The sequence below is a fragment of the Amblyraja radiata genome, chromosome 3 (assembly GCF_010909765.2).
Source record: "Amblyraja radiata isolate CabotCenter1 chromosome 3, sAmbRad1.1.pri, whole genome shotgun sequence".
NCBI lineage: Eukaryota > Metazoa > Chordata > Chondrichthyes > Rajiformes > Rajidae > Amblyraja > Amblyraja radiata.
In genome coordinates this window covers 18385890-19539322 of record NC_045958.1, presented here as the reverse complement: position 1 = coordinate 19539322, position 1153433 = coordinate 18385890, and the positions used below count along the sequence as shown (strand labels likewise).

General features: G+C 42.3%; 3 protein-coding genes and 5 long non-coding RNA genes across 12 annotated transcripts; 4 read left to right on the top strand and 4 right to left on the bottom strand.

Moving 5' to 3' along the window:
• Nucleotides 1-11067: 11067 nt before the first annotated feature.
• Nucleotides 11068-157425, bottom strand: fer (FER tyrosine kinase). 2 transcript variants are annotated; one of them, XM_033017393.1, is made up of 19 exons: nt 157209-157425; nt 119084-119366; nt 118783-118956; nt 117219-117318; nt 109421-109604; nt 91577-91714; nt 90991-91110; nt 87391-87513; nt 81764-81953; nt 49322-49414; nt 42419-42622; nt 38125-38247; nt 32887-32943; nt 27974-28089; nt 26541-26635; nt 25485-25608; nt 20905-21059; nt 17203-17325; nt 11068-12199 (listed from the first exon to the last, which is right to left on the bottom strand). In XM_033017393.1, exons 2-19 carry the CDS (start codon nt 119291-119293, stop codon nt 12060-12062), a joined length of 2469 nt encoding a protein of 822 aa, XP_032873284.1. In that variant the 5' UTR covers nt 119294-119366; nt 157209-157425; the 3' UTR covers nt 11068-12059. The 2 variants fall into 2 exon arrangements, with proteins under 2 accessions (XP_032873284.1, XP_032873285.1); XM_033017394.1 differs by lacking the exons at nt 11068-12199; nt 17203-17325; nt 20905-21059; ... (5 more) ...; nt 42419-42622; nt 49322-49414 and adding an exon at nt 68540-68680 and having other exon boundaries at nt 157209-157424.
• Nucleotides 68446-85528, top strand: LOC116970829. The gene is made up of 3 exons (XR_004411329.1): nt 68446-68456; nt 69536-69539; nt 85310-85528. It is a non-coding gene; the product is annotated as an uncharacterized LOC116970829 (long non-coding RNA).
• Nucleotides 157426-239082: 81657 nt separating the features above from the next.
• fbxl17 (F-box and leucine rich repeat protein 17) lies at nt 239083-797669 on the top strand. 3 transcript variants are annotated; one of them, XM_033017391.1, is made up of 11 exons: nt 239083-239275; nt 248364-249055; nt 253867-253965; nt 265939-266196; nt 278151-278282; nt 387422-387529; nt 420843-420973; nt 598402-598478; nt 762438-762580; nt 794836-797214; nt 797415-797669. In XM_033017391.1, exons 2-10 carry the CDS (start codon nt 248399-248401, stop codon nt 794971-794973), a joined length of 1743 nt encoding a protein of 580 aa, XP_032873282.1. In that variant the 5' UTR covers nt 239083-239275; nt 248364-248398; the 3' UTR covers nt 794974-797214; nt 797415-797669. The 3 variants fall into 3 exon arrangements, with proteins under 3 accessions (XP_032873282.1, XP_032873281.1, XP_032873283.1); XM_033017390.1 differs by having other exon boundaries at nt 253843-253965; XM_033017392.1 differs by lacking the exon at nt 253867-253965.
• LOC116970827 lies at nt 298481-298985 on the bottom strand. The gene is made up of 2 exons (XR_004411328.1): nt 298946-298985; nt 298481-298781 (listed from the first exon to the last, which is right to left on the bottom strand). It is a non-coding gene; the product is annotated as an uncharacterized LOC116970827 (long non-coding RNA).
• LOC116970825 lies at nt 367778-382412 on the bottom strand. Its single transcript, XR_004411326.1, has 3 exons — nt 381935-382412; nt 374548-374552; nt 367778-367788 (listed from the first exon to the last, which is right to left on the bottom strand). It is a non-coding gene; the product is annotated as an uncharacterized LOC116970825 (long non-coding RNA).
• LOC116970826 lies at nt 742675-751409 on the top strand. Its single transcript, XR_004411327.1, has 3 exons — nt 742675-742684; nt 751256-751261; nt 751377-751409. It is a non-coding gene; the product is annotated as an uncharacterized LOC116970826 (long non-coding RNA).
• A 2537-nt stretch (nt 797670-800206) lies between the features above and the next one.
• On the bottom strand, nt 800207-800707 carry LOC116970823. The gene is made up of 3 exons (XR_004411325.1): nt 800517-800707; nt 800423-800429; nt 800207-800282 (listed from the first exon to the last, which is right to left on the bottom strand). It is a non-coding gene; the product is annotated as an uncharacterized LOC116970823 (long non-coding RNA).
• Nucleotides 800708-893609: 92902 nt separating this feature from the next.
• On the top strand, nt 893610-1097988 carry efna5 (ephrin A5). Of its 2 annotated transcripts, XM_033017388.1 has the most exons (5): nt 893618-894685; nt 1069953-1070245; nt 1088711-1088776; nt 1089130-1089210; nt 1095371-1097988. In XM_033017388.1, the coding sequence occupies exons 1-5, from the start codon at nt 894567-894569 to the stop codon at nt 1095487-1095489; spliced, it is 678 nt and encodes a 225-aa protein (XP_032873279.1). In that variant the 5' UTR covers nt 893618-894566; the 3' UTR covers nt 1095490-1097988. The 2 variants fall into 2 exon arrangements, with proteins under 2 accessions (XP_032873280.1, XP_032873279.1); XM_033017389.1 differs by lacking the exon at nt 1089130-1089210 and having other exon boundaries at nt 893610-894685.
• The last annotated feature ends 55445 nt before the right edge of the window (nt 1097989-1153433 follow it).

Sequence of the window (1153433 nt, the reverse complement as noted above, 5' to 3'; positions counted from 1 at the left end):
GATTTATTCTTTTGCCAAACTGGGATGAACAATTGTTGTTGTTCATCCATGCAGTTTTTAAATGTCTTCCATTGCATATCCACCGTCAACCCTTTAAGAATCACTTGCCAGTCAATCTTGGCCAATTCACGTCTCATACCCTCAAAGTTACCTTTCTTTAAGTTCAGAACCCTTGTTTCTGAATTAACAATGTCACTCTCCATCCTAATGAAGAACCCAACCATATTATGGTCACTCTTGCCCAAGGGGCCACGTACAACAAAACTGCTAACTAACCCTTCCTCATTACTCAATACCCAGTCTAGAATAGCCTGCTCTCTCGTTGGTTCCTCTACATGTTGGTTTAGAAAACTATCCCGCATACATTCCAAGAAATCCTCTTCCTCAGCACCCCTGCCAATTTGATTCATCCAATCTATATGTAAATTGAAGTCACCCATTATAACTGTTTTACCTTTGTTGCACACATTTCTAATTTCCTGTTTGATGCCATCCCCAACTCCACTACTACTGTTAGGTGGCCTGTACACAACACCCACTAGCGTTTTCTGCTCCTTAGTGTTTCGCAGCTCTACCCATATCGATTCCACATCCTCCAAGCTAATGTCCTTCCTTTCCATTGTGTTAATCTCCTCTCTAACCAGCAACACTACCCCACCTCCTTTTCCCTTCTGTCTATCCCTCCTGAACATTGAATATCCCTGGATGTTCAGCTCCCAGCCTTGGTCACCCTGGAGCCATGTCTCCGTGATCCCAACTATATCATAATCATTAATAGCTATCTGCACATTCAACTCATCCACCTTATTACGAATGCTCCTTGCATTGAGACACAAAGCCTTCAGGCTTGTTTTTACAACGCTTATACAATTATGTTGAAAAGTTTTATTTTTTTATTTTTGCCCTGGATTTGTCTGCCTGCCACTTTTACTTTTCACCTTGCTACCTATTGCTTCTACCCCCATTTTACACCCCTCTGTCTCTCTGCTCACACATTTAAGAACCCCACCACCTCTTATTCTCTGTTTATTATTTTTTTCTTCTTTCCCCATACATGTTGGGTCTGAGTGCTTCCCTCCTCTGCCTCCTGCCTCACACACTGTCTACTAGCTTTCTCTATTTGAGTCCCTCCCCCCAACCGTTCTAGTTTAAAGTCTCCGCAGTAGCCTTTGCAAATTTCCCCGCCAGGATATTGGTCCCCCTCGGGTTCAAGTGCAACCCGTCCTTTTTGTACAGGTCGCACCTTCCACAAAAGAGGTCCCAATGATCCAGAAACTTGAATCCCTGCCCTCTGCACCAGTCCTTCAGCCACGCATTTATCCTCCACCTCGCTCCATTCCTACTCTCACTGTCCGTGGCACAGGCAGTAATCCCGAGATTGTTACCTTTGCGGTCCTTCACCTCCTAACTCCCTAAATTCTCCTTTCAGGACCTCTTCTCTTTTTCTACCTATGTCATTGGTACCTATATGTACCACGACCTCGGGCTCCTCTCCCTCCCATTTCAGGATATCTTGGACACGTTCAGACACATCCCTGACCCTGGCACCAGGGAGGCAAACTACCATACGGGTCTCCCGACTGCATCCACAGAATCGTCTGTCTGACCCCCTAACTATAGAGTCCCCTATCACTACTGCCCTCCTCTTCTTTTCCTTACCCTTCTGAGCAACAGGACCAGTCTCTGTACCGGTGGCCCGGCCGCTGTCGCTACCCCCATGTAGGCAGGAATACTTATTGTCAAGTTGTACAGCCACTGGGGTACTCTCTTGTCCCTGCCTGTGCCCCTTGCCCCTCCCAACCGTGACCCACTTGCCTGCCTCTTGTGGTCTTGGAGTGACCACCTCTCTGTAGCTCTCAATGACTTCCTCGCTCTCCCTGACCAGACGGGGGTCATCGAGCTGCTGCTCCAGGTTCCTAATACGGTCCCTTAGGAGCCCATCTCGACGCACCTGGCGCAGATGTGGACGTCTGGAGGGCTATCAGATTCCATGATCTCCCACATCTGACATCCAGAACAGTAATCTGCCCTGGCCCTCATTCTCCCCCCTTACCTAGGATACAATACAAAGTACAATACAATACAATCAGCAGGGATCTGACTCCCAATCAGCTGCTCCCTCTTGTCTGCTTCCACCAATCAGCGGCTTCCTTAAGCCCACTTGTTTTGAAATGTTGGAACGTTACAGCGTTGGGTTCCTCCCTCTGCGACCGCTCCAACGGCTCTTGGGCCTCTGTAAAAAACAAGCCCCGCGCTCGGGTTATACTCCTACCGCTCGGGCGTTGCTCCTCCCTCTGCGACCGCTCCAACGGCTCTTGGGCCTCATTACCCCGGTTTCCTCCCACTCTTTGTACAGCTTTGCAAGCTAGTTAGCTTGGTAAAGCTGTAAATCGTCACTAATGCGTAGGGTATATTTACTGTGCGGGATCGCTGGTTGACGTGGGCTGAAGGGCCTGTTGCCACACCGTATCTCTAAACTAAACACACCTTCCTCTCCTGGAGTACTCCTCTCCGCAGTATCGAGTTCTTCGTATCTGACTAAAACATTATCACCTCATATGGACCTAGAATTTAGAATTACTCTTCTATTTTGTAGGTTGATCTTTATCTGTCTTGAACCCACAATCATTTCCCTTTAAAATAGTTGTTTTGAGTTGATCTTTGCTCTCACTACTCACAAATATCAACGTTGTCTTTGAATGAAACTTTGTTTCAAAGAGAACAAGATGCCTGCATCACCGACACTCAAATACACCTGGACCATTTCTGACATTTCCTTACCATTTCTTGACCTCATTATCTCCATCGCTTGTGATAGACTCCTGACTGACATCCACTAAAAACCCACTGACTCCCATGGCTATCTGGACTACACTTCTTCCCACCCTGCTTCCTGTAAGGACTCCATCCCCTACTCCCAATTCCTCCGTCTACGCCGCATCTGCACCCAGGATGAGGTGTTCCACACCAGGGCATCGGAGATGTCCTCATTCTTCCCCTCTTCTACCATAGGTGAGGCTCTCACCAGGGTCTCTTCTATACCCCGTGACTCTACTCTCACTCCCCATCCCCCCCACTCGCAACAGGAGCAGAGTCCCCCTGGTCCTCACCTTCCAATCTACCAGCCGTCACGTACAACAAATAATCCTCCGCCATTTTCGCCACCTCCAACGTGACCCCACCACTTGCCACATCTTCCCATCTCCTCCCCTGTCGGCTTTCCGCAGAGACATCTCTCTCCGTAACTCCCTGGTCAATTCGTCCCTTCCCACCTGAACCACCTCCTCTCCGGACACTTTCCCTTGCAACCGCAAGAAATGCTTTTCCTCCCCCCGACTCCATTCAAGTACCCAAGCAGTCATTCCAGGTGCGGCAGAGGTTCACCTGCACCTCCTCCAACCTCATCTATTGCATCCGCTGCTCTAGATGTCAGCTGCTCTACATCGGTGAGACCAAGCATAGGCTTGGCGATCACTTCGCCGAACACCTCCGCTCGGTTCGCCTTAACCAACCTGATCTCCCGGTGGCTCAGCACTTCAACTCCCCCTCCCATTCCGAATCCAACCTTTTTGTCCTGGGCCTCCTCCATGGCCAGAGTGAGGCCCACCGTAATTTGGAGGAGCAGCACCTCATATTTTGCTTGGGCAGTTTACACCCCAGCGGTATGAACATCGACTTCTCTAATTTCAGGTAGCCCTTGCTTTCTCCTCCCCATCTCAGCTCACTCAGCCCACTGGCTCCACCTCTTCCTTTCTTCTTCCCACCGCCCACCAGTTTGTAGAAGGGTTTCGGTCCGAAACGTTGCCTATTTCCTTCGCTCCATAGATGCTGCCTCACCCGCTGAGTTTCTCCAGCATTTTTGTCTACCTGCATCATTGTTCTCTTTGAAGTGACGTGTGCGTGGAACCTGCTGCCAGGAATGGTGGTGGCAGCAGTTTGATAGTGGCATTTAAATAGGTACATGGGTATTCAGGAAATGGAAGGCTATGGATCATGCGCAAGCAGATGCGATTAGTTTAACTTGGCATCATGTTCGACGTTGACATTGTGAGTCAAGAGATCCTATCCTGTGCTGTAGTGTTTGATGTTCTATAAACTCCAACCTCCCAGCAGTGAATTAAAAAATAATAATTTTGGTTCTGTTCAATCCAAAAGATTTAATTTTCCTTTAAGAATGTGATCTGTGCTCAACTTGTAATCAATATTGCAAGCCTGACCAGCTCTGAAAAATAGCCTTATTGGGCTGGCCCTTTTCCTCATTTACGTCTAGTTTTCCATTGATGGCATTTAATATGCAAATTGTCATATTTTCTGTTGGCTGAGGCCAGTGTTGTGTTCAGAAAATTTTAAAGTAGAAGAGAATATTACAATTAAATTGTAAATAAACATGGACTCCTCCCTTACCCATGTCAATCTGAATTCTAAATTGCATACCAAGAAATATCTCTCCCATTCCATTCCATCAGTAATGACTGGCAAAACGGATTAGTTGAAACATAGAAAATAGGTGTAGGAGTAGGCCATTCAGCCTTCGAGCCTGCACCGCCATTCAATATGATCATGGCTGATCATCCAACTCAGTATCCTGTACCTGCCTTCTCTCCATACCCCCTGATCCCTTTAGCCACAAGGGCCACATCTAACTCCCTCTTAAATATAGCCAATGAACTGGCCTCAACTACCTTCTGTGGCAGAGAATTCGAGACTCACCACTCTCTGTGTAAAAAATGTTTTTCTCATCTCGGTCCTAAAAGATTTCCCCCTTATCCTTAAACTGTGACCCCTTGTTCTGGACTTCCCCAACATCGGGAACAATTTTCCTGCATCTAGCCTGTTCAACCCCTTAAGAATTTTGTAAGTTTTTATAAGATCCCCCCTCAATCTTCTAAATTCTAGTTAGTACAAGCCGAGTCTATCCAGAAGAACTAGTGTGAAATAAATAGTAATGTACAAGAGTCGGGACCAATAATGTCCTTTGCAGTTTTCCAATATTGTTTTTTTTTTTAAACATCCCACGATCAATACAGAGTCTCCATTCTGTTTATTAAGGGATTACATAAATATCAACATACTTATTAGTGGTATTTGGTCTAAAATGACAAAGAAACAGTTCAGGAACAAGTTTGCAATTCACAATAGCATAGAATTCAGAGAATATAACATGTCATTTCAAAATCCCTGTAAATTCACTGTAAAAACAAAAATACAAAATAAATAAATGTTACATCATAGGACTGTGATTAAAAAAGGTATAAAAGACATGTTTCTGTTTGGTATTTCGAATGTGACTCCCCAATGGACAAATCAAAAGATTCATTTAATTGTTCTGGGGTAGAAATATTATACATCCTCAAAAATAAGACTCATTTCAAAGCAACATTGACAGAAAGTTTAAAATATTTTGATGAATTACATAGTTCCAGTGTTGAAAGTCTGCTTTACTTTCTTTGCAAAGATAGAACCTTAATGTTAGAAAAAGAAAAGGTGCATTTTTAAAAAATATATATAATTCTGGTCTTTATTATGGCACCAAATGAAATTGCATTGGAGCTTTTGAAAAGTACAAGATGATTTGCTGTTTGTCATTATTCTTGGCAACAATTATATTAAATGGCAGAAAATATAATTTGGTTAGTATAAAGGAAATATATATGGCACACAGAAAAGTGAAGGGTTATAGCCACTGGGCTATAACCAGTGTGAATGCTCACAACAATGGGACATGAGGCAAGTTAGATCTTTACCTTAAAACACCGACTTTAAAAGTAACCAAACATTCTACATTTGTATATAGTCACAATAACATTATAGCATTGGGGCGTGTGCATCATAGTTTTCTTAGAAGGAGTGCAATAAAGAAGGTACAAATTGATGGGGCATTTCAAACTTTTAAAAAAGGGTAGCTGGAAATTTGAAGGAAAAACAGAAATGCAGGAACTACTCAGCAGGTTTTATAGATAGTTTTATAGCAGTTTTGTAGATAGTAACAGAGTTAATGTTTGGGTAAACATTTTCCTCAATGGATGCTGAACATCCCAGTTGTTTTTATTATTATGGGCTTGTGAAAACTAGAATGAAGGTTCAAACTATCAAAATCCATAGGTATAGCAATAAAAGAATAGTTAACTCCCATTCATCCAAATTTGAATTCAATCTTTGACCCAATGCTGCAAAGCCAGTTTATTAATTCTTATACCAATTGGACAAGTGACTAAAATATTCAGAGGTCTGGGCATCAAAATATTATGATAAGCGGACTGCACGATGCATACCACCTCCCAAATGTTTTTCTTTTGTTTGCATTTACCAATTGAATGTTAAAATCTTACAACTTCACAAACTGAACCAAACTTCAGTTTGTATCTCTATTAGGAATTCCTTTCAAAGGACAGTTGCTACTGCAAGTCTCCTAAAGAGGCCCAATTTCAAAGGATTTTAATCTCGTAGAGGGTGAAAAATAGCTTTTTGTGGCAGTGAAAAAGCCACGTTAATTTCAAAACACACCAATGATTTCATTATGCACTTATTTTCCTCTAAATGGAAATGTAACTGCAATTGATTTAGGTATGTACTGTTTTAATAATTTTCATTCATGTCTAGAAAATGCTATTGATGTTTAATGTGATTATATGACATTTTCTCTTGAAGTTAATGCATATTTTAGGACTTTGTGGGCACAGTACAAACAACATTGTCCATAAAATCGAAGCCCCACGGTATGGGATTACTGACTTTACTGTGATTTCAAAATTGATAACAGTAGTGTGATTTTTGAGGAAAACAAAACTGCACTGAGCACCAAGATCAACTGTTTAAAAATACTGACAATTCTGTAAACACTTTTTTTCCTGCACTGACTCCTTTACTGGGGAACTTGCCAAGCAAGTCTAGTATGGCTATATGGGTGAAGCTGAGGAACAAGAAAGGGATGATCGTTTTGTTGGGGGTGTACTACAGACCCCCGAATCAATGGGAATTAGAAGAACAAATGTGCCGGGAGATTGCAGACAGCTGCAGGTCAAAAAGGTTGTTGTAGTAGGGGATTTTAACTTTCCCAATATAGACTGGGAAAATCATAGCGTGAAGGGTTTAGATGGGGTGCAATTCCTCAAGTGTTCAGGAGAGTTTTCTTGAGCAGTATGTGGAGGCCCCCACATGTGAGAGGGCAACGCTGGATCGAGTATTGGGAAATTGGGAAGGGCAAGTTAATGAAGTGTGTGTGGAGGAGCCTTTTGGGGTCAGTGACCACAGTTTGATTCGTTTTAAGATAGTTATAGATAGGGACGGACAGGGTCCACATTTAAAATGCTCATCTGGGGGAAAGGTCAACTTTGAGGGTGTGAGAGAAGGTCTTGCTCAAGTTGACAGGTGCAGGTTATTTGAGGGGAAAGGAACATCGGCCAAGTGTGATGTTTTTAAAAGTGTGCTGACAAAAGCTCAGGATGTGTACGTCCCCATTAGAGTGAAGGGCAAAGCAGGCAAACATAAGGAGGCTTGGCTGAAGAAGGAAATTAAGACGTTCGTCAAAAACAAGAAGGATGCATGGGACAGGTATACGCAGCTGGGATCAAGTGCATCCCTGGAGGAGTTACGGGAACTAAGGAATAAACTAAAAAAGGAAATCAGACGGGGAAAAATGAGCCAGGAGATAGCTCTTGCGGGTAGAAACATAGAATATAGGTGCAGGAGGAGGCCATTTGGTCCTTCGAGCTAGCACCGCCATTCATTGTAATCATGGCTGATCGTCCCCTATCAATAACCCGTGCCTGCCTTCTCCCCATATCGCTTGACTCCACTACCCCGAGAGCTCTATCTAACTCTCTCTTAAATCCATCCAGTGACTTGGCCTCCACTGCCCTCTGTGGCAGGGAATTCCATGAATTCACAACTCTCTGGGTGAAAAAGTTTATAGAAACACAGGGTAGCATTAAGGACAATCCCAAAAGATTTTATAAATATATAAGGCGGAAAAGGGCAACTAGAGAGAGAGTGGGACCCCTCAGGAAATAAAGCGGTCACCTCTGTGTGGAGTCACAGGAGATGGGCAAGGTCCTAAATGAGTATTTTTGCTCTGTATTTACCGAGGGGAAAGACAGTAGGACGGAGGAAATTGGAGCAGTCACTCGAAGTGTCTTGAGGCCAGTCAGGGTTACCGCTGAAGAAGTACTGAAGGTACTGTCATGTTTGATGGTAGACAAATCCCCAGGGCCTGATCAGATATATCCGAGGAAATTGCGGGAAACTAGAGAGGAAATTGCGGGGGCCCTGGATGAAATTTTCAAGTCGTCCTTAAATGCAGGAGAGGTGCCGGAAGACTGGAGGATGGCAAATGTTGTGCCTCTTTTCAAGAAGGGCGGCAGGGAAAATGCTGGGAACTATAGGCCGGTGAGCTTAACATCTGTAGTTGGAAAGTTACTAGAGAGTATTCTGAGGGATAAGTTATACAGGTATTTGGATGGGCAAGGGCTGATTAGGGATAGTCAGCAAGATTTTGTACATGGGAGGTCGTGTCTCACAAATCTGATTAATTTTTTTGAAGACATGAGCAAAAAGGTCGATGAGGGCAGAGCTGTAGATGTTGTTTACATGGATTTCTGTAAGCTGTTCGACAAGGTTCCACATGGTAGGCTGCCCTGGAAGGTTAGATTGCATGGGATCCAAGGAGAGGTAGCTGAATGGATAGCAAATTGGCTCCATGGAAGGAAGCAGTGGGTGATTGTGGAAGGTTGCTTCTTGGACTGGAAACCTGTGACTAGTGGTGTGCCTCAGGGTTCGGTGCTGGGCCCGTTACTGTTTGTCATCTACATCAATGATTTGGATGAGAATATACAGGGCAAGATTAACAAGTTTGCTGATACAAAAGTGAGCGGTTTTGCAGACAGTGAAGATGGTTGTGAAAGATTGCAGCAGGATCTGGATCGATTAGCCAGGTGGGCAGAATTTAATACAGAGAAGTGTGAGTTATTGCTTTTTGGGATGTCGAACAAGGGCAGGACCTGCACAGTAAATGGTAGGCCTCTGGGTAGTGTTGTAGAGCAGAGGGATCTAGGTGTACACGTACATGGTTCCTTGAAGGTTGAGTCGCAGGTAGATAAGGTGGTCAAAAAGGCTTTTGGCACTTTGGCCTTCATCAGTCAGAGTATTGAGTATAGAAGTTGGGAAGTCATGTTGCAGTTGTATAAGACGTTGGTGAGACCACATTTAGAATATTGTGTTCAGTTCTGGGCACCATGTTATGGGGAAGATATTGTCAAGCCTGAAAGGGTTCAGAAAAGATTTACGAGAATGTAGCCTGGACTAGAGGGTGTGAGCTATAGAGAGAGGTTGAGTAGGTTGGGTCTCTATTCCATGGAGCGCAGGAGGATGAGGGGTGATCTTATAGAGGTATACAAAATCATGAGAGGAATAGATCGGGTTGACGCACAGTCTCTTGCCCAGAGTAGGAGAATCGAGGACCAGAGGACATAGATTCAAGGTGAAGGGGGAAAGATTTAATAGGAATCCGAAGGGTAACTTTTTCCACACAAAGGGTGGTGGGTGTATGGAACATGCTGCCAGAGGAGGTAGTTGAGGCTGGGACTATCCCATCGTTTAAGAAACAGTTAGACAGGTACATGGATAGGACAGGTTTGGAGGTATATGGATCAAGTGCAGGCAAGTGGGACTAGTGTAGCTGAGACATTGTTGGTCGGTGTGGGTGAGTTGGGCCAAAGGGCCTGTTTCAACACTGTACACTCTATGACATTAATTTTTCATGTGCAAAGCTAAGTTTGCCTTGGAAACAGTGCAATGAAGGCAAGTAAATATTTACCAAGTGGAAGTCTTGGGGTATAAATGTAAACTTCACTCTTTTTAAAACAAAAGCCCTTATATTGGATTAGTTAATAAACTTCAAATAATATCAGTAGCTGTTAAATAACAATGTTACAAAAATTCAATAAATGCTGCACAAAGTACTCAAAATATACTTAGTACAGCTTATTTAGATTCTATTCAGTAATTCCACAGAATCTGAAACCATAAAATTCCTATATATCGTACTGATGTTTACAAGACAGGTTTAGTTTTAAAACAATTGTAAATCACATTATTTTTCACAAATTCCAAAATTCTCAAAGACCAATATTGCCGAAAGACATAATTCAAACTGAAAGATACATCAATTCATACTTGTAAACATGTTTGGAAAATAGAACAACAGAAATTTTAAACTGGCAAATTTGGAAGAATCACAAATGGTCCCATGATTTACTGTCCAGCTTTTCAAAGCGTTCTGTATGTGGTTGAACAGTAGAGCATTCAGTTTTATAGTTCAGTGAGTGAGATTTTCAGAAGCGATATAGGGAACTATCCTGTTCTCATGTCCAAGCACCATAAAGGACAAAATTTTCTTTGCAAAATAATCATGCAAAACAACACACTATTAGTGAAGCATACAGGGCCCATCAGAGGAGCTAAGTTATCATTGTTACACAAATTAATCTTTATTTCAGTAATATTTTCTGAAATATTTCCTTTAGAACTGTGTGGAAGGAGTTCTGAAATTTTCCACCAGTTTTCAATATGGTCAGAGCAAAGAAGAGATAAATTTTGAAAACTGCATTTGAAATTACCCTTAAAGAACTGTATCAGGTAATGAATGTGTGGTAAATGGATTACGGTTTGAAACATAACAGCTTCCTTATCACCTAACCATGGTGAGAGGTGATGCCTATACGACAGCTGCAAAGATTCATATTGAAATAAAGCTTTGGTGGGACAGGATGTGATCTTTTCTATGGAAAAATCTCCAGCTGACTTGCTCGTCTCAAGCCATACGCAAGTTAGTGCTGCCTTAACAACAAATAATGGTTTTGGAAATCTGTGTAAAGCAGCCGAAACATGCGTCATGTTTCAATCATGCAACAATGTGGTAAGTACAATTTAAATAATTAAATGTTATATCTTATCGCTAAAACATTGTTGCCAAGTGGTGTTTTGTTTTAATCCGCAACAAAGAGCAACAGACATTCAACTCTTTACCCACTGCATCATTTTCAACCTCGAATGATTATCAAAGTCAACAACTGCAGTTTTAATTTGGATTATTTTAGAACAGTTCCAAATTAGGAAACATTGCAATGCTCAAAGCAAGCTTTCTATACCGGTAATTCTTTTGAATAATTAATTATTAGCAATCGTTAATTCATATTCTGAGAAAACAGGAAAAGCAGTTAATACTCAAAGGGTTAACATTCAGCAGTGATACATAAATAGCAAAACAATATTGTCACTATTAAAGATTGGCAAAATGCCTAGTTTTGTTTAGAAATTTTCAAATCTTTTAAGTTTAGTGTAAGGTACCCTTGTAAGCGGTAAGATCAAAGATATCAAGACTGAAATAAATGAAAAAACAATTTTAACATTTGTTTAGAAGCCATAGGGACCTTGCACAGTTCAGAATTTCAGGATGCTGAAGTACATCATGGAAGGGTTTTCTTAATATTTGTATCATCTGGAACACCACAAATTATATGCAATGATAATCGATCACAACATGAGATTACTGCAAAGCCCTTTTACTGGGGTCTCTGATTTAGATATGCAATCGAGTTATTTTTGTGCTTTTTATAGCAACATGGGTCTAAATATCCTGATCCAGGAATATTTTTCCTGTTAGAATGTTGTAAATTCTACAATACCAATTAAAAATAGACCAGCTTGTACTTAGTTCCACAGAAAATCTCAATGTTTCATTTCAACAACAACCCACATGAATGCACCAAAATCTCCCATGCTTTACTTACATTTTATAAGGAGATATTGTGAAAATATTTTGCAATTATCTCTTTTTTAATGGATTGGAAATGTATTTCTCCATAATGTACTTTACCATTATTTACAGGCCAGAATAACATGAAATAAATGATTATAAACTGTAAATAAATGATATGCTGGTGCAATATAAATGTTTACATAATTTTAATTACAATATGTGGGAGGAAAATTGTTATTTCCTGATCTTTTTGCTTCACTTCTTGAATACTGAATTTTCTACAGTCAGCATTTACTCCATGCCACTACATTGCCTTCTTGATACCCAGGAGTTCTTTGTGTATATCACTGAAATTTGGTCTGTTTTCTGGTTTGTATTCCCAACATTTCAGCATTAAGCTGTAGACGTCCTCTGGACACTTCTGCGGTGCTGACATCCTGTAACCTGAGCAAATTGTAAGGTATATTTTAAATTTTGCAATGCTCTCGGCACTTCCAAATTGTGCTTCAAAGACAAGGCAAATATTGCAATTTAGGAGTGGGGGGGGGGGGGGGGGGGTAAGTTCTCCTCTGTTTCATAATCAATGCTAGGATGGACACCCTTCCCCTTTCCAAAGAGATTGTTCTCCATGGAGTGAAATGGAGGGCAGTGTTGGGGTAATTAGCAAGTGGGAAATAAATTAGACAACTTGTGCATATGTTTAATGTAGATACATCAATCCATAAAGTTTTTTTGAGTGATATGAATCTGATTGAGGGAATGAATAAAAAAATGTATTACTGATGTTCAATTACTATAAATCAAGCCATAATTTTTCTAAATTTAAGGAACAACATCTTAAAATAATGTATCATCACTGGTCCGAAGCACTAAATATTGAATATAGCACTTGGATAAATAAACAGGAGACATAAGGAAAGGCAGATGATGATTTACAAAAAAAGTCACAAAGTGCTTGAGTAACTTAGTGGGTCAGGCAGCATCTCTGGAGAACATGGATAGCGACGTTTTGAGTCTGGACCCTTCTTCAGACTGATTGTAGTAAGGGGGAGAAAGCTGGAAGAGAGGTTGGGGTGGGAAAAGGCTTGGCGAGTGATGGGCGAATACAGCTGAGGGGGGTTTTGTTTGGTAGAAGTTTGAACAAAGGCCAGTGATGAAAAGAAAAAAAGGTAGTGAGATAAGAGGCATGAAATGGGAAGCCAGAGGAAGGAATATGGGTGGAAAGAGAAACAGAGAAATGGGTGCACAACAAGGTGGGTCACAGGGAAGTGGAGGAGCGAGGGGCAGGGAGAGGGAGGTGTTTAAGGTTAGTTACCCAAAATGGAAGAATTCAATGCTCATACTATTGAGTTGTAAGCTACCCAAACAGAATACAAGGTGCTGTTCCTCCAGTTTGCATGTGGCCTCACTCTGGCAATGGAGGAGGCCCTAGACAGAAAGGCAAGTATGAGAATGGGAAGTGTGAGATCGTTCCTTGGCTCACTCATCAATTCCCACCCAAACCACCCCCTCCCCTATAACTGCAGGAGATTTAACATCTGTCCCTATACCTCCTCCTCCACATCCATCCACGGATCCCAGCAGCTCATCTACTGCATTTGGTTCTCCCAATGTGCCCTCCATCAGTGAGGCTAAAGGTAGAATAGGTGATTGTTTTTTTTAATATATATAAAGGGAAACAAGTAGAGTAGCTATGGAAACTATGAGATTCAAAGAAGAGGAAGTACTGACACTTTTGAGAAATATAAAAGTGGATAAGTCTCCAGGTCCGGACAGGATATTCCCATGAACATTGAGGGAAGTTAGTGTAGAAATAGCAGGGGATATGACAGAATATTTGACAGAAAGATTTCAAATGTCATTAGAAACGGGAATAGTGCCAGAGGATTGGCGTACTGCGCATGTTGTTCCATTGTTTAAAAAGGGGTCTAAGAATAAACCTAGCAATTATAGACCTGTTAGTTTGACGTCAGTGGTGGGCAAATTAATGGAAAGGATACTTAGAGATAATATATATAAGCATCTGGATAAACAGGGTCTGATTAGGAACAGTCAACATGGATTTGTGCCTGGAAGGTCATGTTTGACTAATCTTCTTGAATTTTTTGAAGAGATTACTCGGGAAATTGATGAGGGTAAAGCAGTGGATATTGTATATATGGACTTCAGTAAGGCCTTTGACAAGGTTCCTCACGGAAGGTTGGTTAAGAAGGTTCAATTGGTGGGTATTAATGGTGGAGTAGCAAGATGGATTCAACAGTGGCTGAATGGGAGATGCCAGAGAGAAATGGTGGATGGTTGTTTGTCAGGTTGGAGGCCAGTGACTAGTGGGGTGCCACAGGGATCTGTGTTGGGTCCACTGTTGTTTGTCATGCACATCAATGATCTGGATGATTGTGTGGTAAATTGGATTAGTAAGTATGCAGATGATACTAAGATAGGTGCGGTTGTGGATAATGAAGTAGATTTTCAAAGTCTACAGAGAGATTTATGCCAGTTGGAAGAGTGGGCTGAAAGATGGCAGATGGAGTTTAATGCTGATAAGTGTGAGGTGCTACATCTTGGCAGGACAAATCAAAATAGGACGTACATGGTAAATGGTAGGGAATTGAAGAATGCAGGTGAACAGAGGGATCTGGGAATAACTGTGCACAGTTCCCTGAAAGTGGAATCTCATGTAGATAGGGTGGTTAAAGAAAGCTTAAGGTGTGCTGGCCTTTAGAAATCAGAGCATTGAGTATAGAAGTTGGGATGTAATGTTAAAATTGTACAAGGCATTGGTGAGGCCAATTCTGGAGTATGGTGTACAATTTTGGTTGCCTAATTATAGGAAGGATGTTACCAAAATAGAGAGAGTACAGAGGAGATTTACTAGAATGTTGCCTGGGTTTCAGCAACTAAGTTACAGAGAAAGGTTGAACAAGTTAGGGCTTTATTCTTTGGAGCGCAGAAGGTTAAGGGGGGACTTGATAGAGATCTTTAAAATGATGAGAGGGATAGACAGAGTTGACGTGGATAAGCTTTTCCCACTGAGAGTAGGGAAGATTCAAACAAGGGGACATGACTTGAGAATTAAGGGACAGAAGTTCAGGGGTAACATGAGGGAGAACTTCTTTACTCAGAGTGGTGGCTGTGTGGAATGAGCTTCCAGTGAAGTTGGTGGAGGCAGGTTCGTTTTTATCATTTAAAAATAAATTGGATAGTTATATGGACGGGAAAGGAATGGAGGGTTATGGTCTGAGCGCAGGTATATGGGACTAGGGGAGAATACGTATTCGGCACGGACTAGAAGGGTCGAGATGGCCTGTTTCCGTGCTGTAATTGTTATATGGTTATACACACGAGTCATTTGTAAGCACTCAATCATAATGTCTAAGTATTTATAATATTCAAAGTATATTTAACAACTGCAGGAATGACTGAATGAAACAAATTAATTAAGCCCGATACAGTTTTAAGCTATACATTACGCAAAATGTTTAGACCACAGATTTCATCGATAATGATAGGACATACACCTTTCATCACTTCCATATTTAGGAGCAACAGACAACATACCGTATTTCCCGGCAATGAAGACGCTATTTCTTACCCAAAAATAAGGCATGAAAAGTTACCTGCGTCTTGGAGGTCGAAGGTTAGGTTGTTAGCCAAGAAAGATAGACTTGGCTTTCCCTCAGTACAGCAACATCAAGAACGGTGTTGCTGTACTGAGGGATAGCCACAATGCGGCGCTCCGGGCACGGAGCCAGCGCATTGTGGACGGGGAGGGAAGTAGCTCGGGTGGCTGCGAGCTCATGTCAGCCGCTTCCTGCAAATTCTTAAAATTCCGACTGCCGCCGGGAGCAGGACATGGCCTCACTTGCTGTGCTGGGTGACACGGCATGGCATTCACTGCCCGGTCCCTGTCTTTCAAGAGCAAAGATCATAGAGCGGAGCGGGTCAGCGGGCGCTGGATAACAGGACAGCGGGCGGTAATGATAAAACCGAATTAAGTTAAAAATATAAGAAGATATTAAATTGGTTTCTGGGCTAGTTTACAGCTTATATTTAGTCTCAAATTAGGCCTGCCTCAGGTTGCGGTGTATTGAGATAATCCCAAGTGACAAGAGAGGAAACAGAGAAGGGGCTAGATTGATCTCTTTGATGTAAAATGCCTGGCACCAAATGTCCGATGTTTATGAGGGAGGAGGTGACGGGAGAGGAGAAGCTGGATTGATCTAAGGGATTGTGACAAAATGCCTTTGATGTGATGCATTCTGTAGAAACCTTTATTTTCCTGTACCTCTGACCATGACTAATGTCTGTGGAATGTGCTAGGGTGACAAAAAAACACTATATAATACGATGTAATTCTGTTGTTCAGGGAAGTGGATGAGGACGGTGAAGTGTCTGTAATTGCTCACTTGACAGAGTTCTCCCTCCCTTCCATCGGCTGATAATAAGTAAAGATTTGAACTGGTCTACCAAACAGTTTGTGTGTTGTCTGTTTATTAAGAAGCGAACCTGTTTAGTTGTTATAATAAGTAACTTTTTTTCAGTAGAGCTCACTCCTGTGTCAGCGCTAGTAACCTCAATTGGTCCCTTGATCGTGCTGACACAGGAGTAAGCTCCACCGCCCGCTGTCCTGTCATCCGTCGCCCGCTGACCCACTCCGCCCTATGATCTTTGCTCTTGAGCTGGTCCCCTCACTGTCCGGTCGCGGCGGTCGCTCGCAGCCACCCGAGGTACTTCCCTCCCCGGCCACAATGTGGTGGCTCCGCGCCCGGAGCGCCGCTGCAGCGGTGAGTGAGTTGCTGGCATGATCCCCGACCCCCTCTTTCTCAACGCTCCTGCCCGTGCTGACCCGGGCCAGACTCCCCACACGCTGTGAAAGGAACTCTCCGCCCAAAACGTTCAAAATTTAGCAACTCAAAATGGGGTACGTCTTCGACGCAGGTGTGTCTTCATTGCCGGGAAATACAGTACTTGCCTTATAGCTCCAGAGACCCAGGTTCGGTCTTCACTTTGGTTCTAAGTGGCAGAATTTGGACATTCTCTTCCTGACCATGGGTTTCCTTCAACACGCCAAAGATATGCCAGCCATATAAGTTTCCAATTAATTGTGGGGAAGAGGGGGTTAATGGGAAAATGCAACAATGGGTATGTGAGAGAGAGATAAGAGATACTATACAAAGAAGTAATAAGAAGGGGGATGATCCCTTGGGAGATGGCATGACCCCAATTGGTCAAAGATGTTGGTTTAAGTATAAATAAGACTTCAGAGCTTGGAAAGTATTTTACTGCAGCCTATAGGGGAAGAAAAGTTTTTTTTTTTTAAACTTACATTGCACACAATTTACAGGAAAATAAAAAGAAGAAACACAGCCGGTTTATTGCTTGTCATGGATTTTATGCAAAGTTGATCCCCATTATTAAAGTTTTGAAGTTGATGTTCTTAATTTTACCTTTTTCAACCTGCTCTCGTGCCTGTTGATTGGTCATTCCAGGATATGGACATACGCCCATGCTAAATGTCTCCCATAAGAGTATCCCAAAGCTCCAGACATCACTCTCTGAACTGTATCGTCCTGCAACAGAACATCATTTCAAATGTCTCGTCATTTATTTTGCACATTGAAAGTGTGTTTGCATTATATTAATGAATAATTTAAAGTAAATACACCTGATTTTATTACAAAGGTCTAGAGATATCTGCATATGACTTTTATTTTGCAGAGAAGGGATGGGAATGTGGCATCCCATTTCTCTCATAATTGCCAGCTCTTACTGGATACAATTCTTCCCTTTAATAATATCCAATTTTAGACATCATTATGGGGAGGGTCTACAGCAATTTAGAGTAGCACTAGACAAAGTGGGACCCGTTGGGTCCCCGTCACATGGGAGGCCTGGTCCTCCAACGCAAGCCGTTCCCCCAATGCAATATTCCACCACTCACCCGTTCCCCTAACCCAACCCGTTCCTCCAACGCAATATTCTACCACTCACCCATAGCTCCCAACTGTGCAGGAGCGGCTCATTTCCCCTTATCCCCCAGCATTCCCTTCTCCTCCTCTTCACCCTCCGTCTTTTAAACTTTTAAAAATGGACTTTTCACTTTTGTGCAAAATCCAATTGCACTTGCTGCCAGGACTCAGTGTCCTGTGATTTACAACATTGTAACGGGCAGGGCCAGCAAGTGCAATTGGATTTTGTTTTACAGTAAAAAGTTAAGTCGGCAGTTTTTGTAAATGAGATCCCATTGTGACGTCATAGCTGCTAACTGCCACTGCAAATTCAAATGATTTTTCTCAAACTGGATTTTGTAAAGTTAACAATGTGAATAACTTGTAAAATATGCCATCAATCTGCGAGTAAGGTGGTCCAAAAATTGTAGCCCTATACGTTTTGGCATAATTCAGGGCATGACTCACAGACAGACACGCAAACTCAGAAACAAACAAGATGAGAGTTTTAGTAATATATAGATACTCCATAAAAAAAAGATACAAAGTGCCCAAGTAACACAGTTTCAGGTGATGTTTCAGTTTGGGACCAATCAATCTCAAGCAGGGTCCCAACCTGAAACGTCACCATCCATGTACTCCAGAGATGCTGCCTGACCCACTGGGTTACTCCAGCACTGCGTCTTTTTTGTAAAACCAGTATCTGCAGTTCCTTGTTTCAACATAATCTAGACGTGTTCATGAGTTTAACTAAACTTAGGCTGGATTCAGAGAACAGTGATCCTGGGTGAGATTTTCTGCCCTTGAACTGGGGTGCTGATGTCAACTGAGTTACTCCTATTGAGATTATCTAAATCAGCCCAGATGTTAAGATCAATAATTCAATCACTATCTGTGCTGTTAGCATATCTCAGTGGAGAGCTGAACCATGTAAACTACTAACAGCAGAGACCAAAACCAGTCTTTAGAATTGAATTCCACTCTGAGACTACAACTAATGTACCGAATCATTGTTGATTTCTTAGAAATCTGCTTTTTAAAAATGAACTAATTGATAGAAATAAGCAAGCTGTTGCAAATATTTGCATCTGTCTGAAGTATCCTGAGCCAAACAAAGACTGCTGCACAATTTAGCCTACTAATTTAAATCACAATCAAAAGAGCACAGTGGCACCACTGGTAGAACTGCTACCCCATATTGCCAGTGAGTTGGGGTCAATCCCAAACTCAGGTTCTGCCTTTGTGGAGTTTGCATGTTCTCCCTGTGACTGCATGGGTTTCCTCCGGATGCTCTGGTTTCCTTCCATATCCCAAAGATGTGTGGGTTTGTCGGTTAATTGGCCTCTGTAAATAACCCCTAGTGTTTAGGAAGTGGATGAGATAGTGTGATAACATAGAACTGGAAATGGATGGTCAATGGTCGGCATGGACTCGGTAGGTCGAAAGGCCTAAATCCATGTTATATATATATATATGATTCTTTAAACCGAACAATTTCTTGTACATGTAAGTAGTGTTTTGCTCACTTTACAAGATTTATTTTCAGTAATCTGCTTTCTATAGATTGATAGCTGGAAGGTTTTGAGATAAATAGAGATTTGATTGGCCAAAACAAAAACACACGCACTATTTGTTATTTTTATATAAACAGGAATAGAAGCCAATTCCTCTTGTAACCTTGTCACCTCATAATATTATTAACGTTTATAACTACATTTTTTTAGTTTTGAATGATGCATGTTCAGTCAATTACAATCGAGTTTAGGTAGCAGATGCCTAAGAATAAAATAAACCAATTCAGCTCTATGTACCTGATCTTTTCTTCTGCCAAGCCAATTTAAATGTAATCCTCCTGTCCTACTGTTCTGTATTGTTTATATATTCATACCACAACTTTAATGTAAGAAAATTCTACAAGGCTTCACAAAATAAACTATCTTGCAGAATAGGCAGGAGACGATTAATTACATAATATAATAGAATAAGGAGAGGCAATATCGAATAAATGATATATGAATAAAAGATGTATGCAGCAATAGAATGATCTAGTTATTTGTATAAATTATTATTTGCAAGTAGGACTGATTGAAATAATTGACAAATGAGATGGGATCATGGACGTTATAAATAAAGAGTACAAAAGCAGGGAAGCTGGCCTCAATCACAATTGTTTAAAAAAAGTTTGGTCATTACTACATCCCATTCTGGTCTGGATGGACTAGAATGGTTCCAGCAATGAGGATAGTAATTAACAAGGATAGACGGGAGAAACTAGTATGATGCAAGAAGATCATGGAAGATGGTAGACATTCTTGCTAATGAGGGTGTGCAGCATAGGTTTACAAGGTTAATTCCCGGGATGGCGGGACTGTCATATGCTGAGAGAATGGAGCAGCTGGGCTTGTACACTCTGGAGTTTAGAAGGATGAGAGGGTATTTCATTGAAACATATAAGATTGTTAAGGGTTTGGACACACTAGAGGCAGGAAACATGTTCCCGGTGTTGGGGGAGTCCAGAACCAGGGGCCACAGTTTAAGAATAGGGAGTAAGCCATTTAGAATGGAGACGAGGAAAAACTTTTTCTCACAGAGATTGGTGAGTCTGTGGAATTCCCTGCCTCAGAGGGCGGTGGAGGCAGATTCTCTGGATGCTTTCAAAAGAGAGCTAGATAGGGCTCTTAAAAATAGCGGAGTCAGGGGATATGGGGAGAAAGCAGGAATGGGGTACTGATTGGGGATGATCAGCCATGATCACATTGAATGGCTGGCTCGAAGGGCCGAATGGCCTACTCCTGCACCTATTGTCTATTCTGAATGGGCATATAGAGGGAAGCTATTCCCATCTGCAGATGGTGCAAGGACTAGGGATAGAGTTTCAAAGTGAAGGGCAGAAGGGGAAAGGTGAAGACATTTTTTATGAAGGAAGTAATTGCAAGTTAAAACAAAGGGCACTAAGGAAACAATCAATCACAATTTTCAAATGGGATTTGGTGATGCACCTGAGGGAAAAATCATTTACAGGATTAAAGGGAGAGAGCTTGGGAAAGGAATGACTGAATTATACAATAAGGAGCCAGCACAGACTCCATGGGCTGAAAGAACTCTTCCTTTGCCATAATAATACGAAACTGATTACAACTTAGTGGGAATTGTACACAGTCGCATTTTTACATTTTCAAACACACTACATAAAACCTTTACCATAATTTAACGCTTCGGGGGCTGTCCATTTGATTGGAATCTGCTTCAAGCCAGATGATGAATAAATTCCATCATCTTCCTGTCTCGACATGCCAAAGTCACTGATTTTCAGTACATTACCATCACTCACAAGACAGTTTCTAGCAGCTAGGTCTCTGTTGGAAATAAAAAAAGATAAGACAATTGACTTGATCGATTTTATAAACTGAGCTAAGATGATGGATAAAATGTTTGCAATTTCAAGTGAATTATTTATTCCTAACTTCCTTCACTTAATAGCAATTATCTCGGTCTCATAGCATAAACGGCAATTTTCTTTCAAAGACTGTCTATTAATTCACACCTGGGCAACTTTTAAAATCATTTTTCTAGATTATATCTAAACCTCTTTCAAAGATGCCACTGAAACAGCTTACAGTCCCTCATGCCCTGCCCCCTTTCTCAAGCATGGAATTAAAAGATCAAACCTACATGGAATGAACAAAATATTGTTCTCATCTCCCCATAAATATGTTGACAATTGTCTTCAATGGATTACCAACTCTTATTTAGTTTCTCCTCTATCAAAACACAACAATTTTGAACACTTCTCAGCTTTCTGTTAAATCTACAAGAAGGTACATTTAACCCTTCATTGAACCTAACCAGACATTCTACCTGGAATCTTTTAAAAAAATAATCTCCCAAATTGTAAAATGAGAAAACTGCAAGAACATCTTTCTTGGTCACAAACTAGGTTGACCCAAGGACGCAACTAACATGTTATGTTTTCACCACAAAGAGTCTGCAGTAAGACTACAGAATTTCCATAGAATAAAAAAATAACTTCCTCGTTTGATATTGAGTCCAGCATAACAATTTTGTGTTGAAATTGGTTGACACAGGATTAATTGGGTTAATTGGAAAGAACAATTTCGGGGTGAGGAGATGATGTTGACCAACTGAGCAATTAGCTGCAAACCTGGGCAACTTGCAAAGAGAATGTGGACAGGTCCGATCAGCTGAGGGAAACTGAGGGGAACTAATTATCTGGACACGAGAAACTACAGGTGCTGGTTTACAAAAAAAGATACAAAGTGTTAGGGTAACAATGCTTAAGGCTGCATCTCTGGAGAACATGGATAGGTGACATTTTGGTCGGGTCCCTTCAGAATGAATATAATGGAGTGGGGAGAAATAAATTGAGTAATGAGGAAGGGTTAGTTAGCAGTCTTGTTGTACCCCTTGGGCAAGAGTGACCATAATATGGTTGAGTTCTTCATTAGGATGGAGAGTGACATTGTTAATTCAGAAACAATGGTTCTGAACTTAAAGAAAGGTAACTTTGAGGGTATGAGGTGAATTGGCCAAGATTGACTGGCAATTAATTCTAAAAGGGTTGACGGTGGATATGCAATGGAAGACATTTAAAGACTGCATGGATGAACTACAAAAATTGTTCATCCCAGTTTGGCAAAAGAATAAATCGGGGAAGGTAGTACATCCGTGGATAACAAGGGAAATCAGGGATAGTATCAAAGCGAAGGATGATGCGTACAAATTAGCCAGAAAAAGCAGCAATTCAGAGACCAGCAGAGGAGGACAAAGGGCTTAATTAGGAAAGGAAAAATAGATTATGAAAGAAAACTGGCAGGGAACATAAAAACTGACTGCAAAAGTTTTTATAGATATGTGAAAAGAAAGAGATTAGTTAAAACAAATGTAGGTCCCTTGCAGTCAGAAACAGGTGAGTTGATCATGGGGAACAAGGATATGGCGGACCAATTGAATAACTACTTTGGTTCCGTCTTCACTAAGGAAGACATAAATAATCTGCCGGAAATAGCAGGGGACCGCGGGTCAAAGGAGTTGGAGGAATTGAGTGAAATCCAGGTTAGCCGGGAAGTGGTGTTGGGTAAATTGAATGGATTAAAGGCCGATAAATCCCCAGGGCCAGATAAGCTTCATCCCAGAGTACTTAAGGAAGTAGCTCCAGAAATAGTGGATGCATTAGTAATAATCTTTCAAAACTCTTTAGATTCTGGAGTAGTTCCTGAGGATTGGCGGGTAGCAAACGTAACCCCACTTTTTAAGAAGGGAGGGAGAGAGAAAACGGGGAATTACAGACCAGTTAGTCTAAGATCGGTAGTGGGGAAACTGCTAGCGTCAGTTATTAAAGATGGGATAGCAGCACATTTGGAAAGTGGTGAAATCATTGGACAACGTCAGCATGGATTTACAAAAGGTAAATCATGTCTGACGAATCTTATAGAATTTTTCGAGGATGTAACTAGTAGCGTGGATAGGGGAGAACCAGTGGATGTGGTGTATCTGGACTTCCAGAAGGCTTTCGACAAGGTCCCACATAAGAGATTAGTATACAAACTTAAAGCACACGGCATTGGGGGTTCAGTATTGATGTGGATAGAGAACTGACTGGCAAACAGGAAGCAAAGAGTAGGAGTAAACGGGTCCTTTTCACAATGGCAGGCAGTGACTAGTGGGGTACCGCAAGGCTCAGTGCTGGGACCCCAGCTATTTATAATATATATTAATGATCTGGATGAGGGAATTGAAGGCAATATCTCCAAGTTTGCGGATGACACTAAGCTGGGGAGCAGTGTTAGCTGTGAGGAGGATGCTAGGAGACTGCAAGGTGACTTGGATAGGCTGGGTGAGTGGGCAAATGTTTGGCAGATGCAGTATAATGTGGATAAATGTGAGGTTAATCCATTTTGGTGGCAAAAACAGGAAAGCAGACTATTATCTAAATGGTGGCCGACTAGGAAAAGGGGAGATTCAGCTGAGACCTGGGTGTCATGGTACACCAGTCATTGAAAGTAGGCATGCAGGTGCAGCAGGCAGTGAAGAAAGCGAATGGTATGTTAGCTTTCATAGCAAAAGGATTTGAGTATAGGAGCAGGGAGGTTCTACTGCAGTTGTACAGGGTCTTGGTGAGACCACACCTGGAGTATTGCGTACAGTTTTGGTCTCCAAATCTGAGGAAGGACATTATTGCCATAGAGGGAGTGCAGAGAAGGTTCACCAGACTGATTCCTGGGATGTCAGGACTGTCTTATGAAGAAAGACTGGATAGACTTGGTTTATACTCTCTAGAATTTAGGAGATTGAGAGGGGATCTTATAGAAACTTATAAAATTCTTAAGGGGTTGGACAGGCTAGATGCAGGAATCTCTGGAACTCTCTGCCACAGAGGGTAGTCGAGGCCAGTTCATTGGCTATATTTAAGAGGGAGTTAGATGTGGCCCTTGTGGCTAAGGGGATCAGAGGGTATGGAGAGAAGGCAGGTACGGGATACTGAGTTGGATGATCAGCCATGATCATATTGAATGGCGGTGCAGGCTCGAAGGGCCGAATGGCCTACTCCTGCACCTAATTTCTATGTTTCTATGTTTCTATGAAAGCTCAAAGATAGGAGGGGCAGGACAAAACCTGGAGAGTGATAGATGGATACTGGTGAGGGAGGTTTTTGATAGGTAGATGTTTGGACAATGGCCAAGATGAAAAGAGAAAAGGTGTGAGATAAGGATAGAAGAGGTGCGAATTGTCAAGCCAGAGGAAGGAATTTGTGGAGGGGGAAAAATGGGTGCAAGTCCAGGTGGGACAAGGGGAAGATGGGTTGAAAAGAAAAGAAAAAAAGGGGGGCTATTTGTCAGTTAGTTACCTAAAATTGGAGAAATAAATGCTCATACCATTAGATTGTAAGATAACTAAGCAGAATATGAGGTGCTGTCCTTGCTGTTTGCACGTGAAGGAGGCCCAGGACAGAAAGTTCAGTATTGGAATGGAAAGAGGTGTTAAAAAGTTTAGCAACTGGGAGATCAAGCAGCCTTAGTGAGCCGAGCGCATGTGTTTAGCGAAACCTCTTTATAACGTTTATAGCATTTAAAAATCATATCACTAATAATTTGTAGCATAATATCTTATGCTATTCTTTGTATTCTTCATATTATTTTATATTATGTGAATTGTTACTTTGTTTCAATAAAAACCCTTTGGAAACAAGTTGTGCTGCTCTAAGTTGTGACTTGTTTATACCACTTGAATGGATTCAAGCCATATAAAGGCAATTGGAATCAGTAAAGGCTAGCTAAAACTATTAAAACCTAGAATCGATATACATAATACATCAGATTCATGGTAAACCACAATAAATTATTAGGCTGGTGGCTAATGCAAACTTCATCGTAGCTTATTGATATTCAGCCTGTGGTTGTTGAATGAACCAGAATCATTCACCGTAATAGAAAAATCTAAATTCTTCTAAAAGTGTAGTTTATGTTTAAACTCTCATATTAATAAAAATCTTCTAAAAATTTTAAATATTCACCCTGATCATATATGCATTGATATTCTCCACATTGCGTAAAGAAGTATCAGAGAACAAAATTTAGCACAGAAGGAATAACTAACCCTGTTACAAAAACTTTGCTTCTTTGTATTTTGTTAGCAATGCATATGCAGCATTTATTAATATAATTTAGTTTGTAGCTCATGAATAATGAAGAAGGTTGATTGCAAAAAGCAGTAACTCGATAGTACCTCTGGGCATAAAGTTATCATAATTCAGAATGTCTCACCTGTGAATGCAGTTTTTCCCTTCAAGATAAGCCATGCCAGCAGCAGCATCCAAAGACATCTTGACGAGCTGTTTCATTTTCATTTCATCTTTCTTTTTCCTTAAAAAAGTAAGGAAATCACCACCTATACAGAAAATAAAATGCAATCATGTATGACATCCTATCAACTTAAAGAGTTCTTAGCAATAGAAATGCAAGCTTTGAACTGAAATCGCTACCAATAATGCTGTAATTATAAAGAGCACTCTAAACATATTAAATCAATAACACTGGTTATCATCGTTTTACATCAATATTGTCCACTGTCCAGTTTTTCACACCAAAACATCATGTTCACAGCACAGGTTTTCCAGAATATATAACAACAAAAGCAGCAAATTTCTGCCTGGATAGTCATTGTGATCACTAAATCACAAAGTCACTAAACATACATTGTTGCAACAGATGGTTGTATTTAGCTTCTGAGATTGTTTCATTGAAGTCAGTGGGACTGAATTTGGGAGGCAGAGTACAACTCCTCTCAACACAGTGCAGCCAGTTTAGAGCTAAATGGTAGGCATCAAATTCTAGATAACAAGATTTTTCAAGAGTGGCTCTTTCTTTATAAAAAGTGCAGCAGATGCTTTCCAATGCTGTTGATAGCCTGATCCAGTATTGATTAATGGAAAATGTTTAGGTGGTCAGCTGACACAGTCATTATGTTAAAAAAAAATTTGTTGCTACAACTAAAGCCCCGTATTTACAGGAAGGTAAGAAAAATGTGCAAATGATTTTAAAAGGAGAACCCAGAAAGGTGAAGATTTTGCAAAACTCAAAAGGCAAAAGCTCGTTAACATTTTGTTTGATACCTTATCCTGCAGTGGTCCAAATGGATAGATTTTTAACAATTGCAGTGTGCTTTTAAGATATATTTTAAAGTGCATTAAGGGGACTCATAGAAGGCAAAGATTTTAATGAACACATACATTGCAAACACTGCATTTTTTAAGGAAAATATTTTAAATAAATTGCTGTGAACACTTTAAAAATACAGACAATATCTGTATAAGATCTTACCTTGTATAAGCTCCATAACAATGTAAATGGGCTGCCGCTGGGTACAGACACCAATTAGTTTGACAATGTTTGGATGATCATACTGTTTTAGTATCCTGTTTAAAATTGAGATATTTATGCACAGAAAACTTGTCAAAGGGTTACACATTTCTTAGTATTTCAATGTAAATTTAACAATCTGACGAGAATTTCTATCCAATAGGAATAAATAACAAAAACTGATATCTCAAAGAAAGTTTAAGCCAAAAATAGCAATCAATAATTGTTACAAACTGACATTTTCACAATATAAGGTATCAGTTTCACGTAATTGCAGTTGAGGTGGTGATTCTCAAAGCCGACTCTATAACGTATCTATTGAATGTGACCTCCTTTTAGAAACATCAATGGCTCATTATGTAAAGATGCTTTCTTTCCCAGAAGCAATGAATGAAATGTTGTGTAATTTCAGTATTTTCAACTTTTTAGGAACTAGTGTTAGATTCATATCATAGGATATCTTGCAAGTTAATGTGAGGCCACTGAAGATAGCCAGAACTGGAAGAAGGTGATGTATAATAAGAGAAGAAAGTCTGCATGTTACCCATCTTCTAATAGAATCAAATAGATCATTCTAAGTTAATACACCATAAATTTAAAACAATGATCAACAGATGAGGAGTTGAGTGTGTTAACATATGATGAGCGTTTGCGGGCTCTGGGCCTGTCCTCGCTGGAGTTAAGAAGGATGTGGGGATCTCATTGAAACTTACCGAATAGTGAAAGGCCTGGGTAGAATGGATGTGGAGAGGATGTTTCCACTAGTAGGAGAGTCTAGGACGAGAAGCAATAGCCTCAGAATTAAAGGATGTTCCTTTTGGAAGGAGATGAGAAGGAATTCCTTTAGTCAGAGGGTGTTAAATCTGTGGAATTCATTGCCACAGAAGGTTATGGAGGCCGTCAATGGATATTTTTACGGCAAAGATAGATTCTTGATTAGTACGGATGTCAGGGGTTATGGGGAGATGGCAGGTAAATGGGGTTAGGAGGGAGGGAGAGATCAGCCACGATTGAATGGCAGAGCAAACTTGATGAGACGAATCGCTGAATTCTGCTCCTATCACTTATGAACATAAGATATTATCCAGTTTTAAATAAAATCAAAAACTAACAAAGCAATGTATTAATGTCATGGTCACAGAGGCAATCACTGACTAGAAAACACATGGACATACATATATGATTTACCAAAAGATTTTCACTGCAGATTATGATTTGCATGTAAAACTTGATGATGGTAAAGGAAAGCAAGAGTCATTCATTTTTGTTCTCACAGAAATTTCCATTACCTTATTTCAATTGATATTATTTCAGCATAAAGAGAATGGAAAGAATCACTTGTAACAAGTAAGTGCAATATATGTTTCTGTGTTCTCCAAGTACACAAAACCTACCTTGCTTCGGATAAAAACTTTATTTTTAGCTCCTGCGGCAAGTCTTCTTTGCATGTTTTTACAGCTACAGCAGTTTTATCTTTTAATGTTCCTTTGAAGACTTCTCCAAAATTTCCCTGAAATATATAACATCCAACTTAATCAAACATTCAAATTAAATACATGCATCATGATAAGGCAATGACATTTTCTTTGATTGTTGCTTGGCCAAAATACAGCTGTTATAAAATGAAGGATCATTGCATCTGCAGAACCTGTTTGGTCAATTTCTGTGTAAAGCTGAACGCTGCAAATCGGTGCCAGGAAGTCTAGGTCCTAGATTGAAATAACAGATAAGGTGAGGTCCAGATGTCCTCTCTATTGTTAAAATGTATGAGTACTTTGCAGAGAAACCCAGAGGTGTTGCAGATGCATTAGCAGGATTGGTTGGCTACAGAAGGATTGTAAATACTGTTAATAATGTTGCAAGGTGTTTGTGTTACTGTTTGATGATTGGCTGAAGTGTGAAGCCTTGTTTGAATTGTTTATACTCCCCAGGCGAATGTTGCATTACTTGGGTCAAGACTTCTTTCCAGAAACTTCTGTAGAAACATTGTAATGGGCTGCTTTGTAATTGGGTTGGGGGATTGTCAATAACACCTTAATGTAATCGATATCTGTGATTGGTTTGTTGGGGTTACCATCACCATGTAGATTTGCCCCACAGGGTTCGATGACCTATAAAAGGTAACCCCCACGAGGTTCGTTGTCGATCTTCTGGAGGAGCACTTGGGACTGCCTAACCTTTTGGAGGTGTCTGCTTGCACGAGGCTGAAGGGCTTGGACAAGCAGACACAAGGATCGATCACACGGTGGTTAGGTATTGTATAAAGGCGTCGTTATTATTTCATAAAATAAAGTTTAGTGGTCCAGTGCTTGACTCTGTGTTTTACTGAACTAGACTAAGGGGGGGTTAGCTCCAGGAGCATAATTACACTTTCCCTGTCTAATAGACTCTTACATGCTTCTTATTAATATTTAAAATTCTCAGATGAAATTTCTACAGGTATATTAAGTATCCATTATCAAAGTTTTCAAGAGCTTTAGATAGGAACAAATTGTCTATCAAAGATTTGGTGCTAACACTAAATCTTACTTCATCCTCACCCAACTGTGTCATTCAACCTAAGGGCCTCTCGCTGCACTGGTGAGCTGCATGGCATCCTCAGGCAAGGGTTTAAGTGGAGGGGTCTGTTTTCTCATTTGACACAATATGCGAGAGTAAAACAGCGGGACAGGCAGCATCTCTGGAGAGAAAGAATGGCTGACAGTTCCTGTCGAGACCCTTCTTCAGACAGAGAATCGGGGGTGAGTGAAACATAGAGATATGGAAGGGTAAGGTGTGAAAACACAGATCAAAGGGAACTAGTTCAACTAGTTTCACTAACTTCCTGATTACATTTTACTGATTGTATGCCTAGTTGTCACCTTCCCCTCAGCTAACAATGCACCATTCTACATTTCCTTGATCAGCATCCCCTTTGATCTGTTTTCACATCTTCCATATCTCTCTGTCTCCCTTTCCCCCGACTGTCTGAAGAAGGGTCTCAACCCGAAACATCACCCATTCCTTCTCTCCAGAGATGCTGCCTGTCATGCTGAGTTACTCCAGCGTTTTAAGTCTATCTTGAGTATAAACCAACATCTGCAGTTCCTTCCTACACATTCCTGCTTTCTAATTAACTCTGCATGGTGCTCAGATGTGGCGGCCCTGATTTGCTTCATGGAATATCTTATGGTGAAGTGTCGTCCGTACCTGCTGCAGGAATTTACCAGGTATCCTGACAGCAGTCTCCATCCCACATCACGCTGATGCTAAGTTTGCATATGAGAAACTACACATCACTGATAGCCTTGAAACAAAGTACCTCAAGGTGCTTTGTTCATAATAGCAAGCACTTCAATCAAGCCAACCTGAAAGGTATGCTGCCAAAATAATATGAACACATTTCCAGCCCAACCAGAGACCCAAACACCCTCAACTGCTACACAACCATCAAAAAAGCATATCACTCCATTCCCAGACGTCACTTTGGTAAATCTGATCATCTGGCTATGCTTCTACTCCCTGCTACAAGCAGAAACTGAAGTGGGAGGATCTAGTACAGAAAGTTGAGCAGTGCTGGTCTGAGGAAACAGATGAAATGCTTTGTGACTGCTTTGAGTCTGAATATGGCACTGCTGCACAGACTTCATTGGCAAGTGTATAAAGTACTATGTACCAAAGAAGAGAATATGTGTGTTCCCTAACAGGAAATCATGGATGAAACCACATGGTCCACTCTCGGGTGAAGTCCAAGTCTGTAGAGTGCAAGTCAAACAATCCTGAATGGTACAAGAAATGCATTGACGACCTTTGAAGAGTCATTAAGGGTGCCAAGTGGGAATTCTGGATCAAGCTGGAGACCCCAGGCAATGACACAGAAACTCGTATATTGTGATGAAGCTTCCACATTATGATGGGCTATAAACCCAGGAATTATTAGGTTAACATATGATGAGCGTTTAACGGCACTGGGTCTATATTCACTGGAGTTTAGAAGTATGATGGGGACCTCATTGAAATGTACAGAATGGTGAAAGGCTTGGATAGTGGACGTGGAGAGGATGTTTCCACTAGTGGGAGAGTCTAGGACTAGAGGTCATAGACTAAGAATTAAAGGATTTTCTTACAGGAAGGAGATGAGGAGAAATTTCTTTACTCAGATGGTGACTACAAAAAGCTGTGGAGGCCAAGTCAGTTGATACTTTTAAGGCAGAGATAGATTATTGACGTGCAGGTGTCAGAGGTTATGGGGAGAAGGCAGGAGAAGGCAGGAGAATGGGGTTAGGAGGGAGAGATAGATCAGCCATGATTGAATGGCAGAGTAGACTTGATGGGCCGAATGGCCTAATTCTACTCCTATCACTTATGATCTTGTGTTAAAGAGAAGGCGGGTAGTATCAAAGGCAACAATGGGTTCCTCCCCGATGAGTTCAATGCGTTCTGTCCACTTTGAAGAGAAGATGAGTGGAGGAACATCAGTAGAGGTACGTCACCCACTCCACTGGGCTCGTGTGCGCTGGTACCAATGATTAGATAGGATGGATATGGAGAGGACCTTTCTACTGGTGGGAGAGTCTAGGACCAGAGGTTATAGCCTCAGAACTAAAGCACATTCCTTTAGGAAGGAGATGAGAAGGAATTTCTTTAGTCAGAGGGTGGTGAATATGTGGAATTCTTTGCCACAGAAAGCTACAGAGGCCATCAATGGATATTTTTAAACAGTTAGATAGATTCTTGATTAGTACGAGTGCCAGGGGTTATGGAGAGAAGGCAGGAGAATGGAGTTAGGAGGGAGAGATAGATCAGCCATGATTGAATGGCAAAGTATAATAGCCAAATTCTGCTCCTATCACTTAAGACATGATTTCTGTGGCAGACATTAGATCGGCCTTCCTGATAGTGTGGCAGACATTAGATCGGCCTTCCTGATAGTGAATCCAGGGAAAACAAATGGCTCAGATGGAGTCCCTGGCCACATCCTCAGGACCGGTATGAATCAGCTGACAAAGGTATTCAAGTCTTTGACCTCTTGATATTCCATTCTGTGGTCCCCACTTGCTTCAAGAAGATCACCATCATCCTGGTGCCAATGCGAGACAGCGTATTGAATGACTATCGTCCATTGGCTCTAATATCCACCACCATGAAGTGCTTTCAGAAACTATTGATGCTGCACTAACTTCAGCCTCCCAGACAGCCTTGATCCACAACATATTGCTTCTTGTCGCAACAGGTTCACAGCAGACGCTATGTCCCTTGCGGTAAACCCATTTCTGGAACATAGATAATAAGGAATCCTATGTTAGGCTCCTATTTATCAACTAAAGCTCTGCCTTCATCACCATAATGCCATCTAAACTCATCTCCTAACCCATGGACCTAAGAATCAGCACCTCCCTCAGGCACTGGATCCTCATATCTCTGATACATGGACTATGATTAGTGAGGATAAGTAACAACACCTTCTCCAGAATAATTCTTAACACCTATGCCTGGCAAGGATGTGTTCTCAGTCCCCGACTATACTCCCTATACATTCATGATTCTGCAGCCATATTCGGCTCTAACTCTTCAAGTTTGCAGATGACACCACTGTGGTGGGCTGGATCGTGAATAATGATAAGACAGAGTACAGGAAGTGACGAAGGAAGAGAACTAAGTGGAGAACTTAGTAATATGGTGACGGGACCACAACCGCTGGCTCAAAGTCAGCAACATGAGGATGTAGTTTATTGTCTTCATGAAGTATGGTACAGAATATGCACAAATCAGCATCAATGGTGCCAAAGTGTAAATGATGAGAGCTTCAAGTTCCTTGGCGTTAATATTACCACCGATCTGTTGTGAACCAACAATAATGAAGTGGCAGCCAAGAAGGCACAACAAGAGACAGCCAAGAAGGCTGCGGAGGCACTAACCATGTATTGTCTTTCTGCTGACTGGTTAGCACGCAACAAATGTTGTTCACTGTACCTCGGTACACGTGACAATAAACTAAACTGTAACAACGTCTCTACTTCCTGAGGATGGAAATTTGACACATCTCGAATTGGTTTTTCAACTCCTACAAAAGCACCACGGAAAATATACTGTCTCTGCACCACAGCTGGGTTTGGGAATGGAGATCAATTAAAATAATGAATTAACAATTTAAAAACTAACTTTTGTTCATGTGGATAGACTGACGTGCTGATAGACTGAACACAGCATTTAAGGTTCAGATGATGGAATATACAGCAGCATCTTCTGAAAACACATTATGAAAATATAGCATTGCCTCCTCCGCCAAGTTAACTGATCAATCCATGAAAGCACTTTTTCCACTTACTTTGCCTAGCAACTCTCCAAGAGTGACATCATCATGATTGAGTACCCACTTCTTGTCCTGTGCCAAGGCAAAAATGCTTTAACAAGCTACATATTTTTCATAAAGCATATTTAATAGCAAATGTTACAAAAAACAGATCAAAGGTGTCTTTGTTAATAGTTCAAGTTTTATGAGAATTTTAAATTAACAAAACTGTGGTGTTGGTGGAACAATGAAAGAAAATCAATCATAAAATTGCTTAGAATAATCAACAAAAAGCAATGCCAGTTACCTACCATGATCAGCCACAACATTGAAAGCAAAGGACAACTCTTAAAATGATACAGTGCTTGTTTAAACTCATGGTTTACACATTTACACAGTCCTTTTCTAATGTACAGAAAATAACTGTATAAGAAATGGCAAATAAATTGATTTACACCCAACTGTCAGCACAAATGTTTTTGAATTTTTTTTCAAGCAATTGCATTAACCTTCTTATTGTAAAAATCATGATCACATCGCGGAAGAAAAACTTTCACATTTACCGTACTCACTGAAATACATTTCAATGTTCAACTATTAACCTTTGATTCTTACTAGTTTCAAAAGGCTTTTGAACCTCAGGTTTGTTTGAAAGCATTAAAAATTAGTCAATTTTGAGGAATTAAAGGTGGGGATTTGGCTCCAGAGATTGGCAAAGATATTCTCAATAGTTTCATGGGTAAAGCATGTTTTAGCTTGCCTTTGTGACCAGATTATTTCAGGCAAAGGCCTTGTAATATAATAGACACCTCTGCGGGAGTCCAGGGGTCTGTTGTCCAACAAATGCAAGTCGACTTATCATGTGGAAAGCAAATATCTGCAGTGGGCCCAACTCAGCAAAACCTATGCATTATATTGTTGCAGGCACCACCAATAAACACCAATGCCTCTGGGAGTTGGAGTGATGCTGAGACTAACCTAAAAGCTGACATAAAATTGGGATTGATCCGGTGGCAGAATTTGAGTTGGAATTGCTAGCCTCGAGAGCCTTTCTATATGAAATAAGAGTGATAATGTAACAGAAATTAAGTCATTGCACAAAGATCTTAATTGGAAATTTTCCATTTCACAGGGATCCTATTATCTGATAGCTACAGTATTAGCACAAGATAAATCATATCATTTGGATTTGTAATTTCAAATGTGAAGGTGAATTAGGTGCGGGATACTACTGAATATTTATTATTTATGGTAAACAGACTAAATTATTTGGGTCTCGACCCGAAACGTCACCCATTCCTTCTCTCCAGAGATGCTGCCTGTCCTGCTGAGTTACTCCAGCTTTTTGTATCTATCTTCAGACTAAATTATTTGACCAAAGCAACTGTTTCAACAGCAGATGGGATTACGACATTTGGCAGTGAAAGCTGCATAATACTGATTGAATTATTCATTGTTTACAAAACAATGTTAACAGAAAAGATTTTAAAGATATTTAAGAAACATTTAGACAGGTACATGGATAGGACAGGTTTAGAGAGATACTAGACCAAGTGCGGACCTGTTGGGCCCTGTCCCTCATCAAAATATTCCACCACTAACCCACAGCCCCCAACTGCGCAGACGCGGCTGAGTGGTTCCCGTTGTGACGCCAGAGATCCCTGTTGTGACGCGAGTCACGGCAACCCTCCCCCAACTGCTCCTCGCCATCGCTCTTCCTACCCCTCTCCTCCTCCATTCTCCCTCATCCCCCAGCACTCCCTCCCCCTCCTCTTCACTCTCACTCTTCTTTCCCCTACCTTCCTCCCCTCCCAAATCCCTCCCTCACCTCTCCCTCCCTCTCCTTTCTCCTACCCTCAGTCACTCCCTCCATAACCCCCCTCCCCTCCCTACCCCTCTCTCTCTCTATCTCCCTGCTCCCCCATTCCTCACCTCCCACCTATCCCACTCCCCCACTGTCCTCCTCTCCCTCCCACTCTCTACCTCCCCCACTACCTCCCCCCCTCCCCCCTCCTCTCCCTCTATCCCCCCTCCTCCCTCACTTCACCTTCCCCTCCCGCTCCCCCTCTATCCCCCTGCTCCCCCACTCCTCACCTCCCCCCCAGTCCCACCCCCCCACAATGAAAATCGCGATTTCCCTTTAAAATAACCTAAACACAATGTTAGCTCTTAATGAAAATGCAAGAACTTGATTAAAACTGAGTTTTGTTTTAAAATCCCAAATTTTTATGTAAATGAGATTCGGGATCCCACTGTGACGTCGAACACTGCTGACGGGCAGAACAAGTGGAAAAGTGGTTTAAACAGGCAGGTGGGACTAATGTAGACAGGGCATGTTGGTCAGTGTGGGCAAGTTGGCCAAAGGGCCTGTTTCCACGCTGTAAGACTGTAACTATAAAAGACTGCACATGCTGGAATCTGGAGCAAAAAAAACATCAAACTGCTGGAGGAACACAGCAGGTCAGGCAGCATCTGTACAGTGAAAAGAACAGTTAACATTTTGGGTCAAGACCCTTCCTCGAGACACGGAGGGGTGATAGCCAGTTTAAAGAAGTAGAGGCAGCGACAAGAGCTGCCACGTGGTAGTGGATCCAGGGAGGAGGATGGCTTGGTGGATGGAGTGGGGAGGATATAGGTGAAAATAACAATAGAGGCTGGTTCATAATTGGAGGAGGCAGATGATGGAATATGATGGGGAAAGGAAGGTGGGGCATGAGACGAATAAGGGAGACGGGGTGGGCAGATATAAGGTCATGTGATAGGAGCAGAATTAGGCCATTCGGTCCATCTACTCCGCCATTCAATCATGGCTGATCTATCGTTCCCTCCTAACCCCATTCTTCTGCCTTCTCCCCATTCCTCCTCACACCCATACAAATCAAGAATCTATATCTGCCTTAAAAATAATCAATGACGGCCTCCACAGCCTTTTGTGGCAAAGAATTCCACAGATTCACCACCTTCTGACTGAAGAAATCCTTTCTCATCTCCTTCCTAAAGGAACGGATGGGGGAAAGTAGGGTGGGAGGGTGTGTTAGGGCAAAGTAGGGTATGACTGAGAAGATCTGGGTGGATAGAGGGGAAGTAGATTACCTGAAGGTAGACAATTCAATGTTCATGTCATTGGGTTATATGCTACGGCGACACAATGCGAGGTGCTGTTTCTCTGGTTTGCATTCGATCTCATCCTGGTAGTGGAGGAGGCTGAAGATAGGCAGCTTGGTGTGGGAATGGGGAGGGGAACTGAAATGGCTATCAACAAGGAACTCTAGATAGCCATGGTGGTCAGAGCGCAACTGCACGGCAAAGCGGTCACTGAATTACGCCTGGTCTCACTGATGTAGAGGAGGCCACATCGAGAGCACCTAAAGCTGCAGATGAGTTGGGAGGAGGTGCAGGTGAATCTCGGTCTAACCTGCAAAGCCTACTGGGGCCTCTGGATGGAGGTGAGGGTGGAGGTTTAGGGACAGTTGCCAGACCTCCTATGGTTGCAGGAGGAATAATGGGTTGGGAGTGATGAGAGGACCAGGCATTCAGGTCCTTGCGCAAAGCAGAAAGGGGTGTGGAGGAGAAGATGTGACAGGTATTGGGATCATATTGCAATCTTCTGATCGTAGCCATCTGTTACAATTTCCCCATCCAACCTCTTTCTACCTCACAATCTCCCCTCCAACCCCTTTCTGCTTTTCACAGGGCCCAGTCTCCGTGACTCTCTCAGGTTCTATCATCCCTCCCCTTGCAACCGTAGGGGATTTGAAATGGCTAGCAACCAGCACTATACTTGTCCTTGCCCCTACACCACCTCCCTCACTTACATCCAGCTGTTCACTTCTTAAAGACAAGACAATTCACAATGGGTTAGGTAAACCAGCTCAAGCTTTACTGATCATCAGCCGGCGAGAGTGTCAGGGATACAGAGTCAAGTATTCAACAGACACTTAACTCTCCTGAACCATAATGAATGAAGACATACGGCATATTTTATAGTGTTTTGCAAACGTAGTCACGTTTATACAGAGTTGCAGCAATGACGTTTACCGCAAATCAATCACAGGCTGTACCCATTCAAAGTATACTTGTCACTAATACTATAATTGTCATACTGTGGTTATATCGATCACAAACGCTTGATCACAAAACGTTTTCATAACAGGAAACAGGTCCAGCATCTGTAGTACCTTCTTAAACAATGCAAGGATCTTTATCAGTTACCCACAGAAGTTTCTGTTTATCCAATTTCCAAGTCCACCGAAAACAACATTCTCTCCCACTATTATTAATTGTCTTTTCCTTAAGCATAACAGGAAGCACTATCAGAAAAGCTTGGTATGCAAGCCTCTAGCTTCCTGATCCCCATAGTTCCTCTAATATGGTACAGAATTATAAAACTTCAGTTTATTCAGAACCCAAAAAAGTCAAGCTAATCTTTTACTTAATAAAATATTTTACACTACAATTATTACATAACCAGGATATTCTCACTGCGACCCAACCAGCCCTTTGTAGGTGAGACAGATATTCATCTGCGTCTCCTTCAATCTTGTCTACTGCATCGTAGCTACTCTCAATGTAGCCTCCTCTACATCACTGAGGCCTAATGCAGACGAAGCAACCACTTTACCGAGCTACTGCATTCTGTCCTCCCTGGTCGCCTGAAGCTGCCGGTTGCTAGTCATTTCAAATCCCCTGCCCATAAGTGAGGCAAATGCCACCGAGTGGGCATGAACCTCTGGGCATGAACACTAAATTTTCCAACTTCTGATGATATGCTCCCCTTCCATCTGCCAAAATCCTCTCACATACCTTGCTTTGCCGAACCTTCTAACCCAGCTTCTTCCTAACCCAGTACATCTGTCCATCACCTACACACTCCTCCCACCGGGTCACAGTTCCCAATGTTCCAATTTGCCGACCACATCTCCCTTATTTGGTCTCATACTCCATTTTTCTTTCCCAGATTCCATCTTCTGCAACCACTGGTTATCTTCACAAAATTACGCCCCAACTTCCGTTTACCCCACCCTCTCAATTCCACCCTCCTCACATTGATCCACCTATCGCTTGCCAGCTTTTGTCTCTCCATTCACCTCATTATACTGTTTATCTCTTCCCCACACTCTCAGTCCAGAGGAAGGGTCTTCTCTCCATTTCCTTCACAGATGCTGCCTGACCAACAGAGTTCCTCCAGCAGTTTGTTCGTTGATAGAAAACAACGTTGCAGATCAATTTATTTCAGCACGGATAAAGTAAAGTGATGTCATATGGTTGCTGTACCTTAACAACAGGATTCAAAAGGACTACTCCTGATTTTTTTGTGATTACTTGCTTTGTGCTGTAATGATGTTCTAAAAGCTGAGGTATCGTGGGAAATCCAGTTCCTTCAAATCGATATTGATTCTGTGTAAAAGAATGAATAAAATACATAAATGTATTAACCAGCTTAAAAAAATGTTTTGCAAGTCAAATAACAACAGTCCAGCAATCTATAGTGTCTGAAAATTAAAAAAACGGAAACAGTAGAAATAAAGAACTGCAGAGGGTACACAAAATTGCTAGGGAAACTCAGCGGGTGCAGCAGCATCTATGGAGCGAAGGAAATAGGCGACGTTTCGGGCCGAAACCCTTCTTCAGACCTGCAGATGCTGGTTAACACACAAATTGCTGGAGTTAAGGGCCTGTCCCACTTGGGCATCATTTGTGTACATCCCAAACTCCTGGGGTGCCGCGTGCAACCGCGCGTCACTGCCTACGTCACCACGCACCATGCGCGCATCACGTGCGCGGCACGATGCACGAGTCGTGCGTCGTGACGCGTAAATGATGTTGCGTAAATTATCGCAAATGACGCCCAAGTAGGACAGGCCCTTAACTCTGCAGGTCAGGCAGCATCTCTGGAAAACATGGACTGGTGACGTTTCGGTTCAAGACCAAAGGAGAATTGAAGTACAAGCGGAATTGCTGGAAACACTCAACAAGATAGCCATCACCTGTGGAAATAGAAACAGAGTTAATGAAAGACCTGATGAAGGTCCTCAACTTGAAATGCTAACTCTGTTTCTTTAACCGTAGATGTTGCCTGATCTAAGTGTTTCTAGCACTTTATATTTTTAATTTATCTATAGTATCTATACTATTTTCACTTATGCTGATTATCATCATGTGGGTGTCAAGTAAAATTAAATGAAACAAAATAAACATTTTTTACCTCTTACTTTTAGAGATACAACATGAAAACCGGCCCTTTGGCCCATGGAGGCCATGCTGACCATCAATCACCCGTTCACACTAGTTCTATATCACTTATCCCCTTTTTGCATTCACTTTTTACACACTGGGGGGGATTTTATAGAGATCAATTAACCTACAAACTAGCATGTCTTTTGGATGCGGGAGGAACCGGAGCACTGGGAGGAAACCCATGAGTTCACATGGAGAACTTCCAAACTCCACACAGACAGAGCCCAGGATCAGGATCAAACCCGGGTCTCTGGCTCTGTGAGGCAACAGGGCTGCCTGCTGCACCAATGTGCTGGTAGACGGTGTCTTGTTTAGTACTGAGCGCTCTACAGCAAGCCCCAGGTAAGGAAAAGTTGTTGAGGGTTGGAAAAGATGAGGGTGGGTTATAACAATAAGAAGCAAGATTGAAAGGCCAGAAATAAGCAGGCCTGTATCTCAAACTCGATAAGCAGCATTGCAAAAACATACAGTTCCTTCCTGAAGTTTTCGGCAGCTTCCTTGAGCGGTCAGAGTTCACAAAGCTTGGCTTACTTGAACAAAGGCATTGATCTGGTAATGTGATTCATCAGTATAAATTGAAGGAACAAGCACCTTTCAGAGGAGAGTTAAAATAAGTAGAGCAGAGAGAGCCAAATACATATTCCAGCTTATGAATAGAAAGTATAGAAGGAAATAATGGCTTCTCTAGAGAGAATGCACAGGTGAATTGGGCTGAGTTGCATGCACATGTACTGTAAAATACTACATTTGTATGATAACTGTGTGCAGTTCTGGTCAGACCATTAGAGGAAGGATGTGGAGGTTTTGGAAAGGGTGCAAAGGAAATTTGCCTGTATTAGGGGATATTAGACTTGGATTGTTTTCTCTGGAGGTTGCAGGGAGATCTGACAGATGGATACAAAATTATGAGAGGCATAGATATGGACAGAATCTTTTTCTCAGAATGGAAAAATTAAATACTAGAGGGCATAGTTTTAAGGTGAGAGGAGCAACGTTTAAAGGAGATGTGCACGTCAAGATGTTTTACACAGAGGGTGGTGAGTGCCTGGAATGCATCGCCAGGAGTAATATTTGAGGCAGATATGATTCACCATCCTCTGACTAAGGACATTCCTCCTCATCTCCTTCCTCAAGGAACATCCTTTAATTCTGAGGCTATGGCCCCTGGTTCTAGACTCTCCCACTAGTGGAAACATCCTCTCCACATCCAGGTCTTTCACTATTCGGTAAGTTTCAAAGTGTTCCCCCCCTTATCCTTCTAAACTCCAGCGAGAATTACTTATACAATAAAAAAGCATCAAAGTTTTGTACTTTAAGGAAGTTGCAAACTATACAGAAAAGAAAAATAAACCTTCTGAGACTTGGATAGGCTACTTTATATAAAAAATAGACAAACGGGATAAAAAGAGTAGAAATGAGAAAAGCAAAGCTTCATTAATGCTCATCAATGCACCAAGCAGATATTCTAATTACAAAATTAATCATAAACATGACTTTTCAATGAACAATGCAAAATTAGGGAATGCACACTTTTCTGCATGATTACCATCTGCTATGAAATTCTACATTTGCTACAAGATATGCAAAGTAAGATCTTAACCAACAGGTCTACTCAGACTCAATCTTGGTACACACTGTTCAACCTACATCACCCCTGCTACAGAACCAGATTACTTCTATCTCTGACAGACATTAGCTGCAGGTAGCAGACAGCATTTGCGTTCATACACCCTTGTTGCATAAACCTTTGTCAAGTCATTCGCTAAAGCACCTGAATGAATAGAAACATAGAAATGGGTGCAGGAGGAGGCCATTCGGCCCTTCGAGCCAGCACCGCCATTAATTGTGATCATTCAGAATGATCCTTATACTCTAAAATAAAGGGCCTCTACCAACCTGCGACTGCCTATCAACATTTTACCAGAGGATAGGTCCATGACGAGACCACGAGAAACCTAGACCACTTTCCATAGGCAAGACCATCCCTCAATGAGGACACACATCAGCAAATGCCATCAACCATTCCTCCGCCCACCTGGCCAATCAATCCAGATCCTGCTGCAATCTTTCACATCCATCTTCACTGTCTGCAAAACCGCTCACTTTTGTATCATCAGCAAACTTGCTAATCTTGCCCTGTAAGTTCTCATCCAAATCATTGATGTAGGTGACAAACAGTAACGGGCCCAGCACCGAACCCTGAGGCACATCACTTGTCACAGGCCTCCAGTCCGAGAAGCAACCTTCCACCATCACCCTCTGCTTCCTTCCATGGAGCCAATTTGTTATCCATTCAGCTATCTCTCCTTGGATCCCAAGCGATCTTACCTTCCAGAGATGCCTACCACGTGGAACCTTGTCAAACGCCTTACTGAAATCTATGTAAACAACATCTACAGCTCTGCCCTCATCGACCTTTTTGGTCACGTCTTCAAAAAAATCAATCAGATTTGTGAGACACGACCTCCCACGTACAAAACCATGCTGACTATCCCTAATCAGCCCTTGCCCATCCAAATGCCTGTATAACTTATCCCTCAGAATACTCTCCAGTAACTTTCCAACTACAGATGTTAAGATCACCGGCCTATAGTTCCCAGCATTTTCCCTGCAGCCCTTCTTGAAAAGAGGCACAACATTTGCCACCCTCCAGTCTTCCGGCACCAATCCTGTATTTCAGGACGACTTGTCACGTAAATTTCAATCAGGGCTCCCGCAATTTCCTCGGATATATCTGATCAGGCCCTGGAGATTTGTCTACCTTCATACACGACAGCACCTTCAGTTATGGCAAGAGATTATCAGGAGCAGGGGGAATGACTCAAGAGCAAAAAAACAAAGTGCTGGAGAAACACAGCAGTTCAGGCAGCATCTGTGGAAGGAAATGGACAGGCGATGTTTTGTGTTGGCATCAATCTGCAAATTGATAGAGTAGAAGGGAGAAAGCTAGTAAAGTGAGGTGAGGAGAAGGAGCAATTCATGGGTGATTTCAAAAATCCCTTGAAAAACTGTCACTCCTTATGGAAAAGGAGGGCATTGAGGATCCCGGGTCCCTTCATTAGAAGTACTGAAAGTCTGGGGCACTCAGCCTCGCAAATGACCCACCCACCCACAATGTCAATTGTAGCACCAGAGCCAGAATCTGCAGATTCCACATTGGCTCCCTTAACTCTTTTAAAATGCACAGAACTAGGATGGGAACAAATAATACTTGATTATGAGGTACTGTCAAAGATAGATGAAAAGTTAACATTTTCATCTTTAACCTGCACAATAGGTTATCAGTGGATGAATACATTTAAAAATATTTTTTCCCTCCATAAGTACTTACGTCAGTATACTGGATGATAAAGTGTCTGCGTTGCCCTTCCGAGTAAACAGAAAGGACATATTCACCGGGTTTGCCGTGACTTTCTCGGACCAGAAAATCTCCTTGCTGTTTCAGCAGCTCCTGGGCTTCTATCCGAGGAACAGCTCCATGATACCAGTCTTGCTCAGGTAATGGTCTCTCACTGGACGGCACCACATCAAAGAACTAAAACAAGAAAAAAATGTGCAAACTATTCATAACAATGCTTGGCGACTAAAGAAACTACAAGGAAAATACTTAATAATAGGACCGAAAATAGAAGGCAGATAAATAAATAAGTTGCATTAACAAAGTAAATACATCAATTTGGCCTTCATCAGTCAGGGAATGGAGCATACAAGTTGGGACGTTATGTTAAAGTTGTACAAGACACAGTGAGGCCACTAAGTATTGTGTTTAGTTTTGGTCATCCTGCTACAGGAAAGATGCTGTGAAGGTGGATAGAATGTAGCAAAGATTTACGAGGATATTGCCAGGACTGGAGGGCCTGAACTATAGGGAGAGGTTGAGCAGGCTAAGACCTAATTCCTTAGAGAGCATAAAGCTGAGGGGTGATCTGATAGAGGTGTGTAAAATCATGAGGTGAATGTACACCATCTTTTACCTTGAGTAGTGGGATCAGGAACTGGAGGGCATAGGTTTACGTTGAGAGGGCAAAGATTTAATAGGAACCTGAGGGCCAACTGTTATCGAAGATAGAACAAAATACTGGAGTAACTCAGCGGGACAGGCAGCATCTCTGGAGAAAGGGAATGGGTGATGTTTCATGTTGAGATCCTTCTTCAGACTGCATCTGTAATTCCTTCCTACAAATTTGGCCAACTGTTATCTATGAGTATTGTGTTTACAGACCTGTTATGCTGCTGCATGTAAGAATTTCATCCTTCTGTTTTCGGTACATATGATAATTAGGCACACATGACTTTTGACTCCCTCTCTTGACTAATATCCCCCTCCCTTTCTCTTGTTTTCCATCCCAACCAAGCCAGTCATTTACTCCTTTCCCCTCCTCCGTATGCTCATCTCCTATCCCGAGACCTACATTTCCCTTTTCTCCTCCCTGTCCCCTTCCACCATTTACCTGCCTCTGGTTTTACATTTCATTCTTCCTCTACTTTCATTAGCAGACTTATTTTTGTTTCCTGATGACGTCACAATGGCTCTGCTCACGGCCAGCTATGCAGTTTTCAATGCGCAGCCTGCTGGGCACTGTTTTTGCACGAGCTGCGAGTTACGTTAACCCCCACCCACCCCACACGCAGTAATTTTGTCGCCTCCCGCTCGCCATGAATCGCACTCGACCGGCCGGCCTGCCCCACCCTGCCTGCAGCCCTTGGTCTAGTATTATACTAAAACTCTTCCCTTTGTTCTCAATATTCTAAATTTCAGTGCGTATGCATGGTTGTGTTGGCTTTCTTTTAATCTTCTTAACTTGTATCTTCTTCCAAAACGCTTGGCCACAACCTTCCCATTTTCACACATGCTACTCACATTTTTCCCCTCAACGGGATAAACATCTTCCCGTGGCATCTATATTACTAAAAGTCTGATCTTGACCGCTTTTGGCCCACTGTGCTGCGATTTCCGAGAGAACGCCGCCACCTACGGCCGTCATTTTTGGCCAACTCACTCAGAGCCCCCCTCCGCCTTCCGGGCCCGGAGGATTTTTCCCATCGGTGAAAAATCAGAGAGATATTCATGTTTTTTTAAAAAGTTGCCATTCTCTCTGCTGCCCCCGCTGGCGGCAGGGGGGAAGGACTATAAAACCTGGAAGTGTAGTCCCTCACTCAGTCTCTGCCAGACCCAGGAAGCGAGAGGGTCACGGCTCTCTGAGCTGCGAATAAAACTGAACACACTTCTACTCCACGGTGAGTCCCCTCGATGCGACTGTAAAGTGGCTGCTGCCCACTTGTTTGCCTCGCCTTTTTTAAAAGTTTGTATTCACAAAAGGAATTTTGGTTGTCAGGTGGCTGCAGCTCAATTGTTTGCTCGCCTTTTTAACAAGTTTGTGTTCGTAAAATGAATTTTGGTTGTCAGGTTGTTGCAGGCCAATTGTTTGCCTAGCCTTTTTTACCAAGTTTGTGTTCACAAAATGCATTTTGGTTGTCAGGTGGCTGCAGCCCAATTGTTTGCCTTGGCTTTTAAAATCGTTGCAACAGTTGGATGCCAGCCCAAGAATCCATTCGGCCCACAATGTCTATACTAGCCCTCTTGAAACCAGTACATTTGGCCCACAGCACCCATACTAGCGCAACAGCACGCCCCACCCACTGGCGAGCAATATTGGAATTGGTGGAGAAGTGGAATATTGCATTGGTGACCAGCCCCCCCGTGTGATGCTGGGACCCAACGGGTCCCACTCAGTCCAGTTCCAACCTATATTTCCAAAGTTTTTAAAGTTTTAATCGTTCCCCCCTCCCTCTCTATCCCACTCCCTCTCTAACCACACCTGCGCAGTTGGGAGTAATGCGTGAGTGGATAGGGTGGGGGAAAAGGAGCAAATTAATAATATTAATATAATATCAAGGGGGGGGGGGGTTAGTGTGTGTGTGTAGGGGGTGGTTAGTGTGTGAATGTGATGCTGCAGACCCCCCCCCCCCCCACCACCACAACCACGCGTTGAGGGGACGGGACCCAACAGGTCCCCCTTGGTCTAGTATTATACTAAAACTCTTCCCTTTGTTCTCAACATTCTAAATTTCCGTGTGTATGCACGGTTGTGTTGGCTTTCTTTTAATCTCTTTAATTTGTATCTTCTTCCTAAACGCTTGACCACAGCCTTCCCATTTTCACACATGCTACTCACATTTTTTCTCTCGATGGAATAAACATCTTCCCGTCGCATTCCAACCTATATTTCCAAAGTTTATGAAGTTTTAATCGTTTATTTCAAAATATTAACTGCTTTTCAGTTATGGATCTCATTTTCGCCACATCACAATTGGACAGGGGTGAGATATTGCAACCTTTATGTGTTTCGACGAATGCAATCTGGCGTGCACAATCAAATAAGATCAAATAGAACGTGATCCTCCCCCTCCCTCTCTAACCCCTCCCTCTCTGGCCCCCCTCTCCCCCCCTCTCCCTCTCTGGCCCCCCTCTCCCCCCCTCTCCCTCCCTGCCCCCCCCGCCACCCCCTCCCTCTCTGACCCCCTCTCCCTCTCCAGGGAGTGGTGAGTATTGGGCCTATGGGTGAGTGCTGGAGTATTGCGTTTGTGGACCAGCCCTCCCCTGTGTCTCTACCCCCCCACCCCTCCACCTCTACCACTCCCCCTCTCCCTCTCTACCCCGTCCCCCTCCCTCTCTACCCTCCTCCCTCTCCCTCTCTAACCGCGTCTGCGCAGTTGGGGTTATGCGTGAGTGGATAAGGCGGGGGTTGGGGGAAAAAGGAGCAAATGAATAATATTAATATCATATCAAGGGGGGAGGTTAGTATGTGTGTGGGGGGTGATTAGTGTGTGTGTGTGTGTGTGTGTGTGTGTGTGTGTGTATGTGTGTGTGTGTGTGTGTGTGTGTGACGCCGCAGGCCTCCGCCCCACAACCCAACGGGTCCCACTTGGTCTAGTTACATTTTAAAAGCGTTAAATGAGAGAATCCACGTACAAACTTTAGGCAGTTTTATAGAGAAATTGAGTAATTATGCCTCAGAAAGTAATTCTTAAGGGGTTGGACAGGCTAGATGCAGGAAGATTGTTCCCGATGTTGGGGAAGTCCAGAACAAGGGGTCACAGTTTAAGGATAAGGGGGAAATCTTTTAGGACCAAGATGAGGAAAACCTTTTTCACACAGAGAGTGGTGAATCTCTGGAATTCTCTCCCGCAGAAGGTAGTTGAGGCCAGTTCATTGGCTATATTTAAGAGGGAGTTAGATGTGGCCCTTGTGGCTAAAGGGATCAGGGGGTATGGAGAGAAGGCAGGTACAGGATACTGAGTTGGATGATCAGCCATGATCATATTGAATGGCGGTGCAGGCTCGAAGGGCCGAATGGCCTACTCCTGCACCTATTTTCTATGTTTCTATGTTTCTAAATGTTACACAATGTTGTAACATTTCCAGTACGTTTTATAGTGAACATAATTTATTAATATGTGGAATCATGTCAATAATTTCCCCCAATTATGGTTGAAAAGATTCCTGCTCAATGGCTGCGAACCAACATTGAACCCCCAGAACCTTCAAAGTTGCAGCACATGTAGATTAATGCACAAGTTATGATACTCTTCAATGTTGGCAAATACAAACAGAAATGTTATCATAACGACAGCAGATATTAGACTCTCCAATTCTTTAGCAAAGATATGAAGACCACACACTAGCAGCGACAGGATGTTTTTTCTGCTTCTGTGTAAACTAAATTTTAATTTTAGTTTTAGAGATACAGAGCAGAAACAGGCCCTTCGGCCAACCGGGTCCGCGCAGACCAGCGATCCTTGCACAGCAACACTATCCTACACCCACTAGGGACGAAACTGAAGATCTCGGAGTAAACCCACACAGATCACGGGGAGAACGCACAAATTCCGTACAGACAGCACCTGTAGTCGGGATCGAATCTGGGTCTCCGGCGCTGCATTCGTTGTAAGGCCGCAACTCTACCGCTGCCCCACCGTGACCGTCATGTCCATAAGCCCAACGTCCATAAACTGAATTCTGTAATCTGTCTTTTAATACTTAGAGCATAGAAGATACAGGACAATGCAGAAACAGACCCTTTGGCTCACGATGTCTGTCTTTAACATGATGGCTACTTAAATTAATCATTTTTGCCTGTATGTGCTCTATATCCCTTCATTCCATGCATATTCAAGTGTTTATCTAAAAGCCTTTTAAACACCACTATCTTTTCTGCTCCCAGTACCACCCCTGACAGCACGTTCCAGGCACCTATGACTGTCTGTATATGAAAAAAAAAACTTGCCCAGCACATTTCCTTTAAGTTTTCCCCCTCTAACCTTATAACTGTCCTCTAGTATCTGACAATTCCAGAGAAAATAATTCACGTTGGTTCAATCTCCCCTTAAAGCTAATACCCTCTAAGAGTGAAGAATTTTTAAATGTCATGTATACTGGCAATGAAATGATGAAATTCTTACTTGCTGTAGCTTAAAAGGTCTGTAAACACAATAACATGCAGATTAATATATAATAATCAGTAATACAATAAATGAATAACTATAATATTAAATGACCGAATAAGGGCAAAACCGAGCCTAGAATGTAACCAAAGACACGGTCCATATCAGAAATTAATGTTGTGTTGTGTTCAAGCGCCTAATGGTTGCTCGGGAGAAGCTACTCTTGAATCTTGTGGTCACAATTTTCAGGTTCCTTTACTTTGGATGGCTGTATCAAAATGAGCACGAGGCCATGGTGGTGTTGTTCTTTGATGATACTCACTGCCTTTTTGATATGCTTCCTATAGATCCCTTTGATAGCAAGGAGGTCAATACCCATGATGGGTCGGACAATTTCTACCAATTCTCTGTTATCTCCTTCATTCCTGGGCATTTGAGTTGCCAAACCGAACCTTGATACAGACCAATCAGCTCCTTAGTCTTAATGTTAAGTGCAAGATTATTTCTTTGGCACCATTCAATCATATTTATAATCTCCTGCCTGTACTCTGAGTCATCATTATCCATTACATGTCGAACAACGATGGTATTGTTGGTAAATTTAATGATGGCATTGGAACTGTGTCTGGCTAAACAGTGATATGTATGGAAAGAATAGAGCAGGAGACAAAACAGTATTCTGGTAAATCTCTTCTGTACCCTCTCCAAAGCTTCCAAATCCTTCCTGTAATGGGACAATCAGAACTGCACACAATGCTCCAAAGTTCTATAAAGGTGTAACATGACTTCCTGACCACAGGAAGCATACCACATGCCATATCTACTTCTACTGATACTTTCAGAGAGGAATGGAATTGGAACTCAAGATCCCTCGGTACATAAATCCTACGGAGAGTCCTGCTATTAACTGTATATATTCCTCTTACATTCGACCTCCCAAAGTGCAAAACCTCATACTTGCTCAGATTAAAATCAGCCTTTTCTCCACCCATATTTGCAACTGATCCATATCCTGTCATATCTATCCTTTGACAGCCCTATTCATAGTTCGCATCTCCACCAATGTTTATGTCATTTGGAAACTTACTAACCAACCCATCTACATTTTTGTCCAAATAATGTATTTATATAATAAACACAGGTCCCAGCAGTGATCTCTGCAAAACCTCATTAGTCACAGTACTCCAGCCAAAATAACATGGGTTTTAAACCAGTTCCGAATCCAGAATACAAAGGCTTGTGTTCCCATAAATCTTAATCTCTGCATCAGCCTACCGTGAGGGACCTTGTGAAGTGCCTTACTAAAGGCCATGTGGACAACATCTGCCCTACCCACATCAATCATCTTTGTCGCCTCTTCAAAGAAATCAAACAAGTTTGTAAGAAACATAATGAACATTGTAATGAAAACAAAAACATAAGTTTTGTTGTTTCATTGCTTAGCTTGCTACCATCTTGTATATTAAGCATAAATGCAAATAAGAGAGTGAGAGATCAGTGAAAATCTTAAACTGATACTGAACAATTTCAAATGAAAAAGTGATTGGGTCCCAATGTTTTTTTATATTAATTCATTTCTGTAATTATTACTCAAATGTACCAGATTATTATAAATGAGATACAAATAGCAGCAATGCAAAAATGGTTAATCTCCACATGTTCAGGGTAACTAGATAAGGAGAATGATTTCCAGTCTTTCCAGCAACATCCATGATTGTTTTGAAAATTATTGATTAAAAAAGCAGAAATTATATGGCAAATAATATCTAAGACAATATTGTTAACTTACGGATGAAGTTAAATAAGTCTTCGGTGATCGAATCATCCCTGCAATGGAGTGTCGAATGGAATCAAATTTTGAAACCTTATCTTTTCCTTTATCCTGAAAAAGAACACGGATCACTCAAGAAACAGAATGCACACATTCTTTAAAAACCTGTAAAATCAAACCTGATCAAAATGTAATTGTTATCTTTGTCAATCCATACAAGCCGAAGTGCAAATGGATTTTTTGCCAAGTTCAGTGTTGGGGAGGCAGAGGAGTGCTGGTATCTTACATTCGGGAACGGGTTGCGCTGGGGGATCAGGCCTCCCATGTGACAGGGACCCAACGGGGAGAGAGTTGGAATATTGCGTTGGGGGAGCAGATCCAACGGGTCTGCACTTGGTCTAGTACTCTACAAAACCACTTCAGCTGAGGATAGCAAGAACACGCCAAAGTAAATGCATTCCAAACAACTGTTTCCAATTTAGTTCATGCAGATCATCTAGATTCAGATGATTGAAAAATAACAAACTTACAAACAATAAACCCTATTATTCCGTGCAACTGCTTTATAAAACTGCTCATTGTAACTAGTCTCATTTGCACAGGAAGCATGGAAATAAGTGAGTTTGAATTATTTTACTTTATTTTATTGCTTTTAATTTGCCTTTTATAATTCTCTGCCTCCAGCAATGTTATATCTTCAATCATTATTGATATAATTCATCCCTTCTTTATCATTGGAAAGAGGAACTTAAATTTTACGACATTATTTGGCAGTCAAGATAACCTTATGGCTTTTGCCACTTGTTTACTTTAGTTTAGAGAAACAACGTGGAAACAGGCCCTTCGGCACACTGAGTACGTGCCGGTCAGTGATCACGCGTCACAGGTTCCATCCCACACCCTAGGGGCAATATTCACAAGAATATTAACCTGCAAACCTGCACGTCTTTGGGATGCGAGAGGAAACCTGAGCACCTGGAGAAAACCCACACGGTCACATGGTGAACTCCATACAGACAACACCTGTAGTCAGGATTGAACCTAGGTCTCTGGCTCTTTAAGGCAGCAAATCAACCACTGCGCCATTGTGCCGTCCTGTGAGTGAGGCTCATATGGAATTAAATGCTGATGTCCAAAGTTGCTGCTCAACCAAACACGACATTCGGTATTATGAAATTGTTATACTTCCGTGGTGGATATAAATCAAACTTGCTCCAGAAATGTATATTCCGTATTATATTTCCACACAACATAGGACGCTGTGAAAACAAAGAACTGCAGATGCTGGTTTACACAAAATGACACAAAGTGCTGGAGTAACTCAGTGGGTTAGGCAGCGCCTCTGGAGAACATGGATAGGTGACGTTTCAGGTCGTACCCTTCTTCAGACTGAGTGTGAGGTGGTGGTGGGGGAGGGGGCGAAGAAAGCTTGAAGAGAGGAGGGGCAGGACAAAGCCTGGCAAGTGCTAGGTGGACACAGGTGAGAGGGATTTTTGCTAGGCAGATGGTTAAACAAAAGACCAGGTGAAGATGTGAAACAAAAGTACTAAAGAGTTACGAGTTGTGAAGTTAGAGAAATTAATGTAGGTGGAAGTAGAGGGGGAGGGGAGAAATAGGTGCGAGTCCAGATGAGGTCCATGGGGAGTGGGACAAGGGTAGAGAAGGGAGGGACCATCTAAAATTAGAGAATTCAATGTGTATACCATTGGGCTGTAAGTTGCCCAAGCAGAATATGAGGTGTTGTTCCTCCAGTTTGTATGTGGCCTCATTCTGGCAATGGAGGAGGCCCATGAGAGAAAGGTTGGCATAGAAATGGAAAGAGAAGTTAAAATTGTTCACAACCAGGAGATCCAATAGGTTTTGGCGGGCCGACCACAAGTGTTCGGCAAACGGTCGCTGAGTCTACTCTGTTCATCCCATTGATTCTCTGCCGGCTCTCCAAGTCATCCCATCTCCAAGTAATCCCAGTATATCCATCTGTTACCCAATTCTCTGATTTACAGTGGCCAATTAACAACAACCAGCAAATCTTTGGGATTGGGGGGAAGAGATTAATTGTATTAGTGCATTTGGACTTTTGACAAAGTCACACATGAAAGATATGTTTAAAATAAAACCAGCATGGGATTGGGATAATATACCATAATGGATGCAAAGCACACTAAGCAGTCAGGCAGCATCAATGGAAAAATTAACAGATTTAATATTTCAGATCAAAAACTCTTTGTCAGAACTGGAAAAGAGGGAGAAAAAAAACTGTTAAGTTTTAGAAAGGTTGTTGGGAGGGATAGATAAAACAATCTTGTATTATTTTTGTGGTAAGGATGCAGGATAATCAAACAATGGGTCAGGCAGCAATCGCAGGGTAACATGGATAGGTGACATTTCAGGTTGGGACCCTTCTTCAGACTCAGCCCTTCTTCAGAATGGAGATATAAACCCCGGACACTGCAGTTAAAATTCAATCTATAGCAACTAGTTTTTGTAAATTACACAATTAAACACAACCAATTTTTAATATTGATTGATGATCCCAACCTCAGCAAGGCATTCAACAAGGTTCTGCATAGTAGGGTGCTCTGGAAGGTTAGATCCCACGGGATCCAAGGAGAGATAACTGAATGGATAGAAAATTGGCTTCATGGAAGGAAGCAGACGGTGATGGTTGAAGGTTGATTTTCGGATTGAAGGCATGTGACAAGTGGTGTGCCTCAGGATTCGGTGCTGGGCCCATTGCTGTTCGTCATCTATATCAATGTTTTGGATGAGAACCTACATGGCATTATTGGTAAGTTTGCAAATGACACAAAAGTGGGTGGTATTGTAGATAGTTGTCAAAAATTGCAGCAAGATCAAAAAATAAGAAGGGTTTCGGCCCGAAACATCACCTATTTCCTTCGCTCCATAGATGCTGCTGCACCTGCTGAGTTTCTCCAGCATTTTTGTGTACCTTCAAAAAATACATTGGTGAGCAGGCATTTAGAGTACATTGTTCAGTTCTGGGCACCATGTTTACAATGTTGTGTCAAGAAGTTGTCAAGCTGGAAAGCGTGCACAGAGGATTTACGAGGATTTTGCCAGGACGTGAAGGCCTGAGGAATCCTTTGAAATCTTTGAAAAACAGCTTGGGCAGATGTGCAAAATAAAACCAAAAGTAGAGCAAATTCATTTGCTGCCATCTGCTGGTTCAACCTCACCAATACAACATGAATATTGTCAGCAACACTGCCAACTTCTATTTCAAAGCTGTTCTGATCCATCTTTATCCGTTACCACATTAAGCACAAGATATATTGCATTCCTTTCAGATGTAAAAAAATCTTTCTTCCCCTTCATTTTGCTCCAGACCTATCTCACTCAGTCCCATGCCTTGCCATGTTTCTGTGATCCTGATCTTCTCATGATCCTGGATGATCATTTCTCAGCAGATATCTCGATTTCATTGCCCTTATATCCAGAATGCAGCAAAATCAAAGCCCAACATGACATTGAGCTCTTTTTCTGTTGTTATCAAAATCTACCACCATAACATCGACATCATTGTTTCCATTTTCCTCATTTATTGTTACAAAACTCTCTTTGGTTTTCAAAACTCAGATATAGTGTTCAAAATTTCTTACTGCTGGTACTGCTGTGATTTGTCTAAATTAGCTCAATATTCCAGAGGCCGTACATCAGCTCTTGGACACATCCGTGACCCCATCACAGAAAATCAGGCTATTGCCTCCCAGACAAACATTATCTTTCTTTGGGACATCCTTCCTCCAGAGAATCCAATCTTTGAGTCCCCCAACCCCACAACCCTACATAGTGTGCTTCTACTTCTTTTCCAAGGATGTGCATGCAGGAATGCCCAGGCAGATCCACTGTTTCAGCCTACTCATGCCTCAATGAACTATCTGAATATTTGACTTCATCTTTCCTACCTGATCTAGTTTTTCTCACTTGACACTTTGATGAGGTACACCTCTTTGACAGCTTCCATTTCCTCACCCCAATCTCCTCATCGTCACTATGCACAATCCGTCTATACCTGCATCCCAAACCAAGATACTCTGAGGGCCCTCCACATCTGCCTTGAACGGTCAGTTTCTCTCCATCAACACATTTATTCAACAGCTGAACTCAATCTTACATTGAACAGCAACTACTAAACTCCACTCATTTCCTCCAGATCAAAAGGTATAGTTAGGGCCTTTGTTTCAGCCTCCCTCACTCAATTCATTTTCTGGTGCAAAGGTGATTCATTTAATACTGCTTTCAGTAATGCTTTGGTATTGCAACATTCATGGCAAGCCATTGATTCCTACAGCTATTTTCCCAGTTTCTATGTCCCACTGAAGAGTCTTTACACTGGTAGACAAAAGTACTGGAGAAACTCAGCGGGTGCAGCAGCATCTATGGAGCAAAGGAAATAGGCAACGTTTCGGCCCAAAACGTTGCCTATTTCCTTCGCTCCATAGATGCTGCTGCACCCGCTGAGTTTCTCCAGCACTTTTGTCTACCTTCGATTTTCCAGCATCTGCAGTTCCTTCTTAAAGTCTTTACACTGGAATGTTTCCGAGACGCCTTTGTTTTTTGAGTGTTGTGTTCTTCTTCTAGTTGAAATAGCACCTTGGGTCTCATCTACTCTCCCCAATGCCACAAGGATAGGGTTTGTCAGGTCATCACCTTCCACTTCAGTAACTTTCACATTCAATGGATCATCCCTCACAGTTTTTACTTCTTACAAGCAATTCCATTCCTTCCTTTCCTGCATTATTCCAATTCCAATTGGAATTGGAATTCCAATTCCAAGACACATCCATTCCTTCCCTTCCAGCATTATAAAGGGACCCCATGGTGGCTTGCTGGTTCACTCTTCCATTTTTCTGACCATTACACTTCACATCACACTTTCTGATAAAATCACTGGAGATGAGACACCTGTTCTTTTATCTTAACACTTTCCACTGTAAAGGGGTAAGAAAAATATGTTCAGGTGTAGCTGCAATTCTTTTCTTCCAATCTTGTGTTTTGCTTTGGTTGCTTACAATGTGGTCTCTTGTATACTGGGTAGTCAAATACAGTTTGACTTGGCAGAACGCCTGGATTCAAGAGCACTCCATCTGCAAGAGCAACCTTGAGCTTTCATACCTGTCATTGTAATTCTCCATCATTTTCACTCTGACCTTTCTTTCTGTTGCCTCCTACACTGTTCTAACAAACCCCAATGTAAATGAGTGGAACAGCACCTCGTCTTCTACCAAGTCACTATGAAGCCTTTGGGACTAAATATAGATTTCAATGAATTTAGATAACTTACCCTTTCCTATTTGTTTCAGAACTGCTATATCACATATTGGCACATCGCGACGCCCTGTGTCTCCCAAGAATTGGAGAAATAGCGACAATTCCCCTACCTGTCTCAAGGCTGCTCACACGGAGCAGTCTTGTATCCCTTTCGTACAGCCGACAGGAACTTCTGGACTTCAGTTCCTGCGGCTGCAACAACTTTCTGGGCGATCTCCGTCTCGTTCCTGAGCTCGTCAGAGCAGCAGAGCACCGGAGCGTCACCAGGGCTGGAGAACGCCACCGAAGCCGCGGGGCTGGAGACCGCCAGCAGAGCCGCGGGGCTGGAGAACGCCAGCGAAGCCGCGGGGCTGGAGAACGCCAGCGGTGCCGCGGGGCTGGAGAACGCCAGCGGAGCCGCGGGGCTGGAGAACGCCAGCGGAGCCGCGGGGCTGGAGAACGCCAGCGGAGCCGCGGGGCTGGAGAACGCCAGCGGAGCCGCGGGGCTGGAGAACGCCAGCGGAGCCGCGGGGCTGGAGAATGCCAGCGGAGCCGCGGGGCTGGAGAACTCCACCGGAGCCGCGGGGCTGGAGAACGCCAGCGGAGCCGCGGGGCTGGAGAACGCCAGCGAAGCCGCGGGGCTGGAGAACGCCAGCGGTGCCGCGGGGCTGGAGAACGCCACCGGAGCCGCGGGGCAGGAGAACGCCAGCGGAGCCGCGGGGCTGGAGAACTCCACCGGAGCCGCGGGGCTGGAGAACGCCAGTGGAGCCGCGGGGCTGGAGACCGCCAGCGGAGCCGCGGGGCTGGAGAACGCCACCGGAGCCGCGGGGCTGGAGAACGCCAGCGAAGCCGCGGGGCTGGAGACCGCCAGCGGTGCCGCGGGGCTGGAGAACGCCACCGGAGCCACAGAGGCGCGGAGCAACAGAACACCAGCACGCACCAAGCCAGCTCGGCCAACCGGAAGTACCAACAGACGGCGACGCTTACGAAAGCACCGCCGGGGACGCAGAGGTGGGTTAAAGGCCAGGTTAGAGCTAGCCCCACACAGGCTGGCGATTCCTAGCCTTTTCCTCGCCAACGTGCGCTCACTGGCAAACAAAATGGACGAACTCCGGCTAAGGATCACCTCCCACAACTGGATCAAAGACTGCAACATCCTGACCTTCACGGAAACTTGGCTCAACATCGACGTTCCTGATAGCGCCATCCAGCTAACGGGGCATAATTTACTCCGAGCGTATAGGACAACAGACCAGAGGTGGGGGTCTGTGCATTTATGTAAATAAAGCATGGTGCACGGACTCCACCATGATCGAGAGTCACTGCTCAGCTAACCTAGAGTTCCTCTTGGTTAGATGCAGACCGTTCTATCTGCCCAAAGAGTTTACCTCCACTGTTGTGACTGAAGCCTATATTCCTCCTGATGCTAATGCCAAGCTTGCAATGAAAGAGCTGCATACAGCCATTAGCAAACAACAGACTCACAACCCCGAGGCAGCCTTCATTATTGCGGGTGACTTCAATCACTCCAACCTGAAGACTGTACTCCCCAAATTCCACCAACATGTCTCCTTCGCCACTAGAGAAGACAAGACACTGGACAAAGTCTACACTAACATGGCTAAAGCATACAAAGCCGTCCCCCTCCCCCACCTTGGACAGTCTGATCACCTCTCATTGTTCCTGCTCCCAAAGTACTCCCCACTCATCAGACGGCTTAAACCCACTGTGAGGACAGTTAAAGTCTGGTCAGAGGAAGCGGACTCCACACTTCAGCAGTGTTTTGGAAACACTGACTGGAAGGCGTTTGCAGCCCAGGCCACCCTTGACTCCCACACGGACATTGATTCCTATACATCCTCTGTTCTGGACTTTATAAACTCCGCCATCAACAGTGTCACCTTCCTCAAATGGGTGACCATATTCCCGAATCAGAAGCCATGGATGAACAGCGAGGTCAGGCTACTGCTGAAAGCACGGGACACTGCTTTCAGGTCAGGCGATGCCCGAGCCTACAGTTCATCCAGGGCTAACCTGAAGAGGGGCATCAAGAAACATAGAAACATAGAAATTAGGTGCAGGAGTAGGCCATTCGGCCCTTCGAGCCTGCACCGCCATTCAATATGATCATGGCTGATCATCCAACTCAGTATCCCGTACCTGCCTTCTCTCCATACCCTCTGATCCCCTTAGCCACAAGGGCCACATCTAACTCCCTCTTAAATATAGCCAATGAACTGCCATAAGCTCAGGATTGAGGAGCACTTCAACAACAACTCCGACCCCCGACGCATGTGGCAAGGCATCCAGGCCATCACGGACTATAGACCCACCAACACCACCCCCACATCCAGCAACACCTCCTTCCTTGAGGAGCTTAACCACTTCTATGGCCGCTTCGACAGGGACAATCTAGAGACAGCAACACTTCCTTCCTTGAGGAGCTTAACCACTTCTATGGCCGCTTCGACAGAGACAATCTAGAGACAGCCATCAAGGCTGTGCTCCGTGCTGATCACCAACCCCTCACACTCACCCCCTACCACGTGTACGTGGCACTGAGTAGGACTAATGCACGTAAGGCTGCTGGCCCTGATGGCATCCCCGGGCGCGTCCTCAGGGCCTGTGCTGCGCAGCTGACAGACGGCTGGACTGACATCTTCAACCTGTCACTTGCCCAAGCAGTTGTCCCCACGTGCCTTAAAACCACCTCCATCGTGCCGGTGCCAAAACACTCCACTGCGGCAAGCCTCAACAACTTCCGCCCAGTTGCACTTACTCCCATCATAACCAAGTGCTTCGAGAGGCTGGTCCGGCACACCTCAAAGGCTGCCTACCCTCCACATTGGATCCCTATCAGTTTGCCTACCGCAAGAACAGGAGTACGGAGGATGCCATCTCAACGGCACTTCACTCCGCCCTCTCCCACCTCGACAACAGAGACATAGAAACATAGAAAGTAGGTGCGAGAGTAGACCACCAGGCCCGTCGAGCCCGCACCGCCATTCGCTCATGGCTGAACACTAAACAGACACACTTACCCACAAACAGTAGACACAAGACACAGAACACAAGACACTACCCTCCCCTTTATACCGCTATCACCCCTCTCCACCCCAAGAACCTCGTGATCTCCTGGGGGAGGCAAAAAAACGGATAAAAACCCAGGTCCAATTCGGGAAAAAAATCCGGGAAATTCCTCTCCGACCCCAATCCAGGCGATCGACACTTGTCCAGGAGATCACTCAGGTCTTACTATACTAACCATACCTAGGTCCATATCCCTGCCCTCTCCCCGTAGCCCCTTATCCCCTTGGCAGCTAAAAAACCATCTATTTTAGACTTAAATATATTTAACGTTTCTGCTTCCACTGCTCCCTGGGGCAGTGAATTCCATAAATTAACCACCCTCTGGGTGAAGAAGTTCTTCCTCATCTCAGTTTTAAAAGAGCCCCCCCTTATTCTGCAACTATGTCCCCTAGTTCTAGTTTCCCCGATCATTGGGAACATCCTCGGTGCATCCACCCGATCAAGGCCCCTCACGATCTTATATGTTTCAATGAGATCGCCTCTCATTCTTCTAAACTCCAAAGAGTAGAGTTCCAGCCTACTTAACCTTTCCTTATATGTCAATCCCCTCATTGCAGGAATTAATCTTGTAAACCTTCGCTGCACTGCCTCCAGGGCTAGTACATCCTTTCTTAAGTATGGACCCCAGAACTGTACACAGTATTCCAAATGTGGTCTCACTAATACTCACATTTACGTAAGAATGCTGTTCATCGATTACAGCTCAGCATGCAACACCATTATACCCTCTAAACTGATCACCAAACTCGGTGACCTGAGCATCGACCCCTCCCTCTGCAACTGGATACTGGACTTTCTAACCAACAGACCCCAGTCTGTTAGGTTAGACAAGCACACCTCTTCAACCCTCACCCTGAACACCGGCGTTCCACAGGGCTGTGTGCTGAGCCCCCTCCTCTACTCCCTCTTCACCTATGACTGCACACCTGTACATGGTACTAACACCATCATCAAGTATGCAGATGATACAACGGTGATTGGCCTCATCAGCAACAACGATGAGTCGGCCTATGGGGGGAGGTCCAGCTCCTAGCAGCATGGTGCGCTGACAACAACCTGGCCCTTAACTCCAAGAAGACCAAGGAGCTCATTGTTGACTTCAGGTAGTCTAGGGGCGGCACGCACACCCCCATCCACATCAACGGGACGGAGGTGGAACGTGTTTCCAGCTTCAGGTTCCTGGGTGTCAACATCTCCGATGACCTCTCTTGGACCCACAATACCTCAACTCTGGTCAAGAAGGCTCACCAGCGTCTCTTCCTCCTGAGGAGACTGAAGAAGGTCCATCTGTCTCCTCAGATTCTGGTGAACTTCTACCGCTGCACCATCGAGAGCATCCTTACCAACTGTATCACAGTATGGTATGGCAACTGTTCTGCCTCCGACCGGAAGGCACTGCAGAGGGTGGTGAAAATTGCCCAATGCATCACCGGTTCCTCGCTCCCCTCCATTGAGTCTGTCCAAAGCAAGCGTTGTCTGCGAAGGGCGCTCAGCATCGCCAAGGACTGCTCTCACCCCAACCATGGAATGTTTACCCTCCTACCATCCGGGAGGCGCTACAGGTCTCTCCGTTGCCGGACCAGCAGGTCCAGGAACAGCTTCTTCCCTGCGGCTGTCACACTACTCAACAATGTACCTCGGTGATTGCCAATCACCCCCCCCCCGGACACTCCTCCCACAGGAAAAACACTATGACTGTATGCATGTAAATAGATTTATTTATTGAAATCATATTCTATGTCGCTCTTCCAGGGAGATGCTTACTGCATTTCGTTGTCTCTGTACTGTACAAATGGTATGTGAATGGTATGTTAGCTTTCATAGCAAAAGGATTTGAGTATAGGAGCAGGGAGGTTCTACTGCAGTTGTACAGGGTCTTGGTGAGACCACACCTGGAGTATTGCGTACAGTTTTGGTCTCCAAATCTGAGGAAGGACATTATTGCCATAGAGGGAGTGCAGAGAAGGTTCACCAGACTGATTCCTGGGATGTCAGGACTGTCTTATGAAGAAAGACTGGATAGACTTGGTTTATACTCTCTAGAATTTAGGAGATTGAGAGGGGATCTTATAGAAACTTACAAAATTCTTAAGGGGTTGGACAGGCTAGATGCAGGAAGCTTGCTCCCGATGTTGGGGAAGTCCAGGACAAGGGGTCACAGCTTAAGGATAAGGGGGAAATCCTTTAAAACCGAGATGAGAAGAACTTTTTTCACACAGAGAGTGGTGAATCTCTGGAACTCCCTGCCACAGAGGGTAGTCGAGGCCAGTTCATTGGCTATATTTAAGAGGGAGTTAGATGTGGCCCTTGTGGCTAAGGGGATCAGAGGGTATGGAGAGAAGGCAGGTACGGGATACTGAGTTGGATGATCAGCCATGATCATATTGAATGGCGGTGCAGGCTCGAAGGGCCGAATGGCCTACTCCTGCACCTAATTTCTATGTTTCTATGTTTCTATGTACACTGACAATGACAATTAAAGTTGAATCTGAATCTGAATCTGAATATTTGCAATATAAAGTCAGCTTTTTCTTTCTCCCCGGACACTGTCTGATCTTGTGGACATTTCTCATATTCCCCTTTTGGTTTCAGGTTTTTGCAAAACCCCTGATTCATCTCTCACCTCCTCCAAGTGGCTGAAGAGTTGTTTCCCAAATCAGAGTGAATTCATCCATCAAGAGGCTCATGTGCTCCTTGTCACATGACAACTCCAAGCAACTCCAGCACCCATAACTGAAGCCTTTTACGCTATCAATTGGGAGGAACAGTGGAATATCCTCCTCAAATCAGGATGTCTTCAGAAATTATTTTCATCTTATTTTCATGAAAACCAGCTATGATCCAATCAATGGATCCACAGATGTCTGTGTACTTTTTTCAATATTCCACGCCACATTGCTGCACCCTTTCTGTAACAAGCTCAATTGAGAGGTGAATCTAACCTGATGAACAGGCGGGGGAACTCTTCAAACTACATTGCCTCCACTCCAGAAGGAAGGTCACCACCAATCTCAGTAGTCAAGCTGCTGTAAGGTTTGGTGACTGAGTTCTGTGTCACCGTTATTCAATGATGTATATGAGAGCCATGATCATATTGAATGGCGGTGCAGGCTCGAAGGGCCGAATGGCCTACTCCTGCACCTATTTTCTATGTTTCTATGAGAGGATAGACCTTACGCTCAAAAAAAGCCCCTCTACCAAAAGGCTCCCACTGTGCAACATTGCACTCTGATAATTAAGTATCACAACAGGATCCTGAATATTGAACCATTTTCTCTTTTCTAAATGAACTAAAGCACAGCTTTTGAACCAGGGTGTTTGAAGAACAAGACTCCAAACCAAGCTCAGAGTCCATGCTTAACAAAGCTGCAGTAATCCCCGGCATCCAAAATGCTTCGGAGATGTGAAAAACTTGCACCAGGCACCTCAAAGCACTGGCTTGATACCACCATTGCCATGTCTGCATAATCTTCCAAATCCATTGGCAGCACAAGCAAACCAACCCTTCCCAGTGCACTCTCCCAGAACAACATCTCCTAAACCAAGGTCCTAATTATGTTCAGTTGGCTCCATCGGAGAGGCCACATCATTTGCATGCTTCACACCAGACTCCCAAGCCAAATATTTTATTCCAAACTCTGCAAAGGGAAGATATTACGCAGGTTTACAGAGGACAAAATTTGCTCGTGTTTTTAAACACTTCCTTGAGTAAGTTTTCCCACCTACCACCCCCTGGGAATCTGCAGCTTATGACTACTTCAAGTGGAGAAGGAGAATTCAGGATGTTACTGATAACTCTGCGTGCACTTGTCAGAAGTCCTGTGTGAACAGTCAAATGAATCCCACCCCTCACAACTTATCCACACAAATTGCAGCAAAGCTACCTCCTACCAAACCAAATCTGTAGGTGTGCCACATTGCCCTCAATCACTTCAGAATCACAATTCTTGATTTACGAAAAGCCTTTGATACTGTGAACCATCAGATCTTGATGACCAAACTGTCCTATTTTAACCTCTCTTTGAGCACGATGAAATGGATTGAGTCATATATGGTACAGAGAGAACAATGTGTTAGAGTGCATAACAGTAAATCTGCAACTTCTAAAAACCCTCTTGGTGTACCTCAAGGTTCAATCTTGGGACCGTTATTATTCAGTCTGTACATTAATGATTTACCAAGTAGCTGTCCATCAAATGTGACTTGCCAGATGTATGCTGACGATGCAGTTATGCATGTACATGCCAAAAGCAGACATCAAGCTGCACAAGACCTATCAGCTGCTATGATTAATGTGTCAAACTGGTTGCAGTTTTCTGATTTGCATCTAAATTTGTCAAAGACTGTCTGTATGTTTTTCTCCAAAAAGGCAAGTACAGATGCAGATCCGGATGTGTTTGTTCATGGAACAAAACTTAAAATTGTAAAGGAGTTTAAATATTTAGGAATCGTGATTGACTCACAGCTCGGTTTTAAACAACAGGTAAAAAGAACAGTGAATTTAATTAAATTTAATTTGTCCAATTTTAGATATATTAGGAATAATTTAACTACTGATTCGGCTAAATTATATTTTAATGCTATGATTATGCCATACATGACCTACGGTATAACGACTTGGTCATTGGCATGTAAGTCCACGATAAAGCCTGTTGAAATTGCTTACAAACAAGCCTTAAAAACTCTTGATAAAAAGCCCAGAATGTACCATCACTGCAGCATCCTTAAAAAATTTGATCTGCTGAGCTGGGAAAATGTAATAAATTATTTGGACTCAATTTTAGTTTATAAAATCATCCATGGACTAGCCCCACCTCCGTTAAAAGAATTTATAAAGAAGAACATAAATAGGTCGACAAGAGCAGCATCCAGGGGTGATTGTGTTGTCCCGTTTAAGAAAAGTGTATTTGGCCAGACAGTATTTTCCTATAGAGCGTCGCATACCTGGAACGCGATCCCCTGCTTCATACGGGATCTGCCAACCATCACCACATTTACAAAACAACTCAAAAAATGCTTACTGGAAAATCAAACCTGTATTCATAATCAACCGTAATATAATCATCTGGCAGTCTTTTATTGTTACTTTTTAACTTTATTGTCTGTTTTGTTATGTTTTTTGTTTGTATTTTGTTTTGATTCCTTTCTTATGGATTGAATGTGTTGTGATGTGTTAACCTGGTTTACCAGAGGGACTACAGATGGAAATTAGCCTATAGCTATAATCTTGCGTATTGCATGCAAATGTTTATAAATATGCACTGTCCTTAAAAAAAACAAAAAAAAAAAACAAACAATCTACAGAACTAAAATAGAAGCAACTCCTCATTGATCTTGAGAGATGGCGTAAGAAAAGAGTAGGAGTCAGTTTCCTTATGATCTCGGCAGAACTCCAGTACTCTCAGAATATAATGCCCATAATTCTAAATTCAAACTCTGCCACTCAAATCAGTGGTTCTTCTTGATGTTGTATAGGTCACCCTGCATGCAATCAGGGACTGTACTAACCGCTAAGATGTTGCAAATGGAATCAAAAATGTCCAATACACTACTGCTAGTAAACCGATGCTGCTAATTATACCCTATTCATTTAATAATGTGTTCGTACATAATGTTCCTCTTTAGATAGTTGTGTCTTTCCAGATCTGTCAGAGTTGCATCTGAACTATCTAAGAACTTAAAATTGAGAACATCACGCCAGTGATTTCATTGTGACTCAATGGAATGTAAAACCAATTAGACGAGACAAAAGTAAAAATGGACTCAGTAGTGAGAAACAGTCTGGGATTTTAATTTTCTAGCATGGAGCAAAAATAGTAGTTTATGTGAAGGATTTGAATCAAAACAAATCAACTCAACCACACTATCTCCTTTTCCCATTTTCCTTGTTGCACTCAATGACCGATTCCATTAAATTCTATGTATTTCTAAAAAAAAAGGCAGCTACATTGCCCTCCACAATGTTTGGGACAAAGACCTGTCATTTATTTATTTGCCTCTGTACTCCACAATTTGAGATTTTTAATAGAAAAAAATCACATGTGGTTAAAGTGCACATTGTCAGATTTTAATTAAGGCCATTTTTATACATTTTGTTTTGATCATGTGGAAATTACAGCAGTATTTATGCATAGTCCCCCCATTTCAGGCACCATAATGTTTGGGACACAGCAATAACATGTAAATGAAAGTAGTCATATTTAGTATTTTATTGCATGTCCTTTGCATGCGATGACTGCTTGAAGTCTGTGATTCATAATTAATTCATTAATTCCTTTGTTTCCTTACAAGAACCTTCAACTACAACTTTATCGTTAAAAATAAGTTATGTCAGTTACGCAATTTATTTTCTAAGTAGTAGCCTTAAAATTCCCCTGCAACTTTTTGATACTTTCCATCTACTCTCCTCTTCTGTTTTAACTATTTACACTTCCACTGGAACCATTTTTCACTTCTTTGTGTTTTTTTTTGTTATCCTCTCATTCAGCAGCACGTCTGCGTTTCACTGTACGAGAGCAGGTGCCGAAAATTGCTGGTTCATTCCCACAGTAAGATTGGACAGGACTGACAGTTCAGCTTTGAATGAAAATGCAAACTTCATACCATTGACTTTTGGAAAGTTGATTCAATGCAAAGTATTTCTAAACATTTAAATAACTGAAACTCTATAGTTAGGGGGTCAGACAGGCGATTCCGTGGACGCAGTCGGGAGAACCGGATGGTAGTTTGCCTCCCTGGTGCCAGGGTCTGGGATGTGTCTGAACGTGTCCAAGATACCCTGAAATGGGAGGGAGAGGAGCCCGAGGTCGTGGTGCATATAGGTACCAATGACATAGGTAGAAAAAGAGAAGGGGTCCTGAAAGGAGAATTTAGGGAGTTAGGAGGGGAGGTAAAGAGAAGGACCGCAAAGGTAACAATCTCGGGATTACTGCCTGTGCCACGGACAGTGAGAGTAGGAATGGAGCGAGGTGGAGGATAAATGTGTGGCTGAAGGACTGGTGCAGAGGGCAGGGATTCAAGTTTCTGGATCATTGGGACCTCTTGTGGAAGGTGTGACCTGTACAGAAAGGACGGGTTGCACTTGAACTCGAGGGGGACCAATATCCTGGCGGGGAGATTTGCAAAGGCTACTGGGGAGTCTTTAAACTAGAATGGTTGGGGGGAGGGACTCAAATAGGGAAAGCTAGCAGTCAGGGTGTGAGGCAGGAGGCAGAGAAGGGTAGCACTCGGACCCAAAATGTAGGGGGGAAAGAAGAAAACAATAATAAACAGAGAATAAGAGGTGGTGGGGTTCTTAAATGGGTGAGCAGAGAGACAGGGGGGTGTAAAATGGGGGTGGAAGCAATAGGTAGCAAGGTGAAAAGTAAAAGTGGCAGGCAGACAAATCCAGGGCAAAAATCAAAAAGTGCCACTTTTCAACTTAATTGTAAAAGGGGTAAGAGCGTTGTAAAAACAAGCCTGAAGGCTTTGTGTCTCAATGCAAGGAGCATTCGTAATAAGGTGGATGAGTTGAATGTGCAGATAGCTATTAATGATTATGATATAGTTGGGATCACGGAGACATGGCTCCAGGGTGACCAAGGCTGGGAGCTGAACATCCAGGGATATTCAATATTCAGGAGGGATAGACAGAAAGGAAAAGGAGGTGGGGTAGCGTTGCTGGTTAGAGAGGAGATTAATGCAATGGAAAGGAAGGACATTAGCTAGGAGGATGTGGAATCGGTATGGGTAGAGCTGCGAAACATTAAGGGGCAGAAAACGCTAGTGGGTGTTGTGTACAGGCCACCTAACTAATAGTGAAGTTGGGGATGGCATCAAACAGGAAATTAGAAATGCGTGCAACAAAGGTAAAACAGTTATAATGGGTGACTTCAATCTACATATAGATTGGGTGAATCAAATTGGCAGGGGTGCTGAGGAAGAGGATTTCTTGGAATGTATGCGGGATAGTTTTCTAAACCAACATGTAGAGGAACCAACGAGAGAGCAGGCTATTCTAGACTGGGTATTGAGTAATGAGGAAGGGTTAGTTAGGAGTCTTGCTGTGCGTGGCCCCTTGGGCAAGAGTGACCATAATATGGTTGAGTTCTTCATTAGGATGGAGAGTGACATTGTTAATTCAGAAACAATGGTTCTGAACTTAAAGAAAGGTAACTTTGAGGGTATGAGACGTGAAAAGGCCAAGATTGACTGGCAATTAATTCTAAAAGGGTTGACGGTGGATATGCAATGGAAGGCGTTTAAAGACGGCATGGATGAACTCCAAAAATTGTTCATCCCAGTTTGGCAAAAGAATAAATCAGGGAAGTTAGTGCATCCGTGGATAACAAGGGAAATCAGAGATAGTATCAAAGCAAAAGATGAAGCGTACAAATTAACCAGAAAAAGCAGCATACCAGAGGACTGGGAGAAATTCAGAGACCAGCAGAGGAGGACAAAGGGCTTAATTAGGAAAGGGAAAATAGATTATGAAAGAAAACTGGCAGGGAACATAAAAACTGACTGCAAAAGTTTTTATAGATATGTGAAAGAGATTAGTTAAAACAAATGTAGGTCCCTTGCAGTCAGAAACAGGTGAATTGATCATGGGGAACAAGGATATAGCGGACCAATTGAATAACTACTTTGGTTCCGTCTTCACTAAGGAAGACATAAATAATCTGCCGGAAATAGCAGGGGACCGCGGGTCAAAGGAGATGGAGGAACTGAGTGAAATCCAGGTTAGTCGGGAAGTGGTGTTGGGTAAATTGAATGGATTAAAGGCCGATAAATCCACAGGGCCAGATAGGCTGCATCCCAGAGTACTTAAGGAAGTAGCTCCAGAAACAGTGGATGCATTAGTGATAATTTTTCAAAACTCTTTAGATTCTGGAGTAGTTCCTGAGGATTGGAGGGTAGCTAATGTAACCCCACTTTTTAAAAAGGGAGGGAGAGAGAAACCAGGGAATTACAGACCAGTTAGTCTAACATCGGTAGTGGGGAAACTGCTAGGGTCAGTTATTAAAGATGGGATAGCAGCACATTTGGAAAGTGGTGAAATCATTGGACAAAGTCAGCATGGATTTACAAAAGGTAAATCATGTCTGACGAATCTTATAGAATTTTTCGAGGATGTAACTAGCAGAGTGGATAGGGGAGAACCAGTGGATGTGTTGTATCTGGACTTTCAGAAGGCTTTCGACAAGGTCCCACATAAGAGATTAGTATACAAACTTAAAGCACACGGTATTGGGGGTTCAGTATTGATGTGGATAGAGAACTGGCTGGCAAACAGGAAGCAAAGAGTAGGAGTAAACGGGTCCTTTTCACAATGGCAGGCAGTGACTAGTGGGGTACCGCAAGGCTCAGTGCTGGGACCCCAGCTATTTACAATATATATTAATGATTTGGACGAGGGAATTGAAGGCAACATCTCCAAGTTTGCGGATGACACTAAGCTGGGGGGGCAGTGTTAGCTGTGAGGAGGATGCTAGGAGGCTGCAAGGCGACTTGGATAGGCTGGGTGAGTGGGCAAATGTATGGCAGATGCACTATAACGTGGATAAATGTGATGTTATCCACTTTGGTGGCAAAAACAGGAAAGCAGACTATTATCTAAATGGTGGCCGATTAGGAAAAGGGGAGATGCAACGAGACCTGGGTGTCATGGTACACCAGTCATTGAAAGTAGGCATGCAGGTGCAGCAGGCAGTGAAGAAAGCGAATGGTATGTTAGCATTCATAGCAAAAGGATTTGAGTATAGGAGCAGGGAGGTTCTACTGCAGTTGTACAGGGTCTTGGTGAGACCACACCTGGAGTATTGCGTACAGTTTTGGTCTCCAAATCTGAGGAAGGATATTATTGCCATAGAGGGTGTGCAGAGAAGGTTCACCAGACTGATTCCTGGGATGTCAGGATTTTCATATGAAGAAAGACTGGATAGACTCGGCTTGTACTCGCTAGAATTTAGGAGATTGAGGGGGGATCTTATAGAAACCTACAAAATTCTTAAGGGGTTGGACAGGCTAGATGCAGAAAGATTGTTCCCGATGTTGGGGAAGTCCAGGACAAGGGGTCACAGCTTAAGGATAAGGGGGAAATCCTTTAAGACCGAGATGAGAAAAACATTTTTCACAGAGAGTGGTGAATCTCTGGAACTCTCTGCCACAGAGGGTAGTTGAGGCCAGTTCATTGGCTGTATTTAAGAGGGAGTTAGATGTGGCCCTTGTGGCTAAAGGGATCAGGGGGTATGGAGAGAAGGCAGGTACGGGATACTGTGTTGGATGATCAGCCATGATCATATTGAATGGCGGTGCTGGCTCAAAGGGCCGAATGGCCTACTCCTGCACCTATTTTCTATGTATCTATGAAACAGTTATTTTCCTTCAATATAGCAGAAAGAATATTAAGAAGTATACAGATAATATTTGCTCTCTGAATAAAGCACTCCAGTTATTTTACATGTTACTAACTTGTCCTTTACATGTTACTAACTTGTCCCCACACTATGTCAATGACATATGACATATGTCTGTAGAAGCTGATGTATATAAAATGGAATGCAAAAAAAAACATGAATTGCAGGGGCAAATTCAACTTTGAGTGCACAAAATTTCTGCAAGTTGATCAGGAATTGGAACTAAATAAACAAAGTTATCCGGTCCTCAGGAATGTAGGGGATTAGGGAGCAAATGTGAAAGGATACAATGAAAGGATAGGAATTATGAATTGGTGACTATGTATTGGAACAATTATAATAAAAATGAATTTACGACTCATGGCAAATTTGGAAAGAGAATGGTCTGGATAAAGGTACCCACCCCCCAACCAAAAAAAAAAAATCAGCAAATAGTTCAAAGAAAGATAAACTAAAAATTTAAATTAAAAAATTACAATTGTTATGCCACAGAGATTTATTATAATTTTAATTTAATACGTAACTGCAGTTTGATGCAAAACTCAGATTATACCGGCTGAGGATTTAACAACATCAAAAAATTGAGGAGTTGCTGCTTTTTATTTTAGCATTTCTGCGGCTGAAACAATGGCACAAATAATTTCATAGAAAGTTACACCGAGACAAAACAGAAACTGGAACAGAAAATTGCAAACTAAAAACCAGAATTTATAAACTGCTTTTAATGCAGCAACAGACAATTCTCTGAATAATATTACACTTTTCTTAATATAGTTTCTAGAACCGCAACTTAAGTCTTGGAAATAATGTAACTATTTTGCAAGGTATCTATTGTGGACGGTCTAGAATAAACCAAGAAAAACAATATAAAACTTGAGTGATCAGAAAGACACTATAAGTCATGAGAATACTCTCAAATAATGTGTCTCTGATTTTAAGTGTAAAGATGCCTATACAGTGTATGTGTGTATCTGTGCTTCATCCTTCTTCGTTTTCTGTTTCTGTTCATGTTTTAAAGTTAGCTTATAAAAGATCTATCAATTCAGATGAAAGATAGAAATCTGAAATTTCAGGCAATATGTTCCATACCTACTGTATGGCCAATGTCAACGCTTCCTACATTATTTTTTGTTATTTTGTTTTCCCCCCCTTGATTTTAAACTAATTTGGGCTGCAGGAAGTCATATATAAACAATATTGAAATGTTCGAATAGGGATGAGGTAACACCACAATAATACTTAACCATTTAATTTATGAAAAAGCCCTTCTGTATCTAAGTTGAGACTCCAAAAATCTTAGCCAGCAAACAACATTTTAGAAAATGAGTAATGGAACATCATTACCAGGATATGACTTCATTGCCATAATTTATGGCAAACTGGTGTCAAGCAGAGAAAGGAGAAGGATGGGGAAGTAACATGAAATAATAGTGAAAACAAGAGTTATTTTATGATATCAGGTTGAGCTTTTTAGTTTAGTTAACAGATACAACATGGATCACCCGTTCACACTAGTTCTATGTTTTTCCATCTGTCACTCCCAACACACTGGGGCAATTTACAGAGGTTGATTAATCTACATACCCACATGACTTTGCGTTTGGGAGGAAATCAGAGCACTTGTAGGAAAGTCACATGGTCACAGGGAGAATGTGCAAACTCCATACAGACAGCACCCAAGATCAGGATCGAACCCGGAACTCTGGTGCTGTGAGGCAGCAGCTCTACCAGCTGTGCCAATGTGCTGTCGTTGGCTAAGCTCGGATGTCTCTGGGTATATAAAAGTTTGAAGTGTTTTACTACTATATGTCCTTGTAACTGCATATGAGGACTAGTTCTTCCAAAAAAGCAAAATTATTTTTCCAAGCACCTAATTGATTTCCTAACTGAGCCTGCTTGTTGGACATAGGAAGATAGCTAGCTTTAAAACATAATTGACTTGTAGATTAAGGACGGTATAAATGCATGCTGCATGCGAGCCCATTGAACCTTGTTGGGCCGGTAGCATGGCAGTATGTAACTGGTGTAACTGACATACAGTTGATGGGTTTAAGAGGCATTATTTTCACGCTTTTTATTGTTATTTTAATAAACGTTTCATTTTTTATCTTATACGGTGAAGGTGTTCTTTCTTCATCAATGATTTGAATTCTTTAAACTTGTTTGTACCATTACATTTTGCCTTCGTTGGGAGGATTCGAACTGTGCAGGGAGCATGAAACGGGGTGTGCAAAGCAAATGTAAAGCATGGAGAATCTGATAGGCAGGTGGCCACCTGTTTTACATTTCCCCACATGGCCTCAGCTCACCCTTAATAATAATAATATATTTTATTATCATTGCACGTCAGTGCAACGAGATTTAGTATGCAGCTCCAACCGATGAGAAAGAAAAGTAAAATAAATAAATAAGCTGTGTGACGTGACCATCCGAGGGAGACAGTCCAGGGGGGATGGGGGGCACTCAGCAGGGCCAGTTCAGAGCCGCTATAGCTCTGGGGATAAAGCTGTTTCTGAATCTGGAGGTTCGGGCGTAGAAGGCCTTGTAACGTCTGCCGGAGGGAAGTAGTTCAAACAGTCCTTTACAGGGGTGTGATGAGTCTTTATGGATGCTGACGGCCTTCCTGAGGCACCGTGTGTGGTAGATGCCCTCCAAGGCTGGTAGCTCTGTCCCAATGATCCTCTGCGCTCTGTGGATGACGCGCTGAAGAGCTCTCCTCTCCGCCTCCGTGCAGCTGAGATACCACACAGAGATGCCATACGTTAATATGCTCTCTGTGGTGCAGTGGTAGAACGTTGTCAGCAGCTGTTGGGGCAGACCAGTCTTTTTTAATGTCCTCAGGAAGAACAGTCGTTGCTGTGCCTTCTTGACCAACGCAGCGGTGTTGGTGGACCATGTGAGGTCCTCTGAAATGTGAGTGCCCAGAAACTTAAAGCTGGACACTCTCTCCACACTTTCCCCGTAAATGGAGATTGGGGCGTATTCTCCATTATGGGACCTCCTGAAGTCAATAATCAGCTCCTTGGTCTTGGAGGTGTTTAGTGACAAGTTGTTGCGTGTGCACCAGTCCGCCAGGTTCTGCACCTCCGCCCTGTATTTTGTTTCATCACCGTTGGTGATCAGCCCAATCACTGTAGTGTCGTCTGCAAACTTCACGATGGTGTTGGTGTCGAATGCAGGAACACAGTCGTGAGTGAAGAGGGAGTAGAGCATGGGGCTTAGCACACAGCCCTGTGGTGTGCCGGTGCTCAGGGTGATAGTGGAGGACAGGTGCGGGCCCAGTCTCACTGCCTGCGGTCGCTCCGTCAGAAAGTTCAGGATCCAATCGCATATCGGCGAGCTGAGGACTAGCTGGTGGAGTTTGGTGGTGAGCATGGTGGGGATGACCGTATTGAATGCAGAGCTATAGTCAACGAAGAGCATCCTCACGTACGTGCCCTGTCTGTCCAGGTGAGTCAGGACAGTGTGAAGAGCCAGAGAGATGGCATCCTCTGTTGATCTATTTGCCCTGTATGCAAATTGATGAGAGTCCAGTGAGGCAGGGATGCTGGATTTGATATGGGAGAGGACCAGCCTTTCGAAGCACTTCATTGGGATTGGAGTTAGGGCAACCGGGCGGTAGTCGTTCAGGTTGGTGACTTTGGACTTTTTCGGCACCGGCACTATGGTGGCTGTTTTCAGGCACTTGGGGACCGTTGCCAGAGATAGAGATAGATTGAAGATTCTCGTGAATACCTCCGCCAGCTGTACAGCACAGTCCTTTAGTACCCTTCCCTGGACTCCATCCGGGCCTGCAGCCTTGCGTGGATTGATCCTACGCAGAGCGCACTGTACCTCCTGAGTGCTCAGTGTTAAGGCCTGTCCCTCCGCCATGGCCGGGGTTATTCCACTCCTGGTGGTGTTGCCAGTTTCGAACCGGGCAAATAAGGTGTTCAGTTCGTTGGCCAGTGTGATATCACCGTGGGGGCAGGCGGGGCTGCTCTTGTAGTCAGTGATGTCCCTGACACCCTGCCACATGCTTCTGGTGTCCGCGGCATTGAAGTGTTCTTCTACCCTTTGCCTGTGGATGTCTTTGGCCTTTTTTATGCCTTTGTTCAGGTTCGACCTGGCCGCACTGTAGGCAGAAGTGTCCCTGGATTTAAAGGCATTCTTGCGTGCCCTTAGCAGATCCTGAACCTCCTTGTTCATCCAGGGTTTCCGGTTTGGGAACATCTTTGAATGAATGAATGAATGAATGAATGAATGAATGAATGAATGAATGAATGAATGAAAACTTTATTGTCATTCAGATATACACCTAGACACAGTGCACCTTGAACGAAATTTCGTTGCATTTGACTCTCCAATCAGGTAAATAGTAAAAGTAAAAGTGCTAGGTGCGTCCATAAAAATGCCTCATGTGCATGGTTCTGTAAAATAAATATATATAAAAAGTTTTTTTTAAAAAGTGTCGATATTTAAAAAGTTCTAGCCTCGGTTTTGTTGATTGTTCAGTAATCTTATGGCCTGGGGGATGAAGCTGTTGCAGAACCTGGTTGTCCCGCTCTTCATGCTGCGGTACCTCCTCCCAGAGTTAAGCAGTATAAACAGTCCGAATTGTGGGTGTGTGGGGGCTCTGGTAATGCCCTTAGCTCTAATCAGACAGCGCTTGTACCCCATGTCCATGATTGAAGGAAGAGAAGTCCCAATGATTTTTTCCGCTGTCCTCACCACTCTCTGAAGGCACTTCCAGTCCGCAGCTGTACAGCTGCCGCACCACGTAGAGATGCAGCTGGTCATGACCGACTCAATTGTGCTTCTGTAGAAAGTGGCGAGGATGGGAGGGTGGAGGTGTAAACTTCTCAACCTGCGGAGGAAGTACAACCGCTGCTGTGCCCGTTTTGCCAGAGATGTAATGTTTGTGGACCAGTTTAAGGTGTCCGTTATATGCACCCCCAGGAACTTGATCTTTTTCACCTGCTCCACTGCTGAGTTGTTGATGCAAAGTGGAGTGTGACTGGGCTGAATTTTCCTTCTGAAATCGACGACAATCTCCTTGGTTTTGTTCACATTTAGGAGAAGGTTGTTCCTGCTGCACCAGCTCACGAGCTGTTCCACCTCCTCTCTATATGCCTGGTCGTCGTTATTGCGGATGAGGCCCACTACTGTTGTGTCATCCGCGTATTTGATGATATGGTTAGTAGTGGACCTGGCGACACAGTCATGTGTCATCAATGTGAAGAGCAGCGGACTCAGGACACAGCCCTGAGGGGATCCGGTGCTCAGTGTGATGACCGAGGAGGTGTTCTTCCCCACCCGCACAGACTGGGGTCTTTCAGAAAGGAAATCCAGGATCCAGTTGCACAGTATGGTATTGAAACCTAGGGGTGCCAGTTTGCTCACCAGATGCTGGGGGATTATCGTGTTAAATGCTGAGCTGAAATCAACAAACAGCATCCGCACGTGGGTGTTCCTCTCCTCCAGGTGTTGTAGGCTCAGGTGGACTACAGAGGAAATAGCATCCTCTGTGGAGCGGTTCGGGCGATAAGCAAACTGGAACGGGTCAAAACTGGAGGGGAGTTTAGAGACCATGTGCTGCTTAATAAGCCTCTCAAAGCACTTCATTATTATTGGTGTGAGTGCTACGGGGCGGTAATTATTCAGGCAGGTTATTGTAGACTTTTTGGGAACTGGTATGATGGTGGCTGTCTTGAAACATGATGGAACAATGGCCTGGTTCAGGGAGATGTTAAAAATGTCTGTCAGAACCAGAGCCAGCTGGTCGGCACATCCCCTAAGCAGACGCCCCGGTATGTTATCCGGTCCGGCTGCCTTTCGCTGGTCAATACCCTCCAGGATTTTGCGGACTTCAGCAGTTTCAAAAGACAGTGTCTGTTCTCCTGGTTGAGGCTCTAATTTCCTCATTGTAGTGGTGTTCAGTGCCTCAAACCTGCCGAAATGATTATTTAGTTCATTTAGAAAGTCTGTGTCATCCTTACAAGACATCTGAGGTGCCTTGTAGTTTGTTATGGCCCGGATGCCTTCCCACATGTTCCTGGTGTTGGTATCATCCTGGAAGAAACCCTGGATTTTCTGTCCGTGGGCGCGCTTTGCTTTCTTAATTTCGCGGTTGAGGTTGGCTCTCGCTGTTCTCAGAGCTCCCAAATCACCAGATTTAAAAGCCGCATTTCGTGCTTTCAGCATGGCACGCACCTCTGCAGTAATCCAAGGTTTGTGGTTGGCCCGGGTTGTGATGTTCCTGATGACAGTGACGTCCTCCATGCACTTCTGTATGTAGCCCGACACTGACATGGCATACTCATCCATATTGATGTTTTCGTTATGAGTGGCTGCTGTCCTGAACATGTCCCAGTCCGTGCACTCAAAGCAGTCCTGGAGTGCTTCTGTAGCTCCCTCAGACCAGACTCTAACCTGCTTCACAGTAGGTTTCTCTCTGATCAGAAGGGGCTTATAGGCTGGGATGAGCATTACAGAGAGGTGGTCAGAGGAGCCGAGGTGAGGCCGGGGTACTGCTCTGAAAGCCTGCTTGATGTTGCTGTAGACCCGGTCCAGCGTATTCTCTCCACGTGTAGCAAAGTCCACATATTGATGGAAATGAGGGAGGACAGTCTTCATGTTGGCCTGGTTAAAGTCCCCAGCAACAATGACAACGCCCTCTGGATGATTCCTTTGCAGCTCACTGATGGAACGGTAGAGAATACGCAGAGCCTCCTTAGTGTTGGCTGCGGGGGGGATGTATACAGCAGTAATGCTAACCACAGTAAACTCCCGTGGCAGATAGAATGGCCTGCATTTCACAGTCAAAAACTCTATGTCCACTGTGACAGTCTCCACACAGTAGTTGCTGTAGGAGAGCACAGTAGATGTGTACTCCTCCAAGTCTACCTCTGTACCACTGGTAGCCTGTTGTGCAAACAGGTCCCAGTCGGTGCGATCAAAGCAGTGCGATTCAGCAACCGTTTCTCTCTTTTCAATGACCCCTGCTAACCTGGAGACGTGTCTCAATGTGAAAGTGATACTGCAAAATGGGTTAATCTAAAAAAGAATTGGCTAACTACACCAGAATTTAATGGTTGAAGAGTTCTTTCTTCAAGCTTGATCAGAATCCTCAAAACCTGTTTGCGTCATTATACACTTGCTATCCGATCTGCTGGATATCATGACATTCTCTTTCATTTCATACTTATGGCAACTGCAATGTTTTATTTCACATCTTCATTTTCTCCTCATACAATTCCTTATATCCACATCACCTCCAGATGGATCAACTGCAATTACCAATTCACTAAACACGCTCAGCTGGCGCCGCCATTTTTTGTGCTACTGAGTCTCTCTTCATTTTCAATCTCACCCATCCCCATTCTCTGAAACCTAAAACAAGTTCCCAATTCTGAAGGAAATGTAATGATCTGCAACGTTAACTCAGCCTGACCTGTTAAGTGTACAGCGTTTTCATATTTTAATTCAAATTTCCAGTATTCATAGGTTTTGCTGTTTGCGTGAAATAACTTTTTGAATTACATTTTTGATGAAGTGCCAGGCGTCTGGTTCAAATAAATAATGAATTTTTTTTAACAAATAGGTGATAATCAGATGCTATATCACTTAGTTGAGATTCAATTATAATATTACATGCTGTATAAAATTATCAAATAGGGATACTGTGGATAGGGTGAGCTGCTTTAAATACCTGGGAGTCCACATCTCTGAGGATATGACATAGACGGACATCACACGCCGCAGCACTCGTGAATAAGGCAAGGCAGCGCCTTTACCACCTCAGGCAATTGAGGAAATTCAGAGTGTCTCCGAGGATCCTCCAGTGCTTCTATTCAGCGGCTGTGGAAAGCATCTTGTCTGGAAATATTACAATCTGGTTTGGGAAATGCTCTGCCCAGGACACGAAGGCTCTGCAGAGAGTAGTGCGTTCGGTCGAACGCACTATGGGAATTTCCCTCGCCCCCCTGCAGGAACTATACATCAGGAGGTGCAACTCCACAGCCAATAAAATCATGGGATTTTCACCCCTGCAACGGACTGTTCCAGCTGCTACGGTCAGGCAAACGCCTCAGTTGCCATGCTGTGAGAATGGAGAGGTTGAGAAGGAGTTTCTTCCCAGAGGCCATTCGGACTGTAAACTCCTATCTCACCAGGGAGTAACCATACTGTATCACTCTACAGATTTTAAAAAAAAATTGCTGTTTTTTTTCCCTTTTTCCGTCTGCCCACAATATTTAGAAACATAGAAACATAGAAATTAGGTGCAGGAGTAGGCCATTCGGCCCTTCAAGCCTGCACCGCCATTCAATATGATCATGGCTGATCATCCAACTCAGTATCCCGTACCCGCCTTCTCTCCATACCCTCTGATCCCCTTAGCCACAAGGGCCACATCTAACTCCCTCTTAAATATAGCCAATGAACTGGCCTCGACTACCCTCTGTGGCAGAGAGTTCCAGAGATTCACCACTCTCTGTGTGAAAAAAGTTCTTCTCATCTCGGTTTTAAAGGATTTCCCCCTTATCCTTAAGCTGTGACCCCTTGTCCTGGACTTCCCCAACATCGGGAGCAATCTTCCTGCATCTAGCCTGTCCAACCCCTTAAGAATTTTATAAGTTTCTATAAGATCCCCCCTCAATCTCCTAAATTCTAGCGAGTACAAGCCGAGTCTATCCAGTCTTTCTTCATATGAAAATCCTGACATCCCAGGAATCAGTCTGGTGAACCTTCTCTGCACACCCTCTATGGCAATAATGTCCTTCCTCAGATTTGGAGACCAAAACTGTACGCAATACTCCAGGTGTGGTCTCACCAAGACCCTGTACAACTGCAGTAGAACCTCCCTGCTCCTATACTCAAATCCTTTTGCTATGAAAGCTAACATACCATTCGCTTTCTTCACTGCCTGCTGCACCTGCATGCCTACTTTCAATGACTGGTGTACCATGACACCCAGGTCTCGCTGCATCTCCCCTTTTCCTAGTCGGCCACCATTTAGATAATAGTCTGCTTTCCTGTTTTTGCCACCAAAATGGATAACCTCACATTTATCCACATTATACTGCATCTGCCAAACATTTGCCCACTCACCCAGCCTATCTAAGTCACCTTGCAGTCTCCTAGCATCCTTCTCACAGCTAACACTGCCCCCCAGCTTAGTGTCATCCGCAAACTTGGAGATATTGCCTTCAATTCCCTCATCCAGATCATTAATATATATTGTAAATAGCTGGGGTCCCAGCACTGAGCCTTGCGGTACCCCACTAGTCACTGCCTGCCATTGTGAAAAGGACCCGTTTACTCCTACTCTTTGCTTCCTGTTTGCCAGCCAGTTCTCTATCCACATCAATACTGAACCCCCAATGCCGTGTGCTTTAAGTTTGTATACTAATCTCTTATGTGGGACCTTGTTGAAAGCCTTCTGAAAGTCCAGATACACCACATCCACTGGTTCTCCCCTATCCACGCTACTAGTTACATCCTCGAAAAATTCTATAAGATTCGTCAGACATGATTTACCTTTTGTAAATCCATGCTGACTTTGTCCAATGATTTCACCACTTTCCAAATGTGCTGCTATCCCATCTTTAATAACTGACTCTAGCAGTTTCCCCACTACCGATGTTAGACTAACTGGTCTGTAATTCCCCGTTTTCTCTCTCCCTCCCTTCTTAAAAAGCGGGGTTACGTTTGCTACCCGCCAATCCTCAGGAACTACTCCAGAATCTAAAAAGTTTTGAAAGATTATTACTAATGCATCCACTATTTCTGGAGCTACTTCCTTAAGTACTCTGGGATGCAGCCTATCTGGCCCTGGGGATTTATCGGCCTTTAATCCATTCAATTTACCCAACACCACTTCCCGGCTAACCTGGATTTCACTCAATTCCTCCAACTCCTTTGACCCGTGGTCCCCTGCTATTTCCGGCAGATTATTTATGTCTTCCTTAGTGAAGACGGAACCAAAGTAGTTATTCAATTGGTCCGCCATATCCTTGTTCCCCATGATCAACTCACCTGTTTCTGACTGCAAGGGACCTACATTTGTTTTAACTAATCTCTTTCTTTTCACATATCTATAAAAACTTTTGCAGTCAGTTTTTATGTTCCCTGCCAGTTTTCTTTCATAATCTATTTTTCCTTTCCTAATTAAGCCCTTTGTCCTCCTCTGCTGGTCTCTGAATTTCTCCCAGTCCTCCGGTATGCTGCTTTTTCTGGCTAATTTGTACGCATCATCCTTCGCTTTGATACTATCCCTGATTTCCCTTGTTATCCACGGATGCACTACCTTCCCTGATTTATTCTTTTGCCAAACTGGGATGAACAATTTTTGTAGTTCATCCATGCAGTCTTTAAATGTCTTCCATTGCATATCCACCGTCAACCCTTTTAGAATTAATTGCTAGTCAATCTTGGCCAATTCACGTCTCATAGCCTCAAAGTTACCTTTCTTTAAGTTCAGAACCATTGTTTCTGAATTAACAATGTCACTCTCCATCCTAATGAAGAACTCAACCATATTATGGTCACTCTTGCCCAAGAGGGCACGTACAACAAGACTGCTAACTAACCCTTCCTCATTACTCAATACCCAGTCTAAAATAGCCTGCTTTCTCGTTGGTTCCTCTACATGTTGATTTAGATAACTATCCCGCATACATTCCAAGAAATCCTCTTCCTCAGCACCCCTGCCAATTTGATTCACCCAATCTATATGTAGATTGAAGTCACCCATTATAACGGTTTTGCCTTTGTCGCACGCATTTCTAATTTCCTGTTTGATACCATCTCCAACTTCACTACTACTGTTAGGTGGCCTGTACACAACACCCACCAGCGTTTTCTGCCCCTTAGTGTTTCGCAGCTCTACCCATACCGATTCCACATCCTCCAAACTAATGTCCATCCTTTCCATTGCGTTAATCTCCTCTCTAACCAGCAACGCTACCCCACCTCCTTTTCCTTTCTCTCTATCCCTCCTGAATATTGAATATCCCTGGATGTTCAGCTCCCAGCCTTGGTCACCCTGGAGCCATGTCTCCATGATCCCAACTATATCATAGTCATTAATAGCTATCTGCACATTCAACTCATCCACCTTATTACGAATGCTCCTTGCATTGAGACACAAAGCCTTCAGGCTTGTTTTTACAACACTCTTACCCCTTATACAATTATGTTGAAAAGTGGCCCTTTTTGATTTTTGCCCTGGTTTTGTCTGCCTGCCACTTTTACTTTTCACCTTGCTACCTATTGTTTCTACCCTCATTTTACACCCCTCTGTCTCTACGCTCACACATTTAAGAAACCCTTTCCCTTTAACTCCATCCTCCACTATCCCATTCGACACCCCACCCCCCTTATTCAGTTTAAAACCACCCGTGTAGCAGTGGCAAACCTGCCTGCCAGAATGCTGGTCCCACACCTGTTAAGATGCAATTCTTCCCTTTTGTACAGTTCCCCCTTACCCCAAAACAGATCCCAGTGATCTAAGAATCTAAATCCCTGCCCCGTGCACCAGTTCCTCAGCCACACGTTCAGGTCCCGTATCTCCCTGTTCCTGCTCTCGCCAGCACGAGGAACTGGAAGCACACCGGAGATAACAACCCTGGAGGTCCTGCTTTTTCCGAGCTCTCTAAAGTCACGCTGTAGAATATTCATCCCCTTCTTTCCGACATCGTTTGTGCCGACATGCACTACCACTTCCGGATGTTCACCTTCGCCCTTGAGGATTTTCTACACTCTGTCCGTGACATCCTGGATCCTGGCACCAGGAAAGCAGCACACCATCCTCGCATCCCGTCTGTTGCCGCAGAAACCCCTGTCCGTACCTCTCACAATGGAGTCTCCCACTACAATGGCGTTGCCTGCCTTAGGCCTTTTTGGTTTTGGCTCAACAGCCCTATTCGCATCACAAGCCAGTCCGCCGCCCAGTGTAAACACCTCTTCTGTCCCGACAGCTTCTAAGTGGGTGAATCTGTTCACAAGAGGTACAACACCCGGGGACGTTGGCATTCCATGCTTCCCTCCCGTTCTCACTGTCTCCCACCTTCTCTCTTCCAGTACCTTAGGTGTAACAATCGTACTGTAGGACTTGTCGAGGAACTACTCCGTTTCTCGGACGAACCGGAGGTCATCCACTTGCTTCTCAAGTTCCCCAACACGGCCCTTCAGGAGCTCTACCTGGATGCACTTCTCGCATTTGTAGCAGCCAGAGGCACCAGCGGTGTCCTTGACCTCCCACATACTGCAAGCATCGCACTGAATCAGCTTGCCTGACATCTTCTTTCGTCTCTACCTCTCAAGCGTATTGCGTGGTCTCCTCTCCTCAGCCTCCTCGCCAAAGACTCACACTTTTCTCACAATTCCTCAGTTTTCAACTGTTTTCCCGGCACTGACTCACTTCTCTCCTCCCACTTGGGCTACAGCCAATCAGTCGTATCTCTTGCTTAACTCCTGCTGCTGTTGCTCCCAAATCTACAGCAGTTCTGAGTAAAGTCTGCCTGTCCTTGGCCTCTACTTTAACTGTTTTCACTTCTCTCCTCCCACTTGGGCTAGAGCCAATCAGTCGTATCTCTTGCAAAACTCCTGCTGCAGTTGCTCCCAAATCTACAGCAGTTCTGAGTAAAGTCTGCCTGTCCTTGGCCACTACTTTAACTGTTTTCACTTCTCTCCTCCCACTTGGGCTAAAGCCAATCAGTCGTATCTCTTGCTAAACTCCTGCTGCTGTTGCTCCCAAAACTACAGCAGTAGCTGTAATATGAAAAAGAATATGTGATTCTGTTACATTCTGTTTGTAGTTTGTTTGGTTGTTTGTTTGTTTGTCTTTTTGCACAAAGTCTGCGAGCATTGCCACTTTTCATTTCACTGCACATCTCGTATGTGTATGTGACAAATAAACTTGACTTGACTCAATTATATGCTGTATAAAATCTTCAGAATGCGAGTCATAATTTAATTTGTAGCTTTAAATATTACTTCTACTTCTATCTTAAATATTCTCATATGCTGAGAGAATGGAGCAGCTGGGCTTGTACACTCTGGAATTTAGAAGGATGAGAGGGTATCTCATTGAAACATATAAGATTGTTAAGGGTTTTGACATGCTATAGGCAGGAAACATGTTCCCGATGTAGGGGGAGTCCAGAACCAGGGGCCACAGTTTAGGAAAAGGAGTAAGCCATTTAGAACGGAGACGAGGAAACACCTTTTCTCACAGAGTGTGGTGAGTCTGTGGAATTCTCTGCCTCAGAGGGCGGTGGAGGCAGGTTCTCTGGATGCTTTCAAGAGAGAGCTAGATAGGGCTCTTAAAAATAGCGGAGTCAGGGGATATGGGGAGAAGGCAGGAACGGGGTACTGATTGGGGATGATCAGCCATGATCACATTGAATGGTGGTGCTGGCTTGAAGGGCCGAATGGCCTACTCCTGCACCTATTGTCTATTATAATTAAGATGGCTTTTTATTTCTCCATAAATTTATTTTGCAAGTAATAATCTGTAACATTTTACATTTATAACTCTTTTATAAAATAGGTATTTATTATCCTGCCTAATCAAATGTATTGATATATACTACCCCCAAATGCATTTGATAGATCAGGTAAAAAGACTAATGATATTTTCTAATTTGGCTTATTTTTTGCATCAGTTATTAAACATGAATAAATATCAGTGCAGGATGTAATATATATTTAAGCCTACCATTGAAGTGATAGATCTTGCATCATCTTCATAGGCCAGCACTGGAGGTGGTTCCTTCCCATCATTCTCTTTGACCGTATGATCCAATAAATCTTTCTGGGCAAAGAGTTTAACTTCAGTACACTTCATCTGCTGAACATTTTGTCTCAGCTCATCCAGTGCCTGCTTCTGACTCAGCAATAGCACAATGCTGGTGGAAAGAAATTTTGAATTAATTTTACGTTCATCATTTCACATTCTGAAAGAGCCAAACAGCATGCAATGAAAATAACCTTTCCTTAAAAGAACTCATCCAGAATTAACACCCATCACAAAATAAACAAAAGTTAATAGTTTTTTAAAATATATTACTACATTCAAGACAAAACTAGGAAAGTTAGGAAAAACAATTGGGGGATTTCAGTTAGATAAGGAAACCAGTGAAAGTACACCTTTTAACCCTTTGAACCGAAAAAGCTAAGAGTAGATTGAACAGTCTTTCCAAATAAAAGGTTTGGTGCAAGTGAATAAAGAGGAACAGTGGAATTTTAAGTTGCAAATGGTTAATTAATCATAATAACAATAACACCAATTAACAAGGTAACTGGCCAAAAACAAAAAGATTTTTATTTTTTAAACACAGGAAATTATGATTTGAGATTCATTGCCCAAAAGACTGATGAAAGAAAATGTAATGATATCTTTCAGCAGAAAATGGAAGAAGAGGAATTTCTAGCACCCTGTGGAAGATGTTAATAATTGGCTGGCCCATACATAATAGAACAAATTACCTCCTCCTTGAAAACTGATTCTATGATTATGTTGTACGATTCCATGAATCTACGTTCGTGCAGTGTGGAGATTTCAGGGAACTCCAAAGTACAGACAACATATAAACATGAAAGAAGCTAATTAGAGACCAGGGAAGGAGATGATATTGTAGGTTTAACTGCAGAGGCGTTTTGATTCCCCACCTGTAAGATTTTTGAGCAGAGCTATTCTTTAGATGGCCACAATCTATGAAATGAGATAGGTTGGTGTAATTTTGATAGGCATATGGTGGGAAAGATAGGCTGAAACCATTATTGGACCAAAACACAGGTAGTGGTTGAAGGATAGTACATTTCCTTTTTGCTGCCAAAATGGATGATTTCAAATTTTTCCACATTATATTCCATCCCTCACCCATTCACTTAATGTGTCTATGCACCCCTGAAATATCTCTGCATCCTCCTCATAGAACTTCAACAAATCCTCTTTCTGAAGATTTTAACAGTGCTGCTCTTGAACTTGACAGTAGTAAGTATACTGGACAATTATTATTATTTTTTTAATTTTCCTTCCTTCTGTCAGTTATTTACCAGGAAGGAAACCAGAGTGCAACAGGACATGCATCTAATCAGCATTGCAACACGCTGCAGTAATGTGCTATATATAATTACATCAATATGCTGACATCAGACAACTCGATCAGACTCTTCTTTATCTCAAGTGCATGAAACAACAAATTTAGGAAGTTAAGCAGGTGTGGAAACCCCAGAAAGTCTGTTGGTAAATGGGAAGCAAAAACATTGCACTGATTTAAAAGGCTCTATTTTTTCAAACCACCACCCCCACCCCCACTGCCTCCTCCCCCAAATCTTAAAGAAACGTATAAAATTATAAAAGGAATGGACAAGCAGGAAAATGTTCCCAATGTTGGGGCAGTCCAGAACCAGGGGCAACAGTCTAAGAATAAAGGGGAGGCCATTTAAAACTGAGATGAGAAAAAACATTTTCACGCAGAGTTGTGAATTTGTGGAATTCTCCGCCACAGAAGGCAGTAGAGGCCAATTCACTGGATGAATTTAAAAGAGAGTTTGATAGAGCTCTAGAGGCTAGCAGAATTAAGGGATATGGGGAGAAGGCTGGCACAGGTTACTGATTATGGATGATCAACCATGATCACAATGAATGGCAGTGCAGACTCGAAGGGCCAAATGGCCTCCTCCTGCAGCTATTTTCTATGTTTCTATGTTTCTAATGCTCCAGAACACATTTTCTGTATATTTAAAAAGATAGCAGCAAAACACTTAGTAGGATTTGCAGAAAACGTCCAGTTGGCTGATGGGATTTGTTTTTAAAATACTGGACGAGTTGTGCAAAACCTAAGCAAAACACCACTGACAAAATGTAACTAAAAATGCAGAATCGTTGAGCAAGTTAAACAGTATCAAGAGGAAACTAAATTTGATGTTTCTGAAAAAGCATCATGTACCCAAAGCAATACTATTTATTCCCATCACAGATGTAATTTGATTTTCTCTATTGTAACAGCATTTTTGGGGGGCTTGCTGTGCAAGACCTAATGAAAAAAGTCAATCAACTTTGGAAAATATTGGTAAAATTTAAAGATTGTCACATAATTTAAAAGCAGATATTCCTATCAGACTAGTATAGCATTTCCAAGTCTTTTCGAATGTTATAGCTGGGCTATTTAGTTTAGATTACAGAAGGATCCTTGCTGCTTTGAAATTAAAAGCATATCCAGTAAATGTATATTAAGTAAAATTCTGATACTGAATCAAGAATAGACAGAAAACTCTTCTGAAAGTTCTTTCACACACTGGATCATCACTGTGGCACAAGACGTTTCCTTCAGATTTGAAATTCAAGAGAACATTGAAACATAGAAAATAGGTGCAGTAGGCCATTCGGCCCTTCGAGCCTGCACCGCCATTCAATATGATCATGGCTGATCATCCAACTCAGTATCCCATCCCTGCCTTCTCTCCATACCCCCTGATCCATTTAGCCACAAGGGCCACATCTAACTCCCTCTTAAATATAGCCAATGAATTGGCCTCAACTACCTTCTGTGGCAGAGAATTTCACAGATTCACCACTCTCTGTGTAAAAAATGATTTTCTCATCTCGGTCCTAAAAGACTTCCCTCTTATCCTTAAACTGTGACCCCTAGTTCTGGACTTCCCCAACATCGGGAATAATCTTCCTGCATCTAGCCTGTCCAACCCCTTAAGAATTTTGTAAGTTTCTATAAGATCCCCCCTCAATCTTCTAAATTCTAGCGTGTACAAGCCGAGTCTATCCAGTCTTTCTTCGTGACAGTATAAGTCATTTATTAAATTAATTTATTGATCACGAGATGAATGAATAAATAAACATTACTTTAATAAATTTTTTTGGAAAAGGGCACTATAATTTTCTTTTTTGTTTAACTACAGGACTTTTCCTCCACTCAGAAAATCTGATATCATTAAGAGTTGTTGAACCTATTCAGTTGGAGTGGATGTTAGTGGAGTGGCTATTACTATGGAGAAGATGCTTGGAAAGCTGAAAGGGCTGAAGGTGGATGTCACTTGGACCAGATGGACTGCACCCTTGGGTTCTGAAAGAGATGGCTTTAGAGATTGTGGAGGCATGATAGTGATATTTCAAGAATCACTAGAGTCAGTAGTGGTTCCAGACAATTGAAAAATTGCCAATATTACCCCGCTGCACTAGAAGGGAGCAAAGCAGAATAGTGGGAACTATAGACCAGTTAGTCTGACTTTGGTGGTTGGTAAGATTTTAGAGTCCATTATAAAGGATGAGGTTGCAGAGTAGTTAGAAGTTCCCGATAAAATATGCCAAAGTCAGCATGGCTTTGTGAAGGGGAGGTCTTGCCTGCAAAATTTGCTGGAATTCTTTGAAGAAGTAAATGGCAGAACACCCAAATGAGTGAGTCAGTAGAATCTGTATACCTAGATTTTCAGAAAGCCGTTGATAAGGTGCCACATGGGAGGCTACTAAAGAAGATGAGAGCCCATGATATCAAAGGGCAGACACCAGCATGGATATCAGGTTGGCTGGATGGCAGAAGGCAAAGAGTGGCAATAAAGCGGAACTTTTCTGGTTGGCTGCCAGTGACTAGCGGAGTTCCGCAGGGCTCAGTGCTGGGGCCGTTGCTCTTCACGTCATAAGTTAATGATTTAGATGAGGAGATTGAAGGCTTTGTGGCCAAGTTTGCAGATGATACACAAATAGGTGGAGGGGCAGGTAGTGTAGAGAAAGCAGGGACTCTGCAGAAGGACTTGGACAGGTTGGGAGAGTGGGCGGAGAAGTGGCAGATGGAATATAGCGTAGCAAAGTGTGGCGTAATGCATTTTGGTAGTAGGAATAAAGACATAGATTATTTTCTAAATGGGAAGAAAATCCAGAAATCGGTGCAAAGGGACTTGGGAGTGCGGATGCAGGATTCCCAAAAAGTTAATCTGCATGTCGAATCGGTAGTAAAGAAATCAAACGCAATGCTAGCATTTATTTCGAGAGGGCTTTTATACAAAAACAGGGATGTAACGCTGAGGCTCTATAAGGCGCTGGTCAGGCTGCATTTGGAATATAGCGAGCAATTTTGGGCATCATATCTGAGGAAGGATGTGCTGGCTCTAGAGAGGGTTGCAGAGGAGGTTTTTCAAAAATGATCCCAGCAATGAATAGGTTAACATATGATGAGCGTTTGATGGCACGGGGCTGTATTCACGGGAGTTTAGAAGTATGGGGGGGGGGGGGGGAGACCCTCATTGAAACGTACAGAATAGTAAAAGACTTGGATAGAGTGGATGTGGAGAGGATGTTTCCACTAGTGGGAGAGTCTAGGATCAGAGATCATAGCCTCAGAATTAAAGGATGTTCTTTTAGGAAGGAGATGAGGAGACATTTCTTCAGTCAGAGGGTGGTGAATCTGTGGAATTATTTGCCACAGAAGGCTGTGGAGGCAAAGTCAGTGGATATATTTAAGGCAGAGATAAATAGATTATTGATTAGTACGGGTGTCAGAGGTTATGGGAGAAGGCAGGAGAATGGGGTTAGGAGGGAGAGATAAATCAGCCATGATTGAGTGGCGGAGTAGTCTAGGGCCAAATGGCCTAATTCTACTCCTATCACATGATTTTATGATCTTAATGCACATGAATTTCTGAAAAAAGAAAACATGGGGGATACTCAGCAGATCAGGCAGCATCTGTGGAGAAACAGAGTGACATTTTAGACTGCAGAAACAAGGAACCGCAGACGCTGGTTTACGAACAATGACACAAAGTGCTGGTGTAACTCAGCGGGTCAGGCAGTATCCTGGAGAACATAGATAGGTAAAATTTTGGGTCGGGACCTTACTTCAGATGGATTCCATTTCTATTTCTGAAGACATATAAAATTATTAAGGGATTGGACACGCTAGATGCAGGAAACATGTTCCCAATGTTGGGGGAGTCCAGAACCAGTGGCCACAGTTTAAGAATGTAGGGTAAGCCATTTAGAACTGAGATGAGGAAAAACATTTTCACCCAGAGATGTCAATTTGTGGAATTCGCTGCCAAATAAGGCAGAGCAGGCAGACTCACTAGATGCTTTAAAAAGAGTGTTAGATAGAGCTCTTAAAGATAGCGGAGTCAAAGGATATGGGGAGAAGGCAGGAACGGGGGTGCTGATAGTGGATGATCAGCCATGTTCACATTGAATGGCAGTGCTGGCTCGACGGTCCGAATGGCCTACTTCTGCACCTATTGTCTATTGTCTATATTATAATTCCAAGTTTATAAAATTATGATAGATTTGGCAAGCTATCTACTCATTCATAGTAACTTGGTGCTCGAGTATTTGCTACTTACTCAGATTTCTTTTCGCATGCCATTTTGGTTTCATCAATTTTTTTCTCAAGTTCGGTCATGATTTCTTCCTTGTTCGTAATGGTTTGTTGAGTCTGGATTAAGTCTTCAGTTGTTGTTTTTAGCCTGTTAATTGAAAGAGAAAAATAGAATGTGAGAATTTCCACTGGCAATGGAACCAAAATTGAAATAGAAAAGCTGGACCTTGCAGGAATACCAAAATGGACACTTGTGGTGCAAATGTACACATGTGAACACTTGCCATAGATCAACAGAGACTTGCCAAACAAAATAGAAAATTCAAGTTTCAGATTCCAATCTTTGGCAAATCTGATCATACAATGTGTTTAGCGTGCAAATGGCTCTAGAATCTTAAATTATTAAGTAAACGTCTGTTCTCAAAGAATGCTGAAAGACATCCTGGAAGTTTACACAAGTGTGCATGTACAATACAGATGGGCTCAAATGTGATTCTACCACATTTGAGATACAAATTAATATTCATCCAAGACAGTTGAACAATGAGCAAGGTGGAAAATAAGCCCCTTAAAACCCCACTGGAAATTGATTTCCTCCCTGAATTATAAAATTGATTTGGCCATCATTGGTTAGTAATTATTGTGATAGATACCTCTTATTGAGGTATAAAAATCATGAGGGGAATAGATAGGGTGAATGCACAGCGTCTTTTACCCAGAGTAGGGGAATCAAGAACCAGAGAACATAGGTTTAAAGTAAGAAGGGAATGATTTAATGGGAACTTGAGGAACAACCTTTTCACACAAAGGGTGGTGGGTAAATGGGACGAGTTACCAGATGAAGTCATTGAGGCAGGCACTACAACAACATTTAAAAGACTTGCACAGGTATAAGCATAGGTTAGTTTAAGAATAGAATACAGTTTAGAGATACAGTGGCTTGCAAAAGTTTTCATACCCCTTGAACTTTTCCACATTTTGTCACGTAACAACCACAAACGTAAATGTATTTTATTGGGATTTTATGTGATAGACCAACACAAAGTGGTGCATAATTGTGAAGTGGAAGGAAAATGATACATGGTTTTCATTTTTTTTTACAAATAAAAAACTGAAAAGTGTGGCGTGCAAAAGTATTCAGCCCCCCTGAGTCAATACTTTGTAGAACCACCTTTCGCTGCAATTACAGCTGCAAGTCTTTTGGGGTATGTCTCTACCAGCTTTGCACATCTAGAAACTGAAATTATTGCCCATTCTTCTTTGCAAAATAGCTCAAGCTCAGTCAGATTGGATGGAGAACGTCTGTGAACAGCAATTTTCAAGTCTTGCCAGAGATTCTCAATTGGATTTAGGTCTGGACTTTGACTGGGCCATTCTAACACATGAATATGCTTTAGAAACATAGAAACATAGAAATTAGGTGCAGGAGTAGGCCATTCGGCCCTTCGAGCCTGCACCGCCATTCAATATGATCATGGCTGATCATCCAACTCAGTATCCCGTACCTGCCTTCTCTCCATACCCTCTGATCCCCTTAGCCACAAGGGCCACATCTAACTCCCTCTTAAATATAGCCAATGAACTGGCCTCGACTACCCTCTGTGGCAGAGAGTTCCAGAGATTCACCACTCTCTGTGTGAAAAAAGTTCTTCTCATCTCGGTTTTAAAGGATTTCCCCCTTATCCTTAAGCTGTGACCCCCTTGTCCTGGACTTCCCCAACATCGGGAGCAATCTTCCTGCATCTAGCCTGTCCAACCCCTTAAGAATTTTATAAGTTTCTATAAGATCCCCTCTCAATCTCCTAAATTCTAGAGAGTATAAACCAAGTCTATCCAGTCTTTCTTCATAAGAAAGTACTGACATCCCAGGAATCAGTCTGGTGAACCTTCTCTGCACTCCCTCTATGGCAATAATGTCCTTCCTCAGATTTGGAGACCAAAACTGTACGCAATACTCCAGGTGTGGTCTCACCAAGACCCTGTACAACTGCAGTAGAACCTCCCTGCTCCTATACTCAAATCCTTTTGCTATGAAAGCTAACATACCATTCGCTTTCTTCACTGCCTGCTGCACCTGCATGCCTACTTTCAATGACTGGTGTACCATGACACCCAGGTCTCGCTGCATCTCCCCTTTTCCTAGTCGGCCACCATTTAGATAATAGTCTGCTTTCCTGTTTTTGCCACCAAAATGGATAACCTCACATTTATCCACATTATACTGCATTGCCAAACATTTGCCCACTCACCCAGCCTATCCAAGTCACCTTGCTGTCTCCTAGCATCCTCCTCACAGCTAACACTGCCCCCCAGCTTAGTGTCATCCGCAAACTTGGAGATATTGCCTTCAATTCCCTCATCCAGATCATTAATATATATTGTAAATAGCTGGGGTCCCAGCACTGAGCCTTGTGGTACCCCACTAGTCACTGCCTGCCATTGTGAAAAGGACCCGTTTATGGCTTTTTTTCAACAATGGCTTTCTTCTTGCCACTCTTCCATAAAGGCCCGATTTGTGGAGTGCACGACTAATAGTTGTCCTGTGGACAGATTCTCCCACCTGAGCTGTGGATCTCTGCAGCTCCTCCAGAGTTACCATGGGCCTCTTGGCTGCTTCTCTGATCAATGCTCTCCTTGCCCGGCCTGTCAGTTTAGGTGGACGGCCATGTCTTGGTAGGTTTGCAGTTGTGCCATACTCTTTCCATTTTCGGATGATGGATTGAACAGTGCTCCGTGAGATGTTCAAAGCTTGGGATATTTTTTTATAACCTAACCCTGCTTTAAACTTCTCCACAACTTTATCCCTGACCTGTCTGATGTGTTCCTTGGGCTTCATGATGCTGTTTGTTCACTAATGTTCTCTAACAAACCTCTGAGGCCTTCACAGAACAGCTGTATTTATACTGAGATTAGATTATACACAAGTGGACTCTATTTACTAATTAGGTGACTTCTGAAGGCAATTGGTTGCACTGGATTTTATTTAGGGGTATCAGAGTAAAGGGGGCTGAATACTTTTGCACGCCACACTTTTCAGTTTTTTATTTGTAAAAATATTTGAAAACCATGTATCATTTTCCTTCCACTTCACAATTATGCGCCACTTTGTGTTGGTCTATCACATAAAATCCCAATAAAATACATTTACGTTTGAGGTTGTAACGTGACAAAATGTGGAAAAGTTCAAGGGGTATGAAAACTTTTGCAAGCCACTGTATATAGGCCAAACACGAGCAAATGAGACTACCTTAGATGGGCACCTTGGTTGGCATGGACGAGTTGGTCCAAAGGGCCTGTTTCCATGCTGTATGAGTCTATGACTCTTACGATTAATTAATCTCAGACAAAGAAAACATTCGTGTTTTGTACCCAATGCTCAGTATGCTTCCTTTCAGTCTCTTAACACCAATTTTTAGTTTCAAACTTGAAGTATAAATACTTTGTATAAACAAAATGAGCTTAGATTTGAATAGTAGATTACTTTTTATAACTGTTCTCAGAAACAAAAATAAGTACTAACTAAGCTAGTGGTGAAAAAATATCAAAGGTCCAAATTATTTATTTCAAAAATGTTGAGAGACTGCAAAGCGTTGGTAAGATCTGAAGAACACAATCTGAAACTTACGTTGTCTGTAAACTTTCTGCTGTTAAATTGTTCCACAAGATATCATTGGATTGAACATTTTCCATTTCTTCTAATAATAAAATGTCAAACTCAATACATGCCTCCCTAATTGGCTGTGACCTGCAAGAGAAGTCATACATTGAAAATAAATGGAGGCATTTGTTAGGTACCTTTCACTGCTTTTTGCAAACGTATTTGCTAAGTATTTGAATGTGAATGTAAAATATAAAATATACCATTCATTTTTGTTTTAATTTCCAGAGTTTTCAATTTTAATTTAACTTCAGAATTGCAAGATTTTGGAATCAATTCTTCAAGCCAGCACCTAGGCACAATCTATCCTAACACGTCAGGGAAGTCCAACCTTTCAGATTTGTTCATACCGACATAAAAAGATCATCCCAACATTATGCAGAGCGGTGACATATAGAGAACAATGTCTAATCCTCAGTTCTGATCATAAAGAGTGATCAGTTGTCATTTATCTCAATATGATGTGGGGTTTTGTTTCACACAGACAAATTTCTACATTTTCTGCTATCTATATCAAGATGTTTTTAGTACTGGATCGCAGAATATACATTACCTGTGATTTTCAATGAAGTGGCTGTACTCTGAAGTGGGGTTGATTTCTTCAACAGAATTTAGGACATCCTTGTGGATATTTACTATCTGTTCTGTCACAAGACTAGTTATGTTTACGTATTCTTCTAGAATTCCCTTTCTATGGAGGGAAGTGAAAACAAAACAAAGTTACCAAAGAGGGCAACAATATTTCACAAATGATCAATTTTAGTATAAAAATACTTTGCTGCCCCTTTGTTGATGACTATAAAGGTTCAAAGGTCTGTTTATTGTCACGTGTGCCAATTAAGGTACAATGAAACTCGAATTACCAATATTCTATGAAGAAACTTGTACTACCATTTTGGTCAGTGTGAATTCCTCCACATCAAAATATCCCAGATCTTACTGCTGAAGCTCAAAGACAGTATTAAAGTAAGTATAGGTAGTTCTGCTATAACGCGATAGTTGTGTTCTGAAGAAACCTTATGTATTAGAAATGTGTGTTATAAAGGCAATTGTGTAAATGAGGGAAGGAGAGTTAGTGGCAAGAGGGTTTCAAACTTGAAAGTTATTTTAAAATAACATTTATTTTTGTTACTGGAAGCTAAAAATACTAAACGTTGTATGTTACATTGTTTAATGGAATATTATTACACAATTGCCAATACAAGCGATCGCTTGGCAATTTCAATTACCAGATGCAGTTAACTTAGCAGCTGTGTTCTTAAGAGACAATGGTGTCTGATTACTGTAGGGAAGTGGGAGATTGTAACCTTCACGTGGTCCACCATGTTTCGACTAATGCAATCAAGTCGACGTGCACAAACAAATACAAGTAGAACAAGTTGACCTACAACTTTGAGCTGTGCACACCATATGCAAGAAGAAGACTGTGTGGAAGTTAAGGACCTGTCCCACTTTCCCGAGTTATTCACGAATTCTCCCGAGTTATTCACAAATTCTCCCGAGTTATTCACAAATTCTCCCGAGTTTTCAAACTCGCAGAATGTTCGTAACAAGTCCGTAGGAGGCCATAGGAGCCTGTGGATATATCGTAGCGGCTCGTTATGCCAGCCATAAGTACTCGGGGCATCAGGTAAGTCGGGACGTTTTTTCAGCATGATGAAAAATGCCCACGAGTAAAAAAAATAGCCCCGAGTACCCCCCTATATCCCCCCCTCTCTCTCTTGGGAGTGGTGAGTATTGGGACCTATTGGTGAGTGTTGGAGCCCTTCCCTGTGACACCGCGCGCCCCCCCCCCCACCCCTCAATCTCTATCCCCCTCCCTCTCTACCCCCTCCCCCTCCCCCTCCACCTCCCCCTCATCCTCTCCCTCTCTTACCCACTCCCCAGCCGCGCCTGCGCAGTTGGGGGCTATGTGTGAGTGGATAAGGCGGGGGATGGGGTAAAAGGAGCGAATGAATAATAATATAATATCAAGGGTTAGTGTGTGTGGGGGGGGGGGTGGTTAGTGTATGACACTGAAGGCCCCCCCCCCCCCTCGCAACCGCGAGTTGAGGGGACGGGACCCAACGTGTCCCACTTAGTCTAGTACTGTTTAAAATCAAGACAGTTTTTTTTCTGCTCACCAATTTCCGATGTAACTTTAATGTGATTCTCTAGTTCCCGATTGAAATTGCATTATAACCGAATTGGCGGTTCCCGACATCATCACTCCCACTATATTCAATTCATGCCGTAGAAACACGTGTTATAGCAGAACTACCTATATGTTAACACCCAAAATTTCAAACACATAACAAGAGAATTATGCAGTTGCATGGCTAGGGAGCTTGAACTCAGGTGAATATAAAATTTCCCGTCATCCTCGTCTTTTCCCAAACCACTACATTGCAAAAGTAGTTTTCCTGGAGATGTTTATAAATGCAGTCTCATCAGTGGTCTACAAGAGGGTGTAATTTACATTTAATATCCATTCTAATATTTGATATAAACAGCATGTTGTTGGGTCATTGGTCCACAAGTCATCAACAAACTGCAATCAATTTAAAGGTGAGATGTGGTGAGAGAAATTGCCTTTAATACAATACTTGTGGACAGCAAGGTGCCAAGATAAACTTGAAATAAATGCAAGTCATAGGAAAATACTTCCCTTGCCAAAGCAACATCTCATATGAAAGGAAGGCATTAAGTAATAGGAGCAGAATTAGGCCATTCGGCCCATCTAGTCCCGCCTTCTCCCCATAGCCCTTGACACCCGTACTGATCAAGAATCTAACTATCTCTGCTTTAAAAATATCAATTGGCTTACACAGCCTTCTGTGGCAAAGAATTCCACAAATGAACCACCCTCTGATTGAAGAAATTAGTGCAGAAGATGGCTGGATCGTCTCAGCCCTTTGTTATCATTGCAATGTTCACTTCCCAAACATGATCAGCAGCTTCATAAAAGACAGTTTTGGCCAACATGGCCCAAAGTGCAGATTACTGCAAGATGTTCCACTCCTTCCAACTCCCTCGACAGCTCTTGACAAAATGCTAACCAAAACCTTAGGAATATTCAAACTTAGACTGATAATAAGTGGGAAAAATTACACATAGATTTACATACTTATCATGACACTGGAGGGAATCGGGGCCATCCATGATGGCTTCCCAGCAGAACAATCCTATCACTTTCATTCCCCTGCTTCTGGCGTTAGCATTATCAAATTATCCACAATCAATAAATACTACAAGAACCAGCCACCCACTTTATTGAATTCCCAAACATTTATTCAGATATTTGTGCAGAATTACCATATCTCATGCTACCGTTACATCAAGCTAATGCTGAACACCTGTACCCCAGATCCACCTCTGTGTTTAACCAAGTACATTTACTATATAGGCACCTACTTAACAAGTTGGAAAATTGACAATTTATTAGCACTCCATCAGGTTACTGATAGGAACACATGTATGAGTTTTACTCATATATTTTTGAGTTATTAATGGAAAATGATTTGACTACTGAAATCCTTTGAGCATTTGCCAAGTGGAAGCGATAAATGGCAATCAATCATTGTTGGTATATTGATTTTAATAACACCTTTGACAAGATACTACACAAGAGGACCAAATGTCAGGGATAATACACAGATCTGGATTGAGAAATTGATATTGGAACAAAAGCAAAGAGTGGAATAAAACAAATCTCTCTCAAGTTGGCAAACTGTGACTAGTGGAGCACTGCAGGAATCAGTGTTTTGGGCCAACCAATCCCACCTATGATTTGGCCAAGGAAACCAAACTTCATGTTTCCAGTTGGCTCATAAACTGCAGAGGGTAAAAAGATAGATGGGAATATATGTAGGATGGAGACTTCAAGGAAACACAAGCTGGGTAAGTTCTGGGGAGGAACATGGCAGATACAATATAATGAGTAAAAACATTTAGAAGATATGACAGAGTACTTTTGTAAACGCTGGCAGGGATGCGTGAGCAGGTGCTGCAAGCAATAACTAAGGGAAATAGTAAGCTGATCTTAGTTTCAGGAGGATTTGATTGCAGGAGTAAAGATAACAAACGCAATTGAACAAGTCCTTGGTTCTGCAATCTCTTGAATACAGTGTACAGTTTTGATCTTCTTGCCTTAAAAAGGACATTCTTGACAAGCAGCAGGTGCATCAAAGATTCGCTGCATTGGTTTCAGGGATAGTGAGTTTACAAAGAGGAGAGATTGAGTAAACAATACTCCTAAGTCTTTAAAGTTTTGAAGTGTGAGAAATGACCTAATTGAAATTATTGTGTGACTCAACAGGATTTTATGTGGAATTATCAAATCTCAAGGCACCATTTTAACTTGCAGAGGAGTCTAGGACGAATGATCACACTCAGAACATGGAGTAGGCAATTTAGAACTAAGTTGAGAAGAAATTTCTTCATGAAGAGCGATGAACCCATGTTCCCAGAGGCTGTAAAGGTTCGGATATTTGTCATTCAAAACAGAAATCGAAAGGGAATCAAGCAATGTTGCAGTAGTGCAGGAAACGGTTCAGGTACAAGGTCAGTTGTGATCTCTGTACAAACATTGAAATAGCTCAAAAGATGCAATAGCCTATTGGCTGCTCCCTTTTTTTACCCATACTATTATGTTCTTTGACATGTCTCTTATCAGCAAAATTAATTGGATGAGTAATATAAAGCGCATCACATTCCAAAATGACTTAAATCTCCATCTCCATTCATCTTATTATTATTTTTTTTTTTTTTTATATATTTTTTTATTAAAGGTAATCAATTACAATGCTTCAAACAACTTTATATCAAATTAATTCAATTTGCATTAAGTAAAACACTAGTAATACTTATCTACTATTTTTTTAGAAATAATGATAGAGAAAGAATAGAACAGTTATAAATCATTAAGAGAGTGATTAAATAATAATTTGATTATATATAAGAAAGAAAAGAGAAACGAAAAAAAAAAAAAAATTTTTAGTAACCGTAATATGTATTATTAATAACACTACTACAAGTGATAGTATCAATAAAGGCATATATGTTAATTCCAATATAAAAATGAATTATTCTCACCAAATCCCGCAGGGTGCACGCCGAGCTGTGTTGCCAAGAACAGCTACTTCTCTAAATACTGTATATATGGAGACCATATCTGTTCAAAAGAATTATACTTGTCCAATAGGACAAATCTAATTCTTTCCAGATGTAACGTCTCCATCATCTCTGTTGCCCATCTTATTATTATTTTTATGTTGTTCAAAAAGCAGATATATGATGATTTGACCGGCCTTGTGTTGAAAACCCATTTGAAAACAACCTGATATAATGTCCTTGCACCATAACATTATATAAACAGGACACAGACAGACCAGCTGGCAGGAAAAATTGAGAAACAAGGAAATGCAGATGCTGGTTTACAAAAAAAGACACAAAGTGCTGGACAAGCTCAGCGGGTCAGGCAGCATCTCTGGAGAACATGGACAGGTGACATTTTGGGTCGGAGCCCTTCTTAAGTAGTATCTGGACAAGCACTTGAACTAGTCCTCTCCCACTCTAGCTGTCCTGCTTGTTCGTAACCATATATCCCTTCGTTATCACCTCTTCCAAAGCCAACAATGGACCATTGTGGGCTCCACCTTTCCTTGGTTATCAGTGCCAGCTCTGATTTGTTCTGAACCTTTTTATACCTCGTTTCCCTTTCCCGACTCTCAGTCTAAAGAAGGGTTTTGACCCGAAACATCACCTATTCCTTTTCTCCTGAGATGCTGTCTAACCTGCTGAGTTACTCCAGTATTTTGCGTCTATCTTCGGTGTAAACCAGCATCTGCTGTTCCTTCCTACGCACTTGAATTGCCTGGAGGTGTTGGTGAAGAGGATCAGTACTTGATGATTGACATGGAGACTGAGGCCTGTTTTAATGCTGGACAATGATTTTACAGCTCTATGACAAAGTGGATTAACATAACAAAATGTGTGGTATCAAAATTATAGCACAAAACACTCGAAATATCCCGATGTTTAAGCACAAATTGTCATAAAACCAGAGAATAATCAACACATTTAAAGGACTTGGAAGATGTATTATGAAGTCCACTGGATATTTCAACAGTCAAATTCAAGCAGCTATAGATAAATAGTAATTGAAGCACTTCCCTCTGGAAGCCGCCACAGCCAGACATAAAAACAGCTTTTTTCCATGAGGAATAGCAATAGCTCTCCTCATAACTATGTTTTATTCTTAATGTTTTATGTTTTATTCTTAATTGTTTACTGTATGTCGTATTGTTACTTGCGAGAGGGAGCACCAAGGCAAATTCCTTGTATGTGGCTAATAAACGTATTCATTCATTCATGTATGAACAACAAAATTACTAATGTGCTAACCTCTGCTGCAGCTTACGAGTTGGTGGGGTATTCTGAATAGAGCTATCTTTCAGTATCACATAACTCGACCTACCCTTAATCAGATATGTTGCCTGTCTGTTAATGCATATTTAAAATGTTTCATTGGAATTCAGCATTTATGTTAATATTATTAGTTAATAAACCCTGAGCATTTTTCAAAAAAATATCGCAGAGCAATGATTTCAGTTTATAACTTCAATATTAAGGCATATAAAGTACTGCCTGAATGTAAGTTATCTCCAGCCAAGTGAGAAAACCAGATTTACATGTATGATGGTTCTTTCACTTGGAGATTCGTCAAGTTATTAAATTTAACCTTTGGTGTTTTGTATTCTTTGTTCCACTGTAGGAGAAATATGAATGTACTGTTTCCAATATAAGTGATGCTATTTTTCTACTGAGTGCATACACCTCCAAAGCTACTTATGCATTAAATACATTTACATTTGAGTGAAGCTATGAACTTGCTTTGCCCGAGGCACCAGAACCATTGGACTACTTTATGCCTTCGTATCTTAAACCATTAAGAGTACAGGAGCTAATTTAATTAAGCAGATCCATCTGCGAGAGACGATTATTAAAATCTACCACATGCAAGGATTTTTAAAACTAGTGGAACTGCATTGCTATTATGCAATTTGGCCGTTGAGCTCCCACTGTATTCATGCCATTTGGCATTTCATTGTTACATTGGGTACAGTTGTAATTTTCAACAAAAGAATAACATCTGTTCTGACATGGAATATGAATTTGCAGAAGAAAATTTCCAGTAACTGAATATTTGAAAAAGTTAACATAAACTATTCTGAAACAGTTTAACCCCACAACATTTAAATGGGAAATTAATTTGGCATCTACTTCAAATGAACACAATGAAAAGGCCTCATTCAAAGTCTTCACTTTTGGACTAACATTTCAGCCTGCTTGGAAGTAGTCCATTGACCTCATACAAAAAGCTCTGGCAACAGATGCATTTTGTTCTATTTATCTTCCCTCCCTTTTCTACAATAACCACTGCCAAATGAGCATGTTCAACATTCATAGCAAACCAAATTCAAATTAGAAATGCAAAGAACCAATATAATATGACCCAGAATGAAAAATTGAAGAACTAGGTGACAAACCGTCTAGTCTTAACTATGTTTAAAATAGACAAATTAAATCTTACAAATGGTAAGCAAAATGATTTTATATTCGGGAAATTAAATCTTTGAGCAGATGAAGTTATCTGTCAGGAGCTGGAGAGTTGGTTGAGAGCAGTGGACCGGTCGGGGCTTCCTGGCAAGTTCAAGGCATGGATTTACCAGCATGGTATCTATCCTGCCAAGGATACTCTGGCTACTGCTTGTCTACGAAGTCCCAATATCTGTGGTAGAGGGATTGGAGAGGAAAGTCAGCAGCTTTCTCAGGAGGTGGCTGGGACTGCCCAGGAGCATTAGCAGCATCGCCCTTTACGGAAATAACACCAAGCTCCAGCTGCCCCTGAAGTCCCTGGAGGAGTTTGAGGTGACTCGGGCCAGAGAGGTGATGCTGTTCAGGGACTCCAGCGACCCCAAGGCGGCTCAGGCAGGGGTGGAGGTAAAAACTGGGAGGAAGTGGAGAGCCGACGAAACCGTGCTGCAAACGGAGTCTCGGATATGCCACAGAGTCCTGGTGGGAGCAGTGATTCGGGGAAGAGCTGGTCTGGGAATCTTCCCAATTCCCCAGTTGGACAAGGCCAAGGGGAAGGAGAGGCACAGGCTGGTCCAGGAGGAAGTGAGGGCAGCGGTGGAGGAGGAGAGGTCTACCAGAGTGGTTGGCTTGAGGCAGCAGGGGGCCTGGAGAAGGTGGGAGCAGGCCATGGACCGAAAAGTCACATGGACTGAGCTCTGGCAGGCTGAACCACAGCGCATCAAGTTCCTTGTCCAGGCAGTGTATGATGTCCTGCCCAGCCCATCAAACCTCTTCATCTGGGGCAAAGCGGAATCTCTGGATTGCCCGCAATGCTCAGGCAAGGGGACGTTGGAACACATCCTGAGCTGCTGCCCAAAGGCTCTTGGGCAGGGCCGGTACACCTGGCGTCACGATCAGGTTCTTAAATCCATTGCAGAAGCCATCAGCATGTGTATCAGCAGCTGCAGAAGAGCACGCTCCACCACCCAGATTATCACCTTCATGCACAGAGAGTGGTGAATCTCTGGAATTCTCTGCCACAGAAGGTAGTTGAGGCCAGTTCATTGGCTATATTTAAGAGGGAGTTAGATGTGGCCCTTGTGGCTAAAGGGATCAGGGGGTATGGAGAGAAGGCAGGTACAGGATACTGAGTTGGATGATCAGCCATGATCATATTGAATGGCGGTGCAGGCTCGAAGGGCCGAATGGCCTACTCCTGCACCTATTTTCTATGTTTCTATGTTTCTATGAAGGCCGGAGTGCAGCTGCCAAGAACCACAGCAGCCAGGAATCAGTCAGGAATCCTGGCGACTGCACAGGACTGGCAGCTTTCTGTAGACCTGGTGAAACAGTTGAAGTTCCCACAGCACATTGCCACAACCACCCTGAGGCCAGACATCCTCCTGGTCTCAGAGGCGACCAAAAACATTGTCTTGTTGGAACTGACAGTGCCGTGGGAGGACTGTCTGGAGGAGGCCCACGAGAGGAAGAAGACCAAGTATGAAGAGCTGGCCATAGGCTGCCGTAAGCAGGGCTGGAAGTCAAGGTGTATGCCCATCGAGGTTGGCTGCAGAGGTTTTGCAGGGCAATTGCTCTACAAAGCCTTGAGTGCACTGGGCATCAACGGAATGGAGAGGAGAAGAGCCATCAAGAACACCACAGAGGCAGCAGAGAAAGCCTTGAGATGGCTCTGGATCAGGAGAGAAGGTCCATGGGGAGGAGCGGATGCCACCTGAACACAAGTCGTGGTCTGATCAACCACGGCTGGGTCGCCTGGGTGAGGGTGTTTGATGTTGAAAGACCCGAAACACCCAATGACCCCAGGTTACATCACTGATGATGTGTTCAGGAGCATCAATAGATGTATTTTATCAATCTGTTGTAAATTGTTGAAAAGGGATTAATTTATAATAATCTTTTAGGGCTTCTTTAGGTTAAGGTAAATAATTTGTCATTCACATTTCAGAGCTTAAGACAATTCATAGTGGGTAGTCAGATCCATTTTGTACATGGTGCAATAATGAATTTAGAATGAAAATGAATCTTCAACATGCTTGGGTTTACTTTTATGCAAGTTCCAACGACAGATGACTAAGAATGGCCTGCTCAAAATACAGTCCTGCCATCATTTGAAGCTGTTTGCTGTCAAGGTAATGAATTCTATCTTTACTATCACAACCATTTTGTGGCAGGGCTGTTATATTGAGAGATCTATGATTTTGACCCCATCCTTAATCATGCAAAATGTTCAATTCAGGATCGGATGAGATTTGGAGGTACTGATAAACCTTTCCATCTACTGGTTTTCCAAATTGCTCCAAAGTTCTACAACATGTGTCACACATCTATAACATGTGTCACAGGCTTAGTATGCCAACAATGGAAATGGGATACAGCTTCTCCCGAGGTCCATTCCTAAGAACTGTTCATAACCCAAGCAGTTCACATCAGAAATGCAGCTGCGAACTGGGTTCCTACACAGAAGATGCCAGCAGAGGTGGCATAGGGATAGATAGCCTGGAAAAACATGTTGAATCTCAGTTTGCCAATGCTAAGAATAAAATTGATATTAACAAAGTGAGCCTGTGCATATCTTGGGCTAATAATGATACTCTTTTAAAAGATTTTACCGCAGGCAAGGTTTTCAATATTATTGATGGCTTTGAAATGTACAACTGCTGGGTCCAGCTACGTTTCGCAAAATGGACATCAACATAGTAACTAGAATATATTCTTCTTGGATGGCTTGAAGGGCCGAATGGCCTACTCCTGCACCTATTGTCTCTTGTCTTTTGTCTATTGACATGGCAAAATTCCAGCTCGTATCAGCAATAGTCATCTGCAGCCTCATAGCAGCCCACCAATCTGTCCCGCCTGTCTCTCAAAAACTTGCTCATAAGTACTGGCTGGATATGTCAGAACTTCTTAGGTTGGAAACTGTGGACAACCTGCGCTGAAGTTAATGGTTTAAGTATTAATCAATCAGACCAATTTCTCCATGGTGCTACTTACATTTGAGTGGAATTGCTATACAAACATCTAGGCAAGTGGGTATTATGGAGCTTTGAGAGGGAAGCTACATAATACCCAGTCACAGTTCTATTCTACCAATAGCACCAGTTGCATAGCTGCTGTACTTAAACTAATGGCAACTTCGCCTGTATATTCATGGAAGTGCTATTGAATGCAAAGTTGATCACTGGACTCCATATCTGGAACGTCATTTGAAACCCAGACAACATCCAAGTCTCGCTGCATACAAGCGTTACCAGAATTGTGGTAAATGGAGCCAGCAACTTCATTTCTGATTTTACAATTGATGGGAAGTCATTCATGAATAAGCTTCATAGAGTTGGCATCCATGGATGGCACCCTGATGATACATAATGAGCCATCATCAGCAACAAGCATGTATCCCAGCCACAAGAATTTTCCCTCCACTTGCTCCTGACAGTTTTTAATGGCGCAACTGTATTAAATAAATATTGCTTTGGTGTCGATTGTGATCACTCTCTCCATAATCACTGAAATTTAGCTTAACTTTCACTTTGTACCTGGGTTCTAACATGTTCCAAGTCTAATTGATCTAGTCAGAAACTAAAGCAAGCATTGGGTTATTGATGAACAAGTATAACCTCTTTGATCAGGACTTTCATATGAAGAAAGACTGGATTGACTCGGCTTGTACTCGCTAGAATTTAGAAGATTGAGGGGGATCTTATAGAAACTTACAAAATTCTTAAGGGGTTGGACAGGCTAGATGCAGGAAGATTGTTCCCGATGTTGGGGAAGTCTAGGACAAGGGGTCACAGTTTAAGGATAAAGGGGAAATCATTTAGGACCGAGATGAGAAAAACATTTTTCACACAGAGAGTGGTGAATCTCTGGAATTCTCTGCCACAGAATGTAGTTGAGGCCAGTTCATTGGCTATATTTAAGAGGGAGTTAGATGTGGCCCTTGTGGCTAAAGGGATCAGGGGGTATGGAGAGAAGGCAGGCACAGGATACTGAGTTGGATGATCAACCATGATCATATTGAATGGCGGTGCAGGCTCGAAGGGCCGAATGGCCTACTCCTGCACCTATTTTCTATGATCACATTTTTTGGTGCGGAGATTTTTGATGAGGTAATTAATGTTTTGTGCGTGATTTGGCTTGCCTAATGAACTGGCTGCATTTAGCAACTTTCCATGATGTTGAGTCAATGTTGTATCCTCAAAGTAACATTTTCACCCACACATTTGAGAAAGGAAATAGCATAAAATGCAAAGTACAGAGTCATCTCTGAGCCACTTAAATGATCTATTCTCTTATTAATCTCACTGACCTGTGTTTCTCATGTGACACAATGAAACAAAATGGTTGGCCATAATACAAATCATAGTGTTAAGAACATCTAAGCACTGATTATGTCCTTCCAATATCACAAAATGTTAACAGACTGGCCCTACTTCTCCATACTGGTTCAAATGTAGATAAATTCTATCCTTAAGAATCCTCTCCAATAGCTTCTCTATAATTGATGCGAAGCTCACCAGCCTACTTGATTTTGAATGCCTGGGCGTATTAGTATAGCTCACACTAGTCTCACAATCCATCAAGCCCTTTTCCTTGCTGAGTTCCGATGCAAAGTATCTTTTTAGTACCTCGCCTACAACCTCTGAATCCAAGAGAAGGGTTTCGGCCCGAAACGTTGCCTATTTCCTTCGCTCCATAGATGCTGCTGCACCCGCTGAGTTTCTCCAGCATTTTTGTCTACCTTTGATTTTCCAGCATCTGCAGTTCCTTCTTAAAAACATTCTTGATCACTGTTCCCAAGATGCTCTCCTACTGAACCACCAGTCGGCTGGTCAGTCTCATTTCCCAATACCAGATCTAGTATGGTCCTTCTTCCATTTTGACTATGCCTATATCGGCGCAGCGGTAAAGTTGCTGCCTTACAGCGCTAAAGACTTGGGTTCAATCCCGACTTCAGGTGCTGTCAGTACAAAATTTGTACGATCTTCCCATGACCTGCGTGGGTTTTCTCTGGGTGCTCCGGTTTCCTCCCACACTCCAAAGACGTACAGGTTTGTAAGTTAATTGACTTGGTATAAATCAAGTCAAGTCAAGTTTATTTGTCACATACACATACGAGATGTGCAGTGAAATGAAAGTGGCAATGCTCGCGGACTTTTGTGCAAAAGACAAACAACCAAACAAACTATAAACACAATCATAACACACATATTCTTTTACATAATAAATAATGGAAGGAAAAACGTTCAGTAGAGTTAGTCCCTGGTGAGATAGGCGTTTACAGTCCGAATGGCCTCTGGGAAGAAACTCCTTCTCAACCTCTCCGTTCTCACAGTATGGCAACGGAGGCGTTTGCCTGACCGTAGCAGCTGGAACAGTCCGTTGCAGGGGTGGAAGGGGTCTCTCATGATATTGTTGGCTCTGGAGTTGCACCTCCTGATGTATAGTTCCTGCAGGGGGGCAAGTGAAGTTCCCATAGTGCGTTCGGCCGAACGCACTACTCTCTGCAGAGCCTTCTTGTCCTTGGCAGAGCAATTCCCAAACCAGATGGTAATGTTCCCGGACAAGATGCTTTCCACCGCCGCTGCTTAGAAGCACTGGAGGATCCTCGGAGACACTCTGAATTTATTCAATTGCCTGAGGTGGTAAAGGCGCTGCCTTGCCTTACTCACGAGTGCTGAGGCGTGTGATGCCCATGTCATATCCTCGGAGATGTGGACTCCCAGATATTTAAAACAGTTCACCCTATCCACAGGATCCCCATTTATCCTCAATGGAGTGTACGTCCTCGGATGATGTGCCCTCCTAAAGTCCCTGATCAGCTTCGTTTTTTTGATGTTCAAGAGGAGGCTGTTATCCTGGCACCAGAGTGCTAGACCAGCCACCTACTCCCGGTAGGCCTTCTCGTCGTTGTCTGAGATCAGGCCCACCACCACAGTGTCATCAGCAAAATTGCCCCTAGTGTGTATAGGATAACGTTAGTGCGTGGGGATCGCTGGTCGGCGCGGTGGGCTGAAGGGCCAGTTTCCGCGCTGTATCTCTAAACTAAACTAAACTTTTCAACAAACTCTCTTGGAGACAACTAACAAATTCTATCCCATCTAAGCGTCTTTAATGAAGGAAGACGCTGTTGATTTTGGGGAATTTAATGTCACACATTACGACAACAATGTTACTTTTACATCTTTCCTTGATCTGTCTATATATCTGTTCCACTAGCCTATGCTATAATCCCATCAGAGTGATTGCACCTTACTTATGTCTACCCATATTGCCTCAGGGATGATTCCTCCCGAGTGCAGCTATGACATGTTCCTTGATTTGTAATGCAACTCTTCCATCTCTTTTACTTCCCATCACCTTCTATCATGTCCAAAGCAGCAAAACCCCATAACAATAGAACATAGAACAGAAAAGGGTACAGCACAGAGACAAGCATCTCAGCCCATAGATCTCAAACAATGTGAGGTTTGCAATCCTAAACTATCTGTGCCTCTAGACAAATGTTCTCACGAGGCTTAAATACTGGTACATACACAGTAAATTGTGATAAACAGTCTCATAAAACTAGACAAGCTGCAATAGTGTACATTGTATTATCAATAACATGATAGAAAAGTTAATTGACAGCATTATCAAGTAGGGCATTCTCCAATCACCTGATCAACAAGGTTGAACCCTTGGGTCCCACTTGGATTAATTTTGCTCATTACAATGACTTTGACAAAATTGGCTAAAATATGGACAAAAGAGCTAGATTCCAGAAGTTACGACTGACAGCCCATGTTGAACTTAGGTCAAATGCTTCATACTGAAGCAGGAAAGGAAAAAAATTGAGTCAGAATCGAACCAGAGTCTCTGACATTGTAAGGCAGCAACCATATCGCCGCACAACTGTGCCGCCCATAGACTATTTGAAGTTGCATCTATCAAATGGGAAGATTACAGTGATTGTAGATGGCTATCTTATTTACATGTTGTCCCTGCAGCAGTTCACTTTGGCTACAGCACTGTCAGGGACTTCACCAATGAACTTCATCTGGGAATAATGCAGGGACGTTCACTAATAATTGCAGCAATGTGTACTTTTTATGGTCTCCCAGATCACAAAGCATCAAGACTTGGATAACAGTCAGCTCTGCACTGAAAAGCAGCAAGTAACTTATACGCACCACCTTGAATAGATAGTCTAATCACTTCATCATAACATTCAAAATGCATTACGTTTGTTGAATTTGCCAACACCCTTATTCCTGGGCTTAACGTTGACCAGAAACTTAACTGGTCCAAACACACAAATGCTGGATAGTGGTGTTGTATTCTCCAGCAAAGTGACTTAGAAACATAGAAAATAGGTGCAGGAGGAGGCCATTCGGCCCTTCGGGCCATTCATTGTGATCATGGCTGATCGTCCCCAATCAATAACCCGTGACTGCCTTCTCCCCATATCCCTTGATCCCACTAGCCCCTAGAGCTCTATCTCACTCTCTCTTAAATCCATCCAGTGACTTGGCCACCACTGCCATCTGTGGCAGGGAATTCCACAAATGTGACTTAACTCACAACTTCTCAGTCTTCCCATTCGACGCAAATCACTCTCCAGTTAACCAATGTACCTACAAAGTGTATGAAATTTAACACCATTTCATCAAGGATAAAGCAGCCTGGTTGATCACAATTCTACTCCATCATTTTTTAAAGATTTGGTGAAGAAAAGTTAACCAAAACCACATCGCAATTCTATATCCCCAATTGGTATTCCAAGAAATGAAAAACATAAAGGTGGAAAAAGTTCCTCATAAAACAATTTAAAGAATATTAAGGTACAAGAGATCCGAATCTTTGTTGACAAACTGGATCCAAAATTGTCTGGGAGACAGGAGGCATAGTGGTGAACAAGTGGTTTTCTGTTTGGAAGTCTGTAACAGGGATCGGTGCTGGGACCTTTGTTGTATGTAATTATATTAAATACAAATAACTAGGATGAGAGCACAGAGATATGTTTTGTAAATTTGCAGGTAACACAAAAAGATGGTCAAGTAGTAGATAATGAAGGATAGAGGGGAACAATGTTCAACTGGAATGTTAAGAGAAGTGGGGGTAAATGGATTTAATTCAGACAAATGTGAGGTAATGCAGCTTTGGAAGTCAAATTCTGGTCAGACATGTAACTAAACACTAAGCACCTGGGATTGTTGATGTACAAAGAGATCTTGAAGTGTTAAAGGCATTTGGTTGCTTGCCTTCATAGGCTGAGAGCTGGGAAGGAACATGGCAGATGTACAAACCATTGGTTAGATTGCCCCCGCAGTATTATATAGATTTTGGTTGCCATACCACAGAAGGCATGTGATAATAGAGAGAGCACAGAAGAGTTTCACCAGAATGTTGCCTGGAATGGATGGTTACAGTTAAGAAGAGGGAATATGTAGACTGGGTTTACTCTCACTGGAACATAGGATGCTGAGGGGTGACCTACTCACTTTCAAGCTCTGATAAATGTTTTACATTGTTGCCCCTGGTAATATTTACAAGCATTGAATAAGTATAGTTATTTAGGATAAACAATATTCTATATTTCCTGGGTCAATACTGCCTTCATTTGTCATTATTTTGGTCAATTTTCCTAAAAAGACTTTAGTGCTATTAACCACAGTTCTGTGTTGTAATTTATGAGACTTCTTACTACTTTGACAGATATTAAATATTAGGTTATTCGGATTTGAGGATTTCTCCATCGGACTAAGTAGGCCGAATAGCAACATTTTAAACATGTAATGAAACTAAAACTGTCAAATTCAAAAAACAAGAAAAGGAAAAAATAACCCCCCACCCCCCTACCTGTGTTGGCAAGTGGTACTTAAGTCAAATATGCATGTGTCTATTAGCCTAGTCAAAATAACAGGATCTGGTAGCCAGTAGCATTACACTCAAGGTCTTCTCCCTCACAAAACAAATCCCATATCAGCACCACATTCTTCAGGAGTTGCAAGCAAAACCAATCCTGACCAAAAAAACTACAACTGAATCTTTCACCCTAATTTAAACAGATTTTTTGTTTACCTAGCTCCTATGCGTACCTAAATTTTCAGTAGTAAAACTAGTTTTATAAATTCAGCAGTATGTTGATGGCAGGAATGTGACCACATCTGAACTATCATTCAAATTTATCCAATTCCAAGCATGTTATTTTTAGCCAAGAGAGCTACATTTATAACTTCATCAACATGCTAATGTAACAATTTTTTAAACCGTTGCAGAGAAACAAGTGAAACAGGAATACGACAAGAGTTTGAAATTAGTTTAAGAAGGAACTGCACATGCTGGAAAATCGAAGGTAGACAAAAATGCTGGAGAAACTCAGTGGGTGAGGAAGCATCTATGGAGCGAAGGAAATAGGCAACGTTTCGTGTCAAGACCCTTCTTCAGACTGATGTGAGGGTGGAGACAGTGGGCTGAGAGAGCTGAGAAGGGGAGGAGAAAGTAGGAACTACCTGAAATCAGAGAAGTCAATGTTCATACCGCTGGGGTGCAAACTGCCCAAGCGGAATATGAGGTGCTGCTCCTCCAATTTACGGTGGTCCTCACTCTGGCCATGGAGAAGGCCCAGGACAGAAAGGTCGGATTCGGAATGGGAGGTAGAGTTGAAGTGCTGAGCCACCGGGAGATCAGGTTGGTTAGTGCGAACCAAGCGTAGGTGTTGGGCGAAGCGATCACCAAGCCTACGCTTGGTCTCACCGATGTAGAGCAGCTGACATCTAGAGCAGCGGATGCAATAAATGAGGTTGGAGGAGGTGCAGGTGAACCTCTGCCGCACATGGAAAGACTGCTTGGGTCCTTGAATGGAGTTTCTCCATAGTTTGAAATTAGCATCATTTACAATTACAATATTTTCCTGGAAATTCTGCATTCCAATAATGGGAAATGTACATGCACCATTACTACAATTCAATTCTTCAGGAAATTTCAGATTATTTTTTCAATTCAAATCTATATCTTGTCAAGAGTGGCATGAATAAATACTCAAATGAAAACCGTCAATCAAAGCTGAAATTAAAATATCATCAGTTCAACTCTAATTCTCACATCTTCCTTCCTCTTATATCCAGAAACCTGAACAAACTTCAGTGCAAAATCAAATCAATGTCAATTTCTTTCATCGTACAATAATGACAAATATTAGGGAAGTCGGGACTAGGTTTTGGCTGGAAAGAAATACATTTTTACCATTAACAAGTGTAGTAACAACTTTTGTCAGAACTGCAAAGGACGCAAAGGAGCTTGTTAAACTGCAGGGAGGGACGTCTTTGATTAGGCCAAACATGAGGATAGGCTATGAACAGGGGTATCCACTGAATAAGTGAATGGAAGCCGTTTGTGTGAGAACATTGACAATATGTAGGAATTGCCAAAAAACAGAGGGAGACATGCTCACTCCTCACCTTCTCCACGTTTTATCAAGCTACTTTGGTGTCTTTCCCAGTTCTGATAAAGGGCCTTTGATTCAAAACATTAGTTCTGTTTTTCTTCCCACAGATGCAGCCTGACCTGCTAAGTTTATCTAGCATTTCAATTATATTTCCAGTATCTGCAGTTTTTTGTTTTTTTTAAATTTGTATTACTTTCAATAACAATTCTTATTGCATGCCAATATTGCACATAAAAAAGAACAACTTTTTTTTATTAAAAGATCAGTTCCTCCAAATTAGAATCTATGCATTGTTTGGCCATTTACATTTCCAAAATATTACAGTACTCAAAAATATATCACTTAGCAGTCTTTTATAAAACTGTTAGATGAATTATCTGGAATATTTCTTACAATGCAAGAATCATTTCCTCTTGCATCTTCTGAAGAGAATCGAGGAGAAGAGGAAGAACTTTATCATAATATTGTTCCTGATGTAACTGGGCGCCTTTCACTGCCAGGACATATTGGTTGTGTAGATTATGGAGTTTCATTGTGGCCTTGTCAAATCTGTCTTTGGCCTTTTCAGTCTCTTTACCTGATAGTGGGCAGAAAACACAAAAAGTATAACCTTCAGAAACTCCATTGTTTTCGAAAATATACTCCAAAAATCTGCAAACATTAACCTCAAGTCATGCTCAATTCCTCAAATCTAGATCATACCACAAGCTAGAAGTGCTGCTGGTAGGTCAAAGTGCAGGCGTCGCTTAACACTGGGCTTTGGTGAAGAGGGCATACAGACTCAAGGTAAGAATAAGGTAATGTGTAGGAAAGAACTGCAGATGCTGGCTTAAACCGAAGATAGACACAAAATACTGGACTAACTCAGCGGAACAGGCAGCATCTCCGGAGAGAAGGAATGGGTGATGTTTCGGGTCGAGACCCTTCAGCCTGAAGAAGGGCATTGGCTACACCAAAGGTTCAGCCAGATAGGTAGGCAACCGGTAGGAGAATTAGGCAGGTAGTACAGAAGTCTCCTGAAGCTATCGCCCTCTGAAAAAGCTATACCAGTTTGGCTATAGTTGGGGAGAATGTTCTCTCAGGATCAAATAGCAGCAAGAGACAGAACATCTTGCTCTGCAGAACAGCAGGGAAGGGTTATATCTACTCATACTTACTTTATTAGCCAAGTATGTTTTGCAGCATACGAGGAATTTGATTTGCAAGCAATGATAACAGGGAATTCAATAGTCAAGGATAAAGACGAGCATTTCTGTAGCTGCAAGCATGACTACAGAGTGCGGTGTTGCCTCCCTGGTGCCAGGGTCAAGGGTGGCTCTAAGTGGGCACAGGACATTCTCAGAGAGAAGGGTAAGCAGTTAGAGATTGTGGTCCATATTATTACCAATGGCATAGGTAGGAAGGAAGATGCGGTCTTACCAAGAGAATTTAGTGTTAAGTAGCTGGTTAAAAAACAGGACCTCCAGGGTTGTAATTTCAGGATTATCATCTGCCCTTCGAGCTAGTGAGGCAAGAAAGAGAATGACAGTGCAATTCAATACATGGCAAAGGAGCTGATGTAGGAGGGAGGTTTTCAGATATATGGATCATTGGGCTCTCTTTTAAGGCAGGTGGTATCAGTACAAGAGGGACAGATTGCACCCGAACCGCAGGGGAATCATTATCCTCACAGGAAGGTTTGCGAGTGTTTTTTTGAGAATGTAACTAGGAAAATGCACAAGGGAGAGCCAGTGGATGTAGTGTACCTGGACTTTTAGAAAGCATTTGAAAAGGTCCCACATAGGAGATTAGTGAGCAAAATTAGGGCACATGGTATTGGGGGTAGAGTGCTGACATGGATAGAAAATTGGTTCGCAGACAGGAAACAATGAGTAGGGATTAACGGGTCCCTTTCAGAATGGCAGGCAGTGACTAGTGGGGTACCGCAAGGCTCGGTGCTGGGACCGCAGCTATTTACAATATACATCAATGATTTGGATGAAGGGATTCAAAGTAACATTAGCAAATTTGCAGATGACACAAAGCTGGGTGGCAGTGTGAATTGTGAGGAGGATGCTATGAGAATGCAGGGTGATTTGGACAGGTTGGGTGAGTGGGCAGATGCATGGTAGATGCAATTTAGTGTGGATAAATGTGAGGTTATCCACTTTGGTAGCAAAAACAGGAAGGCAGATTACTATCTAAATGGTGTAAAGTTGAGAAAAGGGGAAGTACAACGTGGTCTGGGAATCCTTGTTCATCAGTCAATGAAAGTAAGCATGCAGGTACAGCAGGCAGTGAAGAAAGCAAATGGCATGTTGACCATTATAACAAGAGGAGTTGAGTATAGGAGCAAAGAAGTCCTTCTGCATAGGGCCCTCGTGAGACCACACCTGGAATATTGTGTGCAGTTTTGGTCCCCTAATTTGAGGAAGGACATTCTTGCTATTGAGGGAGTGCAGCGTAGGTTTACAAGGTTAATTCCCTGAATAGCGGGACTGTCATATGCTGAGAGAATAGAGCGGCTGGACTTGTATGCTCTGGAGTTTAGAAGGATGAGAGGCAATCTTATTGAAACATATAACATTATTAAGGGTTTGGATATGCTAGAGGCAGGAAACATGTTCCCGATGTTGGGGGAATCCAGAACCGGGGCCACAGTTTAACAATAAGGGGTAAGCCATTTAGAATGGAGACTAGAAAACACTTTTTCTCACAGAGAGTTGTGAGTCTGTGGAATTCTCTGCCTCAGAGGGCGGTGGAGGCAGGTTCTCTGGATACTATCAAGAGAAAGCTAGATAAAGGTCTTAAAGATAGCGGAGTCAGGGGATATGGGGAGAAGGCAAGAACGGGGTACTGATTGGGGATCAGCCATGATCACATTGAATGGCGGTGCTGGCTCGAAGGGCCGAATGGCCTACTCCTGCACCTATTGTCTATTGAGTGCTACTTGGGAGGGTTTAAACAAGTGAGGCAGGGGTGGGAACCAGATCAGCAGGTCAGCAAGTGGAGGGATTGATGGTAAGGTCGAGGATATGGAGAGGATATGTATGGGGCAGAATAATATATATGGTGAGACTGGCAGTTCAATGTTCCTGTGTTTCAACGTTTAAAACATTACAGTGGGAGGTAAAAGAGGTGGAGGAGTTACAGAGAGAATGTCACAGCTGCATATAAATATCCTGGATGATAGTAGAGATGGGATCGTTTGTGATATTGCACAAAAATTGGTAGAGTTGCAGACCATGCAGCAGGCTGTCAAAGAATACAGCCTGACATAGGTAGACACAAAATACTGGAGTAAATCAGCATGACAGGCAGCATCTCTGGGGAGAAGGGATGGGTGACGTTTCGGGTCGAGACCCTTCTTCAGACTGACATAGATCAGTTGCAGATCTGGGAGGAGAAATGGCAGATGAAGCATGTGTGAGGTAAAAATATAGATAATGGCAGGATCCTTATCAGCAGTGATATACAGAGGATATGGGGCAGAATAATATATATGGTGAGACTGGCAGTTCAATGTTCCTGTGTTTCAACGTTTAAAACATTACAGTGGGAGGTAAAAGAGGTGGAGGAGTTACAGAGAGAATGTCACAGCTGCATATAAATATCCTGGATGATAGTAGAGATGGGATCATTTGTGATATTGCACAAAAATTGGTAGAGTTGCAGATCATGCAGCAGGCTGTCAAAGAATATAGCCTGACATAGGTAGACACAAAATACTGGAGTAAATCAGCGTGACAGGCAGCATCTCTGGGGAGAAGGGATGGGTGACGTTTCGGGTCGAGACCATTCTTCAGACTGCCATAGATCAGTTGCAGATCTGGGAGGAGAAATGGCAGATGAAGCATGTGTGAGGTAAAAATATAGATAATGGCAGGATCCTTATCAGCAGTGATATACAGAGGGATATATATTTTTTCACATAGAGTGGCAGGTGCCTGGCATGCGCTGCCATGGTGGCGGTAGAACAAGATGAGATTGTGACTTGTAAAAGGCTTTTAAATAGGCACATGAATGGAGGGATATGGATTATGTGAAGGCAGAAGGGATTAAATCAATATGAAATCATATTCGACAGACATTGTGAGCTGAAGGTCTGTTCCTTTGCTGATATGCGGCCAGAAGTTGTAGATTTTAGGAACAAAGTGGGTGTTTTATTTGTTCAAAAATAATTTACTTTATTTTTAAGTGAAGGTTTACAACAGTACTCTCGTAAAATATGTTTTTTGTGATTTGTAATAAAGGTAAATTGCACTGACAATTGCTTTAGGTACTTTAGATAATGAGATTGATTGATTCCTGTTTAAAGGAATCCTACTGAGGATTCTCCTCCTAAAGGAGTCTGAAGAAGGGTTTTGGCCCGAAACGTTGCCTATTTCCTTCGCTCCATAGATGCTGCCGCACCTGCCGAGTTTCTCCAGCACTTTTGTCTACCTAAAGGAATCCTACATTCACAGAATTAGGGCACTGTGCGGAAATTGATAGAAAAAGAAGTCGGTGGATGTGAATTAGTCTTGTTAGCATAGGTTCCAATTATGTACAAGAAAACATTTTCAATGTTGATAATTAATTGAAAATATCTCACATCTCGTGTGGTATAGAATGCTGCAAATTAAAATCTCTGCTCTGCAGGATCTTTAAAGCAATATTCCAATTACAGATTGTTTTCATTTCCAACACCACCTAATGTATTTGCACAGTAACTACCTGTTCACTGCCAATTTACACTATGGAGATCTGAGCAGGAAATTATCAGGAAGGGAACATTTTGGACTATTGGGATAGTTATGAGTTATGGGAAACAGAGTGGGGTGCGCATTTGAGGCTAAAGTCAAATCAGCCAGAAATCTTCTCCAGTGAAGCAGGCTTGAAATGCAGGGTAGCTTATTGCTGCTTCCATTTCTTGCACATAAACAGCTTGTGTCTAGTATTTGGCCCTATAAAGATTATTTTGCAATCTGAAAAGCAAAAGTAAACCAAACCATGTACTCTAAATTAATACATGGTTCGCCTGTCAACCTGAAAAATGAATAATTTCTAGTTGACTGATAACAATAACAAGTGTGCATGGAATAGAGTTGTAGAACAAATTTATTTAAGTAACAGCATCAAATTTCACTTCACATGCCTCACAGGTTGTGTAACACAAATAATTTCTATAGGTCTTTGCAATCTTTACAGTTGTTTCTATCAGTTTATTTTATTTTTTGACTTGGTTCCTTTGCTAAAGAATTCTCAACAAGCACAAAGTCTTGCAAACTGAAGGTAAAATCTTGAAAACATAAAGGAGTATATTTATATTGATGTAATTAGACTGGCAGCCATCACTGAAGCAATTCAAAGCATAAGAAAATGTTTCTGCAAGTCTGGGAATGCGATGAATTGAAACAAATTATGTATGTACAGGCCACAACTTGGAATGTATTTAAAGAACTAATTCATACATGTCACATTTGAAAATTCCAATTACATGAAAGAAGAATTTATACAAATGTTTTACTTCAGGGGTTAGGCCAAGTGACATCAAGGTAATCAGTTTACTGTCTATGGATAGTATATAAAATATACAGTAATTATATTCAGTCAATTTCAATACACATTCCCTTCAGGCCTCCAAATATTGTGTCCTGCAAGTCATGATTAACAAGTAATTTCGTAGGGAAAGCCACTAAATATTAAGCAGAAAAAGTATTATTTACAAATGCTAATAATAAAATGTGGGTGAATTGATTCGCTGTTGACCCACCATTCAATGAGCTCAGCCATAGAGTTATCACCTTCCAATTCTTTGGTCTGACATCCATTTTTCCAATATTGCTCAGCAAGCAAATTCTATGTTACATTTTGCAAGCAGCTGCCTTAGTTTTGCACCATTTTATCCCAAACTTTTATCTTTGACAGAAACATTCTTGTTGATATTTTCTGTGTAACTGCAAGGAGCAGGAAGTTTCTACTGCAGTTGTATGGAGTAGGGAGGTTCTACTGCAGTTGTACGGAGCAGGGAGGTTCTACTGCAGTTGTACAGGGTCTTCGTGAGACCACACCTCGAGTATTGCGTACAGTTTTGGTCTCCAAATCTGAGGAAGGACATTATTGCCATAGAGGGAGTGCAGAGAAGGTTCACCAGACTGATTCCTGGGATGTCAGGACTGTCTTATGAAGAAAGACTGGATAGACTTGGTTTATACTCTCTAGAATTTAGGAGATTGAGGGGGGATCTTATAGAAACTTACAAAATTCTTAAGGGGTTGGACAGGCTAGATGCAGGAAGATTGTTCCCAATGTTGGGGAAGTCCAGGACAAGGGGTCACAGCTTAAGGATAGAGGGGAAATCTTTTAGGACCGAGATGAGAAAAACATTTTTCACACAGAGAGTGGTGAATCTCTGGAACTCTCTGCCACAGAAGGTAGTTGAGGCCAGTTCATTGGCTATATTTAAGAGGGAGTTAGATGTGGCCCTTGTGGCTAAAGGGATCAGGGGGTATGGAGAGAAGGCAGGTACGGGATACTGAGTTGGATGATCAGCCATGATCATATTGAATGGCGGTGCAGGCTCGACCTATTTTTTCTATGTTTCTAACTCTCAACACTGCCAAGTACTGCAGGTGTTAAATGCATGTTTACATTTTCCAAAAAAAATGCTCTCCTTCAGTTACTTTTTCAAGATTCCAAAAGCAAGACTTTTTACAGATTGGAAAAGAAATTAATTTTAGCAGCACAATTCTGCCAAAGAATAATTCATGGCAGAGCAAGCAGAAGACCTAAAATATTGGGTAACTGGGGGGTTGGGGGGGGGTTAGAAAAATAAAATACTTCATAATTTAATCACAGGAAAGTTTCAGTTGCAACATGTCCAATAATGGATACTCTATGGTAGACACAAAATGCTGGAGTAACTCAGCAGGACAGGCAGCATCTCTGGAGAGAAGGAATGGGAGACGTTTCATGTCAAGACCCACCTCTATAATCTTTGCTTCATACTGAATAATTTTTTGTCTACCTTCGATTTAAACTAGCATCTGCAGTTCTTTCCTGTACACAATGGATACTCTATGGTAGTCTTCTGCTTTGTTTTACTCTCTGGGCCAAATGATACATTTTTACCTTGTACTTTTGAAATGTAACCGTAAAAATTAAAATATCTTGTATCGAGGAGTGCCAATACTTTGTATCTTGTTCAGTAATGGTGATTGATAAGGGAAGGTGTTGCGCACTTTCCTTAACTTTGAATCAAGTTGCTAGTTTTTCAAGTAAATGCAAGGAAAAATACCTCAATCTTTCTTTGCCCATCAAATTCAAGCATAGAACGATTCAATTATTTCTTCCTGGCATTGTAACTATAAGTCAAACTTACATTTGCAACTGCAGCTTATGGATGCCTGTAATTTATAAATGAGGAATATAAACAGGTGCATTATCAAGAATAATTTACCATTTGCACTAATACCACCACATTCTTATTATTGATTAATGCAATAAGTCAATTTAATGCAGCCAGTTAATGTGATATTTATTTTGAGAGTTGCAATCTTCTTTGCACTTTTCACATATCAAGCTCTATTGACTTTCAAAATTAAATAACATTTATTAAATTAAATATAAACTATAGATGAGGCTCTCACCAGGGTCTCTTCTATATCCCGTAGCTCCGCTCTCACTCCCCATCCACCCCCATTCGTAACAAGGATAGAGTCTCCCTTGTCCTCACCTTCCACCCTACCAGCCGTCACATACAACACATAATCCTCCGACATTTTCGCCACCTCCAACGGGATCCCACCACTGGCCACATCTTCCCACAGCCCACTGTCTCCGCCTCTTCCTTTCTTCTTCCCCCCCCCCCCCCCGCCCCCACATCAGTATGAAGAAGGGTCTCGACCCGAAACGTCACCTATTCTTTCGCTCCATAGATGCTGCCTCACCCGCTGAGTTTCCCAGCATTTTAGTCTACCTTCTTTTATTAAATCACACTCATTTGGTATCCTCTGGAAATAATCTATATTTGACATATGGGTAACCGCTTTCAAACCAATGACAATTACTTGCACTACCCTGCGCCTTAATATGACATATACATTTATAATACCTAAAAACTAATTGTACTTCACTGTGCAATTCAATGTTTTTTCACTTTCAAAACATCATAAAAGGGTCAAAACAAAAATGAATTTCCAGCACTTTTCCAAGTTTTAATTTAAATTACCTTTCGAAAGGGCTTCTCTATATTTTTCCTTTGCAGCCGTGGCTTCTTTTGCCAAGTGTCTGTAGGTAGACTTCAGCTTTTCAATTTCAGTCTTCGTTACCTTAATATAAAATGTTAAAATGAACAGTTGCATGATTTATATGCAATATTCTTAATGTTGAGGTGACGATAAATGCTTCCATGAAGTCAAACTATTAATAAGATACCAGATTTCAATATTCACAAAAACAGTTTTTTTTAAAAGCGGTGTCTATCTTTTCTGTGAATGAGACGAGAACTTACCCTCCGGCTTGTCAGCATATTTGAGAGCAATGATCAACTTCACATTGAATGCCAAATTCACAGTACAGAAATGCTCCAAAAAGGGAAGGACATTCCTGATTAAATATATACTTTTATTAAAATTTATGCCATCATCTGGATCTCCAATTAACTGTTTTGCCCCCAAATTTCTTACATAGCTTGATGTTTGGCTCTGTTATAGACATTGCCAAACAAGGATTTGCTGCATACTCCCCAATGAGTGACATTGATCACACAGAAACATTTAATTTTACAACAACTGAAATGTTGTTTTGTACATTGTCTGTAAAGTGCCATTGTTCATCCGCAAGCAAACTCAATATTCAACAATTGAATTAATTGGGCAGGACGTGAAACCACATCCTTCCTAAGTAACTCATGTATAACTACGTTTCAAATGTGTAGGTCTCAGATCACTGAGTTTATAGTTAAGTGACCATGAGTTAGGAACTGTAGTGTGAATCAAAGACAAAGTTGAGAGGCCATAGGCATGTTTGTGAGTAGGGGAATGAAAAGAAAGATACCGCTGTTTGATCTGCTGATACGTTTCAAGTGAAAACTGTGAATGGCTATCGGGATCAACTTGGATCAGGAAGATAGAACTGCTGCCAAAATAGTAACGTTAAATTAGGATCCAGGAACCAAGATTCAGGAACCAAATTGGGGCACTACATGGCCTGGACCCCAGTTATTCAAAAAAAGCAATTTGGCTGTGTGCAGCATATGTCATATTTCCACGTTTGATGACAACACACAACAAGTTGGGATTGCAAGTACAAGAAGGACAAAAAGAGGTTCGAAGCTGATATCGATACTTTAAATGTTTGGGAGTGGGCAAATACATTGAAGGTGATACAAAATGTGCAAAATTATGAAGTCATCCACTTCAGCATATTTTTTAAATCATAATATATGACTGAAATTTTGACAATTAAAATAGACACGGTAATTTTGTACATATTATCAAAGATCAACATGCTAGAGCAGCAAACAATTCGGAATGGAAATGGCACGTTTGCTTTTTTTGTAAGAGCATTTAAAGTGCAAGAATAATGGTGCCTTACCGCAAAGCTATAGGGCCTACAGGGCCTTGTCTTCTAATGCTGCCTAAAATCACTCGACAGCACAGCACAATAGAAGGCCAACTCTCAATTAGGAGTAAGTGGCACCTACTGGGAACTTACAATTGGTACGTAATAAAATTAATGCAAAGACTAAATATATACTCAAGAACAAACTCATGCCTGCACTTTAAAATTACCTTGTACATTTCAGCTTCCAGGTGTTGTTGCATACTCTGATAATTTTTTTTCACTTGCTGCTTATCTTTGATCATCATGGTTAGCCTGTACAAAGGTCCCACATTTAGGTCTTCTGCATGTGCCTTCATTATTCTGCTCAATTGTTCTGTTTGATGTACCACGCAGGCCCAAGACTGTAAATAAAAAAAAATGTGACAGTCTCACAAGAAATGGCAGATGAGTGACAACTCGCGGAGGTATTAATTAAAAATCACTGATGGATTTGCGGAGGACAGGGTTGTGGGTTAACAATCAATTTACCTTTGTGATATTACTAACAAAATCCACTGGTGAGGATGCTTCATGCTTTTCCACTTGCTGACAAATGTTCTGTAATAAGGATGCATACTCTTTGTCACTTTTAACTCTTAGAGACATTAACTTTTTTAGTGTCTCCATTAATTTAAGCTCGGATTCCTGCAGTTTTAGCAAAGCTTCAGGAGAATTTTGAAGGTCACTTCCAAACCCCATGTTGAATAAGGCACGATGATATCCAGTGTTTAAAGCGACATCAGCATCCACTGATCAAAGCATGTTCCCTGTCCTGAATAGCAAGAGAAAGAGTAAAGTTATTATTGTTGCTCTGTAAAAAGCACAGGTATTTGCTAACAGTTGAACATATGAATTTAAGCTACAAGACTTTACCAAAGTATGTTTGAATTTTGTACAATTAACAGTTATTATGAGACAGAAGGCCATTTTATCTAATAGGTCCAGGCTAGCTTCCATCAAAGTAACTATATCCAGGGCTCTCGCTTAACTTTTTTTCCCTGTTGCCAGCCAGGCAACCTTGGCAGCTTTTTAGGTTGCCAAATGACATTTTAGGTGGTCATTTAAGATGGCTTGCATGACGCGTGCTCGGACGAAGTGCGTAGTTACCAGTCGGAATTATGCTCAATGAAGCATTCACATATTATTTCTGCTTCAAATAAAGTCACAAACTAACATATTCACCAATCAAGACATGATATATACCACAATGACATGCATTAAAATTATAATACGGTATACACATTGCAATTAATGCAATTTTTATTATTTCTTTCCACTTCCAAACAAAAATGTGGTTGGATTATTCAGCGTATGATCAACCTGTGTCAATAAATCCTGGACCTTGATAACATATATGTTTAACCATGCACACTACAGATTGATGCAAGCATGTTTTCTGTGAAGGACCGAAAATTATCATGACATAGCCATAGCATGGGTCGTTATTGCTATGTGTACAGAAACACTTTCGCTTCCCACATAATTTATCCACAACAAAATATACAGGTTGCAAGAAATTTTCTAAAGGCATTTTATGATAATAGCTGTTAAAACTGACTATACCCATCTGACAGGTTAAACATTACACTAACTAACAAGAGATGATCAAAGGACATAAATGCAGCAAATGTTTGGTAATATATTTAAAGGTGTCAAGACGCCACATTACCGGCCATTCAGATTAGATGTATGTGGCAATGAAGATAACCAGTTTGTAAGCATCATTTAAAAAAAAATTTGTTGTTAAACGCTTGTTCCATCATTCCCACTTCAGAATTAACATTAAAATTTCAACTGAAATATCTCCTGACCAAATTTGTGATGTATATGACTGACTGTAGAAGTAAAACCTGGATAAATCCAATGTATAGTTATGAATGTTGCTCATTAAATAACTACATTCGTGATACTCCATATATAGAGCAATGATTTTCCATTAAAATGAATTCTGTAATAACGTGTCAGTGACAATCGAACACTGCAGTTTTAATGTTTCACGAGTTCACAATTTAATTAATCCACTTTATGGATTAAAACAAATAATAACATTGGGAATTAAAACATATTTGATTGCATTCCGTTATCAAACATAGTCAATGTTAGCTCTGAATACATTTCCAGCACAATAGGGTCAGGGGGGGTGTATGAATCAGTGCAGGATGGATAGATGGTGGTGGGGGGGGGGGGGGGAGGGGAGCTTGAGAAGGCAATCTGTGCGGATTGGATGGATTGAGGCAGGGGAATTAGTGCATGTTGGTTGGAGTAGGTCAAATTGTGAGGGGAGAGGGCGGGGGTGACAGTGGGGTTGAATGGGGGGGGGGGGGGATCTGTGCAGGATGGATGAGGGAGCAGTGCAGGATTAAGTGGGGAGCAGTGCAGGATGAAGGGGTGAGCAGTGCAGGATGAAGGGGTGAGCAGTGCAGGATGAAGGGGTGAGCAGTGCAGGATGAAGGGGTGAGCAGTGCAGGATGGATGGGAAGAGGAGTCAGTACAGGATCAATTGGGGGGACCAGTGTAGGATCAATGGGGAGTGGCAGGAGAATCAATGCGAGGTGGCTAGGAAGATCAGTGCAGGATGAATAGATGGGGGGGGGGGGGGGAATGGAGAAGAGGGGTCTCAGGATAAGGGGAGTGGAGGGGGGTGTACAAGAGAGAGAGAGAGAGAGAGGAAGGGGCAGAGGAGGTGGGAAGGAAGGCCAGCGCTCCTCGGACAACACCTGTCAGGCACGGAAATCGCAACCAAAATATGGAAGGGACCGCGGGCAGAATATCTTGGCGGCCGCACGTGCATGCGCACACTCACACACACTCGCGAGGCTTCTGAGGCTTCTGTGAACGGTAATTTCAGCTCAATCCAGCGCTAAATGCAGCTTATCTGTGCCTGTCTCGCCTACAGCCCTGTGTCAATCCAGACATGGCTGCTGGTTAACCTGGGGGGACAGGCAGAGTGAGCTGGGTTTTGCACTGGCTGTGGGCCTAGGGGCACCGTGCCCGTCTGACTCCCGACGCCTCTGGCCACCCCCGGGCGTGTGGAGGCTCTCGGGCGGGGACGGGGATGGTCCAGTGGCGGTGCGGCAGCAATTGCAGCGCCGGAGACCGAGATCGGTCCTGGCTGTGGTACAGGTCTGCCGAGAGCGTTTTGGCTCGTCTCCCTCCTCCAATCAACCCCCCCCCCCCCCCCACTCTGCTTCCGCCTCTGACCGACACCTCCCTCTTCCAAGAGTCTGTTTTGGAAGCGCCGTTGGCGGAGTGGCAGCAGCTGCTGCTAACAGGCCGGGCGGGGCGGGGTGCGGGAGGAGGAGGAGATGGAGCCGCCGCCGCTGCTGCCATGCGGGGCCCGACATTCACTCCGACCCTCCGTCACGTCACACTTAGCATCTTTCTCACAATCGTCGCCGACACAAAACGTCACGTTCCTTTTCTCCAGAGATGCTGCCGGACCCGCGGAGTTACTCCAGTTTTTTGTGTCTATTTTCGGTATAAACCAAGTTGCCAAGCCGGGCAAAATGACTCGCCGTTTAGGTTGCCCGGCGGCACTTTGAGTGGTCATTGGCACCCGGGCAACCGTTAATTTCGAGCCCTGATATCCATCCAATTCTAACTCTACTTATTTCCCCATAACTCCTGCACCTCACATTATTCTGACATGCCCATTAACACCTCTTTGATTATTTTTGATACTTACCTATTAACAGCCATGAATGCCATAACAGCACAAGGAGCATATCTTTGGAATTATGGAGGAAAGTGCTCACCCACTGGAAACCCACACATTTATATTGATAATGTCCAAATGCCACAAAGGCAGCAATTTAGGTCAGAACTGAACTCTGCTCACTGAAGCTATAAGGCAGCAGCACCAACATTGCACGACCATACCTCACCTTTTTGTTTTGAAAAACATTCTTCATTACTTTAAACTTCTTTTCACTTTTTCTCTAGTACTTTAAGGAGTCTCAATATGTATCTGAATTTCATAAGCTCATAAATGATAGGAGCGGAATAAGGCTTCGGCCCATCAAGTCTACTTTGCCATTCAATCAAAGCTGATTTAACTTTCCCTTTCAACACCATTCTCCTGCCTTCTCCCCATAACCCCTGACATCCGTATTAATTAATAATCTATCTATCTCTGCCTCAAAAAATATCCATTGCCTTGGCCTTCACAGCACTCTGTGGCAATGAATTCCAGATTCACCACCCTCTGACTAAATAAATTGCTTCTCATCGCCTTCCTAAAGGAATGTCCTTTAAATCCGAGGCTATGACCTCTGGTCCTCAATGAGGTCCCCCCCCCACTCATCTTCGAAAATTGATCGAGTACAGGCCCAGTGTCGTCAAATGCTCATCATATGTTAACCCACTCATTCCTGGAATTAATTTCGCAAACCTCCTCTGGACCCTCTCCGGTGCCACCACATCCTTCCTGAGATAAGTGACACAGAATTGTTCACAATACTCCAAACGTGGTCTGACTAGTGCCTTATAGAGCTCGGCATTACATTCATGATTTTGTGTTCTAGTCCTCCCGAAATAAATGCTAACATTGCGTTTGCCTTCCTTATCACCGATTCGACTTGGAAATTAGCTTTTTGGGAATCCTGCAACAGCACAACAAAGTCCCATTGCTCCTCCGATTTCTGAATTCTCTCCCCATTTAGAAAATAGTCTATTCCTTTATTCCTACTGCCAAAATGCATGACTCCACACTTTGCAATGCTGTATTCCATCTGTCACTTCTTTGCCCACTCTCCCAACCAGTCCAAATCTTCTGCAGAGTCCCTGCTTTCTCTGCTCCACCTGCCCCTATCTTCGTATCATCTTCAAACTTGGCCACAAAACATTCAATGCCCTCATCCAAATCATTGATATACAACATGAAGAGTCACGCCCCCAGCACCGACTCCAGCAGAACTCCACTATCACTGGAAATCAACCAGAAAATACCTCCTTTATTGCCGCTCTTTGCCTTCCTTCTGCCATCCAGTCAACCTGCTTCGTAGTAAATGTCGATTTATAACAAAAAATATGACTGTTCTATCAAAGTAGTTTAACTCTTATTCACAATAAACCGGCATACACATTAACTTGGCAAAGGCTCATGACCCATATTTCAACCAGAACAGCAGAACTTTTCTAGTTGTCTGCCAGTGACTAGTGGAGTTGCGCTGGGGTCAGTGCTGGGGGCGTGACTCTTCACGTTGTATATCAATGATTTGGATGAGGGGATTGAAGGTTTTGTGGTCAAGTTTGAAGATGATACAAAGATAGGTAGAGGGGCAGGTAGTGTAGAGAAAGCAGGGGCTTTGCAGAAGAACTTGGACAGGTTGGGAGAGTGTTGCGAGTGTGTGGAATTCTCTGCCTCAGAGGGCAGTGGAGGCTGGTTCTCTGGATGCTTTCAAGAGAGTTAGATAGAGCTCTTAGGGATAGCGGAGTTAAGGGATGTGGAGAGAAGGCAGACACAGGGTACTGATTGTTGGATGATCAGCCATGATCTCATTGAATGGCGGTGCTAGCTCGAAGAGCCGAATGGCCTACTCCTGCACTTATTGTAAAAAAAACTAAGAATAAAAGGAAGAAGCAAGGAATTGCATTTGGTGGTTTACCAAGGAAAGACAGAAAATGATGGAGTAACACAGTGGTTCAGGCAGCATCCCTGGAGAACATAGAAAGGCGACATTTCAAGTTGAGATCCTTCTTCAATGGGAGAGATACTCCAGCATTTTCTGTCTTTCCCAGAAATAAGAATAACTTTGTTACCATGTTGACTAAAGTTGACTGAGGATGAGCAAATAAAATGCATTTTACAAAACAGGTTGCCTGCATAAAATCATGAGGTTGAAGTAAGTTGATAATTGAAACGTTGGTCGCAAAGTGCTCATTCAATGTTTACGTCCAAAATAATATAGTAGATGAAGTGTCAGAACGTAACTTTTAATACTCCATTGTTCTGAAAGGAATGTCAGGGACATGCCCATTTGTTTTGTTACACCAAAAAGACATGCTTACAATCATCCCGGGGGAAAACATTATTTCACCATTTGCAGAAAAAATAAATGGATAAACTACATTCATTCTGTATTGTTTTTGATACATCAAGGTATAGTCACACAGCACGAAAACCGGCCCTTCAGCCCACAAAACTAAAATGCCTGATCGACGCTAGTCCCACTTGCCTGCTCTTGGCCCATGTTCCTCGAAACCCTTTATATCTTTGTATTTGTTGACCCACGGACTCTCAAGGTCAGTTATCTATTACTAGGAGCACACTCCTCCAGAACCTTCTCCTGTGATGTCTGATGAATCCCATTTTCCAAGAGATGGACTGCACGTTTGCAAGAAGAGAAACATCAATAATCTGGGGTTGGAGTTGGAGTCAAGACCACTATTGGTCAATTATTACATTGATTTTTGTCTTCAGAAACAAAGTGTAACCTGCATAACAAAATGCTTTACAATTAATTGTGGTTTGGCTATTGTTTTTTTTCCCGAATTAAATTCTATCTATATCTCAGTTTGGAGCAGCCATTGTTCATTATTACTTAATGCCCACCACTTCTTTCTTCTCTGAAGGCCATTCCATGCTAAACTGCTTGTAAAAACAGAATGCCCATTATTGGAAGGATGTGGAGGGTTTGGATAGGGTGCAGAAGAGATTTACCAGAATTATACCTGCTTCAGGGGGTATTAGCTACAGGGAGACGTTGGACAGACATGGATTGTTTTCCCTAGAACGTCATAGGTTGCAGACAGATGTGATAGGAGTGTATAAGATTATGAAATGTAGTTAGAGTAGACAGTTGAAACATTTCCCCCAGGTTGTAATAATCTAGATGACATGGCTTTAAGGTGAGAGGAGCAAAGATTAAAGGAGATGTGCAGGGTCTGCTTATTCTTTTTAAAAGGATGGCAAATACCTGGAACGTGCTGCGAAGGGTGGTGGTGGAGGTAGTTATGAAAAGACTTAGAGAGGCATATGAATATGCAGCGAATGGAGAGATATAGATTATGAACAGGCAGATCTGAGTCGGCATCATGTTCGGCACAAACATTGTGCCCCGAAGGATATGTTGATATGCATGTTTAAAATAGTAGCTAAGGCAGCAGAATTCTGGTTCAGAGTTAAAAGATAATCTAGTTGGAAAATGAGAATGGCGACCAGGAAATAGGTTTGCGGAATATGGAAAGAAATTGGCTTAAATTTACAACTGGAGAGGTAGGAGTTGTGGGATGTTGGGAAACAAAAAATACTGGAAAAATGAAATATTTGCAAAAATCGAAGGAAACGAGTCAGGCCCTGGATGTTCCGATTGGCAAAACATCAAAATTGTCACCAGGAAATTGTTTTACCCAGCTTTCTCAGGGAACTGTGGAACAAAATCCTAAACACAATCCTTATCCCATTGGTGACACATCAATGGTATTTTTCTAAAGATGGATCCCAACCCAAAAGGCTGTCTGTCCGTTTCCTTCCATAGATGCGACCTGACCTGCATAGATTCTCTGGCAGTTATTCATGATTCGAACATCTGCAGTCCAGTGTCTCTATTTTTCCGCCTAATCTTACGTTAATGTGGTGTGGAGTACATAAATTATAGGAGCAGAATTAGGCTATTGTCTTCTCTGCCATTCAATAATGGCTAATCTATCTTTCGCTCCCACCCCATTCTCTGTCCCCCCTCCCCATAATCCCTGACACTCTTGTTAATCAAGAATCTGTCAATCCCGCCTTAAAAATATCCATTGACTTGGCCTCAATATCGTTCTGTGGCAATGAATTCCACCAGGTGGCGCCGTCAGCGATGGCAGCCTCGCCAACGGTCTGTCTGCCCTTTTGTCTTTTTTGTTATTTTTAATGTGTTTTAAAAGTATGTGTTAATGTTCTCTGGTTTGTTTAATGTGGGGGGTGGGGGAAATTTTTTTTCCATCTCTTACCTTGCCGGAGATGCGATTGTTTTCCGGATCGTATCTCCGGTTGCTCTGCGACCTAACATCATGGAGCTGGAGGCCTTGCTCAAGACTGACTTTGAGCCCCACCGTGGGGCCGTGGACTTACCAGCAGAGCCTGCGATCCCTTGCCTGGGATCAACGCTCCAACCGTTTTCGAAGAGCTCGCAGTTTCGGCTTCAAAGTCACAGAAGGTTCGACTAGCCCCAACCGGGGGTCCGATCGCTCAGCGCGGGGGAGCTGAGATCCCCTCAATGTGGGAGCTTGATCGCCCCCACGTGGAGGGCCCAACCGCCGGCTATGAGAGCCAAGATCGGCCCGTTAACGGAAGGCTTGAGGCCCCCGACCGCAAGAGGACAAAGAAGGGAAGAAATTGAACTTTTTTTTCGCCTTCCATCACAGTGAGGAATGTGGAGGAATCACTATGGTTAATGTTTATGTTAAAATGTATTTGGTGTGTCTTGTTGCTTTTTATTGGTATGACTGTATGACTAATCAAATTCCTCATATGTTGCAAAACATATTTGGCTAATAGAGTATGATTATGAATTCCACGGATTCACCACCCTCTGACTAAAGAAATTCCTCCTCATCTCCTTTCTAAAGGTATGTCCTTTTATTCCGAGGCCATGGCCTCTGGTCTTAGACTCTCCCATTAGTCGAAACATCCTCTCTACATCCACTCTATCCAGGCCTTTCATTATTCGGTATGTTTCAATGAGAACCCACTCATCCTTCTAAACTCTAGCGAGTAGAGGCCCAATGCCATCAAATGCTGCTCATCTGTTAACCCGATTCCTGGGATTCTCGTAAACATAGAAAAATAGGTGCAGGAGTAGGCCATTCGGCCCTTTGAGCCAGCACTGCCATTCAATATGATCATGGCTGATCATCCAAAATTAGTACCCCGTTCTGGCTTTTTACCCATATCCCTTGATTCCATTAACTCTAAGAGTAAAATCTAATTCTCTCTTGAAAACATCGAGTGAATTGGCCTCCACTGCCTTCTGCGGCAGAGAATTCCACAGATTCATATCTCTCTGGAGGAAAAAGGTTTTTCCTCATCGCAGTCCTAAATGGCCTACCCTTTATTCTTAAACTGTGACCCATGATTTTGAACTCCCCCAACATTTTTCCTGCATCTACCCTGCCCAATCCTCTAAGAATTTGATATGTTTTTATAAGATCACCTCTCATCCTTCTAAATTCCGGCGAATACAAGCCCAGTCGACCCATTCTTTCATCATATGTCAGTCCCCATCATCCCAGGATTTAACCTGATGAACCTACGCGGCACTCCCTCAATAGCAATAATGTCCTTTAAAGATAAGGGGGAAATCTTTCAGGACCGATATGAGAAAAACTTTTTTCACACGGAGAGTGGTGAATCTCTGGAATTCTCTGCCACAGAAGGTAGTTGAGGCCAGTTCATTGGCGTATGGAGAGAATGCAGATACAGGATACCAAGTGGATGATCAGCCATGATCATATTGAATGCCGGTGCAGGCTCGAAGGGCCGAATGGCCTACTCCTGCACCTTTTTTCTATGTTTCTATGTCCTCCCTCAAATTAGATAAAAATTGCGAACAATACTCCAGGTGCGGTCTCACCAGGGCTCTGTACAACTGCAGTAGGACCTCCTTGCTCCTAAACTCAAATCCTCTCACAATGAAGGCCAACATGCCATTTGCTTTCTTCCCTGCCTGATGTAGCTGCATGCTTACTTTCAGTGACTGATGTACAAACACACCTAGGTCTCGTTGCACCTCCCCTTCTCCTAATCCGACACCTTCACATAATAATCTGCCTTCCTGTTCTTGCCACGAAAAGTGGATAACCTCACATTTATCCACATTATTCTGCATCTGCCATGCTTCTGCCCACTCACCCAACCTATCCAAGTCACCCTGCAGCCTCATAGCATTTTGCTCGCAGTTCACACTGCCACCCAGCTTTGTGTCATGCGCAAACTTAGAGATGTTACATTTAATTCCCTCGTCGTTAATTTATATTGTAAACAACTGGGGTCCCAGCACCGAGCCCTGCTGCACCCCACTAGTCACTGCCTGCCATTCTGAAAAGGACCCGTTAATTCCTAATCTTTGCTTCCTGTCTGCCAACCAGTTCTCTATCCATGTCAATACCCTACCCCCAATATCATGTGCTCTAATTTTGCACACTAATCTCTTGTGTAGGACTTTGTCAAAGGATTTTTGAGTCCAGATACACCACATCCACTGGCTCTCCCTACTCCATTCTACTTGTTACATCCTCAAAAAACTCCAAAAGATTAGTCAAGCATGATTTCCCCTTCATAAATCCATGCTATCCAAATGCACTGCTATAACATCTTTAATAATCGACTCCAGCATCTTCCCCACAACTAATGTAAGGCTAACTGGTCTATAATTCCCCGTTTTCTCTCTACCTCCTTACTTAAATTGGCTAACCTCCAGTCCACAGGAACTCGTCCAGAGTCGAGAGAACATTGGAAAATGATTACCAATGCATCCACAATTTCTAGGGCCACCTCCTTGGGTACTCTGGGATACAGACCATCAAGCCCTGGGGATTTATCTGCCTTCAGTCCCAACAGTTTAACTAACACCAATTTCTGACTAATGTGGATTCCCTTCAGTTCCTCCCTACCACTAGCTCCTCGGTCCCCTAGTATTTCCAGGAGATTGTTTGTGTCTTCCTTAATGAAGACAGAACCAAAGTACTCATTTAACTGTTCTGCCATTTCCTTGTTTCACATTATAAATTCACATGTCTCTGACTGTAAGGGACCTACATTCGACTTCACTAATCTTTTCCTTTTTACATACCTAAAGAAACGTTAACAGTCAGTTTTTATATTCTCCGCAAGCTTTCTTTCATGCTCTTCCCCCCCACCCCTCTTAATTAACCCCTTTGTCCTCCTCTGTTGAGTTCTAAATTTCTCCCAGTCCTCTGGTTTACCACTTCTTCTGACCAATTTATATTCCTCTTCCTTGGATTTACCATTAATCAGCCACGGTCGAGCCGCCTTCCCAGTTTTATTTTTTCACCAGACAGGGATGAACAGTTTCTGGAGTTCATCCATGCGGTCTTTAAATCTTTGCCATTGAATCTTCACTGTCAACCCGTTCAGTATAATTTGCCAGTCTATCCTAACCAATCCCCGCCATGTCTTCAAAATCTCCTTTATTCAAGTTCAGGACCCTAGTTTCTGAATTAACCGTGTCACTCTCCATCCTAATGCAGAATTCCAACATATTATGGTCACTGTTGCCCAAGGGTCTTTGCACAACAAGATCGCTAACTAATCTTTCCTCATTACACGATACCCAGTCTAGGATGGCCTGCCCTTTAGTCGGTTACATAGATACATAGAAAATAGGTGCAGGAGTGGGCCATTCGGCCCTTTGAGCCTGCACCGCCATTCAATATGATCATGGCTGATCATCCAACTCAGTATCCCGTACCTGCCTTCTCTCCATACCCCCTGATCCCTTTAGCCACAGAGGCAAACATCTAACTCCCTCTTAAATATAGCCAATGAACTGGCCTCAACTACCATATAACCATATAATAATTACAGTACGGAAACAGGCCATCTCGGTCCTTCTAGTCCGTGCCGAACACTTATTCTCCCCTAGTCCCATCTACCTGCACTCATACCATAACCCTCCATTCCTTTCCCGTCCATATAACTATCCAATTTATTTTTAAATGATAAAATCGAACCTGCCTCCACCACCTCCACTGGAATCTCATTCCACACTGCTACCACTCTCTGAGTAAAGAAGTTCCCCCTCATGTTACCCCAAAACTTCTGTCCCTTAATTCTCAAGTCATGTCCTCTTGTTTGAATCTTCCCTACTCTCAGTGGGAAAAGCTTATCCACATCAACTCTGTCTATCCCTCTCATCATTTTAAAGACCTCTATCAAGTCCCCCCTTAACCTTCTGCGCTCCAAAGAATAAAGACCTAACTTGTTCAACCTTTCTCTGTAACTTAGTTGCTGAAACCTAGGCAACATTCTGGTAAATCGCCTCTGTACTCTCTCTATTTTATTGACATCCTTCCTATAATTAGGCGACCAAAATTGTACACCATACTCCAGAATTGGCCTCACCAATGCCTTGTACAATTTTAACATTACATCCCAACTTCTATACTCAATGCTCTGATTTATAAAGGCCAGCACACCAAAAGCTTTCATTACCACCCTATCTACATGAGATTCCACCTTCAGGGAACTGTGCACAGTTATTCCTAGATCCCTCTGTTCACCTGCATTCCTCAATTCACTTCCATTTACCATGTACGTCCTATTTTGATTTGTCCTGCCAAGATGTAGCACCTCACACTTATCAGCATTAAACTCCATCTGCCATCTTTCAGCCCACTCTTGGGGCCAAGGAAAGAGCGTTCACGTCGCGGCCCTGTTTCAACCAATCTTTCCACCACCACGCACAAGAAGCACAAGAGGCGCAAGACAGACACCATTGTGCAGATGCCGAGAAGTGTGTTCAGCTCTGGCTGAACAACTTCTAATCTTGTGTGTGGACTCGATAAGAAGAAGCCCACTCTTCCAAATGGCCTAAATCTCTCTGTAGACTTTGAAAATCTACTTCATTATCCACAACACCACCTATCTTAGTATCATCTGCATACTTACTAATCCAATTTACCACACCATCATCCAGATCATTGAAGTACATGACAAACAACAGTGGACCCAACACAGATCCCTGTGGCACCCCACTAGTCACCGGCCTCCAACCTGACAAACAGCCATCCACCATTACTCTCTGGCATCTCCCATTCAGCCACTGTTGAATCCATCTTGCTACTCCACCATTAATACCCAACAATTGAACCTTCTTAACCAACCTTCCATGAGGAACCTTGTCAAAGGCCTTACTGAAGTCCATATATACAACATCCACAGCTTTACCCTCATCAATTTCCTGAGTAACCTCTTCAAAAAATTCAAGAAGATTAGTCAAACATGACCTTCCAGGCACAAATCCATGTTGACTGTTCCTAATCAGACCCCGTTTATCCAGATGCTTATATATATTATCTCTAAGTATCCTTTCCGTTAATTTGCCCACCACTGACTTCAAACTAACAGGTCTATAATTGCTAGGTTTACTCTTAGAACCCTTTTTAAACAATGGAACAATATGCGCAGTACGCCAATCCTCCGGCGCTTTTCCCGTTTCTAATGACAATTGAAATATTTCTGTCATAGCCCCTGTTATTTCTACACTAACTTCCCTCAATGTCCTAGGGAATATCCTGTCAGGACCTGGAGACTTATCCACTTTTATATTTTTCAAAAGTGTCAGTACTTCCTCTTCTTTGAATCTCATAGTTTCCATAGCTACTCTACTTGTTTCCCTTACCTCACATAATTCAATATCCTAATCCTTGGTGAATATCGAAGAAAATACATTGTTCAATATCTCCCCCATCTCTTTTGGCTCTGCAGATAGCTGTCCACTCTGACTCTCTAATGGACCAATTTTATCCCTCGTTATCCTTTTGCTATTAATTTTGCTGTAGAAACCCTTTGGATTTACTTTCACCTTACTTGCCAAAGCAACCTCATATCTTCTTTTCGCTTTTCTAATTTATTTCTTAAGATTCTTTTTACATTCTTTATACTCCTCAAGCACCTCAATTACTCCATGCTGCCTATAATTATTGTAGATCTCTCTCTTTTTCCGAACCAAGTGTCCAATTTCCCTTGAAAACCATGGATCTTTCCAATTTTTACTATTTCCTTTCAACCGAACAGGGACATAAAGATTCTGTACTCTTAAAATTTCATCTTTAAATGTCCTCCATTTCTCCTCCACATCCTTCCCATCAAACAAAATATTCCAATTCACTCCTTTTAAATCCTTTCGCATCTCCTCAAAGTTAGCCTTTCTCCAATCAAAAATCTCAACCCTAGGTCCAGTTCTGACCCTCTCCATAATTATATTGAAACTAATGGTATTGTGATCACTGGACCCGAAGTGTTCCCCAACACATACCTCCGCAACCTGACCTGTCTCATTTCCTAACAGGAGGTCCAGCACTGCCCCTTCACTAGTAGGTACCTCTATGTATTGCTGCAAAAAACTATCCTGCACACATTTTACAAACTATAAAAAACCATCCAGCCCATTTACAGAATGTGTTTCCCAGTCTATGTGTGGAAAATTGAAATCTCCCACAACCACTACTTTGTGCTTACTACTAATATCTGCAATCTTCTTACATATTTGCTCTTCCAATTCTCGCTCCCCATTATAATACACCCCTATAAGTGTTGCTACACCTTTCCCATTTCTCAGTTCCACCCAAATAGCCTCCCTAAACGAGCCCTCTAATCTATCCTGCCAAAGCACTGCTGTAATTTCTTCCCTGACAAGCAATGCAACACCTCCACCACTTGCCCCTCCAATTCTATCACACCTGAAGCAACGAAATCCTGGTATATTTAGTTTCCAATCACAGCCCTCCTGCAACCATGTTTCACTGATCGCCACAACATCATACTTCCAGGTGTCAATCCAGGCTCTAAGCTCATCCACCTTTCTTACAATGCTCCTAGCATTAAAATATACACATTTAAGAAACCCACCCCCTCGTATTCTCTGTTTATTATCTTTTTCTTCTTTCTCCCCTACATTTTGTGTCCGAGTGCTACCCTTCTCTGCCTCCTGCCTCACACACTGACTACTAGCTTTCCCTATTTGAGTCCCTTCCCCCCAACCATTCTAGTTTAAAGTGTCCTCAGTAGCCTTTGCAAATCTCCCCGCCAGGATATTGGTCCCCCTCGGGTTCAAGTGCAACCCATCCTTTTTGTACAGGTCGCACCTTCCACAAAAGAGGTCCCAATGATCCAGAAACTTGAATCCCTGCCCTCTGCACCAGTCCTTCAGGAGGGGCAGCATTTATCCTCCACCTCGCTCTGTTCCTACTCTCACTGTCGCGTGGCACAGGCAGTAATCCTGAGATTGTTACCTTTGCATTCCTTCTCCTTAACTCTCTTCCTAACTCCCTAAATTCTCCTTTCAGGACCTCTTCTCTTTTTCTACCTATGTCGTTGGTACCTATATGTACCATGACCTCAGGCTCCTCTCCCTCCCATTTCAAGATTTCTTGGACACGTTCAGACACATCCCTGACCCTGGCACCAGGGAGGCAAACTACCATCCGGGTCTCCTGACTGCGTCCACAGAATCGCCTACCCGCCCCCCTGACTATAGATTCCCCTTATACTATTGTCCTCCTCTTCTTTTCCTTACCCTTCTGAGCAACAGGACCGGTCTTTGTGCCGGAGGCCCGGCCGCTGGCGCTACCCCCAGGTAGGCTGTCTCCCCCAACCGTACTCAAACATGAGTACTTATTTTCAAGGTGTACAGCCACCGGGGTACTCACTAGTCCCTGCCTCTCCCCCTTGCCCCTCCTAACTGTGACCCAGTTATCTGCCTCCCGTGGTCTTGGAGTGACCACCTCCCTGTAACTCCTCTCTATGACCTCCTCGCTCTCCCTGACCAGACAAGAGGTCATCGAGCTGCTGCTCCAGGTTCCTAACACGGTCCCTTAGGAGCCCCATCTCGACGCACCTGGCGCAGAGGTGGACGTCTGGAGGGCTATCAGACTCCATGACCTCCCACATCTGACCTCCCACATCCCACATCTGACATCCAGAACAGTAAACTGCCCTGGCAGAGAGTTCCAGAGATTCACCATTCTCTGTGTGAAAAACGTTTTTCTCATCTCGGTCTTAAAGGATTTCCCCTCTCTCCTTAAGCTGTGACCCCTTGTCCTGGACATCCCCAACATCGGGAACAATCTTCCTGCATTTAGCCTGTCCAACCCCTTAAGAATGTTGTAAGTTTCTATAAGATCCCCCCTCAATCTCCTAAATTCTAGCGAGTACAAGCCGAGTCTATCCAGTCTTCCTTCATATGAAAGTCCTGACATCCCAGGAATCAGTCTGGTGAACCTTCTCTGCACTCCCTCTATGGCAATAATGTCCTTCCTCAGATTTGGAGACCAAAACTGTACGCAATACTCCAGGTGTAGTCTCACCAAGACCCTGTACAACTGCAGTAGAACATCCCTGCTCCTATACTCAAATCCTTTTGTTATGAATGCTAACATACCATTCGCTTTCTTCACTGCATGCTGCACCTGCATGCCTACTTTCAATGACTGGTGTACCATGACACCCAGGTCTCGTTGCATCTCCCCTTTTCCTAATCGGCCACCATTTAGATAATAGTCTGCTTTCCTATTTTTGCCACCAAAGTGGATAACCTCACATTTATCCACATTATACTGCATCTGCCATACATTTGCCCACTCACCCAGCCCATCCAAGTCACCTTGAAGCCTCTTAGCATCCTCCTCACAGCTAACACTGCTCCCCAGCTTAGTGTCATCCACAAACTTGGAGATGTTGCATTCAATTCCCTCGTCCAAATCATTAATCTATATATTACTAAAAGTCTGTTCTTGACCGATTTTGGTTTTCTGTGCTGCGATTTTCGAGAGTACACCGCCACCTACGGCCGTCATTTTTGGCCACCTCGCTCAGAGCCCCCCTCCGCCGCATGTGTGCCGAGGATTTTTCCCGTCGATGAAAATTGACAGAGATATTAATGTTTTTACAAAATTCCCCATTCTCTCTGCTGCCCCTGCTGGAGGGAGGGGGGAGGGACTATAAAACCAGGAAGTGGTGTGCCTCAATCAGTCTCTGCAAGTGGTGTGCCTCAATCAGTCTCTGCAAGTGGTGTGCCTCAATCAGAGCTCTGAATGACACTGACAAATGTCTACAGCACTGTGAGTACCCTTAATTTGGTTTGAAAATGAAAATATGGTTAGAGGTAAAAAAGCACTGCCTGCAAATGGTTGTTTGGGTTGAAGTAAAAAGGCACTCTCTCCTCCCCCCCCCTCCCTCTCCCCCCTCCCTCCCCTCCCTCTCCTCCCCCCTCCCCTCTCCCCCCCCCCCTCAGCCCCTCTCCTCCTCTCCCTCCCTCTCCTCCTCTCCCCCCCTCTCTTCCTCTCCCCCCCTCTCCTCCTTCTCTCCCCCTCTCCTCTCTTCCCCCCCTCTCCTCTCCCCCCCCCCTCTCCTCCTCCTCTCCCCCCTCTCCTCCCCCCCTCTCCTCCTCCTCTCCCCCCCTCTCCTCCTCCTCCTCTCCCCCTCTCCTCTCTTCCCCCCCTCTCCTCCCCCCCCCTCTCCCTCTCCCCCCCCTCCCTCTCCCCCTCCTCCTCCTCCTCTCCCCCTCCCTCTCCCCCCCCTCCCCCTCCTCTATAAGATTCGTCAGACATGATTTACCTTTCGTAAATCCATGCTGACTTTGTCCAATGATTTCACCACTTTCCAAATGTGCTGCTATCCCATCTTTAATAACTGACTCTAGCAGTTTCCCCACTACCGATGTTAGACTAACTGGTCTGTAATTCCCCATTTTCTCTCATTAGCTATCCTCCAATCCTCAGGAACTACTCCAGAATCTAAAGAGTTTTGAAAAATTATCACTAATGCAGCCACTATTTCTGGAGCACTCCTTAAGTACTCTGGGATGCAACCTATCTGGCCCTGGGGATTTATCGGCCTTTAATCCATTCAATTTACCCAACACCACTTCCCGACTAACCTGGATTTCACTCAGTTCCTCCATCTCCTTTGACCCACAGTCCCCTGCTATTTCCGGCAGATTATTTATGTCATCCTTAGTGAAGGCGGAACCAAACTAGTTATTCAATTGGTCCACCTGTTTCTGACTGCAAGGGACCTACATTTGTTTTAACTAATCTCTTTCTCTTCACATATCTATAAACACTTTTGCAGTCAGTTTTTATGTTCCCTGCCAGTTTTCTTTCATAATCTATTTTCTCTTTCCTAATTAAGCCCTTTGTCCTCCTCTGCTGGTCTCTGAATTTCTCCCAGTCCTCTGGTAGGCTGCTTTTTCTGGCTAATTTGTACGCTTCAGCTTTTGCTTTGATATTAACCCTTATTTCCCTCGTTATCCACGGATGCACTACTTTTCTGAGTTATTCTTTTGCCAAACTGGGATGAACAATTTTTGTAGTTCATCCATGCAGTCTTTAAATGCCTTCCATTGCATATCCACCGTCAACCCTTTTAGAATTAATTGCCAGTCAATCTTGACCAATTCACGTCTCATACCCTCAAAGTTACCTTTCTTTAAGTTCAGAACCATTGTTTCTGAATTAACAATGTCACTCTCCATCCTAATGAAGAACTCAACCATATTATGGTCACTCTTGCCCAAGGGGGCATGCACAACAAGACTGCTAACTAACCCTTCCTCATTACTCAATACCCAGTCTAGAATAGCCTGCTCTCTCGTTGGTTCCTCTACATGTTGGTTTAGAAAACTATTCCGCATACATTCCAAAAAATCCTCTTCCTCAGCACCCCTGCCAATTTGATTCACCCAATCTATATGTAGATTGAAGTCACCCATTATAACTGTTTTACCTTAGTTGCACGCATTTCTAATTTCCTGTTTGATGCCATCCCCAACTTCACTACTACTGTTAGGTGGCCTGTACACAACACCCACTAGCGTTTTCTGCCCCTTAGTGTTTCGCAGCTCTACCCATATCGATTCCACATCCTCCAAGCTAATGTCCTTCCTTTCCATTGCGTTAATCTCCTCTCTAACCAGCAACGCTACCCCGTCTCCTTTTCCCTTCTGTCTATCCCTCCTGAATATTGAATATCCCTGGATGTTCAGCTCCCAGCCTTGGTCACCCTGGAGCCATGTCTCCGTGATCCCAACTATATCATAATCATTAATAGCTATCTGCACATTCAACTCATCCACCTTATTACGAATGTTCCTTGCATTGAGACACAAAGTCTTCAGGCTTGTTTTTACAACGCTCTTCCAGCATTTACAACAGTTCTTCCACATATTGGTTTAAAAACCCATCCTGTATATATTCCAGGAAATCCTCCTCCTCAGCACTGTTACCAATTTGGTTGGCCCAATCTATATGTAGATTAAAGTCACCCATGATAACTGCTGTACCTTTGCTTCACGCATCCCTAATTTCCTGCTTGATGCTATCCCCAACTTCCCTACTGCTACTTGGTGGTCTGTATACAACTCCAACAAGCGTTTTCTGCCCTTGGCTATTTTGCAATTCTACCCATACCGATTCTACAGCATCCAAGCTAATGTCTCTCCTTGCTATTGCATTAATCTCCTCTTTAACCAGCACCCCACCTCCTATTCCTTTCTGTTTATTCTTCCTGAATATTGAATACCCCTACATGTTTAGCTCCCAGCCGTGGTCACCCTGGAGCCATGTCTCCGTAATTTCAACTATATCATATCCCTTAACTATTAACTGCGCATTCAATTCATCCACTTTATTTTGAATGTTCCTCGCATTAAGGCACAAAGCTTTCAGGTTATTTTTTCTTATCTCCCTTCTACCTTTTGCTTCTGTCCTCCTTTTATGGCTGTTTATCTCCTTGCATTGGGTCCCATCCCCCGGACCTGTTAGTTTAAGGGAGACCTTTCTTCCACTCTCTATCCCATTAACTGCACGCATAAGTTTTCACATTGTTGACTCCACCCCGCACTGTTGAGTTTAAACCCACCCGTGTAGCACTAGCAAACCTATGTGCCAGAATGTCGATCCCCTTTCCACATTCTTCCTCGGATATGGGGCCCACAATACTCCAAATGCAGTCTAACCAGTGCCTTATAAAGCCTCAGCATTATATCCCCGAGATACAAAAGAGACATTAAATGTGTCTATTGATTATCTATTAGTAAATGTTTATATATTAAAATAAAGAAGCTTATTAAATTTCAAGAAATAGTAGTAAACCTGAGGATTGGGAACATTTTAGTACCCAGCAGAGGAAAACCAATACATTTACTGAGAAAAGCAAGACAGCTAGACAGGCATCAAACAAAAAGATGCTGACTAGTGAGAGCAATTGCGGGCTCCTTGGAGACAAAAACAGGAGAATTTACCACGTGGAATAAGGAAATTACAGAGTAATTAGACAATTACTTGCAGTCTCTTGTGTCTCTAGACAATTACTCTGCATCTTTCTTGATAAAGTCTACAGGACATATAGAGCCTCTATCATGAATATTAAGTCAATTCCAGGATTAACCACATCCCCAAGAAGTCAATAAAAGTCACTTGTCTCTATCCCATTTTCCTTTTGGGGCACCTCATTCACAACCATCAAGATTTTTGGCTTTGTTTTGTCTATTTGCACAATGTTGGGGTTTTTATTCATTAAACACTTTTTTATGTTTGCTTATTATACAATTTATTTAGTACGGCGTTTACAACCTGTTGTGCTTTCAAGTATGAATTTCATTGTTCTGTTTCGGTACATATGACAATAAGATACTCTTGCATTTCCAAATCTGCCAGTCTACTTGAATGAAAAATTATTTCTATGAATGGCACAAACAAATTTTAGATAAGAAGAAACTAATCAACTCAAAGATACAAATATCACTGTGTATTTCAAAAATAAGGATCTCCATTACCCAAAAAATAATAGAATGTACTGGTGCTCTGTTTCCTGCTACCTTTAATGAATAGTGCTGTTTAATAACATAGAAAGTAGATTTGACATTTTTTAATGGTTTGTTGTTTAAATGGGAAGGCTCTGATAGTCATGCTTGCATTTCAGGTTTTGTTTTCACAGAGGAAACCATCAGTTGCACCAATCATAAGCATCGTCATTTGAATATAGACTACACTTAAAAGTTGAATTTAATGAAGAGTTTATACTTACCCCAATCACACGTTGACATTTGCCAAATTGTTCCCTCTACTGTTTTTTTGTAACATGTCCATTCTGCATAAGTGCATTCTGCCCCAGAAGTGGTCTGGATGCACCAGCAATAGAACAGACATGTTAACACCTATCTTTTAATCCACATGTTATCATTACCATCATGTGCAAAACACACTTGCCAGTTTTCTCAATTATCTGTCTCAAAAAAAGCACATTTTAGTAAATTCAACTCTTCAGCGTGATCTACAATCAAATGATAATGCTTAAGATTGGTGCAACTGATGATTTCCTCTGTGAAAACAGTCTTAAACACAAGCAACATCAAGCAGATTATGCCTCATCTACTTTAGAAACATAGAAAATAGGTGCAGGAGTAGGCCATTCGGCCCTTCGAGCCAGCACAGCCATTCAATGTGACCATGGCTGATCATCCACAATCAATACCCCGTTCTGGCTGTTTCCCCATATCCCTTGATTCCCTTAATCCTAAGAACTAAATCTAAGCCCCTTTGAAAGCATCCAGTGAATTGACCTCCACTGCCTTCTGTGGCAGAGAATTCCACAGATTCACAACTCTCTGGGTGGAAATGTTTTTCCTCATCTCAGTCCTAAATGGCCTTATTCTTAAACTGTGACCCTTGGTTCTGGACTCCCCAAACATTGGGAACATTTTTCCTGCATCTACCCTGTCCAATCCTCTAAGAATTTTAGATGTTTCTATAAGATTCCCTCTCATCCTTCTAAATTCCAGCGAATACAAGACGTCGACCCATTCTTTCATCATATGTCAGGCCCGCCATCCTGGGAATTAAGCTGGTTATTATTAAACTGGCTATTATTAAACATTACCGTTCCTTTCTTTCTGATCTAAAAAAATAAACAGTATAACATTCAGGCTGACACGTCTCACACTTACCATAGAAATATTTAAAGTGGATTATTTCTGTGAGTTTAAATGCAACAGAAGGCAGCACACATCACCCGATAAATAACAAGATAACCAGATTACAAAATGTAAAGTAAACAGCTAAGACATGTAAAACAAACATTGCAGATGAACGGAGGTACACAAAATTGCTGGGGAAACTCAGCGGGTGCAGCAGCATCTATGGAGCGAAGGAAATAGGCGACGTTTCGGGCCGAAACCCTTCTTCAGACTGATCTGCATGACCAGAGCATGCAGATTGGAGTTAATTCAAGAATTAAGATAATTTAAAATATAATAATAGCATTCTAGCAAAGTTGCTTTACCATGCATTAAGATTATGGCTAAATATGTTCACCATCACCACTTTTCCATGATATCCACCTTAGTGTTTAAAAACTGTTAAACTCTCTTTTCAACTTACTAATCAAATAAACATTCACTAGCTATGATGGTAGAAATTTGAAATATTTCCAACCCTGACTGAAGATATTTCCTATGTCAATGATAAGTGGATGCACCCTCCCCTTAAGACTATGCTCCCTAGTCCTTGAATGCACTGACAAGAAAAGAAGACTCTAACCATCTGACATCAAGCTTGCCAAGAAATTAAATTTTCAATGCAGTTTTCCCTCATTCTTCTAAATGGCACAGCATTTAGATCCCTTCTTCTAATTCCTCAACCCAATCATCTTCAGCTGTTGTGTCAACTGCAATGATAATGAGTGACAAGGAAGTGAAGTGATAGAAACAGGAAGTTGAATATTTTGCATTGGAAGGGTTTGTAGCCAAAGAGCCAGTGACCAAGAGGACCTGAAATGATGAGATCAAGCAACATTGAGTGGGTCAGGATTGAGCTAGCAGAGTTTTGAATGGATTGAAAAATGTAGAAAATTGAGCACTCCGAGCCAACAGTCAAAGATAGAGATAACAAAAGTGTTCAAGCAGGAGATATACAAGGAGATGTAAGTAGAAACAAAAAGCTGGAGTAACTCAGCGGGACAGGCAGCATCTCTGGAGAGAAGGAATGGGTGACGTTTTGGGTCAAGACCCTTCTTCAGACTGAAAGTCACGGGAAAGGGAAACGAGAGATATAGATATAGACAGGCCATTGTTAGCTGTTTGTTGGCTGAAAACAAGAAGCTGGTGCGACTTGGGTGGGGGAGGGATAGCAAGAGAGGTAATTCTGGGGTTATTTGAGGTTAGAGAAATCAATATTCATGTAAGCTGCCCAAGCAAAATATGAGACGCTGTTCCTACAATTTGCGTTTAGCCTCACTCTGACAATGGAGGAGACCTAGGACAGAAAGGTCAGTGTGGGAATGGGAAGGAGAATTAAAGTATGACACGAAGCTGGGGGGCAGTGTTAGCTGTGAGAAGGATGCTAGGAGGCTGCAAGATGACTTGGATAGGCTGGGTCAGTGGACAAATGCATGGCAGATGCAGTATAATGTGGATAAATGTGAGATTATCCACTTTGGTGGCAAAAACAGGAAAGTAGACTATTACCTGAATGGTGGCCGATTAGGAAAAGGGGAGATGCAACGAGACCTGGGTGTCATGGTAAACCAGTCATTGAAAGTAGGCATGCAGGTGCAGCAGGCAGTGAAGAAAGCGAATGGTATGTTAGCATTCATAGCAAAAGGATTTGAGTATAGGAGCAGGGAGGTTCTACTGCAGTTGTACAGGGTCTTGGTGAGACCACACCTGGAGTATTGCGTACAGTTTTGGTCTCCTAATCCGAGGAAGGACATTCTTGCCATAGAGGGAGTACAGAGAAGGTTCACCAGAATGATTCCTGGGATGACAGGACTTTCATATGAAGAAAGACTGGATAGACTCGGCTTGTACTCATTAGAATTTAGAAGATTGAGGGGGGATCTTATAGAAACTTACAAAATTCTTAAGGGGTTGGACAGGGTAGATGCAGGAAGATTGTCCCCGATGTTGGGGAAGTCCAAAACAAGGGGTCACAGTTTAAGGATAAAGGAGAAATCTTTTAGGACTGAGATGAGAAAAACATTTTTTACACAGAGAGTGGTGAATCTCTGAAATACTCTGCCACAGAATGTAGATGAGGCCAGTTCATTGGCTATATTTAAGAGGGAGTTAGATGTGGCCCTTGTGGCTAAAGGGATCAGGGGGTATGGAGAGAAGGCAGGTACAGGATACTGAGTTGGATGATCAGCCATGATCATATTGAATGGCGGTGCAGGTTCGAAGGGCCGAATGGCCTACTCCTGCACCTATTTTCTATGTTTCTAAGTGTTTAGCAATCGGGACACAAGTAGGTTCAGGCGTAATGAACGAAGGTGTTCAGCGAAACAATTGCTCATTCTACATTTGTTCTCGCTGATGTATAATGTATAAGAGTCCACATCTTGAACAACGGATACAGTCGGTGAGGTTGGAGGAAGTGGAAGTGAACCTTTGCCTAACCTGAAAGGACTGTTGGGGTCCCTGGATGGAGTCGAGGGAGAAGGTATAGAGACAGATGTTGCATCTTCAGTGGTTGCAAGCAAAGGTACCAGGGTGGGGGTGGTTTGGGAGGGAAGGTATGAGTTAATTAGGGAGTTGCTGAGGGAACGGTCTCTGCGGAAGACGGAAAGGAGTGGAGATGAGAAAATGTGATTAGTGTTGGGATCCCGTTGGATGTGGCAAAAATGTTTGAGGATTATGTGTTGTATGCGACGGCTAATGGGGTGAAAGGTAAGCACTGGGGGGGACTCTGTCTCTGTTGCGACCAGGGGGAGGGGGAACAAGGGCAAAGCTGTGGGGTACCGAGGAGACACAAGTGAGGATCTCATCTGTGATGGGAGAGGGGATCCTCCATTCCCTAAAGAATGAGGACATCTCGGATGTTCTGGTATGGAACACCTCATCTTAGACTATAGACAATAGGTGCAGCAGTAGGCCATTCGGCCCTTCGAGCCAGCACCGCCATTTAATGTGATCATGGCTGATCTTCCCCAATCAGTACCCCGTTCCTGCCTTCTCCCAATATCCCCTGACTCCGCTATCTTTAAGAGCCCTATCTAGCTCTCTCTTGAAAGTATACAGACAACTGGCCTCCACCACCCTCTGAGGCAGAGAATTCCACAGACTCACAACTCTCTGTGAGAAAAAGTGTTTCCTCGTCTCCGTTCTAAATGGCTTACCCCTTATTCTTAAACTGTGGCCCCTGGTTCTGAACTCCCCCAACATCGGGAACATGTATCCTGCCTTTAGCGTGTCCAAACCCTAAATAATCTTATGTTTCAATAAGATACCCTCTCATCCTTCTAAACTCCAGAGTATACAAGCCCAGCCGCTCCATTCTCTCAGCATATGACAGTCCCACAATCCCGTGAATTAACCTTGTAAACCTACGCTGCACTCCCTCAATAGCAAGAATGTCCTTCCTCAAATTAAGGGACCAAAACTGCACTCAATACTCCAGGTATGGTCTCACTAGGGCCCTATACAAATGCAGAAGGACCTCTTTGCTCCTATACTCAACTCCTCTTGTTATAAAGACCAACATGCCATTCGCTTTCTTCACTGCCTGCTGTACCTGCATGCTTACTTTCATTGACTGATGAACAAGGACCCCCAGATCCCGTTGTACACTCGCCTTTTCCCAACGACACTATTTAGATAGTAATCTGCCTTCCTGGTTTTGCTACCAAAGTGGGTAACCTCACATTTATCCACATTAAACTGCATCTTCCCACTCACCCAACCTGTCCGTCACCCTGCATTCTCATAGCATCCTCCTCACAGTTCACACTGCCAGCCAAGCTTTGTGTCATCTGCAAATTTGCTAATGTTACTTTGAATCGCTTCATCTAAATCATTGATGTATATTGCGCAAAGTACCAGGACAGTGGCTGGAAGACAGACCGTGAGCCCATAGAGGTGGGCTGTAGAGACTTTGCAGGATGCTCACTCTGCAAAGTCCTCAACCAGTTGGGCATTACAGGGCTGGCAAAGAAGAGAACCATTCTATCCGCAAGCGAAGCCACAGAGAAAGTCACTAGGTGGCTTTGGATTAAGAGGGCTGATCCGCGGGCGGTTGCTGCTGGGAAGCAAGTCGCCTGGGCGAGGGTGTCTGATGTTGTGAGACCTGAAACACCCGATGACCCCAGGTCACATCACTGAGGATGCGTCCCAGCGCATCTAGAGGATGTATCTTTCACACTAAATAGCTGCGGTCCCAGCATCGAGCCTTGCGGCACCCCACTAGTCACTGCCTGCCATTCTGAAAGGGACCCGTTAATCCCTACTCTGTTTCCTGTCTGCCAACCAATTTTCTATCCATGTCAGCACTCTACCCCCAATACCATGTGCCCTAATTTTACCCACTAATCTCCTATGTGGGACCTTATCAAATGCTTTCTGAAAGTCCAGGTAGACTACATCCACTGGCTCTCCCTTGTCCATTTTCCTAGTTACATCCTCAAAAAAATCCAGAAGATTAGTCAAGCATGATTTCCCCTTGATAAATCCATGCTGACTCGGACCGATCCTGTTACTGCTATCCAAATGTGCCGCTATTTCATCTTTTATAATTGACTCCAGCATCTTCCCCACCACCGATGTCAGGCATCTTGGGCGCAGATGTGGCGTAGACGGAGGAATTAGGAGTAGGGGATAAAGTCTTTGCAGGAAACAGGGTGGGAAGAGGTGTAGTCGAGATAGTTGTGGGAGTCACTTGTAAGAGATACAAGTAAATATTGTCTGTCTTTACAATGGTGTGAATATAGGATAGGAAATTCAGGGTCCAACAGTGGATGACAGAATAAGAAATGTTATGTTCTACACAAGAGGTGAAGGATGCTTGTTGAAGAACACACTAAGAGACCCACAAAATCAAGATCCTACAGGTTATTGAAAACATAAGACTCCTCCAATCTTCTTTTCCTTTCCGGTTTTACACCCACCTGTTCATCATCCTTCCCCATCACAACTGTTGTAACCAGCCTTGCATATCACCCTTGAAGTATCATTCTCACCTATAGTCAAATCTACAGCAGGGATCCTCTCCATACCTGCTGTCCCTTTACCACTGGAAACCTGCAAGGATCTAGCTTTGGGAGTATCTACATCCTGATCCAAATTTCCTTTGATACCATCATCCAAAGACTGAGCAAGCTTTTGACAACCACCGACTGTAATGTTTCCACCATCTACATGGACTCCATCTCTGATGTTAAATGGCTCTGGAAATATCCAGAGACACATGGAACTGCAAATGCTGGTTTATACAAAAAAAAGTGCTGGAATAACTCAGCAGGTGAGGCAGCATCTCCAGAGGACATTGACAGGTGACGTTTTTAGTTGGGATCCTTCAATTCTTGGATGAATTACCATTTGATTCTGTTAAACACTAAGATGATCAAAGCCATCAGCTTTGTGATTAAATGAAATTCCAGTGTCACTAATTATATCCTTAATTTTGAATCATTCTTGAAGACATGATTTATGTCTCACATAGTTGGGAAATGTCAGTGTCCAATTTGATCAGTATATATGCTCTAGTCACCAGACTTGGCTGTCTGGACTGTAAGTTTCATACCACCTGCAATATTTCCTTACTCCTTTCCTTGCCAACCTACATTGGCTCTTTAACTAGATGTCTCCAATTCAAATTTCTGCCTCACTCATCACTACATCCTTCAGATCCAATGAAGAGAGTTCTCCTGCTGCCAAGAAGTGTGTCCTGTGTCTCTCACTGACTGCTACCTTTGCACTTGATTCCACTCATGCCAGCATTTCAGTCAGCATTCTAAAGTACTCTTTTGGAAATTAAGTGCTGGAGTAACTCAGCAGGTTAGGCATCACGTCCAGATACGCTGCCCAAACTGCTGAGTTACTCCAGCACTTTGTGTCCTCTTGTGCATTAACTGGCATCTGTAGGACAGACAGCATGTCTGGAGAGAAGGAACGGGTGTCATTTTGGGTCGAGACCCTCCTCCATTCAGTCTGAAGATGGGTCTCAACCCGAAAGCCCACCCATTCCTTCTCTCCAGAGAAGCTGCCTGTCCCATTGAATTACTCCAGCTTTTTGTGTTTATCTTCGGTTTATTCCAGCATCTGCAGTTCCTTCCTACACAACTAGCATCTGCAGTCCTTGTTTCTAAGGTACTTGTACGGTTCTAAGACTGTCAAAGCAGTTTTCATTACATGCCCTAAATTATTTTCAATGGAGTTGTTTGCAAGGTAATGTGTCAACACATCTTAAGTAAAGATAGCAGTTTTCCTTCCCTAAAGGTTATTAACAGGATGTTTTTTTATGACAATCCCAGGATTTAATCATTTTCTTCACTGATATTAGCCTTTTATTTAATACCAGACCAAGTGGGACCCGTTGGGTCCCTGTCACACTGGAGGGCTGGTCCCCGAACGCAATATTCCACCGCTCACCCACAGCCCCCAACCCTCCCCAAGTGCGCCTCACCATCCCTCTTCCTACCCCTATCCTCCTCCATTTCCCCCTCATCCCCAGCACTTCTTCCCCCTCTTCCACCCCCCCTCTTCTTTCCCCTCCCCCACTTCCTCCCTCATATCTCCCTCCCTCACATCTCCCCTACCCTCAGTCAATCCCTCCCTCCTTCCCTAACCCCTCCCTACCCCCTTGACGTAATTGTGAGGTGGAAGCTGCTTGTTCTTTTAATGTCAATAAGATGCCATTGTGATGTCATGGTGGAACGCTGCTGTGTTTTTTTTAAAGGGAGTTTAAAAAAAAATGTAAATGAGATCCCATTGTGGACCGTTTTCCAGCCCCCCATTCCTTCATCTTCACCCTGGATGTCCAGTCTACACCTCCACCAGGAGAATCTTAAGCCCTCCGTTTCTTCCTTGACCGAAGAACCAACCAATCCCCGTCTACTAATACTCTCCTACGCCTAGCGGAACTGATCCTTACCTTCAACAACTTTTCATTTGGCTCCTCCCATTTCCCCCAAATCCAAGGCACATCGGCCCCAGCTATGCCTGCCTCTTTGTACGGTATGTCAAACAATCCTTGTTCAAGGCGTACCGTAGCCCTCTCCCCGAACTCTACCTCCGCTACAATGACGACTGTATTGGTGTCATCTTCTGCACCCATGTAGAACTCACTGACTTCATCCATTTCACCACTAACTTCCATCCGGCACTCAAATTCACCTGGACCATTTCCGACATATCCCTACCGTTTTTAAACCTCACTATCTCCATCGCAGGTAACAGACTACTGACCGACATCTTCTACAAACCCACTGACTCCCATGGCTATCTGGACTACACTTCTTCCCACCCTGCTTCCTGTAAGAACTCTATCCCTTACTCCCAATTCCTCCGTCTATTCCGCATCTGCACCCAGGATGAGGTGTTCCAAACCAGGGCATCAGAGATGTCCTAATTCTTCAGGAAACGGGGGTTCCACCCTTCGACCATAGATGAGGCTCTCACCAGGGTCACCTCTATATCCCGCAGCTCCGCTCTCACTCCCCATACCCCCACTTGTAACAAGGACAGAGTCCTCCTCACCTTTTACCCTACCAGCCATCACATACAACAGATAATCCTCCGACATTTTCGCCACTTCCAACGGGATCCCACCACTGGTCATATCTTCCCATCTCCTCCCCTTTCGGTTTTCCACAGAGAGCACTCCCTCCATAACTCCCTGGTCAATTCGTCACCCAAACCACCACCTCCCCTGGTACTTTCCCTTGCAACCGCAGGAAATGCTACACTTGTCGCTTTACCTCCCCCCTCGACTCCATCCAAGGACCCAAGCAGTCTTTCCAGGTAGAATAGAATAGAATAGAATAGAATAGCCGAGGCAGAGATTCACCTGCACCCCCTCCAACCTCATCTATTGCATCCGCTACTCTAGGTGTCAACTGCTCTACATCGGTGAGACCAAGTGCAGGCTTGGCGATCGCTTCTCCCAACACTTCCACACAGTTCGCATTAACCAACCTGATCTCCCGGTGGCTCAGCACTTCAACTCCCCCTCCCATTCTGACTCCGACCTTTCTGTCCTGGGCCTCCTCCATGGCCAGAGTGAGTCCCATCGCAAATTGGAGGAGCAGCACCTCATATTTTGCTTGGGTAGTTTGCACCCCAGCGGTATAAATTTCTCCAATTTCAGGTAATCCTTGCTTTCTCTCACCTTCTCCTCCTCTTCCCAGCTCTCCTACAGCCTACTGTCTCCGCCTCGTCCTTTCTTCTTCCCGCCCCCCCCCCCCCACATCAGTCTGAAGAAGGTTCTCGACCCGAAACGTCACCTATTCCTTCGCTGCATAGATGCTGCCCCACCCGCTGAGTTTCTCCAACATTATTGTCGATCTCCCATTGTGATGTAATTGTGGGGTGGAACATTTATGACAGGCAGTTTATGTAAATGAGATCCCATTGTGACATCATACGTTGCTAACTCCCAGTGCAGATGGAAGAGATTTTTGTCAGTGGTTTAAAATGTGAATAACTTGTAAAATATACCACAAATCTAAACAAGACTTGATACACCACGCCACTTGACAATGGTGAGTAAGGTGGGCCAAAAATTGTAGCACTATCGTGTACTGTTTTAGCATAATTTCTGGATCACTCATCACAGACACACACACACAGGCATAATAACAAACAAGATGAGAGGTTTAGTAATATATAGATAGATTAATATAATCAAGGAGATCAAGATGTGGTGAGATTTGAACAAGTGTCTGTGGAGAATTTGTCACTGATTCTGGATTACGATAATATTATTCTAATTATCAGCTAAGATATTCCACTTCAGCAAAGAAAGTTTGGTTCACATTTTTTAATCTGGGAATATTAAAAAAAAGTAATTGCAAAAGTGCATTTCAGAGTACATCTTAAATCATTTAATGAGAATACAAATGATTTCTAAAACCAAAGACTGCCTGTTAGAGATCTGAAATAAAAAAAATTACAAATATACATTTCAGGTGATAAAAGGTCATCAAACTAAAAAGCTGACTGAGAGTTTGAAAATTCTTTCGGAAACCATTTCACAGTACCAAACTGAATGTTTCCATAAAAATATACAATTACTATTTTGTAATCAATAATCATAGAAACATAGAAACATAGAAATTAGGTGCAGGAGTAGGCCATTCGGCCCTTCGAGCCTGCACCGCCATTCAATATGATCATGGCTGATCATCCAACTCAGTATCCCGTACCTGCCTTCTCTCCATACCCTCTGATCCCCTTAGCCACAAGGGCCACATCTAACTCCCTCTTAAATATAGCCAATGAACTGGCCTCGACTACCCTCTGTGGCAGAGAGTTCCAGAGATTCACCACTCTCTGTGTGAAAAAAGTTCTTCTCATCTCGGTTTTAAAGGATTTCCCCCTTATCCTTAAGCTGTGACCCCTTGTCCTGGACTTCCCCAACATCGGGAGCAATCTTCCTGCATCTAGCCTGTCCAACCCCTTAAGAATTTTGTAAGTTTCTATAAGATCCCCTCTCAATCTCCTAAATTCTAGAGAGTATAAACCAAGTCTATCCAGTCTTTCTTCATAAGACAGTCCTGACATCCCAGGAATCAGTCTGGTGAACCTTCTCTGCACTCCCTCTATGGCAATAATGTCCTTCCTCAGATTTGGAGACCAAAACTGTACGCAATACTCCAGGTGTGGTCTCACCAAGACCCTGTACAACTGCAGTAGAACCTCCCTGCTCCTATACTCAAATCCTTTTGCTATGAAAGCTAACATACCATTCGCTTTCTTCACTGCCTGCTGCACCTGCATGCCCACTTTCAATGACTGGTGTACCATGACACCCAGGTCTCGCTGCATCTCCCCTTTTCCTAGTCGGCCACCATTTAGATAATAGTCTGCTTTCCTGTTTTTGCCACCAAAATGGATAACCTCACATTTATCCACATTATACTGCATCTGCCAAACATTTGCCCACTCACCCAGCCTATCCAAGTCACCTTGCAGTCTCCTAGCATCCTCCTCACAGCTAACACTGCCCCCCAGCTTAGTGTCATCCGCAAACTTGGAGATATTGCCTTCAATTCCCTCATCCAGATCATTAATATATATTGTAAATAGCTGGGGTCCCAGCACTGAGCCTTGCGGTACCCCACTAGTCACTGCCTGCCATTGTGAAAAGGACCCGTTTACTCCTACTCTTTGCTTCCTGTTTGCCAGCCAGTTCTCTATCCACATCAATACTGAACCCCCAATGCTGTGTGCTTTAAGTTTGTATACTAATCTCTTATGTGGGACCTTGTCGAAAGCCTTCTGAAAGTCCAGATACACCACATCCACTGGTTCTCCCCTATCCACGCTACTAGTTACATCCTCGAAAAATTCTATAAGATTCGTCAGACATGATTTACCTTTTGTAAATCCATGCTGACTTTGTCCAATGATTTCACCACTTTCCAAATTTGCTGCTATCCCATCTTTAATAACTGACTCTAGCAGTTTCCCCACTACCGATGTTAGACTAACTGGTCTGTAATTCCCCGTTTTCTCTCTCCCTCCCTTCTTAAAAAGTGGGGTTACGTTTGCTACCCGCCAATCCTCAGGAACTACTCCAGAATCTAAAGAGTTTTGAAAGATTATTACTAATGCATCCACTATTTCTGGAGCTACTTCCTTAAGTACTCTGGGATGCAGCCTATCTGGCCCTGGGGATTTATCGGCCTTTAATCCATTCAATTTACCCAACACCACTTCCCGGCTAACCTGGATTTCACTCAATTCCTCCAACTCCTTTGACCCGTGGTCCCCTGCTATTTCCGGCAGATTATTTATGTCTTCCTTAGTGAAGACGGAACCAAAGTAGTTATTCAATTGGTCCGCCATATCCTTGTTCCCCATGATCAACTCACCTGTTTCTGACTGCAAGGGACCTACATTTGTTTTAACTAATCTCTTTCTTTTCACATATCTATAAAAACTTTTGCAGTCAGTTTTTATGTTCCCTGCCAGTTTTCTTTCATAATCTATTTTTCCTTTCCTAATTAAGCCCTTTGTCCTCCTCTGCTGGTCTCTGCTGGCCAGTATGCTGCTTTTTCTGGCTAATTTGTACGCATCATCCTTCGCTTTGATACTATCCCTGATTTCCCTTGTTATCCACGGATGCACTACCTTCCCTGATTTATTCTTTTGCCAAACTGGGATGAACAATTTTTGTAGTTCATCCATGAAGTCTTTAAATGTCTTCCATTGCATATCCACCGTCAACCCTTTTAGAATTAATTGCCAGTCAATCTTGGCCAATTCACGTCTCATACCCTCAAAGTTACCTTTCTTTAAGTTCAGAACCATTGTTTCTGAATTAACAATGTCACTCTCCATCCTAATGAAGAACTCAACCATATTATGGTCACTCTTGCCCAAGGGGGCACGTACAACAAGACTGCTAACTAACCCTTCCTCATTACTCAATACCCAGTCTAAAATAGCCTGCTCTCTCGTTGGTTCCTCTACATGTTGATTTAGATAACTATCCCGCATACATTCCAAGAAATCCTCTTCCTCAGCACCCCTGCCAATTTGATTCACCCAATCTACATGTAGATTGAAGTCACCCATTATAACGGTTTTGCCTTTGTCGCACGCATTTCTAATTTCCTGTTTGATACCATCTCCAACTTCACTACTACTGTTAGGTGGCCTGTACACAACACCCACCAGCGTTTTCTGCCCCTTAGTGTTTCGCAGCTCTACCCATACCGATTCCACATCCTCCAAACTAATGTCCTTCCTTTCCATTGCGTTAATCTCCTCTCTAATCAGCAACGCTACCCCACCTCCTTTTCCTTTCTCTCTATCCCTCCTGAATATTGAATATCCCTGGATGTTCAGCTCCCAGCCTTGGTCACCCTGGAGCCATGTCTCCGTGATCCCAACTATATCATAGTCGTTAATAGCTATCTGCACATTCAACTCATCCACCTTATTACGAATGCTCCTTGCATTGAGACACAAAGCCTTCAGGCTTGTTTTTACAACGCTCTTACCCCTTATACAATTATGTTGAAAAGTGGCCCTTTCTGATTTTTGCCCTGGTTTTGTCTGCCTGCCACTTTTACTTTTCACCTTGCTACCTATTGCTTCTACCCTCATTTTACACCCCTCTGTCTCTACGCTCACACATTTAAGAAACCCTTTCCCTTTAACTCCATCCTCCACTATCCCATTCGACACCCCACCCCCCTTATTCAGTTTAAAACCATCAGAAGTGCTTGGTAAAGTAGGAAACACAAAAATATATATTTCATGAAATAAAGTGGTCATGACGATAAGACTTTCAACAATGGCAGATTCATACACTTATGCAGTATGGAAACAGCCCCTTTGGCCTACCCAGTATACAGATACAGACTGGAAGCCCAGGTAAAACTCTGGTGAATCTCTTGTGCGCCCATTGCAACTTAATCACATTCTTCCTATAGCTGGGTAACCAGAACAGCCCAGACAGTACCTCAAGTGTAGTTTCACTAACAACTTGTATAGCTGCATCATGATGGGATTTTATACTCAATACCCTTCCCAATGAAGGCAAGTGAGCCAGTCTGAAGAAGGGTCTCAAACCAAAACATCATCCATTCCTCTCCAGAGTTGCTGCCTGTCCTGCTGAGTTAATCCAGCTTTTTGTGTCAATCTTCAGTTTGAACCAGCGTCCGCAGTTCCTTCGTACACACTGCTTTGTTTGCCCCGCTGTTCAAGTGACCAGCCACACTCAGGAAATCACACACTTGTACTATCAGATCTCTTTGTTCTGCAACACTACAGGGTAAATTCAACAAATGGAAATTACGAAGAATATTCAATGGTAGCTACAATAAGATTTGTGGAAGGGAAAGCTAAGTTAAGTATTGTCATCCAACACCAATGATTGTTGATCTTTAATGACAGAGACAAGTAAATACCTGCAAATTAAAACATTCTCATTCTTCATTGTCTTTCATCATCACTTTGAAATCTGTTAGTCCTACAGTGCACACCTACAGAATTATTGATTTCTCCACTTCAAGTTATTTGTCTGAAACTTATTTCCTCTCCCCCAGTCAGGAGGGATAAACTTTGATCGATAAGTATATTGTGATTTGCAATTTTCTCCAAGGACCTTTCATCATAAAATCCAACTCTCAGCATCCAGTGAATCTATTCTTTCGATGCATTTCATTTATTCCACACATCCTTGGAATACTTTGCTACTTTAAAAATATAGTTACTCCAATTTCTTGTCATTGTCGATCAACTTTAAATAATCCAAAAGGATGGAAAGATGGGAAGAGCAATTTATGACATTTGGAGATGGAATTTAATCCCCAAAATGATGCATTTTGGGATGATTACTAGAGATAAGATATTTATCACTAAATGGTAGGGCACCAATAAATGTTGAAGAACAGAGAGACCCAAGTTCATAGTTCCCAAGTCAGGGCTCGAAATTAGCGGTTGCCTGGGTGCCAATGGCCACCTAAAGTGCTGCCGGGCAACCTAAATGCCAAGTCATTTTGCCCGGCTTGGCACTGCAGATACTGGTTTATACCGAAGATAGACACAAAAAACTGGAGTAACTCAGCGGGTCAGGCAGCATCTCTGGAGAAAAAAAGTGACGTTTCGTGTCGGTGGCGGCGGCTGTGGTGCGGGGCAAAGATACTAGGTGCGGGGTGACGGAGGGTGGGAGCGAATGACGGGCCCCGCACAGCAGCAGCGGCTCCACCACCTCCTCCCACACCCCGCCCGCATAGTGGCCGCTGCTTGCCACTCCGCCAACGGCGATAACCGCTTTCAAAACAAACCCTCCCGCATGCTGAGGCCGGGAGGAGGGAGGGAGGAAGGAAAGGGGGCCCCCTTCCACCGTCTGAAGCACCTGCACCACTCGGCTCCGCACATTCCTGTTAGCTGGCGGAGGAGGGGAGGCGATGGCGAGGAGATCCCAACTGCCTCCCCCTTTGGCGGTGGACAGGGACGGCCAAGGCAGCGGGGCGATAATGCCAGTGATGTCCGAGGAGTGCTGACCTTCCTTCCTCCCCACCCCCCCCCCACCCCTCTCTCTCTCTCTCTTGTACACTCCCCTCCACCCCTCTTTATCCTGGGACACCTCCTCTCCATCTCGCACTGATCCCCATTCCCGCCTCTATTCAATCCTCACTGATATCCCTTGTGCTCCCCTTCCCAACCCCCCCCCCCCCCATCTATTCATCCTGCACTGATCTCCCTATCCATCTCTCATTGATTCTCCTGCCACCCCCCATCCATCGTACACTGGTCCCCCAATTCATCCTTTACTGAACCCTCTTCCCATCCATCCTGCACTGCCCCCCCATTCATCCTGCACTGATCCCCCCCCCATCCATCCTGTAATGATCCCCCCATTCATCCCGTACTGACCCTCCCTCCATTTATCCTGCACCGATCCTCCCATCCATCCTGTAGTGATCTTCCCATTCATCCTGTACTGATCCCCTCATCCATCCTGTACGGATTCCCTCATTCATCCTGTACTGATCCCCTCATCCATCCTGTATTGATCTCCCCCATCCATACTGTAGCGATCCCCTCATTCATCATGCACAGACCCTCCAATCCACACTGTACTGACCTCCCCCCATTCATCCTGTACTGATTCTCTCATTCATCCTGCTCTAATCCCCTGCCATCCACCCTGTACTGATCCCCCCATTCAAGAAGAATGGGTGGGATCAGTCTGAAGAAGGGTCTCGACCCGAAACGTTGTCTATAGTGTGGATCGGAGGGTCCTGTAAAGTGAGTGCCAACACACGTCAACAGCGTTCCTAGCAAGACATATATTTATCTTGCCTTCATAGGCTTTGACGTTATATTGCAACTTGAGAAAACATTACTTGGGGGATTGTATCACTGTTTTGGTATTACAGTATTGTGCTGGAGTGACCGCAATGGAGATTCACTAGGATCTTGTCTGGATTAATTATGGAGAGAGATTGGATAGATTCATTTTCCTTGGAGCAGAAGCGGCAAAGAAGTGACCTGACAGAGGAATACAAGACTACCACAGGCGTAGACACATTAGTCAAAATCTTTTTCTCATGGTCGGATATCAAAAACAAGAGGGTATAGGTTTAAGGTGAGAGGAAAGAATTTTAAAGGGGATTGGAGGGGAATGTTTTTCAACACAGACACACACAGTGGCTGATATCTGGAAAGCACTGCCAAAAGAGGTAATGAAATTAGATAGTTATAACATTTAAAAGGCATAATGATAGACATTTAAATAGGCAAGTCTTGGAAGGATACAGACTTGATGCAAGCAAATGGGTGTAGTGTAGATGGGCAGAAAGGTCAGCATGGATTTAGCAGGCTGAAGGGTCCACAATGCAACTCAATGTAAGGCTACATTTTAAAGTGGCAGAAATAGCAATCAATTCTTTAGATCCTACACAACTATTAGTCGAACTACAAGCTTAGTTTGTGAATTGGAATTGGGTACAAGCATTAAAAAAAATTAAATATCAAAAAGTACTAGGTAACCAGCACAACCTGGTGTGCACAATCAAAACAATCACGAGCATTGGAATATAGAATGAGAATGTTGACATTAGGCAGCAAATATAAGGCATGTAATCTTAAAAATATGCACATTTGAAATTTTCAAGTTACTTTTCAAATTTTGCATATTACTTCTACAGTGATATGAAAAGTGGGAATTAAAAGCATTTAAAGTCAGTTACAAACAGCATTCATTTGTAGTTATTTGAAAATAAAAATATGAAAATGTGAAATGTGAAAATAAAGTATTCCCAATCCATTGTTAAAATACTCCCCTCTGTTGCCAGCTGAGGCAACTCAATTTGACTTTGCAACGTTTCCTTGGGCAAAAACAAGTTTTTTTTTCAAAGCAGCAAAAATAGTTACCATATCATGTCTACAACATCGGAAAAAACATGCAGTTTTGATCAAAATCTTCGCAAGACACGGTCTACCAGTGACATTATATCGGATCAAGGCGAGGATTTGATCATCATCATTTATTTCTAGCTTAACTAGTTTGGTTAAAAAAAAACAATGCAAATAATGTAAACAACTGTTAAGAACGTTGAATGCGCAGGATGTTCTATAACAGTATTAATTAATTTTCACCCCGCTCGCTAATCTGCTCAAATGGAGGATCGACTGGACGGATAACAACGGTGAAGGGAAATGAACTGCAAATGAAGTATGTTTCCCTGCACAGATGCTGCCTGGCCCGCTGAGTATCTCGGGCACTTTGTTTTTTGCTCAAGATCTGCAGAATCCTCCATCTCTGGGCACAGCCAAGAATTATTTATTCCTCCTGGAAACTATTCCTCTAAAACAGGCATGAAGCTGGAGATTATCGTGGAAGCGTTCCCGTGGAAAGCATCAGAAGCACTCCAGAACGAGAGAAGATATTCTCACGAAAATGCATAGTCCTGAAACGTCAACTCTGCTTCTTTCCACATAACTGCTGCCCACACTGGGACATTTCCATCACATCCTGTTTTCATTTGGGAGCATACAATGAGTGGATCGAGGAAAGGGGCAGGAGATGTCAGCCAAACATCCCGCTGACACACACAGGGCTGGAGGAGCGCCGGGTTGGTGGGGCTGGGGCTGCGGGGGCTCGGCTTCATCAGCCCCGGGGTGGTGGGGCTGGGGCTGGGTCGGTAGACTGGAGCTGGAGCTGCGGGGGCTCGGCTTCATCAGCCCAGGGGTGGTGGGCTGGGGCTGGGGCTGCGGGGGCTCGGCTTCATCAGCCCCGGGGGTCGGTGGGCTGGGGCTGGGTCGGTAGACTGGAGCTGGGGGGGGCTCGGCTTCATCAGCCCCGGGGGTCGGTAGACTGGAGCTGGGGGGGCTCGGCTTCATCAGCCCCGGGGGTCGGTAGACTGGAGCTGGGGGGGGCTCAGCTTCATCAGCCGGGCTCGCCCGCCGCTCTGCACACAAAACCAAGGCTCGCCTACCTCGTCAGCAACAAGAGAAAGCGCCGGCCGGCCGGAGGAGTGAACAGCCGCGGATCGGAGGCCGCGCCGGAAACATTGATCAATGTTCAAACCGATCGACTTCTTTTTTAACTTTTAACCATCGCTCGTCGAGGTCAACGGTCCGCGGGCGGCGCGCAGGCGCAGTCCCCCACAGGGGCTGCCGGGAGCGAGACGACGGCAGAGTTGGTTCCAAGCGCGCTCGCCTCCCCAACTGCGCATGCGCGGGGTCGGCGCCCAACCGAGCTCGGATCAACGATCTTTGCGCCCAACCGCCACCGCGCATGCTCGGCAGGCGTCGGATGTCGTGTTTCCTCGAAGTATTCCGTCATGCAAGCTCCCATTTCTCCCTTTATTATTAGCAAAGATAGTATCTTTGATTGTTAGTGTTATCTTAACGTGCGCATTTTGTAAGGTGTGTTACTATTTAAGATATGTCATGCCAAAAACAACAGAGCACAGCTTGTCACTCTCATTGACATTCGTCGAGGGCTTGGCTCGGCTCACAGGGAACTATGAGCTGAACAGGCGCGTTAGGAAAAAAGGAAAGAAGCCCTATTGGAATTAAACACGAGAAATGGACCATGTAACGTTCAGATTCTAGAAGAAAGATTTAACTAGAAGAAATATTTAAGCCCTCCCTTCACCACCTCCAGTTTAAATTCCATTTGGAATATTTTGGAGGACCAAGAACTATTGGAATGAACACTTAAGGGAATATTGAAGTCGTTAACTGCAGCAAACATGTCTGTAAAAGTAGTTCAAGAGTCAAGGTCTATGATTGAGTTGAAGAGATTATGTCTGTTTATTGTATTTAGGTGTGCTGAGGATGCTATTTTCAGGTGATGCAAAATATGTTGAATGTCTTTTATACATTTCCCGATAATATATTGATTTCCCCAACCCTCGATTCTCAAACCCTTTCTGAGATTTGTAAGGCGGTGGTAGAATAGGATTGGCAAGAGATTTATGAAGAAGCCTTAATGAGACTGCATAGCTTGAAAGTGAAACCAGAAAAGAGGTCAGGATAAAACTTGAAATAGATAAAGGAAAAGTAGTTGGATGTATGTGAGAAAGCTGTGGTATCTCAGCTGCACGGAGGCGGAGAGGAGAGCTCTTCAGCACGTCGTCCACAGAGCGCAGAGGATTATTGGGACACCGCTACCAGCCTTGGAGGGCATCTACCACACACGGTGCCTCAGGAAGGCCATCAGCATCCATAAAGACTCCTCACACCCTTGTAATGGACTGTTCGAACTACTTCCCTCCGGCAGACGTTACAAGGCCTTCTACGCCAGAACCTCCAGACTCAGGAACAGCTTCATTCCCAGAGCTATAGCGGCTCTGAACCGGCCCTGCTGAGTGCCCCCCACCCCCCCATGGACTGTCTCCCTCGGATGGTCACGTCGCACAGACACATCTGCACTTTAGTCTGTTTGAACTGTTTTACTGTTCAAGGTCAAAGGTCAAAAACTTTATTTGCCATTTGTGCTTACACACATAGGAACTCTTATGCGGTTGTTCAGAGAGTCAAGTCAAATTAAATTACATTATTGTTGTAATGTTCTTTTTACAAACCATGTTTCTCGGGGTATCTAAATCTAAATTTTATTAGTTATTTAAGTTATGACATCGGATGGAAGCTGCAAACCCAAATCTCGTTGCACTTATGTGCTATGACAATAAAATATATTATTATTATTATTATTATTATAGTATGAATAAGCGAGAGGATCATAAAAATGTAATAAGACAAACAATAGTATACACAAATCAGGGCTGCTAACATTGGGAGAGAGTTGGGAGTGAGAAATTGCGAGAGACCAAGCCCGAGGGAACATTGTGACGGAGGAGGAGGGGGGGGGTATGGTATGGAGCTTTTGCATTTTTCAGCTTGAAATTTGCAATCTGGTGCATACTGTAGCGAGTCTTTTAACCTACACTTGAATGCAATATTTATGCCTTAAATTGGATTAGCTATGAATAAGGTTAGGCTAAATTACATTCCTAATTACATTCCACAGTAGAGCCAGGTTCTAATCAACAGGTGCAGCACATGAATGATCAGTGTATTCATGTATGGAAATCAGATTATAATCAAGCACTTGGCCCATGTTGACCAACCTGGGTCTCACTACATACCTGGCACTACTCCTGACCCTGACTCCAGTTGCATACCTTCTCTCATTCCTGACCCTGAGTCCAGCCTTACACCTGGCCCCCATTTTACCCTGATCATAGCTGCTTACCTGCTTAGGTTCCCAGTGCTGAACACTCCCATTGTCCCAGCTGTGACTGCACATCTAGTACTATTTCAGACCTTGACTCTGAATGCACACTTGGCCTTGCTCCTAGCCCCTCTGCACTGACATTATATCTGGCCCACACATAAAGCCCCATATCTGACCCGCTGGACTTAGCCTATTACGTTCAAGTCCACAGGTGCTTATCTAATGCGGTAATCTTTTATGGGGCACTTCACGGACCAAATTTTGTATAACACAATTTGCTACATCCATTGGCTTCATTGCTTTCTAACATACTAGTCACATTGTCAAAGAAGTCATCAATTAGTTGAACACAATTTCTCATCTATAAAATCATACTCAGCTGTATAAGTATTCTCTTCCAATTTCCTTCATTTTCCTAACAAACAGTCCTGAAGTAATTTTCACCCCCAATACTTTCAGTATTTTGCTGCATTGGGCAACACAGTCACTTCCCGGTCCGTGTCTTTCAATGTAACCATATAACCGTATAACAATTACAGCACGGAAACAGGCTATCTCGGCCCTTCTAGTCCATGCCGAACACTTACATCACCTAGTCTCATCTTCCTGCACTCAGACCATAACCCTCCATTCCTTTCCCGTCCATATACCTATCCAATTTATTTTTAAATGATAAAATCGAACCTGCCTCCACCACTTCCACTGGAAGCTCATTCCACACAGCTATCACTCTCTGAGTAAAGAAGTTCCCCCTCATGTTACCCCTAAACTTCTGTCCCTTAATTCTCAAATCATGTCCTCTTGTTTGAATCTTCCCTACTCTCAATGGAAAAAGTTTATCCACGTCAACTGTCTATCCCTCTCATCATTTTAAAGACCTCTATTTGCATGGGGACATGCTTTGGAGGTGTGTGACGGTTCAGTCAAGTGAGAATAACAGCGAATAAGAATGCTGCTGTCTTGTCACAGACACGCATACAAGCAGTTGATATTAGTTTTGAAATTCTCGTTGATCACAGAATTTCTCACGACAGAGCATGAGAAATTCTGTGATCAGCGTGAGAGCGTGAGAATTGGGCGAAATGCGTGAGTCTCATGCTCAATGCATGATAGTTGGCAGCTCTGACAAATGGACAAATTGATTAACATATAACATATAACAATTACAGCACGGAAACAGGCCATCTCGGCCCTACAAGTCCGTGCCGAACAACTTTTTTCCCTTAGTCCCACCTGCCTGCACTCATACCATAACCCTCCATTCCCTTCTCATCCATATGCCTATCCAATTTATTTTTAAATTATACCAACGAACCTGCCGCCACCACTTCCACTGGAAGCTCATTCCACACCGCTACCACTCTCTGAGTAACTCTCTAGATGTTTGGTGTTGATGAAAGGTTGCTATCTTGCTAAAAGTTGCAGAAAACTGATGAGAGTGATATTGAAACAGTTAAAGGAGATTGGAATGTGGGCACATCGTCTCCTGTGTCTCAGTCAATCTTCCAACAGTCTTTTTTCAACTAGTTATATTTATATTAATGGGCAAGGAGAGACTGACATTCTTCACAACCTAAAAAAAAATAGGCAGATACACTTTATAATTAACAGCAGCTTTCACCACAGCGAAGACACTTCAAACAATGCTGTCAGTCTGAAGAAGGGTCTCGACCTTAAACGTAGCCCATTCCTTCTCTCCAGAGATGCTGCCTGTCCCGCTGAGTTACTCCAACTTTTTGTGTCTATCTAAGTTAGACAAAGATTTGTTGGACGGCGGACTACTACTAGGGTAGCATTGCTCGCCCCGAGTTCGCATGTTTGTATGAATATAAAATAGGAACCATCTTTAATGAGGACACAAGAAACTTAAGGGCCTGTCCCACGAGCATGCAACTTCTTGCGGCAAGCGCGACCTAACGTGGTCGCTTGAGCCGTACGGCCTCGCGGGGCCGGTCCCACTTCGATTGCCGGAGCCGTATGGAGTTGTGTGTAGCTGGTCCCGACATCGCGCGGGGCTCCGAAAAACTGACCGTGTTCAAAAATTCCGCGCTGCAACGGCCTGCCGTCCGCAGCCGCCTCGATGCCGTACACACTGCCTCGACGGGCGTGCGCAGCGTCTTGACGCCGTACGTCACGCGCGAACTTCCCGCGGACTTCGCTCGAACTTCACGTCACTCACTCGACCTCCGCGTAGCCCCCGCTTCCGATTTGGTCGCGCTTGCCGCATGCAGGTCGCATGCTCGTGGGACAGGCCCTTTAGAAAGTTGAGCAAAACACAAGCTCCTGTCTAATATCAGGAGTCCTGGCTGAGATATGCATCATCGTTAGAAACAGGTGTTGTGCTGGAAGAATGAAGGGTGGCTGATATTGTGCCTCTATAAAAAAATTGAACTATGGACTGGTGAGCCTAACATCTGCGGTAGGCAAATTGCTGGTGAGGAATCAGGGATATTATATATGTGAATTGGAAAGAGAGGTGTTGATTAGGAATAAGTTGCCGTGGTTTTGTGCATGGGAGCTCGTGTGTCACGGATTTGATTGTGACATTTGAAGAGGGAACTATGCTTAATGAGGACAGGGCCAACATATAATCTATATCACGAAGGCCTTTGATAAGGTAGATTGGTAGGTTGCTATGGAAGATTATATTGTCTGGGATGCAGGAAGAGCAAGCTAACTGGATACAGAATTTGATTAATGTTAGGAAGTAGAGGGTGATGCTGGAAGATTGGTTGACGTACTGGAGGCCAGTGACTAATCGGGTGCCTTGGGGATTGGTGTTGGGCCCATTGCCGTTCGTCATCTATAAAGATTTGGATGAAAATGCACAAGGCATGATTAGTAAATTTGCACATGACACTGAAATAGATGGTATAGACAGCGAAGATGGTTATCATGAATTATGGCAGGATTTTATTCTGCTGGGCAAGTGGGCTGAGGAATGGCTTCTGGAGTTCTGATAAGTGTGAGGTGTTGATTTTGAAAAGTCAAACCAGGGCAGGACATCAACAGTGAGTTGTACTATACATAGATACAATCAGTTCAAACTCAAGTATAATTGGTAGAGCAAATGGAAAGGTGCAGAGTGCAGAATACAGTTCTCTGCATTGCAGCGCATTGTAGCACACCAGTTCCTTAGATAGAAACAAACGTGCAGGAGTAGGCCCTTCGATCCAGCACCGCCATTCAATATGATCATGGCTGATCATCTAAAATCCGTACCCCGTTCCTGCTTTTTAAGATAACGTCCAATGTCCTCAATGGGGTAGAGGTGAACAAACCGTAGCTTATGGAAGGTCCAATCAGAAGCCTGATAACGGAGGGGAAAAAGCTGTTCTCCAAGTTTGGTGGTGTGTGCTTTCAAGCTTCTGTACCTTCTGCCAGACAGGAGCAGGGAGAAGGAGTGGCCAGACTGGGAGATGTCTTTGATTATGTTGGCGTAGAACCTGAGCAGCTGAAGGCTCCCAGGAGGCTGCGGCCCTTGCACGGCTGAACTTAAAACGCGGACCGGCGAATCACGGCTTCAGGGAGAGCCCACTGAGGTGGTCCCCCGCACCAAACGTAAGACCTGGCGAATCGCAGCTTCAGAAGGAGCCCACCGAGCCGGTCCCCTGCTTGTTGGATCCGACGCAACGCCAGCCTGGAAGGTGGAGCCCACTAAGCCGGCCCCTGCTCGTCCCACGAAGACCAGAAGGGTGACGATAGCAACGAGCGAGGAGCATGGATGGTAGGAGAGGAGAGGGAACCACGCCCTTGCGGAAGAGTGCAGGAGGCACCCATAGGAAACAAATGTGGACATGCAAGAGAAGGGATGCGGCATCCAAGGAAGAAGATGGTTGGAAGTTTGCAACAGCCTGGGACTTGCCTGGGACAGGCACTACTCATAAGAACTGGAGCCCAGACTTTGAAAATGGTGGTAAAACATGGCGCCTCGTTCATGCAGGCTCAGTAGACAATTTCTGTGCACTTGCTAATCGAGGATCGGGGTTATGGCTATACTCCACTGGACCGTGTGTAAGCACTTCGCACATGTGACAATAAAACCTCCATTGAAAGTTTTCACACTGAGGGTGATGGGGACATGGAATGAGTTGCCAGAGGAAGTAGTTGAACTATATGCAATAGCAACATTTGAAAGACATATGGACAGGTTCATAGATCGGAAACGGTAGATGGTTTTCGGCCAAATGCAGAGAAATTGGATTTGCTTAGGTGAGGCATCTTGGTCGGCATAGACGTTGGTCTGAATAATATGACCATGATGAAGTAGGATAAGTCTTTTCCTTTCTAACCACTCTCATTTGCAATTGCAATATTTTGCAGTTCTGTGCTAGAAATAGAAAGAAATTTAGACGTTCCTTTCAATGTCGTATTGATTTCGTCAGGATAGAAATAAATTATACCACCACCCAAAGGCAAGTTGAAGATATTGCATTTTCACTGCTATTTGGTTGGATTTCTTTTCTGTAAAGGCTTAAAAGAAAAGAATGTTCGCTCTAATTATTTTCTTTCGTCACACAAACATTCAATAGGCTAATTTCTAAATGTTACTGGATGGCACCTCATTGTTAAAATTCTTTTAAATAATTCACTTAGATGACATCATAAAATTTGACAAAGTAGCAATGTGAAGAGGAAGTTCAGTAGAAAACATGTGAAATAAATGAAAGGAAAGAACGAAAATGCCACTCAACAAACAGGAATGTGAGACAAAAATGAAGGATTGAAATGAATAGTATATTTTTCATCTGTCATTCAATTTCAAACTAATAATCATCCTTCATATTTGGACTTTGTTTTAACATTAGTGAAAAATAATTACATTGGCAAAGGTTCTTCAACAAATTCAAAGGTTTCAAAGGTCATTTATTGGCTCATCCCCCCAGGGTTGCGTCCTCAGCCCCCTACTGTACTCCCTGTACACACATGACTGTGTGGCTAGGTTCAGCTCCAACTCTATAATCAAGTTTGCTGATGACACTGTGGTGGTGGACCTGATCACCGAAAATAATGAGAAGGCCTATCGGGAAGAGGTGGCTGATCTGGCACTCTGGTGTCAGGACAACAGCCTCCTCTTGAATGTCAAAAAAACTAAGGAGCTGATCGTGGACTTTAGGAAGGCACAACATCAGTGGACGTACACGCCACTGAAGATAAATGGGAATACTGTGGATAGGGTGAGCTGCTTTAAATACCTGGGAGTCCACATCACTGAGGATCTGACATGGACATCACACACTGCCGCACTGGTGAGTAAGGCAAGGCAGCGCCTTTACCACCTCAGGCAGCTGAGGAAATTCAGAGTCTCTCTGAGGATCCTCTAGTGCTTCTACTCAGCGGCTGTAGAAAGCATCTTGTCCTGAAACATCACAATCTGGTTTGGGAACTGCTCTGCCCGGGACAAGAAGGTTCTGCAGAAAGTAGTGCGTTCGGCCGAACGCACGATGGGAACTACACTCGCCCCTCTGCAGGAACTATACATCAGAAGGTGCGGATCCAGAGCCAACAACATTATGGGGGACCCCTTCCACCCCAGCAGTCTGCTACAGTCAGGCAAACGCTTCCGCTGTCATGCTGTGAAAACAGAGAGGATGAGACGGAGTTTCTTCCCAGAGTCCATTAGGACTGTAAACTCTTATCTCACCAGGGACTAACTTACTGTACCAAACTACTGTTGTGTTGTGTCTTTTTAAAATTGCTGGGTTTTTTTTTAATCACCAATATGTAATTACTGATTCTGTTCTATTCTGTTTTGTAGTTTTTTGCACATTCCGCAGGCATTGCTACTTTTCATTTCACTACACATCTCGTATGCGTATGTGACAAATAAACTTGACTTGATGTACCAATTAAGGTACAGTGATATGCGAATTACCGTACAGCCATACGGGAAAAAAAAGCACCGTGACACATAACTACATAAAAGTTAACATAAACATCCACCACTGCGGATTCCCACATTCCTCACTATGATGGAAGGCAAAACAGTGCAATCTTCTTCCTCTTTATTCTCTTGTGGTCGGGGCAATCGAAACTCCCGCGTCAGGGCAGTCGAAACTCCCAAGACTTGGAGTTCCTGAAGTCGGTGACTGACCAGAGACTGCGGACTCCGAGATGTTAAGTTCGCAATCACATGGCAAAGGGATGGTAAGTCCACAGGTGACCGCGGTGGAGATCTCAGAAGTCGGTCTCCAGCAAAGGCCGCCAACTCCTCGATGTTAGACCGCATTGCGGACGGAGATATGATACAGAAAATAATCCCATCTCCATCGAGGTAAGAGATTGGAAAAAGTTTCCCCCAACCCCCAACCTCCACCCCATCCCCAACATAAAACAAGCTAAAGAACACTAAATACATACATTTAACACATACAATTAAAACACAAAGAAGGAAAGGACAGACAGACTGTTGGCAAAGCAGCCATTGCTGGCAATACCCAGCGACAGTAGAAGTAAATTTTAGACAAGTGAACTTGACCTTTACATTGGCTGGGATAACAACAGGATGCTGTGAGAATTCCTGTATAACCATATAACCATATAACAATTACAGCACGGAAACAGGCCATCTCGACCCTTCTAGTCCGTGCCGAACACATAGTCTCCCCTAGTCCCATATACCTGCGCTCAGACCATAACCCTCCATTCCTTTCCCATACATATAACTATCCAATTTATTTTTAAATGATAAAAACGAACCTGCCTCCACCACCTTCACTGGAAGCTCATTCCACACAGCTACCACTCTCTGAGTAAAGAAGTTCCCCCTCATGTTACCCCTAAACTTCAGTCCCTTAATTCTCAAGTCATGTCCCCTTGTTTGAATCTTCCCTACTCTCAGTGGGAAAAGCTTTTCCACGTCAACTCTGTCTATCCCTCTCATCATTTTAAAAACCTCTATCAAGTCCCCCCTTAACCTTCTGCGCTCCAAAGAATAAAGCCCTAACTTGTTCAACCTTTCTCTGTAACTTAGTTGCTGAAACCCAGGCAACATTCTAGTAAATCTCCTCTGTACTCTCTCTATTTTGTTGACATCCTTCCTATAATTAGGCGACCAAAATTGTACACCATACTCCAGAATTGGCCTCACCAATGCCTTGTACAATTTTAACATTACATCCCAACTTCTATACTCAATGCTCTGATTTATAAAGGCCAGCACACCAAAAGCTTTCTCTACCACCCTATCTACATGAGATTCCACTTTCAGGGAACTGTGCACAGTTATTCCCAGATCCCTCTGTTCACCTACATTCTTCAATTCCCTACCATTTACCATGTGCGTCCTATTTTGATTTGTCCTGCCAAGATGTAGCACCTCACACTTATCAGCATTAAACTCCATCTGCCATCTTTCAGCCCACTCTTCCAACTGGCATAAATCTCTCTGTAGACTTTGAAACTCTACTTCATTACCCGCAACCCCACCTATCTTAGTATCATCTGCATACTTACTAATCCAATTTACCACACCATCGTCCAGATCATTGATGTATCAAGAAGAGCTGCTTCAACAGATTGAACCTAAACAGTCAAAAATTTGAATTTGCTTTTATTGAAACCCCTTCGACAACTGCTTATGTTAATTCCTCCAGTAGATGTGCTTTGACGTTACTGCTTTGTGTGCATGATTTAAAGGGAAATAACACACATATGTAAATGTAAATTCAGAGAATTGACAGGGAAGTTAACAATTTTCTGAAGGCAGAAGCAAAATGTAACTATCTTGCAAGTGATAGCATTTCCTCTGCAGTTACATGTTACATTGAAGAGGGAAGTGCAGAGGAAGGATTGGACTGTAAGATGCTTCCCTTCTGTAGTTGTGAAGGTTCAACACCAGCTTCCAAATTGATAGCATTCCTTTGTACAATGAAAAGAGTGGCTTACAGAAAATGCAGAGAGAGAATTTTGCTCGGCTTGGCTGTTGGTAAATTAAATTCCAAATTGTTAATGAATATACTTAAATTGACAACTACCTTTCCCATAGGAGTTTCCCAATTGCAGCTTGACTTGTTGCTGTTGAATGTGGAAATCGATGAGCTTGTGTTAGATTTCTGACATGCCATTAATTTTGATAAATTAACCCCCCTCCTCTCCTGTCCCCACGTCACCTGCTCCCAAATACACAGGTGTTACATTTTCCTCTACATGCATTCAGTCACCTGAAGGAGGATGCATGAGCTGTAATCAAGAGGAAGCAGTTTAATTATTTGGCAGTCTCTGGCAGTCCTTTTAAGGAGACAGAGCAAAACTGAGCAGTACAATTGCCGGAAATTAGACAAACCAAACCCTTCCTTCACCCACCCTGAAATTGTGAACTTTCTCCTTGAAATTTTGCTTCTGCAGTCTTAAGTTGTAAGAAATGTTAAGCATTAGATGCAAAGTGTTGAAAATAGAGAGAAGTTAGAAAAGCCGTTGAAATTCAGCTATTTTTCTAAGGGAAATTTGATAATGCCCCACAAAGATGCCTTGAAAATTGCATCAACAAGAAGAAAACATACTAATCCCCCTGTCCCACTTAGGAAACCTGAACGGAAACCTCTGGAGACTTTGCGCCCCACCCAAAGTTTCCGTGCGGTTCCCAGAGGTTTTTGTCAGTCTCCCTACCTGCTTCCACTACCTGCAACCTCCGGCAACCACCTGCAACCTCCAGGAACCGCACGGAAACCTTGGGTGGGGCGCAAAGTCTCCAGAGGTTTCCGTTCAGGTTTCCTAAGTGGGACAGGGGCATTACAGATAATTTTACATAAATTTATTATTACCATAACATAAATCTTATTAGATTTTCATCTAAATTATAGATATATGGACAAACAGCTGAGGTCCCAGCACAGATCCTATGGAACACCATTGGGCACAGACCTCCAGCCAGAATAACATCCTTCCACCACAACCCAAATCTCCCAAACCTCACCCAACATCTGCCCTACCACTGATGTGAGGCTCATCGGCCTAGAACTTCCCAGATTTTCTAGATTTTCCTTCTTAAACAATAGTACATAGAACAGGGACAGACCCTACGGCCTAACATGATGCCAAATTAAAATAAACCTTACTAAGAGAATCTTCCAGGATTCTCCCTTGCCTTTTCTGCCAAGGATATTCCATGTCCCCTGTTTATCCTCCTAATCCTACTTGAAACCCTACTTTTCTTGTACTCCTTTGTACATTTGTTTGATCCCAGCTGCCTATACCTGATATATACCTCTTTCTTATTCCTGACTAAATATCTCCTATATACCATCTTCCTCACCTCATAATGCCTCCAAGTTTTAGATGACCTGAAATTTTGGAAATCGTGCATTGTAAACTGTCTAAATCATTGATATATGTTAAGAATATTGGTGATAGTATGACCAACTCCCGGGGACCGCCTTTGCCTAGTCCTCTCAACTATGATAAATAACTTTTTTACATTACATTTACCATTAATAGATAATTGATATTCATGCTAATTACTGCCCATGAGCTTCAACTTTGATGACAAGCCTATTATGTGTCACTTTATCAAAAGCCTTTTGAACCAATTTATATAGCATCCAACTCAGGGACACATTTTACCTTTAACAGATGGCCTTCTCTAATCAATTCACATGATCAAAATAACTATTAATCAAATTCCTGATGCATTTCAACTGGACAAGTAGATTTATCCACTTTATGTATAGCTCGTAGTCCTATTTTTTCCTCTATATAAACTACTAGACCATCCAGAATCTCAACTATATCCTTCTTTGCTCAGATTCCAGGAGCATTCTTTCCTTCAAAAATATTGTTATAAATTATTCATTTGAAACCTCAGCTGTGGCCACAGTTCTCCTCATTCTTCTCACCAAAATGTAACACTTTGCCTTTTTCAGCATTGGATTTAATCTACTTCTCCTCTGTCAGTTTCACCAGCCTTCCTTTTGGTTAAATATATCTCCTAGCTTTGCACCCCCTTCCACTGATAAGTTCCATTTTAAATTGATATTTATTATAGAAAAATAAACATTTTGATATGAAAATGCAATTATTCAATTATTTTCATGCTGACTGTTGCACCTCTTGGACCACATGCAGAACCACATTGCCAGAACCACATTGCCTGAACCACATTGACTGAACCAAATGCAGCAACATTGAGCAACATCCTGCTTCCCTGAATTAACAACGAACTGATAAAATATGTTCTCATCAAGATATTTCAGATGTTAAGTGCAATCGATGTCAAGGACAAGATATTTTACATTTGTTGCATTTTCTGTAATTTTCCTGCACATTTGATCTTCCCCGTTAGTCTTAAGTGGCCCAGTAATAAGAGTTTCCTTCTTGCTTCATACCACTAACTAAATGGATTTAGTCTATAACCTTGCAAGAATGCTCCTTCTCTCTAGCACTATAATAATGAATGGATTGCCACCCTAATTTATTTTTCTTGATAATATTTCCTGAATAACTGGTATGCAAGAATATTAATTGTGCAATCACATGTTTTGTACTGTTTCATAAAGTCAAAAGGTTACTCGAGTCTGTAGTTCACTAACTTTGTGCATTGTGCCTTTAAACATAGTCTTTGTCTTCCTGCTAGTCAGATTCTAGCTTTTACTGTATTTCTCATTAATCAAGTGCTACCTAATACTCCGATGTTTCAGTATTCTTTGTTCCTCTTTTCTACCTTTACAAGCAGGTGTCCATTCCCCTGTGAAATTAGTTTGAATGCTCCTCAATCAAACTAGTGAAATATGCTCCACGCAAGAACACTGTCTGCAGTTTTTTTTTTTGGATGTGTCTTCTTCTTTTTGAACAGTTCCCACCTACCACAGAACTGATCTCAATGTTCCCAGAATCTAAAACACTACCTTTTCTACCATGCCCTTAGCCATGCATTTTATCAATTCATTGTTAACTCAGTTAAGAATGATGTTGCTCAATGTCGCTGCGGTTGGTTCTGACAAATAGTGTTCGAGCAATGCATTGATCTTTTTTATCTTATTTTTCCATTTTGTCGATGCATGATGCTGAGATTAGACCATAGGTAATCCTGTATTTTAGAGATCCTATAAAGATCCTATCAAGATCCTTTATTTTAATGTGTCCTAGCTCCTGAAACTCTGACTATCGGACCTCAACCCTCTTCTTTCTGATGCTGTTTATTTCCAATGTGTGACACAGCTTGCTTTTTTTCTCTCCTCTGCAGAGTGTTCTGTACCCATGCTGTGATATTCTTTATTCTTCTACCAGGACTCAACAGACTACCAGATTCAAGAGCAGCTTCTTCTCTGCTGTTATCAGGTTCTTGAACAAACCTCGCATATGCTGAGAATGCATCCCCAATCTATCACACATGCATTTTTATTTCTAGATGCACTTTTTCTGCAGCAGTAACATTAAAATTCTGCACTCTGTTTCCTTTCTCTTTTTCCCTTACCTATTATGCTCACATATGTTATTATTGCATTCAAGGATGGTTTGATCTGCCTGGATAGCATGCAAAACATATTCACTTTATCTTGGTAGAATAATAATTTAATAGCCTTTCACGTAATTATTATCAACTGATTTTATTTATTTACATTTCAAAGTGCAATTTATTTCAAAGAAATGGCAAATTACCAAAAGTTCAAAGGGCAAAATACTTGCCACATCCTTGTACATTTTTCTTTTTATCTCCCCAGTTTATGCTAAAGTTTAAGTTAGAGACCACTGCTTTCTCTTCTGCAATGAATTCCCATATTGTCCTAATTCAATAAACAATCTGTTAAAGCTGTATCCTCTGATGTCACAAAGTTCTTTATACTTAAGTACATCTTTCAGCCTCATCCCCCGTATCTGAGTATTGCTTCAGCTCTTGATGATAATACTTGCTATCTACAATACACAATTGGTTTTCTAGTATGTCAGATTTGACAGCTGCCGGTTTGTGATAAATGTTAGTTAATTAGGAGTCAGCCTGCCTGCCCCCAAGGATCTGTCCCTCCTTCAGCCTGCCTGCCCGCTCCATGTTGTCTCTTCTTCAGCTTGCTTGCTCTTTCTGCGCTGTCTCTCCTTCAGCCTGCCTGTTCCCTTGGTGATGTCTCTTTTTCAGCTGTCCTGTTCCCTTGATGCTGTCCTTCCTTCAGCCTGCCTGTTTCCTTGTTCATGTCCTTTCTCCCTTATCATTGTTGTTCCTTCAGTCCAGCAGCTTCCTTAGCATTGACTTGATGTTGGTCTGGGTGCTCCTACAGTGCTGCCCCAGACCTATCCCAATGTTGACGCAGGTATTTTCACGGCACTATCACAACCTAACCTGACACAAATCAGGATAGCTACTCCCTTGAGGTGATGGTTGCAGAAATACACTTGTTTGTAAAGTACTGGACAAGAATTCTTTTACTGAATTCAGTTTTGAGTTCTCGTTTTGTGGTAATTTACTACCATTTGCAGGCATCTTGTTCACAATTGAGAACATCTAAGAGATATTTCGTGAATTTGAAGTTAAATTATAAATGCAAAATTAAATTGAATTGAAGAAAAATACAGAAATAAATTGATTAGTCACTCACCAATTCACACACCGAAGTTGCTGGGATTCACACCCTATTCAATTTGTACTCCGTAAGTTTTACTCCATACTTTCCCACATACATGTGTTAGAGGATTAAAGACATCATACGTTTCAACGGAGTAGCCGGATACTCTGTTATTTAATGGAAATTGATACGTCTGTTTGCACACTTAAACCTCACTGCCAACCCTTTCCTCGTGATCTTATCTTTTCAACCAGACCACAGGTTCCCTCCCCAATCATCAGTATGAGGTTAAAACAAATTGTTTGCAACCTTGCATGTTACATGACCTGTTCTTCCAACCACATATCCACAACACCTACAAAAAGAATTGCTCAACTCAGTCACAGCTGAAGACCTCATCCATGTCTTTGTTGTCACTGATGAATTCACCAGTGGTCACCATTCCCCATTACACCCTCTGTAAATTTGAGATTATCCAAAATTTTAGTGCCCTTATCCTAACACGCATTGTTTGATTCACCCATCACCTCTACGCATGTTAGTCGACATTGGCTGTCAGTTAAACGATTCTTCAATTTTAAAATTCTCACTAATTTTCAAATTTCTCCATGGTCTCATGTTTCCCATCTATATAAACCTTCAGTCGTCCTCTAATTCTGAGGTTATCAGCACCCCTGATTTCAATCACCCAATCACTGGTGGTTGTGAATTTACCTGCCAAACTTCTTTACCTTTAACTTCCTCTAAACACTCTTTAAAACCAACCTGTTAGACTATGTTTTGTCCTGATTTGCTTTGGTGTCCAAGATGTTTGATAATGCTCCTGTGAAGAGTTTTAGCAAGCTTTAATGTGTTAAAGATAGTTGAAATATATTGATGTAGCATTTTTAAGTGTAAAAGTATTGAAAAATGAATGCTTCATATTGTTAAGTATTGCCATGTAATTTATTTATTAGTTTAGTTTATGGTCACGTGTACCGAGGTACAGTGAAATGCTTTTGGTTGCATCCTATCCAGTCAATGGAAAGACTAAACATGATTGCAATCAAGCCGTCCGCAGAGCACAGATACAGAATAAAGGGAATAACATTTAGTGCAAGATAAGGTCCAGTAAAGTCCGATTAAAAATAGTCCAAGGGTCTCCATTAAAGTAGATGATAGCTCAGGACTGCTCTCTAGTTAATGATAGGATGGATCAGTTGCTTGATAACAGCTGGGAAGAAACTGTCTCTGAAACTGGAGGTATGCATTTTAACACTTCTAGAACTCTTGCCTGATAGCAGAGGGTAGAAGAAGGAGTGTCGGGGGTGTGACTCATCTTTGATTATGCTGGTGGCCTTGTCGAGGCAGCGAGAAGTGTATATGGAGTCAATTGAAGGGAGGTCTGAGCTGCGTCCACAATTCACTGCAATTTCTTGCAGTGTTGGATAGAGCTGTTATCATATGTGATTCATCCCTATAAAATGCTTTCCACAATAGCATGTACACATGCTATTGTAGAAAAATACATTGAAAAAATGTATACATTCAAAAAAATGAAGACATTAAAAAAATCAAGATATTTTCAAAACTAACTTTATTATCGTGTGTTTTGATATAAATGAGACATTTTAAATTCCCAAATAGTTCAGAGTTGTCACTGACAATTAGTTGTAAGAGATACATACTGTATGTATGTCTTACTGACTTTTTGATAATCTGCCATTCCTCTGGATTGTGAATAACATGAAATTTGAGTCCTGAGCTTATTTACTATTTATAAGAAACACAACTGAATTATGTGTTTTGAAAACCTTGTCCTAAAAAATATAAGCACAAATTATTTGGTCTTCTACTAATATGTTCCTTTTAATAAAGGCGAGAATACTTTGTGCCTTTTAAATGTCCTGCCACCTTCAAAGATTTATTAACGCACACTTTAAGGTCACTTTGTTCCTATTCTCTCCTTAAAATTGTACTGTTTAGCAATTATATTTCCTTTTCTTATCCTAACCAAATCGCACTTTCTTATTTCATGGTCGAGGTGAAATTTGAGGAAAACTGTGATAAACTTCAAACAGATGCTGCTGAAGAAGGTAGTAAGGTTTAATACTGAGAAACATGAAAAAGTAGGATAAACAATATAAGCTTGAGGGCAGAATCCTAAAAGGTGCACAAGAACAAAGTTGTAGTTGTGTATGTGCATTACACATTGAAAGTGGCAAGGCAGCTCGGAAGGTGATTATAAACCATGCAGGATCCTGCTAATGAAAAATTACAGCGGGATCTTGATCACTTGGGCAGGTGGGCCGAGGAATGGTTCATGGAGTTTAATGCAGGCAAATGTGAGATGTTGCATTTTGGGAAGTCAAACAAGGGCAGGATCTATACAGTGAATGGCAGAGCCAAGGGGAGGGGTGTAGAGCAGAGGGATCCAGGAGTGGAGGTACATAGTTCCTTGAAAATGACATCACAGGTAGATAGGGTGGTCAAGAAGGCTTTTGGTACATTGCCTTCATCGGTCGGCTAATGAGTATTGAAGTTACATTACAGTTGTAGAAATTGTTAGTGAGGCTGCATTTGGAGTATTGTTTTCAGTTTTGGTCACCCTGCTATAGGAAGGATGTTGTTAAGATGGAAGGAGTGCAGAAAAGATTTACGAGAATGTTGCCAGGACTTGAGGGGCTGAACTATAGGGAAAGGTTGGGCAGGCTAAAACAATTCCTTGGAGCACTGGGCGATGAGGGGTGATTTTAGAAGATCATGACAGGAATAGACATGGTGAACGCAGTCTTTTACCCAAAGAAGGAGGAATCAAAAAACAGAGGACATAGATTTAATGTGAAAGGGAAATAGGAACCTGAGAGGCAAATGTCTGGAGTTTGTACGTTCTCCCCGTGACCTGTGTGGGTTTTCTCCGAATATTTGGTTTCCTCCCACACTCCAAAGACGTACAGGTTTGCAGGTTAATTGGCTTGGTGTATGTGTAAATTGTCCCTAGTGTGTGAAGGATAGTGTTAATGTGTGGGGATCGCTGGTCCGCACGGACTCGGTGGGCCAAAGGGCCTATTTCCGCGCTTTATCTCTAAACTAAAAAAAACGAAACATTGATATATCTTTACAAACAGTGATCCAGTTACGAGTGGAGAATTCTGCATCACTCTGGAAAATATGTAAAAGCTTTAGAAAGAGTGGAGAAGAGATTTACCAGGTGGTATTTTTCTCCTTTGAAGCGAGGGGTTTGTAAGGGGATGGAGAGGTCGGCAGGGTGTTCTTTGTATTGGCCCAGAGTATACTAGAGTGATACAGTGTGGAAACAGGCCCTTCGGCCCAACTCGCCCACACCAGCCAACAATGTCCCAGCTACACTAGTCCCACTTGCCTGTCCTATCCATGTACCTGTCGAACTGGTTCTTAAAGGATGGGATAGTCCCAGCCTCAACTGCCTCCTCTGGCAGTTTGTTCCATACACCTGCCACCCTTTGTGTGAAAAGGTTACCCTTCGGATTCCTATTAAATCTTTTCCCCTTCACCTTGAACCTATATCCTCTGATCCTCTTGGCCTACTCTGGGCAAAATACTCTGTGCATCGACCCGATCTATTCCTCTCATGATTATGTATACCACTATAAGATCTCCCCTCATCTTCCTGTACTCCAAGGAACAGAGACCCAGCCTACTCAACCTCTCCCTATAGCTCACACCCTCTAGCCCTGGCAACATCCTCGTAAATGTTTTCTGACACCTTTCAAGCTTGACAATATCTTTCCTCTAACATGGTTCCCAGAACTGAACACAATATTCAAAATGCAGTCTCACTAATGTCTTATACAACTGCAACATGACCTCCCAACATCTAAACTCAATATCTGATTGATGAAGGCCAAAGTGCCATAAACCTTTTTGACCACCTTATCTTATCTGCCTGCAACTCGACCTTCAAGGAAACATGCACATGTACTCCTTGATCCCTCTGCTCCACAACACTACCCAGAGGCCTACCATTTACTTTGTAGGTCCTGCCTTTGTTCGACGTATCAAAATGCAACACCTCACACTTCCCTGCATTAAATTCCATCAACCATTCCTCCGCCCACCTGGTCAATCGATCCAGATCCTGCTGCAATCGTTCACAACCATCTTCACTATCTGCAAAACCACTCACTTTTGTATCATCAGCAAACTTGCTAATCTTGCCCTGTATGTTCCCATCCAAATCATTGATGTAGATGACAAACAGTAACGGGCCCAGTACCAAACCCTATGGTTCACCACTAATCAAAGACGTCCAGTCTGAGAAGCAACCTTCCATCATCACCCTCTACTTCCTTCCATGGAGCCAATTTATTATCTATCCAGCTATCTTTCCTTGGATCCCATGCGATCTAACCTTCCAGAGCAGCCTACCATGCGGAATCTTGTTGAACGCCTTACTGAAGTCCATGTACACAACATCTACAGCTCTGCCCTCATCAACCTTTTTGGTCACGTCTTCAAAAAAAATCAATCAGATTTGTGAGACACGACCTCCCACGTACAAAACCATGCTGACTATCCCTAATCAGCCCTTGCCCATCCAAATGCCTGTATATCCTATCCTTCAGAATTCTGTCCAATAAGTTACCAACTACAGATGTTAAGCTCACCGGCCTGTAGTTCTTAGCATTTTCCCTGCAGCCCTTCTTGAAAAGAAGTACAACATTTGCCACCCTACATTCTTCCGGCACCTCTCCTGTATTTAAGGACGGCTCGTAAATTTCAACCAGGGCCCCCGCAATTTCTTCTTTGTTTCCCACAATGTCCTCGGATATATCTGATCAGGCCCTGGAGCTTTATCTACCTTCAAACACGGCAGTACCTTCAGTACTTCTTCCACAGTATACTGGAAAATAATTGAATGCACATGCTGATATTTCAATGTAAATAACCCAGCAGGTACCAAAAAATGCCTCCCCAGCCTGTCTGAATGACTACCGTCATTGTTCAAGCGCTTTTGATTGCAACATGCGCCTTAATTTAGTTCAACAAAGAAAATGACAAGTTACTAAAGAACTTTCCTGCACTTACTAAAGTTACTAAAGAACTTACCTTACCTCGGTAGTCATGAAATGCTTTGAGAGGCTGGTGAAGAAACACATCTGCGCTTTCCTCCCTCGGAACATGGACCCGTTGCAGTTCGCATACCGTCCGAACAGATCCACGGACGATGCGGTCTCCCAGGTCTTGCACACCGCTCTCTCCCACCTGGACAGCCAGAAGGGGGGCTACGTGAGGATGCTGTTCATAGACTACAGTTCAGCCTTCAACACGATAGTCCCCAACAGACTGGCTGGGAAGCTAATGGAATTGGGGCTCAACACCTCCCTGTGTGCCTGGGTCCTGGACTTTCTCACCGCCAGGCCCCAGGTAGTCAAGATGGGAGGGAATACATCGAAGTCCCTCACCCTGAGCACAGGATCGCCCCAGGGTTGCGTCCTCAGCCCCCTATTGTACTCCCTGTACACACATGACTGTATGGCTAGGTTCAGCTCCAACTCAATAATTAAGTTTGCTGATGACAATGTGGTGGTGGGCCTGATCTCAGACAACGACAAGAAGGCCTACCGGGCGGAGGTGGCTGGTCTAGCACTCTGGTGCCAGGATAACAGCCTCCTCTTGAACATCAAAAAAACGAAGGAGCTGATCAGGGACTTTAGGAGGGCACATCATCCAAGGACGTACACTCCATTGAGGATAAATGGGGATCCTGTGGATAGGGTGAACTGTTTTAAATATCTGGGAGTCCACATCTCCGAGGATATGACATAAGCATCACACGCCTCAGCACTCGTGAGTAAGGCAAGGCAGCGCCTTTACCACCTCAGGCAATTGAGGAAATTCAGAGTGTCTCCGAGGATCCTCCAGTGCTTCTACTCAGCGGCGGTGGAAAGCATCTTGTCCGGGAACATTACCATCTGGTTTGGGAATTGCTCTGCCAAGGACAAGAAGGCTCTGCAGAGAGTAGTGCGTCCGGCCGAAAGATTTACGAGGATGTTGCCAGGACTTGAGGGGCTGAACTATAGGGAAAGGTTGGGCAGGCTAAAACAATTCCTTGGAGCACTGGGCGATGAGGGGTGATTTTAGAAGACCATGACAGGAATAGACATGGTGAACGCAGTCTTTTACCCAAAGAAGGGGAATCAAAAAACAGAGGACATAGATTTAATGTGAAAGGGAAATAGGAACCTGAGAGGCAAATGTCTGGAGTTTGTACGTTCTCCCCGTGACCTGTGTGGGTTTTCTCCGAATATTCGGTTTCCTCCCACACTCCAAAGACGTACAGGTTTGCAGGTTAATTGGCTTGGTGTATGTGTAAATTGTCCCTAGTGTGTGAAGGATAGTGTTAATGTGTGGGGATCGCTGGTCCGCACGGACTCGGTGGGCCAAAGGGCCTATTTCCGCGCTTTATCTCTAAACTAAAAAAAACGAAACTATAACCATTGATATATCTTTACAAACAGTGATCCAGTTACGAGTGGAGAATTCTGCATCACTCTGGAAAATATGTAAAAGCTTTAGAAAGAGTGGAGAAGAGATTTACCAGGTGGTATTTTTCTCCTTTGAAGCGAGGGGTTTGTAAGGGGATGGAGAGAACAAAGTCTTCCACTGGTGGAGGGGTCAAGAACAAGGGGACATGAAATGAAGGTTATTGGCAAAAATGTCACTTTAGTTTGATGAAAAAAAGACAAAATAACTGGTTATGGTTTGAAACACACTGTGAGGGTAGTTGTGGACACTGATTCAATTGGAAGATAGCTTTCAAGTGGGAAGCCTCCGTTGCCATACGGTGAGAATGGAGAGGTTGAGAAGGAGTTTCTTCCCAGAGGCCATTCGGACTGTAAACGCCTATCTCACCAGGGACTAACTCTACTGAACGTTTTTCCTTCCATTATTTATTATGTAAAAGAATATGTGTGTTATGATTGTGTTTATAGTTTGTTTGGTTGTTTGTCTTTTGCACAAAGGTCCGCGAGCATTACCACTTTCATTTCACTGCACATCTCGTATGTGTATGTGACAAATAAACTTGACTTGACTTGACTTGTGATGAGAGTGAGTTGTGCTGCCAAATGATCTGCACCACTTTCTTGCTGGCATCAGTACAATGGAAAACTCAACCCACTCATGGGTTTGAAGTAATTGCTGTATTTGCGTTGTAAACCAATACAATACTGCAGGAGATTAGGACCGTCATTTAATCTATTTAGGACCTTCTTAAGGCTTGATTTTTTCCCTGATATCCAATTTGTACCAGGATTTTAGCAACGGAACAAATCTACGCTGTGGCATATCTGAAAGATGTTAAATTGGGAATTAGGTTTTTAAAATGTGAGTTATTAAGATTTAAATTGTTATCTTCTTGAACTTTCTGTTTCTTGGTACAGTCAATATTTTCTTTTATCTTTCTCTCCATACCCAATATGACTCTATTTGTTTAGTTCAGTTTAGTTTAGAGATACAGCGTGGAAACAGGCCCTTCGGCCCACCAAGTTTGCGCCGACCAGCGATCCCCGCACACTAGCACTATCCTATACACTGGTAACAATTTACATCTTTACTGAAGACAATTAACCGACTAACCTGTACTTCTCAGGTAAAATGTTTAAGAAGGAACTGCAGATGCTGGAAAATCGAACGTAGACAAAAATGCTGGAGAAACTCAGCGGGTGCGGCAGCATCTGTGGAGCGAAGGAAATAGGCAACGTTTCGGGCCAAAAAAGGGTTTTGGCCCGAAACGTTGCCTATTTCCTTCACTCCATAGATGCTGCCACACCCGCTGAGTTTCTCCAGCATTTTTGTCTACCTTCTGTACTTCTTAGGAATGTGTGAGGAAACCGGAGAACCCAGGGAAAACCCACATGGTCATGGGGAGAACGTACAAAGTTTGCACAGACAGCACCCAGAGTCAGGATCGAACCTGGGTCTCTGGTGCTGTAAGGCAGCAACGCTATTGCTGCACCACCTTGCTCACTCTTTTTTTTTCAATTTTCCTTAAAATCTCATTGATTAAAGGGGCAAAACTGCTTGAACATCTTTTAATAATTTGTCCATTGACTAAACAGTTATTTTAAATTTGTACTCCTAGCAAAAGATTTTTGGGCTGGATTAAGAAGTAGAAAATATAATTAGAAATGGGACAAACTGGGGGATGCTCTACTGCAGGAAATTCTGAATCATTTTGTATTCACATGCCAGTTAATTACAAAGAGTATAATTACAAATCCTATGTTCTATTGGGCCTTTTGTTGGTCAAATTAGACACGGCTCTGCAATTTTGTAGGCCAGATAAAATACTGTACATTTGGTGTTTGTTCCCGATTCTAAAAATACTCAGTTTGCAAGATGAAATAAAACATTTTCAAGTTTGTCAGCTAGTTTTTATGCAGTTCTCATGCATTTTCATTCCAAAATGCAAATTTTGAGCTGAGGTTTTCCTGTACAAGGGCAGCCAGGCAGTTGTTCCTATTTTTACAGTTTTCTGTAATTTCCATATGCTGGTGGTAAAAATGAATAGAATTCCATTGCACCTGGATGACAAAACTATTACCCATTGCTGCCAAGAAGTATTGTTCTAATACATTTCAAGTAACTCTTCAAAGAAACAAAGTTAAAAATACAAAGTCAATTTGAACTCTTTAATTTACTGCTGCCGAGAAATTATTTGAGTTTCACTTCTGAATGTTATGACAATTTTGGCAAACACATACTGAAAAAAGAGGTAGATGGATACCGTACCCACTTCAAGGGCTATGTGTGATGGAGTTGAAAATCCAGCTGTGCGTAACAAATGTAAAGAGTGGGCACTTTTCATCACGAGCCATGTTTTTTCTGGGAGTTCTAGTAGAGATTCATTCTGTTAAATGAGTCAGATAGGCTGCTAAGAGAAGCATCCAAAAGATTCCATTGTCTCCTTCTTCCTCGCTGGTCTGAGAACAGTCCTGGCAGTCCAGTTCCTGATTACTTGTGGTCAAAGATGTATTTTTGCAGAAACCTTTCTCTGAGGGACAAGTGGTGCAGCACAATCCAACCGAATGGAATATTCCACAGAAAAAAAGTTGGCTCTGGACCATACTTGTGTCATGTACAGCGAAACTGAGATTACCTAGCATGTTCAAACCAGGTTCTTTCCTGCAACTGAGGGAAGAAAAACTCCCCCATTTCCAACTTGTTTCAACTTGGCTATCTACTCCAACCAGTTCTAGCTGCATGCTCAGACTCCTCTGCACTTCATTCCCAGCACTTTATTGAAAGTTGAACTTGGCAGTGAAACATACAAAATATTGGTCGGATCCATTCTCAAAGAGAATGTCGCTGCAATTGATTCTGGTCTCAGAGTCCGGTTCAAATTGTATGCACATGCTCGTCGGACTGCAGATCAACAGTAGGTCCAAGGAGAAGATGATGACATGATCCATAAACAAGAATGGTTTGACCTTAGTGCCTCTGCTGCTGGGTGCCTAGCCTTCCTGATAGATTCAGCAAAGGCTCAATGCAACACACGAACAAGAGACGCGAGATAATATCCTTACCTGACTTCAGTTTTGATTATGAAACTTCCCGTTTCTAATCATTAAAATGAACTATGCTTATGATGTCTGTGTGGAGCTGCGGTATCCAATTTTAGATTTTCTTTCAAACTTCTGTCAAAGGCTAATGCCTGGTCCAAACAGTCCACCTCGCTGTCACATGTCTGAAGAAGAGTCTTGACCCGAAACATTCCCCATTCTTTCTCTCCAGAGATGCTGCCTGTCCCGCTGAGTTACTCCAGCATTTTGTGTCTATCTTTCACTGTCACATTAGATAGGCATATGAATATGCACGGAATAGAAGGATATTGATCATGTGCCGGCAGAAGAGATTAGAGTCTGAAGAAGGATTCCAACCCGAAACGTCACCCATTCTTTTTCTCCAGAGATTCTGCCTGGCTCACTGAGTAATTCCAGCATGTCCATCTGTCTCTGTCTGTCTTCAGTTTAATTTGGCTTCATGTTCGGCATTGATATAATGGGCTGAAGGGCTGTTCCTATGCAGTTTCCTACTCCTAACCAAGGAATGAGGAGATAAGTTCAGTTGGGCAAGAGCAAGCAGAAATATTGAGCCTACCAGGATTGTGTAGGAAGAAAATACAAATGCTGGTTTAAACTGAAGATTTAACTGTAGGCCGATGAGTCGGCCTACAGGGAGGAGGTCCAGCTCCTAGCAGCATGGTGCACTGACAACAATCTGGCCCTTAACTCCAAGAAGACCAAGGAGCTCATTGTAGACTTCAGAAGGTCTAGGGGCCGCACGCACACCCCCATCCATATTAACGGGACGGAGGTGGAACGTGTTTCCAGCTTCAGGTTTCTGGGGGTCAACATCTCCGATGACCTCTCTTGGACCCACAATACCTCAATTCTGGTCAAGAAGGCTCACCAGCGTCTCTTCTTCCTGAGGAGACTGAAGAAGGTCCATCTGTCTCCTCAGATTCTGGTGAACTTCTACCGCAGCACCATCGAGAGCATCCTTACCAACTGTATCACAGTATGGTATGGCAACTGCTTTGTCTCCGACCGGAGATCACTGCAGAGGGTGGTGAAAATTGCCCAACGCATCACCGGTTCCTCGCTCCCCTCCATTGAGTCTGTCCAAAGCAAGCGTTGTCTGCGAAAGGCGCACAGCATCGTCAAGGACTGCTCTCACCCCAGCCACAGACTGTTTACCCTCCTACCATCCGGGAGGCGCTACAGGTCTCTCCGTTGCCGGACCAGCAGGTTCAGGAACAGCTTCTTCCCTGCGGCTGTTATATTACTTAACTCCGTACCTCAGTGATTGCCCGTCACACCCCCCCTCCCCTCGGACACTCCTTCCACCAGAAAAAAACAATTTGCACTACTACGACTGTATGTACGTAAATATATTTATTGCTCATATTCTATGTCGCTCTTCTGGGGAGATGCTAACTGCATTTCGTTGTCTCTGTACTGTACACTGCACAATGACAATAAAGTTTGAATCTGAATCTGAATCTGAAGATAGACACAAAAAGCTGGAGTAACTCAGCGGGACAGGCAGTATCGCCGGAGAGAAGGAATGGGTGCAATCCTTCTTCAGACTCTAATCAACCCGAAACGTCACCCATTCAATAGACAATAGACAACAGACAATAGGTGCAGGAGTATGCCATTCGGCTGATCATCCCCAATCAGTACCCTGTTCCTGCCTTCTCCCCATATCCCCTGACTCTGCCATCTTTAAGAGCCCTATCTAGCTCTCTCTTGAAAGTATCCAGAAAACTGGCCTCCACCGCCCTCTGAGGCATTCCTTCTCTCCAGAGATGCTGTCTGTCGCGCTGAGTTATTCCAGCCTTTTCAGCCTACCAGGATGGTTGTTTTTGTGGATTTGGGGTTGGAAATAGAAGCGGCCGGTACAAGGCTGGGTCACTATCAAGTTGAAGGCTGTGCAGGAATGATTTCCTGATGTGCAGAGGTCTGTGACAATGTGGGATACAGTGGCCTTGTATTCGTTGGTTGGATTCTGGTCCAGGGGAAAGATCCAGAGGTGGTTCCCAAGCTGCTGCCTGGCCTCTGCAAGGTAGAGGTCAATCTATCAGACTACAATGGCACCTCTCTTGTCTATGGGTTTGTGATGATGAGATTAGGACCATTGCGAAATGAATGGAGTGCTCTATGTTTGAGTTGGGTCACATTGGAGTGGACAAGAGTGAGAAGTCAAGGCAGTTGACGTTACAATGGCAATTGGAAGTGGTAATATATCAAATGCTGGGGAAGAGCGAGAAGGTCCAGACACGACTTCAGGAACAACCGAGTTGTGAGAGAGTGAAAGGAAACTACTGCTGAGAATCAGGAGTCTGCATTCTGGAGAGTTTCCGATCCTTCCTGGAGGTCAGGAACATGATAAATCAGTGGTTGGAAAAGTAGATCAGATCAGGCAAAGGATGAAGAATTGAGGGCCCTGGCACATTGGGGGAAAGTAGGGGAAATGGACCAGAATGTACTAAGGCATGGCAGAGATGGTAGAGTTTACACAGCTGATTGGTACTCCACGAACGTAGAAATATTTAATTGAATTCGATACTGGTTGGCTCGGAATCAGATTTACCTCCAGTGTTCAATAGGTATAGTGAACTCACTGTGGCGGAAGTTAAATTTGTGTTTATTGTGTGTTTTTGTTATTTTTTTATATGTATGACTGCAAGGCACGAAATTTCGTTCAGTCCGAAAGGTCTGAATGACAATAAAGGATAATTCTTTCATTTAAAAAGTAAGATTAAAACTGAGTAATGGATTTGATAAGGTATAAGAAGGCTGCACATTTTAACTGGGCACAAGCGATTGAACACTTGGGTGATAGAAAAATACTTTTGTCGTTGTCTATGTCATATCATCGCAAGGCACAGCTTGGATTTGGCAGCTTCTAACTGTTAGGAAGAGGGACACCAACCAAGTAAAACAATCGCCTGAAAAGTCTTCATATTCACTATGGACTATTTCAACATCAGCATTCTCATGAACCTCTCACTCAAATTATTTTCTTCTTTAGACTTCAGTTTTAATCATGCAAATCCTTGAAGAGGGGGAGAGGCAAACAGGTATTTGTAATGGAAATAGAGGGGTCCAAAATTTGTAGGTTGAGACGTCAGTTACAATGTGAGCATGTGCCAGGCTTGTATTTAGTACAGCTGCATTCAGATGCCTGCCAACAGGGCGGTTCTGTGGTTAATTTCAAAATAAGGAATCCATTACTTATCCCACATATTTCCATTTGGTTACCAATTGACTCCTGCAAAGTTCTACTGCGGTATTCATGTGGAAAAATTAGTTGAAAAAGTGGGCTTACATTTTGAATTCCAAGGGTCTTCAATATGGTTGGAGTAGAAATTTGGGTGATTTCTATGTTGTTCCTCACTTTGATTTTAAATTGTCTATTTATTTAATGGCAGTCTTTGGAGTTACAGTGTATCCCTTAGCCTGCATCTATCTCATTGCTGGCAAAATAGGATGGTATTCCACATATCTATGCCCCAAGGCTTCTAAAGTGTACAGTCACTCTGGGAAATACAAAAACTCAGGACTGCTCTGTGCAGGCAAGTAATGCCTCTGTCCCACTTAGGAAACCTGAACGGAAACCTCTGGAGACTTTGCGCCCCACCGAAGGTTTCTGTGCGGTTCCCGGAGGTTTTTGTCAGTCTCCCTACCTGCTTCCACTACCTGCAACCTCCGGCAACCACCTGCAACCTCCGGGAACCGCACGGAAACCTTGGGTGGGGCGCAAAGTCTCCAGAGGTTTCCGTTCAGGTTTCCTAAGTGGGACAGGGGCATAAGGCATATCACTGTTAAACGCCATCTCCACCTAATAAAACCTTGCATATAGTCATTATTTTAAATATGGTAAGAAATTATAAATGAATTCAAACATAAAAAATAATGAGCACAATTATACGTCAATCGAATAAAAGTACTAGTATACAATGATAAAATTGTTTGCATCACGGCAATTGAAACACCCAGGAATGAAGAATGCAAAAAGTGGTGAACACTGCCCAGTCCATCACGGGTACTGACCTCCCATCATCGGAGGGATCTACAACAGTCGCTGCCTCAAAAAGGCAGCCAGCATCATTACAGACCCACACCACACAGGTCACTCTCTCATTTCACTCCTGCCATCGGGAAGAAGGTATAGGTGCCTTAAAACTGTGATGTCCAGGATCAGGAGCAGCTTCTTTCCTGCAACCATCAGGCTATTAAATCTATAACCTTCAAATAGGTTCTGAACTAGTTTATAGACTGAGGGACATTATTTTTGACTTTATTATTGTCTGTTTGTTTTTCTGTCAGCATTTGGATAGACAAGGCATGATCGAGGGATAGTCAGCAGCTCGATGTGCATGGGAAATTATATCTCACCAATTTCGTGCCTCACAGGTTTGTTGGAAGGGTCACCAAAAGGATTAAGGAGGTGGATGTTGTCCATTTGGTCTTTGTCATGGTCCCACGTGTTAGGCTCGTCCAGAAGATCCAGTCTGAGGTTCAAAATAGGCTTTGTGGAAGGAAACACAGGAAGGTAGTGAGGGTTGTTTTTTCCAATGGAGACCTGTGACCGGTGGTATGCTGCAGGAATCTGTGCTGAGTCCACTATTGTTTGCCATCCATATTAACAATTGGATAATAATAATCATGGTCAGTAAATTTGCAACTGTCACCAAAATTGGTGGTATACGTAGATAGTGAGGAAAGCTAGCTGTATTTACAAAAGGATCTGGATCGACTATGGAAATGGGCCAAGGAATGGCAGATGAAATTTAACTCTAAGAAGTGTGCGGAGATGCATTTCAGTAGGACAAACCAGACAGGTACAGTAAATGGTAGGGCCCTGGAGGGTGGTGCATAGCAGGGAAGGCTAGGGGTAGTGGTGTACAGTTTTCTGAAAGTGACAATATAGATGGATATAGTGGCGAAAAAAGAGTTTGACACACTTACCTTCATCAGTAAAGGTTTTGAGTACAGGTGTTGAGCCATCATGCTGCAGCTGTACAACACATTGGTGAGACTAGATATCAATCAATCAATCAGTTTTATTCGTTTTATTCGTCACTTGCACATAAAGTGCAAGTGAAATGAATTTGCCAGCAGCGGTACAATGAAAAAGAACACACAAAAACACAATAAAATTTTAACACAAACATCCACCACAGCATTCATCACTGTGGTGGAAGGCACAAAATTTGGGCAGTCCTCCTCCATTTTTCCCCGTGGTCGGGTCCTCAACCCTCCGCAGCCGCCGCTGCGGGCGTCCAGATGAGTGAAAGTCAAGGTAAGTCCTGAAACGGTGCCTCCCCCACTGGAGACCGCGGCTTCAGGTTGGTGTAGGCCGCAGGCCGGCGGTCGAAGATTTAAAGTTCCTGCCGTGCTGCGCCGCAGCCAGAAGCACCGCAGACTGCAGGGCCGGCGGTCGAAGCTCCCCTACAGGGTCTGTCGAGGGACCTCGCTCCTGATGGTAGGTCCCTGCTGCGCCCGCGGTAGAAATAGGCCGCGGGCCGGCGGTGAGAGCCTCTTCTTCTCCCGGGTCCCCAACGAGGGATCCCAGGCTGCGGACGCCGCACCAGCTGGAGCCGGGGCTTCAGGCTGCCGCCGGCCAGCGAACTGACGCTCCCCTCCGGCGAGCCCTGGCGAGGGCTCGCCGGCTCCACGCCGAGAGTCCAAGCTGCTGAAGCCCCGGGCGCGTCTCCGGGAAAGGCCTCACCGATCCTCGATGTTAGGCCACGGGGGAGGCGACATAGAAAAGGCGACCAAAGCGGTTTCCCCCTTACCCTCCCCCACACCACCCCCCACACAAGACACACAAAGAAACATTAAAAACATACATTTAAACAGTCTTAAAAAATAAAATAATTGGAAAAAACTGGCACGCTGCTGGCAGGGCTGCCGGCTTGCAGCGCCCCCACCGACCGACAGATATGGAATATTGTCTGCAGTTTTTATACTGATGGATCGTATTAAGCTGGAAAGGTGCAAAAAGAATTCACCAGGATGTTATCAGGGCTTGAAGACTTGAGTTATAAGGACTAGATAGACTGGGCTTTCCTTCTCTGGATCGCGTGTGGTCAAGGGATGACCTTAAACTAAATCAAGAATGCCATAGAATGGTCATGGCCTTTTCCCCAGGGTGGAGCTGTCCAGAACTAGAGGGCATAAGTTAAATTGAGAGGGGAAAGATGTATCAGAGACCTGAGGGGAAATTTCTTCATGCATGTGTAAATGGAACATACTGCCATAGGAAATTGTTGGGGCAGGTACAATGGTAACGTTTAAAAGTAATTTATACAAGTACAGGGATAGTAAAGGATTAGAGGGATACTGGCCAAACCTAGGCAAATGGTACTAGTCCCAAATGGTATATCCTGGTCAACATGGACAGGTTGGGCCGAAGGGCCTGTTTCTGTGCTGTTTGACTACGATTTATTATATGCAATCAGAAAAGCGATATGAAATATTCTCAAAACTGTTAACATTTGAAAAGAGAACAGTAATTAATATTTTGTTATCAGATCCTTTTTCCAATCTGAAAACAGAATGTAAGTGAGATTCTTTTAGAATTACAAAAAGAGGCAAGAATAAATTTTGGATATTAACCTATAAAGCTGGAGCTAATATGATTGTGATGGAAACAGAAGAGGTCAAAAAACAACTAGTAGATTTCATGCTGTTGCAAAGTAAAGAAGGCAACTAAAGAAGAATAGATTTTGGAACATGTAGTGGATTTGGTCATGATGGAGGAAATTGCTTATTTGAAAGCATGAAAGAATATAAAAGACACGTTTGGTGGTAGCATCCCATTACAGACTCGGCTTGTACTCGCTAGAATTTAGAAGATTGAGGGGGATCTTATAGAAACTCACAAAATTCTTAAGGGGTTGGACAGGCTAGATGCAGGAAGATTGTTCCCGATGTTGGGGAAGTCCAGAACAAGGGGTCACAGTTTAAGGATAAGGGGGAAGTCTTTTAGGACCGAGATGAGAAAAACATTTTTCACACAGAGAGTGGTGAATCTGTGGAATTCTCTGCCACAGAAGGTAGTTGAGGCCAGTTCATTGGCTATATTTAAGAGGGAGTTAGATTTGCCCTTATGGTTAAAGGGATCAGGGGGTATGGAGAGAAGGCAGGTACAGGATACCGAGTTGGATGATCAGCCATGATCATATTGAATGGCCTACTCCTGCACCTATTTTCTATGTTTCTATGTTTCTACAGATGGTGTAAATGTGAGATAAACCTCTACAGAATTTTTCAATTATGCAAGAGAGCCCTGTCATGACTGTGAGTGAGCAAAGGAGCAGACAGGATCGTTGATTTCATCAACATTAATTCATATTCAAGGCAAAAAGAGTAGATATGGGAAGCACAGGTTGGTGTGACATAAGAATACTTTTAAGAGCAGTGTGCACAATGTAGTATGGCTCAAAGATCAGCTCTATGATCTTTGGTATGGCTTTGGTACATTATTGAACCAGCCATTTATTTTTTGTTGATATGCTGCCTTTAATAAATTATACTTGTTGATATTTCTATATTTCAATATTATTTGCCTCCAAGTACCAACAGTGACGTAAAAAGCTCCAGGCAGAGAAGTGATAATTGCAAATAGTGGATGTGGCAGAAATGTAGGCCAGTTCACGAGAAATGAATGGTCTCAGCTGTTTTTCCAGTAAATGGAATATGTAGACACAAAGTGCTGGAGTAACTCAGTGGACCAGGCAGCATCTCTAGATAGGCTGACTAGTCGCAAGAAAGGTTCTGATCCGAAACATCACCCATCCTTTTTCTACAGAGATGCTGCCTGACCTGCTGAGTTACTCCAGCACTTTGTGTCTACCTTCGATATAAACCAGCATTGGCAGTTCCTTTCTGCACAATGGAATATGTGGAAATATTCTCTAGGCAAAGAATATCATTGAGGTCCCAAGAAGTACATTGAATATGACAAAATCATATATTAGAATAGGCACGTGAATTTTGTACTTGTGGTTGGGGAGTGGGGAATACTGGAGGCATGTGAGACTCAAGAGTCCACTATGGGTACAAATCACATGCCTGTAAACTCCATAGCAATGTTTTAGTGCAGCACTGGAGATTTGAGAGAACTTTGCTTTGGTATATGTAACTTGGGACCTGGGATTTGTAAAGATGGCTTGTGAATTTGTGTTTTGCGTGAAACCTTTTTTCACACTATGATTGATGAGGGGATTCAGATGAAAATAATTAATACAGAGCACTTAACATATGAAGGATCATGTGGAATGAAAATAGACATTTAAGAACCTGAGGCAGTTTCAGTCAGGCAGAATTCCATTTTTTTGTTCACAGTGTAGTATCATATAATCATAGAAAGCAACTTTAGTGGAAGCCCTAGGGTCACAAGAATCATAAGGTTTACAGAACAGGAGGCTAAAAGAAGTAGCTTAAATAGATAATATGTTTTAAATGTGTATGCTTAAGTAGATATGTTTATGATATATCTCAGTGATTTAATTGTTTCTCAGATAACCAGTTTCAAAAGTACAATACATATTGTATTGTACTTTTGTACAATACAACGCAATACAGATACAACGCAATGTTAATGCAAAGGCAAAAGGTCAAGAAACAAAGAATCATGATCAATTAATTCAAAACAGGTAAAAACTTCTAAAAATATACTTGTCTGGTTACCAGCTATGGAAGGAGTTGGAATGGTATAAACTTTGAAACCCATACTGTAGAAAACCAGGGACAAACAAACCAATGAAATCTATAAGAAATGTGTCAATAAAGTATACAACTTGAAACCAGTAAAGTAGCAGCAGATCAGATTAAGAATGATGGGAGGTTTAAATATCTCAAGGACCTTCCCACTGGAGCAATGACATTTTGTGACAAAGAATAATAATGACTAGACTAAGTGGGACCCCGTTGTGGGGGTGGGGTTGTTGTGGGGTGGTTGTTGTGGGGGGGGGGGGGATTTGTGGGGGCGGGGGTGGTTTGTGGGGACGGAGGGAACTGTGGGGGCGGGGGAGGATTGTGGTGGGGGCTGTGGGGGTAGGGGAGGTTTGTGGGGGCGGGGGGAACTGTGGGGGTGGGGAGGGTTGTGGTGGGGGCTGTGGGGGGAGGGGAGGTTTGTGGGGGCGGGGGGAACTGTGGGGGCGGGGAGGGGTGTGGTGGGGGCTGTGGGGGCGGGGGAGGTTTGTGGGGGTGGGGGGAACTGTGGGGGCGGGGAGGGTTGTGGTGGGGGCTGTGGGGGTGGGGGGGGTGTGAGGGCAGTGGGGTTATGGGGGCGGGGAGGGTGTAGACAATAGACAATAGGTGCAGGAGTCGGCCATTCGGCCCTTCGAGCCAGCACAACCATTCAATGAGATCATGGCTGATGATCCCCAATCAGTTCCCCATTCCTGCCTTCTCCCCATAACCCCTGACTCCGCCACTTTTAGGAGCCCTATCTAGCTCTCTCTTGGAAGCATTGAAAGAGTAGTGGGGGCGGGGGGGGGGTTGTCGGGGCGGGGGTGATGGAAAGACTGGAGGAAAGACTAGGTGCTGATAGCTCTCTTATACCTGCATTAAGGAGGCAATTAAACACACCTGAGCAATTACAAACACCTGTGAAGCCATGTGTCCCAAACATTATGATGTCCTGAAATGGGGAGACTATGTATAAACACAGCTGTCATTTCTACATGGTGAAACCAAAATGTATAAAAATGGCAATAGACAATAGACAATAGGTGCAATAGGCCATTTGGCCCTTCGAGCCAGCACCGCCATTCAATATGATCATGGCTGTTTATCCACGATCAGTATCTCGTTCCTGCCCATTCGCCATATCTCCTGACTCCGCTATCTTTAAGAGCTCTATCTAACTCTTTCTTGAAAGCATCCAGAGAATTGGCCTCCACCTTTGAGGCAGAGAATTCCACAGATTCACAACTCTGGGTGAAAAAGTTTTTCCTCGTCTCCGTTCTAAATGGCCTGTCCCTAATTTGTAAACTGTGGCCCCAGGTTCTGGAATCCCCCAACATCGGGAACATGTTTCCTGCCTCTAGCATGTCCAATCCCTTAATAATCTTATATGTTTCAATAAGAGCCCCTCTCATCCTTCTAAATTCCAGAGTGTACAAGCCCAGCCGCTCCATTCTATCAACATATGACAGTCCCGCCATCCTGGGAATTAACCTTGTAAACCTACACTGCACTCCCTCAATAGCTTTTAATAAAATCTGACAATGTGCACATTAACCACATGTGATTTTTTCTATTACAAATCGCAAATTGTGGAGTACAGAGGCAAATAAATAAATGATGGGTCTTTGTCCCAAACATTATGGAGGGCACTGTATATGTTTCTGTAAGATTCCCTCTCATCCTTCAAATTCCAGTGAATACAAACCCAGTCGACCCATTCTTTCATCATATGTCAGTTCCCATTCCGGGAATTAATGTGGTGAACCTATGCTGCACTCCCTGAAGAGCAATAATGTTCTTCCTCAAATTAGGAGACCAAAATTGCACACAATACTCCAGGTGAAGTCTCACCAGAGCCCTGTATAACTGCAGTAGGACCTCCTTGCTGCTAAACTCGTATCCTCTCGCAATGAAGGCCAACATGCCATTATCTTTCTTCACTGATTGCTGTACTTGCATGCTTACTTTCAGTGACTGATGTACAAGCACATCCAGGTCTTGTTGCACCTCCCCTTCTCCTAATCTGACACCATTCACATAATAATCTGCCTCCTGTTCTTCCCACCAAAGTGGATAACCTCACATTTATCCACATTTTACTGCATCTACCATGCTTCAGCCGAACCTATCCAAGTCGGCCTGCAGCCTCATAGCATCCTCCTCGCAGCTCACACTGCCATGTAGTGCAATAAGAAAAATAACAGGAATGCAGAGTAAACCTCAAAGAAAGTGCATATCTAAATGAACTAAATAATCATTTCGGCAAGTTTGAGGCACTGAACACCACTACAGTGAGGAAATTAGAGCCACAACCAGGAGAACAGACACTGTCTTTTGAAACTGCTGAAGTCCGCAAAATCCTGGAGGGTATTGACCAGCGAAAGGCAGCCGGACCGGATAACATACTGGGGCGTCTGCTTAGGGGATGTACCGACCAGCTGGCTCTGGTTCTGACAGACATTTTTAACATCTCCCTGAACCAGGCCATTGTTCCATCATGTTTCAAGACAGCCACCATCATACCAGTTCCCAAAAAGTCTACAATAACCTGCCTGAATGATTACCGCCCCGTAGCACTCACACCAATAATAATGAAGTGCTTTGAGAGGCTTATTAAGCAGCACATGGTCTCTAAACTCCCCTCCAGTTTTGACCCGTTCCAGTTTGCTTATCGCCCGAACCGCTCCACAGAGGATGCTATTTCCTCTGTAGTCCACCTGAGCCTACAACACCTGGAGGAGAGGAACACCCACGTGCGGATGCTGTTTGTTGATTTCAGCTCAGCATTTAACACGATAATCCCCCAGCATCTGGTGAGCAAACTGGCACCCCTAGGTTTCAATACCATACTATGCTGGGATACTGAGTTGGATGAGGGATACTGAGTTAGATGAGGGATACTGAGTTGGATGAGGGATACTGAGTTGGATGATCAGCCATGATCATATTGAATGGCGGTGCAGGCTCGAAGGGCCGAATGGCCTACTCCTGCACCTAATTTCTATGTTTCTATGTTTCTATGCAACTGGATCCTGGATTTCCTTTCTGAAAGACCCCAGTCTGTGCGGTTGGGAAGAACACCTCCTCGGTCATCACACTGAGCACCGGCTCCCCTCAGGGCTGTGTCCTGAGTCCGCTGCTCTTTACATTGATGACACATGACTGTGTCGCCAGGTCCACTACTGACCATATCATCAAATACGCGGATGACACAACAGTAGTGGGCCTCATCCGCAATAACGACGACCAGGCATAGAGAGAGGAGGTGGAACAGCTGGTGAGCTGGTGCAGCAGGAACAACCTCCTAAATGTGAACAAAACCAAGGAGATTGTCGTCGATTTCAGAAGGAAAATTCAGCCCAGTCACACTCCACTTTGCATCAACAACTCAGCAGTGGAGCAGGTGAAGAGGATCAAGTTCCTGGGGGTGCATATAACGGACACCTTAAACTGGTCCACAAACATTACATCTCTGGCAAAACGGGCACAGCAGCGGTTGTACTTCCTCCGCAGGTTGAGAAGTTTACACCTCCACCCTCCCATCCTCGCCACTTTCTACAGAAGCACAATTGAGTCGGTCATGACCAGCTGCATCTCTACGTGGTGCGGCAGCTGTACAGCTGCGGACTGGAAGTGCCTTCAGAGAGTGGTGAGGACAGCGGAAAAAATCATTGGGACTTCTCTTCCTTCCATCATGGACATGGGGTACAAGCGCTGTCTGATTAGAGCTAAGGGCATTACCAGAGCCCCCACACACCCACAATTTGGACTGTTTATACTGCTTAACTCTGGGAGGAGATACCGCAGCATGAAGAGCGGGACAACCAGGTTCTGCAACAGCTTCATCCCCCAGGCCATAAGATTACTGAACAATCAACAAAACCGAGGCTAGAACTTTTTAAATATCGACACTTTTTAAAAAACTTTTTATATATATTTATTTTACAGAACCATGCACATGAGGCATTTTTATGGACGCACCTAGCACTTTTACTTTTACTATTTACCTGATTTAGAGAGTCAAATGCAACGAAATTTCATTCAAGGTGCACTGTGTCTAGGTGTATTTGAATGACAATAAAGTTTTCATTAAATTAAATTAAATATAAAAAAGTGCAAGGGTTTCAACAAGGTAGGTTGGGAGATTGGGTCTACACCCTTAGATCAAGGAGTTGCAGATGCTGCTCCCTGCATTATGGCTAGAAATGGTGTGCAAGAAAGATCATATCCATTGTTTTTCTAGATGGACGGAATCCACACAGTGGGTTGGGAATCAGTCATGCCCTCTGGGAAAAGGCAGTTGTGCCAGACAGCAGACAGACCCCTCTGCAACTTCCATGGTTGGATTTGACACTTTTCTCGAAGATAGTCACAATTACAGGCCTTCACTCACTTCAATAATGCAGCTGCGTTTAAGGAGATCCTTACATTCCGTATGGCGTGACTGCCACTCTGTCCCTCTTGAATTCACCCCTAGTGTGACTTTCATTGTGGGAGGATTTTGTGTGTTGTCTTTGATAAAATCAGTTGGGAAATTTCATTTTTAATATAGAATGCTTGCTGATAGCTCAACCTGTTATTTGTATTTGTAAACAGCAACATTAAGGAGCCAACAGATGTTACAGTGTGGATTTGTTATTCCCGGTGCAATGGGGGTGAAAAAAGCAGAACAGAAGGGTTGTGGTAAATTGGTCGGAAGGAAGTTTATTGAAGATAAGTGTGATCATTAACTGGAGTTATAGCAAGTATTGTTTTGTAGCATGAAACTGATAATGGATAACAAGGAGTCGAGGATGGGAAGAATCATGGTAGAACAATGTGAATGTAAGGGAGGAGTGGAAATTTTAAACAAAGCTGTTGACTTTTTTCAGTTCAGATTGATAACAGGAAATAATCATTAGTTCATTGGCAAAAATAATTTGAAAAGACTGAAAGGGTCTCGAACCCAAAACGTCACCCATTCCTCTCCAGAGATGCTGCCTGTCCCGCTGAATTAATCCAGCATTTTGTGTCTATCTTCTGAAACTAAGAATGTTTGATTTCTCATTTCTCTTGTTTCTCGTCTACATGCTGCTCCTGTTGACTCAATCCCAAGCACAGCTTCTGTTTTCACAAATACACAAATGACACCTGGATCCTCCAGACCACAACCCCAATGATACCTGCACTCACTTTCAATTGATGCCTGTTTGTATAACACAAGTGTATCCTCCAACTTAAATATTTAGTTATTAGATACCGATCACTTTCAGCGCCAGAGCAATTGTATGAGGTTACACTGTTCATGACTATGGTATCGTATTTGAACCAAGATGAGCTTCCAATCAATATTTTCATTTTATCGCAGTCTGTATATTTTCACATCTGTAACATCCTTCTCATAATAGGAAGTACAAGTCTGCCTGTACAAAGAATGTTTTGCAGCAAAAACCCAGCTGAATTACAATTTGTAAATTACAAACATTTGTGAAGAAACTCAAAAAATCCAGAATGAGCTTTGTGGAAATTGTTACTGTGATAAAACAAAAGGCGTGAGAATGTAGCATTTAAGAAGGAACTGCAGATGCTGGAAAATCGAAGATACACAAAAATGCTGGAAAAACTCAGCGGGTGCAGCAGCATCTATGGAGCGAAGGAAATAGGCAACGTTTCAGACCAATCTAAAGAAGGGTTTCGGCCCGAAACGTTGCCTATTTCCTTCGCTCCATAGATGCTGCTGCACCCGACGAGTTTCTCCAGCATTTTTGAGAATGTAGCAGATGTTTTCAGATGACTCTGCAATTGTGGACTGCATTAGTGAGGAGAGGGATGCTAATACAGAGGTGCAGTCAACGACTTTGTTGAGTGGTGTGATCCCGAATCACCTACGCCTCAACACCGAGAAGACTAAGGAGTTGGTGGTGGACTTTGGGAGAGGAACACCCCTGTCCCCTGTCTCCATCAATGGTGTGGATGTGCAGTGTACCTGGGAGTACAAATACCTTGGAGTGTACCTGGACAGTAAACTGGACTGGTCCAGGAACGCTGAGGTCCTGTTCAAGAAGGGACAGAGCCGGCTGTACTTTTTGAGAAGGCTCCGCTCCTTCAACTTCTGTAGTAAGATGCTGCAGATGTTCTACCAATCGGTGGTAGCCAGTGCCATCTTCTTAGCCGGCGTGTGCTGGGCAACATGACGAAGGTTGCGGACGCCAATAGGATCAACAAACTCATAAGGAAGGCTGGCTCTGTCCTGGGGGCAGAGTTGGATTCATGGAGGTGGTCTTGGAGGGGAGGATGCTCCTCAAACCGCGAAGTATCCTGGACAATACAGCTCACCACCTCCATGACACACTGGTCAACCTGAGGAGCACCTTCAGCAACAGACTGGACCCACCAAGATGCAGGACAGAACGCCACAGGAGATCCTTTTTCCCTTTACAACTTTATCAAACTTTACAACTCCTCCCTCCTGTTGTGGGGTAGACTGAGACTGACTCACATCCCCCCGCCTCCTCAATCTTTGCACACCCCCCAAGCCTTTCCACTCATCACTTTAATTTCATGTTTCGTGTATTTCGTGTTTTTTAGGACTGTTTGCAGATCAATTTCTCTCCTGGGATAAATAAAGTTCTATCGTATCTTATGCACAGAGCCTCTTGCCCAGAGTAGGTGAATCGAGGACCAGAGGTCATAGGTTAAGGTGAAGGGGAAAATATTTAATAGGAACCTGAGGGTTAACTTTTTCACACAAAGGGTGGTGGGTGTATGGAATAAACTGCCAGAGGAGGTAGGGACTATCCCAACATTTAAAAAACCGTTAGACACGTACATGGATAGGACAGGTTTGGAGGGATATGGACTAAATGCAGGCAGGTGGGACTCGTGTAGTTGGAACATGTTGACCAGTGTGGGCAAGTTGGGCTGAAGGGCCTGTTTCCATCACTCTATGAATATCTATTCAGAGTTTCAGAGTACAGATTAAACCATGTACTTTGCCCCTCAGCTTTGCACCTATGTTCGTTGAGATATGGGTGGTGATCGAAGTAATTTGAAAGAGGTTGCTGTACCTGTGGAAAAAGGTAAATCCACGCAAGAGTGCAAATTAAGAATTCTTTATTGTCAGAGTGAGGCCACAAGCAAACTGGAGGACAGCACCCTATATACTCTTCTGCAACCTAATGGTATGAATATTGAATTATCCAATTTTAGGTAACTAACCACAAACACCCCTCCCCCTTGTTTTTCCCCATCTTCCCCATGTCCCACCTTGATTTGCACCCATTTCTCCTCTCCCCTTACATTCTTTCCTCTGGCTTCACAATTCACAACTCTTCAATATTTATTTCACTCCTTTTGTCTTTTCATCCCTGGCATTTGTCCAACCACCTGCCTATAAAAAATACCTTCACCTGTATCCATCCATGACAGGGCGGCACAGTGGTGCAGTGGTAGAGTTGCTGCATTACAGCGCCAGTGATCCGGGTTTGACTCTGACTACGGGTGCTGTATGTATGAATTTTGTTTGTTCTCCCCGTGACCTGCGTGGGTTTTCTCCGAGATCTTCGGTTTCTTCCCATACTCCAAAGGCATACAGGTTTGTAAGTTAATTAGCTTGCTATAACTGTATATTGTCCCTATTGTGTGTAGGATAGTGATCGTGTATGGGGGATCACTGGTCGGCGCGGACTCGGTGGGCCAAAGTTACTGTTTCCACACTGTATCTCTAAACTAAACTAAACTTGCCCGGCTTTGTCCTTCCCTTCTTCTCTTCCAGCTTTTTTCCACCTGGCCACCACAATCAGCCTGAAGAAGGATTTTGACTCGAAACGTTGACCTGTTGAGTTACTCCAGCACTTTTGAGTCTCATTGTGTGTAAATTATTTGATTTGATTTTTGTGTTTAATTGCTTTTATGATCATCTGAAACAATTAGATGTTATTAATCACCTAATCTATGTGAATAGTTTTTACATGTTTGACTATCAGCACATAAGCCTTTGACAGTGACAAACATTTGTCAACTGTCAAGGCAGTCTGAGGTAGTACACTTATTTAGATCAATTTGCATCCCTGAGCCCTTCTGGAATAGCTTTTAGACATAGAGGGTGAGAGTATTCTGTCCTCTGCATCTGGGGAAAGGGTGTATGGGGAGAGGAAGGTGGGGAGTTTCAACAAGTCCAATAGGGGTCAGAATCCAGCATGATCCAGACCAATGTTTTACAAATGAAAACTGTAGCAAACAAGGTAGCTACAAAATGGTACGTTTAGTAACAACACGTAAAACTCAAAACTGTGAAGGGGTAGATCGGTTCAGCACGGGAACCTAACTGAAGCTTGAACTCAGGATTAGATGAAAAGTTATACTTTATAATCTACAAACCTCCAATGATGTATTATTAGTAAACCATTCCATTCTTTTTTTTATCTTGACATTTGTGTTTTCTTTTCCTCTTTCTCTCTTACTTCCTATCTTTAAAAAAAAACTAGAAGCAGAATCAAACCACAATTGATAATATTAATAATGTACGACTGATATACATGAAATGTTTATAATATGTGTTTGCTTCTAATAAAAATATTTAAAAAAAATAATAATAATAATCCAATAATTAACACAAACATCCACCACAGCATTCATCACTGTGGTGGAAGGCACAAAATTTGGGCAGTCCTCCTCCATTTTTCCCCGTGGTCGGGTCCTCAACCCTCCGCAGCCGCCGCTGCGGGCGTCCAGATGAGTGAAAGTCAAGGTAAGTCCTGAAACGGTGCCTCCCCCACTGGAGACCGCGGCTTCAGGTTGGTGTAGGCCGCAGGCCGGCGGTCGAAGATTTAAAGTTCCTGCCGTGCTGCGCCGCAGCCAGAAGCACCGCAGACTGCAGGGCCGGCGGTCGAAGCTCCCCTACAGGGTCTGTCGAGGGACCTCGCTCCTGATGGTAGGTCCCTGCTGCGCCCGCGGTAGAAATAGGCCGCGGGCCGGCGGTGAGAGCCTCTTCTTCTCCCGGGTCCCCAACGAGGGATCCCAGGCTGCGGACGCCGCACCAGCTGGAGCCGGGGCTTCAGGCTGCCGCCGGCCAGCGAACTGACGCTCCCCTCCGGCGAGCCCTGGCGAGGGCTCGCCGGCTCCACGCCGAGAGTCCAAGCTGCTGAAGCCCCGGGCGCGTCTCCGGGAAAGGCCTCACCGATCCTCGATGTTAGGCCACGGGGGAGGCGACATAGAAAAGGCGACCAAAGCGGTTTCCCCCTTACCCTCCCCCACACCACCCCCCACACAAGACACACAAAGAAACATTAAAAACATACATTTAAACAGTCTTAAAAAATAAAATAATTGGAAAAAACTGGCACGCTGCTGGCAGGGCTGCCGGCTTGCAGCGCCCCCACCGACCGACAGATATGGAATATTGTCTGCAGTTTTTATACTGATGGATCGTATTAAGCTGGAAAGGTGCAAAAAGAATTCACCAGGATGTTATCAGGGCTTGAAGACTTGAGTTATAAGGACTAGATAGACTGGGCTTTCCTTCTCTGGATCGCGTGTGGTCAAGGGATGACCTTAAACTAAATCAAGAATGCCATAGAATGGTCATGGCCTTTTCCCCAGGGTGGAGCTGTCCAGAACTAGAGGGCATAAGTTAAATTGAGAGGGGAAAGATGTATCAGAGACCTGAGGGGAAATTTCTTCATGCATGTGTAAATGGAACATACTGCCATAGGAAATTGTTGGGGCAGGTACAATGGTAACGTTTAAAAGTAATTTATACAAGTACAGGGATAGTAAAGGATTAGAGGGATACTGGCCAAACCTAGGCAAATGGTACTAGTCCCAAATGGTATATCCTGGTCAACATGGACAGGTTGGGCCGAAGGGCCTGTTTCTGTGCTGTTTGACTACGATTTATTATATGCAATCAGAAAAGCGATATGAAATATTCTCAAAACTGTTAACATTTGAAAAGAGAACAGTAATTAATATTTTGTTATCAGATCCTTTTTCCAATCTGAAAACAGAATGTAAGTGAGATTCTTTTAGAATTACAAAAAGAGGCAAGAATAAATTTTGGATATTAACCTATAAAGCTGGAGCTAATATGATTGTGATGGAAACAGAAGAGGTCAAAAAACAACTAGTAGATTTCATGCTGTTGCAAAGTAAAGAAGGCAACTAAAGAAGAATAGATTTTGGAACATGTAGTGGATTTGGTCATGATGGAGGAAATTGCTTATTTGAAAGCATGAAAGAATATAAAAGACACGTTTGGTGGTAGCATCCCATTACAGACTCGGCTTGTACTCGCTAGAATTTAGAAGATTGAGGGGGATCTTATAGAAACTCACAAAATTCTTAAGGGGTTGGACAGGCTAGATGCAGGAAGATTGTTCCCGATGTTGGGGAAGTCCAGAACAAGGGGTCACAGTTTAAGGATAAGGGGGAAGTCTTTTAGGACCGAGATGAGAAAAACATTTTTCACACAGAGAGTGGTGAATCTGTGGAATTCTCTGCCACAGAAGGTAGTTGAGGCCAGTTCATTGGCTATATTTAAGAGGGAGTTAGATTTGCCCTTATGGTTAAAGGGATCAGGGGGTATGGAGAGAAGGCAGGTACAGGATACCGAGTTGGATGATCAGCCATGATCATATTGAATGGCCTACTCCTGCACCTATTTTCTATGTTTCTATGTTTCTACAGATGGTGTAAATGTGAGATAAACCTCTACAGAATTTTTCAATTATGCAAGAGAGCCCTGTCATGACTGTGAGTGAGCAAAGGAGCAGACAGGATCGTTGATTTCATCAACATTAATTCATATTCAAGGCAAAAAGAGTAGATATGGGAAGCACAGGTTGGTGTGACATAAGAATACTTTTAAGAGCAGTGTGCACAATGTAGTATGGCTCAAAGATCAGCTCTATGATCTTTGGTATGGCTTTGGTACATTATTGAACCAGCCATTTATTTTTTGTTGATATGCTGCCTTTAATAAATTATACTTGTTGATATTTCTATATTTCAATATTATTTGCCTCCAAGTACCAACAGTGACGTAAAAAGCTCCAGGCAGAGAAGTGATAATTGCAAATAGTGGATGTGGCAGAAATGTAGGCCAGTTCACGAGAAATGAATGGTCTCAGCTGTTTTTCCAGTAAATGGAATATGTAGACACAAAGTGCTGGAGTAACTCAGTGGACCAGGCAGCATCTCTAGATAGGCTGACTAGTCGCAAGAAAGGTTCTGATCCGAAACATCACCCATCCTTTTTCTACAGAGATGCTGCCTGACCTGCTGAGTTACTCCAGCACTTTGTGTCTACCTTCGATATAAACCAGCATTGGCAGTTCCTTTCTGCACAATGGAATATGTGGAAATATTCTCTAGGCAAAGAATATCATTGAGGTCCCAAGAAGTACATTGAATATGACAAAATCATATATTAGAATAGGCACGTGAATTTTGTACTTGTGGTTGGGGAGTGGGGAATACTGGAGGCATGTGAGACTCAAGAGTCCACTATGGGTACAAATCACATGCCTGTAAACTCCATAGCAATGTTTTAGTGCAGCACTGGAGATTTGAGAGAACTTTGCTTTGGTATATGTAACTTGGGACCTGGGATTTGTAAAGATGGCTTGTGAATTTGTGTTTTGCGTGAAACCTTTTTTCACACTATGATTGATGAGGGGATTCAGATGAAAATAATTAATACAGAGCACTTAACATATGAAGGATCATGTGGAATGAAAATAGACATTTAAGAACCTGAGGCAGTTTCAGTCAGGCAGAATTCCATTTTTTTGTTCACAGTGTAGTATCATATAATCATAGAAAGCAACTTTAGTGGAAGCCCTAGGGTCACAAGAATCATAAGGTTTACAGAACAGGAGGCTAAAAGAAGTAGCTTAAATAGATAATATGTTTTAAATGTGTATGCTTAAGTAGATATGTTTATGATATATCTCAGTGATTTAATTGTTTCTCAGATAACCAGTTTCAAAAGTACAATACATATTGTATTGTACTTTTGTACAATACAACGCAATACAGATACAACGCAATGTTAATGCAAAGGCAAAAGGTCAAGAAACAAAGAATCATGATCAATTAATTCAAAACAGGTAAAAACTTCTAAAAATATACTTGTCTGGTTACCAGCTATGGAAGGAGTTGGAATGGTATAAACTTTGAAACCCATACTGTAGAAAACCAGGGACAAACAAACCAATGAAATCTATAAGAAATGTGTCAATAAAGTATACAACTTGAAACCAGTAAAGTAGCAGCAGATCAGATTAAGAATGATGGGAGGTTTAAATATCTCAAGGACCTTCCCACTGGAGCAATGACATTTTGTGACAAAGAATAATAATGACTAGACTAAGTGGGACCCCGTTGTGGGGGTGGGGTTGTTGTGGGGTGGTTGTTGTGGGGGGGGGGGGGATTTGTGGGGGCGGGGGTGGTTTGTGGGGACGGAGGGAACTGTGGGGGCGGGGGAGGATTGTGGTGGGGGCTGTGGGGGTAGGGGAGGTTTGTGGGGGCGGGGGGAACTGTGGGGGTGGGGAGGGTTGTGGTGGGGGCTGTGGGGGTAGGGGAGGTTTGTGGGGGCGGGGGGAACTGTGGGGGCGGGGAGGGTTGTGGTGGGGGCTGTGGGGGCGGGGGAGGTTTGTGGGGGTGGGGGGAACTGTGGGGGCGGGGAGGGTTGTGGTGGGGGCTGTGGGGGTGGGGGGGTTGTGAGGGCAGTGGGGTTATGGGGGCGGGGAGGGTGTAGACAATAGACAATAGGTGCAGGAGTCGGCCATTCGGCCCTTCGAGCCAGCACAACCATTCAATGAGATCATGGCTGATGATCCCCAATCAGTTCCCCATTCCTGCCTTCTCCCCATAACCCCTGACTCCGCCACTTTTAGGAGCCCTATCTAGCTCTCTCTTGGAAGCATTGAAAGAGTAGTGGGGGCGGGGGGGGGTTGTCGGGGCGGGGGTGATGGAAAGACTGGAGGAAAGACTAGGTGCTGATAGCTCTCTTATACCTGCATTAAGGAGGCAATTAAACACACCTGAGCAATTACAAACACCTGTGAAGCCATGTGTCCCAAACATTATGATGTCCTGAAATGGGGAGACTATGTATAAACACAGCTGTCATTTCTACATGGTGAAACCAAAATGTATAAAAATGGCAATAGACAATAGACAATAGGTGCAATAGGCCATTTGGCCCTTCGAGCCAGCACCGCCATTCAATATGATCATGGCTGTTTATCCACGATCAGTATCTCGTTCCTGCCCATTCGCCATATCTCCTGACTCCGCTATCTTTAAGAGCTCTATCTAACTCTTTCTTGAAAGCATCCAGAGAATTGGCCTCCACCTTTGAGGCAGAGAATTCCACAGATTCACAACTCTGGGTGAAAAAGTTTTTCCTCGTCTCCGTTCTAAATGGCCTGTCCCTAATTTGTAAACTGTGGCCCCAGGTTCTGGAATCCCCCAACATCGGGAACATGTTTCCTGCCTCTAGCATGTCCAATCCCTTAATAATCTTATATGTTTCAATAAGAGCCCCTCTCATCCTTCTAAATTCCAGAGTGTACAAGCCCAGCCGCTCCATTCTATCAACATATGACAGTCCCGCCATCCTGGGAATTAACCTTGTAAACCTACACTGCACTCCCTCAATAGCTTTTAATAAAATCTGACAATGTGCACATTAACCACATGTGATTTTTTCTATTACAAATCGCAAATTGTGGAGTACAGAGGCAAATAAATAAATGATGGGTCTTTGTCCCAAACATTATGGAGGGCACTGTATATGTTTCTGTAAGATTCCCTCTCATCCTTCAAATTCCAGTGAATACAAACCCAGTCGACCCATTCTTTCATCATATGTCAGTTCCCATTCCGGGAATTAATGTGGTGAACCTATGCTGCACTCCCTGAAGAGCAATAATGTTCTTCCTCAAATTAGGAGACCAAAATTGCACACAATACTCCAGGTGAAGTCTCACCAGAGCCCTGTATAACTGCAGTAGGACCTCCTTGCTGCTAAACTCGTATCCTCTCGCAATGAAGGCCAACATGCCATTATCTTTCTTCACTGATTGCTGTACTTGCATGCTTACTTTCAGTGACTGATGTACAAGCACATCCAGGTCTTGTTGCACCTCCCCTTCTCCTAATCTGACACCATTCACATAATAATCTGCCTCCTGTTCTTCCCACCAAAGTGGATAACCTCACATTTATCCACATTTTACTGCATCTACCATGCTTCAGCCGAACCTATCCAAGTCGGCCTGCAGCCTCATAGCATCCTCCTCGCAGCTCACACTGCCATGTAGTGCAATAAGAAAAATAACAGGAATGCAGAGTAAACCTCAAAGAAAGTGCATATCTAAATGAACTAAATAATCATTTCGGCAAGTTTGAGGCACTGAACACCACTACAGTGAGGAAATTAGAGCCACAACCAGGAGAACAGACACTGTCTTTTGAAACTGCTGAAGTCCGCAAAATCCTGGAGGGTATTGACCAGCGAAAGGCAGCCGGACCGGATAACATACTGGGGCGTCTGCTTAGGGGATGTACCGACCAGCTGGCTCTGGTTCTGACAGACATTTTTAACATCTCCCTGAACCAGGCCATTGTTCCATCATGTTTCAAGACAGCCACCATCATACCAGTTCCCAAAAAGTCTACAATAACCTGCCTGAATGATTACCGCCCCGTAGCACTCACACCAATAATAATGAAGTGCTTTGAGAGGCTTATTAAGCAGCACATGGTCTCTAAACTCCCCTCCAGTTTTGACCCGTTCCAGTTTGCTTATCGCCCGAACCGCTCCACAGAGGATGCTATTTCCTCTGTAGTCCACCTGAGCCTACAACACCTGGAGGAGAGGAACACCCACGTGCGGATGCTGTTTGTTGATTTCAGCTCAGCATTTAACACGATAATCCCCCAGCATCTGGTGAGCAAACTGGCACCCCTAGGTTTCAATACCATACTATGCTGGGATACTGAGTTGGATGAGGGATACTGAGTTAGATGAGGGATACTGAGTTGGATGAGGGATACTGAGTTGGATGATCAGCCATGATCATATTGAATGGCGGTGCAGGCTCGAAGGGCCGAATGGCCTACTCCTGCACCTAATTTCTATGTTTCTATGTTTCTATGCAACTGGATCCTGGATTTCCTTTCTGAAAGACCCCAGTCTGTGCGGTTGGGAAGAACACCTCCTCGGTCATCACACTGAGCACCGGCTCCCCTCAGGGCTGTGTCCTGAGTCCGCTTCTCTTTACATTGATGACACATGACTGTGTCGCCAGGTCCACTACTGACCATATCATCAAATACGCGGATGACACAACAGTAGTGGGCCTCATCCGCAATAACGACGACCAGGCATAGAGAGAGGAGGTGGAACAGCTGGTGAGCTGGTGCAGCAGGAACAACCTCCTAAATGTGAACAAAACCAAGGAGATTGTCGTCGATTTCAGAAGGAAAATTCAGCCCAGTCACACTCCACTTTGCATCAACAACTCAGCAGTGGAGCAGGTGAAGAGGATCAAGTTCCTGGGGGTGCATATAACGGACACCTTAAACTGGTCCACAAACATTACATCTCTGGCAAAACGGGCACAGCAGCGGTTGTACTTCCTCCGCAGGTTGAGAAGTTTACACCTCCACCCTCCCATCCTCGCCACTTTCTACAGAAGCACAATTGAGTCGGTCATGACCAGCTGCATCTCTACGTGGTGCGGCAGCTGTACAGCTGCGGACTGGAAGTGCCTTCAGAGAGTGGTGAGGACAGCGGAAAAAATCATTGGGACTTCTCTTCCTTCCATCATGGACATGGGGTACAAGCGCTGTCTGATTAGAGCTAAGGGCATTACCAGAGCCCCCACACACCCACAATTTGGACTGTTTATACTGCTTAACTCTGGGAGGAGGTACCGCAGCATGAAGAGCGGGACAACCAGGTTCTGCAACAGCTTCATCCCCCAGGCCATAAGATTACTGAACAATCAACAAAACCGAGGCTAGAACTTTTTAAATATCGACACTTTTTAAAAAACTTTTTATATATATTTATTTTACAGAACCATGCACATGAGGCATTTTTATGGACGCACCTAGCACTTTTACTTTTACTATTTACCTGATTTAGAGAGTCAAATGCAACGAAATTTCATTCAAGGTGCACTGTGTCTAGGTGTATTTGAATGACAATAAAGTTTTCATTAAATTAAATTAAATATAAAAAAGTGCAAGGGTTTCAACAAGGTAGGTTGGGAGATTGGGTCTACACCCTTAGATCAAGGAGTTGCAGATGCTGCTCCCTGCATTATGGCTAGAAATGGTGTGCAAGAAAGATCATATCCATTGTTTTTCTAGATGGACGGAATCCACACAGTGGGTTGGGAATCAGTCATGCCCTCTGGGAAAAGGCAGTTGTGCCAGACAGCAGACAGACCCCTCTGCAACTTCCATGGTTGGATTTGACACTTTTCTCGAAGATAGTCACAATTACAGGCCTTCACTCACTTCAATAATGCAGCTGCGTTTAAGGAGATCCTTACATTCCGTATGGCGTGACTGCCACTCTGTCCCTCTTGAATTCACCCCTAGTGTGACTTTCATTGTGGGAGGATTTTGTGTGTTGTCTTTGATAAAATCAGTTGGGAAATTTCATTTTTAATATAGAATGCTTGCTGATAGCTCAACCTGTTATTTGTATTTGTAAACAGCAACATTAAGGAGCCAACAGATGTTACAGTGTGGATTTGTTATTCCCGGTGCAATGGGGGTGAAAAAAGCAGAACAGAAGGGTTGTGGTAAATTGGTCGGAAGGAAGTTTATTGAAGATAAGTGTGATCATTAACTGGAGTTATAGCAAGTATTGTTTTGTAGCATGAAACTGATAATGGATAACAAGGAGTCGAGGATGGGAAGAATCATGGTAGAACAATGTGAATGTAAGGGAGGAGTGGAAATTTTAAACAAAGCTGTTGACTTTTTTCAGTTCAGATTGATAACAGGAAATAATCATTAGTTCATTGGCAAAAATAATTTGAAAAGACTGAAAGGGTCTCGAACCCAAAACGTCACCCATTCCTCTCCAGAGATGCTGCCTGTCCCGCTGAATTAATCCAGCATTTTGTGCCTATCTTCTGAAACTAAGAATGTTTGATTTCTCATGTCTCTTGTTTCTCGTCTACATGCTGCCCCTGTTGACTCAATCCCAAGCACAGCTTCTGTTTTCACATATACACAAATGACACCTGGATCCTCCAGACCACAACCCCAATGATACCTGCACTCACTTTCAATTGATGCCTGTTTGTATAACACAAGTGTATCCTCCAACTTAAATATTTAGTTATTAGATACCGATCACTTTCAGCGCCAGAGCAATTGTATGAGGTTACACTGTTCATGACTATGGTATCGTATTTGAACCAAGATGAGCTTCCAATCAATATTTTCATTTTATCGCAGTCTGTATATTTTCACATCTGTAACATCCTTCTCATAATAGGAAGTACAAGTCTGCCTGTACAAAGAATGTTTTGCAGCAAAAACCCAGCTGAATTACAATTTGTAAATTACAAACATTTGTGAAGAAACTCAAAAAATCCAGAATGAGCTTTGTGGAAATTGTTACTGTGATAAAACAAAAGGCGTGAGAATGTAGCATTTAAGAAGGAACTGCAGATGCTGGAAAATCGAAGATACACAAAAATGCTGGAAAAACTCAGCGGGTGCAGCAGCATCTATGGAGCGAAGGAAATAGGCAATGTTTCAGACCAATCTAAAGAAGGGTTTCGGCCCGAAACGTTGCCTATTTCCTTCGCTCCATAGATGCTGCTGCACCCGCCGAGTTTCTCCAGCATTTTTGAGAATGTAGCAGATGTTTTCAGATGACTCTGCAATTGTGGACTGCATTAGTGAGGGGAGGGATGCTAATACAGAGGTGCAGTCAACGACTTTGTTGAGTGGTGTGGGCCGAATCACCTACGCCTCAACACCGAGAAGACTAAGGAGTTGGTGGTGGACTTTGGGAGAGGAACACCCCTGTCCCCTGTCTCCATCAATGGTGTGGATGTGCAGTGTACCTGGGAGTACAAATACCTTGGAGTGTACCTGGACAGTAAACTGGACTGGTCCAGGAATGCTGAGGTCCTGTTCAAGAAGGGACGGAGCCGGCTGTACTTTTTGAGAAGGCTCCGCTCCTTCAACTTCTGTAGTAAGATGCTGCAGATGTTCTACCAATCGGTGGTAGCCAGTGCCATCTTCTTTGCCGGCGTGTGCTGGGCAACATGACGAAGGTTGCGGACGCCAATAGGATCAACAAACTCATAAGGAAGGCTGGCTCTGTCCTGGGGGCAGAGTTGGATTCATGGAGGTGGTCTTGGAGGGGAGGATGCTCCTCAAACCGCGAAGTATCCTAGACAATACAGCTCACCACCTCCATGACACACTGGGCAACCTGAGGAGCACCTTCAGCAACAGACTGGACCCACCAAGATGCAGGACAGAACGCCACAGGAGATCCTTTTTCCCTTTACAACTTTATAAAACTTTACAACTCCTCCCCTCCTGTTGTGGGGTAGACTGAGACTGACTCACCTCCCCCCGCCTCCTCAATCTTTGCACACCCCCCAAGCCTTTCCACTCATCACTTTAATTTCATGTTTCGTGTATTTCGTGTTTTTTAGGACTGTTTGCAGATCAATTTCTCTCCTGGGATAAATAAAGTTCTATCGTATCTTATGCACAGAGCCTCTTGCCCAGAGTAGGTGAATCGAGGACCAGAGGTCATAGGTTAAAGTGAAGGGGAAAATATTTAATAGGAACCTGAGGGGTAACTTTTTCACACAAAGGGTGGTGGGTGTATGGAATAAACTGCCAGAGGAGGTAGGGACTATCCCAACATTTAAAAAACAGTTAGACACGTACATGGATAGGACAGGTTTGGAGGGATATGGACTAAACGCAGGCAGGTGGGACTCGTGTAGCTGGAACATGTTGACCAGTGTGGGCAAGTTGGGCTGAAGGGCCTGTTTCCATCACTCTATGAATATCTATTCAGGGTTTCAGAGTACAGATTAAACCATGTACTTTGCCCCTCAGCTTTGCACCTATGTTCGTTGAGATATGGGTGGTGATCGAAGTAATTTGAAAGAGGTTGCTGTACCTGTGGAAAAAGGTAAATCCACGCAAGAGTGCAAATTAAGAATTTTTTATTGTCAGAGTGAGGCCACAAGCAAACTGGAGGACAGCACCCTATATACTCTTCTGCAACCTAATGGTATGAATATTGAATTATCCAATTTTAGGTAACTAACCACAAACACCCCTCCCCCTTGTTTTTCCCCATCTTCCCCATGTCCCACCTTGATTTGCACCCATTTCTCCTCTCCCCTTACATTCTTTCCTCTGGCTTCACAATTCACAACTCTTCAATATTTATTTCACTCCTTTTGTCTTTTCATCCCTGGCATTTGTCCAACCACCTGCCTATAAAAAATACCTTCACCTGTATCCATCCATGACAGGGCGGCACAGTGGTGCAGTGGTAGAGTTGCTGCATTACAGCGCCAGTGATCCGGGTTTGACTCTGACTACGGGTGCTGTATGTATGAATTTTGTTTGTTCTCCCCGTGACCTGCGTGGGTTTTCTCCGAGACCTTCGGTTTCTTCCCATACTCCAAAGACATACAGGTTTGTAAGTTAATTAGCTTGCTATAACTGTATATTGTCCCTATTGTGTGTAGGATAGCGATCGTGTATGGGGGATCACTGGTCGGCGCGGACTCGGTGGGCCAAAGTTACTGTTTCCACACTGTATCTCTAAACTAAACTAAACTTGCCCGGCTTTGTCCTTCCCTTCTTCTCTTCCAGCTTTTTTCCACCTGGCCACCACAATCAGCCTGAAGAAGGATTTTGACTCGAAACGTTGACCTGTTGAGTTACTCCAGCACTTTTGAGTCTCATTGTGTGTAAATTATTTGATTTGATTTTTGTGTTTAATTGCTTTTATGATCATCTGAAACAATTAGATGTTATTAATCATCTAATCTATGTGAATAGTTTTTACATGTTTGACTATCAGCACATAAGCCTTTGACAGTGACAAACATTTGTCAACTGTCAAGGCAGTCTGAGGTAGTACACTTATTTAGATCAATTTGCATCCCTGAGCCCTTCTGGAATAGCTTTTAGACATAGAGGGTGAGAGTATTCTGTCCTCTGCATCTGGGGAAAGGGTGTATGGGGAGAGGAAGGTGGGGAGTTTCAACAAGTCCAATAGGGGTCAGAATCCAGCATGATCCAGACCAATGTTTTACAAATGAAAACTGTAGCAAACAAGGTAGCTACAAAATGGTACGTTTAGTAACAACATGTAAAACTCAAAACTGTGAAGGGGTAGATCGGTTCAGCACGGGAACCTAACTGAAGCTTGAACTCAGGATTAGATGAAAAGTTATACTTTATAATCCACAAACCTCCAATGATGTATTATTAGTAAACCATTCCATTCTTTTTTTTATCTTGACATTTGTGTTTTCTTTTCCTCTTTCTCTCTTACTTCCTATCTTTAAAAAAAAACTAGAAGCAGAATCAAACCACAATTGATAATATTAATAATGTACGACTGATATACATGAAATGTTTATAATATGTGTTTGCTTCTAATAAAAATATTAAAAAAAAATAATAATAATAATCCTATAACCTATGGATTTATGAATAATTTTTAAAAGGATGTCATTTTAGTCACTGCTAACAACAGAGAACACATCTTGTCCACACCAGCTTGTTCTCAGAGCAGCTCTCTAGTTCCACCCACTGGCCCTCTTTTTGTAACCGTACAATGTTTCACCATTTATTTATCCAATGTACTCTTGAAGACCACAATATTCCTCCCCCACATCTGCAGGCAGCGCTTTCCAGATTTCAACCGCAGGCTGTATAAAAAAATCATGTCAATCTTATTTTTCTACTTTGAACCTGTAACCTCTAGCCCTCAACTCTTCCACCAAAGCGAACAGCCTTGCACTATATATTCTGCCCAGACACCTCATTAATTTGAATATTCAAATCTCCCCTCAGACTTCTCTTCTCCGAATAAAACTGGAGTCTATGCCACCATTCATTAAGCCTCAATGGTATTTACCTGCAACATCCCCATATCCTGTAATTCCATTAAGGGCCTGTCCCACTTAGGCAATTTTTTAGGCGACTGGGCAGTTGCCACATGGTCGCCGGGGTGTCGCCTGTATGGTCATGAGTAGTCTCCTCAGTCGCCCAGAGTCGTAGCATTTTTCTGGTCGCCGCTGGATTTTGAAATGTTCAAAACTTTTTGGCGACAGTCGGCGACCGTGGGCTTGTCGTAGCTTGTCTTCTCCTGACGTAGGTGCTGACGTAGGTTGTCACCAGGTTGTCATCAAGAGAAGTCAAGAGAAATCAAGTAGGGACTTTGGAAAAACACATGATCAGGTAAAAATAAAGTGCGTGGACTTCCTGAATTTTTTGTTGGAGACCTTGAGCGTTGTAAAATGGCTCCAAGGAGAAGGAAGGGACAGCCCAGTGGCAAGGCCAAAACCCCATCCCCACCCACCCGGCAGGGGGAGACTGAGGAGACCCTGGAGGAGACGACACTGGAGGAGGAGACCCTGGAGGAGGAGTCACGGGAGGAGGAGGCCCAGGAGGAGACCAGGGAGGTGGCCCGTGTCCCCATCACCACCCCACTCCAGACTGACTGCCCTGTCATGACCACAGGTACTGCTGCTGCTGACCCAGACTCTACTTCAGATTATGGTCAGGACATTGATGCCTCAAGTGAGGTGAAGAAGGGCAGGAAGCTTATGAGTTCAGCAGGGAACAAGAACCTGAGCTCGTTGAGTGGCATCAAGCAAACCCTGAGTTGTAAGATAAGAACTGCCAACTTTATCGTAACAAGGACAAGAAGTACTCACTAATTGAGACCAAGGCGAAGGAGTTCCCTGACTGCACCTGTAAGTACCTACTTACTGGGTTGTTTGTCTGTTAATATAATTAAAATTAAAAATTTGTTTCACACTGGTCTTCATTTTTTTTACAGATGCACAACTCTGGCAGTGGTTCAAGAGCCAGAGAACCAGATATGGCAAGCTGTCTCAGAGTGGGAACAAGTCAGGGTCTGGTGGCATGAACTTTACCCAGAGGCAGCGGAGGATCTTGGACAAATGGGGCTTCATCAATTCACATATAGTACGAGTGGAGAGGAGCAGAGCACCAAGAAGGTAAATATTATAAAATACTTATTGTGACATTCATTATTTGATTGTTATCTTGCCTGCCATGTCCTGATGGTCTTGAAAGTTTGTAAAGCATATTTATTTTCTTCCAGTTTGACAAGACATGTGCCGTGAAGAGGAGTTTGATCCACTTGAGGGAACCTCTGGATCCACCCCCTCCACCAGTCAGCAGCACAGCAAGAGGAGCAGGAGCACTGCCAGCACCACTGCAGGCTCCACCCCAACAGCGACTGAGGTTCAGGAGAGAGAGGCTTGTCAGCTGGGGCTGATCAAGGAGGGAAGTAATTTTCGGGAAATATTCCTTCCATCCATCCATCCATCCATCCATCCATCCATCCATCCATCCATCCATCCATCCATCCATCCACCCATCCACCCATCCACCCACCCACCCACCCACCCACCCACCCACCCACCCACCCACCCACCCAACCAACCACCCACCCATCCACCCATCCACCCATCCACGTATCCACCCATCCACCCATCCACCCATCCACCCATCCACCCATCCATCTTCTGCTTTTTCCCCCCAAATACCCCCAGATACCGGAAAAACATGTACCCGATGTTGGGGGAGTCCAGAACCAGGGGCCACAGTTGAAGAATAAGGGGTAAGCCATTTCGAACGGAGACGAGGAAACACTTTTTCTCACAGAGAGTTGTGAGTCTGTGAAATTCTCTGCCTCAGGTGGAGGCCGGTTCTCTGGATACTTTCAAGAGAGAGCTAGATAGAGCTCGTAAAGATAGCGGAGTCAGTGGATATGGGGAGAAGGCAGGAACGGGGTACTGATTGTGGATGATCAGCCATGATCACATTGAATGGCGGTGCTGGCTCGAACGGCTGTATGGCCTACTCTTGCACCCATTGTCTATAGTCTATAACGATGGTCAATTTTTGTGGAACAAAATTATAACAATTTTTGTGGAATTTAGGTAACATTTGACTTTAATATTTGACCTTAAAATTCATGTATTTGTATGAAATATTCACAATGAATTCATGTGTGTTGCAGGTTCTGCAGCTGATGGGACACATGGGACAGCAACAGATGGGACGGCCTGTTGTAGATCGCCACTCCCGTCTGACGAACCAATTAAAGATTGCCATGATTTTACCTTTAACAGTTTTTGTTGCTATCTGCTTTTAAGAAACGAACTTTGACATTGGGACCACCACAGATGCCACCACCAGTGATGTCATGCTCACCGATGGCCACCTCACACATGGTCAGGTCACCCAGTTCCACAGAACATCAGGTAGTCACAATTCCCACATACACTGCCTGGCAGCCATCAAATACTAGTGGCTTCTCTGGACACTCAGCTGCATTCACAAAGTACCCCAGGCTTGACACACCCAGACCTGACCCAGTGGCCCCAGCAGGTACCCCCAGAACAGAGACTCAGGACGCATGTGGGCACTTGAGTCTGAGTTTTACTGGATTAATGGACACAGATCACCCCTGAGTGTAATGATGTTAAGTCCTGTATGTTTTTATACTTGTGTTATGTTTAAAGTCTGAAGTTTGAAGTTTATTTAAACTCGACGACCCTCCTTGGGGTATGGGAGTACAATTTAATGTGATTATAATATATTTATTTTTGTATGCACAGTTGTATGTTCTTATGAACATTTCTTTGTTGTTAAAACTTTTGGTTGATTAAATATCAATAAAGGAAATTCTTAATATCAATAAAGATATTTTATTTCAGAATAATGTCTCATGGGATTACTTTCAAATATTTAAATTTCATATTTTTGATTAATAAAACAAACACAAACACAAGCATTCAACTGCATTGAAAAGCAACCTCTTTTCATATATTTTGATCAATTAAACAAACACAACACAAGCATTGTACTGCATTGAGAAAATTAAAATCTTTTGGGACGATGTGCGTTTTATAGGAAAATTGGGTGATTCCATTGTTTGTGGCCAAAATGACATCACACGTCTTCAGTTGTCGCCGACAGGGTCGTAGCGTGTCACGGGTGGACGTAGTCTATCGTCGGTGTCGTCATAGGTATGGTCGTAGGTGGACGTCCTAAGTCGTGACGATTGAGTCGCCAGTTGTCAGTAGCTTGACGTAGCTTGACGTCGATTAGGTGGTAGGTTGTAGTTTGTCGTAGACATTGTCATAAGGGGGTCCTGTCGCCAGCCTGTCGGCAACCTGCTACGACTATGACAGTCGCCAGCAGTCGCCAGAAAAATCACCTGTGGGACAGGCCCTTTAATGTCCAGAAATCTATCGATCACTTTCTTGAGTGAACTCAGTGACTAAAACATCATAGGTTAGAGAATTCAAAAGTTTTACACCTTCTATTTGATTATTCTTATCTTTCTCTCTGTCTTAAATGGTGCACCCATAGTCTGAAACTATAACCCATGGTTTTAGACGACCAGCATCCAGCCTGCTAAACCATCTAAGAAACTTCTAAGTGTTGATGAGATTTCTCATTTTTCTAAGCACTAGAGAATACAGGCCTGGTCTACTAAAACGCTCCTCGTACACCAAATCTACTATTCCTGCAACCTGTCCAATTAATTTTCTTTACATTCCCTCTATGGCAAATATATTGTTTTGTATGTAATGGGCCCCACACTGGGCTCAATACTCCAGGTGAAGTCTCACCGAAGACAGATCCAATGGAACAAGACTTCCTTATTCCTGAAATTAAACCCTCTTGTTATAGGCAAGGTATCATTTGCCTGCCTCATTGCCTGGAGCATCTATGCATTGGCTTTCAGTGACTCATGCCCAAGGATACGTGTCTCTTTGAACATCACCATTTCCCAATTGCTCACTATTTAACAAAGAGTTTACTCTTCTGTTTTGCAAGTCAAATGTGTAGAACTTCACATCTTTCCACATTATAATGTATCTGGCATGTTCTTGTCCTCTCATTCAATTTGTCTGTATCCCATTGAAATGTCTACATATCCTCCTCTTTGCTTTGAATCCTAGAGTTTTATATCACCAGCAACACAGGAAATATGACATTTGGATCCTTAACTAAATCATTGATAAAGATCTTACATCTCTGTGAAATGCCAATATCCATAGTCTGCCAACTCAAAAAAGATCTGTTCTTTCCTAGTCTTGGCTTTGTGATGGATAACCAATTCTCAATCCATGTCAGTAAATTATTAAAAAATCTGTGTGCAGTTTTGGTCACTCCAACACAGGAAGGATGTGGAGGCTTTGGAGAAGATGCAGAAGAGACTAACCAGAATGCTTTCAGGATTAGAGGGCATGACGTATGAAAGGTTGGACAGACTGTCGGAGAATATGAAGGAGATTGAGAACCTCGTGTCCTGGTGTCAAGACCACAACCTTTCACTCGATGCCAGCAGAACAAAGGAGATAGTGATCGACTTCAGGAAGCTAAATGGTACACATACCCAGTATGCATTGATGGTGCCAAAGTAAAGATGGTTGAATACTTCAAATTCCAAGGAGTAAATATCACCAATGACTTCTCCTAGACCGTCAATATTGAAGTAACAACCATGAAAGCGCACAAATGCCTCTACTTCCTAAGAAGGTTTAGGAAGTTCGGCATGTCCCCAACATGCCGAATTCCCTGCCACAGAGGGCAGTGGAGGCCAAATCACTGGATGGATTTAAGAGAGAGTTAGATAGAGCTCTAGGGGCTAGTGGAGTCAAGGGATATGGGGAGAAGGCAGGCATGGGTTATTGATAGGGGACGATCAGCCATGATCACAATGAATGGCGGTGCTGGCTCGAAGGGCCGAATGACCTCCTCCTGCACCTATTTTCTATGTTTCTGTCTCTCACAAACTTCTACAGAAGCATTTTATCAGGATGCATCACAGCTTGGTTTGGGTACAGCTCCATCAAAGACTGTAAGAAATTGCAGAGAATTGTGAACTCAGCCCTGATCATCACACAAACCAACCTCCCTTCCATTGATTCCCTTTATACGTCACGTTGCCTCGGCAAGGCCAGCATCATAATCAAGGACGAGTCGCACACTGGCAACTTCCTCTTCTCCCAATGGGCAAAAGGTATAGAAGTGTGAAAACGCACACCTCCCGATTCAGGAAAGGTTTCTTCCCAGCTGTTATCAAGCAACTGAATCCTACCACAACTATAGAGCAGTCCTGAACCACTATCTACCTCATTGGTGTCCTTCGGACTATCTTTGATCAGACTTTACTGGCTTTACGTTGCAGTAAACGTTACCCCCTTATTATGTATCTGTGCACTGTAAATGACTCAATTGTAATCATGTATTGTCTTTTCACTGACTGGTTAGCATGCAACAAAAGCTTTGCACTGTACCTCAGAACACGTGACAATAAACTAAACTGAATTGACTATGCAATGTTACATTCCCCTCTAACCAGTCTGAAAGCTAACAGCAGCTTTCTGAAATTGTCAAATTTTGAGACCACTTCTCTGGATTTTGGCAAGATTGCCGTTCTGCAGATGAGCAGCAGTCTGGCTGGTGTTAATAAAGGATGGCTAAGTGACCAATGGAATTGATATTATTCGGATCTCTCTCTTTCTCTCTCTCTTCAATTTCAATTTTCAATTCAATTTAAAAAACTTTATTAGCATGATAAAATACATTGTTATATTGCCAAAGTATAAAACATAACATACATATTTAAAATGAATAAATATAAATACAAGTATACAGTGCATGGATAGATATGCTCCTGTACATACATATACACATATATATATATACTCGCAATACACCTATAGCTCTTTATTGATTGCTACTGTGAGCAGTACAACAGAATAGCAAGTTTAGCAATTCACTATTAATTTCTTACTATCAGTTAATGTCAATTAGTGTGTGCATGCATGTGTGCATGTTGGTCATTCACCGTCTCGCAGGTTATGGCATGCTGTTACGTATTGTGCACCAAGATGTGCCGTATTTACTTCACCAAGGATTATTCTTAGTTTTGATATATCATCTAGTTCTTTAAAATCTGGGGTTGCCAGACTGAGTTTGTCAAAGTATGTTTTCTTTGTTTTGCCAAATTTTTTGCATTTTAGGAGGAAGTGCACCTCTGTTTCAACCTCATCTGTCAAACAGTGGCTGCATATTCTATTTTCTCTTCGTTGCCAAAATCTCTTGTCTTCCTTTTTCAACTGCCAAATAGTGGTCACTTAACCTGTATCTGGTGGGGGGCTGTCTCTGCTTTATGTCTCTAATAGTTGAGAGATAGTCTGCCAATTTATAATCTCTTTTTAGGGCACAGTAACACGCTAATCTGCTTTGGCTTTTGGTTTCTTTATCCCAATGTTCCAAATAAGTTTCTTTACATTGTTTGATCATTTGGTTCACACTAATTGGTGATTGGGGATCAGTATTGATCTGAGGCTGGTCAGGGTGTAACTGACACAGGGAACTCTTTTCTGGGTTCCCCTCTTGGGTTTGAAGGGCTTTAAACTGGAGGGTATCTGGGGGGCTAGATTTAAGGTGATTCCAAAAATGTAGTGCTCGTTTCTGGATATTATCAGTGGGTATCTGCCTAATTCCACCCTACATGCGTTTGTTGGTGTTTTTCTTTGGATACGGAGAATGTTCGTCAAAATTCCGCATGCAGGGCCTCTGTTGTATTTTTTTACCATTTAAAATAGCCATGGTGACCCCATACTTCATTACCATAAAGCGCAATAGGATGGATTACACTGTCAAATATTTTACGCCAGATTTTAATTGGAATTTGGATGTTGTAGAAGCTTCTTTTGATTACATACAGAGCCTTTCGAGCTTTCTTTTAGTGCATTCACTGCCATATCGAAGCTCCCTGATGCTGCAACAGTTAGACCAAGGTAAGTATAGCTCATAGTGTGTTCGATAATGATACCATTGAGAGTAAATTGGTATTTATCTTCCTGACATCTGGGTCTTTTCTGAAAAATCATGATGTTGGTTTTCTTTAGATTTACTGCCAGGGCCCAATTTTGGCAGTGCTCATCAAGTAGATCCAATTACGGCTGCAGTCCCTGTTCTGTGGGGGACAGCAGAACCAAGTAATCCGCATAAAACAGGGATTGTACCTCTCCGTCCTGAAGACAGCGCTGTACTCTGGTCCAACATTACTGCCAAATCGTTTATATATACATTAAACAGTGTCGGGCTCAGATTGCAGCCTTGCCGGACGCCTCTTCTCTGGGCGAAGAGATCAATGCATTTGTCCCCAATTTTAATGCCACATTTATTATTCAGATACATTGATTTGATAAGGTCATATACCTTTCCCCCATTACCACAACAGTGAAGTTTGTAATAGAGCCCTTCGTGCCAAATAGAATCAAAATGCTTTTTCAAAGTCAATAAAACTGGCAAATATCTTTCCATTTTTTGCTCTGTATATGTTTTTCAATGAGAGTGTGGATGGTATAAATATGGTCAGTGGTACGGTGTTTTGGGAGGAAGCCAATTTGGTTTTTACTGAGAATGTTGTATTTGTTAAGGAAATCCTGTATTCTGTTATATATGATACTGCAGAATAACTTCCCATAGGCAGCTACTGACACAGATGCCACGATAATTATTTGGGTCTAATTTGTTTCCACTCTTATAAATGGGCGAAATAAGCCCTTAACACCAAATATCAGGGAAATAACCTGAGCGTAGTATGCTGTTGAACAGTCTAAGCACTGTCCTGTATCTCCGGAGTGCTGTACTTAAGCATTTCATTTTTAAAGCTGTCTGGACCACAGGCTTTCTTTGAGTGAAGAGATTTTATTTTTATGGTCAATTCTTCCAAAGTAATTGGAAAATCAAGAGGGTTTTGATAATCTTTAATTATTGTTTCTAATGTTTGGAGTTTTTCTTTGATATAAGAATAATTTAAGTTTATTTTATTTATTGGGATGTCTTTATATAGATTTTTGAAATGTGCTTTCCAGATATCACCGTCTTGAATTGGTAATGTTTGTAGTTTTGTTGTGCTCAGGTATTCCACATATCCAGGGCTCGAAATTAGAGGTTGCCCGGGTACCACTGACCACTCAAAGTGCCGACGGGCAACCTAAACGGCGGATCATTTTGCCTGTCTTGGCAACTTGGTTTATACCGAAGATAGACACAAAAAACTGGAGTAACTCCACGGGTCAGGCAGCATCTCTGGAGAAAAGGAACGCGACGTTTCGTGACGGTGACGGCTGTCGTGTGGGGCAAAGATACTAGGTGTGTGGTGACGAAGGGTCGGAACGAATGACGGGCCCCGACAGCAGCAGTGACAGCGGCTCCATCTCCTCCTCCTCCCGCCCATCCTGATAAGGGCCGCTGCTTACAAACCCGCTAATGGCGCTTTCAAAACAAACCCTCCCGCACGCCGAGCCAGGGAGGAGTGAGGGAGGGGGAGGTCTTGGCGTGCGGGAGGGTTTGTTTTGAAAGCGCCATTAGCGGATTTCCAAGCAGCGGCCGCTATCAGGGAGGAGGAGGAGATGGAGCCTCTGTCGCGGCCGCTGCTGCCGTTGTGCGGGACCCGTCATTCGCTCCGACCCTTCTGAAGCAGCTGCACCAAAGATCCTATAGCTATAGGATCTTTGAGCTGCACCGCTCGGCCCCGCACCTTGCTGTTGGCTGGCGGAGGAGGGAGGCAGTGGTGAGGAAATCCCAACGGCCAAGGCAGCGGGGCGATGTTGTCCGAGGAGCGCTGACCTTCCTTCCTCCCCACCTCGCCCCCCCCCCCCCCCCTCTCTCTCTCTCTCTCTCTTTCTCTTGTACGCCCCCTCCACCCCCCCCCCCCTTATCCTGGGACCCCTCCTCTCCATCCTGCACTGATCCCCATTCCCGCCTCTATTCAGCCCTCACTGACATCCCCTCTGCTCCCCTCCCCATCTACCCCCCCCCCCCCCACCATCTATTCATCCTGCACTGATCACCCTATCCACCTCGCATTGATTCTCCTGCCAACCCCCCCATCCATCCTACTCTGGTCCCCCAATTCATCCTGTACTTACCCCCCTTCCCATCCATCCTGCACTTCTCCTCCATCCATCCTGTACTAATCCCCCATCCATCCTGTACTAATCCACGCATTCATCCCGTACTGACCCACCCTCCATTTACCCTGCACCTTCCCCTCATTCATCCTGTAGTGATCCCTCATTCATCCTGCACAGACCCTCCGATCCACACTGTACTGACCCATCTCCCCCCATTCATCCTGTGCTGATCCCACCCCCCATCCATCCTGTACTGATCCTCCCATTCAAGAAGAATGGGGGGAACAGTCTGAAGAAGGGTCTCGACCCGAAACGTTGCCTATTTCCTTCGCTCCATAGATGCTGCCTCATCCGCTGAGTTTCTCCAGCACTTATGTCTACCCCCATCCATCCCGTACTGAAACCCCCCATTCAACACCACTGACATCCCCCGTGCTCTCCCCTCACAATTTTACCTACTCCAACCAACATGTACTAATTCACCTGCCTCAATCCATCCATTCTGCACCGACTGCCTTCTACCCCCCACCCCCCCCACTCCCGCCATCTATCCACCCCGCACCGATTCACACACACACCACTCCCCGACCCTATTGTGCTGGAAATGTTTGTTTTAGTCCATAAAGATGGATTAATTATATTGTGAACACGTGAAACATTAAAACCGCAGTGTTCGATTGTCACTGCTGCCGTTGACACATTATTACAGAATTCATTTTAAAAGCAAATCAATGCTCTTAATATGGAGTATCAGTATTGTAGTTATTTAATGAGCAACATTCACAACTATACGTTGGATTTATCCAGGTTTTATTTCTACAGTCGATCATATACATCACAAATTTGGTCAGGAGATATTTCAGTTGAAATTTTAACGTTAATTCTGAAGTGGGAATGATGGAAACAGCGTTTATCAATAATTTTATTTAAATCTGGTGCTTACAAACTGGGTATCTTCATTGCTGTTCACAACACATTCATCTAATCTGAATGTCCGGTAATGTGGCGTTTTGAATATATTACCAAAAGAACATTTGCTGCAGTTATGACCTTTGGCCATCTCTTGTCAGTTAGTGTAATGTTTAACCTGTCAGATGGGTATAGTCGGTTTTAACTCCTATTATCATAAAATGCCTATAGAAATTTCCTTGCAACCTGTATATTTTGTTGTGGATAAATTATGTGGGAAGCGAGAGTGTTTCTGTACAAATAGCAATAACGACCCATGCTATGGGCATGTTATTGTAATTTTCGGTCCTTCACAGAAAACATGCTTGCATCAATCTGTAGTGTGCATGGTTAAGCATATATGTTACCATGGTCCAGGATTTATTGACACAGGTTGATCATACGCTGAATAATCCAACCACATTTTAGTTTGGAAGTGGAAAGAACTAATAGAAATTACATTCATTGCAATGTGTAAAAAGAGTTGAGATACTGTATTATAATTTTGCTGCATGTCATCGTGGGATATATCATGTCTTGATTGGTGAATATGTTTAGTTTGTGACTTTATTTGCAGCAGAAATAATATGTGAATGCTTTATTGAGTATAATTCCGACTGGTAACTATGCACTTCGTCCGAGCACATTATCGCACGCGTCATGCAAACCGTCTTAAATGCCAACCTAAGCTGTCATTTGGCAACCTAAAAAGCTGCCTAGGTTGCCCGGCTGGCAACAGGGAAAAAAAGTTAATCGAGAGCCCTGATATCCCAAAATTGGTTTTGATTTATGGAATTTTCAATTTCATCAAGTCTTTTATGAGTGTGATTTTGTGTTTTGTTCCTAATAGTGTGTTTATATCTTTTAAGAGTTTCATTATATCTAATATGTAAGTCTGGATTGTTTGGTTGACGGTGTTTTTGGTTCGATATTTTCTTCAGTTCTTTTCTAACACGTTTACACTCATGGTCAAACCATTTTTCATGATAGTGTTTTTTGATAATTTTTTTCTTCTGTTTCACAAGATCTGCTTTGATAGCTGCCTTGTGAAAGATCACATTAATGTCATTTATGGACATGTTTACACCATCTCTAGTCGTTTCATATGGGTTTGTCTTGAATTTCAATATTTTATTTGTGAGATCAGGTGAATTCAGGGCCATGATGAATTTATCTCCAGAACCTGAAGCTCATCTATATGTCTGATTTAGTTTATAGAGCTTACTGGGCTCCTTTTTTACGTCTTTAGTTTGAACAGGAAATTTTAGGTACACGTTGATTTGACTATGGTCTGAAAGAGGGGACTGCTGCCAAACAGTGAATGCACTGATAGAACAGGAGGTCCATGTCAGTAATTGCGTAGTCCACTACGCTCTCTCTCTCTCTCTCTTCCCCCCCCCCCCACGATAGCGCAAACATTTTTGCACCACCTTACTCACAATTGTCAGGTTTCGTTCAGATTGATGTTATATTTCACAAGCGACAGCGAATCATCAGTCCCTGACGAGCTCAATGAGCTCTACGCACGCTTTGGCAGCTCGGCGTTCAATACCATCATCCCCTCCAAGTTGGTTACGAAACTCACGGAACTGGGTCTCTGAGCATTCCTCTGCAATTGGATCCTCGACTTCCTCATCCACAGACCACAATCTATTCGAATTGGCAGAAACACTTCATCCTCAGTGATAATCAGTATGGGAGCACTCAAGGCTGTGTGCTCAGCCCCTTGCTCTACTCACTCTATACTCATGACTGTGTAGCCGACATAATGCAAACTCCATTTTCAAGTTCGCTGACGACACCACTGTTGTGGGACGAATTACAGATGGTGATGAGTCAGAGAATAGAAGTGAGATCGACCGACTGACCTTATGGTGCCAGCACAACAACCTGGCTCTCAATATCAGCAAAACCAAAGAGCTGATTGTGGACTTTGCAAGAGGAAGGTTGAGGACCCACAATCCTGTTTACATCAATGGGACGATGGTGGAGAGAATCAAAAACTTCAAATTCTTGGGCGTGCATATTTCCGACGATCTTTCCTGGACTCAGCACTCCCATGCAATCGTAAAGAAAGCACATCAGTGCCTCTACTTCCAGAGAAGGTTACGGAGATTCGGTATGTCAATGAGGATTCTCTTCAACGTCTACAGCGGCACAGTAGACAGCATACTGACTGGTTGCATCGTGGCCTGGTTCGGCCACTTGAACGTCCCGGAGCGGAAAAGACTGCAAAATGTTGTAAACATTGCCCAGGCCATCACTGGCTCTGACCTCCCCACCATCGAAGGGATCTACAGTAGTCACTGCCTCAAAAAGGCAGCCAACATCATCAAAGACCCACACCATCCTGGCCATACACTCATCTCACCACTGCCATCGGGAAGAAGCCTGAGAACTGGAACGTCCAGGTTCAGGAACAGCTTCTTCGCTACAGCCATCATGCTATTAAACACTACAACCTCATAAGCTATGAACTATAAACGACTATTATTATTATTATTATTATTGCACTGTTAATGTTTGTTCTTTTTTTTCCTGAGTTTTTGTTATATTATTTATCATGATTACATATTCTGTTGCGCTGCAGCAAGTAAGAATTTCATTGTTCTCTCTGGGACATATGACAATAATGATTTGACAACTTTACAAAACCCCACTATGAGAACAATATGCTGTGGCAGTTGCTGGCAGATTCTGTCAGTTTGCAGCTTTGACGTCACAATGGGATCTCATTTACATAAGCTGCCATGAAGAGTGCTCCACCCGACAATGACATCACAATGGGATCTCATTTGCATATTGCGTTGGGGGAACGGGCACAACGGGTCAGGGGGGTAGGGAGGGGGGAGGGGTTCTGTAGGGTGGGAGGGAGTGACTGAGGGTAGGGAGTGACTGAGGGTAGGGGAATGGAGATGGAGGAAGAGGTGAGGGAGCAAGTGGAGGAGAGGGGAGAGAAGAGGGAGGGTGAAGAGGAGGGGGAGGGAGTGTTGGGGGATGAGGGGAAATGAGCCACACCTGCGCAGTTGGGGGCTATGGGTGAGTGGTGGAATATTGCGTTGGGGGAACGGGTTACATTTAGAGAACGGGTGAGTTGTGGAAATGGGTTGCGTTGGGGGAACGGGTGAGTGGTGGAATATTGCGTTGGGGGTACGGGGTCCAACGGGTCCCACTTGGTCTAGTATATATATATATATATATATCTATATCTATACTATTACTAAAACTCTCATATTAACCGGTCTGCGTTGTAATTGAATTTGCGCAAAAACGTTCCCCCATAGCGTTCCAATTTTTCGCCACCTTACTCACTATTCTCCTCTGCTGCAAGTCAAATAAGTTTTGTTCCGATCGGTGAAATAGTAGAAAAGTTATTGGTCTTTTATTCGCCAGGACGGCGACGCCGCTTCCAGCACCCGCTATCAATCATCGGCCGCGAGAATAACACTGAAGGAGCGTAGAGCAAAGTGTGAACGGGGCCTGTGTTCGGCGAGCGGGGTCTGTGTTCGGCGAGCGGGGTCTGTGTTCTGCGAACGTGGGATGTGCTCTGTGTTCTGCGAGCGGGGTCTGTGCTCTGTGTTCTGCGAGTGGGGTCTGTGTTCTGCGAGTGGGGTCTGTGTTCTGCGAGCGGGGGCCCCACCCTACCCATACCCCCACCCCGTCCCTCCCCTACACCTCCTCCTCCCCTCCACCCACCATCCCCCCCACCCCCCTACCTGCACCCCACTCCCCTCTCCCCCCACCCACCACCCTCTCCCCCTACACACCTCCCCCTCCCCCCACACATCCTCCCCCTCCCCCCACACACCCTCCCCCCCAACAGGCCCTGCCTGAAATCGTCCTCCTCCCTTGGCTGCAGGATGCTCCCTACCTGAAGCCGTCCCCGTCCACAGGCTACAGAACGCTCCCGACGTTGCATTGGGGGAACAGGTGAGTGGTGAAATATTGCGTTAGGGGACCAGGCCTCCCGTGTGACTGGGACCCAATGGGTCCCACTTAGTCTAGTACAGGGGTGGGGAACCTTTTCATGTTGGAATGCTGCATTAAGTTAGCTGTAATCTAATAAGGCGGCATCCAAGAAACTTCAATTAGATATACTTCAAAATGTACATTATTTTGTAAAAATCTACCTACTATGTACTAACTTCAAGAAAATGAAAAAAGTTTGTTAATTCTAAAGTTAACTAACCTTTTAATGAATTTGTTGTGACTGCTTTCTAGAGTCTAGATTCGCATTAGAACTAAATCATGAGCATAACAGGTTAAAATAGCCCTCATGACTTACTAATGTTTTAATTGTGGCCGTCAGTCGGGGAGGATTATTTCATTGAACCTTCTTTTACTCTTTGGTATTTTAAATACGTTCATTTTAAGATTAAAATAAAAATAATAAAAGAACAATGTTACGACTCCCGAATGCAAGTACTTCAGAGCCACGTAACACAAGTCAAAAACCAGGTTCAGGTTCAAAAAACAGTTTTAATTATTCATTGGAACACAAAACTCAAACCTGATTTAAACAACCCAGTCAGGGATATGGATAAACCGACAAACAATTTAACAATGCTCCAGCCAGCCACGCCATGGGCCGTCGAACCGGAGATTCCAAAACCTGCCCAAAGAGATACAACCCTGAAACCAAAATACACGAAAACTCTAAGGTCAGCCCTTATCCGTCCCAATTCAATATATGTTAACAAGGAATGGTGAAAATACACAAAGTTCTATGCCATGTGGTCCGGCTTCCTCGGCCCCACACCAGCAGTCTGCTCATCAGTCAGAGTCTACGACGAAGAGATGAATCCTGGGAAGCTCTGGTATTTATACTTCAGATGAGTCACCCGTCACCTGACGCAGCTGGGCCAATCGGGTACAGGAGCCTTTAACCCCTCGATTCCAGACTCACAGCCACGAGGCCTGTACTTGGGATAGAAACAGAGAAAGGTAAGTACATAGCATTCACCAGGAGGGGGAAGCGCTTAACACCCCCACCCAAAGATACTGAATAAGTTTCTGAAAATGAACAAAAAAAAACACCACCAAATTTCAGCAACTATTCAGTAACACAGACATCACTGGCGCGACAATGCATAAGCCAATACATCATCCTTGCCACGGATATGCCAGTCAAATGAGACAACCGCAAGGGAAGCGTCTCCAAAGCCTCAGAGTTACTCAGCTTTCCCTGCGTTACTGCCACAGACAACCGTGCCTCCCCCACATCACCACCCGTGTCAGGGGGCAGCACCACTACAGCCAAAACAGGCTTAGAAGGACATAGCTCCGACCCATCAACCTCCACAGGCTCCTTCCTGTCGAACCAGTCCTTCATCCTAGACTGAGCAGAGGCAAGATTACCCATTGCCAGTTCGCATGCCCTCCTCAGTCTAGAGCGAAAAGTACAGACGTGGTCTAAAATACTACGTTTTGTATCCTCCTGCAACCATTTCTCCTTCAGGACCCTCAACGGACCACGTACAGTATGCGCGAACACCAGGTCAGCAGGACTGAACCCTAAAGACTCCTGCACGACCTCACGCACCGCAAACATAACTAGATGAACCCCCTCATCCCAGTCTTTTTCAAACTCCAGGCAGTAAGTCCTCAACATAGATTTCAAAGTCTGGTGAAACCTCTCGAGAGCTCCCTGGCTCTCAGGATGATACGCACTGGAGTAACAATGCTTAATATCTAACAACTTCATTACCTGACCAAAAACCTTCGACATGAAGTTGGTACCTTGGTCACTCTGCACAACCTTGGGCAAACCGAACAACGAAAAAAACTTAGTGAGAGACTTAACAATTGCAGGGGCAGTAATTCTACGCAAAGGGACCACCTCCGGAAAGCGGGTAGTCGCACACATAATTGTTAATAAAAACTTGTTGCCCACCCTTGTCCGAGGTAGAGGGCCCACACAATCAACTAGAATCCGCTCAAACGGCTCACCGACCACAGGGATTGGATATAAAGGTGCAGGAACAATCGATTGGTTCGGCTTTCCTGCCACCTGGCAAATGTGACAACACCTGCAGTGCTGTTTCACGTCCTTTTTCAACCCTGGCCAAAAAAAATTCCGTAAGATGCGGTCATACGTCTTATTGACCCCCAAATGTCCACCCAGAGGACCATCATGAGCCAAACAGAGTATCTCGTCCCTATACCGACGAGGCATCACAATCTGATCAACCACGCTCCAATCATCATGCCCAGATATATCCAAGGGAGACCACTTTCGCATCAGTAAGCCATCCCTTAGAAAATACCCCTTTGCTGTGGAATCCATATCCCCCTCAGGCACTGCGCAGTCGCACAGATCAGATAAACCTGGATCACTCTTTTGCTCCTCAACCAGCCGGTCACGTGACAGTGACACCGGCACATTTCCAGACACTATCCCATCTTGAGATGGAGAAACACCCTTCACAACACAGGATCTATCATCCTGATCCCCAAAAATGCTCTCACTCAGGTCCACCACATCCTCAAACTTCGCCTGGCTCTTAGCCATAGCCCTCGTGACAGCACAAGCTGCGAAGACCTTTGGATGCTGCATAGCCAATCTATCAGGACTCTGCACCATCGGAACAGCCGTCACCTCAGGAGTGACTAAAACTCTACCTCCTGCCAAGTCATTCCCCAAAATCACAGAAACTCCCCCAACGGGAAAACACGGCCGTAACCCAACAGTTACCCGGCCTGAAACCAACTCGGACTCGAGACGCATGGTATGCAAAGGCACTACCATGTCATCCATCCCGAATCCTACCACTGGGACACTTGACCCAACCGATGATTCCCCAGAAAACGGCAGTACACCATCCAATATAAAGGACTGAGTAGCACCAGTATCACGCAAGATGGATACTGGAACTCTATCACCCCCATCCTCTAGAGAAACAAAACCATTCATGATGAACGCAGAATAATTCCTACACTCATCAGACTCAGGCACCTCAGGTACGACAGGTACCTTCTGTGCACCCACCAAAGCCACAGGCTTTGCATTTTTCTGCTTCAGAACGGGACACGACTTTAACATGTGCCCTCTCCTTCTACAATAGTAGCACACAGGACCTTCATTTGTCCTCACATTTCCGTCAACCCTATCAGCTCGGACCTCCCCCTGTATCAACGTGCTGCCATTTGCAGGCACAGAAACAGCTTTGACACTGCCACCGGCGACACCACCACGATCAACTGGCCGTGCACCAAAACTATAGGATCGCCCAACAAAATCAGATTTATGAGTCAATACATACTCATCTGCCAACACCGCAGCCTTAGACATCTCATTCACCTTCTGCTCATTAAGGTAAGTAGTAACCCTCTCAGGGAGACAGTTCTTAAAGTCTTCCATAATCATCAAGGCCCGCAGTAGCTCAAAATCCTTCACTCCTTGAGAAGCGCACCACCTGTCAAAAAGTGCCTCCTTCTCCCTAGCAAACTCCACATAAGTCTGACTATCAAACTTCCTAAAGCGCCGGAACTTCTGCCGGTACGCCTCTGGAACTAATTCATAAGCCCTTAATACTGTAGACTTCACACACTCATAGTCCAGACTGCTTTCAACAGATAAAGACGAGTACACCTCCCGTGCTTTACCCACAAGGACACACTGCAATAGCAAGGTCCACACGTCCCTAGGCCACTTCAAGGACAAAGCCACCCGTTCAAACACTGTGAAATACTTGTCCACATCCTCCTCACGAAACGGGGGAACCAGGCGGATGTTCTTGCTCATATCAAACTCCCGCTCCCTAGAAGAAACCCGGGAATTATCTATTTCTTTTTCCCGCAGCTGAAATTCAGCCCTTTTGGTTTCCTCCTCAAGCTCAAGCCGTTTCATTTCAAGAACATGCATGAGCTCTTTCTCTTTTAACAAAGAGGCAATTCTCTGTGACTCAAGCTCCATCTCCTTCAGTTTTATGACGGCCTCCATGTTCTGACCAGGCTGAACAGAAGGTGGGGGACTGTCTGTACCACCAGGCAAAACCCCAGCCTCCACCAGCGCAGCCCACAACTCCGATTTAATGGAGTGTTTCTTTGAATGCTTGTCAATAGTCACGGCATAGTTCTCAGCCAGCAAAATCAAATGCTCCTTCGTACATCTATCAAACAACTCCCGACTAGGAGCCTCAACAAATTCTTTCACCTTAAATTCCATTTCTAATGTAGCCCCAAACCACCAGCTAAAACTTGGGCCTTAATGCTACCACAAACAGGGAAGAAAAAATTCCCTCTCAACACACAGACTTCCTCAGTCCAGAAGCCTACCAAAAATACCCCCTAAAAACGTCTAGGGTCCTCAAAACTTAGGACGAGCCCCCATTTTGTTACGACTCCCGAATGCAAGTACTTCAGAGCCACGTTGGGGCCAAGGAAAGAGCGTTCACGTCGCGGCCTTGTTTCAACCAACCTTTCCACCACCACGCACAAGAAGCACAAGAAGCGCAAGACAGACACCATTGTGCAGATGCCGAGAAGTGTGTTCAGCTCTGGCTGAACAACTTCTAATCTTGTGTGTGGACTCGATAAGAAGAAGAAGAAGAGCCACGTAACACAAGTCAAAAACCAGGTTCAGGTTCAAAAAACAGTTTTAATTATTCATTGGAACACAAAACTCAAACCTGATTTAAACAACCCAGTCAGGGATATGGATAAACCGACAAACAATTTAACAATGCTCCAGCCAGCCACGCCATGGGCCGTCGAACCGGAGATTCCAAAACCTGCCCAAAGAGATACAACCCTGAAACCAAAATACACGAAAACTCTAAGGTCAGCCCTTATCCGTCCCAATTCAATATATGTTAACAAGGAATGGTGAAAATACACAAAGTTCTATGCCATGTGGTCCGGCTTCCTCGGCCCCACACCAGCAGTCTGCTCATCAGTCAGAGTCTACGACGAAGAGATGAATCCTGGGAAGCTCTGGTATTTATACTTCAGATGAGTCACCCGTCACCTGACGCAGCTGGGCCAATCGGGTACAGGAGCCTTTAACCCCTCGATTCCAGACTCACAGCCACGAGGCCTGTACTTGGGATAGAAACAGAGAAAGGTAAGTACATAGCATTCACCAGGAGGGGGAAGCGCCTAACAAACAAAAACATATTAATAAAAATAAAAGAATTTGTTCTGCGAAATTTGGATTCGTTCAAAAGGCCGCACTTAATGGCCGAGAAGGCCGCAGGTTCCCCACCCCTGGTCTAATATATTACTAAAACTCTCATCTTGTTTGTTTCTATGCATGTAAATGTGATCCCTGAACTATGCCAAAATGGTACATGATAGTGCTAAAAAATTTGCACCACCTTACTCACAATTGTCCTGTGGTGGTGAGGAAATATTATGCAATAAAATTGCTCAGATGATAAGTTCTTAAGGAACTTATGTTAAGTTGCAAGAGAAGGACTTGGATACATAGCCCACAAAGAAATAAAGAACAAAGAACACACACAGGAGAACAGATGGCTTATCATAACATGGAAATGTTGATCTGAATAGGCATATCTTTATTTATTGCTTTGAAGCAATAATCATGCTGTCAGAGGTTGTATTTGGTTTAGGCACCATTCTTCTTCTTTTGTAACACACCTTCGAGCTCGGCTGTGTCATGAAGGGGATTTATGGCAGTCTATATTGGGTTGGAGGCACCAAGGGTAGATACTAGTCTGTGAGATGGTTTGTGCTGTTTAAATGTATTTATGTTGAGATAAGAGATAAGGCATGGGTGACCTTTGCAAAAGTGTTTCTTATGGTTTTTGAACTGAGAAAGTAACTCTGTTTTGATCTAAGCCAAACGATTGGGGTCTGCATATAGTCATCTTCAAATTGCTGTGTGGAATGCTATTAGTAAGAAGTTGTAAAGAGGCCTTACATTCCTTTCCTCCAGAGATAGAAGGGGGAGGTTGAAATACAGAATGGAATTAGACCCGAGCTTGGGAAGAAGCAATCAAGTGTGACAATTAATGGCCTTTATGTGCTTGGAGTTGGGAATTGTGTGATTAGAAATAACTTAAGTCTTTACCACTTTGTAAGAATGGGACAAAACATATTTAATCTTTGTAATCCATAAGTAACTGTATTTTAACTATGTAGTTGTAAGGAAATTAATTGTGAAGTGTATTGTGTTTAATTACGATTGTATTAGACTTTGTTTAAATCTGAAGTTTTAGAAGTAACTTTCTTTTCCAAAAGTGAAAATATGTTTTGTGTGTATGTGTTGTGTGATTGCTGTATGTTGTGTATATTCTGAGAAGTGTTCTCTGAGAATTAGTTTTATATCTGTCGTTTTACTTTATTGAAATGAAATGATTTTGAACAAAGAGGTTGAAGAAACCACAGAAGGGAAGAAGGTTGTAAAGGGGCTGGAAAAGGGAAACTCATGTGACTATACATATTGTCAATCAATGGAAAGGATTTAGTTGATTGGCTAATGCAAATAGGTTAAATGTATGGTAAACCATAATGATTGGTTAATAGTTTGCTACTCCTTTTGTACCATCCTTGTCTATTATGTATATAATGTGTTACATTTATACCAAAGTTAGTAGTTCTTTCGACCTGCTCCAGAGTTTCTAACTCTGTGTTGGAAGGTTTAAAGAATTATCCAGCGCTGTCAGAATAAAGAATTGATTTTAGCAGCAATGGTTTGAATCAAGTTTTCTTGAATAGGACTGACAAAACGAACTCAGTTTAACAGTGGTTTGTGGCAAGTTTCGTTCAGATGGATGTTATATTTTACAAGTTATTAACTTTTTTATGAGAGGCCCAGGAGCCGTTGGTGATGGAGGAGCGACCTCCGTGCGGTGTTCAAAAACCCAGCGCGGGGCTTGTTTCAACAGAGAGCCGTTGGTGAGGGAGGAGTACCAAAATCTGCAACGTTCCATTCGCAGATCACACTTCAAATTAAGTGGGCTTGAGGAAGCCGTTGATTGGTCGAACGGACTAGAGGAAGCAGCTGATTGGCTTGTATCCCGGGTAAGGCTTTGTATTGTATTCGGATAAGGGGGAGAATGAGGGCCAGGGCAGTTTACTGTTCTGGATGTCAGATGTGGGAGGTCATGGAGTCTGAGTGCCCTCCAGACGTCCACATCTGCGCCAGGTGCATCGAGTTGGGGCTCCTAAGGGACCGTGTTAGGAACCTGGAGCAGCAACTCGATGACCTCTGTCTGGTCAGGGAGAGCGAGGAGGTCATAGAAAAGAGTTACAGTGAGGTGGTCACTCCAAGACCACGGGAGGCAGAAAACTGGGTCACAGTTAGGAAGGGCAATGGGCAGTGGCAGGGACTGGTGAGTACCCCGGAGACTGTACACCTTGAAAATAAGTACTCATGTTTGAGTACGGTTGGGGGAGACAGCCTACATGGGGGTAGCGACAGCGGCCGGGCCTCCGGCACAAAGACCGGTCCTGTTGCTCAGAAGGGTAAGGAAAAGAAGAGGAGGACAATAGTAATAGGGGACTCTATAGTCAGGGGGTCGGATAGGCGATTCTGTGGACGCAGACAGGAGACCCGGATGGTAGTTTGCCTCCCTGGTGCCAGGGTCAAGGATGTGTCTGATCGTGTCCAAGATATCCTGAAATGGGAGGGAGAGGAGCCTGAGGTTGTGGTACATATAGGTACCAACGACATAGGTAGAAAAAGAGAAGAGGTCCTGAAAGAAGAATTTAGGGAGTTAGGTAGAGAGTTAAGGGGAAGGACTGCAAAGGTAACAATCTCAGGATTACTGCCTGTGCCACGCGACAGTGAGAGTAGGAATGGAGCGAGGTGGAGGATAAAAGCGTGGATGAGGAACTGGTGCAGTGGGTATGGATTCAAGTTTCTGGATCATTGGGACCTCTTTTGGGGAAGGTGCGACCTGTACAGAAATGACGGGTTGTACTTGAACTCGAGGGGGACCAATATCCTGGCGGGGAGATTTGCAAAGGTTACTGGGGAGACTTTAAATTAGAACGGTTGGGGGGGAGGGACTCAAATTGGGAAAGCTAGCAGTCAGTGTGTGAGGCAGGAGGCAGAGAAGGGTAGCACTGACCCAAAATGTAGGGGAGAAAGAAGAAAAAGACAATAAACAGAGAATAAGAGAGGGTGGGTTTCTTAAATGTGTATATTTTAATGCTAGGAGCATTGTAAGAAAGGTGGATGAACTTAGAGCCTGGATTGACACCTGGAAGTATGATGTGGCGATCAGTGAAACATGGTTGCAGGAGGGCTGTGATTGGGAACTAAATATTCCAGGATTTCGTTGCTTCAGGTGTGATAGAATTGGAGGGGCAAGAGGTGGAGGTGTTGCATTGCTTATCAGGGAAGATATTACAGTAGTGCTTTGGCAGGATAGATTAGAGGGCTCGTCTAGGGAGGCTATTTGGGTGGAACTGAGAAATGGGAAAGGGGTAGCAACACTTATAGGGGTGTATTATAGACCGCCAAATGGCGAGCGAGAATTGGAAGAGCAAATATGTAAGGAGATCGCAGATATTAGTAGTAAGCACAAGGTAGTGATTGTGGGAGATTTCAATTTTCCACACATAGACTGGGAAACACATTCTGTAAATGGGCTGGATGGTTTGGAGTTTGTAAAATGTGTGCAGGATAGTTTTTTGCAGCAATACATAGAGGTACCTACTAGAGAAGGGGCAGTGCTGGACCTCCTGTCAGGAAATGAGACGGGTCAGGTGGCAGAGGTATGCGTTGGGGAACAGTTCGGGTCCAGTGATCACAATACCATTAATTTCAATATAATTATGGAGAGGGTCAGTACTGGACCTAGGGTTGAGATTTTTGTTTGGAGAAAGGCTAACTTTGAGGAGACGCGAAAGGATTTAAAAGGAATAAATTGGGACATTTTGTTTTATGGGAAAGATGTGGAAGAGAAATGGAGGACATTTAAAGGTGAAATTTTAAGAGTACAGAATCTTTATGTCTCTGTTCGGTTGAAAGGAAATAGTAAAAATTGGAAAGAGCCATGGTTTTCAAGGGAAATTGGACACTTGGTTCGGAAAAAGAGAGAGATCTACAATAATTAAAGGCAGCATGGAGTAAATGAGGTGCTTGAGGAGTATAAAGAATGTAAAAAGAATCTTAAGAAAGAAATTAGAAAAGCTAAAAGAAGATATGAGGTTGCTTTGGCAAGTAAGGTGAAAGTAAATCCAAAGGGTTTCTACAGCTATATTAATAGCAAAAGGATAACTGGGGATAAAATTGGTCCATTAGAGAGTCAGAGTGGACAGCTATCTGCAGAACCAAAAGAGATGGGGGAGATATTGAACAATTTATTTTCTTCGGTATTCACCAAGGAGAAGGATATTGAATTATGTGAGGTAAGGGAAACAAGTAGAGTAGCTATGGAAACTATGAGATTCAAAGAAGAGGAAGTACTGACACTTTTGAGAAATATAAAAGTGGATAAGTCTCCAGGTCCGGACAGGATATTCCCTAGGACATTGAGGGAAGTTAGTGTAGAAATAGCAGGGGCTATGACAGAAATATTTCAAATGTCATTAGAAACGGGAATAGTGCCGGAGGATTGGCGTATTGCGCATGTTGTTCCATTGTTTAAAAAAGGGTCTAAGAGTAAACCTAGCAATTATAGACCTGTTAGTTTGACGTCAGTGGTGGGCAAATTAATGGAAAGGATACTTAGAGATAATATATATAAGCATCTGGATAAACAGGGTCTGATTAGGAACAGTCAATATGGATTTGTGCCTGGAAGGTCATGTTTGACTAATCTTCTTGAATTTTTTGAAGAGGTTACTCGGGAAATTGATGAGGGTAAAGCAGTGGATGTTGTATATATGGATTTCAGTAAGGCCTTTGACAAGGTTCCTCATGGAAGGTTGGTTAAGAAGGTTCAATTGTTGGGTATTAATGGTGGAGTAGCAAGATGGATTCAACAGTGGCTGAATGGGAGATGCCAGAGAGGAATGTTGGATGGCTGTTTGTCAGGTTGGAGGCCAGTGACTAGTGGGGTGCCACAGGGATCTGTGTTGGGTCCACTATTGTTTGTCATGTACATCAATGATCTGGATGATGGTGTGGTAAATTGGATTAGTAAGTATGCAGATGATACTAAGATAGGTGATGTTGTGGATAATGAAGTAGATTTTCAAAGTCTACAGAGAGATTTATGCCAGTTGGAAGAGTGGGCTGAAAGATGGCAGATGGAGTTTAATGCTGCTAAGTGTGAGGTGCTACATCTTGGCAGGACAAATCAAAATAGGACGTACATGGTAAATGGTGGGGAATTGAAGAATGCAGTTGAACAGAGGGATCTGGAAATAACTGTGCACAGTTCCCTAAAGGTGGAATCTCATGTAGATAGGGTGGTAAAGAAAGCTTTTGGTGTGCTGGCCTTTATAAATCAGAGCATTGAGTATAGAAGTTGGGATGTAATGTTAAAATTGTACAAGGCATTGGTGAGGCCAATTCTGGAGTATGGTGTACAATTTTGGTCGCCTAATTGTAGGAAGGATGTCAACAAAATAGAGAGTACAGAGGAGATTTACTAGAATGTTGCCTGGGTTTCAGCAACTAAGTTATAGAGAAAGGTTGAACAAGTTAGGTCTTTATTCTTTGGAACGCAGAAGGTTAAGGGGGGACTTGATAGAGGTCTTTAAAATGATGAGAGGGATAGACAGAGTTGACGTGGATACGCTTTTCCCACTGAGAGTAGGGAAGATTCAAACAAGAGGACATGACTTGAGAATTAAGGGACAGAAGTTTAGGGGTAACATGAGGGGGAACTTCTTTACTCAGAGAATGGTAGCTGTATGGAATGAGCTTCCAGTGAAGGTGGTGGAGGCAGGTTCGATTTTATCATTTAATAATAAATTGGATAGTAATATGGACGGGAAAAGAATGGAGGGTTATGGTGAGTGCTGGTAGATGGGACATGGGGAGAATACGTGTTCGGCACGGACGAGAAGGGCCGAGATGGCCTGTTTCCGTGCTGTAATTGTTATATGGTTATATTCAAATTTACAAAACCCCAATTTGAGAAAATTTCTTCCCTGTGCTTACAGCCATGACGCCACAATGGGATTGTTGCCCTGCTCGTAACGAGTTCTGCTAGCTAGCAAGTGCAATTGCATTTTTTTAACAGTTTAAAATGAGGGAGGGTGAATAAGGCGAAATGAGCCGCAGTTGGGGGCTATGGGTGATTGGTGCAATATTGCGTTGGGGGAACGGGTTGCGTTGGAGAAACAGGTGAGTGGTGGAATATTGCGTTGAGGGAATGGGATGCGGTTGGGGGACCAGGCTTCCCGTGTGACAGGGATCCAACGGGTCACACTTGGTCTAGTATATAATTGTCATCTTGTTTGTGATTATGTGTGTATGTGTGCGCGTGTCTGCCTGTGTGTCTTGTGATCCCGGAACTACGCCAAAACGGTACACGATACGCTACAATTTTTGCACCACCTTACTCAGTTGTCCAGTGGTGTGGTGTATCAAGTTTTGTTCAGATTGATGTTATATTTCACAAGTATTTCACCTTTTCAACTTTACAAAATCCCAATTTGAGAAAAATGTCTTCCCTCTGCAGCACCGACTTCACAATGGGATTGTAGCTATCCCAGGTTACAATGTTGCAATCCCAGTGCACTGAGTCCTGCCAGCCCTAGCAAGTGCAATTGCAAGCTACAATGTTGTTGCAATCCCTTTTTTTAATATTCCTGGCAGCAAGTATTTTTTTTAAGTTCATTGAGGGAGGGTGCATTTTTTTAAAATATTCCTGGCAGCAAGGATTTTTTTTAGGGAGGGTGAATAAGGGGAGATGTGCCGCCCTGCACAGTTGGGAGCTATGGGTGAGTGCTGGAATATTGCATTGGGGGAACGGGTGAGTGGTAGAATATTACGTTGGAGAACAGCTTGCGTTGGGGGACCAGGCCTCCCGTGGGAGCTATGGGTGAGTGGTGGAATATTGCGTTGGGGGACCAGACCTTGGTCTAGTAACAATTAAAAACATAAAATGCTAGAAATACTCAGTTCGTCAGGCAGCATCTGTCCAGAGAGAAAGATAGAAACAGAGCCCAATGTCCTGAAAGATTAAAGTGCCTGTTCCACGAGCATTCGAACTGCATGCGGCAAGCGCGACCAAACCGGAAGCGGGGGCTGCGGGGAGGTCGAGTGACTTGAAGTTTGAGCGAAGTCCGCGGGAAGTTCGCGCGTGACGTACGGCGTCGAGGCGGCTGCGGGCCGGCAGGCCTTTGCCGCGCGGAATTTTTGAGCACGGTCAGTTTTTTGGGATCAGCTCCGCACAACTCCATACGGCTCCGGCGATCGAAGTGGGACGAGGCCGTACGGCTCAAGCGACGTTAGGTCGCTCTTGCCGCATGGAGTCGCATGCTCGTGGGACAGGCCCTTAACTCTTGTTTCTCTCTCCATGGATGATGCCTGATCTACAGAATATTTTCAACATTTTCAGATTTAATTTTATATATTCAGCATTTGTAGTATATTTTGTTATCCAAAGGTTTGATGTTCATTTTGGATGTCCTAATCGATTTTTGGTGGCATGTTTAAGTTTGTTGTAAACTACCTAAAGTAGAGAAAGGTACATGCTGATAATTTCCTGTGAGCAACTCCCGATGCTTAATTGCTTGTGCAAAACACAATGTGTTGGAGTAACTCATCGGGTCAGGCTACATCTCTGGAGGGAATGGAGAGCGACGTTTCGGGTCGGGACTGTTCTTTCGACTCGGTCTCCGGCTTCATTACTTATGACAGTTAATAGGACGGTTGTATACAGTGAGTCTGAACACAAAGCATTTGTGGGTGCATCATCTCACTAAGCATTCTTGATTATACATCTTTCTGAAAATAACGGAATGTACGGCAGTCGACATTACCAATTGTGGGTGTGTAGGGAGGAACTACAGATGCTGATTTAAGTTGAAGACAGACACAAAAAGCTGGAGTAACTCAGCGGATCAGACAGTATCTCTGGAGAAAAGAAAAATAGGTGATGTTTCGAATCGAGACCCTTCTTCATCTGTGGAAAATGGTTCATTTCTAAAATCATCTATGCCAGCCTTTGATTATCTCGCCGCCCTCACCTGAAGATGCAAAAATCCAGTCCTATCAAAACTTTAATCACATGGAAAGTTTGCTTCAGAGAAAATAAATTCGACTTAAACGACATCGTCTTCAACAAATGTCTTTACTCGGCAGTGCATTTTTTTAAAAGCCCAAAATAAATGTAATCAATTATTTACAATATGTACATTTACAAAACTATACAAACAAATCCACCACCGTAATTCAAGTAAAACAAATATTCTTAATACTGAACATTAAATTACTATTTGACCATTCTTACTCAGCAGTGCAGTGGGGTGAGATGTTTTCAAAGTGTGCACAGGGAAGCCCTCTGGGGGAAGTGGCGGAGTGGGTCTAAAAGTATTGGTTGCCAGGAGACAATGGGGGCCCACTTGCCATCGGGCAAGCTGACACCCTGGCCGGTCCGCCACTGCCTCGGGGTAGTAGGTGCACGGGGGAGTACGGGGAGTGGGTTCACAGGGAAGGCCTCGGGGTAGTAGGTGCACGGGGGAGTACGGGGAGTGGGTTCACAGGGAAGGCCTCGGGGGAGTGGGTACAAGGGGAAAGGGTCAGGGGAGAGGGAGCACCAGGGGAGTAGGTACCCGGGCGGCGGCGGCGGCGACGTTGGCGCCCAGACCTACCTCAGGGGGCGGCTCCAGCCGCCGAGTGACGTGCGCTCACTGACACCAATCGGCCGCCGCCGCCGCGTTGAGTGGAAGGAGTAGGCCCCACAGTGTAGGAAGCTCACAGGCAGTTCATCCTCGCCGACTCTGCCGCAAATTAGCAATAGTTTTTTTTGTTGTAACTATTAGAAATTATGACACCTCTCCGTACAAGGTTGCAAATGCGTGAAAGCTAGTGAGGAATAGTCACCGGTAGGTAGCACGTATTTTACGGCAATTTACGGTTTCAAAGACATGCAGTGAATGGGCAGCTGCGGCCTTGTTTAAAATGAGTGTTTGCAGCAGTGTTACAGCTGAAATTTCATACCTGCTAACGCTCACTGTGTGAGGGGAAGACGAGGGCGATATAAGAATGGGACTCTGGACTGGTGGATCCGATTGCTGAAATTCTAGAGGGTTTTAATATTGATTGATAACAAAGCTTGTTATTTTTAAAATATCACAATCAGTTCACAGCCAAAAATAACAGGTTGATTGTGAAGCCTTATAATAATGCATAATCGAAGTGATTCAAAAATGTTTTCTGACACGAAGGAACATCTTGTTCGAAGTGTGAAAGGTGCAAACTATTAAAAAAAATATTGGCCTCAAATGTATGATTATAAATACTTTCGAAGGTTCTGAATTTAGTTGCCGAGGATGTAATTTCTAATACTTGCAGTTCACACGGATTAGTCACTTGAAATGCTGTTGGTTTAAAAAAATGGACAATATTTACATTAGAAATGACAAGTTATATTAAACAGTTACTTAGTAACACCTTAAACTCCAACATTGTAGTTAAAACCTATTTTGTTTTGAGATATTTATGGAATCCATGTTTTTTTAATTGATGATCATGCCTAGATTCCTACTTCTCTATAACATATGTGTAGCATTAGGCATAGGCATAGTTCCAACACTAGTACTCGGTGAGCGGCATCATATGATATAAAACACCATCAAACGTGCGTATAAAATCTGATTTTTCAGTCTAAAATTAATTTTCACATTAAACTGAAAAATCATTCTAAATGATATTTCAGATTTATTTTGCATTTTAATAAATGTGTGCCAAAGCATTTAGAATGTCAACTTAATCAGTGTTTATATTTGGAAGATGCAAACACATTTAAAGTTGCCATCTTTACTATTTGTTTACCTAGGTCACAAAACATTACAATATAACTATTTAAAAAAATCTTTGATTCATTTTATTTGTGATCTGGTGGTGAATCTGTGGAATTCTTAGCCACAGAAGGATGTGGAAGGAAAGTCAGTGGATATATTTAAGGCAGAGATAGGTAGATTCTTGATTAGTACGGGTGTCATAGGTTATGGGGAGAAGGCAGGAGAATAGGGTTAGGAGGGAGAGGTAGATCAGGCATGATTGAATGGTGTAGACTTGATGGGCCAAATGGCCTAATTTCGCCGCTGTAGCAGAACTAGGCCATTTGTGATCTTATGATCATATGATCACTCATGATCTTCTGATCTGAGTTTCACTTTTCCACCCATTCCTATTTTCCCTAACGAAGGTGATAATCAGCAGCAGTTGACCTGGTAAAGATACATGTGATGGATGAGTTTCCAGGATTTAGACCCGACTAGGCCAATGTGTTTACAAGGTACACGGCTCCATGACAGTATGGTGTCCAATTGGATGGAAGCCAGCAGATGTAGTACTATTCCTAGTCACGTCAAGAGAGTTTATTGTCATGTGTCCCAGATAGGACAATTAAATTCTTGCTTGCTGCAGCACAACAGAATATTGTAAGCAAAAATACAGAATAGTTCAGTTCAATATGCACATAATAAGCAGATAAAGTGCAATAGGCTGTTACAGTTCAGAGTCATTTTGTTGGTGAGTTTAATAGCCTGAAGGCTGTTCCTGAACCTGGATGTAACAGATTTCAGGCTCCTTGGTGGCAGAGATAAAAATTTCACAAGGAGCTGTTTGAGTTGCATAAGTGAGTAACTGCAGTGCATTTTGCTGATGGTGTACACTGTAGCCACAGTATGTTTGTGATGGAGAATTGGATTGTGGATGTGATATCAATCAACAGAGATGTTTTGTACTGTGTTGAGGTTCTTGAGAGTTATTGGAGCTGGACTCATCCAGGCAAATGAAAGAAAAATGAAAACCAAAATACGCCTGTGTGCCTGTGATGTTGCTACAAGCAACATTTTCATAGTATCTGTACCTCACTGTACTTGTGCATATGACAATAAACTTGACTTGAGTATTCCATGACATTCCCTAACTCGTGCCTTATAAATGCGAGGAGATGCCATAATGTTAATGCCATTGAATGTCAAGAGTATGTTGGTGGACCTTCTCTTTTTGGAGATGATAATTGCCTGGTACTTATGTGACATGGATGTTACTTGCTCCTTATCGTTGTCTTTAATGTTGTCTAGATATTGCTGCATATAGGCAAAGATTAGTTCATGCGTCGAGGAATTGTAAAAGGAAATAAACATTGTGCAGTCATCAGCTTTGGACATTGTGATGGAAGGAGCATTGTTGTTCTTTCACCAGTTGCTAGATTGATTCCATAGGTCCAGATGAGAAAGTCCTTCAGTGATGTTGTGGGTTTGAGATAATTATCTTCTACAATCATAACTGGTTTCCTTGGTGTGAGTTGTGACTCCAAGCATCAGAGTTTTTATTTCACCTTGAGGTTCATTGACTTCAGTTTTCTCCAGGGTTCTTGAAATTACGTTTGGTTGAATGCTGCCTTAACTGCCAAGGGCAGACACTCTTGCTTGACCTATGAATATATTATTTTGGTTCCTATTTGGACCAAGATTCTGAGGTCCAGAGCGGGAACATAAACAGACAGGGCTGCACTGATCAGTTGATTGGTGAGGAAACACCACTGACAGTACTGTAGTTGAGATGCTCCATTTCTACTTTATCAGGTAGATGCTGGCATTGTAACCAGAAAAAACAGCATGGCAAAAGATGCAGCTTGTTCTGAAGTGGGATGATTTTTACTCCCCCCAAAAAATTGCTGTACCCAGTGTTCTCAGCTGTTTCTTGCTGGCATGGATATAAATGCATTTAAACAGGTTAATGGATAGAAAATGATTAAAGGGATATGGGCCAAACCCATAGGCACCTTGGTCGGCATGGACAGGTATGGCCAAAGGGCCTGTTTATAATTATAAACTTATATAAGTTATATAATTCTATGACTATTATTTAATTTAGATAGTAGACTTTTGGATGTGTAATTTATGCAGAGAAGTTGTGCTTCATTTCTCTATGATGAATATCTTGCAAGATAAAGGAACTGAGAGGCATGGCTTAGTGTCAGCAGCCTTTTACACGGAAGTTCATCTTGTGCTGGTAATTTTGTCAACATGGACAAGTTCTAAGTGAGGGCCAATAGCAAATCCATAGGTTATAAAGTAAAACCAGAGTACTGAAAACTTTCAGCAGGTCAAGTGACACCTGCCATAGGTGGGGGTTAATTTCTTCTCTTTCTCCTATACAAGGAATTTCATGTATTTCATGGGGGTGGGGGATTGAAATGGAGATGTGGGAGGGATAGGCACAGATGACAATATCTTAGTATGTAAGTACTTTCAAGCACCTCTAGCAGGGCATTTCGAGATTAGGCAGAAGTTACCAGAATCAGAGTTTAATTATGTGAGCTTTAAATAGTGTTAAGTGATTGTGGTTTCGAAAGGAAAGGTGACAGACTGTCAACCACCTTGGGAAGGATGGAAAATAAAATTTGATTAAGGAGTCTCTGGGCATTGAGTGGATATTGTAGATGAGATGAGGTCAAAACGTTTAGTGTGAATATGTGGTAAAGAAGTTCATGATTAGAGATTGTGATAAACTATATGATCATTAATCTTCGCATTACGATTAAGCAGCTGAATGACTATTTCTGTCTGTGGCACATGGGTCTTTGAACATTTAATTCTTGTTAAAGGTTTAGGTTAGTGGGCAAGTGGAGGGTGGGGAAAGAGACCTGAATGCAAACAAATACTGTGCCATTTTTCCTGTGCTCCTGTGAGGCCTGATAGTCCTTTATGTGGTTTGGCAAGATATGTCAGTGGATGGCAGAGCTTGTTTGCATGCTATGCATGCATGCTTGCTGAAGTAAATAAATAAGGATATTTTAGTGAGGGAAAAGATGAATTATTCAATGTCATTGTACTAATTCATATTTGACATGATAATTATGGATCCAGTGGGTAAGGCTGGGAATATTGCTGTCAGTTCAATATAAAATATGATAAAGCCAAGAAATACTCCTACAATTTTAGATATGTTCAAAAAGCTGGAAAAAGAGGTTGTGACATTTTAATATCAATAAAGCTAGCTCTTGTCATTATGTTTTTATAAAAATGAAATATAATTTAGAACATAACAATTGTCCTTCACTGTTGGCATGATACTCTCTTGTTACAGAAAGGAGATGGTTGTAAGTTGGGCTCCTTCCCTGCTCTGAGTTATGTTGAATAGATATTATCAAGCAGCTGGTTGCTGTATTTTCCAACATTGACATAGGAAAATCATCTGGTTGCAACAGAAAAAAAAGTGTGTCTCTTGACCTTCAGTTGTGGCAGATGGATGAATTTGAGATGGTGCCGAGGAAGCAGTGCACTTCTCATATGAATACTCAAACATACCAACTAGGCACAGGAATAGGCCGCATGACTCATCAAGTCTGCTCTATTGTTCCATAGGATTTTGTCTATTTGGTCAATATCTCAAATCCATATTCTTGTCCATCTTTGTAACCTTTGATTCCTTTGATTATCAAAAATCAATTTACCTCTCCCTTAAAACCATCCAAGGACGTTGCTTCCACCAGCCTTTAAGGATGAGAGTTTCAAAGATTACATCTCATAGAAAATAGGTGTAGGAGGAGGCCATTTGGCCCTTCGAGCCAGCACCGCCATTCATTGTTTAAGAAAGAACTACATATGCTGGAAAAATCGAAGGTAGACATAAAATGCTAGAGAAACTCAGCGGGTGAGGCAGCATCTATGGGGAGAAGGAATAGGCGACGCTTCAGGTCGAGACCCTTCTTCAGACCCGAAACATCTCGACCCGAAACGTCGCCTATTCCTTCTCTCCATAGATGCTGCCTCACCTGCTGAGTTTCTCCAGCATTTTGTGTCCACCCGCCATTCGTTGTGATCATGGTTGATCATCCACAATCAGTAACCCGTGCCTGCCCTCCCCATATCCCTTGATTCCGCTAGCCCCTAGAGCTCTATCTAATTATCTTTTAAATTCATCCAGTGAATTGGCCTCTGCTGCCTTCTGTGGCAGAGAATTCCACAAATTCACATCCCTGAGATAAATAATATTTGCCTCATCTGTGTTAGATGGAATGACCTTTTTTATTTTAACAGTGATCCCAAATTCTAGATTCTTTCACGAAGGGAAATATTTTCTCCGTATCACAAACCTCAAAGACCTGGCAGGAGCTTATGTTTTAATTAAGTCCCTTCTTGTTCCTCCGAAGTCCAATGGATAGAGGTCTAGGTCTTTCACACATGACAACCTGTCCATTGCAGGAATTAATCTGGTAATTTTTTTAATTTCAATAACAAATCATCCACACTATTAAGATATGCCATTTGCACCAGCTACAGAGTTAGACAACATTCTCAGAAGCATTGATTAAGATACAGGATGTGTGTATTTTCAGTTAGCGACCTCAAAGTAGATTTATATGAAAAAGGTGAATAAAACATGGCTTAATTCTTGTAAAATTCTTGGTTAAGACAACAAGAGTTCTCAAACTGTAGGATATAGAAAATATTTTTGTATATTTTCTCGCTTTCCTATGACGGTTTGAATTTATGGGGGGTCTTGGAGAATTCTATCAAACCCATTTCTCTGTTTGTTTTTTCTGTAGCTTATTTTCTCTTCTGTGCTAATTGTTTACAGGGTGGCACAGTGCCACAGTTAGTAGAGTCGTTGCCTCAAAGTGCCACAGTTAGTAGAGCCGTTGCCTCAATCTTGACCTCGGGTGCTGTTAGTGTGGAGATTGTACGCTCTCCCTGTGACCACAAGGGTTTGCTCTGGGTGCTCCAGTTTCTTCTTGCATCCTAATGGGCCTGTCTTAGGCACCTTTTTAGGCGACTGCAGGAGACTCTACGGTCGCCACATGGTCGCCATGTTCGCGGGTAGTTGCCGGGGGGTCCCCTTCATGGTCGTGAGGAGTTCCCACATTCTGGGAACTAGTCGTGGCCTCATTATGGTCGCCGCAAACTTTTCAACATGTTGAAAAATTAGTGGCGACCGGAATGAAGCCGCCATGGAGAGTAGCGAGAATCGTTGTGCCGTAGGTGGGTCACCAGGAGGTCCTAGTGGGTTGCCAGGAGGTCGAAGGATCTCGTAGGTTGTAACAGATGCTGACCAGTGAATTTCATTGGCTCATTGGGGGAAAAAACGTAAGCAGTAGTTTTCAGAACCAAGGATAACTGACCGAGCTTCACAGCCGTGTATCTCTGGCTTCTTAAAAGTTCACTCCTTCCCCCTCCTCCTTCCCCCTCCTCCTTCCCCCTCCTCCTTCCCCCTCCTCCTTCCCCCTCCTCCTTCCCCCTCCTCCTTCCCCCTCCTCCTTCCCCCTCCTCCTTCTCCCACCTCTCCCCCTGCTCTCCCATCTTTTAAAGGGCTTACTGTACACTGTGCTTTAGCCGTCTTAATTACAGCGCCAACCTTCCTGTTCATCTTGGTGTGTGTCTGTATCACCTTGGCTTTGCACCGTGTGAATTTCACTCAGACAGCGCTTGCCCTGTCCCCCACCAACACAGTAGAGGCAATTTACAGATGGCAATTATCCAATCAACTCAAAAACCTTTATGGGCCGGTCCCACTTAGGCGATTTTTCAGGCGACTGCTGGCGACTGTCAAGTTGCTGGCAGTTGCCAGAGAAACCGACAACTGGAACGGCGACTGTCAGAGTGGAACACACACACACATCGCTTCCTACACTAGCCCGTGGGTTAGTGTAGGAAGCTAGTGTAGGGCTCGTGTAGGAAGCGATGTGTTTGTGTTCCACTCTGCAGTCGCCCATCCAGTTGTCGGTTTTTCAGGCGACTGCCAGCAACTTGACAGTCGCCTGACAAATCGCCTATGTGGGACCGGCCCATAAAGGTTTTTGAGTTGATTGGATAATTGCAATCTGTAAATTGCCTCTACTGTGTTGGTGAGTGATGGAATCTGCGGAAAGTTGAAGAGAATATGGGGAGAATTTTGGGGGTGGAGAAAATAAATAATTGTTGGATATGTATAAAATGGGTGATTGATGATTGGTTGGGATGTGGTGGGCCAACATATTTATTTCTGTGCTATTATTTTCTCTCTATGACAGTGTTTAGATGAGAAAGTATATTTATGACACATCTATGTGTTCCGTTTTGTCTTATGTTCCATATCAGCTTCTTGTGTTACTGATTTTTCAACAGTTGGAGGGTGTGTTTAAATCTTAGTTTAAACTTTTTAGAATGGATTTTGTCTTAAAATAATGTATGGTGGTGCATATAGTATTACAAAAAAAACTGCAGATGCTGGTTTGTATTAAAGATAGACACAAAATGCTGGAGTAACTCAGTGTCTCTGGAGAAAATGAATAGGTGGCGCGGTTAGAGTCAGGACCCGTCTTCAGACGGATTGTAGCAGGTGGGGAGTAAGCTGGAACCTCGTAACCAGGTGCTGACCCAAAACGTCACCTATCCATGTTCTCCAGAGATGCTGCCTGACCCGCTGACTTACTCCAGCATTTTGCGTCTATTTGAGGTGTATGTAGTATTTGAATTGTGCAGCACTTTAACTCCCCCTCCCATTCCCAATCTAACCTCTCTGTCCTGGGCCTCCTCCATTGCCAGAGTGAGGCCCAGTGCAAATTGGAAGAACAGCACCTCATATTTTGCTTGGGTAGCTTACACCCCAGCGGTGTGAACATTGACTTCTCTAAGTTCAAATAGCCCTTGCTTTCCCTCTTGCTCCATCCCCTCCCCCTTCCCAGTTCTCCCACCAGTCTTACTGTCTCCGACTACATCGCCAATGCGTCCACTATTTCTAGAGCCACCTCCCTGAGGACCCTGGGATGCAGACCATCAGGTCCAGGGGATTTATCATCCTTCAGTCCCATTAGCCTACCCAATACTATTTCTCGCCTAATGAACATTTCTTTCAGTTCCTCTACCCCCTTAGATCCTCTGTCCTCCAGTACATCTGGGAGATTGTGTCTTCCTTAGTGAAGATGGATCCGAAGTACCTATTCAACTCTTCTGCCATTTCCTTGTTTGTCATAATAATTTCACCCGTGTCTGCCTTCAAGGGACCCATATTTGACTTTGCTACTCTTTTTCCCTTAGCATATCTAAAGAAGCTTTTACTGTCCTTCTTTATATTCCTGGCCAGCTTCCCTTCGTACTTCATCTTTTCAGCCCGTATTGCCCGTTTTATTTCCTTCTGTTGTCCTGTGAAAGTTTTCCCAATCCTCTGGTTTCCGGCTACTCTTTGCTGTATTATACATCTTTTCTTTTAGTTTTATTCTATCCCTAACTTCTCTTGTCAGCCACGGTTGCCTCCTACTCCCCTTAGAATCTTTCTTCCTTTTTGAAATGAAATGATCCTGCGTCTTCCGGATTATGCCCAGAAATTCCTGCCATTGCTGTTCCACCGTCATTCCTGCTAGGATCCCTTTCCAGTCTACCTTGGCCAGCTCCCCTCTCATGCCTTCATAGTCCCCTTTGTTCAACTGCATCACTGACACTTCCGATTTACCATTCTCCTTCTCAATTGTAGATTAAAACTAATCATATTATGATCACGACCTCCAAGCGGTTCCTTTACCTCGAGTTAATGAAACTTAATTCTAAAACTCAATTTTCTATGAATTAGAATCAAAATTAGCTATGAACTTTTGGATAGTGCTGTGGTTGTCAGCTTCTGTGCAAAACATTTTTATTTTTGTAAATGTACTTCAAAAGCTTTTGTCATGGCTGTTAAGTGCATCTTTATATAATAGAATTGCAATTTTGATCCTGTGGTTAACTGCGTTGAACATTGTTAAATTAATGGTAATTGTCCTTGCAAGAGTTTGAAAGTGTATGATAGTATTGCAATTATAAATACAAGGGCTGAGGCAGAAACATTTGAGTGATTTTTATGAAATTATCTCCATAGTAGAGGAGTGTACACTATTCTTCCCCCTATGGTTATACTTCCAAAGTTGTAATTTGAAATAAATTGTACATCTTTACAGATTTGTGCAGGTGAAAATTTGGTTGACACTTTTTTTTCTTTTTATAGAAGGATCATATTGGAGAACGTTTTGAATCTTCTATATGGGCCATTTTCTTTCAAAAAATGGTAAACGCGTGAAGAAAAGAAGACGGAAAGTTAGAAAGAACTGCTTTCTTCGTGGACCTTGTATGCTATGCTTCATTGTTCACAATACTTCTGCCCTTGATGAGGATCAGTTTGAAAGTGCATCCAAAGCAGCAGAAAGATACACTGCATTGACTACTACGGAGGAGTGTGCTAAGTTTCTTCTTTCCCCAAAGGAACTTAGTATCTGGGAAGAACAGGGTAAAAGTTTGCTTTCCAGTGTTCCAGCAAAGCTCATTGGACCCCCTCTGTTTAGAACAGTTTGTTCAGACTATTCCGAGATGCCAGTTTGCAAGCGTAAATGTGCTGGCGTACAAGCTTGTACACCTTGCAAACTGCCTCGTTCTGCAGTCGGAAGAGTTCCTGAGACTGGATTAAATAATGACATAGCACAGTGTCCAGTGTCTGTATGTACTTTGCCTACATCCACAGCAGAATGTACAAATTTGGGACTTGAGGGGAACATGGGTGACTGCTCTTCTTTGCTCCAGCAACCATTGTCCCCTTCGGGGTCTGAAGATAGTGAAGTTATTACCCCAGAAAATCTTACAGATTTAAGAATGGAATCTGAGCCACCGAATATTAATCAGCTTCCTTCGTCTATACTTCTAAAGGTGAGGATTTTAACCATGTTGATTACTACTTGTATCTTGAATGGTGCCACTTAATGAAAGTACACAAAACAAATCTGAATTATTAGAAGCTTAAGCAAACGAGATTTCTGTGAAAGAAAAGGTTAAAGGCATTGACAACCCTCATGTTTGTTTCTGGTCATCTGTTTAATTTATGTTGTAAAGACATGACTTCATTCTAAGTTATTGGGGAAAACCTCTACTTGATGTAAATATTGTCCCAATAATAAGATGCTTGCAGAATGATATTCCATGCAGTTTTATTAAAAACAATCTGAGGTGTGCATTGTGAACTCTGCAATGTTGTAATCTGCCTTGCTCTGCAGACATACCAAGATTAAAATTGAAATATAGTTTTAACACACATCGGCTGTATTTTGCTTTTTTTCTAGTAGAGCAACTCGTCCATCTCTTTTCCCTCCCTCTATATCATGCCAAAAATATTGAAACCCCGGAATATTGAGCTGCTATTCATGTCCTGCTGTCAACCATGTTTTTACATTGGCCTCAACGTCATAACTCGAGCAATGATTCAGGTTCTAAGTTCAGCTGCTTTCCTCATAATACTCCCTGCTTTGAAAGAAACATACTTCAGCTCATCAGCTTCACCATATTTGTACATCTCTCCATGCTATCCTTCCTTGAAGACTTTACCTTTCCATCATTCCTAACCAATGTCTGACCTGCTATTATGCTCCTCCAGCTCCTTGTTCATCTATTTATATAACTTCAACTTTAAAGTCTTAAAGCTTTGGAATTCTCTTCCGAAATCTGTCCTAATTTCATCTTGCGACAGTGATAAATATATGATAATGCCATTGTGAAGCATGTCGGGGTTATTTTCTATGTTAAATGTTCTACATAAAATCAGATGTTCATGTTCATTGCATTTGATGAAAAAAATATTTTTTCAAGGATTTTTTTCAGATTTGTTTTCTCTTTGCTGGGAATTTACTTCAGTGATCAGTAATCTCATGGCAGTGTTCAAAAAAATGGAACAGAGTTCTCTAGATACCCCAGCCAATATAAATCAAAATTATGGATTTGATGGAAAAGACATCCTCATTTAAATTATTGCCCATCTGAGTTATATAACCATATAACCATATAACAATTACAGCACGGAAACAGGCCATCTCGGCCCTTCTAGTCCGTGCCGAACACTTATTCTCACCTAGTCCCATCTACCTGCACTCAGACCATAACCCTCCATTCCTTTACCGTCCATATACCTATCCAATTTATTTTTAAATGATAAAATCGAACCTGCCTCCACCACTTCCACTGGAAGCTCATTCCACACAGTTACCACTCTCTGAGTGCATATGAGTGCATAAAGGACTAAAAACTATTAGGGATTTTAAATAACTTTTTAGAAGCAATAAATAGCTGTTTACATTTTAATTTTAATTCATAGTTAGTCATTTAAAAAAAAATTTAAGCCAGGTAAAATTCACACCCTTTGTGTGAAAAAATGACCCCTCGGATTCCTATTAAATCTTTTCTCCTTCACCTTGAACCTATGTCCTCTGGTCCTCGATTCCCCTACTCTGGGCAAAGGACTCTGTGCATCTACCTGATCTATTCCTCTCATGATTTTGTACGCCTCTATAAGATTTCCCCTCATCCTCCTGTGCTCCATTGAATAGAGACCCAGCCAACTCAACGTCTCCCTACAGCTCACACCCTCTAGTCCTGGCAACATCCTTGTAATTTTTTCTGAACCCTTTCAAGCTTTCCTATAACATGGTGACCAGAACTGAGCACAATATTTTAATTGCTGTTTAAAAGCAAAGTGATATAATTTCCTCTCGGGAGATCTGAGGAAATAAATGGAATTTGTTACTGAGAAGCAGCGCAATACATTATGTGATTACAGCCAGATTGGGAAAGTAAACAAAATTACAAGAGCTTACCATGGTTTTGTGAATGCTATTTTTCACAACTCCCATCATGAGATCTCTATGATAGGTTTCCCATTGCAGTTGAGGGTGATTTTATTCATCCAAAGCCATGATTAATTATTGCATCCAGTCTGATATCCTTTTTCTTTAGTCTTTTCAGCAGAGAAAAAAATGACTGAAACATATTTGGATAATCATTGACATTATATCAGATACATTAAAGGCATTGCCAGTTGTGATTTATCTAAGATCGAGAGGCTGAAAACTTCAGGGAAGATATTCCATAGCTTTATTAGGACAGAAATAAAGTCCAGATAAGTTGGACTTTATTTCAGGTATTTTCTGATGTGAAATCATTGTAAGAAGAATACAGAGCTGTAGACGGGGCTGACCATGGTATGTTGAGAAGAATCATGTCTGGTCTTTTATTAATCTCTCTATGTGGGAAACTCCATGCCTTTTGTCAGGTTCAGTATCAACTACTGTTCGTCATCTTATAGTCGCTGACATAATCTGGTATCAATTCTGCTTGCAAATTTAAATTAAATTTCAAAATAGTCTCTTTTAACTTTTTTTCTAGTTCTTTACTCCTTTCGATCTTTTACTCTTCCATTTCTGGCGTTATGTGCATCATGAATTTTATTTGGTCCATCATTAGCAGATATGCCCTTGGCTCCTTTGGTTGCAGCATCTGATTAATGCTTCTTGATGTAATCTTTGTTGCTTTCTTTCAAGTTTGTCACGTTAACAAAACATTTGGTGATTGCCTAATCTCCTGACGTGACTGCGTTGAATGTTGTCTAATAATGCTTCCGTGAAGAAACTTCGGATGTTTTATTATGTTGAAAGGAATGAAAGTCAGCAAAGTCACTAGGCAAGGGAATAGTTAGGGAATGAGAATAGTGGAGGTGAACACCAGGTTAATTTGACTGACCGGCAGAATTCCTCCAGTTCTTTGTGTTTTTATTATTATTCATGTGTATATTTAAAATATCTAACTTTATAACTTTATATCTTAACTCCAAGTCCGTATTTAAAATTGCTGTCTTTTTATTGTGCTGACCAATATTTTTCCTGTCCAGGAGTTTCAGATTTTACTGCAGGAAAATAGAAATTGCAAAAAATTGGCTCCCAACCTTTCTGTAAATTTTGCCCTTTAACTGAAGTATCAAATGTAATTGTCTGATTGTATTAAATAAAAACACATACGTCAGGCGGTTGTTCATCGATTACAGATTGGCGTTCAATGCCATCATCCCCTCTAAACCTGTTACCAAGCTCAGAGAACTGGGTCTCTGTGCATCCCTCTGCAACGGAATCCTCGACTTCCTCATCAACTGACCACAATCGGTACGATATGGCAACAGCATTTCCTCCTCAATAACCAGCAGCACAGGAGCACCTCGGGGCTGTGTGCTCAGACCCTACTCTTCTGACACTATACCTATGACCATGTAACCGGACAAAGTTCCAACTCCATCGTAAATTCGCCAACGAAATCAGCATTGTTGGACGAATTATCGGTAATAATGAGTCGGAGTATAGGAAGAAGATTGATCGTCTGATTGAATGGTGCCAGAACAACAAACTTACTCTCAATGTCAGTAAAACCAAGGAGCTGATTGTTGACTTCGGAAGAGGAAGGCTGAGGATCCACAAACCTGACTTCGTCGGTGGGCCGATGGTGGACGGAGTCAACAACTACAATTCCTGGGCGTACATATCTCTGAAGTTCCGTCCTGGACCCAACACATTGGTACAATCATAAAGAAAGCCCATCAACGCCTCTACTTCTTTAGATTTTGTTTTATTTTGCATTATATTGGGTTTTTGTCTTTATTTTATCTGTTGAATGCTGTATTTGCAAACTAGTGCTGCTGCCAGTAAGAATTTCATTGTTACATTTTAGTACACGTGACAAATAAACGCTCTTGACTTGATTTGAAAGTGGAGAACTGAATATTTTACTGTCATTTCACCAACTGCCCACTGGGTGTAGCTGAAAATCCATTCAATTTGTTTATTTCTTTTAAAGAAAACATCTGTTCAAAATTTAACTTTCTATTTTCACGCTCTACAATTTGATCTATCATGTAAAAACAAAACTCATTCCATACACAGCTATTCCAGTGTAATTTTTGAAAATTGTATTAGTTTGCTGTTATTGCGCATGCGAGGTTTTCTTTTGAGCTTCCCAGGAGATGGCTGTTGGTGACCTGTACTTTAAATTCATTTAGATATTTGAAAATGCTGATTAAATAGTTCCTTCCAACAAAACCTACATTAGACTTGAGATACTGTGCAGAATCAGGCTCTTCGGCCCACCGAGTCTGCAGCGATCACCCAATAGACTAACACTATCTTACACACAAGGACAATTTACAATTTTTACCAAAGCCAATTGACTTACAAACATGCACATATTGAGTGTGGGGAGCATCAGGAAAAACCCCACAGTGTCACTGTCACAGGGAGAACGTACAAACTCCATACAGACAGTACCCATAGTCAGGATTGAACCCGGGTCTCTGGTCCTGCAGGTCTACCTCTTTACCACTATGTCGCCCTAATTCTCTTTTCCTTTTATTTTTCTCGCAGTTTTAAATGTGTCTCTGTTTGCATCTCAATGTTTGAATCGTATGCAATTTGCAGTGTGTGCTGACAGATTTAGGTGGTTTCCCTTCGTCTATTTCAGTAATCTTTTATCAAAATAGATGTGAAATTAAAAAATATCTAGCAAATATTTGTTTTGATCTTTGCTGGATGAATGTATTAATTATCTTGCAGAGCACATGTTTGAAGCCACACCTGGTCTTGTAAATATTGGCTCTATTGTATCTGATCAGAAACTTCTCTTAATTTCAGGTCTTTGCTCATTTATCTTTGAAGGAAAGATGTCTTTCGGCATCTTTGGTTTGCAAGTACTGGCGCGATCTTGGTCTAGATTTCCAATTTTGGAAGCAGCTGGACCTCAGTGGGCGACAGCAGGTAAAGACTTGACTCTTATTTATATAGATTTGCTAAAATATTCCTCCAGGCCATTTCGCTTTAATATATGAAAAATAATTTACCAAATTTACAGGTTACATAAAGAGTTAAATTAAGCTTCGACAGCAAGAAGGGTCATGGAAATGACTGCACAAATATATGCTCTTCATGTGCTGATTAAGTTTGCTATAAATTATAGGAAGTTCTATTTGCATGCATTAATTAATTAAAAAAAAAGGATGGATCAACGATTTTGAGCATTCCTACCTAATATTTGATCACCCCCTTAAATTTCAGTCATTTTGGAAGAGTGAATTATCTGATGTAAGGAGGTATACATTTAACCTTAAAACCACTCAATGCTCCCATTAGTATTTGCTGGGTTAGCATTGTAGCCAATTCTTGAGAATAAATCAAATCATTTGTGTTTATGAAAAAGTAAATTTTGTTATTCCCATTGCTCGGATGAAAATGCTGTTGAGCCTTTATCTTAAATCATTGTTAAACCCGTCTCACGGCGCGAGTTGACCCACGAGGTACCCCGAGTTTAAAACAAATTTAACTCGTAACTACGTACAGTTAACGTAGCAGGAACGTCGGTACTCGTGGACGCAACTTAGCGACTCGTGGCGCTAACGGCAGGTACCCGTGAAACTTGTTAACTCTTGGAAAAATTCAAACATGTTTAAAGTTTTCCAAGAGTAAAATGTACTGCTGAAGTTAAAAATTGAAACATTTAAACTCGTTTTAAGAACGTAGTGGCCCGTGCGTTTACCTTAGTGTCTAGTGAGTCTACCGTGGGAACTCTTTAACTCAGCGGGCAGGCAGCATCTCTGGAGAGAAGGAATGGGTGACGGGATGACATTTCCAAATTTCTGCTGCGTCATTGTGTAACTACAGCACTGTGTGTACACTTTTTGTCAACCAGCATCTGCCCTTTCTTAGCTGGCGAAATTATCAAAATACTGTTAAAGAGGCCAAAAGATATTACCTGTCTAATATAATAGTGGCTAAGCGTCACGACCCACGCGTATTATTCAAAACTATTGATTCTGTTTTAAATGCCCCACAGCCTGTTTGCTTGGAAGCATCGTCCGAATTGTGCAATGACTTCCTGCACTTCTTTATCAAAAAGGTAGTTTCTATAAGGGCTCTCATCTCAGCTCCTGCCTCTGACCCCTCTGTTCCGGCCCCATGCCTGGTGGCATTTGAAAAGTTTGTGCCTCTGACATTGTCGGGTCTAGAGGATGTGGTTAGGCATATTAAGCCGTCGGGTTCCCCCTGTGATGCTGTCCCTCCTCTTCTTTTTAAAGAGGTTTTCCCGAGTATAGGGCAGTCGGTTCTCGCCATTATAAACAGTAGCTTGTGTTCTGGGGTTGTCCCCATAAATTTTAAACATGCTGTAGTGCAACCACTACTTAAAAAACCAGGCCTGGATCAAACTGATCTGTCCAATTTTAGGCCGATCTCCAAGTTGCCTTTTATCTCCAAGATCATGGAGAAGGTAGTTTATGCGCAGCTGAAACTCTTCCTGGATGAGCACAATATTCGGGAGGTTTTCCAGTCTGGATTCAAGGCTATGCATAGCACAGAGTCGGCTCTGCTAAGGGTCTTCAACGACATCCTCCTGGCAAACGACTCAGGTAATTATGTGGTTCTTGTCTTGCTGGACCTATCTGCCGCCTTCGATACAGTGGACCATGGAATTTTAATTTCCAGACTACAGCACCAAGTGGGCATTTGTGGCAGTGCCCTGGGATGGTTCAGGTCCTATCTGGCAGACAGAACCATGCGGGTAAGCCTTGCTGGCTTTGAATCCTCCTCCACTCCCTTGGTATATGGGGTTCCACAGGGCTCAATTTTAGGGCCCCTGCTCTTCTCCTTATACCTACTTCCTCTGGGCTCAATTTTAAGAAGGCATGGCATCTCCTTTCACTTTTATGCAGATGATAGCCAGTTATATATGCCACTCAGGAAAGAGGAAGACTATTCTTTAAAATCACTTCTGTCTTGTCTTGAGGACATTAAGTCCTGGATGGCCTTAAACTTTCTGGGACTTAATGAAGAGAAGACAGAGGTGATTTTGTTTGGCCCCAATGGCTGCCGTGAACCTCCCTTTGTTGACTTGGGTCCATTGGCATTGTCTGTAAAGCCAACCGTCTTGAACCTGGGTTTTAGGATGGACGGTGATTTTAAACTAGACAAACAAATAGGCGCGGTGGTTAAGTCCAGCTTCTTTCACCTAAGGAAGCTGGCAAAGGTGAAGCCCATTCTCGAGCGGGAGCATTTTGAAACAGTAATCCATGCCTTTATTACATCTAGGCTGGATTACTGTAACGCACTCTACTCTGGAGTCGCACGAGCTTCATTGGCTCGTCTCCAGCTTGTTCAAAATGCTGCCGCTCGCCTTTTGACTGGAACTCGAAAGAGGGAGCACATTACGCCAATTTTGGCCTCCCTACACTGGCTCCCAGTGCACTTTCGAGTTCATTTCAAAATTATTTTATTTGTTTTTAAGTCGTTGAATGGGCTCGCCCCGCCTTACCTCTCTGAGCTGCTCCACCTATATGCTCCTGCCCGGTGCCTCAGGTCAGCTGATCAGCTGCTCCTTGAGGTACCAAGGTCTAAGCAGAAGCTCAGAGGGGATAGAGCCTTTTCTGTTGCTGCTCCGGCACTCTGGAACACCTTGCCGTTGCACATCAGACAGGCCCCCTCACTGTCCATCTTCAAATCCTCCCTAAAAACATATTTTTATTCTTTGGCTTTCGACACTGGCTGAGGCATTGCTCCTGTTTTTAGTGCTTTTAATGTCTTTTAATTTTTAGTGTGTTTTTTATAGTCCTTCGTTTTACGGTTTTTAATGGTTTTTAATTGTTTGTAATAGCTTTTTGTTCATGATTTCTCATGTACAGCACTTTGTGGCAACTGTAGTTGTTTAAAGTGCTTTATAAATAAAGTTATTATTATTATTATTATATTATTATTATTTGTATCCATGGCAGTTGATTGTCGCTCCCTTCAGTTTCCCAGGGGGTCGGGACGGGGCTGGAGTTGGGAGGGAAAGGTGGGGGGGGGGGGGGGGGGGGGGGGGGAGGGAGAGGGAGGGGGGTGGAGGAGAGAGGGTGGAGAGTGGAGGGAGAGGAGGGGGAGAAAGATGGGGGTGTCGTCATTCACTGGCGGCGGGTGCCTGTCACTGAAACAGGCAGGTGAGATTTCACATCCACCTTGTGTGTGTGTCTCTCTCCCTCCCTCTCACACAGGCTGAGAGACTGCCTCTGTGAGTGTACGTCTCTTTCTCCCCCTCTCCCACGCACAGTAAGACCGAGGTACTGTGCTCAGTCCATCTGTGTCTCCCACATACACAGTAAAACTCTGCTTTGTGTGTGCATGTACGTCTCCCCCCATTTCTCTCTTTCTCCCCCCCACCTCTCTCTTTCTCCCCCCCACCTCTCTCTTTCTCCCCCACACACAATAAGACTGATGTATTCTGCTTAGTCTCTCTTCCCTCCCACACACACAGATAGACCGAGGTCCTGTGCGATCTTTCTCTCCCACACAGTCACGCCGAAGTACACCGCACTGCCTCTGTGCCTCTCTCTCTCTCTGTCTCTCTCTCTGTCTCTCTCCCCCTCTCTCCTTCCGACACAGTCAGAGGTCCACACTGTCCCTGTGTCTCTCTCTCCCCCACACACACACACACACACACACACACACACACACACACACACACACACACACACACACACACACACACACACACACACACACACACACAGACAGAATTACACACTGCCCGTTGTGTGTGTGCCTCTGTCTCTCTCTCCCACACACACAGTTAAAGGTACTCCACGCTGCCTGTGTGTGTGTGTGTCTCTCTCTCTGTCCCACCCCGCACACCCACACACAGACAGTCAGTCAGTCAGAGGAACTCCACACTGTGTGTGTGTATGTGCGCGCCTCTGTCTCTCTCTATCACAGTCAGAGTGAGGTACTCCTCCCGCAGTCTCTCTGCGACCACTCCACGGGCAGGGTGCATCTGCCTCCCTCAGGCTGCCCAGGCAGTCACACACGACTCCGGTGGCGGGCTCCATGCACAGCTCCTCCCGGACGGCTGGGAGCGGCGACGGAGGGCAGGGGGAAGTTGGCAACCAGCAGGGCAGTCTCGGCTCTCCACATCCAACAAGTTGTCGGAGCAAGGCGGCGGCGGGGTAGCCATGCAGTCCGAGTCTCGCTGGATCCTCGTAATCCTCTGCCTCTGTCAAATGGGTGAGTTTAACCTGACCCCCCCCCCCCCAACCTCCCACCACCTCAACTCACGCCTGGGCACCAAAGCAGCTCAGGAGGCGAACCCTGAGCTCCGTCTCCCAACAATCTGATGTGCATATCCATCGATATTCAAAGATTTTATCTCCTGTCCCACCGCAGTGTGTAGACATGGCAGTAAATTCAATTAAAATATATCAAACCTGTGTGTTTCAAACATATCATAAGTATAACTGCTCTGGCACTGGACGGTGCGCATTTTCCCTTTGTAGATCACATCAATAGATGCGGCCGCGCTGAATTCTATCTTTAAATCAAAGCCGCAGAATGGAGATGTGTTTTTTAACACTGTTGCTTATTAAAACAGACCTTCATTCAGGGTTGGCTCAAGAATAACTCGGGAGACGAACTTGGAACATCGCAGAAATGACAAGTAAACGGCAAACTTGTCATACCCGTGGGAACTCGGTTAAATTCTGATCATACACTTGGAATCTCGTACACAACCACGAGTCTTTCACTCGGGGTACCTCGTGGGTCAGCTCGCACCGTGAGACAGGGCTTTAAGAGAATGTAGATCTACAGTACTGCCAGATGGAGTTAAATAAGATTTTAACCATAAGCTAATGAAAAATTATAAATGTTAAAATCAGAATGACCTTCTTGCGTACTTGCCATTCTTGTTTATCTGGATGGTGGAGATTCCCAGGAATTGTGAGGTGATACGCTGTGGGAATTGTGAGGCGCTCTGAGGCCTCGCAAGGATGCGTTCTCAGCTCCTTACTATACTCTCTATGCACTCATGACCATGTGGATAGATTCTGCTTTAACTCCATTTACAAGTTAACAGATAACACCACCACAGTGAGCTGTATCGGAAACAATGAAAGAGATAGAGGGCCTAGTAATATAGTGTCAAGACAACAACTTCTCCCTCAGTCAGGAAGACAAAGGAGACAGTTATTGACTTCAGTGTTCAAGCTGGTGTACACATCCCAGTCAGCATCAATGGTTCCAAAGTTTAGTTTAGTTTACTATTTCCACGTGGGACTGGGAGCAAGATAAGTCCAGGACAAGTCACGGTCGCAACAGATTACCTCAGGCAGGGTGGTTTCCTGATAGGCCAATTGTTGGCTGGGGATAGTGTGATCCTAAGAGAGATACATTGTTGCAAACTGTGGAACTGGTAACTGACTTTTAGTGGAGAAAGGAGAGCAAGGGTGGGGGGAGGAGTGGAAGGGAGGGTGGAGCAAACATTCCCCCCATTTCCTCTCCCCTATCCCCTTGGTCCTCTTGCCCTTGGTAAAAGTGTGCACAGCTCACCTCTGTTACATTGGAAATAAAATATGCCAATGAAATACAAACTCAATTAATACAATTTACACTGATTCTGTATTATTCTGAATTTATTCTGACCATTTACACTCTGAGTAAGTGTACAAAGCAATTTTGATTAAGGTTCTGTCAAGAAAATTAATCATTAAAATGACTGTATGAATGAAATGTTTTCAAACAGACTAAAAGGTAAATCAAGTTTCTCAAATATTTTTGCAAAACGCTGAGAGGCTGTGCAGTTGATTTATACGCCATTCAAAATTGTGGTGGTGTAAGCTTTGTGAATTCTATTTTGATTAGAGATTTCAGATTTATATTGCCAAAAGCTTTCCATAAAAAAGAGTATGGTATATTTTCTTTTAAACACTCGAACAAAATTAATACATTCATTTGTGGCTCTCCTGTTTTCTCAATTAAGTTGAAAAGTAGTGAGTGGCCTTTTTATGTATGTTCATGTTGTGAATTTCAATAAACAAACTCAACCCTTCCAGATATTAGCGATATTCATTTTCATCAGAATTGGATTGTGATAGAAAATGTTTGTCCTGTATTGTGTTCTGCTGCACAATATTTTATGCAAAGTGCAAATAATACGGCATTGGTAATGTTTTTGAATGTGACTTGAGTTTATTTCATTTGAATGTTTTGTTAGAAAATGAGAAGAAATCAACCTGCTGTTGGCTTGGGTAGTGGGCAGTGGGGAACTGATTTGCTGGTGCTTTTGGTGGAGGAAGGGATGCTAAGCTTGCTCGTTGGACGGATACCTCAGTGAGTGTTCAGAAAAGAGAAACAAAACAGAAAGGCAAAGTCAGTGAAGTAATATGCAAAAAAATGCCATAAACAAGTAAAGCGGTCAAGTACAGAAAAAAATATTAATGACAACATTAGAGAAATGGTAAAATGGAGACACAAGAGTTTGCTGATGCTGGAATCTTGTGCTGCATTGTGTGTCTTGCTTCCTGTAATATGTTGCCAGAGTGTTGCAGGGGTTGTGACATATTAACTGATTTAATTGAATGGTAGAATGAGTTTGAAGACGGAATGACCGCCTCTTTTTTTTTGGGGGGGGGGTGGGAAAGAGAAAGATTAACAGACACCTGAGGGGTAACTTTCCCGTACGGACGCTGGTGTAAATATATGGAAACAGCTGCCAGAGGAAGCTGAGGAATTCCTCTATCAGAGAAATTGAGACAGGTACAATAACATAATTTAAAAGATATTTGGACAAGTAAATGGATAGGAAAAGTTCAGAGGGGATAGGTTAAATGCATGCAAAGGGGACGGCAATAATGGGCATCTTATTTGGCAGAGATGAGTTGGGTCCAAGGGCTTGATTCCCTCCTGTATGACTCTTATCAATCGCAAGCTGAGAGTGTTTCAGTTTCTTTTGCTTGTTTTAAGCAAATCCTATCCCGGAAAGCCGCCCGTGTGGCGGCGAGAATGTCCCGGGGAGCCGAGCGCGTGGAAGCGGGAGTGTCCCGGGGTGCCGCGCGTGCCCGATCCACTCGCCGAACAACGGTGGCGCCGACGACCGGAACGCGCCCCGGTAAGCCTGACGCCCTACAGGCCTCCCAGGGGACTGCGGAGAAGCTGGGCGGCGAGGTCTGCCTGGGTCAAAGGAGCCTCAGCGGCGGCAGCAGCTTGAGCCTTGACGGCAACGGGAGCCTGTGCGGTGATGGGGCCTCGGCGGCAGCGGGAACCTCGGTGACGGTGGAACGTTTGGGGGGGGCGGGAAGACAATGGGAACCCAGCGTGGGGAGACTGTTGTGATGAATGGTGGAGAACCCGGCGTGGGGGGACTGCCGTGATGAACAATGGAGGACACGGGAGGGGGGTGGGGGGGGAAGCAACTTTAGTTTTAGAATCCTCTTCCCAGGCGATAAGCCTGCGTTCGTTTGTTTGTTCCGGTTCGTTTCGGTTGAAGGCGCTATGTACACGGCAGCCAGCCAGCTAACAGTCGATTGTCCTTTTACTTTGCACTTGTAAGTTCAAGTTTTTGTGTACCTTGCGTGTTGTGACTGTTGGCAGACCAATTTCCCTCCGGGGATGAATAAAGTGTTTATAGTATTGTTACGTTAAACATGATATAAAACATTTTAGACTTGGCAAGAAATGATACCAGGGTTTGATATTTGAACACATGAACATAATAGTTAGTCTCAAACTGAAGGTGTCTTTTTTTTCAGTGCCAAAGGCATTCTTTACTTTAATGTTTGTAGACTATTTCAAGGAAACTGCTAAAGCTGAGAGAAATTGTCAGTTGGAGCATTTTTCCAGCATAAACAATTTTATGATTTTAAGAATTAGATAATTACTACTCTTTCAAAAACGATTTCCTCTTGCACAATTTTGTGCTTTATCTGGTTAAATATTATTTGGATTGTTGGTTTGTAGATGCATAGAACTGCAGATGCTGGGTCACAAAAAAGGACACGGTGCTGAGTAACTCAAAGAGTCAGGCAGCATCTCTGGAGAACATGGGTAGGTGATGATTCAGGTGGGAAGTCGTCACAATCAATGTTCTCCAGAAATGCTGCTTGACCTGATGAGTTACTCCAATACTTTCTGTCCGTTTTTGGATTGTTACTTTACTGTTCGAATTCTAAAATCTTCTTGATGGATTTCTAAAATATGTGCTATGTTGTGTTCCTTTCTGGTTTGAGTCTGAAATTGAGTTGAAATTGAGTTGAAAGTTAAAAAACAGCCCGATTTCTTCAAACTCGCCCATTTCGAGAAAAGAAATTCTGAATGACGTCACAATGCACTCACAAGGAAGGACGGCTCACTCCGGGAGGGTGGGGCACTCCAGCGCTCCAACGGCAGTTCGCAAAGCACGACAGGCCACTCGGGGCGGGAGGGGCACTCCAGCGCTTCAACGGCAGTTTCCACATTTTAAAGCGCTTGCATTTAAAAACAACGTTGCCATTGTTCACTCTTCCAACCGCTCTTCCACAACGTTCTTCAAATCCTCTCAAGACAGTCAGGTGAAGGTGCAGTTCAGAGCTGACTGCTTCATTCTGACTTCGCTGACTCTATATTAAAAATACACGGCGATTGGATTGATTAACATTTATTAAATAAAGACTTGCCGATTGTATTGATTAATTGAGATTTCACACTTTAATTAGTCTGCTGCTTTAAAAAAACCCGCCATTTCAGTGCATTTAAAAAAAATATAGATTAACATTTATTTTAAAACACTTGGATTTAAAACAAAAACGATTACTGCTCCGGATCACATGTGAGGGGAGCACAGCTCCACAACCGCACTTCCAGAACATTCTGACTTCGCTGACTGCACTGTATTTAACTATAAGCATTTACTAGACTAAGTGGGACCCGTTGGGTCCCATGTTCACACGGGAGGGCTGGGCCTCCAATGCAATATTCCACCTCTCCACCAATTCCAATATTGGTGGCCAGTGGGGTGGGGGCTTTCTGGAGGGCCAGTATGGACGTTGTGGGCCGAAGGAACTGGTTTCCTGAGGGCTAGTATGGACATTGTGGGCCGAATGGATTATTTGGCTGGCAGCTCAGTCACTCGGGCCTGGTGGGCTGGCAGCTCAGTCACTCGGTCCTGGTGGGCTGGCAGCTCAGTCACTCGGGCCTGGTGGGTTGGCAGCTCAGTCACTCGGGCCTGGTGGGCTGGCAGCTCAGTCACTCGGGCCTGGTGGGCTGGCAGCTCAGTCACTCGGGCCTGGTGGGCTGGCAGCCGACTCACTCACGGCTGGCAGCCGACTCACGGCTGGTGGACCGGCAGTCGACTCACAGCTGGTGGGCTCACACAACACACACACCCTCCATCACACACACACCCTCCATCACAGACACACACTCCTTCTCACAGAGACAAACACTCCATCTCTCACACACACACACACCCTCCATCTCACACACACCCTCCATCTCACACACACCCTCCATCTCGCACACACCCTCCAACTCTCACACACACCCTCCAACTCTCACACACACCCTCCAACTCTCACACACACCCACCATCTCACACACACCCACCATCTCACACACACCCACCATCTCACACCCACCCACCATCTCACACACACCCACACCATCCATCACACACTCTCACAGACTCACACACTACATAAATGTGACAGTAAAACTCTCTTGAATCTACTCACGCGTTTGAGCGCGGCCTCTCCCCTGACCGGGGCTTCCGTAGTAGGCGGGACTTCCGGAATGAGCGCGACATTCAGTTCAAGTAGCCCAACCCTTCAATTCAGTTCAAGCAGCCCAGTGCAGACCAATCCTTCAATTCAGTTCAAGCAGCCCAGTGCAGACCAACCCTTCAATTCAGTTCAAGCATCACAGTGCAGACTCACAGTTCAGTTCACTCACGGCGTAGACTCACAGCTCTGGACTGAACTCTCACTCACGGTCTTCCGGGGTGACTGACTCACGTCCAGCCTCCGGGGCTTTATTCTCCTAGCCCCCCCAGAAGGGGCGTTACCTTCATCATGGTGACTGGCAGGCGAGAAGACCAATCTGCTGATCTCACGATTTAAAAAAAAACATTCATAACTTTTAATATTTCACCGATCGGAAAAAACCTTGGGGCGGTTGGAGGAGAGGAGGATGGTGAGTAAGATGGCGAAAAAAATCATAGCGATATAGGGTAGCATTTTTTCTAAAATTTATTTACAACCTAGACAGGAAGTAGTTAAGATGAGAATTTTAGTAATAGTGTAGATATATTTTTAACATTGCGCGATTCTTTCAATAATACTTGCATTTAAAAAAAATCGCTATTGCATTGATTGACTTTTATTTTAAACTAGTTTCATTTAAAAAAAAACATTTTGTTTTAATCGAGTTGCATTTTAATTTAAAAAAAGAGGGACCGGACCCAATGGGTCCCACTTGGTCTAGTTAAGAATAAAGAGAGCACTGGTGAGCTTACTAATCATAAAGGGACTGGCAGGTTAAGGAAGACCTCCACAGCTGATGACAGAATTCTCTCTATAATAAAGAAAAATCCCCAAGCACCTGTCCGACCGATCAGAAACACGCTTTAGGATTCAGGTGTGAGTTTGTCAATGACCACTGTCCGCAGAAGACTTAATGAACAGAAATATAGAAGCTACACTGCAAGATGCAAACCACTGGTTAGCCACAAAAATAGGATGGCCAGGTTACTGTTTGCCAAGAAGTACTTAAAAGAGGAACCACAGTTCTGGAAAATGGTCTTGTGGACAGATGAGACGAAGATGAACTTATATCAGAGTGATGCCAAGAGCATAGTATGGAGGAGAGAAGGAGCTGCCCAAGATCCAAAGCATACCACATCATCCGTGAAACACGGTGGTGGGGGTGTTATGGCCTGGGCATGTATGGCTGCTGAAGGTACTGGCTTGCTTATCTTCATTGATGATACAACTGCTGATGGAAGTAGCATAATGAATTCTGAAGTGTATAGACACATCCTATCTGCTCAAGTTCAAACAAATGCCTCAAAATTCATTGGCTGGCGGTTCATTCTACAGCAAGACAATGATCCCAAAAATACTGCTAAAGCAACAAAGGAGTTTTTCAAAGCTAAAAAATGGTAAATTCAATCACCCGATCTGAACCCAATTGAGCATGCCTTTTATATGCAGAAGAGTAAACTGAAGGGAACTAGCCCCCAAAACAAGCATAAGCTAAAGATGGCTGCAATACAGGCCTGGCAGAGCATCACCAGATAAGGCACCCAGCAACTGGTGATGTCTATGAATCGAATACTTCAAGCAGTCATTGCTTGCAAAGAATATGCAACAAAATACAAAACATGACTGCTTTCATTTAAGTGACATTGCTGTGTCCCAAACATTATGGTGCCCTGAAATGGGGGGGACTATGTATAAACACTGCTGTAATTTCTACATGGTGAAACCAAAATGTACAAAATATAGCCTTTATTAAAATCTGACAATGTGCACTTTAACCACATGTGATGTTTTCTATTACAAATCTCAAATTGTGGAGTACAGAGGCAAATAAATAAATTGTAGGTCTTTGTCCCAAAAAATATGGAGGGCATTGTAATTAAAGATGTTTCACTGTAATATACTTTCACATGAAAATGGTTGTTCTTTTTCTGTTATGTTTTGTTTTTCTTTGGTTCATGAAGGTGGTTCTTTTAAGCTCTGGGAAAGAAAATCCCAAGATGAAAATTAAACCGATAGTATTTGTTCCTGAAATTGTACTGAACCAGTAATAATCAGATATACAAGAGTATCCTGAGCAAAACACTAAGTGCTTGAGGAAGTTAGTGGGCCAGTCAGCGCCTGAGAGGGAATGGAATGACACCCTAACTTTGATTACGTATATTTAAATTGATTAATCTGATTTTCATTTCTTGTTTATTGACAGATCACCGATGATGTACTCAAGCGAATTGCATCAAAGAACCGAAACAGAATCCAAATTAATATATCTGATTGTCGAAATATCTCTGACACTGGAGTGAGTTCCATAGCAATGCAGAGTCCAGGACTGCAGAAATATATAGCATATCGATGCAAGCAACTTAGTGACATTTCGCTCATTGCAATTGCTTGCCATTGCCCTTTACTGCAGAAAGTGCATGTTGGAAACCAAGATAAGCTAACGGACGAATCTTTACAACAGGTATTTGTTTTATTATTAAGTATTTTATTTGCTATCTCTTTTGAGCTTCTTTGATCTATTAGATGTTCTAAATCTATTTAAGACTGTCCAGGGAATTTTAGAGTATTAGATGAACATGCTCGCAGTATCACAGTCGATTGATTAATAATCAAACAGTATTTCATTCATTTGGGGTTGGATTCACTTGATTAAATTATTTGCAAGCATTTTTATTTTTTAACAATTACTGAGAATAAATGTTTCCAGTCTGCTTCTTCATGAAATGAAAAATACACATTATGGTTGGAAAGATTAAGTTGCATTTGCAGATCAAAGGGGCTGATGTTATTCCTCGAGTCATAACTTCATAGTGATAGGAGCAGAATTAGGCCATTTGGCTCATCATGTCTTCTCCGTCATTCAATCATAGCTGATCTATCTTGCCCTCCTTACCCCATTCTCCTGCCTTCTCCCCATAACCCCTGACACCTGTATTAATCAAGTATCTATCTCTGCCATCAAAAAAATCCATTGACGGCCTCCACAGCCTTTTATGGCAATGAATTCCACAGATTCACCACTCTCTGACTAAAGAAATTCATCGTCATCTTCCTAAAGGAATGTCCTTTAATTCTGAGGCTATGATCTGCGGTCCTAGACACTCCCACCAGTGGAAACATTCTCTTCACATCCACTCTATCCAGGCATTTCACTATTTGGTAAGTTTCGTTGAGGTCTCCCCTCATTTTTCTAAACTCCAGCGAGTAGCAGCTCAGTGCCGTCAAACGCTCATCATATCTTAACCCACTCATTCCTGTGATCATTCTCGTAATCCTCCTCTGCACTCTCTCCAGAGCCAGCACATCCTTCCGCAGATATGGGGCCCAAAATTGCTCACAATACTCCAAATGCGGCCTGACCAGTGCCTTATAGAGCCTCAGCATGACATCCCTATTTTTGTATTCTCGTCCTCTTGAAATAAATGTGTGCATTAAGTTTGCTTTCCGTACTACCAATTTGTCTTGCAAATTAACATTTTGGGAATCCTGCACCTAGTTCCTTTTCACTCCCAATTCCCTTTATAGAATAAAGTGGGTGATGACAACTGATACATGACATGTTAGGTGAATATAGTTGTAGTTTTAGATGTGCTGCCACTTGTGGAGGATTTGGATCGAAGGAAAAAGGATGGAAGTAATAAGCGAGTTCGGTATAGCGACTGCGCATGCCCAGGTCAAAGGTCACTATGCATAAACATTGCTGGAAAGCAGTGGAGCTGTGTACATATACACCTTCATTTCTTCTGTTTTCCAGCTTTGATTCTTCTAGGTAAGAAAATACTGATTTCAAACTATGAATTATTTGTATTTATTGTTCCTTTGTTAAAAGGTAAAATTATTTTGTCGTTTTGCCAGCGCAGAGAAGCAGCGCTAAATCCAGCTCAACTCTGCCTGTTAACCTACAAGCCCTACCTGGACTTACGTGAATGACGGCCCAGGTTTACAGCCCGCGTGGAGAAGCAACACTAGCTCCACGGCTTCGGACTGGTGTCCCGTCAGTCCAGGCAGGGCTCTAGGTTAAACCGGCGAGACAGGCAGAGTTGAGCTGGATTTAGCGCTGCTTCTCCGCGCTGGCTGTAAGCCTGGGCCATCATTCACGTAAGTCCAGGTAGGGCTTGTAGGTTAACAGGCAGAGTTGAGCTGGATTTTGCGTTGTTTCTCTGCGCTGTCTGTGGGCCTGGGGACACCGCTCCCGTCTAACGTTAGGATTGTTTAAAACTCCAAACATTAAGGTAGACACAAAGTGCTGCAGTAACTCAGATGGTCAGGCAGCTTCTCTGGAGTTAAAGGATGGGTGATGTTTTGGGTCGGGACCCTTGTTTGCGTGTGTGTATATGAGAGTGCGTGCGCATGCGCCCGCGGCCGCCAAGAAATTGTGTCCCCATGTTTTGATAGCGATTTCCGTGCCTGTCCTCGGGCACTGTCTGTGTTGAATTTGCACATTCTCCCTGCAAGCGTGTGGATTTCCTCCCACATCTCAAAACGCATTGGCTTTGTAGGTTAATTTGTCTCTGTAAAATTGCCCCTAATGTTTAAGGAGTGGGTGAGGAAAGTGGGATAACTGAACTTGTGTGAATGGGTAGACAAAAATGCTGGAGAAACTCAGCGGGTGAGGCAGCATCTATGGAGCGAAGGAAATAGGCGACGTTTCGGGTCGAGACCCTTCATCAGACTGATGTGAGGGTGGGGGGGGAGGGGGGGCAGGAAGAAGAAAGGAAGAGGCGGAGACAGTGGGGTGAGGGAGAGCTGGGAAGGGGAGGAGAAAGCAGGGACTACCTGAAATTGGAGAAGTCAATGTTCATACCACTGGGGTGTAAACTGCCCAAGCGAAATATGAGGTGCTGCTCCTCCAATTTACGGTGGGCCTCACTCTGGTCATGGAGGAGACCCAGGACAGAAAGGTCGGATTCGGAATGGGAGGGGGAATTGAAGTGCTGAACCACCGGGAGAACCGTCTGAAGAAGGGTTTCGGCCCGAAACGTCGCCTATTTCCTTCGCTCCATAGATGCTGCTGCACCCGCTGAGTTTCCCCAGCAATTTTGTGTACCACCGGGAGATCAGGTTGGTTTTGCGAACCGAGCGGAGGTGTTGAGCGAAGGGATCGCCAAGCCTCCGCTTGGTCTCACCGATGTAGAGCAGCTGACACCTAGAGCAGCGAGTGCAATAGATGAGGTTGGAGGAGGTGCAGGTGAACCTCTGCCGCACCTGGAAAGACTGCTTGGGTCCTTGAATGGAGTCAACGGGGGAGGTAAAGCGACAAGTGTAGCATTTCCTGCGGTTGCAAGGGAAAGTGCCAGTAGAGGGGGTGGTTTGGGTGGGAAGAGACGAATTGACCAGGGAGTTGCGGAGGGAGCGGTCTCCGTGGAAAGCCGACGGGAGGAGATGGGAAGATGTGGCCAGTGGTGGGATCCCGTTGGTAGACAAAAAAGCTGGAGGAAATCAGCGGGTGAGGCATCATCTATGGAGCGAAGGAATAGGCGACGTTCCCGGTCGAGACCCTTCTTCAGACTGGGGGGAGAGGGGTGGGCGGGGAAAAAGAAAGGAGGAGGCGGAGACAGTAGGCTGTGGGAGTGCTGGGAATGGGAGGGGAAGGAGGGAGAAAGCAAGGACTACCTGAAATTGGAGAAGCCAATGTTCATACTGTTGGGGTGTAAACTACCCAAGCGAAATATGAGGTGCTGTTCCTCCAATTCCTCCATGAGGTGCTGTTCCTCTGGCCATGGAAGAGGCCCAGGATGGAAAGGTCAAATTCGGAATGGGGGGGAGGGGGGGGTTGAAGTGCTGAGCCTCCGGGAGATCAGGTTGGTTATTGCGAACCGAGCGGAGGTGTTGTGCGAAGCGATCGCCAAGCCTGCGCTTGGTCTCACCGAGGTTGATCATACGCTGAATAATCCAACCACATTTTTGGAAGTGGAAAGAAATAATAGAAATTGCATTCATTGCAACGTGTAAAAAGAGTTGAGATACTGTATTATAATTTTGCTGCATGTCATTGTGGTATATATCATGTCTTGATTGATGAATATGTTTAGTTTGTGACTTTATTTGAAGCAGAAATAATATGTGAATGCTTCATTGAGCATAATTCCGACTGGCAACTACGCACTTCGTCCGAGCACATTATCGCACACGTCATGCAAGCCGTCTTAAATGACCACCTAAACTGTCATTTAGCAACCTAAAAAGCTGCCTAGGTTGCCCGGCTGGAAACAGAAAAAAAGTTAAGTGAGAGCCCTGCATGTATACTGAAGTAGTTTTGTTTTGCATGCTATCCATTCAGATCAGATAATACTATACGTAAATACAATCAAGCCAAACTCAAGTTCAACAGGTAGAACGAATAGAAAGATACAGAGCAAGAGCACAGAATATAGTTCACACCATTGCCACGCCACACATCTCGTATTGTATGTGACGAATAAACTTGACTTGACTCCATACCAGGATATCCACGATGTCCTCATTCTTCAGGGAACGGGGGTTCCTCTCTTCCATCGTAGATGAGGCCCTCAAATGTGTCTCCTTGGTACCCTGCAGCTTCGCCCTTTCTCCCCTTAGTCGCAACAGGGACTGAGTCCCCCTAGTCCTTACATTTCACCCCATCAGTCCTCTAAACTGTAAACATAAGTACACAACAGGCTTGTGATTCGGTGTTGATTTGCTTGAGAAAGGTAAGGAAATCGTGGAACAAAGGTAGAAAATATAGCTAATGTATAAACCAGTCATGACCTAATTGAAAGACAGAAAAGGGACAAGTTCATGAAGGTGTATTGTCTTTTGATGTAGTGCCCTTGAAATGAGCAATTGGATGGGCAACAATTTCATTGCACTGTTTGAAGATAATATGGAAATTCTTTGGCCTTGACATTTATTTTTGCAAGCAACAATGCAAGAAAATTATCTTAGTTTATGAATAAGAATATCATTGTTGTTTTTGGGACGACAGATGGCACAATGGGCTAAGTGTTCGGCTGGCGACCGGAAGGTGGCCGGTTCGAATCCCGCTTGGAGTGCATACTGTCGTTGTGTCCTTGGGCAAGACACTTCACCCACCTTTGCCTGTGTGTGAATGTGTGTGAATGTGTGTGAGTGATTGGTGGTGGTCGGAGGGGCCGTAGGCACAGAATGGCAGCCACGCTTCCGTCAGTCTGCCCCAGGGCAGCTGTGGCTACAGAAGTAGCTTACCACCACCGAGTGTGACTGAGGAGTGAATGAATAATGCGATGTAAAGCGCCTTGAGTATTAGAAAGGCGCTATATAAATCCCATCCATTATTATTATTATTATTGGGTCCTTGCTCCCCTCACTCGCCAGATGATGCCTCCCAAATTATTAATAGACTGTAGTTCAAGAGTGTTTATCTTACTGGGAAATTATTTTGGCACATCTTGAATTTGTGAAAAGGGTTAAATAAATGCAAATCTTCCTCTCTCCTTTTATGGAAACCCATGGAGCAGGAGTGTTGTGTACTCTGGACACTACTCCATTGATCTCTGTTAATGTGGAAATGAATTAGAATGACACAGGAACATTTATAGCCCTATCAAATCTGGTTTTACAAATAATCAATAATAATTTGATGCTCTTGAGAATTATTTAGAGTACCATAATTCAACGTGTTCAGTGACTTTACTGAGAACTAAGTGCTGTAATCTTGTATAGAAAATTAATTATGGCAAGTGCAGAAATCACTGAGTGAAAGGAATATTTGTCCACTTACTTTATAAAACACATTATGGCTAGAGTAAGAAAAAAGAATCCTTGTTTAAATAAACTAAGAGATTATTTTAATGAACTTTTTAAATCCTTTTTGTAAATCATGGTGATGATTCCAGAATTCACTTGTGTTTTACCGTATTTCTCGGCAATGAGAACGCTATTTTTTACCCAAAATTACATGCGTCTTGGAGGCCGAAGGTTAGGTTGTTAGCCAAGAAAGATTGACGGCTATCCCTCAGCCAAGTCTATCCCTCATTGCTGGCAGCTGATAGGAAGCGGCTGTAAAGTGGGAAGTGGGTGAGCACGGCCTGGGCTGGACAAATTGGCTGGGCCACCAGGTCGGTCTGTCTGTCTCTCTGTCTCTCTCTCTCTCTCTCTCTCTCTCTCTCTGTCTCTCTGTCTCTCTGTCTCTCTGTCTCTCTGTCTCTCTGTCTCTCTGTCTCTCTGTCTCTCTGTCTCTCTGTCTCTCTGTCTCTCTGTCTCTCTGTCTCTCTGTCTCCCTCTCTGTCTCTCTCTCTGTCTCTCTCCCTCTCTCTCCCTCTCTCTCCCTCTCTCTCCCTCTCTCTCCCTCTCTCTCCCTCTCTCTCTCTCTCCCTCTGTCTCCCTCTGTCTCCCTCTGTCTCCCTCTGTCTCCCTCTGTCTCTCTCTCTGTCTGTCTCTCTGTCTGTCTGTCTGTCTGTCTCTCTGTCTGTCTGTCTCTCTGTCTGTCTGTCTCTCTGTCTGTCTGTCTCTCTGTCTGTCTGTCTGTCTCTGTCTGTCTGTCTCTCTGTCTGTCTCTCTGTCTGTCTGTCTCTCTCCCCCCCCCCCCCACCCCCCTTCCTTCCTCTCTCGCGGCTGGGCGCCCAGAGCTGTGGCTATACCGCATCCTGCGCAAAGCCGCCCGCATGGCCGCGCACCTGTGAACACGTTTAAGAAAGAACTGCAGATGCTGGAAAAATCAAAGGTAGACAAAAATGCTGGAGAAACTCAGCAGGTCAGACATGCAAGGATTGCATGAAGCTGCCTCACCCGCTGAGTTTCTCCAGCATTTATATCTACCTTCTGTGAAAACGTGATTTGATGAAACAGTTTTCATCATGCTAACAAGTTGGTCATTTCAAATTCTAATAAATAATTTTGTTACAAAATGTTGCCTCTTGTTACCTCTGGTCTCTTTATTGATGTCTTTAAACCTGAGTCGTGTACTCAGCCTACCTGCCACTCCAAGCTGCCTACCTGCCACTCCAAGCTGGTTAAAATTATCATGAGGGTAAAGGCACATTGGAATATTTGTGCATATGTGCTGCAAAAGCTCTTGCACAGTTGCAGAAATTTAAAAGCTGTCTTTTAAATTAGATGTCTTGCTATTAGCCAATGGGCAATGACATCTTGCCACTTACTTCATTGTTGACATGGATGGAGCGGTTTGAAGTTGTTTTATTTGTGTGGGAGATATAATGTGAACATGATTCAAAGTTGTGTCAAGTTCGTACACACTTAACAAGTTCACATTCAATTTTTCATTTATTGTTACATGCACTAATTGGTACAGTGAAATTTGAGTTACCATACAGCCGTACGAATGAAAAGAACACAACACATAATAGAATTTAACATGAACATCCCCACACAGTGGAATCAACGTTTCCCCCTGTGAGGGAAGGCAATAAAGTTCCTCTTTGTTCACCCGTGGTCGGGGCTTTTGAGACCTCCGTAGCGCCACTACGGCAGCCCGATGTGCAGGCCCTCTCGCCGGGATGATCGGAACTCCGACATTGGAACGGATAAACATTCTCAGTGGCTTAGAGTTTCCGAATTGGCCACTTCTTACTGGAGACCGTGGCTCCTGAAGTCTACAGGCCGAGCTGGGCGGAGATTCAACGCTGGTGACCCTCGGCAAAGGGATCCCATGACTCCGCGATGTTAAAGTCAGCGCCGCCCGCGGCTAGAAGCTCCGCAACCACAGCTCCACGATGTTAAAGCAGCAGGCCCAACACTCCGGAGCTTCAACACAGCGATCCCCGGCGAGGCATCGCCCACTCTGCGATGGTAAATCAGTGCTGCGCCACTGCTGAAGCTCTGGTCGGTCTACAGCAGGAAAGGCTGTGCCAGTTCAGATGGTAGGCCCCGAGTGTGGGGGGCGTGGTGGGGAAACGAAGACGCGACTCGGAGAATAGTTGCATCCTCGACCAGGAAGTGACTGAGAAACGGTTCCCCCTTACCCTCCTCAACATGAAAAGTAGCAATTATTGTCATGATGATCCTTTGGTTTTGAAAGTTAACTAGCGTGGAGCCATATTCTAGCAGTGCTTGTTATACAGCAGCGTTAATTCATTAAACTGGATACGCAGGTGAACACCTTGAAAAATTCTCAAAGATATCAATGAGTAATAAAATCAGCTTTTTGCTGATATTTTGCAATCCATGATATAATTGTAAGTAATAAAACAGTTGGAATGCCATAAAATAGCTGGTTCTGGAAGTACAAAATTATTTCCCATAATATCAATTTTCGTCCCAAAAAAACCCTTGCATTCAATTTTTTCTCCTTACTTATGTGCCTGTCCCACTTAGGCGATTTTTCAGCAGAGTGTGTGTGTGTGACTAACGGCGACTGTCAGAGTGGAACACACACACAATGAGCCAATGAAATTCACCGGCCGACGAGAACGTCTTGAGAACCTTCGACCTCCTGGCAACCCATTAGGACCTGCTGGCGACCCACCTACAGCTTGCAAATTCTCGCTACTCTCCATGGCGGCTTCATTCTAGTCGCTCGTGATTTTTCAACATGTTGAAAAATTCACGGCGACCATAATGAGGCCGCGACTAGTTCCCAGAAACTAGTTCCCACCTTATGACCATGAAGGTGACTCCCCGGCAACCACCCGTGAACATGTGGCGACCATGTGGCGACTGCATAGCATCCTGCAGTCGCCTAAAAAGTCACCTAAGTGGGACAGGCCCATAAACCAGTAGTTCCACTATTGCTCACAGATTCCTTTCTGAGAATAACTATTTTCATCAACATGATGAGTAATGCTTTGAATAACTTTGTGATACCCGATGTTTTCCATATTTTGCTGACAATACTTTCACTTCATTGTCCTTCCAAATCTTTACTGATAGTCCATCCTATTCTTTCATTGTCCAGATTCTTGTGCAGCTTTGTTGGGATCTGCTCGTGCAATGGAACGTGTACCCCAGGATCCCTTTCTCCTCCTGCTCTTATGTTCTTTGACCTGTCCTCCCAATATCATGATCTTTATTACTAAGATTGGCCGGTGCAGCAGGGATGTCACTGATTGTTGCAACAATGTCATACATTTGCCTCCCTGTTGCATATGCTAACAAACCCATCAGCTAGCATAGTAGCACAGAGCCAGGACTGATGGATAACCCCCTCTAGACTCTAGGTGCTGTGAAAACTCATGATGTCTGATCAAAAACAGGCAGGGCAACCTGCTGACAACTACCTCTATCAGATGAATAATCCTCAGTGCTGAATTTCCTTTCTTTTGAGATTGCTGCCATTATAGAAGACATTTGGACTTGTTTATTGTACTATGCTTGTATTTAGCAGTAATTGTGAAACCTGATGGCAGCACTGAAGATTTCTGCAAGATGTAGCCTAGCCTTTGGCTAACCATAATAGTTTAGCTCTCACTTTGTCATTCAGCTGACAATGTGGGAAATTACCCAAGTAGAACAACTTCAATTCAGCTAATTACTTTTCTCTATGTGTTATCTGAATGCACATAGTATTTATTTCAAGATAGATGAACTGGTAGCAGATCTCATAGGTATTTTCAAGATTTGGTTTGTTGGAAGGAACTGCAGATGCTGGTTTAAACCGAAGATAGACACAAAAAGCTGGAGTAACTCAGCGGGACAGCCAGCATCTCTGGAGAGAAGGAATGGGTGACGTTTCGGGTCGAGAACCTACTTCAAGATGTGGTTTCAGTGTGACAAGGACTTGGAATTCAATATTTCAAAATAAGAGAGAAAAAGAATAACATGGTGGGATAGCTTTGTTAAAATGAGGTAAGGAACTGCCACAGTGTTGAGTGCCAATATAAATGCAGTGGATGGTAATGCAGAATTGGTTTGGGTGGAAATAGTTGATTAGTAGGGTAAATAAGACATGGATATGAGCCGTGCTGTGGGCTGTCAAAGTGTTGCTTCGTCTCAGGAAGAAGCATAATCAGGAAATATGAAATGCAGCCAAGAAAGGAGCATGAATCCAAGGGCTGGATGTTCCCTCAGCAGGATGTTCCCCCAGGATGTTCCCTGGATGTTCATTGCTTCAGAATACAGTGTTATTTGTATTTCATTTTCACAATCCATTTGTGGTTCCTGACCTGAAACGCCACCTCTCCATGTTCTCCAGAGATGCTGCCTGACCCGCTTAGTTACTCCAACACTTTGTTTTAAAAAAAAACTGATATATTTATTTGAAATGTTTATGACTTTTTCAGGTCCGATGCTGTTAAAAATGTTGGTTTTAAAAATTGTGTTAGCTTTTATGGTTCATGGACTTATGTTTTTCAACAAATAAAAGTCTTTGAACAGATATATTTAAAATACATCAATTGTAAGTTCTATCATTTATACTTTTGATGCAGCAAAAGTTCATCTTGAGAGAATTGCATTCTAAATATGGTACTTACACAAAACCATTTAAATCAATTTCCATCAATAATTTATCTGTGCAGTGTTTAAACAACCTCTTAAGTGTGAGGTCTGATTGTTATCTTTCTTGCTAATGTTGTGCGAGTTTGATAGCGTAATGCTTACCAATGTATACCATCTTAAAAATTGCTTAAAGTTGATTTAGTGAGCTATGTTCCATAATATTATTTTACGATTAATAATACGAGTTTCCGAGATTGATACCACATCCAATAGTGAGGAGTGGAATTTACATGCCCATATATCCAATATGCAAGATTCCATGTAAAGTCTTAAAGGATAAAGCTAGAAGTCACGAGAATTTACTTCAGGAAATGTTCATGTAATGCTTTATGTAGATCTGATGCATTGAAGGACACTATGTATGTAGGCAAACTAAGATACACAAATAGTGTCCAAAGCTGGGATATTTTTCTGTGCATCGTGGTTCACAAATTCTCGCTGCACTGTGAAATGGTGATGTGATAAACAAAGTTAAAGAGGAAGTATTATGGAATGTAGCATCTTTGAGATTCACCAGGCCTAGCTGAAAAACATTCCAGACGGTTAAAATATACACTGGATAAAATTCTGATCATCAACATTCAATCTTGACTTGCTACAGGATTGGGACTAAAGGCTTGGAAGACTGTGAAAATTGCATTGTGATTTAATAAGAGAGAAAGGGATCAGATTACAGTTTGCTTTATTATATACACCAGAGGACAACAAAATCCCATGTTCACGTGAAGCTTACAGAGTAAACAGTATACATAAAGTAGTAATAAATACATGAATAAATACAATGCCGAGTGCCGCACAGTAGAAAGGTGCAAGGTTATAGTTCATAGCTAAGTGGTACAAAAGGATTTAGTTTAATTTGGAGATATAGCATAGAAACAGGCCCTTCGGCCCACCGAGACTGCGCCGACCAGTGATCCCTGCTCATTAACACTATCCTACACAAACTAGGGACAATTTACACTTATACCAAGCCAATTAACCTACAAACCTCGTCAAGTCAAGAGAGTTTATTGTCATGTGTCCCAGATAGGACCATGAAATTCTTGCTTGCTGCAGCACAACAGAATATTGTAAGCAAAAATACAGAACAGTTCAGTTCAATATACACATAAATAAGCAGATAAAGTGCAATAGGCTGTTACAGTTCAGAGTCTGTTTGTTGGTGAGTTTAATAGCCTGATGGTTGTGGGGAAGAGGCTGTTGCTGAACCTGGATGTATCCGATTTCAGCTTCCTGTACCTTCTGCCCGATGGTAGCGGAGAGATGAGTGCGTGACCAGAATGGTGTGGGTCCTTGATGATGTTGGCTGCCTTTTTGAGGCAGCGACTGCGATAGATCCCCTCGATGGTGGGGAGGTCAGAACCGATGATGGATTGGACAGTGGTCACAACTTTCTGCATCCTTTTCCTCTCCAGGGCGCTCAAGTTGACGAACCATGCCACGATGCAACCAGTCAGCATGCTCTCTACTGTGCACCTGTAGATGTTCGAGAGAGTCCTCTTTGACAAACCGACTCTCCGTAGTCTTCTCAGGAAGTAGAGGTGCTGATGTGCTTTCTTTATAATTGCATCAGTGTGCTGGGACCAGGAAAGATCTTCGGAAATGTGCACGCCCAGGAATTTGAAGTTCTTGACCCTTTCCACCATATATATACGTTGATATAAACGGAATTGTGGGTCCTATCCTACCCCTTCCAAAGCCCACAATCAGTTCCTTGGTTTTGCTGGTGTTGAGAGCCAGGTTATTGTGCTGGCACAACCTGTATGTATTTGGAGTGTGGGAGGAAACTGAAGATCTCTGAGAAAACCCATGCGATCATGGGGAGAATGTAAAAACTCCGTACAGACAGTGTGCCATCAAAAGCACAAGATCTATTGTATTTATTATTTACGTACATTTAGGTAACATGATAGGCTAACAAGAAATTGTGAAATGCTAATAAGAGTGTACAGTATTCATACATATTTATGCCATTTGTTCTAACTTTATCAATTAAAGCAAAACATCTCTTTTCTGTTGTAGCTGGGAGAGAAATGTCCAGATGTCTTGGATATCCATTTTGGTCAATGTTACAAGATCACAGATGAAGGCATGATGGCATTAGCACGGGGTTGCCCAAGGCTGCAGAAAATCTACATGCAGGAAAACAAACTGGTATGTTGAAATTCAAGGAAGAGCTGCGGGTGTTATGAATTAATAAATATGCGTGTCACATGACCAGAAAACCCCCCAACTTTCTCTTGTGTAAAAATGATTATAATTGAAGGGTTTCATTTTTATATATGTAGACCCTACAGAAAAATGATGTTCTGATTCTAGTTTTAGAAAATAGAAAATAGAAAATAATTTTGTTTTGTAGGAAATACTGTAAAATGGTTGTAGGCCATGGACCAGATAAATTTTCATGCTGTTAGAGGCAACATGGATTTCTTCTACTAATTACCATAAACCATTCTCTTAACTGAAGAATCAATACTCCTCTCTGTTAAACCATACTTGGAAGGTTTTGGGTTAAGGTAGAATATAATCTGAGTGGCTGACCTCTATTGCTGACGTTCAATCATCTACAAACCCAGCACTGTCACCAAAAGTTAAGGAAAGACCCGTGGCTGTAGTAGCAAGTCTGGGTAGGAGCAGCAGGTATCACAGAGGAGGAGCAGTGAGAGTGGGTCTTGCAGAACTCCTGTTGGAGAGTGGAGCAAACCTTTGCGTGGATATGCATTGGAGCAGTAACATGAAGGCACAATAGGCTGCAGATGTTGGAGATCTTGACACGAGTTTGCAGATGCTGGTCTGAAGAAGGATGCTGACTCTTCTTCTTGCGTTTGAGGCAGCAGAAGTCTGCAGCAGGGTGATGCCATCCGGCTCAACATCCGTAGGTGCCCGCTCCAAAAAGGGTGCATGCCCCGGGTTGGGGCCAAACGACGCTGACTCAAAACATCGTCTGTCCACGTCCCTCCACAGATGCTGCCTGAACTGCTGATCTCCTCCAGTGCCTTTTTTTAATTCAAGATTTCACCCTTTGTGTCATCATTTTATTGTTCCACAGCTAAAACTCCTCAAAGTGTGCCTAATTTGAAGTAGTTGTCCTCCTTTCTGATGGGGGTTCTGTGGGACAATAGCTGCTCTTCCTCCTATGATTCCTGCTGCACTTCTGCTCTTCGACCACATTCTCACCGAGACTCACTACTGCAGCCATGTGCCTATCCTCAGTAGTTACCTTCATTCTGAAGAAGGGTTCCGACCCGAAACATTGTCTGTCCATTTCCCTCTACAGATGCTGCTTGACCCGCTGACTTCCTCCAACACTTTGTTTTTTGCAGTCACCAAAAGTGACCCTTGAGGACATAGTTGGACTGATACTGAAGCAGGTAGTGAGAATACCACACAGGGCATAAACTACTTAATTTTGTTCTTACAGTTGTGGATTAGGAGAGTGGCCACCATGCAATGATTGTAAAGATCCACATTATATGTGGGTCATTGGGTGAAACGGGTGAAACGGGTATTAAGTTGAAACAGATATAGTAGTGCAAAACCAGTGTCCATAACCATGAGGGCTATTTGAGTGGTAGGATTGTTTTTCACGACAGTTCGTAAACTCCTGGTATAATGTTAGGGGATCAACACTGATTCAACAAGTATACTGGAACCAGAAGACTTGTGCTCTGGTTATATCCAGTGTATCTGCAACACAGGATTATGTGCATGCTGAACAGAAGAAACAGAATGTTTAAGAAGGAACTGCAGATGCTGGAAAATCGAAGGTTGACAAAAATGCTGGAGAAACTCAGCGGGTGCAGCAGCATCTATGGAGCGAAGGAGATAGGCAACGTTTCGGGCCGAAACCCTTCTTCAGACTGGACAGAATGATGCAAATTTAACTTCTCAATAGATCAGATCAAAGTTTATTTAAAATTATAATATTCATTCTCAAGCACTGGTGGACAGTTAAACAGGTATAAGTCCTCATAATTATTCGCATTTTTAAAGCCAACATGCTGCAAGAAAAGATATAGCTGAAGCATTCACAACTATCTTCAGACAGAATAAACCTTTGGTTAACCCTTCAGTTTCTTCCTTTCATCACTGAAGCCAGTTTTCAAACAATATGATTTTCTTAACATGATTTTAAAGAACAGGGGTGGCACACTGATGTAGCTAATAGAGCTGCTGCTTCACAGCTTCACAACCCAGATTCAATTTTGACCTCTGGTGTTGTCTGTGTAGAGTTTGCTTGCTCTCTCTGTGACCACATAAGTTTTTCAGAATGCTCTGGTTTCCTCCCACATCCTAAAGATCTGTGGATTGGGAGGTTGATTGGCGCTGTAAATTGCCCGAGTGTGGGTGAATGGTAGAATTAATGGTAATGAGTGGGAATAGGTGACAGGGAAAATTAATGGGAGAATGGGATTGCCTTATGTGTCAGCATAATGCACTGAATGACCTCCTTCTATGTCGTAACAAAAAATATGGAAGTAGACTGGATTGAGCAAAGGTTGTGGGCTCAAACAATATCTCTAATGCAGTGCTATAGAAATGGAGCTGCAAGACTAATTTCAGCTTTCATCACACTTATTCAGTATAAATGCAAGTTCCTGAACAAAAAGGAAAATATTCTTGATATGCATAAGCTACAAAAAAAACAGCATGCATCCCTCAAACCAATTATAGTGCTGTTGGCAAATAATCTGCCTTTTGATTCCTCTTGAAGTGCATGACCTCACACGTCCTCATATTAAACATCATATGCCAGACTTCTGTCCAATCACCCATCTTATTTATATCACGTTATAGAATCATATAACCCTCATCACAACATGACCTTCCACCTATTTTTGAATCACAGCAAACTTAGACGTTGTTCCTTCCTCCAGGTAATTAATGTAAATAGTAAACAAATGACCAAATGAAGGCCGAGAACTGATCCCTGGAAATTCTTTTAGCTCCAACCATCCAGCCTGAAAAGGAACTATTGATTCTAACGTTTTTTACACGCGATAGCTAGTTTTCAATCCATGCACAATACCTTTGTCCTTCGTCTCGTCTCTTTCAGTTTTCTCTCCCCCCCCCCCACCCCATTCCCCCCCGGTCTGAAGAAGGCTCCGACCCATAACATCACCTATCCATGTTCTCCAGAGATGTTGCCCGACCCGCCTTTCCTCCTATACCTTGGGCTCCTAACATTTACACTGACAATAAATACTGTGAAATATCATAAATATTAGATTCATATTATTTGTCTATTTTGGATTATGTAAATACAGATTTTGGTGGCATTATATAATATTTTTGAAGACTCGTGGCTGCTTCAATTTGTAAAGTAGCGGGGAAATCTTGGGATTGGGAATGAATAATAGTAATAGTGATAAGTTGGAGAAAGTGGATAAAGTCTTGTTGATTTGTGTCGTGAACCTGATTTTTTGCTGATGGCTGTCATGAGCCTGGATTTTATGGATTTTAACAGTGGTTTTTACCTCAGAAGTAAGTTATGCAGGTTCTTCTTTCCTTCATGGATAATGAACAGTTATATTCACTCTTTGTTTTCATTTGTGTGGCACTGGCAAAGTGCTATAGAAGAAATTATTGTTAAGTACTGTTACTTCAACTACCCTGAGCTATTAGTTGTTTGAATATTGTTTTTTTAACAAACTACTTTGTCGCAAATATCTGAACATAATTAAACCATTTTCTACATTTTGAGGATTTGTCATTCCAGTACAAAATTAGAGTTAACCCATAAATATATTTAATTATTTGGTCAGGCATGTTCCCACTGAGTTGAAAATGGTTGAGGAATGATTGGAATTTAATTCCCGTTCTTCGCTATCTGATGAAGTTGTTATTAGATCTTCTCTACCCACTAGTTGCCATTTAATACAGCTTATCAGATTTTACTGGATTTTGATGTATCAATTTCAATTAAGCTTTAAACAAATTCAAGGATGTACTTCTGTGTAATTATGTAAATAATAGTTCATTTAAATAATTAATCAGATTAAAGGATACAAGATAGACAAATAAAAGCAATATGTTGAATAAAGTGGATTTTAATCTTGAATTCTAGCAAATAATGTTTCTCCTCTGTTTTTAAGAGACTAATGACAATTCTGAGAATTGTATATTTATATATTGTTGCACCTAATCTGCACATGTGTTATGACATAAGCAATTGCTTTCTTCATAGAAGACTTAATTGCCCCAAATAAAAACATCCATGCAGCATAACATCTCAAGTTTCCGGCATCACACAGATAACTGCATAAAGATTCAAGCAGCTACTGTCGGCGTTGAATGCTGATTTATTCTAACAATACAGTGCAGTTTGCAATAATACTTGCAAACATTTAATTCAATATTTGATCCATGTCTTAAAAATGATATTTTGTCAACTTCAGGCTGATATTTTCTTATTCCAAGGTTTAGTCTATATTTTGATCTGTAAAGTATTTCTTGAATATGAATAGATTCAAGAATTATGAATGTCTTCTACTGTTTGGTGATTTTAACACATTTTCTATTCATATGAAGGAGGATAAACTTTCCAATCGGCTTAAAAATAAGGGAGAGAAATGCATTTGTATTAATTTAAAGCAAACAATTCATCAGACTTCAGTTCTGGCTTCAAAATAATCATGCTCTCTGCTGGTTTAAATGTAAAGTTTTTTTGTTTTTTTCAGAAATTTATTTTCGAGCAATTGTTCTGCTGTCACCTTGTGTTGTTGCATGAGATTTGTAATTTGATTAAAAAATCAGCAATCGCTTTAGAATGTAAGGTTCTGGAAGGAAATGTAACAGCATAAAAATTCTTGTTATACATTTTGCACAGACACACACAGACACAGACACAGACACACAGACACAGGCACACACACTCATTGACATAAATCATAAATAATGATCCATCTCTTCCAGTCTGAAAAATAACCATTTATTCCGACTCTATCTTCTCTGTGATAACTAATCTTCGGTTTTTGCCAACAAATGTCCCCTTGTACCATGAGGATTTATCAATGCCCTAGTCATTCATGTGGTACCTTGTCAAATGCCTTTTGAAAATTCAAGCATACTACATCTTGAGGATTCCCACTACCTTGCTATCTTTTAGCAAAATGGAGACATGTTTCAATTTTTTTTCTGCAATCATATGTACTTCCTATTGTAACACATTAGTTTTAGTAACACATTTTCTGAAGGTGTTCATAAATAGGTAGCCAGTGTGTGAGCTTTCAGCTGCAAACCGAGTCTATTTTATCAACATTCAATAAGGAGCATTCATTCTGCATTTCTTTTCTTCTCCTTTTACTGTGCAGCACTTGCTTTGGTTTATGATGTCCCTTCTTCCATCCCCTAATCTTCAGGATGTCAACAGGCACTCACTACCAATCTATGCCAGCGTTAACTGACCAGAAAATAAAACTTTAGAACAATGAACACATAATAAATTGCTGTGTCTGAACAATTAGATCTATACATGAAGACAATAATCCTAAATTTTTTGAATGTGTATTGTTGCTTTTAGCTCTGAGGCACAGTGTGTTTAATTTATTTTGTTTTGATAAGCAAAGGACTGGGTCTTTAGTAGACATAATTTGCAAAATAAGATTTCCTTGGGTGATATATTTGATCATGAGGGGAAAATACCATGTGAATATTGCACATTCCTCACTATTTTAAACTGCCTTTGATTAAATTGAGCATATTTCCTGAACCTATTTCATGACCATTATTAAGTTGTCCAATTTAAAAGTAATTTAAAGTGCTGTTTCAGGCAGAGGATAAAGAAAATCAGTGGTCAAGCCTCAGTAAGATGTGCTTTAAAGAAATCATGTTGCTTCCAAACTAGTCAGATTTTTCCTTTCCTATAACAAACAATGTTTACATTTTGTTTGTCATTTATTTCTGCCAAGCTTCATTTCAGTTTTCAGTGCTCCACCTCTGTGTTGTTGTGCAGGTTATCATTGAAAGAAGCACGCAGGTAGAAAATTGGAATCTCTGCTAATTACCAATGAAACCACAGTTTCGCTGGAAGGATTTTATTTATTTGTTTAGTTATTTTGTGTCTTGGAATACTGTGATCATATGAATTGCCTAATGCAGAATTTCCCAAGTCTTCATTGCTCTGCCCCTCTCCCATATTTATATTCTTCACTTTGATTATTAACAGTTAATAAAAAACAATTTGAGACTCCAATTTCCCACTCCTATCTTCATTGGACATTATGTCTGCTATGTCAGAGATGGAGAGTTCAATGATTTTCTGAGAGGAAGACATTGCATGGTGGTGAGACACCCGACCTAAGGGCGGTCCTGGGAACCAGTGGTACCAGGAGACTGGCAGAGCCAATATATAAGAAGAGCCTTGGAGGAGGCTACTTAAATAGACACCATTCAGTGGAATGATGTTGGAAAAATGTCAGGATTTTGCATGAAAGTGCTGAAGGAACTCAGCGGATCAGGCTACATCTTTGGAGGGAATGGGCAGATGACTTTTAGGGTCAGGCTCACACTCCAGACTGATGGAATTGGGCGGATAGAGTTAGAAATGAGAAGTGGGGGTCCGGCAAAGCCTGGCAAGTGATAGGTGGATGCAGTTAAGGGGGGGGGGGGGGGGTTTTTGACAAATGGGTGGAATAAGTGGCAAAGGCTAGTGGTGAAAAGGGGACCTCGCTTCCTTTCACCTCTAGCCTTTGCCATTATATCCATCCATTTGTCAATCAACTCCCCTCTCTTGTATCCACCTATTACTTGGCAGGCTACAGGCTTTTGTAGTGAACTAAATCTTCGCGCGCCAATGACCTGTCACGGAACTGACGGCCAAAGTGGGACAGGCCCAAGACCCCGGCGCGACGCAACGTCTCACCTTCAACAGCAGCAGAAGCAGGCAAACGATCGCCGAACTCGGCCTGGGGCTCACATCCGTTGCGGTCCGGACCTGCCCCCACTTCTACTCCCATCGCGGGGCCAAGAAAATTAAAGGTAGACACAAAATGCAGGAGTAACTCAGCAGGACCAGCAGCATCTCTGGAGAGAAACAATGGGTGATGTTTCGGGTCAAGACCCTTCTTTTCAGACTGAAGAAGAGTCTCGACACGAAATGTCACCCATTGCTTCTCTCCAGAGATGCTGCCAGTCTCGCTGAGTTACTCCAGCTTTGTGTCCATCTTCAAATGACGTCACGCGCTCCAGATGGCTGTGCGTACGCATTGAATCACGCCTGACCTTCGCTCGACCGTCTCGGCTCAACGCGACCACGAGGTCGCGTAATTTGGGACACGTAAGTGGGACAGGCCCTTTAGGATGTCCGACTGCAATTAGGAATATTGTGTGCAAGTCTGATCGCTCTACCACAGTAAGGGTACATTTGCTAAAGAGGGGAGCAATAATTATTCACCAGTTTGATTCCTGATAAGAGAACAACAGTTAGGCGAGGACAGATTAAGCAGACCGGGTAATTGAATAAAAGGCGATTTCATTGACAGAACTCTTACAGGGATTAATCGGATGGATGTGGGAATGAAATTTCCTAAAGCTGTGGTAAGTGGAACTAGAAAGCAGTTTCAATATAAGAGGTCAGATACTTGGGACTGATATGTGATTTATTCTGCCAAAGGGTAGTGAATCCTTGGAATTCCCTATCCAAGAGGGTTGTGGGGTTCACTTGTTATAAATATTCAAGAGAGATTGATAGATTTGTTGATATCAAGGGAATATGGGATAGTGCTGGAAAACTGTGCAGACTAAATAAATTAGCCATAAGCATTTTTCAATAGTGGAGCGTACAGGAGAGATCAAATGGCATGCTTCTGGTTGTAATTTTTATGTATAATTTGTGAGTAAGAGCATATATTTGGCAGTAAGAGATGGGATGGAGCAATTCTAGATTCAACCAAGCACGGATATACATAATCCATTTATAATTTTGGTCCATGAGCAGTGATGAGGTGCCATTAGCAAAGTAATTTGATTTGCCACATTTATGCTGTACAGTTAATCACCTGTGAGCACTGTTTCCTGTATAATGAATGACACTGCAAAATTTGTTTGAAGGATATTTGCATCTCTCTTGAAATTATTTTGTGTTATGTTGAGCTTTGTGTGTAAATGCTCTCAGCATACTAGTTGTTATATGTTATGTCACAACTATCACATTTTCTGCATTTTTAAATCTGGACTGCAGAATTGGTTCTAATGTAGAATATATCAAGATCAAACATTAAAACACCCCAAGATATTTCAGATGTTGCTGACTTTGTCACATGTGGATAACAGATACATTAGAAAATTAGCTACAAAGTTAAGTGTGAAAATATGATTTGAATTTGTTAAGAAAATATGTAAACTTCGTATCAGATCAAACCTTTTGTAAAGGAAGTTGCTCGCAATTTCATTTAAATTGAAGGCCAAAGGCTATTGCTGCATTGAGGAAACAATTGAGATGAGACAGCAGGTGGCTGTTTCGATACACATAAGAAGCATCGATGCAGTAGCTCTTTAGATTAGACATGGTCCTTGCTTGGCTTTAGACATGTTCTCTTTGAAGAGGAAATTGTTGTCTTTCTATTCATGATGAATTCTCAAAGGATATGTGTCAAGTTTATTTCCGTTGGTCTTTTGGTTAGAGATTATGGTTCTTTAGTTTTGGAGTAGTTGGCAAGTGATAAATGGTGCTCTGTAGTTTTGATGCCAGTCTTAAAGCCCTCGTTGCAGGCTAAAAATAAAAACTTTCTTTAGTTTGTAGCAGATTTACTAGTAGTCACTATAAATGTTAGTATTTTTTCTAATGAGGTAGTTCAAATATAAATATTAATGCAATTTGTATGAATTAAACATTATGTCTGTTCACTCACATGCATACTTTGAAATGCTATTGTTTGATTTGTTAATCTGCTAAAGATGGTTAGTTAAGAATGCTGGTCAAAAATTTATTCTGAATATTTCGTACAACACAAGTATTGTGTTTTAATTTCTGAGTGCCACAGTCTGATATATTGCCCTATTTGTTTTACTGTATTGTGTTAAATGTTTGAATTTATGTATTATACTTTGTGTCCCATACTTTTTTTAATATCTGCAATAAACATGCATTTTCTCCAGAAGTGTAATTGCACAAATAAATTGCTAATATCAAACACAGGATGAAATTAAAGGAAATGGCTTTAGGATTATATTGACCAAATGTGAAGATTTTTTTTGCTTAAACCAACCAAAATGTACCATTGGAATGAATTCATTACCAACATTCTGTGAAGTAGAGCATATTTGAAGTGCATTGGTACAGATGGATCAATGATGTTAGGTTTTGCTTCATGTCTAATACTGAACTGGCCAGCTTTGTGCTGCACTTCATGAGGAGCCTGCAACAACAGAACTGTAAGGGCAGCATGGTGGCGCAGCTGAGTTACTCCAGCATTTTGTGTCTATTCACAAGTAATCTTTCTATCTCTGTGGAATATAAACCCCTTGGGGGCATTGTATGGAATTATGTAACTGGTTTGGACTGATGGTGGGATGGAAGAGGTGGGATGGAAGAGGTGGAATGTCTATTTGTGAATAGACACAAAATGCTGGAGTAACTCAGCGGGAGTTACACATAAACTAGGTCGATGAAGTTGATTGTGCATTATTTTTAGGGAAATCACATCTATTCATGCGTCCATATTCTTTTAACTGAAATTCATCATTTATTAGATGCATTTCTTTTTACAAGCCTGGTACGAGCACTGTCTAAAACAATTGTCCTGCATTGTTTAAGTGATAAATGACAGGCAGTTTCAATTTGTTATATAATAGTACAAGCTTGAGAGAAATCAATGTCTCTTATGAGTGAGCGGATAATGTTAGACAGAACTGCTTTTAGTTTTGTGATTATAGCCTTGATTCTACAGCTACTTAGTTAATGCTTTGGACTGCTTTTAAAAAATATATAACTCATCAATCACTTTGTGAAAGTTACAGTTCCCTCCATAATGTTTGGGACAAAGACCCGTCATTTATTTATTTGTCTCTGTACTCCATAATTTGAGATTTGTAATAGAAAAAAATCACATATGGTTAAAGTACACATTATCAGATTTTAATAAAGGCCATTTTTATCCATTTTGATTTCACCATGTAGAAATTACAGTTTTGTTTATACATAGTCCCCCCCATTTCAGGGCACCATAATGTTTAGGACACAGCAATGCCATGTAAATGAAAGTAGTCATGATTAGTATTTTGTTGCATATCCTTTGCATGCAATGATTACTTGAAGTCTGCGATTCATGGACATCACCAGTTGCTGGGTGTCTTCTCTGGTGATTTTCTGCCAGGCCTGTATTGCAGCCATCTTTAGCTCATGCTTGTTTTAGGGGCTGGTCCCCTTCAGTTTTCTCTTCAGCATATAAAAGACATGCTCAATTGGGTTCAGATCGGGTGATTGACTTTGCCACTCAATAATCGACAATTTTTTAGCTTTGAAAAACTCCTCTGTTGCTGTGGCAGGATGTTTGGGATCATTGTCTTGCTGGAGAGTGACAGAGAGAGAGATAGAGAGAGGGGCCAAGCTGGGAAAATGACACGGCTTTTAGATTGCCCGGCGGGACTTTAGGTGGCCATTGGTAACCGGGCAACTGTTAATTTCGAGCCCTGCCTACCGTCTCTAGACCTCACTATCTCCATCGCAGGTAACAGACTACTGACCGACATACACTACAAACCCACTGACGCCTATGGCTTTCTGGACTACACTTCTTCCCACCCTGCTTCCTGTAAGGACTCTATTCCCTACTCCCAATTCCTCCGTCTACACCGCACCTGCAGCCAGGGTGAGGTGATCCAAACCAGGGCATTGGAGATGTCCTAATTCTTTAGAGAACGGGGGTTCCCCTCTTCGATTATAGATGAGGCCCTCACCAGGATATCCTCTATATCCCGTAGCTCCGCTCCCACTCCCCATCCCCTACTCGTAACAAGGACAGAGTCCCCCTTGTCCTCACCTTCCACCCCACCAGCCGTCATATACCACAGATAATCCTCTGACATTTTCGCCACCTCCAACGTGACCCCACCACTGGCCACATCTTCCCATCTCCTCCCCTTTCGGCTTTCCGCAAAGACCTCTCCCTCCGTAACTCCCAGGTCAATTCGTCCCTTCCCACCCAAACCACCCACTCCCCTGGTACTTTCCCTTGCAACCGCAGGAAATGCTACACTTGTCGCTTTACCTCCCCCCTCGACTCCATCCAAGGACCCAAGCAGTCTTTCCAGGTGAGGCAGAGATTCACCTGCACCTCCTCCAACCTCATCTATTGCATCCACTGTTCTAGGTGTCAACTGCTTTACATCGGTGGGACCAAGTGCAGGCTTGGCGGTCGCTTCGCCCGACACCTCCGCTCAGTTCGCAATAACCAACCTGATCTCCCGGCGGCTCAGCACTTCAACTCTCCCTCCCATTCCAAATCCGACCTTTCTGTCGTGGGCCTCCTCCATGGCCAGAGTGAGTCCTATTGCAAATTGGAGGAGCAGCACCTCATATTCCGCTTGGGCAGTTTACACCCCAGCGGTATGAACATTGACTTCTCTAATTTCAGGTAGCCCTTGCTTTCTCCCTCCTTCCCCTCCCCTTACCAGCTCTTCCACAGCCTACTGTCTCTGCCTCTTCCTTTCTTCTTCCCACCCCACGTTAGTCTGAAGAAGTCTCGGCATGAAACATCACCTAGTCCTTTGCTCCATAGATGCTGCCTCACCTACTGAGTTTCTCCAGCATTTTTGTCCACCTCTGATATAAGTTATCTTTGTCTCATCTGTCCATAAGAACATTTTTCCAGAACTGTGGTTGCTCTTTTAAATACTTCTTGGCAAACTGGAACCTGGCCATCCTATTTTTGTGCTAACCAGTGGTTTGCATCTTGCAGTGTAGCCCCTGTATTTCTGATAATGAAGTCTTCTGCAGACAGTGGTCATTGACAAATCCACACCCGACTCCTGAAGAGTGTTTCTGATTTGTCGGACAGGTAACTCTTCTGTCATCAGCTGTGGAGGTCTTCCTTGGCCTGCCAGTCGCTTTGCGGTTAGTAAGGTCACCCAGTGCTCTCTTCTTAATGATGTTCCAAACAGTTGATTATGCTAAGCCTGTTTCGCTGATTTCTCTAACAGTTTTATTCTTGTTTCTCAGTCTCATAATGGCTTCTTTGACTTTTATTGGCACAACTTTGGGCCTCATGTTGATAAACAACAATAAAAGTTTCCAAAGGTGTTGGAAAGACTAAGTACTGAGAGCTCTCTTGTACCTGCATTAAGGAGGCAATTAAACACACCTGAGCAATTATAAATGCCTGTGAAGCCATGTGTCCCAAACATGATGGTGCCTTGAAATGGGGGTGCTATGTATAAACACAGCTGTAATTTTTACATGGTGGAACCAAAATGTATAAAAATGGTCATTAATCAAATCTGACAATGTGCACTTTAACCACGTGTGATTTTTTTTTCTGTTACAAATCTCAAATTGTGGAGTACAGAGGCAAATAAATAAAGTATGGGTCTTTGTCCCAAACATTCAGGAGGACACTGTATATTCGAATTATCATATATAGTTCCTGTTTGCAAGGAATGGATCAAAATAGATTTTGATCACAAATGTAGATCGTTTAGTTTGTCCATGTAATGGCCTTTTCAAGAGATGCCTCTCGCCAGATAGTAGGTCAGCAAAGCTATGGTGTTTGCTGTAACCAAAATGAATTTGTCCAGTCAGTGCACTGAGACTGTCCAATTTTCAATCAGATCATGGCGTATTTGTGCCTCAATGCCACTTGCTCTTGCACTAATAGAAAACTTAGTTTTGAAGTTTAGATTGGTCCTATTTTCACACACTTTTTGTTTGAAAGCGAATTTCAGATTTCTCCCTCTTCTGGAAAGAAAACTATGCTTCTCATCTAATTTTCAGATTATGCTGCCATATTTGGATTTCCACATAAGAGGAAATGTTTTATTTCTGCATCAATCTTATTGAATCGTTGACTTATTGCAGTACACTAATCTATTTCCATAACCTTCTTCCCTCTTTGTGTACATGCTGAATCTATAGAAGCTGCTCTCAAAGTTCACTCCTTTCACCTGTTAAGTCTGAAAAATATTAAAAACAATCGTACGGAATTCATATGAAACTTGATATGGTAGATGTGAATTATATTTCTCCTGGCTGTGTTGTCTAGAACTGGGTATTACAGTCTGAAAATAAGAGCCATTCAGAACTGAGACAGGAAGAAATTTCTTAAAACAGTGAAAGAGATTTTGTGGAATTTGTTACCTGGCAGTGTTTTGGGAGCTTAATTGCTGAGTATATTATAAACAAGAGTTTTAGCTATTACTGAAATTAAAGGATATAAGATTAATGCAGGAAATGGTCAGTGAGTAAAAGATCAACCATAATTGTAATTGAATGGCAATGTAAGCATGAAGTGCCGAATGACCTAATCAATTTCTTACATTTTTATAGAGCCGAGTAGCTCTAAATCCACATTACTAGAAACAAATGTGCTGGTCATTATCACACTCTGGTTTGCAATAACTTGCTGGACACTTATTAATAAGCGAGTTGAGTATTTCGAAGAACACAAGGAATCATGGGATTTGTCAATGGTCACTTGCTATAAAGAAAAAGCGATCGAAGCGCTGGCTGCATAAACTGTGTATAAATTCTTATCTTTATTCATGATTTATGTGTAAAAATATATTTAATGTGAAGAACAGGGGTGCCAAGTAGCAGGAGAGTGGGGTGGAACAGCGAGAGAGAGGGGGCAGATGCGAGTGGGAGACGGGGAGAGACGGACCGGCAGAGAGACATTCTCGGCAGTTGCGCGCACACAGACTTGTACCTCATCCGCAGCCAGGATCGAACCCTTGTCTTCGGCACCACAAGCGCTGGCGGCCACTGGACCATCCGTCCCACCCCTTTTCCCCCCCCCCCCCCCCGTCCGGGGCGACTCCTGACCGACAGGATGACAGTTCAGTGGCCCGGAGCAGCGGCCCACAACCAGCACGGAGAAGAAGCACCAGCTACAGCCCAACCCTGCTCCAACTCCAAAGGAACCCGCTCCCTGACGGGCTGGGGACCGCCAGTCGCACCCCCTGCCCCACCCGGCGGCTGTCGGCCACTCCCCTCCCCACCTCCCCCTCCCCGGTGCCGCCGAAAGCCAAGCACCAGCCATCAACGGGGATCCACACAAAATGCTGCAGCAACTCAGCAGGACAGGCAGCTTCCACGGAGAAAAGGAATGGATGACGTTTTGGGTCAAGATCCTTCTCCAGAGACCTACCGAGCCCCCGCAGCACCCCATGTGCATCCCCGCCGATGGCCGGCACTTGGCTTTATTTATTTAACTGACAGCCATTCGACAATTCGAGAGGCGCAGCCGACGGTCCCTGGCCCGCCAAGGAATTACCCTCCCCGGGAGCCGGAGCAGAGCCGAGCCGGAGCCAGCACCTTGCCAGTCCAGGGCTGTCGACCAACCCGGCGGGACAGGCACAGCCGAGCAGGAACCAGCGCCTCCCCCCGCGCCGGCTGCAAGTCCGGGGCGGCTACCGCCCCTCCTGCCCAGGGCCACCACGGCCACCTCCAGCAGCCCCCGGACAGGGACGGGAGACCCAGGTGGGGACGACCCAGCACAACTCAACAGCGCCCGCAGCGCCGGAGACCCGGGCCCGACCACGGACGAAACGCAAGCCTGCACACAACGCAGCAGCACAGCTACCGAGAATGTTTATAGCGAGTGACCCATGACCTGGGCATGTGTAATCAGAATACCGAACTCGCTTATTGTTGTGCCTTCAATGTAACAACCATGACAACAATTTAAAAGTACCTATTAATTTGGTTGCCTTAAGCATGTGAACGATATTGGAAGAAAGTGTATCCTCATCCACTAATGAAATGTTAAACTGACTATGCTTATAAGTCTTTTGTTTCCAGAACGAAAATAGCGTCAGAAATTATGATCACTATATCAGTTTGTGATGATTTGCTTACCATTGTGCTTTGTTACGAGGTGAAATCTCCTATGCATTAGAACAGTCTTTGCAAACATTCACTGAAGGAAAAGCATAGTTTAAAATTTTTATTTGACATTTCTAATAGCGTAGTGCTAATAAATTTCAAATGGTACAGCTTTTTAATTCATGCATATTGCCAAATTGATTTAATTTTTTTAAATTATTGTATTCCTTTATTGAGTTTTGTTGTTCATTTTTGATATTGTGTATTCATTTATTTCGTAATATTTGATGTATAGTAAACATTTGGCACATCTTGCACTCATTGAACTACAGTTTTAATCTCCTTGAATTGACCACCAGATAATGTAATTTCAATATCTAGTTTAATGTTATTAATTTGTTGTATTATTGATTACTATGTAATTATCAGTGTGTCATTGGTATGTATTATGGACCTGTTAAAAAGCAACAAATAACAATGTCATTCTTCTGTTGCTGGTACATGTGACAAGCACAACTCTTGAGAAGGAAAGCTAAATATGGCGACTTACACTTTTGTGAATAAAATTATAATAGTTAAAGTTAAGCTGAAAGATCTCTTGGGATCTTCACACATTCAGTGTTTAATATGTTTAGTTGATGCTGATTAATAATCAAAGAAACCGTTGGATGTTGAAATCCACCGGCAGATTGCTCTTGTCGAGCTGCTGTGCTCAGTTCTGCTTGACAGGAAAAAGGCGATATTAAAATATTTGTGGTAACACAATGAGGGAACGAGACAGGATCTTGGAAATGATTGAGGCTCAGTTTTTTACACTACTTATGAAGGAAACTTTATTTCTTATGAGCATCAAATTGCATTATTTAATTTTTATATTAAGCCACAATTTATGATTTGATGTACATATGAATGTTAATTAACTGTTGTAGGATGACAATGAAACAAAATGTTGCATTGTTTAATCACCCAATAATTAGTCCTCTCTTAAAGCTCTGAGTAGAACTGGCACAAAGAATTGGTGCACGATTTGGGATGCAATTTCATATGTTCTGCCATTGAAACAAGAACAAATAAAGAATTAGAGTAGCTATTGGTGGTACCCTTTTCCACATTTTCAATAGGAAAGAAAATGCAAATAAAGTCCATTTAATCACTAGAAAGTTTGTGTGTACTGTACTGATACAGGGTACTGATGGTTTTCCTGGATAAAATGTTTGACATAGTTCAGAGGAGTAAATTAATTCGGCCTGGTTAAGTATTCAAGAGGTAATTTTTCATCAGTATCTTTTGCCAGAGGACTTGAACGTTAAAATGGCATAGTGAAAAATTAGGCTTGGATTGTGAGTGATATCAATTAATTCAGCAATAGTTGTAAATTCGCATAATGGCGATCAGTTTCTTGTGAATTCTTGGTGAATGGGTCTCCCAGTCTCATCATTGTTAACAATTTGAACCTGAAGTATGTGGAAAATAACACTTGCGACAATGTCATTTATGAATTAAATATGTATATGTGTTCTATTAAGCTGTAATATTATTGGCTGGAATGTTGAAATCAAAATTAAAGTACATATTTCAATTAATTTTAAACTGAAGTGTTGTGCAGCACTATTGTGTTGAAATATGTTTTGAGCTGATGCAAGTACCTAAGTGCTTCTGCATTTTGATACCTAGTGATCCATTGTTAACATTTTGTTACTCTGCGATTCATTAGTTTGATTTTAGACTTTGACCCCTCTGCTGTGTGGCCTGCAAAGAACACCAAATTCATCAATGGTAGTTATTTAACTGGTTGATTACAGTTTTGTTGAGAACTGTTGAATTGTGCTCTTTATATTGGTTTTTCCGTTATTTCCATCACCTATTTATAAAAAGTCTGGAAAATCCTGAGAGGAAAATTGCATATTTGTTTTGTAATTTGAATATCTGTTTTGGTAGAATGCTAGTAATTCAACTTTTTTTTAAAAGAGAATACGACTGGAAGATGTCCAATACAACACAAGTTGTTCTTCAGTAAAAATGTATATTACAGGAATTTAACATCAATTAATTTCACATATATTATGAGGTCATTTGCACAGGGTAGATCATTTCTAATTACAGCCATTATAACAATTCTAGATAAGTGATTCCCTCTCTCTAAATAAAAGGATTTATGTACTTTAAAGTTTAAAATAAAAGTATGCTCTTAATCACTGGAGGCCGATATATTGAATTTCAGCTGTAATCATGAGTGGCGAGCCAGTCAAAATTTAGAGACCCTTACAAAAATAATTCACTGTGCAATTGCAAGTCAAAGCAGTCAATGGTGCTCTTTATTTACATTTTGAGTTCAAAGCATGAAAACTCTTCGGGGATTTAAAAAAAAATAGTGCCATGGGAACAGTTTAGCAGCAGTCATTTACCTATGTGTAGAAATCACTAAAAGCTGAAACAGGTATAAGTAGTAATCAAAAAGGGTGATTTGGTTTCTTGAGTGGAATCCAATATTGAGTAAATGATGGTTATAAAAATAACTTTTTATAGTTGTAAAGCCTTGGCTGAAGAGAATTGCATTTATTATTGAATTTGTGTCCATCCTGGAGTTTTGTTAGTCTTGTAAGGGTAATTCTGCAGGTGATTAGGCTAAAAAGGGATAATATTGAGGAAAAAAAATAGCTTGAATCTGGGAATATTTGCTTGGAATTAGAAGACTGAGAGCATGGCCACCTTGAAGTGTTCAGAATGATTTGAAGACTTGATGAGTATTGGCACCAATGAGTATTGGCCTAGGCTGCTTAATTATTCCTCCAAAGGCAATCCTTCATCCCAATAATCAATTTAGTGTATGTCCTTTGATTGTAATCGTATATGGTGTATTTTATCTGGCTTTGTTTTACTTTTGCATTGATCTTAACTGTTTAATCTTTACGGTAATATTTTATTACAATTTTAGTGTTCATACGCACACAGTTATTTTATTAGCGTACATTCAATCCTCATTCACCACTTCATACTCCTATATTCTCTCTAGCTAAAAACACAGAGTTCACAGTACTTATTGGTGTCAGTTAAAGGAAAGCAGCTGAGAACATATGATTTATTTAATGTCCAACAACAAGGTACAAAAGGCTGAAGATTTTAGTGCTACTTTGTCTCATGTAATTTCATTGGTTTCTTATTCTTCAGTGGACTAATAGTCCTTTGAGAGAATGATAAACTTTGAACAGTAGAATGAAGTAAATTAAAAAAAAACTTCAGTGGTGCCAAACAATAATGCTGAAATACGTCAGAAAATGTATGTTTTAAATAAATACACATTTTATATGTCCCCTTCTTATAATTGCTAAGGCATTTGTATTGTATCTGAGTTGTATTGTATTGTATGAAGAATATTTGCACATCTATATTTTAATTAGTCATTGATTTCTGCTGCATGGAATCAGACCCTTTGGCACAACTCCCCTCTGCAGACCAAGTTTTACCAGAGCTAGTTCCATTTGCCTGCATTTGTCTGATATTTATGCACTTGTCTAAATGTCTTTGAAACATTGTGATTTTATCAGCCTTCCTCTAGCAGCTCATTGCATATACCTATCAACCTCTGAAGAAGTTGTCCCCCACGTCCCTTTAAATCTTTCCTTATTCACCTTGTACCTATTCTGCAGAATGAACTGATGAATTGCTTCCTCAAATGGAAATTACAATTTGACGTAATTCAATGGTTATATTTGTTCCATTTAAGTACAAAATTTCAATCAATCAATCAATCAACCTTTATTGTCATCTTGCAAAGCAACAATTGTACAGTGCAAAATGAGAAGACTTTTCCCACGGAATACCGGAGCATCGCACATAAAACTTAAACATTTCACACATAATAACAGTAAAAACAATCCATTCCCTGATGAAACAGTATGAAACTATTTGAATCCTATTTTGTACAACCCATCACAGATCATTGACTCTCTTGTTGGAATGGATTCATTGAGATTTTTTATTTGGTCACAGAAAATTTCTGGTGTCATTTGACAATTTAAAACAAATATGTGGTGATCATACGTACTCCTGCTATATGAACTGACTTTTTTGTGTGTATGTGGATTTAATAAAGCAAGTCAAATTTAGCTCAAGACTAAAATCTATGTGAAGAGTTGGATGCTTAGTGATTTGTCTCACACAACAGACAAATCTTAAATGTTATAAAAAATAATTTTTATAAGATTTAGAAATTGGGAGAAAAAGGTAAATTAAGTGCCTGGCCTTTTATTGAAAAAGATCAATGGATTAGTTATATTCTTATTAATCTATCGTACTTAAAAGCTTGCTTCTTCTGGGTGCCTGACAAAAATCCTCCACGAAAATCTTTTGTACTAAACTTATAACAGTTCAGAAAGCATTGCTGTTGTATGAGACGTCAAATGGTCTTTGTCTGACTAACTGAATTTTTTTTGAAAATTATCTAATGCAGATAGAAAATAATCGCGATTACAATTAAGTTAAAAGGATTTTTAAGAACTAATGTTGAAAAGAGCTAAATATAATGAGGACGGCCCACTGCACACAATAATCCTTTCTCCTACTGTATGTGCATAGGCCTGACATTGCATAACAAAATAAATTGAATTGGAAATGATGAGAGCTACGGCTATTCTTCTAAAATCACGTCATGGCCTATTGGCTGTATTGGAGCTCTGTTTGATGGTCTTTATTCTGTTTGGCACATTGGCACACTAAAATTTGACCATCATGAGATCAAAAGTGCCAAAGGATCAAAGCAAAGAGTTTGTATTAGGAGCTTTTCTTTCTGTCCTCAACACCTGGCTGATCACGGTGAAAAGTGCACCAGACGATAGACTGTGTTGATGTACTTTGTATAGTCCATTTCAAGTGGATAAGAGTGCAAACTGCATGGTTTCTAAACTGCGGTAACTCAACAGAAAATGCATTGAAAACTTTGTGGTTCGAAATACTTTGTATACTTTGTAAGAATGCACTAACTCTTGTAGCTAAAATATCAAGCATTGTTCAAGTATTATTATCATTTTTTTTTTAAAAGCCTCTGATTTTTCATTGGAATGAACATGGTCATTGATAACTTAAAACTTAAGTTTTTGTCTCAAGTTTTAAGAACTGGATAAATGTTGCTGCTCTTGAAGTGGTTTGGTCAAACCTTTTCTTCACTGGAGTAAATCACAAATGTGTTTAAAAAAAATCTTTGGATTTTGCTGCACAGGCATTAATGTGGAGGATAGTATATGGATGGTTAAAAACTTTAGAAACATGCGTCTTCAGTAATTAAGTGTTAACTAAGAACAATACTGATCTTACAATTAATAAGAAAAGTAATTGTGAAATATATATAATATTTTAGTTCACAGGGTGATATGTATAGGAGTGATGTTTTAACAGTTGTAGGTAAAGTAAAACTGTTGTCATTTATTATTAATAATTTTGAAAAATTCTCATCAAATTGGAGTGGATGCAGAAATCAAAAGGATCAGGCTGAATACCTATGCAGGTTTTTACCCACAGATAAACTAATTTGATTGAATTAATCATACTATTGTGTTCTCATAAGGATGCTCAATGTTCTAAAATATAATTGCATAAAATGATGCATTACCTTTTATTTTTTCTTCTGTATGCCTCTATGCATCATCTACGTGCCTCTGCCTCCCAACTGCACCACTCCTCTTTCTCGACTTGGCACCATATTCCATCATCCGTCTCCCTTCCCTGGCCCACCAATCAAGTCTCACCACTCTCTCACCACTCACCTTCTCCTCTTCATACCAGCAATCTTCCTTCTCCACTCTCTTTTCTGATGCAGGGTTTCGACCCGAAACAACAACCATACCTTTCCATTTTTGGATGCTGCTTGAACTGCTCAATTCCACCAGCAGATTTTTTGTTGCATTGATACTTAATATACTGGTGAATTAAGGAGTCCAAAGCTTATGAATGGGAATAGTTAAATATTGTAATGAAATGCAATATTAATAATTACATATTCTGACAGCAAACAACTCCTTAAGGAGTATTAGAAAGATATTTAATAACACACCAAAGTATGTTCCTGTTTCTTGGATTATTTTTCACAGTCTTTTATAACTTGAGCATCATTTATTTATAATTTATGTTTTGTCTGTGTCTATGTGCCTGTGATGCTGATGCAAGCAAGATTTTAATTGTACCTGTACCTCAACAAATTTATGCATATGACAATAAACTTGACTGGAATTAATGTAATGTTTTTCTAAATTGTCTTTACTGGATTACAAACCCCACCTTGCTTGCTCCGAGTAAGGTTATGTTTTACATTTATGATTTATCATTTTTTGATTTCTAGTTATTGGTTAAAGTTGGAAGGTTATCTATCTAGTTTCCAGCGAAGTATACAATTAGGTTTTGATTTAGTCCAATGTGAATTACAGTGAAACGCTTAGTCTGGTACTCTTGGGACTTTGGGTTCAGACTAACAGATTTTCGGGACTATTACAGCAGATGTAGATGATGAAATTCCATGTTGCCTTAAATTTGCCAGCTCAATTTAGAACCATCAAAGGAAAGGTATTCAAAGATCAAGACCTCACCCCAGAAAGAGTTGGGTGAGCTCAGGCAGGAGTAATCTGCCCCCTTCTGTTCGTCTCTGGGTCATGAACTACATGTGCACGGCATCTCAAAGTAGTGGACAGATACCACCACTGCCGCCTTTGCAAAAATCTCCAATGTCTGCACCTTTTTCTGAGACAATATCTCTGCTGTTGTAGTACTCATTAGCTCCAAAGTCAAGCCACATTGTTTGCTTGCCCAGCACCAGACTGCCAAAACGGTCTGTTTCAAGTTTTGTCCCAGCAAGAGAACTGAGCAAAGGGTTTAAAGATGTCCTTGATGCCTCAAAAAAAAAAGTACCATCTCCATTGACCCCTGGAATCCCTCAGCCATAATCCATCAAAATGACGATTTGGGGTGGAGCTGAGAACCTCCATTAATCATTCATTGGTTGCCTAGCATTAATTGCAGAAGGAAATTATCATGATCCAGGCAACCCACCCCATCAAATACTTCCTGCATCAGTGTCGGCAGAGTCCGCAGTCCCACATTTGTATCCCCAGCTATGTCAGAACAAAGAGATATAGAGTGAAAGTATATTATTCTCAATCCCAAGGGATTGTTGAGGAGAAAGTTAAAGTATTTCAGAATTTTGTATATGGTTATTTAAACATAACTCTTAATCTCTATAAAATATCAAAACATATTGGTTTGAATACAGAAAGAGAAAAAAAGGTTAAAATTGAGCCACGTTGGGGGAGGAAAGGGTGAAGGTGAAGCTGCTGTGGGAACAGGAAGATATCTGTGCTGGAGCCGGTAAGAAAAGTGATGATGGGAACCATTTGCGGAGAGGTGAAGTGTAAAACCAGATTGGGGAGGGGATCTGATGGGTTTATTATGTGGGCGGTAGGTGAATGGAGCCAGGAGAAGGTATAGCTTTCTTATTGTTACATGTACTGAGATGCAGTGAAACGTTTTGTTTATGTGCTATCCAGTCAAATCATGCTATCGTTGTTCTCTTTTGTAGAATTTCAGACAGTGTTGGGTTTTTTGTTTGTATGCCCAAGTTATTTATTTAACTGAATTATCCAGAAGGAAGGAAGATGATTATTGTACAATAGAGCTTTGCATTTTACCATTACTGATATCGGATTTTTATTTTTAAATCATGCCCTTTAAATTGACATTCATTTGAAGAAATTAATCCATAATAATCAATTAAACTGACCTTTTTTGCAGAATGTCTATAGAAATGTGTTCTTATGTTCCAATATATTCAAAACACAAACTGCTGGAGTATGTTTATTAAATTTATTTTATTTTTTAATTGCAAACAATCTTAATTTCAGAGCAGAATAACTACCACTTTCCTTCGCAAATTACCACTGCTTTGTTATCACTTTGTTTCTGTGGAACATAACATTACTCCAGAGATTGCATTGTCATGTATATTATAAATAGATAATGTTTTTTTCTAAAACCTTTTCTTACCTGGGGATTATGTGAATGATTGTACTGTTTTCATTAAGCCATGTAATATTCATGACCAATCTTTCTTTGCCCAGCTGTTTACTGCTTTTTGCTGTCGTTTTTGTACCATTAGATAATTAACCTTGCGTATCTTTGCTGAATGGAATCTTGGTTATTCATAATTACTTCTTGCACAGTTGAAGATTACTATTTGGAATATTCCCATAACGTTAGATGTTGCAACATTTGTATTTTGTGAAGAGCATTTCTGTTAATGAACTCACGAATAGATATAGTTTGAGCAGGGGTTCGGAAAGTACTTTGAGAGGAATTTGAGAGGCAGCACAGCAGAATTTTTGAGCTCCAGTGCTTGGCTATCTTTTGCCAAATGCTTCATTTAATTTTATTTTGGGACTCAGATAACTTTAGGGTATTCTGAAAGGGGATCTTATAATCATAAAGTGGAAAGAATTCTGTTGAAGGCTTTGTTAAAAAAAAAATATACAAAGTCTTTGTGAAAATTGTGTTCTTAACCAGGGTCAGAACTATCAAAATTCTCTTTTCAGTTGAATATACACCTGTTACTAACGGAAGTCTACAACGTATAAAATTTGTTGATTGTAGTTTCTTGGTATTTATATATTGTTGTCACGTGCATTGAGATATACTGAAATGTTTTGTTTTGCGGGCTATCCAGTTACAATCATATAGGAAAAACAATCAAACCTTATGGGATAATGTGCTATAGGGATGTAGTGTTACAACCACATAGAAAGTGCAAATAAAAGAAAGAGTGCAAAGGCTGCAACTTTGGGGGATTGTGAATCGTGGAGAGGGGGAAAGATTCTCTGCGTATTTTGATATGTTTGTTCGTGCGCATATGAACTCGTGGAGCAAGTTGTTGTATTTAGTTAATGTTGTAAATAATTTTTATATAGGTTGATTAGAATTTTAATTGCACTAATTTGACAATATCTAAAGGTGCATTTTACAAAGTCACTTTGAAGAGCTGAAACTAAATTATACACTCAACAAGATTTGTGAATGAATCTTTTGATTATGTTCTGGTCCACTGGACATGTTTTCTTGTTTATGGTATTTTGTTTAAGGCCATTGGACAATGATTGATTTGTTTCTCTTAAATGCAATCAGAATAATATTGGCAGAAAGGTAGTGAAAAAAGTAGGCATGTAATTGAAAAAGATATTAAACAGAGCCAGTGTAAAGAATCTCGACCCAAAACGTCACCTATTCCTTTTCTCCAGAGATGCTGTCTGACCAGCTGAGTTACTCCAACTTTTTGTGTCTATCTCCAGTCTAGGTCTATTTGGATAAATACTGCTTAATGAAGAATGTGGAGTTCTCCAAGGTACCAATAACCCTCCCTCGACATTGTCTCCAAAACCGCAATAAGATGATAATTAATTCACTACAGTTAAATCTTGATCAGGATACTCATAATTTTCAGCTCTTTAAAGAAATTGTGAAATGTACTTTTGGAAATGAGATTTTCTGAGAAGCTGTGTAGTTGTTATCTTAAGGGCCTGTCCCACTTGGACGTCATTTGCTCGTCATTTACGCGACAGGCCGGCAATGACTGACGCGTGACAGTCGCGCGAAAATCGCCTAGCAGTACGACTGTCGTGCGCCAAGTGCTCTTGAAAGCCCTGCTTCTTTTGGCAGCAATTTGCGATGTCGTTCGTACTTAGTCCGATCTCCGTGGCAAGGATTTTCCCCGTGAAAATCAAAGATACTATCGTGAAAAATTTTCAAAACTACAAGCGCTTTATAGCCGGGTAGTCACGTGGTGTGGTGCTCAAATCACGCGCAAATGGTGCGCCGACGGCGTACGGGCGGCGCATAGTTACGGACGTTGACGCTCGGTGACGCATAATAAATTAGCATAGACAATGTTCGTGCGTAACCGTGCGTCACCACGTGCTACACGTATACAGTCAGTACGTCAGCATACGCCATCAGTATGTCAGCGTGCGCAAGGGATATGTCACGCAGTTAGCGCACGAGGATTTTGAGCACTGCAAAATCCTGGGGCGCCGCGCGTCACTGCATACGCCACCACGCCTCACCACGCGCCATGCGCGCCAACCAATTTTTAGGATGTCGCGCAAATGACGCCCAAGTGGGACAGGCCTTTTACTGTTGCTTGCAAACTTGTGGTGCATTGCTATGATGTCACCAAATAGGAATTGACCATACATGCATGGTTAAGACGTGTAGGGTAAGAAAGTATTCTGTGCACAAAGGAACAAACTAAACAAATTATTGGCTAAATTCAACTTTGATGGAAGTCATTATATAGAGTCTGCTATTTAAGGTGTAAGGCCCTGTTGTCATTTACAAGCTAGTTTTGGGGCAAGTTATCTCTGCAGATAAATGTGAACTGGGGAACATATGAGCAATCAAATTTACTCCTCACTGACACCAAATGTTTATTGTGGAATGCTGTTCTATACCTATCTTCTGACATCCAATGCACAATCTAGTTAAGTGTCTGTATTGTAATATGTAATATTAAGTTACTTTTTTGAAACCATTCGTAGAATGTGAGAGGGAAGATAATTCATACAGTTGAAAAATTGTAAAGTATTTTGTATATTTTTCTAGCCTAAAGATAGAAGATACCAGATGTTACCGCTTGGAACCAAAAAATATATATCTTTGATCCTATCTTCTCCTACTTTACATTTGAGATGACGACTTTAACTCTGGGGAGGATATAATTCCCAAATAATTAATTCCCTTTGGTTTCTGAATGATTGAAAAAGCTAAAAGGAAATCTTGAGTACAAAATGTATGCAATGTTAACACTTTTGATTATAACCAATTAACCTTTATATTCAGAAAGGGCACAAATAAATTGGAGCTTGAAGGATCCCTCCAGCCATTATCTCTGGGATCTAAAAGATCAAAAGAATACAATGTACATATTAATGTCTATGATGTTCTGCATAAGTCACTGTCAATCTCCAGATCTGCCAAATATTACCTTCAATTGCCAAAATCGGAGAGAAGGCAATTTTATCTTGTTATTTTGCATATGTTTAATAAATAATGCAGTGTGTTAATTCTGCTCACATAACTGTCCTTTTTTCATCCCCGCTTGTTACTTTGAAAATACCTTCTATTTATCTGCATTTATTCATGCATTGTCCAGCTCCATGTCTTCCCATTTGCATACATTTTCCTAAAATAATTTTCATGATTAACCAATGCTGCATTTAAATTGGTTTATATTTTTTTCTTGTATATTGTAGTCTAGATATTTTATGTTGAGTAGACCATTTGTCTTAATGTTGACCCATAGAAATGTTATGACTTCACCTTTGTATCAAAGAAAATATTGTTTAATAAATGCTGCTTATTGTGCTTGTCATTTCCACTCCTTGTTTGCATATTATCTGCTCTAAACTCCAGTGTAGAAATCTATGTGTCCTTGGCTCACTTACTTTGCTTGTGGATTTGGAAGTTTTTGAGGAGACAACTTTATTAGATTTTTCCAGTACTTTGAAATACTTCAAGGTTTCAAGGTCAAGGTTAGCTTATTGTCACATGTACCAATTAAGGTACAGTGAAATTTGAGTTACCAAAGAGCCATACTAAGTGAAAAGCAACAAGACACACAACCACATAAAAGTCAACATAAACATCCATCGCAGTGGATTCCACATTCCTCACTGTGATGGAAGGCGATAAAGTTCAATCTTCTTACTCTTTGTTCTCCCGCGGTCGGGGCAGTGAAACCATCCGCAATCGGGGTGATCAAAGCCCCCGCAGCTGACGGTCGAAGCCCCCGTCGGGGTGATCGAAACTCCCGCGTCGGGGCGGTTGAAACTCTCCGCAGCATGGAGCCCCCGAGTCGGACTCTTCTTACCAGAGACCGTGGGCTTCACAATGTTAAAGTCCACAGGCCCTGCGGTTGGAGCTTCGATCCCCACAGGCCAGCAATTAATGCTGTCCAGTGGACTATCTGCTTTGTGTCAGACTTGAGATCTTGATCTCTCAATATTCTTTTCCTCACTGCCAAAAGGTGCACTAAAGTGATGGTGATTATCATCATTCAAAATTGCATTAACTGAGAGATGCCCTGAAATAATGTTTCTACTGCAAATGTTATTTGTCAGGTTACACTATGGGGACGTGTTGGCTGATGGAATATGCTTATCGGATTTTTAGTATTGGGACCCTTTCTTTTCTAGCCTTTAATAAGTGAGTTGATGACTCGAATCTTGTCATCCGAACATAAATGTGCAAGTATCATATGCCTGCTTCATCTCGATGACGGAGTTTATTGTGAGTTTGGTTCTGGAATGAATCTGATAGAATCGAACAGTATATTCGTTCCACTCCATGGAGAGGCTTCGTGGAGATGAGGAATAGAATTGTTGGGCAAAGATCAACAAAATAAAGGGGAAATCAAGCCATGTTTTATACTGGTCTGGTCAGAGATTGGGTCTGATGTTGGTTAAGATTACAGCTTGCCTGCCATTATGGATGTGAGGAGTAAACTATTCTTTGAACTCTGCTAAATGTGAAAAGGGTACTTTGTAGTTCCTCTTGTTTGATGACCGAAAGGATTTGTGAGGTCAATGGTTGATGCAACTTCCTATATTTTTCTTAGAACTGTGACATAATAAAAGACATGGTGATAGACATTTATCAAGATCTTGGGTGATTTTCTGTCTCACCTTCATGTTCCTGCACTATCCCTATATCTAATTCTTCCCATAAAATGTAGAAATCTGTTGATTTGAGTTTTGAATGCACAGAACAACAATCTTTCTACAGCATTTGGGAATTCTAAAAATGCACCGTTCTCCGCGTGAAGAAACTTTTCCTCATCTCAGACCTATTCATTTGGTCACTGTATTCCGTGGTTTACTTGCTTCCTCAGCTGAAGGTAGACATCCTCCATGTATTCATGGAGAAGACATCCTCCATGTATTCATCCTCCATGTATTCATGTAAGAAATTTGTAGGTTTCAATGAGATCTTCTTTAAACCCTTGAGAGTACAGGGTATGGCATGCTAAACACTATTCACCATAGCTCATTTTTTTACAAAATAAAAGGGGGCCATTTTGGTCAATTAACTCAATGCTGGCTCTCAAAATAGTCCCATTCCTCACAAATTTCCGCACTGTAACCTGTTCTCACCACATTTCCAACATTTCTTCCCAGATTCCGCCACTCATCGGCACACAGCAGAAATTTACAGCAGCCAATTAATCTACCAATAGACGTTTTGTATATGGGAGGAAACTGGAGCACCTAGAGGCAACCCACAGGGAGAATATGCAACTCCATTGGAACTATAAGGCAGCAGTACTTTTTGTTGGGTCATGGTTCTTTCCACCAATCATAACATTGCACTGTTATGTTCAGGTTGTGTTTATTTGTGGAAGGAGATTAAGCAAGCAAAGTTAAAACCGTCTTCTTGTTGATCTGCTAATACCTTTCAGTCTCCATTTCTTGGCTGGTCAATTTCTTTGCTTTTCTCTTTCCTTTTGGCATTGGTGAAGGAGGAAGTCACAAAAGAAACATCAGTTTTCTCAGTCTGCCCATCTTCCCATGCACTGTAAAGCTGTGCATTGTTGGGTGCTGCATTGCTATTCCAGTTTTTCGTATGAGAGTCCAATTGTGTGTCTTGACTTTAGATTCCTTCATATTTAAATACCTGTATTTGATCATCAGATGCTGTATATTTCCCTGGATTGTTAGTCTTCATCATTCTGTGGTATTAACAAGCTGAACAGACTAGTAGTGTTGGAAGGAACAGCAGATGCCGGTTTACACTGAAGATAGACCCTTCTGCAGATTGGTAACTGGTTCCCATGTTAAAAAAAATGAATGCTATTTCAAGATGCAATTTTTGTTATTTTTTTGGCAACACGTTAGTTTTTCTGTGTCTCAACCATCTCTTCTCTGTCCATTTACTTCTTAACTCTTACTTTCTCCTACCACCATATTAGCGGATTAGCGGAACATATTCTGATTAGCGGAACATAAATGTTTTATTAAAAATTGCCCAAGAAACTGCCCAAATAAAATTTTAAAAACAAGAACTGGTCTTGTTGAATTCTGAAATCAGCTCATCGTGTAAAAATAAATGATTTGCTTAGTTCAGAGACAGCACTTTATTAGGGTGTAGTCTCAAACCAGCTACTATTGGACTTTGTTGGATCTGATGCGCTACAATGCTGGAAACTATATGCTTCATTCTGTATTTTACCCTTTTGCTCTATCTATTGTACTTGAGTTTGACTTGATTATATTTATGTATAGTATAATCTGATCTGATTGGATAGCAAAACAGAGCTTTTCACTGTACCTAGGTACACATGACAATAATAAACTTAAGCTTAAACATGATTTAATTGTGATTAAAACAGAACCAATGGAGTGAGAAGGAAATAAAAGTGGTGAGAACATTTCTTTGAGTAGGGCCAAGTAGCACACAACTTAATTGATGGCTTCCCTGCAAGCAATGTGCAGTCACACTTTGGGGCTTCCCTCGATTATTACTTAAGGCCTGTGCACTCTCTGTACTTGTTGCTGACTTTGCCAGCTATGCTTTACTCTCTGGCCCGACAGTGTTATGTTCTTTTTCTCTACTTTCATTCAAACAACTAGCAAGAGTGCAGCCAATAGAAACTTTCATTTTTAAGTTTTTAAAATGAATTGAAAATGATTGTCTATACAGTTATGACTTCATTGTATCAGTATGCATTTCATGCTGTCGGGAGCATCTGATTGCATCTTTCACGACAGCCTCTGAACGAGCTCATCTGGAGAAAACATTTTTTTTCTGGGACGGTAGTTGTTATGAGTGTAGGTGGATCTGTAGACAGCCTTAAATGATCAGCAAGATTTGATTATATTGCACTAGCACTGGGAATTCATATATATTTACAACATTTTACAGTTTTCCAGGCTATTTCTTCTGTATCCTCAACAAATACACTGGAATTTTCAGGTCATATTTTCGACTGATGTCCAAGTGCAAAAGTGTGAATTCTTCACATGAGGTAAAAGGCCCCTTCAATCTTTTGATGTAACGTTAGCATAAATATGATGACAGAAGTAAATTCTCAGGGTTTACTTACCAATATTTACTTTTCATTTATCCAGGTAGATAGATTTTCAATCAGCAAGGGAATCAAGTGCCATGGGGATTGGGCAGGAATGCAGACTTGACAAATGTTGCAATAACCACAATTCAATTCAAAGGGCTGAGTGACCTTTTCCTATTTCTGCTTATGGTCTTAATTGGATGAAGTGTTGCTAGCAAATTAGTAATTTGGTTCATTGAGAATCATATTAACTGGTGTTATTTTATCAGTAATTAACAAGAAATACATGCAGGTATTCTGATCAGATTTTGACTGTAATCCTTGCTTTGCTGCACAGATTTATTTCACAAACCTGCATCTCACAACGACGTGGGGGTTTGTAGATTAATTGGCCTCTATATATTTCTCCTATTGTGTAGGGAGTGGATGGGAAAGTGAGATAACATAGAACTAGTGTGAAAAGGTGATCGATGGTTGGCATGGGTTCAGTGGTCCGAAGGGCCTGTTTCCATCCTGTATCCTTCAATCAATCAAGGTGTTAAACCTATGACAAAAATGTTCAATAATGCATTCCTTACCAAAGGTCTGCCAGCTACCTTAGCAATAATGTCTAAAGGTATCTGAGGTTTGCTCTAGTGGTAAATCATCTATTTATTATATTACTAAAAGTCTGATCTTGACCACTTCCTGTTGTTCTGTATATTGATTTTTTTTTAAAACGCTGCCACTTACGGCTACGATTTTTGGCCATCTTACTCCGAGTCCCCCTCCGCTGCGCAGGACAAGAACATTTTCCCCATTGATTACAAATAAAAGAGATATTAGTGTTTAAAAAATGTTGAAATTCTCTCTCCTGAATGCCACGCCCTTTCCGGAGGGACTATAAAACCCGGAAGTGTTGAGTGCCTCAGTCAGTCTCTGCAAGATGGGGAAGCGAGAGGGTCACGTCTCTCAGTCTGAGCTGTGAATAACACTGAAAACATGTCTACTAAACTGAGTGGTTTTATTAACCTGTCAGTGCCCTTAATGTGGTTTGAAAATATAGTTTGGAAATGCTAAAGCTGTATGCCTTTGGTTTGGAAATGCTAAAGCTGTGTTGCCTTTGGTTTGGAAATGCTAAAGCTGTGTTGCCTAATTAAAGTTGCCTTGCCTAATTAAAGTTGCCTTGCCTAATTAAAGTTGCCTTGCATAATTAAAGTTGCCTTGCCTAATTAAAGTTGCCATGCCTAATTAAAGTTGCCTTGCCTAATTAAAGTTGCCTTGCCTTCTATATAATTAAAAGTCTAATCTTGACCACTTCCTGTTTGTGCTTTATATTGATTTTAGAAAAAAACGCTACCACGTACGGCTGTGATTTTTGGCCATCAGGTGCCGAGGATTTTTCCCATTGATGAAAAATGAAAGAGTTATTAGTGTTTTAAAAATGTTGAGATTCTCTCTCCTGTCAATCACATTATGGAGGCCACGCCCCTTCTGGTGGGGGGGGGGGGGGGCAGGGACTATAAAACCCAGAAGTGTGGGCGTGGCTCACTCTCTGCAAGATGGAGGAGGGAGAGGTCGTGACTCGCTGTCTTTAGTGGCCTTGCACCCTGCTTGAAATGGTATGAAACTGCACTTGAATTTGGTGGTCTTGCATGTTGGTTTCAATGGGGGTTGTGGGACCTGCTTGTCCCTTTTTCACCTCCCCATTCACACTCCCATCCTCACTTGGTGGAGAGCTTTTATATGTGAACCTGCATTGATGGTAGCAGCTAACTAATTTAAATGCAACCCAGTGTCTTGGTTTCACTCCTGTAGATTGCAGTTGAGCACTTTTCCAGCAGTAGAGACTGAAAAAGACAATTTGAGACCGAAATAAACAATTTATAACATGATTAAAATTGACCAGAAATGCAACAGAAGTGTGACACCGGGAATTTGTTATATTTTAAAAATATTTTATCATTACAGTTCATCACAAAAATTGGCTTGTAATTAATTTTCCTTAGTTGGGGCTGGCTGTATTTCCAGTTGCTTTGGTTTTCTCGCTGACTTTCAATATTTTTGCTCATGTATCTGATGTATCGAATCATTGATTCACTTTTACGAAGTTATTTGTGATCATTTGCATACAATAGTCTTCTTACTTCTAAAATGTGAGCAATATCATTTATTATAGGATCAGGAATTTGCATGTGAAGCATGAAGAACCTGGGTGTTTGGCAGTAGTGGGTGTAACCTGGGTGTAATGGAATATCAGTAAATTGTATTACCAATTTGATTCTGTTGTTGATACATCTGTACATTGATTAACAGCTTTACCTACATTAAGAAAAAGCTACTTTATATATATTTACTTTGATCTAATTCATACTTTGCAGTTAATCACTGTATTTGGCAGTCAGCTGGAAGGTCTGAATACTACTTATCAATGATAGATTTAGTTTTTATAAGCATGAGGCACTTCTCGGGTATTCTGAATGGAACACTATGAATCCTTTGCAGCAGTGAAAAATAGATAGATACTGCATTGTAAATAAATGACCCACTTTTTTACTGTCATACAGCTCATACTGTCAGGCTAATGAGATCTGGAGAACAGCAACTTAAATGACTTATTTTTCTTCCACCAGTCCAGAGGATTTTTTTTCTATTTTGTGTGTTTCATGCATTGCACTTTGGCAAAATATGATCTCTACAGGCACTGCATTATGCAATCTTCTACAGAACTTGCATCAATAGGACATGAAGTAAACAACTTTATGGAAAATTATATTATGTGTGGTGTTCTTGCGTATCAGAGCCAGTTTTAACGTAGTCTTAAATGAAAACAAACCTCTTGTTTTGTGCGGAGGATAACAGTTGTCTGAAATACTTATTTTGAAACACATTTACAGTAATTTTGGAGGGATATGATGAAATATAAAGCAATCGTTGAATTAGCACCAGATGTATTTTAAACATTGGTAGGATAGATTCCCCAGCGCTTCCAAATATATATTGTAATAAGTGTTGTACAGTGTGATATGCTCCTTGGTGTGCCTAACAAAGATTCCTTTCAAGGTAAACTTTACTTTTTCAATTTTTAATTCGATATATCTCTTTGTGCATTTTTAATTGCATTACAAACCCACGTTCCCATATTTAGTGCTTTACTGAACTCTTGGACCTCTAACTATTCTCTCATGTTTAGACTCTTGTGATTCTAATTTGCCTCCTTTTTCTGCCCATCTCACAATTATCTAAATTCAAATTTATTTTCAAATTACACATACCATTCAGTAATTTCCAATATATTTCCTTTGAATAAATTATAATGCTCAATTGGTATGGTTATCAGGTAGAAATTATATTTCTCGTCCAAGTTATTAATACAAATAATGAACAATAGTGGTCTCGGATGGGGAATATTGTTTTCTTTCTTTAACCTTTTAACCTCAACTTTCTATTTTACAGTCAGTTGGTTACTTGTCTCCTGCTACGTTTTCTATGAACTTTTTTATCCATTAACAACTTTGGTTTCTGCAGCCATACAACAAAAAGAAACAATTTTACAAGACACACAACCAACTCGATTCACACAGACATCCATCACAGTGAATCTCCTCCTCACTGTGATGGACGGCAATGTCTTGTCTCTCCTCTGCTCTCCATCCTCTCCCGATGTTAAAACCCCCGGCGGGCGATGGCAAGTCCCGCGGCAGTGAAAGCCGCTCCGGGCGATGTCAGGCCCCGCTCCGGGTCATTTTCAGCCCCACAACTCGGGCGGGAGTAGCTGCCGCCGCGGGAGTTCTGAAAAGCGGTCTCCCACCAGGGACCCGCGAGCTCCCGACGTCACCGTCCACTTCTAAATCAAACCGCCTCATTTGACAGGAATGTGATCAACGACATTCCATGGCAGCCTGTTGACGACTCCCTAAGCAGAATACCCTCACTTGAAGAAGTCAAGGAAGCCATCAAAACCTTGAAAAACACCAAGACAGCTGGACTCGATGGAATACCAGCCGAGGTCTACAAAATTGGAGGTAACCTGCTCCATTATCAACTGCATCAACTTCTCATCAAGATCTGGATAAATGAAGACATACCAGGAGACTTTAGAGACTCAGCAATCGTTACCATCTACAAAAGGAAAGGCGATCGATCTGACTGCGGAAACTATCATGGAATTTTCCAACCTTAATCACAAGTACATTCTGTAATCTCTTATTGACATCAACATATATTGCATACAGGCAAAAATAGGAATTAAGAGCTCGGGCAGACCTCTTGGTTTCTCAAGCCTGTTCCACTTTTCAGTAACATTATGGCTAAACGATTTTAACCTCAATTCTTCATTCCCAAGCTTAATCTTTTGTCTCCTTATCAAAATATATCTTATTAAATGTTATTCAAAGACTATTCCAACAATATCATCTGAGGAATCAAGGTCTTAAGTCCTGCAACCCTTGAATGAAGCAAAATATTTTTTCTTGGTGTCTTAAATTTTTTCAATCCCTTTTCTACTGTGACCTTTAGTTGTAGACACCACCACAAGAGGGAACTTCCTTTCATGTTCACCCTGAAAAAATCCTTCAGCATTTGTGCTTTAATCAGTCCTCCTTATGACTCTTCTAAACTTCATCAGATACAAACCAAGCATGCTCAGCTTTGCTTCATAACAAACCCATTTGTTCCAGGTATTAATCGTCTAGGTCAACCATCCTGAAGAGCAATGCTGACATCAATTCTAGATGGAGGGAGCACTTTGAAGATCTTCTAAATCAAACCGCCTCATTTGACAGGAATGTGATCAACAACATTCCAAAGCAGCCTGTTGACGACTCCCTAAGCAGAATACCATCACTTGAAGAAGTCAAGGAAGCCATCAAAACCTTGAAAAACACCAAGACAGCTGGACTCGATGGAATACCAGCCGAGGTCTACAAAATTGGAGGTAACCTGCTCCATTATCAACTGCATCAACTTCTCATCGAGATCTGGATAAATGAAGACGTACCAGGAGACTTTAGAGACTCAGCAATCGTTACCATCTACAAAAGGAAAGGCGATCGATCTGACTGCGGAAACTATCTTGGAATTTCCCTATTAGCAACAGCTGGCAAGGTCCTCGCCCACATCATGAACTACAGACTCAAGCCTTTAGCCGAGAAGATCCTTCCAGAGATACAAGCCAGATTTGGACCATCACGTGGAACAGCCGACATGATCTTCACAATGCGTCAACTACAAGAAAAATGTCATGAACAACTTCAACCTTTGTACATGGCATTCATCGACCTCACTAAGGCCTTCGACTCGGTATCAAGGGAACTCTTATCGGACGTCCTAACCACCTTTGGATGTCCTGAAAAGTACATTCGAATGCTTTCAAGAGAGAGCTAGATAGGGCTCTTAAAAATAGCGGAGTCAGGGGATATGGGGAGAAGGCAGGAACGGGGTTGTGGATGATCAGCCATGATCACATTGAATGGCGGTGCTGGCTCGAAGGGCCAAATGGCCTACTCCTGCACCTATTGTCTATTGTCTATAATCCTGAGACTCCTCCACGATGACATGTTTGCCACAGTCCTGGTCAGCAACAGCAACTGTGAGCCATTTCAAGTCAGATCAGGAGTGAAACAGGGATGTGTGATTGCCCCAACACTGTTCACCATCTTCATTGCGACAACGATCCACATCATCCAGGATGACCTACTCCCAGGAATTGAAATCGTCTACAGAATAGATGGCAGACTTTTCAATCTTGCCCGTCTCAAGTCCAAAACTAAGGCATCTATGAGCTCCCTCATCGAGTTCCAATACGCAGATGACAAATGTGTTGCAGCTCTTTCAGAAAATCATCTGCACCAGATCCTGACTGCCTTCAACAGTGCATACACAAAACTTGGACTTACCATCAACTCCAAGAACTCGGGTTATCTACCAATCATCACCAACTGAGACAAATCGGAAAGAACCGTCAATTCAACTTGGTGAAACAACACTGGAAAATGTGGATCACTTTCCGTACCTTGGAAGTCGCCTCTCCTCCAATGTCGACCTCGATGACGAGATCCAACATCGTCTTAAGTGTGCTGGAACAGCTTTAGGACGTCTTCGAACGAGAATCTTTCAAAATCGTGACATCCGAACAGACACCAAAGTAGAAACATAGAAACATAGAAAATAGGTGCAGGAGTAGGCCATTTGGCCCTTCGAGCCTGCACCACCATTCAATATGATCATGGCTGATCATCCAACTCAGTATCCTGTACCAGCCTTCTCTCCATACCCCCTGATCTCTTTAGCCACAAGGGCCACATCTAACTCCCTCCTAAATATAGCCAATGGACTGGCCTCAACTACCTTCTGTGGCAGAGAATTCCAGAGATTCACCACTCTCTGTGTGAAAAATGTTTTTCTCATCTCGGTCCTAAAAGATTTCCCACTTATCCTTAAACTGTGACCTCTTGTTCTGGACTTCCCCAACATTGGGAGCAATCTTCCTACATCTAGCCTGTCCAACCGCTTAAGAATTTTGTAAGTTTCTAGAAGATCCCCCCCGCAATCTTCTAAATTCTAGCGAGTACAAGCAGAGTACAAAATGTTAGTGTACAAGGCAGTGGTGATTCCAACGCTGTTGTACGCATCAGAAACCTGGACAACATACCAACGCCACCTGAAAACACTTGAAAAGTTCCATCAACGATGTCTTCGAAGCAGCTTAAATATCAGCTGGGAAGACAGAAGAACCAACGTCAGCGTGCTGAATGAATCAAAAACATCTAGCATCGAAGCCTTCGTCATCAAGAACCAACAAAGATGGGTCGGTCAGGTTGTTCGGATGGAAGACGAGTGTCTACCAAAGCAAACCTTCTACTCCCAGCTTAAAGAAGGCAAACGTAAAAGAGGCAGACAAAAGAAGAGATTCAAAGACGCCTTAAAAGCCAGCATGAAGAAATGTGAAATGGACATCGACAATTGGGAAACCAATGCCAAGGACAGGAAACTCTGGCGAACCATCATCCAAGAAGGGACAGCGACCTTCGTAGCCAAGAGATGCGCAGAATTAGAAGATAAGAGAAGAAAACGGAAAGAGAGGCAGCAACAACCAAAGCCCGATGTGCCATCTGGAATTACCTGTCCTGAATGCCGAAGAACTTTCAAAGCCAGGATTGGACTCGTAAGCCACCTGAGAGACCATAAAAACAACAGAACGTAGACCATCATCCTCGACCTCGAGGTACAGCCACGACGAATTCAAATGTTCACAACTTATTAGCTTCATTCTTAAACAAGGAGACTAATATTACAAACAATAGTCCAAATATGGATTCACCAATGCTCTATATAAACTTTTTTGTATTTAGTTTTGCTAGCAACAAATAATATTCTGTTTTATATTGAAATTTATTCAAAGATTACATGTGCATTTTGCAAATTATTAATGTATTCATGTACTGTATCTTGTTTCATTCCGCCTTCGTGTTAATTTAATTGCCAATTTGGCTTGTCGGTGCATTTAAAAATTGTATTTCCTGTTTCCATTCCAAAATGTTAATGCAAATTGTGAGCAAACGTGGTCCAGGATTTCCACCGTGTGCTGTTCTGAGTGTTGTTCTGAGTGTTGTGTTTATTTTAGTTTAGTTTACGTTAGGTTAGGTTAGTTTAAAGATACAGCATGAAAACGCGTCTTTTGGCCCACCGAATCCACGCTGACCATCGATCACCTGTTCACACTAATTCTATGTTATCCCACTTCCACATCCACTCCCTGCACACTAGGGGCAACTAACCTACAAAACCGAACGTCTTTGGGATGTTGCAAGGAACTGAAGCACCCAGAGGAAACCTATGCGGTCACAGGGAGAATGTGCAAAGTAGGTCAAGTTCGTACCCGCTCCTCAGGCACTATGAGGCAGAAGCTCTACCAGCTGCGCCACTGCACCACCAAAGAGGGAACATCATTAATTTACCCTCTCACCATGATGGTAGATGACGGCTAGTGTAGCATTGCTGCATAACAAAGGCGAAAGTGATCGAAAGCCTAACATCATTGGCGATTAAATAATTGAAATATGATTCCAAAGACCAGTATAAATGAGCATTTAAAGAAATAAAGGAGAATCGGCATGGATTATTTTCGGAGAGTTGTTTCAGACTAAGAACAATTTTAAAGGATGTTGATGAGGGTGGTGCATTTCATGTATTGCATGGATTGTAGCTGGGCATGTGAAAACGTTCCACGTGGTAGATTGATCAGGAAATAAATGTTCATGTTTCACAGGAAACGTGTTTTATTAAAAATTGGTGCAGTGAGATAAAGCAAAATGATCATAGGGACTTGCAGTGGCTGGAGGGCAATGTACACTGGGGGTTTGTATTCCTCAGTACTAGGTTCTTTGCTTTTCATAATATGCATCAAGGACTTTGACTTAAATGTATGGTCTGATTGAGAAGTTTGCCAATTTTACCAGATTTAGCTATCTAACTGTTGTGAAGAAAGTTCTAATTTGTGATACGATATCAATGGACTAGTTAGGTGGACTGTGTCAAAGGAATTTAATTTGAGAAGTGTGAAGTTTCCACAGGAAACAGGTTAAATAAAGTGGTTAAAAAGATAGCACAATATATTTGCCTTTATTTGTTCAAGGATTGCACTAATCTTGCTTGAACAGAATACAGCAAAAAAAAAAAAACCCAGTTAGACAACAGCCAAATTACAGATTCTATTGATCACACTACAGGAAGGTTGTGACAGCACTAAGGATGATGCAGATGAATTTATCGAAGATGTTGTCAAAGCTGGAGAGGTATAGTTATGACGAACAACAAACCAAGCTGACTTGTTTTTGTTGGAATAAAATAAGTTGAGGGGGGAGTAATCGGCATCTGCAACCATCCCCTTTGCAAGTGCTGGAGGCAGAAGTTTTCATCGCATTTGGAAAGCACTTGGAAGATTATTTGAAGAGCTGTAACCACAAGGCTTTGTACTAAGATCTTGGAAATGCAATAATCTAAATCATTCCATAAATGTCGCAGGGCAATTGGTGGTTCCCTGTCCTATAAATTTCTATGATTCCTTGATATAAAATAAATTAGGTTCCAAATTCTAAACCAGGATGTGCCCTCAAGTGACCTAAAGCTTTCCTTGAAGCAGAAACATAACCCCAGTCATCATTTTGCGTTTTAATTTTAGCTATAGTTTCTTGTCTAAGTGTCTTTGATTATTCCAGGAGTTAAGCTTAATCAACAGTTGACTTCACGTTTTCTTATCTGGATCTTTTTGAGTGCGCAATGATTAAATAGACAATGCTTTGTTATTTCAGCTGATGATTTTATCTGCTTTTTCTTGAACATGGAATATGACAAAATATAGAGCCTGTCCAACTTAGGTGACTTATCAGGCGAGTGCAGGAGACTGCCCTCGCCACATGGTCGCTTGTGGTCTCTGTTGTGTCTCCTTCATGGTCGAGAGGAGTTCCTGCATTCTGGGAACTAGTCATGGCCTCAGTATGGTCGCAGCAACTTTTTCAAAAATTGGTCCCCATGGAGAAAATCGATACGTTTGTAGTCGTAGGTGAAGTGGTAGCGGGGTCGCCATGTCGTTGTAGGTAGTCGAGGTAGCCGTAGGTAGTTTTACTTAATCTCCTTTGCTGACCGGGCATTTTCATTGGCTCATTGGGGGAAAAAAACCGTAAGCACGAGTTTTCAGAACCAAGGAAAACCGATTGGTATTGTTAAATGCCCGCTAAACTTCACAGCTGTGTATCTCTGGCTTATTAAAAGTTGTCTGGCTTCCTAAAAGTGTCTCCACTCCTTGTCCCCCCTTTCTCCCCCCCTTCTCACCCCCCCCCCCCCCCCCCCGCTTTTTTAAAGGACTTGCCGTACACTGTGCTAGCCGTATTTAACCTTCCTGTTCATCGCGGTGTGTGTCTGTATCACCTTGGCTTTGCACCATGTGAATTTCAGACAGCGCTCTCCCGCTTTCCCTGGCGCCCGCCTTTGCGATGTGTGTTCCGCTCTGACGGTCGGCGTTCCAGTTTGGGGTTTTTCAAGCAAGTGCTTCGAGCTTGAAAGTCAGACAGTCCACTGAAAAGTCGCCTAAGTGGGGCAGGCCCTTAAAATCCAATAAACAAGACTAGGCATCAAAGAGCCTTTTAAACAGTGGAGCAGGGATAGTTATGGGCAGTGCACACTTATACCTACCTTCAAATGCTGGAACTTAAAATGGTGTGCTTGCTTTCCAGAATGAATATTTGACTGATCATAATGTAGCAATGTTACAAAATTTTGAGATTTTAAAAATCAAGTCTGTAATTTATCCCATCAGATAAAGCATAAAAATAAGTTTAATTTGACACCTAATTCACTTTCATATCTCAAGTATTTAAAAAGTTATGGCCATTTTCATACTGGGAAATTAGCATCTTGTTCCCTATTGATTTTCTATGGACATAAGAAAAAAGCTGTGATCGTGAACAGTCAAAAGCCCATAACTTTCTTAAAAATTAAGAGAACTGAATGAAATTTTCAGTTATCATAGATTGAAGCATTCTGAAACAAATATTAAATAATCTTACTTGGATGACCTGAAATTAAAGCATATAATTAGTTAGTTACCTAATTGTAGCTAATTTCAGACTTCAATTACTAGATCTAAACATCTATCCATTTCTTAATAAATGATTAACATTTTTAAATAGCCTAAATGTCCAAATAATATTCACAAATAATTCACAATAAAACATGATTTTTAAATCTCATTTACATTAATTTATAGGCCAAATGGAAGGAATTTAGTGTTTAATTGCTGTAAATAAATGCCCATTTAAATCAGCTTTCCAGTGGGTCCCTGTGGAACGCGCTGGTTTAGAACGTTCACATTGCGCTAGATTTGTGCCCCAAATGCCGAGAAAAATACTGCGGGATATAATGGGCCCAAATTGAGCTACTCGCAATATTAAACTTTGTATAAAGGGATCTTTAGAAGCCCTTTTTAATGTAAAAATATACAACCTAACTTCTGCTATTTGCTTTATGAGACCCTGCGGTTGCTGGCGGTCGCGGGTTTAGAGATTGATTTTTAAACTACTATAACTATTATTCAAGGCCTTTAAACCTAATAATAGCTTTTGCGACGGGGTCTTCCAGCGATTTTTCGTTAATAATTAACTAGGCTGAACATTTTCGATTGGAACAGCTTAGAGAAAATCGCGTTTTAAACCCGCCCCCTCTAAACGGCGCCAAAATCGCGCACACCCGCAACGGCAGATTTTCGAGGACGCTTCAGGTAGGCTTTGCAACATACCTACATAATGTGCGCACGAATTTTATTTATGCAGCATTGATTTTCAGGTGAAAATGGACTCTGAAGTTTCTAATATGGCATACAACATGCATGGTCAGCTCAAGTTCGTAGTATGCTGCATTGGTTAGGATATTCTGCTCCAGTGTTCAGTATGGTATCTAAAATAAACATCAGGCTCAATGCTGAGAAAAATGGGGGCCTTAAAACTTTTTCATGCTCTGTCATTTTCAATTCCATTTTCTTCTGAATACAATATCTACGCAATGACATGTGTAGCAGGCGAATTACCAAATTTAACAGTTGTCAGGTGCTGCCACAAGAAAAATAATTAAAGTAAGGTTGTACTTATTATAGTCCTGCCTGCACAATAAAACTGTACCCTAATCACAAAAACTGACAGAGGGAAAAACTTCCATGTTGCACTCATACCTTGCACACAGCTTTAGTTAATGGTGGGCAATCATCGCTGCATGAGCACCTCAAGGCAGTGTCCTGGATCATCTAATCATGGTCCCTGTTAGTTGATATTGCTGATAGCAAAATAAGAAAAGCTTGTGCTGAATTCAATGGAACCTATGTCTTCTGGAGTTAACTGTATATTCTCCCTGCTTTTCCTTTTCCATCATTTATAATGTTTAGTAGCTCTATCCCATTTATTATCTAATCTTCGCTATGTTTTAATTTAGATCACCCAATCCCTTTACGTCCATATCGTATTCATAATCCCCATGTGCTCTCCATATCTTCCTTGAATGGAGGTCTAACCGGGACCCATCGATTGTGTCTCCGTTCTTTGCTTGAATCTTTTTATTTAAATTGAGCAACTTCTTCTAAACGCAGCAACACAACATAGACATATAAAGTTTTGAGGTCGCAAGATTTCAAGATCAGTTTATTGTCACATGTACCATTAAGATACAGTGAAATTCGAATTATCATACAGCCATACTAAAAAAAAAGCAACAAGACGCACAACTACATAAAAGTTACCATAAACATCCACCACAGCGGATTGCCCACGTTCCTCACTGTGATGGAAGGCAATAAAGTCCAATCTTCTTTCTTTTTTATTCTCCCGCGGTCGGGGCAGTCGAACCATCCGCAGTCGGGGCGATCAAAGGTCCCGCAGTCGACGATCTAAGCCCCTGTGTCGGGGCAATCAAAGCTCCCTCGTCGGGGCGGTCGAAGATCCTGCAGCTTCGAGTTCCCGAAGTCGGTCTTTAACCAGAGACCACGAGCTCTGCGATGTTAAAGTCCGCAGGCACCCGCGTTTGGAGCGCCAAAGTTGATCCTCGACAGGGATCACAAGCTCCGTGATGGTATGTCCGCAGGCTCCCGCGGTGGAGCTCTCGAAGTCGGTCTCCAGCAAAGACTGCCAGCCCCTCGATGTTAGTCTGCAGTGCGAATAGAGATACGATACGGGAAAAAATCGCATCTCCATCGATGTAAGAGATTAGAAAAAGTTTCCCCCAACTCCCCCCCCCCCCCCCCCCCCCCCCGCCCCCCTCCAACCCTCCACATTTCCATTTCAGTTGTTATATGAATATTGCATGTTCAATTTCCAATGATATGTTGTTTCTCAGAGAGCTCAAATGATGCCAGTCAGAAATGGATACAATTTACATCAATTTATTTTCAATTAAGTGCTGGGTACAGCTATGTCCCAGCATGAGGTAGTCTTCAGGCAAGGGAAAATATCAATGTCAGAAAGGCTAGCAAATGGGAGACTTTAAATGAACGTGCATTGTGCTTTATTTAAAGTTTCACAGAACGTACCTGTTGCTCATCTGCAGATTGAATTCCGTTTGCAACTTCTCTGACGCACCTTCCTCCCACCCCACTACACTATTACTGCCTTATTTATCGTAACAGACAGGCCAACAAGTGATGTGCAGGATTAGAGGGGGGAGGGAGAGAATTTCCTTCATCCAGGAGTTCAAAAGTATCTATTTGTGCGCCAGGCAGTACTGTGAAGTGGGAATAGGCAGGATAGTATTATTTTTGGACGGCAAGGATGTGAAGATCTAAATAGACTCCTGTCCCATAAATTTATTCTGTTTTCTGTTCAAGACACAGTATTATGTTTGCAGTCATTTAGATTGTGAATCATGCTGGTGTACTTTTCCCCTCTGAACTCTGGCAGTTAATCATGTGATAAAATGATCCAATTGTTGCCTCATGCATATGATTTTTATAATTTATAAAAATATAAACATAATTTGCTTTGGTAATTACTTTTAAGATTGTTAGGCTTATATTTTAGCAGATTTATATCTTGCTGATGACTTTTATTTGATGGTGGAGCACATTTTTTCACAGTTCGCACCAGCAATAACAATTTTCAAAGATTTTCTAGTCGAAAGTCATCAAATATCATATATCATATATCATTAACAATTCATTTTTAAATGCTTGCACCCTATAGTAATGTTTAGCACATTGCGCTTTCTGGTTTTAAGTTTCTTTAGTGTGTTTTAACGATTAATTAAGCGAATGCTCCCACCTTTTTTCAGCCTAGAGTAATTGTTCTCGGAGATTGAAATTTGTTGAAAGCACAGCATATATTCATTCAAAAATTCTGGAATTGCCTCTGCTGATATCTTGATACATTGTATGTTTGTGGTCATTTAATTATATAGAGAAATTTTAAAAATCTATTTCAGAATCATGTTTCTTCCAAATGCTGTTGTAATCTGTCTATTTCTAGAACATTGTCTTTTGCACTATTGATACAATATGATAGATGTTTTTATTTTGAGAAGCTTCTGTTAAAGGAGCATCATCAAATGTTTGAATCTATTTTGGAGAAGGTAGAATGAGAAATATTAATCATGATTAACATTTACGGCATATATTGAACTAAAACTATACTCACTTTTTGCTTGTCTATTTGAGGTGTAGAGAAAGATTTTTAAAGATTTATTTGTCTAGCCTTAAATTAGGCACATGACCATGTTACTATCAGTACAATGTTACTCAGTATTATGCTGACTAGATGACCCACCATTGCATTGTTTATTCAGAAATGTTACCCGTATAGTGTGTGTGAAAGAAATACAGTAGGAATACTGATGTGGTAGGTGTGCCGTTTTGAATACAAGATAAACAGATAACAGTTAAAGAGTTTATCACTGCTGACTTTTGTCCTGGTGACTGGATTTGGTTAAAGTTGGAACACCACATCCTTTTTCGAGTATAGTAGTTAGATAACTATATATATATCATTAAAGACAGGGCTCGAAATTAACGGTTGTCCGGTTGCCAATGGCCACCTAAAGTCCCGCCGGGCAACCTAAAAGCGTGTCATTTTGCCCGGATTGGCAAGCGAAGGAAAGCTTGGCTGATGTGGACAGCGGACGGCCTGACATAAACCGTGCCTGCGTTTCTCAGAGAGCTCCTCCTGCCTTATCCTTGTTCCCTGCCTTGCCCTGTGAAGTTGCTGCTTGTTTGTGAACCAGCGGCTCAGGCAGCGGATTGGCGCTCGACACCGCTGCAAATTGTTCTGTTGCTGTTGTTCCCTTAAAGGGCCTGTCCCACTTAGTGATTTTTTCTACGACTTACGCCCTTTAAAACCAAGTTGCACGACATACACGCTGACATATGCTCTCCTGCGGGTGATGCCCGGTTAGGGGTTTGTTAGGGTTAGGACTAGGGCTAGGGTTAGGGACCACAGATGGGCTGTAAAATGTTCTTCCTTCAATGCATGGATTTTAAACATTAATATATTACAATCAATACAATAAAATCAATTGTGTAAATGGAAAAATGTCTGAGTCATTCAGTTTTACAAATGTATTGGTCCGCTTCCAGATCCAATCACCATCTCTAACTTTTCACAGGGATGGATTCAGTGAGTGCAGACTGAACTCCCCTCTCCCCTCCACCCCTCCCGCCCACATCCCTCCTTCTCCACCTTCTCCACCCCCACACCCTTCTCCCCTTCCCCCCTCTTCCTCCCTTCGCCCTGTTCCACTCTTCTTCCCCTTCTCCACTCACCCCCCCCCTCTCCTACCATCCCTTTCTCCCCCTCTCCCTCACTTCTCCAAACCCCCCCCACCCCCCCCCAATTTCCCCGACGCCTCCCATTTGTGGACCCAGCCTGCGACCAGCGATCCCCCCCCGCACACTGTCCCACCCACGCTAGGGACATTTTATACAAACCTGTGCGCCTTTGGAGTGCGGGAGGTAACCCTAACTCTAACTCTAGGTTGATAGGCTTGGTATTTAAGTAAAAGTTGTCCCTAGCGTGTTATGGGATAGTGTGCGGGGGATTGCTGGTCGGTGCGGACTCGGTGGGCCGAAGGGCACTGTATCTCTGAACTAAATGTGGCACAGGGGCCCCAGGGGTTGGACTCGAACCCCCAATATTCTGCATGGGAACTAAAATGTTGGCCACGAGTTGTCCCAGAGGCAGTTCTCTCTTCCAATGGTCTCTCCAAACCCCCAGAGGCAGTGGGCTTTTCAACTGGGTACAGGCAATGTTGTCAATGTACCAGTGCCACCCACCTGAATGCCACTGAGTCTAAATACCCACCACCCATTTAGAAGCAAGGCGGAGGGGGGGGGGGGGGGGGGGGTGGGGTGTTGTTCCCAAAGTCTGCATTTATCCCATAGTCGATGTTACTAAAACAGATGACGTGGAGTAGACTATGTGCAATACTAATAGTGGGATCTAGCTGTCACAGGCTGGGTCCACAAATGGGGGGCGTCGGGGAAAGTAGGAGGGGGGTTGGAAAATGGGAGAAGGGAGAGATAGGGGGAGAAGGGGATGTGAGGGGAGGGGGGGTGGAGAAGGGGGAGAAGAATGGAGCCGAGAGGAGAAGAGGGGGAAGGAAAGAAGGGGGGGAGAGGGGAAGGGAGAAGGGTACGGGGGAGTGGACAAGGAGGGATAGGGTGGGAGGGGGGTGGAGGGGAGAGGGGAGTTCAGTTAACACTCACTGAATCCATCCCTGTGAAAAGTTAGAGAGGGTGATTGGATCTGGAAACGGTCCAATACAAAATAACACTGAACGATTCAGACATCTTTTCATTTGCACAATTGATTTTATTGTATTAATTTTAATATATAAATGTTTAAAATCCATGCATTGGAGGAAGAATATTTTACAACCCATCTGTGGTCCCTAACCCCAACCCTAACCTTACCCAGGCGTCACCCGCAGGACAGCATACGTCAGCGTGTGATAGGGCGCACGACATGATGAGACACCCAAATGTCGCCCCTGGATTTTGAACATTCCAAAAGCCTGGGGCGACAGAGACACCGCGTGTCACTACATGCGTCACCATGCGTCACGACCCGACCATGACGCGACAACCTCTTTTCAGGCTGTCGCCAAAAATGTCGCCCAAGTGGGACAGGCCCTTAACTAACTAACTGTCTGGTTTAAATCGAAGGTAGACACAAAATGCTGGAGTAGTGGTTAACAATGGTATGAACATTGACTTCTCCAACTTCAAGTCGCCCTTGCTTTCCCTCTCTCTCCATCCCCTTCCCCTTCCCAGTTCTCCCACCAGTCTTACTGTATCTGACTACATTCTATCTCTGTCCCAAACACTCTCCTGACATCAGTCTGAAGAAGGGTCTCGACCCGAAACGTCACCCTTCCCTTCTCTCCAGAGATGCTGCTTGTCCCACTGAGTTACTCCAGCAGTTTGTGTCTACCTAACTAACTGTCTATCTCTGTCTCATAGAGTCATAGAATCATAGAGTGATACAGTGTGGAAACAGGCCCTTCGGCCCAACTTGCCCACACCGACCAACATATCCCAACTACACTAGCCCCACCTGCCCGTGTTTGATCCATATCCCTCCAAACCTGTCCTATCCATGTACCTGTCTCTGTCCCTGTCTTTCTATCTGTCTCTGTCTCTGCCTCTGTCTATCTCTGGCTCTGCCTCTGCACTTTCTGTCTCTCTCTGTCTCTGTGTCTCTGTCTCTCGCTTACCAGTCCTCCCCCACTATTTCATCAGAAACCCACCCCAAAATTTGGGCATTGAAGCTCCTCCTATTGCTCCAGTGTAGTTCCAAGTAACAGCCATGTTGCTGAAAGGGTTGTTGTGATATAGCATGGTGTTCCTGAAGTCCCACACCAGATGATGTACCCAACATCTGCACTCTCCTTGACCTCGTCCTTACCATACCGGCAAGTTCAGCTGAGGCTGAGCGAGGCTTCAGCCGGCTGAAGCAGCTGAAGACCACCATCAGAAGTTCCCTCCAGGACGGACCAGTTCCTCATCATGCTGCATGCCAGTAACATTTAGATGTATTTGAACAGCTCTATCTTTACTTTGCTTTTCAGAAGATGGTTTAAATATCAAGCAGAAGCGTTACACGTTCTCGCAAATATAATTTTCTGTTCATTTAAAGTTGATATTCCCCCCCCCCCCCAAAAAAAAAAAACCCCATAACCACTTCAGCCATTTTTATTGCCCTTCTGGGCAATCTCACTTGCCAAGTTCCGTGATTGATTCAATATAGTCACCTACTTCCATGACTAATCTTGAATAGGCACAGAGTTAAAGAGGTACTATGTACATACAAAAGTATGGTGTAGGTCTGGTCAGGTAATAATAATAATACAGTAACAAGTATGTTACAAGAAAAAGAAAATCAAAGTACACTTCCATTCTCTTTATTTCTTTTAAATTACAAAATCCTAGAGCAGAAGGGATATATTATGTATCTATTTTTCCCCTCTTGATGTTGTTACTGTTACCTTCAAAGGTGTCAAACAGATCGATTCAATTCTTTATTAACTTACCTTGCTGTGACTGGGCATAGCAGAGATTGATGATTGAAGATTCAAGAGGAAAAGACCCATGCTATGGTCATGTCATGATAATTGTCAGTCCTTCACAGAAAACATGCTTGCATCAATCTGTAGTGTGCATGGTTAAGCATATATGTTATCATGGTCCAGGATTTATTGAAACGGGTTGATCATACGCTGAATAATCCAACCACATTTTTGTTTGGAAGTGGAAGAAATAATAGAAATTGCAATCATTGCAACGTATAAAAAGAATTGAGATACTGTATTATAATTTTGCTGCATGTAATTGTGGTATATATCATGTCTTGATTGGTGAATATGTTCAGTCTGTGACTTTACTTGAAGCAGAAATAATATGTGAATGCTTCATTGAGCATAATTCTGACTGGTAACTACGCACTTCGTCCGAGTACATTATCGCACGCGTCATGCAAGCCGTCTTAAATGACCACCTAAACTGTCATTTGGCAACCTAAAAAGCTGCCTAGGTTGCCTGGCTGGTACAGAGAAAAAAAGTTAAGTGAGAGCCCTGAAAGATAGACACAAAATGCTGGAGTAACTCAGTGGGTCAGGCAGCATCTTTGGAAAAAGGAAGAGGTGACGTTTGGGGGTTGAGACCCTTCTTCAGACTGACTTTCAGGTCTCGACCTGAAATGTCACCTATTCCTTTTCTCAGAGTTGCTACCTGACTTGCTGAGTTACTCCAGTATTTTGTGTCTATCTTCGGTGTAAACCAGCATCTGCAATTCATGCACACTTGATTTTTCTTTGATATTCATTTTGTTCTCTTTCAGATAATTTGGACAAAATTAGGTTTAGTAAAATATTCCTATACAAAATGTACTTTAGTATTGTCAATCAAAGGTACTGGTAGTGGCTCAGTACTTCTGTTTAAACAAGAAATTATTGGAAACCCAAAATCATAACTTACATAAGGAAATTATTGGCCTAAACATAGAAACATAGAAAGTAGGTGCGAGAGTAGACCACCAGGTCCGTCGAGCCCGCACCGCCATTCGCTCATGGCTGAACACTAAACAGACACACTTACCCACAAACAGTAGACACAAGACTCAGAACACAAGACACTACCCTCCCCTTTATACCGCTATCACCCCTCTCCACCCCAAGAACCGCGTGATCTCCTGGGGGAGGCAACATCTTTGGAAATCCAGGCCAATAATTGGTCTAAATGATTTTCCCAGCATGAAAAGGTTTTTATGAACGCTGAACACAATGCCTGCCAGCTTAATTTACAAAGTCTATTTGTATTTAAACAAAATGTATTGAGACTGCTCATGTCATCCTGTGTTATGATTAGCACCTTACAATAATCTTAGGACCTATGACAGCATCAGCCCATTTCCTGGTGGCCATTTTCACGTTATTATTTTTACGATAAATAACAGAGAAATTTAAATAAATCTAGAATCAATTAGAAAAAATATTTTATTGGCTGTTTATCGAGAAAGTAGATCAGAAAAATTAGACTATTACAAGCGGCTATTGATAGTGAATTTTATAATGGAAGCCGTAGTGTGAGATAACTTTTGAAAATTGAATATTTTTGATAAAATCAATAGAAAAGATATCTTCATTGAATTAAATGGCCCGCTCAATGGTGTGTATTCTTTTCAGCACAACCAATGATTACTTGCTTTAATGTTATTTTGAATTTTCTCCCATTCTTCTGCAATCTCTATTCTTTATTATCACACATATTCATTCTAAATAACTCTCAGTTGGTGCATGGTCTTGTGTGTAAAATAAGTCATGTTGCTATTTGATTCAACCTGGCTTTTATTATTTAGCCTCTTACATGGTATACATGGGATTGTGAATATCCCACATCCAAATATGACTTAGGCAAAATATATTTTTATGCTGTAAAACAAGATCAACAATCAGTTTTACACAGTAATTGTCGGCTGAACACCAAACCCCATATTCCAATTCCCAGAGATTGTAATTGCACAATTAGAATTCTAGAATATTTGTGATGCAGAAGAGGCCAAGGAGAATAAATCCTTATTTTTCTCACTTCTTCATAGTTATATACTTCTCACATAAGAGACCTCAACAACCCAATTCACTTTGTTTGAAAGTCTATCTTACCCAAGCTGTAATATCCAGTCCACCAATATCGCCATGTGATCTCATCCTACTTGTAAGATGGTGACCAGAACTCTGAAAACTATACAATTATGGCCGCTGGGAGATGAAGGCTGACCAGCGGCCCACTGCAGTATCACCCTTGGTGGCTGGTATGAAGATGGTATCAGGGTTGGTTCTTCGTGGAAAAATATGCTGCAGGTTCAGAAGGTGATATGTTAGAATGAGTGAGGCAAGGAACGACTCTGTTGTAGAGAAATGCTTTTCTTAAGCAGCAAGAAAAGTATTGTCCCCAATGCAAACTACCAAATGTCGTCATCAATAATCAGCTTGGAGAGGCAAGGTAATGCATAATATTCTCAATTCCTTGAAAGTCTATTTGCATTGACGATAGCAAAAGATGGTAAAGATATTTTAAAAAACTTGCTTCAACATTTCTCGACGGTGATGAATGAACTTTCCATGGAGGAGCTTCACAATACAGGTGTAAAGAATGGTGGAGAACTTAAGTGCGTTCAGCAATGGAGTCTGCTCAGAATTGTATAAAATGCAGTTCAGAGCATCGAATATCGCAGAATATTGTTTAGATGAATATGCATTCAATTGGAGGATAATACATTAAGCAGCTAACATTTTGTGAAAGGAAATATCTTATAGAACTTCAAGTATAATTTGATTTTAAACCATTGTACCGTTTAACTATTTCCAGGTAAACAATGGAGTACTTATTGTTTCAGAAAATCAATTGCTTATGATTGCTAGTGGGAGTGGCAGCGCCTAACGGCAGCGGCTCGACTACAGTCGTCTGTCTTTTTTTATTTTTTGTCTTGTTAAATGTATGTCTTTGAGTCAGTTTTTATTTTTATTTTTAGCTGTGTATATGTGGGGGGTGGTGGGGGGGGGGGCTGTGGGGGAAACCGTTAATCTCTTCCCTGTGTGGGGATCCGACTATTCCCTGTCGGGTCTCGGATGTCGTTGGGTCTAACATCGTGGAGCCGGCGGCGACCTCCGGCCGGGACTAACCTGAGGGCTCCAGTTGCACAGCCTGCGGAACTGACATCGCGGAGCTGGCCAACTTCGGAGCCAGAAGAGCTGTGGTGGCGCGCGGCTGCGACCCGACTTATGGAGTTCGGAGGCACCGGCCGCAGACCCGGTGGACGGGAACATCGGGAGCTCCAAGTCCCTGGTGGGAGACCGCTTTTCCGAGCTCCGCAACGGCGACTTCTCCACGGGTTTAAGGACATGGAGCCGGGGCCTAACATCGCCCGGCGTGGCTTAAACGGCCTCCGGACTTACCATCGCCCGCCGGGGGCTTTAACATCGGAGCCCCAGTTCGCCTCGACACTGCAGTTGGACTGCTGGACCACGGGAGAAGGAACAAAGGGAAGAGATAAAGACTTTGCCTTCCATCACAGTGAGGAGATGTTGGAGACTTACTGTGATGGATGTTTATGTAAACTATGTTAAGTGTGGGTCTTGGATTGTGTTTGTAATGTAAAAAACTGTAGAAATGGAATTTCGTTCAAACCCAGGTTTGAATGACAATAAATAGCATTCTATTCTATTCTACTCAGTTTCATGCCACATTTTCTTTATTTAGCCTGAAATATGCTATAAGAACTGTAATTTTCATATGTAATTCAGCTTATCCAATAAAACCGAAGATGTCAGATTTTGAAAAGCAAACTATTCAAATTCAAATTATTTTTAAAAATCTTGATAAGCACTAATTGCATAGTGGTTAAAATTGGACAGGCATGTCTTTCAAACGTAGCTAATGTTGTAAATGGCCTGGCATGATTAGGAATTTAAATTGTAGTAAAGGTTAAATGTTTTGCTGAAGACGTTCCGATGCTTGCTGAAGTTATTTTACGATTTAAGGAACTTGAAATGATTCTTATCTGTGATTGTTTCATACAAAATACTGATTATTTGCCTTGTATTTGATTGTAAAATAATGAGGTGTGAAATGAACAATAAAGTAGTTATCAGATTTCCCTTCTCTACTTCAATTCAGCTTTGAATCTCAACCAGAATTGTGACAGATGCCCCAGTATCTAATGGCTCAGGTATAATGTAGTTAAAATGGCACAGTAAAGCTACATGCCAATGTTATATATGAAAGGGAAGAAATTGGGATTGGGATGAAGCACGGAATTAAAGGAAGCAGTGCGTGCAATGAATGAGCATAGAATACTTCCTTCTGATATTCCTTTTTTTTAAATGAAATATGTGGCAATATTTTGCAAGCAATACAACAGGACAGGATCAAATATTTGATATTTGAACTTGGATAAAAGAAATAGTACAAATCAGTACTGTAACTTATAAACTGCTAGTCCATTTAAATGGATTTTTCACTTTTGAGATCTCACGGCACCAGAGTTAACAGTTGTAAGGACATCCCTGATGTTGGGGAAATCCCCAGCCTCACATTTACATGGCATACAGTGCCAGGAAACACACCAGAGGCCACCATTGTTCCCAGAAATATGGTCAATGGCGCGGCCTGCAGGTAAGGCAGATGCTCAAGGGACTGAACACACCCTCCCTTCCATTAGCCAATGTAGATGCCCTAGAAAATAAGATTGAGGACTTAAGGGCAAGGCTGCCTTAACAAAGAGAGATGAGGAGATGAAGCATGCTCTGTTTTACAGAGACATGTTCACCCCCCAGTTCTCCCAGACTCAGCCCTCCAACCTCTAGGTTTCTCAATTCATTGTATGGATTGAATGGAGGCAATGGGGAAAGGGAAAGGGAGAGGTGGAGATGTCTGCATCATGGTAAACTCTTTGTGGTGCTATGACATAGTATAGTATATCTTTATTGTCATTTTCCTGAGTACTCACATACCCAGAGGAAACAAAAAAACGTTGCTCAACCAGTGTCCATTCAGTGTGCAGTAAAAAATAAATAGAAATAAAAATACATATATCATGAACAAATTAAACATTCTACTCTCTACTAAACATCAACAGGCGTTCCGATCGGCAGCGGCACGACAGTGGCTCTGCTGCAGTGTGTCCAGGTTGGTGGTTGGTGCGCGATACTTTGGTAGGGGGCAAAGTCCGTTTATCAGTCTTATAGCCTGCGGGAAGAAGCTGAGGAGCATCCTGCTGGTTTTGCAGCTAATGCTCCTGTACCTCTTCCCAGATGGCAGGATGGAGAATATGTGATGCGATGGGTGGTAGGGGTCTTTGATGATGGAGATGGCTCTGCTGATACATCTCTTCCTGTATATGTCCAGCAGGAAAGGGAGTGGAGCACCAATAATCATGCTGGCGGTCTTCACAATCCTGTCTAGTTGGTGCCGTTCGTACGCCTTGCAGCTCCCGAACCAGGAAGTGATGCCGTAGGTTAATGTGCTCTCGATTGTCCCCCTATAAAAAGTTCGTAGGTGTGTAGTGGGGAGACCTGCTTTCCGTAGTCTTCGGAGAGGGTGTAGTCGCTGCTGGGCTCTCTTGACCAGTGCTGTGGTGTTGGTCGTGGACGTCAGGTCATCTGACAGGTGGAGTCCTAGGAACTTCACGCTGCTGACCCTTTCCACATCAGCTCCATCGATGTGCAGAGGTGTATGGTGTTGTTTTCCCGCCCTCCTGAAGTCAACCACCATCTCCTTAGTTTTTCCCACGTTGAGAATGAGGTTGTGGGATTTGCACCACAACCTCATAGCAGTCCTGTCCAACTCCTGCTCTCCGTACCAGGAAGAGATGGACGTCCGGCAGCTGTTGCATGGCTTGCATGCCATCACTTCCTACAGGCGAAACCGAGTGGCAGCTTGGGTCACAGAGAGGCATCACTCACAGATGAGCTCATTGTGTTCTATGCACAATTCGATAGGGAGAACACTGATGTGCCTTCTCTGGAGGCCCCCATAGCTCCCGATGGTATTGTAATCTCAGTCACCAAGGCCGATGTAAGAAGATACTTATTCAAATGGCCATAAGAGGCCCTCACTCGTGTCTCCTTGGTACCCCGCATCTTGGGGTTTCCTCTCCCTCCCCCTAGTCACAACAAATACGGAGTCCCCCTTGTCCTTACCTTCCATCCCATCAGCCATCGTATACACCACATAATCCACCAAAATTTCCGCCACCTCCAACGGGATCCCACCACTAGCCACATTTTCCCATCTCCATTCCTTTCCGCCTTCCGCAGAGACCGTTCCCTCCGCAACTCACTGGTTAACATCCCTTCCCACCCAAACCATCCCCTCCCCAGGTACCTTCCCCTGCAACCACAGAAGATGCAACACCTGTCGCTATACCTCCTCCCTCGACTCAGTCCAGGGACCTCGACAGTCCTTTCAGGTTGGGCAGAGGTTCACTTGCACCGCCTCCAACCTCATCTACTGTATCCGTTGTTCAAGATGAGGACTCTTATACATCGGCAAGACCAAACGCAGACTAGGCGATCATTTCACGGAAACCTTCCCTCAGGCCACGTTAAACAACCTGATCTCCCGGTTGCCGGACACTTTAATTCTCCTTCCCATTCCTACACAAACCTTTCTGTCCTCGGCCTCCTCCATTGTAGGAGTGAAGCTAAACGCAAATATTTCGCTTGGGCAGCTTACAGCCCAATGGTATGAATTTTGATTTCTCTCACTTCAGGTAGCCCTGGCATTCCCTCTCTCTCTATCCCCTCCCCCACCCAAGTTGCACCAGCTTCTCATTGTCACCCTACAAACAGTTTACAATGGCCTGTTTCCTTTATCATCGTTACTTTTTGGCATATATTTCATTCTTTGTTCTTTATCTCTCCACATCCCCATCTATATCTCTCGTTTCCCTTAACCCTAACCAGTCTGAAGAAGGGTCTCGACCCGATACATCATCCATTCCTTCTCTCCAGAGATGCTGTCTGTCCTGCTGAGTTACTCCAGCTTTTTGTGTCTTTTGTGAGTTTAAACCAGCATCTGCTCTTCCTTCTTACACAGATAAATGTAATAGATGGAATGTACAGCAAGACCTGGATTAAACCCCAATTCAGACACTTGTGTTTTTATTATGCTACGGTTGAGCAACTGCTCTCATTATTCATTCTGGTTATTAACTGAATAAAAATAAGCTGTGTTTTAAAAATTGAGCCATGGAGCCCCATGTGCTCCCACACCACAGCAACGGGAAGATCTGGAGCTGAAAAGAATAAGGGTACCAAGCACATGAAAACATCATCACATTCAAGATCTTTGTGGACATCTTGACGGGCACATAATCACCATCCCTTAACTGCTGCTGAAGACCAAAAGAACTGCAGATGCTGGAAGAAATCGGCACGGGAGAAAGCTTGCCCACCTGTTCCCGAAGGCACAACAGCACAGAGGAGGGCGACTCCTGCTGATCCCGCGCAGTCGGAATGAAATCACCTGGAACCGTAAGCAGAGTACTGTACACTAATTCGGCAGAGGACGTAGCCAGATCTCCGTTAGGGGCAGTGCGAATTCCCAACAATACCCACGGTAACTCATCAACCCAATCCGGACCTGTGAGCCATGCTTTCAAAGCATCCTTGAGATGGCGGTGGAAACGCTCAACTAACCTGTTGGATTGCGAATGGTACGCCGTGGTGTGGTGCAGCTGCCGGGCCATGGCAGACCAGAAGTCAGAGGTGAACTGTGCCCCCCTGTCAGATGAGATGTCCACTGGCACACCAATGAGTGGCGAGGGCACGAGCACACGTAGCAGCAGTGATATCGGCGATCGGAACAGCCTCCGGCCATAGAATGAAACGATCAACGATAGTAAACAGATGAATAACCCCTCTGGACGGGAGCAATGGATCCACAATATCCACATGGATATGGTCAAAGCATCTCTGGGGCACAGCAAAACCCTGCACAGGCGCCCTGGCATGATGCTGCATTTTATACGTCTGATAGGAGGTACACGATCTCGCCCAGTGACCGACCTGCTTGCGCAAACCATGCCACACATACTTGGCCGCCACCAACGTAATCGTCGTTCGGATGGATGGATGGGCCAAGCCATGAACCAGATTTAAAACCCGGCGACACCATGCTGCAGGAAGGATGGGTCTCGACTGACCAGTCGACACATCACAGAGGACCTTGGCACCAGCAGGAATAAAGCGCACATCTTCCAAAACCAAAGCCGAAATAGCGGTGCGGTAGGTGACCACCTCATCATCGTCACGCTGTGCAGCCGCCAGTGCAGTATAATCAATACTCGGAGCCACCTCATGGACGGCATGGATAGCGGTGCGGGACAACGCATCCGCAAACAGGTTGCTCTTACCCGCAATGTGCCGGACGCAAGTTGTGTATTCCGACACGTAAGCCAAATGGTGCTGCTGCCGTGCTGACCAGGGATCCGAGATCTTTGCAAAAGTGAAAGTAAGAGGCTTGTGATTCATGAAAGCGGTAAACTCCCTGCCCTCGAGAAAATATCGAAAATGGCGAACGGCCAAGTAAAGTTCAAGGAGCTCTGCTCAGCCGGGTTCAGGTGCCGACTGAAAAAGGCGAGAGGCTGCCAGCGCCCATCCATCAACTGCTCGAGTACGCCCCCAACAGCTGTGTCAAGAAGCGTCAACCGTCAGGGCAGTAGGAGCGGATGGACTAACATCGTCGCATTCGCCAGCGCTTCCTTTGCGCCCTCAAACGCAGCCGTGGCCTCATTGTCCCACGCCGCTTGCTGGACATGAACCTAAACAGTGGCCACATAATCCGAGCAGCTGTGGGCATGAAACGATGGTAAAAATTGACCATCCCAACAAACTCCTGCAGGCCACGCACTGTGGATGGTCGAGGAAAATGCCAAATAGCGTCAACGTTACTCAGGAGCGGCACCACCCCCTGTGGTGTCTGAAAGATGATAGAACTCAGACCAAATTGACACTTTGCGAGGTTGACGGACAGTCCATATTCACTGAGACGTTGACACAGCAAACGGATGTGGGTGCAGTGCTCTTGATGAGAGCGACTGGCGACGAGGATATCGTCCAAGTAAATAAATAAAAAGTCCAAACCACGACCCACCATGTCCATGAGGCGCTGGAAAGCCTGTGCGGCTGGGACATCCAAAACACGGGTAATTTAACCGCAACGGCATTCTGCTGAGCCAAAGGGCCGACTGCATCAGACAGTTTCTGTTTGCATTTTGCTTCTCTGCTTGCTTTTCCAAAACGACAGTTTGGAAAACGTCGAGGTCACCAATGAAGCACAATAAAGCGAGTTGTAAACTCCAGAGAAAGCTTTATTAAATACGAAGGAACTTCAAAATAATAGCGGTGTGGCTGAGCTCAGAAAAAGTGCGTGGCGATCTGCTAGGCACACGAAAACTCCCTTTTTAACTCCTTATCTCCAACCTTCACCCCTCAGTCACACGCTTCTTCCGAGGGTTCGACTAAACAATGGCCCAACTATCAGATGGCGCCACAATATTATATATATATTTTAGTAAGTGCATAACTTTGATTAGTGATGAGAATTCAACTGATTGATATGTTTTGTAGTTCAATGGAAAGGCAAGGTGGATTTTACGTCATGTATCATTCGTATTGTGTTTTAATGAAAGACATTAAATGCTGGTGTAACTCAATGGTGCATCTCTGGAGAACATGGACAGGTGACATTTCGGGTCGGGACCCATCAGACTCAATTGTGTATTTTTTTGGCTGAACTCGCAATTCGTTTGGATTGTAGAATTAACTAATTAAAGAAACATTGCAGAAAAAAATAATGGAAGTACATGTACAATTATAATTGATTGCTGACATTCTAAAACTTTCTTCGCAGTTTTCATCCACTCTGAATCTGGCGTTTAAAGGAAACGACAAATAAAATAGCTTGCAGAATAAGAAATCATATGACGACAAATAACTGCTATTAAATAGTTTATTTCTTCGTGAATTTGCCTTTCTTAAATTGCAAAATTCTAAGCTGCACTAAAATACATAAAATATAACTGGGTGCAGTTGGAAGAATGCAAAGGAAATTTGACCCATTAAAGTGAATTATGTTGATTGTTTTGCATGCCTAGCCTTGTGGTCAGCAATTAGAGGAAATTAACACAGATTGAAGTCTCTGTGGCTGGTTTATTTTATTCTAGCTGGATGAGCACTGTTGGAATAAACAGCCTCATTTTTTAATAACCATTTATCATCAGCGTGCAATGAACACTGGAACACATCATTACGAGCTTTTAAGCTTTTAACTTCCCCCAAAGACATTATGTCCTAAGTAAAATATTACGCAGACCTTGGGTCCAATTGAAAATGCTTATAAGGCTGTTAAATATATAGTGCACAAAGTATATTCAAGCCTCAGTTTATAGATCATTATGAAATTTGAGATGTTGGGTTAGATGTTAGCTTTTAGCCAGTAAAACTAATTCCGAGACCTACATGCATATGCCCTCAATCTGGATTTATTCAGTCTGGCCAGTGACCTTTCATGAGAATCAACTTGAAAGGTCAACACTGTATTTCTTTCTGTAGATGCTGTTTAACCTACTGAGTGTTTCCAGCATTCTCTGTTGTCTTTCATAAGAATTTATTGGCCTTGTCACAGGACTGCAGGTGTGTTATCATCAAGGCGCACTACAGTCGTGCAGAAGCATTCTTTTTATATTCTAGTTTTAAGCAGAAAAAGCAAACACCATTTTCCTGCTGGAAAGAAAATAGTGCACACGCACCCCAAGTTTTGAGCAAGAGGTTGTGTCATTGATATGTAAATAAGAAAGGAAGATAAAAGAAGCTTGCCCGATCCAGTCCAAATATCAAAAATTTCTTGTAATTGTTTGGATATTTTTATACATTTATATTTCACCATTTAAGGAAGAGCATGATAGACAATAGGTGTTCTGAAAAAAGTCTCAACAATATATAGGTAATATTGAGATGCTTTATGGAGCAACTCGTGCCATGCGCATCTGTCAGAATGTTTTGAATTTACACACATCGTCAATTTAAAATCCTAAGAAGTTTCAGTTGTTCGGTTAGAGTGAGCATGTCAGCATGTACAACAATAAGTTTAAAATGAACTTATTCCTATAACTAGTTATATCGGAAGAACTACAAAAAGGAATCCAAAAATTGTAATCTGACGAAGCTTTTATTCAGTAGTGTTGTAGAGTTGCTGGAACTTCATCGTTTTTAAGTTTGGATTTGCAGACAAATTGACAACATACAGGAAGGATACAAGTATTTCATAAACAACCATCTTTTTCAGGTTAGTTGAGGGTTTTTTTTAATGGTTCTGTGATGATATGTCATGATTGTTTTGTAGTACTTATTAAGATAAATGGTGACATGGCTCTTTAAACTCTGTTGAACATCTAATCTGATGCTCAAAATATGTGAACCATTTCTGTCAGCCTATTTCCAGTTCATAGTAATTTGAGAGTGATTTTGGTTTTGTTCATTGTGAACAGCTTAAGAAGTTAAATAATAAAATACAATTACAGTGTTGGTGAAAATATTTAAAATGTTGCTATTACCAAGAAATGTTCTTGTGCATCACACACATTCGCATTTATGAATTATTTTTGCATTGAAAAAACTTGATTAAAGTTTCAAGCAAAAGGCAATTTCTTGCCTCTTCTTAGTCTCACTGCACAACAATACATCTGAGGACATTGTGGGAAACCAGAGAGGAAATTGCGGGAGCCCTGGTTGAAATTTACGAGTCGTCCGTAAATACAGGAGAGGTGGCGGAAGACTGGAGGGTGGCAAATGTTGTACCTCTTTTCAGGAAGGACTGCAGGTAAAATGCTGGGAACTATAGGCCGGTGAGCTTAACATCTGTTGTTGGTAAGTTACTAGAGAGTTTTCTGAGGGATAGGATATACAGGCATTTGGATGGGCAAGGGCTGATTAGGGATAGTCAGCATGGTTTTGTTTGTGGGAGGTCGTGTCTCACAAATCTGATTGATATTTTTTGAAGACGTTGATGAGGGCAGAGCTGTAGATGTTGTGTACATGGTCTTCAGTAAGGCATTCAACAAGGTTCTGTGTGGTAGGCTGCTCTGGAAGGTTAGATCGCATGGGATCCAAGGAGAGATAGCTGAGTGGATAGCAAATTGGCTCCATGGAAGGAAGCAGAGGATAATGGTGGAAGGTTGCTTCTCATACTGGGGACCTGTGACTAGTGGTGTGCCTCAGTGTTCATGCGGGGCCCGTTACTCTTTGTCATCTACATCCATGATTTGGATGGGAACATACAGGGCAAGATTAGCAAGTTTGCTGATGATACAAAAGTTAGTGGTTTTGCAGATAGTGAAGATGGTTGTGAAAGATTGCAGCAGGATCTGGATCAATTGACCAGATGGGCAGAGGAATGTTTGATGGAATTTAATACAGAGAAGTGTGAGGTGTTGCAATTTGGGACGTCGAACAAGGGCAGGACCTACACAGCCTCTGGGTAGTGTAGAGCAGAGGGATCTAGGAGTACAGGTGCATGGTTCCTTGAAGGTCGAGTCGCAGGTAGATAAGGTGGTCAAAAAGGCTTTTGGCACTTTGGCCTTCATCCAATCCAATCCAACTTTATTTGTTAAGCACTTTAAGACAACCAATGTTGACCAAAGTGCTGTACAGAAGAACAAACAAGACATCATAAACAGACAACATAACAGAACATAACATAACAGCTCACATAAGGCGCATAAATCACATATGAAGTACAACAATAAATCAAAAGACATAAAACATGAGCAAAAAACAATAACCACGCAACAAAGCAATCAAAATAAGAAACCAAACCAAGCAAATAAAGTCGACATCTTACTGGGTATCAAAGGCCACGGAGAAGAGATGGGTCTTAAGAAGAGATTTAAAAACAGACAAAGAAGAGGCCTGTTTAATTTCATCAATCAGAGTATTGAGTATAGAAGTTGGGAGGTCATGTTGCAGTTGTATAAGACTTTGATGAGACCGCATTTAGAATATTGTGTTCAGTTCTGGGCACCATGTTATAGGAAAGATATTGTCAAGCTTGAAAGGGTTCAGAAAAGATTTACGAGGATGTTGCCAGGACTAGAGGGTGTGCAAGCGCAGGCAAGTGGGACTAGCTGGGATATTGTTGGCCGGTGTGGGTGAGTTGGGCCTGTTTCCACACTGTATCACTCTATGACCCTATGGACTGTATGTCTCTATAAATACAAATATTTTCTCAAAATACTGTTGTATAATTGAAGTGCTTTTAAACAGGATAAATAGCAACACATTTATATAGGGATTGTACTTTATTTGAATTAGCAGGAGATGTGATATGATGAGGAATCTAAACTATCCTGCAAGGACTCCTCAACCAGAAACAAAAATTAGCAATGTTGAAAATTCAGCTGTAAATGTAGCTGTTGTATATGTAAGCATTTTTGGTTAAAGTAGAACATCATTTGAATATTTATAAGCTGATTTCAGTGGTGAAGCAATGCTATTTGTTGGATGTCCAGTTTTCTTAGTTATATTCTTGTAACTGGCTCTTTCACCAAAAAATGAGCAAGAATCAGAGCAAAAAAAAAGTTTTTCTTGTTTTCATGCCTTTTCCTCCTCACGATGGTTTCCGAGTAGATGTAGAGTAGAATACTCGACTAAGTGGGACCTGTTGGGTCCCAGCATCACACGGGAGGGCCGGTCCCTCGATTCAATATTCCACCTCTCCACCAATTCCAATATTGGTGGCCAGTGGGGGGGCTTTCAGGAGTGCTAGTATGGGTGTTGTGGGCTGAAGGTACTGGTTTCCAGAGGGCTAGTATGGACATTGTGAGCCGAATGGATTCTTGGGCTGGTGGCTCAGTCACTCAAGCCTGTTGTGCTGGCAGCTCACTCACTCACGGCTGGTGGGCTGGCAGTTGACTCACGGCTATGCCTTGAAATTCCATTTCAAGCAGGGTGCAAGGCCACCAAATTCAAATGCAGTTTCATACCATTTCAAGCAGGGTGCAAGGCCACTAAAGACAGCGAGTCATGACCTCTCCCTCCTCCATCTTGCAGAGACTGAGCCACGCCCACACTTCTGGGTTTTATAGTCCCTCCCACCAGAAGGGGTGTGGCCTTCATGGCATGATTGACATGAGAGAGAATCTCAACATCTTTTAAACACTAATAACTCTTTTATTTTTCATCGATGGGAAAATTCCACGGCACCTGATGAGCGGAGGGGGACCCTGAGTAAGATGGCCAAAAATCACAGCCGTACGTGGTAGCGTTTTATCTAAAATCAATTTAAAGCGCAAAAGGAAGATTAGACTTTTAATTATATTGAAGGCAAGGCAACTTTAATTAGGCAAGGCAACTTTAAATTGGCAACACAGCTTTAGCATTTCCAAACCAAAGGCAACATAGCTTTAGCATTTCCAAACCAAAGGCAACACAGCTTTAGCATTTCCAAACCAAAGGCAACACAGCTTTATCATTTCCAAAGCAAAGGCAACACAGCTTTAGCATTTCCAAACCAAAGGCAACACAGCTTTAGTATTTCCAAACTATATTTTCAAACCACATTAAGGGCACCGACAGGTCAGTAAAACCACTCACAGTTTAGTAGACATGTGTTCAGTGTTATTCACAGCTCAGACTGAGAGACGTGACCCTCTCGCTCCCCCATCTTGCAGAGACTAACTGAGGCACTCAACACTTCCTGGTTTTATAGTCCCTCCGGAAGGAGCGTGGCCTTCAGGAGAGAGAATCTCAACATTTTTTAAACACTAATAACTCTTATTTTTCATCGATGGGGAAAATCCTCTTGTCCTGAGCAGCGGAGGGGGACTCTGAGTAAGATGGACAAAAATCACAGCCGTAAGTGCCAGCGTTTTTTCTAAAATCAATATACAGAACAACAGGAAGTGGTCAAGATCAGACTTTTAGTAATATAGATATCTCGGACCCGAAACATCACCCATTCCTTCTCTCCAGAGATAATAATAATAATAATAAATTTTATTTATGGGCGCCTTTCAAGAGTCTCAAGGACACCTTACAAAAATTAAGCCGGTAGAAGAAAAACATGTAAGGGGAATGGAATAAATAGTAGAGACATTACTAGTACACAAAGTAAAGACAGAATTCAATTCAAAACACAATATGAGGCAATTAATGCACAGATGAAAAGGGAGGGGGACGTGGGGCTAAGGATAGGCAGAGGTGAAGAGATGGATCTTTAGGCGGGACTGGAAGATGGTGAGGGACACGGAATTGTGGATCAGTTGGGGGAGGGAGTTCCAGAGCCTGGGAGCTGCCCTGGAGAAGGCTCTGTCCCCAAAACTGCAGAAGTTGGACTTGTGGATGGAGAGGAGACCGGCTGATGTGGATCTGAGGGACCGTGAGGGTTGGTAGGGGGAGAGGAGGTCAGTGAGATATGGGGGGGCCAGATGGTGGAGGGCATTGTAGGTGAGGATAAGGATTTTGTAGGTGATCCGGTGGGAGATGGGAAGCCAGTGAAGTTGTTTGAGGACTGGAGTGATGTGATGCCAGGATTTGGTGTGGGTGATGTCGGGCGGCTGCGTTCTGGACCAGTTGGAGTCGGTTGATGTAGGTGGAGCTGATGCCAAGGAGAAGTGAGTTGCAATAGTCCAGTCGGGAGGAGATGAAGGCATGGATGAGTCTTTCAGCAGCGGGAGGTGTGAGAGAGGGTCTGAGTTTGGCGATGTTGCGGAGATGAAAGAAGGAGGTTTTAATGACATGGCGGATGTGAGGCTCAAGGGAGAGGGTGGAATCAAAGATCATGCCAAGGTTGCGGGCCTGGGGAGATGGGGAGACAGTGGTGCCGTCGATGGTGAGAGTGGGGTTATTGATTTTGTTGAGTGTGGCTTTGGAGCCTATGAGGAGGAATTCTGTCTTATCGCTGTTGAGTTTGAGGAAGTTATGTTGCATCCAGGCTTTTATAGCTGACAAACAGGAGTTGATATGGGAGAGGGGGGGGTTGTGGGGGGATTTGGTGCCGAGGTAGATCTGGGTGTCATCGGCGTAACAGTGGAAGTCCAGGTTGAAGTGGCGGAGTATCTGACCAAGGGGGAGGATGTAGATGATGAAGAGGAGGGGGCCGAGTACGGAGCCTTGGGGAACGCCTTGAGTGACTGTGGCTGTAGCAGAGGTGTGGTTGTGGAGAGAGATGAAGTGGGATCTGTTGGAAAGGTAGGAACGGAGCCAGCTGAGTGCAGAACCTTCAATGCCGAGGTCTTTGAGTCTGGTGAGCAGGATTTTATGGTTCACTGTATCGAAGGCTGCGCTCAGGTCGAGGAGGATGAGGATGTTGAGGGAACCAGTGTCAGCAGAGGTGAGGAGGTCGTTGAGGACTTTGAGGAGAGCAGTTTCTGTGCTATGGAGGGGGCGAAAGCCAGATTGGAGGGGTTCAAGTAGGTTATACGCAAGGAGGTGGGAATGAAGTTGCGACGCAACGATACGCTCCAGGGTTTTTGAAAGAAAGGGGAGGTTTGAGATTGGGCGGTAGTTAATGAGAGAGGAGGGATCAAGACCAGGTTTCTTTAAGATTGGTGTGACAGACGCAGTTTTGAAAGCGGAGGGGACAATTCCTTGGGACAATGAGGAGTTGAAGAGATTAGTGAGGTAGGGGCAGAGAACGGGGAGGCAGGACTTCAGCAGGGGAGTGGGGAGAGGGTCGAGGGAGCAGGTAGTGGGTTTGGAAGAGCTGATGAGTTTGGAGATTTCAGTAGGGGTGACCAGGTCAAACTGGGAGAGGAAGCAGTGTGGAGGAGAGGTAAGGAGGTCAGTGGAGATGTTGAAAGGAGGGGCCTTGGTAGGTGGTGGAGTAGATGCTGGGGAGTCGGGTACAGGGGATAAAGATTGATAGATGGTGCTGATTTTATCAGCGAAAAAGTGGAGGAATGAGTTGCAGAGACCCGGAGTAGAGGTAGGGAGAGTGTTGGCTCGAGGCTTGAGGAGGTTGCCCACTGTGGAGAAGAGGGTTCTGTGGTTTAGGCAGGGATCGGTGAATATGGAGGAGAGGTAGGCAGATTTTGCAGCATCTTTGTAGTCAGTGAGGTGGAGTTTGTAAGCTTCAAGGTGGACTGTGAGAGATGATTTCTTTGTGAGTCGTTCAAGTCGGCGACCAGTCTGTTTCAGTTTACGAAGTGCAGGTGTGTACCAGGGCGAAGATGTGTTGAAAGTTACGGTTCTTGTTTTGAGGGGGGGGCCATAGTGTTAAGGGAGGTAGACAAGGTGGAGTTGAGATGGTTTGTGAGATCATCAGGTGAGATATGGGTTGAGTCCAGGAGGAGAGTGGTGGAGAGCAGGTCAGAGAGATGGTGGGGATCAATGGATTTTAGATTACGGAAGGTGATTTCTCGGAGGAAGCGGGGGCGAGGTGTCGGAGAAGGGATGGTGAACCGTATAAGCTTATGATCAGAGAGGGGGAAGAGGCATGGATGGAGGTCGAGTACCGGTTGATTTGTGGAGCAGACCAGGTCAAGGATGTGACCTTTGTCATGGGTGGGAAAGGTGACGTGCTGTGTGAGAGAGAAGTTGTCAAGTAAAAAGGCGAATTCAGATGCGAGCTTGCAGGTGGGGGAGTCTATGTGAATATTTAAGTCACCAAATAGCAGCAGACGTGGGGAGAGGGATGAGGCAAGTGTGAGGAGTTCAGTGAAGTCAGATAGGAAGGAGGGTTTTGGTTTAGGTGGCCGGTAAATGAGGATGACTGTCATGGAGGAAAGGGCTTTGAAGGCGAGGAACACTTGCATTTTGTTATTATCTTTGCTGCATGGATTAATCACCTGTTTAGCCTGAAAGTAAAGTCTAAATGAAAAGCAAAAGAACCAATGCTTTTGGTTCAAAAGCAAAAGAACCAATGTTCTCGTCTCCAGTTGGTTCAAAATGCTGCTGCTCGCCTCTTAACTGGAACTCGAAAGAGGGAGCACATAACGCCAATTCTGGCCTCCCTCCACTGGCTCCCGGTGTACTTTCAAGTTCATTTTAAGACTCTTTTATTTGTTTTTAAATCTTTAAATGGCCTCGCCCCGCCTTACCTCTCTGAGCTGCTTCATCCCTACGCTCCTGCCCGGTGCCTCAGGTCAGCTAATCAGCTGCTCCTGGAGGTACCGAGGTCTAAGCGGAAGCTCAGAGGGGATAGAGCCTTCTCTGTTGCTGCTCCGGCGTTATGGAACACTCTGCCGTTGCACATCAGACAGGCCCCCTCACTGTCCATCTTCAAAACCAATCTTAAAACCCATTTCTATTCCTTGGCTTTTGACCCTGCATGAGACTTTGCTCCTGTTTTAGTGTTTTAATGTTTTTTAAATTGTTTTTACTCTCTCTTTTAATGTTTTTATTATCGTGTAATAATTTTTTGTCCATGATTAGTCATGTACAGCACTTTGTTGCAACAGTGGTTGTTTTTAAAGTGCTCTATAAATAAAGTTGTTATTATTATTATTATTATTATTATTATTATTATTATTATGATTATTATTAATGATAGTTAAGCTGAGAGAAGTACTACAATCCTTAAATAAAAACAAGGGGGTAATGTGGGGAGCAGCAAAGAGAGTGTGGAATAACTTGCAGCCAATGTGAAGCATAATTTGGACCATCAAAAAATTGAGTAATGCTGAATGAAGTCCATCACAGTACAATTGTTAATGAGCCAACAAGGTTATGCAATGGCAAGAATTCATTTCATAAAAGTGCCTAATGCAATTTCATAAAAATAGTGGAAACTGAACAAACCTGCAATTTGTTAATTTCAGTTATTTTATAAATGTTTTTTCACCATGAAAGGACGAGAAAAAAGGAATTTTTTGATAGCTTGTGAGTGTGAAATTTGGAGTGCGATTAGTAGAATTGATCTTATTAAATAGAATTTAAGAAAATAGCTCCACTACAAGGGGGAAAAAATAACGTTATGTCCACAAATTTGGTAATCCACTCAGAATACCTAATGAAGTTGGTGAGAATTTTTGTGCATTTTTTGTTCTAAAGTTCAATTGTGTCAAAATATTAAACATCAATACAAAAAAATAGACAAAACATATTTTGAGCAGTTAGCTTTCGAATAGTTGAATAAATAGTCTATTTGGCGCTTTTCAAATAATAAGTTGGAGATGTAAGTCACTTTTATTTTCATTTTAGATATTCTGGACTTGCATCATCACTTGGTTCTGTGATGTGATCAGAAATGCTCAACATGTCAGACTCCATATGTGGAAAGAGAACTAGCATTAATCTTTCAGACCCTTTTTCAAAAAAAATGTTTCAAACATTTTTTTGCTTTTATTTCAAATTTCCGACATCTGCAGTTTCTTTGATTTTCAATTGGTTTCATAATATTGCAGTCTGATGTGCTATTTTTGGCCCAATATGCAGTTAAAATTGGTTGCGAATGGCTCCTGCCCTGAGGTAAAAATCTATTCTTTTGATGTGTCTAAGAGGAAATTCCAACACTAAAGTGATTGATTTCACCTAAAAGATTGATAATATGATGAGGTGAGCCACTGTTGTGTAACTCTTCTTCTGCTCATCTTGTCTCTCCCTCCATCTTCCACACACCCAACATCCCCATGGGAGTGGCTGGTAATGTTGTGATGGGGCAAAATGTTGTCTGTGTGTCTTGAAACCTGAAACAGTTTTCTTTCAGAGGAATGCAGCGGAGAACCATTTTCCATTGCTTAAGAGCACATAATATAAAGTTTTATTTTTTGCAAATGAGGAGTATAAATTGGCAGACTTACATTTATTTAGTGTTTAAAATAAATTAGCTGATGTTTTGTCGTTATGTTTCTTAACAATACATAGTTTCTTTCAACACATAATTACTGGTTCTCGATCTCCTTCCTGTACTCCGTCTCATCATTATTTGATATCCTGCCCCACAATGGTGGTATTGTCTGTAAATTTATAAATTGAATTAGATTTATACATGACTGCACAGTCGTGGGTGTACAAAGAGAACAACATATATACTATGTCCTTCAACACCATAATACCGAATAAGCTCATCTCTAAATTCCTGGATAGACACAAAATGCTGGAATAACTCTGCGGGAAAGGCAGCTTCTCTGGAGAGAAGGAATGGGTGACGTTTCGGGTCTGAGATGCTGCCTATCCCCGTTCTTACTCCAGCATTTTGTGTTTATCTTCAATTTTCATACCACTGGGTTGTAAGCTGCCCAAGTGAAATATGACCTTGGACCTTGGCATTGGGGCCAACATCTGCTCCTGGCTTCTGGATTTCCTGACTGGCAGACCTCTGTTGGTTAGATTTGGTCATAATATTCCCTCCATACTTACCATCAAGACTAGTGATCTTCAAGGTTGTGTGCTTCATCCCCTGCTCTTCTCCCTGTCCATCCATCCAAGTGTGGTCAAGTATTGTGCCAACGTGATCCTTAAGTTACAGGCTGGAAGTCTGCCCTTCTGGCCATTCCTATTTTTTCCTTCTGCCTTCTGGGAGAAGAAACGAGCTTGAGAATCTGGAGATCCAGACTTATAACAGGTTCATAATAAGTTCATAAGTCAAAGGAGCAGTCAAAGATCTATCTTTTCCTCTCAGTCCCATTCCACTGCTTTCTCCCCGAAATCTTTGACACCCTTACCAATCTTGGCTTTAAAAACACCCAACGACGTGGGTTCTACAGCCATCTGTGGTAATAAATTCCACAGATTCACCATCCTCTGACTAAAGAAATTCCTCCTCATCTCCTTTCTAAACTTTTGTCTTCAGATATACAGCGCGAAAACTGGCCCTTCGGCCCACCAAGTCTGCGCTGACTAGCCATCATCCCGTACACTAGCACTATCCTGCACACTAGGGATAGTTTACAATTGTTACCGAAGCCTTTGTAGAGTGGGAAGAAACCGAAGCATACGGAGAAAACTCATGCGTTCGCAGGGAGAACGTGCAAGCAGACAGTCTCGACCCCAGGTCTCTGTCGCAATAAGGCAGCAATTCCACCGCTGCCTCACTGTGTTGCCAAAGGTACGTCCTTTTATTTCGAGGCTGTATCCTCTGTTCCGAGACTCTACTACAAGTGGAAACATCTCATCCACTCTATCCAAGCCTTTCACTATTTGGTAAATTTCAATGAGATTTTCCTTCATCCTGCTAAACTCTAGTGAGTACAGGCCTAGAACCGTCAACACCTGCATCACATGTTAACCTTATTTCCTACTGTTATCAGATTCCTGAACCATTCACCCCTTTGCACCCCATTATCGGAGGTACTGCCACGTACTCTTAACTCCACCTCTTCGGTTATTTTGTTATTGTGCTTTAGTATTTTTTTCTTAGCTTCAGATTGCACATCAATCTTTGGACCATTATGCTGTGTTGCAGTCTCCATTGTATTTCTGGTTGCATCCATCATTATAACATTTACTGTGTACTCTGAGCTTCATGCAAATAATGAATTTCATTGCACCCTGGTGTATATGACAATAAACTAATCTGAGGCTGATGGGTGATTATAATTCCATTAAGAACACCTGGAATAACAAATCAAAAAATTTGGTATTGTCTGTTGATTTGCATTTATACAAATATAGCACATAACATTACAAAAAAACTGTTGGCTAAAGCATTTTAAGCTTTATGTATTACACCTGGAGTAGCGCTGATAATGCATTGTACTAATTGCCTATTCCAAAGACTGAAATGAGAAAAAGGAAGACTCCAGTATAATACCAAGAGCACAATTCCATATTTCAGGTAATATTTTTAGGTGTTATATTAAACCAAGGCTCCATTGACCCTGCTGATGGCACTGTATTGAAGAAGTATTCAAGAGCTTTTTTATGTTGTCAAGGTCAATATTTATCCCATATCCAGCACACCAAAAACAAATGATTTTATTTCTGTTTTTGTGAGATCTCATTGTATGTAGAAATTGGATGCTATGTTTCCGACATTAGAACAGAGCGATTTCGGAAAGATCCATTTGTTGTAAAATTCTGAGGGGTGTCCTGAATTTATGATAGTAGGTATATAAACTGAACCATTTTTAGAACTTCAGATAACTGTCGAAATATTCTTGCAGTTGCATATTGTGACCACTGGATGTCATTGCAGTCATGAATACTTAAAGGCAAATTTACAAAAATCGTCATATGATTTAATTCCGAACAAGGATGGTTTGTCTAAAATAAAATACAGCAACATGTTGCTTTGCAATGAGTGAGAATTTTTTCTAAAAATAAATCACGTTTAAATTTTGGCAACTTGCAGGTTAATTTGCAAAGTCCAGTCTTTTTGTCTTCCAAGTCCTTCTGCCAAAAGGACCTCGAGGTTAATGAGCCACATCGGAGGCATTGACCATATCATGGTCAGGTTTAATCTACAATTGGAGAGGGAGAAGAGTAGATCGGAGGTGTCAGTGTTGCAGTTGAATAAAGGGGACTATGGGGCCATGAGGGAGGAGCTGGCCAAAGTTGACTGGAAAGATACACTAGCATGGATGACAGTGGGACAAAAATGGCAGGTATTTCTAGGAATAATATAGAAGGTGCAGGATCAGTTAATTCCTAGGAGGAAGAAAGATTCCAAGGGGAGGAAGGGACGACCATGGCTGACAAGGGACGTCAGGGACAGTATAAAAATTAAAGCGAAGAAGTACAACGTAGCAAAGATGAGCGGGAAGCAAGAGGATTGGGTAATGTTTAAAGAGCAACAGAAGGTAACTAAAAAGACAATACGGGGAGAAAAGATGAGGTACGAAGGTAAGCTAGCCAAGAATATAAAGCAGGATAGTAAAAGCTAAAAGTAAAAGTAATAGCTTCTTTAGGTATGTGAAGAGGAAAAAAATAGTTAAGACCAAAGTTGGACCCTTGGAGGTGAATTTATTATGGGGAACAAGGAAATGGCAGATGAGTTGAACAGGTACTTTGGATCTGTCTTCACTAAGGTGGATACTAACAATCTTCAATCAAACAATCAATCAATCAACCTTTATTGTCATCTTGCAAGCAACAGTTGTACAGTGCAAAATGAAAAGACGTTTCCCAGGGAATACCGGAGCATCGCACATGAAATTAAAAAAATTTCACACATAATAACACTAAAAACAATCCAGTCCCTGATGGAACAGTATAAATAGTTAAAAGCAGGTAAAACAACAACGTTAAAATACAGTAAAACCAATCATAAAAATGTCCGGGGCAGCTGATTTGAGTGGCCAGTGCCAGTTATTAAAGTCGCCAGTGCCAGTTATTAAAGTGTCCGTGCCAAGCCTCAGAATCAGGTGACTGAGTACAGAGTGACTGTTTAGCAGCCTCACAGCCTGTGGCAGTAGTAGTGGCCAGAGGATCTGGGGTGACAGAGGAACTGAAGGAAATCCACATTAGGCAGGAAATGGTATTGGATAGATTGATGGGACTGAAGGCTGATAAATCCCCAGTGCCTGATGGTCTGAATCCCAGGGTACTTAAGGAAGTGGCTCAAGAAATCGTGGATGCATTGGTGATAATTTTCCAATGTTCTATAGACTCAGGATCAGTTCCTGTGGGTAGCTAATGTTATCTTTTTAAGAAACGCGGGAGAGGGAAAACGGGGAATTATAGACCAGTTAGCCTGACATCCGTGTTGGGGAAGATGCTGGAGTCAATTATAAAAGATGAGATAGCCGCACATTTGGATAGCAGTAACAGGATCGGTCCGAGTCAGCATGGATTTACGAAGGGGAAATCATGCTTGACTAATCTTCTGGAATTTTTTGAAGATGTAACTAGGAAAATGGACAAGGGAGAGCCAGTGGATGTAGTGTGCCTGGACTTTCAGAAAGCATTTGATAAAGTCCCACATAGGAGATTAGTGGGCAAAATTAGGGCACATGGTATTGGGGGTAGAGTGCTGACGTGGATAGAGAAGTGGTTGGCAGACAGGAAACAAAGAGTAGGGATTAACGGGTCCCTTTCAGAATGGCAGGCAGTGACTAGTGGGGTATGCAAGGCTCAGTGCTGGGACCGCAGCTATTTACAAGTTTGCCGACGACACCACCGTTGTGGGACGAATTACAGAGGGTGATGACTCAGTGTAGAAGTGAGATCGACTGACTGACCAAATGGTGCCAGCACAACAACCTCTGTTTATCTATCTTCTATCTATCTATATATAGCTAAAAGTCTGTTCTTGACCGGTTTTGGCCATCTGTGCTGCGATTTCCGAGAGAACGCCGCCACCTACGGCCGTCATTTTTGGCCACCTTGCTCAGAACCCCCCTCCGCCGCATGTGTGCCGAGGATTTTTCCCGTCGATTAAAAATGACAGAGATATTAATGTTTTTACAAAATTCCCCATTCTCTCTGCTGCCCCCGCTGGCGGCAGGGGGGAGGGACTATAAAACCAGGAAGTGGTGTGCCACACAGTCTCTTCAAGATGGAGGAAGGCAGAGGGTCACGTTTCTCTGAGCTGTGAATAACACTGAACACATGTCTACTCAAATGTAAGTGCCCTTAGTGGTTCTAAAATGCTTGCAGAATGTGTCTATTGGTTCTAAACCTTGCAAAAAAGTGTCTATTGGTTCTAAAGCTTGCAAAAAGTGTCTATTGGTTCTAAAGCTTGCAAAAAGTGTCTATTGGTTTTAAAGCTTGCAAAAAGTGGCTCTATTGCTTCTAAAGCTTGCAAAAGGTGTCTATTGCTTCTAAAGTTTGCAAAAAGTGTCTATTGCTTCTAAAGCTTGCAAAAAATGTCTATTGGTTCTAAAGCTTGTAATACAATGTCTATTGGTTCTAAAGCTTGCAAAAAATGTCTATTGGTTCTAAAGCTTGCAAAAAAATGTCTATTGGTTCTAAAGCTTGCAAAAAAAATGTCTATTGGTTCTAAAGCTTGCAAAAAAATGTCTATTGGTTCTAAACCTTGCAAAAAAATGTCTATTGGTTCTAAAGATTGCAAAAAAATGACTATTGGTTCTAAAGCTTGCACAAAAATGACTATTGGTTCTAAAGCTTGCAAAAAAAAATGTCTATTGGTTCTAAAGCTTGCAAAAAATGTCTATTGGTTCTCAAGCTTGCAAAAAAATGTCTCTATTGGTTCTAAAGCTTGCAAAAAAATGTCTATTGGTTCTAAAATGGTTCATACTAGCGCTCCAGAAAGCGCTGCCCCACCTACCACCCCCCCACCCCCCCGGTTGGCTTGGCTTGGGTGTGTCTGGAAATTGAAAGGCACTACTTACTGCAAATGGTGGCATGAAGTTGAAAGGCACCACTTACTGCAAATGGTGGCTTGGGTGCTTTGGCTTGAAGTTGAAAGGCACTATTACTGCAAATGGTGGCTTGGGAGCTTTGACTTGAAGTTGAAAGGCACTACTTACTGCAAATGGTGACTTGGGTGTGGCTTGGGTGTGGCATCAAGTTGAAAGACACCACTTACTGCAAATGGTGACATGAAGTTGAAAGACACGACTTACTGCAAATGGTGGATTGGTTGCTTTGGCTTGAAGTTGAAAGGCACTACTTACTGCAAATGGTGGCTTGGGTGCTTTGGCTTGAAGTTGAAAGGCACTATTACCGCAAATGGTGGCTTGGGAGCTTTGACTTGAAGTTGAAAGGCACTACTTACTGCAAATGGTGGCTTGGGTGTGGCTTGAAGTTGAAAGGCACTACTTACTGCAAATCGGGGGCGTGGGTGCATTGGCTTGAAGTTGAAAGGCACTACTTACTGCAAATTGTGGCTTGAAGTTGAAAGGCACTACTTACTGCAAATGGTGGCATGAAGTTGAAAGGCACTACTTACTGCAAATGGTGGTTTGGGTGCTTTGGCTTGCAGTTGAAAGGCAGTACTTACTGCAAATGGTGGCTTGGGTGCAATGGCTTGAAGTTGAAAGGCACTACTTCCTGCAAATGATGGCATGAAGTTGAAAGGCACTACTTACTGCAAATTATGGCTTGGGCGTGGCTTGAAGTTGAAAGGCACTACTTACTGCAAATTATGGCTTGGGTGTGGCTTGAAGTTGAAAGGCACTACTTACTGCAGATGGTGGCTTGGTTGCTTTGGCTTGAAGTTGAAAGGCACTACTTACTGCAAATGGTGGCTTGGTTGCTTTGGCTTGAAGTTGAAAGCACTACTTACTACAAATTGTAGCTTGGGTGCTTTGGCATTAAGTTGAAAGGCACTGCAAATGGTGGCATGAAGTTGAAAAGCACTACTTACTGCAAGTGGTGGCTTGGGTGCTTTGGTTTGAAGTTGAAAGGCACTACTTACTGCAAATGGTGGCATGAGGTTGACAGGCACTACTTACTGCAAATGGTGGCTTGGGTGCTTTGGCTTGAAGTTGAAAGGCACTACTTACTGCAAATGGTGGCATGAGGTTGACAGGCACTACTTACTGCAAATGGTGGCGGGTGCATTGGCTTGAAGTTGAAAGGCACTATTTACTGCTAATGGTAGCATGAAGTTGAAAGGCACTATTACTGCAAATGGTGGCTTGGTTGCTTTGGCTTGAAGTTGAAAGGCACAACTTACTGCAAATAGTGGCTTGGGAGCTTTGACTTGAAGTTGAAAGGCACCTCTTACTGCTAATGGTTGCTTGGGTGTGGTTTGAAGTTGAAAGCCACTACTTACTGCAAATGGTGGCTTGGATGCAATGGCTTGAAGTTAAAAGGCATTACTTACTGCAAATGGTGGCTTGGGTGCATTGGCTTGAAGTTGAAAGGCACCACTTACTACAAATGGTGGCATGAAGTTGAAATGCACTACTTACTGCAAATGATGGCTTGGGTGCTTTGGCTTGAAGTTAAAAGGCACTACTGTAAATGCACTTACTTCCTGTTTGCACTGTATATTGATTTTAGATAAAACACTACCACTTACGGCTGTGATTTTTGGCCATCTTACTCAGTCCCCCTCCGCTGAGCAGGTGCAGAGAATTCTTCCCATCAATGAAAAATAAAAGTGTTATTAGTTTTTTTTTAAATGTTGAGAATCTCTCTCCTGCCAATCACTCCATGAAAGCCACACCTTTTCTGGTTGGGGGGGGGAGGGGTTATAAAACCCGGAAATGTGGGTGTGGCTCAGTCTCTGCAAGATGGAGGAGGGAGAGGTCACGACTCGCTGTCTTTAGTGGCTTTGCACCCTACTTCAAATGGTATGAAACTGCACTTGAATTTGGTGGCCTTGCACCCTGCTAGAAGTGGTAAGAAACTGCACTTGAATTTGGTGGCCTTATACCCTGCTTGAAATAGAATTTCAAGGATTAGCCGTGAGTCAACTACCAGCCGTGAGTGAGTGAGTTGCCAGCACAACAGGCTTGATTGACTGAGACGCCAGGCCAAGAATCCATTTGGCGCACAATTTGTATACTAGCCCTCTGGAAACCAGTCCCTTCAGCCCACAACACCCATACTAGCGCTCCAGAAAGCTCCCCCCCCCCCCCCAACTGGCCACCAATATTAGAATTCGTGGAGAGGTGGAATATTGCGTTGGATGACCAGCCCTCCTGTGTGATGCTGGGACCCAACGGGTCCCACTTGGTCTAGTATATATATAAACCTATGTGAGTATGTAAACATATGTGAGTATATATATACACATATGTGAGTATGTGTATATGATACACAATATTGTGTATATATATACACAATGAACTTTTTTTCCTCTTTTTTATAACCCCTCTCCCCCCTCTCTCGTTATCATATTATTTACAGTGTACTATGTTTACATTTTCTGTTGTGCTGTAGCAAGCAAGAATTTCATTGTTCTATCTGGGACATATGACAATAAGCACTCTTGACTCTTGGGATTTGTTTTATCCAATTGCCTTTGCTATATCCAGTGTATTCAGATACTGATGCTGGGTGAAGTGAATTGAATTGGGTTATAACTTGATTTCTGTCATCCCTCTGTGATATTAGCTCAGCTTGTTCATTTCCCTCACACCTTTCTCTTTTCTATCCCTCTGGAAGTGGAAGTGGACTCCCCCCCACCCCCTTTCTGTTGCTTAATAAGTTTCCTTTGTCTCCTGGAGGCACAAGGAACTGGAGATACTGGAATCGTGAGTAAACCACAAAGTGCTGGAGAAACCCAGCGGGCCCGGCAGCATCTGTGGAGGGAATAGATGGGTGAGGTTTTGGGTTGGGATCCTTTTTCAGACGTCTCCTGCCCAGTTCTGATGAAGATTCTTCAACCTGAAGCATAACTCTGCTTCTCTTCACAAAGATAGAACTTGACCTACTGAGTGGGGTGGAAGATTGCAACCTTCACGTGGTCCGCCCTGTTTCGACTAATGCAATCAACTCGACGTGCACAAACGGAAGATCAAATAGATAAGTTATCCTTTAGGCTGTGCATGCCACACGAAAGAAGAAGAAGACCTACTGATTATTTCCAACAGTTTTTTTTTCTTGTTTTAGACTTCCAGCATCTGCAATTGATTTCACTTCCCCTTGAATTTTATTTAAGTGTCATCCACCATTTGGAACTGGATGTGGTAGGGCTTCAGAGTTTTAAGCGGATTAGTTGATTTTGACACTGCTTACATATATCTATTGCATGCTTTTGTGGTGTTAATCATGCACATAATTCTGTGTTTCAGCTTCATTAGCTCTTACCTCATCATATTAAGTATGTCTTGTGCGACATGCCCTTCTGCTCCGGGTGTTTTCCAAGGTTGGTCCCTAGGATTGACAGTGACAATGCTGCAGCAACATGCTGTCCTAGTCCCATGGCCAAGCATGTTCTCTGCTTAGATTGTTCACTGCTTATTGTAGGATTATGATTGGGATTATGTACTACGCACTAGTTAGATTTGGGGTTACTATGTGCCCTCCATAATGTTTGGGACAAAGACCCATAATTTCTTTATTTGCCGCGGTACTCCACAATTTGAGATTTGTAATAGAAAAAAATCACATGTTTAAAGTGCACATTGTCAGATTTTAATAAAGGACATTTTTATACATTTTTGTTTTATCTTGTAGAAGTTACATACATAGTCCCCCCAGGGCACTATAATGTTTGGGACACAGCAATGTCATGTCAATGAAAGTAGTTGTGTTTAGTATTTTGTTACATATCTTTTGCATGCAATGACTGCTTGAAGTCTGCCATTCATGGACATCACCAGTTGGTGGGTGTCTTCTCTGGTGATGCTCTGCCAGGCCTGTATTGCAACCATCTTTAGCTTATGCTTGTTTTGGGGGCTAGCCCCTTCAGTTTTCTCTTCAGCATATAAAAGGGTTCAGATCGGTTGATTGACTTGGCCATTCAAGAATTGGCCATTTTTTAGCTTTGGAAAACTCCTCTGTTGCTTTAGCAGTATGTTTGGGATCATTGTCTTGCTGTGGAATGAACCGCTGGCCAATGAGTTTTGAGGCATTTGTTTGAACTTGAGCAGATAGGATGTGTCCATGCACTTCAGAATTCATTATGCTACTACGATCAGCAGTTGTATCATCAATGAAGATAAGTGAGCCAGTACCTACAGCAGCCATACATGCCCAGGCCACCACACCCCCACCACCATGTTTCTCATTTTCTCCTTCATACTTTGCTCTTGCCATCACTCTGAATTAAGTTAATCTTCGTCTCATCTGTCCACAAGACCATTTTCCAGACTCTGGTTCCTCTTTTAAGTACTTCTTGGCAAACTGTAACCTGGCCATCCTATTTTTGCAGCTAACCAGTGGTTTGCATCTTGCAGTGTAGCCTCTACATTTCTGTTCTTGGAAATCTTCTGCGGACAGTGGTCATTGACAAATCCACACGTGACTCCTGAAGAGTGTTTCTGATCTGTCCGACAGGTGTTTGGGGATTTTTATTTATTATAGAGAGAATTCTATCATCAGCTGTGGAGGTCTTCCTTGGACTGCCAGTCCCTTTGCGATTATTAAGCTCACCAGTGCTCTCTTTCTTCTTAATGATGTTCCAAACAGTTGATTTTGATAAGCCTAATGTTTGGCTGATGTCTCTAATAGTTTTATTCTTGGTTCTCAGTCTCATAATGGCTTCTTTGACTTTCAATGGCACAACTTTGGTCCTCATGTTGATAAACAGCAATAAAAGTTTCTAAAGGTGATGGAAAGACTGGAGGAAAGACTAGGTGCTGAGAGCTCTCTTATACCTGCATGAAGGAGGCAATTAAACACACCTGAACAATTACAAACCCCTATGAAGCCATGTGTCCCAAACATTATGGTGCCCTGAAATGGGAGGACTATTTGTAAACACTGCTGTAATTTCTACATGGTGAAACCAAGATGTATAAAAATGGCCATTATTAAAATCTGACAATGTGCACTTTAACCACATGTGATTCCTATTACAAATCCCAAATTGTGGGGTACATAGGCAAATAAATAAATGATATGTCTTTGTCACAAACATTATGGAGGGCACACTGTATGTCAACATTGCTTTGCGAACTTCAGCTATGTGAAGTGTTCTTTCCTTACAAGGATTTTTAAAATATTACCACTGTATATTTTCATCTTGGTATCATTTTACTCCCTGCAGTTTCTGCCTTCATCAGGCAGCATTTTTTTAAAATACATTTTGCTTATTTTTTCCCCCTCTGTGCCTGAAGTGCAATCTGAATTCTGCCAGGTTGTCAAAATCTTTTGTGGAGTGGCCTAGATACTTAATCTGGTTAATTATCTTCAAACCAAAACACTTGGGATCCAAATTCCTCATCAAAGAAACATATTTAAATCACAGTCTCATTTACACAAGTTTTGTAACAGAAGAAGGAGGTAAAAAAAGTTTGGCAATTACTTTTCACTTTCGTAAAAAACAGTGGGCAATATCATTGGACATGAAGGAAAGAACTAATGGCCTTTGTGACGCTCCTTTCTCCTCAACAACACACCTTGGTTTTAAGGCATACAATGATACTTCCACCTTCTCCCATTTAAAGGATATTTTTTTTAATGACTTCACTTCTTGCTGAGGATGGTCGGTGGGGGCGCTGCGAGACGGCTGCCCTGCCAGCAGTGTGTTCGTCATTTCTACTTTTTTCTTTTTTTTTAATGTGTCCAAATGTGTGTTTAAATGTCTCTTGGTGTGTCTTGCGCGGGGGGGGGGGGGCTCGTCCACACCGGACAACTCGTCCACACCGACCAACATGTCCCAGCTACACTAGTCCCACCTGCCTGTGTTTGATCCATATCCCTCCAAACCTGTCCTTTCCAGGTTTCAAGTAACTTCTTGCTTGAGTGGGCTCATTTCTCCTTGTTGTAAAGGATATATGAAACAGAAAATAAACAGAGGAAGGTAACATTTGACAGCTAGTTCGTGGTTTCCGTCTTTTTTTTATAACAAAATCGTTATGCTAAAATAAATTAGTATTTCTAAGTTAATTTTAGCAAAATATGTGCTAAATTACTTGAGATGCGGTTGACCTCGTTGGCCTAACTAATTAAGTAAGTAATGTGATCTCTAGGGTCCAAGTGTTTTGAAGGCTAAAATTCTGCTCCTTCTGTGATTTCCTGTGATCAAGGACTGCTCTCACCCCAGCCACAGTCTGTTTACCCTCTCCCATTCGGGAGGCGCTACAGGTCTCTCCGTTGCCGGACTAGCAGGTCCAGGAACAGCTTCTTCCCTGCGGCTGTTACATTACTTAACTCTGCACCTTGGTGATTGCCAGTCACCCCCCCCCCCCCCCCAGAAAAATTGCACTACTACTACTGTATGTACATATATATATTTATTGCTCATTATTCTATGTTCGCACTTCTGGGTGAGATGCTAACTGCATTTCGTTGTCTCTGTACTGTACACTGCACAATGACAATAAAGATTGAATCTGAATCTGAATCTTCCTGGTGGTGCTTGATGGGCAGTTTACATCTTTACTGAAAAACTGTACAGTCAGGAATAAAGAACCAAAACTGAGGGCAAAACTAATTTACCTTGAGGTAGTTTCAAAGAGAGACATACTTATTTCAATTGTAGATGTTTTTCTAGTGCATGCAGTATTTTTTGCACCTTAGTATTTCCATGGTTTAATTAACCCTACTGAATTTATGTATGTGTAAATGTAGTAACTAAAGAACATGTTCCTTCACTAAAGACAGAAACAGAAGTTGGAACAAACTGGAAGTTGGTACAATTTTTTTATATTATCACTTCTGCATTTCGTTCAAGCAATAAATTATTTCTTCCTTGGCCCCCTCCACTGCCAGCATGAGGCCACACACAAACTAGAACAGCACCTCATATTCTGCTTGGGTGGCCTACAAAATGCTGGGAATTATGGACTGGTGAGCTTTACATCTGTAGTTGGAAAGTTACTAAAGAGTATTCTGAGGGATAGGTTATACAGGCGTTTGGACGGGCAAGGGCTGATTTGGGATAGTCAGCATGGTTTTGTATGTGGGAGGTCGTATCACAAATCTGATTGATTTTTTTGAAGATGTGACCAAAAAGGTCGATGAGGGCAGAGCTGTAGATGTTGTATACATGGATTTTAGTAGGGCATTTGACAAGGTTCCGCATGGTAGGCTGCTCTGGATGGTTAGATCGCATGGGATCCAAGGAGAGATAGCTGGATGGATAGCAAATTGTCTCCATGGAAGGAAGCAGAGGGTGATGGTGGAAAGTTGCTCTCGGACTAGATGCCTGTGACTAGTGGTGTGCCTCAGGGTTCAGTGCTGGGCCCGTTACTGTTTATCATCTACATCAATGATTTGGATGAAAACATCCAGGACAAGATTAGCAAGTTTGCTGATGATACAAAAGCGGGTGATTTTGCAGATAGTGGAAGATTGCAGCAGGATCTTGATCGATTGGCCAGGTGGGCTGAGGAATGGTTGATGGAATTTAATACAGAGAAGTGTGAGGTATTGCATCTAGCAAGGGCAGGGCCTATACAGTGAATGGTAGACCTCTGGGAAGTGTTGTAGAGCAGAGGGATCTAGGAGTGCATGTGCATGGTTCCTTGAAGGTCGAGTCGCAGGTAGATTAGGTGGTCAAAAAGTAGATTGGCCTTCATCAGTCAGAGTATAGAGTATAAATTGGAAGGTCATGTTGCAGCTGTATTAGATGTTGATGAGACCACATTTAGAATATTGTGTTCAATTCTGGGCACCATGTCATAGGAAAGATATTGTCAAGCTTGAAAGGGTTCAGGGAAGATTTACGAGGATGCTGCCAGGACTAGAGGGTGTGAGCTCTAGGGAGAGGTTGAGTAGGCTGGGTCTCTATTCCTTGGAGTGCAGGGGGTTGAGGAGTGATCTTATAGAGCTGCACAAAATCATGAGAGGAATAGATAGGGTATATGCACAGTCTCTTGCCCAGAGTAGGGGAATCGAGGACCAGAGGGCATAGGTTCAAGGTGAAGGGGAAAAGATTTAATAGGAATCTGAGGAGTAACTTTTTAACACATAGGGTGGTGGGTGTATGGAACAAGCTGCCAGATGAGGCATTGGTGAGGCCAATTCTGGAGTATGGTGTACAATTTTGGTCGCCTAATTATAGGAAGGATGTCAACAAAATAGAGAGAGTACAGAGGAGATTTACTAGAATGTTGCCTGGGTTTCAGCAACTAAGTTACAGAGAAAGGTTGAACAAGTTAGGGCTTTATTCTTTGGAGCGCAGAAGGTTAAGGGGGGACTTGATAGAGGTTTTTAAAATGATGAGAGGGATAGACAGAGTTGACGTGGAAAAGCTTTTCCCACTGAGAGTAGGGAAGATTCAAACAAGGGGACATGACTTGAGAATTAAGGGACTGCAGTTTAGGGGTAACATGAGGGGGAACTTCTTTACTCAGAGAGTGGTAGTTGTGTGGAATGAGCTTCCAGTGAAGGTGGTGGAGGCAGGTTCGTTTTTATCATTTAAAAATAAATTGGATAGTTATATGGATGGGAAAGGAATGGAGGGTTATGGTCTGAGCGCAGGTATATGGGACTAGGGGAGATTATGTGTTCGGCACGGACTAGAGGGGTCGAGATGGCCTGTTTCCGTGCTGTAATTGTTATATGTTATATGTTATATGAGGTAGTTAAGGCTGGGACTATCCCATCGTTTAAGAAACAGCTAGACAGGTACATGGATAGGACAGATTTGGCGGGATGTGGACCAAGCGCAGGCAGGTGGGACAAGTGTAGCTGGAACATGTTGGCCGGTGTGGGCACATTGGGTCGAAAGGCATGTTTCCACACTGTATGCACGCTATGACTCTTAACCAATTAACCAATCTGTTGGCCTCGTAAATGCACCAATCATTTTCATCACTTTCGGACTCTATGCAGACATTTCCACCAGAGGGCACTGCATGGTGATTAGGAGTGAGAACCCAAAATTCTGAGGTGAATTGTAGTTTTAATTTAGCATAGATGAATCTGAAATTTTGTGGTTCGGTCCGAACCTTGGCAGTTTCACATACATTATAATTTCAGAATTAATTCGATTTGCACATTAATTTATTATTCTCACTGTTGATTTTTTTCCGTGAAACAATTCAATTAGTTCCAGCAATTTGCTGGTTCTCGTGATTTATTAAACCTTGTTTCCAACAAGTAATCACTGTGGTTTGCCTTAAAAGAAATGTTTTGAACGCAAAAAAACCCTATATATTTAAACTGTAATGAGTGCAACAGTGGCTTAAAGTTGTGCCTTTTGCAACACAGATTGTGTTATCTCCATAAATTGGTGTCAGCATCAAACATTTTGGCCAGTTGGAGGTTTAAACTAACGATATTTCATATTTATCAGTTGGGTACCAAAAATACATATGATGTGAAAACAATTTTTTTTTTTTTGTGTGTTATATGTTTTAGTATAGTTTGCAATTTAGTTGGCATGCTGATCTGGAAAATTAAAAGAAAGAATGGTTATGGTTCTATATTATTTATGAAAACATTGTAGAAACAAGACTAACATGTAGGACTCTTGACCTTAAATAGTGAAAGAGGGAAGCATATACTAAATTAAAAATAATTTATTTTTAAAAAGCTAGATAATATAAGGTTGTAATTTGTCAATGCGACCTGGTGCACTGAATAGGGGAAATATATTATCTAAGGCCCATCATATATCTTTTTTAATGGGTGGAAAAATATCAGTGCCATTAGTTCCAGGCCAGTCTCTTTTCATATTCTGTAGGTTTTAGTGCATAACTTATAAATCTCCTTTCATCAGCTGTACAACTTGCTTCAAGCAAACCCAATGTGAAGCAATGGCCAAAGAGTGAATGTCATTGAAGGTGGAATAGGTAATCAAATTATTATGAATTCCTGGGTGGAAGCTAATGGATAATGTGATAGTTGTGATTTTCTGTGGCCTTGTCATGGGATACAATTAATATGCCCGCAGGAACTAATGATAATTTTATTTTACTATTGGATTAGCAACTGACCTTATCATTATTATTTAATTATGTGTTTTTCTAGGTCATTCTGCCTGACTCTGGAATTCAACTGGGCACACCTCGGGGTGACTCACACTTGTGTGGGTGATGTGTTTTGGGGATCTGAAGTACATGCAATACATTCTGTTCATCTACAACACTGCTTGTTCAGTGTTGCTGGGTAAAATTCAGTCACATTTCTCCAAAGCTTCCTTGCCATTCGTTATCTTCAGACCAACCACTTCCTCATTGCTGTTTGCTTGGCAGCTGCATGATTTACACTTTCACTCCTCGTTCTTGAACTCTCTTGTGCAATATTTAAAGAGTGACTGATCACCACGGAGGCTTCTACTGCCTTCCATAGCTATTCAGAATCTGGAAAATCTTTACAGTACGTGCATGCATTATGTTGCTGCTGGAGCTGTTGGAAGACCTGAAACTGGACCACTGGCCTTGTGCAGACCAATACAGCCAGGGTCTCCATTCTGCGGAGATTTATATTCCTATTTCTAAATCTATCGAGGACAGCATGTATGCTGGCTCGGATCTATCAAGAGAGTCATCACAAATATCTGACTCTTTCAGGGTACACAAAATTGCTGGGGAAACTCAGCGGGTGCAGCAGCATCTATGGAGCGAAGGAAATAGGCGACGTTTCGGGCCGAAACCCTTCTTCAGACCCCTTTCAGTGCAGGTTTACATCTTAGCCACTTTGCCAGAAGATTTCAAGATCACTTGAAACTATACAACTTCCCAGCCTTAATATCTTTCCTGGTGGCTGTGGTTGTTCTATGCTATATCATAAGGTAATGGCGCAAGAAACAAGCTCTTTGACCCATCAAATCAATGAACCAGCAAGCATCTAGTTACATAATAAGTTTAGAGAGTTTAGAGAGATACAGTGTCGAAACAGACCCTTCGGCCCGCCATCATTCATCCATACACTAGTTCAATGTTATCCCAATTTTGCATCCATTAGCAATTTAAAGAAGCTAATTAATCTACAATGGAATGTAGGAGGATACTGGAGCACCCGGAGAAAATCTACGTGGGTCACAGGGAGAACGTATAAACTCTACACAGATAGCACCCACGGTCAGGATCAAACCCGGGTCTCTGGTGCTGTGAGGCAGCAGCTCTACCGCTGCGTCACTGTGCCGCTCCTTAGTTGTGTATTATTCTCCCAGGTTAGACGGGAAGTGGTGTTAGGTAAATTGAATGGATTAAAGGCCGATAAATCCCCAGGGCCAGATAGGCTGCATCCCAGAGTACTTAAGGAAGTAGCCCCAGAAATAGTGGATGCATTAGTGATATTTTTTCAAAACTCTTTAGATTCTGGAGTAGTTCCTGAGGATTGGAGCTAATGTAACCCCACTTTTTAAAAATGGAGGGAGAGAGAAAACGGGGAATTACAGACCAGTTAGTGGGGAAACTGCTAGAATCAGTTATTAAAGATGGGATAGCAGCACATTGGAAAGTGGTGAAATCATTGGACAAAGTCAGCATGGATTTATGAAAGGTAAATCATGTCTGACGAATCTTATAGAATTTTTCGAGGATGTAACGTTACTGAGATCACTGATGCTCCATACTCCAGGACAAATGCTGTGTATTCAAACTTGTCTTTGGCGCAGAAAATGAAGCAAAGAGATACATGGATTTGCCAGAATTGTTGACTACTTCAAATTTCAGGCCATTGTAGTGGTTATGCTCAGTTCTATTGTAGTTTAAATGCAAAATTGATGCTAAATGAGCTTAATGTTTGAAGGATACCTAACCTCAGTAGTTGCATGAGATGATTTACAGTGTGATGTGCTACACTTTCACCATTCTCCTGTGCTCAAGTGCAACAGGTTTTGTTCAGATCGATGGTATAGTTTAAAATTTATTAAGGTTTAAAAATGCGCAGATTGGTCTCCTCTGCTGCCAGTCACCTGGGATAGCGACGCCCAGGCCAGGACGGCGCTGCCCCTTCCGGCGCAACATCACCACATTGATTGGCTGGGTCCTCTGTCACTCACAGGCGGGGAGAATTGAAGGAGCGGAGCGAGCAGAGTTAGTGCATCACTGCCGGCTGGAGCCTGGCCGACTTCCAGGCCGACTTCTGCAACCTAGAGATCCTGGGGAGGTGAAGAGGAAGACTCTGAGACTCAGCAACCTGATAGAAGTAGCTAAAATTATGAAACTTGTAGATAAGGTAAATAGTCTTTTCCCCAGGTTTTAAGGAAACTTTAAAGGAGACTTATGAGGGAAGTTTTAATCACAGCGAATGCCAGGGGAGATGGAGGAAGCAGATATGATAGCAATGTTGAAGAATGCATATAGGCACTCAAAGAGGCAGGAAATTGAGATACGTAGGGCATATATAGGTAGATGGGGGACGCGTTTAATTTGACAATGTGGGCCCAAGAGCTTGTTCCAGTGCTGTATTGTTCTATGTTCTGGAGGCAAGGAGCAGAAATATTGAACTGTTGGCCTTTTAAAAAAATTTCCATTTGAATGTTTACACTAGAGAGGGAAGCACAGAAACATTATGATCAAAGTAGGCAATCACTTGAGTTTAACAGAGTTTAAACATGCTGATCAATGTTTTTATTTTTGGCTATTTTCAGGATATGGGTGAAATTAATTGCTTGTCCATAATTGTCCTGAATTAATGACAGAGAGTCACCTTCTTGACCAATGTAATCCTTCTGTTAAAGGTGCTTGCATAATGTTATTAGTCAGAATTGTACCACATGGAAATAGGCCATTTAGCCCACCATGTTCATGTTGGTCATGCGGCCTAGCTATATCAATCCCACTTACCTGCATTAATTCTGTATCCTTCCATGCCTTGCTCAGTCATGTACCTGTCCAGATGCATCTTAAATATTGTTACGATTTGTACCTCCTCTGGTAGCTCTTGGCAGCTCATTGCAGCTACCAATACATTTTGTGTAAGAGACTTACCAAATCGCCATTAAATCTTTTGCTTCTCAGATTATGCCCTCTAGTTTTATGGAGACGTAGACTTTGGATGTTGGGATCTTGAGCAAAAACAATTCTAGTGCACTCAGCATTGCCTGAATGAGTACCTGCAGAATATTTTATGGATAGTACCTACCATAAGTAAGAATCAATGTTTTAGATGGTCTTTGGGTTGCCGGTCAAGCAGGCTACTTTGTCCTGAATGGTCTTGAACCTCTTGAGTGTTGTGGATGTGCATTTGTTTAGGCAACTGGAGCCAATTCCTGTGGCTGCTAGGTATTGGAAAAGGATTTTGGATTGTCAGAAGGTGAATTACTTGCTGCAGGATGCCAACTCTGTTCTTCTATTATGGCCACAGTATTTACATGGCTAGTCCAGTTAAGTTTCTGGTTGCCGATGAGTTATAGCATGTTGATCTTTAATGGCAGAGCCATTGAATGTCAAGGCTGGCTGAGTAGACTTTGTTTTGTTGGAGATGTTGATTTTTAATGAAAATTACCTGCACATTCCTCAATTTTCTGGCAAGTTCAATTAAAACTGAATATTGTCCTGTCTTCAGCAAACATCTTTTCTTCTAATCATTGACAGAAGATGACTGGGCCTAAGGTTATTTCCTGTCCTGAGGAAATCCTGTAGAGATGATTGACTTCCAACAACCACGGCAGATCATCATTATACTCCCAAGTCTATTTGCAGATGGGCAATAAATGCTGGCAATACCAGCAATGATGTTATGCCAAAACAGGAATAAATTATGTAGGAAGTTAATCAGGACAGTCATCTTATTTTTTGCTCTGATTAATTAGTAGCCATCAAGTGAACAACCAGTTGCACAGTACCTACAGATACTTTTTCCTCAGGATTGTTCTTTTAGCTCTATAAAATGTTTTAGTTCATCTTGCTGTTATTTTAATAATTAGAGCAGGAGTAGGAGCAGTCTTGAATCTAGACTTGCTCTCCAATATGGTCATGGGTGATATACCCTAAGCCTCCTCATTACCAAATTGCCAGAACTCTCAATCCTTAGATCTTTTTCATAAGTGTATCTACCCCCAATTTAAATACTTCCAATTAGCTAGTATCCACAGCTGTCTGGGGCAGAGAATTCCAGAGATTCACAGCTATCTGCAAGAGTAAATTTCTAAGTACTTCAGTGTTAAATGCTCAGCTTCTTATCTTGAAACAATGTCCCCTCGTTTAAAATTCTCTCACTCGTGAAAAATCTTGTCAAGTCCCATTAAAATCTCAAAAGCACCTGTTTCCCTCTCATCGTAGCTCTTAAGCCTAGTGGATATCATTTGGATTGCATTCACTGCTGCAGAATCCTTTCTTAGATAGGGGGAAATCATAACTGTGCCCAGTAGTACTGGCGAGATCACACCAACCATCATAACAACTCTTCTGGTTAGAGCTCTGAAAAAATTGACTTCCTTTGGTGGGACACACACCTTGTTTTATTTTTTTTGTAACGTGAAGTATTTGGTATTTTGTTAATTTCATTGTTGACTGCATTGATCACTAATAGTTTACATTGATCTGATAACCTGTTGCTCTCATACCTTTCTATAAAGTTTGATATGATTCATAAATGCTGGAAATGTACAAAACTCCAAATATGAGATTGATTTAACATTCCATGAGGTGAAAGATGTTTTTTTAAAGCAGTTTGCAACATTCTTCCCGAAAGGAAATTTCACAATGTGTGTTGTATGTGTGCTAATGCCTCCACCATGCTAACCTAATGCTTTATTTAAAAGGGAAAGGATTTGTTGTACAAATTCTGACAGCTGTGTTTTTGATCTCAATGTTTAACACACTGAGAAAGTATGATGGAGCTGCCAGACCTACCATTGCTGAAGGAAAGCTTTGATATTTGCATTACATTGGATTTTAATCATGATGTATAAGTTTTATATAGAACCATAAATGTAAATGTTTCTTTTTGACATACATTGTTTCAAAGTATGCCCACAGTATGGTATGTCCACTTGCAGTGAAATTGAATGTATCTACCATTAGTTCAAGCCATGGTGTTATAATTTCAAAAACCTTTCCATTACAATTTTACATTTATGGTTTTCTAAATTGAAACCATGAACATTTTGAGTGGCTGTGAGAGGGTAAATAGTTAACAGCCTTTCCCACCACATATTACTCATTGACTAGATTGCATTACACAATGACTAGACACAATGGCTTGGATTTAAAATCATCAAAGAAATGATGAGAATATTTTTAAATGCACAATTTAGGATTTGGAATGTTTCAGCTGAAATAGATGGGTTTTAATCAGGAAAGAGATAAATATTTTGAATGTTCAATGTTCTAAGCTGAACAAAGCAACATAAATAATGTGCAAAAGATGAATTGCAAAACTAGTACACTCACTCAGATATACAATTTGGTTTTGCATTTAGCATTGAACTTTAATTTAAGCTTGCAATGTTAATGCACAGTAAAATGGGTTTTGCCAATTAAATGTTCAAACAGTTAATTATGTGATAACCTGTAATGGGTGATAATTATTGTGAGCTGAGGTTGAGTCAGTACTTAGGGACCTCGGGTTAAGTAAATAGATTTTGCTGGCACGTTCAGTGCATTATCGGGAATTTGATGCAGAGGGGAAAAGAGGTGAAACTTTGTGTCTCCATTACTTTCATTAGTTTCTCGTGCTGAGAATAAGTCTGGGTGTTTTGGCCTTTTCTACAAGGTGAATGGAATGGAGGGACAGTTATATATTTGCTGGTGTTTGGAAGAATGTGAAGTGTCTTACTGAAACATATCAAATTTTGAGATGGCTTAACAGGTTGGTGGCTCTCTAGGATATCCTAGAACTAGGACATATAATTGAGAGTCGCCTATTTAAGATTGAGGTGAAGAGGAAATTCCTCTCTTAGAAGGGTGCAGAACTTAGGAGTGCTTGACAAGAGGTTGTGATGGTTGAATGCTTCCAAGAATGATAGATTTTTGGACTGTCCTTGAATCTGGAGGTATGCATTTTAAAATCTTGCATGATGGGAGAGGGGAGAAGAAGGAGCAACTAGGGTGAGACTGGTTGGTTCTTGATAATGCTGGTGGCCTTGTTGAGGTATTGTGAAGTGTAGATGGAGTCAATGGAAGGTCGGTTGGTTTACGTAATGGTCTTGGCTACATTCACAACTCTGCAATTTATTGCGGTCTTAGATGGAGCTGTTCCCAAACCATGCTATGATGCATCCTGATGAAATGCTTTCTATGGTGCATCTGTAGATGTTGGTGAGGATTGTTGGGGACATGCTGAACTTCCTAAGCTTTCTAAGGAAGTAGAGGCGTTGGTGTGCTTTCTTGACCATTGCTTCAATCCGGCTGGTCCAGGTCAAATGGCTGGTGATAGTTTTTCATTAGAACTTGAACCAGTCGTCCATTTCAACTTGGGCATCATCAATGGGCATGTACTGGGTGTGTACTGTTTTGTTTCCTGAAGTTGATCACAATCTCCTTTGTCTTGTTGACATAGAGTCATAGAGTGATACAGTGTGGAAATAGGCCCTATGGCACAACTTGCCCACACTGGCCAACATGTCCCAGCTACAGTTGTCCCACCTGAAGGCGTTTACTCTATATTCCTCCAAACCTGTCCATATACTTGTCTAACTGTCTAAAAGTTCCAGCCTCAACTACCTTCTCTGGCAGCTTGTTCCATACAACCACACTTTGTGTGAAAAAGTTACCCTTCAGATTTCTACTAAATCTTTTCTCCTTCACATTAAACCTATGTCCTCAGGTCATCGAATCACCTACTCTGGGCAAGAGACTCTGTGCTTCTACCCAATCTATTCCTTTCGACTTTGGCAGAGAGGTTGTCGTCATGGCACCAAGTTACGAGGTTCTCAATCTCCTTCCTGTACTCCGTCTTGTCATTATTTGATATCTGTCCCACTTTGGTGATGTCACCTGCTCAAGTATTATCTATTTTATATAATGGTACTTGAGCCCTATGGGATAATTTAAAAATAAGACTATACCATACAGCTTTTAAGTCATTTTCTGAAATTATCCCAGCTCTGGCAATAACAATAAGCCCCATTATCCAGAATTTTGTTTACAAAAAACCCCACAAAGTGCTGGAATAGACTGAATAGGATCCCGACCCAAAACGTCACCTATCCGTATCTACCAGAGATGGTGCCTGACATGCCGAGTTACAGCATTTCGACTGACATGCCGACTCCAGCATTTTTGTTTTTCCCTCAAGATTTATGCATTAGTCCCACAGTCCAATGTTAATGAGGAGGTTTTAACATTGATTTCTAGGACTCGATACTGCATCCACTTAACTGGGGGTGTCAGAATTAACAGCCACTTGTCATTGATATTTGCTGGAATTGATTGAATTAGGAAAGCTTTTGAGAAAGGTTCACTATTGTAATTGCCGGAAAAGTTGAAATGAGCAAGAATAAAATATGTAACAAGAATAGCATTTACTGTCATTATGGGATTTAAGTAATATCATGACTGCCAAAAAGTGTTTTAGCTGATTGAAACGTACAGCTTTACTAGCCTAATTATTTGAGCATGAAATCTAGTTGTTTACCTAGCATCTTTCAATATCTACCTGGAGTTATCTTTTCATGAGAATTGACCAATTTGAATAAAAGTTTAAACTTAAGCTCTGGGGTGGTAAGCCAACATTGGAGCATTCTTAAGTTTCGCTGCATAATATATAATGTATTCCATTTGGAGCAAAGAGAAACTTCATGATTTAGCCTCAGATTTTTTAATTGAAGATTTTTGCCTCCACCACAGTGAGGAGGTGCTTGGAGGATACACTGTGGTGGTGTTAATTTGTGTTTATTGTTGTTTATTATTGTATGATTGTATGTATGACTGCAGGCACGAAATTTCGTTCAGACCGTAAGGTCTGAATGACAATAAAGGTATTCTATTCTATCTATTCTATGTAAGGAACAGGAACAAGTAAATATCAATGAGTGAAAGAATTAGAGAGAAGAAGATTGGAAAACCAATTAAAGGTAGCTGAAAAGGAATTAAGAACATCAAGAGAAAATTGGTAGAGTAAATTGGAAAAGAAAATTGCTAATGACCAAAGTGTGATGTTTGGTGGACTGTGTGGGGTGGGTGGACCCGTTGCTCCTCCCGAACAGCAACGTTGTAAACGCTGATGACCGCCGAGAAAAACTATAGCCAAGTGGAGAAAGGTGCACAGGCGATCATGTTTGGTGTCCGGAAGTTCCACCAATATTTGAGTGGGCGACATTTCCTGCTCATCACCGACCACAAGCCGCTGCTGACTATTTTCAGTCCGGAGAAAGGTTTGCCTGTCATGACGTTGCGGCGTCTACAACGTTGGGCCCTGGTCGTGATGGGATATGATGACCACATCATTTACCGACAGTCTGCCGAGCCTGCCAATGCCGATGCACTGTCTCGTCTACCGATTGGACCCGACCTGACATTCGATAAAGAGGAGGCAATTATGGAAATTGAGACGGACGTGAACGTGCTCAACACGCGGGTCATCGCCGATTTACCCGTCTCCGCAAGGACGGTCACCAACTATACGAGCACAGACCCCATTTTGTCGAAGGTACGACATTTTGTCACTCAGGGGTGGCTAAACAGTCCTAAATTGGACAAGGAATTCCACTCATTCCAGAATGCGCAAACTGAAATCTCCTCAAAGGATGGTATTCTGCTCCGCGATGGTCGAGTGATCATTCCGACGGAACTGTGATCGCTAATTCTGAAAATGTTGCACAAGCCACAAATTGGAATTGTGCAAATGAAGGCGTTCGCCCGCATGCATGTGTGGTGGCCGAATATCGAGACCGATATAGCCGACCACTGCAAGGATTGCACACCATGTGCCGAAACAGCGGCAAATCTGCCGGAAAAGAACTCCGCAAGGCCCGTCTCCGACCAACCATGGCAGCGAATCCACATAGATTTTGCCGGACCGTTCATGGAGGACATGTGGCTGGTCGTCATGGACGCCCATTCGAATTGGCCACATGTTATCCAAATGTATATGTATCCGACCACCGAAACAACCACTTCTGCGCTCGACAATTTGTTCGCCATTTGGGGATTGCCCTTAACAATCGTAAGCGACAATAGACCCCAATTTGCCTCGCAAATGTTCGGTGACTGGTGCAAACAACACTCAATCGTGCATCTGACATCAGCACCTTTTCATCCATCCTCAAATGGTGAGGCAGAGCGGCTTGTCGGCATTTTCAAGCAGGCCATGAAACGTGCTGTAGGAATCGAAAAGAAATCGAAAGAATTGGCATTGCGCGATTTCTTACAGCAATATCGAACCGTTCCAAACTGAACTATCGGTTGAACTCCAGCAGAGATGATGCTCGGACGTCAAGTGCGCTCTCCTCTATCAGTTTTGAACCCGACCCATAACTCTTATACGGTGCGCACTCAGCCAACAAAGTCGAAGAAGTCCAACTTCGATATGTGCGACTACGTATATTACCGCAATTATACGGCCAAGGAAAGCTGGCAGGATCATGGCTCACATTCGAACCAAAATGTACAAGAAGAACAATGCCGACGGCATGTTGATCAATTAAGAAACCGCGTTCCTCCAGCGAAGACTGTGCAAAACCTGACCAGAACCAAGCAGTCGGACACCCTGGTGATGAATCGTGCGGATACTGGAGTGCCTGACTTGCCCCTCCCCTGGCTTGACGAAGTTCCGCCAGATGAACTCCCCATCGATCTGCTTGTGGTCCTTCATCGATCGACACGTTGCAATCGTGGCATTCCCCCAAGGTGACTCATTCAGGAATAGAGACGTTCAAACTGGAAAGGGGGAGTGTGATGTTTGGTGGATTGTGTGGGGTGGGAGGACCCGTTGCTCCTCCCGTACAGCAGGTGTCACTGCACAGGACAAAGGGAGATGTTTTGTTTATAGTTTTCTCGTGTGTGTGTGTGTCTGTCTGTCTGTCTGTCTGTGTCTGTCTGTCTGTCTGTCTGTCTGTCTGTCTGTCTGTCTGTCTGTCTGTCTGTCTGTCTGTCTGTCTGTCTGTCTGATCTTGCTGGCAGCATTGAGCACATATAACCTTTTCTGCAGACCAAGACAACGAAAATAAAACAGAGACAAGGCGACGTTGTTGTGATGACAGCACTGTTTGGAGTATGGGCATTTGTCGCCTGCTTTCAACGATTGAAACACAAGATAGCTTGTGCAAAAAAAAGACATTCATTTAACTAAAGGTCTAAAAGACTTTCAGTCAATTATACATTTTCAGATGTTCAACAGACATTAAGGACAGCCTTCAATTGCAAGTTCAGAAATCCATGTGCATTGCCTTCAATTAAATCTTCAGAGGTCCACAATGGATTTCAGGAATAAAGGTTGAAGCCCATTAAACTGATTGGAAAAAACATTGTGACATATTGCTTGAAAATAAAGAATATACTACTTTCTGTTATTACCAAAAACACAATGGACGGTGAATCTATAAAAAGGCATCTATAGTGCCCTCTATAATGTTGATAAAGACCAATCATTTCTTTATTTGCCTCTGCACTCCAGAATTTGAGATTTGTAATAGAAAAAAATCACATGTGGTTAAAGTGCACATTGTCAGATTTTAATAAAGGCCATTTTTATACATTGTGGTTTCACCATGTAGAAATTACAGCAGTGTTTGTACATAGTCCCCCCATTTCAGGGCACCATAATGCCTGGGACACAGCAATGTCATGTAAATGAAAGTAGTCATGTTTAGTATTTTGTTGCATATCCTTTGCATGCAATGACTGCCTGAATGTTGCTGTTTTTTACCTGCACTTTTTAACTATCCGTATTGTTTTTGTCAGGGACTGGATTGTTTTTATTGTTTTTATTTATGTGTGAAATGTTTAAGTTTTATGTGCGATGCTCCGGTATTCCCTGGGAAACATCTTCTCATTTTGCACTGTACAATTGTTGCTTTGCAAGATGACAATAAAGATTGATTGATTGATTGATTGAAGTCTGCGATTCATGGACATCACCAGTTGCTGGGTGTCTTCTCTGGTGATGCTCTGCCAGGCCTGTATGGCAGCCATCTTTAGCTTAAGCCTGTTTTGGGGGCTAGTCCCCTTCAGTTTTCTCTTCAGCATATAAAAGGCATGCTCGATTGGGTTCAGAGCGGGTGATTGACTTGGCCACTCAAGAATTGACTGTTTTTTAGCTTTGAAAATCTCCTTTGTTGCTTTAGCAGTATGTTGGAGATCTTGCTGTCGAATGAACCGCCGGCCAATGAGACATTTGTTTGAACTTGAGCTGATTGGATGTGCCTATACACTTCAGAATTCATTAAGCTACTACCATCATCAGTTGTCACATCAATGAAATTATTATGGGGAACAAGGAAATGGCAGAAGAGTTGAACAGGTACTTCGGATCTGTGTTCACTAAGGATGACACAAACAATCTCCCAGAAGTACTGGAGGACAGAGGATCTAAGGGGGTCGAGGACCTGAAATAAATTTTCATTAGGCGAGAAATAGTATTAGGTAGGCTAATGGGACTGAAGGATGATAAACCCCCGGGGCCTGATGGACTGCATCCCAGGGTCCTCAGGGAGGTGGCACTAGAAATAGTGGACGCATTGGTGATCATTTTCCAATGTTCTATAGATTCAGGATCAGTTCCTGTGGATAGCTAATGTTATCCCACTTTTCAAGAAAGGAGCGAGAGAAAAAACGGGGAATTACAGACCAGTTAGCCTGACTTCGGTGGTGGGAAAGATGCTGGAGTCAATTATTAAAGAGGTAATAATGGGGCATTTGGATAGCAGTAAACGGATTAGTCCAAGTCAGCATGGATTTATGAAAGGGAAATCATGCTTGACATCTTCTGGAATTTTTTGAGGATGTGACAAGTAAAATGGATGAAGGGGAGCCAGTGGATGTAGTGTATCTAGACTTTCAGAAAGCCTTTGATAAGGTCCCGCACGGGAGACTGGTGATTAAAATTAGAGCACATGGTATTGGGGGTAGGGTGTTGACGTGGATAGAAAATTGGTTGGCAGACAGGAAGCAAAGAGTAGGAGTGAACGGGTCTTTTTCAGAATGGCAGGCAGTGGCCAGTGGAGTGCCGCAAGGCTCGGTGTTGGGGCCGCAACTGTTTACCATAAATATTAATGATTTGGAAGAGGGAATTAGGAGCAACGCTAGCAAGTTTGCGGATGACATAAAGCTGGGTGGCAGTGTGAACTGTGAAGAGGATGTTAGGAGGTTGCAGGGTGACCTGGACAGGTTGAGTGAGTGGGCAGATGCATGGCAGATGCAGTATAATATAGATAAATGTGAGGTTATCCACTTTGCAAAAACAAGGGGGCAGATTATTATCTCAATGGGGTTAGGTTAGGTAAGGGGGAGGTACAGCGAGACCTGGGTGTCCTTGTACACCGGTCACTGAAGATGCAGCAGGCAGTGAAGAGAGCTAAACATATAAAACCGGAAGTGGCGGCGCTGTGATACAGCTGCGGCTCGCCTGCAGTCTGTCTGTTTTTACTTTTTGTGTTGTTTTTTTTGTCTAGTTTAGTAATTTTTTTGGTTATTAGGTGGTGTTATGTGTGTGGGGGGAGGGTGAAACAGAGCTTTCTGTCTCTCCCTTCGAGGGAATGCGACTTTTTGTCGTATCCCCCTTCTCTTCCCCCGTCTGCGCTGAGGCCTAATGGTGGAGCTGGCGGCCTCCAACCTGCGACCGACCTCGAGGGTCCGGAGGTAGAGCCAGCCAGGACTCACCAACGCGAGGCTGGCCGTCTTCGAGCTGCGGCGGCGTTCGGGCAGCCGCACGATTCGGCGCTCCGGTGAGGGCGGACGGCGCGGGGCTGAGACACTCCCGTGCGGCCGGCACGGCTACTGGCTGGAAGGCGCTCCCGTGTGAGCAGCCCGGTGCGGGGCTGAGACGCTGCCGTGTGGGCGGACCGGCTCCCGGCTGGAAGGTGCTCTCGTGGGGGCAGCCGGTGCGGGGCTGAGACGCTGCCTTGTGGGCGGCCCGGTGCGGGGCGGAGACGGTGCTACGGCGGCTGAGGCGGCGTTCTGGCGGCGGCGACCTGGATCCGGGGCTCGGCCGCGGGCCAGTGGAGGACAATGTCGGGAGCTCGCAGGTCACAGGCTGGTGCCTGTTTTCCGGAGCACCCGTTGCAACAGCTGCGGGCAGCTTCGACCACCCCCGGGCCGCGGAGCTTGAACCGCGGGACTGATGCCATCGCCCGGTGGGGTATCGCCTCGGCGCAGAGGGAGAAGAGGAGGGAAGAGACAGTAACTCTAAGACTTTTGCCTCCATCACAGTGAGGAGGTGTTTGGTGAACTCACTGTGGTGGATGTTAATTTGTGTTTATTGTGTTTTGTTATTATTACATGTATGGCTGCAGGCAACAGCATTTCGTTCAGACCGAAAGGTCTGAATGACAAATAAAGGATTCAATTCAATAATGGAATGTTGGCCTTCATAACAAGAGAATTTCAGTATAGGAGTAGAGAGGTTCTTCTGCAGTTGTATAGGGCTCTGGTTAGACCACATCTGGAGCATTGCGTACAGTTTTGGTATCCTAATTTGAGGAAGGACATCCTTGTGATTGAGGCAGTGCAGCGTAGGGTCACGAGATTGATCTCTGGGATGGCGGAACAGTCATATGAGGAAAGATTGAAAAGACTAGGCATGTATTCTCTGGAGTTTAGAAGGATGAGGGGGATCTTATAGAAACATATAAAATTATAAAAGGACTGGACAAAAGAGATGCAGGAAAAATGTTCCCAATGTTGGGTGAGTCCAGAACCAGGGGCCACAGTCTTAGAAAAAAGGGGAGGCCATTTAAGACTGAAGTGAGAAAAGACGTTTTCACCCAGAGAGTTGTGAATTTGTGGAATTCCCTGCCACAGAGAGCAGTGGAGGCCAAATCACTGGATGGATTTAAGAAAGAGTTAGATAGAGCTCTAGGGGCTAGTGGAATCAAGGGATATGGAGAGAAGGCAGGCACGGGTTATTGATTGGGGACGATCAGCCATGATTGCAATGAATGGCGGTGCTGGCTCGAAGGGCCGGATGGCCTCTTCCTGCACCTATTTTCTATGTTTCTATGTTACTTCTTGGCAAACTGTAACCTGGCCATCCTATTTTTGCTGGCTAACCAGTGGTTTGCATCTTGCAGTGTAGCCTCTGTATTTCTGTTCATGAAGTCTTTTGCGGACAGTGGTAATTGACAAATCCACACCTGACGCCTGAAGAATGTTTCTGATCTGTCGGACAGGTGTTTGGGGGGTTTTCTTTATTATAGAGAGAATTCTTCTGTCATCAGCTGTGGAGGTCTTCCTTGGCCTGCCAGTCCCTTTGCGATTAGTAAGCTCACCAGTGCTCTCTTTCTTCTTAATGATGTTCCAAATAGTTGATTTTGGTAAGCCTAAGGATTGGCTGATGTTTCTAACAATTTTATTCTTGTTTCTCAGTCTCATAATGGCTTCTTTGACTTTCATTGGCACAACTTTGGTCCTCATGTTGAACTTTGGTCCTCAACAGCAATAAAAGTTTCTAAAGGTGATGGAAAGACCAGAAGAAAGTCCAGGTGCTGAGAGCTCTCTTATACCTGCATTAAGGAGGCAATTAAACACACCTGAGCAATTACAAACGAATTGTGAAGCCATGTGTCCCAAACATTATGGTGCCCTGAAATGAGGGGGACTATGTGTAATTTCTACATGGTTAAACCGAAATGTATAAAAAATCCTTTAATAAAATCTGACAATGTGCACTTTAACCACATGTGATTTTTTTCTATTACAAATCTCAAATTGTGGAGTACATGGGCAAATAAATAAATTATGGGTCTTTGTCCCAAACATTATGGAGGGCACTGTATATCTTTCTGATTATTTGCAGTCCTTTGTTAACAGGTTCTAATTTAATTAAATGAAGTAAATGTAATTATATAACCTAACTGTTGAATGTTGTCGGAGTAAATGTGCACTAGTGTTGTTCTCAGTCATCCTTGGCAAGAAAATGGAAAGGCAGCCATATTTATCATTCATGCAATGTCCATTGCATATCGTAACTGTGAATAAACCAGATTCTTATGTTCCCTAAATAGCCTGGTCATATCCATTGTTTGAACACATGGAATTTGTTTGCATTGCAAGTTGCTCTGAATGTTGATTTTCTTCTGAACCATCAATTGATCTGTGTTCAAGTGATTGATTAAAGTCTTTCTTTAATAGATATTAGGCAACATCATTTTTTTTAAAGGGTTAACCATTTAGGTCTAAATGTAGATATTTCCATGCTGAGGGTGGTGGATATACCTTCTTCCCATGTCATGAATTGCATTCAATACCACAAGTGATGGATTTCTGAATAGCTGAGTAATCAAGGAATAAGGGGATGGAACAGAAAAAATACTGTTGAGATCAGCCAATTTCTTGTTGACTGGTGGAAGGTGGCTTAATGGTCTGTTACTGTTCCTATTTCTTATACACTTATTTCGATAAATTGAATATTAATTAATAGCCCACAAATTGCTTGGACACCAAACTACTGACTTCCCCACTCGCTTTCTAGACCAGATATTTTCATGTCCATAACAATTTTTTCCATACTCCACAAGAAGCGGCAGATGAATTATATGATGCACTCTGCAAGGCAACTAAGATCTTTTGCACAGTGTATCTCCTTTCACAGATTGTTTCATGAAGAGTGGGAAGATGTGGATGGTTTTGTTAGTTTGATTGGACATGATTGGGTGGCACAGTGGCGCAGCGGTAGAGTTGCTGCCTTATGCCCCTGTCCCACTTAGGAAACCTGAACAGAAACCTCTGGAGACTTTGTGCCCCACCCAAGGTTTCCGTGCGGTTCCCAGAGGTTTTTGTCAGTCTCCCTACCTGCTTCCACTGCCTGCAACCTCTGGCAACCACCTGCAACCTCCGGGAACTGCACGGAAACCTTGGGTGGGGCGCAAAGTCTCCAGAGGTTTCCGTTCAGGTTTCCTAAGTGGGACAGGGGCATTACAGCGCTTGCAGTGCCAGAGACCTGAGTTTGATCCCGACTACGGGTGCTGCCTGTATGGAGTTTGTATGTTTGCCCGACCATGTGGGTTTTCTCCGAGATCTTCGGTCTTCTCCCACACTCCAAAGACGTACAAGTGTAAATTGTCCCGTGTGTATGTAGGCTTGTGTTAATGTGCGGGGATTGCACGTTCGTGCGGACTCGGTGGGCCGAAGGGCCTGTTTTCACGCTCTATCTAAACTAAAATTAAAGTTAATGTGAAAAAAAACACGGTTACGACTTGATTAAGAGAAAAATATACAAAAAGCCAAAGGGCAAAGAAAATGAATTTTACTTAATATAATCTCCAACCGTAGAAAAGTAAAAGGATATCCAAGTTTGTCTTTATTAATTTTCAGCGTTAAAGATAGACCGACAATAATTATTACTACGATTTTAAAATGTGTATTGTGAAGTTAAACCTTCTACATGGATTTTGCAGGACAGTATCCCAATTAAACAGAAATCATATGATTTTTATTGAGTCTTAACCATGTCTGAATCATTTATTCAATAATTCATAAGATATTTGATTCCAAAATAATCCAGTCAGTATAATGTTAATCCTACCTGTATGCCTATAAAGTAGCAATGTTACAACATTTTGAGATTTAAAAAATCAAGTCTGCAATTTATCCCATCAGATAAAGCATAAAAAGAAGTTTAATTTGACACCTAATTCACTTTCATATCTCAAGTATTAAAAAAGTTATGGCCATTTTCATACTCGGAAATTAGCATCTTGTTCCCTATTGATTTTCTATGGACATAACAAAAAAGCTGTGATCGTGGACAGCCAAAAGCCCATAACTTTCTTAAAAATTAAGAGAACTGAATGAAATTTTCAGTTATCATAGTTTGAAGCATTCTGAAACAAATATAAAATAATCTTACTTGGATGACCTGAAATTAGAGCATATAGTTAGTTAGTTACCCAATTGTAACTAAGGGACAGAAGTTTAGGGGTAACATGAGGGGGAACTTCTTTACTCAGAGAGTGGTGGCTGTGTGGAATGAGCTTCCAGTGAAGGTGGTGGAGGCAGGTTCGTTTTTATCATTTAAAAATAAATTGGATAGTTATATGGACGGGAAAGGAATGGAGGGTTATGGTCTGAGCGCAGGTATATGGGACTAGGGGAGAATACGTGTTCGGCACGGACTAGAAGGGTCGAGATGGCCTGTTTCCGTGCTGTAATTGTTATATGGTTATATGGTAATTGTAGCTAATTCCAAACTTCAATTACTAGATCTAAACATCTATCCATTTCTTAAGAAAAGATTAACATTTTTAAATAGCCTAAGTGTCCAAATAATATTCACAAAGAATTCACAATAAAACATGATTTTTAAATCTAATTTACATTAATTTATAGGCCAAATGGAAGGAATGTAGTGTTCAATTGCTGTAAATTAATGGCATTTAAATCAGCTTTCCCTGTGAACGCGCTGGTTTAGAACGTTCACATCAGATTTGTGCCCCAAATGCCCAGAAAAATACTGCGGGATATAATGGGCCCCAAATTAGCTACTCGCAACATAAAATGTTGTATAAAGGGATCTTAAGAAGCCCTTTTTAACGTATAAATAAACAACCTACCTTCCGTTGTCCCCTGTTTGAGATCTGGCCCGTTGTCGGCGGTCGCGGGTTTAGAGGTTAATTTTTAACCTACTATAACAAGTAAATAAACCCTTAAAACTAAAAATAGCTCAAGCGATGGAATCTTCCAGTGATTTTTCGTTAATAATTAACTAGGCTGAACATCCTCGATTTGAACAGCCTAGGGAAAATCGCGGTTTAAACCTGCCCCCCTCTAAACGGCGCCAAAATCGCGCACACGGGCTAGGACAGATTTTCAGCGACGCTTCAGGTACGTTTTACAACATACCTATATAAAGCGGTAAAGTATCACGTTTATTGGATTTTCGTTAGTCTTGATAAGTAATCTCTAATACAAACTAGTAAATATTACTGCAATCACCCGTGCATTTCCAATGAAATTCTATCTTTGTGCGACAATTTGTTACCTCAATAATTTAAAAAAAAAAGTATTATTAGATTTCACCAAACTAGGTGAAAGCATTTTCTCAGACGCATGTTTTATTTCATTGATGGTAATTATAGAACCCTCCTCATGATATCCTCATGTAAATCTCTGACGAGGCTTTTATTTTCCATTTTGAAATTTTAGAACAAAAGCTTTGGCAGTTTTGCCAATGTATTAGAGCAAGGTTTCAGTTTATTCTGATATGGTTTGAATAGTGCAACATGCTTTGAGGAATTAAATCATGGCCTTTCAATCCTGTCCTATAAGTCATGTCTTTCTCTTTCTTTACTGGAGTGTCAGAGGTCACAATTAGGAACCCTCTCTCCTTAAATGTATTCCTGTATGTCCTGCTAATCTATTGCTTCCCCCCCCAAAAAATCTTTGCTTTAAATGTTCAACTTTTTTTTAACACAATTGAAATAATGGAAGGATATACCTGGCTTAATTTTGCTTCTGTTTCTACTGCCCATTGTCTTTATCAATGTCCCATTCTGATTGCCTCAGTTTCCCTTCCTCTCTTTCTCTTTCACCAGCTTACTGTGTCAAAATAAGAGTTTTGTTGCATCTATTTGAACTATCAGCTTTGACATGTCAACAAAACCGAGGTGAGGATTCAGACAACCTCCGCGTTACGACAGTCGGGGTAATGGAAATTTGCTTTTGAAGAATTCACAAATCATGACCCAAACATTTAAATTTATGTGGGGAAAAAAAAGGAATAAATACGTTTTGAATAAATGTTTGAGGATGCAGGCGCAGATGATGCTGGTTTGTGTTACACAAAATCTTGATACGGACCATTTTCCAGGAATGTAACCGACATCCACCGCCCTCCTTCACCGTCCTCTTCACAGGGGTTGCTTGTATTTAGTTATGAAATTATTTGTTGATTTTTTGTTTGTAACTATACCTTACTGTTCTTTTGCACATGACAATGGCATGAACATGAAACGTGTGGTTACTTGAAACAATGCCCTCTGTCACAATCTCACATCAAAGTCAAATTTGTTTAAGTTATATAAGAAACAACTAATTTTTTGTTTCTGTAATACTTCAGAATATGTACCATTTTCACCTGCTGCGTCCTTCAATTAAAGCACAGTTGTTTCTTTAGTAACTGTGCTTCACAAAGTATTTGATTTGAATGAAGATTAATTTCACTGATTGGATCAGAGCCCATGCACATGGCTGAATTTTAAAATAGCATGCTGGGTATTGTAGGTCAGATAGCATTTGTGGAGAGACTCCGGAAATATAATTTAGTTTTTAACACAATGGGTGATACACTATTGTTTTAAGCTGCTTTTCTATCAGCATTTTAGTTCCAAATTTGAAATATCTTGTATGTGGTTATCATGTATACAATAAATAAATGATTTATTGTCATTTAAACCTCAGTGAGGCTCAAACAAAACTCTGTTTCTACAGCCATACAAACAAAAAACGATTCATACTAGACACACAACCAATTCACACAAACATCCATCACAGTGAACCTCCTCCTCATTGTGATGGAAGGCAAAGTCTCTTCTCTTCCCCTGCTCTCAATTTTTCTCCCGATGTTGAAGCCCCAGGCGGGCAATGGTAAGTCCCACGACCATTTTAGGCCGCGCCGGGCGATGTACGGCCCCGCTCCAGGCCCAAAAGTCACAATGTTGGAGCCCCCGGCGGGCGCTGGAATGTCCCGCGGCCATCAAAGCCGCGCCGGGCGATGTACGGCCCCGCTCCGGGTCGTTCCAACCCCGCGACACGGGCTTGTTGAAGTCGCATTGCGGGAGCTCCGGAAAGCGGTCTCTCACCCGGACCCACGAGCTCCCAATATCCCAGTCCACCACTCCCCACGCTCCGAGGCCGGACAGCCCCATGATGGTAAGTCCGCAGCTCCGCAGGCTCCGCGACTGGAGCCCCCAGGTCGTTCCAGCTGGAGGCCGCTCCACGGTGCTAGGCCCCAACGACAACGGAGACCCGACAGGATAAAGGTCGGGTCTCCTGTGCAGGGAAGAGATTTTTTAAAGTCCCCCCCCCCCCACCCCCCCACATAAACACAGTTAAAAACAATATTTAAAAAACACAACTACATTTAACTAGACAAAAAATTAAAAAAAAGACAGACGGGCTGTAGGGGCCACTGCAACAGTCGCGCCTCCAACCGGGATGTATATCTGGGATGTATTGGGCAAAGATCATCATGCCAAGGGCTTATCATACTGCCAATGGCTTAGATGAGTGGAGTTGGTCCGGTGTGTTCAGGAACGTTTCCTCAGGCAATTTATTGAGGGCCCTACAAGAGAGAGAGGGGTCATCTTAACGTACTCTTATGGAATTGGACGGCAAGTGACTGAAATGTCAGTGGGTGAGGCTTTTGGGACCAGCAACCACAGTTCTATTAGTTTTAAAGTAGGACAGGGCTGGTCCACAAGTTAAAGTTCTAAATGGGTAAGTGCATCTTTGAGGGCAATAGATGATTAAAATTGGCTGAAAAGTGGGATCCTTTCAAAAGTGTGATAATGAGAGTTCAAGGTACGCATACTCCTGTTAGAGTGAAGGATGAGGCAGGCAGGAGTAAAGGACCGTGGATGAAGAGAGAAATTGAGGCTCTGGTCAGGAAAAAGGAGGAGGCAAGGGATTGATATAAACAGCTGAGTTCAGGTGTATCCCTCGAGGAGTATAGGGGATTGAGGAGTATACTTAAAAAGGAAATCAGAAGGGCAAAAAAGGGGCATGAGACAGCTCTGGCAGATAGGATCAAGGAGAATCCAAAGGGAAAAAGGGCTAGCACGGAAAGAATAGAACCCTCAGAAACCGTAGTGGTCATCTATATGTGGGATCCACAGAAAATGTACAAGGTCTCTTACTGCAAAAAGACATGACGAATTAGGAAAGGAGATGTCTTGAACACGGTCTATATACAGTTTAGGAGGTGCAGGGCGCCCAGGACAGACGAAGGTAGATAAATCTCCCAGGCTTGATCTTATCTATCCAAGGACACTGGGGGAGGTTAAGGAAGAAATTGCAGGTGTCCTGGCTGAGATATATGAATCAGCGTTAGACACGGATGAGGTACCGACGGATTGGGCGGCGAATATTGTGCTTCTATTTAAGAAGGGCTGCAAAGAAAAACCTTGAAACTGTAGATCAGTAAGCTCAAAGGGGTGGCACAGTGGTAGAGTTGCTGCCTTACAGCGCCAGAGTCCCGGGTTCGATCCTGACTACGGGTGCTGTCTGTACGCAGTTTGTACATTCTCGCTGTGAGCGCATGGGTTTTCTCTGGATGCCCCGATTTCCTCCCACACTGTAAAGGCGTACAAGTTTGTAGCTTATAGCTTCTGGCATCTGTAAATTGGCTTCTGTAAATTGTCCCAAGTGTGTAGGTTAATGTTAGTGTACAGGGTGAACACTGGTCGGCAGGAACTTGATGTGCCAAAGGGCATGTTTCCACACCATCTCTAAACCCTAGAGTAAATACATTCTAAAGTCAATCTGTACTAGGAAAGGTACTAAAGTGGATTCAAAGAAATAAAATGCATTTGGAAAGAGATGGATGATTCGTGATCGTCAACATGGTTTTGTGCATGGGAGATCATGTCTCACAAATTTGATTATTTTGTCAAAGTAACTATGAAGATTGACGATGACAGGGCAGTAAATATAGTCTACTTGGACTTCGGCAAGGCCTTTGTTAAGGTTTCACATGGTAGGCTGCTCTGGAAGGTTAGATTGCATGGGATCAAGGGAGATCCATCCCTTGATCCCATGTGTATTCTTCCTGGGTACAGAATTATCTTCATGGTAGGAAGTAGAGGACGGGAGTGGAAGGTTGTTTCTCAGATTGGAGGACTGTGACTAGTGGCAGTAACCAGGTGCTGGGCCCACTGCTTGCTGTTTGTAATCCATATTAACAATTTGGCTGAGAATGCACAAGGCATGTTTAGTAAGTTTGCAGATGACACTAAAATAGGTGGTATCATAGGCAGTGAAAATAATGATTAAGAATTATAGTAGGATCTCGAGCAGCTGGTCAATTGGGCTGGGGAATAGCTAATGCTCAGACGGGTGCTATCTGTGCAGAGTTTGCGCGTTCTGGCTGGAGATGCTGGAGAAACTCAGCGGGTGCAACAGCATCTATGGAGCGAAGGAGATAGGCAACGTTCCAGGCCGAAACCCTTCTTCAGACTGAGTATCTAAGTCTTCAGATCTAAGTAAACAACATCTACTGACTCTTTTGTCCTGCTGTTTACTTCATCAAAGAACTCCAGCAAATTTGTCAAGCAAGACCTCCCCTTCACAAAGCCATGCTGACTTCGGCCTATTTTATCGTGAACCTTTAAGTACTCCGTAACCTCATTCTTTATAATGGACTAAAAGTTAGGTTGAAGGCCTGTTTCAATGCTGCAAGACTATGAGCTAATGGATTGACCAGAGCTCAGACCTACTACAGATTTATTATCAAACGTCTTTCAGTTATGGTAGACATTTTATTTTCAAAGTGATGAAAGGCAATCACATAGCTTGGTACACATGCCAATAAACTAACTGGGGGTAACGTTAAGCAGGTTAGGTAGTTCTTCAATTGGGCTTGGAGCTGCATCATTCATAAGCATATCAAAATCACTAATATTTGTATTCAAATATGTACCATGATTCAAAAAGCAAAAGACTGCAGATGCTGGCAATTCAAAATGTAAACAATACATGCTTTGAGTTCTCAGCAGGACAGGCAGCATCTGTGAAGTAGCAATTATAGTTCTGGTTGATGGTCTTTCATTAAATCACCCCCCTTGTGCTTGCCTAATCCAGGAATGACTCTATTGTAAAATTTTCATTCTTATTTACGAAGGTTTCTATGGCCTTGCTACACCACCTTTGCAAATTTCCATATGCCTTGCACTCCGACCTATTGCGTATTCTCAGTATTAATTGCTCCAATGTTAGCAGCTATGCCTTCAGCATTAGAGTCTTCCACTATCATTTCCTTATGTCTCCACATTTCTGCCTCCCATTCCTCTGTAATGACGATGCTTGAAACTTGTTTCTTTGCTTGTCGTAGTAGCATCTTGTGTAACTTTTTGCAACATTTTATTTGATAATTTGTCTGTAATTTGGCTGGGATCATTTTACAACATTAAGCAGACTATAAAGATTGATGCTTTGAATCTCCTGTACATGCAAGAGTTTAAGCATCCATTAATGCTCCCATCCTACAATTTACACAATCTGTGATTATCAGCACTATTGATTAACATTATATTTTGCTTTAATTCTTATAATATCCCTTTCCAATCCTGGCCAATGATTGTGGCTCTCCAGCGAGGTATATGAATAATATTTGACTGTGACTTGCCTACGAGTTGTGATGTTATAATCAAGCTGAGTTTCGTTTCTTGCACCTTATCATTGACTGTTATAGGAATAGAGATATGTTTATTCAAGAAGATTTCCATTATTTATCACTATTTTATTACGTCTGCTCATCCATGTCATTCAGAAACTATCATTGCGCTAATAAGAAAAAGATTGCAAAGTGAAATTCTTCCTCTGAGACTGACTATCGGGTTATGTATACTCATCGGGTTTATAAATATTAGATCAAATACAAGTTTGTGTTCAGGTTTGCAATTAACATAGTTGCCTGTGCAAAATATGCCCATAGTTTAAGTCTGCCTGATTTGATATGCGTCCGTTCCCTCCAAGTTCAAATGAGCACCCAAGGGGTTTGGTGGAGGAAGATTGTAATATTTTCAGAAAAATTAAGGAGGTCATTCTAGTTCATTGCATAGTTTTCTATCAGGCCCAATGGGAATCATTTGCAACTCAAGGGATACTCAAGCACTTCTAGCTTCAAGCACTGTTTAGTAAATTGGACCAGGTCATGATCAACAAATCCTCCTATTTGTCCCTCGCACAATTCCCACTGCTGCATTAAATATCTGCTACCAAGATGGTTGCCCCTGAGCGGGAAGCCTAGCTGCTGAAGCTGAGACTGTAAAGAATATAAATTGGATATTAAGCAATCACACATTTATTTGAAAACACAGTGAACTGACATTAATTAAAAGAAAAACACTTACCTTTCTTGCCTAGGATGGAGGAATTTTATACAACCCTTCAGTACATTGCTACTGAGGATCTCCCCAGGTTCAGTAATGAATCCAACTAAGAGCAATAATCAGATGCAAAAGCATCTAACTACCAGAACATTTCTTATAACATGGGGGAAAGCTGTTAACTGGTTGTTCCCATTGCAGCGAGCTGTAGCAGAGGGTCACAGTATGGACAAATGATATCTAAGTGATCTGTAGCTCTGAATAGCATTGATAAAGCTCTCCATCTTCTTTGGTTATTTTTGTCCGCTTAAACCACTATAGGCACGTTGATTTACAGATTGCATGGGAACCGATTTTGGTCAGCCTCTACCAAATGTGAACCTCCTGCGGCCAAATCCAACCTTCTATTTGTTGTTTTTTGCACTTTTCGCTTTTCATAAACCAGATGGAAATGATGACATTTCTGAAATTCCTCATTTATATTTCTGAAAAACACATGGAATATTACTGCACAGCAGCCTGCAGATTTCTCTGATTTCTCCTGAAGGTGATCAATAGGGCCATATATCCTGTCCATCCGTTGTTGGCCTGGTGGGTCAAGATATTGACCAGATATTTATTCTGATCCTTTCAGCGATGTCAAAATCATCTGTTGGCCAGAGGTTCTGTGGCTGAATACAATTTTTAATGATTTTTTAAGCACCTTTCGTGATTTTTTTTTAACCTAGTGACCATTGCCACTGACTATCATAAACCGTAACTTGAACTGAAAATCTTTTGGTTTATGTTATGATACAAAAAAATCTATTTTTTCTGAATGCTATCATATAGTACTGAGAAATCATATTTAATATTGAGATTTTGACTGTGGAATTGCACAAATAAAATGTTACTTCATGCTGCTTCATGTACATATGCAAAGCTTCATGCTCCTGTTGTGTTTGATTCTGGAAGAGAGCCAGAAACCTTATCCTGTTAGGTACACTGTTGAATTCAGCATTTCTGTTTTCCAGGATCATGCTTATTTTTTGTGTGTGAATCAACCAGTCTGTCTTTGCTACATGTGGGCTAAGTCTTGGTTTTTTTCACATCTGAGCTGAATTATGCTCTATAATTATGAGCTGCGGTTATGACACCAAGTAGTTGCCGTTAGGCGTCATGTTTTGCAGAGACATTGTGGGTCGAAGGGCTTGTTCCTGCGCTGTTCTATTTTCTATGAAAGTTATCTCCTGAAGAAAACCCAATCAAATTATTGAGGCAAGATGGAATGAAATTTACCAAACTAAAGAGGAAAGAAAACAATGAGAGAATGGGTGGGGGTGAAAAAGACATTTAAATAAAAAGAATGGGAACTGCTAATGTTCTTTGAAGGTTAGGCAATGATAATGAAGTCTGAAGATAAAATAATTGAGAGATTTTTGAAAATTTTATTTTGTTTGATTGGCTAAAATATTGGGTGTTTTTTCTTTGTTGTTTGTTATTTAGAATTTTTGATTTGTTCTCTCTCATGAATCCTATATTTAATTAACATTTATTTTAAAAAAAATTTGCTCGGGTGTCTGAAAAAAACAAACGCTTTTCAAAGCAGATGAAATTGAGCCATTGTGAGTATTGTTTTATTGATGATTTCAGTATAATGGCCTTTACGCAAAATGTTCCTTCAAATTAATTTGTTCGATAGAGTTTGTTAAAACATTTTCTTTTGATGAATGTATTGCTTAGCTGCTGGATAAATGTCAGGCTAATTTGTTTTTCTTGCATTCTTTCTGCAGGTGACCGATAAGTCGGTGAAAACATTTGCAGAACATTGTCCTCTGCTGCAATATGTGGGTTTTATGGGATGCTCTGTCACATCCCAAGGAGTGATTCACCTCACAAGGGTAAGTAGTAAACTAGTACTCATTCATCATAAATCTCCATAATTACTGCCAGATCGGTTGCGGTATTTCCATAGAAATATATTCTGAAGTTCGGCAAATCGAAATATCAAATCTTCTACCACTCCTTCACTATTTTAAATCTGATTAGGATTAATGAAAATCTTTCTGATTTCTTGAAGTATCTTCCATGGATACATTTATGCGTTGTGCAGGAAATAAACAGCCTAATTGATAGCTGAAGCATTTTTAAATTATTGTTTAGAGTGCTCCCAAATTCATTCAATTTCAATGCTGATTTAAATATAGCTTTTGATCTACCAGAAAGAACAATGAAAAAGGAGTTTATGGAGAAAATATGGCATGAAGTAAATTTCACATGACAAAAATTTAAACCGTTTTACTAACTGAATAACATTGTGCTGGGATGATAAACAATGATTAAGGAATAAGATGTAGCATAGGCGAAGGGATAAAGGCATAGACGCCTATCTAAATGAATGAATGAATGAATACGTTTATTGACCATGTATTCACATACAAGGAATTTTCCTTGGTGCTCCGCCCGCAAGTGACAACAACATATCGTGACAGTTAGGAATGACACATAAAACATTAAACATTAATAATAAAACATTATTGATTAAACATGTGAATTAAATAAAATACCAGAGCAAAAGGAGGCTACAGGTTTTTGGTTATTGAGTAGAGCTACTACTCGTGGAAAAAAGCTGTTTTTATGTCTGGCTGTGGCAGCTTTGACAGTCTTGAGTCGCCTTCCAGAGAGAAATGGGGCGAGGATTCAGAAATTGGATGTTCAAAGGGACTTTGGAGTACTAGTGAAGGATTCCCAAAAGGTTAATTTGCAGGTTGAGTTGGATAAGGAAGGTAAATGCAATGCTAGCATTCATTTCAAGGGGACTCGAATATAAAAGCAAGGATGTAATGCACAGGCTTTGTCATGCACAGGTGTGGCCGCATTTGGAATATTGTGAACAATTTTGGGCCCATTGCTGAGGAAGGACGTGCTGGCTATAGAGAGGGTCCAAAGGAGGTTTACAAGAATGATCCTGGGGATGATTGGGTTAACGTATGAAGAGCATTTGAAGTCTCAGAGTTTAGAAGGATGAGAGGGCATCTCATTGAAACCTACCTGATAATGAAAGTTCAAGATAGAGTGGATGTGGAAAGTATGTTTTCAGTCATGGGAGAGTCCAGAATCAGAGGGCATAGCCTCAGAATAAAAGTACGTACCTTCAGAATGGAGATGTGAAGCAATTTCTTAAATCAGAGGGTGATGAATCTGTGGAATTCATTGCTGTGGAGGATGTCATTGGGTATTTTCAAATTGGAGATTGATAGATTCTTGATTGGTAAGTGTAGATCTGTGTCACTCATGTTATGTCATACTTTGTAGCCATGCCCACTAGTTTAACAGAAAGCTTCTCTGCCCTTTCTCCCTCAGTCTTGAGTTATGTGTTAAGATGAAGTTACCCATGCTGTAACACTAATAAAGTCTTTGGATATTGTGCCAGAGCTACTACACTCCAAACTTTCCGAGTTGACTGTGCCTGAACCCCTCTGTCAGTGGATCACCAACTTCCTGACAGACAGGAAGCAGCATGTGAGGCTGGGAAAGCACATCTCGGACCCGCAAACGCTCAGCATAGGAGCACCGCAAGGCTGAGTGCTCTCTCCTCTACTCTCTCTACATCAACGACTGCACCTTCACAGACACCTCTGTCAAGCTTCTCAAGTTTGTGGACAACACAACCCTGATTGGACTGATCCAGCATGGGGAGGAATCTGCCTACAGACAGGAAGTGTCACAGTTGACGTCCTGGTGCTGTAGCAACAACCTAGAGCTCAATGCTCTTAAGACAGTGGAATTGATTGTAGACTTTAGGAGAGCTCCCCCTCCCCTCACCCCACTCACCATCAACAACACCACAGTCACATCTGCGGAGTCTTTTAAGTTCCTGGGAACCATCATCTCCAAGGACCTTAAGTGGGGGGCTACCATCGACTCCACAGTCAAAAAGGCACAACAGGGGATGTACTTCCTGCAGCAGCTGAGGAAGCACAATCTGCCACAGGCAATGATGGTCCAATTCTACACGGCCATCGTAGAGTCTGTTCTCACCTTCTCCATCAAGGTATGGTTTGGCTCAGCCACCAAGCACGACACCTGGAGGCTGCAGCGAATCGTCCGATCAGCAGAGAAGATTATTGGCTGCAACCTTCCCTCCATTGATGAACTGTACACTGCAAGGGCCAGGAAGTGAGCGGGCAAGATCATCTCTGACCCCTCTCACCCTGGTCACAAACTCTTTGAATCACTTCCCTCTGGAAGGCGACTCCGGGTTGTCAAAGCTGCCACTGGCGGACATAAAAACAGTTTTAATCCACGTGTAGTTGCTCTACTCAACAGCCAAAAATCTGTAGCCTCCCTTTGATCTGGTATTTTGTTGGTTCACATGCTTGATCAATGGTGTTTTATCATTAATGTCTTATTATTATTATTATTATTATTATTATTATTATTATTAATGTTTAGTGTTTTCTGAGTCATTCGTAACCGTCACTGTATGTCATGTTGTTACTTGTGGGCGGATGTGAATACTTGTATGTGAATACTTGGCCAATAAACTTACTTACTTAATCACTGTGCGTGACTTAAGTTATTCCAACAGCAGAAGCTCGACAGTAAGGGATTCAATGTTATGGGGAGAACGCAGGGGAATGGGGTTGAGAGGGAAAAATAGATCAGCTAAGATTGAATGGTGGAATAGACTTGATGGGCTGAATGGCCTAATTCTGCTTAATAGAAACATAGAAAATAGGTGCAGGAGTAGGCCATTCGGCCCTTCGAGCCTGCACCGCCATTCAATATGATCATGGCTGATCATCCAACTCAGTATCCTGTACCTGCCTTCTCTCCATACCCCCTGATTCCTTTAGCCACAAGGGCCACATCTAACTCCCTCTTAAATATAGCCAATGAACTGGCCTCAACTACCTTCTGTGGCAGAGAATTCCAGAGATTCACCACTCTCTGTGTGAAAAATGTTTTCCTCATCTCGGTCCTAAAAGATTTCCCCCTTATCCTTAAACTGTGACCCCTTGTTCTGGACTTCCCCAACATCGGGAACAATCTTCCTGCATCTAGCCTGTCCAACCACTTAAGAATTTTGTACGTTTCTATAAGATTCCCCCCTCAATCTTCTAAATTCTAGCGAGTACAAGCCGAGTCTATCCAGTCTTTCTTCATATGAAAGTCCTGACATCCCAGGAATCAGTCTGGTGAACCTTCTCTGTACTCCCTCTATGGCAAGAATGTCTTTCCTCAGATTAGGAGACCAAAACTGTACGCAATACTCCAGGTGTGGTCTCACCAAGACCCTGTACAACTGCAGTAGAATCTCCCTGCTCCTATACTCAAATTCTTTTGCTATGAATGCTAACATACCATTCACTTTCTTCACTGCCTGCTGCACCTGCATGCCTACTTTCAATGACTGATGTACCATGACACCCAGGTCTCGCTGCATCTCCCCTTTTCCTAATCGGCCACCATTCAGATAATAACAAGATCAAAACTTGCAATCATCCTGGTGAACGGGAAAAGTAATATGGTGAAAATGATAATGAAAGGGAGTACGAGAAAACACTGCAAAGGTTATCAACTTCAAAATGCAGAATTTTCATGACTTCATTAGAAAAGACAGTTGCATCTATAGAGCAAAGGAAATAGAAACGTAGAAACATAGATGGATTAAATAGGCAACGTTTCGGGTCGAGACCCTTCTTCAGACTGTTCCCCCCCATTCTTCTTGAATGGGAGGATCAGTACAGGATGGATGGGGGGGGGGGGGGGGATCCGCGCAGGATGAATGGAAGGACCAGTACAGGTTGAATGGGGGGAGGGAGGTGGGTCAGTACAGTGTGGATCGGAGGGTCTGTGCTGGATGAATGGGGGATCACTACAGGATGAATGAGGGGATCAGTACAGGATGAATGGGAAGATCAATACAGGATGAATGGGGGTAGACAAAAGTGCTGGAGAAACTCAGCGGGCGAGGCAGCATCTGTGTAGCGAAAAAATAGGCAACGTTTCGGGTTTAGACCCTTCTTCAGACTGTTCCCCCCATTCAGTACAGGATGGATGGGGGGGGGGGGTCAGTACAGTGTGGATCGGAGAGTCTGTGCAGGATGAATGGGGGATCACTACAGGATGAATGAGGGGATCAGTACAGGATGAATGAGGGGATCAGTATGGGATGAATGAGGGGATCAGTGCAAGGTGAATGAGGGGATCAGTGCAGGGTGAATGGAGGAGAAGTGCAGGGTGGATGGGAAGGGGGTAAGTACAGAATAAATTGGGGGACCAGTGTAGGATGGATGGGGGGTGGCAGGAGAATCAATGCGAGGTGGATGGGGAGATCAGCGCAGGATGAATAGATGGTGGGGGGGGGGGGGGTTGATAGGGAGGGGAGCACAGGGGATGTCAGTGAGGACTGAATAGAGGCGGGAATGGGGATCAGTGTGGGATGGAGAGGAGGGGTCCCAGAATAAGAGGGGTGGAGGACGGCGTACAGAGAGAGCGAATGAGAGGGGACGAGGTGGGGAGGAAGGAAGGTCAGTGCTCCTCGGAACACATCGCCCCGCTGCCTTGGCCGTCCCTGTCCACCGCCAAGTGCCGCTGCCAAAAGGGGAGGTGGTTGGGATGTCCACCACCTCCCCTTTTGGCCACCACCTCCCCTCCTCCGCCAGCTAACAGCAAGGTGCAGGGCCGAGCGGTGCAGCTGCTTCAGACGGTGGAAGGAGGCCTCCCCCTCCCTCCCGCCCTTCTCCCGGCCTCGGCGTGCGGGAGGGTTTGTTTTGAAAGCGCCGTTGGCAGAGTGGCACGCAGCGGCTGCTATCAGGGCGGGCGGGGTGCGGGAGGAGGAGAAGTTGGAGCCGTTGTCGATGCCGCTGTTCGGGGTCCGTGATTCGCTCCGACCCTTCGTCACCACGCACCTAATATCTTTGCCCCGCACTACAGCCGTCACCGACACAAAACATCACGTTCCTTTTCTCCAGAGATGCTGCTTGACCCGCTGAGTTACTCCAGTTTTTTGTGTCTATCTTCGGTATAAACCAGTATCTGCAATGCCAAGCCGGACAAAATGACTCGGCTTTTAGGTTGCCCGGCAGCACTTTGGGTGGTCATTGGTACCCGGGCAACCGCTAATTTCGAGCCCTGAGAGGCCAAATAATACCAAAGCACATGTATTCTGATTGTGTGCTGCTGACGTACTGTTCGAAAAGTCTCTGGATAAAGTAGAAAATAAATTTGTTCTGATTAAATTCCTTTGTGTTTAACCAGGTTAAAATGTAATCTTCAGCAGCCATATGCCAAATTTACTCAATCTCTCAGAGAATAAATGCTTTTGCTGTCAACTGTGTAATTAGAATGTCCTGAAATTAAATATGTTTTAAATCTTGAGGAAGCAATAATGTGTGTCATTATCTTTTATAACACATGGAATGATATATAAACATGTAAGAAATATTTTCCTGTGTGCGCAAGGCACAGTAGAGCGTAACATCTGCAATTCAAAGAATTGCTAAAAGTGATGAGGTAGAACTTTTTGCTGAGAATTATTCATTGTAGTAAGTGGGCCATTCCATGCTGGTATTCCAAAGATGGTAGAATGAGACTACATATGCAAGAAAAACAACATGAACCTTACATTGCCTTTTTGAAACACTTCAATGTTCTCATTTTTAATTATATTGCAGTCTTTTGATTACTGATTCTATAGCTAACAGCTAAATTACCAACCTAGAAAGCAGTTTTAATGGGATGTCAATGGTTTGAGATAAGTTTGCCACAGGAATCCACTCGAACTATTGGAAGGTGCAGGTTGGGTCTTAAAATGATGATTTAACAATTGCAGCTCCCAACAGGGAGTATTTCTATTGATGTTTTGTATGCATTATGGAGAAACATTGGTACATTGCTTGAATTAATAAGTGAGTTTAATTTTGAGATGTGTAGGAAAGAACTACAGATGCTGGTTTAAATTGTCACCCATTCCTTCTCTCCGAATTCTCTGGAATTCTCTGCCACAGAGGTCAGTTCATTGGCTATATTTAAGAGGGAGTTAGATGTGGCCCTTGTGGCTAAAGGGGTCAGGGGGTATGGAGAGAAGGCAGGTAGAGGATACTGAGTTGGATGATCAGCCATGATCATATTGAATGGCGGTGCAGGCTCGAAGGGCTGAATGACCTACTCCTGCACCTATTTTCTATGTTTCTATGTTTCCAGAGATGCTACCTGTCCTGCTGAGTTACTCCAGCATTTTGTGTCTACCTTTGATTTTGAGATCATCTGAGTCAACATAGCTTCATAATATAATAGGGGAATTAACAAACCCACTAGCAAAATTTTGCTAGATAATCATGATTTTGATCTTTATGCACTGCGGATTCAAACATGTTAGATCCATCAATACAGGGCTGGAAAAATCAAAGATGGAATAACTATGTGACTATTTCAATTAACAATGACATTTTGACTGTAGGATAGAAACATAGAGTTTGCAAATGGCTACTTGTGTGCTTGAAATTAATTTGGAAAGGTCAAAACTGTGAGATATCTCAAAGGAAGATAATGATATGTGACTGAGTACCGCCAACATTATCGACAGTGAATGTACCTCATATTCTGCAGTAGTTCCATTGTAAATAGTACATTGTTCACAGACCATCCATTGCTTTTGCACTGCTCATCTTCTTGAAATATCTTAACTTCTTCTGGATTTCCTGACATTGCATAGGTCTCTGAAAATTATGTTACAACTTGTGACTGTTTCCTGTGGAGCTGATAGTGCACTACATCAGTGGCGAGTGAGTAATTTAGCAAGGAAGAGGATCCAATCTGAGTTTCTCCATGGTAATAGAGACTAGTTTGAAACATTGGAACCAGAGACTTCTTTCATTCTGTTCTATAAAATGTTGGAAAATGTTCAACAATTGTGTAGATTTTTCCTTATTTTGCATAATTTGTTACACTTTTACTTTCTACTGAAATGCACAATTGATGTAAATTTGATAACAAGAAAATTTGAAATCAGCGCGAGGGAAAAAAAGATATTGCCACGTACGTGTCATTTATTTTTCTGCTTTCCATTAGTTTCAGTTTAGTTTATTGTCACTTGTACTGAGGCACAGTGAAATGCAGTCAGTAGTGAAATGCAGTAGAAAGACAATACATGATTACAATCGAGCCATTTACAATATATAGATACTTGATAAAGGAATAACGTTTAGAGCAAGGGAAAGCCAGCAAAGTCCAATCAAGGATAGTTCGAAGGTCACCAAAGCGATAGTTCAGTATGGCTGTCTGGTTGTGGTAGGATGATTCAGTTACTTGGTAACAACTGGGAAGAAACTGTCCCTGAATCTGGTGGTGTACGTTTTCCCACTTCTGTACTTTTTGCCTGATGGGAGAGGGGAGATGAGGGAGTAGCCAGGGTGCAACTAATCCTTGATTACGCTGCTGGCCTTGCTGAGATATAAATAGAGTCAATAGAAGGGAGAACCGCAGAACCAACGAATCCCCGTCTACTGATACTCTCCTCCGCCTAGGTCCTTAACCTTAATAACTTTTTGTTTGACACCTCCCATTTCCTCCAAATACAAGGCGTACCTGTGGGCATGCACATGGGCCCTAGCTATGCCTGCCTCTTTGTAGGGTACGTCGAACAATCCTTGTTCAAGGCGTACCTTGGCCCTATCCCCGAACTCTACCTCCACTACATCGACGACTGCATTGGTGCTACCTCCTGCACTCACACACAACTCACTGACTTCATCCATTTCACCACTAACCTCCGTCAAATACACCTGGACCATTTCCGACATTTCCCTTCCATTTCTTGACCTCACTATCTCCATCGCAGGTGATAGACTACTGACCGACATCCACTATAAACTCACTGACTCCCATGGCTATCTAGATTACACTTCTTCCCACCCTGCTTCCTGTAAGGACTCCATCCCCTACTCCCAATTCCTCCGTCTACGCCGCATCTGCAACCAGGATGAGGTGTGCCACACCAGGGCATCGGAGATGTCCTCATTCTTCAGGGAACGGGGGTTCCCCTCTTCGACTATAGATGAGGCTCTCACCAGGGTCTCTTCTATACCCCGTGACGCTGCTCTCACTCCCCATCCCCCCATTCGTAACAAGGGCAGAGTCCCCCTTGTCCTCACCTTCCACCCTACCAGCCATCACATACAACAGATAATCCTCCGACATTTTCGCCACCTCCAACGGGATCCCACCACTGGCCACATTTTCCCATCTCCTCCCCTTTCAGTTTTCCACAGAGACCGCTCCCTCCGTAACTCCCTAGTCAATTTGTCCCTTCCCACCCGAATCACCCCCTCTCCGGGCACCTTCCCTTGCAACTGCAGGAATTGCTACACTTGTGGCTTTCCCTCCCTCCTTGACTCCATTCAAGGACCCAAGCAGTCTTTCCAGGTGCGACAGAGGTTCACCTGCACCTCCTCCAACCTCATCTATTGCATCCGCTGCTCTAGATGTCAGCTGCTCTACATCGGTGAGACCAAGCCTAGGCTTGGCGATCGCTTCGCCAAACACCTCTGCTCGGTTCGCAATAACCAACCTGATCTCCCGGTGGCCCAGTACTTCAACTCCCCCTCCCATTCCGAATCCGACCTTTCTGTCCTGGGCCTCCTCCTTGGCCAGAGTGAGGCCCACCGTAAATTGGAGGAGCAACACCTCATATTTCGCTTGGGCAGTTTACACCCCAGCGGTATGAACATTGACCTCTAATTTCAGGTAGTCCCTACTTTCTCCTCCCCTTCTCAGTTGCCTATTTCTTTCGCTCCATAGATGCTGCCTCTCCCGCTGAGTTTCTCCAGCATTTTCGTCTACCTTCATAGAAGGGAGGTTGGTGTGTGTGATGGTCTGGGCTGCATCCACAATTTGCTGCAATTTCTTGCAGTCTTGGATGGAACTGTTTCCAAACCAAGCTGTGATGCATCCTGATAAAATGCTATCGATGGTGCATCTGTAGATATCCCTTTTCTAAATAAATAATAGATTAGATATACATTAAAGGCAACACAAATGCCATTGTATAAAAACATAAGTACCAAGATATTTGATATTATATCTTCCAGACTATGAGACAACAACTAAATTAAGAATTATAGCATTTTATTAATCTGATGATGAAATGTTTTGATATACATTATGCATTTGCTTGAAATTTGGCGAAATTGTTCGATATTCATGTCAATCTTTCAAGAAAGATTTGTGCAGATGGTACTGGCTATGTTTATATTTATCTACAACATTTGTGTTAACTGGATATTCACAGCCTTTTTATTTTAGGACATTATGTGAACAATTGCTTTTTACTTGTACAATTAGCATGTTTAAAGAGAATCTGAGTTGTTACAGCACAGAAGGAAGTAATTCATCTTAAATCTGTGCCAGTTCATTGTAGAACAATCCATACATTTCCATTACCCCGCTCTTTTCTTTCGCCTCCGCCTATTTTTTTTTTCTCACCTTGAAGTATTTATACTATTTCAGTTTGAAAGCCGTAATTGCATTTACAACTAGCACTCTTTAAGGCAGTGCTTTCCAAATCATTGTTACTTGCTGAGCAAAGATTTTCCTCATGTCCCCCCTGGATCTTTAGCTTTTATTTTAAATCCGTGTCCCCATTCCTTGATCCTTGCATGAATGGGAACTATGGCGCTTCTGGACCTTATTTAAATTTGTCAGAAATCTATATATTCTATCAAATCTCTCAACTTTCATAGCCTGAGATTCCACAGTATGCAGTTTTTTGTCATTGAAATCCCTTTTCTTCCATAGCAGTCCCTGGAAATCTGAAATACATCATCTCTGGAGACTTCACATCCTTCCCTAAAGTGTGATTACTGGAACTGTGCACAATATTTTACTTATATCCCAACAGTTTTATAAAGATTCAAAATGACCCCCTTGCTTATGTACACTGAATTACTATTTATATATTTAGAGGTATATAAAATCATGAAGGGAGTTGATGGGGTGAATGCACAGTCTTTTACCCATTGTGAGTGGAATCAAGAACCAGAGGACATAGGTATAAGGTGAGAGGGGAAAGATTTAATAAGAACCAGAGGGGCATTTTTTTAATTGGGAGTGATAAATGTATAGAATGATCTGCCAGAGGAGGTAGCTGAGGCCAGTACAATAACTGCACTTGTGGGCTTGGGTTAGAGGGAGAGGTTGGATAGGCTGTGACTATTTCCTTTGGAGTGTAGGAGACTGAGGGGTGACCTATTGAGTAGTACAAGATCACAAAAGCATGGATAAGGTGAGCGCTCAGTTTTTCTCTCAGGGTAGAGATTTCAAAACGAGAGGACATAGGCTTAAGATGAGAGGGGAGAGTTTAAGAAGGATCTCTGGGGCAATTTTTTCACTCAGAAAATGCTGGAGTCAAATATAAAATATGAAATAGCGACACATTTGGATAGCAGTAACAGGATCAGTCCAAGTCAGCATTGATTTACGAAGGAGAAGTCATGCTTGACTAATCTTCTGGAGAAGGCAGGAACGGGGTACTGATTGGGGATGATCAGCCATGATCACATTGAATGGCGGTGCTGGCTCGAAGGGCCAAATGGCCTATTCCTGCACCTATTGTCTATTGTCTATTGTCATATGTTGATGGAATGGAGCGGCTGGTCTGGTATACTCTGGAATTTAGAATGATGAGAGGGGATCTTATTGAAACATATAAGATTATTAAGGGTTTTATACACAGTAGAGGCAGGAAACATGTTCCCGTTGTTGGGGGAGTCCAGAACCAAGGGCCACAGTTTAAGAATAAGGGGTAAGCCATTTAGAACGGAGATGAGGAAACATTTTTTCACGCAGATGGCTGTGGAATTCTCTGCCTCAGAAGGCAGTGGAGGGCAATTCTCTGGATGCTTTCAAGAGAGAATTAGATGGCGCTCTTAAATATAGCGGAGTCAGGGTATATGGAGAGGAGGCAGGAATGGGTACTGATTGTAGATGATCAGCCACAATGAATCTTGAAGGGTCGAATGGCCTACTCCTGCACATATTGTCTAGTGTCAACAATTTCTGGAATGAGCTGTCAGAGGATGCTATAGAAATGGATACAATTGTGATTTTTAAAACATATTTGGACAGATGTATGGATATAAAGGGTTCAGAAGAATATTGGGCAAATGGGACTAGCTCAGTATGGACAAGATGGGCAGAAGAGCCCGTTTCTGCTGTATAGAATTCTATTTTGTTCTATGGATTTATTTTGCACTTTTCAGGGGTGATTTTGCATGATGATTTGGACTGACATTTAATCTCACAATTTTACATAAACTTGAATGAGGTAAAATTCTCTTGCCAGGAACAAAATGAAAACAATAAATTTGCTTCAATCAATTTATGTACTTCATACTTTTCCACATGTCTTTAGAAATATTGGAGTATAATTGTAGCAAATTGAATTTCCTGTTTGAATTGTTTGCTTCATTTTTGCAGGATTGGCCTTGAAGCAGTACAAACATCGAGTGTTTTCAAATATATTTATTTGCCTGTGAAATTCATCATCTGTCAGTAATGCTAAATGTTTTAATTGGAATATGTTGCAGAGCTACAGTAGAATACATTGCCACTATGAGCTCAATCAACCTGCTGGGTTTTTTGGAAGTTATCTGGTGGATTTTGACTCATACACTTCAAAAACCAGACCACAAAGTAGGCAGCTGTGATTAATCAAAGGTTTATTGAAAATACCTTTAAAAATATTTGGAAAGTTAAAAACTTTTGTCAATTTAATTTGAGATTAGCCATCAATTCCTGAATTAGTTCACAGCATGCTTAATTACCATCCTTTTAAATTTAGGCTTAAATTTAAGCCTCATTTAAATTCTGAGTCACGGCACAATTATTGAAAACTACCAACGCTGATTAATTCATCCTGGAAATGTGGTCAGTTTTGTGTGAGGAGCAAGTTTCTGGCATGATTTTTTAAATAATGCAAACAATTGTATAACGAGTTGTTTAAAATGGGATTTGAACTCAAAGTTCCATGATGTTTTGCTGTGCCCATTACTGATGCAGTATTGGAAAATTACTCCAATAAAATCTTTGTAGATGAGAACAAATTCCTTTCTAAAATTTGAGAAAATCTCAGCCATAAATGTTTTTCACAGCACATTTTGAGCTGGGCATGATTGTTTGGGTATGTTTCATATTTTAGTTTGGTTCAGAGAGACAGAGTGGAAACAGGCTTTTCGGCCGAGGATCTGCACCAACTGACAATCACCTAATATATTGAGGATCATTAATTGAAATTTCATGTCTGGCATTAACATCATACTTCATTGTATTGCAATTGATGGAAAGTTGATCTGAAAATGTCATTATCATATCCAGGGCCTTGAATGTTATGCTAAGTGGTGTATATCCTGAATTAATGAATACGGAGAGAAACAGGGATAAAGAAGCTTTGTGTATTGGAGCCAACATAAATATAGGCAGATACACGAATGAAGAATGACTCCAAGGAAGAGTAGATTAAGGAGAGAGGGAAAAGTTCACAGGAGGGAAAGGCGAATCAAAAATTAACAACAATAAGCAAATCAAAAGAACCATCCTTTCTTAATGTAGACAAAAATGCTGGGGAAACTCAGTGTCTCAGGCAGTCATGAGACTGAAGAAGGGTTTCGACCCTGAAACTTTGCCTATTTCCTTGGCACCATAGATGCTGCCTCACCCGCTGAGTTTCTCCAACATTTTTGTCTACCTTCGATTTTCCAGCATCTTCAGTTCCTTCTTAAACATCCTTTCTTAATGTAATTAGAGGTCTCCCGGTTAAATAACATCAAAAAATAGTACATTTCCAAACTCTTTTTTCAATCATGTTATAATTTATGGAGTTTCCATTAAAGGAGATTTTGGGTCCAAAAGTCTCATATCAAAGAACATGTGCACTTGCATATTCTTTTTGATCTCATAAACCTGCAATGCAATTGATAATTGTTCCAACTTACGTACAGTGTTCAATCTTTTTCAGATGCTCACCAAACAGAATGCAGCTTGTCTTTCATAGTGACCTTGAAGTTAAGAGTGGATAGTTTAACAGTATAGTTTTAAACTGAAAATGAAACGTTGAATGCAAACTGTGAAATGTCTGTGACTAATTAAGTATACGACAACAGATTTTTTCTCTCTCTCTCTCATGGTCTTTAGAAATACTGCCTTTTATCTGCTGCCAGGTTTTGAACACTGAGTTTATTGTTTAAACATTTTGCAGAGTGTTGCGGTGTTTTTCTTTGATAGTTTCTCGTGTTCAGGTGTGTTTTCTTGCTGGATTTAATTGATTATAGATGGAAAATGAAACAAATAAACTACAATTTGACAGTTTATCTTTTTCTATCTCAAGTAGAAATGTTGAGAACATTTTGGACTGACAATGCAGAAAATGCTGGAAACACTAAGCAGGTCTGGCAGCATCTGTGGAAAGTAGAACACTTAACATTTTAGTCCAGGCCTGAAACATTAAATGCTTTTCCAGCACTTTCTGTTTTCATTTAAGATTTGCAATATTATTTTTATTTTCAGTGGACTGACTTTATATGGTCACACTGCAAAGGTTTTAAACCCTCCAAGCAGTGTAAGTATAAGCATTAGCTTGTGGAGGTCAGCCTTGGTTATAAACAAGTCTTGGTCATCTGGCTTAATGTTAAGGAGATACAAAGATGAAATTGTCGGTTGTGTTAAACTACTTCTCTCGATGGCCACTATATCTCACAGAAGTCCAGTTTTGGCAGCCTTCATCCATTCCTAATCCTTTGAAAGGACAGTAGTGTACGAGGGAGTATGTTCTTATTGTAAATGTGCTGTTTTGTCTCGAAGTAAATGCAAATAGCTGACCTGCCAATGCTGTCAAAGACAGACCCATCATCAATGAGGAGATGAGGCAGGAAATCTGTTGGGTAGACTGATGGAACTGAAGGCTGATAAATCCCCAGGACCTGATGGTCTGCATCCCAGGGTACTTAAGGAAGTGGCTCTAGAAATCGTGGACGCATTAGTGATCACTTTCCAATGTTCTATAGATTTAGGATCAGTTCCTGTGGATGGGAGGGTAGCTAATGTAATCCCACTTTCTAAGAAAGGCGGGAGAGAGAAAACGGAATTATAGACCAGTTAGCCTGACGTCAGTGGTGGGGAAGATGCTGGAGTCAATCATAAAAGAAGAAATAGCGGGACATTTGGATAGCAGTAACAAGATCCGTCCGAGTCAGTATGGATTTCGTTGACGTCAGTTGAACAAATGCGTCTATGAAGGCATGAAGGCATGAGAGAGGAGCTGGCCAAGATAGACTAGAAAGGGATCCTAGCAGGAATGACAGTGGAACAGCAATGGCAGGAATTTCTGGGCATAATCCGGAAGACGCAGGATCATTTCATTCCAAAAAGGAAGAAAGATTCTAAGGAGAGTAGGAGGCAACCGTGGCTGACAAGAGAAGTTAGGGATAGAATAAAACTAAAAGAAAAGATGTATAACACAGCAAAAAGTATCCGGAAGCCAGAGGATTGGGAAACTTTCATAGGACAACAGAAGGAAACAAAATGGGCAATACGGGCTAAAAAGATGAAGTACGAAGGGAAGCTGGCCAGGAATATAAAGAAGGACTGTAAAAGCTTCTTTAGATATGTTAAGGGAAAAAGAGTAGCAAAGTCAAATGTGGGTTCCTTGAAGGCAGGCACGGGTGAAATTATTATGGGTAACAAGGAAATGGCAGAAGAGTTGAACAGGTACATCGGGTCTGTCTTCATTAAGGAAGATACAAACAATCTCCCAGATGTACTGGAGGACAGAGAATCTAAGGGGGTAGAGGAACTGAAATAAATTTTTATTAGGTGAGAAATAGTATTAGGTAGGCTAATGGGACTGAAGGATGATAAATCCCCTGGGCCTGATGGACTGCATCCCAGGGTCCTCAGGGAGGTGGTTCTAGAAATAGTGGACGCATTGGTGATTATTTTCCAATGTTCGATCGATTCAGGATTAGTTCCTGTGGATTGGAGGATAACTAATGTTATCCCACTTTTCAAGAAAGGAGCGAGAGAGTAAACGGGGAATTACAGACCAGTTAGCCTGACTTCGGTGGTGGGAAAGATGCTGGAGTCAATTATTAAAGAGGTAATAATGGGGCATTTGGATAGCAGTAAAAGGATTAGTCCAAGTCAACATGGATTTATGAAAGGGAAATCATGCTTGACTAATCTTCTGGAATTTTTTGAGGATGGACAAGGGAGAGCCAGTGGATGTAGTGTACCTGGACTTTCAGAAAGCATTTGAGATTAATGGGCAAAATTAGGGTACATGGTATTGGGGGTAGAGTGCTGACATGGATAGAAAATTGGTTGGCAGACAGAAAACAGAGTAGGGATTAACGCGTCGCTTTCAGAATGGCAGGCAGTGACTAGTGGGGTACTGCAAGGCTCAGTGCTGGGACCACAGCGATTTACAATATACATCAATGATTTGGATGAAGGGATTCAAAGTAACATTAGCAAATTTGCAGATGACACAAAGATGGGTGGCAGTGTGAGCTGTGAGGAGGATGCTATGAGAATGCAGGGTGACTTGGAAAGCTTGGGTGAGTGGGCAGATGCATAACAGATGCAGTTTAATGTGGATGAATGTGAAGATCCACTTTGGTAACTAAAACAGGAATGTAGATTATTATCTAAATGGTGTCAAGTTGGGAAAAGAGGAAGTACAACAGGATCTGGGGGTCTTTATTCATCAGTCAATGAAAGTAAGCATGCAGGAACAGTAGGCAATGATGAAAGCGAATGGCATGTCGGCCTTCATAACAAGAGGAGTTGAATATAGGAGCAAAGAGGTCCTTCTGCAGTTCTATAGGGCCCTAGTGAGACCACACCTGGAGTATTATGTGCAGTTTTGGTCCCCTGATTTGAAGAAGGACATTATTGCCATTGAGGGAGTGCAGCGTAGGTTTACAAGGTTAATTTCCGGGATGGTGGGACTGTCATATACTGAGAGAATGGAGCGGCTGGGCTTGTATACTCTGGAATTTAGAAGGATGAGAGGGTTTCTTATTGAAACATATAAGATTATTAAGGGTTTGACATGCTAGAAGCAGGAAACATGTTCCCGATGTTGGGGGAGTCCAGAACCAGGGTCCACTGTTTAAAAATAAGGGGTAAGCCATTTAGAACGGAGATGTGGAAACACTTTTTGACACAGTTGTGAGTCTGTGGAATTCTCTGCCTCAGTTTGGGCGGTGGAGGCTGGTTCTCTGGACACTTTCAAGGGAGAGATAGATAGGGCTCTTAAAGATAGCGGAGTCAGGGGAGAATATGGGGAGAAGGCAGGAATGGGGTACTGATTGGGGATGATCAGCCATGACCACATTGAATGGCGGTGCTGGCTCGAGGGGCCGAATGGCATATTGTCTATTGTCCATTGAGATTATGGAACTATTTTTGTGATTGTAGAATACAGATGAAACAATTCAGCTTTTGTATCTGTTTATAGGGAGATTAATCAATACTGATGCAATTGTTCAGAATGTACCACAAACTTTGTTGTACACTGAATGAGGAATGATTTTTAATAATTGCTTTGGTAAGAGTGAAAAGAATCAATGTTTGGATAGTGAAGGGAAATTGAAGAACAAGAACATGAGAATCTCAATGCTCTGTAGCCTTTTGAGTTTCGTTGCACGTTCATATCCTGCCTGTCCCGCTGTGTTACTATGTGTGTATGTGCATATGTACATATATATATATATATATATATGTATATATATATATATATATATATATATATATATATATATAATATATATATATTTATGTATGTATGTGTGTGTATATGTGTGTGTATATACAGTGCATTCAGAAAGTATTCAGACCCCTTCACATTATCCACATTTTGTTACATTACAGCCTTATTTTTTAATGGATTGAATTCATTTTTTTAAATCATCAAGCTAAACACAATACCCCAGAATGAAGAAGTGAAAACAGGTGTTTAGAAATTTTTCCAAAGTAATTAAAAATAAATAACTGAAATATCACATTTACATTAATATTCAGTCCCTTTGCTATGACACTCAAAATTCAGCTACCTGTTTCCATTGATTACCCTTGAGATGTTTCTACAACTTGATTGGAGTCCACCAGTGGTAAATTAAATTGATTGTACATGATTTGGAATGGCGCACACACCTGTCTACATAAGGTCCCACAGCTGACAGTGCATGTCAGAGATAAAACCAAGACAAGAAGATGAAGGAATTGTCCGTAGACCTCCGAGACAGGATTGTGTCGAGACACAGATCTGGGGAAGGGTATAAAACAATTTCTGCAGCATTGCAGGTCCCGAAGAGCACAGTGGTCTTCGTCATTCTTAAATGGAAGAACTTTGGAACCACCAGGACTCTTCATAGAGCTGGCCGCCCGACCAAACTGAGCAATCGGGGGAGAAGGGCCTTGGTCAGGGAGGTGACCAAGAACCCGATGGTCACAATGACAGAGCTCCAGAGTTCCTTTCTGGAGATGGGAGAACCTTCCAGAAGGTCAACTATATCTGCAGCACTCCACCAATCAGGTCTTTATGGTAGAGTGGCCAGATGGAAGCCACTCCTCAGTAAAAGGCACATGACAGCTCGCTTGCAGTATGCCAAAAGGCACCCAAAGGACTCTCAGACCATGAGATACAAGATTCTCTGGTCTGATGAAACCAAGATTGAACTCTTTGGCCTGAATGCCAAGCGCCACGTCTGGAGGAAACCAGGCACCACTCATCACTTGGCCAATACCATACCTACGGTGAAGCATGGTGGTGGCAGCATCATGCTGTGGGGATGTTTTTCAGCGGCAGGAACTGGGAGACTAGTCAGGATCGAGGGAAAGATGAATGGAGCAAAGTACAGAGAGATACTTGATTAAAACCTGCTCCTGAGCATTCTGGACCTCAGATTGGGGCAAAGGTTCACCTTCCAACAGGACAACGGCCCTAAGCACACAGCCGGGACAACGCAGAAGTGGTTTCGTGACAAGTCTGTGTATGTCCTTGAGTGGCCCAGCCGGAGCCTGGACTTGAACCCGATCGGACATCTCTGGAGGGACCTGAAAATAGCTGTGCATCGACGCTCCCCATCCAACCCGACAGAGCTTGAGAAGATCTGCAGAGAAGAATGGGAGAAATTACTCAAATACAGGTGTGCCAAGCCTGTAGCGCCATTACCAAGAAGACTTGATGCTGTAATTGCTGCCAAAAGTGCCTCAACAAAGTACTGAGTAAATGGTCTGAATTCTTATGCAAATGTGATATTTCAGTTATTTCTTTTTAATAACTTTGCAAAAATTTCGAAACACTTGTTTTCGCTATTTTTATTATGGGGTATTATGTGTAGATTGATAATTTAAAAAAATGAATTTAATCCATTTTCGAATAATCCACATGAATAAAAGTAATTTGACACAACAGTAAATCGCTCTTTACATAAGTTGCCATGCAATTCGAAAAGGCACAAAGCATGGACAAAATTCCAAAGCCTTTAATATATTAATGGTGAAAAGGCGAATGAAGCCTAAGAAAAATACGTTTTCTAACTTTCTTTGGTATCTTGCAATTAAGCACTCTTTGGGTGGTAGTACAAATTATTAAGCAAAATGTTGTAGGGACAGGAATTAAAGTTATAATGGAAAATGATTTGGGTATAGAATGGCAAAGGAACGCTGTCGTCGTGAGGGAAATAAGAGACCCAGTCCGTAAGTTATCAGTGCTTCCCTGATGGAATGCATATTACTCCTTGGAACCTCTTGAGATCATTAAAGCTATTGTTGTGAACCATCTGATCGAGCAGCAAAGCGCTGGCCAATCTTTGTGAATAAAATTTGGTTTTAAATTCTGTTTTCACATGCCACCTGTGTAAATATTGAAGTCAGACAGTAGGCATTGTGCTCCATCTGTTGTTGATGTGTTTTTGTACTTTGCTTTCATTGCCTACTAGTTTCTATCAGGTGCACACTTATCAAATTAGAATCTTTTATGTTCTAATATTTCAATGACGCCTTTAAAATTACAGTTATTTCCTTAAGAATCTTTTCTTGATATAGTTTTCCGAACGATTATATTTTAAAATCTATTTTTACTGAACCAAATATTCTTCCCTTTCATACATTTTTCATGCATTTTCCAGTCTATATTCCCTCACTTCATTAAGCATTTGTTCAGCACATGTAAAAATCTGCTTCAATGAAATTAATATTGAGAATGTGAATTGCCTGTAATTTATTTGTTTTGAGTTGCATGTAGTCAAAAGTATTTCATGCTGATTTTACATAGTTACGGCATTTTTTGATACCCGTGTTCAATATAAAATCAGGAAAATAGGCTGTTTTTTGATAGAAACCTCGTGTGAGAACCAGGCTATTAATAGAAACTTCACAGGCAAGATGACAATGTAAGGTGTAAGTTTCAACAGAGACCAAAAATGAGATCAACTTTAGAGGAGGCATGAATGGCTGGGATATTAATTGAATATGTTGGTCTCTTTCAAAGAAGAATATGCTGCTGGAGTCTCATGGACCTGTTGTGGCAGTAGGCAAACCACAGTGGATCATGTGCAGGAAAGAACTGCAGATGCTGGTTTAAATTGAAGATAGACACAAAATGCTGGAGTAACTCAGCGGGACAGGCAGCATCTCTGGAGAGAAGGAATGGGTGGCGTTTCGGGTCAAGACCCTTCTTCAAACTGAAGGTGGAAGGGGGTCGTGCTCATTCACAGACCAATTTGCCAGAGACCACCCTCGAGTAAAACGTACATGGTCGAAGCCTGTCTTCAACATAGTCGAAGGAGGTCAAAGGAGGTCTTCTTCATAGTCAAGGGAGGTCTTCAACATAGTCATAGGAGGTTGTACGCATAGTCGTGGAAGGTCGTAGGAGGTCGTAGGTCACCGTGACCTTGATTTAAAAAAAAAAGTCGCTTAAGGTCACCAGAGGTCGCAGTGGAGGTCGCCGAAGTGGGACAGGGTCTTTACTCCAGCTTTTACTATTTCAGATTTTATTCCTTTTAGCAACAGTGTTACATTGGAGTAGATTAATGCTGGGGCAACTTCCAGTCCTTACTTTCCATTGTTAATGGTGACATTGGTCTATGATGGGAACAGTGTGGTGCCAGTGTGTTTCTCTGGTGATCTTCACGTGGACTCCAATTGAATAGAGTGATCCCCGGTAGGCCTCCCAGCTCAATGGTTGCAAAATTTGATTGTTGAATCGAGCTATGAAAATAATTATATAACCATATAACAATTACAGCACGGAAACAGGCCAACTCGGCCCTTCTAGTCCGTGCCGAACACTTATTCTCCCCTAGTCCCATCTACCTGCACTCAGACCATAACCCTCCATTCCTTTCCTATCCAATTTATTTTTAAATGATAAAATCGAACCTGACTCCACCACTTCCACTGGAAGCTCATTCCACACAGCTACCACTCTCTGAGTAAAGAAGTTCCCCCTCATGTTACCCCTAAACTTCTGTCCCTTAATTCTCAAGTCATGTCCGCTTGTTTGAATCTTCCCTACTCTCAATGGGAAAAGCTTATCCACGTCAACTCTGTCTATCCCACTCATCATTTTAAAGACCTCTATCAAGTCCCCCCTTAACCTTCTGCGCTCCAAAGAATAAATACCTAACTTGTTCAACCTTTCTCTGCAACTTAGTTGCTGAAACCCAGGCAACATTCTAGTAAATCTCCTCTGTACTCTCTCTATTTTGTTGACATCCTTCCTATAATTAGGCGACCAAAATTGTACACCATACTCCAGAATTGGCCTCACCAATGCCTTGTGCAATTTTAACATTACATCCCAACTTCTATACTCAATGCTCTGATTTATAAAGGCCAGCACACCAAAAGCTTTCTTTACCACCCTATCTACATGAGATTCCACCTTCAGAGAACAGTGCACAGTTAAACCTAGATCCCTCTGTTCAACTGCATTCCTCAACTCACTACCATTTACCATGAACGTCCTATTTTGATTTGTCCTGCCAAGATGTAGCACCTCACACTTATCAGCATTAAACTCCATCTGTCATCTTTCAGCCCACTCTTCCAAATGGCCTAAATCTCTCTGTAGACTTTGACAATCTACTACATTATCCACAACACCACCTATCTTAGTATCATCTGCACACTTACCAATCCAATTTACCACACCATCATCCAGATCATTGATGTACATGACAAACAACAGTGGACCCAACACAGATCCCTGTGGCACCCCACTAGTCACCGGCCTCCAACCTGACAAACAGCCATCCACCATTACTCTCTGGCATCTCCCATTCCGCCACAGTTGAATCCATCTTGCTACTCCACCATTAATACCCACCAATTGAACCTTCTTAACCAACCTTCCATGAGGAACCTTGTCAAAGGCCTTACTGAAGTCCATATAGACAACATCCACTGCTTTACCCTCATCAATTTCCCGAGTAACCTCTTCAAAAAATTCAAGAAGATTAGTCAAACATGACCTTCCAGGCACAAATCCACGTTGACTGTTCTTAATCAGACCCTGTTTATCCAGATGCTTATATATATATTATCTCTAAGTATCCTTTCCATTAATTTGCCCACCACTGACGTCAAACTAACAGGTCTATAATTGCTAGGTTTACTCTTAGAACCCTTTTTACACAATGGAACAACATGCGCAGTACGCCAATCCCATTTATAATGCACTATTCCCATTTATAATGACAATTGAAATATTTCTGTCATAGCCCCTGCTATTTCTACACTAACTTCCCTCAATGTCCTAGGGAATATCCTGTCAGGACCTGGAGACTTATCCACTTTTATATTTTTCAAAAGTGTCAGTACTTCCTCTTCTTTGAATCTCATAGTTTCCATAGCTACTCTACTTGTTTCCCTTACCTCACATAATTCAATATCCTTCTCCTTGGTGAATACCGTAGAAAAGAAATTGTTCAATATCTCCCCCATCTCTTTTGGCTCTGCAGATAGCTGTCCACTCTGACTCTCTAATGGACCAATTTTATCCCTCGTTATCCTTTTGCTATTAATATAGCTGTAGAAACCCTCATATCTTCTTTTAGCTTTTCTAATTTCTTTCTTAAGATTCTTTTTACATTCTTTATACGCCTCAAGCACCTCATTTACTCCATGCTGCCTATAAATATTGTAGATCTCTCTCTTTTTCCGAACCGTGTCCAATTTCCCTTGAAAACCATGGCTCTTTCTAATTTTTACTATTTCCTTTCAACCGAACAGGGACATAAAGATTCTGTACTCTTAAAATGTCATCTTTAAATGTCCTCCATTTCTCCTCCACATCCTTCCCATCAAACAAAATGTCCCAATTCACTCCTTTTAAATCCTTTCGCATCTCCTCAAAGTTAGCCTTTCTCCAATCAAAAATCTCAACCCTAGGTCCAGTTCTGACCCTCTCCATAATTATATTGAAACTAATGGTATTGTGATCACTGGACCCAAAATGTTCCCCAACACATACCTCCGCCACCTGACCTGTCTCATTTCCTAACAGCAGGTCCAGCACTGCCCCTTCTCTAGTAGGTACCTCTATGTATTGCTGCAAAAAACTATCCTGCACACATTTTACAAACTCCAAACCATCCAGCCCATTTACAGAATGTGTTTCCCAGTCTATGTGTGGAAAACTGAAATCTCCCACAACCACTACCTTGTGCTTACTACTAATATCTGCGATCTCCTTACATATTTGCTCTTCCAATTCTCGCTCCCCATTATAATACACCTCTATAAGTGTTGCTACACCTTTCCCATTTCTCAGTTCCACCCAAATAGCCTCCCTAAACGAGCCCTCTAATCTATCCTGCCAAAGCACTGCTGTAATATCTTCCCTGATAAGCAATGCAACACCTCCACCTCTTGCCCCTCCAATTCTATCACACCTGAAGCAACGAAATCCTGGAATATTTAGTTTCCAATCACAGCCCTCCTGCAACCATGTTTCACTGATCGCCACAACATCATACTTCCAGGTGTCAATCCAGGCTCTAAGCTCATCCACCTTTCTTACAATGCTCCAAGCATTAAAATATATACATTTAAGAAACCCACCCTCTCGTATTCTCTGTTTATTATCTTTTTCTTCTTTCTCCCCTACATTTAGTGTCCGAGTGCTACCCTTCTCTGCCTCCTGCCTCACACACTGACTACTAGCTTTCCCTATTTGAGTCCCTCCCCCCCAACCATTCTAGTTTAAAGTCTCCTCAGTAGCCTTTGCAAATCTCCCCGCCGGGATATTGGTCCCCCTCGGGTTCAAGTGCAACCCATCCTTTTTGTACAAAAGAGGTCCCAATGATCCAGAAACTTGAATCCCTGCCCTCTGCACCAGTCCTTCAGCCACGCATTTATCCTCCACCTCGCTCCGTTCCTATTCTCACTGTCGCGTGGCACAGGCAGTATTCCCGAGATTGTTACCTTTGCGGTCCTTCTCTTTAACTCTCCTCCTAACTCCCTAAATTCTCCTTTCAGGACCTCTTCTCTTTTTCTACCTATGTCATTGGTACCTATATGTACCACGACCTCGGGCTCCTCTCCCTCCCATTTCAGGATATCTTGGACACGTTCAGACACATCCCAGACTCTGGCACCAGGGAGGCAAACTACCATACGGGTCTCCCGACTGCGTCCACAGAATCGTCTGTCTGACCCCCTAACTATAGAGTCCCCTATTACTAATGCCCTCCTCTTCTTTTCCTTACCCTTCTGAGCAACAGGACCGGTCTCTGTACCGGAGGCCCGGCCGCTGTCGCTACCCCCATGTAGGCTGTCCCCCCTAACCGTACTCAAACAGGAGTACTTATTGTCAAGTTGTACAGCCACCGGGGTACTCTCTAGTCCCTGCCTGTGCCCCTTGTCACTCCTAACCATGACCCACTTGCCTGCCTCTTGTGGTCTTGGAGTGACCACCTCTCTGTAACTCCTCTCAATGACTTCCTCGCTCTCCCTGACCAGACGGAGGTCATCGAGCTGCTGCTCCAGGTTCCTTAGGAGCCCCATCTCGACGCACCTGGCGCAGATGTGGACGTCTGGAAGGCTATCAGATTCCTTGACCTCCCACATCTGACATCCAGAACAGTAATCTGCCCTGGCCCTCATACTCCCCTCTTACCTAGGATACAATACAAAGTACAATAAATCAGCAGGTATCTGACTCCCAATCAGCTGCTCCCTCTTGTCTGCTTCCACCAATCAGTGGCTTCCTCAAGCCCACTTGTTTTGAAATGCGAATGGAACGTTGCAGCTTTTGGCTCCTCCCTCTGCGACCGCTCCTATGGCTCTCGGGCCTCTGTAAGCAACAAGCAACAATTCTGAGTGTCAGGTATGTACACAGAAAGCCTCGCTCTTCTACCCCCGGTATCCCCACTCCCATGCTGGAAGAGGACTATGCTGGGAGCTATACTTGTACTGGCAGGGTTATTTGTAGCTTTGGCTCACCAGAGGATCTGTGCCATTGGTTTGTTAAATCTGGTTAATAACATTCTCTCAGTCCGTTGTGCAAAACTTTGGAAGCTGTGTGTCCAGTTCTGAAATTTAGTTGCATTGGTATCATTGGAAATGTATTTACAAATAGAATGCCCCACTCAACCACTGTTATCCTGCAGGTTTAATGGAATACCAGCTCAAATATTAGTTTGTTCTAAGAAATCCTTTAATCAAAGTTACTGTTGCAATTACAACTTAAGAGGAGAGTCTCCAATTGTAGTTGCAGTTATAGTTGGTGCTACCTATGTAACTCAAAGCCTATTACTGAACAATTTTATTTGGATGCACATTGCTCATCAAGCTCTGCAGTTGCAGTTGCAGACCTTCAAGTCATTCAGCAAACTATTTTGTGGGTAATTTTCTTCACGTATAACAGGATAAATTATATGTTGTCAAGTGCAAAGTACCAGTTTAACAGATTTTGCAATGTGAAGCACTAGAGCTTTTCTTGTCTTTGACAAAAGACATACAATATTACAATACAATATACAATACTGTCCAACTGCGTATTTAAATATAGTTTGGCAGACAACAATTCTCGTCAGTTGGAGTCCTCTTGTGACATGCTGTGCAGTGCAATTCCCTTAAATGCTAAGTAAATTGCTGCGTTCTGCACCAAGGGATCGATATGAAATGTTCATGAAAGTCATTTTTATGGAGACTTAGGAGAATCAAGATATTTATTCTTTGACGAGAAAATGATGAATCTGTTTCAGATGGGGTTTAGTGGCATTGATTGGGTTTAATACATTTGAAAAACTTAAGCTCAACTTGCCTTGATTCAGCAATTTGTTTATCTATAAACTTGAAATATCACTGAGGCAGAAGATTAACCAGAACAGTATGTACATGCAATATATATATATATGATTACAAAAAGGGTGAAGCTTGCACAATGAAGGGGTTGCTTTGCTTGGAATTATTTAATATTTACAATAAAAAAACAACTATGTGAGAATGCCCAGCAAGCCTGTCAACATTTCAATGGGATGCTAGGGATTTACAGCTGGTCTAGAAGAAAGGATCACGCCTATCTCACAGAACGTTGCCTTCAGGAAACGGCTGAGAGAAGCCAGTTCCATCCATTGCAGTGAGGTATGCTCAGTGACAGGGCCATAAACCTTCTGGAAATAATGGAGAACTGCTCGTCCAGAGTGAAATAGGAACTCACAAATATTAGCATTGATAAAATAAAATATGATTAGGGGGTTTAATGGGACTGGAAGGCAATAAACCTCCTAGGCTGTATAAACTATATTTTAGGGATAGGATGAAGGAAGTTGTCATTTTAAGCATTCCATAGGCTCACAAATTAGAAGAAAATGTGTTCCCACAAAGAAGAGAAGAGAGGGAGAGAGAAAATTGGGGACCAAGGGCCAGTTAGCTTGACTTCATTAGTAGGGAGATTGCAAGAATCCATTATTTGAAAAAGTAATAATAGAGCACTTAAAAAATAATAATAGTATCAGATAGAGCCAACATGAATTTGCAAAAGGGAAATTATATTTGACAAATCTATTTGTTTTTTTAAGGTTACAGCAGGTTAAACACAAATCAACCGATTAATATATTGACTTTAAGAAAGCCTTTGCTAAAGTGTCACACAATATATTATGAAGCAAAATGAGAATGTATGGCATTGGAGGCAATATGTGATCTATGAATTGGTTAATAGACAAAAAAGTGGAGAAATATTAAATCATTTTCAGGAAAAAAGCAGTGATTATTAAAGTGTCGCAGGGCTCAATGCTAGGGGGCCAGTTGTTTCCAGTTTATTCCATTAATTTAGATGAGGGGACTACATGTACTACATCCTTGTGCTGCCAATGCCAAGATGGCTGTCAACGTAGGCCATGAGAAGAGACAGTTAGCCTTCAGGATATATGAATAAGATAAGTGACTGGGCAAAAGCATCTGGAAATTAACCTTCAGAACTGGGTGAGGGGTGTGGAAAGATATGAAGTAGGTATATTCCTTTTCTTTTCTGTTCTGTTTTTTTTTTCTCATCCCCCTTTTTTTTCTATTTCTTTTTTTTGCTCTTCCTTTCTGGTCTTCGCTTTTTTTTTACATCTCTATGGGCTCTTTCTCTCCATCTATCCACAAACTATTAATTGTTAACTTCTGGGGCCTACACATCACTACTTTCCTTAATCTCTTCTTTTTTCTTCTTTTCTTGCGTCTATTAATTTTCTATTGTTAAATTTAAAACAAGAAGTTGTACACAAAATGTATTATGTTATATGCCATGGTTTATACGACTGTACATTGCTTCTATTAAAATATTAAAAAAAAAAAAAGCATAATATGGAAAAAGGTGGAGTCACCCATTTTGGTAGAAATTATAGACAAGCAGAGTAATTTCAAGAGATTGAAAAGAATCAGAGGGACCTCTGTATAAATAGTGTCCTTCTGTATAAATCATTGTAAGTTGACATGGAGATTCCACAAGCAATGAGGAAAGCAAATGGTGTATTGAGGCTTACAGCAAGAGTAAAAATGCATTCCTCCACTTCCATACGGCCTGGTGAGACAATGCCTGGAATGTTGTGTACATGTTTGCTCACCTTCCCCGAAGTGGGATCAACTCTCAATGGATGGATTGCAATGCAGGTTCACCAGATTGATTCACGCAATGATGTGTTTGTCTTGTGAAGAAACATTAAGCTGGTTGGAGTTTAGAATGTAATGTAGAAAGTTATTTTAAGCTTGACAGGATTGATGCAAGGTTCACAAGGGCCGCGGAACCTGAGGGTTTGGGGGGGCTGCAGCCCCTCCACTTTTTTGGCAAGACATGTTTGAAACCCGAAATTATCCGGCCCGCAGGCGTATTTTTCTCTTCTTCTGAGGACCTCCGACATCCAGAATCTCAGCACAAGCGCACAGTGAGCGCGGCAAAACCAAAGATCATAGAGCTCCGCTCCGCTCTATGTTCTTTGGGCAAAACCACGACCAGCCGTGGCGGAAACCGACTGCCCCCGCAAAACCCTCCCTCCCCCCCGCTCAACGGCCAATCACAGCGTGGTTCACAGTCGAGATATGGGGCAGTGAACGAAGCGCTGTGATTAGCCGTCGAGCGGAAGGGAGCAAAGATATTAAAGGGAGGGCCCAGAGAGAGTAGAGAGGACCCCGAGAGGGAGGGAGGGAGAGTTGCCCAGAGAGAGAGAAAGAGAGTCGGCTCGAGAGAGAGAGAGAGAGACAGTTGGCCCCGAGAGAGAGAGAGAGTCGTTCGAGAGAGAGAGAGAGAGAGAGAGAGAGTCGGCCCCGGGAGGGAGGGAGAGAGGGGGAGAGAGAGAGAGAGTATATCACTTTTTGAGTTGGGGATGGCCTGTATTACCCCCAGTTTTTGGAGGTCGAACAACAACAAAAAATAACACCCTCGAGGCCGGTGATCAGTGATCGCTCAGCTTCCCCACTTTCAAAACGTCATGCCTCCTCGGGCGAGGGTGGCTAAAACCAGGCCAGAGTAGGAGGGTTGTCCATTCTGGAAATAGTTTTTCACCCAGAGGGTAGTGAAGCCTCCAATTTCTATCTTCTTATTGATAGATTTTTTGATATTAAGGAAATCGAGAAATGTGAGCTTCGTGCAGGAAAATAGCGCTGAGGTAAAATATGAACTGTCATCTTATTGTATGGTAGAGAAGGCATGAGAGACGGAGTGGCCTTTTCCTGCATTCGTTTCTTATGTACCCACTATTTTCTCATGATCTTTGATAACATTAGAACTTTTGTTATATCAACAGCAACTCCCCAGTTGTATTTCAATCCAGCACAAATATGACCTCTACTGTTCCAGCAAAGAGAACATAATGTTCCAGAATTTCTTCACAAGTAACTCATGTATCCTGATACCATGATTGTCCTTCTGGCTAGTTGTTTGGCTTGCATGCTGAATAAGTCCACATTTCGTAATATTTTATTGTTCCTTATCAGAAAAATATCTTCGGAAAAGCTATAGATAAAGTGGAATTATTGTTCAATATAGCACATACTACAATTATAATTTTCTTAAAGATGATTCCACGTGCAATATCTACAGGACAAATTACTTTCCATTAAGCAAATAGAAACAAAATGGAAAAAGTTGTAAAGTGGACCAAGCAAATTTGACGTGGTTTTATGTTCAAGGCTTGTATTTTTCAACAACTTCATTCTTTTTAAATTGTAACCAAAGTTCATTGCATTGGAAACTAATCTGCATGTGCAAAGACGTTAAAACAGTAAATCCTAAAAGAAACCTTATGTAAAAATATAAATTGTTTGATTAATGTCCCTTGAAGCAACACGATTACATTTTCATGGGAGCTTTCCAAATTTACACCGCCGCTTCACGTAATTCTTGAAGAAACAGTATCAAGACAATAGGTGCAGGAGTGGGCCGTTCTGCCCTTCGAGCCAGCACCGCCATTCGGTGTGATCATGGCTGATCATCCCAGATCGGTGACCCGTTCCTGCCTTCTAAATAAGATAAATGGATTAACGGTGCAATTAAGTATATATAGTTATGATATCGTGGCCATTACGGAGACATGGCTGCAAGGGGATCAGGACTGGGAGTTAAATATAGAGGGGTACTCGACAATTAGAAAAGATAGACAGGAAAGAAAGGGAGGAGGGGTGGCCCTTTTAATAAGGGAGGGAATAACGGCAATAGAGAGGAAGGATATTGCGTTGAAGGATCAGGATAGTGAGACAGCTTGGGTACAGATAGAGAATAACAAGGGGAAAAAAACACTAGTGGGTGTAATTTATAGACCTCCAGATAGCTGTGACGCTGTTAGTCAGAACATAAATCTGCAAATAGTTGACGCATGTAAAAAGGGAACTGCTGTAATCATGGGGGACTTCAATTTTCATATTAATTGGGCAAACCAAACTGGGCAGGGTAGACTAGAGGAAGAGTTTATAGAATGTATTAGAGACGGGTTCCTAGAACAGTATGTCACAGAACCGACAAGGGGGGAGGCAATCTTGGATCTGGTCCTGTGTAATGAAGCAGGATTAATTAAAAATGTCATAGTTAGGGACTCGTTGGGAACAAGTGACCACAATATGGTCGAATTCCATATTCAAATAGAAGGGGAGCAGGTTGAAACTCAGGCTAGGGTGCTTAGTCTAAATAAGGGGGATTATGAAGGTATGAGGACAGAGCTGATCAAAGTTGACTGGGATAGCAGACTCAAGAATAAGACGGTACATGAGCAGTGGTGTACGTTTAAGGATCTACTGTATAACCTTCAAGAAAAATTTATTCCTAGGAAGAAAAAAAGGGGTAAGGGTAAGAACAGTCAGCCATGGCTCAGTAAAACTATAAAGGATAGTATTCGGCTGAAGGCAAGGGCATATAAGGTAGCCAGAGATAGTGGGAGGGTAGAGGATTGGGAAGCATTTAAAGGTCAGCAAACAATAACTAAGAGATTAATTAAGACGGGGAAAATAGACTATGAAAGGAATTTAGCGAACAACATAAAAACTAATAGTAAGAGTTTTTATAGCTATATAAAAAGAAAAAGGGTGGCTAAGGTGAACGTTGGTCCATTGGAGGGTGAGACTGGAGAGTTGTTGGTGGGGAACATGGAAATGGCAAAGGCATTAAACGAGTATTTTGTATCAGTCTTCACCATAGAAGACACAAAAAATATTCCAACGCTGGATAAACAGGGGGCGGTAGGAATGGAGGAGCTAAATACTATTAAGATCACCAAGGAGGTGGTATTAGGGAAATTAATGAGACTGAAGGAGGATAAATCCCCTGGGCCTGATGGATTACATCCAAGGGTCTTGAGGGAGATAGCGGTGGGGATTGTGGATGCATTGGTGATAATTTTCCAAAACTCCCTGGAGGCGGGAACGGTCCCAGTGGATTGGAAAATGGCCAATGTAACACCTATATTTAAAAAAGGAAGTAAACAGAAGGCGGGTAACTATAGACCGGTTAGTCTAACATCGGTGGTGGGTAAAATGTTAGAGACAATTATTAAAGAAACACTAACGGGGCACTTGGATAAACATGACTTCATCGGACAGAACCAGCATGGTTTTGTGAAGGGGAAATCCTGTTTAACGAATCTGCTCGAATTCTTTGAGGAAGTAACAACCCGGGTGGATAAAGGGGAACCGGTGGATGTGGTATACTTGGACTTCCAAAAGGCTTTTGACAAGGTGCCACATAAGAGACTATTGCTAAAAATAAAAAATTATGGGATTGGGGGTAATATATTAGCATGGGTAGAGGATTGGCTAACAAATAGGAAGCAGAGAGTGGGGATAAATGGTTCATACTCGGGATGGCAACCGGTAACTAGCGGGGTTCCGCAAGGGTCGGTGCTGGGACCCCAGTTGTTCACAATTTATATAAATGATTTGGAGGAGGGAACCAAGTGTAATATATCAAAATTTGCGGACGATACAAAAATGGGAGGAAAAGTAGGGGATGAGGAGGATAGGAAGAGTCTGCAAAAGGATATAGATAAGCTAGGTGAGTGGGCAACAACTTGGCAGATGAAATTTAATACTAATAAATGTGAAGTCATTCACTTTGGGAAAAAAAATGATAGGGCAAGTTATTTTCTAAATGAGGAGGAGCTGCGTTGTAATGCAACGCAAAGGGATCTAGGGATTAGTACATGAATCACTAAAAGTCAGTATGCAGGTGCAGCAAGCAATCAGGAAGGCCAATGGAGTTTTGGCCTTTATTGCTAGGGGGATTGAGTATAAAAACACGGAGGTCTTGCTGCAGCTGTACACAGTATTAGTGAGACCACATTTGGAATACTGTGTACAGTTCTGGGGTCCATACTTAAGAAAGGATGTACTAGCCCTGGAGGCAGTGCAGCGAAGGTTTACAAGATTAATTCCTGCAATGAGGGGATTGACATATGAGGAAAGGTTAAGTAAGCTGGAACTCTACTCTTTGGAGTTTAGAAGAATGAGAGGCGATCTCATTGAAACATATAAGATCGTGAGGGGCCTTGATCGGGTGGATGCACCGAGGATGTTCCCAATGATCGGGGAAACTAGAACTAGGGGACATAGTTGCAGAATAAGGTGGGGCTCTTTTAAAACTGAGATGAGGAAGAACTTCTTCACCCAGAGGGTGGTTAATTTATGGAATTCACTGCCCCAGGGGGCAGTGGAAGCAGAAACGTTAAATATATTTAAGTCTAAAATAGATGTTTTTTTAGCTGCCACGGGGATAAGGGGCTACGGGGAGAGGGCAGGGATATGGACCTAGGTATGGTTAGTATAGTAAGACCTGAGTGATCTCCTGGACAAGTGTCGATCGCCTGGATTGGGGTCGGAGGAATTTCCCGGATTTTTTTCCCGAATTGGACCTGGGTTTTTATCCGGTTTTTTGCCTCCCCCAGGAGATCACGCGGTTCTTGGGGTGGAGAGGGGTGATAGCGGTATAAAGGGGAGGGTAGTGTCTTGTGTTCTGTGTCTTGTGTCTACTGTTTGTGGGTGAGTGTGTCTGTTTAGTGTTCAGCCATGAGCGAATGGCGGTGCGGGCTCGACGGACCTGGTGGTCTACTCTCGCACCTACTTTCTATGTTTCTATGTTTCTAAGACCATTTATACCATTTCTCCATGCTTGCATGAATCTTCCTTGAAATATGGCCATTGTCAGAACGCCTACAACTATTGAACAAGCCTCCTGTAAAGACATTTTGGTTCCGTATATTACTCTTTTTTGCCTCGAACATAAATAGGTTTCTATGTCCTCAATAAAACAAATGTGAACAGACTAAATCTTAACTCGATGTGTCCAAAGTAATAGTCCAAACAGGTCTGCCTCAAAATGCTTGAAATGAGTGTTTAATTAGAAGAATTCAAAGCTGTTATACCCACAGCATGTATGCAACATGTATCAACTGTTGATTGTTTATTAAGCATCCACATATAATGTTAGTAAATAGAAGATTAGAAATACTTTTAGAATATATTTGCAAAATCACAGCCTGTCTGATACATGCTGGTTCTTATTCTCCATGTGAATCCCCTCTCTCCCATACTAGCAAATATGGTATAAGCTTCCTTTTGCCTTCATACACTAACCTAGCTTCTGCTTGCATGCATTGTGCAATTTGCCTTATGGGCCTGTCCCACTTACGCAACTTTTTTGGCGACTGCCGGCAACCGTCATAGGTCGTTGCAGGTCGCCGAAACATTTCAACATGTTGAAAATCCAGCGGCGACCAGAACAAGGTACGACTGTTTGGGCGACTACCCGCGACCATATAGGCTTCACCCCACGACATGTCGCGGGGTGAATGTTGCCGGGGTGTCGCCTGTATGGTCGTGAGTAGTCTCCTTAGTCGCCCAAAGAGTTGTTGCATCTTTCTGGTCGCCGCTGGATTTTCAACATGCTGGAAATTTTCGGCGACCTGCAACGACCTATGATGGGTACCGGCAGTCGCCGAAAAAGTCGGGTAAGTGGGACAGGCCCATTCGTTAGTCCATGCAGTTAAAACAAAAGACTCTCATGTAAATAATTAAATCATGATTTCACTGAAAGAAGGAACTGATTTGAGGGATTAAATGACATATAGTGGTTCCTTTTCTAGATTCTTTGTTCCAGTTATTTTATTGTGATTTACAGCAAGAATCATAGTGTAAGTGATATGTTTCAAATTTTATTTTTACTTTTGTCCTAAGCTGAAGGAGCTCATCAGTCTCGATCTACGTCACATAACAGAATTGAATAATGAAACAGTAATGGAAGTGGTGAAGAGATGCAAGAATTTAAGCGCTCTGAATCTATGTCTGAACTGGAGCATTAATGACAGGTACAGTAGTGATTTATGTATATATGTATTAACTTGAAAATATGAATGGTGAAAACTCCCAAACAACACTTTTTTTCTCGAGAGCTACATCTTTTGCTATCAGAGCCAAGATGATTACTTTGCAAATGATGTCTTTGCACAATGTAAGTTATAATAATTTCCTTTTCATAGCTGTAGTAATTGGGATTACCTGTAATAAAAATAAGACTATGGTTTGAAGAGCCAGTCATTCCATTAACTTATTTATTGGTAATTTTGATTAAAAAAATATGAAGAAAGCTTAAGAAGCATGAGGAAGCATGGAAATTATATGAACTTTCTAAGATAATCCATTATTTTCTACTCAATGATGAGGTAGCCTACATTTCAAAGTAATTTAATTGTAGGTTAAGTAACATAAATGTAAGCCATTTCTCTTAATTGTTTTTGTTATTTGAAGGCAGAAATTGGAACACAATCGTTTTTGTTTAACACAAGCAATGTTTCAATAGCATGATATTCCTATAATTGTGAAGAAGTTGTATTTTGCGTATTGAACAAAAATGTTCATGATATTGCCACCTGGGTGGATATAGACTTCTATGCCCTCCTCATCCGATGCTTTAATCTGTACATCCAGCAATGTGTGATCTAGGCATGTTCTCACTGTCATATTATTCTAGAAAATAGTGCCGAATAATGTATACTCATGAACCTATACCTTAACTAGTTTTGTTCAAAAATGATTAAATCAGCAAAGGTTCTTTGAGTACCGACCACATCATTCAATGTGGTTGCTGGTCATTAATAAATTTAAAGAATGCAACAAACAATGGTGGAATTGTAATGGCGCTTTTTCACGGGGCGACTTGACGCAAGATGTAACCAGAGTGAAGTGGTCGTGGTCAAGCACGATATCACACGATATAACGTGGTGTAGATAAAGAGTTCCCACGGTACTCGGCATTTCCGTTATTTGTGCGAGTGACTTGTCCGTCTCACGAGCTTTCCCGTTAAATCTTGAATGAACATTGTGTATCCCCATTCATAAAAGAGAAGGTAATTGCGCGGGAGGGTTAATAATTGACAATCTGCTGCTGCCTGCCCGCTGAGTTAAAAAGTTCCCACGGTCACGATATACAGTGTATCGTGAGTCTTGCGTGGGAACTTTCAGCGGGCAGGCAGCAGCAGATTGTCGCTCCTTTCAGTTTCACCCCAGCTACACCCCTCTGCTTCCTGGCCATGTGTGTGAACCCTACCCTCCCCTCTTCAGCTCCCCGCCCATTGCACCGGCGCGGGGACTTTGCACTTTCTTCACGTAGGCGATGCCAGCAGGTCAGTGCCAGTCACCGGAGACGTCAGGACCAACGGGACACCGACCCCCAGGCCCACTGCAAGCACTGAGATCCCAGAGACCCACAGCCAGCAGCAGCATAGCCCCGTTCCAACTCCAGAGTAACACGCTCCCCGTAGGGACAGAAGCTGATGGTGTGCAAGGTACGTCTTGTTCTTGGGGTTGCGGATGAGGGGGCGCAGCTCGGGCTATAACGTCTCCGGCCACCCCCCTGTACAGGAGCTGAGACTGGGAACTGTGGGGTTGTTTGCAGTTGCAGAGGGAGGGGGCAAGGGCGGTACAGTTCACAGTCTCAGCTCCAGTCCAGGGGGGTGGCCGGAGACGTTAGGACCAACGAGACACTGACTGCAAGCACGGAGATCCCAGAGACTCACAGCCAGTAGCAACTCTAGCCCAACCCCGCTCCAACTCCAGAGGAACCCGGGTTGCGGATGAGGGGGCGCGGATTCCTCTGGAGTTGGAGGGACAGGGAGACACAGCGGCTTTTGAGAATGGTGGGCAATCACTTCCAAAGTTCTGCCCACACTGTCAGTACACCTCTCCTAGACTTGTCTCCCGCACTAAGATCATCTCGCAGAGAATGATCCCAGCCTAACAGCATGTTCATTCCAGATTACTCACCTTCTGTCCCCTCTGTCCAGCTTCCGGGTTCACCGTTCGCAGGAGTTCCCACGGTACACGCAAGGTACACGCAAGAGTTAATACGGATATCGCACTGGCCACTACGTTCATATAATGTTGCAATCTTCAACCACAAGTGTACAAGTCACTCTTGGAGAAATTCAAACTTGCTTGAATTTTCTCCCGAGTCACCAAGTTACACGATTACCTGCCGTTAGCGCCACGGTGGTCCACGGTGGTCCACAAATGCCGTACTGTTATCGCACGAGGTTCCCACGATGTTAAACTCTGGTTAACTCTTGCGTCAAGTCGCCCCGTGAAAAAGCTGCTTAACGGTAGCTGGTTTCGGCCATTAACCTGCATGGAAGTGATTATTCCTTTAAGTAACCCTGGTTGGGTAAAAATACTCATGGGTATGGTCGGAGGTAGTGTGGTGATCGGGGAAGTGTCCCTTGTGAATCCAAATGAGCACTAATGAATCAAAAGGTGCATGAGAACTAATATAGCCTCTATAGTTCCATTGACTGATCTAATTTGCAGCCGATATTTCGTGCAATTAAGTAGGAATACTGGGAATATTGTTCGCAGTTTAAAAATTTTGGAAGGAATTTTAGGTGAATCACAGTTTCGTGGAGTATGGCTGTTTTTGTTGCTAATTAGAACTTGAAACACAAACCGATTATTTTCGGAAAGTTGTGTTGGAATTGGGCTGGAATTTTTAAATTGCACACAAAGAATACGAGCAATGTTGTTAATTTTTAATTCATGGGAGAAAGACCTTCCCCATGTTTTATAATTCGCCTTCGTTCTAGTAAAATATTGCAGAACTTTAGTAATGCACATTTTTGGCAGTGAATCAATTATATTATTTGCTATTAAAATGTATTGCAAGAAAGTTTTAGAGCCACAGAAAGGGGATTTTTATTGGGGTTAGTTATAAAGTGATTTGTATGCAATGGTGCTAGCTCACAAAAATTCATTTATTGTACCATATGCCTGCATCCAGATTCAGTAGAAGGGAAAACAACCAGCTGAATAGTTGTGTTGAGTCTGGCAAGAAGAATAGCCAGATCAAGTCAAGAGTCAAGTCAAGAGTGTTTTATTGTCATTTGTCCTGGATGGGACAGTGAAATTCTTACTTGGTGCAGCACAACACAATATGTGAATCTGTAAACATAGTACATAACGGGGGAAGAGAGAAAAAAAGAAAAAGTTCAATAAATAACAAATATAGTGCAATAATAATATAGTATTTTGCAGTTCAGAGCTCAGAGCTTATTCATTGTTGTGTTTAATAGCTTGATGGCTGTAGGGAAGAGGCTGTTCCTGAACCTGGACGTTACAGTTTTCAGGCTCCTGTACCGTCTTCCTGATGGCAATGGTGAAATGAGTGTGTGGCCAGGATGATGTGGGTCTTTGATGATTTTGGCTGCCTTTTTGAGGCAGCGACTACGATAGATGCCTTCGACGGTTGGGAGGTCAAAGCCGGTGATTGACTGGGCAGTGGTCACAACTTTTTGGAGTCTTTTTCGCTCCTGGACGTTCAAGTTGCCAAACCAGGCCACGATGGAACTGTCAGAATGCTCTCTACCGTGCACCTGTAGAGGTTTAAGAGAATCCTCTTCGACATGTCAAATCTCCGTAATCTTCTCAGGAAGTAGAGTCGCTGATGTGCCTTCTTTATAATTGCATCAGTGTGCTGGGTCCAGGAACGATCTTCGGAGATATACACGCCCAGGAATTTGAAGTTATTGACCCATTCCACCATCGTCCCATTGATGTGAACAGGATTGTGGGTCCTCATCCTTCCCCAACCAAAGTCTACAATCAGTTCCTTGGTCTTACTGATGTTGAGAGCCAGGTTGTTGTGCTGGCAGCATTTGGTCAGTCGGTCGATCTCACTTCTATACTCTGACTCATCCCATCTGTGATTTGTCCGACAACAGTGGTGTCGTTGGTGAACTTGATGATGGAGTTCGCACTATGTCATGTTACACAGTCATGAGTATAGAGTGAGTAGAGCAGGGAGAGTATAGAGTGAGTAGAGCAGCTTTGAGGTGCTCCCGTACAGATTATCACTGAGGATGAAGTGTTTCTGCCAATTCGAACAGACTGTGGTCTGTGGGTGAGGAAGTCGGGGATCCAATTGCAGAAGGATGCACAGAGACCGTTCCATGAGTTTCATAACCAGCTTGGAAGAGATGATGGTATTAAACGCCGAGCTGTAATCTATAAACAACAGCATGACGTAAGTGTTTTTATTGCCCAAGTGGTCCAATGCGGAGTGGAAAGCCAGTGAAATTGCATCCTCCATTGACCTGTTGTGGCGATATGCGAAATGTAGTGGGTCGAGGTTCTTGGCGAGGTAGGAGTTGATGTGCACCATAACCAACCTCTCAAAGCATTTCATCACCACAGACGTTAGTGCCACTGGTCGATAGTCATTGAGGCACGTGACCTTCCTCTTCTTGGGCACCGATATTATTGATGCCCTCTTAACGCAGGTGGGAACCTCAGACCTCAGAAGTGAGAGGGCTGAAAATGTCCGCAAAAACTCCCGCCAGTTGGTCTGCACAGGTCTTGAGAACTAATCCGGGTATACCATCGGTCCAGGCACTTTGCAAGGGTTCACCCCCCTGAAGGATCTTCTGACGTCGGCCTCTGTGACTGTGACTATAATACCGTCAGGGCGAATGGGGGCTCGGGAAGGCACATGAGCGTTCTCTCTATCGAACCGTGTGTAGAACGCATCAAGCTCGTCAGGAAGTGATGCTTCGCTGTCGTTTGAGCTTCCTGATTTTGCCTTGTAGGAGGTGATGGTATTCAAGCCCTGCCACAGTTGCCAAACATCTGTCACATCCTCCAGCTTAGAGCAGGTCCCTTTTGGCCTTTTTGATGGCCTTACCAAGGTTGCATCTGGACTTCGTATAGACCTCTGCGTCGCCAGACCTGAATGCCCGGGATCTGGTCTTCAGAAGAATGCGGATCTCATGGTTCATCCAAGGCTTCTGGATAGGAAACACTCGGAAGGTTTTTTCTGGAACGCAGTCCTCCACACATTTCCTTATGAAGTCTGTAACCACTGTCGCGGATTCATTCAGGTCCGTTGCCGAGTCCTTGAACATTGCCCAATCTACAGACTCCAAGCAGTCCTGGAGTTGTTCCTCTGCCTTCCCCGACCAGCTCTATACAGTCCTCACCTCTGGGGGTGCTATATTCAGTTGTTGCCTGTATGCAGGAAGAAGCATCATCGCTGAATGGTTGGATTTTCCAAAGTGAGGGCGAGGGATAGAGCGATAGGCATCTTTGATGGTCATGTAGCAGTGATCAAGGGTGTTTGATCTTCTGGTGCTGCAGGAGACATGTTGGTGGAAGTTAGGGAGCAATTTCTTCAGGTTAGCTTTGTTGAAGACCCCGGCTACGGTGGTAAACACCTCAGGGTAAGCTCTCTGGTGCTTGTTGACCATGGCGTGCAGCTCCTCCAATGCCAGACGGACGTCTGCCTGGGGTGGGATGTAGACCGCAGTCAGGATAATGGAGGTGAATTCCCTCGGTAGGTAGGAGGGGTGGCACTTCACCACCAGATGTTCCAAGTGTGGAGAGCAGGAGTTGGATAGAACTGCCATGTCTGAGCACCACAAAGAGTTGACCATGAGGCAGACGCCCGCTCCTCTCCCTTTCCCAGATGCCTGCGTATGGTCCAGATGGTGGATGGAGAAACCTTCAGGCTGGACAGCTGAGTCTGGGGAGCTGGGGGTGAGCCATGTCTCTGTGAAACAGAACACATAGCATTCCCTCAGCTCCCTTTGGTAAAGCAGCCTTGACATATCAGGACATATAGGTGAAACGATACATTAATCGATAAAAAAGAAAACAACCATCTGTAAAATATAGAACCAGATGTAAAAGAATTTACAAAAACCTCTCAAAAGAAAACAGTATTTTGTGACCTATAACAGTAATATCCATAAAGTTAATGATGGCTTCAATTTATTGATGTCCTTTGGTGGCTTAGATCTCCTGACTTTGAATTAATCAATTAAACTCTCACAGACACTGTACAGCTGGAAAAATAATTCAGGAACATGAAAGGATTGTAGAAAGCTGAATAACCATGTATTGAGCAACTTTAAAAAAAAATTGTGAACATCTTCTGGCAGTAGTTGAATGGTTTATGACACTCAAACATTTTTAATAGATTTACAACTTTTGTAGCCTCACAGGATGAATGCAAACATATTCTGTGCATGATATTTATTTGTCTACTAGAGTGCTGTCATTTTTAAATACTTTCTGAGCAATGTACATTCAAGGACCAGAGAATGGTTGTGTCAAAACAGAATCGGCTTTATGTCTTGAATGTCACATCATACAGGAGTTTTAGAGGTGTGACAGGAGAATACTGGTATAGTTAATTATACTTTTAAAGTAAATTCAGAAGATTATTTGCAACAACAAAGGTGCAAAGTACAATTTCCCCCTTGTTCATCCAATAATTGAAATATGAGGTTTAAAAGTTATAATTCTTTTAAGAACCATTACATTATTTTCAGTGGAAACTCAGCGGGTGCAGCAGCATCTATGGAGCGAAGGAAATAGGCAACGTTTCGGCCCGAAACGTTGCCTATTTCCTTCGCTCCATAGATGCTGCTGCACCCGCTGAGTTTCTCCAGCATTTTTGTGTACCTTCGATTTTCCAGCATCTGCAGTTCCTTCTTAAACACATTATTTTCTGTTATCTCTATTACTGCAGTTACCTTTGTGGACAATACACTAATCATCCAAAGATTCACAGTTAACAACACATTTCTCATGATATATGGCAACATTTATTTTGAGTTCCAATCAGCATGATAACTGCGTTTAACCTGTAATCAACAAATTATCATGTTGTTTTCAACTCCCTTAGATTTTTGTTGAGATATTCCTTTATCTGACTGGCTACTTGATATATGATTACTGGTGTGTTCTTACGTGGGTTCTGTATGTATTTACCTGTTCACCAATAAGAAGTTTGTGGAAAGTCTGCAATATGTTTTGAGCTTTAACATTTTTTTATCGAGATGTTAGCACATGCCTGGTGAGTGGTACAGAGACACAGGCGAGATTACTTTTATCTTAAAGCAGCAATGTACTGTAGCACAAATACTGTATACGTGTCCATTACTGAGGATGGATTGATTCCATCAAAATAGAAATTAATCTTAACACGCAAGTATTTTAAAATGGAGCTTGAAACTAGAAGTGATGGAAGAATAAAGCATAATCATCTGTGCCAATTGCAGCAGAATGATGAGAGAGCAATAATATAGCCACAGTCAGCTTCACAGAAGGATGTGAGGCATTACTCTCAATGTTCATGTTCATAAGTGTTATGAGTAGAATTAGGCCATTCGGCCCAAGTCTACACCACCATTCAATCATGGCTGATCTATCTCACACTCTCAACCCCATTCTCCTGCCATAACCCCTGACATCCGTACTAATCAAGAATTTATCTATTTCTGCCATATTATGGTATAATGTTGGATTAAGAGTGATAAGTGATACAGTTGTTATGGGTCTATTGAAGAATTTCCACATGTCATTTTGGGCTGCATGTTGCTTGCATGGTTTTGAGGCCAAAGATGCCACTGTGCAGGTGAAAATCATTTCAGTGATTGTGGTCAGTCCGGATGCCAATAGCATAGCATAAATAAAGTGAGGTCCTTCAGGAAAATATGTGAGCTACAAAGTAAATGAATAAGAAAGACTTTGAAGGATGGTAATCTTTGGATCGCATGTTGGATCATTAAGTTAAATCTAGAAATAGGATAATGGTGCAGATAAATGACTGAAATATGCTGAAAGCTTTGAATGGTTGATTGTAGATGAATGGTTGAATGGTAGATGAACTCGTATTTTCAACATTATATTTTACTGCCATGTCATTTTCCATTCATGTAGCCATTTTTTTAATCCACCTGATGCCTCTCCCATTCTCCTCACAGCCCACATTGGCACCTACTTTTAAATTATTGGCATATTAACATTTCTTCAAACCTGGCAAACAGCGTGAATTTCAGACTATTCAGATGGCAAAGTTCCTGGTTTACTGTCATGCTTGTTGTCAGTGACATCACTGAAATTATTTTTTGAGAATGGAGACTCAGTCTCAGAATTATTTAGGATTTAGGGTTTGGATTGCTGGGAAGGCCTGCATTTATTACCCACCTCTAATTACCCTTGAATGAAACAGCTGGAGGACATTTAAACGATTACCACATTGGTGAATCTGGAGTTGTGTGCAGGGTGTATTGAGAAAGGATGGCAGTTTCTTCTGTTGTCAGAGTAACAGATGTTTTTTTGTATAACAATATAGTTGTTTTGTGGTTATTGGTGCTAAAGGGATTTTCATTCTAAATTATTAATTGAATGTAAAACCCATTGCATCTGTGTGGGTTTTGAATTTTTATATCTGGACTACTAGTGTGGCCCTTTGGATAACGCATCAAAATATCTGGACTAATTTAGTTGTTTTGCCATGTGCACTGTGAGGTCGATGGTAATTACAATTCTTTAAGATAAAAATCCATCAGAATTCTTTGCTCGTGTCTGTATGCTTTTAAAGGAAAAGTGCTTTTGATTAATACAATCTACTCCCAAGACTTTCCTTTCCTGTTTGAACCTTTACATCCCTTCGCCCCACCCCTCCCTATCACCATGCACACAGTGCTTTGTCCTTAGATTTTAAATAGATTCAAATTGAATTACACTTAATAAAGAATTTCCGATTCTTTGAATGTCTGCTACTTGAGGTCCCTGGGTGATGTTCATTCACATAGGTAGGTCATCATTATTCAATACGGGTCAGTTGTGTGTGATGAAAATAGAGGTTTATCTGGCAAATGTCCAGCAGCTAAATCTACATGCTCAGTAAGTTGAAAAGCAGTTATGGAATAGCAGGCGTGTTGCTGTCCTTTGAATACTTCCATAGACAAATGCTTAATCCCATTGCCCAATTCCCACTGTGCACAGATTGACAACAATAGTGGCAAAAGCATGGCTATTATCAATAGGTTTTGGATGCAATATCTCTATCAAATATTAAAAAATAAAAACAAATAATCTTTGGATACTATTGAATCTTCATTTCAATTATGCTTTCCTTGGGGATTTCAAATTAATCAGAGAACTGTTTGTGATATTCTGGAAATGACAATTGAATGGGATTGCTATTATTTGTACCTGGTTGAGACGGAGGCTGGAATCGTCAATAATGAATGTTATAGAGTTCGGTGGTGGTTTAATATCTATTCATGAACAAATAATAGTTTCTTAACGCAAAATCTATGAATACATAGATATCAAAAATGGCGTTTGAAATAGATTGCTCACAAATAGAAAAGGCTAAGTTAGGTTTATGTGTGCTGAAATACTGGCTGTCCTGTAAATCTATGGGATCTTGCAGTAAAATCTATGGGATCTTGCAGGAATCTATGGCCCCTGCAGCCTGTCTGTCTTTTTAAAAAAAAATTTGTCCAGTTGAACGTAGTTTGTTGTATTCTTTTTATATGGTTTTTAACTGTGTATATGTGGGGGGCGGGGGGGAGGGACTTTTAAATCTCTTCCCTGCACGGGAGACACAACCTTTATCCTGTCGGGTCTCCATTGTCGTTGGGGCCTAGCACCGTGGAGCGGCCTCCAGCCGGAACGACCTGGGGGCTCCAGTCGCGGAGCTTGTGGACTACTCACCATCATGGGGCTGGCCGGCCTCGGATCGTGGGGAGCGGTGGTGGCTCGCTGCTGCGGCCCGACTCCGGAGCTCGGAGGCTCCAGCCGCAGGTCTGGTGGACGGTGACATCGTGAGCTCGCGGCTCCGGGTGGAGACCGCTTTTCGGAGCTCCCGCAATGCAACTTCTCCTGCCCGTGTCGCGGGGTTGGAATGACCCGGAGCGGGGTCGTACATCGCCCGGCGCGGCTTTAACGGCCGCGGGGCATTCCTACACCCACCGGGGACTCCCACATTGAGACATTAAGACCTGGAGCGGGGCCGTACATCGCCCGGCGCGGCCTCAACGGCCGTGGGACTTACCATCGCCCGCCTGGGGCTTTAACATCGGGAGAAAAGTGGAGAGCAGGGGAGAGAAAAGACTTTGCCTTCCATCACAGTGAGGAGGAGATTCACAGTGATGGATGTTTGTGTGAATTAAATTGTTTGTGTGTCTTGTAGAAATTGTTTCTTTTTGTATGGCTGTAGAAACAGAGTTTCGTTTGAGCCTCATTGAGGTTCAAATGACTATGAATAAATATTGTATTGTATTGTATATCATCTTCAAAAGCTGATAGAAATAATGCTGTGTGAATGTTTATTTAACCTTACGATGAGTACTGGACTGGAAAAACACAATATTTTGTGCACTTTAATTACTCCCACTAATCAACCCTACATCACTCAAAGCAATGTCGGCTTGTTTTCATTTATCACAAAAGCAAAATAATGTGAGTACTGGGTATTTAGAAATGCTTTCCACAGTTGAGTAATTCAGTGAAAGTCTGATCCAAGATATAGCAATTTGTTTTGAAATCACATTTTCGCCTGTCTGGCAAAATAATAATTGATGAAACAACTGCTCAGTTAGAATTATGTGGGCGTGTTCCGTGCTGGAACCATAAAAACATGTTTGTTTGATATTCCCTGCTGTAAATCAATGGACCTAATACTCCAAAAGTAAGATATTAAAAATATTTAAAACAGCTGCAAGCAAGACAGAATTCACAACACAGCAGTGTAAAATAAGAAAAGAAGACTGAATACACAATCTAAATACACATGCCCAGAGGTGGTAGAAACATAAATGGACCATTTAGACCCTCAAGCTAGCTTTATCATTTCAAATGATCATTGCATCTTCTACCTGCTATGTTTCTGTGGATTTCTTTATTGTTTTGTTTTTTTATTCCTCCATTGGCACTTAACAGGAAATGCAGCAGGATGAAGTATTGAAATTCATGAGTTTTAAGGATTACTGGAAGAGCGGTGGAAAAGAGCAAAATCCAGAATAGAGTAAAAGAGTGGAAGGTGGCAATAAGGTGGCCAAGGATACTAGGATGGTGGGCAGTAGGTAAAAGTTGGAGTCTCACTCCTGGGGGAAAGAAATGTCATTTGGCAGAATGGTTGGAGTTGCTTTTTCCATGTGCTGACGTTCCATTGAAGAGCTGAAAACCAATAGACCAGGAATTGAAGAGGAGGAAGGCAGAACACCTGAAGCTGATGCTCAGCCAGAAAGAGTGGCATGAGCTAACTAATGGTCACTCAGACAGAGGAGTGAGAGAGAGCATGTTGGTGCATGGATGGTTGATAATCCTTTGGCTACAAACTGCATAAACGAATGAATGAATGAATGAATAAGTTTATTGGCCAAGTATTCACATACAAGGAATTTGCCTTCGTGCTCCGCCCACAAGTGACAACATGACAAACAGTGACAGTTAGGAACTTGGTATCTCGTCCGTTTTGTGTGGACAAATAAGATTTTCAAACCTAAGTCAGTGCTTATTCATATTTGCGATGTCTTACTTGTTTCCCATGTTATTTTTATAGGCACTGTGTAGGTGTATTTGAATCCTGAAGAGCATGCATGTGTGTGTGCGCACCTGCACAGGCACACACGCAGATACACATGCACATGCACATACAAGCAGAGAAACAGACACATGTTCAAATTCATACAACGACAAAAAGAAACAATATTTCAATGGTTAAAAGTGGCCAAAGGCATTGGTTGAATTGTGTTAAAAACGTATTATTTATGTGTTTTGCTGCTCAATTAAGTGTAGAACACTGCACAAACCATACCATGTAATGGAAGGCCATGTACGCTTATAAAGCCAAAGTATGCTTGCCAAAGGAAACATAAAAATAATAAAATATGACCTCGAAGTATTTTATAGTTTTAAGACGTTCTAGGAGTACATGAATTTTTTATGAGGATAAAATGCATTTATTTCTGGCATTCAGATCAGGTCGACAACTTGCAACAATATTGTTCCTTTATTGTGGTAATCCATCCCAAAAAAAGACAGTTTCAGCTTTTCCCTTTTCAGTGCATCAAGAATGATTTAAGTACAACCTTGTAACACCAGACGCACTGAGTAACTCTGCTTAAGGCTGACAAATTCTTATTACATTGGGAATAAACTGTTTGTAACTTATGTTTTGAAAATGCTTTTTTTTTCTGTTAAATGGGCAGTATACTTGCATTGAACATTTTGCTTCTGTTCACAAGTGTCATGAAATGTTCATAGGGGACAAACATTATTGATTTGGTTCATTTTTCTTAAATCACATTTGAGAATCCTCACAGAGAATATTGCACGCATACTGATGACAATGTTCCTATTAACTAATGAAAGGAAGTTATCCTGTTTGATAACTAAATTTAACAAACACCCTCACGCCCAAATGCCTCCTGTAATAGTCATGTCTTCCTGATTGTGATGTTAATTTTGTGACCAATGGTTCTACCATGCTGTACCAGCATCATTTTATTTAATTTCAGAACACATTGTTTTTGCCTTTTTCATCAAGATCTTGAGGGCTACTTTTTTTCATGATATCCCCCGTATTTGAAACAATAAATCATATTGATTTGCGGCTTTCTTTGTTGGGCTTGGTGCTTGATGTGCCTGAAGTTTTACTAATGGTGAGGCATGCTCATAGACAAAGAACTGACATAAGCAAGAGAAGCATTGGGATAGAGGGGGTAAAAAACACATAGAAGTAAGCAAGGTGACAGAAATAAATTAAGAATAATGCAACAAAGAGGGTTGAAAATCAACAGATTTCAAGAATTAGATTAATTTAATTCGAATAAAATAAAATAATTAGGGAGCATTTAAAAAGATGAGTATGGTATTTTGTGAAAATAAATGTTATAGCATCTTGTTATTGTCTGCATGAGGAGAATGTTGAGTATATATTGAACCTGTCAAATTTCTCAAAGTCAGACCACTGAACAACTCTAAAACCAATGGATAGGAAATCCCATATCAGGCTTTACTTCATGGTGCTTTGCTTTAGATTCCAGTCTGTTATGTCAGTGAACAATGATGCCCATTCATCTTCCTTTGAGAATAATTTCCCCCCCTCTGCTAGCCAAGATGATTATCGAGATGTGCTCCAGATTTTGAACTGCTTGTGCATAATAAGAAAAAAAAGGTAGCATTGATATTTTTTAATCATTTATCGTTTGTTTTCCTAACCATTAAAAAAGGAAAGAATGAGGTTGGACACGGAATGTTTTTTTATAATTCATGACATCCGAAAGGTGTGAGCCATGGAAATAATTCTGAGATATTCACAGAGATATATAACATCACAGAGAGATATAAAATTGATAACTTTGGCCCACATAATCAACATGAATCCCATTTTTACATATTCTCATCAACACCACGCAGATTCTTCTTCTCACCTGCACACTGGAGCAATTTATAGTGAACTAACCTTATCATTCCACATATGGGAGTACCATGAATAAACCAACAGGGTTACAGTGAGAAGCTACAAACTCCATGCAGTCAGCACGCAGCATCAGGATTGAACCAGAGTCTCTGGCACAATGGGGCAGTGGTTCTATCAGCTGTGCTCCTGCACCATTTGTGAGAATACTGTTGCTGTGAGGAAAATGTAACATGTTATTTTTATGCAATAACATTGTCAAACATTGGTGGAATAAATGGCATAATGGAATAAATATTATTTATTTTAAATGTGAGAACAGAAAATGCTGGAAATGCTCAGCAGTACAAGAAACTGGGTTAACATTTCATATGGATGACTAGATACTGCCTTAGTTGCAGGATTTTTCCAGTGTTTTTTTGTTTTTATTTCCGATTTCCAGTAAGTCCAGTTTATAAATTTGGTTGCCAAATGTTGACTTGGTCATAAAGAGGAGTTCCCTTTGAATAGTGGCAATAATTGTAATGCCTGCTGACGGCAAATGGGCCTTGGTTCAATAATTTTTCACATGAGCATCATTAAAGCAACAGTCTGAAAATATATGTTCTGGTCTATGAGGTGGGCTTTGAACCCACAACTGGCGGCATTCAGCACTGCACTGAATCATGGGTGCTACATGTCTGCATCAGAGAGGTGCAGTTTCCATTCTCCACAAACTGGGCCATTTTATCTTTGAATAAATAAAGCCTATATTTTTAGCATTCAAAGACAAATATTAAAGGAGCAAAAAAAATTTGAATTGATGTTACTTGTTATATTCTTTGCCAAAGTGGATACATTTACAGCCGCAATTTTCTACCTTGCTCACCCTGTGTGATTGTTTGTAATTTACTGTTCTGTGCTCCAATTTCTTTGGTTCAGACAAAACTTGTTCGATTGATAAACATTTAAAAATAGTTACTGCTGAATGATTTTGCGCACTGAACACTTACATTTGTCTAATGCTGTCTGCAGATCTATTACAATGATAGATATAATCGGGAACCTATTATACCTAGACTAGGAAATAGGATCAAGCAGCACGTCTGTAGATCTTACAGATTCTCTGACCTACATTATAAATGTCTACAGCAGGGTTCAAAGTCAGTTTCAGTTGCAGAATCATATCAACTTGTTCCACTGCTGTATGAACAACAACATTTGAAGCCAGGATTCTAAACATGCAAGATCAAAGCTATTGAACAGAAATTCTTGAACGGGGAGGCAAGCATGGTTTTGAATGCCGGCTTTGAAGCTCTGTACACATGTGCACTAAAGCTATCATCACGTTCGACATATTCGGAAAAATAAAAGTGGGAATATAATCATGCTTCAGTTTTACCATTAAGCTTTTACTAATAAGTAGTGTCGTATTTTAACATTAGTTAATTATTTGACTATCTTGGTGGTGACACTGGCAAATTAATGTAAAAATCAGTGCCTAGATCTTTGCTTGGTAACTTAGATTAGAGGAAATAAAATAAAAGATGAGGGCCAAGAGATTCTATGAAAGCATATTCATGCTGTGACTGTTAACTATGCAAGGCCCAATCAAAGGTATGACGCCATGTGCAAAAACATTTTGTTGTGGTGCTTCTTTAATTAAAGATATTTAATGGCTCACCATCAATTGAATGAAACTTGAAGAATTGTTAGGTTAATGATTTGCAGTAATACAACATTAATTTTATAAGGGATTGGAAGGACAAGATGTGTGTTTTGTTGTTCCATATTTGGTTACAAATTGCATTAGAGTTGAATCGAATGCATTCCTTTCTCATTATCACTTGCTGTTAAAATGGGTTAAATGTAACTTGGGAATGTGCCATCCACTTGAGTAACTGACCTTCTCAAATACGTTTGCAAGTTTTTAACAGATTTGAAATCATTTTATAAGAAATCAAACAAACTGAAGTCTGAAGTCCCTTAGACTTTTAAACAGATTTGCTCTATGCAGATTTATGAATTGATTTGAATATGTGGAAACCTTAAATTCATAACTTTTTTTAAAGTACATTTAAACAAAAAGTCTCAAGGTAATGCAAACATGTCCATTTAGGGACAAGGTAATGAACCATGTGAATAAATTAGTCACCACATTTAGCCCAGCGTATATTAACATTATTGATCTCAGTCATAGTAAGTTGATTTGTTGCAATTAACTTCTATGGCACAGGGCATCACGGTGGCACAACGGTAGAGTTGCTGCCTTAGAGCGGCAGGTACCTGGGTTCGATACTGACTACAGGTGCTTGTCTGTACAGAGTTTGTGCGTTCTCCCCTTGACCTGCATTTTGGTCTTCAAGTTCAAGTGAGTTTATTGTCATGTGTCCCTGATAGGACAATGAAATTCTTGCTTTGCTTCAGCACACAGAACGTAGTAGGCATTTACTACAAAAACAGATCAATGTATCCATATACCGTAATATAAATATATACACACATGAAAAAAATAAAATGATAAAGTGCAAATAACAGATAATTGGTTACTAATAATCAAAGTTTTGTCCGAGCCAGGTTTAATATCGGGAAGTAGCTATTCCTGAACCTGGTTGTTGCAGTCTTCAGGCTCCTGTACCTTCTACCTGAAGGTAGCAGGGAGATGAGTGTGTGGCCAGGATGATGTGGGTCTTTGATGATACTGCCAGCCTTTTTGAGGCAGCGACTGTGATAAATCCCCTCGATGGAAGGAAGGTCAGAGCCGATGATGGACTGGGCAGTGCTTACTACTTTTTGTAGTCTTTTCCTCTCCAGGGCGCTCAAGTTGCCGAACCAAGCCACAATGCAACCGGTCAGCATGCTCTCTACGTCTTCCCCGGGATCTCCAGTTTCCACCCATATTCCAAAGACGTACAGGTTTGTAGGTTAATTGGCTTGGTAAAATTGTAAATTGTTCCTAGTGTTAATGTGCGAGGATCGCTGGTCGGCACAGAGTCGGTGGGCCGAAAGGCCTATTTTCACCCTGTATCTCTAAACTAAACTTCTAGGCTCGGGAGGGCCATATCAGCAATTGTCACTACTTCTGCTAACTCATAATTTCTCAACCACAAAATAGCCAATCTTTACATGATTTTGACTCAGAACAACACAGAGCATTCAGGTTTACACATGAAAAATAGTGGCCAGAGCTGTTGGTATGTATTAAACTGCACTCTTGTACTAGTCATTACCCTCAGATGAGAAATTAAAAAAGAGAAAACTGTAGGTCAGAAAGTGCAAAATGCTCACAAATGTTCACTCCTACTTTTGCAATAGATTCAACCCCTTCCCCTAAACTCTCTTGGCCATTGTCTTGCTGAATCACACCATTCATAATCTGTGACTGAGAGGAGCTGCGAGTATCACCTTACTTCCAGCACCAAGATCATTTATTTTGCATGCCTACTGTTACATGTATCTGACCCTGTCTCAGTCCTATCACAGCTGAAATCCTTGTGTCAGCTTTGTTATTTTAGATTTGATTATGCTAATACTGTTCTTATTGACGTAATACCCTCCATTAATTACAAATGATCCAAATTTTGCAAATAATTTGTCTAGAAATGAGTCTAACATTGATCAGAATTTAACTTTCTAACATATTTGTCAGCTATGGCTGTGGTTACCAGTTTCGCTCCAATTACTTCAGTACTTTAGAAATGCTGCATAGGGCAGGAGGAGTCATCTTTCAGATGAGAACTTGCCTCAAAGGTTGTCTTCTCTCTTGAGTCATCACTTTGATGGAGTTTTCCTATTGGCCTCACCGTACATAACGAAAATTAGAACAGATATGTCGGCAAATGTCAGTCGGATGTAATAACATCAGGGAATTAGTAAGAGGATTTTACCTTTCCGATTTTGACAGGGATTGTCTCACTTAAGGGCTTAGATGGAATTTGTAAAATGCATCCAAGAGAGCATTTTAAAGCAGCTTGTGCAGAGTCCATGTGGCTGTATTCGACTATGTATTGGGTGTGGTGGAAGTGTCTTTGACCCTTTAACCCTTTGGGAACAGTGAGCATAATTCAGTAAATGCCAGGTTAGTCATGGCTAAAGATAAAGTTGGCCTTAGTGACAGGGTCCTCAATTGGGCGAGAGCCAATTTCAATAGTATAAGATAGGGTCTGACGAAAGGAGATGGGTAACAGCTGCTCGAGGGATACACACATCCCAAAAGTGGGAGGCATTTCAATGTGAAATAGTAAGAGTTCAGGATCAGCATGTCCCTGTAAAGATTAAAGGCAAAGATGATAAGATATGGGAACAAAGGTAATTGAAGGTTTGATAAGGGAAAAACAGGTAGCATATGTCGGGGAAAAGCAATTGATATCAAGTGAGTCCTTTGAAGTTTATAACGGATATCGGAGAGAATGTCTGAAACAAGTTAGGAGGACAAAAAGGACATAAAATGGCATCGGCACGCATGATTAAAGAAAATCTCAAAATCTTTGAAGGATATATTAGAAGCGTAAGTGTAGTTGGGGAAAGAGTAAATCTCCTCAGGGACCCACAGGGTAATCTATGTGTGCAGTCAGAGGATACGATTGTGGTCCTAAATTAATACATCTCATCATTATTTATCAGAGAAAAGGATGTAGAGAATGGAGTTAGGGGAGGCATACAAAATATGTAGGATGGAACCGCAGATGCTAGTTTAAACATGATAGATACAAAAAGCTGGAGTAACTCAGTGGGACAGGCAGCATCTCTGGATAGAATGAATGGGTGATGTTTCGAGTCGAGACCATTCAGACTGAAAGTCACGGAAAAGGGAAACTACAGAAATAAACAATGATGTAGAGAGATATAGAACAATGAGTTAAAAAGATATGCAAAAAAGTATTGATGATAAAGCCCAGTGGTGTGAATATTGATTTATTTAACTTCAACTAACCCCGACATTCCCTCTCTCCCCATCTCTCCCCCGCTCAAGTCGCACCAGCTTCTCATTTTCACCCAACAAACAACTAACAATGGCCAGTTTCCATTATCATTGTTAGTTTTGTGCACATCATTTATTCATTGTTCTATATCTCTCTACATCATCGTCTATATCTCTCCTTTCCCTTTCCCGTGATTTTCAGTCTGGACCCGAAACGTCACCCATTCCTTCTCTCCAGAGATGATGCCTGTCCTGCTGAGTTACTCCAGCTTTTTGTGTCTATCTAGGGGAGGCATATGCTGATATTCTGGTGTGTAGGAAGGACTAATTTAATTTACTAGTTTGTAGTGGGGAGTATTTTGAACATGGTGAGACAGAGTATGGGAAGGGGATAAAGAGCATGGTGCCAAGACTACAACCTCTCCTTCAATGTCAGCACAATGAAGGAGCTGGTTATTGTCCTCAGGAAGTGTAGTGAAGTCCGCAACCCAATCAGCTTCACTGATATTGAAGTGGAGATTGCCAAGAGCTTCAAGATTCGAGGTGTGAATATCATCAACAATTTGTCCTTGACCAAATATATTGAAGCTATGGCCAAGAAAGCACACCCGACACCTCCTTTCTCAGAAGATGCAGGAAGTTTAGCAAGTCTCCAATGATTTTTACCAACGTCTACAAATGCAAAGGAGAGAGCATCCTATCAGGATGCATCACAACTTGGATTGGCAACAGCTCTGCCCAATACTGCAAACAATTGCAGAGTTGTATATTAATCCAGTCCATTACACAGACCAATCTCCCCAACATCGACTCCTTTCACACCACACTATCACGGGAAAGCAGCCAACATAGTCAAGTACATTTTTCACTTTGGTCATTCCCTCTTCTCTCCTCTCTCCTCGGGCAGGAGATACAAAAGCTTGAAAACACATACCCCATATCCAGGAACAGCTTCTTCCCCTCCATAATCAACGGTCCTCAATGAGATGAAATAAGATAGGGTGTAGTCCCAGCCCACCATCCCATGCCATTGTGGACCTTGGACTTTTCCTCTGTAACTGTAATGCAATAATGCTGTAATACTATATTCTGCACTGCGGCATTTTTCCCTTTGCACTACCTGTTGTACTCATGTAATAGCTTGATTGTACTCGTGTATAATATAATTTGATTGGATAGGATACAAACAAAATGTTTCTCTATATCTTGGATTACATGACAAAAATAAACCGATACCAATCTGCTGTTATTTGTTTCTATTCTTCAACATTTGTTGAAAAAGAAGTAATGAACACCTATTACTTTGAAAAATGTAAAACAATTACTTCACTGAATTACATCCTAAATGTAACATGGACTTACACTGCAGTATGATATGTGAATACTACCCAAAAGATTATCTTGTTTTTAAAAGCAAGCAACAGTTATCTCAGCTAATTATTCCGCATGATCTACCTATTGATGTGACTTGTTCATCATGACTAATGCCGTGCCACTTTTTGAAGTGGTGTCAGTGAAATCTGATGCTTGGTGAGAAAGCAGTTCAATTTTGCTGTATTCTTACATTCACTCGGTTTATAATTTACTACAAGAGAAAAATAATGACGTTTGCATTTCTCATTTTGATAAAGAAATATTGAATATTGGATTAATTAAAAATACTGATTAGCAAAACTGAAACTTCCTAATTGGTAGAAAATGCTCTCATGAAAACCTTCTCACTGTCATAGATCTTTGTACTAAAACATGGTCAGATACATTCAAATTTGATGAAGCATTCATTCAAAACATTATTTTTTTACCTTATTCAAAGCTCTCCCTTACATTAGCAAAATGTACAAACTGATTAATAACCATTACTGCAGAAATCACTGACAAAAAGCTTGGTTATTCATTTGAATTAAACGTGGGAAGTGATGGATTTATCTAATTACTGTGCCCAAGTTACAATTACACCAGTAGGGTCAATCTGATTGTCACCAATTAGAGAAGGAAAGGCTACATTTATAGGTCTGAAAAACAATTATACTGAGAATGGAGCAGCTGGGCTTGTATAAACTGGAATTTAGAAGGATGAGAGGATATCTTATTGAAACATATAAGATTATTAAGGGTTTGGACACGCTAGAGGCAGGAAACATGTTCCCGAAGTTGGGGGAGTCCAGAACCAGGGGCCACAGTTTAAGAATAAGGGGTAAGCCATTTAGAACGGAGATGATGAAACACTTTTTCACACAGAGAGTTTGGAGTGTGGAATTCTCTGCCTCAGAGGGCGGTTGAGGCCGGTTCTTTGGATACTTTCAAGAGAGAGCTAGATAGGGTTCTTGAAGATAGTGGAGTCAGCGGATTGTCAGAGGCCCGGGGAGCCGTTGGTGCAAGGAGGAGTTACCTGGAGCTGTGAGTTACCCAAATCTGCAACGTTCCATCTCACTTCCAGAGAAGGATTCTGGTGGAAGCCTCTGATTGGTGGAAGAGGACCAGAGGAAGCAGCTGATTGGCTTGTATCCCGGGTAAGGCTTTATTGTATTCGGATAAGGGGGAGAAAGAGGTCCAGGGCAGTTTACTGTTCTGGATGTCAGATGTGGGAGGTCATGGAGTCTCAGTGCCCTCCAGACGTCCACATCTGCACCAGGTGCGTCGAGATGGGGCTCCTAAGGGACCGTGTTAGGAACCTGGAGCAGCAACTCGATGACCTCTGTCTGCTCAGGGAGAGCGAGGAGGTCATAGAAAGGAATTACAGGGAGGTGGTCATTCCAAGACCACGGGAGACAGAAAACTGGGTCACAGTTAGGAGGGGCAAGGGGGAGAGGCAGGGACTGGTGAGTACCCCGGTGGCTGTACACCTTGAAAATAAGTACTCATGTTTGAGTAAGGGTGGGGGAGACAGCCTGCCTGGGGGCAGCGACAGCGGCCGGGCCTCTGGCACAAAGACCGGTCCTGTTGCTCAGAAGGGTAAGGAAAAGAAGAGGAGGGCAATTGTAATAGGGGACTCTATAGTCAGGGGGTCGGATAGGCGATTCTGTGGACGTAGACAGGAGACCCGGATGGTAGTTTGCCTCCCTGGTGCCAGGGTCAGGGATGTGTCTGAACGTGTCCAAGAAATCCTGAAATGGGAGGGAGAGGAGCCTGAGGTTGTGGTACATATAGGTACCAACGACATAGGTAAAAAAAGAGAAGAGGTCCTGAAAGAAGAATTTAGGGAGTTAGGTAGAGAGTTAAGGAGAAGGACTGCAAAGGTAACAATCTCAGGATTACTGCCTGTGCCACGCGACAGTGAGAGTAGGAATGGAGCGAGGTGGAGAATAAATGCGTGGATGAGGGACTGGTGCAGTAGGTATGGATTCAAGTTTCTGGATCATTGGGACCTCTTTTGGGGAAGGTGCGACCTGTACAGAAAGGACGGGTTGCACTTGAACTCGAGGGGGGCCAATATCCTGGCGGGGAGATTTGCAAAGGCTACTGGGGAGACTTTAAACTAGTATGGTTGGGGGGAGGGACTCAAATTGGGAAAGCTAGCAGTCAGTGTGTGAGGCAGGAGGCAGAGAATGGTAGCACTCTGACCCAAAATGTAGGGGAGAGAGAAGAAAAAGACAATAAACAGAGAATAAGAGAGGGTGGGTTTCTTAAATGTGTATATTTTAATGCTAGGAGCATTGTAAGAAAGGTGGATGAACTTAGAGCCTGGATTGACACCTGGAAGTATGATGTTGTGGCGATCAGTTAAACATGGTTGCAGGAGGGCTGTGATTGGAAACTAAATATTCCAGGATTTCGTTGCTTCAGGTGTGATAGAATTGGAGGGGCAAGAGGTGGAGGTGTTGCATTGCTTATCAGGGAAGATATTACAGCAGTGCTTTGGCAGGATAGATTAGAGGGCTCGTCTAGGGAGGCTATTTGGGTGGAACTGAGAAATGGGAAAGGGGTAGCAACACTTATAGGGGTGTATTATAGACCGTCAAATGGGGAGTGAGAATTGGAAGAGCAAATATGTAAGGAGATTGCAGATATTAGTAGTAAGCACAAGGTAGTGATTGTGGGAGATTTCAATTTTCCACACATAGACTGGGAAACACATTCTGTAAATGGGCTGGATGGGTTGGAGTTTGTAAAATGTGTGCAGGATAGTTTTTTGCAGCAATACATAGAAGTACCTACTAGAGAAGGGGCGGTGCTGGACCTCCTGTTAGGAAATGAGATGGGTCAGGTGGCAGAGGTATGCGTTGGGGAACAATACGGGACCAGTGATCACAATACCATTAGTTTCAATATAATTATGGAGAGGGTCAGAACTGGACCTAGGGTTGAGATTTTTGATTGGAGAAAAGCTAACTTTGAGGAGATGTGAAAGGATTTAAAAGGAGTAAATTGGGACCGTTTGTTTTATGGGAAAGATGTGGAAGAGAAATGGAGGACATTTAAAGGTGAAATTTTAAGAGTACAGAATCTTTATGTCCCTGCTCGGTTGAAAAGAAATAGTAAAAATTGGAAAGAGCCATGGTTTTCAAGGGAAATTAGACACTTGGTTCGGAAAAAGAGAGATCTACAATAATTATAGGCAGCATGGAGTAAATGAGGTGCTTGAGGAGTATAAAGAATGTAAAAAGAATCTTAAGAAAGGAATTAGAAAAGCTAAAAGAAGATATGAGGTTGCTTTGGCAAGTAAGGTGAAAGTAAATCCAAAGGGTTTCTACAGCTATATTAATAGCAAAAGGATAACGAGGGATAAAGTTGGTCCATTAGAGAGTCAGAGTGGACAGCTATCTGCAGAGCCAAAAGAGATGGGGGAGATATTGAACAATTTATTTTCTTCGGTATTCACCAAGGAGAAGGATATTGAATTATGTGAGGTAAGGGAAACAAGTAGAGTAGCTATGGAAACTATGAGGATCAAAGAAGAGGAAGTACTGACACTTTTGAGAAATATAAAAGTGGATAAGTCTCCAGGTTCGGACAGGATATTCCCTAGGACTGAGGGAAGTTAGTGTAGAAATAGCAGGGGCTATGACAGAAATATTTCAAATGTCATTAGAAACGGGAATAGTGCCGGAGGATTGGCGTACTGCGCATGTTGTTCCATTGTTTAAAAAGGGGTCTAAGAGTAAACCTAGCAATTATAGACCTGTTAGTTTGACGTCAGTGGTGGGCAAATTAATGGAAAGGATGCTTAGAGATAATATATATAAGCATCTGGATAGACAGGGTCTGATTAGGAACAGTCAACATGGATTTGTGCCTGGAAGGTCATGTTTGAATTATCTTCTTGAATTTTTTGAAGAGGTTACTCGGGAAATTGATGAGGGTAAAGCAGTGGATGTTGTATATATAGACTTCAGTAAGGCCTTTGACAAGGTTCCTCACGGAAGGTTGGTTAAGAAGGTTCAATGGTTGGGTATTAATGGTGGAGTAGCAAGATGGATTCAACAGTGGCTGAATGGGAGATGCCAGAGAGTAATGGTGGATGGTTGTTTGTCAGGTTGGAGGCCAGTGACTGGTGGGGTGCCACAGGGATCTGTGTTGGATCCACTGTTGTTTGTCATGTACATCAATGATCTGGATGATGGTGTGGTAAATTGGATTAGTAAGTATGCAGATGATACTAAGATAGGTGGGGTTGTGGATAATGAAGTAGATTTTCAAAGTCTACAGAGAGATTTATGCCAGTTGGAAGAGTGGGCTGAAAGATGGCAGATGGAGTTTAATGCTGATAAGTGTGAGGTGCTACATCTTGGCAGGACAAATCAAAATAGGACGTACATGGTAAATGGTAGGGAATTGAAGAATGCAGGTGAACAGAGGGATCTGGGAATAACTGTGCACAGTTCCCTGAAAGTGGAATCTCATGTAGATAGGGTGGTAAAGAAAGCTTTTGGTGTGCTGGCCTTTATAAATCAGAGCATTGAATATAGAAGTTGGGATGTAATGTTAAAATTGTACAAGGCATTGGTGAGGCCAATTTTGGAGTATGGTGTACAATTTTGGTCGCCTAATTATAGGAAGGATGTCAACAAAATAGAGGGAGTACAGAGGAGATTTACTAGAATGTTGCCTGGGTTTCAGCAACTAAGTTACAGAGAAAGGTTGAACAAGTTAGGGCTTTATTCTTTGGAGCGCAGAAGGTTAAGGGGGGACTTGATAGAGGTCTTTAAAATGATGAGAGGGATAGACAGAGTTGACGTGGATAAGCTTTTCCCACTGAGAGTAGGGGACATGACTTGAGAATTAAGGGACAGAAGTTTAGGGGTAACATGAGGGGGAACTTCTTTACTCAGAGAGTGGTGGCTGTGTGGAATGAGCTTCCAGTGAAGGTGGTGGAGGCAGGTTCGTTTTTATCATTTAAAAATAAATTGGATAGTTATATGGACGGGAAAGGAATGGAGGGTTATGGTCTGAACGCAGGTGTATGGGACTAGGGGAGAATACGTGTTCGGCACGGACTAGAAGGGTCGAGATGGCCTGTTTCCGTGCTGTAATTGTTATATGGTTATATGGGGAGAAGGCAGGAACGGGGTACTGATTGTGGATGATCACATTGAATGGTCACATGATCACATTGAATGGCGGTGCTGGCTTGAAGGGCTGTATGGCCTACTCCTGCACCTATTGCCTATTGTCTAATTAAGTCAATTTTTATGCTACTGTCAGTCTTAAACAAATTTTCCAAGAGATATTCCCATTTGCCTTCCTAATACACCTTGCTCAGTAGTTGCTGTAAAATAGAGGTAACCATAAGCATTTTTTGTTAATTGCTAGAACTACCACCATGTTTAATCATATTGTTAAAAAAATCATGTTAGCAACAATAAAATGTCAGTTGCATCTTTGCCCATTGCAGTAATAGATGAATTTGATCATCTTTCAAACTTCACGTGAATGTAACTGTCAAAATTAAATTGCTCAGTCATTGAGTTGTTACCCATAGGGAAAGTGGTGAAGGACCCTATTCAGCTTCTTCAGGCTGATTGAGATTACAACATTAAGAGTTTACATTCTCTTGGATTTAGTAACACTTATCGCTTCAAGTTGTAATACTTTAATTCCTTACAATTAAGAAGGAACCTTAATTGCTTGATATCTTTAACAATTAGCAGTGTAACAAATGAGTTATAATATAGGTATTTTGTGGTTTGTAGAATATATTTATATTGCATGTACTGCCACATACATTTTATCATTGTTTATTGTGAGAGCATGTCAATAAATCTGTCCTGGGACAATTGTCTTACTCTGTTAGAGGCTGTATATGTTTACAGTTCTGCCTGGAGCTTTTCTACAGAAACCTCAAGAGTGATTCCAACCATAATAGAGGTAATACATGTTCTAAAATGGGAATTATCACTTAATACATTAATCTGACTTTGTATCAATGCTTCTTGTTAGTTGTTTTAGTACATTAAGATGAATATCAGTGGAAATGGTAACATGCCTAATGTCTCAGTTCGATGACCTTTCATCAGTAACCTTTCTATCTCCATTGATGCTGCCTAACTGGAGTGTTTTTATTTCAGATATACAGCATGAACCATTTTTGCTTTTACATTAGCTGTAGGTGTCCAATTTGAAAAGATTTCTTCATCAATTAGTTCTGTCCTCCATGTAATTCAATCGCTCATGAATAAGCTGGGCTGCATGAAAGAGGTGGTATATAAACTTGCTTTCATAGGTCGGGGCATGAATGTAAGAGTCAGGAAGTAATGATGAAACTTCATAGGACTATGGTTGGGCTGCATCTGGAGTGTTCTGTGCAGTTCTGGACACTCTATTACAGGAAGGATGTGGAGGCTTTGGAAAGGGTGTGAAGGAGGTCTACCTGATTAATGCCTTGATTATTAGCTGCAGGGAGAGGTTGGACAGACTTGCGTTGATTTATCTGGAGTGAGGAAACATCTCCTAATCCGATTTTACACAGCCATCATCCAAAGCATGCTCACTTCATCAATAACAGTTTGGTACAGCAGTTTAGACACTCACTCCCGTAATAAACTACAGCGCATTGTCAACAAAGCATCCAAAATCATCAGCACCCCCCTCCCATCAATAGAATCACTCAATCTCAAACGGTCCGTGTCAAGGGTGAAGAAAATCATCTCTGATCCCTCACACCCAGCTCACCACATCTTCCACCTGCTGCCGTCAGGAAGGCGCTACAGCTCACTGCCTGCCAAAACATCACGATTTAAAAACAGTTTCTATCCAAATGCAATTCGAACTCTGAACACTCTATGACAATATCACATAGCCACCTCGTGCATGTACTGTATACTGTATGTGTTGTGTTTTATGTTATGTTTGACGGGAATCAGCCTATTGTGTAACATCCTGTACTGAATATGAATTCCACCAACTTGACTGTGTGGTCATTAAATAATCTAATCTAATCTAATCTAATCTAATCTAACACCAGAGGTTGTGAGGCGACCTGATAGAAGTATATAAAATTATGAGAGAGATAGGTAGAATAGACAGTCAGAACCTCTTTCCCAGGATGGTAAGTTCAAATACTATAGTGTATAGCTTTTAGGTGAGAGGGGCAATGTTTAAAGAATTTGTGCAACTTTTTTACACAGTGGGTGGTGTGTGCCTGGGACGCGCTGCTGACAGTGGGGTTGAGGCAGATACAATAGTAGCATTTAAGAGGCTTTAGGATAGGCATATGGATATGCAAGGGTAGGAGGTACATAGATTATATGCAGGTAGATAAGAGATGATCTTGGCATCATGTTCGGCACAGACATTGTGGGATGAAGGGCCTGTTCTTGTGCTGCATTGTTCCATGTTCTATTGCCTGGTCTCTGATGGTACTGACCTCACCACCATCAAAGAGATCTACTGGAAGCACTACATCAAGAAGGCAACTAATATAATTGAAGACCTACACCATGCTGGCCATCTCTTATCTTGCTGCCACCATTGGGAGAAAGATACAGGAGCCAGATAATTGTTATATCCAGGTTTAAGAACAGCTTCATCCCATCAACCATTAGATTCTTGAATCTGCCTGTGCAACTCTAACTGCACCTTCAATCAGCAACAGACTACGTCAGTGCTTTTATGATTGCTCCACATACTTACGGTAGCTCTACCTACTTGGTTTGCTGCAAGTAAGTGCATTGTTATAGTTCATATGACAACAATATGAATATGACAACAATATGAATATGACAATAAATGCTCTTGATCTCTCGAAAGTTCCAATGCAAAAATTCTATTGTTGAAAATGATTCTATTGTTGATGCAGTTATTTACCTGTTCCTTTCAAAATGTCACCTCTTAACCCCTGCCTAACTGGACTATAATGTTAAGCAAAGTATTTATTCTTTTAGCAAAATGTCACGTGTGCTATTGAAATCAAGTAGTCATGTGTCTAATGGAGATATTAATTATTTTATGTGAAATCTCTTTTAAAGTTCCGATGGAACAGGCACTATGGTATTATTTTATGTCTTTGTACCAAATTCCTTGCCACTTAAACAATCTCTTCTTTTGAAGCTGACTCATGTTTCCTAATCATCTGCAGCTTGTGTGATTAACATTCCTCATATGTAAAATTAAACCATAAATATTATTAAGTCAGTTTTCCATGCTTGTAATTCCAACAGAAATCAGTAACAAGTAATTAGGCATAGGAAATTTAAAAAAAAATGCAGATGTATAATATCTGAAACAAAAACAGAAAATGATCAGCAGGTCAGGCTAAGTCTGTGAGAAGAAAACCAGAGTTAACAATTCAGAATGGTTTTGGAGCCAAAGGAAGCTTATTAAACCTCAGGGATGGTAGGGGAGGGAGAATATGTCTGATCAGGTTATACTAGGTTTACTGTGGGGATAAACTGTAAACACATTTATCTGGTCATGAATGAGTGGGAGCAGTTAATGAGAATAGGGATAAAAGAGCATACATTCTTGTTCAAATTCATTGAATCACGGACTGATTTTGCTATTTTCAAAAGTTCAAAGGTTATTTTATTGGTCATACACCTAGGTGTAGTGAAATGCTTCTTGCCATGCAGCACATAAAGAAAGAATACAGACATAACAGTAATATAGAAATTTAAACTTAAAAACATCCCCCCACAATGGTTCCCATTATGAGGGAAGGCACAATGTCCAGTCCCCATTTTTTCATATGATGATTTTCTATGTCCACCATTTGTTCTTAAAGTTTTCTGAAACACTATGAATCGCTCTGAAAAAGTTATTGTGGTCATTTTCTATTTGCCAGGTATTAATTTCCAGTGATTTCTGTGCAGAATGGTCAAATTCAATGTTAAGTGCCCAGATAAGTTGAGGTGCTGTCTTCAAGCTTGTGGTTTTGCATCATTGTAACAATAACACAGGACACAGCCCAAGAGGTCATTTAGGGAACGGATAGATGATTAAAGTGTCAGGCAACGGGAGCTCGGGGTCATCCCTGTGAATGGACACAGGTGTTCGGCAAAGCCAATCTGCATTTGTTTTCTCCAATGTACAGGAGACCACATTGTGAACACTGAACTCAGTTGGCTAGATTGGAGGAACACGTGAATTACTGCTTCACCTGGAAAAACGTTTGGTTCCCTCGATGTTGTGAAATTATGACATGAAAGGAAAGGTGTTGCATTGTCAGTGGTTGCAAGAGAAAGTAATGTAAGAAGAGAAGTGGTTGGTAGGAATGGAAAAGCCTACTATGTTCTGTGTGCTGAAGCAAAGCAAGAATTTAATTGTCTTATCAGGGACAGATGACAATAAACTCACTTACTCTCACTTGAACTTGAAGTAGATAAGAGAGTCGTGAATGGATGCAAAATGCTGAAGGAGGAAGAGGGGAAAATATGTAGTGGTGCAATCTCTTTGTAGGTGGTGAGAATTGTGGAGAATGGTTAATTGAACACAGGCTAGTGGGGTGGAAAGTGAGGACCTGGGGAATTCTATCCTTGAGGTGTGGCGGGCAGGAGACTACCATTTCTCCCCAATCGACTCTTCTGTCCCCCTGTCCTGTAGCTTAACAAGCTACTTTTGTCTCCTTCCTGGTTCTGATGAAGTCTTTGACCGAAACATTATTTCTGCCTCCCTTCGCACCTGCTCTGCTGGATATTTCCAGCATCTTTAATTTTTATATCATGCAGGGAAATTGAGCAAATTTTATGTTGCAACTATTTGCACTGATTTTGGTGAATTTCTTTGCTCACAAAATCTGAAGTTGCCACCTGATCTCCCGGTTGCTGGACACTTTAATGCTCATTCCCATTCCTATACAGACATTTCTGTCCTCGGTCTCCTCCATTGTCAGAGTGAGGCTAAACGCAAATTGGAGGAACAGCATCTTATATTTTGCTTAGGCAGCTTACAGCCCAGTGGTATGAATATTGATTTCTTTCACTTCAGGTAGCCCCGGCATTCCTTCTCTCTCTATCCCCCTCCCCACCCCCCACCCAATTCGCACTAGCTTCTCATTTTCACCCTACAAACAGTTTACAATGGCCTGTTACCTTTATCATCGTTACTTTTTTGTATCTTTCATTTATTGTTCTTTATCTCTCCACATCACCGTCTATATCTCCCGTTTCCCTTATCCCTAACCAGTCTGAAGAAGGGTCTCGCCCTGAAACGTCACCTATTCCTTCTCTCTGCCTGGCCCAATGAGTTACTCCAGCTTTTTGTGCCTACCTAATGTAATAGTTGCCTTTCCCAGCCCATAGCTTTGTGGACCTTTGTCATCAATTCCTGTCCTGGTTTGCTTCCTGGTTATACATTACCGCATGTGAGTGCATCGCCCTTTCTAAAGTTCGTTGCACAGCAGGCTACTCAAAACTCCATGCCAATTTCCTTATCGTGGTCTTCACCCTTAATTTCAACAATGATGGACAAATTTCCCCTGTGGCTGAAACATTGTTCTCTTTTCCCAGATTGATTTGAAATATGGTCATTTATTTTCCCACTTTTTTAATTGTTTAAAAATTTTTTTTATCTCTATCTATTTATTTATTTATTTATTAGAAGCCATGTACAAAAGTATAAACTGCGGCATATGACATAATACATTTATTGTACAGCTTCCATTTTAATTTTAGCAAAGATGAAGTAGAAAAAGAGAGGAAGAGCAAGAAAGAAAATTAAAGAGAAAGTGAATGTGTAAGAATAGAACCCCAAAACCACCAAATGAGTGTGGTCAAAGAGTGAGTAAATAAAGACTTAAAGAAATAAAAAGACAAAAACGGACAAAATAGTTAAAAAAAACAAAAAGTGTTGATATACCTGCTTCATTTCTCTCCCCAGCCATCACCCATTTTCCCACTTCAAACATCCTTTATAGCTCTCTTGCTAATGGCCATAGCTTCATTTTGAAGGTGATTATTGACCTTTCACTGTAATTATCAGTCAGTGTGAAGCTGTTGTCAGCAAGGCCATGCAATGGAATTATTCTGAAAGGTGTTCGTCCAGCAGACATATATTCTACGAAAATGCAGTGGTTTTATCAGTGTCAGTCAGATATTGTATTACCGGTTTCGTCTTGTGCAACTCTCTGGATACAAAAGCAACTGCTGTTATCTTTGATTAATCCAATTTAAAGTCTATGAAATCATGTTTAAAAGAAACAGAATGGTATTTTCTGCTGCTGCTTTACCATACTTCCAATTCCAAGCATTGCTTCTCAATGTACAATCAATCTGTAAATTTACAACCTAAGCTAGCGTGGCTTTGTTTTAAAGATCTTCACTCTATTAATAGCCAGTACTTGATTTCATATTCTCATCCCAATATTTTTTCACTGACTGTCCCACAAAATTGACTTCACTGTCTAACATGTAATCCTCTTCAGTTGGTGTGCATTGGGTGTACTGGACAGTTTTTGGAGATAATTAATATGAGTGATGACTGTAGGAAATGTAATGTTTCATTCTCCTTCCGTGTGGATTTCATTATCTTTGCTTATACTGAGTCAGCTGTAATCCTGTGAACATTTCAGAGCACTTTTTGCAATTTATTAGAGCAATTGAAGAACATCAGATTTCTTGCGGTAGCTCACTTGCAAGAAGAGAATGTAAGACTCTCCAGCCCGTGAACTCTGTTGATGGATCGTCAAACTTCGGAGACTATAACAGAATTGTTTTAATTCTGCTTTGAGACAACTTTTAAGAGCTTGGATCCAATGAAGCCTCTGCTAGGGAACTTGATGACATGGCAGCCTTCTCCCAACAGCAGTGCACTGCTATAATATGATTCTTTGTTATCCAAGGGACAACTTGCTGACGTTCTTTCAATGTATTGGTGATACTGACTCAAAGTACATAGTTTGATCCTCCCCCCCTGACTCCATTCAAGGACCCAAGCAGTCTTTCCAGGTGCGGCAGAGGTTCACCTGCATCTCCTCCAACTTCATCTACTGCATCCGCTGCTCTAGGTGTCAGCTGCTCTACCTTGGTGAGACCAAGCGTAGGCTTGGCGATCGCTTCACCCAAGACCTCCACTCGGTTCGCAATAACCAACCTGATGTCCCGGTGGCTCAGCACTTCAACTCCCCCTCACATTCCGAATCCGACCTTTCTGTCCTTGGCCTCCTCCATGGCCAGAGTGAGGCCCACCGCAAATTGGAGGAGCAGCACCTCATATTTCGCTTGTGCAGTTTACACCCCAGCGGTATGAACATTGACTTCTCTAATTTCAGGTAGTCACTGCTTTCTCCTCCCCTTCCTAGCTCTCCCTCAGCCCAGTGTCTCCGCCTCTTCCTTTCTTCTGCCCGCACCCCCTCACCCTCACATCAGTCTGAAGAAGGGTCTCGACCCAAAACGTTGATCCTTTGTTCGGGAAGAACAAACACAGTTATGTTTTTGCTCAGTCCCCCGGTTACTAAACCCCCTCACGTTCACATACTGACCTTTCTGTCCTGGGATTCTTCCATTGTCAGAATGAGGCCCAATGCAAATTGGAGGAACAGCACCTCATATTTCGCTTGGGCAGCTTACAACCGAGCAGTCTGAATTTTGGTTTCTCTAATTTCAAGTAACCCTTGCTTTCCCTCTCTCTCTGTCCATCCCCTACCCTAGTTCTCCAACTAGTTTTACTGACCTTCTGATTAATTTTACTGATTGTATGCCCCCTGGTCACCTTCCCCGTAACTAACAATGAACCATTCTACATTTCCTTTAACATTGTCTGCTTTGATCTGTCATTTTCACATCTTACCCTTCCATATCTCTGAACTCCCTCTCCCCTGAGTTAGGTGAAAATCATAAATGGATGTGGAGGACACATCCTCCACATCCTTTGTGTCCGTTTTTCAAATTGAGCACCAATCCATGTGCTTAGTTTTGATTTTTAGTTCAACACAAATCTTCCAATTCATAACTCAAATAAGCTAAGGATTATGAGTGGGAGGTGTTGCATTTTCATCCAGTATCTCTCATTTGTCCTTTCCGAGGAAACACCCTCCCTTTGTTTTTCCCTGGTTGCAGTTGTGCTGCAAAATCTGCTCAAATTTGAGATTCAATAACACCAATATGCACATTATTCATTTTAATGCTTTTTGCTTTCCTTTGATAATCATACATTTTCATTGAGGAACAGGTATGTCTGCATGTTCTTGCTTAATTTTTAATTAGATCTATTTACATCAAACAATATTACACATTTATGTGGCAATATTAATTTGTAATGTGCTGTGAAGTTGACCTTGCAAAAACACCCCTGTATACAGAAATTCTGATTATTACGATGGAATTTAATAAACTCCAGTGGTAAAATACTCAAAGGTAAGAGATTCTATTTGGCTCATCTTAATTTGTCTCTCCAGAAAGACCTACTTCACTTATTAAGTTGAATGTTTCACCTACGTCTGCCACTACAGAGCTGATGCATGTGGAGATTGTTTGAGAATCGTGATTCACAATGAAAGTCAGATGTATAAAGTCTCTGAATTCACATTGTTCACATTCACTGCCAACGGAAATAACTAAGAACTTAAATTAGATGATCTGGACAGCAGCAACTTTGTTGAGTTCCTGGCGGTGGGAGAGTCTGCTGCAGCATGCTAGGTTGATATGGGCAGTGATTGTATGGCACAAATGATGTGGGTAAGAGCACAAATGATGTGGGTAAGAAGAGGAAGGAAGTTCTGCAACATGAGTATAGAGAACTAGGTAGGAGGCTGAAAAGCAGGACCTAGGTGGTTATCTCTGGGTTGCTTCCAGTACCTCATGCTAGTGAGGGTAGGAACAGGGCAATAGGGAATCTGAATGTGTGGCTGAGGAGTTGGTGCAGGAGGCAGGGATTTTGATTTATAGATCACTGGGATCTCTTCTGGGTCAGGGGTGATCTGTGCAAAAGGGTTTGCTAGTGCCACACAGGTGGGTTTAAACTATGGGGGGGTGGCGTCAACAACGTGGAAGCGTATGCGTGCAGTTAACAGTAAGGTCATGTTTCAACTAACAGGTTAGGGAGATGGAAACCAATGCAAGGAGACAGAGGGGCATAAAAGGAGGACAGAAGTAGAAGGGAGATAAGAAAAACAAGCCCGAAAGCTTTGTGCCTTAATGTGAGGAGCATTTGTAATCGGATGGATGAATTGAATGCGCAGTTAGTAGTGCGCATAGAAGACATGGCTTCAGGGTGACCAAGGCTGGGAGCTAAACATGCAGGGGTATTCGATATTCAGCAAGGATAGACAGAAAGGAAGAGGAGGTGGGGTGGCATTGCTGGTTAAAGAGGAGATTAATGCAATAGCAAGGAGAGAGATTAGCTTGGATGCTGTAATATCGGTATGGGTAGAACTGCGAAATAGCCAAAGGCAGAAAACGCTAGTTGGAGTTGTATACAGACCACCAAGTAGCAGTAGGGAGGTTGGGGATAGCATCAAGCAGAAAATTAGGGATGCGTGTGGCAAAGGTACAGCAGTTATCATGGGTGACTTTAATCTACATATAGATTGGGCCAACCAAATTGGTAACAGTGCTGAGCAGGAGGATTTCCTGGAATGTTTACGGGATCGTTTTTTAAACCAATCTGAAGAAGAACTGACTAGAGGACAGGCCATCCTAGACTAGGTATTGTGCAATGAGGAAGGATTAGTTAGCGATCTTGTTGTGCAAAGCCCTGAACTTAAAGAAAGAAAACTTTGAAGGTATGAGACTGGAATTGGCCGGTATAGACTGGCAAATTATACTTAAAGGGTTGACGGTTGAGATGCAATGGCAAAGATTTAAAGACCGCATGGATGAACTCCAAAAATTGTTCATCCCTGTCTGGCGAGAAAATAAAACCGTGGCTAACGAGGGAAATCAAGGATAGTGTTAAATCCAAGGAAAAGGCATATAAATTAGTCAGAGGAAGCAGCAAACTGGAGGACTGGGAGACATTTAGAACTCAACAGAGGAGGACAAAGGGGTTAATTAAGAGGGGGGGGGGGGGAAAGAGCATGAAAGAAAGCATGCGGGGAATAAAAAAACTGACTATAAAAGCTTCTTTAGGTATGTAAAAAGGATAAGATTAGTGAAGACAAATGTAGGCCACTTACAATCAGAAACAGGTGAATTTAAATTGGGAAACAAGGCAGAACAAAATGGCAGAACAGTTAAATGAGTACTTTGGTTATGTCTTCACTAAGGAAGACACAAACAATCTGCCAGAAATACTAGGGGACCGAGGATCTAGTGGGATGGAGGAACTGAAGGGAATCCCCATTAGTCAGGAAATGGTATTAGGTAAGCTTTTGGGACTGAAGGCAGATAAATCCCCAGGGCCTGTACTCTCAAGGAGGTAGCCCTAGAAATCGTTGATGCATTGGTGATCATTTTCCAATGTTCTCACGACTTTGGATCAGTTCCTGTGGACTAGAGGGTAGCCAATGTAACTCCACTTTTTAAGAAAGGAGGGAGAGAGAAAACGGGGAATTATACTGTAGACGAGTTAGCCTTATATCAGTAGTGGGGAAGATGTTGAGTAGATAATTAAAGATGTTATAGCAGTGCATTTAGAAAGCATTCTCCAGAGAATGGAGCGGCTCGGCTTGTATACTCTGGAATTTAGAAGGACGAGAGGGGATCTTATTTAAACCTATAAGATTATTAAGGGTTTGGACATGCTAGAGGCAGGAAACATGTTTCCGATGTTGGGGGAGTCCGGAACCAGGGGCCACAGTTTAAGAATAAGGGGTAAGCCATATAGAACGGCAATGTGGAAACACTTTTTAACACAGAGAATTGTAAGTCTGTGGAATGCTCTGCCTCAGATGGCGGTGGAGGCCGATTCTCTGGATACTTTCAAGAGAGATCTAGATAGAGCTCTTAAAGATAGTGGAGTCAAGGGATATGGGGAGAAGGCAGGAACGGGGTACTGATTGTGGATGATCAGCCATGATCACATTGAATGGCGGTGCTGGCTTGAAGAGCAGAATGGCCTACTCCTGGACCTATTGTCTAATGTCAGTGACAGGAACGGTCAAAGTCAGCATGGATTTATGAAGGGGAAATCATGCTTGACTAATCTTTTGGAATTTTTTGAGGATGTAACAAGTAGAATGGATAAGGGATAGCCAGTGGATGTGGTGTATCTGGACTTTCAAAAAGCCTCCGACAAGGTCCCACACAAGAGATTAGTGTGCAAAATTAGAGCACATGGTATTGGGGTTAGGGTATTGATATGGATAGAGAACTGGTTGGCAGACAGGAAGCAAAGAGTAGGAATTAACGGGTCTTTTTCAGAATGGCAGGCAGTGACTAGTGGGGCGCCACAAGGCTCGGTGCTGGGACCCCAGTTATTTACAATATACATTAACGATTTTGACGAGGGAATTAAATGTAACATCTTCAAGTTTGCAGATGATGCAAAGCTGGGTGGAAATTTGAGCTGCGATGAGGATGCTATGAGGCTGCAGGGTGACTTGGATAGGTTGGGTGAGTGGACAGATGCATGGCAGAGTATAATGTGGATAAATGTGAGATTATCCACTTTGGTGGCAAGAACAGGAAGGCAGATTATTATCTGAATGTTGTCAGATTAGGAAATGGGGAGGTGCAACGAGACCTGTGTGTGCTTGTACATCTGCCACTGAAAGTAAGCATGCAGGTACAGCAGGCAGTGCAGAAAGCTAATGGCATGTTGCCCTTCATTGTGAGAGGATTTGAATTTAGGAGCAAGGAGGTCCTACTGCAATTGCACAGGGCTCTGGTGAGACCGCACCTGGAGTATTGTGTGCAGTTTTGGTCTCTTAATTTGAGGAAGGACATTATTGCTATTGATGGAGTGCAGCGTAGGTTCACCAGGTTAATTACCGGGATGGCGGGACTGACATATGATGAAAGAATGTGTCGACTAGGATGGTATTCACTGGCATTGAGAAGGATGAGAGGTAATTTTATAGAAACATATAAAATTCTTAAAGGATTGGACAGGCTAGATGCAGGAAAAATGTTCCCGATATTGGGGGGGGGGTTCAGAACCAGGGGTCACAGTTTAAGAATAAGGGGTAGGCCATTTAAGACTGAGATGAGGAAAAACTTTTTCACCCAGAGTTGTGAATCTATGGAATACTCTGCCACAGAAGGCAGCGGAGGCCAATTCACTGGATGTTTTCAAGAGAGTTAGATTTATCAATTAGGGCTAAAGGAATCAAGGGATATGGGGAAAAAGCAGGAACAGGGTACTGATTTTAGATGATCAGCCATGATCATAATGAATGGCGTTGCTGGCTCGAAGGGCCGAATGGCCTACTCCTGCACCTATTTTTCTATGTTTCTATTTGTAACATTGCACCCAACTCTGGTTTCAGCAACACTTTAAAAAGAGTGTGAAGACTTTGGTAAAGATGTCAAAACATATTTTCTGAAATGGTTACAAGATTGGTACTCTTCTGTTGTGGCAGCAGTGACTTTCAAAAGGGGAAATGGATTATTATGGCAGGCAAAAAAAGGGCAGTCGTTTGTGCCTAACTAAGTTGCAGTAGTAGAGGAGCAGCAAACGACCGAATGGACATCGCCTGTAATATGTCCATCTTTGATTCTGTAATTGGGCATTACGCTAAAGAAGGTGATATTGTGAGGAATGTTCAAAAGCTTGATCAAGGAGATGAGTTTAAATATTGTCTAAAAAGGAAATTAAGGGATTCAAGCTAGGAATGTTAAAATATGGAGCCAACAACTAAAGATATTGGTGAAGAAAGAGATTTTTCACAAGAGGTCTGATTTAGAGGGCACAGGGTTTAAAGGCTGTTTTATAGGTGGACATCACTATGGAGATAGTCATACAGCACAAAAACAAGTCCTTTAGCCCAACTCATCCATGCCGACCAATAAGCTAGAGCAAACTAGTCCCTTTGCCTGCATTTGGCACATATCCTATCCATGTACCTGTCCAACTGTCTTTAAAATCTATTCCCCACATGATTTTATACATCTCTTTTAGGTCACCACTCAGCCTCCAAGTCTGCCCAACATCTCCCAATAGTTTAGGCCTTTGAGTCCTCGTAAATCTTCGTTGCACCATTTCCATCTCGAGATGAGGTATGAAGCAATTTAAATATGAAGATAAAAACTTTGTACATTTAAATATTGGCACATTTCACATCAAGCAAGCACATAAATCAGCAAGCACAGAGATTATGGACAAGTGAAACTGCAATAGAATATCGGGAATGTGATTGTAGATGAGTTTAAATTTGTAACGGTTAGAAGATGGGAGGTTATCAACACTAAATCTGAAGCGCTACAGTGAAGTCTGTTTACAGAGGATTTTGTTTTAGAGCTTCTCAAATACGATACGATACGAAATTGTCACAACACACAAGGTACACAAAAACTTGAAATTAAATGTGAAACCAAAAAGAAAAGACAAGCGACTGTTGGCTGGCTGCCGTGTGCACAGCTCCTTCAAATTGGTACAGTTCCATCCCTAACATAACACTTCGTGCATTGAAGAGAATTCCAGCTTTAAGGCTCAGATCTTTCCCATCATACAATTATTTTGTTACCTTTATGGGACCTGAGATGCTGAAATCTGAACTGAGTAGACGGAAAGATCTTTAATATCTCTATCAGTGTCCCTAGCTCTTATTTCTTTTGTACTTGAAAAAGTCACTGATAGTGATATTCATGTGCATTGAAAGCACTTTATCAAGGAAGTGACACCTTAAAAATCTCCTGTATTTTAGATCAACCTTCTTTTCTTTGCCCAGCTGCTGCTCAGTGTCTATTGCACATAAAATATCTCACTCTATTTTGTTGATAAAATTATAGGCATTTTGCTGTTAAAGTCATTATTTGAGTGTCATTAAAATGTTGTTTTCGCATATAGACATAGACAATAGGTGCAGGAGGAGGCCATTTGGCCCTTCGAGCCAGCATCGCCATTCAATATGTTCATGGCTGATCATCCATAATCAGTACCCCGTTCTTGCCTTTCCCCATATTCCTTGATTCCTCTAGCCTAACAGCTCTATCTAACTCTCTTTGAATGCATCCAGTGAATTGGCCTCCACAGCCTTCTGAGGCAGAAAAATCCACAAATTCACAACTCAGACATCGGGTGGCGCCACGTGCGGCAGCCTCACTAGCAGTCTGTCCGTCCCTTCATCCTTTTTTTAATTTTTAGTCTGTCAAAAAGTATGTTCCTGGAGTCTTTTTATGTAGGTGGTGGGGAGGGGGAAGAGGGGAAACCGTTTCCCAGTCACTACCTGGTCGAGGATGCGTCTTTTCTCCGAGTCGCATCTTTGCCCCCCCCTTGCGGCCTACCATCTGGTTGGCACGGTCTTTCCTGCCAAAGACCGGCCAGAGCTTCAGCAGCGGCGCAGCACTGGATTCCATCGCGGAGCGGGCAATGCCTTACCGGGGATTGCCGTGTGAAGCTCCGGAGTGTTGGACCAGCTGTGGTCTGCGGAGCTTCCAGCCGCGGGCGGCGCTGACTTTAACATCGCGGAGGCCTGGGATCCTTTGCTGAGGGTCGCCAGTTTTGGAGCTCAACCCAGCTCGGCCTCTGGACTTCGGGAGCTGCGGTCTCCGGTAGGAAGCGCCCGATTCCGAAACTCCAAGCTGCTGAGTGTGTTCTTCCGTTCTGACGCCGGAACTCCGATCATCCCGGCGAAAGGGACTGAACATTGGCCGCCGTAGCAGCGACTGCGGAGGGCTCAAAGGCCTCGACCACGGGTGAACAAAGAAGAAGATGACTGAACTTTATTGCCTTCCCTCACAGTGGGAAACGTTGATTCCGCTGTGTGGGGATGTTCATGTTAAATTCTATCTAAATTCTATGTGCTCTTTTTTTATTTGTTTGGCTGTATGGTAACTCAAATCTCACTGTACCAATTGCTGCATGTAACCAACTTGAACTCTCTGTGAAAAAGCTTTTCCTCATCTCAGTTTTCTAAATGGCCTCTAATATCTCTAATTAAAACATCTTATGCTTTCTGTATAACTTTAATGTTCTTCTTTGAAAATATGGACTCTTTTCCATGGGATCTGCGGAATCCATCTAACCATGCTTCATGTGTAAACCTTGATATTAAAGGTGGACTATTTGAATGTAAAATCTGTTATATTTATGGAGATCTTTACCAATGATTTCTGGTTAACACAAGAAGCAGAGGTTTAATTTTCTTTTTTTATCCTAAACAAGAAGTGCTAAAGTTAATTATAAATCTATAGTCATTCTCATTGAGATGTAATTAGTACAGTTGCATCTGTGACAAGTAGAGTCTGAAGAAGGATTTCGGCCCGAAACGTTGCCTATTTCCTTCGCTCCATAGATGCTTCTGCACCCACTGAGTTTCTCCAGCATCTTTGTGTACCTTCGATTTTCCAGCATCAGCTGTTCCTTCTTAAACAGAGTGATCTTACAGGTTTATCCAGAATGTCGGTTCTCACTCATCTACTCTAAGGCCTGTCAGGGAGGTTAATCTTTCTGAACTCTACCAGCTTTGTTTTGTGTTAGGGCGATCAAGACACTTTGGACTATAGATGATAAAAACTCCCATCTAGCATAAATTGTTCCTGTGTACATATTTTATTTGAGGGGGGATATTCAAGAGTAATCAAATGGTAAGTTACCTTATGCGATACCATGAAGCTTTATGGGGCATGGAATCGAGTTTGAGAGCCGCCAATCCATTCCTCTCCCAAATGTACCAGCTCTCTGATGATGCCTCTCTTCTGATAACCAGAGATAAGGATGAAAGAATTTGGATCACTCACTGAAAGCTGTGATTCTGTGACTGCCATCCTGTTACTTGATGTCTGCGTGATTGATTTTCCAATTGAGGCACAACTCCAAATCTTTATGGCTTGTAATTTGCAGGGTAAACTGCTCTTATTATGTTTTTGTCATGTTCAGATCAGTGCCCATATCAATGCCATCGCGGAGGCCTGGCATATCAGCATTTTAATTTGGTATAGCTGAGTGGCTTGTTTTGGCAATTCAGAGGACACTTGAAGCATCAGTCGTCTTGAGTCATATACAGCTATATCAAGCAAGAACACATCTTTCCAATGTGAACTGGTGATTATTTTATGACAAATCCATTGCCATAGTTCTCTTCGTTCTCTATGAGATTTATTAACTGGCAGAATTTAAATTCCCCAACTGCCATGGTAGGATTTAAACTCAAGCCTCTGGATCTTTTACAGTTCAGGTAACCCAATTCTTGATGCTTTCTGTTTGCAAATGAAGATAAAACCTGAAAGACTGGCCACTGAATCTGGCCACTGAACTTGAATTCTCCATGATCCTCACCACGTCGGGGAACAGTTTCTAAACTTAAAAGAGCTGATCACAGACAAATCAAACTTGACCTTGAGTCATCCTCATGGAATCATAACTTACTGACAATGTGCCTGACTCCTCAACCACAATGTCTGGACTGCTCTGCCCTACTGGTAAGATAAACTCAGTAGACTGAGTAAACAAATGAAACAAACAGTTTTGGGAGTCCTTCACACTGACTTCTGGCCCATAAAGTCTTATGTATTGTCAAGGAAAGCTCCTCCTGATTATCATTTTATGCACTCCTTTAGTTAATGAATCAGCGCTTCTACACGTTGAACAGCACTAGTAAGAGACACAATCCATGTACTTATGTTCAACAAAATAGGGACATGGAACATCGAACAGTACAGCACAAGACCACAAAGTCTGTTCTGAATATGATGCCAGGACTAACTCTAAGGGCCTGTCCCACTTGCTTGCGATTGCATGCGTTTGGCGTGACCAAATGGAAGCGGAGTTCACACAAAGTTCATTTGCGTCATACTCACCAATCAGCTGGGCAGGAGGCGAGCCGACTGAATTTGGGCATCGCACGGCGTCGGGCGGTGACATCATCACGCAATGCCATGCCGGGTGGTGACGTTATCACACAACACCATGCGCTAGGCGTACGTCATCAAGACGCTGTGTATGACCGCAATGCGCCTGCGTACCGACAGGCCGTTGGCGCGCGAAGATTTCGGCCACTGCCAGTTTTTCGGAGCCCCGCGCGATCTCAGGACCAGCCCCGCACAACTCCGCGCTTCTAAGTGGGACCGGCCCCGCGTGGCCATACGGTGCCCGTACGCCTCAAGCGACCACGAGGTTGCGTAATTTGCGAGCCAAGGTTGCGTAAGTGGGACAGGCCCTTTATCTGCCTGCACATAATCAATTTACCTTAATTCCCTGCATATTCATGTGCCAATCCAACAGATTCAATAGATTCTTAAATGCCCCTATTGTATCTGCCTCAACAACCACCCCTGGCAGTGAGTTCAAGGCACCCACCATGCTTTGTGTGAACAAAAACTTGCCCTGCACATCTCCTTTAAACTTTGCCCCTCCTACCTTAAGGCTGTGCCCTCTGGTATTTGATATTTTTCATCCCATGAAAAGGGCTCTGATTGTCTATCCTATCTATGCCTGTCATAATTTTATATACTTTAATCAGATTTCACTCCAACCTCTGGAACATTTTGGAAAATGAGAGTGATGTAATTTGATTGTTGATCATGATTAGCATGCAGTTTGTTTAGCTGCGGGCAAAAGTTATTTTGCTGGCAACTTTCATTGGTGATTTTCAATTGCTCGTGGAAAGTGGTAATTAGTCTTGTCTGTCATGAACTGCTGTGATTCGTGTCTGCTTGTATGAAAGCTGATATCATGCTTACAGATAATTTTGGAATTAAATAAGATTGATGAAGACAGGATTGGTCAAGGATGGAACCAAAGAACATACTGGAGAGTAACCTTGAGGGTATTGATCTTTCTTTTGAAATAGAATGTGCAAACTTGGCTTGGCTTGATCCTCTCAACGGGAATATTTTTGAGAATAGGTATAAACCAAAATGTTATGTTTAGTTCTTATTTTATGTTTTATTATCTATGACAATGTTTCATTAGATATTATTAATAAGCCAAATTACAGTATAATTAAATTACACCAACATTCAGTCAAAATAAACTGAAACTGTAATTCTGAGCATGTAGGAAGTGTCTGAAACATGGAATAATAGGATCAGAGGCCAGACAGAAAAGAGAAAATGGGCACACAAGCAAAGTGAATTGAAAATTATTTCAATGCTGATATCAAATATAAAACAATATATCTTACTGCATTCCACTAACAAAGTATAACATAATGTAATTTGAAATGAAACATGCAAGATAATAATTTAAATTCACTCATGATGTAAGGAAAAAGGCCAAATAATTCAAAACTATATCTTCAATGTCAAACATGGGAAGTTTGCTGGATGATAAAAATATCATAGCAATAAACTTCAAAATTGCATAGCAAATCTACAAGTGAAAACATTACATCAGTGAAGATGGTTTGACAATAGCTTCTGAAAATCATGTCCTAAAAAGCAAGCTTTATTTTCCAGCTATATTCTTTACTGAAACCTAGCAGTGAGCTGTGTTTTAGCCACAACTCAGTATTTTGTGTATCAGTTTATATAAAGATAATACTTTTGGTTAATAAAAATTTGCTCGGGATAGTATTTTCTAGCCTCAAGTCTTCTGTTCTTCAAAGTGCATACATTTGAACAAAGTTTATTATTTTGTTTTGTAAGGAACTGCAGATGTTGGTTTAAACCGAAGATAGACACAAAATGCTGGAGTAACTCAGCCGGACAGGCAGCATCTCTGGAAGGAATGGATGACGTTTCGAGTCGTGACCCTTCTTCAGACTGAAAGTCCCGGGAAAGGGAAATGAGAGATATAGACGATGATGTCGAGAGATATAGAACAAATGAATGAAAGGACAAATTTTGACCCGAAACGTCACCCATTCCTCTTCTCCAGAGATGTTGTGCTGCTAGGCTGGCTGTAAGCTTGGGCCATATTTCCCGTAAGTCCAGGCAGGGCTGTAGGTTAACATGGCGGGAGAGGCAGAGTTGAGCTGGATTTAGTGCTGCTTCTCTGCGCTGGCTGTGGGCCTGGGGACACCGCTCTCTTCTGACTCCCGACGTCTTTGGCCACCCCGGGCATGGGGGGGGGGGCACTCGGGTGGGGACGGGGATGGTCTTGTGGCGGTTTGGCAGCAATTGCAGCGCCGGAGAACCGGGATCGATCCTGGCTGCGGATAAGGCGCAGGTCTGTGTCCAGGGCTGCCGAGAGTGTTTTTGCTTGTGACCTATGACCAGGGCACGTCTCCCTCCTCCAATCACTGCGCTCTATCCTCAGTCCCACCCCCCCTACTTCCGTCTCTGACCGACTCCTCCCTCCTCCAATCATCATGTCCCGCCCCCATTGCTTGCTGACCGACGTCTCACTCGTCCAATCGGCACCCTCGATCAGCAATCCCACCCCCACCGTCTCGCCGAAATCAGAGATTTCACCGAGTTTCAAAATCCAGATTAAAAAAAATGTAATCCTCTCAAAATAGGGGGGGGGGGGGGGGGGGGGGGGGCGTGTTCCCCCTGGCTCCCCCGGGATTTCCGCCCCTGCAAAGTTGCATCATTATAGAAACATAGAAAATAGGTGCAGGAGGAGGCCATTCGGCCCTTCGATAACCCGTGCCTGCCTTCTCCCCGTATCCCTTGATTCCATTAGCCCCTAGAGCTATCTAACTCTCTCTTAAATCCATCCAGTGACTTGGCCTCCACTGCCCTCTGTGGCAGGGAATTCCACAAATTCACAACTTTCTGGGTGAAAACTTTTTTTCTTGCCTCAGTCTTAAATGGCTTCCCTTTTATTCTAAGACTGTGGCCCCTAATTCTGGACTCGCCCAACATTGGGAACATTTTTCCTGCATCTAGCTTGTCCAGTCCTTTTATAACTTTATATGTTTCTATAAGATCCCCTCATCCTTCTAAACTCCAGTGAATACAAGCCTAGTCTTTTCAATCTTTCCTCATATGACAGTCCCACCATCCCAGGGATCAATCTCGTGAACCTACTCTGCACTGCTTCAATCACAAGGATGTTCTTCCTCAAATTAGGAGACCAAAACTGTACACAATACTCCAGATATGGTCTCACCAGAGCCCTATACAACTGCAGAAGAACCTCTCTACTCCTACTCTCTACATTATTTGCAAAGTGGTGGAAATAATAAGATATTTGGATTATAGGTGATAAATCTTTCATGAGGCAACAATCTGTATTGTTAGTTTATCAACTTATGTTCTTGTGTTGTTTTGTGAAAGGAGAAGTTATCTTATTACATTATGTTGTAATAATGATTTGTTCATCTGAACTCTTGTCCTACAGTGGTTACGGTGTACATACACAATCTCTTTGATGAGTCTTGAAGGTCTGCAGGGAAATAAAATAGGATAACTGATTAGATACAGTGTAGGTACGATATTCCCTATGCAAAGATTGACCCTCTATGTTACTCATCCATTATCTTTACTATGCACCACTTTGGTTGGTGTGAATGTCGGAGAGAATGAATGTGAAACACTGATAAATGTCAAGCTTAAAGAATTATCAGTATCTTCATGTTTCTAACTGAATTCCGTGAATAGAAACATAGAAACATAGGAATTAGGTGCAGGAGGAGGCCATTCAGCCCTTCGAGCCTGCACCGCCATTCAATATGATCATGGTTGATCATCCAACTCAGTATCCCGTACCTGCCTTCTCTCCATACCCCCTGATCCCTTTAGCCACAAGGGCCACATCTAACTCCCTCTTAAATATAGCTAATGAACTGGCCTCAACTACCTTCTGTGGCAGAGAATTCCAGAGATTCACCACTCTCTGTGTGCCAACCATTTGTACAACAGTAAGTGCCAAAGGAAAATGCATCTTTTGTACCACAAATATTTTGCTGAACTTTGTGTTATTGGAAGGGTTTGTACTGAGAAATGGAATGCTTTCTTCGGCATAATGAACTCCAGGTTAAGGTATGATACAGTTAAGTGTCTTTAAACGAACAATGTGTCTTAGGCAACTTGATCAAGATGAATGTTTCCATTTTGCCCGTTACCAACGAAATATGAGTTTCAAAGCTGTAAACACGAGAATTACATTGGCAATGCCACATTTAACGTGCATTGTCACATGCTTTCTTAAATAATAGTTATATATACAACCAAGTGGCTATGAGACAATCCCAGAGGATGTTAAGAATTATTTATGTGCTGAGGTTTTATCATTTGTTGTGAGTTTGATGAGGATCTCTGCTCACAAATCTCCAGATATATTGAATTTATTTTCACGGTTTTCCATTTGAGACATGAATTCACATGACTGACGTGTTGGATTGTATCTTTACAAAATCAAAATCAATAAACATGAGAGTAAAAATGTATGGAAGTTGATTCTAGCTAGTGCTTTCATCAGTGAATGCCTGTTATGGGGCTTTCAATTGTTCATTCAAATGGGCTGAGGATCACAGACTACAGCCCCTTGATTTTCTCACATCAGTCCTCTGCAAGTACACAGATGATTGAATCGACCCTGTATAATTTCAAATACAAGGGACTATCCTGCCTGATCTAGTGACCATATTAGTGATCAAGTCAAGTGATCAAGTGCTGGAGTGAACTTCAGACTTTCTTTCTGCTGAAATGTCTTGCACCTGTCACATACACCAAGAAACTGAATATGATGTCTGCTGTACCTCTGGATGGGCGGAAGCCACACTGTGATTCTGGGAGTACCTCCCCAGACAGTGGTAGAAGTCAGTTTGCGAGGACACAAGCAAGGACTTTGCCTGTTATTGACAGGAGCGAGATGCCCCTGTAGTTTCCACATTCAGCCTTGTCGCCCTTCTTAAAAATGGTCACTATTAGAGCATCCCTGAGTTCTGAGGGAAGTTCTTCTTTTTCCCAGACCTTCCCAGAGTAGGGTGTGGATGTGGTACAGGAGCTCCGGTCAACCTTCCTTTAAGATCTCAGCTGGGATCCCATCTGGACGGATGGCCTTTTTGTTCGTAAGGCTCTTGATGGCATCTTGAACCGCTGTCATAATGGGAGGTTCTTCCATGTCTCCTCTGATGGGACTCTGGAGGATGCGGTGGGTAATGTCTGGTTCAGTTGTGCTATCACGGTTGAGGAGTTCCTGGAAGTGCTCTTTCCATCATGTAGCGGATGAGGCGATGAGCTGGTTCCTGATGGCAAACCCAACACCATGGATCCTGGGCTCATCAGCAACTTTTCCTTTCCAGAAGAAAGTGCAGCCACCCTTCTCCTCCTTCTTCTCCTCCTTTGCCAAGGCATACAGAGCCATGGGCCTAGCCTTAAATATCAAGAAGACCCAGATCCTACATCAACCTCTACCCAGCCCACTATAAAAATGGACGACACCAATCTTGAAAACGTTGACCACTTCCCCTACCTTGGCAGCATTCTTTCCTCAAAGGCTGACATCGACTCTGAGGTCAACCATCGCCTGAGTTGTCCCAGTGGAGCCTACGCCAGACTCAGGAAAAGAGTCTTTGAAGACCGAGACCTAAAGGCTCAAACAAAACTGCTGGTCTACAGAGCCGTTGTCCTCCCCACCCTGTTGTCTGAAGCCGAGTCATGGACCACCTACAGCAGGCACCTGAGAGCCCTGGAACAATACCATCAAAGATCCTTACGAAAGATTCTGAGGATCAGCTGGGAGGACAAACGCACCAACATCAGCGTTTTGGAGGAAGCCAACATGACCAGCATCACCACCACAATAATGCAGCACCAACTTCGATGGACTGGCCATGTCATCCGCATGTCCAACACACGTCTCCCTATACAAATCCTGTACTCTCAATTGAAGGAAGGTCGGCGAGCCCCCGGTGGGCCAAAGAAACGCTTCAAGGACAACATCAAGAACAGTCTGAAGACATTTCACATCACATCGAGCAACTGGGAGCACATTGCACTGGACAGGTGCTCCTGGAGGAAATCCGTGCAGGAAGGAGCTGCACATCACGAAATGGAACTACGCCGTGTCGCAGAGACAAAGCGACAGCACCGTAAGGAGAGATAGAAGGGGGCTCGACGACTACCAACCACCGCCAGTCTCCACTGACCACGTTGCACCAAGGTGTGTGGATCACGGATCGGCCTTTACAGACATCTGCAGACCCACAAGCAGACGACCCTATGGAGAGGAGAGGACAGTCATACTCGTTTCTAGTGATCGCCGATCATGATGACAACACAAAACTAATCAACGATAGACACAAAATGCTGAAGTGACTCAGCAGGTCAGGCAGCATCTCTGATGAAAATTAATAGGTGATGTTTCAAGTCGGAACACTTCAGACTGATTGTAGTTGGGAGAATGGGAAAAAACCTGGAAACAAAGAAAACGGGACAAATCACAGGTTGTCATAGATGGATCCCTTACCCACATATATTCTGTTCTTACTTCATCTCCCCCTAGACACAACAAGGATAAATCTCCTCCTGGTCCTCACCTTTCTCCCAACAACCTCCGCAATCAACAAATTAATATCCAACATTTCCGTCATGTCCAAAATGATCCCACCACCAATCACCTTCCCATCTCCACCTTTTCCTGACTTCCATGGAGACCACTCCCTCCGCAACTCCTTGGTTCACTCAGCCCTTCCCACCAAAACCACCCCCTCCCCAGATACTTTCCCCTGCAACTGCATGAGGTGTAACATCATGTAACATCTGCCCTATACCTCCTTCCTCGATTTCATCCAGGGACACTAGCATCCTTCTAGGTGAGACAAAGGTTCACATGCAGCTCTTCAAACTTCATCTACAGTTTCTGATGTTGCCCCTGTACATTGGCAAGACAAAATGCAGGCTCGGCGACATTTTCCATTCCAATACTGACTTTTCTGTCCTGGGCCTCTTTTGCCACAATGACGCCATACACAAATTGGAGGAGCAGCACCTCGTATTTTGTTTGGATAGCTTTTAATCTAACAGTATGAACATTGGATTCTCCAATTTTACAGGGTTGCCAACATTGGGTGCGAGTTGGGAGTGAGAAATTGCGATAGACCAAGCCCGAGGGAGCGTAGCGACTGGGGGGGTGGGGGGTAGGGAGGGTGTGGGAGGGGGCATTTTTCAGCTTGAAATTGTGCAATCTGGTGCATGCTGTCGCAAGTCTTTTAACTTACACTTGAATGCAATATTTATGCTTTAAATTGGATTAGCTATGAATGTTAGGCTAAATTACATTCCTAAATATATTCCACAGTAGAGCCAGGCTCTGATCAACAGGTGCAGCACATGAATGATCTTAATATATTCATGTATGGAAATCAGATTATAATCAAACACTTGGCCCACGTTGACCAACCTGGGTCTCACTGCACACCTGGTACTACTCCTGACCCTGACTCCAGTTGCATACCTTCTCTCATTCCTGACCCTGAGTCCAGCCTTATACCTGGCCCCCTATTCTACCCCCTATCATAGCTGCTTACCTGCTTAGGTTCCCAGTGCTGAACACTCCCGTTGTTCCAGCTTTGACTGCACATCTAGTACTATTCCAGACCTTGACTCTGGATGCACACTTGGCCTTGCTCCTAGCCCCTCTTCTTCTTGTTGCGTATGGCGTGCACAGCCTAAAGTTGTAGGACAACTTGTTCTATTTCATCTTACTTGACTGTGCACGCCAGATTGATTGCATTCGTCGAAGCAGGACGGACCACGTGAAGGTTGCAATCTCCCACCCCCTAGCCCCTCTGCACTGACAATATATCTGGTCCACATATAAAGCCCCATATCTGACCCCCTGGACCTATTACGTTCAAGTCCACAGGTGCTTATCTAATGCGGTAATCTTTTATGGGCCACTTCATAGACCAAATTTTGTATAACAAAATTTGCTACATCCATTGGCTTCCTTGTTATCTAACATGCTAGTTACTTTGTCAAAGAAGTCATCAATTGGTTGAACACAATATTTCATCCATAAAATTATACTCACTCAGCTGTATAAGTATTCTGTTACCATTTCCTTCATTTTCCTAACAAACTGTCCTGAAGTCATTTTCGCCCCCAATATTTTCAGTATTTTGCTGTCTTCCTCTCAGCTGGGACTTTTCCGAAATGCAAAGTCCAATAACTATATATTTAGGCAATATTATTCTATTAAATGTGATCTTGAGTGTACATAATATTTTCTGTGGTATTCATAACACAACAATGATAAAAATATCTTTGTTTTGGTTGCACCTACCAACATACATACATTATTATATTACAGTTAATATGTACCGAGGGAATTTTTTTGTTCCAATGCTCCCCATTCCCAATTCCTTTTACATTGAAGTGATTGAAATCCAAGTGACGTTTAAATGGCATCAGAAAAATAAAACCTCCGGAATGGATGATATTCATTACGTGATTGGTTGGGGTCAGTATCAGAACAATTACTATATTAAACTTTGAATCTTCAGATGTCCTGGTTCAAGCTAAAACTAAAGACAAATAATAACCTCCTCACACAAATAATAACTTCCTGCAAGTATCTCTGTCACTCCTTTAAAATATGCCCCTTCTTTGAACAGGCTCTTAAACATCGCATCTGAATCAGTTTCCATCTGATTACACTCCTTGAGGATGTTCATCTACGTGTTCAATTAATAAAACAACGAGATTGGGGACATTTCTATTCAACCTGTTAAATGAATTTGGGGGGGGGGTAGAAATAGTCAGTGAGGTAAACAAACATAATAGTTGAGTGACAAATTATAATAGTGCTACCTTCCCAATATTTAACTGAAGGAAATAATGGGTTATCGGGGCTGTATGTTGTGACAGACAGCCTGACACCTTGCATGTCATTTTAATATTACACTTATCCCATACCCCTGGATAATCCGGATTAATAAATTAAGGTTTTGTCAACTAATTACAAATCAGGCTAATTACAAATCAATAACATTCGCCAACTTTGAAACACGAAGCGCTGAGCATTCAGATCCAGACATCACGGACATCTGGCCTCAGTTCCCCACTGGCAGTGCTCTCTGTCTGAACCAGGGGCCACGGTGTGTTTTTGAAAGTGGGGAGGGTGAGCAATCACTGGTCTTGGGGGTACCCGGCGAGGGAGTGGAGCAACCGAGTGGGGGGAGGGTGTGGGTGGGGGGTGCCCCCCCCCATGGTAGGGACTTTGTGAAATTTTATGTATTAAAATAATGTTTTAGTACATTGTAGAAGTATGATTTCAATGTTTTTTATTTGAAGTATTTTTAAGAGGTAACTTTTTAAGGGGAAACTTTTTCCACACAAAGGGTGGTGGGTGCATGGAACAAGCTGCCAGAGGAGGTAGTTGAGGCAGGGACTATCCCAACATTTAAGAAATAGTTGGACTGATACATGAATAGGACAGGTTTGGAGGGATATGGACCAAAAGCAGGTAGTGTAGCTGGGACATGATGGCATGTTGAAGGGCCTGTTTTCACACTGTATCACTCTATGACTATATTATACTTCCACCATGCATGAATGCTTCAAAATCAAGTGGTCGAGTTTTATTGCCGTATACTCAAGCATAAAAACATAGAAAATGGGTGCAGGAGTAGGCCATTCGGCCCTTCGAACCAGCACTGCCATTCATTATGATCGTGGCTGTTCATCTAAAATCAGTACCTCTTTCCTGTTTTTTCCCCATATCCCTTGATTTCGCTAGCCCCAAGAGCTAAATGTAACTCTCTCTTGAAAACATCTTGAAATTCTCTGCCTTCTGTGGCAGAGAATTCCACAGATTCCCAACATTCTGTGTGAAGAAAATTTGTCCTCATCTCAGTCCTAACTGGCCTACCCTTTATTCTTAAACTGTGACATCTGGTTCTGAACTCCCCCAACATCGGGAACATTTTTCCTGCTGTTACAGTAAGTGAAAATCTAGCAGGCAATCAGGATGCTTTCTCCAACCACCCCCATTTGAAGGTTACTATCTTCCACTGTTTCTACCCAGTGCTTGGTACGTACTTCCAGTAACCACTGGTTGTCCTCCAGGATGCACCGAGCCGCAGCCTGATCCATGCCGGTCACCTGGGCGATTTCGGCACAGAGACTCTCATGGCAGCGGCGCAACGCTTCCGACACCTCAGACGGCCCGGGACTCTTGCACTGAGGCTGCTCCATGGCTGGAGCTACAGCGAGCGACTCGCCAGCCCGGCAAACACTTGCCAGCCCCGGCTCCCCGCCCACATCTGTCCCTGCCGCTGCTTCTGCTTCCATCCCTCCCTCAGCCCCGGCTCTCCAACATCAGAGGCCCATGCAGTTTATATGAGTTTTGACATTTTCATTGATCAGAGTGTGAGAATTTGGCGAAATGCGTGATTCTCACGCTCAATGCGTGAGAGTTGGCAGCCCTGAATTTTAGGTATTTTCTACAAACACCTTCCTCCCCCCCCCCTCCCTCCATTAAAAGTCCACTAACCAGCTCCACAGTTCACAACCATGTATCCCTCCTTGGCTCACACCTGTCTACCCAACAATTGACCTATCAGTGAATATCCTTGCCTGAGATCATCTGTTGCCGACCCTGATTCGTCCAGGGATTTTTTCGCTTCCAGTTCCCCCCCACCCCTACTCTCCCTACTACAATCAATCTGAAGAAGGGTCCCAATCCGAAACGTCACCTATTCATTTTCTCCAGAGATGCAGCCTAACCCAATGAGTTACTCCAGCACATTGTGTACATCTTCAGTATAACCAGCATCTGCGGTTCTTTTTTTATCATATTAAAAAAACAAATCAAGTTGCTTTGTTTTGTTCTTATGTTCTCAGGTGGAATCAGACTCCATTAGTTTTTGCTAATTATCATTTATGATATTTGGTAGCTTGTTATCACCATATGAGAGGTGCAGGCAAGTACTGTGGGACAAAACATCATCAAAGCAACATTATTGATGCAGCTGGAATTTTATATCATTCATGAAATATAGAGGTTACTATTTAACTCGTTAGAAATTTGTTTAAAAATAGTATTTCTGCTTTAGCTGAGTTATTCCAGCACTTTCTGTTCATTTTGAAGACAGAAAATAAATTGTGGCAAAAGACGATACTGAAACCCAGTATATTTTTTACGGAAAAAATGATTGATTGTGCTGCAAATGCTTTCGACTGTTTTCTCTCCTGCATTAAGCCATAACCCATGAAATTGTTGACACATTTAATGCCTAAGCTCTTGTTTGTCTTTGAGTAACCAAGCTTCTTACTCTGAAGAACAGTTCCCATAGTTGCAGTTGAATGAAATTGCTGGTCGGTGCAGACTCGGTGGGCCGAAGTGCCTGTTTCTGCACTGTATCTCTAAAACGAAAATAAAAGAATGACAAAGCATGATTTGGTTACATTTACCTATGCACTGAAAGTTTAACTTCTCTCTGGAGCCCTTTCTCAGAGAAGATTGGATTTAGCAACACAAAAGTGGCCGGGCGAGGAGAAGGATGTCGGTTGGTGGTCCGAGCCGGTCGAGGGCGACGGAGGAGGCCCTGCAACAACCTGGGGCTTACCTGGGTCAGGAGCTGCTCCGGTGCATCCAGCACCTGGACCGGACCTATCAGGGTCAAGGGTGTCAAGGTTGTGGGGAGAAGGCAGGGATCAGCCATGATTGAATGGTGATGTGGATTTGATGGGCCAAATGGCCTAATTTTACTCCTATAACTTGTGAACTTGTGGAACTTTCTCGAGAAAGATAAAATGGCACAAACTCCCTGATGATGAAATGCACAAAGAAAACTTGGCAAATATATCTCCAGATTACCTCCGTGCCTCTGTTGGGCATTCTCTGTAAACCAATTGAACTACATCATTTTTTGTTCTGTAGCCCCCTAGTTTTGCCTCATTGTTGAACAGTATGCTTCTAAAGGCATATCTTATCAAGTTCCTTCCTCTCCAGTTTATTCCATCTGGTATTTATGTAGTAATTAACTATCACAGCCCCTCTCTGTGCCCACATTTGGAATATACAGAAGATCTTTTCATGAGGTATTTTCCATTGTATAGTCTATTATGGAGTGAGGCTAATCCTCAACCTCAGCTCCTTTTTCTGTACCGTTCCCATATCTTTTGTTTCTTATCGAATCCAGAATCTCTTGACCAATTTTGAATGAGCTCTTACTAAAGGGCCTGTCCCACTTTCACGACCTAATTCATGACTTTTTTTACTCGTGGACATTTTTCATCATGCTAGGAAAACACCCCAACCTACTTGATGTCACGAGTACCTACGACTAGCATCACGGCCTGCTACGACCTACCTACGACCATTGCTGCGAGTATGAGTCAAGCGCAAACTCGGCAGAGGTCGTGAATTAGGTTGTGAAAGTGGGACAGCCCCTTAAGTTTGCACAGGAGTAGAGAACTCTCAAAACTCAACCCACTGAATTAAGAAATGTCTTCTCATCTCAGTCCCTTGATTACGGGGTTGTGACCCCCCTGTTTCCAGATTTCCACGGGAAACATCAGCTTTTAGTGACTAATCTGGTCACTGAACTCGTCCTGTTAAATATCAGCAATTCCCAGACTCTCACCATTTAAAGACTGCTCATTTTTTTTCCTACCCAACTGGATAACCTCACTTTTTTTTTAAAACATTTACTCCATCTGTTGGCTGCTCACTCATCTGCTCTATATCCTCTTGAATTCTTGTGGAATTCTCCTCCCTTCTCACATTTCCATGAAATTTCATGTCATCATCAAACCTGGTAATATTATATTGAGTCTTCTCAGCAATGGTTGATATACATTGTGAATAGTTGAAGCTGAAGCACAGGTCCCTGTGGTAGTCTGCTGGTCATTGTTGTTGCCATTCAGAAAAGGACCCTTTACTCCCACTGTTTACTTTTATCTGTTAACCAGCTCTTAATCCATGCTTAGTATGTTACCCCGAAATCCCAAGTGTTCTACCTTGCTAACCAAACTCCTGGATGCTACCTTTTCAAAAACCCTCTGAAAATCCAGTTGCATCACAACTAAATAAAAAGACACAGTGCTGGAGTAACTCAGCAGGTCAGGCAGCATCCCTGGAGTTTACAAAGACACAAAGTGCTGAATAACTAGCTTCAGCTGATTAGTCCAGAACCGAAACATCACCTACCCTTGTTCTCGAGGGATGCTGCCTGTCCTGCTGAGTTACTTCAGCACCGTATTGTTTTGAAAATCATCATCTGCAGTTCCTTGTTTCTACATTACATCTAATGTTTCTCTTGTTCCCGACATGATACATTCGCAAATAACTAAAATAGATTGGTCAAACATGATTTTCTTTTCATAAAACCCCGTGTTGACACTGCCCTGTTATGTTATTTAGTGTCTTAATATCAAACTCCTTCTTTGAGATTTTGGCATTTTCTCTGCTACTGATGTCAGGTTAACAAATTGGCAGTTCCCTATTTTCTCTCTCCCTCCTTTCTTAATTAGTGGGGTCATGTATGCTGCCCTTCAATCTATAGGAATAATTAAAAAAGTTATAGAACTTAGGAAGATGAAAACCAGAGCCTCCATTTTTCACTCTTTCAAACAGAGTAGGCCTGAATAGGACTGAATCAGTGATTGTTCCATACATCTAATGAACAGACAAGCATAGGTTGGATCCATATGAGTTTAAGTTAGCGATTTTAATTGTCATATGCATCGGGAATAGAACAATTGGATTCTTACATGCTGCAACTTTACAGGCATGTTAACACAATGACAACACAATAATCAATAAGACAATAAAATTAGAAGTTAGAGAGAATCTTCATGGGCGTGTCAAATCTTCTCAGATGCCTAGGAAAATAAATATGCTGATGCACTTTCTTTATCATTGCATCAGTGTGAAGGGATCAGGTTTCAATTGCTGGTGATATGGAAGCCCAGGAAATTGAAGCAGCTAACCATTCCTACAACAGTCCTGTTGATGAGAACAGTGTTGTGTTCACTCTCTCCCTTCATTAAGTCAACAACCAACTCCTTTGCCTTATTGATGTTAGGGCTAGATTGTTGTTCTGATCTCATGACACAAGGTTCATAAGATCATAAGTGATAGGAGCAGAATTAGGCCATTCGGCCCATCAAGTTACTCCGCCATTCAATCATGGCTGATCTATCTCTCCCTCGTAACCCCATTCTCCTGCCTTCTCCCCATAACCTCTGACACCCGTACTAATCAAGAATCTATCTATCTCTGCTTTAAAAATATCCACTGACGGCCTCCAAAGCCTTCTGTGGCAAAGAATTCCACAGATTCACCACCCTGAACTCTCTCCAATACTTTGTGTCTCGACTTAACAGTGGTCTGATTGGCAAACTTAAAGAGTGAGTTGCCCCTGAATGCTGCGGCAGAGGTAGACAGGGTGATGATAAAAAAAAGGTGTTTGTAAGAATATTGAGTAAAGGTGTTTTGACGTCATGTTACCATTATGCAAATCATTGGTGAGACCACATTTGGACAATTGTGCCCACTTCCAGTTGCCCTGCTGTATGATAGATGTCATTAAGGTGGAAAGAATGCAGAAAGATTCACCAGGATATTACCATGACTTGAGGGCTTGAATTAGAAGGACTTCGGGGCTTCTTTTCCTGGAGCATAGTTGTTGAGGGGTGACCTTATGGAAGTATACAAAATAATGAGAAGCATAGATAAGGTGAATGTTCATAGTCTTTTTTAAAGGATAGATTTTAGGTGAGATTCAAGATTAAAAAAAACACCTGAGGGGCAATTTTGTCATTGAAAGGGTGATGAATATATGGACTGAGCTGCCAGAGGAAGCTGTGGGTATAGGTACAATGGTGATATTTAAAAATCATTTAGACTTGTATATGAAGTGGAAATGTTTATACAGATATGGGCTAAAAGGTGGCAGATGGGGATAGCTCATGCATGCATTTTAACTGGCCGTTCTGCTCCTGCGTACCCTTTCGAACTGTCTCATTCAGTCTTTATTTTTCCTCATTCTTTTCTCTATAATGTATCATTTAGCACTTCTCTGTATTAAATTCCACCTGACATTTGTCTCTCAACCTGTTTACTTCCTTTTGCTGCCTTATTACTGATCATACTGTTGACCATTCCTCCATATTGGTGCTAATTGATATTTTAAAATCTTACTGTGTTCACTCTTGCCTAAGTCGACAATATGGATTGAAATAAAGCAGTGATTCTTGGGGAACTATATGTCTATATGCTCCATATTATATAAACTAATGCTTAGCAAAACACTGTTTTCTGTCCTGCAGCCTTTTGAGTCACACCCTCAGAAAATTCATATATTCATCTGTTACATCAAATTTTCCTGTTATCTTATTGAAGATTTAATTCAGGTTACTGAACCAGAATTTGCCTTTTCAGAAATCCATGCTGGCTCTCCTTTTTAACTCCTTGTTAACTTATACAAGTGCCTGATGTTTTGCCTTCGATAATTATGTCTAAACGTCCCACCACTTAGTTTAAATTGACTTGCCTATGCTTGAGTCACTTATACCATTTTCTAGTCCTCTTGTATGTCTCGGGAGAATTGGAAAACACGTAATGCTCCATTTCACCTTCATCAGCAAACTCCTTTGCATTCTCACTGTGCAAACTACTGACAGTGTCAACCTTCCTGCCTGAATCTGGGGTGAGCGAATGGAACTCTATCTGTGAGAGTGTTGAGATGGAGGATACTGCTTCACAAATGGGATCAACTGTTCAGTTTGATTTGAATATTATATAACATTTTCTTTGAATCAGTAAGTTGGAAGAGGTACAAAGCGGGAATGGTTTGTACCCAGGAACATCCAGTGCCAGTCCTGCATACCCCTTCAGTTGGTCCCCACCTCAGGCTTGTGCAGATGAACTCTTGGACTGAGTAGTTTAGAACTACTGGCTCTTCTCCGCAAGACCTGGTGTAATATTTAAACTGCAGAATTTGCCTTACTGACAGCCAGACAACAGAGAATGTTTAATTCACCTGCACTTTCACTGGTGCCATTGAGTTAAGTAGGCATGAGAAATTGGCAAGGCTTGAATTACAAGTGAAGTGTGGGACTTAACAGACATTGACTGCAGCTTGTGGGATGTTTAGCTCTCCAATGTCATTACGCAGAGGAGATGGGAATTGAAATACTGATTATTTTTTGTTTAACACGTGGAAAGAACACAGTTTTTGTATTTTATGACTCCTATTGGGACTGCAATATTGGACTTGTTTTAAGACAAAAATTATGGTGCAAAATTACAGGATCAATCTTTACTACTTTCCCTTTAGGAAACAAATGGTTTAATCTGCCTTATTGACAAGGTGTGCATGTGCAGATCTGGCTTGTGGCTGATCTTGGAGTAGCACCAGACATTTGAATTTCTAATGCTTTCAAAAAACAACTTCAGGAAGCACACATACTAAATTGAAATACTGGCTGTCCACACAAAACACAGATGGTCGCTGTGTGTGTATGGTGACAGCTTTCTATTTCTAGTATAAATTGGGCATTCACTTCAAGTCATGGAAAGTGGAAAGATTCTTACACAGGGTTGTTATATTATTACCAAGGAAACTACCCAAAGGATAGAGCATTCGGAATGAAACTTCACTTGTGAGTGATATTCCTTCATTATGCTAATTAATTACACAGAAAAAAAATGTATGTTATACATATCAGATCCGCTAAGTTTAGGCAAATTGCCATTGATTTGTAAGATTGTGCCATTGAAAATAAACAGAACTTCATATCTATGAGCATCTTTGTCACACGGATTGAAATCTCACTGCTATCTGATGCAGTGCCTCTGAATCATTACGGAATTACCCATTTGCAAAATGGACAAAACAGAAATATGCGACAAAAACAAAGTCATGCTGAAGAGTACAGCCAATGTTATTTAATTTTTACTTTGTGGCATCTGGAATGAACAAGATTTTTCCTGAGCTAGAAACCTCTCTAAATCTACCCTGGTTTGTCTCTTGTTTGACTGCATACATTACTGTTCCACTGCAGCATCTCAAGAGTTAGAAATTAAAGAGAAGGGGAAAGAAACAAATGGAGCGAGGAGAAATTAACCAATAGAAATGCTTTCAAACCATATACAGAATGATACTGTTCAGTTTCAGAACTTTATAGAGGGAGAGAAATACACAGTGCAAGAAAAACATTAATTGAATTAATACTGCTAGAGAGAGTAGCAAGGCAAAGAGTGGTACAGTGGTATAGCTAGTGACGCACCTGGTAAAGCTGCTGCCTCACGACACCAAAGCCCGGGTTCAATCCGGACCTTGGGTTCTGTCTGCATGGAGTTTGCACCTTCTTCCCTGTGTTACAGATTCCTCCCACATCCCAAAGATGTGCAGATTTGCAGGTTAATTGGCTTCTGCAAATTCCCCCAAGTGAGTAGAGAGTGGATGTGAAAGTGGGATAACTTAGAACTATTGTGAATGAGAGTGATGAATGGTTGGCTCAGACTCGATGGGCCGAAGGATCTTTCAATCAATCAAATCTGTTCTAAATTAAAAGCACTAATTTCAGTGTCTGTGCATTTTCAAACGTTTTTAAGAAGGAACTGCAGATGCTGTAAAATCGAAGGTACACAAAAAGACTGGAGAAACTCAGTGGGTGCAGCAGCTTCTATGGAGCGAAGGAAGTCTGAAGAAGGGTTTCGGCCCGAAACGTTGCCTATTTCCTTCGCTCCATATATGCTACTGCACCCGCTGAGTTTCTCCAGCCTTTTTGTGTAGCTTCAAACGTTTTTAACCCTTTTCCAAGGTAATAGAGATTTTAGTCTTTATTTCTGGTTATAGAATGATATGAATGTAGCAAGAAAATTAAAGAAGCATTTTAAAGTAAAACATTTTTGAACTATAAAATCCACAGAAAATACTTTCATCGAAGACCTATGGAGGCATTGGAAAGTCATCAGAAGAGTTATCAAAAAGACAAGAAGTCTTATTCTTGTGTTTTTTCACTCGTTCTTCCTGTTCTTAGTCTTTTGATTCTGAGTCCAGCAGAAATCCTAGGATCTAGAAAACAGATGGTGCATCAGTGCGTTCAGCTAGCTGCTGATAGCCATGACGTGCGCAAGGTCTTCAATGCTGTAAAGGCCAAACATCCAAGGTCCTACTCCTTTGAGAGCTAGAAATAAAACTTAATTCATCGGGGACAGAGGAGCAATCAAAACTCACTGAAATGAAAGATTCACTTTGATAACCTCCATGACAAGAGTGCACTTGAGTCTATCCCAGAGTAGCTTATGTGGGCCAGCCTTGCTGCTACCCATGATTGAAATAAAAATTAATAATGCCTTGGAAAGCAAATGATTACCCCCCCCCTCCCCTCGAAATCCTAAAATGTGGCAGTGTGAAGCTGTGGCCACAAGTTCACAGCCTTATAACTATATTTAGGAAGAGGCAGATATTTCAAGAACACAAGAGATCCTATTAATGTGATTCAAGGGAGGAGACAAATCTGACTAGTACCAGCAAAGGATCTCACTGCCCAGGAAAGATTGTTTCCAAGGTCCTCCTCAACTGCCACCTCCCAGGGGGCAAAGGGTTGCTCCCTGAGTGGGTGTCGATTCTATCAAGAAGCACTGTGTGTGATAATGTCAAGACAATATAGGGAATAGTACAACCAGTATACTTGTTCTTCTTCAACCTTACGAAAGCCTTTGACTCCATCATTGGGAGGGATTGTGGAACACCCATCTCAAATTTGGCAGTCCACAGAAATTTGGTATCCAAGCCAGATGTTAAACAATGGGTCTACAATGGTACCATCTGCAGTGTCAAACGAGGCTTTGTCAATGGTACACAAAAATGCTGGAAAAACTCAGCGGGTGCAGCAGCATCTATGGAGCGAGGGAAAGAGGCTTTGTCAATGTTCTGACACCATTCTCAAAGAGTTTTACCACAGTGCTGCATTCCATTCTCCAAATGTTCAAGTGGGTATGGAGTTAACCTTAAGAATTAACAGGAAACCGTTACACCCATGGTGATCACGCTCCAAACATCTGCAGTTGGGCTGCAATATGGTGCTCGTGTTTGCCTCCACTCAAAATCTGAACACCAAGCTGCTGTTGATGCTTTAACCAAACTTGAGCCTTATGTTCATTATCCACAAGACTATGTTCTGCTATCAACCTACTGCCACCACACCACACTACCATCTGACAGTGAATGTTCACAGTGAGATCCTGACAATTTGGAGACCACTTGCCATATTTTGGGAACCAACTCTTGCGGAAGCCTAACCAGCACAGCCTTTGATCACGTGGGAAAAGGGATTTTGGATGATTAGATAATTGGCACAATGTTCACGGTCTACTGGACGGGAGTGATCTCTTTTATACTTTGAATTTGGATTACCTACATCAGGCATCTCAGTCTGGAAAAATACCACCAATGCTGTCTTGGCAAAATTCTCCAAATACATCTGAAGAACGAACAACCCAACATCATCAATTCCTCCTTTACCAATAACTCCAGATTTAAGGCCAGAGTGAAAGTCAGTGGACATTGAGAAGACCACTGTTTGCATGCTCAACACCCATCGACAAACTCTTGAAACAAACATACTGTTCTGAGTGCTGTCCTATAATCAGGCCAATGGAGGAAAAGATTTCAGCATGTGCTCAAAGCATCTTTGATGAAGAACAAAATATTTGTTGACTCCTGTGAATCTCTAGCTCAAGGCTGCTTAAAGTGGAGAAGAAACATTTGGGATAGTATTAAGAACCTGGAGGCTCTGTAGCTTCAGCTCAATAGATGACTTTCTGTTACTAGAACGTTTGATAACATATCCACATTATACAAGAATTTGTCTAGTCTGGAATGCGACTGTGCCCATTTATTGAAAGTTTCATCATAAGGTGATTCATTCCTCTTAATAAAATGGCATTACCTTCAGAGTGATTTTTGTTGATTGTACTTGGAGATAAGTCAAGATGCAAAAATGTTGCTCAATGAAACTAGAATAATAATTGAAGTATTTCTTTGGATTCACTTTCTTTTTGCAAAAGTGATAAAAAATTAATGGCCTGTAGAGAAATTGAGGCATAAATGGTCAAATGTTATGAGAAACTGATGATAGATAGTCTGCCAATACAATGTTATTATCTGGCTAGAGGAGACATTTAGTTTATCGTGGCTCCTGAATCTATAATGACTCAAGGTATTCCATATAACCATATAACCATATAACAATTACAGCACGGAAACAGGCCATCTCGGCCCTACAAGTCCATGCCGAACAATTATTTTCCCTTAGCCCCACCTGCCTGCACTCATACCATAACCCTCCATTCCCTTCTCATCCATATGCCTATCCAATTTATTTTTAAATGATACCAATGAACCTGCCTCCACCACTTCCACTGGAAGCTCATTCCACACCGCTACCACTCTCTGAGTAAAGAAGTTCCCCCTCATGTTACCCCTAAACTTCTGTCCCTTAATTCTGAAGTCATGTCCTCTTGTTTGAATCTTCCCTATTCTCAAAGGGAAAAGCTTGTCCACATCAACTCTGTCTATCCCTCTCATCATTTTAAAGACCTCTATCAAGTCCCCCCTTAACCTTCTGCGCTCCAGAGAATAAAGACCTAACTTATTCAACCTTTCTCTGTAACTTAGTTGTTGAAACCCAGGCAACATTCTAGTAAATCTCCTCTGTACTCTCTCTATTTTGTTGACATCCTTCCTATAATTGGGCGACCAAAATTGTACACCATACTCCAGATTTGGTCTCACCAATGCCTTGTACAATTTTCACATTACATCCCAGCTTCTATACTCAATGCTCTGATTTATAAAGGCTAGCATACCAAAAGCTTTCTTTACCACCCTGTCTTTTTGAGATTCCACCTTCAAGGAACTATGCACGGTTATTCCCAGATCCCTCTGTTCAACTGCATTCTTCAATTCCCTACCATTTACCATGTACGTCCTATTTTGATGTGTCCTGCCAAGGTGTAACACCTCACATTTATCAGCATTAAACTCCATCTGCCATCTTTCAGCCCATTCTTCCAAATGGCCTAAATCACTCTGTAGACTTTGGAAATCCTCTTCATTATCCACAACACTCCCTATCTTGGTATCATCTGCATACTTACTAATCCAATTTACCACACCTTCATCCAGATCATTGATGTACATGACAAACAACAAAGGACCCAACACAGATCCCTGAGGCACCCCACTAGTCACCTGCTTCCAACCCGACAAACAGCCATCCACCATTATCCTCTGGCGTCTCCCATTCAGCCACTGTTGAATCCATCTTGCTACTCCTGCATTTATACCCAACAGTTGAACCTTCTTAACCAACCTTCCATGAGGAACCTTGTCAAAGGCCTTACTACAATCCATATAGACAACATCCACTGCTTTACCCTCGTCAATTTCCCTAGTAACCTCTTCAAAAAATTCAAGAAGATTAGTCAAACATGACCTTCCAGGCACAAATCCATGTTGACTGTTCCTAATCAGACCCTGTTTATCCAGATGCTTATATATATTATCTCTAAGTATCTTTTCCATTAATTTGCCCACCACTGAAGTCAAACTAACAGGTCTATAATTGCTAGGTTTACTCTTAGAACCCTTTTTAAACAATGGAACAGCCATTCCATTGCAATCCATTCCATCATAACATTCAATTGTTTCCAAAGCTTTCTCTTCCACTATTCTGAGAAATCCATTCCCAGTGTTAGACAGCAATCCTAAACTTGCACCGTACTGTTATGCAATTCCTTGCTTGTGTTATTCACAAAGTTTAGTTGATTATGATTTTCTGGATTTACTTCTTCCATTAAATTCTAGTGTCGATCACTGCTTGTCTTTCAGTTTTTATCTAATCTAATCATTTTATTTTTTTCAATATACAGGAAGCAGTATAAGCAAAGATAAGCAAAGAGGTTGTTTTGAATTGCCTTTGGGGTTTGACCATGTTTTAATATCTGCGGTTTTTGGATTTATTGATTATAACTAGGATTAAATTTTATATCAATACACTCTATTCAAATTTCTTAATATCAACAATGTTTTTTTTAGTAATCTTTCTATTGATAATTACATTGTTTAAATGATTGAATGATGAGCCAGCTTGTAGTTTACTGGATCATGTCTCACAATTGTTCTTCTATACTATATGATTCCTTGTAATTGCACAAACTTGCTGCATAGATCTAATGCAGCTCAGAGCTTCACTGCTGCAGCTGTTTCACAAAGTGGACCCATTTACGAATGGCAACTAATCCTTAGTTAGAGGACTCACTCTGCATTAGGATCATGCGTTCAAAATTCTTTTGGGTTTTTTAAGATATTTAATCAGTAGCATTTAAACACTTGTGTAATTGATTTAAAAGAATTGAAAGTAAATAAAATGTAACAAATTGGAAATGGGCTGCACTATGTAAGATAGCTATTGCTGGATATGAAGAAATGGAAAGAACATTCTGAACATTGAGATGAACCCAGATAAACTGTTCTGTCTTCATTCAGTCCTAGATGTATAAATATAATAAAATAGTTTTAATTAAACAGTTATCCTTCTGCACTGAGGTAAAAATCATGTTTATTTACCTTTTTAATGTACTATTAACAAGATAATTATGTATAATGTTGGTTAATAAAATAGTTTCCTTTCCTCAAAAGAGAATAATTTAGGATGGTAATCTGGCCTGTCTGATTTTGATCTGTGTAACACAAATATGACAATTATTCATAGCTCATCCAGGATGTGCGCAGCGGTCCAAAGATCATGTTATTTCAAGGTCAAGGTTTCAAGGTCAGTTTATTCTCACATGTACCAATTAATGTACAGTGAAATTCGAATTACCATACAGCATACTAAAAAAAAGCAATAAGACACACAACTACATAAAAGTTAACATAAACATCCACCACAGCAGATTTCCCACGCTCCTCACTGTGATGGAAGGCAATAAAGTCTAATCTTCTTCCTCTTGAATGAGTAGTCGCAAGACAGAATCCCCCAGTAAATGTCCATAATCTTTTATCTCCCCTTGTGCCTGTGTTTTTCTGAATTCGATATTGAAGAACATGCATTTTATGCATTTGCTGTTATGAAGAACTCTGAAAGGAGTAATTATTCATTTACAGATTATGCTTGTACATGCCTTTCTCCTACAGCATTTGCTTACTAATTCCAAGTATTGAATTTCATATTGATTGATGATTGGGCAAAAGTCACAGAGGCAAATCGGAGAAAGGTTATCTATCTATCCACTGGTGCTAATGAATTTTTCACCTCCATGTTTAATGTTAGAATGGTCACTGAGAGCTGAATAAATGCCGAGGCACAGCCAAGCACGTTAATCATCTCCAGCTCTTCTATCCTAGTGTATTTGTTATTATTAGTGGTCAAAGAAAGTTTAATTTGGAACATCCATCTCCTGAGTCTATGCCATTGGTGCTCCTTTTAGGAACAGGCTTTGTGTATTTGCTGGTACATTTCTTTTTGGTGAATGGCCCTACATTTGAGATTCCACTGGAGGAATTTATACCATATGTGGTTGCAATTTCAACACATTGTAACATTTATCTGTACAATTACTTTTCATTGAAAGGGTAGTTCTCGTTCACCAGTATCTTGGATAAACCCACGCTGCATATTCCCTTCTCTTAGATCTTCAGAATTCAGAGGAGACAATTTAAAGTTTGTGTACTTTCCTCAGCAGTGAATTGCACAGACCAGACTACCAACCTTTGACTCCATCTAGGCAGCTTTGGAAAGCCAGCCAACATAATCAGAGACTTGTCCCACCCCGGCCATTTCTTCTTCTCCCTGCTCCTGACTGGCAGAAAGCCCAGAAGCTTGAAAGTGCACACCACCAGACTCGGGAACAGCTTCTCCCGCTCTGTTAACAGACTTCTAATTGGTCCTTCCATATGCTAGGGTACTGTCCGATTCACCACTACCCCATTGCAGACATTGAACTTAGTCTATGGAACTGATGCACTACAATACTGAGAACCATATTCTGCACTTTGTATATTCCCTTTTCCTCTATCTGTTGTACTTGAATTTGACATGATTGCATTTATATATAGTGTTATCTAATCTGATAGCATAGCATGCAAAACTAAGCTTTTCACTGTACCTTGGTACACGTGACAATGGTAAACTTAAACCTGAACCGATACCTAAAGATTGTGGTTTAGAATAGTAGATTAATGTAGCACAGAAACCGATCGTTTTGCCCATTGGCATTTTGAAAGAACTGTCTAATTAGACTACTCTTGGATAATTGTACTGTACCTACCATCATCTTGCTCACTCACTTAACCTCTCTGCATTCCTCATACTCAGATTATGTCCTCATATTTTATGTTCCTGCCTGCCATAATTGGACCGTTCATCAAAGTTATTAATATGGCTGAATCCCCAGCACTGATCCATGAATGTTTGTACTATTTTCAACTTTTAAATGATTCATTTAACCCTACTTTCTATTTTCTTTCTGTTAACCAATCCATAGTAATATTTCTTCCTGAACCCAGCGATTAAGCAGTCACCTCTTATGTGGTGCTTTATTGAGCTCCAAAACTACAATCTCTGGCTGCCCATTACCTATCTTGCTAAGTACTTCCTTGTAGTTTCAATACTTTTGTTAAACGTAGATGTTGTAGATGGGTTGGTCGGTAAGTTTGCAGATGTCCAAGCCACTTATGTCCAATCAATGTGTGTATATATATATATATATGTGTGTGTGTATACATACAACGCACACACATACACACACATATATATACATATAGATATATATAGATATATGTATATAACATACAAGGTATATATGGGATAAGATAGCCAAAATTCTTTTGATGCAAGAGCATGAAAAGCTAGAGGGCATGGGATTTAGGTGAGAGAAGTTTTAAAAGATGCTTGAGTGGTTGATATATGAAAAATCCTGTCAGGGGAGATGATGGATTCAGATAGAATTACCACGTTTAAAAGCCATTTGGCAGACACATAGGCAAGGCATAGAATATGGGCAATGTGGGCAAATGAGATGTGTAAATGGGAAAACGGTTGGCATTTATGTGGTAGGCTGAAGGGCCTGTTTCTGTGTCGTTCACAATAGTCCTGGTCCATTCAGTCCAAAGCTTATATAATTGCAGTAAGACTGTATTACCAATTCTTCTCATAATAAAGGGCAGCTTATTATTTGCCTTATGTTGTCAGGGGTTATAGGGAGAAGGCAGGAGAATGGGATTAGGAGGGAGAGATAGATCAGCCATGATTGAATGTCGGAGTAGTCTTGATGGGCTTAATGGCTCCTATTACTCATAACCTTATGACCTTCTTAATTGTTTGCTGCATGTGCAGATTGGCTTTCAGCGAATAAGCAAGAATATTGTTTGAGAATTGAATAGCAAATATGTTTTTCTTTTCATTATATGCATCTTTCAACTGCAATTTTAATGGAGTGAAGCATACTAAGAGTTTTTCTGGTGATTTCACATCATGCTGGAAAATCGATGAGGCATCTCCTCCAATTTCTGCACTGGGGCAGCACACGTGTTGTCTTCATTGTCTATGCCACAGTCATGCTGCAGAATTAAATGAGGACTTTGATTAAACTGCCAAGAGGTGTCCTTCCCTGGGCCCTCCAAAAAAATGTACAGTCCTGCCATGAGTTTCTTAAAGGAAATTAATTTCAGAATATTTTGAATTTGTGATGGAGTAAAAAGGAGATGTATGCCCCTGTCCCACTTAGGAAACCTGAATCTTACCTTCCACTTCCTGCAACCTCCGGCAACCACCTTCAACTAGCATCGCAACCGGCTTCGACTAAAAAATTACTGATTTTAAAAATGGCAACCTATTTTTAGTCGCGGCCGGTTTTGAATTTTTTTTAAATAATCGCCGGAACATAGAAGAAGCGGAAATCACTTTCGACCATTAGGGAGACTGACAAAAACCTCCGGGAACCGCATGGAAACCTTGGGTGGGGCGCAAAGTCTATAGAGGTTTCCGTTCAGGTTTCCTAAGTGGGACAGGGGCATTAATGACGATGCAACAGGAAACCATTAGTAAACAAATAATACCAGAAGCTTGTTAACATTGGGCAGAGTGAATATAGTTATAATGATTGCAGAAATTAATGGGAGCTAGTTGGATAAATGCTTAGGACCTGATGATCTGTATCCTGCGGTTTTGTCGGAGATGGTTATGGACTGGGTGGATATATTAGTTGTCCATTTTCCAAAATCACGTAGATTCTAAAAACATTCCCACAGATTGAAAGCTAACAAATGCTACCCCACTGTTTAAGAAGGAGGAAGGGGGTAAAGGGAGAATAAATAATCAGTTACCCTGATATCACTAATAGGAATATTACAGTTAACTGTCCTTATGGAAGATATTAGGAATCGGTTAGGACAGGGATGGATTTATGAAAGGGGAATCTTATTTAACAGATGTGTATGAATTTCTTTTGAGGTTGCAACTCGCAGAATAGGAAATGACAAACCAGTAATCAGTAGGATTACATTATAAGATATAAGGAGAGAGCCGCAGCGCCACGGTGGCGCAGCGGTAGAGGTGTTACCTTACAGCGCCAGAGACCCAGTTCGATCCTGACAATGGGTGCTATCTGTATGGAGTTTGTACGTTCTCCCCATGACCAGCATGGGTTTTCCCCCAGATCCTTCGGTTTCCTCCCACGCTCCAGAGACTTACAGGTTTGTATGTTAATTGGTTCGGTAAAATTGTAAAAATTATCCCTAGTCTGTAGGATAGTGCTTGCGGCCAAAGGTCCCATTTCCGCACTGTATCTCTAAACTAAACGGAACTAAATGAATCTTTTTCAGGTTGGAAGGCTCTGATTATTGTGGTTAAGAAGGAACAGCAGATGCTGGAAAATCGAAGGTACACAAAAATGCTGGAGAAACTCAGCGGGTGCAGCAGCATCTATGGAAGAAGGGTTTCGGCCCGAAAGGTTGCCTATTTCCTTCGCTCCATAGATGCTGCTGCACCCGCTGAGTTTCTCCCAGCATTTTTGTGTACCTCTGATTAGTGTGGTCATGGCTTTTTACAAACTATAATATTGATTTGAATGGGGGAATCATGTAATATATTCATGTTTGCTGACATAAATAAGTTGTGTGGCAGTGTGGACACAGTGCAACAAGACCAGGGAGGTACAGATAGATTACATTAATGTATAAGTATGTGGTAGGATATTGTGGAAAAATGTGAGATCATTCACTTTTAGAAAGTTTTTTAAAGAATGAAGATTGTAAGGTATTGACATTCAGGGAGACTCGTGTAAGAATGGACGTGATCCACTGGTACGTAACATGCATGTGTAGCAACCAATTAGGAAGGCAATCAATATTTAGTATCAAATGCTTCATTGTCTGTTCTGATTCTTCTTCTGGAATTATATATTATCGTCTAATGGAGAATCTAAAGATTTGATCACTTACAATAATGCACATGTTAGGGTCAGACATTTATACAATGCACTTTGCATTAATTACTTTCTTCTTTTGTGAGTGCAGCTTAGAGGTTTTATGGCTGATTACACATGAATGTTGCTGATGAAGATTTTTATAATATTGTAGTCTTTTGAAATCAGGTGCAATCATTATTTTTCAATTAGTTTTACTTGACAATCTCAATGGGCATTACATATATCATCATTCAGGCTTGTAAGGCTTGCATTGTCAAGAATGAAAAATATTTTAATCACACTCATAAATGGGATCCATATTTTGCTACTGGATACAATTAATATTTTTGATCAGAAAATAAAGAAGTAATTATTTATCTAAGTTTATTGTTCAAAGTCAGGAGTCTCAGGCACCAAATAGGTCTTAAGATTGCTGAAATATACTGTGAATAACATTACATTCACTGTGCATAGCATTGTGTTCATTTTTGATACCAAATTTTGTCATTATATAGATGAAAAATATTTTTTGCAAAAATGTAAATCTTGTCGGGATTGTAAAATGTGTTATTTGGTGAAGAAATAATACTGATAATTTATTGAACTTTTTGCATCCCAGCTGTTTTTAGATTAGAATTTGCATTTTCTGTGGCGAGGGTTGTTTTTTGAGATTCGCTGAAGAACATATCATATTTTGCATTGCCTCATGGTAACAGAAGTGTTGTAGAATTCTCCTTAAGACCCAAGACCTACATTTGTTAATCTGACAGTCACATTAAATTAACAGATTTGCTGCAGTGACTTGCGTTATTGGAGGAATGAAAACCAGTAATATTCAACAATGTTGATTTCTTCTTATTTCACGATGTCTCAATTGACTGATGTTCACACAGAGGTTTAAATTAAATTGTTCATCTCCCTGCTGATCATGGCCAAGAATTGTTGGATGGTGTCAGGAATAGGGGGGATGGGGTGGGTGGAGGCATTGATTTGGAATCTTAAATCATGTGTATTGGCATGAAAGATAAGGCAATAATCTATAACACAAGGAAAGGTAGAAAATTAATGAATAACAATTATATAAACAAAAACATGTACAATAGAAAGCACAGGAAATGATTTGGTTCAATGATTCCTTATCTCCTTGGAGGCCGTGGGAAAACCAGCTAAGAAAGTCAATAAACATATTATGAAAAAATTAGTTTCAATTTCTGGTAATGCATTTCGTTAATATAGAAAAATAATTGTAAAATGACTTTTGCAGGCACAATAGATTCTGAAGCTAAAGATGGCTGCTTTGGGAAGTGTGACTTGAGGTGTAAGATTTAAAGGAGTATTTCCAGAAATATGTAATTAATATAATGGAAAATCTAGCTGCCAATGGTAATATACTTGATTTTGTTTCATTTAAAATGAGTGCGAGCCATGATAGCATTTCCTCTTCTGACCTCTCCTTGTAATTTTCTGGTATATCTTTTACTTTTTAATCAAATGGAATAGAATTAATATATAGATTTCATCTGTTTCAATTTGAGACTTTGCAAGGATTAGTTTTTTTTTTACCTGTGCTAAAAATGTCAAGATGTCGTTTTTGTTTTATATTGATTGTTTTATATTGATTGTTTTATATTGATTGTTTTATATTGATTGTTTTATATTGATTGTCCGAACCTAATAATGGTGTAAAATTTGGCTCTGTTGTTGAATTGAAAGGGACAATGTTACAAATTTGTAAGCATTGTTACACTTATAACTTTTTAGATAATACATTTATAGACAATAGGTGCAAGAGTAGGCCATTCGGCCCTATGAGCCAGCACCGCCAGTCAATATGATCATGGCTGATCATCCACAATCAGTACCCCGTTCCTGCCTTCTCCCCATATCCCCTGACTCCGCTATCTTTTAGAGCCTCTAGCTCTCCCTTGAAAGTATCCAGAGAATCGGCCTCCACCACCCTCTGAGTATACAAGCCCAGCCGCTCCATTCTCTCAGCATATGACAGTCCCGCCATCCCGGGAATTAACCTTGTGAACCTACGCTGCACTCCCTCAATATCAAGAATGTCCTTCCTCAAATTAGGGGACCAAAACTGCACATAATACTCCAGGTGTGGTCTCACTAGGGTCCTGTACAACTGCAGAAGGACCTCTTTGCTCCTATACTCAACTCCTCTTGTTATGGCCAACATGCCATTTGCTTTCTTCTCTGCCTACTGTACCTGCATGCTTACTTTAATTGACTGATGAACAAGGACCCCCAGATCCTGTTGTACTTCCCCTTTTCCCAACTTGACATCATTTATATAATCATCTGTCTTCCTGTTTTTGCTACCAAAGTGGATAACCTCACATTTATCCACATTAAACTGCATCTGCCATGCATCTGCCCACTCACCCAAACTGTCCAAGTCACCCTGCATTCTCATAGCATCCTCCTCACAGTTCACACTGCCACCCAGCTTTGCGTCATCTGCAAATTTGCTAATGTTACTTTGAATCCCTTCATCTATTCATAGGAAAAGGATTTGAGTATAGGAGCAGGGAGGTTATACTGCAGTTGTACAGGGTCTTGGTGAGACCACACCTGGAGTATTGTGTACAGTTTTGGTCTCCTAATCTGAGGAAATACATTCTTGCCATATGGGAGTACAGAGAAGGTTCACCAGACTGATTCCTGGGATGTCAGGACTTTCATATGAAGAAAGACTGGATAGACTCGGTTTGTACTCGCTAGAATTTAGAAGATTGAGGGGGGTTATTATAGAAACTTACAAAATTCTTAAGGGGTTGGACAGGCTAGATGCAGGAAGATTGTTCCCGATGTTGGGGAAGTCCAGAACAAGGGGTCACAGTTTAAGGATAAGGGGGAAATCTTTAAGGACCGAGATGAGGAAAACATTTTTCACACAGAGAGTGGTGAATCTCTGGAATTCTCTACCATAGAAGGTAGTTGAGGCCAGTTCATTGGCTATATTTAAGAGGGAGTTAGATGTGGCCCTTGTGGCTTAAGAGATCAGGGGATATGGAGAGAAGGCAGGTACAGGATACTGAGTTGGATGATCAGCCATGATCATATTGAATGGCGGTGCAGGCTCGAAAGGCCGAATGGCCTACTCCTGCACCTATTTTCTATGTTTCTATGTTTCTATATCATTGATTTATATTGTAAATAGCTGCAGTCCCAGCACCGAACCTTGCGGTACCCCACTAGTCACTGCCTGCCATTCTGAAAGGGACTCGTTAATCCCTACTCTTTGTTTCCTGCCTGTCAACCAATTTTCTATCCATGTCAGCGCTCTACCCCCAATGCCATGTGCCCTAATTTTGCCCACTAATCTCCTATGTGGGACCTTATCAAATGCTTTCTGAAAGTCCAGGTACACTACATCCACTGGCTCCCCCTTGTCCATTTTCCTAGTTACATCCTCAAAAAATTCCAGAAGATTAGTCAAGCATGATTTCCCTTTCGTAAATCCATGCTGACTTGGACCGATCCTGTTACTGCTATCCAAATGTGCCGCAATTTCATCTTTTATGATTGACTCCAGTATCTTCCCCACCACTAATGTCAGGCTAACTGGTCTATAATTCCCTGTTTTCTCTCTCCCGCCTATCTTAAAAAGTGGGATAACATTAGCTACCCTCCCATCCACAGGAACTGATCCTGAGTCTATAGAACATTGGAAAATGAACACCAATGCATCCACGATCTCTAGAGCCACTTCCTTAAGTACCCTGGGATGCAGACCATCAGGCCCTGGGGATTTATCAGCCTTCAGTCCCATCAGTCTACCCAACACCATTTCCTGCCTAATGTGGATTTCCTTCAGTTCCTCCGCCACCCCAGATCCTCTGGCCGTTACTACATCAGGAAGATTGTTTGCGTCCTCCTTAGTGAAGACAGATCCAAGGTACCTGTTCAACTCATCTGCCATTTCCTTGTTCCCCATAATAAATTCACCCTTTTCAGTCTTCAAGGGTCCAACTTTGATCTTAACCAATTTTTTCCTCTTCACATATCTAAAGAAGCTTTTACTATCCTGCTTTATATTCATGGCTAGCTTACCTTTGCACCTCATCTTTTCTCCCCGTATTGCCTTTTTATTTGTCATCTGTTGCTCTTTAAACATTACCCAATCCTCTTGTTTCCCGCTCATCTTTGCTATGTTGTTGCACTCCCCCTCTTTATCTATTTAAATAAAATTCTTATTATTGGTAAAGTTTCAAAATTGAGGACCAATTGCACTGTGGTCCATTACGCAGCTTAGTTTTACTGTGCTCAAAACTTAAAGATAATTTGGTGTTGGAAAAGCAATTTTATTTCAGTTCACAATTAAATAAATTAACAAATCTATTGTATTGAAAGCCATGAATGCAGTAATCCCAGTAGTAAATAAACAATGAAGCTGTGTAATTCTTATAATTAGTCTTCTCAGAAGTAGATTAAAGAAAACTCCTTCAGTGACCTAATGTTGTCTGTAATTTCAGCAAGCTGCATAAGGGAAAATGTAATTCAGGAGCACATCTTTGTTCTGAATACGTTTTATTTTTGGTACTCGCCTCATGTTTGTAGTCAGATAATTAACAATAACAGAAAATAATGAGTGAGAAAATCCTAATGTGCTCTGTATTTTTGCATAAGAAGTAAAGGTATATGAATCTATAATGTCCCGAAGGGTGGCTTAAAATCAAGGCCCTCATTGTAATGATCAGTGTCACTGTTATTCGAATGTTTTGTAGACTTCTATATATAATTCTATCTGAGAAACGGGCCGTTTTGTCATCTTTTTTCCTTGTTTGTCAAATGAAGGCACTTCATGATACTGGGTCTGGATGAGCTGACCATTCTTCATCTCTTAATCTCTCTGATTCACAGTGTTAATCATTATAATTATATAATTCTTTCTGATCTTGTTGTTATCTAACAGTCAAATCTTTCCAATAAATGTCAATGGTTGGTTTCAGGAGTGGAGAGTCCATCCCTTTGCATGGAAGTGCTGACACCTTGGTGCTAAACTAAAGTTCCTTGTTGAGGTTGGGGGTAACATTAAATAGATCATTTATATTTTTTTAGGAGTTCTGGATATAACTGGCAAGGCAGCAGGCCTAATTATTTTTGACAAGATAGTTGACCAGCAATTTCATTTGCTGCAATCTTTGTGGTGATACTTTTGTTGGGTATGGAGTTCAAGGATTTAGACCCGATGATGACGAAGGAACAGTGTTTTGTTTTCTGATGGTGTCTAATTCTCTGGAAGAACCTGTATGTTTCCATGCTCATGTTATTCTTGCTCTTGTCTTTCATAGTGGCAGCTGGTTTGTAAGATGCTGTCGGTGGCTAGGTGTGTAACTGATAAAATATATAAGAGAAAACCAGTTGCTCGAGTATATTTTTGTTTTAGAATGTTAGTGTGCCAAATGAGAGCACATGGAATAAAATCAAAAAGGACTGGAAATACTCAGCAGGTCAGACCTGGAATCTTATCTCTAGTTCTCTTAGAAACATAGAAACATAGAAAATAGGTGCAGGAGTAGGCCATTCGGCCCTTCGAGCCTGCACCGCCATTCAATATGATCATGGCTGATCATCCAACTCAGTATCCTGTACCTGCCTTCTCTCCATACCCCCTGATCCCACAAGGGCCACATCTAATTCCCTCTTAAATATAGCCAATGAACTGGCCTCAACTACCTTCTGTGGCAGAGAATTCCACAGATGTAGCCTGACCTGTTGAGTTCATCAAACATTTTGTGCTTTTACTTCAGATTTCCAGCAACACCGGGTTTTATTCAAATTTTCACATAAAGTACATGGAACTGGGGGCAAGGAATGATAGAAGCTTGACAGTTAGGAAAAGGGGATTCAAAGTAAATATTTTTTTCTGGTGATCAGTGCCTGGCCTTTGGTATTTGGTCTTTGGTCTGGACTCATATCATTAACGGTCTGGCTGGATGAACTGAATGTAATAAATGCTTCATGACTATGACACAACACTGGACGGGGTAATAAGAGGGATCCAAATAGATTTAAAGGTAATTTTAGCCAAGTTGAGTGGGTAGGTAATATAATATGGATAGATGTGGTTATCTTCATAGAAAGCAAAACGGAAAGGTAGAATATTATTTAAATGGTGATAGATTGGGAAATGTTGATGTATAAAGGGATGCGTGGGGTCCTTGTACACTGTTCACTGAAAACTAGCATCCAAATGTAGTAAGTAGTTCAGAAGGAAAATGATATACTTGCCTTCATTGCAAGGCTTTTTAAGTGGATGACAGAATAATGTGCCAAAGCATAAGTAAAGAGTGAGTTTATTTTAACAAACCTTGAGTTAAAAAGAATCTATCAGTGTGGATTAAACACATAAAGTCGTACAGCACGGAATCAGGCTCTTCTGCCCAACGTCCATGCCGACCAAGATGCCCCATCTAAGATAATACCATTTACCTGTATTTGGCCCATTTTCCTCTCATCCTGTCCTATACATGTACTTGCCCAAATGGCTTTTAAATGTTGTTATTGTACCTGCCTTAACTACTTTGTTGGAAGCTTGTTCCATATACCAACCACCCTCCTAGTGAAAAAATTGCCTCTCAGGCTCCGAATTAAAATTTTCCCCTCTCACCTTAAACCCATGCCTCTAGTTCTTGATTCCCATAGTCTGTGAAAAAAGATTGTGCATTCCCCCTATCTATTCTGTATTGTATACACCTCTGAAAGATCATCACTGAGCCTCCTGCGCTCAAAGGAATAAAGTCAGCCTGCCCAACCCTTCCCTGTAACTCATGCACCTCGAGTCCTGGCTTTCTTTACCACCCTATCAACTTGTTACGCCACTTTTGGGGAACAACGTATTTGTACCTCAGATCTTAGCTCTGCAACACTCCCCAGAGCCGTACAGTTCACTGTGAAGGTCCTGCCAGAGTTCAACTCCCCAGAATGCAACACGTCGTACTTATATGAATTAAACTCCATTCGCCATTACTCAGCCCACTTGCCCATCCTATCAAGATCTACTGTAATTCTTGATAATCATCTTCACTGCCTACGATACCACCTAATTTATTGTCATGTCATCTCACTAATAATGGTTTGTAAATTAATTGATTATAGGTGACAGAGCAATGGGTCCATCACTGAATGAATGAATGAATTAATTAATTAATACTTTATCTCTGATCTCTGAGGAACACCTGTAGTGACATGTTAGCAGTCTGAAAAACAACCTTCCATTACCAAGCTCAGCTGCCCACCGTGAATCCAATGCTGTGTCCAGTTAGGTAGCTCTCCCTGGATCCCTTGCGATCTAACCTTGCAGAGCAGTCTACCATTTGTAGCCAAAACAAAACCCTTGCTGATGTTCATGGAGATGATATTTACGGCCCTGCCCTCATCAACCTTCTTGGTTACTTCTTCAAAAATAGCTAATGAAATTCATGAGATAAGATCACCCATACACAACCATGCTAAATAATCCCAATAAACCCTTTTCTTTTCAAATGCATGTTTATCTTATCCCTCAGAATCTTCTGCAGTAACTTTCCTACCTTAAATGTTAGGCTGACTGGTCTATAATTCCCAGCTTCTCTTTGCAGCCCCTCTTAAATAAAGGCACATTAGTAATCCTCCAGTCTTCCAGCACCTCACCATAAAAGGACAATATTTTGGATGTTTTACTTCAGTGACTGCTACTTGTTACCCTGTAAAATTTCCTTTTCAACTATTTTCTTTTGAAAGATTAATTGCTTCTCTCTCACATACTTGTCTTCCGAAATAACAATCCTCCTTATCTGGTCTCAGTTTTCTCTACCAAAAAATGTCTATGTACGTTTGCAAAATACTTGTCGGTCTCATATGACATTGATCATGCTGAGTCAACTGCTTCCTTGATGTGCAAGATTTATTGTTTTGTTGCACTATGCAACTAATTGTCTCTTTCTCTGACCCAGTTTCTTCTGCAACAATGACCAAAATAAAACAACTCCTGAGTCGTCAAAAAATGTGTTCAATATATGGTTCCCAGTTTATCACATAACATCATGAATTATTTTTTAGTTCACCCTTCCCCTCAACTGAATCTTGGACACTCCTATTCTTAATAAGTATAAGGTTTGGTATCTGTCATTCTAGCCGTTCCCACATACAGTAAATGCACAATGTTTTAGCTGCCCTTTATCAGTACAGACTCCAGCATATTTGAGGAAACAAAGGGCGGCACAGTGGCGTAGTGGTAGGGCTACTGCCTCACAGCGCCAGAGACCCGGGTTCAAACCTGACTATGGGTGCTTGTCTGTATTGTGTTTGTACCTTCTCCCCAGTTTTTACGCTGTATCTCTAAACTAAACTAAAATACCGTAGATGCTGGTTTACACAAAAGGACAATTAGTGCTAGAGTGACTCAGCAGGCCAGGCAACATCTCTGGAGAACATGAAGAAGAGTCCTGGCCCGAAACGTTACCTAGCCATGTTCTCCAGAGATGCGGCCTGATCCACTGAGCTACTCAAGCACTTTGTGTCCTCCATATTGATCATTGCTTTGTTGTGCAAAAGCTATACTCTCCTTGAGGGTTATGTTTGAAGACTCCATCAGCAACCTTCATGTTCTTAGTTATTTTCTTCCCTCAAATGTATTCATGGCATAGAATTGGCCATGCTTTGGAATGAACACTAATGAACATAACAAGTCCAAGTGCAGAACATCTTCTTAGATAGAAGGCTTCAGTAATTTCTAGGGTCTGGGCTCAAAATGTCTCTATATTTATGCGGGTTTTCATATCCACTTCATCCATCATGTGGTTTATGTGAATTACAATGCCAGTTTATTGCCAATTAGTGTTGAATTATGGTTGGCTTGGTGATCTAAAACCATTATTTTGAATTGTGTAGGTTGCCAAATACATTCCAATTGGGATCCTTCAAAGTCCAGAGAGCAGAAAGAATTTAGTTTTATCAGTTCAGACTACCTTTGAGCCAGGTACCAGATGTTAAAGCAAAATGCTGAGCTCAGTGTTCCATTTGGTAAAACTTTTAAAAACATTGGCTCTAAAAGAGAACTTATGTAAATGAAAGGAATTGCTTATTTTCCTTTAAGATACTTAATTCACAATCTTTTGTTTGTGCTGATGATGCACTTTTAAGAAGATATGATAACAATTATAAAGAGGCAACAAAAAAGCCTAAACTGCAAGGTGGTTTTAAAAGGTATTTTTCTTTTCATTGATGTATCAATCATTATTGCAGAATGTCTCAGTAAAATGGTTATATTCACCACGTCATATAAATTGGCTGATTCATCGCCTCAACAATGCATTCATTGTCTATCATATGTGATCAACTGTGGAGAGACTTCTGTGATTCAGAAATAAATTGATTGAAACTTTTGTGATAAGCCTTTCAGCTGGACCCCAACATACCTGGCAGGCATTGTGGGGGTGATTCTGGTATGTGGGTCTACTATTGAGGTAAAATCAATTTATAGAGATAAAAATCAATAAACAGTTGTGGATTCAGGAGATGTAATACCCAAGGATGTCAAGTCACTGTAGAGAACATTAGTTCCACATCTTTTATTTTGTTCTTTTTGATGTTAATGTTGAGTCTCTTTGAATATCAGCTGGCCACTCTAAGATAGGGTGAGAACCCATTTTATAGGATCTTGCTAGGATTGCAGAGGAATGCCATTGTGCTCCAAGCTAAGCAACAAACTGGTTTTCACATATTCTAAGGAACAAATAACTATATTTTTATTTGATTCATGTATTTTGTATAAATACACGACTGTAGCAAATACTGCTCAATATTTGTGGTTCAAGTTCCCTATCATGTTCATGAGTGAGGTGAGGAACAGGTACGATGAAAAATCTCTCAAAGGGAGGTTCAGATGCCTGTGTCCTGGACCTTAGGGATGAGTTTGGGGTGGGTGATAGTGTTGATTGCCAACCTGTAGGTGACTAATAGCAGCTGGAAGCATGTGTTCCTGTTATCCAGATGGTCCAGAGCAGATTGAAGTGCCAGTGAGAGAGCATCTGCTGTTGATCTGTTTTGGCGATAGGCAAACTGAAGTGGATCCAGGTCATTTCTTAGAGAGGAGTTGATTTATGCCATACCCAACCCCTTGAAGCACTTGAATCATTATGGTGGATGAAAGTGCTACCAGACAGTATTTATTGAGGCAGGTCACTGCTTTTCCTTTTCCCTGGTCATGAATCTTATTTTAATAATTCCAAAATAAAATCACATCAGGTAGTTTAAATATGCTGCCTCTATTAGTCAGGTAAGAGTGATTTGCTGTAGAGCTGCAGTTATTCATACTGTGGAAGAGCAACTTTTACTAAGGACTTGGCAACTTAATTTGGATATGTGTGTGAGTAAAACAATTGTACTCAGCTAAAATAATAACTTGCTGACAGTGAGGGAGGGAGTGGTCATTGAATAAAAAGCTGCACGTGAAACTGAAGCTTCACAATTTTAAACACTGATCAAGCTGCTGAATTCAACCGCCTCTTTATTGGACAACACGGTTCTTGGTTTAAATTCAGACCAGACCAACATGAGTAACCAATTCCTTTCAAGATAGTAGAAAAATAATTTTGATTTGCCGAACTGAAATGCTCTGAACCTACGTAATCAATCCCAAGATATTGGGCTTTAATCCTGTTTGGGAATAGCAAGCCGAGCAGACAGTAACTGTCCTTGGATTGATTTATTGCTGACAGTAGAGGTGTTCCATTCATCAATAGGACATCCCTAAACTCAATGAAGATGTAATCTAATGCCCCTGTCCCACTTAGGAAACCTGAACGGAAACCTCTGGAGACTTTGCGCCCCACCCAAGGTTTCCCTGCGGTTCCCGGAGGTTGCAGGTGGTTGTCGGAGGTTGCAGGTAGTGGAAGCAGGTAGGGAGACTGACAAAAATCTCCGGGAACCGCACGGAAACCTTGGGTGGGGCACAAAGTCTCCAGAGGTTTCCGTTCAGGTTTCCTAAGTGGGACAGGGGCTTAACACACTGATTTTCCTTTGGATACCCTAATCTTAATCAAAATAAAATCAAAAGCTGTCGAGTGGATATGAAAATATCCTGAGATATTATTGTGCAAGAAGAATAATGAATTTCTCTACAAATTGTATGGTCCAAAGTTTTGAAAAGGGGCTTGTCTAATTGTCTTGTTTTAGTTTTGAGAACGTATCAGTATCTATTTACCAATAAAGCTTGGCAAAATTATTTTCTGGTTCTGGATTTTGTGCTTTCAACATTTGCAATACAGTGCAATACTCACGCACTGAGATACTCATTGAATTAATGGATCATTTACTTTCCCTGGCAGCAAGCCTGCAGCATTTAATATTTCAGGAAATCTTCTATTCATCGAACCTTAGTCGGCTTACCTAGACTTTCAAGTTGATCATTTTGCTACCTAATCATATAAAAAACATAGTGTAATACAAAGCAAAACACAATATTTAAATATGCTGCATCACTTGAATGGAACTCTAATATTGTCATAACATGACCGTTATAGTACTATGCTTGAAGTTATGGATGCAAGGATGCATTATTTGCCCTTTATTATATTCCCTATGCAGTTATGATTGTGCAGCCAAAATCTGCTCTAACTTATTTTACAAATTTGCTGATGACGCTACACTGGATCTCAAATAAGACTAGGTTGAGTAAAGGAAGGAGATAGGGAGCTGAGCAACCTGGTGTCAAGACAACCACTCCCTCAATTTCATCATTATGAAGGAGTTAGTTTTGACTTCAGGAAGCATGATGGATGACATGCCCCAATCACCATCAATGGTGCTGAGGTGGAGAAGGTTGAGAGCTTCAGGTTCCTTGGCGTAAATATCACCAGCAATTTGTCCTGGATCAATCACCATGAAACTGTGGCCAAGAAAGCACACAATGCCCAAACATCCTCTGTAGATTGAGGAAGTTTGACATGTCTCCAACAACAGTTACCAACTTCTGCAGATGCATCTTAGAAAGCATCCTGTCAGGATCAATGGCAGTTTGGTTTGTCATCTCTGCCCAAGACAGCAAGAAATTGCAGAGAGTTGGGGATGTGGTTTAGTCCATCACACCATCCAGCCTCAATACCATCGACTCTATTTGCATTCCACACTGCCTGGGGAAAGCGGCCAACAGAATTAAGGACCTTCCTCACCCCTTTCATGAGGTTGGAGGAGGTGCAAATGGACCTCTGCCTAACCTGAAAGGACTGTCAGGGAGGAGGTATACGGGCAGGTGTTGCAACTCCTGGTGGTTGCAGGGAAAGGTACCTGGGGAGGGTGGGAAGGGATGAGTTAACCAGGGAATTGCAAAGCGAACGGTCTCGACAGAAAGCGGAAAGAGGTGGAGATGAGAAGATGTGACTGGTGGTGGGATCCCGTTGGAGGTGGCAAAAACGTCTGAGGATTATATGTTGTATGCGACGACTGATGGGGTGAAAGGGAGGACTAGGGACTAGGTTTTTCAGAGTTGTGCTATCTGTTGCAGCTTGAGTGCTGCCAAGTTTCAGAACATATGTAAATGTGTAAGTTTCCTGCCATTTCCTGGCTGCCTTCCACCCCTGGACTCTACCTGGAGTTCAGCAGAAGAGCAGAGCTTGCTGTGACTTCTCAGCATTTAGCGATAATGCTTTGAACTTGCTCTCAGATCCTGCAGCAGGTTCGACATAGCAGAGAATTCACGAGCCCATTAACTTTAATGTGGATTGTGGGGGAGAAAGGGAAGAATCGGTTCAGTTGCAATGTTTTAATTACTTGTATTTGGTTTTGTACTTTGAATAGGAAATTATAATGATGATTTTTAATGTTTTTAATATGTTTTTATCACCATTGAATACTTATGCACGTAAGAAATATTCAAATACATTGAAAACCACGCAACAAAAACATTTCACTACCTCAGCACACATGACAATAAACTAAACTCAGAAACTAAACTAAAAAATGTTAACAGTTTGAGGAATTCTGGATGCAGGAGCTCTGTCGTCTGTCAAGGGTTTCCAGATGAGTTTTGTGGGTGGGTCTGGGTACATTTGCTGAGGTAGTGGCTCTTAGCAGGTTATGGCTGAGAATGTAAGTTTGGGGAATTGGGAACATGCGCAGCAGATGCAACTCAGGAAGCTCCATGCACCTACATTTTGTCATTTTCTGGGAGTAGGATCTACATATTTCCTCCTGGTTCTGATTACTAAAATGTACTGTTAATGCTCCTTTAACTTGCTATATCGAAGATGTAATTCACCCCTGTCAGATGTTTCCATTATGACCACCACCATCACTCTTATTTTATTTATATCAGTGTGCCTGGATATTATATTTTAATGGTACAATCTTGACAGACCAAATTTAAATAGCAACCTCCTTGGCTTTAACATATTCCAAAGCACGATAAAATATCAATTGTGCAGTTTTGCAGCATGGAGGAAATGGAGGGATATGGATTATGTGCAGATAGATAAGAGATGAATAATATAAACTGTGTAGTAGGGCGGAGATTCTAATACTAAAGCACTACAATTAGGCAATGTGGAGTAACCAATCTACAGTCTTGGCATTATGTTCGCAATAGACATTGTAGGCCGATGGGCCTGTTCTTGTGCTGTACTGTTCTATGTTCTATGTAATGTAGTTAAACACAGAGACTAATTCCCAAACAGTGTTTTGCAAAATGTACATATTCAACGTAGTTGCAGCTGCTCTGCTTTCTGCATTTGAGGACTCTTTTCTTTGAGGCCTAGTTTTAATTTTAGAGATACAGAGCGGAAACAGACCCTTCGGCCCACCGAGTCCGTGCCGACCAGCAATCCTCACACATTAACACCATCCTGCACACACTGGGGACAATTTACACTTTAACCAAACCGATTAATCTACAAACTTGTACGTCTTTGGAGTGTGGGAGAAAACAGAAGATCTTGGAGAAAACCCATGCGGTCACGGGGAGAACGTACAAACACCGTACAGACAGTCCCCGTGGTGAGGATCGAACCCGGTTCTCTGGCGCTGTAAGGCAGCAACTCTACCACTGTGCCACCGTGCACCCGACAAGGCAATGAAAACTATTTTATAATCAGTGTAGATTGTGAAACTGTTACCCTGTAATGCATTTGTTTTGAGGCAATAAATAGAACTACAATAATGACAGAAAATGTTGAAGTATTCAGCAGGTTAGGCAGCATCTGTAAAGAGAAGCAGACCAAACATTTTGGATTGATGACTTGTCATTATTACTGAGAAAAGTTGCAGCAAAGGGCAGGGGTGGTGAGCACAAAGGGAATGCCAGTGATAGGATGAAAATAAGATGGAGCTTGATGACTGCAAATCATGTAAATAGAATAAAACAAATAAAAATGAGGGGGGGGGGGGGGGGGGGGGGGAGGGGAATAAAACAAAATACAAACTTCAGATTTTGCATATAGCTTTCACCAAGGAAAGTTAAGTTCTGATGAAGGCTCCTTGACCTGAAACATTGGATCGCTCTCTCCATTGATGCAGCCGTAATTCAAGGTTTCAAGGTTAGTTTATTGTCACATGTACCAATTAAGGTACAGTGACAATAATTTTTTGAGTGCTTCCAGCATTACCTGTCTAGACGTTAAAACATTAGCCTGAAGGTCAGCATCCCTTAATAGGACACCAAGTCACCTCCCATCATCCCTCTTGGCAATCACACTCACATTTGGCTCAGAGCCAACCATTTGACTGCTTCTGCAGATGATTCTGGGCTGCCGTCTGTATCTTGGGCAAGACCTTCTCAAGTACCATCATGGACATCTGCGTGGACTCAAAAGGAGCCAGTCTGCTGTCACAGAAAGGACACTGCGATTCAGCACTAACATTTTTAGACCAGTGCATGTAATAATAAAACCAAAAAGAGTCCGGGGGTGTTAACATTTAGGCCAAAATATTGTTTATTTTAAAATTATTCACCCTTTCCTCGTTATAAATTACTCTGAACACGGTAGTGCAATTCAGCTATGACCTTAAGTGTAATAAGTGACACAGCTGTAGTGGCTGCTAGGGTTGCCATAGACCCTGACAGGTTCGATCCAGAAAAGTTGCTAATTTTAGGGATGAAGGATGACTTGAGTTCTAAGTTGGTTACTAAGGTCATATAGCAACCATAGACTCTTCCACAGACGGAACAAGAGGTGGCTGATGGGGCAGGTAGGGACGTAGTGTGTGGAGTGGTGTATTCCTTTCAGCGCTCATACAGGGATTTCGATTCATGTGCTTGAGGTAGTTAATACCAACTATTTCTCCATTTTGAGTGGGTTTGGGCAAGAGGTTTACAGGAATCAGTGGGAATCTCACACATTTTCAGGGAAGCCTTAAGTACATCCTTGAATCTTTATCTTTGATCCTTGAATGTCTGATAGAGTTCAGTCAATGTTGTCTTCCCTGATACAATTGTTGAATAAGAATGTCAGCAGCTAAAATCTGAAGAAAGCAGGGTCTAATAATTTTAGCACCATCTGTGCACTTTGGAGGAAGTCTGAGCAACCTGAAATGAGTTCTAAAGTAATACAGTCAGGTCTGGTAATGTCAGTAGAGTGCAATGAAAGTAACAATATAACATGATGTGATCCCGGTAGGACGTAAATACTTCCACATGGCAAGTAGTTTGCACCTTTGAATTTCATTAAGAAAGGAAATGGTGGTTGGACAAATAGTGACTTTGTTTGGTGTGTACTTGATGCTGAAAAGGAAATCATAGCTAATGGATTCTGCAACTGCTTAAATTAATTTTTGTGCAATCCATACAAATTGCACAAAATGTAATCTAATCCAATTGCTGGTCTTATGTAACTTTTAAAATGGGCATTTACTTTTCCTCTTATCACCATTAACATATATTTCACTTCAGTGTCTGACTGCATATTTTATGGGGGTGAGTGCAATTTAATAAAATATTTTTTTTTCCTAAAGGCCGTATTATTTTTAAACAAAACAACTGTTCATTATAAAACAGTCTGATAGAGATCCACCACGGCATGCATTTGCACCAGGAAGCTATTGTAATGACTTAATGATTTATGTAAATCTTGGAGTGGCTTTGTCAATATGCCAGGGCATTTGAAGTTAGCCAAATTGCAGACATAGTCTATTGCCTTTTGATCTCAGAAAAATCCGCCATAAACTGGGGAAACGATTCCGTTATCTGAGGGACATGCCAACATGAAACCACACATTAATCGAAGGGCTACTGCATAGAATCACAGTCTTGTCCACAGACCTGCATTCACCAAGACTAACTGGATGTTGAAGGTGTACCATGCTGACCTCTGCACCCTTGCCGTCAAACGTTTGGTTTGGAGGGTGACTGGGCCTCAGCTGACAAAGTGCAGAAGCTTGCCATCAAACCATTCCTGACAGCAACAAAGGTGGCTTGCCTGCTTTGAAAATCAAATGTTTAATTAGCTTTTTAAACAGAAGTTAATAAAATACACAGAATCCCATAAATTATTGAAACATTAAACTAAAGGAAAATAATTTTCTAAAAGTAACTCAGTTATTCTTTGCTGCAGAAGTCCTTGCCAACAGTGAGAATTCTTATTAAGATTCGTTTGTCATTGGATAACAATAGCAGAATGAACTGACAGATCTTTTGAATAAACTCCAGACTTTCATGTTTCACAGCACCTGCACTTAAGTCTGAGATGGACAGCCTTTGAAGGGCTGTGTACTTGTGGTTCCAATTAGAACTGCCGCTTTAACTCAGCATGTTCAGGTCCATAATGTTTCTAAGTAAATAATTCTGATTGGACTGGGAAGTGAAATTATTCCTATTTAACTTTTCTTCAACTGATAGATAATCAGGATTTGGTTCATATGCAGGTTTTTAATAAAGATAAGAGTAATTTGAATGAACTCTGAACTGAGTGAGGATGAGAGAGATTTGACTTGCTCATCAGTTCTTTATCGGTCTTTACCTTCAATGAGGGAAGTCTGCATGAATCATCGCTGAAAATGTTAAAAGCTGAGTGCAATGCATTTCAATCTGTTGGAAATTGAAATGCATTTTGATTAAGGTCAATTTAGGTCTCCATAAACCTCATAAAGCTAGACGCTAATCCCTATAGTGTGTCTGTGTCTGAGACTATTCAAGCTGCAAGCAGCATTTTCAACGCACACCTCATCTGGTTTCTCTTCCTTCATTTACTTCACTATTGTTACCTTTTTTTCTCCCGCATAATCTCCAGCACCACATTAACTCCACTCAGTTTCCCCACCAACCCAACAAAGCACGTGTGCACAAAGTGTTCAAAAGCTCCTGCAGGCTTTTGCATCTCTCAGTTACATTCATCAGGCTCATAATAATTTTCAGACATTCCCAGGATAAAAATAAGTTGACATTGACCATTCATCAATGATCCATGACAAAACTTATTTCCCATATGTAGAAGCACAGTGAACATTTGGAGCAAAAGGTACAAAGCATTTAAGGAAAGTCTAGGTATGCATGTGGGGTTGGGAGATGAGAGGAATGTAGGACACAGATGGAGAAAGGATGGAAGGAAGCTCAGGTGAATCATAAATGCCTGCTTCGGGTGGCTGGACCTTATTTTTTTCTTCTACATTATCTCATTTAACTGCATGTTTAGGTGATTTACTGATTCTGCTTTTGGAGCAAGACAAATGGTAAAACCGAACATCATCAAGGTAAAATATAACATCATCCTACAGCTAAATCTCTGTGAAGGGCATGAGATCAATGTGAACATTCCCAATAGGAATTCTTCCATTGTGCCATGAAAGGACAATGATCACTGGCCACATTGTGAAGTCCGAAGAGTCACGATCTGAGACTAGGAGAGTGAAACGTTAATAATTCAGCATGCGATCATTGGAACTCCTGATGGTCTGGCATCTGACTCGCGCATTAGTCCAGAATGGGAGATGAGGGTCCAGAGCGCAAGTTGGGTATGTGGCCCGAGCCGGAGGTCTGGAAACATAGAAACATAGAAAATAGGTGCAGGAGTAGGCCATTCGGCCCTTCGAGCCTGCACCGCCATTCAATATAATCATGGATGATCATCCAACTCAGTATCCTGTACCTGCCTTCTCTCCATACCCCCTGATCCCTTTAGCCCCAAGGGCCACATCTAACTCCCTCTTAAATATAGCCAATGAACTGGCCTCAACTACCTTCTGTGGCAGAGAATTCCACAGATTCACCACTCTCTGTGTGAAAAATGTTTTTCTCATCTCGGTCCTAAAAGATTTCTCCCTTATCCTTAAACTGTGACCCCTGAAAGCAGCTGCAATCTGGACCATGGGACAACGCTGGGATTGATAATCTGCAGCACCAGGGGGTCAGGTATTTGGGTGGCTTTGCAACAGGAGCTGAGGATCAGAGTGCTTGTGTACTTCCTGCATCCTTTAGACTCTGAGTTTACTGGAAAATCTATTATACCACTGTGTAACATGTTTAAAAAATGACATCGAAGAATAGTCGGGAAAATCTGCTTGTCCAGCACTACCAAAATCTCAAGGGTATAAGATTATCAGAGTTTTATTGTATACGAAACATTGAGGAGCTTGGCCTCCGGCAGGCATGCAGTTTGGGATAGCAGCCTAATTATCAGTCTTTGACATCCCCACAGCCTTCATCAACTTCAGTTCATCAAAGTTGAAAAGGCCAAGTAGGATTCTGAGCTCTTCCTGGTATAACACATCCAGTAACTGTTCTAACACTTACTGCCTAGCCTTTATCAAAACATTGAGCTCTGACATTCCCATTGAGGAAACTGCTGGAGGGAATAACATTCCAATATTGAAACTTGAATTAGCACTAGTAGTGGAAATTAATAAGCCACAGTACTCCATTGATTTTGTTACAATTGTGTGTAATTATTCAAATCATTAAAACAACGGTATATTTTTTCAACAGCTTTGTGTGACAGTAACATTATGAGTAAACCCCCTGCAGAAGCATGCTGCAGAATATGCTATCATCTTTGGAAATGGAGTGGGAGCTGCAGTAGAATTGTTGCTTCACAAATTAACTTATTCCATTTTTATCTTTTCAGCTAAATATGCTCAATATCCTGAAAGGATCTAATACATTGCATCAATGCGTGTGAGAGAAAGGCCTTCTATAAAAAATAATTCATCTGACTATGGTGATAAGATAAAAGGCTGTGAATGATCTTTTGGTGTGAGGCTCAACTAAATGGTGATGATTTTAGGCAAAATTCCGAATTATCAGTCCTTCACATCCCCACAATGCTGCTGACTGTCTTTGAATAAAAACAAGAACGGCGAAAACTAACATTTCTCCCCAATATTAAATCCTGTCTGTTCAAGCTATGGAAAGAATGTATTCAGTTTAAGAAAAGCATTTGTGTGTTTGAGAACTGTTCTATGTAGATAACTGAAAGTACAATAATTCCACGTGACTGGAATTTTAAACTATTTCTGCCTTCATTGTAAGGAACAAATGCTTCTCAGATTTGTCCATACTCCTGTCATTTGATCTCTTTATGTGCATGTATGTGAGAGTGTGTGTATGTGTGTTGGATGCAGAGGCTGGTGGATTGAAAGGTAAGAACCAGGAGTTCAGATTGGCTATAGTAGCTTCTGGAGCAGACCCGATTTCAAACTAATCAACTAGATAATTAAACAAAACCAGTATTAAGGAGAGAGCAGAACTGCTTTAGAAATAACTAAATTAAACATGACTATTGTTGTTAATGCAAGAAATAGCAATTTGGGATGGTGGATATCCCATTAGTTACAAATGGACACTGATTGCTGGCCAATTTGTGAACTCGATGATAGGCCTTAAGAAAATGAGAGGCTGCTGTTAATCTCATCATTGACATTCACGACATTTCTGGATTTGTGCCACAAATACAAATTAATCTTGGCACCACCACATATGACAGTAATTCATGTTGTATCAACATGCCACATGACCCTTGGGGGCCTTGAAAATAAATAATAAATTCTCACTCTGCGAAAAAAATTTCGAGAGGTTTTCAAAAAGAAGTTTATAAAATGCCTTTACTTCCCTTTCCTTAATCAACTCTTTCTGACTCAATCTTACTTTACTCTGATTATCACTCATCTCCCATTTTCTCCTCCAATTTGTTTGGTATCTTTCTCCATCCTTAAATTTAATTGACAATTTCTATCAGATTCTAAATACCTGCATTGACATCGGTATCAGGCTATTAATTCATGGTTCTAGCCTTGTGATGCGAGAATAATAGAATCTGATTGATGAGGTAAATGTCCAGCTCATGACACTTATTGCAAGTTATGTCAGGGCAATAGTTAAACTTCACTCAAGTTTTACCATTCGTTCAGTTGGTAAATGTGCAAGGTCACATGTGCGAGCCGCTCTTTGACTGTTGCATTCCACTTTCTGCTGCTTTCGCTGATCTTATCTTTGTTGGTGGCTGATGTCCTTCAGTAAACCTCAGCAACCATGGGTTAGGGAATGGAGAGTTTTTCACCGGGTTCTGTTCTTGATTGTCCATAAATCACACACGAGCCAAAGGATTGTCAATTTGTAGCATTTTCACAAATGATGCCTGATCTACTGCGTATTTCCGGCTTTTGTTTCAGATTTCCAGCATCAGTAGTTTTTAAACATTCACCAATCATATACTAAACTCATGGCTAGGGTCGTGTCCAGACATTAATTAATTTGTTATATCTTTTCTGGCGAATTGAAATTTTTGGATTGCGAAGGATCATATATTTTTTAAGTGTTCCTGGGAAGGAAACATGTTGGCAGAGACATTGCTTGTCAAAAAGAGCCTCATGTGGTCTTGATGGAGCAGTTGCCAGTGATGATGTTTCGTGGCCATTTTGTGGTACTGATTAAGCCAATGAATAGCAGATAGTCAATCAGTATTATGTGATGGGAGATGTTACGCAACTTGTTGATTGACCCAGAGAGACTTAATGGGAAGTTCACCACTGATTCTTATCAGAATCTCATGATGCTCAGTAACACGATCTAGATAAAATCTTTTTGTTGGTGTGTTGTATCCATGTTTGAGACTTTTTCACATTGTCCTTCTAATATAGTCCCAGCAAAGTAAGAAATCCTAATGCAAGTGATTTCAGGGCTGCTTTTATTTCAGGCACCCAATGTTGACAACAAGCATCCAGTGTCAGTGTTATCAAGTGCAAGTTCGCATTTATTGTCACTTAACCGATTTTTGTTTCAGAGGTGTATATACATTTGGCAGTTTGTAAATACGTTGGTAATGTTTGGATGAGACAATTCTGGGAATAAAAGAAAAATCCAATCAAAGTCTTCCGTGTATCTCACCATTACTTTATTTTTGTTTTTCTCCAGTATGCAAACTGAGATGGATAGGTCATTTCAAAATAAGCCTGTTCAATAACATCTTGAAATTATAATGAGTGTATAATTATATCTCTAACATGGACACAAAATACTTAAGAATTCCCTCAGACTCTAATTAAGCTAATCTGATCTGCTATAAAGTTGAGGTGAGTGCTTTTGATTTCACAGCAAGATGTATTTTCAGCCCACGTCAAGATATTGGTTCCTGATTTATTTTGCCATTTCTCTTGATAACCACATTTCATAGCTGCTAACTACTGTGCCTGAGAATAATACCGCATACTTGTGGCTTTCCCCAGTGGTGAAAGCTGCCACTATCCAATTAGTCTTTTAAAAATAGCAAGAAATAAAATTTAAATTGCTCTGTGCAACCGGAGCTCTTTTGTGCTATACTTTAAAGTGCTGCATAACATTTAAATGCCTAGCAGAATAGCTGACAGCTATCTGGGATTTATATCCTGCAGCATTACTACCCTTAGGGCAATTTATAATAAGGTGGCAAGCTTCAACCACAGAATGTTAACCCATTCACTTGCAATTCATTACTTTAGGCTGTGTCACTTGTAATACATACAGAATTCTGTCTTTGAATTGTCACACAACTAGCATGGTTAGAACTCGGCCTCCCAGAGTGATGGTGCTGTTTCAGAGGTACAAAGACAATGTAAATTTGCAGTTCCAGAAATGATGGGAGCTGCTGTGTGCAAGGGAAGAATAAAGAAAATCCAGTTAAAGTGACTCCACTGTATTTTTATTCTCGAAAGGTATAGGAATTAACTGGGAAAGACTTTTCAGAAAAAAATGTCTAGGTGCTATTGATTCACAGAGAATAAGGATGTATTTTTGTGGATCCCTACTGAGTTGATTGGGTTAGCACATTCTTACCAGACAGTGGGATATGAAAGAGAATACTTGAGTGGGAAGAGGAGGGAGGATGGTTTCCTGACTGGTATGTTGTGATTTTAACTGGGTAGCGTTTGTTGATCTCAGACAAGGAGGAGATGGAGTTGGACATGATTGCCCTTGTCCTTCCAACCCTCCATCCTCTCCCCACATTATCAAATAGTCAGCTGTAACCCAGGGACTCATATTTCGAATGAAAGAGCAAGTTAGTAAAAGGTATAAACAACTCGTGCCCCAGCATATGCCAGTATTGTAACGGCAGAAAGAAAATAAATCCGTTTTTTGTTTATCTGTAAATGAAATCCACTGATAAAAGATGCACAGCTTTAGTCCAGGTCTTTCTTGTAAACCGAAGTATTCGCCTGATAGTTTGTCAGTAACATCAGCAGCTAATCTAAAGAGAATCATTTTTTTGTCCATGGCCATTTTATAGATTGTCAAACAATTTGTTGAAAGCCAAAATGCTGCTTCCCATTATGAGAACACGGTTTCCAATGACTGAGTGAGGCCAGGGATGTACATGGTCTTACCATAACTTGCAACCTTACAATTAGAAAGTCATTCGATTACAGCACTCCGATTACATACCAAGTGCTGTCAGCAAGCTATCTAATGGTCATTAAGGCCCGAGAGCACCACTTTATCTTGGTAACTTCACACTCAGATAAGGTAAAAACACACACACTCTGGATCTCAAACTATTTATGGCTGACATGAGCTATACCAAATGAAGAAATTGTCTTGAGGCAGAAGCAGCCAATTAACATTTATTTATGTTCTCAACAATTTAGTTTTCTCCTGTGCTCTTGGTACGTTGGCTTTGCTGGGTTATTGTTCCAGCCAAGCCTTGATCCTGGTTTGTAAAAACAGAATTATTCATGTGTGAACCGTAATAAATATATCAAAAATATTGAATGTTTCTTACTATTTAATGTTTCTTACTGTTCAAAAATATAGAATGTTTCTTGCTATTATAAAAAAATTTTTAAATCAAATTTTGGTCAAATAATTTGAAAACAAATCTAAATTAGCAAGTACATTCTCTATCCCCCCTCCATTGAAATTGTTGGAGAAGGTGGCCCAACACCTGGTCTAACTTGGCACAAGTTGTTTGAATGGATTCACATTGCAAGCAGAGGGGAAAATAGCACAACCTTGCTTTTTATGTCTGTCTTTTGACACTACGAGGAGTTCAATGTGGAAAGTCAGTTTGGATATCTACCACAATAGACGGCACATTGGTGCATTTAGTAGAACCACTGTCTCACACTGCTGAAGACCTGGGTTCAATCCTGATATCAAGTGAGTTAGGATGGATTTCCTCAAGGGGGCCCTGGTTTACTCCCATACCCCAAAGACATACGGCAGGGTAGGTTAATTGAACACTGTAGCGGCCTGGACGAGGTCAGGAAAAGGCCAGACGTCAGGCAGGTTCAACAGTAGTTTAATGTAACCGCGAGAACACACACACCCCGAGAAGAACCTCGGGAAACCCCGTGGCAGACACACCACTGTAAATTGTCTCCAGTGCATAAATGAATGATAAAATTAGGATGAACTGACGGAAATGTGGAGTTGATAGGGATGACTGATTGCCAGGGTGGACTTGATGGGCTGAAGGGCCTGATGGATCTCAGTGACTTTATGACAGTAGCTAACCACAATCTTGGGACATCCAAATTACATGGAAACATTAGGTAGATAAACGGGCACTATCGGTGTTTCCTTGCAACATCCAATACATGGATGCACATATCGTACCTAGTTAGTTCCAGCCATGTCCACTGAAGTGATTTGAAGCAGGAACATACTGTTTATTCCTGTTTAATCATGGAATACTTATTCTGCTCAAGGACGCCTCTAATCCTGCATTGCCTGAGTTCAGTTGCTCAGTTCATACCAGGGACTTAACCCAGCACTTGTGCTCGCTGAATTTTAGAAGAATGAGGGGGGACCTCATTGAAATGTACAGAATGTTGAAAGGCTTGGATAGAGTGGATGTGGAGAGGATGTTTCCACTAGTGGGAGAGTCCAGGACTAGAGGTCATAGCCTCAGAATTAAAGGATGTTCTTTTAGGAAGGAGATGAGGAGGAATTTCTTTAGTCAGAGGGTGGTGAGTCTGTGGAATCCTTTGCCATAGAAGGTTGTGGAGGCCATCAGTGGATATATTTCAGGCAGAGATCGATTCTTGGTTAGTACATGTATCAGAGGTTATGGGGAGAAGGCAGGAGAATGGGGTTAGAAGGGAGAGATAGATTAGCCATGATTAAGTGGTGGAGTAGACTTGATGGGCCAAATGACCTAATTCTGCTCCTATCACATGATCTTGGTTGCTGGATAAACCTGCTGTCATGTCAACAGTGCAAGAATGATGCTCTTTCTCGAAATAGGGCATGAAAGGTGATGAAGTGAGAACACTAAAGGACGTAGCTATAAGGTGAGATGGGGAAAGATTAATAGAGATGTGCGAGGCAAATTTTTTACACAGAGGATGGTGGGGGCCTTGAACCCATTGCCAGGGGTGGTGGTGGAGGCAGATACTATGATAGTGGTATTTAAGAGGCTTTTGGATAGGTACATGGAAATTCAAGGGATAAAGGAATATGGATCTTGTGTAGGCAGAAGGGATCAAGTAAGCTAGGCATCATGTGTTCCACTAATATTGTGGGCCAAAGGGGTCCTTTCCTGTGCTGTTTTCTATGTTCTAAGTGCTGAATGAACGGACCTTTATAGAAATGTAAAATCCCAAATGGTGGAATTTGAAGATGAGGAAACAGCGTAAAAGGGTAATACAAAGCAAACATTTTGACAAAGTAAATGATTCGTGATAAAAGGGGAACATCAGTCTGAAGAAGTGTTTCGGCCCGAAACATTGCCTATTTCCTTCGCTCCATAGATGCTGCCTCACCCGCTGAGTTTCTCCAGCATTTTTGTCTACCCATGATAAAAGATATTTGGGTTGTATAAAACTGACCTAGATTTTGGAATTGAATTTTTATAGCAATGCCTGGGCATGTTCAAAGCTGAAACATAGTTAGCATTGGCACAGCAGAATGTTTGATCACAGCCAGGAATCATGAATCAAATCATGCAATAAAATGGCAAAAATAACCAACATTTCAGGAAGCGTATGTGGTCAGAGAAACAGAATTAATGTTTTTGGGTTGATGACTAGGATAGCTAAAAATCAATTTTTTTGCGAAAGAAGGAAAGTGAGAGACAATAATGGGAAGGTCTTTGATACAATGCAAGAAGAAAAGATTCATCAACGTAGATGGTATCAGTGCTCGTTGAGGTGATTCATATTCGATCTAGTTGGAGGATATGTAAGAGGAAGCAGATGATGAAAATAGAGGGAGTGAAAAAGATAATGTTGGAACTGCAGCAGGCAAAACACTCAGCAAATACCCAGTAGATCAGGCAACTTCTGTAAAGAGAGAAAAATTGAGTTACTGTTGCAGGTTGAAAATCTTCTGTCAAGGAGATGCTGCTCCATGAAGTTGCATTGAACTTCATTGGAACAGTGAAGGAGCCAAGGACAGAGAGGTAGAATGGTCATCAATTCTGTATTTGGTTTCTCCAATGTAACATTAACTCAGCTTTTCTTTTCTCTCCACTGATTCTATTTAAAGTTAAAGGTTGCCAATATAAGGAGCTGTCAGCCTGGCCCTATTTCCAAAGACCCCCTGTAGTACCTCCTGCATCATAAGGAACAGATTAGTAGAGTTCAAAAACGAAGAACGTTTTTAGCTTCAGAGTAGAATATAAAAAATTACTTTAATAACCACACCAGGCAAAATAATGATACATATCTGAAATAAACTTGTGACACTACACTGTGGATTGTAAATGATTGAAAAATAATCATAAAGGAAGTAATTATTTACAGTCACCTTGGCATAGCATGCAACTCAAACATTCTTTCCCCATCTCTCAGCTGTCATCTGCAATTGACATTTGTGAAACATGGCGTACAGGGGACTTAAGTAGACCATCTTCACAAACAATTAAGGCTGTGGAATTCACTTTCAAGACCACTGTTCAAGATAAGATTTTAATATATACTAGACCAAGTGGGACCTGATGGGTCCCGTCCACTCAATGCGCCACACATACACACGCACACACTCTAACCACCCCCCCCCCCCCACACACACACACACCAACCCACCCCTTGATATTATATTAATATTATTAATACGCTCCTTTTACCCCATCCCCCGCCCTATCCACTCATGCATAACCCCCAACTTCGCAAGCGCGGCTAGAGGGGGGGGGGGTGTAGAGAGGGAGAGGGAGGGGGTAGGGATGGAGGGGTGGGGGGGCGTGCGGCGTCACAGGGGAGGGCTGGTTCCCGAACACAATACTCCACCACTGACCCATATGTCCCAGTATTCACCACTCCCGGGCAGAGAGGGAGGGAGGGCCAGAAAGGAAAGGGGCGCAGAGAGGGAGGGGGGGAGCAGAGAGGGAGGGGGCAGAGAGGGAGGGGGGACAGAGAGGGAGGGGGGGCAGAGAGTGAGGGGGGCAGAAAGGGAGGGGACACAGAGGGAGGGGCTAGAGGCAGCACCTACCCAGGCCGTGGAGCAGCAGCCTCCCCACCAGGCGCTTGGCCCGAGCGAGGCTGCGGGTGGGCGTGTACCTGAGCGAGGCCCCCTCTCCTTCCCCTCTCTCCCCTTCTCCTCTCCCCCCTTCTCCTCTCCCCCCTTCTCCTCCCTCTCTCTACCCCCTCTCCCTCCCTCCGTCCACCACCCCTCCCTCCGTCCCCCTCTCTCTGCCCCTCTCCCCCCCCCTCCCTCTCTCTCTTTCTCAGCCCCGGGGAGGGGGTAGAGAGGGAGGGGGAGGGGGTAGAGGCAGCACCTACCCAGATCGTCGAGTAGCATCCTCCCCACCAGGCGCCGGGCCCGAGTGTGGCTGCGGCCGTGTGGACCCGAGCAAGGCCCGGAGCTATCTGAGGACGGTCAAAAGCAGCAGAGGGCCAGCCGGTCGTGGCTTCCGCGAGGGGAAGCCCACCCACCCGCGTGACAGATGATCGGGCGGGGGAGGAGGAGAGGACGTCGTCTCCCGTGGCGACCAGAGATCGCCAGGGTGAGGAAGGGAGCGGGCAGCGGTCAGCGGGCAGCAGTGCGCGCGTCAACCAAATTGCTGTGTGTTCAGCGGCTTCAATCCAGATCCCGGGGGGGGAGGGCTGCGGGCGGGGCGGATGGCCGGCCGAGTGCGAGTCGACTGCGAGCGGGTGGCGACCAAATGACTGCAAGTCGGGGGGTGACATAAATCACAGCGCGTGGAAAACAGTTCGCAGCAGGCGCAGCAGGCGGTGCATGGAAAACAGTGTGCAGCGGGTTGCGCGAGCAGACCCATTGTGACGTCATCAGCTCGTTTTAATAAATAACTTGAGAAATAATGCATCATATTTTCAGATAAAGCTATTTTTGACATCATGGCATAAATCTCTATCGGAATATTGTTGAAGGAAATAATGATTGAAAGGTTGTTGATTCTTAATATATAAAAGTGATGTGTTATTTGGCTAAGTGGAGGGTAATTTCCAACATAGTAAATGGATTAGATAGCCAGGGGGTCTATTTTTCTATTCCAACCCCTAAATATATCTGTGCGATAAAGCAACAATTGAGGGCCGAAAGTAAAGTTTCTTCCCTTTTACAGGATACATGGAGATTTTATTTAGCTTGTAAAATAATTTGAGAAAATGGCCAGAACTTACCTACACTTCTGACTCAATGGATTCATTGGATACAGAAGTAAGAAGACAGTTACATTGCCCGGATGCAGAGTTCAGGCTTGAAGATCAAAATAGTACTGGAGGCCATGTAATTTGTACACGTGATACCACATTTCCAAGACGCTCATTTAATTACAAGTCCGTCACGAGATGCGTGTACAAGGTGGACAGAAAGGAAGATTCAAGTATATCCTCGAAATCGCCTTGAAATAAATTGAAACTTCCTCTCTGACTCCTGGTAATCCTTGGTTCATGACCACTTGAAGTGCATGTGCACAAGCGTGTCGGGACAGAACAATTGTGAATGTAATTGGTGGAAGGAGTTCACACTCTTAAACTACCAATCTTTCCATCCTGTCTGGCATCTCCTGCCTTAACTGTGATGTTGCCTGCGGGTCATACATTGACTTCATTAGCCAAGCCAGAACCTACAAAGCTTGAGTGGTAGCAAAAACTGAATGCTGGAGGAGCTCAGCAGGACAAGCAGCATCTGTAAAGGGAATGGACAAATAATGTTTTGGGTTGGAACTCTTCTTCAGACTGATGGGATGGAGGGTAGATAGTTTGTAGAAAGAGGAAAGGGGATGTAGGGGCAAGAGTGATCAAATGACTCATCGGTGGATGAGTTAGGTGTGGGGGAGGAGAAGGGTTGAGATAGCAACCGAGGCTGGAGGTAATATGTGGAGAAGACAAATGGGTGCAAATGGTGGAGTCTGATAAGAAAGGTGCACAGGGAGTGAACTGTAGAACCAGAGGCAGGTATGAGGAAGAAAATTGAGGGACCAAGAGGAGTGGGGGAAGGGAAGAAGAATTGAGTGATGGGAGCGGAGTGAATGACCACCTAGAACCAGAACAGGAAAAGGAATCCACTTTTTACACGTTGCCTCTCTGTTTTGAAGTCAGTTGACCATGTCATACTCTGGAAACTGCATTTTGAACATCTAATTTCACATTAAGCAAGTGATTGGGGTTGCTTTGGCTCTGTCATTTGAGATAACTGATCAGTAGATTGGGCAGAATGTGATAAGCAGCAATGAATGTCAAAAAGATTCAGAAGGAAGGAAAAAATAAATTGCATAGCTCTGAGATACCACGGCATTCTTGTAAATAATGTGAAAGGTTAGTTTTCCAGTGTAGCAAGTAATTTAGAAAATTATCAGAAACATGTTATTGTTTATTGACATGGAATTTAATACAAAAGTAAGGAAGGTATGTTTCAGTTATAAGTGAGACCTTATCTGGAGCATGAAATATTATTTGTCAAATTTAAGGAAGTAGTTTAGGGAAGATTTATTCAATTGATACAGTTTGAAATGACTGAAATCTTCCAGCATTACTGTTTTTCTACGAATAGGTTGTCTCATAAGAAAAGGTTAGGCTAGATGAGGCTTTCATCCTCTTTCATCCACTGACAAGAACATGTGTGGAACATAAAAGATGCTGAAGTTCTTAACAAAATCAACGTGGATCCTCTTTATGGGAAAATATTGAATTCGGGATCACTGAATAAAAATAAGGGGTCACTCATTTAAGTCAGAGATGAGAATTTTTTGTTGTTTTTTAAAAAGGCCCAGAGTGCTTGACTAATTCAGCAGGTCAGGCAGCATCTCAGGAGGACATGAATAGACGATGTTTTGGGTCACGTCCCTTCAGTCCCGACATGAAATGTCATCTACTCATGTCTTCCAGAGGTAATGCCTGACCCGCTGACTCCAGCATTTTGCATGGGTTTTATTTGTAATCCAGCAATTGCAGTTCCTAGTGTCTATTATTTTCTCTTCATAGTCTGTGAGACCTTGGAGCTCCCATCTTCAAAGTGTGGTGAAGGCAGAGATGGAATATTTTCTGGAGAGGAGATAGATATTTGATAAGCAAGCGGGTGACATATTATTGTGGGTAGAAAGGAATGTGGAGTTGAAATTATAATCTGATTAACTGTGGTCTAATTTAATGGATTATCTGGCTCAAGGGGGTGGGGCCTTCTATTGATCTTTTATATTCCTTTGGTTACTAATCTGATCACATTACATATATAAAAAAAAATATGTAAACTTTCTGAAAATTTCTCATTCATTATTTTCAGCAAATAAAGTTGTAAAATATAAAGTTGTTGTAATAAAACAAGCCTAGTCCACGTATTTCCGGCTATGAATATTTAAACTCTAACTGTGGTATGGTAGAACATCTCTGAAAAATTGCTTTAGTATTTGACTGTTGATGTAATAATATATTTACCTACTACAATAAAACACAAGCCAGTATTTTAAAATATTAACCTACATACCAGCTGCTGTTCAAACATTTTTTGTATTTTGCAAATACTTCTTCAGGGGGTAGCAATAAAAAATAGATGAGAACCATGTGTTCCCCTGAATATTGTTCTCACATATTAAAGGTTGAAGTGTTGCAATAGAAATTGATCCATGAAATGGAATAGGAATTCATTTGAGTGTACTAAAGATGAGAAAAGTTCACATGCGAGTACTGTTATTTGTTTCTTCGCCCCCAACCATGTTCTAAAAACTTTCTCCATTTGCAGTAATGGACCCCTACCTTGTAAACTACCTAACTGCCCACCCTGTCAGCCACCGCATGGTATGTTTGTGCAAGATTATGTGGGGCTCATGTTGGCCTCGTAGCCACCTCAGGACCCACAAAACCAAAGTGGATGCAAGTCATCCTGAATCCGAAAGGGTTCTCCAAGAATGTTTTCTATCTTAAAAGTTATAGTACATATTTCAACGAGAATTCTGCTTTATCTATTGTATTCTGGTATGGAAGTGAGATGGAATTTAGAATAAGAAGCACTATTCCCCAATCTCTTATTTATGATTTTTAATCATACATAATTATTCAGATTCAGATTAGTTTCTTGTCATACACACTAGGGTGCAATGTAATTCCTTGCTCTCATGAAGCTCATAGAATACACAGAATACATAATAATGATAGACACAACAATAATGGTGGCACAATAAGCAGCTGGTAGAATGTTTTCTATCTTAAAAGTTATAGTACATATTGCACTTCCAGAAGTTCTCATTCAAAAAGAGAAATTGCCCATGTGCTGTGAAATGTGACATGCTGGACTACAGCTTTTGACGTTGGTTTGGGGTGGCTCTCTGCCCTATCCTGAAGTAGTAACCTGTCAGTAAGCGATAACAAGAGTTTATTCTTTTCCCCTGAAGTGCATTCTCCATTGAATTTGCCTTGCGTCATCTGTTGCTGAGGGCCAAGGCTCCAGAATTCACTATGAGGATTTTGTTTCCTCCACACTCGTTCAAGACACATCTTCAAATCAGCTTGTTTAGTCTCAGGTTTTGGTTGACTACCTTTATCTCCTTACGTTACATAGCATTTTCCATTGTATGGCACGTAAAGCACCAAAGTTTCATACTTTCTTACAGATATCGTGTAAGTGGAATTTTTTGGGGGGAGACAGTGTGGAGCAATTGCGTTGAGAGCAGAATAGAGTGAAGAAAGAGGGAGATTGAAGAGAAAAGGGGAGGGAGGGAAGTTAAGTGGGATGGAGCGGAGATGGCTCTATGCAGGGCACAGTACTGAGATAATCCTGGACCTCGTTTCTTCTGAAAAGTCAGCTTTGGTTTGTCACTTGCTGTCCAAAATCTAATTTTGTGCAGCAATTGGATCCTGAGGGAAACATGGCTTGAAATTGACTCCTGACTGTTGCAAGCACTCACAACATGCGCAGAACAGGGTCAGTCAACCCAGACCACTCCCCACCAAGGTTCCTACTCCACTTCCCCAGAATCTGTTTTCCTTCCCCTTGCAAGGGTTCAAGGTTCAAGTTCAAGGTTCAAATTTATTCGTCACATGCACCAACTAAGGTACAGTGAAATGAATTTGCTATGCTGCGATTCAATTGAAAAATGAACACACAATACACAATAGAATTTAACATGAACCCACCTTGCATTCTTCACTGTGGTGTAAGGCAATAAAGTTCAGTTAGTCCTCCTCCTTTGCAGTATGGCATTTAAAAGAAAAATTGTTTTGAATGTAGTTGAGCTGATTTATAATGAACTCTGTAGTTGGTAATGATGGGTCAAAGGAAGTAAATGCTGTGAAAGAAGCTTCACATAGATGGTTGCAGAAATTTGAAAGTAGTGGTATTGGAGGAGGTTCAACACAAAGAAAAAGGCAAACCCATTCAGGAACATAGACATGACAATTGTTAATTAAATTGTTCGGTGATAAAGGGAAATCATTTTCCTGTGGACCCATTCATAAATATTAGTATTTTGTCATGTTTTAGCCATATGAACGAAACTGTAAATTATTTGCGATTATTTTCTTCAATTGTCCTGCTATTAAGAATTTCATTGTTTTCTTTTCAGACATATGGCATTAAAACACTTTTGAAGTAAAAATACACTTGTTATTTAGAGAAGTAACCCTTATTGAGACACTAACCTATTGGAAGCTAAATGGGACAAATTGACAGTCATTGTCAAAATCACTGCAGAAGTAACAAAATTGTATTTGTTACTTTGTAAAATCAGTTTATATATGTTAGCCCTGTTGTTTCTCAGCGTTATAATATAAACCAGAGTACAAATGCTGTAAGTACTCCCACCAGTGTAACTGCCACACCATATAACTTCTACTTCTAATGTAGGCAGTAATAGTCAAGAACTCAAGATAATTTGGTTCAGTAACTTCATGATAGAGAGCCAGCATTTGGCTTCTTTCAACAAGAATTCCATGTATTTGATGGAAAAGCAATGCCCCTTTTTTAGATAAATGTCGATTATCTGTAAGTCAAGCAGTAATATATGAAGATTTTCAAATCCACATTGAAGTTATGACTTTGATCAGTGAATTACTGCTTAAAATTAAAATAGAAAATTCAAGAGAGTTGATGGAAGAAGCCAATGGAGACTACTTTTGATTGATTTCATAATAAACCTGGTAGAATGTTCTTAGTTGTTTTACTAATGCAATCATCATGTGGACTTTCTTTCTCACATTAATCCTCCTGTAACATAATGCACGAGTGGCAATATTGTCACATATAGCTGGAGCCTTGACTTTAATCTAATGTGAATTCTACTTTTCACGATAACATAACATCACCAGAAGCCAAGTTGTAGATCAGATATATATGGATCATTACAAAGCTTCTCTTTGATGTTTTACAAAGCTGTCAATTAGATCATTAGTACAGCCAAATAGGGACAGTGATCTAACTTATGGAGATCCATGCCTTAAAGTAATCTTTCAATGAGAATTCTGCTTTATCTATTGTATTCTGATATGGAAGTGAGATGGAATTTAGAATAAGAAGCACTATTACCCATTCTCTTATTTATGATTTTTAATGGTACATAATTATTCAGATTCAGATTCGTTTCTTGTCATACACACTAGGGTGCAATGAAATTCCTTGCTCCCATGAAGCTCATAGAATACACAGAATACAAAATAATGATAGATACAACAATAATGGTGGCACAATAAGCAGCTGGTAGAGCTGCTACCTCCCAGTATCAGAAACCCAGGTTTGATCCTGAACTCGGGTGCTGTCTGTGTGGAGTTTGCGCTTTCTAACCTTAATAGCGTGGTCTTCCTCCGGATGCTCCAGTTTCCTCTCACATCTTAAAGACGTGTGGGTTTGGATCTGGACTTTAGCAGAGAGTGAATCTTGTTCATCCAAGATTTCTAGTTAGGAGAGACTGGAACTGTTGTCATAACTCAGTCGTCAATACATTTCTTCATGAAACCGGTGAAGTGTAAAGTGTACCCATTCAGGCTAAATGAGGTGGTTTTGAACATGATTCTTTGAAATGACTCAACACAGTCTTGAAGTAGACCCTCAGCCTTGTCAGACCACTGCAGTATTACTCTCTGATGTTGTCTTACATTTCAATCTCTGTAAGCCAACAGGTGCAGCACTGACAGATGAGAATGGAATGGCTGGATTGAGGGTTGGGTATGAAGCAATACAGTACTTGATGGTGGTATATTAGAGTGTTAAAACCCCGTGTGGGATAGGGTACATTCTGATCGTATTTGGGCAATACATTCTTGAAGTTCGCCTGATTGAAGTCACCAGCATCGGGGTTTGCTGTCTTGAGAGTTGATGACCATGTGTAATAATGGGTGAATCTCATGGGATATCTATGGAAAAGATATTTTTACTGTTGATATTTTAGTGTTTATTTAGAGATACAGCTCGGAAACAGGTCCACCGGGTCCGCGCCGACCAGCGATCCCCGCACATTAACACTATCCTACACCCACTGGTGACAATTTTTACATTTACCAAACCAATTAACCTACAAACCAGGATGTCTTTGGAGTGTGAGAGGAAACCGAAGATCTCAGAGAAAACCCTCGCAGGTCACGGAGAGAACGTACAAACTCAATACAGACAGCACCCGTAGTCGGGATCGAACCTGGGTCTCCGGCGCTGCATTCACTGTAAGGCAGCAACTCTACCGCTGCGCCACCGTGACTGCTCTGTTGTATGGAGCAATATGTTTTGCATGCCTGTGCAAGGAGCAGGATAGCACAAGAACAGGCCCTTTCAACCCACAATGCCCATGCAGAACATGATGCCAAGACCAACTCTTGCATGTAATCTATTTCCATCCATTTCTTGCATAGCCACAAGCCTATCCAAAAATCACTTAAATGCTACAATCATATCCGCCTCAACCACTACCCCTGGCAGTGCGTTCCAGACACTCACCACCATCTGTGTAAAAAAATATTTAAATTTTGCCCCTCTTACCTTAAAGCTATGCCCTCGAGTATTTGATGTTTACATCCTGGGAAAAAGGTTCTGATTGTCTACCCTGTCCATGCTTCTCATCATTTTATATATCGTTCTATCAGCTCTCCCCTCGACTCCTGGCATTGTGGAGAAAATAAGCCAAGTCTGTCCAACCTCTTCCTGTAGCTAATGCCCCTTAATTCTGATATCATTCTGATAAACCTCCTCTGCACTCTTTCCAAAGCCTCAATATCATTCCTGTATTTTGACTTGTATACTCAACTAGACCAAGTGCAGACCCGTTGGGTCTGTTCCCCCAACGTGCGGTTGTGGGGGGGGGGGGGGGGGGGGGGGAGGCGGCATGCAGCGTCACACACACTAACTATCCCCCCCGCACTCACGCTAATTACCCCCCTTGATATTATATTAATATTATTAATTTGCTCTAACCACACTATCTACTGACGCATAGCCCCCAACTTGCAGTCACATCTAGAGAGGGGGGGGGGGGGGCGGGGATAGAGAGTGAGGGTAGAGAGAGAAGGGGCAGAGACAGAGAGAGAGAGACAGAAACACAGAGAGAGGGGCAAGAGGGAGAGGGGGGTGGAGAGGAGGAGAAGAGGAAGGGTGGGTGACGGGGGAAAGGTGGGGGAGGAGAGAGAGGGTGAGAGTGAGGGGGAGAGAGGGAGTGCTGAGGGGGGTGAGGGGGAGAGGTGGGGAGCAGGGAGGGGGAGGGAGGGGGGAGGATGGAGGGAAGAGGGTAGGGGGTGTGGAGGGGAGGGGATTTAGGGGAGGGAGGGAGGGTGGGGGAGAGGATGGAGGGGAGGAGGGGAGAGAGAGAGAGGGGGAGAGAGGGGGAGGGGGTGTGGAGGGGAGGGGGTTTAGGGGAGGGAGGGAGGGGAGGGAGGGGAGGAGGGGAGAGAGAGAGGGAGAGAGAGAGAGGGGGAGGAGAGAGGGGGGAGGGGGGAGAGATGGGGAGGAGAGAGGGGGGAGAGAGGGTGGGGGAGGGGGAGAGAGAGGGTGTGCTGAGGGGGGTGAGGTGAGGGGAGGGGGAGAGGTGGGGAGCAGGGAGGGGGAGGGAGGGTGGAGGGAAGGGGACAGGGGTGTGTGGAGGGGAGGGGGGTTTAGGGGAGGGACGGTAGGGGAGGGGATGGAGGGGAGGAGGGGGAGAAAAAGAGGAGAGAGAGAGAGAGGGGGGGAGAGGAGAGGGGGGATAGGAGGGGGAGAGGAGAGGGGAGAGGGGGGAGAGAGGAGAGGGGGAGAGAGGAGAGGGGGAGGGGAGGAGGGGAGAGAGAGAGGGGGGAGGGGGGAGGAGAGAGGGGGAGGGCGGTGAGAGAGGGGGAGGGCGGTGAGAGAGGGGGAGGAGAGAGGAGGGGGGAGAGGAGGGGGAGAGGAGAGAGGGGGAGAGGAGAGGGGGAGAGGAGAGGAGAGGGGGGGAGAAGAGAGGCTGGGGGGGAGAGGAGAGGGGGGAGGGGGGGAGAGGGGAGAGGAGGGGGGAGAGGAGAGGGGGGGGAGAGGAGAGGAGGAGGGGGGGAGAGGAGAGGAGAGGGGGGAGAGGAGAGGAGGGGAGAGAGAAAGAGAGTGCCTTTTTACTTCAACCCAAACCACCCAAACAACCATTTGCAGGCAGTGCTTTTTTAATTTCAAACTAACCATAACCATGTTTTCATTTTCAAACCACATTAAGGGTACTTACTTACAGAGCTCAGAGTGACAGAGACTAATTGACAGAGCTCCATCTTGATGAGAGACTGATTGAGGCACACCACTTCCTGGATTTATAGTCCCTCCCCCTCCCTCCAGCAGGGGCAGCAGAGAGAATGGGGAATTTTGTAAAAACATTAATATCTCCGTCATTTTTCATCGACGGGAAAAATCCTCGGCACACATGCGGCAGAGGGGGGCTCTGAGCAAGGTGGCCAAAAATGATGGCCGTAGGTGGCGGCGTTCTCTTGGAAATCACAGCACAGAAGGCCAAAATCGGTCAAGAACAGAGATTTAGTAATATAGATAGATGTCGTGACCTATGAAAGCAAGCATATAATTTGCCTTCTTTACTACTCTATCTAATTAAGTTGCCACTTTCAGGGCGTTATGGACTTGGATCCCAAGATCCCTCTGTACATCAATGCTGTTAAGGGTCCCGGCATTAATTGTATATTTTCCCTTTTCATTCAAACTCTCAAAGTACACCTCTCACTTGCTTGGATTAAACTGCATCTGCAATTTCTGTAGCTGTTCTATATCTCGTTGTGTACTTTGACACACTGTGTACGGTGTACTTCGCTGTATACTCCTCACAGACCGTGACCCCAACAATCTTGGTGTCATCTGTAAACTACTAACCAACCCATCTACATTTATGTCCAAGTCATTTATGTCTACCATGAACAACAGTAGTTCCACCGCAGATCCCAGCGGAACTCAAATGGTCACAGGACTCCAGCCTGAATATTGTCCTTCCACCACAACCCTATGTCTCCTATCTGTAAGCCAGTTCTGAATCTATACAGCCATGTCACTGTTAATCCCATGCATCTTAATCTTCTGGATCAATGCACCATGGGGACTTTATCAATTGTCTTTCTAAAATTCATGTAGACACCATCCACAACTCTTATCGGTCACTTTGAAAAAACATGATTGATTTAATAAGACACGACCTCCTGCAAACATATCCATGCTGACTCCCCTTAATGAGCCCATTCTCTTCCAAATGGGAGTAAATTCTATCCCGAAGAATCCTCTCCAATAGCTTCCCTACCACGGAGGTGAGTCTCACTGGTCTATAATTCCCTGGATTCTCTCTACTTCCCTTCTTAACTAAAGGAACAACATTATCTTCTCCTTAAATAAAGGAACATTAGCTACCCCTAGGTATATACCTGCGTTTTGTAGAAATGATTGATTAGCAGTTTGAACACTAATATTTTGATGCATTAAGAGAAAACAAGTAGGAATTCCAAACTTTGTCTCTTTGCGTGCAAGTTTTCTTCACAATTGCCAACAAAATCATGTCTGGTTGTCAAGAAATTAATTGCTGTAAAGCAGAAAGGGACATCTTTTGTGCATTTAAGGTGACATTTCAGTGCAGATTCTTTCTTTATTCTTTATTATCTTTACGCTATAGCACTTTCACAACCATTTTCATTCTTGATCACCCTTTGGAGGAAAAAAATGGCAGCCAATTTATGACCATGTAAACAAACCGCACAGGAGCTGTAAAACGAGTCATTCAGTTCTGCTGGATTTGGCTAAGACAGTGAGGTGGTGCATTTTGGTCAGGATACTAGGAAAGCTTCATAGCCTATGATCTTCTACAGCACCTGAACAGTACTTCAATTTAATGGCATTCATGAAATATAATATCTCTGACATAACAGCATTCAACAATTTTCCACTAACATGCCAAGTGTGATTATGTTGTGAAGTCCTGAGCTGGGCTTTAATTTGCATTCTCTGGCTAGGATTTCTTCCACTGAACCAAGGCCAACACATAATTAAAATACAATGTCAATAAGAGCCTGCTGGAGAATGGCTGTCAAATTTTCCTGTCACTTCACTTCAACCAGCTATCAAGGGAACTGCGTGGTTCATGGGTTAGTGTATTGAGCAGGATGGTTTTCCAAATAATATTTTGCCAGTTTTCTACTGAAATCACTATGTCTTATTTCATTTAGAATATATGGACATTAGCTGATATGCTGCTGCCAGTTGTGTGAATTTCAAACAGGGAGTGAAGGCTGATTTTTGCAACAGAGAATTTTGTATCCTATGCAAACATCTACAAGTGTATACTTTGCAAAAGATATCTCCAAATTATCAATTGTAACTTGAACTCTTCTTATTCAAGGTTTTTGAGGGCAGATGGGAGGCTGTGGACTTCCTGTCTGAATTTACTAACTCCGCAAAGAATAACGTTTGATCCTCGTGTTCCCTGGCTTGGTTTAATATTAAGTCAAGTGGATATTTTGGCTACTGTCTTTACATATACTGACAGCAAAGCTGTAGCCATTCCAACTGGCTCTTGCAGCGAGAGTTTTAAAAGGTTAAAAGTCCGAAAACAAGTGATTTGAGTTAGTTTGTATCAGATTAGCACAGTGAATGAGGTACGGCACCCAGATTTAGAGCGATTCATCTTGCTCAGCTCGATTCACCGAATAAGCAACAAATCAAGCAGTAGCAGGTCGCATTGTTTCTGTCACCTGTGCTGCAGTAAAAAAGATGGAGTGCCAGAATTAATACTCTTCAGTGCAGTGCACACCGGTGCTGTTTAACAACCATGCCAGATAGTGCCAAGAGCTAGTGACACACTGAAGCACAAAGCTGTCACTCCAAATGACTTGAGATCTCTATGGCAGCAGCAAGTGTTGAAAAAGGTGCTTCCATTTCCTCGGATATATGTGGTACTTATTAAGTTGCTGTTCATCAAGTAACTGAAGAGCAGATTGCAAAGAATGCGGAGCGCTATTCAAAATGTTGATGTTTAAATGCAAGATTAAATATAGAGCAGTGCGGCACTGGAAAATATCCTTTCGCCCACAGTGTTTACGCTGACCCTGTTGCCAGTGTAAACGAATCCCATCTGCCATCAGAAGCTACATTTCCCTCTATGCAAAATGAAAACTGACAATTATCCCATTCCTTAGCTTGCATCTGAGTAAGATTTATTTCAAAACTCATTGATAGTTTACGATTATTTAAATGGTAAATGTAGCTTCAGAAGCGTTTTCATTTTGCATGTTAAAACCCACCTGAGAACCATGGGCGATTTTGCAATTTTACTGACGGATTTTTCACTTTTAAAACTTTTCATATAACAAATGAATAAAGATAAAACGTCAATAATGCCTTAGTTTTGATGAAATGCAGCGAGCAAACGCGATAATTCCCGATATTTTCGATCTTTATATCTCCACGGCGAATGTCCGCTAACCACTTCCGCTGTTTTTGCCCCTTCAGCTCCTTCTTGTATTTACCTTCGTTTTTATCTATCTTCTGGACTGTAAAGTTAGATAACTGTGTCTCACGGTCACCCCGACTGGCACAGTTATTTACAGCTCAAAAACGGGCCGTTTTCGCGGTTTTTAACGGGTGTGAAAGTGCGCGTTTTCAGCATCACTAACATGTACTGGAAGTGACGCTTGTACCCCAGTTGGATTTTGCGGTCACGTGGGTGAGGATCTATGCTCCAGTGACCTTTCGTGAAATCACCCTATACACATAACTAAACAGTATTAGATCTCAGTTTTTTTCTCAGGCATTAATTTACGAAGTAGATTGTTCAGTAAAGGTGGGAAGATCAACTATTGGTAGATGCACAGTATTTAACATGTGCTGAATAGCTGCAGACACAATTGGTGTGTTGATGTGATTGCAATAGCCTCAACAACAGAAGTAATATGAAGGCAATTGGCCCATTCCCTAGCTAAACAGGTGCAGAATATTACCAATTTCATAGAACTGAACTGACGATATCGCTTTGTGAATCCTAACGATGGGTTATGAAAGTAGGATATTTGAAATGAAATGTGTTCCTTTTTTACCATACCTTGCCCACTCTCATCAGAAAAATACTATAGAGGTAATAAATTGACAATTCCATTTTAAGGTATGCAGATTTCATTAACTTACTTTTCACTAGCTGATAGAAGGTACCAAAATAGATTCTCCAGGTTAATCTCTGGCATGATGACATTTTCAATCAAAAGGGGATGAACAGATTTGGTCTGTATTCTGTGGTGTTTAAAATAATGAGATGTCACCTTATTGAGACATAAAAGATCCGGAGGGGGCATGACAGGGTCGATGCTGAGGTGTTTTCACTAGTTGGAGAGTCTCCAACAGGGAGGCATAGATACAGATTTGGGGCAGGACATTTAAAATGTGGGTGTGTAGAAATTTATTTTTGCAGAGGCTGGTGGATCTGTGGAATTCTCCAGCTCAGAAAGCCGTGAGGCCAACTTATTAGAAGATTTTATGGAGAAGTTAGATAAATAGTTGAAAGATCATGAAATTGACAATTGGGATGTGGCACAGTAAAGGAGTTGAGGCCAGCATAGATCAGCCTTGATCATGTTGAATGGCAGAGCAGTCTTAGGGGAGCCAGGTGGCCTTGTCGTGTTCCTATTTTTTGTGTTGTTGCACGCCTGCTGTTGGCTGATAATGACAGGCTTTTCATATTCTGTAACATTCCCGTTGCAGTATTATTATTTCTGCAATGTTGTTGAGTGCTCCTAACACATAACAAAATATACTTATATTCATGCAAAAAGTTTTTGAAATTTATTATCAATCCCAATTTACAAACATTCTTGTTATCAGCAGATTTTACAAATAAAATGCCACTGCTTGCCTAGTTATAATTTTATAATTACTGCAGTCATTTGTATTCTTACTTATTATCTGAACATTCTGAAGAGCTTGGCTTTTGCTCTTGGCTGAATATTGAAAATGACTTTGCTGATGCTGCTTCTGAACTAGCCACTTGAGGGGATGTAAACGCAACCTGCCAGCAATTTCTACGATGTTAAATTGCTACAGAAAATGCTGAAAGTGCGCAGCAGTCCAGTCAATGACAGACGAAGATAGTAAATATTCCTTTGTCAGATTTTGTGATCATTTATAGTCTATATTTCTCCACAGTTCCTTTTTTTTTTTTAAATCACGGTTAACTTAAATTCTTTCCTGCAAATGAAGATGGTTGGAATAGCACCTTATACAAGACTGCAGCTTGAAATTTCTTGCCAACACGAGAAAAGAGATTGAGAGTTCTGAAATGCGCAGGATCTCGGTTCTTGTACAAGGTTCACTGGAAGATGAATATGAAGTAAATAATTAAGAAAACTGATGGACGGTTAACATTTATTGCTGGGGAAACTAAATGCACAAGTAGGGAGGATATACATCTGATTTGCGGCATTAAGAGGCCATATTTGGTGTACAATATTGTGTCTTCTTATTTAAGGAAGGCTGTTAATGCTTTGGAAGCAGTTTGTAGGTGTAACTTAAAACTGTGGTGACAGTGTGGCACCACCTGGTGGTTAGGCCACTTACTGAGTGAACCTTCGGCACTTGGGCTGGCAGGGTCACGTGACTGTGTTTGGCGGGAAGGAGTCGTCACGTGGTTAAGGGGTGTGCCCTGGTATATATTGAGAGCCCTGGAAAAACCCTCCCCAGTCGCATGTGTGCTGTTCTCTGTATTGCCTTAATAAAGATCACTTTGATTCACAATGCGTGGCTCGCTATAACAGTTTCTATCTCTGACGTCAAAGTGCTGGAGTAACTCAGCAGGTCAGGCGGCATCTCTGGAGAACATGGATAGGTGACGTTTCACAGAGTGCTGGAGTAACTCAGCGGGTCAGGCAGCATCTGTGGAGAACATGGATAGGTGACATCGCAAATTTATTGTAACACTAGACCAAGTGCAGACCCGTTGGGTCTGCTCCCCAAACGCATCCACTCCCTACCCGTAGCCCGCAAGGGAGGCGTGGTGCTCCAACTCATGCTGTTCCAGAGTATAAGTGAAGTTGGTCACTGCTAGCCGAGCCATTGTGGCGTCATCAATTGAAGCTGGTCTTCAGTGAGGCTGATCACAGCTAGCCGAGCCATTGTGACGTCGTCAGTTGAAGCTGGTTGTTTTAATTTCAAAGTCATTTGACTTTTTTAGACTTTTAATCAGTAATGTTGAGAATAAGTCCTGAAATAAAGCATAAAATGTTCAGATAAGGTGTTCCCGGCCTGGAGGGGAAATATGTCACTCGGAATATGTAAAAATGTTATCGTTACCGCGTAGTGTTTTTGCGAAGATGTAAAGACAACCACATATACACACACATATACACACACACGTACAAGATCAAACTTTTAATAAGGCCAAACAACTCATGGCATTGTCATTTAATTTCCAATTTTGCATTGCAATTTCAAGCACAGGCAGGGCAGGCCAAACAACTCATGTCATTGTCAATTCTTTTTCAATTTTGCATTGCAGTTTCAAGCACAGGCAGGGCAGGGCAGGCCAAACAACTCATGGATTGTCATTTCATTTCCAATTTTGCATTGCAGTTTCAAGCACAGGCAGGGCAGGCTAAACAACTCATGGCATAGCCACTTCATTTCCAATTTTGCATTGCAGTTTCAAGCACAGGTAGGGCAGGCCAAACAACTCATTGCATTTTCATTAAGGGTTAACAAATCATTTATTGCAAGTACATTGCAGACTCTCAGTTCAGTTGATTCACAGCTTAGAATCACAGTTGTGGTCTCTCCCTCGCGATCTTCCGGAGTGACTGACTGACGTCCAGGCATCCGGGGTTTTATAGTCCTGCCCCTCCCCCCCCGGAAGGGGTGATACCTTCATCATGGTGATTGACAGGCGAGAGGAACAATCAGCTGATCTCAAGATCTTTTAAACACTCATAACTTATTTTATTTTTCATTGATCGGAAAAATCCTCGGTGCTGCCTCAGCGGATGAGGACTGTGAGTAAGATGGCCAAAAATCATAGTGATATAAGGTAGCGTTTTTTTCTAAAATCAATATACAGCGCAGACCGCCCCGGGCCGCGGAGTTTGAACCGGCCCGTTCGCGGTGCTTGGATTCAGCCGCGGGACTGACTTACCATCGCCTGGCGGGGTCACAACATCCGAAGTCTGGATCGTCTCGGTGCAGAGGGAGAACAAGGAGGGAAGAGACAAAGACTTTAAGATTTTTGCCTTCCATCACAGTGAGGAGATGCCTGGTGAACTCACTGTGGTGGATGTTAATTTGTGTTTATTATGTGTTTTTGTCATTTTTATTATATGTATGACTGCAAGGCAACGAAATTTCGTTCAGACCGAAAGGTCTGAATGACAATAAAGGCTACTTTGACTTTGACTTTGACTTTTGACAGGAAGTGGTCAAGATGAGACTTTTAGTTATATATAGATATATATGGAGGAGGAGCCATCTTGGTGAACGGCTGCTAGCCAGCAGCCGTCCGTTTTAATTCGTTTTTTTTAATAGTTTTTAGTGAGTCCTGTTTTTCGTTTGTTGGGGATATGGACCTTTTAATGTGGGGGGGTAGGTCTCAACTTTATTTCTAGGTCCCTACCTGGTCGGTGAGGCAGCTTCTTCTCCGGGCTGCCCGTCGATCCGTCCTCGTGGCCTACCTGCGGGCTTGGAGCGCCGTTTCCTGGCGGGAACCGCCCAGCACCTCGGCCTCGGCGGCGGCACAGCATCGGAGCGCTGGAGCGGAGCGGAGTGGAGCGGGCGATCCCTTGCCTGGGGCGACGCGCTGGAGCTCTGTCGAGCTGGACCGCCGAGAGCAACAACTCCGGGCTGCGGGTTTGCGGAGCGTAGAGGCGGCGCCGACTTCAACAACGGGAGCCTGGGTAGCTCCAAACCGGCGCGGCCTTGTCGGCTTCGGCAGCCGCGTGCTCCAACCAGGAAGCGACCGTTCCAGGTGGCCCAGCCGCCAAAAGGACTCTCCCGACGCCGGGGCAAGACCACCCGGTGAGAACGGCCAGGGACATCGGGCCTCCGTAGAGGCAATTGCGGTGGCCTCAATAGGCCTGACTTTGGGGTGAACATGGGGTGGGGACTGGACATTGTGCCTTCCTCCACAGTGCTATCCACTGTGGGGGGATGATTTTTTTTGTCTATTTGTAGTCTTGTAGGTCTGTGTCCAAGATGGCTGCCGTGAAGAGAGAGTGGACGCTGGCACGATTTGGTTGCCGCTGCTCCCTCTTCACACTGTGTTTTTGATTTTCTGTTTTTGGATTGAATCCTGTTTTTAATTTGTGTCTCTGTGATGTCCTTATTGTTATATTCCGATTATATGTTTACTATGTAAGGTGTCCTTGAGATTTTGTATGAAAGGCGCCCATTAAATATAAAATTTATTATTATTTATTATAGATGATATGGTATGATATGATGATATGATTTCAGCTGTGAATCCAAAGATGGCTGCAACTTAGATACATAATCCTTAGTTAGGTGATGGGGCTACATAGTTGCTAGCAGGAATTTCTGTTACTTCTGGTCTAGATTGTAGTCGACCTTCTGTGTCTGTTGGTTCTTCTCTACCCTCAAATCTGAATCTGAAATTCCTGCATGATGCTTCTGCAGGGTGGTTGGGGGGGGAGTGAGAGTGGGTGGGGGTTAGTTGGGTGATGGGGGGCTTGGGAAGTAGGTGTGGGGGTGTGGAGGCTATGGGGAGTGGGGTGGGGGGGTAGGGGTTAGGGGGTTGGAGGGGGGATGGGGTGTGTTAAAAGTAGATCAAGCCTATCCCATGAAGCTGGCTAAGAATGACTGATAATCTATAAAAAATCAATAGGCCATAAACAGTCATGTCCAATAAAGTCTTTTTTTTGCACTCATTGGTCTCAGCTTTTCAAAGTGGTGCAGGATGTAACTTGATCACTCAACTCTTGCATTTCTCACTTGAAAATTCAAATCTAAAAGCTGCTCTTCTGAACCATTTGGAATTGCAGTCATTATATCTGTTTGTTCAGTTTGAAGCAATTACATAAGCATCACATTTTGTTATGGATGTTTTTAATTAACATTATGTACTTTGGCATATGCAGTGTGATATATTTTCTGCTGCCAGCCTACTGCAGGATATCAGGAAACAGTGCTAACCCAGCACTTGATTTTTCCAACCGCTGACTTTAAAGAATGTTTCTATTGCTAAATAATTGAGGTAGGAAGTTCCTTTCAGTAGGTAAAAGTGATATGGGAATCATCCAGGGATGTCAAATGATCTGGAAACTGATGGTTCAAAGAGTACAATTTGAGCTCCTTTTTCATCGCTCCTTTTACATCGCTTGTAGTGCTGGACACCCAGGTTTGATCCCGACTAAGGGTGCTGCCTGTACGGAGTTTGTACATTCTCCCTGTGACTGCGTGTGTTTTCTCCGAGATCTTCGGTTTCCTGCCACACGCCAAAGATGTACCGGTTTGTAATTGGCTTGGGTTTGTATACTTGGTATAAGTGTAAATTGTCCCTAGTATGTGTAGGCTTGTGTTAATGTGTGGGGATCACTGCTTGGTGCGGACTCGGTGGGTTGAAGAGCCTGTTTCTGCGTTGTATCACTAAACTAAAGTAAACTAAAAATTATAAGAATAAGAACACATATTCATGGACAATAGGGTAGAAGAGGTGTTCAAGAAAAAATACAAGTGTTTAATTATCATGTGCACCAGATTCGGAATGGTAGGGGGAGTTGAAGTGCTGAGCCACAGGGAGATCAGGTTGGTTAATGCGGACCGAGCGGAGGCCTCCCATACTGAATCCGACCTTTCTGTCCTGGGCTTCCTCCATGGCCAGAGTGAGCACCACTGGAAATTGGAGGAGCAGAACCTCATATTCCGCTTGGGTAGTCTGCACCCCAGCGGCTTGAACATTGACTTCTCCAATTTCCGGTAGCCCTTGCTGTCTCCTCCCCTTATCAGCTCTCCCTCAGCCCTCTGGCTCCTCCTCTTCCTTTATTCCTCCCGCCACCCCCCCCCCCACCCTGCATCAGTCTGAAGAAGGGATTCGGCCCGAAACGTTGCCTATTTTCTTCGCTCCATAGATGCTGCCGCACCCGCTGAGTTTCTCCAGCATTTTTGTCTACCTTCGATTTTCCAGCATCTGCAGTTCCTTCTTGAGCAAAGTAGTGGTACTCCTGGTCTTCACCCACCCCACCAGCCTCCACATTCAGTGGGCCATTCTTTGCAATGCCTGCCACTTTCAGTGACATTCTGCCACAAAACACATCTTCCCCTCCTCTCGCGTGTTTGCATTTTGAAAGATTGTTCCCTCAGAGATTTCTGAGTCCTAATGTAATATTCCTAATGTTATATTGAGGCCCAATGCAAGCTGGAGAAATAGTACTTTGTTTTGCAGGAGAAATTAGAACATCGAACACAGAACAGTACAGCACAAGAATTGGACCTTCGGTCCACAGTGTTTGTGCCAAATATGATGCCTAGTTAAATTGATCTCATCTGCTTGTATATGATCCATATCCCTCCATTTCCTGCAGTCCCATGTGCTTATCTAAAAGCATCTTAAATGTCACTATCGTATTTGCCTCAACCACCACCTCTGGCAATGCGTTTCAGGATCCCACCACTCTCTTGTCCCTCACTTCTCCATTAAACTTTCCCCCTCTCACCTTATGGCTTTGCCCTTCAATGTGGACATGTCCACACTGGGAAAAATGTTCTGACTGTCTCACATGCCTATGACTCACATAATTTTATATACTTCTATCAAGTTTCCCCCAAACCTCGATGTTCCAGAAAAAAACTATCCAAGTCTAAAATTGTCACGGGCGGCCATGGTGGCGCAGCGGTAGAGTTGCCGCCTTTCAGCGCTTGCTGCGCCGGAGACCCGGGTTCGATCCCAACTACGGGTGCTGTCTGTACGGAGTTTGTATGTTCTCCCCGTGACTGCGTGGGTTTTCTCCGAGATATTCAGTTTCCTCCCACACTACAAAGATGTACTGGTATGTAGGTTAATTGGCATGGTGTATGTGTAAATTGTCCCTAGTGTGTGTAGGATGGTGTTGATGTGCGGGGATCGCTGGTAGGTGCGGACTCAGTGGACCGAAAGGCCTGTTTCCGCGCTGTATCTCAAACCTAAACTAAACTAAAGTATACCTTGTAATGCTGAGCCATAGCTAAGGGAAATGTAAGACCCAGAATGACATATGCTGGACCTTAAAGCAATAAACTGACAGCTGTTCAAACAGCAGCATTTGCTTTCTTTGCATAATCTGCACCAGCATGTTTCCCAGGTTTATGATTAGTGGGAGTCTGTAGACAATGAGTAGAGGTCCCCACTGTAAGTGCATAGAACTATGCATTCCTGTAATTAATCTGCATTGTTAGAACTTCAGTAATTAGAATGATTTCTTACAACACTAACATTGCTCACTTGTAGCCTCCTTTGGTGTCCTCATTGCACTCCTTGTTCTATTTCAACTGCACGATACAGTAGGTTAAACACATTGTCTGGAGACAAAATATTCATGCCAACAAGATGGCTTTGACCAGCACACCAAATGAAAATTAGGTCCAACAGCTGTAGATTTACGTCTTTTATTAAGAAAGGGCATATCATATTTTGTAACCATTTAACTTGACAGTGGTGACCTTCCCACTTAACAGTGAAGAATAGTTTGGTGGAATAGTCTAATTTGAAAAACACACTCAAGTGAATCGGGGAGATGACACTGAACCTTTGTAAAGTTGTGACATTTTTCTAAGGTACAGAAAGGATTTACTGGATGGTTCCAGGAATGAGGAATTTTAGCTCTACTGTTTGACTGAAGAAGCTGAAATTGTTCCTCTTGAGGTAAGAAAAAAGTTGAAAGGGTATTTGTAGGAACGAACTGCAGATGTTGGTTTAAATCGAAGGTAGACACAAAATGCTGGAGTAACTCAGCGGGACAGGCAGCATCGCTGTAGAGAAGGAATGGATGACGTTTTGGGTCGAGACCCTTCTTCAGACTGGTTAGGGATAAGGGAAACGTGAGGTGTAAATGGTGAAGTGGAGAGATAAAGAACAATGAATGAAAGATATGCCAAAAAGTAACGATGTTAAAGGAAACAGGCGTAAGCTGTTTGTAGGGTGAAAACGAGAAGCTTGTGCGACTTGGGTGGGAGAGGGGTAGAGAAAGAGGGAATGCCGAGGCTACCTGAAGTGAAATAAATCAATAATCATACCACTGGGCTGCAAGCTGCCCAAGCGAAATATGAGATGCTGTTCCTCCAATTTGTGTTTAGCCTCACTCTGACAATGGAGGAGACCGAAGACAGAAAAGTCTGTGTAGGAATGGGAAGGAGAATTAAAGTGTCCAGCAACTTTGAGATCAGGGTAGACACAAAATGCTGGAGTAACTCAGTAGGACAGGCAACGTCTCTGGAGAGAAGGAATGGGTGACGTTTCGGTTCGAGACCCTTTCTCAGGGCAGTGGGCGGGACGGAGATAGAATTAGTCGGAGACAGTAAGATTGGTGGGAGAACCGAGAAGGGGGAGGGGGTGGAGAAAGATGGAAAGCAAGGGCTATTTGAAGTTAGAAAAATCAATGTTCATACCACAGGGGTGTGAGCTCCCCAAGCAAAATATGAGGTGCAGTTCCTCCAATTTGCACTGGACCTCACTCTGACAATGGAGGAGGCCCAGGATAGAAAGGTCAGATTGGGAATGGGAGGGGGAGTTAAAGTGCTGAGCAACCGGGAGATCAAGTAGGTTAAGGCGGACTGAGCGGAGGTGTTCAGCGAAACAATCGCCCAGCCTGCGCTTGGTCTCGCCGATGTACAGAAGTTGACACCTGGAACAGCGGATACAGTAGAGGAGGTTGGAGGAGGTGCAAGTAAGCCTCTGCCTCACCTGAAAAGACTGTCGGGGTCCTTGGATGGAATCGAGGGGGGAGGTAAAGGGACAGATGTTGCATCTCCTGCGGTTGCAGGGGAAAGGATATTTGATAGGTATATATGATGTGTAGGTGTAGAAAGTGCAAAGATAAATAGTTTGTTTGCCTTAGCAGTGGGTTAAAAAACAAACGGACACCAATTTAAAGTGGTGTGTGAATGATTCAGGGAGCTGTGAAAATATTATCTTTTGCACATAGTTGATCTGGAACTCGCCTCCAATAATAGTAGTTCCAATAACAGAACAAATAGGAAATAAGGACCTCCATAAAGGAATTAAATGGGCGTGAAATAAAATAATTTGCAAGGCTATTGGAAAAGAATGAGGGAACAAGGCCAACTGGATTGCTCTGCAAAGAGTGAATACAAACTCAATGATCTGTATTATAACAATGTTTTGGTTCTGGACTTGGAATGATCACTAGAAGGCTTAAAAAAAATGTCCTCACTCAGAAAGTTAATAGACTATGGAATGTTTTGCCAAAAGAGGCTGGAACCGGACTTTCTGTGAACTCATCATGACTTGATTATTCAAAAGCAGCTGATTTTTTCAGTGGTATAAGCAACACAAATAGAAAGGAATGCAATCATCAGATGGTTTAAATTAAGCTGTTAATTAGAATGTGTTTACTGAATAATTATCTTCTAATGGAAATTAAATAGGTCTTTGAGAAGAAACATTTTAAAGGGTTACACAAGGAACTGAGGCTGAAGAAGTAGTGCCAGCGTCTTCCTCTTGTAACATTCATGCATCTGAGTCACAAGTGGGTTCATTTCCCATTTCAGAGACTCAAGTACAGAAATCAAGGCCAACGTTCCTATCCAGTACCAAAAAAATGGCGCAGTCAGAAATGCCATCTTCCAGACATGAGGTTAAATAGAAGCCCTTTCTATTCTCCACAGTGGATGTATACAATCCTATTTTAAAGAAGGTCATGAGAGTTACCATTGTGCTCACAATTCAAAGGCACCATTAAAAAATGTAAAACATTTGGGGAATTTTAAATAACTTTTCTCCTTAATTTTATTTTCTCATATGTGTTATAATTTCTCTCATGTTCTGGTCATTCAATAACCAGAATGATTTTTCAGCTGTGCATAGAGACATAGAGTCATAGACTGTTACAGCGTGGAGCAGGCCCTTCGGCCCAACTTGCCCACATCGACCAACAAACCCCAGCTACACTAGATAATTTATTATTTAATGTTAAGAAATAAGACAACATTTGGGGTATCACTTTTGGATTAAGCAACACCGGACAGGACCCTTTCATAGACAAGGCTCTTTATGCTATCACTATTTACTGGCCACCATTGGAAAGTACTTATCTGGGCACTGAATGAGAACAAAACAGTTAGTCAGTTTGGTTAGTTAGCTTAGTTTATTATCACGTGTACCACAGTGAAAAGTTTTTTTTGTTGCATGCTATTCAGTCAGCGGAAAGACTATACATGATAACAAACGAACACCAATGACAAATGCACAGGTGCCTCTGGGGAAATTGGTCTGGGCACTGATGCACCCTGTTCGTGTTTATACTCCTGATGTTTCCTGACATCATATCTGCATCAAATGTCTTTTTTATTCATGTAATGTATATTTTTTACTGAGGTGCAACGCAAGATCTCCGTTAAACAGTTACAAAAACAAGCTAACATTTGCATTAAGATTCTCAACTCTGAATTTGGTTAATGATCAAACATCTGCGAGGTTCATATTTAGTGGCCAAAATGTTTTCCAAGCAATTTTCCACAATCTCCACTTTTATGATCATCATGTAACACATTTGGCAGGGGGCTACTCTCAGCATGAGATTTCATGAAAGGTTACCACATATACTGATAGTGTGAGTGATTCTTGATTATGTTGACTGCTTTCCTGAGTCAGCATGAACTATAGCTGGAGTTGATGGGATGTAGGCTAGTTTGCATGATGGATTGGGCTGCATACACCATTCTTATTGTGCATCCAGATAAGGTGTTTTCTAGGGTATCTGTAGAAATTGATAAGAGTCATTGGAAACATGCCTAATTTCCTTAGGAAGTGGAGGCGTTGATGTGTTTTTCACACGTCAATGTGGTGGGATCAGAGCAAATTGCTGATGATATTTATGCCTTGGAACTTGAACCTCTCAACCATCTCCACTTCAGCAGACTGTACTACATCCCGCTTTCTGAAACTGATGACCAGCATTATATTTCGCTGACATTGGGGAAATGTTTGTTGTCTTGTCACCGTGTTACTAAGCTCTTTATCTCTTTCCTGTAATCTGTCTTATCATTACCTGAGAGGCCCAAAACGGTGGTGTCATCTGCAAACATGTAAAGAGTGTTTGGCCCCAGAGTCATGAGTATGTAGGAAGCATAACAAGGGACTGGAGGAGCCTTGCTGGGCACCAAGGTTGAGAATTATAGTGGAAAATGTTTTGTAGCCTTCCCATATTATTGTAGGCTATGGGTCAGAAAGTCAAAGATCCAGTTGCAAAGGTATCCAGGAATTATGTGTTTCCTGGGAATTATGGTGTTGAAAGCTGTAGTGAATAATAGGAGTGTAATTTATGTGTCTCCATTCGCCAGATGTTCCAGAGATCAATGCAAGGTCAGGGAGAGAGCATGCACAGTGGACCCAATAGCTGAATTGTAGTGGGTCAAGGCTGGCTGGCAGGCTGGAGATGATGTGCGACAGGACCAGCGTCGTGACGCACTTCATGATGGTGAATGTCAGAGCCAGTGGACGGTAGTAATTAAGGCGCACTACTGTGTTTTTCTTTGGCACGAGGATGATAATGATCTCATAGATCTCTGCAGCTCTCGTGAGCGTATCTGTATATCCTATCTTGTCTTCCTATCCAGTTTCAGAATTTGTGGGCAATTTCACAATTATTTTGCAGGGCTTTGTGGAAAATCAACTTAATGCACCAAAGGTTGGTGAAATTAAATTTCTAGCTAATTATTTCCACCAGTTCTGCAGTTCAGTGGATGACTTTACCCAATCCATGTCAGTGTTGTGTTTCTTTAATCAAACACAATGGTCTCCTGCAAAGGGAAGCTCAGAGTAAAATCTTACTTTGTTCCAAATAGTTATCAGTTTTATGTTCCATTTTATAGGATTCATCTGGCACATGTGTCTGGGATTCTAATATTACAGTAAATCTGATGTCTTAGTTAGCTCTTTATAATAAATCAGCTTTAAGTTCTATTAATGTGTTTCAGCATCCTCGACACTTTATTGGGAAAGATTTTACAAGTATACTAACGGTCTGGGGGGTGTAAGAAAAATAATGTTCTTCTCCCAGTACATTTGTACTATTGTTAATGCATACAATGGAAAGGAAAGATATAAAGCCATGACTAAATTCCTGCTAACAAGCAAGAACTGCTTCATATTATTCTACAAGTGAATATGTCAGTCCAGTACTGCTTTTCAAATTTGTTTAATTATTTTTCAAAATCCATTACTAACAGCAGGTTCTCAATTAACATATATTTTACATCAATGCAAATTTTATTTTTACTACATATTGTTGCAAATAATGAAGTGTAAAATTGCTAAATTACTGAATTAAATTTACGCAAGTGATTCCAGGAGATTGTTTCACATTGCAGTGGCTTCTGAACTGCTGCAATATAACCACCAAACATTTTGTAGTAAAGTTTATATTGATCCAATATCCAAATTGTTTCTGGTTGGTGGATGCAAAGGCAGCTGCCAATATTTAGCTTCTCCAACATAAATAAGACTCAGATTTGTGTGGAATTGCTATAATATCGAGGACCTGTGGCCTGATTATCTGTCACTCAACTGCAACATTGAATTCCCCATTGTGTTCAACAGCAAAGCCACATCAAACTTTGTTTGGCAGGCAATGTGCTGGTGATTTGACTTCTCTAGCCCATTGACACTCAGAACTGGCAGAAGAGCCGCAACACCATTGATTTGAATGGCCATTCTTGGTCATATTGATCAATGGAAATGGCTAAGTAAGTTCAGTTATTATTTTTTTCTTGTTTTATTTCAGTTTAATATTGATTATTTTCTAGTGTCGTAAAGTACTTTTCATCTGTTTAAATTTACAAATCTGTTAAAATTAGTTAAATCAATGTTCATAGTTTTTTACTGCTTCTGTTATCCAGAGATAATTTAAGCTGCAAAAAAAACTACCGAAGGCATTGATAGAAGAAGACACTGTACCTAGGGCAGGGGGGTGGGGTGGGATCCAATGCAAAGGCAGGGGGATGGGATCCAATGTAAGGAGACAGAGGGCCATAAAAGGAGGACAAAGCAAAAGGTAGAAGGGAGATAAGAAAAAAACAGACCTGAAAGCTTTGTGCCAATGTGAGGATCATTCGTAAAAAGGTGGATGAACGCGCAGTTAATAGTTAAGGAATATGATATAGTTGGAATTACGGAGACATGGCTTCAGGGTGACCAAGGCTGGGAGCTAAACATGCAGGGGTATTCAATTTTCAGGAAGGATAGACAGAATGGAAGAGGTGGGGTAGCATTGCTGGTTAAAGAGGAGATTAATGCAATAGCAAGGAGAGAGATTAGCTTGGATGCTGTAGAATCGGTATGGGTAGAATTGCAAAATAGCCAAGGGCAGAAAACGCTTGTTGGAGTTGTATACAGACCACCAAGTAGCAGTGGGGAGGTTGTGGATAGCATCAAGCAGGAAATTAGGGATGCGTGTAGCAAAGGTACAGTGGTTTTCATGGGTGACTTTAATCTACATATAGATTGGGCCAACCAAATTGGTAACAGTGCTGAGGAGGAGGATTTCCTGGAATGTTTACGGGATGGCTTTTAACCAATATGTAGAGGAACCGACTAAAGGGCAGGCCATCATAGACTGGGTATAGTGTAATGAGGAAGGATTAGTTAGTGATCTTGTTGTGCAAAGCCCCTTGGGCACCATTGACCATAATATGGTGGAATTCTGCATTAGGATGGAGAGTGACACAGGTAATTCAGAGACTAGGGTCCTGAACTGAAAGAAAGGAGACTTTGAAGATATAAGATGGAAATTGGCTAGAATAGAAGGCAAATTATACTTAAAGAGTTGACGGTGGAGATGCAATGGCAAAGATTTAAAGACTGCATGGATGAACTCCAAAAATTGTTCTTCCCAGTCTGGCGAAAAAATAAAACGGGAAAGGCGGCTCAACCCTGGCTAACGAGGGAAATCTAGGATAGTGTTAAATCCAAGGAAAAGGCATATCAATTGGCCAGCTGAAGCAGCAAACCAGAGGACTGGGAGAAATTTAGAATTCAACAGGGGAGGACAAAGGGGTTATTAAGAGGGGGGAAAAGAGCGTGAAAGAAAGCTTGCGGGGAATATAAAAACCATGTAAAAGCTTCTTTAGATATGTAAAAATTAAAAGATTAGTGAAGACACATGTAGGTCCCTTACAGTCAGAGACAGGTGAATTTACAATGAGAAACAAAGAAATAGCAGAACAGTTAAACGCGTACTTTCTCCCACAAATACTAGAGGACCAAGGATTTAGTGGGAGGGAGGAACTGAAGGGGATCCACATTAGTCAGGCAAACTGTTGGGACTGAAGGCAGATAAATCCCTAGGGCCTGATGGTCTCCATCCCAGAGTACTCAAGGAGGTGGCCCTAGAAATCGTGGGTGCATTGATGATCATTTTCCAATGTTCTCTCGACTCTGGATCAGTTCCTGTGGACTGGAATGTAGCCAATGTAACCCCACTTATTAAGAAAGGGAGAGAGAAAACGGGGAATTATAGACCAGTTAGCCTTACATCGATAGTGGGGAAGATGCTTGAGTCGATTATTAAAGATGTTATCGCAGCACATTTGGAAAGCAGTGATGGAATTGGTCAAAGTCAGCAGGAAGGGGAAATTATGCGTGACTATTTTTTTGGAAATTTTTACAAGTCGAATGGATAAGTGAGAGCCAGTGGATGTGGTGTATGTGGACTTTCAAAAAGTAATTGTCATGGTCCCACACAAGCGTACAAAATTAGAGCACATGGTATTGGGGGTAGGGTATTGACATGGATAGGGAACTGGTTGGCAAACAGGAAGCAAAGAGTAGGAATTAACGGGTCTGTTTCAGAATGGCAGGGAGTGACGAGTGGGGTGCCGCAGGGCTCGGTGCTGGGATCCCAGTTATTTACAATATATATTAACGATTTAGACGAGGGAATTAAATGTGACATCTCCAAGTTTGCGGATGACACAAAGCTGGGTGGCAGTGTGAGCTGTGATGAGGATGTCATGGGGCTGCAGGGTGACTTGGATAGGTTGGTTGAGTGGGCAGAGGCATGGCAGATGCAGTATAATGTGGATAAATGCGAGGTTATCCACTTTGGTGGCAACAACAGGAAGGTAGATTATTCACTGAATGGTGTCAGGTTAGGAAAAGGGGAGGTGCAACGAGATCTGGGTATGCTTGTATATCAGTCATTGAAAGAAAGCATACAATTACAACAGGCAGTGAAGAAAGCTAATGGCATGTTTGTTGGTCTTTATTGCAAGAGGATTTGAGTTTAGGAGCAAAGAGGTCCTACTGCAGTTGTACAGGGCCCTGGTGAGACTGCTCCTGGAGTATTGTGTGCAATTTTGGTCTCCTAATTTGAGGAAGGACATTATTGCTATTGAGGAAGTGCAGCGTAGGTTCACCAGGTTAATTCCCGGGATGGTGGGACTGACATATGATGAAAGAATGGGTTGACTGGGCTTGTATTCACTGGCATTTAGAAGGATCAGAGGGGATCCTATAGTAACATATAAAATTCTTAAAGAATTGGACAGGCTAGATGCAGGATGTTCCTGATGTTGGGGGAGTCCAGAACCAGGGGTCACCGTTTAAGAATAAAGGGTAGGACATTTAGGACTGAGATGAGGAAAAACTTTTTCACCCAGAGAGTTGTGAATCTGTGGAATTCTCTGCCACACGAGGCAGTGGATGCCAATTCACTGGATGTTTTCAAGGGAGAGTTAGATTTAGCTCTTAGAGCTAAAGGAATCAAGGGATATGGGGAAAAAGCAGGAAAGTGGTACTGATTTTGGATGACCAGCCATGATCATATTGAATCGGATGGGGGTGACAGCCTGCCCGGGGGTAGCGAGAGCGGACGGGCCTCCAGCACAGAGACCGGCCCTGTTGCTCCTGAAGGTAGGGACAAAAAGAAGAGGGCAATAGTAATTGGGGACTCTATTGTTAGGGGGTCGGATAGGCGATTCTGTGGACGCAGTCGGGAGACCAGGATGGTGGTCTGCCTCCCTGGTGCCAAGGTCTCGGACGTGTCTCAACGCGTCCAAGATATCCTGAAATCAGAGGGAGAGGAGCCTGAGGTCGTGGTACATATAGGTACCAATGACATAGGTAAAAAAAGGGAAGAGATCCTGAAGGGAGGATTTAGGGAGTTGGGAGGAGAGTTAAGGAAAATGACCAAAAAGGTAACAATCTCAGGATTACTGCCTGTGCCACGCGACAGTGAGAGTAGGAATGGAGCGAGGTGGAGGATAAATGCGTGGCTGAAAGACTGGTGCAGAGGGCAGGGATTCAAGTTTCTGGATCATTGGGACTTCTTTTGGGGAAGGTGGGACCTGTACAGAAAGGATGGGTTGCACTTGAACCCGAGGGGGACCAATATCCTGGCGGGGAAATTTGCTAAGGCTACTGGGGAGACTTTAAACTAGAATGGTTGGGGCGAGGGACTCAAATAGAGAAAGCTAGTAGACAGAATGGGAGGCAGGAAGCAGAAAAGGGAAGCACTCGGACACAAGAGGAGAAAGAAAAAAAAGGGAAATAAACAGAGAATAAGAGGCGGGGGGTTTCTTCAATGTGCATATTTTAATGCTAGGAGCATTGTAAGAAAGGTGGATGAGCTTAGAGTCTGGATAGACACCTGGAAGTATGATGTTGTGGCGATCAGTGAAACATGGTTGCAGGAGGGCTGTGATTGGAAACTAAATATTCCAAGATTTTGTTGCGTCAGGTGTGATAGAATTGGAGGGGCAAGAGGTGGAGGTGTTGCATTACTAGTCAGGGAAGATATTACAGCAGTGCTTTGGCAGGATAGATTGGAGGGCTCATCTAGGGAGGCTATTTGGGTGGAACTGAGAAGTGGGAAAGGGGTAGCAACACTTATAGGGGTGTATTATAGACCGCCAAATGGGGATCGAGAATTGGAAGAGCAAATATGTAAGGAGATAGCAGATATTAGTAGTAAGCACAAAGTAGTGATTGTGGGAGATTTCAACTTTCCACACATAGACTGGGAAACACATTCGGTAAATGGGCTGGATGGTTTGGAGTTTGTAAAATGTGTGCAGGATAGTTTTTTGCAGCAATACATAGAGGTACCTACTAGAGGAGGGGCAGTGTTGGACCTCCTGTTAGGAAATGAGACGGGACAGGTGGCGGAGGTATGCGTTGGGGAGCACTTCGGGTCCAGTGATCACAATACCATTAGTTTCAATATAATTATGGAGAGGGTCAGAACTGGACCTAGGGTTGAGATTTTTGATTGGAGAAAGACTAACTTTGATGTGATGCGAAATGATTTAAAAGGAGTGAACTGGGACATTTTGTTTTATGGGAAGGATGTAGAAGAGAAATGGAGGACATTTAAAGGGGAAATTTTAAGAGTACAGAATCTTTATGTTCCTGTTCGGTTGAAAGGAAACAGTAAAAATTGGAAAGAGCCCTGGTTTTCAAGGGAAATTGGACATCCTGTTCGGAAAAAGAGGGAGATCTACAATAATTATAGGCAGCATGAAGTAAATGAGGTGCTTGAGGAGTATAAGGAATGTAAAAAGAATCTTAAGAAATAAATTAGAAAAGCTAAAAGAAGACATGAGGTTGCTTTGGCAAGTAAGGTGAAAGTAAATCCAAAGGGTTTCTACAGCTATATTAATAGCAAAAGGATAACGAGGGATAAAATTGGTCCATTGGAGAGACAGAGTGGGCAGCTATCTGCAGAGCCAAAAGAGATGGGGGAGATATTGAACAATTTCTTTTCTTCGGTATTCACCAAGGAGAAGGATATTGAATTATGTGAGGTAAGGGAAACTAGTAGAGTAGCTATGGATACTATGAGTTTCAAAGTAAAAGAAGTACTGACACTTTTGAAAAATATAAAAGTGGATAAGTCTCCAGGTCCTGACAGGATATTCCCTAGGACATTGAGGGAAGTTAGTGTAGAAATAGCTGGGGCTATGACAGAAATATTTCAAATGTCATTAGAAACGGGAATAGTCCCCGAGGATTGGCGTACTGCGCATGTTGTTCCATTGTTTAAAAAGGGTTCTAAGAGTAAACCTAGCAATTATAGGCCTGTTAGTTTGACTTCAGTGGTGGGCAAATTAATGGAAAGGATACTTAGAGATAATATATATAAGCATCTGGATAAACAGGGTCTGATTAAGAACAGTCAACGTGGATTTGTGCCTGGAAGGTCATGTTTGACTAATCTTCTTGAATTTTTTGAAGAGGTTACTCCGGAAATTGATGAGGGTAAAGCAGTGGATGTTGTCTATATGGACTTCAGTAAGGCCTTTTACAAGGTTCCTCATGGAAGGTTGGTTAAGCAGGTTCAACTGTTGGGTATAAATGCAGGAGTAGCAAGATGGATTCAACAGTGGCTGAATGGGAGAAGCCAGAGGGTAATGGTGGATGGTTGTTTGTCGAGTTGGAGGCAGGTGACTAGTGGGGTGCCTCAGGGATTGGTGTTGGGTCCTTTGTTGTTTGTCATGTACATCAATGATCTGGATGAAGGTGTGGTAAATTGGATTAGTAAGTATGCAGATGATACCAAGATAGGGGGTGTTGTGGATAATGAAGAGGATTTCCAAAGTCTACAGAGTGATTTAGGCCATTTGGAAGAATGGGCTGAAAGATGGCAGATGGAGTTTAATGCTGATAAATGTGAGGTGCTACACCTTGGCAGGACAAATCAAAATAGGACGTACATGGTAAATGGTAGGGAATTGAAGAATACAGTTGAACAGTGGGATCTGGGAATAACCGTGCATAGTTCCTTGAAGGTGGAATCTCATATAGATAGGGTGGTAAAGAAAGCTTTTGGTATGCTAGCCTTTATAAATCAGAGCATTGAGTATAGAAGCTGGGATGTAATGTTAAAATTGTACAAGGCACTGGTGAGACCAAATCTGGAGTATGGTGTACAATTTTGGTCGCCCAATTATAGGAAGGATGTCAACAAAATAGAGAGAGTACAGAGGAGATTTACTAGAATGTTGCCTGGGTTTCAACAACTAAGTTACAGAGTAAGGTTGAATAAGTTAGGTCTTTATTCTCTGGAGCGCAGAAGGTTAAGGGGGGACGATAGAGGTCTTTAAAATGATGAGAGGGGTAGACAGAGTTGATGTGGATCAGCTTTTCCCTTTGAGAATAGGGAAGATTCAAACAAGAGGACATGACTTCAGAATTAAGGGACAGAAGTTTAGGGGTAACATGAGGGGGAACTTCTTTACTCAGAGAGTGGTAGCGGTGTGGAATGAGCATACAGTGGAAGTGGTGGAGGCAGGTTCGTTGGTATCATTTAAAAATAAATTGGATAGGCATACGGATGAGAAGGGAATGGAGGGTTATGGTATGAGTGCAGGCAGGTGGGACTAAGGGAAAAAAGTTGTTCGGCACGGACTTGTAGGGCCGAGATGGCCTGTTTCCGTGCTGTAATTGTTATATGGTTATATGAATGGCGGGTGCTGGCTCGACGGCTCACCTATTTTTCTATGTTTCTATTCTATGTTTCTAAACCTTGCCATCAATCATAAACTGTCAGAGGTTTCTTGGATGGGGCCTCACCATGTCCTCTAAGACCTTCTCAAGCTATTGGAAGTCCTCAGTGTACCTTAGGGAAAGCCTTCTGAGTGCAGGGGAGAAGCACTCTACCTGTTGGTCAAGGTAATTATGGCTGGGTCGGCATCATGAGCAGTGGATCCACATGATGGGCCATATCCAGTCTCAAGTTAGCCCATAAATTGTGACCTTATGTTGTCTGGGATTTTGTCAGCAAGACGTAAACATACAGTATACCTATGGATTCAGCCTCCATTTCTACAAAAATTAATGTCCCCAGAGAGAAAAGTAGAACAGTGCAATTTGAATCTTCCGATCCATTAAACTTAGATCTGACAAATATGCTTATGAGTAACAAGGTTCTTTAAAATTATGGCTCCAGAGTGTCCTTTATTCTGAGTGTGTTGCAGATTAACTGATGTAAATTAGTTAGCAACTCCACTCAATGAATCCTGCAATTAGAAGAACTGTAGAAATCATATTTAATGGCCCTTATGTCTACTTTTGGCTTACAATTCCTACAGTTCGAAAATATATAATTCTTAAGCCAGCCACCATAATGCCCATTTCACGAATGATCCAGGTTCTAGTTTAAAGTTTACTGGATACAGTTGTTGTAGAAAAAAGACTCAAAGCAATTAATTGTGAGCTAATATTATGAGAAATGTTTTTTTGTACACCCTCTTTTATCTTACAAATATTTATGGCAGCATTTTAACATGACCTCATAGCCTAATGGTACTGCAATTTCCCTTGATTTTGAAATGTACCAATGTACAGTATTAAAATGACTGTAAAATTACCAGCTGGTTGATTGGTTTTGTATAGGGGTAATTCATAAAAGAGGGCGATAAGGTATACACTTGAAAAACACGTATATGAGAATTGTTATTGTATGACTGTTTCCGCTGTTTCCATTCAAATAACATTCTTGCATTGTATAAATGCAATTAATTATTTTAAGAATGTACAGATATTTATTTGAATATCTGAATATAAATCGTCCACACATTATGGCAGCTGTTTTTCCAATTCATTTATCCTTACCTTGCTTCCCTTTATTCCCTTTGGGAGACCAATAGTGATTGATCAGACAGTATTCATCTTTGATTTTACCTTATTCTGTTGTAACATTAATTTCCATTTACTTAGAGTAACTTTTATGAGTGGTAATTATAGCAATATCTGCGCCTTCATTGCTCAACTGCCTGTGCATAAAATACTGCTGATGCAGGATAACTTGGAAACAAAAACAAAATGCTGAAGACACTCAGCAGATCAGGCGATGACAGCATTAGCATTCCGGGTGAATGCTTTTTCATTGGAATAAACAGCTACACAGCAGAGGAAGAGATTGCAGAAAAAAAGAGAAGTCTGCGTTTCACTAAAGAAGAGATGAATGATAGAAATAACGGTGCTACAAGGAACATGGAAGTAATAAGAAAAAAATTGAAGAGCCCATAAATCTGTCCAGAGGATTTGAGAAAATAAGATAAAATGTTGGAACATAATTACCTTAATATCTAAAATGTATAGAATAATTTCTCGAATATGATGAGTCACCACATGACTCTTGGATAGAAAATGTCAAAGAATCATCATATTTGATTCATCAATGATGAAATATCTACTGCTCTGCTCATGAAAGGCCGACCCCTTATTGTAAGAGTGTGACTCCTGATTATAGGTCCTCAGCAAGGTGAAACCTCAATTCATATACTCTACGTGGAGTAAGAATATTGAATATTTCAGTGAGTCTCTTCTTTCATTCTTCTAAACTTAATAGTATCACCCCAGTACCCTTCCTCATAAAACAAACCTGCCATGCCAGGACTCTGCTGAACCTTTGCTGAGATCCCTGTGTCACCAGAATATATAGTGCATTCAGAAAGTATTCAGACCCCTTCACTTTCTCCACATTTTGTTACAGTATGGATTAAATTCATTTTTTTATCATTAATCTACACACAATACCCCATAATAAAAAACCGAAACAGGTGTTTAGAATTTTTTGCAAAGTAATTAAAAATAAATAACTGAAATATCACATTTTCATAAGTATTCAAACCCTTTGCTGACACTCAAAATTCAGCTTAGCTGCATCCTGTTTCCATTGATTATCCTTGAGATGTTTCTACAACTTGATTGGAGTCCACCAGTGGTAAATTAAATTGATTGTACATGATTTGGAAAGGCACACACCTGTCTATATAAGGTCCCACAGTGTAAGTCAGAGCAAAAACCAAGCCATGAAGACGAAGGAATTGTCCGTAGAATTCCGAGACAGGATTGTGTCGAGACACAGATCTGGGGAAGGGTCTATAACAATTTCTGCAGCATTGCAGGTCCTGTAGAGCACAGTGGCCTCCGTCATTCTTAAATGGAAGAACTTTGGAACCACCAGGACTCTTCATAGCGGTGGCCGCCCAGCCAAACTGAGCAATCGGGGGAGAAGGGCCTTGGTTAGGGAGATGAAGATGATGGTCACTCTGACAGAGTTCCTCTGTGGAGATGGGAGAACATTCCAGGACAACTATATCTGCAGCACTCCACCAATCAGGCCTTTATGGTAGAGTGGCCAGATGGAAGCTACTACTCAGTAAAAGGCACATGACAGCCTGCTTGGAGTTTGCCAAAAGGCACCTAAACAAGATTATCTGGTCTGATGAAACCAAGATTGAACTTTTTGGCCTGAATGCCAAGCGTCACGTCTGGAGGAAACCAGGCACCGCTCATTACCTGGCCAATACCATACCATACCTACGGTGAAGCATGGTGGTTGCAGCATCATGCTGTGGGGGTGGTTTTCAGCGGCAGGAACTGGGAGACTAGTCAGGATCGAGAGAAAGATGAATGGAGCAAAGTACAGAGTGATCCTTGATGAAAACCTGCTCCAGAGCGTTCAGGATCTCAGACTGGGTTCACCTTCCAACAGGACAACGATCCTAACCACACAACTAAGGTAACGCAGGAGTGGCTTCGTGACAAGTCTGTGAATGTCCTTGAGTGGCCCAGCCAGAGCCCGGACCTGAACCCCATCGAACATCTCTGGAGGGACCTGAAAATAGCTGTGCATCGACACTCCCCATCCAACCTGACAGAGCTTGAGAGGATCTGCAGAGAAGAATGGGAGAAATTACCCAAATACAGGTGTGGCAAACTTGTAGTGTCATACCCAAAAAGACTTGAGGCTGTAATCGCTGCCAAAGGTGCATCAACAAAGTACTGAGTAGAGGGTCTGAATACTTATGTAAATGTAAATTTTTATTTTTAATTACTTTGCAAAAATTTCTAAACACCTGTTTTCGTTTTTTTATTATGGGAGATTGCGTGTAGATGGATGATAAAACAAATTAATTTAATCAATTTTAGAATAAGGCTGTAACGTAACAAAATGTGGAAAAAGTGAAGGGGTTTGAATATTTTCTGAATGCACTGTACTTCCTGAGATCAGTCTTACCAATTCAAGGATGAAAATAATGTGATGATGGAGTTAAAAATTAACCAAAATGTCATTAAATCAGCAATCTTGCTTCTATTTATTATCATCATGCTTGACAAATTTACTGGATATTATTGAGGATAGAACTAGGAGACTGAATGGGAGGAGAACCAATGGATGTGGTGTATATGAATCTTCAGAAGATTTTCAACAAGATTCCATGTACAAAATTATTGTGACGTAATAAGCTTCATTGAAACCCATTGTTTGAATATATTTAACAAAAAAAAACACAAATAATTGTTAGATGTCTTGGGGGAACAATAAGCACCTACCTCGCTGCCATATGTGTGCCTACAGGCTTAGAAGAAAGCCTATATAATACCATTTATATATTGTTTAAATGTTTGTTTCATTTTAATTATCTTCTCCCAGTAGCATGGATTATTTTAAAATATATAGCAGCAGGGAAACATTAATTTTTTTGTTGAAGTACCTTGTAATTTTCAGATGTATTATACAATTAAGGTTTCTTTAAAACCTTGCACAATAAATCTAATCACAGCTATAATCTGAAGTCACAGTAAGTATTCTCTAAAATTGCCACGCTAAACTCTTGCCGTTGGCCACCAATGCCATAATTCATTGGCCACTACTTAAAACGTGTCAGTTTTTGTAATCATAGAAACATAGAAACATAGATGCAGGAGGAGGCCATTCGGCCCTTCGAGCCAGCACCGCCATTCATTGTGATCATGGCTGATCATCCCCTATCAATAACCCGTGCCTGCCTTCTCCCCATATCCCTTGACTTCACTAGCCCCTAGAGCTCTATCTAACTCTCTCTTAAATCCATCCAGTGATTTGGCCTCCACTACCCTCTGTGGCAGGGAATTCCATAAATTCACAACTCTCTGGGTGAAAATGTTTTTTCTCACCTCAGTCTTAAATGAATCCCTTTTATTCTAAGACTATGGCCCCTGGTTCTGGACTCGCCTAACATTGGGAACACTTTTTCTGCACCTAGCTTGTCCAGTCCTTTTATAATTTTATATGTTGTATAATCAAGCTGTTATATTTGGCATCAAGACACACAACTATGCTTGCATCTGGATCACCAATTTACACCTCATAATGTCACTCTGTCTTTGGGAATCTGATGCTGAAAAGCCTTTGTTTTCACTATATTCCATTATTCCACCACGAGTAAATGTCCCATCAGCCATCCTCCACTAATTCTAGTTTACATCTAGATTTTAAAGTTTGCATTTTTCATTACAAATTAATCTATTGATTTATGTGCTTCTCCAGTTTCAGGTTTTCAGATTGAGTCTGATTTTAATTGTTCCACTTTTTGAAACTATCTCTTCAACTGACAATAATCTGAGCTCTGGAATTCTCTCCCTACTCTTTAGAAACATAGACATAGAAACATAGAAAATAGGTGCAGGAGTAGGCCATTCGGCCCTTCGAGTCTGCACCGCGATTCAATATGATAGAAACATAGAAACATAGAAATTAGGTGCAGGAGTAGGCCATTCGGCCCTTCGAGCCTGCACCGCCATTCAATATGATCATGGCTGATCATCCAACTCAGTATCCCGTACCTGCCTTCTCTCCATACCCTCTGATCCCCTTAGCCACAAGGGCCACATCTAACTCCTTCTTAAATATAGCCAATGAACTGGCCTCAACTACCCTCTGTGGCAGAGAGTTCCAGAGATTCACCACTCTCTGTGTGAAAAAAGTTTTTCTCATCTCGGTTTTAAAGGATTTCCCCCTTATCCTTAAGCTGAGACCCCTTGTCCTAATCAACCCAGACTTCCCCAACATCGGGAACAATCTTCCTGCATCTAGCCTGTCCAACCCCTTAAGAATTTTGTAAGTTTCTATAAGATCCCCTCTCAATCTCCTAAATTCTAGAGAGTATAAACCAAGTCTATCCAGTCTTTCTTCATAAGACAGTCCTGACATCCCAGGAATCAGTCTGGTGAACCTTCTCTGCACTCCCTCTATGGCAATAATGTCCTTCCTCAGATTTGGAGACCAAAACTGTACGCAATACTCCAGGTGTGGTCTCACCAAGACCCTGTACAAACTGCAGTAGAACCTCCCTGCTCCTATACTCAAATCCTTTTGCTATGAAAGCTAACATACCATTCGCTTTCTTCACTGCCTGCTGCACCTGCATGCCTACATTCAATGACTGGTGTACCATGAAACCCAGGTCTCGCTGCATCTCCCCTTTTCCTAATCGGCCACCATTTAGATAATAGTCTGCTTTCCTGTTTTTGCCACCAAAATGGATAACCTCACATTTATCCACATTATACTGCATCTGCCAAACATTTGCCCACTCACCCAGCCTATCCAAGTCACCTTGCAGTCTCCTAGCATCCTGCTCACAGCTAACACTGCCCCCCAGCTTAGTGTCATCCGCAAACTTGATATTGCCTTCAATTCCCTCATCCAGATCATTAATATATATTGTAAATAGCTGGGGTCCCAGCACTGAACCACTGTAGGATCTTTGGTCAGTAGATGCAGCTCACGCTTCAGTCGAGGCTTTCCAGGCGAGTGACCAAAACCTCTGGCGACTCTTGGAAACCTTGGGTGGGGCGCAAAGTCATCAGAGGTTTCCGTTCAGGTTTCCTAAGTGGGCCAGGGGCATTACTCTTCTATGAATTTCCTGTCACTGGACTAAACATTTCCACCAACTTCTTGGCCATTTTTCCAACCTGCTCTCCATACACTACTGTTTGCGACTTTTAGATGGATAGAGTGAACGTGGAGAGGATGTTTCCACTCGTGGGAGAGTCTAGGACCAGAGGCCAAGAAAAGGACGCACCTTTAGAAAGGAGATGAGAAAGAATTTCTTTGGTTAGAGGGTGGAGAATCTGTGGAATTCTTTGCCACATATGTCTGTGGTGGGCGTCAATGGATGTTTTTAAGGTGGAGGTTGACAGATTCTTGATTAGTAAGTGTGTCAGGGGTTATGGGGTGTAAGCAGGAGAATGGGGTTGAGAGGGAAAGATTGATCAGCCATGATTGAATGGCGGAGTAGACATGATGGGCCAAATGGCCTTATTCTGCTCCTGGAACTGATGAACTTATGACTTGCCATTCACCCTGTACCATTGTGCTTGCTAACTAACATTTATTCACAGCCTTAATTTTTTAATTTTCATCTATGATTTGAAATCCTTCCATGACTTCACACGTGAAATATAAATGCAAATTATTGTTGATAGGTGAGCAATTCAGTAGCCTGGCTGCTTGACAAATGACAGGACATATCATACAATAATTCAAGTGTAGCTAAAGAAGAAAACCAATGGGATAAAGAGATCAACTCTAAAAAATGAAAAAAATACATGTAAAGATAATTGCTTAGTGCTTAACAGGCACAAGCTATATGATGCATGGAGGATTAAGCTGTTAGGTATCAGATCTAATTAACTCACAAATGCTATAGGCGTAAGAGTGCAGGACCTGATTGTCTTGTTACCACATGCTAAGGTACAATAAATATTTATCCATCCATAACTTCTTTTTAATAAAACAGGCATCAATACAAATAGATTGAGTTCTTGCCAAGGCCATTGGTGTGCCCTGCTGTTTTTCTCTCTCTCGTTTTGTTCATAAGATGTGGTATACTTGTGATTTATGCTATGAATTGTAATTTTGTGGAAGCAGGTGTTGCGGATATCGTCACATATTAACCAGCAAAAGTGGAAACAAAATAATTGTCATATTTTGATGTGCATAATGAAAGACAAGAGAATATATTTCAAAATGAATTCATGAGGAGCACTTTGAAATGCCCTTGACATGATTCAAAGGCTGACAACTATATTAACAGTTGATTGGAGATGCACTAAGGCAATTGACTGGGAAGAGTATGGTGTGTGTAATGAACCTTTGCCAATAGTGGTGGTGACAAGTGCATTCACTAGTTAGAGATTAGAACATCTTCTACATCCTGGATTGCCACGAGACCTCAGAATGGGCTCCCCAATGATTTTTCATGGTGACTGCATCAGCCTTAAATGAGCTTTTGTAACTTGAGCAGTTGTGTAGATGATTCTCCCAATAGTCAATGAGATCTTCCAATTTCCTGAGATCTTGCGAGGGCTTGTTTCCATATGAGACATTTAGGTCTTTTCCTGCTTTTCAGTTCATTTTTGACAGCCATAAAGCAAGTCATTCAGAAGACAATCTGGAAGTAATCTCAAAATGCTCCAGCTCATGGATGCAAGTTAATATAGGTTGCAGACTTGTTCTCGTTAGTACCCAAAGGGATTTCCTGAGATTTTACAGGTGGAAGCTATTCAATCTCAACCTCTAGTTGGATTATGTGACCCACCAACTTGTGCTAAAAGTGTAAACACTGTCTATGTTAACTGCTTGTTTAAAATTGTGATAAGTAAAAGATCTGATTAATGATTGGAGTTTTGGGGAAGCACAATTATACTTGTCTTTTGATGAAAGTTGGCATGAACGAAAAATTAACCATGTGAATAATAATAGGAAGAATTTAATTCAGGTGCAACTTGCTGGTAATTTGGGAATAGACTGCAATAATGCGCAACTGAACTTGCAATCATTGAGTTTCCATTCAGATAATTGGAAAAACAAATATTTTCTGACATTCAAATGTTTTTTTCCATTTTTAACAGGGCTGTTCATTATTACATAAACAGTAAAACTCAATTTAAAAAAACGATGAAAAGGTTTATTATTTTTAAAACCCAAATTAGGTCTGATCTTTGTTGTAAGAGTTTTATTTACTTGTCATTTACTATTTCTTTGGATGCAGATTTTTTTTGCATGTAGCTAGTCACAAGAGTTGTAAGTCAGATTTCATGGTATTGTTTCCTCCACAACAATGTCTTCATTGTATTGTTTCCTTCAGGTCTACGTTGAATTTCTTTACATCTTTCCTCAAATTTTGTTGTGTCTTCTCCAAATTGGAGTATTTTCTTAATTTTCCTCGTGAATTTTTGTTCCCTATCTTTTTTGTTACCGTTCCTTTTTCTTTCAAATTCTCTTGAAGAGGAATTACTGCAAAGTCTGACTGACAGCTATCCCTCTGAAACTTTTTGAATAATCATGTTATCCAGTCAATGAAACAAAAAAAAGCTGCACATTCTATTTTGACATTTGTCTAATAAAATACTGGAGGAACTCAGCAGGTCAGGCAGCAGCTGTAGGGGGAAGGAACCAGTGACATTTAGTTGACGATAGATACAAAATGCTGGAGTAACTCAGCAGGAAAGAAGGAATGGGTGACGTTTCGGGTCGAGGCCCTTCTTCAGACAGGGTGACATTTAGTTGCTGTTTTTGGTGCTGTACACAAATTGGTTATTTTTCCCCTCATTACACTTGTGAGTGCACATCAAATTGCACTTAATGAAGCCAGCTATGGTGGAACGGAAGAGCTTGGAGCAAGATAGGAGTAAGACCATTTCTATGGAAAATGTATTTGTAACTGTCTGAAGAATTTAGATAAGGAGTTGTGGAACCTATGCGGCTTAAGAAGAAAATAGTGTTCAACAACTGTACTCTCCAAAGTATCTGTTTCGTGAGAGGTGTGTTGTGCAAATATAACGATTTGGGTGATCAAAGGCAGAGTAAGAATTCTTTATTCAGTGATCATATCAGATTCACAAATAATGGAGCTCATGACAGTTAGTCAGCACTTTGGTTGAATAACAGTGAGTAAGATAGGAAGGTTTGGAAAATTTTGTAAGTTGACTCACTAAGCTGTTAATCATTTTTTCAGCCTCTTAATCTGTTCCAGGGGATATAAATCCTTCATTTTCAAGGTCTGCCTGGGACATGATTCACATCAGAGCAGTTACATGCAACAGCCTTTTCTCTCGTTTATGCTCTACTGGAATGTTTAATGCTTTGGATTACTCACGCTTTGAAATGAAATCAAATTGATCTGACTATACTTTCCCTATTAATTTCCGGAGCAGAGATCATTCAGACGTACTTTCAAAGCAAAATCTCAAGATGGAAAGCAAAATCTCATGATGGTTTCAAAAAAATTGCAAATTGGATTGAAATCCAAAGCAGAGCATTTTCAGGGATCTATGTTTACAGAGCTAGTTTGCAATTGAAATTATCTAAATTAAACAGGCCTGAATTGATGTGCATAGGATTTTTTTTGCTAATCTGAGAAAATATTTGCTAATTCAAAATTGAATGATTTCCTGAACAAATTTGTCAGGTAATTATTTGGATACTGTTACATGAAGCAAATATCCAAGTAATTATTGATTGTGCAGTTTCAGAATACTTATGAATGTAGGGAATTATGTGTTCAAAAGTCCTTCTCTGATGACTATTTAATCTTTAAATCCGTTAATTTGGCAGGCATTATTTTGATTTTCTTCAAAACATCTTGTGCTCACTGTTGTGACTTAAACATTTCTTGTTTTAGAGGACAACAGGAAAAAATGTGTTGCATCACACAGCTATATAAACCTATACTTAATCTATTCCCCCTATATCTCTTGCATTTCATCATTTTCAAAGTACTCGTATCCATCTGCCCTGACCCAGTTGTTTTTATGAGTAATGCCAAAAGCTACCTGCTGGTAATACTTGGCAAATCATGCAGAATTTGTGAAGGAGAAGCATTGAGTATTTCTTGGAAATGACTTTTCATCCAGTAGTGGAAAATGTCACAGATGCAGCAATTTTAATCAAATATTGAGTCTTTATAAAGGGAAGAAAGTACAAAAGGATAATCTTTTAGATCAAGGTAAGAAGGTATGATGCTTAGGAAGTGAGTAGTGTGATTAGTAAACAGAAAAATAAGTCCAGAGAATTTATTAGTAACAATTTACCAGCATTCTGGTTTATCTTAGATCAATAGCTAAGACATTGATGAGGCCACAGTTAATAATAATAATAATGGATGGGATTTATATAGCGCCTTTCTAATACTCAAGGCGCTTTACTTTGCATTATTCATTCACTCCTCAGTCACACTCGGTGGTGGTAAGCTACTTCTGTAGCCACAGCTGCCCTGGGGCAGACTGACGGAAGCGTGGCTGCCATTCTGCGCCTATGGCCCCTCCGACCACCACCAATCACTCACACACATTCACACACATTCACACACAGGCAAAGGTGGGTGAAGTGTCTTGCCCAAGGACACAACGACAGTTATGCACTCCAAGCGGGATTCGAACCGGCTACCTTCCGGTTGCCAGCCGAACACTTAGCCCATTGTGCCATCTGTCAGAGTATTGTGTTCAGTTTTGGTCACCATTTTATAGGATAGATGTTATATGAAAGCTTGAAAGTGTTCAGAGAAGATTTACCAGGATGTTGCCAGGACTCGAGGGACTGCGCTATAGGGAGAGATTGAGCAGACTAGGGCTTTATTCCATGGAGCACAGGAGGATGGGGAATGATCTAATAGAAGTGTACAAAATCATGAAAGGAATAGATCGAGTAAACACACAGGGTCTTTTGCCCATAGGGGAATTGAGAACCAGAGGACATAGGTTTAAGGTAAGATTTAATTGGAACCTGAGGGGTGGCGGGTGTATGGAACAAGCTGCGGAGGAGGTAGTTGAGGCAGGTGCTATTTCAACAGTCTAGAAACATTTGGACATGTACATGGATAGGTTCAGAGAGATATAGGCCAAAAGCCAGTGGGTGGGACTAGTGTGGATGGGGCATGTGGGTCGGTGTGAGCAGGTTGGGCCAAAGGGCATGTTTCTACACAGTATGATTCTATGACTAACATCTGCTGAGTCTGTATTTCCATTGTTCCAGCAAAGTTTTTCTCTGATTTGTAATTAACTGCTGTTAAAAAGTGCAGACCCAAGAGACGGGAGATGCTGTAATCTGGAGCAAAAAATAACTACTGGAGGAACTCAGCAGGTCAGGCAGCATTTGTTGATGCAAACGGATAGTCAATGTTGCAAGTCAAGACTCTGCATCATGATTGAGGGTGTAGAGGAAATATAGCCAGTGGAAAGGGGAGGGGTAGCAGGTGATAAGTGGAACCAAGTGAGGAGGGGGTGATGGGCTGATGGTCTCATGTGGGGAAGGGGTGGAGTTGGGAGCCAACAGTTGATTGTGATAGGTAGACAGATAATGAGATAGGTAAAAAAGATAGTTGTTGTCGTATGGGGGAAGAGAGGGTAAAAGCAGGGACAGAAGCTGGTTAGTGAGGATTCACATGCCTGCAGATGCAATAATCTGATAAGTAACAAAGGTGAGGTGTGGAACCAGATAAGAGATGGATAGAGGGCAGATGGAACCAGTTATGGATGATGATATCATCAAAATAGCATGCGTATCCTCACTGGAGATAGAAGCAGGTGGGAGAGGGGAACAAAACTGGGAAAAGGTGTGTGGAGCTGAAGGAAAGAGAAAGGAGCACAGGGGATGTGGGCTACTTGAAATTAGAAAATTCAGTGATCGTACCATTGAGTTGTAAATTAGCCTGGTGTTCTTCTAGTTTGCATTTGGTCTCACCCTGGCAAATGGGGAAACCAAGAACAGATGGTTATGAGAATGGGAGGGGAGTTGAAATGGCTTACATCTGAGAGATCAGGGTTGCCATTGCAGACAGAGCACAGATGCTCCACAAAATGGTCGGACAGTCTACGTTTGGTCTTCCCCTTGTCAGCCGCTGAACTATATCCTTAATGACACAAATTTGATGAAACATAAAGATGCCTAAGTATTATATTGAATTTGGTATTGTATTGTTTTGGAGTTTTGATAAACAAATATGGAGTTTATTTCAACTAAAATGAGTGTATGTGCCTAAAGATATATCACCATAGTCAGGGATTTCTACTGGCTAACTCAAGGTTTATAGTTTTTCTATATCTGGGAAATTGCTTCTTAATCTCCTCACTCTAATGAAAATAGGCACAGTTTTGCAAGCCTTGCCATTTAGAAACATTTTATAGACTTCTTTGCAAATTGTTAGCTCCAAGGAACAATTGCTGATTCAATTGCTTTTGCTCAACTTGTACATCAGGTCTTGAAAACTAGTTTTGAACTCCATTTGTTGACACAGTATTGGCACAGTGTTGAACAGCTAGTTGCTTCAAAGAACCAGATTCAACTTTAACCTTAATTGCAATCCGTCTGGAGTCTGTATGTCATGTTGCAGCTATACAAGATTTTGGTAAGGTCACATTTGGAGTACTGTGTACAGTTCTGGTCACCCTGATAAGGGAAGGACATCATTAAACTGGAATGGGTGCAAAAGGATTTACAAGGATATTACAACGTCTGAAGGATTGACTTGTAAGGAGGCTGGATCGACCGGGTCTTTTTTCTCTGGAGTGCAGGGGGGCTGTAGGGTGACCTTATAGACATTTAAAAATGTGAAGTATAGATATGGTGAATAGCCACAATCTTTTTGTTCCAGGGAAGGGAAGGTTTAAAACTCGAGACCATAGATTTAAGGCAAGAGGAGAAAGATTTAAAGCAAGCTGAAGGGGTGGGTTGTTCCACATAGCACTACATACATGGGAGAACTTCCAGAGGAAGTGGCAGAGAAGGATACTATTATCACATTTAAAAGCCAATTGGATGAGTACATGGATAGAAATATTTTGAGGAGATATGGGTGCAGGTGTAGGAAAATGGGGAATAACTTGGTTGGGTAACTTGCTTGGCCTGGACAATTTGGGCCGAAGTGTTGTTTTCATGCAGTACAGTGATATGACTCTTCAATTTGTGGCTCCCTGGGTTTCATCTGAGTGTTTCAGTTCACTCCCACATTCCAAAGCTGTGTGGGTTGATAGGTTAATAGGCTACAGCAAATTACTCCTTTTTATGTGAGTGGTGGAATAAGGAGAGAATAAAATTGTCTTGTTACCATGTTCCATGACTCCATGAATATTGCCAGTATTATCATCATAATACAGGTAAATGCTTTTGCATGTTCTTGTTGCAGAAGTTTGAATCGCTGTTTAAGCTGCACACAATATTTCTTCAAAGTAAATAGAAAATTACAGATGTCCAATTGCATTAAGATGATTGATCATTTCTACCAGCCAAATAAAAATTCCTGCACAATGCTTCAATCCTGAACTTAGAAGAAGGTGCCAATGTACTGTGCCCTCCATATTGTTTGGGACAAAGACCCATCATTTATTTATTGGTCTCGACCCAAAACGTCGCCCATTCCTTCTCTCCAGAGATGCTGCCTCACCCGCTGCGTTACTCCAGCATTTTGTGTTTACCTTCCATTTATTTATTTGCCTCTGTACTCCACAATTTGAGATATGTAATAGAAAAAAAATCACATGTGGTTAAAATACACATCGTCAGATTTTATGAAAGGCCATTTTTATACATTTTTGTTTCACCAGGTAGAAATTACAGCTGTGTTTATACATAGACCCCCCCCCCCCCCCCCCATTTCAGGACACCATATTGTTTGTAACACATGGCACCACAGACGTTTGTAATTGCTCAGCTGTGTTTAATTGCCTCCTTAATGTAGGTATAAGAGAGCTGCCAATGAAAGTCAAGTAAGCCCTTGTGTAACTGAGAAACAAGAATAAAACTGTTAGACATCAGCCAAACCTTAGGCTTACCAAAATCAATTTTGGAACATCATTAAGAAGAAAGAGAGCACTGGTGAGCTTACTAATCACAAAGGGTCTGGCAGGCCAAGGAAGACCTCCACAGCTGATGACAGAGGAATTATCTCTATAATAAAGAAAACCCCCCAAACACCTGTCCGACAGATCAGAAACACTCTTCAGGTGTGGATTTGTCAATGACCACTGTCCACTGAAGACTCCATGAACAGATCTCCAGAGACTACACTGCATAATGCAAACCACTGGTTAGCTGCAAAAATAGGATGGACGGGTTACAGTTTGCCAAGAAGTACTTAAAAGAGCAATCACAGTCTGGAAAAGGTCTTGTGGACAGATGAGACGAAGATTAACTTATATCAGAGTGATGGCAAGAGCAAAGTATGGAGGGGAGAAGGAACTGCCCAAGATTCAAAGCATACCACCTCATCTGTGAAACACGGTGGTGGGGGTGTTATGGCCTGGGCATGCATGGTTGCTGAAGGTACTGGCTCACTTATCTTCATTGATGATGCAACTGCTGATGGTAATTGCATAATGGATTCTGAAGTGTATAGACACATCGTATCTGCTTAAATTCAAACAAATGCCTCAAAACTCATTGGCCGGAGGTTCATTCCACAGCAAGACAAAATGGCGGCACCTCACGGCAGCGGCCTCTACAGGCTGTCTGTCTTTTTAAAAAAAATTTGTCCTGTTGAGTGTATAGTTTGGTTGTAGTTTATATATTGTTTTTAGCTGTGTATATATGGGAGGGGGTGAACTTTTAAATCTCTTCCCTGTACGGGGGACCCGACCTTTTCCCTGTCGGGCCTCCGTTGTCGTTGGGGCCTAGCACCGTGGAGCAGCCTCCAACCAGAACGTCCTGGGAGCTCCAGTCGCAGAGCCTGCGGACTCACCATCGTGGAGCTGGCCAGCTTCGGAGCTTGGAGAGCTGTGGTGGCGCGCGGCTGTAACCCGGCTTCGGAGGCTCCAGCCGCAGGCCCGGTGGAGGGTGACATCGGGAGCTCGCGGGTCCCTGGTGGGAGACCGCGAGCTCCCGCAACGGCAACCTCTACCGTCCGAATTGTGGGGTTGAAAACGACCCGGAGCGGTGCCTGACATCGCCCGGCGCGGCTTTAACGGCCGCGGGATTTGCCATCGCCCGCCGGGGGCTTTAACATCGGGAGAAGAATGGAAAACAGGGGAGAGACAATGACTTTGCCTTTCCCCTGGAGGAGATTCACTGTGATGGATGTTTGTATAAATTGTGTGAATTGTGAGTCTCGTTAATTGCTTCTTCTTGTTGTATGAATGCAGAAACCAAATTTTGTTTGAACTTCATTTGAGGTTCAAATGACAATAAACGGTATTGTATTGTATTGAATGATCCCAAACATACTGCTAAAGCAACAAAGGAGTTTTTCAAAGCTAAAAAATGGTCAATTCTTGAGTAGCCAAATCAATCACCCAATCTTAACCCAATTGAGAATGCCTTTTATATGCTGAAGAGAAAACTGAAGGGGACTAGCCCCCAAAACAAGCATAAGCTAAAGATGGCTGGAATGCAGGCCTGGCAGAGCATCACCAGAGAAGACACCCAGCAACTGGTGATGCCCATGAATTGCAGACTTCAAGCAGTCATTGCATGCAAAGGATATGCAACAAAATACTAAACATGATTGCTTTCATTTACATGACATTGCAGTATCCCAAACGTTATGGTGCCGTGAAAAGGGGGACTATGAAAAAACACTGCTGTAATTTTTACATGGTGAAACCAAAATGTATAAAAATTGCCTTTATTAAATTCTGACAATGTGCACTTTAACCACGTGATTTCTTTCTATTACAAATCTCAAATTGTGGGGTACAGAGGCAAATAAAGAAATGATAGGTCTTTGTCCCAAACAGTATGGAGGGCACTGTATGCATTATCATTTGTATTCCCTAGCAACTTTTCAGATGCTTTAGATTAAGATTACCCATTTAAAATCAATGACTGATGGTTATGGCCAGTTTTATCGTGTGAAGCAAGTCCCCATAGTTTGATTTTATGATACCCATATTCCTTTCATTTGGGACTTTGGAAAATAAAAGCTGCTGGAGGTATTTTATTCACAGTTACCATCACTTTGAATACAATTTTTTTTCTTAAACTTTGACTCCTAAGAATTGAATTTATCTTGATCAAAAGCTTTAAAGGAAAAGCAAGAAATTCATCGTAAAAGATAATGATATAAAACTTCTGTATGGAAGACAACCATTATCTACGTGGGGAAAACTGCATATTGCCACAAAGATTAATAGGAACAGAGAAACCAAAATAAAATTGAAGGATAAAACTGCATGTATTTAACTTTACATGTCTAATGACATTAAAGTCACTACAGAGGTACAGGTTGTTGTTGCATTCAGGAATTTCATTCCATAATTACCCATTACATTACCAAGATAGCAAACTTGCTGTGCAGTATTCCTCTTTCTTCCAGTTGCACCTCTGGAGTACAATTTCAGTCCCGCATAAAGTTTATTGCCATTGTGAACATGGTTGTGATTTAGTTCATCGCTTGTTTGCTGGTCTACCTTGGAGGGTGGATCATCACCTAGACACTACCCCACCCAACGAGTTCCAGCGAGCATTATTGTGCATAACATTCCTTTATGTTGGCCGACCTACCCTTTCAAGACCAGCATTTTTCTTCATGTTGGTCTGCTGTTCCCATGAGAATTGTGAACTGGTCTTTTTTCAGTCAAGATAAGAAATCTTGATATAACACAAAACAAAGAAGCCCATGGTTCTTGCCTGTTAGCTTCCCACCAGTGTGCTCTTACTCAGAGAATTTATTTTTCCATTTAACCATTTGAATCCAGGTGGATAATTCCAAGAGTCCTGAAACAATTGTTTTTGTTGCTTGGAACTTAATATATTCTATCCAAGTAAACTCTTCTACCCTGCTATATTAATTGCGGATGAACTTCACTAATTAATGAAGAAGGATAAGAATAATGATAAGATAAGGAACAAAATTGAATTAAAGTAGCGAGAAATGTAAAAACTTCTTCCGATGTATGAAAATAAAAAGTTTCACAAAAGTTAATGTGGGTCCCTTCTTATGACAAACGAGGAGACCATTTGGCCAAATGGTTTCATGCTGGCGCAGGGGAGCATTTGCATTGGTCCCATTTCTTCTTTCCTTAATTCTGTGTGGTCTTACAGATTATTTTCTCTCAAACATATACAGTGGCTTGCAAAAGTTTTCATACCACTTGAACTTTTCCACATTTTGTCACGTTACAACCACAAACGTAAATGTATTTTATTGGGATTTTATGTGATAGACCAACACAAAGTGGTGCATAATTGTGAAGTGGAAGGAAAATGATACATGGTTTTCAAATTTTTTTACAAATAAAAAACTGAAAAGTGTGGCGTGCAAAAGTATTCAGCCCCCCTGAGTCAATACTTTGTAGAACCACCTTTCGCTGCAATTACAGCTGCGTCTTTTGGGGTATGTCTCTACCAGCTTTGCACATCTAGAGACTGACATTTTTGCCAATTCTTCTTTGCAAAATAGCTCAAGCTCAGTCAGATTGGATGGAGAGCATCTGTGAACAACAATTTTCAAGTCTTGCCAGAGATTCTCAATTGGATTTAGGTCTGGACTTTGACTGGGCCATTCTAACACATGAATATGCTTTGATCTAAACCATTCCATTGTGGCTCTGGCTGTATGTTTAGGGTCGTTGATCTGCTGGAAGGTGAACCTCCGCCCCAGTCTCAAGTCTTTTGCAGACTCTAACAGGTTTTCTTCCAAGATTGCCCTGTATTTGGCTTCTTCCATCTTCTCATCAACTCTGACCAGCTTCCCTGTCCCTGCTGAAGAAAAGCATCCCCACAGCATGATGCTGCCACCACCATGTTTCACAGTGGGGATGGTGTGTTCAGGGTGATGTGCAGTGTTAGTTTTCCGTCACACATAGCGTTTTGCATTTAGGTCAAAAACTTCAATTTTGGTCTCATCTGACCAGAGCACCTTCCTCCACATGTTTGCTGTGTCCCCCACATGGCTTGTGGCAAACTGCAAACAGGACATCTTGTGGCTTTCAACAATGGCTTTCTTCTTGCCACTCTTCCATAAAGGCCCGGGTTGTGGAGTGCACGACTAATAGTGCTCCTCCAGAGTTACCATGGGCCTCTTGGCTGCTTCTCTGATCAATGCTCTCCTTGCCCATCCTGTCAGTTTAGGTGAACTGCCATGTCTTGGTAGGTTTGCAGTTGTGCCATACTCTTTGCATTTTCAGATGATGGATTGAACAGTGCTCCGTGAGATGTTCAAAGCTTGGGATATTTTTTTTATAACCTAAACCTGCTTTAAACTTCTCCACAACCTTATCCCTGACCTGTCTGGTGTGTTCCTTGGGCTTCATGATGCTGTTTGTTCACTAATGTTCTCTAACAAACCTCTGAGGCCTTCACAGAACAGCTGTATTTATACTGAGATTAGATTACACACAAGTGGACTCTATTTACTAATTAGGCGACTTCTGAAGGCAATTGGTTGCACTGGATTTTATTTAGGGGTATCAGAGTAAAGGGGGCTGAATACTTTTGCACGTCACACTTTTCAGTTTTTTATTTGTAAAAAAATTTGAAAACCATGTATCATTTTCCTTCCACTTCACAATTATGCGCCACTTTGTGTTGGTCTATCACATAAAATCCCAATAAAATACATTTACGTTTGTGGTTGTAACGTGACAAAATGTGGAAAAGTTCAAGGGGTATGAATACTTTTGCAAGCCACTGTATGTCAACATCCCATTGATTTTTTTTTTTTCCATTAGCGTACGCTGAGGGGTAAATACAATGGACAACTAACCTATCAGTATGTGAAGTGGGAGGAAACCAGAGTACCTAGGGTCACAGGAGCATATGCAAGCGCCACATAAACAACTTTTAGACTTTAGAAATTCAGTGCGGAAACAAGCCCTTTGGCCCTTCGAGCCTGTGCCGCCTAATGATAAGCCGTACACCTGCAATATCCTGCACACGAGGGAGAATTTTACAATTTTACTGAAGCCAATTAACCTAGAAACCTGCACGTCTTTGGAGTGTGGGAGGAAACTGGAGCTCCTGGAGAAAACCCACCTGGTCACAGGGAGAATGAACAAACTACATACCAATGCATCATTAGAAAGGATTGAACCCGGGTCTCGGGCACTGTCAGGCAGTAAATCTACCTCTGCACCACTGTGCCGCCACTGAGCTGCCCCATAAACAGTGAGGATAGATGGGATGGTATTTACAAGAATCGGTGGTCTGCAGGTGGACTGTCGGGGGTGCCCATAAAGCACGTGCTCCAGGTGAGGCTCGAACTCACAACCTCGGCATTGCTCACTGTGTACTGCTATATAAGTATCTGATTGCTCCACAGGAGCTCTGACAAACCACGGAGGTTAAGATTGAACCTCAGTCTTTGGAGCTGTGAAGCAGAAGTGTGACCACTGAGTCTGAAACAGTGAGAATTACGCAATGAAAAAAGGAAATGGCAGAGGAAATAAACAAAACAGATTAAAACAGAGAATATCTCCCAGAAATAGTGAAGATAAACAGTTGTTAACCGAATGAGGAGCTGAAAGAAATGAACACATACAAAAAAATAAGCATTTGAAAAGAAACGGAATGGAGAGTTTCAGAAACTCAGACTTTCATGATTTTGCTGTTGAATGCAAAAGCGCAGGAGTTACTAAGTGACAGACGTGGCCTCATCCGTCACTGTACATTATGCTGGGGAATCCTACCTGGCATAGGATATGTTTGTCCCCATTGTTTTCAATGGAGATTCCAGGCCTGCTGATCAGGAAGTGACAAGGAGGGAAAGTAATATTTAAAATTATTTTACTTTTGCTTATTCTTTTAAAATGTCTCTATTCATTTTATTTGTCTATTTATTTATTTATTTATTTAATGTCATTAAATACTATTAAACTAACTTTTAAGGATCAGAGAAATGAAAGCAATTTCAGCTTTGACAAAATCTTCTTTGCACCACTCCCTTCCCCATCACCTCTCGAAAAAACATTTGCCTTCTGTCAAAATCTGTGTCGGATGAGCCTCTCACACTCCACTGTCCGTGGTCCACTCGCCACTAAGTCCTTGCTGCCTGACCGGAGATTGTCCTCTGCTTCAGGCCCAGGTGAGTATAGGCACATGGTGACTGGGTGGCAGGCCAGCTTGAGCACAATCTGGTCCCATGGAGCACTGATGAAAGAGACATTTGCAAGAAATACCTCTTGAATGTATTCATTTGATCAACACTGCTGGTACATCAAATAACATTTTGCTCAAGTGTTCTTTTACCTGTATTCTCAGTGACAAATGACATTGAAGATTTTATAGATTGAAAATAATTGATAACATTAATTCTGTGCCTTCAGTCGCATTGGCCTCCTGTCTTTTTTGTTCTTTATTAAACATTTATGCATGTTGTTATGAGCTCTGTGGCCAAAAATACAATTTCTTTCTTGTGGATTGAATGATATGAAGGAGTATAATGAAGAAAATCTATTTGATGCACAAATAATAGACCGATTTGATCTATGCTGACATTAACCAGAATACTAATCACTTTGTTTCTTGAATTGAATCACCATAATATTTGCATAATATTAGATTAGTTAAAATGTAAATAATGCTGAAAGAGGATGTCTCGTAAAATGAAACAGACACAAGGATCATTTTTGAACATCTGTACTCTTGGTGAGGTACCTTTCCCAGTGGGATTGCTCATTGGTCATTCAGAATGGGTCAGCTTTTTTTCTTTCCATTTCCCATCTACGAATTGCCGTTTCTATCCTACTGTATATTTGAATTATAATTGATTTTTTTTTTAAAGATTTAAAAAAAAGAGAGCATAGCAACTTAGTTTAAAGTGTCTTCCAAATGTACTGTCTTTGTTGGACAGCTAAGCATTTTGCAAGTTATTGGTTTTGGTTTAATATTATTGTCACATGAAATGAAAAAATGTTGTTATGCATTCCATCCAGGCAGACCACACCAGCCGTGCATTCATATATACATCAAGGTAGTGCAAAAAAGATTTTTAAAAACAGAATATGGAATATCAGTTGCAGAGAAGATATATATTTTTTAAATGCTAGGGCTGCAAAGGGATAGGTTGGGAGATCAGGAATTTTTCTCTGTGTTAAAAGACTATTTAGGAGTCTAATTACAATGGAAAATCAGCTGTTCTTGGTTATGATGGTACAGGGCTCGAAATTAACTGTTGCCCGGATGCCAATGGCCACCTAAAGTCCCGCCGGGCAACCTGAATGCCCGGTCATTTTTCCCTAATTGATACTGGTTTATACCGAAGATAGACACAAAAAACTGGTGTAACTCGGCAGGTCAGGGAGCATCTCTGGAGAAAAGTAATAAGTGACGTTTCGGGTCGGCGGCAGCGACGGCTGTAGTGCGGGGTGACGGAGGGTCGGAGCGAATGACGGGCCCCGCACAGCAGCGGCGGCGACGGCGGCACCACCTCATCCTGCACCCGCACCCTGCCCACCCTCATAGCGGCTGCTGCGTGCCACTCCGCCAACAGCGATAGCCGCTTTAGAAACAAACCCTCCCGCACGCCGTGGCCGGGAGGAGGGAGGAAGGGGAGGCCCCCTTCCGCCATCTGAAGCACCTGCACCACTCGGCCCCGCACCTTCCTGTTGGCTGGCGGAGGAGGGGAGGCGATGGCGAGAAGATCCCAACTGCCTCGCCCTACATCTCCAAGTTTGCGGATGACACAAAGCTGGGTGGCAGTGTGAGCAGCGAGGAGGATGCTGAGAGGATGCAGGGTGACTTGGACAGGTTGGGTGAGTGGGCAGAGGCATGGCAGATGCACTATAATGTAGATAAATGAGAGGCTATCCACTTTGGTGGCAACAACAGGAAGGTAGATTATTCTCTGAATGGTGTCAGATTAGGAAAAGGGGAGGTGAAACGAGACCTGGGTGTGTTTGTACATCAGTCACTGAAATTAAGAATGCAGGTACAGCAGGCACTGAAGAAAGCTAATGACATGGTGGCCTTCATTGCGAAAGGATTTGAGTTTAGGAGCAAGGAGGTCCTACTGCATTTGTACAGGGCCCTGGTGAGACTGCACCTGGAGTATTGTGTGTAATTTTGATCTCCTAATTTGAAGAAGGACATTATTGCTATTGAGGAAGTGCAGCATAGGTTCACCAGGTTAATTCCCGAGACTGACATATGATGAAAGAATGGGTCGACTGGGCTTATATTCACTGGAATTTAGAAAGATGAGAAGGGATCGTATAGAAACATATAAAATTCTTAAATGATTGGACAGGCTAGATGCAGTAAAAATGGTCCCGATGTTGGGGGAGTCCAGAACCAGGGGTCACAGTTTAAGAATAAGGGGTAGGACATTTAGGACTGAGATTACGAAAATCGTCTTCACCCAGAGAGTTGTGAATCTGTGGAATTCTCTGCCACAGAAGGCAGTGGAGGCCAATTCACTGGATGTTTTCAAGAGAGAGTTAGATTTAGCTCTTAGGGCTAAAGGAATCAAGGAATATGGGGAAAAAGTAGGATTGGGGTACTGAATTTAGATGATCAGCCATAATCATATTGAATGGCGGTGCTGGCCTACTCCTGCCCTTCAGCCCAATATGCCCATGCCGATCAAGATGCCCCATCTACACTGGTACCACCTGTATGTGTTTGGCCCATATCCATCTAAACCTTTCCCAAACATTTACCTGTCCAATTAACTGATTACTTATTTTTTTATTCAGCTTTACATTAATATTTTGTTTTCTGCAGATTTTCTTTTTGTTGTCTTGTAACAGTTATGCATAAATCATATTTTTTTTCAAATGTGTGAAAAAAAATTGTTCATATATTTTGGTGAATGTGTGGTGAATCTGTGGAATTCTCTGCCACAGAAAGTAGTTGAGGCCAGTTCATTGGCTATATTTAAGAGGGAGTTAGATGTGGCCCTTGTGGCTAAAGGGATCAGGGGGTATGGAGAGAAGGCATATACAGGATACTGAGTTGGATGATCAGCCATGACCATATTGAATGGCGGTGCAGGCTCGAAGGGCCGAATGGCCTACTCCCGCACCTATTTTCTATGTTTCTCTTTTTGTGTGTTATCTAAGTTTATGTGCCTGTGATGCTGCTGTAAGGTAGATTTTCATTGTATCTGTACCTCACCATGCTTGCGCATATTAATAATCCTTTGCTGTGCTGGCATTGAGGGGAGGTTGTGGTCCTGACACCATGACACTTAGCTCCCCATGTCCTCCCTGTATTCTATCTCATCGTCGTTTAAATCTGGCCCACTATTCTGGTATCATGTACAAACTTGCCGATGGAATTGAAGTAGAATTTGGCCACATGTGGTATGGGGAGAGGCTGTTGCTGCCTTGCAGTGCATTTGCATTGAGGAGTACAGTACAAGTTAAGTTAAGTAAGATCTACGAGGTGATGTTGTCAGTTATCCTATTGTTTGTGGTTGATTAGTTGGCCTACTGATTGTGGTTGATTGGTAAGGAAGTCAAAAGATTCAGTTCTCATCGAGGAAGGATGCATTGTTGCCTGCATTTTTTGCCTAGCTTCACTTTGTGGCCTGTTATAGCATGCAAGCCTCACCATAATCAACGGGTGTTGGCGTAGTTAGTCTGGGACTCCAGCATGGACTGGTATTGTCTCTTGCCATCCTTGATGACTTTGCGAGAGTCATACCTGGATTTCATGTATAGGTTAGTGTCAGCTGACATGAATGCCCAAACCTGGGGAACACTTGGATTGACCTATTTGGCATGCAATCCTCCACACGGTGCTTTGAACATAGAACACTGTGTTCTATTCTGGTTTGCTTATTATTTTTCATATCCAGATAAGGGATGTAATGAGCACACAAGAATAGAACACAGAACAGTCATAATAGGATAAGCTGTGAACAGAGATAATTATACATTTAGAGCCAGGGAGTATGTGCTCAATCATGTTGCATCCTCGGTGTAATGTTCAGCTTTCACATTTTGCTGTGATCTCAAGTCCCTCGATAAGACTTTAGTTTTATAAAATTGTCTTTCTTGTTTTTTCGTCTCTATTGATTTACAACTATTAATGGAAAGCTCCACAAATCAAAAACACACCTGTGGTTCCTTGGTTAATCACATCAGAGAAAATCCACAATGATGTCTGACTACATGGCCTATTTAATCATTACTGTGCTGTGGATTAGTCGATGAGAAATTATAATATCCATACAACAGTACCAAAGAGGCATCCAGAGTACCTTGGCAGCAAAGATGGGGATGATGTTTTTGTTAATTATGTTAAAACGTAAGGATGAATATAAATGATGAATATAAACGATGAATCCTGCTTTGTACTGAAGCTAATCTTATAATGCAAATTTTGATTTGTCAAACCAAACAGCTGCCTACCTATTTGAGTATTTATTAATGGAATAGATCATTTCTCCTGGATAGCATTTCCCTTTTGCCAATATTCTCAAAAATATGGCAATAAAAACAACCACTTACATGTACAGTGCATTCAGAAAGTATTCAGACCCCTTCACTTTTTCCACGTTTTGTTACTTCACAGCCTTATTTTAAAATGGATTCAATTAAATTTTTTAATCATCAATCTATACACAATACCCCAGTATGAAGAAGCGAAAACACGTGTTTAGAAATGTTTGCAAAGTAATTAAAAAGAAATAACTGAAATATCACATTTACTTAAGTATTCAGACCTTTTGCAATGACACTCAAAACTGAGCTTAGGTTTATCCTGTTTCCATTGATTATACATGAGATGTTTCTACAACTTGATTGGAGTCCACCAGTGGTAAATTAAATTGATTGGACATGATTTGGAAAGGCACACACCTGCCTATATCAGGTCCCACAGTTGACAGTGCATGACAGAGCAAAAACCAAGCCATGAAGATGAAGGAATTGTACGTAGACCTCTGAGATAGGATTGTGTCGAGACACAAATCTGGGGAAGGGTATTAAACAATTTCTGCAGCATTGCAGGTCCCGAAGAGCACAGTGGTCTCCGTCATTATTAAATGGAAGAACTTTGCAACCACCAGGACTCTTCATAGAACTGGCTGCTCGGCCAAACTGAGCAATCGGGGGAGAAGGACCTTGGTCAGGGAGGTGACCAAGATCCTGATGGTCACTGTGACAGAGCTCCAGAGTGGAGCTGTGGAGATGGGAGAACCTTCCGGAAGGACAACTATATCTGCGGCACTCCACCAATCAGGCCTTTATGGTAGAGTGGCCGGACGGAAGCCACTCCTCAGTAAAAGGCACATGACAGCCCACTTGGTCATCATGCTGTGGGCATGTTTTCAGTGCCAGGAACTGGGAGACTAGTCACGATCTAGGGAAGATGAACAGAGTAAAGTACAGAGAGATCCTTGTTGAAAACCTGCTCCAGAGCGTTCTGGACCTCTGACAGGGGTGGAGCTTCACCTTCCAACAGGACAACGACCCTAAGCACACAGCCAAGACAATGCAGGAGTGGCTTTGTGACAAGTCTGTGAATGTCCTTGAGTGGCCCAGCCAGAGCCCGGACTTGAACCCGATCGAACATCTCTGGAGGGACCTGAAAATAGCTGTGCATCAACGCTCCCCATCCAACCTGACAGAGCTTGAGAGGATCTGCAGAGAAGAATGGGAGAAATTACCCAAATACAGGTGTGCCAAGCCTATAGCGTCATACCCAAGAAGACTTGAGGTGTAATCGCTGCCAAAGGTGCCTCAGCAAAGTACTGAGCATAGGGTCTGAATATATATGTAAATGTGATATTTCAGTTATTTCTTTTTAATTTACAAAAATTTCTGTACACTTGTTTTCGCTTTTTTATTATGGGGTATTGTGTGTAGATTGATGATATAAAAAATGAATTTAATCCATTTTCGAATAAGGCTGTAACGTAACAAAATGTGGAAAAAGTGAAGGAGTTTGAATATTTTCTGAATGCACTGTATGTATTGCTTTTAAAATATCTTAAATTGATTATTTTGTTCGTATACAGTTATTATTTTAAGTCTACAGAAGCTTCATGCTATATCAAACCATCTATGGGATTCAATATGCGACAACAATAAGAAAAATACAAATTTTTATGGTTCCAAACCATAGAATTGCTGCTCTTTCCTGAAAACATCTTTTTCAGATTTGATGCCAACAAAAAACAGAATTGGTTGTCGTGACGTCTGGAAGTTTTATTCTGCTGACAGAATTTACAAGATGTTGGTCTGGTCAAGGATTGTTTTTGAAATGTAATTCTCACTCAGTAATAGGAATGCAAAGTATTTTATGGTGGCACTCTTCTCATACTTTTAATTTGTTGTATCAATCTTACTGTAGTATAGAAGGATAGCATTCAACCCATTTGGTCCATGCCAGCCCCCGAAAGAGCAATCCCATACCTCTTATTGCCCCTATTATTTCCCTAGCCCGATGATGTTAAATCTGTGGAATTCATTGCCACACATGTCTGTGGAGGCTAAAACATTGGGTATTTTTATGGCAGCAATTGATAGGTTCTTGATTAGTAAGGGAGTCAAAGGTTACGGGGAGATGGCGGGAGAATGCAGTTGAGAAGAAAAAATAGAACGGCATGATTGAATGATAGAGAATACTTGATGGTCTAAATGGCATAATTCAACTCCTATGTCTTATGGTAACCTAGCAAATTTACAAGCTTTAATGCCCATCAACTTCTCTTGGATTCTTTCGATCGCAGTGAATTAACCTATCAGCATACCTTGGTAGTAAAGTGAAGCAACTGATGAAATCTCACACTGTCACAGGAACAACATGCAAGTTCCACATGGACCCAGGACCCTTGATACCAACTCCTTGAATCTGGAAGGTAGCAACACTATCTGTTACTCCACCACTCGCTGTTCAAATCTGTCTTTGCATGGTACAGTGCAGCTGCAGATTTTTATTGGAGATTTGCGAACCTATTTCTAAATTTTTCAAAGTTGTTGGTGAGATACAGTCTTGAGTTGCTTTAGTCCTTGAACATACAACAAGATCATTACAAGACAGGAGCAGGCCCTTTGGCCCACAATGTCTGTGCTGATTTGAATGCCACAACCAATTCTTATCTGCCTGCACATAGTCTATATTCCACCATTCCCTGCATATTAATGTATAAATGAAACTTTATTGTCAAGTGTGACATGTCACAGTGAGATTCTTTGTTTTGCATACATAAGTATGTAAAGAGCCGCCACACATAGGACACCGACAAAGTATTCCATTTAGTCCCCAATGGTCCTCCTTTGTTCTCGGCGGTCCCCCACACCGTGCCCTCCTATTTTTGCCATGTGCCTACCTAAAGGGCCTGTCCCACTTACGCGACATGCCGTGGGGGTGATGCCTGTTTGGTGGTGAGTAGTCGCCCAAAGAGTCGTACCTTTTTCTGGTCGCTGCTGGATTTTCAACATGTTGAACATTTTCGGCAACCTGCTGCAACTATGACAGGCAAGTCGGCAAAAAAAATCATGGAGGTGAGACAGGCCCTTAATCTCTTAAATGCCACTATTGTATCTGCTGCCACCACCACTGCCAGCAGCAGCAGCAGCAGCAGCAGCAGGCTCCAGGCCATCATCACCCTCTATGTAAAACACATGGGCATCGCCTTTAAACTTTGCACTTCTTCCCTTAATGTAATAACATTAAGGCCAGGCAGTATCTGCAGAGAGAGAAACACACTACTGTTTCAGCTTAATGACCCTCATCAGAACTTAACAACTTAAATGTGAGCTCTGCTTCACTCTCCACAGGTGCTTCTTGCCTTGCATTTTCAGTCTTTTTTTCACTCTTCCAGCAGCTGCAGTAATTTTTAACTTTGCTTTGTTCCAAGTTTTGAAATCCTTGCTTGATTGATTGGTTAGAAAACTATATTGATGAGAAATTCAGTCCTGGTTGGTAGTGCTGTTTCCTCCCTATAGTCATGGAAGTATATTGTATATTGCCTCCTTCAGAGGCAGGTATAACATGCTGACATTCCTCTTCAGCTGAGCATTTATGTTTTTGTTTCATTTACACAGAATATATTTGAATAAAAAATACAAAGTTTAGCACATTCCCGCCTGGTGTGTTACTTGGCAATTTGCCTTTCAACAAGACTAGGGGCTTCATTATTAATTTTAGTTTGCACTGGGCTAATTGATCCTAATAGTAAGTGTCTTACAATTAGCTTTAACATCTGGCAGAGGAAATAGAAAGAATTGCCAAGTTTCTGTTCTTGAGTCCTTTTCAGTTGGTTATAGGTGGGCAAATTGCACATTTAAAGGGAAATAGTAAAGAACAATAATCTGACTTCAGGCTGTGTTAACTGTTGACAAGCATCAACATTTAAAATTGAATGTGTGGGTAAGGTATCACGTGGATCCATGCCCTGGCATCAGTAAACTTGTTTGGGTGAAAATTGTGAAAAATACACGTTCCTTTTATCAACTAAAGTATCTTATCTTATTCCAAAGACTTGCCACATGGTGGCAGTGTGGGAAGGTGCAAAAGGTTTTTCAGATAAAAATCTATGAAGAAGATGTATGTATTAACTTATTCCCTGCTGCTACGGATTATTTCAGTTGAGCAATATTGCAGCTCAATATGGTTTTTATTTCTTCACTGTTTGAAAATGACAAAAGAGGGTGATTAGTGGTTCAAAGTTGATATTCTGCAAAGTACCTTTGGAATATTATAGATGATCATTCTTTCAAAATTCTCTATTTTAGAAATGTTGCTATTTTTATAACAAAGATATTTTAAGAAGCATATTACTGCAGAAAGATGCCTTTAGATTCCTGCCTGAAATTTATGCTCATGTTAAAGATTCATCTGTTGTGACAAATACAATTTGTTTTGAGCTTGGAGCTCTCTCTGGATATTGGAATTATTGTTAAGCACTACTTCATAGCCATGCAAAAGCTGTAGTGAACTTCTCAGTACACAGAAGCATCTGTTACACACATTTTAAAAAAAAAAGCATTTACAAGCTGATAGCTTAAAATGAAAGGTGTTGCTTCTTTTCAACAACTAAGATCCATTAATTTTTTTAACCATTGCAGTCTGATTTTGTTTAACTTCTCTGAATCTTGTGATTCATTGTATGTCAGATATGTTAGCGCTGGCTGTTTCTCCTCGTTCCATCCAAGGTCACTTTGGGCAGTTTTACTACTGTGGCTGTTAAATAAAGTTGACTCCACCACACAAGCCAGGAACTAAAACTGAAGCCTCCTTGCTCTGTTTTATCCCAAGTGATGGATTAACCTGCTCAGTTTGCAGGGACATGGAGGCGGGAGGGATCAGGAGAAATGTCCACATTTGCTTTGTATCAACCCGTGCGTTATTTGTCTCTTAAAAAGCAGATTCCATTTGTACTACTGAAACAGCAATGTCAATAAGTAGTAAGCACTAGCTTTCAAAAAATATTTTTATCAAATATTTTGCTCTTTGGGCAATATTGGCAACGGAGTCCAGTTCTACCAGCTCAGAGTAGGTTTACATACATTAATGTCTTCTTCAATAATACTCATCCACCTGTTTAACCTGCATGCAATGTTCTTAAGCTTTCAGCAGGATAAAAATAAAATCCCTTGCACTACTGGTGACAAATACATACTTGTTTGGACAAGGTAAAGAGAGAAGCTGAGACTAAATATAAATATAGCTACGTTTATACTGCTGTATAAAAGCAGAACTTCTTAATAGTTTAACTTAATTTCAATGTGAGTTTGAGACCCACAATATATTTTAACCAATTGATGTTTGACAAAGAACAACCTTGAAAATATGCATTATTGTGGAAAATGCAGCCACATCATCTGCTTGTGATAAAATTAAATTGTAGCCAGTCATTTATGGTTGATTGTATAACTTCCTCTTGGTTTTATGTTGTGCCGCAAATAATGGTTAAAGATAAGCCTTTCGGTTTGGCATTAGATCTAACTTATCTTGACAAGGAGTTAGATCACAGTTTACGTCTTTGTTCATTTGATTTATATGGGACATTAGGAAGAGAAATGCACAAGTTCCAAGATTATTCAGGTGAAATTTATAACTGGCATTTTTGATCTTTCAAAATGGAACCCTGAGTTAGATATGGAGTTAGATTAAGAAGCAGTTGGGGTATAAAGTTTTTCTGAGCATGGCTGAATATTTGCAGCCAAACATCCTGTTAAGGGAAGAAATAATCTGCATTTATAGTGTGTTTTTCACAACTGCAACAGATCCAAGATGTTTGCGGTTAACAAATTATATTTAAAGTGCAGTATCTTTTGTGAGGTAAGAAATGCAACATCTAATTTGCATACAAGAGCCCACAAATGATGATGTTCTAACAAACCAGGTACTGTAATATTGAATTGGTGATGCATACCGTGATCCTCACCATGATACCACGCCAATCACACTGTTTAGTTATTAACAACAGTGTTGTTAACTTGGCTCACATTTGAGGTTTTTCTTGCTATAATAGGCCAGTGTGTTGAATACGGTACTCAACACCAACTTGATGCTCATTCATCACTGGCAGTCGCTGGAGTGTCTCAGTTGCTGATGTGTAACTTCTCAAATAATCTTTTACCCACAGTATCTCTTTGGTGCAATCCTCCATCCCGAATTGCCACATTACTAACAGTTTTAAATAAAAACAGATAATGCTGGAACCACTCGTCAAATCAGGCAGCATCTATGGAAAGGGAAATAGAATTAACTGGGAAAAATAAAAACGTTTCTTTTCAGTTATGGAGGGGGAAGGTCGGATAGGATCTGAAGAAGGGTTTCGGCCCGAAACGTTGCCTATTTCCTTCGCTCCATAGATGCTGCTGCACCCGCTGAGTTTCTCCAGTACTTTTGTCTACCTTCGATTTTTCCAGCATCTGCAGTTCCTTCTTAAACAGGACGGATAGGATCTCTGCTGGGACAAGGTCAGTGTTGCCATGATGATGCACTAGAGGAAAGTAATTGGTTGATAGATTGAGAGCAATTCAAAGGAGAGGGAGAGAGCAGCGACAAAGGAACATACAAACTATGTCACGAGGATGTTTAAACGGAGAGAGATGGTACCATTAAAAAGAAATGCAAAAGCAGTGAAGTGCCAAGCTGTAAGAAATGCCCAGCAGGGCAGATGGTACTCATGGAGAGAGGAAAGAAAATGGAGCTAATGTTACTGATGGATGACCAAGAGCAGAACTGGGCCAGTTGTGCAGCACAAACTGAGAAAGCAAGTTATCCGAATTGCTGAGGAATTTGATGTTAATAGTTCAATACTGGAAGAATTGTCTTCCAGAAGGTCAACTTTAAAAAAGGTGTGCTCCATATTCTGATGGGAATTCAATCTGCCTCTTTTGCCTCGCCTGTCTTGTTGCCAGTTTAGCTGCCGCATCTGAATCTCAGCTCTAACCTTTTAAATTAAATACATTTAAATTAATATTTGTTTTAGGTTTTGTGAATTCAGCAACCATAAAATGAGTTGGGGCAATATTGAAGTGTCTGATTATGTTCGTTCGATTAAGAATAAAACTTGCAAATCTTTCCTGGGAGCTTTTCAATATTGTAACAGCTGTGATCATTGAGCAAATTAGAAATATTAGAAGAAAATATTTAAGTTTTTAATCGGATCAAATCGAGTAGGAAAGCGGAAAAGGGCCCTTTATATTCTACAAACTGTCAAATCACTTGAGATGGGATATATTAGAAACATAGAAAAATAGGTGCAGGAGGCGAATGGTAGGCCATTCGGCCCTTTGAGCCAGCACCGCCATTCAATATGATCATGGCTGATCATCTAAAATCAGTACCCTGTTCCTGCTTTTTCCCCAGATTCATCAAATTCCTTTAGCTATGAGCTGAATCTCTCTTGAAAACATCCTGTGAATTGGCCTCCACTGCCTTCCGTGGCAGAGAATTCCACAGATTCACAACTCTGGGTGAAGAAGTTTTTCCTCATCTCAGTCCGAAATGGCCTTCCCCTTATTCTTAAACAGTGACCCCTGGTTCTGGACTCCCCCAACATCGGGAACATTTTTCCTGCATCTCGCCTGTCCAATCCTTTAAGAATTTTATATGTTTCTATAAGATATCCTCTCATCCCTCATCCTTCTAATTTCCAGTGAATACAAGCCCAGTTGATCCATTCTTTCATCCCGGGAATTAACCTGATGAACCTATGCTGCACTCCCTCAATAGCAATAATGTCCTTCCTCAAATTAGGAGACCACAATTGTACATAATACTCCAGGTGCGGTCTCACCAGGGCCCTGTACAACTGCAGTAGGACCTCCTTGCTCCAAACTCAAATTGTCTCGCAATGAAGGCCAACATGCCATTACCTTTCTTCACTGCCTGCTGTACCTGCATGTTTACTTTCAGTGACTGATTGATGTACAAGCACATCCAGGTCTCGTTGCAGCTCCCCCTTTCCTAATCTGACACCATTCAGATGATAATCTGCCTTCCTGTTCTTGCTACCAAAGTGGATAACCTCACATTTATCCACATTATACTGCACCTGTCATGCATCTGTCCACTCACCCAACCTATCCAAGTCACCCTGCAGCCTCCTTGCAGCTCGCACTGCCACTCAGCTTTGTGTCATCCACAAACTTGGAGATATTGGGTTGGAAATCCCAGATGCAGGTTGTGGATATACTGACATCCTATTTATTTAGTCATTGTAGAAGTAAAACATTTTATAAGTTCATTTTTGGAGCAATAACTCACATTTCTTATTTTCTGTTAGGTGTATTAACTTTTGTGATTTTGAAAATAACCACGTCATTACAATTTTTTAAACATTCAAGTTAATTTGATTGAAAGGAAAAAAACACCTAAGATGCTGGAAAATGCTTAACACATGTGAATATTACTTCCCCCCATCCTGGGTGACTCTTCGACTACTTGGGCAGAAAATCAACACAAAATACCTTTGGATAGATGAATGCCGTCGTATATCTAGCTGCTTGTTGTTCTTCAAATCAAAAGTTTTGCCCCTTAGTCTTTCTAACCTTAAAAAGTACCCCCTGCAATTTCGTACTGCTCCTGAATTTGTCAATATCTTGATGTCAAGACTCATCACAGATCACTTATCACACCTCCATACCATGACTTCCCATAGTAATTTAGTTGCAGAAGGAAACATATTTAATTGTTTATATTTGATTTACTTTATGTCCATTTCTAATAATGATAGACATCTGCATTATGATCTATACAATATTAGTAAGATATGTTAAAATTTCTCTTAGAAATTCACTGGATGTTTAAAATCATTAATGGTATCTGTCATCAATGCCTTCCAGTCTGATCAATGTCCATTTTTATTTCAGATTGGATTTATCTCTTAAATTGAAATCATGTAAGAATTTGCTGATAGAAATTCTAATTTTATTTCCTTAAAATGTTGACGTCAGTGAATTAAATAGCGCTTTGATACGGATTTGTTAGTTATGTTCCAGAAAGGTAATAAATAAAGACTTGAAATTTGTTCTGAAAATAAACCATCACACTCCACAATTTGAAATGGTATGTTTCATGCACCCACCAATGAACAAGTTTATTCCCTGAAGATTCACGACTTCACATCAGTGATTTTACATTTGTAGTAAATTAGGGAACGAAGCCAGCATGGATATTAGAGGAAAGTCCCTTTTCTCATCAGGGAAAGCATTGGGCATATGAATCAAAGTTAACTGGTTTATTTATTAACAATTTTTTTGATATTCAATAAGAACAATGACAAATTAATTGCTTACTCTTTTATCAGGATTGATTGATAGGTCAGGTGTTCTTCTTATCGAGTCCATACATAAGATTAGTTCAGCCAGAGTTGAATCCACTTCTCTGCATCTGCATTCAAAGGTGTCTGTCTTGTCGCTTCTTGTGCTACTTGTGCGTGGTGGTGGAAAGTTTGGTAGATATAGGGCTGCAACGTGAACGCTCTTTCCTTGATGGGTCAGGTAACATCAGATGTAATGTTCAACTTGAAACATTCAATCACAGTGTTTTTACCAATTTCTAATTTTGCATGGCAAAGTTCTGAGGAGGAAAAATCTGCAAGCTAGCGATGGAGCAAGATGGGCAGTTGAAATATAAAGTGTGGAAATGTGAAGTTATTGACAGCATGAAGACAGGAAACCATAATATTATTTAAATAGTGTGCAACTATTGAATGCTGAAGTTCAGAGAATTCATGGTACCCATTAAACACAAATGTAGCATAAAGATGCAGCAAATAATTAAAGAGTTTAAGAAGGAACTGCAGATGCTGGAAAATCGAAGATACACAAAAATGCTGGATAAACTCAGCGGGTGCAGCAGCATCTATGGAGCGAAGGAAATGGGTAACGTTTCGGAGGTTGTGTGCAATGTTGGCCTTTATTATAGTGCAAAGGTAGAGAGTTTTGCATCAACTAAACAGGACTCAAGTGAGTTCACATTAAAAAGGGAACATACATTTAATGAATTATGTGCTTGCCTTGAAGACAGTGGAGAGAAGTTAAAAAAAAAAATATTAAGCAGATAGGGCCAACACTTAAATAGATTAGTATTATCCATGTATGATTGAGTTGAATCATTCAAGTCCTAAAGTTTTTTTAGAATTCTCTATCCCAGAAAACCATAGGGACTGAATCATTAAATATCTTCAAGGTTCCATATACCAACCACCCTCTGACTCAAGGGAGATTTTGAGGCGTCTTGATCATTAACATAAAACAAATTTACACGTCACTTGTTGGTGCTTCGTGTGTACATACATATTGACTTGCCAACTTTACCACATAATGTAGATAACAATATATCAAGATCATTTGGGGATATCCTAACAATGTGGGCATGTGTTTTACGTACAGGCTTTTTGAAACTGGGTAATTGTTACAAGTTTGGCATATGTCAGCAGCTTGTTCAAGCAACTATTGATCATGTTTAATGAGTTATTTAGAGAACCGTTAGGTGTGAGTCAGAGGCCGTATATAGGTATGATTTATATTGAAGTGCTACCTCAAGAAGACCCGCGCAATGTCGTGCACAACTACATACCCCTCCGCGCTTCTCAGTGGGACCGGCCCCGCGCGGCTATATGATGCCTGTGCGCCTCAACGCGACCACGAGGTCGCGTAATTTGCGTGCCAAGGACACGTAGGTGGGACAGGCCCTTAAGGCTGTGGAGGCATTTTTAAACAAGACATCAGAAAACCACAAAATTATGGAGTTGTGCAGATTTTGAGCTATCAATTCAGCATAGACAAAATGATGCTGGCATTATTTTATCTGTTATGGTCAGTTATATCTATCACCCAAATTATATGTTTAAAGAGTAGTAAGAACACGAAGAATGTGCAAGAAGCAACTGTAGATGCTGGTTTAAACCAATGAACATGAGGCGGTTATTATGAAAGAAAAGATGGAACCGCTTAAACACAAACATTAAAGGGACACTGTTATTTTGGAAAAGAAAACTTAATCACCTTTGGACACAAGCACCATTTACAATGGTACGGGGCCTTGAAGATGTGGAGGCTATTTGTCATGAGGAGTAAATGGTTTCCCAATTGGGGATGCTTGCGTTTATCCTTCTATGATTGACAGTCCAAACGCACAGAGGAATATTTGGCTGACCTGAAAGAGTTGCAGAAGCACAACTCTATAAGTAGAAGAGAAAAATAAAAGTCAGAATTAGAAGTTGGAGAAAAATAAATCAGGCCGTGCTGTGCAAGTTTTTGTTTTGAGTAGCAATTATGCCACATGACCTAATTACAGCTTGATGTGATAGCTTCACCTAAATTCACTGAAGCATTATCTGAGCAATGCTCCATTTGTATTCCTTTAACATGGAAAATATGGGAACAGACAGGAAATAAATAGCTACCTATACTGTGTGTCAGTCTTCATTCTGTTTCCTTAACTATGAGAGGGTTGAGAACTTTTTATGATGAAGTGAACTATTTGTTGAAAGAATGTAATTTTGAACATTAGTACTCTGCTCCAATTTCATGTAAGTGGAACTGTCAAAGGTTCAAGTCTCACTCCAGAAACGTAATTATGACTACAACAAAGGGTCAAAGATTCAGACATTTTTCTTTCAACAGAATGTAATCAGAAGTGTATTGGGAATCATATGAACGGGAACTTTTATATCGATTAAACAAATTGATGTTGAAATGTGAAAACCTGACAGTCTTTTTGGACGGATGACTTGGTTCATCTTCATTCTTAACTATCATTGGATTTTGAGGTGGAAGGAGCCATTACAGCACATTACATCATCCCCTGATTACCACTTAAATGGGTGCTGAGGGAATCGATGCATTTAGCACTCCTTTTAAGTAAACATTTGAATTCTGCATCTTGAAATGTACAACAAAATTGCCATGATAAATAAATTAAGTGAATATGGAATCATTACACACATGGGAATGAACTAATGCATAGCTGTTAAAGTTGGAAATATTGACAGCTGGCTTATAACATTTAGCTCACTCATTGTTAATGCATATCTGTTTAAAATTTCTGCTGATCACTCTGGTAATCATTGCCTTTTAAACCATATTATTTGATAATGCTGCAGTTTTTGGACAGCTGTTATATTAGGGACGAGGCAGTGGGAGAGTTGCTGCCTTACAGCGCAAGAGACCCGGGTTCATTCCTGACTACAGGTGCTGTATATGTGAAGTTTGGACGTTCTACCTGTGACCATTGGGCTTTCTCCGGATGCTATGGTTTCCTCCCACACACTCCAAAGACGTAGGTTAATTGACTACTGTGAATAGAAATCGCTCTTAGTGTGTAGGATAGTGCTAGCTAGAAGATGATTGCTGGTTGCCGGTGGGTTGAAGGGCCTATTTCCGCAAAGTATCTCTAAAGTGGAGGCATCCAACTAATATCTGAAATATGTGAACTCACCTGTATTTTAATTTCAGTTGCTGCACTTTGGGGCAGCGGATGCATTTTACATTAAATTTTTACGTATTTTGGTCATACCTAATAAGAGCTTTTAAGACAGCAATTTATATTTTCTGGAGACACGTGAAACTGCAGATACTGGAATCGTAAGTAAACACCAAGTTTTGGAGGGATTCAGCAGGTCCGGCAACTTCAGTGGAGGAAATGGTAGATGACGTTTCAGGTCAGGACCCTTCTTCAAACTGGTGAAGGGTCAGTTGGAAGAGGTTCCCGACTTGAAACGTTGTCTGTCTATTCCCTCCACAGACGCTGCCTGACCCACTAAGTTCCTCCTGAATTGTTTTTGGCAATTCATACTTTTTAATGTTTATGAGCTTGAGAAAAGCAATACAACAGACACTGTACTGATAACTACTTCCTGTGACCAATAATTCAAGTTCAAGTTCAAGTTTATTGTCATATTCAAGAGTATGGTGAGGTACATGTGCAATGAAAAGTCTTTTCTGCAGCAGCATCATAGCAGCACAGATTAAGACACGTGAAATTCTAAAAGGAATAAGAATGTGCATAAACACAAGATATTAGTGCAAAAACATATTAATTAGAAGGAAAAAAAGCCCATTGTGGTTCAAGAGGTGGGCCCCAGTGTTCCATTATTAGTGTCCTGTTGTTGAAGTATGATTGCGTTGTGTAGGTTGCTACAACAACCTGTCAGTTTTGGGAAAACAGCTGTTCCTGCACCTGGTGGTGTGGGACTTCAGGCTACGATGCCCACAACCCAATGGTCGCAGTGAGAAAATGACATGGGCCTGATGGTTGAGATCAATGATGAAAGATGCCACCTTCTTGAAGCAGTGCGTCATGTAGATGCTTTTGATGGAGGGGAAGGCTATGCCAATGATGGATCGGGCTGAGTCTACCACGCTCTACCGTATTTTGAGTTCCTGTGTGTTGAATGATGCTTTCAGGATACTTTCTCCAGTACAACTGTTAAAGTTTGTTTATGCATTTGGAGACATACCGATTCACTTTAAACTTCTAAGAAGATAGAGATCTTTAGAGCCTTCCAAGTGAAATCCTCACAAGGACATTTACATCTGTTAGAATTTTTGTTTCTGAATCCATCTCGTCCAACTAGATAAGAGTACGGGTAAAGAAGGACCTACGACAGATATTCAATTGTAAAGCACCTGTTTCCTGAACTTTAATTCTCTCAAAATTGAATGTTTGTAGTTTTGCTTCAGGATATCACAATGACTGTTGCAAAAAACCCCAACTAAACAAGACTTCATCATCCTTTATTGTCATCTTGCAAAGCAACAGTTGTACAGTGCAAAATGAGAAGACGTTTTCCAGGGAATACCGGAGCATCGCACATAAAACTTAAACATTTCACGCGTAAAAATAAAAAACAATTAAAAAAACAATCCAGTTCCTGATAAAACAATACGAATAGTTTTAAAAAGTGCAGGTAAAAACAGCAACATTAAAATACAAGTAAAAACAGTCATAAAATGTCCAGGGCATCTGATTTAAGTGGCCAGAGCCAGTGCCAGAGTTATTACTCAGTGCCAGTTATTAAATTGTCAGTGCAAAGCAGCAGAATCAGACGGAGTGACTGTTTAGCAGCCTCATAGCCTGTGGAAGGAAGCTGTTTAGCAGTCTGGTTGGCCGGGCTTTGATGCTACGGTATCTCTTTCCAGATGGCAGGAGATCTAGATGTGTGTGGAGGGGTGCAGCCTGTCCTTTGCTATGCTCAGTGCTTTTTTCAGGCAGAGGTACACTTCAGTATCAGCAATGTACTGCTCAAGGTTTCAGAAGTGTGCTTCGCCTCATCTGCAGATCATCCCTCATGTACAGAGCTACAATTAATACATCTTCTTCCTTTGGCATTGTCTCCCTAATTATGGATGTATTTTACTGAGAGATTTAATAACGATGAAGCCTCAGGCTGCTTCCTCACACGCTGGTCTCTAAATCATTGCAGCTGGTGCCACAATTTACACAGCAATTCCATGGCGTGAGTGGCTACATTTGGAGGTGTAAAGTGATCAAAAAAAGAGCGCAAATGAAGCACAATCCCAACCCCACACCATCCTGCCAGTCTACAGCCTTCTATGTTGCCAGGGTGAAGCCAAACATAAACTTCAACCCAATGACATGAACATTGAACTTTCTAATTTCAGACCGTCTAAGGTTCATTTCCACTCCCATCCGGTTCTTTCTCTCTTTTTCATTTTCATCCCTTCCCTCCACCCCACTCGTTGTCAAGTCTCATTACCCTCCCTCACCTGGCTCCTTCTGCCCATCACCCACATACCAATCCATCTGGGGTTTCTCCCCTTTAGTACATTTTTTATTTCCCCTCTCCCCTTTGCTCAGTTTACTTATCATTCCAATCTCATCTGCTTCCATGTATATAATACCAGCGGGAGAGAAGGAGGGGAGAAGGAGTGGAGACACTTTTAAGAAGCCAGACAACTTTTAATAAAGTTTAGCGGGCATTTAACATTACCAGTCGGTTTACTTACCTTTTTTTCTCAATGAGCTTTACCTTCGACTACCTTCGATTGCCTTTGATTACCTACAATAGCATTACGACCTACTCTGACCTACCTCGACTAAACCTACGAGTAAAAAAATATAATTTTTTTCCATGGCGACCTTTTTTACCCACGGGCATTTTTCAGCATGTTGAAAGAAAACGCAGTGACCTAGCTGAGGCCTCGAGTTAGCGGGGACTCGTCTCGAGCATGAAGGAGAGTTACAAAGACCTCCTAGGACCTCGTGTTGACCATGCTGCGAGTATGAGTCGAGGTCAAACTCTTCTAAACTCGCAAATTAGGTCGCCGCAGTGGGACAGGCCCTTAAGTCTGAGTCTATCCTCTTGCTGAATGCAGCAGGGCCACCTGCTGGTTTTTCTTCTATTCGACCAAAGATGGTGCATCTTTGCATCCTCCTAAAGCAACATCAGATCTAGCTAGAGACAAAACAAACTGCAATGTTAAGACTTAGGTTCAAGAAGCAATTGAACGAATTAACTTGGTTCACATAGAGAAAATGTCATTACAGTTAATTCTTTATATTCAAACATAAATAGGAAAAGCTGCAAATAAACAGCAGGTTAAATAACATTTAGTTTAGATACATGCACCAGTGTCTAGTGAAAAACCTTTGTTGCGTGCTAACCAGTCAGCGGAAAGACTATACATGGTTACAATCGAGCCATCCACATTGTACTGATACAGGCAATAATGTTTTGTGCAATATTTTGTCCAAGAAAGTCTGTTTAAAGATAGTTCAAAGGTCTCCAGTGAGGTAGATAGTAGCTCAAGATCGCCCGCTAGTTGTTGATGCAGGTGCCTGATTAACTGAGGGAGAAATAGAGGTTAAGTTGGTGATCTTTCATCAGAACTTAAAATGTAACTATTTTACTCTCCACAGTGCGGATTGATATGGTGAATATTTTTTGTTTCTAATCAGTTTCGGGTACTAACATCTGCATTTTACCTTTGTTTCTTCACATCTGAAATACTTTTTTGCACAATTCAGATTTTAATTCCCATAATTAAATAACGTGGAAAATTGAAACTTTTGGTGCCAGAAAGTTTGAATAATCAAGAAGCGTGAATTAAGCAATTTTGAATTCACAATAATTAGTTGTTTACTGCCATCATGGAAAGTCTTAGGATGAAGTGGCTACAGGAGTAAAAGGGAAGACCATGAGTATAAAGGCTAAAATGGTTTTCCCTACTTGCTTTACTGAGAAACTTGCTATTAGAAGGAATAAAGACAGCTCGACGGCAATAGATTTTACCTTGCCACTGTTTCCATTGGTGTTTTTTTAGTTTTTTAAGATAGTCTGATTCCAAAGGATAGGCACCTTTATCATCAAATAACATTGGACCCAACAACCGGGTGGTGAATCTGTGCAATTCTTTGCCACAGAAGGCTGTGGAGGCCAAGTCAGTGGATATTTTTAAGGCAGAGATAGATAGATTCTTGATTAGTACAGGTGTCACAGGTACAGGGGAGAAGGCAGGAGAATGGGGTTAGGAGGGAGAGATAGACCAGCCATGATTGAATGGCAGAGTAGACTTGATGGGCTGAATGGCCTAATTCTACTCCTATCGCTTATGACCTTATAACCTAATGTCATGGATCATCTTTTGTGTGACCATCCTCTCGCCCTCTGAAGAGGTCAGTCATACAGGGATGTGGTTTAAGTTATTCCTAACCAGTAGACGGTAAAACAATTCACTCAAGGAATCTCCCACCGAAGAGAGAGAAAAAAACAGTTTTATCAAGTTTGGGCAGTGGACAAATGCTGTAGACTTGCACGGGAAGGTAGACGCTCCCGCCCCCTCGAGTCTTGGGCAGATGGGGCTCGTCAGCCTGGGAAGACAGTCCATCTAGGAGAGGGAAAACTCAGATTTAAAACCTCCACTGCCTTGTGGCCATATCCAGTCATGGAAAAGGCTCCAGGAGTAAACCTCAAGAAAATCCAGAATCGGAGCCTCTAAGGCAGTTCATCGTTGTCTGCAGCCTCGCTCTGGCAGCTCCTGCGACGGCGCTGGTGCCAAACTATAACGACTCTGCTGTTCCTTTGGATCGATCAGCGACGTGGAGAGGAGGGAAGTGCTACGTGGGCAACAGCCTGTCCTCCATATGACATCGCCCAGGCTTGCATCCAACCAGGATGCATCACCCATGGTCAGTCATGACCGAGGGGGGCCTACTATCAAGTTTGAAAAAAATGAGTTTGGATGACATGAATTGGTTCTGGCTTTTATACCTAAAGAGAATGCAGCATTATTCTCAGGGTTTTGGCACTATAGTTCCTGGATAGTGATTGATAGATTAGTCCTTGTGCTACAAGGTTGTTCTTTCATTTGAAAAATATTTTTTTTATCACTATGTGAAAATAAGAGGGCCATATCAATGGACATAATTATCTCTGCTTTTTTGATAGCTGCTAACTATTGGAAAAGTGGCAACACATGTTCATTTCACATGGCATTGTATGTGCCTTTGCCTTCTACTTAACCTTGAGCTAAACTTTTAGCAATGATTAAATCCACCAATAGCTACTACACTGTTCCATTTATCAGCTTCTGAGACCCTTATCCATGCCTTTGTCATTTTTTACCATCCTTTGTGTGCAAAAATTGTTCCTAAAGGCCCTGTCCGACTTAGGCGATTTTTTTTTTTGCCGACTTCCGGCATCCATCATAGTCGCAGCAGGTCGCCGAAAATGTTAAAAATGTTGAAAATCCAGCGGCGACCAGAAAAAGGTATGACTCTTTGGGCGACTACTCACGACCACACAGGCGTCACCCCGCGCATGACGTCTGGTTGGTCATGAGGTAGTCGCCCAAAGAGTCGAGCCTTTTTCTGGTCGCCGCTGGATTTTCAACATTTTGAAAATGTTCGGCGATCTGCTGTGAGTATGACGGGTGCCGGTAGTCGCCAAAAAAATATCGTAAGTGGGACAGGCCCTTTTGGAACCTATTAAATCTTTCCCCTTTCACAGTAAACCTATATATCATCTAGTTCTTGATTCCCCAACCCTGGTAACAGGCTCTGTGCATTCACCCCATCCTTTCCCCTCATGTGTTTATACAACTCGATAAGATCACGGTCTCGACCCAAAACGTTACCCATTCCTTCTCTCCCGAGATGTTGTCTGTCCCATTGAGTTACTCCAGCTTTTTGTGTCTATCTTCGGTTTAAACTAGCATCTGCAGTTCCTTCCTGCACTCTATAAGATCACCTATCAGTTTCATGCACTCTAAGGAATGAAGTCTAAGCCTGCCCACCCTCTAACAATTTATTGTATATTTATTCTCATTGTTGCAACTAATATGGCTGTAAAGCAACAGCAAGTAAGATTTTCATTGTTCCAGTTCATATCTGGTGCACATGATAATTAAACACTCTTGTCTCTTTTCTTGAACCCACCTCTTCTGCACTATTGTCCATGAAAATATGTTCTTATTCTGATATTGTTTAGTTTAGTTGAGAGATACAACGTGGAAATAGGCCCTTTGGCCCACCAAGTCCGCACCGACCAGCGATCCCCGCACATTAACACTATCCTACACACACTAGAGACAATTTACATATACACCAAGCCAATTAACCTACGTACCGGTACTTCTTTGGAGTGTGGGAGGATACTGAAGATCTCGGAGATAACCCACGTGGTCACGGGGAGAACGTACAAACTCTGTACAGACAGCACCCGTAGTCAGGATCGAACCCGGGTCTCCGGTGCTGTAAGGCAGAAACTCTACTGCTCCACCGCTGCGCCATCGTGCCGCCCTCCATTATCTCCAATTTTAACAAACATGTTTTAGGTTGCTAAACAGTTATGTACTCAACACTTGAGCTGCATTCCAATGATGTTGGGCCAGTTTATTCTACTTTTACATGCACTTATTTTTTTGTAGTTTTGTAAATAAATGTTGTTGAATTTTCCCAGAATGCAAAGATAGAGCTTTTGGAGGATTTTTTAAATGTATCTTTCCTTCCAATGATGTATAATTTTAAATAGTACAGATTAAATACATTTATGGGGGGCATTTTGAAAACAAATAATGTAAAAACAGTATGGATCGCATAGTACATGTATCATTGAAAGGGAAATACATTAGTTGAATTTGAGAAAAGTTTGGAAAACAAAATCGTAGTCAATTTTTAACCTTGTGTTCTGAATTACATTATGTCATGCAATATAGAGTTTTAACGTTTCATTCCACATTTCATTCCTTCATCACTGTTGACCCAATCAGAAATGAATCGTATTGTTTACTTTTCCTGATGCTTGTTTAGATTAAACTCCTTGAGCTACAATTTAGTACACTAGTCGCATTGTGGGAGCCAATATTTGAGACCATCGACACAATTATAATGGGATGTGATGTTTGAAATGATTCCCTTGAATCTGCTGTCTGAAGAACCACACCAACCCCCTATTTCACGTTCAATTTAAACCAGTCCATCAAAGGAATATTTACTCTTACAGATTGATCTAAGATGGTACTTGCGATGCCTCCTAGAAAATTAAATTTTGTCATGGAAGTGGTGGAAAATGGTATTGTTATCTCTGTCTGTTTGTCTGAATTGTGGACTTTCCGGACACAAATATACGTTCATAACAAAATCTGGCCAGAGGCAATTATAAGTCTGGAAATATTAGTGTCTCTTACGGTACAATTTGCTCTCAACTCTGGAGAAATCTGAAGTCCCTTGCCCTAGAAAGTGAGATATGATAACCAATATATGACAGTTCTAATTAGCTTCCCTTGGTTGTGAGTACATTGTGAACAGTAAAAAGGCCTCTCAGGGCTGCTTTTTGCTGCCAAGAACTTAGACTGTACTTTCTAATTAACTACATTCAGTCGTCAGTAGTGCCAAGTTGTAGATTTATTATCACAAATGTATCCATAGATATACTTGTAATTGATTGCCAGGCCAACACTTCAAATTATCAGATTCAAACTACATTTTAGCTAGTCCATGCTGTAATAACACCTTTGTATATTTTTTATCCAATTTTAACCCCTCTCATCCCTCTTCCATTCCCATCTGTTTCTAGTGTGCTGCTTCTTATTAGGATACTTTTACAAACAGCAATTGCACATTCAGTGTTGCTTGGATTCAACATGAAAGCTAATTAGCCACATCTTCCCACTGTTGTATTGCTTAAGTAATCTGGAAAGCTAAGAATCATTATTTTTTCTTCCAAGTGTTCGAAAAAAATACAGACAAATGCACACTTTACAAGTTTTCATGGGACCTGTCTGCTCCATATTTCCACTCATATTGGTACAGCTATTTTCCAGAATATTTCCAGTTTTTTGCCTGCTGTAATCTATTTTTGCAGAAACATATATTTCTGTCATTGATTATACCCTATGTGGAATTACATAACATTGATTGCTGAATGAATGTCTTTTCAATTGCCAACATAGTTTAATTTCATATCGTACTCTTGATAAACGATCTATTCTGTTTACTATCATATACAGCCTTCATTTCTTACAGTAACTGTGTTCTTCATAAACGATTTACGTATTCTGTGCAATGGGAGTTGTAACGCCAGAGTTCATGAATGATTGCCTGGGTGTTTCTAGCTTTATTAGACATATACTGTGATTTATGTTTTTGTACTCTTCAAACTTTACTGTTTTGCATTGTGCTGAGTGTACAATATCGTCAGAAACATGCCAAAACTTATTTCATTGTTTCTTTTGGCCTTGAGTATGGTGTTTTTTGCCCATCCACACAACTATGTATGTTTCAAGAAGGCGTCATGGTCCAAACTGGAAAAATACTGGGATGTTGCAATTATGATATATACTCTTATTATGTTTCTTCTCGAGACATAAAAAGAGCCCAAGTGACGATTAAGAACTCTGAATTAAATTATTTACATGAGTCGAAGCTCTTTGGATGCTTTATAGCCGCCCAAATTTTATTTTTGTGTACTTATAAGCTATTAGCAAAGTGCAATACAAACGATGATAGCCACTGGATGCATTAACATTTGATTGCATGGAGGTATTAGATCAGTGGGAAGAACATAAAGTAGTTAAATCACCCTGACTGGATGGGATGCATGCCAAGATTTTGAGGAATGTATGGAAGGAAATCATGAGATGATTGACCATAATCTCCCAGTGATTGGCAAAATAGGCAATGCAGGTGGTTATGGTATCAGGGGATGAGAGAGCATGAGGAGTTATTTCCCTTGCTCAAAAGAGGCAACCACAGGCCAGTCAGTTTAACCTCAGGAAGGCATTTGGAATCATTGATGCTAGACAGGATTTTGGAGAAAATTGAATTACTCAAGACAAGCCAACATGGATTTGCTCAGGGCAAATTATCTTAAATCAAGTTGATATCATTTTTAATTGAGATTATGGATAAAGTTGTTGAGAGTAATACAGATAAGGTGGAATGCAAGGACTTCCAGATGTCTTAAGAAAGGAACGTTGAAGCACTTAGTATAAAAGGGACATTGACAGCATGGATTGCAAAGGTGGTTATCTAGCAGGCAACAGAAGGTTTGGGTAAATGGTTGTTTTTCAGACAAGAGGAAGGTGAATAATGGTGAGGAGGGTGAATAATGAAACAGCTGTCATAGAATCATACAGTGATACAGTGTGGAAACAGGCCCTTCGGCCCAACATCCCCACACCTGCCAACATGTCCCAGCTACACTCGTCCGTCCAACCAGCATTTGGTTCATGTCCCTACAAACCTGTACTATCCATGTGCCTGCCTAACTGCTTCTTAAATGTTGGGATAGTCCCTGCCTCAACTACCTCCTCTGGCAGTTTGTTCCATATATCCACCACCCCTTGTGTGAAAAGGTTACCCCTCAGATTCCTATTAAATCTTTACCCCTTCACCTTAAACCTATGTCCTCTGGTCCTTGATTCACCTACTCTGGGCAAGAGACTCTGAGCATCTACCCGATCGAAACACCTCTATAAGATCATCCCTCATCCTCCTGTGCTCCAAGGAATGGAGTCCAAGCCTACTCAACCTGTGCCAATAGCTCAGACCCTCTAGTCCTGGCAACATCCTCGTAAATCTTCTCTGTACTGTTTCCAGCTTGACAGCATCTTTCCTATAACACGGTGCCCAGTACTGAACACAATAATCTAAATGTGGCCTCTCCAACGTCTTATCTAACTGCAACATAGCCTTCCAACTTCTATACTCATTACTCTGGCCGATGAAGGCCAATGTACCACAAGCCTTTTTGACCACCCAATCAACCTGCAACTCCACATTCAGGGAACTGTGCACCTGCACACCTAGGTCCCGCTGCTCTACAACACTACCCAGAGCCCTACCATTCACAGTGTAGGTCCTGCCCTTGTTAGACTTCCTATCATCAAGATCCTGCTGCAATTTTTCACAACCACCCAATTTTGTATCATCTGCAAACTTGTTAATCTTACCGTGTACAGTATGTTCTCATCCAAATCATTGATGTAGATGACAAGCAGTAACGGGCCCAGCACCGAACCCTGTGGCACACCACTAGTCACAGGCATCCAGTCTGAGAAACAACCTTCCACCATCACCGTCTGCTTCCTTCCATGAAGCCAATTTTCTATCCATTCAGCTATCTTTCCTTGGATCCCATGCAATCTAACCTGCTGTCCTGTTATGGTCTATAATAATTACCTAGACTTGGGTACGCGTTTCTATGTTTATGGTTGACCCAAAATTTGCACAGTATTACAAACTGTGTAGATAGATTGCAGCAGGGTATAGACAGGCTGGTGGAATGGGCAGAAACATAGCAGCTAAAGTTTAATGTGGAGAAATTTATGGGGTTACATTTTGGTGGGAAAAAATGGGAAAAGGCAAAGGCAATGTAGAATAAATAGAATAATGTAGCATTAAATAAAATGTAGACAGAGAAGGACCCAGGTGTGCCTGTGCACAAAATATTAAAAGTGACAGAGCAGATTGAGAAATTCTGAAAAAGGCATTCCCAGTTTTGGGCTCTATCAATGGATGCATTGAATGTAAAACGTGGAAGTCACGCTTAAACTTTATAGAACACTTGCCTGACCTCAGATAAAGGATTGTGTTCTATTCTGGTTGTCACTTAAAAGGAAGGAATGGGAATATTAGGGAGAGTCCAGCAAAGATTTTCAAAGATAGTTCCTGGAGGGGCTACAGTTGCAAGGACATGACTGTTTAGGACGAAAAGGATGTAACCTCAAGTGAATCGTTTGATACACATTTCTTATACCTTACATATGCTTCCTTGCTTTTCTTGATCAAACTTTCAATTTCCTTTGTTAACCAATGTTCCCCAACTTAGTATCTTTGTTTCTTACTCTTGCAGGGACATGGTGACTCCGAACTACCTTACTTTTAAACTCTTCTATGTTTTTTACATTATTTTTCCCTCAAGCTCCTGCTCCTAATCTACTTATGCCAAATTCTGCCCCACATTATTGAAATCTACATTCCTGGCCTTGAGAACCAACCACTTCCATGACTACCTTAAGCTTACTGAACTATGGTCACTTTCCCAACGTGTTTCTCCTCAGACCCCTCTGTTACTTGCCCTTCTTCATTCTCTCTGATAAGGTCAAGTACAGCCCCCTCTCTGGTAGGAGTCTCTGCATTATGCTTCAAAAAACTGTCATGGATGCATTTTACAAATTCCACTCAGCCTCTTGCACTAAGGTAATCCCAGTCAACATTGGAGAAGTTAGAATTACCTGGTATTACAACCCGATTGTTTTTCTTCTGCAGAAACATAAGACAAAACAATCTTTCCCTTTGGTGACATTGAGTTATTGTTGCTTTAGTACTTGTGATTGGAAGAGTGTGTAATGATAGAGAGAACTTGGCATTTTGTTTTATCTCATCAATTACAACCAGATATTGTGTCAGGAATTCGTGTTTGCTTAATCGTTTAAACCTTTGACTCCAATTTGTATTAACTTAGTGCCTTAATTTGTTTTTTGTAGATGTGTGGAATTCATAGCTAAGGAAGGAAAGAGCCTGAAGGAGCTGTACCTGGTATCCTGTAAGATCACTGATTACGGTGCGTATGCTGCTGTTTATCTCTGTTGCCTTTGGGATATGTGTATGTCTGCAAACTTGAGATTATAGGGTCATCTAATATGTGCAGGGCATTGAGGCATCTCAAATGTGATCATAAAAAATGGAGGCATTTTTGCTGAAGTAGGATTTTTCAAATGTCCACAGTGGTCAATTATTTTACGTTGCATTGTGACTGCATAGTAACTTCCACAAATTTACCAAAGTTTAGGGCTTGAAGTATTGAAACTAAGCAATGTTTAGCGATTGCAACAGATATAGCAAATTCAATTTGAAATAACTCCCTCATATTCAGAATTGAAATGTTTAATATACATGCAGTTCTTTAAACATCTTTTATAGAGTAACTTTACAAAACACTTCTACATTGTAACACATTCCAGTATTGCCATATCAGGAAAATAGGTGGATGGTTGATTTTAGGTTAAGTTAATTGTTAATATTTGAAATGCAGGAGCGATGTTACTAGAACCAAGATATACAATAGATTTTGCTACATTTTTCAGACCAGCTGACTTGCAATGTTGTCATGAAAGTGCTCATTTTAATGGTTGGTTATTTGTAATGCCGAACCCAACTGGGGTACTTTGGATTATTTTGCCCTATGCTTCGCAAAGTCTGCAGGTCCCTTTCCAGCCTCATCAGCCATCTCAGAGCTGGAGTAAAAGCAAATCATCTTCGAGCCTGTGAGTCTGCCTTGGAAGAGGAAGATATTAATGCAATAGAAATGTTTATTTTTATTTTTCTATATCTTTCTCCTCTTATTTTAACTTTCTCATATGACATTTAGTTTTCATGTTCATAATTTTATGTTGAAGGACTGCTGAAAATGTTTTGACATAAAGCAGGCGATATAAAATGATTGACCTTGTGATCCTACTCATCTGAATTAATTATTCAGAGTTTGTTCTGGGATAGTTTGCTACCCACGTCTGCAGCTGTCCATTGGTTGCTCAGTTGTGTTTGATCGGACTCTGTATACAACTTCATGTAAGGGACAATGGATGATGCTTCCCTTCTCGGTGGTCAGCAATTGAGATTCATATAACTGATGTCATGGATGTGTATACGATGAACAAACCTTTGTCCTCTGACCAAGGCAAAATGGCTCACCTAGCGGTTGATAAGATGCTTCATAGCAGTGGCTGCATTTGTGAAGGACAAAGAGGTCTGATAGGCTGTGGGCCGAGCATAAAAAATGTGTCTAGAAATCAACTTTCGTGACCCATGTCTCGGAACTACATGAAATATTGCACAGATTTAGATAACATATAATTGAGAAGGAAGTTATAACTCGTCAGTGCCAAAAGTTGCACATTAATTAATTAAACTAATTAGAAAATAAGATCTTCACTTCCCGTCTAGTGTCCAATGCCCATATTACACCATGGGGAACCTATTTCCATGTTGCTGTCTATTTAAACCATATATTATTATACCACATATATAATCTGTAATCATATATAGTTATGTATAATTATATTATATAAAAATAATATGAATATAATTGTGAGTGTTTTTTTACCGTGATCTGTGTGGGTTTTCTCCGAGATCTTTGGTTTCCTCCCACACTCCAAAGACGTACAGGTTTGTAGGTTAATTGGCTTGGTGTAAATGTAAAAATTGTCCCTAGTGGGTGATGGATAGTGTTAACGTGCAGGGATCGCTGGTCGGCGCGGACCCGGTGGGCCGAAGGGCCCATTTCCGCGCCGCATCTCTAAACTAAACTAAACAGTCCCCTAGAGTCAGGGGAGAGGGAAACCAGAGATAAGGAAGTTTAAGGTGTGAAAACGAGAGATCAAAGGGGAAGAGGGTGAAGGAAAATGTAGAATAGATACTTTCAAGAGAGAGCTAGATAGGGCTTTTAAAGTTAGCGGAGTCAGGGGATATCAGAATCACACTTTATTCGCCAAGTATGTTTTGCAATATATGAAGAATTTCATTGGCCAGGTCAGTCATAGAATTAAAAGTAACAGATCACTCAAAAACACATTTTAACATGAACTCAAAAACACATTAAAGACAGTGGAGTCAGGGATATGGGGAGAAAGCAGGAACGGGGTACTATTTAGGATGATCAGCCATGATCACATTGAATGGCAGTTCTGACTCGAAGGGCCGAAGGGCCTACTCCTGCATCTATTGTCTGTTGTCTGTTGAATGAGACTGCCGCCGAGGTCCGGCTCGTGAACCAGCCTAATTAATGGGTGAGGGCAGTTCCTGTGGGTTCCCCCATTTACTGAACCCCACTGACTGCCTGTGTGCAGAGTGGGGATCAGGGCAGTAGTGGGACTGGGGCAGTGCCAGGCTGGGGGAAGGCTAAGGCACCTTCCACTGACAAGAAAATGCCTAACCCTGAGCCTAACTCGCCCCCCTTCCAGAGCTACCCACGACTGGAGCTGGAGCCACTTTGAGACCGGCTGTGGGCTCCGTACGTGTGGCCCCGCAGCGCATCTACCTCGGCCAGCATGTCCTTCTGGATCATTGTGGTGATGATGGTGGGGAGCAGCACTGCCCTGCAGCACCGCCCAGGCCGCCTTCAGCACCCCCATACTGCCGGCTCCGTCAGACCGCCCGCTCGCTCGCTGCAACACCAACCTACCGATAGCCTGACCAACCCCTCGCAGCACCCACCGGCCATCCGACCACTCTCACAACCAACCGGCGGCCTGGCCACTCTCACCACCCACCGGGGGCCCGACAGCCCGATCGATCCTCCACGGCATCCATCAGCCTACAGACAAGCTCGACCGACAGACTGACCGACTGACCCTGACCCTATCCCTAACCCTAACCTTACTCTACATTTGTTATTTATCATTTTTATTTAACAGTTCACATCGTAACTTTATAAAGATAAATCAATTGAAAAACAAAGGTTAGCATTACCTTTATTCCTTGGAAACCTTGTAATTGTTTTGATGTAATGAGGATGCAGCCATGATCCCAGGGTCCTCGCTGCCTAACGATCATAAAACAACGCGCGGGATTGGTCAATTTGCGTCCGACCTCAATGTCAAACGTGCATTGATTGGACAATTACTACTCGGAAAATTGGAAGTTTTTGTCTTTTTTTAAAAAATGTGCAGGTTTTGGTTTTGACGAATTTCCGGAATGATTTATATAATATTTTTACACAATATGTTAAATATTCAGGTAGTTCTGTGAGTTGGGTCACGAACTTGAACAAAAAAGCTCCTTGGTCCACAGCCTATGAGCTTCAAAGGTTTCTGCTATATAATATTAAAATGATTGTGAGAGTTACATTTGTACTTCCTATATCAGTGACTCGTGCAATCAAAGATAGATAACATATATTGTCATCATCATCCTGGTTCCAAGAGAGCCAGTTGTTTAATAATTGAGTAGTTTTACCATTATTACTGATGGAATATTGAGCATTACACTTTTGGGACCTTTTGTGCAGGTGTTTCTGAGTCAGGCGAAACATTACCACTTCCTGTATTTAGATGTTTGATGAACGTTCTTTGTGACAGCATAGCCTCGACAATGGATGACATTGCATATATTCTTGGTATAAAAATGTATTTGTAGAGGAATATTATGGACAGGGTTAGTTCCTATACCTTCTCTGACAAGGTTGGTCATGGCGCTTCAACATCCTCTCCCTACCCCCCATTTGCAATCCTAACCCACTTCAAGAAATTTGTCATCACTAGGTTACACTTATTCTGCCATCCTCCCCCAATCTACTTCCATTCCTTCCCCTCCACCCCCTATATCAATCTTGGCTGGCTGACCTTTCCTATGATCTTACCATTCTTGCCCTCTCCCCCAACTCTCAAGCCTTATCCCAACCTTGCCTTATTTCCTTGGTGTATTATGGTCAAGAGCCTGAAGGCTGCCGGGATGCTCACGGCAGCAGAAGACTCCCGGGATGCCACAGGTCCGATAACCTGCTCATGAAACCCGGTGGCAAGACAAAGGAAGACCTATTGGGCCCCTTGTAGCCACGCACGTCATCAGACCTTGCTCGCAAGGGGGATCTCAGAAGCCGCCGAGCTTGGTGGGGTGTGGCTGGTCGGAGACGTGCCATGTTATTGCCTCCAGCACTGTTAAGGTTGGCTGCAGGGGATGCCCCAGTGGCACAAAGGCAGTCAGGCAAGGAGAGCCGATCGAGGACAGTGGATAAGGCCTTGCAGCAACCTGGGACTTACCTGGTTCAGGATCCACTCCAGTTCATCGAGCCTTATGGACCCCACTTTGGATGTTTTGTAAAGGTCACCAAAATGTGGCCACTCAAGCATGTATGATCTCTGCAAAAATAATATAATTGTGCAGTACACACACAACAATAAAGCACCATTGAAAGAAAGATTGTTCACCTTTAAGCGAGACTTTATAATAGCAAATATGTTTCAAGCCTTCCTACACTATTGTATTTTGTGTTGATGGGCCCTCAAATAAAAGATTTGTTGGCCCACTATTATCATCCCATTAATATACTATATAATTTCTAGTTACATTATTTCTGAAGTAGTAATATTTCTCCAATTTGCTTTATACCAGAAATGCTCTTCATTATAACATTATCTTCTCCAGTTCTTTTCCAGCTCAGAAAATAAATGATAGCTCTGAGCCTGTTCGTTATAAGCTCATTGCAACTATTGCATGTTTCTCCCATCAGCATTTCCATAATTCTGATTAACACAAAGTAGACCCATTCATGTTCCCTTGTTTACTTGGTCCAAACCGATCATCATTCAAAAAGTAATTATTCAGAATCCAATAATTTGTCTATCTGCTGTTTACTATAATTATTTCAAATAATTATACTGTAATTAATTTGATCCAGGATGTTTTTAAGTGGAAGATTTTGAATGTAGACAAAATGTGCTATTCCAGCTAAAGCATTGTTATTTTTTGACCGTTTGACACCTATGGAGAATTTGCCACTTGTTCTGGCAACAGTTTGTGAAAGATTAGTGTTGAGAGGAAGGTCACAATCATTTCATTTATGCTAAGGTTTGAAAAACATAGGCCATTTGTTGTGATTGTTTTATTTTTATTTGGATTAATGTGCGACGTTTGGAAAGCACAAGAATATAAGAGCATGAGATAATCTGCCTCTTGAGCTTGCATCATCGTTTGATACGAACAGGACTGATTTGATCTTGGTATCAACTCCAACTTCTTGCCTATTCATTATGGCCCTTGACTCCCCTATAGACCAGAAGTCTGTCTATAGTATCCAAGAATATACTAAATGATTCGGCCTCCTTAGCTCTCTGGAGTAAAAGAAATCCAAAGATTCTCAATCCTGTAAGAGAATATCACAGAGTTGCATTTGGCGATGTCACTGATTAACTACAGCTCCAAGATTAAATTATTTTTAGTTTCCCCTTTCCACTATGTTAAAAATAAGACACTGACAAAGGGAAAAATATTCTTTATGGTCAGCAAATTTAACCACTATTTAACTAAACGTAATGCAGTGAAAATCATAATTATTCTAACATTGGCTTATGTAACAGCCCCTTCAAAGCAGAATTTGTCTCTGTGATGTCAAATGTTCAGAAACCATTCACTGCGAACTCCCTGAACAACTTGTCCCTTCCCACCCAAACCACTCCCTCCCCAGGTACTTTCCCCAGTAACTGCAGGAGATGCAACACCTGTCTCTTTACCTCCCCCCTCGACTCCATCCAAGGACCCAAACAGTCTTTTCAGGTGAGTCAGAGGTTCATTTGCACCTCCCCCAACCTCATCTACTGTAACCGCTGTCCCAGGTGTCAACTTCTCTACATCGGTGAGACCAAGCGCAGGCACGGCGATCGTTTCACTGAACACCTCCGCTCAGTCCGTCTTAATCTACCTGATCTCCCAGTGGCCCAGCACTTCAACTCCCCCTCCCATTCCCAATCTGACCTTTCCGTCCTGGGCCTCCTCCATTGTCAGAGTGAGGCCCAGCGCAAATTGGAGGAACAGCACCTCATATTCCGCTTGGGTAGTTTACACCCCAGCTGTATGGACATTGACTTCTCTAACTCCAGATAGTTCTTGCTTTCTCTCCCCATCCCTTTACCCTTCCCAGTTCTCCTTAGTCTTACTGTCTCCGCCTACATTTTATCTTTGAGAAGTTGCAACAGAGAGGTAATATTATTGTGGTTATTTACCATTTGAAATCTACAGGAAGAATGATGAAAATATGAGATATCTAAACGGGTGTTTCCATAAGTAAGGATACCAACCTGTGACATGGGTGGTCAAATTTAAAAGTCCTGGAGCCGGTGGAGGGCTTCAGGCGGGGGCTGTTGAGGGGGGGGGGCAGTGTGAGCATCCTGGGGCCGGGGGAGGGCTTGAGCTGTTGGAGGGGGCGAGCGTCCTGGAGCTGGGGAGGGCTTGAGGAGGGGGCTATCGGGGAGGCGAGCTTCTTGGGAAGGGCTTGATGCAGGGAACCCCAGCCCAGGGCCCGGGGGGGTGGGGGGGGGGCAGAAATGAAAGATAGAAAGGAACATACCCGTGGAATTGTCGATTTACTGTTGTGGAAATAAATATGGCGATAAAAATTCTAGAAAGGCCCCAACTGCGCAGGTGTGGCTGAGGACCCGTCGGGTTCCTTTTGCGACACTAGTAAAGACGCGCACAGGAACTCTCCCCCAACTACACATGGGCGGGTGGGGGCGCTGTTTTAAGTTGATTTTTTAAAATGTTAATAACTTTTAAAATATACCATTGATCTGAAAAAAACTTGTTTCATTCACAGCACAGGGCACAAAACTCTCCCCCTCTCTCCCCCCTCCCTCTCTCCCCCCTCCCTCTCTCCCCCTCCTTCTCTCCCCCCCCCTCCCTTTCTCTCACCCCCACTCTCTCCCCCTCTCTCTCTCTGCCTCTCTCTCTCTGCCCCCCCACTCCCCCTCCCTCTCTGTGCCTCAGTCCTTTCTGTGCCTCTGCTCTCTCTGTACCTCTGTGCTCTCTGTGCCTCTGCCCTCTCTGTGCCTCTGCCCCCTCTGTCTCCCCCCCCTCCCTCTTTAGCCGCGCCTACGAGTTGGGGGCTATGTGGGCGTGGATAGGGCGGGGGATGGGGTAAAAGGAGCAAATGAATAATATATAATATCAAGGGGGGTGGTTAGTGTGTGTGTGTGGGGGGTGGTTAGTGTGTGTGTGGGGGGTGGTTAATGTGTGTGTGACACCGCAGGCCCCCCCCTCTCTCTCTGTCTCTACCCCTCTCTCTGCCCGTCTCTCTCTCTGCCTCTCTTTCTGTCTCTGCCCCTCTCTCTCATTCTCTCCCTGCTCTCTCTCTGCCCGCTCTCTCTCTCTCTCTCTCTCTCTCTCTCTCTACCCCCCCCCCCCCCAAATAGGTCCCACGGTTTCGTACTACTTAAAATACAGGATATGAAACAATAAAAATATTACATAAAAAAACAGGAAAATAACCTGGCAGTTTCACTACTGAGTGCTGTATTTACAGAAACACCCAAATATAAAAGATAAACCTATGAACATAGATATACCTTTAGATAAAGCAGGTGATAGCCATGGGAAAGAGAAAAAGGAGTAAGGCATGAAGAGTCAGAAATAAGGGGAGATGTGCACAAAGAAAGCAAAGAAAGATAAAGACAAATTACCATACTCTTGGACTGTCAAGTGAATTTTACTGATCATCTGAAAGCCAGAAATAAATTTACTAGATAGATTTCAGTGCCATGTTGCAGATATTTGAAATGCCCCAGGCACTTTATATTTTGAAATATATTTTGCTCTTGCTGTTGAGTTTTTGTGGAATATTGGTATAAGAGACCGGCTGTCTTTCTGGTTTACTTGAATGTATTGCAGAAATATTCCCTGCAATCAAAGTAGAAAAAGATTCAAATGCTGGCAGTTTAAAATAAAAATACTGGAGATAATGAAACAGTTCGTCATATTCTGATCCGAGCAAAGGCAGGAGACCCGTGAGGTGACCTTTCAGCAGTCATTTTTAACAAGGGTCATCATCCATAATATTAATCGCCCTTTCTCAAATGGATGTTGACAGTTCTACATTTCCACAATTTTTTGTCCCCACAGCCCAGATATCATGAAGTTCGGGCTGTGGATGAATCGATGAATAGAAGATTGAGGGGGGATCTTATAGAAACTTACAAAATTCTTAAGGGGTTGGACAGGCTAGATGCAGGAAGATTGTTCCCGATGTTGGGGAAGTCCAGGACAAGGGGTCACAGTTTAAGGATAAGGGGGGAATCTTTTAGGACCGAGATAAGGAAAACATTTTTCACACAGAGAGTGGTGAATCTCTGGAATTCTCTGCCGCAGAAGGTAGTTGAGGCCAGTTCGTTGGCTATATTTAAGAGTGAGTTAGATGTGGCCCTTGTGGCTAAAGGGATCAGGGGGTATGGAGAGAAGGCAGGTACAGGATACTGAGTTGGATGATAAGCCATGATCATAGCGCAGGTATATGGGACTAGGGGAGATTATGTGTTCGGCACGGACTAGAAGGGTCGAGATGGCCTGTTTCCGTGCTGTAATTGGTTCACGTTCCATTAAATCTGAAGCTCAGCAAAAGGTCAAACATCGATTCACCCTATCTAATCCTCTCACAATTTTATACACTTTTTTCAGATCACCTCTCAGCCTCCAAGGAATATTTGCTCTATTAGGTATAAAGTCCTAGCCTGCCCAACTATAGCTCGTGCCCTCATGTCCTGGCAACATCTCATAAATCGACGCTCTTTAGAATGTTTTAATTTTGAGGAGGTCTTCAGCTTGATTCCCATTGATTTTATTGCGTTAAGATAAGGTGTATTCAATTTGAAATATATTTTACAGTGTAATAACATTATGATTTGTGGTGGGATTATTGAAGTCTGTAGATAGACACAAATCATGAGATTATTGAATTCTGCAGATGGACACAAAATGCTGGAGTAACTCAGCGGGACAGGCAGCATCTCAGAAGGCTCTCGACATGAAACGTCACCCATTCCTTCTCTCCAGAGATACTGCATGTTCCGCTGAGTTACTCCAGCTATTTGTGTATACTCCAGTATTTTGTGTATATCTTTGATTTAAACCAGCATCTGCAGTTCCTTCCTACACATTGAATTCTGCAGCACTGTTTTCTGCCGGAGTTACGAATGGAGAATCGGCTTTTTGTTTTAATTTGGTCTGTAATATGTAGGAAACACCAGCAAGACCACAATTATTTCCCACTCCTAGTTCTACGATATATTTCATTTTTCTTTTATCCAAATTTGATATGGGTGTGACATTTGCTATAATTCAGAGAATGGCAAGACATCCAAATGCTCTAATGAAATTTGATGACCTGGCACAAATATCATTTCCACAGTGATGTTAGGTTTGGAATCCCAGGATTCTGGTTAGACAACCATGAATGAAATAAGGAGTTTGCATGCAATTCGGAGCAGATTGCAAATATGATTAAAATTTAGGTGACAATAGCGGTTGCTAATTTTAATTTTTGATCATGGAATATGAGTGTCGCTGGCTTGATCAGCATTTAGTGCCCATCTTAACTCAAAATAGTGTCCAAGTAAAGTAACTACAGGTGCACAACCTTTTATCCGAAAGTCTTGGGACCAGACACTTTTCGTAATTCGGAATTTTTCGGCTTTCGGAATGGAAGATTTTTAGCGTAGATTTTAACGGCTGGGTCAGTGGTAGAGTGCTCGGCTCATATCCGCAAGGTCACGAGTTTGCGCCTCGATCCCGGCAGTTACTCGATCGCAATTTTGAGTCTTCAATGTAGTTTTTTCTTGCAGAATAGGAGAGAATAGGGAGGGTTAGGCTGGGATCATTCTCTGCAAGATGATCTTAGTGCGGGAGACAAGTGTAGGAGAGGTGTACTGACTGTGTGGGCAGAACTTTGGAAGTGATTGCCCACCATTCTCAAAAGCCGCTGTGTCTCCCTGTCCCTCCAACTCCAGAGGAATCCGCTCCCCGATGGGCCGCTACGGCGACAAGTGGCAATTCGCCCACAGCCCGAGCTGCGCCACCCCAAGAACAAGACGTACCTTGCACACCATCAGCTTCTGCGTGTTCCTCTGGAGTTGGAGCGGGGCTGGGCTAGAGTTGCTGATCTGGGATCTCCATGCTTGCAGTGGGCCTGGGGGTCGGTGTCCCGATGAGGAGGCGCAGCTCGGGCTGTGGGCGAACTGCCACTTGTCGCCGTAGCGGCCCATCAGGGAGCGGCTTCTGGTGGTCCTGCCGTCTCTCAGCTCCTGTCCAGGGGGGTGGCCGGAGACGTCAGGACCAACAGGAACCCGCTCCCTGATGGGCCGCTACAGCGACAAGTGGCAGTTTGCCCACAGCCCGAGCTGCGCCCCCTCATCCGCAACCCGGGTTCCTCTGGAGTTGGAGCTGGGCTGGGCTAGAGTTGCTACTGGCTGTGAGTCTCTGGGATCTCCGTGCTTGCAGTCGGTGTCCCGTTGGTCCTGACGTCTCCGGTCACCCCCCTGGACAGGAGCTGAGACTGGGAACTGTACCGCCCTTGCCCCCTCTCTCTGCAACTGCAAACAACCCCACTCTCCTGCTCACCTGCAAGGGCGGTACAGTTTTTGTCCCTACGGGGAGCGTGTTCCTCTGGAGTTGGAACGGGGCTGGGCTGCTGCTGGCTGTGGGTCTCTGGGATCTCAGTGCTTGCAGTGGGCCTGGGGGTCGGTGTCCCGTTGGTCCTGACTTCTCCGGTGACTGGCACTGACTTGCTGGCATCGCCGACGTGAAGACAGTGCAAAGCCCCCGCGCCGGTGCAATGGGCGGGGAGCTGGAGAGGGGAGGGAAGGGGTCACACACATGGCCGGGAAGCAGAGGGGTGTAGGTGGGGTGAAACTGAAGGGAGCGACAATCTGCTGCTGCTGCCTGCCCACTGAGTTAAAAAGTTCCCACGCAAGACTCACGATACACTGTGTATCGTGAGTTTACCGTGGGAACTTTTTAACTCAGCGGGCAGGCAGCAGCAGATTGTCAATTATTAACCCTCCCGCGCAATATACCCTCACCTTCTTTTTTATGAATGGGGATTTATTTCCCCTTTCTTCGAGGACCGACCGGAGGTTCCGCTGTCACCTCTGTGGGCCGCCCTCGGTGAACGTCTTCAAGGACCTTTCTTCAAGGACCGAAAAAATGTCCGCTATTCGGAGATTTTCGTTATTTGGAATTTCGGATAAAAGGTTGTGCACCTGTACTGTGCTATTACATTATTTTAGCATATACCAGTTAGAGGTATAGAGTCATACAGTATGGAAACAGGTCTTCAGTCTAACTTGCCCATGTCAACTAAGATGTCCCATCTACACTGGTTCCTTCTGCCTGCGTTTAGCCCATATCCCTCCAAATCTTTCCTATCTATGTACCTGGCCAAATGGATTTTAAATATTGTTATTGTACCTGCCTCATTACCTCCTCAGGCAGTTCTTTCCATTTACCCACCACCCTCTGTGTAGAAAACGTTGCCCTTCTCCTATTAAATCTTTCCCCTCTCACCTTAAACCAATTGCCTCTGGTTCTTGATTCCCCTATTCTGGGTAAAAGACTCTGTGCATCTACCTTGTGCATCCCCCTCATGATCTTAGACCCTCTACAAGATCAGCCATCATTCTCCTGCACTCCAAGGAATAAAGTCCTAGTCTGCTCAATCTCTCCCTGTAGCTCAGGCCCTCAAGCCCTGGCAGGCAACATACTTGGCAAAATCCTCAGAACAATCATGTTAATAATACATAGGTGCAGAATTAGTTCATTCGGTCCATCAAGTTTACGCCGCTTTTCAATCATGGCAGATCCATCTTTCCCTCTCAACCCCCTTCTTCTGCCTTCTCTCTGTAACCTTTGACACCCTTACCAATCAAGAATCTATCAGTCTCCGTTTTAAAAATACCCAACGACTTGACTTTCACAGCTGTGTGTGGCAATGAATTCCACAGTTTCACCACCCTCTTGCCAAATAAATTCCTCCTCATTTCCTTTCTAAAGGTACGTCCTTTTATTCTGAGGCTCCCGTGAATGGAAACATCCTCTCCACATCCACTTTGTCTATGACTTTCATTATTTGGTATGTTTCAATGAGATCCCCTTTATTCTTCTACACTTCAGCGAGTTTAGAAGGATGAGGCCCCGAGCCATCAAACACTGATCACACGTTAAGCCTATCATCTCTGGGATCATTCTCATAAACTTCCTCTGGACCCCGTTCAATGGCAGCTCATCCATCCACAAATATGGAGCCCAAAACTGCTCATAATACTCCAAATGTGGTCTGACAAGTGCCCTATAAAGACTTGGCATTACAACCTGCTTTTATATTCTAGTTCCGCTGAAATGCATGCTAATATTGCATTTGCCTTCCTTATTACCGATTCAACCCACAAATTAGCCTTTTGTGAATCCTACACCAGCACTCCCAGGTCGCTATGCAACTCTGATTTCTGAATCCTCTCCCCATTTAGAAAATAGTCTAATGATTTATTCCTACTACCAAAGTGCATGACTAGGCTGTGGGCCGAGCATCAAAAATGTGTCTAGAAATCGGTTTTCGTGACCCAAGTCACCGAACTACATTAAATTTTTCCACAGATTTAGATGAAATATAATTGAGAAGGATGTCATAACTCGTCATTACCAAAAGCCGCACATTAATTAATTAAACTAATTAGAAAATGAAATCGGGAAAGTAAGAGCCCTCTAGTGGCCAATGCCCATATTACACCATGGGCAGCCTATTTCCGTGTTGCAGTCCATTTAAACTATATATTATTACACCAATATATATATATATAGCTTGTAAATATGACTAATCATATATAATTAAGTATAATTATATTATATAAAAATAATATGATGAATATAATTGTGAGTGTGTTTTTTTAATGACACAGGAGCAGAGGCTGCAGAATAGCTAGAGAAAGAAACATCTCATAGTACCTAGGTCTGCATGGACTTCCATTCATAAAGTGTCAACCTCTATTTAATGTCAATGAGACTTACACTGTAATTTACTACCATTGATAAGAGTTCAAGTTCAAGTGGAGGGTCAGGCAGAGGCTACAGAAAAAAAAATCTCATAGTCATTAAGTCTGGATGGACTTCAATTCATAAAATTTCAACCTCTTCTTAATGTTAATGAGAATAACAATAGGTTACTACCATAGAAAAATTAGTTCAAGTTCACATACACCAATTCATTTCGACAGAAACATCAACCATTTCTGACCATTTCTCACTCCAATGGAAGCCTATAAAGTGCGATCAATATCCCTCCGTTTTTCTCCCGTGGTCGGGGCCTGGAAATTGGCTGCTGCGGACGGCACTATGTACAGCCTTCCCCCCCCCCCCCCCGACTGCGGAGATGATCCAAACACACCCCGCGGCTCCACGTTCGCGAATCGGCCGCTTCTTAATTGAGAATTCACTATATTAAGTACCTAGGCCCCGCGGTCGGAGCACTTTTTCCCGGTAAGTTATCGCAGGCAGCTCCGAGATTAGATGTTAAAGACTTATTAGACTACAACAAGCTGGCATTAGGGAAAATGTTTAATTTACTTTGTTATGGATACACATAGTTTAGGCCCTCAACTTCATGAATGAATGAATGAATGAATGAATGAATGAATGAATGAGTGAGTGAGTGAGTGAGTGAGTGAGTGAGTGAATGTGAGTGAGTGAATGAGTGTGAATGAGTGAGAGAATGAGTGAATGAATGAATGAATGAATGAATGAATGAATGAATGAGTGAATGTACAGCTTCCAAATCTCATTTTTTCATATTATAAAAGGGTGCAATTAAATTAATTAAAGTCCATACAGATAGATTTTCATAAATTCAGACTTTCGATCTTACCTTTCAGTTCAAGTTGATTCACAAAGTTTGACTGCAGCACCTCAGCAGCGACTTTGCTTTCAAGACTTTCTTCCTCTTCTATCCACTTAGCAGCACATTCTTAATGCTTTTCTCACTAAATTCAATTACCCTGCTGCAAGTTTCCACGACATGTATTCCACAGAACTAGAAAGAACCTTCATCGGAATCTCCAGTAAAACAGGCATCAGTGAAGTCCTCTCAGCCATGTTGTGTGCTCCCTGCCTAGCTAGTCTGAAACAAAGAGCGTGATTGGCCAACTGGCATACAACTTAATGTTAAACGTGCTTTGATTGGACGAAAAATACCCGAAATGTTTCCGTTTTTTCTCTAATTGAATAAAAATGTGCAAGTCTTATTCATGACGAGTTTCAGGGGTGATTTGTATAATATTTTTACACAATATGTGAAGATTTCATGTAGTTCTGTAACTTGGGTCACGAAACACTGGAATAAAGCTCCTCGGCCCACAGCCTAGACTGCACACTTTACTACGGTATATTCCATCTGCCACTTCTTTGTCCCCTCTCCTATTATTGTTTCGGAGTTATTGTTATTGTTTCAGTTCAAAGGCCCTTCATCTGAACATAGTATCCCACATTTTCCCACATACACTTTAATAATCTGCTTATCAAAAAGGTCCGACATAACAGGATTTAATTTTGATCTAATTTCAACTTGTGGCCTTGGATTGTGGCCCAACTCAGACCACATTATAAAAAAGCCAGCTCAAGCTTTCTTCTTTCTCCGCCAGCTCAAGAAGTTCAGAGTGAGGAAACATCTCCTAATCCGATTTTACACAGCCATCATCCAAAACACGCTCACTTCGTCAATAACAGTTTGGTACAGCAGTTTGGACACTCACTCCCGTAATAAACTACAGCGCATTGTCAACAAAGCATCCAAAATCATCAGCAACCCCCTCCCATCAATAGAATCACTCAATCTCAAACGGTCCGTGTCAAGGGTGAAGAAAATCATTTCTGATCCCTCCCACCCAGCTCACCACATCTTCCACCTGCTGCCCTCAGGGAGGCGCTACAGCTTACTGCCTGCCAAAACATCACGATTTCTACCCATATGCAATTCGAACTCTGAACACTCTATGATAATATCACAAAGCCACCCCGTGCATGTACTGTATACTGTATGTTGTCTGTGTTTTATGTTATGTTATGTTCGGTTTACTGTGTTCTTCTGTACCACAAACTGTATGTCTGTATGACTGGAATCAGCTTATTGTGTAAAATCCTGTACTGAACATGAATTCCACCAGCTTGACTGTGTGGTCATTAAATAATCTTGAATCTTGATTGGATTCAAGATTAATAAAATATAAGAACCACCTCTTGTGCTTGTATTACTATTGCTTCAAACCACCACTGATCTGTAGGTCAACTCTATTTAGTTTGTTTAGCACCACTATCCTTGAAGTCTTAGTGTAATGCACATTCAACGATTGCAGTTTTAAAAGCTCACAATTGATTTGGATTCCCGGGAAGAATACTGCTATCCTTTGCATGGCCAAATGCTACTCAAGTTCCTACATCCTTATTTTAAGATCACCTCCAACCAATTGCATTCTTGCTTTTAATTGCTAATAATTGGCTCAAAACAATTGAATTATGCTATTTTTGAACATTAATGCATTTCAATTGGAATGAAAATAACCAATTCCAGCTTGTTTTACATCATTCAAGAATTCTGACCAAACGATTCTCAGCATGAGTTGCTCATGCATGATCAACACAGGTCATTCATACTTCAATATTACCTGAGATTACATGATTATTTGACACTACACTTTGAAGAAGGATCCCGATTAGAAACATCACCTGAACATGTCCTCTGTGACGTGGGCTCTGATCTCCATTTTCAATTGTTACCCACATTTTGTGGCATCCATACCCGTCTCCTCCCACTGAACATAGGCACCGATTGATCCCGTGACTTCTTCATGCTTCCACCTCCCATGACCAAAGGATACAATTGCTTATTCCAAAAATTGCAATCTGCCCATATGGTTGCTCCCAAGGCAATTGAAATTTGCTCACAATTGATACAGCTGTAAACACGCCTCAGGGAATGTATACTGCACCCATTTCTCAGTTATATTTTCTGCGTATTAAACATTTTAAACACATTGTCTAGATCTCCCCCAGGCTTTCTTTTGCCTAATTTGCCAAACCTTAAAAATTAATCCTCTTAGCCTTCTATCATATCGGTGTATCCGATTGTATTCCATGTAAGTATTTATCAAGAGATACTTGGACGCGTTTGATAAAGAATCTTCTGCCGTATAGGTTTAGGTTTATGATTATGTCACATGTATCGAGGTGCAGTGCAAAGCTTTTTTTTGCATGCTATGCAAACAGATCTGATATATCATACATAGATACAATCAGTTCATATTCAAGTACAATAGATAGAATAAAGGAGAAAGATAAAGAATGCAGAATATAGTTCTCAGCATTGTAGTCCAATGTTCTCAATTGGGTGAATTGATCAGTACTCTTGCTTATGGAAGGACCGTTCAGAAGCCTGATAACAGAGGGGAAGAACCTGTTACTGAGTCTGGTGATGCTCGCTTTCAAACTTCTGTATCTTTTGCTGGATGAGAACAGGGAGCAGGAGGACTGACTGGGTGGGACAAGCCTTTGATTATCTTGGCTGCTTTTTCAAGACAGTGTAGATGGAGTCAGTGGTTGGAAGTCTGGTCAGTGAAGTGGATTAGGCTACATCTACAACTCTGCAATTTATTACGGTCTTTGGCAGAGCTGTTCCTAAACCAAACTATGATGCCAACTATCAATATGCTTTCTATGTTGCACCTGCACAAGTTTGTACGAGTCGCTGGAGACATGCTGAATTTCCTCAGTCTCTCAGGAAGTAGAGGCAACGGTGTGCCTTCTTGACTATCATATCAAAGTGGTTGCTCCACAACAGATTAATGGTAATATCAATACCAAGGAACTTGAAGCTCTCAACCATTTCTACATCCACACCATGGATACTGATACCATCATGCTTCCTGTAGTCAATAACTAGCTCCTTCATCTTGTTGATATTGAGGGAGAAGCTGTTGACTCGACACCATGTCACTAAGTTCTCTATTTTCTTCCTGTACTCCGTCTCATCAATGTTCGTTATTCGGCCCACCAGAGTGGTAACACCTGAAAACCTGTAGATGGATTGAGAGCTGAATTTAACTGTACAATCTTAAGTGGAATAGGAGTATAATAGTGGACTGAGAACTCATCCTTGCAGGGCACTGGTGTTGAGAGTTACTGCGGAGGAGGTGATGTCACCTATCGTTATTTATTTAGGTCTGTTGATCAGAAAGTTGAGGATCCAGTGGCAGAGGGAGGAGCTGATTCCTTGGTCCCAGAGTTTGGAGATGAGTTTGGACAGGATTATAATGTAGAAGGCAGAGTTGTAGTTGATAAATTAGAGTCTAACGTAGGACTCCTTGTTGTCCGGGTGTTCTGGCCGTGAGTTTAGGATCATGGAGACAGTGCCTGCTGTGGGCCTATTGTGATGGTAAACAACCTGCGGTGGATCAAGGCTGGCTAGGAGGGCGGAGTTAATGTGCCATTACCAGTCTCTCAAAGCACTTCATGATGGTGGATGTCAGAGCCACTGAATGGCCATAATTAAAGCATACTACCTTACTTTTCTTTGGTACTGGAATGATAATAATCTTCTTGAAGTAAGTGAGGATCTCAAAATGGAGCAGTGTTTCATATATTCTTAGGAGCAGAATTAGGCCATTTGGCCCATCGAGTCTACTCCAGCATTCAATCATGGCTGATCTATTTTTCTCTCTCAACCCCATTGTCCTGCCTTCGCTCCGTAACCCTTGACACCCTTACTAATCAAGAATCTGTCAATCTCCGCCTTAAAAGTTAAAGATGTCAGTGAATACCTCTGCTGGCTGATCCGCACAGGTCCTGAGGAAGCGGCCAAGTACTCCATCTGCACTAGTTTTTCCGCGGATTCACTCTCAGGAAAGCTGATCTCTCACCTGCGTCAGTAACTTTTGGTACAGGTGCACCTGAGATTGGTGGGGCAGGTGTCATTCCACCACCGACATTCTGATCATAGCGGCTGTAGAATGCATTTAGTTCATCTTTGGGGGTCCCACTGTTGCCAGCGATGCTGTTCACCTAGGCTTTGTAGCCCATTAGAGCGTGCAAACCTTGCCACAATTCCTGTTATTGCCTCGAGACTCCAGCTTAGTCCAGAATACCCTCTTAATGGCTCTATGAAGAGTTAATTGTAAATTTGTAATCGTCCATAAGGATAAATATCTTCTCCCTCTCGCTTTTGTCATAAGTCAAAAGAATTGCGACAATAAAATATACAGTTCATTCATAAACCATTAATGTTTTTAAGTTGACAATGAATGTCAAGTGCTAGTTCATTGTATTTTCCAATCTGTTCTAATTGACTATAACAATGATGTTGGTTTACATGAGTGTGTTCCTGGCCTCCATTTTAAAGCAGTTAAATATTTGACTGTTTTATATTTCCTTCATTGAAAACTTTTTTAATTAGGTGTAAGTGTTTGTTTTAGGAAAACTTGAACCATTTAGTACAAATGCAGTTGCAAGATATCACATGCCTCCAGCCTGAACCGGTTTTGCTTATATAATACTGGTAGGAAAGAGACCTTACTTTATCATGATGATGCGCAGAAGCAAAATGCAATTCACACACCAGAAACACAAAACTAGCAGTTGATAATGTCAGTTCTATCCTCGAGAAGGGGCTTTATCGTTTACACAGTTTTGGAAGAAAGTGAAATATTCTTCAGCCATAGGGAGATTGTGTGTCAAATGAATTAGTTTGAAGCAATCATGTGCGCCTGACAGAGCTGATAGCAATCGCACATGTAATTGTGTCACTGTCTTTTTGATTTTCCGCTCTAATTCATTTTATTCATTCCTGTAGAATTCCAAGATTTTTTGTTCTGAAGTATTTTGAAAATATTTGATTTGTTTGTTTCGCCATCTAAAGCTCGAGTCTAGCGTTATAATACTTTGTTTGAAAGTTAACTTTGGTTTTCTAAACTTTTCTGCTTTTTGGCCTGACATGAATTACAGTTGGAATGGATTTTAAACAAAACACAAAATTCTGGAGGAATTCAATGGGTCAGGTAGTAAAGGGAAAGGGTAGAAAAGATCTGTAAAGAGAATGGACAGATGCCGTTTAAAGTCGGGACCCTTGTTCAGATTGAGAAGTGTCCCAAACTGAAATGTCCTCTGTCCATTCCCTCCACAGATGCCACCTGACCCGTTGAGTCCTCAAGCACTTTGTGTTTTGCTTAATATTCCAGTATCTGCAGTTTCTTGTGTCTCCATCTCTCCAATTGGATTTTATCTGTTGATTTAATGTATGAATATTAATAACAGTAAGACAATTGGACGATTTGTTTAGAGAAATAAGTATTATATGCTCACACTGCAGAACAATTGTTTGCAATATTTAATGAACTGATACTGTATTCAAGCCTTTTGCCTGCCAACAGTCATCCACAGTGAGTATCATTGCATGTGTTGACATAAACATTTTCAAGCCCTTTGCTTTTTATATTCTGACCAGCTACTACAAAATAATTAACTTCTTATAGGACATGGTAAATTATTAGTGTTGGTGTCACTGCTGCCCTTGACCAGTAATATTTATCTTTTATTATATAAAGAGCAAATGACTTCTCCTCGTCTCAGAATTATTCAAACGAATAACGGAGGTTGAATAATTTTATTACGTTGAAAGATATGCAAATGTCGGCTTACTGATATTCTATTCGGTCTTCAATCCTTATAATGTGTTTCCAATTTTCAGGTATTTCTCTATTTTTTAATATTGCTGCATGTGAAACATTTTTCACACAGAGAGTGGTGAATCTCTGGAACTCTCTGCCACAGAGGGTAGTTGAGGCCAGTTCATTGGCTATATTTAAGAGGGAGTTAGATGTGGCCCTTGTGGCTAGGGGGATCAGGGGGTATGGAGAGAAGGCAGGTACGGGATACTGAGTTGGATGATCAACCATGATCGTATTGAATGGCGGTGCAGGCTCGAAGGGCCGAATGGCCTACTTCTGCACCTATTTTCTATGTTTCTATGTTTTATTTTTTAATACTGGTACAAAATCATTGATTTTCATTGCTGGCTTATCTGTTAAGTCTGCTTTCACCTCGTGCATATCTCCCAACAAAAACATCCTTGCAGAAGCCATTGGATCTTCATGGATGTTCTGTGCAGGTATTCAAAATTAAATCCTATCTCTTTGTAAACCCAAAACAAGACCCATTCAAAACCGTAGCTTCAAACCCATGTTATTCCGCAACATGGGCAAACTATTAATGAGTAATCAGATCGTTAAAAGGTTTAGAAATTAATTTATAATATAAAAACTAAAAACACTATAACACAATTAAAAACATTTGAACAAACTCAGTTAATGGGAAAAAAAGCTAAATTATCTACTTTTTTATCTGTTCCTTCAAACCCATTCTGCTTTATTGAAATTAATTTAGTCTCACTCAGCAGAGATCTAACAGTTGATGGCTCAGTGTAAATTCTGGGGAATTGCTGACATTTTGAACTTTGCATCCAATGGAAGATGATGATTGATTCTGGTTTTTCTTTTTTTCTTTGCTGGAACTTGGAAATCATAGCACAGCAGGAATCTCAAGTCAAGTCAAGTCAAGTTTATTCGTCACATACACATACGAGATGTGCAGTCTCAAATCTATTTGGCCTTTTGTGCCTTTATAATTCTAGCTCTAACTAGCTCTTATAGCAGAACTGCATTAACTTTATAATCTGGCTATGACTCACATTTGCTATATTGCTCTTGTTCAAGCACTTTAACAAATCCTTCCAAACCATGTTATAATTTCCCCCATCCCAAATACCTAATAAAGATACAAACTGCTCTGTTAAATTGTATTCAAAACTCATAGTCTTTTTAAAATTTGTACTAAAAGACTATAGAATCATCTGCTTCTGCAACAAATTTTAACTTTTTAGGAAATATTTCAGAATGTATCTATTGAATGTTCATATGGGTCATATTTTATGTTTGAATATTGTTTGTTTTTTATTTTGGTTTGGGGTAATTTACTTTAATTTAACGTTGTGCTTGTAAGTATTCCAGTGAGTTTGAAAGTGCTCTATGTGTTTCATGGCCAAAAGTGAACCGAAAGGCAAAGGTAAACTAATTTATTTCGTCAGCTCTTTGAACTGTTTCCATTTATTTCCACAGTGGCACTGCAGTCCTGTTATGCTGTCTTTCTTTTCATACAAAGGAGGGAAAAGGCAAATACCTTCGTATTTGCAGTCAATGATCAGTGAACAAATGAATTCTCCCAATATGGATGGACAGATCATATCAACATGTCCATCCTGTCCTTGGCACCCAAGTTTGCCTCTGATCATGGCAGATGGATTTCAGTGACAGCCATGAAATTCAAACTGCAGTCATTTGCCTGGAAGTGAAGCATTTGATATGCTGTTTTATCAAACGAGCAAGTAAATCCCAGTTTGTTTGAGGTTATTGGACTGCTTTCAAGGATTATTAACCCCCTATTCCTGCTTTAATTAGCTGTCTGTGCTGCTAGTGAACATTGTGGATACAGCATCACTGTCTAAAACAAAATCCATTCTGTCACCCGGGTTGCTTAAACTCCCTATCCTGCAGCCCTTGGAAATAATCACCGACACTTATTGCTGCTGGTAAAGCAGAGCTCTCTGCCACAGTGACACCAGCTGGGTTTTTCGGGGAATAATAACTTTTCTGTTTTATTATCTATTGCGAAACTCGGCTTCATTACAGAAGAAATGAGCAAAGCATGGTGAAAGGAAAAAAACAGAAAGTGACATTCGTTTGAAAATGTGAAATACTAACAGAGGTAAAGACAAGTACCATATTATATAACTCAGCATAACAGTGGATGGATCACCAATTTAAAACAGAAAATGAGAAAACCGTGCACCCCTTGCAAAATGGCAGAACAAGAACTAAGAGGGAATAAAATGGTTGGAATCCACTTAGAATTGTTTCAGACTGAGTGACAAATGGATTTTAACCTCTGATGCTGGTCACAAAACAAAAAATTACAAACTCCCCAATAGCACAGCAGCCATTTTAAACAGAAAAAGCTTACAACAGCCTTACATCATGTTTAGTTGGGAGAGCCAACTCCTTTTTTCCTGCAAATCACCTCCTGCAAATTGGAGGAACAGCACCTCATATTTCGCTTGGGCAGCTTACACCCCAGCAGTATGAATATTCACTTCTTTAACTTCAAGTAGCCCTTGCTTTCCCTCTCTTGCCATCCTTCCCAGTTCTCCGACCAATCTTACTGTTTCTGACTACATTTTATCTCTGCTTTGTTGCTACCTTCTCCCAACTAACAATGATCCATTCTACATTTTCCCTGATCTCCATTCCCTTTGTTCTGTTTTCACTCCTTATCTATACACTTCCTTATCTATGTACCGCCCATTCCCCTGACATCAGTCTGAAGAACGTTCTCGATCCGAAACATCACCCATTCCTTCTCTGCCCCTTTCATTAAGCCAGAACAGGAAAAACAGACTGAACAGCTTCAAATACTGCTGAAAGATTGTGGATGCTTTTAGTGAAATCCTACATAACAACTAAATTAAGGGTGGCATGGTGGTGTATGTGCATGCGAACGCGTGCGTGTGTGTGCGTGCATGCGCGTGCGCAGCCTCCAAGAAATTGTGTCTCCCCCATGTTTTGATCGCGATTTCCGTGCCTGGTTTGTAGATTAATTGGCTTGGTATAAATGTAAATGGTTCCTAGTGTGTGTAGGATAGTGTTAATGTGCAGAGATCGCTGGTTGGTGCAGATTCGGTGGGCCGAAGGGCCTGTTTCCACGCTGTATCTCTAAACTAAACTAGGTTTATTAGTGCTACACGGGTGGGCTTAAACTAAATAGCGGAGGGGAGGGGTTGACAAATTGGGAGTATAAGGATGGAGTTAAAGGGGAAGAGAGTACAGGAAAAGTTACGAAAGGCACCTGAATTAATGGGACGGAAAGTTCAAGGATAAGAGAGTAATGTCAGGTAAAATAGGAACCGGTGTGAGAGGGGAGGTGAATACCGAATTAAAAGTGTTATACATGAATGCGCCAAGTATAAGGAATAAAGTGGATGAGCTTGAGGCTCAGTTAGAAATTGGTAAGTATGATATTGTGGGAATTGCAGAAACATGGCTACAAGAGGATCAGAGCTGGGAACTGTATATTCAGGGGTATACGTCCTATCAAAAAGACAGACACGTGCGTAGAGGGGGGTGGGGTGTCTCTGTTGGTAAGGAATGAAATTCAGTCCCTTTGTGACATAGAATCAGAAGATGTAGTCATTGTGGATAGAACTGAGAAATTGTAAGGGTAAAAGTCCCTAATGGGAGTTATCTACAGGCCCCCAAACAGTAGCCTGGAGATAGGGTGCAAGTTGCATCAGGAGTGAAAATTAGCATGTAACAAATGTAATGCTACGGTGGCTATGGGAGATTTTAACATGCAGGTAGACTGGGGAAAATCAGGTTGGTACTGGACCCCAAGAAAGGGAGTTTGTAAAGTGCCTCCAAGATGGATTCTTAGAGCAGCTTGTACTGGAGCCTTCCAGGGAGAAGGCAATTCTGGATTTAGTGTTGTGTAATGAACCGGATTTGATAAGGGAACTCAAGACAAAGGAACCATTAGGAGGTAGTGACCATAATATGATAAATTTTAATCTGCAATTTGAGAGGGAGAAGGTAAAATCAGAAGTGTCAGTATTGCAGTTGAACAAAGGGAACAATGGAGGCCTGAGGGAGGAGCTGGCCAATGTTGACTGGAAAGGGACCCTAGCAAGGATGACGGTGGAACACCAGTGGCAGGTATTTTGGGGAATAATCCAGAAGATGCAGGATTATTTCATTCCAAAGAGGAAGAAATATTCTAAGGGGAGTAAGGGGCGACCGTGGCTGACAAGGGAAGTCAAGGACAGTATAAAAATAAAAGAGAAGACGTATAATATAGCAAAGATGAGCGGGAAGGCAGAGGATTGGGAAACTTTTAAAGATCAACAGAAGGTAACTAAAAAGGCCATACGGGGAGAAAAGATGAAGTACGAAGGTAAACTAGCCAAGATTATAAAGGAGGATAGTAAAAGCTTCTTTAGGTATGTGAAGAGGAATAAAATGTTGAGCCAAATGTGGGTCCCTTGAAGACAGAAACAGGTGAATTTATTATGGGGAACAAGGAAATCGTAGATGAGTAGAACAGGTACTTTCAATGACTGGTGTACCATGACACCCAGGTCTCGTTGCATCTCCCCTTTTCCTAATCGGTTCTGTCTTCACTAAGGAAGACACAAAGAATCTCCCAGATGTACTGGGAGACAAAGGACCTAGGGTGATGGAGGAACTGAAGGAAATTCACATTTGTCAGGAAATGATTTTGGGTAGACTGATGGGACTGAAGGCTGATAAATCCCCAGGACCTGATGGTCTGCATCCCAGGGTACTCAAGGAGGTGGCTCTAGAAATCGTGGACGCATTGGTGATCATTTTTCAATGTGCTCTAGATTCTGGATCACTTCCTGTGGATTGGAGGATAGCTAATGTTATCCTACTTTTCAAGAAATGAGGGAGAGAGATAGCAGGGAATTATAGACCAGTTAGCCTGACATCAGTGGTGTGGAGGGTGCTGGAGTTGATTATTAAAGATGTAATAGCAGCGCATTTGGATAGCAGTGACAGGATCGTTCCAAGTAGGCATGGATTTACGAAGGGGAAATCATGCTTGACAAATCTTCTGGAATTTTTTGAGGATGCAACAATTAAAATGGGCAAGGGAGAGCCAGTGGATGTAGTGTACCTGGACTTTCAGAAAGCCTTTGATAAGGTCCCACACAGGATATTAGTGGGCAAAATTAGAGCACATGGTTTTGGTGGTAGGGTACTGACGGATAGAAAATTGGTTGGCAGACAGGAAACAGAGTAGGAATTAATGGGTCTCTTTCAGAATGGTAGGCAGTGACTAGTGGGGTGCCGCAAGGCTCGGTGCTGGGACCGCAGCCATTTACAATATACATTGATGATTTTGATGAAGGAATTAAAAGTGACATTAGTAAATTTGCAGATGACACAAAGCTGGGTGGCAATGTGAGCTGCGAGGAGGATGCAATGAGGATGCAGGTTGACTTGGACAAGTTGGGTGAGTGAGCGGATGCATGGCAGATGCAGTTTAATGTGGTTAAATGTGAGGTTATCCACTTTAGTGGCAAGAACGGGAAGGCAGATTATTATCTGAATGGTGTCAGGTTAGGAAAAGGGAAAGTACAACGAGACTTGGGTGTCCTTGTACATCAGTTACTGAAAGTAAGCATGCAGGTACAGCAGGCAGTGAAGAAAGCGAATGGCATTTTGGCCTTCATAACGAGAGGAGTTATATACATAGGAGCAAAGAGGTCCTTCTGCAGTTGTACACGGCCCTGGTGAGACCACACCAGGATTATTGTGTGCAGTTTTGGTCTCCTAATTTGAGGAAGGACATTCTTGCTATTGAGGGAGTGCAGCATAGGTTCATGATGTTAATTCCTGGGATGGCGGGACTGTCGTATGATGAAAGAATGGAGCGACTGGGCTTGTATTCACTGGAATTTCGAAGGATGAGAGGAGATCTTAGAGAACCACGTAAAATTATTAAGGGAATTGACACGCTTGTTGCAGGAGACATGTTCCTGATGTTGGGGAGTCCAGACCAGGGGCCATAGTTTACCAATAAGGGGTAGGCCATTTCAAACTGAAATGAGGAAAAACCTTTTCACACAGAGAGTTGTGAATTTGTGGAATTCTCTGCCACCGAAGGCAGTGGAGGCCGATTCACTGGATGCGTTAAAAAGAAAGTTAGATAGAGCTCTTAGGGCTAGCGGAATCAAGGGATATGAGGTAAAGGCGGGAACGGGGTACTGATTGTGGATGAACAGCCATGATCACATTGAATGGTGGTGCTGGCTCGAAGGGCCGAATGGCCTTCTCCTGCACCTATTGCCTATGTATCTATGTAACTGACATTTTGTGATTTGTGTCCATTTTTCAGCATATGGTTTCACATTTGCTCTCTGTATATTTTCTTGCTTATTACATTGAAAATGATTGATTTTTATTCACGTCATTTTTGACATGATGAAATGTTTTAATTTAGATTAGCTTGCAGAATGAATGATCAAGCTATTAAATTACAAGTAATACAAAATTACTTGTATTATACAAGTGTCAGTTTCTTTTATCAGCAATATGAAAACATTTAAAATCAAACTTATACAGTTTTCTCACACAAATACCTTCGTCCCTATGTCAAATAAATATATGATTTAAAAAACCTTTGGTCCATTCCAGCATACAGTTAATGCCACATGCACACAACCGCGGAATTTGGCTGCCCTTCGTTTTGTCCAACATTGTAGTTAAAGTGACAAGACCTATTGCTGTTCTTTGTAAAACCCCTGTCCCACGGTACGAGCTCATTCCTAGAGTTCTCCCGAGTTTGCCTTGATTCGAACTCGGAGATTTACGGTAATGGCCACTCGTCGGTACTCGGGGCTCTCGTGGACATTTTTCATCATGTTGAAAAATCTTCACAAGTATTCCCATGCTTACCTGCCGTTAGCGAGTCTTCACAAGTACCTGCCGTTAGTGCTAAGAGACGTCCCCGAGCTCCGACGTACCCGCTACGTTCATTCTTCGTGCTTACCATGAGTTTGATTTTTTTTTAAGCTCGGGAGAGCTCTTGGAATGAACTCGTACTGTGGGACAGGGCTATAAGAAACATAGAAAATAGGTGCAGGAGGAGGCCATTCGGCCCTTCGAGCCAGCACCGCCATTCATTGTGGTCATGGCTGATCGTCCCGTATCAATAACCCGTGCCTGCCTTCTCCTTCTCCTACTTGAGTTCCCTTATCAACTCCTACCAGTTCAACTTCTTAAGTCTACAGAGGGAATTTGATAGGTTAGGTGAGTGGGCAAGGTAGCTGAAAACAATGTAGCATGGGAAAAGCTTACTCACTTTGGTGGAAGAGTAAGTTAATAGATATTTCAAATGGTGAGAAACTTGTTAACATGAATGAACAAGAGAGATGGTGTGTTGATTCATGCAAAGCAGAAAGTAAATGTACAAGTACAGAAAGTAATAAGAAAGGTATTTGATACGAGGGCTTTTATTCCAAAGTGGTTGGAGCACAAAAATAAGCTTGTTGTGCTGTATTTTACAATACTTTAGTAGACTACGAATGAATGAAGGAAAGATCCCAAAAGATAGTTGTGTCAGACATGGTGGAGTGCAGATTCACTAAATTGAGAACTGGAAGGAAAGGGCTTTCTCGGAAGATATTGAGGAAGCTTGAAAGATACTGGAACTTTGAAAACTGAGTGCTGATTGATGCATTAAAGATTTTTCATGGCTACTACCACGGGCTAAAAACCAAGCCGCAGGGAAATAATCACAGGTGAAGGAATTCACCATTGAGAGCAGTGTTATTTCTTTACTCAAAAATGTAAATTTGTGGAATTCTCCAGCAAAGAGAGCTGTAGATGCTCGGTGATTGAGCATATCTGGGCTAAGATCTGTACAATCTTTGTCACCAAAAGAGTCAAGGGATTTGAAGATAACTGGGCAAAGTGAACTTGAGGTATATAATAATAATAATAAATTTTATATTTAATGGGCGCCTTTCATACAAAATCTCAAGGACACCTTACATAGTAAACATATAATCGGAATATAACAATAAGGACATCACAGAGACACAAATTAAAAACAGGATTCATTCCAAAAACAGAAAATCAAAAACACAGTGTGAAGAGGGAGCAGCGGCAACCAAATCGTGCCAGCGTCCACTCTCTCTTCACGGCAGCCATCTTGGACACAGACCTACAAGACTACAAATAGACAAAAAAAAAAAATCATCCCCCCACAGTGGATAGCACTGTGGGCGAAGGCACAATGTCCAGTCCCCACCCCATGTTCACCCCAAAGTCAGGCCTATTGAGGTATATGATCGTATTGAGAGGCAATGCAGGCTTAAGGGGTTTTATGACCTCCTCCTGGTTCTGTGCCGTTATACTAATGGCATGGCCAGTTTACAACTATTACAGTAGAATATGAGTCTAAAAATGAATAACATAAAAATGTTGACTGACGAGCCATGGCTTGCTATTTCAGTAGCTTACTCACGTCACTACCAAACCCAACTACCATTGTTTGCTTCTGATCTATTAGGAACTCACTACCAGTCATAAAATCATGGAGGCATACAGGAACAAGCCCCCTCCACCCACCTCGTCTCTGCAGACAGATGTCTACACTAACCCCATTTGTTCGCATTGGGCCTGTATACCACTATTCATTTTCTCTCAGAACCTTCCTTTTACATGTTGTCGTGGTATCTGCCTCTACCACCACCTCTGGCAGTTCATTTCAGATATTTGCCACTCTCTTTGTAAAAAACCAACTCAGAATTATTTTAATTTTCTTCTCCCTCACCATAAATTTATGTTTCACTAGTTCTAGATCCTCTGCCCTGGGGAAAAAAAAGCCTGATGATCTAATCTCTGTAAGGTCATCCATCAGATGTTCTGTTCTAGTGAGAATAAACCCAACCTGTATAATCACCCCATATAACACCATCCCAGATCAGACACCATCCTGGTGAACCTGTTGAGCACATTGTCTATTACTACCATATCCTTCCTATATGTGGTGACCAGAACTATACACACTTCAACAGCTGTCCAAACAATGTTTTGTACATCTGCAATATGATGTCGCAATTCTTAAGGGCCTGTCCCACGAGCATGCGACCTGCATGCGGTGAGCGCGACCAAACCAGAAGCGGGGGCCGCGCGAAAGTTGAGTGAGTGACGTGAAGTTCGAGCGAAGTCTGTGGGAAGTTTGCGCGTGACGTACGGCGTCGAGACGCTGCGCACTCCCGTCGAGGCGGTGCGTACAGCGTCAAAGCAGCTGCGGGCCGGCAGGCCGTTGCCGCGCGGAATTTTTGAACACGGTCAGTTTTTCGGAGCCCCGCGCGATGTCGGGACCAGCTCCGCACAACTCCATATGGCTCCGGCGATCGAAGTGGGACCGGCCCCACGAGGCCGTACGGCTCAAGCGACCACGTTAGGTCGCGCTTGCCGCATGGAGTCGCATGCTCGTGGGACAGGCCCTTTACTCTGAATACCTCAGCCTACGAAGTCAAGCATATCAATTGCCTTCCCACTATCCTATCTACCTGTATCGCCACTTTCAGACTTGCACCCCAAAGTCTCTCTGTACATCAACGTTCTTTGGGTCCCGGTCATTTATTCTGCATATCCTACCAGAAATCAACCTCACAATGAAAATTACCTAAAACCTGCGTGGATTAAATTCCATCTGCTGCCACTTCACGCAACACTCCAGCTGATCTCTGCCCCACTGTATCCTTAGACATGCTTCTTTCTCTACAGGACACTGAGCTCTGAATGGGGAAAAAAATGATCTCCAAAAGCCAGAGAGGTGTTCTGATTTTTGTGATGAAGTAATATGTTAACTTCAAAAGTGTAATGAATCTGAAAGCTGCAGTGTAATGGCATTAATGCAATGGCCATGACCTTGAGTGCTGTGCAATCAAAGTGCCAGGGACCAGCAGTGGTGGGGAGGTGCGGAGGTTGCCAAAAACACTCAATGACAAGCCTTTGGCTTCAAGAAAAATAGATCACACGTTTTATTTTTAGGGATCCAGACATGAACCCTTATTCCACCATAAAACTGTGTGCCCAGGATGTTTTTAGCTCCATCTGTCCTGGTGAAGGATTCTGGCAATATCGGTTTTTAAAATCTCCGGTAATGAAAGAATAAGTCATCATTGATTTTGTTGTAAACACGATGAGATAAGATAGAAATGGTTAACATCTCTGTTTCAGTGACAGATGGAGTAATTTGATATTAACTGGAATCATTTGAAAAGCACCAACTATAATTTCTGCCCTGCAGTCACGCAGTGTATACTGCCGATATTGCAATGTGTTTTGGCTAAGTTAAATCTTAACACCTATATTCTTAGCTGAAGTCACAAAAAATGTGATAGCCATCCCCATGCCAGTTTCAGATCATCACTGACTTCTTCAGAACATGGTGTGTGTGTTTTATGTGAGTTATTAAGTAGAATGTATTTGTAACAACCAATGTTTATTTCTTCATTACATCCAACCAACCTGTTTCTGACCACATACTCAGTCATGCAGCCTCATTTTCCCCTTTTAGAATATTTTTTGAACCGATAAACAAAGTGTTCAATGAAACTCAAAATGAAGCACTTTTTTCTTAATGTCTCTTGATTTTTCTATAATTTCTCATGACGGTGTCATTAAAATTGGTCTTTAATTCCTGGAATCTGCAGGCTAAATATTTGTCAATATGGCTTATTAATTAGGTGATTTCATATTACTTGGAGATTATGCAACACAGCAGTAAATAAGCAACAGAAGGAAAATATCAGGGACGAAATGGATTGGGTAATTATTAACCATGCTCATTGATCTCATGGACTTTTTAAATCCACATAAATTACATCAAATTCAATTCTCTCAGCTGTACTATACACTTAAGATACAGATTAAGATTGCCATATATACAATGGTACAATGAAATTCCTTGATCACATGAAACTCACAGAGTAAAGAGTATACAACCGGAGAGCAGTGCTGAACTATGATCCACCTCATTGGTGACCCTCGGACTATCCTTGATCAGACTTTGCTGGCTTTACCTTGCACTAAATATTATTCACTTATCATGTATCTGTAAACTGTAAATGGCCTGATTGCAAATATGTATTGTCTTTCTGCTGACTGCTTAGCACACAACAAAAGTTTTTCACTCTACCTTGGACCACGAACTAAACTAAACTGAACTGAACTGAACTATATTCATGCAGTAATGATAAATACAACAATATAGACAATGGAGGCTCAAGAGACAGTAGATGCTGGATTTGCGAACGAAACACAAAGTGCTAAAGGAACTCATGAGGTCAGGTAGCATCTAGAGAGGGAATGGCTAGACAGCATTTCAGGTCAGAACCCTTCTTCTTCAGGCTCAAGAGAATAGAGTCAGAAGAAAGGTCCTGACTCAAAATGTTGTTTATCCATTCTTTCCCAAGATGCTGCCAGATCCACTGAGTTCCTCCGGCAATTTGTGTTCTGTTCAAGATCCCAGCATCTACTGTCTCTTGTCCCTACATTGTACATGCAACGATAAGTACAAAACAGCAGAATGGTGCTAGATTGCCTCAGCATCTCCATTAGCATGTCAAGTCAAGTCAAGTCAAGTTTATTCGTCACATACACGTACGAGATGTGCAGTGAAATGAAAAGTGGCAATGCTCGCGGACTTTGTGCAAAAAGACAAACAAACAAACAAACTACAAACAGAATGGAACAGAATCACATATTATTTTACATATTAAATATTGTGGGCGGAAGGAAAAAGGGAAAAAAACAGCACTTTAAAAAAAAAGCAGTAGAGTGGTACAGTAAAAGTTAGTCCCTGGTGAGATAGGAGTTTACAGTCCTAATGGCCTCTGGGAAGAAACTGCTTCTCAACCTCTCCGTTCTCACAGCATGGCAACGGAGGCGTTTGCCTGAACGTAGCAGCTGGAACAGTCCATTGCAGGGGTGGAAGGGGTCTCCCATGATTTTATTGGCTCTGGAGTTGCACCTCCTGATGTATAGTTCCTGCAGGGGGGCGAGTGAAGTTCCCATAGTGCGTTCGGCCGAACGCACTACTCTCTGCAGAGCCTTCTTGTCCTGGGCAGAGCAATTCCCAAACCAGATGGTAATATTTCCGGACAAGATGCTTTCCACAGCCGCTGAGTAGAAGCACTGGAGGATCCTCGGAGACACTCTGAATTTCCTATTCTTCCTATTAAGCACACTTGAACTAATCTCTACCTTCTCCTCAATCTTTCCACCTGCTGATCTACTTCTCTGGTTCCTACCCCTCTGCACCACCAGTTTAAACTCTCCCGAGAAACTTCACCACACCTCCCTGCAAGGATATTGATGCTCCTCCAGTTTAGGTGAAACCTGTCCTTCTTGTGTGAGGCCTCGGGCATCACACACACACTAACTACCCCCCACACACTCACACACTAACCACTCCCCACACACACACATTAACCACCCCCTTGATATTATATTAATATTATTCATTCGCTCCTTTTGCCCCATCCCCGTCCTACTCACGCATAGCCCCCAACTCGCAGGCACGTCTAGAGAGGGAGAGGGAGGGGGGGTAGAGACTGAGAGGGGGCAGAGACAGAGAGGGGTAGAGAGAGAGAGGTGGGCAGAGAGGGAGAGGGGGGAAGGAAGGGGAGAAAGGAAGGGGGGGGAAGAGGAGGGGGGAAGAGAGGGCAGCGGGAGGGGGGGAGAGAGAGACAGGGAGAGAGGGGGAGGGAGAGAGGGGGGGGGAAGAGGCCCGGGGGAGTGGGAGAGAGGCCCGAGGCACAGAGAGATGGCGCTCGGTTCCCGAACGCAATACTCCCTCACCAGGATCTGCTCCAGCCCAGGTCCAATCTGCAGCAGTAACCTCCCCACCATACGGCCGGCCAGTGATCAAAGGACTGCGAGTTCAGCGAGTTCACTCCGGCAGCATCTTTTGAACAACGGGGAGGAGGAGGGAGAGGTGTGGGTGGGTGACGTCACTCGCAGTGCGAGCAAGACGGCAGCAAGCAGACCCATTGTGACGTCATCAGCGAGAGACAGGCTTTTTGATTTCAAAGTTTAATCGGATTTGTGAACATTTTCATTAATAACTCCAATTTTCAGATAAGGTGATTTCAGACTCCAGTGGGGGAGGGGTGAGAGGGGGAGAAGGGAGTGGGGGGAGAAGAGTGGGGGGGGTGAGAAGAAACGGGGAGAGAGGGGTAGGAGAGAGGGGGGAGGGAGGGAGGGAGGGGGGAGAGGGGGAGAGAGAGTGGAGGGGAGAGAGGGGGAGGGGGAAGGGAGAGGGAAGAGAGAGGGAGAGGGCGGACTTGAACTCGGCGAGCGGGGGCAGACGCTGAGCGGGCGGGGTGGACAGCGAGCAGCCGGCCGGCGGGCAGCGACCAAAGGACTTGCGAATCGGGGGGGGCGTCACTCGCAGCACGTGAAACACAGCGCAGACCGCGCACAGCAGACCCATTGTGACGTCATCAGCGAGACCATCTTGTTTAAATTCAAAGTTATGTCAGATTTGTGAACATTTTGATTATTAACTCGAGAAATAATTTTTCAGATAAGATGATTTCAGAGTCCACGGGATAAATCTCTACCGGAATGTGTAAAAATGTTACCGTTAGCGCGTCGTTTTTTCAAGAAGAAGTGATTATACACGCACACACACACACACACACACACACACACACACACACACACACACACACACACACACACACACACACACACACACACACACATACACACACACACATCCAAGATCAGATTTTTTATAATTATAGAGATATGGATTATAGTACCTGCCTCGACTATCTCCTCTGGCAGCTCGTTCCATATACACACCTCCCTTGTGTGAAAAAGTTGCCCCTTATGGGCCTGTCCCACTTAGGCGACTTTTTAGGCGAGTGCAGGAGACTGCGCTTGCCTCATGGTCGCCACATGTTCGCTAATGGTCTCTGGTGAGTCTCCTTCATGGTCGCCGCATTTGTTTCAACATGAAAAAATTTCTGCGACCAAAAATTGGTCGCCATGGAGAAAATCGATAATCCTGTAGTCGAGGTGCAGTTGTAGTGGGGTCGCCATGTAGTTACGGGTAGTCGAGGTAGTCGTAGGTAGTTTTAGTTAATCGCCTTTGTTGACCGGTCATTTTCATTGGCTCATTGGGGGAAAAAAACGTAAGCAGGCGTTTTCAGAACCATGGATAACCGACCGGTAATTCTAAATGTCCGCCGAACTTCACAGCTGTGTATCTCTGGCTTATTAAAAGTTGTCTGGCTTCTTAAAAGTTATCTCCATCCTTCTCCCACCCCCCTTCTCCCCCCTTCTCCCCCCCCCCCCCCCCCTCTATCCCCCTCTCCCCTCCCCCCCCTCTATCCCCCTCTCCCCCCTTCTCTCCTATTTTAAAGGACTGTGCTAGCCGTCTTAATTACATCGCCAACCTTCCTGTTCATTGCGAGGTGTGTCTGTATCACCTTGGCTTTGTACCTTGTGAATTTCAGACAGCGCTCCTTGAAAAAGAAAGGAAGAGGCGGAGACAGTAGGCTTGTGGGAGAGCTGGGAAGGGAGGACTGACCTGACCGACATCTACTACATACCCACTGACTCCCATGGCTATCTGGACTACACTTCTTCCCACCCTGCTTCCTGTAAGGACTCTATCCCCATCTCCCAATTCCTCCGTCTACCCCACATCTGCACCCAGAATGAGGTGTTCCAGACCAGGGCATCGGAGATGTCCTCATTCTTTAGGGAACGGGGGTTCCCCTCTTCTATTATAGATGAGGCTCTCACCAGGGTCTCCTCTATATCGAAACGACGCCTATTTCCTTCGCTCCATAGATGCTGCTGCACCCGCTGAGTTTCCCCTCTCCTCTATATCCCGCAGCTCTGCTCTCACTCCCCATTCCCCTACTCATAACAAGGACAGTTCCCCTTGTCCTCACCTTTCATCCTACCAGCCGTCGCATACAAGATATAATCCTCCGACATTTAAATTCTATACTGTTGTGTTTATCTTATTTGTGTGCTGCATGGCAACTCAAATTTCACTGCACCAATTGGTGTATGTGACAATAAATGTCCTTTGTCCTTTGTTTTTCGTCACCTCCAACGGGATCCTACCACTGGCCACATCTTTCCATCTCCTCCCCTTTCTGCTTCCTGCAAAGACCGTTCTCTCCGTAACTCCCAGGTCAATTCGTCCCTTCCCACACAAACCACCCCCTCCCCTGGTACTCTCCCGTGCAACCGCAGGAAATGCTACGTTTAAGAAGGAACAGCGGATGCTGGAAAATCGAAGGAAGACAAAAATGCTGGAGGAACTCAGCGGGTGAGACAGCATCTATGGAGTGAAGGAAATAGGCGACATTTCGGGTCAAGCCCTTTCTTCAGAAGAAGGGTGTCGTAGAAGGGTCTCAACCCGAAACGTCGCCTATTTCCTTCGCTCCGTAGATGCTGCCTCACCCGCTGAGTTCTTCCAGCATTTTTGTCCACCGCAGGAAATGCTACAGTTGTCGCTTTACCTCCCTCCTCGACTCCATCCAAGGACTCAAGCAGTCTTTCCAGGTGGGGCAGAGGTTCATCTCATCTACTGCATCCGCTGTTCCAGGTGTCAACTTCTCTACATCGGTGAGACCAAGCGCAGGCTTGGCGATCGCTTCGCCCAACACCTCCGCTCAGTTCGCAATAACCAACATGATCTCCCGGTGGCTCAGCACTTCAACTCCCCCTCACATTCCGAATCCGACCTTTCTGCCCTGGGCCTCCGCCATTGCCAGAATGAGGCCCAGCGGTATGAACATTGACTTCTCCAATTTCAGGTAGTCCTTGCTTTCTCCCTCCTTCCCCTCCCCTTCCCAGCTCTCCCACAAGTCTCCCAGCACCTCTTCCTTTCTTTTTCCCGTCGCCACCCCTGATATCAGTCTGAAGAAGGGTCTCAACCCGAAACGTCGCCTATTCCTTCGCTCCATAGATGCTGCCTCACCTGCTGAGTTTCTCCAGCACTTTTGTCTACCTTCCTAAAACAAGGTGACCAAACTGAACATAATACTCAAAATGCAACCTCACAACTGTAACATAACATCCCACTTGTAGTTGTCAGGTGCACCTGAACTGCCCTTGAGATCCCGTGTCTCACAGGATGAGTTTATCACTTTACTCACAGTCAATGTCACTTTAATAACTAGAGGATTAAAAGAAAAGGAAAGACCTTGCCTTAATGTTGCTCACCCTCCTCACAGGTGCCGGTATTCAACTTTGACTTCAACAGCAGCAGTTTGATTGCCAATCTGATTATGTTACAATGTCGATTGAGTGACCCGCTGAGTTACTCCAACACTTTGTGTCTTTTGGTGAAGTTACAAGCAAAATATGCATGCAAACAATAGCTTGGCCCTGGTGCAGGTTCTTGACCCGAAATGTCAACCATCCCTCTACCTCACAGATGTTGCCTGACCCGTGTGCAGTGTACTTTTTTGTTCAGATGACAACATCTGCTTTTTTTCCAGCAGTCTCTAAACTCACCATGGCAACAATTGCCTGTGCAGTTTATACTGCATTGCCTTGCGGAACAGGCCAGGGCAAAACCTTTCTGGTCTTGCAAGAGGTGAACAATAAACTGACATTGAAACCTTGAAAGATGTGACAATTTTGAAATGGTGATTGAGAAGTTGCAAGGTAGAATGTGAAAGTATGCATCTGTTGCAGTGGATATTACAAGAAATGCTTATGACAACTATTAACATCAAAGCCTTTAACTTCTGAGGATTTGATTATGAGAGATTTGCAGCGTACAATATGAGCTATTAGAACTACTATCACAGCTCCAGCGACTGCTGTCTATATCGGCTGCTGTCTATATCGGCGGCTCCTGTTTCCTACCTTAAAGTCACACTGGTAGATTAATTGCATACTGCAAATTACCCCCCTTTGTGAAGTAAGTAGCAAAATTAGCAAAGGGGATGTGATGGGCATATGAGAGAGAAGCAAGTTGCAAGGATACAGGAAAATGAGAGGGAAGAATGAGACTGAGGGGATTGCCTGGATTCATTGACACATATCGCAAGCGCTGTACCCTAATGAGCAAGTATGTCAATATTTCCCCCAATTTCTGATTCAAAAATGTGAACATTTTAAAATTGTTTAAAAATTAATATATAAATATGTTTCCTGTATTTTAATATTTGTGATCAGTAAAAGATCTACAGGACTGTTTTATATCTTTTGAACTGAGTTGTCGAGAAATTGCATCTTTTTGTGTCACATTGGATTATTTGACAATCATTGGTGTTTGTCACATTTGTCTCTGCTATGCAATTACATTTAGATAACAATTAACTAGTCACTGTACATATGCAAATTCACCCCATTGATATTCTCCTGTTTTTAAAGAAAAAAACTGCATTTACTTGCTGAAATTTCTCAATAATAGGGACGACAGATGGTACAATGGGCTAAGTGTTCGGCTGGCAACCGGAAGGTAGCCGGTTCGAATCCCGCTTGGAGTGCATACTGTCGTTGTGTCCTTGGGCAAGACACTTCACCCACCTTTGCCTGTGTGTGAATGTGTGTGAGTGATTGGTGGTGGTCGGAGGGGCCGTAGGCACAGATTGGCAGCCACGCTTCCGTCAGTCTGCCCCAGGGCAGCTGTGGCTACAGAAGTAGCTTACCACCACCGAGTGTGACTGAGGAGTGAATGAATAATGCGATGTAAAGCGCCTTGAGTATTAGAAAGGCGCTATATAAATCCCATCCATTATTATTATTAATAATAATCTGACATATAGCCAAAGAACTTTATTCATGAGTAAACCTGAAATTCAAAAAAAGAACTTTTTAAAAAATAGGTCTCCATTTTATCATTGTTCATCAAGCAACTATGCAACTGTGGTGTAGCATGTTTATTTTTGCTGGTAGGAACTACCTCTACACTGCTCTATAATATTAGTACCAGTAGATATCTAATTAGATCAATAATGCAAGATTCCTTGTCAACATTTGGAACAGAAAGTCTGTTTGGGGATGTTCCAAACCAGGGTGTATCAAAGGCAATATTTACTGTACTGGTGCTACTGTGTACCTTTGGGAATCATATATAACTACTAACTGTCATACCTTCAAATAAACAGAAATGGTGTAACAATACATTTAACTGAATTATGAATTACTTTGATCATAGTAATTACACTGTACAGACATGTCAATTTAGACAATTACAACAATGCTGCTTCCAAATCATTGAAATGAGACAAGGCAAACTGAAAGCATTAAGTGGATTCTTGACAGAGTTCTATCAGATTAAATAATGTAGACTATCCAGGTCCAACAAATATTGGAATGTCCTTCTCCTCAGATACAGGAGAATTATGTGACCTCTTTGTATACCAATAGACAGCTGAGAAATATGACAAATCTATAAAAGGAAAAAAGCAACTTGAACAGACTATTCAGCAGAAACTTTAAAAAATATATACTCCTGTTCATAATTTCAAGCTAAAAATAATTTATATTGAAATCATTAATAATATACAAATGATATTGAATTAAAAATATTTATTACAAGATGCTTGCAACATTGGCAGATTATATTTGCTGCCTCTAACACTAAAGGCCCAGCTGTATGCAAGACCTTGATGCAATATACTTTTCCATATTATCTTCATTGACATAGTATCTGCAAGTTAATATAACACCGCTTTCCAGAAATAGCTGCAGAATGACTGGCTTGCAGCCATAACAAAATTATGTAAGAAGAATTGCATGAAGGTAAATGTTTAGTCCTCTGCTGATTTTTTCTTCCTGATGGAAAACTTATTCATCAGCAGAGTGCACTGCTTCCATCCAACTGGCATGTCAGGATCATATGTAACTTTGACTATAATGAAAATGACCTTTGCATCTATTAAACAAACCTTGACTCGTGAATTTCCTCTGACATAACCAAGCAATCCAATTGATATCAATTGAGAAAAAGCAATATTTTTTAAATGGACATCAGACATTAACCTGGACACCAGACATTATAAAGCTTAATAAAAGGCATGAAGTGCTGGAGTAACTCAGTGGGTCACGCAACATCTCTGGAGGACATGAATAGGCAACATTTTGGGTCAGGAACCTGTATCAATCCCAGCCAGCACTTCAGAATATTCCAATCTAAATTGCAAATGCTGTTCAACAAATTCAGCAAGCAATTCTCACATAGTAATAATTTTAGAACCATGCCTGTCCATGAATATGACAGGTCCCGAATGCAGGGGCACAACCTGAAACTGAAATTCCTTTGCCTCCACAAATACTGTCTAACCTGTTGAGTTTCTCCAGGATTTTGTTTTGCTCCAGATTCCAGTCTCTTGTGTTATCATTCTCACCAGCAGGACTTTAGACACAACAATTGTTAGTTGGGAGGGAATGGCCCTAGGACTCCTCAGTGCCAACCCAGGAAATCGTGAAGCCTCTTGTATAATATCAATTATGGGCAAGGAAACCGCCCGTGATTCTTACTTTGTAGTTGCTTTGTAGTTGCTACCTGACCTGCTCTTTATTTCCCGCATTTCCTCATTTTATTTTGGATTTGTAGCATTTGGAATATTTTGCTTTCAGAATCTCCTGCAGTTTCCACCCAATATCCTCTTCAAGTCACCATTTTATTGAACATAACTTGGAAAAAATACTGAGGATAGAAATGCGGCAAAATATATGTACATTAGTGTGGAAGATCAATGTTCATCCACCGAGTTGGCAGAGTCCTGACAAAAAGAAAGGTACTCATTAGATGGTGAAGGACCCGACACTTGTTATCATCAGTCTTCCTATCAAATATCCATCTCACTGTTCACTTACATGAGATCAGAAACAGCAATTCAGATTGAGTATCTGTGAGCTGCTGAGTCATCGGTAGCAGTAGGATTGTGTTCCACTTCAATCTGTAGCTGCATGAACCAACATATTACTCATTTCTGGATTCTTCAAGCCAGGAACCAACCCTTACCCAATGCCTGGAGCATATGAGAACAAATATTTGCCAGCAATAGACAGAGTTTAATCCCACAACAAATGAATCTGATTTCTCCAGTGCTTCCATATCCAATCATGAATGCTGGAGAATTAAACAGCTAACAGGAGGATTCAGCTTTGTTCAACTTCATCCGTAATTGTTATGGTACCCAGTGCATAACTCCAGTCGCAAGTGGTGAATTAAATTATCCATCTTGACTGCCTCAAAGTTCCACCAGTTGTGAAGCTGACTAAAACTGAACTCAGGAGAACTATTGAAGAAGGCAATGTCTGCACAAGTAACTATTTATTTAACACCTTTTAACATTGCAGAACATCTTAGGGTACTCTACGGGATTGTTAATAAACAAAATTTGTCAACAAGCTTCATCAGGAGATTATTTAGGAATTTGGCCGATAACTTGGTCAAAGAGAGTTGTTTTAGGAGTATCTTGAAGGGGGAAAGAAAGGAGGAACAATTTCAATGGAATCAAATGGGGGCCATTCCTCTTGATTTAGTTTAGTGATACAGCATGTAAACAGGCCCTTCGGCCCACCAAATCCGCACCGACTAGCAACCTCCACACATTAACACTACCCTACCCACACTAGTGACAATTTTACATTTATAACCAAGCTAATTAACCTACAAACATGTACGTCTTCGGAATATGGGAGGAAACCGAAGATCTCGGAGAAAACCCATGCAGGTCACGGGGAGAATGTACAAACTCCGTACAGACAGCACCCGTAGTCTGGACCGAATTTGGGTCTCTGGCGCTGCCGTGCTTCCCATCTTGGCATCTTGGTGTTTTGACATGGCTGTGGAAGCTACTCAGGTCACCATCTATGGCCGAGCATATTTGAAAGACTGAATGAAAAGTCATCAACCTGAAATGTTATCTATTTCTCTCTCCATTGATGCTGCCGAAACTGTCGAGTATTTTCAATTTAATATTATTTCACTTAGCACTTGAAGCACAACCTTAGACTCCTTGCATCATAAGAACACTGTGACTACCTTATGTACAATCGGTAAGATTTGGCTAATCATATAGGCATTTTTATCAAGATTTCTCAAACACGCCACTATCCATCCACAGCAAGTGGCACATTAAAACACGGCACCTCTTCAATTAAAAACACCAACATTATTTAGAAATATACTACCATTCCTTCATATTGGAACATTTATTTAACAACAATGTTGGTAGTACCATCCCCACATGCACTGTAGCAATTTACTGCCATCTTTTCAAAGACAAATAGAAATGGTTAACTAACAATGATCATGTTCATGAAATGAAACTAAATGTTATTCTTGCATGATATGTATGTTCCTGGCTTAATCTTTAACTAATGGCATTAGTCTGCAGAATGCTATAAGCACATAAAGAAGATCTTGCAGCAAATCATATCAGGCTGAACATAAAGAAGATTATCTTAATAGGGATTTTGAAACGCTGTGTGATACATGTGTATTTATCGCTTAACAGAGAGGCATGGCAGTTTGGGAATAAGGACAAGTAAATTATTTTACCATTCAATACATGTATTCTTTGGTGCAGTGTTATACTTCAGTGGTCTTATCAGGCTTTAATGTGACAGCTGATCTAATACATGATCTAGTACATGCAAGCTTTGGTACTCCAAAGATTGAAATTTCTTTATTGCCACAATAGATTTTCCCTTTTGCCCGTAAATTTTCTGCTTATCAAAGACACTCGGAGACTACTAAGTCCAGTAAAAGCATCTTGAGCATAGACCTGCCAACCGTGGTTTCTTTATTCCAAAGCAAGTATTTATGTTGATGTGCAAGATAATTTTTAAAAGTATTGTGAGGTTGCAAGTCTGGGAATGTGCAAATATTTGGAGATGTATTAATGTCATGAACAATGGCCAAGATTTTGCATGAGTAGTGATGGTGAAAGTATCAGTGTCACTTTCAGTGAAACTAAAAGCAACTTAGTGATTTTGTAAAGTTTAATGTGGAAATTCTGAAGTTGCTGTCTGTTGTTCTGCCTTTGTGCACAAGCTTCTCTATTTGTAGACCTTCAGTGGAATATAGGTAAAAATCACTTTAATTTGTGCATATGTAAGCTGGATGATAACTGGTTTGGCTATTTTTTTTAAATATATAGTTTTTTACTTGCATATGATACTATTATTATTGGTTACTGTTCAGCCAGCTTGATGCCAATGTAGTTGCATTGTGTCAGGAATCTCTTGGGTTGATAAAAAATATAGTCTTAGGCAGATTTCCTTTAGAGTGCTATTGCTTCACTGCTGATTCCAAATTCTGGTTAAAGCAATGAGATTGCTTTAGGGGGGATCTTATAGAAACTTACAAAATTCTTAGGGGGTTGGACAGGCTAGATGCAGGAAGATTGTCCCGATGTTGGGGAAGTCCAGGACAAGGGGGTCACAGTTTAAGGATAAAGGGGAAATCCTTTAGGACCGAGATGAGAAAAACATTTTTCACACAGAGTGGTGAGTCTCTGGAACTCTCTGCCACAGAAGGTAGTTGAGGCCAGTTCATTGGCTATATTTAAGAGGGAGTTAGATGTGGCCCTATTCCCCAGGACATTTTTCCAGAAAGATGACAGTGAAAACCTGCCTGAAATAATGGAGGCGTACTGGTCTACGATAACTGACAAACAAACTCAGTGAAATTAGCAACCGTACAGAACAGGAACTGGATAAATAGATGGGACTGAAAACTGCTAAAGACCCACAAGCTGGTGATCTGAACCCTGGAATTTTGAGAGAGGAAGCTTTGAAGACAGTGGATATTCTAGTTATTGACTGAAAATTACTTTGATCTATCATGGTTCACACGGATTGGAAGATAGCAAAATACAATTTCAGAAAGGCGGGAGAGAGAATGCAGAAAACTGCAAACCAGTTAGCTGTACATCAGTGATAGGGAGAATGCTGGAATATATTATTAAGCAAATGGTAACAGGGCACTTGAAACATAATAGGATTACCAGTGACCACACAGGGGATTGCATATTTTACAAATCCGTTTTTTTGTCATTATATTTAGCAGAAAAGTTAAAGACAGACCAGTTGATGTAATTTTTTTAATTTGATTTTCAAAGGATTTTGATAAGGTGCCACACAATCTTTGCACAAAGTTAGGGAAAAGGGTATTGAGAGAAGCATGCTAAAGTGGGTTGAGAATTGGTTAATGGACAGAAAAGCTCGAATAGGAATAGACAGGTCATTTTCACATTGGGAAGCTGTGACCAGGGGAGTGCTGTATGGTTCGGTGCCTGGGACCCAGCTGTTCACAATTTATATCAGTGATGTGGATGAGGAGATCAAATGTGATGTATTGATATTTGATAGTGATGCAAACCTCAGTGACACTGTGGGCTTTGAGAAGGACACAGAGTCTCTTCAGGGAAATATAAAAAGACTAAGTGAATGCGCAAGGCTATGGTTGATAAAACATAAAGTTGAAAAACTGGCAAACAGCTTGGAAAAAAATTAAAAAGGCAGACTTTTTTTAAATGGTGAGTGATTGAAAAAGAATTTTCAGAGGGACTTGGATAACCTTGTGCACAAATCATTGAAATTTAACATACATCTTCAGCAGTGTCAGTAAGGCAAACAATATGTTGTCCTTCATTGCAAGTTTTGAGTACAAGAGGAAGTGACATTTACCCCAATTATGTAGATACCTGGTGTTTAAGAAAGAACTGCAGATTCTTGGTTCTTGGGTCCTCCAAAATATTCCATCTGGAATTTAAACTGGAGGTGGTGAAGGGAGGGATTAAGCCAGAAAGGGTATAAAGAACACACACTACAGAATTTGACATAAAACATCCCCACACAGCAGAATCAAAGTTTCCCACTGTGTGGGAAGGCACCAAAGTCAGTCTCTTCCTCCACTGTTCCTCGTGGTCAGGGCCTCCCCAAGCCCTCCGCAGTTGCAGCTACGGGCGGCCCAATGTCCAGGACCGCTCGCCGGGGTGATACAAGTCCGACGTCGGGGCTGCGGGACATCCTCAGCGGCGTGGACACCAGAGTCGGCGTCCTCAGATGCTGGAAAAATACCTGGTGTGATTGTATTGGACTATTGTGTTCACGTCCAGTCTTAAGGAATGATATACTTGTGATAAAATGAGTGCAGCAGTTCACGAGGCTAAATCCTGAGATGGGAAGTTTGTCGTAAGAGGAGAAGTGAAGCTGATTATGCCTGTACTCCAAAGGACACAAAGTGTTAAACTAACTTAGCAGGTCAGGCAGCATCTCTGGAGCACAGAGAGAGGTGACATTTTGGGTCGAGACTGAAGGGACTCCAGCGCTTTGTGTCCATTTGTGTATTAATCAGCATCTGCAATTCTTTGTTTCTAAGTGTACTCAGTTTTGTTTAGAAGAATGAGAGATGATCCAATTGTAAAGGACGATATTTGTCTGAGCTTTATCGGATAGATGCAGCATTGAAATTTTCCATGGTTGGTGTGTCCAGTACCAGGGTTCATAGTTTCAAAGCATGAGGTCAACCATGAGGGATCAAAATGAGACAGAAAAAAAAGTCTTTATGATTTACCTGTCATTAAAACCTCCTTCTTCCATCTCCGCAACATCGCCAAAATCAGACCCTCTCTCACACCTCCTGCTGCTGAAAGACTCATCCATGCCTTCATCTCCTCCCGACTGGACTACTGCAACTCACTTCTCCTTGGCATCAGCTCCACCTACATCAACCGACTCCAACTGGTCCAGAACGCAGCCGCCCGACTCATCACCCACACCAAATCCTGGCATCACATCACTCCAGCCCTCAAACAACTTCACTGGCTTCCCATCTCCCACCGGATCAACTACAAAATCCTGATCCTCACCTACAAAGCCCTCCACCATCTGGCCCCCCCCATATCTCACTGACCTCCTCTCCCCCTACCAACCCTCACGGTCCCTCAGATCCACATCAGCCGGTCTCCTCTCCATCCACAAGTCCAACCTCTGCAGTTTTGGGGACAGAGCCTTCTCCAGGGCAGCTCCCAGGCTCTGGAACTCCCTCCCCCAACTGATCCGCAATTCCGTGTCCCTCACCATCTTCCAGTCCCGCCTCAAGACCCATCTCTTCACCTCTGCCTATCCTTAGCCCCACGTCCCCCTCCCTTTTCATATGTGCATTAATTGCCTCATATTGTGTTTTGTATTGAATTCTGTCTTTACTTTGTGTACTAGTCATGTCTCTACTATTTATTTCATTCCCCTTACATGTTTTTCCTCTACCTGCTAAATTTTTGTAAGGTGTCCTTGAGACTCTTGAAAGGCGCCCATAAATAAAATGTATTATTATTATTATTACCTGGATAGCACAAAGCAAAGTTTTTCAGTACATCTCTGTGCACGTGCAAATAATAAAACAATACCAATATCGAATTCTTTATCCCAAGGGGCAAAGGGTCAATTGCTTTTTATGTTCAAGTTGGAAATCAAAGGGTGCTTATTTATTAAAGAATCAAGTGATATAGGCTTAGTGTGGGATAGTGATGCTGATAGAAAAGTTCATCCATTAAAAGGTAGAACAAATTGAAGGGACCAAATGGCCTACTCCTGCTTCTGTGTCTCATGTCTTAGTAATATCAATGTCAATCATAACTACCCTGAATCTACAATCAATGTTAACTGGCAATGAGCAGCATTTCATTTCAATTGTCTTTGAAAGGCTCTTCCAAAGATTTAGTTTTTTGCTTTATGATTTCCTATTTAGAATTTGGACTCATTTCCTTTGCCTCACTATTCTCCAGTAGCTGCTCTTGGGAAACAGAGTCATTCCAGCATTTTGTTTTTTGTAAGATAACTTCTTTGTCCTCGGACTTTACTGGCCCACAACTGCAACCTGAGCACAGGCTGAACCAATTTCTTCGGTTATGTTTTGACATTTCACTACCTCTACATAGATACATTTCTAGCAAGCAAAACTTGCAAGTAGGAGGTGACAAAGACTCCATGACTAACCTCAAAAAACATTTACATTTGCCACATAGTTTTGCTGGTGAAAATGCAAAAAACCCAAATATGTTAACTACTTGCTTAAAATGTGACTGAAAATAGCTCAGAAGTGGTCTGGGAGATGCCTAGCAGGTTCAAAGAGGGACATATGAAAGAATATAGTGTGTTAATATAGCATAGACTGTGCAATGTGCTTCTAAGCTTGTTGCAGAGAATAATGAAAAGATCATAAATGGAATTGGTATTTGCCATACACATTAAGTTTGCTGATGTTAGAATTGGAGCAAGATATTACTATTAGGTTAGATTTTTTTATTTGTCTTATTAATTGAGAAATGGTGAAGCTTGCTGAATAATATATCAGCTTTAGTAAATGAACTTCCATTCAATTGGTATTCATGTGGGAGTCTTGTCATTCTGAAGATTTTAATTATAATGCAAAGTAGCTTCAGAAACAAAATATGAACAGCCTTCAAAACAATTAGCAACTGTTTATGGACAAGAATTTCTTTACTTTCAGTAGCTATTGCTATTATAGACGTTGTTGTCATCAGTATTTTGTTTTGTTGATGTTGTTGAACTGTTTGGCACACAGTGGCTGCGATTTGTACTCAGAGTCTAACCGCGATCTACCCAATCTTCTTATGCAAAATATGAGTGTTTTTTAATTTTCTCATCATTTGTACTCAGTAATGGAAAATTCTAATGCCTAAACAATAATAAATTGGCATTTAAAATCCATTTTAAGATAGTGCTATTAATATCACTTGAATCATCTTTTCAACCTTTTAATTTCAACTGTTTGTCAGATTTTTTAAAATCTGTTATAAATAAAATGTTAATGGCCCAGTCACACCTACGTAACCTTCCCATACTTTTAAGGGAAAATTCTCTCTTAGCTCCATCACTTTTACAATGAGAGTGTAAAACTCTTTCTTCTTAATGATGTTCCAAACAGTTGATTTTGAAAGCCTAAGGTTTGGCTGATGTCTCTAACAGTTTTATTCTTGTTTCTCAGTCTCATAATGACTTCTTTGACTTTCATTGGCACAATTTTGGTCCTCATGATGATAAACAGCAATTATAAGTTTCCAAAGATGATGGAAAGACTGGAGGAAAGACTAGGTGCTGAGAGCTCTCTTATACCTGCATTAAGGAAGCAATTAAACACACCTGAGCAATTGCAAATGCTTGCAAAGCCATGTGTCCCAAATATTATGGTGTCCTGAAATGGGGGAACTATGTTTAAACACAGGTGTAATTTCTACATGGTGAAACCAAAATGTATAAAAATGGCCTTTAATAAAATCTGACAATGTGCACTTTAACCACATGTGATTTTTTTTCTATTACAAATCTCAGATTGTAGAGTACAGAGGCAAATAAATAAATGATGGATCTTTGTCCCAAACATTATGGAGGGCACTGTAACAATTAAATTCCCTTGTGATCACTGCAGTTACTACAGACATGGAATAAAAACAGAGAATGGTGTAAATATTCAGCAGGACGTGTGGTATCTGTGGAGCGAAAAAATGTTAACACTTCTTATCGATGAGGACATGATAAAAAATCATTAATCTGAAATATTGGCTCTCTTTCCGTGTATGCTGCATGAACATATGGAACAGAATGTGTTTTAAATAGATGTATTTGGCAATTTATCACAAGATCAGTATTTTGCTAATTAAATGAAGTGACAGCACTGCATAGTTTCTCCACATCTCCAATGAACAGTACAGTCAGTTAGTATAATGCTGAAAATCCAAAATTAAGAAAACAGAAAATGTTCGAAACACTTAGCAGGTCAAACAGTTTTTGAAAAGATAAACAATTAACATCTCAGATCTAAGATCCTGCACAGAATTGGGGAAGAAGAGAAAATCAGTTTGTTTTCAGTAGCAGAGAAGTCAGAGAAAGGATGGTGAAACACAATATATTTGTCTGATAGAGCAAGAGGAACCAAGTCAGTTAGCAGTCAGAGTAACAGTTAGGATTATGTTATGCTTCTTTATTAATATTATGTGTTGCTAATAGCAAGTCTGTGAGCCATGCCCAGCAAGCTGGATTATACAAATAGAAACAAAAACTGAGCCAAAATGATGACAGACAGAAAAGGCAAGTTCGAATACAGACATAAAGGAGAAGTGAGTTATCTCTTAAAGCTCGAGAATGTGATATTGAGTCCGGAAGGTTGCAGTATGTGCAGAGAGGATCGCAGTGTTTAAAAGACATTTGGACAGGTACAAGGATAGGATAGGCTGGGAAGGTTATGTGCCAAATTCAGGGAGGTGGAACTAATGTAGATGGAGTATGTTGGTCTGCGTGGGCAAGTTTGGCTGAAGGGCCTGTTTCCACACTGTATGACAATGACTATATGCTATGTGGAAATATGCTTGTAAAATGAAGCACGATGTATGTGTTTCTATGTGGGTGTGTAGATTAAGGGAGAGTTGTGACACTGGCATGCAAAGTACTTTTTGTACCTCACAAATATAAACATATTGAAAAGTTTTATTCGGCTTTTCATTAAATTCAGAAGTGCGAATCTGTACTCTAGTTTTCCTCTGGTTCATTCCCCCTTATTCCTCCACTCCAACTCGTTAGGGATCAAAGCATTATTGTCTATGGCAGGATCAAATTCACATCAGATTTATCTTCAGCAAACATCTGCAAATGCAATTCCCAGAGTTGTTGCCAGATAGAGTTCAGAACTAGGATGTTTTAACATTATTGCTTTGTCTGACAACTGGCGTATACTTGGCTTTGCATGCATTCACTGAGTTATTGAGAAGACTTGCTCAAGTTTAAATTGCCTCAAGAAGGAAGGAAGTGTCTTTGGGTCAAATAGAGTTAATTCCTGTTCATTCCAAACTTGAATCTAAAGGCAGCAAATGTCAGACTTGTTGCAGGTGTCACTGTCTTTTCTCATGCTGCTGACTATCAATCAAGAGTTTAAAAATTACTCCTCTTTGAACTCTAATCGAGCAACTGTTTAAAAAATGAGTTTCAGATTAAAATGCTCACTGGTTTGTGTGAAGTAAGGACTAACACATAACATTTGGTGTCTGGAATTGTGGAATTCTGATGACATTGAACAAACCTTTGACAGGAAAGTTGCGGATTGACAAGCAAGTAAAGACGTGGCCTCAGAGTTACTAAATGTTATACTATTCCCTGTTTTCCCTTATTCTATAATTCAACAACCGAAATAAAAATCAGGGTTTTTAACTATTGTAATGTTATGTTTTTTTAATCACTTTTTAAATAATTTGAAGCTGAAAAGGCAACACAAGCTAGACGGTAACTTGGCAGCAGACTGCCCTCTATCATATTTGTTTTAATGGCAGTAAATTAGCACAGTTGTCTTATTTTGTAGCAGGTAAAGTGCATGGTGCTGATACTAATGCAACACCAGATTAACATCATCGCTCAGCCTAGCCACTGTGGGAACATGATACACTTGCACACAAGAGTTTGTTCCTCTAAGGTTGGAGACGACTGTTGATTTCTTTACACACTTCATCAAACTCAACTGGTAATGCTTCAAAATGTTCAATCCTGAACATCCATGAATAGAAGAGTGGCTTCATGAAATCAGGTTAATATTTTACATATTAAACTTGGAAGAAAGTTTTCTGATGCAGGTGAGTACCTGCTGGCCACTACCCTTCCAGATTTGAACTAGTTACTTGAAAGTTAACATCATGTATTTATAAAGTGTAGTCTCCTTTCATTATTCAAAGGTATAGAGACTCTCCCACCTGGTTCAAAACCATTTTTATTCACATTTTTGGGATCAGGGAGGTGCTGGCACCCTTAGAAAGCAGCTGTTTAAGTAATTCCAGGGTTTAAGCTCAGCTTTGATAATGAAAGGCAATTATATTACAAGTGGGGGGGGGGGGGGTGGAACAGAAGGAAATGGTTCATTTGCATCTGTAGCGCTTGGAGCTGCCTTTGAATTGGCCTCATCTAGTAGCTGCAGTACCCAATTGCTGAGGGATTGATTGAATGTTTAGGGTGATTGATGAGATGGCAACTAAACAGGCTGATTTGTCCTTGTTACTGCATGCATGTTGTGGAATATGCACCCATTCAGGGAAATGACATGTTGATATCTGGAAGTGAGTAAGACAGACATAAAAAGCTGGAGTAAAGGGCATGTCCCACTTGGGCGTTATTTGCGCGTTATTTACGTGATATCATTTACGCGTCACGACGCGGGCGTGGCGGCGTAGGCAGTGACGCGCAGTAGCGCGCGGCGCCCCAGGATTTTGGGATTCTCAAAATCCTCGCCCGCCACCTGCGTGATGCGCAAATGACGCCCAAATGGGACATGCCCTTAACTCGGCGGGTCAGGCAGCAACTCTTGAGAAAAGGAATAGATGAAGTTTTGGGTTGAGACCCTTCTTCAGACTGAGAGTGAGGGGAAAAAGAAAAGAGAGATACAGACAGTGATATAGAGAGATATAGAACAAATGAATGACAGATATGCAAAAAAGTGACGATGATCAAGGAAATGGTCCTTTGTTAGCTGTGGACTAGGTGACAATGAGTTAGACAATGAAACTCAGCAGAATGACAGTGGAACTAGTACAGCAACTAGGGTAGGGGAGGGAGAGGGGATACAAGGGTTACTTGAAGTTAGAAAACTCAATATTCATACCACTGAGTTATAAGCTGCCCAAGCTAAATATGAGGTGCTGTTCCTCCAATTTGCGTTTTGCCCAGGAGGCCCAGGACAGAAAGGTCAGTATGGGAATGGGAAGGGGAGTTAAAGTGTTTGGCAACTGGGAGAGTAAGGTAGGATCACCAGCATCTTACTATAATAAACCGCAGAAAGTAAGTAGCTGGTCCAATTGAGTTTCTGGTCAGTTGTGAATTTCTGAACCCCGCTCCCCTCTCCTGCCTCCCACCACCAGAGATGATAAGGCCATTGACAGTTCAGGATTTGTTCAGTCCCTCTCTGGTTAATGATGGTTATTTCTTAGAAGTTTTGTCCTACAAGTATTACTTGCCAGCTATCAACCCCTGCCTGGATCATATGTAAGTCCTGCTGTTTGAAAGCATGGACTCTCTCTTGTGACCTGTGAAATCTAACTCTTGTCTGAAAGTTGAAAATCACTTGATGATAACTGTGTTATTGCTGACTCAAGAATAGCAACACGTACACTTTGCGAGGGAAAGGAAAATTATTTGACAGTGTTCATGCATTTCAGCAAGAACATGCAGCACGAGCAAGAGCAGCACGGTGGAGCAGCGGTAGAGTTGCTGCCTTACAGCACCAGAGACCCGCGTTCGATCCTAACTATGGGTGCTGACTGTGCGGAGTTTGTGCATTCAATCAATCAATCAATCAAAGGTACACAAAAATGCTGGAGAAACTCAGCGGGTGCAGCAGCATCTATGGAGCGAAGGAAATAGGCGACGTTTCGGGCCGAAACCCTTCTTCAGACTGATGGAGGGTGGGGGGGAGAAGGAAGGAAAAAGGGAGGAGGAGGAGCCCGAGGGCGGGGGGGATGGGAGGAGACAGCTCGAGGGTTAAGGAAGGGGAGGAGATAGCAAGGGCTAGCAAAACTGGGAGAATTCAACGTTCATGCCATCAGGACGCAAGCAACCCAGGCGGAATATGAGGTGCTGTTCCTCCAATTTCCGGTGTTGCTCGCTCTGGCAATGGAGGAGACCCAGGACAGAGAGGTCGGATTGGGAATGGGAGGGGGAGTTGAAGTGCTGAGCCACCGGGAGTTCAGGTAGGTTATTGCGGACTGAGCGGAGGTGTTCGGCGAAACGATCGCCCAACCTCCGCTTAGTCGCCCCGATGTAAATCAGCTGACATCTAGAGAAGCGGATGCAGTAGATGAGGTTGGAGGAGATACAGGTGAACCTTTGTCGCACCTGGAACGACTGCTTGGGTCCTTGAATGGAGTCGAGGGGGGAGGTGAAGGGACAGGTGTTGCATTTCTTGCGGTTGCAACGGAAAGTGCCCGTGGAGGGGGTGGTACGGGAGGGAAGGGAAGAATTGACGAGGGAGTTGCGGAGGGAGCGGTCTTTGCGGAAGGCAGACATAGGGGGAGATGGGAAGATGTGGCGAGTGGTGGGGTCACGTTGGAGGTGGCGGAAATGGTGGAGGATTATTTGTTGGGATCAATCAATCAAGTTTTATTCTCATAAGTGCAAGTGAAATGAATTTGCCAGCAGAGGTATAATAAAAAAGAACACACAATACACAATAAAAATTTACACAAACATCCACCACAGCATTCATCGCTGTGGTGGAAGGCACAAAATATGGCCAGTCCTCCATTTTCCCCCGTGGTCGGGACCTCAACTGCGGGCGTCCAGATGTACAGACAAGGTAAGTCCAAGTAAGTCCTGATTCGTTGCCTCCCCACCGGAGACAATGGCTTCAAGATGGTGTAGGACGCAGGCCGGCGGTCGAAGATTTAAAATCCCCGCCACGCCTCAGCCAGAAGCACCGCAGACTGCAGGGCCGGCGGTCAGAGCTCCCCTCCAGGGATCCCCGGCTAGGGACCCCGCTCCGGATGGTAAGTCCCCACCACGCCTGCGTAGAAGTTGGCCGGCGGAGCTCTTCTCCTCCCGTGTCCCTAACGAGGGATCCCAGGCTGCGGACGCTGCGCCAGCCGGAGCTCCACAGACTGCCGTGGGCCAGCGAACGGAGCTCACCCCTCTAGCGACCCCCGGCGAGGGCTCGCCCGCTCTGCGACGAGAGTCCGCGCTGCGCCCGTTGCTGAATCCCCAGGCGCTTCTCCGGGAAAGGCCTAACCGATCCTTGCTGTTAGGCCACGGGGGAGGCGACATGGAAAAATTTGCCTCTCCGTGGAGGAGGCGACCGAAACAGTTTCCCCCTTAAACCCCCACACCAACCCCCACACAAGACACACAAAGAAACATTAAAAACATTCATTAAAACACACTAAAAAAACAAAAAAAGTTGAAAAAACAAACACGCTGCTGGCAAGGCTCCCGGCTTGCAGTCCCCCACTGACCAATCTCCCCGTGACTGCGTGGGTTTTCCCCAGCTGCTCTGTTTATCCACCCACACTCCAAAGATGTATAGGTTTGTAGGTTAATTGGCTTTGGTAAAGATTGTAAATTGTCCCTGTTGTGTAGAATAGTGCTAGTGTACGGGGATCGCTGGTCAGCACGGTCTCGGTGGGCCAAATGGGCAGTTTCCATGCTGTACCTCTAAACTAAACTAAATCCATAATAAAGTAAAGGAAGTAAAGTTGAGCAGAACTAAGTAGTGGAGGAACACTGGGTAACGCAGCATTAATGGAGGGAATAAAGTGGAGGGACAGTCGATGTTTCAGATCGGGAAATTTTTCAGAGTGATGGAAGTAGTGGGAGAGAAAGTTGGAAAAGTGAGGTGAGGGTCGGGAAAATCCTGGCTAGTGATAGTTGAAGACAGGTGAGGAGCTGGGGTGATTGGCAGATGGGAGGAATAAGTGATTAAGGCTAAAAGCGAAAAATGAAACAAAAGGGTGTCAGATAAGGAGAGAAAAGTATGAAATATAAAGCCAGAGAGTATGATATAGGTAAAAGGGGACAGGGGGAAGAGGAAAGGGAGGAGTGGGGGGGGCCCATTGACGAAGAAAGTGAGAGGAATCAAACAACAAGTTACCAAGGATGAAGACAAGTTCTACCAGAGAGAGAAGAATGTTAGTTGAGGAGAACTGAAAGGCCATCTCTTCCTACACTGCCTCTTGCATCCCTTACACTCAGTTCCTCAGACTCTGCTCCCAAGATTAGGCTTCCATTCTCAGACATCCGAGCTGTCCTCTTTCCTCAGTAACATCGGATTCCCCCTGTTCATTTGTGACTATGACCATGTGCGGACGAGGTGACCATCTCGCCGAACACTTGCATTCTGACCACCGTGGCCTCCTGGTTGCTAACCATTTTAACTCCTCTTCCCATTTCCATACTGACCTTTCGGTCCTTGGCCTCTTACATTGCCAGAGTGAGGACAAGTACAAACCGGAATAACATCACCGCATATTCCGCTGGGTAGCTTAAATAACCCAACAATATGAACATAGGATTTTCCAATTTCAAGCAATACACTACCATAACCCCCTTTCCCCTGCCCTTCTCCCCCTCCCCCTTATATGTGCACACATTTCTGCCACTATCCCCCACCACCTTAGTCACCCTGCCCCTTTCCTTTCCCCTTTCCTTTCCCCTTCTCCAAATGCTCCTCTCACATCCCTGGCACCCATATTTCCATTTAATCCCTCCCCCTTCCCTTTACATTTCCCTCTTCCCCTTCTTCCCTTATCTAATTTCCAAATGCTTGCCTCTATTTCACCTCTAGCTTTTCTCATTCACCCATATGCCAATCTCTCGGTAACCTGTTTCCACCTATCACTTACCAGCCTTTGCCACACCCTCCTGTCTGTTCCCTCGACAGATGCTGCCAGACCCGCTGAGTTGCTCCACCACTTTGTTTTGTAATCAAGATTCCAGCATTAGTTCTTTCTGTTCTGTCTCCAAAAACTAAAGTGACAGATTGAGAGTACAGTGAAACGGGATCAGATGCTTTTAATATGACTGCGTGAAATTAATTTAAGCTTTCATTTAATTTGTCAATTCACAGTGCACATATTCATTGTTAACACTTCAGTCTGCTTCACTGCTTCCCATACTGCTTCTTTCGTAAATGAAAGACGAAACCCTGAGGAAGAAAGTGAACCGGCTGTAATAGTTTAATATAATTCCTTCAATGGCTAAGAAACATCTGGAATCTGCACCATTTTGCTTTCCCTTGTTTTACAGTCAGGAGATGAAACCCTGGCTGATCTTTCTTGCCTTGTTCAAGAACACATTAATTTTGTGCTATCTACCTGAGCTTGCCCAGTCAACACAAATCATTGATGGAACTTGGAATCATATCGTTTTGTCGGGGCAGTACTTAGTGGCCACACTGACATGAAAAACAAGTTATTAATTATTTTTAGGACTAGCCAATTTTATTTTCTGTTTTGGTTCAGTTGCCTTTTTCTTTAAAGCTAAATGATAGGATGCTTTCTGATGAGGTAGAGAAATTAAGATTGGTCTTTTGGGGTTTCTTTTCTGAAGACTTCATGCAGAAGACTTCATGTTCTCATCAACTGCTCAGATCTGATAATGAGGGTTAGGTACTACAAGTTAGTTAATGAAGGAAACATAATGGCGGGCATTTCCAAATCACACAAGAACCTGCATAATGTATATGCCCTAATATCCTAAGTGCCAGGGATCCATTATTCGTATAATCTTATATAGTGCACAATCTCTGCCTTTATAAGGTATTTGTGTGCATGTTCACAAGTTCACAAGTTAACGGAGTAGAATTAGGTAATTCGGCCCATCGAGTCCAATCATGGCTGATCACTGCCTCCCATTTTTCTGCCTTCTCTCCATAACCCTTGACACCCGTTCTAATCAAGAATGTGTCTATGTCTGCCTTAAAAATATCCACTGACTTGACCTCCACAGCCCTCTGTGGCAATGAGTTCCACAGATTAACTACCCTCTGACTAAAGAAGTTCCTCCGCACTTCCTTTCTAAAAGAGTGTCATTTAATTCTGAGGCTATGACCTCTGGTCCTAGACTCTCCCACCAGTGGAAACATCTTTTCCACATCCACTCTGTCTATGCCTTTCATTATTCTAAGTTTCAATGAGGTCCTAACCTCAACCTTCTCAACTCCAGCGAGTAGAGGCCCAGTGCTGTCAAAGGCTCATCGTATGCTAACCCGTTCATTGCTAACCCATGTAAACCTCTCCAGAGCCAGCACATCCTTCCTCACATATGGGGCCCAAATTTGCTCATTGTACTCCAAATGCGGCCTGACCAGCGCCTTATAGAGCTCAGCATGTTAGAAATAATTAATTTGAAATTACCTTAATTTTGATAGGTGCATTGTATTGTCTTCAGAGGGTCCCACTGTTGCGAGTCAAGACATAATTGAGGAAAGCACATAATACTTTCTCCATGAAATGCATCACTGGTCAGTACAGCTAAGTGCTTTGCAGAGAAGCAGCTATGAATCTTTGATATCGTTCCAAAACGTGCATTCATTGAAACCAATGAAAATGAATTTCAATAATGGTGTAAAATACTACTATCAGAGCATATTCATCATCACTATATGTAGTTGCATTATACGATATCTATGTCTCTCTATTCATTTATGGACTGTTATGGATTTCATATAGGTTGCATACTTTGGTTTGCACTATTATGATCTTGTTACCTGGAAATTGTTGATCAATTATTCTATTATTGATTAATGACTTTTTTTTTGCTCTGTTGTTCCGTAAACCTGCAGCAAGTAAGAATTTAATTGTTCCATCCATGCTACATATGACAATGAAATACTCTTGACTCTTGACGTTGTTGTGACACATGTTCACCTTTCATTTAATCAACAACTGTAAAAATAATACAGCCCAAATCCTGATGGGCCTCTCCCACTTAGGCGACTTTTTAGGCGACTGCAGCAGACTATGCGGTCGCCATATGGTCGCCACATGTTCGCGGGTAGTTGCCGGGTAGTCGTCTTCATGGTCATGAGGAGTTCCCGCATTCTGGGAACTAGTCGCAGCCTCATTATGGTCGCCGCAAATCCTAGTGGGTTGCCAGGAGGTCGAAGGTTCTCGTAGGTTGTAGTTGACTGGTGAATTTCATTGCCTCATTGGGAAAAAAACGTAAGCAGTAGATTTCAGAACCAAGGATAATCGACCGGTAATGTTAATGTCCGTCGAGCTTCACAGTCGTGTATCTCTGGCTTCTTAAAAGTTGTCTCCACTCCTTCTCCCCGCTTCTCTCCCCCCCCCCCCCTCTTTTAAAGGACTTACCTTTCCCGTACACTGTGCTTTCACCGTCTTAATTACAGCGCCAACCTTCCTGTTCACCGTGGCGTGTGCCTGTATCACATTGGCTTTGCACCGTGTGAATTTCACTCAGACAGCGCTCCCCCCGCTTGCCCTGTCCCCCGCCTGCAGGAAGTGATGTGTGTGTTCCACTCTGACAGTCACCGGTTTTTTAGGCATCTGCCTGAAAAATCACGTAAGTGGGACAGGCCCATTACTCAGGGACATGGGGGATTAATCTCATTTCACTTTGTTTCAAAGTCATTGTGGGTCGTAATGGGATTTAGGCTCCACAGATTTATCATCAGTGGAGGGTGAGCTGTTTAACTCTGTTGGTGAGCTTGCCATAGGAACATTGTATCTGCGATGGTGGGCATGAGAATCATGGCAGTGAGTTAATGATTTAAAAGTCTCCATGCTGGGGCCGAGCTCATGAACAATGCTGCAAAATCTGAATTATTTTGTCCTGATTAAATGTTTTTATTTTGTCTTACAGTGATTTATTTTCAGTATTTCAGTTCTGACTTCTGTGAAGTTAAGTGGCACAAACATAAAGTGCAAAAAACAGGTAGATTAATGAGCACTTTAGGTGATATTCACTCCATGTTAAAATCTTTTGTAATTACATGTCAGTTTTCCTTATTCATTTCTCATGTCCATGTTTTTTGTATATCTCATGCTATTGGGTTCACTTAGTCCAAATAAACAATAGTTTTCTTTAATAGCAAGCTTTGGATAAGGCATTGTGGAAAGCATTTCAACCCACTGTTTGTTTTTTTTAAACTGTAATTGCCAAGCACACAGTGCTGTTTGAAAATGACTTCAGACTGTGAGCATAAATGAAATGTGGCAGTGCTGCTGAATATCACGTTAGTGTAGAACAAAGCTACAGCATCCACGGAACATTAGGATGCAGGAAGTCAGGTAAAACTGAATCGACATGTAATTACTGCAGGGTCAAGAAGTTGCCAATATGCAAACTGAATTATCTTATCCTTGTTAGCACGCCAACATTTGGATGTGAAAACAATAAAGCTATGTATTACCCGCACATATTAATGTGAGCATCCGTGTGAAATTCAGCTACAGGATGGTACAATGACAATATATTCAAAGCTGGAGGAATGAATTAAAAGATGCAATTTATTTTGCTACATTCTTCCATCTTGATGTGTTCAGAGTGTTGTATAAACAGGAGTGCACCAATGTTTTAAACGTTTCTCTTTATATTGGAATAATAACTTGAATAATTGGAAGTTTTGACATTTAATCCTGGAATTTTTTTCAATTTATTCATAAATGGTTCATGTCATGTTGCTCTGTGTGAATACAATTACAACTCTGCATTGAAGTAGTGTGAGGAGAAAATTGCATGCACCGTCATCTGCATGTACACATATTCATTATGGTTGCACACACACACAAATGCATCTGACATTCAGATTTCTGCTGGTATGAGGAGAAATCGTAAAATATTGACATATGGCTTGTCTGAAAACATAAATAAATAGGTTCCTCTAAAAATGATTGATTTTAGGTTAATCCAAGTTGGTGCATATGTTTAAACCCATGAATATTACAGAAGCTCAATATCAGAATCATCTTCTGATATGCGAGATAGAGTTAAATACAAAGTTCTCTGTGTAATGTAAACTATGTGTTCTTGTAATACACCTACTATCAGTTACGTTTACCTCTGAGGACGCCCATCACAAAGATAACACCATATTATTTATGTGTAGTAAAGATGCTGCTTTAAATCGACACAAGGTGCTGGAGTAACTCAGCGGGACAGGCAGCATCTGTCCTGTCTAAAGAAGGGTCTCGACCCAAAACGTCACCCATTCCTTCTCTCCAGAGATGCTGCCTGTCCCGCTGAGTTATTCCAGCATTTTGTGTCTACCATATTATTTACTTCTACTTACCTGAAAAATATAGAAAAAAATACACGTGATACTCAGTACCTCAAAACCTAATTGCAATTGATGAAACTCAAATTAACAGTTCAGTTTATGCTGCCTGTCCCGCATGTTTAATTATAGTCTTGTGATTTCTGATACCCTCATTTCTGAACAAGTCTAAATGTGTTTAGTATGAGTAAGAATATTGCTCACTGAGTCCGACACCAGGGCTGTCACCGTGGCGCAGCGGTAGAGTTGCCGCCTTACAGCGCTTCCAGCGCCGGAGACCCGGGTTCGATCCTATCGACGGGTGCTGTCTGTACAGAGTTTGTACATTCTCCCCACGACCTGCAGGGTTTTTCTCCGAAATCTTTGGTTTCCTCCCACACTCCAAAGACGTACAGGTATGTATGTTAATTGGCTTGGTATAAATGTAAGTTGTCCCCAGTGTGTGTAGGATAGTGTTAATGTGTGGGGATCACTGATCGACGCATGCTCGGTGGGCCTAAAGGCCTGTTTCCGCGCTGTATCTCTAAACTAAACTAAACCAGTTGACTCCTCATGAAAATACTTGTGTCATATACGTGTGGAGTGATTTTCTTGCTGGCACAAAGTGTCCCATCAAACACCAGCATGGTCTGATTGATGGCGTTTGCACCTCAGAAGCCTCCTCTCTGAAATCCACGTCCCCTCAATTATAATAGCTATAAAAGCTATGAGGTATTTCACATTTTTAAAAATATTTTAAAAGGTAAAAAAATCATAGAATACATAGTAATAATTATAAAAAAATAAAATACAGTGAATTATCTTTTTAGTAAAGGTTACTTTCCCCTTTGCCTTATATCCACGTTTAACATTCCTGAAACAAATAGGGTCTTGGACCTGAGAAGCAATTTCCCCGATGTAAAAGCTGTCAATTACAGCGAGGTGGAGCTTTGTCACACAATTCCATGTTGGAATCCTGCAATGGAACAAACTAACAGATTTGGCATCCCCAATCTACACGTAAGTTTGTAACTTCCAGGATTTACAACACAACGAGCAGAAGTTCTGACTCACTTCTATTTCAGCAAATAACTGTTGGTGGTTCTGTAGTTTATGAATGTTTGAAATGTAAGTACTGTAAAATAATTTGTAAGTTGATACAAGGAATGTGCTGTATAATTTAAAACTAATATTTAGGGATCGAATTAAATATCACAATTTGGCAATCAGTTGGCTTGTGCAGACAGATCTCTAAAGAGCATTATGCTCCCAAACACACATGTGTTAGGTGGATTAGAGGTCAGCCAGAAAAGTGAATTACACAGTTTGATTTGCAGCTTTGATGCAATGGTGTTATCATCAATCACACATTCTCGAAGAAGTAAGTGAACTAACTGAGGCAAATGGAGTTTGCCATTTTATCTACATTAATACTGTCTTAGGGTTAGTCGATGCAAAAGCTGCTGTCCAAGGTGTGTTGCTTTACAGCTCGTTTCAATAAAACAACACCTTGCTGTCACGTCCATTACTGAATGCATGGAATGCCATGGAACTGCTGTATTTGTGGGATATATGAAACTAACCACAGATATTTAAGTCTTGTTAACCGACATTTCTATGGCGTTAAGTGTCATTTTCTATCAATGAGGCTGACATTTTTTTTTAATAAATTGACTCATATTTTATATGATGTAGATTAAATATTTTCCAATTTAAATGTTTCAAAAATGTGATTTTTAATGGTTGTGCTTTGGATACAACCCTGAGAAACTTCTCATGTGATGTCTTGGGGGCTGTAATAGATGACCTCTGACAAACATGACCATTTTCCTTTGTGTGAGGTAAAACTCTAACCATGGGAATATTTTCTCCTCAATGTCAAGATAACCAAGGTGCCATGTTGCCACTCAAGATTAAATGTTGCCTTGACATTAGTCAATACCCAGTTGTTCTTCAGTAGGCATACTTCTTGACCTTGTCAGCTGGAGTGTTGATAAAACAAGAGTGGATAGTTGTGGGTTGAAGGCCATTCCAGTATACTATCAGCGCACTTCTTTGACATACTCCTTCCAGTGGACACAGATTGCCTCACTGATATATCCACCTTATCATGGGTGGACCCCAGGGTATTTGGGCAATAAAGATTCCAAGCATGCCATGCTTATCAACAATATTCTGAACCACCTGCATTCTTTCCTCCCACTTTATATTCTTTAGTGTGGATTTTCTGTTTTGTTATCCCAGGTGTGTTGTTTATTTTCCCTTGAGTTCTGGTGGAGTTTCCAATTGCAAAATACAGATAATCAACCCCTGAGTCTCCTGGGTTATTCTTATCACACCAGTCGTGGTGTTTTCTGGGAGAGAAGCCAAGGCTCTCATCCAGGTACAGACTGAGGAAGGTAACAGGATGGATTAGGCCATAGACACTGCAAGAATCATCAGCAATTGTCACAGCATAGATGATACATACATCCATGAAGGGGGTCCCATTCAGATAAGAACATTATCTGAAAGGTCCCAGTGCTGATGTTTCCCGAGATCTTATACATATACTTATACCTGTGATGAAACAGGGAATAGTTTATGACAAAAATATCTTCCAAACATTTTGTTGGCAGGAGGATGCTATTAGAGTTAGCTGTGCCAACTCCCTCCTTACCAATTGCTGCCTTTCAGATAATTACTCTCCCACCTCAACTACTATCCATTATATTCACAATAAGTTGTACTCAAGTTCCAGAATTTTTGACGACAAGCATCCAGTGTACATTTTCGGGTTCCAAAGTTGATTTTAGTGTTTTTGAATAGATGCGAATGACTTTTCGAATATTTTGGAAAATAATATTTAGAGCAATGAGAAAAAGACGGACTGAACCTATGCTTGTGCAGTAATAGAGGCAAATCCTTTACAAGACTGAACATTGGAACTAGAGGCCAAGGCTACAATTAATTTACTCACGCCCACCCCCCCCCCATCCCTTTGTTCAGCTGTCAATGAGTTTCCTGGATAAGTATTGTCACAGGGAGCCTCGAATGTTGTGGAGCAGTGAGAGAGAAGTGAGCCAACCCTTGTCTTGTTTTAAAATACAACTCTTTTGAAGTGGCTTTTTTTATATGTGTAATTGAATTATTTCAATTGTGTTATTTGATCAATATATTTAGTATTCTAGGATTAACTGCCATTATTTTGCTTGTGAAGCATCTGACTGCTCTCTTATATTATTTTTGACACCCAGGACTTTTTGAACGATGATTCATATAATAAGATTTATGCTTCAGGAGCATTTAACCAAAATTGAACTTTTACAGTAAACTAGAGACAACTTCCCCTCCCCTGCCAATTCCTTTCTGCTTACTGCAGGGACCACTCTCTCCAGACACTTTCACCTGCAGTGACAGGAGATGCAACAGCAGATAGTGCACCTCCACCCTCATCTCCATCTAGGAACCCCAATAGTTTTTCCAAGTGAGGCAGAGGTTTACTTGCACATCCTCCAACCTGATCTGTTGCATTCCGTGCCTTTGATGTGGCTTCCTCTACATCGGCGAGACTATGTGCAGACTAAGTGACCATTTCACTGGACACTTGTGTACTGTTGCCAGGTCCAGCTGGAGATCTCTACTACCCAACGGTATGAACATTGAATTCTCCAATTATAGCAAGTAAGACAATGCAGCACTCCATATATAGTGCATGAATTCAAGTAAAAATTGTACCAGTAAAGGGCCTGTCCCACTTTCACGACCTAATTCACAACCTCTGCCGAGTTTGCCCTTGACTCATACTCGCAGCATGGTCGTCACGAGGTATGTTGTAGGTAGGTCGTGATGCTAGTCGTAGGTACTCGTGGCATCAAGTAGGTCGGGGGCGTTTTTTCAACATGATGAAAAATGTCCACGAGGAAAAAAGTCGTGAATTAGGCCATAGAAACATAGAAACATAGAAAATAGGTGCAGGAGTAGGCCATTCTTCCCTTCGAGCCTGCACCACCATTCAATATGATCGTGGCTGATCATCCAACTCAGTATCCTGTACCTGCCTTCTCTCCATACCCCCTGATCCCTTTAGCCACAAGGGCCACATCTAACTCCCTCTTAAATATAGCCAATGAACTGGCCTCAACTACCTGCTGTGGCAGAGAATTCCAGAGATTCACCACTCCCTGTGTGAAAAATGTTTTTCTCATCTCGGTCCTAAAAGATTTCCCCCTTATCCTTAAACTGTGACCCCTTGTTCTGGACTTCCCGAATATCGGGAACAATCTTCCTGCATCTAGCCTGTCTAACCCCTTACGAATTTTGTAAGTTTCTATAAGATCCCCCCTCAATCTTCTAAATTCTAGCGAGTACAAGCCGAGTCTATCCAGGTCATGAAAGTGGAACAGGCCCTTTAGTGTAAATGACCAAAATCTCATGTTACAGAAATGAAATGTAGCATGTTGTGTTGTCAATAATTTTACTTGCAGAGAGAAAAAAAAAAACAAAGTGCTAGTCAGGCTTAGTAGGTCAGGCAGCATCTGTGGATGGTAAGATTGATGACCTTTGGAGTTGGGACATTTTTTCAGACTTGAGACTTCAGACTTATTACTTTGCAGAAAATCTGTTTATAAAAAGATGTTGCAAGTAATAAGGTGTGAATCAAAAGTGAAATTAAAGTGCTGAATTGAGCATGGAGCCTTTGGAATAGTTCTATTTGCAGTTGCTATTCAGCTTCCATCTGTGTATCTGAATTTTCAATGTCTTTGTCTTTCTGAGTTAATATTTGTAGAGATGCAAATTTTGATCCATTACAAATTAACTTCAACTTTTTCCTATTCACGTCTTTATTTTCAGCACAATCTCCTACTTAAATGTGATAGGTAATAAATCTTCTATCGTGGATGAGATCAAACAAAGCAATATTGGAATTAAACACAAAGTGCTAGTGGAATTCAATGAGTCAGGCAATCTTTGTGAAGGAAACGGACAGACAATGTTTCAGGTCAGTACACTTCTTCAGACAATAGTAGTTGGGGAAAAGAGAGCTGGGGCAGAACAAAGTCTAGCAAGTGATCGGTGGATGGCCAGGCTTTGTCCGCCCCCCTCCTCTCTTTTCCTGCTTTCTTTCCCCAACTACTATCAGTCTTAAGAAGAGTCCCATCCGAAGCGTTGTCAACCATTTCCCTCCACAGATGCTGCTTGATCTGTTGAGTTTCTCCAGTACTTTGTGTTTCACTCAAGATTGTGTTTCCAAGATATTGGAGTAGTTATCATGTTCTGTTAAACTTTAGTCTCTGAGAATTATTACCATCTCCTCAGGAGCTATAAAAATGAACTCCGCCTTATAACCTAAAACCATTATGAGCTTATAACCTCAAACCAGTCCAAAGGTGCCTTCTGTAATTATAACTTACTGAATATAACATTAGTAGGTTGTCTTTCATGTTAATTCCTTGCCGGGAGGTATTCACCAGGGAAGTATGTTACGCCAGGCATGATATATGGTACAGTGGCTCAGCCAGGAGAGCCCTGTCTCACAATGCCAGAGACCTGGGTTCAAGCCTGATCTTGAGTAGCGTCTGTGTGAAGGTTGCACATTTTCCTGTGACAACAAGGATTCCTCTAGGTGCTCCAGTTTTCTCCCACATCCCCAAGATGTGCAGGTTGGTAGATTAATTGGTCATTATAAATCGCCCTTTGTGTGTAAGTGACTGCTGGAATCTGGGGGGAGTTAATGAGAATGTGGGTAGAATAATAAGCAGATTTGGTTAAGTGTGTGGGCCAGAAGATGATAGATGGAGTGCAATGTGGGAAATGTAAGGTTATCCACTATGGAAGGAAGGATGAAAGGTAAATTATTATTCAATTGGAGTAAAAACTGTTAGAGGGATCTTGAAACAATCATGCATGAAATGTTAGCACGCCGATACAGCACATTATTAGAGCCAATAGATTGTTGGTCTTTATTGCAAGAGGTATGGAATATAACAGCGCCAATGTATTTAAGCAACCTTAAAGATTACTAGAGAGACCACATGTGAAGTTCTGAGTACAGTTTTGGTCTCCATATTTAAGGAAGGATGTTCTTGCATTGGAGGCAGTGCAGAGTAGATTAATTAGGTTGATTCCTAAGAAGAAGTGATTGACTAATGGGAAATGTTGAGCAACTTGAGCCTCTATTGATTTAGTATAAATTTGAAAGAGAGATGACATTCAAACATACAAGTTTCTGAACAGGATTAAAGGGTAGATTCTTCCTTTAGGTTGTTTCCTGCTGTGGGAGTATTTACTCTGAGGTCTTCTTACGATGCAGAAGGTGGCAATGCAGCCTTGTGTGAATCATTGAACAATCCCATCTATCCTGTGCTCCTCTTATTTCCACATGGGCTCTTTTCTCACAGATGCTCATTAACTGCCCTCGGTTGCTCATACCACCCACCTGCATGAATGCTAATTTACAATGGCCAACTGACCTATCACCTAAGGTAAAAACTGAAAACAGGCAGAAAAAACATTGTGGCCTGAGGGAGAATGTGCAAACTCCACGTAGACATCACAGGAGGTCAGGATAGAACAAGAGTCTCTGGAGCTGAGAAAGAACAGTACTATCCTTCTGGGACATCCCAGCAAGATGTTTAGGAAGAGAAGAGGAACTAGGAGTGAGGAAGATTATTGGGTAGGCCAGGGAAAATAGTGATGCCAAAAATGATTGAGGTATCTGGGGGAGAAAGATTGATCAGGGCTTCCGGATGCCAGGAGATAAACAAGCATCTTGGAAGGTGATTAGGAATAGAGAGTTGATGGGGAATCCTTGGGAGGAAATTAGTTGCATAGAATCGGATTCTGGAGAGGGGGTGTGGGGGGGGGGATGACCATAAGTGGGCCTGAGGAGGAGATCAGAGAAAATGTCGCTGGTGAGGGAGGGGAAAAATGCGTGTGGGTCCAGCTGGAGCACAGGGGATCGCGGGGAGGTGGGGAAAGAGGTGAGGTGTTATATGGGGGAAGCAGTGAGAGGCGAGGGTTGTATAGTTACCTAAAATTGGAGAATTCAGAAAACACGGAGTTCTGGAGTAGTTCAGCGGGTCAGGCAGAGAACATTGGAGGTTCTTTGATATCTGATTCCTGACAGTGACCTGGATTGGCAAGGGTGTTTTAACCAACAGAGAAATAGGCATTAACTGACTTCTAATTGCTTATGCATCGGAAACAAAATTGCATATGTCAGTCAAGAATCAAGTGTGTTTCATTATCATTTGTACCGACATCTGGAACAATGACATGTGCTACAGGTTGTTCGCCATTACTGTACGTGTTATGTCTCCATTGATAAGAGATATTGAGGTCGAATGTCCAGTGGGGAGATTCCCACTGGGATGTCCTTTCATATGTATAGCTGAGGTAAGAGGCCTGTGGAAACCCTTAAACAATTTTGAGTAATTTCACCATGGATTCTATCAATGGACGGCGAATGTTAATGAGGTGTTGAGGAGCACTATTCAGATGCGTAAGAAGTCACGTGCAACTGATCTCTACACTATTCCCATGTTTATTTTTTAGACCTCTTGAGTACCTACAACACTGGAATATACAGTGGCTTGCAAAAGTTTTCATACCCCTTGAACTTTTCCACATTTTGTCACGTTACAACCACAAATGTAAATGTATTTTATTGGGACTTTTTGTGATAGACCAACACAAAGTGGTGCATAATTGTGAAGTGGAAGGAAAATGATACATGGTTTTCAAATTTTTTTACAAATAAAAAACTGAAAAGTGTGGCGTGCAAAAGTATTCAGCCCCCCTGAGTCAATACTTTGTAGAACCACCTTTCGCTGCAATTACAGCTGCAAGTCTTTTGGGGTATGTCTCTACCAGCTTTGCACATCTAGAGACTGAAATTTTTGCCCATTTTTCTTTGCAAAATAGCTCAAGCTCAGTCAGATTGGATGGAGAGCGTCTGTGAACAGCAATTTTCAAGTCTTGCCAGAGATTCTCAATTGGATTTAGGTCTGGACTTTGACTGGGTCATTCTAACACATGAATATGCTTTGATCTAAATAATTCCATTGTAGCTCTGGCTGTATGTTTAGGGTCGTTGTCCTGCTGGAAGGTGAACCTCCGCCCCAGTCTCAAGTCTTTTGCAGACTCTAACAGGTTTTCTTCCAAGATTGCCCTGTATTTGGCTCCATCCATCTTCCCATCAACTCTGACCAGCTTCCCTGTCCCTGCTGAAGAAAAGCATCCCCACAGCATGATGCTGCCACCACCATGTTTCACAGTGGGGATGGTGTGTTCAGGGTGATGTGCAGTGTTAGTTTTCCGCCACACATAGCGTTTTGCATTTAGGCCAAAAACTTCAATTTTGGTCTCATCTGACCAGAGCACCTTCCTCCACATGTTTGCTGTGTTCCCCACATGGCTTGTGGCAAACTGCAAACGGGACTTCTTATGGCTTTTTTTCAACAATGGCTTTCTTCTTGCCACTCTTCCATAAAGGCCCGATTTGTGGAGTGCACGACTAATAGTTGTCCTGTGGACAGATTCTCCCACCTGAGCTGTGGATCTCTGCAGCTCCTCCAGAGTTACCATGGGCCTCTTGGCTGCTTCTCTGATCAATGCTCTCCTTGCCCGGCCTGTCAGTTTAGGTGGACGGCCATGTCTTGGTAGGTTTGCAGTTGTGCCATAATCTTTCCATTTTCGGATGATGGATTGAACAGTGCTCCGTGAGATGTTCAAAGCTTGGGATATTTTTTATAACCTAACCCTGCTTTAAACTTCTCCACAACTTTATCCCTGACCTGTCTGGTGTGTTCCTTGGGCTTCATGATGCTGTTTGTTCACTAATGTTCTCTAACAAACCTCTGAGGCCTTCACAGAACAGCTGTATTTATACTGAGATTAGATTATACACAAGTGGACTCTATTTACTCATTAGGTGACTTCTGAAGGCAATTGGTTGCACTGGATTTTATTTAGGGGTATCAGAGTAAAGGGGGCTGAATACTTTTGCATGCCACACTTTTCAGTTTTTTATTTGTAAAAAAAACTGAAAACCATGTATCATTTTCCTTCCACTTCACAATTATGCGCCACCTTGTGTTGGTCTAGCACATAAAATCCCAATAAAATACATTTATGTTTGTGGTTGTAACGTGACAAAATGTAGAAAAGTTCAAGGGGTATGAAAACTTTTGCAAGCCACTGTAGTTGCTAATAAAAGGTGAGTCCCTCACTTTAGCACAGCAGTATTGGTGACTAAAGATTAATTATTATAAAGATATTAATATTCTTGTCTGTCTAAGTGACCAAATAAATGGGAATGTCAGACTTGTTATTGTAAAGTTTAGAACTAGATACTAATTAAGATTGGAAGGAAGATAAATGCAGAGAAAACCAGGGAGTTATGGAATGATAGAAAGCATTATGAGGAAACAATGTGCTATTTCTTGTTAGTACGTCAACAAAGAAACTTTTGAATCGATGAAACTGAAGCATCCAAAGAAAACATGACAGAGTCAGTAAGAATCACTGTACTTAGATGTTGTTTTACTGCCAGCCCACAAGTCACATATCATTAGCTATGGGATTGAATCTGATATTTTTCTGGATTTCATGTCATCTCTGGAAGACGTTTAATTTCAGTAAAACTAAAAAGCTTTTGCTATTTATATCAAATAATTGGTGTAGGATCAGATGATATAACACTGAAATCAGATGCTTTTTCAAGAAATGTCAGTTAATATTAGCAGCAGGCCATTCAGCCCTTGAGTCTGCTGTGCCATTCCTGAATGATTTGCAACTCAACTCTTATTACTTGGCTTGATATTCTTGCGCATAAAAAAACGACTGATCCATCGTCAGCAATCTTGACCATTTGGAAAGACAATGCTGAATTTCTATTACCCTTAGACTATAAAGTGCTTCCTAATTTCATTTGTCAAACCATAATTTAAAAATAGACAACAAATGCTGGAGTAACTTTAATGTTATCTTCTTCACCATGAACAACTCGAACAGAGGAAATATGTGTATTTCATTTACCCAATCAAACATTTCAATTGGATTACCCATTAATCTTCTACACATGAGAATACAATTTAAATGTCTGCAATTTGACCTCATAATTTGAATCTCTAAACTCAGGATTCATTGAGATGAATCTGCTCTATATCCCTTTCTTGGGCCAGTATATCCTTTTAGATCCCGTACAACTTAATCACAACTTTCTCCCATGTATATTTTAGTCTAATTTTCCACTCAGCTTTTGCACTCTGTGTGTTTGCCTTTGCAAGTAACTTTTGCTGTGGTTACTTGTAGTTTTCAATATGTTGATCGTCACCAGCACAAATTTAGGAAAGACAGTAATTCTTAACATATTAGATCTATGAATAAAAGAATACCCATGACCTCCACCTTTCATACACTTGACTTCCTTTGCTATCCATGACATGGATACGACAGGTTTGGAGTGATATGAACCAAACGCGGACAGGTGGGACTAGCAGTGTAGCTGGGACATGTTGGCCAGTGTGGGCAAGTTGGACCAAAGGGCCTGTTTCCACACTGTATCACTCTATGACCTAATTTGCACTCCTATGTTACCCTCCACTCTTTACTTGCTGATTACATTGGCTTTTGCGGTAACAATGCTTGACTTTAAAATTCTCACCGATATATTTAAATACATCCATGGCCTTATTTAAATACATTTTTACTATGCTATCCTCCATTCCCAAAATCTCTGAATAGACTGTAACTGTATTCCCAGGGGTTGAGAATAATAAAAGGAGATGTCTTTGAAGCATACAAAATTCTTAAATGGCTTGCCGACACCCTGAGTTCTGGTAAACTGTCCCTGAAGCATTGTAAGTAAGTAAGTAAGTTTTATTTATATAGCACGTTTTAAGTCAACTCGCATTGACACCAAAGTGCTTTACACAAACTAAATAATAAGTTTCCATACAAACCATAGAAGAAGGTCAAAAAATGAATAAAATGGACACAACACATTATAGAGTTCAACACAAACATCCCACCACAGCAGAATCAAAAATCTCCACTGTGGGGAAAGGCACCAGAAAGTAAAGTCCTCTTCCTCTGTGAAACACCCGAGTTCGGGGCCCATTTGTGGCCGTGCCGCCAGTCTGATGATTTTCAGGGCACTCTTGCCGCAAAGATGTAACTTCGGCGGCTTGGAAAAGTCTGGAGCGGCTGCCTCCTCCCTGGAGACCGGGACACTCGTAGTCCTCAGGCCGCGCCGGTTGGAGCTCCGACCCCGGCGAATTCGAACCCTGGCTCTGCGGCGCTCCAAATCCAGCGCCGCCCGCGGCCGGACGCCCGCAGCCCCAGCTCCGCGATGTTGGGATCGACGGCCACAGCGTTCCGGAGCTTACCGCACGGCGACCCGGTAAGGCATCGCCCGCTCCGTGTTGGTATCCCAGCGCTGCACCACCGCCACCGAAGCTGTAGTCCCAGCCGGTCCCGACAGGAAACGCCGCTCCATTCTCAATGGTAGGCCGCGAGGACAGGGCGAAGAAGCAGCTTGGAGGGGGCGGCCCGGAGCGGAGACTGCGGGACCCGGAGCTGGGGCGGCGGCCCGGAGCGGAGACTGCGGGACCCGGAGCTGGGGCGGCGGCCTGGAGCTTGGACGGCTGCCCGGAGCTGATGCTGTGGCGGGTCGTCTCGGAGCGGAGACGGCGTTCCGGCTTTCGGCGGCGGCGACATCACCACGGAGGTCCGCTGGACTGGAGGGCGGCATCTCCGGCCTGGATCGATCGCCTCAGCGCAGAGGGAGAACAAGGAGGGAAGAGACGGAGACTAAAGACTTTGCCTCCATCACAGTGAGGATGTGCTTGGTGAACTCACTGTGGTGGATGTTTAATTTGTGTTTATTGTATGTTTTGTTTTTATTGGTTCTGTGTATGACTGCAGGCAACATAATTTCGTTCAGACCGAAAGGTCTGAATGACAATAAAGGAATCTAATCTAATCTAATCTAATGCTGCCTCTCCGACCAGGTAGGTGACCAAGAAACAAAGTTTCCCCCTTCCCCACCCCCACCCCCCACATAGAAGACCTCCACTAACATTTTTTAACAGGACTTAAAATAAAATAAAATTAAAAAAGGTGTAGAGACGGACTACAGGCAGGCTGCCATACACAGACGGCGCCCACTCCTGCACATCCGCCATTGTACCTCTCTTTCCTTCTTTAAGATGTTCCCTAAATATGCCATATCATCTAAGGCAAAGAAAAATACAGAGTGCGGGAGAGACTCGGCATGTCAGGTGGCATCTCTGGAGGATTTGAATAGGAAACTATTCAGGTTGGGACTCTTCTTCAGAAATCTGAAAAAGAGTCCCTATCCGAAGCATGCTTCCAGAGATGCTACCTGACCTGCTGAATTACTCCAGGCCTTTATGTTTATTTTTGGTAAACTAGCATCTACAGTTCCTTGTTTCTACATCATCTAAGGCATTTAGTTCTTTAGATAGATAAGGCATAGAGAGATGTGGTCTAAAGTGAGCAAATTAATTAGAGTTGGGTGGAACACTACTCCGACCTCTACTCGAGAGAGAACACTGTATCCCCCTCAGCCCTTGATGCCATCGAGTGCCTGCCGACCATGGATGAGTTAGATGCAGAGCCGAAGGTAGAAGAGCTCAGCAAGGCCATTGACTGGCCCCAGGCAAGGCCCCACGCAGCGATGGGATTCTCCCTGACCTGATCAAGCATTGCAAAAATACCTTACTTCTTCCTTTGTATGAAGTCCTCTGCCAATGCTGGCAAGAAGGAGCTGTACCACAGGACATGAGCGATGCCACCATCATTACCCTCTACAAGAACAAGGGCGAGAGAAGCGACTGCAACAACTACAAAGGCGTCTCCCTCCTCAACATTGTCGGCAAGGTCTTTGCTCGGGTCATCTTGTTCCACCTGCAGAAGCTGGCAGAACCTGTCTACCCAGTGTCACAGTGTGGTTTCCGAGCTGGAAGGTCAACAGTAGACATGGTCGTCTCCCTTCGCCAGCCCAGGAGAAGTGCAGAGAACAGCGGATGCCCCTGTATGTTGCTTTCATTGACCTCACCAAGGCATTCAACCTCGTCAGCAGAGATGGCCTATTTAAGGCTCTGCCAAAGATCGGCTGCCAACCAAAACTGCAGAACATGATAGAATCCTTCCACATCAACACGAAAGGGACAATGCAGTTCAATGGCAGCTTCTCTGAGCCCTTCGACATCCGCAGTAGCAGTCAAACAAGGCTGCGTCCTCGCTCCCACACTCTTTGGGATTTTCTTTGCTCTGCTCCTGAAACATGCCTTCAGCACTGCAACAGAGGAGTCTACCTACGTACTAGATCAGATGGAAGGCTCTTCAACCTCACCCGCCTCAGAGCAAAGACAAAAGTACACAAAGCTCTCATCAGAGACATGTTGCTTGCCGACGATGCCGCAGTTGTGTCCCACACCCAGCAGGAACTACAGTCATTGATGGACCACTTCTATCGGGCATGCAAGGACTTCGGGCTGACCATCAGCCTGAAGAAGACAAATGTCTTGGGGCAGGATACAGAGGCGCCGCCTGTCATCACCATCGACGACTAGGAACCTGATGCCGTCCATCAGTTCACGTACCTCGGCTGCACCATCACCGACAACCTCTCCTTGGACACAATTGATGAGGATCGGGAAGGCAGCTACAACTCTCGCTTGCCTCACAACTCGAGTGTGAACCAACCCAAAGCTGACAAAGATAGCAGTCTACAACACCTGTGTCATCAGCACACTGCTGTACGTCAGTGAGACATGGACTACATATGCCAGGCAGGAGAGAAGACTCAACACCTTCCACCTGAGAAGCATCCGCCGTATCCTGGGCATATCCCGGCAAGACAGAGTGTCCAACGCCGAGATCCTGTCTCGCGCTGGCCTTCCCAGTATGTACACTCTACTCAGGCAGTGCAGACTGGTGGCTGGGCCATGTCCACCGCATGGAGGGTGGCCGTATTCCAAAAGATCCTCTATGGAGAGCTGACATCTGGGAGGAGAACCATCGGCCGCCTCCAGCTACGTCACAAGGATGTCTGCAAGAGAGATATGAAGGCGCTAGTCATCGATCCTGGGAGAGCCTTGCAGCCGACCGCACGAGGTGGAGAGGTACCCTGAACCAACATCTCAAAACGGGGGAAGAGAAACTGTAGAACGCAGCGGCTGACAAGCGGGCACGCAGAAAGGAGCGCAGCAACTTCAACAAACCAGAGACCACACACAAACGTGACCTTTGCCACAGAGACTGTCACTCCCGCCCGCATTGGTCTCTTCAGCCACAAGCGACGCTGCTCTAGCCGAGGTTTGGAGCAAGCAGCCAACAACTAGGATGCATCACCCATGGTCAGTCATGACCGAGGGGGGCCTACGAGAGAGATGTGGTCTAAAGTGAGCAAATTAATTAGTGCTGTCACAGTTGATTGATGAGGTGGGTTGAAAGGACCTGTTTTTTGCTATATAATTCTGTGATTCTACAATATTTCTGCAAAGTGGGAGCAAAGGTTTGGTTAAGAGGTGGAAGATGGATTATGAGACCAAGTTTGCAGCGAACATAAACACTGCCTGTAAATTTGTAAAAAGACAAAGATTAGTGTTTGAATCCCAGCTATTTGCAATGCTATATCAATGGTTTGGATGAGGGAACAAACGATATCATCTCTATGTGTGCTGATGATACAGAGCTTGCGGTGGGGGTGGGTGGGGTGGAGGTGGCTCCATTGTGTCTTAGACAAGTTGACAGGTGCATGTCAGATACAGTTTAATGGAGGTAAATTTTGCTTCTATAAGTAGGTAGAAAGATTATTATCTGAATAATTGTAGATTGTGAAAAGAGACCTGGATGTCCCTGTGCAAAAGTTGCTGAAAATAAATGTCCAGGTATAGTGAGCAGGTAAGAAGACAGAGAGGAAGACAAATGATTAGTTGGCCATTACTGCAAGATGATTTGAGAATAGCAGCAAGGATGTCCATCTGCAGCTGCAGGGAGCTAGCTCAGACCCTATCTGGAGTTCCTCGTGCAGTTTTAGTCTCCTGTCTGGGAAGATATTCTGTCATGGAGGGAGTGTGATAATGTTTGCTGCACTGATTCCTTGACTGTACTTTATATTCACCTGGAATATAGATAGAGAGGGGTGTTCCTGATGAATGGAGAGTTCAGAATCAAAGGTCATCATCTTTGGATATGGAGTATGCCATTTAGGAGGAACAGGAGAAATGTCTTCCCTCAGAAGACAGTGAGCCAATCAAATTCTCTACCATACAAAGTAGAGAATGTTAAGTCATTAAACATATTGAAGAAGGGGTAGTTTTTTTTAATAAGTGTATATTTTACACTTGACCTCATTCACATCATTGATATAGATTGTGAACAGCTGGGGCTCAGCAGCAATCCCTCCAGCACCTAGTCACAACACAGTTGAGGAGAGGGAGAATTGCAAAAATAAATAGCAGATCGAACTGTGGTATCATATGTCATGAGCCAGAGGCATGCTTTAGGCTTTAAATTTGACCATCTTTAGCAGGGTACTTTATACACACTGTATAAATATGCATCCTTAACATTTTTTATGTTATAGAGGGGCATATTGTTGCTGCTTTCCCATCTTTTGGGGCATGTTGCTGCTTTCCCACCCTCTCTTGCTAATGTATTTCATTTATAGTTATTGTTCATTGAATTACTACGAGAACTGCTTTTAACTGTTTTAAATGCAACCGTCTGGAAATTAAATTGCATGATTTCTCATAATTCATTGCAACATGGTGGAAGCAGTAGTTTACCACTGGCAAAGAACTTACTGAATATGACAAGAATATGAATTGACAACATTCCTGTAAGGAAGATGATAATGTGCAGAATTGCAAAATCAAAATGGATTGCAGTATCAATGAAAGAACTGGTTGTCTCCAAGGGCTATCAATTGGAAAGGTATATGAAGTCACACATTCTCAAGAAGCACAAACATTTGTAGCTAGACAAAAATGCTGGAGAAACTCAGCGGGTGAGGCAGTATCTATGGAGCGAGGTTTCGGGTCGAGACCCTTCTTCAGACTCATTTGTAGCTGATCTGAATATATTTCTAGGGAAGAACTGCAGATGCCGGTTTAAATTGAAGGTAAATACAAAATGCTGGAGTAACTTGGCAGGATAGGCAGCATCTCTGGAGAGTAGGAATGGGCGACGTTTCGGGTCGAGACCTTTCTTCAGCCTGAAATATCAAAGGATATTCTGTTGGATTGTTTAGTTTAGATACAGCATGGAAACAGGCCCTTCGGCACAACGAGTCCGCAACAACCAGATCCCTGCATTTTAACACTATCCTACACACACTAAGGACAATTTTTATATTTACCAAGCCAATTTACCTGCATACCAGTACGTATTTGGAGTGATTGATTAGTCATCATTTTGGACTAGGTAAATAAATCAAGCCCTTTAGAGTGACGTGTCTCTGATGTATTATGAGTATTTAAAGGGATTCCTCGATCTAGTGGATATGATGTAATCACTAAAGAATTCCCACAGGCAGGAAATATAAGAAATGGAAACCGTTCAATCATAGCTGATCATGTGTCTCAAATCCACTTTCTAATCTGATTCTCAAATGTCCTGGTTCTTCAGATCCTAAGTTCTATTAGTCTGAGCCTTGGATATCATGGTCTTTGTAGCCAGTCTTTTGAAGTCATGGAAGACTAATTTCCAGTCAATTCCTTCATTTGGAAGGTGACCGATATTACCAATATGTGACCCACAAATGTTGGTAGCTTAGCAGATGGGAAATATTTTTCTCCACTTTCTATTGGCTTCTGAGTACTTCTGATGAAGAGACGAAGGGCTTTTACTGTCTTCCAGGATGCTTCTCCTGAGTGTAATTAGAGATGGAAAACCTAAAAGAAAATATTAATACATTGAGGATTTGTTAATACCATATACACCCTTCTTCTTCTTTTTCTTCTTGCGTATGGCGTGCACAGCCTAAAGTTGTAGGACAACTTGTTCGATTTGATCTTATCTGATTGTGCACGCCGGGTTAATTGCATTCGTCGAAACAGGGCGGACCATGTAAAGGTTGCAATCTTCCACCCCAACCATATATACCCTCATCTTCTATATCTTTCGTTACTCCAGCTTTTTTATGTTCCATATTTCCCTGTAATGTAAAAAGAAGCCACTTCAACACGTAAAATCTATGCCGACTCATGGAGCAATCCCACGTCCCAGATTCTATCTCTTACCTAAAAACTGGTGGAAATTTGCTGTAGCTTAATAACCTACCAATCAGCTTATCTCGGGGGTATGGCCAGAGCAAAGATCATCTTTGGGCCAGAGCACCCGAAGAAAACCCACATCTTCACAGGGAGAACATGCAAACTCCACAGACACCACTGGAGGTCAGAGCTAAACCTGAGTTACTGAACAGACATTCCTGTGAGGCAGCAGCCATACTAGTTGTGCCACCACTTGCCACTGGACTTGGAGGATTGTATGGAGATAACATCATTGGGACCTTGCAGTGCTTTATGGTGCCTGGTTCATTCTAATGCAAATGAGGAGTAGAATCAAATCTGCCCAACAGCAAATGAGCTAAGTGCAAGGTTTGAGATCTTGACCTTAGAACAAAAAGTCAGTTGCAGGCTGTACTAGAGATATTGGTGAATTGTAACACTGATGTCTGGTTTCACGGAGAATTAGATAGAATCGGAAAGTGATCTGCATTTTCAGCATCTCATCGTGAACCTTTATTGTCAAAGGCTGGTATTGTGCAGAGCAGATACATTTGGAGAAGACCTTTGCGTTATGGATCGACACAAAAAGCTGGAGTTACTCAGCGGGACAGGCAGCATCTCTGGAGAGAAGGAGTGGGTGACGTTTCAGTTCGAGACCATTCTTGACCAGAAACGTCACCTATTTCTTCTCTCCAGAGATGCTGCCTGTCCCACTGAGTTCCTCCAGCTTTTTGTTTCTATCTTCGGTTTAAACCAGCATCTGCAGATCCTTCCTACACATTTGAGGTATGGCTGTTTAGTGTTTAACCCATTCTCTCGCCCACTTTAGTGAATGAGTCAATGATGGTTTGCTCCATCTCCGGGTATGCATATGGGCAAGCACTTTCTGCTTACTCGTTGGCCGAATCTAGAATGACATTGGTGAGTGAGCATTCAATGCTCTCTGAGATAGAGAATGCCAATGTTTTACAAATCAATCAATCAATCAATCAATCAATCAATCAATCAATCAATCAATCAATCAATCAATCAATCAAGCACTTTATTCATCCCCGAGGGGCAATTTAAAGGGCGCATTACAGTAGCTTTTTAAAAAAGAAAGGGACACAATCAACGAAGAGACAAACATTCAAAGCTACTTGCTATTGAGGGAGTGCAGTGTAGGTTCACAAGGTTAATTCTCGGGATAGTGGGAATGTCATATGATGAAAGAATGGAACAACTGGGCTTGTATTCCCTGGAATTTAGGATGAGAACAGATCTCACAGAAGCAAAATAAAATATTAAGAGATTGGACAAGCTAGATGCAGGAAACATGTTCCCGATGTTGGGGGAGTCCAGAACCAGGGGCCACAATTTAAGAATAAGGGGTAGGCCATTTAGAACTGAGGTGAGGAAAATATTTTTCACACATAGAGTTGTGAATTTGTGGAATTCTCTGCCTCAGAAGGCAGTGGAGGCCAATTCACTGGATGCATTCAAAAGAGAGTTAGATAGAGCTCTTAGGGCTAGCGGAATCAAGGGATATGGGGAGAAGGCAGGAACGGGGTACTGATCAGCCATGATCATATTGAATGGCGGTGCTGGCTCGAAGGGCCGAAAGGCCTACTCCTGCATCTATGTTTCAATGCTTCAAACCTCTCCGTAAATAATTATTTTCTTATCTCAAATCTAAATGCCTGTCCCATTAAGCTAAGAGCATGGTCAAAGCTTCTGAATACTCCAGCTCGAGGAGTTTCTTGCATTCTGACTGCCAATAACGCTCAGTTGTGAAATAATGTCTCAAGAAGACTGTGGATTAAGCCATGAAACAATTTTTGATCTTAAAGCAATACATGGAGAGTTAAATAAAGACTGGAACATGCTGGATATGCTGAAAGTATAAGCTAAAGATACATAGAAACATGGGAACATAGAAAATAGGTGCTGGACGAGACCATTCAGCCCTTCGAGCCAGCACCGCCATTCATTGTGATCATGGCTGATCGTCCCAAATCAATAACCCGTGCCTGCCTTCTCTCCATATCCCTTGATTCCACTAGCCCCTCTATCTAACTCTCTTAAATCCATCCAATGATTTGGCCTCCACTGCCCTCTGTGGCAGGGAATTCCACAAATTCACAACTCTCTGGGAGAAAAAGTTTTTTCAAACCTCAGTCTTAAATGGTCTCCCCTTTATTCTAAGACTGTGGCCCCTGGTTCTGGACTCGCCCAACGTTGGGAACATTTCTCCTGCATCTAGCTTGCCCAGTCCTTTTATAATTTTATATGTTTCTATAAGATACCCCCTCATCCTTCTAAACTCCAGTGAATACAAGCCTAGTCTTTTCAATCTTTCCTCATATGACAGTCCCGCCATCCCAGGGATCAATCTCGTGAACCTACGCTGCACTGCCTCAATCACAAGGATGTCCTTCCTCAAATTAGGAGACCAAAACTGTACACAATACTCTAGATGTGGTCTTACTACTTTGCTACTCTTTTACCCTTAACATATCTAAAGAAGCTTTTACTGTCCTTCTTTATATTCCTGGCCAGCTTCACCTCATACTTAATCTTTTCAGCCCGTATTGCCCGTTTTGTTTCCTGCTGTTGTCCTATGAAAGTTTCCCAATCCTCTGGCTTTCGGCTACTCTTTGCTGTGTTATACATCTTTTCTTTTAGTTTTTATTCTATCCCTAACTTCTCTTGTCAGCCACGGTTGCCTCTTACTCCCCTTAGAACCTTTCTTTGGACAAAGTCAGCATGGATTTATGAAAGGTAAATCATGTCTGACGAATCTTATAGAATTTTTCGAGGATGTAACTAGTAGAGTGGATAAGGGAGAATCAGTGGATGTGTTATATCTGGACTTTCAGAAGGCTTTTGACAAGGTCCCACATAAGAGATTAGTATACAAACTTAAAGCACACGGTATTGGGGGTTCAGCATTGATGTGGATAGAGAACTGGCTGGCAGACAGGAAGCAAAGAATAGGAGTAAACGGGTCCTTTTCACAATGGCAGGCAGTGACTAGTGGGGTACCGCAAGGCTCAGTGCTGGGACCCCAGCTATTTATGATATATATTAATGATTTGGACGAGGGAATTGAATGCAACATCTCCAAGTTTGCGGATGACACGAAGCTGGGGGGCAGTGTTAGCTGTGAGGAGGATGCTAGGAGGCTGCAAGGTGACTTGGATAGGCTGGGTGAGTGGGCAAATGCATGGCAGATGCAGTATAATGTGGATAAATGTGAGATTATCCACTTTGGTGGCAAAACCAGGAAAGTAGACTATTATATGAATGGTGGCCGATTAGGAAAAGGGGAGATGCAACGAGACCTGGGTGTCATGGTAGAGCAGTCATTAAAAGTAGGCATGCAGGTGTAGCAGGCAGTGAAGAAAACGAATGGTATGTTAGCATTCATAGCAAAAGGATTTGAGTATAGGAGCAGGGAGGTTCTACTGCAGTTGTACAGGGTCTTGGTGAGACCACACCTGGAGTATTGCGTACAGTTTTGGTCTCCTAATCTGAGGAAAGACATTCTTGCCATAGAGAGAGTACAGAGAAGATTCACCAGACTGATTCCTGGGATGTCAGGACTTTCATATGAAGAAAGACTGGATAGACTTGGTTTGTACTCGCTAGAATTTAGAAGATTGAGGGGGGATCTTATAGAAACTTACAACGTTCTTAAGGGGTTGGACAGGCTAGATGCAGGAAGATTGTTCTGGATGTTGGGGAAGTCCAGAACAAGGGGTCACAGTTTAAGGATAAGGGGGAAATATTTTAGGACCGAGATGAGGAAAACATTTTTCACACATAGAGTGGTGAATCTGTGGAATTCTCTGCCATAGTTGAGGCCAGTTCATTGGCTATATTTAAGAGGGAGTTAGATGTGGCCCTTGTGGCTAAAGGGTTCAGGGGGTATGGAGAGAAGGCAGGTACAGGATACTGAGTTGGATGATCAGCCATGATCATATTGAATGGCGGTGCAGGCTCGAAGGGCTGAATGGCCTACTCCTGCACCTATTTTCTATGTTTCTATGTTTTTTCCTTTTTGGAATGAAATGGCGTCTTCCGGATTATGCCCAGACATTCCTGCCATTGCTGTTCCCCCGTCATTCCTGCTAGGATCCCTTTCCAGTCTACCTTGGCCAGCTCATCTCTCATGCCTTCATAGTCCCCTTTGTTCAACTGCATCACTGCCACTTCCGATTTAACGTCTCCTTCTCAAATTGCAGATTAAAACTAATCATATTATGATCACTACCTTTACCTCTAGTTCCCTTATCAAATCTGGTTCATTAGACAACACTAAATCCAGAATTGCCTTTTCTCTGTTCAGCTCCTTACAAGCTGCTCTAAGAATCCATCTCGGAGGCATTCTACAAACTCTCTTTCTTGGGGTCATGAACCAACTTGACTTTCCCAGTCTACCTGCATATTGAAATCCTTCATCACCACAGTGGCATTACCTTTGTTACATGCCAGTTTTAACTCCTGCTGCAACTTACACCCTACATCCGGGTTACTATTTGGGGGTCTGTAAATCACACCAATTAGTGTCTTCTTGCCTTTACAATTCCTCAACTCAATCCACAGTGACTCTACCTCGTCAGTCCCTATGTCTTCCTTCGCAAGGGACTGAATTCCATTCCTCACCAGAAGAGCTACCCCCCCTCCTCTGCCCACCTGCCTGTCCTTTCTATAGGATGTATAACCCTGAATATTAAGTTCCCGGGCCCGATCCTCCTGCAGCCACGTCTCAGTAATCCCCACAATGCCATATCTACCAATCTCTAACAGCCTCAAGCTCATCTACTTTACTTCTTATACTTCGCGCATTCATATACAATACTTTTAATTCCTTATGCATCTCACCTTTCACATCGATCCCTATTACACTTCGCTGTACTCTCCTATCCCATTGTGAGCTTCCTTTCCCGTTAATTCTGGGGTCATTAACTATCCCTTTACTCTCTTTCCCTTTAACTCTGTCCTTAACTACCCCATTTGACAAATACCCCCAACCCCCCCCCCCTCCTTTTTAGTTTAAAACCACCCGTGTAGCAGTGGCAAACCTGCCTGCCAGAAAGCTGGTCCCCCACCTGTTAAGGTGCAATCCGTCCCTTTTGTACAGTTCCCCCTTACTCCAAAACAGATCCCAGTGGTCTAAGAATCTAAATCCCTGCCCCCTGCACCAGTTCCTCAGCCACACATTCAGGTCCTGTATCTCCCTGTTCCTGCTCTTGCCAGCACGAGGAACTGGAAGCAAACCGGAGATAACCGGAGTTAAACAATATTTTCATTTAAAAACGCGTACATGTTGAAATGTTTATTTAAAGAAATTATAGTGCATATAAAGAAATTAGTTATTTTACAGCCAGATAGTTTGTTGAGTAGTAATTATGGCCCTGTACATATAAAACCTCACAGACCTCCTATAACTAAGCCAAGGATTTTCAGTGTATTTCCATTGTGGATTGTCCATAAAAAGCCTACATGCCTGTCAATTAAAGTGATTTCAGTTTTATTATGCTAGAAATGATGGCTGACAGAACAGCATGTGTAGGGTTGCTGGAGCATTAACAGAAATGTTTAGGTTTTTATGTTAAAACTATGCATGTGTGAAAGTCCAAATGTCGCTGAGAAATACTGAGCAACAATGGTGAATTTTCACTGTTACTTCTGTCACGTAATCCAGGCTAAGATTGTTTTTAATTCTTCCAGACACTGACTTAAACTCTTCGGTTCAAACAATCATTATTGAGGCTGAGAATAATGCACATTACAGCATGTTGAGTAGATTGGCATTCAATGCGTCAGGAAATACGTTGAGGAGCTATCATTTCAAGCCAATGGTCCATGATCATTCAACAATGAGAAATCATTCATGAGATTACAGTGAAGTTCACTTTCAGTCATTGCAGCAGTCGACCATCTCCAGCGCACAGTGTGGGAGAATTGGAGTATTAATGATAGAGGCATCGAATTTCACTACACATGCAGCAGTTAAATTGTTTAATGTAGTCTCATCTAAAGCTGTTGCTTTCTCTCAGAAGCACAGAAGGATCTCCTTGAGGAGGGGCAATGTAGTGCAGATTTTTAATTTTAATGGGGCGCTTCCTTTTTCCTGGCCTTTCTCTCCTTCCTGAAAGTCACAGATTGTTTTTCTGTTGTCAGACTGCCATGTGGAGTGTGGCTTTAAGGATGGATGCTTTTATTGAATTGTGAAGCAAAACGTTGCAACTGGTTTGTTGCAAATGCTTTTATCTTTTTGCCATCAGTGACAATTTGAGAAATATAATAAATAGTAGGGCTTTATAACGGTTGGATTAAATTCTCTGTGATACATGGTGATACATAGGAGGCAGGCAGAATATGAGCAAATAGTTGGATTCAAGATTCTTAAAATTAGAATAATCTGTAAAGTGCAACAGCTTAATTATCCTGATTTAATAAATATTGATCACGATGCATACATTTCAAGGCATACAATTTCTTGCTTACCTAGGACTTAAATCTGAAAACCAGCACTGGAAATGAAGATAGGTGTAGTTTAGAAATATTCATAATCCAATTTATGCCCACCAGCTTCCAGCAACATTATTAAGCCATGCTGTTTTCTGTGAACAAAGAGGATTGAAGTTCTCCCGTGGTTGACTCAATTTTACTCGGGTGAATTCAAGTATGCAGTTGAAACCAGCTAGGTATATAGCTTTTGACAGTGTGGCTTGACTGTAATTAACATTTCTAATGATCAGTTATGGATCATGTCAGTTCTGTGTCCACGTATAGGAAACACAGAAAAATGGTGAGAGGTTCCAGTTGTGCACAACTTTGTTGCAGGCAGATTGGAATAGCATAAAATTGAAGATAAAAATATTTCAGCTGGTTAAGTGGAAAAGAGGTTGGTAAGTGATTTTGTTGCAGCATTGGACTTTTGTCCTTTGACAGCAAATATTACCATTTGCAACAGGGAAAAAGTCTCATAATCAAATGAGTCTTCTTTATATCGTGTTCAGATTGGTACAGTGCCCTCCATAATGTTTGGGACAAAGACCCATCATTTATTTAATTGTACTCCACAATATGAGATTTGTAACAGAAAACATCACATGTGGTTAAAGTGCACATTGTCAGATTTTAATAAAGGCCATTTTTATACATTTTGGTTTCACCATGTAGAAATTACAGCAGTGTTTATACATGGTACCCCCATTTCAGGGCACCATAATGTTTGGGACACAGCAATGTCATGTGAATGAAACTAGACATGTTTCGTATTTTGTTGCATATGCTTTGCATGCAATGGCTGCTTGAAGTCTGTGATTCATGGACATCACCAGTTGCTGGGTGTCTTCTCTGGTGATGCTCTGCCTGGCCTGTATTGCAACCTTCTTTAGCTTATGCTTGTTTTGGGGGCTAATCCCCTTCAGTCTTTGCTTCAGCATATAAAATGCATGCTCAATTGGGTTCAGATCAGGTGATTGACTTGGCTACTGAAGAATTTACCATTTTTTAGCTTTAAAAAACTCCTTTTGTGCTTTAGCAGTATGTTTGGGATCATTGTCTTGCTGTAGAATGAATTGCCAGCCAATGAGTTTTGAGGCATTTGTTTGAACTTGAGAGATAGGATGTGTCTATACACTTCAGAATTCATTATGCTACTACCATCAGCAGTGGTATCATCAATGAAGATAAGTGAGCCAGTACCTTCAGCAGCCATGCATGCCCAGGCCATAACACCCCCACCACTGTGTTTCACGGATGAGGTTGTATGCTTTGGATCTTGGGCAGTTCCTTCTCTCCTCCATACTTTGCTCTTGCCATCACTCTGATATAAGTTAATCTTCGTGTCATCTGTCCACGAGACATTTTTCCAGAACATAGATCGTTATAAGTTGCTCTTCTAAGTACTTCTTGAGAAACTGTAACCTGGCCATCCTATTTTTGCAGCTAACCAGTGGTTTGCATCTTGCAATGCAGCCCCTGTATTTCTGTTCATGAAGTCTTCTGTGAACAGTGGTCATTGACAAATCCACACCTGACTCCTGAAGAGTGTTTCTGATCTGTCGGACAGGTGTTTGGGGACTTTTTATGAGAGAGAGAATTCTTCTGTCATCTGCTGTGGAGGTCTTCCTTGGCCTGCCAGACCTTTGCGATTACTAAGCTCACCAGTGCTCTCTCTCTAATGATGTTGCAAACAGTTGATTTTGGTAAGCCTAATGTTTGGCTGATGTCTTATTCTTGTTTCCCAGTCTTCTTTGACTTTCATTGGAACAACCTTGGTCCTCATGTTGATAAACAGCAATAAAAGTTTCCAAAGGTGACGGAAAGATTGGAGGAAAGACTAGGTGCTGAGAGCTCTCTTGTACCTGCATTAAGGAAGCAATTATACACACCTGAGCAATTACAAACTCATGTGAAGCCATGTGTCTCAAACATTATGGTGCCCTGAAATGGGGGGGACTATGGATAAGCACTACTGTCATTTCTACATGGTGAAACCAAAATGTATAAAAATGGCTTTTATTAAAATCTGACGATGTGCACTTTAGCCACATGTGATTTTTTTATTACAAATCTCAAATTGTGGAGTACAGAGGCAAATAAATAAATGCTGGGTCTTTGTCCCTAACATTATGGAGGGCACTGTAGAAGAAGAAGGTACACAAAATTGCTGGGGAAACTCAGCGGGTGCAGCAGCATCTATGGAGCGAAGGAAATAGGCGACGTTTCGGGCCGAAACCCTTCTTCAGACTGATGGGGGGTGGGGGAAAGAAAGAAGGAAAAGGGGAGGAGGAGGAGGAGCCCGAGGGCGGGCGGATGGGAGGGTGGGAGGAGACAGCTAGAGGGTTAAGGAAGGGGAGGAGACAGCAAGGGCTAGCCAAATTGGGAGAATTCTATGTTAATGCCATAAGGATGCAAGGTCCCCAGACGGAATATGAGGTGCTGTTCCTCCAATTTCCGCTGTTGCTCACTCTGGCAATGGAGGAGACCCAGGACAGAGAGAGCAACAGCGGAAATTGGAGGAACAGCACCTCATATTCCGTCTGGGGACCTTGCGTCCTTATGGCATTAACATAGAATTCTCCCAATTTGGCTAGCCCTTGCTGTCTCCTCCCCTTCCTTAACCCTCTAGCTGTCTCCTCCCACCCTCCCATCCGCCCGCCCTCGGGCTCCTCCCTCTCCTCCCCTTTTCCTTCTTTCTTTCCCCCACCCCCCATCAGTCTGAAGAAGGGTTTCGGCCCGAAACGTCGCCTATTTCCTTCGCTCCATAGATGCTGCTGCACCCGCTGAGTTTCCCCAGCAATTTTGTGTACCTTCGATATTCCAGCATCTGCAGTTCCCTTTTGAACACTGTAGAAGGAGACTTTGTTTATTAATAATAGACCTGCCAAGATTGGCACCAATGGATTCCTGATTATCTTGCATTCTGATGTGAAAGAGCAATTTCTCTTGTTTTGGGAATATAAAGACTGCATAAAAGGTTACTGTCAGCTTTATTTCCAATTTGATTTAGGTTGACTATCAGTCTTTAAAGGGCAGAAAAACATAATCGTCCAAGTGACTGATTCTCAAAGAGATTCTCAACGAAAGGCAATGAGACTGTGTAACAAGTCAGGTGGACATTTATAACGATCTATGCTGATTATAGACAGCAATCAAAATGGTTGATTTAAGTTCATTCAAATTGAACAAATGTGATCAAAGAGAAATCTGTGCAGAACAATGAGACCTCCTCATTTAATTCTGACTGGTGCTAATTGGATTGCAAGCCACTTCACATGTTTTTACCCCATTAGTCCATAGCCAGCTATCTCCTCATCAGGAATGGTTATGGATTCTCAAAGCTAGCTGCTTTCATGTTTCCTAAATATGACATACTTAAAATGAAGAGACAGAGGAACTTGGAATGTAGCTCAATTAATTATATAATTGGCCATCAATAAGGGCTGATACCTATGGTCATTTGGCAAGACCGTTACGTTTTCTTGTCTTTAGCCAAGATTATGTGTGTTTATCAGGTTTTATCCAGAAGTGTTACAAATCGTCTCTATCAAATACCATTTAGCAAATCTTTGAATTGTGTGTGTACAAAAAATGATCCCTTAAAATCTATTTATTTTACAATAATCATAGTGCATCCAAATGATGTATCTCTATCCTTACAAGCTCAGCTTATCATCAACTGCAGGGTACAAGGCATTGAAACACCCCTGTTGAATTTTATGCTAGCCACGAATTCACCCATAAATTATTGCTGCCACATTACACTCTGAATGATATCAATTTTAGATTCTGAAAGAAACAGTACTATGAAATCCAGTTTCTTCGCAGATATAATATGTTTGAAGATGGGGCTATTGGAATAACATCACCCATCAGAATTGGTACCCAATGTGTAGATGAAAATCCAGTCCTCCTCTTTCCTATAATTTCTAATGGGACCGACTCAAAAAAATGCTTTTTTTACCTGCATCATACCATTACTATCCCATCGTTAATGTGCTCCAAATATTATGGGAGGAGCTCTATTCTGCAGGTGTTGACAGTAGTCAGCAAAGATACTAGAGGAGCAAGATAGATCACTCCTCCGAAATCCAATGGACTGACGTGTAGTACGTACTGGAACGTCACGGCCGCCATTTGTGTATGCAAAACGCGACATCTTTGGTAGCGGGGACGGACTCCACAGTTATACAATCTGCTCTTACATCAGGTCGCAGGGAAGAGCAAAGATACTAGAGGCTCCTCTAGTATCTTTGGGGGAAGAGGACGGTTCCTCCACTCCTGAGTTGATCCAGGACTGATTCTCAGTCCCCCCGATACCAGATGAAGGCGGCCGGCACCAGGCTCTCTGTCCGGCGGGAGAGCCTCAAGCGTCTGCCCGCGGTCGGCGCTCCCGAGGCAGCGAGCAATGTTCCTCTAGTATCTTTGGTGTAATCCGTTCCAAAGATTGATCCGCTCTATCATCTTTGGTGTAATCCGTGTTGTAGGGAACAGTTGTTTATATAGCATCGATCACTTCACATATTTAGTTAATATTATTGTAAATGTTATTAATATTATTGTAAATTGCAGCCCAATAAAATGGCGTCAACAAGCACCCATGTCATACTACGCTTTTTTCGCAGAGTGGCGCATCTTGCACTGCTCTATAATCTTTGGTAGTCAGCAAAGATACTAATCTTTGGTAGTCAGGAGATTGAGTGCTTAGCCTGCTGATCAACATCAGTGGTGGATACAAAAGGACACAAAGTGCAGAAAGTTCTTCAGAAGAAGGGTCCCGACCCGAAAAGTCACCAGAAATGCTGCTGACCTGCTGAGTTACTCCAACATATTGTGCCTTTTTTTTGTAAATAAGCACCTTGTTTCTACATCAGTGGTGGATATTCATCACTGTTGCCAGTGAGGTTGACAGTAACGTGTCGCAAATTAATGTTTAAGGAGATATGCAGTGGGTTTGGAGGTACGTAGAAGGGCTATGTTTTCCCAGGGTATGAATCAACTTCACATTGGAGGATGTACCCAGTTATTGTTAGAATTATATGGCAGCCATTGTATCAGAAGAATTACCTCAGGCTTGATTGCTGCATTGCAGTGCAGTTATTCTTTTTATTTGAAAAAGATTCTTGTTCATCCAGCGGGAATCAAGGTTGACATTGAGCACATTGACCAGATGTGCATGACATTATTCACCTTATGAAGTGAGTCATCTCAAGATATGCTGCAATGTTTGAAGCTGCCAGACTAATGCAACTTGTCTCTGAAAGCTGAATAATATTGTTAGGCCAAAATGAAAATATGTTAGAACATTGCTTGTGGCTTGAAAATCATTTATGATAAAATTAAAACAAAAATCCATGAAAGAAATATGGCATTTGTCTGTCATGTTAAACATTCTTGCGCTGTTTCCTTCTTAATTGGGATTTTATGGTTCGCCCCAATATTGCTGAGCTCCCCTGTGTGGCTACAGTCTGGTCGCAGAAAGCTGTTTAAATTCCTTTCAAATTCCTCCAGGTTACCTTGACTCACGAGAAACTCAGCCTTAGATAAGTCAAGTTCAGACTGCTGGTCCGAGCCAAGTGAAGGAGCAGTCTGGAATGGTTGGTTGTGAGGGATAGGTGAGCAGGGTATATTGTACATGAAAGGCTGTGGTGAGAGGAGAATTGGTGATTTAGAAATGGGGTCATCAAATAGCCTAAAGCTGTGAGACAAGTAACCTCCCAGGTGAGTGGTGCTAGTCCTTTATCATTCGTATCACACTATTTCAAGGTGAGACTGCATTGAAACAGGAAGATGTAAGGCCCCTTCTCAACCCCCCACCCCGTCTGTGCCTTCACAACATCTGTCAGCCGCCTAACCCAATTGAACACAACCCATTACCCAGAATGGGGATTGTAGTTCCATGGTTCTGCACAGCCTCCTCTATCTGCTGCATTTCCTGTAACTCTTCAAAACCCTGTTGGCCAATGTCTAGCAGTAATCATTACTTATTTAGAGTGATAGAATCATACAGCATGGAAACAGGCCCTTTGGCCCAACGTGTCCATTCCGATAAATATGCCCCATCTAAGCTCGTCTCATTTTCCTGCATTTGGCTCATATCCCTCGAAAACATTCCTGTCCATGTAGCTGCAAAATGTCTTTTAAATGTTGTTATTGTACTTGCCTCAACTACTTGCTTTGACAGCTCATTCCATGTATCCACTACTCTCTGAGAGAAAAGGTTGCCCTTCAGGGTCATACAGTGTGGAAACAGGCCCTTCGGCTCAACTTGCCCACACCGGCCAATAATGTCCCAGCTACACTAGTCCCGCTTGCCTGTGCTTGGTCCATATCCCTCCAAACCAGCCCTATCCATGTACCTGTCTAACTGTTTCTTAAATGGTGGGATAGTCCCAGCCTCAACTACCTCCTCTGGCAGCATGTTCCATACACCCACCACCCTTTGTGTGAAAAAGTTACCCCTCGGATGCCTATTAAATCTTTTCCCCTTCACCTTGAACCTATGTCCACTGGTCTCAGGCCTCCAGTCCGAGAAACAACCTTCCACCATCATCCTCTGGTTCCTTCCATGGAGCCAATTTGCTATCCATTCAGCTATCTCTCCTTGGATCCCATTCGATCTAACCTTCCAGAGCAGCCCACCATGCGGAACCTTGTCGAATGCCTTATTGAAATCCATGTGCACAACACCTGCCCTCATCGGTCCTATTAAAGCTTTCCCCTCTTTGTTTAAACCTAGTTCGTGATTCCCCTACCCTGGGAAAAAAAGACTATGTGCATTTAACCTATCGATTCCCCTTGTGGTCCCTCAGCCTTCTGAAATCCAAGAAATAAACTCTTAGCCTGCCTGATGCTTAGCTAGCCCAGGCTCTTGAGTTCTGGCAACATCCTTGTAAATCTGCTCTGTACTCTTTCCAGCTTACTGGTATCTCTCATATAGTAGGGTGACCAAAACTGAACACAATTAGCCAAATGCAGCCTCACCAATGTCTTATTCAATTAACATGTCATCCCGTCTATACCCAACTCCCTGCCTGATGAACCAGAGTTGGAGGCTTTATGTCTGTGTGGGGTAAAATGTCAGTGGTAGAGCTGAGGGTGGAAGTGGTGGAAGCAAAGATATGGCATGTAACAGATTGTGCGTATGTAAGGTAAATATGCTTTGATATATTTCGTCAGGTCACGATCGTTCCGCAATGCGAGAGTTCTCATTCCTGAGGAAGCAACTGTAGCTGTCTCCTTCCAGGCTCTTATGGTAGCTGAAGCATGTTTTCTGGCTACCCATGACATTCAAAACCTTCTCCCTGGCACAACATTTACTGGTGAGAACTTCTGTGCCTCTCTCACTACATTCTGAAACTCTCTACCATTTCCCTGCCACCTTGATCTCCTCCATGGCAGCTATGCTGTGTTTACTGCTGTTAGTTGCCAAGGGAAGCATGCATTTCATGGCTAGCGCCCAACAATCTGTCAGGAATTGTTACCCAACAATCTGTCAGGAATTGCACTGAGCTGAATGTAGTCTGATTAGAAACCACACAGGTCTTGTTTAACCACAACTTTCTTTGTGAAAATGGTACTAAAGCTGTTGCACACTTGTTTTGATCAATCTCATGATTTTTTCAGATGACTTATATTTATTGTGAGCTCCAGCACACCAAGGAAACAACATTCAAATTTTTATATAATGTGTTCCTTTACAAATTCCATTACCTTATTTTGTACTCGTCTTGTACTCGCTAGAATTTAGAAGATTGAGGGTGGATCTTATAGAAACTTACAAAATTCTTAAGGGGTTGTACAGGCTAGATGCAGGAAGATTGTTCCCGATGTTGGGGAAGTCCAGAACAAGGGGTCACAGTTTAGGATAAGGGGGAAATCTTTTAGGACCAAGATGAGAAAACCATTTTTCACACAGAGAGTGGTGAATCTCTGGAATTCTCTGCCACAGAAGGTCGTTGAGGCCAGTTCATTGGCTATATTTAAGAGGGAGTTAGATGTGGCCCTTGTGGCTAAAGGGATCAGGGGGTATGGAGAGAAGGCAGGTACAGGATACTGAGTTGGATGATCAGCCATGATCATATTGAATGGCGGTGCAGGCTCGAAGGGCCGAATGGCCTACTCCTGCACCTATTTTCTATGTTTCTATGTTTCTTATGATAAACCCTATATTCTACTGTTGTTATTATTGACTTTATTTCCTGGATTTTCAGGAAATTCTATATTTAATCTGCTAGATTTCTCATTCACTAATCTCTTAGCATCATTTTACTTTACTGGTGTATCTCTCTGACATCAGCATTTGACAAACCATTTTTGTGCCATTCATGAATTCACAAGGTAACAATGTCTTGATAAACAACATGTTATTTTTCGCTCTCTCAACCAACATTTGTTATAATTGGTCAAGATGCATTGTGTGGGGGCGGATGCTGGGGTTGATATGGTGGGATGTGGGGTGGTCATTGTTATTCATCTTATTTTATGTAAGTTGTAAAATAACAATCTTGCAATAATTCAATATTAAATGAGTTTACTGCTTTAGCTCCCACTCTCATCACAGTGTATGAGTATGTATATAACAGATTTATTTTGGGAACCCTTTCTAGTTGCCCACATTGCTACTGGTATAACCTACAACTTAAAACAGAGCAGCAGAGAAACTTTGGAGAAATTGGAGAAAAAGAGCAGGTGATTATTTAACAAATGTGCTGAAAAAGTGAACACATCTGAAAATCAACACAACAAGGCCAATGTTTATAGATTTAGGAAGTAGAATTGTAACACATTCAAATGTTCTGATGTCACTATTGCATTTTTCAAATGCTTTCCCTGTTAGCAGTTCATATCACTGAACAGTAAATTATTTGATAAGCAAAATCCTTTCAAACATTTTCCAAACAATGTTTTGTTATGGCAATGGCATGCAATTATGGGTTCCTTCAACATCTGAACTTCAGAATGAAACCCATTTTGGACTAAAAATAAAATAACGTAATAAAGCATCAGTCATGGACCATTTTGTAAGTGTTTTACTCTGTGTGTACAAAATATGCAAATATACAGCATCAAAGATGGTGCTGAAGCCAGGCGACTCCAGAACTGGATCTGCATTCATTCATTACAATCGCTCCACTCTTTCAAACCTATTCCCTTTATCCTGTATCTGTACACTATGGACGGCTTGATTGTAATCAGTATAGTCTTTCACCTGACAGGATAGCACTAAAAAAAAGCTTTTCACTGTAGCTTGGTACACATGACAATATACTACACTAACTAACAAAGTATATTCTGTTTACAAAACATTGAGCAATTTGGATTATTTTGTTGTTAATATGAATTATTAACAATGTTTTTGAACATGTTTTTGATGCTTTTTCTTCCCCATCTCATTTGTTGTCCTCAATTTAATAAAATATTGTCTGAGTGCAGGCTGCATTTCAATGAGCAAAAGTTATTTTACTGTGCTAAATGATCACGCAATTGAATTGCTACTCTCCTTTATTCTTCGGTTGTGGCATTCTTTAAGGTATTCTGAGAAGGTTCAGTACCGCTACTTAATTCAGTATTTCTGGCCATATTTAATGCCCTGGATCGCTATAGAAATTGATGCATTTGACCTTGCATAGTTGCCTTTCTGCACTACATTCATCATTGACCCACTCTGGCTTCATCCAATAACTCAGTCCTGTTTTTTTTTGTTGAAATGCTTCATAATCTGTAACCTTTATTATTATATTATATGATTTCACATCATAATTTCCCTCACTAATGAAAATCTGGTTTGCCTACACATAGCTTATAATGTGCAACACAGTTTCTGGATGTCTGATATCATCGGCACTTGATTTAGAAGTGAAGGATTTACTATATTGTACAGGATTTACTATATTGCATTTTGTCCACGTAACTAAAGATGCACTTTAAAGATGCACATAACTAAAGAACAGATCATCAATTGCTGAAGGAGATAAGGGTGGAATTGTAGAAGTTCAAGTCATACTTTTCTAATACTAAATCAACACATTACGAGATGGAACCATCTGTGGTCGGAAAGTTACCGGAGAGGTTTCTGAGGGATAAGTTATACATACACGCACCTGGAACAAGTTAATTAGCGATAGTCAATATAGTTTTGTGCGTCAACAACTTTCTTGGTTACTTCTTCAAATTCGTGAGACATTCTCCTACGCACAAAACTATATATATATAAATATTATATATATATAATACTCAGCAAGGCCTATCATAAGGTTCAGCATTGTAGGCTGCTCTGGAAGGTTAGATGATCGCATGAGATCCAGTAGAGCTAGCTAACTGCCTACAGAATTGACTTCATGGAAGGAAGCTGATGGTGGTGGTGAAAGGATGTTTATCGACTGGAGGCCTGTGAGTAGCGGTGTACGTCTGGATCAACGCTGGGCCCATTGCTGCTTGCCATCTGTATCAACAATTTGGATAAGAATGTACAAGGTGTGGTGGCTCCCAAGGGTCGCGCCATCATACTGTCGAACCCCTCGGCCCGGGAGTGGTTCAGTCCGGAGGCGGTCCTTAACCAGAGGGTTTAAAGGCAGGGGTTTGGGTGCCATCTTTCTCTCGTTTGGTCCTCCCTACAACCGGGAGGAACATAATTAAAGGTGCCTCTCAAAACACTGGACCGTGCCTCCTTTTGGGACCCACGCACCACAAAGGCATGATTAGTAAGTTTGTAGATGATACATAAATAGGTGGTATCAAAGACGGTGAAGATGGCTTATCGTGAATTACAGTGGGGTCTTGATCAGCTGGGCAAGTGGGCTGAGGAATGGTAATTGGAGTTTAAGTCAGAGAAGTACAAGTTGCTGCATTTTGGAAAGTCAATATTTAATGGCCTGGATCGCTATAGAAATTGATGCCTTTGACCTTGCATAGTTGCCTTTCTGCACTACATTCATCATTGATCCATTCTAGCTTCATCCAACAGCTCAGTCCTGTTTTTTTTTTTGAAATGCTACATAATTTGTAACCTTTAAGATATTATCTGATTTCACATCATAATTTCCCACACTAATGAACATCTGGTTTGCCTACGCCTAGCTTATAATGTGCAACACAGTTTCTGGATGTCTGATATCATCGGCACTTAATTTAGAAGTGAAGTGCAATGTACAGGATTTACTATATTGCATTTTGTCCACGTAACTAAAGATGCACTTTAAAGACGCACATAACTAAAGAAAAGATCATCAATTGCTGAAGGAGATTAGGGTGGTATTGTAGAAGTTCAAGTCATACTTTTCTAATACTAAATCAACACATTACGAGATGGAAGCAGGACATCTGTGGTCGGAAAGTTACTGGAGAAGTTTCTGAGGGATAAGTTATACATACATGCACCTGGAACAAGTTAATTAGCGATAGTCAATATGGTTTTGTGCGTCGGAGAATATGTTTCACGAATTTGAAGAAGTAACCAAGAATGTTGATGAGGTTAGGGTTGTAGAAGTATTATATAGTGGCTTGCAAAAGTATTCATACCCCTTGAACTTTTCCACATTTTGTCACGTTACAACCACAAACGTAAATGTATTTTATTGGGATTTTATGTGATAGACCAACACAAAGTGGCGCATAATTGTGAAGTGGAAGGAAAATGATACATGGTTTTCAAATTTTTTTACAAATAAAAAACTGAAAAGTGTGGCGTGCAAAAGTATTCAGCCCCCTTTACTCTGATACCCCAGTGCAACCAATTGCCTTCAGAAGTCACCTAATTAGTAAATAGAGTCCACTTGTGTGTAATCTAATCTCAGTATAAATACAGCTGTTCTGTGAAGGCCTCAGAGGTTTGTTAGAGAACATTAGTGAACAAACAGCATCATGAAGCCCAAGGAACACACCAGACAGGTCAGGGATAAAGTTGTAGAGATGTTTAAAGCAGGGTTAGGTTATAAAAAAATATCCCAAGCTTTGAACATCTCACGGAGCACTGTTCAATCCATCATCCGAAAATGGAAAGAGTATGGCACAACTGCAAACCTACCAAGACATGGCCGTCCACCTAAACTGACAGGCCAGGCAAGGAGAGCATTGATCAGAGAAGCAGCCAAGGCCGATGGTAACTCTGGAGGAGCTGCAGAGATCCACAGCTCAGGTGGGAGAATCTGTCCACAGGACAACTATTAGTCGTGCACTCCACAAATCGGGCCTTTATGGAAGAGTGGCAAGAAGAAAGCCATTGTTGAAAAAAAGCCATAAGAAGTCCCGTTTGCAGTTTGCCACAAGCCATGTGGGGGACACAGCAAACATGTGGAGGAAGGTGCTCTGGTCAGATGAGACCAAAATTGAAGTTTTTGGCCTAAATGCAAAACGCTATGTGTGGCGGTAAACTAACACTGCACATCACCCTGAACACACCATCCCCACTGTGAAACATGGTGGTGGCAGCATCATGCTGTGGGGATGCTTTTCTTCAGCAGGGACAGGGAAGCTGGTCAGAGTTGATGGGAAGATGGATTGAGCCAAATACAGGGCAATCTTGGAAGAAAACCTGTTAAGCGGCCTTTTCACGGGGCGAGTTGACGCAAGATGTCACCAGAGTGAAGAGGTCGTGGTCCAGCACGAGTCTCGCACGATATAACGGCAGTAGATAAAGAGTTCCCACGGTACTCGGCATTTCTGCTATTTGTGCGAGTGACTTGTCCGTTTCCCGAGCTTTCCCGTTAAATCTTGAATGAACATCGTGAACTACACGTGACACAAATGATGTAACTTTTTTTTTCACACACTATATATATCCTCCCTTGGTTGAATTGGCTCATTTGGAGACATATTTTACTGTGTATGTGGGAGACACAGATGGACTGAGCACAGTACCTCGGTCTTACTGTGTGTGGGAGAGGGGGAGAAAGAGACGTACACTCACAGAGGCAGAGTCTCTCAGCCTGTGTAAGAGGGAGGGAGAGAGAGAGAGAGGCACACACAAGGTGGATGTGAAATCTCACCTGCCTGTTTCAGTGACAGACACCCGCCGTCAGTAAATGAAGACACCCCCATCTGTCTCCCCCTCCTCTCCCTCGACTCCCCCACCTTTCTCTCCCAACTCCAGTCCCGTCCCGACCCCCTGGGAAACTGAATAGAGCAACAGTCAACTGCTGCCTGTGCGCTGATATGACAATAAAGGCTACTTTACTTTACTGAGTTAAAGAGTTCCCACGGTAGACTGTAAAACTGGGACCCTGGTTCTGGACTCCCCCAACACCGGAACCCTTCTTCAGACAGCCTAATCGGAATTGAGTCTGAAGATGTGTCTCGTCCCGAAACATCAGCTTTTTTTCTCCAGAGATGCTGCTTGACTCGCTGAGTTACTCCAGCTTTTTGTGTCTGTCTTCGGTTTAAACCAGCATGTGCAGTTCACTCCTTACACGGGTCTCTGTACAACATTGATTGGTAGCGTTCCGGACCCCTGGACCCGAGGACTCCGACCTGTATCTCTCAAAGAAGTACATGTGAAAAATTTCTCACGGACCATAAAAATGCGTAACCTTTCAGTAAAGTCCCTTTTAAAGTCCCTTTTAAAGATTATAGTTATTTTCTTGATCTCATTAACATAACTCATGAATAAGTCGATGTCCATATGCGGACAATTATTCCGTTCACAGGAGTTCCCACGGTACCCGCAAGAGTTATTACGGATATCGTACTGGCCACTACGTTCATACAATGTTGCAATGCTCAACCACAAGTGTACAAGTCAATCTTGGAGAAATTCAAACTTTCTTGAATTTTCTCCCGAGTGACCAAGTTACACGATGACCTGCCGTTAGCGCTACGGTGGTCCACGGTGGTCCACGAATGCCGCACTGTTATCGCACGAGGTTCCCACGATGTTAAACTCCGGTTAACTTGCGTCAAGTCGCCCCGTGAAAAGGCCGCTTAAGAGTCTGCAAAAGACTTGAGACTGGGGCGGAGGTTCACCTTCCAGCAGGACAATGACCTTAAACATACAGCCAGAGCTACAATGGAATGGTTTAGATCAAAGCATATTCATGTGTTAGAATGGCCCAGTCAAAGTCCAGACCTAAATCCAATTGAGAATCTCTGGCAAGACTTGAAAATTGCTGTTCACAGACGCTCTCCATCCAATCTGACTGAGCTTGAGCTATTTTGCAAAGAAGAATGGGCAAAAATTTCAGTCTCTAGATGTGCAAAGCTGGTAGAGACATACCCCAAAAACTTGCAGCTGTAATTGCAGCGAAAGGTGGTTCTACAAAGTATTGACTCAGGGGGGCTGAATACTTTTGCACGCCACACTTTTCAGTTTTTTATTTGTAACAAAATTTGAAAACCATGTATCATTTTCCTTCCACTTCACAATTATGCAGCACTTTGTGTTGGTCTATCACATCAAATCCTAATAAAATAAATTTACGTTTGTGGTTGTAACGTGACAAAATGTGGAAATGTTCAAGGGGTATGAACACTTTTGCAAGCCACTGTATATATCTACATCCCTAACCTCAACATCTTTCTTGGTTACTTCTTCAAATTCGTGAAACATTCTCGTACGCACAAAACTATATACATATAAATATTATATATATATAATACTCAGCAAGGCCTATCATAAGGTTCAGCATTGTAGGCTGCTCTGGAAGGTTAGATGTTCGCATGAGATCCAGGAGAGCTAGCTAACTGCCTACAGAATTGACTTAATGGAAGGAAGCTGATGGTGGTGGTGAAAAGATGTTTATCGACTGGCGGTCTGTGAGTAGCGGTGTACGTCTGGATCAACGCTGGGCCCATTGCTGCTTGCCATCTGTATCAACAATTTGGATAAGAATGAACAAGGCATGATTAGTAAGTTTGTAGATGATACATAAATAGGTGGTATCAAAGACGGTGAAGATGGTTTATCGCGAATTAGAGTCGGATCTTGATCAACTGGGCAAGTGGGCTGAGGAATGGTAGCTGGAGTTTAATTCAGAGAAGTACAAGTTGCTGCATTTTGGAAAGTCAATATTTAATGGCCTGGATCGCTATAGAAATTGATGCATTTGACCTTGCATAGTTGCCTTTCTGCACTACATTCATCATTGACCCACTCTAGCTTCATCCAACAACTCAGTCCTGTTTTTTTGTTGTTGAAATGCTTCATAATTTGTAACCTTTAAGCTATTATCTGATTTCACATCATAATTTCCCACACTAATGAAAATCTGGTTTGCCTACGCATAGCTTATAATGTGCAACACAGTTTCTGGATGTCTGATATCATCGGCACTTAATTTAGAAGTGAAGTGCAATGTACAGGATTTACTATATTGCATTTTGTCCACGTAACTAAAGATGCACTTTCAAGACGCACATAACTAAAGAACAGATCATCAATTGCTGAAGGAGATAAGGATGGTATTGTAGAAGTTCAAGTCATAATTTTCTAATACTAAATCAACACATTACGAGATGGAAGCAGGACATCTGTGGTCGGAAAGTTACTGGAGAGGTTTCTGAGGCAACTTTTTCACACAGAGGATGGTGAGTATGTGGACCGAGCTTGCCAGATGAAGAGGGTGAGGTGGGTACAATTACAATAATAAAAATACTAATGAACAGGTAATGGATCGGCAACGTTCATAGGGATATGGGCCAAGTGGGCAAATGGGAGTAGTTTGTTTGGGCATCTTGGGGGGCGCTGTCCTGTGTACGGCTGCCCAGCCAGCAGTTGTCTGTCTTTTCATCTTTTTATTTTTTATTTTAGTTAGTTAAGTGTTTTGTTTGGAGGTCTAGACTTTTTTATGTGGGGGGGGGAAGGGGGAAACTACCTTTCAGGGTCCCTACCTGGTCGGAGAGGCAGCTTTTCTCCGGGCTGCAGCTTCGACCCGTCCTCACGGCCTACCAGCGGACCTGGAGCGGCGTTTCCTGTCGGGAACCGCTGGAGCGCTATCGCGGAGCGGGCGATGCCTTGCCCGGGTCGCCACGCTGGAGCTCCGGTGAGCTGAAGATCGCTGAAGAAAACATCGCGGAGCTGCGGGACTGCGGAGCGACCAGCTGCAGGCGGCGGCGCTGACTTTACACCGGGAGCCTGGGATCTCTAGATGGGATCGCCAGTTGTGGAGCTCCAACTGGCGCGGCCTTGTTGGCTTTGGAAGCCGCGGCCTCCAGTACGGAAGCGGCCATTCCAGGATTCCCAAGCCGCTGAGAGGACTCTCCCGACGTCGGAGCAACATCACCCGGCGAGAACGGCCTGGAACATCGGGCCTCCGTAGAGGCAACTGTGGAGGCCTCAATGGGCCCGACTATGGGTGAACTGGGGTTGTGGACTGGACTTTGTGCCTTCCCTCATAATGGGAACCATTGTGGGGGGATGTTCTTTATGTTTAAAACTCTTATTAATGTTATGTCTGTATACCTTCTTTATGTGCTGCAAAATGGCAAGAAGCGTTTCACTTCACTACACCTAGGTGTATGTGAATGTGACCAATAAAATACCTTTGATACCTTTGATACCTTTTGGTCAGCATGGTCAGTGGGGTCGAATAGCCTGTTTCTGACTATGACTCTGTGTCCTTGTGACTCTAGTAGAGAGAAGGATTCTAATTAGATCTTGCTTGCATGGCATAAGGCCATCCCAAAGTGATGAAATTACTGATTCACTGATGTATTTGGCCACAAATTGCCCCCCGCCCCCATGCCGATATAGAAAAGCAGAGGCTACAGGAAAGTAGACTATAATCTGAATGGTGGCCGATTAGGAAAAGGGGAGATGCAACGAGACCTGGGTGTCATGGTACACCAGTCATTAAAAGTAGGCACGCAGGTGCAGCAGGCAGTGAAGAAGTGAATGGTATGTTAGCATTCATAGCAAAAGGATTTGAGTATAGGAGCGGGGAGGTTCTGCTGTAGTTGTACAGGGTCTTGGTGAGACCACACCTGGGGTATTGGTCTCCTAATCTGGGTAAAAACATTCTTGCCTTAGAGGGAGTACAGAGAAGGTTCACCAGACTGATTCCTGGGATGTCAGGACTTTCATATGAAGAAAGACTGGATAGACTTGGCTTGTACTCGCTAGAATTTAGAAGAATGAGGGGGGATTTATAGAAACTTACAAAATTCTTAAGTGGTTGGACAGGCTAGATGCAGGAAGATTGTTCCCGATGTTGGGGAAGTCCAGAACAAAGGGTCACAGTTTAAGGATAAGGGGGAAATCTTTTAGGACCGAGGAAAACATTTTTCACACAGAGAGTGGTGACTCTCTGGAATTCTCTGCCACAGAAGGTAGTTGAGGCCAGTTCATTGGCTATATTTAAGAGGGAGTTAGATGTGGCCCTTGTGGCTAAAGGGATCAGGGGGGATGGAGAGAAGGCAGGTACAGGATACTGAGTTGGATGACCAGCCATGATCATATTGAATGGCGGTGCAAGCTCGAAGGGCCGAATGGCCTACACCTGCACCTATTTTCTATGTTTCTATGTAAGCTTGTAATGGAAAAACCTTTCTTGACTACCATGCTCGAGAATTTAAAAACTAGGAACTGCAGATTATATTTTACACAAAGTGCTGGAATAACTCAGCTGATCAGGCTGCATCTCTAGAGAACATGGTTGGATGGATGATGTTTTGTATCTGGACCCTTCTTCTATCTAAACATCTCTGCTTCTGGTCTTTATATATAATAAATAGCCCTGAAAGTTACTCTAAATCTTTCTGATAAAAAATATTTTCCTTAGCCAGAGGAAAATGTGTCCATTTTTAGGCAATCTTTTTAAGAAACGATACAAAGGGTTTGAAAAAATTAAAAAACCAATTGAATCCAATATTTCCAGAGATTCAGGATTATGGTAATATGAGTAGATGACAGAAGATGTTGTTTTTTAAATCATAAGGTTTAACAGAATAATGGTCAGAAATGTTTTTGTTAGTGGGGAGGTTAAGGTCCAAAAAACAGATTTAAACTGACTGGCAAAGAACTCAGGGTGGCCTGAGAAAAATATGTTTCTGCAGAATGTGGCCATGAATTTATAATGTACAGCCTATAAATGTGGTGGATGTATTTTCAAATGAGACTTTCAAAATAAAATATTTATTATACTGAAGAACTGGTGGGACTAGCAAAACTGGGACACCACGGATTCAGAGGGCTGAATGGCCTTTGTGCTATAGCAGCGTACATTTTATATATCAGCATTTCTTTAAATTCATCTGTTCTCCTCTCCCTACCAGCCTGTGTGCATGTGCTTTCTTCTGCCTCATTTTCAACGCAGATCAAATCAATTTCAAAATGAAACTCACTGACTGCCTGGCATAATATCAAGCTACTTCAGCCAATGGGGAGAAATACTAGAACACCTAATATTGCCAAAATTAAATCAATTTGCATTATTATTTTTGTATATTTTGACTACCCATCAAACTAATTTTCTCGATGTGCCTTTAGGTACAGATCTTTCTATACTTCAGCATAATTCGAGATGACAGTTCCTATTGCTAAAACAATTTACAGGCTATACAGCTCGGAGTTAAAACTAACTATTGAAGTTTTCTTTGCCCCAGTAACATTCGTGAAGGTTCAACATTTTATCATGTAAAACTTTGATTGCATTTATGACAGGTTTATTTTGACACGGCATGAATAAATGGAAATCATTAGATGGTTCATTTTTGTATTTATGAAACTCATGGGTCAAATGTAATATGTTTCTCATTGGCAGCAAGCTCTTGCTGGTGGCTATAATCTGTCAGCTTCACAGTGTCGGTTTCTACCAATGAAACCAAATTAAAGCAAGACTGATGAGCATGGTGACAAAATGGACATTTGTACTGGAAAGCTAAAGCACTGAGTTGCTCACAGAATGTTGTTACCATTTGGGAAATTGATGGGCAGATCTTGAGGCGGATGGAGAGTGCTTTCATTTTACCTGTCAAATAGCATTAGATTTGAGCTCTGTGAAATTGATGGCAAGATTGTTGAGGAAGTGATATTAAACTTTTCTGTAAATGATGCTGAGCACTGTAGTCCTGTTTAATATACTCTTGTAGTTTAAAACATAACATGTGCATATTCACACTTTAATTCAGAATGAGGCGGGTGACTATTTTCTTCATGCAGTATTCTATTTTATTGTAAAATATGTATTAGTGGATTTAGTTTTACTAAAATAACTACATAATTGAAGAATTCTGTTTGCTTTCCTTACCAAGAAGAACCGTGCTCTGTTTTCCTAACACAGCAAACTTTGTATCCTTGTTTTATTTTTCAGCAGATTTACAGCCTCAATTTAAGGCAAGGGCAGAATTCATGATGACCGTTAACCATTATTGCATTCTTGGCTGTAATTTTGCAAGGAGACAACAAGAACACAATTTTGCCATAAAAATGATTGTGACGCTAACTATTATTGTTAATCCTGTATGATTTAGAAAGCAATTGCAGATAACGACACAGAAACCTGGAATTTGCTGTTTGGAACATTCTGTTCCTTAAAACATAGCAATAATGCCAGTTAAATCAACATTTAAATACATTGAATGGCATGTAGTTGGTTTACTGTTAAGAATGCAGTAGGCGCGCCAGATAATGTCCATTTGACACAGTCTCCATTTAAAGGTGTGATAATTATTGTTCGACATGCTATTGAATTAAACATTAACACTTAAAGGTGTGGAATATTGAACTTTCAGCTGTTCATTTTTGTTTACTTAAGACAAAAAAAAAATCTTTCCATCCTGCTGGACACAAAGTACTTGCGTAACTCAGCAGGTCAGGCAGCATTTCTGGAGAACATTTCAGGTCGAGACACTTCAGACTGATTATAGGAGGGGGAGAAGGAAGCTGAACAGGAACAGTGTACATGTTTCAAGAATGTACACTTGCATTTTATGAGGATATATATACAGATATGCATTCATATCTGTATATATATCCTTAAGGGGTTGGACAGGCTAGATGCAGGAAGATTGTTCCCGATGTTGGGGAAGTCCAGGACAAGGGGTCACAGTTTAAGGATAAAGGGGAAATCCTTTAGGACCGAGATGAGAAAAACATTTTTCACACAGAGAGTGGTGAATCTCTGGAACTCTCTGCCACAGAAGGTAGTTGAGGCCAGTTCATTGGCTATATTTAAGAGGGAGTTAGATGTGGCCCTTGTGGCTAAAGGGATCAGGGGGTATGGAGAGAAGGCAGGTACAGGATACTGAGTTGGATGATCAGCCATGATCATATTGAATGGCGGTGCAGGCTCGAAGGGCAGAATGGCCTACTCCTGCACCTATTTTTTATGTTTCATGTACGCATTTTATGAAGGTATATCTACAGGTTTAGTATGAGCATGATCATGAGCACAGTATTGCGAGCATGATCATAGCACAGCTGAATGTGTTTTAATAGAATAATTGTGCATGTGACATACACATTGTAGTCTTCCAACACACTGCACTGGCGACAGAGGTAGTCAAGGGAAACAACTGATGCTTCTGCAACAGAAAAAGATTTTTAAGAAGCTCTTCAAAGAACCTGTCAAGGATCAATGACTGATGGCATTAAACACTGAAGCTGTAAAACTCTTTCGTTGGTGAAGACAAAATGGCTGTAATGCCAAAGTTTTGAAGACCACTGGGGCACAATGAGTCAGTAATCAGATGTGCATCTAGAATTCAGGCAATGACAAGTAAAAAGACAGCTATAGTTAATACTAGGCGAGAGAGAGCGCAGGAAATAGTCTAAACGCAGTAGAATTAAACGCAGGAGAATTGGACATTGCCTAGAGAAACCTTGAGTGCAGCAGTGCTGTTCTGTAAGAAAATGGAGAAGAAATGTCAGTAACCGTACTGCAGGAGAAAAAATTAAGGAGGCCCTTTGTGGCATATAAAGGCAGAATAGACATTTTCTTTGCTGCAAATTATATTTTGGGAGGGGAGGATTATATCAAAAATATACAGGTGCAGAATACAGCCATTAGATAAAAATGTATCTTGAGGGCATGAGACAGAGTGTGTTACAGGCTGGAGTCGTGTAACGAGTGCCACAGGGATCGGTGCAGGGTCCAGTATCATTTGTTCACATTTGCGATTTGGATATGAATGTAGGTGGTGTGGCTCGTAAATGTGCGGAAGACACCAAAATAAGCGAGTTCGGTATTCCGAAAAACACAAGGAATCATGGGATTTGTTAATGGTCGAACGCTATGAATAAAAATCGAACAAAGCGCTGTAGATTTAGTGAGTATAGTTTGGGTCTGATTTTTTGTCTTTTTTCAGTGGGGGACTGGTGGGGGGAGGAGAGACTGGACCGGCTCTCGGCAGCTGACGCTCACAGAATCGCGCCTCATCCGCAGCCAGGATCGAACCCGTGTCCCCGGCGCCGCAAGCACTGTCGAAATGCCACTGGACCGTCCCCGGTTCCCTCTTTCCCCCCTCAGCCCCCCCACTCGAGTGATCCGACGGGACACCGGCTCCCAGGCCCACTGCCAGCGCGGAGATGCACCAACCCCAGCTCACCTCCGCCTCTCCCGTCGGGCCAACCGACAGCCCTGACCAACGATACCCGCAGCCCCAGGCCTACAGTACCCACAGCCAGCGCTAACTCTAGCCCAACCCCGCTCCAACTACAGAGGAACCCGCTCCCTGATGGGCCGCTATGGCGACAAGTGCCAGTTCGCCCACGGCCTGGCCGAGCTGCGTTCCCTCAGCCAAAGCGCCAGCCTGAGCTCGGCCTCCTCCGACCCGGCGCTCGACTGTGCCGTGCTGCGGGCCCTTCAGTCCCGACCTGGAGTTGGAGCTGGACCAGACTCTGGGCTTGGGGCTGGGCAAGGGAGGGGGAGGAGGTTGCCGCTGCCGCCACCATCACCAACAGCTCCAGCAGCTCCAGCGGGCACCCAGCCTTCCATGGCCGACAGGAGCCCATCCGCAGACTCTCTCACTGACCAGGACGACTCCAGCAACAGCGGTTCTGAGTCGCCCGTCTTCGGGCAGGGCAGGCGGCTGCCCATCTTCAGCTGGATCCTGGTGTCGGACTGAGGGGAGGGGGATGGAGGTGGAGGGCTGCTGGCCAACCCGGCGAGACAGGCAGAGCCGAGCTGGAGCCAGCAGCTGCAAGTCCGAGGCCGCCCCGCCAGCCCAGGGCCACCCCGGACAGGGATGGGACACCGGGGAGGGGACAGGGATGGCCCACCAGCATCTGAACAGCACCCGCAGCGATGGAGAGCCGGGCTCGACCTCGACCCCGACTACGGAAGAAACGCAAGCCTGCACACAATGCAGCACCACCGTTGCTGTATTATAGCTAGTGACCTATGACCTGGGCATGCGCAGTCGGAATACCGAACTCGCTTATTCATGGTGTTTTTATAAACATAGTTACAAAGGTTATCTAAAATTATAACGCGATCTTGATCAACATCAGCGCCTCTACTTCCTGAGAAGATTACGGAGAGTCGGTTTGTCAAGGAGGACTCTCTCTAACTTCTACAGGTGCACAGTAGAGAGCATGCTGATCGGTTGCATCGTGGCTTGGTTCGGCAACTTGAGCCGAGGACAAGACTACAAAAAGTAGAGGAAAAGACTACAAAAAGTAGTAAACACTGCCCAGTCCATCATCGGCTCTGACCTTCCTTCCATCGAGGGGATCTATTGCAGTCGCTGCCTCAAAAAGGCTGGCAGTATCATCCCACACCATCCTGACCACACACTCATCTCCCTGCTACCTTCAGGCAGAAGGTACAGGAGCCTGAAGACTGCAACAACCAGGTTCAGGAATAGCTACTTCCCCACAGCCATCAGGCTATTAAACCTGGCTCGGACAAAACTTTGATTATTAATAACCAATTATCTGTTATTTGCACTTTATCATTTTATTTATTCATGTGTGTATATATTTAGATTATAGTATATGGACACATTGATCTGTTTTGTAGTAAATACCTACTATGTTCTGTGTGCTGAAGCAAAGCAAGGATTTCATTGTCCTATCAGGGACACGTGACAATAAACTCACTTGAAGTTCAAGTTCAAGTTCACTTGGTGGCCGATTAGGAAAAGGGGAGATGGGTGTCATGGTACACCAGTCATTGAAAGTAGGAATGCAGGTGCAGCAGGCAGTGAAGAAAGCAAATGGTATGTTAGCATTCATAGCAAAAGGATTTGAGTATAAGAGCAGGGAGGTTCTACTGCAGTTGTACAGGGTCTTGGTGAGACCACACCTGGAGTATTGCATACAGTTTTGGTCTCCTAATCTGAGGAAAGACATTCTTGCCATAGAGGGAGTACAGAGAAGGTTCACCAGACTGATTCCTGGGATGGCAGGACTTTCATATGAAGAAAGACTGGATAGACTCGGCTTGTACACGCTAGAAATCAGAAGATTGAGGGGGGAACTTATAGAAACTTACAAAATTCTTAAGGGGTTGGACAGGCTAGATGCAGGAAGATTATTCCCGATGTTGGGGAAGTCCAGAACTAGGGGTCACAGTTTAAGGATAAGAGGGAAGTCTTTTAGGACCGAGATGAGAAAATCATTTTTTACACAGAGAGTGGTGAATCTGTGGAATTCTCTGCCACAGAAGGTAGTTGAGGCCAGTTCATTGGCTATATTTAAGAGGGAGTTAGATGTGGCCCTTGTGGCTAAAGGGATCAGGGGGTATGGAGAGAAGGCAGGGATGGGATACTGAGTTGGATGATCAGCCATGATCATATAGAATGGCGGTGCAGGCTTGAAGGGCCCAATAGCCTACTATGTACAGTTCTAGTCACTTGATACAGGAAGGATGTCTGGAAAGGGTGCAGAGGAGATTTATGAGGATGTAATCTGAGCTAGAATGTTTGAGTTATAAGAAGAGGCTGGGTCTTTTTTCCCGTGAGTGTTAGAGTCTGAGGGGTGACATTATAGGGCTTTGTATAATTATGAGAGGCATAGATAAGGTGAATAGTCATAATTCTTTCCCCAGGGTATGGGAGTCAAAACATAGAAGAAGGGTTTTGACCCGAAATGTTGCTTATTTTCTTCGCTCCATAGATGCTGCATCACCCGCTGAGTTTCTCCAGCATTTTTGTCTACCCAAAACATAGAAGACATTGTTTTACGGCGAGACTGGAAAAATTGAAAAGGGACCTAAGGGGTAATTTTTTCACACATAGGGTGACGTGTAAATGAAACGAGCAGTCAGAGAAAGATAGAGACTTCTTATCGAGTCCACACACAAGATTAGAAGTTGTTCAGCCAGAGCTGAACACACTTCTCGGCATCGGCATACAATTGTGTCTGTCTTGTGCTTCTTGTGTGTGGTGGTGGGAAGATTGGTGGAAACAGGGCCGCGACGTGAGTGCTCTTTCCTTGACACCAGGGAAAGTGGTAGAGGTGGACGACACGAAATAGTCATAGGGTAATACAGCACTGAAATAAGCCCTTTGGCCCAACTCGTCCAAGATGCCCCATCTAAATTAGACCCCTTTGGCAGTTTCTGGCCCATATCTCCCTTAGTCTTTCCTGTCAATGTACTGATAAAGTTGGCTTTCCAATAATAGGTTGATTTGAGGCATTGGGGATTAATCTGGGATCACTCAAATCTGTGGTGCCCAGTATTTTTCCCTGGTTCTGCAACTTTAATTTGAATTTAATGTCCCTGCAATGAAGCCATTATGTTTAAACAGACATGACCAAGTGGAGTGGAATGGTAGTTCACTATAGATAACTAAATCACACCTTGTTAGGCTGTCTTGTGACCGCTCTTAAGAATGTAAATTCTATGAAATATAGGCACTTAAACCTCAATATCTGTGCTCTTAGGTAATTATATCAAGCAGCCAAAATGCCTCATTGTCTGACTGCCCAGTGAATTCTCTGAAATAACTACTTCCTCTGCAGTTCCACAGCAGAGTCATTGATTTCAAACAAATGAATGCAGCTTCTAACATAGCTTTTGTGTCCAGGTGACATTCAGCATAAAGGGAAAAGAGATAAACTGACAGCAGTGTCGAGTTAATAAAGTCATAGGGAGGAAGCTAAGAATTTACAGCAGCATCTTTGCAAGATTTTTAAAATGCAAGATCGTTAGATTTTTTTGTCCGAAAATGCATCTATTGTTGGGACCTGTTCTATCCAGTAAGTGTAAACTAGCTCCTTTGTTTAAATTCACCACAGCACAGCAACTAACCCATTTATGATAATTCGCTAAAAATAAAATTTGTCAGACGCAGATAGATTGTCACTTTCCAAATGGATGTTGGAGGATTATAATCAGTGCACTGCACATTACATATCTTATTTCTTCATGTTAATTTTTGCATGATTTTTCAGTGTTATACTTTCAGAAAATGATTCTGTTCTATTACTTCCCAACATGTGGACAACTGGTCTTGCTTTATTGGCCTGCACTACAAACTTCTGCAATACAAGGAAAGTGATTCACATTTCTTTTCTGTTTGAAAATATGATTTACAAGTATATATTTCCAAGCAAAATCTTGGAGGCAGATTTGTTTCCATAGATGGCAGGCTTAAATTGGTTAAAAAAATGCCCTGCATTTCAGGAAGTGAAACAATGTGTTTTGGCTTTAAGTGTTCGTAGCTTTGCAAACCACTGATTCCCATACAAGAATTACAACCAAACTCACTGCATATATATTATTAAATCATTGCCTCACTGCTGGGCTTGACAATTACTCCAAGCCCAGTTACCCAGTTTTGTTATTTTAAAAGTTGTAGACTTACTGTAGATGCAGATGTAGACTGGATGAAAAAATAATCGTAAAATTTACCATTCTTTCACATCACTAACACAAAAACCTATGTTAATTCGGAAGTGTGCAATGATCAATTTCATCTTGGCTCATTTTTATCTTTGATCTTATGATTGTGGGGATATTTATGAAAAATCCTCCACTTTCAGACCCATTTTTCTCTTTATTCAGCATGTAGCATTCCTAAGCCGAAAATCCGTTTTAGACCACCACGGCATTCTTAGTGCACATTTTCATGACACCATCTCTTCCTCCTTAAGCAGTCCCTTGGGTTCAAGGAAGAATTGCTTCCATTCCAGTTTAGTGGGTTTTGAGGTTCAAAGTGAGAATCACAGACTCTTCCACAGATGCAGTAGAAGGTGGCTGTCAGGCAGGTGTGTTGGTAGTTTGTGTGGTGGCACGCTCTTTCTGTTGCTTATACGGGATTTTGTGTACCTCTGATGCTTGGCTTTAAGGTTCTCAATACCTTCACAATTGTTCATTCTTCACTTTGAGCTGTCATAAGCCAGTGGTTCCTGAAATCAGCGAGGATGCTGCATTTCTTCAATGAACATATTGAGCATATAACCATATAACAATTACAGCACGGATACAGGCCATCTCGGCCCTACAAGTCCGCGCCGAACAATTTTTTTCCCTTAGTCCCACCTGCCTGCACTCATACCATAACCCTACATTCCCTTCTCATCCATATGCCTATCCAATTTATTCTTAAATGATACCAACGAACCTGCCGCCACCACTTCCACTGGAAGCTCATTCCACACCGCTACCACTCTCTGAGTAAAGAAGTTCCCCCTCATGTTACCCCTAAACATCTGTCCCTTAATTCTGAAGTCATGTCCTCTTGTTTGAATCTTCCCTATTCTCAAAGGGAAAAGCTTGATCACATCAACTCTGTCTATCCCTCTCATCATTTTAAAGACCTCTATCAAGTCCCCCCTTATCCTTGAATATCTTTCTGTGTCTTCCTGGTAAACTCCTCTCATGACATAGCTCAGGTATCTGGTGTCAGGCATGCAATTGATGTGGCCTGCCCAGTAAAACCAATTGAGAGTAGGTGCTCGATGTTGGGAACGTTGGGTGGGAGAGGATCCTGATGTTGGTTTGCTTATAGAGTCATGGAGTAAAAAAAAAACAGGAGGTTCTTTGACCTGCCACGTCCATGCTGCCTGTCAACTACACTAATCCCATTTACTTAGCCAATAGTTAGGTTTGGGTTTAAGTTCATTCATGTCACGTGTACCGAAGTACAGTGAAAGGCTTTGTTTTGCATGCTCTCTAATCCAACCAGATAATACTGTACACAGATATAATCAAGCCAAACTCAAGTGCAATAGGTGGAGCAAAGGGAAAGATAGACCGCATAGCATATACTGTAGTTCTCGACATTGTTGCACTCCAGTTACAGACACAAAGTCCAATGTTTGCAATGGGACAAAGTTAAATTGGACGGTATTCTAGCTTATGGAAGACTATTCAGAAGCCTGATAACAGAGGGGAAGAAGCTGTTCCCGAGTCTGGTAGCGCCTTCTTTCAAGTTTCTGTATCTTCTGCCTAATAAGAGCAGGGCGATGAAGGAATGAAAAGTCTTTGATTATGTTGACTGCTTTTCCGAGGCAGTGTGGATGGAGTCAGTAGTGGAAAGCCTGGTCTGTGACGGACTGAGTACATCCACAACTCTCTTCAATTTCTTGTGATCTTGGGCGGAGCTGCTCCCAAACCAAACAGTGATGTAAATCGACAGTATGTTTTCTGTGATGTATCTGAAGATGTTTTTAAGAGTTACAGAAAATAGGTGCAGGAGGAGGCCATTTGGCCTTTCGAACCATTCGAGACATGCTGAATTTCCTCAATCGCTTGAGGAAGTAAAGGCATTGGTATATGCCTTTGTTGCTGTCGCTTCAATGTGGTAGGTAGACAATTCATATGCATCTCTCGATATTATTTAAATGTTGTGCAAGTGCCCATTTTCACCACCAATACAGTCAATCTGCACTGTATTTGAATCACTGCTTGGGAGAAAAGATATCTTCCCAAGATCACTTCTAAACCTCGTTTTCATTACCCTAAAACTATGAACTATGAACTCTGTTGTAGGGAGATGGTTCCTTTTATCTACCCTGCTATGTCCCTCACATAATTTTGTATATCTCCATTAGGTCCCCCTCTTAACACCCTCCGCATCAATGAACACAAACCCTGCAATTAAATCTCTTCTCATATTAAGAACTCCTTTCCAGGCAACATCCTGTGAAGACAAAAGAGACTACAGATGACGCAAAATGCAGGAGTAACTGAGCGGGTCAGGCAGCATCTCTGGAAAACATGGATAGATGATGTTTAGGGTCGGGACCTTTCTTCAGACCAATTGTGGGAGGGGGGTGGGGGGGGCAAGAAAACTGGAAAAGAGGAGGGGCAGGACAGAGCATGGCCGTTAATTGGTGAACACAGGTGAGGGGGGGGGGGGGGGGGGGGGGGGGTTGTGGGTTGATACTCATATTGTTGGACAGAGATAAAAAGACAGGTCTAAGCCCAGAATGACTAGACAGTTGCTAATTGTGAAACTCGAGGTTAGAAAAGTTATGAATTGTGTGGCTGGTGGAAGATATGCAGATGGAGGAGAGGGGAGGGGAGGGGAGGGGAGAAACTGAGAAACTCAAACAGAGTTCAGTGGAGGGGGGTAAAAAGTTGGGCGGTCTTGGGGGAGAAAGGGAAGGGGTGTGGGACTGCTTGTGGGTTAGTTACCAAACAACTGGAGAATTTATTGTGCATACCATTGGGTTGTAAGCTATCCAAACGGAATATGAATTTTGGAAGAACTCAGCATCTGTGAAGCCAAAAGATGTTAGTCAACGTTTTGGGCCGAGACCGTGATAACATTTTCTGGTGGGTCTTCTGTGTCCCGTCTTCATTGCAATCACGTTCTTCCAATACTGTGATGACTAGAACTGCACATAGTGCTACAGTTTGCCAAAGTTTTATAAAGCTGTACTTTAAGCTTCTTGCTCTTTTATTCTATGCTCTGGCTAAGGAAGCATATATCCCATACACTATCTTCACCACCTTTATCTGGACGTACGTCATGCCCTTCAATACTCCCTAGGGCTCGACTACTCATTGTGTGTGTTGATCCTACCCTTATTAGTCAGATTAAATTACATTTGTCAACTATTTTACCCACCAATCTTTATCTTCCTGTAGCATTCCACTATTCTCTTCACTATCAACGATACCAAGTCTTCTGCAAACTTACTGATCATATCTCATACATATCTCTCCCAATCATACCTCGATCATTCCTCTCTATATCATAGAATCTTACAGCATGGAAACAGGCACTACGGCTCAACTTGCCCAAAATGTGCCATCTACTCTAGTCCCACCTGCCTACATTTGGGCCATAACCCCCTAAACCTGTCCTATCCAGGTACCTGTCTAAATATCTCTTAAACGATACGGTAGTGCCTGCCTCAACTACCTTCTCCAGCAGCTCATTCCATACACCTATCATCGTTTGCATGAAAAAGTTACCCCTCAGGTTCCTATTAAATCTTTCCCCCCTCACCTTAAACCTTTGTACTCTGGTTCTCAATCCCCCTACTCTGGGCAAGAGACTCTGTGTGTCTACCCGATCTATTGCTCTCATGATTTTGTGCACCGCTATAAGATCATCCCTCATCCTTCTGCCTCCAAGGAATAGATTCCTAACCTGTTCAACCTCTCGCTATAGCTGTCCTAACCCGCTCAACCTCTCCCTATATCATTAATATATTTGACAAATGGGAAAGGTTCCAGCACTAATCCCTGTCGTACACCACTGGTCACAGGCGTCCAGTCATAAAAAACAACCCTCAACCATCTGCCTCTTTATAGCAAGCTAATTATGGATTCAATTTTTCAACTTGCCTTGAACGCTATATGCTTCAAACATTCTGACTAGCCCCGATGTTGGACTTTGTCAAATGCTTTACTAATGTTTTACTAAATGCTTTACTAAAGTTTATGTAGGCTTCATCAATGCTAAATCTTCCAGTTAATCTGAAGGATTTTGTTGAGACAACCTTGATGGACAGAGAGTGGTGAATCTCTGGAATTCTCTGCCACAGAAGGTAGTTGAGGCCAGTTCATTGGCTATATTTAAGAGGGCGTTAGATGTGGCCCTTGTGGCTAAAGGGATCAGGGGGTATGGAGAGAAGGCAGGTACAGGATACTGAGTTGGATGATCAGCCATGATCATATTGAATGGCGGTGCAGGCTCGAAGGGCCGAATGGCCTACTCCTGCACCTATTTTCTATGTTTCTATGAATTTTAACAGTGCCTTGAGATACCTGCTGTAGGCAGTCCAGATCTCAGAGATCTCTGCTACTCAGTAGACCATGGGTTTTGTATCAGATCTAACGTCTTGTTCTTCAAATCGGCTTTTCTGAGCATCATAGCACCAAATTTATTGCAGGATATATTGAAAACATAATACATTGATTTATCTACATTGACAGAAAACTGAATTGCCAGCAATGATTTACTACTAAGATATTGATGAAATGTCTGAGTATCACCTTATGGAAGAGCTGTGTATTTTAAAAAATGAAGTCAGTACTGAAGTCAAAACAGTCTTAGACTGGTGACTGGCATTCTCAGGCTTTGCACATAATTATCGGATTATGTTGCTCTCTAAAAATAAGCGCAGAATGCTGTTATGATTGTAGGAATCATTCAACTATTTGTAGAATTTAAAAAAGAAGTCTGAGGAATTTATATTTTGTGAAGTGCAGAAACCCGGGGGAGGTCCACAGGCCCGTAATTTAGTGTGATTGGCCCTCAATTTGACACATTGTTTTCAATTAAATTGGCTTTGTGAAAATGCCCTGCACTTCTGCTCACTCAAAGGCATCAAGTATCTGTTCTGCTGTCAGAAAATACAACTTTACAAGTTTGTACAAGCGGGGGACAGGCTCTGGTTCAATTGGCAATATATCAGAATACGGAATAAAGCTTGTCAGTTAACTCAGACTGATTGCTGTTTGCTGTTTGTTAGTACAGAAGCAAAGTGGCCCCTTTTGGGTTCATTTGTTACACCTGCATGAACACCAAGTGGAACTAAAGGTATAAACATTCACATTAATGAATGCACAATCCTCTCAGAAAAACATTTTAAATAGACAAATCACGAGGTTTCTAATGGCTACATGTCCAACTGACAATTTTTGTAAACACTGAATTTATCTATATTCTTATTTGTCGGAATGAGATGTCAAAAATGCCACTGAAAAACTCAAAACTCCACTCTTCCTTTGAATAGCAAAATTATTTTTTCGAGAAGTTTTATTTCATCCGACAAGCATTTAATGGTTAATACCATCAGTCCTTTTGTCGAACTGAATCGCAGTCTTCTATTAAAGACTGTCAAAACACTTTGTGAATTCTAAACTCAGAGCTTACTTCCTGTACTCTGAGTTCACCGGAACAGTGTGATGCTTAGAAGCCAATGTGATGGGACAGGTTCTCACTAAAGAGAATCAAGGAACAAAAGAATTAGTAAACATTGAATGTATGAGTTGAAGAACCAAGTGTACCATGTGGTATGACCTCGATACATTGCTGTGCTGAATACTGCTGGTTGGTTTTAAAATGGTTTTCTGTTGGCCCTGTTTAGTTTTTTAAATATTACTTTCAGCAACACCTAACTGGCCCCAGACATTTCAAGAGTCAGGAGTGTTTAATCTCCATACATCCCGACGACGGAACAATAAAATTCTTATTTGCAGCAGCTACACAGGCCTGTAAATGCAATACACAAATTTCACTTAGATGTTTTGGTGGACAGAATATCTGAGAGTGTTTGTAAGTTTGCCATCTGCTGAGAACTGGCATGTAAGAACGCGGGGTAGATTTTTTTCCAGGATGTGATTGTGAAGTGCAAGTTAAATACAGGCCCACAGAATTATATTCTCACTCCACTTTTCTCTTTGCATCCTCCTCACAACTCACATCCCACTCAGCAAACTTGGAATAGTTGGGGCCCAGACACCGATCCCTATTATACCTTGCTATTCATCACCTTCCACCCAGCGAAAGGTCCACATTCCTTTTCTTCCTTGTCTGAAAAGCATCAGACATCAACTATCAACTGCAGGAAATTTCCCTTCCATCCAAGGTAGGTAAAACGAGAATATAGATTGAGGATAAATCAGAAGAGATACAGAGGGGATATATAGGGATCCTTCTTCACACAGAGAATGGTGAGTAGTACCTGGAATGTATTGCCTGAGAGCATGGTTGAATTTGAGTCCCTAACTGCATTTCAGTTGCAGTTTAGTTTTTCGTCATGTGTACCGAGGTACAGTGAAAAGCTTTTGTTGAAGCAGTGGAAACAAAGAACTGCAGATGCTGGTTTATACCAAAGATAGACACAAAGTGCTAGAGTAACTCAGCGGGTGAGGCAGTCTGAAGAAGGGACCCGACCCAAAATGCCACCTCTACTTCTTCTCCAGAGATGCTGTCTGTTTTGAAGAGGTGTCTGGATGAACACTTGAATCACTTTGACATAGAAAGTTATGGGTCAAGTGCTAGATTAAAGAATTGGATGAATATCAATCAGTTGACATGGATTAATTGGACTGAATGCCCAGCATGTTCCTATTTACTTTGCTCCATAGATGCTGCTGCACCCACTAAGTTTCTCCAGCACTTTTGTCTGCCCAGCATGTTCCATATTTTATGAGTCAATGATTCTATGAACCAGTTTTCAGTCAATGTCAGGCTGAATAACATGGGATATATTGTTTGCACACTAATTTCATATTTCAGGCTTTATTATAAGCCTTCTGAAAATCCAAATACACCCTATTCACTGGGAGGAATTTCTTTAGCCAGAGGTTGGCCAATATGTGAATTAATTGCCACAGATGGCTGTGGAGGACATTAGATGTTTTGAAAGCAGAGATTGATAGGTTCTTGATTATGAATGGCATCAAGGGTTATGGGGAGAAGACAAGAGAATGTGATTGTGAGAGAAAAATAGATCATCCAAGATTGAATGGCGGAGATGGGCTGAATGGCCTGATTTTGCTCCTATGTCTTATGGTCTTATGTTTAAAGTGGCAGAGTTAACTTACTATTTTAGATCAATATTAATCTTTTAAGACATCTCAGCATCAGATTTCCTTTGCAGACTGCCACTGTGCATGATAGTGATCACTTCAGCAATGGTACAGAACAATGATAATCAGCTGATGAGAAGCAAGTAAAGGTCAATATTGATTAAAAATCAAAAGATAATTCTGCTATTCCATGTATCATTGGAATAATCCCATTTAATATGGTTCCTGTTTGTCAACAGCTTTTGATTCCAGGAGCCAACATCCTTGCTAATATGCTGTTGCAGCAAGTGCTAATTGATGTGTTTGTATTTGTATTAGTCCTACTCAGCAGTGTCTACTCACACACTCCTCCTGTAAGTGCTACATTACTGGAGCTATTTTAATCTATTATCTGTTTCCTACTGCCTTTGTGTTTACGTGATTTGAGCAAATTACCTTGTCTAATTTTCCTTTCAGTGTTGAACATTCGCTAGTTCCTGCACCTTCCTTTACTATTCCACATATGCATTTCAAAGCAAATTTAACAATTCAACTGGGCACTTCCTTCTCCTCCTACACCACCTCAACATGACAGATGCTGTTAGTTGGCCAACTATATGCAGAGCTGATAGAAATACTCTTTAAAAAAATCTATCAGGGAGAATTCTTGAGAGTGTTTATTCTTTAAGGAAACGTTCAGTTTTTCCCTACATACTACCTAATGGCACAAATTGCATTGAAATAATTATTTATTGCATGTTTAAAAACTTGATCTTTTCATATTTTGCAAATACTATTCGCAATTATTTTTCCCAAGGTGGAAATGCCAAAGAATAGAGGACATAGCTTAAAGGTGACTGGGACAAATTTTAAAGATGCACGGTGCAATATTTTTAAAATTACAGACCATGGTGGGTGCTTGTAACAAGTTACCAGGGATGGTGCTGGAAACAGATATAATAGTGGTATTTAAGAGGCATTTAAACAGGCACATGGATATATAGGGAATGGAGGGGTATGGTTCAAGTACAGGCAGAGATTAATTTAACTTGGTATCGTGTTCAGCATAGATATTGTGAGCCGAAGGGTTGTCATACTGCCATCTATGTTCTACTCCTGCCTTCTGATTGTATTCTGCACATCTGATTACTTTGTGCAAAGCTTAAAAGAGACTATAAAGTGTTCGGAGGGCAGTAATGCCCCTGTCCCAAAGTCTCCAGAGGTTTCCGTTCAGGTTTCCTAAGTGGGACAGGGGCATTAGGAAACCTGAACGGAAACCTCTGGAGACTTTGTGCCCCACCCAAGGTTTCCGTGCGGTTCTCGGAGGTCCCCAGAGGTTTTGTCAATCTCCCTACCTGCTTCCACTACCTGCAAGCTCCGGCAACCACCTGCAACCTCCGGGAACCGCACGGAAACCTTGAGTGGGGCGCAAAGTCTCCAGAGGTTTCCGTTCAGGTTTCCTAAGTGGGACAGGGGCATTGGGGTTTCAAAGCTGAAATTCACTATCCCAAAGAACCTCAAGCAGCTTCAAACAGCATCTGAATCATTGTGATTAAATAATGACCATGAAATGATTTCCTAAAATGAATACATAAAATATAGCCCAGTTTAGCTTGGTTGAGTGTGGGGTTATAAGAAGTGATAGTCTGCAATCAATCTTCATTTCATTTGAGCTATTTGTTTCCATATACTGCTATTAGTGAGCAGTGACCTCCAGTATAACTATCATAAATTATGCCTTGCGTGCATTTACCATAACATAATATGTTATTCAAGACGTTTTTGTTAATGATTGGTTAAAGCGTTGCCCAAGAACTAAAGGCATAATAAGTGGCAAAGAGAAAGTGGCAATTGTGAGAAGAAATTGCCTCACAAAACTCCACAGATCACCGTAAACATGGTGCAAAGCTTCTACCTACATGGTATTTGGAAGAACGCAAGATCATGGGCAGAACTAGCCAAGACGAGCTGGGTAGCAGGCAGTGGGAAGCATTTGCCAAGGCTTGGTGATGGCTGCAGCAATAGTGTTCTGACTTCAGGCATGCAGAGAGATACAGTCCTGCTGGCATTTTATCGCTTATCCCCAAATGTCTTGTGAAGGAGTTGATGGCCTGCCATCTTGAACTGCTGTGATTCTTCACATGAAGATACTTCAATTTCATTATCAGGTAAGGGGTTTCCCAGTTTAGCTCCAGCATTGATGAAGGAAAGGCTTGTCATCTCCTCACCACCCTGATTATGTTCCACTTTATCCCCTTCTACCACTGCCTGTTACAACCTGCAAACCTGCCCCTGCAATCCCCTGTACCTAACTTGATCTTTTCCCTTTATCATCTCTCGATAATGGTGGGAAATCTAATCACTGTACATAACTGCCCAAAAAAGCCTGTTCTATGCTGATGAATCCCCTGCCCCACTGGCAGCATCTCTTCATGTGTATTCATGCATTGTTGAATTCCCAGCTCACAGAATATTAGGCTGTGCAAGTCTCAGTGATCAACAAAGCAGAAGCTGTTTTGTATATCACTAACAGCAACTGATGTATTTATTGGTGGAAGTGCTGAGAGATTCTCTTCAGCAGAATGATGGGCTTAGCCTGTATCGTCCTCTGCACATCCCACATTCCAGACTGTATCTTGAAGCAGTGACAATTTAATGGTGGCACTGAGGACCTTCTAATTTCACATGTTGGTGTTTTTATAACCCAAATTGTCGATATCATATTTGCTTTTAAGTTTTAAAAAATATGTATTTTAACCGAGCAGCCTTTCACAAAATAGTTGGGAATTTTGGAGTTAGGAGGTACTTCACAATACTTATTTTGTCCAAGTTTTGAGCTATTGATTTTAATCATATTTTAATGCTCAATGGATGGCATTATTGTCTGGAAATGCATCCCTGGTCTCTTCTGCCAAACATACTTTAGTCTAGTCTGAACGATAAGACAAGTGGGATTTAAGGTAAGCTTTTTAATTAAATACAAAACTGGTTTCTTGATTGTGGTAAAAAGGAGGCACAGCAGTAGAGTTGCTGCCAGACCCAGATTCAATCCTGACTACGAGTGCTGCCTCTATGAAGTTTGTATGTTCTTCCTGTGACCATGTGGGTTTACTCTGAGTGCTCCAGTTTTCTCCAACACACCATAGACGTACCGATTTGTAGGTTAATTGGCTTCTGTTTAAAAAAATGTAAATGTCCCTGGTGTGTTGGATAGTGCTAGTGTATGGGGTGATTGCTGGACGGCCTGGACTCAGTCGGCCGAAGGAGACCTCTCACGACCATACAGCCTATGGTTGGGAGAGGTCTCCAAAGAGTCGTAGCGTCTTTCTGGTCGCCGCTGAATTTTCAACATGTTAAAAATGTTGGCGACCTATTACATGTGCCGGCTGCCGCCTGTAAAGGTCGCATAAGTGGGACAGGCCCTTTAGAATGATATGATGGAAATTTGCAAAACACTGATTAGCCCACACTTGAAATATTATGTGTGTTTGCGATCAGTTTTGAGCATCACAATTGATGAAGGATGTGGTTGTGCTGGAGGGAGTGCAGAGGAAATTCACCAGGTTGCTGTTTGGATTGGACAATTTAAGTTATGATGAGATCAGTACGGGTGTCAGGGGTTATGGAGAGAGGGTAGGAGAATGGAGTTAGGAGAGAGAGATCACCTATGATTGAATGGCAGAGTAGACTTGATGGGCCGAATGGCCTAATTCTGTTCCTATCACTTATGACCCTATGAGATTGAAGAGACTGACTGTGTTTTACCTGGCGTGGGGGAGGCTGCGGGTGACCAGATAGATGGATATAAAATTGTAAGAGACATAGATAAGCAAGATAGTCAGTATCTTTTACCAATGGTGGGGGTATCAAAAATGTACGGGAAAGGAGTTTTATGGGGATTTGAGGGGAAATCTTTTCACACAGAGAGACATTGATATCTGGACCTGCTGCCAGGGGAGCTTTTTGAACCAGATACATCACTACATTTAAAAGATATTTAGACAGACATTTGAGTAGAGAAAGCATAGAAGGATACAGATGTAATGTCAGTGAATGGGATGAGCGCATGTAAGAAAAAAAGTAAACGTGACCATTTTGGCCAAAGGTCTTGTTTTTATGCGGCACAACACTGAGTCTAATGATTCTGTCTGGGACATTTAGAGCTGCCGCCCAGGATGAATATCTCGATATGTGCCCATGGTGGAAAAAAATAAAGTCATTCACAGTGACACAATGAGCCCAAGACTGAGTCTGGGATGGATATAATTATGATGCAGGATGACCAAAGGATGAGGAAATATCAATGATTGTTGTCACTGTAATGAGCAGCACAGAAAATTAAATATTTGTGGCGCATGTCACAGTCAATATTTTACTTTGTTTATGCGATATAAAACACAATCTCATGTTTTGCTGTGGATTGAACCAAAGCAGTTGTTTATTAGAAAATTAAATGCTGTAAGTTACCAGTATAAACATACTCTATCAATCTGAAGAAGGGCCCCGACCCGAAACGTCACCTATCTATGTTCTCCAGAGATGCTGCCTGGCCCACTAAGTTACTCCAGCATTTTGTACCTCTTTTTGTAAACCAACATCTGCACTCCTTGTTGTAAACCTTTGAACTTTTGTAATCAAAAAGTTATACTGCTTCTCTGAATTGATCCACTGTGATGTTGATTTCGGTAAATGCTCTCATCTTTCAAGGAATGATTCTTTACATTGCTGCCTTCTTTTCAGAACATTGCTGTAAGTACCTGTACTTTGAAATGAATGCCATATTAGAGTTATGCCAGATGTTTGTTCTAGCACCTGAGTTCCAGTCAGAGTTCCAGTCTTTTACAATGATTTAAAACAGTCATCCAGCCCACCACCACAAACATCTATACATGACTAAAACTCTGATCTTGTGCTCTTCCGGTTTGCGTGGTTTTTCTATTAGCGCAAAAACAGTACACGTTAGCGCTACGATTTTTCATCAGCTTACTCACCGTTCTCCTGTGCTGCGAGTGCAACACGATTCGTTCCGATCGGTAGTATATTGTAAAAGTTAGCGAGGTTTCAAAATCTTAAAAAACGCGCGTGCGCAGATCGATCTCCTCTCCTGCCAGTCAGCGCCGCGTGGATTGGTCTCTTCTCATGCACTCCCCGGGATGGTCCGCCCCTTCCTGCGCCATCACGTCTTTACTGGAGCTGAGGGACACTGCGGGTGGCCGGCGGGGGTCTCCAACCGGACACAATTTTCGGAGGGACCGGAAGTGGCCCGGCCCGGAGTTGGAGATTCGCCAAATGGAAAGCAGATAATTTGATCCCAGCAGAGGAGCGTGTCCAGCGCCTGCTGTGAGTCCCTAACGCACCGCCATTGCAACGCCCCGCAGCTGCAGCCCCTTCTCCTCTGGTCCCCCTCGCTGGCTCCTGCCCCCTCCCTGTGATACCCCCTCTCCCCCATAGCTCTTCCCCCGTCTTTTCTTCGAGCTCTCCACACACCCCCGCCCACACGCCGGTGCAGCCGCAGCTGCTGGTGCTTCTGAACCAAGCCGAGGATCCGAAGCCTGGCTCGAAGGGCGTTTATGCTCCTCCGGGGCACGCAAGAAGGGAGAGGAGCGGCAACCTCCAGATCCTGGGGAGGTGAGGAAGGAGTGTGGGAGAGGAGAGGGGAGAGAGGGAGAGGAGGGGAGTAGGGAAGGGAGAGGAGTTATGGAGGGAGGGAGTGACTGAGTGTAGGGAAAAGGAGAGATGAGAGAGGGATTGGGGGACGGTAGGAGGAAAGGGAAAAGAGGAGGGAGGAGGTGTGGAGGGAGAGTGGGGAGGAGGGGAAATAGAGGGAGAGGGGAAGGGGGGGGAATGGGGAAATAGAGGGAGAGGAGGGTAATGGGGGAGGTGAGGAGGGATAGTGGGTGGGATAGGGGGAGGTGAGGAGTGGGGAAGTGGGGGGATAGAGGGATAGTAGGGGGGCAGGGAGCGGAGAGGTTATGGAGGGAGGGAGGGAGTGACTGAGGGTAGGGGAAAGGAGAGGGCGAGAGAAGTGAGTGAGTGATTGGGGGAGGGGAGGAGGGGAAGGAAGAGAGAGGGTGAAGAGGAGGGGGTGAGAGTGCTCGGAATGAGGGGAAATGAGCTGCGCCTGTGCAGTTGGGGACTATGGGTGAGTGGAGGAATATTGCGTTGGGGAACCAAGCCTCCTGTGTGACAGGGACCCCACTTGGTCTAGTTTCCGCTAATTTTCTCATTCTTGGCGCTTGCTTCTTTTTTCCCTTCATCCACTTTTTTTTTAACTGAATATTTTAGGCTGGTGCTCATGCAATGGCTTACGCTCTTTAAGTTTCCACAAGTGTTAGGAACTGTCTCATCCCAGTGACATTATCTATATTACTAAAAGTCTGATCTTGACCGCTTTTGGCCCACTGTGCTGCGATTTCCGAGAGAACGCCGCCACCTACGGCCGTCATTTTTGGCCACCTCGCTCAGAGCCTCCCTCCGCCTTCCTGGACTGGAGGATTTTTCCCATCGATGACAAATCAGAGAGATATTAATGTTTTTTTTTAAATCACCATTCTCTCTGCTGCCCCGCTGGAGGGAGGGGGAGGGACTATAAAACCAGGAAGTGGTGGGCCTCAATCAGTCTCTGCAAGATGGATGAAGCCATGAGGGTCACGTCTCTCTGAACTCTGAATAACACTGAACGCATGTCTACTCAACTGTGAGTCCCCTTAATATGGTTTGAAAATGAAAATATGGTTTGTTTGAAGTAAAAAGGCACTGCCTGCAAATGGTTGTTTGGGAGCTTTGGCGAAGTTAAAAGGCACTACTTACTGCAAATGGTGGCTTGGGTGCTTTGGCTTGAAGTCAAAAGGCACTACTTACTGCAAATGGTGGCTTGGGTGCTTTGGCTTGAAGTTGAAAGGCGCTACTTACTGCAAATAGTGGCTTGGGCGCTTTGGCTTGAAGTTGAAAGGCACTACTTACTGCAAATGGTGGCTTGGGTGCTTTGGCCTGAAGTTGAAAGGCACTAACTGCAAATGGTGGCGGGTGCTTTGGCTTGAAGTTAAAAGGAACTACTTACTGCAAATGGTGGCGGGTGCTTTGGCTTGAAGTTGAAAGGCACTACTGCAAATGCACTTACTTCCTGTTTGCACTGAATATTGATTTTAGATAAAATGCTACTACTTACGGCTGTGATTTTTGGCCATCTTACTCCGTCCCCCTCTGCTCAGCAGGTGCAGAGAATTCTTCCCATCAATGAAAAATAAATGTGTTATTAGTGTTTAAACAATGTTGAGAATCTCTCTCCTGTCAATCACGCCATGAAGGCCACACCTTTTCAGGTGGGAGGGGGAGGGGTTATAAAACCTAGAAGTGTGTGTGTGGCTCAGTCTCTGCATGATGGGGGAGGGAGAGGTCACAATTCTGTCTGAGCTGTGAATCAACTGAACACACTGAATGTCTACTGAACTGTAAGTTTGGTGTTTTGTGTGGTCACCCTGCATGAAATGGTATGAAGCTGCATTTGAATTTGGTGGCCTTGCATCCTGCTGAAAGTGGTATGAAACTGCACTGAAATTGGTGGCCTTGCACCCTGCTGAAAGTGGTATAAAACTGCACTTGAATTTGGCGGCCTTGCATCCTGCTTGAAGTGGTATGAAACTGCACTTGCATTGGGTGGCCTTGCACCCTGCTTGAAGTGGTATGAAACTGCACTTGCATTTGGTGGCCTTGCACCCTGCTCAAAGTGGTAAGAAACTGCACTTGAATTTGGTGACCTTGCACCCTGCTTGAAATGGAATTTCATGGAATAGCCATGAGTCAACTGCCAGCCCACCAGCCGTGAGTGAGCTGCCAGCAGATCAGGCTTGAGGAACTGAGCTGCCACCCCAAGAACCCATACCAGAGCTCCAGAAAGCCCCCCACTGGCCACCAATATTGGAATTGGTGGAGAGGTGGAATATTGCGTCGGGGGACCAGCCCTCCCGTGTGAACATGGGACCCAACGGGTCCCACTTAGTCTAGTTTTGTTATGTCCATGGTCTATAATGAGGCAACTTAGAAAAAAAGAAACAATCTTAAAATGAAAACAAATATTTTTGCAGGGGAGTTAGGAAACCCGCTTTCACACAAAGCAGAATGGAAATATGCCCTTCATTTCTCTTCCCCCATATTCCCCCATCTCAGCCCTCTATAAATGGATGGATGTTAATTCAATTGAAACTTTCAAGAAGAGATCAAGGAAGATTCTCAAAGTATTACGATAAAAGGCAAATGAGCAGTCATATCTCACTAAATCGCAAAATAAAATCAGCTCATTGCCCTGCAGTTGCAAAGTGACATTGAGGCTGTGAGGCTGTGAGGCTAATCTGTCACAATTCAGAACCAAGGAAATTTCAGGTTCAAAGGTCAATTTATTGTCACGTGTACCAATTAAGGTACAGTGAAACTCGAATTACCATACAGCCATACTAAAAAATAGCAGCAAGACACACAACGACATAAAAGTTAACATAAACATCCACCACAGCGGATTCCCCACATTCCTCACTGTGATGGAATGCAATAAAGTTTAATCTTCTTCCTCTTCTCCCGCGGTCGAGGGGTCAAATATCCACAGTTGGGGCGATTGAATCTCCCACAGCCGGCGATTGAAGCTCCCGCAGTTGGCAATCGAAGCCCCCGCGTCGGGGCGATTGAAGCCCCCGCGTTGGGGCGGTCGAAGCTCCTGCGGCCTGGAGCTCCCGAAGTTGGTCTCTAACCAGGGACCACGAGCTCCATGATGTTAAAGTCCGCAGGCACCCACGGTTGGAGCTCCAGAAATCGGTCTCCAGCAGAGGCCGCCAGCTCCTCGATGTTAGGCCGCAGTGCGGACGGAGAAACGATACGGAAAAAAATCGCAACTCCGTAGAGGTAAGAGATTTAATAAAAGTTTCCCCCAATTCCCCCCCACCCCCACATAAAACAAGCTAAAGAACACTAACATTTTTTACATTTACACTTTTTACAATATATTTAACACAGATTTAAAAAAACAAGAAAGAAGGAAGGGACGAGACAGACTTTGGTGAGGCAACCATTGCTGGCGCCACCCAATGGTCGTATGTATAACTACTAACTTTTATACGGATTTATGGAACTGAGACCAATGCTGAGCATGTTCTAAATTAGTGCTGCTCTGCAACAATATGTATAAACATTAATTTCATGCTGTAAATCTAATCTTGTGTGGCAATTTCTTAGGAAACAATAATGTAGTCATAAAAGGGCAGATAAAGCAGATTTCTATGGTTGCATTTGTATTTGCGAACTGACGTTTGCTCATTTCAATGCTTTGTGCAACACAAATTATTTTGTTCCTTGATTCTGTTCATTAATAAAATATTACCATGGGAATCAGAATCATAAAACTAAAACCATTAACAGACTGAGCAAACACCATGGAATTTGCTGGGAAGGATGGGGAAAACATTGCAACCAAATCAAATATGCTTTCTTACCTGATATCCATTTGCGTACTGTAAAAATTGGAGGATGAAGGGAGGGATTACGGTGCCCAGACCAGTGAAGTGTTTTGCCAGGTTCTTTTTTCAGAGGTCGTGAAGATCCAGCTCCATGGTTCAGATTGTCTAATTCACAGACCAAAGAATGAACTCAAATGGACATGGTCAATTGGATACAAATCCAGACAGTGGCTATTGGTCCTTCAGTCATCCAGTGCATTTATCCAGTCTGCGAGTGGGTTACTTGGACTACGAAGAGCCTGGGTGTGATCCTCAGTCCATGCTGACCTATTCAATAAGAGGTTAGGAATATAGAATAGAATAGAATAGAATAGAATAGAATAGAATAGCCTTTTATTGTCATCCAGACCGAAGACTGAACGAAATTTAAGCAGTCATACATATAATACAATACAATAAAAACAACAATAAACACATATTAACATCCACCACAGTGAGTCCACCCAACATCTCCTCACTGTGATGGAGGCAAAAGTCTTAGGGCTGCAGTCTCTTCCCTCCTCTTCTCCTTCTGCGCTGAGGCGATACCCCCCGGGCGATGTTAAAACCTGTCCTCGCGGCTCAAACACCGCGGCCCGGGGTAGTCGAAGCTGCCGCTCACCAGACCTGCTGACGCAGCCGCTGGCCCGCGGCCGAACCCCCGGTCTCAGGCCACCGCCACCAGAACTGCCGTCCCAGCCCCCGGAGCATCGTTCCAGCCCCGAGCCGGATCGCCCTCACGTGAGTGCTGCCACCGTCTCAGCCTCGCGCCAGGCCGCCGCTCCTCCCTCGCGCCAGGCCGCCCCGACCGGGCACCGCTCCTCCCTCAGGCTGGGCCGCCCCGACCGGGCACCGCTCCTCCCTCAGGCTGGGCCGCCCCGACCGGGCACCGCTCCTCCCTCAGGCTGGGCCGCCCCGACCGGGCGCCGCTCCTCCCTCAGGCTGGGCCGCCCCGACCGGGCACCGCTCCTCCCTCAGGCTGGGCCGCCCCGACTGGGCGCCGCTCCTCCCTCAGGCTGGGAACGCCGTACCTCCCCGAGCTCGGCTACTCCGACGGGAGCACCGTTCCTTCCTCGGGCCGGCCGTCACAGCCCCTCACGAAAGCCCTGTTCCAGCCCCGAGCCGGGCCGTCCTCACGGGAGCGAGCTCAGTGCGAGTCCTGGCGGGCTCTGCCTCCTGAGCCTCGAGGTCGCCAGCTCCGCCATTAGGCCTCAGCGCAGACGGAGGCAGAGAAGGGGAATACGACAAAAAAGTCGCATTCCCCCGCAGGGAGAGACAGCAAGCCCCGTTTCAACCCCCCCCCCCAAAACACAAACTAAAAACCAAAACTAGACTAACCAAAAACGAAAATAAACAACCCAAAAACACAAAACAAAGTTGGCTGCAGTTTATTCATGATCATTGCGCAGTAACCTGTGCTGAAACAGTGAATATACAATGCAGGAATATAGGAATAGTCTCAGTTGAATAGCTAGCAACACGTTTAGTCAGAAACACATATGTTGAATGGGATACCAGCAAGTCAGTAATATTCTTAGAAATGGAAGGGCGAGATTCACAATCAGCCTGTTTCTGGCCATCTGATCTACAATGAAGGATTCAGTCTCCACTTATGTTTCCCAAGGCCTCTTTCCTGAACTCTGTTCCTCTCTGCCCCACCTTCATGATGACTAACCATGAGCCAGTTATCTGCCTGATCTAACTCACCCTGGTAATAATCATGTTCAAGAAGGAACTGCAGATGCTGGAAAATCAAAGGTAGACAAAAATGCTGGAGAAACTCAGCGGGTGAGGCAGCATCTATGGAGCGAAGGACTAGGTGACGTTTCGGGTCGAGACCCTTCTTCAGACTGATGTGGGGGTTGGGGGGGGGGGATGGGAAGAAGAAAGGAAGAGGCGGAGACAGTAGTGGGAGAGCTGGGAAGGGGAGGGGAAGGAGGGAGAAAGCAAGGACTACCTGAAATTGGAGAAGTCAATGTTCATACCGCTGGGGTGTAAACTACCCAAGCGAAATATGAGGTGCTGCTCCTCCAATTTGCGGTGGCTCCCTCTGGCCATGGAGGAGGCCCAGGACAGAAAGGTTGGATTTGGAATGGGAGGGGGAGTTGGTGCTGAGCCACCGGGAGATCAGGTTGGTTAATGCGAACTGTGCGGAGGTGTTGGGCGAAGCGATCGCCAAGCCTACGCTTGGTCTCACCGATGTAGAACAGTTGACACCTAGAGCAGCGGATGCAATAGATGAGGTTGGAGGAGGTGCAGGTGAACTTCTGCCTCATCTGGAAAGACCCCACAGACGAGCACAAGGCCATTATCTCAAGCACCCACTGGCTTCATCGCTTCCGGCTCCCTGCCCACCCAAGCCTCCAACCTCATTGTTCTCCAGCCCCGCATGGCCCGATTTTACCTTCTCCCCGAAATCCACAAACCTGACTGTCTGGACAGACCCATTGTTTCTGCTTGTTCTTGTGCCACCGACATATTTTCACATACCTCGACTCCATCCTGTCCCCCCTGGTCAAATCTCTCCCTACCTATGTCCAAGACACCTCACACGCTCTTCGTCTCCTCCATGACTTCCATTTTCCAGGTCCCCACTCCCACATCTTCACCATGCATGTCCAGTCACTCTACATCTCCATCCCCCACCGCGAGGGTCTTAAAGCCCTCCGTTTCTTCCTCGACTGCAGACCCAACCAATCCCCGTCTACTAATACCTTCCTCCGCCTAGCGTAGCCGGTCTTTACCCTCAGCAACTTTTCCTTTGGCTCCTCCCATTTCCTCCAAATCCAAGGCGTAGCTATGGGCACGCACATGGGCCCCAGCTATGCCTGCCTCTTTGTTCCCTGTTCGAGACGTACCATAGCCCTATCCCCGAACTCTTCCTCCGCTACATTGATGACTGCATTTGTGCTACCTCCTGCACCCATGCAGAACTCACTGACTTCATCCATTTCACCACCAACTTCCATCCAGCACTCAAATACACCTGGACCATTTCCGACATCTCCCTACCGTTTCTAGACCTCACTATCTCCATCGGAGGTAACAGACTACTGACCGACATCTACTACAAACCCACTGACTCCCACGGCTATCTGGACTACACTTCTTCCCACCCTGCTTCCTGTAAGGACTCCATCCCCTACTCCCAATGCCCCCGTCTACGCCGCATCTGCACCCAGGATGTGGTGTTCCAAACCAGGGCATCGGAGATGTCCTCATTCTTTAGGGAATGGGAGCTCCCCTCTTCGACTATAGATGAGGCCCTCACCAGGGTCACCTCTAAATCCTGTGGCTCCGCTCTCGCTCCTCATCCCCCCACTCGTAACAAGGACAGAGTCCCCCTTGTCCTCACCTTCCACCCTACCAGCCGTCACATGCAAAAGATAATCCTCCGACATTTTCGCCACCTCCAATGGGATCCCGCCACAGGCCACATCTTCCCATCACCTCCCCTTTCAGCTTTCCACAGAGACCGCTCCCTCCGTAACTCCCTGGGCAATTTGTCCCTTCCCACCCAAACCACCCCTTCCCCTGATACTTTCCCTTGCAACAGCAGGAAATGCTACACTTGTCGCTTTACCTTCCCCCCTCGACTCCATCTAAGGCCCCAAGCAGCCTTTCCAGGTGAGGCAGATGTTCACCTGCACCTCCTCCAACCTCATCTATTGCATCCGCTGTTCTAGGTACCAACTGCTCTACATCGGTGAGACCAAGCACAGGCTTGGTGATCGCTTCACCCAACACCTCCGCTCAGTTCGCATTAACCAACCTGATCTCCCGGTGGCTCAGCACTTCAACTCCCCCTCCCATTCCGAATCCAACCTTTCTATCCTGGGTCTCCTCCATGGCTAGAGTGAGTCCCACCGCAAATTGGAGGAGCAGCACCTCATATTTCGCTTGGGTAGTTTACACCCCAGCCATATGAACATTGACTTCTCCAATTTCAGGTAATCCTTGCTTTTCTCCCTCCTTCCCCTCCCCTTCCCAGCTCTCCCACTACTGTCTCAGTCTCTTCCTTTCTTCGTCCCAACCCTCCCCCCCCCCCAACCCCCATATCAGTCTGAAGAAGGGTCTCGACCCGAAACGTCACCTAGTCCTTCGCTCTATAGCCTCACCCGCTGAGTTTCTCCGGCATTTTTGTCTACCTTTTATTTTTCCAGCATCTGCAGTTCTTTCTTAAACATTATGTTTATATATACACATATACACACATAATCAAAAAACAAACAATAACAGTGCAATAATAATAATAATAGTCTATTGTAGTTCAGAGCTTATGTGATTGTCGTGTTTAATAGCCTGATGGTTGTAGGGAAGAAGCTGTTTCTGAACCTGGACGTTACAGTTCTCGGGCTCCTGTACCTACTTCCCGATGGCAGTGGTGCGATGAGTGTGTGGCCAGGATGGTGTGGGACTCTGATGATGTTGGCTGCCTTTTTGAGGCAGCGTCTCCGATAAATCCCTTCGATGGGGAGGTCAGAGCCTGTGATGGGCTGGGCAGTGTTCACAACTTTTTGCAGTGATTTCCGCTCCTGGACGTTCAAGATGCCGAACCAGGCCACGATGCAGCCGGTCAGTATGCTCTCTACTGTGCACCTGTAGAAGTTCAGGAGAATCATCGTTGACATACCGAATCTCCGTAATCTTCTCAGGAAGTAGAGGCGCTGATGTGCCTTCTTTATAATTGCATCAGTGTGCTGGGTCCAGGAAAGATCGTCAGAAATATGCACGCCCAGGAATTTGAAGTTTTTGATTCTCTCCACCATCGTCCCATTGATATAAACAGGATTGTGGGTCCTCAATCTTCCTCTTCCAAAGTCCACAATCAGTTCTTTGGTTTTACTGATATTGAGAGCCAGGTTGTTGTGCTGGCACAGTTTGGTCAGTCGGTCAATCTCACTTCTATACTCTGACTCATCACCATCTGTAATTCGTCCCACAATGGTGGTGTCGTCGGCGAACTTGAAGATGGAGTTCGCACTAAGTCCGGCTACACAGTCATGAGTATAGAGTGAGTAGAGCACGCAGCCTTGAGGTGCTCCCATACTGCATGTTTCTGAGGGTGAAGTATTTCTGCCAATTGGAACAGACTATGGTCCGTGGATGAGGAAGTCGAGGATCCAGGGTAGGGGAATCAAGAACTAGAAGGCATAGGTTCAAGGTGAGAGGAGAAGGATTTAATAGGAATCCGAGGGGTAAATTTTTCACACAGAGGTTAGTGAATATATGGAACAAACTGCCAGAGGAAGTAGTTGAAGCAGGTATAATAACGGCATTTAAAAGACATTTGGACAGGTACAAGGATAGGAAATGTTTAGAAGGATGTTGGCCAAAAAGGGGCAAATGAGACTAGCTTAGATGGGGCATTTCAATCAGCATTGACGTTGGGCCTCGAGGCCTGTTTCCTTGCTGTTTTGATTGATTCTATGTCGCACATGATTAATTGAGTGCATTTAGACAGACATTGCAGCTTCACTAAAGCTGTTACATACTAATTGTAGGCCGCGTCCTCTGATGACCAGATAACTGCTCTTTAAATGTGTACATCTAGTACACATGATTTAGTTTGAGACATGTTTTCCTCAAAGAGGGAAATAAATAAGCATTAACATTTTAGAAACTCTACAACTGGCAAGTTAGCAGTCCTTCAATAATTAGGTAATAATATAATCAGTTTGTTTTTAATATTTGAACAGAAGAGATATTAATGGTCTTCCAATGGTATTAACAGCCAATTCAAGCGGGGATTTTGGATTTCAGATGGTTGTCAAAGCATTCCTTGATGTGAAGCTTTCATTTTTTACTGTGCAAAGTTCCAGTTTTAATTCCTTTTACATTAAGTCATTAAATGGCAGGATCAGGTGTTTCTTCTGATCTTCATTTCAGATCTGTTTGGAGTCAATCGCTCACTTCCCTCATTGAGCTTGCTTGTGCAGACAGTTTGAGCTGGAAACTCATTTGTGCCAGTTACTTGAGGGCAAGTACTTGAGGAGACGAGGAAACATGTTTTCTCACAGAGAGTGGTGAGTCTGGAATTCTCTGCCTCAGAGGGCAGTGGAGGCAGGTTCTCTGGATGCTTTCAAGAGAGAGCTCGATAGGGCTCTTAAAAATGGCAGAGTCAGGGGATATGGGGAGAAGGCAGGAACAGGGTACTGATTGGGGATGATCAGCCATGATCACATTGAATGACGGTGCTGGCTCGAAGGGCCGAATGGCCTAATCCTGCACCTATTGTCTATTGACAGTCATTTTTTCTTCATTTAGAGAAACATTATTTTGTTCCGTTTTGTATTTCTGTAAGCGATGTTGAGAAAACACAGGGGTTTTTTCTGTGAATATTACCCTGTCCAGAAAACTACAGAATGCAGTAAATGCCAAGGAGCTGTGTGAAAGCAAGTGGTTGATTCTCGCAGCCTCCTTGTTTTATAGAAGAATATGTTTCCTCTTAAAAATAACTATATGCAAAACTAAACTAATATACTTATAAATGTCTATTTCATCCAAGCATGAAGTAAAGTGTTATTAATAGAAGTTGGAACTCCAGTTACCAACAGCTTTCCCCTGACCATAATCTCCATTAGTTCTTTCCCAGCTTTTAATAAATGAGAAGTTTGATCAACAATTCTTGTGATCCCCACCAAAGAGTGAGTGCTGAAGTCAACGTGACTTTCAATAAAGAAAACCATTGCAAAATAAAAGTTCTGATCTTTTACTTACTGATTGTCAAAAATGTCCAAATTATCCAAGATCCCGAACATGGAACAGTACAACACAGGAACATACACTTTGGCCCACAGTATCTGTACCAAACACGATTTCTATTTAGGTTTTGTTTCATTATTGTCACATGTACAGTGAAAATCTTTGTTTGCATGCTACTCAAACTGATCAGATAAGGCCGTACATAAATATAATCAAGTCAAACTAAAGTGCATTAGCAAAAAGGAAGATACAGAGCGAAGAATCTAGGTCTTAGCATCATAGTGCATCAGTTCCATCGACAAAGTCCAATGTCTGCAATGGGGTAGTGAATAGTACAATACCCCAGCTTATGGAAAAGCTGTTCAGAAGCCTGATAACAGAGGGGATGAAGCTGCTCCTGAGTCTTGTGATGCACACGTTCAAGCTTCTGTGCCTTCTGCCGGATGGGAGTAGGGAGAAGGAGGAACAAGTCTTTGAATCTGTAGGCAGCTTTTCTGAGGCAGTGTGAAGTATAGATGGAGTCAGTGCTGGGAAGTGTGGTCTGTGATGGACTGGGCTACATCTACAACTCACTGTAATTTCTTGCGGTCTTGGGTAGAACTATTCCCAAACCAAGCTGTGATGCAACCCAACAGTATGCTTTCTTTGGTGCCTAATTAATCTCCTCTGTTTCCATGTGATCCATACCCTTCCCTTCCCCGCATATCCATGTGCCTAACTACAAACCTCTTAAACACCACTCTTGTATTTGCAGGGTTTTCCGGGCAACCACCACTCTTTGTGTAAAAACCCACATCTCCCTTAAATTTTCCCCCTCTGACCTTAAAGTTATGCTGTCTAGTCCTTCAATTTCCAACTCTGGGGAAATTATGGATGCAATCGAAGTTGAATTTTTGCAGGGGTTGTCTCTTTCCCCAGGGACCATGGGTCGGCCTTTTCAGGTTATTGCGAACAGTTGAAAACTTCCTATACAGAAATGAAACCTCACTGCTGCCAGAGTTATGGGGTCATTAACGTGAGACATTTGATGTACTAGGTGGAATTAAAGTTATATTCACATTAATGTCTCATCTTGCTATTAATACAAGTTGAGCTCTTGACAGCTCAGTAACTCCTCCATGCCTGGAGGATGTTATCCTCATTCTTGAAGGAAAATTTTACTTATTTCAATAATTAAAGGCAAACAAAAGGATAGAAAAAATTAATGAGAAATCTCTATATCCATTTACTTTTTACAACTTGACTTATTGATATAATTTGCTCCTTTAATGTGTCTGGATGATTGGAATTAAGTTTGTTGTTCTTTGTCATATTTCTAATCATACTTTCTAACTTTCCTTTCAAAGAAATATCTTTCATTTGCTTTCTGGATTATCCATTTTAAATGGTGAACCTTTTTACCTTGAATCGAGCCAAACCTTTGTGCTAAAGAGACAAATCGGACAGTGGGTTTAAGGAGGGACGGTCATAATATAATCCTGAAACCGGACCCCCTCCCATTTTCCCCTATTGAAATCAGAGAATCGATCCTTGGCTGCTGCTTATTCTTCCACTTGCTAACCCGTGGCAATATTATTTGCAGGTAAGGGTGACAGTGTCCAGCCATCACCCATTTGTCCATCTCCACAACAGTACCGTCAGATATTTTTTGATGAATCGTTTTCTTTTGCTCAGTTAGCGATGAGAAGAGAGATGCAATTCATTTTGTCCTGCACAAGCAAGTCTACACTCTTGCCAAATATTCCTTCCCCTCTCCATACCTGCAATTTAGAGTTGACTGTTTCATGTTGATTTGTATGACCCCAAATTAGTTTCCATATCCATATCCTCTTAATCATAAATAACAATTGCTTTCAATTCCATAACATTACCCACCTGTTTCAGCCTATCTGTGCCTGCTCAGCCCCTCTAAAACCCACATTTCCTGACTTACCAAACTAAATGCATTCCATAATTCTCTATGGTCAATAATTCAGCCGATCCAGAACGCTGTCCTAAACCAAATGCCATTCGCTCATCACCAATATTGTTGCTGGTCGAAATTGACACCTCCTCCCTTGACTACACCAACTAAAAATTCTCCATATTGTCTTTCAAAGGTTCAAAGGTTTCTTTATTAGTCACCTACACCAATTGGTGTAGTGAAATGCTTGTTGCCAATGCAGCACATAAAAAAATAATACAAACATGACAATAATAAAGAAATTTAACATAAAAAACATCCCCCCACAATGGTTTCCATTATGAGGGAAGGCACAAAGTCCAGTCCCATCCCCATGTCCACCCATAGTCCGGCCTATTGAGGCCTCTGCAGTTGCCGCAACGGAGGCCCGATGTTCCAGGCCGTTCTTGCCGGGTGATGGTGCTCCGGCGTCGGGAGAATCCTCTCAGCGGCATGGGACACCTGGAACGGCCGCCTCCTTACTCGAGACTGCGGCTTCTGAAGCCGACAGGCCGCGCTGGATGGAGCTCCACCACTGGTGATCTCAGCCAGAGATCCCTGGCTCCCGATGTTAAAGTCAGCGCCGCCGCCCGCGGCTGGCCTCTCCAAAGTCCCGCAGCTCCGCGATGTTCATCGGCAGACTTCAGCTCATCGTCGCTGCCGAAGCCGAGGTTCTGGGCGGTCCCCTCAGGAAACGCTGCTCCTGGCCCGCTGGTAGGCCGCGAGGATGGGTCGAAATTGCAGCCCGGAGAAAAGCTGCCTCTCTGACCAGGTAGGGACCCTGAAAGGTAGTTTCCCCCTTCCCCCCCTACCCCCCACATAAAAAAGACTAGAACTCCTGAACAAAAATGCTTTAACAAACTAAAAAGAGATTAAAAAACGGACAGCTGCAGGCTGGGCAGCCATACCATACAGGACGGAGCCCCCTATACAGGACGGCGCTCCCTATAAAAACCTTTAATGGTTTTTGTGATTTTTTTCATTTACATATGTGCAACGTTGACTTTATACATCCACCTCCATGCCTCATTCCACAATGTTGACCCTTTTCTCAGATATTTTAACTCGTCCCACTGGGGTTTTCCTTACTAACCCCTACTGCCACCTCCACTCAAAACTCACTTATTTGTTTGAATCTTTGGGTTAACCACATAATATCTTTATTTTTTAATCTACATTCATGAGTCGGCACTTCTGTGAAGGAATTACTCCAATGCAAAATGTTGCTGACATCATCCATTTGACTGGGAGCTTTGGCTATAACTATGAAGCACCTATTTCATCATGGTGCATTACTGTCAGTCCCAGTCCACCTTTTATCTAGCAGGAAGAGGTGCATTTTATTGTGAACAGACAGTGGAATTTTGGATGATTTTCCTCTCCATTACCCAGAAGAGCTGAGGTAATTTGTGGTTTTCTTTCTCGTAGTATCTAGAGATTAAGCCTCGACCTTCCTGTTCTGTCTGGTCTAACTTCCCATTCCCTTAGCCCTCATTGTTAGGAGCCGCAGCATTCAAAATTCTGTTCAAAATAAGACGGAGAGTCCGGTTCATATCTTATTTGTTTCATTGATGCGGGTACTTTGGAAATCAATAAAATTGCAAATCTGAAATTGAAAATGCTGGAAACACAGACAGCACTTGGAGATGAAGAGTCCTTGACATAAAACGCTAACTAGGTTTCTCTTTCCACAGGTGCCAACCAACCAGCTAAGAGTTTCTTGCATTTTCACTTTTGATGCAGGAACTTTATTGGTAACGATGGAGAAAATGTGTTGGACTCTTGTAAAATATAGTGACATAAGGCCATGGGGATTAAATTGCAATTAGCCTAACAGTGCTGACGGGCATTGATTGAGGCTCAAAGATGAGTCAACAAATGATTCAGAAACCATATTGTGAAGAGAAACACACAACTACATCTATCTTTTTTTCTGGAGGAAAAAGCTCCTTTCTATTTTGAGTAGACATAAGTCATTCGGGATGGCATTGTACTCAAGGAGGGTACTCAAACTGGTTTTCCCAAAGATAGATACAAAAATCCGGAGTAGCTCAGCTTTACAAGAGTAACTGCAGACTGAAGTCTGAAGAAGGGTGTCGACCCAAAAAGTCACCTTTTCTCCAGGGATGCTGTCTGACCTTCTGAGTTACTCCAGCTTTTTGTGTCTAACTTCAATTTATACCAGCATCTGCATAGATTAATGAGGATGGTTAGAGTGACAGAGAAAACAAACAAAGAGGGGTATTAAAATTGGGAAATGAAGGCCTATGCTGTACGAAGTGCCCAGCAGATCAGGCAGTGCCAGTAGAGGGAGAAAAACTGAGTTCCAATTACAGTTCGATGGCTTGCAGAAGAACTGGCCAGTTCAGATATAAACAGATCTCCAGTTTGCAGCATCAGATTTTTGGTTTACAAAGAGTAAAGTAAACATGCAAGGCTACCATTAAAAAAGAACGTATTTATTGATATGTGTTTATTTTATGTTCATCTGCACCAAAATGATAATTTACTTTTTGGGGGGGGAGGGGGGGTTGGTCCTTTAAAGACAGTCTGCTAAATTTTTGGAAACTATCACCTGAGAAACGATGCTTTAAATTAATCAACACCATAATGTTCATGAACCAAGTGTGGATGCAAGAGGTTAATATCCAGCTAATTTTGATCCTTTACATCTGACATCTCAGGTCCTGATCTGGTCTTTTAGCTGTGAAGAAACATGATCAGTTAAATTTGGGGAATTGGTCAATAGAAGAAAGAAATGTTACTAACACATATCATGAAACAATATCATGAAACAAACAAGCAGAATTAACACATCTCATAAAACAATACGTGTTGCTCGGATTATATTAGCTACCAAAAATAGTTTTCTCCATCAAATTTGTAAACTGGAGCTATATGCTTAATTGCTCTTTAGCCTGAATTTCGCAATGTTGCAGCTCTAAACTATTATCAGTATCTGAGCCAGTGTCTGCAGATGTTAAATCGGTGAAGATTTGGCATGCGTCATCTCTGATGGTTTCAGTCAATCTTTATCACTGCCCTAGAAACAGGTTTCTCAGTGTTGACATGGTGTCCCATCAACGGAGATTATCACTTGCAGGCACACCAGTTCCTCTCCTGTCAATAGCTGGTGCTTCTAGTTGTGTGCCACCTTTTCCTGCAAGAATGTGGAAATGTGTGCATTTTGTTTAGATAATCAAGCGCATAAGGTTGAATGCACAAAAGGACACAAAGAACTTGAGGAACTCAGCGGATCAGGCAGAACATGGATAGGTGTCATTTCGGGTTGAGACCCTTCTTCAAATGTCTCGACCCGAAACGTCACCTATCCATGTTGTCCTAGGATACTGTCTGACCCGATGAGTTACTCCAGCACTTTGTGTCGTTTTGTGTCTTAACCAGCATCTGCAGTTCTTTGTTTCTATAATAAGGCTGAATAGTAGGCAAGGCATACAATGTGTGATACAGTGTCCTCCATAATGTTTGGGACAAAGACCCATCATTTAATATTTGTCTCTGTACTCCACAATTTGTGATGTGTAATAGAAAAAAATCACATGTGGTTAAAGTACACATTGTCAGATTTTATTAAAGGCCATTTTTATACATTTTGACTTCACCATGTAGAAATTACAAGTACAATAATGAAATAAAATCATAGTCATACAGCACAGAAACAGACATGCAATTGTACCCCAAAATCTCTCTGTTCTATAAAACTCTCCAGAGCCCTATCGTCTACTGTGTAAATTGTACTTTGGTTCAACTTACCAAAATGCACCATCTCACATAAATTCATAAGTTCTAGGGGCAGAATAAGGCCATTCGGCCCATCAAGTCTATTCTACCATTCAATCATGACTAATCTATCTTTCCCTCAACCCCATTCTCCTGCCTTCGCCCCATAACTCCCTGACACCCGCTACTAATCACAGTAGTCAGAGTAAATTCTATCTGCCATTCTTTGCCGGCTTCTCCAGTTTAACGAGATTCTGTTAGGAAACATTCATCACCGTCAAGAAAGGTCGGTGGGGGCGCTGCAAGCCGGCGCCCTGTCAGCAGCGTGTCCGTTTTTTTCAACTTTTTTTGGTTTTTTAGTATGTTTTAAAGTATGTTTTTTGTGTTTCTTTGTGTGTTTAGTGAGGGGGGGTGGTGTGGGGGGGTGAGGGGGAAACCGCTTCGGTCGCCTCCTCCACGGAGAGGCGACTTTTTCCAGGTCGCCTCCCCCGTGGCCTAACAACGAGGATCGGCGCGGCCTTTCCCGGAGATGCGCCCTGGGCTTCAGCGGCGGGCACAGTGCGGACTCGGCGTGGAACAGGCGAGCCCTCGCTGGGGCTCGCCGGAGGGGAGCGCTCCGTTTCGCTGGCCCGCGGCTGCCGGCAGCCTGAAGAGTTTCAGCTGGCGCGGCGTCCGCAGCCCGGGATCCCTCGTGGGGGGACCCGGGAGAAGAAGGAGCTTTCACCGCCGGCCCGCGGCCAACTTCTACCGCGGACCCGGCGTGGACTTACCATCACCCCTGGAGGGGAGCTTCGACCACCGGCCCGGCGGTCTGCAGTGCTTCTGGCTGCGGCGGGGACTTTAAATCTCGACCGCCGGTCTGCGGCCTACACCAACCTAAAGCCACGGTCTCCGGTGGGGAAGAGCCGATCCTGGACTGACTCCAATTTTTATTGTGTATTGTGTGTTCTTTATTATTGTACCGCTGCTGACAAATTCATTTCACTTGCACTTTATGTGCAATGTGACGAATAAAACTGATTGTATTGTATTGTATTGTATACCACCGATTTTGATGCCATCTACAAACTTACTAACCATGCCAACTACATTCTTATCCGAATCGTTATTGTAGATGATGAACATCAGCAGACCAACCCGATCCCTGAGACACACCACTAGTTACACGCTTCCAATCTGAATAACAACCATCCATGGCCACTCTCTGACTCATATCATCAAGTCAATTTTGTATCCATTTGTCTAGCCTTCCCAGGTAATCTAACCCTTTGGACCAACCTACCATAAATTACTGAATGGGGTGAAGTTAAGTGTGAGAGCAGGGAGCAGCACCTCTGGGAAGTGAAGATTGATTCAGTTATCTGATGGCAGTGGGGAAGAAGCTATTCTTAAGTCTAGATATCTGAGCTTTCAAGTTCCTATATATTCTCCCAAGTTTGCAGATGGCACAAAAATAGGGAGTATCAGAGACAGTAAAGATGGTTATCAAAAATCCGTTGCGTAAGTGGGCTAAGTAATGGCTAATGGAGTTTAATTCAGATAAATGAGAAGTGTTTCATTTTCGGAAGTTAAACGGAGGAAAGACCTTCACAGGCCCTGGGGGGTATTGTCAAGCATAGGGATCTAGGATAACAAGTGCACAGTTCCCTGAAAGTGCATCCACAGGTAGATAGGTGGTGAAGAGGGCTTTTGGCCTACTGACCATTATTAGTCTGGAAATCGAGTATAGAATTTGGAATGTAATGTTACAGTTGACAAGACATTAGTGAGGCTGCACTTGGAGTATTGTGTTCAGGTTCGGTCAATAGCAAAATATGCCATTAAGCTGGAAAGAGTGCAGAGAAGATTTACCAGTACTCAGGGGCCTGAGCTCCAGCTAAAGGTTGGGCAAGCTCAGAGTTTATTCTTTGGAGTGCAGGAGGCTGAGCACTGATCTTGTAGAGGTGTATAAAACCATGAGGGTAGTCGATAGGGCGGGTTGTATTGTGTGTTTTTCCCAGGAAAAGGGAAACAAAAACAAGAGAGCATAGGTTTAGTGAGATGGGAAAGATTGAATAGAAACCAGAGGGACAACCTTTTCACACATTTTTCAACTGTTCTTATTGGAAAAGATTACTTTACCATTCCATTAGGTTCTTTTTTAAGATTTACTCACCAATCACTCATGCACACTCGGGAGAGTTTTCCTTTCTGTGAATTTACCTACTATTTTATCTTTGTTGTGTTACCATTTGAAGATGGGCACCTTGAAATAGCTTGATTGGGAGCCTCTAGTTAAATAAATCAATTCTCGGCCAAAATAAACTTGGCTTTCTGCTGAGATCTTGATTATTGAAATTATTTAAAATCCAGACAAGAAAACATTTTCAAGACAAGGAAGTCCTTTTAAAAACAACCTAAAGAGCCCAGCATTAAGTCTGCAGTGTCATCGAGTCTAGTTGTATACATCAGTGAAACTGTGTTCAGAACTTGTGCTTATCTAATGAAATATTGGAAGCAATTCTTTCCAAATTAATTTGCCAAAGAGTATTCCTAAAACATGGTTTAAAATTCATCTGAAGTTGAAAAGTAACAGGTTGAATGTAACTGGAAGTGGCCTTGCTGTCCTGTGTGATGTTTAATAGCAGCAGTGCCATTCTTAATTTTGTGCATTTTCTTAAAGTCTCATTGATTGTTACCCACTTTAAGTTATTCCAGTGGGATTCAATGTCATTTCAAATTTCTGTGGTACAAATACAATTGATACCAATATAAATCTCATCATGGGTTTATACGGCAATCTCTGCAGAAGAAATTCCATGGCAGTTTTATGAGACAGCACTGGAACTGGAAGTGGCTGCACCAGATAGTGGCTTTGAGAAACATCTGTGGGGTCAGATTTTTTAAACCATTTGGATTGGATTGGATTAGAACAGAATTTGATTCATAATTGGCTTCATGGATACAGAATTGGCTTCAGGAAGGAGGCTGGGAGTGGTGGTGGTGGAAGGGGGTGGGGTTTTGGACTGGAGGCCTGTGACGAGTGGTATGCCTCAGGGATTGGTGTTGGGCCCATTGCCATTTGTGGTTTATATCAACGATTTGAATGAGAATGTTCAAGGCATGAGTAGTAAGTTTGCAGAAGACACTAAAATGGGTGGTATCATAGATAGTGAAGATAGTTATCAAAAGTGACAGCAGGCTCTCGATCAGCTGGGCAATTGGGCTGAAGAATGGCTAATGTCAAACCAGGGCAGGACTTTCAAAGTGAATGGTAGGAAATGGGGTCTTGTAGTGCTGAGGGATCATGGTACAGGTACATGGTTCTCTGAAAGTGTCGCAGGTAGATGGGGTAGTAACAAAGGCTTTTGATACACTGGCCTTCATCAGTCAAGGTACTGATTATAGAAGTTGGAACATTATGTTAGTTGTGCAAGACAATGGCGAGGCCTCATTTGAAGTACTATGCTCAGTTTTGATCTTGCTCTAGGAAGAATGTCATTAAGCTGGAAAGAATGCAATGAAGATTTACGAGATTGTTGCCAAGACTTGAGGGATGGAGCTATAGGGCAAGGTTGGGCAGGTTAGGACTTTATTCCTTGGAGTGTAGGAGGTTGAGAGGTAATCTTTTAGATGTGTATAAAATTATGAGGGGAATAGATAGTGTGAATGCACAGAACCTTTTACTAAAGGTAGTGGAATCAAAAGTTGAAGAACATAGTTTTAAGTGAGAAAAGGAAGATCTAAAACAAACCTGAGGGAGAACCTTTTTACTCAGAAGGTGGTGGGTATATGGAATGAGCTGCGAGAGGAGGAAGTTGAGGCAGGTATTATAACAGCATTTAAAAGACACATGGACATAGATGCACATGGATAGGATTGGTTTGGAGGAAATGGTTTATTTGGTTTATGGGGCAAATGCGGGCATATGGGACTAGCTTAGATGGGGCATCTTGATTGACATGAACAAGTTGGGCCAAATGAACTGTTACCATGCTGTTGACTCTATGATTCTATGACTAGGATCTGCTTTCTTAAAAGGGCAGTGACTTGTGGCTGCAATTGGTGGTGGAAGACCTTCCCTAAATCTTTGGACAATAGACAATAATTGCAGGAGTAGGCCATTCGGCCCTTTGAGCCAGCACCACCATTCAATGTGATAATGGCTGATCATCCCCAATCAGTACCCCGTTCCTACCTTCTCCCCATATCCCCTGACTCCGCTATCTTTAAGAGCCCTATCCAGCTCTCTCGTGAAAGTATCCAGAGAACCGCCCTCTACTGCCCTCTGAGACAGAGAATTCCACAGACTCATAACTCTCTGTGAGAAAAAGTGTTTCCTCGTCTCAGTTCTAAATGGATTACCCCTTATTCTTAAACTGTGGCCCCTGGTTCTGGACTCCCCCAACATCGGGAACATGTTTCCTGCCTATAGTGTGTCCAAACCCTTAATAATCTTATATGTTTCAATAAGAATCCCTCTCATCCTTCTAAACTCCAGTGTATACAAGCCCAGCCGCTACATTCTCTCAGCATATGACAGTCCTGCCATCCCGGGAATTAACCTTGTAAACCTACGCTGCACTCCCTCAATAGCAAGAATGTGCTTCCTCAAATTAGGGGACCATAACTGCACACAATACTCCAGGTGTGGTCTCACTAGGGCCCTATACAACTGCAGAAGGACCTCTTTGCTCCTATACTCAACTCCTCTTGTGATAAAAGCCAACATGCCATTCGCTTTCTTCACTGCCTGCTGTACCTGCATGCTTACTTTCATTGACTGATGAACAAGGACTCCCAGATCCCGTTGTACTTCCGCTTTTCGCCACTTGAAACCATTTAGATAGTAATCTGCCTTCCTGTTTTTGCTACCAAAGTGGAGAACCTCACATTTATCCACATTAAACTGCATCTGCCATGCCCACTCCATTCTCATAGCATCCTCCTCACAGTTCACACTGCCACCCAGCGTTGTGTCATCTGCAAATTTGCTAATGTTACTTTGAATCCCTTCATCTGAATCATTGATGTATATTGTAAATAGCTGCGGTCCCTGCACTGAGCCTCGCGGTACCGCACTAGTCACTGCCTGTCATTCTGAAAGGGACCCGTTAATCCCTACTCTTTGTTTCCTGTCTGCCAACCAATTTTCTATCCATGTCTATCCATTTTCTACCCCCAATACCATGCGCCCTAATTTTCTTCACTAATCTCCTGTGGGAGCTTACCAAATGCTTTCTGAAAGTCCAGGTACACTACATCCACTGGTTCTCCCTTGTCCATTTTCCTAGTTACATCCTCAAAAAATTCCAGAAGATTAGTCAAGCATGATTTCCCCTTCGTAAATCCATGCCGCTATTTCATCTTTTATAATTGACTCCAGCATCTTCCCCACCACCGATGTCAGGCTAACTGGTCTATATTTCTCTGTTTTCTCTCTCCCGCCTTTCTTAAATGGTGGAATAACATTAGCTACCCTCCAATCCACAGGAACTGATTCTGAATCTATAGAACATTGGAAAATTATCACCAATGCATCCACGATTTCTAGAGCCACTTCCTTAAGTACCCTGGGCTGCAGACCATCGGGCCCTGGAGATTTATCAACTTTCAGTCCCATCAGTCTATCCAACACCATTTCCTGCCTAATGTGGATTTCCTTCAGTTCCTCTGTCACCCCAGATCCTCTGGCCACTAACATATCAGGAAGATTGTTTGTGTCCTCCTTAGTGAAGACAGATCCAAAGTACCTGTTCAACTCATCTGCCATTTCCTTGTTCCCCATAATAAATTCACCTTTTTCAGTCTTCAAGGGTCCAACTTTGGTCTTAACTATTTTTTTCCTCTTCACATACCTAAAGAAGCTTTTACTATCCTCCTTTATATTCTTAGCTAGCTTACCTTCGTACCTCATCTTTTCTCCCCGTATTGTCTTTTTAGTTGTCTTCTGTTGTTCTTTAAACATTACCCAATCCTCTTGCTTCCCTCTCATCTTTGCTACATTGTACTTCTTCTCTTTTATTTTTATACTGTCCCTGACGTCCCTTGTCAGCCACGGTCGCCCCTTACCCCCCTTGGAATCTTTCTTCCTCTTTGGAATGAACTGAACTGCACCTTCTGTATTATTCCCAGAAATATCTGCCATTGTTGTTCCACTGTCATCCCTGCTAGGGTATCTATCCAGTCAACTTTGGCCAGCTCCCTCATGGCCCCATAGTCCCCTTTATTCAACTGTAACACTGACACCTCCGATTTACCCTTCTCCCTCTCCAATTGTAGATTAAACGTGACCATATTATGGTCACTACCTCCTCATGGCTCATTAACCTCAAGTTCCTTTATCAAATCCAGTTCATTACATAACATAAAATCCAGAATTGCCTTCTCCCTGGTAGGCTCCAATACAAGCGGCTCTAAGAATTCATCATGGAGGCACTCTACAAACTCCCTTTCTTGGGGTCCAGTACCAACCTGATTTTCCCAGTCTACCTGCATGTTGAAATCTCCCATAACAACCGTAGCATTACCTTTACTACATGCCAATTTTAACTCCTGATTCAACACACCCTATATGCAGGCTACTGTTTGGGGGGCCTGTAGATAACTCCCATTAGGGTATTTTTACCCTTACCATTCCTTAGTTCTATCCATACTGACTCCACATCTCCTGTTTCAATGTCACCCCTTGCAAGGGGTGACAATTTCATTCCTCACCAACAGAGCTACCCCACCCCCTCTGCCCACCTGTCTGTCTTTTCGATAGGAGGAATACCCTTGAATATTCAGTTCCCAGCCCTGGCCCTCTTGCAGCCATGTCTCTGTAATTCCCACAACATCATACTTGCCAATTTCTAACTGAGCCTCAAGCTCATCCACTTTATTTCTTATACTTCGCGCATTCATATAACAACACTTTGACCTCGGTATTCACATCTCTTATCCCTTCTTGAACTTTCCTTCCCATTAATTCGAGAGTCTTTTGTGAATTTTCCTGTACTCACTTCCCTTTCAACTCCATCTTTATACTCCTAAATTTGTCAATCCCTCCCCCCCACTTTTAGTTTAAACCCACACGTGTAGCCCTAGCAAACCTGCCTGCCAGAACGTCGGTCCCCCTCTAGTTAAGGTGTAACCCGTCCCTTTTGTACCAGTGGTCTATAAATCTATATCTTTGCTCCCATGATCTAAGCCACACATTCAGATCCGCTCTCTCCCTGTTCCTGTCCTCACTAGCACGAGGTACTGGAAGCAATCCAGAGATAACCACCCTAGAAGTCCTGCTTTTCAGTCTTCTTCCCAACTCTCTAAACTTGTAGCCTTCGCTGATTGCTGGCAAAAGTGGGCATGCCAGTTTTCCAATATGTCTCCGGCAGCCATGGTCAACAAGGTGGAGAGGAGGGGAGAGATCCTCTTTACAAAGGGAATTGTGCGATTTTCCAAATGTTAAAGTGTGCATAGGGTGTTTGGAACTAAGGTCAACACAAGGAGACAAGCCTTATCTGGGAACACAGTGCCACAAGAAGATTGTGTAGGAAGTAACTGCAGATGCTGGTTTAAATCGAAGATAGACACAAAATGCTGGAGTAACTCAGTGGGCCAGGCAGGATCTCTGGAGAGAAGGAATGGGAGACGTTTTGGGTCGAGACCTTTCTTCAGACTCTTCAGAATCCACAAAAAAATTAATGGCCATAAGGTGTGATTAAGTTAGTATACAAAGGATCAAATCCTATCTCCCAGCACTGCACTGTTAGCCTTAAGGGCCTGTCCCACGAGCATGCGACTCCATGCGGCAAGCGTGACCTAAGCGACTTCATGCGGCAAGCGCTACCTAACGTGGTCGCTTGAGCCGCACGGCCTCGCGGGGCTGGTCCCACTTCGATCGCCGGAGCTGTATGGAGTTGTGCGGAGCTGGTCCCGACATCGCGCGGGGCTCCGAAAAACTGACCGTGTTCAAAAATTCCGCGCGGCAACGGCCTGCTGGACCGCAGCCGCCTCGACGCCGTACGTCACGCGCGAACATTCCGCGGACTTCGCTCGCACTTCATGTCACTCACTCGACCTCCACGCGGCCCCCGCTTCTGGTTAGGTCGTGCTTGCCGCTTAGGTCGCGCTTGCCGCATGGAGTCGCATGCTCGTGGGACAGGCCCTTGATGCACTGCTCCATGCAATATGCACCCCATTGTTCAGTACCATTGACCTCTGTCACTCAGACATCCATATTTCTTCACATATAAAATTTCGGTGAAATCTTTTGATCCATGTCCTGATCCATTCCATCAGCTTCCATGTACTGCTAGCTATTCAATCATGGAAAGCACATTGCTGGACACTAAAACAGAAATGCTGGATGAACTCAGCCAGTAAAACAGCATCAGTGGACAGAAATTACTGAGGCAGCGGTGAAGGGGGGGGGGGGGTAGGGGGATGGGGGAGAGACCATAAAGAGGAGCTGGCGTGCTTTGTAACTTTGTCAGCGCCATAGGTGGCTGCTATAGGTATACATTGTGTATGCAAGTAAAGAATCTCACTGTGCCTAGTCACATGTGACAATAAAGTATTCCTATTCCTATGTTTTGGGTCAGGGTCCTTTCTTAGCACTGGTGTCAAATTGGAGGGTAGAGCTGTAGGAGGAGTAAGGTGTCAGACAGAAGACTGCAGCATTAGGTGATAAGGAGCATGAGTATTCACCATTAGCAAGACGTTTTATAGGAATGGAGTGAGAATGGGAAATATTATTTCCAGAAGATTGCAAAGTGCCTTAATCAAAGGTAAGATGTAAAGTAGAGTATCCTTTATTGTCATTCAGACATTTCAGTCTGAACAAAATTATATACCCTGCAGGCATAACATAGAATAAAATAACAAAACACACAGTTAACACAGTTTAACATCCACCACAGTGAGTCCACCAGGCACCTCTTCAATGTGATGGTAGGCAAAAGTCTTAAAGTCCTTGTCTCTTCCCCCCCGTCTCCCTCTGCGTTGAGTCGATCCAGGCTTCTGATGTTGGGACCCCGCCGGGTGATGGTAAGTCGCATCCGAGCTCCGCGAACGGGCTGGTTCAAATTCCGCGGCTCGGGGCGGTCGAAGCTGCCACCCTCCAGTCCAGCGGACGAAGCTGTTGTTGCGGGAGCTCCGGAGAACCGGTCACCAACCTGGGACCTGCGAGCTCCCGACAATGTCGTCCACTGGGCCCGTGGCCGAGTCTCCGAGGCTCCGAAGTCGGGTCGCCGCCGCCGCAACGCCACCACAGCCCCGAAGTCGGCCAGCCTCTAGTTGGAAAGTCCTGGCTCTGCCTCCGGAGCGTCGAGGTCGGTCCCAGTTGGAGGCCGCCAGCTCCGCCATTAGGACTCAGCGCAGACGGAGATGGGGGATATGACAAGAAAAGTTCGCATCCCCCTAAATGAAGAGACTAAAAACAGTTTCTCCCACTCCCCACACATACACAACTAAAATAAACTAAATAAACTAAACAGGACTCATTCCAGTTGTGTGGAATGAGCTTCCAGTGAAGGTGGTGGAGGCAGGTTCGTTTTTATCATTTAAAAATAAATTGGATAGTTATATGGATGGGAAAGGAATGGAGGGTTATGGTCTGAGCGCAGGTATATGGGACTAGGGGAGATTATGTGTTCGGCACGGACTAGAAGGGTCGAGATGGCCTGTTTCCGTGCTGTAAATTGTTATATGGTTATATGGTTATATAGGACAAAAAAAAAAGAAAAGACAGACGGACTGCAGGTGAGACGCAACTGCTTGGGCAACCCCACCACTTCCGGATCATATTATTGCTTTTGATATCAAAATCTCTCTCACATATGCCCATCAATTCCCCCCTATGATTCCTCTTACCATTAACATAGACGGTGTAATTTACAATCGCTGATTAACGTTCTTATTCATGCGAGGAAACTGAACCAGCTGGATGCAGTTATAAAGCGTACAAACTCCACACTGACGACTTCTGAGGTCGAGTCCCTCGAGCTGTGCTGTTGGAGCACCACCATGCCACACACAGTAGTCGAGCCACTCTCGAAACATCTAACTTCTGACCTGCTAAGAGTCAGTAATTATATTGCTTGCCTAGTTACATTTCTGGTCAATGATGACTCCTGCATTTTAATGTGGATACTGGAAAAAGGCAATGGGAGGAGTTTGGACTTACTCTTATCGGGGGACAGTCATTGTTTGGGATTTCTAATATTGTCATTTAGCATGACTGAAAGTTATCTGGTTCTTCTGGCACAGACAACTTCATTTTTGAAGGTGCAGCGATTTGACATGTTTCATTTTAAGAACAGTAATTTCAATTTCTCCTTTGATTTCCCACCAAAAAGGACTTCCTGAGGTTGCCTGTTTCCTTCCACAGTTTTGTTTCTTTCTCATTGTTTCATTGTGCTCTTGCCTCACCATCTCCTTCCCACAGTTTCTGATCTATTTTAATTGCCAGTTATGTGGAGGATACAACAGAGGATTTTTTGCAGGATGATTCCAGTATGCTGCAGGCAGAGGATGTGCTGCATGAGCTTGTCTGCTCAGTGCTGGTTTTATAACAAGGAGGCTCTGCTTATATATGCTTGTTTGTCGGCTAAGAAAAGATTTGAGCAGGCAGATTTAGCTTAATATATAGAGATACAGTGCAGAAACAGGCCCTTCGGCCCCAAGTCCGCACCAACCAGTGATCCCCATACATCAACACTGTCCTACACATACGAGGGACAATTTACAATTATACCAAGGTAATTAAGCTAAAAAGCTGCACATGTTTGGAGTGTGGGAAGGAACCGGAGATTCCGAAGGAAACCTACACTGGTCACGGGGAGAACGTACAAACTCCGTACTGGCAAGCACCCGTAGTCAGGATCGAACCCCGGATCTCTGGCGCTGCACCACCGTGCCGCCCAGATATTCAGCAGATGTTCCTTGTACCAAGTAGCTGCTCTTGAGTGATGTCATGGCTGGAGAATAGTACAAGGCACCGCAGATGGTTGCATGATAACAGGTCATTGTAGCTTCCCAGATAAAGGTTTTCACTTCCATTATTTGTACCTATGATGGCCATTGATGTCCCCTTAGAATCCATTATATTCCTTTGACATGATAGCCTCATGTTAACGTGACTGCAGCAAAGAGGTAGTGACACCATCAGGAAGGCCACAATTCTCAAACATATCATCACTTGATGTATTTACCCAAGGAAAAGGAAATACATTCAAATCTTCCAGTATAGAACAGTCCTCTTGATATTTCCCTCTTAATGTGTCCAGCAAAAACATGGAATGGGCTAGAGAAAATGATATTTGATGCCAAGGGGTTTTTACTGCCGCAGTCAGAATGATTTAATGTGAGAGCCAACCGAGAAAAGTAGAACCTGTTTGAGAATTGTTGCTCAGTAAAATGCCCCTGGTAAAGCAGTTCTGGTTTTAACCTCCGATTTAGACCTCTTCTTCTGCCCGCTCCTTCCTCTTTTGGAAGGTATGTTTGCTCCCCTTCAGCGCCATCATGTCAAGCTAAATGAAAGAACAAGCATCAATCCCCTTGCCTTTAGTGCAACTGATCTGGGTTCAAATTAAACTTTAAACCACAGCACTTTCTCATGACCTCTCAAACCCTAGTGAAATCCAACAATCACAGTCTGGCAAATCAGCACAACCAATTCTCCTTCCAATCAATCATCCACAAGCCTGCAGGTAATTGAGGAACTCCATAATTGGGCCAAGGTGGGGTGTGGACTGGTGGAGTATAAATGGCACAGGAGTTTTTTCTTTTTCTTGCAAGCACTGTTTTCACATCCTTAATGGATGGCTCGATCAGGATCATCCTGTCTAATTTGGCAGCACTACATCAAAACAGAATTGCACGAGGTTTGTTGTTAGGCAAATAAATAATGGATCCTGAAGAGTCTAATTTCAGTCTAATCTGACATTGCAGTTCATGAAACTGAAAGCTAGTACAGGAGTTGGTCTCAATGTTATGCTGCATTTCTCCAAAGTGAGACTGGATAAGGGAACTATTATAATGGGTTTGATGACCCTTGCTCATACATGTGTTTTTTTGGCATTCTTCACTATGCTCAGAGGTTGTCCTTGATTCAACACTAATTTAAGCAGTCCTTAGAGTGTCAGTGTAATGGAGAGTTTGAGCAACACTATGGTACTGAAGTTGATTGCATAAGCAGAGGAGTCTTCCAACAATTTCTTTTCTTGGCATATGAAATCAACTCTATTTCTGCCTCCCTCCTTCCAATCGTTGATCTTTGGGTACCATACCTTTAAAGTTTTAAATGACTATGCTCCACAGTAAATATTGATTTCTTGTGCGAATGGGATCTCTTGAATGCCTGTTGTAATAAGGTGCCTTTCTCATGTAGCTATTTTGTTACCTTTGAATTAGTTATTGTGGGCAGATTATTCAGCCAAAGATATACCAAGGTTATTAAGAAGGAACTCCAGATGCTGGAAAATCGAATGTACACAAAAATGCTGGAGAAACTCAGCGGGTGCAGCAGCATCTATGGAGCGAAGGAAATAAGCAACATTTCGGCCCGAAACGTTGCCTATTTCCTTCGCTCCATAGATGCTGCTTGCTGCACCCGCTGAGTTTCTCCAACATTTTTATATACCAAGGTTAACCTGATAGATTCTTATCCTTTCTCATGTGAGTTGGCCCAATTCAGCTGTGGATTGAACTTCATGCTGTCCTGTTTTATATAGCTGAGTTGGTATCTTACAATCTGTTCTCCTGAAACATTGACTGTAGAAATAATTTGAAGACTGTTTCTTTGCTGCCAAACTGCGTATATATATATTAACCATGCAGGTCAGAAAGACCTCCAGAATTGCAGTATGATTTATGTTAGAGAAAATGGAAAAAAAATCCAAGCATTTGGAAAAGCACAAAGAGTTGCCATTTTTGCCTTTGAAACATCACGAGTTCAGTAACACAGATTGTGCATTTTTAGTCAGTAACATAAATAGTCTACATTTAATCAGTCATGTGGTAATGGAGTGGTAATATGATTTTTCTAAAAACTTTTTAAATGATCAAGGGAAAAGTAAGCTAGCATAGTAACCTTTGCATTTTGGATCAGAGTTTGATTCCGCCCCAGACTGATGGAAAGAATGTCGCGTTTCTCAGACAGCTGTTAATGATCAGCCTGTCGAAACCCACTTCCAGCACTCATGGTATAAATAGTGGTGACATCATAAAATTGATCTGTTTGCAACTTCAAGTTAGCTCTTGCAGGATGATGAGCTGAGTATTTAAAACACTATGAATGTCTGTTGCATGGACACATGGACTGTAGGCTCACACCTACAATTCTATGCAGTTAATTTTTAAACCTTTTCAATTCCAAGGAAGTTGGTAATTAAATGGGTGTGTCAGTTTTATAATATCTGCAAACAGATAAGCTTCTGGACTGGAGCAGGTGCACCCAATATATCAGGGCATTTGGTGAAGGAATGATGAGGTTCTGAATGTTAACTCAAAAATTAGTTGAGATTATGATGTAAATCTAAGCACATTCTTAACTACAGTTAGCCAGTTAAATCATTTGGATTTGCAGCCTGACATAAGGTTTAATTGCTGAACCCTATATTGTCTCCCGTCATTGAGCCTGTAAGTGCACTTTGGATGACATGTGAAAATTTCAAAACACAGAATGCCCCTGTCCCACTTAGGAAACCTGAACGGAAACCTCTGGAGACTTTGCGCCCCACCCAAGGTTTCCGTGCGGTTCCTGGAGGTTTTTGTCGGTTTCCCTAATGGTCGAAAGTGTTTTTCACTTCTTCTATGTTCCCGCGATTATTTCAAAAAATTCAAAACCGGCCGCAACTTAAAAATAGGTTGCCGTTTTAAAAATCGGTAATTTTTTAGTCAAAGCTGGTTAAGATGCTAGTTGAAGGTGGTTGCCGGAGGTTGCAGGTAGTGGAAGGTCTTACCTTCCACTACCTGCAACCTCCGGTAACCACCTGCAACCTAGTCTTAGTGCTTGGTGTCTTATCCTTCCATTAACCAAGGCCTTCTGCAAAATTAATTAACTGAACATTCATTTATCATTTTTTCTGTATGCAAAACTATCACTATAAGCATAACACAGTTACAGCACACCTGGAACGGAATTTCAAAAGCAGAGTACAAAATGCTGCCAGTAGGACCTCTCTTCCACCTTGCCCTAACCACTACAAACTCCCCAGTTTCTAGGGTCACCATTCTCGTGATCATTGGGAAACCCAGCTCTTCTCTCCTGACAATGATATTTTAGCGCAGTATCCCAGTCTCCACATCTGATAATAAGCCCTTTCCTCAATCGCTTGCCCATCCCACTCACACCATACCAAACCTTGGATTTGAACTCAGCACAAAGATAAGTGAAATGTTGGCATTGCTAAGCTTGCTACAAAGAGCACTAAATTAAAACAGTCCCTGCTGGAACACTTATGCAAAAATCTTGAAGATGCTAATGAATTTCTCAGCCACCATCTTATGTTTAGATTTATAATCGTACCATGTTTTTCTCTGCAGCACTCTTCTGAGGCCTTGTGCAGTGCCCACCATCTGATTATGAAGAGTTATGCCTTTTTAATATAGTTGAAAAAGTTAGTTGTAAATTTGGCGTCCGTTACTCAAAGTTGAATTCACACCAGCTCGATAAGAAGAATGCATCGTCATTCTAAAATCTATTTCAGTCTGGTTGCAGTGGAATGAAAACTTCTGTGACCAGAATGAAAGACCTAAATCTGAAGATTTGCCCAAGATATTTCTTAATGAAAGAAATTGAATATTTTAACTGTTATTGTGGAATATGTGGCAGAAAGTTCAGTTAATTTGGTACTGCTTCATCAATGTTATTTTAATTCATGGAATCCTGTAATGCCGGAATTGGATTTATTAAAAAAAAACCTGTGAGTTGTAGCAGGAAGGGAAATGCAGGAGCTGGGAATTTTCGCACTTTTGAACTTTAAGTCGGTACTAGACTAAGTGGGAACCGTTGTGTCCCATGTTCACACGGGAGGGCTGGTCCCCAATGTAATATTCCACCCCTCCACCATTTCCAATATTGGTCGCCAGTGGGGGGGAGGGGCTTTCTGGAATGCTAGTATGGGTGTTGTGGGCCAAAGGGACTGGTTTCCAGAGGGCTAGTATGGACATTGTGGGCCGAATGGATTCTTGGGGTGGCAGCTCAGTCACTCGGGCCTGGTGGGCTGGCATCTCAGTCACTCAGGCCTGGTGGGCTGGCAACTCAGTCAGTCAGGCCTGGTGGGCTGGCAACTCAGTCACTCAGGCCTGGTGGGCTGGCAGCTCAGTCACTCGGACCTGGTGGGCTGGCGGCTCAGTCACTCGGGCCTGGTGGGCTGGTATCTCAGTCACTCGGACCTGGTGGGCTGGCGGCTCAGTCACTCGGGCCTGGTGGGCTGGCAGCTCGGTCACTCAGGCCTGGTGGGCTGGCAGCTCAGTCACTCAGGCCTGGTGGGCTGGCAGTTTGGTCACTCAGGCCTGGTGGGCTGACAGTTCACTCACGGTTATTCCTTGAAATTCCATTTCAAGCAGAGTGCAGGCCAGCAAATTCAATTTCACAGCATTCAAGCAGAGTGCAGGCCACCACATTCAATTTCATAGCATTTCAAGCAGAGTGCAGGCCACCACATTCAATTTCATAGCATTTCAAGCAGAGTGCAGCCCACCAAATTGCCAAACAACTCATTGCATTGTCATTAAGGGCTAACAAATCATTTATTGGGAGTACATTGCAGACTCATAGTTCAGTTGATTCGCAGCTTAGAATCACAGTCGTGGACTCTCCCTCGCGATCTTCCAGAGTGACTGACTCACGTCCAGGCATCCGGGGTTTTATAGTGCTGCTCCTCCCCCCCCCCCCCCCAGAAGGGGTGTTACCTTCATCGTGGTGATTAACAAGCGAGAGGACCAATCAGCTGATCTCAAGATTTTTTTTAAACACTCATAACTTTTTTTTTTCACCTATCGGAAAAATCCTCGGGGATGCCTCAGCGGTGGAGGACTAAGTAAGATGGCCAAAAATCATAGCGATATATGGTAGCGTTTTTTTCTAAAATCAATATACAGCGCAGACAGGAAGTGGGCAAGATGAGACTTTTAGTCATATAGATTTGGCTGAAGAGGGCAGAGCATTAAGATCAGAGGGGGAAGGTTTAATGAGGGTGTGTGCAGGCAAAGCACTTAACACAGAGAGTGGTTGAATGCCTTGTAGCATCAGCGACCCAAGATCAATCTTGACTTTGAATGCTGTTTGTGTGGAGTTTGCATGTTCTCCCTGTATGTGTGAGTTTCCACCCACATCCCAAAGACAAACAGTCTGTAAATTCGTTTTGCGCTGTAAATTGCCCTAATGTGTAGGGAGTGGATGAGAAAGGGGGCTAACATTGAACCAGTGTGAACGGGTGATTGATAGTCGTCGTGGACTCAGTGGGCCGAAGGGCCTGTTTTCATACTGTATCTATAATAATAATAATAATAAATTTTATTTATTGGGCGCCTTTCAGACATCTCAAGGACCTTACATAGATTAATAGGAATATAAACATATAATCAGAATAAAATAAGTAATAAAGACATCACAGAGACACAAATTAAAAACAGAATTCAATCCAAAAACAGAAAATCAAAAACACAATGTGAAGAGAGAGCAGCGGCAGCTAAAGCGCGCCAGCGTCCACTCTCTCTTCACGGCAGCCATCTTGGACACAGACTAACAGGATTACATTACAGACAAAAAATCATCCCCCCACAGTGGATACCACTGTGGGTGAAGGCACAATGTCCAGTCCCCACCCCAAGTTCACCCCAAAGTCAGGCCTATTGAGGCCACCGCAATTGCCTCTACGGAGGCCCGATGTTCCTGGCCGTTCTCACCGGGTGGTCTTGCGTCGGGAGAGTCCTCACAGCGGCTGGGCCACCTGGAACGGCCGCTTCCTGGTTGGAGACCGCGGCTTCCGAAGCCGACAAGGCCGCGCCGGTTTGGAGCTCCCAGGCTCCCGATGTTAAAGTCAGCGTCGCCTCTCCGCTCCGCAGACCCGCAGCCCGGAGGTGTTGCTCTCGGTGGTCCAGCTCACCAGAGCTCCAGCGCGGCGACCCAGGCAAGGCATCGCCCGCTCTGCTCCGCGATAGCGCTCCAGCGCTGTGCCGCCACTGAGGCCGAGGTACTGGGCGGTCCCCGCCAGGAAACGGCGCTCCAAGCCCGCTGGTAGGCCACGAGGACGGGTCGACGGGCAGCCCGGAGAAAAAGCTGCCTCACCGACCAGGTAGGGACCTAGAAATAAAGTTGACACCTACGCCCCACATTAAAAAGTCCATATCTCCAACGAACGAAAAACAGGACTCACTAAAACTATTAAAAAAAACGAATTAAAACAGACGGCTGCTGGCTAGCAGCCGTTCACCAAGATGGCTCCTCATCCTCTATGAACTCCAAACTTTTTCAACTTAAAAGGCTTTAAACTTGATGTTATACTACTGTAAATAATGCACACTGCCGTTGTGATACATTGAATCAGAGCAAGTGGATATTTTATATGCTGTTGGTTTTGTGTAAAAGCCTGAGTTTGTGGGCAATAAAGATTATTTCTTCAACTAGGTTGAACGATATGGGATGCTGTAATAGTATTTCTTGTTATTGCTTGTAGTAAATCCCACATCTCCCTCAGGCGACCAATCTCATAAGGAATGAGTGGATAAAAACCGCAAAATAGAGATGTGACAAAATAGAGAAAACAACTGAGCATAGTAATTAGACTAATTAAAAGAATAAACGTAATTTGTTTGTTTTTAATCCATTGTGCAGATGTGTGGTGAAACATGGGAGAGTATAGTTTATTTGGGCATGAGAGCTTCATCTATAGCTTATGGTAGCTGGTGCAAAACTGATAGAAGGAAACATACTGCTTCCATTTTTATAAAATATGAGAACAAATCAGTTTGTTTTACTGTATCAGTGTAGCATTGACATTAATTTGTCAAAAGGATGGGAAAGTGACTTGCTTCAAATGTCCCCAATAATTTGTACTTTTAGTCTGACACTTCGAGGTACATGAGGAGTTTGCCTGAGAATGTTTTGGACTTGTCAGTTTACCCCCTTTGTAAACAAAATGCTTGGCCTCTTCTCTTTAAGTGACCAGGCTGAGATTATCACCTTGGTGGGTTTTTGGGAAGTGCAGGAAAGGATATTTATTCATGTAGATTTCAAACACACTATAATGTTGTACCATGGAACTTAAATGCGCTCCGATAACAAACCATCTTGTGGCCTTCATTATAACAGTAATTTCTGGTTTATGAAAATAATATATGAATCAAAAGCATTGGCATGCTCAGATTTGTATCCATTTTCATATCAAACCCACTTTATAACATTAAAAAAACAGTTACCAAGAGAGTTACAAAGTGCTGGAGTAACTCAGCGGGTCAGGCAGCATCCCTGGAGAACATGGATAGGTGACGTTTCAGGTCAGGACCTTTCTTCAGACCTTCTACGACGCAAAACGTCACCTATCCATTTTCTCCCTGCTTCCTCCACTTATTTGCAAATTTGGGTATGCCTGCTCAACATAAATGAATTGCCTTTTCACAGAAGTGTTGCCAAACAAACATTGTCACCAAACTAGAAATGAAGGCAACAACCTAAAAAATAGTTTTCAAGGAACTTTGGAAGAGGAAAAAGGGGGTCAGAAAGATAAAGAGGATGACGGAGTGGATTTGGGAGAGAATTCCAGTCTTGTTACCTGAAGGCAAATGCACCTCTGATGGATCTGTTGCAATGAGAGATGATCAGGAAGCAGGAATGGAAGCACAGCTATCTTGAAGGAAGCCTGTAGGATGGAAGAGTTTGTAGTGATGAGCAAGGGCAAGATCATGGAAGGAGCTGGAAAACCGATGAAAACTTGAAGATCATAATGTTGCTTAAAGAGGATATGGAGCATGTTAGTGACCACTGAGGAGACGAGGATGGTGCAAGTTTGTGCACAGGAGGCAGAATTTTGGATGGCTACTTTTACAGAGGCCAGTACGAAGTAAATCAGACAGGGGTCCTTTGGAATAGCCAGGTCCAAGCATGAGTGAATGCACTTCTCTCAAATAATATTCTCTGATATATTTGTCCATAAACTAATTCTCAAAGTGGTTATTGTTTCTGCATTATTTTCATTCATGTAAAAAGAGCTTGTGTCTAAAATCCAGATATACTTCTGATTTTATAGTTTTGATCTTAGACAAAATATTGTGTACAGCTTTTCTTGTACTTTGACTTGCAACTCCTGCATTATTTCGCCTATGTTCTCACTCCCTAACTGTTCCCATTTACTAATTGAGCAGATAACCTTGTTTACAGTTTATTTCCATGGTCACCACAGTTTTACCCAATTAGAGATATCCCCTCTCCCCCACACTCCCTGCAGCTTAACAAGCTTCTTGTGCCTCCTTCGCAATTCTACCACTTCCTCTTCCCACAGAAGTGGTGTAATCAAAATATTTCCAGAATTTACTGTTTTTATTTTCAATTTCTAAGCATCTGTATTTTTTTTTAATGGACTTAAAGATCATCAGTGACTCATTTAAGACCATTAATGCATTTTCTTGCATTTATAATCAACCATGGGTTGGAAAAATAGGTTAATCCAATTTGCCATATTTGGACATTTAGAAATGTTATTTCAAATTTTCAATTAAATGGTGCTCCAATGGTTTTGAGTTTTGTCTTTAAGTGAGCCCAAAGAATGCTTATCTCTCCCCGAATGATTTCCTTTTACATAAGTATTGCTGTGGCTTGCTTAACCCAGCTAGCCTTTCCTGCATTTTCCAAGTCTGTAATGGTGACATACATGCTGGTGAGCTTAATATGTCTGGTCACTCTGTTACATGCAGTACAGGTAAGGAGATAAGATACAAGAGGTTCGACTTTTGTTGCTGCTATCATCTCATCCAGCATCACAGAGTAGCAGGCATGCCACCTGTAATTAACTGTTTGAGGGGGGGGGAAAGCTGTTTCCCTGACAGTTTTCACAGCGTGATCTGGCTTCCAGCTAAGGGACACAAGAATAATAGATTCATTGACATTATTTATGTAGCCTATTGCTGCCAATCAACTTACTCATGTATAAAGAATTTACATGTGTTAATACTTTAGAGGCAGTGAGCACAGATGTGTTTTCTTTTGCCTGTCCATCAACAAGCCTTTTCTCTATTAGGTTGATCATGGAGCAAATCAACTCCTACATCGACAAAAACCTGGACCCACTGCAGTTCGCGTACCGCCACAACAGATCAACGGTGGATGCGATCTCGCTGGCCCTCCACTCCGCACTGGACCACTTGGACAACAAAAACTCATATGTCAGGCTGTTATTCATTGATTACAGCTCGGCATTTAACACAATCATCCCCTCCAAACTGGTTACCAAACTCGCAGAACTGGGTCTCTGCGCATCCCTCTGCAACTGGATCCTCGACTTCCTCGTCCACAGACCACAGTCTGTTCGTATTGGTGGAAATGTGTCAGCCTCAATAACAATCAGCACGGGAGCACCTCAAGGCTGCGTGCTCAGCCCCCTGCTGTACTCACTCTATACCCATGACTGCGTAGCGAACCACAGTGCGAACTCCATCATCAAGTTCGCTGACGACACCACTATTGTGGGGCGTATCACTGATGGGGATGAGTCAGAGTACAGAAGAGAGATCGAGCAACTGTCCATATGGTGCCAGCGCAATAACCTGGCCCTCAACACCAGCAAAACCAAGGAACTGATTGTGGACTTTGGAAGGAGTAGGAGGGGGACCCACAGCCCCATTTATATCAACGGGTCGATGGTTGAAAGGGTCAAGAGCTTCAAATTCCTGGGCGTGCACATCTCTGAAGATCTTTCCTGGTCCGAGAACACTAATGCAATCATCAAAAAGCACATCAGCGCCTCTACTTCCTGAGAAGATTACGGAGAGTCGGATTGTCAAGGAAGACTCTCTCTAATTTCTACAGGTGCACAGTCGAGAGCATGCTGACCGGTTGCATCGTGGCTTGGTTCGGCAATTTGAGCGCCCTGGAAAGGAAAAGACTACAAAAAGTAGTAAACACTGCCCAGTCCATCATCGGCTCTGACCTTCCTTCCATCGAGGGGATCTATCGCAGTCGCTGCCTCAAAAAGGCTGGCAGTATCATGAAAGACCCACACCATCCGGGCCACACGCTCATCTCCCTGCTACCTTCAGGTAGAAGGTACAGGAGCCTGAAGACTGCAACAACCAGGTTCAGGAATAGTTACTTCCCCTCAGCCATCAGGCTATTAAACCTGGCTCGGACAAAACTCTGATTATTACCAACCACTTTCTGTTATTTGCACTATCAGTTTATTTATTCATGTGTGTATATATTTATATCATGGTATATGGACACATTTATCTGTTTTGTAGTAAATGCCTACTATTTTCTGTGTGCTTAAGCAAAGCAAGAATTTCATTGTCCTATACAGGGACACATGACAATAAACTAACTTGAACTTGAACTTGTTATGTAAAACTATCAGGAATCAGTGGGAAGAATCAGAGATTCAATGACAAGTGTGGCCTTCCAGCAAAAATCAAAATGTTACTTAATCATCTCTGGAGAAAGAATAAACACGAGTTCTAAATCTGCTGCAGAGGATCAGCTTGTCTTCTTGGATCCATTACCTCACTAGTAAACTTACCCAAAAGATAGCCATGAGTGATTAATAGATAACTGACTTGCTAAATAGTTGACACAAGGACTTTGCACAAACCAAATGTTAAAGACCAGATACATAATATCCCAGCAATGGGATTTGTTCTGATGTTGTGCAAAAGATAGCTGCACTGAAACAGAATGAGAATGAAACTAGACAGACCATTCTGGCTGCATTCTTGGCACCTAGTCAGGACGTGAAAAACACATCCTCAGCCAACTCGACTTGGCAAAGTTCTTCCGATTAATATATGGGGATTGGTATGTAATTTCGAAGAACAGTCCCAACGTCAAGGCAAGCAGAAGCCTGACCTAAGTTGTACTCACAGAATTGTACTGTTCAGCCTCTAACCACAATCCCAAGCTATGTCCTGTTCCTCCATCACAACTGACCCACTTGAGGCGATAGATAATACAGTGGTATACAAGGAGTATAGAGTGGACCTGCCAATCCTAAACATTGACTTCAGACTACCTGAAGTGTCTTGCTTTAAGTCAAACAGGAAACCTCCTTTCTCAATAAATTATCATAGATAGGGTAGATAACGAGTTTTTTTCCCCCAAGGGAAATGTCAAATGCGAGAGGGCACAGCATTTTTTTTACATAGATAATAGAGAATGGTGGAAACAGATATGATTGTGAGTTTAAGAGGCATGTAGATAGACTCTTGAACATGTAGGGATATGGGTTGCGTGCAGATTTATGAGATTAGTTTAATTTGGTGTCATGGTCAGCACAGACATTGTGGATTGTGGGGCCGATTCCTGTGCTGTGCAGTTCTGTGCTCTATTACCTGTTACCATTCTCCCTCAGCTGATAAATCAGCACTCAAACATATGAACAATGTGGAAGAAGCAATGTGAGTAGTGAGGACATGGAATGTAGGCAGGGTGACGAACATTGATGTCTATCTCCAAAAGAAGCACCAACACTGTTAGGATCAGCCAATTACTGAAGGATTTAGCTGTCACATTGAGACTGCAGCAATTTATGCCCCTGTCCCACTTAGGAGACCTAAACAGCAACCTCTGGTGATCTTGCACGCCACCCAAAAAAAAATCAAGGTCAAGGTGACATGCAACCTCCTACCACTCCCACGCATATGTTGAAAACCTTCCTCGACTATGAAGAAAACCGTCTTCCGACTTGACCTGCAACAAAAAAATTATCGATTTTTAAAACTGCAACCTATTTTTAGTCGAGGCCGGTTTTAAACATGATGAAAAAATAGCAGCAACCTAGATAATAATAATAATAATAATAATAATATATCTTTTATTGTCATTGCACGTCAGTGCAACGAGATTTAGTGTGCAGCTCCACTGATGTCCAGGAAAGGTAAATAAATACAATACATAAATAAACAAGCTGAATTGATTGACGTGACCATCTGAGGGAGACTGTCCAAAGGGGGTGGGTGGGGGGGCACTCATTAGGGCCGGTTCAGAGCCGCTATAGCTCTTGGGATGAAACTGTTCCTGAGTCTGGAGGTTCGGGCGTAGAAGGCCTTGTAACGTCTGCCGGAGGGAAGTAGTTGAAACAGACCGTGGCAGGGGTGTGATGAGTCCTTATGGATGCTGAGGGCCTTCCTGAGGCACCGCGTGTGGTAGATGCCCTCCAAGGCTGGTAGCTCTGTCCCGATGATCCTCTGCGCTCTGTTGACGACGCGCTGAAGAGCTCTCCTCTCCGCCTCCGTGCAGCTGAGATACCACACAGAGATGCCATACGTTAGTATGCTCTCTGTGGTGCAGCGGTAGAACGTTGTCAGCAGCTGTTGGGGCAGACCAGTCTTTTTTAATGTCCTCAGGAAGAACAGTCGTTGCTGTGCCTTCTTGACCAGCGCGGCGGTGTTTGTGGACCATGTGAGGTCTTCTGAAATGTGAGTGCCCAGAAACTTAAAGCTGGACACTCTCTCCACACTTTCCCCATAAATGGAGATTGGGTCGTATTCTCCAGAATGGGACCTCCTGAAGTCAATGATCAGCTCCTTGGTCTTGGAGGTGTTTAGTGCCAAGTTGTTATTGGCGCACCAGTCCGCCAGGTTCTGCACCTCCGCTCTGTATTTTGTTTCATCACCGTTGGTGATCAGCCCAATCACTGTTGTGTCGTCTGCAAACTTCACGATGGTGTTGGTGTCGAATGCAGGGACACAGTCGTGAGTGAAGAGGGAGTAGAGCATGGGGCTTAGTACACAACCCTGTGGTGTGCCGGTGCTCAGGGTGATGCTGAAGCCTCGACCACGCGGAAACCACTTTCGACCATTAGGAAGAGGACAAAAACCTCCGGTGACCTCATCGAAACCTTGGGTGGTGGGCAAGGTCACCAGAGGTTGCTGTTTAGGTCTCCTAAGTGGGACAGGGTTAGTGAGCAAGCCATGAGAAGAGATAAAGGTACTTAATCTGGTCCTTGACCAGTTGTACATGTATCTATCCTTTCATAGCATTCGGAGTGACTACCACAGAGCCTGGAGAGATAAGTCATATCATCACACACCATCCATTATGTTGTGTGGTGCTAAATTTCACTCTCATTACAAATGGGAGCTCAAAACAACACATCTATAAATTGCTAGTAACCATCAAGCAACATCTCTGGAGAACATGGATAGATTATGTTTTGGGTCAGGTCCCTTCTTCAGGAATCTGAAGACTGGTCCCAACTGAAACATCACCCATCCAATTTCTCCAGGGATGCTGCCTGAACTGCTGAGTTATTCCAACACTCTGTGTCCTTCTTTGAAGTTCCTTGTGTCTACATAAAAATGAGGTAACCAACATTACAAAACCAAAATACAGGCTGCAAGCATGCTGAACAGTAATCCCACAATCTATAGATCAGACCATAGCTCCACATATATGTCACATTTAAATTATGATTATTGGACAGTGAAATTATGGACTGGGTATATCAATAACTTATCAATACTATCATTTCATTTTCGTCCGCTGGTTACTGAAATTGAAGACTGATGAGGTGTACCCTGTTTAATAGTGAGTCTGCAAACTACTCGCTGATAAAAAGATGCTTCTGTAAAACAGAGCTTCCTCCACTAAACTGTACAGAGCATGTCATATCGTTAAGAGGACTCAAAAATGATATTTACACTATTCTCAAAACCTTAATTTCATGAAGAGGCTTCTTTCATGTATAATATTTAAATTTTATTTTCTGGTTTTGTCTTTCATAATGGCATTTTTTTCATATGGGACTTTTCCCTCAGAAATGTCTTAAAACATAACGAGCAATAAAATGTCATGACCGATATGTGGGCAATCATCGCAGCCATTTAGCACACAGGAACACAACATCATTAATAAGCTCCACTATCGCTTTAATATGTTTTTGGTGTATTCATGAAGAAATGTTGACCAATACAGGGAAAATGCATTTTGTCATTCATTAATATTTCTGAACCCTCTAAATGAGCTGTTAGGTCTCAATTTAACGTTTCCATTGAAAATGAATACTCCCAACAGTGACAGCTTAGAACTTGGGGTGGCACGTTAGCACAGCGGTAGAGTGCTGCCTTACAGCGCCAGAGACCCGGGTTCGAGCCTGACTACGGGTGCTGTCTGTTTTTTCCTGATGCTCCAGTTTCCTCCCACACTCCAAAGACGTACAAGTTTGTAGGTTAATTGGCTTTTGTAAAATTGTAAATTGTCCCTAGTGTGTGGGATAGTGCTGGAATACGGGAAACATGGTCGGTGTGGACTCGGTGGGTCGAATGGCCTGGTTCCGTGCTGTATCTCTAAACTAAACTTAGACTAGACTATATTCAGATGTCAAAATAAGCTATTCAACCTATTATAGTTCAAAGTTCATCTGGTTAAATAAAGCAACATTGACCTTAGTTGTTTAGTCACTGGTTCAAAGTGCCAGAAGCAGTCTGACATATAAACTTAATGCAGCTTACGGCTTTCATGATGAGGTTATTAACATACAAACTTGAACTATATGTGAAACTAGCTGCATCTGAAGAAACAAACATTTTATTTTTGTGTTGAATATTAAGAATACTGGGCAAAATTAACTTGGCACAAGTTAACAGTCTTTTCTAGTAGATCTAGTGGGACGGCTGATGTTGAAAATAAATTGACATTGGTCTGTTAGGTGACATTTTTAATGAGCTTAAGGTACCCTTAGAGAATTGGAAGTATAGACTGGAGGAAGTCTTATGTTTATTCAATTATCTTTTTATTTTGAATGTAAATTCTATTTCTCTTGCTGGTCACTTATGTCCCTCATGCTCCCACCAAATATGTGAGATTTATTTTCTTTTGAAAGTAAACCCAATCTATTTTTCCCCCTTGATCTCCCAGAATATACACCAACTGCAGCTGACGAGACTTCCACTATTTCTTGGTAGTGTTACCAAAGACCTAGAAGCTCCATACTTCATTTTGGTGCCTCAATTCAGCTGCCAAACCTCATCAGAATTTATCTCAACAATTTACAATGACCAGAAAATATTATGCCTTAAGAATGTTTGTATATTATACCAAGGGCCAAGGTTTTATCCAAATTACACAGTTAATTGATCTTATTTGGCACTAAAGATAGATGAAATTGCAATGCATTAGACCTGGAATGTTTATCTTGATGCATTGGGCGATCAGCCAGTAGAAAAGTCATTTTTAAGCTCTGGCCATCAAGAGTAATGTATTTTTCTAATGGCCATTTACGAAATCTTGAAGTAACCAATATGGTTCCTACTATGGTTCTATAATAAAACTTCTCTCATAATCTGTAAATTAAGGGTAAACACCTGACTTCATGGGCTTTATTTGATTAGACTGTGACTTCAATGAAATACTATGGGAGTACAAAACAAGACGGTTGAGAAACATAACTTGTAACGTCAATTGTTTTTAAAGCTTGTGCAGGCATTAAGTCCTATTGTGGTTCCCAATTAAATTAAGAATCTTCAGATTAACTGGTCATCAGCCTCTTTGGTCTTTATGGGATTTTACAGTAGCTTATCAATTTACCAAAGTAACAAAAATTTTGCATTGTAATTCTGAAGCAGTAGGCAGTTATATAAAGACAAGTTATTTATTTTTCTTCATCTGTTCTCAGTTAGATTATCAAATCTTTTAAGGCGTATCTTCTTTCCCTATTTGTCGTTCAAGCATTTAATGCTTCATCCTTCCCTCAATCCCTTCTATTTGGTGAAGGCTTAGTCAAACAACTTGGTGATTCAGATACATCTGGAATCAATTATGGTGTTCAAGCGAGACTGCTAATCACTGTACTGCCTGCTGCCTTCCCTTCATGATCTTAAATTGAGCTGAATGTTGCTTTTCTGAGAAAAGGGGAGAAATTATTGACTGTCGTCCCCAACTACACACTAACCTCCTATCTCAGAAGTCAAGAGCAGTAAATGTAGGCAGTTGGTTGATAATGATCACCTTAAGTCAATGATTATAATGGTTGCCTACTCAGAACTAATTGACAATGTCCTTATTTGTTGCAGCTTTGATAACGATTGGGCAATATAGTGCAACCATTGAAACAGTGGATGTGGGCTGGTGTAAAGAAATCACAGATAAAGGAGCAACTCAAATCTCACAGACCAGCAAGTCCCTCAGGTATTTGGGGCTTATGCGGTGTGATAAGGTAAGAGGCTTAATTGAAGACACTTATGATTAATGAAACTTTACCATGTTAATACTTTATTCATTTGCTTAAGCACCATCTGATATATTTGATTTGGTAATGGTCACAATGCAAACTGATAGGGATTCTAAAGTCTAGTTTATAAGAATGTTGGATGGTATATTGGAGAAATTGCATAACATTAAAAAAATGATGTCCTATCATCAAATCAAAATGTGGTGCGTACAAAGGAAAACTAGCCACGATACCCCAGTCTTTCCTAGAAGCAACATGCCTAAAGGAATTATGCCTATTTTCTGTGGCAACCTCTTATAACACTTTCTAAAATTAGTAGGATTATTCTTGATTTATTTTGTTATGCAATGTATTGTAAGGATAATAATAATAATAATAATATATTTTATTGTCATTGCACATAAGCGCAACGAGATTTGGTATGCAGCTTCCATCCAATGTCATAACATAAATAACTAATAAAATTTGGATTTAGATACCCCGAGAACTTGGTTTGTAAAAGAACAGTGAAATAGTCAAAACAGTTCAAACAGACTAAAGTGCAGATGTGTCTGTGCGACGTGACCATCCGAGGGAGACAGTCCAGGGGGGGTGGGGGGCACTCAGCAGGGCCGGTTCAGAGCTCTGGGAATGAAGCTGTTCCTGAGTCTGGAGGTTCGGGCGTAGAAGGCCTTGTAACGTCTGCCGGAGGGAAGTAGTTCGAACAGTCCATTACAAGGGTGTGAGGAGTCTTTATGGATGCTAACGGCCTTCCTGAGGCACCGTGTGTGGTAGATGCCCTCCAAGACTGGTAGCTGTGTCCCAATGATCTTCTGCGCTCTGTGGACGACGAGCTGAAGAGCTCTCCTCTCCGCCTCCGTGCAGCTGAGATACCACACAGAGATGCCATACGTTAGTATGCTCTCTGTGGTGCAGTGGTAGAATGTTGTCAGCAGCTGTTGGGGCAGACCAGTCTTTTTTAATGTCCTTAGGAAGAACAGTCGTTGCTGTGCCTTCTTGACCAGCGCAGCGGTGTTGGTGGACCATGTGAGGTCCTCTGAAATATGAGTGCCCAGAAACTTAAAGCTGGACACTCTCTCCACACTGTCCCCGTAGATGGAGATTGGGGCGTATTCTCCATTATGTGACCTCCTGAAGTCAATAATCAGCTCCTTCGTCTTGGAGGTGTTTAGTGACAAGTTGTTACATGCGCACCAGTCCGCCAGGTTCTGCACCTCCGCTCTATTTTGTTTCATCGCCGCTGGTGATCAGCCCAATCACTGGGATCTTAAAGTAATTGTTTAAATGTAATGCAGACATGTTTACCCAAAACTAAGTTCCGAGGACAGATTACAGCAATGCAGTTATCAGTTTACCATAATTTGTTCTTTAATGAGCTTTTGTAGTTATCAAAGGAAAATAATTGTTTTTGACTTTTAGTGACCAGTGTTGAGGGCCTGTCCCACGGGCGTCATTTGCGCGTTATTTATGCGACATAATTTAGGCAGTGACGTGCGGTACCCCAGGATTTTGGGATTCACAAAATCTTCGAGCGCCACCTGCGTGACGCGCAAATGACGCCCAAGTGTGACAGGCCCTTTAATGTTTGATAACTGGTGGAACAGATAAAGAATGACCATGTAGTGTATGGGGCCACCATGCCAGCACACAATCTCCGGCAATCTGTAATTTGCATAGAAAATAGATCAAGAACGGGCCCTTCTACCCACAATGTTTGTGTCGAACATGATGTCTCGTTAAACTAATCTATTCTGCTTCTATTTCTTATCGTGTCCACATCACAAGATGTGGACACACCTCTCGGCATCTGCATACAATGGCGTCTTGCACTTCTTGTGTGTAGTGGTGGAAACAGGGCCGCGACGTGAACGCTCTTTCCTTGACCCCTGCCTCTACTTGATCCATATCCTATTCCCTGTTCCTCCATGTGCCTATCTAAAAGCCTCATAAAAACCACTATCGTGCCTGCCTCCACCAACATATCCTCTTGCTTGTTGTGCTATATTGGTAATTTGAAAGAGTGGGAAATGCATAAGTCAGAAGTTATAACCTAATATAAACATAGAGCAGAAATATGCCATATAATCAACAATGCGATGTCAATGTTACAAAATGATTTGTTCCAAAAACAATAATAAAGTCCAAACAAGAAACAGAATACATAAGACTCCTTGTTGGAATGGAAGGTATGTGAAGAGGATGAAATTGAAATGGAGCTGCAGTCGTGAATAGCTTCAGATGAATGTGCAGCAATGCTCCACATTATCAACTGAGTCTTGTAATTTCTGCCCTTCAGTGACTTTTTCCAGATTCTTTAAACAGTCTTTGACAAATGTAATGTGAATACTTCTTCTGTACCAAGCCCTCACATTGTTTCAGCACAGATAAAAACAGACAAACTAGGAATGGGTCATTGGGGAACTTCAGAAGTATTTATTCCAAAGAGGCTGTGATACTTCACACCAAAGCACTTGTTTCCCGCTGGACAGCCATCTGTGTTATTATTCAGTTTTAACTTTCAGGTAAGCCTGAAATGTCTGTTCATTCAAGTGAATTAATTGCCTTTGACACCCTCCTTGCAGATCAAATAACTTAGTTCCAGGAACAAGTTCAACATGCATTTAAATTTTAAAATCACAATGAGTATTTGGTGCAATTAACTTATGTTGACTTCATTTAAGAAACCTGCTGAATTAAATAGCTCCAATAGAACATTTGCCATAAGGGCAAAGTAATTGGTTTTGTTTTGTTTTACATTTTGTCTTAAACCATAAAACAGAGGTCTTGTGAAAATAATTTGTATGATAGGATTTTGTTCCCAATTCATTATCATGTTGTGGAAGCAACTTATGTTGATTTTCAGATTTTGGAACCAGGATGGGGCATCTTGCATCACTACTGATATTGGCCACATGTCATAAGGTATCGGAGCAGAATTAGGCCATTCGGCTCATCGAGTCTGCTCTGTCATTCGATACCCAATGACGGCCTCTTGGACCCTCTGTGGCAATGAATTCCACAGATACACTGCACCCTGGCAAAATAAATTCCTCTTTAAGACCAAAGGGGGTCTTTGATAATGTGTTCAATTGTTTGACTTGCTGTTCTGCCAATAGATCTGGTACTGTTTCCATGGTGCAAACAATGGCCATAACTTCATTCACCTGTTTGTATCCATCTCACAACCTGGAATGTCTAGTCCAGCTATTGGTAAAACGGTGCTTGTTCTATTGTTGCTGTTCCATTGATGATTCCAGTGCTGCTTTCATTTGAATGTGATGTATAATTTAAACATCTCCCGTGGTTTTTCCCTTCATTGAGCCGTCATTTTGGCACACCTTCCATCCTGTAATGGAATACATGATGGGCTTGCAGAAATTAAATTACTGAAAGGATGGTGGGGTTTCCTTGTCTTGTATCTGGGGGAAATGTTGTTCTCTCGCATCAGGGATCAGTTGACAGTCATTAACATTGGTGTTCTGATGATGATACATGTAGCTGTGTTTAATAGCATCTCAATTTGGTAACTGTCTATCCATGGCAGAGCACAATACTTGTCAGTCGAATACCTTAAAACGTGCCCTCTCATCTTTGTCATTTCTGTTGTGGGAAGAAGGCTCTGACTATCTAACTATCCACATCCTATAATTTTATCTGCTTCTGCCATGCTCCCCTCAATCACTAGCACTCCACGTTTGTCCAATCTCTTCTTACAGCTACACTAGCCTCTAATCCAGGCAACATTCTAGAAAATCTCTTCTGCACCAACTTCAAAGCCTTCACATCCTTCCTGCATTGGGGCAACCAGAACCGCACATAATACTCCAAACCTGCAACTTCTTGATTCTTATATTTAATGCCCAGACCAATAAAGGCAAGAATACCATATGCCTTCTGTGCCACTCTATCTATTTATGTTGCCATTTTCAGGGAGCCATGATCCCTCTGTACATTAACACTGTTAAGTGTCCTGCCAGTAACTGCATACTTTCTTTATATTCGACCACGCGAAGCACAACACCTCATACTTGTTCGGATTAAACACCTAGAATATTGATTTATCTAACTTCAAGAAACCCTTGCATCCCCTCACTGACCCTAGTTTCACTGTCGTTCTGTTGAGTTTCTCTGTCTGTGTAACTCATTTTCCCACAGCCCACAGCCAACATTGGACCATTGAGGGCTCCAGCTTTCCTTGATCTTTGTTACTTTTTGCATATCTTTCATTCATTTGTTCTATATCTCGCTATATCACTGTCTACATCTCGTTTCCCTTTCCCCTGACTCTGTCTGAAAAAGGATCTCAACACGAAATGTCATCTATTCCTTTTCTCCAGAAATGCTGCCTGACCTGAGTTACTCCATCTTTGTGTTATCTATCTGATTATAGTTATTGATGGAGTCCACAAGGATTAATTGTATCGTATCACTTGTTGCAGCAGCCAAACCCACACATAATAATGGCATTGGATTATCTGTACATTACAGGAAGAGGTATAAGTTATGGATAATCGGGAACGATAAGTCATTTTAACACCATGGAAAATAAATTTGAAGCATTTGTCACAACATTGTGGTCCAACATACTTGATGGAATCATGTTCAACGTCCAACATAGCTCGATTTATCCCTTTACAGTGTCAGTTTCAAATCTCTGTTCCCATAAAATACCATGTATAATTCAGGGTAAAGCAGCGAATAATCATGAGGATTGTATGTTTGACTCTCTGTACTTAATCTATCTACTCTGTACTGTTGAAACCATCAATGCAGTTCATTATGCTACATTCAGTGTCGTGACATGCTTCTTGGCAGATACCCAGTTTGTGTATTATAGTAAGAGTTTGTGCAAAAGATAAAGAAAAGTAAATTATTTCCAAGCGTTTGACCCCTTAGCTAATGGCAGTGAGCGGAAAGTTATTCAAAAACAGATGGGAACATTAAAAAAATAGATTAGGTTAACCAATTTTCACTTTTAGATGAACAACAGTGCATCAGGTGCATTATGATTCAGGTTTAACGGAATGGGAAATTATGGCTCATCTGAAGTTCTATTGCAACAATTTTTTTTTAAATATTTGGATGTGAAAGTACTTGAATGAAACGTATGTATAGAAAATATCAGTATGATAAGCAGCTTCCAGCAAATCATCTTTGTTTATAGTGTAATCATTTAATGGAATAGAAATATTTAACTGACGTCCTCCACTACCATTTCCAGCCAATATGAGACTATACAGGCTCACAAGACATGAAAATGTGAATTTATTTCCATGCTAACATAGTGATCTATTTCAAGTTAGTTAGTTAGTTAGTTAGTTTATTGTCATGTGTCCCTGTATAGGACAATGAAATTCTTGCTTTGCTTAAGCACACAGAAAATAGTAGGCATTTACTATAAAACAGATAAATGTGTCCATATACCATGATATAAATATATACACACATGAATAAATAAACTGATAGTGCAAATAACAGAAAGTGGTTGGTAATAATCAGAGTTTTGTCCGAGCCAGGTTTAATAGCCTGATGGCTGAGGGGAAGTAACTATTCCTGAACCTGGTTGTTGCAGTCTTCAGGCTCCTGTACCTTCTACCTGAAGGTAGCAGGGAGATGAGTGTGTGGCCAGGATGGTGTGGGTCTTTCATGATACTGCCAGCCTTTTTGAGGCAGCGACTGCGATAGATCCCCTCGATGGAAGGAAGGTCAGAGCCGATGATGGACTGGGCAGTGTTTACTACTTTTTGTAGTCTTTTCCTTTCCAGGGCGCTCAAATTGCCGAACCAAGCCACGATGCAACCGGTCAGCATGCTCTCGACTGTGCACCTGTAGAAGTTAGAGAGAGTCTTCCTTGACAATCCGACTCTCCGTAATCTTCTCAGGAAGTAGAGGCGCTGATGTGCTTTTTTGATGATTGCATTAGTGTTCTCGGACCAGGAAAGATCTTCAGAGATGTGCACGCCCAGGAATTTGAAGCTCTTGACCCTTTCAACCATCGACCCGTTGATATAAATGGGGCTGTGGGTCCCCCTCCTACTCCTTCCAAAGTCCACAATCAGTTCCTTGGTTTTGCTGGTGTTGAGGGCCAGGTTATTGCGCTGGCACCATATGGACAGTTGCTCGATCTCTCTTCTGTACTCTGACTCATCCCCATCAGTGATACGCCCCACAATAGTGGTGTCGTCAGCGAACTTGATGATGGAGTTCGCACTGTGGTTCGCTACGCAGTCATGGGTATAGAGTGAGTACAGCAGGGGGCTGAGCACGCAGCCTTGAGGTGCTCCCGTGCTGATTGTTATTGAGGCTGACACATTTCCACCAATACGAACAGACTGTGGTCTGTGGACGAGGAAGTCGAGGATCCAGTTGCAGAGGGATGCGCAGAGACCCAGTTCTGCGAGTTTGGTAACCAGTTTGGAGGGGATGATTGTGTTAAATGCCGAGCTGTAATCAATGAATAACAGCCTGACATATGAGTTTTTGTTGTCCAAGTGGTCCAGTGCGGAGTGGAGGGCCAGCGAGATCGCATCCACCGTTGATCTGTTGTGGCGGTACGCGAACTGCAGTGGGTCCAGGTTTTTGTCGATGTAGGAGTTGATTTGCTCCATGATCAACCTCTCAAAGCACTTCATCACCACCGGCGTTAGTGCCACTGGTCGATAGTCATTGAGGCATGTCACCTTACTCTTCTTGGGCACCGGTATAATTGATGCCCTTTTAAAGCAGGTGGGGACCTCAGACCTCAGAAGTGAGAGATTGAAAATGTCCGTAAAAACTCCCGCCAGTTGGTCCGCACAGGTTTTTAGAACACGGCCGGGTATACCATCAGGACCAGGTGCTTTTCGGGGGTTCACCCCTCTGAAGGATTTCTCATCAATATATGATCTTGGAAATTTCTCTTGGATATCTTTCATTGTTTATGAAGAGAGACAATTTTTAACTTGGTTCCAGTTAGATCCAGATTAAAGGCAATATTCTACTGGCTACTAACATTCAATGACAGCTCCAATGTATCTGCCACATTCTCATTACTCTCTTCAACAGGAATGACAGTCATCTGGACTTGTTCTGGGAAATTGAAAGACTTGAGAACAGTGCAATGAATATATTGTGTCATTCAGTCCCCTCTAATTCCAATTACTGGCATTTTACATGTGTTGCAGAAAAGTCAATTATTTATTTTTCTTGTAAAATATGTGCTCTCTGTAGCAAAACCTACAAATATTTGAAAATAAACCTTGAATTTGGTGGTAATTTGTTTTTGAAGGTTTAATCTTGTATATTGAGGAATAGGATTTTAAAAGCAAATTATCACCAATATTTTATATAAAGCACCCTATTATATTGTTCTAAAATACCCAATCCTAGTATTATAACATGCCCTTTCCTATGATTATATTTGGTCGTCTATTTGGATGATGAAACATAAATGCAAATATTCTACAGTAATTCAGCACAGAAACATGCCCTTTAGCCCAACTTGTCTATGCTGGTCAAGATGCCCCATCTATGCTAATCCCACCTACTCGCGTTTGGCCCAAAACCCTCGCAACCTTTGGCCTATGCATATATTTGTACTCTGGCTAAGCTTTAAGCATATTACGCATGTAAATAGAAATTTGTAATGTACATTCCTAGATCTCTATTCTCCCTCCTCCAAATCAGACAGAATATCTTGCATTTCAAGTCTTAAAACACTGAAATAAATATTGGACTGATGTAGCAGCAAAATCTCAGCATCAGAAAAATATTTTTGTTTCTGACTGAGGAAAGGTTTAGACTTAAAATATCCTTAAATGCTGCACCTGTTTAACTTTAGTATCTACTTTGAAGATTACCAAGTGTTGGTATAGCATGTGCATATGGCCTGAGGAAGGGTCTCTGCCTTTTATACCATTGACTTTGACATATGCTTTATTATCAAGTAGGTACAATGTGATTTGTATGCTGAGAAAAAGAGGTAGCTTTAATGTTTATACGTAACGATTTGGAGACGACCTCTTCCTGTTATGTTTAGATAAAAGGTTTTTCTTTTATGGAATTTAAATGACAAATAACGATTGCCTTTTAGAATATTCTTTGGAGTTCTGAGGAATGAGAAGCAAGCCGAATGAAACACACACAATTCTTATGAGGGTTGGCAGAGTATTGCAGGGGTGATGTCTGGAACTGGGGATCACAGGTCCAGAGTGATAGATCACTGGGGATCTATCAAGATAAGCGATCAGCCATTCGGAACTGAGGTGAGAAGAAATTTCTTCACCCAGAGGACAGTGAATGTTCTGAATTCGCCACCAAAGAGGACGGTAATGAGGTCAGTCACTGGGTATATTAAACCAAAGATAGACACAAAAAGCTGGAGTAACTCAGCTGGACAGGCAGCGTCTCTGGAGAGAAGGAATGGGTGATGTTACGGGTCGAGTGAGAAGGGCCTTGATCCGAAACGTCACCTATTACTTCTCTCCAGAGATGCTGCCTGTCCTGCTGAGTTACTCCAGCTTTTCGTGTCTACTGGGTATATTCAAGACAGGAGTTGATCGATTTTGAAAAAATAAGAGAATCAAGGCTTTTTGGATTGGTTCGGGAAAATGGTACTGAAGTAAAATATAAGCCATGGTGTTGTTGAATGACAGAGCAGGCAGAAGTGGCTGAATAGCTTATTCCATTTTCTATTTCCGATTTCCCACGTTGTAAATACTTGCTTCTCTTCAGCTGTGGATCATTATCTTTCAGCAATGAAGTAAATTCTAAAAATAAAGATCTTGTTTTTAAATAGTCTTTCTTGACATTCCAAGCCATTCCACAGCTGGTGAAATAATCTTGAAATGTAGTCACCATTGCTATGTATTAAAGACAACAGTCAAGTTGCACATAGCAAGCACCCACAAACCATAGAGACCAGATGATCTGCTCTAATGATGTTGATTTAAGATTAACTATCATCCACGATAGCAAGGGAACCCTGTGCTCATATTCAAAATGGTGCTGTGAGACCTTCTAAATTCATCTGGCAGCAGGTACAAAACTTTAGTTTAATGTCTCATCTCAAAGATGAGACATCTCAAAGATGAGACATTATCAAGCACGAAGCCAGTAAAATTGTACACTGGAGTACCAGCCTATGTTTTTGTCTTCTCTCCTGAATAGAACAAATATAGTTTATTAGAGTTATTCTACTCGTCTGATTCGATGAAGAGTTGAAGAATTTTCGCTTTCTGTAAAGTTTTCTCTTCAAATGCATATATCCGCCTGTCTTTTAAAAGTTCTTATGATATCTGTTCCACAACCCTTTCAGATATTGCTTTCCAGATTATAATAACCTCCATGTTAGAATAATTTCTCATTTTCCCTTGAACCTTTTGTCAACCTCAAATTCACAATTTCTGTTTATTGACTCACTTATCTGGGAAACAGTTTTTCCTTTTTTGCTGCAGTTTTTCTTTCACTGGAGTTTAGAAGGATGAGGGGGGGGATCTTGTAGAAACATATAACATTATAAAAGGACTGGACAAGCTAGATGCAGGAGAAATGTTCCCAATGTTGGACAAGTCCAGAACCAAGGGCCACAGTCTTAGAATAAAGGGGAGGTCATTTAAGACTGAGGTGAGAAAAATCTTTTTCATCCAGAGTTGTGAATTTATGGAACTTGATAATTATTTTGAGACGTAATTTAATTAAGTTAGCAATGTTCTGATTATTCCTGAAAAAGATATATAATCACAGTAAGAATTGTGATAAAGTTGGATATAAATATATAATTATTTATGATCAATTCACGATCAAGGAAGATATATTCTTCCTTACAATATAGTTTAAAAAATCCACAAATCATGGGCATAATATGCAGAGAATGAAGGGATATGGATTATATGCAAGCAGCTAAGAGTTGGTCTTGGCATCATGTTCGGCACAGACATTGTGGATGGTTCCTGTGCTTTACTATGTTCTATAATTGTTATCTATTCTAAAGCTTGTTCATCCTTTTGATCATGATGTGAAGACAATGAAAGAAATAAACTCAAGTTTCCTTGGCATATTATTTTAAACCAGAATTGCTCATTCGTGTAATTATTGAATCTGCTATATATACACGAGGCATGAGTAATGTCTTGTTGAACAGACCAAAATAATCATTTTTGGATAAAATTAAAACCAGTTGCTCCAATCATGTATGTTATATTATGCAAATAGGTCACAGAGGGCCCAAAAAGCTCATAACCAATGTTCAGCAGTAAAATATGCAGAATGTTATGTCAATTTGTAAGTTAATTAATATGTGTTTAAAAGAAACCACACATATAGGTAGCTTTAGTACTGAGCAATAGTTTACCATTGGTCCCGCTCTTATTAATTTGTTTGGCTCGCATGAAGTATTCACAATCTGTAATTCAAATAGTAGAAGTTGTTCACCACTCATCATGAGTTTAATTTTTCAGTCACGTTAAAATAATTGCAGGCACAAATGCCTGTGTTGCTGAAAGCAAGGAAATATCATGTGTAAAAAAACAGCTGGCTTGGTTGAATTGTGGCAATGTGCAGACATCTAGAAACCTTGGAATTTTACTTAATTACCTTTGAGAATCAGTCGAACTTTGCTCCTAGTGATCAGAAACGTTGGTATTCGTCCATTCAATACAACAGGGTCCCATTCTTGTGCACGTGCAGTGGAATTTGGAAGTTCAACATTTACCAATAAATCTGGGGCTGAATCTGTCAGTACATTCTGACACAAGTAATGTTGTGGTTCTGGAATAATGTGAAGAAATCACCACGCGAATCATGTGCAGGAAGCGAAATATCATTCATTTCAATGTTTATTAGAGAAGATCAGTCCTTCCTAAAATTATTTTTGCTTTATTTTAATGCTTTTAATTATTTCTGTGTTTTTATTTACAATTATGTTCTTACCGTACTTTATTTAGTGGTTTACCTTCATTTAAAAAATTTTACGTTTCTGAATGTCAGATATATTTCTAAACTGTTACAATCGATTACAGTTTTGAAACAAGACATGGCTCCATGCTCAGGTTTTCTCATGTTAGAAGGAATAGGAATAGAATTAGGCCATTTGGCCCATCATTGAGGGGGGATCTTATAGAAACTTACAAAATTCTTAAGGGGTTGGACAGGCTAGATGCAGGAAGATTGTTCCCAATGTTGGGGAAGTCCAGAACAAGGGGTCACAGTTTAAGGATAAGGGGGAAATCTTTTAGGACCATGGTGAATCTCTGGAATTCTCTGCCGCAGAAGGTAGTTGAGGCCAGTTCATTGGCTATATTTAAGAGGGAGTTAGATGCGGCCCTTGTGGCTAAAGGTATCAGGGGGTATGGAGAGAAGGCAGGTACATGATACTGAGTTGGATCAGCCATGATCATATTGAATGGCGGTGCAGGCTCGAAGGGCCGAATGGCCTACTCCTGCACCTATTCTCTATGTTTCTATGTCTATCAAGTCCACTCAATTGTCTATTCAATCATGGCTGATCCATTTCTCCCTCCGACCCCCCCCCCCCCCCCCCAATCTCCTGCCTTCTCCCCATAACCTCTGACACCTGTGCTAATCAAGAATCTATCTATCGCTGCCTTAAAAATATCCATTAACTTGGCCTCCACGGCCTTCTGTGGCAAAGAATTCCACAGATTCACCACCCTCTGACTAAAGAAATTAATCCTCAACACCTTCCCAAAAGCACATCCTTTAATTCTGAGGGTATGACCTCTACTCCTAGACTCTCCCACTAGTGGAAACATTCTATCCACATCCACTCTATCCAAGCCTTTCACTATTCTGTAAGTTTCAATGAGTTCCCCCCTCATTCTTCTAAACTCCAGCGAGTACAGGCCCAGTGCCGTCAAACGCTCATCATAGGTTAACCTACTCATTCCTGGAAGGAGTGTGCGTTTGTCACCCTTGGTGTAATCAGCATTGAGCAATCAGCAAGTGGGTGCCGAGAGCAGAAGTGAGAAGCACTCTCCATCCAATCAAAGAAAGTGCAAGCATCTGAGGACTGGGTATAGTGACTCCATGCGGTGAGGGGGGAGGGTTGGGGGTAAGTAGGATAGTGAGATCTATTCCTTTATAGTTTCCAACTCGGGAGTTTGGCCAAGATTCAAACTGAAGTGATAGCCGTATAAATTAAATGATTTAACTAATGAAGATAAATCAGTAGTCATTTAAGGTAGACAAAGGTGCTGGAGAAACTCGGCGGGTGAGGCAGCATCTATGGAGCGAAGGGAATAGGCAACGTTTCGGGCCAAAACCCTTCTTCAGACTCGGTAGTCATTTAATTGAGTTGTGAAAATTGAAATATATTTTCACATATATAGCCAACATTAGTTTTGATGTGTAAAATAAAATGTATAGAGTATAAGGTAGGTAAGGTAAGGCATCTCTGGAGAATAATAATAATAATAATAAATTTTATTTATGGGCGCCTTTCAAGAGTCTCAAGGACACCTTACAAAAATTTAGCAGGTAGAAAAACATGTAAGGGGAATGAAATAAATAGTAGAGACATGACTAGTACACAAAGTAAAGACAGAATTCAATACAAAACACAATATGAGGCAATTAATGCGCAGATGAAAAGAGAGGGGTACGTGGGGCTAAGGATAGGCAGAGGTGAAGAGATGGGTCTTGAGGCGGGACTGGAAGATGGTGAGGGACACGGAATTGCGGATCAGTTGGGGGAGGGAGTTCCAGAGCCTGGGAGCTGCCCTGGAGAAGGCTCTTTCCCCAAAACTGCGGAGGTTGGACATGTGGATGGAGAGGAGACCGGCTGATGTGGATCTGAGGGACTGTGAGGGTTGGTAGGGGGAGAGGAGGTCGATGAGATATGGGGGGGCCAGATGGTGGAGGGATTTGTAGGTGAGGATCAGGATTTTGTAGTTGATCCGGTGGGAGATGGGAAGCCAGTGAAGTTGTTTGAGGACTGGAGTGATGTGATGCCAGGATTTGGTGTGGGTGATGAGTCGGGCGGCTGCGTTCTGGACCAGTTGGAGTCGGTTGATATAGGTGGAGCTGATGCCAAGGAGAAGTGAGTTGCAGTAGTCCAGTCGGGAGGAGATGAAGGCATGGATGAGTCTTTCAGCAGCGGGAGGTGTGAGAGAGGATCTGAGTTTGGCGATGTTGCGGAGGTGAAAGAAGGAGGTTTTAATGACATGGCGGATGTGAGGCTCAAGGGAGAGGGTGGAATCAAAGATCACGCCAAGGTTGCGGGCCTGGGGAGATGGGGAGACAGTGGTGCCGTCGATGGTGAGAGTGGGGTTATTGATTTTGCTGAGTGTGGCTTTGGAGCCTATGAGGAGGAATTCTGTCTTATCGCTGTTGAGTTTGAGGAAGTTATGTTGCATCCAGGTTTTTATAGCTGACTAACAGGAGTTGATATGGGAGAGGGGGGGGTTGTGGGGGGATTTGGTGCCGAGGTAGATCTGGGTGTCATCGGCGTAACAGTGGAAGTCCAGGTTGAAGTGGCGGAGTATCTGACCAAGGGGGAGGATGTAGATGATGAAGAGGAGGGGGCCGAGTACGGAGCCTTGGGGAACGCCTTGAGTGACTGTGGCTGTAGCAGAGGTGTGGTTGTGGAGAGAGATGAAGTGGGATCTGTTGGAAAGGTAGGAACGGAGCCAGCTGAGTGCAGAGCCTTCAATGCCGAGGTCTTTGAGTCTGGTGAGCAGGATGTTATGGTTCACTGTATCGAAGGCTGCGCTCAGGTCGAGGAGGATGAGGATGTTGAGGGAACCAGTGTCAGCAGAGGTGAGGAGGTCGTTGAGGACTTTGAGGAGAGCAGTTTCTGTGCTATGGAGGGGGCGAAAGCCAGATTGGAGGGGTTCAAGTAGGTTATACGCAAGGAGGTGGGAATGAAGTTGCGACGCAACGATACGCTCCAGGGTTTTTGAAAGAAAGGGGAGGTTTGAGATTGGGCGGTAGTTAATGAGAGAGGAGGGATCAAGACCAGGTTTCTTTAAGATTGGTGTGACAGCAGCCGTTTTGAAAGCGGAGGGGACAATTCCTTGGGACAATGAGGAGTTGAAGAGATTAGTGAGGTAGGGGCAGAGAACGGGGAGGCAGGACTTCAGCAGGGGAGTGGACAGAGGGTCGAGGGAGCAGGTAGTGGGTTTGGAAGAGCTGATGAGTTTGGAGATTTCAATAGGGGTGACCAGGTCAAACTGGGAGAGGAAGCAGTGTGGAGGAGGGGTAAGGAGGTCAGTGGAGATGTTGAAAGGAGGGGCCTTGGTAGGTGGTGGAGTAGATGCTGGGGAGTCGGGTACAGGGGATAAAGATTGGTAGATGGTGTTGATTTTATCAGCGAAAAAGTGGAGGAATGAGTTGCAGAGAACCGGAGTAGAGGTAGGGAGAGTGTTGGCTCGAGGCTTGAGGAGGTTGCCCACTGTGGAGAAGAGGGTTCTGTGGTTTAGGCAGGGATCGGTGAATATGGAGGAGAGGTAGGCAGATCTTTGTAGTCAGTGAGGTGGAGTTTGTAAGCTTCAAGGTGGACTGTGAGAGATGATTTCTTTGTGAGTCGTTCAAGTCGGCGACCAGTCTGTTTCAGTTTACGAAGTGCAGGTGTGTACCAGGGTGAAGATGTGTTGAAAGTTACGGTTCTTGTTTTGAGGGGGGCCATAGTGTTAAGGGAGGTAGACAAGGTGGAGTTGAGATGGTTTGTGAGATCATCAGGTGAGATGGGGGTTGAGTCCAGGGGGAGAGTGGTGGAGAGCAGGTCAGAGAGATGGTGGGGATCAATGGATTTTAGATTACGGAAGGTGATTTCTCGGAGGAAGCGGGGGCGAGGTGTCGGAAAAGGGATGGTAAACCGTATAAGCTTATGATCAGAGAGGGGGAAGAGGCATGGATGGAGGTCGAGTACCGGTTGATTTGTGGAGCAGACCAGGTCAAGGATGTGACCTTTGTCATGGGTGGGAAAGGTGACGTGCTGAGTGAGAGAGAAGTTGTCAAGTAAAAAGGCGAAATCAGATGCGAGCTTGCAGGTGGGGGAGTCCATGTGAATATTTAAGTCACCAAGTAGCAGCAGACGTGGGGAGAGGGATGAGGCAAGTGTGAGGAGTTCAGTGAAGTCAGATAGGAAGGAGGGGTTTGGTTTAGGTGGCCGGTAAATGAGGATGACTGTCATGGAGGAAAGGGCTTTGAAGGCGAGGAATTCAAATGATGCTACTGGGGGGGAAGGTGAGTTCAGTGATCCGAAAATTCTGGTTGAAAATAACAGCGAGGCCACCTCCATGGCGGGAGGGGCCATGTTATATTATATGTTATAGCTTCCCCAGTAAAGGTAAACAGGAGAAGGAGTACATTCTGAAATGAAGCAGAAGCCTGGAGGATTTAGAGAACACAACTGAATAACAACTGATATTCCAGCATCTGCAGTTCCCTTTTGAACAATTAATATGTGCTTTGGGCTTCATATTTTTCTTCTTTTTTTTTAAAGTCAGCGTCTCTACTCATTTAGTGTTATTTGCAGTTCAGCTGCATCAGAATTTCAGAGTTTTTAACTGTTCTGTCTGTAAAAGATCAGAGCATTTTCAAGGCTTGGTGAAACCACGCACTTGCATGACTCCATTCATTGCCACTTGCTCCAGGCAAGGATGCCACAATAGAAGAAGAATGGCATGATCAGAGCCATAAAAAATCATCAAAAGAATTCATTGTTAATCAAATTAGTGTCGGCAAGTCCTCATTTCTCATCTGAAATCCTCAGTGAAAAATACGTTTAAAATAAATGTCACTTTTTTTCACATCCTAGATTGCAAATGTCAGCATTGAAGAATGAAGTATTTTTGGAATCACTAATAATTATATAGAAATGATTACATGCTCCTTTATCAGGCGGCATTATATATCCCAGTATCAATGTCTTTTTGATCTTTGGGTTTAGCCTTTAGTGGACCTCATTTTCTGATTTCATTGAGAGAAGCAATTATCTGAGCATCTATCACCATCTGTCATGGCAAGCCCATCCATAAAATAAAAGCATGATTCCATCCCTTCCACCCCTCATATATGGTCAATGTACCATTTTCTGGTTTATTCCAACATAGCAACAAAGTAGGTATTTTGTCAAATGTAATTACTATCTTGTGACTGACTAAAAAACAAATATTTGTTAGCATTCAAACCTAATAAATTTCCACCTAATCAGGTCAACAAAAATCACATCTTCAAAATCCTAATTCATGATTTTGCCAGTGATTTTTCACTTTGAACAAGTGCAATCATTTTTATGGCCTCTCGTTACTATGGTCCGTCTGCTTTAACAGGACATAAATCAGTGCCCAAGAAGAGTAAGGTGACATGCAGGAGTAACTACCCACTGGTGACATTAACATCCATGGCAATGAAGTGCTTTGAGAGGTTGTTTATGACACATGTCGACTCCTGCCTTAGTAAGGACGTGGACCCGTTTCACTTAACCTACCGCTACAACAGATCAACAGGGAATGCGATCTCGCTGCCTCTCCACTCTGCATTGAATCACTTCATTCATTGTTCAATATCATCATCTCCCCCCCCCCCCCCCTCCATATGTAACACCAAACTCGGAGGAGTGGGTCTCTGCTCGTCCTTATGCAATTGGATCCTTGACCGCTTCATCATCAGTACGAATTGCCAGTGTCCTCCTCGATGACCATCAAAGCCATGTCCTCAGCCCTCTTCTGTGCTCTCTCTATACCCATGACTGTGTAGCTAGACAAAGCTCCAAAGCCATCTTTAAATTCGCCAACATTACAACCGTTGTTGGATGAATTCCGGTAACGACGAGAGAGAGTACAGGAAGGAGATTGAAAATCTGATTGAATGATCGAGGCGTAGAAAGTGGAGGATCCACAAACCTGCCTTGAAAGACAGTATGCCGATGGAGAGAGTGAACTGTTCAGATTCCTGGGCGTGCAGTTTTCTGAAGATCTATCCTCGGCCCAGCACATAGATGCATTAATAAAGTAACGTCATCAACTCCTCCACTTAGAAGATTGGCAAGATTCGGCAGGTGCACGAATTCTCTTATCGAACCTCTCCAGTCGAGAGCATACTGATTTGTTGCATCACAGCCTGATTAGGCCATTTCAAAAGACCAGGAACAAAGAAGGCTGCAGAAAGTGGTAGACATTGCCCAGTCACAGGTGGTGTCCTTACCACCATCAAAGAAATCTATAGGGGGCATTGCCTCATAAAGGCAGCCAATATGATCAGTGGCCCATGCCACCATGTGAAGTGAAGACTAGCTCCGTCATCTGCTGCACCCCGTCAGCTGACCACCCAGGTCGTCATTGATTGGTCGGCCCCGATCACGCCAGGTCGGCCTGCCACATGACCCCCCCCCCCCCCCGCCAGAACCGGAGTATTGGAGGCGGTTGGGCTGTCGAGTGAGGCGGCCTGATCTTGTGTACGTGTCTCCTGTGTTCGGGGTTGCAGTTGGTTGAGTTGGGGGCGGGTTTGGTCGCGATGGTGGACTGCTGCAGGATTGTGCCATCTGCTTACGATGGTCCACGGAGACAGTCTCGTGTCTGCCGCCCATGTTGATGATGAAACCCATGGCGTCATTTTGCAGTACTCTTCAGAGTCACTTGTAAGGCTTTTGCAGTGGTGTAGGGTTGGAATCTCGGCAAAGGACGACATACTCGGGTGGGACGAACGTGGTTGTGAGACCGTGTTGGGACTGGAGAAAGCACGCCCACCTTCTCGCGGAAACACGTCACCATGGTCGTGGGCGGTTCGTGATGTCCGCGCTTCGCCGGGATGAAGTCCCCTGGGACCATAAGCGGGGCGCCGTACATCAGCTCAGCCGAGGAAGTTGCCAGATCCTCCTTTGGGGCAGTGCGTATACCTAGCATGATCTACGGCAATTCGTCCATCCAGTCTGGGCCCGTGAGCCGTGCCTTGAGGGATGCCTTCATGTGCCGGTGAAAACGTTCCACTAGGCCGTTTGCTTGCGGGTGGTAGGCCGTTGTGTGGTGTAGCTTAGTGCCAAGTAGCCGACCCATTGCTGACCACAGCTCGGAGATGAACTGCGCACCTCTGTCGGAGGAGATGTCCACCGGCACGCCAAAGCGGGCGATCCAATGGGCGGCGAGGGCATGTGCACAGGTCGCAGTGGAGGTATCCGAGAGCGGGACAGCTTCCGGCCATCTCGTGAATCTGTCCACGATGGTGAGGATGTGGGCGACACCTGTGGATGGGGGCAGCGGTCCAACGATGTCAACGTGGATGTGGTCGAAACGCCGGTGTGTCAGGGAGAAGTTCTGTAGCGGCGCCTTGATGTGTCGCTGAATCTTGGAGGTTTGACAGGCGTTGCACGCTCTGGCTCGGTTGCCGACCTGTTTGCGCAACCCCTGCCACATTAACTTTTATGCCACCAGTGCATTTGTTGTCCGGATGGAAGGGTGAGCTATGCCGTGAACCTTGTCCAAAATCCGGCGGTGCCAGCCAGCGGGGATGATGGGTCTTGGCTGTCCCGTAGACACGTCGTAGAAGAGGGCGGTGTCAGTGGGCCCGAATCAAACATCCTCCAACAGCAGGCCTGAGATGGCGGTGCAGTAGGCAAGTGTCTCTTCATCCTCTTGCTGGGCGGCTGCCACGGCCGTGTAGTCGACACCTGGGGCCAGAGCGTAGATGGCATTGATGGCGGTACGGGACAATGCGTCTGTGACCTGGTTGCTCTTGCCTGCGATGTGCTGGATGCAAGTCGTGTATTCTGAGATGTAGGTCAGGTGGTGCTACTGTCGGGCTGACCAAGGATCAGACACTTTGGCAAAGGCAAACGTGAGTGGCTTGTGGTCCGTGAAAGCTGTGAAATCCCTGCCCTCGAGGAAGTGGTGGAAATGCTGGATGGCCAGGTAGAGAACGTGGAGTTCCCGGTCTAAAGCGCTGTATTTCTGCTTGGGGGGGGGGTCTCAGGTGACGACTGAAGCTGCCAACTACCATTGATAGTTGTTCCAGCACTCCGCCCATGGAGTTGCCAGATGCGTTGATCATGAGAGCTGTTGGTGCATTGGCCCGTGGATGTACCAGCATCGTTGCCTTTGCCAGAGCATCCTTGGAATTGACGAATGCGGTCCCAAACGAGCTCTTTTGTCTTGTTGGCCAGGGCCTTGAACAGCGGTTGCATGATCCTGGCGGCTGCTGGCACAAAGCGGTGATAGAAGTTTACCATGCTGACAAACCCTTCACAGTAGAGGGTTTGGCAAACTTGCGAATATCCTCGACCTTGGTCTGGAGCGGGACCGCACCGTGCTGGTTGATGTGGTGGCCGAGGAAATTGATGGAAGTGAGGCCAAACTGATACTTGGCAAGGTTGATGGCCAGGCCATTCTCGTGCTTCAGCCTCATGCTTGTGGCTGGCCGTTGTGAACTGTGGAGTCATGATGTCGGGGAAATCGGCCAAGATCCTGGAGTACTCGTCGGAGAAGGTCACCGAGCAGTCAATACGGCGTGACGCAAGGCGATCGACTCGAACATCTCAGAATTAACGAGAAGTTGTCCTTTCACGTCGACCAGAAGGAAGTGCACCTGGAGGAAGTCTCCAGCAGCGGTTGTGAGACGCCGGCGATGGTAAAGGGACAGGAGTTGAAGTTGAGCGGGATTGTGCGGACCCTGTATGTTCTGATGTTGCTGCTGTTGGCGGCGGTCAGGGGAGGTCCCCTCTTTCCGGAACGAGTGTCGGTGCCTGAGGGGGGGCAAAACACTGACCTCTGCTCCCGTGTCAACGAGAAAACGTCACCCCAAATGATGATCCCAGGTGTAGAGGAGGCGATGTTTTTGGGCAGCCACAGTTGCCACTACCGACGGGCGGCCGAGGCGTTTCCCAGATGCGTGCAGGGTGGTCGTCATCGGCGAGCCTCAGAGCCCACCTTTGGTGGTAGTAGCACTACTTGTCCTTGCTGGTGTCGTTCATGGCGACTGGGACCGCCCGTATGACCTGCCGAGGCACAGCTGCCACCCGACTGCTGGTGGCATCACCCTGCTGCTTGGCCTGCCTCCGCACGGGCTGCCAGCCATCGGGGGTTGGTGAAATCGTCAGCCGCGAGGAGCAGGGCGATGTCCTCGGGCAGAGGTAGGTCTTGTGTCCATCCATCAGGGCGAGCATTTCGTTCACGGACACGGACGGTTAGCGGTGGATTAGGCCATCCATGTGCAGGGGTTTTGCTGCCCTGTCGCAGCAGCAGAGACCGAATGTGTCCTTGAGAAGCATCTTAAACCCATCGTACTTGTTGTTGGCTGGTGGCTGCCGAAGGTAATCGATGAGGCGCCTGGCGGTTTCATGGCCCAGCGCACTGGCCACGTAGTCGTACTTGGTGACGTCTGGCGGATGTGGAATTGGGCTTCGATTTGTTTAAACCACACTTGGGGCTGACATGTCCAGAAGGTGGGTAGTTTGAGTGAAACAGCGTTCTGCTGATCTGGGTTGGCTCCTCCAGGCATGATGAAATCCAAAAGAGGCCGTTTTGGATCGTCGAGGTGACCACTGAAAAGGTTCACGTGTTGTAGAAACACTCAGTTTAATATTTAAATGGACAGCTCAACAATTAGTACAAAACGGCAAGGTGTGTTAACTTGTTGACTGTAAAGTGAACCGCTGCACCCCATCAGCTGACCACCCAGGTTGGCGTTGATTGGTCGGCCCAGTTCACGTCGGGTCCAAGCGAGTGCTCGCGCTCGACGAACGGCAGTTCAAGACCAAAGTGGCTCGGCCCGCCACACTGGTACATATAGCAATTAAACACTCTTGACTTGATATGTTCTTACAATGCCAGTGAATCAGACCTCCAGTATTGGCATTGAAACCACCACTGAGTCCAGCAACAGTACTGGATCATATAACCATATAACAATTACAGCACGGAGACAGGCCATCTCGGCCCTTCTAATCCGTGCCGAACACTTATTCTCACCTAGTCCCATTTACCTGCACTCAGACCATAACCCTCCATTCCTGTCCATATACCTATCCAATTTATTTTTCAATGATAAAAACGAACCTGCCTCCACCACTTCCATTGGAAGCTCATTCCACACAGCTACCACTCTCTGAGTAAAGAAGTTCCCCCTCATGTTACCCCTAAACTTTTGTCCCTTAATTCTCAAATCGTGTCCTCTTGTTTGAATCTTCCTTACTCTCAATGGAAAAAGCTTATCCACGTCAACTCTGTCTATCCCTCTCATAATTTTAAAGACCTCTATCAAGTCCCCCCTTAACCTTCTGCGCTCCAAAGAATAAAGACCTAACTTGTTCAACCTTTCTCTGTAACTTAGTTGCTGAAACCCAGGCAACATTCTAGTAAATCTCCTCTGTACTCTCTCTATTTTGTTAGCATCTTTCCTATAATTTGTCGAGCAAAATTGTACACCATATTCCAGAATTGGCCTTACCAATGCCTTGTACAATTTTAACATTACATCCCAACTTCTATACTCAATGCTCTGATTTATAAAGGCCAGCACACCAAAAACTTTCCTTACCACCCTATCTACATGAGATTCCACCTTCAGGGAACTATGCACAGTTATTCCTAGATCCCTCTGTTCTAATGCATTCCTCAATTCGCTACCATTTACCATGTACGTCCTATTTTGATTTGTCCTACCAAGATGTAGCACCTCACACTTATCAGCATTAAACTCCATCTGCCATCTTTCAGCCCACTCTTCCAAATGGCCTAAATCTCTCTGTAGACTGAAAATCTGCTTCATTATCCACAACACCGCCTATCTTAGTATCATCTGCATACTTACTAATCCAATTTACCACACCATCATCCAGATCGTTGATGTATATGACAAACAATGTGGACCCAACAGAGATCCCTGTGGCACCCCACTAGTCACTGGCCTCCAACCTGACAAACAGCCATCCACCATTACTCTCTGGTATCTCCCATTCAGCCACTGTTGAATCCATCTTGCTACTCCACTATTAATACCCAACAATTGAACCTTCTTAACCAACCTTCCATGTGGAACCTTGTCAAAGGCCTTACTGAAGTCCATATAGACAACATCCACCGCTTTACCCTCATCAATTTCCCTAGTAACCTATTCAAAAAATTCAAGAAGATTAGTCAAACATGACCTTCCAGGCACAAATCCATGTTGACTGTTCCTAATCAGACCCTGTTTATCGAGATGATTATATATATTATCTCTAAGTATCCTTTCCATTAAATTGCCCACCACTGACGTCAAACTAACAGGTCTATAATTGCTAGGTTTAGTCTTAGAACCCTTTTTAAACAATGGAACAGCATGCGCAGTACGCCAATCCCCCGGCACCATTCCCGTTTCTAATGACATTTGAAATATTTCTGTCATAGCCCCTGCTATTTCTACACTAACTTCCTTCAATGTCCTAGGAAATATCCTGTCAGGACCTGGAGACTTATCCACTTCTATATTTTTCAGAAGTGTCAGTACTTCCTCTTCTTTGATTCTCATAGTTTCCATCAAACCGAGCTCAGTGGCTAAAACCACTTTGCATTAGGGCTGACATACATGTGACTACCCCGTACATACATACATACATGTGACCGCCCCATACACTGCACACAATACTCCAAATGTGGCATAATCGAAGTTTTATTAATCGGCAATATGACTTCCTGATCTTATACCCCGACTTATGAAGCTAGCACACCATATGCCAACGTTACCACTCCATCTACTTGAAACTTACCAACTATTTGATACTCAATATTATTAAACTCAGATTAACAAAGTGTTCACAGTTGGTCACCTTGTATTGATCAATCTGCATCTGGGACACAGATATGGAAGACATAAAGGCCTGATCCACTTGGGCGTCATTTGCGCATCACGCAAGTGAGGATTTTGAGCATCCCAAAATCCTGGGGCGCGGGCGCTACCGCGTGTCACTGCATACACCACCACGCGCGAGTTACGACGCGCCAACCAATTTTTGGGATGTCACGCAAATGACGCCCAAGTGGGACAGGCCCAATAGATGCTGAATGGTCCAGTGGTCCTTTCTTTTGTTCTTGTAAGCATTTGAAACTTGAAAAACATTTGATAACCGTAACTTTAAATTGTCATGTTTCAATAAGCAGCTACAGTTAAATATCTCCTTTTAGAAATAAAGACCTGCTTTACAATGAAATACATGATATAATCTATTGTTCAATGTTGCTAATAGATTTTGAACAATACGTGATTGTTAAGGAAAATAGTACTATCTTTACAGTATGCAAATTTAAGAGTAGAGACCCAAGCATTTGGAGTTAATCCATTAACTGTGTATTCTGTACTATTGAAAATATTTTTAAAATCATAAATATCAAGCCTCTTCACCTTCAAGTTTTGGTAATGATTGTCAATTTGCAATCCACCAAGGAATTGCCCTGTTACTTTAGGTACTATTATCTGACATGCTTAATTTAGAGGTAAAGCCACCTAAAATGGGGGAAGAGGGCAGCTGACTTAATTTGAGTTGATGAATTGGATTGGATTAAATAACATTTGTCATCTCTGCTAATCATGAGATGATGGCAGGATGTGTGAGGGCTGAGAAAGATTTGCCTGAGATCTGCATTACTTATAGAAAAAGTTCCAGCATAGAAAGAGACCATCTGGCCTATTGAGTTTTGGCTCTACACAACAACAACAATCTGACTAGTCAAAGTCCCTGACCTTCTCGCAATGGTCCTGTAAATTCTTTACTTTCCTATCCAATTATCTTTTAAATGCCACAATTAAATCAATCACTGCTAATGCACCCGCAGTGTTGTATCTCTAAACTAAAACTAAACTAAATTAAGGCCTAAGAATTCATCCATTTTTGTTTTATGGTTTATCGGGCTGTTTATACATCAAATATTTTGGCATAAGATATGTGATTTTTAAAAAATAATTCTGAGAGTGGTTTAAAAACATTCTTCAATTGTCCAATTAGGATAATTATGATCCCAGAGGATGTGATGTGGGTGGGGGTTGTGGGCTGGACGTGTTTGTGTATAATATTAATTTTACCAGTGATTTTATATTTCCAGCTTTCACATGTATTTTATGTCCAAATTTTTTTTTTGACATTTAAGGAATTAGAATCTTATGAGTCATGAGTATTGCTGTGTTAAGCAGTTCCTTTTCCAAGTTCTCAGAACATGTTCATTTGCATCTTAGAGGTTTGTAACCGTACCTACTGTTATGTTCTGAAGTATCTTTGTTCTTGATGTGAAAAGTGGAAGTAATTTGTCTTGGTGTTTCATTGTGCCATTATATTCTATATTGTGGATATAATTCAGATTGTTTCAATTAATGATTTTTGTGTCAGTTCAACCTCGTATTTAGAAAAAAAATATTAAAGCCAAATTACTCCGCTTTTTAAAAATAAATGAGTTAAAATTAGTCCAAGCCAATAGTGAGATCGCAGCCTACTTTTATTAAAATATATAAAATATATATAAAATATATTAAAAGCCAAGGTACAGACTGAAGAAGGGTTTCGGCCCGAAACGTTACCTATTTCCTTCGCTCCATAGATGCTGCTGCACCCGCTGAGTTTCTCCAGCATTTTTGTGTACCTTCGATTTTCCAGCATCTGCAGTTCCTTCTTGAACACATATATTAAAAGCCAGTTGCTTTTGAATTTCTTCTATAATTTACATTGACCTCATTTCAGTCCCTGAAAATTGAGTTTAAAATATTAAGGAAATTTGAAAGTTGATCACTCAGAATGAAATGGGTATTCAAAGCCCAGTATTGATCTATCTGTGCTCTCCAAATATTGGTCCAAATCTCATCCTTTATACTTGCATGCCCTCGAATGTGACAGTACATTTAGTCCTACTCTTATTTTCCAAACATGGCTTCAGCAATAGATTATTTTTGTGCCTCTGCAGCACCACTGGATAATTGTCGATCCATGCCCCCTCCACCTACTAACCCATGGAATGTCCATCAGTTAGCAGCATCTACAGGCGTAATGTTATTTTCCATGCGGCGTGGCATCAGTTTTATCTTTCCAATCTATCTTTTGACAACCCATCATCAGCTTGAACATCTCACATCGCTATTGATGAGTAGCAAATACTTTGTACCATACATCAAGAGGGCCAATATGTTTCAGTCGGACCAAGTTTTGGTCAGATATCTTTTGGAACACATTGTCCTGTTTACAGCACAATGTATTCAGGAAGGATTTATTAACCTAGGAAGGAATATAGATTAGATTCATACTAGGCCGTAAAGGGTAAAATGATGATGACAGATGATGACAGATGACAGAGGAATTGAGTGAAATCCAGGTTAGCCGGGAAGTGGTGTTGGGTAAATTGAATGGATTAAAGGCCGATAAATCCCCAGGGCCAGATAGGCTGCATCCCAGAGTACTTAAGGAAGTAGCTCCAGAAATAGTGGATGCATTAGTAATAATCTTTCAAAACTCTTTAGATTCTGGAGTAGTTCCTGAGGATTGGCGGGTAGCAAACGTAACTCCACTTTTTAAGAAGGGAGGGAGAGAGAAAACGGGGAATTACAGACCAGTTAGTCTAACATCAGTAGTGGGGAAACTGCTAGAGTCAGTTATTAAAGTTGGGATAGCAGCACATTTGGAAAGTGGTGAAATCATTGGACAAAGTCAGCATGGATTTACAAAAGGTAAATCATGTCTGACGAATCTTATAGAATTTTTCGAGGATGTAACTAGTAGCGTGGATAGGGGAGAACCAGTGGATGTGGTGTATCTGGACTTCCAGAAGGCTTTCGACAAGGTCCCACATAAGAGATTAGTATACAAACTTAAAGCACACGGCATTGGGGGTTCAGTATTGATGTGGATAGAGAACTGGCTGGCAAACAGGAAGCAAAGAGTAGGAGTAAACGGGTCCTTTTCACAATGGCAGGCAGTGACTAGTGGGGTACCGCAAGGCTCAGTGCTGGGACCCCAGCTATTTACAATATATATTAATAATCTGGATGAGGGAATTGAAGGCAATATCTCCAAGTTTGCGGATGACACTAAGCTGGGGGGCAGTGTTAGCTGTGAGGAGGATGCTAGGAGACTGCAATGTGACTTGGATAGGCTGGATGAGTGGGCAAATGTTTGGCAGATGCAGTATAATGTGGATAAATGTGAGGTTATCCATTTTGGTGGCAAAAACAGGAAAGCAGACTATTATCTAAATGGTGGCCGACTAGGAAAAGGGGAGATGCAGCGAGACCTGGGTGTCATGGTACACCAGTCATTGAAAGTAGGCATGCAGGTGCAGCAGGCAGTGAAGAAAGCAAATGGTATGTTAGCTTTCATAGCAAAAGGATTTGAGTATAGGAGCAGGGAGGTTCTACTGCAGTTGTACAGGGTCTTGGTGAGACCACACCTGGAGTATTGCGTACAGTTTTGGTCTCCAAATCTGAGGAAGGACATTATTGCCATAGAGGGAGTGCAGAGAAGGTTCACCAGACTGATTCCTGGGATGTCGGGACTGTCTTATGAAGAAAGACTGGATAGACTTGGTTTATACTCTCTAGAATTTAGGAGATTGAAGGGGGATCTTATAGAAACTTATAAAATTCTTAAGGGGTTGGACAGGCTAGATGCAGGAACATCATTCCCCAATGATGTTGGGGAAGTCCAGGACAAGGGGTCACAGCTTAAGGATAAGGGGGAAGTCCTTTAAAACCGAGATGAGAAGAACTTTTTTCACACAGAGAGTGGTGAATCTCTGGAACTCTCTGCCACAGAGGGTAGTCGAGGCCAGTTCATTGGCTATATTTAAGAGGGAGTTAGATGTGGCCCTTGTGGCTAAGGGGATCAGAGGGTATGGAGAGAAGGCAGGTACGGGATACTGAGTTGGATGATCAGCCATGATCATATTGAATGGCGGTGCAGGCTCGAAGGGCCGAATGGCCTACTCCTGCACCTAATTTCTATGTTTCTATAAACCTGGTTTCTAGTTCCTGGAGCTTAGATTGATGAAAGGTACTCTTATTGATATATTTGAAATGGTAAGTCGATGCAGAAAAGTTAATTATTCTAATTGCGAAATAGTTTATTCTTCTTTCGAAGAAGTAAGTAACTGAGGCATGAAAACAAAATCAGAACAAGCTGTTCAAAAAATGGATCAGGAAACCTATTAAAGCTGTTTAGGCTGGAGCAGTTACAATGTTCAAACCCCAGATTGATGGATTGTTCAGTAGCATTTCGAAGGATATGAATCATTGTTGAGATACACATCAGAAATGATATAACTGACTGTCAGAACAAACTTAATGGGTTAAATAGCCTACTCTAGTTGCTAAGACCCAAGTCAATTTGTCATCAAGCCTTACTACTAACTTTGACCTTTAGAACCGATTAGTCAGTTTATCTGGCCACTCTGTCAGTGTGAAGGAGATCACTTTAAACTTCCGTTCCCTGTTTGACTCTTAGCTGAGCTTCAGCCTTCACATTCTAGCCAACAATGCAACTCTAAGAATAAATACGGTAAATGCACAATGTTTTACCTGTTCCTGTTAACTGTTTTACTTTCCACCATGTTCATGACTAGATGTGTTGGATTGCATTGATTAGAGCTGATCATTGGTTGTGAGATGGCTTAACGGTGTCTATCACAGGCTGTTTTGCGGGTTTAGCACATGCTTCACTGGGCGACCAAGTCTTCATTTTCATGTGAGCATGGTGTTGCTTCCAGCACAGAATCATGTACCACAGAAATGAACCCTTCTGCCCACCATATCAATGCTTAGAACCAGAACCCATCTGTACTAATCCCATTTAACTGCACTTTCTGCAGTTGTGATTTAAATGATCACCCAGCTTGTTAAATGTGAGAATGCCTCCCTCTACTATCCACTCAAGCAATATGTTCCAGATTCCAAACACTCAATGGGTGAAAAGAGTTCCTCCAACATCCCTGTGGCATGTGGGTTGATTGTCTATTGAAAATGGCACCTGGTGTGTAGGTGAGTGATACAATCTGGCGGGGTGGGGGGGGGGGGGCAAATTGATGGGAATGTCAGGAGAATATAGTCTTTAGTCAGATGGCAGTTAATCTGTGGAACTCATTGCCACAGAGGGCTGTGGAGGCCGTCAGTGGATATTTTTAAGGCAGAAAAAGACAAATTCTTGATTAGAACGAGTGTTGAAGGTTACGGGGAGAAGGCAGAAAAATGGGATTAGGAGGCAGAGATCAGAGATGATTGAATGGCATAGTAGACTCGATGGGCTGAATAGCCTAATTCTACCTCAATAACGTGAATATAATGGAATGAGTGTACATTGATGGTTATGGGATGAAGGGCCTCGTATGACTGTGCGATGGTGGAAAGTATCATCAATATGAAGGTATCAATTTGTCTCCATAAAGACATTTCTACCTCTACTGTTGTACAGAGGAGTGTAATGGACAAATGCATATGCCACAGCTAGAGTGGTGAGGATGAGCAAATGTGTTTGTTTTTTCTGTTCGATTACTCACTACCTGCAACAAACCCTATCTGACCTGTGCATTAAAGGGCCTGTCCCACGAGCATGTGACTCCATGCGGCGAGCGCGACCTAACGTGGTCGCTTGAGCTATACGGCCTCGCGAGGCCGGTCCCACTTCGATCGCCAGAGCCATATGGAGTTGTGCGGAGCTGGTCCTGACATCGCGCGGGATTCCGAAAAACTGACACTGTCCAAAAATTCCACGCGGCAACGGCCTGCCGGCCCGCAGCTGCATTATGGCCGTACGCACCGCCTCGACGGGCATGCGCAGCGCCTCGACGCCGTACGCAGCGTCTCGACGCCCTACGCAACGGCTTGACGCTGTATGTCACGCGCGGACTTCACTCGAACTTCACGTCAACTCGTACGGGATCACTCTACCTCCGTGCGGCCCCCGCTTCCGGTTTGGTCGCACTCGCCACATTCAATCGCATGCTGGTGGGACAGGCCCTGTACGGGGATCACTCGACCTCCGCGCGGCCCCCGCTTCCGGTTTGGTCGCGCTCGCCACATTCAGTCGCATGCTGGTGGGACAGGCCCTGTACGGGGATCACTCGACCTCCGCGCGGCCCTGCTTCCGGTTTGGTCGCGCTTGCTGCATGCTCGTGGGACAGGCCCTTAAGACTCTGTCGGCTAGGTTGTTGTGCAATGAAGCCACATTTGGCAATGAGCATTGAAGACCCCCACCCAGAATACATTTAGTAACTTTGATACTTTCAATGCTTCATCGAAGGATGGTTAAAGATAGAGCAACACCAATTCATCATCTGAGGGAGGACAATATACACTAATCAGGAGGCAGCTCTGTTGCCCATGTTTAACCTGATCGTAGGTGACTTCATGTCCTGGAGTCAATGTTGAGGACTTTCATACTGCAACTTCCTGCCTGTGTGCCACTTCTGCTGCCATTTTGGATGGGTCTCTTCCACGTGGGGCACGGACATGCCAACGAACATGATTGAGCAGTCCAGAACCATGTCCATTGTGTACAATTCTGTGTACGAGGCTTTGGCAGAGAGTCAGCAAAGATAAGTAAAGGTGGTAAAACAATCCAAAGCCTGGGATTTGGGAATTGGTTTATGGGTGCCCTTGCAACAGCCTTGTTTTATAAAATGACGTATTTTACAGTTGTGAGGGCCATTTGGTTTATGCAATTCCATACACGATATCATTTCAGAGAAGGTTAATTTTTATGGTTTAAAAAATGTTAAGAACGCTGCTTTAATGACATTGGCAAGACTATTTTAAACTTTGTAAATTGAGTTGTTAAAATTGTTCAACTTAGATGAACAGTTAATTGTATGGCCTCTCCAGGGGGCAGGCTGTAAACTATGCATCAACATTATTAATTGTCAGTTATTTTTAAGATTATAAATAGATTGATGTCTTGATTATTAAATTATATGCTAATAGGCAGGCAAACATTAAAAGTGATGTATAAAATAAATACATTAATGCTGAATTGTATAAAACCTAACATGGGTTTGCTAATGTTAGAGTTATGTTACTGGACGAATTCAGTGCAGGCTAGAATTCAGAGAACTAATATTTTAAAGATTTAAATATTCAGATCCCACAGTGAAAGAATGAGGATTGGGTGAGTAGATATTTGGCATAAATTGCAATGGACAGTAAGCTGTGATTTTCAAGCCATTGCAAAAAATCTTATGAATACAACAGTGTCAACAGACTTTCTGTCTTTGAGATTTGAATATTCTTTGTTTGGTTGCGTGGAATTTAGAAACAATTTCAAAAACATCTGATGGGTTTGTTTAATTTCCCACTTTGCAGGCCTGCCAATATTATAAATTTGTTGTCTCATCACATTGGTTAAAATACTAAAACCCCTGTCTCACGGTGCGAGTCCACCCACTAGTGATCCCGAGTTTAAAACAAATCAAACTCGTGGTAATCACATAGAATTAACGTAGCGGGAACCTTGGAACTCGTAACGCTAACGGCAGGTACTCGGGAAACTTGTTAACTCGTGAAAATCTTTCGACATGATGAAAGATTTCCACCAGTCAAATTTACTCTTGAAGTAAAAATGTTAAACTTTTAAACTCGTTGTAAGAACGTAGTAGCCCGTGAGCTTACCGTTGTGACTCGTGAGTCTACCGTGGGCACTCTTTAACTCAGCGGGACAGGCAGCATCGCTGGAGAGAAGGAATGGGTGACGGGATGATGTTTCCAAAATTCTGCTGCGTCTGTGTTACTCCAGCACTGTGTGTTCACTTTTTGTCAACCAGCATCTGCCCTTTCTTGTGTATGACATTATTTGTATCCGTGGCAGTTGATTGTCGCTCCCTTCAGTTTCCCAGGGGGTGGGGACGGGGGGGGGGGGGGGGGGGGGAGATGCTGCCAAGTGACGATCTCATTTATCCAACGAGTTACGCTTTCTTTAAGGATTAATTTCTAAATAACCCGCCAATTTCTCTTCATTCGCTGTTATATCCAAGAACTGCTCCAGATGATCTCCTGGATTTTATTTTTTTTCCTCCCGGGGGTAAAAGAAAAAACAAATGCACTTAAAGCATCAGGGGTGGGGTAGAGGCGTACGACCAACGAACGGGGCGATATTATCCAAAATTAGTAAAATAAAACAAAAAATTGGAGTACTGAATAATGGCACAGATTTGAGAGGTGCAGGAAGGAACTGCATATGCTGGTTTGAACCGAAGATAGGCTCAAAAAGCTGGGGTAACTCAGCGGGACAGGCAGCATCTCTGGAGAAAAGGAATGAGCGAGATTTCGGGTCAAGACCCTTCTTCAGACTGCAGTCTGCAGTCGCCTAGTCCATTTCTCCAGAGATGCTGTCTGACCCGCTGAGTTACTCCAGCTTTTCGTGTCTCTCTGCGAATTTGAGAGAGTGAGATTCACTGTCAGACATCGTCGGTATATTAAATGTACAAGAGTCGTTTCACATGACCGTAGTCAAGGAAACGGCAGCGTGCCAATAGTCCGATTATTGTAGCGGTATAGCAAAGACATCTCTGCTGTCAGTTTTTGGTGTTTCATATTTGTTCTTCCTCCCTCCCCCTCCCAACTCCAGTCCCGTCCCGACCCCCTGGGAAACTGAAGGGAGCGGCAATCAACTGCCACGGATACAAATGATGTCATACACAAGAAAGGGCAGATGCTGGTTGACAAAAAGTGAACACACAGTGCTGGAGTAACACAAAGACGCAGCAGAATTTTGGAAACGTTATCCACGGGCTACTACGTTCTTACAACGAGTTTAAAAGTTTTAAATTTTTACTTCAAGAGTAAATTTGACTCGTGGAAATCTTTCATCATGTTGAAAGATTTTCACGAGTTAACAAGTTTCCCGAGTACCTGCCGTTAGCGTTACGAGTTCCGACGTTCCGGCTACGTTAATTCGACGTGATTACCACGAGTTTGATTTGTTTTAAACTCGGGATCACTCGTGGGTGGACTCGCACTGTGAGACAGGGCCATAAGCTGACATTGGGCAGAGTGCAGTGGAGATACAAGTTTTAATGCTGTCACACTACCGAAGAGTTAGTCAGCCAAGATATTCAATACTAATTTCGGCCCAGTTACCCCAATGGAAATCATGCACATGCTGATTTCTGATGTGATTAAGAGCAGACTGGGCCATGGTCTTGCACTAAAGCAGCTCCCTACAATTGGTGTCTAGTTTGTAACTGAAGTATGACCACCTGCACAAGATACCCTCGAGCTACCTGTAGATCTACATCACAGCAAGAGCAGAGATGAAACATGAGGGAAAAACAAGAGTTTAATATTTTTCTGTGTTGAAATCTGTTTTATAGGTGAATGAAGATACAGTAGAACGTCTCGTTCAAGAATACCCACATATCACCTTCAGCACTGTGATGCAAGACTGCAAGCGGACACTGGAACGAGCCTATCAGATGGGATGGATTCCGAATACATCAACAGCATCATAATGCTGAGAATTATTTTGTGTAAACTAATTGTGTGGTTCTTGTAAGTCTCAAATTCATAAATACAGTAAAGAGTGGTTGCAAGAGACCATCACAAAAATAATAAGCTGTGTCGAACTGAATTAATAACCACAAAAAAGACAATGCATTTCCATTTTCTGTTCCTGTTTTGACAATCCTTTCCCTTTAAAGATTGAAATCATGGATTTTTAGATATCCATGGAAGGAGTTTATTTTTAAAGGAACATTAATAATTGGGAGCAGGTATTGTTTTTAACCCAAGTGGGTTTATTTTATGAATTATTTGACGCCAGTTGTCATTTTGTCTTTGAAACAGCTGTAATTAAATCTTCTGCAATGTATTAGCTTAAAGTAAACAGTATGTCTTTTCTACAACATACTTTCTGCTCATTGCTACATCTGAGCCCCTAACGGATGTAATGCGAACTTTCAAATATGACTATAATCTGTTAATTTCATCTGGTTATAGTTTTGTTTAACAACTCCTCTCTTTGTTAATCTCTGTTGAGATTGCATCTCATTTATTAATAAGCTTGGTTAAAAATCTGAATTCCATTTTATTAAGCTTTATTCATCCATGAAATAATCAATTACTACTGATGATAAAGAATAGCAATGATTTTACTGTAGGTAGAAGAATCAATGGAGTGTTTTTCCCCCAAATCCAGATTTAGCTGTAGCCAGCAGGTCCAATAATGTTGATGTACTTTGTTACTGTTTTTACGTTTTATTTCACCCACACAGTTGTTCAGAAATAGCTTGTGTAGGACATAATTTTTATAATACAAAAATCTAAATAAAACTAATTTTTGCCAGTTATAAAATTGTTGTAAATATTGTGCCTGAACACTTTATTAATTAACACAAGAAAGTGACCGAAGGTACTAATTAAAATTGACAAAATAACACTGGATTATTGTGTTATTTAAGACGGCTTTAAATGACCATATCCAGTGAGAAACTACAATCCTAATACCAATAAGCTGTCGTTTGTCCAGTTTTGACCAAAGAGATCCAGAATATAGAATAAGTTTGCAGTTTCTTCTTGCTTACATAAGATAATTCATTATGTTTTGACAATTTCTGAATAACTTACGTCATCAGATGTTAAGGGAAGAGGTATATGCAGTGTGGAAACCTGTTTGTTTAATTTGTTAAAGGTTCATTGGAGATAAATAGTTTCACAGAAAAATGTAGGAACCGTAAAAATTATTTGTCTATTAATGTGTGTGTGTGCGTGTTTTAAATATATGCAATTGTTATGAAATATACATTGAACAGGCCAGTTGTATGATCTGCTTCAAAGTTCTTTGACTCAGCTAAAAATGAGGAGGTGGTAGCAAGGAAAAAGAAAGGGCAATTTAACTGTAAAGGCAACCTTTTTATAGTCCATACTGAAACGGAACAAATCGAGACAACTGACAGTAGCAATATGGTGTATCTAACTGGAAGTCTCCGTGGGCCATGCCTCAAAACCTCAGCATTCGTGATAAATAGGTTTGTCAATTTTTAATTAGATTGATTTTCTCAGGTCTTGCAGAGTTGTCTCTTTTATGTAAGATTCAGCCATTTCTAAGTATTGCACCTTTCTGTTAAATTCTTCAAATGTATCTGAGAGTTTTGGAGTCAATAATTAATGTGAATGATTTTAATTTGAAGATTTCACCAACAAAGAGTGTTTTCTGTGTAAGAGGTTTTAGTCTCGGTTTATGCTTTGCCTACATCACACAGCAACCAACATTACACATGTTCAGTTCCACGGGTAAAGACTGCTGTTTCAGTGTTAAGAACAACAGGGAATACTTTCTATTCAGATACACTCCGGCATCCTTCCATTCTGAATAGTTTAAAAAATCACCTGGCATTTGTGCTAAACCTTGGGAATGTCACAACCGAGTGGTCCTTCGCTTGCTGCCTTTCCTGTTCTTCAAGGTGTAGTGAGAGGCCTTGAGCATCATGGAGTAACCGACTCATTTTATTGGTAGTAACCTGGAACTATGGAACAAAGTTCAGAGACCACTCAGCACAGTAAACTATCTGTCAGAAAAACAAAACAAAGAACAGAAACGTGCCAATTGTCTCATTAAGTTCACATTTTAAGCACGTCTTCACCCTTGTCTATTCCATCACATGCCTTCAGCCCCCATGTTATCTATCATCTCATTCAACTAATGTCCTTTTGAAAACATCTAACCGATTTATTCCAACTACCTCCATAGTCAAGTCAAGTTTATTCGTCACATACACATACGAGATGTGCAGTGAAATGAAAAGTGGCAATGCTCGCAGACTTTGTGCAAAAAGCAAACAAACAAACAACAAACTACAAAAAGAATGGAACATATTCTTCATATTCTTTTACATATTAAGTATTGTGGGCGGAAGGAGAAAGGGGAAAAAAAACAGCAATTTAAAAAAAACAGTTAGCACATCCTAACAATTCTCTGTTCAGCAAATAACCCCTATGCCATTTTTGTTTTATTAATAACTATTTTGTATTGAAGGTACAATTTTCGCATTCCCTTCACTTGTCCAATTCACTTGTAATATTAAATGGCTTAACTTTTAATTGAAAAGCAAAAAGCTGTAAATCTGAACCAGCAGGTTTGTTGGCATCAGAGGAGAGAGGGGCAACAATTGCATTCATGATGATCTTTCAACAGAATTAGAAAATGTTTTTTAAAAAGTTTCAAAATGCAAAGAAGGGGATGCGGTAGAGACAACAAAGGAAATGATGTGAGTTGAGACCAAGAAAGTCAGAATGATATGGAAGAGGGAGAGGGGGGAGTCTTGCTTGTCGGTGGAGGGGCTGGTCTGGTGACAGGCTAGCTTGTGATTGTTGGTGGATTCCAGGTAATTGATTGAAGGTGTGGATCTGGCAGAGGAATAATTAAAGTTAATGCCAATTGCATGTGAGGCTCGGAGCTGTAGGAGAGTCAGAGTGAGGGCTACTAACGCCGGTGCATGGGGGAGCGTGTAGAACAGAGGGTGCAGTAGATGTTGGTTCAGGTTAAGAGAAGTTGGCAAAAGCTTTTAAAATCACAATTGATCCAGCAAATGATTTTAAGACAGTGGGAGCAGGGGAGCGAAAAAAAGATCACACTGGAACTGTGATCTGCATTTTGTATAAAAGATGCTGGAAATCGGAAATAAAAGAATGCTGGAAAGGACTCAATGGATCACGTAGAGAGAAACACCAGTGCAGCTGGTGAAGCTGCTGCCTCACAGTGAGAGAGATCCCGATTGGAGGATTTTTAAGTTCATTGGCCTCTGTTAATTGCACCCCGTGTGTAGGGAGTGGGTGAGAAAGTGGAATTTTGTGTTTTAGTTTAGAGATACCATGCGGAAACAGGCCCTTCGGCCCATCGAGTCCGTGCTGACCAGCGATCCCTGCACACTAACACTATCCTACACACATTTTGGACAATTTTACATTCATATCAAGCCAATTAACTTACAAACCGGTACGTATTTGGAGTGTGGGAGGAAATCAAAGATCTCTGAGGAAACCCATGCAGGCCACAGGGAGAACGTTCAAACTCCTTACAGCCAAGCACCTATAGGGAGGATTGAACCTGGGTCTCTGGTGCTGTAAGGCAGCAACTCCACTGCAACACCACCGGGATAGTCTAGAACTGGTGTGAGTGGTGGTTGCCTTGGGACGAAGGGCCTGTTTCCATGCTGGAACTTTTAATTTATCAATTTGATCAATTACACAATCTCAATTTGTTGAATTGTGTGGCAAATCCTGACAACTGTAAGGCGCCTAGCTAGAAGGTGAGATGGTATTCCTTGAGCTTGCTTTGGACTTTGTTGAAACATTGTAAGAGGTAAGAGTGATCAAAGCAGAAGTGCATTCAAAAATGGGAATAACAGTCAACTGGATGGCAGGGCTGACTCTTGCCCAAGTCTCCCGCACAGGAGAGACCACATCATGAGCATTAAGAATAACACTGCAAGAAGCAAAGGTGAATTAGTGCTTCGCCTGGCAGATGTGTTGGATCCCCGGATGATGGAAAGGAAAGAAGTCCCCAATCCATGGACTCCAATGTTTCAGGCAAAGCAAAAATTTACTTGCAAAAAAAGATACAGGTCTGGAGTAACTCAGTGGGTCATGCAGCATCCCTGAAGAACATGGATAGGTGATGTTTTGGGTTGGGCCCCTTCTTCAGACTGATTGGGAGGGGAGGGGAGGGGGGGTGGGGGAGGTTGAAAGAATGCTGTAAGAGGTGGGGCAGGAGAAAGCTTAGTAATGCCCTTGTCCCACTTAGGAAACCTGAACGAAAACCTCTGGAGACTTTGCGCCCCACCCAAGGTTTCCGTGAGGTTGCCGGAGGTTGCAGGTAGGGAGACTGACAAAAACCTCTGGGAACCGCACGGAAACCTTGGGTGGGGCGCAAAGTCTCCAGAGGTTTCCGTTCAGGTTTCCTGAGTGGGACAGGGGCTTAAGGCGAGAAGGGTATTTATAGGCAGATGGTTGGACAATGGTCAGAGATTAAAAAACAGCATTACTTTCCATTTTGTGCACTGCGTTGTGAAATCAAAAGCAGATTGTGTGCACACTTCGCAGAACATCTCAGTTGGGAACGCAAAGGTGATCCTGTGCTTCCAGTTGCCTGTCATTTTAAATCTCCACTCCCACGGTGACTTTGCTGTCTTCGTCTTTCATTTTTCCAACAAATCTCAATATAAGCTCGCAAACAATATTTCATTTTCTGACAAGGCACATTATAGTTCTCCGGACACGATACGGAATCAGTCATTTCAATGACGAGTATTTCTGATGTGTCTCAGGCCTAGCTGTTCTCACAAGATATTACCCACCTGTATCCTTTATTCCATCGTTAATGTTCAAAGGTGCCACCAGATTTGCTGCATACTTTCAACGTCCTCGATCGTTTCAAATTTCCAGCAACTGTAATGTTCTGCATCTCTCAGTTCTTGACAGTTTTTTTGTTACATAATTTTCTAATTTATCTTCACACAACTATCTGTGATTGCTAAGCCTTCATCCCCTCACTCAGCACCATGGCGTGTTAAAACATCTCCACCCTGCCACAGCTATCCACCCCAAACCCTTTACTGCAATTTAAAACATTTGATTCTAACATTTTGTAGTTCTGTTTTTCTTTCCAATATATGCTGCCTGATCTGCTGGGTGTTTCCAAAACTAACTGGTTTCAGTTCATGATTTTGCAGACTTCTACTATATCACCTCTTGGTGGTAAAGTAGCTCTCTCTTTAATCATCCCCAACAGGTGTAAGTTTTAAGATGTGTGCAGCCTGTGAGACTAATGCCCCTGTCCCACTTTGGAAACCTGAACGGAAACCTCTGGAGACTTTGTGCTCCACCCAAGGTTTCCGTGCCGTTCCCAGAGGTTTTTGTCAGTCTCCCTACCTGCTTCCACTACCTGCAACCTCCGGCAACCACCTGCAACCTCCGGGAACTGCACGGAAACCTTGGGTGGGGTGCAAAATCTCCAGAGGTTTCCGTTCAGGTTTCCGAAGTGGGACAGGGGCATTACCATTCGACTAGTGAAGTTTTTCCTTTGGGGCTGATTGGCCCAGGTCAAAGTGAAATGCCAACGCCATGGGATACAAGTGGCCAATCCCTGCGGCTGATTAACTGGAGCTCAGGAGAAACTACCGCAATAATAGGCAGATCCCTATCGGGCAGTGAATTTGATAATATTTCAATGCAGGTGTCATATACTTTTTAAAGTGACATGTCATTGCTTTAAAAAAAAGTGTAGAAAACTTCCAGCTTTCTGCTCTCTCCCAACGCCTCTAACACGCACGTGCACAGACATACGCTGGGATTTCCCCCAATTTGATTTTGAATGAGTTTGGTTGTGCCATTATTTCTTGCATTTTTTGAATAGTAATAAAAATAACATCCCATTTTGGGACTTTGTAATATTCTGTAGATAAACCTGCATACTTTGAAGGATGCAAAGAAAAGTAGCTAATGCTAAATATATGGGGGGGGGGGGGGGGGTAAAACATATTTTCAACGTTCAAAGTAGTTTGCTAAGAAAACAAAACACACTAAATGGTTTTTTTCTGGTATCCAGTCTAAATTTACACACTTCGGTCTGCTGGAAAGAGTTCTGTTATTTTATTATTGTGGTGCGTTATTTCTTCTCATCCCATTTTATTATTTCTGTTGACATTGCAGGGTTATGGTTGTGTCTTGCATAAATAGGCAAAATGATCAGAAGCCTTTACCTAATCTTCAAGATGCGTACACAATTTCCAAGTGACTCATAAAAACCATTATGTTTCATGGCTGATAGATATTGCATATTGAGGCACTTCATTTACCTGATAAGAAATTTTATTCACATCCAAATCATTTCAACAAACCCTTCAGCAGGATTTGAGATTAGAAGGATTTCCTATCTAATTAGTGGGATATCTGAACTAGATTCTCAAATAATGAAGTATTGTCCAAGCTTTCAATTTATTTTAAAAAGAGCTGTTTAAGTATCCGGTTTGAAATAAGATTGAGAATTATAATGATGAGTACTGTCAAAAAAGATTAATGGGATATGATGACTCCTGTTCTGTGACAACTGAATGTCGTGATAACTGGATGAGAATAAATGATGTGGGGTGCAATGATAGGCAGATACTACAATGCTTCATTTAGTGTACTCTTTTTGGAGAAGAGAATATTTGCAGGACTTTTATTCTTGGGCTAACTGGGTTTGGTGTTATTTACAATAGAATATGTCGTACATGGTTTGTGGAAGGAATACTTGATTAGCCATCTTGTCTTTTATTTCATGCTCCCTTTGGTTCTGGGGACATTTTCTTATATATAGATTTTTTTTCCTACAGTTTATAAATTTGATTTATTTTGCTAGAGCGATGGTCAATGAATATAAACTATATCTTGTAAATTCTGTCATACCAGGCGGGAAAATAAATGTTACTTACTAGTTTGTTACATGGAAACTGTCCAATAAATACCATTTCCAAAAATATCTTCACCAATCATATTCTTGCAATTTTGTATTTATTTCACTTAATAAACTAACCACTCATGGGTCTGTAACTATCAGGTTTGCTGACTATTATATCAAAAATGTCTAACACGTTAGGTGGATTGCTTACTCTTATTCTAATATCTAGCCACATATTGCCTTAAATTATCTGATACTGATCTGACCATGAGCAGCGCAAGAACAATTTTGCTGTTCACTCTGTCACTAGGGGAGACTCAAAGCTCTTTTCTTAATTTCTTTCACAACATTATACTTTTTTTCTATACTTTCTCCGTTCTTTTCTTTATGATACTTTTCTATACTTTTATAACCCAATGTCCAAAAGAGTTGGGTTAACTCAACTTTGATGCTAAGCACAGTAGAATATAACTGTAGAAACAATGAACTGCAGATGCTGGTTTTTACACACCGGGCTACAAAATGCTGGAGTAACTCGGCGGGTCAGGCAGGCAACATCTCTGGAGAATCTGGACAGGTGACGTTTCTGGTCGGGACCCTTCTTCAGGCTAAAAAATGACTGCCAGATTTCAGTCACTGGAAACAAATGTGAAGGCTCTTTTGCCAGTCTGTCGAAGAATTTATTATTAAGAAAATTGCACCAACCTACTCAATCTTTCATGATGGTTGTAGATTGTTATTTATTGTGCCATCTTGCACAATTAAAAAAAAAATTGTATGCCCCTTACAGGCAGGTACTTTGTCAGCACGTTCACACGATATGTATCCACGTATGATTTGTTATGATGTGGATAAGGACACTTCTGTTCCTACCAAAGTGTACATTTTCACATACATTTATGCTGAAGATAATTTGCCATTTAATTGTCTAGTTTTAGAATTTTTTAATGCTGACGCCATCATTATAGTGTTGCCATGTTTTAACTGGACCTTTAGTTTTGTAATAACTGTACATTTTGAAAATGAATTATCCCTAAATCCAAATTATTAATGTAAATTAAGACATTTCTCATTAAAAAAACCAGCTTTTACTCCTGCTCTCTTTTCGGTATTTTTACCTATTTTGATCTATTTGCTCCACAACAAATATTACTTTTTACAGATTAGAAAGCATGCCCCAAATGTGAAATAGTCTATAATCTGACTGTTCTCATTTAATTTTAAGGATTTTGGTGTGTATGCCAATTTCAGCACACACAACAATCTTTGATTTCTGGAGCGCTAGTATGGGTGTTGTGGGCTGAAGGGACTGGTTTCCAGAGGGCTAGTATGGACATTGTGGGCCAAATGGATTATTGGGCTGGCAGCTCAGTCACTCAAGCCTGTTGTGCTGGCAGCTCACTCAGTCACAGCTGGTGGGCTGGCAGTTGACTCACGGCTATTCCTTGAAATTCCATTTCAAGCAGGGTGCAAGGCCACTAAGACAGCGAGTCGTGACCTCTCCCTCCTCCATCTTGCGGAGACTGAACCATACCCACACTTCTGGGTTTTATAGTTCCCCCTCCACCAGAAGGGGCGTGGTCTTCATGGTGTGATTGACAGGAGAGAGAATCTCAACATATTTTAAGCACTAATAACACTTTAATTTTTCATCGATGGGAAAAATCCTCGGCACCTGATGAGCGGAGGGGGCTCTGAGTAAGATGGCCAAAAATCACAGCCATACGTGGTAGCGTTTTTTTCTAAAATCAATATAAAACGCAAACAGGAAATGGTCAAGATTAGACTTTTAATTATATTGAAGGCAAGGCAACTTTAATTAGGCAACACAGCTTTAGCATTTCCAAACCAAAGGCAATGCATCTTTAGCATTTCCAATCCAAAGGCAACACAGCTTTAGCATTTCCAAACCAAAGGCAACACAGCTTTAGCATTTCCAAACCATATTTTCAAACTACATTAAGGGCACTGACAGGTCAGTAAAACCACTCACAGTTTAGTAGACATGTGTTCAGTGTCACTCACAGCTCAGACTAAGAGACATGACCCTCTCATTCCGCCATCTTGCAGAGACTGACTGAGACACTCAACACTTCCGGGTTTTATAGTCCCTCCGGAAGGGGCGTGGCCTTCAGGAGAGAGAATCTCAACATTTTTTAAACACTAATGACTTTTATTTTTCATCGTTGGGAAAAAATCCTCTTGTCCTGTGCAGCGGAGGGGGACTCTTGATTATGATGGCCAAAAATCACAGCCGTAAGTGGCGGCGTTTTTTCTAAAATCAATATACAGAACAACAGGAAGTGGTCAAGATCAGACTTTTAGTAATATAGATATCTGAGGTGTTTCACATCTTTATGGAAATGTGTGGGGACTATGTGGAGGACGAGCAAATTGACTGCAATACAGGAATCTGTATGTCAGGGGAATAAAAAGGAAGGGGGTTGTTGAAACAAATAGCATGGATGAATAGACATTGCCTTCTGCACCGGAGAACAAGAGACTGGACAAGGACATCTATGTGTTGGAAAATAAATGGGAGTGGGAAGAGTCACTTGTCTTGGTTCATGTGGGTATCATCCTCAGGCAGGATTAAGAAAAAGCATTCTGAGAGAAAGTATGAGCAGTTGGGGATTATATTAAAAAGCAGAACCACAAGAACGTAAATAATAAAACAAAGGATAGACAGTGGCTGACTTTTAAATGGTGAACACAATGATACTTACCTTTATGTAGCAAAAGCACTTATGGAAAAGTGACCCAGCCATGGCCAACAAGAATGTGAAGCACAGTATTAGATCCAAAAAGAGGCATTTAATGCTGCCAGCGAAAGTCAAAGCCTTGGAAGTTAGGCAATAAAGAACTGAGCTTGTTTGAAAAATGAAAGATAGAGCATAGAACTTGTGAGGAACATAACGGCAGACTGTAAAGCGCCAGTCCAACTTGGGCGCAATTTACGTGTCATTTAAGTGACAGGCCGGTAGTGATAGTCGCGCAAAAATCGTCTAGCAGTACGACAGTCGCGGGCCAAGTGCCCCTGAGGGCCCTGCTTCTTTTGGGAGCCATTTGTGATGTCGTTCGTATGTAGTCCGATCTCCGTGGAAAGGATTTTGCCAGTGAAAATCAAACATACTACGGTGAAAATTTTTCAAAACTACGTGCGCTTTATAGCCGGGTGGTCACGTGATGCGATGCTCAAATGGAGCGCCGGCGGCGCATGGTTACAGACGATGCACGGTGAAGTATAATAAATTAGCATAGGCAATGTTCGTTCGTCACTGCGTAACCATGTGTCACCACGCGCTACACGAATGCCGTCAATACGTCAGCGAACACCATCAGTACATCAGCGTGCGCAAGGGATATGTCACGCAGGTAACGCGCAAGGATTTTAAGCCTCACAAAATCCTGGGCCGCCGCGCATTACTGCACGTCACTGCATACGCCACCACGCGCCAACCATTTTTTAGGATATTTTTAGCGTAAATGGTGCGCAAATGACGTCCGAGTGGGACAGGCCCTTAAAGGCTGCAAAATTACGTTAAAAACGCAATAGTAGTGAAGACAAATGTTGGCCCCATCTGGTCAGAAGTCAGAGAATTAAAAATGGGGAACAAAGAAATGCAACACAATTAAATAAATATTTGGTTGCTTCTTCACGCAAGAGGATTTAAATAATGTGGATGTAAGTGCTTTCAATGGTCTCGGCAACACCTGCACCCATGGTCACCAGCATAGATGTCAGATAGGCCGCCTTGAAAGTGAACCTGCACAAAGCAATTGACCCAGATCTCCCACCGTGTGCAGTGACCCATCTGACAGGAGTATTCATGGACAATCATTTGCCAATCTGTGGTTCACACCAGTTTTATAAGGATCACTATCAAGGCGTTGCAGAGGAAAAGCAATGTAGCAGATCTTAATGATTATTGGCAGGTGGGTCTGACCTCCATCATCATGAAATGCTTTGAGGGCTGGTCACAACGCACATCACCATTGTCCCAGACAGTGTTGATCCACTGCAATTTGCTGATCATCGCAACAGGTCCATGACAGATGCCATCTCCCTGGAACATATGGATAACAAGGACACGTACATCATACTCCGAGTTATTAGACCATAGCTCTGCCTTCAATATCATAATTCCAACCAAGTACATCCTCAAACTCCAGGATCTTCATCTTCAAATGGATCCTTTACTTCCTGACCCATAGGCCACAACCAGTAAGGAGAGGCACAAAACATATTTCATGATAAACCCCGCAAGGATATGATCTCAGCCCCTTACTATACTCCATAAACGTACGACTGTGCTACTAAATTTTGCTCTATATCCAATTACAAGTTTGCAGATGACACCACCATAGTGGGTCAGATTTCGAACAATGACGAGACTGAGTACAGGAAGCAGATAGATAGCTTCATAACATGGTGTCAAGCACTTCCTTGATGTCAGCAAAATGAAGGCAATGGTCACCAACGTCAGGAAGCATCACTGGTGCTGAAGTGGAGATAGTCGACAGTTTGAAGTTCCTAATGTAAATATCACCAACAATTTGTCCTACTCCAACCACTTTGATGCTTTGGCCAAACAAATACATCAATATCTCTATGTCTTCAGAAGACTAAGGAAATTTGGCATGTCTCCAAGAACTCAACAATTTATACAGAAGCACCATAGAAAACATTCTGTTGGGATGCATGACAACATAATTTGGCAACTGCTCTGCGTAAGACATAAAGAAATTGCTGAGAGATGTGAATGTAGCTCAGTCCATCACGCAACTTCATGCTGCCTTGGAAAAGCAGTCAACATAATCAAAGATCACTCACCCTGTTCATTCTTTCTTCTCCCCTCTCCCATTAGGTAGTATAAAAGCTAGAAGGTACTTACCAACAGATCCAGGAGCAGCTTCTTCCCCACTATTATTAGACTATTGAATGGATCTCTCATAAGGTAAGGGAAAAGTCTCCAACTCCCAAACTGTCTCATCACAGCCATTATACTTTTTTAATCTGCATTTTCTCTGTAACACTATATTTTGCATTCCATTTATGTTTCTTCTTGCACTACTTGTTGTATGTGCACGGTTTGATCATACTCACATGGTATGATGTTTCTGGATTGCACAATTTTGTTTTAAACTATATCTTACTATACATGACAAAAATCAACCAACTACTGACAAATGGTCAAGAACAAAGGGATTTGTGAAAAGGAGACATTAAAGAAAATCATCATAAAAGCAGTAAAATGAATGGCAATACAACTCCAGCCCTAATAACAAGATCCCAGAGTACACAACAACGTGGCCATGGAAATGCTGGGGACATTGGATATAATCTTACAAAATTAAAGAGACAATAACACAGTTGTTGCAGATTGTAGGATGACAAATGCAACCCTACTATTTAAAGATGGAAGAGACAAACTGCAGGCTGGTTAGCCTAGGTGGTAGGGAAAATATGAAACTATTATACAGGACACAATAAAGGACACTTAAATAATATAGGTATAAAACAAAGAAAACAGATTTATGAAAGGGAAATAATTTTGACAAACTAATTGGAGTTGATAAGAGGATATGAGCATAGAATAGATAAAGGAAAATATGTGGATATGGTATACTTGGATTTTTCAGAACATCTTTGATAAAATTCCACATAAGAGGTTAGTATGCAAAGTTAAGCACATGGAATATACTAGCATGGATTGAAAATTAGTTGAATAGGAGTAAATGGGACTTTCATGGGTGGCAGGTAGTGACCTCTAAGATATGAAAATCAAAAGCTGCAGATGCTTGAATCTGAAATCAAAACAGAAAATACTGGAAACAGTCAGCAGGTTAGGTAGTATCTGTGGAATGAAAAATGGTTAATGTTTCATGTTGACCTGAAACATTAACTTCACTTCTGTTTCTGCAGATGCTGCCTGACCCGATAAATGGTGCCGAGGTGGCAGCTATTTAAAATGTATATCAAAGATTTGGATGAAGGAACTGAATGCAGTGTTTCCATGTTTGCTAACAATAAGAAACTGAGTGGAATTGTGGGTTATTTGAAAGATGCAAAGATGCTTCGTGACAGATAGGTCGATTGAGTGGTGAAGAAAATGGCAGATGCAATTTAATGTGGATAAATGTGAAATGTAAAATTAGTAGGAAAAAACAAATTGGCAAGTATTATTCATGATGATATATATTGGAAAGTGTTGATTTACAAAGAGGTCTGGGTATCCTTGTATACCAGTTATAGAAAGTAAGCTTGCAGGTACAGCAAGCTGTTAAGAAGGCAAATTGTATATTCTTCTTCATAGCCCAAATTTTTGAATATAGATGCAAGGATATCTTATTGCCATTATACAGGGCCACAGTGAGACCATACTTGAAATATGATGCAGTTTTGGTCTCCTTACCTAATAAAGGATATACTTGCCATTGAAGGAGTGCTCACCAGACTGATTAATGGGATAGCATGACTGGGTCAACTAGGCATGTTTTAACTCAAGTTTGAAAGATAGAGAGGGGATTGCATTGAAAAATACAAAATTCTGACAGGACACAGGATATTTCGCCTGTTTGGGGTCATCCTCACCATTTTCCCGGTAAGACTTTAGGACTGAGATGAGGGAACATTTCTTCACCATGTGGAATTTTCTGCTGCAGAAGATAGTGAAGACCAAGGCACGGAATGTGTCTAAGGACGGAGATCCATCTCTGGACACAAAAGCATCAAGGGATATATGGAGAGTGTACGGTGTATTAACTGAGGATCAGTCATGAATGGCAGAGAGGTAGAAGGGCTGAAAGGCCTATTCCTCACATTTTTTTTGTGTTTCTATGGTTCTCTTGTACCAGGTATCAAAGTGGCAATGGAAATATTGCTAATGTGTTATTCGATAGAATGCAATGCCAGAAAATCCATCAGGCTAGAACTGTGAGTAACTGCTGGGAACGGAGCCTATCACAGTTTCTGTCGAACTCCAGCAGAGGAAGGAAGTGTGACCAGTTTGTGTTGCTGTGCAATTTTTCTTTTTGTTTAAAGTGATAATTTCCCCCAGATTATTTAGAGACATGTTGTAGAATGAAGCGCTGCTAGCCCCAGGCCAGCCTGCCTGCCTGCCGTTGGTATGCCTTGATGTTACCGAGCAATCTTTTCTCCTGCTGCCTCACTGTATGGCTCATCTCTGACCTTCCAGTGTAATTAAACATTTCCTGCTTCCCTCACCAGCCACTCTGATGAGCTGCCTAAGTGAGTGATATCACCAATTTTAAAGACAATTTGTACAGTTAACGGTATTACTTTTCATTTACTGTAAAAAATATTGAGACTTATTCAAGTTTATTTCTTGAAGGACACTTCTGGACAGCAATGAAAGCAAAATCCTTGGCATGACGTGGCCTGGCTGCCTTCATGCTTGTAGATGAAGGATGAACCCATTAACCCACTGTGTAGCTACATCTCTTGTCACTGTGGATGCACTGGCTTGTAAATTTCATGCCCCCAAATGGGTGCAACCCAGTAGGATGCATTTAAGCTGATGGATGTGCCCTGTTGAAACTTAATTTGTGCCTTTAGCGTGAAGGGGCACTTCATATTTTGGGGAACAAACCTGGAGTTATGAAGATTATCTGCAATTATCAAGAAAGCTCATCAGCGCCTCTACTTCCTGAGAAGATTACGGAGAGTCGGTTTGTCAAGGAGGACTCTCTCTAACTTCTACAGGTGCACAGTAGAGAGCATGCTGACCGGTTGCATCATGGCCTGGTTCGGCAACTTGAGCGCCCTGGAGAGGAAGAGACTACAAAAAGTAGTAAACACTGCCCAGTCCATCATCGGCTCTGGCCTCCCTTCCATCGAGGGGATTTATCGCAGTCGCTGCCTTAAAAAGGCTGGCAGTATCATCAAAGACCCACACCATCCTGGCCACACACTCATCTCCCTGCTACCTTCAGGTAGAAGGTACAGGAGCCTGAAGACTGCAACAACCAGGTTCAGGAATAGCTACTTCCCCACAGCCATCAGGCTATTAAACCTGGCTTGGACAAAACTCTGAACATTAATAACCCATTATCTGTTATTTGCACTTCATCAGTTTATTTATTCATGTGTGTATATATTTATATTATGGTATATGGACACACTGATCTGTTTTGTAGTAAATGCCTACTATGTACTGTTGTGTTGAAGCAAAGCAAGAATTTCATTGTCCTATCAGGGACACACGACAATAAACTCACTTGAACTTGAACTTGAGTCAGGTCCAAGGATGCTTTTTGATGCTCACGGTAGATGATGACCTTTGGTCAATTTGGGCCACTGGTGCAATCCGAGGGGTTTGGAGAGGAGATCTAGTGTTTGATAGCAGAAGAGGAATCGTACCTCTCAAGTGGTTGGGCGTGGGGTGTGTGGGTGAAAAGGACCAGCCTGTATTGTGACTTGGAAGGATGGGTTAAGAAGAATCAGACCTGTACATAGTCCAAGCGGGCGGGGGTGATCAAGCTGACTTTGTCACGGAGATGGAATGAGAAGGAATGGGGCTGTGATGATCTGTTTCGGGAGGGAGTGTGAAGGATTAGGCCTGTGCTTGGGTTGGAGAAGAGTGGAGAAGCATTTGTCATGCATTGTGGTTTGGGGCCTGGAGTGAGAATGACTAGCCTTGTGATGGCGGGTTGGAGGAAAACAATTAGGTTGGTGCTTTAAATCAGGATGGGGAGAAGGAGAAGTATAAAAGCTGAGGACTGTATGATGGGTGTATCAGAATCAGTGGTGGTCGTGAGATGAGTACCGAATGACGCCGTGTTCAAGGCCTCCATCTGGAGAGTTGAGACATTTTGGGCCTGACATTGCGGGAGTAAGAAAGATGGGGAAGGGCAAGCGATTAGGGGGTTGTAAGGTCAGGGCTTGAGCTTCCGAGCATTGGCAGTGAGATTGTTGTTGCGGGGGCAGAATGAAGAAAAATACATTAAAAAACAATCTGAGAAGGGTCCCAATTTAATGAAAATCTAGGTGTCTGGGAAATTTTAAGTCAACTTGCATTGACCCCAAAGTGCTTCACATAAATTAAATAATACGTTCCATTGCAAACCATAGAAAAAGGTTTTTAAAAAAATGAATAAAAAATGGACACAACATATTATAGAGTTCAACACAAACGTCCCCCCACATCAGAATCAAAACATTTCCACTGTGGGGAAAGGCACCAGAAAGTTAAGTCCTCTTCCTCTAGTAAACACCCGAGGTCAGGGCCCATCTGTGGCCGTGCAGCCAGTCCGATGATTTTCAGGGCCCTCTTGCCGTAAAGATGGAACATCGGCGTCGGGTGAAACATTCCTCGGCGGCTTGGAAAAGTCTGGAGAGGCTGTCCCCTCCCCGGAGACCGGAGGCCGCGCCGGCTGGAGCTCCGACCCGGGCGAACTCGACCCCTGGCTCTGCGGCGCTCCAAATCCAGCGCCGCCCGCGGCCGGACGCCCGCAGCCACAGCTCCGCGATGTTGGAGTTGGCGGCCAAAGCGCTCCGGAGCTTACCGCACGGCAACCCGGTAAGGCATCGCCCGCTCCGTGTTGGTATCCCAGCGCTGCGCCACCGCCGCCGAAGCTGTAGTCCCAGCCGGTTCCGACAGGAAAACGCTGCTCCATTTTCGATGGTAGGCCGCGATTGTTGAAATATCCAACAATAGTCGCTCTCAGGACAAAGCAATTTAATTTCCTGCATAATGCTGTAAAAAGCTGAACTAAGAACTAAGAATAATGGTATCCTGTATACTTCAGCCAAGGTAGTCCCTATGTGACTCCTGCCCAGAATTGTCCAGTTGACTTGCCAGTGATAAGTTGGTTGTTGATTAGTTTTGCTCTGTGAGAAATATTTGTTTTTGGCTGCATGACAGTTAAAGAAACAATGGGGTGGAATTTCTCAGCAGCCAGGTATGTATCTGTCTTAAAAGTGCTGTATGATATTTACTGAAAGTCAGGTTGAGGCAGGCGGAAAAAATGATGGTTCAATAAAAATGACTTTGAAAGTTTAAAAAATGTCAGGTTAATCTCAGTGTATCACAGTGATTGTTTAGTTTAGTTTAGAGATACAGTGCAGAAACAGGCCCTTCGGCCCACTGAGTCCACGCCGACCAGCGATCCCCGCACATTAACACTATTGAAGATCTCGGAGAAAACCTACGCAGTCACGGGGAGAATGGACAAACTCCGTACTGACAGCGCCCGTAGTCGGGTTTGAATCTGGGTCTCCAGCCCCGCAAGGGCTGTAACGCAGCAACTGCGCCGCCGATTGCATTTATGAATTGAAATATTTAAAAGAGGGTTATTATTGGCATCACTTTAATGGCCCTTATACTATGGATCATCCAATTTAAAAGGTACCACAAGAAATTTAATGAGACTTTCCCAAGACTCATGTAGTTTGGCGAAGTTAGCAGTTCAGGTTAAAGTTTTGCTCTTTTTTAAAAGCATGAATTATAAAGGGATATAAAACGATGGAGTCTGATCATTATTACCAGCAAGAAAACTGGTGTAAATATAAAATGGAAAAAAAACACACTTTCCATTCAAATTAATTATTGCATGCTAGAGAATACAATCCCAATTTAAATGTCACATGTGGTATAGGAGCAGAGTTTTTTTTATCAAAGACTATCTTTGGTTTATAGTGTCTGGCTCTACCATTATAAAACACAGTTCAAAAACCAATGTTTATCTACTAAGTATCTCTTTCAAAGATTCATGCTGTACCAGTGTCATATTGACACACCTGACAAAGCTGCTGCCTCGCAGGGCCAGCGACCCGGGATCGATCCTGATCGTGGGTGCTGTCTCTGTGGAGTTTGGACGTTCTCCCTGTGACTGTGTGGGTGCTCCGATTTCCTCCCACATCCCAAAGACCTGAGGATTTATAGGTTAATTGGCCTCTGTAAAATTGCCCCTAAAGTGTTGGGAGTGGATGTAAAAATGGGATAACATAGAACTAGTGTGAACAGGTGATCGATTGTTGGTCAAAGAGACTGTTTCCATGTTGTATCTTTCAAACAATTAACTTTCTAAACATGGCGTGTACTTTTTACATCTTCTTGAATTTTTGTAGCGTGTTGCAATATTGCTATCGCCATTACATTGTTATCGTTAATAGGTGACTCATGAAGAATTACTCTGTTCTCACTGCTTGTATAATTAGCACCTATCTCTTAATTCATCGGAATTTAGAAGGATGAGCTGGGATCTTATAGAAACATATAAAATTATTAAGGGATTGGACACGCTAGATGCAGGAAACATGTTCCCAATGTTGGGCGAATCCAGAAACAGGGGCCACAGTTTAAGAATTAAATTGCTACTTGCATCAACACAGCACCAACTCACCAAATATACTTTTAATTGTTTGCAGGTGATTCAACATATAACAATAGGAGTTGCACTTCTCCTTTGAATTTTGTCACGGATTGGCAGGTGGTAATAGATGCTATGATTACATTGAAACAGCTTCATATACTTCACGTTGTTCAAGAGTCAGCAGGGAATTTAAATTTTCATTTCATTGTTTGTTATATTTACATTGTCACAACACAACAGGAATGACGGTCTTCCATGGAATATTTAATCACTTCTGTCTGCAGTTACCAGTGTAACTATCAATCCCGTTCTCAATGAGATATTATTCATTCAGTTCTTGTTTTGAAGAAGTTAATTGACACTGCGGAGCTATTTTGATGCTACTCTATTCAACACAGGATACTAATTGAAGAAGCAAATCTCTCTGATCTCCATTTAGCTTGGGGTTGACTAATTTAAACTTGTCCCCTTGAGTTCTGTGATCACAGTTTTAAGGCATCGACAGACACAGCATTATCTACAGTTTCAACATTTTAAAAAGCACAATCAGATTTTTCTCGAACTTCAGTTCATCAAAGAAAACAAATATAATCTCAGGAATTTATTTTCACAAAAATGTTTCATGCTTTGAAATCATAATTGTCTACACACGATCCAATGCATCAATATTGCTTTGAACACGAGACATGGGGTATACAAGACATGTAGCTTGAGGAAAATAATTCATGTGAAGTCAGAGTAAAAATATTCTTGACATGCATTTATTTCATTCTTGCTTAATTGAGTTTGATGTTATTTCTCAACTGCATTCTGCTCTTCAGCAATGGCATCACATTTCAAGACGTGACATGTCACTGACACTCGGCTCCAGCTCGCCACTATGTTGATTGACTCAACCTCAGCCTGATGGTTCATAACTCTGGCACCTGTATGAACCTGAATGGCCTCTGATTCCACATCCTCTCCACTGTAAAGACTCCACGTCTCTGTAGTATCTCCCGTCTCTGCACCTACCTTGAGTCATCTGATGGTAAAAATGTGATCGATACTTCTGATTCATCCATATTTTTGCCACATCAGAAATCTCAAGTTTATAGTTTACAGGATGGAAACAGGTCGCTCAGCCCTCCAAATCCGCATCGATCATCGATCACCGGTTAACAATAGAAACATAGAAACATAGAAAATAGGTGCAGGAGGAGGCCATTCGGCCCTTCGAGCCAGCACCGCCATTCATTGTGATCATGGCTGATCGTCCCCAATCAATAACCCGTTCCTGCCTTCTCCCCATATCCCTTGATTCCACTAGCCCCTAGAACTCTATCTAACTCTCTCTTAAATCCATCCAGTGATTTGGCCTCCACTGCCCTCTGTGACAAGGAATTCCATAAATTCACAACTCTCTGGATGAAAAAGTTTTTTCTCACCTCAGTCTTAAATGACCTCCCCTTTATTCTAAGACTGTGGCCCCTGGTTCTGGACTCGCCCAACATTGGGAAAAAAATTTCTGCATCCAGCTTGTCCAGTCCAATAATCCTGTTATCCCATTTTATCATCTATTCTCTACATTCTCGGGGCAATTGACAAAGGCCAGTTAACCTACAAACGGGCATGTCTTTGGGATGTGGGAGGAAGCCAGAGCACCCGGACGAAACATACGCGGTCACTTGAAAACTCCACCCGAATGGATTCCAAGGTTTGCTTTTCACTCTACCTTGGTACATGTGACAATAAACTAAACTGAACTGAATGAACCCGGGTCGCTTTGGCGCTGTGAGGCAGCAGCTCCACCAGCTGTGCCACTGTGCCACTGTGCCACTGTGCCACTGTGCCACTCTGACCTCTGATCTTCCAATCGTCATAAAATGGATACAATGACACTGCCGCCCAGTTGTCAAGTCTGATCTGCTCACTTTGCTTTCTTGTACTTGCACCATATTAGTCCCAGGTCTGTCAGTAAACTTTTTAATTTTAAAATTGTCCACTATTTTCAAATCCCTTCATGGTCTATCTCTTGAGCCCAACAAACTCTGAGCTTTCCAGAATCCTATACTCCCCTTTTCCACAATTCACTGTATTGACATAATTTGCCAAAGTCTGAAATCTCATCCCTTATCCTCTCCTGCTGTTGTTTCTCATCTATAATTCTCCTTGGATTCCAACTCATTAAACAAATGTTTTGTCATTTGTTCTAATTTCCCTCCTTTGAAACAATGTCAATATTTGTTTGATTTGCATACCTGTGAAACTTCTTGTGATATTTTACTCTGTTAAAGAAGCTATATAAAGCAAATAATTGTAGCTGACATCTGCCTTGTATTGGCAGGATATTTTCTGCATGTCACTTCCATATCCTGTTAAAATACTGTTTCAAACAATATGCTTCCTGATGAAAACCTGTGTCATGAGAATCGCGTGCAAAAGATGGAGCCTAAAAAATAAACTATTAGATACATAGATACATAGACAATAGGTGCAGGAGTAGGCCATTCGGCCCTTCGAGCCAGCACCGCCATTCAATGTGATCATGGCTGATCATCCACAATCAGTACCCCTTGATTCTGCTAGCCCTAAGAGCTCTATCTAACTCTCTGTTGAATGCATCCAGTGAATCAGCCTCCGCTGCCTTCTGAGGCAGAGAATTCCACAAATTCACAACTCTGTGTGAAAAAGTTTTTCTTCATCTCAGTTCTAAATGACGTACCCCTATAATGCTCCTGTCCCACTTAGGAAACCTGAACGGAAACCTCTGGAGACTTTGCGCCCCACCCAAGGTTTCCGTGCGGTTCCCGGAGGTTTTTGTCAGTCTCCCTATCTGCTTCCACTACCTGCAACCTCCGGCAACCACCTGCAACCTCCGGGAGCCACACGGAAACCTTGGGTGGGACGCAAAGTCTCCAGAGGTTTCCGTTCAGGTTTCCTAAGTGGGACAGGGGAATAACTGTGCCTGGAGATTGATTTCAGGGGTGAAGTGGTAGCATACCTCTATTAGGTACTTTGTCCTGCCTCTCCTGTCTCTCCGTTTTCTTCCCCCACCCCACCCCCCTACAATCAGTCTGAAGAAGTGTCCCTTGTGACACGTACAACAGCCCCGAGAGTACCTCACACCTGATGCCCAAATGTTTTCCCATTATAGAGAGGGAGCGCTGCTTCCACAGCTCCAGTTTCTTCCCCACCTTGGCTATCCGCTCCAGCCAGTTCTTGTCACACGCCTCAGCACCCCCGATCCAGATCCCCAGCACCTTCAAGAAGTCAGGCTTGACAGTGAAGGGGACGCAAGATCGGTAGGGCCAGTTGCCAAAGAGCATGGCCTCGCTCTTCCTGCGGTTCACCCAGGCTCCCGTGGCCGACTCAAACTGGTCGCAGACGCTAATCAATCTGCGGACCGACCCTGGATCCGAGCAGAAGACGGCGATCCTTCCTGCACCATCAGAACCTCACTACCAACGCACGCTGCCCTCGGGACGGCTGCTATGGAGAGCAGACAGTTGCCCACCTCCGTGCAGAGTGTGGATTTGCAAAGACAGTCTGGAGAGGGTTGCAAGGGCCCCTGTCACGGTTTATTCCAAACAGCTCTGTCACGGAGGACTCCGTGATATACGGACTGTTCCCAGGGACACATTCCGAGACTGACACCGAGTGCTGCTGGAGGGTCATCAACTCAGTGAAAGACGCTCTTTGGTCTGCCTCAGCTTTGTTGACCTCCCAGCGGAGTGAGATGTCCGTCGGGGGAATGCTGCCAACTGACCTGCTGCAGACAGCAGGAGGGACACACTGAAGTTGGTGCAGACAACGGCAAGGTTCGGTGGAGGAGGAACACAGTCTAGGTTCCTTCCGCTGCTGGACATGGGGAACAGAGTGTGGTGGAGACACCCCTCAAAATAAGGGAAGGGATTCTACGCCAGTGGAGCACATGAGTGGCAAGGGTGGGGGATAAATTTGTGTAATTTGTGTAAACAGTATTGAATGTATGTATAGCCTCCGAGAATGTTGGATGGAGTCTTGTAAGGATCATATTGGATATATTTATTTCTCGAATAAAGTATATTTTGAAATTTAAAAAAATGTTCAGACATGCCGCCTGATCTGCTGAGTTACTCTAGCACTTTGTGTCCTTATCTACCTCTGTTCCTCCTCTCCTGGTGCTCGAATATTAACACCAAGTTCTGTAGAAACCTCAGTTCAAATATTAAGTTAACTTTAGTCAGTAAAGAGGCAAGGGTGGAAGATTGCTACAGCTGCATATTCACTGCCTCAGCAAATCAGCTGGATGGATGGGACCAGCGTCTTTCAAAATGTTATGCGATTTACAATATTTGCAGGAATTCAGCATTTTTATTATGTATTTTTCCATATATTTTTTATGGGATAGTAAGTAAAAAACGTACTTGAAAAAAGCAGAATAGAAATGCTGCTCATTGGTACAGAACCAATGCCACTACAACATTAGAATTTGGATCAGGAAAATAAAGTTTAGTAGCACAGCCTTGTTGCAGTTACAGGGAAAAGCATTCATGAGGATAATAAAGTACAAAGATGCCTGCAAGTGGTTGCACTGCAGTTGGTATGATGTAAAAACAGTCGTGCCCCATTTTTATCTGCCCACAGTTCCAGCTGTAGCAGCAGATTTTCATATCTCTTAGGTAATTAGCACCCTAGCCCCTATTTGGATGAGCATGGTTGAAGGGGATGTCTTCTAAACGCTCGCAAGCTCACTCACAGAGACCTTCAGAGCTTCTTCTCAGATATGACTTCAAAACACAGTCCTTTGATGAATAAATGCTTTATTGTTGTTAGAAAACAGTGAAATACATCCAAGTTTCTTCCGACTCGTTACTACAATCTTCTTCGAACTCCAGCTTATTGCTTTAGACATTAGAAAACTCCTCGTGTCTCCATAACACTGGCAAGATCTGGCATGATCTCCTTCAGATCTCCCATGGACCCCGCATGATCTCACATGATCTTACATGATCTTACATGATCTTACATGTGGCTCTTACATGGTAGAAGGGTTATCCTTCCCCATGGTCTCTCCAAACTAATCTAAAAACTAAACTTCTGCGCAAGCACCTAAGCTCCAAACACGCCCAAAAAATACGTCATAAATCCCACCCACAATATAACGGACAATATAATGAGGCATTACCAATAAACATCAAAAAAGTGACCATAAAGGCTTAACATACATCAAAATCAAAATCAAAAGATCAGGGAATGAAACCCTGTGGCTCCTCTTCGGGAAATCAAACCCCGGTCTACCGCGTGACAGGCGGGGATACAAATCACTATACTAAGGAGGAAAAAATAGCATGTACTATATATCTGCAATCACAATTCTTCATCGACTCTTCCATCTTCACTTTCACCTTCTGGAAGCAAGCACAACTTAGTTATTAATCTTATTACAACAGTGGTTTAATTCAAAGTCATATCGTGCATACCAATCCCTTAAAATCAGGCATGATACCCAGTATATAGTCCAAAAGATAATAGTTCAAAGCTTTGATAGCATGAAACGTCTTCCTCCATGTCCGATCAACTCATTGATGTGTTGTAACAGCAATGTTGAAATATGAAAATCCTTCAAAAGAATAACAGGATCTTTAACAATAAAGTTCACCGTTAAGTTTGATTTAATGTCTGAATCTTTAGCAGAGATTTCAGATCCCAGCTCAAGCTTTGGCCACTCTCTGTCTGGCTTGCAGAGAGATTTCAGTTCATCGATCCATTTATTTTCGCTTAAGAAACGGTTCACTGTCAGTTCTCTGGAAACTTCATTCGCTGAATTTCCTTCTGTGTCAACGTATTTCAGTTGCACCACATTAGTAACTCTCAATGCTCTCTCCATTGGCAGATCAACACTTTCTTGCCTGAAAGGCAAGTCCACACAACAGTGTCCATCAGCTTTCACTGAGTAGTTCATAACATCCATAAACTTCAATTCTTCTTTCGGCATCTCTTCAGATGGTTTGCTGGTACTTTCCTTAGAGTCATGGTTGTATGGCTTCATCACCGGCTTTTCTAATTCATCATTGGACATTTGATTAACAGCAATGGCAGGACAGTTCTTCTGATTTTCGTTTTCGTGGTTCCTTTTCAAGGAGCTATAGATAACCCATCCAAATCGGGTTTTTGTAGCATACGGTCCTTCACCTTGGCTCCTAACAATCTGTATAGGTTCCAAAGCCTTCAAAACATTCATTCCGATCAGTAAATCAACACTAGAATCTATTTCAGATATCTTGGCATCCTTCAGGTAAGTCCATTGTTTTAATTCTTCATGTCTTGGTATATGTTGACGACCAACAGGCATAGTTCCATGCGTAAACACTTCAGATGTATGAAATTATCTTCATCCAAACTGGATATCTTCCATACTCGTAATGCAATGACTCATGCTCTCTTTATCTTTATTCATGGTACGTAATTGAATCTTAGTCTCTTCTCCTCTGATATTCAGCCTTCTCGTCAGGCTTTCTGTGCAAAAGGTAGTCGAACTTCCATTATCCAAAAAAGCATATGTCTGCAACACTGCATTCGTCTTGCACTGTAAGATAGAAAAATTACGAGCTTCAACCCCAGCCTCAGTATGAGCAGATACTTGAGGCGAGGTGATAGCATTTCTAGTAGTTGGCTTCTCGCCCTCTTCTGTTTGTTCCGGTTCTTCTTCTTCTATTTGCTCTGGTATTTCATCATCCGTTTGTTCCAGTTCTTCTTCTTCTTCCCAGTGCTCTGACAGCTCTTCTTCAATGTGAAGTGCTTCAGGGTGATATTGATTGCATTCATAACAAATTATAGGACTCTTACAGTCTCTCGCCATATGTCCCTTTTTCAAACATCCAAAACAGATTCCCTTGGCTTTCAAGAAATCCATCAAATCCTTCATATTCTTTCATCTTGAATCTTCGACACCATCTTATGGTGCGACCAACTTCATCACATAACAAACAAAATACTATTTGCTTGCTAGTAGGCACCTTTCTTTTTCTTTCATCTGTCTTTTCCACAGATACGGTCGTGATAGCAAAACTATTTCTCTTAGGTTGAGATCTTTCTTCAGTTTTGGAAAAAATAGAACCTTTATAAGTTGCAAGTGGTCTGCGATCTTCAATAGTTCCGTTGTATGAGTCTGACATATACCGTACTTCTTTATCCAAGAATTCCACCAGGTCTGGTAGCCTGGCTACTTGTTTGCTCTTATCTCGTATTTCACCTGCCTTATCTCTCCACTTTTCTCTCATTCTTCTGGGCAACTTGCTAATGATGATTCTCATATTATTTGCATGATTCATTTCCTCCATGTAGCCGAGATTTCTCATCGAGCTGCAACAATCTCTCAGGAATATTGCATAATCACTCAATTTTTCCACATCTTCTGGCTTGATTTCTTTTCAAGCATGGGCCTTCTCAATGTATGCGTTCGCAATCTTCTGTTCATCACCAAAACGTTCTTCAAGTAATCTTCTCGCCTTTTTATAGCCCTGGTTGCCTGGCTCCATCAGACACCTTTCAACAAGTACCTTCACACTTCCACTTGTGTACTTCACCAGAAATCATAAGCGCTCTTTTTCATCCTTAACTTTCATCTCTAGCACCTCCTCTAGTGCCCTTAAGAAAGTTCCAGACTCCAAAGGAACTCCACCATATGTTGGAATTTCTACTGGTGGTAGAATGAGAGAGGTACTTTGTCGAGCTACAATCTCATTTAATTCAGATTGCCTATTCAACAGTGTCAATAATCCATCCTGAAAACTCTGTCTTGGCTCCACCTGTTCATAAACAGGCCTTTGTGATTCAAACTGGCTTGCTCGAGCCTGTGCACCAGGCCTCGAAAAAGCGTGGTCCGCTATTGGTTTGTCTCGAGCATCCACAGACGCTCCAATAGTAATTGGTTTCGATCTAGCACTCATTTGCTGAGATGAAGTTTTACCCATCATCCTCTGTTCCAATGAGTTTTCAAAGCCCAGATATCCGGTGGACCTCGATTGTGGAATTGATCCAACTGCCAATTCATTTCGAGCAGTTTTTTCTTCTTGGTCCAGAGCTCATTGTCCTCGACGATCTAGAGCTGCATCTTGACCCCTCTCTTTCCAGTATGTCCTTCCTGGCTTTGGCCACCGCCATCTTTGTATCTAATTCCAGTTGTTCCTTACGTCGCCTCATCTCTTCTTGTTGTCGCATCATCTCTTCTTGCTGTCGTGTCATCTCTTCTTGCTGTCGTGTCATCTCTTCTTGCTGTCGTGTCATCTCTCGCCTCATCTCTTCTTGCTGTCGCATCATCTCTTCTTGTTGTCGTGTCATCTCTTCTTGCTGTCGCATCATCTCTCGCCTCATCTCTTCTTGTTGTCGCATCATCTCTTCTTGCTGTCACATCATCTGTCGCTCGATCTCATGTTTTTTCTTCATGGCATCCGCTTCTATTGAGAGCGCAGCTAAATCAGCTTCTGTTCCCAATTGAGCAGAAGCCTTCGAAACCGAACTGGCTAAAGAACCAGATTTATATCCTGACCTATCTGAGCTTCTACTGCAGCCTCTGCTGTTGCTGTCGGCTTTTTTGGCCACAGACTTTGCAGGCAGTAATGAAGGCTTGGCCTTTGCCATTCGTAGTTGGGCTACGGGGGTCTTCAACTTAGGCTCTTCATCACTTGAAGATTCTTCAGTACTTTCAGAATCGGACTCGCTGTCCGAGCGGGTACTGGCCTCCTTGACCGCAGGCTTCTGAACGACAGCAGCTGCCTTGACCAGCTTGGAGTCAGCTTTCCTCTGTGAAATTGTTGTGGCAGGTGTTGGGGTTGCCTTTTCATCACTACTGTCTGAGTTGTCATCTGACAAGTCACTGATTTCCATTTTACTCACTCCTGTGGCTAGTTTCTTCTTGGTCACGCCTGCTTTTCCATTCTGAACTTTGGGAGGTGGTACAGCACTGTACAAACCTTGTTGTGCCTTGACTTTCGCAGGAGACTCATCATCTGAACTGTCAGACTCTTCACTGCTTGAATTTTCATCTTTCATTCTGGCACCTTGTTGCTTCGCACTGCCAGCTACTAAGCTCGTAAATTGTGATATAATTTCAGATAACCACATCTCTGCCTTATCCATGAAACCATTGAATATCTTCTTCATGTATTCATCCCACTGGGTATGTCTTCTGCGTTCTTCCCAAGACAGCACTGAACGCAGCAGTGCATTCTGTTTCTTGCCAACCTCCTGATAGAGGTTCCATAGTTGGCTCATATTAGATATCACCTTGATCTCGTTCTGTTCTGATTCCATTAGTTTCTTCTGTGTATCAATTCACCTGCAACCATAATTCATTTCTCTCTTTCTTGGTTTCTTTCAAGCAGGCAGCTAGTGAAATATCTGTTTCTTCAAGTTGTCTGGGTCTTTCTTCACCACCACGTGGTTCATCTGGCATAGCTCTGCCTTCATCTTCTAAATTCATGATTTTAAAGAGGTCTTGGCAGATTGCCAAGTCTTTAAATTAGTCGAACATGTCTCTGCTAGTAGTTGTGGCTTTGTTTTTATCAACAATTTCTTCCAAAACTAAAACATACTAATAATGTAGAGAACACCTCTCTAACACCAGGTGCAAAATGTAGCTCTAATTCAATGGAATGCACTTATCAGGAGCAACTCAATACAATCCAAGGTTGGTCTGCTTTCCCCAGACAAGCTGGAGAAAACACTTTCTGAGTTCTGTTACAGAAGTCTTTAATTAAAGCCGTGATTTTAATTCAAAGAGTAATAATCGATTTGTACTCACAAATCCAGTGATACGTCTTCAGATAAGTCTCAATGCTGTAGATAGACCTCAAAGCTCTTCCTGGCCGATATCTTTATCTTCAGTTCCACGACTGGAACCAGTCTTCTTTGGCACTGCCTCTCCGAGGTCTTAGCCTTGTCGTCCTTCTCTGGCTGTGCCTCACCGAGGTCTTAGCCTTCTTCGCTTCGATTCAATCTTCTGTAACTATCTCTGGGACTGGTATTTAACCCCCGCCGGAGGTATCCTTCTACTTAATGTAGCCGCAGATTTTCATATCTTTCAGGTAATTAGCATTCTAGCCCCTATTTGGATGAGCATGGTTGAAGGGGGTGTCTTCTAAATGCACGCAAGCTCACTCACAGACCTTCAGAGCTTCTTCTCAGATATGACTTCAAAACAGTCTTTTGATGAATAAATGCTTTATTGTTGCTAGAAAGTGAAATACATCCAAGTTTCTTCCGACTCGTTACTACAATCTTCTTCGAACTCCAGCTTATTGCTTTAGACATTAGAAAATTAGACTGCCCGTTATATGTTATATGTTATATGTTAAAACTCCTTGTGTCTCCGTAACACTGGCAAGATCTGGCATGATCTCCTTTAGATCTCCCATGGACCCCGCATGGCCCGCATGATCTCACATGATCTTACATGATCTTACATGTGGCTCTTACATGGTAGAAGGGTTAACCTTCCCCATGGCTCCCCAAACTAATCTAAAAACTAAACTTCTGCGCAAGCATCTAAGCTCCAAACACGCCCAAAAAACACGTCATAAATCCCACCCACAATATAACGGGCAGTCTAAAATTTAAAGGCACATGCCATCCTCAATGACATGCAAAACAGGCCAAATGGCCACTACACCAGCAAAGGTCAGTACGATGTGGAAAACCATAAAAGTGTTTATTAGTCAGGGGCAAATTAGAGAAGCTACACAGCTCTGCAATGCAGAGGGATCTGTGTGTATCCAAGTATATGATTTGTAAAATGCAGTTTTTGCAAGTAAGTATAAAGCCAAGAGTATTTTATTACATATTGCTCGTGGAATTGAATGCAGAAATAGAGGGGTTGTGGTTCAGACACGTAAGGCGCTGGTGAGAGTGCATCCGGAGTACTCTGTAGTGCCGTTCTCCTTATATAACCCTAGAAAGTTATTGTTTTCGAACTAGGTGATTGGTGTGAATCGTTATGAAAGGCACATTCCCTTTCTTTTTTGTTTAGCACTACCTTCTTTGGGTTTTTTACTTATTTCCTTTCCCTTCTTAAGGCCTTCTTTTCTTTGGGGCCTGTTTTCTTTTCTTTTTTTTCACATTCTCATGCACGCAGTTTACTTAAACAATCATCATTCATTTAACGCCGACTACACTTCACTACTATCCTCATTCTTCTCTTCTTTCTCTTTTCTCTTTTTCAATTACAGCTTAAAGTTTAAAAATGAGAAGAAGTTGTACATGAAATGTATTATGTTGCATATCATGCTTAAGATGTATGTACAATGCTTTCAATAAATAAAAAAATAAAATAATAAATTGATAGATAAATAAATAAATAGATAAATAAATAGATAAAAAGGAAGCAGTCAAAGAAGCTTGGCAAATACCCAATTGGGTGGGTAGCCTCATGAGGAACAAATAGGATCCTGGTGGTTTTTGAGAAGATAAGCGGAAAAGGTGTTTCCTCTTGCAAGAGGATCTAGAACTAAGGGCCACTGTTTAAAAGTAAGGATTGCATATTAAGATGGCGATGAGGCAAAATTATTTCTGTCAGAAGGTCCTGTGATTTTGGAACTGTCTTCCCCAAAAAGAAATAGAAGCAGAGCCTTTGAATATTTTTAAGGGAGTAATTTATAGTCATTTGATGAACAAAGGTATGAAACTTGACCAAGAGTCGGCAAGAAGTAAGTAAGTAAGTAAGTAAGTAAGTTTATTGGTCAAGTAATCACATACAAGGAATTTGCCTTGGTGCTCCGCCCACAAGTAACAACATAACATACAGTGACAGTTACGAATGACTCAGAGAACACTAAACATTAATAATAATAAAACATTAATGATAAAACACCATTGGTCAAGCATGTGAACCTTGATAAAAACCAGAGCATTTTTCGAAGACATAGACACCATTCATTGATTTATTACAAGGATAGTATGGTACAACACAATTTTGGAGTTATATCTAATTACGAGTTGGGTGATGGGTGGGGAGGGATGCGAGGCAGGTATATCATCACTTTTCTCTTTCTTTTTTGTCTTTTTACTTCTCTATTCCTTTCTTATTTATTTTATGTACTCACTCTTTGGCTACACCAATTTGGTAGTCTAGGGGTTACATAGAAACATAGAAACATAGAAATTAGGTGCAGGAGTAGGCCATTCGGCCCTTCGAGCCTGCACCGCCATTCAATATGATCATGGCTGATCATCCAACTCAGTGTCCTGTACCTGCCTTCTCTCCATACCCCCTGATCCCTTTAGCCACAAGGGTCACATCTAACTCCCTATTAAATATAGCCAATGAACTGGCCTCAACTACCTTCTGTGGCAGAGAATTCCACAGATTCATCACTCTCTGTGTGAAAAATGTTTTTCTCATCTCGGTCCTAAAAGATTTCCCCCTTAAATTAAACTGTGACCACTTGTTCTGGACATCCCCAACATCGGGAACAATCTTCATGCATCTAGCCTGTCCAACCCCTTAAGAATTTTGTAAGTTTCTATAAGATCCCCCCTCAATCTTCTAAATTCTAGCGAGTACAAGCCGAGTCTATCCAGTCTTTCTTCATATGAAAGTCCAGACATCCCAGGAATCAGTCTGGTGAAACTTCTCTGTACTCGTGTGTCTCCAGGTGTGGTCTCACCAAGGCCCTGTACAACTGCAGTAGAACCACCCTGCCCCTATACTCAAATCCTTTTGCTATGAATGCTAACATACCATTCGCTTTCTTCACGGCCTGCTGCACCTGCATGCCTACTTTCAATGACTGGTGTACCATGACACCCAGGTCTCGTTACATCTCCCCTTTTCCTAATCGGCCACCATTCAGATAAAAGTCTACTTTCCTGTTTTTGCCACCAAAGTGGATAACCTCACATTTATCCACATTATACTGCATCTGCCCACTCACCCAGCCTATCCAAGTCACCTTGCAGCCTCCTAGCATCCTCCTCACAGTTAACGCTGCCCCCCAGCTTCGTGTCATCCGCAAATTTGGAGATGTTGCATTCAATTCCCTCGTCCAAATCATTAATATATATTGTAAATAGCTGGGATCCCAGCACTGAGCCTTGCGGTACCCCACTAGTCACTGCCTGCCATTGTGAAAAGGACCCGTTTACTCCTACTCTTTGCTTCCTGTCTGCCAGCCAGTTCTCTATCCACATCAATACTGAACACCCAATACCATGTGCTTTAAGTTTGTAAACTAATCTCTTATGTGGGACCTTGTCGAAAGCCTTCTGAAAGTCTAGATATAACACATCCACTGGTTCTCCCTTATCCACTCTACTAGTTACATCCTCGAAAAATTCTATCAGATTCGTCAGACATGATTTACCTTTCATAAATCCATGCTGACTTTGCCCAATGATTTCACCACTTTCCAAATGTTCTGCTATCCCATCTTTAATAACTGACTCTAGCAGTTTCCCCACTACCAATGTTAGACTAACTGGTCTGTAATTCCCTGTTTTCTCTCTCCCTCTCTTTTTAAAAAGTGGGTCTACATTAGCTACCCTCCAATCCTCAGGAACTACTCCAGAATCTAAAAAGTTTTGAAAAATTATCACTAATGCATCCACTATTTCTGCGGCTACTTCCTTAAGTACTCTGGGATGCAACTTATCTGGCCCTGGGGATTTATCGGCCTTTAATCCATTCAATTTACCTAACACCACTTCCCGGCTAACCTGGATTTCACTCATTTCCTCCATCTCATTTGACCCCCGGTCCCCTGCTATTTCCGGCAGATTATTTATGCCTTCCTTAGCGAAGACAGAACCAAAGTAGTTATTCAATTGTTCAGCCATGTCTTTGTTCCCCATGATCAATTCACCTGTTTCTGACTGCAAGGGACCTACATTTGTTTTAACTAATCTTTTTCTCGTCACATATTTATAAAAACTTTTGCAGTCAGTTTTTATGTTCCCTGCCAGTTTTCTTTCATAATCTATTTTCCCTTTCCTAATTAAGCCCTTTGTCCTCCTCTGCTGGACTCTGAATTTCTCCCAGTCCTCTGCTAGGCTGCTTTTTCTGGCTAATTTGTATGCTTCATCTTTTGTTTTGATACTATCCCTGATTTCCCTTGTTATCCACGGATGCACTACCTTCCGTGATTTATTCTTTTGCCAAACTGGGATGAATCCATGCAGTCTTTAAATGCCTTCCATTGCATATCCACCGTCAACCCTTTAAGAATCAATTGCCAGTCTATCTTGGCCAATTCACGTCTCATACCCTCAAAGTTACCTTTCTTTAAGTTCAGGACCCTTGTTTCTGAATTAACAATGTCACTCTCCATCCTAATGAAGAACTCAACCATATTATGGTCACTCTTGCCCAAGGGGCCACGCACAACAAGACTGCTAACTAACCCTTCTCATTACTCAATACCCAATCTAGAATAGCCTGCTCTCTCGTTGGTTCCTCTACATGTTGGTTTAGAAAACTATCCCGCATACATTCCAAGAAATCCTCTTCCTCAGCACCCTTGCCAATTTGATTCACCCAATCTATATGTAGATTGAAGTCACCCATTACAACTGTTTTACCTTTGTTGCACGCATTTCTAATTTCCTGTTTATTGCCATCCCCAACTCCACTACTTCTGTTAGGTGGCCTGTACACAACTCCCACTAGTGATTTCTGCCCCTTAGTGTTTCGCAGCTCTACCCATATCGATTCCACATCCTCCAAGCTAATGTCCTTCCTTTCTATTGCGTTAATCTCCTCTCTAACCTGCAACGCTACCCCGCCTCCTTTTCCTTTCTGTCTATCCCTCCTGAATATTGAATATCCCTGGATGTTCAGCTCCCAGCCTTGGTCACCCTGGAGCCATGTCTCCGTGATCCCAACTATATCATAGTCATTAATAGCTATCTGCACATTCAACTCATCCATCTTATTACGAATGCTCCTTGCATTGAGACACAAAGCCTTCAGGCTTGTTTTTACAACACTCTTACCCCTCATACAATTATGTTGAAAAGCGGCACTTTTTGATTTTTACCCTGGATTTGTCTTCCTGCCAAGGGTTCTATCCTTGCACATACCACTTTTTCTCTCTCTTGCTTTTTCTCTTTTCTTTTCTCTTAACTATAGCTTAAAGTCACAATTGAAGTTGTACAATAACTGTATTATGTCATATGCCGTTGGTTTTATTTTTGTACACTTGCTTCTAATAAATAACAATTTAAATTTTTTTTTTTTAAATCAAGCATGTGAACCAACAAAATACCAGATCAAAGGGAGGCTACAGATTTTTGGCTGTTGAGTAGAGCAACTACTTGTGGATAAAAACAGTTTTTATGTCTGGCTGTGGCAGCTTTGACAATCTGGAGTCGCCTTCCAGAGGGAAATGATTCAAAGAGTTTGTGGCCAGGGTGAGAGGGGTCAGAGATGATCTTGCCCGCTCGCTTCCTGGCCCTTGCAGTGTACAGTTCATCAATGGAGGGAAGGTTGCAGCCAATAACCTCTGCTGATCGGACGATTCGCTGCAGCCTCCAGGTGCTTGGTGACTGAGCCAAACCAGACCATGATGGAGAAGGTGAGAACAGACTCTACGATGGCCATGTAGAATTGGACCATCATTGCCTGTGGCAGATTGTGCTTCCTTAGCTGCCGTAGGAAGTACATCCTCTGTTGTGCCTTTTTGACTGTGGAGTCGATGGTAGCCCCCCACTTAAGGTCCCTGGAGATGATGGTTCCCAGGAACTTAAAAGACTGTAGGCAGAATGTAGAACTGAGGTTAGAATCAGATTAGTCTTGATTTTATTAAACATCAGAACAGATTGAAGTGCTGTTTGTTTGTATTTGCAGGTTCATCAAAGATTGGAAAACTACTGGATTCTTTGAAAGTAGCGAATATATGTTGATGTCAATAATAATTAACAATTTTTCTTAAATTGATGCATACTTTGGATTGGAGGGATGTTAATTTCCTACTTTATAAAGCAGCAATGAATATACGACAGGTCACGTAGTCACTGCAGATGCTGGAATCCTGAGCAAAACACAAAGTGCTGGAGGATCTCAGTGCATCTGGCAGCATCTGAGGAGAGAATGGACAGGCAACACTTCAGACCCAAAACATCGTCTGTCCATTCCCTCCCTAGATACTGCCAGACCCGCTGTGTTACGCCAGCATTCAGTGTTTTGCTCAATGAATATGCAACAATTTGGAAACACCAAATCAGGCAACAAATATCTGATTACAGTTTGGTTACAGTTTAGTTTATTGTCACGTGTACCGAAGGTACAGTGAAAAGCTATTGTAGCGTGCTATCCAGTCAGTGGAAAGACAATACATGATTACAATCGAGCCATTGGAAGTGTAAAGATACATGATAAGTGAATAACGTTTAGTTCAAGGTAAAGCCAGCAAAGTCTGATCAAGGATTATGGGTTAAGGGTCTTCCTCCTGAGCTATCACTTCTGTTTCTCTTTCCATTGATGCTCCATGACCTGCTGAGTATCTCTACCATTTTCTGTTTTTTTATTCAAATTTCCAGCATTTGCGGTTTTGGATTTTCAAAAGAGCATCAACATTGATTTGACTGAAATGCCGATTATGTCTCAGGCAAGGCATAAAATAAACAAACGTACCAGAGAAGAGATGGCCAAGATGAATGTTATGGCTCTCAAATCCTTTGACATGGCATGAGATGGTGAAAAGCATACTATGTCCATGAAATTGTAACCTTTTGTGAATTTATTTAATACCAACAACAAATGTTTAACCACAGATGTACATTAGTTTTCTGGTCAAAACATTTGAACTAATTCGGTTTAGGTATATAGAACTTTGTAAATACAAAATCTTGTAAATCAATTAGATGAAAATCAATATACTTCAGGGCATAACAATGCAAATAGAGTTTGACAAGTTTAAGTAGAGATTTCACTTTACTATTAAAAGAGGTAATTGGACTGAGCAAGTCATTAATGTTGTTAATGACATTCTTTTTATTTGATTCTGGACTGACAATGGGAGGGATGGATCGGAGAAAAATAAAAACCCCAAATCTAAATCTGCTTTTTTTTTTTTTTAAATATTTATTTATTAGAAGTAAGTACAATAATGTGGCTCCTTTTTTCAGGTGCCAAATATATATTGGCATGTTACATTTTATGTACAGCTTCATTTTTTAAATTGTTTTTAATGAAAGAGAGAAAGAGAGACTAGATAATAGAGAGTAGAAAAACATGTGATGTATAGTGTGTGAAAAAGAAAAAGGAAGAGAGAGAGAAAATGAGGAAAAGGAGTTAAAAAAAAAAAAAATCTGCTTTTTTTTAAACATAACAATACCAGTGATGGAGAAATAAAATATTTTACAATATGAAAACCTTGCTATTGCTAAGTATCAATATAATTCCAGCATAACTGAGTGAGGAGTGAATTAAACCGTCTCCCTCTTGTCTGAGCGAGGCACCTTCTCTGCAACCTCGGAAGAACACCTGCTACCTCACCAGTTTGCCATTTCTATTTCTCACATCAGGCCAACCAAAGGCCACAAACTTAGTGCAGAATTATAATAGTGTTCTGTGCGCTTGCATTTCCCAAATCTTTGATTGAGGCTGTCAAATCCATGCATATCAGGCATATAGACAATAGGGAGGAGAGATTCACAAACCGTCAGTCAAACTGGAATCCTTCAGATCAAACAAAGGTGATGTGGCGGCTCCCAAGGGTCGTGCCACCTTAGTGTCGAACCCCTCGGCACAGGAGTGGTTCAGTCCGGAGGCGGCCCTTAGCCGGAGGCTTTAAAGGCTGGGGTTTGGGTGCCATCTTTCTCTCGTCTGGTCTTCCCTACAACCGGGAGGATCAGAATAAAAAGTGTCTCTCTCTAAACACGACTCCGTGCTTTATTCCAAGACACACGCTACATTGGTGACCTCGACGCTCCATTGGCGTCATGATGGAGAACAGAGAAAGCCCTACCTCCTCACAGGCCGGCCTGGCCCTGTCTCTGGACGCGGTCTCCGTTAAACTGCCCAAGTTCTGGACCACCCGGCCGCTCATCTGGTTCCAGCAGGCGGAGGCCCAGTTCAACCTGCGGGGCATCACGGTCGATGCCACCCGTTTCTACTACCTGGTGGGAGCCCTCGACCAGGATGCGGCTGAAGAGGTCACGGACTTCCTCGCAGACCCCCCGGACCATAATAAATACCTCGGCCTGAAAGAGCTCCTGCTCCAGATTTACGGACTGAGTAGGATGGAGCGGGCAGGTAGGCTCCTGCATATGGAGGGCCTAGGCGACCGACGGCCATCTAGCCTCCTAAAGGAGATGGTGGCTCTACTAGACGGGCACACGCCGTGCCTGATGTTTGAGTATACATACCTGCATCTGCTGCCGGCCTACATTCGTCTGCAGCTCACCGACGTCTCGTTTGCCGACCTTCGGGCTCTTGGGAGGCGCGCCGACGCCCTGTGGATGGCGCGCCCTGATGACGTCAGCGCGCTGGGCGTCAGCAGAGACGGGGTCGCGCTGAGGTCGACGCGCCCTGATGACGTCAACGCGCTCGCCGTCAGCAGGTACGCCGATGACGTCACCCCAGCAGCTCCCGAATTCCCCCGGTGGGGCGGGGGAGATGTGGAAGGAGTGACAGCTCCAGCCCGACGGCCCGTACGATCGCCCCCAGCGGCAGTGAGGGGTACTGCACCTGCAGCCCAGCGCCAGCAAGCGGCAGGCACCACCAGCAGGAGCAGGCAAGCTCCAAGTGACTCCAACAGGAGACGTTGGTGCTACTACCATCAACGCTGGGGTGCTGCAGCACAACAATGCCGCCAGCCATGCACATTCCCGGGAAACGCCTGGGCCGGCTGCCAATAGTCCCCGCGGCGGCCGGCCAAATTCATCGCCTTTTTGCCTGGGATCGGCGCTCCGGGACCCGCTTCCTCGTGGATACAGGAGCGGAGCTCAGCGTCCTGCCCCCTTCGCTGGCCGACATTCGTTCCGGTAAGCGGGGGCCCGTCCTCACCGCGGCGAACGGCAGCCCCATCCGCACATATGGACTGCGGATGGTTCCCATCGTGCTCGGCTCCTGCCATTTCTCATGGAGCTTCACCATTGCCGACGTCTCCCAACCATTGCTCGGGGCCGATTTCCTCCGGGCGCATTCCCTCATGGTGGACGTCGGACGTCAGCGTTTGATCAACGCCACTACGATGGAGCCGATCACGTTGCATGTGGATCAACCATTGGGACGGCCACTGGCGTCCGTGGACTCCCGATTTGCACGTATCTTGGCTGCGTTCCCTGACATTCTCACTCCGCAGTTTCAATCAGCAACCCCCAGCCACGGAGTGTTGCATTATATCCCGACTACCGGCCCACCACTCCATGCACGAGCACGGCGACTGCCACCAGATAAACTGCGTCTGGCACGGCGGGAATTCCGCACGATGGAGGCCTTGGGGATCGTCCGCCCTTCAAGCAGCCCTTGGGCGTCCCCACTCCACATGGTCCCCAAGTCAAGCGGGGGCTGGCGACCATGTGGGGATTACCGACGGTTGAACGCGGCAACAACAGCGGATCGATACCCCGTACCCCACATCCAGGACTTCACGGCCCATTTGGCTGGGGCCACGATTTTTTCCAAAGTGGATTTGGTACGGGGTTATAATCAGATCCCAGTTCACCCGGATGACGTGCCGAAGACGGCGATCATCACGCCATTCGGGCTTTACGAGTTTACTCGGATGCCGTTCGGCCTCAAAAACGCAGCACAGGCCTTTCAGCGCCTCATGGACGGGGTTTGTCGCGGCCTCGATTTCGTGTTCGTGTACCTGGACGACATCCTGGTGGCCAGCCGCTCGCAACAGGAACACTGTGCTCACCTTCGACAGCTCTGTCAGCGGCTCAGCGAGCATGGTTTGGCCATCAACCTGGACAAGTGCCGTTTTGGGGTGAATGAAATTGACTTCCTCGGCCACCGCGTGACTGCGCAAGGCGCGGTTCCCCTGCCTGACAGGGTCGACGCCATCCGCCGGTTTCCCCGCCCACGCACGGTGCGTGGCCTGCAGGAATTTGTCGGCATGGTGGCGTTTTATCATCGTTTCGTGCCATCCGCGGCCCACATCATGCGGCCCCTGTATCAACTTCTGGCGGGTGGGCAGCACAAGAGCGTTGAGTGGACCCACGAGGCGGAGGCAGCTTTTGACGGCGCGAAGGAGGCCCTTGCTCGGGCCGTACTGCTGGTACACCCGCGGGGAGATGCCCTGACTGCTCTCACGGTGGACGCCTCGGAGTCGGCGGTTGGTGCTGTGCTGGAGCAGCTGACGGGCGAAGGTTGGCGGCCCCTGGCCTTCTTCAGTCGGCACCTCAACCGTGCGCAGACCAAGTACAGTGCTTCGATCGTGAGCTCCTGGCTCTGTACCTGGCTGTGCGCCATTTTCGTTACTTCCTGGAGGGCCGCCCGTTCACCGCCTACACCGACCATAAGCCGCTCACTTTCGCCCTGCAGAAAGTTTCCGATCCCTGGTCCGCACGACAGCAGCGGCAATTGGCCTATATATCGGAGTACACGACATCTATCTGCTACATCAAGGGGAAAGACAACCGGGTGGCCGACGCATTGTCCCGGCCCGCTATCAACGCCGTGTTCGAGGTGGCGCCCGGAATGGACTATTCTGCTCTGGCGGCGGCACAGCTCACGGACGATGAGGTGCCCGCCTACCGGACTGCCATCTCCGGCCTCCGCCTTGAGGATGTCCCTCTCGGTCCTGGGGGAGTGAACAATCCTGTGCGATGTGTCGTCCGGTCAGCCGCGCCCCATCGTCCCTGCCACCTGGCGCCGGAGGGTGTTCGAGGTGATCCACGGACTGGCTCACCCATCAATCCGGGCGACAACGGCACTAGTGGCCGCTCGTTTCATGTGGCACGGTCTGTGCAAGCAGGTTGGCCATTGGGCTCGCACCTGCATTCCGTGCCAGACGGCAAAAATCCAGCGCCATGTCCGTGCGCCGCTCCAGGAGTTTGGTCTACCTCACCGGCGGTTCGACCATCTCCACATAGACATTGTAGGGCCTCTCCCGCCGTCACGGGGCATCACCCACCTGCTTACAATGGTGGACCGCTTCACGCGGTGGCCGGAGGCCATTCCGTTGACCGATACTTCAACGGCTACGTGTGCTCGTGCGTTGTCCGCGCACTGGATTGCTCGCTTCGGGGTGCCGGCGCACATCTCCTCAGACCGGGGGCCACAGTTCACCTCTGAGCTGTGGTCAGCCATGGCTCACTTGCTGGGGGTGCGGCTACACCACACCACGGCTTACCACCCGCAAGCTAACGGTCTGGTGGAGAGATTCCACCGGCAGCTGAAGGCAGCACTGAAGGCACGACTCTCCGGCCCGGACTGGATGGACGAGTTGCCGTGGGTCATGCTGGGCATCCGGACTGCTCCCAAAGAGGACTTGGGCTCATCATCGGCGGAGCTCGTTTACGGGTCGCCACTCACGGTGCCCGGGGAGTTCGTGCCGTCGGCGCCGGGGCAGCAGGGAACGCCCTCATCCACCCTACAGTGCCTTCGCGAGCAAGTTGGCAGGCTCGCACCCGTCCCGACGTCCCGCCATGGGACATTTCGCCCACACGTGCCATCAGCCCTCAGGGACTGCCCGTACGTCTTCCTGCGCCGTGATGCCCACCGGACTCCACTCCAGAGGCCGTACGAGGGTCCGTTCCGAGTGCTGGAACACGGGCAGTCGACTTTTGTCCTGGACATGGGGGGCTGGCCGGAGACAGTGTCGATCGACCGGTTGAAGCCGGCACACCTGGACATTGACCAGCCGGTGCTGGTTGCCCAACCTCAGCCCCGAGGGCGCCCCCCTTCACGGCTCCCTCGTCCTGTCACTCCACCTGTCCTCCCGCCGGTCCCTCGTCCTGTCCCTCCACCTATGCCTCCGCAAGCCCCACGAGCGGCTAACTTCCGCACACGGGCCGGCCGGGTCGTTCGCCCACCGGTGCGTTTCGTGCCTCTGGTTCTGGGGGGGGGTCCTGTGGCGGCTCCCAAGGGTCGTGCCACCTTAGTGTCGAACCCCTCGGCACAGGAGTGGTTCAGTCCGGAGGCGGCCCTTAGCCGGAGGCTTTAAAGGCTGGGGTTTGGGTGCCATCTTTCTCTCGTCTGGTCTTCCCTACAACCGGGAGGATCAGAATAAAAAGTGTCTCTCTCTAAACACGACTCCGTGCTTTATTCCAAGACACACGCTACAGTGATGCCCCATTCTTCATCAACCACTTCTGATATGTAAATTTTCTTTTGTTACCACACTTGTAGAACTTCAGCAAATGTAAGCCTGTGCCGCAATATCAAAGGTCAGTTGTTTGATGCTTTGAATTAGATTCATAATAAGTTCACACAGGCAATCAAAATGATAGAATTGTTACAATGAAGAAAGAGGCCATTTGGCCTATCAAGCTAGACATAAAACGCTGGAGTAACTTAACAGGTTAGGCAGCATCTCTAGAGCAATAGGATTGGTGACGTTTCGGGTCAGGACCCTTCTTCAGACTGACTTTTGGGTGGGGACCCTTGATGCTGCCTGACCCGATCAGTTATTCCAATACATTGTGGCCATCTTCGGTATAAATCAGCATCTGCAGTTATTTGTTTCTACAGTTTGGTCCATCAAGCTGTTGATCCTATCCTTTCTGAGATTTCAACCAATCTCTTTAAGTATGTTTTACCCTGATGCTTTATACTTTTGAGGCAAACAATAGAACAAATGCATTTTTATTCACACACTCTCACACAGTTATTCATGCAATATTCATGCAGGCGAGGAAAGAGCTGAATAGACTCCGCCCAGGCAAAGCCATGGGTCCTGATGCCATCAGCCCTAGGGTACTCGAGGCGTGTGCCAGCCAGTTGTGTGGAGGAGTACAACATATCTTCAGCCTGAGCCTGAGCCTGGAGAGGGTTCCTGTGATGTGGAAGATATTCTGCCTGGTTCCTGAATCAAAGAGGACTCGCCCCAGCTCCTCCAATGACTACAGACCGGTGGCACATCATGATGTCCCTGGAGAGGCTGGTGCTCACTCACCTGCGATCCCTGGTTAAGCTAGGAAGCACAGTGAGAGTCATGCTTTTTGACTTCTCCAGTGCGTTTAACACCACCCGGCCTGTAGCGCTAGGGAGCAAACTGACGGAGATGCGGGAGGATGCTCCATTGGTGTCCTGGATCACCAACTACAGTATGGACAATCACAATATGCCACCCGCAGACATTTTCAGATGACTCTGCAATTGTGGCTGCATCAGTGAGCTGAGGGAAGCTGAATACAGAGGTGTAGTCAATTACTTTGTTGAGTGGTATGGGCTGAATCACCTGCAGCTCAACACCAACAAGACTAAGTAGTTAGTGGTGGACTTTTGGAGGAGAGGAATATCCCTGTCCCCTGTCTCCATCAAGGGTGTGGATGTGCAGTTTACCAAGGAGTACATACCTTGGAGTTTACCTGGACAGTAAACTGGACTGGTCCAGGAATGCTGAGGCCCTGTATAAGAAGGGACAGAAGCCCAACATGAGCCTGAAGTCCTTTGTGCAATCAAGACCGTTCATAGTTCATAATAAAGTTAGTGTTTGTAGTGTTAAAGAGTTGTTGGGAAGCAGTTCTGGAAATGGAGGTCACGAGGTCAGAATCCTATACCTTCTTCTCGAGGGTAGGAATGAAATGAGAGCGTGGCCTGTGTGTTGTAGATCCTTGGTGATGCTGGCTTCCTTTCTCAGGCCGTGCCTCCTATAGATCCCTCCGATAGTGGGGAGTTCACTATCTGTAATGGACCAGACGATATCCACCATGTAATCGTCTTCATTCCTGGACGTTCAAGTTGGCGAACCAGGTCTTGATGCAACCAGTCAACATGCTCTCTATCATATTCCTGTAGAAGGTCAACAGAGTATTCATCGGGATACAGAACCATCTCAATCTCAAAAGAAGTAGAGGCATTTCTTTATGATTCCATCAATGTTGTTGCCCCAGGACAGATCTTCAGAGATCTGCACGCCCAGGAACTTCATCAATGGATTGGTGGTAGATAGAGTGAACAACTTCTTGTCCGAACAACGTCTACCACCGATCCATTGATGAGGGCAGCTTTGTGGTTTCCTCGGCTTCCCTCTTCTAAAGTTAATAATCAGTTCCTTCCTGCCATTCAGATCAAGGTTGTTTTTCTGGCAGCATTCAATCAGACAATCCATCTCTTTCCTATACTCGCACTCGTCTTCACCCATAATTCAGAGGAGGCGTTGGAACGGCTTGGCTGCACAGTCATGGGTTTAGTGTGAGTCGGGCACACAGCCCTGAGGTGCTCTTGTGCTGATGGTTATTGAGAGAGTGTTATTGCCAATTCATTTTGATTGTGATCTGTTGATGAGGAAGTCAAGGGTCCATTCGCAAAGGGATGCGCTGAGACTAAGTTCATTGAGCTTGATAATAAGTATGGAGGGGATGATGGTGTTGATTTCCTTTATGGGATCATCTTGTCCGGGAGATGCCCCTTTCCTTTCCTCAGCTCAAAACCAAGTAAACTGCTGAGCATACAATCTCTGTTCTTATTTCCTACTTTAGCCAATATGGTTCTCCCTCCTCAAGTACTGTCCTATTCTCCTTCAAGAGTCATCGTTATCATTCCTCTGCTTAAAACCCTCGATTTCAGCCACTACCACCCAGCCCGACTCCATCTCCATCTTAGCTCATCTTTTGCTGCGAACCTCGTTTGGCTTTAAAGTTTGACTTTTCAAAGGCATTCTTGATTGGCCACCCTCATTCAATTCTCTGCGAAATCCAGGATATCGGGAACAGTGCTAGCCTTACCCAAAAGTCTCATTCATCTATTCTGCCTCTATTCATTGACCTATGTTCACTCCCAGTTGAGCAATATCTAAAAATTAAATATCACACATCCCTTTCAAATCCCTTTATATTCTTACCCCTCTTTAAATGCAAACATCTCCCGCACCATACTGAAATACGTGCTTCTCCCAATTCTAGTTTTGTGCAAATCCTGAATTTACCTGCTTGGATCACAAAGTCTGGAGCCCCTTCTTGAAACCTACACAATTCTTTAGCTTTCTTTCTTTAAGGTATTCTTTAAAACCTTTATTTTACCAAACTAATGGCTATCCGTCACATTTACCCTAATGTGGTTTGATATGAAATTCTGCTTTTAACAAATTATAATGCAATATTGAAGCCACTGCATAAAGAGAGGTTGCTATTGTTATAGTGTTCAGCATGCCGGAATCTATAAAGTGCACAGAGATTCAGCAAGACAGCAACCATGGCAACGTTTTCACACCTAAATGGTAAGATTTAATTCAAATAATGCACCCATCTTCTTTGTAATGGAGAATTGAAGCCACTGATTGAAGGATTTGACCTGCCTGTCCTCAATTCTCCAGAGCTGTGCAAATGGCCATCCATTATAACATAAATGATTGCAGATTATAGTACTACCTATATGAGTGTCTATTTGTTACACTCATAATATTAGTGCATTTATTACCTCATCTATCACCAAGGCACTTTGTGCAGCATCTGGAAAATATTGCCAGGGTCTCTTTTTATTGATTCAAACCGTATTTAGTATTAGACAATAATGGATTCTGCCTACTCAGTTTATAATCACGTTTATCAAAAAAGGTTAAACACTCTTAGATAAGCAGTGCATACATTTTTAAACAGTGGTAAAATGATTTTTAAAACTATTAAGGAAACATTGAATTTAGATGAGGTAATTTTGATATCTCACTAATTGAACTATTGAACTATTTCTCCGTACAATCGGAGGTGTATGTTGCTCCCGTTAGCTGGGGGAAAAAATTCAATTGTAATAATTTTCATTGTAAAAGTTAAGATTCAAAGATAGTTTTTAAAGTATCATTACTGAAAATGGAGAAATATATGGACTGTCACTCATTTTTATTCTTATCTTTTCCTTTACTTTAGAGTATGTCCAAATAAACAAATATAAAGTAGAAACAAGAAACTGACGCACAGAGTCTCTTGCTTAGAGTAGGGGAATCAACAACAATAGGAACCTGAGGGGTACCTTTTTCACACAAAGGGTGGTGGGTGTATGGAACGGGCTGCCGGAATTCGCAATGTTTAAGAAACATTTAGACAGGCACATAGATCGGACAGGTTTAGAGGTATATGGACCAAACACAGGCAGTTGGAACTAGTGTAGATGGGATATGTTGGCCAGTGCGGGCAAATTGGGCCAAAAGGCGTGTTTTCACGCTGTAAAGGGCCTGTCCCACCAGCATGCGATTGCATGCGTCTAGCGCGACCAAACATGGTGGCTTGAGTACAGTGTCAAGACGCTGCGTACGCCCGTTGAGGCGGTGCGTACGGCCCCAATGCGGCTGCAGGCCAACAGGCCGTTGCCGCGCGGAATTTTTGGACAGTGTCAGTTTTTCGGAGCCCCGCGCGATGTCGGGACTAGCTCCGCACAACTCCATACGGCTGTAGCGGCAGATTTTTCAGATCTTTCAGGAAATTAACTCCCTAGCCACTAATTGGTTGAGAGGGGATAAGGGGAATATCTTCGGTACGCATGCAAGCTGCCTCTGGTACTTACAGAGCTTCTACTTTCATAAAGCTTCAGCACACAGTCTTTTAATGAATATTTTCTTTATTATAGATATAAAACAGTAAGATACATCCAAGGTTTTCTGTCTTGTTCCATCAATCTTCTTCGAACTCCTGGTGCATTGCTTCAGATACTAGAAAACTCTTCGTGTCTTCTTCTTCACATGAGGCTTGACATGCTTGACATGCTTGACATGCTTGACATGCTTGACATGCTTGACATGGTCGAAGGATAAACCTTCTCCCTCTCCTGTCCAAAACGAATTCCCAACTAAACTAACACGCAAGCAGTTAAGCTGCATAAACATGCCCCTAGACACGTCATAAAATCCCACCCACATTATAACGGGCTGGCTAAAATTTAAAGGAACATGCCATCCACAATGACATGCAAAATAGGCCAAATGGCCACTACACACCGGCCCCTAATTGTTCCGAATACATAATGAGGCAATTACCAAATAACATCAAAAAAGTGGCCATTAAGGCTTAGCATACATCAAAATCAAAATCAAAATATCAGGGAATAAAACCCTGTGGCTCCCTCCTGTGGCTCCCTCGTCAGGAAATCAAACCGCGATCGCCCGCATGCCAGGCGTGGATACTGACCACCATACTAATGAGGAAAAAATAGCATGCACTATATATCTGCAATCACAATTCTTTCTCGACTCTTCCTTCCTCGCTTTCGCCTTCTAGAAGCAAGCACAACTTAGTTATTGGTCTTATTAAAACATTGTTTTTTGTTTTCAGTCGCACTATACGTACCAAACCCTGAACATCAGGCATGATTTCCAGTATTCTACCCATTAACCAAGAACCTCTAGATGCTGTAGAGTCAGCCACCAACACAATGTCGCCTGGAACAAAGTTCCTTTTAATCCTTAGCCATCGTTGTCGTTCTTGGATTAAAGGCAAATACTCTTGTATCCATCTCCTCCAAAAAAGATTTGCCATATATTGTACTTGCTTCCATCTACGTCTCATATACAAATCTTCTTTTACAAAAAGCCCAGGTGGAAGTGTTGGAATGGTTTTCAGCAGAAGAATATGATTTGGTGTGAGTACTTCCAGGTCATTAGGATCGTCAGAACCTTTCGTAATAGGTCGATCGTTTAAAATCGCCTCAATTTCACAAAACAGTGTCTGTAACCCTTCATCATCCAAAACTTGTTGTCTCAGAACGGAGCGCAGCACATTTCGTACCATACGAATTAATCGTTCCCAAATACCGCCATGATGGGAACCCATTGGAGGATTAAAGTTCCATTTTATGCCTTGTTGAAGAATAGTATATTGGATTTTATCCTGATTTAAGTCTTTGAGTGCTTTTTTTAGTTCCCTATCCGCTCCAACGAAATTCGAACCATTATCCGATCTTAACGAAGTAACTTGACCCCGTCGACAAATAAATCTCCTTAATGCCTGAATACATGAGTCCGTGTCGAGTGTAGATGCAACTTCAAGATGTACCGCTCTACTCGCCGTACAAGTGAAGATCACACCATATCTTTTCACAAGGCTACGTCCTCTCTTAACTTCCATAGGACCAAAATAATCCACCCCCACATCTGTGAATGGAGGTTTGTCTGGAGTGATCCTCTCCAAAGGCAAGTCTGCCATCTTCTGTATACCAAGTTTCCCACGCTCCCGCGTGCATATGATGCAATTTTTTATTATCTTTCTTGCTGCTGAATTAGCCTTGGTAACCCAATATTTTTTACGAAGTTGGGATAGCATGTAATTTCTTCCTCCATGCCCAATTTGTTCATGAATATGCCGTAATAATAATGTTGTTATGTAAAAGTCCTTAGCGAGAATGATAGGACGTTTCCTTTCTTCAGGCATTGCCAATCTGTTTAGGCGTCCACCCATCCGCAGAAGATCTCCTTCCCAAATTGGGTCGAGCTTATACAATTGACTACTTCTTTTTACCCCTTCTCCACCAGCTTGTAATGTTAATATCTCTTCTTTGTATTTCTGCCTTTGACAGAAAGAAATGATCGCATTTTCTGCTTTGAGGAGATCATCAAGACATAGGCACTGTTGGCTAGGTGAAGCTTCAAAAACTTGCGTCTGGAATTTGATTTCCTTTTCCCTTTCCGCAGGATTCTTCTCCAAGATACTTTCTGTTATTTGTTTCTTTTCCCGAATTTTCATCAACAATCTTGTTTTTATTTTAAGAAACCAGGCTACCGATGTTCTCAATTTATTCCATGATGAAAAGTGGGTAATTAAACTATTCACGGTGTCATATGAGTTTTTTTCAATCACATTCACCGAAATGTTTTGTTTAATTTCCGGATCTGTTGTAGAGATTTCAAATCCGAGTTCAAGCTTTGGCCATTCTCTACTTGGCTTACTAAGAAACTTTGGCCCATTGATCCATCTCTTGTTATTAAGAAAGCAATTTGCTGTTTGTCCCCTAGAGTCTTCATCCGCAGGATTTTCCTTTGTATTAACATATCTCCATTGAGAAACATTAGTAGCTCCTAGTACAAAGGAAACTCTATTTGCAACAAATGTCATAAAACGTTTGTTTTCATTGTTAATGTATTTCAAAACCGTAGTACTATCGGTCCAGAAGGTAGATTCTTCCAGTTGAAATTGCAGTTCCTTTTTCAGCATTATGTCAATTTTCACAGCTAAGACTGCTGCTGTAAGTTCCATTCTGGGAATCGTCTTTTGCTTCAATGGTGCTACTCTGGCTTTTCCCATTACGAATGCAACATGCACTCTTTTGTTTACATCTTGTAGTCTTAAGTATGAAACAGTCCCATAACCACTTTCGCTGGCATCCGAAAAGTGATGCAGTTGCGCATTTCCGATATTACCAATGGTTTTAGGCTTTATACACCGATCTACTTTAAACGTTGACATTTTTTGGAGGTCTTTTAACCATTCTGTCCAACTGTGCGAGGATGTTTGAGTTATACTCTCATCCCAACCAAGTTTTTCTCGACACAGATTCTGTAAAATTTAAAGGAACATGCCATCCACAATGACATGCAAAATAGGCCAACTATGGCCACTACAACGGCTGCGGCAAACGAAGTGGGACCGGCCCCGCGAGGCCGTACGGCTCAAGCGACCACGTTAGGTCGCGCTCGCCGCATGCAGTCGCATGCTCGTGGGACAGGCCCTTAAGACTCTATGATTCCAACTACAGATGCTGGTTAATACACAAAGCAAGTCGGGCAGCATCTCTGGAGAACATGATCAGTGATGTTTTGGTTGGAGAATCTTCTGCAGGGTGATTGTAGGGGGGAAGAAGAATGTTTGAAGAGGGGAGAGGCAGGACAAAGCGTGGCAGTTCATAGGTGGACACAGGCAAGGGACGTTTTTGTTAGACAGATGGTTGGAACAAAGGCCAGAGATAAAAGCAGAAGGGTGAGACAGGATTGAAGAATTGCGGATTGTGAAGACAGGCGGGGGAACGTAGCAGGGGTAGGGTGGAGGTGAAAACAGGTGGGAGTCCAGGTGGTGCACAGGCAAGGCGAGAGGGGGAGGTGTTAGAAACTCACATTAACTGAATTAAGAGTGACTGATTTCAATATATTTATTTGTGAAGACTGCCAGGAAAATAAAACTCAACTTCCCATTCCTATACTGACTGTTCTGTCCTGGACTGCCTCCATTGCCAGAGTGAGGCCCCACACAAACTGGAGGAAGAGCACATCATATTCCACTCAGGTGCTTTAGAACCCAATCATGTGAACATTGAATTCTCCAATATCTCCAATTTTAGGTAACCTCTCACTCACTCTCCCCCCCCCCCCCCTCACCTTTTCTTCCCCACACTTACCCTTTCTCTCCCCACCCAGGAGAAGAACTACCCTGTACCCCACCCCTCCCCTGTGCCCATCCGGCTTCACAGCTGTCATCTTATTCCTATCTCTCTCCAACTCATGCCGACAGCACTGCGACCAACTGCAGCATGTCTTCAGCTGAAGGCGGGATGTGAGCACAAGCCTCCACGTGGCGCATCCCCCCGGGCAATGCTGACGACAGAAACTGTACCACAGTGACTGACTGAAGTAGCCAATTCTGCAACCACTGACCGTCAACCCTCACTGACCGACCGGGAAGACGTGATATAGAAGATGGCCGGACACGAGGAAGAAGAAGCTGAAGGCAATTAAAATATCAGCAAATGGAAACACCTCCAGTCTGTCTGCCTGAAACTGTGGCAGGCGAGGGATTGTTAAAAACGTTACTATACTGACAGATTAACCCCAATTACCCCATTCCAGGAAGGATGTGATGGATTTGGAGAGGCGCATGTTTACCAAAAATCTGCCTGGATTAAGGGGTATTAGTTATGGGCCTGTCCCACGAGCATGCGACTGTATGCGACTGTATGCGACTGCATGCGACTGCATGCGGCGAGCGTGACCAAACCGGAAGCGGGGGGACGCGCGGAGGTTGAGTGATCCCGTACGAGTTGACGTGAAGTTCGATCGAAGTACGCGGGAAGTTCGCGCTAGGCGTACGCCGTCAAGACGCTGCGTACGGCGTCGAGGCGGCTGCGGGCCAGCAGGCCGTTGCCGCGCGGAATTTTTGAACAGTGTCAGATTTTCGGAGCCCCGCGCGATGTTGGGACCAGCTCCGCACAACTCCATACGGCTCCGACGATCGAAGTTGGACCGGCCCCACGAGGCCGTACGGCTCAAGCGACCACGTTAGGTCGCGCTTGCCGCATGCAGTCGCATGCTCGTGGGACAGGCCCTTTACTGTATAAAGTGAGGTGGGATTCACTTGGATTGTTTACTCTGGATTGCTGGAGGGGTGACCTGATATGAGTATATCAAGTTATGAGAAGCACAGATAGGGTAGACAGTCAGAACCTTTCTCCCAGAGTAGAAATGTCCAAGATTTGGCATAGCTTTAAGATGAGAGGGACAAAGTGTACAGGAGATGTGTAGGACAAGTTTTTGACACAGACGGCAGTGGACAGTAGGTGCTGGGAATGTACTGCCAGGGGTGGTGGTGGAGGTAGACTTGACAGTAACATTTAGAAGGCCTTAGATAGACACATGACTACACAGAGGAAGGAAGGATGTAGATGATGTGCAGGCTAAAGAGATTCATTTATTTTTTGTATTTAATTCATTTTTATTGGAGGAAAAAAGAATTACAGTACATCTGACGTATTGCATTACATTTCCCTCCATTTTGTTTTTTATATATAATAACAAAATAACCCTTACCCATCCTCCCTTAACACTCCTTGGCAGTTAATGGTGTCACAATACAAATATATCACAAATACAAATGCACATTTTAATAATAATAAAGTAACAAAACAGAATAAAGGTGGCTCCCCATTTACTGTCAAGTGCCCTCAGTCAATAGGTAGTTCCTTTAGACCCTCAAAGTATGATAAAGAGGGTTCCCATTTCTTTTTTTTAATTTTTATTATTTTTATTAGAAGTACGGTAAATTACAATAACACACAACACATATATCTTAATACATTTTTTGTACCGCTTCATTTTTTTTTTAAGCTTTAAGAAAAAGATAGAAATAAGGAAAGTAAAGAAGGTGCGCAAGAGTCGTGAAGTGCAAGAGAGTGTTGGGAAAAGAAAGCCCCTTAGAAAAGAAGTTAGAGAAGGAAGTAAAGTAAGAAAGTAGACCCTAGAAAAGAAAGAAAAAGAAAGTAAGGACAATCGCTCTATTATAACATTAAACTCCGCAGAAAGACTACCAACCAAGTCTGTTTTTGTTGTTTTACCTCCCATTGCCAGGTCCTGATACCATTTATTTATTTATTTATTTTTAAAATTACTATTGCACCTCATGCTTGTAATAGGTCCATAAACGTAGACCACGTCTTTTGGAATTGGTTTGCTTTACCTGCTAAGAGGAATCTCATCTCTTCCAGATGTAATGTTTCAAACATATTTGATGTCCACATTTTTATTGTTGGTGTGGGCGCATTTTTCCAGAATTTAAGTATGAGCTTTTTTCCCATCATTAGCCCGTAATTGAGTAAATTCTTCTGATACACGTTTAATTCAGGGATACCTTCCGATATCCCAAAAATGATCCATTCTGGTTTTGGTACCAGTTTTATTTTAATTAATTTTGAAAAAATATCAAATATTCCATGCCAGAATTTTTGGATTTTTGTACAAAAAACAAAAGAATGCGCTATGGTAGCTTCTTGACACAGACATTTATCACAGATTGGTGAAACATTAGGAAAGATTTTATTTAATTTAGTTTTTGAATAATATAGTCTATGTAATGTTTTGAATTGGATAAGCGTATGTCGTACATTGATCGAACATTTATGCACCTGTAGTAAATGATTATCCCAGCTCTCTTTTGAAATTTTTATAGCTAATTCTTGTTCCCAGTCTCTTCTAATTCCATCTGTTGTGGGTATTTCTATGTTTAAAATGATATTATATAAGTACGATATTAAATTAGCTGATTCCGCCTTTGTCTTCATTGCTTCATCCAGTAAGTCGGAAGGCATATTATGATAGTCTTTTGTGTATTTTTTCAAATAATCACAAATTTGAAGATATTTAAAATATTGGTTATTTTTCAAATTATATTTCAGTTGTAGTTGTTGAAATGATAGTAATTTTCCCACTTCATACAGATCTTCGAGCGCTTTGATTCCCATTCTTTCCCATTGTATAAATGATTTGTCTATGATTGATGGTTTAAACGATGGGTTATTGGCTATTGGTATTGAGAGAGATAGGTTTCTTAATTTTAGATTCTGGAGGGTTCCCATTTCAAGTACAACTTTTTCACAGACCCCCTCGATCTTTTCTAGCCTTAAAAAAAACATCAGGTCTTCCAGCCAAGCAGCAGCAGATGGATGAGTGGTAGATTTCCAGCCCAGCAAGATTCTCCTACGGGCCAAAAGTGATGTAAATGTAATGATATCAGACTGGGTTGTGTTTAAACCCAAGGTTTTATCTGCTACACCAAATACAGCTACAAGCGGGCAAGGTCTCACTGTCATCCCAAGAACTTCACTGATGGTTTTAAAAACCACTGCCCAGTAGTTACTAAGACCAGAATGCATGAGCTAGATTGGCTGGAGAGAAGGAGCACCTGTCACAGCTAGCGTCTGTCCCTGGATATATGTCAGCAAGCCGGTTAGTTTATTTTGGCATCATGCTCGGCACATACATTGTGGGCCGAAGTGTCTGTCCAGTCCTGTATTGTTCAAGTCCAAGTTACATTTATTGTCACATGCACCAATTGGTACGGTGAGATTTGAGTTATCATTCAGAGATACAATAAAAAGAACACAATACACAATAGAGTTTAACATAAACATCCCGACACAGCGGAATCAATGTTCCCACTGTGAGGGCAGGCAATAAAGTTCAGTCATCTTCCTCATTGTTCGCCCAATATGTTCTGTTCCTATGATTCTAATTTTATCTAATAATTTCGATTTTACCAAAAACAAAGCCTCCAGGGTTCTAATATTTTAGAGGTAGAATACCTGGGATTCTTTCTCTGTAAACATTACCCCTTAAATATTTCACTGCCTACATATTTCTTATTTTGCACTAAGCCCACTCAACTAAACCTTGTCCTCACTGACCTCCTTGGGTTTCCTTATCTCCCAGTGCAATAATTTCAAAGTCCTTGTCTGATTTACGACTCCCTGAAACCTCAACCATTGCTGTGAACAAGTCACGTTATCTGATGTTTCAGCTCTGATCTTAACAGCGTATGGTGGCAGAACGCCCAGTAGTCATGCCTGTGCTCAATTCTCTATCTAAATCTTCCCACACTCAAAGCTTCCCTGAGATCAATATTTACCCCAACGTCCCCTGCCAGCTGCCCCCAGCATTCCTCAATCTCAAGGTCAGTGTCTGATGCTTCTAGTAAATCACCTTGAGATACATTATCAAACTTAAGAAGCACATGGTTATTGATGAGATTTTGTTTCCATGTTGTACAAGAGTTGAATTAAAAAAATATTTTGAATTTGCTTTGCTATAGTGTGCATGATATTGTTTGTATTTCATAAATCTTATCAGTATATATAGTGAAGTTTATATGATTATACTCCTACTTGTTAGGGTGGTGACAAGGTCTGGATTCTTTCACAACCAACACTCTAGTGACACACAGGGAGCGTGGGGTGTAGCTGTCGTGCCAGGAGAGGGGTCATGAATCCAACCGGGCTTTGAAACCACTGCAACAATATTCACTAATTTGAGAGTATCAAGTCACATAAAGCATTCTCAACCCCCACCTCATAAAAAGGCCAAGAAACACACACTGCTTTGTGATTAAGTTTCAATGGAGCTGGATGGCCCATAAAACTCCACCCTGGTTGTAAAGGTTAGAAACCTAGTTGACATATTGGGATAGGTCACATATTGTCACATTGAGTGAAACGCTTTGTTCTGTGTGCTATCTAGACAGATCATAAAATAAATGAGTGTAACAGGCTGTGCAAAAGAGAAAAGGAACAGAGGGCAGAATATGGCGTTACACCAACAGAGAAAGCACAGATAAGTGCATGGGGTGCAACAAGGTGGATTGGAGCATCAGGAATACAGCTTTCTTCATGGGGTGGGAAGGATGAAGGTCCTATTGGTCATGGTAAGCCTCATTCTCGGCTTCGCTGGATGGGCCCAGGAGTCAGGTCAGGAGATCATTGATCTAGAGGTTGTAAGATTGAAAGATCTGGAAGTAGATTAAAGAGAACATTGTTGGTGTTTTGATAGATGTTGAATTATGCCCCTGTCCCACTTAGGAAACCTGAACGGAAACCTCTGAAGACTTTGCGCCCCACCCAAGGTTTCCGTGCGGTTCCCGGAGGTTGCAGGTGGTTGCTGGAGGTTGCAGGTAGTGGAAGCAGGTAGTGAGATTGACAAAAACCTCCGGGAACCTCCGGGAACAGCACGGAAACCTTGGGTGGGGCGCAAAGTCTCCAGAGGTTCCCGTTCAGGTTTCCTAAGTGGGACAGGGGCATAAGGATTTAAAAGAGTTGAATGATTGTAATATTTGTTCGTAGATCCTCTTTGGCCAGGATGCAAAGAGTCACTTCGTTCTTGTACCATCTTACCTTTGTGTTTTCCAGGTGACATGGAAGTGCTCAGTCAAATCTTCACTTGTATTAAGTTTCAATTTTACAAATTTTATCACAGAATGCAAAAATTCGCAGCAGCGTGTGTCGGGAAAAGTAAAATGAATCTTGAGTTTATGAAATCTTATTTCTGGCGCTTACTTGGAGCTGGTCATCAACTTCAAGAACCTGGAAGGAGTACATACCCAGCCTGTAGCAATAGTACTGGTCCCAATGGTCAAGAGATTTATGCAAATACCAGACTACAAATAGTCAAAGTAAAACTGAGGAAAATTGATGACAGGCAGTTCAGGTATAAATAATGAATGTGACACAAGAGACTGCAAACGCTGAAAATGAGAAAACAAAGTGCTGGAGAAACTCATCAGGTCAGCTAGAATTTGAGGAAGGAAAGGGATGGGTGACGTTTCGGGTTAGGAGCCTTCTTCAGACTAATGAGTGAGTTACCTAATGTTGGAGAAATAAAAGTTGAGTCCAGAAGGCTGCAGGGCAAGATATGTTTAATATGTTTGTTCTACAACAACATTCTGTTTGCCTTAAGTGAGGGAAATGTATTTATTAACTGACAATGTGAAATTGCTGTAAGATTCAACGTGTGAGCTATCTTGCCCCATCAGGAATGGCTGTGAGTGAATGGGCCCAGAGTGATTTCAGAGCTCCTTTGACCTTAATACGAGGCAGAGGCAGGACCGGAAAGATCACAGGATTGTGTTCATGTGCCGGGAACTACTGTTGAGCGAAATGTATGTTTCTTATTGTGCAGCACTTTGATCTCCTTGTCCAAGGTAGAATATAATTGCTATCGAAGGAATGCACTGGACAGGTTCCTGGGATGTTAAATATGCTGTGGGAGGAGAAATTCAGTAGAATGAAGCGGTATTCTTTAGACATTGGAAGAATGAATTGAGATCTCATCAACATTTACAAAAATTCCACAAGTGCTATACAGACTATACTTCCGGTGGCGCTATGATGGCTTAGGGCACGCGCTATTCACCTCCGCACCATTTAACGGCAAAAACCTACTGAAAATTCAAACCAGACATATCGAAAAATACTCACCGGCAGACTTCAGCAGTCGCGTAAGTGACATCATCAGAACGTGACCCCAGTACTTTTAATAAATGAAAGGTAGGCGTCTGCCTAAACGCCCGAAACATCAACCAGAAGTTACTGAAGGCCAAGAATTTATACTTGCTTTTAAGATCTATACACACTGTGTGTGCTCGCAGAAATCTGTGTTGTATGACTGCTTATCAGTACATTGTCCTGGTTGTATGTTGAGCCACGTCAAAGAAGATTTTCTGTTACGACAGACAATAAAGTTTTCTGAATCTGAATCTGAATCTGAAGAAGCCTCGACCTCGATTACGGCACATCCCCGAGAGGAAGCAGCAAGGCAAACTCCGGGTTTGGTGGAGGAGATCCGTTCAGCACTGTGTCATAAGCTTTCGGCTGCGAAGGCAGGAATCTGTGGGAAGATTGACAAGATTGATGCCCGTATAGAGGAGGAAATCCACTGGCTTGAAACCGACATCAGCTGTAAGTTGGAACCTATTCTTGCTACTTCACAAAAACAAAGCCAGGCTATTCGGGAATTGGAAACTACTGCGGCTTTAAATGTTGAGACAACACACAACTGATGGCTGAGGTGGAACGTCTCTCCGGGTTACTAGCTAAGGTAACAGAAAAATGTCTAGATTTGGAAGGGCGCTCTAAACGTCAGAACCTAAGGATTGTTGGAGTGAAAGAAGGCAAAGAACTTGGTCAAAATCTTCGAGATTTTACGGCTCAACTACTACTTCAAGACGTACTCGCTTTGGATGAAAAACCTAAACTTGACTGGGCTCACAGAGCTCTGACAGCCCCGTCAGACAGCACAGCCCCACCAAGACATTTGATCCTGAGGGTACATCACTGCCATGTTCTAGAGGACATTCTGCAGAAAGTTGCCAACAACAGAAACTTAACTTTTCAAGGTGAAAACATACGAATCTTCAGAGACTTTCCTGCCGAAGTCGTTAAGAAAAGAGCACTCCTCTCCAAGTCAAGAGCTTTTCTGAGGGACATACCAGACCTTAGATTTGGCCTATTATATCCTGCCAAATTGCGAGTTACTTATAAAGGGACTGAATCCTTTTTTACTGCTCCTGATAAAGCATTCAAGTTTGCCCAGGACACTGCGTGATCCGTCAAGGGATAAGTAATTGCTCTACTGAGTTTATACCATGATGATATAGGGATCAGCTGAGGGGATCTTATAGAAACTTACAAAATTCTTAAGGGGTTGGACAGGCTAGATGCAGGAAGATTGTTCCCGATGTTGGGGAAGTCCAGGACAAGGGGTCACAGCTTAAGGATAAGGGGGAAATCCTTTAAAACCGAGATGAGAAGAACTTTTTTCACACAGAGAGTGGTGAATCTCTGGAACTCCCTGCCACAGAGGGTAGTCGAGGCCAGTTCATTGGCTATATTTAAGAGGGAGTTAGATGTGCCCCTTGTGGCTAAGGGGATCAGAGGGTATGGAGAGAAGGCAGGTACGGGATACTGAGTTGGATGATCAGCCATGATCATATTGAATGGCGGTGCAGGCTCGAAGGGCCGAATGGCCTACTCCTGCACCTAATTTCTATGTTTCTATGTTTCTATGATAATCAAGAGGTTTATGCTGTGTTTATACTGTGTTTATAATTAAAAAGTTGTTATAAATCTACTGATATAGTCGGTTAATATGTCAAAACAGAGAACTTGTGAGATAGAGAGAGAGAGAGAGGGAGAGAGGGAGGGGTAGAGAGGTAGAGAGAGAGTAAGAGAGGGAGGGGGGGACAGAGAATGAATGTGTGAAAAAGCTCGAGAAAGTTTTGGAAAGTTTTGGAGAGTTTGAGAGAGGGTAGGAAAGAGGGAGGGATGGAGAGGGGGAGAGGGGGAGAGGGGGAGAGAGAGAACGATTGTGTGAGACAGGTTGGGAAAGCGTTGGAAAGTTTTGAGAACGTTTTGGAAAGTTTTTGAAAGTTTTGAGAAAGTTTGAGAAGTTGGAGATAGAGAGTTGAGAGAGAGAGAGAGAGAGAGAGAGAGAGGAGAGAGAGAGAGAGAGAGAGAGAGAGAGAGAGAGAGAGAGAGAGAGAGAGAGAGGGCGAGAGAGAGAGAGAGAGAGAGAGAGAGAGAGAGAGAGAGAGAGAGAGAGAGAGAGAGAGAGAGAGAGAGAGAGAGAGAAAGAGGGAGAGAGGGAGAAAATAAGTGTGTGAAATTGTGTTTGTAATCAATAAGTTGTTAAGGAAGGCAGGTACATTATAATATCTGGGAAATTTTATTCAGCTCCATTGACTATGGTGAATATTTATGCTCCTAATTTCGATAATCCTCAATTCTTTAATAAAAAAATTAATACAATTTCAGACTCTGGTCAGCAGAACTTGACAATTGGGGAAGATTTCAATTGTGTTAGATCAATACTTGGATAAATCTTCACTTCAAAGGAAAAGTACTTCAAAATCGAGTGAACTTTTAAACACCTATATAAACAATACAAACATAAGAGACATATGGAGGATTGCCAACCCATCTGGAAGAGAATACTCTTTTTATTCTGCTGTCATAAAATTTATACACGAAATGACTATTTCTTGGTTGATGTCAAACTTATGCCCTTTAACTACAACCCAAAATATCACAACATTATTATTTTGGATCACTGTCCTCTCACTTTTTCAGTAAAATTGGAAGGAATATATAATAAACAACTATTTTGGAGATTTAACCTACAAATACTAGCTGAGGCAAGTTGTTTTGACTATCTGAAGCTACAGATGAAAACATTTTTTGAGACAAACAACATCCCCGTTATTTCTCCATCTTTGCTGTGGGAACCTTTTAAAGCATATGTTAGAGGCTATATTATCGCATGCCAAGCTTTTCAAAACAAGAAAAATAAGACTTAACAATTGGAATTAGAAAAACAGTTAGAGCTAGAAAACGCGGCTGACCCAACCATCGCAAAACATAATAAGATAGCTGCATTAAAATTTAAATTAAACCAGATTCTCTCTGCAAAAATTATTAGGGTATTTCAATATACTAAACAAAAATGTTTTGAATTTGGTGATAAACCACACAAGCTACTAGCACGTCAACTCCGCAAATTAGAGAATGACCGTACAATACACAAAATTAGATCAGAAAAAGGAGATCTGCTTACATTGCCTAAAGATATTAGTGAAAGATTCTTACAATTCTACCAAACACTATATTCATCAAAAACGACAGTCGATCCTACAAAGATAAAAATAATTGCAATCTCTCATTCCTTAATGAGGAGGAACGGGATGAATTAGGCGCAGAGATAACAACAAAAGACATCGTAGAGACTATTAAATCATTGAAAAGTGGAAAAACTCCTGGCCCGGATGGGTTTAGTAACGAATTTTATTAAAAATTTAAGGATATAATTTCTCCACGCTTACAAGCCCTTTATATTCAAGCATTTAAAGAACAGAGTTTACCACAAACTCTTGCTGAATCAACTATTACATTAATTCCAAAAAAATATAAAAATCTCGAGGAGCCTGGATCCTACAGGGCAATAGCCCTTTTAAATATGGATCAGAAGATACTAGCTAAGACTTTGGCTCGCAGATTAAGCTTGGTTATCGGTAAACTAATACATCCAGATCAAACTGGGTTTATACCTAAACGACACTCGTTTTATAATTTGATAGGTTGGTTTAACATAATATATTCGCAGAGAATGCCAAATGAAGATCTAACAATTATTTCTCTAGATACAGAAAAAGCTTTCAACCAAGTGGAATGGTCTTATCTTTTCACAGTTGGAAAAATTTCAATTGGGAGAAAACATTACTTTCTGGGTGAAACTTTTATACACTAATCCGACAGCTAGAATACTGACAAATCAAATGCTTTCACCTAAATTTTATTTATCTAGGTGTAACAGACAAGGATGTGCTCTTTCACCAATGTTATTTGCTTCAGCCATAGAACCTCTTGCCGAGAGTATCAGGTCCCATTCAGGCATTTATGGATATAATACCAAATATACCACCAATAAAATCTCGTTATATGAGATTATGTACTTTTATGCATTACTAATCCCCAAGTTAGTTTTCCAAATGTTCAAAACATTGTAGAACAATTTGGTTCTTTCTCAGAATACAGAATAAATTGGAATAAAAGTGAATTCATGCCAATAAAAGAACAAGACCCTTCTCAGCTCCAACAATTTCCTTTCAGAATGGTTACTGAAAAGTTCAGATATCTTGGAATTTACGCGACTAGAAAGTATTCCTCTTTGTTTAAAATAAACTTCCCACCATTAATCACTAAAATGTATGCCTACATCCAATTTTGGAAAACACTTCCTATCTCCCTTATTGGTAGATTAAATGCCATAACGATGATCTTCCTTCCGCAACTTTTTATATTTATTTCAATCAATACCGATATATCTCCCTAAAAGCTTTTAAAAAAAAATTGATTCTATTGTCAATAACTTTATTTGGGACTACAAGACCCATGGAATACACAAAAGACATTTGTGCAAATCCAAAGAAAATGGAGGATTAGCTCTACCTAATTTTCTTTTTTACTACTGGGCAACTAATAATAAAAATATAACATTCTGGTTGGAAGATACATGTCAACATGTAAAACTGGTTAAAAATGGAGAGGGAAGATTGTTTGCCTTTTAGTATAGGCTCGATCCTCCTATATCCAATACATTTGAATGTCAACGTATGAGCAAACTCCGATAATACCCTGTACTATCCGTATCTGGAAACAGTTGAAATTCAGTCTTAAATTGAGAAATATGTCTCTCCTTCTTCCTATGGCAAATAATCCCTTGTTTAATCCGGCTACTTTAAGATATGGTGTTTGTTCAATGGAAGAACCTGGGAATCAATACTGTGGGAGACCTCTATAAGAAGGGGACTATCTCTTCTATTCAAGAGCTACAGGAGAAATATCACTTGAATGCCAATAATTTTTTTAGATACCTTCAAATCCGAGAATATGTGAAAACATATACACAAGACTGTCCTCTTATGGGTCCAGATATATTAGATGATTGTTTGAATAGACATGCCAATACAAGTAAGTTGATATCTTACATTTATAACACTCTTCTAAACATTGACAACCCACCCTCTGAGATTTATAGGCGAGCATGGGAGGATGAGCTGGGTTTACCCATTTCAAAAGATGGGAGGAAAGCCTACTATAGAAACTACTGTTCTTTAAATGCCAGGCATGGCCTGATAGAATTTAAAGTATTGCATAGGTTTACAAACTTAAAGCACATGGCATTGGGGGTTCAGTATTGATGTGGATAGAGAACTGGCTGGCAAACAGGAAGCAAAGAGTAGGAGTAAACGGGTCCTTTTCACAATGGCAGGCAGTGACTAGTGGGGTACCGCAAGGCTCAGTGCTGGGACCCCAGCTATTTACAATATATATTAATGATCTGGATGAGGGAATTGAAGGCAATATCTCCAAGTTTGCGGATGACACTAAGCTGGGGGGCAGTGTTAGCTGTGAGGAGGATGCTAGGAGACTGCAAGGTGACTTGGATAGGCTGGGTGAGTGGGCAAATGTTTGGCAGATGCAGTATAATGTGGATAAATGTGAGGTTATCCATTTTGGTGGCAAAAACGGGAAAGCAGACTATTATCTAAATGGTGGCCGACTAGGAAAAGGGGAGATGCAGCGAGACCTGGGTGTCATTGTACACCAGTCATTGAAAGTGGGCATGCAGGTGCAGCAGGCAGTGAAGAAAGCGAATGGTATGTTAGCTTTCATAGCAAAAGGATTTGAGTATAGGAGCAGGGAGGTTCTACTGCAGTTGTACAGGGTCTTGGTGAGACCACACCTGGAGTATTGCGTACAGTTTTGGTCTCCAAATCTGAGGAAGGACATTATTGCCATAGAGGGAGTGCAGAGAAGGTTCACCAGCTGATTCCTGGGATGTCAGGACTGTCTTATGAAGAAAGACTGGATAGACTTGGTTTATACTCTCTAGAATTTAGGAGATTGAGAGGGGATCTTATAGAAACTTACAAAATTCTTAAGGGGTTGGACAGGCTAGATGCAGGAAGATTGCTCCCGATGTTGGGGAAGTCCAGGACAAGGGGTCACAGCTTAAGGATAAGGGGGAAATCCTTTAAAACCGAGATGAGAAGAACTTTTTTCACACAGAGAGTGGTGAATCTCTGGAACTCCCTGCCACAGAGGGTAGTCGAGGCCAGTTCATTGGCTATATTTAAGAGGGAGTTAGATGTGGCCCTTGTGGCTAAGGGGATCAGAGGGTATGGAGAGAAGGCAGGTACGGGATACTGAGTTGGATGATCAGCCATGATCATATTGAATGGCGGTGCAGGCTCGAAGGGCCGAATGGCCTACTCCTGCACCTAATTTCTATGTTTCTATGTTTCTATGTTATACTACTCAAAGAGCAAATTGAACAAGAACTTCACAACTGTCTCTCCTCGCTGTGATAAATGTCACTTCCAAGAAGACTCATTCTTTTGTATCCTGTATAAAAATACAAAACTTCTGGACAGGAATATTCAATAACATTTCTAAAGCACTTTTTGAATTTCTAAAATTAATAATATTAGGAATATTAGAGGACTGCCCTAATTTAACGATATCCCAAAGACGTTTCCTTGACTATGGTTTAATAGCTACAAAAAAACTTATACTTAAATTCTGGAAAAAGTTAACAGTCCCCACAGTGAAGATGTGGATCACAGAAATGACCGAGACACTACATCTAGAAAAAATAAGGCTTGTGTTGACTGACAAACCAGATCAATTTTCCAAAATATGGTCTCTTTTCATTGAATTTCTTCAACAACATAATGGTTAATCACAAATTCAAAACCAGACGTTAGGGTCGGGTGAGTGGGCGTAGGGAAGGGTAGTGGGATATATCTCCGCTTCTTTCACTTCTTCCTTAGTTCAGGGTTTTTCTTTTTTCTCTTTCCTGTCTTTTTCGAAATTCTTTCTTTACTTTTTCTTTTCTTCTTTCTTTCCCTTTTTTCCTTTTTCCTTTTTTCCAATTTAGTTATTAGTTTATAAAATGTTAAAATTGAAGCTGTACGAAAATTATATAATTGTTATGTCGATTACTTTCTCCTTGTACAAATACTTCTAATAAAATAAATATTAAAAAAATGAAAATAAATCAGTTCAGTTCCTTAAAAAAAAAAAAAAGTGCTATACTGACTGGATGGAGGAAGGATATTTTTCGTCAATGATGATTCAAGGATCATGGCCAAGTTTGACAAAAAGAGAAAGGATGTTTTGCACTGAGATGAAAATTGTCTTCAGGAAAAGATAGTAAATTTTTGGAATGCTTTACCCTATATAGCTGTGGATGTTCAGTTGTTATGTTCATTGAAAACACAGATTAATGGATTTCTGGGCGTTTAGGAGGTCAAGGGATGTGGGAATAATGCTTGAAAATAATGGTAAAGAAGAAGGTTAACCATGAACAACGAATGGCAGAGGTGGTTTGAAGTATTGGATGGACCACTCCTGCTCCTATTTTTTGTTCTTTTGAAACCAGACCTCTAATGTTAAAAGAGCAAAATACATAGAGTTGTGCAGCCAGGAACCATGGTGACTGTCTAGCAACTGTGGCAGCCAAAACAAAGTGGTACCTCAACCTTGTGGATGCATTTTCTGTGTACGTTGATTGTTTTATGTTTGAAATGTACTTGACTGGAGAGTCACCAAGGCTGTATCTGATCCTCCATGCTGCCGAGATTAATTGTATAATCACTAGCCTGACTCTCCCACACACTGATCTATCAACAGCTAACTCAGCACAAACGTGGGATCAAAAGTCAAAACTTCTTGGCCTGATCTGTAGCAGGTTGGACATTGCAATTACATGCTAAACCAGTTGGGAGTTCAATACTGATAATTTATGTTAATTAGATATAATAATGAAGAAAAGGCAGTCAACTATGAAATGAGTTTCAAAATAACTGAGCATCCAAGATTGCTCTTACAACAGACTCATTAGCACAGGGACCACTTATTGTCAGAAGATCATAAACAGTGGTGGACTCACTGCTGTTCTATTACTAGGTTTCACTGGCCCCACAAAAAGGAAGGAAAATATATCAGAAAAATTCCTGCTCCCAGCAGCTATCCGAGTGTCCTCAGCAAATAACACAAAGCTGGGTGGCAGTGTGAACTGTGAGGTGGATGCCATGAGAATGCAGGGTGACTTGGACAGGTTGGGTGAGTGGGCAGATGCATGACAGATGCAGTTTAATGTGGATGAATGTGAGGTTATCCACTTTGGTAGCAAAAACAGAAAGGCAGATTATTATTGAAATGGTGTCAAGTTGGGAAAAGGGGAAGTACAATGGGATCTGGGGGTCCTTGTTCATCAGTCAATGAAAGTAAGCATGCAGGTACAGGAGGCAGTGAAGAAAGCAAATGGCATGTTGGCCTTCATAACAAGAGGAGTTGAGTATAGGAGCAAAGAGGCCCTTCTGCAGTTGTACAGGACCCTAGTGAGACCGCACCTGGAGTATTGTGTGCAGTTTTGGTCCCCTAATTTGAGGAAGGACATTTGTGCTATTGAGGGAGTGCAGCGTAGGTTTACAAGGTTCATCTCCGGGATGGCAGGAATAAGGGGTAAGCCATTTAGAACGGAGATGAGGAAACACTTTTTCGCACAGAGAATTGTGAGTCTGTGGAATTCTCTGCCGGTTCTCTGGATATCGGTTTTCTGGATACTTTCAAGAGAGAGCTAGATAGGGCTCTTAAAGATAGTGGAGTCAGGGTATATGGGGAGTAGGCAGGAACGGGGTACTGATTGGGGATGATCAGCCATGATCACATTGAATGGCGGTTCTGGCTCCAAGGGCCGAATGGCCTACTCCTGCACCTATTGTCTATTGTCTATTGTCTTGTCAGATTTCATTAAAGGGTATTTTTATATATTTTGGTTTCACCATGTAGAAATTACAGCAGTGTTTATACATAGTCTCCCCATTTCAGGGCACCATAATGTTTGGGACACATGGCTTCACAGGCATTTGCAATTGCTCAGGTGTGTTTAATTACCTCCTTAATGCAGGTATAAGAGAACTCTCAGCACCTAGTCTTTCCTCCAGTCTTTCCATCACCTTTGGAAACTTTTATTGCTGTTTATCAATATGAGGACCAAAGTTGTGCCAATGAAAGTCAAAGAAGCCATTATGAGACTGAGAAACAAGAATAAAACTGTCAGAGACATCAGCCAAACCTTAGGCTTACCAAAATCAACTGTTTGGTACATCATTAAGAAGAAAGAGAGCACTGGTGAGCTTGTGATTCACAAAGGGACTGGCAGGCCAAGGAAGACCTCCACAGCTGATGACAGAAGAATTCTCTTTATAATAAAGAAAAATCCCCAAACACCTGTCCGACAGATCAGAAACACTCTTCAGGAGTCAGGTGTGGATTTGTCAATGACCACTGTCCGCAGAAGACTTCATGAACAGAAATACAGAGGCTACACTGCAAGATGCAAACCACTGGTTAGCCGCAAAAAGAGGATGGCCGGGTTACAGTTTGCTAAGAAGTACTTAAAAGAGCGACCACAGTTCTGGAAAAATAGTCTTGTGGACAGATGAGACGAAGATTAACATATCAGAGTGATGGCAAGAGCAAAGTATGGAGGAGAGAAGGAACTGCCCAAGATCCAAAACAGCCCACCTCATCTGTGAACACGGTGGTGGGGGTGTTATGGCCTGGGCATGTATGGCTGCTAAAGGTACTGGCTCATTGATGATACAACTCCTGATGGCAGTTGTATCCTATCTGCTCAATTTCAAACAAACACCTTAAAACTCATTGGCCGACGGTTCATTCTACAGCAAGACAATTTTCCCAAAGATACTACAAAACAGTTTTTCAAAGCTAAGAAATTGTAAATTCTCGAGTGGCCAAGTCAATCACCCGATCTGAATGCAATTGAACATGCCTTTTTCTGCTGAAGAGAAAACTGAAGGGCACAAGCCCCCAAAACAAGCATAAGCTAAAGATGGCTGGATAACAGGCCTGGCAGAGCATCACCAGAGAAGACACGCAACATCGCCTGTATAAGAATCAATGGAGATGCCGGTCCGTCCATGAGCAACTAAAGAATTGGCACCACAGGGAAGTTGTAATGATGTCCATGAATCGCAGACTTCAAGAAGTCCTTGCATGTAAAAGATATGCAACAAAATACTAAACATAACTACTTTCATTTACATGACATTGCTGTGTCCTAAATGTTATGGTGCCCTGAAATGGGGGGACTATGTATAAACACTGCTGTAATTTCTACATGGTGAAACCAAAATGCATAAAAATGACCTTTATTAAAATCTGACAATGTGCACTTTAACCACATGTGATTTTTGCTAATACAAATCTCATTTTGTGGAGTACAGAGGCAAATAAATAAATGATGGGTCTTTGCCCCAAACATTGTGGACGGCACTGTACCTTATGTCCTTTTTTTGCCCTGCTGATTTCCCTCTTGTGTACTTAGGTGTCAGGGGTTATGGGGAGAAGGCAGGAGAATGGGATTAGGAGGGAGAGATAGATCAGCCATGATTGAATGGCGGAGTAGACTTGATGGGCGGAATGGCCTAATTCTGCTCCTATCACATGACCTTATGCATTCTTATACTCCTCATACACCTCAAGGGCGTTACTTGATCTCAGCTGCCAACACTTGACCGATACGTAATCCTATTCCTTGGCCGGTGCCTCAATGCTTCTTGTCAAGCCGGGTTCCCTACACTCCACTACAAGAAGGACACACTGGTCCTGAAATCTAATTATCCCACGTTCAACAACCTCGAGCTTACCTATCTCCAGTTTCAGCCTCAAACCTGGGAAGTGGGAATTCTTGGCCTTGGAAAACCCCCATCTCAATGCTGACTCCATAACAATGCCAACAACATCGCCTGTATAACAATGAATGGAGATGCCGGTCCTTCCATGGGCAACTAAAGAATTGGCACCACAGGGAAGTTGTAAGGAGTTTAGTGGGAGTTATGCCCCATCCCACTGAGGAAACCTGAACGGAAACCTCTGGAGACTTTGCGCCCCACCCAAGGTTTCCGTGCGGTTCCCGGAGGTTGCAGGTGGTTGCTAGAGGTTGCAGGTAGTGGAAGCAGGTAGGGAGACTGACAAAAACCTCCGGGAACCTCCGGGAACTGCACGGAAATCATGGGAGCGGCGCAAAGTCTCCAGAAGTCTCCGTTCAGGTTTCCTAAGTGGGACAGGGGCATTAAACTGGGGACCAGTGGTACACCTGAGATAATTCCAGGCTGATATTTCCACCTAGTTCTTGCTAAAATGTTCTTGTTTAATTTTGAGAATGTACCTTTTAAAATGCTTAACCCCAATGACTGTCCTTTAAAACCAATTAATATCATTTATCTTCGTTCAAATAGATTTTGGACAACATGTCGATCAGTTGATCATATTCAACAACACTAGGTTGTCTGTTAATTGTAACACTGACTTAACCTTGCCCACACAAAAATCTAATTGACTTTACTCCAAACTTTGTTTCCCATGTTTTCCAAGTGTTTGAGTCAAATGCACTAATTGATTCTGGTTTGGTGAAAATAAAAATGATGGAAATAAAAATATAATATGCTGGCAACACTCAGCAGGTCAGGTGGCATCTTTGCAAAGAAAACCTGTTAATATTTCAGTTTTTACTCTCCTGGTTCCGCAGTTAAAAGCAGTTCATTGATTGTGCCCATTCCCTTTGAAAAAGCGGGATATCTCCTTAAGTGGTCGCAAGTTTAGAGAACAGTCAGAATGCTTTTGTTTATATTGTTTCTTTAGTCATCATATGTGTCTTCACCAATCCATTGTTGACCTTGGAAAACCATAAAATAAAAACACTATCGCTTGATTGTGGCTTGTGCTATAAACCGACAGAAAACTTTATTAAATATGAATGGCAAAGTGAGCAGAAGTATTGACACACTGTAGATACTCGGTTAACATGGTTCTTAAACTCTCATGGGTAGATAAAAATCGACAAACAATTGTATCAGCCGTGCCAGGCTACAATATAAACTGAATTGCACACACCACTGAATATCAATATCAGCGCAATGGTCTGATTTTCTTGTTATCTCTTTGTGTCCCTCTCTCTCTCTCGTCAACATCCAGACATTTGGACATGAGTAAAAATTAGATTTTCCAAAAAATGCCCTGGTAAAGTGGTTAATATTTCTTAAACTAAAATATTGCATTTAATGGTGGTAAACAAATAAAACCCAGAAGCTGCTTATATTTGAAATGAACAGCTTATCACATACCTGATGTAGACAGAGATGGGTTATTAAGAGCAAGTTGTGAAAACAGGTAGAACGACATTCATGAATAAAAGTCTGAAAGTTAAATACAAGTTTGGTCCTATCTGTTGAATACTGTAATGTGAACTTCCTGAAACATAGAAACATAGAAAATAGGTGCAGGAGTAGGCCATTCGGCCCTTCGAGCCTGCACCGCCATTCAATATGATCATGGCTGATCATCCAACTCAGTATCCTGTACCTGCCTTCTCTCCATACCCCCTGATCCCTTTAGCCACAAGGGCCACATCTAACTCCCTCTTAAATATAGGCAATGAACTGGCCTCAACTACCTTCTGTGGCAGAGAATTCCACAGATTCACCACTCTCTGTGTGAAAAATGTTTTTCTCATCTCGGTCATAAAAGACTTCCCCCTTATCCTTAAACTGTGACCCCATGTTCTGGACTTCCCCAACATCGGGAACAATCTTCCTGCATCTAGCCTGTCCAACCCCTTAAGAAATTTGTAAGTTTCTATAAGATCCCCCCTCAATCTTCTAAATTCTAGCGAGTACAAGCCGAGTCTATCCAGTCTTTCTTCATATGAAAGTCCTGACATCCCAGGAATCAGTCTGGTGAACCTTCTCTGTATTCCCTCTATGGCAAGAATGTCTTTCCTCAGATTAGGCTGAGGGTGGTGAACCAGAATCCTGTAGCCAGGCACTGATTAAGTATTATTTTTTAAAGTAATATATGTGGACCCCGCACAGTTATTTCCTCGAAACTATAGAAGGGTCCTCCTGGTAAGATCCTTCCTGCACGATTGGACTCTCATTCCCAATGTACCCTGTCTAAGGGATGGCTGTGATGAAGACGAGGTGATTGCCATCCCACTTTGCGGGCAGTGCATTTGAAAAGAAGGTCTGGAAAAGGATGCAAGGGTCTTGTCAAGGTTCAATCTGAGCAGCTGCATAACAGAGGACTCTGTGACCTACAGTCTGTTCCCACGGACTCATTCCAAGATAGACATGATGTGCTGTTGGATGATCATCAACTCAGTGAAAACACATTTGGTCTGCCGTTACTTGTTGATCTTTCAGTTCCACAGTTGGTGGGACTCCATGCTGAGGGATGCACTGAAGCATGGTACAACAAATACAAATGCTTTGTGGGGAAGGACTGCAGTCATTGCCACTAGACATTAAGAGGTTATGCTCCGTGTAGAAGCATCTCAAACACTTGCAGTTTGTAATATCCTCGGAGGCTGCATGAGTAGCAATGGTGCTCTGTATACAAAACGTGCTCAGTCTATAAATGTACAATACCACTATGAATTTATAGACTGTATGAATGTAAAGCAATCCTTGCACTGTGTTATTGTGATTTTTATATATATCCTTCTAAATGACATTTATGCTTTGACGTTAAAAATATCCTGGGTGGGGTTACTAACTAACTAGTTATCAGGGAGTTAAACTCCTTGCTGCTCCAGAAGATATTGGGTTTCTCATCGATGCATTAAAGCTTACGAGGATGCTCGCAATTGGAGACACAAGATACTGCAGATGTTGGAAATTCCCTCTCCAGATGCTGCCAGACCTGCTGAGTTTCTCCAGCAGGTTTTTTTTCTCAATGCGGGTGTTCAAGGCCCCCTCCCTCATAGGAACATCCACAGATCTAGTCATCATTATATACCTGATGACTTCTCATCTCATCTCAGAGGCAGATAAATTAAATTGCCTTAGAGCAGAGAAGCCTTGTGGCTTCCCTATCACAGTGATGTTCTGCAACTTGTGAATCACTGCAGATGTTCCTAGCCCTAGCCTGAAAGAGACATGAGAATTCATATACCCTGTTGCTTCTGCTGCCACTGGCAATATAGCTCTGCCCTGTCCTGGAGTTATACCATGCAGCTTATTTCTGTAAGTACTTCTTTACTGGAGCAGAGTCTCCTTATTAAGGAATATATTTTGTGAAGATGCGTGTAGTGTAGCTGTTCCCTAAACACCTCTAGTGGAGATAGCAGGAAGCTGAGAGCCCTTCGTGTCATTTTTAAATAAAATTCATCCATCACTTTATTGGCTCTTCACTGTTTGATGATACTCCACCGAGAGATAACATTTTTGTGTGAGGTGATTCCCATTGAGGTTCTCATGGTCACTCTTCAACTTGTCAGAAGAGCTGAGTAGTACTGGTTGTAGATTTTCTGGGTCTTTTTTAATTCTGGTGCTATTATTACTGCAAAGAAAGAGTAGGAATTCACTCCATAAAATCCAGTGTATTTTATTCATGTTGATTAAAATCATTATCAGTGAAATATGAACTATATGTACCGACCCTATTTAAATAAATTCCACTTCTCTTATGCTCAATAGAAGCATCTTTTTCCAATATTGTCATGTATTTAAATGTTAAAATCTTCTCATAATTATTCTGATCCAGGCAGAAACATCTCCCAGAATCAATTTGAATGACAAAAGGCTGTTTATAATCAGGATGTCCCAGTGCTGAAGTTCTCGATTAATTCACTTTCAAGGATCTTAGAAGTGTTATCATCCTCTTGAGTCCACTTTTCTTCAATACATCAGTGGATTGTACTATTATCAAGATGCCGGTACAAAAGCCATAAAATCATCCAATTATTCAAGAAACTCTTTTATTTCTTTACTTGAAAAGATTTAAAGATAAATACAAACGTAAGGCACAAGCTGAACTACATGACACAGAACAATTTTATACCTTCTAATAAGTAGCTGCTGGTATATTTCACTGCGACATGGATTTGGTATTATCGTACTATTCAAAATCCAAACAGGACTAAACCGTTTTTCCCCTTAAGAATCAATCTGTTAATCTTGCAAATCTCAACAAAGTATTTTAAACTCAAAGTACATGGCTTCTGTTTGATACATTATACCTTATTACAAAGGGAAACTCTACATAACTTCATGGATTATTCTCAACCTGCTAATACTTGCTGTTGAACTCCAGGGAAGTGAGTTTCATCTTGGGTTTCATGGATCATTATCAATAATTATTACATGAAGTAGTAACTTGTTGTTGGATAGTGATCAAGGGCAGAAATATATCTCTGCCAGTCAGACTGGTATAGTGTGAGGGATCAGCCTTAACCACTGATATTGTCCAAAAGGCGAAGAGAGTGGAGGCTCACCAGTGGTCTGCCATAGAGGTCAATACTGGACTTAGTTTACAATACAATTTATATTACTGAATGAATGAGAATGGTATATTTAGGTTTGCAAATGAAAAAACATGCATATATGTTTGAATGGATATTGTCGATATTGTTTAAGGAAAATAACACAATACGCTGGAGTAACTCAGCAGCTCACTAAGCATCATGGATAGCTGACGATTTTGGTTGGGATTCTTCTTCAGACTGATTGTGATGGGGAGGGGAAGGAAGAGGGGAGGGGAGAGGCTGGATAAAGCTTGGCATGCAATAGTAACTCAGCAGGACAGGCAGCATCTCAAGGAGAGAAGGAATGGGTGACGTTTTGGGTCGAGACCCTTCACTCGACCGGTAAAGCACCCATTCCTTCTCTCCAGAGATGCTGCCTGTCCTGCTGAGTTACTCCAGCATTTTGTGTCTATCTTCGGTTTAAACGGTTCCTTCCTACACTTGGCATGTAATAGGTGGATATGGAGATATGGATACAAGTGAGGGGAGTTTTTGATAGGCCGATGGTTGGACTAAGGCCGAAAGACAGACGACATGAGACTAAAGGATTGAAGGGTTGCAAATTGTGAAACTAGTGGATGGAATGTAGGTGAAAGGGAAGGTGGTGGGGTGAAATAAATGTGAGTCTAGGTGGGGCAAAGGGGAGGTGTGGAGAGGTGGGGGGAAGGTAAGCTACATTCAATTGGAGAATTCAATGTTCAGACCATTCCGTTTTAAGCTACGCAAGCGGAATATGAGGTGATGTTCCCACAGTGTGCATGGCCTCCCTCTGGCAATGGAGGAGGTCCAGGACAGCATAGTACAGTTTCCTGTTGTGATTGAGGAAAATAGTTTGCTAGGAAAGTACTCTTGAAATTCCCTGCCCATGTGAAAACGTAAATAAAAATGATTTGCTTGCTCGGAAAGTGGCAAGGGGCTTCCTGAATAGCAACAGGAGGCTGTTAAAATAGTCGCCAGGACAAAGCCAGTTAGCAGCATATGACTACAGGAGATTGAACCTCCTTGCATCCAGCTCTTCTCCAGGAGGCAGGAGAGGTAGAGTTAAATTTAGTCCCATAACAATAATGTGGATAAATGTGCGGTTATCCACTTTGGTGGCAAAAACAGGAAAGCAGACTTTTATCTAAATGGTGGCCGATTAGGAAAAGGGGAGATGCAATGAGACCTGTGTGTCATGGTACACCAGTCATTGAAAGTAGGCATGCAGGTGCAGCAGGCAGTGAAGAAAGCAAATGGTATGTTAGTTTTCATAGCAAAAGGATTTGAGTATAGGAGCAGGGAGGTTCTACTGCAGTTGTACAGGGTCTTGGTGAGACCACACCTGGAGTATTGCGTACAGTTTTGGTCTCCAAATCTGAGGAAGGACATTCTTGCCATAGAGGGAGTACAGAGAAGGTTCACCAGACTGATTCATGGGATGTCAGGACTTTCATATGAAGAAAGACTGGATAGACTCGGCTTATACTCGCTAGAATTTAGGAGATTGAGGGGGGATCTTATAGAAACTTACAAAATTCTTAAGGGGTTGGACAGGCTAGATGCAGGAAGATTGTTCCCGATGTTGGGGAAGTCCAGGACAAGGGGTCACAGCTTAAGGATAAGGGGGAAATCCTTTAAGACCGAGATGAGAAAAACATTTTTCACACAGAGAGTGGTGAATCTCTGGAACTCTCTGCCACAGAGGGTAGTTGAGGCCAGTTCATTGGCTATATTTAAGAGGGAGTTAGATGTGGCCCTTGTGGCTAAAGGGATCAGGGGGTATGGAGAGAAGGCAGGTACAGGATACTGAGTTGGATGATCAGCCATGATCATATTGAATGGCGGTGCAGGCTCGAAGGGCCGAATGGCCTACTCCTGCACCTATTGTCTATGTTTCTATGTTTCTATAACATCCTCTAGCTTTAGAGATACAGTGTGGATGCAGGCCCTTCGGCCCACCAAGACCACGCCTACCAGCAATCGCCCGCATACTATTTCTATCTAACACATTAGGGACAATTTACAGAGGCCAATTAACCTACAAACCTGTACGGAATGTGGGAGGAAACCGGAACACATAGGAGAAAATCTACGCGTTCATCGTAGATCTATGGAGATCTAGGAATCCACTTAGTAAGAGCACAATTATAAAAATGAATCTCCTGTTTCAGAAAAGTATAAAATTGCAGATGCTAGAAATCCGAATTAAAAATAAAATTCAATCATCAGACATCTTTCCCTTTCCTCTCTTCTCAGAATGCTGAAGGGACTGTTCTCCCTGTGATTGGTTTGCTCATCTATTTCCATCAACAGCTCCATTTCACACAGCGTTTTACAAAACTATTGCTGTAAATGTAATGCCTGTCCTTTTGTCTTTTCACCCCATCCATAACCCAAATAACCCAGTGATTCACTGACACTTCTGCCAATTTACTTATTGCCTTTGGTGTCTATGCTGCATCTCTTCTCCACACTGAAGAAACCAAACACATATTGGGCAACCACTTTGCCAAACATCTTCTTAGTATGCAAGGACAACCCAGAGCTTCCAATCATCTTTGGCCTCATACAAAGTTCAAATTTAAGCCCTACAAAACTCAAGGGAAAGCACCTCATCTTGCATTAGTTCTGATATTCATTTATTTTCCTCTACATATTTGCTATCAGAGTAATTCAAGCGTTCTTTTTTATTTCAAATTTTGAGCAACTTTTGGATTTGCATCCAATATTAAAGGAGTCCAGAAGCAGTAGAATCACTTGGTCAATCTCCGCTCTGTCACAGACATTCCCTTTATCCTTTCTGCTCCTCCTCAACTCTGCAAATTTAAAACGCATTTGTATTTCTCACTTTTCCACTTCTGATAAAGCATCGTTGACCTGAAATGTTAACTCATGTCTTTCTCACTCGAGCGGCAGCCTGAACTGCAATAAAAAGCCAGATGCAAGAATTCAAACCAGTTAATATCAATTACTAGAATATTGATTCAGACAATGTTAGTGTAAAGGGCAAAGAAGGAAACAAATTGTCTGAAATACATCCAGGAGAACCACTTTGACCTGTACAATTTAAATAAGATAGAGAACGTGGCATTGATAGGTTGAATATTGGAGGAATGAGATGGGTCATCAGTGAAAGAATATTTGGGGAAAATTGATCATTAGGTCATAGAGTTTAGATTAGTAATGAAGAGCTAGGAGCAATTTAAACTAGAATGTCTTACTTGGAGCAAATTTAAATGTGGAATCGTCAAGTAGCACAGAAACAAAGAGTGATGGATAATACTGTAATCGATCTGTGTTCCTCATGCCAGCTAGGTACATACTACTAGCAGGAAAAGTAGAACCAAAGTCAGAATTTCCTGGATGACAAAGGAAATGAAAAAGGAGGGTATATGGAGCATATCAGAAGAATAATTCAAATGAAAACAAGGCTGCATATAGTAAACTAAGATGGCTGATGGTAACAAGAGAGTCAAGCAGATAATGAGATTATAGGAACCCGGAAGTCTTCCGTAGGTTTGTAAATAATAAACAGGTACGAAGGCTGGAATGGGCACAAGAACACGAGAAAATTGGAATAAGAATCAGCCACTTGGCCCCTCAAACCAGTCAAGCCATTCAATGTAATCATTGCTGCTCTGCAGGATTGGAGAAGAAGTGACTATGGGGAACTGGCGTTGCCAGCAAATCCAGTTCTCCATAGCCACTTCATATCCAACCCTACTTCCTGTCCAGTGATCTCGCCTACATTCCCTCCGGAGATTTATTACACTCTGTGAGAAGAAATTGCGAAGCACCTCAGTCTAGCATCTCAATGTCCACCCTTACAATCTTATAGATATTTCAATAGGAATACCTTTCTTTTTCTAAACTCCAAAGAATATAGTCATCATTTTTAAACATCTGTGATAGGGCAGCTCTCCCATCTTGGGAATCAGCCTGGTTACCTCTTTTGGTCTGCCACAAACACGAGTATATCCTTTCTTGTAGTAAATGCCTACTATGACTAAATTGTAGTAAATGCCTACTATGTTCTGTGTGCTGAAGCAAAGCAAGAATTTCATTGTCCTATCAGGGACACATGACAATAAACCCACTTGAACTTGAACTCCTAAGTAGATAGACAAAGATTGTGCAGAGTATTAAAGGTATGACTTCACCAACATTCAGTACAGTTGTAAAAATACTTCCCTATTTATAAATTCGAACCTCTTTGTAATAAAAGCCAAAATAGTATTTACTTTCCCAACTATTTGCTGCACTGGTTGCTAAATTAGCGTGATTCATGTGCAAGAACACCTAGATTCTTCTGCAACACTTATTTGCAATTTCTCTCCATTTAGACAAATATTTAGATCACAATTTTCCACAAAATAACGCCATTTGCCAAATATTCACCAATTTACTCCATCCTTTTATATTTTGCTGCCGAGTCCAAATTTCCACACCATAAAATGCTTGCCATTTATTTTTAAGAAGGAACTGCAGATGCTGGAAAAATCGAAGGTAGACAAAAATGCTGGAGAAACTCAGCTGGTGAGGCAGCATCTATGGAGCGAAGGAATAGGTGATGTTTTGGGTCGAGACCCTTCTTCAGACTGAAGTGGGGGTGGAGGGGGCGGGAAGAAAAGAGGAAGAGGCGGAGACAGTGGGCTGTGGGAGAGCTGGAAAGGGGAGGGGAAAGAGGGAGAAAGCAAGGACTACCTGAAATTAGAGAAGTCAATGTTCATACTGTTGGGGTGTAAAATACCCAAGCGAATATGAGGTGCTGCTCCTCAAATTTACGGTGGGCCTCACTCCAGCCATTGAGGAGGCCCAGGACAGAAAGGTCGGATTCAGAAAGGGAGAGGGAGTTGAAGTGCTAAGCCACCGGGAGATCAGTTTGGTTATTGCGAACTGAGTGGAGATGTTGGGTGAAGCGATCGCCAAGCCTAAGCTTGGTCTCACCGATGTAGAGCAGCTGACACCTAGAATAAAATTCTTTATTTTAATGTAATTGGAAAACTTTGATATTTTATTCTCTGCTCACTCTCTCTCTCTCCAGGTCACTCATACATAGGGTAAATAATTGACAGCCAAGAACAGATCCTTGGGGAGCTCTACTAGTTACAACCTTCCAGCCTCAACATGATCCCTTTCTTCGTGATAACCAACCTTCAATCTATGCTAACACCTCTCCCCAATATCGTGAGCCCTTATCTCGTGCACCAGTCTTTTATGTGGCAAGTCGTCACATGCCTTTAAAAAAATCAAAATACCTACATCTCAGGTTCTCCTCTATCAACGCTGCTTGTTAGATCCTAAAACAACTTTAGCAAGTTTGCCAAACATGATTTACTTTTCATAAATCAATGTTGACATGGTTTGTTTATATTAAACTTTTCTAACCGACTGGCTATTTCCTCCTAGATTATGGACACTTGCCAAACAATGAACATCAAGCAAACAGGCTTATAGTTTCCCCCTGCTTACGTATTTGTTCTATTTGTCTTTAAAGATGAAGATAATATTGCCAAAATCACTGTGAAGGGTTTAAAATTGACATACTACAAATGCTGGCTACGAATACATACGAAGAATATTTTCAGTAAAGAAATCGTCTGGTCTTTTATGGCATCTACAGTATCGAAGGTTGCAGAAGGAATGAGGGTGGAGACGGCAAAATAACTTACCATTACATTTCATTTCTCCCTAGATGGCGTCACGGTGGCGCAGCGGTAGAGTTGCTGCCTTACAGCACTTGCAGCGTCGGAGACCCGTGTTCAATCCCGACTATGGGTGCTGTCTGTACGGAATGTGTGCATTCGTCCCGTGACCACATGGGTTTTCTCCGAGATCTTCGGTTTCCTCCCACACTCCAAAGACATGCATGTCTGTAGGTTAATTGGCTTAGTGTGTGTGTGTAGGATAGTGTTAATGTGCAGGGATCGCTGGTTGGTGTGGACTTGGTTGGCCGAATGGCCAGTTTCCACACTGTATCTCTAAACTATACTAAAAGTAAAGAGGTGTTAGAAAATGAGAGAAAAACAAATTGACAATCTTGCTCATAAAATGGTGCAAGCAAATGTTCAGCAATCTGAGGATAGCCGGTTTAACTTTGGCAGTTAAGTAACTGTAATCAGAGAAAAAAATTAATAGATACCTGGAGAATATGAATTAGTAATGAAGAGCAATCACCTATGTGTTAAAGATTAATTGTGTTTGACTAACCATGTTGAATTTTCTTAATATATTAATAGAAGCGCTTGATGAAAGGAATGTAGAGTATGTTGTACATGTGGATTTTCAGAAAGTGTTTGGGGAAAAATCCCAAATGAGAGACCGGTTGGGATAAGTGAACCCTATAAAAAATGGTCAGTGGCAGAATTTGTCTCAAGTACAAAACACAGAGAAATATGATAAATGGTTGTTTTCCAGATTGTAGATGGTGGTATTAATGAGGAGTCAGTGTCAGGGCCATTGGTTGCCCTTCAGTAACATTTCAAAATTGGCAGATGACACCAAATTTATAAGTGTGGTAAATAGTGAGGAGGATTGAAATAGATCACAAGAGCAGACAGAATCCACAAGCAAATAGCAGTTCACATTTAATATAGAGAAGTGTGAAGTGATATATTTTGTTATAAGGAAAGAAAGCAATATAGTTTAAAAGGCAGTGTTCAACAGGGAATGCAGGACTGGAGGTACTGAGTGTATAATTGAATACATCTTTTAGAATGTTAAAACAAGTTGAGAGAGAGATTAGTAAAGCAGTTAGGATCCTGTGCTTCAGAGGCATTCAGACAGTCCATTGAATCTTTATAAAACACTGGTTAAGCCACAAATGAAGCATTGCATCCAATTGTAGTCAGTGGACGTTAGAACGGAAATGGAAGTCCCATAGCGACTACAGAAATATTTACTGGAAACTGTCCAGGATTTCAGCTTGCATGGTTGGACTGGAGAAACTGGGGCTGTTCTTCTTGGAGCAACTGAGATTTGATAAAAACGTTTTAAAGATAATTATGGATGTAAATATGGTATAAGGAAAGATGCTTCCAAGATCTTTGTGCAAACATGAGCTGATCTAAGACAACCATGCTGCAAACACCAATGTGAACCAACATCAGAGTTAAATAGAAGGGGAGGGGTGGAGAGGAGGGAGGGGAGGGTGTGGAGGGGAGGGGGTTGGGGGAGAGGAAGGGAGGGGAAGAGGGAGAGAGGGAGGGGGAGAGAGAAGGGGGAGAGAGAGAGGGGAGAGAGAGAGGGGGAGAGAGAGAGAAGGGGGGGGGAGAGAGGGGGGGGAGAGAGCGGGGAGAGAGAGATGGAGAGAGAGAGAAGGAGAGAGAGAGAGAAGGAGAGAGAGAGACGGAGAGAGAGAGAGAGAGAGAGAGAGAGAGAGGGGAGAATGTTTCATGCTTTGAAATCATAATTGTCTACACACAATCCAATGCATCAATATTGCTTTGAACACGAGGCATGGGGTATACAAGACATGTAGCTTGAGGAAAATAATTCATGTGAAGTCAGAGTAAAAAATTCTTGACATGCATTTATTTCATTCTTGCTTAATGGGCAACTGTCTGCTCTCCATAGCAGCCGTCCCAAGGGCAGCGTGTGCGTTGGTAGTGAGGTTCTGATGGTGCAGGAAGGATCGACGTCTTCTGCTCGGATCCTGGGAGGAGAGGGGGGGGGAGAGGGAGGAGGAGGGGGGGGCAGAGGGGGGAGAGGGAGAAGAGGGGGCGAAGAGGGGGGGAAGAGAGGGGGGGAGGGGGCCCCCCTCTCTGCCCCCTCCCTCTCTGCCCCCGCCCTCTCTGCCCCTTCCCTCGCTGCCCCCTCCCTCTCTGCCCCCCCCCTCCCTCTCTGCCCCCTCCCTCTCTGCCCCCCCCTCCCTCTCTGCCCCCCCTTCTTCTCTGCCCCCCTTCCTCTCTGCCATTCCCTCCCTCTCTGCCCCCCTCCCTCTCTGCCCCCCTCTCTCTCTACCCGCAACCCCCCCCTCTCTGCCCCCCCTCTCTCTCTCTAGGAGTGGTGAATATTGGGACCTACGGGTGAGTGGTGGAGTATTGCGTTTGGGAACCAGCCCTCCCCTGTGACGCCGTGTCTCCCCAACCCTCAATCTCTACCCCCCTCCCTCTCCCTCTCTACCCCACATCCCCTCTCTCCCCCCCTCTCCAACCGCGCCTGCGCAGTTAGGGGTTATGTGTGAGTGGAAGGACGGGGGAATGAGGTAAAAGGAGCGAATGAATAATATTAATATAATATTAAGGGGGGGCTAGTGTGTGTGGGGGTGGTCAGTGTATGTGTGACGCCCAAGACCACCACCCCCCCCCCCCCGCAACCGCGTGTTGAGGGGACGGGACCCAACGGGTCCCCCTTGGTCTAGTTTAATATAAGATATAAAATAATAGATAATTCAATAAGATTTTTTTGTCAGTCACGCCACACATTAATTTTAGTTCCTACCTACAATTGTTTTATTGGGGATGTACTTTGTGTAGCACAGTAAGTCCCCAAGGGGACATGTGGAAACTGCATGTTGAGTTACCTGCTACTGTGATTGCGTTATTAAAGTAAAGAACCCAACTGAAGTCCAATCCACAGCCCAGAGTGATTGGAGTATTCAAAACCAAAAACGTACGGTTACACATTATTGAAATATTATGGGACTGTTTGCTTTAGATTTGACGTGCCTGCAAGGAAAAACATAGGCCTTGAGAATCCCAGCAGGTAAGTGCAGGCAAATAAAGCCAGTGGAGAAATGATGAGGTTTGAAGAGGAGTGGTATTCAGCAGCATCAAACTTCAATCCTGTCCACCACTGAAATTCCCCCAAATGTCCCACAGATCTGTTGGTAAAACCTTGACCCATACTTCGATAATTTTAAATTATTTTGTCAGTCTACTTCAATATCGGCCTGGCTTCAATCAATAACAATGGAATAGCCCTCCCAAGCATGTGCACATTCTGCAGACTCCCAGTTGCTTCGGCAGTTGCAAAGCACCTGAAGTGTTCCCTGAGCCAGAACTGTCAAACTGCTTCCAGGCAATTTTGCAATAAATGCAAAATATCCAGAACTTCCAAAACCCTGCTCCCTAGCTTACACAACCTGCCCTGATCCAATTTCTTTGTTACCTTTCGACCAGACTTTAACTCATTTATTCACTTATCTTATAGTCTTGTGAATCTTTCCATTTCTATTTTCTAATATGTCAGTAAGTCATACCAGTTTTGTATGTCTTTTTTATTTTATTTCCATTTAATCTTCTACTTGTGTTCTGTACTTCATCATTATCTTCCTTTTTCTTTATATTCTCATACTTTGCTATCCCATAATGGTATAATTCTAACCAGCATAATGTATTCCCTCCCCTAAAATACAAATTTATCTGCCTTCAGAAAAGAATAGCTGCAAACGTAACGTATGGATGATCTCTCACATGTCCTCATCACAGTATTCTAGTTTCGACATCTGGCTGTTGTGTGGAGACACCTCCTGAGCTGTAACCTCTGTTGATCAGTCTGCAACCTGGTCCTGTTTAAGCGCATTGTATCTAGTAATGGTTTGGATCCATACACAGTCTGGTGTGAGAAATATTTAAACTGCGCCTAAGAATCAGGGATTATAACCTGGACTCTAAATGCTCAGAAACGGAAGCTGCAGATGAATCTTAGTTGAAGATTGGATTAGATTTTCATCTAAAATTTGATTAGTTTTGGTGTCATATGCATCAGGGTGCAATGACATTTCTTGTTCATAGAGTAAACAATGATAAATACAAGAAAAAATACAAGGAGGAGTCAGAACAGTGAATGGTACAAACTTGTAGTGCAAAATCTGAGTAGTACAAAATAATATTAAAGTATAATATGCAAATAATCTGAATGAGGTACAGGTAGAGTACTCAAATTATTCCTCAAATCAAAGAGCATCCTGAAGAAGCTGCATTATACCTTTGTTAAATTTATTTTATTGTTTTATTGCTTGTTCTATTATACCCACCACCCTTTGTGTGAAAAAACTGCTCCTCGGATTCTTGTTAAATCTTTATTCTCTCATCATAAATCCATGCCCTCTAGTTCTTGATTCCTCCACGGTGTTCTCTGTAATTTCGCTGCTACCTCTTGCCTTTTATTTTCGATATACTATAAGATTTAAATTATATAATTCAACCTGATTCACCAATCTGAGACACTGCCTTTAATTTACTTTATAATCATGCTTACAAAACAATGTATGCCAACACAATACTGAGACTGCAGAGTACTGCTTCCGTGGACATAAATGAATCAAAAAGTTGATATCCCCATTTCTGTCGTATCCTTTGGTCTTTAAAGAGTTAATTATATCTGCTATTTTCATATCAATCAACTTTCCCCTCCAGTAAGACATCTATATGATTGAGTTCTACAGAGAGAGGATGTGACTGTAGAAAGGAAACCTGTAGAGCAAGACTTTTTCAAGAACTGCATTAAAATCAGTTTTTACTCCCATTCATTGTCTCTCATTCACACTAGTTATGAATCAGGTCCTTCCCCCAGACCTTGTTCTGCATCCCTTAACATCTTCTAATTGAACCTCTTCAAATGCTTCCCATAACTTCATGTACATTGTTCAACTGTGTTTCCTTGTTCCACTGTGTTTGTAAATTCTTTAAATAACTTTGAGGTTTGACAAGCTTTCAGAATGATTTGAGAAATTTGTTTATATTTAGCCACCTTACATTGCTCTTGAACATTTAAGGATTTACTTCCTCACTTATCTCCTTTCTTTACTATTATTAGCTACCTGCGATACATTCTGTTTCTGCAAAGTTACAATCCTCACCTCGAAGATGTTGTATCCGACTGATGCACTTGCAAAACAGTTCAATCTTCCTTTTGATATCTTGTGATTTGGTTCTTCATACTTCCTCCTAGATTTCCTTTTCCACATACATTCTAATTTTCTCAAATTAAATTTAGCTTTTCAATATTATTCTTATAATCTCAAAGCCTTCTTCAATTTTAATAGATTCCTAACATTTTTATTTACACATAACATTCCAAGATGACAGTATTTCATCTTTTTTATTTGAATGTCATTATTTGCTACATTCACAATTATGCTATGAAAGTTTACTCCTTCACTAAAATTGTGTGCCAACTCCCCTTTCACCTCAAATAACCCAGCTAGTTCCTCTCTTCTCAAATTCCATTCTGACACTTCATTTTTCAAACTAAATGATTCTTTATCTAGTTGGGTTTACAATTATAATCCTTAATCCACCGTTGGCAACTTTTCCAAGGCGTTCTCCTAAAATTAGAGCAGGTACTTGATCAATGTCACTATTTACAATCAGATTTAGAAATACCTCATATTGTGTCCCTACTAATGTACTGTTTTGGGAAAGAAGTACTTTTGGAACTCAATTCCCCTTTCTCTACATCTATCTATATCTATCTATATTACTAAAAGTTTGATCTTGACCACTTCCTGTTGTTCTGTATATTGATTTTAGAAAAAACGCTGCCACTTACGGCTGTGATTTTTGGCCATCTTACTCAGAGTCTCCCTCCGCTGCGCAGGACAAGAGTGGGGGCGCCGTCGAGTATGGCTGCCCTGCCTGCAGCTGTGTGTCATTTCAACCTTTTAAAAAAAATTTTAGTGTGTTAGTGTGTTTTGTTTTGGAGGTCTTCTAGTCTTTTTATGTGAGGGGTGGGGGGGAGGGGAAGGGGGAAGCTTTTTTTCTCATTCCCTACCTGGTTGGAGATGCAGCTTTCCTCCGTGCTGCATCTTCGCCCCCTCCTCGTGGCCTACCACCGGGACTGGAGCGGCGTTTCCTGCCGGGACCGGCTGGAGCTTCTGCTCCTGCGGCGGCGCAGCGCTGAAGTACCAAAGCGGAGCGCGCGGTGCCTTACCCGGGTTGCCATGTGGCAAGCTCCGGAGTGCTGATACCGCCGACTCCTACATCGAGGAGTTGTTGTTGCGGAGCGTCCAGCTGCGGGCGGCGATGGCTCTGAACACCGCGGAGCCTGGGATCTTTCGCCGAGATAGTAAGGTGAAAGTAAATCCAAAGGGTTTCTACAGCTATATTAATAGCAAAAGGATAACGAGGGATAAAATTGGTCCATTAGAGAGTCAGAGTGGACAGCTATCTGCAGAGCCAAAAGAGATGGGGGAGATATTGAACAATTTCTTTTCTTCGGTATTCACCAAGGAGAATTATATTGAATTATATATGTCACTATTTACAATCAGATTTAGAAATACCTCATATTGTGTCCCTACTAATGTACTGTTTTGGGAAAGAAGTACTTTTGGAACTCAATTCCCCTTTCTCTACATCTATCTATACCTATCTATATTACTAAGTTTGATCTTGACCACTTCCTGTTGTGGTCAAGATCAACCCTCTTAAATCTAAACTCCAGGGCAAACGGAGACTTTTTAAACTCTGTACTTACTGATCCAGCATGGCCAGCAGAGATTAGCAGAAGCAGCTGCAACAACAATGGGAGCTCGGCTGCAAGGAAAACCCGGAGAAAACATCGAGGGAAGCGGGGCGGGGATTCGGAATAGGCTGAAAGCCCAAGCCTTTCGTCCACCTCTGCCCAGCATTCTTCTGGCGAATGTCCAGTCCCTGGAAAACAAGCTGGATGACCTCAGGGCGAGGGTCAGATTCCAGCGGGACATAAGGGACTGCAACATCCTCTGCCTGACTGAAACATGGCTGACCTCACTGATTCCGGATCAGGTAATCTGCCCAACCAAGTCCTTCACTGTCCACCATGCTGACAGAACAGAAGCATCTGGGAAATCCAAGGGTGGAGGAGTCTGCTTCATGACCAATAACAACTGGTGCAACCCTGGAAATATCAAGATGCTTTCCCGTTCCTGCTCGCCGGACCTGGAGCACCTGACGATCTCATGCCGCCCATTCTACCTTCCCCGGGAGTTCGGCTCAGTGATCGTCACAGCCATCTACATTCCCCTGCAGGCGGACACCGACGTGGCACTATCGGCCCTACACGATGTGCTATGTCGACATCAAAACAAGATCCCGGATGCGGCTATGGTGGTGGCTGGAGATTTTAATAAATCAAATCTCAAGAAGGTCATGCCGAACTTCTACCAACACATCACGTGTGCCACCGGGGGGAGAGAACTTTGGACCACTGCTACACACCGTTCAGGAAAGGCTACAAGGCCGTTTCACTCCCTCCCCTAGGAAAATCTGACCACGCTGCCATTTTCCTGTTGCCGGAGTATAAACAGAGGATAGTTCGGGAAGCGGTAGAGACGAGGGACGTAAAGCGGTGGTCCGACCAGTCAGAGGCCATGCTGCAAGATGCACTGAGTGATGTCGACTGGAATATGTTCCAAGCAAGTTCCAGTGACGTCAGTGAGTTCGCGGAAGCAGTCACGGACTTCATCGCAACAGTAACCGACAACATCGTCCCCACGGTAAGGGTAAGCACCTTTCTGAACCAAAAACCCTGGGTAGGCAGGTCTGTTCATGTGGCCTTGAATGCTCACACCGCTGCCTACAACTCGGGCCTGGCATCAGGAAACATGGACGTCTACAAGGCAGAGTCCTACCGACTGCGAAGGGCGGTGAAGGACGCAAAGAGAAGGTACAGAGACAAGATGGAGTTACAGATGGAGCAGCAGGACACCAGAAGCCTGTGGCAGGGGCTACGGATTGTAACCAACTACCGGAGCACCCCTCCCTCATCCGCAAGTGCCGGCACCTCCCTAGCTGATGAACTGAACTCCTTTTACGCTCGTTTCGAGAGGGGCAACATCACCCCAGGTCTGCCGACTATCGACAATACCGCCAGCGGGCTGGCTACCGAAGCTGAAGGGAGGAATGTGCACACATTCTCGCTGTCCGAGCACGACGTGAGGAGGGCTCTGACACGGGTGAACACGAGAAAAGCTGCAGGCCCCGATGGCATCTCGGGGCGAGTACTCAAGTCCTGTGCTACGCAGCTAGCTCCAGTGCTCACTACATTATTCAACGTCTCCTTGGATAAGTCCGTGGTCCCTGCCTGCTTCAAAAAATCCATCATTGTACCGGTACCAAAAAATGCCTCCCCAGCCTGTCTGAATGACTACCGTCCGGTGGCCCTTACCTCGGTAGTCATGAAATGCTTTGAGAGGCTGGTGAAGAAACACATCTGCGCCTTCCTCCCTCGGAACATGGACCCGTTGCAGTTCGCATACCGTCCGAACAGATCCACAGACGATGCGGTCTCCCAGGTCTTGCACACCGCTCTCTCCCATCTGGACAGCCAGAAGGGGGGCTACGTGAGGATGCTGTTCATAGACTACAGTTCAGCCTTCAACACGATAGTCCCCACCAGACTGGCCGGGAAGCTAATGGAATTGGGGCTCAACACCTCCCTGTGTACCTGGGTCCTGGATTTTCTCACCGCCAGGCCTCAGGTAGTCAAGATGGGAGGGAATACATCGAAGTCCCTCACCCTGAGCACAGGATCGCCCCAGGGTTATGTCCTCAGCCCCCTATTGTACTCCCTGTACACACATGACTGTGTGACTAGGTTCAGCTCCAACTCAATAATTAAGTTTGCTGATGACACTGTGGTGGTGGGCCTGATCTCAGACAACGATGAGAAGGCCTACCGGGAGGAGGTGGCTGATCTAGCACTCTGGTGCCAGGATAACAGCCTCCTCTTGAACATCAAAAAAACGAAGGAGCTGATCATGGACTTTAGGAGGGCACATCATCCGAGGACGTACACTCCATTGAGGATAAATGGGGATCCTGTGGATAGGGTGAACTGTTTTAAATATCTGGGAGTCCACATCTCCGAGGATATGACATGGGCATCACACGCCTCAGCACTCGTGAGTAAGGCAAGGCAGCGCCTTTACCACCTCAGGCAATTGAGGAAATTCAGAGTGTCTCCGAGGATCCTCCAGTGCTTCTACGCAGCGGTAAGCATCTTGTCCGGGAACATTACCATCTGGTTTGGGAATTGCTCTGCCAAGGACAAGAAGGCTCTGCAGAGAGTAGTGCGTTCGGCCGAACGCACTATGGGAACTTCACTTGCCCCCCTGCAGGAACTATACATCAGGAGGTGCAACTCCAGAGCCAACAATATCATGAGAGACCCCTTCCACCCCTGCAACGGACTGTTCCAGCTGCTACGGTCAGGCAAACGCCTCCGTTGCCATACGGTGAGAACGGAGAGGTTGAGAAGGAGTTTCTTCCCAGAGGCCATTCGGACTGTAAACGCCTATCTCACCAGGGACTAACTCTACTGAACGTTTTTCCTTCCATTATTTATTATGTAAAAGAATATGTGTGTTATGATTGTGTTTATAGTTTGTTTGGTTGTTTGTCTTTTGCACAAAAGTCCGCGAGCATTGCCACTTTCATTTCACTGCACATCTCGTATGTGTATGTGACAAATAAACTTGACATGACTTGACTTGACTTGACTTGACTTGACTTGACTTGAATTATGTGAGGTAAGGGAAACAAGTAGAGTAGCTATGGAAACTATGAGATTCAAAGAAGAGGAAGTACTGACACTTTTGAGAAATATAAAACTGGATAAGTCTCCAGGTCCAGACAGGATATTCCCTAGGACATTGAGGGAAGTTAGTGTAGAAATAGCAGGGGCTATGACAGAAATATTTCAAATGTCATTAGAAACGGGAATAGTACCGGAGGATTGGCGTACTGCGCATGTTGTTCCATTGTTTAAAAAGGAGTCTAAGAGTAAACCTAGCAATTATAGACCTGTTAGTTTGACATCAGTGGTGGGCAAATTAATGGAAAGGATACTTAGAGATAATATATATAAGCATCTGGATAAACAGGGTCTGATTAGGAACAGTCAACATGGATTTGTGCCTGGAAGGTCATGTTTGACTAATCTTCTTGAATTTTTTGAAGAGGTTACTCGGGAAATTGATGAGGGTAAAGCAGTGGATGTTGTGTATATGGACTTCAGTAAGGCCTTTGACAAGGTTCCTCATGGAAGGTTGGTTAAGAAGGTTCAATTGTTGGGTATTAATGGTGGAGTAGCAAGATGGATTCAACAGTGGTTGAATGGGAGATGCCAGAGAGTAATGGTGGATGGCTGTTTGTCAGGTTGTAGGCCAGTGACTAGTGGGGTGCCACAGGGATCTGTGTTGGGTCCACTGTTGTTTGTCATGTACATCAATGATCTGGATGATGGTGTGGTAAATTGGATTAGTAAGTATGCAAATGATACTAAGATAGGTGGGGTTGTGGATAATGAAGTAGATTTTCAAAGTCTACAGAGAGATTTATGCCAGTTGGAAGAGTGGGCTGAAAGATGGCAGATGGAGTTTAATGCTGTTAAGTGTGATGTGCTACATCTTGGCAGGTCAAATCAAAATAGGACGTACATGGTAAATGGTAGGGAATTGAAGAATGCAGGTGAACAGAGGGATCTGGGAATAACTGTGCACATTTCCCTGAAAGTGGAATCTCATGTAGATAGGGTGGTAAAGAAAGCTTTTGGTGTGCTGGCCTTTATAAATCAGAGCATTGAGTATAGAAGTTGGGATGTAATGTTAAAATTGTACAAGGCATTGGTGAGGCCAATTCTGGAGTATGGTGTACAATTTTGGTCGCCTAATTATAGGAAGGATGTCAACAAAATAGAGAGAGTACAGAGGAGATTTACTAAAATGTTGCCTGGGTTTCAGCATCTAAGTTACAGAGAAAGGTTGAACAAGTTAGGGCTTTATTCTTTGGAGCGCAAGGTTAAGGGGGGACTTGATAGAGGTCTTTAAAATGATGAGAGGGATAGACAGAGTTGACGTGGATAAGCTTTTCCCACTGAGAGTAGGGAAGATTCAAACAAGGGGACATGACTTGAGAATTAAGGGACAGAAGTTTAGGGGTAACATGAGGGGGAACTTCTTTACTCAGAGAGTGGTGGCTGTGTGGAATGAGCTCCCAGTGAAGGTGGTGGCGGCAGGTTCGTTTTTATCATTTAAAAATAATTTGGATAGTTATATGGACGGGAAAGGAATGGAGGGTTATGGTCTGAGCGCAGGTATATGGGACTAGGGGAGAATATGTGTTCGGCACGGACTAGAAGGGTCGAGATGGCCTGTTTCCATGCTGTAATTGTTATATGGTTATATGGTTATATTATATGGTGTCGGAGCTCCAACCAGCGTGGCCTGTGGACTTTGGGAGCCACGGTCTCGGGTAGGAAGCGGCCGTTCCAGATACTCCAAGCCGTTGAGAGTGTTCTCCTGACGCCGGAGCTCCATCATCCGGCGAGAGAGTCTGTAACATCGGGCCGACAAGAGGACTGGACTTTGTGCCTTCCCTCACAGTGGGAACCATTGTGGGGGGATGTTTTTATGTTTGGTGTTAAATTCTTTAATGTTGTGTTTTACTTTTATTGGTGTGCTGCAAATGGCAACACAAATTTCACTACACCAATTGGTGTACGTGACAATAAATGTCCTTTGTCCTTTGTCCTTTTTCCCATCGTTGAAAAATAAAAGAGTTATTAGTGTTTAAAAAATGTTGAGATTCTCTCTCTTGAAGGCCACACCCCTTCCGGAGGGACTATAAAACCCGGAAGTGTTGAGTGCCTCAGTCAGTCTCTGCAAGATGGGGGAGCAAAAGGGTCATGTCTCTCAGTCTGAGCTGTGAATAACACTGAACACATGTCTACTAAACTGTGAATGGTTTTACTGGCCTGTCAGTGCCCTTAATGTGGTTTGAAAATATAGTTTGGAAATGCTAAAGCTGTGTTGCCTTTGGTTTGGAAATGCTAAATCTGTGTTGCCTTTGGTTTGGAAATGCTAAAGCTGTGCTGCCTTTGGTTTGGAAATGCTAAATCTGTGTTGCCTTTGGTTTGGAAATGCTAAAGCTGTGCTGCCTTTGGTTTGGAAATGCTAAAGCTGTGTTGCCTTTGGTTTGGAAATGCTAAAGCTGTGTTGCCTTTGGTTTGGAAATGCTAAAGCTGTGTTGCCTTTGATTTGGAAATGCTAAAGCTGTGTTGCCTAATTAAAGTAGCCTTGCCTAATTAAAGTTGCCTTGCCTAATTAAAGTTGCTTTGCCTAATTAAAGTTGCCTTGCCTAATTAAAGTTGCCTTGCCTTCTATATAGTTAAAAGTCTAATCTTGACCACTTCCTGTTTGCACTTTATATTGATTTTTGAAAAAACACTACCACATACAGCTGTGATACCTGGCCATCTTACTCAGAGTCCCCCTCCGCTCATCACGTGCTGAGGATTTTTCCCAACGATGAAAAATAAAAGAGTTATTAGTGTTTAAAAAATGTTGAGATTCTCTCTCCTGTCAATCATGCCATGAAGGCCACGCCCCCTCTGATGGGAGGGGGAGGGACTATAAACCCCAGAAGTGTGGGCGTGGCTCAGTCTCTGCAAGATGGAGGAGGAAGAGGTCGCGATTCGCTGTCTTTAGTGGCCTTGCATCCTGCTTGAAATGGTATGAAACTGCACTTGAATTTGGTGGTCTTGCACCCTGCTTGAAGTGGTAAGAAACTGCACTTGAATTTGGTGGTCTTGCACCCTGCTTGAAATGGAATTTCAAGGAATAGCCGTGAGTCAACTGCCAGCCCACCAGCCTTAAGTGAGTGAGCTGCCAGCACAACAGGCTTGAGTGACTGAGCTGCCAGCCCAAGAATCCATTCGGCCCACAATGTCCATACTAGCCCTCTGGAAACCAGTACTTTCAGCCCACAACACCCATACTAGCACTCCAGAATGGCAAGTGGAAAAGTGGTTTTAAAAGTAATTTTGTAAAGTTTAAAATGTCAATAACTTGTAAAATATAACAGTAATCTCAACGAAACTTGGCTATTGCACACCCCAGGACAATGGTGAGTAAGGTGGGCCATAAATTGTAGCGCTATCATGTACGGTTTTGGTGGAGTTTCCAGGACTCACTCACATGCAAGCAAACAAACAAACAAGATTAGAGTTTTAGTAATATACTAGACTAAGTGGGACCCGTTGGGTCCCAGCATCACACGGGAGGGCTGGTCCCCCAACACAATATTCCACATCTCCACCAATTCCAACTCCAAAACCGTACATGATAGCGCTACAATTTATGGCCCACCTTACTCACCATTGTCCTGGGGTGTGCAATAGCCAAGTTTCGTTGAGATTACTGTTATATTTTACAAGTTATTGACATTTTAAACTTTACAAAATCACTTTTAAAACCACTTTTCCACTTGCCCTGCCTGTCAGCCGTGTTACAATGACGTCACAATGGGATCCCGAATCTCATTTACATAAAAATCACGATTTTCAAAAAAACAGTTTTAACAAATTCTTCCGTTTCCATTAACAGCCAACATTATGTTAGATTAGATTAGATATAATTTATTGCCACACAGCCAGGCTGGTGGAAATTTGGGTTGTCTGCAGCAATACAATAATAAAGAACACACAACCACAATAAAACTGTAACACAAACATCCACCACAGCATGTTTAGGTTATTTTAAAGAAAAAACGCGATTTTCATTGAGAATTTCATTTGTTTTTAATCGGCATATTCATTGTGGGGGATAGTGTGGCATTGGATAGTGTGGAGCTTTCATTTAAAAAAACATCAAGATTTTCATTGTGGGGCGGGTGGGATACGCGGGAGCTGGGAAGTGGAAGAGCAGGGGGATAGAGGGAGGAAGGGGAGGGGGAGGGGAAAGTGGGGGAGGTGAGGGGAAAGAGTGGGGGAGGTGGGGAGATATAGGGAGAGGAGGGGGTGGATGGGAGAAGTAGGTAGTGGGGGATAGAGGGAGCGGTGAGGAGGGAGAGTGGGGGGTGGGATGGGGAGGTAAGGAGTGGAGGAGCAGGGGGATAGAGGGAGAAGAGGGGGGTAGGGAGGGGAGATGGGCTAGGGAGGGAGGGAGAGACAGGGTAGGGGCAAAGAGAGGGAGGTGGAGGTGAGTGGGGGAGGGGAGGATAGTGGAAAGAAGAGGGAGGGTGAAGAGGAGGGGGAGGGAGTGCTGGGGATGAGGGTCATCGGAGGAGGATAGGGGTAGGAAGAGGGATGGTGAGGAAATGGAGGAGGGGAGGGGAAGAGTGAGGAGGGGAGGGAGGTGAGGGGAGGAAGCAGAGGAGGATTGGTGGAGGGTAGGTAGAGCGAGGATAATGGAGGAAGGGAATAGGGGACTGAAGAGGGAAAGTGAGATGCGTTCACATGATCTTATATTTTACAAGTTATTGCCATTTTGAACTTTCAAAACATTGCAGTCGCACTTCCACTTGCCGGCCGCGTCTGTTCAGTTGGGGAGGGTTGCTGTGACTCACGTCACAAAGGGGATCTCTGGCGTCACAACGAGACTCCGTCAGCAGCGCCTGCGCAGTTGGGGGATATGCGTCAGTGATGGAACATTGTGTCGGGAGTGACTGAGGGTAGGGGAAAGGAGAGGGATGGAGAGGTGAGGGAGGGAGTAGGGGAGGGGAGGAGGAGAGGGGAAAGCAGAGGGAGGGCGAAGAGGAGGGGGAGGGTGTTGGGGATGAGGGGGAATGGAGGAGGATAGGGGTAGGAAGAGAGATGGCGAGGCACAGTTGGGGGAGGATTGCCATGACTCGCGTCACAACGGGGATCTCCAGCGTCACAACGGGAACCCCTCAGCCCAGTTGGGGGCTATGGGTCAGTGGTGGAATATTGCCTTGGGGGACTGGGCCCAACGGGTCCACATTTGGTCCACTGCTCCCTAAATGATTCAATGCAAAAGTAGATTAATAACATTTCCGAAAGCAATGGTTCTGTAATTTTTATTTATTTCTACACTCAGACTGCAACATTTCACCTCCATTCCTTTTATAATGTGGATGTCCGTAATGTTACACCAACGGCTTGATCAAATAGCATCTTCTAAACCAGAGTCCACTATCACCTAGATTAGGGCACTGGATACAGGAGAAGACCATCACCTGTAGGTTATTCTCCCTGTCATGACCTGGAAATATTCCCATTCTTTTGTTTTTGGGGAGACACTGGAACTACCTACTCCAAACAGTATGGAGGAAGAGAGAGCACCTTTTACCAAAAGGAATGTATTGGTTCAAGGAGGCTTTTGTTACTACTTCTTGCATAAAATATAGAACCGTGCAGCCCTGGAACAGGCCCTTTGGTCTACAATTTCTGTGCTGCACATACCTCCAAGTTAAACTTCTCTCCCTGCACATGATCCATCTCCCTCCATTTTCTCCACATCCATGTGCCTATCTAAAAACCTCTTAAGTGCCATTATCTATCTGCCTCCAGCACCACCCCAGGCAGCATGTTACAGGAACCTGTCACCCTATCTGTAAAATCGTGCATAGCACAATTTCTTATGCGACATTGGGGATGACCAATAATGTTGACTTTGCTAGCAAAACACACATCGTGCATGATAATATGGTAAGGAAAATCACTTTTTATCTTTGGGTTCCAAACGTGTTGACTTGGTTAGTACTCTTCCTTGCCTACAGCAACAATAGTAAATAGATGCGTTTTTTAATGTCCAATGTTAATATACTGTTATATCTGTATCTTTACTGGGTGCTTTTTGCCTTTACTGACTGCCTTTTGGAAAAGTTTTTGAAAGCAAAGATTGCAAATATTTTTCTTAAAAATATCCAAACTTATGTCAGATCTTCTTGCATGCCAAACAAAATAAAAAGCTCATAAAGGAGTTCAGATACGAAGAGTGCCCTGGGACCCACTTTACAATTAGAGAGCCTTTTAAATACAGTGATTACAAGGAAGTAATCTAATCAAGTGGTTCAAATGACATCACAAACCACAAGACTGAAGCTCCAAAGGTTAATAGCTGTCATCCTGTTCTGGGATTTGATTACATCCTTGACATCACTGCGTGGTATATTCTACTGTTTAGAAAATATACTGTTTTCATTTCTTGTGCAGGTTTTATTTGGTTTCTGTGGTTGCAATGGCCTTCAGTGCAGGCGCCAATTGTTGATGTGTTTCTTGCTCATGATCCATAATGACATTTATGATAGACAATAGCCACAGTGAAATAATAATTGTAGATCAGTAGATGGCTGCCAAAAGAATGTTTGCTTTGTATTTATTGTTATTGGTAAAAATGATTCCAAATAATAGAATTATGGGAGACTGAAGCTGAATCTATCTTGGCGACTTGGGTTTAAATTGAAACCTTTGATCAGATCAGGAAAATGTGAAAATTGTCTGTGTGTTAACACTTTATACTGATAGGACTGCTAGAAGTCTGGTCCAATATGATTAATGTTATGTGCACTAAAACAAACCATTTTTATAACAGATACTTCTGAATAGATACCTGCTGCTATCAGTATTTCAGTAATTCTGATTAGAATCATTGTAAATTAAATAGAATAAGGACATCCAAACAATTGAAAGGGAGTAATGTGCCAACTATATAACGCTTAAGAATTTAAAAATATTCTTACCCATAAATGCAATCCATTGTCATTTATTGATCAATTAATTTGCTAAGAATCAGTGCAATTAACCATAAGTGCATACTAGATTTATAAGATTTCTAATTCAAAATACATACCTACAAATATCCCTTTTTTGTAGGAAATGAGAACACAAAAGCAGAAAATGCAGTTAGTTTAATTGAAACTGCATATTAAAGTTTAATGGCAAGCTGATAACTTCCAGGTAAACTGGGTATTACTTCACTCCCTCCATGATTTACAAATACAGGACAGGAGTTTGAAATGTGGCTCATCGACTAATGTTGCTACCATAAAACTTGGTGAATTCTTGATTCAATAAACAGGTACCCGTTCCATGTGCTGTGTGACATTCCACACTGCAGACTATTTAAAGAATTCAAGCTGGAAATTAGAAGGGCATGTCGGATTAAAGAAAATCCAAAGGCATTTTATATGTACATTAAAAACATGACGATAACCAGGAGGATGGTGGAACTACTCAAGGAGAGGTGGGAATTTATGCTTGGAGTCGGAGGATGTACAAGAAGTAAAAATACAAATACTTTGTATCTGTATTTACCAAGAAGAGGGGTATGGAGGACAAGTGAGATCAGCGTGGGGAATGCTAATATGATGGGGCAATTTGAGAGAAGCCAATATTGTTCCTTCGTTTAAGAAGGTAAGTAGAGTTAATCGTGGAAATTATAGGCCGGTGAGCCTCACATCAGTGGTAGGGAAGCTATTGAAGAGGATTCTGTGGGATAGCGTTTACTCTCGTGTGGATGAAAATTGGCTAATTAGGGACAGTCAGCAAGATTCAGTTAAGGGCCTGTCCCACTTGGCCGTCATTTACGCGACAGGCCGGTAGTGACTGACGCGCGACGGTTGCGTGCGTCATCATGCGCCCGCACAGCCGTCTGGAGCGCGTGACGTCATTTGAAGATAGACACAAAATGCAGGAGTAACTCAACGGGACCGGCAGCATCTCTGGAGAGAAGGAATGGATGATGTTTCGGGTCGAGACTCTTCTTCAGTCTGAAGAAGGGTCTCGACCCGAAACATCACCCATTGCTTCTCTCCAGAGATGCTGCTGATCCCGCTGAGTTACCCCTGCATTTTGTGTCTATCTCCAATCGTCTTGGCCCCGCTCTGGGAGTAGGAGTGGGGGCGGATCCAGATCCACAACGGCCGTGAGCCCCAGGCCGAGCTCGGCGATCGTTTGCCTGCTACTGCTGATGTTGGAGGTGAGACGTTGCGCCGTGCCAGGGTCTTGGGCCTGTCCCACTTTGGCCGTCAGTTACGTGACAGGTCGGTGCGCGCGAAGATTTTGTGGAGGACGAAGTCCACACTCCTCCACGCCACTCCACACTCCTCCACATCACTCCATGAGCCCGTCCCGCGCTACCCACACACTACCCACATGCTAGCAGGTCGCGTAAATGGCGCGTGAATGATGGCCAAGTGGGACAGGCCCTTACTCATTATAATACAAAAAGTTCCTGAGTTCCAATCAGCAAAACTAATTGGAAATCATAAAAGCAATGCTCGGTAACACAATTTTGAAATGGTGCTCTACCAAAATAAATGGAATTAACACATAATTGTATATTTTTTTACTAGTTTATTGTCACGTGTACCGAGGTACAGAGAAAAGGTTCTGTTGTGTTTGGGACTATCCCAACATTCTTCACATATAATTTTTATTTTAAACAGACAAGTGTAACATTCACTGTTCATATAACAGTTAGATGAGTGATTCATTAGTTTGTTTTAGATATAAGCGGGAAATGTTGAGAACTCTCTGCTCTTTTTCAAGTACTGTCAGTAAATTATGTATAAAATGGGGTGGATCAAGAGACTGTAATCTTCAAAATGAGGTACCATGCCAATTAAATGTAAGTGCCACTTAATGTCTGTGCTGCTGTCATGTAACATGAAGTGTATCAGGCTGAATGGATTTCTAAAAACTATTCTTAAATATTACTATTTGAATTCCATGAGTTTACTTTCTTCATTATTTTTCATACCTTTTTGATCGTGATGTATGTTTGGCAGTTCTAACAGTTAAAATATGCCATGGTAAGTCTCTTGAATATAATTCTCACTAAATGTGTTACATGTCATCAGGTCCAAAAACACAAGCTCCAGCAATAACTTTGAAAACTAAAAGAAACTATAATTGAACAAAAAATGCTGAAAATGTGCCTATCAGTTTCTGAAAGTATGATTAAGAAAAATTAAGTATGTTAAAGAGAAATCATAGAGAAGAGGCAGACTCTGAATCTGAAGAAGGGTCTCGACCCGAAACGTCACCCATTCTTTCTCTCCAGAGATGCTGCCTGTCCCGCTGAGTTACTTCAGCTTTTTGCGTCTATCTTCGGTTTAAACCAGCATCTGCAGTTCCTTCCTACACACCACCTATCCATGTTCCCTAGAGATGCTGCCTGACCTGCTGAGTTACTTCAGCACTTTGTGTTCTATTGACAATCTGATATTGTTTCTTCACATTTAAATTTCAACCTCACATGATACATAACGTTTACAGCAACCACTGATTGTCTCAGCTAATTCTTCACACCAAAAACAATATCTTTTGCCCTTTCATCACTTTTAGTCCATCAAAACAGGAACCCAAAAATTGGGGAGCTGGCAGTAAGCATTTGATACAACAATGTATTATCACAAATTTACTTTCAGTTCCTCAGTCCTGAGAATGGCAGCATGCACCATAGGGATATGCCCAAGGATTCTGCATTACAAGGTTAATTGTGTATGTGTGCAGTTATATGGGCAGGGCTGAACTTGTTTGAGAACCCTCATGACTCAGCTGCAGAGAGCACACCAAGATTGTGAGAGTAAAACCTACATCCAAAGACTATTCCTTATCAACAAGCATCTTTCAGGTGCATCTGGCACATCATGACACATCGAATAGAAGAATCGCTCTGGCATGTGTGAAGTCAACTAGTATGGTACTGAGACCATGCAATCAACTAGAGGAGTAGCTATACGAGACCTTGAATTGGGAAGTGAACCATGCTGGTTTCAGTGGAAGAATATTTTAGGGACAGTCATCATAACTCCATAAGTTTAAGATAGCTTTGACTATGGATATGTGTGGGGTTTGGGGGAAAATACTAAATCGGGACTAAATCCGGAAAATGTTTGGTTATTAAGCCTCACATTTGTGGTTGGGATACAATCGGAGAGGATTTTTCAGGATAAGATTTATTCAGATTTGGAAGAGAATGTGCTACTAAGGGACAGTGGGCATGGCTTTGTCTTGGCAGGCCATGTGTTTGAGGATGTGATGAACATGAGCAATGAGGGTCGGGCAGTAGTTGTTGTCTACATGGCTTTTAGTTGTGCATTTGATAAAGTCCTCTATGGTATGCTGATCCAGAAGATTAAGATGCATGGGATCCAAGGTGACTTGGCTGTTTGGATTCAGGTCCGGCTTACTCATATAAGGCAGAAGGTTGTGATGGAAATGTGTTCTTCTGGATGGAGGTATGTGACAAGTGGAATTCTGTAGAGATTCTCATCTGTTTGTTTTATATATACAGTATAAACTACTTGGAACTAAATGTACTGCAGATGGGTTGGTTAGTAGGTTTGCAAACATTACCAAAATTGGTGTAGTTGTGGACAGTGAGGAAGTTGTCGAAGCATACAACAGGATTTAGATCAGCTACAGAAATGGGCGGAGAAATGTGAGATGGGGTTTAATCCGGGCATATGTAAGGCATTGCAATTTAGATCAAATGTATGGGGAAAGTATACAGTTAATGGCAAGACCTGTAGCAGCATTGATGTTCAAAGGGATCTTGGGTTCAAGTCCACAGCTCCCTGAAAGAGGCAAAACAAGTAGAGAGTTTGATGACGAAGGTGTATGATATACTTGCCTTTCTCATCGGGGCAATGAGTATAAGAGTCAGGAAGTAATGTTGCAGATTTATAGGACTTTGGTTGGGCCACACTTGGAGTATTTTTGTCACACCATTACAAGAATGATATGGAGGATTTGGAGAGGAGGTTTACCAGATGGCTGTCTGAATTAGAGTGTATTACCTTTAAGGAGAGGTTGGACAAATTCAGATTGTTTTCTCTTGAATGTCGGAGGCTGATAGAAGTATATAGAATTATGAGGCATAGATAAGGTGGACAGTCAGAAGCTTTTCCCTAGGGTGGGGAAAGTTAAGGTGAGAGGGGCAAAACTTAAAGGAGATGTGCAAGGCATATTTTTTTACATAGGGGGCCTGGAGCGCGTTGCCACGGTCGTGGTGGAGGGAGCTACAATAGTGGTACTTATGAGGCTTTTAGATAGATACGTGGACATGCAGGGAATTGAGGGCTATGGGTCACATGCAGGCTGAGGAGATTAGTTTAATTTAGCATTGTGTTCAACAATGAGATACAAGGAACTGTAGATGCCAGTTTACAAAAAAGTGTTGGAGTAACTCAGCAGCATCTCTTGAGTACATGGATAGGTGACGTTTTGGGTCGGGACCCTTCTTTCGTCTGAAGGTGGCTTATCCATGTCCTCCAGAAATGCTCCCTGACCCGGTATGGTACCCTAATAATTTGTGTCTGGCAAGGACATGGTGAGCCGATGGACCTGTTCTTGTGCTGTACTGTTCTATTTAGTCATAAATTCAAACAGCATGGAAACAGACCCTTCAGCCCAACTTGCCCACGCCGACCAACATGCTCCATGTACACACGTCCCATCTGTCTGCATTTCGCCCACATCCTTCTAAACATGCCCTATCGATTTTATTCGATAGCGTGGAAATTTAAAGTGGCTTTATATCGTTGAATATTCACATTTGAAGTGTCTTTGATGAATTAACGATCTGTGGAAAGGTGTTCTCGCTATAGGTTGCGTGTGTGTGTGTGTGGGGGCAGTACGAGGCGACGCCGCCAGGAGGAGTGTTGGAGCCGTCTAACCAGCGGTTCCGATTTGTAAATTCAATCACGGGGGCTGACTGAGTAAGGTAGACAGATTCACATTCCCGAATAAACAAGGGAGCGGAGAGGGCAGGCACAACGTGCAAAGAAACGGGCAAACAACACTCATCCTCGTTAAATCCGATAGACTGCGTGTGTTGGAGCAAAACTGGGCGACGTGACGGCAGCTGTTGTGACAACTGAGAATAATTTGCAAAAATGCCTCGCTGCTGCTCTTTGACTGTGTTGTGAAAGGATTTGTAACTAATGATGTGGGACAAATAACATCAACTCTTGATACGACCGAGCCTTACATTTTCACAGCGCACTTCGTAAAGCAGCCGATTTAACCCGACAAGCCGCACATTCTTTATCTTGCTTGTTTATTAAACAGGTGAGTTTCTCATCATGAAGTCAAGGCGCGATCCTTGCCAAGGCAGATGGTCCTGGCGAAGATCAGATGGGCCACAATTGCTGCCGGCGCACTGAAGCGGCCTGTGCAGGACATGCTGGAAAGGTAAGCGAAGGCTATGCAACGGGGGTGCTGAGGATATGCGAGGTGACAACCGCCTGTGTGCACCCTGTCCACCCAGCCCGGTGTCGGTGTCTCTGCCGCCGCCAGCGCTGTGACTTGGCCGCGCTTGGACAAGTGCAAGTGCACATATTGGCGGAGACGGGCTGGGGGTGGCGTCCGGGCTGTCCTATCAGTAGCAGAGAGGGAGGGGCGGTAGGGAGTAGGAGTTGGTGCTCCACCCCTTACCCCCCCCATCCATCCCCTCCCCTACCCGCTCCTCGGATGCAGCCCCCGCCCACCCACCCCAAGCCGCTCCCTCCCTCCGGCTGCTCCGCCTCCCCTGCCGGCCCCCCAAAACAAGCTGGAGCCGCCAGACTGTCAATGAAGCGGCGGCTCACACACACACACACACACACACACTCGTCCTGCAGGCTCGTCTCTCCGCCCAACTCGGATTTCTCTTCGGATCCTGGCCGCTCCTTCATCTCAGCACGGCAGGGGAAGGGCACCCAGCAAACTGCCCAACCCATCTACCTCACCCCTGTCCGGGAGGGGCAGGCAGGCAGGACGTGTGCTCGCTTCGGTTGCCTCTGTCTGGACTGTATTTGCAGAGAGATTGCGCCGCCAGTGCAAAGCTGCAGCGGCGACTCTTGGTTCCAGCTCTTCAAACCATATCTTCAGTGGGTGGGGGAGGGAGGGAGGGAGGGGGGTGGTGGTGGGGTATTGGGGAGGGAGGAAGGATGCTGTGACTGATTGACTGGATGCTGTCGCCTCGGGAATCTCCAGCCGGTCTCGTTCTACTCCCAGTAACTGAATACATATAATTTAAAACATCGATCTCTCTCACACACATCACCGCCACCAGCTCTCACCACGCCGTTACTTCAGGCTCTCTGCACCGACTTTTTTTTTGCTGATTGTTGCCCCAGTTGCATACAGATTGCGGACTTAACCTCGTTTTACAGAACTTTGCGCCAATCTCATGCCCTGCTGACAGTGATTCCGGGAATTCGTCATTGTTTTATTTGATTTCACAGACGACTGCCTCAAACATCGTGTTCCAATGAATTAATATCTCCATCAGGTCTCTGTTGCTTTGAAGTGGTTTGCACAGTTACAGGTATTTCATTCCCATTTCCTGCTACAGTTTTGGACTTTGTCTCCCTGATTCTGGACTTTGATTTATCTGAAGACATTTGTTTTGAGTGTGGGCATCTGAAGCTGTGTAACTTTGGAAGAGTAGAGAGAGACAGAGAGACTTAAAGGGCGGGTTCTTCTCATCCTCTCCGCAGTCATGATCAACACGGAGATACTTGTCGTATTCCTGCTGCTCTGGATGTGTGTTTGGTCTCAGGAGTCCGGCAAAGTGGTGGCCGACCGGTACGCCGTCTACTGGAACAGCACCAACCCAAGGTAAGGCGCTGGAGTGGGCCGTGGGGGGCGGAGTGAATGAGTGAACGCGGCCCGGCTGTACCGCAGTTGCCTCTCTTGGTATTTAATGTAGAAATCACTGCCGGGAATTGGGAAACGACTGGTTCCATAAATTTGTGTTACCTTCTGATAAACCCTGTGGGGATGGTGCTATCCAGTGAACACAAATACATGCTATGTAGGGAGGGAAAGGGGGGCTGGTGGGGTTGGATAAATCGTGGTGTTAAAACTAGTGTGACTGGTCCCTTTCCGTGTAATTCCCGAGGCAGGCGGGAGAGCGTATTCAGGTGCTTCTTATCGCTGTGGTGACAGGCACATGGACTGGAGTTAGTGCGTTGAATGACAATGAGAGCCTGGGCTCTGTGTAAAAGTTGCGGCTCAGACGTGGGGTGGTTTGACTGCTCTGCCCGCGTCCAGTCCAAAGCTGCCGTCAGTGGAGTTCCCAACTCGAGTGCTTCCATTCCAACAAGTCGCCGCCTTCCCCGCCTGCACTTAAAACGGCGGCCGAGACTCTTATCATCAAGCGCTGCAAATGAATCTACCCGCCCGCCGCCAGCTAACTCCCCACCAGGCAACTCCCCAATTGATACCATATATAAAGGAGGTGCCTGGATGGCAAAGTTGACCGCCAGTAGGGTGTATTTGTTTTTTAAGTGCATTTCTTTATAAAGATGTGCCGCGGTGGAGGGAAATTAAATTCGGAGCGAGAGCGGTGTCATCTTGAACCGATTAATGCAAGCGTGCAAATGCGAATGCTTGAGCTGTGCAGGCGGCGCCTCTTGTTCTTGTGAGCGGGGAGAGAGAGGCGCTAAAGTTTGAGTGAAACTTCAGCCGTCAGTTTGAGGTTGGGCCCAGGTTGCCAGCACCGGATACACACACTGCCTGCCAGTGAAACCTCTTCACGTGTTACTGTCTGATCTGTGCCATCACAATTCTTACAACCGGAACGATTCCCATATATTTTTTTCTAAGTGCCCTTTGCCTGGATATAGTCCATTCTATATGTGACAATTATAGCACGGATGCTCGTCTTACTTATTAACGCGATCAAACATAGATAATACTCTTTTAGCGTAAAAAAATATCGCAACGTTTAGACTCCAACTCTCAGCTGCATCGTGTGTACACCCCACCCCATCCATGTACACACACCTCTTCGCGAATTGATTAGAGACCGAAAGTTTTCATTTGTAAAAACAACCCAGAAAGATAGGTCATTCTGTAATCAAAACATTGATGAAGTATTAGTGGATTAAGGTGAAAGTAAGTTTCTGATAACTTGCAGCAAGAGGGTTGAGTTGAGGCATTCCTATTTCAGGGGTCACCCAGACCTCTGCTGTGCCGCAAGTAATTTTAAACAGTTCCTTCCCAGCCCTGCCACCATTTGTCGTCACCAATTATACTATCGTTTCCTTCCCAAACATTTTTACCAAAGATTTGCATGATTAATTGTGGCCTTGGTTCTTGGTTTCTTGGTCCTCCAAAATATTCCAAATTGGAATTTAAACTGGAGGTGTTGATTAAAATAGTCTAGCTCAATTTGTATTTGAGTTGCAAAGATGAAATATGCATATTCTTCATTTTTTTTTAATTGGAAACAAATAAAAGATGCCCAGATTCAATTTTAAACTTGTACAATGACTCTTCCCCCGCATTCATTAGTTTTCCTTGAGGAAAAAAAAATCAATTTTGAAAAGCTCTAGTGTGGATGCACATAAAAAGATTGTTTTATTGTCTCATTTAAAGTTGCACACAGTAATTTAAACATACAATTAGTGGTTTAGGTTGGTGTATTGAATGAGCTTTACTTTGGTTGATTCTGTCATTTTGTTTAATTTCTATCCCCTCTTTGGTTTTTATGTGTGTGTATAATTATTTTATCACCCAGTTATTCACAAATAATATTTAAATATATTTCGGTAACTATGCACTCTGCGTCATTTTTATATTGTGATCTGTTAATTTACCCGTTTCCATGTATCAGTGATTTGCATTTGTCTTCTGGAGAGCTGTCTTTACTGCCCTTTTATATGACTTAACTTGTGTGTATTTTTTGGAATTTACATTATGATTTGTATACTTTGTTACATTTTGTTAATACTGTCTCATTCTTTATATATTTGTGTGTGTCATTGTGTCTATCTGTATCCCACTTGGTATGTTCTATCCAATATTCCCTCTTGTCTTGTGTATCTTTTTCCAAGCGCAGAGGTAATGTCCCAGTTTGAGCTGAGATGAACAAATGGATTTAGGTCACAGGGCATGTTTTATTTTGCATTTACTATATTGCTAGGAAAAATCTGTTTCCAACATAAATTGGATTTTAAACTATTGGGAGATTTTCCTTAACCAGGCTGATATGATTGGGGGGGGGGCTGTTATCTCTTTTGTGGGTCTCGATATGATGAATTAAGAATAATATAGAAATTCAATTCAGCAAACGTTAGTTGCACTTGCTGCAGTTACTTGATATACTCATAGGTTTTAACAATGTTTTATCAACGAAAATGACTCCTGCAGTGGCCTAATGCGCTACATCTTTTACGAGTTGGCCTTTTACCTTGTGGCATTTCGAGTACAGTATCTTATAATAAAGTCACCATGTGGAGCCCTGTTTGAAGCTATTTATATAGTATACAATATTGCATTGTGCTGATAGATTCTAAGACATAAAATCCATGGCCTTCAGTCGCTTTCAGTCTTTCTAATTCTGAACAATGTTGAAGCAGTAGAAAAGAGGTTACAATTATCTTGAGTCGGACTCGTAAGTTCTCAAAGTTGCGAGATTAATACATTAATTTATCTTTACTTGTTGAATGCTGGGAAATTTAAAGATAAAGTAGAAGCAACAGTGTGTAAAATTTGTATTATCGCAAGGTATAACACTTCCATGGATATACCCTGACATGCCTGCAATGATTCTGGCTGCATAGTTTGAAATCCTCAGCTATATCCATTGATCTTGTAATGGATCTTAATTTTCCATTTTTATTACTGTAGCTCTGTTTGCAATTGAGCCAAAGTTATGGAGAAAGCATTTTTTAAATAAAACATATGTGAGCTTCCTATAATGTGTTCCTTTGCTGTATTTATAAAATCCTCAAATCAGTAGATTAAAAAAAACATATCTTGAGAGCATATGCTAAAATGATCACATTTATTGTCAGCATTTTTATTTACAGCATAAACAGATTACACTTAATAACACTTCTGTTTTCAAGATGTCTGCAATTAAAGACATTTTTGAAAAACATTTTCCTTTAGCACTCTCTTAAAAATCATTTTTACCATTACAACCCTTACCTTTTCAATTTATCTTTTTCTGAAGAAGAATCTTTTTGAAATATTTATTGAAAAATGAATACATTGATAACTAAAAGAAACAAGAGAATGCGCATTGCCAACCTGGAGATTTAATGGTGGAAGGGAGGCCAGCAGGGTTAATGCTGATTATTAAGTTGGCGGGCAGGAGGTTGCATTTTATTTGGCAAGGGGAAGTTTGAGTTACTGTTTCAGCACTTCCAGGAGTTTGGGATTGTGGGGGCAGAGGGGGTAGGATGGGGAACTGATGTTGCTCATAAATGTGTTCGGTTTCTGGTGGTAAAATTCAACAGAAAGGGGTTTTGTAGTTTAGTGTGTGGCTCTTAGTTAAAGTTAATGGCTTTGCTGTATCCAGTGACTGTTACAGGAGGAAACCCGTTCATTCAATGGGGTTCCTTTATATGAGCAGAGAGAAAACAGGTCCTAGTAAGGGTTTCACAGGCTGCCACTTCCAGAGACAAGGCATTGACAAGCAACTTATTAGAGGTTAATTACCCTTCTCCTTAAAAAGAGAGAAAAATCTCTCTCATTTAAATCTGAAAATATCTTAATGACCGGTTGCATTCCGCCCCACCCAGATGCAGCATCCTGGTTGGTGAGGTGCAGCTAAAGATGAGATTTTTCTACCATCCTGTTGCTGTGGATCTGGTAATCTAACAATGCCATGCTGTGCAGTGTAAATGAATGAGTGTAATTAGTCTTTAAGGAGTCCAGCCAGGGCTTACTGTGTGAGAGATTAAAGAAAATCGGGAGAGTGAAAAGATAGAATCAGGAAATCCATTCACCAACACAGAGGAGCACACATATATAGTTGTTATTGCACAAAGTTGATTTTAAAATATAAATACTTGCTCCAGAAACCTGGGAAATGTGTAAGACATTTTATCTCTTTTAAAAAAATAATTTTAGCAAATTGACCCATGCAAATTCTATCTGCAAATCATTGTGCATATCTATTAGGTACTTAAACTTAAATCCAACTTGAATATAATTTCTAATATAATGATGCAATTGGCTGAACAAGGGCCTCTACCCGGAATGTCACCCATTCCTTCTCTCCCCAGATGCTGCCTGTCCCACTGTCACTCCAGCTTTTGGTGTCAATCTTCGATGCAATTACAAATTAATGTGTTTTGGTATGTGCTCACTGTGGTATGTACACAAAATACTGCAGTTTTAATGGTTACAATCCTTGAGCCAGCACAGTGTCACAGTTAGCAGAGCCACTGCCTCACCGCTCCAGCGACCTGATTTCAATCCTGGCCCTCCGTATTATCTTTGAGGAGTTTGCATGTTATCCCTGTGATCACGTGGGTTTCTTGCAAGTTCTCTCGTTTCCTCCCACATCCCAAAGACATGCTGTTTGATGGGTCAGTTGTCAAAATTGAGAGGGAGGGGATGCGTTCAAGAAATAAGAGTGTTTATTGTCATATGTACCAACAACGGAACAATGAAATTCTTGCTTGCAGCAGCCATAACAGGCCTGTAAACATAGTACTGATAAATAACATATTTAAAATTTGGGGAGATAAGATGAGTTGGCATTCATGAGTGCCTGATAGTTGCAGCAGACTTTTGAAAAAAGGCTTGTTTCCATGTTATTTCCACAGTGAAATATTTGTGTACCAGGAAGCCAAGAGCCAACAGTTACTGATTTATCTTTATATATATAATATGAAATCGGATGAACAAAATATAATTGTGTTGAGGCACCATTGTGTGCTTCCCTGTAAGGAAAAATAAATAAGTTACTTTACACAAAGTAACAGGAATGGCAGAGTCTTAATAGAAATGAACGCAATGAAAGAAAGACTTAGGAAAATAATTTTAACGATTTAAAAATCCATTACATGTAGTTTGTCGTAATCGTATCAAATAACATTTCTACATCTATGCAGATTTCTTAAATGAATGTTCAATGCAATCTGTGCAATGTAATCGCAGTATGAAATGGCATTCTTAAGAATAATAGGAGCATCTTGATAATCTCCACAGATGAGACATAGAATAATCAACTATGTTTATCCTAACTATGTGCATCTAGTTTCATAAAAAAACAAAGCACATGTAAGTATCAGGCTTTTCATTTTTTGGTCTTATTCTAGAATTAATACTTTTGCCTGATGTGCAATATCTTTTGCCTGAATGTTTAACATCAAGGCAGTTTTAAGTATTTTGTTTTCTGCCTGCCATTGCTAATAATAATTGCGGTTTCTTCAACAAAACAGTTACAGTTAGTGCGAATGCTTTAAAAAAACAAAAACTACAATTATTCAGGCCAGTGGTAAATTGGTTTACTAAAAGAAAATAAATGAATACATGAGAGCGAGGAATACCAGTAACAGCCGTTGATTGTATACTCCAGTTACTTGCACAGTAGGTTCTGATAGTCCCATGCCACTTTGGCTATCACACACAAATGCATCCAGTTGCTTGATGATTCAAATAAATCCTGCATTCTAATTAGGTGGCAGGGAAACTGACAGAAGAAAGATTCCTCTGACATGTGGATGCTTTCTTACGGGCACTGCTTTCTTACTTATCAACATTTTTGGTATGATCTGTTGCTCTTTTTTTAACCCTCTTGATATTTGTGTCTTGCGAACTGTTGTTCTTTCTCCAAATCCCCTTTCCTCTTCAAAAGGCTATGTATGATGCTGATGCATCCTAAATATCTGTGCTTTTATTTTTCGCAATTACCTTTAGAATCAGTGCGGTTATAATTACACCCTCTTCACAGAACTACCATAGTCCAAACCAAATTTAAAAGCAACGTATTGTTTTGTTAATGATGGTGTGACATTATTCTTATCTACCTCTGAACCTCCTCCAGCAATGTTGCCCTCTCTTTGATCTCTTGTTCTTGTTATTTTGGTTTCTTATCCATCTGCCCTCCCTTCACTACATCATTCATTGCTGTTCCTTCCACTGCTTGGGCCCCAATAATGCACATACATTTATTTGCCTTTCCTTATCCTTAAAACCTACCTTTTGCCACCACCGAATCTCATTTTTCACTGCTATTCCAGAAATTATATTTAAGGAATTTTGTACTTCATAGTAACGGCACAAACACAAAATGCTCTTATTGAATGTGACTTTTGTGAAAAATGGAAACAGCTTTCTTGTCCAGTCTTCCTGTTTCTGAATCCATTGTGACAGTCCGTCTTTCCTTGGCACCCACGATGGCCTGTCAGCACGCCTTTTAGGGCTGTGTAGTAATTAAATACTTGTCAATGGAGAATTTTCCATAATACTTACTACAGAAAAGACAAGGGTCTGCTCTGAGCAATGACTGTCAGGGGAACAATGAAAACTAATTACACATAGGGCTGTCACTTTTGTTAGACTTGTCATTTGGGGGGAAAAAACATGACAAAGTATGTGTTCTACCAATGACTTGTTTATGATGAGAAGACCAGCGATGAAGGAAATATCAGTGCTTATTTGTGAAAAAAAGTTCTTCATCCATCAGTCTTTTCCACATGCAGAGATTTGTTCCGCAGCTCTTTCCTGCCTGCTTCCCTTTCCTAGTCTTGAGTTTGTTTACTCCTTTTTATTTACTGTGTGTGACGGTTTGTTAAAAAGTACTGTGGAGGGTTCTTGAGAGTCGTAATTCACACAGGAACGGCCTCCGTACATTGGTGAAGTAGTAGGAAGTGTGCAGAGTAACCAATGCCACCTTTGCCTGTTGTTGAAGTGGTGATCTCAGAGATAAACTACCTGCTAAGTAATTAAAACCCCAGGCAATGTTTGCGAACTCTTCAAGTTTGTTCATTTTGTATATGAGCACAAACAATTGCACAACTCTTGGTTTAGTTGAGCACTCGTGCAAAAAAAATATTGCTTCTGAGAAATAAGACATTTCCAAGCACTGTATAAGAAAATGGAAGAAATCAGTCTGAAAGTGTCATGCATTGTTTTCAGTGGGGTGAGTTTATACATGATTAATTCACTGAGTCATGATATAAACAGCAGTTTGTCACTTTCATAAAGTTTTGAGTATATGTCATTGGAATCCTTTAACCAATAGGCACCGCACTTCCTCCTTCCAAGCAAACGGGTATCTTCTCACAATAACCCAGCGGAGTACAATGAGAGTGCTGTGCCTTGTAGAAAAGGCTGCCGTTTGCAAAGGCACAGCAGCTTAGTTCTACATCTCCGCAGGTCTAGTTCTGGGGGAGGCTGGAGGATTTCTTGCTGATGGCACGAAGAAAGGACAAAGGGTTGGAGTCTGGGGTGGCTTATAAATGTAGTACGTTTTACTCGAATAAACTGGTGAAATATTGAATTGTCTTTTTATACCAGAAAAATAGAGAATTTTGTTTCAGGAAATAATATTTTTTAATGTACAGTGCCCTCCAAAATGTTTGGGACAAAGACCCGTCATTTATTTATTTGCCTCTGTACTCCACAATTTGAGATTTGTAAAATAAAAAAATCACATGTGGTTAAAGTGCACATTGTAAGATTTTAATAAAGGCCATTTGTATACATTGTGGTTTCATCATGTAGAAGTTACAGCAGTGTTTTTACATAGTCCCCCCATTTCAGGGCACCATGACGTTTGGGACACAGCAATGTCATGTAAGTGAAAGTAGTCATGTTTAGTATTTTGTTGCATATCCTTTGCATGCAATGACTGCTTGAAGTCTGCGATTCTTGGACACATCATTCTTGGGTGTCTTCTCTGGTGATTCTCTGCCAGGCCTGCATTGCAACCATCTTTAGCTTATGCTTGTTTTAGGGGCTAGTTCCCTTCAGTTTTCTCTTCAGCATATAAAAGGCATGCTCAATTGGGTTCAGATTGGGTGATTGACTTGGCCACTCAAGAATTGATTATTTTTAAGCTTTGAAAAACTCCTTTGTTCCTTTAGAGATATGTTTGGGATCACTGTTGTGTTCAAGAAGGAACTGCAGATGCTGGAAGATCGAAGGTACACAAAATGCTGGAGAAACTCAGCGGGTGCAGCAGCATCTATGGAGCGAAGGAAATAGGCGACGTTTCGGGCCGAAACCCTTCTTCAGACTGATAGGGGGTGGGGGGGGGAGAAGGAAGGAAAAAGGGAGGAGGAGGAGCCCGAGGGCGGGGGGATGGGAGGAGACAGCGCGAGGGTTAAGGAAGGGGAGGAGACAGCAAGGGCTAGCAAAACTGGGAGAATTCAACGTTCATGCCATCGGGACGCAAACAACCCAGGCGGAATATGAGGTGCTGTTCCTCCAATTTCCGGTGTTGATCACTCTGGCAATGGAGGAGACCCAGGACGGAGAGGTCGGATTGGGAATGGGAGGGGGAGTTGAAGTGCTGAGCCACCGGGAGTTCAGGTTGGTTATTGCGGACTGAGCGGAGGTGTTCGGCGACACGGTGTTTGGGATCACTGTCTTGCTGTAGAATGAACCGCCGGCCATTGAGTTTCGAGGCATTTGTTTGAACTTGAGCAGATAGGATGTGTCTATACACTTCAGAATTCATTATGTTACTACCATCAGCAGTTGTATAATCAATGAAGATAAGTGTGCCAGGTCCCTCAGCAGCCATACATGCCCAGGCCATAACACCCCCACCACCGTGTTTCACAGATGAGGTGGTATGCTTTGGATCTTGGGCAGTTCCTTCTCTCCTCCATACTTTACTCGCCATCACTCTGATATAAGTTAATTTTTGTCTCATGTCCACAAGACCTTTTTCCAGAACTGTGGTTGCTCTTTTAAGTACTTCTTGGCAAACTGTAACCTGGCCATCCTATTTTTGCAGCTAACCAGTGGTTGCATCTTGCAGTGTAGCCTCTGTATTTATGTTCATGAAGACTTCTGCGGACAGTGGTCATTGACAAATCCACACCTGACTCTTGAAGAGTGTTTCTGATCTGTCGGACAGGTGTTTCGGTATTTTTCTTTATTATAGAGAGAATTCTTCTGTCATCAGCTGTGGAGGTCTTCCTTGGCCTGCCCTCCCTTTGCGATTAGTAAGCTCACCAGTGCTCTCTTTCTTCTTAATGATGTTCCAAACAGTTGATTTTGGTAAGCCTAAGGTTTGGCTGATGTCTCTTAACACTTTTATTCTTGTTTCTCAGTCTCATAACGGCTTCTTTGACTTTCATTGGCACAACTTTGGTCCTCATGTTAATAAACAGCAATATAAGTTTCCAAAGGTGATGGAAAGACTGGAGGAAAGCCTAGGTGTTGAGAACTCTCTTATACCTGCATTAAGGAGGCAATTAAATACACCTGAGCAATTACAAACACCCTTGAAGCCATGTGTCCCAAACATTATGGTGCCCTGAAATGGGGGGACTATGTATAAACATAGTTGTAATTTCTACATGATGAAATCAAAATGTATAAAAATGGCTTTTATTAAAATCTGACAATGTGCACTTTAACCACGTGATTTTTTCTATTACAAATCGCAAACTGTGGAGTACAGAGGCAAATAAATAATTAATGGGTCTTTGTCCCAAACATTTTGGAGGGCACTGTATATGATCTATGTGAAAGAAGGATGGAGCTACTGCCCTTGTTTTCAGCTGCATTTTGGCATAGCAGACATAGAGTAGTTGCACAGAATGACCTTTGAGGTGCACTCATGTTCAGATCTGACTGAGGTAATTGTACGTGGCTATTTTCAAAATGGAGAGTCTTATTTAGCTCCACAGAACAGGAAAAAGTAGAGCTGACTCCTATTTGCACAAGCTGGAATCAGCTCCCGATAGCTTGTGAGCAGTTTAGCTGTTGCATTGTAATTGTGATTAATACCTTTCTGAACCGATAACTAATTTCTGATTAAGTGCAGGAGAATGGTTGGGTGAGGACTGAAAGGGAGGTTACAGCTCCTCATGCAGATGGTTTCATTTATTCCTCATTTCTAGTGTGTTAATCAGAGTGCACATATACTGTGACATTATCTTGTAGATTTTGAGTAACTCGTATTGCTCCTGTGTAAAAACTAATTCTGTAACTTGGTATTGTAGTGAAATCCTAACTCGGGTAATAATATTTACAGAGAATTGTGTATGCAGCCCAGACCATCATGCAAACTAACCTCACTTCAATTGACTCCAATCTCCATTTGCACCTCACACTGCCTCGGCAAGGCCACCAGCATAATCACACCCCAGCCACTCTCTCTACTCCCCTCTCCCATCGGACAAGAAATATAGCAGTGTGAAAACAAACGCACACCTCCAGATTCGGGGGGTGGGGGGGGCGGCAGTCTTTTCCCAGCTGTTATCAGGCAACTGAACCATCCTCCCAACAACTAGAGAGCAGTCCAGAGCTTCTATCTACCTCATTGGCGATCCTCGCACTATCTTTGATCGGACTTTTCTGGACTTTATCTTGCACTAAGCATTCACATTATTCTCGGTATCATGTATCTGTACACAGTAAATGGATCAATTGTAATCATGTATTGTCTTTCCGCTGACTGGTTACCACGCAACAAAAACTTTTCACTGTACCTCGGTACAGGTGACAATAAACTAAACTCAATAAACAAAGCTTGAATTATTCCGTTTCAACAATAAAACCCGAGAAAGCAACTGTTCTTTCATTAGTTTACACTGGTACGTTCTGTGTTGGTAATATATTCATCATACTAATTACACATTTTCTTGGAAGAATATTGCTTTTAAAATGCTGGTGTTGAACAATTTACCAATTGTGTTTGTTTATGGCTACATAATGAAATGAGAGTCAAAGATGTGACTTGCTAGAATAGTAAAAGTGTAGGTAGTAGTGGACAACTTTAAATGAGCAGCTATTGTTGTCATTATCAATCTTGTTGCAATTTATTATAGAATCTGCAAGTTTATATTTTGCCAAATTTTCTTTTTTATTGCCAGATTGTGGAAAAAGCATCGCAGATTGAATGATTCGTAAAAATTGTAATGTCAACATAAGGTTGTTATAACTCCATCTGATGTGAACATTTATTATATTCAACGATGTGGTATATTTTTGGAAAGGACTTAGCAGTGTGCAGACATAATTGAAAAGGTCGTAAACTTATCCAAGAAAGACATTCAGAGAATGAGTTAATACTGTATTTTGTTGGTTCAAGATTAGATAGTAAAAGTTTTAAAGTAGGCTAAGGGCAACACAATCATTCTGTGATAAAACTGTATATTTTTTCATTCTCGGAGAAATGAGAGAGGAAAAGAAAATCGAGAGGAGAGGAAGAAATATGTGAAAAGGGAATTCAAATTACCAGTCTTTGCATTGTAATGTGGGCACAGAATTCCAATACATGTCATGCCAGTTCATATTTATTGAAGCTGTCAAAAAGCAGTTTGAGAGCATTGCAAATAAAGCAAAACATTCATTCATGTATGTGAAAGTGAGGTGGATTTGTCTTCATGAGACAAGTTTTACCCCACACAAACTAAACTTGTGCCTTTAATTGACAGTCACTTACTGACAGCAGCATCTAGTCGCTGAAACTGGTGGTAAGGCATTTGTAACCACATACAACACTTCACACTTTATAGATAAATTAGATTATTTGGCTCTCCTTGGATTTGAAATATTTACCTGAAATCGATGGCAATTTAAAATAGGAGGACATGGAAAGCAGGCTTATATATATATATAAAATATGTTAAAGACAACAATTTTGCTGCATGAAATCCCTTTGCTTGATATTATATGCACGGTGCTCTTGAAACAATTTAAATTAATGTGGATATTGGAGTTTTCAGTTGGGTGACAATGGTCAGAATTTGATCTGTTGCCTAGAAATCATGGTCTTGGTGGTAGCGTTGATATGTGGGAGTTAGTGACGAGACTAATAAAGGACCTACGTAAGTTAAAGAAAATGAACAAAACCTGCTCGGGTTAGATTCTTCAAATTGGCCTTGGTCCCTCACCAGAATGATCCCTAACGAAGTAGCAATGTTCCAGGAAAGATGCACCTTTGATCAATTTGACCTAATTTCCTGGGTTTCCCTCCAGGGTGAATAACTTCATCCCATGGGGCATTGATGTGGAATTTGGGTCATTGGTGAGAGGATGAATTGCTACTAGAAATAATTAATTACATTTACAGAATGATGTTATTTGTAAGGAAATAGTTGCAGTTGTGTTCCACTCTGGACTTTCAGGCATGAAGTTCTGCACAAACAGGGCCAGCAGTCTGAAGTTCAAGACAATCATCCTTTGCCTCTTGATCTGTGACAGTGTTCTCATTTTGTATTTTTTCAATATTTTAGAACTATTTTTATCAACATTATATTAATGTAACAACTTTTTCTCTTTCTAAATATCCCACTAGGTTTCAACTGTTGTATGAGTATATAACTCATCAGAAATGTTGGTCTTTTTATGGTAGATTTACCTCCCTATAACCAATGTGATTTAAAATCTTAATTTGTTCTTATACCTGATAAAATGCTCCAGATTTATCGGAGAAAGCAGAGAAATTGCTTTAGTTTTATAGTGTAAGAATCACATACATTTGCTGACTTGTCAGAAACTGATCATGTATTTCAACACTGGTATCTTTTCCCGGTGCTCTATTGTTTGTAGAGATTGAATTTCTACTCTAGGAGATGATGGGAGGAGGGCAACGGTATTTCAGAATGTTGTTGTCTGAGATAGTATTTTCTTTTACATTTTGTTCTTTTGTGGTTTAATGCCGTTAACCCTGATATTTCTTGAAGCCCAGGCCCCGACTTGGCTCCCTGCTGTTGTTCCACTTGGAGAGAGCTATAAAATGGCACCATCAAAGTCTGGTAAATATTGACTGTGTCTCGGAGCTTTGACCGCTGTGGAATCGCCAAATTAAAAGCTGCTGCTGTTCTTCGTTGGGCCTGTGCTCTATAACTGACACCAGAGCCTGTGTGTGTGTGTGTGTGTGTGTGTTAAAAGCTGAGAATCGGCAGAAAAATAATACAAGGCAAGGCAGTGAGAGTGGGAATTAAAAAAGGCAACGCATTGGAATTTGTAAATACTTGATTTGAAGGAAAGTAAAACCTGTAAACCTGTACAGAGTTATAGAGCCTTTCACAAAGTCGGGATTTATAAATGGGGGAGCTAAATGTCTTGCTTAACATTTCCCCTTTTTGTTTTATTAACGGGGTTCTAAACATGTAGCCTGGTTATTTGCTATATTCAGCCTGGTTAGAAAGGTTTGGCTAAGTTTAAAGTATCATCAGTTAGTTTTCATTGGCATAAATGGGAATACTTTTGTGATGTACCTTTTATTCATTTTCTTTAGAAAGGTGAATTATATTATTGGTGCATTTCCATTAAATTGAAGTGGGGTGTAGTAACATTATTTTGCATGGCATTTGCCGTGGTCTGGTGAGGAGATGTAAATGTAAATAAAGTGTTCAATCAGGATGTCATGTTCTACGGCCAATTCTGCTGCTGATTCGATGGAGTACTGAGGCTTGCTTGCTACCAATTTAATAACGTCCTATACTATGGACGTTTTTGCAGCTCATTCCAATTTGGTGGGCTTCAAAGTATGATTTGTTTCAGTTAATTGTTCTATTGAAGCTGTATATGATCGATCTCATGAGAGTTGGTAGTTGAGAGCTAGCTGAACAGATACTGCAATTGAAAAGATGCAACAGAATACAAGGGCCTTGTTGGATTGGAGCTGGATAGTCACAAATCTATTGGATAACAATTCAAGGGCATGTGAACAAGCAAGTGATTTAATAGCTATTTCCTTATCTTTCAGCTTTGAATAAGCTTGCTAATGAGCATTTATTTAATAGCTGCGAAGACAATTTCCTGCAAATTGTAAATTTAATTTGGGTGCATCGGAAAAATTGGCCGTGTTATCCCATGTTTGTTGTAATGTCAAGACGAACCCTCTAGAAGTCCATAGGAGATGGTAGCTTTACACAGCAAGATGACGAGTACAGAGTGATTGTGTGCGGTGTTTTATGCAGCGGGCCATGCTCTTTCCTTTTGGCATCTCTATTTTAATAAATAAATGTTTTGTTAATTTAAAAGAAAACTGAGGGAATAGCTATTGATATTTCCAACATCATGAATACACGGAAGCATGATGCTTCTTTTGTTACAGGATTAGAAACAAATCTGCTTCATCTTTTGCTCAATATATTTGATTCAGAGCAAATATATTTAGTGGTACTGTAACTATGTAGAATTCCTTATTGCCGAGGTGTTAATCTCGGTTGTTCAAAATAGTGTTGACATGTGGCTGTTCAATACTGAATATATCCCGTGTGTTGACTAATCTTTTGATTGTTTGCTATGCAGTAATTACTTTGTTTTAAAATATTTATTCAAGCATCTTTAAACTTGCCTTGCTGAGCTTGCTTGCTGTGTTTTTTTTTACTTGATGTGAGTTGTTTCCTGCACAAACAAACTCTGCCTCGAGAAAGTGGTACCAGTAAAATTTGGAAATTTTCCTATGATCATAATAAAAGCGATAATTTGTCTTCATTGCCAACTTTTGCAGCAATCATAACCCCTGTAAAATGTCATAGTTTATTCCTGCAAAGCTTTCTTTTCATTTTTTTACTCCTGCAGAAAATGTCCTGCATGTATTTTCTCTCGCCTACTTCCTCAGAATTAAAAACCAATTGCATAGTACCTTACACAAACCTATTTCAATTATGGATTTTGAAACGGCATGTTTTTTGGACTCAATAATCCTCTCTTCCATCGTGTACTTAAAACCTAAACTTGTCGTTGCAGAATCCCAGTTTCCCGATTCATCCCGTCTTTCGATTTTATTCGGTTGCTCCGGATATTTTGCCTTGAGGAACTGAGTTTTTCTGTTGTTTTCTCCATAAGTGAGAACATTTTAATTTTGTTAATTGAAAGGAATATGTTTACCAATGTACGTGAATCCACGGTGTCAGTTGGCTCTTTAATTTATGTATTTGCAAATATTGAACCAGCAATAGAATTGCCAATTGTACCTAAGGGTGAACAGGTTTAGTTTGATCATATCTGTGACACATCTGTTGCAACATGAGCTAACATGATTTAGAGTTCATATGTTTGAAATAAATAGGTCACATCTAATTCTGATTGATCTTGGATATTTTACTTCGTAAGACCTAATGCCTCACTTATGCTGCAGCTGCAGATTTGTATTTGATGTGAATTACAGCTGAATCGCAACAAGCGGAAGAGTGTGAAGGCTGCAGAGGGATTTGCGCCAATCATGGTTTGCAATATAAGCTTTACCCTCTGAGTTTGAAAAGTCTCAAGCAGGCATCAGTAGCTGGTGCACATCGTGATTTTTCTTTTTAGCAGGAGATAGCTTAATATTTCCTGAAAATAATTCAGCACCGTTGTAGTTATTCAGCTGTGAAAGCTTTGGCAGTGTAAATTCCCCAGTGCGTTTACTGGATAGCTGCACAACGTGGTAGAATCTTGGGCCTGGTCTCCAGTTTGCAGCTAATTTGCTGATCTTGGGTTAGAAACATTGGAATCAGATGGGGTACAACATGTTTGGTGGGGTACGTTAAAATAAGAGGTAGGATTCACTACCTATCCACCTCTATAACAGAAAGGGTGACAGGTACTCGGCTCACAGAAGAAAAATCTTAGAGAAATGTATAGAATAATGTATTCTGCTCGACTTATTTCAGAGATGCGGCGACAATCGGCGAGGGTTTTAGATGGTAGCCGTAGGAGAGGGGATTGTTATGCTATTTGCCGTGTGAATATTAGGCAGACATTTGACGATTGGCTTTTGTTTGTTAAAGAACCTATGTATTTTAATAAAAATGGGTTATTTTTTAGTAAACCCAAGCTGTTAATTGAAAATCCATTGCACAACCATTAGGGGCCTGTGCATGTAAATGTCTTTAAGATTGCAAAGGTGCCAGAGGTGCTGCAGTTTCTCTGAGCTTCTTCCATTATGAAAAAGGTGGATGATTGCAAATCTTTGGATGTTAATTTATTGCAGATGAATTAAACCCTCCTCCCTTCCTGCACCACAATACCCTATGACAGCGAGGAAGACAATGGAAAAATTCTCTATCTCCCTATAGTGCAAATTAGAAAGTGCCGCGGCCATTTTAAATTTATACACAGCACCATGAATGTATTCCAGTTTTTAATTTTTTAATCTGCACCTTGTGAGACGTATTAAATGTTCTTGCATTGTTTACATACTTTGAAAAGAGTCGTTATTGCTTTGGTATTGCAATATATTATAAAATTACAGGTTTTAGTGTAGCATTACTTCATTAATGCATCTTCATATCCAGGTATATAAATGCAATTTTTTGTACTGATGAAATAATTTTCTTTGCACTGTAATTTGTTTGATCATTTCTAAAACAGAGAGACATTGTAGATATCTGTGACCCTTACTGTGCCTATAACTGCAATCATATTGCAGGTTCTCAGTATCCAATAGCTTTACGCCGCAATATTAATTATTCGAGATGTTGTGGTTACGCACCCATTTTCACACCTCTATCGAGTCTTGTGCCTGGCATTTATTTCTCAGGAGTGTGCATCTCCAGTGGCCCCAAAGATCTCGTATCTTTCGGCTTTTAATCCTTGAATCATTTTAGTCTAACCCACCCAAGTTTAAAGAAAAAATCTTATGATTATTCGTAGGAGAAAAATATTAGCAGACCATCTGTTTATGCGGCTACGGAAGTTTCTGCATTGTGTACAATTACTATTCAAAGTTGAACGATACGATACAAACATATTCTGGAGGAAGAATTAGTTATCTGTTGTATATGCTAAATGCATTAGGAAGTAGCATATGCAGGTTGAACTCTGACTTTAGTAGAACCAGTTTACCCAGAAGTGGAACCAGATTTCAGAAGCGGGATTCTACAAACGTGTGCAGCGTTCCTATTGCAATCAACAATCAAAGATTTTTTTTCTCCTTCTTTCAGTATGTATGACAAATTAAATCGATTGCACAAAGAACACAATTTGACCAATCCAATTCATTTGGTTGCAAATTTACAATCCTAAGGAGAGCAATGAAGGATTTAGAAAGGCACCTTATCATTGTCCCGAGTACAAAACCCTTCTGTTAAGATCTTTCAGCTAACTTCTTCACTTAAATATCCAGGGGGCAAACTGGCCATTCTTATTAATCGGCTTAAAACTAATGAGATGAATGGATCTTAAGCAGGACCTCAAACTGTCCCAAGGCCTCCTCATCAGCAGTTTTGAAGAGATTGTGAGGGAAGGAGGCCAGTTTATGTGTATGTAGAGGGGGGTGGGAAAAGTGGATCAGACTTCAGAGAAAAGCTAGCTCTTGTTTTCCTAAGATGTCAACACATTCTCAGGTTTACCTCGGGTATTAGGCAGCCCCCTCCCTGTTCAATCATGTGCTGACGAGGCCTGAGAAACAATGAAAGAAGGAATTAGTTTGCTTTTTTAGGGCGGAAAATACCATGGGAAAGGCAGGAAAGACTGAGCTGGTTACTGGGGACTTAGCCGTTGACTTGCCATCAGCAAAGTCTATTTGAATAACCTACCCCTTTAGCCTTTAGTTTCCCCCTTTGTCCACTCCAGTTCATAAATGGTAGCAGCTGGAGATTTTATTCATATAAGCGGTCGCTTAATATCCATGAAGATCTCTAACTGGGTCAGAAGAGCAATAGGATTTTATTTTTTTTGTGGGGTTTTTCTTTGCCCCACATCTAGTAAAGGCCAAAGCTCCAAATGTTCCTTTTCAATCCAAAACTACTCACCTTTTGTGTGCTCTGTGCTTTGTCTTTATCACATTCTTTTATTAACAGACAGACGATACAAACCACATTTTCTTCACAGAGGCTTGAAAAGTCCTTGAGCCCTCAGAGGATTAATAAGCTGGAGTGCTTGAAGTACTTGTTCTGGTGCTGTGCGAGTAGCTGGACTTAGTGCAGTGGAGGTGATGGCAGCTGGAAGTCAGAACCATTTCAGCCCACCATATGCTTATAGGTTAAGCTAGTCACAACAAAAGAAAACATGTCACCCTGTGGAGATAGAGCATTTATAGATTGTATATACGGGACCCTTCTGTACTGTTCCATTGCAGTGGGCATATTTTCCCAATATGTCGATGCATAGGGTGTTAGATCTTAACGTTATATTGTGCAAGTATGGGTTTGATAAATTGCAGCAACACATTGTGAAAGTACGCCGGTGATACAGCAGAACAATATATTGTGTAGGTGCATCTACGATAGATCATAACACTACATTGTGTAAGTGACCCACGGCAGCCTACTGTGTAGATTACAACATAACAGGGTTGTAACGGCACCAATGACCGATTGCAATTCGACAATGGACAGATGCATCAGTCCAATGTGCACTCTGACTAAGATCACACACATGTGAAGTTACACCACTGACAGATCATAATATCACCCCATGTAGATACTCTGGTGAAAGAGCAAAACACCACACAGTACGTGGCAGATCATTTGGCACAATATATAGATGCCATAAGAAAGGACGAACTTGCATTTCAATTACATCTTTCTCAACCTTGGGATATCCAAACATGCATCAGTGTCAGTAAATAACCTTTAATTATGATGTGACGAATGTCGTGGGGAAATACCAATTTGTGTACAGGAAAGCTGTACAAACAGCAATAAACTACAGGTGACCATCTTATCTAGTTTTGATGGGGGAATTAAAAATTGAGCAGAGCACTAGGATAGCTCCCTCTGCCACACTTTAAACACGGCTTTATGATCCTGCACATGAAACTACGAGGGCAGAAGTGACCTTGACTAACTAAAGGTCACATTTGAAAGTTATAATCTCCAAAAATACAGTGTTCTGTCAGAACTGCAATGAATAGTCAACCTGGACAATGTGCTCAGGTCATTGGAGTGGATCACACAACCTTCTGCCCCAAAGTAAGGAGGGCCACCGCTGAATTTTGTCTAGCAATAGAAAGGATTATGTTATTAGACTATATGGGTACATTATCACAGTGAAATTGTAGTTTTGTTTATTAATCGCCATCATCGATGTAAAATAGTTTCAGAATTGCACTGATGCAACAATGGTTATTTAATTAATTATACTTCGATCCAAACCTCCCTTAAATCATTGCACTTCATTAGCATTAACACCAACTGACTGCACTTGATTTTAAAATCGGCTGAAGAGTTCATTGTATGCCCTAGGTCAATAGAAAAAATATGTTTGAATTAATTTAATTGTGCTCATGTTTTAGGTCATGTTTATTGTTGAGGTTGTTACGCAATGCATCTAATATTGTAATCCATGCCTCATCATATATACAGATATTGATCTTATTCTGACTTCTTAGCTGCTTTAGATATCCAAATGATAACATGGTGTTTCTTAAAAACTTTAAATTACCTGTAAAAAGATTACCGGTAGCTAGTAAGATTGACCGAATTTGATCTGAATTATTTTAACACAATTCAGAGTGAGCAGTCTAGCTTACAGTTCAGTCTATAATGTAATTTTTTGAGCAATTTAATTAATTTTGTTCAATCTTAAAGTCAATTACATGTCTGTTAGAAATGTTAATTTATATTCCATTTAACCGGAACTTCTGTGGTGGTGTTGGCGTATCCATAATGTGCAAACATGTGGACACTGTATCACTGCTTAAGAAAAATTATATTCAGTGGAAATCCATCCAGTGAAAAGTCTGAGGATCTATCTGGCATAATGTTTTTAATTTCAACAGTTTTTTAATAAAAACTGAGAAAAAGTTCACTGGAAAGAAGGCCTATTGGAAAAAATCTTGTCTTCAGATTTCTCCACATCTGATAAACTGGCAGTAAATGTCGAACATGCAGAATATGGAATTTTGCTTTAAGAATGTTCCACATGGCATTCAAAATATGAACGTAGATTACTAATCAATTTTGGTACACACAGAGTAAAAATATCTTTTTTTTTAAATCGCCACTGGAACTGAACATAAAACAAAAACGAGAAAAAGGTCAAGTTATAAGGATTTTGCAGAACCTTTTGCTGGTTGTTACATGTAAGATTATGCTTGTACATGTTGGGAAATTGTCTTGATCAGATATATCAAAATTAATATACTGATATTAATTTAGATGAAAGTAGCTCTTTGCTATTAATTTAAAGAGTTCTTTAAAAAAAAACCAATAACTACTATATCTAGGAAAGTCGTAGTTGCAGAAATTTGTGCAGTGATTTACAGATTTAAACAATGATTACTTCTGCTTGAATAAGTCTTTTGCTATGGAAGTAATGTTCTGCAGACATGAATATACAATCAGTTCATATATGCATAATAATACATACATCTGACTGCTGACTGTTCCAGTTTTCAACGAATTAAACATTTATTTAATTGTCAACAAAGGCTTCAACCAAAGCTGGATTCACTATTTGTATCTTTGTAAATATTAGGTGGAAAATTACAGAATTCAGAATCCAGGTTATCCTTCACTGACCTGTTTATAAAGTTTGTGGTAATTTTAATTTAGGTTATAGAGAATATTATTTATTTCGCTCCTCTTCAAAGCCTGAAGCAGTAAATATTTCATTGTTCGCCGTGTCGTAGTAGGTAGTTCATTGCAGTACTGAGGGACCGTATTTCGGGTGGGGAAATAAATTGAGCGTCTGATTAATTTTATTTTAGTTGAATGTTAAAGATCCCAGAGCTTCTCTTTGTGGAAGAAAAGGGAAGTTATTCCTGATGCCTTTGCCAATGATCATCCCTTATTCAGTGTCACTCAGCAGTTTATCTTGTATCACACATTCAGTGTTTGTGGGAGCCTGCTCTTCACAATTATTTGGCTGTGGTATTACAACACCGACTACATTTGAAAGTACTTCATTAGTTTTGTAATGCATTGAAAGGGCTGTGAAATATGCTATATTATTACGTACTTTTTATATACTACTTCAAAGTTACACCTTCCTTGTATAGGATTTTTTAGAGAGGCCAACACATTTTAAAGAAACCAGTATATTTTAGATTTTCCATCTCCGTACGACATTTTCTAAAATTTTGCCTGGACTTTGGCTTGAATTGTGTCAGAAGAAAGATCCAAATTTCACACCAGGAAATATGTTACATTCTGTATTTTATGGCCAATAAAAAAAAAAATGTAAATTCCCTGTGAGCTGGTGTTAAGCAGGACATGCAAATTTCACATGGACAGTATAGGAGTTTTTGAGGAAATTGTACTTCCTTTATTTCACAATAATATTTGGTTCCTTTTATATAAAAATACCATGTCAATTACAGATTGCCTTTAATGAATGTTTAAATTATCCCGCAAAATTATTCATTGTGGACATTTTAGAATATTGCATTGTTTAGATGATGAGAATATTTTTTATTTTTGATGGTTGAATGGGAAATGCATTTGTGTTTCTATGATGCTTTCATTTTTTTTTAAATTTCCTACAGTATGAATTAGCCAAAGTTACCACCTCTGTATTATCCATATTTTTGCAGTTAAAATTTTTTTCGTATAATGGTTAAATTCTAATTGAGGTAATCAAAAATAAACTTTGAAATCTATTCAAGTGCAGATAAAATTGTCTTTCTCTCCCAAGGCATAACAGTTTGCATAAAGCAATGATAGAAAATGTTGAGGTATATATAAAGAGATGTTAATTTTGGGTTTAGCCCATTTAAAAGAATCCTAGCTCTATTGATAGGTCTATAGTATAACAATTAAACCTATAATTTCCTTTACAAAGGCCAATAATTCTGCAATGTTTTATCCACTATGGTTTAAAGGAACGAAAGAAGGTGAGAGCATTTGTAAAAAGATCAGAGGTTAGCTTTTTGGGTATAAACCATTTAACAGATTTCCAGTTTGTTTTAAATTTCCCAACTAGAATCATTAATCAACAATGCCATTACAAATGTTATCAAATGTACCCCCCCAATGCATTTCTAGAATTATCTGATCTTTTTAATAGTACAATATTTATACAGAAATAGAATGTGAGGAGGTGAGCTTGTAATTTTCTTAAATTGTCTGAGAAACATATTGTGGTATTTAAGATCCAGCATAGAATTCTAATTCTATGCATTGGTTCGTACATTTCCTGGATATTTAACCACATGGCATGTGATTGGTTATCTGCTACAAAACAACCTCAGAACTATAATTTTTGCTCCATTACAAGGATTTTTATCGAAATTGTTGAGCTTTTCTAGGATGAAAATAGGAGCAGAATACACATTCTCACATCATGGCATTCTCTTGGGGACCGTTCAATAAACCTTGCACTTGTCAAAAGGAGAGGTAGCTAATTTTACGTCGAGTGCTTAAAACATGATGTTACAGATGCTGCGATAATACTCTGATGCTATTAATCTTTTTATGAATTTGAAATGTTCATGCAAATGTATCTATTCACTTTGTAACTTCTAAAGAGATGGAATAATTTTAAGTACTTTTACTTTCTGTGGTAGCGTGAGAAAAACTTGTATTAAAATTTTGTAACTACACAGGATGACCTTAGCGCAGGATAAAAAAAATCTGAGAACTGGTCAGTAACACGCAAGCTTCCCATTAGCTTCAGTGACGTGACTACAGCTGCATTTCACAAGTCTGGGGAGACTTGAGGATCTTGTGATGTTGGCACGGGATTAACTTTTTGCCTCTTAACAAAGAAAGGTGTTGGTGTAGTTTTGACAAATTGCTATGGATGTTCAAAAAGGCTACCGTTATATTTGATCTCCATTTAAGAATGAACCATCTTGGAGTGATCCTTATGTATATTCCTGGCTCTAAAGTGTGAATAGGAAGAGATGGGGAAAAGTATATTCTGAAATTCAGCAGTGACAAGAGACTACTGGCTGAATAATGCAGCAACTTTGTGCTGGCTTTAAAGTATACGGGGAGCTGTCAGCACATTAGGAGGAGGAACCTGCCCTGTCGGTACATTACTTGCACTGGGCTAGTATCACTGGTAAAAGGAGCATGGCACGCAGGTGTCTAAATTATTTACAATCATAATCATCCTTTATGTTACATCTCAAAGCCATGGCTCTGTTATTCTTTTGCATAATTGATGGTGTTCAGAACTGGAAGAGTTAGAATAGCAGAAGTAATGTGATGCAAATGTGAAGTGAGGCAGAAAGTCAGTCAGCTGGCATTGCGCTGCAGTGATGTGGTACAGTAATCACTAGTTTGCGTGCATAAGCCAGTACATGCACAGCTAGAAGTAGAGAAAGGAGCCATCCAAATATAACAGGACCTGACACATAACAATGACTGGATGGCAGTCAAATCAGAAGGTATTGGTTCATAGTTACAAACCATCTGTAGTGGAGGAGGCGATGGTTCCAGTAGTGGCCGTCCCAATTCTGCTGACCACATACTTCTGCAACTCTTTTTGTTTCTGAGTGTAGCCCATTGCTATTCTGAGTTCGGATGAAAATAATAGGTGATTAAAGTTTCATTGATTGCAAACTAACGCATCTACATGCTTCAAATCAAGGCAAAATACAGTATCATCTTACAAAAAGTTTTTTAAATTTGAGAAGGCATAACCATTTTTTTGTATTTTTTCCTGCTGCGTTTCTTGCAAGTGTGATCGATGGTGCAGTAAGTTTCTGCTCAAAAAGAAGCTGTGAGCAGATGATCAAAGGTGCAAAGAAACCTATAAAGTTATAAATAAAATGGTTCTAGATTCAATATGAATGCTTTTCAGTCTCTAGCTGATGTGGACCTCTGCTTATCAGGAACTCGTGTTCCAAATCTGTGTTACATTATCAGGTTAAAAACCCTCTATGGAAACCTATAGATTATTATTAACTGTTACAAATTAGGGAATGTTAGGAAGGGACAGAGAACACGAAGGGAAGAAAAAACACATCTTACATAAATCGATAATTCTTTACCCAATTGCTAAAAATGTCACAGCAGTCTTTGAGAATCACAAACAGAAACTCGTTGGCGGCTCCACTTTACAGAGCTGAGCATGTGAAGCAAGTTGTTATAAAAAGGGTATTTGCCACTTTTTTCCACCAAAAGATCCATGTGAAGATGTGACTTAACTACTGTTCATGAATAAGCCCATTTTACGTTGTAAAATTATTGCACCAAAATATAAAATATAAACATTTTTGAGACATTCATATATTTATTCTTTTTTTATTACACCATGCTTTATTTTGTTGAGTTCCTGCACAAGATATATTGTGGCTTTGGTCGGTCATTGTGAAAAATGGTTGTGCAATGACAGTTAGTGGATTGCACCCTAAAAAGGTTCAAATGCCTCATTTGTTTCCCCTTGAAAATGTCAGTATTGATTTGGGGCTTCATAATGCTATTGATTTTGTGCAATTTCCAAAAAAGCATTCTATAAATTGCCTGATGTGTTTTAAGTTTGCATTTCAAGACTGGGAAGGATTCGCACAGCCATAGATCAGAATATCTGCAGTTTTCAGCATCCTTGACCACCACACGCCAACAATCCTCGTCACAATAAATTGCAGTCTTGAGGTTCGAGTGCTGGAGAGTGACAGGAAAGGACAGGTGATAGCTGAACCGTTAGCAGAGCAACATCCTTATCTCCTCTATAAATGCTTCGATGTGCATGTGGTCTTAGCCTTAAACATCAGGAGTATTTTCTTCAACCTCCTGATACCATTTCCTATATAACAGCACGCTTTGATATTGTCTGATGGAACAATCGCAAGCAGTCAAGAAAAATGCCCTTTGGTTGCTCAAGATGAGATTAGTTGGCAGCACTATCTTATTCACTGCCACGGAAAGGAGCCAATGGAACGAAAATTACGAGCATATCTTTGAAAGAATCATGAGGAAAATACAGAAAAATACTCAAAATATAAGCATTCAGATAGGATTATATTGTCTTTTAGTTTTTGTTTGGACAACACAGTAAATAATAATCTATGTATGTAATTATGTATTTTTTTAAAGGAAGTAACATTTTCGAGGATTTTGCTTCCATTATTTTCCCTGGAATAATAATGAATTCATTTAGCATACGTGGTAAAGCCTCCCATTAATTTAGAAAATATGTAATTTGTAAAATATTCATTGTCGACTTACGCAAATACAATGAGAAGTGAAACATACCAAATATCTAATTTCAGACTAATTTCAATCTTCTGCTATGCAATGAACAACACAGAAATAATAGTCCAGTTCTTTGAGGATTTGAGAATGAATTGTCCTAATAGACCATAAAACAGTTTCCTTCTGTTTTTAAATTTCAATTGGCTGAAAACCCACTACAGCCCAGCAACCACCACAGACAAGCAGATAATTAAGTTTCAGGGAGGAGGATCTGAGTTGCTGCCATTAATGTGTCACTTTCTGTGCATTCATTTCCCTATTGCATTTCAGAAAACAGGACTGTGTATGTTTGGGGAGACAGTAGGAGGTTAATGAAAGCACTGATTAATGAATCATTATCTACACGCAGAAAGACTTGAAATATGTTTTATAATCAAGTTTCTCTGCAATGGGAAATCAAAACCATTCATCTATCAGGGCAGATTAAGCCATTTTTAAATTTGTTTCAGACAGCGCGATCGATGCGCGAGTTACCATTTCAACCCACTGGAGCGTTAATATTTCTCGTGCTATAAATTCTTGCTGCGCGCACGCAAGTGGCGGACTGGGAAACATACTCAGCCCTGACAGGCTTCAACTCTCAAATTTCAATTAAATCAGGTTTCATTTGACAATATCCCTAACTACAGCACAAAAGAACATATTATTTAATAGACACTCTTGTTCTTTTTGCGAAGGAGCGGAGGTAATTTATAATTATCTCATGAACCAAGGCTAGACTGTACCGTGTGTGATGAGCCATTGAGGACTGCCTGGCTTCTAAGTTAAATGACAAATTATTAGTTACATTTAAACATTTTTATATGATGCATGTAATAAAGTACTCTCATGTTTTAGCTCATGATTTTATCTTTCTAATTTTAAAACAAAATAAACAATAATCAAGCAAACATAAATGTAGTAAAATAAGCACACAAAAGGCATTGGTTTTTAAATTAATATAATGATAAAACGCATAAAGGCAGCACAGTTGTAAAATGGTAAAACTTTAATCCACAAACCATATTCCTATCATTGTCCTTGTGTGGGGATTTTTTTCACAGATAATTGTTCACAGGTAATCAGTTGAATAATGGTTATACCTTGAGATACAATATGAATATATGTTTACCAAATAATAATGTTCTATGTCAATATATATGTTACATTTGTACAAAAAAGCAATCCACAGAATAATACTATAGCAGAAAAAATCTGTTCCTACTGTGATTGTTCATCAGTTATCTGATTTGTAGCACTTAAATACTGATTTGGAAATCAGAAACTGATTTACAGACTGAGTAGTAACAGAATTTAATTTTTGAAAAGCAGGCACAAACCTTGTTTTGAGGATATTAGGAGAATAAAATTGTTATTTCAGTGGATTAATTAAATATTATTGAAATCAATTAAAATCTTCTCTGTGCATTTAAGGTATTTAATGTAATAAAAGTAATAATGCAGAGCTGGGAATTTAGAACGACTGGTTAGGCAGTTCAGTTCAGAGCAAAATAAACTATCAAGCTGCCTTATTCTTTAACGCTAGGTTAACTGAGTTTAACTTTAAGATAAGATGTGGTTTAATTTTGAGTCAACTCAAATTTCATTTGTTGGAAAAATAACCTTTTCATTAATTTTATTGAAAGAGAATTATAGATTAGTACAAGGCGTGTTAAAATAATTCATATTGTTTAAACAAAAATGCAGTAACTAGTGATTACCGTCACATTAGCAAAGTGAGACTAAACGTTTTATTTTATCAAATACAAAATTACTAAACAATGTATGGAAACCATTTATTTTTTCATTGTACCATTTTCAAAACCAGGATCTTTTACACCAATTCAATTTTTAAGCAAGGTGTGAATCCTTAACAAAAATCATTGTAATTTGCACAGAGAAGGTGGATTTGAAACCGATTGACATAGGCAGTGAATTGAAAACACCATGAGACAATAAACAGAGGATCTCATGAAGAACTTTGATTGTAAATTGACTTGAACCAGGCTGTGCTCCTGTAATTGAATTATTTTGCTTCAATTGCTAATGAAAAAAGGGTTGCCTAAATAGGCTGTAATTATAATGACTGGGCAGTTTAAAAACTGTGAATGCAACCAACGTTTGGTTCCGACCATAACAAAGGTCTCTGCATTTGAGTCTGCCTAATTCTATAAAGCACAATGGAAAAAAAAACAATAATTGAGTTATCTAAGTAAATCGAATATGGTGTTGAAAAAAATAATTTAGTGAAAATCGGCTGCATTAAATTATTGCATTTGCACATCTCAAACTGAGCGACTGCATGGAATAAACTCGCAAATCTCGGTCTGTATTTTTTTTTGCTGGCTTCTATCTGTCGTATCTCCTCTTTCACGCTTGTGTGATTATGCAAAGAAAATGCAGAAAGATTGAATATTTAGGAACAGCCAAGTCGATAAGTTTTCCTGCTTGTGACAGCGCCATCGAATGCAATCGCATAGTTCTCTGCTGAATTCTAATTTGTTTGTGACAATCACAGCTATCAAAATGTGGTGCCAATGTTTTCAGATCATCAATTTTCAAAAAAAATAGAAGAGACAAAATCCTTGCACTGGAACCTCAAGATATGTATTTTCCAATACTAATCCAAAAATATGCTAATCCATCTATGTGATACTATCTTTAGAAGTTATAGACTCCTTAAGCAGCTGTTTCAGATATACTATTGGAGAAGGTGCTGTAAATAATGTCTGCTGTGCCATACAACAGTGCTGATGGATGCTGATCTTAATCAGATACTTTATGGACCTTTTACATTGGGGGAAAAAAAACTTATCTGTTGCATTTTGATCAGAGATGAATGTTCTATAAATATTTTGAGCTGTGTCTCAATCAAGCAACCCATTAATCAAATTGAGGAAACACTGATTAAAAATCATTTGATAGGAAAGGAACTCAATTGTTAATGTGCTCATCTTATTCATCTAACCTGACCCAAGGCGAAGGAACATATTCTAAATTGCATTTAAAAGAAAAATTCAAAGAATATTGCAAACAAGAACAAATGGTGCAATTCCTGAACTTTATTTTTATTCCTCACTTCCCCTTGAAAAATTGTGAACGGTGTCATCTTTCTCAGGCTTCATAGCGGTCAAAATACTCCATCACCAGCCTCGGGGTTAACGGATATAAAGTCTTTTGATTCAGTCCAGAGCACAGTATTCTTAAGTCGGAGATCCATGCTGTGTGGAAGCGAGTTTTCACCCCAAATTATCTGCCTCTGTCTGATTTGGCTGTGCTAGTCAGGCAGTTAATGTTAATAACATGGAGGACAGATCAAAGGCTCTTTGCTGCCAATGATCATAAGACATTTGATGTTTTGAGTAAGGAATTCTCCAAGACTGGAACATCCATTAGAACAGGTGCCTTGTGACTCCCCAAGCTTAGATTCTAAAGGATAATATTTTAAGACTTGGCAAAGACAAAGCACCTTTTATATACTGCCTACTCAATAAACAAGCGTGCAGATGAGTGACACATTTTTACTCGTTATAACCCAACTTATTTTTCTCTTTCCTTTTGTTTTAAACCTTTATAAACTTCTACTTTGGTTGACTTGTAACAAGCAAGCCAAGTGTCTCGAAACATTTGTTTCAAGTGAATGTATTTAGAAAACAAGTTGTGCCTACAAAGTCAAAACCTTGGATGGAAAGTTTGTTTCATAAAATCACCCTGGCTTCACTTTAAATATTGAATATAACAGAGGCTTCATTCAAAAAAGCGACCAGAAGTGGTTCCTGATATTCTCACGTTACGTTGCGTGTTGTTTTGGGACATTCACTGCAGCACACACCTCATTACAATATAAAAACACTTGGGGGTTTAATTTCCTCTCTGTGCTATTTTTGGCATTTGCATTAAACTTCTCTATGCACTATTTAATATTTTTATTAACCCATTTTATTTTAAATGGGTTAACAACTATATTTAAAAAAAGCACTGAATTGAATTTAGTACATGCATTATTCAGCATGTTAAAACAGCAGGCAGATAATTATTCTGCATATGTGTTGAAATTGTGTTATGCAGTATTAACACATCCAGAAGAAATTCCTTTCCCTCTTAATTTAATGAAGTGTTAGCCTGTATAATGTATGTCTTGGTTTAAAAAAAAAATGGGCAAAGGGACTTCATGAAAATGTATCCATTGCTGATACAGACAGTTTCAGACTGTTAGCTCCTAAAATTAGAGCTGTATCAAACACAGAATGTACCTATTAATGCTGATTTTATTTTATTATTTTGGCATAAGTAAAATATTCTCTTGGGCACTGACCATGTGCCAAAGTGTAATACTGAGCTGGTTGAAAGCACAGTGGTGCTGAAATTTGTGCTGAGTGGTACCACTTGCAAGTGATGATTTTAAAACACATGTATCTATAACAGAATAAATGCACCTGGTGTGAATCCTGACAGTAAATTAGTTTGTAAGTTTATAAAAATAATCTAGGTGACTGTGATACCACCATCGCCACTGCTGTGTTTAAAAAGCAGAGGGAATGCCACAAGCTCTTTTTAATCATTAACAGAATGTGACCAGCAGGCAGACCATTTCTATTTTACGGGGGATAGGCACACCACAATACTTTCCCCACTGTGACACGAGGCAGCCCTGTTTACACCAATGTCTGAATTCACTCTTTTCAAATGCACAAGACAAAGTAAAAAGTTGATGAGAAAATTCAGATTTAACGTGACAGATGACTCCCTTCACGTTAAATCTCTGATCCCCTAAAGAAACTGTGCCTTATTTGCCTGGAATGAAAGATGCCTAACTTTGGTTCAGTAGCAACTGAGCTGTTTAGGTTTTGCTGACAATTACTGTACTCATCTCTTATCAGGATATATATATATATATCTGAGTGAACAGACCATAAATTATCAAAGAAAAAGACTGCACAGTCACAATATTTTTTTTATTGACCAGTTAAGCAGACATTGTGTAAGAAATCAGTAGGTATAACATTAAACTTTCAAATTACAATTTAAGATTCCCACATTGAGGCTTTCTCCTGAAATGCTTGGGGATATAGTTTATATCATCACAAGATTATCTCGAGGATCTCGGTTGAAATGATAATGTCAATAATTCCCATTGTTCGCTGATAGTAGCAGGCTTTACCTGCATTGCTGGTCATTTGTAATACTAACTGACAGAACATCGGAATATAAACCTCCCTTCGGTAAAAGAAGAAGAAGCAGAGATGCTCTATTCTCCGGTGTTCAACGAATGAAGAAGGAAGAACTTGCAACTTCTAAATAGAGCATCCAACATCTAAATAGAGCATCCTCGGTGGGTAAAACAACAAAAACAGACTTGGTTGGTAGTCCCCTTTCTGCGGAGTTTAATGTTATAATAGAGCGATTGTTTCTCCTTTCTTTTTCCTTCTTTTCTAGGGTCTACTTTCTTTCTTTACTTCCTTCTCTAACTTCTTTTCTAAGGGGCTTTCTTTTCTCGACACTCTCTTGCACCTTCACGACTCTTGCGCACTTTTCTTACTTCCTTTACTTCTATCTTTTTCTTAAAGCTCAAAAAATGAAGCGGTACAAAAAAATGTATTAAGACATATGTGTTGTGTATTATTGTAACTTACCATACTTCTAATAAAAAAAAAAAAAAAAAAATAAAAAAAAAAAATAGAGCATCCTATTTAGTACTGCTGATCCAAAGTTTGGTGCATTTCCAAGAAGCTGGGATGAAGTTTCATCAGGCTTACACCAAAATGAAATTGGCTGGAAGACAACTGTAGTTGTGATTTCAGTCTATCTTCCAGAATTTACAATTTCCGATGACTCCCATCCTTCCTTGATGTGAGGAGACAGAATGCGCCAACATAGTGCACAGAAATGGCTCCTTGCAGCCATATTTTTTTTGAATGGGACTCGCTTCTACTTGAGCTTTTTAAAAAATCAATTGGATTAAATCCCTCATGTACCTGAATGACTCCAAAATAATTTTGAAATAGAAGCCACTACTTTTTCTCTAAACCAGATAATGATTCCATTGCTAGCACAATTTGTGATAGCAGTGTGCTTTCATGATGTCATAACACTGGCAATTATAATGTGACATTATCCTGTGAAAAGATAAAATACACAAAATCTGTCGTTTAATTGAAAAAGTGCAGAAATCTCCATGGAGTTCAAATCCACCCCCAAGAAACAAATGTGAAGAAAATAGCACTTAAAGGGAGCTGTCTTCAATGAATGATTTGCAGAAATGTTTGAACTGTGTAGTTTATTGTGATACAATACATTTATTTGCTCAGTATGGTGCCATTTCCATCAGCTTATAATTGCATAGAGTCAGTTGCAGAGAAAGGAAACTGCCTAGGGTCAGTGCAGAGTATTTTGTCATTTGAATATTCACAACCTATAGACATGTACCAAAAGCGTTTAATACTGTTTGTGGTATATTTAACTAAAATGTACTGAGGTAAAATGTTTGCTGGTCACTATATGTAAAGACGGCTGTTTGCATATAATATAATTTTAACTTTTAAGTGAAATTATAAACAGAAGAAATGCATCAATAATCTTGTTAAACTGACTAACTAGGAAAGATATTTGTTCATATGTTGTACAAAAGCTCCATTATTTTCTAGGCTTGTCATGTCAAAGAATGGGTGATTTCTTTGCTAATTTATAGTAAAATGAAATAATTTGATACCCACAGAATAGATTGGCTCTGATTATTTTTGTGATGTATGACAGTAGAAAATGCTATATTTGACAAATCTGTTTGGTTTGCTATTTCCTTCACCGTCTTGCAATTTAATAATAACTTTATCTTGTATTACTTCTTCACATTCCCTCAGTCAGAGAAAAGCCTCCTGCTGCAAATTGGGCCACATTTTTTCACCGGATTCAGTTCTGTAGCTTTAAGATTTGTAAGAGAAGGACCAGTGAGGAAGAAGGAGGGAGACTGACTCCTAACTAACTGCAATCTGAATTCGTCCTTTTTTTCAACAACTATTTGCTTTGGATCAAAGTGAACTCTGGAGGAAATGGTGAACAGCTCCAATGGGAGTGGGTACCATATGGGATAAATTAATAACCACAACACTGGTCCTGTTTGAAATGTCTGACTAGTGTTGTCAGAATGTGACTGGAAAGCACTTTTATCACATCCAGGGTGGGAGTGGAGGAAGGCATGGAAGGATAAATGCATTCAATTGTCACAGAATTGTTGAAAACATTACTCTGAATTGTATGATCTTATGGAAATTGTAGCATCTGATATGTGGATCAGCCTCAAAAGCTTGATGGAGCGCTTTTTTTATAATGAAGAGCATTTAAAAAAAAAAACAGGTTTTAAGAAAAAAAGTATAGATTTAAAAGATTTTGTAATACAATAATATGAGCTAATAATAGCCAATGAGTCGAATCTGTTTGTTTTGGAATCATATTACAAATTTAATTTCTGTTGTGATAAAGAATATTAATTGTAGATGAGTATGTGAAGTATTAAAATGTCATTAAATATGAGAATTAAACGCCTGGATATTTGTAGCAATGGCCTCGGTCACATTTATTGATTTATATTCTTATTTTTGTAATGGATCGTAGTTATAAGGGAGACCTAAATATCAATTAGAAGAGGAGAGGGTCAATTTCCTGTCCTTTGTCTCGCTGCCCAGGCTAGGTTTTTGCTTTTCTTAAGGAAAGATAGGATGCTGCTGTCATTGCTCGGCTGTCGTATCTCAAAATAAAGTAGCTCCGAATTAACGTAGTGTCCTGCGTGCGAAGAGAATGATTCGGGGAAAGAGATGAACAAATAGTCATCCAAATCGCAAGCAAGGTTTTTATTATTAACAGAGTTTTCGACCAACTTTGACTGAGAGTTGAGGAAGTAGGTGTACGGAGATTTCCATCATGATCCATTCGAGTTTGGTCACAGGTGTTGGATATCTGCAAGTATGTTCATAAGATTTGCAGTAACATGGCGGAATTCCGCTCCATTTTATAATTTATAAACAGTCTTAAGAATATGTTGTAGCCTTCAAAGACAGCATGAATGCACATTTTGTAGCCTTCAAAGACAGCATGAATGCACACAAGCTATCTGCAGTCAGGGTGTCTGCACAGTGTGAGGAATTCAGAAGTTGAATTAAACTCTTGTTGCTTTCTTGTTGTCCTGTTACTTTGAAACTCTTCGTAACATTCTATACCATGTCCCATTTAGGAAGTACTCCTAATTGCTTCAAGCTAAAACAAATTCACACTTAGCTATTTTTTTTGGAATATATGGCCTATTTCTGCTGATAGGCTGGTGAAGGGGTTGGCAGATATGGAATGTCTTAGAAATGAACCATGTCTGTCAGTGGGTATACAACACCTGGGTAACTTGCTTAAAAAATGTTCCTTCTGAATAGAGAAATGAAAATGTCACTAATCTACCGACTGAATCTGAACCAATTGGGAAGCATCATCAATCATCAAGCTACATCAATTTCTTTGGAAGAGTTAAATTGATTTAATTATGCCACCTTCTCTCCACATTTAGTATATTTAGTATTCTGCAACTCTCAAGTGCTGGAAAATATTTTGTTCTGATTTGTATTACCGTATAATATTGTGCTTTAAAATTCAGGAAAAAAAACAATCTTATGGTGGCAATGCCATAACTCTCTTGCAGTTAATGCTGTTTCTAAATTCGAGCTCCTTATTTTTCTGTTGGGTATTATGTTTTTATTGAGTTGGTATAATATGTCATACTTTATGTTCTTATCTCTTTGGGTAATAACTCAGTTAATAGCTCTTAAAAATATTGCATTTTAATGATGTCGCTTTGAAGACTTTATCTTTGCTGAACAGTCGGGGAACAAAATAAGAATCAGTGTAGGCTGCACTGCTCCATACGGCACTCCCCTTGTTTGATGAAATTAAATGTAGGAAAAATGATTCATATAAATCTTCCCTGAAAAGCTATTAATCACCAGTGGAAAAAAGTCCCGATTGAGATCCCATTTCATGAATGTGCATTATATCATATTTTATTTCTTTAGTAAAATGTGAAGAAATATAGAAAATAAGTATGGAGTTTTACGAGCATAATTTTTATGAACAAACCAGTGTATAACATCCTTACCAAAACCACCACCTCCCTCCTTTCTCGCTCTGTTTAAAATTGCCCAGAAAGTCTTCTACATTAGATTGTTATATTGCAACTAGATGCTGAAATTTAATTTTGGGGAAAGATTCTTGTTCTATAAATGTCCATTCAACATTGAAAATGTAAGGATTGTTTACATGAGCTATAACAAAAACAAAACATGCTGGAAAAACGCAGCTGGCCAGGCAGCACCTGAGAAAAGAGAAACAGTTAATGGTACAGGTCCGAGATTATCAGAGAAACAAATTAGTTGAGGTAACAGAGAAGGTGGGAGAGGTATTACGAGTATTTATAATATTTACAAGGCAAGTTTCAATAAAGTGACACACTCCAAAGTACTTCACAGGAGTGTTAACAATCAAAATTTAACACGGATCACAAGGGGAACCATAAGGGAAGATGACGACAGCTTGATTATTTAGTTGGTTATCAAAAGTGATTTAAAGGAGGAAAGAGAGGTGGTGGATTTTCGAGGAGGTATTGTAGTTCAGGATCTTGACAGCTGAAGACATGGAATAACCAGATCTGAAGATGATCAAGGCTATGAGGGTGTAAGGCTGATGGACTTCAAGGAAATCAGGGAACAAGACCTTTGAGTGTTTGAAAGTAAGATGAAGAATTTTAAAAGAGGAACCCATGTTTGTGATGTGTGAAGAGGTACATTCAATGATTTTAATAGATGGGAATAATTCCGAAAAGCATGTAGAAATAAATTCCTATTGTTATTAAGTTCTGATGAGCACAACGTTAAAAACTGCATCCTAGGGATTGCGTGCTAATAGACAAAGAGACGTTTCATATTTTAGCCTCCCAGTTAATTGCTGTCAGGTGGTGGTGGCAAAGACTCGTATTTACAACCACTTCCAATGAAAATTAGATCTGCGACAGCTTGGGTTGCATACAAGTAATCCAGAGTGCTCCAGTTTGTGGTAAGAGATCAGTTTACCTTAACACGTCCGGGGCGAGAATTGTGGATAGAGGACTTAATAAAGATCTTAATAAAGGTCTGAAGAAGGGTCTCGACCCGAAACGTCACCCATTCCTTCTCTCCAGAGATGCTGCCTGTCCTGCTGAGTTACTCCAGCATTTTGTGTCGACTTTTGGCCTTAATAAAATTTGGGTACAGAGATAGGCACTTAAAAATGCCTTTATGTTTAAAAATGTACTGGATAGTGCTTACAATGTTCCATCGCCAGACGTTACACTTGAAATCATAGAATTTAGGTATTTATTTTATTCTAATAACATTCGGAGTTCCCATTTTCTTTATGGCTTGAGATAAACCTGTTTGATTCACTGGGCCCTGATTCTGGCTGGCATTTGATGGCAAATGCAGCTGGTAAGATGTAAGTTGTGAAAATTGTGCTTGGAATTGACATCACAATGCTCTTTTGAACCCAAACCATTAACAGGATGGTGCTGTATTTCAGTTCTTGACCAGGTTTTGCAGGTTACAGCCATTAGCTGCTGTTTTGTGGAGGGAGTTTGCATGCTTATATGAAAGAAATACTAACTGAGGATTAAGCAGAATTGCCTAAGGATATCCAGGCTCAACTTACACCATTGGTATATGCTCACATATTGGTTCCAACAGTGGTGGCTGATGTTCTGTGTTTTCAGAGGTTTTTTTGGTTCTTCATTTATGCCGGAGGCAACAAACCTTACTTGGACCCTAGCTAACAAAAGCAGAACAATGGAGGGCATTATTACAATCAGCATAGGTTATAGTAAACTTGTTCTATTTTCTACACACTATTGAAAATAGCACAACAAGATTGTTGATCACCTGCAGCTTTGTACTCTCGACAACAGTTCATGGCCTTACCAACCAGGTGAACATATGTGTTGATCCTAAATTAAATTTAGTTTTAGTTTAGAGATATGGTGCGGAAACAAGCCCTTCGAGTCTGCGTTGACCAGCGATCCCCACACACTAACACTATCCTACACACACTAGGGACAATTTACATTTGTACCAAGCCAATGAACCTACAAACCTGTACGTTTTTGGAGTGTGGGAGGACACCGAAGATCTCGGAGAAAACACACGCAGGTCACAGGGAGAACGTACAAACTCCGTACAGACAGCACCCGTAGTCGGGATCGAACCCTGGTCACTGGTGATGTAAGGCAGCAACTCTACCGCTGCACCACCGTGCCGCCCCTTTCTACAACTGTAATGGCAAATAATTCACCTATTTAGTTAATTAGTTGATGTCTATCACTGCTCAACGTCATGAATAGACGTGGCAACAAATTACCCATTCAAACCTAAAAAATGAGTGTACTAGTCTCATAGACTGGAGAACTTAACAATGAAGGCTTTGACCCTTTATACAACATGTTAAACCTAAAGAAGCTTCAGAGCAAAGTTCCTCTGCAGTATTTCAGGATGGTGCTGTGTGAGGACAAGTTCAAAGTTAAAATAGTTTCCATTTGTATAGTGCTACGGACTTGCATGAAATAGGCTGAGAAATAGATCAACCTTAAAGGAATGACTGTGCTTGTTTAAAGAAGCATGGGCAAGAGAATCAAGTGCTTTTTTGAAGACTTTCTTCCTTATTACACCTGTCAAGCTTGTGTTTCTGCATTTAAACTGGAACCATGAGATCAAGGAGCAAGACTACAGCTCTGTGACAGTTTTCACAGAGATTAGTGAATATGGTTTTCATAGAGCTCTTTCCCAGTTCAAACATATTAAACAAAACTGAAAGTGGATGTGGAGTTTAGCACCAGATTGGATTCTGCCAAACAGGCATTTTGATCAGATCGATATGAGAATTACTCCTTTACTGTGGTTGGGGGCACTGTCACATCAGAAGTTCGTTTGAATTGAATTAGTATTTTCTTTTTGTTCATCAATGGCTTAACTCACAAGAACCTGCTTAAAATGGCCACCTACCTTCACTGTACAAAGGACTAATTCCCAGCTCACCGTTCACTCCCAATAAACATATTGTTTGACAAATAATTAATTGTGTAAACTTTTCAATGCTTTTGAGCTGCTAGGCACTGATGTCATCCAAAGGAACATAATAAACATGTACATTTCTGAAATATAAGAGTGATTCTCAAAATAACTGTGCCCCAATCAAGGATGTTGCAATCAAACAAAAACTATATTTTCTGGCTCTGGAAATATATCTGACAGAAGCCCTTTCACATGCCATCAGAGTAGTGGCGATTACCAATGTAAACAATAAACAAGACTCTAGAGGATGGCTGTGACCAGCCTTTTGAATGGAAGCCTGAAACAATCTGTAACGTATTACAAAAGAGCAAAGGGCATCCTAGAGAGCTGGCATGGAAACACCTTAATGGAAAGAAAATCCCACCTTGATCTTTTAGGGTGCAGTTCAGTTGAGATTGAGTTAAAGGTAAATTAAAGACACATTCCCTTTCTTTGATCATTTAGTATTTTTTTTTGCTGCTGAAATGTTTCTTCCTGTCAGTGGTGTATGTTTCTAGGCTTCTATGTTCTCCTGCTACTCTGTCCATCTGGGATTCATCCGTTATGTACCCCACCTAGTCACAGTAGCCATTGTACCAAAAGGATGGAATTCTTCCTCTTGGGGTTAAGATCTAAAGCAGATTGGAAATATTTAACAGCAGAAAGCTGACAAAAGAAAAACTGATCGCTCCACCTTAACTAAAAGAAAACCTTCAATTAGAGCAAGTAGTAGTATATTTGATTTTTTGCCAAGAATAGATAGAAGAATAGTTGCAGTAAGGATAGAGTTAACCCTGGGACGAGTTGGCTTTGCCAAAATAGTTTTCCAATACCATCAGACAAGGAAGTATATGAAAGAATATTATTCAGAAGAATTTATTTGGCTTGTAATAACTTGAAAGCTTACAACAAAAAAAAAACTAGACTCTGTTACCCAATAGTGAATGGGGTGCAGCAATTAAAGATAAGGGCGGTGATATCTGTGTGGGTGAGGAATCATGTTTAATAAAGTAGTTTGAAATCCCTTTAGTACAGATACTTCAGACATTCCATTACCAATATTAAATACACTTAGAAGTCCAAATCCTTAAAGCATGTGCCTTTGCATGTAAATATATTTATTGTACTCCACAACGTGAGCAAAATATCTGTTTGTCTCCTGCACTCCTGCTAATTTGCACCCAAATATCTTTTGGCTTTTTTGCTCCTCAAGCTATTGAAGGAGAAATTTCGAACTGTTTTGTTTTCCTTGACACATCATGTATTGTCTGACTAAAGCAGTTGTCTGACTTTCATTTGGCTTGCTTCTCCTTGGTGGTTGCCTGCTGATCCTTGGCACCACAGATCCTGCTGCTGTTAGTCTAGTGACTAGAAGCCAATCTATCTCTCAGCAAGTTGTTTATTTTCTGAATACACAGGGAGGAATCCCCGTAAATGAGTAAGTGTTACTTTTCACTTATTTCCCAGCCAGCAGGTGTCCTGAAACACAATTTTGCCTTAACTACCTTGGCATCTGAGATGTGAATGAAGTCTAATCAGTCACCCCCTCTTGTCAGACTTTCTTGAATAGGACTCTGTACCCAAGTTATTCTGAGGTCTGTGCTCTTGAAATACAGCTTTAATTCTTCAAGAACAGGCAGAATGTCTTATTGTACAGTTTGAACGAGTAAGTCTTGTCTCAGCATGGATTGACACCTGGCAGAAAGGATGAGCATAAACCATATTGTGTATTATCTGTATAATATTATGTCTAGTATCCGATTGAGTATCATTCTTTGGTCTTATTTGATAAGAAATTAATGTGACTAGAATGGAATTGTACCATACATAGCTGGACTAAAATTAATTGGCACAATATTATTTGAAACTTAGAGGACCAAGGTTAATGTTTGTTGTGGTATAAATCACTGTGAAACTTTCTTTTAAAGAAACTAGTATGCTCACTTGTGACCACCAGCTGTGTGAACAGGCCCTTGTATATCCAGTCCCTAGATTAGAAGCCAATTTAAATTAAATATTTACTTTCCTTGTTAGCTGCGGCAGTTTTACTTAGAGTAGTGTTTGTCAGAGTAGGTCCAGTTCCCATTAGTTGTGAAATTGGCAGCAACAAATCACAGATTCATTCAGAAACGCCATAAAGATGATTTGGAAAGTGGAATAGAAAGTGAAGCCGGGAAAATGAGTTATAAGCATCATCTGACTTTGCAGCATATGATACCAACATTGGATATCGAAGTTTCTTTCATTCTTCAAATGCAGTTATCCTTAACATTAATCAGCACAATAAGCCTTGCAAATAAAAACTCTTAGCTCTGACTTAGGGAACTGAACCTTTAATCCAGCAACTGAGCAGTGTGATATGCGAATTACATCGCATCAAAAATCCTCATCTTGTTATCAGAAATATTATTGAAGAATAAAGGAAGTTTTAACTTTAATTTTTCAACAATAATCAACACTTAAGATTGTTGTGACTGCTACTTGCTTCCTTTCTTCTCTTCCAGAGAAACCAAACTTTTATTCAAAACCAAACCAGGCTTTTCTCAGCCCTGTAGTCATGATTGACACCAGGGTAGATTTTCAGAGCATGTGTGATCATAACTAAGACCACTTATTTCCACCATTCAGCATATGCCCTCTCATCCTTAATATTGCTACCCCTCAACTTAATCTAGATAATGTGCATAAAAACTGACTATCCAATATCGGCAGGACTATAGTGGTGTTAGATTAGCAGATATTCCACGATGTTACTCATGTTAATACCCCAACACACTTTTTTATTTAACTTTTTTTCATTGGTATACGGGATATTGAGAGCAGGAGGCTGAGATGGGTGAGTTTAGAAGAAAAAAGTAGGACATTCATCCTATCGGACCTAGATGCCAAACCATCAGGATTTGCAAACAATAAAATATGAGGTTATTGTCTGACGAAGGGTTTCGACCCGAAATGTCACCCATTCCTTCTCTCCAGAGATGCTGCCTGACGCGCTGAGTTACTCCAGCATTTTGTGTCTGGGGTTATCGAAGTTTTACTGCACTGTTGAACAGACTTCCTCCTTCTAACATTTGTATATATGTTCATCCAAATCTCTGTTGCCTGTATCCTTTTGCACCACACCCTGATCCCCAACGCTCCTGAACATGTAGGAAGGAACTGCAGATGCTAATTTAATAATAATAATAATAATAATAATACATTTTATTTGCGGGCGCCTTTCAAAGTCTCAAGGACACCTTACAGAGATTAACAAGAGAGAAAAAGCATATAGTCGGAGTAAAATAAATAATAAGGACATCACCAATACACAAATTAAAGACAGAAATCGCTCCAAAGACAAAAAATCTAAAACACAATGCGAAGAGAGAGCAGCGGCTGCTAAAGCGCGCCAGCGTCCACTCTCCCTTCCGACAGCCATCTTGGACACAGACTAACATATTAACTTACACACAAAAAAAATCATCCCCCCACAATGATTGCCACTGTGGGGGAAGGCACAATGTCCAGTCCCCATCTCCAGTTCTCCCAAAGTCAGGCCTATTGAGGCCACCGCTATTGCCTATACGGAGGCCCGATGTTCCTGGCCGTTCTGGCCGGGTGGTGTTGTCCCGGCGTCGGGAGAGTCCTCTCAGCGGCTGGGCCACCTGGAACGGCCGCTTCGTAACTGGGGACCGCGGCTCCCGAAGCCGAAAAGGCCGCGCCGGTTTGGAGGCGGTCCCCGACAGGAAACGGCGCTCCACGCCCGCTGGTAGGCCACGAGGACGGGTCGACGGGGCAGCCCGGAGAAAAAGCTGCCTCACCAACCAGGTAGGGACCTAGAAATATTATTACCCCCTACCCCCCACATTAAAAAGTAATTTCTCCCACAGACAAGGCACAGAACACACTAAAACTTCCAAAAAAAAGTGAATTAAACGGACGGCTGCTGGTTAGCAGCCGTTCCCCAAGATGGCTCCTCCTCCACCAATTTAAACCGAAGATAGACACAAAGAGCTGGAGTAACTCAGCGGGTCAGACAGCATCTCTGGAGAAAAGGAATAAGTGACGTTTCGGGTCGAGACCCTTCTGAACGTATGTTGCTCTGGCCTTCATCCCACCTTATTTCTGACCATTCATCCTATAGCTTTTCATGATATCTTTATTCCTCCAGCTAAAATCCCTGAATGTTATTGCTCGAATGATAGTTGTGCCTTTAACTGGTAAGGGACCAAACTCTAAAATTCCTTTCCTAAACCTGTCAAGCTGTCTAATTTTCTTCTTTTAAAATATTCTGTAATATCTACACCTGCAGCTGCCTTGGTTAGCGCTGTGTGGCGGTTAGCAATTTTTGTTTACCCATGCTCCTGTGAGGTAGTTTGCTATGTTCACTATTATTGCCATTGCAATTTTATTTATAGTTGGTCCCTACTCTTCAGGCATCAATTAAGTGACACGTCTTTCAGTTTCTTTGATTCAGTGTCATCCCCGACTAAGTCCCCAGAAAATAGCCTTCTATTGTAATGACTACTCGTAGCTTGTTGGTGTTTTCACATCTCAAAGCTCTCGACTTTGCCTTCACTCATTATTGCTCCCATTGAGCATGTTTCTGCTTCTGTAAGACAAATCTGTCCACATCAGTTGTCCAAACAATGCAACGTATTCCAACTCCCCAATAATAAGGGAGAAGGGCCATGGAAGAGAACAAGAGTGTGTCAGAGTGAATGTGTGTGCATGCGCTGTGTGTGTGCGTGCGCCGTGTGTGTGCTTGTGCTGTTTCTGCATGCGCTGTGTGCGTACGCACTCTGAGTCAGCGCGCTCTGTGTGTGTACACATGCGGAGTCAGTTCGCCTCTGCCCACTCAGTGCGCATCTTTGCATACTTATCTATGTGTATTGATCTATGCTAAAATGCCTGACCTTCAAGGGCTCCAATCATCCTGGACACCAATAGCCGCCCTCATGTTAAAGTTATTTCATGCACCGATGTCTAGACCCTAGACTCAAACAAAGATTGAGACCTGGAAAGTCAGGATCCTAGTAGAGAATGCCAGCAGCATCAGATCTGAAATTCCTTTGTCATCATCTCCCGTGAATGCTGACATTGATGCTGCTACACAAGTGAGTGGTAGGACATATCCAGCTAAAACGGCAGCTTCATCCTGAGGGTTCCGCTATCAGAATGAACTAGTCTGTTGCCTCAGCGATTTCCACTGGTTGCTTATTAGAATGCGTCATGATCCTCCAGCTCATACTAAAGTGGAAGCAGCATGCTGCAGCAATTAGTGCATATGCTCCAAACCTGAAAGCAATGCACAAGGCCAAAGGGGAATTGCACTCTGACCTTGAATTCTGGCCTGAGCCCCTGCAGGAGACTAATGGTTTCACTGACAATTTCAGAAGTCAGAAAGGAAACTCTGGAAATGTGCGATTGGCAAGGAAGGAGTATGTTCTGCCCCTGACGAAATACTTTGAAGGCGGACTTGTTTCACTGGGATTTCACCAGAAAAAATACAAGGCCTCATGCAATGTGCTTGATCCAGCATTGATAGGCACCTTAGCTATATTACTATGTTGTCTGAGTAACAGATTGTGGGCATGACCAGATCAGTCACATCACCACAAAGGCAACCTACTACTGGATTTTTGCTGCTATCCACTTGGCTCTGAAATGTTTTGGCAATGTTTTAAGATCCAAAGATCCCACTAAAAAATAACTACTAAGTCAGACAACTTGACTTCCAACCAGCTGATGGTACTGACATTGTCATGTGCGCCGAGATACAGTGGAAATTGTTATTGCATGCTAGCCAGGCAAATCATACCATACATGCTAATGTCAGGTAGTGCAATGTTAAGTTTCCTTGCATAAAGCCACTCCCTGGTACTTACCTGGTCAGTTTCATAGTGAGATACAGCCACCTCTTCAAGGTACGTTCCACACAATATAAGCAACACGTCCAATTGCACCATACATGAACACATGCAACAATGAAAATTAAAAAATGCAGAATATATTGTTACAGTTACAGATAACAAAATGGAAGAACCACAATGAGACAGATTAGAAGTTTGTAATTCATCCTTAGCATATGAGAGGTCCGTTCAAGAGTCTGCAAACGGTGAGGAAAATGCTATTCTTGAAAGTGCTTTCAAGCATTTCTATTTTCTGCCCGACGGGAGAAGGGAGAAGGGAGAAAAAGGGATCACCTCGACGAGTAAAAGTATCCTTGATTTTGTTGGCTGCTCTCCTGAAGCAGCGTTAAGTGTAGATGGAGTCGTGTGGATAGAGAACTGGCTGGCAGACAGGAAGCAAAGAGTAGGAGTTAACGGGTCCTTTTCAGAATGGCAGGCAGTGACTAGTGGGGTACCGCAAGGCTCAGTGCTGGGAACCCAGCTATTTACAATATATATTAATGATTTGGACGAGGGAATTGAATGCAACATCTCCAAGTTTGCGGATGACACGAAGCTGGGGGGGGGCAGTGTTAGCTGTGAGGAGGATGCTAGGAGGCTGCAAGATGACTTGGTGGCAAAAACAGGAAAGTAGACCATTACCTGAATGGTGGCCGATTAGGAAAAGGGGAGATGCAACGAGACCTGGGTGTCATGGTACACCAGTCATTGAAAGTAGGCATGCAGGTGCAGCAGGCAGTGAAGAAAGCGAATGGTATGTTAGCATTCATAGCAAAAGGATTTGAGTATAGGAGCAGGGAGGTTCTACTGCAGTTGTACAGGGTCTTGGTGAGACCACACCTGGAGTATTGTGTACGGTTTTGGTCTCCTAATCTTTATTTTTTTTAATTAATAGTTTTTATTGGAGGGGAAAATTAAAAAAAAAAAATTCACAGTACATCTGAATACATTTTCCTCCATTTTGTTTTTTATAAATAATAATAATAATAATATAAACAAAATAACCTTAACCCACCCTCCCTAAACACCCCTTGGCAGCTTATTTTTTCACAATCCAAATATATCACAAAATCAAATGCACTTTTTAACAATAATGAAGGAACAAAACAGAATAAAGGCGGATCCCCACTTACTGTCAAGTGCCCTCAGTCAATAGGTAGTTCCTTTAGACCCTCAAAGTATGATAAAAAGGGTTCCCATTTCAAATAAAACTTTTTCACAGACCCCCTCAATGTGAATGTAATCTTTTCTAACCTTAAAAAAAACATGACGTCTTCCAGCCAAGCAGCGGCAGATGGAGGAGTAGTAGATTTCCAGACCAGCAAGATTCTCCTACGGGCCAAAAGTGATGTAAATGTAATGATATCAGACTGGGTTGTATTTAAACCCAAGGTTTTATCTGTTACACCAAATACAGCTACAAGCGGGCAAGGTCTCACTGTCATCCCTTCACTGATGGTTTTAAAAACCACTGCCCAGTAGTTAACAAGTTTGGGGCAAGACCAGAATGCATGAACTAGATTGGCTGGAGAGAACGAGCACCTGTCACAGCCAGCGTCCGTCCCTGAGTATGATAGGAAAAGGGGAGATGCAACGAGACCTGGGTGTCATGGTACACCAGTCATTGAAAGTAGGCATGCAGGTGCAGCAGGCAGTGAAGAAAGCCAATGGTATGTTAGCATTCATAGCAAAAGGATTTGAGTATAGGAGCAGGGAGGTTCTACTGCAGTTGTACAGGGTCTTGGTGAGACCACACCTGGAGTATTGCGTACAGTTTTGGTCTCCAAATCTGAGGAAGGACATTCTTGCCATAGAGAGAGTACAGAGAAGGTTCACCAGACTGATTCCTGGGATGTCAGGACTTTCATATGAAGAAAGACTGGATAGACTCGGCTTGTACTCGCTAGAATTTAGAAGATTGAGGGGGGATCTTATAGAAACTTACAAAATTCTTAAGGGGTTGGACAGGCTAGATGCAGGAAGATTGTTCTGGATGTTGGGGAAGTCCAGAACAAGGGATCACAGTTTAAGGATAAAGGGGAAATCTTTTAGGACTGAGATGAGAAAAACATGTTTTACACAGAGAGTGGTGAATCTCTGGAATTCTCTGCCACATAATGTAGTTGAGGCCAGTTCATTGGCTATATTTAAGAGGGAGTTGGATGTGGCCCTTATGGCTAAAGGGATCGGGGGGTATGGAGAGAAAGCAGGTACAGGATACTGAGTTGGATGATCAGCCATGATCATATTGAATGGCGGTGCAGGCTCGAAGGGCCGAATGGCCTAATCCTGCACCTATTTTCTATGTTTCTATGAGAATGGGGGCAGGTTTAGTTTAGTTTAGAAATACAGCGCGGAAACAAGCCCTTTAGCCCACCGGAGTCCGCACAGATCAGCGATCCCCACACATTAACACTACCCTACACACACCAGGAACAATTTTACATTTACACCAAGCCAATTAACCTACAAACCTGTACGTCTTTGGAGTGTGGGAGAAAACCGAAGAACTTGGAGAAAACCCACGCAGGTCACGGGGAGTAAATACAAACTGTACATACAAGCACCCAAAGTCAGGATCGAACCCAGGTCTCTGGTGCTGTAAGGCAGTTGCTCCACCGCTGAACCACCGTGTCACCCTGTGTTCATAACACTGCAAATTCTTGCGGCCGTGGGCACCACAGTTCCCATACTAAGCTCAGTGAGTCATATGTGTGCAAATAACAGAATGAATGCCCAATCTCTGAAACTACCCACGCACTCCCTAGTTCAACAACACCTTACCCCTTTGTGGCAGAATGTGTGGGCACCATATTTTATTCATTAGCCACCACTGAAATGTAGGAATGGATTGGAAGGAAGTCATCCTTGACCCTGAGCAACTGCTGATGAAGAGGAAGAAGAAAGTGGTAGCAGTGAATCAGCTGTCTTTTTTACAACTTACCTGATTTTTAACTATCATCTTACACTATTGTGCTCTACCCTATTATTTGGCAATTAACTGAAACACTGTGGCTTGTTGATTTTGTGAAGCTTTTGCTGAATCACAATGTATAAGTTCCGACGGCTCCTCTTTAAGCTGTTGAAAAATTGCATTATTTAAAAAGACAAGAATTGATGTGACTTGAAAATATGCCAACCAGGTACTTTAACATACAAGAAAAAGCTGGCTTGCAAACAAGAGACCTGACAACAATGCACCTATTGAAGGTTTTCAGTTTCTGCTTCTAATCTGTTACATCTGTACATTTCTACACTTCCTATGAAGTTCTAGAGCTGTAAACAGACCTTGTTACAATATATCTCACAGAATGATCTTTGGAGAATGACAGCCAATATACTTCTGAAAAATGGCCAGTATAGTTTTAGGTAAGTACATCTCGGATATACTTTGCTTTAAAGTTCTTTGGATTAACAGTAAGCTGAGGCTTTGCAGCTGGTTTGTTGTTGAGAGTAGCGCGTACTCTGCTATTTTAATGTCCAAACTATTTCCTTTCATATGACTAAATATAAAACTCTACTTTGCTTGTCTTTGTAGGTTTGTAGTGTGCTTTGCTCTTTTCTGGAGGTTAGTGTTAGGACTGGCTTTTCTCAGAGTTTGACACCGGATGGCTGGATGCCAAAATTCTTTTGAACGCGATTGTGTAATTTTTAGGATGGTGTTAAGTAATTATTTTATTTGGGAACTGAATAACAAACCTATTTGACAGTCACGTTAATATTCACATTAATACCAAATTCACATTAATGTCAAGTTATTATGGTTTATAGAATGATGGGATTCTGCTAGGATGGGTTTTTTTTTACCACAAATGTTTGAAACATTCAGAAGGTGTCACAGTTTTGGTAGTGCCAATATGATAGAGTAATACAGAACAGGAACAGGGCCTCTTGTGCAACATGCCCAACCAAGATGCTTCATCGAAGCTGCTCCCATTTGACTCATATCCCTCCCAACCTTTCCTATCATGAACAAATATATAAATATTTTAATGCTGTTATAGTAAGTACCTGCTTCAACTACTTCTGCTGGCAGCTCTTTCCAGATATTCACCACCCTCAATTTGAGAAAGGTGCTTGTTGGGTTCCAAGTAAATCTTTCTCCGCTCACCTTAAACCTATGCCTCTATTTTTGATTCCCCTATGCTGGGAAAAGACTGTGCATTTATCCTATCTATTCCCCCCAAAAGATCAACTCTCAGTCTCCTGCACTTCAAAGACTAGAGTCCTAGCCTGTCTATCCTTTCCCAATAGCTCAGGCCCTTGTGTCCTGGCAACGTCCTTGTAAATCTTCTCTTTTCAGCGAAATGGCATCTGACCAAACTGAACACAATACTCCAACTACCTATCTGAGATGTCCACTTTCCGGGAACAATGTACATGAACTCCAAGATTCCTCTGCTATACAATACAACACTCATCAGGGAGCTACCATTCACTGCAAAGGTCCTTTAGGTTCCCAAAATGCAACACTTTGCACTTACCTGAATTAAACTACATTAGCCATTCCTCAACCCACTTAGCCAGCTGATTAAGATGCTGCTGTAACTCTAGATAATCATCTTCACTGACAACAATACCATCTGCATTAGTGTGATCTGCAAACTTACTTATACCTTCTCATTCACATCTAAATTATAGATGTAGTATCATTGTATAAGATTGCACTGCTTGTTTATTCCTCACTATACCACCAGGGGCGCCGTACGATTGGCAGCCTCACCAACAATCTCTGTTTTTTCGTCTTTTTTTGTTATTTTTAGTGTGTTTGAAAGTTTGTTTTAATGTTCTCTGGTTTGCTTTATGTGAGGGAGGGGGAGGGGTTCAGGGGAAACTTATTTTTCAATCTCTTACCCTGCCGGAGATGCGATTAATTTCTGGATTGTATCTCCAGTCGCTCTGCGGCCTAACATCTTGGAGCTGGATGCCTCACTCGGGACTGACTTTGAGCCCAATGTGTGGTCTTACCATCGGTGCCGATCCTTGCCTGGGACCGATGCTCCAACCCGCGGCCTGCGGACTTTACCATCGAGAGCTCGCAAGGGAAGAGATTGAACTTTTTTTTTCGCCTTCCATCACAGTGGGGAATGTGGAGGAGTCACTGTGGTGGATGTTTATGTTAAAATGTATTTTGTGTGTCCTGTTGCTTTTTATTTGTATGACTGACTTGGCAAATGAAATTCCTCCTACGTTGCAAAACATACTTGGCTAATAAAGTATTATTGTATTGTATTAAAGCTATTTCCTTCTAATGAGAATTATATGACACATAGCAATACAAAGATTGTAAATTCCATTAATGGTTTAGTTATTAACACACTTCCTTGTGAGTTTAAACCACCTGGACCATGAGCGTCTCGGGTTACTTCCCAGGGCAAAATGAAGGTGTAAATAATCTGTCAATCTCCAACCCCACTGCTCAAGCCTAAAGCAAATTGATACCACTGGGCAGTCAACACCAATGGAACTGTATTGAAACTATAGTCTTTACATTAAAGCAAAGACAATGAATTGGAAAGTGAGGAAGCTTTGTAATTTACTGCATTTGTCTGCTTTAAGTAAGTTTTTTTTTGAAGCACAGGAAATTTATTAAGTTGAGGAAGTGACTGAGCGGGTGTCTATGCTGCTACTGACCTCAGTGCTTTGATCTGGAACCCACAGTCTTGTTTCTAAGTGTCCATTTACTGGGCAAACACAATGCAAGCAGTGACCAAGGTCACTGGCCTACTGCAATCAGCTGTCTGTTTTATTTAAGCACATTTCTGCAACGGGTGAATGCAATGAATATGGAACCATGTCCTGGCAAAAATATAACCAAATGTGCGGGACATTTTGGCCTTTGTTTTCAACTTTGGTTGACAATGTTAAACTCAGCAAAGTAAACACAAATCAATTTTGAAATCCCTTTGTACATTTACACCTAAATGCTTGAAGGTCAAATTGTAATTTGTATCTTCCTGACCTGCCAATGGTGTGCTACGGTGACCTTTCCTCAGACTTGGCACGAACATTAAACACAATGTGAGTTTTAATATAATTGACAGTAGTTCGTGTTATTGGCAACGTTCTTCAAAGGCCACTGGTGTTTACAAACTGTGTACGTTAAAATTAAGTGGCACAAAAATGAATAAAATAAGTATGTAACTTATATTGCGCACTTATGTTCAAGGTATGTGACACCAAGAGGTGTTTCAGTGAGTCAGGATGCTAGGAGATGGTTTCCTTCTGTATTGAGTTGCCATGGTGATGCAAATAGAGTGAATAATGAGGTAATCGCTTATGGTGGGGAAGTGGAGAAATTCACAGCTTTTGAAGATGTCTTTTCTAAAAAGAGTGGATGGTGCTTACATGTCTCCACTCAACCTTAGTTTTTTTGTCCCTCCAGCTCTAATCTGATTATTCAGTTTATGACTTTAGGAAGAGTGGGAAATGTGCTCACACGGTAGGCATTCACCTTTTGGCCCTCTTTGATTAGCCACCCATGTCTTTCTATTACCATTTCCTTTATTGAGGAAGAATTAACTTCAGGCTCTCAAGCTATTTTTCTGATACATTTTGGGGATTATTGTGAAATACTTTCACACCTTTTCTATTGGGGGCAGCGGCTGGAGGAATAGTTTCCATGTTAACTTCCAGAAAAGCATTGAATTGAATTAAATTCTGCCATCACCCTTTCACTTCGAGATTAACTTTTTTTCTTCTGTTGATTTTTTAAGAGGGCTTTGTGGAGAATAGACTTGGAGAAGACATTTGTGATGCATGCTTTTGTGTGAGTTATATAGTCACGAAGATCACTTTTTCCACCAGCTTTGCCACGGCAGAAGAAAAAAGCCCCACCCGTTGAAGGATGAAAGCTGGAGACTAATCTGCTTCCATCTGGAAAATCAGAGAGCCAGGGGTTGCAGTCATGAGGTCACGTCCCTTATGTAAACTGTCAGATTCTTTTTACATTAAAAATTTATCACGTAAATACCAACTGAGGACTTGTCAGAGACACTCCTCAGAATGTAAAGCCAGGCTCTTCTCGAAAAAATGAAGGACTCTGTATAAGGAAGAAAAATGACCGCCTTGCCTGTCTGCAAGTAGTTATTATTCTATTGGGAGTCAGCAGGAAGAGAGAATCTAAGTTGCTGCGGTCATTGTGGCAAAAGATGTTCAGAGCATGAACTCACATTGCACTTTCCCTATTATATTTCTCCACTGATTCCTGAACGGTTTGTTTTTTTTACTCTCTGAAGTGATTAGCTGGGAAGAAATCGTAGGTATTGAATCCATGGGAATGTTGTTTCTGTATGAAGCAGATAGTGTGCTCTGCAGTGTGACTAAAATTGGAGTGTTTGCTCAGGGAGCTCTGGATGCCAGCTGGGCAATGGGATGGCAGGGATTCCTGCCCCAGTGTGGGAAGATCAAAGATCCACGGTCGGAGTCTGTAGCGAATGTGTGCTTTGGGTGGAACAGTTTGTCACGGAGAGTGTGCGGCCTCAATTGAAATAATGCGTCTGCTTTTTTTTGTTTCTGAGGCGTCTCTAAATGATAATGGTGGGAATGACCCGAAACTTCTCTCCAGAGATGCTGCCTGTCCCGTTGAGTTACTCCAGATTTTTGTGTCTATCTTCGGAATGTATTGGGAGACGTGGTTATTGTCCCATGACTGTGATAGTCTATCAAGATTTGCAGCAATAGCAAGGAAGTTGGACAAATTCCCAGACAATATCATAAACTTAATTGTATATCCATTGAATGGATAATAGAAGAAAGAGGAGGGGGAAAAAACCTATTCACTGGATTTATTTTTTTGCATAAATTTCTCTGCTTGGTGATGCTGTTGTATTTGTTCAGTGTGTAGTTTGCCCACGTTATATGGGTTAATGACAAGGATACTGAAACTTTCACTTTTGTCGCCAGCTCACTATCACTGTCTTCAGATCAATATTTTGTGTCTAGAACACTTGTCACATTTTAGCAGTTTCACTCATACAAACTGAATGGGGTTTAATGGAGAGGTACAGCATAGGAACAGGCCTTTTGGCCCACAATGTCTGCTGCAACCATGATGTCAATCTAAACCATTCCCATTTGTCTGCATGTGATCCATATCTCTCCATTTCCTACTTGTTTATGAGTACTTCACCCATAGTCATACAACATGGAAACAGGCCCTTCAGCATATCGTCCATGGTGCCTTCCTGAGCTGGTCCCATTTGCCTGGATTTGGTTCATCTTCCTCTAAACCTTTTCTCTCCGCGCACCATCCAAATGTCTTTTTTAAAGTCCAATGTGTCCCTTGCTCAGTGGGAAGCCAGGGATCAGTCTGTCATTTGGTCAGGTAGCACCAGTTGAGGGTAAATCCAACAGTAGGACCTTAGCATCGAACAGAATGCTAACCCACCCATTCCAACCCGCCCATGGATGACGTGAGGGCCAATCAAGACGATGCTGAAGACATTGATGGAAGACGCATGTGTAGAGACAACAGAGGAGCTTGCCAGCTACATGGAGGACAGAGATGTGTGGTGTGTTTGTCACCGTGCCCGTCGGAAACCAGCACCACTGCGTCGCTAATGTTTTCAATAATAATGAATGAATTAATTGAACAGAACCTCCATGTTCTCCAGAGCCCAGTGCCAGTCGGAGCAGGGAAGTGGCACGGGGACAGGACATCCCAGCCAGATATATCGTCCGCACCCTTTGGGGACGGAGACCGGTCTGAAAGTCCCAACGATTAGTCCTTACTTGTATTAGATCATTTTAAACTCTTTTGCCAGCACACCCGAAGCCCTTACATGTATCCTGCATTTGGCAGTGATTAAAGAACTGTCGAGACGTCAGATCGTGTGACACTTAGTTTCAGTACCAAGTGGTATAAATGGACTTGCCATGGAGCGAAATGTGAAACAAACATTTCCAGGTTGCTGTGCATCATTCTAGCAATGCAACCAAACACTTCCCATTTGCTCATATTTTAATGTTAAATGTGCAGCTACTTGCATCATTCCCCATGCAAAGCTCTATTAGGGATCATGTGCCAGAGATTAGATCATGTTCTTCCAGGAGGAATCATCAGACCCCTCGCCCATCTCAGTGCAACACCTGACTGGGACCACACAATGACACCTGACACCCTTAGGCCCCAATGAATCTACTGCCCTAAACCTACAATTGTCCCAAGCCCGCTTCTCTACCCCCAATTTCCCAACATCAACTACCTTCCACTGGTCCACTGATCCCTTGTTTGATTGCCACTCCCGACCACATACCTCCTAACCCTGATCACTGATCCCAGTCCTGTCACCACTGACCCTTCTCATGCACCTGACCCCAGACCTATGACCACTGACTCTCTCATCCATCCCAGCCTCCACCTCAGGCATCATTTTACAGAAGAGTTACATGGTCTTGGGCACTATTAAAGTATTTTGTGGCGGGCCCGTGGCCAAAGCACTCATTGGCAGGTCACTATTATGGCCGTCTAGTGTACTTTTCAGGGAACAGCAGATTTTGTAGGTCCAGTACTTTTCTGACCTTTGAAGTTGGATGCAGTACCATTTGACCCAACAATTGCCACAATTTATTGTGTAAAATATTCAGCGACATTAAAAGTTTGTTTATCAGTAAATATAAAATGATTCAGAAAATACCTGGAATGTTCCAATTTTGTTTGCTTCATTTAAGGAGCATTGCATTCATGAAGTATATCTAGCAAATGCTCTTTTGTCAGGACAGCATCCTATAATTAGGTAGAACTGCTGAAAAAACGTATGGCCTTCAGATTGGCATCAATCCCAGCAGCCCTGAGATTCAACACGTCTGTGGACCTTGTTGTTTAACAACTTCCTTTCATTAAGGACTTCAAGATGTGTGTAGAGTATCCCGATTCATTCTAAAATCTGTTTTTAGTGAATTGTGATAAGAGTTTTCAATGCAGACTAGATTAGGTGCTCTCTGTGAGATTACAAAATGAGTTCTGAATGGCCAGTGAAAGTTCTACTGTGCAAAGTTTGAATAGAAATTATTGTTAGCATTAATTTGGTGGGCGTCAGGATGTGGGAAGGAAAATGCAAATGTTGAATTATTTTTCTTAAGTGACCTATTGGACATTATAGGGTCAGCCCAACGAGAACCTGATCACTCTGATGAAGTAGGATTTGGTTTATTAAAAAATCAAAGGTGTGTAGATTACCAATACGTAAATGATAGCGAGGAGAAAAAAACTCACCCCATTTGTAAATTGTAAGTTTGCTTATTAAAATAGAATTTCCAAGTGAGAATTGGTCCCAGCTGAATATCTTCTCCAGTAATTCCTCTCTCTGGTGAGTAGATTGGAGGCTAAGCCAGCCTTAGACAGTTTTAGAGACTAGGAGGGTCCCCTCTAAAATGTCAAGTGTGCTGTGGCAGACTGTCAGCCACAATCTTCTTGAAGATAGACACAACATGCTGGAGTAACTCAGCTGGACAGGCAGCATCTCTGGAGACTTTGCGCCCCACCCAAGGTTTCCGTGCGGTTCCCGGAGGTTGCAGGTGGTTGCCGGAGGTTGCAGGTAGTGGAAGCAGGTAGGGAGACTGACAAAAACCTCCGGGAACCGCACGTAAAGCTTGGGTGGGGCGCAAAGTCTCCAGAGGTTTCCGTTCAGGTTTCCTAAGTGGGACAGGCAGCATCTCTGGAGAGAAGGTAAGGGTGACGTTTCGGATCGAGACCCTTCTTTTTTCTATCCTACACCATTTTATTGAACAGGGTGCGTATTAATGCATTTACAACTCTAATCTCCATGTTATGTTGCTATCGAAAATACTTTAACACACTGGTTGAGGGAGCACAGACAGGTACCATCAGAAGTGATCCCAAGGTGGATTTCACCTCTCTATCGATCCTCAGTGGGCAATTGTCCTGGTACGCTGACACTTTTGGTTTTTATTAACACTTTTGACATCATGATGAATGCCATCCGTTGTACTCCATGGCTGTCCCACTGTGAAATGCGACAGTTGTCATTTATGCTTACAGGCAGATATATTTAAATCATCCTGTTTTCAGTTATTTCCATCGTGAAAGCCTCCTGCTATTCGTACCAGAAGCCAATGGCATTACGACAAATTTCAGCAGCGTATTTAGGCAGCAAATATTTAACAGCATGAGTTCAACATTAATATTCAAACCACAGAGTGAAATGCAAACAGCACCTACCTTGAACCTAGGTAATTTCTCAGGAAGAAATATTGCTCGGTGATTTGGAGAATGGCCATACGGTGGCTTTGAAAAAATGTAATCAGCATAACCTGAGGCTTAGACGGTTAAGATAGAATACGTCCTACAGATTTTATCATACACACTCCACTGTTTGCAATAATATGAATGATGCCCTTTGTAAAATGGATTTGTACCTGGTTCTAACAAATTCATGCACTACTATTCAGCCGCATAACTGCACAAAATTTCAGGAACCCTAGTTACAAATAGCTGGAGGTGTGTATAGATGATTCGGTTAGTCGGTGGTAAATTATGGAAGGATTATAGTTTAGCATCTTCAATACCAATTATTGATATAAGATGTAAAATCAGTTGTCTTCACATGATACTGACAGACTGTACAAGGACCAAAACTTGTGATGACAAACACTATGAATACTTTATCATAACATAACATAATTTGGGATGCAAACTTGAGCAAAAGCCTGTAGAAATAAAGGGGCTGTCCCACTGCGGGGACCTAATTGGCAAGTTTAGAAGAGTTTGCCCTCGACTCATACTTGCAGCATGGTCGACACGAGGTCCTAGGAGGTCTTTGTAACTCTCCTTCATGCTCGAGAGTAGTCCCCACGTACTCGAGGCCTCAGTTAGGTCGCGGCATTTTTTTTTAGCATGCTGGGGGAGGTGAGGAGGAATAGTGAGGTGGATAGAGGGAGGTGAGTGGGGGATAGGAGGGTGGTAGGGAGGGGAGAGGAGTTGTGGAGGGAGGGAGGGAGTGACTGAGGGTAGGGGAAAGGAGAGGGAGAGAGAGGTGAGGTTACGGATTGGGGAGGGGAGGAGGAGAGTGAAAAGAAGAGGGAGGGGGAAGAAGAGGGGGAGAGAGTGCTCGGGATGAGGGGAAATGAGCTGCGCCTGTGCAGTTGGGGGCTATGGGTGAGTGGTGGAATATTGCGTTGGGGGAACCAAGCCTCCTGTGTGACAGGGACCCAATGTGTCCCACTTACTCTAGTGTCTCATTAAAATGGTGCTGCAGAGCTACCTGTTTTGAGCAGGCATCTCACTGCAGCTCATTGTCTGTGGGCCAATACAATATTAGGTAGCAGGATATATAGCAGTTTTTTCTCGGGTGCTCTGATTTCCCCCCCACTCTCCAAATGCTTCAAAGGTTTGTAAGTTAATTGGCATTAGTAAAAATTGTAACTTGTCCCTAGTGTGTAAGAGTGTTAGTGTAAGGGGGTGATCGCTAGTCCATGTGGATTGGGTGGTCCGAAGGGCCTGTTTCCACACTGTATCTCTATAAGTAAAAAGTAACTAAACAGAATGACTGGGATCTGACTGTTAACTCAATCAATGCGGTGACATCAGATCCAAATTTATTTCCTTAATACTGAGTGATTAAAAATTGATTAAAATTTGTTGTTTCTTTTGCTCACACATTGTCCATTCCCTTGGTCTAATGCTAGCCTCGACTGTTAAATGTCAGCATTGAGTCACTTTGTCATTGCCAATGAAATAGCTTGATAATGTAGAAATAAATCATGTTGACTTTCAGCCTGAAGAAGGGTCTCGACCCGAAACCCCACCCATTCCTTCTCTTCAGAGATTCTGCCTGTCCCGCTGAGTTACTCCAGCTTTTTGTGTCTATCTTCATGTAGGAGCACATCTCCACATAACACAGGATTCAATCGGATAAAACAGGGTTTGTGTTACAGAGAAGCGTAATACGGATGTTTTTGCCTGGGAACAAGACAATCCCTCCATAATGTGGGGGTGCCTGCCTGCGTGCTGGAGATTTCTAGTTTGCTCAATGTAACACGGTTACGATTGGTGACTGGCTAAGGTAACTCGGCAGTCTCAAGGAGGGCACAGTTCGCAAGCACAGGATGGCTCAGTAGCCAGCCGAGTATTAATGACATACCACGTTATCCAAAAGCTTGGAAATTTCTACCTGATTTCACTGAGTGGGAATACTTCACTACATCTAGCAAAGGCAACAGTGGCAGCGTGCAAGATAAAATTAGTTAATTCCAGGAATGAGTAGGTTAAACTTTGATGAGCGTTTGTCGGCACTGGACCTGTACTCACTCGCGTTTCGAAGAATGATGTGGGACCTCATTGAAACATACAGAGCAGCGAATGGCTTGGATAGAGTGGATGTTGAGATGATGTTTCCACTGGTGGGAGAGTCTAGGACTAGAGGTCATAGCCTCAGAATTAAAGGACGTTCTTTTAGGAAGGAAATGAGGAGGAATTTCTTTAGTCAGAGGGTGGTGAATCTGTGGTATTCTTTGACACAGAAGGCTATGGAGGCAAAGTCAGTGGATATATTTAAGGCAGAGATAGATTCTTGATTAGTACAGGTGTCAGAGGTTATGGGAAGAAGGCAGGAGAATGGGATTAGGAGGGAGAGATAGATCAGCCATGATTAAATCTACTCCTATTCCTTATGACTTTATGACCTTAGGAAAACAAGGAAAAAGCAGCAGTTAATTTGAGGAGCACCATGCCAGACATACAATATAATAGGCATCAAAATCTGTTTTACTATTATGTGGTTAAGTAATAAATATCCAAAATAGTTATTTGTTCTCCATTCTGCGGCACGGTGGCGCAGTGGTAGAGTTGCTGCCTCACAGCGCTTGCAGCGCCACGACTACGGGTGCTATCTGTACGTTCTCCCTGTGACCGCGTGGGTTTTCTCCGAGATCTTCGGTTTCCTCCTACACGCCAAAGACGTACAAGTATGTAGGTAAATTGGCTTGGTAAATGTAAAAATTGTCCTTAGTGTGTGTAGGATAGTGTTAATATGCAGGGATCACTGGTCGGCACAGACCTGGCGGGCCGAAGGGCCTATTTCCGCGCTGTATCTCTAAACTAAACAAAAATTCAGTGATACCATGAGATCTTTCTCAGGGCGCAGATCGGGTACCTCATCATGTGAATGATGGTGGGACTATAGGAGGTGCATTTCATTACTGTTGATTTCTGTTTATGAACCATAACTCTAATCCATTTCCATGGGGCAGATCGAGTTAAAATTGTCTCCATGTGTTGAAAGTTCTCCTCACTGTCAGTTGTGAAGTATTTTCTGTGTTTGTGCATTGTTAATGAAAGTAAGGCATTAGCAAAAAATGCTGCTAATTTGATTCTAAATATCAATTTCACTTTCAAAGGTCACCAAATGGTTGGCATGGGAAATGGATAAGGTCACATCGGTGTAATAAGGCCTGCTGTAGTGAGGTTTAATTTGAGGCATTGTTAAGACAAAGCAAAAAATGACTTTACTCAAAACATCTTTACTGAGCCAGAGAGGACCCTTGGGAGACATAGTATTCTCTGTGCTTGTGCCAATAATCTTTATCATGATGAGCACAACATTCATTTAAAAGGAAATGCTTAAATAAATAATACACTACTGAAACTAAAATAACAACACATAGTATCGATGACATGTTCTTAATTAACTGTTGTTAATTTAGGGGTAAAAAATAAAAGTAAAACTAGAAATAATATCAATAATTAGTCATTATCTAATAGTGGGTGGATGCTTTTCCGTGTCTTAATTAGAAATCACAAAATATTGAGATGATTGCCCAGACGCCATTGCAGCTTCCTCATACTAATTGACAGTGTGTATCAAGAGGGTCACTCTTGCATTCCGTCAGGCAGGGTATGTAAAGGCATTGAGGCAAGCCACCTGCTTTTCTAAATGTATTAAAACATGGTGTCACTTATGAAATTATTATTGTTTGACATTTAAAATGGTGCATTAATCACAGTTAATTATGTGACATACTACAACATGTGCTGGAGGCCGGTTGCAGAACCTGCTATGGTGGGTGATTTAAAGACAAAATTAAGTGCCTGGCGGTGGCTATTTTACTGCTGAGTGCTGCTTATGCTGAATAGTCATCGAATATAGGATTGTCTCAGGAAGAAATGCTAGCAGCCTCTGCCTTGTGAGCTGCATAGCAACCTGAATGATTAGAACCACCCCCCCCAAAAAAAAAACTACTGGTACTGCAGGATTTACAGAAGTAAATTTGCTTGTTTATTGGACAAAGAAGTAGAAGTTTTTGTTAAATCATAAGATGGGGATTATTTATGTTTTTATTTTCAGCAATCTCAACATCAGGTAAATGCATTTCTTTCAAGGAATTGAAAGACATCCCGGACAAAGGGAAAAAAAACCCATGCACCCACCCATCTCTGAAAAAAGTCTACATGTGCAGCTGAGCTTAATTTACAATTGACGACCTCTTTAGAGACTATTTAAGGCTCATGGGTATGTTTTGTTTCCATTCGCATCTTGCTAAACCACACTGGGCACAGTTAAGTAAATTTTTTTTAGATGGAGAGGAAATAATGGCAGGCGTACTGATTAGTTTTGTAAATAACGAGTAGGCAGTTAGATAAAGAGACAAAATATTAGTGTTGTATGCCTGTGTGTATACAACACATACTTGCATTTGAATGCACGCAAGGCAGCTGCCACTTGTTTGAATATTACAGGTGTTGCCTCCATCTAATTTCAGAACTGCAGACTTACAGATGCAGTTTGATTGTCAGGACAAAAGTTCCACTTTTTGTGGCTAAAAAGTATTAACAAGTCAGTAACGGCTGCCATTGGCAATGCCTTTGCAAAGTATGAAGGGTTCTGATTTAAATTGCTTGTACATTGACTAAAAGCCAGGTCTTTTCCATTATGTTGAAAAAATAGACACATGAATGGCACAAATTAATCAAATTCACGGCAAGAATAGAAGGCTCTCGGCAACTAAATGCATGTGAAAGCAGTTCTTAAAACGAGGGTGAGGACCCATCACATCAACATAAAAAATGGTTGGTTTATTAAGTCTGTGGGATTGTGAGGCTTGACCAAGCCTGTATGCCACCATTGAAGGGGAACAAGGCAGTGGGCTGCACAGGGGAAATTTCCCCCACCCCGATTGATACTGCTGTGGCTGTGAAAGAACTCCTTGGTGAGCTGGGGTCAGAGGTTGAAATGCAGTGCCAGCTGACAAGTTTGCTTCGTTGCGATGGTAGTGCCCTATTCAGAATCGGGAGAGTGACAAATACATTTTCACTTAGTAATATTGTAAGACTACTACTGCTATTATTTGTGACAAGGAGATCTTTCACTGAGAGTGGAGGACTCTATCTAAAAAGTGTTTCAATTTTCCCAGTTTCCTCACTCAATATTAACGTAAGCAAGAAGCACCGAATAATCATTAGTTTATGTTGCCTTCTTCCATCTTCCATCTAAATATATTTGAGATCCTATAGTTCTAGCATTCAGAGTGTGATATGAAATGAAGGAAATTATGAAGAATGTGAAGAACAAAACTCTTCAATCAAACTGGAAGTTATTTGCAAGTAGAAAAAATGTGTGATAATCTGAAGTTTTAATTTAAAAATGTTGCTCCGATCCTTTTACTATAACATAAAATTGTTCAGTGTTGTACATACAGTAGTAATCAGTCAGGGATATGGCTTCATGGGATTTAAAATGTATCAGATACATGCTCTGCAATTACAGATGCTCCCCGATTTACGATGCTTCGAATTGCGATATTTCGACTTTACGATCGGCAAACGCTCAGCAACGGCAGCGAGCCGCACGTCACTTCCGGTCACGTGATCGCATTGTATTAAATGCTTTTTCGACTTACGATATTTGCGATTTACGATGGGTTTATCGGAACGTAACGCCATCGTAGGTCGAGGAGCAGCTGTACATTATCCGCCACATCTTCACACGACAATGAACTGACAACAGTGATGGTTAGGATATGATTCAAAGCCTTCGTAACAAATAACAAAATCATGTATCTTTGATATGTAATTTCAAGAGGTCATGTCTCCTTGTAATCCCTCATTCTATGTCAGAAATATCTCAGTGTCTACAAGGATTTAGTAACAGTTGGATTGTAGCAGGTGCAGTCACCATTTCCAAACATATCTAAATCTCATAACCTCTAACAAGTTGGCTGCTTAGTTTAGTTTGGAGAAAACAGCATGGAATCAGGCCCTTTGGCCCACGCCGCCCATCGATCACCTGTTCACATTAGTTCTATGCAATCTCACTTTTGCACCCATTCCCTACACACTAGGGATAATTTACAGAGGCCAATTAACTTAAAAAACAGCACCTCTCCAGGATGTGGGAGGAAACCGAAGCACCTGGAGGAAATCCGTGCGGTCACAGGGAGGACGTGCAAACTCCACACAGACAGCATCTGAGATCAGGATTGGGTCTCTGGTGTTGCGAGGGACGACTTTACCAACTGTGCCACTGTGCTTGTTAAGCAGTTCAGATGTAAAAAGCTAAAATTGAATTCCTCAGCATGTCAGCCAGCATCTGTACAGATATACACAGAGTTAATGTTTTAGATTGATGACCTTTCAACAGGACTGCCTCGAAGATTTGATTGAGTGAGGAATGTCAAGTAAGAAATAAAGTCGTTTGTCCTCAAGTTTGCACCAGGCGGTTTTTTAAAAACCTCTTGACTGAATCTTAACTCAAAGATCCGATAGAAAGTTGCCCATTTATTGTAATCCTGCCCATAAAAAGTAACTGCATCATTATTTTATCAAACAAAAATGCAGATGATGTTGGCAAGATCAATATTTATTATTCATCTCTAATTACCTGTTAACCAAATGACTTGCACTTACACTAATCCCATTGGTGGATCTAGAGTGACACGTGGGCCAGAGAAGTTTTGGATGAACAGATTTCCTTACCTAAAGGTCATCAAGGTAGATTTTAACAATAATCTAATTACCATATATGGTCATTATTGCTCTCGTTAAATTGTATTTTAGATTTCCTAGCTATTTGCATTCAAATCTCCAGGTGCAGTGTTGGGATTTAAGCTCGTGCCTCCAGAGCAGTAGTTTGTCACAAGATTCGGTACTTAATCACCATGCTATTGAATCTGAATTAGCTGAGCTCTAAGTTGTAGCCATCAGATATTTTAGTTCCTTCCAGTCATTAAGCTACACTCCCACTCCCTTCCCTTTCCTCCCAAACGCTCCTCCTTTCTCCCCTCCCCTGTGCCCCACCTGAGCTGCCATCACTTTCTCCCCTCCCCCTCCTCCTGCGTTACTTCTCTGGCTTCACAATTTGCAACTATCAGTTTGTCTCACACTTTCTCTGCCCTTTGTTCCAACCATTTGCCTAATAAAATCCCCCCCGCCCGTGTCCACCTATGACCTGCCAGGCTTTGTCCGGCCTCCTCATTCCTCCCAGCATCCCCCCATTAATCAGTCTGAAGCATGATCTTTGGTCTGAACAAAGTCCCAACCCAAAACGTCACCTGTCCATATTCTCCAGAGATGCTGCCTGACCCGCTGAGTTGCTCCAGTACTTTGTGTCCTTTAGTGCAAACCAGCGACTGCAGTTCCTTGTTTCTATGAAATATGTGTGGAGTTCATCAATGGGAATTGGTCAACCTTCCACTATTGTGTGTGCGCGTTTCCAACTGTTGGAGGTGCTCGGGTGAAAATCTGCCACACTACTTTTTGTGATCTGACTTTGCCATTAGTTCAGGTTTTGCTGGCCCAGATGCTTGATTTCTTATCTGGATAGTCTGAGCATCTTTCGTTTGACATATTTGAGGGAGCATTGGGTTCCTGCTGCATGACCAGCCCCGAACCGGGGTCAGATCGCCCTGACGCGAGGGCCCAAACGCCGCCGGCTACGGGAGTCAAGATCGCCACGTCAACAGAAGGCTCGAGGCCCCAGACAAGAACAAAGAAGGGAAGAAATTTAACTTTTTTTCACAGTGAGGAATATGGAGGAGTCACTGTGGTGGATGTTTATGTTTAAATGTATTTTGTGTGTTCTGCTGCTTTTTATTGGTATGACTGCATGGCAAATCAAATACTTGGCGGCTAATAAAGTGCGATTATGATTAAGACACATCTGCCTCAATTATGATGTCCATTTCTCTTCTTATGAATAGTTTTTCCTAGTCTAAGAACCCTTGGTGAACCAGTGAACAAAAGATAGTTAAGTAGACACTGAAATATATTTTATTTCTGCCAAAAGCTGTCCTGAGTTTGATTTATTTCAGGAGCGCATGATGGCAAAGTCTTACCTGCCCCATCACGCATGAAATTACTTTTTTGGTTTACGCAGAGCTTTTGTTATCTACCTAAACCAAACTTGAGGTAGTTTTTAACCGTGAAGGTAATAAAACATATATTTTTCTATTATTCACTGACAGGCCAGTAGTCACGAGGGAATATTCTGCGCTTGTGCTGACTGCTCTGCGGCCCACCAAGGCAGGTGTTTTACTTGAGGCAGCTACCTGAAATGACTTGCATGCTTTCACTAATCTTGGCCTGACAGCTGTATTTGACAAACTTTTAAGCACAAGTGTTTGAAGCTGAACAAAACATTTAGGTCTTCTGATATTTTTATATGTTGCTTGCATGGTGGGAGAGCAGTTTTCAAAAGGAGTAAGTACATTGATTGATGCTTGCTCCATTTTTCTTCTGCAATGTACAATTAGAGTGCTGGCATGAATGGGGCTTGTACTTTATTTTGCCTCTCATGATAATTCTTAGAACCAACAATCCAAGGATCCACCTTTTATCTTGTCAGATGATTCCAATGATAGGAGTATTGGTGTATGTCAGCTTGGATCAAATTGTATTTACTCTTTCAGTACACAAAAGGACACAAACTGTTGGAGTAACTCAGTGGGTCAGGCAGCATCCATGGAGAACATGGATAAATGACGTTTCGGGTTGAGGCCATTCTTCAGACCGTTTTTCAGTCTGAACAAGAGTCTCAAATCAAAACATCGCCTATCCATGTTTTCCAGAGATGTTGCCTGACCCGCTGAGTTACTCCAGCACTTTGTGTCCGTTTGTATATTAACCAGCATCTGCAGTTCTTTATTTCAACTTTCAGTAAATTGCTGGCCTCTGCTGCAGAGATCTAACATAAACCAATGATTAATAGAGGTTAGTTAAGTGAATACTGTGGAATATTTTATGTTGTTACTGTTCTGTTATCAGACACATGTCAAATAGAAACACTAAAGAACTTACAAAAGTGGACATTTGGAAGGGAGAAGATGCAAAGAAAGATATTTGAGTATGATAGGAAAAGGGGAGATGCAACGAGACCTGGGTGTCATGGTACACCAGTCATTGAAAGTAGGCATGCAGGTGCAGCAGGCAATGAAGAAAGCCAATGGTATGTTAGCATTCATAGCAAAAGGATTTGAGTATAGGAGCAGGGAGGTTCTACTGCAGTTGTACAGGGTCTTGGTGAGACCACACCTGGAATATTGCGTACAGTTTTGGTCTCCAAATCTGAGGAAAGAAATTCTTGTCATAGAGGGAGTACAGAGAAGGTTCACCAGACTGATTCCTGGGATGTCAGGACTTTCATATGAAGAAAGACTGGATAGACTCGGCTTGTACTCGCTAGAATTTAGAAGATTGAGGGGGGATCTTATAGAAACGTACAAAATTCTTAAGGGGTTGGACAGGCTAGATGCAGGAGATTGTGCAGGCTCAAAGGGCCCAATGGACTACTCCTGCACCTATTTTCTATGTTTCTATGATAACGGAATTATAGATTTACTAATGATGAAAGCATGTGTGGGCAATACAATGGCAGGAAAAGGCAGTGCATGAAAGACCAGAGAAATGGCAGATAAGGAAAAGGAGAGTAGTAACTTGCCACAAATCATTTTTAGGAAAATTGATGGCTATTTGTATTCTTACTGTGGACACTGGAGTAGAAAGTCAGTTCATCATCACACACCGTGTGCATAACTTGTGAAAACCTCCTGCCATGATAAAGCAATGTGCCTTCTCAAGGAACGGGTGAGAATGGCCCCATATTCATTCCTGACTGCGATGCCTCTTCATTGGTCAATCGAGATAATATTCCCGCAGGTTGGGAGAACATTTTTGAATATGCTCTGAACATGTGTTGCAGTTTCAGTTTGGGTTTGTTGTCTTGTCAGTATCTGTTGTCAGAGCTGGCAGACCCAGAAAGTCCAGTAATTAGGAGAGGAGTTTAAGAGCATATTGGAAATGAAGGGTTGAACTTTTCTGGAGGCTGCTATCTCACACACAAATGCTCCCCTTTCTTGTTCTGGCTTCTTGTTTGATTTCATCAATGATTTTATTTATGTGTACTTGAAAAAGTAAAAACATTTGGAGGATAAGGAGTCTGCAAAAAAACCCTTCAGCTGTTCATGTTGATCCAAACCTCAGAATTACTGTTTTGATAACAGATTCAGCACTGAACTCCTAACATAACTGGCCACGAATGAAATCACCCGTGAAATGAGAATTTTGAAATGCAGCACAATGTCTGCATTCATTTGTCCATTGGGCATTAGTATGATTTTCCTAATTTATCTGAAATATTTCATTCTGTTCTGTGTTGGTTCCTCATTTGGGGAGAGGTTGGAATCAATCCCCTTTTAACTGCTTGAGAAATACGCTTAATAGTATTGTTATTCATGTAGATAATATGCTGTTTCTAATGTACAGGAGCAGTACATTGTGGAATGGTGAAGCACTCTTGTACTAATATATTTGCACCACTGTTAGGAACAAAAGTGAATGCTGCTGAGACAGTAATGAGAGGAGCCAATTATTTCAAAAATTGTCAAGGTGGGGCATGGTCAAAGGTCATAAAGGGATGAGTAAACGTGGGCAGTGTTAACCTTTGCAGTTACTGGACTAAATCCACACAGCAGGGGGTGCATGATGCTAATTATTTTAATTTGTGAGTGTTAGTGTAACATCAGTGTTTTTATATAAACACTGAGGATTCCGTGCAATGATACTATGCATTTCTGGAATGTGTGTTAAAGCAGAAACTGCATAATGTTCGCTCTTGTTGTTTATTTACCAACATTCCTAAATGTGTAATTGCCATGCAATATTGACCCTATTCAAAAATAATACTTAAACTTAAGTCTCCTGACATGATTATCTAATGTATGGTCGAACCAGGGCACCCATTCTCTGTTCACAAAAAAAGATGTGCAATTATTCTCATTCGTTGATTCAACTTAAAATATTTTTCTGTCCTTTTGAAAGCAGAGGCTGAACAGCATTATAGATTCATCTATGTCATTCCTCCCACATTTTTAGTCTGTATTGTGTGTGTTGAATGGCAATCTTATCAAAGGAGACATCAGAATTGAGCTTAATTCTGCTCTCATCATCGTCCATGGAGCAGCATTTATCATGAGACATTCTGTAATACTGATACTCCAGTCCCAGGATGCTGAGGCAGATTGAACTGACCCATTGCTCCTCTAATTGAGATTAACTGGCTCCTCCTGGACAGGGAATTGAATCCCGATAGGCATTTCTTTAGTGCAGTGAGCCATTTGGGTTTGTTATGAGTATGAATGAACTGCAGATGCTGGTTTAAACCAAAGATAGACACAAAAAGCTGGAGTAACTCAGCGGGACAGGCAGCTTCTCTGAGGAGAAGGAATGGGTAACCTTTTCGGGTCTGAGGAAGGGTCTCGACCCAAAACGTCACCCATTCCTACTCCCCAGAGATGCTGCCTGTCCCACTGAGTTACTCCAGCTTTGTGTGTCTAACTTGGGTTTGTTATGAGTTGTGCGATGGATGGCAATGAGCCTAATAGAAAATGCTTCTATTTTCACTATTTTCTTGAGAAAGCTGAATGCATTTAAGTGGCCTCTTTCGCGGGTTCAGGCTATATTGCTGGCACCGATTTAACGACTGCTGGTGAAACACTAACTGCCTTGGGTTGCACATGTTAAATAAATGGCCAGTTCAGGTTACCTTCCCCACCTCTTGGATTTATTGCCTAATACTTGGGTATGGGCCAGATGGAGCTCAAAGCAATGATTGGAATTCCTAGCATTCTACTACTGAAGAATCGTTGAGGGTAATTAAATTGCTGATAACCTATACTATGAAATAGTTCTTATTTTATTAGAGTTTCTTTATTAGCACAGGCCCACAATGTCCATGCCAAACATGTTGAGAGATGAAACTATTTATTATAATTCTATATTATCATTTTATTGCGTAATTACATTATGAAATATTCTCATAAGAAAGTCAAGGTTGTATCTTGTGCAATGGAATAAAATTTGTGACTGGTTTTGGGAGAGAGAAAAATTCAAATATTTTTGCATAGCTTTTGGTGGGTTGGTTTGGGGTGAGTTGATTTGCTCCTCTGTAAATTACCAAGTGAAGTTTCCCGTGGATATGTGGAGAGGAAACTCAGCGATGAGGTAGACTGAGAGGCTCACGGGCATTTTCAATGGCCGACTTTAAGTTAGCATTTAAAAAAATACACAGAAAATGCTGGAAATCATACTGGTTGTGGGTGCCTTCCATTTCGTTTGGATGAAAGTTCATCAATCTGAAATGCTATCTCAGTTACTTTCTCTCCAGTTGGTTTCTGATCTATCAGGAAATAGCGACAGTTTTTGTTTATCTCTTCAGGATTATTTAGTTTTTTGAGATTTGCATTGATGGTGATTGACCCAGTGTTCCCTGGAGAACAGGAAGAATTTTGGCACTGATAGAACCTTTCTTCTCAAATGTCCTGAATCTTTTATGTGTGGCCCTTTACTCTCAGTTGCTTTAGTATAGGGAAGGATAGTTGCACCACTAGGTAACGGAGGATAAACAAGAACTAGATTGATCACAAAGATCAAATAAACATAATGGAAAAGCCAAACTGTTTGAGACATAACACTACTCTGTTTGTTTAACCTCAGATTAGACTGTTGAAAACCTAAATGGTATTAAACCAATTGTAGCATTTTTTAATTTTTGTTTAACACCACATAAATCATAATTTCTTTACAGCATCTGTTATCTTTTTAGTTAGGAATTGGTCATAGCATTGCAGGTGTGAGTTTTTCCTCCACCATGTATCGTCCTTGAGGTGAACATATTTGATAAACCTCATCTCTAGATCTTCGTCGGTGAGGAATTGAACATTCTTGAGTGTACACAGTTTCAATTCAGACCACTTTCAGATGTGTTTAAAAAGGAACTGCAGATGCTGGAAAATCGAAGGTACAGAAAAATGCTGGAGAAACTCAGCGGGTGCAGCAGCATCTATGGAGCGAAGGAAATAGGCAAAGTTTCGGGCCGAAACCCTTCTTCAGACTGCCAAATGTATTCAGCAACAAAGGGGGAAGTTAAAACAGCTGAATAATATAATTACCTAGTCGTTTTTCATTGCTCTAATTGTGCTGTGATCAAAGTTGTGTAATTTCAATTTTATTTGCCAAGATATTACTTTTATTTTTGGGTTCCTTTTGTTTTCCATAATTTCTATTTTTCTGGCTGAAGGATCTCGACCCGAAACGCCACCCATTCCTTCTATCCAGCCATGTCCCGCTGAGTTACTCCAGCATTTAGTGTCTATCTTCTGTTTTTCCTAATTTGATTTTTAATTTTGCATGAAAGAAATGCCTTATCTGATCCACTGATTTTCTTATGGGTTTAGGAAAACAAAATCAAGAAATGCATCATTTGTAGTGCTGAGTTTTTCTATGCCACGAGATGGCTTTTCAAAAAAACTCAATTGCAAAACAAACAATGCTCATCTTAATGAGCCCTGAGTGAAACTGTACAGTTCATACACAGCTCACAAATGGCTGAAGTCTCCAAGGCAGGAATAGATTCTAACTGGTATGTTGAGGCCTCCTTCAGTATTAATTGTTATTATCATTTCAGTGCCCCATCTGGAATGCTGCCAGGGTGCCTGAGGTGTAAATACCTATTTTCAGGCAGGTTTTCTGTTGTCTTTTAGTAATTCCTTCAGCTTTTCTTTTTGGTTTTTGTGGTTATTGTGTGCCCCTCCTCTTCCCCTGGCCACTAATAAACTCAGACACTACGCAATCATCTTTCTTACCACGCCCTCCCCTTTCTTACATCTCAATTATCTCCACAGCTGAACATAATACCCTTCTAAGCTTCTCCCACCATTTTAGCCTTTTCTTTCTCTTAAATTTCTTTTAAATGTTTAAATTTCTTTTAAAAGAATCTAAGGCAGACAATCAACAAGTGACTATCTCTCTCCTGATGTAACCAGCCCATAAAAATTATTTCCAAAAACAACCCAGAACATTTAACTGTAGCTGAACAAAAGTGCATTCCCCCCCAACAGCTGTTTTCAGACTAATGTGTTTTCAAAATTTAAAACTGGGTTAGGGTTCGTGCAAGATCTCTCACTGCATGTGCCATCATTCATGAAAAGTTGCCTTAAGCAGTAACTTAACACTGGTGGGTTTTCTTCTCTTCCTATCCTGTTTCTCAAAATATTAGATATCTTTTGCCATTTTACATATATCTGTTGTATTACAGTAAGAAAATCCTTGTCAAATCACCCATTGCAATGAGACCCAGAGAATTATGTGTTAATCCTGGAAAAAAATAGATTTTCTGCTCCTAATAAGGTTGTTTTAAAATAATTCAAGCCACATTATAATTCCATTTGTGGGTCAAATACCCAACATTGCTTGGTAACAAAATGGTGATGATCGGGGACCAGCAGCCAGAGAAATGAGCCATTGATCTAGACCAATGTTCCAATCCCACCATGGCAGATGGGGAATTTAAATTCAAGTAATTGAATTAATCAGGAAAAATAAAGGTTCTTTTTGGTATTGGTAACCAGGAATGTTCTGCATTGTCATAAAATGATGTCCTTCAGAGGAGATTTACCATCGTTACCCGAATTGGCCAACATGTAACTTGGCCAAGTTATGTTTGACTCTTAACTGCCTCCTCAATTTAGGGAACATTAGAGATGAACAATATTTGCTGGTGTTGGCAGTGATGTCTGCATCTTGTGAATAAATAAATTAAGGGTAGCAAATTAATCTAGGCTCACTTGGCAGCTGATTCCTGCTGAGAGTTTTGTTTTTATACTGTGGAAAGCAATTGGTAAGAAAACAAATGCAAGTATATAACCCGCTGAGTTACTCCAGCTTTTTGTGTCAATATACAACTACAAGTGGATATAAAAATTATATGATCGCTTTATGCAATCAAATCTAAATTGAATGCAAAATTATCTTCAACCCTATTGCAAACAAGCCTGAAAGTGAATTGGTTCAACTGATGGTTCATCCCCAGATTGAACTATCTCTCTCTGGATTCTCATTTATTCAGCAAACTGCGCTATAGTAAGACCTGCCTAACTCAGGCAACCGGTTCTGTGTAACAACAGTGAGCTTCTGTTGGGAGATGAGCACTGGTGTGAAAGTGCTGTTGGGTGTTTCTCAAAGTTTCCTGATCAAATGAATAGCATGGCCTCATCTGTAATGTCTGACCGTCTGATAGTGGCAGAGTCACCCTTTTGCTCCGTGAATGCACCTGCTGCACATATCTGCGTTCATATGCTTGTAATGGGCCTGTCCCACTTTGGCGATTTTTCAGCGGACTGCCGGTGACTGTCAAGTTGCCAGCACTTGCCTGAATTTTTTAGACAGCGCTCCACCCGCTTGCCCTGTCTAAAAAATTCACACGGTGCAAAGCCAAGGAGATACAGACACACGCCGTGATGATCAGGAAGGTTGGCACTGTAATTAAGACGGCTAAAGCACAGTGTATGGTAAGTCCTTTAAAAGAGAGGGGGGAGAAGGAGTGGAGACAACATTTAACGAGCCAGAGAAACACTGCTGTGAAGTTCGGCGGAAATTTAACGTATCCTTGGTTCTGAAAACTACAGCTTTTTCTTCCCAATGAGCCAATAAAATTCACCGGTCAGCACCGGCTACAACCTACGCGAACCTTCGACCTCCAGGAAACCCATTAGGACCCCCTGGCGACCCACCTACGGCGAGAGAATTCTCGCTACTCTCCATGGCGGCTTCATTCTAGTGGGCGCTAATTTTTCAACATGTTGAAAAATTCATGGCGACCATAACGAGGCTGCGACTAGTTGCCAGAATGTGGGAACTCCTCACGACCATGAAGGCGACTTCCCGGCAACCACCATGTGGCGACGGCATAGTCTCTTGCAGTAGCCTAAAAAGTTGCCTAAGTGGGACAGGCCCACAAAACTGCTGCAAGTAAGAATTTCATTGTTCCGGTCCCAATGCCTAAGACATCAAACACTCACGACTGGATTTGTACTGATGTGAACAAAATCCTTGGTGACTCTATAACTGCACTTAATATTCCCTGATAAGTTTACACGAGGGCTAAAGTTTTATCAGGGTCCGTGATAGGACATAAAGTACAGGTTCCTCGTCAACTTGAAGTTTAGTTTGTTAATCACTGAAAATACTAAGTGGGAGAATACTTGCATGAAAGCAACCGGATTAAATCTGACTAGAAATACACATTTAGAATAAGAATGATGTGAATATGAATATTGTTTTTGGCTATTTTAAACCATATGCAAATATGATTTTACAGAACCAGCCTTCTATCTAATGGAAACTATTCATCAGTATGCAGACACACAATCCATCAAGTGTTCCATATACATGCATCTCTATGAGATATTATGTGGATACAATAATTAGATGACATGAATACAAATACATAGAATTCAACAAGATTACTTGCATCTTTAATTAACCCACTGTTAATGGGGATTACAATAGATAAAGAAATAATGTCATGCATAGAACTCTATTTTGTTGCAATCATACATCTGAAGATGCATGTGTTCATAACTACAGGTAGGCAAAAGGCCATACACCTTTGAACACAGAGAAATAATTGTTATTGATATTGACGTGTACCCACGGAAATAATATTTTATAAAAGGCTACATTAACTGTTACCCTGAGTGACTAGTGAAGTGTATTGTTAAGCCTAGAAAAATACAGAGCCAAAAATATAACTAGAAAATGTTATATTTAAAAAAATGGCTTTCTCAGTCATGTGAGTATGCCATAATCAATCTTTTAATGAGATGTTCTGAGATTCAGTATGGCTTTTGAGAAGAATATTGAATACTTGGCCAGGAGAATCAAATTTCAGTCCTGTTCTTAATTAGCTTTAGATCATTCAGTTTTGGTCAGAGTTTGACCTGGCGGAATTGTTGGGGTGGATGTGATAAGGTGAATGGCATGTTTTGGGCTTGGTTGGACTGAAGATAATTTCTTGCACTGCCTGAGGTCGAACAAGAAGCTGTGTTGATATGTTAAATTAAGATTTATTTGTAATCTGGCTGAAGAGTTAGCATGAATGCTGAGGCTAACAGACGAGGGAAATGAAGATGATAGAAATGGCAGCAGAATTTATCATTTTAACTTTTTGAAATTAACTTACATTTTTATTGTAGTCTCATGAGAAGTTGCCATAGTACCATTCTTCTTTTAAACTTGAGAGCATTGTTTTCTAATCCGAATGTGTAAAGTAAGATTGATTGTGCCAAGAAATTTTAATGGACCTTTAAGACCTTAGGAGCAACGAACAGGGATTTGCACATGTGTAGGAAGGAACTGCAGATGCTGATTTATACAGAAGATAGACACAAAATGTTGGAGCAACTCAGCGGGTTTGGCAGTATCTCCGAAGAAGAGGAATAGGTGACATTTCTGGATGGAACCCTCCAGTCTGAAGGAGGGTTTCAACCCGAAACGTCGCATATTCCTTTTCTCCGGAGATGCTGCCTGACCCGCTGAGTTACTCCAGCATTTCCTGTCTATCTTGGGGATTTGCACATGTTTGTACTCAATTGTGTACCCACTAGTGCTCATTTAGAAGGCTGGGTTCAGAATGGCGCAGAACAAATCTGACCTGAACTGTGGCTGGGGGCAGCATTGAAGACTGGAATATTTAGTTCAGAATGGGTGGGTTTACAGAAATCAGATGCGAACTGCAATATACAAATATTGGGTTGGAAAGGAAGGTTGGATGTGGAATTGGGAGACCATTTCTCAACTTTGCATGTTGTTCCGAGAACAATCGGAGTGTTGTTGGTTGGGGAGAGGAGAGTGGTAGATATGAAGATTTACCTTTCAGAAACCTTGATCCATCACTGTGCTGGGAAGACCACATTGTCTTGGATGTCCATTTTGGTCTGAGGTCCCCCAGCAATGCTCTAAATGTTATGGCCAAGAATTGATGTAATCCCAGGGCTGCCAACATTGGGTGAGAGTTGGGAGTGAGAAATTTGCGAGAGACCAAGCCCGAGGGAGCATCGCGACCGGGAGGGGGGGATGGGAGGAGGGTGCCCCCTCCCATTGGTACGGAACATTTGCATTTTTCAGCTTGAAATTGTGCAATATGGTGCATACTGTAGCGAGTCTTATAACTTACACTTGAATGCAATATATATGCTTTAAATTGGATTGGAGCGTTTTTGAAAGGGGGAGGCTGTGCGATCACTGATCACTGGCCTTGGGGGTACCCGGTGAGGGAGTGGAGCAACCGAGTGGGGAGAGGGTGTGGAAGAAGGGTAGGAACTTTTTTAAATTATTTTTTTATTTTTTATTTTTTTTTAATTAGAAGTACAGTAAATTACAGTAATACACATCACATATATCTTATTACATTTGTTGTACCACTTCGTTTTTCGAGCTTTAAAAAAGGTAGAAATAAAAGAAGTAAGGAAAGTGAGCAAGAATCGTGAAGGTGCAGGAAAGTGTTGGGAGAAGAAAGCCCCTTAGGGAAGAAGTTAGAGAAGGAAGTAAAGAAAGGAAATAAGACCCTAGAAAGAAAAGAAAAAAAAAGGAAAAACAATCGCTTTATTGTAACACAAAACTCCGCAAAAAAGGATATACCAACTGTGTTTTGTTTTTTTTAAAATTTGATGTATTAAAATCATGTTTTAGTGCACTGTAGAAGTATGATTTCAATGTTTTTTGTATGAAGTATTTTTAAGAGGTAACTTTTTAAGGGGTAACTTTATCCACACAAAGGGTGATGGGTGTATGGAACAAGCTGCCAGAGGAGGTAGTTGAGGCAGGGACCATCCCAACATTTAAGAAAAAGTTAGACTGATACATGGATAGGACAGGTTTGGAGGTATGGACCAAAAGCAGGTAGCGTAGCTGGGACATGTTGGCGGGTGTGGGCAAGTGGTGCTGAAGGGCCTGTTTTCACACTGTATCACTCTATGACTACATTATACCTCCACCATGCATGAATGCTTCAAAATCAAGTGATCGAGTTTTATTGCCATATACTCAAGCATAGAAACATAGAAAATAGGTGCAGGAATAGGCCATTCGGCCCTTCGGGCCAGCACTGCCATTCAATATGATCATGGCTATTCATCTAAAATCAGTACCTCTTTCCTGTTTTTTCCCCATATCCCTTGATGTCGTTAGCCCCAAGAACTAAATGTAACTCTCTCTTGAAAACATCCAGTGAATTGGCCTGCACTGCCTTCTGTGGCAGAGAATTCCACAGATTCACATCTCTCTACGTGAAGAAAGTTTGTTCTCATCTCAGTCCTAATTGCCCCCCCCCCCGTTTATTCTTAAACTGTGACCCATGGTTCTGAACGCCCCCAACATCGGGAACATTTTTCCTGCAGTTACAGTAAGTGAAAATCTAGCAGGCAAGCAGGATGCTTTCTCCAACCACCCCCATTTGAAGTCCACTATCTTCCACCGTATCTACCCAGTGCTTGGTACTTACTTCCAGCAGCCACTGGTTGTCCTCCAGGATGCACCGAGCCGTAGCCTGATCCATGCCGGTCACCTGGGCGAATTCCACAGAGACTCTCTCTCTCTCCCCCCTCTCTTCCGCTCTCTCTCCTCTCAACCCCTCTCTCTCTCTCTCCCCCCCTCTATCTCTCTCCTCTCCCCCTCTCTGTCTCTCCTCTCCCCCCCTCTCTCCCCCCTGTCTCCCCCTCTCACTCTCTCCCCTTCCCTCTCTTCTCTCTCCCCCCCTCTCTTTCCCCCCTCTCTTTCCCCCCTCTCTCCCCTCTCTTCCCCCCCTCTCCCTCCCACCTTACTCTTCCCCCTCTCATGTCCCCTCTCTCCTCTCTCTCTCCCCCCTCTCCCTCTCTCTCCCCTCTCTTTCCCCTAACTCTCTCTCCCCTCTCTTCCCCTACTCTCTCTCCCCTCTCTTCTTCTCTCTCCCCCTCTCTCTCCTCTCTCTCCCCCTCGCTTCCCCCAACCTCTTTCTCCCTCTCTCTCTATCCCCCCCTCTCTCCCCCTCTCTCTCCCTCTCCACACACTCTCCCCTCTCTCTTTCCCCTCTCTCTCTGTCTCTCCTCTCACCTCTCTCTCTTCCCCCTTCTCTCCTCCTCTCTTCCCCATTTCTCCCTCCTACCTCACTCTTCCCCTTGCCCTCTCTCCCCTCTCTTTCTCCTCTGTTTCTATCTCTTTTTCTTTGCCCCCCTATCGCTCTCTTTCCCCCGTTTCTCTCTTTCCCCTCCCCCTCTTCCCCTCTCTCTTTTACCACCCCTCTCTCTTCCCCTTCTCTCTCCCATTCTCTGCAGCCCTCTCTCCACCACCTCTCTCTCTTCCCTCTTTCTTCCCTCTCACCCCTCTCTCACTCCCCCCCCCCTCCCACCTCACTCTCCCCCCTCTCTCTCCCCTACCTCTCTCTCCCCTACCTCTCTCCCCCCCCCTCCCTCTTCTCTCTCCTCATTCACTCCCCCCCTGTCTCTCCCCACTGTCTCCTTCCCCTCTCTCTCTCTCTCCACCTCCCTTTGAGAGTCTGTCCCTTCGGCACAGAGACTCTCGCGGCAGCGGCAGCTGCGCAACGCTTCCGACGCCTCCGACGCCCGGGACATGCACTGTCCGGAGTGCTCCATGGCCAGAGCTGCAGCGAGCGACACGCCGGCCCCGGCAAACACTCGTCCGTCCCGGCTCCCCGCATCTGTTCCCGCTGCTGGTTCTGCTCCCATCCCTCCCGCAGCCCCGGCTCTCCAACACCAGCGGACCATGCAGTTTATCCGAGTTTTTAAATCTTCGTTGATCACAAAATTTCTCACCACTGAGCGCGAGAAATTTCTGATGAGTGTGAGGGCGTGAGAGTTTGCTTGAGGGCGTGAGTCTCACGCTCAAAGCGTGAGAGTTGGCAGCCCGGTAATCCTACGATCCTGACATGGAAGTTGCATACAAGAACAACTCAGTATCCACAGGTTAGACATAAAATGCAGGAGCAACTCAGCGGGACAGGCAGCATCTCTGGAGAGAAGGAATGGGTGAGGTGTCGGTTCGAGACCCTTCTTCAGACTGTCCTGCTGAGTTACTCCAGCATTTTGTGTCTATCTTTGGATTAAACCAGCATCTGCAGTGCCTTCCTACACCAGTATCCACATGTGTCAGGTTGAATTTCCAGCATGGTGGAGTACATCTGGAACTAGTTGTTAAGCATCTTGTTCTGGAAAAGTTGATTTTTCAAAAGCATTAAACAATTGAATTTCCTGGCATTTTTAAAACTATTTTAAATGCCATTTGAGAAATTTAAAATCAACAAATGTTGCTTATAACCCAGTTTACAATTGGTGGGATGTTTTGTAAACCCACTTGGAGGTCCTGAGATCTCTTTTGTTCTCACTACCCTCCTATTCAGCAGTGAAGTCTTTGACAGGAATGATAAACGCCTCCTTATTGTTAGAAGGCAAATCAATTGTAACTGGGGTGATAACCTGACCCACAAAACCTCGTCAGCAACCACAAATCTGCCCTAGATTCACTGGCTATTGTGGAAGATCTCATTAAAATAACTTCCCCAGGCACTTTTTGGTGGGCCTTCAAATAATGAAACATGTTTTTTTTCCAAAGCTGTAAGCTTGTTGCACATTATAGAGTATATCATTTTTGCACAAGTGGATCCTCTTAGTACAATCGAAGGAAACAAATGTGTTGCCATGTTGGCATAGCAGCAGTGGCCAGTTTCCATATACATATTCAACGAGAGAGCTCATCGTTGACAGCTAGGAACAGACTTGTGTGAAAAAGCTGTTCACCTCAGAAACATGATGCACGTTGATGCATAAATAGTTCTGTTGTAGGCAATGTCTTTTGTAATCATAAATATCTTGGCATTCAATAACAGGTTGGATTTGTGTTTGCATTCCACTCTAAAACATCTGTCTTCACTTTGGCAAAGGTGCTCTGCCTCATTTCGGAGAAATAATCGAAAGAAACAAAGGAGGTATTGTGGAGATCAGTTGGCATCAATGTTCTTCTCACCTCTCTCTACCCATCATCTTGTATCTCCTAGATTAGGATAATCTAACTTTTTCGTAATCCTTGCAGTTGGCAATGTTTTACAAGATGTGAGTTTGCATGATGGGGCAGGTTTTGACACATACGTTTTGACCTTTATCTTCCCGCTGCTGTCAGATGATGTAACTCTGAGTCTAGAGAGCTTACTCACCAGAACGCAAATTACAATCAGGAACAACACTATAGTAATTTAAAATTACCATTTTACAACTGGATAATATCAGACTACCTGAGTACGGCTTTTTGAGCATTACGTGAAACCTTTAAAACCGTAAAAAATTATCTTGATGCAGTTATAAACATTTTGTAAGCAGATAATCTGTCTTTGTGCCATTGATTGAGGGAAACAGATTGACCTGGGCACTGTATACTCTTTTTTACATTTCCTAATAAGGCAGATGAGGCTTTGGTCAATATTTCATGCAACGGCTGAGTTGTCTGATGGTGCAGTATTCTCTCGGCACTGCTTCAAATTCCAGCCTGACTAAATAGTGTCATAGAGATATAAAACACAGAAAAAGGCCCTTCAGCCCAACAAGTCCACACCAGCCATCAACAATCCATTTACACGAATCATACATGAATCCACTTTCCTCAGATTCCACCACTCACATACACACTGGGACAATTTACAGTCACCAGTGTGTAGGGGAGTGGTAGTCACCAGCCTGCATGCCTGTGGGAAGTTGGATGAAAGCGGAGCATCTAGAAGAAACCCATGCAGTCATAGGGAGAATATGCAAACTCCAGACAGACAGAACTGAGGTCTGCATTGAGCCTGCGGGGGTCTCTGGTGCTGCAACAAAGCGTCTCTGCTCACTGTGCCATTGTGCTTCTGAGTGATTGAAAGTGATTTTAAACACGCAACTTTCAGATTTGGAAACGGCTCACTTGCCACTCAGCCATGACTGACGCTTAGATCAATGTTTATTCCACATGTAAAAAGGCTGTGATCTGGAACTCTGTTATGAAGTCTTATCCTAGACACTTGGATTCAGATGTTAAATATTTCAGTTTTTGGAATTGAAGTTGAAAACTTTGAAGTGGCACCAAATTAACTCCAGACTACGTTCTCTGTTGTGCAATGCGAATAGCTAACCACAGATTTAGTAGAATGTAGCAGACACTGCGAAAACTCTACCCGATCCCTGAAAGAAACTTGAGGTAATAATGGAGTATCATTTCAGAGAAAAAAGGAGAATGACATGGGACCCTTTTGCTCCCCCCAGTAGCACTACTCACAGAAAAGACCGGAGGTTCTTTCAGTGTCATGGCCAAAATGTTCCCCGCAAATAACATCACCAGAGCAGATTATTGGGTCATTATCTATTGCTGTGTGTGGGGGCTTACTCAAGGAAACTTTCCTGACATTACAATTGTAACTGTGTTTCAACAGCACTATGAAAACTCCTAAGATACTTTATGTATAACTTTTATGAGAACCAGCCACATATCCCTACTTCTTTACTTCTTGGATCCATTTTCTCCTCATTCCGTCGATTTAATTTGTTTTTACTTTGCTGTCAGGATGACATTACTTGTTTTCGCTGGATAAGTTCTGGAAGAGATTGATCTTAAAGTGTGAGGAAGAAAAGAACTTTGCATAAAGTCTCCAGGGAAGCTGATGAGAAAAGCAAACCAATATGGAGCACCGTCATTCCTTCTTATCTCTTTTTGGCACTTCCACTTTTCCCTTGTGAATATTCCATTTGCTTTCATGTTTGATGTGTCAAGCTCTTAGGATGTTCGTAAAACTGAAGAAGTTACCCTTTTTTCAGGTAGCTGTTCATTTGTTAACTGGGTGCTGTGCTGGTGTAGCTGCAGTTCTAAGAAACAGCAGGATATGCAAGATGGAAACTTTGCTTCAGTTTTCATGTGAGGTATTTTATATTATTAACACGAAGATGTGTGAATATATTTTAAATTAATACTTTGGGAATTTTTCAGGTCTTTCACTTCAACGTAACTCCACTGAAATAGGAGCTCTTAGTTCTGAAAAGTGAGCTTTTTGTCCCTGCATTCTTACAGCTGCAATGGGCCCATCCTTCATATTTTAAATGGAGTCTGGGTGGGGGTGGAGGAGTGCGGTGTTGTGGTTGGAAACTGTCGCAAAATAAAGGCAAACAATGAAAAATCTGTGAACAATTTATGGGATGTCATTTGTGAAACTGGTGGTGTCGCATCATTTCCCAGAATCTTGAAATAAGGAGCCGTGGTTGAGAGCACAGTCCAATGCCTCACAGTTGTCACAAAGGCATCTCTCAATGCAGGGACGGACCCCTTTGAGACCTCTGAGAATTAATGGGGATTTAAAGTTAGTATCTGAACATGCATTGTGCTTTGAAAGCTCAAGGTTAGCTTCCGAGCTTCTAAAGCTGTTTAATGTCCAGTACTATGTACTGTTCTGGATGTGCATTGAAAACGCAGCATGAATAGAAATGCTCTGTATAGTTAAAAACTAATTATTTAGTAGCTGCACAATTTCAATGCAAAGATTCTGAATAGGTGCAGAATTCATTTTCCTTTTTAAATCACTTCCACTTTTATTTATTTTGCTCTATATTGCATTTGTCACTTTTTTTGTAGATACATGTGGATATAGCCCCAATTTTTAATGTGCTTGACTGCCTTATTAGTCGCCATCTTATTTGCATATACTGCACATGGTTCTTTTTGCAGTTCGCTGTTAACCTTTAAAATCCCTGTATAACACAATCCTCTTTTTCTCTCCATAATCTTCCGTTCTAATTTCCTCCACCAGGTTTATTTACCAATCTCCTTGTTACACCATTCCCTAGATTATCCCACCTCAATATGGCCGGTTTCTGAGAGAGCTGATTGACTTCTTCGTACTGACTCAAGTGGGGATGGATTTATGAATGAGGCTTAACAGAGACTTCTTAAAGTATTCATCATAGAAAACATCATGTTTGATATTACTCCCAAATCCATGCTAATTTTTTGCACGTGCACATTTGAATACCTCTAATTAGCTTGCTATCGCTGGCAGAGCACTGAAATGGCACAAATTATATCTTGTAAGACTGTGACAAAAGCGATCTTTCTGCCCTCGTGCTTCACAGCTGAGCTGCAACTTTCTGGGGTTAACCTTTGAAAGGGAATACAGGGAATTGAGGGCTATGGGGAACTGGCACAGAAGAGGAAGTGCGGCCTGGGACATATCAACCGTGATTATATTGAATAGTGGGGCAGGCTTTAGGCCAACTGGCCTCCTCCTATTTTCTTATGTTCCTATGACTACAGTTTTCCTGGTGTGCCCAGTGATATTGTCCATTATTTTCCCATTGGTGGCTGAAAATTTTCACATGCCATTTCATGTAAGGGACCTAAATAAAACGTACATTCTTCATTGCCAGAATGTCTAACACAATGATGGCAATGCAGTGGAGCTGCTGCCTCCCAGTGCCAGGGACCCAGGTTTGATCCTGACTACAGGTGTTTTCTGCGCAAAGTTTGTACGTTCTCCCTGTGACCGCATGGGTTTCTCCGGGTGCTCTGGTTCCTCCCACATTCCAAAGATGGTGCAGGTTTGCAGTTTAACCCCATGTCGTCACAGGTTAATTGGCTTCTGTAAATTGTACCTAGTTTGTAGGATGCTAAAGTGGGATAACATGGAACTAGTGTATGGTTGGTTGATTGATGGTTGATGTGGACTCGTTGGGCGAAAGGGCCTGTTCCAATGCCGTATCTCTTAACAATAAACAAAACTGAAAACAGGAAAGGGAATCTCTCGTAGAATTTTTGTTATATTAGTAAAATAATTTCTCGACGACCTTTTGTAAAGTGACTGCACATTGCAGATGGCAGCCATGCTACTTCCTGTCTTGAGCATATCTAGACTTGAAAATTCTTATGAAATAAATTTGTATGCACCTGGCCAGAAGGATTCCTTTTCATTTCACCCAGGTGTTCCTCATGAAGTGACATCATTTTGGAGATATTCAAATGCAGGCATGTTCTTTCTTGCTAACTGAGTAGAAATCTTGGCCAGTGAGAGAGAAGAGGAGCTGATTCACCATATTATTTTCCATGTGGGGCGTAGTAGGGGTGATTGGCTCCGGGGGGCGCCTGTCTCTGGGGTGAGCGTCGACGTCACTCCCCCCTGCGTTGGGGGACGGGGCCCAACGGGTCCCACTTGGTCTAGTATTTAATAAATATGATTATTGGACTTTAACCCTTTTTAAAGAACTTTCTGTCATTGGATCCTATCTTATATCTGGTGCAGGTACATTGAATGGAGTTAGTTTATTCAAACTCCAAATCTGAGTATGATGGTTACATTGACACTTTATATTTCACAGTTACGTGAAGTAAAAAACCTGGCTATCAGAAGTAAAGGTTTGAAATAGACAAGGTGGAAGTCCAGGGGCATTTTACTTGTACTGCAATAGAGTTGAGAAAGGAGGTGCACCTTATTTTCTGTTGCATGGATACAAGCCATGTCTTCAGTTTGTCCTCCACTTGAATACCCCAGTGAAGGAAGATCCACACTGTGCCCCTTAGTAAATTGAACTTTGTTTTACTTGCATATAGCAGAAAACTACGACCTATGTTGCAGGTTTGTGGACAGAAAACAAACACATACTGAAAGGATGAACTCAGCCGGTCATGCGGCAGCTGTGGAGGGAAAATATCAGCTACTAAAATAAGTGCTGAGTTCCTCCAGCACTTTTTGCTCCCTGTTCCAGCATCTGCAGTCTCTTGTGTCTCCTGATGGGTTCAGCTGAATCATATTTCCACATCTGGATGGAATTATTTGATGAATGCCATCAGGGTTAAAGTCTGTTTTGAAACATGAAGAGATTTTTAATTTGATTACAAGACAGTACATTGCCTTGATGACAGAAATCAAACGTACATCCATCATTGCCAGATTGTCTAACACGATAGTGGCACTGCAGTAGAGCTGCTGCCTTAGTGGCAGGGACTCAGGTTTGATCCTGACTATAGGTGCTTTCTGTACGAAGCTCGTGTGTTCTCCCTGTGACTGCATGAGTTTCTCCGGGTGCTCTGGTTCCTTTCACATTCCAAAGATGTGCAGGTTTGCAGTTTAAACTCATGCCGTCACAGGGAGAATGTAAGAACGTAAAAACTTGCAGGTTAATTGGCAAAAAAATCTCACTCATGGCAGCACCTCAAGCAAGTGGGTGTGAAAGAGTTGACTGGTTCAGGTGTCTGATAGCCGAGGGGAAGAAGCTGTTCTGATGTCTGGACATTTGAGCTTTCAAGTTCCTCTATCTTCTCCCGGAAGGTAGAGGACAGAGAAGGCAGTGGCCAGTGTGGCAGGCAGTCTTGAAGATACTTTCATTCTTGTTGATACAATGCACCGTGATGATGGACTGGATGGAAGGAAGTGATGAGCCTGTTCCAAACGATCGCGTTCCTCAAAAATCTACTCGCAAGATGATTTAAATGGCCATTAATATATGGGAATTAAACACTAAATTCCTTCCATTTGGCCTATAAATCCATGACAATTAGATTTAAAAATCATGTTATATTGTGAATTCTTGTTCGGACACTTATTTGCACACTTAGGCTATTAAAAAATGTTAATCTTTTCTTAAGAAATGGATAGATGTTTAGATCTAGTAATTGAATTTTGTAATTAGCTACAATTAGGTAACTAACTAATTATATGCTTTAATTTCAGGTCATCCAAGTAAGATTGTTTCATATTTGTTTCAGAATGCTTCAATCTATAACAACTGAAAATTTCAGATCTCTTAATTTTTAAGAAAGTTATGGGCTTTTGACTGTCCTTGATCACAGCTTTTGTGTTAAGTCAATGGAAAAGCAATAGGGAACAAGATGCTAATTTCCCAGTATGTAAATGGCCATAACTTTTTTAATACTGAAGATATGAAAGTGAATTAGGTGTCAAATTAAACTTCTTTTTATGCTTTAACTGATGGGATAAATTGCAGACTTGATTTTTTAAATCTCAAAATTTTGTAACATTGCTAGATTATGGATGCTGAGAAACTTGAACCACATTTTACGCAAAAGTAATATGCGTGAAGAATTTCTTTCCATATCCTTTAATGCAAACTGTACTCATTCCACTTTCCTGTATATTTTAGCAGTTATTGCATAAAACCTGTGTTTAAGAAGGAACTGCAGATGCTGGAAAATCGAAGGTACACAAAAATGCTGGAGAAACTCAGCGGGTGCAGCAGCATCTATGGAGCGAAGGAAATAGGCAATGTTTCTTCAGAAGAAGGGTTTCGGCCCGAAACGTTGCCTATTTCCTTCGCTCCATAGATGCTGCTGCACCCGCTGAGTTTCTCCAGCATTTTTGTGTAAATTGCATAAAACCTGTTTGGTTTGTTTCATGCTTTCCAGCATTCATCTAATTATATCAGTTGAAATAACACATTGTATTTTGTCAGAGAAAATAGTTCTGGAACTGTATAGCCAGAGTTTTTACAACCACTAATTGCTTCATGGAAGGAGAAATGTTATTTTTATTCTGAAGCACTTTAGTTCTTGCCAAAAAAATGTTGCAGGTCAACAAAAAAAAGCAGAATTAGATGCTGCCTGGAGGATTTCCCATGATCTTGGTATTATGTCACCTCCTCCAACTTGGAACATCTGACAGAATGCAGTAAATGAAGATGACTCAGTGAGCAACCTCTCCCCTTTCCCCTCACTCTTCCAAAGCAGAGCCATTGACCTTCCGGCCAATGTTTGTCTAAGTCTGGCTTTGAATGTGAGAACTTAGAAGTAGGTGACATTGAAATTAGAGTTCAGTTCTGATAGTGTTTGAACTTCAGTTCGTGTACTCTTATTTTACACAGCAAAGTGATGTACGTTATTACAAGAAAACATCCCTCTGACAGTTTAAACTATGCATCTTGCATGCATCTCACTGATAGTTTATGTATAGTTGGTCTTATAAAAAAAACCCCTGCATAGCTGCAGTAGTTGCATGCACTTCCATGCAATAGTAGCCGATGTTTTGGTTCTGTTACAAAACGATAAAGAAACATATATCTTTCTCCAGTTAAAATACAAAGGCTGTTACATATATCACAAACCATGATATTAGTGTGTTCCATTAATGTGAAATTCAATGAAAAATAAATTTTTAAAGAAAACTAGGTTTTACTTTGAATTCCTAAGTCGGTGGTTTTGCTTTCTAGCTCCAGGTGCATCTCACATGCTAACGTGTGGCGGTGTCTGAAAATGTGCAGTAGCATCAGGTGATTTGCACCTTGTGCCTATCTGCCAATTCAGTGATACTTCTTTCCCGCTGATGATTTGGAAGCAGTTTTTCACAAGGCATGCGAGGTAGTCTTATATCGGGACGGTGGAGGAGAGTCGGAAATTCCTGATCGACTGATAACACCCTTGAGGCAGATTCTGTTGCAGCAGGCACAGTCTGTGGGGAAAGCCTTTTGCGGTGGACGCCAATTATGAGCCACATTAAGAGATCTAGGAAGCCATTAAATTTAGAGGAAGTATGGTAAGACACCTTTTGCAATTAGAGAAGGTTGTTATGATGCAAGGTTTCGATGAGTCTGAGGAAAAAACAGTGTCTGCAGTTTCTCACTGGACTAATCTGAGAAACCAAGTACCTGTCACCTGCGATAATATAGGATAAATTAAATGACAGATCAGAGCAGCTTGTGAGTAGTAAAGGCATAATTGGTTTAAGTTCTTGGAAACATTAATCATCAGATAGATCACCAAAAATGTAAAAGGAACACTCTCTTATGAACTTGAAGCCTAATATGGGCCTGATCAGGAAAATGACAGAAGCAGTAGTAGCGCAGTACAAGGGGAAGAAGTTAGATTTGAATGACAACTGGGTTTGTCATTGTGGTTGTAAAATGATCCCATCAAAGAGGTGAAAAATGGGAGCAATCGTGAGGTTAAGAAAAGTCCAAAATGGATAAAGCTATGTGATTGTTGGCACATAGACAAAGAAACAACAGTTTTTGTGGGAACGGAGACAATAGAAACATAGAAACATAGAAAATAGGTGCAGGAGTAGGCGATTCGGCCCTTCGAGCCTGCATCGCCATTCGATATGATCATGGCTGATCATCCAACTCAGTATCCTGCACCTGCCTTCTCTCCATACCCCCTGATCCCTTTAGCCACAAGGGCCACATCTAACTCCCTCTTAAATATAGCCAATGAACTGGCCTCAACTACCTTCTGTGGCAGAGAATTCCACAGATTCACCACTCTCTGTGTAAAATCTTGAGCAAAAATCAAAATGCTGAGGAACTCAGCGGGTCAAGCACTGTCTGTGGAGGGAATGGACAGTTGACATTTTGGGTCGGGACCCTTCAGTGAAAGAGTGGGGGGGGGGGAGAAAGCTTGAAAAGAGAGGTGGGGGTGGGTTAAAACTTGGCAAGTGACAGGTGGCGACAGGTAAGGGGGAGGGGAGGAGAGATTGGCAGATGATTGGAGTAAGTGACAAAAATGTGAGGTGAAAAGGAGACAAGATGGTGGCAGGCAAGGAAAGAATAGGAAGAATGAAATGTGATGGTGGAGGGAGGGATGTGGGTGGAAGGGGACAGGGGCAGGAGAAAGAGAAAATTCCTAAATTATTTAAAAAAGAGTGTTTTCAGAATAGAATTGTGAATATTTGAATTAAATACCAATCTGACAGGAACTGGATATGGAGAGACACTGTATTCCAGGGTGAGTGCAATTTTAACGCGTTTTAAAAATGACATAATTATTGAAGGTTTAAAAAAATGTACCTACTTATCTTGGTGACACTAAGATTTAGTTACTCCTCCTGGTTTATTTTTATGTGACATTTTCAGCATTAATTGTTTAGCTAAAACTTTGAAGACATCAAATGGAATAAAACCACCCTTTCCTTGATCATTGTAACTTTTTGCCTATCCTTCATTCATTTGTTCCATATCTCTTTATATCACCGTCTTTATCTCCCGTTTCCCTTTCCCCTGACTCTCAGTCCGAAGAAGGGTCTCGACCTGAAACGTCACCTATTTCTTCTCTCCAGAGATGTTGCCTGCCAGCTGAGTTACTCCAGCTTTTTGTGTCAATCTGATGTTAGTGGCTTAATCTTAATCATTCCCATTTTTTTTGCAGTGATCTCCCTCAGGTGCAGTTAACTTGGCAGAGAGTCAGATGAGTGATCTGTTGCCTCCACCCAGCCAGTTTCTAACATCTTTGTTATGGAAGGTACGCAGACATAGTCAGGAACCGCAGACCTAATTTTCTGGAAGCAAATACCTAACACCTTTTTTCCTCCTCTCCTCATCATTGATTGGAAAGTCACGAGTGCTTCATATGTCAAGCATCGAATGTTATGGGGACATAGGGTGGGAGTGCAGTTTGCTTCTGATAAAAATGGGAACTGTTTTTGAAAACCGTGGACACGGAAGGTCACGTTCGCGCAATCAATATTTCAGGATTTTCAAGTGCAACACTACTTGTGGCTCAGTTATAGCCACATGCAGGATATGATATTAATTCATGGTGGTTTCTATAGCTGTTGTGTTATTTTATTATAGGCATATCAATTGCATTGCACACAGAAAATCAAACCTTCACACTTTGAATGGCTGCAGGTTTTATTACAATGGGTGTGAAAGAATGGAGGCAACTTTCGTTTCTTACCAGCTTCAGTGCAGATGTCACAACAGGCTTGATTCTGGAAGCTATTCTGGTGCTAATATTTTGAGAGTGAGATTTCAAATTACAGTTTTCACAAGTTAAATGTTTTTCAACACCCCAATTCCATGGATTACTGATTACAATATTGACTTGGCAGATTTTAACTGCTCTGTAAATATTTTATCATGGGAAATTATATCTTTAGGGCTTGCTGCAAAATGGCAATGTCTCACAACAGGTCATTGAAAGATGTCAGGAAGGCTGACAAAAAATGTGGTATATAATGTTGTATATATTTGGCAAATGCTCATGTCAAAGCTCCCAAATGATTTGTTCAAACATGCCTTAAAAATATGAAGATCTACTACTATTGGTGGGAATGTGTATTTTTGTTTAGTTTAGAGATACAGCATGGAAACAGGCCTTTCGGCGCACTGGGTCCGTGTCAACGTGATCCCCGCACATTAACACTATCCTACGCTCACTAAGGACAGGTTTTACATTTACCAAGTCAATTTACCTACATACCTGTATGTCTTTGGAGTGTGGGAGGAAACCAAAGATCTCGCAGAAAACCCAGGCAGGTCACAGGGAGAACGTACAAACTCTGTACAGACAACGACCGTAGTCGGGATCGAATCCGGGTCACTGGCGCTGCAAGCGCTGTAAGGCAGTAACTACTGCTGCACCACTGTGCCGCCCGATGCTTGACTGATACATGTGTTGGATGTTTGATGTGCTATTGTAAGGTGGCCATGTGAATTTTTTCCATTACTTCATTTATCTCTGCATTTACTTTTGAAGTGGGTGCTAGAGGCGGATATTTGATAAATGAGAAGCCTTAAGCATTTGAAATACATGCATTATTTCAAATGCTAAATACATGCATTTGAAATCATGCAATGCTGTGGGCCAAGTGTTGGGAAATGGGATTAGAACAGGCATGTACTCCATGGCCCGCATGAACACAGGTGGTCCAATGGACTGTTTCCTTGCTCTAAAACTCTATGATTTTATGATTCGATATATCAGAAAATACGGGGCTATGAAAAGCATTTTGAGCTAATAGCACTATGTAAAGTAGTGGACATTACTGCTTTGTCCACAGATAAGGTGCCTCTATGCTGACCTAGTTAACAATTATCCTGCCTTACCAAATCAACTCTGATAGGACTTGTAACGTGGTATGCCTCAACTTGCCTGAGACGTCTGATAAAAATCCACATGAAATGCCCCAAATTAAATTTGCACCTGAAGCAATACAAAGTAACTCTGGAAATAGATATGAAACATGATGAAGGGTACAAAGAAATGATTACATATTAGATGAGTTATGACAGGAGATTAAACTCATTAGGGTTTCATACTTTTACATCAGTCATATCCTAATTTGGTCAGTTCATAGGTTAATTATGCGTTCTTCGTTGCTTATCTGATTATATGCATCGCCTGGACACTCTTCCATCTCCTGATTATTTGTTTGAAATCTTCACTTGTCAGATGCAATTGGATTTTCACCAGTTAGTAAAATGCCTTCATGTGAATCAGTTCATTCCCTGTGGTTATACATATTCCATAGGAAATGTATTCTTGTGAATGGATGAATTATATTAACCTTGTGCCTGATTCTTTCTTCTCTTTTTGCTTAATATAAAAGACCAGCTCCATAGATACTTAATCAGTAGAGATTGTTCTTCACTTGAAGAATCATGTGGATGACTATTAAATCACTAGGAATAAATGGGAAGATAACTCCAAGGCCAAATTTTCTATGGTGAATAGATATTAATCAATACGGTAATGAATTCTTTACAAAGTGCAATAAAGATGTAGATTCATGAAAGTGGCAAATTGTAATCAGAGCCGTGATATGTTTACGTCAATGGACACTCTTCTGCAGTATACGAGGGTGGAACTTGAATTACTTTATAATGGATCACATCATTAAAGGAAGGAAACAAATAAACATGTTGTATAGTACAGCCTATATATAAACAATGCCAACTTGAACCTAATAAATCGTTTCATCTGGGGCACCTTATCAGTAATTCACCACCAGCTCTGTTGATTTCTGGATATTTTGCAGGGCCAGCAGAAAATGTGATGCCTAATTCATTCAAATAACTATTTGCAATGATCAAGAAGAGTACCTGCCTTCTACCAGTATTTTGTGCTACCTGTTTGGCTGTAGAGTTGTTCTTTTTAGAAAACGTTTTTCAAATGAATTGCAATCGCTTTCCATGATGGAATGGAATGTAGATGTGTTCCTCCTGCACCTCAGAAGGTCAAAAGGGAGACCTTTAGTTATCTCTTTCTCCATAATGCTGATTTACGGGGTGCAGGGCTTTAGGATGAATTGTGATGTCACAGGGATTTATTCCCTTCAAAGTTCTCAACATCTCAGTCAAATCTTGCCTTAGCATATTCACGTGGTGTGCTAAACAGGTGGAGGGAAAGTGGATCCCATTGCCAAAAATGTACCGAGAGTCTAAGTTACCAGGGAGGGTTTAACAACCTGGTAGCAGATTTCTTTCAGTGGAAATGGAATTAGTTCAGTGTGGAGCTAAATCACGAAGAATGAATGGAATGGTGATGGCAAGAGAATGAAGCTGCTGAAGGCCAATCCTTTACACGGCATATTCAGCCCATCAAAACCCATTGTGGCGTGACACTCTCCATTCCAGAGGTGTTAATGACAGGAGTCACTTATGGCAGGTAGCAGTTTGCTGAAAAATCAATTAGCTTAGAGGTTTATGGGATGAGGGAATACACTTGTTTTATAGCCATAGGTAAAGACAGCCAGCTCCATTCAGGTCAACGCCAGCATTTCACACTCGATATCAGGAAGACTTAACTGAAGGATGAGGTGGTGACCTGTGGCGATTCTATCATCATTGATCTGAATGTTATAGGGGTGTCAGGAAAAAATGAACAAATTAGATTCTAGTTAGCACACCCTTAAATACTTCTTTGTGTTCCTTCCTACTTTGATCGCAATGCAATTATTTATAAAAACATTGGTATAGCATATTAATGGCCCGCAGCCCACTAATTGCTTGCTGAAAGCCTAAGTGCTCCCATGGAATGGTTAAAATGTCAATATCTATATCAAATGCTTGGCTTGCTGTCCAAAGCCTGCATTCTTCACAAATTTGACATGGATGGCTGGTTTACTAGAGGATAGTTTGTGGAGAGAGAAGTGGGTGCGGCATGGTGGATGGGGTTGGCAGTTAGTCGACTGTGTGGGATGGTAAAGATAATCATGGTATTAAAATAAAATAAGGTCTGCTTTAGTTAAATGATGGACGATCAGAAAACCTCACAAACGCAGGAAAATTCCCATTTTAGGTTATGTTGCGCAAATCTTTGAAAGATCTTACATTTTTCACAATGATCATTATGATTGTTTACAAAGTAGAAAGAGCTTCAATACTATAATAGGATTACTGATTCCTACAGCGATGAAAAAATCAGCAGATGTATCCAAAGGACTGAAAAATTGTCAACTACCATATAATAGCATTTGTAGGTGCTATAGAACACCAGTCATTTGTGGTCTGCAAGGGAGGAAGATCTTTGTGTTAAATATTTGCTTTGGGACAAATTGGTTGTGATATTATGATAATAGACCAATGCAAAATGGATAATTTGTGTGGTTCAAGATGGGATCCTTGACCTGAATGATGCTAACCAGGCAAAAGGGAGTTGTCCAAAGCAAGTTCTCAAGATCTGCAGCAGATCTTATCCCACCTATCCCAGAATGTAGATGCAGAAATCTTCTTGGGGCTTGCTGATTTAAAAAAAAAAATAGGAGTTGGTCTAACCATAAAGAAATTCTGAAGTAAACATTGCCTGTGTTCAGTGAGTCAATCCCATCTCTTCAACAGGAAACTAAAACCACATTGTGATATTAATGATAATTAATAATAATCAATAATCAGGATTAATTTTGATACTCGCGTATCTCTGACTTGGTAAGAAGAGTAAGTTATGATGCAGCAGCTGTTGACCAGTGGCAGTATAATAGCTGTTACAAAGCTTACCCCGAGTTGACACTTACATTACAGTGGAAAGTAAACCCATGTTTCTCAGAAATCTAGCGTGATCTTAGAATGGATTGGGCATGCATTGACAAGTGTTATGAACTTTGCTGAGTTGTGTATTTTGGAGCCTTATCAGCATAGCTTTCAGCTTGCATTCTGGCAGAACAGAACACAGGACTCCAGAAGCATTTGTGAAGGTTGTGGACACTTGGGTGCAGGAGGCTAGATTATAGACACAATCCTGGAGTAACTCTCTCAGCGGGACAGGCAGAATCTCTGAGAGAAGGAATGGGTGACGTTTCGGGTTGAGACCCTTCTTCAGACTGGATAGATTATATCTGATTCATGAATTGGAGCCTCTGATCCTGCATGTGCTAAGTTGTCTTGATATTAACATTAGAAAGATGTTTCCCTTCAGCGTGATTCATTGTTTCAGTGGACCTTGGCTGTTTTCTGGTAACTTCATGTGGTTTCGAGGCTTCAATAATGGCATTCATTATAGAAGAGATTATTGAAAGGAACTTGGTTTTGGTCTGAAAATATATTTGGTATTAAACAGTTTGCTTAACTTTGAAGAAAGAATACCAAACTTCAAGACATATGACATGATTACAGGGTATATTCCAGAGTATGATGACATAATCAGAAAGAGTAATAAACTTGACTTTCCACTACACTTTCCATGCTATGTTGGCTCAAATGTTTGAAGTCTAGAAGTTCAGAAACCAGACGGATCTTCTGACCTTCCATTTGCATTCCCCAGTTCTGTTTTCCTGCTTCATTGCCATGAGTTGTCCCCTCCCTGTTGTACGTCTGGCCACATCTTGCTTTGCATAAAAACCACAACCGATTAAATCTCAGTACAAATGGAAGAAATTACAGCCACTGTACTCTGACATCCCCATTTGTGTAAGGATTCCTGCCTGGAATTTAGCAATCCGTTACTACTATCAGTGTTATTTACAAATATTTGCATTGATGCACAATAGTCGATGGTGGCACTTTGACTGAATCCCAGTAATGTAGGCAACTAAATAAAACACTAATGTTTGGTGATAATAGGCTGCGTTGTTTTATTTTGGAATCGATAAAAATTGTGGAGAACTACATTTAACTGCAGGAAAGGATCTGAGAAAAGAAACAATCTTGGTGGACTGATCTTTTTTTTCCCCCATGTTTGATGAATTGCTGTTGTTCAGTTTAGCTGGACATTCTACCCTTTTTATTTATTCTAACAAATGGGGTTTTGGTTAATTCGTAATAAAAAAAACAGGTATTCTGATTTAAGAAGTTACAAACCATGATTCATCTCTGAAATAAAAGTCCCTCAAATTTGGATAAAATTGTGAAAAGGACAGTTGTAATGGGACCGATATAAATGTCTTTTGCAAGTCTCTGATGAATTTAACAATTATCACATGCGGATTTGTCACCAAATGTTGCTTTTCAATTTAAATCCGTAGTAGATTGACATCAACTGCCTTTTACTAATTTGATGTGAATTTCCTACTGTGCAGCTCCAGAGAAGTGGCTGGGTCATTTTAACAGCTTCCAGCTAACTGTGACCTTTTTCACGAAAACCTGATGGAATTGTGTGATTCATTTGGGATCATTCAGACCAAAGTACAAGATGACCTGGATTTTTATTAAAGCAACAATTGAGAAGGAGCAAATGTATTTTACAGAGGAATAATTGGGGGGAGATTATGGATGCGAATATAGTAGGTACTGGAAATCTGAAATAAAAAGAAAGTGCAGGATTTACTCAGTGGGTCAGGCGATATATGTGGCGAGAGAAACAGTTAATGTTTCAGGTTGATGATCTTTCATCAGTACTGGAAACAAAATGAGAAATAAAGAAAGTTTATAGTTGCACCGTTCGAAGTCTATCCGTCTTCCACCTTGATCTCTCATTCCTTGACCTCTGCTGTTCTGATGTTCTAATGATGCTGACTGGACGTTTAAGCAGCATCACCTCAACTTGTCATATTCAAGCCTTCAGGACTTAACACTGAACAGTGCAATTCAGATAATCATCCAACCTGCTGTTTCAAAGACACAAAGACTGCAGGTTGCTGGCATCTGGAACAGAAACCAAAATGCTACACTGGGGTAAGCCCAACTTTGAGGGTATGAGAGAAGGTCTCGCTCAAGTTGACTGGAGCAGGTTATTTAAGGGGAAATGAACATCGGCCAAGTGGGATGTTTTTAAAAGTGTACTGAAGAAAGCTCAGGATGTGTACGTCCCCAATAGAGTGGAGGGCAAAGCAGGCAAACGTAAGGAAGCTTGGCTGAAGAAGGAAATTGAGACATTAGTCAAAAATAAGAAGGATGCATGGGACTGGTATATGCAGCTGGGATCAAATGCATCCCTGGAGGAGTTTCGGGAACTAAGGAGTAAACTAAAAAAGGAAATCAGAAGGGTAAAAAGAGGCCAGGAGATAGCTCTAGCGGGTAGCATTAAGGACAATCTCAAAAGATTTTATAAATACACTGGACTAAGTGGGTCCCGTTGGGTCCCTGTCACACGGGAGGCCTGGTCCCCCAACGCAACTCGTTCCCCCAATGCAATATTCCACAACTCACCCATAGCCCCACTGTCGTGTTTGAAGGTGGACAAATTTCCAGGGCCTGATCAGATATATCCGAGGACATTGCGGGAAACTAGAGAGGAAATTGCGGGAGCCCTGGTTGAAATTTATGAGTCATCCTTAAATACAGGAGAGGTTTCCGGAAGACTGGAGGGTGGCAAATGTTGTGCCTCTTTTCAAGAAGGTCTGCAGGGAAAATGATGGGAACTATAGGCCGGTGAGCTTAACATCTGTAGTTGGTAAGTTACTGGAGAGTATTTTGAGGGCAAGGGCTGATTAGGGATAGTCAGCATGGTTTTGTACGTGGAAGGTCATGTCTCACAAATCTGATGAGGGCAGAGCTGTAGATGTTGTGTACATGGTCTTCAGTAAGGCATTCAACAAGGTTCCGCATGGTAGGCTGCTCTGGAAGGTTAGATCGATTGGGATTCATGGAAAGATAGCTGAATGGATAGCAAATTGGCTCCATGGAAGGAAGCAGAGGGTGATGGTGGAAGGTTGTTTCTCAGACTGGAGGCCTGTGACTAGTGGTGTGCCACAGGGTTCGGTGTTGGGCCCGTTACTGTTCGTCATCTACATCCATGATTTGGATGGGAACATACAGGGCAAGATTAGCAAGTTTGCTGATGATACAAAAGTGAGCGGTTTTACAGATAGTGAAGATGGTTGGGACAGATTGCAGCAGGATCTGGATCGATTGGCCAGGTGGACGGAGGAATGGTTGATGGAATTTAATACAGAAAAGTGTGAGGTGTTGCATTTTGGGATGTTGAACAAGGGCAGGATCTAAACATGTAAATTGTAGGCCTCTGGGTAGTGTTGTAGAGCAGTGGGCTCTAAGAATACAGGTGCATGGTTCCTTGAAAGTCGAGTCGCAAGTAGATAAGGTGGTCAAAAAGGCTTTTGACACTTTGACCTTCATCAGTCAGAGTATTGAGTATAGAATTTGGGAGGTCATGCTGCTGTTGTATTAGACGTTGGTGAGAGCGCATTTCGAATATTGTGTTCAGTTCTGGGCACCATGTTATAGGAAAGATATTGTCAAGCTTGAAAGGGTTCAGAAAAGATTTACGAGAATGTTGCCAGGACTAGAGGGTGTGAGCTATAGGGAGAGGTTGAGTAGGCTGGGTCTCTATTCCATGGAGCGCAGGAGGATGAGGGGAGATCTTACAGAGATATACAAAATCATGAGAGGAATAAGATCGGGTAGATGCACAGAGTCCTTTGCCCAGAGTTGGGGAATCGAGGACCAGAGGACATAGGTTCAAGGTGAAGGGGAAAAGATTTAATAAAAATCCGAGGGGTAACTTTTTCACATAAAGGGTGGTGGGTGTATGGAACAAGCTGCCAGAGGAGGTAGTTGAGGCTGGGACTATCCCATCGTTTAAGAAACAGTTAGACAGGTACATAGATAGGACAGGTTTGGAGGGACATGGACCAACCAAGTGTAACTGGGAGTTTAAGAAGGAACTGCAGATGCTGGAAAATCGAAGGTACACAAAAAAGCTGGAGAAACTCAGCGGGTGCAGCAGCATCTATGGAGCGAAGGAAATAGGCAACGTTTCGGGCCGAAACCCTTCTTAAGACCTTCTTCAGTGTAACTGGGACATTGTTGGTGTGACAAGTAGGTGTGATGTAGTGAGTGCAGAATTTAAAGAGAAGTTTGAGAAAGAACACTTGAGAAATCATTTCCTGAGACTGAGGTTCTGAACACAGTGGCTGAGTGAACATGATTTCAAACATCAAAGCCTCTGTGTATTGTATAGACTGGATGCAAACTAAAAATAAAAGATGGCCAGGATTCAACTGGATGCTAAGCTAGCGCATTGCAAATGTGTTATGTGCTAATAGGAACTGAAATAATAGTTTGATCCAGCAGAAGAGCTAAAGGATTTTTTTAGACTTAGTGTTGGATAAATTGTAAAAAGTATTGCAATTGCTAATAGCTGAGGAGGTGTGAAGAGCTACTATGTACTGGGCAAGCTTTCCTGTTGCCTGTCCGTCCTCATGTAGGGTCTCGGCCCAAAACTTCAACTTACACATTATGCCTCCAAAGATGCATCTTGACCTGCATTCTTCTAATATTCATGCTTATTCCAGCATTCTGTTTTTGTTGGAGAGCTTGGTGTCCGCGTTCACGACAGAGCTGATCTCCAGACTTTGTTATGGCAGGAGAATTTGCTTGATGCAGCAAAGGAACAATAAATAAAACTGCTGGAGAACCTCAGTGGATCAGGCAGCATCCGTGGAAGGGAATGGACAGATTATGTTCTTGGTCGACAACCTTGCTCTAGCAGTTTGTCTTTTGCTCAAGATTCTAGCATTTGCAGTCTCTTGTGTCCTTATAGGAAGAGCTTCTTTGGTTCGTTACTATGTGGAACCTTAAGGGGACGATGTCAAAATAATGGACATCGGGGGCGTGTGGTGTAGTCACTCTGTCAAACAGTAGAAGAGGTTGTAGAGGAAGGGGATATAGTTCAGCTACAACCTTGCCTGTGCGCAATATAATAATAAATATATATTTCATTTTTCTCACGAACAAAGATAAAGCTGGGATGTCAGATGAGTCTTCTGAAACCCTTTGAGCATGATAAGAATCTTTCAGTATGCATCCGATAAAGAAAGTTTAAACACTTTCAGTTCAGATGCAAAGCACTGTGCACAAAACTGTAATCTTCCTTGTCTTACAATAGTCATTCAGCAGTATCAGTGTCCACGGCAGGAAGAGTGTCAGATTTTGTATTTGGTGCCAACATGCTTTATAAACATGAGCACAATTTGGCACTTAACAGGATTACAGTGTTGAATTGTTTTGAGGTAGAATTCATATGGCGGTGTTAAGATGTCTATTATTTTTAAGTTAGAGCTGTGTCAGTTTTGCATGCTTTCTCTTATTATAATGGCACACTCGCAGTGACCCTGAACTCCTTGGTATCACCATAGCAAATTGAAGGCCAGGATCTCGAGTGGTGAATGGAAAATCACACAAAGTAATATGATTCACTCTGCTTTGTCACAATTCTGCGCCCTTCATCAGTTCTGACATAAGCGTTATAGTACTTCCAACAATTCAGTTGTGAATTTTTTGACGAAAAAAATCGCAGTTAATTTATCTTCATTTATTTTTCTGCTCTGCCATGCAAATAATTAAGAAGACAGGGGAGACGTTCAGCAAATCATTGTCCTTTCATTTACTTCTTGATTTTGATGAGAGAGACAAGTTTTCATTTTTAGAACTGATACACTGAAGCAAATACATTTTGAGTTGCATCTTGTCAGTGCTTGATAAACAAGATGAACAATTCACTGTATGATTTGAATAAAAGGTGGTTTGAATGAAGCTTTAGATCCTGTTGTGAGCCGCAGTCAAATTCACAAAAATACAACCAGTTATTCCAGACTGAAGAAGGGTCTCGACCCGAAACGTCAACCATTCTTTCTCTCCAGAGATGCTGCCTGTCCCGCTGAGTTACTCCAGCTTTTTGTGTCTATCATCAATTAGTTATTGTTGTAAATCAACTAAAACACGCAGGATGCACAGTAAATCAGAATTACTCTGCAGAATGACTGATTTGAAAACTGCTCAAATACCAATTGTAACTACATCAGGAATACAGAACAATTTAAATTCAACAATATGTAGGATAAATTCAGGCACAAAACTGATGAAAAATACCAATTTCCTCCTGTGGTTTATGTGGAACCTTGTTCTATGAACTTTCCTCAGCCCGGCTATAATCGTAGCTCATTGTCTCCGACAGATGCACAACTCCTAACATTACAGATTATCCTTGCACTCTATTTACTAAGCCCCATTGAGTGTAGAATGGTGTTTGTGTGTTCCGGCTGATTTCACCTGACGGAGCTGGGTTTTATCACTGAAGGAGCTTGAGTAAATACTAGCGGGAGTTCTGTCACAAAATAATACAGTAAATGTGAAGCCTCTGGAAATCTATAGGTCTGTTTTAACAGTAAGGATTATATTAAATTTGTACTGGCTATCCCAGTAGGAATCTCCATTTTGACAGGAATGTTTAACCCAAGGCTCATGGATGGGAAGTCATGTACTTGTAAAATTATGACAGTCTATAAATGTATGTTATTTGTATCATCCACTCTGATATTGTATGTGGGTAGTCAAGACCAAATCTCAGGTCAAACAGTTTATAACGGATTAGTTGGAAAGTGAAAGGAAGGGGGTGAGGTTGCAGGAGGGGGGAAAAGCAAGACTGGATCAAGAAGAGACAAAGGGAAAAGATAATGGGGATGGATGTGAGGAAGGAAGAAAGAAAGAAAAGAAAGCGATGAAGGCTGGAATGGGCAGGGGATAGAAGACAGGAACGATAGGGATAAAGGGAATGTGAATCGTGGGTAATGAATAAAGGGTGGGTAATGAATGATTTCAGCTGGAGAGTGGCAGTAATGCAGTAGAAAATTACTACACTCTTATTGCAGATATTCACTCAATCCTATCCATCTCTTCCCCACACTGTAGCTTAAAATTAATCAGTGAGGGATAGGAATAAATGAGAGTATTGGGTTCAGGTAAGGTTTAATTTAATATCAGCTGGGTTGGCGTTGGGCAGAATTTAATTTTACGACTGAACAGACTTCCATTGGAACATTGTTCCAACCTCGAGCTCCCTTTGCATATCCCAAGCAGTTGTCCATATCTTCCTATTTAAGCAACTGATAGGAAGCTGCAAGGAAGAGTGGAGTCTCCCATCTATCACATCTATCTATCTATGAGGCTTCTCCAGATCATTCAATGAAAGCTTGCATTAATCTTGAAGTCAACTATTACTAAACCCTCCCTCCATGTTATCATCTGCTTATAAGGCCATGCCACTGTTTATTATTGGGACACTGCCTCTAGCTTATATGCCTTATAGTCTCTTTGTGCTGCTGTGAAGGCATCCATAATTATTTAATAATTATGCCTGCAAACTGCAACTAAATAAATTTGCAATAACATCCAATTAAATGCAACTTAAAGAACATTTGTGTAATAATATGTCTTTAGTATTAATGAAGGCATTTCTGCTAATGCTCACTAGGACATTCTTGAATGTGGCAGCATGCTTTTGAACAATCATTTAATTCCTGATGTGCTTCACAAATCTATAATTGGTTTAAAGAGGTAATAATTACAGTGCTATTTTTCCTTGAAAAGTAGTCTCCATTTTATGGTTATTATTGATAGTTTGCAAGAGAAAAAATGGCACTTCTCCAGACTACATATAATACAGATGGGGGAGCTAACATTAATCAAACGAGGTCTGACAACTTAAGCCAGAGTGGGGGTGGGGTGGCCCTGTCTTTACATGTGTATGAGTGTGTATGGACGTATTAGGAGGACGTATCCTTTTGCACAGTTTAGGTGATCTTTACTATGGTTTGTGGGAGTTCTGCTGATTAGAAATGAAAGCAACTAAAAGGATTAATGAGGTCTTATTTTCATGGCAATCGAAAAAGCAGACACAAAACGTGATTAAGTTAAAGTAAAGGGCCTGTCCCACTAGAGCGTCATTTAGGCGACATCATTTATGCGTCACGACGCACCACGCGCGCATCGTGACGTGCACGCATGGCGCGTGGTATGGCGTAGGCAGTGACACGCGGTGCCCCAGGATTTTGGGATTCACAAAATCTTCGTGCGCCACCTGCGTGACGCGCAAATGAGTCCAGGTGGGACAGGCCCTTTAGACACAAAAAGCTGGAGTTACTCAGGAATGGGTGCGGTTTCGGGTCAAGACCATCCTTCTGACGAGTTTAGACTAAGTTAAAGTATTTGGCTACTGCCTGTCCAAGTGCTAGATAAGTAGAACATTTGGAACAAGGCAAGAGGAACATGTTTGCACAAAGAGCTATGAGGTTGTGGAATTCAATTCCAGGGTTGGTGGATGAGTCAGAAAAGTCAAAATTAAGGTCAGTTTGGACTGGAAGATAAAGGAACAGGAGAGAGATACAAGAGCGGATCTGAATAGGTCTGTTTTCTCAATTAAAGGATAAATGCAGACACAACTGGAAGGTCAGGCTCTGCAATAAAACGTCTAACCACAAATGCTCAAATGGTCATTCCATAATCTAGGGGACTGTCCACTTCACCTCTACCCGATTGTGGACATTGGACTTTGTCTATGGAACTGATGCACGCCAATGCTGCGAACTATAATCTGCACTCTGTGTCTTCCCCTTTGCTCTATCTATTGCACTTGAGGTTTACTTAATTGTATTAATGTATAGTGTACCTGACCTTATGGATTACGTGCAAAAATATAGCTTGTCACTAAACCTCAATACATGTGACAATAATAAACCTAAACCTAAAATACACGTGTACCATTAGAGGCCCTAGCTAACACACTCAAACGTGTTCGTTTTAGACAGCTTGGGTGCACACATTGCAAAAGATTGGAAATGTGACAGTCTGATCCAAAAACAGTGGGCAAATAAGGTGGAAGGATGCCCTTGCCTGACATATTTATTTTTAAGCACCTACCTATTGCGGCGGTTGGCACCCTGCAAGTTGCCTGCGGTGACAGTTTGAATCTATGACAAAGTGACATATCTCCTTGTTATTAACATCTGGAAAATGAAGGGCCTGTCCTACTTGGTTGTCATTTGCGTGTCACGCAGGTGGCGCGCGAGGATTTTGAGAATCCCAAAATCCTGGGGTGCCACGCGCAACGGCGCGTCACAGCCTAAGCCACCGTGTCTCACCATGCGCGCGTAATGCACGCCATGCGCGCGTCGTGACACGTAAATGATGTCGCGTAAATGACGCTCAATTAAAGCCCAAGTGGGACAGGCCCTTGAGAGTCATGGGGGCGGGTTGTGCAGTAAATGCTTGTGATTGTGAGGTGCGGGCCAAGTGTTACCAAGGGTGAGGGCATTGCAGTTTAATAATGCACTGTTTGACAATATGGCAGGTTATCTAACCCAAGACCAAGTATACTCAACTTAGCTGTATACGTTGGATTTGGTCAGACATGAAATAAATGTTAAGTCCTGAAGCTCAGGACCATTTGAGCCAGGCCAGCCCCTTATAAATGAACGCACTAAGGTTCTGTACTCAGCACACAACAAAGCTACCTAATCCAATCCCAAGCCTAATTATCATTGGAGTTAGACGCAAAATGCTGTAGTAACTCAGCGGGGGATGCAGCATATCTGGATAGAGGAATGGGTGACGTTTCAGGTCAAGACCTTTCTTCAGACTCTTCTATCGACCTGAAACGTCAACCATTCCTATCCTCAGATGCTGCATCTCCCGCAGAGTTATTCCAGCATTTTGCGTCTATCATCAGTGTAAACCAGCACTTGCAGTTCCTTCATACCAATTCTCATTGGGTTTAGGTCAGGAATCAAAGAAATCATAATTACTTGGGCTCATGTAGGGTTTGAATTGACTATGATTGGTCAGGTTTGGGTTGGGTTTTGAATTTTATCTGTGTGCAGCCCTCTATTCTTCTTCTCACAATTACATGATGTAATGTGACATGTAGACATATCCACGAAGATCACCTAATGATCCCTCCTGCCAGTGTTGAAGGTTAATGGTATGACATGGGTAAATACGTAGAAACCAACAAATATTTGACAGCAGCAAAGAAAAAAACCCAATTAAGTTGCATTTTGCACCTCCTCTTGATAGGTTGTTATGTGTGACTTGCTTTTGGTGTAATAATCCTGTTGGAGGTAATAACATATTGCGGTTCTCTGCCATAAAAATCTGGACTATTTGATTTTGAATCCTTCAGGACTTGGTCAAAGAACCTTTAGCCTAATTGCATGGTATTTTCATGTCAGCAACACTTTTTTTAAAAATGTTTCATGTTTTGATGCTCAATGCTGTGTCATTCCTGGGTTCTGTTGAAATATCCCTTATTTAGTTCAGCTTAATTTAGTTTAGATATAAAGGGGCGGAAACAGGCCCTTCGGCCCACCGATTCCATGCCGACCACGATCCCCATACATTAACACTGTCCTACACGCAGGAGAAATTTACATTCATGCCAAGCCAAGTAGCCTACAAACAGGTATTTCTTTGGAATGTGGGAGGAAACTGGAGCCACGCAGGTCACGGGAATGAACGGACAAACTCTGTACAGGCAAGCACCCGTAGTAAAAGATCAAACTCGGGTCTCTGGCGCTGAAAGGCAGCATCTCTACCACTGCGCCACCGTGCCGACCTTATATCACTATACCTTTCCCACCAGAATATTTGGGACAGCTTCATATATGAGCCACATGATATCACGATGGGACATTGCACCCTGCGCAAAATAATTGTAGTTAAGTGTTGTTTTAAAGCCTTTTGTGGTTGCTGGATTGAAGCCCAGTTAATATGCCTGCATGGTCAGTGTGGTTGAGTTCTTACAAAATCAAAAAGGCAATTGTTTGCTTAAACGTCATCCACTGCACGTCAGTTGACACAGTATTAAAGCCCTACCTAAATTGCAAGATGAAACTTCAAAACACATCTCGCTGAGTTGTAAAGAAGTCAAATAAAACTGCTGAAAGATAATATTGATTTTTTACTGATAGTAATTTACGAAATTTACTTGGCATATTCATTTCTGGTTAAACTACTTAACCTCTTTTTATATCTTTTAAAAACATTTCATGCTCTGCTGCCTTGATGAGAACCAGTTGCAGAACCTTCTCAGCTGTCAACCATCATTCTTCAGAGAGTGAGCAGGGCGGCACTCAGTGCGGGGGGAAGGGAAGGGCTCTGGCTTTCTCTGCGATCGACGGGGGGGTGCAGCCATTGCACTTGGCCCCCTCTAGTTCTGAGAGCAGGTTGCACTAGCCTGATAAACACTAAAAGCTGGAGTAACTTAGAGGGTCAGGCAGCATCTCTGGAGAAAAAGAATGGGTGACGTTGCGGATCGAGACCTTTCTTCGGTCCTCTCTTCAGCCTGATGATTGCTCCTCTCCGACGGGGCCAGCTGACCCTTCAATATCTCCAGGGGCTGCTCATCGCTACCACCATTATTCCTGCTTTCTCATGTGCCGTCCACTTTTGTACTATCCTCTTGCTGTATTTCATCTACCTCTCTGCTGCTTTTCTCTCTTTCTCTCTTTTAGGGGAGGGAGGTCGAGAGGGATATGGGGGGAGAGGAGACGATAGCGCGAGCGCTCGAGAGCTCTCTCTCTCTCTCTCTCTCTCTCTCTGTCTCTCTCTCTCTTCTCTCTCCTCTCTCTCTCTCTCTCTCTCTCTCTCTCTCTCTCTTTCTCTTCTCTTTCTCTCTCTCCCCTCACTCTCTCTCTCTCTCTTTTGTAATTTCTCTCTTTCTCTTTTTTTCTCTTTCTCTCATTTTCTTTTTCTTTCTCTCTTGCCAGGCGTTCAGAGAGTGAGATTTATATGTGAAGGGGAGCGGGGCATCACATCACTAATGGCCAAGGCCCAGAAATTGTGGTGGACTCTTAATTCTGTGAAATCCAAAATTTCGACAAAACCGTCATTTAGGAGGGCCTTTACATTGCATCAATGAAACATGAGAAAGACTCCTCATTAAATGTTGACAGTGCACAGACACGCACATGTTTCCTTTGAGAGTTGTGCTGCATTATCAATCTCAATTCACATACCAACAAGGCTGTCGGTCAATGTACGTCTTAACAATATTAAACAAACTGGGCAGGCACTTTCGAAAAATGACGCTTCTAGATCTGCTTGGGGGAAAAGGAATTGCTAGTTGGTTGGAAGTGTGTGCAAATATAGAGACTTGCAGTAAAATCTAGTTAGCAGCAATGTAGTCTTCTGACACATCGGTTAATGCTCTAGATTTTTAACCCAGTTCTGCCCATTTTTCAGTCTTCCCTCTTTTATTCAGAAGGTGGTAATTCTTCCTAGTTTTGATGCCAGGACTGATTGCTCCGATTTGAGCATCTGATTATAATGCTCAATCCTGGATGAATAATAAATGGCTATTCAATAATAAAAGGCATCACATTCAATCCCAATCTTCTCAAATCAAATCTGCAGCTTTCTAGTACAGGTGCACAACCTTTTATCCGGAGTTGCGGAAACCGAAAAGCTCCGAAAACCGGACATTTTTTCCAGGATGTTGTCTGCACACCAAAGCTCGCGTTTGGCGCCAAACTTGGCCCGAAACGACCCACGGTCAACCCAGGTCTGTACTACTGTAGCGGCTGCCTCCTCCCCGGAGACCGGGGAGACACTTAAACATCTGTAAATCATTGCTTAAATGTTAGTCAGTTAGTTTGGAGGGCTTTTATGTGAAGGGGGGGGGGGGGGGTGAAGGGGGAAACTTTAATTCTTAGTCCCCTACCTGGTCGGAGAGGCGGGGAGCGGGCAATGCCTTACCGGGTCGCCGTGCAGTAAGCTCCGGAGCGCTGTGGCCGCCGACTCCCAACATCGCGGAGTTGGGGCTGCGGGCGTCTGGCCGCGGGCGGCGCCGGTTGTAGCTCCGACCCCGGCAACTCTACCCCTGGCTGCGTGGCGCTCCAAATCCAGCGCCGCCCGCGGCCGGACGCCCGCAGCCCCAGCTCTGCGATGTTGTGTGTTGGCGGCCACAGCGCTCCGGGGCTTACCGCACGGCGACCCGGTAAGGCATTGCCCGCTCCCCGCTGGTATCCCAGCGCTGCGACGCCGCTGACTCCCAACATCGCGAAGCTGGGGCTGCGGGCGTCCGGCCGCGGGCGGCGCTGGATTTGGAGCGCCGCGCAGCCAGGGGTAGAGTTGCCGGGGTCGGAGCTCCAACCGGCGCCGCCCGCGGCCGGACGCCCGCAGCCCCAGCTCCGCGATGTTGGGAGTCGGCGGCCACAGCGCTCCGGAGCTTACTACACGGCGACCCGGTAAGGCATTGCCCGCTCCCCGCCTCTCCGACCAGGTAGGGGACTAAGAATTAAAGTTTCCCCCTTCACCCCCCCCACCACATAAAATCCCTCCAAACTAACTGACTAACATTTAAGCAATGATTTACAATGATTCCCCGGTCTCCAGGGAGGAGGCAGCCGCTCCAGACTTTTCAAGCCGCCCGCGCTACCTACCTAATCTACGCTAAAAATCTTCCATTCGGAAATCCGAAAAATTCCGAAATCCGAGAAGTGTCTGGTCCCAAGGCTTTCGGATAAAAGGTTGTGCACCTGTAGTGGCAATTTGCTTAAAGTTTGTTTTTAGTTTACAATTTATCAAATTGGAGGATATCAATCGAAAACCAACCTTGTGCTGCAGATTTATCGATTACTGCATCAACTGTAATATGTCTTTGTAGGCATGCTGTTGTCATGTTGGATGCTATCACTCCATGACTGTCTATGCTGCCCCACAACTCCTGTTCCCGTTAGCATTCACAACTTTTCATCAAAGGAGACATCAAAGGAGACATGGTGGAGAGAGTCAACGACTTTAGGTTCCTGGGAATAAACATCTCCCAGGACCTCAAATGGCAAATGAACACCGTCACTCTCTTGAAGAAGTCTCATCAGCGGCTGTATTTCCTAAGGTCTCTACGGAGAGCTAACGTCTCACAGCCGCTGCTGCTGTCCTTCTATCGATGCGCTGTGGAAAGTATCCTCACCTATGGAATCCTGGTGTGGTTTGCCAGCTGTACTGTGGCTGAGAGGAGGGCGCTGCAGGGAATTATAAAAACTGCGCAGCGCATTACAAACGCTAACCTGCCCTCCTTGGATGACATATACAAGGCCCGATGCTTGCGCAGGGCCATAAATATCAAGAAGGACACATCCCACCCTGCCAACCACCTTTTTACTCTGCTACCCTCGGGGAGGCGACTCAGGTCTCTGCAGGCTCGCACCGGTAGACTAAAAAATAGTTTCTACCCATGTGCGGTAAAAGAGCTTAACTCCAATAGTGAACACTGGGAAGCAAGAAGTAACTTCGAGGAATACCGCTAAATTCTTTTAAACTTTTTAAAAAATGTATCTATTATTTTACTATTAACTGTACATATGTGTATTGGTTGTTGTGTTGTATTTCTTTTAACGGAGGAGAAGCAAATGGAATTTCGTTGCTCAGTTTTGTGCAATGACAATAAACATATTCTATTCTATCTATTCTCTATTCATCTGGCTCACTTTAGACCCCTTGACTTCAGTGCACTAAATTTATGATTCTACATCTCATTTTTAAATCTCTTTGTGGACTCACTTCGCCCTTCCTCTACAATCCATTCTTATGCTTTTACTTGCCTTATTTACTTGCCTTATTTACAGGACACTCCCTCCCTTCATCTCACTCTAGGTGCCTGTGCCTTCAATCACCCGACTCCTTTTTCTGGAAGACCGACACCAAAAGCTGAAGTAACTCAGCCGGTCAGGCAGCACCTCTGGAGAAAGGGAATAGGTGACTTTTTAGGTGTGAAGAAGGGTCTTGACCTGAAACGTTACTTATTCCTTTTCTCCAGAGACGCTGTCTGACCCGCTGAGTTACTTCAGCTTTTTGTGTCCGTCTTCGGTTTAAAGAGAGTTTTATTGTCATGTGTCCCAGATAGGACAATGACATTCTTGCTTGCTGCAGCACAACAGAATATTTACAGAACAGATCAGTGTGTCTTTCAACCAGCATCTGCAGTTCCTCCTACACTCCTTTTTCTAGATCTCTTTCCCCATTTAGATAGTCAAGGGTAAGGGATTCCCACAGAGTAGTTGGGGATGTTTCATTTTCTCAGCAGGCTTGAGAAAGTCTTCAGACTTTACTTTAGACTTTAGAGTCATTGCAGTGTTCCCTCTGTCCAGCTAATAATTTGTTGCCATGGCGATGCCTGGGGGTAGAGAGTCTGTTTCAGTGGTCTGGTATCAGGCACAAATCACACAAATTAAAGTTAGTGTCAGCAGGCATACACAGCCCCTTCAAGCCTTTTATATTTTGGGAAAAACATTCACATTGTTAACAGAGATCAAATCACTTCCCTGTTCCCTCAGTATAAGGAGAGTTTTATGGGCTGGTTTGTGGCATGATCATTTCTCTGCAGGGAGTTGCAGTTTTCCCACAGTAATTGATATTGGAACAACTGCAATTAATCAAATTGCAGAGCAGCAGAATGATTGCCAAGGTAAAACTCAGGAATCTAATATCTTGAGTGTTTCCTAATAATTAGATTTTTTTTTTGTAGTAGAGAGGAAAATTATTTCGAGTTTGAGTTATTCACTTTAATGAAATATAAATTATACTCTGTGAATCTTAACCTCATTTATGCTGAAGCTCTAACCTATGCCAGGCCCAATTTTGATTTTAGTTTAAAGTCAACTGAAATATGGACACTTTTCTCCCTTTGCATTGATTTCACTGGAAATGATACATTAGAATTATGGTAATACAGGACACTGCGCTGAAACATTACCACTGTTTACACTTGCTGTACATTGGTGGATGGGAGTTATTATCTGATTTTACACTCCTCGTTGGAGTCTTGCCCAGCAGGAACACAAATTGGAAATCTGGGCATGTGTGGAAAACTAATTTCCAATCATGTGTAGCAGTGCACAGATTTTCAATATATCTTCCTATCAGGCAAGGCTGCTGGTCAGAGGATTATTGTACGAGCTGTTATGTTTTGGTGTATTCTACCAGTATACATTGAGTTGAATGGTCGAGAAATTTCTGTGGCAGCCTCCGTGGATGCTGCTGGCAACCTCCTTGATGCCGTCCAAAACCTCGGCAACCAGATAGATTGCAGATTTACCATATAACCATATAACAATTACAGCACGGAAACAGGCCATCTCGGCCCTTCAAGTCCGTGCCGAACATTTCCCCCCCCCCCTAGTCCCATCTACCATCAGACCATACCCCTCCATTCCTTTCCTGTCCATATACCTATCCAATTTATTTTTAAATGATAAAATCGAACCTGCCTCCACCACTTATTATTAGGAATTTGTGCCGCAGGTTGAGTTCCTCTGCAGTACCATTTTATTTACATTTTATACATTTTTAATATACATAACCTATTTATTTGGCAACATGTTGATGTTGAATCAATCACTTTGGGGGAATTTGTGCAAAGCCAATTGTCTGTAAACGTATTTTCCATACTTATGTGAAAGGTGATGAGCAGGGCAAGATGTCTCTATGTTGCTGGCCTAGGTTGCGAGGTGCAGTAGAGCAAACAGCTAGTGAAGAAGACAACGATGGCAGTGGTTCAATACCGTACATCGATATGCCTATTGCTGTAATTAAAAAATTACTGTTGTAAAAAAAAAAAATGGTGCTGAGGTAATGGTTGGGAGAGATGAAAAACTTGTTGGTCAAAAACACGATGTTGGGAGGTTTAAGGAGGGAATTTCAGAGTTATAGGCCGTGGCCTCATTGTAGGCCAATGAACAGGCATGCACAAGAAGGCAGAGATGAAGAAATTCTGCATGGTTAATGCCCGGAGAAGATTATGGCTCTTGTGGGGTATAAAAACAAACTGAAAAATTTAAAACCAAGGCATTGAAGGATTTATGTAGATCAGGAAGCACAGTTATGGTGTTGAATGAAATTAATCCAATGTGAGCTAGCAAATTCTACACAAGTTGCATTTACAGAACTCTTTGACTGCAATATAACAGCATTCCATTTTGCTGACAAAACATAATGGGCACCAAAATTGTTCCATTATTAACCCATCAAGAGGCTGATCGACTTCCAATGCAAGTGATGAACCAAAATTCACCTGAACACATTCCCCAGTGAATGTCACTCAGCAATAGGCTTCCTCACCGAGAGATGATAGACTCTGTGCTGTGACAGATAGAACCCGTATTCATTCTCTTTCTGTGATAGAAAAATAATAAATAGTTGCATTAGGCTGCATTATTTGCTGTATTTAAGCCTTGTACACGTGTATCTGAAGCCTTTGTACTTTCCTGTGGTATTACAGCCAGTTGTATTCTTTATCTACAACTTTTATTTGCAATTCCAGGAATTATTAACTGGTGTAACAGCCTCTGCCTTGTCCCCATTGTTGAAAGAGGTTTACGATTCTTTCATACATCAGGAAACATCAATGGAAGGAAATGGACAGATTACATTAGGGGTTGAGACCCTTCATCTGGACAAGAATTATCTAATGGTGTTTATTATTGTAGTCAGAAATTGTAATCATATTTTTTAACTGAAAACAAAAGTGTGTGATTGTGTCGAATTTACATTGCCAAACCAACATCCCGAGTTCTGGCCTATTGATCCAAAGAGAAGATTTCAAATCTCACTGATAGACACAAAATGTTGGGGTAACTCAACTGATCAGGCAGTCTCTGAAGAAAAAGGATGGGTTACGTTTTGGCTCGGAATCCTTTATTTGGTATAAACCAGCATCTGCAGTTCCTTGTTTCTACAGTTCAAATCTCACCATGGTAACAAGAGACTTACATTTGAATAATTAAATAAATTAGGAAATTTAAAAAAAAATCCTTTGTTTACCGTGTTTATGAAATTACTGGATTGCTATGAGAACCCATCTTCTCCATTAATGCGCTTTAGGGCAGGACCATACGACTCTGGGATCATCAATGTGGTTGACTCCTAATTGTCTTCTTAGTTTGGGGGCAATTAGAGATGGACAATAAATCATGTCCCGCGAATGAGTAAATTTTTAAAAATCAATTATTTTGTGAACATGTGTCAATTCTGGTCTGTCAAAATGTCTACATTCATGAGTATTTTTAACTAGCACATTCACTAGTGATTTGGGATGTGTTTGTTGAATACAAAATTTCCAAAATATACAGTGATTACTGTAATAAAATTGAATAAACCATGATAGAACGGCAAATAATTATTTCAGGTATCTAAATAACAGGCCATATTTCCATCTTTGTTAATGCATATCTGTGGCAAATTAAGACTTGCTAGTCACAGTTAAGTAACTCGGCAACACCTTCGATGAATAACCATCTATGAAGCCAAGAAAAATCACAGGTTTTCCTGTATTGCGGTGGCCAGGCAGTTCAGAAGTTAAGTCTCAGGATATGCTTCCTTCATTTGAGCAGAATTTTAATTTTGCCATATAGGCAAACCAAGTTGGCTGTAAAGCAATAAAAATGGTGCTATACATCGAGAAAGCATATTTCTGAAGCAGTGGTTCAGCCATTTTCAGAGCATAATCTAGTTCTGGGTACAACATTATGGGCAAAAATGTGGAGGTTTCAGAGTTGTAGAAGAGTTGCATGAAAGGGAATGAGGAACTTCAGTTATGTAGATAGATAAGGTTGTTGCGGATGTTTTTTCTTGAAATAAAGAAGATTGCAATATCGGCAAGACCAAGCGCAGGCATGGCGATCGTTTCGCTGAATACCTCCGCTCAGTCCACCTTAACCTACCTGATCTCCCGGTTGCTCAGCACTTTAAAGGGCCTGTCCCACTTAGGAGACCTAAACTGCAAACTCTGGTGACCTTGCCCGCCACCCAAAAAAAAAAATCAAGGTTGAGGCGACCTGCAACCTCCTACCACCTCCCATGCATATGTTGAAAACCTTCCTCGACTATGAAGAAAACCTCTTTCGACCTACAGCGACCTCCTTCGACTATGTTGAAAACTGGCTTCGACCATGCACGTTTTACTCGAGGATGGTCTCTATTAAATGGGTCCGCGATTGAACAACACCCCCTTCGACCGCAAACAACCAAACTGAAAACCAACAACGACCAGCGTCAACTGGTTGCAGCTCAGACGATCACATGATAAAATGATGTCATGAATGCATTTTTTTTTTTCTTACAATAAAAACCCCCTAGGTTTTTTTTTAAATCATTCTGAACCATGTGAGCAGGGAAGGAACTAGTTAGGTGGATATTACAAAAAGTACATCTACTGCTGTCAGCAGCAGCCCTTTTGCTTCATCAGCTCACTTGCCGCCCTCACTTTAATCATTGAGATTATGGTTGTTCAGCATTTCCACTCCATATACCTGTTTTTGCACCACATCTCTTGGCTTACTATCCTGCAACACTCAGTCCGCATCTTGAGCATCTCATGTGGTTCAGCATGCACACATTCTACTGAACTCTTACAATTTAGCATGTGAACATTCACTAACACTCTTCTCACAGTACTAAGAGTGTTGGCCTATATAAAACAATAATTCGGCCTGGGAGTTAGACGATGTTGACATTAGCAAGAACTTTGAGCTATGCTGTGGTATTTTATGACATTATCAGTTGAGGGCTATCTAATTACTACCTTATAGGTTTCTAGTGGCCAGTTAGTTTACATGCATGTATAAAGACTTACTATATAAGTTTTATTGCTTGTGGAAGTAAAATGACATGGAGATTAATACCAACTCTAGAGAGTGTTACAGCAGGAATTTAGATGACACCAGGCTCATGGGGTTTATAAAATTATCTAAGCCAATGATCATGTTAAAATTATGATCACGGGCAGCTTTTCTTATTTCTAGTACTTAACTTACTTTCCACTTAACATTTAAATATGACTTTGACCTACTCAACAGGAATGACTCACATGGGGTCTAATAGAGCAACCAGTATGAACAATGTAAATGCAGAGGCCAGGATGAGGATTTCTCCCCCCTGAATGCAATATTAGGGTGGCACAGTGCATAGCTGGTTGAGCTACTGGCTCACAGTGCCAGAGACATGGGTTCGATCCTGACCTCAGATGCAATCCATGTGGAATTTGCACACTCTCCTTGTAACTGCATAGGTTTCCTTCAGGTGCTCCAGTTTCATCTCACATCCCAAAGATATGCATGCTTGTAGGTTAATTGGCCTCTGTAAAATCACCACTAATATGTAGGGAGTGGACGATGGAGAAAGTGGGATAAGATAGAACAAGTGTGAACAGATTATCAATGATCGAATGGGACTTGGTGGACCGAAGGGATTGTTTCCATGCTGTACCTCTGAACTAAACTAATATATATGTGAACATTTTAAACAGAAGGCAGGAACTGTCAGCAAACATCTGTTCTGCAAGGTGTAAATAGCGGGGCTACAATCAGCCCTGGGTTAGGGAGAGGACAATTGTCCATATTTCTTCTTTGATTACTGTTCACAAGTGTGAGTTGCTGGTAAAGGGATGCTGATGAATCATTGCAGAAGGATGGGATTGAAGGACAAGAGATGTGGTGCCTCTGTTCTTGCATTAAGATATTGTTCACATGCACAGGGCTGGAGGAGGATTGGGTACCTTAAGGATGAATTGTACCCTAAGAAATTTGTTGGTGAGTTCAGGTAAAGAAAGTTAAACATTTCCCCCTCCACCCCTGCAATCAGCCTGAAGAAGGGCACCGACCCTAAACGACACCTATCAATGTACTCCAGGGATGCTGCCTGATCCGCTGAGTTATACCAGCATGTGTTTAAGAAGGAACTGCAGATGCTGGAAAATCAAAGGTACACAAAAATGCTGGAGAAACTCAGCGGGTGCAGCAGCATCTATGGAGCGAAGGAAATAGGTAAAGTTTTGGGCCAAAACCCTTCTTCAGACTGATAGGGGGTGGCGGGGAGAAGGAAGGAGAAAGGAGGAGGAGGAGCCTGAGGGCTGGGGGATGGGAGGAGACAGCTCGAGGGCTAAGGAAGGGGAGGAGACAGCAAGGGCTAACAAAATATACCAGCATGTTGTGTCTTTCCTTGATAAACCAGTGCCTGCAGTTCCTTTCTTTCTATAAGTTAAAATGGACTGTTTAAGAAGCTGAGAAAAACTTGGAAGAATTGACAAGGAATGCATATGTTAATTATTAATGAAATTAAGTGTTTATAGAAACACCAAATCATGAAATAAAGCATTTGGAACAACAAAAGTTGAGTGTGGGAATTATGCTAATATTCTCCGAAATATTAAAACGGCCACCTGCTTTTATCTTGGCAGTGGTTCAATTAAGCAGCATTATTGAGCTAATGTCTCCTTTCATAGGAAGCTACAAAATATATTGCCTCTTTACTAATAGGATGTTGGTCATTTATTTGATGTGTGAGTGGAGACATGTAACCCAAGCATCCAAAATGCTTTACAAATAATAACTACTGTTAAGGACATTTTGATAGGTTACCCTACTGATATTGTTTTATGAATCTAGCTTTCAGGGACTAACATGGTGGTACATTTTTCAGGTGCCTTCTTGGGTTTGTGAATAGCAAAATGTTAGACCTCTAACTTGTCCGCTTTGCCTTGAATGGTAATACTCTTGAATCGGATTCAGAAGGTTTAAGTTCATTTCTGAGACTTGCACAAGTGCCTTGTGAAAGTGGGTTAACATAGAACTGGTGTGAATGGGTGGTCAATGGTCAGTGTGGACTGAAGGGCCTGTTTCCATCCTGTACTTGTGGGCTAGACTAGACAATTTCTACACCAGAACCACAATTGTATTTCAAGTAATTCAATTGACCATAAGTCATTTCAAAGTATTCTACACCTCAAAAAGGCTTCATATAAATGAAAATTCTTATTCTTAATTAAAGAATATTAATTTTGTTAATGGAGGCCTTTCACAATCTCAGGATTCTATCTTGATTCCCTGGAGCAAACAGAATAGGAGTGCTGCTCTTTTACCAAGACTCCTGATATATTCTTCTACCATGCTAGTAGTTGGCAAGGCCCACCTCCTGACTGACATCTAATCATTGCCTTGATCAGGAAATCGCCTACATTGTGTGCTGGTTAACTCGGGAATAGCCACTTATATAAGGCAGAGAAGAGGGCCCTTTCTTTTGAAAAGAAGAAAATTAGAAAATCGTGGGATAAATTGAAAACAATGCTAGGTACAGTTAATTATCGATGCAGTTTGAGGTGACCTGTGAACAAACTGATACAGTGAAGAAACTGGCCCTTCGGCCCTCCAAATCCACGCCAACCAGGTATCACCCGTAGACTAATTTTATCCTACACACTAGGGACAATGTATAGAAGCCAATTAACCTACAAATCTGCATGTCTTTGGAGCATGGGAGGAAACCGGAGCACCGGATAAAACCAACACGGTCACAGGGATAACGTACAAACGACGTAAAGACAGCACCTGTAGTCAGGATTGAACCTGGGTCTCTGGTACTGTAATGCCCCTGTCCCACTTAGGAAACCGCACGGAAACCTTGGGTGGGGCACAAAGTCTCCAGAGGTTGAACCCGGGTCTCTGGTGCTGTTATGCCCCTGTCCCACTAATGCCCCTGTCCCACTTAGGAAACCTGAACGGAAACCTCTGGAGACTTTGCGCCCCACCCAAGGTTTCCGTGCGGTTCCCGGAGGTTCCCGGAGGTTTTTGTCAGTCTCCCTACCTGCTTCCACTACCTGCAACCTCCGGCAACCACCTGCAACCTCCGGGAACCGCACGGAAACCTTGGGTGGGGCGCAAGTCTCCAGAGGTTTCCGCTCAGGTTTCCTAAGTGGGACAGGGGCATAAAGCAGCAATTCTACTGCTGTGCCACCGGGCCACCCTATAATTAGACATGACAGATTTGGAAAACAAGTGAGTAGCATAAAACAGAAAATGCTGGAAATACTTAACAGGTTACACGCTTTGAAGAGAATTTCCTGTCCATGATTGGTCTGAAGTGCTAACTCCTTTTTCTTCTCTATCATTTCCAGCATTTACTGCTGTACTTCAGATTTCCAGCTTTGTAGGCAAGCAGAGTATAATGTATTCCGAATTAACTATCCTCAGAGCTGAACTGCTCGGTTCTCACTGTTTACAAAATGTAGAGTGAATTCTCTGTGGCCTCACGTCACAGAGCATCAAGCCAAATAGGAAGTCCCTTGATGTCCAGTACTACATTAATAGCCTGCATCTCAGCAGCACCTTACACTGGTGTGAAAGTATCGCTGATAATCAGTGTAAACTATTAAACAGAGAATAAAAATTGATACAACGGCTGGAAAGCCCTCGGTGGATTCATTTTCAACGAGATTGGCAGCTGTTTTCACCAGCCTTGAGAGCAAATGAAAGCAAGCTGACTGTTATTTTGGTTAGAAAATGGGGTTTTGACTTGTTAGAACCCAAAGATAATTATTTTTTCAATGAGGACCACGGTCTGAGAAATCTGGGTCACTGTTAATATTTCCAAATCCCCCTTCTCCAGTTATGTTTATTCAGTCATAGCCTATAATTATGATTACGCTGTGGGTAAATTGTGCAGCCTGCTCCTGATTATACCTTTAGTCGAAGACCATCTGGTGGTGATGGAGACATTTGGATGTCAGCCCTTCTGCAGGCAATAATGCAGAAACGAAGGAAACTATTGGTGCAGGGAGTAGGCAGATGTATCCTATCGGCTTCTTTCAGTCCCCTCGTTCAATGTGCTGTCCGTGGCACGTTGCTGGGCTGTGTGCCTGCAAACCAGCCCCTTCCTGAGCATCAGCAATGATTCATTTGTGTCCCGGGCGGTTTAGAACAGGAATGCAACGAGTCATGGTTTTTTTTTTTGCGCTTCTGATCCTGAGAAATTTCTTGTCGGGACTTGAGCATCTCTGAAAGAAATAGATAGAAAGTTTTTAATATTGCTGCAACTGGAATGTGTGTAAGAATACAATACGTGAGAGAATCTGAGGGTCATATAGCTATACAACGTGGAAAAGGGGCTTACGGCCCAACTCGTCCATGACAACTATATTGGTTAATCAAGCTCCTCTTGCTTGTGTGCGCCTAGCTATAGCCCTCTAAACCGTTCCTATCCATGTTCCTGTTTCTGTCTTTTAAATGTCGCAATATTATCCACCTCAACCACATCCTCCAGTTGTTCGGTCCGTGTACACACCACTCTATGTGTTAAAATGTTGCCCTTCAGGTTCCTTTTTAAACTTCTCCGCTCTCATCTTAAGCCTATGTCCTTTAGTTTTTGACTACCCTACACGGGGCATAAATTGTGGCTTTTTACCTTCATGATTTTATATGCCATTACAGGCTCATCCTCAGGCTCCTAAGCTCCAGGGGGAAAAAGACCCAACCCATGCAGCCTCTCCTCACAAACTCTCCTGATTCGGGACATCTTCATAAATCGTTTTTGCATGCTTTCAAATTTAATGATATCCTTCCTATCAAAGAGTGATCAGAACTGTACAAGGTACTCCTTGCCAATGTCTTGTGCAGCTGAAATATGATGTCCCAACTCTTGTACTCAATATCCTGACCGAGGAAGGCAAGCGTATCAAAACCTTCTTCACCAGCTTGCCAACTTTATGGACCTGTGTACCTGCAGCCCTAGGGCTCTCTCTGTTCTACAAAACTTCCCAGGGCCCGATCATTTACCTTTTACTGTGTACGTCCTGCCCTAGTTTGTCTTAATAGAATGCAACACCTTAAATTTATCTGAATTAAACTTCATTTGCCAAGTTGAGGATGATCCCATTATAATCTTAGATATCCTTCTTCACTGCCTACTATACAATCAGTTTTAGTGTCATCCGTAAACATTCTAATCATGCCACCTGCATTCATATTCAATCATTAAAGTAAGTTACCCTGCACTGATCCATGTGGCACTCCGCTCATTCCAGGCCTCCAATCTGATTTATTTTATAAACCATCTATTGCCACCCTCATTTTCCTACCTTCAAGTCAATGTTGTATCCTATGGCTTTTTTGATCTGAATCCCATGGATTCAAAGATCTAAGCTTCCAGACCAGCCTACCTTGTGCTACCTTGTCAATGGCCCTTGTTGAGGTCAATATAGACAACATTTACTGCACTACCTTAATTAATCATCAGAAATGTCTCCAAAAAATCACCCACCACTGATATGAAGTTCCCAGTCTTTGTTTTACACTCTTTCGTAAATAGAGACCCAACATTAGCCATGTTCCAGTCTTCCAGCTCCTCATCCTTGGCTATCAATAATACAATATGTCTGGCAGTGATCCCACATTTTCCTCCCCAGTTTCCATACAATGTCCTATGATACCTGGTCCTCAATGCATTTTAGGTCCTTCAGCACCATCTCTTCTATAATGTGGACTCTCTTCAGGACATTAGCATTAGCTTCCACAAGCTCCCTAGCATCCATTATAAATACTGTTCATTTAACACCTTGTTCATCTCCTGTGCCTCCACACATAGACAACCTCATCGATCATTAAGACTCCCTATTCCCTCCCCAATTTCTTGTTTGCCCTTAATATACGTGTAGAATTGCTTTGGATTCCCCTTTACTGTATCTGCCAAATGTTCATTATCTCATGTCTTCTTTTTGCCCTCCCGATTCCCCTCTGAAGTATAAGCCAATGTCCTTTATACTCCTCCAGGGATTCACTTTATCCTAACTGCCTATACCTGACTTGTCCCCTATAACTTGACCAGAGGCTTAATATCAAGCAAGGTTACCTACTCCCGCTAGCCTTGTCCTCCACAGAATTCTGCCGACAATGTCTGTAATAGATATGAAGCCACTAATCTATTTTGCGTGAATGTGATGCATATCTCTCCATTCCCTGCATGTCCAGGTGCCTATCTAAAAGCCTCCTAAATGCCACAATCGTGGCCCTGAACCTTGCCCATCTCACGGTTAAAAGCCTCCCACTTCCCAGATGTTCTTTTACTTGCAGACATGCTCTCTGTAAGTTCTGAAAGTTCCTTGAAGAAAGTTATTTTATTTTTGTGTTGAGATTAGAGCCTGTTTATTACAGCAGTAAATGAAGCTCAGTCGGTCGTTTGAGGGAATCTTTTATGTGGTTGTGTACAGTTGGAGGACAGAAGACTGCAATGTTTCCTGAATTGGATAAAACGTTTTCAGACATGCAGTCAAACAATAAATATGCCATGGTGCAGCGTCTTGCTATAAAATATTGACCTTCCCCCTCTGCCTCCATAGATGTTAGCTCAATCTGCTGTTCTTCCAGTAGTTTTATGCTCCAGATTCCAGCATCTGCAATCTCTTGTGTACTTTCAAAGCTGACTGTGCATAATGACAGCTCAGTATAGGAACTGTGACTATGGCGCCTTGCTTCCTCCATTGATTACTCCATGCCAAACTAAAACACCAGTAATAGCTGACAGGCGGCATCAAAACAGCTCACAACATAAGAACAGGCTGATCTAATTACTTGGAAATTTTACTTTGCGGCAATATTCAAGACTAATGTTACTCTGTACAAATTCAAAGGGACAAAAATTGAGGCCAGCTTAATTAAAAGTTTTCAATGCAGCTTTGTAGTGTGCTGTGTGTTCTCATAAAATGTGTCCAACCATTAGCAGAAACCTCAGAAAATAAACAATTTTCAACAGCAGAAACAAGCTGATGTTTCTGATATACTGCATTTTTCAATAACAACACTTCTTATGTTAAGATGTATTGGAAGCAATCTACCAGTATCAGTGTAGCAAGCATTTATACTGTTTGAATGATAACTATCAATATTTCCTCTGCTAAACAAAGATTACAATATTAACATGTATATCTGTAGGTTTCACTCCACACAAGAACAGCAATCGCTCAGTCAATCAATGATATGATGAAAATATATAACTGTGAGCATTTGCAATGGCTGCCACTGTGAGCTTGCTTGTTCGGGGTTCATTTGTAGTAGCAAAGAACAGAATGTTTTTGATTGGTGCTATTTTATAATCAGTCTGCTTACCAATTCATATTGAAGCACCTTGTTTGGAAAAACGTCCTAAATGTTGACAAAATTGTTGGAAAGGAAGGAAGCATGTGAAGAGTGTACACAAAAATGCTGGAGAAACTCAGCGGGTGCAGCAGAACCTATGGAGCGAAGGAGATAGGCAACGTTTCGGCCCGAAACGTTGCCTATCTCCTTCGCTCCATAGATGCTGCTGCACCCGCTGAGTTTCTCCAGCATTTTTGTGTACCTTCAATTTTCTAGCATCTGCAGTTCCCTCTTTAAAACATCATGTGAAGAATGTACTAGGAGCACATTTTCACATTGCTCTTATTGCACACAATATTATGCCACAAAATCTTCTCTAATCCAGTCTTTCTTCATCCTCACCATTGTTCTTACAGTTTTCCATCTACTACATAACTGCTTCCACTATAGAGCAGAAATGAAAGGGTGTATAGAGGAGAGGGAATTGAAGCTGCACTGGACATCAAACGCTTGCAATATCAATTCTGTACAGTGTAAACTGATACCATTGTTTCCCATCTAACTGCACACGAATGTCATACGATACGATATGTTACGATAGTATTTTATTTTTCCCAGGAGGGAAATTAATCTGCCAACAGTCATAAAAACACAAAATACATGAAACAATGTATGACAAAATGTTGGATAAGATGCTTTTATCAAATTTCAGGCAGGTAGTTCGATCACCAGATTAGATGGTGTCATGAGAAGCACACGCAAAGATCCACTGCAATTGAATTTTTTATTTTATCTCCTTGCCCTCTCTTTTGTAAATACATTGTATTTAGACTGGGATCCTTGCATTTGGTATCAGTGCCTCTCCTGGTGTCAACTCCTGCTGTCAACCAAGTGCCTCTACTGGTGTGAACAGCTCAGCATTCATTGAGCTATCCACTAGCTTCCAGCCTCAGCCACATACTCGGTCTACCTTCTGATTCCAACATACACTATCTCTGTCGATTCCCTCCCGCAGCTGGAAACTTAAGCACAAGATCCTGTCTTGAAAGCATGAATGCCTTACTGAATTTAGATCAAGAATCTGAGCCAAAAAGAGCTGTTTCTGGAAAGCTAGCATCTGCTGTACACTCACCATTAGCCAAATTTGCACATTCCTAATGTTCAGACTTATCTGAAAAAAATGTTGGATAAAATGCTTTTATCAAATTTCAGACAGGTTGTTGGATCACCAGATCAGATGGTGTACCAGCCAAATCAGCCATCATTTCACACGTTGAATTTATTTCTATGCCTGAGTTCATCAGGGATACTCTGTTGTGCAACAGATCAGGATGGGTGTCGGGGAGAAGGCAGGGGAGTGGAGTTGAAAGGGAAAGATAGATCAGCCATGACTGAATGGCGCAGTAGACTTGATGGGCCGAATGGCCTAATTCTGCTCCTATCACTTATGACTTTAGACCGAGCGGGGGGAGCTACCAAAAACAAAGAGGAACCAGTAGGACTCTAATGTGTACTATTGTAACTTTGTCGGTGCCATATACGTGGCGACCCTTTGCTTACTTGTATGCAACAAAATAATAATTTCAATCCACCTATGTAGATGTGACCATAAAGTGGAATTGAATAATTGAATTGAATTAAAGAACACAGGCTGCTTGTTATACTGCGTGAGTTTATTGAAATTGACAAGCGATTGCTTCAATCGACACTTGTGCAATGATACTCTGTTAAACAATGTAACAACCAGCCTTGTTATCTTTAACTTGCAGTAACAAAATACATTTTTTGCTGTTAGAACGTTGTGTTTGAAAACAACCCGTGGGCCACAGAGTGACCGCTGTGGTCGGAGCGAATTCCTTCCCCAGGTACAGTGGATAATTGCCAATAACAGACCCTCTCCCCCCCCCCCCACACACACACACACACACACACACTATGGTCCATTATAATGAGAGTTAGCTGTACCACAAAGTCGCTCCTCATTCATCCAAGGTACACTTACTTACATGTGGAGCCTTTCGTCTGCTATATCCTATGGAAGCATAATTGGTCAATGAGGAGAATCCTTCCGATTCAGCTTTTGCTGTTGCTGGTTACCAGGTGGGGAGAACCTGCCATCCTGTCCTTCTGAAGAAGGGTCTCGAATCCAAACGTCGCCTATTCCTGTTCTCTGTCTGACCCAGCTTTTTGTGTCTATCTTCGGTTTAAACCTTCATCTGCAGTTTCTTCCTACACATTCTGTCCTTACGCCTTGCTTCTTAATGTTGTACTTAGCCCTTTGCCTTACTGCTCTGTTTCTAAATTTCCCTCTCCACAGATGCTCCCTTGCCCTGCCTCACTACCAATCCCCTCAAAGGCCTGCCCCATACTCCAATAACCTATAAACAGTGCCAGGAGACATCCACTTACAGGAAATGGAGTGTTTGGTGCCATTGATGAAACGGCAAAACCTTTGGAAGGAATTGACATTCGTGGCTTCGGAACAACAGGATTAAATTAAATGTTTATTTAGCAAAAGAGGAAGTTTAACAAGACTATTTTAAGTCAACATTACTGATGTGTTATGGGATCATTAACAACACCACAGAGAGCTGTTATTAAGTGGTTTGTTGTGTACAGTCGTGCCTGGCTAATTTGATTATAGTTGACAAAGGAAAATAAAGATAAATTAGTAAATAAGACATAACACTCCACACAAAATACAACATAAAACAGGCTTTAAAATTATTCTTTGATCGCACCTAAGAAAGGATAAACGTTAAGGTTGTTTTATTATTGTCCCGTGCACCAAGGTACGGTGTAACGTTTTTTTGTTGCATGCTATCCAGTCGGCAAAAAGACTATACATGATTAAAATCAAGCTTCCCACAGTGTACAGAAACAAGAAAAGGGAATAATGTTTAGTGCAAGTGTAAGATAAAGTTCAGTAAAGTCGACACGAAGGACTGGTATACGATACGAGGGTCTCCAATGAGGTAGATGGGAGATCAGGACCGCTCTCTAGTTGGTGATAGGATGTTTCAGTTGCCAGATAACAACTGGGAAGAAACCGGCCCTGAATCCGGAGGTGTGTGTTTTCACACTTCTGTATCTCTCGCCAGATGGGAGAGGGGAGAAGAGGGAGTGACCTGGGTGTGACTGGTCCTTGATTATGCTGGTGGCCTTGCCGAGGCAAAGTGAAGTGTAGACGGAGTCAATGGAAGGGAGATTAGTTTGCGTAATGTTCTTGGTTATGTCCACAACTCTCTGCCATTTCTTGCTGTCCTGTTCCCAAACCATGCTGCGACATACTCCAATAAAATGATTTCTACGGTGCTTCTTTAGAAGGGGTGACCATTAAGGAGTGAAATAAGCTTTTTATTAGATTCATTCCTGGGATGAGAATAGATTGAGGAGAATGAATTTGGATCTGTAACTATTTACTTGTAATATGCAAAATGTATTGAAAGGGCAGATATGAAAAGCTCATCTAGAATAAGTGTCTCAAAACAAGGGGTCAATCACTTGGTGGCTTCAGTCAGAGGATAGTGAATCTTCAGGATTCTCTACCCGAGAGTGTTGTCACCGGATGTGGTGTCAGATTTGATGTGGTATGGGAACCGAGCGAGAGTTGTTATGGTGGGAAAATGGAGTAGAGTAGAAAATCTGCAATTATCTTACTGAAAGTTGGCGCAAGGTAGAAGGGCTGTTTACCCTGTGTAGGAAGGAACTGCAGATGCTAGTTTAAACTGAAGATAGACACAAAATGCTGGAGTAACTCAGCCGGACAGGCAGCATCTCTGGATAGAACGAATGGAAAGTTGCCTGTGCTGCTGAGTCTATCCGGCAGAAATCCGAAACGTCACCCATTCCTTCTCTCCAGAGATGCTGCCTGTCCCGCTGCGATACTCCAACATTGTGTGTCTTATCTACGGCAGTTTACCCTGCTCTGTTACTGTTTCTTATATTTTTGTGTACTGTATCCTTATTATTCTTATTTTAACTTTTAAAAGATAAAGAGGAAAAAAATGAATTTACAGAAGTGATTGTCGAACTTACAAAAATGTCAGAAATGGCAAGATCAGAAGTTGACTTGTGGCTGCCATTGTTATGTTGGCCTCCATTCAGGAAATTAGTTGAACAGATCTGCTGCAATCTGGTCTAACTTCTTGCTCTACATGTTAAGAGTTTTGTGTTACATATGTACACATAGACCTGATGCATGCATAGTTTCCTTAACCAAAAAGCACTAAGGCTAATTGTAGCACATCTATCACAATATCATCTGACATTACCTAAATCGGTAGATGAAGATGGAGTCATAAACGTCCTTGGTGTGTGTGTGACAGATACCTCAGCCACCGACAATTGTGCTTACTTGGTGTTGATTTTATGTGGGAACCTAATTCCTTTCATTTTGATTCTCTTTCTTCTGTGTCAGCTCTGATACCAAATGTCCAGAGAACAATTGAAGTCCGTGATTGATGGTGACACTCTTACAAGAGGATTAAAGATTGCCACATTATCACTGTAGCTTTAATTGAGCAATAATGTGATTGATTACTGGAAGATATCCAGTATTTCCTGCAATTGGTCCATTTCTGCAGTTCTCCACCTTTCCCTGTTCACAATGAGATTTTGCTTTCCAAATATTTCTTCTCTTTCCCCCCCAAAAAGTTGCAAGGCCACATATTTCTGATGTGGTTTTCTATTTCAGTTCCCTGTTCTAAGTTTAGGGGCACAGCGCCCTTTGGCCCACTGTGCCCGCACTGACCAGCGATCCCCGCACATGAACACTACACTACACACACATGGGCCAATTTGACATTTATACCAAGTCAATTAATCTACAAACAAACCTGTACTTCTTTGGAGTGTGGGAGCGAACCGAAGGTCTCGGAGAAAACCCACACGGGTCAAGGAGGAGAATGTATAAAGTCCATACAGATATGCGCCCATAGTCAAGATCGAACCCGGGTCTCTGGCACTATAAGGTAGCAACTTTACTGCTGCACCATCCGACCGAAATGGAAATGTACGTTGAGTATCTAAAGGGCCTGTCCCACTTACGTGTCCTTGGCACGCAAATTACGCGACCCCGTGGTCGTGTTGAGGCGCATGGGCATCGTATGGCCGCGTGGGGCCGGTTCCACTGAGAAGCGCGGAGGGGTACGGAGTTGTGCGCGACATCGCGCGGGGTTCCGAAATTTTTGTAGCGAACAAAATCTTAGCGCGCCAACGGCCTGTCGTGGAACTGACGGCCAAAGTGGGACAGGCCCAAGACCCTGGCGCGACGCAACGTCTCACCTCCAACAGCAGCAGAAGCAAGCAAACGATCGCCGAACTCCGCCTGGGGCTCATGGCCGTTGCGGTCCAGATCCGCCCCCACTCCTACTCCCAGAGTGGGGTCAAGAAAATTGAAGATAGACACAAAATGCAGGAGTAACTCAGCGGGACCAGCAGCATCTCTGGAGAGAAGCAATGGGTGACGTTTCGGGTCAAGACCCTTCTTTTCAGACTGAGGAAGAGTCTCGACACGAAACTTCACCCATTGCTTCTCTCCAGAGATGCTGTCGGTCCCGCTGAGTTACTCCAGCTTTGTGTCCATCTTCAAATGACGTCACACGCTCCAGACGGCTGTGCGTACGCATGAAATCACGTGGGACCGTCGCGCCTCAACGCGACCTCGAGGTCGCGTAATTTGCGTGCCAAGGACACGTAAGTGGGACAGGCCCTTTAGTCTTCTTCTTCTTGCGTATGGTGTGCACAGCCTAAAGTTGCAGGACACCTTGTTCTATTTGATCTTATTGGATTGTGTACGCCAGGTTGATTGCATTCCCGAAACAGGGCGAACCATGTGAAGGTTGCAATCTCCCACCCTAAGTATCTTAGTCATAGTCATACAGCAAGAAACAGGCCCTTTGGCCCAACTCTACCATTGGGTAGTTTAAGTTTATTGTCACGTGCGCTGGGGCACAGTGAAAAGCTTTTGTTGCATCCAAACCAGTCAGCGAAAAGACAATACATGATTACAATCGAGCCATCCAGTGTTCAGAAACATGATAAAGGGAATAACGCGATTAACATTTAGTGCAAGATGAAGTCCAGTAAAGTACGATTAAAGATAGAAACAAAGAAAATAGGTGCAGGAGTAGGCCATTCGGCCCTTTCAGCCAGCACCGCCATTCAATATGATCAAGGCTGATCATCCAAAATCAGTACTCCGTTCCCCATATCCCTTGATTCTGTTAGCCCTGAGAGCTAAATCTAAATAGACACTGTAAAGAGGAGCGATCACAGCTAAATCCTTTCCGAACACAGGCCTCAAATTATTTCACCTCGGCATTCCAGAACAGTGAAAATGATGGACGTCTGAATCTTTGAAATTCGTATTTAACTTTTCCATACAGGTCGTGTTTTATCTATCAATCTACATTTTCCATCAGAGGGCAGCTGAGCCCAAAGAGGAGTGGTTGAAGGGTGTGTGGTGGAGGCTAAGTCCCTTCTCACAATACTCAAACTTACCTGTTATATTTTGTCAACTGTCCAATGACCAATCTTTTAGCATTGTGTTTGGTTTCATCAATTATTTTTTTGTGGCAATCAGTACATTTTCATCGTTTCAGGTGTATGAAATATTCGTGCTTTGCACACTGACATTTCTGTTCTCATTGGGTACAAAAAGATGCTGCAGCGTTATTTATAGTGCAATATAGTATTTTTCCTTTCCACCTTAAAATTAAGTCTACTGCTAGGGTGCTGTCTAATAGTTGAAGACATGTGTCTCAAATCCTTGAATCCAAATTGTGAGGGTTGGTATGAATGAATGAATGAATACTTTATTGTCACATGTGACAAGTTGCAGTGAAATTCTTTGCTTGCATATCCAAGGTATGCAATTGTCGCCACATAAGGGCACCGACAAAGTTACAAAGTATCCTGCAGCAGGTCCCCCTTTGTTCTCCTACCCTTCCCCTCTCTCCCTCCTGGCGGTTCCCACCTCGCCGGGTCCTCCATGGTTCTTCCCCCTCCCACACAGCGATCCCCCCACGCCGGGTACTTCTTTTGTTCCTCCCCCATTTCGTTGCCATTGTGGCTTGATTCTTCTCCCATTCGTCACACATGTACACAACTTGCATTCTTTTTGCCTGGATATCCTGGTTAATTTTCATGTCACAGGCTCTGAGGTCACAGGTGGGGTCAAGGAAAGAGCGTTCATGTTGCGGTCCTGTTTCCACCAATCTCTCCACCACCACGTACAAGATGCGCAAGGTGCCATTGTATGCAGATGCTGAGAAGTGTGTTCAGCTCTGGCTGAACAATTTCTAATCTTGTGATGTAGACTCCACAAGAAGGCAGGCTCTGGTGTTTTACTTAAAGTTAGCTACAGTTTTGATCATGGACTCGGGGTTTCCGAATTGCAACCCAATCTTTCAATTATAATTTATTTTGGAGTTTTGCAATGGCAATCACAAGAAGGTAATTCTACTTGCTGCTTCATTGGAAATATTGAGAAAGAAAAATTGCAGCATGTGATGTTTCTCTGATTCATTAATAGAATGACTATAAGATAATGAGAACATCTGCTTAACTGCTGTGACTTGTGAATTAGGATGTGAATAGGGCTTTAAAAAAGGCTTCTGCGCTGAATAGCTATTCACTGACAGATGTCTTCAATCACTAATGATTGAAATTATTTGCCAGCCCCAATTGTCTGAGATAAAATCGCCAAAACTTCAGGAAGAACTAATAAATTGAACAGATCTCAGCAAGTACTTGAAGATCTGGAGGCTTTGGAGAGGGTACGGCAATGTTGCCTGGATTAGAGTTCATTAGCTGTAAAGAGAGGTACAAACTTTGATTGTTTTCTCCGAAGTGTTGGAGATTAAGGGGAGAACTGATAGAAGTGTTTAAAATTATGAGATGCGTAGATGGGGTGAAAAGATAAAAAGTTAGTGGTGTAGCTTTAAGTTCAGAGAGGGAACATTTAAATGAGCAACTTTTAATTTTATACAAAGTGGTGGGTGCCTGGACTACACTGCCAGCTGGGGGTGATTGTGGAAGCAGATATACATAGATACATAGAAAATAGGTGCAGGAGTAGGCCATTCGGCCCTTCAAGCCTGCACCGCCATTCAATATGATCATGGCTGATCATCCAACTCAGTATCCCGTACCTGCCTTCTCTCCATACCCCCTGATCCCTTTAGCCACAAGGGCCACATCTAACTCCCTCTTAAATATAGCCAATGAACTGGCCTCATATATCAATGGCTTTTAGATAAACACATGTATATGCAGGGAGGGAATGCAGGGATATGGATTATGTGCAGACAGGAGGGATTAATTTAATTTAGCATCATGTTTGGTAAGGACATTGTAGACTGAAGGACGTGTTTCTGTGCTGCACTGTTCTGTGTTCTCTGTTGACAATTATATTTGATCAGCAAAACGATTATGTGGGAGTTCTGCAGCTGACTACTTTATTTGCCTTCAGCAATGTTGAAACATCCTTGTTTTGTAACCTGCTTCTCTTGATTGAAGGGCCTGAGTCCGCAACCCCAGAATATGTGACTTTTCGGTCTCGACCCGAAGCGTCACCTATTCCTTTTCTCCAGAGGTGATGCCTGACCCACTGAGTTTCTCTAGCTTTTTGTATCTGTCTTTGGTTTAAACCAGCATCTGCAGTTGCTCCCGACACCCCAGAATATGTATTTATCACTTGATTGTTCCAGTTCTTTAATGCTGTTTACTATTTTAAGAATGTGTACTTGCCTTTCTCTATTGTGTTACATAGAAACATAGAAAATAGGTGCAGGAGTAGGCCATTTGGCCCTTCGAGCCTGCACCGCCATTCAATATGATCATGGCTGATCATCCAACTCAGTATCCTGTACCTGCCTTCTCTCCATACCCCCTGATCCCTTTAGCCACAAGGGCCACATCTAACTCATTCTTAAATATAGCCAATGAACTGGCCTCAAGTACCTTCTGTGGCAGAGAATTCCAGAGATTCACCACTCACTGTGTGAAAAATGTTTTTCTCATTTCGGTCCTAAAAGACTTCCCCCTCATCCTTAAACTGTGACCCCTTGTTCTGGACTTCCCCAACATCAGGAACAATCTTCCTGCATCTAGCCTGTCCAACCCCTTAAGAATTTTGTAAGTTTCTATAAGATCCCCCCTCAATCTTCTAAATTCTAGCATGTTGAGATCCGCCCGCTGACTTATTTTGATATCATGTTGCGTTTGACACTATTCCTGGTTGATAGACACTAAAATGCTGGAGTAACTCAGCGGGAGAGGCAGCATCTCTGGAGAGAAGGAATGGAAAGTTGCCTGTGCCGCTGAGCCAATCCAGCTTTTTGTGTCTATCTTCGGTGTAAACCAGCATCTGCAGTTCCCTCCTACACTATTCCTGCTGATGGTCTGCTGGTGAAAGAGCCGCAGCCTTCATCTGATCTTGCAATAGTGCTAAAAATGAGATTCCAAAGCCTTAACTAAATTCTGATGAAAGGTCATCAACCTGCGATATTAACATCATTTCCTGCTCCCCAGATGTGACCTGACATGTTGAGAATTCCCAGGATTTTCTGTTTTTCCAGGCTTCCATCACCTAGAGTTTTTCTTTCAGCCATCTGGCGATGGGGACAGGCTGTGTGTAGGAAAAAACTGCTGATTCTGGTTTAAACTGAAGATCAACACAAAAAGCTGGAGTAACTCAGCGGGTCAGACAGCATCTTAGAAGAAAAGGAATAGGTGACGTTTCGGGTCTGAGGAGGGGAATTCAAGTGTTTTGCAACCGGGAGATCAGATAGGTCCAGGCGGACTGAGCAATGGTGTTCAGCAAAACAATTGCCGAACCTGCGCTTGGACTCGCCGATATATAGGAGTCCACACCTGGAACCGAAGCGGATACAGTAGATCTACTGTTTTAATTATTAGGGACGAGCATTTTGCAGAGAATATGAGATTATATTGAAGCTGTCCTGTAGTATCTTGATTTGGACCTCCTTTCATGCATGTGAGCAACACGGGGACATGGCCAAATGTAACTGGAATAATCCCGAACATGATTGGCTGTTTGTTTATAAGGCTGTTGTTCAGTAGTTGCTGCCTTACAGCGCTAGAGATAGGGTTTGATCCTGACTACGGCTGCTGTCTTTGTGGAGTTTGTGCATTCTCCCTGTGACAGCGTGGGGTTTTCTCTGGGTGATCCGATTTCCACGTACACTCCAAAGACGTGTGGGTTTGTAGGTTGATTGGCTTCAGTAAATTGTCTCTAGTGGGTAGGATAGAACTAGTGTACAGGGTGATCGCTGGTCAGTGTTGACCCGGTCGGCCGAAGGTCTGTTTCTACGCTGTTCTATATTATTCCTTGTGTCCAGTGCAAATCAAGACAATGGGAGAGCTCTTTTTTAAAGGTCCTTTGACTAAATCTTGTGTTCTGACAATCCCTTGGAAGAAATTTCAACGTTAGCTGGATTGTCAAGATGAAAAATTACATTGGAAATGCGCATTTGTACCACTGCTGCTGCTGTCAGAAATGAAAGTTAAAGTTGTCACATCCATGCAGTGAGAAATGATTGGGTGCATTTTTGTCTTAAGTGTTTGACATTGAACATCATGGGTTAACAAAGGTCATAAAATGTGGTGCTGTAATGATTGCTCCTTGGGTTGTCCACCACAACCCAATATATAAATATGCCTATTTTTTTTGTTCATTATAACAGATATCGCTGCATTTTTACCCTAGTGTATTCCTTTTGTAAAAAAAAAGGAAGAAAACCGGACCAATATTAGTTTGACGGCATGGGTTTCTCAATGGTGCTCCAATTTCCTCCTACATCCTAAAGACATGCAAGTTTGTAGGTTAATTGGCTCCTGTAAATTGCCTGTAGCGTGTAGGGAGTAGATGTAAAAGTGGGATAATGTAGAACAACCATGAACAGGTGATTGATGGTCAGTATGCACTCAGTGGGCCAAAGGGCCTGTTTCCACGTTATATCTCTCGACCAGACTAAACTAAACATTTTAGAGGTTTGGTTCAGAAATAGCCTTGAGTATCTATTAGGACCCATAATGTATTCCACACCTCATCTGAAAGTATTCTTGGAGTGCGGTACAGGGCATCATTGAACAATCTCAAGGTGATATCAGAGTCTATGTACCAGCAATATTGTGATGAGGCCTGGACAACACTGATATAATCTTGCCATAATCTTGTTGTGCTAACTGCCAAAATCTACACATGCATAAATAGTCCTTTTAGTCATAATGTCCTTGAAATAAGATGTCAACAGTTCAAATTTCTTAGACTTAGTTTGGATATTATGATACGGCTGCAATCCTCAAATGATTAACTTGGTTTAGTTTTTTGCTATATGGCCTGCTTTAACAGTGTGATGGAACTAATGAAGATAAACTGGTAAAATTCTGCTCAGCAAAAAATGGCCACAGTAGGTTTTTGACAGAAGCAGAAGGAAGAAGCAATTAGCTTCCCAGCTTGCAGTACTTATGTCTGCCTGACCTTTTACATCAGAACAATAATGCCTGAGGTGGGAAGGTCATAAAACCAGAGCTCTTAAAGAACATTCTGTGTCTGATTACTGCAAATATTTCCAACAAGGAAGGAGTAAACTGATAGCTCAGTCAGCCATTCATTGCTGGTATGGGTGTGGGAGTGTACATTTATTCTAGTTTTGTCTGATTGTGGAAAAAAGTGGCATTTTTGTAATATTACTATTGTGATAAGGTTAGCTTGACGCACATTTACATTTTTCTAAATATATCTTTCTATTGCAAGATTCAGTACAGTTCCTTTGTTAAGATGGGTAAACTGTGCAATCAATCTCCCACGGTAAAAGTAGAATGCTGTCCCCTTTTCTGTTGTATGAATAGAACTGAAGTTAACATATTGTCTAATATTTGTGCATATATGTATGCATGCACAATCTCAAATCTGATGAAAGAGAAATTTAAAGCTCAAGTCCTGAATTTCTTGTACTTATTCTATGCTGCATGAATTTTTTTTTACCCTGTGGTACAGTTGCATGAAAAACTGCTTTACAGCAAACAAAATTCAATGCAAAACATTGTGTGTTATCGATGCAGGTTCATTTGTCATATAGGTAGGCAGCAGATGCCACACAAATTAGGTCTTCTCACTCTTATTTGCTGATCCATGTATTCTTGGAAGATGTTGACGACAGTTGACTTATTGCAATGTAATGAGGCAGAGGACAAAGGCTTTATAGACTATTTATTACAGTGAGCGAATTTAGTAGCTGTCAAAATCACAGCTAAATAAAGAACATTTATTAAATGGAAGTAAAATGCAAAATGTATCTAATTATTTTTGAATATATGCATAAAATAAACAAGACATTTAAGACTTGTCACTCCACAGTATAAGGATTAAAGTAAAAAGCATGCCACAATGCAACTTCCTCCGAGTGTAAACTGATCCTATGGGAATTAATTTAATACTTAAGATGAATACCAGGCTCTTCATTGTTTATTTGGCAAGCAGAACCACCCCTGCAGTATGAAAGATAATCTTTCAGTGTGAACTGACTGACTGACCATTTTTCCTTGCACCTGTAAAAACACTCATTCCATTGTATCAGTAATACGGCAGAGCCTTGTATTTATATGGTCCATTTAATGTTATCACACAAAACATGTTAGTTAACCAGAAGGGGATGGAAAGGGAGATGACCAAAAGATTGGTTCAGAAAATATGTGTTGAGAACCATTTTTAAAGAAGGAAAAAAAAATCAGGGAGGCTTAATAAAAAGATTCCAGTGCTTCGGGCCTTGGCAACTGAAGGGAGGTGCTGAGGAGCAGCAAATAAATTTGGAGATGATCAAGAGGCCTGAATTGGAGGCATGCTGTGTTCGCAGTTGGGCAGGAAGATATTACAGTGATGTCAGTAAGAGGCAAACCCATGGTTTTGGAAATCACGGAAGATAATTTATAATTGAGGCATTGATTAACTGGGAGCAGGAACCTTGGGGATGAAGGGTAAATGTGACTTGTTGGGGCTTGAGGAGCAAGGTTTTAGATGATCTCCTGTCTACAGAGGGTTGAAGGTTGAAATCTGCCAGGAGTATGTTGAAATAGTGAAGCGGTAAGAAAAGTATGGATTAGGATGATAGGGCTGATGAGTGAAGGTGGAGGCTGAGATGGGGAAGTTATGGAGGCAGACAAATGCACTCTTAATGATGCCACGGATCAATGGACCACATCTTATCTTAGCATCATGTATTACACCAAGACTGCAAGTAACCTGGTGACTTTCAAACATTCGTTGAAGGGAAAGTGAAGCTGGTGAATCTGGAAGCAAAGAGATTTGCTTCAATCATCATAGTATTTAGTCTGAGCTAATTTTTAGTTCAATCTGTGCTGTTTTCAGACAAGTGGTGTGATCATTTGGAGTCAGAAGTAGTACATTGGTATGGCAGAGATGGGTAGAATAAATGTGTATATAGAAAAGATGCAAGGTTTGGATAATACTAATAATGGGAGATCATATACATGAGAAACAGATGGACGCATGGGTAAATCCTGTGCTGTATAATTCCTGTGCTTCTGATTCAAATTAGAAACATAGAAAATAGGTGCAGGAGGAGGTCATTCGGCCCTTCGAGCCAGCACCGCCATTCATTGTGATCATGGCTGATCGTCCACAATCAATAACCTGTGCCAGCCTTCTCCCCATATCCCTTGATTCCACTAGCCCCCAGAGCTCTATCTAACTCTCTCTTAAATCCATCCAGTGACTTGGCCTCCACTGCGTTTAAGAAGGAACTGCAGATGCTGGAAAATCGAAGGTAGACAAAAGTGCCTGAGAAACTCAGCGGGTGCAGCAGCATCTATGGAGCGAAGGAAATAGGCAAAGTTTTGGGCTGAAACCCTTCTTCAGACAGTTTTTTCTCACCTCAGTCTTAAATGGCTTCCCCTTTATTCTAAGACTGTGACCCCTGATTCTGGAAATGAGTTTATTGTCACATACACCAAGGGGCAATGAAATTCCTTGTTCACATGTTGCTCACTGAGTAAACAGTCTACATACAGTAATGATAAATACAACAATCAGTACAATGATGAGCAAAAAATGGCAGAATTGTACAAGATTGAAGTGCGCTCCAAAGTAGATAATGACAGTAGACTGTTGGTGAGAGGTTGAAGATGTTGGCAAAAGCTATGGCTAGTTGATTGATGCACAATTTGAGAACCCATCCAGGTACTCCATCTTGTTTGGCCACTTACTAATAGTTTACCCTCATGATCTGACATCTGCTGCAGAAATATATGGGACTGAGCAATCAGGAATTAGGGGTATGCATACAGGTAGACTTTGTAGAAATATATGGGACTGAGCTCACCCGGTAGAGATGTGTGGTTGTCAGCAGCCGTCATTGTTCTTTGGCTTGTAACCCGGGATGTTATTTGTCTGTCACAGTCACCCGGCATCCACTTGATTGAATTGAGCTTCCAGCTTGTTTTGGAATTCTCTCTGTGCAACCCTGAGAGCCTTATGGAGAGTATAGTTGTCCTCCTTGATCATTTAGGAACATCCCTTTAGAAAAACAATCTGGATCTTAGCAGTGAGTGAATCTTTCTGTTCATCGAAGGTTTCTAGTCAGGATAGACGCTAAGTCTTTGTCAGAACATTTCTTGACTTCCGAACCTTTCACGAACTCCGACCTATCTGTTGGCCACCTCGACATATTGAACCTCAGTTAAAATAGTGTTATTATAGAAGTAATGTTGATGTTGAGTTGGACGATCAGCCATGATCATATTGAATGGCAGTGCAGGCTCGAAGGGCCGAATGGCCTACTCCTGCACCTATTTTCTATGTTTCTAAGTACATTGACATGAGTATCAAATCCCTATGGACACATGGGGTAGTTAGTAGCTTGGATGTAGCACAGGCAACACATGCAAGGTTTACGAGAATGATTCCAGGGGTGATTGGGTTAATATGTGATGAGTGTTTGAAGACTCTGGGCCTGTACTCACTGGAGTTTAGAAGGATGAGGGGGATCTCATTGAAACTTATCAAATAATGAAAGACTGGATAGTGTGGATATTGAGAGGATCTTTCCATTAGTGGGAGAGTCTAGGATCAGAGGGCTTAAAGGATGTACCATTAGGAAGGAGATGAGGAGGAATTTCTTTAATCAGAGGATGGTGAATCTGTGGATTTTATTACCACAGTTGGCTGCGGAGGCTATTCCTTTGGGTATTTTTATAATGAAAATTGACAGGTTCTTGATTAGTAAGGGTGTCAAAGGTTATGGAGAGAATGCATGAGAATGGGGTTGAGGGAAAGATAGATCAGCCATGATTGAATGGTGGTGGAGACTCAATGGGCCAAATGGCCTAATTCTGCTCCTATGACTTAAGAACTTGTATGTACTGTACTGCTGATCTTTGATTTTATAGACAATCTAAATGGAGATGCTTTACACAAGCACAGAAGAGCAACGTGTTCAATGTATGAACTTGGAAGGGTACATGTGAATGATTCTGGCCAAAATCTACCGGGGCCAAAAGTGCCCCACCTGAGGAATGTGCAGCAAAATGGATTACACATCTGAGATCCAAGTTCATATTTATTCCATGAATACAACTCTCTACAATCTACAAACTGTTAAGGTTTTTGCATTAAATAACACTTTCTTTGGACAAAGTCAAGTTCCTTTACTTCATTGTAGATGCTGGAGCAACTCAGCAGGTCAGGCAGAATCTCTGGAGAGAAGGAATGGGTGATGTTTCGGGTCGAGACCCTTCTTCAGACTGTGCTTTATGCCATGGACCAGTTACAAATAGCAGCCAGTACTTTAGTATTGGATTAGGTATCATATTAATCCAAGCTTAGAATGGCTGGAATGTGATCTGGAAAAAATCCACCATATCTTTGATAAGCTTATAAAGCTACAAAACTGGCACATACCAGAGAATGGGTATTACACTTGTCTCGCCTTGTGCTATATTTTGTTTGGGAGTGCTTACTTATACTTGCTACTGTTGTTATTTTAAATATATTTCTCGCCTTTTTAATTGTTAAGTAACAATTGCACAAAGCTGTGAAAAGGAACAGTTTTGTGGATATTTTTAGTTTATTAAAAGAGTTTTTGTTTGTGTGCATATTGTGAGTTCCACAAAATTCCATTGCTTCATCAATAGACCTTTCTCCACCATATGGTTGTAAGTGGCAGATGGAGTAAAGGAAATAGAATGCCAAAAGAATGTTATAATTTCTTGTGCTTGAGCATCTACAATCTTTGAGTTGAGAATTCCAAATGATTATTGGGTGAGGAAAGTTCTTCCTAATTTAGCAGTGAAGTGCCAACCATCATTTTAGGCTTTGACCTTTTAACACCCCAACCATCTAACTTATCAAACGCAGATCACTTCTCATTCTTTTAAACTCAAGCAAGTAAAAACACAGACTTTAAAAAAAATCTCTCCTCATAGGACAAGCTACATCATGGGAATCAATCTAATATGCTTCTGTTGTACTTCAATCTTTCATTAGGTAGCGAGCCCAGGCCTGGACGATAATACAGATGCTAGAACCCTTCATATTTCTTCAGTAACTTGTCTACAGCCTTGCTATTTATTACTCAAAATTCTCCAGTAATAAAGACCAACTTGCCATTTGCTTTCCTGATGGCTGTCTGCACAGAATGTTTGTTTTCATTGAGTCGTGGAAAAGGATACCCAGATCCCTTTGAACATAAGTACCATTCAATTTCTCACCATTTTATCAGTACTCTGCTTATTTTTTTTTAGCCAATGAAGTCAACCGCACATGTGTCCACATCTCTCCCAGAATCCTCTCTGCACAGCCCACAATGCCACTCAGCTTTGTATTATCAGAAATCTGAATAGATTACACTTGGCCTCCTCATGCAAAATATCTACGCTGAAGAAGTCTCAACCTGAAACGTTGACCTTCCATTTCGCTCCATAGATGTTGCATGACCTGCCGAGTGCAACAGCAATTTGTTTTTTCCTCTTGTCTCCAGCATCTGCATTCTCTCGTGTCTTCATAAATCTATGTTACACTTTCCAATCCTGCTATTATTTTTAATAATAGATTCCAGCATTTCTCTTTAATCATAGATAAGTTAATTGAATTGTAGTTCCCCAGTCTCACTACCTACTTTTTAGAAACCAAAATAGTGGAGTTACATTTGTTAACTTCCTCTCTGTGGGGACCACCAGGATCTCTGTAAACATTGAAGATGACAACCAGTACATCCACTATTTCTAAAGCTGCTTCTCCATCAAAACCGTCGTTAACAAGCTGTCAAGTCCTGGGGATTTAGACAAAACATACTGGAGAAACTCAGCGGGTGAGGCAGCATCTATGGAGAGAAGGAATTGGTGATGTTTCGGGTCGAGACCCTTCTTCATCTGAAGAAGCAGTCTGAAGAAGGGTCTCGACCCGAAAAGTCACCAATTCCTTCTCTCCATAGATGTTGCCTCACCCGCTTAGGTTTCTCCAGCATTTTTTGTCTACCTTTGAATTTTCCAGCATCTGAAGTTCTTTCTTAAACATGTCCTGTGGATTTGTCAGCTTCTCCAATTCATTTTTTTTTCTAGTTTTACTCATTTCTTTCAGTTCATGATGTTTCTTTCATAACTCCTTGTGACTTTGCCAAGTCCTATAATCATTATCTCTTCTATTTCTGGGAGCTTTCCGCATCTTTTTCTATGAAACCATCTAAAAAATATGATTTCATTTCTCTATGGTTTCCTTATTCCCAAAATAATTTATCTGGTCTCAGTTTACGAAGAATCCACTTTAACTTATTCTAAATATTTATTTTTGTATATCTTTTGTACTTTTTACAGGTTTCTTGTAGATTGTGCACATATTCATTTCACCCTTTCCTTGCTAATACCTTGCTCCTGTTTTGTTGAATCCTGTGACAATTCTCAATCCTAATATGGGCACAAAATGCTGGAGTAACTCAGTGGAAAAGGCAGCATCTCCAGAGAGAAGGAAGGGGTGACGTTTCGGGTTGAGACCCTTCTTCACACCTAATACTTACTCAACCCTAATACTTACTTCACTTTTTGCCATGATTATCAGCCTTTTAACTAACACTCCCTTTAACTTCTCTTTCTGTCGACAACTGCACTACTTTCTCCAAGTACGCAAGAGGAACTGCAGATGCTGGAGCATTGCAATATCTCACCATTTAAATAATATGCTTAAAAAAAAATGGGCGTTGTCACATTTTCCCCACATTATACTTCATCTGCATTATCTTTGCCCACACTCCTAAGCTATCTGTATCTCTCTTGTCCTCTTTTCAACTTACTTTCCCAACTGTCTTGATCGGATGAACGGCCATTTTCTATGCTTTACTGTTCTTTAATTCAGCAGTTGGGTTATATTAAGGTAGAACAACAATGCTTTCATGTGTCCCAGTCGAAACAGAGCGGAAATGTTGTTTCTTTGTCATTGTTCGGTATGAACAATATGTATTAATTCAATTTTTGTTACTGCTGTTTATCTTCACACTATTATTTGAAAAAGTATTCTATTGAGAATAAGTGCAATATGCACAATGGTCAACATCACAAGAGTAGAATTTGAGGTAGACAAAAGTGCTGGAGAAACTCAGCGGGTGAGGCAGCATCTATGGAGCAAAAGAAATAGGCAAGGTTTTGGGCCGAAACCCTTCTTCAGACTCTGAGAATTTGAGTGTTTAAGAAGGAACTGCAGATGCTGGAAAATCGAAGGTACTCAAAAATGCTGGAGAAACTCAGCGGGTGCAGCAGCATCTATGGAGCGAAGGAAATAGGCAACGTTTCGGGCCTAAACCCTTCTTTGTCTGAAGGAGGGTTTCGGCCTGAAACTTTGCCTATTTCCTTTGCTCCATAGATGCTGCTGCACCCGCTGAGTTTCTCCAGCATTTTTGAGTACCTTCGATTTTCCAGCATCTGCAGTTCCTTCTTAAACACTCAAATTCTCAGAGTCTGAAGAAGGGTTTCGGCCCAAAACTTTGCCCCCGCTGAGTTTCTCCAGCATTTTTGTGTACCTTCTGAGAATTTGAGTGTCGGTTTAAAATCTTTTAAGTGAAAAGTGTACAAATCTGAAAAGAATGTCCTCATTTGTCTAAAGTAGGCTTCAAGCAATGGATGGTTTTGGAAGTGGCCTGCAATGGACAGTGTGATCATTTCCATCGAGAGTTAAGGTATTATAAACATTGGCCTCCATAAAATTAAAAATGAGAAGTAAAGATTTGTTTGCTGTGGCCAAAGAGTGTGTTACGTGCAGTAAGAGTGTCAGGCTATGAGATTGCATGCTCTTTTCCTTTCCTCAGCAGGTGAGTACATTGTTCTTAACTATCCCACTTTTTAAGAAAGACAGGAGAGAGAAAACAGGGAATTATAGACCAGTTAGCCTGACATCGGTGGTGGGAAGATGCTGGAGTCAATTATAAATGATGAAATAGCGGCACATTTGGATAGCAGGAACAGGATTGGTCCGAGTCAGCATGGATTTACGAAGGGGAAATCCATGCTCTAATCTTCTGGAATTTTTTGAAGATGTAACTAGGAAAATGGACAAGGGATAGCCAGTGGATGTAGTGTACCTGGACTTTCAGAATGCATTTGATAAGGTCCCACATAGGAGATTAGTGGACAAAATTGGAGCACTTGGTATTGGAGGTAGGGTACTGACATGGATAGAAAATTGGTTGGCAGACAGGAAACAAAGAGTAGGGATAAACGGGTCCCTTTCTGAATGGCATGCTGTGACTGGTGGGGTGCCACAAGGCTCGGTGCTGGGACTACAGCTATTTACAATATGCATTAATGATTTAGATGCCGGAATTAAAAGTAAAATTAGCAAATTTGCAGATTACACAGCGTGAACTGTGAGGAGGATGCTGTGAGGATGCAGGGTGACTTGGACAGGTTGGGTGAGTGGGCAGATGCATGGCAGATGCAATTTAATGTGGATAAATGTGAGGTTATCCACTTTGGTGGCACGAACAGGAAGGCAGATTATTATCTGAATGGTGTCAAGTTAGGAAATGGGGAAGTACAACGTGATCTGGGTGTCTTTGTTCATCCGTCACTGAAAGTAAGCATGCAGGTACAGCAGGCAGTGAAGAAAGCGAATGGCATGTTGGCCTTCATAAAAATAGGAGCAAAGAGGTCCTTCTGCCGTTGTACAGGGTCGTAGTGAGACCACACCTGGAGTATTGTGTGCAGTTTTGGTTCCAAATTTGAGGAAGGACATTCTTGCTATTGAGGGAGTGCAGCGTAGATTCACAAGGTTAATTCCTGGGATGGCAGGACTGTCATATATTGAAAGCATGGAGTGGCTGGGCTTGTATACTCTGGAATTTAGAAGTATGAGAGGAGATATTATTGAAACATGTAAGATTATTAAGGGTTTGGACATGCAAGAGGCAGGAAACATGTTCCTGATGTTGGGGGAATCCAGAACCAGGGGCCACAGTTTAAGAATAAGGGGTAAACCATTTAGAACGGAGATGAGGAAAAACTTTTTCACACAGAGGGTTGTGAATCTGTGGAATTCTCTGCCACAGAAGGCAGTGGAGGCCAATTCTCTGGATGTTTTCAAGAGAGAGTTAGATAGAGCTCTTAAAGATAGCGGAGTCAGGGGATATGGCGAGAAGGCAATAACAGGGTACTGATTGTGGATGATCAGCCATGATCATATTGAATGGCGGTGCTGGCTCAAAGGGCCGAATAATAATAATAATAATAATAAATTTTATATTTAATGGGCGCCTTTCATACAAAATCTCAAGGACACCTTACATAGTAATCGGAATAAAAACATATAATCGGAGTAAAACAAGTAATTAAAGACATCACAATGACACAAATTAAAAACAGAATTCAATCCAAAAACAGAAAATCAAAAACACAGTGTGAAGAGAGAGCAGCGGCAACCAATTCGTGCCAGCGTCCACTCTCCCTTCACGGCAGCCATCTTGGACACAGACCTACAAGACTACAGTTAGACAAAAAAAAAAATCATCCCCCCACAGTGGATAGCACTGTGGAGGAAGGCACAATGTCCAGTCCCCACCCCATGTTCACCCCAAAGTCAGGCCTATTGAGGCCACCGCAATTGCCTCTACGGAGGCCCGATGTCCCTGGCCGTTCTCACCGGGTGGTCTTGCCCCGGCGTCGGGAGAGTCCTTTCGGCGGCTGGGCCACTTGGAACGGCCGCTTCTTGGTTGGAGCCCGCGGCTGCCGAAGCCGACAAGGCCGCGCCGGTTTGGCGCTCCTAGGCTCCAGATGAAAAAGTCGGCGCCCGCTCTCATCACTGCCGCCTTGCCGCCTCTACGCACGCCGCCTCTCCGCTCCGCAAACCCGCAGCCCGGAGATGTTGCTCACGGCGGTCCAGCTCGCCAGAGCTCCAGCGCGGCGACCCAGGCAAGGCATCGCCCGCTCCGCTCCGCTCCAGCGCTCCAATGCAGTGCCGCCACGCAGGCCGAGGTGCTGGGTGGTTCCCGCCAAGAAACGGCGCTCCAAGCCCGCTGGTAGGCCACGACGACGGGTCGACGGGCAGCCCGGAAAAAAGGCTGCCACACCGACCAGGTAGGGACCTATAAATAAAGTAACACCTACCCCCCCACATTAAAAGACCATATCCCCTACAAACAAAAAAACAGGACTCACTAAAAACTTTAAAAAAAACGAATTTAAGACGGACGGCTGCTGCTAGCAGCCGTTCACCAAGATGGCTCCTCCTCCAGAATGGCCTACTCCTGCACCTATTGTCTATTGTTCAGTGTCATAATGGGTTTTGTTCATTGTGCTATGCAAGGAAGGTTTAAACACTAGAACCAAGCTACTTAGATATAGTTAACCAAATAATTTGTATTATTTTCTTAGGAATCATGAGATGTGAAACATCTGCATTTGTCTGTAAAAAATACTCTGGCCCAAGTGCTTTTTCAGTTTGTTTTGTGTTTGGCATGAAAAGCAGCCAAAATAAAGGCCTTGGTCCTGTCAAATGACTGAACGTGCACTTTTGTCATCTCAAGGCTGATGTGGGAGGCCTTTGTAATATCCAAGTTACATACCTGTTTCATTTTACATTATCGGAGATTATATTGCAAAAATGATGTCATGATGAGACTCAAGGGAATTTCTTTTGTTATAAAGAGCTGCTTGCCATAGATGATTGTGCTGTGTTGGTCCTCGACTGAACTGTCAGAACATCAATTTGGTTGCCCAATAGCAGAGGAAAAAGAGGGGGGAACAGATGTTTGGTGTGCCATCACTTCCCAGTTTTTAAATGTTTCACCCTTCTGAGCTGAACAACTGCAATTTGCTGATATATATTTTACTGCCAGTTATGATAGGAACCCTGTACTTCAAGTCAAGTGTCAAGTTAAGAGTGCTTAATTGTCAGATGTATCGAAAACAGAACAATGACATTTTACTTGCAGCAGCATAACTGGCTGCTCAACGCATTACATGGACAACATATAATACCAAAAAAAATCTATAAATGAACACCAGATATGAGTGCAAAAACCCCTAAAGGGCCTGTCCCACGAGCATGCGACCTGCATGCGGCAAGCGCGACCAAACCGGAAGCGGGGGCCGGACGGAGGTCAAGTGATCCCCGTAAAGGGCCGGTCCCACCAGCATGCGCCTGCATACAGCGAGCGCAACCAAACCGGAAGCGGGGGTCGCACGGAGGTCGAGTGAGTGACGTGAAGTTCGAGCGAAGTCCGCGGGAAGTTCGCGCGTGACGTACGGCGTCAAGACGCTGCGTACTGCGTCGAGACGCTGCGCACGCCTGTCGAGGTGGTGCGTACGGCGTAGAGGCGGCTGCGGTTCGGCAGGCCGTTGCCGTGCGGAATTTTTGAACACGGTCAGTTTTTCGGAGCCCCGCACGATGTCGGGACCAGCTCCGCACAACTCCATACGGCTCCGGCGATCGAAGTGGGACCGGCCCCGCGAGGCCGTACTGCTCAAGCGACCACCTTAGGTCGCGCTTGCCGCATGGAGTCGCATGCTGGTGGGACAGGCACTTTAGTCCTTCAAGAGGGCTGTAGGAATGCAGGAAGGGCATTGACTTCCAGCAGATCACCTGTCATTTATAATTTGCCTCGCTTAGTTTTCAATATAAATACTATTACAATGTCTAAGGCATGCCCATGTGCTATTACAATGTTCAAAGCTTGTCCATGTGCTTGTCCTTTGTGTTAAGGTTTCTTCACAAAGTGATATTTTTGGTCACTAATAGCTCAGTTACTACATCTCTCTCTCACTTACACATGCATGCACACGCTGCCTCACACAAAACACAAAACATCTGAGAATTTGAAAGGCCTTTACTTTTCCTGCAGTACCCTTCAAATTACCCATTCCCCATGTGTCAATATCAGCTATATCTGACATCAATTCATGCAATTTTGAAGGAAAATTCACAATATGGCACAGCTCCTCAACAAGGGTAGTACATCAAAAAGCTCTGGCATATTTCTCTTGTATCCATATGTTTTCCAGGAAAGGTCAATGAGTAACATTCAGGAGTGATACTTGATTACACGGACTCATTCTGGTATCACTATCATGATTCATAGAAAATTAAAAAATAGGTGCAGGAGTAGGCCATTCTGCTCATCGAGCCAACACCACCATTCAATATGATCATGGCTGATCAATATGATCATGGCTGATCATATGATCATGGCATCAATTCCTCACTAGCAAAGGATCAGAACTTTGACAAATGTTTGTGTGGTTCAGTTTTATAGCAGGCAGTGCCCTTTATTACATGAATCATCAAGGTTTTGTTTGGACAGTGTGTTAACTGAGTTCTTGAGGACATGGTTCGAACAGATCTTTCCATGGTCATTAGTACATCTACCATCTCTGAACTCAACATACTTCAGACACTGTAGGTCATCAACAGCAACAGAATTAGACTTGTCCACTATAAGCTGAAGGCTCAACACAATTCTTCATCCCACAGTTTTGTTATATGGAAGGTGTTGAAGAACGATAGGAGCAGCACTATGCTTAACTAAAAATGAGATGGCAATCTAATGAAGCTACATCAGAAGACTGTCTAGAATCTAAACAACACCAGCAGAAAACAATCATGATAAAGCATTCATACAACTTGCAGGTCAAGTCAAAGCTAAGTTTAATTTTGAATTGAATTGAATTGTGAATGATAGCAGATAATGAGGATGATCTATGGAGATCACCTTCCTCAGCGATGGCAGAAATTAGCATGGACGTGCATAATTCAAAGCGTTTGTAGCAAACTCCAAGGTGCGAATGAATCTGCTATCAACTCATAATTAATAATATGGTACTCTAAATTTTAATTTGGGTTCCATGAGAACTGTTTGGTGTCAATATGGACAGTAACGTATTCCAAATAAGGAAGTCAAGTGTTTTATTGTCATATGTCCCAGATAGAACAATAAAATTCTTACTTGCTGCAGTATAACAGTTACTGTTGATATCTAAGTATTTTCCCCCACAAATGTGGCATGGAGAAACTGTAGCAAAATAGAAATCAATAATGATCAAGGGGAAAACTTTCCACAGAGAGCATTCTGGCAAAATGAAGATTGTTCCGATTGTTGGAGACTAATGATCCCAGCCGAAGATCACTTCTAGCCAGTGTCCAGATGCCTAACATCTTCACCTGCTTCGTCAGTGACCTTCCCTTTGCTAAAAGTCAGACATCAAGCTGTTTGCTGATGCTTACAGTTTTCAACCTCATGTATAGATCCACTATAATTCAAGCAGTCTGCCCCATGCCACAAGACTTCAGCAACATAACTGGCAAATACCGTTCACACCACACAAGTGCCAAGTAATCTCCCAATCTCCTCAAAACCTTTCACCGTATTCATGGTACAAGATAGAAGTGTGGCAGAATACTCTCCACTTGTCTGAATAAGTGCAACTTCAATGATGCTCAAGGAGCTGGCTACCATTCTGTATAAAATAGAAAAAAAACATAGAAAAATATGTGCAGGAGTAGGCCATTCGGCCCTTCGAGCCAGCACTGCCATTCAATATGATTATGACTGATCATCTAAAACCAGTACCCCGTTCCAGCTTTTTCCCCATATCCCTTGACTTCTTTAGCCTTAAGAGCTAAATCTAACTCTCTCTTGAAAACATCCAAGGAATTGGCCTCCACTGCCTTCTGTGGCAGAGAAATCTACAGCTTCACAACTCTCTGGGTGAAAAATAGCTTCATTGGCACAAGCAGGAAATAGCTTGATTGGCACTCGTTCTACCACCCTAAAAGTGAACTTTCTTCATTTCTGTGGCTGGTATGTACCATCTGCAAAATGCACTGGAACAGCTCACCAAAATTTTTTGACAGCACCTCTCAAACCTCTGACCCCTCTTGGAAAAACAAGCAGATCAGGCACATGGGAATATCACCAGCCGCACACCCACTCTAAGTGATAAACCATCCTGACTAGGAAATATGGTCACTGGGGTACAATCCTGGAACCTCTTAGCATGCAACCCTGCGAGGTTACATTCGACACAAGGTTTAAAAGCTCCCAGCTTCTCAAGCTAACAAAACCTATGTCCTGTGGATAAAATAAAACCTTCATCACATTCTATGTTGAATCATAATGCTTGCAATTAAAGTTCTTTGTAATAATATCAATGCTGCAGTATATTTACTGAGGTTGAATGTCTCATTCCTGAACAAGTAAAGCAGCCAATGCTACAAATCATTATGATCGAGACTCTGTTTAATCATTGTTTTTCAAGTAGGGAATTCAAGCTCTAATTAGTAATAAATGCTGCAGGATTTACTGCTATTTAGTTATAGCTTCTCACCTAAGTTACTGTGAGAGCTACTTCCCAACACTTGCTGTTGACTCATAGTTTCATTAACTTTCATTAGCTTTTAATGTGCATGCATTGTATAATGAATGTCCTCATTCATGTCTTCGTGATAGCCCTTCTAACATTCAGCTCTCAATCTGCAGTGCTAGGAATCTAAATTAATTTCTGGTAATTGAAACAAATATGTAAATGTTAAGGAAAGAATAGAATAGTCATCCTCGTTAATTTGAAATTAGCTTTAAGAAAATAATTTGCTGACAATCAACAATTTATGCTGATAAAATGATAATGAGATTAGTGAAATAAAAACCGGCAGCAGTGGTGAAAATCTGGGCTTTTTTCCCTACGATATAAAAACAGATCTCGAGAGGTTTTCAGATTAATGCAATCATTTCAGAATTGCACATTTGAATCTCCTCATGTAAAAAGTTGAAATTTGTTTTCTTTGGTAACAGAAAGCAGTCACTTTTCTTGTAAGCATGGATTTCTGGCTTGCTTGGTTGTTATTGTTGAGACCTTTATGGAGTGTTAGTCACAGCATTTTTTCTGCTAAACAGATGGCAGTTATGTTTATTCAGCAGGGCAAAGGCTGAAATAAAATGATTCACAGGCAGATTGATTGTGCACTTTATACTGCTTTTTTGTAGAATTTAAAATAAAAATTACGACTCCATTTTTTAAAAATTCCAACGTAACAGGAATTCAATCTAAATATATCTACCGAGAAACAAATACGACTAGATTGGTTTTGCTTATGGGAAGTATCAACTGCCGTAGGGATTTCATTCAGGCTCCTTGCCTTTAGGACCCGCACCACATTAATTATTCCAAGGAGAGAGCAGGTTGTATCTTAGGAGGCACAAGAGACTGCAGATGCTGGAATCTCCAGCAACTAAACTAGCAGAATAAGGTTGAGTCTTATCCATTTATGGAGTCAGCCATTGCATAATGGCATAGTGCGCCTGAAAGAGAGGGATGTGGATTCAAGTTATCTTCCAGAGTGAGGACCAGACAGTAAGTTGACAGTCAATTATCAGACAAGATTATTAAAATGTTTAAGAAGGAACTGCAGATGCTGGAAAATCGAAGGTACACAAAAAAGCTGGAGAAACTCAGCTGCTGCACCCAAGATTATTAAAATGATGTGTTAAAATGAAGAACTGGTTTGTTCTCAGTTGGTGTAAAAATATTCCTTGGCTTAACTTCAAAGAGGAGAAGGGAGGTTGCTGCAGTGGCCTGGTCAGCCCATATCTAACTCAACCAATGGCTATCATTAGATTTCTGCTCTATGGGCGTTTGCTGTGATTAAATTGGATAAAATGTTATCTGCATTAAAACAGCAACATCTCAGATGTATTTCTTTGGCAATAAAATACTGCAGAATGACCTGAGATTCCGAAATAAAATGTAAAAATGCAAGTCTTTCTTTAAGTAAATGAAAAATCACTGATCACTATTCCTTCATCATTCTAAATTCTGAAACACACAACAGCATTGAAATTTAGCTTTACCTGAAGAACTAAAATGGTTCAGGAAGGTGGCTTGACATCCGTTCACTAAAATGAATAAATATATATGTTCTAGTGTTTGAAAGCTAGACTTGTTTGAGGTGCTAAGAGAAAATGTCAGCAATGCACAACTCGAGAGCAAAGCTGACTCATGAAAAGAAAAGAGCAGCAAGTGATGTACAGTCTTTTTCAAGGATAATTACTCATCATTTGTGACCATTAAAAAATACTCTATGATTGTTGCCCACTGATTCTATTCCCCTCTCTGGGCAATGTTTCAGCTTGAACTATAGGGCATACAGTCATTATGTTATGTATATCTCTCTGGAGATGCTGCCTGTCCCACTGAGTTACTCCAGCATTTTGTGACTACCTTGATGTTATTGAGTTGAGCTTCCAAACCTACATTTGCAACTGAAGGGTGGGTGCCTGTATAGGTTTAGGTTTATTATTGTCACGTGTATCGAGGTATAGTGAAAAGCTTTGTTTTACCTGCTATCAGATCACATCCAGATAAAACTCTTCGTAAATACTATCAAGTAAATCTCAAGTACAATAGGAAGAGCAAAGGGGAAGAAAGATACAGAGTGCAGAATATAATTCTCAAGATTGTAGTGCAACAGTTCCATAGACAACGTCTAATGTCTGCAGTGGGATTGAGGTGAATCGGACAGTACTCTAGCTTATGGAAGCCTGGAAGGTCTGTTCAGAAACCTGATAACAGAAGGGTTTCTGTGTCACAAAGCAATCTGTATTGATCCTTGCTCAGTCAATGCTGCTCTTTTGGTTGTCCTTCATCAACTCAACCCCTCCAGCTCCTAAAATGGTAATGTGGTGGTTATTTTACCATGCCCAAACAAGGACCTATTTGATAGTATAATGACTATCTTACTGGGCTCATGCCTGGAGAATAAAGTTGAAATCACACAATTTGAAATTTTTAATTCTGTTTACAACGTCGAGAAATAAGAAAAGTGATCATGTAGTAATCGTGATTGTTGTAAAACTTCAACTGGTTTACTGATATTCTTTTGGAAGGAAGCCTGGTGTTTTTGAGCAGACTGGGCTAAATGTAACCATAACCCCACATTAACGTTCCCTACAATATAGCTGTTTCTTGACCAGGGTCACTTCCAATCTTGTCTCTCGAGTCATTTCCAAAACTAGTTATTTGACAGATTCATTCCGTACTGATCATATAGGAGGTAACTCTTAATGCAATTCATGTTTCAAAAATATACATGCACTGACAAGCTATGTCATGCCAGAGCTGAGGCATTGTACCCTGGAGTTGCAGTTTGTCCCAAAATGTTTCTTGTGTGGACTAACTAGCAGGTATTTGAGCTGTCGACCGTAAAGTTTACTTGTATAGGAGGCTTTGAAAACTCTAAGTACCCATGTCTGGTAGAGACTAATTTGTTTTGGTAAGAGGAGCTTTTGGGTAACAAATATGCTTCACACTGTTTCAATCCATCTGCTTCTTTTCTAGTTTAATCACGTTGTATTATAATTCATGCCACAGACTAAAATGTGTGTAGGAAAAGGGCAGCAACTCTCAAGCATTCTGCCTATGCCCATGAAAGACATGATAACAAAGAAGGGCTAAATGCGTCATTTCACACATGCTCTTTAATACTGTAATGCCTGAAAGTGATATAACTTCAACCCTGCCGTTATTGTTTTACCACTGACACAAAACTCTCAGTTGCCCTGCAAGCCGCCACCCTTCAGTTACATTTCCGAAGAATTAATGTTGAATGACTTTAACTGTGTCTCACCAGGCTACGTGGATGGTTATTGCAAAGGAACCAGACATTGCGTCTCCATGGGTTACCGACATGAACAAATATTTGAATGTTGTGTGGGCAGTTAACAGCTACATCCTCATTCAAAGAAAAATGGGGAAAGGATGGTTGGAATGATGTGACTTCCACTTCATTAAATGTCTTGTCCATCAGACAGAACAAAAGCTGTGATCAAAATTAAATCCAAGTTGAAATGTCCACCCTTAGCAAGGTATTAGAAGGGAGAAAGCTGAGTCTTAGTCCTAAGAGCCCTGTTGTTGACAAGGGAACTCAGCAGAAAGTACAGGTTTGCAAGGTAATAATATTGGTTTCTCAACCAAACTATTTATTGAGAAAAAGTTTGGATTTCTATTTGCATGCAAAGGCTGGTTATATGGTAAAATTGATAGGATTGTATATTAGAAAAGTATATCTGTCGTACTTGCTTTAGAATGCCGGTATAGTAAATGGACCATATTATTGCTAGAGATTTGAACTCTTTTTCGGAGTATTTTCATTTTCCTGGGGATTTTTCCAGCCAAAAATCCTGTAAAATTAACATATTCAGTTTACTGCCAAATATTTCTCTTTTCTTTTATTTGTAAGGTTACTTTTAAAGGTTTAATCCATTTTGATTACTTGGACAATTATTTGTGAAAAATGCTATTTCAAGAACGTTATAATTTTAACTGCAGAAATATTTATTAAATGTGAGAACCTAGTGACTGCTAAAACACTTATATGTGTGGTACAAAGCTTTATATATTTATAGCAAAACATATCCATTCAACTAGGATTTCTTCTTTTCTGGCTCGTCGTCTGAGCTTTCACATTGTCTTTGCAATGAGAATTAGTATTATGTTAGTGCACAGTTTTAGCAATCATGCTATATTTCCTCAAGATTTGCTAGATAATTTAATGGATTAACTATTCATCGGATGGAAATCTAAAGGCACGGGCCAAGTCCCTAGTTTGAGCTGTGTTAAACTGATTTTACTTGGGAGTGTCTGTGGGGATTTTAAATTCAATCACATTTTCCCCGGGGATGACCTGATGTAACGGCTGCATTGGTAGTAGATTTCTTTTAAGTAGAATAGAGAAGAGTAAATTATTATAAGCCTGCCAGCTCAGCGGAATCTTCTTTATCATTGCATTATTTTTGAAAGGGCAGGCAATGAATAATACTACTCTGATATCAACTTGTCAATCAGTCAATTCAGCCGGATCTGTATGGTTTACAAACGACAAATAAATTAGCCAAGGCTTGCTTTTATTGTGGAGTCCAGATGCCTTTGGGCAGGACAGGAGTTCTGTCTTTCAAAAGGATGCACCTCTGACCTCATTGATTTTTTTTTTATGCGTGTGGTCAGGATAATTTGCATTTTTTGAGATGGTCTCCTTGGCTCACACCATGTCCTTCTGAGAGGGGAGGGGCAGGAGAACAGTTGTGAATGGCTTGAGAGGCCTGCTGTGCCATTGTGGCCCACTGCTTCTGTAATGCTATTCAGTGCTTTTAAAATTGAATTTTTTTTAAAGAACGGTGCCTATGTGTTCAATTGACTGCCCTGTGAATGATTTCATAGTATTTATTGGCCTATGGAAATTTGAATAGCCCTTTTGCCACATGTAACACCAGAGTTCGGCGACCCAGCTCCTGTTATGTGTGCAGTTGTTATTGATGGGTATCATTTAATGATTTCCAAATGCTGCCAGTGTACCAAGCAGTGTTTAAACCACTATTTGTTTAAAAAAACCCCAAATGTAAAATCCAGTGGAAAACACCAGTGTGAAGAAGAGTCATGACCCAAAATGTGGTCTTCCCATTCCTTCCATAGGTTCTTCGTAAGTTCCTCCAGCATTTTGCATTTTGTTGTTTGCTTTTCAATGCACACATTTGAATGTTTCATCCAAAGGAATTTGTCATCATCAGGTGATATCCAGGAACAAAAATCAAACTAAATATGCTTGACTGAAAAGAAATAATAATTTTATCCACTTCTGTTGGGAGTAATTCTACCTTGGGTTTTGTGCAATGTCTGCCAGAATTGCTACATAGTTTGTGCAGCTTCTGCAAGATGTTTGAAAGGCTGGGAATTGGGGAGTAGCAGTTTTACACCAGCCTGTGAGGTGACTCGCACTTGATGGGTGGTTGGGAGGAAGCCAATCCTTAGCAGAATCGTACTCTCTAGGTTTACAAGCTGTCAGTGCTATTGACTGTTGTGCCTTGTGACAATTTGCCAAAGCTCTGTCATAGAATCTCGCAATTCTCGCAAAGGAAAGTGTCAATGGGAAATGTCAATCCTCTACCAAGGTTGCAATCTGGCTCTGACATCAAAGTTGATGTGTGCCGACCTTGCCAGTAACAATTCAAAAATACACTGAATCCATTTTGGAAAAACGTATTTGTTATTTAAAAAAAAAAAGAAGATTTTTGACAGAGATTTTTGATTAGAAGGGGACAGAACTACAAACAGCCAATAGATTTGCTGAAAGTTGTACTATTTTGGAGGTATGATCTGCCAGGGTGGTTTCAGCAAGTTGTGGTGAGTTATTAAAAAATGGAGCCAAATGTCATTGAATCTCCTCTGTGACCCAGTTGATTCTCGGCACACGTGATAAGGACGTCCGATGGCGTCACGCCCTCTTGCAGTTATAGTTTGCAATGAGCACGTTAAGGGAAGATGCAAATATTTTCTAATAGAGACCCTGTGATCTTTTAAAGGACTAGGATGTGAGGATGGCAATGTTCTTTTAATACAGTGGAGAGATTTTCAGCATGGTTATTTTGCATTGAAAGCAGAATTTTCATGGGCTGGAATTCTATTTTAATGGTAATGTTTTTTTAATTGTCTTACACACTTCGTTTGTCCCTCCAGTAAAGGGTTACATAAATCATGAGATGAATGTCAAAAAATTGTAGCTGAACTACATGCAAGATGGACAAATTTGCAGAAAATATTGACTTATTAATAATAGTAGTTTTCCAAAAATCAGTAGGCATATTCATTTCAAGGGATGGGTTGGGACAGCAATCAGCTTAAACAGCGCAAACATTCTGCACTTTTAAATAAATGTTTTATATCCAGTTGTTTTGTGACTCCTGGTGAGAATCAGCTGCTGTCCTTCATCAGACACCAGGCAAGAGGCAACAAAGAAAAAAGAGCAACATTTGGTAAAGAGGTGGAGGTTCTTTGTTCCCTCATTTGCCCTGGGCAGTGGGAGGGGCAGAACTCTGAGCTGCTGTAGAATAAATTTAATGGAACAAACTGCCAATTGACTAGTGTAGCACGAATTGTAATATATAGCTGCTCAAAATATTTAAGGTCCATTTCAAATGTGGATGTATTTTAATTGGAAGCACACAAACATGTCCATACATCTTTCACTGCTTTGGATGGGAATGACAAACCATTAAGTAAAGTAGACACAAGTACTGGAGTAACTTAGTGGGTCAGGCAGCATCCCTGGAGAACATGGATAGGTGATGTTTCGTTTCGGAACCCGGAATGTTCTACAGGGATGCTGCCTGACCTGCTGGGTCACTCCAGCACTTTGTGTCTTCTTTTGTAAACCAGCATCTGCAGTTCCTTGTTTCTCCATGCAAGAGAATGGCATCAGCAACAAATAGCTCTACGTTCTACGAATAGAACAGAGGCTTTTATTTTCCTGGCTGACAAATTGCAGAGGGACAGAGAATCAAAAGACCACAGATGCTGGAATCTTGAGTAGAAAAGAATGCTGGAGGAACTCGGTCTCTATATCATCTCTGACAACATCTGTGGAGGGAAGAAGAGGTCTGACTTGAAACGTTGTCTACCAGTTTCATGCCACAGATGCCCCTGACCTACTGAGTTCCTCCACCACTTTACAAAAAGCAGGCTGCATCCTGCACAGTTTAGGTGAAATCTGTCTCAATAATAAATTTGCTTCTCAAGCTATAAATTGACTGGAACGTGAACACAGAATGCACACTGTTATCCCTATAACAATTGTTAATGCACTTTTCTAACATACTACAAGTAATATATTTCTTCACCATATTTGTATTGGCATGTTATTGGATGACAGACCAATTCCTTCACCATTGGTTTTATTCTTCACTGTCTGTCAGATATATGGGGTCTATTGAAATGGTTCACCTGGTTAAAGCAAATTCTTCATGGAGATGCTATCATAGACAGAATTTTCCCCCTAACCAAGCATTAAATCAGGAATTGCACTCGGAGACGTCTTGTGCCTTTGTGCTAAGGTTATGTAAAAGGTACATAGGTAGAGCACTGGGAGGGAGCTTTGTTGCCTATTAGGCGTTGGCCTATCTCATCTACAAATATCTTGATGCAGAGATTGTGTGACCAATATTCCATTCTTCAGCATAATGTCCTACACCTTGAAGTGCTCCAAATTGCCTTAATGAACTCTTTAAAAGGAATGATAAGCATCTTCAAAGAATTTGGAATATCATAACTTGTTTATTTGTTTTAAGTAGCAAGAAAGGCTTAATTATTTGAGGATTAGCGTAATTACCTGCCTCGGGCCAGCTTTAAATTAGCACCTGCAAGTTGAATAAGAACAATCGTTACTATCTTGATAGAAACCTAACAGACTATTTACTTTTCAGTGGCAATTTGCATACTTTGAAATGGTCTTTTATGGGGTTTTCATTTGTTATAATCAGCGACTGAATTAGTAACATTTTGAGAATTTAACTGGTCTGTCCCTTTTCAAATAGTCTGTGAATAACAGCTGTTTACAAAGCACAACATTTGCACATAGTCATGCAAATACTTTGAAAAAGTACAGAATTTGGTTTTGCTCGTGTAGAATCTTTAAAAATAACAGACTCTGTCTCACCCAGCAAGGTCAGTTTGGAAAGTAGCTCACTAAAAGGTTGAACTGGTCATATGGGAATTTGAGTCTCCAACTACAGTGACTCAGAGTTTAGCTAATGTGGAGCCTGGAGCAGAATGTTGCTCCTTGTGTTAAAATGCCTTTTGCCAAGAATACGAAGAAACCTTTTGTTCTAGTTTGAGGGAGCAGCTGAGCATTGATTGACTTCCATCCGCCCTGCAGACCCCTGAATGAAATAACAAGACCTTTGCTTTTCCTGTTCATTTTGCCTAATGCACTTGTTGGATATGATTGATTTCTGTCAGTTGAAATGAATAGGACAGTTAATAAGGCAAGACCGTCGAGGTATTTCCTCTTGAGGAGATGCGAGAACGATACATGCTAATTGATTTTCATTTTCATTTAACACACGATGCATTCAATATAGGTTTGGTTATGCTGGAGTTGTGCTGAAGTTAATTTTACACTGTGTGGCTTTTCTAACAGATGATCTGAGATAAGGATGGTATTGCTGGGTCACAGACTGAAACTGATGCTCTTTACTGTGCTGTGTCCAGGCTCTCTAACTCATCCAATTGTAGCTGTGTCTATTTTATACTGTCGGACGGTTCGTGCTCCAACTTGAACAGAAATGCTCAGAAGGTAATAATGGGGGACATGGAGCAGAACTGCTGGATCCCAGAATGCTTTGCGGTGAGGCACTAGGTCATCTTTCATTCCCACTCATCTGACCTTTCTTTCTCATCTGTATGTAAGATGCATCTGCCGAGTCAAAAGCTGATACACTCTGGTTTTACACAAATCAATCCCTTTACAATTTAACAGGCACAGAGTTAAATCAGAAGAAAGAATGGTCCTAACATTGGCTGATTGGCAGCAGAGGGCACAGTCTGAATGTAATCATTCACTGAATATAATCCTATTCACTGAACAGAGTGATTTCTCCGGCTGGCTTTTTTGAGGCCTATACTTGACTAAAGTGATAGGTTAATGGCTGCATCTGGAGGGCATGGTTGTGTCTTAGTCACTTACAAGAGAAGGCTTCTGTTACAAGAGGATAAACGGCAGTGGATGAAGACAGGCGACTTGCTGTACGCTGCGCTTGGGACTCAGCCATCCTGCCTGTGTGTACCAAACCAATCCCACAATCATCACTAATTTATTAGCTTCATGATGTTTCGTGAATACCCTTGGCATATAGGGTCATAAGATAAATAATGAGAAATTCTACAGAGATGAATTCCTGGGAGTCACAGGGCACTGATAAGGCAGCCACAGATGTGAGCCTTTTGTTCTCCTGCCAGTTTTCAGGTCGGGATCCTCAGCCTCGAAGCAGTTTTCCCTGTCACTCCTTTGTCATGTTGCATGGCACTTTGCTAATGCACTTAATGAGCACCATTTTGGAGGTGCTGACTTGGTCAGTGTACTCCTGTTTAATTCCAGAGATCCCTTATGACCTCCATCAGCCAGTGCAGGCTGCTTTTAAAAATGTCAGTTTTTCCTCTACGAGTCCTTTAAAAATGAAGGGAATAATCCTGTTAACCGACGCTCAGTAAATTTAATCTAATTTCCAATGCAACTGGGAGGTATTGCACTCCTGAAAAATGGAAACCAATAAAGTCACACGCATTTTCATTCTTCTGGCCTTTTTCATTTATTGGGAGCTGTGAAGGTAGGAAGATTGCAGTGTTTTATGGAAGAAGTGTAAATTGTATTTTCTTAGGTTCGGTTTCCCGTAAGGTAAAATGCATTTTACTGGAGTGCTTTTTGACAGAGATAGAATTCTTTCCAATGGTCTCTGCTGGCTGCATTGAGACACTGATGAAATATTGGCACAAGTTAAGCAAATTCTGCCGACTGTCCCCTTTTGGTGCCTTGCTCTCGCATGACAGCAGGGCCATGTTCGATTTAGGAGGCGAGTGAGCTGGAATCACGCAAGCTTCATTTGCATTCATGTCATTTTTGGCTGATACTGTTTTATCACTGGCTTTTCGCTATGATGATGTGCTTGCTGTTTGGTTCCTTATTCCCGGGCTGCAAAGCTTCTCAGCTGCCTCCTCAAAGTTTGAGCTTTTCCGTCAAGGAAAGAAGCAAATTAATAGGAATGACTAATTTTGTTTTACACACAGAGAGCGAAATAGACAAAGGCAATAAAATAGAGGCTTCAGGTTCCTTATTAAAATCAGCTGCATCATCGTTTGGAAGGATATGAATGTACCAACGTGACTTGCATTTGATTTATCGGACACCCTCAGATTGAAATATCAAAACCCTCTCAACGGGATTGATGCCCAGATGGTTTCTCAAGAAAATTTCGGAAACTGGCTTGGTATAATATGGGTGAGCTTTCTTAATGAGCCAGAATAATATTGTAACCCCATGTCAGAGTTGTGTTTGGTGAAGGATGCTGGTGCTGTGTTGGTGCTGCAGATTGTTTGAACAGTTGGTGTGTGGAAGAAAGGGCCATTACAACATGGTGCCGCTCTGCTAGAGACGGACTTGTTTTATGAACGCGCTGGCACATAAACACATTCATTCACGTTGGAGAGGTTAATGCACGTGCTTAGCCTCAGTCAGATGCTGGCAGTAGCAGTTAAAGGGCAGTTATTGGTCTTAAATCACAGTTGGCAAATAAACTAAAGCACGTAACATTTTCTAATTAGTTTTTACATAATACACACCTACCAATTGTGTTTGTACAGTGTTTATTTGATGGAAATATATGTGCAACTCTGGGGGGTGGAGTTGAGTAGGGGAAGGAAAATGTTGTGCATTCTGCATGTAGTAGAGCTTCGCAGTCAAAAGCTCTTAATCTGAGCCATTTGATTTATCCATTTTATTATTTGTGTACCTCATCTTGTGCGCCAGATTAATGCAGGGTTGCTTGTCATCTTTGCTTCCAAGAGGATTATGGTGATGGAAACTATTTCCTTCCATGAGATGCCAAGAAAATACCCATAGATATTGAAGAGGGTAGTTGCTGAACCTTCTTTCCTGACAGCTGCGTTCAGATCAATATCTTCCGAATGTACACCTCGCAGATCAAATCACAGTCCTAAGGGCGAGTTCGTTATTCTACTATGTCCATTTTGTCAATAAGCCAACATTGGTAACCTCCTGACCTGCTGAATTCCCCAGCACTTTGTTATTGCTCATTGGTAACCTCCTGGTCAACATGCTCTTTGCGTTCTTTGCCAAGAGAAATCTGATCTATTATGATGTAGGCAATGTAGCAAAATGGGGCCAGTAGAGGAAGGGAACACAGAAAGCTTTACTAAGAGAGATACCGTAGTCTTGCCTATTTCCCCACTTCTCTCTCACCATATTTATACAGGCCACTTCTTCTCTACTCTTTCAGTCTGGATGAAGGGTCTTGATCCAAAACGTTGACTGTCCATTTCATAGAAACATAGAAACGTAGAAAATAGGTGCAGGAGTAGGCCATTCGGCCCTTCGAGCCTGCACCACCATTCAATATGATCATAGCTGATCATCCAACTCAGTATCCTGTACCTGCCTTCTCTCCATACCCCCTGATCCCTTTAGCCACAAGGGCTACATCTAACTCCCTCTTAAATATAGCCAATGAACTGGCCTCAACTACGTTCTGTGGCAGAGAATTCCAGAGATTCACCACTCGCTGTGTGAATTTTTTTTTTTTCTCATCTCGGTCCTAAAAGATTTCCCCCTTATCCTTAAACTGTGACCCCTTGTTCTGGACTTCCCCAACATCGGGAACAATCTTCCTGCATCTAGCCTGTCCAGCCCCTTAAGAATTTTGTAAGTTTCTATAAGATCCCCCCTCAATCTTCTAAATTCTAGCGAGTACAAGCCGAGCCTTTCTTCATATGAAAGTCCTGACATCCCAGGAATCAGTCTGGTGAACCTTCTCTGTACTCCCTCTACGGCAAGAATGTCTTTCCTCAGATTTCCCTCCACTGATGCTGCCTGACCTGCTCAGTTCCTCCAGTTTCTTTCTTTTTTTTGTGACAGATTCTTGCACCTGCAGCCTCTTTCTCCTCGATGAAAGCCCAACATTGATTGTGACAAGTGAGAAACTGTTGCTGGTGTCAGAGCAGAAAACAAAATTGATTCTGGGTAAGGATGTCAACCGGGCATAACTAAATTCAGAGGCTCCACAGGAGCCAGCAGCACTGTCAATAAGGCACACAACTATATGTTAGCCTACATCTTTGGCTAATGATACTTTCAGTTGTGCCGGTTCTGGAAGATTTGCTTATTCACTATTTCCAGAAGCATTTATTCAGTCATCAAATGAAATGCAATTCATGGTAAAACATCACTAATTTTTGAATGTGGCATATCAAACGTTTAATCTGGACAAAGAATGCCAGTTGACATATGTATTGTTGCGAAACGATCTATTGCATTAAGTGAATAAAAACTTGACTTTCAATGTATTTGTATCTTGTCTCTTCTATATGGCGAAAGTGTGATCAAGTATTCGTGGCCAATTTCCATTCTGCAGCACCAAAGAACAGTTGGCATTTCAGGGAACTGTTTGCTTTCCTAATCAGAACAGTCACTATCAAAGGAGACGTTTAGCTGGGTTAAGCCTTCAAAGTGTCCTTCTGTGGTTTACAGAGTCACTAGTACAATGTTCAAAACACACATCAGAGGTATTTTGCATACTGTGCTTTTTTTCCTTCTGGTAACTCCTCAGTTGATTCCTTTGCAAAATTTAATTAACTGATAGTTTAAAAAAAAAAAGCCAAATCTGTGCTCCTTTTTTATGAGAGCTGATTGCAATCAATCCTTGATTTAAAAATGAACCTTGGGAATTCTTGTGATTCTGTGAAATTATCTTGCAGATGTTATTACAAATGTGCAAATATATTTAAATGAATCTTTTTTTCAATCTTTTTATAATAGTTACTGACCAATCTCGTACATGGCCCAAGATTAACGTGTTATAGTTACAGTGCAAAGAGCCAAACCGTTATGCGAGCTGAAGAGATATAACAAGTTTATCATAGATACAAAAAGCCCTTGGATAAATTCTATCTAGCCTGCTGATACTTTGATTTCCTTCTTGCCTGTATAAATGTATTTGTACAGTTCGTATGCTCTGCAGTTTTAAAGCAAAGTCCTGCAGAGTTCAATTGACAAGTATTGATGGAGGCCTTTACCAAGCTTGCTGGAGGCAGCAACTAAAATAACTTTTAATAGACTGTCGAAGTGCTCTTTAAAATTCTAATCATATCTGTAATTTCCATCTCACTATCTGCTCAGTGTTGTACTAAACCCATGCTCATTGACACAAACCTTTTATAGCAGAAATAATTGATTAGTTAGAACCCTCTGATGTGGAGCCATCAACTGACACCTGTGCAAAATGAATAAAATGTGATAGGAACAAGACGTGGTACTTTATCCCTGAGCCTCTCAACAAAAGTCGGCGAAATTAGTGAAAACGATCTCCATCTGCACACCGTATTGTGGAGAATATTGTGAAGGCCAGATTACGTTTTGCTCATGGGAACTGGAGAGGCATAATTATCTCAGCAAATTCCTGCTGGTAATGGGACATTTATCAGAGAGCAGGGTGATATACAGCTGCGCTGTGCGGAGGTGAGTCTTTAGAGGACAGCAGGCGGAGAATGGCTTTGATTATTTTGGGCCGTGTGGTTTAGTCCCCAAACAGGTGCAAGCTGATTTTAAATCCTGACAAGATGTTCAAGTAAGAGGCTTAGGCCTTGGAGACCCTCAACACCTACTGAGAAAGATGGTACAATAATATGTTAGGAAAACAGGTGTTAGTTGGCGTTCCGAATGTTTTTACTCCAACTGTTTTGACTGTGTATGGAAGGAAGGTGCAGATCTGTCCAAGATGGCGCGGAGCGTGGCGACTCTTTGCCCACCGCTGGTCCCAGAGGAGAGTTTGCTGTCATCCATTACAATCATTCCACTCTTTTAAATCTCTATTTCAACAGCAGCATTTCTTAATATCTTTGCACGTAATGTTATGCCTAGTGCGCACTGTGGAACGGCTTGATTGTATTTATGTAAAGTATTTTCTTTGACTGGATAGCTCACAAACAAAAGCTTTTCACTGTACCTTGGTCCACGTGACAGTAATAAGCAAAACTAGTAAGAAGACAGATTGTTGTATTATTGTCTCAATTATTGTGAGGTGTGGAATTCTAGTATTTGGTTTGAGATTCACAACATTGGTGGCGGGCTTTTTACTCCAACGATGCTGACTGAATGTTCATAAACTGTAGAGTGCTGTAATACAAATTCCCCTTTGATCACAGCAAGCCTGTGAGAGAGTTGCAGCCAGCACGTCAGAGACCCAGTGGAATGTGATCTGGTGGCAGGCATGAGCTGGCTCTGCCTGAGGCATGCAGTAGCATCTTTCATCGGATGCACTGGTGATGTCCCAGCTGCCAGAGAAGTCATCATTCACATTCGGAGCATTTAAGGGAGAAGCCGTGGATTAGAAGAATGGGAGCACTGAAACAAAAGGAGAGCTAAACTGGGGAGTGATTGATATGGAAAATGTCAGAGGATTCCACCCGTAGCAGCAGATGTGTCTTGTTGTGGTTGGTTAGTGGCATTTGTCATGGCGCTCAGTTCCATTCATCTGTTGGTTGAATGGAGCCAATCTTCCGTGCCACCCTGGAACAGTTCAGGAGGGAAGCAGGTCAGATGCAATTAACTGGTGGCTTATCAAGTCAGAAGGTTTTGATTGGATTTCGTGAGCAATATTGCATTGTAAGTTTTATGAACTATAACTTTGGTGAGACTCAATTATTACGGGACGTCGTTTTAATAATTTATAGGCTTTATCATTTAGTTTTAAAGTGCAGACAAGGTTGACACATTCGTCATGGGCTGAAGGGCCTGATACTCTGCTGCAGTGTTCTATGCTTGATGTTCTATGTTCCATGCCCTCTCGGGTGAACAGAGAAACCTTGTACCACTTCCAATAAATTATTTTATGTTGTTCCTTGGAAAGCTATTTGAAAGACAGTTGTTGGTGTACTGTACAATGACTTTTCATTGGAAACACAGGACCTGCAGATGCCGGAATCTTGAGCAAAACACGAAGCGCTGGAGTAATTCAGCGAATTAGGCTGCATTTTTGGAGGGAATGGATTGGCGATGTTTTGGGTTGGGACCCTTCTTCAGACTCAAGAAGTGCCTGACCCACTGAGTTACTCCAGCACTTCAATGACATTTCAATGCTTTGTTAATGTAAAAATAATTTTCTTGGATCGCATGCAAGCAGGGGAGAGTTTAACGGCATCATGTTCGGCACTGACAATGTGATCTGTATGGCTTGTTTCTGTACACTGAGCGCTAAACAGGACCGGGCAGAGGGTATCAGTTTAACGGTATCGTGCTTGGCACAGATATTGTGGGGTGTAGGGCCTGTCCCTGTACATTGTGTGCTGAATAGGTCTGGGCACAGTTTTGTTTTTGTCAACATTTAACTCCTAATCTCAGCCACGCTGTCAGGAGAAGATGATAAATCATTTGGCGTGTCACATATATTTCTTCTGAATCTCACATCAATAGGAACTTAAACAAAGGTCAAAGAAAATCTTAAACATATGGTCTCCCTCCCCCCACTAGTTGTAGAGATATAACTGGAGAAGGAAACCTATGAGTGGATTGTTTGTAGCTTGGTATAGATCATCTTTTATATGAACACAAGATGAGCTATACAACACATACCTGCTATGAGATCTGTATAGGAAGGAACTGCAGATGCTGGTTTATACCGAAGATTGACACAAAATACTGGAGTAACTCAGATGGGACCACCCCTTCTCTCCTCCCTTCTTCTCCCCTTCTTCTCCCCCTTCTTCTCCCCTTCTTCTCTCCTTCTCCCCTTCTCTCCCCCTCCCCCACTCCGCGCTCTCTAAAGGACATACCGTTACTATGGCAGCCGTTTTACCTTCTTCCTCATCGTGGGTGTGAATTTCAGACAGCCCTCCCCCGCTTTCCCTGGCCCACACCTTTGCGATGTGTGTGTGTGTGTGCGCGCGCGCGCGCGCGTGTGTGTGTGCGTGTGTGTGTGTGGTCGATTGATCCAAAGCTCGCGGTTTCAACGCGGATGGTCGATCCAGCTCGAGGCTTTCCAGGCGAGTGCCCTCGAGCTTGAAGGTAGAAGACACTCTTCTGGACTCGCGGATTAGGTTGCTCAAGTGGGACAGCCCCTTAACAAAACTGTTGATTTATTCTACCTCATAATTATTTGTCAGAAAGACACCTCACACAATGTGGACTTTAATGAAGGAATAACTTACCCTGGGTCGGGGGGTGGTTATTTTGCAAAGAATCCTTTAAAATCTAAAAGTTAGCCATATGTGACTTTACAATGTGTTTACTAAAATTTAAATTAATAATAACTGTAGAAGAGTGAAGCCAATTGAAGATATACAAGGTGGATAGCAATACCTTCCCTTAGTTCCACAGCCCAATGGGTATGGGTGTGCATGTCCAAATGATACAAGAATAAGTTATCCAATACTTTATGCATAACTGAAGAACTCAGCAGTTAATAATCTCTTGTTATGATTCTATGGGGAGTAAAGCTGGCATATGGGTTCCATCAAGTCTTCATTTTCTCCAGCACTTTCATCAGGATGGGTTTCACCTCCATCTCCATAACCTTGTCATTAACGCAGCATTTATTCTATGAAATGGACTATAATGGACATCAATAACAAAAGCAATGAGTTTTATACCGTAATTCAATCCCAGGTTTTCGATGATTGTCAAAAACCCTCTCACCAAAATTCAATATTGCAATTTAAGACATTTTGCAAAATATTCAGATGAATTATTGGCCCTCTAGCTCTCACTGCCAACCCTACATTTTTTTCTGTTTAAATCTTTTACAAATATGTTGTCCACATTATGAGTTATGTTCTCCAGAAATTAGTTTCTGAAACTTTAAGCATTTAATTATTGGGAATTGGAACACTTTGCCAGACCTCGGAGCCTGTGCATCGTCACGGCGACCTGGAATAGACACAATACAGGCATAATGTTTCATAAGTGCTGCCTGATTGTCACCTCACACAGGACAACAAGGGCAAAAAATAGGCAATCTGTGGACAGGTCGTCAGTGATCACTTGCTGGCAACAATGAGCCAAATGCCCTCCCTTTGTGTTGTAAGGTTCTTGGATTGATTGTGGGCAAAATCAAATTAAACTGAAAAAGGACATTGATCTCATTTTTTTTTTCACTGCTGGCCCTTGTAACTAATCACTAGAGGTGGTGGAGGGAGGCTGTCCTTGAAACTATGAAAGAGGCGTTGAAATGAAAAGTTGTTTGATTCCCAATACAAACATCGTCCCCATTGATCTCTCGTTTTCAAACCTTACCCTTAATTCGGTCTATGTCATTGTCTCCCCTGACTCTGTCTGAAGAAGGGTCTCGACCCGAAATGTCACCCATTTCTTCTCTCCAGAGATGCTGCCTGTCCTGCTGAGTTACTGCAGCACTTTGTGTCTATCTTCCCATTACTTGCAAGCGCCTTCCCAAATATATATTAGGTGATGCATTGCATTGTAGAAGTTTAACTCCAAGTTGCTTCCCAATTGCACCTTAACGTAATCACATATTTTAAGGATATATTTGTATATAAACTAACCACTTTCCATCAGGAATGCCATTCTGGTTATCAAAACAGCCATAACAGCATCATTTGTTTGTCCAATTTTACACAGTATTGATACTTTATTTCCGTTAACAACTGTGCATGCCATATTCCAGGAACCTGACTGCAGGCTGGAGTTTAAATCTACACTTAGAAACATAGAAAATAGGTGCAGGAGTAGGCCATTCGGCCCTTCGAGCCTGCATCGCCATTCAATATGATCATGGCTGATCATCCAACTCAGTATCCTGTACCTGCCTTCTCTCCATACCCCCTGATCCCTTTAGCCACAAGGGCCACATCTAACTCCCTCTTAAATATAGCAAATGAACTGGCCTCAACTACCTTCTGTGGCAGAGAATTCCACAGATTCACCACTCTCTGTGTGAAAAATGTTTTTCTCATCTCGGTCCTAAAAGACTTCCCCCTTATCCTTAAACTGTGACCCCTTGTTCTGGACTTCCCCAACATCAGGAACAATCTTCCTGCATCTAACCTGTCCAACCCCATAAGAATTTTGTAAGTTTCTATAAGATCCCCCCTCAATCTTCTAAATTCTAGCGAGTGCAAGCCGAGTCTATCCAGTCTTTCTTCATATGAAAGTCCTGACATCCCAGGAATCAGTCTGGTGAACCTTCTCTGTACTCCCTCTATGGCAAGAATGTCTTTCCTCAGATTAGGAGACCAAAACTGCTCCTATACTCAAATCCTTTTGTAATCGTGAGCTGACTCACTTCCTCTGTAATCGTGAGCTGACACTTGAGCACAATACACATGCGTTCCCCTTTTTAAAAAAAAATCAAAATAGACTTTATTCAAGTAAATAAACAATACAGGAACCATGCAAAAAATGTCATCCGACATTCTCGGAGGCTATACATACATTCAATACTGTTTACTCAAACCACACAATTTTACCCCACACCCTAGTCACTCATGTGCCACACTGGCGTGAAATCCCTCCCCTTATTTTGAGCGGCATCTCCACCGCACCCTTGCCCCCCATGTCCAGCAGCGGAAGGACCCTGGACTGTCGCCCTCCCCCACAGAGCCTTGGCGTTGACTGCACCGAGCTTCAGTGTGTCCCTCAGCATGTACTCCTGCAGTCTACAGTGGGTCACTTGAGTACAATACACATGAGTTGCCTCCAATAACTTCAGCTGCAGACCTGTGGATGATTGCTACCGCCACTCATTAGACTGCACTCAGCACTTGCCTATGAGATGCAGTGAGGTTGCTGGTGGTGGTGGAGGAGTGGGCAAAGTAACATGATTACATTTTAAAGTGTGTGGCCAACTTCGAGCAACAACCAAATGTTGAATGAAAAGCTGGTACGTAACATCCAGGAATAGTGGCATTTGGATAACAAAGCACAGATTGAAAAAAGATTTATTCTGTGAGACATTATTTGTCACTGGAGTACATTAGCTTGATGGATAAGATTGCTGCCTTAAGCTGAGGGTGGTATTTTAATATGCTAATAGAATTGGAGTTGTTTTTATAGTGCACCTCATGTCTCCTTTCAGAAACCTTCTCCTTTCTTTGAAGCTGACACTCCACGGCACCTCTTGGTTTACTGACAGCATCCATTATCCCTGCTGCTGCAGATGATCCAACTGATTTTTTCATTCATTGACTGGCTGCCCTCATTTTCTCCAGGAGTATTTTCTCCTAAAGAAACAGGAAATTCAGCTTATTGACCTTTCGGAATTGATTTTCGAGAACAAGTACTTTCCTCCCTCATCTGACTTGAGTTGAATAGATCCCAGGTTTTGTGGATCTGAAATTTATATGCTTTCATTTTTGAATGCTCTCAACCTAATTGTTCAGGAGCCGAGCTCAAAAAGGAGTGTGTTATTTAACCAAAGCCAAAAAGATCAAAAGTATTCTGAAAACCCATAAGATGGCTGATGTGGGAAATTAAAACAATCTTATTAGTGCACCAGGGACATTCTTAAGAGGCTGGGAGGAAAATGCTGATCCCAGAATGGAAAAATTTCCATCCCAAGTATACTTGAACATTTTTAAAATAATTTTATAAAAGAGTGCTTTAAAGATTGCACAATGCTTGAAGGGTTGCCTAAATAGGTGCTCAATAAGCTGCTGCAATGCTGCTGCACAGGCTGGGCATTTTGTCCACTGCGAGATTCAATGATGCCAGAGATACTTGGTGCGATGGAATCAGGCTTACACAAGGACACGGGAAGATATGCTGAGCAATTCACAGCCAGGCTAAGTTGTTTCACTTACTATGTTAAGTTACTGTCTCATTTGAATGTCAGCAGCTCTGAAATTGCACCCCTCCCTTAATACATGATACCCTGGCTGATAATTAAATCAGATTCATTTTCTTCTGAGTTAGTTTGTGATTTTAAGGGACTAAAAGGAATTGGGTGCTTCTGTACTATGTGCGAAAGACATTTTATGGATAAGCTTCATTAAATTTTTTTTTTTTAAAATCATTTCTGCTGATGGCTAGCCACTCTGCCATTGAAACTATAATGACATAGACAGTGTGAAGTGAAAGACAGACGAGCGTTCAGATAGCAGCTCATCACATCGCTCAAAGGTGTCTTGAAGTATTTCACGTGCTATGAATTACTTTGAAATGCGGTGACTGGTGTTATTAGACAAGCAACAGCCATTTTATATGGACAGCTCCAACATACAGCAAAGGTTTGAATAAGCAGTTAAAGCTGTTTTTGGCCGTTCTTTATTATCATTGTTTGGGAATGAGAATTTATAGTTGGTTACCAGTAATGACCTATTGACAGAGTAGCAACTACTACAGCCTGGAACTGTGTAATATCTGCAGCTTACATGTATATAATAACTTGAGTATTGTAAACAGACCTGAGGCTCTTCACAGAGGAAAACCAATTTCTGAGCAGTAGCAGACATATAAGTGCGTTGTAAAGGATGAGTGGGTTAGGAATGTGGATAACCACAATAAGGGTGCATTGTATAATTAAAGTTCAAATTAAACATCACAAAGATTTCAACAATTGCGCCAATATACTCAATGCTAATGCGTTATGCATCATTCTTTTCTTTGATGTATGTGAAACTGGGAAAACCTGCAGCTACAAATAGCAAGGGCTCAACTTTACTGTGAAAATAAATCAGGCACACTGTAAACCAGAGCTATTGCTTGGGCAAGGGTTATGGCAAATGTAAAAGAGTCATCTTAAGACTGATGAACTCCATTTGGTCAGGAGCCAATTTTATCCAACTGTGTAATTAGAATGGAAGTGGTTCAATCAGCGTTTTCATTTTCAAGCAAATTTAAGGGAGTCTTATTCGAAAGAATAGATGAAAAAATAGAATTCAAGTAATTGGCCTCTTTGATGGTATTTCGGTCACGGTCACAGAGGTCGACGTCAGAAAATCCTTCAGAGGGGTGAACCCCCGGAAAGCGCCTGGACCCGATGGCATACCCGGTCGTGTTCTAAAAACCTGTGCGGGCCAACTGGCTGGAGTTTTTACGGACATTTTCAACCTCTCAATTCTGAGGTCTGAAGTTCCCACCTGCTTCAAAAGGGCATCAATGATACCGGTGCCCAAGAAGAGTAAGGTGACGTGCCTCAATAACTATCGACCAGTGGCACTAACGTCGGTGGTGATGAAGTGCTTTGAGAGGTTGATCATGGCGCAAATCAACTTTACTCGACAAAAACCTGTATCCACTGCAGTTCGCTTACCGCCACAACAGATCAACGGTCTTGCTGGCTCTCCACTCCGTTCTGGACCACTTGGACAACAAAAACTCATGTCAGGCTGTTATTCATTCACTACAGCTCGGCATTTAATACAATCATCCCTTCCCAGCTGGTTACCAAACTCTCAGAACTGGGTCTCTGCGCATCCCTCTGCAATTGGATCCTCGACTTCCTCATTCACAGACTACAGTCTGTCCGTATTGGTGGAAGTGTGTCAGCCTCGATAACAATCAGCACGGGAGCACCTCAAGGCTGCGTGCTCAGCCCCCTGCTGTACTCTATACTCATGACTGCATAGCCGGCATAGTGCGAACTCCATCATAAAGTTCGTTGACGACACCACTGTTGTGGGACGTATCACTGATGAAGATGAGTCATAGAAGTGAGATCGACCGTTTGACCAAATGGTGCCAGCACAATAACCTGGCTCTCAACACCAGCAAAACCAATGAACTGATTGTGGAATTTGGAAGGGGTAGGATGGGGACCCATAGTCCCGTTTATATAAACGGGCCGATGGTGGAGAGGGTCAATTCCTGGTGGTGCATATTTCTGAAGATCTCTCATGGTCCGAGAACACTGATGCAATTATAAAGAAAGCACATCAGTGCCTCTACTTCCTGAGAAGATTACGGAGAGTCGGTATGCCAAGGAAGACTCTCTCTAACTTCTACAGGTGCACAGTAGAGAGCATGCTAACCGGTTGCATCTTGGCTTGGTTCGGCAACTTGAGCGCCCAGGAGCGGTAAAGACTGCAAAAAGTTGTAAACACTGCCCAGTCCATCATCGGCTCTGACCTCCCTACCATCGAGGGGATCTATCGCAGTCGCTGCCTCAAAAAGGCTGCTGGCATCATCCACACCATCCTGGCCACTCACTTGTCTCCCCGCTGCCTTCAGGTAGAAGGTACTGGAGCCTGAAATCTGCAACATCCAGGTTCAGGAATAGCTGCTTCCCCACAGCCAGCAGGCTATTAAACTCAACTCAAACAAAACTCTGAACATTAATAGCCCATTGCATTTTATCTGATTATTTATGTGTGTATATATATATATTCAATAGTATATGGTCACACTGATCTGTTCTGTATTTATTTATGCTTACTATATTCTGTTGTGTTGAAGCAAAGCAAGAATTTTATTGTCCTATCTGGGACACGACAATAAACTCTCTTGAATCTTGAATCAACCATGAGTAACTGGCCATAATAGCCGCATCTACAATGGCAGAGCAGCCTTAATTCTGAGCCTTCGTTTAATCTGTCACTGCAGAACACTGTGAACACCTGTAGCATAAAAGAGACCCACAATTATCATAATTAACCATCTCTGTGTCCTCATTTAGTTCTTAATTAACAACTGTAAATTGTAATTTAAAAGGATGCTTGGGCAGCAAACTTTCATTTTGTGAACATACCTTCCCTCTAGTGGAAGGTAAACTCAAAGGTGAGATACGAACTGTAATGTGGATTCCGTATACAGTGTCACTTTGCTAGCCTCGTGTTCTCTTTGTTGCTGCAAACATCAGAGAATAACAATAGTCCCTTTAATCGGCAAAGGGGTCAAGCGATAAAGAGAGAGTAGGAATGTGGCGTTAATGCTAAAATTGGATTAGCCATGGTGGGGCAGGCTTGAAGGGCCAATTGGCCTGCTCCTGCTTCTGATGTTCTTTAACTAAATAATGTTGGAGATTTGATTCACAATTAAAATCTATGTTTATCTGACAAGGAAAGTAAAATGCCTATATGAACTCTTTATTCCATCAGACTTCATTCTGACAAGCAACTCAATTTGAAGAAAGTGCAAAAAAGTGTTAGCTCTGATTAACTATAATTAACTCTAAGTTGCAAATTACTGCCTAATCGACTATGAATTTTCTTTTTATTTGAAATGGACATTTGGGAAAACGTAGGGGGTATCCACTAACCGTGTCCCTGTCAAGTTCAGAACTTTTTTTAAAGGGGAGGGAGATGAGCATATTTTAAAAAAAAGAAGTAATTATCAACATTGAATCTGATTCCTGATGTCATCTTTGATATATTTTGGTGGGAGCAGCATGTCAAGGACATGTCACGTCAAGGGCAGCTTACACCCCAGTGGTATGACCATTGACTTCTCTAACTTCAAGTAACCCTTGCTTTCCCCCTCTCTCCAACCCTGCCCCTTCCCAGTTCTCCGACCAGTGTGACTGTCTCAGACTACATTTTATCTGTTTGCTTTGTTGTTGCCTTCTCCTAGCTAACATTGATCCATTCAACATTTTCCTTGATCTCAAGGTTTCAAGGTCAGTTTATTGTCACATGTACTAATTAAGGCACAGTGAAATTTGAGTTACCATACAGCCATACTAAGTGAAATGCAACAAGACACACAGCCACATAAAATAAAAGTTAACATAAACATCCACCACAACGGCTCCCCACATTCCTCACTGTGATGGAAGCTAATAAAGTCCAATCTTCTCCCTCTTTATTCTCCCACGGTCGGGGCTGTCAAACCATCTGCAGTCGGGGCCATCAAAGCTCCCGCAGCCCGCGATCCGAAACCCTCGTGTCGGGGCAATCGAAACTCCCTCGTCGGGACGGTTGAAACTCTGGGGCTTGGAGCTCCCAAATTGGTCTCTAACCAGGCACCGCGGGTTCCACGATGTTAAAGTCCACAGGCCCGTGGTTGGAGCTCTCCACAGTCGATCCCCGGCAAAGGGATCACAAGTTCCACGTCCGTGAGTCCGCACCGCGCCCACGGTTGAAGTGTTAGGTCGGTCTCCAGGAAAGACCCGCCCCACTTCACGATTATAGGCCGCAGTGGGGACAGAGATACGATACGGAAAACAATCGCATCTCCGTTGAGGTAAGAAATTGAAAAAAAATTCCCTCAGACCCCCCCCACCACCACATAAAACAAACCAAGGAACACTAAAACATACTCTTTGACACGTACTTAAAATATCAAAAACAGAAGAAAGGACAGACTGTTGACAAGCCATCCCCTTTGTCCTGCTTTCACACCTTACACATCCTTATTTATGTATCTCCCTCTCCCCTGACATCAGTCTGAAGAAGGGTCTCGACCCAAAACATCCGCCCATTCCTTCTCTCGAGAGATGCTGCCTGTTCCGCTGAGTTACTCCAGCATTTTGTCAATCTTCAGTTTAAACCAGCATCTGCAGTTCCTTCCTAAACATGTCAAGGAGGACAGTGAGTTAACCCTACGTACCTAACCTTGCTTTTCCATTAGAATAAAAATGTACCGCTTATGCCAATAGTGCGATGCCTTATCTGACACTGAAGGCGTTAGGCAATGTGAGCCGAAGTGATTCCCTTGTCTTGAGAAGTGAAATGCTGCTTTGGCTGCTGATGGGGCTTTCACACCGCTGTAGTATTCTAAAGTGGATTTGTGTTTCCTCTACCCTTAAACAGATCGCTTGTAGAATATGTAACAGATGTGGATTTGTGGTCATAATGCTATACGTGGTATTCCTTTTTGTTTTGCAAGCCCAGAAACAGCTATATAAGCCCAGAAACATGCTTGGTCGGCAAAATCCAATTTGAGGGTCTGAGGACAGAGTGGATCTTTCAGCGCTGACTTCATTACAAAAAGTCAATTTTTCTTTCGCTGAATGGTGGGACAACTTCTGTAGCAAAGAGCAGAACTAAAAATACCAGGAGCAAGAATGGGAATACTCTTACTGCTGTAACCCAGGTGTGCACTTGTATCATCTGATACTCGCGCAACCCATGAATAATTGGGCCATCTGAGGCTACTGAAGCAGACTGGTGATTTTTAACTGTATCTGGAAAATCTCACACAATCAATTGTGCGTAAGGCACCTTGCATATTAAATTAGAAGGCTGAATCTCACCCGTTTTTGCTTTAAAATCACACCTTTTTTTTGAAGTGTTTCACGTTTTAAAATAACAGCGTCACGAGTTTAGATGAGTTGTCTTGCTCTTTTTATAAATAAATCTTACTTTTACTAGTTTTTTTCACAAGCCCTGAGCTGTGGAGAATCGTTAAGTACAGCCTGTTCTCTGGCTCTCTGCTTCTTTGGGATAAAATAACCCCATTCAGCACCTTTTTTTAAAATGAGGAAAATTATAAATCTGGTTGCTCTGGGGGTTGTGGGGGGGAGGGGGGGGAGAGTTAAAAAAATTAAATTCTATGGGGGTGTAGATGGAAAGAACAACTTGGAGTTTCGCATAATTATCTAAGTTTTGGTTTCGATGTGTGTAATATTTTTTCAGGATTTGCAGGTCAGAAGCCATTGTTTTAGCATTTATCTTGCATTTATCTGCTGTTTTATGCGTTTTTCGCGTACTGCCTCTGAATAGATCAGAACTTTACAAACTCGGTACATCCATGTATATTGTAAGTGGGAAACATGTTGGCATCGCCACTGGCTGAAGCGGATGGAATCTTCATCTGTACACAACGAGACCAAATACATTTCTTTTTTGAAATTGATTCAGGGAGGTATTCTGAATAATCAAAATGTTAAAGATCGGGCATTTCTTCCAAAAATGACCGGTGTGTGTGTGTGCATAAAGTGTCTTTAATGAAGCTGTTGAGCATGAACATGGCATTTGTGATATGAAATTTGATAAATGGTGTAACTGTAAATACTTCAAACGTAATTGAGAGATAGTCAAACAGCCCCTTTGTCCCAGTTTATCCATGCTGACTAAGGTGCCTCGTCTACACTAGCCTACCTGCCTGCATTTAGCCCATAACCCTCTAAATCTTTCCTATCCATGTGCCTGTCCAACAGCCTTTTAAATGCTGTTATGGTTCCTGCCTCAACTACCTCCTCTGGCAGCTCATCCCACATATCTACCACCCTCTGTGTGGAAAAAGTTGCTCCTCAGATTCCCATTAAATCTTTCCCCTCTCACCTTAAACCTATGCCCTCTGGTTCTTGATTCTTCTATCCTGGGTAAAAGTGTGCATCTACCCTATCTATCCTCTCATGGTCCTTCATAATCTTATACATCTCTATAAGATCACCTCTCATCCCTCTACACTCTATACAGTCCTAGCCTGCCCAACCTGCCCTATAGCTCAGGCCCTCAATACCTGGCAACGTCCTCGTAAATCTTCTCTGCACTCTTTTTCCCAGCATAACATCGTTCCTATAGCAATCGGGGTGTGTTTGGGTACACTGTGGATTTGAGAGTGTTATTTTAATTTCATGAAGCTCATCTGAATATAGAACACTGATAGCAAAAATCATTTTGGACCTCTCCCACCCAATCCATCCATGAAATCTACTTCATGTGCAGGTTTACAACTTTCTAACTGGTGCTGGGAGAGGGTGGCAATGACAATGGAATCAAAGTAGGTCGGGTTCATTAAGTTGTGACAATCAGTTGCCTATTATAATTGACCCTTATTTAGACTGGTACCATGTTCTAAGGCCCATTCATACCGCTCGGTCACAAACCTAATGATTGATTTGCTGAAATATTCTTATCAGACCAATGTTTTATATACATTATACTTGTAATCTGTTTCGTGATTAAAATTCCATCGTGCCGTGTACTTAATTATTGCATTACTTAGGGACTAATTTCTTTAATATTCACAGTGATCAAAATCTGGACTAATCCACGCAGTTCTTGATTTGAAGAACCCCACATAAGTTGCTTTTTCTATTTATACATAAACTCTTAAAGCGCTTTCTCATGGGGCGACTTGACGCAAGATGTAACCAGAGTGAAGTGGTCGTGGTCTAGCACGATATCACACGATATAACGTGGTGTAGATAAAGAGTTCCCACGGGTACTCTGCATTTCTGTTATTTGTGCGAGTGACTTGTCCGTCTCCCGAGCTTTCCCGTTAAATCTTGAATGAACATTGTGAATCCCCATTCATAAAAGAGAAGGTAATTGCGCGGGAGGGTTAATAATTGACAATCTGCTGCTGCCTGCCCGCTGAGTTAAAAAGTTCCCACGGTCACGATATACAGTGTATCGTGAGTCTTGCGTGGGAACTTTTTAACTCAGCGGGCAGGCAGCAGCAGATTGTCGCTCCCTTCAGTTTCACCCCACCTACACCCCTCTGCTTCCCGGCCATGTGTGTGACCCCTTCCCTCCCCTCTTCAGCTCCCCGCCCATTGCACCGGCGCGGGGGCTTTGCACTGTCTTCACATCGGCGATGCCAGTAGGTCAGTGCCAGTCACCGGAGACATCAGGACCAACGGGACACCGACCCCCAGGCCCACTGCAAGCACTGAGATCCCAGAGACCCACAGCCAGCAGCAGCGCAGCCCCGTTCCAACTCCAGAGGAACACGCTCCCCGTAGGGACAGAAGCTGATGGTGTGCAAGGTACGACTTGTTCTTGGGGTTGCGGATGAGGGGGCGCAGCTCGGGCTGTGACGTCTCCGGCCACCCCCCTGTACAGGAGCTGAGACTGGGAACTGTGGGGTTGTTTGCAGTTGCAGAGGGAGGGGGCAAGGGCGGTACAGTTCAGTCTCAGCTCCAGTCCAGGGGGGTAGCCGGAGACGTTAGGACCAACGGGACACCGACTGCAAGCACGGAGATGCCAGAGACTCACAGCCAGCAGCAACTCTAGCCCAGCCCCGCTCCAACTCCAGAGGAACCTGGGTTGCGGATGAGGGGGCGCGGATTCCTCTGGAGTTGGAGGGACAGGGAGACACAGCGGCTTTTGAGAATGGTGGGCAATCACTTCCAAAGTTCTGCCCACACAGTCAGTACACCTCTCCTACACTTGTCTCCCGCACTAAGATCATCTCGCAGAGAATGATCCCAGCCTAACAGCATGTTCATTCCAGATTACTCACCTTCTGTCCCCTCTGTCCAGCTTCCGGGTTCACCATTCGCAGGAGTTCCCACGGTACACGCAAGGTACACGCAAGAGTTAATACGGATATCGCACTGGCCACTACGTTCATATAATGTTGCAATGCTCAACCACAAGTGTACAAGTCACTCTTGGAGAAATTCAAACTTGAATTTTCTCCCGAGTCACCAAGTTACACGAGTACCTGCCGTTAGCGCCACGGTGGTCCACGGTGGTCCACGAATGCCGTACGGTTATCGCACGGGGTTCCCACGATGTTCAACTCTGGTTAACTCTTGCGTCAAGTCGCCCCGTGAGAAAGCGCTATTAGATGAGACTCCAGCTCTTTTTTAAAATTTGTTACATCTTGTTTTCATTACGGTCCTGCCTGAGCTTATCCTAGTAACTGCTCACTGTGTCTCAGCTTGTCTGCATTGCATGGAACCATAAACGTTTTGCTATCATTTACTGGAGTTAGCCTGTACTGTATTTAATTACATTCAATATAACTTCCTTCTTTTCAGTTTTAATCTAGCAGTACTGAACATTCCCCTTGCTTTATTTGCAGTTCCTCACTTTCTACATGGTTTTTATTGTAATTGTTTAAACCAATCAACACATTATACTCCTTAAATATACCTAGTCATTGACTTGTTACACAATATCTTATGCTCCCTCCCATGAATAGAAGGAATATAAGGCGGGGAACAATGAAGTACATGGCCTTTTCTCTATCTAAGATAAACATACTAAAGGGAGCAGTCACAATGCATCATTCTGTACATAATGATTTGGGGATTCCACTGTACCTATTGTTCATTTTTAGAAAATATTTTCTTCTAACCTATCATGTATCCATCCCATGGGTAGTTTGTATTAACGAAGATCATTTAGAACACCAAGAACCAATTTACAGGCTTAAGAAGATGAGAATATCTCACTAACAAAGCAATCAGTAAAATTAATCTGCTGAATTATTATCTTCAACTGTCCAGTATGCTTTGTGTATTTGTGAATGTTGGAGGGACATATGGTACATTTGCGCAGCTATTAAAAATACATTTAAATACAACTACAAAGCATTATTAAAATCCAGTTCACCTTTTTTTCAGAGTGTAGTGTGCAAGTAATCTTTGTAAAGCTGTTCTAACTTAAAGTTATATGATAGCTTCAAATTGATCACAAAGGGGCAAACTTATTTAAAGTCATCAAAGGATTGTAACTAATAATATTAATTCTCAGCAAATACATATTCCTTGTGGAGACAGAGGGGAAGTTGATTTAATTATGCTCAGAACTGACTTGGCAAGTGAATTTTTTTTAAATCTTGGCTAGTAGCCATCAAATTATTGAATGTGTAGGAATTGCTGAGGGACTTTATCTTTGAGATTAGCATGTGTGTCTCGGAACTGGGGTTTCTCAATTTTTTGCCATTTGGAATTTACATTGGTGTAAGGAATGTGAGGCTTTGTGTTTAATTATCCCTAATGAGCCATATCAGACAGCAGGTATATATATAAAAGTGTGCACCGTACTTAGAACAGAGTTGAGAAAGCTTCCTGCTGTGTGCATCTAAGAATCATTATTCGCTAACACGGGCAGTCATGTCGGCAGATTAAGCAACATTTCATGGCAGGCTTTAATTCAGAGGTTTAGAATCAGGCAGTATGGCAATAATTAACGTTGCACATTCCTTTAATAACATAAGAGTTGCTTCTTGATGTTAGACTTATGGACGGTATGCTGGTGTGCCTTTTCCAATGAACTTTCAATACAAGTCTGACTGAATAGAAAGGCTCGTTAAATTACTATTTGATTTGTTACCTATTGCTGTAAGGCATTGTTAAAATTGAATACATGAAACCGTGCAAAATTAATAGCTATTCTTTTGATAATGTGAATTTTACATTTGTGTGATTAAAAGAAAAACAAATGAATTACAGTTCAGGATTACTGACGATACAGTGACGATTTCTTCAGTGACATTACCCATTTTGTAAGCCTACTTGTGCAAATGTGGCGAGTACTTAAAAATTGATACAATTTTGACATAACTGTGTGCAGTTATTTATTTCTGTTTTCTGTATTTTTCTGTGCCAAAAGATTAATTAGAAGGTAGTAACTGTGGACACTTTTTTTTTCATTCCTTTTTCAATGTGGGAGAGCTTTGAGAAGCTGTTTTAAGTGGAAGTAACTTTGTCATTTCGGTGACTTTAACTGGAACTGAATTAAAGATGAAAGTTCATGCCCAGCAGGTAGTTGCAAATTGCTTAGTGTCCGAATGTACATGGAAGAGAATTTGTTGTTTGACGCCCCATGACAAACCAGATTTTATGAATGCGACGTGACCCATTAAACATTGAGAAACCTTTAGGATTATTTATTTGCATGTATTGAGTTTTAGGAACAAGTAGATGCTCTGCATTTGCAACACATGGCTATAACATTAGAGGTTAACTGCTCCAAGCAGCAAAGCTCTGCATATTATCAAGCCAAGTGGACACACCGTTGCTTTGTTACTAATCTGATTAGGAACTCCTGTTTTGGCTCTGCTGACCAAACACCAGATAACGCTAACCTGAGCCTTCAGATAGTCTGTAACATAGATTTGTGATAAAAATCGCCAGGAGCATGGGAGATCATGCTGCAAAATAGTGCTTCAAGTACTTTTTAAAAACTTTTTAGAGACTTATTTAAAAAGTGAATATTTTAATGTAGACTGTTGTAATATAAAACATGTCAAAGCATATCAAGAGCAAGGCACTGTGGTGCAGTGGAAGAGTTGCTGCCTTACAGCGCTAGAGGCCCGGGTTCAATCCTGACTGTAGGTTCTGTCTGTATATAGTTTGTATGTTCTCCCTGTGATCGCGTGGTGGTCCGGTTTCCTCCCACACACCAAATACGTACAAAAGACGTAGGTTATTTGACTTGGTTTAATTGTATATTGTCCCTAGTGTGTGTAGGATGCCGTTAGTGTACGAGGATCACAGGTCGGCATGGACTCGGTGGACCTAAGGGCCTGTTACCGCGCTGTATCTCTAAAATAAACTAAACTTATTGGGACTCTTTAGTGCTGCATATTTTTTCAAAGTAAGTTAAAAGATCTTCACACGGTGGAGGGGGAGGGGGAGGTTGGGGCCATCGACAAGTTCAAAGGAAAGGTTCAAACTGTGTCACCTTTCATCAGTAGATAGGTGGAAGTAGACCTGAGTGCACCAGACTGCCTTCATGTGGCTGTAAGTGAACTCAATGCATAGTGCAGTCATCCAGGATTTGAAGAGAGGAGAAATATAAAGGTCTTGATGATACTTCCATTTTGATGGTTTTTTAACAATTGCTGGGTGTATCCATATGGACAAAAGTAATCTCTAAAAGAGGTACAGTCTGGAGTGAACGGTAATGGGGTTCAAGTACATGTACATTTAAGTAGATTTTGTTATTGCAAACCGCAGTGCCAGGGGTGGTGGTAGAGGCAGATACGATGGCGGCGTTTAAGGCTTTTGGAAGTCACATGTATATGCAGGGAATGGAGAAGTATGGATCATGTGCAGGCAGAGGAGATTAGTTTAACGGGATCATGTTCGGCACATGCAATGTGAGCCTAAGGACCCGTCCCTGTACTTTACTGTTCAATGTTTCATTCTAAGTTTTTTATTCTTAAAACAGGATATTCTCTCAATAATTGTTGACAGAGATTATATAACAGGTACTGTTCTTTTTGCAGGTTCATGAAAGGAGATTTCCACATTGAAGTTTGCATCAATGATTACTTAGATGTTTTCTGCCCCCATTACGACGAGTCCATGTCAGATGACAAGACGGAGCGCTACGTTCTCTACATGGTGAATTACGATGGCTACAGCTCGTGCGATCACACCTCCAAAGGGTTCAAGAGATGGGAGTGTAACAGGCCTCATGCAGCCAATGGCCCCTTAAAATTCTCTGAAAAGTTCCAGCTGTTTACTCCATTTTCATTAGGATTTGAATTCAGACCTGGCCGAGAATATTACTACATCTGTGAGTATTATCATGTTTCCGTTTGATTCTCCAACAAATTGAGAGTGATGTTTTATACCACACTGTGCTAATTCTTGCAAGATGAGTGTTATTTGTCAACTAACTTAATTCACAGTTTTAATTTCCCACGATGTCGGCTTGGAAACTCTTGTTCCGCAACATTTTTTGTGTGTTTGCACAGGAATTTAACCTCAAACCTGCTTGTGTTATTATGTTGCACAATTTACCATTTGTTCCAAGTCCCCTGTGTGTACAGCACACGTGTATGCACAGAGGCCACGAACAATGCTGTCAATCCACATTTGACATTACTTCTGCATCTTCTCACTTTATTAATGGTATGGGCCACTCACACAGCAGAAATTGAAGCTGCTCCTGCCTTATCTGGTCTGCTGCTGCCAGTGAACTGATCCTCCAGAGGGACTTTGGTTGATGTCTGATTTTCTCACCCAGCCCATCCCTATCCACAATGAACCTGTCAGTTGGTGTTGTTTAGGCCATTATTTAACTTAGCTCCCCACCCCCCCACAATCCCATTTTTCTAAATTAATCATGTCACATCCATGACCCCAATACAATTACTTGGTTGCCTGATAACCCTTTCCCAAACTCTCCCCAAAATGTCATCTTATTTCGAAGGCTTCATGTCACCTTCGCACTCTGCCACCAACCTGTCCCAATCCTTCCTACACCCATGTGCTCCCCAACACCCATCCCTGGGCCTTTCCAAATCACTGCTCCAACTGTGATCAATGACCTACCTCTGAACACAGTGGAAAGTCTATTGTACATATTTCGCCGTGCAGGAAGTGGACTATAATACACACTGCTCGGGGGCTTGTACGCAATGCAGAATTGTTTCCAGGGGAGGTCTCGATCTAGTTCCTTGTTTAGTATTCAATCAAAATGTTTTATCAATGGAATTTGATTGGTAGCAGTATTTTTCAGCATATGGGAGGAGTTTTCCTGTGGAGTGGAACATGATCATAGCATTTTCCCAAGCTGACTTACTCCACTCCAGAAATTTGACTAAGAATTATTGGACACATTTTCACGTGGATAATTTTTCAATCAATTGCCTGCCTCATTTTTAGTGTAATGTTCCTTCGGAGGATTGCTGAGGTAACTTTTTTATAAAATCATCATCTCGGGTTGTGAAATCCTTTCATCAGAAGATCACCGATCCAGTTTCACAGATGCTGCCGAACCTCCTGAGTCTTTTCAGCAACGTTAAATTTTGTTTCAGATAGAATGTAGAATAGGACGAGCACAGAAACAGGCCCTGCAGCCCACCATGTGCGAAACATAAAGCCTATTTTAACTCATCTCCACAGCCTGTATGTGATCCATGTATCTCCATTCCGTGCATATACATGTGCCTGTCTAAAAGCCTCTTACATGCCACCATTGTATCTGCTTTCACCACCATTCCTGACAGCGTGTTCCAGGCATTTACCATTCTCAGTGTTTGAAAAAAAAACTTGCCCTGCAAATCTCATTTAAACTTTTTCCCTCTCAGCATAAATCTACAGCTCTAATCATGACATTTGCACCCTGGGAAAAAGGTCCTGACTGTCCACCCTATCTATTCCTCTCATAATGTTTGTGTCCCTCCCTCTCCAAACCATCTGAAATATTTTACATTGGAAAGTTTTTAATAGCACAATTGTTTCTGAAATATTGGAGATAACAATGATACCAAAATCTCTGCAACATGGTGGTGCAGCGGGAGAGTTGCAGCTGTACAGCAAATGCAGCGCCAGAGACTCGGTTTCAATCCTGACCACGGGTGCTGTCTGTACGGAGTTTGTACCTTCTCCCCGGGACCTGCGTGGGTTTTTTCTGAGATCTTCGGTTTCCTCCCACACTCCAAAGATGTACAGGTATGTAGGCTTGGTAAATGTAAAAATTGTCCCTAGTGGGTATAGGATGGTGTTAATGTGTGGGGATCACTGGTCGGCACGGACCCGGTGGGCTGAAAGGGCCTGTATCCACGCTGTATCTCTAAACTAAACTAAACTAAATAGGGGGTCTCTCTGAACTGATCCCAGTCAGTACTGGCATCATGGCTTGGAAAGGTTCCTCTCACTTTAATTACTTCAGTATACCTCACTGTACACCACTACGCTGACCTCCATCCTCCCCATCAAAACTTATGGTTTCTAGCTGACCTCTCTCAGGCCCCAACCCAACAATGTGGTTATTCTCCTGGCCCTTGATCCAATGGCCCGATTCCTGCCCTCCTATCTGACCTCCTTCCTTCAACCCAAACTCAGTCCAGCTCCTAGATTTGTTGCTATTTAACTTCCCACGTTCTGCAGCAGTGTAGTCCACAAACGAAAATACACACGGCCCATTTAGTCGTTCCTGGCTCCTTGGACCTTCATGAATTCATAAGCATCAAGTCCAGGATCAAAAGCAATTATTGGCATGTCACATGACCACAGATTAATGCTGCCCTGATCGTGTAATTTAGAAGATTTCAAAGCTGTGAAAAATATGCAAACTATTAAAAAAAGTAAAACGTTAAAATATAATTCAAATATTAAAGCTCTTCAATATTGAGAAATCAATCAATATGTTTAAATAAATAAAAGCTGATTATTTTTAAGAAAGCAGATTAACCCAAACTTACTTTAAGCTCTCACAGTGGTTCTACTATATTCAAATGAGCATGGGCAGGTGGGACTATTGTAATTGGGGTATATTGGTCTGCATGGGCTAGTTGGGCCGAAGGGCTTCTGCTCTATGACTATGTGTTCAGAGTATATTTTGCACTATAGTCTGCACTTTGTATCTTCCCCTTTGCTCGATCTATTGTACTTGAGTTTGGTTTGATTGCATTTATGTATAGTGATCTGCTTTGATTGGACAGCTTTTCACTGTACCTTGGTACACATGTTATAATAGTAAACCTAAACCCTGTCATATTATAAGGTGCCACAGCTTTGCACCCTGCCATTGGACTTTACAGGTTTGAAGTGCAAAATTGCCAGCATTTCCCTGCTAAACATGGGCTGGATCATTGCGTCTCAGTGGTCCTGTAAGTCAATATTGAAGTCCCATCAATGTGGAATCATTCAAATCGCAGGGATACATTTCATGGGACACTCATCAATAATAGCAGTTTAGCGAACAATATGCACATAAAGATCTTGTATCCAGAAATTGTTCTTGAGGCAGCAGTACAATTCTATTTCACGACAAATTCTATTTCAAAAGAACACAAAAGTCAAATACCGAATAATGAGTTAGAAAGAAGTATGAAGCTGAACGGATACGTTGCTTTCTCCTTCTACATGTGCTTGCTGACCCAGTGAGTTTCAGCATTTTGCTCTGAATTCAGTCTTGCAAGCTATTAATTTTCCATCCACTCCAGTCCACAAAGAATGATTGCACTGAAACTGAGATCCCAACAGTAGTGAGTCTTGACAAACAGTTTTTTGCAGTAACTTTTAAGAATGAAAGAGCATTTGAATTCAGTAACATCTGCTTTAAAAGAAACCCAGTGCAGTTGTTGGGTTCACCCATTGACATTTCCAATAGATAACTAAATCCTTTCACTGTAAAGTAGACTAAGCATGTGCATTTGATCTCTGTCCCCAGCAGAAATTCCATTGTCCAATTTAAGAGAGTTGACACATCCCTGTAATATTTTTTTTGCGTCTCAGCATCAAATTTTGCAAATAAATAGGCTGCCCCAAAATTAAATCAACAGTGAGGTGACCTCTGTAACCATCCTGAAACTGGCTATAGAATAATATTGTGGTAGCATGGAATGTTCCTACGCTACCATAGCCACCAAGGGGGCAAATGATTGACTAGAATCACAGAGGAAGTCTAGTCAACCCGTTTAGAGAGCTTGCAACTTTGCATGCCAGAGAAGGTTATGCTCCGTGTGGAGTCAGACAACTTTGTCACTTGTACAGTTGTTTGTATTTCGTCCCTGGCACCACGGTTCTGCCAGATACCCCACAGGTAACCTGAAAGTCGTGTTGCTTGGGTGTTGAGAGAACAGACAATGACATTCTTGTCCTTCACTGAGAAGATCAAGTATGAGTGTCTAGATATTTGAAAGGTTCCTGTGAGTAGTCAGACTGGGAGCCATGGGAACCATTAAAGGGAGTGGGTAAAGAGACACTCAGCTTCCAAATATGTGGTAGTTGTGGAAACCTTTATTATAAAAGTTTTTGATTCACTATGATTTTTAAAAGGGTGGATGTCGTCTTGTTTTTTTATTATAGAAGTGAAAACTATATGGGAATTCTCATATTAATTTAATAACTCAGGTTCCTATAACAAAAGGTTATGGCCACCAGAGGAAATGAAGTATGTGAATCACTGAAGCAAAGTTTTTTATTTTACTAAAATGAAATGTGCATTTGGTGATGGCAAGTCATGGTAGGTTATAGGAAAGTACATGTCTTTTGACAGAAGAGAAAGAAAAAGATCATAACAGATTTAATCTTTCTGTAAAATAAATGTGGGAGCTAGTCATTTTTTTTCCGGCAAGTATGCTGTAGCTATGTGCCCTGGGAAATTATAGCAGGTCTTAAGAAGTATTGTGTTGGTTTGAAGTGGAAGAAATTCTTCCACTTGAATTCTCAGAGGTACTAGTTAGTCCTGCTAAATCTCACCTCAACTCGAATTGAAAGTGGGGAGAATAAAGCTGCCCAGAACACCTTTTGTTTCTGCTTTATCCCTAGGCTGTCTGTAAAAGAAACTCTCTGTAATGCACAGCAGCAGAGTTATGAAGGTTAAGTAGAGAACTGTGAAGATTGATCCGTGAGGATTCAGACATTCGTTGTAAACATGTTTAGGAGAAAAAAAGTAGCCTTTTACCAGTAAACTTATTTTAACAGAAAAGCAAATTCTCAACCTAAGTTAATGCCATTTGCATTGATTCAATGTTGAAGTGCTTTGAAATACCATTTTCCTATTGAATGCTTGCCCATTTATAGCTGACTTACTCAGCCCATTCAATGCATTTTACTGAGACATATAAATGTTGCAGGAGTTCAGTGTCGATGTGGGTTGCAATGGACCTGCGTGCAGCCAAGGTGACCTTAAAACTGCAATCTGCACCTTGATTGGACCTTCCATATCCATTTATTTCAACATTATCCAAAATAAATGGGTTTGTATTTATGGCAAGTAATTTTGCCATTTTTTATATATTAACACGTGCTGGCTGCCAAATGCAATGCCCAAAACACATTTTTTACTGCCACAGTAAACAAAATAGTTATTATAGTGCTTAGATAAAGATTAACGGTTCAAGCAATTCATTTAACAAAAACCCAATTTTACTTCAGTGTTCCAGTTCAGTGCGAGACATCACAATAAAGATGATTTGTTGAGCCTCTGATAAAATTAGATGGCAAAGACAGAAGCTGATGTAATTCATTCGAGCAAAAGAAGCTAGTTAATCAACAAAACTCATGTGGGGTAAAATCAAATTGAGGCAATATTTTTTAATTTTGGCAGACAGGGCTTTCAGGTTTGAAAAGAAAATTACCCATTCAGCCAGTTGGAAAGCAGTTGATTTGTTCACCTTTATGTAAGAGGCATGGACATCAAATGGGTGCCACTCTACAATGTAATACAGGAAGCCTTCTCAAGTGCTAAACGTCTGCAATCAAGCCTTTAGATGCTTTACACACTTGATGAATGTTAATAAACAAAGGGGATTATTAGGTGGAAATGGCTTATTTCTTATTACGACATTGAATTAGTATATCTGATTTTAAAAATAATACTCTTGTCGATGATGATCTACCCCTTGGAGCTATTTGTTACCGAAAAAAAATAATAGATGTAAAGGCTCTAAAGCAATTATTTTAGTCAGTGTATATTTTATTTTGCCCACTCGTTCTCTTAATTCATTACAAGCATTGAAAATTCCATGTTTCTCTGATGATGAATTTCACTTGGTTGGATGCCTTGATATTTAGGAAGATTTGTGTTCACTGACACTTCCCACAAAGATAAATGCCAACAGTATTTTACCCGTCTAGTTTCAACCATAAAACTGCATAGTGAATAACTGGCAAATATTTTATTGTTTATATTTCATTGCACAGCTGTGTCTTCCTTCCCCTCATAAGCAAAGGAACACACTGGCCATTTGTTGGTTAGTTCACATTTTACACTATGGGGAATTGAGAGCATGGAATATTTAGCAAAGCGGTCCATTTGCAGCTTGCATGCTTGGGTTCTTCCTGGTCATTTAACATCTGCCTAATGAAGTGTTCCAGGGCCAGTTTACTTGCATTTTAGCACAGTGATTGTGACTTGGTTCATTATTCTCTCCAGTAGGAGATGTGTTGATTTACACAAATGTTGCAATCTGAAATTTAGGAGTAAATCCTCAATGGAAATGGCCCTTATTTCATACCAGCCAATTTATGGACAAATATTCATTAACTTTTTTGTATAAATGAACATTTAATTTTATTTTTACTTCCTCTTTGCAGGGCATCACAAATGATTGCCACCTTCATCATTTTATCTGATCTTTCCCCCCTCTGCCCACTGCTCAGCTGTTTATCCTTGTGACAATAATCATATGTAACTCAGTTTGTTTAAGGCATTGATTCCATAAGATGCATTGAACAGATATAGGTTCGGCCCTTTGAGCCAGCACTGCCATTCAATATGATCATGGCTGATCATCCAAAATCAGTACTCCATTCCTGCTTTTTCTCCTTATCCCTTGATTCCGTTAGCACTAAGAGCTATGTCTAACTCTCTCTTGAATACATCCAGTGAATTGGCCTCCACTGTCTTCTGTGGCAGAGAATTCCACAGATTCACAACTCTCTGGGTGAAAAAGTTTTTCCTCATCTCAGTCCTAAATGGCCAACCCCTTATTCTTAAACTGTGATCCCTGGTTCTGGACTCTCCCAACAACGGGAACATTTTTCCTGCATCTAGCGTGTCCAATCATTTAAGAATTTTAAATGTTGCTATAAGATCCCATCTCATCCTTCTAAATTCCAGTGAATATAAGCCCAATCGACACATTCGTTCATCATATGTCAGTCCCACCATCCCGGGAATTAACCTGGTGAACCTACGCTGCACTCCCTCAATAGCAAAAATGTCCTTCCTAAAATTAGGAGACCAAAACTGCACACAATACTCCAGGTGTGGTCTCACCAGGGCCCTGTACAACTGCAGTAGGACCTCCTTTCTCCTGTACTCAAATCCTCTCGTCATGAAGGCCAACCTGCCATTTGCTTTCTTCACTGCCTGTTGTACCTGCATGCTTACTTTCAGTGACTGATGTACAAGGACACCCAGGTCTCATTGCACCTCTCCTTTTTCTAATCTGACACCATTCTGATAATAATCTGTCTTCTTTCCACCAAAGTGGATAACCTCACATTTATCCTCATTATACTGCATCTGCCATGCATCGGCCCATTCACTCAACCTATCAAAGTCACCTTGCAGCCTCATAGCATCCTCCTCGCAGCTCACACTGCCACCCAGCTTTGTGTCACCTGCAAACTTGGAGATGTTACCTTTAATCATCACTTTAACTTGAGCAAGCTGATGCTGCAAACATTCCTTGCCTTAAACTTCTTGGATACTCTGGCAGAAATGTCTGCAGCAACTTAGATGATTGAATCTTCCCCAGAAGAAACCCCTGGACATGGGCAAAACCCATCATATCAGGAATCAGGCTGGGTAGATCTCATAATGCCAGTACTCAAGCCATATGTGCCTTTTCTAAAGAAGGGGATGTTTCCCACCTACATTGCTGTATGAGAGGTTGCTCCCTTACACGTGCCACTTTTTGAAGAACCCATTCTTTTTGCGGTACATGTCTGCACTAATCTGTACTTGTTAATTACACCCACATCCAAATCCTTCTTTCCTGATTTCTGCGCCCCCTTCCCGCTCCACTACACATGCCATCGGCGCAGTAGGTCAGATATTTTCTAGTCAGGTCAGCAAATGTGCTTGAGAGAAAACACCATTCATATATCCTGGAAGCACAAGGTCAATGGTGCGCTCTAATTGCTCTCCTTACAAGCTCTTGTATGCTTTTGCGGCTAAATTAGCTTGCATCTGACCTCTTACAAGCAGAGGGAGATGCGAGAAGCCATTGACATTTTTAGTATATTGCAACTGTATGTCCCCATTTAATGCTTTTTGAGGTTTTGTTGGTTTTGTGGCATGATAGAAACTAATTTCCAATATACAGTTCAGTCCACAGTAGCCAATGCTTCCTGTTGTGAGCCAGGGGCAATATGAGGTCATTTAGAAATGTCATCCCAGCACGAGGTTAATTGATTTGTGACTCCTAACTTGGATTAGTTTAGTTTAGGATCGTGGAGCAGGACTTAATCCAATAAACATAATGGGGATGTGACAAAATACAATGGTTCTCTTGTGGTGTCCAACAATATTTATATAGTTGCATGCAAGAAATATTATGTACATAAACAATCCTCAAATTGCACTAGAAATAGACTGTGGTGAATGTCTCTGGTCATTTAATCCACAGAAACGAATAAATTAAACCAATCACCCTTGTATGGAATTTGTATTTCTGTTGAGTCAAGTCTCCTGATAATTTTTATAAATGGGGAAAAAACTAGACTCCGTTTTATTTTTTCACTTTCTGAGCAGTTTGACACTGGACCCTTCTACTCGTATATGCTACTTTTTCAAAAGCTCAGACTCTTTGGAGTAGTACGCTGATATTTTCTGAGGGAACTATGAAGGATCTAGTCATGCTCAGTTGACTTCAAGAAGAGGAGCAAGGGGGGGAGCTCTGATACTAAAGCAGGTTCCACAAATCATTATTGTGTGACTGATGAACTATGTGCAGCTATATCTGCGTGCCAGATCATACATGCCTTTGACTGGCATTGTATGAAAGAGCTCTGTCCTCTATGGGTCAGTTGTACACTACAATGTGAAGGACTGAATGAGCTGGATGACAGATGCCAATGCCACCACTATGTTCAAAGCTATTCCTGATCATTCTGAGGCATAGGAATTGATTGCACTGTGTGTATCCAACATAGCCCATTTGTTTAAATAGGCCCATTGGCATTTAGAAGGTAAGTGAAGGTTTCACCTTTTGATTTTTTCCCAGTATTTGTAATTTAAAATGTATTTAAATATTTACAATTTTGTTTTCCCAATTAAATGTAGTTCAATGGCAATCAGGATCAATATGGACATTTGGAGATGGTAGTAAAGACCTCTAGACTGTTTGAGCTATCAGAAATCCATGGGTTAGCAGAAAGATTGGGTTAGCATATGATTTGCGTTTGAAAGTACTGGGTCTCTACTCGTTAGAGTTTAGAAGGTTGAGGGGGGACCTCATTGAAACTTACAGAATAATGAAAGGCATAGATAGAGTGGATGTGGAAAGGATGTTTCCACTAATGGGGGAGTGTAGGACCAGAGGTCATGGCCTCAGAATTAAAGGGCGCTCTTTTAGAAAGAAGGTGAGGTGGACCTTCTTTAGCCAGAGGGTAGTTAATCTGTGGAATTCTTTGCCACAGAGGGCTGTGGAGGCCAAGTCAGTGGATATTTTTAAGGCAGAGATAGGGTTATGAGGAAAAGGCAGGAAAATGGGATTAGGAGGCAGAGATCAGCCATGATTGAATGGCGGCATAGACTCGATGGGCTGAATCGCCTAATTCTACTCCTATAACTTGTGAACGTGATATCAGGGGCAGTTAATGGGCAGGAGCTGAATTCTGCAATCTGAAGAACCCCTGCAGCAGTGAAGGCTCAGTGAATGGGACCAGCTGGGGCTTGGGACATCTTGTGTATTATTCAGGCTAATGAACCGTGCCAATAAACATAACGGTTTAAACTAAAACAAAATACTGGCAGGTTCAACAGCATCAGTGAAAAGAGGAACAAATGTAACATTTTGATCAAGATCTAATGAAAAATAGTGAGTGAAACATTTTTCCTTTATCAAATTATATCAGTAAGTTTCATCAAACACGAATGTTAGTTTATTTTATTTTACCAGCGGCACATCAGCAGATTAATCCTGAGGCAAATTAATGCATTGTCGTGGTCAGTGCAGTGATGCACTGCAGTGGTCAATAGGCTGTTTAAATATTTGTTCCCTTGCCTACATTTTTGAATTTGGGCTTGTTAGAACAGAAAAGAATGCTAGTGCAGCTCATGATCTAATTTACTTTAAATAGGGTTTAAAAGAAAAACTTGAAATTGCGATAAGGTGGAAACCTGTAGGCATAAAAAGGCAAAGATTTTTTATTCCACATCTTACATTAAGTTCGGAAACTGAATTCTATTGATTTGTTCACAAAATAATTATGAATACTCCATTAAACCCCTACAAGTAAACGGTGGAGAGCAATTTGACTTGTTTCATCTCAACTTGATTCAGGAATTCAAATGCTCAAGAACAAAGGAGGCTGTATAAGCTGGAGGACATTACCTGGTCCATACATCACGGGTATTGACCTCCCAACCAGCGAAGGGATCTGTGGAAAGTTCTGTCTCAAGAAGGCAGCTTTTACCATCAAAGAACCACACCACTTTGGATACATTCTCATCTCACTGTTACCATTGAGAAGAAGGTGCAGGAATCTAAGAACCATTACCTCCAGCTTACTGAACCACCAGGTAGATCCTGCCAGTGGATCAGCTATTATGCTCTAATTTCCTTCAGAATATCTGTTTGATGGTGAGAAGTGGCTTTCCATGAATTTGCAGATGATTGCATTGACTCTGGCCTGTGCAAAAACCTCTTGGGAGTGACAGTACCTACCTTCAAAATGAGGAACCCCCACCTGACTTATTTTTTTAAATCTCTTGACTTATGAATAGCATGACATTTTGGGTCTTATCACAGTTACCATTTACAGTGATGTTAGTGCAGCAGAAATAATATAAACTGCTATCAGTTATATTAACCAAAAAGGAACCAATAAATTGATATTATGGTAAAACTCTTGGTCAAAAAGATGTGGCTTCAGGAAATTCTTTGGGACGGAGAGCTAGAGAAGCACTGAGCTTCAGGAAGCAGGATCCTCGCAGCGCCTCATTATGTCATTGATTCCCCCAACTCTACTGATCATTTAGAACTACCTTTGCCACCATCTCTCACTCATCAACAAATTATCTAGGAGTGCCTGTCTAACATCCAGTATTGATGATCAAACATTTACTTGAACCAAATATTGGGAAGATCAAAGCTATTATTTTCAGTCCTTGTCAAAAACACTGACTTCATCTCTCCCTCAGGTCAATATCGGAACCGAAACAGACCATTCTTAACCTTGGTATCACATCTTCCAATTGAATATGCCACAGACGACTTATCTGTGCCATCAATAATTCCATTGATTTCCATCTCCGGATCATTGCCTGATTTTGATCCTGCCTCATCTTTTCTGTTATTTAATTGCCCTTCCATGCCTTGCTTCCCTCTGTGTTGCTTATTTCAATGATCTCTCAGATGGGCTCCCACGTTCTATCCCTGTCTATAATTCTCCTACCCATGCCCCAAATAACATCCAATTCAATTCACTCATCACATCCGTGCCTCCAAACCATGTTAGGTTTTCGTTATGTCATGATTCAGTTTAAATATTTTGGCCATCTCACCTATGACCATACAATTTTCTTAAGATATGAACTTTTGTTCTTTGGTCATTAATGATTTTAATTGCTCTCTCATTGCAATGTGCTTTCAAATGTTAAGATCCTAGACTGTGATTTCCACCCAGCCTCATTAACCTCTCATTTCTTCCTTAAAACTCCTCATAACCTAACTCCAAATATAGAGAACTCCTTGCTCCTTTAAACGTATTTAATTGGCAAACTTTCTAGATTTGTCTTTACTATGTGGCTCTATGCCAAACCTTGTTTGATAATTCTGCTGTAAAATGCACTACAACAACTATTTAAACCCTAGGTGTCGAACACAAACATTGTCTGATAGAATTTGGCTCTAGATGATGGGAAGTATGCTTTTGCAATCTCCAGATGCATCCAAATATTAAAGTGTAATTTTTAAATGTTTTGCTTCCATCTTAGGGCTGAAATTTAATTTATTATTTTTCACAAAAGTTAAATTGACAATGTAAGAAGCAACATTTCATTAATAAAATCAATTGGATTGAACCAAAAGTATTCAGTTTCAAAACTAAACAGAATAAATATCTAACCATATATCAGAGTTTACAACTTAAATGATAAACGGAATGCACTCTGGAAATGTTGAAAATAGTCATTCTGAAATACCATTCAGCTTGGATTTGATTTATTTACATAATCTTTTTGTTGATCTAAAAAAACATTTATCATAAATGTTCAGCCCTTATCAAGGGAATAGTAAGGGACTTTATAGCTTTCAAACTCAACTTTAAATTGAATAATGTTCACAAATCACTCATTAAGATGATGAAATTATGTTACTGTTATCATTTACATTTGATTGTTGATTTTTGAAGATAAACCAACAATTTATTTTAAAGTCACATCTTTGTGAAATAAGTATATTAATACAAATATACCAGAATCTCATAAATGCTCATAATAATTTTGCAACACTGCTAGTTAGGTACTCCAGGCTCCTAACATGCATATTTAAAATGGGAATTTTCTCGTGGTCTGGATGTTGGAATGGTTAGCCGTAGTAATAGGATTTGAATGGGTGAGGAATGACACAACAATGTGGAAACTTTGGAAAGTGGATGGTGGAGTGCAGGATATTATGGTTTATAACACCAACACCTTCACTGGTCTAGAGAAAGAGTGAAACATATTGAAAACTGGAATATGAAGAGCATGGATGTGTAAAACGATGTAATGAGTCATTCAGGGAATTTTAGATAGGAGGCAAGTTCTTGAACAAAGTCAATGTGTTGGGGAATAGAGAATCAATTAAATTGAAATGAACACGGGTGATTCAGTGGTGCAGCTAGTGGAGCTGCTGCGTCACAGCTCCTATGACATGGGTTCAGTCCTGATCGGCAATGCTTTCAGTGTGATGTTTGCATGTTCCCCCCTCTGATCACATGGGTTTCCCTTGGGCACTCCAGTTTCCTTTTTCAACCCAAAGGCGTGCAGGGTGGGAGGCTAATTGGCCACTGTCTGTTGTCCTTAGTGAAAGGTAGAATCTAGGGTAAGTTGACAGAATAAAGTAAGGTTGGTATAAAATGCATAGTTGAAGGTCAAGTCAAGTTTATTTCCTTATGCACAAGTATGGTGGTGTACAATGAAAATGTTGCCTGCAGTAGAATCACAGGCACATAAACTCAGACAACACATATGTTACGGATAAATTATACATTTCAAAAAGAAAGAAGAATGCAGAAAAAAGTCATTAGTGCAAGTCAACGCAGACTTGGTGGGTTGAAGAGCCTGATTCAAATAATGCCCCATTTGTGTTTTCTCGGGCTGGGGAATCTAGGAAGAGGGTCGAAAGTGTTTAATGTGTAGGAAGGAACTGCAGATGCCGGTTTAAACCACAGATAGACATAAAAAGCTGGAGTAATTCAGCGGGACAGGTGGCATCTCTGGAGAGATGGAATGGGTGACATTTCTGGTCGAGACCCTTCTTCAGACTGGTTAGGGATAATGGGAAACAAGAGATATAGACGACGATGTGGAGAGATAAAGAACAATGAATGAAAGATATGCAAAAAAGTAACGATGATACAGGCCATTGTTAGCTGTTTGGGTGAAAACGAGAAGCTGGTGCGACTTGGGTGGGGGAGGGATAGGGAGAGGGAATGCCAGGGCTACCTGTAGCTAGATAAATCAATATTCATACCACTGGGCTGTAAGCTGCCCAAGCCATTTGTATCGAAAATGGATAGGGGGTAGCCGGGGGTATCATTTTAGGATAAGGAGTTGGTCTTTTAGGACTATGATGTGGAAATTATGTTTTCCTGGAGAGGTCTGTAAACGTATGACATTCTGTACATTAGAGAACTGATTTCCCAGATTATTCCAAACGGAGATTGATGGATTTTATAGCGCGATGTTAAGGATAGGCCAGGAAGGTGAATTTGAAATTCAGGAACAGGTGTAATCTTATCAAATGATGGAGCAGACTTGATGAGCCATATGGCGTACTGCTTTTGCTTGTGTTCTCATGATCTGTATGATTACATTAAAAAATGACACATATAGGTTTGAAATTTGGATGAGAGTGGGCCATCAGTCTGTATTGTTCACTGCTGTCTTTTTTCAAATTGCAGCAAGAGCATTTAATTCCTGTGAATACTAATTGGAGATTGTAACATGCAACTATCTAATATTACTGCATGGTCAAATTGCCAGTCTGAACAAAGTCATTTACACACCAGCCACAATGCACAGCGGAAACTCTCACCACCTAAAGCTAGTTTCAAATTGCCAGTGTGACGTACTATTTTGGCAGAAGGCCAGTTACTTGTGTTGAATAAAACCACAGCTTGTATGTGTAGCAGGGGACCTTTGAGTGGCTGATAACATACAATAATGCCAAGAAAGTCAGGATGAAGATGAGTATAAATGCCAACTTTGGTAGACTGTTATGGATACGTGAGGTCTTGTAGCTACCATAATTGCCACTGCTGTCCTCGTTGTTTGAGCCTGGGAATAGTAATAACAGTCTCTGTCTAATTGTACCTGTCATGGATGCTCCATTGCAAACCTGCCAGCTTTCACTCTGTTTCGGACAATGCCCAAACAGCTGAAGTCGCGTGAAGCTCAAATTTGCTCTGTGCAAGCTCCAACTGGATTCTCAACAAGGTGTGTGGAGGCTCAGTGTGTTGAAGTGAGAGACAGGTCACCGCTAATTTTTTGTAAGAATATTGTCATTAAAATGACTTTGAACTCAAAACTGCAAGTTATGAACTTCACACATTGTTTCGCCTCACTTTGCTTGGCTAATAGGATCCTTGGTGACTTGCAAATTGAATAGAGATACATTTACACTGCTAAATGCAGGTTTGAACCAAGCTCATGAATTCCCACTAATTCTGGCACTGTTTCTCACTTTCTTTGAAAAAAGATCATTGTAGTTGTGAAATTATAATTGACTAGTCCGTGATAAATTGGAAGGAATGTTGAAGGTCATGTCTGGCAGCGTTAAGCCTTCTGGCGAGAATGGGAACATAAGATAGCGGTAGAGTTCAGGGTAAAGCTTTCATCAGTTATTATCTTTCAGGGTTATACTCTGTATTGACAGGCTGGGTTCCATTCTGTGCAAAGTCTGATCTCTCCACTGAGCAAATTAATAGGGAACAGAGCCCAACAAAGGCTGATTGATCCGTTCTCACATCAGGGGCATTTATTTAAACACAGCCCACTGTGGCATCGGACAAATGGCTAATGTTTAGTTGAGGCACTGTTGGGCAGAAACCCTTTGGTGACTATTTTAACCCATGCTTGCTGTGTAAAAGTAATAAAACAAGGAGCTAAATCCTATACTTGAATGGTCAAAAATTGTAAGTGATCTCATTTCATTTTATCAAATATATTTATCTTGGGCTAGCTCTGTTTCTCTATATCTCTACCCTGTTGTAGCTGGCCCAGTAACAGTAACATCTCCTCGAATGCTTCATGTCATTCCTCTATGTAAGCTTTGTTTGTTCTCTACATACATTTTCTTCTACATCTGCTTTCCGTTACCCATTTGTAACAGCCCCACTCTTGCGAAGCCTAGCCAGGATGCTCTGCTCTATTGTTGTCTTTCTCTTCAAAAGGACTTTTCAGTGCACATAGATGAATGATTTGTTTAAAGATAATAGATCATCCTTTGGGATTTACACCGATGACCTTTTAGTGCAGAGTCAGATGCAAAATTCACAAACTTCCTTGCACATGTCCATTTAGTTACATTGTCTTTTAAAAAAAAAAAGTAATCCAATTGATTGGGCAATAGTTAAAGATGTTATTTGAATTATAAACACCAAATTGAAAGTGCTGGAAATGAACAGGCAGAATGCATGGGAGGGGAGAAGCCGGGCTGATATAAGGCATTTGCCCTTTTCCAGCTTTCTTTTCCCTCCCCCTACAATCAATCTGAAGAAGGGTCTTGACCTAAAACGTCACCTATACTTGTTCCCCAGAGGTGTTGCCTGCCCTGCTGAGTTTCTCCAGCACTTTCTGTCCTTTTGTGTATTAACCAACATTGGCATTTCATTGTTTCACCATTTTCTGGTTTTACTTCAGATTTGCAGCTCCCTGCAATATTTTGTTCTTGTTTTATTTGTCAATGGCGAATGTCTAACCCAACATCCACCTGTTGCTCACCAGCACCTGCGACCACTATATGCACTGATCATGGGAAACCTGAGTGATCCCATTGATCTCCTGACTGCGTTTGTCAGGACAGCCACACTTTGGTCATCAGTATAGAGGGAATAGCACGTCACCAGCCCTTTTGCATGCTGACAGCATAACACCTCTATTTTATTCCTGACTGGCATTCAGTGGTATCTAGCTGAGTGTATTTGAGAAATGATGTTGTTTCATATTCCCCAAAGAAGAATACAGCTGAAAAGCTTTGTTGGGCTTACCATCTTCACTCGCCTGCAGGAAGCAGTACACAAAAATTATTTGTCAGGATTTAGGAGCAGCCTCTGTCTTAATTTTATTTGCCCAAAATATGTCTGCCTGGTTGGCTGCTGGCTTTTCAGGCAAATATTACCAAAGTTTGCATTATTCGTGAAGTTCACTGTCGTCTCCACCCTCCCATCCTCTCTCTCTTTTATCCCACGTCCACTCCTACTGACCACACAGATTCCCTAGGAATGCTCCTGCTTCACTCAGCCTTAAGCCTCCCGCCATTCTGTAGACTCGTGCTAAAGGTATTGGCAGAGGCACATTGCTGGACAGTGGGAGCCACCCACGAATGGCAGGGCAGGGAAATTATATCATTCAGCAGTATGGCAACAGAGGGGGTTTCCTCCCTGGCAATTGGCAAGCCTTTCCTCTTTAGAGCCAGCCTCCAAGCTGTAACATGGGTAAGTACTGGTAGATACTCCTGTTGATAGACATAAAATGCTAGAGAAACTCAGCGGGTTAAGGGCCTGTCCCACCAGCATGCGATTGCATGCGTCTAGCGCGACCAAACGTGGTGGCTTGAGGCATACGGCCTCGCGGGGCCGGTCCCACTTACAACCGCGGAGCCGTATGGAGCTGGTCCCGACATCATACTCACCAATCAGCTGGGCAGGAGGCGATCCGATTGAATTTGGACGTTGCACGGCATCGGGCGGTTACGTCATCACGCAACGGCACGCCGGGCGGTGACGTCATCGCGCAACGCCACGCGCTAGCCGTACGCCGTCAAGACGCTGCGTACGACTTTGAGACGCTGCGCACGCCCGTTGAGGCGCTGCGTACGGCGTCGAGACGCTGCGTACGCCCGTCGAGGCGCTGCGTACGGCCTCAATGCAGCTGCGGGCCGACAGGCCGTTGCCGCGCGGGATTTTTGGACAGTGTCAGTTTTTCGGAGCCCCGCGCGATGTTGGGACCAGCTCCGCACAACTCCATACGGCTCCGCCGATCGAAGTGGGACTGGCCCCACGAGGCCGTACGGCTCAAGCGACCACGTTAGGTCGCGCTCGCCGCATGCAGTCACATGCTGGTGGGACAGGCCCTTTAGGCAGCATCTCTGGAGAAAGGAATAGGTGATGTTTCGGGTCGAGACTCTTCTTGCTTCAGAATGGGCGAGCAAGTTGTTGCCCATTGGTGGGGTCAGCGGTAGGTGAGAGATGTTAAGAATATCAAGTCTTGTCTAACCTGTGCCTGTGAAATTTATCTTTTATTGGACTTCCTGCGGACAATTAAATAGTCCCTTAGATTTAAGCAACACTGTTTGTAACAGCTGAATCCACAGGAAAGTAGTCATTTCCTGTCGGTAAACACTAACCTCAAGTACTTCGCCCGTACAGCAAGTTCTGGTGTTTTCATTTAGTTGTAAAGGCAGCAGCTCTTGGTTGTGCAATTTTGTGGGAGCTTTTGCCTAATCTGTTATGTTAAGAGAAACAGTTGCCACATTTGTAAGTATTTAAGGGGGGGAGGGGGGGGAATCAAAGCTAAGAACCAATGTCACCATAGAACCAATTGTTTTGACTTTGTGTATCAAGATAATCAGATTTGTGGTTGAGACCTCAAAGCGCTCTAAGTTATCTTTCCCAAAGCCACAAATGTGACATTAAATTGATAAAGGATAAACACAAGAAAACAGCATCTGCTGTTCCTAAACATTGAATTGTTTTCTGTAGATCAGTCAATGACCTGCCGTTTACCAATGTGCTGTGAATTTTTACTCTCAAAATCTTGAAGCCTTTTCTGCAGTTAGTGTACAGTACTTCACTCTCCTGTCAGCTACATTGACTGATCTGGGACATGTTTTAACTTGTGAGTAAAACTAAAGAGGAGTGAAAATAAATGCTTTATTTATTTCCGTTGCAAAGTCCTAAAATAGTGTCTATTCACACTCCACAGCTTCGGCTATTCCAGATAACGGCAAGAAGAATTGTTTAAAATTGAAAGTCCTCGTGCGACAAACAAGTAAGTTTCTTTAGCACGCTTGCAAGGGTGGCTTTAGTGCATGCTTTATTGTAAGCAGTGATAAAAAAATTTTTAAAGTTTTTCTTTCTTATTGTGTATATCCTGTGTGGTATCTGTTCTGTATATAGCATTTTCTGTGTTTTTTTCATCATATTTTTTTTTTCTTACACTTCTTCACTGAGCTTTTACGGCAGTTGCTAACTTGTTGTTTCTGATAGTTTTCCATGGCTGAAACAAATGGACGAGTTCAGCATTACACAACGTGGAACAATAAAAAAGGAAATAAAAAAATAGCAGGGAAATTAAAAATGTCAAACTAACATATTTGGCTATTATTTCTATTTTTGTTATAGAAAGCTGTTCGAAAACTGTAGGTGTACATGAAAGTGTTTTCGGTGCTAACGACAGAGTAGACAGTTCATTAGAACCAGCAGGTTAGTATGCTTAGAGAATCTTTTAACCAGTTCGTCTGTCCCCAACCCCAACCCCTTCTCTTAATTGCCCCTCCTTCACAGTTTGCATGCCCTGCATGGATTCAGTGTTGAAAGTTTGTTCCCCTTCCTCCCCCTTTTTTTGGTGACTCTTCTACAATATATTTATTACAACAGGACAATGCAATAACTCCTGCATGGTGTGCCAGATTTTTATTCTGTGCAGTGCTGGATATTCTTCTTGGTACAAATATATTGAGACAGGATATCCAGCAGGTAGAATGCTTCTGCTGTCTTCTAACCATTATTTTGCATTTGCTTCACAGAAAAGAAGCTAATTCAAAAAATTGTTTTAATTAAGGAAGTTGATCTGCATAATATTCCAATAAAACTGACTAATGATTTATGAAATCAAAAGCATGAAACTAACTTTTTTTTAAATTGGTATGTGGGAGGGAGGCAGGGATTGCTCCAAAATTGAATGGGATTCCAGTTTTCATGCACTCTAAGGAATGTGTCCATGACAGCTGAAAATATTGTCACTTTGTGACATCTGGTCCCCTCAGTTTGGTAGAATTCAGGCTTCTATCTGCCTGTATCGCTGCCTTGAACAGAAATAGATGTGTCTGGAGCATATTTATGTGTCTTTGTATTTTTAATGTTGTCCTTTTCATTAAAGTCTGCCACCAACATTTATGTCTCCGAGTACATTTGGTTGTGCTTGCTGTCTGCTGCTATCAATATTTTAGCAAACCTAACATGTCAATTTCATTATTTTGAGGGACTGAGTGGCACAGTGGATCAAGTTCACCATTCACTTTTGGAATTAGGTTTTGGATTCAACCCAGATTGATGGGACCACATTCTGTCTGGGAGAGAAATAGTATTAATATGGAGTTGCTAAAGACTGTGAATGTTCCAAAGCTCTCTGCAGCCAATAAACTATGTTTTGAAGCATTGTCACTGTTCAGCATTGCATATAATTTACAGCACACAAGAAAGCCCTTTGGCCCGTTATGACTGTATCAGCAACGCTGAAAATGTGACTGAGAGTTGGTGCACACCAGTATGAAGGAAACAAATATTTAGTGTATCTTTATTACATGTTAACATACAACATAGAACAGGACAACACAGGAACAGGCCCTTCAGCCCACAATATCTGTGCCAAGACCATCACTTATCTGCCTGCACATAACCCATATCCCTCTGTTCCCTGCATATCCATATGCCTATCCAAAAATATTTTAAATGCCACCATCAGCTGCAAATGTATCTGCTTCAAACAGCAGTGCGTTCCAGGCACTCGCCACACTGTGTAAAAAAAAAAAAACGCCCATCTCCTTTAAATTTTCCCCCTCTCACCTTAAAGCTATGCCCTATAGTATTTTATTTTTTCCATCTTGGGAAAGAATTCTGACTGTCTATCCTATCTATGCCTCTCATAATTTGTATATACTTCTAACAGGTTTCCCTGCAACCTCCTGCATTCCAGAAGTTGCTTTATTGAAAAGTGTAACCTGGATATGAAAAGGCATCGTGTGATTTTGTTTGAATCATACATGACCAGGTCTCAGTTTAACTAAATGATCTGAATTCCTGCGTGAAAGATTGTGTGGCAGTTTGAGTTGAACATCTATTGAGATTGAATATGACTAAACAAAGACTACCAAAAAATAACAATTCTCACCTGATCCCATATTTTTACATTTCTTGGTAGAAATCACCAGAGCTTGTTGGTCTGTTTAGAAATCAACCTTTTTGTCCAGAACCAGGGGCCACAGTCTTAGAATAAAGGGGAGGTCATTTAAGACTGAGGTGAGAAAAAACTTCACCTAGAGAGTTGTGAATTTATGGAATTCCCTGCCACAGAGGGCAGTGGAGACCAAGTCACTGGATGGATTTAAGAGAGAGTGAGATAGAGCTCTAGGGGCTAGTGGAGTCAAGGGATATGGGGAGAAGGCAGACACAGGTTATTGATAGGGGATGATCAGCCATGATCACAATGAATGGCGGTGCTGGCTCGAAGGGCCGAATGGTCTCCTCCTGCACCTATTTTCTATGTTTCTATTAACCTAAAGCAGGCTGATCCTGAACACTTGAATAGTGTTTTTATTTTTCCACATACAAATTTTTGTATTGGTGCCAAAAGTATTTTTATTGCCTTAGTTAAGTGTCCCCACACAGTCAGTGACAAATGGGGGATATGATATGCAAAGCCAACCTGTTCTCATGTAGTTCATGCAGGTACTTCTTCCAGTAATGATAGCCATAATGTGATCAGCAGCAATAAGCCCAGCCTATCGCTTTACACTTTTCCCAGCTTCTTCCCTTGACTGCAAACCATAAGTTATTTGTTACTTAGTTTCAGTTTATAGATAGAGTATGAAAACAGACCCTTCAGCCCACCGAGTCCAGGCCGACCTCCTATCACCTGTCAACAATAGTTCTATGTTATCCCACTGCCTACACATTAGAGGCAATTTTATGGAAACCAATTAACCTGTAAACCCTCACATGGGAGGAAACTGAGCACCCGGAGGAAACCCACGCAGTCACAGGGAGAACGTGCAAACTCCACACAGACAGCATCCGAGGTCAGGATCGAACCCGGGCCTGTGGCTCTATGTGCAGCAGCTCTACCAGCTGAGCCACTGTGTCACCCCCAACTCTTCCAGTTGTCATCAGAGATCAGCATATGCTCCATCAGCGTACAAATTAAACCTGCAACCTATTCCGTCCTTTTGACTGAACATGTAGATTTTGTAAAGTTTAGCTCTTTTGCCATGATGAATTTAAGTTTTTTTTTTTTCATTTTAGCTCACTTGTCATTTATTTCTGGCAATTCTTTAAAAATATTTATCTTTCAATGCTTTCTAACAGAGTGGCAATGATATGACTTATCTCCCTTTACTAAATTCAAAGCTCTTGATCAAAAGGAATAACAGTCAGTGGGGTTTCATGTTCCCTTTATGAATGACTCTTACTCCTATGAGTGTGGTCCCTCTGCTCCTACAAAGGGAGCAGTCCACCCAAAAGATGCCATCACTCATCACAACATGTTTCAAGTAAAACGGTACTTCACACCAGTTGGACTAAATCTAACCGGGTCACCAAATGCAGAGTATTTCCCCAAAGTTCCCATCAAGGTGAACAAAGTCCGTTTTAATGTAAACATGTAAATAGATTGCAGTGTTAAGTGATTTCACTGCTGAATGAGGAAAGAGGAATTTTGTGCTTGGAATGTGCATTAGCTCAGGATTCAAACTTATCTTTAGTTCCAATGAAGGGATATTAACCCAATGTTGAGGTGTCCTTTCAAGCTCTGTCATCACAGACCATCCTTATCTGAATGGAGATTGGTTGACAATGTTATTAGCACACAGCTACTTGCATATATTATCCCCCCATCGTAACAAAGGCAGAGTCCCCCTTGTCCTCACCTTCCACCCTGCCAGCCGTCACATACAACAAATAATCCTCCGACATTTTCGCCACCTCCAACGTGATCCCACCACTTGCCACATCTTCCCATCTCCTCCCCTGTCTGCTTTCCGCAGAGACCTATCCCTCCGTAACTCCCTGGTCAATTTGTCCCTTCCCACCCGAACCACCCCCTCTCCGGGCACTTTCCCTTGCAACCGCAGGAAATGCTACACTTGTCGCTTTACCTCCCCCATTGACTCTATTCAAGGACCCAAGTAGTCTTTCTAGGTGTGGCAGAGGTTCACCTGCACCTTCTCCAATCTCATCTACAGCATCCGCTGCTCTAGATGTCAGCTGCTCTACATCGGTGAGACCAAGCGTAGGCTTGGCGATCGCTTCGCCGAACACCTCCGCTCGGTCCGCAATAACCAACCTGATCTCCCGGTGGCTCAGCACTTCAACTCCCCCTCCCATTCCGAATCCGACCTTTCTGTCCTGGGCCTCCTCCATGGCCAGAGTGAGGACCATCGTAAATTGGAGGAGCAGCACCCCATATTTCGCTTGGGCAGTTTACACCCCAGCGGTATGAACATTGACTTCTCTAATTTCAGGTAGTCCCTGCTTTCTCCTCCCCTTCTCAGCTCTCCCTCAGCCCACTGGCTCCACCTCTTCCTTTCTTCTTCCCACCCCCTCACATCAGTCTGAAGAGGGGTTTCGACCCGAAACGTTGCCTATTTCCTTCGCTCCATAGATGCTGCCTCACCCGCTGAGTTTCTCCAGCATTTTTGTCTATCTTCGATTTTCCAGCATCTGCAGTTCCTTCTTAAAAATCTTATGCATATATTATCGAGTAGCCAAACATCTCAGACCTGAAATGTCTGGACTGAGAACAGAAAATTGTACCGAATGTCAAGGAATTTAGAGGTGAGATTAAAGACGTGGACAAAGATATAGGCTTTCAATATGGTATTAATAGCAGAGAGTAAAGTAGTGAGACAGAACGGTTTTGAAAGTTAAAGAAAATGAGGAGGGCATAAGCGTAGGATCTATATTTGACAGTATAGTGAAGAAAGTAGGGAACAAAGTAATTGTATGATACGGTGGGGAAGTTGGAAACTGATAACAAATACTAGGGAATTAAGGCATTGAAGGGTTGAATATGATCAGAGAAAAAAACCCAGTGGATTTTGGTGAAGGCAGGATTTGAAAATATTGGATAATTAGCAAATGACCATTTATCAGGTGCTGTTCTTGAAGATTTCAGTCAAAACAAACGTTGCCATCATGTTACACGCTGAAAGGATTAGATTAGAAATGTAATCCCTGTGATAGAAAATACATACAAAATGTATAAAATGACAACTGGATTCACAAATTCTGAGATTTCTACGTGAAATCTGAATTTCAGATTATTTCTTCGGTCAGTCAGCCAAAACCGACTGACCGACCGACATCACCTTGGTGTGGTAATACAGTGGATTATCGCTGATTAACATTAAAACTACTATTGTGAAAAAGGTTCCCAATAGCTCAGTCTCAAAATTTAATCAAAATCATTCAATGCAAAATGCTTAATATTTTGCAAATATGTAGGAACTGTTATCCAGAGAAAATCATCTTTTAGATCTCTTACCTTTTGGGACTGCCTTCCACCAGATAGGCAATATTTAAGATGAATAGAATCTTTCCAAAATGCAGTGTAGTTGGGGTTTTTTTTTTAAAGTGTATAATGCCATTTTTAAAAATTGCGCAGGCTGCCAATTTAGACAAGGATTTCATTTGCCCAGGAAGGAAAATTCATGTAACTTTGGTTTTTCCAGTTGATATTTCGGTACTGGCAAATACAGGAACAGTCGCTCTTCCTCCTGAAGCCGTTATCTTTTCAAACCCATGGCTAAACAGAAAACAGATCACACCCTACAGTAGTGGCTTCACTTCCCGAGACGGCAATTAAAACATATTTTAAAAGAATGTACAGTCAGTAATAGTTTTTTGTCTTCCAAGCAACAAATGGAGAATATTACTATTAGTTCCTCATTTACAAACCAAGTTTGGATGAAGAAATACACTCACTGTGCCATTCAGCTGTTGCCAGTTTCTGCCTGGTTATAAATAAAGGTCATTGTGATGGTATTAGCAGCGACTCAGTGAGATACTCTGTTGGTTTTCTCATGCAGTTTGTAGATCTCTTTTACAAACAAAACCAGAAAGATTGGATTTGACTCGTTTCAATTGCCTCAGATTTTTGGAATGAGTTTAATCTAAACTCTTCCATTGTAGGTATACGATTAAATTTTACCAGTAGCGTATGCATTGACTCATTTAAAAAATAATGCTAAGTAATTTGATGAGAAGGCCAACAGTGGATGTGGTGCGTGAAATTTTTTTTTTTTTAATTTGTTGAACAAATTATACAGAAATTAGTTGGCTCCTTGGTATTAAATGTCTGGCTTGTGCGTTTAAATATTAGTAATTGAGGCTTTATATTGCCTCCTCTCAGCCACTGCATTTGATTTGCATTGGTTTTCCATAAACTCCATGAAAGTTAAAAAAAAAATAAAGACAAATTTGAAATGCATTGTAGATTGTTAGAAGGTGAATTGCCAGTGTGACAATTAAACGTGTTTGGCCAAGGAGCTGAGCTGACCTGTATATGTGACTAAAGTACTGAGGATTACTCTTTCATATGGCGTTTGCTGTAACCGCATTGCTTTCTCTCTTTGTTCTGTCTAAATAGATGATACCATCCATGAAGCTGAGCCATCGCGAGGTGACAATGATGCTCAAACAGCCAGGATATCCCCGCTACTTTTGGCAACTGTACTATTACTTTTCTTGATGCGTTCAACATTGTAGTGCTCAAAAATACAAGGAACCTCTGACACAGCATGGCTGGATCAGGAAACATCACGAATTCTGTAACTGCACTTTTGAAGAGGGGGACATTCAGTTAATCCAGGCATAAGATTTATTTTCTGTCCGGATAGTAGAGAGTAATTAAGAGGGATGATGCGTCCAAACTGATAAAACCCCTGCAAAAATGCCAAATTATATTTTGAGACTAATGAATCTTATTTTCCTGTGCATTTCTTCTTTCAAAGTACCCTGAGGTGGTTTGGCTCTTGTCATCCAAGTGCAGATGAGAAACAGTAGTGGCAGATGCAGTGACTGAAGAATAAGAATATTGAGCAGAAGCCCAAGAGGGTTTTAGTCCTCCATGCAATATTTATACCTTATCACTCAGTACCGTAAGATGATCACGCAAGGCATCGAGTCACCATGTCAGAACTTTAGGGGAGATATTACAAATAGATATAACCCCATCCCTCTTGGGACTTATAATTTAACATGTGTCTGAAGAGAGGGTTCCTGTGCTTGTGCAGTAGCTAATATGGTCTGTAATATTTTGTATTTTCCGCACATTTCTTGTTTCATGGGCTCTTGGCAGGGCTTTGCATTTTTGTAGGAGATGAGTGTACCTTAAATAGCCTTTGAAAAAATTGGGAATCACCACAGAACTGAAGAGTGGTGCAATTTGCAAAGGCTACTAGCATAATGCTGAACCATGTGAGAAACACAAATATAAAGGTAGATTAGAAATGCTGGTTTCATTTGTAACAAGGATAGTTTTCATGTGAATAAGGATAGACATTGTGAATAACATAACGGTTTGGAATTTATTTTAACACCATATTCAACAAGTGAAAAGGTAATGAACTGAGAATGTAAAATACTGCATTTTTTATTTCCTGTAAAACTGGATTGCGATCCACTCTGTAATAGTGATGGAACAATTGTATATTTTTCTGACAGCTGTAAACTTCAGTTTATTATTTGACCAATTAATTTCTGGCTGTTTAGACAGGACGTTGCCAACATGCTTTGATAATGAATAAATTCAATATGAAACAATTACTATTACATACTTGGAGGATTCAAACACAAACTGGACACCCCTGTTGTTATGGAAGACATTTGAGACCTACAACTTTTTGCTTGTTTGTTTTTAGTTGCCTTTTTTAAAGCAGGGAAAAAAGGATCAGTCTGTTCAGTGGATACTGTGTATCCTGTAATAGTCTATAACATTAGTGTTAGCTTAGTACATTGATTTGTACCTTTTATTGGAGGGCAAAAGGAAAAAATACATTGTTTAAATTCTGTATTATTAGCAACCTATGTTGTAAATAGTGTTTGATAAAGTATTAATTCCAATTCTTACACCTTTTATAATTGAATACAATAGAATTTCTGGATTTGATTGAGCAGTTTAAGCAAACAGATCTATGTTGGATTTGAAGATGTGTTTCAACAAACAGTACTGGTAGTGGCTACATGGATTGTGTAAACGCTACACACGGCTGGAAGCGCAGGAGGTGCAGCCTGCACATTGCTTATCTCGATGAACAGGAGGGAAGCAAAAAACTGTGACTTGACATTCAACGTATTGGTCCTAAATGTTTAGGAGGTGTGAAGAAAGTCGCTTGATTGGTGTACTTGATTGTTTTTGTTCTCCCTGCCCCGGAAATGAAGTGAATATTTTACGGAAAGATCTTGCCTGCGTCCGCCTGGTATACACATGGAATCCAGTAAGAAAAAGAAAGTTTGCCCGGTATAGTTTTGTAAATCGTGTCTCCTGCTTTCTCCCTCTTTGTGTGGAATCGGCTCCTCCCAGGGACAGGAGTAGGGGTGCACCCTGTACCTGTCACCAATCAGTCACACTTTACTGACCTACCTTGCAGTGTGGAATGGAAACGGTTCGATAAATTTGGAAGCATAGAAATTAATCCACTCCCCTTTTATTCACTCCACGTAGATCAGCTGTTCCCTGCTTTCATCCAAGCCTTCATTGAGCGGTGAATGGGTAAATCTGTTCTATTTGGCAACTCCGAGTTTTTCCCATGCATTAGCCCCCAAACTGTTCTGATGCGAGACGAATCTTCTTACAATCGCGTTGCTGCCATTGTCTGTACAGTTTAATAAATGCTGGCATGTTGAAGGTTACTCATGGAGTCTGCTAAATCTGTTTTAGATGCTTACTCTTGACACTCCGTCAGAGTCACTCATTGTTTGTGCGTCTGGATATTAGAGTCCAGCCATTGTCGTCCTGTGCCTGTATTGCCCTGCTCAAGAAGCGCTTGAAATGCAGATTCTTTGCACTTATTGAAGAGTGCTTTTTTGACATGCTTGTAAGAGAAAGAAACAAACCTATGGTCTTCTGCCATGTGGATACTCTATACATCTGTTTTGTATATACACGTGTCTGAGCAGCTATACATAAATAAAACTAAAGATGTTCATCATTTGTAATGTTCCGTGTGTTTGGCCATTAAAAGTAGGGAGATGTGTTTTAAAGGGCAAAAGACCGACTCATTCTTCATGTTAAATTTTCAGAAAGTTTGTATGTTTTATTCGGAAAATATTCCTAGGGGGTACTTTAAAAAAAATCCCATAATATGCACTAAAAAATGAAATTTCAGCATGAAAAGCTTAGGAAGTAAGCGCTATATGTATATAATTCAGGTGAAACCGAGTAGTCCTGACATCGGGTGCGACTAATGGTCAAATTAGTTTATTTTATGTTCTGTTCAACTTGGAATATGGTAGGTTCTACAACAGCATCTCTGAGACGAATAAGAAAAATATATGCTGATGGAAGTTGGACAGAAACGGAATGGCTTGACAGCCTTCCATTCCTGCGTTGAATCCAGGGAGACCAAATCACATTTCAGCCCAGCTGGATGCTGGGTCCCGTAAGGAAACCCATCCAGGGTTTCCAGCACAAAATTGCTGCCACCTTTACATTCATGTTTGAGACTTGCAGAGATGGAAAACGTGCTCTGGTGCAGAGGAGAAAAGATGCTCTCTGATGCAATTATGCCTGATTCCAGATCGCCCAGCTTTACACTGGGTTCTCAAAATTGAAGGTAATTTCATTTCTCAGCGCTCACCTGGCAAACCTTGATGCTACCAACACGTTTAAACAAAAACCGGAACATGAACTCGAAACTCTTTCTGAATGTATACACTTTAAACTGGGCTGTTCGATCAATATAGTGCATCATCGTTGTACACAGGTTAGGACCATATACAGCAAGACATTCAATTTTGAATTTAATATGTGATAAAACACCAACTATCGAAATTGTATCCTAAGCATGATAGGGTTAGTTATAACGGCAGAATATTAAAACGCAAAATAAATCTTGAGCAGATGTTGCTTCACCGTGATTGTTTAGATCGCACTGTACATTGCAGACACAATATTTCCCCCCAAATGAATGGATGTGTCGTTTCGATTTATCAGTAAAAGGTGCACTCTTTTCCACATTATTGCATAGCCTTCATTTAAAAAAAAAAAAAGCTATTTAACACAAATTCAGTTGTTCATCTACAAAAAAAAAAACATATTTTAATCAAAGGATGTTCCTTAAATAGTACAGGACGAAACTATTTTTGCCAATACAATTTTGCCTTATCTCTGGATTTTGCATCAAAACGAAGCCCTCTCACAAAGCCCTTGGACGAATTTGTAACGTGTTTTGACGCCAGGAGATATCAATAAAAAGTTGCCTTTAATCTTGATATTGCAGAGCAAGGACGGAATGGCAAACCCTAAGGTGAACAGCACAGTGAAAATAAATCATTCGATATCATTACTCATCAATTTTTTCAGGGGAATGGACAACATCCACACTGTTCAACATTCTTGATTGTTTTGTGCGGCAAATATTAGGTAGAATTTCCACTGGTTAAAGTTTTGTTTATTTATATCCATCTTTATAACGTCCTCAACATCTGTACCTGAATAAATCGATGGAGACTATTATTGGTGTATCCCCCACTCATGGATAAAAGGCCTGAGCGCGATCAGAATTTGGATCGAACCTATACATTTGCAAAAAATAAATGTGCACTCAATTTCGCATCACGCAAAATATATTTCACGTAATATAAACAATGATAATTGACAATTTTAATTGAATGGTATATTTTACAAATTAAGCCATTTTCAAGTTTCCATCTCGTATATCAGAATAGGCTCTCTGATTTGCTGTACAGAAAGAGGACCACGTTAAAATCGACAAGTTTCGCACGAAGTCCGAAGCCACAGTGTATTCTGATCGGAAGGGTTAGTTTATACTGTTGGTGTGTGTGTTTTAGGACTGGCAGTCGAAATAGATTCCTCACAATGAACTGTGAAGTGCCGGAAAAGCCAATACACATTTGTTCATTCCAATAAATGCTGGTGGGATAAATCCTAAAGTTTGCACATCGCGACTCAGCGCCCTTATTTTGGTCGGATTCGCTCGCCTACACATTTCCGAACATACCCGTAAAATGTATTCAATTTAAGAATATGCTGGAGCAAGCAGCACAGCGGTTTAAGGCGGCATTTCTCACCCACTGAGTTACTTCAGCACTCACTTTGTGTGGGTTTTTTTTGTTGTAAACCAGCATCTGTAGTTCCTTGTTTCTAAATGTATTCAACAGATTGGTTCAGGAAATGTTAAAATCAAAATAATTATACAAATGATTCTTCCAGACGGGTGTTATATGAACATGAACATACACCACTGTGTCCCACCTTTTTCTTGATGGCCCGTGGAAATTAATTTGGCAAAACGTCTATAACATATATCCATGAAACACAACCTTTTGTCTTACACGAAAAAAAGTATAAGAATAAAAATGTAAAGCAAATGTGTCATGGGTAAAAGGCTTCGATAACTAGCTTGAGTTTCTACCTAGTCTACATACACGTATACACACGCACAGATAACATAACATAGAATGAGATCAACGATTTGTAATACTAGCATTTTAAGAAACGTGTTTATATTTGGGCAAGTCATTTTCAGATAACAGAAGGCAGCGTGGAGTCGTATTGTTTCAACCCGTTTTTTTCCATTCGAGGCATCTACATATTACTTGGGCATAAAGTGAGGTTATGGTCGCCCTGCGATGAGATGTGGGAAATCACGCAGTCGCAGAGACAGTCCCAATTCAAAGCAAAATCAGAGCTAAAACCAGGTTCAGTAGAACGATACCTGTCGGAGGCGTAATGACAACACGCTCAATTAGGCGGAATTCCTGCACTTCACTTGTAGGGTGGAAAATAAGTGGAGGTGAGCAAAGCAAACAGCGAGGGTTGGAAGACAAATCATTTGGCGCACACGCCTTTAGCTGGTGTTGATAACAATCTTGACAATATGAAAGAGCCCCACTGGAGAGTGGATGTTTCACAGGTCACCCAGCTCTGCGAATCCGATATGGCAGAGATACAGAACGAAGCAGATTCCCTGATGACCTTCTGTGGTTAAGGTCTTTGTCTCCAGACTCACTGATCCTGCAGGATGGACTCGCCCCGAGCGCCGGCCAAACCACCGCCGTGCCCTGCAACACCAGCCTCGACCCACCAAGCAGAAAGCTTCGTTAGTTTATCATATGATGGAGAGGCGATCACGGAAAGGAAACAAAAACCCACCAAAACAATTTCAGGAGAGTCGGTGAACGAGTTAGGTCAATCATTTGTTTCTGTCTTTCCTTAGTAGCATAACAGCCGTAAGCCTGGATAAATCAAAAGCAATTTAATGCAATACTTTCACGCCAGCCAGCCAGCAAAGGCGTGGAGTTTAGACACAACCCCCCTTTTAATTGCAAACAATGGCAAATAAAACTTTGCAAACGACTAAGGACGTGAAGCGTGACCGCGTTCCCATCTCCTCACTGGAGACGAGGGGAGATTGGACTGGGTGCAGGTCGGGTCAGAGGCTGTTGACATTTCACGCCGCAGATAGCTCTCTAATTGATTGCCCCCCAAACAGTTAAATCTGATAAACTCGTGTCTCCCGCCAGGTGATAAAATATCAGACCTTAGCCATTCACCTTTGCCCCTCATCCCTTAAACCAGATTGAACCTTGGAGATAAGGTGAGCAAAATAAGACAAAGGGTGGACTACATTGATATGGAACTTGCTATTTTCATTGAAAACATACCAATCTCATTCACTCGGCGGTCCTGTATTTGCAATTGAGTTTAAGCACACGAGCTGACCTGAACTATCTAATGATAAATAAAGCAGACACTGATTTAATGTTTTTGCATAGCGCAGGCATAATTTGTGACTTAGCCAGTTAACTTTGCAAAGGTCTTCACGTACATAACGATCCCAAAATGATGTTATTTGCACATTTTGTGCTTCCTTGAATTTAAAAAACAAAATCCCAGTAAAGGCATTCTAGACCCACGACTCAATAGTTTGTGACCCGTCAATGCAGAGTTTTCTTCCATATATTTATAATGCTGTAGTTAAACAATTTGTTTAAAAAATGAGATCTTGAATCCCGCTATGCCAGTGATTTATGTATTTAATATCTCACTGCAGAGACGTAACCCAGCGTTTAGAGCAAGGAAACAAGGTCAACTCGTTTTGTTGCCATCGGTAAACTATTCACGCACCTTGCGGGTAAAAGACGTTCAGCTGCAGGGAGGGAACAGTCGTAAATAATTGTAGGTCCAAGGAATTGACGATAAAAAAAAAACGTGTGGGTTGGAACGATTAGCGCCTTTACAGAACTCGGAACATGCAGATGTTCCATTAATGATGGAAAGGAATTCGCTAACATTACGTCAACAAAAATAATTTAATTGTCAGAACTCCAGCTTTTTTGTCTCAAATTTAGCCATAACACACCCCCCCCCCACCAAAAAAATCCACAACTGAGAGAAGAAAAACAATCTCAACGCTGCTCATTTATTTTTTCCATAAAACATACTACCACACAGCAGAGGGACAGGCCTTTTGGCCTACCATATCTGTTAGGAACAGGATGCTAAATTAAATTAATCCCTTCTACCTTCCCATGATCATATCCCTCCATACCCTGAAAATCCATGTACCCATCTAAAAGTCTCTTCAGCGCTATTATTGTATCAGTTTCTGTGTTAGAAACATAGAAACATAGAAAATAGGTGCAGGAGTAGGCCATTCGGCCCTTCGAGCCTGCACCGCCATTCAATATGATCATGGCTGATCATCCAACTCAGTATCCTGTACCTGCCTTCTCTCCATACCCCCTGATCCCTTTAGCCACAAGGGCCACATCTAACTCCCTCTTAAATATAGCCAATGAACTGGCCTCTACTACCTTCTGTGGCAGAGAATTCCAGAGATCCACCACTCTCTGTGTAAAAAATGTTTTTCTCATCTCAGTCCTAAAAGATTTCCCCTTTATCCTTAAACTGTGACCCCTTGTTCTGGACTTCCCCAACATCGGGAACAATCTTCCTGCATCTAGTCTGTCCAACCCCTTAAGAATTTTGTAAGTTTCTATAAGATCCCCCCTTAATCTTGTGGGACCTTGTCGAAATCCTTCTGAAAGTCCAGATATAACACATCCACTGTTTCTCCCTTATCCACTCTACTAGTTACATCCTCGAAAAATTCTATAAGATTCATCAGACATGATTTACCTTTCATAAATCCATGCTGACTTTGTCCAATGATTTCACCACTTTCCAAATGTGCTGCAATCCCATCTTTAATTACTGACTCTAGCAGTTTTCCCACTACCGATGTTAGGCTAACTGGTCTGTAATTCCCTGTTTTCTCTCTCCCTCCCTTTTTAAAAAGTGGGGTTACGTTTGCTACCCTCCAATCCTCAGGAGCTACTCCAGAATCTAAAGAGTTTTGAAAAATTATCACTAATGCATCCACTATTTCTGGGGCTACTTCCTTAAGTACTCTGGGATGCAGCCTATCTGGCCCTGGGGGTTTATCGGCCTTTAATCCATTCAATTTACCTAACACCACTTCCCGGCTAACCTGGATTTCACTCAGTTTCTCCATCTCATTTGACCCCCAGTCCCCTGCTATTTCCGGCAGATTATTTAAGTCTTCCTTAGTGAAGACAGAACCAAAGTAGTTATTCAATTGGTCTGCCATGTCCTTGTTCCGCATGATCAATTCACCTGTTTCTGACTGCAAGGGACCTACATTTGTTTTAACTAATCTTTTTATCTTCACATATCTATAAAAACTTTTGCAGTCAGTTTTTATTTTCCCTGCCAGTTTTCTTTCATAATCTATTTTCCCTTTCCTAATTAAGCCCTTTGTCCTCCTCTGCTAAAGCTCAACATTATTTCCTGACTCTTATACTCAATGCCCTAACTGATGAAGGCAAGAAAACCATATTCTTACCGTCTGAAATCTGAAGAAAGGTCCCGACCCAAAATGTTGTCTCCTCATTTCCCACCACAGATGCTGCCTAACCTGTTGTGTTTCTCCAGCACTTGGTATTTTGCTCAAGATTCCAGCATCTGAAGTTCCTTGTGTCTCCAAGCATATCATATATCTTATTTACCACTCTATCTGCATTGCTGTTTTCAGGAAGCTATGGACTTGGACCGCAAGATCCCTCTGTACATCAATACTGTTCAATATCCTGCCATTAACTGTATGCTTTCCCCTTGAAATTAACCTCCTAACATGCAAACCTCACACTTGCCAGATTAAACTCCACCTGCCATTTCTCCAGTGATATCTGCAACTGATCTCAATCCTGTTGTAGACACAAAAAGCTGGAGTAAAGGGCCTGTCCCACTTGAGCCGTCACTTACGCGACAGGCTGGTAATGACGGTCGCACGACGGTCCCGCGAGAGTCACGTGCATCATCATGCGCCCGCACAGCCGTCTGGAGCGTGTGACGTCATTTGAAGATGTACACAAAATGCAGGAGTAACTCAGCGGGACCCGGCAGCATCTCTGGAGAGAAGGAATGGATGATGTGTCGAGCCGAGACCCTTCTTCAGTCTGAAAGAAGGGTCTTGACCCGAAATGTCACCCATTGCTTCTCTCCAGAGATGCTGCCGGTCCCGCTGAGTTACTCCTGCATTTTGTGTCTATCTTCAATTTTCTTGGCCCCGCTCTGGGAGTAGGAGTGGGGGCGTATCCGGATCCGCAACGGCCGTGAGCCCCAGGCCGAGTTCGACGATCGTTTGCCTGCTTCTGCTGCTGTTGAAGGTGAGACGTTGCGTCGCGCCAGGGTCTTGGGCCTGTCCCACTTTGGCCGTCAGTTACGCGACAGGCCGGTGGCGCGCGAAGATTTTGTGCAGGACGAAGTCCACACTCCTCCACGCCACTCAACACTCCTCCACACCACTCCATGCGCCCGTCCCGCGCTACCCACATGCTACCCACGCGCTATCCACACTCTACCCACACGCTAGCAGGTCGCGTACATGGTGCGCGAAAGACAGCCAAGTGGGACAGGCCATTAGCCCTACGGGCCAGGCAGCATCTCTGGAGAGAAGGAATGGGTGACGTTTCAGGTCGAAACCTTTCTTCAGACTGGTTAGGGATAAGAGAGATGAGAGATATAGATGGTGATGTGGAGAGATAAAGAACAATGAATGAAAGATATACAAAAAATTAACATTGATAAAAAAAACAGGCCATTGTAAGCTGTTTGTAAGCTGCAAATGAGAAGCTAGTGCGATTTGGTGGGGGAGGGATAGAGAGAGTGGGAGTGTCTGTGGAATTCTCTGCCTCAGAGGGCAGTGGAGGCAGGTTCTCTGGATGCTTTCAAGAGAGAGGTAGATAGGGCTCTTAAAAATAGCGGAATCAGGGGATATGGGGAGAAGGCAGGAACGGGGTACTGATTGGGGATGATCAGCCATAATCACATTGAATGGCGGTGCTGGCTCGAAGGGCCGAATGGCCTATTCCTGCACCTATTGTCTATTGAATGCCGGGGCTACCTGAAGTGAGAGAAATCAATATTCATACCACTGGGCTGCAAGGAGCCCAAGCGATATATGAGATGCTGTTCCTCTAATTTGCGTTTAGCCTCACTCAGAAAATGGAGGAGACCGAGGACAGAAAGGTCTGTGTAGGAATGGGAAGGAGAATTAAAGTGTCCAGCAACTGGGAGATCAGGTTGGTTTCGGCAGGCTGAGCTAAGGGTATTCCATGAAACGATCGCCCAGTCTGCATTTGGTCTCGTCGATGTATATAAGTCCACATCTTGAACAACGGATACAGTAGATGAGGTTGGAGGAGGTGCAAGTGAACTTCTGCCTAACCTGAAAGGACTGTCGGGGTCCCAGGACAGAGTCGAGGGAGGAGGTATAGCGACGGGTGTTGCGTCTTCTGCGGTTGCAGGGGAAGGTACCTGGGGAGGGGATGGTTTGGGTGGGAAGGGCTAAATTAACCAGGGAGTTGCGGAGGGAACGGTCTCTGCGGAAAGCGGAAAGGGGTGGAGATGAGAAAATGTGGCTAGTGGTGGGATCCCGTTGGAGGTGGCAGAAATTTCAGAGGATAATTTGTTGTATGCGATGGCTGATGGGGTGGAAGGCAAGGACTAGGGGTGCTCTGTCTCTGTTGTGACTAGGGGAGGGGGAGAGGTAGCAAGGGCGGAGCTGCGGGGTACCGAGAAGACATAAGTGAGGGCCTCATCTATGATGGGAGAGGGGAACCCAAATTCCCTAAAGAATGCGGACATCTTGGATGTTCTAGTATGGAACACCTTATCTTGGGCGCAGATGCAGTGTAGATGGGGGAATTGAGAGTAGGGAATAGAGTTTTTGCAGGAAGCAGGGTGGGAAGAAGTGTAGTCAAAATAGTTGTGGGAGTCAGTAGGTTTGTAATAGACGCCTATCAATAGCCTATTTCCTGTGATGGAGACTGTGAGATCAAGAAAGGGGAGGGAGGTGTCAGAGATGGTCCAAGTATATGTGAGTGCAGGATGAAAATTGGTGGTGAAGACGATGAATTCCATGAGTTCTACATGGGTGCAGGAGATAGCACCGATGGAGTCATCCATGTAACGGAGATAGAGTTCAGGGATAGGGCCAGTGTACGCTTGGATTGTTCAATGTACCCTACAAAGTGGCAGGCACAGCAGGGGCCCATGCGGGTGCCCATAGCTACGCCTTGGACTTGGAGAAAGTGGGAGGAGTCAAAGGAGAAATTGTTGATGGTGAGGACCAGCTCCACTGGCGGAGTAGAGTGGAAATTGGATGGGTCTGCGTTCGAGGAAGAAACTGAGGGTTTTAAGGCCTTCCTGGTGGGGGATGGAGGTGTAGAGTGACTGAATGTCCACAGTAAAGATGAGGGAGTAGAGGCTTGGAAAGTGGAAGTCATTAAAGAGACAAGGGCATGTGAGGTATCTTGGACATAGGTCGGGAGAGATTGGACCAGAGGGGATAGGATGGAGTCGAGGTACATGGAAATCATTTTCGTGGGACAGGAGTATTCCTTGACAGCCTTCAGTGTCCACAGCTCCACCAATTTCTGTATCGTCTGCAAAGTTTCTAACCAACACAACGTTTTTGTTCAAGTTATATAAATATCACAAACAACAACAGCAGCACTGATCCCTGCAGAACATGGATGGACACAGATCTCCAGCCAGGATAAGCCCCTCCCAGCACAACCTTCTTTCTCTATGGATAAGACAGCGCTGAATCCAAATGACCAAGTCACCATGTATCCCATGGATTTTATTCTTCAGGATTTCCTTGTGAAATGCTTTACTGAAGTCCACGTGGACAACATCCACGGCCCCTCCATCAACAATCACCTTCATCACCACCTCAAAAAAATCAAGTTTTTAAGACGTGACCTGGTAATAGGAAAATAACCTGGAGCTTCTCTTTGGTCATCAAAGCGATCTGGAGTAGTGACTGACCGGAAGAGGATTTATTTCTGATTATAATGAAATTTTACTATAAATGAATACAGCACCTTATAGATGTCAAATTCTGAGTACAAAGTTGTGTTGACTGCCCCTAATTAGCCAATTTATTTCAAACTTGAGTAAATCTCTAAGAAATCTCACCAATATCTTTCCTACCACTGATGTGAGGCTCGACGGCCTATAATTTCCTGAATTATCCCCATTGAAACAAAGGAACAACACTGGCTATTTCCCAGCCCACTGGGACCTCAGCTGTGTCTTGACAGGATACAAAGATCCTTGCCAAGGCCCCAGAATCTCTTCTCTTGCCTCTCTTACTAATTTGGGACCCCTTCCGTACTGATTTTCAGCATTTCCGTTTTGAGATCAGTGTTCATCAAAGTAAATTTAATATTTCAAAGTATTCTCTTGGAAATTGCTTAAAACACAATTGCTGCATTCTTTTTATTGCACCTAATTGCTTTGGGGATGAGATCAACTTTTTAAAAGATTTAGTTTAGATTAGCTGAAAGGTGACGACACAGTGGTGCAGCAGTGGAGTTGCTGTTTTACAGCACCCAGGTTTGATCCTGACTACAGGTGCTGTCTGTATGGAGTTTGTATGTACTCCCTGTGACTGGGTGGGTTTTCTCCGGGTGCTCTGGTTTCTCCAACACTCCAAAGATGTACAGGTTTGTAGGTTAATTGGCTTCGATAAAATCGTAAATTTTCCCTAGGGTGGTAGGATTGTGCTAGTGTATGTGGTGATCTCTGGTTGGTGCAGACTCAGTGGGTTGATGGGGCTGTTTCCGTGCTGAATCTCTAAAACCTAAAGTTTAAGGATAAGGGAGAAATCTTTTAGGACCGAGATGAGAAAAACATTTTTCACACAGAGAGTGGTGAATCTCTGGAATTCTCTGCCACAGAAGGTAGTTGAGGCCAGTTGATTGGCTATATTTAAGAGGGAGTTAGATGTGGCCCTTGTGGCTAAAGGGATCAGGGGGTATGGAGAGAAGGCAGGTACGGGATACTGAGTTGGATGATCAGCCATGATCATATTGAATGGCGGTGCAGGCTCGAAGGGCCGAATGGCCTACTCCTGCACCTATTTTCTATGTTTCTATGTTTCTAAAGTTAAAGTCAATGGTCAAATGCCACTGTCTAAAATATCCTTCAAAACACACTTAAAAATATCCTTTCAAATATCTATACCACAAAATAACTCCTGAAAAAAAGCCCCAAGGCAGATCCTCAAGTACCTTAAAAATCCTTCAAGCTGAACGGAGCTACTAATCTAAACCCCAAAATGAGCCAACAAAGCAGCCTCTAAATTAGGCCCCAAATAATTATTTAATAGTCCACAGTTCAGGTCTGAAAATCTCAACTGCATAAAATTCAGCTTGGTGTAAAAATATTTCACCGACTGCATACAAAAAGTAGTCTTTGTGAACCATCAGGTGGGAAACGTTAAGAGATGACTCAGATAGTTTAGAATTTAGAATTTGTAACACATAATTGGTTTTACAAACAGCCCAAGTTCAGAGTGACAACTTCAAACAGGCATTGTTATGCTTAAGTGAAGTCTTTGCGGCAATTGTACACTTATACTGATGGATAGTATCATTTGTTTGTTCTCAAGATGTGGGTGTCGCTACCAAGGCTGCATTTATTAGCCATTCGTGGTAGTTATGCAGCTGTGGGTTGCTAGGCTGCTTAAGAAGCATTGTCGGGCTGAATCAGAACATTCCCACAAATATGAATGAAATGGTGTCAAGGTTTCAGTAGCACGTAACACTACCAGCATTGGGTTTGTTGGTGGCTTCAGGAGCTACCTCTTGATGTGCATATTTCTTCAACCCCTCAATCGACTCCATACCATTGCTCCTCACAACAATGGGTTATGGTGGTGCAGTGGTAGAGTTGCTGCCTTACAGCACCAGAGACCCGCTTTGATTCTGCCTACAGGTGCTGTCTGCATGGAGTGTATACATTTTCCCTGTGACCGTGTGGGTTTTCCCCGGAGCGCTCCAGTTTCCTCCCACACTCCAAAGACATACAGGTTTGTCGGTTAATTGGCTTTGGTAAAATTATAAATTGTCCCTAGTGAGTGTATGATAGTGCTAGTATATGGGGATTGCTGGTCAGCGCGGACCTGGCGGGCTGAAGGGCCTAAGCATGCAGGTACAGCAGGCAGTGAAGAAAGCGAATGGCATGTTGGCCTTTATAACAAGAGGAGTCGAGTATAGGAGCAAATAGGTCCTTCTGCAGTTGTACAGAGCCCTAGTGAGCACCTGGAGCATTGTGTGCAGTTTTGGTCCCCTAATTTGAGGAAGCACATTCTTGCTATTGAGGGAGTACAGCGTAGGTTTACAAGGTTAATTCCCGGGATGGCGGGACTGTCATATGCTGAGAGAATGAAGCAGCTGGGCTTGTATACTCTGGAGTTTAGGATGAGAGGGCATCCTATTGAAACATATAAGATTGTTAAGGGTTTGGACACGCTGGAGGCAGGAAACATGTTCCCGATGTTGGGAATCAGGGGCCACAGTTTAAGAATAAGGAGTAAGCCATTTAGAACGGAGACGAGGAAACAATTTTTCTCACAGAGAGTTGTAAGTGTGTGGAATTCTCTGCCTCAGAGGGCAGTGGAGGCAGGTTCTCTGGATGCTTTCAAGAGAGAGCTGAATAGGGCTCTTAAAGATAGCGGAGTTAGGGGATATGGGGAAAAGGCAGGATCGGGGTACTGATTGGGGATGATCAGCCATGATCACATTGAATGGCGGTGCTGGCTCGAAGGGCCGAATGGCCTACTCCTGTACCTATTGTCTATTGTCTATTGCCTATTGTCTATTGTCTATTGTTTAAACTATTGTCTAAACTAAACTAACAATCCATTGTGAACCTTTTTTTAAACAAAAACCCTAATTCTTTACCACACTAAACCACAGTTTCATGAACTGCTTCATAAGCATTGGGGCATTGGTGATAACAGGATGCATGGCCTTCAGAGAGGGGGAGATGAGGGCCTCACAGCTGCCCAGGACATCAGTTTCATTGGCCTTAACCTTAACCATCACACTAAACGTCCATTCCCTTCACCTGTGGCATGGAGGATGCAGTGTGTATCATCTCCAACATGCATGTAGCATTGTGTAGGAAAGAACTGCAGGTACTGGTTTACACTCAAGAGAGACACAAAATGCTGGAGTAACAGCGGGACAGGCAGCATCTCTGGAGAGAAGAAATGGGCGACGGTTCAGGTCTGAAGAAGGGTCTCGACCCTAAACATCACCTATTCCTTCTCTCCAGAGATGCTGCCTGTCCCGCTGAGTTACTCCTGTGTGCATGTAGCTGCAGCTTGCTGCCAGCCAGAGAGTGTGGGATGGCTAGGAGGGTGAAGATGGTGTGCAAGGCAAGCAAGTGAGAACTCTTATGAAACCATTTCTATATAGGAAATAATCTAATGCATGCATGTGCTGATGATTGCAAGTACTTGTAAAAGTCCCTAGCAGAGAATCCCAAAGCAAGGAAGTTGAGGGCAGTGGCAACTGATAGTCTCTGACAAATTGTGGTCTCCAGACACTTGTTCATATTCTATCGTCAAGTTTATTGTCATATGCGCAAGTACCGTGAGATATAGGTAGAATGAATAATGTTGCTGGCAGCAGCATCACATAGACCCAGACAACACAAAACATAGATTATACAAGTTAGTGGAAAAGAAAATACTGTGCAAAATAAAAGTGAAACAGTGCAAAAAACACAACTGGAAAACAGGTTCATGTTAATGAGTGTTCCATGACTGCGATAGGATTAGGGATGTGCAGGTCAGTTCAAGAAGCTAGTGGTTGTAGGAAAGCAACTGTTCCTGAACCTGGTGACTTTAGGCTTTATTATACCTGCCTGATGGGAAGAGGAAATGGCCTGAATGGTGGGGATTCTTGATGATAGATGCTGCCTTCTTGAAGAGAGGGTTCTCTGCAGCCTCTTGCATTCCTGTGCTTTGGAATTGCCGTACTAAGCTAGGATGCAACGGGTCAGGCTGCAAGTATATGTTGCTTCCTCATGTGCTCTGCGGAGGCTCCTGTGACACCAATGACCAGATTAGATAGAGACCGTGTGGAAAATCGGCCCTTTGCTGACCACATGCCCTATCTACACTCATCACATCTGCCTGCATTTGGCCCATATCCCTCTAAACCTATCCTATCCATGTACCTGTCCAAATGTTTTTTAGACGTTGTGATAGTACTTGCCTCAACTATCTCCTCCTTAGCTCCATATATCTACCACTTTTTGTGTAAAAAAGTTGCCCCTCAGGTTTTTAAAATGTCCTCCCCTCACCTTTAACCACTTTACCAAAGTCATATAACCTACAAACCTGTACGTCTTTGGAGTGTGGGAGGAAACCGGAGCACCCAGATAAAACCCACACGGTCACAGGGAGAACGTACAAACTCCATGCAGACAGCCCCCAGTAGCCAGGATCGAACCCGGGTCTCTGGTGCTGAAAGAAAGCAGCTCTACCGCTGCGCCACTGTGTTCTTCCGGACTACCCTTCTGATCTTTTTGGTTAGTTCTAAATGTAAGCAGCAACGATGTTATATGACCACTGAAAGTGGCAGAGTACTGATTGCATACAGTCTCTTCCAAAATTTATAAATTGAATGGCAAACTTTACAAAGCTAGTTCCAAACTTTGAAAAAGCAGACATACAAAATTACTTAAGAGCAGGTTGTTTTTTTATCTATTAATGGATCTGCCTGTCAAATCTGCAGCTTCCCACAGTGCTACACTCCTCTTGCCTGATTTTAATTGTCAGGTTCCAGAAGGCTCAGGAAACCCACGTATAATGACTTGAAATTCAACGCCGCTGATTAAAATTGCTGTTAATGAGCATTTAACGTACTGAAATCGACACCCACCCCTTGCATGCAGTCTGTCTGACATGCTCGGGTTACAGGCAAAGGTCAATGAATTGGAAGCTGCTCTGGGATAATATCATCCCGTGCAAAATCCAGAGTTAAATTCCAGGCCTCGGTGCAAGACTCTCATAAAACTTGAACCTGTAGAGGTAATACGTTCCTGTTTCATGTGGCACTTTTCTCTGGTTCTGGCTTGTAATTTGCCAGATTTGTTGAATTTCAGCTTTTCTTGTTGCAACAGTAAGAATTCCGAGGTTGATTCAGAGTAGTCAGCATGGGTTTGTACCTGGCAGATGGTGTCTCACTAATTTGATTGGATTTTGATTAACTAACCAACAAGGTCGATGAGCATAGAGGCTGTAGATGTAGCCTATATGGATTTTAGTAAGGCCTTTGATAAGGTTGCGCATAGTCAGCTGCCCTCGAAGGTTAGATTACATGGGATCCAGGCAGAGCTAACTAACTAGATACAGAAGACACACACAAAATGTTAGAGTAACTCAGCGGGTCAGGAAGCATCTCTGGAGAAAAGGAATAGGTGACATTTCAGGTCAAAACTCTTCTTCAGACTCAGATACTAGATACAGAATTAACTTCATGGTAGAAAGCAAAAGGTGATGGAAGGTTGTTTTTTGAACTGAAGGCCTGTGACTAATGGTGTACCTTAAGGCTTGTGGTGACCCCCTTTTCTGTTTGTCAACGATTTATGTGAGAATGAACAAGGCATCATGAGTAAGTTTGCGGATGACTCTAAATGGATGGCATCGTAGACAGTGAAGATTGTTATTAAGAATTACTGCGGAACCTTGAGCAGTTGGGCAAGTGGACCGAGGAATGGCTAATTAAGTTTAATTTGGATAAGCCTGAGGTTGCATTTTGGAAAATCATTAGCTGCAAGTGGTTTGGGATGCCCTTAGACTACAAAAATGTACTTTTATGAATATAGTCTTTTGCCGCATTCATATTTGACCTTCCTTTGCCCATGGCCCCATACTGACTCTCTTCGTCTCTCCTCACAACTGCTAATGTCTCCAGCAGGTGCTCTTCCTCTAGGCCTCTGATTACTTCCGTGCTTTCTGGACCAGGCTTGTACTGTTGTTTCGCTGCTGTTAGTTTTGTCCTTGGACATTTCTTCGGGTACTTCCTTCATGTGTTTTTTTAACCTTCTGAGCCATTGAAATGTGGACCGCAGGGGCTTGGGGGCTGCCCATAAAATGAAAACGTAAATATCGGTTTAATTTGCATATATTGCAGACTCAGTTATGAGCAGATCTTGGATTACAGATTTGGGTTTTTTTTCACATATGCAGAAACAGTGCTAGGAACAACTGAATGAAACCTTTATGCCCAAAATATTCAAACAGGATAATCCAATGTCAACATTAAAAGCGCATAAGGGACTTACATGCTTTATGAGACACCTTGCTGCTATTTTATTGATGTATCAACAGCCCTGCAGACATTGTTTGGATAACCCATTAAATGCAGCTTAAGCCTTTGCTGCCTCGTTTTCCCCCACCTTTTCGTTATCGCCCCTCGTGCTGTTGTACATCTGCAAGTTACAAATAACTCCAGTGTCTCGTCAGCCATCCTCTGAGTTTTCTCCCTTTTCGGGTGGCATAATCAAATTCACTTTTTTTCCGCTGAGTTCCTCTTCTGTCATTCCTTTTGCAGTTTTCATTGGCTTTGCAAGCCCCCGTAAATTGCCCCTGGCCTTGCCTTCCTCCTCTGACAGCTGCTTGACATCCTGCACCCTCTGGAGCCATCAGTATTCAAACCATGGGCGTCAAGGCACAGCTGTCACTGCTTCTGCTGCAGCTCACCTACCTCCAGCTTTTTTTTGTGTCCAACATGTTCTACGACGACAGGAAAATAATCTTTCCCACCGACAAAAAAAAAAAGTCACATTAATAGAATATGAGTGAGAGGTGGCCCAAATCTTTCTTTTTGATTTGCCTATTTCACTGATATAATGTTGAGACAGGTTTTCAGATCTGACGGATTGCTGTCGCTCAAAGATTACTGTTTGCTTTTTTAGGGAGGATAGTTCACCAGCAGCTCTGTTATTTATTTAGACATTTGATTAAACGTTATCGTAGGCAAGTAACTATTGGTGTAGCCGGCTTTCCTTTAACAGCGGTGGAGATAACATTAGAATTACAAATAGTATTTAAGGGTTCTAGGGTTGAAATTACTGTTTTACATTTGGGATTTTGGTTATTTTGTTTTCGGTTTGAGTCTGGTAGCTTTACGAATAGGTTCAACAGTAATGTTACAGTTAGGGTCGCACAATGGTGCAGGTGATAGAGCTGCTGCCTATAATGCCCCTGTCCCACTTAGGAAACCTGAACGGAAACCTCTGGAGACTTTGAGCCACCACCCAAGGTTTCCGTGCGGTTCCCGGAGGTTGCAGGTGGTTGCCGGAGGTTGCAGGTAGTGGCAGCAGGTAGGGAGACTGACAAAAACCTCCGGGAACCTCCGGGAACCGCACGGAAACCTTGGGTGGGGCGCAAAGTCTCCAGAGGTTTCCGTTCAGGTTTCCTAAGTGGGACAGGGGCATTAGTGGGACAGGGGCATAACAGCACCAGAGACCCGGGTTCAACCTCTGGAGACTTTGTGCCCCACCCAAGGTTTCCGTGCGGTTCCCAGAGGTTGCAGGTGGTTGCTGGAGGTTGCAGGTAGTGGAAGAAGGTAGGGAGACTGACAAAAACCTCCGGGAACCGCATGGAAACCTTGGGTGCTGTCAGTGTGGAGTTTGCACATACTCTCTGTGACTGTGTGGGTTTCCTTCTGATGCTCCGGTTTCCTCCCACATCGCAAACACATGCGGGTTTGCAGGTTCATTGGCCTCTGTAAATTGCCATTAGCGTGGAGGGAGTGGAAGAGAAAGTGGGATAACATAGAATTAGTGTAAATGTGTGATTGATAGTCGGCATGGACCCGGTGGGCTGATGGACCTGTTTTCATGCTGCATCTTTAACCTAAACTAAACTAAGCCAAACTAATCCAAACTAAACACAAAGGACTTATTTTTTTGAGATGTTGATTGCTCTTCCTACTTGCGTTACATTGTAAATGTACAGGCTGTGGTGTAACTACTCTTGGAGTACGTGTAGAGAATATGCTTCCTTATTTAAGAAAGGATATTTTTGCTTCAGAGGTGTTGCAGCACAGATTCACAATTGATTTTTGGTTGTCATATGAGGCAAGTGAGCAGAATAAAGATACAGGCACTGGAGATTAGAAGTATTAAATGATCTTTTGGAAAAGGGATGAAATTCTCCAAGATGTGGTAGAAAATTATATGCCTCCTGTAAAATACCATTGAGTGAAAATAAATTGTAGGATCATGTGGAAAAATCAGAATAAGGGGAGCCGAACTGACACAATGGGCCCTTTTCTATGACATAATATGTAAGTAAAATTTGGATAAGAATTTAGTAATTTCAGGAAGTTTCGACTCAAATTATGACAGCTTCTTGGTTAGAAACTATTTAATAGTTCAATGGTACTTTATTGTCACATATATACATTGGAACAGTGAAATTCCTTTTTTGCACACAGTTCAGTAAAAATCATATAATCGTACTAAAGTCCAAGAGTGTGGGAATAGTAGATTACATTGAGACAGTGCGCAAGAGTTGCCGCATTTCCAGTACCATTTTGTATGATTCAAGTCCAAAGTTGTTAAGATTGTAGAATCTTAACTTGGGCGTAAAGGCCTGTTGTCCTGGCGGTGGCATTTCGTCGGAGTTGCAGAGCCAGCCTGGCCAAGAGGTGTGACCATGTCCTCCACCGTTGCGCCAACCCTCACTTCACGCGGTCACTGCTCCAAGTCTTTGACCTGGGCGACTCACACAGCCGAACACGGAACACCCGGTTTTCCAGATGTGAATGAATCCTATCTCTAAGAACCTTCTCCAACAATTTCGTGCTTTGTCCTGCTTGCCCTTCTGAAACAAAGAACGGCACAATCAGCACGGGAGCACCTCAAGGCTGCGTGCTCAGCCCTCTGCTGTACTCACTCTATACTCATGACTGCGTAGCGAACCACAGTGCGAACTCCATCATCAAGTTCGCTGACGACACCACTGTTGTGGGGCATATCACTGATGGGGTGAGTCCGAGTATAGAAGAGAGATCGAGCGACTGTCCATATTGTGCCAGCGCAATAACCGGGCCCTCAACACCAGCAAAACCATGGAGCTGATTGTGGACTTTGGAAGGAGTAGGAGGGGGACCCACAGCCCCATTTATATCAACGGGTCGATGGTTGAAAGGGTCAAGAACTTCAAATTCCTGGGCGTGCACATCTCTGAAGATCTTTCCTGATCCGAGAACACTAACGCAATTATCAAAAAAGCTCATCAGCGCCTCTACTTCCTGAGAAGATTACGGAGAGTCGGATTGTCAAGGAAGACTCTCTCTAACTTCTACAGGTGCACAGTCGAGAGCATACTGACTGGTTGCATCGTGGCTTGGTTCGGCAATTTGAGCGCCCTGGAGAGGAAAAGATTACAAAAAGTAGTAAACACTGCCCAGTCCATCATCGGCTCTGACCTTCCTTCCATCGAGGGGATTTATCGCAGTCGCTGCCTCAAAAAGGCTGGCAGTATCATCAAAGACCCACACCATCCTGGCCACACACTCATCTCCCTGCTACCTTCAGGTAGAAGGTACAGGAGCCTGAAGACTGCAACAACCAGGTTCAGGAATAGCTACTTCCCCACAGCCATCAGGCTATTAAACCTGGCTCGGACAAAACTCTGATTATTAATAACCACTTTCTGTTATTTGCACTTTACCAGTTTATTTATTCATGTGTGTATATATTTATATCATGGTATATGGACACATTTATCTGTTTTGTAGTAAATGCCTACTATTTTCTGTGTGCTTAAGCAAAGCAAGAATTTCATTGTCCTATACAGGGACACATGACAATAAACTCACTTGAACTTGAACTTGAAGTTGTTTTTTGTAGTCACTGTCCCTATACCTCCTCCCTCACCTCCACCCAGGGACCCCAGCAATCCTTTTGGGTGAGACAGAGGCTCATGTGCACCCCCTCTAACTTCAGCTACTGCATCCGGTGATCCTGATATGGCCTCCTGTACATCGTCAAGACCAAGTGTAGACAATACAATACAATACGCTTTTATTCGTCACATTGCACATAAAGTGCAAGTGAAATGAATTTGTCAGCAGCGGTACAATGATAAAGAACACACAATACACAATAAAAATGTAACACAAACATCCACCATAGCATTCATCACTGTGGTGGAAGGCACAAAAATTGGCCAGTCCTCCTCCATTTCCCCCCTTGGTCGGGACCTCAACCCTCCGCAGCCGTCGCTGCGGGCGTCCAGACCTGGCGACCATTTCGCCAAACACGTGAACGTGGTCCACCAAGGCCTACTGGATCTCCAGTTTGCTAACCATTTTAACTACTCTTCTCACTCCTATAATGACCTTTCTGTCCTGGGCCTCTTCCATTGTCTGAGTGAGGCCACACACAAACTGGAGGAGCAACAACTCATATTCCACTTGAGTCGCTTACTATCCAGCTTTCTGAGCAATGAATTCTACAATTTTAGGTAACTACAAAACCCTCCATATCTCCCTTCTTCCATAAACCCCCCATCATTTCCCCCCTCTTTCCCCCTGTGCCCCACCTTTTGGTCTTGTTTTAATCCTCTATAAGAACTGCACGTGCACTACAAAGTACATTTTATATAACTATGCAGAAAATTGGTTAATAAAGAAATAGCACAGTGGACTCCATTTTGTGTAGCTGCAAGGCATGTATTTAATTATAACTTATAGGGTTAACCCATTGGAATTTATATAAAAGAGTTTTGAAAAGTATAGAGAGAAACGTCTGTGTTTTTAATAGTGGTAATGCTCCTGATACTGGGCCACTTTAGGTTTTCAGAAATGTCTTTTCTTTAATTATTTGTTTGTTACTGAAAAATGTTTTGAAATTTATTTTCATGTTAGGGTTATCTATTAGGACTGAAAAGTTTTTTTTGTTTGTTGTTTTTTCAAGAATATTTCTCTAGTATATTTGACAGTTTAGATGATGTGAATACTCCCATTGAAATAATGGGGTACAAGCTCATTGAAGATTGTCGGGGAAAGTGAATGTGGAGTATTTCCCCAGCTTGTTATCTGATGCAAGTATTCCCCCCATGGTGTTTGTTGGAGCCCTGAATTCTGGGAAGTATCTTTGGATCGGAAATTGCTGGTGGGAAGCTTGCCAGTGAGAAACTGGAAGCAAGATGTAATTAACCTGTCAAAACACAGTTTCACAATTAGTTGTTTGCAAATCACAAAATAGATGCCGTAATTTAACGATCATAATTGTAGTTAATTCCTCCTCATTGTATTTAACCTGAGTTTCCCTGTGGCTCAGTGTGTTGGTCGCTCATTACTTTATTTGGGCCTGGCTCCGTCTGTTGACTGTTCCTGGTTATGGTGAAGCTGCTGGAACTGGGCCTTAATGACCCTCAACTAGAGACTGGAAATGCCAGCTAATCTTCCAGTTCATGGTGGCTGGAGGTTTGCGGAATTTGATGAATTCTAATCACCCTGCCGGCAGTCCTTTCCCAATATCGCCATGAAGAATCAAGACTTGTGTAAACAGGTACCCGTGACACAATATTAGCTGGTACCTTAAGGAAAGGAATAAACATGGTGAAAATAAGAATAAACATGGTGAAAATAAGAAAAGGAATCTTAATAACATTTGTTTCAAGCATAAAATTGTTTCTGTATTTTCTGCTTTTGCCTGATTGGTAAATATAAACCATTCTCATTTGGGGTGTATGGAAAAGATCTCCTCAGCCAACAAACAAACTAAGTTGATAGTGAATTACATTCTCTGATATCACTGTATGAATTGTTTTGTGCATTCCATGGTTGTATGGTATTTAATATGGAAATTTATTTAAATCTTCTTAACTTGTTTGTGTGCTGGGGCACTGCCTGGGTGTCATGGATAACAATTCAGAAATTCTAACGTGTTTTGGAGGGAGAGATGTTAATCCTTTGATTCTTTAGTCCCCAGTGTTGTGTTCAATTGGCAGATGTCATTCTTGGGCTTTACAGCAGTGGCATTTATAACAGTAGGATTTCTAATTGTGATTTTTATTGTAGCACGTTTTGTGCGCAGTTTACAGGATTGAAGTGATATCGGATCGCAGAGGTGGGGGGGAGTTGTAGATCAGATTTACATTAATGTGTTTTATATTAATGGTGGGGTTCAACATTTGTAGATCTTATAATCTGTTCTTCAAACATATTGAAATAATACTGAAAAATCGAGTACTTTTCATATAGAAATTAAATAATGGATTTAAAAAATATATTTTTCTGGATTTGAGCATCGCTACTTGAGCCAAAATTTATAGCCTATCAATGATTGCGCTTAAGAAGAAGATGGTAGAACAACCACCTTGAACTGTTGCAGTCTCTCGTTGAACTTAGCAAACTCATACGGTGCTGTTGAATAGGAAGTGTTAGGATTTAGGCCCAATGCAGGTTTGGATGATATATTTCCAAGTGAGAATTATGCAACTTGGCGTTGAGGTGGCTGAGTCTGATGAGCATTTGAGATGCTAGAGGTCATAGATTTGTGAGGTGCATCTGGAGTAACCTGAATGAGTAATGGGCCTGTCACACTTACGCCACTTTTTCGGCGACTGCCGGCACCCGTCCTAGGTCGTTGCAGGTCGGCGAAAATTTTCAACATGTTGATAATCCAGCGGCGACCAGAAAGACGCTACGACTCTTGGGGCGACTGAGGAGACGACTCACGACCATACAGGCGACACCCTGGCGACATGTCGCGAGGTGAAGCCTGTATGGTCGTGAGTAGTCGCCCAAAGAGTCGTACCTTGTTCTGGTCGCCGCTGGATTTTCAACATGTTGAAAATTTTCGGTCACCTGCAATGAACGGGTGCCGGCAGCCGCCGCAAAAGTCGCGTAAATGGGACAGGCCCATAAGGTTCTGAAGTACTGTCCCAACCCGTAACGTCACCCACCCTCTGTCTCCAGAGATGCTGCTGGACCCGCTGAGTTATTCCAGCATATTTTATCTATCTTCTGGCGTAACTGTTACAGTCTGCAGTAACTTTATACCATGACCATGTGGTGCATCAGTCAACAGGCTGCTCTGTCTTGGATGATGTAAGGTTTCCTGAGTTTGAAGAAGGGGCTCGAACCGAAACTTCACCTATTCGTTTTCTCCAGAGATGCTGCCTGACCTGCTGAGTTACTCCAGCTTTTTGTTTCTTTCTGAGGTTTCTTGAGAGCTGTTGAAGTTTAACTCATCCAGGTAACTGGAAGGTATTCCACTGTGCCTTGACTTGTGCCTTGTAGATGGTGGAAAGACCTCCTGGTGCCAGGACTCTCTGCAGGAGGCCTAGTCTCTGACCTGCCCACATTGTCGTGGTATTTATGTGGCTGGTCCAGTTGAGTTTCTGGTCAGTGGTGTCCACCAGGATTTGATGATAAGGACTCAGTGATTCTAATGACATGAATGTCAAGCATAGGATGGTTTGCTTCTCATTGAGCACCTAGAGAATGTTGAATTTGCCTTGATTATATCCTTGCCTCATTAAAGTCTCTTTTTTGGGGGAGTTTCAATTAATCTAGTTTCAGCATGTTTTGTTGGAGAGAAGTATAGATTATTACTGCCTATTTTATGTTGAAAGAAGCTTCTTCCAGTTCACCCCAGTTGGAACGTTAAGGTTTTGTCCCGTACTCTGGTTTTATTCACCAGGAGAAATGGCTTCTATCTACTGTCAATTCATTTAATTATTTAAACAATCTAAATTTGTTCATTCCTTAATTCTCCAAACTCCAGGAGGATAAGATCCTTGTTTAACCAACCTGTCTTTGACCAGATTTCATTCTGGTCAAACTGTAATGGACACTCCCCAAGTTCATTGGATCGTCCCTGAGAAACCATGGACAGAACAGTCTTTAGGATCAGATTTAACCAGAGCTTTACATAAGAGTAAAGGGCGTGTCCCACGAGCATGCGGCAAGCGCGACCAAACCGGAAGCGGGGGCCGCGCGGAGGTCGAGTGATCCCTGTACAGGGCCGGTCCCACAAGCAAACCGGAAGTGGGGGCCGCGCGGAGGTCGAGTGAGTGACGTGAAGTTCGAGCGAAGTCCGCGGGAAGTTCGCACGTGACGTACGGCGTTGAGGCGGCAGTGGGCCGGCAGGCCGTTGCCGCGCTGAATTTTTCAATACGGTCAGTTTTTCGGAGCCCCGCGCGATGTCGGGACCAGCTCCGCACAACTCCATATGGCTCCGGCGATCGAAGTGTGACCGGCCCCGCTAGGCCATACGGCTCAAGTGACCACCTTAGGTCTTGCTTGCCGCATGGAGTCGCATGCTCGTGGGACAGGCCCTTAACATAATTAGACCGATTTGTTCCCATGTTTTGAAGATAATCATTTCATCAGTCATTTAAATTTTATTTTGAGACACTCTACTGATGTTGAATGATTTCATTATTGGTTCCACAAAATCTCTCTGCTCCTGTATAGATCCCAAATTTGACCATTTAAAAATAATATTCTGACTGGCATTTTATTGATAATAAAAGGACCTGTATATATATAGCGCCAGTTACACTCTTTGAGAACAACACAAAATGCTTTACAGGCAATAAAGTACATTTAAAGTCATCATCATTGTTATGGAGAATAGGATATTAGAAGCGCTATAAAAATGCAAGAACTTTTGGCTCAACGAAAAGCAAAGCAGAATAGTTTCAAACTGCCTGTCCTGAAAAACGGCTATATGATAATGAACAGATGGTCTGTTGGATAATGTTGAGTGAAAGATAAATATCTTTTGGGACACATTTGAAAATTCAATTTTTTTGCTGAAAAAGCACCTAAGCAGCTTTTATGTGCACCAGGACACATGGCATTTAACTTCTCTTCCATGTAGCACACTCTCAGTAGCTCCCTGGAATAAATACATGATATTTAGGTTTAATTTCTAGATTGGGTCTTGAATCAAGAACCTTCTAACTCTCATCAGACCCCCCATTGTGGCAGAGCAGACTCTGCCCGACTGCCGAAGAAGATACCTCATTTTTTTCAGAAGATTGAGGGGGGATCTTATAGAAACTTACAAAATTCTTAAGGGGTTGGACAGGCTAGATGCAGGAAGATTATTCCCGATGTTGGGGAAGTCCAGAACTAGGGGTCACAGTTTAAGGATAAGAGGGAACAGGCCCGTACGAAGCTTTCCAAAAAGGGGGGTGGAATGACAGGATTACAAAAAATGTAATGTGAAATAGTGTGCGCGCTGCGCGCATCATGAGCGCAAAGCGTGAAGTCCCTCAATGCCAGGGTCCAGGGCCCGCTTAAGGGCCCTGGAAGCTCTGGGGTTTTAGATGCTCTCTGATGCATTCTGAGCCTTATTTTGGAGCATTTTTGCACCAAATGTATGACCAATATTTCAGATATTAACAGGAATCTGAGAGGTAGCTTTTTCACACAAAGGGTGCTGGGTGTATGGAACGAGCGGCCAGAGGAATTAGTTAAGGCTGGGACTATCCTAATGTTTAAGAGACATTTGGACACGTACATGGATAGGACAGATTTAGATGGATATATGGGCCAAACGCCTGTGTGAGACTAGTTTAGATGGGACATGTTGGTCTGTGTGGGCAAGTTGGGCTGAAGGGCCTTTTTCCACACTACATCATTCTATGACTAAAAAGTTAAGAAGAAAAATGAATATAGAGCAGATTTGAAAGAGGAGTGAAATGTAAAGGCAGAGAGAGGTTTATGGGTGGAAAGGAACATAGGAAAGGAGGGGGGAGAGTGGGCTTGGGGAGATGGGTGAAGGGAAAATAGTCACAAAGTGCTGGAGTAACTCAGTGGGTCAGGCAGCATCTGCGGAGAATATGAATAGGCGACGTTTCACAGAGTGCTGGAGTAACTCAGCAGGTCAGGCAGCATCTCCGGAGAAGATGGATAGATGACATGTCACAGAGTGCTGGAGTAACTCAGTGAGTCAGGCAGCATCTCTGGAGATTATATTTCGGGTCAAGACCGTTCTTCAGTAATATTCATGATGTGGCATGCATAGACATTCCTGAATGTTACCCAAACCATTGTGAGATACTTTGTTACGGTGCTTGCCCTCTCCTATAATGTTTCTGCTGCCTTGGGTGATGCAGGACAGGACAAGTGCTTTGGGACATGGCGTGAAGCTGTCCCAGCCTGGTAAAAACCTGGATGGAGTGGATTTGGAGAGGATGGTTCCACTAGTGGGAGAGTCTAGGACCAGTGGCCACAGCCTCGGAATGAAAAGACATTCCTTTAGGAAGGAGATGAGCAGGAATTTCTTAAGTCAGAGGGTGGTGAACTTTGGAATTCATTGCCACAGACAGCTGTGGAGGTCAAGTCAATGGACATTTTTTAGGAGGAGATTGATAGATTCTTGATTGATACGGGGGTCAGAGGTAATGGGGAGAAGGCAGGAGAATGTGTTTGAGAGGGAAAGATAGATAGAGCCATGGAGTGATACAGTGTGGAAACAAGCCATTACATAGAAACATAGAAACATAGAAATTAGGTGCAGGAGTAGGCCATTCGGCCCTTCGAGCCTGCACCGCCATTCAATATGATCATGGCTGATCATCCAACTCAGTATCCCGTACCTGCCTTCTCTCCATACCCTCTGATCCCCTTAGCCACAAGGGCCACATCTAACTCCCTCTTAAATATAGCCAATGAACTGGCCTCGACTACCCTCTGTGGCAGGGAGTTCCAGAGATTCACCACTCTCTGTGTGAAAAAAGTTCTTCTCATCTCGGTTTTAAAGGATTTCCCCCTTATCCTTAAGCTGTGACCCCTTGTCCTGGACTTCCCCAACATCGGGAGCAATCTTCCTGCATCTAGCCTGTCCAACCCCTTAAGAATTGTATAAGACGTTGGTGAGACCGCATTTAGAATATTGTGTTCAGTTCTGGGCACAATGTTATAGGAAAGATGTCAAATTGAAAAGAGTACAGAGATCCCCATCCTGGATCAGTCCAATCAGGGATGTGTCGTCCGCAAACATGAGAAACTTGACAGAGGTGTCTGTGGAGGTGCAGTCTTTGGTGTGGCGAGAGTAGAGGAGAGGGGAGAGTACGCATCTTGCGGTGCTCCTACGCTGAATGTTTGTGGGTCCGAGATATGCTTTCCCATCTCACATGCTGCTTCCTGTCAGTCAGAAAGCTGGTGATCCACCGACAGAGGGGTTCAGGCACAGTCAACTCAGAAAGTTTGGAGCGTAATAGCAATGGTGTTGAATGCAGAGCTAAAATCAACAAACAAAATCCTTGCATAGGTCCCGTGGCCGTCTAGGTGCTGGAGGATGAAGTGTAGGCCCAGATTGACTGCATCATCCACAGATCTATTGGCCCAATATGCAAAATGCAGAGGGTCCAGCAGAAGGATTGTGATATTTTTCAGCTTGGCCAGCACAAACCTTTCAACGGTCTGCATGACTACAGAGGTCAGTGCGACAAGCCTGTAGTCGTTAAGACCAGTAATCCTTACCTTTTTGGGTACAGGGACATTAGTGGAGACTTTGAAGCAGGCAGGGACAGTACATCTTTGCAGGGACTGGTTAAAAATGAGTAATTGGGTATGAAGTGTTGGGTGTGGTGGGAAAGGGTCCACTCTTTTCATACTGGACTCTTGCCTTAAGTAGGTGTGAAGTGGTGAATGGGAAGGAGAGGGTGCAGGGTCCATTCATTGCAGACTGGGGTCTGGCTGTGTTTGTTGGGGAGGGGGTACCAGGGTTACGTTTCTGATTTTCAAACCTGCAGTAAAACTCATTCAGGTTGTTCGTCAGCTGACGATTGTCCAAAGAGCGGGGGGGGCTTTACTCTTATAGCTGGTGATTTCTTGCATGCCCTTCCAAACTGAAGAAGAGTCACTAGGTGAGAACTTGCTCCTCAACTTCTCAGAGTACCTTTCCTTGGCAGCTCCGATTCCTCTTCCCAGCTCTTTATCGATTAGGCTATCTTTTAACTCTTTAACGATTAGGCTACCGGCTTGATACATATTTGCCCCCACCCCTCCACCCCGATCTCGAAATGGAAATGTTACATCTGTATATAATGATCCCATTTAAATGTATATTCATGTCACAAACTATGGAATTCATATTTTTCAGTATTATTATCAAGGAAAAGAAAGCAGTTCCAATTGTTTGATATTATTTGATATTGTTTAATATTATTCACATGGAGGAGAAAATATAATAGCTGGGGGTGGCGTGGGCCCAATGGGGGGTCAGTGGGGGCGCTGTGGGCCCAGCGGGGGTGGATCCCGACACCCCGAACATCATGACAGTCCCGCCATCTCGGGAATTAACCTTGTAAACCTACGTTGCACTCCCTCAATAGCAAGAATGTCCTTCCTCAAATTAGGGGACCAAAACTGCACACAATACTCCAGGTGTGGTCCCACTAGGGCTCTGTACAACTGCAGAAGGACCTCTTTGCTCCTATATTCGACTCCTCTTGTTATAAAGGCCAACGTGCCATTCGCTTTCTTCACTGCCTGCTGTACCTGCATGCTTACTTTCATAGACTGATGTACAAGGACCCCCCAGATCCCGTTGTACTTCCCCTTTTCCCAACTTGACGGCATTTAGCTAGTAATCTGCCTTCCTGTTTTTGCTACCAAAGTGGATAACCTCACATTTATCTGCATTAAACTTCATCTGCCATGCATCTGCCCACTCCCTCAACCTGTCCAAGTCACCCTGCATTCTCATAGCATCCTCCTCACAGTTCACACTGCCACCCAGCTTTGTGTCATCTGTAAATTTGCTAATGTTACTTTGAATCCCTTCATCCAAATCATTGATGAACTTATGAACATAAACATATTGAAGATCTGAGGAACAACCCAGTGGTATGTATATTGATTCTCTAACTTCAAGTAACCTTGCATTACCTCTCTCTCCATCAGTCCCTCACCCCAGTCGCACCAGCTTCTCATTCTCACCGACCAAACAGCTAACAATGGCCTGTTTCCGTTATCATCGTTACTTTTTTGCATATCTTTCATTCATTGTTCTTTAACTCTCCACATCACCGTCTAAATCTCTTGTTTCACTTTCCCCTGACTCTTAGCGAAGACTTTTAGCTTTAATATACTTGGGGATGAGGATGTGAATAGTGAAGGGCCCCGTTTTGTAAGGCATTTTGCGGAGGACGTAGGAAGATGTAAACATGACTGAGGTTGCTGTCGCCATGTCTGGCCTTGTCATTGCAACACTCAACCAGAGGTGCAGGCAGATATGCCAACGAGAAATCATTTTCCACAAGAATTCTGGTAACCTGATGCATGGTCTGACATCGGTCAGTACTCCAAACTACTTTACTGTCTTTCAACCAGACGATTTAACCAAGTGAAGTGAAGGTGCAATGATACAAAGCACCCTTGAGAGTATCAGATTATAAGAAAAAGTAGGTCAGCCAAAGAGTCCATCAACGAGAGCCCGTCTGAAAAATAGTCCGTCTGAAGAAAGGTCTCGACCCAAAACGTCACCTACTCTCTTTCTCTGCAGATGCTGTCTGACCCGTTGAGTTACTCCAGCTGTTTGTGTCTTATAAACATACAAGATCCAGACCCGAGGTCAGGATCTAATCCGGTCTCCGGTGCTATGAGGCTGCAGTTATGCCAACTGTGCCATTTGAAATCTTTACTTATCTATTGGCTCCAGAAACATTGTCATATGTCCTTATTAAGTTCAATATTCAATGACCTGTTGGCCAATTTTTAGTTTAGTTTAGTTTAGATTAGAGATACAGAGCGGAAACAGGCCCTTCAGCCCACCAGGCCCGCCCCGACCAGCGATCCCTGCACACCAATACTATCCTACACACCAGGGACAATTTACAACTTTCACCAAGCCAATTAGCCTACAAACCTGGACGTCTTTGGAGTGTGGGGGGAAGCCAGAGCACCCGGAGAAAATCCTCGCAGGTCATGGGGAGAACGTACAAACTCTGTACAGACGGTACCCATAGTCTGGATCGACCACGGGTCTCGGATGCTGTAAGGCAGCAACTCTACCGCGGCGCCACCATGCTTGTCATTTTTTGCATAATTTCTTTCGGATTGAGAAGTGAGAAGTGCCTCATCAGCCTACTCTGTTCATGCAAACCATCAGGTACCCATTTCTCCGAATCTCATTTACTAGCACTTGGTCTGTAACCTTCTATTGCATGGTGATTCAAGTGCCCATATTTAAAGATAGCGGAGTCAGGGGATATGGGGAGAAGGCAGGAACGGGGTACTGATTGGGGATGATCAGCCATGATCACATTGAATGGCGGTGCTGGCTCGAAGGGCCGAATGGCCTACTCCTGCACCTATTGTCTATTGTCTATTAAACGTCTTAAATGTTGTGCGCATGGCCTCCTATAATACCTTCTCAAGCAGTGCCTTCCTAACTCCAATCATCCTCCGAGTGAAAAGATCTTTCCTATTTCTCCTTATTAGGATTAAGAGGTTTGCTTACTTTAAAACTCCTAAGGATGCCCTCTGGTTACACATACCTTTGCTGTGGTGAAACGTTTACCACTGCCTATGCCCTTCATAATGTTCCACATCTCTGTCAGGATGGAGACCCCGCTTATCCATTCTCTCCTCACAGTTGGGGCATTCTATCCCAGGAAACAACCTGGTGAATCCTCTCCGTACTCTCTCTCTCTCCAGAGCCATCGCCTCAATTTTGGTCGTTTTTATCACGAGTGTGCAGAAATATTTAAGCCTCTGATGCATGTTTGTAGAATTCCTCTTGTTAAGAGCCTGGCAATTTGCAAACATACAGATTGTTTTTCCTGTGCTCTCAGTATTTCAATACCCTATGTACATTTTGTTGTTTAATGCAGATTTCTGAAGGTGTATTTATAACAGGTTCTTTGTTTACTTCATGTCACAATACAATACACAATACACAATACACAAAGGACTTTGTCCTTTATCTCAAACAATATTACAAATCGTGTACGGATGTTTGTGGTATTTTTGGATGTTTCCTGTCACCTGCATGTATGCTGACAAAGTGGTTGGCAAGAAAGAAAATTACAGAGTTTTCAGCTATTATGTGGTTTAGAAATGCTGTCAGGACTGATTATACTGCAGAATAATGCAAAGGTTGACATATCTGGTTCTCCATGTGTCTCTGCTTCATAAATTAAATGATGCAGACATTGAGGTTAAGTGAATAATCTGCTTTATTTATTTGTAAGTGACCTGGTCCTTTGGTAAGTATTGTGTTTTTTTTAGTCTTTTGACCTCACGTCAGTTTGTCCCAATTCCAGATCAACTGCAGCAATTCACCTTAGGCAAATTAAAGTTGCTCCCATCTACTCCATAGATTGCTTTCCGCATAAGAGGATGACTGCCCTTCTCAATGGTGTGGCCAGAGTTACATTGCCCAGGGTCTATATTGGTTCATTTCAACTTTCATTTAAGTCTGGTAGTAGACCATCTAACGTGCAAGTCAGTAACATTAGACATACATAATTATAAATATTTTAGACTCTATCTGGAACAGTACGAGTCACAGGAGTTCTGCGAGGTTTATCTCTAAACTAAACTAATCTCACCGAGTCCGCGCCGACCAGCGATCTCCGCACATTAACACTACCCTACACACACTAGGGACAATTTTACATTTTGTACCAAGCCAATTAACCTACAAACCTGCATGTCCTTGGAGTATGGGAGGAAACCGCAGATCTCGGAGAAAACCCACGCAGGCCACGGGGAGAACGCACAAACTCCGCACAGAGGTCGAACCTGGGACTCTGGTGCTGTGAGGCAGTAGCTCGACCACTTCGCCACTGTGCGGCACTTGTAGTCGAAGGGGTTGTAGTCCAAACGGAGAGTTTTATATGTTTGTGTGGTTTCTGCCCTCCATCGGACATCCAGTCCACTACCTTCCATTCCACATCTCAGCAACACAGACCTGGCTTTTTAGGATATTATACGCTGGTTAGAGTCAAGAGTCAAGTCAAGAGTGTTTTATTGTCATATGTCTCGGATAGAACAATAAAATTCTTACTTGCAGCAGCACAACAGAATATGTTAACGTAGTACATTGTAAACAATATAATAAACGAGAGAGAAAAAAAAGTTCATTGTGTATATATATACACAAACTAACAAATACACACACACATATATATATATATACACACACACACACACCACACACACACACACACACCACACACACACAACACACACACACATATATACATACACACACACACACACACACACACATATATACATACACAAACACACACATACGTACACACACACACACACAACACACACACACACACACACACACACACACACACACACACACATATACATACACACACACACACACACACATACGTACACACACACACACACACACACATATATACATACACACACACACGTACACACACACACACACCACACACACACACAACACACAACACACAACACACACACACACACACACACACACACACATACGTACACACACACAACACACACACAACACACACACACATATATACATACACACACACACACACACATACGTACACACACACATATAAAAAATGGCCTGACTTTGTAGTGTCCACTGGGCGGTTTGACAGGGTGCTTGTGTTTCGTGGATGAGAATCACAAGGTACATCTTAAAAAATGAAACCGGTGTCCTATTAATCCTATTATGCCATGTACAGCAATGGGGATGTGACAAATAACAATAGTGACAAATTGCTGGCAGTTTTATACTGCAGACTTTCTGCCAGTACGAACGTGAATGAGATGAATTATAGAAAGTAAAAATACTGCAGACGCTGGAAATCTGAAATAAAAACAGAAAATGCCTGGAGCACTGAGCAGATCAGGTTAGTGGAAAGAGAAACAGCGTGCAGGTGGATGACCCTTTTCGGAAAGACATCTTGGAGGGACTGTGCGGAAAGTCTTGTCACTGGAACAGATATGAAGGAACAGAGAGACGGAGGAACTGGGAAAATGGAATGGAGTCCACATGGATGGAGATGGTTGTTGTTCTCTGCATGCTTCTAATGGATGGTAGTTCTTCATCTCCACTACTGACCTAGTCCTTCTCTATCCGCTGACATGACATGACCTGCTTTTCTGCATTTATATTTCATCTCTTTCACTTTTTTCTCTCTAATTACCTCCAATAACCTATCAACTAGATAGCTTCGCCATCAGCGTATCAGATGTCAGCCCTGGCCTCTATCAGATATATTCCTCCCTTTCTTTCCCTTCCTTTCCATCCCTCCTCACCCCCTCTGCAATTTAAAACATTAATCTTCCCACTTTTCCAATTCTACAAAGGGAGAAGGGGAGATGAGGGGAGAGAGGCGGGGAGAGAGGCGGGGAGAGAGGCGGGGAGAGAGGCGGGGAGAGAGGCGGGGAGAGAGGCGGGGAGAGAGGCGGGGAGAGAGGCGGGGAGAGAGGCGGGGGGAGAAGGGGGGGGGAAGGAGTGGAGACACTTTTAAGAAGTATAATAACGTTTAGCGGGCATTTTACCTACCGGTCGGATTTCCTTGGTCCTGAAAACTCCAATGAGCCAATAAAAATGCCCGGTCAGCGAAGGAGATTGCCTACGGCTGCCCTCAACTGCCTGTAACTAAATAGCAACCTCACTCCACTGCACTACGAGTTCAAAAGACCCATGCCGACCAAATGTTACTAGCGGAAAAGTTTTCAACATGCTATAAAATTTTCCGCGACCTAGCTGAGTGCCACGAGTGTTCGGGAACTTCCCTCGAGCATGAAGGAGAGTTGCAGCGACCTCATAGGACCTCCTAGGACCTCGTGTCGACCATGCTGCGAGTTTGAAGATCAAAGACACTCTTCTAAACTCGCAGATTGGGTCGCCCAAGTGGGACAGCCCCTTAAAGAACTGTCTCAAACCTGAACACAGAGGGCAGTGTAGAGAAAATAAGTTTGGCTTTAGTATACGTGGAGATGAGGATGTGAATAGTGGAAGGCTCCGTTATGGAAGGCATTTTGCAGAGGACGCAGGAAGATGTAAACATGACTAAAGTTGCTGTGGCCTTGTCAGTGTAAAGGGGCTGTCCCATTTGGGTGACCTAAGCTGCGAGTTTAGAAGAGTTTGCCCTGGACTCAAACTCTTCTTAAAAGTGTCTCCACTCCTCCCCGCCTTCTCTCCCTTTCTCCTCCCCTTCTCTCTCCTTCTCCCCCCCTTCTCTCCCCTTTTGTCTCCCTTCTGTCTCCCTTCTCTCTCCTTCTCCCCCCTTCTCCCCCCCCCCCTTCTCCCTAAAGGACTTAGGTACTCTGTGGCAGTCATTTACCTTCCACTTCATCGCGCAGACAGCACTCCTCCGCTGTCCCTGGCCCCCACGTGTGTGTGTGTGTGTGTGTGTGTGTGTGTGTGTGTGTGTGTGTGTGTGTGTGTGTGTGTGTGTGTGTGTGTGTGTGTGTGTGTGTGTGTGTGTGTGTGTGTGTGTGTGTGTGTGTGTCGAAGGCACTCTTCTGGACTCGCGGATTAGGTCGCCCAAGTGCGACAGGCCCTTAACACCTAGTGAGAAAAAAATGGTGCAGGTAGATATGCCAATGAGAAATCATTTCCTCTGAGAATTTACCTAATTCTGGTAACCGGATACGTGGTCTGATATCGGTCAGTACTGCAAACTACTTTACAGTCTTTCAGCTGGAACGTTTAACCAAAGTAAAGGTGTAATGATACAAAGAGCCCTCAAGAATATCAGTTTGTAAGAAAATGTAGAAGTCAGCCAAATAGTCCATCGAAGAGAGTCCGTCTGATAAATAGTCTGTCTGAAGAAGGGTCCTGACCTGAAATGTCACCTATCCTTTTTCTCCAGAGATGCTGCCTGACCCATTGAGTTACTCCAGCACGTTGTGTCTATCTTTGGTATAAACCAGCATTTCCAGTTCTTTGTTTCTACAGTCCATTGAGCCTGCTCTGTTAGATGATTGGAATCGTGGCTGATTTGATCTTGGACAGCTCCACGTTCATGCTTGTTTCCCAAGATCCTTGGCTCCCCTGCCAGACCAAAAATCTGCCTGTCTCTGTGCATGCTTCACTGAATCTATAGTAGAAGGTCAAATAATTATTTTCCATCACCCTTTTGTATTGCTTTAAAAGAACCTTTCTTCACTCATGTATCATGCTACGTCTGAAGAGATATGAGTTCAATTTGTTTTCCGTACATTAAAGAATTTACTTTAATTACTTCCCTGTGTCGTCAGATGCTGCAGCTGAAATGAGGAAAAGCAAAATGATTGTAATGAAAACCGGCCAACAGGGATCGGAATTTATGAGCGCCTGAGGCCAACAGACATTGCACGAGTCACTTATTTACAATGTTAACCACTATCAGACTTTTTTTAACTGAGGCAAAAAGAAACTATTGTTCATTACTCACCTGGGGCGATGGTTGGTGGGTTATAAGAGTTTCAATCTGCTTAGGTTGATGAGAAGCAAATTGGTTATTTACTTGTTCATGGTACATAATTTGGCCCATCTAACCTGCTCACAGTTCAGTGTGATCATGGCTGCTCACCCAAATTTAGAACCCTATTTCAGCATGTTCCCCATATCACAATTTCTTGTAACTCTCTTCACTCCTCCTTGAATACATTTAATAATTTGGCCTCAGCTGCCTTCTGTCCTAGAGAATTCCACAGGTTTACCAGTCTCTGGCTTAAGAAATTTCTTGTGATCTTGGTCCTAAATAGCTCGCCTTGTATCCAGAGGTTGTGACTCCTAGTTATGTACTCACCCACCTTTGAGAATGTCCTTCCTGCAGCTAGTTTCTTGTAAGCGTCACTCTTCCAATTATTCTTAATGAATATATGACTAATTGATTGCTGCTTGGAAATTGTGCTGCCTAAGGAAGTATTTTAGTCAATAACATTCATGCTGATTGAAATCTGAAGGCTTGCGAATGGTAAACAAGACATAAGGAACTGCAGATTCCTTGTGCAGTTTTGGTCTCCCAATTTGAGGAAGGACGTTCTTGCTATTGAGGGGGTGCAGCGTAGGTTCACCAGGTTAATTCCCGGGATGGCGCGATTGTCATATGTTGATAGAATAGGGCGGCTGGGCTTGTATACTCTGGAATTTAGAAGGATGAGAGCTGATCTTATTGAAACATATAAGATTATTAAGGGTTTGGACAATCTAGAGGCAGGTAACATGTTCCCGATGTTGGGGGAGTCTAGAACCAGGGGCCATAGTTTAAGAATAAGGGATAAGCTATTTGGAATGGGGATGAGGAACAACTTTTTCACAAAGAGAGTTGTGAGTCTGTGGAATTCTCTGCCTCAGAGGGCAGTGGAGGCTGGTTCTCTGGATACTTTCAAGACAGAGCACTTAAAGATAGCGGAGTCATGGGGTATGGGGAGAAGGCAGGAACGGGGGGATACTGATTATGGATATAATAACCATATAACCATATAACAATTACAGCACGGAAACAGGCCATCTCGGCCCTACAAGTCCGTGCCGAACAACTTTTTTCCCTTAGTCCCACCTGCCTGCACTCATACCATAACCCTCCATTCCCTTCTCATCCATATGCCTATCCAATTTATTTTTAAATGATACCAACGAACCTGCCTCCACCACTTCCACTGGAAGCTCATTCCACACCGCTACCACTCTCTGAGTAAAGAAGTTCCCCCTCATGTTACCCCTAAACTTCTGTCCCTTAATTCTGAAGTCATGTCCTCTTGTTTGAATCTTCCCTATTCTCAAAGGGAAAAGCTGGTCCACATCAACTCTGTCTATCCCTCTCATCATTTTAAAGACCTCTATCAAGTCCCCCCTTAACCTTCTGCGCTCCAGAGAATAAAGACCTAACTTATTCAACCTTTCTCTGTAACTTAGTTGTTGAAACCCAGGCAACATTCTAGTAAATATCCTCTGTACTCTCTCTATTTTGTTGACATCCTTCCTATAATTGGGTGACCAAAATTGTACACCATACTCCAGATTTGGTCTCACCAATGCCTTGTACAATTTTAACATTACATCCCAGCTTCTATACTCAATGCTCTGATTTATAAAGGCTAGCATACCAAAAGCTTTCTTTACCACCCTATCTATATGAGATTCCACCTTCAAGGAACTATGCACGGTTATTCCCAGATCCCTCTGTTCAACTGTATTCTTCAATTCCCTACCATTTACCATGTACGTCCTATTTTGATTTGTCCTGCCAAGGTGTAGCACCTCACATTTATCAGCATTAAACTCCATCTGCCATCATTCAGCCCATTCTTCCAAATGGCCTAAATCACTCTGTAGACTTTGGAAATCCTCTTCATTATCCACAACACCCCCTATCTTGGTATCATCTGCATACTTACTAATCCAATTTACCACACCTTCATCCAGATCATTGATGTACATGACAAACAACAAAGGACCCAACACAGATCCCTGAGGCACCCCACTAGTCACCTGCCTCCAACCCGACAAACAACCATCCACCATTACCCTCTGGCTTCTCCCATTCAGCCACTGTTGAATCCATCTTGCTACTCCTGCATTTATACCCAACAGTTGAACCTTCTTAACCAACCTTCCATGAGGAACCTTGTCAAAGGCCTTACTAAAGTCCATATAGACAACATCCACTGCTTTACCCTCGTCAATTTCCCTAGTAACCTCTTCAAAAAATTCAAGAAGATTAGTCAAACATGACCTTCCAGGCACAAATCCATACTGACTGTTCCTAATCAGACCCTGTTTATCCAGATGCTTATATATATTATCGCTAAGTATCTTTTCCATTAATTTTCCCACCACTGAAGTCAAACTAACAGGTCTATAATTGCTAGGTTTACTCTTAGAACCCTTTTTAAACAATGGAACAACATGCGCAGTACGCCAATCCTCGGGGACTATTCCCGTTTCTAATGACATTTGAAATATTTCTGTCATAGCCCCGGCTATTTCTACATTAACTTCCCTCAATGTCCTGGGGAATATCCTGTCAGGACCTGGAGACTTATCCACTTTTATATTTTTCAAAAGTGTCAGTACTTCTTTTACTTTGAAACTCATAGTATCCATAGCTACTCTACTAGTTTCCCTTACCTCACATAATTCAATATTCTTCTCCTTCGTGAATACCGAAGAAAATAAATTGTTCAATATCTCCCCCATCTCTTTTGGCTCTGCAGATAGCTGTCCACTCTGTCTCTCCAATGGACCAATTTTATCCCTCGTTATCCTTTTGCTATTAATATAGCGGTAGAAACCCTTTGGATTTACTTTCACCTTACTTGCCAAAGAAAACCTCATATCTTCTTTTAGCTTTTCTAATTTCTTTCTTAAGATTCTTTTTACATTCCTTATACTCCTCAAGCACCTCATTTACTTCATGCTGCCTATAATTATTGTAGATCTCCCTCTTTTTCCGAACAAGATGTCCAATTTCCCTTGAAAAACAGGGCTCTTTCCATTTTTTACTGTTTCCTTTCAACCAAACAGGAACATAAATATTCTGTACTCTTAAAGTTTCCCCTTTAAATGTCCTCCATTTCTCTTCTACATCCTTCCCATAAAACAAAATGTCCCAGTTCACTCCATTTAAATCATTTCGCATCTCATCAAAGTTAGCATTTCTCCAATCAAAAATCTGAACCCTAGGTCCAGTTCTGACCCTCTCCATAATTATATTGAAACTAATGGTATTGTGATCACTGGTCCCGAAGTGTTCCCCAACGCATACCTCTGCCACCTGTCCCATCTCATTTCCTAACAGGAGGTCCAGCACTGCCCCTCCTCTAGTAGGTACCTCTATGTATTGCTGCAAAAAACTATCCTGCACACATTTTACAAACTCCAAACCATCCAGCCCATTTACAGAATGTGTTTCCCAGTCTATGTGTGGAAAGTTGAAATCTCCCACAATCACTACCTTGTGCTTACTACTAATATCTGCTATCTCCTTACATATTTGCTCTTCCAATTCTCGATCCCCATTTGGCGGTCTATAATACACCCCTATGTGTTGCTACACCTTTGCCACTTCTCAATTCCACCCAAATAGCCTCCCTAGATGAGCCCTCCAATCTATCCTGCCAAAGCACTGCTGTAATATCTTCCCTGACTAGCAATGCAACACCTCCACCTCTTGCCCCTCCAATTCTATCACACCTGAAGCAACGAAATCCTGGAATATTTAGTTTCCTATCACAGCCCTCCTGCAACCATGTTTCACTGATCGCCACAACATCATACTTCCAGGTGTCAATCCAGGCTCTAAGCTCATCCACCTTTCTTACAATGCTCCTAGCATTAAAATATGCACATTCAAGAAACCCCCCGCCTCTTATTCTCTGTTTATTTCCTTTTTTTTCTTTCTCCTCTTGTGTCCGAGTGCTTCCCTTTTCTGCTTCCTGCCTCCCATTCTGTCTACTAGCTTTCTCTATTTGAGTCCCTCGCCCCAACCATTCTAGTTTAAAGTCTCCCCAGTAGCCTTTGCAAATTTCCCCGCCAGGATATTGGTCCCCCTCGAGTTCAAGTGCAACCCATCCTTTCTGTACAGGTCCCACCTTCCCCAAAAGAAGTCCCAATGATCCAGAAACTTGAATCCCTGCCCTCTGCACCAGTCTTTCAGCCACGCATTTATCCTCCACCTCACTCCATTCCTACTCTCACTGTCGCGTGGCACAGGCAGTAATCCTGAGATTGTTACCTTTTTGGTCCTTTTCCTTAACTCTTCTCCCAACTCCCTAAATCCTCCCTTCAGGACCTCTTCCCTTTTTTTACCTATGTCATTGGTACCTATATGTACCACGACCTCAGACACCTCTCCCTCTGATTTCAGGATATCTTGGACGCGTTGAGACACGTCCGAGACCTTGGCACCAGGAAGGCAGACCACCATCCTGGTCTCCCGACTGCGTCCACAGAATCGCCTATCCGACCCCCTAACAATAGAGTCCCCAATTACTATTGCCCTCTTCTTTTTGTCCCTACCTTTCGGAGCAACAGGGCCGGTCTCTGTGCTGGAGGCCCGTCCGCTGTCGCTACCCCCGGGCAGGCTGTCACCCCCATCCGTACTCAAACAGGAGTACTTATTTGCAAGGTGTACCGACATTGGAATACTCACTCGTCCCTGCCTCTGCCCCTTGCCCTTCCTTAGCGTGACCCACATGTCTCTCTCCCGTGGTTTTGGAGTGACCACCTCGCTATAACTCCCCTCTATGACCTCCTCACTCTCCCTGACCAGACAGAGGTCATCGAGCTGCTGCTCCAGGATCCTAATACGGTCCCTTAGGAGCCCCATCTCGCTGCACCTGGTGCAGATGTGGACGTCTGGAGGGCCATCCAACACCATGACCTCCCACATCTGACATCCAGAACAGTACACTGCTCTGACTGTCATTCTCTCGCCTTACCCTGGATCCGATACAAGTACAATAACAATAGAAACTGCTGGGAGAAATCAGCAGGTATCTGACTCACAACAGCTGCTCCCTCTTGACCTTTAAAATGCACCTTTATTATATAAACAAAAAGCACTGTACCTTTAGCTCACTGTACCCTTGGCTCACTGTACCTTTACTAATGCACTGTACCTTTAGTCCACTGTACCCTTAGCCCACTGTACCTTTACTAAAGCACTGTACCTTTAGTCCACTGTACCCTTAGCCCACTGTACCTTTACTAAAGCACTGTACCTTTAGTCCACTGTACCCTTAGCTCACTGTACCTTTACTAAAGCACTGTACCTTTAGTCCACTGTACCCTTAGCTCACTGTACCTTTACTAAAGCACTGTACCTTTAGTCCACTGTACCCTTAGCTCACTGTACCTTTACTAAAGCACTGTACCTTTAACTAGAAAGCAGAAATGCTAACCTGAGGTTGCACCCAATCAGCTGCTTCCTCTAGTCTGCTTCCACCAATCAGCGGCTTCCACCAGAACCCTCCCTATGGAGTGTGGAACGTTACAGATTTCGGTAAAAGCCCTGACCCTCCTCCACTCGCTCCAACGGTTCCCGGGCCTCTGTGAAAGCCAGCCCCGCGCTCGATTTAAATACCCACAGCCCTGACCCTCCTCCACTCGCTCCAACGGTTCCCGGGCCTCTGTGAAAGCAAGCCCCGCGCTCGATTTATATACTCACAGCCCTGACCCTCCTCCACTCGTTCCAACGGTTCCCGGGCCTCTGATAACATTGAATGGCGGTGCTGGCTCGAGGGGGCGAATGGCCTACTCCTGCACCTATTGTCTATTGTCTATTGTCAGAAGCTGGAATCTTGAACAAAACACAAAGTGTTGAAGTAACTCTTTGCACCTTGGCAGCATCTGTGGGGGGATCAGTTGGCAATGTTTTCACAGGGATTGAAAGATTGTGGCATTCTGTAAGAGGGATCAGGGTAGTGAACCTGAAATCTCTTCATCTGTATCTAAAGGAAATGTTCCTCCAAGACAGTTCCATAGGCACTTTTAATCATTCAATGGAGCATACAGGTTTTACTTAATTAACATCATGTATCTCCATATAATATAAGAAAGAGGCCATTCAGCTCATCAGGTCTATGCAGTACTCAGAACATTTCCAACAGTCCCATTCTCCTTACATTTCCTGTAATCCGTTCTCTCTCGTGTGTCTATTACTGTAACCATTCTTCTGACACCATTTAACCTATCGGTCATTGTTGCGATATGGGGGGAAGGTGGAGCATCTAGGAAACCCACAAGGCTAGAGAGAGTTTGCAAAATCAGACCAGCATTGCAGCAGCTGTGTGCAGCAGCACCGTGATGCTTTAACATTAAAATAGGCCTCAGTATTGATGGGAACATCAGTTCATTGGATCCCTGGCGCTTCATTGTCACATGTACAGTGCACGGTGAAATTATTTTTGCATAGTTCACACATGCATGAATTCCCATATTTTGGCGCCATTTACAAAAAGTCCAAAGTCCGGTCCATGTGCTCGGTCTTCTGGAGCGGCTCCTGATCCAGATGAGCCCCAGGCTGCTGCCGGGCCTTCTCCATCGCCCTCGACCAGCTTGGTCCGTGAACTGATGGCCCTCTCCCCGCCCGACCACCTCTGTTTCCTGGTGGTGCCTCCTGCACCCGACCTTGAAGGTAGTGGAGGCCATTCCCCAGTCCCTCTCCTACCGGCCCACTCCTCACGTCCATCGTCGCCAGTGGCTCCTTCCTCCTTGACTCTCTGGTCTTCGGGGCTGAGCTCAGCGGCCTCCGGGCTTTCCCCCTGCAGGCTGTGGCCCACTGGGTGGGTGTTCCTTCGTCAGGCATACCGGGAGCCTAGATTTTGTAGGCAAGTCTTTGGAGAAGGATTTGAGCCTGATACTGAAAGAAATGTAGAACCCATTTAAACAAGCAAATGTTCAAAAGTTATAGGAGTAGAATTAGGCCATTTGGCCCATCGAGACTACTCTACCATTCAATTATGGCTGATCACTGCCTCCTAATCCCATTTTCCTGCCTCCTCCCCATAGCCCTTGACACCCGTTCTAATCAAGAATTTGTCTATCGCTGCCTTAAAAATATCCACTGACTTGGCCTCCACATCCTTCTGAGGCAATGAGTTCCACAGATTAACTACTTTCTGATTGAAGACGTTCCTTCTCACCTCCTTTCTAAAAGAGCGCCCTTTAATTCTGAGGCTATGTCCTCTGGTCCTAGACTCTCCCACCAGTGGAAACATCCTTTCCACATCCACTCTATCTAAGCCTTTCATTATTCTGTAAGTTTCAATGAGGTCCCCCCTCAACCTTCTAAACTTCATCGAGTACAGGCCCAGTGTTGTCAAGCACTCATCATGTGTTAACCCATTCATTCCTGGAATCATTCTTGTAAACCTCCTCTGGACCCTCTCCAGAGCCAGCAAATCCTTCCTCAGATATGTAGCCCAAATTTGTTCCCAGTACTCCAAATGCGGCCTGACCGAGCCTTACAAAGAAATAAAGTGTTGGATGGCCCAGAACTTCCTCCAACTAAACGAGAGTAAGTCAGGTCATCCTTCTCGGCCCCTCGGACTCAATCAAAACGATAGCAGGCAGCCTTGGAAGCCTTACCCCATTACTCAAACCTCACGTCAAAAACCTTGGCGTGATATTTGAAATTTGAAATTTGACAAACAAGTCAATGCCGTGGTAAAAGCTAGCTTCTTCCAGCTTCAGACGATAGCTAAAATAAAACAATTCCTCCAGTTTGACGACCTCGAAAAGATCATCCACACCTTCATCTCCTCCCGCCTCGATTACTGCAACTCCCTTTACACTGGCATCAGCCAATCTTCCCTGTCCCGCCTGCAACTGGTCCAAAACGCCACAGCGAGACTCCTGACGGGCACCCGAAAAAGGGACCACATCACCCCGATCCTGGCCTCTCTCCACTGGCTCCCTGTGCGGTTCCGAATAAATTTCAAGATCCTTCTTTATCTTTACAAAGCCCTCAATGGGCTTGCCCCCATCTACATCAAAAGTCTGCTTACCCACCACTCCACCTCCAGGCCCCTCAGATCGGCCGACTTGGGGTTACTGAACATCCCGCGGTCTAGGCATAAGCTCAGGGGCGACCACGCCTTTGCGGTTGCAGCTCCTAGACTGTGGAACAGCATCCCCCTTCCCATCAGAACTGCCCCCTCCATCGACTCTTTTAAGTCGAGACTTAAAACTCATCTCTACTCTCAAGCCTTTCTTGACGTCCTCTGAGGGATGTTTGTATTTATGTATGTACTTAATCTATGAACCACTGTTGTATAACGTTAGTACCTCCACCAATGTAAAGCACTTTGATCAACGAGAGTTGTTTTTTAAATGTGCTATAGAAATAAAAGTGACGACTTGACTTAGCATTACATCTCTGCTTTTATATTCCAGTCGTATTGATATAAATGCTAGCATTGAATTTGCCTTCCTTACTACCAATTCGACTAGTGATGTGATTTGCATGCGCAACTCCATTGACTTTTTATATGTGTCCTACTCACCCACTCCTTTTGGTTTAATGAGGCATGGCCGAATGTCTGTGGAATTGCAGCGGGCTCGGTCATTTGTCTCATTAGAAACGGCCACTTTTCCACATTCAGCCTGCTGTGATGTTTTGTAAGGTTAATTCACAAATATAACCACACATGCATATTAGCTCGTCTCCCCACTGGCATTAAACTCTGTGCACAGCTAGGATGAAAGCAAAGCTTCAAGAAACTTGTGGGAATACTTTGGCGAGTGCAACCAATAAACTGCAGCAATGGATTAGCTGAAAGTGCCCTGGAGGTGCAGCACATTGAACTGGCTCAGTGGATTGTCCATGAATTTAAAATACACAATGAGTGTAATCAAGGTGAATTGGACCTATGACCTACTTTATGTATGCAGTGTAAAATTAGTTGAAAAATAGAGTGCACGGTGAAAAATTTACATGAACTATTCACTGGTTTCCAAATAAGAGATTAGGTTTTATTACTTTTATTAAGATTGAAAGCAAAGTTGCTTATTTTGCAATTCTAATTGCTAAAGGTAAACATTCCTGTCCTGTTAGTCTTGCTAAAGGTTATGTGAACTTTCATTGACATTTATGGACCACCTTGTTCATTTTCATATGGAATTCAAAGTGGCCAATTGTTACTTCCTCACAGGTTTGACTTCACTTTGCAGATTCCTCACTTAAGGGCCTGTCCCACTTAGGTGATTATTTAGGCGACCACAGGCGACTAGGCTGTCCACACATGGTCACCGGGGTGTCACCTGTATGGTCGTGAGCAGTTTCCTCAGTCGCCCAAAGAGACGTGGCGTTTTACCGGTAGCCGCTGGATTTTGAAATCTTCAAACATTTTCGGCGACAGTGGGCTTGACGCCAATGAGTGTAGCTTGGCTTCCCCTGACGTAGGTGATGTTTTAGGTTGCTGCCAGGATGACGTTGGTTGTCGCCAGGATGACGTAGGTTGCTGACTGGTGAATTCCATTGGCGACTACCTACGTCAACCGGCGACAGGTACCGGCGACTGAATTGTCTTCAGTTGTCACCGACAGGGTCCTACCTTGTCGTAGTTTGTCGCGGGTAGACGTAGGTTGTCGTAGGTGTGGTCGTAGGTGGGCGTCCTAATAGGTTGCCGGTTGTCGGGAGCTCGCCGTACCTTGACGTTAACTAGGTGGTTGGTTGTGGTCGCTTGTCGTAGACATTGTTGTAGGGGGTGTCCAGTCGCTGTTTTTTCGGCGACCTGCTAAGACAATGACAGTCGCCGACAAGAATCACCTCAGTGGGACAGGCCCTTTAGTCCTGATATCAAGGATATGAAATATAGAGACACAAGAATCTGCAGATAAGAGGGAAGTCTTTTAGGACATAGATGAGAAAATCATTTTTTATACAGAGAGTGGTGAATCTGTGGAATTCTCTGCCACAGAAGGTAGTTGAGGCCAGTTCATTGGCTATATTTAAGAGGGAGTTAGTTGTGGCCCTTGTGGCTAAAGGGATCAGGAGGTACGGAGAGAAGGCAGGAACAGGATACTGAGTTGGATGATCAGCCATGGTCATATTGAATGGCGGTGCAGGCTCGAAGGGCCGAATGGCCTACTCCTGCACCTATTTTCTATGTTTCGATGTTTCTATGCTGGATGCTTGAGCAAAAAATAGTGCTGGTGGAACTCAGTGGGTTAGGCAGCGTCTATGGAGGGAATGAACAGCCCTTTGTTAGGGTTATTGGTGTAGGGGACAGGAAAAAACTAGGAAAGAGAGGTAGGGGCAGGATAAATTCTGTCAAGTGTTAGGTGGATACAGGGGAGGGGTGATTGGCCAGTGGGTATGACAGGTGAGGGAGTGGGAATCAGTGGGCCAAAAAGACATGCTGTACCTCTAAACTCCAATCTTCTCTTTCACCAAACATTTAATGCTTTATCTTTATAAACTCCCTTAGAAAAGTAGAAAAATACTCTGCCGGAGATCTGAAATATAAACCGGTGATTGTGGAAATACTGAGCAGTTCATGCCACATCTGTGGAGAGAGTACAATTAATATTCCACTCATTATTCTTTATTCAGAATTGTAAGGTTAGTGCCCTGAAATATTTAACTCTGTCCATCTCTCTCCACAGAAGGTGTCTGACCTGCTATTTTCAGTATTCTTTGTTTTTATTTAATAAACTAGGTTATAGACAATGAATGATAGGGCAATTCCAAGGATACCTGAGGGCAGCAGTCCAGGTAGACCAGGTGAATGGCATGAACTTTAGACACAAAATATTAGAGTAATGCAACTGGTCAGGCAGCATCTCTGGAGGAAAGAAATGGGTGACGTTTCGGGAAATATCACCTATTCCTTTTCTCCAGAGATGTTGCCTGACCCATTGAGCCACTCCAGCATTTTGTGTCTATCTTCGGTGTAAACCAAAGATCCTGGAGTGGAGCAAGATAGTCCACTCCTGCAAAATCCAATGGACTGACATGTAGTACGCAACGGAGCGTAACTTCTGCAATTTCAGTAAACCCGACCCTATCTTTGACCCGACCCGATTTGAGTTATGCGTTCAGTTAAAGCGGCACATACCTTGTACAGGGAGGAACTGCAGATGCTGGTTTAAACTGAAGACAGACACAAAAGGCTGGAGTAAATCAGCGGATCAGGCAGCATCTCTGGAGAGAAGGAATAGGTGATATTTCGGGTCGACTTCTTTGTGAGCTATTGAAAAAGTCGACCCGAAATATCACCTATTCCTTCTCTCCAGAGATGGTGCCTGATCCGCTGAGTTACTGAGCGATTTCACCCTCCTCTCTCCTTTATTACAAAAAAATAAACGTTCATTTTCCCGGACAGGTGGAGGGGGGACCCAAATGCTGCAAAAAAAAAAACCTTTTGTGTTCGTCAACAGCCATCTTAGCATGACATGAAGTGTAAGTAGACAACAAGCTGCCTGACTGTGCCTTAGCTCGCTGTAAACATTTTTTGTTGCTTGTTTTTTTATACTTTCCCTCTCTCCGCCCCCTCCCAAACTCTGGAAAGTTGCAAACCCAGCAAAGGTTGAGTGTCACTCCTGTTAACGCTATTTTCTCCTGTTTAAAAAACCCCCCATCCCCCTCTGGTTTGCAATAAGAATTTTTATTGAAGTGTGGGTGTAAATATCACGTTGCATATATCCGCCCCCAACAAAACCTAATCTTTTTTTGTGTGTGTTTTAACCAGGGTTTGTTTTTAGAAAGAAGGTAGACACAAAATGCTGGAGTAACTCAGCGGGACAGGCAGCATCTCTGGAGAGAAGGAATGGGGTGCGTTTCGGACCGAGACCCTTCTTCAGACATTTTGTTTTTAGAAAACTGTGTTCGATCTGCAAAATAAATGTGACATTCATGTGAAGGGGGAATAAACGGAGATGTGCATATGTGACTTAGAGGGTCAGGCAGCATCTCTGGAGAAAAGGAATGGGTGACGTTGCGGATCGAGACCTTTCTTCGGTCCTCTCTTCAGCCTGATGATTGCTCCTCTCCGACGGGGCCAGCTGACCCTTCAATATCTCCAGGGGCTGCTCATCGCTACCACCATTATTCCTGCTTTCTCATGTGCCGTCCACTTTTGTACTATCCTCTTGCTGTATTTCATATACCTCTCTGCTGCTTTTCTCTCTCTCTCTCTCTCTCTCTCTCTCTCTCTCTCTCTCTCTCTCTCTCTCTCTCTCTCTCTCTCTCTCTCTCTCTCTCTCTCTCTCTCTCTCTCTGTGTCTGTGTGTGTGTCTGTGTGTGTGTCTGTGTGTGTGTCTGTGTGTCTGTGTGTCTGTGTGTCTGTGTGTCTGTGTCTCTGTGTCTCTGTGTCTCTGTGTCTCTGTGTCTCTGTGTCTCTCTGTCCCTCTGTCCTTTGACAATATTTCACAAATATATAGATGAGCATTTGAATTGCCTTGGCATGGAGATCTCTGTCTTGTCTGAGTGCAGAGAAATGGAATTGGTGTAGGTGGGTACGATGATTATTATGGAAACAGAGGCTTCTCTGTGTTCTGTGCTTCTGTTGCTCAAAGTACTACATGTGGGCTGGCATCGTGTTTTATTGTTGATACTCCTATGAAGCACTTTGTGAAAGCAGAGGTGGTGAGAATTAGGGAGAGAATTCGAAGGCTTAGTGTCTTGACAGCTGAAAACTTGATTGTCAATGGCGGTGAGTAAAACATGGGATGGCCGAGAAACAATATTGGAGTCTATTCTGAGGGTTGTGCAGATGGATGACTTTAGTTTAGTTTAGAGATAGTGTGGAAACAGGCCCTTCGGCCCGCTGAGTCCACGCCGACCAGCGATCCCCCATACAATCATTCTATCCTGCACACTAAGGACAATTTACAGAAGCCAATTAACCTACAAAACTGCACGTCTTTGGAATTCAGGAGGAATCCGGAGCACCCGGAGAAAACCCACACGGTCACAGGGCGAACATGCAAACTCTGTACAGATGGCACCCGTAGTCAGAACCGAACTCGGGTTTAGTTTTAATTCAGTTTAGAGATACAGTCCAGAAACAGGCTCTTCGGCCCACAGAGCCCACACTGACCACTACTCCTGCACACTAACACTAGGGACAAATTACATTTATACCAAGCCAATTAATCTACAAACCTGTACGTCTTTGGAGTGTGGGAAGAATTCGGAGCTTCCTGGAGAAAACCCACGCAGGTCACGGGGAGAACGTACAAACTACGTACAGACAGCACTCGTAGTCAGGATTGAACCCGACAATTCTACCGCTGCACCACCGTGCCAATTTTAGAGGGGGAGGGAGGAGGGTGGGAGGCTTAGAAGGAACTGAAAAGGAGAGAATTTTAAATTAAAAATACTACTTAACCTGAAGCCAACAAAAATCAGTGAGTACAGTGATGGCAGCTGAAAAGGATTTATTATGAGCTAGTTCACAGCAATAGAGCTGAGGCTGACCTTCAGTTTAGTCAAGATTGAATATGAAAGACTAGCCAATAGTAATCGAGGCGTGGGTGAGTTTATACAGTAGTGGAATAGTGGAAGAGCTGAACATTAGAGGTGGAGTTAGAGTTCCTCAGCAATGGCATAGATATCTGGTCAAAATTTGAGGTTAACATTTACCACAAGTTTGCAAATAATCTTCATTCAGTTTCAGACTGTTATCAGTCTGAGGAATGGACTTATTGGTTAGGGAAAGGAGTTTGTCGTGTGGATCAATCCTCTCAGAACTTAGTTGGCAGAAATGTCTGCTTTTCCAGCATTAAATATTGATAATTTGATAATTTAGAAGCAGTTGAAAGAGATGTTATTATTGTTAGGTTATTATTATTGTAGAGCTGGGTTTCGTTTATGCTCTTGTAAAAATCATTGATATTATTTTGAATTATACCTCTGAGAGTCTACATGTAAATACAAAAATGAGTGAAGGTCAAGTGTAGATTCCTGGATGACTACACAAGTAATGGCGTGGGGTGGGAACGGAACCCACTGCAGGGTGAAACTTTGGTTCTAAATGGATAGATAAGGCTGGAATGAGAGAAATGTAACCTCCTGCAGTAGGATGATGGTGCATAGAGTCTTGTGAAGGTGGTGGCAATTGTCGTGAAATATCACAGATGGGTTCGTTTCGATAAGGAACAATTAGTAACCTTTATCACTTTGGCATAGTAATTTAAAAGTTATGCATGGGATGGCAGAAGTGTAAGCGAGATTAAGGATAAAAAATTATGAAATTCTAAATATAAATGTGGACAAGCTGAGCCCATAAACTTCTACCCAGAGGTTTTCCTTTTCCTTCATCGGCAAGCAGCCTAATAAGGATGATACAAATTCAAAGTTGGGGATAGATTTTGCAAACATTGACAATATCCAAACTTTGGAAAAGAAATACCCCAAAACCTGACTGCAACAAAAGGTTGATCTATTGGGACAACAACCACAATGGTTTCTATATTGCATTGATATGTCCCAGTGGTGTTCTAAGCATATATTTTCAGGCATAGGCCTTCAATGTTAGCTGGGAGCTGCAGCTTCAATGGGAAGTTGGGGTGGAGCTGAGCCTTGTGCTGCAAGGCCACGTTATCAATGCTCTGTGGAGTTGGCATTTCCAATGAATCCGCAAACACCCCATCCCATTACTGTTGGTAATGCTGTCATTTTGCAATAATCATAGATGCAGACAAGTACTTCACGTATTTCCAACCACTTGTGAGTAAAGACATTGTGGGCCGAAGGGTCTGTTCCTGAGTCGTACTTTTCTATGTTCTAAACTGTACACTCCATTTGTAATGCTTATTCCACTCCAAATGTTTCAGTTAGTTCTGGGAACTCCAGGAATCACCATACAGGTCTTGCTCCAGTTGTACTTAAATGGTCAACAGCAGACTATAAAGATAACTTGTAATTGGCTTCAATGCCACCTAATTTTAATGGAAATAATGCTGGATGTTTGAATTGAATCTTAATTACTCTCGTGGCAATGGATCTTTCAAGTAAGTAAATGGAATGTTAAAAAGTCCAGCAATTCTAATTTTTGCATGTCACTAGGTTCATCCAAACATGACTGTAAATCGGACGATATAATCCACTGGGAGTTGTTGTTTGTCAGAAGCTTGCAGATTGCTTGTTAATAATTTATAGTGAGGATTAGCGTAAACGTCTTCTTAATGCAGTAAGTAATAAAATAAATGTCAGAGCATTCCTTTGGTGTGACCAATGTTGCTGATGATGGCGATGTAAGAGCTAAAGCATCATCATTAACCATGAACTGTTGGCAGAGATGCTTGGGATAAGGAGGAAGCAAGTTGGTGGTTGAAACATGTATCTTTCCCTTTTTATCTTCCCTTCAAAATCATCTGTCATCAGAGGTAACATTTATAATGCTTATTTCTTTGGTATTGGTCTTGTTATGAAAAAAAGTCTGAAAGTTTTAAATTATTTTAGTTTAGTTAGCAATGAAGCCAATTACAAATTAACTTGTCATAAACTGCTATTTTAAAAATGTTTTAAATGTAAATTTAATTTCATCACTTTAATCAATTATAAGGTTGCCGATCACTATACTTGATCAAGTTGCAATGTTTAATTTTAATGTATTTATGAGCGAATGCATCAGTATTAAACCTGGAAGCAATTTTGGTTTGTTGAGTCTGTGGTAAATGAAAGGTGATATTGCCTCCATTTAATTTTGTAGAAATGCACTGAAGAATATGAGGTGTTATTCGGTACAAATATTGGAACAATGTATGTTCCAGATAGGTTTGCCTAAAGGCAAGCATAACTTATGGACAATAATGATGCTGAGTTAATCGATAACTGGTCCAAATGGCTAAAATAACGTGCTACTTGTTGCACAAGTGGAGGAAAGACGTACCATAGAAATTCTTAAAATGGATCATTTATGTAATGATGTCCCAAAGAGAAGTTTACTTCTTGGAAGAATGTATATCTTGAGCAGAGTGCCACTAATTTGCTGCACCTGCAAGTACAGTGGGGAAAATGTGGCTGATCTGAAGAAAAATGCAAAGATGTGAAATGAAAAATGAGGCTTTAGGTATGAAAGTACCAATGGTTAATACATGGACAACATTGCTCGAAAATGGAACGTCTATTTCTTCATTTTTCGGGATGTGGGCCAGTGGTTGCTGCCTTTCCCCATTCCCTGTGATGTGATGGTGAGCTGCTGCCCCCAGTGGAAATATTGCCACAGTGCTGATAGGAAACAATTCCAGGCCACAGATTCAATCACGATGAAAGAGCAGCAATATATTTCCATGCCAAGTTGGCGTGCAATTTGGAGACAATTCGCGAGTATTGGTGTTCTCATGCACCTGAAGCACTTGCCTTTCTTTGGCGGCAGAGGTTGTGGGTTTGTGAAGTGTTTTTGGAGTAGTCTAGATTAATAAATGGCATACAATTTTTAAATGGTACCTATTGCAACCCTGTGCATTGATGGTGGTAGGGAATGAATGTCCAGGGTATGGTGATGGAATGTTGGTGAAGGAGGTGCTTTGGCCTGAATGGTGTTGAGCTGTTTGAGTGTTGTTGCAGCTCCATTTATCCAGACAAGCAGAGAGCATTCCGTCACAGATCGACACAAAAAATCTGGAGTATCTCAGTGGGACAAGCAGCAAATATGGATGGAAGGAGTGGGTGATGTTTCGGGTCGAGATCCTTCCTCAGAGTTAGGGGAGAGGGAGACACAGAGATAAGGAAGTGTAAGGTGTGAGAACGAGACATCAAAGAGGATGAGGTTCAAGGAAAATGTAGAATAGATCATTGGTAGCTAGGAAAAGGTGACAAGGAAGCATTAACTGTGCTACCCCTAGTGTGCCATCTCTGAGTCTCTGTCTAATTTTAGTGTCTCTGTATGTTTCGTTGTCACCTTCATTTTGACACAGCATTTTGTGTCTATCTTCGGTGTAAACCAGCATCTGCAGTTCCTTCCCACACGTATTCCATCTCAGTCCTGACTCGTGCCTTGTCGATGATCAGGATTTGGTTCCCAGGAAAAGAGTCACATGCCATAGGATACTAAGTCTCTAACATGCTGGTATTGCTTCGGTGTTATGTGTCTGTTCAAGGTGAATTTTTGGTCATTAGAAAATCCCAAGATGTTACTGCTAAGGAATTCAATGAAAATAATTCTATTGAATGTCAGGAGTAGGTGGTTAGACTATCTCTGGTTGGACTGATGCGAGTGTTAAAGACAAGGCAGAAGCATTCACAACCATGCGCCATTGACCGATGTGAAAGTTATGTTTGGTTTTCATTTTATTTTATTTTAGTTTAGTTTAGAGATACAGCGCGGAAACAGGCCCTTCGGCCCACCGAGACCTTGACGACCAGCGATCCCTGCACACTAACACTATCCCACACACACTAGGACCAATTTGCAATTACACAAAGCCAATAAGCCTAAAGCAGACTACTTTGAGGAAGCCTACAAACCTGTACGTCTTTGGAGTGTGGGAGGACACTGGAGCTCCAGTACAGTTTTGGTATTGCGTACAGTTTTGGTCTCCTAATCTGAGGAAAGACATTCTTGCCATAGAGGGAGTACAGAGAAGGTTCACCAGACTGATTCCTGGGATGTCAGGACTTTCATATGAAGAAAGACTGGATAGACTCGGCTTGGAATCGCTACAATTTAGAAGATTGAGGGCGGATCTTATAGAAACTTACAACATTCTTAAGGGGTTGGACAGGCTAGATGCAGGAAGATTGTTCCCGATGTTGGGGAAGTCCAGAACAAGGGGTCAGAACAGTTTGAGAATAAGGGTGAAGTCTTTTAGGACCGAGATGAGAATTTTTTTTTTCACACAGAGAGTGGTGAATCTGTGGAATTCTCTGCCACAGAAGGTAGTTGAGGCCAGTTCATTGGCTATATTTAAGAGGGAGTTAGATGTGGCCCTTGTGGCTAAAGGGATCTGTGGGTATGGAGAGAAGGCAGGTACAGGATACTGAGTTGGATGATCAGCCATGATCATATTGAATGGCGGTGCAGGCTCGAAGGGCCGAATGGCCTACTCCTGCACCTATTTTCTATGTTTCCTGGAGAAAAAAACACACAGGTCACAGTGAGAACATACATACTCTGTACAGACAGCACCTGTCTGCACAGAGTTTGTACCCGGATCTAACCCAGGTCTCTGGCGTTGTAAGGCAGCAACTCTACTGCTGCGCCACCATGCCACGCCTAGTGCCACTTATCAGTCCCTGCCTAACTTCTGTCACTGCTCCCCTCTGTGCTCCTCACTTCGACAGGAGTTCTGTGAAACCCTCTCTTACTGCTCCCCCGCCATTAACAAGGGTCCCAACCTGTAACATCACCTTTCGATGTTCTCCAGAGATGCTGCCTGACCCGCTCAGTCACTCCACCGCTTTGCGTCTTTTTTTAATATACTGGAATCCCTTGGGTGGAGGCACAGTTAGCTCTGGAATACAGGACTTCACTACTGTAATGTTGTCTCGTCCTGTAGCCTTTGCTATATCCAGTACTTGTAGCTGGTTGTTGTTATCACATACAATGAATTGAATTCCCTATAGTGAGTTGGGATTTAAACAGGGAACAGAGAGATCATCCATCGCCACTTTTGGCACATGGTTCTGCCTTGTCTTTAACACTCACATGTTGAATTCTACTGTCGTTAAAGATGTGGGTATCAATGGAGCCTCTTTTTCCAGTTATATTTACACACTATTCACAACTAGATGTGGTATGTATACAGACTTTTGACCTGATCTACAGTTTGTGAGATTGTTTATCTCTGTCTATTCCATGCTATTTTTGATACTTGACATTCATGTGGTCAATCCAGTATTTGCAGTATCTAGTCCTGAATTAACTTGGCAATAATTTTCAAAAGGAAATTTAATAAAGTCAGAATGTTGCAGCTGAATTGGGAAAGGTTTCAAGGTTTCAAGGTCAGTTTATTGTCACATGTACCAATTAAGATACAGTGACATTCAAATTACCATACAGCCATACTAAAACAAAAGCAACAAGACACACAACTACATAAAAGTTAGCATAAACATCCACCACAGTGGATTCCCCATGTTCCTCACTGTGATGGAAGGCAATAAGGTCCAAACTTCTTCCTCTTTATTCTCCCGTGGTCGGGGCAGTCGAACCATCCGCAGTGGTGGAGATCGAAGCCCCCGCGTTGGGACGATCGAAACTCCCGTGTCAGGGTGGGCTTGAAGTTCCCGAAGTCGGTCTCTGACCAGAGACCACGGGCTCCATGATGTTAAGTCTGCAGGCACCCACGGTTACGCTCTCGATTGCAGTCTCCAGCAAAGGCCGCCAACTCCTCGATGTTAGGCTGCAGTGCGGACGGAGATACAATATGGAAAACAAATCGCATCTCTGTCGAGGTAAGAGATTAGAAACGCCCCCCACCCCTACATAAAATAAGCTAACGAATACTAAAAACATACATTTAATACATGCAAACAAACAACAAAAGAAGGAAGGGACAGACAGACTGTTGGCGAGGCAGCCATTGCTGAAACAGTCAGAGCATGAAACTGTGACTTATATCCAAGCTCTTTCAAAGTGCCAAAGGGTCAAATGCTTCCCTCTCTTCCCCCCACCCCCCCCATGATTAACTTGTTTGACTTGCTTTACAATTAGTATGATTGCTTACTCTACTTAAGTAACTTACAACAGTTGCAAAACTAAAATGAGTGAACAAAAAAACTAATTGCTGGATGAAGTCAGAGGATCAGGCAGCATCTGTGAGGGGAAAATAGACAGACGCATTTCGGATTGGGACCCTTCTTCAGCCCTGAAAGGTTGTACGTCTATTTCCCTCCACAGATGCTGCCTGACCCACTGGGTTCCCCCAGCAGTTTGTTTTCTTACCAAAGAATCCAGCACCAGCAGTTTCTCATATCTCGGGAAATGAACAATTGTTAACAAAGATTGATGGATCAATGGTGCTTTACTGCCATGTGTATCGAGGTACAGATTAGGAAGGGTAAGAAAAGAAATGAAAATGTAGCAACAGAGCCTGCCCAGGTGCCACTAAATGTAATTATTAGGAGGGTGCATGGGGTTGAATTTCCACCATCCTAATTTTCAGAAGAAAAAAAGTTCCTTTGATCAGCTGGGGTATGTACCTGGGGAGATGTTTTAGGTACAGACAATAGACAATAGGTGCAGGTGCATTTTGGCCCTTCGAGCCAGCACCGCCATTCACTGTGATCATGGCTGATCATCCACGATTAGTACCCCGCTCCTGCCTTCTCCCCATATCCCTTGACTCCACTATCTTTAAGAGCTCTATCTAACTCTCTCTTGAAAGCATCCAAAGAATTGGCCTCCACTGCCTTCTGAGGCAGAGAATTCCACTGATTCACAACTCTCGGGATATTTAAATGCTTACAGAAACTAAATGTAATACAGTACTTGTCGAGCACTGTGGGGAATCCATCGTTGCACCCCAGAATATTCACTCTTAAGGAAGGGAAAGAGTGTGGAATGTGCACGCGGTTTCCAATCTTTTCGCTCGGTGAGTATAATGGTTTGCCATGCCAGGTGCGTGTCTTTGGAAAATTGGCTTTTAAATATTTCTTCTATTTGTCATGCTTTTTTGTGCCTTGCGTCATTTCAAGCTGTCATTTGAGGGTTTTCTTTTAAGCTTACACTCATCAGTT

Excerpts from the sequence above, each read along its gene's own strand:
- fer (XM_033017393.1), bottom strand. The coding sequence starts at position 119,293 with ATGGGGTTTGGAAGTGACCTTCAAAATTCTCCTGAAGCTTTGCTAAAA. Across the intron at positions 42,623-49,321 it reads AGACTTATTTAACTTCATCC|TTCTTTGATGTGGTGCCGTC; the intron begins GTAAGTTAACAA and ends TTCTTGTTTTAG. Across the intron at positions 28,090-32,886 it reads TTGGAGAGTTGCTAGGCAAA|GGAAATTTTGGAGAAGTCTT; the intron begins GTAAGTGGAAAA and ends TATATATTTCAG.
- fbxl17 (XM_033017390.1), top strand. The coding sequence starts at position 248,399 with ATGGGCCATTTTCTTTCAAAAAATGGTAAACGCGTGAAGAAAAGAAGA. Across the intron at positions 266,197-278,150 it reads CGGACGAATCTTTACAACAG|CTGGGAGAGAAATGTCCAGA; the intron begins GTATTTGTTTTA and ends TTTCTGTTGTAG. Across the intron at positions 387,530-420,842 it reads GAGTGATTCACCTCACAAGG|CTGAAGGAGCTCATCAGTCT; the intron begins GTAAGTAGTAAA and ends TTTTGTCCTAAG.
- efna5 (XM_033017388.1), top strand. The coding sequence starts at position 894,567 with ATGATCAACACGGAGATACTTGTCGTATTCCTGCTGCTCTGGATGTGT. Across the intron at positions 1,070,246-1,088,710 it reads CCGAGAATATTACTACATCT|CTTCGGCTATTCCAGATAAC; the intron begins GTGAGTATTATC and ends CACACTCCACAG. Across the intron at positions 1,089,211-1,095,370 it reads CAGTTCATTAGAACCAGCAG|ATGATACCATCCATGAAGCT; the intron begins GTTAGTATGCTT and ends CTGTCTAAATAG.